The sequence below is a fragment of the Micromys minutus genome, assembly GCF_963924665.1.
Source record: "Micromys minutus genome assembly, chromosome: 7".
Classification (NCBI taxonomy): Eukaryota; Metazoa; Chordata; class Mammalia; order Rodentia; family Muridae; genus Micromys; species Micromys minutus.
In genome coordinates, this window is record NC_137976.1 from 22,439,700 (window position 1) to 23,593,132 (window position 1,153,433).

At 38.2% G+C, this 1,153,433-nt stretch overlaps 3 protein-coding genes and 2 pseudogenes across 5 annotated transcripts; 3 read left to right on the top strand and 2 right to left on the bottom strand.

Annotated features, from left to right (window-relative positions):
• Positions 1-3,916: 3,916 nt before the first annotated feature.
• On the top strand, positions 3,917-4,398 carry LOC308422245 (low molecular weight phosphotyrosine protein phosphatase-like; the record flags this gene model as incomplete). The annotated part of the gene is made up of 1 exon (XM_080918751.1): positions 3,917-4,398. One exon carries the CDS (start codon positions 3,917-3,919, stop codon positions 4,391-4,393), a length of 477 nt encoding a protein of 158 aa, XP_080774877.1. The 3' UTR covers positions 4,394-4,398.
• Positions 4,399-36,834: 32,436 nt separating this feature from the next.
• On the bottom strand, positions 36,835-38,147 carry LOC308422247 (eukaryotic translation initiation factor 3 subunit J-like; the record flags this gene model as incomplete). Its single annotated transcript, XM_080918753.1, is given in 2 exon segments — positions 36,835-37,924; positions 37,926-38,147. Coding segments are annotated over 2 exon segments (780 nt in total). The 3' UTR covers positions 36,835-37,366.
• Positions 38,148-52,728: 14,581 nt separating this feature from the next.
• LOC308422709 (large ribosomal subunit protein uL15m-like) lies at positions 52,729-53,598 on the top strand (annotated as a pseudogene). The gene has a single exon. The product of its transcript is annotated as a large ribosomal subunit protein uL15m-like (transcript).
• A 121,724-nt stretch (positions 53,599-175,322) lies between these two features.
• ROBO1 (roundabout guidance receptor 1) lies at positions 175,323-877,633 on the bottom strand (the record flags this gene model as incomplete). Its single annotated transcript, XM_080919233.1, has 30 exons — positions 175,323-175,412; positions 182,909-183,105; positions 190,158-190,466; positions 198,134-198,286; positions 201,964-202,370; positions 213,145-213,393; positions 216,481-216,625; positions 219,142-219,249; positions 221,088-221,423; positions 223,941-224,095; positions 230,895-230,937; positions 232,362-232,388; positions 236,324-236,521; positions 242,132-242,303; positions 245,771-245,892; positions 246,928-247,159; positions 248,165-248,286; positions 253,129-253,295; positions 253,406-253,574; positions 253,715-253,796; positions 255,202-255,407; positions 261,998-262,169; positions 264,076-264,200; positions 288,455-288,582; positions 290,337-290,475; positions 290,815-290,935; positions 316,922-317,079; positions 472,371-472,697; positions 637,737-637,820; positions 877,525-877,633. The coding sequence occupies 30 exons, from the start codon at positions 877,631-877,633 to the stop codon at positions 175,323-175,325; spliced, it is 5,052 nt and encodes a 1,683-aa protein (XP_080775359.1).
• A 193,381-nt stretch (positions 877,634-1,071,014) lies between these two features.
• LOC308422511 (histone deacetylase 1-like) lies at positions 1,071,015-1,072,412 on the top strand (annotated as a pseudogene). The gene has a single exon. The product of its transcript is annotated as a histone deacetylase 1-like (transcript).
• The last annotated feature ends 81,021 nt before the right edge of the window (positions 1,072,413-1,153,433 follow it).

The following is a 1,153,433-nucleotide window of genomic DNA, read 5'->3' on the forward strand; positions in this document are numbered from 1 at the left end:
GCACATCCTCCCACATTCAATAATATTCATGTGCTTAAGCACATACACACTCTAAACCCAAGAAATCTCTCCTACCTGCCATGTTGATTTCCTCCAAAAGAAATTAATCATGTCCTCATTCTGAGAATGAAATGCGAAAGATTTAGTCTCCAGCTGTTAAGGATAAATAACAGAAAAACATATGCATGTTTAGACTGCATGTCTTAGGGTTTTACTACTGTGATGAGATACCATGACCTAAGCAACTCTTATATGGGCAACATTTAACTGAGCTAGCTTATAGGTTCAAAATTTCAGTCAATTATCATTATGATAGAAACATATCAGTCTAGGCTGGTATGGTGCTAGAGAAACTACAAGTTTTACCTCTTGTTCCAAAGGCTTCAAAACCAATACCACCAGGGTGATTCTTATACATTACAATTCCCAGATGCAGCACAAAGTATACAACCTTGGCTATCTCTAGAATATGGCTTCTTTTTGCTCTCAAAAAAATTTAACCTCAGTAATGCTGGTCCCCTCTTAATCATCACCAATTTCTTAATTTCAGTTAACCAGCCTCAGTGGTCCTAGTCGTCCCTCATATTCTTGACTCTAAAGCCAGAGGCACATGGACAAGGTGACTGAGTTCTGCTGTTTGCTGGAGCTGGTATAGGGCCCCTTTTACTATTACATTACTACTGCCTTCCTGTTTTCCAACTCTTTCACTACCTAAGCTTGGCTGACCTGGATCTTGCTCTCTAAACTCACCTTGAATTCAGTGATCTGCTTGCCTTTATTCCTGGGATTAAAGGAGTGCACCATCATGTTTAGGCCCATGCATTTCATGGTTACTATTCCTCAAGATCCAGACCAAATGCCTGGGTCCTACATTTCCGGATTGCAGTTTACTCCAGATTAAAAATCTGAACTGTAAACACAAACAATAAGCTTAACTAGGTGGGGCTCTTGCCCTGAGATCACCATTCCCTTAATCTCTTTACCTCCTTGAACACAGAATTCAGCTCCATTTAGCTTCCTGATGCCCCTTTCTTATTACTTGAACCATACAATTAAAAAAAAAAAAAAACTTTTTAAGCTTGTCTTTATGAGACTAAACCATGAAACAAACTCTCTGCTGGACCTTTTTAGACTTCCTTTGTCAATGCAATTAATATAAATCTCTTTACCTTAGTCTCAGGTTGACTCTTTAGACAAGGTCAAAAAACAGCCACATTCTCCTCCAAAATACCACAAAAACAATCTGTAGGCCGTATTATTGAAATTCTTCTCCACTAAAACCTTTTGGATGCAGTTCAAATTTACACAGTTTAAAACATCCTCAGCCTCTATGTCTTCCATCTTCCCACTAGGATAGTCCACTAAGTCGCACTTACTTCATTCCACTGCTTTCCAAATCCAAAGTCTCAAAATCCACATTCCTCCTAAGAAAAGCATGGTCAGGCCTATCACAGCAGTACTCTATTCCTGCTACCAATTTCTCTCTTAGTTAGGGTTTAACTTCTGTGAACAGGCACGTGAGCATGGCGACTCTCATAAAAGACAATCTTTGATTGGGGCTGCCTTTTGGGTTCAGAGGTTCAGTCCATTATCATTATGGTAGAAACAGACCAGTCCAGGCAGGCATGATGCTGGAAGAGTTGAGAGTTCTACCTCTAGTTCCAAAGGCAGCTAGGAGAAGATTGGCATCCTGGCAGCTAGAACGAGAGTCTTAAAAACCACACCCACAGTGACACACTCCTTCGAACAAAGCTACACCTACTCCAACATGGCCACAACTTCTAATAGTGCTGCTCCCTGGAGCAAGCATATTCAAACTAACACACTGCACTTCAAATGCAAGTTTCTGAGCAGAAAATGGTATAGCTTACTCATTTCTATATTCTCTGTAGAGCCTCCTTTGTCTCCTTTGCATTATTCTTTTCAGCTTTTGAAACCCAATCTCTCACTGAATCTGACTAGACTGAATGCAAGGACAGAGTGGGGCCCTCACTCCCAACAATATTTAATATATACTAAATATATATTTATATTTTATGTTAATTATATATTATCTATATACTATATTTTAAAAGTCAGAAGAGTCTATTAGAAAAAGTATTGAGAAAATACTGTGTGGGGAACAATGAAAGATTTCTGTTACTACAGGGATGGGCATTGGCTGATAATTGTTTAGCTACTAAATGCAAGCTGGAGCCATTAGTTTATAAAATATTACTCTTAGAAAATTAAGAATATCCTTAAGAAAATTAAGGATAGCCCCAGATGTTGTATTGTCTTAAAAAAAAACTATGTTTGTAGAGTAAAATTACTTGTCCAGACTGTGATATATATCAAATATAATTCAAGACATCAGAGTACAATGGCAGAAATTTTCCTGTCCCTTACATGGCTTCACCTGTCACCTTAATACAGTAAATTGAATGCATTTTCCACACTTTCATACGCTTCAAAATGTACCTAATTTAATGACCAGCCATAATGTTGTACTATGAAAATACAAACATACATATTGCTGTTTTGTTTCTCCTCTGTGAGCTTACAAAGCTATCCCACATCACATCAGCTCCAACCTCAGCTTCACAAGAAAACAATAACCACAACTAGAAAGCACAGAGCAGTCACTGGAGTCTATAATGGTAGACTTGATTTACAAAGTACAAGTGCGTGGGATTTGGAACCAACATTTTTCTTGCTTCATATTAAATTACCAGTGTACTCTGCCCCTGATACTTGTTCACTGAAGGCTGGTTTTTGCATTTGTAGTCTAAGGTTGTATAAATATAACAAAAGCAATAAGCACCGAGGAATCCAGTCTCGGGACTCAAAACAGAAGTTTGGATTTAGCCTTAACTTGAGGCCATTTGATTGACATTTCCATTGTAGAGTTGGGCTCAGTCATTTCCACATCCAACTAAATTTGATTTCACCTTCTCTTCAGATTATCATCCTTGCAAGAATCATCTCATACTGGCAGGATCCTGATTTAAGGCTTTAAAACTCAGTGAGGCTCTGAGAGATGTTTTTACAAGGTCAAAAATGGTGTAGCTTTATTTGATCATGCAAAACCCAAAGACAGAATACCAGCTCTCTGAAGGTCTCAGCAGTGGTTGGACACACTAACCACTGCATTCCCATTTACAATCAGAATGCCTTTCAGTGCTAAGTAGTTCACAGTTGTCTTCTGTAGTTTAGTATAAACCTTTCCTCAAGGTGTACACTAGTTAGAAAATTCTGTCTCTTCCTATCTTGTTCATTTGGGATAATATTGCTAAAAATGTTAACATGAATGAATACTCTGATGGTATACATTTTCAACTAATCAATCAGATGGCTTTCTTTCCTGTGAGGGAAGTTTTCATCTTCTAAACCATATGTCTATAGATATAGTTAGGTTGTAGATATGAAAGTGTCTATATATCATAATAGAAATCAGCAAGGAGGTCTCAGTTTGTGTTGATACATCTGATGATCATATAATATCATTGACTGTGGAATGAGTAATGTTGTTTGTTATTAACAAAAGAGCTTCAGTTCAAAACGTGGAGAAGTTATTCATAGAGACAAAAATGTGAAAAACATATTGAGAAATCTCAGTGAAATACACGCTGGAGAATAGTCATACCTCGATGATCAGGGGCCCGACATTTATAGATAGGCAATTTCTGGCATGCATGTTGATATGCCACCTAGCTGCTTTTGTTATAATTTTGTATGTCACAACTGAGGCTCTCCTTTATTTCTGAGATCGTTGATCTGACATTTTAAACGATTTGTAATTCATAACCATATTGAAGATTTAAGAATATTTAATGGAAATGTCAATGGTCCATAATATGAAAAAGTAAATATATATATATATATAAATGCACAGGGTTCCTACACGGTTTCTGGGTGCCAGGGTCAGCACCAAAACATGGCAGAAGCTGGGTCCAAGTCAGTGCTGTTCGTGTGTCTCGGTAACATTTGCGGGTCACCCATTGCAGAAGCAGTGTTGAGGAAACTGGTCACTGATGAAAAGGTTTCGGATAACTGGAGGATAGACAGTGCGGCTACATCCACCTATGAAGTGGGGAGCCCCCCTGACTATCGAGGGCAGAGCTGCATGAGAAAACATGGCATCCACATGTATCACATTGCACGGCAGATTACAAGAGAAGACTTTGCTACATTAGATTATATACTGTGTATGGATGAAAGCAATCTGAGAGATTTGAATAGAAAAAGTCATCAAGTTAAAAACTACAAAGCTAAAATTGAGCTACTTGGGAGCTATGATCCACAGAAACAGCTCATTATTGAAGATCCCTATTATGGCAATGACTCTGACTTCGAGGTGATGTACCAGCAATGCCTTAGGTGCTGCAGGGCCTTCCTGGAGAGGACTCACTAGCTGGTCCTACCACCACTGAGCAACTACCTGTTCACCTCTGCCATGCCCAAGGGTGGTGGCAGTCCCATCCCCCACCTCTCTTCTCAGCTGACTTACTCTATCTCTTTAAAATAATTGTAGGTGGAAATTAGGCATATGTTCATAAGGATAAACCATTTGAATCGGATACTTTGCGGTATGGCTAAGCATTCTTAGACTAACTATATCCTGCCGTAATTACAAAATAGTGGAACAGCGAATATGGAACAAAAGAAAACCCAATAAAGTAATAATGACCTAAAAGCTCTAGGTCAGCCTCTGAGCCCAGGAAGCCTGGGAAGCCTGGTCTAACTGGAGCGCATGGCCAGCACCCAGGGGTGCTGTCTGCTTGCCTTATACCTCTTTATTCTAGACTCTTATTGTGACGATATCTCCACCCAGGGCAGCCTCTCATTTACCCTTAGAACAGTTTAAACTCTGAGGGTATCAGGTGTTTGAGAGGGAGAAGCTGGATGTGATGGTGGGCTGGGAACTCCAGCAGGCCATCCTGGGCTATATAGTGACAGCCTATCTGATAAAGAAATAAAAATAATAGAAGATGGGACCCACAGATTGGTAAAATTAACAACTCTAATCTTACTTGGTTTTTGTGTAGTTTTTTGAGCTTTGTTTCTATTTGAGCCACTTTGCTTTAAAAAAATAAGTGTGCTTAAATAGTGGTGTGAGTTTGTAAGTGTTCTTTATCAACATTTTACAAAGTGACAGGCAAGCATAAATAATTTAAGTGTATTTTCAGAAAAGGGACCTCAAATTTGTATGGATGTATGTCAGTAAGGATTGTGAATTAAATTGGGACATTATCAAATACAAGTAAAATACAAAAAAATGCACAGATGCATTTGTAGATTGTGAATTTAATAAGTCACCAGGCATTTCTACATGCCTAGCCTAGGTGTCATAGCACGGTGAAAAAGGAAACATGCTATATTAGAATCAGTCCGAGTATGACTCCAAATCAGGTCTAACATTTGTAAGCAGTAACTTACATTAATTCTGTAAATTCCCTGGCTTGAGGATGCTTCATCTATAAAATGGGCATGATAAAACTTACTTTATAATAGTATAATAAAATTAAATAAGTTAGGTATGTATTTATATATCGTGTGTGTGTGTGTGTGTGTGTGTGTGTTTGTGTGTGTGTGTGTGTGTGTCACTAGAAACTAGACTTAAGCATTCATCTTATAACTAGTTAATGTGCTTACTTTGAGAGTTGTGGTGGTTTGCATATGCTTGGCCCATAGAAAGTGGAAATATTAGGAGGAGTGACACTGCTGGAATAGGTGTGGTCTTGTTGGAGGGAGTGTGTCACTATGTGGCTTTGAGACTCCTCCTGGCTGCCTCTGAATCAAGATGTAGAACTCTCAGCTCCTTCTCCAGCACCATGTCTGCCTGTATTCTGCCATGCTTCCTACCCTGATAATAATGGACTGAACCTCTGAAACTGTGAACCAGCCCCAGGTAAGTGTTTTCCCGTATAAAAGTTGCCTTGATCATGGTGTTACTTCACAGTAAGACAGAAGTTTTCAGCCCCATGCAGGATATCTACATCACACACTCCAAGACTGTTCCTCCGTGGGGAACAACACAGAAAGGGGAGTGAAAGCATGCAAAAGCTGATTGATCAGAAAAATATATATACCACAAAACACCTTCTTCTGGACATTGCAATTCAGCTGCATACATGAACTCACAGCAACGCTATCTCACAGCAATGCTATATTTCTGCACAAGACTGGACTAGAAACTTTCCATTATTGATGAAGGCTCATAAAACCCATAAATAAATAAATAAATAAATAAATAAATAAATAAATAAATAAGAGAAAGAAAGTGCACAGAGGACAATGGATGCTAAGAACATGGAAGCTGATGGGAGACGAGGGTATTACAAAAAGACGGGGGGGAGTGTGTGGTGGGAGATGAGAAGGAAGAAAATCTACTAAAATGGACTGTATTTTTAAAAGTGCTACAGTGATAGCTAATACTTTATATGCTAATTAAAAATAAAAATGAATTTTAAAGCTGTGGTATTATTATAGTCATATAAACCAAGAAAAAGGGAATTGACTGCTAGAAAGTAAAGTAAATGACAGATATAGAGGAGAGGAGAGAGGAAGAGGAAGAAGAAGAGAGGAGAGGAGAAAAGAGGAGTACAGGGTAGGAGGTAAAGAGAACATGCTTCTTATGCAATTAGCTGTGTGCTTCAGACTCACCCCTCCACCCCTTCACTGCCTCTCTTAAGAAAATCCCACAAGTTTCTTTACTCTAAACAAACCTTTCATAGTCTTACTTGAAGCAGTCTATGCTTTGTGTAATAGAAACATGTTTAAGTTGCCTATAGCCCATTCTTCCTATACCTTGCCCGATTAATGCATTCCACCAAACCACTTCCAGATACTTCAGGACAACTGCTATCTGAACCGTTCCTCATCATGATGTTTTATTCAATAAACATCTTCTTCCTCCTTGATTTCTGTTAAGATAAGCCAGTTTACCCAAGACAGACGTGCCCACATTCATATATGTCTTGTTTTGTTAATTTTTTAAAGTGATAAATAGTAATTCATGAAGCTTATCAAAATAAAAAACAATGAACAATATGTCATATTTTTTTAAATATTTTTTCTTTTATTGGATTTTTTTAATTTACATTTCAGAAAAAAATGACAGCATTTTCAACAAATGGAGCTGGTTCAACTGGCAATCAGCATGAAGAAGAATGCAAATCTATCGATTCTTATCTTTCTACAAAGCTCAAGTCCAAGTGGATCAAAGACCTCCACAGAAAACCAGATACACTCAAACTAATAGATGAGAAAGCGGGAAGAGCTTCAAACACATGGGTACAAGGGAAAAATTCCTAAACAGAACACCAAAGGCTTTTACTCTAAGATCAATAATTGACAAATGGGACCTTATAAAATTGCAAAGCTTCTGTAAGGCAAAGGACACTGTCATTAGGACAAAGCATCAGCCAACAGATTTGGAAAAGATCTTTACCAACTTTACATCTGACAGAGGGCTAATATCCAATATATACAAAGAACTCAAGAATTTAGTCTCCAGAGAATCAAATAACCCTATTAAAGATAGAAGACAGGCTAAAAAAAGAATTCTCAACTGAGGAATACCAAATGGCCAAGAATCACCTAAAGAAATGTTCAACATCCCTAGTCATAAGGGAAATGCAAATCAAAACAATCCTAAAATTCCACCTCCTACCAGTCAGAATGGCTAAGATCAAAAAATCAGATGACAGCTGATGCTGGCAAAAATATGGAGAAAGAGGAACACTTCTCCATTGTTGGTAGGATTGCAAGCTGGTACAACTACTCTGGAAATATGTCATATTTTTAAATAAAGACAAGAGCAAGGACAATGTTGTGGAAATTTTCTCTCCTTTCTTAGTCCATGTTATTACCTTTATTTTTTTCCAATATTCTCCTGGGTATTAAAATAACCTTATAGATGTTCTCTCTGTGTGCATATCTCTGTCTTTCTCCCATTCCTTTTGTCGGCCTCTGTCCCTGTGTCTGTCTCTCTGATGCTCTTTCCCTATCTCTCTGTATCTCTGTCTCTATTTCTTTGATTCTATTTCCCTGTCTCTCTGTCTCTCTCTGTCTCTGTATCTCTCTCTCTCTCTCTCTCTCTCTCTGTGTGTGTGTGTGTGTGTGTGTGTGTGTGTGTGTGTGTGTGTGTGTGTGTGTATACATGTGTATGTGAATTTGGGCTTGCACATGATACAAGGCCAATTTACAAATCAGAAAACAACAACCTCGGGTATCAGTCTTTGCTTTTCCTCTTGTTTTGACATGAGTATTTTTATTTCTTTCTTCCTTCTTTTTTTTAACTTACTCACTTTATATTCTGCTCATTGCCCCACTCTCAGTCACCCCTCCCACAGTCACTCCCCCATCCCCCATCCCCCTCCCCTCAGAGTGGGTGGGAGCCCTCCTGGGTAACCTCCACCCTGGTACATAAAGTCCCGGCCAGGCTAGGTGCATCCTCTCCCACTGACGTAGACAAGGAATAGCAGCTAGAACATATCCTATGTGCAGGGAACAGCTTGAGTCACAAGAAGACAAAGCTGCACCTCTTCTACATGTGTGTAAAGGCCTAGATTCAGCTTTTGTATGTTCTTTGGTTGGTGATTCAGTCTCTGGGAACCCGAAGGCTCCAGGTTAGTTGACTCTGCTGGTCTGGTGAAGTTCCTATCCCCTTTGGGACCTGCAATCCTTCCTCCTTTTCTTCCAGAAGAAAAGCTCCACTGGGGATATGGACCCTGAAGAGACCACCTTCTGTATTCTTCCAGTGGATAGATAGGGACACCAACCCATCCACCAAACTTTCAACCCAATATTGATCCTGTCTACATAAAACGTAGAACAGGGGATGGAGCAGAGACTGAGGGAATGGCCAATCAATAACCCGCCCAGCTTGAGAGTATCCCATGGGCAAACGCCAATTCCTGACAATATTAATGGTATTATACTAACTTACATACTATCTTATGCTTGCAGACAGGAATCTAGAATGGTTGTCCTCTGAGAGGCTCCACCCAGCAGCTATTGTGTGGCTTAGCACTGCTTAACATATGTAAGACTATCTGATCTGATGCTTCTCATCTTAGCGTGCCTGTATTGTGATTACTGGAACTTGCTGCCAGTTACACACGGGGCGGGGGGGTGGGGGGGGCACGAAGAGAGACACACACAGAGACTCTCTCTCTCTCCCTCTCTCTCTCTCTCTCTCTCTCTCTCTCTCTGTGTGTGTGTGTGTGTGTGTGTGTGTGTGTGTGTGTGTGTGTATGTGTGTGTGTGTGTGAGATGAACAAACATTTCCACGTGAAGAGATGGCTAGAGACAGTGTTGTAAAAATGCCTTCTTTCCTTTTTGATTTCTTATTCTATTTCATTGCTCATTTTGCTTTCTACCATTAAAAACTATCAACAAGTTTATAGTGGTGGTGCACACCTTTAGTTCCAGCACTCAAGGGTCACAGACAGGTGCATCTCTGTGAGTTTGAGGCCAGCCTGGTCTACAAAGAAAGCTCCAGGACAGCCAAAGCTATATAGAGAAACTTTGTTTTGACTGAAAAAACAAAAACAAAAATAGCAACCAAAAAAAAAAAAAACCAGTAATAATGTTCTCCTGTATTTTTTAAGCAGGAGATATTATAATACATAAAAAACACTGCTAAACCTGCATTGTTCTTATAAAGATACTGTATGCACATAATTTCAGAGATAACTACTTTGTATTGGATAATCAACATGAGGTTTTATAGCTGGGGAAGACTGTGTCTCCCATATTTAGGATTTCTTTAGTTGTATGTAGCTCTTTGTCTAGACTGAGGCCTCTTGAATAGTTTCCTTCAGTGTTTGCAGAGTTGTTAGTTTCATCTTTATTCAGGTCATGTTTAATGGGACTTCACGGGTGTAGTTTCTCACATTTCTAGAAAACACAATCTCACAGCCAACTCTCTGATACTCTGGCTCTTCCAATCCTTCAGCTCCTTCTTCTGCAATGATCTCTGAGCCTTTGTTGCAGGCTATTGATGTAAGAGCAGGGACCGGGCTTTATGATTCTACATTTTGACTGGTTGCCATTTTGGTTTTCTGTGACATTCTCCATCTGTTGCAAAAAGTCGTTTTCTTGATAAAGGGCGAGAGCTACACTTCTCTGTGGGGATAAGCATGAATATTTAGATTGTAGTTAGTAATTATGCTGATTTAGGAAAGTGGTGGTTATAGGGTCATCTCTGAGATCCACGACTTCACTAGCCCCAGGGGAAGTTGGCTTGGCTTCTAGGACCAGACATGATTTCCCTCTTGTTGGGCAGACCTTTAGAAAGTAGTTGATTACCAAAAAGCTATGTGTGCCTGTTTTGCACTTGTCAGATTACTGTTGTGTCATAGACAAGGAAGCTGGCTAGGACTACAGCTTACTTCTCTACTTTGTAAACTCACATGGTGCTTCTGGTCTTTAGTGAGGAGGCTCTGGGGTCAAATCCTTCTTGGATCTTCTGAGTGCTGTGTCTAAAATACATGTAACTTTAGATGAACAGGTCCCTGACTACGTAGACAGTGGTCCTCTCCTCCTGCTTCCTTCTGAAATACTGCTGTTTTTCCAGAAATTTTACTCAACTTCCTTTCATCACTTTTTTTTTTTTCAGTTTTTGATGGGAGGTGGTTGTTTGTTGGTTGGTAAGCTGCTTGGTTCCAGGCAGGGTCTCCCTATGTAGCTCTAGCTGTTCTGGAACCGATTTTGTAGACCAGGCTGGTTAGTTTATAAAATCTCACAGAGATCCACCTGCCCCCCCCCCACAAACCCACCCAAGTACTGGGAGTATAGGAACTTACCACTCACCCAGCTCCTTCCATTTCTTAAATGTATCATGGTCATTCATGCATGCATTCATTCATTTCTGATTTCTTGCCTTTTGCCTGGGTTGCTCTTTACCACTTACTATCTGTCCATATACTAAGCACATTTATTCTATCATCGTCATCATCATCTTCATCTTCATCATCATTATCTTTAACCTGTCTTTACAGTCCAGTTGTTATCCCCCCTCCCATACTGCCCCCTGATAGTTCCTCATCCTATTCCTCCTCCCCCATCTTCTAGAGGATGTCTGCACACTCCCATATCCCCCCACACCCCACCAGGCCTCCCCACTTCCTGGGGCCTCAAGTCTCTCAAGGTTTAGGTGTATCTTCTCTCACTGAGGCCACATTTGTTCTTTAAAATCAGCTCAGCTTTCTTCAGTTGAGAAACAGAGAAATTACGTAGTAGCACTCTAAAAATCCCTTTTTATATCTTCTTCGTTTGCTTAGCCTTGTTCTTTTTTTTTTTTTTTTTTTTTTTCCTGGAATGATCTCAGCCACTTCACCTATCTTTGAACACTGAAGACGTTTGAGAAGGAAATATGACTTCTCTTTTGAATGTCACACACACACACAGATCCAACTGCATCTTCCATAAAAAAAAAAAAAAAATCAAATAACAAATAGTTCCTGTTGAATATGCATAGAAATTAAATGGTTTCAGCTGCTTCTTATCCAAGCTCATCTTGCTTTAGAAAAGAATATAATCTAGGAGAAAAACAAAGAAATTCTCCTTGGCCCTTCTTTTCTTCTGTAGTGTCATTCTAAAAGGGTTGGAGAAGGAATGTAGCTATTACATTGGCATTGCCAAGGTCATGCTTTCCAGTGCCTTGGTCACAGCAGCAGCTGCCATCGCGGGTGCTGGCACCTCCACCATGAGCCCTGCCAATTCTGTGCCCACCGGTGCCGCAGGCATCATGAGCACACTGTTGCCAGTGCCTCCTGCTCTCGCCTTGCCACCATTACAGAGCACTGGCTCTTCTCAGTGACACATGGTCGCTTACGATTCAGCCCTGACATCCAACAACTTTAATCACGTTAGATAATGAGAGCTGGAGTATGTCACATTTCAGAGGCATGCAGCATGCTCAGATTCCCGTCTTCCTTCTGTATTTAGTATTTGCCAGCAACCCTTCCACCAAACTCACCCTTCTTGACCTTTCATTTCCCCCCTGGGATGAATTTCTGTTTTTCAAGGAGGTTTTCTGAGCCGCCATGTAAACATTTATTCTTGCCTGTTCCCACCAGTCCCTCAAGTTATGCCTGAACACGTGTGATTCTGATAGGAAGCAAAGCTTAGGTTCCTTCAGTGATAACCACTACCACCTAAGTACTTGACAGTGAACATTTGTTGAGGACATAAATGAATGAGTGGCTTTTCCTGTTAAGCAGGGTTTCACTTTTCCAAAATATTGACTTTGTTCCGAACAGACTGCATGTTTTTTTTCTACGGGGTTGCAAAGAATCCTTCTTTAGAGCTTGTGGGCATACAAATTACAATTGTTATATCCATTGCTCTCCACTAAAAATCTTTATAAATATTATTATGCTTTTAATTTCTAGGAATACTGGTTTATTTATCTTGTTATAACTAGTTTGCTTAAAAGGGGGGGAGGGGATATAAAAGACAAATTACCCAGTCCCAGCTATGGCAAGCTCTTTGTATAAAATAGTACATTATCTGAATTGCTCAATACATATTTGTGAAGGGAAGAGTACCTGCTACACTAAATTTACACAAAAGAACCCTGTGCAATGGTTTCAATGTCCCATTAGTCCAACCTTGACCTCCGATGTGATGGAGTTGAGAGGCGGGAAGAAAAAGACTTTTGAAGGATATCAGTGACATCATAGAAGAGACAGAAAAGAGACTGTCAGGGGGGTTTTGGTTTTGTTTTCTTTTGCTTTTGTTGTTTGGCCATCATCCTCTCTACCATATGAGGATGCAGCATTCAAGGTACCATTTATGAAGCAGAGACCAGGCCCTAAATAGAAGCCAAGCCTAGTCATCGTGGCCTTGTTTTGAACTTGTGTAACTACAGAAGTAGGAAACAGAACAGACTCAGACACTCGTTATGTGGTCACCCGTTTAGTGGGAGAGTGTGATGCTGAGCTGTTATTGTGTTCCATGTTTGCTTAAGATAGGGCACTGCTATATTGCTCAGGCCAATCTTGAATTTATTTATTAATTTATTTTTTTAATTGAACAACTTTATTTTACAAAACAGAGATAAATGTACAGATTTTTAAAAGCATTTTTTCATAAAAGTATATAAATAAATTTTTGTCAGTTCTTTATTATTTTTAAAGGTTTGAAAGTACGCATTAAAATGTTACGAGATACAATGAACATAAAACACATGTAAAACAAAATGTAACCTGGATTTAGTCAAAGTTTTCTTGGTGTGTAAAGATTAAGCATAATGATTTTTCTTTTCTTTTTTTTTTTTTTTTTTTTTTGGCCTTTGTTTTTCTTGAACTTCATATAGTCTGTGAGTTTTTTCTGGGGTGTTCTGAGCTTTCTGGGGTTAATATCCAATTATCAGTGACTACATATTATGTCTGATCTTTTGTGACTGGGTTACCTCACTCAGGATGATATTCTCTAGATGCATCCATTTTCTTAAGAAGTTCATAAAGTCATTGTTTCTGATAGCCAAGTAGTATCCATTGTGTAAATATACCACAATTTTTGTATCCATTCATCTACTGAAGGACAACTGGGTTCTTTCCAGCTTCTGGCTATTATAAATAGGACTGCTATGAACATTGTAGTGTATGTGTCTTTGTTGTATGTTGGCGCATCACTGGGGTATATGCCCAGAAGTGGAATAAATGGGTCTTCAGGTAGTACTATGTCCAATTTTTTGAGGAATCGCCAGACTGATTTCCAGAGTGGTTGTACCAGTTTACAACACCACCAAACAGTGAAGAAGTGTTCCTCTTTCTCTGCATCCTGGCCAGCATCTGCTGTCAACTGGATTTTTTGATCTTAGACATTCTGGTTGGTGTGAGGTGGAATCTCAGGGTTGTTATAATTTGCATTTTTCTGATGACTAAGGATGTCAAGCACTTTCTTAGATGCTTCTCAGCCTTTTGATATTCCCCAATTAAGAACTTTTTGTTTAGCTCTGTACCCCATTTTTTAATAGGACTGTTTGATTCTCTGGTGTCTAGCTTTTTGAGTTCTTTGTATACCTTAGATATTAGGCCTCTATCTGATGTGGAGTTGGTAAAGATCTTTTCCCATTCTGTTGGTTGCCGTTTTGTTTTCTTGACAATGTCCTTAACCTTACAGAAACTTTTCAATCTCATTAAGTCCCATTTGTTAATCTTTGACCTTAGAGCTTGAGCCATTGGTGTTTTGTTCAGGAAATTTTCTCCTGTGCCTATGTGTTCTAAAGTTTTCCCTACTTTCTCATCTAATAGTTTCAGTGTACCTGGTTTAATGTGGATATCTTTGATCTATTTGCACTTAAGCTTTGTACAGGAGATAAGAAAGGGTCTATTTTCATTTTTCTGCATGCTGAGTGCCAGTTGGACCAATACCATTTGTTGAAGAGGCTGTCCTTTTTCCATTGAATGTTTACAGCATTGATTCTGTAGATTGCTTTTGGTAAGATGGCCATTTTTACAATGTTGATCCTTCCAATCCATGAGCACAGGAGAGCTTTCCATGCTCTGAGATCTTCCTTGATTTTCTTCTTCAGAGATTTGAAGTTCTTGTCATACTGGTCCTTCATTTGCTTAGTTAGAGACACACCAAAGTATTTTATATTACTTGTGACTATTGTGAAGAGCATCTTTTCCCTAATTTTTCCATATGTTTGTCCTTTGAGTAGAGGAAAGCTACTGATTTAAGTTAATTTTATATCCAACCACTTTGCTGAACTTGTTTATCAGCTGTAGAAGTTCTCTGGTAGAATTTTTGGAATCCCCTACGTACACTATCATGTCATCTGCAAACAGTGATGTTTTTACTTCTTCCTTTCTAATTTGTATCCCTTTGATTTCCTTTTGCTATCTAATTGCTCCGGCCAGGATTTCCAGTACTATGTTAAATAGGTAGGGGGAGAGTGTGCAGCCTTGTCAAGTCCCTGATTTTAGTGGTATTGCTTCAAGTTTCCCACCGTTAAGTTTGATGTTGGCTATTGGTTTGCTGTATATTGCTTTTATTGTGTTTAGGTGTGGGCCTTGGATTCCTGTTCTTTCCAAGACTTATACCCTGAAGTGGTGTTGAATTTTGTCAAATGCTTTCTCTACATCTAGTAAGATGACCATGTGGTTTTGTTCTTTGAGTTTGTTTATATGGGTATAGTAGCTTGGACTGACACTTGTGTTCTCTTAGGGTCTGCATGATGTCTGTCCCTTACTGCTTTTAGTATTCATTCTTTGCTTTGGGCACTTGGTGCTTTGACTATTATGTGTCAGGAGGAATTTCTTTTCTGGTCCAACCTATTTGGAGTTTTGTAGGCTTCTTTTATGCTCATGGTCATCTCATTCTTAAGGGTAGGGAAGTTTTCTTCTATGATTTTGTTGAAGATATTTACTGTGCCTCTTAGGTGATATTCTTCACCCTCTTCTATTCCTATTATCCTTAGGTTTGGCCTTCTCATTGTGTCCTGGATCTCCTGGACATTTTGGGTTAAGAGATTTTTGGCATTTGCATCTTCTCTGACTGTTTTGTTTATGTTTTCAATGTTGTCTTCGGCTCCTGAGGTTTTTTTCTTCCATCTCTTGTAGTCTGTTGGAGATGCTTGCATCTGTGATTCCTGATTTCTTTTTTATGTTTTCTACCTCCAGAGTTGTCTCTTTTATTGTTTTCTTTATTGTTTCCATTTCCATTTTAAATTCCTTCTTTAATTCCTTCATCTCTTTTGGTTCTGTTTTCCTTTAGTTCTTTGATTTGAGTGTTTTTTGTGTTTCCTCTTTCAAAGCTTCTATTTCTTCATGTTTTTCCTCCCGTTCCTGTTTAAAGATGTCCATCATCATCTTGAGGTATGATTTCAGGTCTAAGTCTTCTTTTTCTGGAGTGTTTGGTATTCTGCTGTTTGCTGTGATGGGAGAGCTGGGTTCTGGTGCTGCCAGGTTGTCTTGCTTTCCCTGGGGTACATTCTCTCACTTTCCTCTTACCTGTTGTCTGTGATTATATGTGGTATTGTTGTCAGTGATTGGTTCCCGTGTACCTGGCACAAGCCAGGCCTAGCCCTCTCCCCCCCTCCCCCCACTCGCAGCAAAATCTCACCAGGCCTGTGTCCCTGAATCTCCGCTGTTCCTGGTGACAAAGGGCCTGAGTGTTTGGTCTGCACACAAGGGCCTTCTGTGTGGAAACTGAGTCCCTAAGGCAGAGTTTCTGCTCCCCTGAACCATTTGGGGGGGTGCACTTTCTGTGTGCTCAGCCCAGACCTCTCTGTGCCCAGGCTACTCGAAGTGCACTCTCTGCAGGCCTGCATCCCTGGATCTCCAATGTTCCTGGTGGCAAATGGCCTGAGAGTTTGTTCTGCACATGGGGGAACCTTGAATTCACGATCCTTCTATTCAGCCTCCCGAATGCTGAACCATTCATAGTTTTTCCATGTCATTTCAAACACCTAAACTTGTAAGAAAAACCACATGAGTAGTCTGATGTCAGCACTAAACACTCAGCATTCTACTCGAGAACTCTGAAACTAGGTAAACACTAATTAATTTTAGAAGACAAGGTCATTTAGTCTGCAGCTCTTCAAACTTTGAGCGATGACGCTCTTTCTAGTTGGGTGTCTTTTCAGAAAGACATGCTGTTTGTGCCACATTATCTGCATCTTTCAGGGAAACTGACAGATTATGTTCACTGAGAATGAACAGATGTAGTGCTGTTTAATTAAAGTATCTCTTTGAAGTGCAAGGCCATATCTTTAGTAGGATCACTGGGCTTTCAGAGGCACAGGCCCCAGGATTCTGGGTTTACTATCAGCCCAGATTATCTAACCTCTGCAGAATTAAAAACGAACTGATAGTAATAGCAAAGACTGCATGTCAGGTAAACGGATACAAATCTAATTCTATGTGAAAGTTTACTTTATTTAAAACGGCATGGGAAGGCATAGAATGTGCAGGTAAGAGTTGGGAAGAGTTCTGTCTTTTGAAATATTGCTTTCGAATCTCTTTCTGGGCACTCTCAGGCTCATTCTCCTGTCAGGACTTGTTTTATGCAGCTGCTGAAACTTTTACAACTTCAATAACTTTCTAGCGATTGTACTGGACACATGTCAAAAATCAACTCTTAGCTGAAGGTAATGATACAGGCCAGATAAGACCAACACAATTATTTATAATTAAGGACGTTATGGAGATTAGACTAAATGTGTGATTCATCAGCAAACCACCTTTAAAATTTAGAACCTAGAACGACAGTTTTTATTTCTGAGAAAGAAAAGGGAATTTTACACTGCCTTTTATGACTTTCTGTGGACTTCACACTAGCATAGAATTCTTTCTATTTCATTGTTCATTATTTTGTCTTAACTACTGCTTTTGTAGTTTAAGGAGCTTAACAGTCTGCATTTCCTTTCTAGCTAGTATTAAGAAGGTTAATAAATAAACTAAGGCAAGAGGAAGAAGCCTCACAACTCAGAAAGTCTATGAATTGCATGTGATAAAGAGGAACCAGTCAAGCTGAGGGCTCTTTCCTTATTTGTTGGATCAGTGTAGGTTCTAATGAGCTCAGTCTCCTGGGGAGCAAGGTAATGTTTTTTCTGCCTCCCCTGATGACCATGTTTATGCTAAGCTCTGATACAGTATACAGGGCTTGTGTAGCAATTAGCATTCAAATGGACTAGCGATTTCTCTTTCACCAAGTTGCCTATTCTCAGCCTTGGAAATGGAATCCAATGAGTCAGAGCTTGTAATAATCAGGGCACATTAACAATTCAAATCTTAAACTGCTGAGATAGTGGGTATAAAAATAAAAGGAAGCACCATCCATGTTGCAGACTGTGTGAAGTCTAAAAGGGAAGAAAACAATGAAGGAGGCGCACTATCCCTGCCAATGGTCTATCAGTGAATTCAAGAAGAGAAATGACACATGCTACATAAAATGCCAAACCACATCGAATGGTGGAATATGTTGCCTTTTAGGCCTAAGATATATTAATGCCTTTAACCACTGTTTTCAATATAGGTATTTTTTAAAATCCAAGCAAGGTAAAACAAAATAAACATAACCTATTGGGTTGGTGAACTTTGAGATGCATTTTAGTTTTTCAAGAATTCCCGATAAAGTGAAGGAAGAGCTCACAACAACTCCATATGAAGTTTGCCAATCATAATCACGTTAGTGTCTCTCAAAGCCTCCTGAAATAACTGAAAACACTACATTGGCTGTGGGGATATTTTTGAGAGATGGATACTTTAAAGCCTAATGTAATTCTATACCACCTCCTTCATAAGTGTCTATCCACTAACAACAAGCATTGAGTGGAACTGCTTTAAACTATCCAGTGTAGAAGAACAGATCAGAGTATCAGGCTTCAAGTCTTGAGTGAACAGCAGTTAAATAGCTCTTCCACATATTATTGACTTAACTGTAATTTTTCTTCATTTGTAAGTCTATGGCTGTACTGAGTAATAAAGACTCATATCCAGAGTTTACAAAGCACTGCAGAAATTTAATGCCATGGAAATAAAACTACCAGTTGACACCTGGGTTGAAAAACTGAATAGACAATTTAAGAATAAAAAGATATACAAATGGCCAGTATCTAGTTTTAGAAATGGTCAACATCCCTAGCCATCAGGGAAATTCAAATTAAAACTGTGCTTGAGATTTCCACCTTGATGACTGACTGGTACTGAGAAATCTGCAACAAATGTTGCAGAGAATGTGGACAGAGAAAAGCTCTTTTCACTATTGGCTAGGGTGCAAATTAATACAACCATTATGGAAATCAACTGGGAGGCTCCTCAAAATAAAATAGGAAAGTAGAACTATCGTACAACCCAGCCTTTCACTCCTGCATATGCAACCCACCCACTCCACAGTCAATGACAAACATCTTTGCACCTGCATGCTTATTGCTACTTTATTTATCATTGCTTGCAAAAAAATGAATGGATAATGAAAACCCTATACATGCATGAAATGGAATGTTATTGAGCTCTAGAGAAAAATGAAATCTCAAAATTTACAGGAAAATGGATGGACTTAAAATCTATAACACAAAGTGAGGTCACACAAGCTCAAAGGAAAAGAAAAATACATGTCTTAGCTGTGTGTGTGTGTGTGTGTGTGTGTGTGTGTGTGTGTGTGTGTGATATAGCATTTAGAAAAGAGAAGCAGAGGGTAATTTAAAAATGACAAAAGTCATTTGAATTCATCCTTCTCAAGCAATAACAAAGTTTCAGTGCTGAAGGGGTCCTTCATTGGCAGTAACCATGTGTTGTTCCATGAGTGGCTGTTACTTTACTGTGAGACACAAATTCTACAGTTTTTTTTTTTTTAATGAATATTCCTGTTTTGTTGAAATAAAAAAGTTTTGGCTCTTGTTAGAAGTATGTTTAAAATAATCATAATTGTGAAAATTCTGATAACTCCTGGGAGTAGGATTTATTATTGTCTCTGAATCTCAAGAGTAACATGGGAAGAACTTGAAAACAGTAAAAAAAAAAAAAAAAAAAAAAAAAAAACTTGTTTTCCCCTCAATGCTATTCTAATTCTAAAATGTATCACAGTCCATGAATAAATACACTGTATTTAAACAACAGCAACAAAGACTGTGAAAGAAGGCCTGAATCATTTTGCTGATCTCCTCCAACCCTTGGCAAATGCTATAAGAAAGGTAAATATAACCTATTAGGTTTGCAAAAGGTCAAAACCGCCATTATTGTTCACATCTTAAATGAATGGGAAAGCAAAGAAATTAAACTACTGTAAACTACAGTATTTTACTTAAAGAAGTACTTTTGGTACATTTATGTCCAACACAAATGGCGCGATTATATTTTTAGCACAATTAACCAAATACCCTGGAGCATACTTTCATTTTCATGGCTGTAGGATGGCTAATGTGAAATGTAATTTGTGCTAAGCTTCTCCAGACTACTAAAGTGTGAAACATACTGTATGCTGGATCTACCTAACTTACCATAGCACTAAATTAGCATAAAATTTAAGCTAATAAGGTTAGAATTATCTAGTTCAAAATATGTTAAGGAGTCGTTGTCGGGGTTAGAGTTCTGCTAACATTGCAAAGTGGGAACATCTCAGGTCGACCCATTATTGTGCCTGTGAGAAAAGCGTTCTGGAGAGGAATTGGGGTGGGAGTGGGAAAGAGTCAGTAGAGGGCTTGCCTGATCCTGCATCCTCAGTACCACAAAAGTCTGGCGTGGCAGTGCACCTGGAGCCCTGGCACTCAAAGGAGAGGATCCGGAAAAACACAAGTTAAGTTCATCCCGTTGTGTGGGGAGTCTGAAGCAAGGCTGGCCTACATGAGACCATATCTAAAAATAAATAAATATATAAATAACAGAAGAAAACCAAACCAACCCTAACCCCCCCCCCAAAAAAAAAAAAAACCAGAAAATGAGTTCTGTGGGGGTTGAGAAAGTATCAGTGAGCAAGAGTGCTTGTTTTGCTAGCATCGGGTCTAGGTTCAAATCCCCAGGACCCACATTACACTTGGGCTGGGTTCACTACTTGTCTCTCCAGCTCTGCACATTGAAACAAGCAGGTCGCTGGAATTTGCTGGCCAGTGAGCCCAGTTGAAATAGGGACTTCTGGCTTAGCGAGAGGCCATCTTTAAAGGCATTAAGGGACAGAGGGATAGACGGAGGCTCGCTACATCCTGCCCTGGTCTCTGCACTTGTGCAGAGGCACACAACATACCAGGCAAATACCACGCATACATGTACCACAGATGCACACGACAGAACACGTGCACACTCTCACATCAAACAAATAGCTCTGTAAGCTGGTGGCTGTGTGCTATTTCCTTTTAATCTATAGCGCTGGAGTACAGAGAAGCCACCTGGATACCGCCCAGTCGCCCAAACCACATCTTCTCTTTGTGCCTTACCATGTAAAAAATGTCCAGAATCAGTGGCCAAAATCAGGATTTCTTCTCTTACAGGGACTGTCACAGTTTTGTCCAAACTAGAAAGCAAGGACCTCAATGTAGGGTACCCTAAAATCATCAGGCTAGCCAACCTAGAACCTGAATCATCTAAACCAGTATTAGGGATACACACAAACAACTTTTTGAAGTAGAGCAGGAGGTGGAGAAAGTGGGTGTGGTGTACAATTTGTATTCTAAACATGTCAGCCTATTCCACTGAAGGAAAACTCTCCGAAACACTTAATGGATTAAACTTGAAAAGGAGTAATGATGTGAAAAAACATATAGGAGAAGGAGCAAATTGCATGCAATAAGGCAGAAAATAAAATTCAGGGGGATTTGGGGTGTTCAAACCGTCACTGCAGAGGCCTCTTGGTTTCGGCGAACTCACACCACAGCTGTAGCAGCGCAGGAAAAGGGTGAACAGCCTGACCTCAGCAAATTAAAAATACACGGCTGTGTGTGCATCTGTACCACTTAGCATAATGATAGCAAAGCCAGATTTTAAAGGCGCCCCAGCATTTAAAGGAAACGCAGAGATATTAAAGGGGAAATTCATTTAACATAACTCACAGTCCGTGATGAGCTCAATGTGGTAAAAAAAAAAAAAAAAAAAAAAAAAAAAATCCATAAGATTCTTTGAAATCTAAAGTACTACGCAAATGTATAGTATTAGGAAAAATAATACTTTAGCTGCCAAGACAGAAAGAAATTAATGCATTGTAGGAGCAATTTTATCTTTTTCTGTGAATATGGCTATGCAGTCACAGGACAGACAAATGTATTATCCCTCCAATATGAAAATGGCAGGAAATCGCTTTCAATACAATGAATACATTCTGAGCTATTCATTATCGGAGCCAGTCAACCTGGAGATATGACTAGTGGAAGGCAAGTTGTTTTTACAGGCATGTTTTTATTTTTATTCACTTTACCTATGAGAGAAAGACTTTGCGAAAGGAGATTTTGTTGTCCAGAGCGAGATTTATTTCCTGATTATAAAAATGGGAATTGGATTTATTCTGTTGAAGCTGAAAACATTTTCCTCCTGGTCTACAAACATAAATCCTATGCTATCTAAAAATTTACTATCAGAAACTTTTAACATGAAAAAAAAAAAAAAAAAAACCAACCTGAATAATTTACTTAGAGGGTTTCATTAGATTGATTGATTAAATGGCATAACCTTCTACATTGATGGTTTAGAAACAAAAGTGTTCTTTAAAGATAATGGACATTTTCCTCTCCTCCTGGATTCCCATTCCCTGCTCGTAAGCTGTGTAGGTCGCCAAGGGACAAGGGACAGAGGATGAGGCAGATATGCACAGATCTGTACAGAGCACAATTTACAGTGGAAATGCGACATAAACACTCAGACCACATCAACCCTAGTCACAGACTCTCATGACTCTTAGGTCAGAGACGGGACTAACAAAGCAACCGGTCAAAAGTGACTTTATCCAAAGCAAATATACCCGTTGTATCCCAAGCTAAGATCAGATGTGTTCCTAGCATCAGGATCTACCTGTAAAACTCAACACACTGCTTGAATATGTTTCTCCATTTATTCTATACTGGGAAGCTACTTGGGGGGAAAACCAACCACAGCAACTCACGGGCAGTCACAGTGACCAATATTCAAAAGGGCTGCAATTATGTCAAGCTGAATCCAAACGGCCATGGCAACTGTCCTTTTATCGGGATGTTTCCTGTGCTATGAAACAATTGGTACCTTATTTATATGTAGCTGCTTCGTAATCATGTAATTTGCTTGCTTAATGTGTGGTTTAAATGTTCAAGTCGTTAATGTAGGATTACAGTGATCAGTCTCTGCCAGACAGAGTAATATGTACGTGCTGTGTGTTTTCAGGCATGCCTTCAGCTCCAACACTGGCGAGAACTTTCCCATGTGTTTCTATTCTATGCATCCCTCAAAGGTCAGTATTGAGTTCAGGAGTCCTTCTCGAGGCATTGTTAATACTTAGAACCATATTGGTTGTAGCCATTTCTAGTGCTTTCCCTCGTTGTTTATTTTTCTCACTTAGAACTAGCAGTACAAAATCTAAAGTTTAGATCTTGAACATAGTTTGGGAAGGAACGGTAAAATATATTAGCAAGCCTGAATCCTCTCCTTTACCTCTAAGCCTAGCAGCTGCTGATCTGAAAGGATGGGTATGCCACACTACTGAGTGATCTAACGTCAGCCAGGCCTTTCCTGAGTAAAGACAGTAGTGTCCTTTACTACCTGGGGAGTAACACTCAGACCTTAAGGCAAAGCAATTGAACCTCCTCTACACATGCCTTGAGACCATCTTCCTGAAGGGAAAAAAAAATCCTTTGTCCTTTGAGCCCTGTTCTTTTTTAGGATAGAGTGGTGGTCAGAAGAATTGATGGCAGATGTATTGAAAACAGGATAGCAGAAATAGATACATTAGTGTATATCACATGAAATGGATCATACAAACATGCTTATAATTATGGATAAGGGATTCGGTCCCCTTCAGACTTCAGATTTCTACATCAAAATCTAAGAGAAGATGATTCTAGGTGAGTGCATCTCTCTCATTCTTTCGTGTGTGTGTGTGTGTGTGTGTGTGTGTGTGTGTTTGTGTGTGTCTGTCTATCTGTCTGTCTGTCTGTTTGTCTCTGTCTCACTGTATGTTTGCATGCCTAAGTGCATGAGAGGCTATAAGGTAGCATGTGTTCTCTTCTATGACTTTCTGCCCATTCCTTAAAGGAAGGAGCTCTCTGTGACGTCATAGCTGGCCTTTTCTCTGCTAAGCTGGAAACCAGTGGTCCTCATGTCTCCATCACCTCCAATGGAGGGTCTCGGGGGACTTGCACAGAGCACCCAGACAGTTACACAAGAGTCGCCTGCTCCTCATCATTACCCAGCAAGCATCCTTATCTGCTTAGGCATTTATATTGCTAGTTCTGAGCTCCAGTATTTTTTATAATCTAGAAACACAGCACTAACCCAGTGACCATAATTTTATAAGCCCAAAAGGACTGCTTTGGAGAGAAAACTTTTGCTATTTTTTTATGTTGATAAATTTGTTAGGTGCAGATATCAATTTAGTTAAATATTCCTTCATCATTTTTTCCTCAAAAGAATTTAAGATCATTTTTCTCACTAAAAGTTCTCTTGGAAAAGCCGAATTGATTAATACATTCTGAGTTCTGATACCTTTCTTCTCAAGACAGCTCAGTGAAGAGGAAGGGGCATATCTCTTTTCCGACTGCAGCTTTGAGAACTTGCTATGATTGAAACTATTTTAGTTAAAATTTTGAAGTATTACAGATATAGACTTCCTTTTGAATTTGGCTTTGAGTGAAAGAACAGTCATGTGACCACTTTTTTAAAACATTTTTAATTGGATAAATGGTATATACATTTCAAATGTTATACCTTTTCCCCTACTCTCATCGCCCTCCCCCTCCACTTGTTTCTATTAAAGTGCTCCCTCTCCAATCCTCCCTCTCCACCTCAGCGCCTTGGCATTTCTCTACAGTGGAGAAATGCTCCTTCACTGGACTCTTCTCTCATTGATGCCAGACAATGCTATCCTCTGCTACATATGCAGCTAGAGCTATGAGTCTCTCCATGTGTGCTCATTGGTTAGTGTTTTAGTCCCCGGGAGCTGCGGTGGATTTGGTTGGTTGATAATGTTCTTCCCATGGGGTTGCAGACCCTTTCAGCTCCTGCAGTCCTTTCTCTAGCTCCTTCATTGGGGACCCCCATATTCAGTCTGATGGCTAGCTACAAGCATCCTCAACTGTATCTGTATGACGCTGACAAAGCCTCTGAGGAGGCATCCATATCTGGCTCCTGCCAGTAAGCACTTCTTGGCATCAGCAATAGTGCTTGGATTTGATCACTGCATATGGGATTGTCGCGCGCCCCACTTCCCGCCGGTAGGAAAAGGCGTGCAACCACAGGATTCTTCTTCGAACAACCTTTATTGTACAATACTCTGAGCAGGGGATCTCCCTGAGCAGGGGACTTCTCCTTTGAGCAGGGGACTTCTCCTTTGAGCAGGGGACTTCTCCATGTGAGAGAGAAAAGCATTGCTTATATATGCCCAGGAGACTCGTGTCGCTACCTGATTGGTGCGCCCTCCAGTAACTCAATAGTATGCCCCGAGAGCGGGCTATGACATATGTGGCGCATGCGCATTAAGTCTCTTGGCTGGACAACAGCTCTGTTTGCTGAGTTCTCGGCGGGAAGCCGGCGCCATGTTTGGGTGTGGCACAAAGGGCTCCCTACATGGGATGGATCCCCAGGTGAGGCAGTCTTTGAATGATCTTTTCTTCAACCCCTGCTTCTCTATTTGTCCCTTTATGTCCTCCCATGAGTGTTTTATTCTCCCTTCTAAGAAGGACTGAGGCATCCACGTTCTGGACTTCCTTCTTTTTGAGCTTCATATGGTCTGTGAATTGTTTCTTGGGAATTCAGAGCTTTTGGGGCTAGTATCCCCTTATCAGTAAGTACATACCATGTGTGTTCTTTTGTGACTGGGTTACCTCACTCGGGATGTTAGCTTCAAGTTCCATCCATTTGCCTAGGAATTTCATGAAATCATTGTTTCTGATAGCGGAGTAGGTACTTCATTGTATAAATGTACCACAATTTTTCTATCTATTCCTCTAGTGAAGAACATCTGGGTTCTTTCCAGCTTCTGATTATTATAAATAAGGTTACTATGAACATGATGGAACATGTGTTCTTGTTATATGTTGGAGCATGTTTTGGGTATATGCCCAGAAGTGGAATAGCTGGGTCCTCAGGTAGAAATATGTGACCCGCTTATACCATTACTTTGTGCTTTCTTTTCTGTTTTAAGACTTCCAAGAAATTAATTAAAAGTTAATAGGATTGTCCCTAAAGCCAATTATCTGACTGCAATGCTGAGAACATATTACTGAGTTTTCAAATAAATTGAAAAATAATCTGTCAGTAAGTGCATTATCCTAACTTATAAACATTAATACAAGAAAATATCTGATTTATTTGGATTACTACACACTATATTACCAGTCTCATCCTTTTCTTTCTACTGAAGTGTCTACCAGAATACATTTCCAGTCTTTAACTGTGTTCCATCATGCATAATCTTTCAGATATTGAATAGAGTGTTCTAGCTGAGATGTTTCTGGAATTGAGAGAGATGGCATTTCACCAGATTTATATTGTATTTCAATTTCTCAGTTGATGAAGCCCTATAACCTGTTTGCCTTTTTGATCTCACAGTATGGAGGAGTAATGGCTTCAGGGACTTTGCCCTCTCACCTTTAAATCCGTTTTCTTGTCACTGTAACATGACTATCCCATTCTGAATAAGCACATTCAATTTTGTTCCCATCACATATGTGAATACACAGACACACACAATAGGAGACTTGTGAGAGTTACCAGCAAATGCTGAAATTGCTTGTGTTATGAGATACTTTCCTATACTGTTAGAACTGACTAGGGAAAGAGATAAAGTCGTTTAAAACAGTAGCTTGTATTTTGTTAGTCTTCTCCTGACATTTGTTAAAGACATGGTTTAATGCTTCTGTTTAAAACATAAGGGGCTGAGGTCAGAAGCACAGAGTAATTTGCAGGGGTCACCCTGAAAAGGATGTTCCTTTGCCAAGATATGAACCTATCAGATTTGACCCCAAACTTTCTCAGTATTCTCTCATGCCTTGGTTGGTTAGCGTATAAACTATACATTACACATGTATAATAAATGCTCACTTTGGAGCTCAGAGTTTTTGCATCTAAGTGTCTAAGTGTAGTACATGTACAGGCAAACTCCTATACTAATGAACCTTCAAAGCATGGTTTCCTCCAGTTTTCACTGAAACCGTTTAGGAAGAAGGAACCTGAACATGTTCAAAAGTATTCCTGTCTGCTTCTTCTACGATGCAAGTCACGAGTTCATAGAAGTGGCCCCACCTGCCATTTTAATCTTTCAAATACGTGTCCCGTGACCTTAAACTAAGCAGCCCCAAGAATGTGTCTGCCGTCTTTTGTTCTCTAAGTGTGACTTTGCATCAAGTGTATGAATGATTGCACCTCTTCTGCTGATCAGACAGTGTATGTGTCGAAGTGTTTTCCTACATGAGTCCATGCAGCCTCTCTGCTGTCAACTGTGATGCTTCCTTTAAGAGAAGGCATTGCTTTCTGTGCTTGCCTTACCAGCTCTGTGTGGCTAATACTCATCCTCCTTTGACTCTCATGGCACGGTGACTTCAAACTCTTACACTTCACACTTTGTGTTAAAAAAAAAAAAACCTATTTTAAAAGAATGGCATGATGCACTATCTTGTAAATGCATAAATGATGCACAAAACTTTATCCTCAGAAATAAATGGCAAATATTTTGGTTCAAATATTATTAACAAATCAATGACCAATTTGAGAGGGGAAAATGAGAATACATTCAGGTCTTAATGCTTATTAATGTTTATTGTGTTTATTTGACTTTTAACTTATTTACAAACAAGGCTCCCCTGTGTGACTGGAATACAGCTCTTGTATTGGAAAACAGTTCATAACTTGTTACTTAAATGTTGGTTTCAATAATATGAGTGAATACTTTTCTACTAAATTATACACTACACATGTTTTTCTCTAGTCATTTTTCCCTTTTTGTGATGCTGGGCTTGATAAGACCCAGGGCCTCTCAAGTGCTAGCAAAGACCTTCACAAGAACACTATATCACCTACCCAAAGATACTTACTAATATTCAACAATCAAAATAATAGGCACTTGTCAGTCAAAGTTCCGAGGACAAAATGTGATGAAATCTCAACAAGGAATCTGAACTCACAGTCTATTCGCAGAGAGCTGAGCACTGAGGAGTATTCTCACCCCTCCCGACCCCGCAAGCCCATACATTAGTCCCCACTTTCTCTCCACTAAGGTGCTCTTTGAGAGTAGGGTCTTCTGGCCTCCAAATGTGCCCAGACCCAGAGCTGGCCCACCACCATCAGGACTCACAACCTGCCCAAAAAGAGCTGAGCACCCAAGAGCCCTGGGAGCACTTTCCCTCCTGAGCCCACAGCCCCATAGACAAGCTCCAGTAAGAGAGAGCAAGATCAACTAGCATCAGAGATAACAAGATGGCAAGAGACAAGCACAAGAATCTAAGCAACAGAACCCAAGACAAGCTGGCAACATCAGAAACCATTTCTCCACTACAGAAAGTGGTAAATAAGCCAACACACCAGAGAAACAAGATTTGGACTTAAAAATCATATCTCATGTTGATGATGGAGGGCCTCAAGAAGCACATGAATAACTCAAAGAAATACTGGAGAACACAAGTAAACACGTAGAAGCCCTTGTACCAGAAACACAAAAACCACAAAAATCCTTTAGAGAATTATAGGAAAACGTGAGCAAACAGGTGAAAGAATTGAACAAAACCATCCAGTATCTAAAACTAGAAATAGAAACAATAAAAAATCCAAAAGGAAACCCCAAAGTTGGAAAACCTAGGATAGAGATCAGGAGTCATAGACACAAACATCATCAACATAACATAATACAAGAGATGGAAGAGAAACTCTTAGGAGCAGAAAATAACAAAAAAAAAAAAAGTCAAAGAAAATGCAAAAAGAAAAAGTTCCTAACCCAAAAACATCCAGGAAATCAGGACACAATAAGAAGACCAAACCTAAAAAAAAAAAAAAAAAAAAAAAAAGTGCATAGAGAGCCAAGTCTCTCACCTAAAAGGCCCACTAAGTATCTTCAACAAAATTATATATATATATATATATATATATATATATATATACATATATATATCTTTTCTAACCTTAAAAAAGAAATGATTAAGAACATACAAGAAACCTATAGGACTTCCAATAAATTAAACCAGAAAAGAAATTCCTCCCAACACATAACAGTCAAAACACCAAAACAAAGAACATTCAAAGTAGTAATGGAAAAAGGTCAAGTAACATATAAAGGCAGACTGATCAGAATTACACTAGACTTCTCAACAGAGACTTATGAAAGCTAGAAGATCCTGGAGAGACATCATACAGACCGTAAGAGAACACAAATGCCAGCCCAGGTTACTATATCCAACAAAACTCTCAATTACCATAGATAAAGGAACCAAGATATTCCTGGACAAAACCAAATTTATACAATATCTCCATCCCTACAAAGGATAATATATTAAAAAAAAAAAAAAAAACTTCAACACAGGAGGGAAACTAAACTCTAGGAAAAGCAAGAAAGTAATCTTTTTGCAACAAACCTAAAACAAAGAAAAGCACACAAACATAATTCTACATCTAACAACAACAACAACAAAAAAGCAACAATCACTATTTGTTAATATCTCTTAAAATCAATTACCTTAATTCCACAATAAAAAGACATAGACTATCAGAATGGATACATTAAAAAATGGATTTAACACACATCTATAGGACATTTCATCCTAAAACAAAAGAATATACCTTCTCAGCACCTCACAGTACCTTCTTCAAAACTGACCATAGTGTCGGTCACAAAAACAGGCCTCAATAAATACAAAAAAAAAAAAAAAAAAAAAAGAAATAATCGCATGTACCCTATCAGATGACAATAGACTAAGACTGGTCTTCAATAACAACAAAAACAAAAAAAAGCCCACAAACACATGGAAGCTGAAAAACGCTCTACTGAATGATAACTTGCTCAAGGAAGGAAGGAAGAAATAAAAAAATAAGAAAGGAAGAAAGGAAGGAAGGAAGGAAGGAAGGAAGGAAGAGAAACTAAAGACTTTTTAGAATTTAATGAAAATGAAGGCACATTACCAAACTTATAGGATGCAATGAAAGCAGTGCTAAGAGGAATATCATAGCTCTGAGTGCCTCCAAAAAGAAACTGGAGAAAACATACACAAACAGCTTGACAGCCCACCAGAAAGATCTAGAATAAAAAGAAGCAGATGCACCCAAAAGGAGTAGACAGAAGAAAATAATCAAACTCAGACCCGAAATCAACCAGGTAGAAACAAAATGAACTACACAAAGAATCAACAAAACTAGAAACTGGTTCTTTGAAAAAATCAAGATTGATAAACCCTTAGCAAGACTAACCAGAGGGACAGTATCCAAATTAACAAAATCAGAAATTTAAAGGTGAGACATAACAGTAGAAACTAAGAAAATTCAAGAAATCATCAGATCCTACTACAAAAGCCTATACTCAACAAAACTGGAAAATCTAGAGGAAATAGGCAATTTCTAGACAGATACCTAGTACCAAGTTAAATTTTGATCAGATAAACCATCTAAATAGCCACATAATCCCTAAAGAAATAGATGCAGTAATCATAAGTCTCCCAATCAAAATTAGGCAGGACTAGATAGGTTTAGTGCAGAATTCTATCAGTCCTTCATAGAAGACCTAATAACAATACTCTCCAAGCTATTCCACAAAATAGAAACAGAAGGAACACTACCCAATTCATTCTTCCAAGGCACAATTAAGCTCATTCCTAAATCACACAAAGATCACACAAATACAAAGAAAGAGAACTTTAGTGCAATTTCCCTCATAAACATCAATGCAAAAATACTCATTAAAATTCTTGCAAACTGAATTCAAGAACACATCAAAATGATCATTCACCATGACCAAGTAGGCTTCAGGCCAGGGATGCAGGGATAGTTCAAGATACAGAAATCCATCAATGTAATCCACTATATAAACAAACTCAAAAAAAGCAACAACAACAACAACAAAACACAAGACCATCTCATTAGATACTGAGTAAGCACTTGACAAAATTCAACATGCCTTCATGTTAAAAGTCTTAGAAAGATCAGGAATTCAAGGCCTATACCTAAACATAGTAAAAGCAATATATGGCAAACCAGTAGCTAACATCAAGCTAAATGGAGAGAAACTTGAAGCAATCACATGAAAACAAGGGACTAGACAAGACTGCCCACTCCCTCTCTCTACCTGTTCAATATAGAACTGGAAGTCCTAGCCAGAACAATTAAACAACAAAAGGAAGTCAAATATATACAAATTGGAAAGGAAGAAGTCAAGATATCATCATTATTTGCAGATGATACAATACTATATTTAAGTGACCCCAGAAATTCCAACAGAGAACTCCTGTAGCTGAAAAACAACTTCAGCAAAATGGGTGGATATAAAATTAACTTAAACAAATCAGTAGCCTTCCTCTACTCAAAGGATAAACAGGCTGAGAAAAAAATTAAGGAATAGACACCCTTCACAATAGTCACAAAGATCATTCTGAGTGAGGTTACCCAGCCACAAAAGAATACTCATACTATGTACTCACTTATTAGTGGACACTAGCCCAAAAAGGTCAGAATACCCAAGAAACAATTCACAGAACTTATGAAGCTCAAAGGGTGGAAGGCCAGAAGGTGGATGCCTCAGTCCTTCTTAGAAGGGAGAACAAAACACTCATGGGAGGAAATAAAGAAACAAATAGAGGAGCAGGGATTGGAGAAAAGATCATCCAGAGACTTCATCACCTGGGGATTCATCCCATATGCAGCCACTAAACCCATGCACTATTGCTGATGCCAAGTAGAGCTTACTGGCAGGAATCTGATATGAATGCCTCCTCAGAGGCTTTGCCAGAGCCATACTGATACAGAGGAGGATGCTTGCAGATAACCATCAGACTGATCATGGGGTCCCAATGAAGAAGCTAGAGAAAGGACTGAAGGAGCTGAAGCAGTTTGCCACCCCATAGGAAGAACAAGATTATCAACCAACCAAACCTGCCACAGCTCCCAGGGAGGAAAACACCAACCAATGAGTACACACAGAGAGAACCATGGCTCCAGTTGCATATGTAGCAGAGGATGGCAGTGTCTGGCATCAATGGGGAAGAGAGGACCTTAGTCCAGTAAGGGCTTGTTTTCTCAGTGGAGTAGAATGCCAAAGTGCTAAGGTAGGAGAAGGTGGTTGAAAAAGGGAACACCGTCATGGAAGCAAGTGGAGGAGGAGGGGTGATGGAAGTAGGGGGAAGGGGAATAACATTTGAAATATAAATACAGAGAATATCCAATAAAAATGAAAAAAAAGAAAGCTGAGCAAGATCCTATCTTTTTACCAATCTTTTCATAATTATAAACACACACCTATGTGTGTATAGACTATAGGTTAACATTTGTGTGTAACATATATTAACCTTCTATGTGTTCAAACAGGATTTATCATGTTAATTATTGTTTTCTTCGTCATTATGTTTTTTGTGATTGACAATGGCATTGGGAAATTTTCTTTGTCTTTGCACAAACTTTTCTCATCCTTTGAAAAATAATAATCTTGCCTCATAATAGAAAATTTTTATAATAATCTAAATAATGCAGCCATAATTCCAATAAATTCCTCAATATTAAGCAACAGATGATTTAGTTACACAAATACATTGTGGTCTTTTAAGGACTGAGCACAGTAAACATAGAAACAAAAGGCATTACACAGCTTTCTAGTCTGCCACATCCTCAGAAATCCTACCCCACACTGTTATTTCTCTACAGAGTAGTGTATGTGTGTGTGAGTGTGTGTGTGTGTCGGTGTTTCTGATGTGGTTAGCACTTTCTTCTCTGAGACCCGAGAACTGTGCCAGTATGCTCTTCGTGTTCAGTAATCAAGCTTTAAAGTGTTAAAGAAAAGTGATCCAATCAGTCCCCTACTGCTCTTCATTTTGCGGCTGACTATATTCAAAGGTAGTGTTACTCCCTGTTTCTTACTTAAGACCCTAATTGTCAGTAAATATTATCAAACAGGTTTTAGGATTGTTGACGTGAAATAGATGCTCTCGATGATGATCAAACCAACAGCTCAAAAGCGGGATTAAGGCAGTATAATTAATTCTGACTGCTAACCAACAGAAACTTAAATCTACCTAGCACCGAAACACCAATGTCATCTTCAAATACTACTAAAGTCCTTTCTAAGACTCATTATACAAAGAATATCCCCAAGCAACTCATCAGAAAAAAGCAAATTTTAAAAATAGTTTTCACTACAAAAAATGTAGTTCATTTGTACAATGGAATACTTTTTAGCTATTGAAAACAAGGATATTATGAAATTTCCAAGCAAATGGATGAAACTAGAAAATATCGTCACAAGTGAGGTGACCTCAACCCAAAAGATATGCATGGTATGCATTCAATGATAAGTGGATATTAGCAAAGAAAAAAAAAAAACCTTACAGAATACCCATGATACACCCCACTGGCCCTACGAATTTAAACAAGAAGAAAGGCTCAAGTAAGGATGCTTATATTCCACTTAGAAGAGAGAACAAAATAATCATGGGAGGCAGAGAGAGGGAAGTACCTGGGTGGGAGGTAGGATGGGGAGGGGATAAGAGGGGCAGGTTATAGAACCTGAAGAGACCACCTCCAGACTTCTGACAGGAAACCAGTGGAGGGATGGAGACAATGACCCACCTACAAAACTTTCAACCCAAAATTGCTCCTGTCTAAAAGAAACACAGGGACAAATATGGAACAGCGAAGAATCGCTGACCAGCAACCACCCAAATTGGGATCCATCCCATTGGCAGCCACCAATCCCTAACACTATTACTGATGCTATGTTGAGCTTGCGGACAGGGGTCTAGCATTCTTGTCCTCTGAGAGGCTCTGCCAGCAGCTGACTGAGACAGATGCAGATATTCAAGCCAATAACTGGACACAGGTCCTGGAACCCCTATAAAAAAGTTAGGAAGATTGAAGAAAATAAAGGGTATGGCAACCCCATAGGAAACCAAACAGTGTCAACTAACCTTCATCCCTCTAAGCTCCCAGAGAATAAGACACCAACCAAAGAGCATACAGAGGCTGGTCCAAGGCCTGCCTGCTCCAAACATCCTCACCCCTCTGTCAGCATGTATGTAGCTTTGCCTGGTCCTGGTAGAGGATGTGCCTGATTCTATAGAGACTTCATGTCCCAAGGTGGGGGGGATACCCAGAGTAGGGGAAACACCCTCTCAGAAGTGAAGGGGAGGAAGTATAGGGGAAAGAACTCTGTGAAGGGGAAAGAGGAGGGGGCAACATTTGGGATGTAAATAAATATAATAATTAATTTTTTAAACGCTAAAACTATCAGAAGTAGTTTTCTCAATTATGAACAAAGGGAAGTGAGTACTTCTTTAAAACTTTTTTATAATTCAGAAAACAATATTCATAGAGACAATCACTTTTAAACTTGAGATTAGCATTTTTAACTTTTTCACTTAACATATATATTATAAGCTTTCTTATATCCTTTTGAATTTTTAAGATATAATGTTTATATAACCCACCTTGTACACAGCGTGGAGAAATACAATATTAATCTATTTTATACTATATGGAGCTTCAGGATTTCAGGTCTCACACTGATACCTTTTGTAAATTTTATGTAACTTTTTGCACAGAATGAGAGACAGAGAGTACACATACACACATGTATGTGATGTGTTTGTTACTCCTCTTTTGATATTTTGATCTTATCTATTTCCTGTGTTTTCTTGGATGTGGTTAACCTCCTTAGCTTGAAGTTTACTTTCTAGTGCCTTCTGTAGGGTCAGACTTGTAAAAAGTTATTGTATGAAATGCATCTTTTCATGGAATGTCTTATTCTCCGACTACTGTGATAGAAAGTTTGGTTAAGTAATAGTTTTATCATTCCTTTATTGTTTTGTATGTTCAGTGTGTGGTTATTGTGGTCCAAGGTCACTTCCTTTTCTGTTTCAGTCTATTTGGTATTCTGTATACTTCTTGTACCTTCATCGGTACCTTCTTCTTTAAGTTAGGAGGATTTTCTTCTATGATTTTGCTGAAAATATTTTCTGTGCCTTTGACCTGGGTTTCTTCTGCCTTCTTTATTCCCATCATTCTCAGATTTGGTCTCTTCATGGTGTCCCAAGTTTCCTGGGGATTTTGTGCCTGGAGACTTTTTAATTTAACATTTTTCTTTGACTGAGATATCTTTCTTTTATCTTGTCTTCAATGCCTAAGATTCTCCTGTCCACTGCCTATATTATGTCATCGAGTTTTGCCTCTGAGGCTCCTGTTCAAGTTCCTAAGGTTTTCATTTCCAGATTGACTTCAAGCTGAGTTTTCTTTATTGATTCCATTCCTACTTTTAGGTCTTGAACTGCTCCAGTTATTTTCTTCCACTGTTTGTTTCCATAGATTTTTTTTAAAGGGATTTATTCATTTTCTCTTTAAGAACTTCTATTATAATCATGAAGTCTATTTTAAGGTCTTTGTCATGTGCTTCAGCTATGTTAGGTTACTCAGGACCTACTGTAGGGATGGTGGGCTCTCATGGAGACATATTGTTCTTTCTGTTATTGATTACATTTTTACACTGACATCTGGATATCTGAGTTTGGAAAGATTTTAGTTTAAGGTGATAATAGCTAGTCGTCTCTTTATTAAATGGGTGTTCTTTTGTATTTCTTTTTGTTTGTGTTTTGTTTTCTTATCATTCATTTCTGTTGGACTCTCTGGTACTTAGGAGAGTGTAATTTCTGTTGGTTGCCTGGTAGGAGAGAAATTCTTCTGGGACCCTGATGGATGTGGTCACTGAGGGTTTCAGGTAAAATGTGTTTGTAGGATTGGGAGCTGAATCATTGGAATGGGCATGGGCTGGAGGTGGGGTGGGGTGGGCAGAGAGTGTCTGGAGATGGTAATCGACAGGGGAGGTCACAACAGGCTGTTTGTTACCCAAATGGGGGTTGAGAACAGGGGCTTGGATTTGGAGGAGAGAAGGGATAGTAAAGATTTGAAAATGACCTGACTCCTACACTGACCTACTTGCTTCTGTGACAGGTTGTGCTGATGGGATCCCAGGAAATGCTTGTTGGAGTTGGCAGCTGGGATAACAGAATGGGTGTGGAGGAAGACCAGAAGAGAAGCTCTGTGTGATCAGCTGGATGTTGGTATAGAGTGGCAGCAGCAGGTGGCCTGCTAGTGAGTGGGGAATGAAACTAGGAGATTGATAGGAGGGAGGTGAAGATCCTCAATTAAATTACCTGTTTCCCTTACTGGAGGAGGTTCCCAGAGAATCCCTGCTGGAGTTGGGGGCTGAGATATATTGATGGGGGGGAGTAGAGGTGAGGATTTCTATGAGCCTTTGGAGATGAGGTCAGGGAGGCAGGAGAGGTCACAGCAGTTGGTTAACTACAGAGCTCAGGATGAGACAGCGGGATTGGATTTGGAGCAGAGGATGAAGAGGTGAAGACCGGAAGTTAGTCTATCAGCTTCTCTGGACCTAGTGGTCTGCAGCTGATAAAAAAGACCTACTGGCTTTGGGACCTGGTTAGGTGGTAAGTTGGAGAAAGGAAGTTTGGATGGGAAGATCTGTGTGATCTATTGGAATTGCAGGGAGGAGGAAAGCAGAGGGTAGACTATGGATTTGGGTGTGAGACAGGGAGGTTGGATATCAAGGGGTGGAGGAAGATGTAAAGACTATAGTTAGTCTATCTACAGGCTAGAGTGGGTGTATTTATTTGTTTTTTTTTCCTCACAATAGTGATTTTATTAAATTAGTTGCTTTATAAAACATTGCAGATGTCATAATTGTTAACATAACAATTTACCAGACTGTAGTTAACTGGTGCAGTTTGCTGAGCATGTTTTATAAAGAAAAGGAAATGCCAAAACCCTGTTAAAAGTTTTTCCATTGTAGCCTAGAAGAACAAGATTTGTTTCTCAGACACTTGAATCAGGCAAACAGAAACAGAGTTCCCTCTCCCATCTGAAGTCCTCCAGCAATAGAAACAGGCTGATAAATAACTAGACAGTCAATGCACTGGAGAGTCCACCACTTGCACTGTAATAATGGAGAAGTTTACCTTCTTCAGCTTCAAAGTCGGAGGGTTTTGGTCATTAAAATCTTAAGTATCAAACTAGTACCTTTCAGCCACAGTATCTTCACTCTGAGATAAGCAGTCTTCTTCACAACAAGTTTTTAATATCCTCACCTCAATTTTAAGACAAAGCAATTTTAATACTAGGTGCATCCCACATGCCCTTGCTGCAAACTGCTTTTCTTGACAAGTTATGAAGTAGTTCAAGGAGGTATGGTTAAGGCTGTATTACTGAATGGTGCTGGTAAATATTACACTTTTTTTTTTTTTTTTGTCTTGTTGCAACCTCTGCTTCCAATTTAGTGACTGCTGTTATGGAATCGGATAGCAACAATGACAACATTATTAGGTTTGTTTTGTTTTTAAACTATGATTTAGTAGCAACTGAGGTTCCCAATTTTAACCCCTTGGCAACAAGATCCAAGTTCCCTCATTTGCACATCAGCACCTGAGTGTCAAGGGGTTAAATAACCAGCACAAAAGACACTGCACTTCTGATTGTAGCATTTGGCAGAACTGAAAGGAAAGGAGGTTGTGCTACATGTTGAAGGGATTGTGGGCATCAGAAAGAAGACACCAGAAGATAAAATGTCACATGAAGTCTTCATAGTCTTGTACATATCCTCCAACATATCCACCATAATCAGCCAGATCGTCTTTCATGGTGGCCTTTAATCCCCCTCCAGGTACCACGCCTTTCTTCTTCTTTTTGGCTTTGTTTTGCTTTTCTTGCTTCTGTTTTTCACTGCAGAGCACAGTCAATGAGTTGGTAATCTTTTTCAAGTCATCAATTTCCAATGAAATACAGACGTCTCGAACTAAGGCTTCCAAAAAAAAACTGGCATAATATAGTGATTTTTCATATTGTGTAATTTTATCTTTTAGTAACTTTCCAAACTCTGTGAAGTCATCTCTTGAAGATGGGTTCATAGCATCTATTCCATAAACTGTATTATTAACACCAAAAGTTTCTTTTGCTAATTCAAGGTCTGACTCTTCCTGTAATTTCTTTAGCCGGAGTTTATCTGCTAATTGCTCTTCGGGTGTTAGCACTTTAGATTCTTCAGGTTCTTCTAACCTCTTTTTAATTTCTTCTTGCCTTTTCTTCTGCTGCCGTTCTTTCTCTTTAATCTTTTCTGCTATTTTTTTTCTTTTCTGAAATTTTTACTTCTGGCTTGACCTCTGCTTCCTCTTTATTTTCATCGTCATCATCATCCCAGTTATCCTTCACGTCCTTGTCCTCGTCCTCGCCTTCCCAGTGGTCCCCGCCGGCCGTGCCGCCGCCCGCGACCTTCCGCACCGGGTCCTCCATAGAGAATGTGTCCGCGTCCCAGGAGTCTGAGTCCCCCGCTGCCGCCGCCGCCGCCGCCATCTCGAGCCGGGGGTGAGGGTGTGTGAAGGGAAGACGGGTGTATTTATTTGTATAAAAAGCAAAAGTCAAATAGTAAATAGCCATCAGCAGATAGAAAAAAAGCAGTATGAAGTAAAATGTAACATTGAGAGCTTACAAGATGCCACAGAAACAGTACAGGGAAACTGAGGCAGTAAGCTAGACATCACAAGTAAGCGTCTCTGTATAGCTAAGTATTTGATGGCTGACTTTTCCCACTGTTGGCATGTTTATACAATAACAACCTCTGTCTGAAACGGTTTACCCTCTACCTGGTTTCAAGGACACGAAGTCTTCATCCTTGGGCTTTCCTTCTTATTACGGAATTTGGGCCATAACATTCCTCAGACAAGGGACCCTGTGTGAAAGACATGTGTCAGTCTGGAATGGGAAGAGGTGCTGCCCAGCTTCCAGAGAGAGCTTCTTGGTGAGGTCCAAGAGCACACAACAACTACCATTATGTACAGTACACAAACAGTGGGGTAGCCAGGATGTACGGCCCTCAGATCAGATGTTTATCTTTGCCCTGAAAGCTCTAAGGAGAAATTTAGCATCGGGGTAAGAAGTAAATGTATATGACTAAGTTTGCATTTCAGCCATAACATGGAAGAGAACTTGGGCCAAAGGACTTAGAATAAAGGTAGAGAGCACGGAGAAGACTGCAGGGGTGGCGATTAGAACAAGACTGGTTCCGAGAGGGGTTTAAGATGCTGAATCCATGTGACGAGGGACACATGCCTTCGTGTAGACCCTGAAACGAAGTGGGAACCATTGCCATTCCTCCAGCATAGGCCTCTGGAAGGGAAGAGAGAGATGCAGAAGAAAGACCGGGCTCTATGGCGCTGCCGTGGGTTCAGCCTGGGCACAGTGACTTTGGAATGCTTATGAATGTGCACCTGGAGCTACACCCTTGGAGGACAGAGCTGAGATCCTTGGGGGGGGGGGCGGTGAGCAATGATTAAAATCGGAAGGAGATGGAACGCTCAGGAAATAAAAAGTGAGCAAGAACACAGCCAGGAAACACTAACTAATAAGGTGTGGGTGGAGGAAGGAAGTGGGCTGACGCAGTAACCTAAGGAGAGACGAGGATGTAAACTAAGTATGGCTGTCTTTTCACGCAGCCCTGCTTCCCTGTCCCCCGTTTCTCTGTTACACCACTAGCCCTCTGTCTCAGCAGCCGATCCTTTTGTTTCTACCCTAGACCAAAGACCCCAGAAAGGTATGACCTACTTTTATAGAACATCTTCCCATCTCAATGAGTCTAGACGAGGCATTCCCTCACAGCACACCCAGAGAAGTGTCACCTTGGTCCTGTTAAGGTGATCAGGTTCACCATCACCAAAACTCCAGCATTCAGCTTTCACCTCTGTAAGATTTGTCTTTAGTGGATGCCGAACGCCACACACAGGAACCCCTGTGTTCCTTCCGTTCCTATGAGTAAATCCGCAAACAGAACATTTTCAGAAACCTGTGCTAGTGACCACGCACTGTGACTGAAACGTCTGCAGCTTGAGGTGTAACAGCAAGACTCGCATGACATTCATGTCTCCACAGCTGCACAGGCAGATACTGTTCTCGGGAACTGAGCCACTGATTGTTTTTAACTCCCTGCATTGGAAACCATCACCCTCTCCCTGAAAGGAAGCAATCTGGGGCTTTCTGGTGTGTCCCAGTCACCAGCAACCCAGATCCTTTGCTTTGGCAATATTACTAAGTATAATGAAGGTTTCCAGAACCCAGGCACTGTGAATGGGAAGTCACTCCAGGGACTGAAACAGCTACTAAATGAACTTCATTCAGGTGTGGGACATGGAATGGACACCCTGGTTGAGAAAGGGGCTGAAGGTCTCCATGAAACTGAGGTAGCAGCGCACGGGCTGCAATGTTATTCAGAATATGTGCAGTTTAAACCTTGCAAATTGTTTTCCTCTGAAAATGACCTCTTGATACCTTTTGACTCCAATTAATTATTAATTGCAAGATGATGAAAGTATGGGGGAATGAAACTAAGATAAAAACTAATATACCCAAAAAAAAGTAAAGATCCAAGGGAGGGGACTTAGGGATGGAGAACAGCACAAAGCAGGCAGGAAGGGATTAGAGAAAGCACAGCTTCAGCTGCTTAGTATAGCAGTATACCGCTGACATACTAAAGCAAAAAACCAAAACAAAAGAAAATAAAAACAAAGATTCATTTCCTTATTAACGGTCAGTCTACACGTATTCATAACTGAAGGCCGAAAGACAAATATGGGAAGAATAAGAGCTTCGTTGAGGTACAGGCTGAGCAACTGTGACCGGGAACAGATCTTAGGAACTTCTGTTCCCACCCGGAGACGACTTCAGGACGCAGAGCGGAGCCTGGCCCAACTGCCAGCCGGAAAGGCGGCTCGTACAGGCTGAGCAACTGGTGAGTGGGAGACCTAGGCTGTGGAGGAGCAGAGGGGAAAAAAACCAACAGAATGGGAAAAGATCTTTACCAACACCACATCAGATAGAGGCCTAATATCCAAGGTGTACAAGGAACTCAAAAAGCTAGACACCAGAGAATCAAATAACCCTATTAAAAAATGGGGTACAGAGCTAAACAAATCATTTTCAGTTGAGGAACACTGAATGGCCGAAAAACATCTGAGGAAGTGCTCGACATCCTTAGCCATCAGGGAAATGCAAATCAAAACAACCCTAAGATTCCACCTCACACCAGTCAGATTGGCCAAGATCCAAAACTCAGATGACAGCAGATGCTGGCGAGGCTGCGGAGAAATAGGAACACTTCTCCACTGTTGGTGGGGTTGCAAGCTAATACAACCACTCTGGAAATCTGTCTGGGGATACCTCAGAAAATTGGATATAGTACTACCTGAAGACCCAGCTATTCCACTTCTGGGCATATACCCCAGAGACACTTTAATACACAACAAAGATCTATGCACCACAATGTTCATAGCGGCTCTATTTATAATAGCCAGAAGCTGGAAGGAACCCAGATGTCCTTCAGAAGACGAATGGATACAAAAATTGTGGTACATATACACAATGGAATACTACTCAGTCACCAGAAACAATGACTTAACCAAATTCTTAAGAAAATGGCTGCATCTAGAAAAGATCATCCTGAGTGAGATAACCCAGTCACAAAAGAACAGACATAATATGCAGTCACTGATAGTGGGATGCTAACCCCAGAGGCTTGCACTCCCCCAGAAACAACTCACAGACTGTATGAAGTCCAAGAAATAAAGAAAACAAAAAATATACATATATTCACAAAAAAAAGAGCTTCGTTGAAAAATGTAAGAGCAGTTTAATAAGTAACACATGTAGACCTGAAATACCTATCAACTCTTTTAAAGTCGGGTTTCTTCTAAAGCCGTAGTTTTGAGAGGCAAGCTGTTCTAGTTCAGCTACTTTTGCTGTAATAAAATCCTAACCAAAATCAAGTTGAGAAGAGTGTTTCTTTTATCTTTGAGGATCCAGTCCATCCTCCTAGGAGGGAACTCAGGTGGGAATGTGGGGACAGGGACTGAGACTGACACTGCAGAGGAATGTTCCTGGCTGGCTGGCTTCTTCTGCCTTGTCCAGCTGGCATTTTTATACAGCCCAGGACACCTTCCCAAGGATGGCACCCATATCAGTGTCTCAAAAGACACTGGGGTTGTGTTAGAAGAACAATACCTGAGGTTGTGTGATGACTCCCTGCACATGAGTGCACACACACACACACACACACACACCACACCTGACTATGCATCATACACATGAAGAAAGAGAATTCATACTCCCATACTTCAGAAAATAGTGTGATTTCATTAGGTGGATGTGAATTTTGAAAGGAAGTTTATAGTGCGTTATGTACAAAACCATAGTACTCAGGAGTACAGGCTTTAAAAAGTCCTTCAGGGTACTTGGCATAGACATTTTATTAATTTGCTTTCTCCGTGAACTCTCCTGCCTCTGATACAATCATAAAGAAAAACACGAAATTTTTATGAATGATCTATCCAGGGTCTTAAATATTCCTTTGTTCCAGACATGTATGGTAGAGCCATGAATCCTCAGGGAAAATAACAGGACAGGAGGCATCTTGTCAACGGGCTAGTTATTGCTCCTGTCCTGACATGTCACTTCTTAGTTTATGTTTTAGGGAGTCCAGAAACAAAGCAACCCACAGAGAGCCTTTGTTTGTTTTATCTCTTGAGTCTCCTGTGTGGATATGTACTTGCATGCCACCCGCGGTAGACGCACAGAAGGACCTCACATTGCAGAAACAAAGGAGAATGTGCTCCCACCGTTACTGGTCATCTGTGTTAGGAGTACAATCAAAATTTACAGAAGCATTTTCGAGGTTTTGTTGATTAGGATTTTGGATTCTTCCCCCCCCCCCTGCTTCCCCCCCAATGTATTTGTTTCTTCCTTGACATCTCTGGAGTGTTTTCAAATGAAGGGTGCTGTGATTGCCGTGTAAGAGCAACTTTCTGCAATTTCAGACTTATTTATCTTTCTCAGAGCCTGTTCTAGGCTATGGTCCAAAATAGCCTCTAACCACCTAAGCTGTTCAATGAAGTGTATCGGAAAGCAATCCGGAAATAGCTCCGAAATATGTTCTCGTCTCTCATTTGAACATGGTAGCATGCCAATCAAGAGCAAAGCAATTAAAATCCTGCCAAGATCAGAGTTATGTGCCTGGCTGCCACTTTTGCCAGTCTATCAAAACATTTCTGTGCAGCTTTTGTTAAGGCCCCAGTGACCTAACTCCAGCAATATCCAGGAACCTCTCCGTGATCTTTACAGTTCTTTATGTATTTCCAAATATAAGTCAAAAAGTTTGTTTCTTTGAAAATACACGCTCTCAGTTTCAAGTCCCCCCTGCCTTACATGTCACTGGGTTTTTGTTTGTTTGTTTGTTTGTTGTTTTTGTTTTTTTGGTTTTGTTTTGGGGTTTTTTTTTTTTTTTTTTTTTTTTTTGGTGTGTTTTTCCCCCCTATCTTTTTAAAGCACCTGCTTTAACAACAACATTAAATCTTCAGTGGTGGATGGGAGTGTGTTTTATTTTCATACTTTCATTAAGGTTACAATGTTGCAAGCTATGAGGTATCTGCCCCATTCCTGCACACATCAGTCTTTCTCTCCTGTTCCCATTCTGCTAATAAGATAATCCACTGGCGGATTTTTCTGGTGCTATCCACTGACTCTCAGTGAGCCCAGCTATCAGCTTCCTTGAGTTAATCAGCAAATACATTGCTGTGGGAGGTAGGCAGACCCTTTCTGGATTATTCAGCCGTCTCATCAATAATCGAAAGGACCAGCTAAGCAATTTGCCCTCCCTTCCCCTAAGCTTCCGCCAAACCCCTCCCATCCTGCCGAGTGCAACTGACGTGTACCTTGCTCACACTGTTCTGCTCAAGAATCTGGAAATTTCAGGTCGCCCAGAGCACAGTTCAGTGACAGAATGTCAAAATGCAAACAAACAAACAAACAAAAAAATAAAAATAAAAAAGTCCAAGGTGTCTGTGACTGGGAAGAGATGTGGAGAATGGCTGGAATTGCTAGAAATCACAGGAGCCTAAAGCCAGTCAGCTGAAAACAGGTAACTGAAGCAAACCTATGTTTTGGGTTAAATTATATGAATTCTTGAATTCCCCCTTCATTTTCCTGTGTAGTAAAAATGCTATAAGGCAAACAGTGTTTGACTCTGAGATTTACAGGGACTCACAAACGTTACAGTCCTTGCAATGAAAACATTAGTTTAACCTTATCTCTCAGAATTGCTAATGCTGCTCTAATCCCTACCCCCGCCCCCCCACTTCCCAATCATCTATTTGTCTAAAATACAGCTTTCCTACCTCGTGGAGCGAATCGTACCTGACAGGGCCCAATGTCTTTAATCCTTCAAACCTTTCATCAGATGGACTGCATACTATTTTGCATTAAGAAAATGGACTTAAAGATGTCAACACTTTTGAGGATGAAGTATTTTTCTCAATTCAGTTGAAGTCTCCATGTCTGACAGCGTTTGCCTTTGGACAATCTGTTCTCACGTACATAGATAAAACTCAACTTCATTCCTTCTTTGTCCTCCTGTCTGAGATTCTACTGTTTTCTCCCTGAAATTTCAGAACAGTAGGAAATTTGATCAGCCTGGTCTAGCAAGTCTTATGCAAAGATGGCAATGATTAATTACATAGAGTTATTTGGGCATTTTCTATGAAGCTCACTGTGAAGAGTGACATTTATTGAACAGGACCAGGCACACTATAAAATCTTTTTCTCTAGCTATTAGGGCTCATTTCAAGTGTAAATATTATGGTCTTGAGAAAAGGTAAGCAACTATAACATAAAGAAAATTCTGGTCTTGTTTTTAATGTCTTTACTTTTCTCTGTAGATGTAACCTCCCTTTCGTGAGTGCCAAATTGTTTTCTTTTTGTTCCTCAAATATTTCTTTCCTACTACAGGGTCAATACTTTAAAAACTATATTTCTCCAGAGCAGCTCCTTTCTCAAATCCATCTTGAACTCATGGCATTAGAATTTCTCCTCGGCTGCTGTCATTTCTTTTTGAGGCCAGAAGCAGTTATGTGTCATGACACCAGTGAACCTTTCATGTCCACTGGCTTTTCCGCAAACATCAAGAAAAACAAGTGCTTACTCTCTCAGTGCCTCGGGAGTTTCCAAGCAATGTGCACATCATGTTAAATACTAGCTGGTAGCCCATGCGCTCTGTCATTCTTAGTGAGCATTTTGTGGTCGTATCACATTATTTTTCTAAACCTTATCTTCCTAATCATACATTTTTCAGTATTACATATTTGAGGAGCAGCTGTTATCTTAGTGATGTGTGTCTTTTCCATTCTAGGACCCTACAGGTAGAGGCAGGAATGTGGTGAAGCCACCCTGAGCTACATAGGGACACTCTGCCTCAAACAACCCAAACAAGTAGCAATAACATTATAGTATACAATATTATTGCTAGTATACATTTTAGATTAAACTTCCAGAACAAAATATCTTCTAAAATATGATGGCTGATAATTTATCTTTAACCCAATAATACCTAGAGAATTAGAACTTGATTTAAAAAAAAATCCCTGTATGATACCTAAAATCATGCATAAAGTCCTTGTGAAAATTACACTGATAATATCCAATGCTAGATTCTACTAAGAAGTTACATGCCTGGCATCGTGTATATGATCTAAAGTAAAATTTATTATTTAACCCTATTTAAAGGTAAAGAGTAAGCCACAACATAATTTAATCATGCCATTCTCATGATCAAAATCTGTCAGTTGTTCCCTTGATGTAATTGGGTCACCCACATCTTGTATCTCGGGTGTCCATTTGCTTTCCAGGATCTGTCCAAGTCCCTCCTTAACTCCACGACAGAGTTCATTATGCAATCAGCAGGGTGTGACATACCCACCAATATCTGCCTTACAGGTGGTTTCATTGAGTTGGTTCTGTTTTGTGTTGTTATAATTTTATTCCCGATATGTGGTCTCATACAGTTCAGGCTAGTTGCTAGGGATGGCCCTGAACCCATGAACCTCCTATCTCTGGCTCTGAGTGCAGCTGAGATTACAGGCATGCATTGCAATGCCCAATCAAATGCTGTTTGCTAAGGAAGTAATATCTGAACAGCAAGGAGAACAATCCTGTGGGGCTTCAAAGATGATGATAATAACCACAGGAAACATCTAGTAGGAAGGATCTGGGCAGGAAAGTGCATTTTGAAGAGCAGAGAGAGAGAGAGAGAGAGAGAGAGAGAGAGAGAGAGAGAGAGAGAGAGAGTTGTATCATATATTTGATAAAGTATCTTAACTTCATATTTCCATCCATGGCTCTTCATAACTAGTCTGATGTATTAGCACAGTCTCCCTCATTTCATTCAGTACCTTTTACCCAAGCTGTTATCACATTCTCTCTCTCTCTCTCTCTGTCTGTCAGTCTGTCTGTCTCTCCTCTTCTTCATCCCTTCTCTTTCTTCTCCTCCTCTTTTTCTTTCCCTTTGCTTTATTTTTGTTTTGGGTTGTTTTGTTGTTGTTATTGTTCTGAAGAAAGGGTTGGTTTCTCTGTAACAATTTGCTGTACTAGAACTCACTCTGTAGGTCAGGCTGGCCTTAAACTCACAGATCCACCAGCCTCTGCCTCCCAAGTACATCACCATCGCCCAGCTCACATTTTCTTTCTTAGATACAGATGAAGTATATGGTGCCATTCCATTTATAAATTACTAATATAATGCAAAAAATGTGATATTCTTGAATTCAGGTGTCAAACAGAAACATTTTACCAAGTTCTAATGTTCTGTGTATTACTGAGTTAAAGGTAAATATAAATCATTATAATTTTATAGAATATATTTTGACTGGTAATATGATCTAAATAATTATACTAACAGTAATATTTTATAATATATGTATATATATGTATATATATATATATATATATATATATGACAGAGTCTAATATAGGCAAACCTCACATTATGTTGTCAGAGATTGTTTGGAAGTTCTGATCCTCCTGCTTTTAGCTCCTGGGTTCCGAGATTATTGGTGTATGTCCCATGTCATATGATGTTGTATTGGCAGTTGAGCCCAGGGCCTCATGCATGCTAAGCAAACACTTTATAAACTGTGCTATCTCCCAGCCCCATATTTATATATCTTTTGATTGAGCACTTTCTACCTAGAAGATTTACAATCACATTTATAAGTAAAGTCCAAACATCATTTATTAGATTACATCACAAATAGATAAACAGGATGGCACCTTATGCTTCATCTGTGTTTAAGAAAGAAAGCGTGGTCGGAAATCAGGGTAGGAAATAAACCGAACAGTGGGGACAGGAGGGAAGCTGCTGATATGCTAATACATCAGGCCAGCTACCGAGAGCTGGCCATGGATGGAAATATGAAATATAGGATATGCTCCAAGTGAATGATAAAATTCGAGTATAATACGCGTAGGCAGGAGTAGACTATCTTCTGCTACATTATTTTTATTATCACTGAATCACAGAGACATCTTGAGCTAGTCAACTCGTAGCTGTACACAGCCCTGGGGGATTCCATGCATCTCTTCAAGCCAGTGTTATGTGACAGGGAACTGGTGTAACTGTTGCTATTGTATATTCTGGCTCTCAGAGGGATGTTTGTCTTCCCACAATGTGCTGAAACATCCTCTGAGGTCAGTTTTTAGATATAATTTTTCACCCTGATCCTGACCCTGTTCTACTCACCAGAGCATGGAGCCACAGAATGGACAGAATGTGAGATACTCAGGATACCCACTGATGCAGGCACAGGCACAGAGAAAGCCAAGAAGAAAATAAGTCAGTGCGGTCTGAGGTATCCTAAGCTTTTCCACAATACTTCAAAATTAAACAACATATTTCCATTTTCCTAGAGCCCTCTTACACCCGTAGGATTTATTAAACCTTCTGGGAAGCCAGCAAAGCTCGTGTTGTAGATTACTTATTTTAACAACACCAAATAAGAATTCCCATTTAATTGGAAGTCCATGTGCTTCAACCTGAGAGTCTTGCTACCTCCTGGCATACTTGAAGTTTTGCATCATGAGACCTTCTTCCGTGGGCCTCATGTCCATGTTCCTGGGTTCGCCAAGAATGCAACGCTAGTTTTAACATGGGCTGTCTCCCACGTCAAGGTTCGCTGTCACTTCAATAGCACAATGAAGTGTTTTCCCCTGAGATGGATGTCATGCTAGCTTGCAGGCTGCTGTCATGCAAAGCTGCACAAGTCTAATACCTGTAAAGCTGTAAAGTCTAATGCCCATGTGCAGACAACCTTGTAGACCTACCTCTATTCCCCTATTGGAACTGAAGATGAGAGACCAACATGAGTCTAAAGATGAACCAGCGGCTGCTGTCCATTTACTCTGACACAGAGAGCTATGTGTCTTCTGTCTGCATTCAGGAGACAGCGGAAGGTTGCCTTGGGTCCATGTAAGTTAAGGTTAACTTTCAGACTCATCAAGTTCCTTCTACTCCATCAGTCGGTATTTGTGAAAACAAATCCCTTTTTCCATTTTTCCTGCAGGCCAGTCCTCTTCTCCCTGTTTTATTGTTTTATCCAATCTTCTTCGGCCACTCTGGATGCCGAGGTGCCTCTGAGGACTGCACATGGTCTCACATTTCATGTTTCATATTCTCCTGAGGACATTCATATCATTATATTTGCCGGTTGATTTTAACTCTATTAAATTTAAAGCTTAGACTCCACCCAAATGCATCTTGTTCCTTAACTTTGGGTTTTCCCCCGTAACTCTTAAATAGATATTTCTATTTTAATGTACTATAGACCCATAGTCCTTAATTCTATTTAATGTAATAATTATAGACTGGTGGGGTTTTTTTGTGTACACTGGTCTTCTGCCTGCATGTATGTCTGTATGCAGGTGTCAGACCCCCTAGAACTATAATGACAACAGTTGTGAACTGTCATATGGGTGCTGGGAATTGAACACGGGTCCTTTGGAAGAACAGCCAGTGCTCTTAACTGCTGAGTCATCTTTCAATCCCAAGCCCGATGTTGTTAAATGTGAAATACTGGAATGATTTTCTACCTCCATGACAATTTGAGCCGCCATTCAGCTAAGTATCTCTGTTTCGTACTTCCCTTTACGGCCAGTTCTCTCTGTGTATTCTGGTGTGTCGGCTTGTGAAGGGTCCTTCTCCCTATCGCCTGCTTCTTTCTCATGCCAAGCTTCTACCATGTTTTCTTTTTCAACACAAATCTAAACCCAGATATACCAACCATGCGCCTGTTGTAACACTTCAGTTTCATCGAAGAACAGTTCAACATCATCGGAGTGCCAACAGGTACACACACGGGTCAGGCAGAGCTGACCCCACAGGTGCACACACCTTGTCCTGTACAATGTGCTCTCACACCTTACCATGAGCATCTTGCCTCCCTCAGTCCCTCCTCCTCTTGGAGGTCTATGGGGATGGAGCACTGCTATTCTTGCACCCGCTCCTGGCCTCGTCAATTCCTTCCTCATCTGTTGTCTCAGGACACTACAGTTTCATCGTTTCTTTACTTCCCCTTTCCTGACACTACTCTTGTCTTCAAATATTTTTTTTTAACCACAGCCCATGGAACAGCCTACAAGACACAACTCAATAAAGAAAGGAAAATAAGGAAATGATCCAAGTTTCCATCCTCTGTTTTCAAATGGTCCACATGCTAATCTGTATCGTAATTCCCCCTTTCCATCTCCTAGCTACTGTCAGACCTCAAAGTGCCTATCGTTGTCCTACGGACACCGCATCGTACTTTGAAGCAAGATATGTAAATATTCTCTCAGTTCTCAAGGCCTGTATGTTTAAAAAAACAAAAAAAACTTTCCAATTCCATTCATCCGTATCCCTCTTATCCTCTGAAAACCTATGCAGATCATCACATATGCAGAGTGCGTAGTCCCCACTCGATAGGTGCCTTCTTGCTTCAAGTCCTGTTATCACTGAGGTGCCCCCAAGTACTGCGTGGACAATGTTATCCAAAGCTGCACGTTCTCGAATTGCTGACCCCTCCAGCCATCTGCTCTCAGGGTCACAACTTGACTCATTTTGTTTACCCATCGCAGCGTAGCCTGAAATCCATCAGCCCCCCTACATGCTGGCAAAACCTTACTGAGTCCTCCAGCCCTTATTCCGTAATCATGGCCTAACGTTTTTTAACGTTATAATGTATGGTCTTTTGATCTCAGATTTAAGACATCTGCTCTTTCTGTTTTAGCCTGCACCCTATGAATATTAAACTACTTTCTTACTACAGCCTTAACTCCCTTTCTTTTTATGTTGAAAGGTACTCATGCAAGTTAAGTCATTGCATGTCACATTTGCTGAAATTACTGCTCAATTTCACAGTTCTGCAGCCTGGGGTGGCTATGTTATTCGGAGAAAAATCCACAGAGGCTATTGGTGCAAATGTCTCCCCTTCACCCAGGTGCACCATAGAGCTACCTAGTGGTCCTGCGTTCGCCTTTCAGAAACTGCCTAATGACAAATACGCACATTTCTATCCACGTTTTTATTCGCTGCCACATTCCTGAAGGCAACCTTGCCTCCTCTTTCCACCTACGTCCTCCCTCCTCCACGATGCCCTGCATATGGCAATGCCTTGGCCTGTCGTCACCTTGCTTCCGGCTTCTGCAAGCCGGACCCTCCCTCCTTCCCTCCCTGGAAGACACAAAGATGCTGTACCTCCTTCCTGCTGTGACTTGTTTCTTCTCTCCTCCTGCTTCCCCCCTTAGACATCTGCAAATGCAACATTTCATCACATTCCCATCTTCATCCCAGACTGCTACCTGGCTCATTTCCATTTTTTTTTTAAAAAAGAATAACACCTATTTACTAACCTATTTACTGTCCAGTACTAACCACTTAGCCTGTATTTCTTTTTCAGTTACAATGTATTGATTTTTTTTTCCAATTGCCAAATTGAAAGCACATTTTAAATCAAGGTCTATGCTCCTTTTATTTTGTTTGATATATTGAATAGTGCTTCATGGTCACTACTTTTTCTTTGTAAGAACAGAGGACTCTCTTATTTCTCCTGATTATCTGATATTTTTTCTCCCCCTTTCCCTCTTCCCCTGTCCCCCTCCCCCTTCCCCCTTCTCCCTGTCCCCCTCTCTCTTCCTCTCCCTCCCCTTCTCCTCTTCCTCTCCCTTTCCTCCCAATATCTGTCTCCCTCCCTTCCCCCCTCCCCATCCCCTTTCCCTCTCTCTCTCTCTCCCCTCTCCCCTCTCTCTTTCCTTCCCCTCTCCTTCTTTTTCTTCCTCTCTCCCTGTCCCCTCCTGCTATCCTTTCCTCTCTCTCCCTCTTCCCCCTCCCCCGTCCCCCTCTCTCTCTTCCTCTTCCTTCCTTCCCTTCCTCTCCTATCCTTTCTTCATAAGCTAAAGTGCCATGATACCCAAAAGATCTTTAGCTCTAGCCCACTGAAATTAATTTTTTTCATGTTCCTGGTATGATTCATTCCTAAAGGATTTCGTCTGGCCTTCATGGAAGTTACAGTATCTTAAATTGAACTTTTTGCCTTTTTCTACAAATCTGTTACTCTATAGAATCTTATTTTCTTAAACACAAAACTACTTTCCTTATTTTCTTCTTCCACTGCAATTCATCCCAAGCTCCTGCCATGGCGTCATGACTTCTCAACCTTTTATTCATGACTCTTGGCACTCCAGATCTGCCCAGAACCACTGTAATATATCAGCATTATGATTCAGCTCTTTGCCTTGTCACCTATAAATTCAGAGGCTAATTCACTGGCAGATGGCATATTGAAACACTATGCTTAAAGTTACAATATTCATTTGTTCAAAAAATTTATTAGTCATTTTGGACCAAGGAATGAATAAAAGCCTAGCCTGACATTTAAAGTCCTTGAAAATCTAACCTTGATTACCTTTTCAAATTTGTCTCTGTGCTTTGTGCATTGCCTTATAATAATACTATAATATAACATCTACCACTATGACTATCAGATCCCCACGTATGCCATACTGGATCTCACTTTTACCTTTTCATTATCATGTGCTACCACCCAGGCACCACCTCATTCAGAAAGTTCCCCCAACCCTAGATTTTCCTACTCCAAGTTCCTACAATTTTGTTTCTTTCTGCCCATGTTAACACACAGATCTACCACATTTTACGGATCTATGTGTATGTCTCCATGATGGAAGGCTACGCTCTGTATTCAACTCATCTTTGAACTTCATAAAACTAGAAGTGTTTAGCACATGTTACTCATGGATCTTACTTAAGGAAATCAGTAAACGCTGTTTATTCTTTGTAGCCTTTACTTTGCTACAGAACCCCCTGAACTATTTGGACTATGTCCCAGCCATCTCTGTATTCTTTCTGTTAACATAGTGCTTGGTTTGTGATGGAGACATTGACAAATACTCATGCTGTGAAGACTTGAACAATAATGCACAGATATATGGAGGGGGGTTACCTTTGGGGAAAAAATGCTAAGAAAGAAGGAGAGAGAGAGAGAGAGAGAGAGAGAGAGAGAAGGAGAGAGAGAGAAATCATTTTTAACACATGTTTTAATCTAATGGAGGCCTATTGGTAATTGAGAGGCAATGTGTATGTAAGTGCCTGACAGAAGATATCTCAACAACTGTTCAATTTTGCTGTACACTTAAACCATATGTAAGAATTAATGTCTTCAAAAAACAAACAATGAAAAGGCAAAAAGGAAAAAAAAAAGCCCAGTTTCTCAGATTGTATGAAAAGTGGTTATATAAAACAACAGTGGATCTCCCATATACAAACAAAGCTGACGAAGCTGAGAGATGGCTCGGCAGTCCACCACATATACTGTTCTCACAGAAGGTCTGTACCCAGCACCCATATCAGGCCTCTCACAACTGTCTGTAGCGGTCCCCAGAGGACCTGATGCTCCTGGCCTCTTTGGGCACTCCCATTCATGGGCAGGTACCCATACTCAAACATATGTACACGTGCTTTTTAAAAGCTGCATTATGCACCGCCTCCTGGGCGCCCTTGAAAGGACTGTGGGTCATGGCTGGTATGGCGCGCAGCTGAGGGACCAGCCTGAACCTTCTGCGGTCCTTGCCGAGAGTCAGCCTGACCAATCGGAAGCCCAGACTTAACTCCAGAAAACGGGAAAGACGTCCAAGAGATCGGAGAAGAGGTAGGAAGTGTGGCCGAGGCCATAAAGGAGAAAGGCAGAGAGGAACCCGGCTGAGGCTGGGCTTTGAGGGAGGGCAAACTCCATTTTACATCCGAATCCCAAAATATGGATTTAATGAAGGACATAGTTTCAGGCACCAGTATCAGCCTTTGAGTCTCATGAGACTATAGTATCTCATTGATTTAGGTCGGGTTGATCCAACTCAACTATTGGCTTAACCCAGCTTGTGAATGAGGGAGGCATGACCATCCAGCCACTTAAATGGGACTTTGGGGTTCAGCTGGTTGAAGAGGGTGCAAAAGTTAATATTGATGTTCAGTTGGCTTCAGGATTAACCATAACTGCAATTGAAAAAAAAAATTAATGGTGTTGTTACTACAGCCTTCTATGATGCAAGAAGTCCAGAAATTCTGTGCAAGCCTGTTCCATTCTTTCTGCAGGGACAACCCATTCCAAAAAGAATGCTTCCACCCAAGGCATTGGTGCCCTATTATGCAAAAACCCGGGCATACCTGGCTGAATCTGTCAAGTTTCCTGAGGCAAGACTTGAACTCGCCATGAACTATGGCTCCCTCCTTCCTGATATCAGGAAAGATGAACTCTTCAGAATGCTCAGCACTCGGAAGGATCCGAGGCAGATTTTCTTTGGTCTTGCTCCTGGCTGGGTAGTGAATATGGCAGATAAGAAAATCGTGAAACCTACAGACGAGAATCTTCTCAAGTATTACAGCTCCTGAACTGCCTTCTAGGAAATCCGACTTGTGAGCCAGATGGGCGGGACCCAGATTCTGTAGGTCTCAAAGCCTAGGGGTTGGTGCCAGCTTTGGTGCAGGCCTTCCCGGGTCAGGCCTCTGTTCTTCGTCTAAAATTAAATAACAGGCAGCAGAAGCTGTCAGAGGGGCAGAGCCTTCGAGGGTGTATGTTTCAAAAATCAAACAGTGGTGATTTTTAGAGAGGTGATTAAAAAGGAAAAAAAAAGCTGCATTATGAACATGTTCGCAGACCAGCTTTAGATATAAGGATGCTAGCTCTCTATGTTTGGCAGTGTTCACTGCTCCTAAACCAAACCTGTTTTCTGCTGCTGTTAGCACATCTGCGCACATCTGCGTCTACCATGACAAACAACCATGACGTAAAAGACAGAATTTGCTCTGACCTTGATTAAAAACCCTCGTGCCAATGGTAGATTTCTACGAGCTGATTGCCGTGGGGAAGCTTCAGTGCACACGGCTGCAGTGACTCTAAAACCCAGAGGTGAGCCATTAGCTGCCACCACAGTGACAAACATAATAGCCGTATTCTGATTCTCACCCCTGACTTTTAAAGACAGTAGGTTGCAACTGTCAGGGCTCTGCTTCTGCTCATCCAACAACTTAGTTTAATCTAGGATGTACTGGATAAAAAGCAAAAGGAAGCATTTTGTTGGTTTTGTTTGTTTGTTTTGTTTCGTTTTAAGCACAGAGTAGTGGTACAAGGAAACACAGAAGCACCAAGAGCAGGAGAGGCACCACAGTCTGTGGCCTAAATGGGATCAGACACAGAAACAAGTTGTAAAATGTGATAAAATCTCCTGCTTATTGGAAAGATGACTTGGGAATCGAAGGAACCAGATTTCAAGGCAGAATCTGTCATTATCTTGATCTACTCATGTGGAACAAATCCATTTGTCCTGTAAGCTTTGCCTCTTTTTTTTCCTTGAACATGAAGGAATGGGCCAGTGCCTTCCTCGAGATGACTTAAATCTCATGTTTCCTACATTACAAGAAAGTCCTGGAAACCAGACACTGGAGAACATGGCAGGTAAGAGCACTTACTGCTCTTCCAATGGAGCCAAGTTGGATTCCTAAAACCCACATCTGGTAACTGGTTATTCTAGCTCCAGAACTGACACCCCCTTTTGGTCTTCCTGGAAACACACATACACACACACACACACACACACACACACACACACACACACACACTGGCACGCATGCAGCATAGACTTCACATTTTTTTCTTTTTGTACTGCTTATTTAAAAACTTCACCCCATGCACCCTGTTGGTCTGTGTTTCTGCCTCATCCTGGATGCCACTTGGGGAAAGCAGAACACAGTCTAGGATGGGGAATTTGAGCCCATTTCTCCCTGGGTCAGAAACAGCGGGGGCTGGGATGAATGCCGTGCTTCTCAAACTCCTGTGTACCCAGATGCTACTGGAGACCAAGAGGAGTTGAGAACATTGATCCTCAGGCATGTGCTGAGTCCAGGATGGGACAGAATCTGGTCTGTCTCCAAGTGAGTGCCAAAGGTTAGGAGGAGCTGGAAGAAAGATCTACAGAATATTTAGGGGCAGCTCTTTCTGATGAAGCTCCTCCCACACCTTTAGTATTTCTTGATGAAAAAGATGGTCCTTGTTTGTTCAAACTGTTTTATTCATGGCAGATGAAAATGCATGAGTCTTACTCAAGGCAAGTCAGAGATTAAATATCTTTTGCAGGAAGGGATGCCCAGGAAGGGGAGCTCATTGGCTAAACACTGCAGGCTTATCTAAATACCTCATTAGCATGAAGAACTAGGTTTTTATGGTACATGACCATTGTCATGGTCCTCTTAGTGGGGTGTCATGGTCAAATGCTCCAGGACAGGTAGAGTCAGGCCAGGAGCTGATTCTAAGAGCTGTTTTTCTCAATTATGAGATTTACTGGTTTTTGAACCTGCTTCAACCTCACCAAGTCTTCTGTCGGGTGACAAGGTCCAACTCTCCCACAGCACCCCAATCATATCCACTTATCAATCCTACACGGTCCACTGCCCACCCTTGTGACCTCCCCAAAAATGAATGAAAGGAAAGGAAAAAAAAGAATGAAGAAAAAATACCAAGTTCAGCTTGCATTGCCAATATACGAGTGTGAGCAAACTGAATCTTTCCCCACCGTACTCACAACACCAGCCATCAACTCTGAAGAACAACACTTGGGCCTCCCTGTCACCACTCTTAAGAGTTCTCTTCAAATGGATTCTTATCTAGACTGTTTCCCTCACTAGGGGGATGGGGTTGGGGAGAGGTTGTCAAAGATGCTTCCCCTGTCTCTCATTCTCAGCTGTGAGTCCGCAGTCCTTAAGGCCCCTACAAAAGAAGCTTCCTCGCCCTTTACAGTCAGAGGCAGCATGGACCATGGCCTTCCACATCGTTTCTGGCTACGGATCTCAACATGGCTTCAGGTGGCAGCGGAGACCGTGAACCTCTCCCATGGATTTCAGTGGTAATATGGGATGGGCCACAGGTGAGCCACAAGCTTTAACATTAACCCTGGTGGCAACATTGACCACATACATCAATATGACCTCAGGCAGCAGCCCAGGCCCCACACATCAACATGATCTCTAGTAGTAGCACAGCCCACGAGCATCACCATGGGCTCAGACAGCATCACAGCCCCAAATCTCTACATGGTCTTTGTTGGTAACAGGGACTATGGGTATCCACATGGCCACCAGCCACAGCAGGACCAAATTACCAACATGGCTGTTGGCCATGGTCCACATGGCTACAAGCAGTAGCACTGGTCTCATGGATCATCGTGGCGTCTGGTGGCAGTACAGGCTGACGACATCAACCTTGCCCCAGTAGCAGCTCAGCCTGGGGACATTAACACGGATGCAGGCAGCAGCTTAGATCATGAGGTCATCCATGTGGCATGAGGTGGCGATACTAACGACAGACATCCACACAGCAACCCACCCATCTTCTACAGCCAAAGCCATACCACAGGAACCACAGACATCAGCCTAGCCTCGGGTGATGCACATGACCTCCAGCAGTGATACAGACCCCTGACAGTATCAGGCCCGCAGCAGCAGCACAAACTATAGATAGCATGGATTCAGATGGCTGCAGGGACCCTGAACGTTTCTAGGGCCGTCAGTGGTAACATAGGCCATGGATACCTCCATCAGGAACAGAGGCCACGGACATCTACAGTGTCCTTAACCACAACACGGACCACAAACACCACCCTGGTTCTTGGCAGCAGCACAGACCACAGACATATGACCTCAGGCATCAACACAGCCTGGGGCAGCAGGAGGGACCATGGACATCAGCACATTTCCTGGCTGTAGTATAGATCAGGGATCAGCACAGACCATGGAGGCCTTTGAAGGTCTGTTAGGATTCTGCAAACTTCACCCTACAGTTACCTACCAACAGCCAGGTGTGTTCCACCCCACTATATATATAGTCCCAGTTAGCTCACACTATAAAAGGGGCTGCTTGCCCCCACCACACTCTCTTCTCTTGCCCTCTTGCTCTTACCTGCTTTGTCCCTTCTCTCCCCATTACCTCCCCCCCCAACACACACACACACCCATGGCCAGCCTCTACTTCCCTACTTTTCTTCTCCTCTTCTCTCTCTGTCTCTGTCTCTGTCTCTGTCTCTGTCTCTCTCTCTCTCTCTCTCTCTCTCTCTCTCTCTCTCTCTCTCACTCTCTCTCTCTTCCTCTGCCTCTACTACCCTTTTAACTCCACTCCTCATTCCCTGAATAAATTTTATTCTATACTACATCACCTCTGCCATTGTCACTGTCCTTCTCGTTGTCATCATGTGGCTGGCCCCTTGGGGGAAGGGATGTCCAACATGGGTCTGCCAGAGGCACCCCCTTCCCCTCATACCTCACTACACCTCCATAAAACATATCCCCTCCACTCTCTTTATCTTTTTCCTAACGTTGGTGCCAAAACCTGGGACATATCTTTTTTTTTATCTTTTTATAAATACAACAAGGTCCAATCTTATATCATATTTTTGAGTTCCAATACAAACATTGGCATCTAATTAACATCTGGTCAAAAATTCAATCTAGTATTGGAAACCTTGACCTCCAGTGTGACTATAGTATTATCTTAGAAAGTATATTTGCAAAGTGGCCAATGATCAAGTGATAACCACATCACAGTTACCCATCCTCTCTCACAATTCTACAAGGTAGATACTTCCATTGTCTTCTTCACCCTAACAATGACTGCCAAGGTTATTTCTGTAATTTTTGGACTGCTTATACAATAACTTTTATAATTAATTTGCATGAAAACCAACTAAAAATTTTAGTTCTCAGATCAGAAATTAAAATTCTTGCTGAATGTTTTGTTTAATTACTATTCCAAGCTCTGTTACACATCAATCAAAAGTCTCCAGCAACTAAAACACATTAAATGACATGTGTAAAGATTTTAACTAACAAGAAAGAGTAGGTAGTGAAAAGTTATAGATATATTTTTATTCTATTTCTTTCCCTATCTATATTTAATGATGTTTTAAAATGAAGCCAACATGTAAGTGAAATTATACACAGGAAATACATTTTTTATAATACCATCTAAAAATCAGATATCATTTAAGGTCCAAGTTGTCTCACCAATGAATGGTCCATTGGGAGCAAGCTTCATACTTTACCAATTTAATTCAATAAGCTGTGAATGCCAATGTCATCAGAGGGTCCAACACACATGCACACACACACACACACACACACACACACACACACACACACACACAGTCTGCTTTTTAGATTTTGTGGCTGTGCACAAACTTTTCTGAGATGATTAATGAATGATGTGACAAGAAGAAATAAGCACAGGAAAGCATTTGCCAGACTGAAGACAAAGAAGTATATGGACATGAAAATTTTAGGGATGAATTCAACTTCTGATTGGCACACCACATTCATTATGGAAATTTCAAAATTGAATGAAGATCCCAAAAGTCAGCTTGAAATGAAAGAACATGATTTAATCATTAGATCCCTCACTTTGGAGATTGAAGGCATGTTCTGGGCTTAAATCAGTTGTGAGTCAGAAGGCTCATTGTTCATATCCAACAGTCTTTTTCTATCTTATGCTTAAGCTCCCTGTACAGTCTCGTGGCCCGGGCAATTTTCTCTGGCATTATGGTATATAGATGGTTTCTCCACATGGTTTGAAAACTCTGAAAAAACATTCAAGTCTGTTGATTCTATATACGCTCTAAATGAGCATCAAATTAACTCATAAAGAAGCCATAACAGATATCAAAGATCACTTCTAAACATCCTTTGACTTTCTTCTTGGTCAGTTTTTGGACAGCACAGAAAACACAATTAATTTGTACTCATCCATAGGGTACATGGCAAATAGCATCCAGCTTCAAACCTCACAAACCTTTGCTTTAAAGTGTAACTGGCAAGAATAGTGCTGTTCTTGAAGATGTAAAAGGGGTCAGTCTGAGCATCTTCTAACTTACACTTTAGAAACAATGTTGTAATGATTTTTACCCAAAGTTATTTCTTTTTTTAGCTAAAAAAAGAAGAGTTACTCTTCCCTTGGTTGTGTTCCATGAATACAGAACAACAAAAACATAGACTATTAAATTTAATTTTTTCTAAAATAACATACATATTATACCAAAATAAAATTAGGCATAAAAGTAATAAATGTTTTATTTTTATTGGATATTTTCTTTACTTACATTTCAAATATTATCCCCATTCCCGGTTTCCCCTCTAGAATCTCCTGATCCTATCCCCCCTTCGCTCTGCCTCTCTGATAGTGTTTCTCCACCCACCCACTCCTTCCCACCTCCCCTCCCTGGCATTCCCCTGCAGTGGCAAATTGAGCCTTTACAGGGCCAAGGACCTCTCATCTCTTGATGTCTGCTACATATGCTGCTGGAGCCATGGGCACTCTTTGGTTGGTGGCTTAGTCCCTGGGAGCTCTGAGGGCTCTAGTTGGTTCATATCATTGATCCTGTGATCCTGGGCATGTTAGACCACCTGGTGACCGGCTTCCTCTGGGTGTTGTAGGGATGGGTACTGTACCAGCACCCAAGGTCTGCTCAAGGCTCAAGTTCAGACTGGAAGGGACCCATGCCACTGGCTGGGCCATAAATACCTTAATAAGCAGCTTCTTAGCAGGGAAATTACCAACATCAAACTTGAGTTGACATGCCATAGAAACAGTTGAACAATCACTCCCATTGGGCCATTGATAGTTCGTCCTATTTTTAGATTGAGACTGTTTATTGTCACCCTCTTATTGGGATTTAAAAACTGAAATTTTTGGAAACTGATGTGATTTCAAATTTGAATCCATTCCTTTAGATAAGGCTTTATTTTTAGTTCAAAGGTAAAGAAAATGAACCAAGCTGCCCACTTACCTTTTCACCCCCAATGTCTTCCATTCTAATATAATTAAATACAAACCACTGAAACACAGTTTTGAACATAGTTTGAGAAAACACAGCCTCAACTCACAGTAAACTAATTCAGCTGACGCTACACAACTTGTAAGCAAGAGCTACCAATTTCTGATTGCATCATTTGGACACAGATTCTTCTGTGCCTGTATTTCATGAAACTCTGGTATTTTCTAATTATTTTAAACCATGGATTATCCTTTTTTTTTCTTCCAAGTGACTTTGTGCATTACAGCTACAGAAAATTCATGCTGTCTCTTTTTTTAAGGTAATATGGCATACAGTTGTCCATTTGTAGCCATGTCACTTGTGGAAATGGCTGGAAGACCACGGGTTACTGAATAAAGAATCTTCAAGAATTAAGCTCGATCTACCATTTTACTTGTTAATGGAATCTGGAGATAAAGGGGACGCATGTGATCTGAGAACAAATTATTTCTACCGAAGAAAAAATGTCTTTGCTTTAATGGCAGTAACACGTTACAGTGGGTAACAGTTTGACCATTATTGTCTACAATAAGGGGCAGTGAACAGAGGTGAAGAAAGTCACAAACTACGGTGCTTGCAAACATCTTAAAACAGTTTAAAGGTGTAGGAATTGCTGAAATGAAAACTTAAAGCCATTGTGCAGGAGAAAGCTAGACTTCTATCTAAAAATAAAATAAAATAAAGGTATCAGAAACTATCACTTTTCCACAGAATGTCTCTGGCCAGGGGACCTTGTGTAACCTCAATAGAAGACAGTAATTAAATCTTGACCCACAGAGCACCCAGAAAAATTCCCCAAAGATTTAAAATTTTTTCCAACTAAAATGAAGACTATAGCCTACGTAGAGTTCTCTATTAAGGAATCCCTCTTCTCTGTATCCTGGGATAAAATGTGGTATCATTGTCAGTAGATAGCACAGTTGGACAGCAGTGACATGTGGCACTGGCAAAGCACACCAGACATAAAGCATGGGTCTAGAGAAGAGGAAGTTCTTCGGTTGTGACAGGTATGTCATGAGAGCCGAGGCTGAGCATGAAAAGAAGGTGAGAAAATACCCATGGGTATTAAAGCTTGAAGGTAAATGTGATTAAGACAGTTTATTTTAATAAAAAAAAAAAATGAGGTTCAAAATTAAGACCATCTCAAAGAATCATCTACCCAAAGTCTGGACAGCAAGATTCAAATCAGATGCAAAATGGTGTGAAAATAATAGAAAACTCTCCAGGATGTTGAAAAGAGTTAGGTCTAGCTAGTGTGGAGCAGCTGCCTGAAGATTGTAAACACAGAGACAGAGAAGAGTTGTATGATAAGACTACACTGTGCTCTGGAAATACATAACGTTCTAGAATTCTAGACCTTTTATTGGTATTAGTACTAAAGTGAAAGGAAGGTACTAACTCCCCCACTCATATGCATACTGTATGTATTTGAATAAGTATATCCCCAAGAAAGGGAGAAGATATTCCCTCTGAAAAATGAGTCCTCCAGCTGCTCTCTGAAGAGTTACTGGTTTAACAGCAGCATCCTCACTGATGCTGTGGAGTCCTCATTTGCCAGTGCAGATAGCTTTGAAAACAGTTTATTTGTGCCATCTGTTCAGCAGTCCGTGGTGACAAGATAAATGAATATTAATAGGATAACTTAAGCACAAAGATAATAGCACTTCTTTTAAAAAATGCAGAATTCTGAATATGGTTTGCTTATATTTGGGTGTTAAGGTATCTTCTCCTACAGAGTAATTGTCAAAAAAAAAAAGTACTTGTTAATATAGTCCTTGGTGTTCAATACAAAACCTGATAAGCTTGTACTAATTTTTAATTTTGAGACACATAAACACACACACACACACACACACACACACACACATAGATTAGCATGCATTTGAGACAATCCAACCATCATTTCAAAAAGTAAAAAAGGCTCAGAATTTGGAATTTGAATAATTTATGTAAACTTGCTACTAGTATTTAAAGTACAGCTGGCTGTCACCTCAAAACAGAAACAGTGGTCTAAAGTGGGCTCTTAAAAACCAAGTGGAACACATCCTCACCCATCTTCACATGACACCATGGTGTGTGTTGAGAGCAAGGTTGTATAAGCAATAGATTCAATTAACACACTGTGAAGGATTCTCAGTTATTGATGGCCTTCTATTATGACTATCAAGTTTGCTTTGCTCTAATACTCCTGCGTTATAAGCTCATCAATAAGTGGTATATAGAAAATCACTGAAACATGATATATATCTTGTCGGTCTAGTTGGCAAGCAGCAAGATCTTTGTATGCTACTATTAACATAGATGTATAGCCACATTCAACATGGTCTTTTGGTAAACATTGTTTCACTGCTGCTTAGATTGCTCTCTCATTTTAAATAGTCGAGCTAGAATGGGTTGAGAGCGAAAATCAGATATCAAAGCACATTAAGTACATTTTCTGATACAATGAAATTTTGTTTTTAATTATACAAATTAATAAGTAAGTGACATCAATGTAAATAGTTCATGCCAATAAGGTCTAAAGATGTGAGAAGAAAAAGAAAATAAATCATTTTTACCTATATTTAAATACACATAAGTGCATGTATGTTTGTATTGCTTCAAGATTGTGTAATGCAAATTTTAAAGACATTTTTAAAATGTACTTTTTAAAATCCTGTACTGGTACAAAGTAATGAATTGTACAAACTGTTATAAAGGCATTTTAAAAAGATTTAGGAAACAGAACCAAAGAGTTTCCAAAATTCTAAGTAATTCTCTTAAATCTGTACTAGAAGGAGGGAAAACCAGGAGGGAAAAAGAAAATTTCCCTACAAAATGTTTCTTAAAAGATCCTGAACACATGATACAAAGTCAGTATGTAAAACACTGTTATATCATCCTGAGTGAGGTAGATCCATCACAAAAGAACACATGGTATGCACTCAATGCTAAGTGGATACTAGCCCAAAAGCTCAGAATACCCAAGAAACAATTCACTGGCCATATGAAGCACAAAAAGAAGGAAGACCAAAATGTGGATGCTTCAAGTCCTTCTTAGAAGGGAGAACAAAACACTCATGGGAAAAATAGAGGGACAAAGAGTGGAGCAGGGAATAAAGAAAAGGTCATCCAGAGACTGCTTCCCCTGGGGATCCATCCTATATGCAGCCACCAAACCCAAGCGCTATTGCTGATGCCAAGAAGTACTTACTAGCAGGAGCCTGATATGGATGCCTCCTCAGAGACTCTGCCAAAGCTATACGAATACAGATGAAGATGCTTGCAGCTAACCATCTAACCATCGGACTAAGTACAAGAACCCCAATGGAGGAGCCAGAGAAAAGACTGAAGAAGCTGAAGGAATTTACTACCCCAAGGGAAGAACAACAATATCAACCAACCAGACCCCCCAGAGCTCCCAGGGACTAAAACACCAACCAAGGGGCAAACATGGAGAGACCCATGGCTCCAGCTGCATGTGTAGCAGAGGATGGCATTGTCTGTCATCAATAATAGAAGAAGCCCGTGGTCCTGTGAAGGCTCATTTTCCCAATATTGGGGAATGCCAGGGCAATGAGGTGAGAGTGGGTTGGTGGGAGTGGGGGCATCTGCATGGAGGCAAGGGGAGGGGGGAGGAGGGAAGGGAGAGGGGAAAAGGGGATAACATTTTAAATGTAATTACATAAAATATCCAATTAAAAAAACAAAAATCGAGATAATTTACATGCAAAATATTTCTGATAAAATTGAAGAAATATATAGAAAATATTTTTATAAATTTGAAGACTCACATGGAAATTAACATTGATCAAACTGAATACACAGAAAATATTTCTGACAAAACTGAAAAGGCATGTAAAAATTTTCTGTTATAACTGAAGATTTACCTGCAAAATATTTCTGAGAATAAAACACTGTTATCAACTAGTGATCATTTCAAATATGTGAGTTAGAGTCATTGATTGATGTATTAATAGGCTAAAAATAAAATGAGAAACAAATATTCAGATAGTGTCAAAGTACTTACTCACAAATTCTATCACATAATAATGATAATGGAAGATATAGATACTTGCTCAAATCTGGTAGACACTGTCTTCATGAAGTGGTCAGCACTGTAATTAACACCATAATGATGACATTCCACTGCGTACCACCGAGATACAAGGCACTCAGGTATTCAACAAGATTCCCATGGTTTCATTGCCAAAGGCACATAATTGAAGTGGGACATGGAGGTACATGGCTGTCATCTCAGCATCTAGGAGGCTGAGGCAGAAAGATCACAAGATGGAGTCCAGCCTTGCTTACAGAGTGAGGCCCTGTCTCTAAAAGAACACACAAAACAAGAAAACACAAGAGAGCAGAACCCATAGCACAAGTTCTATCAAAGTCAGAACTGAGAAACACTACGGTACTCTAACTAAAAGTGTGTCGCAGAGATGTGACTAAGGAAATGATATGAATGGGCTTGCCCAAGAACAAATGCGATCTCCTTATATTTATGACTACATTACAGTTACAGAAGATATTGAAATTTGGAGAACTTGCATGATGAAGTACAGACTTTCAATTGAGAACAAAATAATTTTTAAAAAAATTAAAGCTCTATTAATTTTTTAATAAGTAAATTTTAAAGGAGCCTAGTACAAAAGTTCCCAGGTCAACAATAAAGTATTGAGAGCAATTTAGGAAGGGGGTTTATCATGTACAACCAGACCTTGCTCCTCCTCTTCTTCTTCTTTCTTCTTCTTCTTCTTCTTCTTCTTCTTCTTCTTCTTCTTCTTCTTCTTCTTCTTCTTCTTCTTCTTCTTCTTCTTCTTCTTCTTCTTCTTCTTCTTCTTCCTCTTCTTCTTCTTCTTCTCCTCTCTCAATCTCTCTCTCTCTCTCTCTCTCTCTCTCTCTCTCTCTCTCTCTCTCTCTCTCTCTCTCTCTCTCTCTCTCTCTCCACAACAAAAGCCAATTCATCCTTTTTAGGTTCCACCAAGAGTATATCTTCAGAGCAAACCTGGTTTTATTTCATTTATTTAGTTTCAAAGACTCACTCTTATTGTTTCGGTTTTTCTATCTATGAATGGAGGCAAACAATGGCACAGGATCCCCAAGAGCTACAAGAGGCAGTGAGCTGCACAACATGGGTGCTGGGAATAGCATTCAGTCCTCTTGAAACCCAGCAAGCACTCTTAACTCCTGGGACATCTCTCCACTCCTACAAAACAGAACTAGACCAGAAACTTTTGGACACCACAGCTACCCTATTGTAGCAACACAAGTGGGCTGACACTGCAGTTCAAACCTTGTGCCTAGTACTGAACAGAAGGCTTCTGTCTTACTCCACTAAATCCACCATGTTTGTAGTGCTCCAGTTTGTTGAGTATTATAGCAATAAAACCTTCCCTTGCCCTGTCACCTATGTCTTAATGACAGAGTCCCAGATGCCAAATACTTGCCAGCATGCCTAGGCAGACATCACCCTCCTAATTTCCTCATTGCTTCAAACTGGCTGCCATTCTGAACCATTCCCTTGTACTCGCTCTGTCTTTCTTGTCTGCATTTTATAATTTATGGGAGTTTGCCTTCTCAAACTTGCCATAGCTGCAGCTACGACAATAGCTCTTGGGCTATAATAGTATGTGGGCTCATGTCAGCTACATGAAGTACTTGGTCAAATTGCAGTGCTAGAGACACTGATTTCATGTTTGTGCCATGGTTCAGCTCACATGCTACCAGTTCCTAATAACTCAAACCTGAACCTTCCACAAAAATGTGAAACTCATGCTGACTATGTATGTTAAGAGATTCCGACAGTTAGGGTCATGAATGAGTTAGGGTAAGATGGATGTACTAATAGTCTAAAAATAAAATGAGAAACAAATATTCCAATAGAATCAAAATACCTACTCATAAGTTAACTCACATAATAATGATGATAGAAGATACAGTGGTTATATCTTTTGACAATACATTCCATGTCCTCGCCATGCAAGGACAGAGCTGATGCTACTCTCAGGGATATAAGGACCAGAGAGAGATGATTCTGTTGTAGAATAAGAGCAAGTGATCGCCCCTTACTTCTTTATCAAAAGAAGATCAATTTCCACAGATGGAAATTTTACCCAAGGCTGATGAGTTTTGAGTATTTCGTGAACTATAATTTGTACTTTTTCTTAATTGTACACCATATGATGCATGTAAGCTTAAAGTGACCTTATGAGACACCAAATGGTCTGTTCCCTGTAACTTAATAGGACTTATTTTCTCAATATACTATGCAAACTTAAAATCCATCATTCACAATGCACACAATGTATTATTTACTGATACCTTATACTACCTTAGAAGGATACATTATCCTAGAAGTAATCTAGAAGTTAGAAAACCAAAATATTTCTTCTTGCACATGTCTTACGAATGATGAGAAGCTTGATGCTTAGAGTTTGTCTTTCATATTTATTTGCAGAAGCATTGTGAAAGCGATGACTTAAATTTTATGTAGAAGTAAATAAGTGGTTAGAATATTAAAGGAAATTTAAACTACAATGCTGTGCTATTTAGTTCAGTTGATAGTGGCTGCATAATGTGTATTTAACTGGAATCTTAAACTAATTTATTTGATAACTCAGGTGCACAAGGTACATTTCTCATACCCAACAGCTACATGTAGCTAGTGGTTATCATATTCCTAGGATATTTCTATGATAAAAAGGTGGACCTTGGGGATTTTATGATGGTAATGCACAAATAATTTTTGAGTGATGTCACAAAGAACTGGTTAACTCTCAAGAGGTTTCATCATAGCAGGGCAGGTCATTGAATACTAAATGCATGGTTTTCCTTCATAAAAATATTCATGACTTTATGAATTGAATTGTGCTAAATTTCTATATAATATCATATATTACTGTGAAATGATTTTCTCTGCTGTGATATTAGCCTGTGAAATTATTTTCTCTGCCATAATACTAGCCAATGTGTATTCTTTGCTTGTGATTTTAAACATCTAATCCCAATTTCCTCTGGATTCATTAGCAGCCCACAGTACCCTGAAAATATAAGATGCCTATCTTACAAAGACAGTGTAACATATAATGCCTCATTTAGAAAAATGTATCCAGATACTCCTCCCTACAAATATATGTAGGCCAATTTTCAAATCTTTTCAAGTGTTAAATCCCACATCCTACAGAATTAGACCATCCCTAAAAGTAATAGCTCTAATGATAGTAATATTCAGTCTGGTGATTTCAATCTGGAAAAAGTCTGTGCCACACACATCACTGAAATGTTAAACATAGTTAAGAAAAAAAAAAGATAAGCAATTAAAATAGATGTAAATATGAGAAAAATGCTGTTGTACTGGAAAAGAATCTTTTACAGTCTTTGTTATCATTTCTTAAGTTCTTTAAGGCCAACAGCATAATGAAGCTCAGAAACTCAGAAGTAACACTTTGGGAATGTCCTTTATGAATTTCATAGTGTGCTGAAGATTGCAGCTAAGTACCCAAGAGTGAGACACTTAGTACTGATCAGTGTGTGTAGAAGCAGATCATCATCAGTGTAGCTGAATATATGGCCAAATACTTCAAAATTTTGTCACTGGCTGCCATTACTGTTGTGTTAAGAACTGGATGGTCATGTCTACCATATTGTCTCCTGACTTCAGGCTCAAAAATTGACAAAACTGAATGCTGACAGAATTTCCATGTCCACTGGTCCAAACTATGTGCAGGTTCTAAACTAAAAGTTTCCATTGACATATGTCATTGTCATTCTACAAATTATATAGTTTTAATATAGAACATTCCTCTAAAAAGGTTCTTGTGATAAAGGAATTAATTCTGGTGGTACTATTTTAGGATGTCCTGGAAATGTGGGATACAGAACCTACCTAAAGGCAATGTCTTTGAGAGACCATACTTGGTGGGCCTATTCTTGCTTCTTTTCTTCCTATACACACTGAAGAACTTCTGAGGGCACAGAGTAAAGAAAAAGAATGTGAGCTTGGGAGAGCTGTCCCTGCTACTCATCCCTGTAGTTGCACAGACAAGGGAGAGATTCCCTCCTCCCTTCTTGCTCCTCACTACATGCAGACCTTGGTATGGAGCAGTAGAACAGTTGCCTAAGGGAAGCAGAAACTTATCAGAAGCACACAGGAGAAAGATCACAAATGGTACTCTAGTATTTATAGCCTCAAAAGAAAATCTATACATGTAAAGAGTGAAGAAAAGGAAGGCCAATAATAAAAGCAGCATTTGCCTGTCCTTAGAAGCATTGCCAATGTGCCTACTGTGACATATGTGTGTCACTGGGTGACTGAGAGAAGAGAGGGTATGTCCATGTTCCATAATTTTACTTATGAATATCTGAATGACCAGTAGCCAGCATTCCCTGAAAAGGTAAGCCTGAGGTGACCACCAGTTCAAAGCCAGGCAGGCATGGATATTGTATTGGCTGGTTTTGTGTCAACTTGACACAAGCTGAAGTTATCACAAAGAAAGGAGCATCTGTTGACGAAGTGCCTCCATGAAACTCAGCTGTAACTTTTTTTTCTCAACTAGTGAACAAGTGGCCCAGCTCATTGTAGAGCCCATCCCATTGTGGGTAGTACCCTCACTGTGCTGGTGGTCTTAGGTTCTATAAGAGAACAAGCTGAGCAAGCCAGGGGAAGCAAGCCAGAAAGTAACATCCCTTCATGGCCTCTGCATCAGCTCCTGCTTCTTGACCTGCCTGTGTTAGTCTTGACTTCCTGATAAACAGCAATGTTGAATTGTCAGCTGAGTAAACCCTTTCCTCTCCAACTTACTTCTTGGTCATGATGTTTGTACAGGAATAGAAACCCCGACTAAGACAGATGGGCTCTCAGAATAGGAAACAAGTCAGAGACTAAAAGAACCCCATCTGGGAATGTGGGACCTGAGATCTGAGACAGACAACCTTCAAAAGAGGTGATTCAAGCAGCCCAGGTGAGGCACATACCTGAGATGACCACCAACCCAGTGCCATGGAGCATGAGCAGGGGGCAAGCCTGAGAAGAACACCAGTCTGGTACCACACAAGCCTGAGTGACAAGGATAGCCTATGACTGAGATTATCACTGTCCAGTGCCATAATGCACAAGCTGAACATAGCATCCCTAAAACCACTCCTGAGATGATCCCAAACACTCAGAAACCCAGGACATTACTAAGAGGAACAAGTCAGTGGTGGAGAAATGGAAGAGAAAGAAAAACAGAAGGATCTGTGTATAACAGAGAGGCAGACCTGGAGATTCAAGAATCGTGAGGAACAGCCTATGTGAGAAGCTTGTGATAACACCCGGGGCCATGGTAGGGTCTTGGCCTGTGGGAACCATGGGATGGTGGGGTCACATCTGTCTCTATGGTCCAGTAGTAGCAGGGGTCTGTTACCAATAAAGGTCAGACAGACATCTTTGTGCTGGCCCCCATGGGATAATGGGAGCAGGAAATCTGTCTCTGCCCCTCACCTGCTGAAGCACTCATGAAAGCAGGCCCTACACAGCATAGTACAGCTGGTCCTGGATGTGGGGGTTGCAGGTGAACTGCCCTAGAGGGTAGAAGCACAGGAGAGCTTCCCTGCCTTCTGTCTGATGTGTAGTGGCTTAGATAAGGGAGAGCCACTTCTTCCCTCCCTCACCCCTAACCATCTATGTCAGATGGGAGACCAGGCCCCATGGGAGTGAGAGAACTGACCATAAACCTCAATGGCTACAACTGCTTCTTGCCTGGGCAGTAGGGTAGAGCTGGTCTCAGTAGCAAGGGCTAGGGGTGTAGGTGAGCTGTCCCAAGGGCATGAGATGGGGAAGGCTGATTGGCTGACCAGCTTAGATCTCAGGCCCAGAACCAGGGTTTGAATTGACCCACCACAACATCTATCCCATCAATGAGATGCTGTAGTGCCTGAAGGAGCCACTACTACTGCTCAAAAGCTACAAGATTTCCATGACACAGGGCAACAACAGGGTATCAGAGGAAGTCTAGTGAGGTTCCAGTGTTCATAGTGTTCATACAGTAGCAGAAGCCAGAGGCCATGTACCAGACAGAAGAGTCAGTGCAATGAATGCTTGCAAGCAGAGAAGTGTGCACAAAAGGGAATGCAATGGGACATACTCTGACACACTGCAGCCTCCATAATGAGACCTCTTTTCCCCTGTTGGAAGACAGGAGGTTGCAAGGGTGTAGGGTGGAGGTAGCAAGGGTGTAGGGTGGAGGTTGCAAGGGTGTAGGGTGGAGGTTGCAAGGGTGTAGGGTGGAGGTTGCAAGGGTGTAGGGTGGAGGTTGCAAGGGTGTAGGGTGGAGGTTGCAAGGGTGTAGGGTGGAGGTTGCAAGGGTGTAGGGTGGAGGTTGCAAGGGTGTAGGGTGGAGGTTGCAAGGGTGTAGGGTGGAGGTTGCAAGGGTGTAGGGTGAGTACATACGAGGGGAGAAAGAGATGAATGGGACAGGTGTGAAATTCACAACAAAAACAATAAAAACTTTTTTTTAAAAGACCATTAATTTTTAGTGAGACAATGTCTGACATCTAGGTAAATTTTCTACCCCAAATAATAAAGTTAGTCATAATGTTTCATGGGGAAACACTGGGTGGCAGGATTGAGAAAAGAAAACAGCAAGGGGTTTCCAGAGAAAGAGAATGTTTAACTGCCCAGACATGAAACACAAAGAGTTTGGCAGTGTGTGACATAACCGGACCTCGGGTCACAGAGAAGCCAAGGAGCACTGGAGACATCAGAGAGATTGATGGCACTGGTGACCTAGGAATTTAGCGGCTGAGCATGAGACTTCCAAGAGGATGACTTGCTTAGAGGAGCAGTCCTGGAGGACAAGTGAAAGGGTTCAAGTGGTCAAAGGAAAGAAGCATCACATGGCATCACTGTCTGTAAGAAAACAGACCAAGAGTCTGAAAGACAAGAAGGTGGAGTAAATCAGTCAGTGCTGGTACAGCACCACTGCTGTCAGTGATGATGTATCCAGTATCCTAAAGGTAGATGTTAGGACATGTATTTCCCCCTCTCAGGGAACTATGTCTCTAAATTCTGCTGGCTGAACTGTTTCTACACTCTCATGCAACCTACTACATATGTGTCAAGTATGAATAAAAAAACACACTGGCTTCCTACAACCTTATATTTAAATATTAGCAGTATAGGATGTTTAATGTTTCATATTTACTGGCAAGTAGAGTTTTCTTCTGCAAACCTCTTCCCCAAGCCCCCATAATCAAAAGTTTTGGAAATCTCTTTGGTCCCTTTTTAATTTCAAACATGTTATTTTTAAAGATTGCATGTTTATTCAGTTTTCTAACATTGATGCAAAGGCAAACATGTGTTTGTATAGTTAATAATCAGTCAGTTCTCTCTGTATTTCAAGCTCTTTTTTTTTTTTTGGTTGTTGTTGATGTTGTGTCGTTTTTGTTGTTGTGATGGTGGTGTTGTTGTAGTTGGTGGTGGTGGTGTTGGTGGTGGTGATGATGGTGGTGGTGGTTCTGGTGGCAGTGTTTTAGCAGATTGCTCTCCAGACATTTGGAACATATTAGTAAATTAAACAATGGTCCTTTCTGTAATATATCTGACCTTCCACAGAAAGAACTAATACACCCAACCAGTAGAGCAACCACTTTCATAATCACGGGCATCTATAACCCAGCACTTGGGAGGAGAAAACAGAAGGATCAGGAACTCAAGGTTCCCGATTTTGTTGCTTATAAAATGAGTCCAAGGCTTGCCTCTGATACAGGAGACTTATGAATCTTTTGTCTGTTATTTAAGAGGACAAAGGAAAATTTTAAGAAACATGAAAAGCTGGTCAGAAAGCTACTTCTTGACTTTGTACTTTCTTCCTTCCTTCAGCTCCCACTGATGGTGTCCTTACCAGCCCACACCCCCCACACACACTTCTGCCTTTGTTGCTGCTCTTCCCATCCCCCACATTACAAGGTCACCCTTCTTACATTTCTTTGTAAACTCAAAGGTCTGTGTTCAAACTTCAATTTCCAGCTGAAAGGATGTGTCCACCGAGGATGAAATCTTCACAGTCAGATGCTAATGCATTAAATGCAATTGCAATGCAATCTAAAGATTGCTTGATTCTCTTGCTAGGTTGCTCGCTCCTTAGTACCTGTGCCTACAACTGTATGTGTTAATCCCAAGCACAGCTGTGGTGTGATTTAATTGAGAAATGTCAGGAGGGCGGGTATTATGTCTGTTCCTTCAGTGCGTAGTTCTCGAAGCTCACACCATGCATATGCAGCTCCTTTATCGGGACTTCGCAGCTTTCCAATTACTACCTACGTGACCCTAGCAAATGATTTAACCTCTCTGTGCCTAGATTCCATGTTGAAAGCAGATATTAGCTGGGGTAATTGCCTAATTTACTTTCTGAAAGGACATTTTTGTGAATGGTAAAGAATGCTTATAGTAATTACTCTAGCAAAACAAGCATAAATGTAGACTGTTCAAATTAACCCAAGACATATGGTCATCTTATTAATAACTGCTAACATCATTTTTTTTTTTTTTTTTTTTTTTTTTTTTTTTTTTTTTTGAGATTGGGCTTTACTCTATAGCCTAGGCTGGATGGAATTCAGGCTGTAGCTCAGACTTGACCCAATCTTGATGTAACCCTGCTGCCTAGTCTTCAATATTCTGGTATTACAAGCACTGAACACCACCCCATGTGTCCAGCATTATAACATGATAAAATAAAAAGATAACACCCAAAACTACAAGTGTCATAATATTCTATAATGATTATTAATTTTTTCTATATTACTATTGGTCTAGTAAAACTTCAAGCCATTTTGTGTGTATTAGATGTTACCCTGATTCGGGATATGTTATTACAATTACATGTCTGCCATTTTCACATGTTCTCTTGTAGCATGTTCCAAAGTTAAATTCTCTCAAACACCAGTCATACATTTTCATAATCTGGATGCACTAAATAAAAGATTTTGATAAACTGAAAACTTCTTTTTGGGCAATGCATCTTAGGTGGGTACTTAAAAGAGCTGTTCCATTTGTTGAATGAGTCCTGAAGGATTTTGTTGAAACTGTTCTATCTCCCACTTTAAAAGCAGAATCATTTCAATACCTTTAATTTGCCCTCATGAGTGTAATTTTCCAGTCCTTTCATTTATGTGGCTCTCCAATGAGTCCTACACAAAGTTCATTAAACTCCTTGAGGAGCCAGAAATTGGGCATTGTTCTTTAATAACAATAAAACGTTGAGCACAGGAAGAAGATAACACTGAAACTGTTGTATGCAAATTTGGCATCCAACTAAAGAAGTTGTGTATTCTTAGTATCACTCTTGAATTGTTACTTTCTATGGAAATAAATACAGATCCTGGCTCTAAAGAGATTATCATAAAAACAAAAGCACAGATTTGTTTAGGACATTAAGATCTTTCTGTGGCACTAATTCTGGAGAAGAGAGAGTTCCATAAAAACTGAGTTTGTATCTGTTTTCAATTGTTAATACATCACAAATGTCTAGCAGAGGATGGAATGGTCATAGGTTCCAGCAAATATTTGCTGGGCAGATGAGTAACTGGGTAGACATGAATACATGAAAATAGACAGACAGGAAAAACTTGAATAAATGGGACTAATCAAAGTTTATTTTATTAGAGTTATGAACCAATAGCAATACCAGGCACTATCATCTACTTACCCAGTTAAAACATATTTATCAAAAATATCTCTCAGAATATTAAAATCTTATGAAAAAAAGATGTAATTATGGTTAAATTATACAAATAAATAAGTGTACATTAGATAAAATTTAAAAATTCAGTATATACAAAGTAATAACACATGAGAAATAAATTATCCTATAAATATCCAAGTATTTAATGATAAACAATCTAGAAATGACTTCATTAAAGATATCTATTGTTGAATTGGAGAGAAGGCATTTTCCAGCATGTGTCACAACCATTCATAACTCTTGTTCCAAGAGATCCAATGCCTTCTTCTGAATTTCATGGGCACAAGGCATACACATGGTGGACATTCTCAGACAAAACACTCATATACATAAAATGAAATTAACATATCTAACCAATAAAAATGAAAAAAAATTATGTTGTAAGAAAAATTGCATGTCAAAATTAAAGTGAAAAAATTATCATTATACAAGCTTTGATCAAAAGACATTTGATGAGTTCCATATGTCTCTAATCTGTGCTACCAAACTGAATACAGGGAAAAATCTTTAAATGCTCATAGAATTAATAAGAAATTACCATAGAGTTTTCTCTAAAAGACACGTCATTAGAGAGAGTCCTATTCAAGTCAGAAACAAGTCCTTACATTTAGACCAGTAATCAATGGTCTAGCAGATGTGCCCAGTTTTGACACTACAATATGCCACTGGTATCTACAGTGTTATCTACAAAGTAGAAAACCGCATGGTCATGCATTAAAAAATTCTAACCCAAATACCATAATGTTTTAAGGAAGTTTACAATTTGTCATGGCCCATATTTATAGATATCCTAGGGGTGGGTTTTGTTTCCAGAGTCACAGATTGGGTGAAAAATATAAATTTTTATATAATAAAACCACATAATCATATTTTTACTGAAGAGGAGACACCATAACCCAAGTAGTAGTATGCATGTATTTATGATGAACTATGCAAAGATGCAGATTACACATCCACTAATGTCAACCTTGAAGGAAGAAAGTTACAGGAGCTGTCTCATCTTCATCCTGTATTTGAAATGGTAGAAGTGGACATACTTCTCCGTTTAACAGTTACAGTCCCACCTCATATAACTAGACTGAAACAGTGCACATGGCCTAACATAGTAGGAGTGTTTACACAAGGAATAGAGCAAGAAGCGATGAATATGGTGTGTTGGCAATATCTGCAACCCACACAAATGATTTCAAGAAACAAAAATAGTATATAAGATTAAGGAATTCAAATGTAGGATGTATGCTATCCTCTGCTTCTAAGACAAAATACCAGAGAAAAGAACACATGAGAATAAATGGTTGACTTGGCTCACAGTGTCACAGGTCTCAGTGGGCTAACCTGGTGTCATTGTTTTAAGAGCCCTCGGTTTAAGGCAGAATATCAGAAAAACAGCTTCTGAGTACTAAGTGGGTAGGAACTGATATCTAGATAAACTGATTCGTGTCCTAGGTAGGAGATGAGAAGTTAGTTGGTGCAAGATATTATCACTTTATTTAAAATAACACACACTCTAAAACTTACTAAATTTCTGTTTCTGGAACTTTCAGCTTAACATTCTGTATCACAGTTGACCAACCATAACTGACCCAGTGAAGAAAGGAAGGAAAGAAATGGGCTATAAATCAAAACAAAGGGGTCCAAAGACATGTTCCTTCAGTCTCTTTAGACTGAGTCACCTTGATCTTAATTGTTTCAACACACTGAAGAAACCACAGTGGCCAAGAGAAAGAGCACAGAGCAGAATGCTGAGTCTCTAGACCCTAATATCTCTCTCTCTCTCTCTCTCTCTCTCTCTCTCTCTCTCTCTCTCTCTCTGTGTGTGTGTGTGTGTGTGTGTGTGTGTGTGTGTGTGTGTGTGTATTAGATATTTTATTTACATTCAGATGTTATCCACTTTCCCTGTGCCCCCTTCTCCCATCCCTCCTCCCCCTGATTCTATGAAGATGCCCCCTCCCACCTACAAACCCCCACCTCACTGTCCTGGCATTCCTCTACACTGGAGTATTGACCCTTCACAGAACCAAGAGCTTATCCTCCTATTGATGCTTGACAATGCCACCCTCTGCTACATATGCAGCTGGAGCCATGGGTCTCTCCATGTGTACTCTTTGGGGCTGGGAGCTCTGGGGAGGGGGGCGGTCTGGTGGTTGATATTGTTGTTCTTCCTATGAGGCTGCAAACCCCTTCAGCTCCTTCAGTCCTGTCTCTAACTCCTTCTTCAGGATCCCCATGCTTAGTCTGGTGTTTGCTGCAAGCATCCTTATCTGTATCAGTATGGCTCTGACAGAGCCTCTCAGGAGACAACTATATCAGGTTCCAGCCAGCAAGCACTTCTCAGCGTTAGCAGTAGTACTTGGGTTTAGTGGCTGCACATGGGGTGGATCCCCAGGTGGGGCAGCCTCTGGACGGTATTTCCTTCATTTTCTGCTCCACTCTTTGTCCCCGTATTTCCTTTAAAAAGGAGCAATTCTGGGTTAAATTTTTGAGAAGGGTGGGTGGCCCCATCCCCCAACTTCTAACACATCCGGCGTTCACTCTTTGGAGTGCCTAATTTCAGTACATCCCACTCAGAAAAGGTCACTCAGACTCCTCCATCTATCTCCATACTGCCAGAGAGCAGCTGCAATGTATTTACCGTCAACTGCGAAACAAATCTATATTTATCTGGGTGTGCAAGATGCTGAATTTACCGACAATTGACAAATTAGTCTGGGATAGGGATGCATATAGAAATAGCCCACAGTGTGCCATTATGCTGTGACATAAATATATAGTCTCTTCCTTCAATTTATGCCAGAAGCAAATGAGCAATGCTTCTGCAGTGTGGGTAATTTCTCATCTACATTAGTCTGCCTTCAGTTTTTTTTTTCCTTCTCTCTCTGAGACTTTAACAGTGAAGAAGGACAATCACACTAACTAACATGAAAATATGCACTTATGAAGTTTGTGCCAGAATTAGCAAAATTTCCAATTGCATCATGTTACTTGTTTAATAGAAACTTAAACTGTGAACAACCCCTCAGGCCATTTGCCACCAGGAACAGCAAAGATCCAGGGACACAGGCCTGGTGAGACTTCGCTGCGAGTAGCCAGGGCACAGAGAAGGCTAGGCCTGGCACACAGTAGGTGTGGCCCTCCGGTTGGTCCAGGGGAGCAGGAATTCTGCCTTAGAAACTCGGGTCCACCCAGAAGGCCCTTGCGTGCAGACCAAACACTCAAGACATTTGCCACCTAAAACAGCAGAGATCCAGGAACATAGGCCAGGTACACGGGAGAGACTGGAACCAATCATTGACACAAGACCACATATAATCACAGACAACAAGATGGCAAGAGGAAAGTGAAAGAACTTACCCAAGGGAAACCAAGACAACCTCGCAACATCAAAACCCAGCTCTCCCATCATAGCAAACAACAGAATGCCAAACACTTCGGAAAAAGAAGTCTTAGATCTGAAATTATACCTCAAGATGATGATGGAGATCTTTAAATAAGAACAGGAGGAAAAGCATAAGGAAACCAGAACTTTTAAAGAGGAAACAAGAAAAACACTCAAAGAAACCAAAGAACTAGAGGAAAACAAAACCAAAGAGATGAAGGAGGAATTGAAAATGGAAATGGAAACAATAAAGAAAACACTAAAAGAGACAATCCTGGAGGTAGAAAACCTACAAAAAAAAAAAAAAAAAAAAAAAAAATCAGTAGTCACAGATGCAAGCATCCCCAAAGACTGGAAGAGATGGAAGAAAGAAATCTCAGGGGTCGAAATCAACTCTGAAAACAAAACAAAAAAAAAAAAAGTCAGAGAAGATGCAAAAGCCAAAAAGCTCCTAACCCAAAATATCCAGGAGATCCAGCACACAATGAGAAGACCAAACCTAAAGATAATAGGAATAGAAGAGGGCAAAGAATATCAACTAAGAGGCACAGTAAATATCTTCAACAAAATTGTAGACGAAAACTTCCCTACCCTTAAGAATGAGATGACCATGAGCATAAAACAAGCCTACAGAACTCCAAATAGAGTAGACCAGAAAGAAATTTCTCCCGACACATAATAGTGAAAACACCAAGTACCCAAAGCAAAGAAAGAATACTAAAACCAGTAAGGGGAAAGGGTCATGTAACATATAAAGGCAGACCAATCAGAATCACACCCGACTTCTCAACAGAGACTATGAAAGCTAGAAGATCCTGGACAGACATCATGCAGACCCTAAGAGAATACAAGTGTCAGCCCAAGCTGCTATACCCAGCAAAACTCTCAATCATCATAGATGGAGAGACCAAGATATTCCAGGACAAAACTAAATTTATACAATATCTGACCCCAAACTCAGCACTACAACAGATTATATGTGGAAAACCCAATAAAAGGAAGGAAACTACATCCTAGTAAAACAAGAAAATACCTAAGCAAGAAAAACAAAAGAAGAAAGACACACAGGCACAATTCTACCTCTAAAAGCAAAAATAGCAGGAAACAGCAACCACTATTCCTTAATATCTGTTAACATAAATGGACTCAATTCCCCCAACAAAAAGACATAGGCTATCAGACTGGATAAATAAACAGAATCCAGCATTTTGCTGCATACAGGAAACTCATCTCAGAGACAAAGACAGAAACCATCTCAGAGTAAAAGGTTGGGAAAAAAACCTTCCAAGCAAACGGTCCCAAGAAACAAGCTGGAGTAGCCATTCTAATATGGAATGAAGAGATTTTCAACCAAAAGTTATCAAAAATGATAAGGAAGGAAACTTTTTACTCATTACAGTGAAAATTTGTCAGGAGAAACTCTCAATCCTTAACATATATGTTCCAAATACAACAGCACCCATATTCATAAAAGAAACCCTACTAAAACTCAAAAAAATACATTGCACCCCACACAATAATAGTGGGAGACCTCAACACCCCACTCTCATCAATAGACAGATCATGGAAACAGAAACTGAACAAGGACGCAGTGAAACAAGTAGAGATTATGAACCAATTGGAATTAATAGACAACTACAGAATATTTCATCTCAGCACCACACAGCACCTTCTCCAAAATTGACCATATAATCAGTCACAAAACAAGCCTCAATAGATATAAGAAGATTGAAATACCTCATGTATCCTATCAGATCACCATGGTCTAAGGCTGGTCTTTAATAACAACAAAGACAAGAAAAAGCCCATAAACACATGGAAACTAAACAATGCTCTATTTAACAATAGCATGGTCAAAGAAGAAATAAAGAAGGAAATTAAGGATTTTCTAGAATTTAATGAAAATGAAAACACAACATACCCAAACCTATAGGATGCAATGAGAGCAGTACTGAGAGAAAAACTCATAGCTCTGCATGCTTCCAAAAAGAAACTGGAGAGAGCATACACCAGCAACTTGACAGCACAGTTGAAAGCTCTAGAACAAAAGGAAGCAGATAAACCCAAGAGGAATAGACAGCAAGAAATAATCAAACTCAGAGGAGGTATCTAGACAGATACCAGATACTAAAGTTAAACCAGGACCAGGTAAACCATCTAAATAATCCCATAACACCTAAAGAAATAGAAGCAGTCATCAAAAGTCTCCTAACCAAAAAAGCCCAGGTCCAGATGGGTTCAGTGCAGAATTTTATCAGACATTTATTGATGACCTAATACTAATAATCTCCAAACTATTCCACAAGATATAATCAGATGGAATACTACCTAACTCATTTTTCGAGGCCACAATAACCCTCCTTCCTAAACCATACAAAGACCCTACAAAAAAAAGAGAACTTCAGACCAATCTCACTTATGAACATTGATGCAAAAGTACTCAACAAAATCCTTGCAAACTGAATCCAAGAACACATCAAAACAATCATTCACCATGATCAAGTAGGCTTCATCCCTGGGATGCAGGAATGGTTTACTATACAGAAATCCATCAACATAATCCACCGTATAAACAAACTCAAAGAAAAAAAAGCATATGGTCATCTCACTAGATGATGAGAAAGCATTTGACAAAATTCAACACCCCTTCATGTTGAAAGTCTTGGAAAGAATAGGAATTCAAGGCCCATACAGAGACAGCTGTAGCTCAGTGGTCTCCATGGCATCCTGTTTTAATTCTCCAGCATCACATAAAAATCAAGCATGTGTGTGTAGTTTAAGAACTGGAAAAGTGGATGACAGAGAATCCTAGTTTCAAGGCTATCTGAGTTTGAGGCCATCCTCACCTGCAGGAGACATGGTCTAGGAAGTTCTTTGCTGAGAGACATGGATTATGGCCTAGGGGAGGGAAATCCCTCTTGTCAGCCCCTCTTGAAATGCCATTAACCCATTTGTAGGGGGAAAGGAAGTCCTCAGCACCTAAACATTTTCCCAAAAGGTCATAAGGAAAATAATGTTGCTGGACACATGCTCTTAACCCAGGAGACAGGCCCAGGGAGATTTCTGTGAGTTCGAGGTCAGCCTGATCTGCAAATTAAGTTCTAAAACCAAACTGCCAGAGCTACTTCTGAGGTTCTGGCTCAGAATTATCAAGAGAGAGACAGAAATAGAGAGAGACAGAGACAGAGAGGAAAAGGATGTGGGAAAGGAAGAAAGGGGGGAAGGAAGGAAGGAAGGAAGGAAAGAAGGAAGGAAGGAAGGAAGGAAGGAAGGAAGGAAGGAAGGAAGGAAGAAATGTAGATATTTTGAAGTAGGAGAAAGGTCTGGGAACCAGCAGGCCCCTAAAGAGTCATGGGTATACAATACACTGTGGTGCTACAGAGGAACTGAGAGGACATGAGTGGTGAAGAGAAACCTGGACAGGTATATGACAACTACATACAAATACTTAGTCAGTGTTTGTGACAAATGCTACCACAAAGGGTCACAGAAGCCAGTGTATCTCACAGATACAAATGCCCCACCTGAAGTACCCTAAAGTAAAATGTGATTAAAAAGGCACCTGTGATGGAAAATGAGCATTCTAATATGAATATTTTGAGTTTCAAACTTTAGCAGCTCCCATCTAATTTCTTCCTGAAATAAAAATTGCTAGGTATAAGGTGGATAACAGAATTATCTGTTGTTTTCTTTTATATAAAAAAAAAAATCATACAGGTGCCTTAATAGTATTCGCTTCCATCTATTTATCCTCTAACAGATCTTTACCAAATTATCGGAGTAAGGTACAATTTTGCAGAACTAGGGGATAAGGTGCAATTTTATATAACACAGATACAAATGCAATTGATTTCCAGTAACTCTCCTTAACAGAGTTAGGATTGCCTTTTAAAATGTCTCTGGCAGGGGAAGGGGGAAGAAAGACAGACTTCATGTAGTACCAGTGATTTTAGAGCAGAGTTTCTCAGTCTTTCCTTCACATTCAAGGAGTGTGTTGAATGCATCAGCTTTATAATAATCCTCTTAACAAGAGTTCTTTTTCTACATTATTCATTTTCCTGGAGCAATTTCTGTCCTTATTTGGGTATACAATTAACTAAAATGAGAGCAAGTGTTATGCCTTTAAAACAAAAGGAAATTAAATGGCAATGCAGTAATCCATCAATTATGAAGGGGCTACTGATGGATCCAAATGGCTTAGTGTGAAAATATTTTGTTGTATTAATAATATATTTAATGCTATGTACTCACAATTACAGCAGGGAATAAAATATTATTTTAGTTAATCTCCCACTGTCAGTGCCTGGGAAATGTTATAATCGAGAGGATTATTCTTTCCTGACACATGATAATGGACAATATTCTATGACAACCCTTTTAAAAATATCTCAAATTCTAGATTTACGGCAGCAGTAAGTGAGACAAAGAAGCCCTTTTAGCCCAACTTCATTTTCCAGAACATCTATTTATGATAGAGTGTGCTCTCACACTATTTATGTATTTCTGTCTTTCCCGTTGCGGTATTTTTATGACATACTTATACACTTATTTGTGTGTGTATCAGATACATCCTACTTGTGGAAAGTATACCTGCAAAAACACATTATACAGTCAAACTATAGCATTGGCTGTCAACTCAATACCTGTGAGAAATACTTAGTGGTATGTAGATGATCCTACCCCCAGAGATGAGTGGATAGATAGATGGCTTCATTGATGAGTCTACTCCAGCTAAACAATAGCCCTCTCATCTGAACTGTTCCCCACGAGCTAAGCTGAATCGAGATAATATCTCCTAAAGCTCAGAATCCCTGGTATTCTTGAAAGTCATTCTTTGGAATGGCTTTTGTCCAGAACATTCAACACTTCAGAACACATTTTGGTAGCTGTGCTGAATTTCCTGCATAACTTAAATGGAATCACTGTGACTAGCAGGCCAGAGGATGTGCTCTGTAGTCAGGTGTGGAACACAGTTAAAGTCCTGCAGAAGTGCCCCCCCCTCTTCTCTCCCGGGTTGACATCTACCTCTGCAGAGTCCTCTTACCCACGGGAAGAGGAATTCTTTGACTGGCACAGCTGTCCAGTAGTCCACGGGCGATCATGAGTCACGCAGAGAAAGGAAGGAAGTCCTTTCCTTCCTTAATTGAAGAACACCAGAGAAGGAAAGGAGCCACAAGAAAAATGATCCCCATGAAAAGGAAGTTAAAATGATCTTATTGAACTGGCTGCAGTCCTAGACACCTAGAGGATGAAGTAATAACAATCAGTCACATTACGGTAGGTGATTAATATTACAGCTGACCGTCGCATCCCCCGCCACCCATTCATCAGCAGCTCAAGGAGGCGGCGCTCACGGTCCTTCTCAACATCGCTCTCTTGTCATGAAGCATCGGTCCATCTGTGCACCTTCTTCACATTAAAGACAGCAAGATGCAGCTTGGAGGGCTGTTTGGTGTGAGAGAAAGGACGACTATCCTAATGATTTTCTTTTCCTCTCTTTTAATGGAGATGGATTTTTTTTTCCATACAATATATTCTGACTATGATTTCCCTGCCCCCAGCTCCTCTAAAAAGCTGTTCTTAAGTGCTACATTTTTTTTTAAGATTGGGGTATTGTCGAACCAATTTTTTAATGTTTTTCTTTATTTTATTTATTGTATAGTTTATGTATTTACATTTCAAATGTTATCCTCTTTCTCCATTTTCCCCTCTCTCATCCCTTCTCCCCCTGGTTCTATGAGGATGTTCCCACCCACTCCCACCTCAACATGCTGGCATTCCACTGCACTCGGAAATGGAGCCTCCACAGGATCAAGGCCCTCTCCTCCTATTGATGCCAGACAATGCCAGCCTCTGCTACATATTCGGGTGGAGCCATGGGTCCCCCCCCCCTTGCCTTGTGTACTCTTTGGTTGGTGGTTTAGTCCCTGGGAGCTCTGGGGGGGTTAGTTGGTTGATATTGTTGTTCTTCCTACTGGGGATGCAAACCCCTTCAGCTCCTTCAGTCCTTTCTTTAACTCCTTCATCAAACCAATTTTTAAATTCTATTTTATTTTGAGATACACCAAGATGCTTAAAAATGACACATCACAAAGGAACACATTGAAAAAAATATGGAAAAAGTCAAGTTCTTTTTATATATGCACAATATACAGCCATGCTACTATTCTTACTGTAATTATTCCTGTTTCCAATACTTAGAAATGTAGATTCCATCAGCTTCAGCTGTAGCATCCTACATTTAGCAAACTATGGGAAAGACTAGGACATACTGCCAGTGGAAGAACAGCAACTCATACAGGTAGAAGCAAAGATGGGAGAATACATTGGTAGAATAATTTTCATGTTACCACACTTAAGTCTATTATGTGATGTTTTGTGGTAAGTTTCCTTTTATCCACATTGAAAATAAGGAAATTTAGTTTCGAGAGACAACACAATTTAAAAAGAAAGGGATTAGACCAGATCCCAATCAGGACTTTACAGTTACTTCCCATCCTCTATTTCTTCCCATTGACAAACACCATTAATTCCTTATCTGCCTTCTTTCAGCAAAAATGCCTTTGACACAGAGAAACATTTAGTATGTGCTGAAGAGCTGTGTTTAGTATACAGTCTTTCAACACTGAATAAATTACTTGGGAACACCACAATCATTGTTTAACTTCTCCATTCCAGGAAAGTTGTCTCCAAGGGCAGTCTGTCTGTATTTCTTCAGGATTAAAAACCTTCCTCTCCTGAGGCAGCCTCTGCATCAGGGACACCAGGGACTTTGAAAGGCTGTTGGGAGACATCATCTTGACCAAGTTTCAGGCTACCCGCTCCTCACTTCCTATCCTCTTTTGTTTCCCTCAGGGCTCCCTTAACTCTTGCTATTCTCCCCACATTCCTTTCAGAAAAATGTGCTGCCACCCTGGCTTTGTACATGTGGCTTTGCCTTCCTCTGCCCAAGTCACTTGGTGACTTTCCTTAACCTAAATCATGTTCATTTTAATTCAATGTTTCAAACCAGCTGGGTTTGACATGCTTCCTTTCCAGTCTAAGGTACTATTTGAAGCTGTCCAGGCTGTGATCAGAAACTGTGGGGTTTTTTTCCCTTTAATGCTCCCTAGAATGAACATGACGAACTCATAGATGATATGTATTAAAAATATTTTTATGTTGGGAAACTTTGATCTGACAGACAGCTCAGTGTGTAGCCAACAATTCATTAGACACAGCTTCCACACAAACAACCACAGATTGCTGTCACTCATACCCGTTCACTTTCCTGTTGACTATTCAGATGAGAAATTATTTTTAAAATAAACTTATTTTCATGTAATATTAAATATAACTTAAGTGTAAATGGATTCAACCAAAAAGCTGAAACTGCTCACTTCACATTAATTTGAAGAATCTATGGAATTTGCTTTAAAATAAGACCCCAAGCACTTAATGATTTCATAATTTCATTTGAGAATATATGTACTTATATATGCAAATATATTCTATGCTATATTGATACAATATTCATATTTGTATTTATTTAAAATTCAAATAAAGTGTTTATTCCAAAGAAGAAATAATTTTGTTTTTCTTTACTCCTTTCAAATTGCTGTTAACATATTGGCAAGGAGCAGAAAATTTGGAAAAATATCGTTCATGTTTAGTGAATGTACTTGCATGGATGATTTGAATGAACCAATGAATGAATAGCAATAACATTACAACTTTATGTTACTTTAAAAAAAATTTTTTTTTGTTTGCTTATCTGAAGGACCATCATGCACAGGAGAGAAGGAGGAAGTACGTTTTCTCTCTTTACCTTTTGTGTTCCAGGGATCAAACTCAGGTCATCAGACTTTGCAGAAGGCACTTTTCCTGGTAAGCCATCTCCCTGGGCCTAAATCATAGTTTTCTGTGTTGGAACACTATTTAAGGGCTACTTTACATGCGATGTAGAAAAGCAGAGACGAAGACATTGCACACAGTTTTGTAAATGTTGATAAAGGTTCTTCCTCTCTAATTTTGTTATATCCTTGGCCACTGAGACATACCGGAAAAAAAAAAACTAACAGTATGCAGGCTCAGAAACCAAGGGTTAGTATGGATGTAAATCCATGATGGAAGAAACCATTCCTGATGAGAACTGGCTGGAAGATTTTGCTGTTTCCCTGCATGACTTCACTGGTGAACTATGGTGTACCATCATAGATGACCCCTTCAGCTAGTGTGGCGTTCGAATGAAAATAGCCCTTATAGGTTCATAGGGAGTGGAACTTGTGGAAGGTATGGCCTTGATGGAAGTGTGTCACTGGGGGTAGGCTTTGAGGTCTCTGAAGCCCAAGCCAGGCCTAGTGGCTCACTTACTTTTCCTGATGGCTGAGAATCCAAATGCAGAATTCTCAATTTCTTTCCCAGCAACATGCCTGCCTAGATGCTGCCATGCCTCCTGCCTTGACAGTAATGAACTAGACCTCTGAAACTGTAAGCTGGCCCCAACTTAAATGTTTTACTTTGTAAGAGTTGCCATGGTCATAGTGTCTCTTCACAACAATAGAAACCCCAAGACAGCTGTAATTTTTGTAAAGTATAATATTCCAGAAGTTCTTATTGCACAGAAAGTTAACCAAAAAAATATTGTTACTGAAAATATTTTAAAATTTAGACTCCTTATGAAATATAAGTTCATAAGAATTCTTTCATAAAGCACTTTCCTTTTGTAAAGTGTGTTTCTGGTATGTACATATCAACACTCCCACCATGGGTGACTTACCCGAGAACTGCATTCTTTCCATGACAAATGGCCTTAACTACTTTTGTTGAGTTAAATGACTCTAAGAAGTTGTTGATGTTGGTCAGAATTTAGAGAAGCTTACAAAATGCCTATAATACACTTAATAAGTGAGGACATGGGAATAGAGATACGGTAAAAGAACCCAAATGCCATTGTATACCTTATCAGGGTCTGGGTGATCTTACTAACAATACATTTTAGACACTTCCTGCAATTTAGTAGGATGCAGAGTTGCTTGTATTTGAGAACAGGTTCATCATGCTTTGGGGATAGGAGAATCAAACAACCATGTGACATCTCAGGAGGAGCTACCATAGGCAGGTGATCAGGGATAATTGGCAGGGGCTAGTTGGGACTACGCACTGAAATTTAGGGCAGGTGGGAGAGGCAGAGATAAGAATTGATAAGGGCATGCTATTCCAGCCAGGAGATAGTAGGGTGCAGCAATTCTGGCAAGAAGGTAAGTTGAAATCAAACAACTGTATCTGTCTTTTATTCAGGGATTCAAGAGAAGCTAGAATGGGGCTGGTATCTTGGCCACTTTCTGGAGCAAAGGCAGGGACGCAAAACTACACGCAACAATCTGAGTCAGACAGCCTTCTGGCTCTGAGTGGTGGTGTATGAAGAGATGGTTAGGTGAGGTGAAAAGATCTGAGCATAAAAGCAGTCAGCATCATCCTGTGAGACAGAGAAGGGAACATCCATCTCTGCTACCTCACTCCTCTGCTGCTAGGACTTCATTCTCACAATGGACTTTACCCTCAATCTATGAACCAAAGTAAAACCTTTCTTTCCTAAAGGATTTTCCCCCCAGATATTTTGCCACAACAGAGAGAAAAATAAGTAACTCCAGGAGCCAACAATTATCTAGACCTGCTTTAAGGCCTTTCAAAGAATTATTATAACTACCATATCTGCCTAAATTGCCTTTGGATTTATTTGTTAAGCCTTTAGGATATATATATATATATTTTTTTTAAGTTTAGCAGATAACTAGCTTCCACAAACCCAAAAACTAAGAACCCTTACAAAATTATTCATGTAACTTGTAGAGAAGACTTCCTTACTAGGCTGTAACCTATTTTTCTATGCTCTAACAATGACTTCGTTGAGTGGACTGATTTATGATCTTCTTCACTCTTTGTCTATGAAGGTTCATATAGTTAAGTCTTTTTTTTTACTTCAGCATATCATTCAGATTAATTTAAATCTATGTTCCCAATGTAAAATACACTGCTGTCTTTTTCTTTTCCTTTCCCTTTTTCCCTTTTCCTTTTGCTCTGTATTTTATGTTGGTATTTCTGTCCATAAGATTGTTATTCCTACTACCCACCTTTCCTTCCTTGCTGTGCTGTGCACTTTCATCTTGGTAAATATTTATACCCTTGTCGTGACTTACATGCCTTCCATGACTGTGATATCTGCCTAATGTAGAGTGACTTTCTGTCAGGTAGTAGCAAATATTTCCCTCTTTCCATCTCCCATCAAATTGAGTATATTTTTGTTATGATACTGCTTGGAAAATATGTATTGACAGGGATTGTCTCCAGTAGTACCCTTAAGGGTAATATTTGTACCATTGAGTACCTCATGCCACACATAAAAATAATAAAGAATAAAATTCCAAGGTATCATTCAAATATTTAAAAAGCAGGGTGAGTGAAGGAGTGTGTGCAGTTTAACTTAGACTTGAGACTTTGAAATGGCTTAAGTGGTAATGGTCTCTAAAGAAATGTGGAAATTTACAGATAATTACTCTAGGGGATATACTATGACTTCAGGTCATAGTGTGTTTGTGAAGGGATCCTTTTGTCATGGAAAACTGATAGACTGAGATCAGGACAAGGTCACTGCTGTAGTTAGGAGTACCAAGGAGAAGAGCTACCTTGAGCTGAATCATATTCTTCTCTGAGGTTCTATAATATAACAAGAAGGGAGACTTTTCTTCCTCCTTTGTTTCAGAATCTCTCAGCTGGCTTTTGACTCTGGAGATGTCATTATCACAGATCCTGATGATCAAGTTTTTCTTGCAAACAGAATGTATCCTTTTTATCATCCATTAGTCAGAAGCATGCTTTATCTGAAATCTGATAAACTATGAAAGGATATGAAAAATGGGATTAAATGCACGCAACCGTCATTTCCCAATTCATCTTTTACCCATAATGTCTACTTGTGGCTCTGAGGCATTGCCGATCTGCTTTTATAGGTTCTGCTTGAGAAGAGGTGAGCAGACATCCAAGGAGCAATGGTATTTCCAAGAAGAGTTATGATTAGATAATTTTAGATTATGAGAAACCATGCTGTCGATAAACCTCAGTTTTATTGTTCCAACTTTTTCAACACTCATACTGCTGTCCTCGAACAATTTTCTGAACAATATATCAAATCAAATTTATTAAATGACCATCATTTATTTTCTCTTTTTATCCTCAGGAAATAGCATTCAAATAAAAATGGGGTTTTTTCTATTTGATGTTTATTGTTAGAAGTTAACAAAAAAGAATGGATTTTCTGTCACTCTTCTACTGAAACCCTCATTTTTACGAAATGACTTTCTCCTGTTATTGAGAAAATTATTTTGATCTAAAGTACTTGAAGAAGTGCTCCCTTTTCTGTGGCCTAGAGTGGCCTGTCTCCGCTTGTATTAAAAAGAAAAAGACACACAGAAAGGGAATATTGATGTGGTCTGGAGGAGTGGAAATGTAATGACATCTAAGACAGAAGCATGAAAATCTGAAAGCAACTCATTACAACTTAGGCAAACAAATTAAAGGCAAGCACAATCGCAATGTTTTTTATCATAAGCATAAGTAGGAAAAAGGATAAATATGCTAACTAGTGTGACCCAATCACTGCACTCCACTGAGGTGTCTTGGTTAGGATTCAACTGCTGTGATAAAAAGCATCCTGACCAAAAGCAAAATAGAAAGGAGGGGCTTATGACATCTTACAAATGGCTGGTCAGAAACCTTCACTGCAAAAGGCAGGGCAGGAACCTGTATTCAAGAACTAAAGCAGAGAACATGGAGAAATTCTGCTTATTCTGTTTTTAGTATAACATGTGACCTAAACAGCCTAAAAAATGAAGTTAACAACAGTGCAGAAGAATTTATGAGATATGTCCTATGGGTCCTTAATATCTGCATTAATCCTACAACTGCCCCTTTCTCTGCATTTTACTTTTTTTACAGGTGAGTATTTTCATAAAGACACATATCTACCTTGGCTACATGCTGCCAGATGTAGTCTGTTCTGCTCATGTGGTAAGAGTGGTGGCCTGTCATTTCCACACAGTACCCTTAAGACATTTGTTTGTTTGTTCCTACATAAGGAGGGGATAGCTCAAGCCGCTTTCCTCTAGAGGTGCTGTGTGCATCCTGAAGGAGCCTTGTAGTTCTTGCTGTCTCTCTTGTCTGTGCTACACTGGACCATCTCAGCCTTCAGGCAAGACTCCCCAGGCCTTGTTCGATGACAGCTTTAACTCCAAGGACTTACAGCTAAGCCCCTTCTTAGGAGTAATCTGAACTGCTTTCTTTACAGGCAGAAGATGAATGAACTATTAAAACAACCTTCCAGGTTTGCTTTCTATGCTCACGTGAAGTCTCCCTCTCATGAAGTTTTGTTTTTCTGATTGTTTCCTACCTCAGCCTAGCCGTAACCGTGTGCACATGTTACTGCATTTTGGAGTAGGGGGCAGGCATCTACTTGACACTTCTGAGGCTTTGCATAAATTCCAGCTCTGCAAACTAAGTCTGCTTTTAGGAGATTCCAGGTGGTTATCAGCCTTACCGTTATCTCAGATGCTAATGGTGAAGTAATAGGCAATCGGTGCTAATACTAGACAGTTTTAAAGCGCACATTGATTCCAAATAGATATGTATTAGATACTCTCAACTCACAGCAAGATCACATGTATTGGTCACTTGATATATTCTGCTGTACTGGCTGGTTTCGTCCACTTGACACAAGCTGGAGTTATCACAGAGAAAGGAACCTCAATGAGAAAATGCCTCCTTGAGATCCAGCTGTAAGGCATTATCTCAACTAGTGATCAAGGGGGGAGGGCCCAGCCCATTGTGGGTGGTGCCATCCCTGGGCTGGTAGACCTGGGTTCTATAAGAAAGCAGGCTGAGCAAGCCAGGGGAAGCAAGCCAGTAATTAACATCCCTCCATGGCCTCTGCATCATCTCCTGCTTCCTGACTGCTTGAGTTCCAGTCCTGACTTCCTTTGGTGATGAACAGCAATGTGGAAGTGTAAGCTGAATAAACCCTTTCCTCCCCAACTTGCTTCTTGGTCATGATGTTTTGTGTAGGAATAGAAATCCTGACTAAGACAACTACTTATACTGTTTTAAAAGGATAAACATTAGGATGACTGAGATTGAAAGAAGCCAATTACAAATGACAAGAATAATTCTACTTGGACAAAAAGCCAAGAGTGCTAAAGATTCAAAAGCAGAATAGGACCAGTAGGAAACTACAATTCATTAGGGGGCTGGAGGAATGGCTTAGAGGTTTAAAGCACTGACTGCTCTTCCAAAGGAATTCAGTAAAACCTTAACCAGGACGAAGAAGAAAAAGGAGAGAAATGAAAAAGTTATTACGTGGTCATAGCGCCTCCCATGTGCAGCAGGAAGTAGCTGCAGACATTTTACAGATGAACTAGAACACAGTTAACCATATGGTGCTGTCCATCAAGCATTTTTTATCGAGGTCATTTTTAAAATTAGCAACAAAATAATTCATTACGACATTTTGCATTTGTAGGGGAAAGATTTCTCTGCTTATGACAGGGAGCAACTTTTATCTACAGGTTTAAGTGTTGGGATTCTCTCTCCACAGTTACCTAGCAACAGCCAGGTATGCTCCACCCTAGTTACCTGACACTATACAAGGAGCTGCTTGGCTCCTCCTCTCTCTTTTGGCCTCTTGCCCCCTTGGCTCTCTTTCATTACACCCTTGCCCTCCCCCCTTTTCCCCTGTCTCTCCACGTGCTCATGGCTGGCCTTTGCTTCTCTACTCTTCTCTCTTCTCTCCCTCTGCCCCTACTAGCCTCTTAACCCTCCTCCCATGCCCTGAAGAAACTCCATTCTGTACTATACCTTTGTGTGGCTGGTCTGTCAGGGGGAAGGGATTCCCAACATGGGTTCCCCAGAGACATGCCCTCATGCCTCACGGCACCTCCATGGAGCACATCCCCCTGACTCTCTTCAACATTTTTCTAACAGTAAGGATAGATTTTTTTTTTAGAAGGCAGTTTGCTGCTTTGTTCATTCAGCTAAACCTTACTGGTGAGTTTTTCCACCTAGGCCTCGGCTTTCCCCAGACCTGAGTCAGTAGCCAGGGTAGCAGTGAAAGCTTGAGTTGTCCCCCCTCTACCTCCTGCATGAAGCAAGCCTGAAATCCAGAGTGCAGACAGTTGGTTAGCCCAAGTGCAAGTCAAGTCACTCGGGGGCATGCTGCATATCCAGCCCAGCAGGTTCAACTTCCGTTTCATAGAGCTCATAGACAAGGATAATGGTACATTTTCTCCCAAAGCAGCACTCTCTGCAGGCCCTGGAGTTTGAATGCTAGCCCACATGGAGGAAGTTCCCAGCCAAATGCCAGCCTAACTTCTCTGTATCTTATAACCCATGCGTGCAACGCCTTCTGCACTATGAGCTCCCCTTATGGTTCCAATGGGCAACCTACGTTTCAAAAATAAGGTGAATTTTATTTATCCCCTGAGGTCAGCTTTATATATAAATTGTAGGTTATTTACTGCTACCGTGCTAATCTCAGAACTCTTAAGGTTTGAGATATAGATGGTTTCATAAATAGGAACTCATAGGATATTAAATAAAAGCATGCTCTGTCCAAAAGCACAAGTGGTTTTTATCAAAGGTTCTCACCCAACTTGACAGATGTCTCTTTGTTTTCCTCTACAGTGACATCTGCCAGGTAAGAATGTGAAGTGTGACAAAGCCAAGCCCAAGTCGGCCATCACATACTGCAGGGCTTAGTGACTTCTTTTCAAGGACTGTTTTCTTCAACGTGTCTGAGCTTCCTATAGTAAATTAAAAATCGAAAGTAGCTAGCAATACATAGCTCAGATTTAACCTTCAGATGAGCTCTTTAGAAGTTGCTTTAGAAATATTCAATAGACACTTGAACTTTCAAAGAAGGCACTTATTTCTCTAAAACATTCAGAAATATCAATTGATTAAAACAAGCAGGACAAAACACTGTCCTTTCCAGTGTACTTCGTTTTGGAATCCAATTTTGAGGTGACAATTAGTCACTTCTGCCACATTAATTCCTACAGTCAAGTTATAATACTAATGATAACTTCTTATTGAAGCAATTATAATCACTGTTCCCATGAAAGTCTTGGAAATAACATTTTTGCAAAAAGAACCAACAAATATATTTTATACAAGTAAAAAAATATCACTATTTTTTTCAATGTAATTAGAACCTCTTTTGAATATATTTTGTATTCTTTATTAGAGTATGATATATATTTTGAAATATTATTAAGTGATTCTGGGTCTGTAAAAATAATATTGTCAAAATTATATATAAATTATATATAAACACTGTGTCATTGACTGAAATATAAAACTTCTTATAAAACGAGATAACCCATTAGTTTCTACCTGCACTGTAGCCCTTCCACATTTGTAGCTAATGATCACAGATACAAAAGTAAAACATTCATTAAGACCTTGATTGCAAAGAAACAGTTTTCTGGGAAAAGATACAATTTAAGTGAAATAAAATAAGAAAAAAAAAAAAAAAAAAAAGAAGCCTCAAGGCCATTTTCACATCAAGTGATATTTGCTTAAAGCTTCTAAGCTAAAAATTGATAAAACTTACACAAATGTAATTGAGAAATAGAATTAATCCCAGGAGACCCAAATTTTTTGTTCTTAAAAATTTAACTTTGTACCCATTTTTTTATCCTCTGAGGGAAGTGCCAGTATACAGAACATAACCTAACGATGCTATATGCCAACCAGAGCTTATGTGATTGCACATTGATGTTCTTAATATGCTCAGACTAAGCAATGGTCAGGTCTACAGAATGAAGCATAGACTATGTGTTGTCTGACTGCTCCATAAAAGTAGTCTTTACCCAATAAAAATAGAAGACACAAGAGCAAGACAGATGTAGTCAGCTGGATGCAGTAATATGTCACTGTTTCTATGTGTGCTGTATCTGCTGCTTGGTATATTTTTCTAATGCTTCTGAATTTCTGTTTTCCAGAGATAATTTTATATTTTAAATACCTTTGTTGCCAACACTGCTAGTGTCCTGTTGTTACAAGGGGAAGTTTCACAAGTAAATTCCAAATGTCTTCTATGAAGCCAGTAGTTCTGTAGTTCCAAAACTGGGTCAAGACACGAAAGAAAGAAAGAAAGAAAGAAAGAAAGAAAGAAAGAAAGAAAGAAAGAAAGAAAGAAAGAAAGAAAGAGAAAGAAAGAAAGAAAGAAAGAAAGAAAGAAAGAAAGAAAGAAAGAAAGAAAGAAGGAAGGAAGGAAGGAAGGAAGGAAGGAAGGAAAGAAAATCACAGGCTAATATCCCTGATGAACATAGATGCAAAAATCCTTAATAATTTTTTTTTTTTACTTGAAGCCAAATACATGGAAAAGATCCCCACCAAGATCAAGTTAACTTTATAATGGAGATACAGGGATGGCTCAACATACACAACTCTAGGGAAAACATGAGGATTCTCACACTCACAGAGAAGTACTAGAGGAATCCAGACTGTTAAACACACAGGGTTGTCACTTCAAAGAGAGGCATGTATAACCTGTTTCCCACCCAGAAAGGCAGGAAAAAGTGAAATGTGACCTTTTGCACTATCTATGTGGTCAAGACCAGACTGGATCCTTCTCCAGTCCCTTATTGTAAGCTTATCAATCTACAAAACCTATCATTATGGAAGGTGTCACATGTGGTCAATGTACAGAATTCATCTTTATGGAAGATGTCATTTGTGCCCTACAAAGAATATTGATGTACTCATATCTTAAGCTTTATTATACACATGGAATTAAGTTAGTTACCATCAGGAAATTATTCACCAAATTGTGCTGTTTAAATATGCCTAAAGTATTCTACTCCTGGTTAGAACCAACACCAGCAACTGAGTTGTGTTGAACCAAATTGCTTCATTTCCTTCCTTGATTGGTTACTCTGCTGGCCTTGGTGATCCCAGAGACCACACCCACATAAAAGTCTTAGAGAGCTAGCAGAGGCGGACTAGAGGGAGCATGTGACACACTCACAGGGGATGTCATTACAAACAGAGAAAAACTCAAATCAGTCTCTTCTCTAATAGCACCTCTCTTCCCCTCCCCTCCCCCTCTTTCTCTTTCCCACCCTCCTCTCTCCCCTCTCCTCCCTCCTCTCTACCTCTCTACCTCTCTCCTCCCCCTTCTCCTCCCCCCACTCTTTCTTTTTTGTTTATGAAATGACAAGAAGTCTAGCTCAAATGCCCAATCTCCTGACTTACTAGAAGTGTAAGTATCCATTAATACAGTTCTATAAGGGTAATTACACGTCTATCAACGAACTCCAGAATTTTCCCCTTTTTTCAAAAAATAAAATAAAAACAAAAGCAAGCAAAAACCTCTGGGCTTTTTGTTCTTAGTCTGCAATTCTTAACTCCATTTTCCTGTGCACAGCATCTGTGCCTGGAGGCATGCAAATGGCTTTTATTCCAGAGGTCTGAAGCCAAGCTAACCATCAGGATTATCCAGAAGTCTAACAGAAAGATTTCAGGTTCCTGTAAAACCTAGAAAAGTGGCCTGAATTCTCGATTGCCCCTGGGAAATTCTTTATAGAGAGGATAAAAAAAAAAGTTTAAAAATCAATACACCATTTTGTTCACTGTGTAACAAGTTAAGATGGGGCATAACTCGTGGCATAACTTCTTTTCCTTGTTGTAACTGAAGTCTGGATCTATTTAGAACATGTATCTCCGTTTTGAGGACTGCCATCACTATGAACCTCATTCCTGTGATGACTTGTGGCCAGGAAAGACAGTCCAACACAAAGGACAGATGGTCTAACATGGCAGTAGCGGAGGAAGACAAATCGGCTCTCCAGCAACTCCAACCCTATGTGAACTTTACAATGAAATGGTAACTGGCAGCTTTTAGAAATGTTTTATTAAACTTGTTCATCAAAAACAAATTATGTATATGGTGCATTTTCTCTCTTATCTTTCTCCTACCATCATCCTCACCATCCTCACTACAGGTCTCTTTAATATTTGTGTTCTGTTTTGTGACCCACAGGGCATAACCTGTGCCATCTGTGTGCTTTGAACTGTCAGTTGAAACGTGGTGTGCAAACTGAGGGCTTACCCTTCCCGTGGACTCAATTAGTCACCCTCATCCTATAGCAGCGAGAGTATGGCCTCATTGGACTGAAATGGTACAACTTAAAATAGTTTCCATACTGGGATTCTACGTCCAAGATGCTCTAATTTAAGAATTCTTGAGTGTAACCCAGATATACTTGAGAGCATCCCAGTTAACTGAAAATAGACCTGTGGTTTCAATGCACTGGCATCGGCAGAACTCTAAAATAAGAGAATTGGCCCAAGTTTGTGAAAAAAGAAAAAAGAGGTGAAGCCAGCTAGAGAGAGGGCTATAATGCAGACCCAGAGAGATGTCTTAGGATGATAGAATTAAGGTCTAGGTGAAACATGACTACAGTTAGGGAAGGTTGTTGCAGAAATGGTGAGGTAGAATGTGAAAAAAAAAAATAAGGTTAAGCTTGAGCAACATGAAAACATTCAGTCATTTTATATTGCATATCAATGCAAATTGTGTCTGGTCATAGTTGCCAATAACTGCATAGGTGTTCTTTTATAAGAGGTTTGTAAGAGATAATACAGATGGTGGGGGGGGGGAGAACTTGTACGGCAGGGTAGGACTTAGTTGACTCTGTGTGCTGTGTTTTATAAAATAGAGAGAGAAGGAATATGTTTGGTGGATGTGTAGTCAGGTGTGGGCAAGAGCAAGAAGGCAAGAGAGAGCAGAGGGGGCAGCAGCCCCTTTTATGGTGAGTAAGGCACACCTGGCTGTAGCAGGTAACTGGGCAGAACTTAGACAAAATGCTAACACTGTGCGTGTGTATGTGTGTGTGTGTGTGTGTGTGTGTGTGTGTGTGTGTGTGTGTGTGTGTGTAGACCTATCAGAGGGCTTTAATCGTTTCCATTTATATTTTTTGCTGATGGGGACATGTGCTGATTAATGATGAATGATCAGAAACCAAAATGTCTTCTCTGTTTCCACTTTGCCTTCATGGCTCCAATGAATCCCACCACAAAAACCTCAGTATCTGAAATTTTAAAATCAAACTGGCTAGTGTATTTTAATCTAAATTTTTAAAAAAATCTCAGCTAATACCATCAAATTCTTTGAGAAATCATCAAAGATTTCATCTATCTTAGGTATAAGGCTTTTTTTTTTTAAGAAGTCAGCAATAGTTGGAGTTTATTCTTTGAGTTGAGACAATGCAAACTAAATCTTTTTATTGTTTTTTCCTTATATTAAAAATATTTTTCTCATATAATATATTCTGATTATGGTCTTCTCTTCCTCTACTCCTCCAAGTTCCTCCCCATTCCTTCTTCTATTCAGAAGCCTGTTTGTTTTCTAATAAAGAACAGGCTTTTTCTCAGTGAATCTACACTCCAGGTCTCTCTGTGATCAGGAATATTTTTCAAGTCCACAGAGACCTGGCAGTGCTAAGGGTGAAGCCTGCTTGCTGCTCTGTTATATATGGCCAAACTCATCTTAATTTCACAGTATCTATAGCCAACATTACATCTGCGACTTCTGTTTACTTTCATAACTCATGTGAAATACAGTTATGAAATGAAACTATGCACTTGTAATATTCTGATGCTAATTAAGTAATAGCAAGCTCCTTTTCCGAGGGATGTTTTTTAGCCTTTGATGCATAGATCTCTGACAGTCGAATGGTTCAATCTAATACTGCATTTCGCACCCTTAGAAGCCATCCATCAAGTACCAGTGAAGGCCTGCTTGTATCTCTGGAAGGGGAACACTTGCTCAAGCTCAGTTTGTGTATTCTCAAACCTACACAAAATACAGTAAGTAAGCCTTTTATCCATCTGATACATATAGAGAGCAGCATCCTCAGCACCCTCTCCTCATGGAGATGCAGCAGAGACCTCAGTAGATACTGGAAAAGCCTAATGTTACAGCAGCATCCTCTCTATTCATGGGTATGCATTCCCTGATCCTCAGTAGACATTGGAAAGTCCAGGTAGTATGGACAACCACAGTATACCAAGTGATTTTTTTCTCTATGTATATAAAAATGAATGCCTTATTAATATTAACTAAACATTTATGCCTGAGACCATCACTTTTGCTTCTTAGAATTTGCTTTATTTTTCCTGAAAAAAGAAATTTTCAGAGAGAAGACTTGTTCTTATTGTAGACTTTATCAACTTTTATCTACAATATTTTCCTTATCTAGTAAGTTAACAAAGTTTACCTTCTTGCTTATGAAAGTAATTGAGTGGCATTGCCCTTCTGCATCAGAACTGTATCAATACCCCCGGCTTTGTGGCTATTACTAATCGAGATGTAATTTTCCTGAAGCCAAGCACTGTGATACTGCCACTGTCAGTTTGAGCACTCAGGACCTTGCTGATGCATGATCTGTACATAGAGTGTGACTATCCTAGACAATGGGACAATTCATATCCCGAACAGTGAGAATGGGAACAACATTTCATCAAGCTGCTTAGACAATTAGACAATTTAAAAAAATTGTGATTCCCCCCCCCCACCAGAGTTTCTTATTTAAAATTTCTGACCACAGCTGATATGGGTAAATAAATTATCTAAAAACTGAAAATGTATATTCTACTGTAAAGCTCAACTAACTCCAATTCCAGGAAGAAAATAAGAAAGTTCACTTAAGCAAACATCTTCTGGCAACCCTCATCCTCCCCACCACACACACACACACACACACACACACACACATACACACACACACACACACACATACACACACACACACACACACACACACACACACATCCAATAACATCCACCCAGGCTACAACCGCAGGGTCAAGGTATGAAAAATAGCCATCCTGTTTGTCAGGTGGTTTAGCCCCCCGTGTTTGGTTCCTGCTGATTATGCCAGAAATGAGGATTTTAAAATATTAACTTGCTGACCCCTCTGAAAGTTCCCAAGCTTGCTGTAACCATAATAAATACCCTAGACTTGAGGCTCTCCCTTCTGACCTATTGCAGGAATGACTGTAAGAGTCCTTGCTCGCCAGCTCCTAGTAAAAACTCCTATGTGTTTGCATCAAAATTCATTCCCCAAGACTTGAGCATAACACTATTATCAGGTACCCCTCCATTCCCTTTCATATGAGCAGTGGCAATTCAGTAATGTTTTACAGGAATTTACAGCTTATAACATTCAGATTCTATCTCAATCTGATTCATATCTAAAGAAAATATTTTCATAAAACTTACTCTTAAAATAAGAATAAAAGGTTTTTCTTTTGTTGTTTTGGGACATTTTTCATCTTATAGATTTTTGGTCGTTTTTGAGTTCAGGTTTTTGTTCTATTTGTGTGTGTGTGTGTGTGTGTGTGTGTGTGTGTGTGTGTGTGTGTTTTCTTAATTGTTATTTATGTTTTATGTAAGAAGGAGAACAAAAATGAAGTTAGGTGGTCAGAGAGGTGGCGAGGAAATGAGAAAGCATAATCAATATATGTTGCATTAAAAATGTTTTAAATTAAAAAAGCAACATAAGAATAGAATAGAATGTATTTAATGAAAATTTTCTCTATTCAAATTTAATGAATTTCAACTGGTAATTTGATAAACATTAAAAGAGATTACATAAAGTGAATTTATAACATTTAATATAAAAGGTTTCTAAACAAGAAAATCAGTGGATAGCCAAGGTAGAAAATACTAATGTTGAAAAATATAATAAATGGTTCAACAATTTCTAAGTTTTGTGGTTGCTAGAAACTCAACATAGGAATATATGCTTTGCAATACAATAGAATTAGGAGTCAGTTTTATATAAAGTTGTAAGTGAAAAGCATTGCATTTTAACTTGTTGGAATTTTTTTTTCTTATTTATTCTGTTTATTTTCAAGCATGGACAACATTTATTTAATCTTTGTTACTTTTAAAATTCTCCAACATTGAAACACTGAGTTAATTCTATTCTGGCCTTTCCATTTTTCCTATCCATTTTTCCTCTTTCTTGCATGAGTTGGAACAGAGGTTAAAACCAAGTCAGCCCTAACCCTCCCAACCCTGTTCATGAAGGGCTGTCCACACAATATAACTGAATAAACACATTCAACGTATTGAGAACCAAGTCAGAAAATACAGTAGCTGTATAAATTATCTTTAACAGCACGAAAGAGTCATCACGGTACACAAATTTGAAACAAAAGCCTATTTAATTGAAAAAAAAACTAAATAAATTCACACAAATATAGGTAGCTATTTTTTAGAAATCATAACTAATTAATGTAAGAAAATAAGGGTTATATGTTTCTTCTTGTCGCTGTGGTTAAATACTAGAACAGAAGCAACTTAAGGGAGGTTGTGCTCATTTTGGCTCACAGTTTGGAGGTAAAGTCAGAGCAGCAGGAGGGCATGGAACTTGACAGAGTTGGTAACATTGTATCTACAATCAGACAACAGAGATTCGGAATCTCTGTTACCTTTTCTCCTTCAATTCAGGTGGTTCCAAATGTACTCTAGATGACAATGAAAATAATTTGAACGATAACTTCTATTTATTTATATTTATTTATTTATTTATTTATAACCTCTTCTGGGACTTATGAGTACTTCGCATATAATTAAAATATTTACAAATAAAACATAACTCACATGATGTGAAACCTAGTCATTTGTTTTTCAACTAAACAAGCTCTCCTTGGTCTTTAAAGACATAGCTTATATATTTTCAAATATTTATGCTTTCAAATATGTGTGCAAATCTATGTCTGTTCTCTCATTTGTGAAAGAAATTATAGCCTGCTGGCTGGTAAGCTTCATCTGCTTTTGTATTTCAAACCTTGCCCTTGAATGTGGTAAATACTAAAACTGGTGACCAAGGCCTTGGAAGTAAGGTTGTGGGACTCACTATAACCTCCAGCTCTCAGCACCTCCTCAGAGCCAAACACCCTGGGTCAACCTCTGTCATCAGCTACTCATTCTCATCTCACAGCAGGATCAGGCCCTCAGCAGCTTACACTGGCATTCCCCTGGGAGTCAATTAGAATCACAGAGCAGCTGTAGACAGAGCAACATCTGGATAAGGCATTGGCCCCAGTTAGGGACCACTAACTGTGCCCTTAAATGATTTGTGTCTTTTTTTTTTTTTTAACACTCCTGAATAAAGGCAAGGCATTCATTCAAAGAAGTAAAGACTTGTTTAGGATTGACATTAAAGGTGTTCAGCACTCGAAAAGCAGAGATTACATTAAGTTTTACCACAATTTCATGATTTTTGCTGCTTAGAGTAAATGACATAGATATATCACTTCAAACCTTAGATTAAAAACTGTTGAATTTAATTGGAGGACAAAAAATAAATAAATAAACAAAAGCCTTGTCCATGTCAAATTGCAGGAACTTAATAGCTCGACAGAGATGACGTCTTACTAACAACAGTGGGGAACTCATTCTTGTTTTCCATTTTGTCAAGGACGTTTTTGTCTAATCTTAAAATTTATCAAGCACATAATTTTAAGGAATTAATGATCTGTTTTGTGGTCTTTGGATTTTATGTGGTTGCTGGTGTTTTACTTATATAAAGTACAACGTGTCCTGACAAAAAGAACAACATTCAGGAGAAAAGCTAAGTGTCTAAAATGTATGTAATTTGCTTCAGCTTTACCTGTCAAATCCAGTTTTAAAGATGGCGACCGCAATCCACACAACACCACAGTGTTTTTCTTCATCCTTCTCAGTATCCCCTTCTCAATTACTCTCCTCATGGGTATTTTGAAAATTAGAGTACATCTTCAATAACGTGTAATACCATCTATTCCCACCTTGTTTTCTCTTATTCCCCTTCATTTTCCTATTACTCATTTTCTGACATATTACCTATTTTCAGCCATCATATTTCATATTCACCCCTAACCAGAATGTGAACCTGAAACCTTTTTGATATTCATTGACATATTGCCTATGCTGAGAAAGGTGCCATTACAAGGAAGTTCTGTATAAACCTTTTAGTCCATTTTTCATAGAACTTGCCTAAAAGAAGGTGTGCATGATCTTGAAAGTAGTAAAACAAACAAGGCCAGGTAGCCTAGTAGTATTCCTAGGAAGAAGCCTCTCATTACTATCAAGAGTGTCTCTACCCATTCTTTTCTGATGCTCGGGGCTATAACATCTGGAAGAAGATGCAGTGGGTATCTGAAGACATTGAAAAGTAAACATCAGCATCTGAACTCCCAACAAAGCAGCATGAATTCACCTCTTCAGCATCATCCAGTTTAGCCCCAAAGCGACAAACCCACATAGACAGGCTGCAACATCAGCAGAGACCCTCGGCGTTCCTTGAGGCATGGAGAACGCACAAGGTTTCCTTATGTGCACAGATTGTTGCTGTGATAGAGCAAGTGTTGAAGGATCAAAAAAAGCGTCAAGCAATATAAAAGAACTAGCAGCAGACTGCTGAGATGGCTCTGAGAATAAAGGGGCTTGGAACCAAATCTGACAACCTAAATTTTCAGTCCATGACACCCACAGGGTGGAGGCAGAGACTTGCTTACTTGGCAAATTGTTCTCTGACCTCCATATGTAAGCCCTGGCTTTTGTACTCTCCCCTACTGAATTAAAAAAAAAAAAAAAGTAATTTTACAAAGAACTTGTCACATACAAACTACACTCCTAGATCATTATGGTATTAAACTTGAAATCAATAACAAGATACAGAAGCTATTTGAAAATTAAAAGTATAAAAATAACCCAAATGATCAAAGAAGTGTTATGGGATATTTGAAAATAACTAAAAAAAAAAAAAATACTGAATTTGCAACACAGTAAAATTTGCACAATGCAGCTGACTCAGGGCTTAACTGAAATAAAACATACCCAAATGTTCCTTTTAGAAAAGACAAAAAAAAAAAAAAAAAAAAAGAAAGAAAGAAAGAAAGAAAGAAAGAAAGAAAAAGAAACAGTGTCTCAAATGAATAACTTAAGTTTCAACCTCAAGGAACTAGAAAAAAAGAGGAAAATAAATCCAAGGCAGGCAGAAGAAAAGAAAGAAAAGAAAAAAATAAAATTTTAAAATGGATGCAGATACTATTCTGTTTATATGATAGTCCTTTAAAAAATAAGAAAAGTAATGTTGAATAGATGAATGGTAGCTATGGTCTACTTGGGAGCCTACGACTCCATGTGTCTTCCAACAGCAGAGGTGCCAGGTTAAACATTGGCACACAGGGCTGTTGGGAGGAATTTCCAAAGGGGACAGCCTCTTTTGTGAGCTGTTTATTAAGAAGAAGCAATTGCTGCTGATGCCCAAAATTCAAATAAAACATTGGACTCTTACACAGGACTTTGAAAGGATAAGCATGGTCCACTTCCACACCAAAACGGTCTCCACCTTCCTCCTTGTTGTTGACATCAACTAACCTGCTCTCTTTCACAACAGAACGGGTAGGAAGGGTAACTTCCTGTGGGCTGAGGTGTGAACAGAGTCAGGAGACATTAGTAACTTTAACAAAGGGGAGCTGAGAATGCGTTGTGTGATTATCATTCGAGTTAAGACGAAGAGGAACAAACTTTGGCCATGTTATTTATGTAAAGCAGGCTGGGAGGGCCTCGATTATAAATGTCTCTATGCACAGTAAGAGACATTTTACTGTGTCTTATATTAAAGCAAAACTGACCTGCCAAAGGAGATTACAAAGTGGCTTTCCTTTTTAAGTGAAAACTTTAGGAATTCTACTTTGATGACAATGGCTATCAAGTAATGAAGGACAGTGATCCCTGAGCGATTCATGCTCTAAACTCCACATACAAGGCTCTAGCTTTCTTCCCGGCGAGGTTTTTCTAGCCACAGTGAGGAAAAGGAAAAGTGGGGTGAGGCAGATAGATGTCTTTAGTTGAGATGACTGTGTGGTGAAGGAGATCATCACAACCAGACTTTCTAAGTCAAAGAACTCAAAAGTGAGGAGTAGGGGAGGGGCCAGTGGGGGGAGAGATTTGTAGGGGTGAGGCTGGGAAGAGAGGACAGAGGGGCCCTGTGATTGAAATGTCAAGTGAATTGAAAATGTAAATAAGGAAAATATCCAATAAGAGAAAAGAAAGAAAAAATATTAAATAAATAATTTTTTTAAAGTAGAGAATTACACAGAAAGTACCCAAGACCTCTTCAGAGGATCCCCTGCAAGTATTCGGCCCAGTATAAATTAGTGTATGCTCATGAAGACATTATTCAGGGTTAAAGACATAGCAAGCAAAAGCAATTAGAGTGACAGCTAAGGGCAAGGCCCACTGCAGCTACAGGATCGGGAAACCTGTGATTCAGGGGGCACTGATTAGAAAGATCCAAGAGGTTTGGGGAGCACATTGATATCAATGAGCCCTCTTCTAACAACTCCCCCAAAGCTGAAAAGCCTGACCTAAGGAGTTAAACAGCTTCCTAGAAACACAGGTGAGTTCTACAACAGTACTCAGGATGTGTGAATTATAAGCCCAGTCGGGAATTCGAAAATTATGCAGCCCCTTACAAACTAAAACTTGTAATTTCTGTCATGTAATCGAGTATTATAGGGCATTCCAAAAGGCAAGAAAGCAGCTCACGATGAAAATAACAAAGTAATTGAAACGGAGCCAGAACTGTCCTACGTGTGAGAATAAGGAGACAGGAAAATTGGGAGTTACTGTGACTATGTATCATATGATTTGAAAGTTATACAGAGACATGGAGAACATAAACAATAACTACATCATGTGTTTGGAGATAAGCACAACAAAGTTAGATAGGAAAGATACGCTGATAAAAATATCAGCGTAAAAGGGAGACAAGACCGCAGGATTGACTAACTTGAAGCAGAGCAAGAGGAAACATTCAGAAAGAAACAACCCTTTTCCAGGTAGAAGTCTTATTTGTCAGAAAGTGTGGGGCTGAGAAGGAAATTCCATTGGTTAAGTGTCTGTTATGCAAGCAGGAGCTCTGATCCTGAATTCAGATCTCGAAGACAGTGGTAACTTCTGTCAGGCCAGCATCAGTGGAGGCCACAACAGAGCAGAGACAAGCAGATTCCCAGGAGACTAAGGACACTGACTAGCTTCAGGTTCAGTGAAAGACCCTGTCTCAGAAGAGAGGGAGTGCTGGAGCCATGGCTCCGTGATTAGGAGTGTGATGTTCCTGCAGAGAATCAGAGTTTGATCCTCAGCACTCTGATCACGCCCTCACAGTAACTTCTAACTCCAGATGTGCGGGGAACTGAGACCCCTGAGTCCACCCACACAGATGTGCACATAGCCATAAGAGACATAGTTCCTAAAATCTAAAATAATAGTAAAGTGAGAGCGATCAACAAAGGTACCGAATGCCATCCTCTGGTTTCCGCAGGTACACATTTGAGAACGTTCGAGCACACACACATACACACACACCCATACACACACACCCATACACACACACCCATACACACACACATACACACACAGTGCATTGTGATGCATGTTTCAGCTAAGGACGTGTGCTTTCTTGTTTTAGGTATTTTGTGTGTACACTGGTTGCATAGTATGACATTTTTCATGAAGAAGATTTCATTTAAGGATTCCAGGACATTGAACGATGCCACCACATTCTGATTTCTCCTCTCTAATTCCCTGTATTCCTTATAACAGTCTTCTTTTGTGTCATTGCATATACATATGTATTATATATAATGTTTCTGTATTTATATATGATCTAGGATTCATGAACTGGAGAAAGATGAGCTGTTTGCCTTTCTGAGTCTGATGTAACGTGCTTGGCAATGTCACCTGTAGTTATGTTCATTTTCCAAAAAATTATATAATTCCACCTTTTCTTATGGCTGAACAAAACTTCACTGTATGGACAAGTTCAAACATCCTAATTATATGTTAACCTCTGATACAAAAAAAGGAGTACAGAAAATACTTGAAGAAACCCAAATTTCACAAAAACCATATGCCCACAGGTCCAAAAATGTAAATACTCAAAACATGAATTAACAACACACAACACATTATAATAAAAATATTCAAAACTAGTCACAGGGAAAAAATTGTGAACATTTCCAGGCAGAAAGACATGTCATACCCACAGGCAAAAAGTAAGGATATGATGCAAACAAAATAGAGGGAGATAACAATTTCCAGAGAAAAGAGAAATCTGATAAAACAATAGCAAAGAAAGAAGAGAGACAAACAAGGATAGAAGAAGCCAATTCTCTGAATGGCTTCCATTCAGAAGATATTACAACTAGAAATAACTTCAAAGAATATGAAGCAAAAATTAATAGAATATTGGGATGAAGGATGGTTGTTTTAATATTGTTCTATGTAAATAGCAGAACAAGATGATAGAAAATCCGGAAGTGCCAGTGACATCCAGCAATTCTCATTGATAGAATAACTGAATTTAGGAGATCAAGAGTACACACAATATTGATCAGTATAGCTTATAATCGAGGCCAAAAATCAGTGAATTTAATAAGTTGGGTTACCACAGTTGAATTGCACAGATCAAAAGTAGAGACTGGAGAGATGGCGCTGTGGTTACAAGCACTGACTATTCTTCAGAAGGTCCTGGGTTTGGTTCCCAGTAACCACATCACTGCTTACAACCATCTAAAAGGCACTGAATATCCTCCTCTGGTGGGCAGGTATGCAGGCCAACAGGTCACCCATATACATAAACTATAGAAACAAGCGGATTTTTTTTTTTTTTAAAGTAAGAAATAGAGATCAAAGGAAGATTTTCATTAAAAAAAAAAAAAAAACTCAAAATATTTTGAAGGTACATGGCTTAAAAAAAAAAAAATCAAGAGGGTAGTGAGAGAATGCACTGAGTTAAATAGAGCAAAAATCAATTTAATGCTCCTGAGACCATAGATGGAAAGACTTCACACAACTCAAAATCTACAAGGAAAGTAAAACTTAGTGACTTTATTTTCCACACTAAAACCTTTTGAAAATATATTTTATTTTCTATACTTTAATTAAAATATAATCACACCCCCTTCTGTTTCCTCCCTTTAGCCCTTCCAATTTTCTCTCCCTCCAACCTGTCCCATGTACTACTTTGATCCATTTTCCTCTTAAATTGATCACCTCTTTTTCTTGGATTGTTTTACACACACATACACACACACACACACACACACACACACACACACACACACACACACGAGCGGGGGTGGGGGAGGGAAGAAGAGATGAAACTGTAGAAATACAATATGCTTAGTCCATGTTGTATGTGTGTATGTGTATATGTATGTATACATGTGTATGCAATATGTGCATACGTTTGTATGTATGTATGTGTCTGTGTGTGCATATGTATGTGTCTGTATGTGTATATGTCTGTGTGTGTGCACATGTATGTGTGTGTATGTGTGTATGAACAATTTAGGTGCTGACAACTTTGCATTAGATAACTAATTTGTATTCTCAAACCTCTAAGTCTCGGGAAACATCTTAAAACAAGAATAGCTTTAAGAGCAGAGAACCAAGAAGTCTGTCTGCTTGCATCTCCTAGAAATGGCTACACAAATGAGACCTGAACAATGCCATTATCAGTAAACATGCTAACCCAGAAAGGACAAAATCTCACGGACTCCCACTCCTAAATGGAGAACTATAGGCACATTCAAACGTTCCTCAAAAGCAAGTCAAGCCAGACATGGCAATGCATGCCTTTAATCCCAGCATTTTGGATGCAGAGTTCAATGCTACCTTGTTCTACAGAGTAAGCTCCAAGATCGCCAGGGCTACAACAGAGAATCCCTGCCTTGAAGAAGCCAAAACGAACCAAACAAAAAGAATGCAAGCAAATCAAGAGGTAGGAAGAATGGGAAACAATGTGAGAAGCAACATGGAGAGAAGCCATGGTACTCAGGAGAGCTCGCTGTTAAAGCACTTACCCAACAGAGGTGAGACGCCAGTTCCAGCACCACTCTGATAAAACAATAGCAAAGAAAGAAGAGAGACCAACAAGGATAAAAGAAGCCAATTCTCTGAAGTCAGTAATGAAACCCATAAACTTCTAGTCTACTCACAAAATAAAAGAGACAGAAATCATGACTTAATAGTATCCAAAATTGAATATTTTCATCCCTGTAGAGAATGATATAAACTAAAAGTTTTTTTCCTGATGATATGATATTTTATAGCCTGAGCTGGAAACAATTCATGTGTGTAATGGTAACAGAGGGGATAATAACATGATACTAACACTGCAAGGAGAATGAATGAGCTGTCATATGTGCAAGGCTTCTGCATCTCAAAATCTGTACAATGGGAAGGTAAAGGATACAAGAAGTGAACTGTATTTTAAATTAAAATATAATTATGGAAAATACAAAGTAACCAGTGCCAATACAAAGTAACCAGTGATGCTACAAAGTAGCCAATGCCAACACAAGGTAAGCAGTGCCAATACAAAGTGGCCAGTGATGCTACAAAGTAGCTGATGGTGACACAGAGTAGCCAATGGTGATACAAAGGGCATCAATCAGTGGCCAGCCAAGGTAGGTGAGGAATGTGATTGGGAAGCACTATGCTGGTACGTACTTTCAAGAGGTCAGCTTTGCATCTGAGACTAGCTAAAGGTTGTTTATAACATGTGTGATTTATTACACAATTTTTTAAAAATCAGTCCAAAAAGGGCAAGACTAATTTGAAACCTATTCATAATATTAGTGACTCTACATATAATCTTGATATATAAACAAACACACAAAACAGAATTCATATTACTATATAAATTTCTCTTATAAACTAATAGAAAAAAAGTATTGAATCAAATTCCAAGTGGCCAAAGTTATAAAGATGCCAAGATAGACAGAAATGGACAAATAAACCCATAAATGTTCTGTTTTAGATTTTAAGTTTTCTATAAGATGATAATCTCAGCATGGATGGAGCTGAGATCAGAGAACTGTAGCAAGTTTGGGCTAGCCTGGGTTACCATGTGAGCCCTAAACATACAAAAAAGTGAAACAAATAAACAAAGACATTGAATAATACCCTTTGTCTATGATGTTTCCAGTGATGAAAAATCAATCTCTTCTAGATGCTGCTTAAAGTGCAGAAGATAAATTTGTAAAGAATTCTATTTTGGTCTTTACCATGTTGACAAAGAAGAAAACACTAGAAGAATATCATACAGATATCCATTGAGTACTGTGAAATGTAGCGATGCAACCTAAGTAATTCATACTTTTCAAAAATGGTTTATTTATTGAAGTGCACTAAAGTAGCCCAAATTAACAACTGATAGCATAAAATTATGCAAAAAGAGAGAATGTAAGACACTAGATTAGCCACTTTCAATATAACCAGCCATCTTTGAATAACAGATATTCCACAATCTCATTCATGAACATGTGAGGATACCTTGGAACACACACCTTACACATCTCAAGGTGTGTAAGGCTTTTTCTTAGGAATGAGAAGATGATTGGTAAGGTTGGGGGTGGTAGCATCATAAGGAGATTGTCTATTTTTATACATTTCTTTACGGAGAAGCTTTTGTGCTACACAGAACAACAACAATATTTAATTTTTGTTTTTGTTTGTTTCTTTTCCTTGGGAGACCGGGTCTGACTATGTTAGCCTAGGCTGGCCTCAAACTCAATATATAGATCAAGCAGGCTTCCCTTGAACTCATAAAACCCCTGTGTCCTAAATCCTGGGGTTAACCCTATGAGTCACCTTGTCTAGCTAATCTTTTCCTTTTTGAAAAACAAATGTAAACTAGTAATTGAACGGAAGCTCACCATCAGTTTTGGGAGAGTGCATGCCATCAACCTGTTTGACCACAAAACAAACTTCTGAAACACATCCAGAATTAGAAGCTCTCTGTCAACCACATTCTAATCATGTGAACTTGGAAATGTATTTGTGTATGATACTTAACCTATACATTGGAGTAAGGCCACTCACACCCAAGAGTTAATCTCAAATTACATTAGTTAGAAGCTACAAAGTGTTTGTGGCAGGGGTTCAAGAAATGCTACATTCTTACTCGTAATGCCAAGATTATATAGCTTAATGTCCTCATTAAGTTTACAAATAATTAAGGTGCTTCCTAGAAGTCCTATGCCTGCTGCAGTTAAGTCTGAACAACTGAAACTGTCTGAGAATACCGTGCTCAAGGGCTACGTATATAAATCACTTTACAAAGATGCCTTATGATACATCAGGTTCTACATCTAGAAAATGGGATCCAAGAGGGATAGTCTTAATTAAACCAAATTCCATCTAGATGCATGATGTCAACCCGGTTCTAACTGGGAAATAAATATCATTGAATTCTCGCAAACTAAAGACGAATGCAGTTGGTGTTAAACATGTAAAGTCACATAACGAAGAGTGCGGTGGTTCATCTCGTACACTGACACAGCCTCTCTCCCAGCTGCTGCCTGTAAGCAGGCTGCACACACTGGGGCAGGTGGTTCTTCGTAATTGTGTGCCGAAAGTAACTGAGTCCCTTTCTGATTGGTAAATAACATGCAATGTCAGACTCTCGCCACCATCTGTGTCACTCCCCACCACAGTTTCTGCAAAAGCGCCAGCAGCCCGAGCAGAGCACCGCATTTTCGGAGAAGTCACAGAACGAGGTACTTGGCATCCTTGGCAGAGCTTGAATCTGTTCACAGTATTGAACCTGACATATGCCCCAAAGCAGAATGTGTATGCTACCCTAACGATCTCTCCTGCTGTTTTATAATCAGAGACATAGATGGGGGATGCTGCCATTCTTGCATTTGGCACTGACCAAACTCATGGACTCTCTTTTGGCTAAAACAATGAATTCTCATTTAGGAGAATTAATGTGCAGGTTACTAAGCCCAGGCTTTTCACTATCTCCATCGCAATATCCTAAATATAAGATGGTCTTCATTACTGAGTCCTAGCTTCTGTGTTGCTCAGTATTTGGGAATCCATCTTCCATATCATTAGAAGGATGAGTGGCCAACTGCCAATCATTCTCCCTGACAGGTTCGACAGTCTCTTTGGAATGCAGAGGAGCTTGGGTGGCAGTTGCCTTGTCAACTCCTCTTTTCATCAAGTGAAAGGAGCCCCGAGTTGGAGGGCATGTCCTGGCTTCATTCTCAAGACGTCTGGTAGTGACAGAAGCGACGACTTGGGCTCAGCGCGCACCACGGGGAAGTTCTGGAAAAGCGTCCATTCCCGTTTCTCTTTCTTGTTGTTTCCGTCCATGAGACCCACAATGAGCCATATCCATATGGTGTGAGGAACAAATTCAAGAGTTACGAGGTTTTGCCAAATCTCCTCCCCACTGAGACGCCCCCACTACTCTTCAGTACTGATGACAGCTAAAAGGTCAGTATGTCTTGATTTGTGGGGACAGTGCCACACAAAACTGAATTCAACAGAGGGGAAAAAATAAAACCCAGTAATATTGACCATGACTTCTTCAACAACCCAAAGTTAGTATAATCTAAACCATCAATTCCTGAAGCAGGTACAAGTTGCTAAATACAATGATGCAAATGCAAAAATATTGACAACAGGCCTACATATGGGAGTAAGTCTGATGGAAACAGGTAGGCCTGGATCACCAATGCAGCTATTTTAGTAGATTAGAAATGTTGTGACTGTTATTAGGTAGATATGTATAGCCTCAAATGCTATGTATGTAACAAGAACAGTTGTCTCTAAATAGCTTTGTAAGTAGATGCTACACATCCCTTTAGCTCGATTTTTCTTCATGATGATTTGCATCATGACTGCATTAGGTTCAGATTCAATGAGCTCCTGGTGGTCATGGAGGATTGACCCCAGATCAATGCTCAAGGCCATTGTAAAAAAAGAAAAAAAAAACCAAAGTACTTGCACGTATACCTATGCACATCTTCTGAACTCTTACCATCTCTAGACCACTGACCATCCCTACTACCACGGAAATGCAACATAGGTGGCTGTATTGTTCAGTAATGACAAGAGAAACAATTTTCTGACTTGTTCAATACCATGCAATCTTTTTCCAGATACGTTTCTCTTCAGGATGGTCATACACATAGATCTAAACACAGGGTGGAGGACCCAAGTGTGAAGGTGCATGGGACAGTCTTTGGAAAAAGCGCCCTTGGAAGACAATTTATTAGCATCATTCTGAGTCTTATCAGACTGAAGTTATATCTTTGGACATATATTGATGAATATAATCTATCTTGTGTATGTAAAATTTATACCCCAAAGGAGACAATCCATTTCCATTTAAAATTATCCAACAAAAAGTAATTGGATCCATACTTAAGAAGGAAGGTGTTTTCTCCCGGTTCTTATTCCCCAAGCAATATAACCACTATTTATGTAGATTTTGTGTTATATTTGATATTATATGACATCTAGAGATGAAGCATATTAGTAGATATGCATGCAAACTCCTGATCTTTGGAACCCAGTGTCTGAGAAACATTTCATCTGTCACTGAACTGCTAAAACTGTGTTTGTCTTTCTAAAATGGTGTTTGTAAGGTAGCTTTTGCCAGTACTGTTTATTTTATGATGGTGCAATTCAGGCATGGAGCTGATTCTGGTTCTAAGGTGAACACTGTCTAGTATTAATTACTACAATTGTCCTTCCACTAGCTCCCAATCCCCTGCTTCTCCTTCTGGTGGTGAGGGCTGTATATGGTGGGAAGAAAATACCTTGAATGTTTTATTGCAGGTTAGACAGAGCTTTTCCAGGGCATAGGCCTGTGACTAAAAAGATCCCAGAGAAGGCTAAGACTGAGGGGCTGCGTCTAAGACCTGTGTGATGTGGATAAGCAAGAAAGAAACTCCGAGAAAGGATGTGGTGTCTCAGATTTCTTGTAATAGCAGGTAAGGTTGTTAGGCCCCACGGTACTTGCTTGAAACCTAAACAGGTACAGCAACTCACCCTCAGGATCAACCCATTACTGAATTAGAAATACGACTGAATTTAGCAACAAATTTGTGCCAACATTACTTCTAGCAGCAGTAGGTTTTCAGCAGCAGATTGGCACCGTGACAGAGTCCATAATTTTCACAGTATGTGTTTCATAATTTGTCATGCACACTCTGATTGCTTGGCATATTGGCAGAGTCCACAGTGCTCTCTAAATGTCACCAGGCGCGTTTGAGGATTTGTCATGCACGATCTGAGCAAGTGACACAACACAGCGGAGTGGCCAGGTTCAGAGCTGATTTTTCTGCTCTCCCCTTGTAAGCGGATGCTCTCCAGCTCAGCCACCAGTGACGAGGGCCTGGTGGGGGCTGCTCTGTCCTTCTCTTGGAGCTGCTGATTTTTAATTCTATGTCAAGTGATCGTATGGAAGCTGCCAGGGGAAATACTATTATGCTGCAGGTGTGACACGCTCAACACTGCATCCCTTCCTTGATAATATTCTTTCTAAACCATCCCTTGTAGTTCACTTAACTGTTTTCATACAAGCACAAAGAGCATCTAAGAAACTGGGGGAGGAGCGCATATGAAGAGAGGGGAGGGAAAGAGATGCTTCAGGAAATTGCTCAGTAAAGAGATCAAAAGACAAGATGCCACTGCTGATCTGAACAGAAATGGAGAATGGTGTTGGCCGCAGAGAATCCTGACTTAATCATCCTAATACCTGACTCTGGGAGGAACAGCTCCTGGGTTTACACAAATCAACCGTTCTTTCTTGGCCCCAGTTAATGAGGTGGTTGGATGGGAACACCTCAGCTTTCACAGCTATACACGCCATTGTTCTAAGACAGGCACCAGAGTTTATTAATATTGTTCCGTCGCCCGACTTGTTTGCCTACGGTGATTGCATAAGACGTTCCAGTGTTTAGTAAAAGCTTCAAGAGCTACATCTGCTGGAAGCTTTTCGTTGTCAAGGACCCCGGCCATTATCTTATCATTTCTAGTCACTGTCTTTTAGGAGAAGAAAGGAAATTAGTCTTTTTTAATACACATGGGTTCCCTGGACGCACCTGTTACTATGAAATCTGTTTGATGATAAATAACTCACATATGCTCAAGAGAGTTGTCTTGACGTGTGCAGAAGAAACCTTCACAGACATATGTTACAAAAAAAAAAAAAAAAAAAAACAGAATTTGTGACTTCACTTCGGCTGGTGGATCACTGGACCTAGAGAAGTGCTCAGAGCCAACAAAGACTGTTTAAGTAGGAAGAGAAACTACCTTTCACAATTTGAAAAATCTACCATCCAACTCACACTTGCCCAACTTCCAAATACACAGATGTCAAAGCATACACACACACTGTATAATATATGCCTATTAGCATCACTCTAACTTGTCAGTAAAAATATGTCCTATATGTGACACATACATTATTATATTTTTTAAAAATCCAGAAAATAAAAGTCACCTGTGTAAGATCTGTAGCTTTACTAGAAAATTAGCTTCATTCTGAAATAGCTGTTCACAATTAGCCCTTGGTAAACTGTTATTTATTTTAGTTTAACTGTGGCTACTTTGGTTGGGACAAGGAAGATGAATTGCATCTCTCTCCGAGTTTTAGGAAAACACGTTCTTTAGCTCCTAACATATTTTCAGGAATCATTTACACATATTGCCAAATTTCTACTCTCAACCAGGGGACTCCTGATCCCTCAATACTCAAATCTCACCAGAGCATATACAACTAGTGAAGACAGGAGTTGGTCCAAATGTCAGTGTGTGAGAAAAGTGTATTATGTTGCTACCTGCCACATGGCTCGAAGGTTAAACTGATTAACCATCAGGACCTGAGTTTGTATAGCAAATACTCACTTGAAGCCAAGCATAGTGTCACAGAGATCTGTACTTTCAAGTGTTAGGAAGGTGTGGGGACAGAGAGAGAGACAGAAGGTTCCTGAAGCCGTATCCCAGCCAGTTTAGCTGAATGGTACACATCAAGTACAGTGATAGAGCGTGTCTCAAAAAAATAAGATGAGATGCATTGAGGAAGATGTCAGCTGTCAACCTTTGACCTCTGCATGAACATATGCAGACTATCACACCTCTCAAACCTACAAGTGAACCTACATTTAAATACCACACACAGACAAAGGTGCGCGGGGGGGGGGGGGCAAGGAAGGAGAGAGAGAGATGCATGGACATGCATGGATGTGCACATATAAATGTTCATGTCTCATGTTTCAGACAGTTTTATTCTGAGATCTATATCAGAGTCTGTGACTTTTGTTACATTTAAATATACAAGATTTATTCCTCTTGATCATTATTTAATTTTATTCTAAAATATACTTCCATTTCATTTTTCCAAACATGCTTTTCACATTATAGAACAAAATAGAATACTGTATACCTTTCATAGAATTACAGAGGGATATGTATACCTAGTGAACATCTCGTAAATAGTGAAGACCTGGAGCACTAAGGAAAATATTTTATCTTCATTTTGTACAAACAGCTAAACAGCCCTATCTCTGTGGTACTTGCAGAGACACTATGCAGCCTGTTCTACGTGTTAGTCACACAGAACTGTCCAACCTGTGGAGAAATGTCTGTTTGTGAGCACCTTTGTAGTTATATCATAACGATCATTTGACCCACTAGAGATGTTCTAAACACACACAGGTACACACACACATACACACACACACAGAGACACACACAGAAACACACACACACAGACACATACATGCACACACACACATACATACATAAACACACATACACACACATGTACACACTCATACACACAGGTACACACACAGAGACACACACAGAAGCACACACACACAGAGACACACACAGAAGCACACACATACACAGACACATACATGCACACACACATACACACATACACACAGGCACACACAGCTACACACACATACACACAATACACACACACAGACACACACATACATATAAAAACATATAGGCACACACACATATACACCTGCACACACACATACACACATACACACACACAGACACACATATACACAAACATACACACACAGAGAGGCACATGTCCAATTACTTGCTTACTTTATAAAACTGAAGTGTTTACTTGACTCAAAGCATTCACTTTTATTTTTCTAATTGCCTCCTAGACATCCCGAGCAGATAAAAAGAAAATCAAAAGATCAAAAATAAATAAACACATGTTAGATGAAAATGAAGCAAAATATTCATTACTAAGTTGTCAGCCTAATTAATTCTAAGGAGTATATGAGTGTATAGCTCTTACTAATAAACAATGTTGGTGGCTTAGGATTTTTTGTTTGTTTGTTTGCTTTTAGGAAAATGTCTGGGTCCTTCCTATTCCATCATTGCCGCAGTTGATGTGTGTTTGTGTTTGCAGCACTGGGCATCTAACTCAAGGTCTTTCCTATACTCCACACCAGCCCCCACAATTGCTTATGTGTTCTCCTGTAAACACTGTGCTCCCACGGATCTCACCTGGCTTATTTTCCTACAGGTTCTCACTTTTTGGAGAGCAGAGCTTGTTTCTTTGTGGCTGGATCCCTTGAGCAGGAACACACCAGATCATCTCTCTCACACTGGCTTTAACACTGTGAAGTATGGTTTTCTTTCTTCCTTACTCATCTCTAAAACAGAAGACACAATAAAATATTTGTCAGAGGCATGCTTTCAGATATTAGTAAAGAAGTAAAACTGAAATAAAGTAAGTTCCTCAAAGAATGTAATACTCCCTTTGTGTTAGGAAGCAGGAGGGGGTTATTTTCCCAAACCTTCCAGCAGCAAATAGGAAACCCCTTTTCTTCTGCTTCAGATGCCTCTGGATGGTGAAACAGCCCTTAGTATGTAGCAAGAGAGTTTCTCATGTCTTCCAGTTGTAATTGGTACCTAAAGTTCACATGTTGCATTTGTTAAAGAAATCAGAAAATAATTCTCTTCTCAATCAAATTACTTGAGATGCCAAGAAAAAACAAAAAAAGTGAAAACAAGCTGGGCCCTGGGTCATGGAGGTGAACACCTTTAACCCCAGCACTCTGGAGAATGAGGTAGGCAGATTTCTTGAGTTTGAGGCCAGCCTGGTCTACATAGTGAGTTCCAGGACAGTCAGGGCTACACAAAGAAACCTTATCAAAAAAAAAAAAAAAAAAAAAAACAAACAAACAAAAAAACAGAGAGGGGAGAGAGAGAGAGAGAGAGAGAGAACAACCTGGAAATAAATTTGAAAGATTGATTTCCTTTATTTTGTCTTCCTTTACTTTGATTGTAAATATGAACAACATTCATGCTTATAACCATTAGAGGGAAGCAAGAAATACGCAAACAATCAACATACCTCTCCGTGAATATGAATATTCAAATGCACAAATACATATAATATATGCATATATATACAGATATATACATTACTATAAATTGCCGTCATATGCTTACACACTTTGTGTAAGTTTGTTTGTATTCACCAGATAACATGAAGCAATTAACAATTTTAAGCAACAAGAAATGAAGCAAGACCATGCCTTTTCCTTTCCAAAAACACGTCTCATGTAATACATTCAGGGAAGAAGTGAATAAAGGGTCACAGAAAGGGAAGGAGCTACCTTCTGTGCCTACGTGGCCTCCTCGCCTCCTCCCTAAACCAGGGTGCAGAGTGACGATCTGTGGGAAGCTCCTGCTCCCTTAAATTTCACCTTCACTGAGTAGAACTCACCAGTGAAGAGGCCGAGGCCATACACGTACGTAGATCCACATGCACTAGCCTCTCTTTTTCCGTTGTAGAACACTGTCTGTGGCAAACCAGGGAAGAAGAGTGAGACCATTAGCCAGCCACCCCCTTGAGTAAACATGCAATGTTTATTTTGAATTCCTCCATATAGTTGTTCCATCGAGTTGGAAAGCAGGGCGATGCCACACTCATTTAGGACACAAGCGAACATGTGATGTTCACCATACAATTATTGTAGTCAAATGTTTACTGGGTGGCTGCAGTCTCAATGACAACATACTTGATATTGCTGTCTCCCAATGTCAAAGAACAGAGGTTGGGCAGGATTAGTGCCTGTCAAAGAAGAACCCTTCACTGGCCAACCTTCTTAGCCTCATCTTTAACATTGGAAAAATGATCCAGTCTCGAGTCAAGTCACAGTTCCAGTAGAGATGCTGAAGGAGACTCACCCAGTCACCATTACACAGATGTCACAGAGCCAATAGTCCAAACAGCTGCTTTCAGAGACTGCCAAGTGCACACTGGAAATCTCCCTTTCGCCCACAGATATCTTGAACTGAATCCAGAATCATTCTCCCTCCTCCCAAACTACTGGTGCTATCTATGAATTCCCTTCCCAGAGACTAAGACCAACGTCGACCAAGGTTATGACCAAAGGTAGTTCAGCTGCTGACCTTGCTCTTTCAGTTGCAATGATGTATTTCTTCTGCTTCCTACAGCCAACCCAAAAGTCCTACCTCACCCCACAGTCACTTCTGCAACACAATTTGATCCTGATATTTACTCTCATCCTCCTGCCAATGGAGGCAGGATTACTTTCAATTAGAAAGCCACATGCTTTCAGGAAATTCAAGCCTTTCCTAGGCACAAGAGATTGGGTCATTATTTATCCGAACCAGCGCTGTACCCAGAAACCTCCTGAGACGATGGAATCCATTTCCAATGTGCACTGATCACTCGTGTAGCCACCGACTGTCCGTGACTGCTGAGACTTTGAGGCACAAAATTTTTAATTGTATGTAATTTTATTTAAATTTCAGGTTGCACGTGACTAATGACAACATGGTTAGAGAGCGTAGGCTCCAGTCGGGGTGTTTCCTGATCACTCTCCAAGGATTTATGCAGGAATGGGCTTTGGAAAGATATTGGCGAGTTAGATATGAGACTGCCAGGCTTCTACAGAAGAGATCAAGAGTGAGTTCCTTGGATGCTGTGTGAGGATGTGATTCTTAGAGGCCTTGCAGTCATTGTGGCAAGCACCTATGTACTGAAGCAGTGGGCGTGGGGGGGGGAGTCATGTGAGTAGTTCAGATAATATCTTCTAATGTCGTCTCAAATAAGCTCTCGGTGGAGAAGCAACATACTCTCCTCATAAACGCGTTTGCTTATGAACCTTTTTGTTTTAAAACTACCTCCCTTTGCCCTTTCCTCTTCCATTCTCTGGGTATAAATTGTCCTCAGTCATGACACCTGTTTCTTGCATCATCTCCGTCGTCTGTGTGGGCAGTCACCTGTTTTCAGATCTCAATTCCTTTTGCCGTACCTCAGAGTATTCTTCTTTTACTAGCCTTCCAGGCCTACAGGTAGATCTCCGGTGGCTTTTGATGATCTGTCCCAAGCCTGTGATTAGCCTCTAGACAGCAGACCAGTTTGACTTACCTTTGCTTCTTCACGGCTTAGCATTTAGGATTATCCTTTCTCCTTGTCTATGTCTGCCAATCGAGTCCCTTGCATGTGAATGAGGCTAAAGAGATGGCTCGGTGAAGAAATGCTCTCAGTGATTTACAGAACCCCATTAATTTACTGCTTTTTGTTTGCTTGGTTTTGACTTTTGTTTTGTTTTGTTTTTGAATATGGAGTCAAGGGTGAAGGATAAAAGCAGAAATACAGAGCAGGGAGAACTGTTACAGGATGGGAACAGTTTTCATACTGCACTCAAGGCCCGTGGAACCTAGCTGACCCAAGACAGCAGTGTCACAGATGCCCAACTGCTGTCACGAGACTTGATATGTTGTATATGCCACTGCTAAATCAAAATTCTTGAGACAAGAGACCTCTGGAATAAAGTTTATTCAGCCATGATAACTATCAGCTGGAAAGAAAGGGGACAATTATGTTCGTGGATAAGCATCCTCTGTTTTCAGCAGCAAGACTAGATTTCAGATGGAAAAAATACCTACCCTGCCTCCTTCTAAAATCCAGGATCTTTTATTATGCAGTCTGAGGAGAGAAGGCACGATTTACTTACATTGCATGTATATTGGCTTTGGACACTAAGGGTGAAGTTACTTCCGCTGAGCACAGTTTTGGTTCCACTATGTAGGCCACAAGGAGAAACTACAACCCTGGATTAGAGTTTACAAGCAGAGGTGGCGCCACCTAGAGGATTGATACAGAATTTCAGTTAAAAAATACATACTAAAAAATGTATTTTTAAATTTTAATTTCTTTTATCTCGTAGTTTGGTACTAATTCAATAACTTTCTCTCCATCTTTGGACACTCTTGTGGAAAAAAATTGGAACATCTCATAAATACCCTTTACCACAGCTGAGGCTTTGGAGACATTTGTTGATACAACAAAATCAATGAGTTCTAAGGTTTTAACTTGCCAATCAAATTGAGGTAAGGGTTATGCTTCCTTACCCTATAATGTAAACAAGCATAGGTGTGCATCAAGAAGCAGTAACATTTAAGGATAACCAGAAAGGGAGGAATTACCTATTGAGAAAGGACAGAATGTGGGAGCACGCACACACACACACACACAGAGTGTGCATACAGGACACATGCACATATGAGTCATCAAAGAGAGTATAAAGCTAATTGTTTTCCAGGTTTTAACTTTCATTTTTTTTCCTATTTCTTTGTTTATATAATTGCAATGAACAGTCAAGATATAAAACCTTACAGGAAGCTCCCGGGCTTCAAAAGGGTCATTGAAACTGCATCTGCGTTCACTCACCTGCAGAGTTGGGGGATGGTGAAGGTGTTTGGGTGGCTATGTTATCTAAGCTGCATGGTGTATTTTTTGTGAACTCATTACAATTAAGTGGGATTTTTTTCTTCCAAGATAAGGCTTTGTGTAACAGTCTCTGCTGTTCACTCTGTAGACCAGGCTAGCCTCGAACTTATAGAGATCAGCCTTCCTCTGCCTCCCAAGTACTGGGATTAAAGTCATGGGTCAACTACTCTCTGCTACAACAAAGTAATTTTAAAACACTGCTTTTACACATAATTGGCACAATTCTTTCAAACAGGTCCAGTACAGACCTTTCTGCCCCTCCCCCCTTCCTTGCTTTAACAGCATGGTGTTCGTGGGGATGGATTTGCTTTATGAGTCTTTGGATCAATGTAAAGTTGCAGGCATCTAATATCGTTTGATGTTCAGCACAATTAAGACAAAACAGTCACCATATATATTCTTCCATTACATGCATTTTACTAAGTTTCTGCAAGTGAGATTTATCATAGGAACATTTTCTGTTTCCTTATCTTTCTCAACCCACAAAGAAAAGTAATGTCTCTTAAGGGTTAACAAAGAGTTAAAGCACTGTGACACTTTAGAAAGGATGACACAAAACTTCACAGAATTAGTCATCCAAAATAGTAAATCGTCACCGTGGCGCACTTGCAGATGGCAGCTCTGACCACACACACCTTCTTTGACTTGCACCCCTTCTCTTGTGGCTGCCAATCAAAGGAAGACATCCTTGTCCAGAACACAGATGACTCAGTAAACAGAAAACTGAGACCTGTTACTACTGAGCATTTCATCACGGAGAATGCCCCAGAAAAAAAGATTAAATGGAGCTAAAGTTAGCTCACAACTAACAGAGATGAGGGCCTCTGTACAGGGAAGCCCGAGTGTTCCTCTTAGAATCTAGGAAACTGATCTAAGTGCCCCCTGCTTAGAGAGCCAAAGTGTCCTCCTCCCCTCCCCCAGTCCTTTATAAAACTTTCATGCAAAGCTATTGAATGACTCCAGGAACAAGTTCTTCAGCTATAAACAAATACACACAGTGTGAATGCAAATTTCCTCCGCTTGGTGTGGGTCTTTGGGAGGCCACTGCCCCCAGGCAGTTCTGGCCTGCTGGGTGGAGCCTGCCGTGTGGAGGTTTGATTTGCTTTGAAGTTTGACATGCCACCTTGAAAACGTTTTCCAGAGACCATGGCCAGAGTCTCAGAATTAGTCATTAATACGGTTGGGACAAACTGAAGTGCACATGAACAGCGTTAAACACACACTCCTTTGTTGTGGTTGTAGTGGTCATTTGAATGGAAGAGACTTTAACAGCAGGGGCCCGCTGGGCTGGCTACCTTAATGACTCTTTGAAGGAGCTGAGATGACATTCAAAAGAAGCTAGATCTAAAACACAATCCTGAGGGTACATTAAATTATGACCTTGACTTATTTTGCAACCTAAGGCTAGTGACAAAAACCTCCCCTGCTCTGTAAGGGGGCTATGAAAGTTTAATGTGATGCTAGCCCACAGGAATTCTCAAAAATTAACTCTCACCTAAATTTTGCCTGTTTTCTTTTCCTTGTAGTCAGGAATCAATCTAATGTCCAGTTCTCAACTCCTCCCACTGAGTTAAACACACACACACACACACACACACACACACACACACACACACACACCTCAAAAGTCCCAACCTGTTTTTCTTCATTGAAAAACTACTGCAATTATAAACATTAGCTGTGAAGCAACAGTGCACATTAAAATTAAGTGCTTTCTTCTATGTTGCAATTTTCCATTCTCCCCTTCCCTTCCCCTCCTTCTACCATCCTTTCCTCCTCTCCTTTCCTCTCCACTTGTCTCTCTTGTCTTTCTCTCTCTCCCTCTTTCTCTTCCTCTCTCTTTCCCTCCCTCTCCCCACTCTCTCTCCCTCTACCCCCTTTCCTTCTTCCTCTTCCTCTCCCTCTCCCTTCCCCACTCCCCTTCTCCCTCTCCCTGCCCCACCCCACCCCATTCTCACACCCTTCCTCTTCCCTTTCTCTAGTGTTTGTGCAAATGGGCTTGAGTGCAGGTAGGTGTGCTAGTGTGTTTGAGCATGTGAGGACCACAAAGTTCACCTTCTGCCTTGTTTCCTTGGTTCTTTGGGGGTTTTGTATTTTGTGGGTTCTTTTGTTGTTTTTGAGACAGCATCTTTCTCTGACGTTACTAGTTGTCTAGACAGGGTGGTGAGTTTCTCTGAGCATTCTCTCCCACTCTTCACCACAGTTGGAAGCAAGACCTGCCACACCTAGGCCTTCCTTGGTGATGGTCATGTGAAATCAAGTCCATTGAGCCATCTTCCCAGCCACTTCCGTGGGTCTGATTTGAGCACAGCTCACAATGCCTACAGATGCTGAACCCTGCCTGACAAGTCCCCTTAACCCACTGTTAACAAATGAAGGACCCGCTGATCTGCAGCCCTGACATTTCCAGTTATCCTGCCTTATTACAGACCCACTAAATCAGAATATGAAACCTAGAATGCACTCAAGAACCTCGGGGACATATCGGTTCAGCAAACATTGCTTGGAACTTATTTCTTAGTTTCCATTTCTACTTGTGCAGAGCACAATGGGACTGTTTATTCATCACGCATATTATCAGACTTTCAAGTTATCGGGAGAAGCTTGTTAAAAATAAGCCGCTTCCGTAAAGCTGTCACTGTTTCTTTCCTTGTATTCCTACACCCATTCCTGAGTTTTCCAAAAGATGATGTGGAGTAGTAGCCTGCATACCACAAGGGAAAGGACTTCCAGGTCATGAAGTGAATTCTATCCAGCTCTGTGGGGCCTGGAAGGGTTGAAGGAGACTGCCCTTGAGTGTGAATATCCGTTCTTTCTAAGCCCCTTCAAAAGCAAATCATTTTACTCCTTATGCAAATCACCCTCCAGATGCTACAGAGTATTATAAATCATGCACTGCTCATTTCTAAATGGCCGTTCTCTATGACTCTAATGGCTTCACCTTTCAAACATTATATGTAACTTGTGTGTGTCTTTTCGATATCCTAAGAAAATAAACACCAATAACATGAAGAAGTGGAGCATTTGAGGGAAGAAAGAAGCCTTAGAGTGTATATTAGTATATGTATCCATTGACGGGAAAAGTTTTGACCTTATTTCATGAGTTTCTAATCCATTATTATGAGAGGGATTTTGATTACAACTTATTATCAAATTAACAGGACAATGAATCAGAAAGTATATATATATAGACATATAGACATATAGACATATAGACATATATATATAATGTTGGAGTGAAAGGCATTAAGTTAGGACTTAATATAGATAGCAAGACATCACAGACTGGGTACCCACCCACCTTGCTTCACTTTCTTTCAGTTTTCTCAAGTGAAAATCTGGAATGGGGGAGCCTGGGCGTTACTTGCGGCTTTCCCTTCCTGGCCGCACAGGATCACCTTCCTTTTATCCATAACTGGCCTTTCTCCTGCATTTGGCTGTAGCTAGTGTCTCCTCTTCTTATACAGACACCAACAGTCTAGGATTTTGTCCCACCCTTATGAATGTATTTATTCATAAGTGTGTCCTTGATGATATCAATTGCCAGTAGTTAGATGAAGTGTTAGCCTTTCAAGCTAAGAATTAAGAGGTAAAAAGGTTAGACCTACAGTCTTCCAGAGGTTCATATGTTAAACCAGGATGACTTTAAGGTAATGGAGCATGACTGAATCACAAGGACTCTGATCTTACCAGTGAATCAGTATTTGGGCAAGTTTACAGTTGAGACAAACGCTGCAGAAGTTAGAGCCTACTCTTAGGAGGTAGTGATGTCATTGGAAGGAGCAGGATGCAGTTTGGGGAACTACAACCTTCTCCCATTTTCTATCTCTAATTGTACATATCTCTTTCACCATAGACTCCCCAAACAGAGCCAATTGCCCAAGGATTACATTTTTGGATCCATGAATCTTGGGGATTTTTGTCATACTGGATGGGATCAGAACATTTTAATAGTGTGTGTGTCTGTGTGTGTGTGTGTGTGTGTGTGTGTGTGTGTGTGTGTATACGCATGCAAAGGCTGTGGGGTTTTGTTTGTTTGTGCTGTCTTATCCTTTTTTCTCTCTCCCTGGAGGACATAGGTATGGCTGATTTATTATCCACCAGCAAAAGGAAATACATGCAGAGGAAATAGCATCATAGTATTATACTATTTATCTCAACATTTTCTTGCCACAAACTCAACAGTAATATGAAGCCATATAAATTGACTGACAGGCCTTTCCTGAATGATTCATTGTATAATCGTTAATGACTCTTTTTACAAGATATCAGGGAAAAAAGGAAAAGGGGAACAAAAGAAAAGAAGAAACAAGCTTTAATTTGATATAATTAAGTAATATTTTTATATTCTCAAAAGTTTAATTTTTTTTAGATTATCCAATTAAGAAAATCAAAAAAAAAAAAAAAAAAAAAAAGAAAAGAAAACCCTTAGAAGTTTATTTCATTCCCTAGTATTAGTGGTTTATTCATTATGGCTCCCAGACTGCCACCATGGTTGCAGCATACCAGGAATTCCACACAAATACATCGAAGGCCATTGAAAGTTAGTTCATGCTCTAGTAAACGCCAATTTCTTTGCAGACAACTATAAGGCCAAGCCACCATTAGACTGGCCATTCTAATGATGCTTTACTTCCTACCTTGCTTAATCCCAGTACGGTACGTACTTCTGCAACAACAGTGACCATTTGAAATAGATTCCATCTTAGAAAACAAGAAAGGGGGACTGGAGAGATGACTCAGGGGTTAAGAAAACTGACTGCTCTTTCAGAGGACCTGAGTTCAGTTCCCAGTAACCACATGGGGGCTCACAACCATCTGTTAAGGAATCTGGCATGTCTGAAGACAGCTACAGTGTGTTCATATACATTAAATAAATAAATTTTTTAAAAAAAGCAAGAAAGGTTGTGATGGGTAGAGAAAAGACAAGCAGGTGTTCCTGATATAGCAACTGGAATTTTACCCAAAAAGCTCTACGTTGTGCCTCAGAAGCCCAGCATCCAAAAAGAAACACGTGTGAGCCTTACAGGCACCAACTGCAATCTTTCAAATTGTTATGTAGAGCTTGAATCTACAGCACTGCCTGTGAAGTACTGCACCAAGAACACATGGCACTCCTTTAGTAATGCAACAATTGTATAATGCTGAAGTCTCAGGACATCCTGGAATTCCTGTGGTATGTCTCGGATCACTGTGTCCCTGGCAATGAACTAGAACATGCAGATCAAGAACCTGGTGCAAGTTCCGAGAGCGTTTTGTTTGCTTGTTTGCTTGTTAGTTTCTAATATCTAAAGACAAGTTCTCTCAAGGGGTGAGTCTTTCCTTAGCTGCCGTGCAGGCTTCGTTTTCTTTGCTGGAGTGGTCTTCTCCAATCCTCTGGGTGGTCTGAGGCAGACCCAGAGTGAACTCTGTACAACTTAAAACCATGTGTGCCTAACCTTCTGTCCTCCTCTTCACCCCTATTGCAATTGCTGAGGCTCAGTCAATCAGTATCTACCACCTTGAAAACATCTGATGGACTTTTTGTGGTGTTTGATCTTATACATGGTGTCTTGTTGGTTTCTCAGTTGTGACTGTGGATATTGTTCCACTAGAGCAACGTCTTTGAGGCTTCCTTTCTTGTTATCTCTCTCTCTCTCTCTCTCTCTCTCTCTCTCTCTCTCTCTCTCTCTCTCTCTCTCTCTCTCTCTCCCTCTCTCCCCCTTCTCTCTCTCTCCCTCTCTCTCTCTCCCTCTCTCTCACTCTTTCACTCTTTCCTCTCTCTCTCTCTCTCTCTCTCTCTCTCTCTCTCTCTCTCTCTCTCTCTCTCTCTCTCTCTCTCCCCCTTCTCTCTCTCTCCCTCTCTCTCTCTCTCCCTCTCTCTCACTCTTTCACTCTTTCCTCTCTCCCTCTCTCACCCTTCTCTCTCCCTCTCTCTCTCCCTCTCTCTCTCATACTTTCACTCTTTCCTATCTATCTATCTATCTATCTATCTATCTATCTATCTATCTATCTATCTATCTATCCCCCCCCCCCCCCCCCCATGAATTCAGGTTGTCCAAAGAAGTGAATGTTTTGGAAACACTGAGAGGGAACAAGTGCTTTAAAGTAAAGCACATTGAAAAAAAAAAAAAAAAAAAACCTAAAACTTTTAAAAAACCTGAAAAGCTTTTAGGAAAAGAAGGGAGCCAGGAGCTAGTGGACAGTCTTCTCTTCAAAGTCTTCCCTCTGCTTGATCATTCAGAGAGATGGCTTTGTGTTCCAAGAAAACAGCATGCATATCTGAAACTATAATGAAGCAATAAATATATGATGTTGTGGATAGGAAAGCAGAACATGAGATTTTGCAATATGCAAACTGTATGAGACCTGTAGAGGAAAGAAATCATTTATTTGTATTGATTTTTTTCTTTTAAAAAATAGGATAGCCTAGAGGGTGATATATTTGTTTTTGTAAATAATGCAACAAAATGAATTTAGTTTTCCTGGAGCTCAACAAATTGAGAAAAAGCAAAATCACTGTCCTTTTATTTTTTTTAAATAACTGCTAAATAATAAATAAATGTAACAAATGCTTTCAAAACAGATATTGCAATGCTTAGACTTTTTTATTAGATTCTATCAATTAAATTCATATGTTACTGGAAGATGGCTTTACTTTAGTTTTACAATCTAGGCACTCTTTTACATATTATAAACACACTCATGTGAGATATATATCAGTAGTACTATAGGAGATTATTATGCATATTGGATACTCAATGTTTGGTTCCCAAATGAGAAATAATAGGCAAAATGAAAAACATACTTTTAGAGTCTCAAAACAAAGGAGATTCTTGTGTAATTGTGTGCAGAATAAGAAGTGAACACATTGTTTTAGGTCATCAGTATTAAGCCTTCAACCAAGAAATGTGTTACAGATTGTTAAGAGCTGTGTTCTTGGAGAGACAGTTGAGGAGTAAAGCACTTGTTGCACAGATGTAAAGACCTGGGTTTTATTTCCAGCACACAAGTACAAAGCTGGCTGTGGAGACAGCTACTCTGCAGAGCCCTCTGGCCAGCCAGCCTAGCGGACTCAGCGTTCCAAGACCCAGTGACAGACTGCCTCAAGGAATAAGGGGGGTCCAGAAAAACCATACCAGTCAGAGGTAGACCTCTAATACACACACACACACACACACACACAAGAGAGAGAGAGAGAGAGAGAGAGAGAGAGAGAGAGAGAGAGAGAGAGAGAGAATGGGCAAAAGCAGACAGACAAAAGAGAGAAAGAGAGAGACACGGATAGCAAGAGACAGGGAATCAAGAAAGTCAAGAGAGGAGAAGAAAAGGGGAGTGAGGAGGCAAGAAAACTGTCTTTCCCTAGAATAAAACTTTAGTGTGTGAAATGGAAAGTAAGTCGCTGGATGAAAGAAATGACAATTATTATAGGGACCAGTAAAATACAGAAGCACACCACAAGGAGGAATGAGAAGATACAAGTCATTACAGCAAACAAAGGTCCATTCATTTCCTGTTGCTGCCATCATGAATTAATACTAGCAAGGTCCTGAAAACAAAACAAACGTTGTTAACATTGAGTGGGGTTTTACTGAGCTACATCTCTCCTAGGGATGCCAGATGACAGTCTCCTCATTGCCTTCCGCAGGTTAGATACCACCTATATTCTTGGCACATTGCCTTCCATCTTGAAAGCCACCAATGGCTCAAGGGTTATAAGAGAAAGAAGTAAAAGGTACATAATACCTCCTTGTTGGGAGGACTCTCAAAGATCATCTGATCCTAACACAGAAATGGTATTTCTAGAGAAAGGGAAGGGGGGCCCGAGGGATGTTATCTTCTCCATGTGTTTATTTTCTGTTCTTCCTAGAGAATCATCTTGAGGTCTGGCCCATAACAGGTAGGGAGAATGAGTGACAGTTTAAAGGCCAGCTTTCTCTATGGATCCTAGAAGGGGTAGAGTGTGACTGGCCCTCTCCAGATGCTTTACCCCATCACAAGTGAGAAGACAGTGAAGATGGGTTATCTCAGCCTGATAGGCTGCTATCACAAAATACCATGCAGATGATGTCTCACAACTCTAGAGGTTGAAAAGACCAAGTTAGAAAGCAAATCTCATGTCTGGCAAGGGACTTTTCTCTGTCACTTAGGGCTTCTTGCACGTATGGAGAGGACTAGGTAAAGGAGTCTTTGTGTCCATGTCTCTCAGTCCTTTCTCAGAAGGAGCTAAGCTAAACTCCCCCCATTCCCCCTAGGATTAAACCACTTCATAAAGTCCTTGCTTCTTCATGCAATTTCTTACACTGGAGGTTAAGATTTCAAGGTATGAAATGAGACTAATACAGCATTCCAATCATAGTCCCAAAGGACAAGGGACTGAACAAAGAGCTCACTCAAGAGGAAAACAACTTTGATCTCCTCAGGATTGTCTCCCAAATTTGTAACCTACTGAAGCGATGGTTTTTTGGTTTGCGGTCTTGGTGAAGGTAGATAAGTCATTGATAGATTAGTGATTATCTTAATCAGGATCCTCTGGAAAAATAAATCCAACTGAGTGAATATATGTCAAGAGGGTGGCTTTTAGGTTGTCCTCATACTGGACAGACTGAGACCCTAGTAGCTGCTTAGTCTGTGAGGCTGGATGTCTTAATAGTCCTCAGCAAGGACTGGGTGTCTATAGGAGTTGTAGAGAGCCACAGGGCTTCAGCCTCATTTTAAAGCTGAAGAAGCTGGGTGTTGGTATCAGTAAAAGAATGTGGAAGCAGCCACACCAGCAACAGGGTGGATGTATTCGCCCATAGGGCAAAGGAACTTGACAGCAGGGTGAATGAATTTCCCAAAGAAGCTACGTTGCCCTCAGACATAACTTTCTGTTCTGCCACTGGGAGGCGCTGACCACAGGAAGAGTGAGCCTTCACACTCCAAATAAACAAGTCAAGAAAATACAAGATCACACAGTGGCTTTTCAATCCCGAATCCAGTGCAGCAGACAGCCACGGTGTCACACAACTTTTAAGAGGCCTAGGGAAGTGTCTTCACCCTTTGCCATGGGAGGCACATGGAAGATGCCTTCTATGAGGAGTGAGCTTTCTTCCCCGAATGCCAAATCTCATGGCACCTCGACATGGTACTTACCAGCCTCCGGAGCTGAAGAACAATAAACCGCCAATATTTATTAGAAGAGTTTAAGGTTCAAGTGGTGGAACTAAGCTTGTCTGAAGACGGCTATTTGTTCCACAACCAGAGCGAATGAAGCAGTAAGTTCCTTTCTGCTTCTCTTCGGCTCTTTTACATCCCATAGCAATAAGAGTGCCCCTCACACGCGGACTATCACTCCACCAATGCTCCTCCCCTTTCCAAAATGTACTCCAGTTCTTCATTTCACTGTAACAAGAATATCTACATCTCGTCACTTAAGAGACGAATCCAGCATTTTAGAGCCTTTTAAAACACATTGAAAATTTAATCCACCTCAAATGTAAGACAAGAGAAAGGTAGAAGTCTACGCCATGTCCCTTCACCCTCATAGACTTGGTTAAATGCCCTGAACAAGTAGGAATGCATTCATTTGCATGGCTGCTACTGGAATATATAAGGGTGATTTAAAGCGAGACGGGGAGAAACCTGGATAGATTCCAAGTTCACATTTTAGAAAGGGGATTGCTTGGAATTAAATCCCCAAGCCTAAGTATATCTTAAACTTCAATTATGCTTCTTCATGAAATGCCCCTGAATGTCCTCAGACCTAATCAGTTCTACTTGTGCCTAGGCAGAAAAAAAAAAAAAAAAAAAAAAAAAAAGCAAAAATTAAACACAGAAAACTGTGAGATGAAATGTTGTTCTTGATAAGAGTATCGAGTGAAGTGTGCGCTTTCTAAATTCCCCTGTAAATATGTCAGCACTTCTCTGGCAAGTCTCCCCTTTTTTTTAATCCCCAAGCACCAAGGTCGATAAAACATTTGGAAGAAATGAATATGCTGTACATATCCAAAGATATACTGTGTGCATCTGAACAAAAGACTTGTAGTGCACCATTTTATTGAACTCTTATTTCATTTCAAGAGCGGAGAGAAAAAGGAGACCGCTGCAGATCCATCAGCGCCGAGGACTTTAATATTTACTTTACTCATAAAGAGCCCATGACATGAGGAGGGCTCACTACCGTAGGAGCAACTCAGGTTGTCAGTTCTAGAAAATGAAATTTTTATTTATGGAAGTTGTAAGCTCTAGAAATGATATGTATGATTTTCTGCTCCTGCTGATTTATAGATTTAATGAATTAGTCGTCACCAAGTTGCTTTTTTTCCTCTCTCGAAACCAAGATTTTTTTTTTTTTTTTTTTAAATGTCTGGGTACAGAGTTTTTTGGTTTGTCTTTAGGAGACTAGAATAAAAAAAACTGATTTAAATTCTGAAACTTTCTTGAGGAAAAAAAAAAAACAATGAACAATTTACTGGGTTTATAGATTTACCTGAGATGCTGTGGTACCCAGAAGAGGAATTCTAGTCATGAGTCCTTTTCACACATACAACGTGAATGCATCCACTTTGTAAAAATAACAGATTTGCATCCAGTGTATGAGTCCTGTGAGTTCAGAGCAGTGTTCCCAGGCTACATTCCTTGACTCCATGGCTTTAAACAGACAATGTGGACTTTAAATTATCACACATCTTGTTTAAATAAGGACAAGAAACAACACACTGCTTTCTAACTTTGAAGTTGTTCTCATGAATGAATTCCGGTTTAGCCTTTTATTTGTACAAAACTAACATCTAAAGCCACGTTATTGACTAAAACACATGGAAAGAATCCTGAGAAGTGTGATTATCCTTTTTCAAGTTGTTAATTTAACAAAGGCAGTCTTGGGTTTCCTTATGTAGCATTTCTCAGTGATGAAAATTGTGAATAACATATTTTTTTCTCAGTTAACTTCTTACCAGGAAAGTAGGGTAAAGAGCTCTGGTGTGCTGGATCATGTTAGCAATATTGGAAACCCAGTTCTTAGAAGGTGAAGCAGTTTTTTTTTTTTTGTTTTGTTTTTTGTTTTTTGCTTTTTGTTTTTACCAATGAGTTCATCGATTAAATAAGGGTGTAAACATTAGCTGGATCAGAAAACAAAACAACACACGTGATGATACATATCATAAAGCAACTCACCCTGGAAATAGAGCAGAGGAAAGCTGTTTAAGGGATGGGACTGTACCAACTCTGATGTGTTTATAAGAGAAAGTTCTCTCGGGGAAGCTGATGTGGTAGTTTATTCATAAGGAATGTGTGTGATGATGGAAAAATACCTCACTAGAGGAAACATGTGCCAAGATTCTGAAATGAGACAAAGGTTGACAAACTGTCAAGCTGTAAGACTAGTTTTGAAGGGGTTCAGTGAGGAAGAGAGATGTGATGAAAGAAAATTCGAGGGATAAACTGCAGACAGAAAGAATTCGGCCTGGTAAGTCAGGATAGTGCATTTGGGTTTTGTTCCAAGAGGAGGTAAAAAAAAAAAAGTAGTAACCTATAGAAATGTAAATGGAAGCAAAGGGGTATCAAGTTAGAAGAATGCATTTGAGAATCTCACAATAGAACACATTTAAGACTACAGTTGGACACTTCTGATGCTTCAGAGTTGTTCAAGTTTCCTTCTGTTATTGTGCAAAACAAGATGTTCTAAAGCTACTTAGGGAATGAAAGGGTTAATTTTATCTTAGAGGTTAAAGTCTATCATTGAGGGAAGTCACAGCAGGGACTCAAAAAAAAAAAACCATGAAAAATTGCTGCTTGCTTTGCTAGCTCATACTTAGGTAATATCATATGCAGGACAGGAATATCCATCTACGAAGGGAATGATGTTGCCCTCAATGGGCATCAGTTAATATCAGGACAACCTACCATATACTCATAGGCCATTCTGGTTTGAGTGATTTCTCGACTGGCACTGCACTCTCAGGCTATGTCACATTGACAGTTAAAATTAGCTGAGATATGATTATCTATAATTACACACAGTTTAGTTACACTTAATATTAATTACACATGAATTTGCTTTTATTCGGAAATTCTACCTAAACACAGAAAAAAACTGGACCTTAAAGAAAAGGAGATACTTCAACTTTTATGGCAAGAGACTATGGGAAAAATAAGTAGAAACAGGGTATGGTGGTTTGAATATGCTTAGCCCACACTATAGTGACACTATTAGGAGACATGTCTTTATTGGGGTAGGTGTAGCCTTGTTGGAATGGGTGTGGCCTTGTTGGAGTAAATGAGTCACAGTGGGGATCAGCTATGAGACTCCTCTTGACTGCCTTCAGATCAAACTGTAGGGCTCTCAGCTCTGTCTTCAGAACCATGTCTGTCTGCATACTGCTGTGCTTCCTTCCATGATGATAATGGACCTGGACCACTAAAACTGTAAGCCAGCCCCAATTAAATGTTGTCCTTTGTAACAGTTGCCTTGGTCATGGTATCTCCTCACATCAATAAAAACCCTAACTAATACATAGGGTGAGTTTCCATTGTAATAATGAAGATATTATGTTGCTTTGGGTTGGAATGGTGAAGACAGAAATGCACAGAGTTAGATAGTGTCCTGAAGAAAAATAATCAAAATAATCAATGAGAAATGATAAGGAAAAGGAAGGGATCAAAGTTAAACTCCATTCAAAATATCATTGTCACAAAAGATAAAAAATGATGCAGGATGAGGATACCTTTATAGATCAAAAAAGAGTAAAGAGACTTGACAAGAAGAAGCAAGCTTAATTGGATCCTAGATCAAAAGGAAAGGAGTGGGATTTCCAGCCATGCCAAGAAGTTGGCAGAACCTTCGCACAAAAGGCTTTATATAAAACCGGATTCACTTGTCATAACAACTATTTCAGGGATCTGAAAATGAGCCCAAAACAAACAATTAATTCACACAATCCATTTCTGAAAAATTCTCTCTTCAAGAGAAAAACGTACGAGGCTTTAAATTTCCAGCCTGGTGTGCTGCTGTCTCCCCAGCCTTGGTGATGCTCTGGTACTACCAGGGTTGGGCTGTTTCTCAAAGTTAGACGGGGCTGAATTCATTTGAATTAGAGAGAGAATTTCATTGCATAGTCTTTGTCTGTAAAAGAAACATGTTCTAGAAAAAAAATCCGGGTTAAAGCAAAAACAGCCACACAAACTGGAGGTTTGGGACTTGATTAGAGTCAGTGGGATACTAGTACTTAGAAATTGATGGAGGCAGTCCAAAATATGAACGAAATTGTCTTAGTTGGGGTTTTGCTGCTATGAACAGACACTGTGACCAAGGCAACTCTTATAAGGACAACATTTAATGTGGACTGGCTTACAGGTTCAGAGGATCAGTCCGTTATCATCAAGGCAGGAGCACAGCATCCAGGCAGGCATGGCGTAGGAGGAGCTGAGAGTTCTACATCTTCATCTGAAGGCAGCTAGGAGAAGACCAACTTCCAGGCAGCTAGGCTATGGGATATTAAAGCCCACACTCACAGTGACACACCTACTCCATTAAGGACACACCTCCTAATAGTGTCACTCCCTGGTCCAAGCATATACAAACTAATCATCACAGCATTGTAAAAACAAAGCTATATGCTATTCTTGACTGGCAATATCATTGTATGTGGGCAAAGGAGACCTGTAAGGCTTGGCTCTTCACACAGTGCTGAATGACTCAGAGTTCACTTATGAAAGTCCATATATGAAAGGTATAAAGAAGCAGAGAAATACCCTCTGCCTCAAACACAAAGCTTCATTCTCAGAAGGTATCTGTTCACTGTCTGAAATGCATTTATGATGAGGTATCTGTTAAGGAACGCTGAGCTGTTCCCCTAAGAGTCCAGGCTAAGAAAACTAAAATGAAGGATACGGCTATAACTAAGCAGATATATTGGTATGTACCCACTGGAGGAAGGTGTGATCACGCCTGCAACTCCATATAACAGTAAGAGAAATACAATTTGACTGACACCCTGAAAAATTGCAGAACAAGAATCTAGAGTCATCAATATATATTCAATAAAATGCCATGTTTAGGTGCTGACAAAAACGCTCAGGTCATTTTTCACGGGGAACAGCGGAGATCCAGGGACACAAGCCTGGCGAGACTGCACTGTGAGTAGCTGGAGTACAGAGAGGGCTAGGTCTAGCACACGGTAGGTGTGGCCCTCGGGTTGGTCCAGGGGAGCAGGAAATCTTCCATAGGGACTCAGGGTCAACCTGGAAGGCCCTTGCATGACAGACCAAACGCTCAAGCCATTTAACACCTAAAACAGCAGAGATCCAGGGACACAGGCCTGGTAAAACTGCACCTTGAGTGGCCAGAGCACAGAGAGGTCTAGGCCAAGCACGTGGAAAGTGCCCCCCCATTAGTTCAGAGGAGCAGGAATCCTGGAATAGGGCCTTGGTATCCGCCCAGAAAGCCATCAGGTGTGGACCAAACGCTGAAGACATTTGCCACCTAAAACAGCGGAGATCCAGGTACACAGACCAGGTACACGGGAGAGATGGGAAACAATCACTGACAAAAACACGAATAATCACAGACAACAAGACGGCAAGAGGAAAGCAAAAGAACTTACCCCAGGGAAACCAAGACAACCTGGCAACATCAGAACCCAGCTTTCCCATCACAGCAAACAGCAGAATGCCAAACACTCCAGAAAAAGTAGTCTCATACCTGAAATCATACCTCAAGATAATGATGGAGATCTTTGAGAAGAACGTGAATAACCCACTTAAACAAGAATGGGAAGAAAACCATAAACAAATAGAAGCTTTTAAAGAAGAAACACGAAAAACTCTCAAAGAAATCAAAGAACTAGAGGAAAACAGAACCAAAAAGATGAAGGAATTGAAGAAAGAATTGAAAATGGAAATGGAAACAATAAAGAAAACACTAAAAGAGACAACCCTGGAGGTAGAAAACCAAAAAATGAAATCAGGAATCACAGATGCAAGCATCTCCAACAGACTACAAGACATGGAAAAGGGAATCTCAGGGTCCTATGAAAACATTGAAAACAGAAAAAACAGTCAGAGAAGATGCAAAAACCAAAAAGCTCCTAACCCAAAATGTCCAGGAGATCCGGCACACAATGAAAAGACCAAATCTAAGGATAATAGGAATAGAAGAGGGTGAAGAATATCAACTAAGAGGCACAGTAAATATCTTCAACAAAATCATAGAAGAAAACTTCACTACTCTTAAGAATGAGATGACCATGAGCATAAAAGAAGCCTACAGAACTCCAATAGAGAGGAACAGAAAAGAAATTCTTACCGACACATAATAGTCAAAACTCCAAGTGTCCAAAGCAAAGAAAGAATACTAAAAGCAGTAACGGGAAAAGGTCATGTAACATATAAAGGCAGATCAATCAGCATTACATCTGGCTTCTCAACAGAGACTATGAAAGCTAGAAGATCCTGGACAGACATCATGGAGACCCATGTCAGCCCAAGCTGCTATACCCAGCAAAACTCTCAATCACCATAGAGGTAGAGAGCAAAATATTACAGGACAAAACTAAATTACACAATATCTGACCACAAATCCAGCACTACAGCGAATTATAGGTAGGAAACTATATCCTAGTAAAAACAAGAAAATCACTAACCATAAAAGCCAAAATAAGAAAGACACACAGTTACAATTCTACCTCTAAAAGCAAAAATAGCAGGAAACAGCAACCAATATTCCTTAATATCTGTTAACATAAATGGACTCAATTCCCCCAATAAAAGACATAGGTTATCAGACTGGATACATAAACAGAATCCAGCATTTTGCTACATACATGAAATTCATCTCAGAGACAAAGACAGAAACTATCTCAGAGTAAAAGGTTGGAAAAAAGCCTTCCAAGCAAACAGCCCCAAGAAACAAGCTGGAGTGGCTATTCTAATATCAAATAAAGTAGATTTTCAACCAAAAGTTATCAAAAATGATACAGAAGGACACTTTTTACTCATTACAGGGAAAATTTGTCAGGAGAAACTCTCAATCCTTAACATATATGCTCCAAATACAAGAGCACCCATATTCATAAAAGAAACCCTACTAAAGCTCAAAAAATACATTGCACCCCACACAATAGTGGGAGACTTCAACCCCCCACTCTCCTCAATGGACTGATCATGGAAGCAGAAACTGAACAAGGACACAGTGAAAATAGTAGAGCTTATGAACCAATTGGAATTAATAGACATCTACAAAACATTTCATCCTAAAACAAAAGAATACACCTTTTTTTCAGCACCTTACAGCACCTTCTCCAAAATTGACCGTATAATCAGTCACAAAACAAGCCTCAATAGATATAAGAAGATTGAAATATTCCCTCCCATGCATCCTATCAGATCACCATGGTCTAAGGCTGGTCTTCAATAACAACAAAGACAACAAAAAGCCCATACACACATGGAAACTAAAAATGCTCTATTAAACGATAGCATGGTCAAAGAAGAAATAAAGACAGAAATTAAGGATTTTCTAGTATTTAATGAAAATGAAAACACAACATACCCAAACCTATGGGATGCAATGAAAGCAGTACTGAAAGGAAAACTCATAGCTCTGGGTGCTTCCAAAAAGAAAGTGGAGAGAGCATCCACTAGCAACCTGACAGCACAATTGAAAGCTCTAGAACAAAAGGAAGCAGATACACCCAAGAGGAGTAGACTGCAAGAAATAATCAAATTCAGAGCAGAAATGACCAAATAGAAACAAAAAGAACCATTCAAAGAATCAACAAAACCAAGAGCTGGTTCTTTGAGAAAATTAACAAGATTGATAAACCCTTAGCCAGATTAACTAGAGGGCAAAGAGAGAGTATCCAAATTAACAAAATCAGAAAGGAAAGAGGAGGAAATTCAAGAAATCATCAGATTCTACTATAAAAGCCTATACTCAACAAATCTGGAAAATCTGGAGCAAATGGATGAATTCCTAGACAGATACCAGATACTAAAGTTAAACCAGGACCAGGTAAACCATCTAAATAATCCCATAACACCTAAAGAAATAGAAGTAGTCATCAAAAGCCTCCCAACCAAAAAAAGCCCAGGTCCAGATGGGTTCAGTGCAGAACTCTATCAGACATTTATTGAAGACCTAATACCAATACTCTCCAAACTATTCCACAAAATAGAGTCAGATGGAATACTACCTAACTCATTTTTTGAGGCCACAATAAGCCTTGTTTCTTAACCACACAACGACCCTACAAGGAAAGAGAACTTCAGACCAATCTCACTTATGAACATTGAAGTGAAACATCTGCGGGAATCACCATCCCTGACTTCAAGCTATATTATAAGGCAATTGTATTAAAAACTGCATGGTACTGGTACAGAGATAGGCATGTGGATCAATGAAATAGAATAGAAGATCTAGAAATGAACCCTCACATATATGGTCACCTGATTTTTGACAAAGGGACTGTAAACATTCAATGGACAAAAAACAGCCTCTTCAACAAATGGTGTTTATTCAACTGGCACTCAGCATGCATAAGAATGAAAATAAACCCTTTCTTATCTCCATGTACGAAGCTTAAGTGCAAGTGAATCAAAGATCTCCACATTAAACCAGATACACTGAAACTATTAGATGAGAAAGTAGGGAAAACCTTAGAACACATAGGCACAGGAGAAAATTTCCTGAACAGAACACTAATGGCTCATGCTGTAAGATCATATATCAACAAATGGGACTTAATGAGATTGCAGTTTCTGTAAGGCTAAGGATATTGTCAAGAAAACAAAATGGCAGCCAACAGATTGGGAAAAGATCTTTACCAATGCCACATCTGATAGAGGCTTAATATCCAGGGTATACAAAGAACTCAAGAAGTTAGACAACAGAGAATCAAACAATCCTATTAAAAAGTGGGGTACAGAGCTAAACAAAAAGTTCTCAATTGAGGAATATTGAATGGCTGAGAAGCATCTAAGGAAGTGCTTGACATCTTTATTATCAGGGAAATGCAAATCAAAACAACCCTGAAATTCCACCTTAGACCAGTCAGAATGGCTAAGATCAAAATTCAGATGACAGCAGATGCTGTCGAGGATGCAGAGAAAGAGGAACACTTCTTTCTCCACTGTTGGTGGGGTTGTAAACTGGTACAGCCACTCTGGAAATCAGTCTGGCGATTCCTCAGAAAACTGGACATAGTACTACCTGAAGACCCAGTTATTCCACTTCTGGGCATATACCCCAGAGATGCCGCAACATACAACAAAGATATATGCACCACAATGTTCATAACAGCCCTATTTATAATAGCCAGAAGCTGGAAAGAACCCAGATGTCCTTCAGTACATGAATGGATACAAAAATTGTGGTACATTTACACAATGGATACTACTCAGCTATCAGAAACAATGGCTTAATGAAATTCCTAAATAAATGGATGCATCTAAAGAATATCATCCTGAATGAGTTAAACCAGTCACAAAAGAACAGACATAATATGCAGTCACTGAGAATTGGATACTAACCCCAGAAAGTTCTGAACACCCCAGAAATAACTCAAGAAAAACAAAGACCAAAAAGAAAAAAAATCAAAGCCTCAGTCCTTCTTAGGGAAAAAAATATGTATAGCACCCTCTCAGAGTATGGTATACCTGGACCTCAAATCATTAATAATCCAAGAGCAAAGATGTGTGGCAATTTTTGGTACAGATCATCCTGCTTAATCTATACACACCAAGTAATCTGTTTCCATGTTATGTTCTGTCCTACATGTACTTCATGCTTATGGTAACTAGTGGGACTTCTATGCATGCTATCAAACCTCTAAAAGAATTAAGTACTGACAAAATTATTCATATAATGTTATGCCAAAATGCCTTTAAAAATCTGTAAATGTATCCCTTTTTCTTTCTTTCTTTCTCTCTCTCTCTCTTTCTTTCTTTTTTAATAAAGTGGTAAGGAAAAACAAAAAAAGAAAAAAAGCCCGCCATGTTTAAGCCAGGTTTGGTAAGATTCCTGTAATTCCAGTATTGGGTCACTAACATAGTGGGCATCATAGTGGGCATCATATTTCAAGGGTAGTATGGCAACATAATAATTTCCAGGCCAAGTGGGCTAAAATTGCAGTCTCCTGTAGACAAAATCCGTTCTTCCAGCAAAATTCTCAAAATATGCAAAGAAAGAGGAGGAACACCAGCAATACTAGGGGAGGGTTTTTTTTTTTTTTTTTAAATCAGTAAAACTACCAAGTAGGCTAAGGTTTAGGTTTAATGGGCAGACGCTTCCAAGAAGTAAGTAAACAAGAATACAGAAGGAATCTGAAATTAAGAATTAGGAGAAAATATTAAATATGATTTACCAGGTAAAACAATCTCAGCTCAAAACAAAGAAATCAAATAAAAGCAGCAAATAAAAATTCTGAGTCAGCCAGTTTAGTGTACATAGAGACAGATACATGCAGACAGTCATGGCTACACAGACCTTGCCTCAAAACGATGCCAAACAAACAAAAACAAAACATAAAAGGTAAGATCTCCTTTTAAGGGATAGAAAGCGAAAGTAAAAATGTTAACACTCTGACTTCATGATATTATTCTATGAACGTTCTTGTAGATTTGAAATTTTCCAAACTTAAAAATTAGAAGATATGGGTCATTCGGATGATCCGTGAGAAAGGGTCCTTGCTACACAAGCTTAGAGACCTGAGTTACACCCCAGAACTCACAAGTGGTAGGAGAGAACATATTTCGAAAAGCTTCCTGGCTTCACAGAAGCACAGCACTATGTGCACCATAATACACACATCATATACAAACATACACACAGTAATTATAGTTTTTAAAACCATGAACGGCAGAAGAGTCCTCTCCTAAGGTTGACTGGTACATTTAATGACAGAAGAGGCTTATTGGTGGACCTGGCTGTGGAATCCCTTCAAAAGCTCAAGGACAAGTGAGACAGGGAGGATCTCGAATTCTTCAAGGTTAAGCTTTAATTCTTTGGAGAATGCTTAATCAGAGGGTACTGTTAACCAGTAAGGGCTCAGCCAACTGTGCCAAAAGCCACTGACTGTGTGAAAAGAAGACAGACAAGTGTCTGCTGCCTTTGACAACCTGAAGATTGTTACTGACATTAATTAGAGCCATTTCACTGAAGTGACAGGAGGCAGCAAGGGAGACAAGCATTCTGCAAGAGAACCTGCAAAGTAGGTGATGGCAGAAGAAAGATTTGGAGAAAGGAGACATCCAAGTCAATGTGCTTATATGTACTGGCTTTTTAAAAATATTTATTTTATGTATGTGAGTACACTGTCTCCTATCATCAGACACTGTTTTTTGTCACCAGAAGAAGGCATCAGATCTCATTACAGATGGTTGTGAACCACCATGTGGTCACTGGGAACTGAACTCAGGACCTCTGGAAGAGCAGTCAGTGCTCTTAACCACTGAGCTCTCTCTCCAGCCCTGTGTTGGCTTTTAATATGGCACACTAAAAGGTGGAGGGTTGTGGGAAACCATACAAAAGGATTAAGAATGTAGAAAGGGGAAAAGAGAAAGAAAAGCCAAGAGCCATGGCTAGTCAGCAAGAGGAGGGGATGGCTTAAATCCAACAGTAGCCAATTCCCCTGGGTCTTCCGGGAAGGAGTCCTCCATGTTCAATCTACACTTTAAATCACTGCTAAAGAGAGTCTCCTGAAGAATGTATGGAAATACGCAGCTTCAGACCTGGCATGTAAGAGGCTCCCAGGACTCAATATGGAGGACCTTAGCCAAAATGCCCAACAGGATAGAAGCTGGAAAGACCACCTCCAGTAGATAGGTAGGACCCCCAGTGGAGAATGGGGCCATCCACCCATCTCCAAAACGTCTAACCCACAATTGTCCCTACTTAAAAGAAATTCGGGGACAAAAGTGTTGCAAAGGTTGAAAGGAAAGAAAGGCCATCCAGTGACCAGCCCAACTTGGGATCCATCCCATGCCGCACACCAAGCCCTGACGCTATTACTGATGCCATGTTGTGTTTGTAGACAGGGACCTGGGTGTGTCTGTCCTCTGAGCGGCTCTAACAGCAGCTAAGAGAGATGCAGATATTCACAGCCAACATCCTAAACTGGCCCAGCTCATTATAAATACTCACCCCCATCCCCACACTTCCTCCCTCTGCTTTCTTCAGCAGCCTACTTAAGAGCAACAGAAACTCTCTTAGGGAAGGAAGGGTTCCTTTGGTCATTTCCCAGCCGGTGCTCCCAGGTACCTATGTTCTGCTAACTGATTTGTTTTGGTGTTTCGCTGTGTAAAAACACTTTACTCTATAATCACGTTTTAAAACTCCTTGTAAAGAGAATTCAGCAGCCCTCTACAAAATCAGCATTCTTCCGTCAATTGAGGGCCTGGAGTCCCACTCTCCCCAGGCATGATTGATGCCAAGTGTATTTGTTCCCGGTAAACCTCGGCAGTTTTCTCTGCAAGGAGGACTTTTGTCGAGTAGCCAAAATCGTCCGTGTAAAAACACAGGTGTGTGTTAACAGCTATTATTACAAATTGGAACACCTGTGAGGAAGTCGGCTTTCCAACTTCTGCTCCAAATCCAGATGCAATTCACCGTCTTCACCCACCCACTAAGTCGGGCCAGTAAACACTGCTTGAAAGGGTAAGCCAATATTCTCAGCTGCTTTGAAGATTCCTCCAATTTAGCTTTTAGGGAAGAACTTTCAGAACCCGAGAAAATATTTTCTGAGGATTTGATCAAGAAAACATGTGGGAGTCTAACAGCGCGAGGGGATTTTCCTTCTCCCTTCTTGGCGTCATAGTTCATACCTTACATTCTTCTTGTTTAATTCTTATTCTGTTTAAAAGTACAGCAATGCACATATTTATAGCCGTAGACTCACAAGATAAACTAATGGGAGATGGATTTCCATAATTCCATGTAGCACATAGCACATTAAATTTGAATCTTTTCCTAAAATGGTTGACTATAGTGTCAACAAAAAAATTTTTTTAAATAATTAATTTAATGAGGATCAGTTGGTGGTTTGCCTGCATGTATGTCTGTGTGAGGGCTTCAGATGCCCTGGGCCTGGAGTTACAGGTTGTAAGGCAGATACTGGGAACTGAACTTGGGTCCTCAGGAAAAGCAGCCAATGCTCTTAACACCCAAGCCATCTCTCCAGCCCTCAAAGAGATACTGTCAAGTGAAAATACTCAGTAGAATATTGATTGCATAAATATTAGTAGATATTGGTCTGGATGCCTCAATGAAAACACAATAATACCTTAGTAAACTGGTTAGAAACGTGTACTTTGTGGGTTTTTTAATTTTTTTTTTAATCTGCATTCATGTGGGGGAAACATCCATGTAGAGATCAGAGGACATCTTGCGAAAGTCCATTCTCTCCTTCAACACTGTGAGTTTTTGGAAATCAGTTTGATTCAGCCCATCAGGCACGGAGACATGTACTTTTACTAGCTGTTATACCAGCCAACAAAAGGTAAAGTTGGTATGCAAATCTCTTATTTATAGGGAAGAATTCTAGTATTGTTAAATATCTCCAAGCATTTTTTTAATGTCCTTACTATACTCATCATGTTTTGATGGCAAATATGAAGAGCTTTGTGAGCTAAAATTTGAAATGAATTCCAAAGAGCATCTAAAAGGGAATCAGATTCAGGGCCACAGGAGTTGAAAAGCTCAGTTAAAAGACTAAAGAGTCCAATGATGTCTAACACCAGGATGATCTGCTAGCCGATGAAGAAAAGTATAGACGCTCAGAGATAGCACAGACAAGCTGGGAAATGCCAAGGGTGATGGTGCACTGACAAACATCGTTCATCATCTCACAAAGCCATTGAGAAACAGTCCAGGAGCCCATTAGGCCAAGACACAGCCCATAATAATAACTGAAATCTTGCAGTAGCCTGGAAAAAATGTCCTGGGCATTCAGGCCATGGCCAGAAAAGAAAATGGTCTAGATGTATTTGCCCCCATTTCCTTATGAAGACGTGTAGAAGCATCCTTTCTGTTTAAAGCAGAGATCCAGCGTTTACAACACAGCCAACAGCCTGATATCTCCATCTGACACCTCCCAGCCTGTAGAATTGTGAGCAATAAATCACTCCTGTTTACAAATTATCCAGCCTGAGGTGTTTTCTCACCACATCCTAAATGGATGAAAGCAGTTGGGGAGTAGGATGATCATTGACTGAAGTGTGTTGCATGTGTGTTCCGAAGCTAGGACCCGAAGGGATATCTTGTTTTTGGAGCCCACTAGCTATGCAGGAAAAGCCCACATCACAAAGCAAGGGCACTTGCAAATAAATATATTTGTATCTACTGGTGTTCTGACAAATAACCACAAATCTGGAGCTTAGAACAAATACCTCTTTATTGTCTAACAGTTTGTAAGATCCAAAGTCTGAAATATATTTCATTGCTTAAAGATAAAGATGTCAGGAAGACTGTGTCCTTAAATCTGTTTCATTGTTTAATTTTCCTGCTTTTAGATGTTGCTTAAAATTGCCTTTCAGTTTCCTTCTCTGGTCCTCAAAACCACAAAGGAAAGTCATACCATTTTCTCGCTGCTTCTCTCTAAATAGGTCTCTTCTTTCACTTTAAAAGGCTGAAATTTTTTTAAAAACCGGGGGTAGGTGGGTGAAATAGGAAGTCAGTTGTGAGCTTTCATCTCCTAGAAATACTGGAGGAGCTACACCTGTGAAGGCTCATATACACAGTTGCCCAAACATGGCCTCAGAAAGGAAAATACCCATAAAACTGCCTAACATGGCAGAGAAACCTCATGAGATCTTCAGCACTAGACAAAGGCCTACAGGTGACTGTGGAAAGAATGCCAAGAGAAATAGTCTACCTCAAGTAAGAGTCCCCAAGTTCAAAATCATATGGACTAAGCATTGTGTGTGTGTGTGTGTGTGTGTGTATAAATATACATGTATATTTATATATATAATATTTATATACTTATATAATACATTTATATTATTATATTTGTTATTTTGTATCATGTATAAATACATTATATATTAATTTATATACTTTAAAAATATATTATATCTATGTTATATAAGTATATAATTATATTTCATTATATGTAGCATATATAATAATAAGTATACATACACATACACATATATATGCATATATAAATTAAGAAGTGAAGGTCATAAATTTAAGAGAGAAAAGTATAAAGTGGTATAATTCTTTTTTAATTTCAAAAACATTTGAAAATATATTTGTGAGAAAAAAATGGGCGATCCATCCAGGCAGTGGTGGTGCACATCTTTAATGGCAGTACTCAGGAGGCAGAGATAATTGGATCTCTGAGTCCAAGGCCAGCCTGGTCTACAGAGCAAGTTCTAGGATAGCCACAGCTACATAGAGAAACCTTGTTTGGGAAGGAAAATAGGATCAGGCATTGGCTGATAATCAAGAATAATCTTGCCATCTTAATGTCAACCAATTACAAAAGCAACCTCCATGTCTTCACTCACATGGTCTGTATCCCCCTTTGAGCATTTTAAGTGTCATGTCATTCTAGGTATTCTGACACAAAATCCCAGCCATGACCATAGCAAGCAGACAGGATTAACCTTCAGTTGCAGGAGTGAACCAGCCTTCTGAGGTAAGCCTGTAAGCCAAGCTGATGTCGATATCAAAGCCTTTCTAAAGTGCAGACCAGAGGTGTTGGCACAAGCCAAGTAGAAAAGGGTGTCTGGGATAACTGAGCCACATTCACAGAATTGAGACCAACAGCAAGAGAGGGAGAAGGGGATAATGAAAATGAATAAGGGATCCTGGAATAAGGTTAGCCCTCTGCTTGTCCCCTCTGCTGTCCCCTCTGCACTCCCCTCTGCTGCAAAGAGGAGCATGCCTCCTGAAGATAGATATCAGTGCACACACTGGATTTTTTTTCATATAATTTACTCATAATGGCAGGATTTTAGGCATCAGACCCTTGATACAAGTGAAAATATTAGATGGTGGGGGGACCTTCAGATTGCATAATAGAGGAGACTTTTTATTTGACTTCTCCAGTTAAATCTAATGAGATCACTCAGATTTTGGAAGTCAGTCAGTTCATGGATGCTAAGAAAGTAAGTAAATGCCTATGGGCTCCTTGTGTTCCAGTAACTTAAGGAGTCTGGTTATACCTGAAGAAACAATAGACATGTACTATTTCTGAATTCTAAGTTATTAACATTAGAATAATTTTTAAAAAGTGAAGATAAGTGAAAGCATATTTTTGTGAATGAAGATGCTTTCACCTTGTAATGATGAAACATAAGCACATTTCGTTAGTAATTGTAATTTACTGAAAGTCTGCTATGAAGTTAGGGTTACAGTAAATCAACTGTTACCCTTGGTATAGAGCTTTTGCACCTCAGTAATTGCCTGGACATATCCTGTATTTGTCTAGTTTCCAGATAACCTCCTACAAAATGAATCAACATTGAGACCTAAGTCTGCTGGGGCATTCTGTGAACTTTGTAATGGTCACACTAAATTTTGTCTTAGTTTTACTAATCTAAGATTCCTGTCACTAAAGACAGTTTAGAATTGTTAGGTGGCCTCATAATCACTTGGGTGTCTTTTCTAACATTGACTGTAATCCATACTGCAGTCTGGATGGGCCAGCCTTTGGCATCCATGTGCATTTCTGAGTGCTGTTTAATCCATGGAAACAGGCTGTTAGAACTCTACTTTGCTCTACCAAAAGCCATTGCTGCAATCTTTAGAAAAGTACAGTTTTGAAGAAGTGCTTATGCCAGTCGTTCTTACCATCTTGAGACAAATGGAGGCTTAGCTGTTCTTTTCTTTTCACCCCATCCTCTGTAGAACACTATGGCCTTAAAATTCAGTGTAGAAATACGAGGATGACAAAGCATTAAGCATGTTTCAAAATCTAAGGCAGTTATTTTTTTTGACACAGCTTGTGACTGAAGCTGACTTTGAACAACCCACCAAAAATACATACACACACACACACACACACACACACATATATATATATATATATATATATATATATATATATATATATATATATATGTATATATGTGTATGTATGCATGTATCAGGAGAATGGAAAGAGCACTAGGTGGTGAAAGTGCTTGCCGTACAATCAAGATGACCTGAATTCAGTGCTTAAATGCTGTGTCTGGCCTATATTTCCAACCCAAGTAGGAGGACATGGGGAACCCCTAGAGCAAGAAGAAAACTGCTCAAGGGAAACAAGCTATGTTGGTAAGCTCTAGGGTTTACAGGGGACCCTATCTCAAAAAAATAAAGTGAAAGGCAACTGAAGAAGTTTTCTAATATATCTATCCTGGGTCCCGACATACACACATGCACCCACACACGTGAAAGGACGGAGAAAGTATTAGGAAATGAGTTGTGTTTTGTCATTTCTTAGATGAATCTAAAACATGTTTTGTAGGTGGCAAAATGATACAGCTGATGAACCTCCCACTTCTGTCCCCCGCTTCTTTTGTTCTCTACAGAATGCACAATGTCCTGCCAAGTAGGGAATTTGAACAGAGGATACAAGGTGAAAATGTATTTATGAAGTTTGATTTTAGCATTACTAAGAGACATGGAAAAACCCTTCCCAGAAGTGCACTGATTCCTGTCGGTTGGGACTTTCTTGACTTAAAAACATATTGACTCTGTACTGCTTGGCTATTTTTATGAGTGTAATTACTTCAGGAAGTATTAAATTTCCCAGCACCAGAGTTGATTTCTTCTACTACTCTGCTTGAGAGACTTTAAATTCAGCTCATTATAGAATATTCAAGAAGCTGCAGTATGTGGCCCTTCTTTTCTGATGATTGGAGGTTTCCCTTTTATGACTCTAGATCAGAATCACTGATCCACTCTGAATTTTACCCATCAAATGAAACTTGGAAGATCAGAACAAGACAACGCCATCTTGAAGTCCTTGTAAGCCAAAGCACAAAGGTTTGGTCTGCAGACCAATTTGATCACCAACTTTTTCCTTTGTTGCCTTCAAACCAGTAATATTGACTTTAACATTTTCCTAAATGGTAGAAACAAAACCACAGTATTTAATAATACACCGAAATTATGTAATGTTGTGCATCTGCTCAAGATTTTTTTTAACACAGACATGCACATTCTTTTGTGTGTGTATGTGTATATGAGCTCTGCAATGTAATGGGAAGACCCTGAGGTCTCTGCCTAAAATTATGATCATCTGGCCTATTCTGGACTGAATTATGTCACTTCCAAATTTATATGTTGAACCCCTGACCTCTAATGTGACTATATTCCAGGGCAGGGTCTTTAAACAGGCAATTAAGTATGAATGAGATCAGAAGGGTGGGGCTGTATCTGGCTAAGTGGAGTGTGTTGTGCAGAGAGAACACCAAACAAGGACAAAAACAAGGACTCACTGCTGACCAAGGAGGTCCAGAGAAATGAAACTTGGCAGGTTTGATGGAGGACGGCTACCATCCACAACTATGTGAAAGTTTCTGTTGTTTAACTTGCCTACTTTATGGGCAATTTATCACCACAGCCTCAGCAGACTTAAGCATACATAGCCCTCTAGAAAATGTTTGGCAAGTCTTGACTGAGGGGGAAACCAAACCACCAAACTTTAAAAATTACAAGTGAACCCTAAGTATCACACTGCTTTTATTTGGAACTCTGCAACCCACATCAGGAGCTCTATTGTACGCAGAAAGGGGGCCAATAGAATGCAAGTAGCTTCTTGTTCTCTACTATGGAAAGAACGAACTTGGGCTAAATTTGGCACATGCCTCTAATGCCAGCACTCAGAAGGCTGAGGCAGGAAGATGACCACAAACCCAAGGCTAGCTGGGACTACACAGCAAGACAGAAAGAAAAATTAAATCAAAACAAACTTTAGGGTAGAAGGAGGCAGCTGTGTGCCTGACATCTGTGCTTGACTCAGCTCTGTGTTAACCCCTTTGCCTGTGTTAACCCCTTTGCCTGTGTTAACCCTTTGCCTGTGTTAACCCCTTTGCCTGTGTTAACCCCTTTGCCTGTGCTAACCCCTTTGTCTGTGTTAACCCCTCTGCCTGTGCTAACCCCTTTGCCTGTGCTAACCCCTTTGCCTTTGTGCCTCCTGTTACAGACCTGTGGACGTGGGTGTTATGAACAGGCATGTAAGGGGACACATGACAGAATCCCTGTTCTGTCTAGTCTAGCCACGAACTCAGAATTGGTTTTCTTATGTTTCCTAGAAGGTAATGATGTCTTCTGTGTAGATGTTGATTGTTTTAATTTTCTGCTCATTATCTAAATAAAAAAGTATTCCTTAATATTTTAGAATCCTTTGAATTTGAAAATTTATGATTTCTTTTCACCAAACTTGGATCTCGGACGATTGCACTTTATTGTACCTCCACATGCTCTATCATACTTTCCTCCTTTGACAGGAGGCATTCATCAGAACCAGAGAGAGGCAGAGATGCAGCCCGGAGCTGGCTGATAAGCAAATCAACACCAAATCTCAGCATCCAGCTATTCAGGCCAAGTGCTTTCCAGAAGTGGGGACCTCAGACTATTTCTGAGTAACAAAGAAAACCAGAAAGACTGCCTGTGGCCAACTCTAACTAAACCAACAAAAGCACAGTACCAGCTGGCTTCCATCAGTTCAAGCTACAAGAAACAGAGCCAGAGGATCACTTGAACCTAGAAGCTCTACATCAGCTACAGGCAAGGACCCTATCTCTAAAGCAAATACCGCTGTGCTAAAACACCATGACCAAAGCAATTTGGGGAGTGAAGGGTTTATTCCCATTTCCAGGTGACAGTGTACTACTGAAAGGAATCAGGACAAGAGCTCAAACAGGACAGGAACCTGGAGGCAGGAGCTGACACAGAGACCATGGAGGGTGCTGTACACTGGCTTGCTTTAAATAACTTGCTCGCCTGCTTTCTTATAGAACCCAGAACCACAACCCCAGAGATGGTATTATCCACAATGGACCGAGCCCTCCCTCATCAGTCAGTAATTAAGAAGATGCCTTACAAGATCATCTTATGAAGGAATTTTCTCAATTGCAGTTCCCTCCTGTAAACGTATCTTGTATTCACCTGATACTGTTGTTGTCTCCCAGGCTGACTGCCCCAGTCTATTATTCTACGCCTAGTCCTGGAGGCTTCTAGCTTCCATACAATCTAATCTAGGCCTAGAATGTTTTCTGCCTCTGAGACTTACTGCTTAATAAGCTTACCCTTTCTAGTTCTTTCTGTACTCTGGCTGGCTGGTTTGCGCAGCTATTCTGGCTCAAACTCCTCTCCAAGCTGACTGTTCAATGTGGCTTCTCTCTACTTCTGACTAAATTGCTGTGCTCAGCCTCATACTAAGTTTGGCAATCCTTTCAAATATTCTGGCTCCTTCTCACTCTCTGGCTCATTCTGTCTTCACCTATGTCTAGCTTGTTCTCTCTTCAACCTGTTTCCTTAAAGCCTACCTGGTAAAACTGCCTCCTTTCTCTCTCAGTGCTGTTCCCTCTTTTCTTGTGAGAGTTGGGCAGATCCTATTCTGTCAAGTCCTTCTCTGATTTGTCACTTTGTTTGCCACTCAATTAGATTTCACTTCCAAACATGGGTGCTACCTTGTACAAACTAACCTTACCTTCACTGTTTGGAATTAAAGGAGTATACTAAAGTCTCAACTGTATTCTAGTCAGAGGGATTAAAGGTGAGTGCTAAGGGCTGAACCACACTGAAACTAAGAACATGTTTTTTTCAGTAGATAACACAATCTCAGGGTGATCAAATTCCGGCAACACTTTCCTTTCAGATAACTCTAGTTTTTATCAAGTTGATACAAAACTAGTCAGCACAATTGACTCCTTGGTAACGTGAAATTATAAACACGCTGTTAAACCTTTTCCTTCTTGTTTTCCAAGATTGTATGTTAATATCAATAATGCTATCTAGACATTCCAAATTTTAGAGTGGGTCCCACAGCTTTAAAATTTCAAACATCTAAAAATTTTGTGATTTAAAAATAGTCTATTTCTAAATCTCGTCTTTTAAAATGCAAAGTCTGTCAACTGTGGGGTCCTGGAAGATTAAAAAAAAAGTAATAACTAAATAAAACACTTTCTTACTTCAAAAGGGAAGAACAAGTGGGTTATCATAATCTGTACAAAGCAAAACCAAATTCCAAAGGTACAAATAACTCAATATCCAATCACCTGGGATTCACTGACAATCTTCTTGTCTCCTACAAGGGACTTGGGCCACTTCTCCAGCTCCTCTATAGGACACACAGTTTGTCTTCTAAGCTCCGGTAGACTCCATTCTATGGCTGCTGCTGCTCTTGGTGGTTATACCATGGTACTTGCATCTCCAAAATGCTGGCATCTTTGGCTGCAACTGGGCTGCCCTTTTCCCGATAGCCTGTCCTAGGATCTCGTCCTGATGTCAAGCCTCAGCTTCTCTTCATGACTCCTACAGTCTTAGGCCATCAACAGCTACTGAAGCTGTACCTTCACCAATGGCTTCTCCTGGCCTCTCACAGTGGCTAGCCTCAGTTGTTTTCCATGACCCCTTTATGACTTCAAAACCAGTAGCACCTGGGTGACTCTTTTACTGCCAAGTTCAGCTGCCAGCTCAAGGTACAACCTAGGCTGCCTCTGGAAGACAGCTTCTACGTGTTGACTCGCAGGAAACACTTCCCAGAAGATTTCACCTCTGTGATGTTAGTCTTAGTGACTGCTAATTTCTTGGCTCTAACTAACCAGCACTAACTAACAAAAATTTTACAATTAACCTGGACTCATAGGGACTCATAGAGACTGAACTGTCAACCAGAGAGCATGCATGGAATAGACCCAGGCCCTTGGCACATATGTAACTTTTTTGGAATTGGGTCTTTGTGTGGGACTCCAGAAGTGAGAGCAGGGTTCATCTCTGACTCTGTTGCCTGCTTTTAGATTCCTTTCTCCTAGCTGGGCTGCCATGTCTAGGCTCAATAGCAGAAGATACACTAATCCTACTGCAACTTGATATGCCAAAGCTGGTTGATATACTTGGGAGGCCTCCCCTTTCCTGAGGAGAAGGGGAGGGGGTGTGGAAAGGATGGGGGGAGAGGGAAGAGGGAAGGACTGAGAGGAGAGGAGGGAGGGTAAGTTTTGATCAGGGATATAAAGTAAATTAATAATAAAACAAAAACAAAGGTTTTATTTTTGAGGTTCTGGTACCTTATTGATCACAGCCAGTTCCTCAGCCCCAGCTAATCAGAATCAGAGATGCTTAAATCCTGCAGTAGAACCTTTGATTTCCTCTGAAATGTTACAAGTTAGGTCTTCACTGTCTACATTGTTCTCAGTATTCTTATCTTCCAAGCATGTGTAGGACATCTCATTGAATGCTCATCACACAATGGCTTTTCTAGCCCAAAGTTCCAAGTCTTTCCATAATCTTCCCCAAATCACCATGGTCAGAACTGTCACCACAGTAGCAAAAGCAAGTCACAAGTTCTTCAGACAACATTGAGGATCAATTACTCTGTTTCATAGACCAACTTCTAAAAGCATTTGAAAGGGATGGATGGGAGAAAGAACAAGTTCAAACAGAGTGAGTCGGCATGTAGCTACCTGGTTCTAGGTCCCAGTTCATTTTAGTATAGACAGGTACTGATTCATAAAAGAGGAGAGTAAGCTATTGACGAGAACCAGATGATATGAATAGGCCTCTGATGACTAGGAGCTAGCTGAAAAAATCATGTCAATTGCTAAATATAAGAGCTAGTTTCTTGTACCTCAGGATAAATTAATATGGGATTTCAAGTTGATACTGCCATGGAAAGTGAACAAGTGTGAAATCTCTCCTCTAAGAAGTTGACTTCTACTAATTTGATGAAACTATAATTAGAATTTACAGTGAAGTTGAATCCCTCATTTCACGGGGATATTTATGAGCTATGAGCAAGATTTTAAATCCTAAATGGTTCATTTAAGAGACATTTCATCTTAGGCAAGCCTCCGTTGACCAGATTAGCAGTGGAAATAATAATATGATAAAAATATTAGCAAGAAAAATGATAATGGTGAAAATACATTTAAGGGAGATTTTTAAACATATAAATAAGATGACCTATGGAGAAAATCTATGTTGTATTTATAAAAATGCTGAATAAATTCTTATCATCATTAAAACCATGAACCATATCTAGTGAAATACTTTTTAAAAAAGATACTTCACTGCTCTACAGTGGGGAGAGGGAAATGGTAGTGCCTACCTCCAGTGGAGGGACAGGACATCAAGTGGAGGGATGGGGTTGCCATCCCACAGTCAAAAGCATTGACCAACCCAGAATTGTTCCTGTCTGAAGGAAATGCAGGGACAAAAATGGAGAACAGCCTGAGAGAAAGGAGTCAGAGTGACAGGACCAAATTGGAATCCAGTTCAAGAGGAAGCCCCGGGCCCTGACCCAGTTACTGAGGATGTGGTGTCCTTGCAGACAGGAGCCTAGCATGGCTGCCCTCTGGGAGGTCCAACAAGTCCTGAAAAGAGTCAGAGGCAGATACTAGCACCCAGCCAATAGTCAAAAGCTGGGGACTCCTGTGGTTGAATTGGGGAAAAGCTGGAAGAAGCTGAGGAGGAGGGTAGCCCTATGGGGAGACCAGCAGTCTCAACTGAGCTGGACCTGAGTTCTCTGGGACACTGAGTGTCACCAGGCAGCACACACCAGCTGATCTGAGGTCCCCGACACATACATAGCAGACAACTGCCTGGTCTGGCCTCAGTGAGAGAAGATGCACCTAACCCTCAAGAGACTTGAAGTCCCAAGAAGTAGGAAGGTCTGATGGGGCCATGGTGGGGCTGGGGTGGGGACATCCTCTTATCTTCTTGGAGATAGGGTTGGGAGGAAGTGTGGGTTAGGGAGCGGGATAAAGTCTGAACTGCAAGGAAGGATTAAAGAATAAAAATAAATAAATTAAATTAAAAAATACATTTCACAAATCATGGAGCTAAGAACTACCAGAACCCCAACCACTTAAGAAAATACTTAGTGATCCATTAATCACCTTCTGCTGCTGACACATTTGGAGTTTAATGAATAATCTTATAATTTCCTACTGTATTTTATAATAATTAAGTGTTTAATATGCACATACTGGAAAGAGGTATTGAGAAAATATCAGAAAAGCATTTTTTCACCATACATTTTCAGTGACTCCATCCTAACTGTAAAGTTATTCAATACCAACCCAATGTACACACAGGTTGATTGTATCTGAAAGCATTTAATTCAACAGGGCTTGAGGAGGGAGAAGCCCTTTAGGAAGAAACCATAAATCAGTACGGTCAAATGCAATAAGCCTGCACCACGATGAAACGAGACGAATAATTGTAAACACATTTAATAAGCGGATTAACCACTAGGAGGAAATTACTAAGGAATTCTTAATGATTCATGTTGATGGATGCCCGAATAACAAAGAAGAGGATTAATCAGAGACAAGTGGAAATTAATGTTTGTGATTTGTGGCCTGGAGGTGGAGGTCTAGTAGGAAAAAAAGGTGGGACGAGGGGCCCCAAATAGAGAGAGTGAAAGAAAAAAGGGGGGAGGGGGAGGATGTAGAATAAAAATATTTTTTTCCTTTAAAACAAAAGCTAGAGGGCTGCAGAAAGTCGCTGGGTCAAAATACTTTACTATTGGTCACTAAGACAGGCAAGTGATTTAGAGTTGTATGGATCTAAAACAACTGATCTGATAGTAAGGAAGGAGAAACCTAAAACAAGGTAAAGGGTTATATCACAACATTTCAGGCCTCCATCTTGCCTTCCCCTTTGGGCTGATGCTTAAGGGGTGTCAAGCTCTGCTCACCCCCTGAGACAGGACAGTTATGCTCTTCTTGGAAGACTTTCCCTTTGATTTTATAACAAAACAAAACAAAAACACTCCTGAATTTTCTCTGTGAAAATGATGCATTTTATGCATAAACATCTCAAATGCAAGTGGTTATGTTGAAATATGTTTGAATTTAAACAATGATTCTTTACAAGTAGTAAAATATTAACATTTTATGATTTTTATTAATTTCAGGAAATAATTTCAGAGGAAGTAATTTCCTTATTTTTTAATTTTTATTTCTTTTTTTATTATTTTTGTTTTTTGTTTGTTGGTTTATCTGTTTGTTTTCTTAAGAAAGGGTTTCTATGTGTAGCCCTGGCTGTCCTGGAACTTGTTCTGTAGACCAGGCTGACCTCAAACCCAGAGATCTGCCTGCCTCTGACCTTTTGAGTGCTGTAATTAAAGGTGTGGCTACCACTGGGCCAAAGGAAGTCTTTCAGTGCTGGATCTTTTTCCAGCTCCTTGAGTAAACCTTATCACTTATCTGGCACAGATCTCTGGCTTTAAAAGCAGTAGGCTGGGGGTTTAACTAGGTGCCAGGGCACCAATCTAATATGTGCTGGGCTCTTGATTCACTACTCAGCACAGGAAAAATAAAAGTCCATGGCGTTAAATCTTACATAAAGAATTATGGCTAAAAACACATGTAATACATACTAGCCTATACCCCATACATGCACACACATAAGAAAGATGATAGATAGATAGATAGATAGATAGATAGATAGATAGATAGATAGATAGATGCAATTTAATATTTTTATTTTGCATATATTTACACTTAATGTACAAAAAGATTCTGAGAATGGTGCTAGGAATGAGTCCCCAGATTTTGGACAGCAGGCATTTTTTCCTCTTCCCTCTCCCGAACTATGTTCCCTTAATGAGCTGCGAGCACTTGCTGATGCAGCTATTCACTCGGCCCTCCTGCATTCATTTATGTAATGAGTTACCTGGGTGATCTGGGGCACACCACTTGCCAGGAACGGGCTGTGGTTGAGGAAGAATATCAATCATCCCAGCCCTCGAGGTGCGCTTTAGTTAAGACATTTCTAGAAGTTGTAAGAGTCTCCCAGTGGTATAGCCCTAGTAGTTTATTTACAGTTCCTGTAACAACTGGAAGTTCACGCTCATGGTCAGCAGGTGTTTTTGATCAGGAGATGTATTTTTTTTCTACCAAGGTCCTTTTCAAGAGTGTAACGCCTTTTATTTTTTTCTCAGTTATCACTCCCATGTGACATAGATTGTTTCTATTTGTATATCCTAGATAAGGAGTAGTCTCACAATACCATCTTAGATATAAAGAAAGCTGATCTAGCTTTATCCAGAAATAATTGTTTTATGGAAGATAAAAATGTGCATTTGAGGTTAGCCAACTTTGTCACAGGCCTTGAGTCATGGATCTATTATTTCTAGGCATGAGCAAACATCCACACTTATACAATTCACTATGTAAATGTGCTCTTCTGTGTGCTGTGAGAAGAATATTAGAAATCTTTGCTTTAAGTTCATATTCAGTGGTAGCATGGCAGTAAAAGTTTCTTGTTTGGTTGGGCTCAATTAATTTCATTCTATAAGCATGTATTATCTGTTCCTGATGGTCTGAGGTCACAGGTGTGTATTATTACAGATGTCTGAAATCTATTTAATAGGACTTTTTTTTTTTTCTGTTCAAGAGACTTAATAAGAAAATCAACAACCCTAGTCCTGGCTTTCAAAATTTGCCAAGAAGTGCCTTTTAAAAACTGTGCTAGATCTGTAGTCTCAGGACACATAGCCAGACAAATCAGAAAGTGATAATTATCTGTAGACAGAAAGGATTGATAATTAATGCAAAATTCCCTGTGTAGAATTAGAGTCCAAGCAGATACCCAACCCTCACTGAACATGAAAGATTAAGGACAAGATTTTACTATCTTTCTCCCGCAAGTTATGAAACAGACAGATGCAGGAGCGCTGGCCCTGGTGAGAATTCTTACTGCTCACCACCTTCTTGTCAATTGTTCTGGAATCTTCTCTACAAGCCAGGGAGTGAGGCAAGGATATTAGTCATCTCTCACTGGGTGTCAAGAACTATCGAGGAAAAAAAATCTTTTTTTTTATAATTTAGGTTCAAGAGTAAAATAATTTTTTTAAAAATGAGTTACAAGACAAAAAGCATATAATATCATTTTAAAAGTAAGTTTGACATTACAAAGGAGCCTTCAGAAATGAAGGTTCAGTGAATATAATTTATATGTGTATTTTTGCTGTTTAGGTTTGAGAGAGAGACATGAATAGTTTTAGAAAATTCTGATTGTGTAGATAGTTCTGGTCTACTGCTAAGGATCTGGGTGGAGGGTCTGTGTGAAGCCTTTCTGTTTTCTTCCACATGTCTAGTCTTCAGAATCAAGCAGGTTCCTCTCTTCAGGGTCTCTGCAGAGTACCTCCCTTTTGTGGTAAATATTTTTTTTAAAAAAATGCTGCGAATGGTTCCTGTGAGTGCATTATCGCTCCATGATGACTCGTTGGAGTCACTCCAGCTAGGAGCCATGGTCCCAGTCTTTCTCTTCTACGAAGTCCACAAGCCGCCCTCTCCCAGCTGTCTCCCTGATGGGAACTTAGCTCAAATTCCCCACAGCTCAGTAAAATCATGACTCAACCATCAATAATTTATCAAACAGAATTATATGTTAAATTCTCAATCCACAATCCATCCATTGTAATAAGCTTTCAACCATTTAACGAAGTTGTAAACTGGCCACCTTGATAAAACAAATTAACCCACAGAAACCCTCAGAAATAGTCTTAGCTACCTACCACTAATTAAGATCAGCTGGGTCTAAATTATCTTTCGAGGGCTTAGATTCTCCTCTCCTTCCTCTTCTCTCTTGCCTTACAGAAAACTTTGTCTTTGCCCCACTCTCTACTGTCCAATCATGTATAGCCTTGACATCAACCTACACCTCTCAAGTGGGGTTTTAAGGTTTGCTGACCTGCTTCAAGAATAGACAGCAAGGAGAGATGAGGAATCATCTTGCTCTGTTGTGTTCTCTAATGCCCAGATCTCATTTCTTAGAAGCCAAGTTCAAAGCTCCATACAGCTTCAGTCCTGCTTGGCTAGCCTCTGTAGCAGCTTCCTTTTGCTTACCTGTATCTCTTTATCACTCAGTATTCTGTGATCCTTATCTTGATGCTCAGAACTAACAGGGATTTATGTCATCATCTGACCTTAGAATCAAGATCCACCTCCCTCACTGAGCTGGCTGGCAGAATTGCAAGGATACACCATCTCTACCAGATAAAATCTACTCATCTTTTTAGCTCCTAAGTAGTTCCAGGAGAGAGGAAACCTGAAGATGTATAAATACAATTATTAAATTGTTTTCTGTGATGAAATTAAATATATTAACATTTTTTAATCCTTTTCTCAACTTGTTGATCAAGCCTTGTGCCTAAAAGTTTTCTTTGTGAAAAGAAACACAGACATCGAAGGATTATTAGGAGTGCCCTGGACCCAATTAATGACACCTAAAAGCAAACGTGCTACAGGATTTAGAATTTCTTCTCTAAACAAATAGTGGCATTGTTTGGAAGGCACTTTGAACACAGGATCAAAGTGATTAAAAGAGCAATAATTTATACTTTCTCACGCAACATATTTTACATAGTTCCTGAAAACATGCATAGAGGACCGTAAATAAGTAATTGGAAACAAAGTTATCTAGAGGCAATTACATTTCAAAATCAACGTGATGCATTTGAATAGATACCTACAAATTAAGCATGGGAAGGCGGTAGTAGTAAAGGGTCTGCAGAGAAGCAAAGGAATCAACGAATGTATATTTTAAAGAAAGCTATTAGGTTGGTTTCTAAGACAAGGTCTGAGTAGTTTAACAATGGCTGCCTTCACACAAGAGAGGCTAAGAACAGAGGTGTTCTCAGTTCACAAGCCTGGATGCTTTCGCAGTATCAATCTGGTGTTGAATGCCCAGACGATTCTTGGTCCTTGACCCACAGTGAAAGGCCAAAAAATTCTACTTAGATTCTAATGTCAGGAATATGGCAGCAGGAGCAACATGGTAGATGAACTTCTGAACACCGTGGATGGATATGAAGACAAGCAGGAAAGAGAGCAACAGACTCACTGCAGGCCTACCTTGAAGGGGCTGAGACAGGAAGGCATCACCATACTCAGGGTAATCTTTCCCCTATAGTTTCTGTAAGCGGGAAAAGTCTTTTGCAGCAGGGTGAGAGATTAATCAAATGTATACAATGCCTTACAAGTGTGCACAAGTCTAATCTCATAGTTGACACCAGATCCAGTCAAGCTGACAACCAAGATTAACCATCACAAAGGCAAAATACTGTTCTAAGTAGTCTAATTTGTTCATTAGCATCTCTCTTATGCAGGAGGCTACAGTGAGCAGTGTGTAAATAAAAGAATTGGCAAAGCTGTCTCAAGTACTTACTGCAGGGAGGTGTGTGGGGTGGGAATGAGTGCTTCCAATTTCAATGTTGGGGAATAGAACAGGATACCAAAAAGAGGCTATTCAGGGATGCTGGATACTCTCTACCAGGAAGGCACTGGAGGTCCCAAGAACAAGGTCTTTCCAATGTTCCTTTGTCCTTCTGTCTCCAGGTTTAATTTCTTTCTCCAAAGGACTCACATAAACCAGAATTCCTTTCCCACAAGGCAAGTTGTAGACATGTAGAACACCTGTCACTGACTGCAGACGATCCCAGTCCCTCTCTTCCCTGAAGATGCTCATTCCAGAGAGTTTGGGTCTCTCTAGGAGGAATACATAAGAAGAGCGAGAAGTCCCTGAGCACAAAGGCTTCTCTTGCAGTTACATTAGGTGTATCCAATCCTAAGTCTACAGGGCCATCAGTAGACAGTTTCTCATGAGTTGGTGAGTCTTCATTTCTGGAGGCTCTTGCTGACTTTTACATTTCACATGGGGTGAGAAAAGAGGAAGTGTGAAAGATCTGGAGAGAGAGAGAGAGAGAGAGAGAGAGGAGAGAGAGACTGTCCTTTTCAGGTAAATGGTCATTCATTAGCTGACCACAGTGGATGGTTGGAGTTTGAGGCCCAGACAAAGGAAACTTCTATGCTTAAGGTAGGCATCTATAGCACAAGGAAGCAGGCTTAGTTAACAGGTGTCCTGTTCTACAGACCACACATAACTAATGCTGTGTGGCTGGAGACATGGGTGTGGTAGATATCACAGTGCCCTGTACTTCAGGTGATAGGGAATTTGGGTCTGTTCCTTGGCTGGCTGGAAGCCTTTTTTGCTCAGAACTTGAAGGACCTGGGCACTCTAAATCTGTTTAAAGTTGGCCAGGACCCTACAATGGCTGAATTAGTATCATGGCTTTTGTCCTCTAAACAGCTTCACTGATGTGGTGACTCCCAGCATGCACGCTTGCTATTACTCACTGCTTTCAAAGCAACCTTGTGATTGCAATTCCCATCGGGTTTTCTTTATGGGAAAAGAAGACAGGGCAAAAGGTTCAGAAACTATTGCCAGTGATATGTTGACAAATCTTAATTCTGACATATAAATCCTTCTCTTGGGGAACTAATTATTGAGGCTCTGTCCCAGAGAGGAAAAAAAAAAAACATTGCATTTACAGAACTTTGGAAATGTTTTGCTGCATTAAAGACTTTTCAATTACTATTTAATCCTCCATGTCATGAACAAGTTATGCCAGAAACAAAAGCAAGCATGCTTGTGTTTTTCCAAGTATCAGAATTTAGCTCATTGATTTGTTTTCTTCTTCTTCTTCTTCTTCTTCTTCTTCTTCTTCTTCTTCTTCTTCTTCTTCTTCTTCTTCTCTCTCTCTCTCTCTCTCTCTCTCTCTCTCTCTCTCTCTCTCTCTCTCTCTCGGCTTTAATTTACCAACTATCACCAATTTTACTTGGTCAACATAGCCATTGGAAATCTCGAGACCACTTGGTCAAGAGAGGTGATAATCTAATAAGACACTTTGTTTTCTTTCCCTTTGGTAACTTGATTAATACAATTAAAAAAAAAAACAGAGAGAGTTCAAATCTCCTGAGGAATCCTATGCTGGGGAAGAGAAGAGACTGAGCCATGATGTCAGTCAGAGGATGACATTCCCTCCCATGAAGAGATTCCACGAAGGAATGACAACCTATCATATCATCTTGTAGAACATACACAAGCCAAGACAATGATGGACATGATCACTACCCCTGGACCAGGACCACTTACTTTATGTTCCTCTTGCCCTCTGTCTAGACTAAATCTCATGGTGAAGTCTCTGGGGGATAGAATTAGGGTCACTGGACTCATTTGTGTGTTCCCTTTTACAATAGGATCATATTAAATAAATATCTGGTCTCTGTTCTTTTGTTTATTTGTTTGTTTTGTTTTACTGCTACTTGTCTCCTCTCCTTAACTGGTATTTTTGGAAGTAGATGCCCAATCTACAAAAGGATCAAAATTATGCCATTTGATATATAGACTTAAGACAGTATCTTTACTTGCTTGATGTGCTAGCCACAGATGGGGGACATCCTCACAAAAAAACATCCTCTCTGTGATGCAATTTTTTAGGCTAAATTCTTTGCTAATCCTTGCAGAGATTTGAGGTAGCTCGATCATGCACAGGTAATCACGGTTGCTGGGAGACTGTGGGTGCCAGCTCCCTCCTCAGGTTGATACTGTCTCTGCTCCCTTTCCCATGATGTCACCTGAGCTCTGGGGTAGGGTGAGGGGTGGCTGTTGTCTCACTGAAGGCTATGGACAAACTCACCCTCACATCTCAGCACTTTGACGTCTACAACCTGGCCAACTATACAAAGAAGCTTTCTCAACTGACCCAGGCTCAGAGCAGCTTATCTTTTCTCTTTGCCAACCACAGCAAACTCTTGTTTGCACTTCTCTGGATAAGAGGCCAAGAATGTAGACACACCAAGTCCAGACCCTAAAGGAAGATAACAGTTGAGCTGGCATTCTTAGCACCACCCAGATTCTCAGGTGTGGAGTTCGGCTCCCTTTTGTTCTCCCTGATTTCTATCCTGCTTCATACCCACTACTTAGAGGTAGACCTAAGTGATTTAGGTCTCTTGGGTTCTGGAAAAACTTTAATTTTTTCCCCCTAAAACCTTAAAACCATTTATTTTTGATTATTGGAAAGATTTATTGCTTGTATACTTCCCCTTAATTGCCCTTGAGGGCTGAACTTCTGTGTCATGTCAGGGCTTTTCTTACTCTTTCATTGGTCCTCACCTCCTCATGTTCCAGGGTCACAAAGGTGGAAATCAATCCCCTTCCCACTCTAGAGAGAAGAGGAGCAAGAAAAATCTTCCTGCTTGTACAACAGGAGCGGGGAAATCAGGTGGAGTGGCTCCCATCCATAATCTCAGAAGATATTGCTCAGGAGGCTGAGGGAGAAGAGTTACAAGGAGTTCCAGGCTACCTTGGGTTGAGTAGGTAGTGCTAAAGCTAAACAGTAAGACTCTGTTGCAAAAACAAACACCCTAAAAATGAGAGGCTCAGGAATCCATTCTCTGTCTCTGTCTCTGTCTCTCTGTGTCTCTGTGTCTTTATCTGTGTCTCTGTCTCTGTGTTTGTATCTTTCAATCTCTCTTTGTCTTTGTCTCTCTGTCTATCTATCTATCTATCTATCTATCTATCTATCTATCTATCTATCTTGCTCTTCTTCTCTTTTCATTTTTCTTTCCTTTTTCTATCAGCAGACTTCACTTTCCCTCTCCAAGTCAGAACTCACAGCTTCAACAAGGTGAGTTTGTTCACAGTTTTGTTGTAAAGTTTTTCAAATGATGTTAAACTCCAGGCAAGAAATCCTAATTAAAAGTTAGAAAAAGTAAATAAAAATCATGGGTACTGTTCCCAGAAGCATGAGATAGCAAATTCACCAAATGTATAGTTACCTTTATCAAGATAATCTGTTAGGAAAAGTTTCTGAATTTTTTTTTTTTAACAACTGTCATTCATTGGTTTACTAGAGAAAAGAAATTTTGGCTGTTTATGGTATTCTAGTATTTCAATATGAAGGCAAACACGACTGTAATATACATGCTCAGACTTAAAACAAGGATAACTTTTCTCAGCCTTAAGGATTAGGAAAGAAAATCTAATTATAATTTCCAAGGGAAGTTTGCAAGTTGATCGGAATGTCAGTAGTCTCATGGGTTTGAGCGACTTCATGCATCTACATTTGAAGAGACAACTTGTTATGACCTGATGATGGTCTAACCTTTCAAAGTCTAACCCAAAAGCTCAGGAAGAAAGGGACTACCAGAGCAGCAATGGTAGAAATAGAAATGTGCCTCAACTCTCCTGATTACAACAGGGAACACAACAGACACAAAGAATCATGCACATTCCCGGACTTTCTCAGTCTGAGTTCAGAAGCTTTATTACACATATTTTCAGTGTAAAGTAAATTTTCTTTTTTTTTCTCATCTAAGTGTCTGGAAATGGGCCTAGCTGGCACTGTATCCCATAGGCTTCAAAGCAAACAGGCTTTCTAAAAAACAAATGCACAAATAAACAAGAACAAGACACTCAGGAAAGATGGCTCAGCAGGTAAAAGCACTGGCTGCTTTTCCAGAGGACCTAGGTTCAATTCCCAGCACCCACATGACAAATCACAGCTGTCTGTAGCTGTAGTTTCAGGGGTTCTGGCACCTTCAGAGACATATATGCAGGTAAAACACCAATGCACATAAAATAAATGTAAATACATAAAAAAAAGACATTGGCTTTGGCAAAGTATAGAGTATGCAGTACAATCGCCTACCAGGCTGGGAGCTCCATCACTTTTGGCTTTGTGCTTTCATTTCCCAGTCAGGACTCTACAGCCTTTGGTCATCAGCTTTCTCTTTTAGCCCTTGCTCTTTAGCTCCACAGATTCTTCACACTTCCTACTTTTTGTTCTTCCTTTCATCTCTTCAGCCCATTGTTCCTTCTATCCACCAGCTAGTGTTTACTGAATTATTCATTCACCAGGGTAACTCCCTAAAGCATAATGCTGTCCCACTCCTTAACTGAAAGCCACAAAACATTTGCCATAGGTCACCTGGTCCTGAGATGTTTTGAGATCTCCAGTGTTCATGCTGAATGTTGAAACTCTGAGGAATCCGCAGTTACTATTTGAAGTGTTTCTAGGTTGACAGAACCCAATTTAAAAATTATTACAAAGACACTGAGTGTCCCAGGTCATGATTATAAAGAAAAACAGCTGCTAAATCTGGAAAAAGAACTTGAAATATTGATGCCATGTGGCTTAATGGAAGCAGTACTAATGATCTCCAAGAAGTTAATTCTAGGAAGAGACTCAAAACTTGAATCATAGACCCAGCCAGTGCATGACTTTCCCCAAAAGGCATTTTATATATTTAAAGCATGGGACAGACTAAACACCACGCCAGATGTTTCAGCAGTGACATCATTGCTTTCCTTACAATTGCCTGTGGCAGATGCTACCCGTTCCTGCTTTATACAACAGGAATCCAAAAGTCAGAGAACGCAAATATCAAGCATAACTGCCAGCCAGGGTGACTGATATGCTGAAACCCAGGCATCAAAAATTGCACGAGCCTTACACATCCAACTGGTTACACCGCCTCATCTAGATATAACTATAACCACAGTTTTTTTTTCCTTCTTAAAATTATCTTTTAAAAATTATTTATTTACCTATTATTTATTTATTTATGTATATAAGTACATTGTAACTGTCTTCAGACACACCAGGAGAAGGCATCAGATCTCATTACAGATGGTTGTGAGCCACCATGTGGTTGCTGAGATTTGAACTCAGGACCTCTGGAAGAGCAGTCAGTGCTCTTAACTGCTGAGCTGGTGCATGTGTCTGTGCTATCAACACTCAGGGCTTGAGGGAGAAACACTGTAAGTTACAGACTAGCATGGACTGAATAGTAAGTTCCACGCAAGGACAACCCAGGGCTATAGAAGAATCCCTTGTCTAAAAAAAATAAAGAAAAAGGGAGAGAGAGAAAGATAAAGAAAGAAAGAAAGAAGGAAAAAAAGAAAGAAAGAAAGAAAGAAAGAAAGAAAGAAAGAAAGAAAAGAAGGAAGGAAGGAAGGACATTGAACAAAATTGTACAGACTCTTTGTAGGTCATTACATCTGCTCCCCAGTTCTTTTAATCAAGTTAAAATACACACCATGTCCTAATACTTGGGTAAGGGAGGAAAAAAATATGTTCTTCTTACTCCTCTGTGGTCTTTGTCAACTTGACTGCATTTGTAATCACCTACAAGACACCCCTTGGGGCATGTGGGAGTCTCTAAGGAAGTTTAATTCAGAAGAGAAGCATCCTATGTGCATAAAACGGAGACAGAAAGCAAGTTGAGCATCCGCATTGATCTCTCCCTGCTATCAAGAGCACAACTTCACCAGGGACTTCCTGTTCCATCCGACTCCATTCCTAGCCCACCCCTTTCCTTGAAAGTAATGAATACTTCCAGACATTGCTTTTGTCGCCCCCCCCCCACACACACACACAGCAATGAGAAACACTACTACTGTAACATCCTGGGTTCATGGCTACGTTCTCTAGGAAAAAATTTGGGGAAAGATCGAAAGGGAAAGCCAACTAAAATTGTTCATAACTCAGTGAGAATAAGTGTTTTGCTTAGGGTTACTGTTGCTGCAATGAAACATTGTAACCAAATATTAAGTTGTGGGGAAGTGGCTTACTCACTCTCTGTCCACCATCAAACACCATGAGGGCAGGAACTCAGATAGGGCAGAAACCTGGAGTCAAGGGCTGATGCAGAGCTCAGGGAGGGGTGGGGCTTACTGGCTTGCTCAGCCTGCTTTCTTATGCAGCCCAGGACCATCAGCCCAGGGAAGGCACCACTCACAATGGGATGGACCCTCGCCCATCAATCACTCATTAAGAAAGTGCCTTACAGCTGGATCTTACCTTTTTTTTTTTTTTTTTTTTTTTTTTTTTTTTTTTTTTTTTGAGGTTTTCTCCTTTCAGATAACTTCAGGTCATTTCAAGCAGACATAAAACCAGCTAGGTCAATAGAGAAAATGTGGATATAGTTTAACACTGGATAGAAGAAATGTATAATAATAGGCACATTTGATAGGACCAAGGAGTTTGATGAAATCTGGGAGAAACTTAGAAAGTTCTGCCTGCTGATGCTTCTAACATTCCTGTCTTCAGAAACAGGCAATTCTTTTTCTCTGGGTTAATGGGGAGTGCCTCTTATATGTGGATCTTATGACTCTTTGATAACTTTGAGGAAGGAGAGTGGGGGCAAGTCAGCATGACCTTTTATAGTCAACACCGTGAAGGGCTCTATTTGGTGGCAGTGTCTCCTAGAACCCGTTACTTGATAGCTATCTTGCTCAATCCTCTCTACCAAAGTTACAAAGGTAAATGCATACTTGGGAGCTTTACAGAACATAAAGTTCAACAGGTTCTCCATATGAAAGATTAGATGATTCTTACTAAGATATCTGTGGGACTCGAGGAAGAGAGAATGACCTTGGTCAAACATTTTCTGCGCTGTGGGTGTGGTTTTTGAAGATTAATTCCCTCTGTGATGTGAGTTTAGTCTTCCTAGATTGATGACATTTTAGTAAGCAAATAGTTGAGTTCCTAATAGCAGAAGTTAGATAAATGAACTTCATAGAAAAACTAAAGAGGGAGAAAGAGTTAAAAAAAAAAAAAGATAAAGCCAAAGAGGCAGAAGAGGGAAGATGCTGAGATGATGAGGCTATGGCTCCAGCTCAGTGTGTCAAAGCACCACACTGTGAGCTATCATGTCCAGAGCCTCAACGTTAACAAGACAGAAGAATAACAACTCAGTCTAACTATGTGTATGTGTGTGGTGTGTATGACTTTGTGTGAGTGTGTGATTGTGTGTATATGTGTGTGTGTAAGTATGTGGAGTGGGTATGAGTGAGTGTGTATATGAGTGACTGTGTGTGTGAATTTGTGTGTATGAGTGTGTGTGTCTGTGTGAATGTATGTGTGTGGGAGGTGTGTGTGACTGTGTGTAACTGTGTAACTGTGTATACGTATGTGAGTGTGTGTGTATAAGTATGTGTGTATGTATGTATTGTGTATAAGGTATGTGTATAAGGTATATGTGTGTACAAATGTGTGTTTATGACCATGTGTAACAGTGTGTATACATATGTGAATTTGTGTGTGTGAAGTGTGTGTGTGTATAAGTATGTATATAAGTATGTGTGGGTATGTGTGAATGTGTGTGTGTATGTGTTTGTATATATGAGTATGTGGTTGTGTGAATGTATGTATGTGGGAATGTGTGGGAGTGTATGGAAGGTGTGTGTGTGTATTTGTGTATTACTCTGAGTAACTGTGTGACTGTGTATACATATGTGAGTATGTATGTATATATGTATGTATGCGTGTGTCTGAGATGTGTGTGAGGTATGCCTGTATATGTGTGTACAAGTGTGTGTTTATGACCATGTGTAACTGTATGTATACGTATGTGACTTTGTGTGTTTGGAGTGTGTATGACTGTATGAGTATGTGTGAGTGTGTGTGAACATATGTGTGTTTGTGTGTATGACTGTGTGTATATGAGTGAATGAGTGTGTGTAGGGGGGAAGAGAGACACACACACCAGAGCCTTCAGAAATGAATGCCTGAAGAAAGGCATCTATATTTCATGAGTAAGGTGACTGAGACATGGACAGCCATAGAGCACTGACAGAGAGCATGACACCTTTGTTACCTCTGTCACCACAGTGACTCAATACCCAAGAGGCTTCAGAGTTTAAGGGAGCAAAGATTTATTTAGCTTCCTGGTTGAAGAGAATTCATTTGTACGTCTACGTCTTATGAGTCTTTGATGATGGGGGAGAGGGCATCTGTCCCCAAGTGTCATTCCTATTGCCCCACTGCAGACTAATTCTCTTTAATTAGCTAATTTCTTTAACAATTCAGCTTTGTATCCACAACTTTAAATTCATTCTTATTGTCTTCACTAGAATGCACAGCATTGTAAGTGTTCTGCTGCATTTTTCTGTTCAGGATTCTTACTGTAAGAAAGGAAGAATTCGGATTGTAGCCCCATCCCTGTTTGCCAACATGGCCTCTCTCCTGGCCAAGGATGCCTGGGGGTCCCCTGAAAATAATCAGGGCACTGCACCGGACTCTGTCTTTGCACTGGATTTCCTACGGCAGGCTGCTTAACCCTCTCTGCGCTTTGGTTACTCTCGGCACAGTCTCACCAGGCCTGTGTCCCTGGATCTCTGCTGTTCCAGGTGCCAAAGGGCCCTAGTGTTTGGTCCTCGACCACGGGCTTTCCGGGCGGATCCCGAGTCCCTATGGCAGAGTTCCAGCTCTGCTGAACTGGAGGGCCCGGTTTTCTGCATGCTCCACCCAGCCCTCTCTGCGCTTTGGTTACTCACAGCCCAGTATCACTAGGCCTGTGTCCCCGGATCTCCGCTGTTCCAACTGCCCCGTAGTGAGATCTCTGACCCTGTCAGGATGCTTTAGCAGAGTCCTTAAGGAGGACTGTGTCCTCCCGTTCCTGAGAGGGATGAAGGGGACCTTTGCCCGTATCTTGAGGAGTCTGTCTATATGTCCGTATGCTTGTGTTCTGAACTCTCCAGAGTTGGGACAGAGGTTGGGGTGAGGTACCCCACTGACCTCTTCCTGCCCACTCGAATTTCCAGTGGCCAGAAGAACAAAAGGTCTTGACTACTTGTTCTTTATCCACTAGTCCTTGGGAGAATCTGATCCAGTTGGAGATGCCTCTGGGCCAGCTCAAAACCTAGAGTTCTTCCTGAGTCACGCAGGACGTGCTTGGTCACCTGGGAGCCAGTCTGTGGCTGAGACTTGGGGTTGTATGCTGCCTAGTTTTATGTCAGTTTGACACAGCTGGAGTCGTCTGAGAAGAGAGCGCCTCAACTGAGATTCCCACCAGAACGGCCTGTGGTGCATTTTTCTTACTGGTGAATGATGTTGTAGGGTCCAGTTCATTGTGACCAGTGCCACTCCTGGACAGGTGGTCCTGGGTTGTTTAAGAAAGTAGGCCAAGCTAGCTGTGGGGAGCAAGCCATTAAGTAGCATTCCTCTACGGCTTTTGCCTTAGTTCCTGCCTCTAGGTTCCTGCCCCGGCTTCTCTCGGTGATGTACTGTTACCTGGAAACGTAGCACGAAGCAAACCCTTTCCTTCCTCCGGTTGTTTTTGGTCACGGTGTTCTGTTTTATCACAGCATAAAAACCCTAAGATAAGTCAGTGTGCTTTCCGAGGCCAGGAGGCAGGGCGGAGTGGCTCCTGGGTAAATGGAGATAGGGCTACTTTGAACTAGGTGAGAGGAATGGACAGACAATAGGTGTAGAGAGCCTGGGTGCAGGAGTGGGTCGGTACGGCTAGAGTACCTCTGTAATTACTAAAGGCTAGCAGAATTGAGAAATGATTGTCCTGTGTGGTGGCACTCGCCTTTAGTCCTATTATTCAGAAGGCATAGGCCGATGGATCGGCCTTAGAGCCTGCAGTGGCAGCACGCTGGCCTTCAGACAGTGCTGTGACTGGCTCTTATGCACTGAAGATCTAGAGTAGTAGGCAGATACAGTTGGGCAGGTGGCTGGGCTTCTAAGGTTATGAAGGGGTAAGAATATGTGCATTGTAAAATATCCAAGACAGGCTGCTATGGTTTGAATCTGTATGTTCTCAAAGGCTGTGTCTAAATTAGCTTGTCTCCAGGTGGTGCAGGTGCTTGTGGGAGGTGGCCTTGTGAAAACTTTTTTTCTTATCAAAGGTGGGTATTCTGCTGACAAGGGCCTCATTCCTTGGACTTTCTCTTCTCCTCTGTGCTAGTCATCAGTCAGGTTGTGAAGCTGAACCCACCAGTGAGAGCTAGGGGTACGGCAGGCAGCTTGTCCCTGCTTACTCGGCCCCGTTTGGGTTCTGACGCACCTGTTTTTACAAAAAGAAAGAGCTTTGTCCGCTTCCTTTCACTATGTGTTCCCTTGTACCACACTGGGGTTGTTTCTACCTGTGGCTGGCAGCGGAGGGAACATGGGCCTTGAGGGTGGTAGCCCACCTTGCTTCCATCCAGTTCTCTGCATCTTGGACTGTTACCATGAGGTGACCAACAGCTACCTCAGACAGCAATCCTGCCTCAGTTTCCTGGATCACAGGTACCTTTTACCACGTCTGGAAAAACAACAAAAACTTAAGAGTTTGTAACTAGGGCTGGAGAAAGGGTCTCAGTGTTGTGAGTCTCAGGGCTTGATCGGAGAACGATACTGCAGGATGTTAAAAGGCCTTGCTGGCAGCCGTGAGTTCCAGCCTCTGGACGGAATCTCGAACAACCTCACAAAAACTTATTGGTTGATTGCTCACAAAAGTTGTTTCTTTAGGGTAAACCCTGATTTTTCTGTTTTCTGAAGGAAAACACTCTTTATACAGTGTCTGCAGTACTCAGAAATGCAAGGTGTTCTGGATACCCCAGAACTGTCTTGTGACCAAAGTAATCCAAAGACTGTTAAGCTCCCTCAGAAAGACAACTATAACAGCTCATAGCTAACCCACGCCTGTGTGTGGCTGTTATATGTTCATAGCTAACCCACGCCTGTGTGTGGCTGTTATATGTTCATAGCTAACCCACGCCTGTGTATGGCTGGTATATGTTATAATATTGTGACTATTGTTGTTGATGGGGTGGACATCCTCTTGGCTTTCTTTGAGGAGTGGGAGATGTTTGAACAGGGCTTCTGACATGTACCCTCAGTTGGTCATGAACTTGCTTATCCTCCTGAGTGCTGGGACTGTGCTCCATTGCCTGAGGCCTTTCTGTTTGTTTTGTTCTTTTATTTATTTATTTTTTCATTTTATTTTCAGAGTTAATGTCTCCATTTGTGGACCCAGCTTCCTGGAACTCACTCTGTAGACCAGACTGCTTCTGCTTTTTTCTCAGTGCTACCATTAAAGGCTTACCACTACTCCTGCACATGTCTATACACACACACACTGTGGCAACTGAATCTCAAGTTTGGGTGGAGGAGGGACACTCAAATTATAGCAATTGCTTAAAAGACAGAAACAGCTCTACATTCTTGGGTCTGGTGTTGGTAGTGCGTGCCTTTAACCCCAGAGAACTCACGATGTAGGCCAGCCTGACTTCAAGATCAAATCAATCTGCCTCTGTCTTCTAAGTGCTAGAGTTAAAGGTATGCATCAACCTGTGCATTAATTAATTAATGATTAATTAACTCATTTCAAAGTTCTGCTAGGTTTTTGTGTATTTTTTTAAGTAAAAGTATAATTGGATTATTTCCTCTTTTAAATGTATGGCCTCTGTTTCTTTGTTCCATATGTATAGATGTATGCATATATTTCTAAACATAGAAGTACAGCCTGCTTTAAAAAATGAAAGAATTCTTGAAATATACGTGCTCTCTGAGTGGAAGAGGCCATAAAGTTAGGACACTTAGGCACATGTCATCATGGTGACAAAAATCTCATTCTTAAGAACAAGACCCGAATGTTACAATGATAAATGATAAATAAAAAAAAGGAACTTAAATGAACTTAGAATTACGAGGAAATATTTGACAGTCAAGTCTGGAACAAGAGCCATATCTGTGTATGAGTCCTGGCCGACTACACGGACTGATACAGGCCCCCATATCCCTGAGAGTTTTCACCTTACAGTTACTATGTTAAAAGTATGGGGAATGTCATATTTTAAATAATATCTGAAAATGCTTTACAAGGTGCTAAGTTTCATGTATAGTGGGAAAAAGGGATGAATACTCTGTAACTTACTAATTTTATATTTCCCATCTTAAGCTTTTTTTTCTTACAAAGGGAACTAAGAACTAGTACACATCTTAATACTTTTTTTTGGTCATTTTTCTTGCTCTGAGGCAATTCTAAATAAAGGAAGAGCATAAAGAACAGTGGCAGGCAGAATAAAGAGTACCAGGAATTATCTGGGCCTAGGCTGTTAGCAGAGGAGTTTTTAAGGGGTTTTTCCTACCATCTTCCTAAGTCAAGCATCTCTCTCTCTCTCTCTCTCTCTCTCTCTCTCTCTCTCTCTCTCTCTCTCTCTCTCTCTCTCACACACACACACACACACACACACACACACACACAAACACACACACACACACACAGAGTGTTAGAACATATGCTACTGCTGAAGTCTCTGTTAGGTCCACATATGTTCAAATCTTCCTTCTCCCTATTTCCATGTTTATGGGTTTTCTATTCACGAGAGGTCATTAAGTAATTCTGGTTATTGCTGTGTAACAAATGGTCCCAACATTAGTGGCTTAAAGCATCCTTGGTTTTTAATTTACAGGTTCATGGATTCTGTTGGTCAGAAAGGCACAGCTGGAATGGCTTGTCTTGTGTTATCTTAATGGCTCCTTCATTAAGCTCACACCCTGGCAGAAAGTCATAAATGACTAGGGAGGCTCAGAGAGCTGAGGCTTGGACTTGTTAAATTCTTGTAACAAGCACAAAGTTGAATTGTGCTGAACTGGCCTGTACCAGATCTTTTTAGGTGGTTAGGCTTTCTATAGTTCAGCAGCTGGGTTCAAATGTCAAGCTTCTGCAAAGTGAACATGTAGATTTATGTTAAGGCATTACATGATTGGACAGGGAGAGGCAGGTAGAGAAAAGGGAGGAAATCGGAAGAGGGAGAGAGAAAAGGAGAAATCAAGATGGAGCCAGAGAAAGCAGACCTGGCCTGGATCCTGGTGGCCGTAACTGGCAATAGGTAGATAGGAATATTTTAAGGGCTTCTATAGGTCTTCTATAGAATATAAAAGGGCAGTTTGTATCTCTGTCCATTTTAGTTCTTTTTTTAATATTTATTTTATGTATATGAGTACACACCACTGTCTTCAGACAAACAAGAAGAGGGCATCAGATCTCATTACAGATGGTTGTGAGCCACCATGTGCTTGCTGGGAATTGAACTCGGGACCTCTGGAAGAGCAGTCAGTGCTCTCAACTGCCGAGCCATCTCTCCAGCCCCGGGAAGACCTACTTTTAACCCGGATCTTTTGAGGTGGGAGCACCCACCATAAATCTGGGTCACACCTCCTGGTGACATCCTATATAAAGGGTGTAGAAGAAGGAAGCTCTGTCTGCTTGCCCTTGCTCTTGATTGCAGGTCCATTCTTTCACTGGCAGTAGAACTTAGTTCTTCCAGATTGTGGCATATGCTGGAGACAAGAGAAGACACCCAGCTTTGTGGACTGAACAACTACTGGGCTATTGGGCTTCCCATAAGCGGACAGTCATTGCTGGAGGAGCTGCTCTACAGCCCTAAGTGAGCCTAATATAATCCCACATGACTCGTCTGTTCAGTCCTGTTTCTTTAGAGATCTCCGACTAATAATAACTGAGATTGTCTAAGTAAAAGAAACTAAATATAAAAGAAAACACTTCAATTCAAACTCAGATGAGCATAATTAAAAACATTTTTTTCCTTTAACTATAATGAACCCAAGTCATGCTCTTCAAATGGTCTTAATGAATATTGTCTTGGTTCTTTTACATGAACTTTAATTTTTAAGCATGACATAGCTGTTTCTTAAGTAAAAGGGAGCAAATTTATAAGCATCTCAAAGATCCTGTGTTATAAATGAATTGATGACTTCCTTTTCTGCCTTCATAATTCAGGCAAAACAAATCCTAGGCTGCTAATCAGTTTGCAAATGCCCAGTTCTGCTCTGCAAGTATCTCTCTCACTGTCGTACCTGTGCCTCCAACACTCGGTGAGTATGTTTAGAGATGCTCTCCCCAGACCACAGATCATTCCCTGGAGTGCTGAATCACTGAATGAATATTCAGATGGAAGTCAGAGTACAGAGAATGAGAAAAAGTTAATGAGTGATTTAATCAAGTTCTTCTGATTGCGTAGTATTTGTTAGGATGGTCTGGTAAACATAGTTTTGGCATCATATTACATAGTAGAATAAGAAATAGAGTTTATTCAAAATGATTGTCTAATTATGCATACTTGAAACATGTAAGACCTAATTAACAACTGTTGATATTAAATCATCCGGATAAAATACATGACACTGAATTATGCTAATCGTATGCAGAGTCTAACACTATTAGTTTAAGCAATGTATTATTTTTTGCTCATGATTTAGTCCCTCCCTCAGTGATTGTGAAGACTCAGTTGGTAAAATATAATTACAAATGTCTTACCTTTTTTTTTTTTTTTTTTTTAGAAGACAGGTATTAAAGAAAGGTTAGATGGTCTATAAAATATTTTTCTTCACCATGAACGAGGCACTACTAGGAACAACAGCTTTGCTGGGGAAAGAAGAGCCATCCTACTGTTGGGGCCATGTTCAATTTCAAGATCATTCAGCAAGTTCTTGACTGTGGTGCTGGAAGAGATCATTTGGTCTAGAACTCACAGACGGGGCATCTCTATGAGTTTCAGGTCAATCTGATCTACATTCGGAGTTTCAAAGCCAGCCAATCTCTGCTTCAAACAAACAAGCAAGCAAGCAAATGAAAGAATAAGAAAATGAAAAGATTAAATGGTCTATGGGAGTGAAATCAATTTTAAGTCAACACTGTAGATGTACCATGTGGATAAATGCGGTGCTCTGATATTTAAGAATTGACATTTATAATTCTTGTATTTTGGAAAGTGTTTTTGTGATGTTAAACAGCATTTTAAACGTTTAAGTTTATGTAAAATTTAAAGATGGCATACTTTTAAATGGATGCCCACAGCACCCTTTGAATTGTCTTTTCTCCTACTCTGAACAGAAAGCCTCTCTTTCACAGTTTGATTTCAACTAATTGAAGAATGGAAGTTGGGCATTGTTTTAATGTTTATTAACTTGCTTCTTATCCCCAAAGGGCAGCTTTAATTTCAACAAAGAGCACTCCATTTGAATTAGGATTCACATTTGTACTCCATTTAAATCTCTCCACTGTTAATTTCAGCAAATTTCAAATATGGCTTCCATATTTGTCAAGAGTTATTGAGATTATATATTCCTTCCCAATTTTGGCCCAAATTCAATGTGATTATATATGCAATCACATTAAGCTCATAACGAATGACTCATTTTTTTTTCAGTAATTTATTTATTCACAATTCAATTCTTGTGGTATTCCCCCAAGGTAGCTATTCCAAAATGACCTTTATTCTCCTCGTCTGTACTGGACTCTTACATCATTTTGCATTATTTGAAAAGAAAAACTTACACCAAAAATGCATTAAGTTCATTAACTCTTTTATTGCCTTCCTACTCAAACCCCATACACAATGTCCTACAGACAAGAGGGGCATTTTTGAGAGATTTAAAAGATGGCTTATAAATAACTGCCATGCTGTGATCAACAAGCACAAGGTAAGAGGATGAAAATATTTATCAGGCAAAAATTTACATAGAAATCTTAGTTGGAATATACACTATAAAAAATACAGCAGGTGAGTTCAGGGAGAGAATATGTGAATGAACAGGTACTATTAAAAAAGATATTCATAAGTATGTAATACATAGTCATACATACGTAAATGCAGTAATGATTAGTTTTTAAAATGGGCTATAAATTTGAAGGAGAGAGGGAGGGGCCTGTCAGAGGGTTTGGAGGGAGGGAAGGAAAAAATGTAATTAAACTGTAGTCTCAAGTACTAAAATATAAGAGACACTAGTTACTTGCACTGTGTCCAGGGTCATTTGCAGGAGGCTCTATTTAATATTTAAATAGATAGGATGTGGGCATTTCTTTCTTTTCGTAGGTAGCAGACTTTCTTAGCGCATTGCTGCTTACTGAGACTGGCTATTTGGTGGGAGGCCAAGTTAGGCCTTACTTTTTGCTACAGGACATTGCAAGTCACTGGGCCTGGCTCCAAACCATCTGAGTCTCATTGTTAGACAATGGGCAGGGGTTCTATTTCTTTCTGGCTTCAAACTTTTGGCATGTTTCTCTCTGTCTCTGTCTCTCTGTCTCGTGTTGGTAACATGGTGGAGATATATATTATCTAAGTCACCGAATTATGGAAAAGATAAGGTATAGTAGTTAAGATCCACTTATTTTGTAGCCATGAAAATAATTTTATGGTCGGAGTTACCACATTAGGAACTGTATTAACGAATTAGAGTATTAGAAAGATTGAGAACCACTGATTGAATTCACACAAAAGTAGGACGGGGCTGTCAACACCACTCTGGAAGCACAAATCAATTATTTGGTATGAAATGTCACTCAATATGACCCCCTAGCAAAGCCACCTTCTTGGATCCAGGGACCAGTTACATGGCCCCAGCAAGGTTTCACATTCCTTCATTCATTTCTTCCACCATCTCGCTTTTTTTTCTCTTCCAGGGCTGAAGGAAGAAACCGGGACCTTGTGTATTCTAGGCATTTGTTTTAGCTTTGAGGTACATCCCATGTCTTGGCTTTTGAGACAGTCATACCATTATAACTTAGGATGGCCTTACTTACTTATTATGTGGCCTGTTCTGGCTTCAAACTGTCTCCCTGCCTGGGTCTCTCAGATGCTAAGATTAGTGTGTACCATCATGCTGAACCTCAAGCAGCCCTTAGTTATGAATTCTGAAGTGCCCAGACATTAGCCTCAGGTTTATGGGCTGACACAAGCCTCTAACTAGGCTTGAATTCAGTTCTGCTGTCCACGGTCCCTTGGGCTAGTGTCAGGCACCAGGGCAGGTTTACATGGTAATGGAGGTGCTCTAAACTGTTGGAAGCCCTGCAACAAAGGACAGAGAAAACAGTTACAGGAGCCAAGCTGGGTACAGACATTGTTCCTTCAGTTGACATTTCCAAAGAGTTCTGGTTTTTTCCAAAGCTGCAAAGCTTGTAGCTTTACTTGATAAGGAATTTCTGAATGGTCCAGTATTAACCTATACATGGAACTCCTGAACTCTCAAAAACTAAAATTGTTTCCTATAAAAATTCCCCACAGGGGCTGGTAAGAAAGCTCACTGGCTAAGAGCACATTCTACATTTACAGAAGACATAGTTTCAGGTCCACACACCTACAATGGGCAGCTCCCTACTGCCTGGAATTCCAGATGCAGAGGAGCTGATGCCGTCTACTGCACTCTACAACAACTGTATACAGATGTGGTGCATGTTCACATACATACACTTAAAAATAGTTATCTTTTAAAACGTGTGATACAGAGTAGCTTAGTAAACAACCAAAAGTAGACTTCCCATAGGTTATAATTTAAAGATTAGGACGCCAACATGGCTGGGATTTTGTCTAAGTCCTTTACTGGGTCACAAACTATTGACAGCTCATTGTATCATGTCAGGGTGATGGAGACAGAGGGATATTTCTGTTGTTGTTTTGGTTCCATTCTGAGGGCTCCACATTTGTGAGCTTATCAATTTAAGGACAAATCCCCTAATCCCATCACAGTGGAGGCTACTATTTTAATGTGAAATTGAAAGGAAAAACTTGCCATCCATGACAGTGGGCAAATCTAAGTATTGGCAGCCCAATAAGGCAAGAAATTTGTGTATTTCACCAAAGTTAAGATTTATGCTAGAGCTTTAATTTACATGACACTGTGATAATGCTTCAGGGATGGACTTGCAGAACAAATGATTTGTTTATGCCAATCTCAATTTAATTTGAATTTCATACTGTTCTGAGGGCTTCAGTAACTTGACATGCCTAATATGTAGTGCGTGGGCTTTAAAAAAATTTACTGTAGATAATTCTGTTCTAGGCATACACAATATATCTTGTAGCTTTGTTATAAAGTGCCCAATTGCAGTGATTCTAAGATTAACCTTCCTTGCTGTTCCTATACATTTCTGACTTATGTCAAAGATGAATCTCTTCTAAAAATGTTCAGAATGTTAAGATAATTAAAACTCAAGACATACATGGTTAAAAAGAATTTGTAAGAACTAGCCCAGTGTGACAATAAATTAAGGATGTGTGGCTAATTTCAGATGAGGGTGTTCCTAAATTTTAATAAGTAAAGGATAAATTAATGATTGCTTGATTATTAAAAAATACACAGCCCAATGCTTTTAATAATTCTGCTCACAGTAGGTAGGTGCTGTTTGTGACTTATTGTGACAATCATGTCTTTCAAAGACCTATCTCCTCTTGGCATCTTCTTCCCATGTGCTCTGATCACCAGCACTTAGGAGTTGAATGCCTGGCTGTGACAGTTGCCTACATCAATGAGGCATGAAAACAGTGTTCAGACTCTTCTCCTTCAAAAGATTCTGCAAGCTTCCAGGAAGAGCAAGGGAGTCTCCCTAGGTGGACATATTTACCACTTCCAAGGACTTATATTGACCTTTCTCTTCCTCTCCAGGATTAAGTCCCAAATAATTAATAATAATTAAGTCCCTTCTTACTTCCAATTCTGTCTCAGGCTCTGTGTGGGACAAACACTAACCAAAACCAGTCACTTTTTGATCCTTCCCCAATTTTCTTGGGTAAGTGAGAATCTCCAAGTATCTCTCTGTGTAACAATTTACAATTAATGGTGTGAGACTTACGCCCTTTTAAAGTTAGTGATAACTGAACCAAAGGAAAACCACAGAGGCTAGGACTCCCCAGCTTCCTTGAGACAGTGCTGTCACACTTGTACCACTTCCTAGATAGGTGACTGACTTGTCAATCGTATTAATTTCCTTATGCACGAGCTCTTTAGCTGCCCCATAGTCCTTCTTTTATTAATGCGGCAAAGAACAGTTTACTTGCTATCTCCTTTATGAGACATTTTGAATGGTAAGCAGGGAAAACTGCCCTGTCGTGGCTACTGTAGCTGTACCCTGAGAAGTGTAATATTCATTTCAGCCTCAGACATTTTACAACAAACCCGCCACTTATCACATAGAGCAGGGGGGGGGGGTCCCAAACTCTTTTTTGATTATAAGTCTTCCTTCTTTGAAGTCCAAGAGTCTTCCTTCTACTCCTACCAACACCCATCTCACATGAGGCAACTGGTTCAGGAGACAGTTGTAGCATATGAGGTCCCAAAGGATTCTGAAGTCTTTGGGGTCACAGACAAACCTCCAAATCTCAGGTTCCTCTAGTCCCAAACATGGCACGGAAGAGCAAATGAACTTTGACTCTCATCTTCTAACACCCCTCTACAGTGTAATCACATAGATCAGGGAGGTTCAACAGGGATGGAGATTAAGAGTTAACAAATAAAAAATAATAATAAAATGAAGGCGGGTGGTGGTGGCACATGCCTTTAAGGCCTTTAATTCCAACACTTGGGAGGCAGAGGCAGGAGGATCTCTGTGAATTAGAGGCAGCCTGGTCTACAGTGATTTCCAGGATAGCCAGGACTATACAGAAAAACCCAGTCTCAAAAGCTAAAACCAAAATAAAACCCCGAAGAGTTGACAAATGCAGACCACTAATAACTTGACAACAGTTGATACCCCAAGTTTTCCTCAGGTGGAGCCAGCCTCTGCCATTTAGATGTTGCTCTGTGGAGAATGAAAGAAAAAAAAAAAAAAAAAAAACTCACAGCACACCTGAAATAAAAGAAATTCAGAAATGACCCAACTCGCCTAGGACCATCACTCAGATAAAAATATCCTTTTTGTACAAAAGGGAGGCTCACAATTAAGCTTATGATGGTTCCAAGATTCACAGGGTCTTCCTCTAAGGATGTATACACAGAACAATTTCTTGGGATTAGACACCGGGGCAGCTGCTAATGATGTATAGGCAATTCAAGGGATGCAGCTTTCTTGAATCATCATCCACGGTGGGGTGGAACTTTTGGTGATGTAGCTGGATTTGAGTCACCAGAACGTCTATAGGTAAGCCCCTCCTTTCCCTATGCACCAGTTCACTGACCAGACTTGTATGGTGTCGCTTCATTCATCTGTTGTGGTGCTGTCTGTGGTAAATGGATGAACAGATGTTCATTCACATCTGCCCAGGAAAATTCCCATACAGATCGAGATTGTATCATTTTTGCTACAACGCACAACAGCAGCCCCCAGTTGACACTAAATCCATTTATTGAGAACTCAAGTGACATGTCTGCATTTCGGACTGTGCGAAGAAATACACCAGCAGCCGTTCATTCATTTACTGCCCTCGCATCCAAAAGCTAAGAAGCAAACAAGAACACGAAGCATTTATTCCACAATGGGGTATTTCACAGTGCGTTTTACTTACCAGAGGTGGAAGGCCCCCTCGCCCTCCTACCACACTTACGCTTTTACTTTCATGCAAAATTTTAGGAACAAATCAGGGATAAAAAAAAATGGAGATTGCACATGTAGTGAATTTCAGTCCATAAATATAACATATCTCATACCGTTGCGGAGTTTACAGAGTCCGTGTAGATACAGCGACTCACTGAATCATGACAATAGCTCCATGAGGTAGGTATTACTGACTATACAGGTGAAGTACCTGAGACTTAAGAGGTTAAGTAACATGTCCAAGGAAACACAGCCATGACAAAACTGGAACCCAGTGCTGTCCCAGCCCTCTGATGTACATATTTTGTGTGTGAACTACAGCATGTGTTAGAAAAGGAGAGACAGTTGCTTCTTAGTTGTTTTCCCACCTAGAAAAAGAAAAACCAGTCCATATGTGTCCCCAGTGATTAGTTTTTGTTTTGTTGTTTGTTTTAAATCGCTTAGAAACTAACTCCTTGACCTCTGGGTCTGTCTATGCATTACGTGAATGCTGATAATTACATCATTTTTATAAAATTAAATTCCAAATTAAGCCCTTTGTTGTTAAATTTCTTTTCTCCAGATTCTCAAATTCTGGTAAACACAAGAATGTAGGTTAAGGAAAAAGAATATATACCACAAGGTGGATGTTGGGGTGGGGCGGGGCGGGGTCTAAACTCCAGTATATTCTGTGGATCTTGACATTTCTAAGACATGGTGGCCATTTCATCCTCCAAGTGAAATTCTGCAATATGGTGAGTTAATTGACCATAATGTGCAACCTGGTCTATACGTGTTAATCCAAATTTTCTGACCAGCAATGGGATTTATAAACTTTGTTACTAACAGAACATGGGTGGTTTAAATTGGACAAACAAAGTGTATGGTAGCTGCATCCTGATTACTTTAGAAATAGGCTAACTGAAACTCAGATACACATACAGAAACAAGCACAGCATAACTACCAGAGTCAGTCTCTGATCACACAGTAACTTCAACTTGAGAACCATCTCCCGTGTATTTCACACAGCTGAAATGGGAATTTTTGCTTAGCTGCAGAACCTGGATGCCCCTTAAGAAAGCTGAGAACTCCTTCTTTTTCATAATGTAGTGGTGAAATGTTAAGACAAAACGACTTCGTGATTTAATGGAATAAATCTGATAGTCATACGATGAAAAAAAATCAACACAAGGAAGGATGATGTATTTGAGAACATTTTTAATAAATAATATGACAAAATTACTTTTTTGATTATTGAATTTTCAGTATGCAAAAGTATGGCTAAAAATAAGAGGTTTCTTACATGAACATAATGAAAACATTAATCACGTGGATTGTTCCCTTAGAACTGCACATTCTTTCTATGGGACATGGGGCTTCTTCAAATTATCTAAATGAATACACTTACTTTCTGGTGGATACCAGCCTTTTTGTTTTTATTTATTTATTTATTTATTTATTTATTTATTTATTTATTTATGGTTCAATTTTGTTTGGCTTTGTGGGGTCAAGTCTGATACCTATGAATGACTAAAGGTTCATTTTGTTTTCTTCAATAGCACCAATTATAAAGTCAATAAAATTCGTAAAATGTCAAAAAAAAAATCATAGAAATCTACAGTCACAGAGCATCACTTGGCATTTCCAAGTTGGAATGCCTCTCATGAGCTTCTAAGGAAATCTTATAAGATTCAACATTGGCCACAACAAACTTAAAACAACTCTTTTTTTTTTTCTTTTAAGTCCAGGAAAAATTGGTACCATTTGGTTCACAGCCCACGATAAAGTCGGTACATGACCTCGATAGCTGTCACCATTCAAATATTGCAAATACAAACACAGAGCATTAACAAAACAGGCTAAAAACACTTCTCAACAGTTTCTTCAATAAGACAAAAAAGGTTAATAGTTACAATGGTTTACAAATAAAGTTTAGTGATTGTGCTTTTAAAACCAAAAAAAAAAAAAAAAAGATTAAAAAACAGTGCATTACAAAAACAAAAAAAGATATCAAATAAACCTCCTTAAGTGGCACTTCTGAAAGTTGAACCAACACTACCAGAAGAAATTCAGGCCAGTTAAGATAGGGATGTCCTTACTCAATTGGTCATTAAAAACATCCATTTGCTTGTAATATTCATTTTTAGTTGCTTTCTGATTGAAAAATAGAACAAGATTTTTGCTAGGTTTACTTCTCACAATGACTAGACAACCAGAGGTCCAACTGGCTTAGCCCTACTTATCGAAAAGTACATTTCCAAGAATATATTTCAATGATTGAAATAAAGACAAAATAAAGTACCACCAGGAGTTGCAAAGAGTATATATTTACAATGCTTCTACCCCATTCAAATTAACTGTAATTCTGCATGTGGTAGGTTTTTAGTTTATCCCAGCAAAGGGTGGTATGAAAGACTGATTCTAAAAGTCATGTAAGATGAAGTATGCTTTAACTGGCATTAGCAGTTGGTCATAGAACGATTACGCTTTGAGAGCCCTTGGCATGAGGTTGAGTCATCACCTTTGTCTTTGATCAATATTTTGCTATCAATTAGCTTGATACATAAGCAATGCAATGCCATATCTCAGGGGCAAATTGCAAAAGGATTGGCCTGTTCTTTCTCGCTGGCTGGTGGCTGAAGCAAGCATTCAAGACACTTCCAATGCCGGAAGTCAAGTATCACGGTTGCAACAGCGTCGCAGCAGGGGGGGAGGCTCATTAAGGGTTAGGCAACCAATCAGCAACACTAAAACCCCAAGGAATTTTTAAAAAATGTTATCCCAACAGGAGGAATAAAAACCACAACTTGTCCATTCTGATTGCACTGAACATTTCATCTGGTATCGTGCGTCATTAGACGTGAGGCCTCTGGAGTGATGGTTTTTCACATTAGCATCATAAACCCCTCTGGCTGCCTTCAGCTTTCAGTTTCCTGCAAGAGATGCATTTGTTGTTCAATTTAAAACCAAATCCAAAGATAACTTTCTTATGTCTATTTGACTATGAGTGTTTCCTTCATTCGTTGGTTGGCCTGTATTGGAAAGCATTCATCACAACTAATTCATTTCTCAACTTCAGCTGGTCCTTATAGGAACTGGAGCCATTCTGAAACAAATACCAAACTGTTCTGGACCAGACCTGGGTGTCACAGGGCTGTGGGTAAGGAGAAGTGCTCTAACTTCCCACTTCCTCTAGGTTGCATCTTATCATTTAACTTCTGTATCTCATTTATAAATACTAGATTTAATGGCAAGATTCTTTCAGTCTCCTCCCCCCCAAGTTATTCTATTGAAAAGACCAAAAATTAACTCAAAAAACAAACTAGTCTGACAGCATTTGTAGGAGAAAAGCTTTCTTATTCCCAAACCACAAAGTCTAAACATAAGATACATATGCTATTTAATTTCATGTGATTCCTTAACAATTTCATATTATGTTTTGGAGTAAGACTCTCAAATTCATTCAGCATATTCTTGAGACTAAATATTTTTGTAAAGAAACAAATTTGTCTGTGAGTTACTTTTTAATTAAGGAGAAAAAACATACTAATTTTAAAGGGAAGGAACTTTAAAATATGACTTCCAACTATATCTTGTATATTATTTTTAGATTACAAGAAGGGAAGAGGCACTTATTTGAGAGCTCCTCTTTGGGCTAGGCCCCTTTCCAAAACAGTGAAAGCGAAGGAGGCTTGGAAAGTCAGTCAAGTTATGCCTGATGACAGACAACAGAGGCTACACACATCACAATAGCTTACCTCACTGAGGATTCTTATAATACTAGGAATTATATCGTGTCAGACCAAGTTTATTTCCCAACTTGTGTTTCTAGAACTCACTCATAACTTTAAATGCTAACAATGATGATGCCCTTGAAGACTTAAAACTGGTATTCTTTCACATGTTTTCAGGTACAACATGTGGGACATTAGGGTGCTGAAAGTTTGTGAGAAAAGTGGCTACATGTCTGTATGCTGACAGATGTTCAGAACTTCAGAGGCTGACATCACAGCTACAGACAGACTAATGTTTTCAAACTTTGGGAAAATTATACATACCTCTAATTCTTCATTATTCTCATCTCCTCTTTCAAATCCCCCAAGTACTTGCATTTCCGCCACATTTCTTCGGCCCACATTTGCTTGCTCTCTTTGTCGGCTTCCTGACCCTCTTGATGACATTGAGCTCGAGGAACTGGGATCTCTAGGGTTGTTTGATGTTGGGAAAGTAGGTCTACAGTATGGAAGGATATCCTCTGTGTAAGGAAATACAACGAGAGCGTGTGAACAGGATAGAGCACATTTCATCTAGTCACTCCTGTCCATCTGCAATCCTGCATGGGCGAGCATGCGTGATTCTGAGGCCCAAATACCAAAACTCCAAGCGTAATGAACAATGCAGAACTGCCTATTAGAAATGACAATAATACCTCTTGCTGTTTTCCACGTAGGGCTTAGGAATTTGGTTTGACTATACTTATAAGCTCCTGTCTATCTCAGACTCACATGGGTCCCATGGCCATTACAGGAGACAAGTCAAGAGTGGACTCAGTTGATTTCCGTTTTATTGTTTACCACGTGATCTTAAGTAATTTAGTTTCTAACCCCTACCAATGTGATAGTAGAACATGTGCATATTATAGAAGCTCTTAATATTGACATGAACAAAATAAGAGAGTGAAATCACCATGTAAACAAGGTGTTCTTATAAGGAGCTAGTAGGAAGGAGTCAGTTCTCAATCAAGATTTAAGCTTAGGTTCAGACTCTCCCTCTTGAAGTGCCGATTTCAATGTTTTGACACCATTAAACTCTGAATCTCAGATGCTCACTTCAAATAATAAGGCATTGGTAGTGGTTTGGATGAGAATGGCTTCTATAGTCTCATATATTTGAATGCTTAGTCCCTGTTGGTGGAACTATTTGGGAAAGGTTAGGAGGTGTGGTCTTGTTAGAGGAGGTATGATATCGGGATGAGCTTTGACAGTTCAAAAGCCAAGCTATTCCCAGTTAGCTCTTTCTTTGACTTGTACTTATGTGTTTGATGTAAGTTCTCAGCTATTGCTCCAGCATGTGCCTACCTGCCTGTTGCCATGTTCTCTATCATGATGGTCCTGAACTCACCCTCTGAAATGTGAGCCCTTAATAAACGCTTTCTTGTATTACTTGCCTTGGTTATAGTGTCTTTTCACAGCAATAGAAAATAAGTACGATGGCATACTCATGAATTATTTCCTGAATTTCTACCTTCTTACAACTTTTAATTTGCTAATGCTGAATCATTTGACTGCTTGCTCACTTTTCTTCCATTGACTGTCTACATTCTGGACATAAATTCATCAAAATGAAACTCTTTTACGTGTTCTCTGCAAATGTAAATGTGGCTTTTATTTCCTCAGAGGAAGGGATGAGATAAGAGATAAGAGCACTTAACCAATGCCTGGCTTGTGCTGAACCACAGCATTTCTAACTATCCCTAGGCCTAGGCCTGGAAACTTCTCTGCTCTGCACAATCTAATCTTCAGTCTGCAAGCAGGGACCTTGAAGTTTTTAGCTTCCAAACTTGTCTGCTAACCTTGTCCTAGAATATTTCAGACTCCAAAGCTTATTACTGAAAAAGCTCATGCTTTCTGGATCTTTCTCAACTCTAGCTGGCTGGTTCAACTCACCTGATCACACTCAATTCTCTCTCTAAGATGACTGATTCAAATTGGCTTCTTTCGGCTTCTGACTTCTTAGCTTGGAAAGACTGTCTCTGAACTCCAAGAACTGAACAGCCCTGAACTCGACTGCTTTGCTCTGAACTGTGCTCAGCTGGAATCTCCTAGACTGCATTAAACTTGTATGGCTCTTGGTCAGGCCACCTAGGGACAAGTTGCACTTGCCCCCTTCCTAGGACTTTCCAAAAACACCCAGGAATGTTGTGAGGCTCTTTGCCAGGTTAAGGTGCTCCTGCTCTGAGACTTTTTCAAAACACCCAGTTCTGAGAAACAAAACAAGGACAGAATTTACTGGCTGACAGCCACAAGATCTCATAAAAACGTCCCAAATATGCATCATCATCAGCCTAAACCCCTTTATCCAATGAATCCAAGGGTCACTGTAACCCACCAATGAGATGCCACCACCCCATGCTGTTGCTAAAATCTTCCCTCGGAACTGTACATATAAAAATTGTGTACTTTGAAACCTCGTGGTCATCTCTGTCCCACTTGCAGAACGACCCCAGTATACTGGACTTACTAAACCTCTTGCTTATTGCATCATTCTCAGACTCTGTGTCTCTCTGGGAGTGGACACACACTAATCTCTGAACTGACTGTCCCTCTCTCCCTCACTACTCTTTAAATAGCTTTCCCTTCCTGTCTGCTGTCATGAGAGACAGGCATATCCTATCTCTGGTTCATTCACTCAGATCTTTCTCTGATTCTCCACTTTGTGTGCCCTTCAATTACATATCATTGATTGGGACTAAAGGTGTGTAGTAAAGGCATTTGTGAACTCCAGCCAGAGGGATTAAAGGTGTGCTGTGTCTGCACTCCAGCCAGTTCATATTTTTTGGATATGATCCCTTGCCAGAGCAGCCATTTTGCTGGGCTAAGATTCTTCTAAAGTTCTCCCTGCCCTACCATCCCCCAATGCTTCTTTGATTCCTTTCCTCTCTACACTGCTTGAGTAAAGCTTGTTTCTCCTGGATTCACTGATATTCTCTGAAGCAGAAGGTAAGGACTGAGCTTGCCTTCTGGCTCTCCCTAACAGTTCTAAATGACTGCTCCCCTTGTCCTTTCAAAAAAAAGTCTCCTCCTCTGAGCCACGAGCCACTTACTTAGGAAGCCAGTCACAAACCTCAGTGGCCCCTCGCGCTTTTCATTCTTCTCATCACTGCCTTAACCCACGGTTTTGACTCGGGGGAACTTTCTCTCCCTGTGCAGTCTCTTTTCACTTGTATCTAATTAAACCCCTTTCTTGCTATTGATGCACATTTTGTCAACCTCAACACGTTCAAATTTTTCTGGTTGAGAACTTTGCCCTACGTCTATTCTCCTTAGGAAACAATGTGCTTCTCCTTGCTCAATAGCCAACAGGGCTGAGCCTGGTGGCCCAGGCCCTTCATTCCAGGACTCAGAAAGCAGAGGCAGGCAGAACTCTGTGCATTTAAGAGTAGCCTGGTTTATAGCCAGAGCTATAACTAGAGAACATCTGTGTTGGAAAGCCAAAACCAAAATCAAACAAAAGGGAGATTGGCTCAAAATTAGTAGTGTTAGGTTCCTTTCACTCTGTCTCCAGATGAAATTGCATCACGAGATCAACATTGTCACTGTACACTGAGAAAGTTGATTGGGCTGGCCAAATTCTAGTCCTTGAATCTCAGGCCTTCTCTCCGTTCTTACTGAATTGCAATATTGCTATTCTCTTAGCTTCTAGCAACCCTTCCTTTCTTAACTATCTTCTCAGGATATGTTTTATATGTGTGAGGAAGTCAAGTCAGTGTCTAACATTTTCTCCTTTCTTTCCAAAGTTTCACACACCCCACATGTATGATACAAATATCTGCTCTTTTCAACTTCTCTGGGTAATCTCATCCATTCTTTTGGCTATAACATTTGGGAATATAATTTTGTCTCTTTTATGTGTTTTCATACTCCCAGACAGTCATATAACGGATCATCAATAAAGAGTTTTAAGCAAGAAGAGAAGTGGTTTTAACTACAATTTCCATGAACTATGTCCTGAATCTCTGACAAACAGCTCAGTTATATCTCTTTATACTCAACACTGATTTCAAGATGCCTCTCCTCTGAAATTGGCTGTAACACTCAGAGATTACAGTGATGATCTGTGGAGGTAAACGACCCTTCATGTACCTCTAGTCCTGCATATCTGCATCTTTATTCCCCCACTATTTTTTTCTTTTTTGTGGGGAGGTGGGGGCTGGGGGAGGATGCTGAGACAGGCTTTCTCTGTGGAGCTCTGGCTGTCCTGGAACTCGCTTTATAGTACAAGCTGGCTTTGCACTTTCAGGGATCCCACTGCCTCTGCCTCTCCCTCTGCCTCTAACTTCAAGTGCTGTGTATACAACTAATGCCTGGGTGCTTTACACATTTAGTGTATATGTCATTTCTACAGGAAAGACTTCTGGATCTTTCTTGCCATTGTATTACCCAGAATGTTAACTGTCCTTATTCTGAACTCCCAGGTGTCACAGCATAATGGAAGTAATGTTAAATTAAGAATATTTGTATTTGGCCAGTCTTCAAGGCATGCTTAGTGGACTGGGCTATGTTGATGACTTAGCAGTCACTGATAGTGTCCTTAGTGAAGACATGGATACCTAGAATCTTAAGATATCTATGACTTATAATATGTAAATTTTCTTCTCCTCTTCTCTGTATGTGTAAGCACATGCTTATAGACATCTGAAGACTTAGTACTGTAAATACAGTACAATGAGTATTTGATATGTGTAGAAATAAATCAAACGGAGGTAAATGTCAGCACAAAAGATTAGACCTTCAAGTCTAGAAAAGCACTTTCCTTAATTAAAAAAATATCCATTCATTACATATGTAAATCAGGGTGCCTCTTTCATTAAATAAATAATGTAAATTGAATCAAGGAGGTGAAAATTACAGCGATGCTTAGCAATGATAATTTAATGATAGACACACTTGGGGTTATGGTTCAAATAAAAATCTGGAAAGTCAAAGAATAATAGAACTGGATCTGCTAAATGCATTTCATGGTTCCTTTGTTTTTAGCTTAAAGGCTTCCAATTTAGTTCTATAGATAGAAATAATTTTATGATGTAATAGCTACTTATTAAATTTCTGAAGACTACTTTCAACTCTCTGTCACACCCAGATCTTTCTAGCCCTGATCTTCCTCCTAAGGCATTCCTCCTACTTTGGAACTTGCTCATCATCATAAAAGCTAGTTTTCAATCCAGTGCTAGGATTAAAAACATCCCACAGCACCACTAGGCTTTCTTTACTTTCTAAAAAGAATCTTTTCTTTTTTAAAAAAAATCTTTCTTGCTTGGCTTTGTTGCTATAGTATACTTTAATGCTAGTTCCTCTCCTAAAACATTTCCACCAACGTGGCTCTCTTGACGAACTCCATACCATTCTTCTCATCCAAACCTTCTAAGAAGAATTCCTGCTTAAGTGCGAACTATCTCATAGGCTCCTGCTCGAAAGCTTCCCCACTGGTGATGTTATTTTGGGAAGCTGTGGAACCCGTGGGAGGGGGTCTGAGTAGGCAGCATTACTTCACTGATGTGGTGGTGGATATCTCTAGTTCCTGCTTTGATCTTGCTCCAGATCACATTCCTCCTGCCACACCCTTTCTGCCACACACTGGCCTATAAACGTTAACCAAGATAAATCTTTCCTTTCACAGGTTGTTTTTATACTATATTCTGGTCACAAAAACAGAGGTGACAAATACAGGTCCCTTTCAAAATGTCCACTCCCTCTTCAGTTTTCCAAAGTCTGGTTTCTACAGTCAAACAGTTCTTGAAAATAGGAATCTCGGGTGACAATGATTCAAAAATTACCCTTTGTTATAAAATTACATCCAACTTTCTTTCACCTTATGACATTTTAGATTTCTTTAATTTCTATTTCTTTTAGGGGGGGAAGCTGGTCAGAGACTGTACAAACATGTAACCATGTCTTGCACTTTTTCCTTCTTTTGCTATTTTCTCATGCATGTATGTGAATGGTACACATACACGTCTATATATGTGTGGGTATATTATATTGTATCTGTGTGTGCGCATTCATGTCGATGCCCTAGATGGATGTCTGGAATCACTGTGCCCACTCATCTAATTTTATTTGTTGGGGCAGGGTCTCTCATTTAACCCCAGAGCTTGCTGATGGCTAGCCTTAATAGCCAGCTTGCTCTGAGGATTCCCTGCCTCTGGCTTCACAGCTGGAATTACAGCTGAGCAGCCACGTGTATCCAGTATTAGCCATGGGTTCTGGAGATCTGAACTGAGGTCGGTATGCTTTGAAAATAAGTGTTTTAATTGTTGTGTCGTTCCCTTGGCCCTCGTATATTTCTTACCTCCATTCTTTATAGGGATGTGTGTGTGTGTCTGTGTGTGTGAATGATGCTAACACTGAACTGAAGGCCTCTGCTGGTAAGTACCCTACCATCCTCGGACTTCTAACCTAGGGACACGGTTTCTTTTAAAAGTATATTTGAGAACTTCATTCTCAGGTATGACATATTTACATCACCCACCAACTCCTCTCATGCCCAGTTCCCTATCTTATGAGTTCTTTTTAAAAATTATAATTGTTATTCACACACACGCATGCAGTCTGCTAAATCCATTTATGTACATGTGTTCAGAGCCAATCATTTGGGATTAGATAACTTATATGGAAACCCAGTCTTAGAGGCAATTGATTCTCTCCCTGTAGCCACTGGCCACACACAACTCTTTGTTTAGGGGTAGGACTTTATGGAATTTCTGCTATCCATGTTAGCACGTGGTGTCTTTATGGTGGTCCCTTTCATGCATGACACTGAAAGGTCATGGGTACGTTTTTCTCTTTTATGTCTGGAGATGTGACCCAGCAGTAGGCATCCTGGTCACCTGGACCATACAATCACTTGCTCCCCTTTTCTTCGGTGTTTCCTCAGCTTAAGTGTAGGGATTTCAGTGAAGACATATCAACTGGGGTAGTTCTACCCAGCTGTAATGCTTACAAATGACATCAACTGGTCCAGCAAGATATCCCCAACAGTTCAAGAGCAGGACTTTTATCCTTTGATCTAAACCAACAACTGTTTCATTAGACTTAAAAGACCAACTGATAGGAGGGAATTCAGGCCATAAACCTAGTTAACCACCTGTGGCTGGAGAGGTCACAGACCCTAGAAGAGAACCTAGTATTGTCCTTCTCTGGAGCTAATGTAATTTCTAACTGTATTCAAATCCTTATGCTCACAGATAAATATAGGTCTCATCTCTCATCAATGATGTCTATTTTTGCTAGAGATGGGAACTATGACAAAGATGCACAACTGGTTCAAGTGCAGAGAATAGGACACTAGTTTCCATATCTTAGCTGTCACAATTGCCATGTCTGTACGGTGGCATCTTGACTCCTATGAATTCAGTGTGTGGCATCACTTCAAAGAGGCTGGTATGACATCACATATTGGAATGAATTGTATTTAGCAAGCTGGGCACATCCCCATCTCACTGGCAGAAAGGCCTTAATCATATTTCTTTTCACATAGCTACAGAAAGCCTACCCACGTATGTTTGTCTACTGTCTGGAAAACCAGTACCTTGGACGAGGTGCGTCTTCGCTGGTGGAAGGTCTCGTTTTGCTGCCTTTGTTCCTCGTCCTTTCCCATCATTTGGCTGTTCCTGTGCTTCTCTGGGGTCGCTTGGATTTGCTCGCAGGTCAGTGACTTGTCTTCCATCCAGAGCTTCTCGCCCCTTGTAACTGCCTCCTTTTCTGTCTGATGATCTGTCTGTTCTTGCTTCTATAGAAGCGAGTTTTGGCACCATTACAGGCCGTACCTCCAGCTGTGCCTTGGACTGGACAGTGGGCGATTTTATAGCAGGTGGTGGCACCGGAGGGGGTGGAAGGTCTAAAAGGAATATTTTAAATGCTGTGAGATCTGACATGTGCAGATTCATCAAAACTAGGTTTATCCTTGCAGTCACATTCAACTTTGAAATACTATATCTTACTCTAGAAGGTAGCAGAAGGAAGAGTGGTGGTTTTAATGCTTTTATCATCATCCAGCATGGAAAAACTGAATCATAGGATCAGATCTCAGACACTATCTACTGTGGAGCTCGATGCTACTGTGCATGCGCACTATAATACCCACCCCTACCCGCCCCCCATCCTCACCACTCCAACCAGGCAGAGCTTCTGTTTGCTTTCAGCATGCTTTCATAGGTCTTAGATGAATACTCACTTACATCTTTAGGCAACTTCTTCAAATTGGTTAAGAATGGCACTTAAGTTTTAATTGCCATCTCTAATCTGGCCCGAATCCCTTCTTGATGTGTAGGTAAAAAGCTCAAGATAGATTTTTAACTCGTTATCTGATATCAAAGCTGTCTACCAGCAGACCAAAGAAAGATTAATGCCTTTAGATTCTTAATCCCTACTTTACTGTTCTTCACATTGTTTCATCATACACATCCACAGCTCAGCTAAGGCTCTCTTCACCCTCTACTCAGACACTTTAAAGTAGGTAGTTACTGGTAGAAATGTAGGTTAATTGCTTGTTTTATATGTACACCTATATCTAGTAGGTACGTTTTAAGCAGTATCTTTTATATAACATATTAACTTAAATTTTTTTTACATCATGAGTGTCTCTCTAATTGAATTTATGCATACAGTATCTAGAAAATGCATTCTTCTGAGCAGTACTGAAATTCATAAAAATGATTCCTAGACAACAGTCCATGAATAAGGAGAAATGTATTTTCACAGTATTTGATAAGTTAACATGAACAAGTTTCCAGAGGCAGATTGACTTGACTGTGCTGTATAAGATGGATGTCAGTAAAGGAGACTCCATTCCAGGAGGCTGAGGTCATAGTAATATCCACATACATGATAGCCAATGGAATATCACAGTGGGGTTTAAAAAGAGCAGAGAATACACGTGAGAGATAAAGGAAGCAATTTAGTGTTACTTAATGGTCAACAGACTATAGTACTGAGGAGGGGAGCTGGCAGAGGTGACGCCTAGGCTTGGGCTGTAGTTTACTATGTAGGTATTAGAGCATCCCCTCAGGTGTAGAGTGCAGGAGTGAGCAAGAGGTCTTTGTAAAGATGTGTGGGTTCAATTTTAGGAAAGTGAACAAGAGGGCCTTGCAGAGTGTACAGGCAGAAATACAAAGCAGCTCGTTTTGTGCTCTGTGCTCATTCCAAGAGGAGTCGAAACCAGACAGAGAGGAGTCAGTGCCCCTGTGCCCTCAGTCACGTGGGCAGGCAGAGCAATGTTTTCACGTTTTACAGGTAACAGAAAATACCAAAAAAGATTTGTCAAATATTTACAAAATATTTAGTATCATTTTAGCCTTGGGATTTCAAATAGAAAGTATTCATGGTAAAAAAAAAATAACATGGTAAAAATATCAAAGTCATGTATGAATTGAGACATGACAGTACGTCTTGGGTTGCCTCATCTCCATTTCGGTCCCCAGTATTGATTAGGAAGAGTGACGAGTTTGGAGAGCTTCCTAAAGCTCACTCCCAAAATTACATTTGTACAACAAAACTGCGATGCTAAGTCACATGATTCAAGAGAGCACCATTCACAGCCTGGTACTATAAGTAACGGTCACATGGAACTATGTAAGCTATCCACCCATCTGTAGGTAGTAACCTGATCAAAAGCACCATGTGCAGATAAACAGCATTGCACTTTTATTAACATGAGCTGCAATGTTTCTTTCCCCTAGCCATGTAACTGCATATATCTCCAAGTGAATACATAAATTCTTTATTTTTTATATAATGTTTTGTTCAATAAATATATCTAGTGAGCCATTCCCCGCAAAAGAATGCATAGGTTAATAATACATGTTTTACTGACATCAACAATGTCCACTAGTTATCATTTTATGTGTGTCCATGAGAAATTCTTGAATGTTGAAACTATACCTTGAAAGGGGTTGGAGATTACAGTCAGAATGGTTGCTCAGTGTGCACAGTGCCCTGGGTTTGATCATCATCCACAAGCAAACGGGACATGGAGGTATATGCCTGTGATCCCAGTATTCAGAATGCAAATGCAGGAGAATCAGACATTCAAGGTCCTCTTCAGCTACTCAACCAGGTCCCAGCTAGCTTGGGGTACGTGAAACCTTCTCTCAAAATACCACTACCACCAAAATGTACCTGGAAGATCTTCCTATGACATAAAATGGATTATTATATGTCACGGCTTACTGTGCTATAGCATACTGTGATAGTTTGTATATGCTTGGGCCAGGGAGTGGCACTGTTAGAAGGGGTGGCCATGTTGGAGTAGGTGTGCCACAGTGGGTGTGGGCTTTACTACCCTAGTTTAGCTGCCTGGAAATCAGCCTTCCACTAGTAGCCTTCAGGTGAAGATGGAGAACTCTCAGCTCCGCCTGCTTGCACCATGTGTGCCTGGAATGCCACCATATTCCTGCCTTGATAATGATGGACTAAACCTCTGAACCTGTAAGCCAGCCCCAATTAAATGCTGTCCTTATAAGAGTTGCCTTGGTCATGGTGTCTGTTCACAGCGGTAAAACCATGACTAATACATATACTATTAATAGTCTCAACACATCTGTGGCCAAAGTCTAGAAAACAGAACAGTTTTCTTTTAATTCCTGGATCCCTAGTACCCTCTTCTGTCACACATACAGCCAGTCACCACAGCACAGATGTTCCTCTTTGTTGATGACTTCAATGGAGTTTTTTGCAATATAGTTTTTGTTTTCATTCATGTGTTTCTGGTTTTTATTTTGTTGTTTTGTTTTTGAGATAGCCTATGTAAGCTAAGCTGGCCTTGAACTCACAGAGAACCATTTGCCTCTGCCACCTAAATGCTGAGATTGTAGGCTGCTATACCATGCTATACTAGAGATAAGTATTTAGGATTCAAGTCCTCCATCCCCTGCTACTTATTGGTTGATGATAAATGGAAGGATCTATTGTAGGTCTAGTTCAGTAGTACTGAAACTGAAGAAGGCAAGAAAGAGTTAAGAAATAGACTTCAATCAGTGGTGTAAACCACAAGATGCCAGGTGTAGTGACTGGAAGCAGGCACTGAGAGTAAAAGGAGGAGCTAATCCAAAGCGTACCTCCAGGCAAAAGGCACGAGGATCTGTGCACTCCTTCTATTCTACTGTTTGCTGCACACACAAACCAACTGCAAACATATTATCAGGGGGTGAGAGACTGTCACTTTTATTAAATAACAAAATATTCCGGGCTCTTCAGGGTATTGAAAACTATAATTATTGCTATCATAAGATCAAGCAAAGTCCTCGGAATCCGAAGTTCAAAAAGAAATCTGCTACTGGAGGTTCTCGATAGATGTTGTCTGTAACTCCAGTTAAAAAGAGAAACCGACGACTGTGCTAAGAATTGTAACTTCCTGTCCATACTTAAATGACAGAAATGCTCGCAGGCTTCATATGTCTTATAAACAGATTATTAGATAAATTCCTCTTCCTCAGGATCATAAAATAATTATGAAGCTAAACGTGAGGTTACTTTTTCATGAGTAGTTCTTTCTTTCCATTACTGCTCAACAGTGCTTTTCCCCAATTTATTCATTAGTTTAAATACAATTTAAAAATGTGGGAATTATGAACCTAGCTTTAAAAAATCTTCTGTGATCTTTTTCAAAGGATATGTTTGGAGATGTTTGCCTGCATGTATGACCGAGCATCGTGTGTATACGCGATGTCCTTGGAGGCCAATAAGGGCATCCAATTGCCTGGCTATAGAATTACAGGTTATTTTAAGGTACCATGTAGGTGATGAGACCTGAACCTGGGTCTCCTACAAGAGCAGCAAGTATTCTTAACCTCATCTTTCATCATTTCTTCTTGTGTAATCTTACTAACATTTTCTCCCTTTCCTAGGATCCCCAGCTAACAAACTATCTCTCACATGAAGAAATACACAGGAACACATATGTAGGTAAATCGGCCAGCACAGCATTAACTTGCTAGACAGATCCTACACTCTATTAATGTAACTGCTTAAAGTCCCAAGACCTTGTAATTAAAGACACATCACGTCGAGATAACATCATTCTAAAGAGCATGGTGAATTTATAATTTATGAAAAGGACTAGAGAAACACTATAGATTTGGTTTTTAAATGAAGTATGTAAATGTATTGGGAGGGTTGAAAGGGGGGAGGAGAGAGTCTATTAGAAGGTCCTAGAAATGTACTTTAACTCAGCAGACTTCAGTTAATAAATATTCATGTATTTTAATCCTATCCTCCATCTGGGTGAAGCTTGGAAGAGGTAAACAGGAAATAAATAAATAATCAATGCTGTGAGTGGGACTGGAAGATGTGGTACTCAGCTTTACAGGTAAGCGCTCTTTGGATGTTCATTTACCTACAGGGCAGGACAGGGCCTTGGTGTTGGAATTGTTGGTGGGCTCTTGTGCTGTGCGTCATGTTCCGGCCAACACCATACTCAGGGCCACAACCCTCACTATCCACGAATGTGACTGTATTTTGAGAAGCAATAAAATTAAAATGAGCTTGCTAGATGGGGTCCAATCCAATAAGACTGATGGTCTGATAAAAAGAGTTTAAAGAACAAGTACAGGCTGAGAAGGAGACTGAGAGGACACAGGAGGAAAGCCTCCAACGGATGCAAACCCTGCTCACTCCTCAGCCTCACAACTTCCCCTCCAGAGCTCTGAGGGCAAGCATTGTTCCTTTAAGTGTAAAGTCTGCTGGTACTGTTTCACGACAGATCAAACAGACAAGACTAGCTGAGAGGAATCCTCAAAACTTACACTTTGTTGACTCAGAATGAGGTCTTGTTTATTCTTTTGGATGATTTAGAAAATAACTTATTGGGAAAATTGAAATTAGGATGATATTTATAAAGCAAAGATGCTTTAAGCTCAAGAATGCTATCCACTCTGAACATGGTTCTTAAAACTGATACTCAAGAAACAAACTCATCCAACACAGTCAATACCCTGTGCTTAAAAATAAAAGAAAATGAAAAAGCCTAACAACTACTCCATACTTTACTAATAAGTTTAATTCAGATTTTAATAGAAGACATCTCAACCTCTTTTCTTCTAACCATTAATCTTTTACAATATGCTATAAAAATGTATCTGCCTCTGAGATGCTTTATAACATGATCTGTAGGTATATTCTCATTCTGAAAAATATTTATTTTTTATTTTATGTGCATTTGTGCTTTTCCTGCATGCATATCTCTATGGGGGTGTCAGATACCCCTAGAGTGGAAGTGCAGACATTTGGGAGCTGGGGACTGAACCCAGGTCCTCTGAGCAGCCAGTGCTCTTAGCCATTGAGCCATCTCTCCAGCCCCTCAGATATATGCTCTAAACTCAGTACAGGAATTTGATGAAGTTGCTTTCTGAGAAAGTCCCCTTTTGTCTCTATGTCAGAGTAACGTGTTAGCTTTGGGCTTAGATGGTGGAAGGGAACAAAGGGCCCTGGGTTTGAGGACCAGAATTATAAAGTGTGTGAGTGGTGGTTTGCATTTCTTTTGATTGGTACATTAAGGAAGATCTGAATTTTGTGGTTTTAAGTACTTAATATCCATCTTGGGGGTATTAATAATATACAGCATTTTCAAAGAAATAGAAATGAGTTGAAGAAACAATGGTCTAATAATCTCAATTTAAGGATACATAGTTCACTTTGTTGAAGGGAGGGTAAAGCTATAATTTAAAACCAGCTTTGTTTGTTTCTCCATTATTTAATTTCATTGCAGAAAACTATGATTATCTTTTGCACTGGCATCAGCACCGACAATTTGCAGAACTACTTTTGTGAAATGAGCTATTCGATATCCAAGTCATATTTCATGTTAACTTTTTAGCTTTAAACATGCTTTAATATCGTTCTTTGGTATTCCTGAAATTAAGTAAAAAAACTAACTTGAGTGCTTTCTCATTCCATTTAATTCTTTTTTATTTGAGGATTAGTTGGTCTTCATATTTTGTTTATAAATATGCTAAAACAGGGCCTTTAAGATGCAGGACACAAATACAGCTCATAACTCTTACGAGAGACACAATATTTAACTGTGACTCTATGCTCATTAATCCAGCAAGCCTTTACTGTTTAAAGCATTTGTGAAGGCATGGCCAGACCCCACTTCAAATACATATAAATAAGAGGTAGAAATATCTACACAGAGTTTTAGGCCAGACTTTTCCATACCAGTTCAATTTAGATGTGTTTACATCCAGGTTTGACATTCCTGCAGCCTTCCAGTGAAGACTCCTGTCTTCTAGATAATAAACATTGATAAACCAGCAATAAAACTTGTAAGATGCCATTACAGGAGTCTCATAAATGTGAGGTTGCCTGTATGGTTTAAGGATTTACACCCAGTGTTTGTCCTGCCACAGAGGCAAACATACTCAGAGCCACGGTAATAACCCTTCAAAATCAGATAATATTCTGACAGCTCAGTTTCACTGACAAAAAGAGTCCTGGGCAGAAGTCCGGAGGCCCAGGTGTGCTGTGTCATGCTAGTATTTAATGTAGGCAAATATCAGACAGATGCTCGTGAGAGAAAATGCTCAGGATAAACTTCAGATAATAGCGCAGACAACCGCTCGTCACCACATTACTTGTGCTGTGAGTTTGTATTAAATTTTTCTGTCAAGTGGCAAGACTCATGGTGGGGGGACCGCCAAACCCTTCCCCATAACCTTGGATAAGGATCTATACTAGTAAGCTTTCAGATGATAATTTCAAATGATAGCTGCTAAGAAAAACTGCTGCCTAGCAAGGAAAGTCCTAATGGGACTGTGGCTGCAGACACTCCGGATGTGGAGAAACTGCCCCAGACACCCTTCTTCCCCCACCGCTTCAGCAAATTCAGAAAAGTGGACAAGGTGGGTGAGTCTGAGAGAATTTATCTTACATGAATTTCCAATAAAGCCCGAAGGGCTGTTTTATAAAATGAGAAGATGGTGGTGCTTTAATAAATGCTGGGCCACCTGAGGCACTTTCATTAAAGGCTTTCTCTAGACAACATCACAATGTTTGTCTTATCTCCTTCTGCCCCCTTGAGAATACAAGTGTTCGCTCTTCACATGGGTCCATATTGCACTTGAAGGTACCAAACGGGGGAGAGGGGGTTTGGAGGCGTCTTTCTGCACACACACTAACTGTAAAACCACTATGGTTGCAAAAAATATCCCAGGACCTTTACTGGCCTTTGTTTTACAGCAGAATTATCTTTAAAGGAAGGGAGGAAAGAGAGAGATGCTGGAGGTTTGATCAGTGCAGCTGACAAAGGTTAGCCCAAACTAAGACATCAGCAGGAGTCAAGGCCATCGTGTGACGCTACAAAACACACACTGATTTAATTTCTTAAATAACCAGCTGTTTAGAAGATGGCAAAAGGGTGAAGATGATTGCCAAGATGTGGAAGAATTCCTCCATTCTTCATGAATGTTAATGAGATTTCTAACGTCAGCGAACACATTCACTAGCCACAGAGACATCGGGCAAACAGGCAGGCCTCATAGATGTTTCGATCGGTTTCAATGGACTTACCATCTGTGTAGGCTTCTCTGCGCAGATGTCCTGGCTGGTGCTTTTGTTTCTTGGTGGGTCTGGCTTTCTGGATCACAGCAGCACTCATGTTGCTGTCTGTAGACACAGGACTCGTGGGCCTTGGGCATTGAGAGACATGGAAGTGTCGCCGGCCTGAGGAGGAAAGCCAGGGGCAGCCTCATCAATGAATTTTAATGTCATACGGACAGCCAGAGCAAAACACGCAAGCTTAGAGACAATTCATAATTTTAAAACACACTTAACACCCACCAAATAAGGAGCTCCCCTCTCCTTCCTCTTACGCTCACTGGAGGTTACACCTGAAAGCATCCGTAGTCTTTTTCTTTTCCTAAGAATCACAGGACTTTCATCTGGCTGAAGTTCATGATCCTCTTTATTTAAGGAGTGAAGTTCATGATCCTCTTTATTTAAGGAGAGTGCTGTAATCTGTTTTCCAGCCATCATCACGAAATGTTCTTAAAACAAGACGACTACTGTTCCCGTGTACCCCACACTCAGCGCTCACTGCTTCGCCGTGGGGAAGAATCGGACGCCTTACCAAACTCATGCAAAAATGACCTGGATTAAATATCCCCCTATTTCATTTCAGCCTGTTCATAGTGTTCTTTGAAGGTAGAACCCTAACAACTTAGTAACATTCTTGGGCAACCTCTCTGGAAGTGCTGTGAAACTGCTCTTGCTCTCACACAGTCTCAGCTAACTGTACTCCTCTGTCTTTCCTGCCTCAAGCTATCAGTCCGTCCTCAATATTCAGTGGCCCCGTGACTCCTGCACGTTAAAGACAGTTATCTTTGAAGAGAGAGCACTGTGGGGTGATAGTAAAAATTTAATTTACTGAGCAGACACAGCACATTTCAGTGTCATCGAACTCCTTGGCCCTTATGGATGTGACATATTGTAACGGGAACAACTTGTTTTATGGAAAATGGTACTGGAAGGCTTCCGGTGCTATGGTTAACCTACAATAGTCAGTAGTCTGGTTTCTAGTGATTCCGTCCACAAGTTCACTGCTTTCCATTGAACCACAAAAGAACTTCAGACAGCCTCGGGAGTCAGACACGTCCTCTGGCTATAAACAGGAAAAGCCACAGACGTGGAGCTTGACACATACAGAAGTGCTTACCGAGGCACATTAAAGATCGGATGCTAATGCAGCCAAGTGAGAAGCAGTGCGATTGGGCCATCCATTCGTATTCGCTCCAAGTTACATGAGATGCACCGCCATTTCCAGAAAGGAATATTGTAATAGGCAGAGGCCAGGGCATGTTTAGTTCATTATAATTATGAGCCGAATGAAACCAGAAGTGCCACGAAATTACGATACAATAAAATATTAAACCCGACGCTCTTTAGCTGTGATGGAGACTATTACAATTAAAGTTACATAGCCATGAAAACAGAATGAGGACTGAGATGGGAACCATTATTCATGCTATTGTATAAGACCATCTACTACTCATGGACCCTGAGGCACAAGGTCGGCTACAGATGAATTTTCAACATTATCCCTATGTTTCGTTGACTTAATGAACTGAGACGTGCCATTAATGCCATCGGAAAATCGTGGTTTGAGTTGCTTAATTTCATGTACTTATTACTATTTTTTAGAGGATTACAAACTAAAATAAGGCATATGTACATATATGTGTGTATGCATGTTCTTTATTTATTTATTAATAAAAATAATTAGGTTCGCATAAATATTACTACATTTAGCTGCTACTGGGAAAAAGAAGGTTTGGTTGAATTTTATAAAACACAGGCCCGAAGTATACACATATTTTGTGCTAATGTGTTGATAAATATTAGATATCTTTTTCCACACCATGAATAATAGAGAGAGGTGGCCTTGTGTGGTAACTGAACTATCTGACTGTATTCTACACTGATAAACTCTAATGAACAGTGCTGTATCCTATGTGAGCAAAGGAAGCCACCAGTGTGACAGTTCCTGCACTAGGAAAATTAACACGGCAGCAGTTTCTGACTTGTGATGATCTTTTGTTTCCTGGAATATGTTCCTTTTCTCTTGGCCATATTGTTTTCCTTAACTATCGGTATTTTCTTGGGTACCAGAAATATAAACAGGCACAAGTTCACACACACACATACACACATTCACAGAGGCATAACATACACACACACACTCACACAGAGGCATAACATACACACACACACACACACACATACACACACCCACAGGCATAACATACACACATACACTCACATACACTCACACAGGCATAACATACATACACACACACACTCACACAGAGGCATAAAATACACACACATATACATACACTCACACAGGCATAGCATATACACACACACACATACACATACACACCCACAGGAATAGCATACACACATACACACACTCACACAGGCATAGCATATATACACACACACATACACATACACACCCACAGGAATAGCATACACACATACACACATACACTCACACACACAGGCATAACATATATATACACACACACAAACTCACACACACCCACAGGCATAGCATACACACATACACACACATACACACATATACTCACACACACTGACACAGGCATAACATACACACACACATATTCACTCCACACAAAGACCATAGATATTTGTTGAAAATGCAATTATTTTTTTTTCTTATGCTATTTCCTTTCTAAGTGAGAGTGGCGAGGAGAAATTAAGGAAAAATGATTTAAAAATAAGTACATTTATTATACCAGGTTCTAGCGATGAAAGGGGGAGGAGGAAGCGTAATATGCATTTATATTAACTCGCTCTTTCAGCTCTCAGATTAGAATTATGAAACGCTGATGCCTGAAGATGTATGCATATTTCGAACATCTTTTCAGTTAAGCTGATAGGAAGCACACAAAGCTGCTTCGGTCTTACTGTCCCTCCACAGCCTTTCCTGCCAAGTGTTTGTTCCCTGGTAGCTAGTGCTGCTCTGGAGACCATGGGACCTGTGTAAACTAGGGTCTGGCTGGCAGACATGTGTCCTAAGAATCAGGTCTAGTGGGATTCGCAACCTGATCTGTCCTATGACGTGAGCAGCCACAGACAGAAGCAGCTACCAGGTCTGCCCTCCCTTCTTCACTAGGTCAAAGCACAGCCTTTCTTTCTGATGGAGTTTCCATCAGGAAGCATAAAAGGCCGTTTGACTAGGAAGAAGTTAAGGAGCCCTTTCCCGGTGGTTTGAGTGTTCTGAGTATTTCCTTATGCATCTTACAGAAATGTTAATCAAATAGAACTATCAAATAAAAGTTCATTTTAGTGATTTCCTGCATTAAAACCATTTATAATATGTACATAATATCACAAGGTTCATTTTGCTGAGCGTAATTAAACCTTAAAGAAATAATGTATAAAAAGCAGAAAAAAAACGTATGTGCATATATGTAGAAATATACATAAATACATATGTAAATATATGCACACGTTTGCTATGGTTATCATCAATACCATTATCGTCAGCTTCTCATCAGTCACCTTGTATATGGAGTTTATAAAATAAATAAAATAGAAAAATTTAAACGTCTTTGTTAAAAAATAAATCAAACCAAGTCATATTCTTGAATTTGTTTTCCATGGGCAGTAAAAAAAAGAAAGATGCGAGAGCGAGCGAGAGAGAGAGAGAGAGAGAGAGAGAGAGAGAGAGAGAGAGAGAGAGAGAGAGAGAGAGAGAGAGAGAGAGAGAGAGAGAGAGAGCTGGAGAATTATTTCACCCCGGAAACATGGTGAGGACGAGGTTAGTGACTGACACGCCTGTCTCTGGGTGAAGGGTGTGCCAGACTCACCTGCAGCGTCCTGCATTTGGCGTCGAGCCACTTTCAGGCCCGCATACTCGGCAGCTGCAGCAACTGCCTGAGCGAAATCAGCATCGGTGAAAAAGGAGCCATCGGATGAGCTGACACTGGAGCGCCCGCTGGAAATGTTGTCCTCTTCTGAGGCGGAGCCCCAGCCATTGATCATGGACCCAGTGACAGAGCTCTCAAGGTCCCCGACACTGGACGCTGGGGTCTGCTCGAGCCCACGTAACAACAGCCTTCGGGTCTGCATTTTGGCAACTTCCATGTCAGCTTCGTCGTCCTCCTCTTCCGGGGCATCGGTATCCATATCTGAGACAAGGGGTCCTGAAATGTAGCCGTAGGTATGAGGTGGGGAAATTGGCCGCGGTGGTGGAGGAGGACTCACGGGCTGCCGCCTGTAGGAAGACAAGGAAAGCTCAGCTCAGCACTTATGACACAAAAAACATTGAAAAACCGTCAACCAGAAGCTTACAGCAACAAATAGCAACTCCCCTAGCATTGCATTTCCTCTTCTTGTCACTGTGATAAAAACAAACAACAAAAAACAAACAAACAAACAAACAAACAAAAACTCTGATATAATGACAGAAGGGACAGAGGGTTTCTTCTGACTCGCCATTTAAAGCTAAAATCCACCTGAGGGGAGTCAGGGAGCAGGAGTTTCTGGTTGCTGGCAATACTGTATCCACAATAAAGCAAGGACAAAGGGTGAATGAGTCCTGCAGCCTCTCTGCCCATGGTGGGTGAGGCTTTTCACCTTAATTAATGCACTCATGAAAGCCCCCCTCAGGGCTATGTCCCAGGTGATTCAAGTTTCTGTCTGTTAACAACACTAACAGTCACATCGGATGACTATTTTTTTAGGTCAAAATAAAGATATTCAGTTATCTAATTCTCATGTTTGTTCATTTGATTACGTTCAGTTAAAAGTCAGGGATAACCCTTATTTGGAGCATACAATATTTTTCTTGAAGTATTACTAATTTTCTTAGTTGGTTATTATTATTATCATCATTATTATTATTATTATTAGCAAGAGACAATAATCTTGGAACAGTTTGTTCCACACACATTTTCTTCTTCCCTTTTCTCCACTGCCCCTCCTGCTACTCAGAGAAAATGGAGTCATTCATCTTGACAACATTCAGCAAAATTTCATGTGATTAAAGAAAATACATATTCAGCATATGCCATAATTGCTTTTAGACTTTATTCTATTAAGAAAAGCTTTGAGATCCAAGAACAATTTTCTCTGATTTAATCACTCACGGTTATGAACTCTTCTTAAACTCCACTGCTCTTTACCGTTCCATTACCTACTGCTCATCATCTTAGCTCTACTTCTGCCCTTCAGCACTGGTGGATCAGCGGGGCCGACCTGTGTGGCTCTATTTACCTGACTTTTCAGGAACGTTAATGATACTTAGTCTAATGTTCAAGCATTTGTTAGGAATCAAAACATGAAGAAAATACTAGGAACACGACACTGAGAAATCCAAACTAATAGGTCCTGGCCATTTGTTCAGAGTCTTGAAGAACTCCATGAAGAGGTTGAGTATAAGATGGCTGAGCTCCTTTGGCCTTTAGTGGAAAGCAACATGATGCACAGAATGTGTTCCCAAGCAGAATGCAAGCGAATGGCTCTGCAGTTGGAGCCCTTCCCTACAACAGAGAAGGCACAAGCTTCCTCATAGAGTCGGTGTCTCCTCCCAAGCAAGATAGAAGAGAGGATGCAAGGAAGGACGCCAGGTGAAATGATCCAACAGAGCGGTTCATCAAGGCCTACCCTCTTCAGAAGAAAAGTCCATGAATTCTGCCCAGCTGAGTTACAAGACAGCTGTCACTGGGATCTGACATAACGTGATAACCCCACACTGTGGGAGGCAAGGAGAGAGAATACACGAGTGTAGTCCACACGAAGATGTGGCTACCCTGGTTAAAGACTACAGATGTCTTTAGAGACGGTGTCTAAGATCAAAGCTCTCATTGGTGAGCTGAGTTAGTGAGTAAGATGAGCCAGATCAGTGTCTAGGGCATTTGCTGCTGCTGTTCCCTTGTGTTTCCCTTAGGACCGGAAGGCAGAAGGACAATAGAACTTGTGTTTCCCTTAGGACTGGAAGGCAGAAGGACAATAGAGAAGTAGTGGCAGAGCCTCGGCCCTCCGCAAAGGAAGGCTGGGAATGCATGGTTAAGGTTTCAAACAGCGCTGGGTAGGAAATTAAACATAGGAAGCTGACGGAACTACACAGGAGGTAGTCAAAACCTACCTACGGTCAAAACCATCCAGGTCTATCCTAAAGAGGGAAAGTTGGTTCACACAGCACCTTTTATAGGCTGTTCTGGCAGTTCCCTGAAGTAAGCCAATTTTTTTTTTTTTTTTTTTTTTTTTTTTGCTTTTGATCTCACTACATGGAGACACTTCAAATAAACTTCTTTTATTACTGAAAATTGAAAACTATGAAAGAAATGAGTTTGAAACACCATAATCAACTCATTGAGACACTGGCTAGCCATCCTTTACGGTGTTAATTGATTCTTGTAATTTGCTGGTTTGCTTTCTTAAGTCACCATCTTACACCGAGGTATATGGACATTCAAAGGCTGCAACATTCTTACGGTTCTTATACATACGTTCAGAATTTAAACCACTTTCCTTCTGGAAGGGTAACAGCTCCCTCCCCACCTCCCATTTTTCTACAGGCCAAGAAGAGACATTTTATAAATGGACATGTAAAAACAAATACTAAGAAATGAAAACTAACAATTACATCAAAGAATTATGAGCACATAAGTATATAATATTATATAAAGTAAGCATGGTTTTCATATTTGTGATTTGTGTAGCTACATATGTATATATATATATGTTTATACACACACACACACACACACACACACACACACACACAAACACACACACACGAGTCCTATAACATAGTGGATTAGTTTTCATTTCTGGGTGGGTTTAATTTATCTTTGTGTGTGGTACTAGAAGAAATATGAAAACTGTGCCAAAGCTGCAGTTACTTAAAAGATTAAAATGGATAATTGCTTCAATGCAGAATGTGTTATATACACAGGAGGAAAACTACTCTTTAATTTGGAGTACAAGGGAGTAGTATACTTAAATGTAAAATTTCAGCCTTTGTCAGCATGCTTGGCCACCAGAACAAGTGACGTTTCTCTCCTTTTCAAGACATGTTTGGACTTCTAGCACAAATGGGACTATTTTGGTCATTACTAAATTGCTGTAAAACAGTTAACTCCAGTGTAAAACCATGCCAGTGTTGTTGTGCTTGAAGAACTCACATTCTGGAGAATGGAAATACCTTCCTGCTAAACGGGCTGGTTTTATAACTACAAACCCTGAAAATTCTGAGGAAAAGCAGAAAATTTTATTCAAACCATCTGTAAATAAGCCCAACCCAGGGAATGTGTGATAAACATGTACAGTTTGAAATATGTAGTACATGTTATTGGAAAACAAAAAGCTATTTTGAGATGCTGCACTCGAGTCAGGCCGGTCACAAATGAACCTCAGCTCTCTAGATCCCCTTTTGGGGTTTCAATGTCTTGTGAAACAATATAAAAGCACATATGTGTAACTTACAGCACTCTAGGCTGTTGCGAAAGTGATACCTCCATAAATATGTTCAAGGGCAAGGGGAGGGAGTCCACTAATTTATGAAATGGTGTTCCTATAGTTCACCATACTGTACTCACCAACCAAGACACAAAATGGAAAACCTTTTAAGATTTTTTTTCCAAACACTATCATAGCTTAACTATGTAATTAACTGTGTAACTAATTATCTCCTCGAGTATTTATAAAGAGAAGATTTGATTTTGCTTTGTCATGTGACAAACTTCTTTTCCTCCCAATAATATAAAATTCAGGCTGTTTATATTAAAAATGCAAGTAAATTTCCTAACCCCATATGTGAACATTATTTTCACTGTTCGAAACATTTTTTTTTGCTAAATATTAACTCTAGCACGGCAACGTCACCTGATGTTTTAAAACAACAGACGTGAAAAGAAGTTTAAACACATTATTTTTATGCCTACTATATGAGTCAGCTACTTTACTTAGCTTTAGATATAAATGGAATATCTTGGTAATTCACCGGAGAAACTGAAATATTTATAATTAAAGGTATGTGTGCCACTATTGCTGATGCCAAGTTGTGCTTACTGGCAGGAACCTGATATGGATGCCTCCTCAGAGGCTCTGCCAAAGCCATACTGATACAGAGGAGGATGCTTACAGCTAGCCATCAGACTGAACATGAGGACCCCAGAGAAGGAGATAGAGAAAGGACTGATGGAGCTGACAGGGTTTGCAACCCTATGGGAAGAACAACATTATCAACCAACCAAACCCACCACAGCTCCCAGGGACGAAAACAATAACCAATGAGTTCGAATGGAGAGACCCATGGCTCCAGGTGAATATTCAGCCTTCTCTGGCGTCAATGGGAGGAGAGGACTTTGGTCAGCAAAGGCTCATTTTCCCAGTGTGAGGGAATACCAAGGTGCTGAGGTGGGAGAAGGTGGTTGGGAGAGGGAGAACACCTTCATGGAGACAATGGGAGGAGGAGGGGGCATTCGATTAGGGGAAAGGGGATAACACCTGAAATGTAAATACAGAGAATATCCAATAAAATTAAATTATTAAAATTTAATGTATAAAAAAGGTATGCGTGCTTCTGAGTATGTGCCTATGTGTAGGCATGCACACACGCAAGCACACGCGCAGGCATATATTTGTAGAAGCTAGATGACAATCTTGGGTATTGTTCCTTAGGCTTCATGTACCTCTGTTTATGAGTCTCTTACTGGTCTGGAGTTAATCAAACTGTACTGGCACCAGGAACCAGCTCTGTTCTGCCTCTACAGAAGTGGTTCTCTACCTTCCTAATTTCTGTGACCCTTTCATACAATCCCTCAGGTCTTCCTGACCCAGAACCATACAATTATTTCTGTGTCTACTTCAAAACTGTAATGTTGCTGCTGTTATGAATCATAATGTAAATATCTGTGCTCTTAGATGATTTTAGGTGGTCCCTGTGAAAGGGTCAGGCCACCCTCCAAAGGAGTCATGACCCACATGTAGAGAACCACTGCTCTACAGGGATAAGATAATAAAAAGAAGCTACCATGCCTAGTTTATTTTTGCATAGATTCTGCAGAGCAGATAAAAGTCAGGTCCTCATGTTTGCAAGGTAAGAACTTTACCAACTAAGCTATCTCCCAGCCCCACAGTGTAATTTAGTAAGCCCTTTACATGCTTACTAAATGTCATGATGTTATAATGGTTTGACTTCTAAACTCTTCTTAAATATATTTCATGGGATTTATATGTGCCCCTAATCAATAGACACAAAATAAATTAATATATGCATTTTAACATTTACTACACCTATTATGATAAATATGCTAGGTATTTAAATCAATGAAAAAAACATTATCATTAAAAAATTGAAAACTTGTATTTTTCAGTGTGTCATAATAAGACCCCTTATTAGAAATGATGTTCTAAAATAAAGGATGGTTATTCTCCCATCATGAAAAGGATTTTAATCTTTGATCTTTTCATCTTTTGGATGGGGCATGTGAGTTCTTCAAACAATACAATATAGCAGGGTATCTTATTCGAGGTTTTACTGTTGTGAACAGACACTATGACCAAGGCAAGTCTTATAAGGACATTTAATTGGAGCTGGCTTACAGGTTCAGAGGCTCAGTCCATTATCATCAAGGTGGGAGCATGGCAGCATCCAGGCAGGCATGATGCAGGCAGAACTGAGAGTTCTACATTTTCATGTGAAGGCTGTTAGTGGAAGACTGACTTCCAGGCAGCTAGAATGAAGGTCTTAAGCCCACACCCACGGTGGCACACCTACTCCAACAAGGCCACAGCTCCCAATAGTGCCACTCCCTGGACCAAGCATATACAAAGCAACATACAGAGGTTAACGATATGCATCAGGTTCTGAGTGTGGTTCTTGCTTGGTCTGACCACTTTCTTGCCTTGGACTTGAAGCCAGTTGCTCCCTAAGAAGTGCCAATATCCTGAGGCTCTATGCTATGAGAAACATGGTGTGTGTGGGAGAAACCCGGTGTGTGGGGTGAGAAGTGTGTGGTGTGTGAGAAGCTGAGAGTAAGTGGTAAGACAGAGGAGCCACAGAGGCCTGGAATATCATGGATGTGAGTTGAGAACCAAGTGACTTGACAGGAGACCTTTCAGCCCCAAACAGCTGAACTGAGAGGGAATAGCCACAAAGGTTTTCAGAATCCCTGACATGCAAACAATAAAAACTAGCTGTGCCAGGTTACCAAATTTTACTAGTGGTTTTTAGATAGCAATATAAGCAGGAACTTCCTCATTATATTATAAATTCTGGGGACTAAAGTAGACATGATAGTCCAAACCAGCTTGAAAGGCACAAACAATCAATCACATGCTCAGGGATAGTGCCGCTCTAAAGATGTCCCCAGGCAGAGGCTGTATAGGACTCAGAGTGTCTAAATCCATACAGAGATACCATGGAAAGAGGATCTGAAATTCCTTCTTGAATCTAAAGGACACACAGGTCTTAGGTCAAAAGGGGGGGTGCTTAGGGGTGTTATAGGAGGATGGTGCAAAGATTTTGGGGGTGACTGCTTTTCCTGGGGAATTTTGCCTCTAGTTTTAGAAAGAAGGGAAACCACAAGAGGTCTTTAAAGCAGTCCGAACTTCCTGAACAGGGCTTGACAGAGTCAGCAGCAACTGAACAAGGGCAACTACAGCAAGGAAACATTTAGTAGAACATGACTCCAACACGGTCAAGGGGGAATGGCTGCAGAAAGGATACTAAGACTAGTGTCCTGTGTATGACTTGAAGTAACATGCCATCTCGATACTGAGGTAGTAAAAACTTTGAGGAAGACAAGGACTTGGATATATGTGTCTACTTGGATATAAAATGAGAGCTGCAGAGTAACAGCCACCCCTAATGCGTGCTGCAACAACAGGGTGGCGTGGTGATGGGAAACAACACATCTGTTTGACAGACACACATCTGAAAAGGCAGAGGGAAGAGAGGAGACTGCATTCAAGATTTAACTCCAGATGGGACTCCAGCATCGCTCACTCCTGGAAGGGGAGACACAAGGCACACACCGACCCTAGGGGACAGGCTAAATAAATCCATGAGATACATTTAACATAACTATGTGTGTTAAAGATGGCCAGGGTAAACAACACCCTGCAATGGAAGCAGCAGCTTATAAAATAATGCTGACAGATGGGGCTTTCGGGGCAATGGGGACATGTGCAGAGATAAAAGCTTATGATACGCTTTTCTGTGTACCTTTTATTTTTTTTTGAGATTTTTTGAGATTATAAAATAATCACACCATTTCCTCCAGCCACCCCTGCACTGACCCTCTAAACATGATTTATCTACATATCTCTCCATATGATTACTACATAGATTATTGGCACTTTTATATTTTCTACATTGCCAAAAAAGCGGATCTTGAGTTTGAAAGCGTTCTAATAATAAACCTATAAGATATGTTTGCTACAAAAAGCAATAAGGGGTCTTAACTTTTTTAAAGCGTGTTTTCTTTGACTTTGTGCACGTCTGGAAAGTCATGTCCAAATCCCTTCCTGGGCTGAATAAAACAGCTCACAGGTCATTGAGTATAATGACACTGACTCCAAGTTCATGTATTTAAATGCATTTCCCCAACGATAATAGTTCTCATGATCAAGTGGTGGAAAGAACACTGATAAAATCCAAAGGCCCAGGAGTTCTCAGAGAGGACCAGATACAGATGCTAGACCAACTAGCATGGGAGCTGAGCTGTGAACAGCTTGGCGCTCCCTCATCTAAGACTCTCAGACCATCAGAACAGGCGTAAGAATGCAGGAGCCAGAGGAGCAGGGAGCTTCCTGTGAGATTGTGTTTCCTGGGGATGCCAGAAGCTACACCCATGTTGCACCAACAGACTGCCTAAACAGCAGCCGAATAAGGGGGACACCAACACACATTTCTGTCATGAGTTGGGAAGGCTGAAGAGGCCTCAACCCTATGGAAAGAAAGACAGGAAGCCATGGGATGCTGAGAGCAGGAGAAAGAGTCTTCCTCAGGGAAGAATACGGTGACAATGTATCCAGTATCAAAAGGTCAGCCCTGAAAACATACACATACAAGTAACATTCTCTAGACTGAGCAGGGTATAGTTATGTATTCAGGAATATGTATATTCGTAACAATAGAAAAAAGGCATGAATTTGTAAGAGAGCAAGGGGTATAGAGGATTTCAAGGGAAGAGGGAAAAGAGAAATGTTTTGTAACTGTATGATAATCTCAAACGAATAAGTAAAAATATAATTAAGGGGAAAAAGGCTGCTTGTTTTTTTTTTTTTCCCAGGCAGCACAGGACAGGAGCAGGAGCGGCCAGACTTGCAACAGCAAGAGAGGCTTGCCAGGAGGTAAAATAACCGGACGTATAAGACCTGTGCGGTGGTGACCTTCAGATCGGTCCAGGGATTTTCTCACAGATGGTAAGTAGAAAAGACGGTGTGTTCGGGTCCTGAAGAAAGGGTGAGGTAAGGAGGAGACCTGCGGGCCTCAGATACTGTGCTGGGCTGGTCTGACTGGCTCAACGGGAAAAAACATCTAGAAACGAGGAAGGAGGGCGATGGAGAAGGGATGGAAGAGACAGAAATGAGAGCATTTTTAAAAGGGTGTTAGAGGATTTAAATTTTTGGTTTGTTCATCTTGCTTTTGGAATTGGGCTGAAGTCTGGCACAGACACCTACAGAAATGGAAACCACAAAAACTGTCAAGAGCTATGTTGGAGTTACAGGAAAGGAAATTATGGGATTATGGTCATTAAAATTATAGGATGATGTGAAAATAACAGGAGATAATTAGGAGAATAATTAATATAAAAAGGACAAAAGGGCTCATTTTAATTTTGCATCTTATATTTCTCATACACCGGCTGAAATAATACAGTTGATAATTCTACATATGATAGCCACAGAATGCAAGAAACACAGGAAGATAGTGTAACACTCAGGAGGAAATTTATTTAGCAGATGATGGCTAAACAAATGTGACAGCTCTCAGAATATATGTACGTAGTGGGTAAACCAATTAATAGGGTGAGGATAGCATTTGCTGAAAACAGCCTGTCCCAGACACTTAACATATATTGCCTATTTGATTTTCAGAACAGCCCATACCATGCTATCCCAGCAGGAAGATGGAGAGGGAATATGAATGTTGAGAGGCAGATGATGAAGCGACGTAGTACAAGCCCAGATGTGGGGGGGGGCTAAGGTGTAAATGGAAATCCAGAAGGGGGAGTTAAACCACATTAAAGAGCAGGGGGGAGGGTGGGGCTGGGGTGGCAGATGGGGTAGGGAGTGACAGAGTAGGTAGGACACCTCAGAATGAGAAGAAAGGGTCAAGGAGAGGAAAGTCTGGAAGCAGGAGAGTTACCCGTGAAGTCAGGGGACTGTCAGAGGACAGGGGTGTGAGGTCATGGCAGACAAACCTCACACACTCTTACTTCAGAGGAACGTGGAAAGGACTGTGTAGGAAGATGTAGGATCAGCAAGCAGGATGTGGGTGTGGCAGCCCATATCTGTAACTCCTGAACTGGGGAGGCTGAGGCTGGAGAATTCTCACAAGCTCAAGGCCGGCCTGAGACATACACACAGATCCGGTCTCCTCAAAACAAAATATAAGCAAGTAACTGAGTGAACAAATCAACTCACACCACCTCCACCAACAAAAAGGTTGCAGGCTAGTCTGGACCACAGCAGTCCCATTGGCAAGCCAGAGGGGTGTAGCTAGGCAACAGGAAATTTAGGTAATTTTCGAGAATGAAAGAATGCTGAGGTATTTCAGATCTTAATAGTGTCTATTAGCGCCTCATTGGCTTTTAATAAGAATAGCCAAGATGCTCCGTGACCTTAATGGGGAAAAGAAATGCCTTATTTGTTCTTAATCTTCATACAAGGATTAATACTATTCCTTTTAAATACACAGCAACCCAATTCTACACACACAGAGGTCTCCATTAGACATAAGACGGTTAAAATATTCCCTTCTTTAGAGTGAGCATGTGATTTAAATTTAGTAATAACTTCTTAAGATACTTAGTAAGCACAGCAAATTGTGTTTTAATCAACAGGGTAAAATTCAAGCAGCTCATGCAAATTTTTTTTTTATTCAAAAACATTGGCTCTTGCCTCCTGGCTCTCTTGCTCTCCCAACCCTACCCCTCCTCTTCCCCTTCCCTTCTTCCCTCTCTCTCCACTTGCTCATGGCCGGCCTCTACTCCTCCACCCCCCCCCTCCCTGTGCCTCTACCACCCTCTTAACTCTCCCATGACCTGAATAAACTCTATTCTGTAATATCTATATATCTATATATATATCTATATATATATATATATATATATATATATATATATATATAGTGTCAAGGGCAATAAAATGGTACAAACAAAATCATAAACACAAAAAGCTAACATGACTCAGTTTTTAGGTGGCAGAAACAGCATGTATATTCACTGCAGGTAATAAAATTGATTGTTGGTGATGTTCAATAGAGTAAGAAAGCCCATATGTCTGCTTGAGCACACTTACACACACATGTACTGTTTGTAGCCTGGATAGAGGCATTTCAGCTGCATATTTAAACCAAAATTAAGATATATAAAGTCTTCATAAAAATAAATATATTAACCCTTTATAAATGATATATACTGAGCTTAAAAATAAAAGGAAAAAAACTCACCCCCCCCCCCACACTTACTAAAGAAGCATCCTGGCCATACATAGGAAAAACTATAGCATGAAACATTTACCATCAAGAACACAGGACTTACATGAGAAAGGTTCTCAGGAATATAACTATCATAATAATAATAGGCTGAATGTCTAGTTTCCCATTATTTTTTGGCTGTTAATTCATGGAGTTCAATTCAGCTAACGTGAGAGTCAACAGTATTAGTTGGGAATGTCCATTACCCGTATGGGCTGGCAGCCCAAGAAAATGCTCATGTGACTCAAAAATTATTTCACAGCACAATATCCAACAACTATCTCTGAGGAGTATAAATCGTGATTGGCCACCAAAGCAGCCAATGAGAACATACCTCCTATCTGGTGGGTGGGGCATGTGGCCCATGTCCTCTGGACAATCCTGTAACATGGGCTGGAGCTCTTCCTGGGGAGAAGGGGTGAGAGTGGCCGTGGACTGGTGGCTGTACGACACAGCAGCTGGAGAAGAAGCCGCCCCCCGGACAGGGGGGGTGGGGCCTCTTTCATCTTCCTCTTCCTCTAGTTCATCCTGTTGCAAATACATCCGTGCAGGTGGCACGGGGCATGGCATTTCTTGATCATAGCTAAAACAGAATGCAAGAACGTGCCGTAAATCAATTTGTATTAGAGAGTGGGAGGTTTGCCACCCAATTGCGTTTCAGATCTGTTCTAGGTCTCATTAAAGAATTATAGTTAGAAAACAGCTCACGGTTAGAAGTTAGCAGGGTACACAATAGCGTCGTATAGCAGCCGAGGGGACTGACGGTGGGAAATAGCTTCCCCCAGCCGTTTTAGCGCATCTCCAATGCACTCGGGAGACTCTAGCCCTGTCCCTCAACAGGACCTTCAGAAAAAGATGGAAGATGAACGGTCCAAATGGTTCAAGGTCATGTCCTGAACTAGAAGAAATCCTTTCAAAAGGGACATGAACTGGAACTCAGCTGGTTTGGTTCAGCTCCACCCATGTTTCCTCGGACCCTACAGGAAGTATTATTTCTTCAGTTGAACCTGAGACCGGTTGGGTAGGATTGTGATCTTAAAATCAAATGACTTTTTCTCCCAGATAGAAAGCTGCTGTGGGTATGAAGCTGCAGACAGGGAAGACAAACTCCCCTTGCTCTAGGGCATAACCATTCCTTACAGCGACTGAGACAGAGTAGACTGTACAAATTATGTACTTCCTTTCTTTTCACTCTCTCTCTCTATTTTTCCTTCTTCTATTTTAGAGAGACAACAGGCTTTGCGTTATAGACCAGGTGAGCCTCGGTCTCACAATCCGGGGTTACCGGCATGCACCTCCCGAGCTGCCTTTGGTAGCCCTTCCTTGATTCATACTCTGCTACCTGCTTTGATTCCCTCGATGAGAGAGGCTGATGTTCAAATACTGTGGTTGCTTGTGTATTCTTTTATGTTTTAATTGTATTAAGTTATCCTTCTTCCCTCTTGTCTATGTTTCTTTCATTCTCAAGAGGAACAGTAATTTTTTCCTCATATCTGAACTAGGAACTTCAGAGAGTATTCTTAGTATCTCCTTCTTCAGCACCAGACCACGCCCCAGCTCATCTCTGTCCTCCGTGTGAAGCCTCTCCAGTCTAGTCCCGGACTCAAGTCTCCTGTATGTCCCAGTTTAGTCGCAGTGCCTGAGCCTTTCAATTCACCTCTCTGCTTCTGACAGCTCCGTTTTCTTCCCCAGTGTCTTTAAGTTGCTCCAAATTTGCAAAACTAATCGCACACCACTCACAGATCGCTCATTACTCCAAAGCAACAAATGATCCTTTGATTGCTTAAACAATAAAAAATAAAAATGCCAAGGCATGTTGCTGGTGTATCTGCCCGATCTGGTTTGCATCTGCCTCCCCAGCTTCCTCTCAGCCTCTTCCATGTGTTTCCTGTTAAGCTCTCCAGGAGTCCGGATCTTTGTGTGGTCCCAGTGTCCTCCATAAACCCGTTCTCTATTCAGAACCTTCTCATGTGTCAAAGTTAAGAATGGCTGCCACTTGATCAGGAAGCCCTCGTTTGCCCCACTCAAAACTATCCTCTTTGGGATGTAGTCTTTTGCCTCTGTAGTGCCTCAAGGCTTTGCTTTGTTTTTCCTTTGTTCATATTAACTTCATTGTGTGTGTGTGTGTGTGTGTGTGTGTGTGTATGTATGTGTGTGTACCAAGCAGTAACTACTGTATCAAAATAGCTGGGACAACAAACTCCTAAAAACAACAGCTGTACAGAGCTTTGTTTCTTGCACATTCTGTGCCCGTAAATTTACTGACTCAGTAAAATTTATACGCAACCACAAAAATTGGTCTTGGTGACATTTTCATGGTCATTCCCACATCTGCAAGGGCCAAAATCTAGCCACCTGCCATATATGTTGCCAGCTGAGGTTAAAAATACATTTAAAAAATTAAAATTAAAAGGAACTCCTTTTGGAGTTTCCGTTTATGACCTCAGCAATTACCTTCCTATCAGCGTTCTTAGTGCTAGGCTTCTTCGTTCTTTTCCTTTCTTTTGGTTTTTCCATAGTTTTGGAGACTTTCCTGTTTATTGTGACACTCACTAAACTAAGGAAGGCAGCAATGGCTGGCTGTGCCTGAATGTGCTCAGACATGATCTAGTGCTGTTGGCTGTGAGAATTAGGGAAGAAGAACAGATGTTAACTGAGGTGTTCTGAACAGACACCCATTGAGTCAGAGCACACACTGACAGACCTCGCCGAGGTGGAGGTTCTTAGACACTCCTTCCGACTTCACCTTAGGCACGCACGCTTGGTGACTGAGTAGCATCAGCGTAGCAGCTACATTTTCTGTCTAAGAACTTTCCATAAAACACATTTTGAATCTTGCTAGAAAATGCAGAGATGCACTTATTTATGGGCAGAATTAAAGCTGTTGAAAACTGTTAAGATGTCGGTGGATAATAAATAATCAGACTTTATTTTCTAGTTACTGAAAGGCTCTTTTCAGGTAGATACCCTTACTGGCTGGGTATTCTCTGTTAGCGGAGAGCTCCTTTGATGGTACCAGGGAGGCAGCTTTTTTATTTCATCTGGTGTACCATGTCCAGTGACAGACATTGGGACACACATGTCCTAAATGTTACCGTGTGGATTACCCCTACTCACCAAATGCTTTGGGACTCAGCCCCACACACAGTTTAGATTTCTAAACAGTTTCTTAGCACAATGCAATGATATCTAAGGCAGAGTGCTTTCCAGCATACCATGAGTTGTGTAGATCAAGGCAATTGCTTTAGGCAAAGACATGCACCACCACCACCCAGCTATTATTCACACTATTTTAAAATGTGTGTATATGCGTACACATACATGAATGGTTCGTTCGTGCACCTGTGCACATATATTGTGTGCATTAAAGAAGCTTTCTAAGACTTAATTCATATTTGGGACAGCCCTAGGGAGAGTATATATGTGTGTGTATTTGTGTGTGTGTGTGTGTGTGTGTGTGTGTGTGTGTGTGTGTGTGTGTGTATTATAAGTACATAATTTCCAGGTTCTAAGGAAGTGTCCTTAACCTTAATTCATATTTCAGATTTTCCTAAGGAGGGCTGCTAAGTCCTGCTGTGTGAATTAGGGACTGGTGTTTGGGCAGCTAGGATGAACCCTTGTCCTCCCTGAGGCTCGCATACTGCTGCTCTTACTGTGGCCATGCTCTTACCTTTCATCTACAGACATGCTGTACTCTTCGCTGTTGCTGTGTGGGGGAGGATGCGCCGGGGGTGGGGGCAGCAAGTCCGCCCAGTTCATGCCGCCCTGCTTGGGTGCCTTTGGTGTCCGTGCCCCTTTCTTGTGGCCTTGGCTCCCTAGGAAAGAAATAAAATACAATGTCTTTTGTTTCTGACCTTTACATTTGATTTTCCATTATTAAAGAGTTTAATATATTCTGTTACTACCCGGCAATTCATATGTGTGTGTGTGTGTATGTGTGTGTGTGTGTGTGTGTACTTTTCTTCATTAGGCAGGACTTGATGCAAGAGAAAAGGGCAAATCCTATCAAGTTCAATGCCAAGTGAACGGCCCACGGTGAAACATGAGCTTAAATGAATTTTACAAGTCAAATCATTAATAGTGATCTTCCTACAGCAATTAATTGCATTATGGATTATCATCTCAGACAAATGAGCTGTGGCCATATTTTCTGAGTGCCTTTCTATTATTTAATTGCGGAATCCTACAATACAATGCAATACAGATACGATCTATTAGTGTTCTACTGTTGCATTAAATCACTGAATATATATAATTTGTACTTGTCCACTGGAATGTTTCAGGCACAATGAGATCTCTCATCTTCTTGGGGGAGAGAAGTAGGGGTAAGGAAATTGCCAGAAGAACTAATATATTTAATGACAAAGGAAGGAGAAAAGTGCATTAAAAATAATGGACAGAAATATTCTAACCAGTTTGCATAAAGTTATGGCTTATAATAATAAAAAGAGATGATGTCCCTGAACATTTTCAGTGCTATGAAGTAGCCCGATCATTCAATTACTCTGGTATTTTTGATTTTTAGAACTGACTTGTCCTTTAAACATTGATAGCTGTATTCACACTAATTTCTGGAGAGTTTTAAGTCAAAAGATATTGTGTAAGTAAACACTCCCACTTAACATGTTTTAGGTCCAGATGAATATTAGGAACACAGTCTGTAATTGTTTTTTCTCATATGAGCCCCCAATATCCCAGAATTGCCTTAATGTTTCCTTATGACTCTGAAACAAGTCCCATGGGAGATGAAGCAGGCTTGAGCCTATTCAATGAGCCTTTAAAATGTTTTTAGGTCACTCGGGACTTTTCCGTCACAGGAACTGTTTGTCACGCCAGTTGTTCTTGGGCTGGTCTGCCAATGCATCCAAACTTGGGCTGAAGGGTAAGCCGACTGTTAACAAGGAACGCTGTCAGTCCCTGGACACCTCCACGCTCCCTCACATCCTCAGTTACTTGTACTAGGAGGACTATGGGGCACGTGTCAGGAAGGTAACAGTGACCCGTGCCTTCCTCTTTGTTTCCTCATATACATCTTCCTCAAGCTGCCTGGAGATGCTGAATAATGCAGCCCTCTCCTGAATTTCATTCATGAGCTTTGTTTCCGTCATCGGCCATCAGATGTCACATCTTTAGCATCCTAGTACCATGCGTGGCATAACCAGTGATAACAGAAGTATCAAGATCAGGCATCTAGGGTGAGGGATGCAGATGCCAACCGAAAACCAATCACCTAGCTCTCTTCTCTACATGTAGCTTAAAGTTCAAAGACAAAATGGCACATTGCAGCCAAATGCTTAAACACTGTTGATGATTTTTCCCAAAAAATACACGCAGGAAACCTGGTTCGAAACATGGAGTTTAGTTACTTTGGAGAAGAAAAGGGAAAAATCATTTAAGACTTTGAAAAGAGAGTATTTAGTACAATCTGAAAAAAAAAATGGTAAAGAATCATCTCTAAGTCCCTGTAATTCACGTAAGAACCTTGGAATCCCAGGCTATGGGATGCCACACCATCAGGCCTCTGTTAAGGGCAGATAGGAAACTGCACATGTGAAGCATCCTTAGAGAAGAGGGCAGAGTGGATTCAGCACAAAGACCCTAGCAACAACTCCTGCAGTTGCCAGAAGGCTCCGTTCTTCCTTGTCCTGGAGAAACGTGCTCCACTTAAGATCAATCGCTCTGTTCTCATTGTGGTGTGACTGGCCACATGTTACTTCTAATAATGAACCGCCTTTAATTACAAGAACAGGAGTTAACTACTAGTAAACTCCCTTCTGCAGTGACTGCCCTGAACACAGCTGGCAGACAGCTGCAGCCTCACACCGACCCACAGGGAAGCCTCACTGTGGCCTCCAAGAGACGGGACAGGACGATACTGGGAGGAACGCTATGAGCTTTCCAGCAAGAACTGGGAGGCCTCCGAGAGAATGTGAACTAGGGTAGGTTTCTGCCATCCCTCAACCCCAGATTACCGTTTCTCAGGCTTTCTTTTCCTTGACAGAGCCAAGTGACGACAGCAAACTTACCACATATGTGCTGTTTGGGGCTGTGTTTTGACTAAGGGAAGGAAAAGAAGTTTAACTGCCTTGAGAAATTGTTTTGTGCTGCTGACTTTGCTAAAGTCTTCGAAGAAGGAAAGAGAACACTTGATATTGGATGCCAGGTAGTTTACTGGGTGGATGCTGCTTTGGACTGAAGGTGAGACCTGTGTCTGGGACGCCTAGGGTCCAACGTGATGACTCACATCATCTCAGCACACAGCTCATGGGCCCACTGCTCAGCATCCCCCTCTGAAGAAAGGCCGGCACCGTCTCGTGTGTTTCTTACTTACCAGACGTACTACTGCCCCGGTCTGAGCTGTTGTAAGATCCTCCTGTATTCTGGTCATAGGACTGGTTATACGGGATGGTTGGAGGGATTGTGTCATTTGCCCGGTAATCTAGATATTCCAGAAAGGGAAAAATAAGATGTTTACTTTCCCTTATTTATTTCACGTTTGTTTAGGTTTTGTTTCTGAGCAACTGAAGAAAGCACTCTGATTACCTACTCGCCTGGTTTCCTCTTGTTTTTCCTCTTCAGATTAACATGATAGAACAATGCTTCTAGTTGAAGTGCACACATACATAGACACATGTATGTATTTTTATGTTACATATAATAACAGGGACTGTGGGCACAGCTTCACAGGCACTTAGGACTTAGCTTCAATTGCATGTCTAGCACAGTTCTCTCTACATAGCCCTAGCTCTCAGTTTATCCTCTCTTCAGATGTCTCTTTGCTTAACCATTCATTGGCTCTGTGCTTTAAGGCCTAGATTCAAATGGTAACATACTTAGTACATTTGCTACCTATGTAGCTCTACCTATATACTAAAAGAACTGAACCTTGTCAACAACGTTGTATCTATTAAAAATATGTCCCCCATAAGAAAACACAGTATCTTGACCTGTCTCAGAGATGCTTTTGCTGACTTGGGCAGAGGGGAAAATGTAAAAGGTAGGCCTCTCAAAAGCACACGGGCAGCCCTCCTCTGTCAGTTGATTTGCATTCCAGGCTCTTTTTTATTTATATCTTCACATACTCAGTGTGCTTCCAAGCAGTAAAAATGAGCAGAGGTCCTCAACGCTTTGTACACTGGGCTTCCAGACCTTTCCACAGCTCAGAGTGAAAGCAGGCAAAGTGGCTGAATAATGTAACAAGAGTTTGACCTGCCACAGTGAAGCCATGATTACGGAAGCTGCTTTCCTGTCAGTCCTTGTCATGAACGTATGCAGGAATCTTAATGAATTTCATTAAACTGGGTTAGTATATCAATCAATTGCTGCCTTAAACGTGGGAAAAAGTTAGATGACTTTATTATGAAATTAAAACATATAGCATGGATTCAATCAAATAAAATGTTTAAATTACCCTTTGGTAATCTCGAGTTGGACGTCTCAAGGAAATAAATCCTGTCTCTAATTACTTACAGTAAAATGTGTCTTTTACCTGTGTACTTGCACAGCATTGCCTGATCTATTTAAATTAGAGCAATCTTGCTTTTCCTAGAGGTATAACTTTGCATATCATGTTATTGCGGTGGTTGTCCGGAGAGCTGCAAAGAAATCAAATACCTATCTCTTTCGACCCACACATTACAATACAGAGACATTCCCCTCGGGCCATACAATACCATTCTGCCGCTTCAAGTTAATATTAAACTCAATTTATTTTAGGTTCTATACTGACAGACTTCTGTCATGTCAGCCATAGAAATTTAGGTCCCAGAATTATACATTAGAGCAGTCATAGGAACCACACGCGCTGATACAAGAAATTGAACCTCTTCTCCAGTTCAAGCTTAATTTAATTATTTTTCTTCAGTTTGATATAAAAATGCCATTCGTTTATATGGCCACGTAGAAGCAATTATCTTCCATCCTCAAGTGGAAAGGATGGAATAGTCTATTTTTGGAGAATGGGAGGTATTGTGATAGCTGTACATCTGCCTTATGAATAAAAGATTGCATGTCCTAGGCAATCCTTCACCTACTATTAAATTTAAATTAATCTCAAAACCATTTGAAAATACTTATATATTATTATAAAATCAATTTTCTTTGGTCATTGTTGTGCTAATTAACTCTTTTTTTTTTTTTTTTGAAGCTGAAAATTTTGAAGCCAAAGAAACAAGAATAATTTCAGTAATCAAAAGGAGGATTTGACTTGGTAGTCACAGACCAGTTTTCAGGGGTTTGCTTACAGGAAGGGGCGGGAACAAATGCAAACCCCTTTACCTTTGTTCAGCTTGTTTTGCTCCATGATGTTATACTGAATTGGTGCCACTTCCTGTTTCTGCTGCCCCGGAGGTTTCCAGTGCTTCTCGCTCGAGTCCCCGCCACCATTATTCATATTGTTGCTGAGGTTTGCCTGGATGAGCTGCGTGGTAGCGTAGGGAGTGGGCTGCCCTGATGGATTGACAAAACGCCCGTCCTTCAGATTTGGGCTATTGAAGGTTTTCATCTCATTGATTTTGTTACTAAGGTCCACATCACCATAAACAGTTGACTCAGGGAGCATCAGATTTGTTTGTTTGTTATCCAGTTGGTTGTTATAATTTGCTATACAATCAGCTATGTGCAATGAAGAGGAAAAGGAAAAAGTCATTCTGCATGGTTATTCGTCTGCAATTGTTTTCTAAGCTTTCTGAGTTATAATGAAATTGGTCTATAAAGGACAAGTGTGCCTAAGATCTACAGAAGGGGTGAACTATTCACACAGGCTTTCAAAGGAAACCAAAATTTAAGGAGGTAAAAAATATTCATAACTTTTTATGTAGGAACCAAATAATTTCCAACCTCTGTCAGTGTTATTTACGATCCCCTTTAAAATAGCCTTTCTTAACTCCATCAAAAGGAATTCCAGTACAACAATATACATTCGGATCTGTAGTTATATTTCATATGCATATTTCATACCAATGTGAGACCTTCACATTTCCTGGTCTCAGGTTACGACCCTAATTGAAGCTGCTGGTTAGACCTGAATCGGACCAGGGGTGAATACAGCTTCGAACCAAGTATCAATGACCTGAAATTTCAATGTTTTACAAAATGCTCCTAGTCAGAGCTAGGAGAATAGGGAAAAGTAATAGCAGGTACTGCTCAGGAGGATTTTATTGGTTCATTACTTGGTCCTAGAGGATAACCATTATCAGAGGATGCTATATAGCAGCTGTTCATGGTTTCATAATGACACCCCGTGGAGTCTAAAATGATAATGACGGTGACAAAATGAATCATGGTGACCAGGGCCACTTAATCAAATAAGGACAGAAATAATATCTGATAATTCTAATATCTCATTCCCACTCTAATTCTCCATTCATTGAAATAATTAGGGACCAAATAACATACCATAGATGTATTTAAAGCCCACAGTTCTAAATATCGAAACAGCAGGAAGAACTAAAATTATATTTTAAGGTAAAAGATTTTAAATTGAAAAGTCACTAGAGGAATAACAGTATTTTATTCATGTTGCTCAAAAGTGGCAATGACATTAACGGGTTTCTTTAGAATTAGCTTTCAAAGAGACATCTTTAAAAGCATGCTTGCTACTTACAAGGGAGGCCACCAGGAAAATAATCTTAAGAACTTGCAATTCCCCTATCCTAGCGAATTCAACCACTTTGCCCTTCTGTTATATACCATGGGCCATGAACATTCAGTTCATCTGGCCAATAGGAACTCCATTTTTACTTTCTAGGCATTAGGTTCTCTTCAATAGTGAATTAAAAAAACAAAACAAAACATACTAAAAGCAATGTAGTTTTGGAAACTTTATCTTGCTTTAGCAATATTTCTATATGAGTTTGATGAAATAGGTTGTTTCTAATCTTGGCTCCCTTTAAGCCTCCATTGACAATATAGCAATTACTGGTCATCTGTGACTATAAAGAACTTCAGATGTGGTTAATAGGCAGGAGAAAATATTCAATCAACGTGAATCTTAAAAGCCACCCGTGGCTCTCCTATTGGACAGTGTAGCTTTACAGGGCTGTCCGCATTTATGCTTCCTGTTGGTGTCAACACTGCCTTTTATTTGGGGATGTGGGGCTCTCTGTGTAGACCGAGCATGGAGCTCACACGACAAGACTTGTCCCATGGACAAGTACTATTTACATCAGTGAATGAAACCTAGGATTATTTTTAAGGGTAGACGGAGAGATCTCTTTTTGATTCCTTCCTACATTATTATATATTCGTCTGCAGCCCACCTACTCTGTCCCCCTTGCTGAAGCCCATGACATTTTCTACCTCCATCCTCAGTCATGTTTTGTTTTGTTTTGTTTTTTAAAACTATGACTTTAGTTTCAAAACTTGTGAATATTAGGACTTTCTTGTTTTGTTTTCTGGCAAGATTTTCTAACTTTCCTTCTTAATCTTGCAAATTCCTACTCTGATGTTTTAGGTGACGGTCACTATTGTTGATTTTAATTTATCTATCTATGAGTGGCCTGGTGCACAGACAACTGCATGCCAGAAGAGGAATCAGACCCCTTAATTAGATGGTCATGAACCGCCACGTGGTTGCTGGAAATTGAACTCAGAATTTGTGGAATAGCAGCCAGCACTTGTTAGGCCGTCTCTCCTGCCCTTAGGTGAAGTATATACAGTAAGTAACAAATGTATGCAGATACTTCAGCTGTATGCTTAGGGGTATGCACACCATGAGATGAGGACCTCTGTAGCCTTAGGGTTGGTTAGCTTTTATATTGTGAATTCTGATCTAAGAGTTTAGTTCAGGCTCACCAAAACGTTTTGATTTTACTGTAGGTGATATTCACCGTTTTTTGCTACTGAAAACTCCGTTTTTAATCGATTCTTTGGGCCTCAAATATTCATAATAAAAATTAGAATTATACATACTCTGACTTTCTTTGTAATTCCTTTTTCCCCCCTTATTCTAGAATTTGTATATTCTGTTCAGGGATGGAGAGGATATCTGAGCAGGCCAGTTAGTTACATATTCACAGTTTCCTAAGACTTTTGACCAGTTTCCTCCTCATTCAGAAAGGGCACACATGACTTTTTCTGGCTCACTCCTGGGAAGGCTGGTGTATTTTCCGCTCTAGCCATGTCCCTAACCTGGGCGACTGTAGGTTGTCAGGTTGCTGTCGCTGTTACCATTGCTGGCTGTGCAGCAGTTGATGGAGCAGTCATTGTGATTGTTGCCTGTGTTGGGCCATGTGTCTGCCAGCCATGGCTGTGTGGCAGGTTCACTAATGTTGAGGAGTCCCGGCCTGAAGGAAAACAAACAGAAAAAGAATGGACAACAGTTCTTATTCAGAATCCCAGCAGACGATTCATTTGATGAATTTCACCATAATTTGGTGAGCTATGCCGAATGATACTCTGGTATATTTTACTTTACAGACAGACAACCGTAATCTAATGGTCTAGGAAGTATTTCTTGGACAGATCCATTAATCTGTAGAGCTGTTTCAGAGTCTTTACTGACTGCACGTTTTGTCACGGGGATTAGAAAACGAACGCAGAATCTGAAATTATCAGAGCATAATTTTGAGTCTTGTAAGGTAGGACCTACCTGCCTGACTTCATTTCTCATCCATTAGAATTGTTTCATTATAAAACAGGATGTGTGTATTTACTACGTAAATAGGTCCTTCTCAAAATGCTTACTTGCATATTTTTCTTCAAAGCCATATTGCTTTCAGGAAGAGGGTGGGGCTCTATAGCATCTTGTACACCAGTACATCAGTGTATTAGTATGCTGTTCTCTAAGCTTGTCAGCTCACGGGGATAATGGAAAAACGTTCGAGTCCTACATACTGGAAAGCTAATGAATAAAATTTGACGAAACAAAGATGTTGAGTGTAGTGGGTTTGGCCTAATGCATTTGAGGTATAGAATACTAAAGTGTTTAGGTAAGGATAGATGATAGAGTAATTTATCTAAATTGACAAAATTGATAGACTGGACGTTATAAATGTATATCATACCTTATAATTTGCATAATTGTTATAATTGTGCTCAATTTATATCCAAGAGAAAAGTGCCTCTTAATTGGACCAAAAGGGGGAAATGTAGTGGTTTTGGCCTAATGCTTCTTGTATTATAATGTTAATTCTGGTCCCCAAAACTGCTTACACAAGTGTCTGCACATAAGGCACTGAGATCCTGCCTCCACTTGGTTCTGATTGGTTAATTAAGATGCCGGCAGCCAATGGCTGAGCAGGGTAGACAGAGGCGGGGGCTTTTTAGGATTTCCGGGCTTGGGGCAGAGAGGAAAAAGAAAGGAGATCCGCCATGTCAGAAGAGGAGAGGAGAGCCCCCATGCCTAACACAGGACAGGGAGGCACGGCCGCCATCTAGGAGCTGGGAGGGTGTGGCCCAGTTGGGCAACCCTCTGTGTCTAGGGCAGCCGAGGTATAATATAGAATTTAGTAAGTAATAACTGATTTATCAGTACAGGATTAACCAGGTAGAGGTTAGGAAGTGGCTCAGCTATTGCATTGATTAAAGCATATCAAGATATAATGGTTGTGTCTTTCATTCGGGAACCTAAAGCTTTGGGGCAGGTAGTAAAGCCATGTGCCCCGGAATTAATTGATAATCTTTATAAGTTGACTAAAAACCAAAAAAATATTAGTGCTTCCCCCTCCACAGTCAATGCTAATGCACTTTGTCTTTGTGGAAGTAATGAATGGTGCCCTAGAGCAGGAGCCGGGGATTCGAACTGCGGTCGGCATGGTAGCTCGGCACAGAGAGGAAGGGCGTGAGATGTACCCTGCAACCCACAGTACGACAGACTGGCGCCGCAGGCTATCCCGTCACTCAGTTTTCGTCACCAAAGCACAGCAAAGATGCTTCTGACTTAGCGGGGAAGCAGGAACCCCAGAGTTCCCTCTGCATGTCTTGCCTTTATTTGCTCGCATATGTTGTTGAAGGGATGTAACTTGTTATGGTTAAATGGCGGTCATTTGAGGGTCAGTTCACTTCAGATGGAGTGTATGAGCTGATAGTTCTTAAAGCTGTGTCCATACGGGAGTATGTATTTACTCAGTTCAACCGAGTATTTACTTAGGATGTGTGGGGCGCTGTTCTGAGTTCTTTAGAGGTAGGCATGCAATTTAATCATCACAGCTGTACAGGCCTGGACTGCTATCACCCACATTTTACAGGAGACAAAAAACTGGGACATGGGAGGAGGTTAGGGCACTTGTGTGGACGGTGAGTGCATACTCTGATGTGGCGTGTTATAAACGCACACAGAAACCTGTGCGGACTCCTTAATGCTCCCATATACTCCGTAACAGGAACAAAGAAGAAGATGTCCTAGAGTCCCAGTAAAGCTGTAAAAACTGGGCTGTTTAATCACTGAAGGCGTTGATAAAAGCAGACTTTGAAGAGCAATGTTGCTGCCTTGTTAAAACGTTAAACATTTTAAGATGAGCTATGGCGCGGACGTCTGGGGTCTGAAATCGATGTTAGTGGTGGAAAAGATGCACTGACTCATCTTTACCTTACGTATTTTATTTCCCCTGAATGTAAACCTGGAGTCTTATCCCCGTTGAAGTTACTAAGAAGAAAGCTGTATCTGGCGTTGAAGAGATATTATGGTGCACATGGAGTCGAAGTCCAGTGGGAAATTCCCGGACTGGCTTGAAGGTTTCAAGAGGAACAGATGGCGCTTTCATGCCACGGACTCCCTCTGTCAACACCACGCACGGGTTTACCGTGAGGGCTCCCATAACACCAGCTTCTCATCTACACAGGTGATTCCCAGCAGGAAGGAAGACAGTCACACCCCGGCTTCTGTTCAGACTTGAGCTTGGAATGAGAAGCATTCTCGGGGAAAAGGTAAAACATGACTCTTGTCCCACAGCGAAGCTTGAAGTGCCAGGTCTATACAGCAGAGGTCTTGGTAAGGAGGCAAGGGTAGGCGCAGATCCTCTGATAAGGCTGTCAGCTGTCTTCTGCAACCAACAACTCCGAGGGCTGTTGTTTACACATTTAAATTTGCCGATTTAATGTGTAAGTTTAGCTGCTCTGTGCAAAGCATCCAGCGGCTACTGGCTTAAGCATGTGAAAAATAACATTGCAGGATTGCCTATATTAAGAGGATCCATCTGAGTCACAACAAAACAACAAAGAACCCAAATGTGCTCCAAAGATTATCTGCCAATTTGCCTTCAGTTCTGCATTTTCCGTTACTTCAGATATTCCCATCTCTCCCTCCAAGCACATTTCTTTGAGCGGATGAACCACAACACAAATACTGCAGTGTCTAGGAGCTGTGGAAAAATGATGCAGAATCCCAGCAGCAAAGGCTGCCAGCCTATTGGCCGTGTCCTTTGTCCACGGACTGGGTGGAGGCGGCGTTTCAAAGCCCTAGGTTCCCGTCTAAGACTTGCCAAGGTTTTTAAGAGAAGCAAGATGTGGGTTTTATCCACTTCTGTCTCTTTTCCTGACAGGAAATGTGGTATTGGCACACTGACCAGGCAAAGCTGACCCCCACACACCCTTCCTTAGGTTTCCTTCGTTTTTCCTGGTCCATGTTGTGGTTTGGGATTTAAGTAGGTTTTCTTGGAAGAGGCAACTGGCATGTTTGAGGCATGAAAAGCAAAAAGGGAAAGAAGAGCTATTTGATATTAGTGTGCCCAGTCTGGATTACCACACACTTTGCCCTTTACATGTCGGGAGCAGGCATCTTGGTACCGCCACAATGCTCATTCTTTTTTAAGGGACAGCTAAATGTACAATGTGAGGAACCCTAACCCCCCCCCCCTCTTTAAACATAGCCTCTTCTTTTTTGAAATAAAAAACAAAAATCCACCTCCAAAGAACAAACCTTTCAAACAACCAAAGAGAGAATGGGGTCTCTGGCACTCCCTTAACTATGAAGTCATTCACCGTTTTCAAAGATTGTCAGTGACATTGTTCCAGTGCAGTCACTGAATTTTCTGATGCCATCCAATACATCAGCTTGATGACATAATAAAGACGTGCTTATTGGGGGCTGGAGGGATGGCTCAGCGGTTAGGAGCACCGACTGCTCTTCCAAAGGTCCTGAGTTCAATTCCCAGCAACCACATGGTGGCTCACAACCATCTGTAATGGGATCTGATGCCCTCGTCTGGTGTCTGAAGTCAGCTACAGTGGTCTCATACATAAAAAAAATAAATCTTTTTGAAAATGTATTTATTGGGCTGGGAAGAAAAATCAGTCAGTGAGGTGTTGCACGAGCCGGAGGACCCGAGTTTAATGCCCAGAATCCATGTAAAAAGCTGAGTGTGAGCAGTTGCTATCCCAGCTCTGGGGAGGTGGAGACAAGGTGGGACCCTGGGCCCCACTGGCCAGTCAGTCCAGCTTAACTGGTGAGCTTCAGGCATCCAGTTATTTGTGTACCACCCATAGGAATGCTAGGAACACAACTTAGATCCTCTCAAGCTACAGTTTAGTGATACTTGACTTTTATTTTTTCCTTTTTAAATAAAATAGCAGATTTATGTCATGCTTAACTGAGATAGTTCCAAAAAAAAAAAAAAAAAAGAAAAAAAGAGAGAGAGAGAGAGAGAGACAGTTCCATGGCACTTATTTCATTGGGAGCAATCAAAAGCAAGATCAGATAAACTGCCAAGGGATGGTTAAATAGAGAGCCATCGTTAGTCTAATGTTATATATACACTGCACAAAGTCATGATCCAGTGTGCAGAGCAGACAGTGGTCTAGCTAACACGGCAATCTAAGATTCTGTGGGGTTGGTATACTGTCCTTGGATCCAGGGGCCTACTGATACAGAATGATTAACACACATCCCAAAGATCATTGCCTAAGCTGGCAGAGAAGTGGCAACAGTGGTTCTAGGGAAACCAGATTAAGTTGAGACAGCCCATGTTTTCTTCAAGAACAGACGGGGGAAACCTACAATTTGTAGACAAATGGCACTAGTGAGAGAGAAAAGGTCAAGGTCAAGGGATGCTCTATGGATGCAGGATGTGGAAAAAATCTGGCTTGAAGGTTTTGGTACCTAGTGATGTGCCAGGTCTATTGGGAGCCAAAATCTGAGCTGTATAAATAAACCCAGAGCTGAAGGGATGGACATCTTCTCTGCCTCACCAACACAAAATATACAAACACACACATGCACACACACCTGTGCATTCACAGGCAGGGACACACACACACACACACACACACACACACACACACACACACACACAGCCACACAGGGGCTAGGAATGACGTCTCTTGCCAAGGAACCATTTTCCTTAGTCTACAGTCCCTTCTCCCCACATGATTAGCACCCACTACAATACAGTAGAGTTTTAAAAGCATCCACGTCTGTACTGTTCATTTTGTCTTTCTCACTGTTGATCCAGGGTGGGGGTTTTACGTAATGGCTGCTACACAGTAGAAGTTTATTCTAACTAGTGAGTCAATGTTTAAAACTGTGTGAAAACAAAACAAGACAAAGCAACAATTAGTCATCCTGAGTGTTAACTCTAGAACCTTAATTGAACTGTGACTTCTCCAACACTCCCGAACCTTTTGCCACTGCTCTGAAGAAAAGGATGACTTCTAGTGAGCACTGGAAATAAATGTACACAGCCGTGCCTTCATTGCTAGTAATTTTCAAGTAGAGAGTTTGGGAACGTTTCGATTTTTCATTTACAAGAGAACTATTTAATGCCTCTTACGCATTCCTGCCATCGTTTCCCATGTGGAAATTTTGTTTCTATAGGTTGCAAAGCTTTAGCAAAGAAATGAGGCTCATGTTTTATTCTTACGCATGTGCGTGTAAGCTTGTGTACACATGGTCACGCACAGAGGCTACTCCCAAGAAAACCTAAATCTAGAGCTTAAGCATTCACACCAAAGGTGGTGGTTAAATCATCAAGCATTCTAGATACACCTACGCTGGAGGCTCGTTTGTAAATGCCGGGGCTGTGACTTACACGGAATCCCCTAGCATGCTGTGGCTTAATTGGTGAATCTACTGGATTTGTTCTCTTATGCACACTTCTTAGCTTTGGGAGTGATTTGGATGCTGGCTTTGTCCCACAGGTATGGAAACAAGAAGCTAGTGGTATCCAGGAAGAAGGAGATTAGTGCACCTTGCAAAGCCTTGGCTAGGGGTAGGCAACCTTCTGTCTTTAAGTCCCTCTGTTATAGGGCAAGTTCAGTAAGGTTCCTATCAGCCTCGCTCCTTAGATTCAGGAGTAACACATTATTCTGGTAGTTAAACACGTTATTCAACTCTACACTCAAAGGTACTCAGCAACTTAAACAGATCTGAATTATAAAATAGTTTGTGTTGAACAGGTTTTTTTAGTTTTTCTTTTTTTTCTTTCTTTTTTTTTTTTTTTACCACCTTAATGTCACAGGATTTTCTGGGGGTGGGGTGGAAGGTGGGGAGTGAAAGAAAATCACCTTACTGTGGAAAATCCTTAAACCTGTGATGTGTTCCCTGTTTCAGCCCCTTTAAGCTTCCTGGCACCTCGATTTGTGATTTCTCTGTGAATATATTACAACTCACTGAATAATAATCACTAAAAACACAAACGTGGGATGGAGGTTCATTTTAATTAGAGGTGAAAAATCTCTTTGTTAACAAGCTACCAAGATTCTTCCTTCCAATGCATTTCCCTCTGTACGTAGATGGGAATTATGCTAAATTCTTGCTGAGAACAAACCTCACCCACAACTTCTGAGTGACTGCCACTTTCACCAGGTTTTCAAGGGAACACCTTTCTTTGATAGTGTCTGTTCACCAGCTCTATTTCCTTAATCTTCCTAAGTGCCAAGACTTAATCACTTTAAGTCCTGTTAACCATCTGAGAAATCAGCAAGTCTGCTTTTCTTGGGTAAAGTGCTCCCTCCCGTGGTCACGAACTAAAATGCAACCATTCATACAATGACAGCAAAAATTCCCTGTTAGCAGCTGAAGGGGAGTGATCACATCAAAGTAAGTGAACAAATTCAACATAGAAGTTTCACCTTTTACCAAAGGAAGCAATGTCAAAGAAAGGAAATTGGAATACCCCTTTGGATCTAAAAAGCAAGCAAGATAATTACCTCCCTCCACTGCTGACCGCTTCGCCTCCTCTTTGATAAGTTACTAGAATATTATAAAAAAAGAGAGAGAACAATTAATAGACATGTTTATATAACAGGAGCCATTAAATTCATGAACACCTTTCTAAATGTCATTCAATTCCCCCTTCCTACCTAAATGCTTTATAAAAACCACTGCAAAATGTAGCAGATTTTTGCTACATCTAGGAATATTTTAGGATTTGATGTTTAGACGGACTATATACCATTTTTAATTTCTTAGTGTCTCAATATGATTGCAAGGAGCAAAATTTAAAATTTCATGATTTAAAATTTAAAACTGTTACTACGCACAACTCATTCTGATGTGTGCGTCACCCTCTGTATGGACTTGCTTAGACTTTCCCCCAAGATTAGATAGTTCTATGATTTCTGTATGCACAATTTTACATTTGGAGGAAAGGAGACACTGCTAGATTATCTTCCCAGAGGAAAGCACAGAAGTAAAGCAAAGGCACATGCTCAAATAAACCCTCTTTCTACACACAAAGAATTATGCCAAGTAGTGACGACTAATGTGACCTGTTTTACACATGGCTTATGATTTTATATGTGGCTTATGAAACCCCTTGAAAGCAGTGTTTTTATCAGACATTATATCTCCATCAGGCATGAATGAGAAAACATCTTAGTTTTTATTTTGGCCAGAACAAAACCGGATTTATAAATAGTTAGGCATGGAGTTAAGAAGCTTAGCTTTCCTGTAAATACAGACACATTTTCTAAGAAGAAATGTTTTTTTTTTTTTTTTTTTTTTTTTTTTTTTTTTTAAAGCTGCCAAGTTTCCGCTACTTAGAAAAACTCTAAACTGGAAGTCTGCTAGGGAGAGATAACTGTGCCCAGGGATCCCAATAACTGGATTAAAGCCGATGACTCATAACTACAGGGGCATCTTTGGCTGCAGGTGATGGGAGAGGAGCATCCATTCTGAAAGACACAGAATGGAAAGATGAAGGCTCTGACTTGTTGGAAATGAGGTCTCATCTCTCACGTGGGACGGTGATTTGGGGGTACCTCCGAGAATACTAATTCTAAGGACAGAGAATTACGAAGGAGGGAAATTGTTCTGCGGCTGGAAAACTTGGGAGGTTTGAGTCAAGGGGGGACCGATGCACTGTTGGGTGGGACCTAATCAGTCAGATGATTAGCGCATTCCACCATGCCGGGGGTAGAAAAGGTGTGCTTGTTTAATAGAGACCCATGCACACAGGACTAAGACGCAACGTTGCATGCAGAACATGGAACTGCATTCAGCTGGTGAAAAGGCAGCAGGGACCATGTCTACTTCAAACGCATGCCTGGCGGGAGTGGAGGGAATCGTGTATTTCTACTCTGTCAGTCCTTTCCCCGAGCTGAAAGCAGAAACCCAACAGCACCACACATGCCAAACTAACAAACAGAAGGAAGAGGTTAAGTGCGTATAGATACCTGTTGGTGTGAAGGTAAAGGACGGGACTGAAAAATCAAAACAAAATAGAAACTAGTTATTAAGCTGAAGAGAGAAGGGGAACACATTAGTATAAATCAAGCAGACAGCTGGACATAAAATAAATGTAAACAACCAAGCCGGTAGGTCTGACACTCTGATATATGAACAACACCATTCTGAAGTCTGGGGGGGAAAAAAGGAAGCTTGTCTCTACAGGTACCACTCTGAAGTGTCTGACATTCTCCTAGTCTCAGGAGGGGACTGTCTGGGTTAGCCCGAGAATGACCTTGCATTTAGTAACACAGAGTCTGCCCACAGCTTCAATACAAACGGGGATCCTCCACTATTAATCATTTCTAAACACTGGATGATGGATTCTTAAACATGTATTATCAGGGTTGTGCGGGAACCTTATCTAGACATCTAAAAGTAAATGCTTACCAAGTGGAATAATATCGGGGGTGGGGTGGGGGTGGGGTGAAGTGTTCCTTACTGGAAGGGAGGGAGAGGAAGGGAGGAAGAGAGAGAGGGGGAGGAAGAGAGACAGAGACAGAGATAGAGACACAGAGAGACAGAGAGAATATGAATATCATAAAAGCCACAGTGCTTTACTGATGGGAAACACCCAGCACTACAGAAACAGATGAACGTGTTTGCTTGCTTTTGTTACCATCATAAAATGTGTGAATGAATAAGAAAAGTTGTGGAGCTAAAACTCCAATTTCTTTGCCATACTTTGCATGGAGAAGCTTTTTCTAGGAGCAGAGAGAACATTTTATTTATTTTTTTTAACGCCATCCTAGAAGCTGAACAAAAGAACAATAACACCCCTCTGAGAACCTTTCACTCCCTGTGCAGTTATAAATCTTAATCTAATCAATAATGCCTGAAATTGAACTGCAGACCTCAAAAGTCGCTGTCTGGCCTCTCTACTCCCCCATCACCTCTCAATGCTGGGTGTGGGCCAGCAACACAGCGATTTCCCTGCCCTTTCATAGAGAGAGGGGCTGAATGATTTTTCCAGTCTCTTCCCTTCAATTTAAAGGGAATGCGGCCCTAATAAAGAGAGCAGGGAAATTCCATTCCTTCCTTTCAGATTAAAGCTTGCCTTCAACAAATCTTTAGGGCAAAGAAAACTGGAAAGTTAATTATTTATCACGTATCAAGAACACTCGAGTATATTTTTCATTCACACATCAATAGGATATATTGGTGATAGGATTGGAGCTTTAATGGGAACATGCTGGAAGCATCTCTGCTTCTTTCCACACTCCATACGTGAAAGAACAGCAACAGGACCCTCACACATGCTCTGTTTATCCCTGGCCTTCACACACATGCAGGCCCGCCTTAAGAAATTTATTGTGTTTTCTTCTTCCCTCAGATCTTTCCAAAGTTAACAGAATTTAGCAACATTAACACAAAACAAAAAACCTCTCATAGTAACAAGTCCTCATAAAACACACACACACACACACACACACACACACACACACACACACACACAGGTGCATTTGACCAATTAAGAATTGAGTGCCTGAACATTCATGTGATGACAAGGACGTGGGGAAATAGAAACCAGGTCCTTCTGCTAACCCTAATTTGTGAAGATAAAGGCCAAAGGAAGAAAGGCCAGTAGTAAATGGGATTTTTACCCACTGAAACCTAACTTCATCCCCAAACCCCCTAATAACAGCTAACACTCTGCTCTCTGATGTTGAAGATCTGTGTGGACGGATGTAGTCAGCGGTTCCTGCACATCACAAGCCCGGTATGATGCAGTGAGACCACACCAGAAATCCTCACTGTCAGCCAACTCTGGCTTGACATTGTATAGGCCAGTGTTCATTTTGCACCAGTCTCTTGAAAATATGCCACATCTTGTTTTATTAAAATCTTTGGCATTATTCTTGGCACCAGCAATTTAAGAGAACACAACGTGCTTTAAAAATTGCATAAAGAATTAAAAGTGGGGGGAAAAAAAGCCAAACTGAGGACAGCAGAGCCTATTAGATTACATTTGTAACTATGGCTCTCCATTTCTGCTTCAACAGACATGAACTGAAAACACGGATGGCTCTGGGGAGGGCCCATAGGTGTTTTACAGGCATGCTCAAAGGACATTAGTGAAGGGCCAGAATGCTTTAAGAGCTGGAAGAGTTTTGTGTCTTTAGACCTCAGGACAACAGAGAAGGGTTAACCTGCGACACATCATCGCTGTGATAGGGAATGCTGAAGTTCAGGAGCTGGATGCTTACCTAATCAAGTTGCTGATGGAGGTCCTTTGGACAGAAAATACAAGAAAGTCCAAAGTTTATGTTTCCTAACCCCAACCAGGTTTCAAAGACAGGCTTCCAAGGGCACCCTCCTTCTTTCTCAGGCACCGCCCCCCACCCACACAGACTTCTTCTCTACGCTGATCTGGAGTCAAAGGTTCATCTGGTCACCGTGTGGCTGTGATTGTTCCACTCTGTGTACACAATGTGCCACACTGTCTTTGCAGTGGCCCTAAGCCCTGGCTGCTTCACAGGCAGGGACACTGACAGAATCCACGTCAGGAAAACAAAAGGGAATAGTGATGTTGCCTAAGGACATTTTCCACAGGGAGAGGAGGCCTCAGAGCCAGGGAGGGATTCACTTTCAGGGGACTTTCTGTCACGCTCTCTGGTAAGCAGGAGCACAGTTTGGATTGCTGACCCAGAATGCTGTCTAACTGTAAGAGGGATCTGAGTTCCACTATGCACCGACTCACACACACTATTCCTCGGCAACAGCACTCTGCCAGGAAACGTAGAAAGTGTTTGCCTAGGAAACATGTGCGCCATTAGAAAGGAGGGACTGATTGGTCAAGGGGCTTCCTTCTTAGCAATCTACACAAAATCTGCTTTGCAGCAACATACGTCCCTGGTACAGGGTGATGTATGGCCCCTATAACTACAGTGAATCGCAATGGTATCATCCAAATCATGATTTGTTTTTAAAAAACAACAACAACGACAGAAAGAAAGCATTGTTATGAATAAGGATAGAAAAGGGGGGTTATCCACTAAACACTGACTTGTAGCTGACCTATTGTAGCCCAGAGTTAATGTACACAAAGACATGGAGAAGCAGAAAGAAGCAACTCAGAGAAAAGACGAGCAGCGTCTCTCAGAGATCTGAGGTTCTGCTGCGAAGGTGTTCATGTCTATGTCTCTCAGCCTATGTGGGGCATCCTCAAAGCTTTGAATTAAAGCAAGCAAACCGTGCATTCAAAACCTGTGCAGACATCTTAACAGAAACCATTAGTTAAGGGTATATAAATATCCAACTCCACAACGACAAATCTATGAGCAACGAAAGCACCATCATTTCCATCCACTAAGGGCAATCTTTATACATAAGTAAGAGGCTGTGACCACTCATCCATAAGAACCAAACTAAAGCACACTAAAGCTCCAAGCAACAAGAAGCACAGAACTCATCCTGAATTTAAAACCCGGATTTCTAATTCCTGTGACGGGTGATTTCAAATTTCCTGCAAGAACGTCATATCGTATAATAAAACAAAATATCTGCCTGAAAGAATAGGGTAAAGTCTAGACCTTGAGAAAAACCTAGGCAGTGGGCTCTGAGAGGCTGACAGATCCTATTGGCTGTCCTAGGCAGTGGGTTCTGAGAGGCTGACAGATCCTATTGGCTGTCCTAGGGAGTGGGTTCTGAGAGGCTGACAGATCCTATTGGCTGTCCTAGGCAGTGGGTTCTGAGAGGCTGACAGATCCTATTGGCTGTCCTAGGCAGTGGGTTCTGAGAGGCTGACAGATCCTATTGGCTGTCTTGCTGCTCAGGTAAGTTCCTATGTGGACAACGCAGAGAAATAACACTACTGAGAACCTTCACTTACTAAAGCCATTTAACGAAGGCTGTGTGACATAAATAACGTATTATCAGTTTAAGATAAAAGGCTTTATGGCCGGCACACCTTTCCGGATACCCGCGTACGTGCTGGTGAGCCCGTTTCTCTTCTTGCGGTGTCTGTAAAGCCAGATGCTGAAGACCATGAGGATGATCCAGCAGGCTGCCCCGATGCCCGCAATGAACGCTGGCTGCTTCACCACATCGGAGATCTGCTGGGCAAGGCTTACTTGGTCCTCAGGAGACACGGGGTTTCCATGAGAATCTGAAAAGGCCATCTCCACATTAATAAGGGCCAAGAAAACTCAATATGACAATACTACCTGTGCATACAGTATAAATGGCTCTTGTTTTATCTTCTTAATATTTGGACCATCATCTGTGCTTTGCCTCAGCAACCACAGGGAAGTTTGTGAGGTTTTCAAGAAAAAAAAAATATTTTCCCTTCATTTTCATTCAAGGCGAGTAAGTCAGACTTTCAGACATATACTTAAAGACAAATTCGCGCTGACTTTTTATTATTGAAAACTCTGTGTGGGTATTTAGAGTAAGGGTTCATAGGATAAAGCTAACTAGAAAAAGTAATGCATCCCTAAAATATGGAGTAATTTAATGTGTTCCTATAACAAGGGGTGTTGAGTGAGTAAATATAGGGGAAAAAAAAAACAAACCTTTCTCACACTTCTGTAGGAACTCTCAAATATTTAATACAAAATTGTAAAAATGGGTCAGGCATGGTGACGTGTAGCTTTAGTCCCAGCACCCAGAAGGCAGAGGCAGGTGGATTTCTGTGAGGCTGAGACCAACCCAGACAATTACATAGTGAAATTCTTATACATGATGTGTGCGGGGCTGGAGGGATGGCTCAGCAGTACTGACTGCTCTTCCAGGGGTCCTGTGTGCCATTCCCAGCAACCATGTGGTGCCTCACAACCATCTGTCATGGGATCTGATGCCCTCTGAAGACAGATACAGTGTACTCATATATTTAAAAAATAAATAAACCAGTTTTTAAAAAAAGTGATGTGAGCAGCAGGGAGTGGGGCGGTGGGGCTAGAACTGAAATGATCCTTTTTCTATAAGTGGATATTTAAAAAAGCATGCTTGTTCCCTTCCTGCAACTAATTTTCAGGAACTGTCGTAGTAGCACATTATTTGAATGGATATTCAGAAAGAATTGTAAGACCGGAGGCCACTAAAACACTGTAAAAAAATCCACATTGCAAGGACTGTGAATAATCTTTCTTTTAAAATAATGAGGGTCAGCATTAGATAATAAGAAAAGAATATTAAATATGTAAGAGTCATCAAGTGTTATGAATAGCCAAAAAAGACTCATATTTTCTGTTAGACATTTTGATTCAAAAATTAAAAATTGATAAATATACTTACTTTATAGTTATTTTAAGCCTGTGGTAATGGCTCTGAAACCTGCAGTTCTTAGTTCAGGTCCCACAGAGCTTCCTTATGACTCTTGTAGGAAACTGAAGCTGTTGCTCTACCCTCAAGGTGGCCCATTTTGTTGGCCCTGACTGATGCCCAATTTGACTCTGTCCAGTGAGCCCAATCCTCCCCAGTGGCAGCGGTTTTAATGCTCTTCCTCCACAGCATCTGGTGACACTAGAGTGCTCAGTCCTTTTATTATGGTTGGTGCATTCTTTGTTATTATTAAATCACTTGGCAGAAAGAAAAATCTCTATTCTGAACTCTTGTAGTTGTATGTTAGTTTGGATTTATTTCTCCCTTTTTATTGATTAATTTTGTTATTTGATACATACAGTATATTGTGGTGACTCTCTCCCTACCCTAGTTTATCTCCTTCCCATTCCCTCATTGCTACCATTTCTTTTCTCAGATTCATGTCTTTCAGTTTTGCTTTCTAACCCATTGAACTTAACCAGGATCATCTGTACAACCACTGGATTGGGACTACCCCATGGGGTCTGGCACAGTCATCAGTGGGCACACAATAAAGGGACTGGCTCCCTCTCGTCCTAACCCTGTTAGCGGCAAACAGAAGAGCAGTGAGCAGCAGAGTGCACTGACTCCTTTTTTTCTGTTGTGAGAAAGTCAGACCCACCTTCTAGGAACCGTTCGGCTTTTATAAGAATGTGTGTGTGTCTATGTACATACATTTGTATGCAAATGTAAATGTGTGTGTACCGTGGGTGTGGATGCCCATGCATGCACACGTGGAGGCCCGCAGCACTGAAGGTTTTCTTCAGCTGCTTTCTGCCTTAGTTTTTGAGAGAGGGTTCTTCATGGATATAGAGCTTATTTTTTCAGCTAGTCTGGCTGTCAGTGAGTGACATGCACCTGCTTTTCCCTGCCCAGCCAGTGCTGGGATTTGGGAAGTTAACCTCCATACCTGGGTACTAGGGATTCCAGTTTGGAGCCTCACACTTGGCACTGCAAGCACAGAGCCATCTCGGTGTCTCTGGCTTGTTATCTCCTAGTCTTTAAGATGGACAACCCAAGATGTGCATCTCATACTCTTGCATCCTTGTGACCAGCTTTGTAAGGGACATAGCAGTTCAACCTACTTCACCAACTGTACTTGACCTCTATGGAATGTGCGCATGTGCAGTAGTAATCGCCTCTTAGTGAGGGAGCAACACTACAGAATCTCTTGGATCAATGAAATGGCCTGCAGGAAACCTCCAAGTACTAACAAAGATACCAGTACACAGGTCCTCTCTCTTTCTAGTCACACCTTCAGGATGAATGCATTTCTCCTACTGACACTTGTCTGTATCTTCTTCACTGCAGACCTGTGTGTAATAAACTGATTCTGTTTTGTCACATCTTTAGTCCCACTGCCTCCTTCATGTCTCCCTGGTGACATACATGCCCCACCCTCGTTCATCCTGGTCAAAGTTGTCCTAGAGAGGAGCAACAAAGGCAGGTTGCATAAAAATTTCAGGGTACATGACAGACAAAGTTCTCTGTGACGGGGACATCAGATGGGCATGGCTAGATGCTTAGGCATATAAATACGTACAACCAGATGGTTAGAGCCCTGTGAGCGAGGCTGTTTATAGTCAGTCCATAGAAAGAGTGTTCAAACCCAAATCAGAGACTTATAAAAATTTCTGCTATATAATTTGCTTTGCAATAGCAGAATTTAACAGTTCCTAAGCACTGTTTTCCTAGAAAAATAATCAGCATAATTCTATATGCACAACATTTCTTAACTTGAATATTGCTTTTGATTTACTAAAGCATCCTGACAAGACAATTGGTAGGAAAAATAAGTAGCTTTCAGTGTGTATTGCTCTCTCTGTGAAATGTCTAAATTCCTCTTCATGCCCTGTGCATCTGTGTGTGTGTGCACTCAAGTGCATGTGTTCATGTGTGCGTGTGTGTGAATGTGTATGCATGTGTTCATGTGTGAATGTGTACATGCTTGTGCATGTGTGCATGCTTGTGCATGTGTGTGCATGTGTTCGTGTATGTGTGTGTTTATGTATACATGTGTGTCCCGTGTGTGCATGTGTGTGTGTGCATGAGTGCTACATGTACCTTTTCCTTGAACAAAACTCCTAATTTCATTCTACAGAGGGTCAAGGCTGAAACCCTCCATTTTCACAAGCAGTCACCTGCTTTCAACTGTTTGTTGACTCAAAGTTTTATTTCATGTCCCAGACCCTTTTATCTCTAGTTGGCCTAAGAGTATTTCAACCTCTCAGCGTTCACTAGGCAGACCTACTCTTTCCGTTTGTAATTCTTCCTTTGTATCTACTGGGTTTATAGATTTCATGGCTGTTTGTGCAAGGTTAAATTGGGTAGCTTTAGATTTCATAGAAACGGGCATGGGCGGTTCCAAAGCAAGTCACCAGATGGGCCTATCAGAAAAAAGTGCAGTGTGACTAATGAATGAAAATGGCCACTCAGTACCTCAGGCTTTCTCTCACTGCAGCTGAGACTATCTGAAAATATGGGAAACTGAAACTCATTTATAATTGCAAGAAAACCAATTTGACTCTTAAATATATTTTGATATAAATCTTAATAAAATTACTCACAGTCTCTTTTGGCAATTCATCTTTCCAAATGGTAGGACCAAAAGGCAGTGTGCTATAAAAGCCAACGATACCAACGGGATCATAGCAACTAACTCACAATGTTAAAAAATAGATATTGCCATCGCCCAAAAGTGGATAAATGTATGTGTGTCAACTTATATTTGTTCCCGCATGTGTTATAACATTGGAACAGATGCATTAATCGTTTTTTTTCTTCAGTTCCCTGTACTGCTTGAATTAAATAAGCAAAGAAGCTATTTTTGTCTAAAAGGATATGCATGCAATTACTTTCAGATTTGCTATATGGAAAAGATAGGTTAAAATTCTGACATGCCAGCCACGGTGGTGACTGAGTGAACAGGCTTTGAATGGGTATCTCTTAGTTCCCATTTTGATCTCCACTAGGTAGAAGGTGGCTTCACACCCAGTGACCTCCTTCTGTGACGGCCTCCAGCATTGGATGTGTGATCCTACCAGTGAGAGAAACATGCACCTTCCTAAGCCTGACACATAGAAACTCTACCAGAGGTAGATAACTGGAGTTGTCTGGGATAACCCTGGAAACTTCATCTAGAGACTCAGTCTCATCAGCCTGTGGCCCACACTGCCTGCAACTTTTAGTGCTTATCAGGACCTGAGTCTTCACCAACAACCAGGTGTTTCTGATACTTTTCTGTGCTACATTACAGACCTTTAGTAACTGTTCATCCTATAGGAGCTAGCCTTGTCTCCACAATAGACTGAGTGTTTCTTAATTTTCTTTTGACTTAGTTTTAGGATGACAATATTGTTACTACATTAAGATGGCATTTTTCTGTGAAGCATGTAGACTTGCATTATTTGATTCTTTGTTCACAACTTGTGATATAAAGTATTACAAAGTTAATTTCTGATTGTTACATATGAAGTTGACTGTGAACTTATTACCCTTCATAAAATATTACTGTCTAAATATAAAGCTATTTTCTCCTGTCTTTTTAGAAACAGTAGTATTTGTTGTCTTATGTTTTGCTATTAATCACCTGTTCATTTGTATATTCTGCATATAAAATATATTCTGCAGTGAATGGTTGTCATTAAGGCTTCTTTGTCACATTTTCTTTTTCATTAGCCTAATTCTTCTTAGGCAAAAGTTGTACTTAGCCTTCTAAGTAATAAGCATATAAATACTACAAATTAAGATCTTAATTTACCTTTTGTAATAAAACAATTGTATTTTTAAACAGACATTAAGTGTAAATACAGATTTCACATTGCTCTAACTTTCCAAGTCCTGGCTTAAGTGTTACAGGAAGGGCTTTATTTCCCTTCCCAAACAGGTCTCAAATCCACTGGTAGAAAGGCTGTCATTTTCATGGCGGTTTCTTTGATGTTCAATTAACAGCATGTGTTAATTAGATAAACATTCCATAAGAGAGAGTCAGGATGAGAATAAATATTGACAGCAGGGTATTTGAAGAAGGAATAATCTACACCATGATGTTTTAGTTGTGAGACATCCACAGTCATTAATCATATACCATCCTCGGGCAATGATGAGCCATATGGAGAACAATGCTCCCATGAGACTGCGCCGTCCAGTGTGTCACCGATGTCTTAGGTCATGTAATCACACTCCATGAGGCCCACACAATGACAAAATCACCTAACAGTATCATTCTCAGAATGCACTGCCCTTCAAAAAGGATTCTTGGCTCCGCACCTCCGGTGTTCCGTGCTTTAAATAAAGGCAGCCCCATTGCACACATCTTACTGAAGCTTCTTATTGACTGGCGGCAGTACCTGGGCAATTCAAAATAAAAACAGTAGAGCAGACCAAGTGGGAAAAGGATAGGTCATCCGACTCTTACCTAACTGGATGAACTGGGGTTCACTCTTCACCCCAGGACCAGCTCCAGTGCTTGCTGCCACCTCCACACTGTATCGGACCCCAGGAACCAGAGAGGGGATGACCACCGAAAAGGTGGAACCGTCTACTGTCTTGTTGATGTGATACCTGGTTTCATTACCGAGACACCAAACCTATAAGAGTTAAAGCAAAGCTGATAAAGTATGCAAGTTATCTGCAAAGCTCAACAAAAATCAAAGTGGAGTTTCACGCTTTACGTAGAATTCGGATCTATCAAGAATTCAGTGTGGGAAACTTTAGGAGTTATTTGCCTTGACCTAATTCTGAGATTATTACTGGCCAACTTGAATATTAGCAGTAGCTCATGTTTTTTATAGGTGCTTTTGTTAGATATAATCATTTAAGAGTTTATCACACAGGGCCTGGAAGAGATGTTCAACAGTTAAGAAGGCTTACAATATAATTACAGAAATCTAGAGAGCCAGAGCCATTCGGATCCAGAACCCCACATAATTTAGCCCATATACACCTGTGACACCAGTTCTAACGTATTTGATGTCTTTTTTTCTGGCCACAGTGTGCACCTGCACACATATAAAGCAGTATATAAAACAAATACATTATTTAAAAAATACTTTGTCATCTAAATTAGTCAGCTTGCTAGAACATGGCTGTTTCTCTCACTGGCTCTCATCGGCCCGGTTCATTGGGTTTCTGTTTAATTTTTAACACAGAGAAATTTTCATGAAGAAATAAAAAATGTATTCTGCAGAAAGAATAATAATAATATATCAGCCACTGCTTGACGATTATACCTCAAGCGTAACTCCATGCGACCAGGTGTCTCAAAACAAAGGCAGCATTGATCCTGACACCCCAGAACAGAACTAATCCAAAGTGTCACTGACACATCACATGATCAACAAAACCAAGAAATACTGTCTGACAAGGCAGAAGAGCTCAGGAATAATCTAAAATACCCTATTTAAACACAGTTAATACTGAAAATATAATACTACCAAGGGGTAAGAGTCACCTTAGGGTTTATCTAGAGTATGGTATGCTGAACTGTAATCAATAAGCAATATTATCACTCCAAGCTTCCGTCTAAATTAAAATAGCAAATTCTAATTCATAACACCTAAGGGATGAACAAGAATAATAACATATGCCCTTGGTGTGAGAAATTTCTTGTACTAAAAAGGCAACTGTGTACAGTTCTGAACTTTGATAGTGATATCCAATAGGAAACTATCTGCTTAGGAAACTGGAAGTTTGGACAACCATGCTAAGCCTGGCTTTAAGTTTCATTCGAAGATTAATCATAGAGAGATAATTCCGAATCAACTGGACATGGGGGGGGGGGACAATGACATTTTTATTGTTCCTACAAAGAAATCACATCCAGTAAGTAATACTCTGGGTTCTAGGGCTTGCCCTCTCCTCTGGATGTAGGGAGGATTAACTATGATGAGCTGTTACCTGCACTACACGGGGAACACAGACTCACAGGCAGTGGGAAACCCCAGAGTCCTGCAATGACAGTCTGCCTGCCTCTCTGAGAGTTCCCATCCCCAAAATGAACTTCCAGTGCATCATGGCCCACAAATGGTGAGACATTCCACCCCGACTGACCATTGGAAATGAACTCCTTTGTGAGTTTTTTTTTCCCACCAATTACATTACACAGCTGAACCGAAGCCACAAACTGATTTCGTACCAGTCAATCAGGTTCTGAAAGGCATTTTATTATTTTAAATTGACCATGAAGTTAAGTGAAATCCATCCTTTCAAATTTCTCTAGGAGAGAAATGAGTTCTGACTCTTGGGAGGGAAATGTCTATGTGACACAATTCTGCTTGGGAGCCAAGAGAACATCAAATTTTAGGCTTTTCCACAAACTCTTCTACAACAGTCTGCTTCCTACGGCTGCAGCAAAGCATTCTGTAATACACTAATACAGAAATAGCCCTGGAGCTTATAAGAAAGCATTTAAAATTACAGGCATTTTTTATCTTTGAATGACCCAGTTACAAGTAAAAATTTTACTCAAAATGCTTTAAGACAACTCTAATGTATTTATAGCAATTTTAAAAAACTACTTTGCTTGCTTGTGTGCATGGTGTATGTGCACGCACTTGTGTGTGTGTGTGTGTGTGTGTGTGTGTGTGTGTGTGTGTGTGCACGCGCGCGCGCTCGCACAAGTCTGAGTTTGACACTGGTGTCTTTTCTGTCACTTGCCAACTTAATTTGTGATACAGTGCCTTTTACTGAACCTGGAACTCACCAAATGGGTTTGACACCTTTGGTTCAGCAAGCCAGAGGCTTCTCTAGTGGTGGGCTTACAGGCATGTGACACTTCTGGGGGCTGAAATTCAGGTCTTTATTTCAGGTAGTGAGCACTTGAGTGATGAAGTCATCTCTAGCTCTATTACAGCCTTTGCCCCTACCTCATAAGAACTGACATTACACATATCACCAGTGTCAGCTTTATGAACTTGTTATTCAAAAGAAATTATGTTCCAAGCCAGCAAGACAAAATGAAGTCTTGAGGATTGTCCTCAGACTTGTTCTCATTCACCATGGCACACAGGTACACACACACACACACACACACACACACACACACATACAGGTACACACACACACACACACAAGGAGGGGGGAGACTAAATAAATAAATGAATACATAATAAATAAATAATCTTTCCTAGTCCTACTTTACCTTGCTTGATATCAAATCACAGGAATATTTACCATAAAGCACAAAGAACGGGCCTGGTAGGACTACTCAAGAGCTTCTTATGTTAGTCTGTAGTGTAAGTGGTTAACTTACGCTGAAGACAGCAAATGTGCCCACCTTCCTAAGCACGGGGGTTCATATCCACATAAGCAGAAAATTATTCAGGGCATCATAGGAATGCGAAGTACTAAGTAATAATAGAGATAGTAAGTAATACTAAGTAATTTATATACATATAAAGCCATAAACGGGCAATGCTGTTACTTCACAGGAAAAATTACACAGAATCACTAGGAAAAAAATCACTTGAAAATGTCTCACACATCTCAAACATGTACAGCAAACAAAATTTATAGGTAAATCTCTGAGATTTGAAATTTAGTTTAGAGTCTAAAAATTCATCATGGAAAAAAAAAAAAAAACCCATGTATTGAAAAACAAATTTCCCAGTCTATAGTTGTAAGGTCCTATGTTTTACAGATGTCAAAGAGAAAAAATATCCTTTAATATTTTTCAGTGGTCAACAGCCCATAACTATGTTAAGAGCCAGTTCCCTAGAATAACTCGATTCTGAGTGATATATTTATGCCACGTTTTGGGGAAAAAATCATGAACATTTAAAAATTTATATTTCTATATTATTCCTATGAAATATTGATAGAGCACTTACAGATTTTATTTTAACTTTCATGTTTGTTTGTTTTTTTTTCCCCAAATGGCTAGTATGTACAATCACTCTAAAATCACTATTTCAGAAACAAATTTAGGAAATTTAGGAGACAAATCTACATGTCAGCAGCCGGGCCAGCAGATGGCGCCAAAGGCCCACAGACAATGCATCCTGGCTATTCTGTGAGAGGTGAGGGCTGCCTGTCAGTGAGTTAGAGTGTTTATTACCTTATATTCTTGGACCATTCCATTCTGTGTGTCTTCAGGAGGCGGTTGCCAAGTGACCAGAATCGCAGTCCCATTTCCATCATTCTTAGAGACAGTTACACTTCGGGGAGGGGCACTTGGTGCTATTAAATTATCATAAAAGGTAGATTGTAAGAGCATAAAACCCAAAGCACGCAGTATTTAAAAACATACAGTAAGGATACCAGATGCTCCACGTTTTAAATGTGGTTATCACCCAACGCTAAAGGGTTGCAAACTACAAGTTTTCTCCAAGTCATAGTACGTCATTCAGAATGTGAGTTTCTCATAACAGTTACAATCACAGCACACCACACATCTGTATAAAGTAGTAAGGTGGGTCTGCTAGCAAATCTGTTGCCCTGACAAGCTGGACCACCTGAGTTATGTCCCTGCATCCTAACGTGGAAGGACATTAACATTTTCTCTGTGTCTTCACAATGACAACATATACCTACACACATGTACACCAGTAATACATTTTAAAATTAAAAACACCCTTAGGAAAATATGTTCTGTTGAGCCTGTCACCTAAAACTCATATTTTTCTCCCTAGAATCTACAAAGCTAAGGAAAAAGAATGGTGATCTTTTTACATTTAATTAGAGCCTATCCTGTATACAGTAAGTTACAATTAGAGAAAATGCTGCTTTTTTGCTCATTGGCTTGTTTGAAAGTATCCTGTGACATTCAACTCTCTATACTTAAACGAACACTGTTTTTTTTTTAGTTCTCAGTTATAGGGTGGAAATACTGGTTTGCCAAGAACTAAGGGGTTTCCTAGCATGAGGCATTAGGAGAAAAATGCACACTCTGGAAAGTCCAGGCAAACCCAGATATTAGTCACATTGTCTACACACCATTAACATAAGTTTCACTGAATAAGAAAGCGAGCGAATCAGGAACAATTCTATCTCCGGATATGAACTTTCGTGACGATGTTAACATCTGCACACACGGTGTGCAGGACAAACTGAAGCAAGTCACTTACTAGTCAGTAAACAGATTCCCACAGCAAAGTATTTTAATATACACAGGTTAGTGATGACTGTCGCCGTTAACTTTTGAACCACTTCCACTAATACAAAAGCCCAGAAAACAGCTTTCCCGTGTGCAGGAACCCCATTCATCATACTTGCCTTCCTCTAAGGTTTTGGCAAATTTGATTTCACTATCTGCTCCTTGAAACTCATTAAAAAATGGGCGAGCCTTGATCTCGTAGTTGACGCCTTTTCTGAGATCAGGGATCACCACGCTATTTTTGGTTGGGGTCCTCACTTCAAAAACTAACCACTCCGATTCACTGTGGCTGGCTCCAGACGGCCGGTAGAGAATTTTATATCCTTGAATATACTGAGATTGTTGATCCACCTATTCCAAGGACAAAGAAAAACAGAGTTAGTCCCACGGCTGGACTGTCTCACTGCAAAGGAACAGAAACACGGTGTCACAAGTAGCATAAAACCCCACGGGACTCCACGGGGTGGATTTCTAGCACATAGCAGTAAGGCGCCATTAACATCTAGAGTGTCGACATACCATGTCGGCACACTATGTTGTCATACCATGTCGTCATACTATGTGGCAGCAGAAACATCAGGCTTCATTATGGGTGGCACACTATATAAGTGGCATGTGGGCATCTTACGGAAGGTGATTTTTCCATTTTGGTTTTGAAAACCTACGGCCATGAAGTTGGAAATGGATGGGAATGGTTCTGTGAAGTGGTAGCAGGTAAATGTGACCAAATTACATTGTATATACGTATAAAATTCTCAAAGAATGAATAGAAATAGATGTAAAAAAAATCTACTTAACATTTTGGAAGTGTGTCTATGTTTTTAAAAAGTACATGTGGCAATGTACATGTCACATGTCACTGTATTAAAACAATTCCTGATTATATATATACACACACACACACTCACACACACACACACACACACACTCACACACACACACTCACACACACTCACACACACTCTCACACACACACACTCACACACACTCACACACACACACTCACACACACTCACACACATACACACACTCACACACACATATACACTCACACATACACACTCACACACTCACACACACACACTCACACACACACTCACACTCACACACACTCTCACACACACTCACACACACACTCACACACACACTCACACACACTCACACACTCACACACACTCACACACACACTCACACACACACGTATGCCCTTTGATAATGGATCATAGCTTCTGGAATAAACAAGGTTTACATAATAAACTTCATGGTGTGGAAGTGAACAGCAGCCACTCACTACGTGTGAGAATCTCACAGAGACCACCCGCTTAGTAAAAATGCCCCAAAGTTAGCACGACTCACGGTCCAGTGCACTTCGACAGAAGAGGAAGAAAGGATGGTAGGGTTGTGCAGGTGCAGGACAACGTTCCCCAGCTCTCTCTGGACCTGCTTGTGGTCCACCCCTTGAGTGGTTGGCGGGACATCTGCAACAGTCCAAGAACACACAGCTTAAGTCGGGACCCAGCCAATGCTACTGCACTGATAGCAGTGATAGCAACTCTCAGAACGTATGTATGTGTGTCCATGTGCATGTGTGTGTGTGGGGGGGGAGGTGTGTGCACGTGCACGTGTGTTTATCTGCAGGGCCAGAGAAGGGCATCAGGTGTCCCCCTTTATCATTCTGCCTTATTCCCTTGACGTGGGGTCTCAGCCTGGAGCTAGGCTCACAGTCAGAAAACTCATCAGCGACCCTCCTGTCTCCGACCATCCCCCATCACCACAGGACTATGTGGTCACGGCTGGCCTTTTTATGTGGACTCTGGGATTCAAACGTACAGTCTCACGCTTCCCAAGCAAGGGCTCTTAGCTGCCTCTCCACTCGTAACAGTTTAACCTTTTCACAGGGATCAGATGAAGAGAAACAGAAGGGGAGGGGGAGGCAGAACACATAGGAAACCCATGAAAGCCAAGAGGGCAAGGGACAAAGATAACTGTGGCAAACAGTAATTTTTTAAGAGCGCCTCATACCATGTAATAACCATTATACTGCTGAGCCTTGGGGCACTGGGCTGACTCTGAGTTTGATTCAGCCCGCTGTAACGAGCCAACTATACAAGGAAGAAAGGGACAGCGAATTGCAGCTGAGCCAAAGGGGAACGAGAAGCTTGCAAACAGTGAGGGGAACATCGTGGAAGGCAGCTGAGCAGTGCATCCTGGGAGAAACCTGGGTATCCTCCCAACTGAGGCGGATGGCAAGGAAACGCTGCACAGGGAACGACTGGACGCTATGGTGAGGGTCTGATCCGGCAAGTCTGGTTACGTGGGAGATAAGAACTTCTCTTTTTCATTGACGGTGGTGTAGGTTACTACATTGTATGCGAGATTTAATAATCTGTTTGCAGTCCCGTGAAGTCTAAAATGGTCCAGAGGAGACAAGCAACACAGGAAGGAGTGAGCAGCCACTAGGGTCCTTTATGCTGTACTATTTTGGGGAGCCAAGGAACTGTTTTGCTAAGTTTATTAAACTCTATACTCAGCAAAACCTGCCTGCTGCTAAAGAGGCCTTCTTATATACAGGTGGGTTTTGGTTTCACGTGGTAAAAGAAAATGCAGCATGAAGAATAAAAAGGAATTGAGATTTGAAAGGGACTACAGAACTGTTAATAGAACTATTAATAGATGATTATATTTTGACATATACGTTTTAGATGTGTTACAACCTTAAAACAACAACAACAACAAAACAATATCAAAAACAAAACAAAAAACCAAAAGCAGAAGTTTGCTCAGTGATCAAATAAATACCCCAGTCACTGGATAGGAAGAAAGCAAAACCATGAATATTTAAGTGAGAACCAACTGAGCAGAAGAGAGGACAGACTGGTCAGCCACTATCAAACATTTGTGCCACCTGGCTGGATGTATACCCCACCTACAGATTAAGTTTATAAAGAAGGAAAATGGCGGGGCAGAGGGGCACAGGTCTTTAATCCCAGCACTTGGAAGGCAGAGACTGGTGAATCTCTGTGTATCTGAAGCCAGCCTGGTCTACACACTGAGTTCAGGATAGCCAAAGCTACACAGAGAGTCCCTTTTGTGAGCAACAAAACAAAGCAGAACAAACCCCAAAATAAATAAGTAAGCCAAATGATCAAAGTAACTATGCTGGAATAATTTCCGGTCACGCCCTTTTCCGATCTCCCCATACTTTCTTTCCAGAGCTGACTTACAGTATGCAGACAATGCCAGGGAAAAATCGCTCGGCTGTTACTAGGCCATGTCAGGCACATTATCTTGACTCTCTGTTCTCTCCATTGTTGCTCTGGCTTAAGCTACCAACTCCAAGGAGAGAGGGGAACAGATGGAACAGGAAAATAGAAACAAAAACTGGATCTGTTTGGGCACCTACCCCCAGGGAGACCAATGCTCCTGTGACTGGGGGAAGATAGCATCCTCCCATCACCCCACTCCAGGGCCTTCTGCACCCTAGCCAAGAACTCCACGACCTGTCTGAGTTTCCACACGGATGCCAAGGACTGGACTCAGGCCCTCAAGTGGCCCCCTCTTATTGCTCTTTCTTGTCAGGCGACACTGGTATTTCTCTGATGAATCCTATGTGCACACTGTAATAGTCTATAAATATGTGCATTTCCATTAAAAGTTAAGGCTCAAGAATTGCTCAAGCATGGGGCCTGTGGCGTCAGAATGGCATTGCATTCCATCAAAAGCCACACGAGCCCTGTCTGACAGCAACGTAGACGATGGTCCTTGCAGAACCAAAGGTTGCCAAGTTCATTGCTAGGTCCATGTCATTATCCTGATGTAAGTTATATCTAAACAGTGAACTGTGCTTTAGTTACTCCTCCTGACTGGTCCCTTTCTGCTGTCTGGAGGGAGGGGAGGAACGTCTTCTACATCACAGTCATGTAAGATGGTAAGCAAGGGCTCTCAGAGTCTTTATGTGGTTTTGGTTTGGGCATATCAAGATTCTTGAATTTCTTGTATTTGGATTGATTTTCGGCCATTCATTCAACAAGTGTTGTCACTGGTCTCCTCTTAGAAGACTAAGAAGTCGGGGCTGGGGGTAAAGCTCAGTGATAAGGTGCTATCTTGTGACTCTGAGAACCTGGGTTTGATCCACAGTACGGGACCAACCAAAATAAAACAAAAACGTTAAGAGTTAATCTGAAAATGTAGTGAGTGCTCACATCTTGCACATTATATAATGCATGATCTGACCAGTTCAAAATAAAGGGGAGAGACGAATATTCCTCCTTAAGCCAGCCCACTCATTCCAGCCTTTATAGCTAATTTTCCAAACCATAATTCAAGTACCAGATTTTTTTTATTTGCTCTATTAATTTTAATCTTGTTAGTGCTGGCTCATCATTCCAAGCTGTCAAGATATATTTAATTGATCCTCTCATTTGGCTTCACGTGCTACTTTTGGTAGTGTTAGGACAGCTCAATTTCCTATGAACCTTCTTTATTCTTAGTTTAGACACTGAAAGAAACACGTGTTTGTGACAACTTGATAGAAAAAAAAAGCAGCCTGCATGCATTATCAATAATTAGTAATAATCTCTGTCAACTCAAGGGAAGCGAGTTTAGATGGCCTCATTTTATACTCACGGATATCTGACATTTAGGACTGAACAACTCGCTAAGCACCACCTGGCTAGACCAAGGAGACGACAGGAAAAGAGCCTTTATTTCAGAATGGTATGTGGATTTCTCTAGACAGTCCCCTGGCTGACACAGATTCATTTTCTTATACTGGCTTGCTAACTATGCATCTGAAGGAAATGACATTCATAAGACATATGGACGATATTGTCATTTAGAAATGAGGATGTGTACGGAAGGACAGCATCAAGTCAGTCAAAAATACTTACATTCAGATTCCACTGGATAGAGACAGTGGATAGATGGGTAGGAACTTCTACGTGGAGAGGGAAGTTTGAATTCAGTTAGAAGCTGCTGTAGTTTCTACGTTCTTTACAAATGCATATCTGATATTGTGAGCCTCATGTTGCCTCAAGGCAGGCTCCAAGTATATTAAGGCTCCCCAGCAGGTGACTCACACTAGCAAATACAGGCATCTGGGTGTGTTGAATTCAATACACAAGGAACAGACATGGGCGTGCTCTGTAACCCAGCTTTACTTTCTCAGTGACTTCAAACACAAAATGTCCTCCCCAAATGATTATTTAGATAAACCCTGGGAACTGTGTTACACTGCTGTGGTCTGCTTTCCCCCACACCAACAAGAACGCTGTTCAAGTCTTTTAGGTCCTTACTGTGTAACTTCTTTCTCTCTTTAGAACTAGTTCAGGCTTCTGTTTTTGGAAATGGTAACTCAGAGTTAATGCTCTTCTGTGTGGGGAAACAATTGTACATTTCTAATAAACTCTAGAACCACTTTTGCTAAGATTAAAAGCAAGCATATTTCAATTATAATGATATTAGGCTTAAAGAGAAGTTAAAGATGTATTCCAATAAGTATAACTTTTCCTTCCACGAGAATACTAAAAGAATATTTTCCTTCTAGGAGGACATTAAAATAACAGAAAGAGTAAGAAAGTAGAGGGGAAATATAATCTGTCAAAAAGATGAATAATTTCAATTTAGGGATGATGCAAAGGAGCATCTATTGGAAAGGACGTCGCAGTGAGTAACATTTCTGATTTTCACATGGGAATGGACTTTGAACAGTTGTGCTTTGGACCTCTCATCTCCAGACAGCTTTCACCAAAATGTACATTATTTTCCATTTACAAGTTTCATATCATGCCTCACACAGCAAAAAACGAGAGACTAAAACAACTAAAGACCCAAAGTATTTCTCCCATGGCTTCTAGGATGTTGAATACCAAGAAGGAACAAAGACCACATATCTAATGGTTGCCTACCTCTGGGTGACTTTCACTTGATACAAGTTAACCTGGGTGGGAATTTTGAGAAATCATCTGGGATGTTGCATGCATTGAATTGTGGCACCAACAAACTTACTCGGTTTTAAATACAAACGTGATAGGGTTACAATACTTGGCTTACAATTCACAAAATCAAAAAGCATATACAAATAGAACCACGGGGTACTTTTAGTGGATTTGTTTTCTCAGGAGAAGCAATTAATTCTGTGTTAGCGATGTTGATAATCTCAACCCAGAACACCATAGTTTGTGTTGGACAATAAATAATAAAAAATAAAAATAAATTAGGTTTGCTAATGTAACTTAGCAAGTAACACACACATCAGGACACTATAATGGTAACATCTAAGGACACATGGGTGTTTCAGGCTTCAGTCAATCAACATTTACCTTGTGTTTTCACAGGATCTGAGATTTGGCTTGGATCACTAATCCCATACGCATTAGCTGCCCTCACCAGGAACAGGTAAATTGCGTTAGGTTTGAGACCCTTGATGGCAAATGTTTCTGTTTTCACATTTTCCGCCACAGTCTGCCAGCTGCTCCCAGACGCATGGCTAAGATACATAAGATAGATACATTCGTTAGAGTAAGAACACTGGATTGAAAAAGAAAAGCAAAAATAGATAAATAGAGAGGAGCTTGTAAGACCCCCCGCTCACCCTACCTGAAGGCTTCTATAATGTAAGATGTTGGGGTTGCTCCTGAGTTCAAGTTTGGCTGCCATGATAAAGTGGCTGTGTTTTTGCTGACATCTGTAACTTCAGGCTTTGAGGGGGCACTGGGGATTAAGTTGGGGTCGGTGGGTCTTGGCGGTTGAACTGGAACTCCAAATTCTAACAAGAGTGGAAGGAGAAAATCAATTTATACATACACAAATTGGCACATGAATGCAGGCAACGCATTAACTGGCCTTCCTGTGGACCAGGACATTGGCTTTGTCAAAAAACACTTTCAGATGAATGTATGAATTTACCCTGGACTTCGATGTAAGCACTCCACGTGGCCTCACCACTGGGGGTCGATGCAGTGCAGGTGTACCGTCCAGTGTCACCCAGCTGTGAAAGCACATGGAAGAGAAAAAAAAAAAAAACATGTGGAATCATCAAGACCTTCCTGGGCTGGAAAAACAATTACAGGTTTGTCTATAGCCCATGAATACAGATAACTACTTTAAAATCTAAGAAACAGAAATGTCCCTGTAATGAATTTTTTTTTCTCAAAACATTGTAGGAAGACAGAAATAAAGAGCCTTTATATGGTTATCCTAATTGTGATGTGATGTGTGTGTGTGTGTGTGTGTGTGTGTGTGTGTGTGTGTGTGTGAGTGTGATAGATAGATCTTTAACAGACTAGGTTTAGGATCAAAGATTAGGAAAAACCAAATCATATGGTATCTTAAATTGTTCGGTCTCAGGCATCAAACCAAAGCCCTTGCTGGAACAAGCATTCTCCCTTCTGAAAACTGAAGCCCAAAGTAAACTTTGGCTGAGCCTAAAACTGGGAACAGCATGCTAAAGCCATGCACTTCTGATTAATTTAACATCTCTTATCTTCAGATAACATTGTCATCTGGCTCGGGAGAGAGCAAGAACAATGTTACAACGGTTGCCATAAAGAGGTACAACACCGCAACTCTTGTGGCACACAAACCCAACTGTGACGCAGATTCAGAACTCCAAAGAAGCCACCCACGGTACTGATCAGGCGCTGGAAATGCCTGCTGACTGCAGCCCAGGACGTTTGTTTCCTATGCCTCAAAAGCTTGTCTGAACAAGACTACAGAAGAAAATCGAAATCAAAACAATGTAAGAGAGTCCTGAAGGGAGGAATACTGAGATGACCCGGGCTGGCAAATCCCTACATTCGTTTCCACCCATCTGTGGGCTTTTTATCACGTAGCATTCGCATTTGAAATGTGAACTGAGTTGGTGCGTGGCTTTATAAACATTATCCGTGTGTGATATTCTGGAATTGCAAAATGCTGGGCCAAATAGTTACAACAGTAAGACTCAAGTCCACTGCATAAAACAATACTAGAAAAATCACCTTGCTAGTTACTTATAAAATGCCTGCATATTCTCTCTCTCTCTCTCTCTCTCTCTCTCTCTCTCTCTCTCTCTCTCACACACACACACACACACACACACACACACACACAGGTGCACAGACACAGAGGACACAGACCCTCTCTCAAGTCCCCAACCACTTTCCTTAACCTGTCTTCCAAAGCATTTTTTTCCTATCTCTATAGGACTTTAAATTATTCACCATAAGGTAAGTTATGAGTCAAATCACCTCAAGCAGGCACCGTGACATGTCTGAACAAATGATGCCTCCCATTAAAATGTATCAGTATTTTGTTTAGGATTTCATCAAGGTGACAGCACTTCAATGCAAGCTGCTGCCTATAAAAAATAAAGTGGAACCGAGCAGGAAGTCCCTGATGTCTTGGTAAGTTACCTTAGCGTAGCGGATCTGCAGTACCCCACTCTCCAGCTGTTTGATCCGAGAATCTTGGGTTGAAACAAGGACTCCATCCTTCCTCCACAGAATTGTGGGCACTGGACTGCCTGTGGCCACACAGCTGAGGATTAAAGTACCATCCACTGCTACAGTCTGATTCACAGGACCTTGTCGGATGACTGGGGGTGGCCGGTCTGCAATCACTGCCAAAAGAAACAACAGGAAATGGATTTCTGCAACTGGAAGCAATTTTCTAATCATCTGAGCAACAGCCATTGCTGTAGGCTTTGAAAAAAAAAATAAAGATAATTAAACAAGTAATTAAAGTGGAGACATGCATTATTCAGAATGCATTTGCATGATGCACTGATTAGGAATATGAAAGTGAGATACAATGTACGCCTTTCAAATGACCAACGGGGTCTGCGCATGCTACATTATCTAGGGACTGATCTAAGTGTTCAGAAATTGAATAAGGGCAGTGGCTGGTGACGAAGGTTTTTAATGATGACAATAGAATACTGTAAGCATGAAGAAGCCAAAAACCCAGAACCGTTTAACACGTTTATCCCATAGAAATGAGACAGATTTTAATGAATGAACCAAGGTCAACTTGATTTCATAATTGTTTTATCTTTAGCAGTGATCCACGTCACCATAAAATGAAGCTGCCATGCAGAATGTTTGACAATTTTGGAGTTTAAAAGGTACACTGGGGGAGGGGGCAGGAGAGATGGCTCTTCCAGAGGTCCTGAGTTCAAATCCCAGTAACCACATGGTGGCTCACAACCATCTGTAAAGGGATCTGATGCCGTCTTCTGGTGTGTCTGATGACAGCTACTGTACACTCACATACATAAAATAAATAAATCTTTTTTAAAAAAGTGCATTGGACTTTTCTTTATAAACAAATAGAATTGAACTCTGTCTCTTTTACTTCAGAATGGTCTGCTGCCTGCTTGCCCCCCCACCCCCCGTTTCCTTCCTTCCTTCCTTCCTTCCTTCCTTCCTTCCTTCTTTGTTTCTCTTCTTCTTTTGCGTGTGTGTGTGTGTGTGTGTGTGTGTGTGTGTGTGTGTGAGAGAGAGAGAGAGAGAGAGAGAGAGAGATACAGAGAAAGAGAGAGACAGAGACAGAGACAGAGAGAGAGAGAGAGAGAGAGAGAGAGAGAGCGAGCGCAGGTGCACGTGGGTGGATATGCATGCATGTCTATGCATGTGAGTGCAGAATCCAGGGCCTGCTGTTGGGTGCCTTAATACTGCTCTCTGCTTTAGTTATGAAGCAGCTTCTTCCGGAAGCACAGTTTTTCGGTTTGGCCAGTCCAGACAGCCGGCTTTGCAGGAAATCCCCTCCGATCTCCTGAATGCTTGGATTACAGGCTCAACACCTCACCCTCTCAGCTTTAGCATTGACTGTATGCACACACGCTCCACTCTCCACACGTGTGAGGCAAGCCCTTTATCCACTGAGCAATGTCTAGGACGTTGGAATAATTTTTCGATTGAAATATATGCGCAGTTTAAAAAAATAGCACCCTCACAGTATAATGAATTCAGAGGCACTGGAAGTTACTCAGTGTCATATTGGTGGAAGGCTAGTGCAGATAGGTAAGTGAGGTTGGCATCCAAGCTTGGCACCCTGCACCCAGTATCAGACTAAACACACATGGTGAACCCATCCAGTCAACACTGTTTCCTTTTAGTTGAAAATATACTTTCCCCCTTACAATACATCTAGCTTACAATTTACCCTCCTTCTCCTCCTAGATCCACCCCATCTCTCCACCCATACAACCCCATGCCTTCTTTTCTTTTTTGATTTATAAAACAGGCAAATAAAAAGATAAGCCATCACAGAGCAAAACAAATGCTAGAGTGAAAGAAAAAAAAAAAAAGACACAAAAAGGCATATGCACGCACAAAGATATCTCACATAGAAAACCCTCACTATTTTTATTTTTAATTTTATCTATGCATCTATGTATCTATGTATGTATGTATGTACGAAACTGTCTGTCTGTCTGTCTATCTATCTATCTATCTATCTATCTATCTATCTATCTATCTATCTATCTATCTATCTATCTATCTATCTACCTATCTACCTATGGTTTCTCCATGTTGGCCTGGCTGTCTTGGCCCTCACTATGTTGACCAGGCTGGCCTCAAACCTGGAGATTCATCTGTCTTTGCCTCTCAAGTGTTGGGATTAGAGGCACCACCACACAGCAAGACTGTTTTCAGTACTAACCTAAACCTAGAAAAAGGACCAAAGAATTTTTTTTTTAATTTTACTTAAATAAAAATCATTGTGAAACGTAAAACACCTGAAAACAGTCATGTCTCGAAGTCACTTTCTTAGTGAGACTCTAATCCAAATGTGGAGGAAGCAGAACAAAATTAGGAAAGCCCTCCCATCTCCCAAGTCAGACGGCTTAGCATCCGCCACAGACTTCTTTAAGACGAATTCAAGTTGTTTGTTTAATTTCAGGAAATTGTTTTCAATTATTAAGCTCTAAAATTCTGGATCTCAGAGTTTGAAAAAGGAAGCGATGCAAATGTGGGCGAGAGAATTCTAACAAGTTGTCTGACTGAAGGGGCCCGGCTGCCAGAGGAACGGGACTTTGGATGCCTTCGTTTGCGAATCTGGAAGTGTCATGTTCAAAGTTTTATGCACCAAAGATTTCCACAAGCTGGAGTCACACTTCAATTTGTTCCTCGTTTATCATGCAATAATTATTAGTTTTATGCATTCCCATAAAAAAAACAGTGAGCTGGGCGGCTATGCGTCTGCACTGCCGGCCCCCACTTCGGTCCTTGCCATCTTTACTGGTGTGAAGTTTGCCAGTGCAACTAGGAAATTAGGAAGCTGAATCGTTAAGCTTGGCAGGAGTGTTTTAGCTACAACTCTGAAGGCAAAAGGAAGCCAACAATTCCTTTACCGGAGCCTTTAAACACCCTCTCCGTGCTATATCTGGAGGCTTGCTAAAATTGAATTGCACGTCCTTCCTGGTAAATCCGCTGGGCATTTAGAAGTGCCCCACTGATTATCAGAATGGATACACATAACCAGACGTTAACTGAATTAGTAACAGAGGGCTTCACTCCAGTTGATTATCAGTACGTCTCCTGCTAAGATGACTGGTATTTGGTAGTGTTGCTCTGTTTAAAAGCCATCACATGTGAGGGGTATATTATAACTTATATCTGATTGCCCAGAGCTGTTTTGTGAGGTATCAGGTGTACCTCCCCAATTCTATCCTGACCCAGTTTACTGTGGGTTCTCTTTCGGTCCGTTATTTCTGCACCATTCCTACTGGGTAGGTAACAAAAACAAAGCAACAAAAAGGCACGTCTGTCATCTGCCATGTGTCTTAAGGTTAGCTCACTGTATTCTTTAATCCACACTTTTTTGCGATTGCTTGTGTGCATGTGTGGTGTGTGTCCATGTCACCATGTATGAACATGCACATGTATGTAGAGACCAAAGGTTGAGCCTTGTGTCTTCCTTCATTGCTCCCCATTTTATTTATTGGGCCAAAGTGTTTTGTGAGGCAGGAGCATCACAATACAGGCTAGTCTAGGTATCCAACATCCCCCAGACGTCCTACGTAACTACCTCCTAAGTGCTGGGATTATGGGGCCTTTTACATGGCTTCTGAGGATCCAAACTCTCGTCCTCACATATTCAGGGTTGCTTTATCCACAGAGCCGTTCTCTATATGTCTCTACATTTTAAAATCAATAAAAAGAGGTCACTGATACTTGTTCAAACTGACTCAGGAGCGCTCAGTGGATTCGGGGACGAAAGAGAAGTCATGGGTGTGCTTAGGGAATTGCAAAAAGCCAGACACTCGCATGTACTGTACAAAAAGCTAGTTTGTAAGTCAGAGCTGACTTCAGAACACTGGACTTCATCAACACACGTTCACACTTCTAGGCACAGAAAACAAAATCACAGTGTTTTCATCAATGTCGTAATAAAATACTAATGAAGTGCCTCAGTTTGTATCAACAAATATGCTCCATTGATAGGTAAAACCTAAATGTACACATAGTAAGACAAACTTTAAATTAGTGTCAAATTCCTTACAGTGGAATTATGCAAAAGAAATATCAGACAATAGGACAGAGCGTGCAAGAACTGGAAGTGTGTAATGAAGCAAGTCAATATATGATTTTTCAGAGTGGTTCACGTGTGAAAATGGATATGTGTACATCAGCAAACATCAAAGTAAACATCTCGATTTTCATCCATTTTCCTGTGCTTTAAAAAGCTGTCTATGGAAAGCAGAAGATTTTTGGGTACAGAGCAATATAAACATTTTTGTGTGTCTTCGCCCCTGTTAGCAATCAGGGGCTGAAACTTTAGAGTCAAGCGACTTGTCTAAATAAAAAAGGAGCTGGAGAACAGCCTTGTTTTACTGAGTACCAGATTTATCAGAGACGAACACAGTGGCTTTAAATGCTGTTGTTGTTCGAGAATCTTCCTTTTTCTTGTAACCTAATAGTAAGCAGGTATCAATGTCCACAGGCCTTGGGCGGTGTCAGTGAGGCTGAACCTCACGTACAGGTATCCCAACACAGACGGCTGCTACTCCCCTCCTGCCTTATGCTTTGCTCTGCCTTTCCCTTCATTGTGCTCGCCAACAATACAGAAGGTCAAGAAGATAAACCAAATAATATGGAGAACATACTCCATTTACAAGCCAACAGGTCAAAAGATTTGATAGCATAAAAATATCGGTATTGCCAGGACTCACTATTATGATGACCATTAAGGACAAGACCTGTGTGTGTGTGTGTGTGTGTGTGTGTGTGTGTGTGTGCGTGTGTGTGTATGTTTGCACGGTGCAGACCAGAGCTTTTATCTGGGTATTATCCACTATTGCTCTTCACATTTTTTTTTTTTTTTTGAGGCAGAGTCTCTTGTAAGCCTAAATCTCACTTATTGGCCTGCCTAGTTCTGAGCTTGCAGACCTATGACCCTGATGGGCTTTTTATGGGGGTCTTGGGGACCCAAACTCAGACTCACAGCCTTATTGAGTGAGCCATGCCCTTGGCCTAGGAATCACAGCTTTTAATTCTGAGCGTAGAGGTATTTGGGAAAACTTCCACAGTTGTTTCTATCTTATAGCTAGCCATGTAAGTTGCAATTCTACGAGTCTGAGCAATGTTTTAAAACTCTGCTTTCTATCAGGAGGTCCTTAAAACTATGATCTAATGGCTACAAGGCACAGCGTGTGTCCCAAACACATTTCCAGTATTATGTATAGGATGCATCAAAGGCAAGAAATAAGATACTGAGGACTTCTGAGAGAAACAGTCCTGGTTTTGAATTCTCCCTAGAAGTTTCTTTTCTTTTCTTTTCTTTTCTTTTCTTTCTTTTTTTTTTTGCCCTGAAACTCAACAATATCTACTTAGCATCTATCACATCTATCCCATCTGTTGAACAGAGGAGAGACTATGCTTTATGCAGTTATCTATGCCCATTTGAATTTAAATCAAATGGCAGAGCAGTTAACCATGGAAAGCCTCCGCTCTTCTAGAGATAATGATGGAACAACTACTCTGTGTGCATTTTAATCCTAGGACTGGGGAGGCAGACACAATAGGATCTTGGGAGCTCCAGGGTCAGCCAGCCCAGCCTTCCTGACCAGTTTCTGGTCAGTGAGAGACTCCATCCCAATAACACGTGGAAGGCACCTGAAGTTTTCAGTATCACACACATCCACCCACAAGCACAAAAGACACACAAACAGCACAGTCAACTAGAAAGAAGTAAGCTGGCATTTCTGACTCTCTTCCTTTATTCTGGGATCATCTTTTTCCGTTAAAGACAATGACGTGCTTGCTTTTTAGGACCCTTAATCTGCTGCTTGGAATTGAAATTGTAAAAATAATTTTAAGTTTTCAAATAAATTCATTATTGAAAACAAAAAGCATGGCATTGTAATTTCAAAGACATTTATAGTAATGCTTTCTTGATTATACACACACATACTCACAAGCATACACAAATACACTGCAACAATAGGTATATTACAGACGTTATATACATGGAAATATATTTTATACATGTAAAACATTTATTTAATAGAGGTATAGGTATCTCAGCATGTATGATAAATAATGCACATATACCTATAAATCTTTCATATAGTTATAGACATTTTATTTAATGAAATAAATATATTTCATAAGCTAAAATATTATATCACAAATGTACAAATATACGTGCACATGTATAAATATATTTATAGGCAATTTATATTTTCTTCCATCTTTTTAAAAATCACTACTTATGATTTTTATCATAAGTAGGTTGGAATTTTTTCTCAATTACCATGTTTTTATAATATATTTGGCAATAGCTGATCATGTTTAGAAAATTAATAAACAGAATGAATCAAGACTATGAAGAAAACCGATCAATTTTTACTCATTTAGAGAAAATACTAGAAATGGTGGCTTACAGTGAGAGTCTACAGATTCTACAAGACTTTGACTTGTTGGGCATTTCTCTGAAACTTGAAAACTTTCCCATGTTCAGCTCTTCAGAATGCAATCACTCAAGGAGAGTCTCTGTGTTTTTAGGAATCTGATCAGTAATCAGAGTCTTATAGTATGTTTTAAAAGAAAACCAATAATAGAGTGGCTATTGTACCAACACCCTCTTTAGTTACACTAAAAGAATCGTAAGGAAGAATGTGAAACTTGACATGAAAATGACCACAAGGCTCTTTCAGACTCTAAAACAACTTGGATTATTTTGAAAGAAAATGTTTTACTTTACCATCGGTAACTTCCAAATATGCCTTTGTGATGATACTTCCAGCAACATTTAAAGTCTGACAGATGTAGTAACCGACATCGGACCTCTGGACATTGGTAATAGTGAGGTCCCCTGTCTGGGAGACCGAGAACCGGCTAGAGGACTGTGGAGGTTGGTAGGAGAAAAGCAGATTCTAAAACCAGAATTGGGGAGGAAAGAATAGAAACAGGTTAACTGCCAGGTCCGAACAGTGGGACAAAGGAATGCATACATTTGTAACTACATACATATATATGTATATATGCACACACACATATATACACTAAATATTCTTTCATCACAAACCATATATATTGAATGTGCACATGCATAAATACATATTATTAAACATAGTTTAATAATACAAAACTAAATGAAATTATATAAAAAAATGATAAAATTCTCAATACTCACTTGCATTTTTGTAACAATTAGTTTGAGAGTAATATTGAACTAAATTGTGATAAACTATATATATGATAATTACAACCAAAATCTCGCATTATATACTAATGGCTAATAGTATAAAATATAAACAAACTGAACATCTGAAATCATTCTGATAAACTATATGGAAAGATGTAATTTTAGCCTCATACTAAGCATTTCCTCCTGCTGTTGATTCCTAATGTTCTGGACCAATTATCTATCACTTAGCACTGGTATATCTCGTTCTCCTGTTAGGAGATAAAACTGCATATTATGGAGGTTTTAGAGTCCATGTAGAATTGAACAAAAATACACAATTCCTTAGAAGATGGCACTTCACCTGTTGTTTTTCAGGGGACCTATATTGACTTTTTCCTAACTGAGGATATTGCTTTATTTTTAAAGTTTTGGTGCTATTTAGCAAGAATTGTTTTGTAAAGGGTTAGGTAATACTCGGTGGAGCAAGTTTTAATGAGTCTTTTCATGCAAAATGATTTGCACTGTTGAACCAACCTAATTAAAAAATTTGGAAATGAATTCAGTTGAAGTGTCCTAACTAGTAAAACAGAAACATCTTGTGGATTACAATTTTTGCTCTAAGATATTCTTGCATAATCCAATTTCATTTCTTGCTCTATGAATTCTTGCCTTTAGCTTGTTCTCAGCACACTTAATTTTGTGCAACCAAATGGAGTATCTTAGAACCCATCAAGATATTAGAATTCAAATATGCTATGATCAAACCATGATGTCTGTCAACCAGAGTAAAAATTTAAAATAGCTGAAGTTGGTAGGTACTGCTCTCGAAAGATCACGGAGTTCAGTACAATGAGCAATGTACCTGCTCTTTAGAAAAACCTTCAGCAGCAGGACAGTGGAATCCCAAACACTGGTCAAGCATCAGTAAAACAGATGCTTGTTTTACTGGAATGACCGTACTGAAAATGAATGAAATTAGCTTTTCTAGGAAAGTATTTCACCTTATTTAAGAAGGAAAAAACAATCACAGAGATGGGAGAAGAGGTGTTAAACTCGACAGTTGCTGTACGGATTGCACTGAAACCTGCTAATAGTCTAGATTATAGAACACTTAGGAAATACAGTCTACCTGTAGGGGGAAGCACAGGTGACAAGCTTTAGAGACTAGGAAGTACTGAACTCTAGGGGACACGGTATTGGTGCTCAAGGAAATTTCACATTGTTTGGAGCTTCGGGAGATATATACGTCTCTGAGATTCTGGAGAACTCCCAGATCATCGTCTCTGTTTCATCCCAAATATAATTAATTTATTGTTAATTACTAACCCGGTGTGATTCTACAGAGCTACAGAGTAGGAATGGGAATTGAATTCTATAGACAGAATAGTATTCTGTATGGACAGTTCCAAAATAAAAGGAACATTTACCTGGCAGAACAGTGGCACACCACTGTGAGTATTAAAATAAGATGTGGGAAATGGCTCTGAGAGTTCAAATGCAGGCCCCTTTCTCTTTTCTCTTAATTCTAAACATTGGACTAATTCATTTCTTACTAACATGATTGATCTGTAATTTTATGATGCTTGAACTTTTTTTTTTGTTGCAGATAACAAGTACCCATATTAAAAAAAAAAATCAGAAAATAGTTATACCTGACTCCCCTCTCTCCTCCAAAAGATAGCAGGTTGAGGATTTCCAGTTGCTTCACACTGAAAAGTCACAGTTCGTCCCAAGGCAACCACCTGGTCACGAGGCTTTACAACAAAATGTGGTGGCTCTAAAGGAACAAGACATACTAAATCAGATCATGGCACCACAGACCCTCCACAGTCCTGCCTTCATTTTCTACAACTCACTACAATAACGGACCACCTCCCACACTTCATTTAAAGTAAAATTGCTAAGTGCATATTTATAGAATGAAATAGAGTTGTATTGTGAAGAGATTCATTACTTAACCTAGACCTGGAATTAATCCTCATATTTAAGAGAATTCTTCAGCTACAAACTGACCCTTTCCATTCAAATCATACCCGGAATTTATTGTATGAATAAATATTATCTTCCCTCACTGAGAGTTGCTTCAAGGTGAATGATGTCTAATCACGCACATGCAAGATCTCTTGATACAGGCAGGGGTTGAAATTACTTTAATTTACCTCAAAAGCTCCTGAAATGCTACCATGCAAATTAGAGCCATTTAAAATCTTCAGCCCAATTATTTGAATAGAAATGGATTTAAAGCAACAGTGGAGTCGCCTGCCCCCTTCATTTACATGGGCAAGGGCATGTTCAAACAGAATCTATATGGAAATGAGGGCAAATTCAGAACATCTGCTCATCCTGACATTATAAATACCGCCAGCGTCGTCCTAACTGTTTGATTTAGACAGACTTGAATGGCCACTTCATCCACCAGTCAATAGTGTGTCAGAAAATCGCATCAGTTACGTTGAGGGCAAATGCAGCTGAAAGATATGCCTGTTGACAGAGCAGGCCTGGGTGGGGAGTTGGAGCCCGAGTTAAGGCTAGGCATTGCACGGGAAAAGAAAAAAAACTCAAACACTATGTACTGAGTGTGTCCTTTTACTTAATGTGTAGGCTTTTCCAATCCATTTCTTATCAGCTGTCTGAAAAAGCTAATCACACCCTGTTGTCTCAGTGCAAGCCAGACCTCCAACAGCTTACACAGGGTTGGGAGCCTCTAACACATTTCTCATGGCCTGTCCCCTCATGGCCTTTGTTCCTTTAAAAGTATTTTCAGTTGCTTACTGAAATCAGTCGCTTAAGGTCACTCCCTAAAACAAACCTGAGTTAAAAGTCCCATTCAGATTATACCCAAGAATGTGGCTGCCACACTGCTTACAAGAGTGAGGTGCTTTTCTTTTGCAAAGCTTTCTTATTAGCATATTTGAATTAGACATAATAATGGGGTTTACTCTGGCACTTTTATACATGTGTGTGACATGTTTGATTATGTGTGACTCCATTACTCACTTCTCTCTCGGATTCCCTTTCCATCCTTGGTGTCCTCCCAGATCCTACATTTATAACTTTGTTGACATATTTGTTTCTTTGTTTACTTATTTGGGAACCAAGGAGAACAGCTCTTTTTCCCCCCAAAAAATATATTTAGAAAGACAATTTTCTTTTTAGTTATATTTTTAGGCCAATTGTATCTGGTATATCTATTTATATATAAAGAATATTATATATGTGATAATTGCAATCATAAAGCATATTAAAACCTATTCAATAGATGCATACTTTACATATATAATCATAAATGTCAATATAAGCATTCTTTAAAAAGATAATATAATGTCATTTGTTTATGGTTAATATTGTAATAAAAACCGAAGAAAGTAATTAAATCTTAACTTCTAGATAAATGTACTTTCTTTTATGCTTTTCTTTCTTTCTTTTTTTTTTTTTTAAATTGAAGGTTAGTAGAGAATCTAACAGTTGTTTAGAAAATTATAGGACACTTGCAAAATAAGGTCAAATGTTTTCAAATGTTCTCTGACTTACAGAAGATAAAATACAAGGCCGGGAGACAGAGTTGGAGGTCAATTTGGTCAAACTGAAGTTCTAGCTTATATATATATTGGTAGAAAACCTGTGATTGTAATTGGGTGGTTTACTCGTGAGTGTAGCTCTCACTGTCATCACACAGGTATAATAAAAGACATGCTCCTGGTTGCCTGGGGATGTTCCCTCCAGTACCAAGTCCAAGAGGAGCGTTTCCCTCTTTAGGTAAGGGTTAGAATAAGTGACTTGGGGGCTCAGGCTTAGGAACTTAGAGCTGACTGGGTAATAACCGAAAGCTAGGCGAGAGTTTGGTTTCTTTCAATGAAGGAAAACCAAGTGATTAATTAGATGTGTGGGAGAGATGACTTTCCAATACGAAGGGAACCCAAGTAGAAAAATATAAATGTTCAAACCACTCAGTCAAGCGAAGCCTTGGGGTGGTCTCCATCCCAAATCTCAGGAGCTCGACTAGGAATCTTTGCCAGAAACTGTTTCTTTTATAAAATGCCAGCTCTTCTCAAACCTCAAAGGCTTATTTGGGAAAAAGGAATACAAACCCTTATGCTAACTACATTTATCCTGAAGCAATCCTTCCACACAGGATATTTCCTTGGAAATGATTTAGTATATTCTGTAGGCACAGTCTCTAGCCAATATCAACAGTGATGTCAGCCACAAGAGACTTCTTAGAAACACAATTTAAAAGTCGTCCTCAGACTAGTGTGGTGGCATCAGCTATAGGACCAGCTATAGGACCAGCTACCCAGAAGGCCTACAACCAGAATTGCTTCTATCTAGGAGTTTGAAGGCAGTAACATCATGCTTTATAAAATAAACACAGGGAAAAAAATCCTTTCTCTATGCATGTCAGATATCAGGTACAGTTTTTAAGAAAAAAAGGATCAAATAAATTTTTATTAGTATGTATTTATTTAGACTGAAGAGATTCACCACATACACAGATTTGATGTTTTATCACTATATATTGTAATGGCTTTGAATTCTAAAATAGTTAAGTTAGCTCTGTTCAAAGGACATAATGAGGTAACCAATATAGTAATGCAGTGGGTACTGTAAATGGAAAAATTGGTCAAAGAAGAAAAAGGAGAACTTCCAATAACTCGACCGTGGAAACTAATATTCTTTAACAAGATCCTACTAAAACACCATTTTGATAATTGTTGAATACCTGATGTACTATCATAAATAATGTAATCAATCAATCTCTACTGTTTTACATTTTGAGCTTTCTTTCTTCTCAATAATAGCTCAGTGGAATCAGTGCCTAACATACTCCGTTATTGAAAAGCCCATCCTACATGTGTGCATATGAAATAATAATAACCATGTATCCTAAAACAGCAGTGAGAGAGAACTGAGGTGAAAACGATGCTCTGGTCTGCCCTTCAGCATCACAATTTCTCTCAACGTGGCATTCTGTCCACACTACTGAATGATGGATCTTATAAGTGCAAAGGACCCTGATGTTTCTTCATTAAAAAAAAAAGCAAATTATATATATTTCACTTGGTTAATCCACATATGAAATAAAATTAATCTCATACAAAAAACAATGGAAAGGAGCAGTAAGAAGCTTCAAGCACAAGGTCAGCCAGGAATTGAACTATAGAGGCAGTCAATGAAACTGTCCTCCACTGACTAAGATACAATCCTCTGACTTATCCCTTATTTCAGCAAGAAGATAACTAAAGGGCTCAGATCACACATGACTTAGTAAGACAGAAAGTTAGCAAACCCATTACCTTTACTCTTTGTCACAGTTACCCATACTTCCTGCAGATTTATTCTGTGCAGTCTGTCTTTGTGGCCAAGGACAAGTGAGACATGGAGGCTGATTGGTTGAAGGACATGGAAGGGTATGGATGGGAAGGGGAAGAGAAGTTCCAGTCACAGTGACACGGTGATTAGGAGATGGCCAAGAAAATGTCAACTTACCAGACCCAACTAAAACAAAACAAAAAAAAAGAAAACATGGAATAAATAAAAATAAAGAAATGAACATGAAACAGACAAAGTAGTAAGATTTGACTTAACTGTGGTTCTGCTTTCACACCCACCAAAGAACATATTCACACTTAGGTACACTGGTCACGCTATCCATGAATGAATATTTGTTAGCACTTCGAGCACAGTCATGATAACTTAGGAAAATAGGAATGAGTCTTGAAATCGATACTATGAAAAATGGTCCAGTTAAAATGGGATGACGGTAATAATATTGCAAACTATCTTTCAGGAATCTTCTGCTTTGCCATCACGTTTCACACTCACAATGGTATTCCACTCAACTCACACTAGTTATACTTTACTATATGGACAGATGAACCCCATACAATTGGATAATGACTCTAAAGATCAGGGTGGGTGGGTCTGAGAATCTGCCTTTCTGATGAGGACCATACCAGTCCATGACCGTGAGTTTAGATGGAAGACTTTAATACTTAGCTCATACGTGTGCATATTTTTACTAGGGAGAAATGATTAGAACAGGAAAATACACAAAGTATTTAAAAGTCACTGTCACATTCATTTTCATGTTGAAACATAACATATATCAATGAGGTAATGCACATTCAAAATTATAGAAATCAATCCCCCTGTTTCTTTATTTCAGAAGCAAAGACCACTGTTATCAAATGCAGAAGACCTTCATGTATCACAGTAGAAACCAACAAACCATTTCATTCAAATAAAAAGTTCCCAACCCAAAACATGACATTCGTTCCCGTAGTTTACATTCAGGTCAAGGACAGCAGCATTGAGATAGTTCTGTCACAAGATAGAAAAGAGTTCCCATGTACAATGCAATATTTTGAAGGGTGTCAAATATTTAACATGTGTGCAATTTCATTTTTGATTTTGGTGAGAAAATAGGCATTATTTAGAAGAGTTTAAAAATTGTAGAATCAAAGCAGGCAGAGAGGTCATTTTTATATTTCTTAATATCTTAGCAATTGACTTCAATGGCAGGAGGATACTCGGGAGCTATGAGAGAGGGGATCTGAGAAAACGCTCATCAAATTTTCTTTGTAACAACAAAAGTAGTGCTGTCTCACAGATTAACCTTTGAAAACAAACTTGATCTCACCAGACAAATAAAGTTAAGTTAGGAGGCTTGACAAAATTATTCCTATATGCCCTTAAATATTTCACGTATTTTTAAATTCTTTATATTAAAAAAAATAGAATAAAGGCAACACAGTTACTGGAAGCTGTTCCTTTAAGTTTTAAAGTGCCCTTTCTTCCTTACAGTTTTATTGGGACCAGAATGAATCACATGCCAGAACTTCAGGCTAAAAGTTTTGCATATTGTACCAATGACAAATGATAATTCTTATAGCCTATTAAAGACCAGAAATGTTATCTAAGAACATCTACCATCATAAAAACTAAAAGCATCAGAAATCCTTGAGAAAACTCTGTGTGAACAATGGAACACTTAAGCTTTTAACAACTATGAGCATCAGGAAATGATTCCAAATACCTTAATGAAAACCCATCCACAGTTCACAGCACCTTGTATTTGTTCCCATGTCAACCAGTAAGTCAGTAAACAGACACACGTGGCACACGCTACACATTCTTCTACCAATGTTTTCAAAGAAAGCCATCATTCTTTCTTTTCTCTTCTTAAAATATTAGTTATCCAACTTGCTTCAAAATCTTTATACATTTCTTCTTCCTCTACTTTTCCTTTGGGAATCAAGTCAAACATTTCCCCCTCCCCCCCCCCCCCCCACAGAGCAGAGATTGGTCCATAAAATGAGCATTGGTTCCATTTTTTATGTAGTATGTCAAAAGAAGTCTCCAGACAGCAGAGTGACTTGGAATCTGTCATTCATCATCCAATGAAGTTGGATCATCCACACGTAGGAGGTTTCACTCTCACCTTCTAACTCTTCCTAGTGCCTCCTAATCTCTCTATCTCTGCTTCCTACCTCATAGCGACAGCATTTTAATGGCACAAAAGCAAAATCATTGATCAAATTGAAGACCATACAGACCAAATACCTATAGACACCTTATTTTCAATAAGGAAGCTAGTATTACCTTAAAAAAAAAGATATCTTCAATAAATTGTGATGGTCAAACTGGGTGTTTGCATGCAGAAGAATACAAAGAGATCCACACTTAGCACTCTGTATTAAAAAAAACAACCAGACCTCCAAGAGCTCCCAGGGACTAAACCACTAATTAAAGAGTACACATGGAGAGACCCATGGCTCTAGCTGCCTATGTAGCAGAGGATGGCCTTTTTGGACATCAGTGTGAGGAGAGGTCCTTGGTCCTGTGAAGGCTTGATGACCAAGAGTAGAGGAATGCCAGGGTGGGGAGGGAGGTGGGAGTGAGTAGGTGGATGGGGGATCATCCTCACAGAAGCAGGGGTAGGAGGATGGGATATGGAGTTTCCGGAGGGGAAACTGGGAAAGCAGATAACATTTGAAATACAAATAAAGAAAATATCCAATAAAAGAAAAGAAAAAACAAACAAACAAACCAAACCAAAACTCAAATCAAAAGGGATTGGTCTTGAACATAAAACTAGATACACTGAGCTGACAGACAAGAAAGTTGACAACACACGCTTGAACTCATTGGCCCAGGAAAAGGCTTTCAGAAGAGAACACTGTTTGCACAGGCACTAAGATAAACAATTAGTTAAGAGGACACTATAAAACTTAGAAGCTTCTGCCTGGCAAAGGACACCAACATTTGGACCATAGCAAGAAAGCAGCAATTAGCAGTAAGGGCCAGCGAACTATATACTGGTTGCGGACTTTGATGTCCTTAAGGGTCTTAACAAGTACTTTGTTTCTACTTGCTCATAGCAGTGTCAACTTAACACTGTAGACAGCAAAGCAACAGAAACTTAGAATCTTACAGCATTTGCTATGCTGTGATTTCTAAGTGGCTATTCTGAGGCACAAAGTTGAATAGATGGATAGACCACGCTGCCCAGAAGTTTCTCCATAGATTATATCTACACATTAGTAAAGTCTGCTTTGAAAGGACTTCAAAAATATTCTTTACGGTGTCTAAAGATGTGGCTCAGTGGCAACCTGTGTGAATAACTGCATGAGGTTCTGGATTCAAGCAGCAATTGGAAAATATAAATATTCTGTTCTAGTAATACCATTTTCAATTGATGAAGAACTTTACATAAATCATTCTTAGTGTTAAATTTAAGATATACCAGAAACATTAAAAAAAGGTAAAATATTTATGAACTACACTATGATTAGATTTTGTGTTTTACATTAATATGCCATTACTTGATGTCTAATGAAAAATATATATTAAGTGTGTAATTGTTATGCCGATGAGGACAGGCACAAGGTAAGGCAAGGCCTGTGATTGGGCGGTGAAAAAGATTTCAGGGGACCCATCACTGGGTGAGGAGTAGGCGGGAATTCCGGGTCAGAGAAAAGAGAGAGGAGAAGAAGCCAAGATGAAGGAGGATGAACCATTCATGTGTGGCTTTAAATAGCCACAGGTAGCCATGAATATTTTATACAGGATGAATTATTACAGGACAGCTTGTCTCATCTAGGTGGGCAGTTTATACTAATATCAATTGGCTCTAAGTTTATTTTGTGGATGTTTTGTGGAATGGAAATTTATTGATATAAATCTGACTGATGAATTACAAGCCTCTAGAGTTGTGATTTTGTTGGGATATCACCACAGGGAACAGTTGAAGGGAATCTGAGCAGAGTTCAAGGCAGAGAGTCACAGGAGGGCGGCCACTGCTGGGACCTGAGAGTAGCCACCTGGGATGAAAACTAGGAACTTGGTGAGTCAGATGGAGACATTTTAAGAGCTCTGGACCAGAGAGTCTGCAGACCCGGCAAATGCCATGTGGCTCTATGATTCCGGTGACAGCGAAGATTGGTGGATCTTCTTTAATACTTACCAATACATCACTGTATCCTTACAAGTGAAATAAATGATTGGGTACCTCTCTGTTAGCCATTTCATATACAGTTAGCACAGGCTCTGTCTTTAGCAGTAAAGGGGTAGAGAGATGAGAATGCATAAGACTCCCATAGTAATTGGGAATAATTCATGTAGTTGAAACTCCTGGTATTTTTCACTAGAAGGTTTTATATTATAGTAAGCTTCCATATTGAAAAATCTATGTCATTAGAAAACAGAACAGCAGCTTTCTTCATGTGGCTACAAACGAAATCATCTACTCCAAACTCTTCTTAATAAGACTGTTTTTTTTTATTATGGACAGCTAATTTCTATTGGATCCTTAAATTCCTGTGATTTATTTTCATACTCTTCTATAGTGAAGAGTAGGGCTCAGTTAACAAGTGTGACAGATGAGATTTTTTTTCTCGTTCTTTTAAACCTCATTGTGGAAGAAAATGAATGGGTTGGAAAGTCATGGAGCTTTAAGGAAGAAGCATATTTTTGGCTACACAGCAGAACACTGGGTTTCAAGTAATGAAGCTATCTTCATTTGAACCAAGGAAACCCATTCACTGGGATGTGAGACTTTCAGGCATAAATACACATGAATGATAATATCACTAACAATCAGAAGCCCTTCAGGTACTTTAATACATGGTATTATTTCTTTTGGGGGGGAAAGGCTTGAGTTTAACATAAAAGCCTGTCATTATGTCTTTTAACTTTGCAGACATAAAAATAGAGAGAATAAAGGGGATATTTTAGAATGTGCTTAATGGATACATAAAACACTGTGAACTTTTTGCCTCCGATCAAATACCTCATGTCATTCTGTAGAACAATGGCTTTGGCGGCAATTTTGGTTGTCAGGACTGATGTGGGAGAGAGAGGGGATGAGGCAGAGCTCCCAGTATCCAGTGAACAGGACCGACAGATGCTGATGGATCTATCTGACCACAGCATCCAGGACAGCCATCACAACAAGGGATGATGTGTCCTGAGAGGCCAGCAGTGCCGGACAGAATGGAGAAACCTTGCAGTCAATGCTTTGTTTAACTTAAATCTTATCTGAAGATGGTCTAGAGCAAACCGTGCACCCTGACCTTGAGCAACGTCTGACATATCTTAGGTAATGGCTAAAAGCTTGTCTTCTTCTCTTCTTTCGAAGATTACCCACTTTTCTTTAGAGCAATCATTCAAATGTTGCCCACTGTGTGTCAATGCATTAAAGAACACATGATTCAAATGCACCTGCCATGTTACCCTTGACAACCTGCGTGCCACGAAACACAAGTTCTCAGGACCGTAGTTCAAAGTGTAAAGACCCGGTGTCAAGGTTTTGAAGCTGAAAGCCTAGATCTTTCTGTTCTCCTCCTTGAAAATAAAGACTCCATGACTGACTTAGCTTCTGAGCATTTCTGAGTCCACCAATTCACTTCCTACCACTTAAGGAGGACTGAAATAGTTTTCAGCAGTTTTCCATTCACATGCAACGCATTATAATCACGTTTTCTTTCCTTACCTTCTGTTATCCCCTCCCACTCCTCCTGATACTGTTCTTCCCAATTACACATGGTCCCCCCATAGTATTTTTCTTCTCAGTTAGCTCCCTTACCCCTGGTCATCATACGTCTCATACAGATGATCATTCCTTCTATGGATTCCCAGATGCAAGGACCACATCATCTACAGTGAACACCTTTTATGAACTCCTCCCCAGCTCCTGGTTCTTATAGTCTCTTTCCAATTATATGACCCATCCAGTGATATCTTTATTCTCAATCAGATCCCTAACCCACCCCCTGTAAGTCTTGCACAGTTGACCATCCCTGCTGCAGGTCCCTATCTTCAATGTTCATGTCATATACAAAAACAATCTTTGCATGGGTTCTCTTCCCATTTCTATCCTCTTTCTCACAATGTGCTCTGCCTCTGGGAGTGTGCAATATAAATATTCCATTTATACCTAAGCACTCAAAATTCCCTTATGTGTAATGCTAAAACTCCTAAGTGAGTTAGGAATCTCTGACCTAGGCTGAGACCTGAAACAGTCTACACATATAAACACACACGTTGTGAGGCAGTTTACAGACATTCAGTGAATGTCAGTATGATTCCCCTACAGGGCCCAACTGACTCTACACCCAACTACCAAAATGCTCACCTGACAAATATCTTGCTTTTTTTTTTCTTCAATAAAGCCACATTGACTAAAACAAACCAACATAAACAAGAAGCATCCATCAGTACTTTCTGGCATTAAAAACTCCCTTAATGTAGTCTTAATTCTCTTAAATTTAGAGCTACAGGCTTAGCGTGCCTTAGCTGTGTGACGCTTGGGTGTCTCCTTATGCCATTTGCCTGCTGCCCTGACCTTTTGGACTTGATGTGAATCCACACCGCATCTTAATCCCACATGACAGAACTGCAGCATTCTTTCCCTGCTGCCTTAATTCCTATCCACTCTTCAGATCTTAACTCCAGATCTAAGAAACACCCCAGACAGTACCTATAAATCCAGTTTTACATCCCAGGAGTGCTACATTTTCCCACAGCAAACTTCTTACAACACACATCCCAGTTCAAAGACACACAGTTGTGTGATTTTTGATTGTGTCTACCACCCAAAGGAGGCTGCACCCATCAGGGAAACCAAGCATTTAACAATCCTGCTTGCCTTTAGAGTTTACCAGGCGGCAAGTGTTTCCCACGTCACAAACTCCTGTTAACGATGAACAAACTGTAACGCCTCTAAAATCCAGGGGAAGACGCTTTCCTTGTGAACGTACAGATCCGCTTTCCATACTCCGGTTTTCCGAGTGTGCACTGACTCCCTCGGCTTCCACAATCTCTCACAGATGCCCGGCCTCTTTACCCTACGCAAGGTTCAGCTCTGTGGAATATGTATCATGTATCGTGCTGAGAAATGTGCGCATGCCGTGAATGACGATTCCTATCTGTAAGCAGCATGCTTCCTGGAAGACCTGATCGTGACGGCTGATGATAACCTTAACCGACCGACAGTAAAACCATTCCCGAAGGAGACGGCGGCGTCCATGAGAAATCAGGTAGGGGATCGTGAAAACTGTGTAGACGCCTGGCTCACCGTTTAGAGTAAAGAGCCGTCTGTAGGCGCTGTGCGTTCTGGTCGGACATTGGAAACTTTCTCAGCAGCTTCCAGAGACAGTTATATGTGCCAGGGGAGGATGATGGAGACTCCGCCACTTGGTAAAGTTTACCCTCTGGTAAGAGAAGCATTGGAATTCAGGTTCCTCCCCACACTCAAAAATATGGGGAGAACATATCAGATGCCTCAGAGCACTGACTGCTCTTCCAGAGGTCCTGTGTTCAGTTCCCAGCAACCACAGGGTGGCTCACAACCGTCTGTAATGGGATCCGATGCCCTCTTCTGGTGTGTCTGAAGACAGCTACAGTGGTCTCATATAAATATGATAATAAATAAATCTTTAAAAAATATGGGGAGAATATGTGACTTATACTATGTATACTACATGTAACTTTATTTCAAGTAAAATGTCAAAAGGAGTCAACTTCATTTTAAAAAGGGGAAAGGACAGAGCCTGAAAATGAACACCTCTAAGGTGTGCAGCCATTTGATCAAATGATCAAAGTGTTATCATCCACGAGTGCGCTTTAGTATAAAAAAAAATCAGGCCTCAGTTCCTGCCTTTTTTTATGCCAGCTCCAATGTCAATGATTTTAAAGTGTGCAGCCACGGCGACCATTCCGTGTCCCGAAACCCAGTACAGGATTGCATTGCTTACACATTCGTTCCCCAGGAATAAAACTCAAAACAACATGGGGCTGTAACTTCATTTGTGAGAGTGAAAAGACAGATCCCATCTATTCACTAATGACTAAGGCCCTGTTTGGAGTCACTGCTCCAGCATCCGCAAGGCTGGCTTTCTGAAGCATCTTTGTCTATCAGCCCGTCTATAGGTTTTAATTGTGCAGCACTCTAGTGTCTCCAGCAACAGCATTGACCACACAAAATGTATGTCCCTGAGCTAACTTTAATAACCATTTATGGATTTCCCTACCCTTATAAATCTATTACAAAGCAGTTACTCAGCGTCATTTGGTCTTAAACTGTTTTAGGGCATTTTGCAGGCGTGTTTGTGCTGGCGCGGTGGCTATCAAGTCGGAGGTTCAAAAAGTCAAACGAGTGTGCTCATGCCGTATTAATCCCCCCCCCCTTTTTTTTTTCTTTTTTCTTTTGCAAAGTTTAGGGAAAGTATTTTGAAATGTTCATTTAAGATGTATACAGAATCCTTTTTAAAATGAGAAGTTTAAAATTACTTCACAGTTTGAAGTTGCTGGCATCAAAATGAAAGGCCGTCAGATGCTTCAAAGTCATATGGAACTCTTTTAACAATGACTTGTTTGGAATGTGCTGAAAAGTCTCTTTAGACCCAGAAATAGTGACTATTCTTTCTGCTTCATTAGCACTGTGTATATCTGTCAAAATAGCTGAAATCATAGCAAACTCGTAATAAAAAGTTAATATAAATATATATGTGCATGGATAAAAGAATCAACATTTTAATTATTTACTATATTTATTTTATCCAAGGTTCCTCATTAGGAATAATGCCCTTAGTACACTCAATAGTTATTCTCTTTGTGAAAATTCTGTTACACAATGAGTAATGTAAATTACTATCTATGTCTAAAATAGTCTGGATAAAATTCACTAAGCAAATCTGAATTGGAGAATTAAGATTAATTACACCAAAACAATACACAACATCACTAAATGACTCCAAGTCTTAAAATTCTATGAGATTATTTGCAAGACATCGGACTTTGGAGTGTGGGTTCTCTGCCAATGACTAGAGAGAAAAGGTAGTTTATTTCATTCTCAGACTCAGTTATGCACACCTTATAGATCACATGACCCATTATATATTTCCATGGTGACAACAGTATTTGACACTGTTGGTTACTAGAAACATTCACTCAGTTATATATCTTTTTAGCTGGGGCTGTAGAACATCTTCATGCTTATGAAGATGGGCGTATCCCATGTGAGACTCAGACACAATGGAAGGCCCAGGGTGTGCTTTTCACAAGGCTCAATGATAACTTGTCTCAGAACCACATCATGTATACATTATTTCTTCCTTCTGACTGCTCAACTTATTTTTTCAAATTTTTTATAGCACACACATAAAGAGTGATTCAAATTAGTCCTATTGAGGCCAGTGGTAAAAGCTTCATTTTTTTGGATTAGTTTTTAAGTCTTACATCATTTTCATTTAAATAACGGAATCCATCCCACATCTTTATGTTCAACTTGAAGAAACTTGAGTGAACATTACATTTCCAGCCATCATTAATAAATAGAACAGCTGTTTTCTTTGAGGTTCAAGAACACATGAAGCTCTTCACTCCTCTTGGAAGAAATAAGTTAAAAAGAAAAAAAAAAAGCGCTTTATAATCCAAAGTGCTGATGGGTCTCAATGTCATGGAAGAGTGTTAGAGAAATAAATGGAAAAGAGGTGGGTAGGTAAGTACAGGTACAGCACAAGTGGCATCAGGCATCCTGTTCACACCACTGGGTCAGCACAGTAAGGAGAGGGGTTAGTCTCATAAATCTTTCTCTTGTTCAATCGTATGGAGACGCCATTAAACCTCTGATGATGGTATTTTCCTTTTGGCTTCCTCACAAAGGACTCATTGGTAATATAGATTTTGTGTAAGGTGCCATCACATATTGCTTTTTGAGTGTCTCCTATTTTATCATTCCTTTGCCCTCTCTAGATTGTTGTTTCATTTAAAAAACCATTACATTTAAATACAAAATTAATAAGAGAAGGTCGCGGTGAGTGCATAACCAATACACAGGTGGTATTTAGGATAAGGGTCCTGAATTCATCATCATTGAGAGTAGGAATACATGCAGGTGATGTTCTTGTTGTTGATGTGGTGGTAGAGGTGGCTGCGGTGGTGTGTGTGTGTGTGTGTGTGTGTGTGTATGTCCTTTGACCTCTTAATACACTGTTTATTGTAGCAAGCTAATTTTCCTGTACTTGGATAGATTGTTGCAATGCCCAAAATGTTTCAAAAACCCATCATCTCCTAAAGCAGCTGATTTTGTCTTGTTACAAAAGAAGCAGAAGTGTTCTACTTTGATCAAAATCCATCCAGTCAACAGGTAAAGCTTTGCAGGGCTCATAATACGTTGATGAACTCACTGCTCTTAACCAGGATCCTGGATTCTAATAAACCTGACTTGAACCTGCAAAAGGCCCCGCGACACTATTAGTTTTGGCTTTGGCTCAAATAACCACATTACTGGTCAGACACAATGGACTATTATGCTCCTGGCCTTTTGAAATCAGCAATTTAAGGGAACTGGTCCAACAAATGATTTAAACGAAGTCCACATCAAAGTAGAGAAACTCTGAACGGAAGGTCTTGCTTTTAGATTTTTTTTTTTTTTTTTTGGTCATAACTTTTTTATACATAGATATTATATGAGCTCCAAAAAGGTCTATATAGTGACCCCTACATAGAGATCATCTGTGTTGCTGAGGCTCCATTCAGTGAACTCTGTGATACAAATCTCACATTTATCAATTAGGTCTTCCTTCTTCCAGAGTTTGGTTTTTTTTTTAAAAGAAAGTTTTAAAGTCTGTAAGTTACTTCTGTCAGGAAAGTCTACAGTATATATGGCTCTTTATGTACTGATTCATCCATCGATCGGATTTTTCACTGTGACTCTGAATTCTGAGATAATTATCAAACAGTCTCTAAGGGCGTATGCACATGGTGTGATACAAAACCCTTATTTCTTATTGTCAAAATGATCATTTTTATATTAGAAAATGATAACCTTTAGGGATGCTGATTTCTTCTAATGGCATATATACCTCTTGATCCAAATTTAAGGCTACATGATATGTCAGTTACTGCCAGGGATTATCCATCCAAGCAGTGATCTGTCAATCTGCTATGTCACTGGTTTCATTATGCCTCTGAGTACCAAAATCTAAAGGCATTCAAACTCCTTATAAAACAGTGTCATGTTTGCATATGCCATAGACACACCCCCGTACTTGAATTCTACATGACTGATTATACCTATCACAGGGTGCGTAGTGACAGTGCACTATTAGATATTCCTGGCAAGAATAATTGTCGGAACCCATCCAACCCAAAGACAATGATTCGTTGCAATCCTGCAGATCCTGAGAAGACCTCTTTATTTTCAGCTCACTCAGTTGTACCTGTATTATAAATAAATTACATTTTTGGAAGAAAAATGAAAGAAGCCATCCTTGTTTGTTCTCTCTGGGAAGTCGGCAGCGCTGAGCATAACAGGAACCCCGATCATTATACTACATGTAAAAATAAACCACGGTGTTCATAAATTTGTCTAATCAAGACAAATTGATTATTTAGGCCTCAAGCTTTGATGCTGAATTCTTACCGAGGGGTATTTCCTGCTTGCAGGACTATTTTAGAACGGGTTTTATAGTTGTGCGTGTGACTCACTTTCTCTTTCACACCGCTACTGATAAGCAGCAGACAATGCCAAAGATGGGCAAAGCAATGATGGCCATGTTTGAGACTCGCCACTAACTTGATGACTATTTCACTGGCTGCGTCAACTCCAAATGCCCCGTGAGAGAAACACCGCACCCCCATTTCACTGATTCGCAAACGAGACTGGGAAACGTAATGACTCACTTAGCTAGCTTTCAGCACAAGTCCAGTGTCCCGAAAGATGGCACGTTTAATTTTCCCTGTGTGCTATTCTCTGCAGAAGCACAAAAATAAGACTCCCAAAACAGTCTCCTTAATACTCAGTAAGGACTAAGTATCAAAGGGCCAGCAGTAATTTGCCTTGAAGAATTATGTAAGACAATGACCACATTTTCTATTAATGATCTATCAAGGTTTTAGATTTCAATATGTATAGAACGAAAATGACAACGAATCGGACAAACCTTAAAGGTTTGTTGTTGGGGGATGGGTTGGGGGGGAGAAGATGAGAGAGAGAACCATGGAAGCTGCCCATGACGCAGGGCTTCCAGATCCACCTCAGCTTTTGTGGGAACTTCAATCATAATTACTTTAAGTTATTTTATCTAGTTTTGCACAGATGAGAACACTTCGACTCAGAACAGCCCCTTTGCTTGCCCAGCTGACAGGGAGTAGGACCTGAACTTGATTATTACACATAGAAGACCTGTCCTAGTCCTGAGGATGTCATGGTGCTAACTTCTTGTGCCAGTTCGCCTGGGTGAAGGCGTCCCCGGGTAGCTGGTGGAACAAGTGTGTTTGCGAGGGTAATTTTTCCAGAGAGGTTAGCCGTTAAAACTGTACTCTGAGAGACGAGCGCGTTCTTCATAACAAAGTCCATTCCTTACTTCCATGTGCTGCCAAATACTTCTGACTTCCTATTTGTTTTGCATTTGTGTTAACTATGGAAATGATGTTACAGACAGCAAATTTAGTAACTTTTATTATTATTATTATTATTATTATTATTATTATTATTATTATTATTATTATTATTATTATTTGCATTTCTGTCCAAATGAGTCATAAAGCAGCAGAAACCATCTGTAGCATCAACAATGCATTTGACCGAAGAAGTACCATGCAGTAGTGGTTCCTGAAGTTTGCATAGACCAGGAGAGCCATGAGGTGGAGACTCAAGTGATGGGCCAGCGGTTGACAAGAACCAAATGTGAGCAATCACTGAATCGGATCCTACTACATCTGCACCAGCCATTGACAACAAACAGAATTCGGGCCATCCCATGGCCATCTGAAGCAAATCGGAGAGGTGAAATACGTGCTGAGCGAAGCCTCGTGAAGTGACCAAAATGTTTTCTTAGAAACGGTCCCTTTGACCTGCTGTCCTGTCCTAATCTGTACAGTAGCAATGCTGATAGGCTCGTGCCATGCTGAGAGCGATGAATTGAGTACAGTGAGCATCTCAGTGACTGGACTGAGAAGACACCCCCAAAGCACTCTCCAAAGCCGAATTTGTAACCACGGAGGTTATGATCACCCTCTAGTGATCTGCTGCAAGTCTGATTCAGCATAGCTTGTGAGCCTGGTGGATTTTTATCTATGTCTGAGGATGCTCAGCAAACTGATGAGATGTGCCCCGAGCTGCCCTGTGCACAGCTCACCGTGCTCAACAGAGAGAGCCCAGCTCTTCAGGGCAATGTTCAGTCATCTGTCACACAACCATTGCTTCAAACACTGAACGAGTTGGCCTATAAATATTTGCCTCATCTAATTTGCAGCATCTAATATGAGGTCCTGTCCCCCTGGCCCTTTGCCAATCAGCTATTATCCCTTCAAATTTCTCGACAACCTCTTTTTTTTTTTTTCAGAAAAAAAAGATACTTTCACAACTTTCTGAGAGTTCATCAAACCCCAAATGCATTAATTTTTATGCTGTGGAAATAGGGCAAGCATGTAGTATTGGTAAAAATGTGTTGGTTGTAATGGCTCCCATTTTGATTGATAAAAGCGTGAGCCTAATGATTCTGATTTAAAAGTCATGGTCTGAAACTGTAACTCCTTTCCCACCAACCTAAATGAAAGTATGGCGACTTTCATTGAACGAAGGAGCAAGCAGGTAGACTGGCACAACACATAGGCTTGGATCTTATTACAGAGAGATGGGAACCACGATAAGGGTTTAATGGAGGGAACGAACACACGTGGATGTGTGTTTTAGACAAGAGAATCTAGAGGGTAAAAGATGCTACGGCACCACAGAGAGATGCCTGATCCTGGCATTAATAGAGGTAAACAATGGGGACAGTGGGAGAAATGTTTAAAAGGCAGAGGAGTAGGGGTCTGTGATGCCTGGTTGGAGGCTAGACCTGGCCAAGGAGAGCAAGGGATGCAACGCTTCTCCAAACTGTGTTCTGTATGTGACGGCAGGCTGCACGTCCTGGGGCCGCGGAGGACCAGGGCAGTTGCTCTTCTTAATGCTAAAGTCTCTTCTATTGCTCACCGCAAAGAAAAACTCCAACGTTCCTACAAGCCTCCGACAGCTGCTTCTCATTTTACTGGAAGTTCTATTTGCTCTCCAGTTCCCAAGTCACTGGAGCCCCCAGTAGGGGTCAATCACAAACTGTAGCACCTGAGACACTTCAGCAGAGCTTCTCGTCTGACACATACAGTTCGGCATCAAGGAAAAGGGCTCTGGGAAACATCCCATTAGTTGCAATTAAGACAGCCCAAAGACAGCCTGGGTGCTTTTTTCCCCCCTCTGCCTTTGTGTCTCCCCCATTTGATGTCAATCTCATACTCTAAAGATCAGCCTTCCTGCAGCCGTCACTAGCTAGCTAATCAACCCTAATGAGGATGCACTTTTCTCCTTCATTCTATACTTGGCAGTAAATACTGATGAAAGGCAAAAGACAATCTAATTCTATGGAAGAGAATAGAGGATACACCCCTCTGACAACTCATTTTAGCATGGCTATCATATGTCCGGCAGTGAATTTGGAGAGGCAGCCATACAGTCTGTGCTATGTTTAAAATTAAACATGGATTTTGAGAGAATGATTTCAGAATGAGGGTTAGAAAAGGGGAGAAGGGGAGACAGTCACTCCTTAGAAAAGAGGTAAAATTTTACAGAACCTCTGTATATGATCACAGAGATTCACCTGGTTTGGCACTGTCTGGCACCTACATTTTGTTTTAGTTCAGATCGAGAAAATCAAGCATCAAGGACTAAGTGGTTCCTGTGAGAAGCCAGGGAGGTGGAAGCCCGGCCGATGTATAGTGGGGTATGAATTGAGATAACAACGTATAGCTTCCGACGTCTGAGTGCTACAGCGTTCGGCCCCCAATAGAAACAGGAGATGTAAGTATCTCTTAGTTCCTATTGTAAGAGAGGTGCTCATAAACGGGATTAGATTTTCTTAATGGTTCAGCTCAGGGAGATGAAGGCGATTGCTTAGGAAATGGCTGTGGTGTAGACATGTGCATTCCGCTCAGCTTCCTGTGACTGATGGGACACAATGATGGGGACATGGCCATTTTGCTGATAGAGTCACAAATTCAGTCTGGAAATAAAACTGTGACAGTAATAAGAGCAGCTTTATCTGTGAGGTTGTGAAGAGACGAGAGAGATTAATGACATGGTCTAGTTTTCCCTGTGTAAGGGACAAGTAGCTCAAGCAAAAGAACCTTTCACACGGAAGGCCAAACTGGGAATGAATGAACGAGTTTAAATCCTAGGCTCTGCTCCACCTTCCTTTTGCTACAGTAGTACTCAAAAGGGAAACGATTTTGAAATCTTATAAAGTGGTTACAAAATGACATAATGAAGAGAAATATTCATTTTTCCCTCAATGCCTTAAAAATATTTTGAAGATCTACTGGCTATGAGTAATCAAACTTCTAACTTTAACCAAAGGAAGACAAATCACACCCTTTAAAAATAAAACCCTGGATTGGGATTAAAAGGAAGACAAACCAATTTCACATGATTCTTATCTGACTCTAAGAAAAACCTCAAGGCCCACTAGACAAGCATCTGCTAAACAATGGAATGCATTTCGGTTAAGACAGCAAAATAGTATGAAACAAAGGTCTCACCATTTTCAAATACCAAAGGGAGGCATAAATTGTAACAGTTTTAGTGGCAGTGTTTAAGAGCTTGGCAGAATGCCTCTGTGCATCTATTTTCTTCTGGTTAGATTTCCTGTTTTATGGATATGTCACAACCTATAAAGTTGTTATAAATACTGCACTAAATATAATTTCCTTTCAAAGACGGGGCTATTATGTTATGTTAAGCACTTGTTTGGAAACTAATTCATTCCTACCAAGATAGAACTGGCAACCCCAACACTGAATGAGTTATTAGAGTTCAAATGTAACAATAGCCTCAGACTGTGGTGAACTTTATCATGTGTTTACAAGTGGTTAATGACTTTGGTTTGTGTTTTTCTTTAGGTTTATAAATTAAATTCTACAAGAAATGTGTAGATGGTATGTATGTATAAGGAAATACATACACATGTGGGGAATAGAGTTGGAGACACACATTAGGCATAATTAAAGAACAGCTAATTTAAAACCACAAGTAGTAAATATTAGATAACCTCGGACGATAATGGACTACTAATTCTGAGTAGGAACTAAGCAGAATTTCTTCTCTATTCTAACCATTCTAGACAGGACTGTTTCCTCATTTTAATTAGGTGCAAAAGATCATAATTAATTAAACATAATAAATGTTATTTTTCCATTGGTCAAATGTCTCTGGAATCTTGAGTCACTTTCTGACAGCAAAATTCAGTGACATATACATCTCGATATGTAAGGTAAGGTAACTGAGGTTTTCTTGAATCTTGATATCTATTGGTAAACTATTTCTGGAGGTACGGCAGGATGCATTGCAGATTTCAACTTCCTAATGCCACTAACCTTTTTTATGACCTCCTTTACCAAGAATGATATGAACAACTATATTAAATAACCTATAACTTATTTTGGCTTTAGTGGGCTGCTACTGAACTCCCATTGCAAGTGGACCTCAGGTGGTGTGGCTGTCAGGGTGCAGTGACAAGCTCTAAACAGAGTGACCTCAGCAGACCATGCAAGTCTGAAGTGGTCATGAATATTAAGAAGTTTTGGAGGTTATTTATTCATGAATAGTATCATTAGCATTTGCATTGTATACAGAAAGATGATAATTTTACAGAGCGATGTATGGAAGGGCTGAGAATCTTAATATTTACAAAGAGATCCACCAGATAAGTTAACGGAATCAGAGTTGATGGCAAACACCTTCACTGGATAAAAGCATAATGCCTTTTACTAGTCTGTGTGCCCAACAGTCTTGATATCCGTCATCCACTTAGTGTCTATTTTATAAAAGCTCATCATAAGTGTAGCCCTGGCTTAAATGATTGTAACACAATCTTTGCTACTATGTTTGTGACATACATTTTTAACTTCTGAAAAGTCTAGAATTATAAAGAATCATTTTCAAGATCATTATTATTTTGTCAATCCACAGAATACTTTCCTATTCTTTCTAACTTCTCTGTAGACAGACAATACGAAGACAAATTTCTATGCTCCAGGAAAGAGCTGCCAATCAGGTCGAGCCTGAGATTCTGAATATTTACCGAGACACTTACAGTTGGAATTTTTGTCTAGGCCCAGATTTTCCTCTTTCCTTATTTTCTTACTCTGTCTTATTTTATGCACTTATAATATTCAACATGATGTTATAAAATATGCTAATAGTACAATGATTACTACTTTGCTTCCAAACACAGACCACAGACAGAATGAATCAGACACATGGGTCTCTCCAGCTCTGACCCAATGCAGTTGGCTGCTGGCAGTTAGGATCAAGCCACTAGGAGCTGCTTGGGTTTCCCCTATGATGTCTCTGTGCATTTTCCCTCTCAAGCAGGGCTACAATGTGGATTCATGTTTCAATTTCAACAAGTATTTATTAAAGCACAGTAAAGAATATCTAAGCAGAAAAGTCAAGGAAGGGCTGGGAACTGGGTTTAGTTCTGTAGGAGAACAACTGCCTAGGAAGAAAAATGCATGAAGATGATACTCAGCCACATTCATGTATGCACACATGCGCACATGTATGTGAGTGTGTGTGCATGCGCTCACACACACACACACACAAAGGTATGCAAGATATACATAGGCACATATACACAACATACATATACAACACATACACACAAATGCACACATCCCCCCAAACATATACACAAACACCACACATAGCATACATATATAACATGTACACACAGCAAACACAACACACACAGAGCTACCACACATAGACACACAAACCATAAACAGGCACTTGTCCTCACAATGCAGATACCACACACACACACACACACACACACACACACACACACACAAACACAAAGCACAAGTACACATATTCAGGCACCATACACACGCAGAACAGATAAAATACATACACAGACACTCATAATACAGACACAGGCATACATAGCCCATCTACAGCATATACATACAATAAATGTAGATACACATACCATAATAGACACATGCACATACACCCATACGTGCACACTAGGACATACACATACACACTCACAAATGAAGAAAAGAAATAAAGGAGGTAAGGAGGGAGGTAAGGAGGAAGAACAAAAAGGGGGAAAAAGAAAGGAATGAGAGTATCTTTTTTAGATATTGTCTAAGCAGGAGAGAAATGGGCATAGTGTGCAACTGTGCTAAGTGAGGCACTTAATTCATCACCTACACTATAAAATCTAAAAAGTTAAAAAAGAAAAACCTTCAAAAAGGAAAGAGCAGAGAAAAGTAATTCTCAAGTCAGGGTTCCTTTTAAAATATTGGAATTAATTTTCTCTGTATTAGAGGTGAAAAATAAATCGCTACCCTTATTTAAAGTAATTTTTATTCATAATTTTAATATACTGAAGTTTTCCTATCTTAGTTCCGTGAAGGAAATACTCACAGGGTGGCTAAATGGCTAAGTGCATAGAAGATCACTTTCAAGTGCAAACCGACTCTAATATTCCCTCTTAAAAGGAACCACACAGAACTACAAATTACCCTGCTAACTTCTTTGCTGTAACTGCTTCCTGCTACCAAAGGGATTCAATTTTGATTAGGTCCCTTTGTAGTGAATAATATACAGTACATTCTTCACAAAGGATAAAGGAAAATTTAAAACTCCAAATCTCGGGTTTCCTTTAATTCTTCTTAGCTTTCTCTTTGAATCAGAGTGTTGCCTCTCTTCAGTAGACCATCTATTGTTCTAATAGGTTAAGTTGACTTCAACACTCAGGCTAATGTACGTATTTAATTCAGAATGAAGTAATACACTCTCTGCAACTCACAGATCCCCCCACGACTTCATAGAAAACCAAATGCACTTGAAATGAGAATGTCTGAGTTCAGCAAGCAGACCTGGATCCAATCATATGTAACCAATTTCCATTGAAACCAATTCGGGCTTAGGAGCAAGAATTCCACATGGAAAACTTAAGGCTGGCTTAGCCATGGCACCGAGTTTAAAACAGCAGGAAGAAACCAGAACGGCTTGTTTATATTAGCATCAGTCCACCAGGGTAGAAGGCTCTGGACCAGGGTTTGAAGACAGACTTACATAACTGACTATGATTGACAGCCAGTTTTCCTGTCACAGCCTGGAGCTGGACACGCCTTTCCAACCTCTTATTCATCATGGCCATGGTGGCTGCCTCTGGTGGGCTTTGGACATCTATTGAATTTGTGCGTGCTATAAATGGGAGTGGTGTTCTTTTCACACAGCATTAGTCCGAGGAAGACTTTCAAGCCTAACTTAGCTTAAGAAGTATTGGAAGCCTCAGAAATTCAGTGTTTGTTCTTGATTTTTTTCTTCTTCTTCTTTTGATTTTTATGAGGTTGAGCTAAAAACCCCAAAGTGGGACATATTGACTTTCAAAACAGAAAGGAAATATTTTCCTCCTCCTCCTCTTTTTCTTCTTTTCTCTCCCTCCTCTTCTTTCTCCTCCTCTTCCTTCTTGCTTCTTCTCCTCCTCCTCCTCTTCCTTCTCATTCTCCTTCTCCTAATGTGAAAAGCCCACAGGCTGTTTTGCGGACATCCACTATAGTCAAAGGACGGCATTCAGAAAAGATGACAGCTCCAAGTGTTGCTAATGGTGGTTTATATTCCCTGCTTTATGTATATGCTTGTCAAACTAAGAAATTGTTTTCAGCAAAAAAAAAAAAAAAAAAATGTATTTAAAAGTCATTGCCTCTCAAATTCCACAATAAAGAATTTCTCCCTAGCAGAAAAAAACAAAAGTTCTCAGAGGAGAAACAATGAAAAATAATTAATTATTGAAACATCATGGACGCAGAAGGGGGGCGAAGGACATAGAAGACATGTGAATTCTGAATACAATGGTAAACATCTGTAAACATCTGCAAACATCAGCTTCAAGACACTGACTACTTTCAGGACACCTCTGGCACTGAACACTTGATCCACTTTAGCATACAGACTCAGTAAGAAACTGCCACCAAAATTAGCGAAGGAGAAATGAAATGTATTCACTTGATCTGCCTGGAGCACCTGTTTTGGTCAGAGGCATTGTGGGAAAGAAGGCAAAGCAAACACTGCATTCTGGGTGTACAGAAGCCACTTGGTATTCTTCCGTTTACACAACCCTGATCGGAAACATGGCCTGAAGCAATGCCTGTCTCATTTTCTGTCTACAACCAAGACTTCATGGGAACAACTGCCATTTAATTGAAAGTTTTAAAGGACATTACATTTCAAGACACAGAGATTAAAGCAGAGTGTCATTTGAGATAGAACTTACCATAATTCTGAAAATTTAATTTCTTCCAAAAAGAATATATAACAATATTTCATTTAGATATTTGACATATATAAAGGCTATATTTATAAAAAAAAAAACTAATAAAGAATGTAGTCTGCAAGCATCCAAGCTGTATTTCTCATGATAAAACACACACACACACACACACACACACACACACACACCCTTCACCATTGTCTACCTTGAACTGTCAAAGTCGCTGATGCTTCAGCTTTTCCAACCATATTTTCTGCAACACAAGTGTATGATCCCATGTCACCAGCTGTCACCTTCCGAATTTTCAAAGTATGATCATCTCGGATTTCATATCTATTGATACAATAGAAGAAAACAAAGGCACATTTTTTCCTTCCTGGAAATTCACACCATCACAGATAGGAAACTATGCCATATCTAGGCATCAGGTCATAAGCAACCATTCCTTTAAATATTCAGAAACAAAGCATATGCCAATTAATTCAGGTTCTAAAAGGGCAATTGATTTCCACAAGCTACCATACTCAAGTTTAAGGTAAATGGCTTGGGATCATTGAGGAAATCTAAGACATAAAGGTTTTCTACATTTTGACCTTATAAAGTCTGACAAAAGGTTAGGACCCATCAGATATTATTCTACAGATGTTGAAATTGAGGCCACATAGTTTTGCTTTTCAAGTATTTGGTGGTACTGTGGGAAACTGAAGGTGATATATCATCTGAAGTATTCATTTGCTCCAGTTTTCCTCTATTCAGGAGCCTTAGCTCCATTTGTTTGCTAGGAAACATAAGTCTCTTCTCTTACAACCACAGCAAGAGTGTAACCTTTCGACTTAATGAAGCAACATGTACTGTTCTAGCAGACCAAGTTTGTTCCTGGAAACCAAACCTGTCCGTTCTAGCCTTTGTTGCTCAGCAGTCTCACCAATGTGAGCTGAAATTCTTTACTGCGTGAGTCCCTTCATCATTTGGCCCTAAAAGCTCTAGTCTGACATCACATGATGCTTGCCCCATGCTTTGTGCATGAGCTATGCTAAACTTCCCCACCACTTCTCTGTCTATGCTGCCATGGTTCCTATGTACAATGTATATGACATATTTAAGCCATTGCTTATGGTTCATTTGCCTTTGGTAAGTTTCTCCTGATTCCGTACCTGTGCTCCTGCCAAAAGAGCTTGGGATGTCGTTGGGTGTGTACTCCTGCTGCGACCCCCCCTCATGTTATGTTTCTTAAGCACAGACAACCTCCATCATAATTCTACAGTGTCAATACTTGGCAAGAACCCAACATTTCCTGCTAAATGAATACACACAGCAGCCTTGTTGTGTGTTCTATTCCACTATCTATCAGCAATGTTCCCTAAATCTTAGATCTCTCTTCTTCTATTTGAGGTGTTAACAGACATCAAGAACTCCCGATCGGCTTCTACCCTTTCCCAGCCAAACGACAGCTAATAAAAAAGAAGTCCCACTGCAATTGACTCATGCTATGTGCAACCCACTCCTTTGCAAAAAGTTCAATTGGTCAGAGCAGAAGAGAAATCTGCTTAAGGAATGCCACATGTACAGTCAGGGTGGCATGCCTGAGAAGCTCTGCAGACAAGAGGGCACCCTTCTGATTCTGATTATCTATAGAGTTCTGTCCTGGCCCCTGGACATGGAGTCTACAGATGTTCCTCAACTTGTGATGCAAACACATCAAAATGAGTGTACTATACATTGATGCCATAATAAATCCAAGTCTTATTTCATATACTTGATTTCTGGTACCCTAGCTTGGCAACAGAGTATACTACCGAATATTGTTTTGGTTGGTTGGGGTATTTTTTGGTTGGTTTCTTTTTCTGTTCGGATCACGGGAACTGGGGCACATTGCTGCAGTTGAGAATTGGGGATATTACATCACTTATGACTAGGCCTGGAAAAGATTGCAATTCAAAGGGTGGGTTGTTGAACAGCTTCATGAAGTAAAGGCTAAAAGTGCAGCTGTCAGAAGTGAGGACCATGTCACTGACTAAGGACATGCATGGCCTGACTTGAACAGACATTTCAAATTGGTGCATTGTATTGTTAAGTCCCATCCGTACCTGGATTTGGGCAGTTCTCCATCATCTTTCCTCCATCGAACTGTAGGCACAGGGTCTCCTCGGGCCTCACATTTAAATTCTGCACTGTCGTCCACAGTCACTGCCAAATTACTGGGTCTCTTCACAAATGACGGCCTCTCTAGAAGTTGGATGAAGGGAAAACCCCTTAGCATGTTCAGGAAGGACAGAATTCCATTTAGCCCACACAGCTATGCCACTCCTATAGAGCTCTTGTTGTTTCAGATTTACACTAATTTCATATCTTTGGCTATTCTATTTTCTCAAGCTGCTTTTTGGGTTCCTTCTAGTGCCTTCTTTTTCCTCCATATATTGGATTACTGGTATTTCTTCCTCCCTTACTTAAAGTTATTTATATACTTTGATTAAAGATGATTTTCTCCTTTGTATAAAGATACAAAGTAGCAATGGTGAGTATGTTCTGCAGGAGGTAGATAATGTTAGGTAGAAATGTACTTACCTAAAACCGTCAGCTCTGCGACTTCGCTCTCCCGTTCCCCTACCATGTTGGTACCAACACAAACATACTTGCCAGCATCACTTTTACGCGTATAAGTTATCATGAGCTTTCCTCCTCGGATCTTCAAAACAAAACAAAACAAAAATCCCAAAAAGCAATTTGACATGGATCTTATGAAAATGTCTTTAACTGTTAACAGTTGAGATCTTCATAAATGAAGGCCATTTTCCAAACAAAATAAATCAAAGCATAATTAAGTAAAACAGCATGTGAATAAAACAAAATAAAATTGAAATGTTCAATATAAAAGATACTTTATTTACTTGTACGTCTGGAAAAGTTTCTCTATTTAGTGTGTCAAACCTTTCAGAGTGTTAATTAGGTGTTAACAAGAAAGTCTAAACTTAATAGTTAATACCTGTCCAGATTTAATCTAGAATATGAGAAGATATTCATATTCTAATATTATCAAGCATAGAAAATGTCTCTAGTTAGTTTGCTAGAGCCACCTTAAAGGAAAATGTTGTACTTGCCAATAATGAGTCTTACTTTTGATAATAGAGTATTGTTTACCCATATATTTCTCTGTTTTATTTTTGAGACTTAAGGGGCCATGAGTATAATGATCTCCCCACAAGTGTCAATAAACTGTGTAAAATTCCCCTTTCCTCTGCCCCTCCATGTCCAGGCCACCAGTCCTCTCCCCACCTGCTGCAGCCTGCCATCCAACCCAGCCCCCATTTCCAGGGGATAACCCAGACATCCAGAGAAAACTAATCAGAGAAATGCTGGAGCTAACTGATGTCATAAACCAAATGGACCTAATAGAGATCAAAAGGCTATCTCACCAAAACACCAAAGAACAAACTTTCTTCTCATCGCCTATGGAACCTTCTCCAAAACTGACCAACAAAGCAAATCTCAACAGGAACAAAAAAAAAAAAAAAAAAAAAAAAAAAAAAAAAAAAAAAAAAAATCAAAATAACACCCTGCATTTTATACAAATATTACAGATTAAAACTGGATATCAACAGCAAAAGAAACAGCAGACAGCTTACAAACTCATGGAAACTGAATAACTCACTACCAAACGAGAAATAAATTGATGCAGAAAATAAAGACAGCCAATAATGGAATAATTATGAATACAAAACACACAAATCTCATGGATACAATGAACGTTGCCTGAACAGGCGAGTTCATAGCACTTAGAGCCTACGTGAAAACGTTGCAGAGATCTAATATTAGTAACCTAACAGAATACCTGAAAGATCTAGTACAAAAAAAAAAAGAATCTCACTCAAGAGGAACATGAGGCAAGAAATAATTAAATTTATCTGAAATCAATAAACTATATTAAAATACAAAGAAGCAATAACAGAGGAAAAAATTCTCTATGAGGAAAAAAATCAGTAAGATTGACAAGCCCTTGTTCTAAATTAACCAAAAGGCAGAGAGAGAGAGAGAGAGAGAGAGAGAGAGAGAGAGAGAGAGAGAGAGAGAGAGAGAGAGAGAGAGAGAGGATATCCAAATTCACAAAATTAGAGATGAAAAGTGGAACACAAAAACAGACACTGTACAAATCCAGAGAATTATAAGGACATTGGAAAGCATGTACAGCAAATTGGAAAAAGTTAAGTAATTTTCTAGATGTATATGATTTCTTAAAGTCAACTCAAGACCAGATGTAAACACACTTAGAACTTCACTGACCTAGAACCTGTTATTAAAGGTCTCCCAACCCCCCACCTCCCCAAATCAAAACAAAGCCCAAAACAACTAAACAAACAAACAAGCAAACAGACTCATGGTGAGATGGGTTCAGTGGGTAATTCTACAGCACGTTCAAAGAGTAGTTAATACCAATTCTCTTCTACTTATTATAAGATGGGTAACCCAGGCCCAGAGAGACAAATATATAAGGCTACACTTACATGTGTATAACTGCTTTTCCACCAATGATAACAGCTACAGTTGCAGAACCACAGAGGTAAGGTATGATGTAAGTGGTTAGGTGGCTGCAGGGGGCAGACAGACCTCATTAGGAAAGTGAACTAGAACAGAAAGTTTATGGGAGGATGGGGAGGAGACAGGCATGGGAGGATCAAACATGGAGGGGGCTGGGAGAGGAGGAGCAAGGGATAGACTATGGAAGAGACAGCTAAAATTTAGGACTATTTGAGAGGCACTATGGAGATCTAATACAGTAGAATCTTCCTAAAATGTATACATATATGGAGGTGACCGAAATGGGAAGGCAGAGCCCCAACTGGACATGTCTTCTCACCAAATGAAGCTTCCAACAGTGGGTTGCATCTAATTGAGTGGTTGGCCAAAGGGTTCCCATAGGAATCCCTAAACAACCTAGAAAGGCGTTAAGACTATAGGTTGCTTCCTATAAACTAAATGCAAGGGTCATTGCTGAAGAAAACACTTACACAACTTATTGAATTTGAATAAGTTGACCTGGTACCTCAATTGAGCCATCACACTTTGGTTCTAGCATCTTTGGTACGGTAAGGTGTTCTATACGCTGCCAAAGGAGAAATGTGAACGCTAACTCAGCCACAAACTCTTAGTGTCTGCCTATGAAGGTGTCCTGTGTACAAGTCATGCTAGGGCAAAACTGGTACAAAGTTCTTGGGAGTGACTGACCTACGTACACACATATGCATAGTCACACAACTTTACAAAAGTAAAAAGTAGCATCATGTCAGCCATGAAAAATGCAACCTGCATTTTCAACTAAGTGAGGTTGTGTTTTCACACTTTATCTGTTGAACAAACTGCACACAGATATTCACCAGCAACTGGATCACGTGGCTTTACTACAAAATACTCCCAAATTATTCACTTTCACACAGACATTTCAATTTTTTTTCTGCTTCCCCTTTAGAAAGAGCCAAAAAAATGATCACTCTTGTAGTATGGCTCAAAAAACTAACAGACAAACAACCAAAAGAATGATCAAGGATACAAACCAAAACCACAAACCAAACAACGAGAACAAATCAATGGTGGACCCAACTTTAGTTCATAATAGTTCATAGTGCTACTGACTTTGTGTTCTGTTGGTTATCGTGTGCACTTTTGTGTGTATACATATAATTAGCATTTTTTTTTTACTGTCACCTTGCTATGAACATGATAAACAGGTTAATGATACTCAGAAAGGGACCAGAGGTACAGGAAAGCACAATGCTCCACCTGGTTCTACTATGCCAGACCCACTATGCTTCAATTGTACTATTAAAATCATGTCATCTTGACTGTAATCTATGAAAAGAAATGATGTAAAGGGCCTCTCATTCCTCTTGAGAGCCCTAGAAGTCACCACAGTGTTTAAGGAAAGGGAACACTTTTGTGAGATGAAAAGGACTCATCTAGTGAGAGAGTTGGGACAGGGATGATGTATTTTAGGCAGAGTCTGTCTCTTTGAGTTGGCGAGGGACATTAAACATACAATCTGTTACTGGTTATCATTATTGCTGTTGAATAAACCTGTATCTAATATACTTAAGCTCTTGACATGGAGAACCAGTAGGATATCATAAAATGCCTCGTGGGAAGATATACTGTCCATCTTCCCACATTGCTTATGCTGAAGCAGTCACAGGAGCGAGCGGAAAAACGGAGGGGAACCCAGTGGAAAAACGGAGGGGAACCCATCCATTTCAACAAGAGCCAGTCCCGCCACCCACCTAAATGGGAGGATCTGTACTGTGCTCTGTAAGAGCTTCAGTTAGTTCTGTAAGTGTGGACAGTATGTGGGGGCCTTCCTCTTATGCCCAAGAGTCTAACTTTAAATGAACTTGCATATTTAGAAAAGAAGTTCATCCTAGAGGACAAATAACATAAACAATATTAGATTAATTTAACAGGAAGAAAAAAAAAAGAGGAAACCCACAAATGCCTTCAACATTCCTTTTGATCTGAAAGTCAGTAAGTCAGTGCGCTTATCTACAACAAATAGAAGGCTTAGGGGGATGATTTGAAAACAGAGTCAAATGTGGAGAAAAAAATGAGCGCTGAAGGATGATGACATGTAAGTAATTTCCAAACGCAGAGATTTATTTCTTCAGTTTTCATGGCGCATAGCATTTATTTACTTTTGCAATTTTTAAATACTGGGGAATGTAGGACCTTAAATCAACTTGATTTTGTCCACATGGGGCATCAATTAACATTATATATTACAGCATGATGTTATTCTATTTTGAAAGATTACATACAAATGGAGAAGGAGGGGGATTTAACTAACAAGAATTGTAGGGGAGCTGCAGGGATAGTCTCAGCCAAGGAGTGATTCCAACTGTGAGAGACTAGGAGGGAACAATGGCTGAGGAGAAAGCAGAAGAAACCAGAGGATTTTAGAGTTTCCACTACACCCTGCATTTACAATTCCCACACAGTAGTTCCTTAATCCTGGCACAGAGTTTATGATTTAATTAATCGGGAGACCTTTTCTGTGGTTTATATTGATGTTTCAGTAGTAAATATAAATAGACAAAGTCTTCCTACTTTGTAAAAAGTATCTTTACATATTCTTTAAAAAACAAAACTATCTTAAACCACAGACTGGTTACTCTTAGCTTTGTAAGTGTCTACCAATTCCTCCCAAATGACTTTCGGTGAGGACAATCAACCTGCTACCTTTCTGGGGATCGATGCAGGATCTGCAGATGGCTTGGTTGTCACAAAGAGCAGCAAGGAGCAGTGTCAGTTGTAACTGGTGGACAGGCCAGAGACACTGTTGAAGCTCCTGGAACACACAGTCACTCTCCACCTCAAGGATGGACTCATTTCAAGATGTTAATGCTGCTGAAATTGAGAAGTTTGGTCCTAAAGTCCTAGCCACGAACAAAGGATAAGTACCAGTTTGAAACAAAACTAGGAAATGGGACGCAAAATGAGATAATACCTGAACTCTTTATTTCACTTCTAAAAACTCTGAGATTTTTTTCCAGACAGCTATAAATACCCATCAAGACACACCAACAAAACCCTATTGGTACAACTATATGTTTAAAAAATGCATCTCTTTTGTGTTTTGTTTTGAGATAGGGTCTCACTTTGTAGCCCTGGCCTGGAATTCACGATATAGACCACAATCAAATGGAACTCAGAGAGATCTGCCTCCCATGCTTACTCAAGTCCCCCTTGGCAACATGGCAAGAAAGGCAAAAGTTCTCCAAGTAGACGGCATACAGATGAAACTGTTCATAGGTGTAGAGACAAAATATTCTTAGCAGGAAGCAAGGAACAAAGCTGGATAATGCAAGAGTGGAAAAGGATGGAGGAGCCGTGATGACCGCCCGTTCCCACGTTACGTTGATTTTGATAGCATGGCGCTGGCTAGACCTAAATGGAGCTCTCAAGTTTCTGTGACCACATGTATGGGAGATACACCGGTGTGCCGTTGTCAATAGAAAGGGGGTGCATCACCCCAGTATTCTCACTGAGATCAGATCAAGGCACTAGCTTTCAAGAATTCACTACAGTTATTTGTCTGTATTTTGTATTGTCATATAAAAGCCCTGTGAGTGTAGACCGCCCTTCTACATGGAAAACCGTGCTGCCCCTTTCAATACTTTCGAAAAGTGACATTTCCTCTCTCTCTCTAAACAGAAGGGGGAAATATGTCTAACACCCACATAACACTATAAATGTGGGGGGGGGGGTCCATTTAAAACAAGCTCAGAAAATGTTTCTTGGCAGGTCTCTCCCTACAGCTGGATTTGACAGCCCAATTGTAAACCTATCAAAAACTAGTTTGTATAATGAACAGACACAATGTTAAACAGTGAACTGCAGCCTAGAGACTTCAATTAACATAATCCTGGGGAGGGGTGAGGCAGAATTTGCTAAGCTTTCAGACAATGTGCTGGCATCAGGACTCAGTCAAAAGAACCAAGGCAGGGGTCTTACTTCCTCATTCCCATGTACCTTACCAGCTATAGCAGCAGCACATTAGATACCCACACTTCCATTAGCCCTAGACAGTACTTTGGGGGTGGAGGGACTCAGCTATATACATACTTAATGAACTCAAAGCAAGAAGAGTGGGTTCTGGTGCACCCTGCTCCTTTTCAGGAAGAAAATAGAGGTGGGAGAGAAGAAGGTGTTAAAAATTTAAAGCCTCGAATATCATTAAACTTGAAATTTTTCTTTGGAATAGCCTCCAATTTTATGATGTTTTAGCTATATTAAGGTTAGAAACCCCTGCATGTGACTGGTACATATATTTTTTTTAATACACTAGGAGTTCTCCCTAAGAGAAACTGGAAGTGATTGTTTTCCATGGGGAGGGGTCCTCTCCAAACACTTAAGGGTTTCTATGGAGCAGGACGGCCATCTCTTTGCCAACTCCTTGATTTTCCTGGGACTGTCTCTATTGAGTGACAGTCCACCAAAATCAAAGGCAATAGTTTTACTCCCTATAGGGAAAAATAAAGAATCACAGTAAGTACTTTTATTTCCAGCACATAGGGGCAAGAAGCAATAATTATCTCTAAGATACAGGAGGAACATGTCTCTAAGAAAGCGAAGGGGGAGGAAGAGAAGGGAGGGAGAGAAGGAGGGAGGAAGAGAGTAAATAAAGTAAGCGTTTTGGTCTGTCTATTCTATGGATAGACAGCTTGTCCCACAGTCAGTTTTCCCAATCAGAAATGAAGATGAACTCAACATGAACTCCTTGCTGCACGCCTTCATTTTCTACCCTAAGGCAAGTCGGATGATTTGCAGTGTCTGTTACACAGGATTTTTTTTTTTCCTCCGACATCACCTCCTCAACATTCTCCATGTACCTCTGGGTTAGCATACTAAGCCAACTGGGGCTAATTAACTAGTTTGGCTACACAAAAATCTTTTCTGCTTTTAATTACATTAACTTAATGTGACTTGAATTCAACAGACCAAAAAACGAAACCACTAATTATATTAAGGGCTTCAAAGTTGATTTCCAATTGCTAACCAGCAAACTGTCCTATAATTTATTCCATTTCCTTTAATAGATTTTCATAGTCAAAAAACTTGTATTCTTTGCAAATACCATCTAAGAAATAAATTTGAACAATAGAAAAGAATCCTGACTTTGCTAATAGAATGATATTTTAAACAGTACACATAAGACACACATAAATACCTGCAAGCCACTGAAAAAAATGGACAGGGCTTTACTTTCACAGATTTTGAAAAGGGCAAAAGGTTGGAAATACTGGGCCAGTAACAAGGTCCTGGTAAGTGTGATCAACATTGACTCGAATATACCCAGACTTGCAAATGATTTTTTTCCCTTGTAAAAATTTGATTCTCTCATGGAATTATTTTTTTATTATATTGCCAAATAGCTGAGATGAAAAGTTATGAATGACAGTATCTTTCCCAAATGATTTCTGTCTAAGCCTGCGTGAGAAGGCTACACCTCCACAGGACTGTTGTCAGTTCTGCCTAGATTTGTGACCCGACCCCAAAACAAGCCACGGTGAATTATAGAAATACCCTCTACAGCCTGCAGTGACAATGAGATGCCCGTGACCTCAATGGCCAGTTACACACAGTCCCCAGATTCTGGAGACAGCCTAAAGGACATTCTTCTAATAATATTTTTAATATATTTATTTACGAATTTTATGAGTGTATGCGGCACGTCTGGGCACTCCGAGGCCAGAGAAACCACACAAGATTGTAGATGGGTCTTGAGTCTTGGTGTTTTTACCTGCTGAGCCACCTTCCTGCTTTGCAGAAGTCTCAAGAAGTTCCCTTCATCAGGCACATACAAAGAAGAAACCTACCTACATCAGCACCCTCAGTCCTCAACAAGTACAAAGCATTCATCTCTAAAAATTGGCCCAAATCCATAGTAACAATAATAAAATGTAATTTAAATAATACCCAATAACTGTTTAAACGTGTACTATAGAAAAGGAGAAAAGAGGACTGTATCTTTTAATGGCTATGAAGAAGTACTGTTAACCTTTCATGCTGGGCAGCTCAGATGAAAGCATTCTTATTGTCTAGCCTGAACTAACCAACTCCGTGCTCTGGCTCACATCTGTAATCACAGCACTTCAGAGGCAGAGGCAGGAAGGTTGCTGTTGACTTCAAGCCAGAGTGGGGGAAGTCTAGGCAGCATACGGGGCCCGATCTAATAATACACAATCGTAATAGTAATCCTAGTCCATGGCTTTCTAAAATAAACAAAACAGCGATGGTAGAATCATTCTATTAAACAAATGGCAAAGGACTGGATAAGTATTTCAAAATGTCTCAGGGTAATAAAGAAGTTAGGAGCAGCTGAAAGGAAATCTAGGCAATTCTGCTCTCAGAGTAAGAAGACAGGCACGGCAGTTCTTTTCTGGCCATTTCCCCCCATCCAGATCCTGGATTGAACTGTGCAAGAAGAACGGCTTTAATCAAGATAATCTCATCTGTTTAATAATTATGATATATTGTTATATGTTGGAAATTTATATTTCTGAATAAACACACTAATTATTGTTTTTCTCTTTGAAGCTTAAATCTCAAGGTCATTATTATTAAGAAAATTCCAAATTCTTGATACATTTTCACTATCAAAAAGGTCTGATGTATACATACTGCCACAATTGTATCCACGTTTTCTCTTTAGTGTGAGTTAACTTTCAAGAATCAATTTGCACTTAGCCTACCTATAAGTGCTTATTGAATTATACAAAATAAGAACTTTAAATGATGTCTGTGCCTATGACAAAATGATCTCAAGAAGATGTCAAATTGTAAGTCTTTAAATGAATAGCAACAGTGGACTAGACACAGGTGTATCACGGTGCTTCTGAATTAATGAAGGTGATCTTAAGTTAACCTACTCTTTCTAGATCTCATGACACTACTGACTATTGGCTCATGAAAGCAGCAGCGACAACAAAAAGTCTTTCATATCTCCTTGTGGCTACTGCAGTCTGGGATGTAGGAGCTCCACACCAGAAGGACTGGAGGGTAATGGAGGAGGAGGAAGAGGATGGAGATGAGGAAGAAACAGGGAAAGGTTTAAAATGTTTCCCAACTGAGGCCTTTTGATTAGGGAACATTGCATGTGGCCCACAAAAGCTAGTAGGTAAAGTTGTGGTGTACTCCTGACCAGAGACAAAAGGGGAACAGCCATACGATGAGATGAGCCAAAAGAAGATAATAGGTGAACACTAAAATTAACCATATTTCATTTTGTTAGGGTAAAAAAAATTAAACCAGCCAGATCTCAACCTCATTAAACACACACACACACACACCCTTTATTTTACTAATTCATTGGCACTGTATTTCATATTTCACAGCCTATTTAAAGGACAGTGCTCCTGGAGACTGCACACACATACAGAATAAACTTTGCTAGCAGAAGGTCAGGCAATAGCATATGCACTGGGCAGAAAACCGGAGAGCAAACTGGAAGCAATCACATCACCTTTCTGCATTTAATCTCCAGACACAAGAAGGAGAACAGCACAAAGGGAAAGAAAGAAGCATAGCGTGTCTTTAGATTATTCTCTTCAGCGCAGAATTAGGGGGAAAGCAGGCAATTAAGATCTTTTCATTGCTGTCCTATATTTGCCTGAGCTACAGACATTCAAGAGCACATGATCCAATTTCATTTGTTTGCTGGTACACTTTACAACGCCGTCTGAAAACCAACATGATTTCAGCCAGGAGTTTAAACACACTTGATCATCAGAAAGAAGCAACAAGAGACTCATGCAGAAAAAGCAATTATCCCAGTGGGAGCACGTGGCTCTCCACACAGCTTGGGGGGCTGCCAGCTGAGAACACAGGCCAGGGAGAAACTCTGTCCAGGACTCTGGCAGCTGCCGTTCCCGGCGACTTCCGTCTCTTACTGAACTTGGAGGCTGCTTCCTCCGAGCAATTTATAAATTGGTAGTGGGGCTGCTTCACCACAGCAGAAGTGCACCTATGATAATTTGATGACAGACTACACAGAGCCCAGCTAATTGCAGGCAAGTGGGAGGCACCCTGCAGAGACACAGTTAAGTTAAAGGGAGAGGATGCTTTTCATTGTGAGGGATAAATTAAGACCTTCCCCTGTAATGGGAGCACACCGCCAGAGAATCTATTCATGAAGCATTATTTTAACAAGGGCAAAAAAAAAAAAAAAAAAAAAAAAAAAAAAAAAAAGATTAAGAAACCCTGGCTTCTTAAAGTCTACCCCGTTGTCTTGCTTAAGTGGGTCCTAAAGACTAGAATGGAAGACTTGGATTTGGCATTTTCTGTTGCAAATCCATTTTCTTGGGGCACTACAGCATGGGACCCAAAACAATCAAGGAAGAAAACCCCCTCTAATTTTATAACATTCCAAACTCCAGTTGGCAACTGCAGCCATCTGATGAAAAGGCAAGTGGTGACCCAGCACAAGCTTTTAGCTGACTCTCAGTGTTTGATTCCCCAGCCATTTAGACTGGATCCCCACCCCGAAGTGAATCCTGTAAAAGGCAAGCGGTATAAAGAGTGGTTTTCCCATAAAGTAGCCTTTGCAAGTCATCTCCTAAAAGCAAGGGAGCTGATTGGCTTTTATGTCTATGAAAATTCTGGGCAGATTACATGGTAGTATTCAGCTTGGATATGAAAAATTAATTTAGCCCACAGCTATTAAACTTAATGTATTATTTCCTTCACAGGTCTCCTGAAACAATGTCTTGCTGTTTTAAAGGTAAAAGCAAAGTCTTATGGGCAATTTGCACTCTCCCACAAAACCTGGTTTGCTTTTTATCACCTCACCAAGCCATCTGGCTATAATTCTGAATTTACATATAGTCACTGCTCCGACAGCCTGAAATAAAGAATCTACGGAGGAATTATGACTGTGCTCTAGAAATAAAGATGACAAATGTGCATAGTATTTGAGAAGAGAAAAGCTCATTTCAAACTCTTGGCTCTTCTGAGATACAAGGACACCAGCTGAAAACACTTTGCCAACAGCAAATCCTTTTTTCTCTCTCCGCCTTCTTGCTGGGCTTACTTGTTCTCTACAGTTTTGCTTGAGTGTGAGGATTTCCTTCCCCACCAAATACTTTACAAAGATAATGCCTTTTCCAGAGACCCAGCCTAATTTGTAACATTCTCTTATATCCCGAAGACAGAGAGCCACAGTTGAGTGTAGCGAGGATTCTTGGACCTGGAAACACAATGGGCAGATTGATTTTACAAAAAGCAAACTTTAATTTGCAAATAGATTTGCAAAAAGCACAACGGGATTATCTAATGCTATTCACTAAAATTCTATACAAGTATAAGCAGGTTTGTAAAAACTGCAGGTTGAAGTGAGGTTTGATAAACAGCCGGTCTTGTTTTCATCTCATAATATCAAAGGGGTATAAGAAAAATTTGCAAGTAAGCGGCTGAATTAATTAGTTAATTATTCAAAAGATCATACCAATGAGACTAGAGGGATAAATTCAAACCCATACTGCGAAGTCTTCCTTGTCTTTTATTGAACACAATGATGCTAGAATATATATCTCACTGATTTGGTAATTCTGTACCTCAGTCATTGGGAGATGCCTGAGAAGAAAAATCACTCTTATATCTTTCAACATTGTGTGTGTGTGTGTGTGTGTGTACGCGTGTGTGTACGTGTGTGTGTGTATGTGTGTGCATAACATGTATATATACACCTATGAAGAATGATCAGTTATTTATGTTGGATGCATGTAATCCTTCAGGAACACAAACACTGAACTGAGCATTGGCGACGTACGTCTCTTGAGAGCTAGTGACGAACTATGGTACAAAAAAAAAGTGAAAACAAGAGCTTCCTGTGTGCTTTTACTTCTATACTGTTCTATAAGAACAAAGCAAAGGAGAAAACTACTTATTTCAAAAACATTTAAGAAATCATTTGGGTTGGCCCCAAAGACATCCTGTTACAATCATAACTGGTCCAGGCCCATAGCCAAGACACAGAGCACAGAGGAGAGATTCGCTGCAAAGAGCATCAGGGACTACAGATTGCGACGACGGATCTACTGACTGTTCCCGACCTCAGCCTAACCATCAGTGGGGCTATAATTGTTCCTGACCCGTGTCTAAATTATACTGTTTGAACTTGGAGTTGAAAATGAGAATTTTATAAATTCTAGGTTGTTTCCAGGTGGGAAAAAACCAAACAAAACAAAAACACCCACAGGCTTTAGTGGCTTTGTCTAGGCAAGTAAGCACAAGAAACTTTCTTTCTCAAGACTGTGGTGAGTTTAATCAATATCCTAATGTTTGCATGTAGCAATCTGTGTTCATCACAAAAGGGCATCTTAACACCTGTGGCATAGCCCACTGCCGCAGGCTTTACTGTTTTACAACCTACTGGAAGTGAAGACACGTTCATTCTCCTGTGTTTTTGGATGAGGCAACTAACAATCAGGGAATATCAAAATTTTGTTCCAGATCCTTCCAGAAGTGCCCTGGTCCGGATTCTACACACATACAAAGCAAAGCTTTGTAGTGGGCTTTCTTTTGGATAGAGATGAGGAACGTATATTGTCTTGGCTTCCCCATGACCTAAGGTACATGTCTGCAGTACCACGCAAATGTGTGAGTACACTGGGCTCCAGAGACTAGAATAAATAAATGTGATCCCAGGGCTTCACCAGAGTGTTAGACGCAGGGCCCCCCTTTCAGCACTTGACAGACTTAAGCATGCTTGATTGGGACACCCAGCCTAATTGTCCTTAATCCTTAGGGTTGTCACCAGAATAGATGTGCCTATTCACAGCACCTATTACTCCAAGTGTTATTTGCAGGAGGTGGAGTTAGGGAGACTTCCCACATTAGTTATCATTCGGAGACGATGGCTCTCTTGCTTGTAGGTAAACAGGAGTTTACTATGGCATGCTTAGAGTTTAGCTATATCTATAGGCTTCTGTAATGAAGAGGGGTAAACTTGATCGGATCACGGGACGCATGATGCAGGACTCTGTAGAGCAGTGTGATGTATCCAGACGAGAGAAGGGTGTGTAAAAGGCAGCTTAAGAAATAATGGATTCCTTTATCCTCTCAAGGAGACCAATTCCCATTATTTTTCAACCAATTTTCTATAAATTGAGCTCAACTGCTCTTGAGAGTTTTTCCATACGAGTGGATGGATCTTAACCCGAGCCTCTTTCAAATACAGTCGCCTTTCTAAGCTCCCCGAGCCCCTACATTTTTAAGATTTAGGAAGAGAAATCCGGTACCATCTGGTAGTAATTCTGTTAATGTAGACCAGACTATTTTACAAGTGTATGATTTATCATATTATCAAATTCTTTGGTTTTAAGGAGATAAAAACTGAGGAGGTCAGATGTTACCCATTGCTGTTTGGTTTAGGCATCTGGCCCTTTAAACAAAGTGCAATCAGCATTAGGGCCTAGGAATGAAAATTGAAATTATTCTTGAGGGAGAATCTTTCTGTGTGGATACCATAGAGAAATGAAGTTAACTTTGGCCAAGCATAAATAATGAAAAGGAAATCCCAGGTCCCTTTAAAAGGTTCTGATGAAAAGTAATTTAAACGTGAATGGCTTCAAAATGTTTCTTTGATTTCTACATTTGGGGCCTCTTTGAAAGAAAGAAGGCCTTGTACAATCAGTGAACTTTGGAATGTACTACTTAACAAAAAAAAAAAAAAAAAGAGGTTACAATTCATTGTGTTTGAGGTAAACAGAAAGAAACCAAACGCCACCTGGCCATCATGAACAATCAGAGATACCTGACTTACAAAGCAAACTGTCTAAACACAAAGGCTTTCCCAAGCCCATGCTGATACCCCGGAACTTTTTCAACTCAAAGATAAGATTTATAGGCAATTCTTTCAAGTAAATTTCAGGCTGCCTTTTTTTTTTTTTTTTTTTTTTTTTTCTGAGAAACATTTCATTTGGGATTAATAGAACATTGAAAATAAAATAAACGGGTTAGAACACCATCCTTGAACCCACAAAAGATTGTGTCTTTAATTTGGCAAAGGACTTTAACCTATAATTAAACAAAGTGCTCCCAGACTCCGGTAAAATTCCACTAGTCCACGGCAATTTGGAGAAATTTACTGGGCTGATCAGATATATCAAAGTGCCTAAAACTGAAGGCATTGAAACCAGAGGGGTAAGCATACTCTCAGTGCAGGCAGAAATCAGCACAACAGCATTTGTGTTTCTGATTTCTGTACCCCGGTAGCAGGCGACCCTCAAGAGCTTGCAGCAGGAAATACCCTCTTGCAGCCTGGGTTTGTCCTGAATCATTATAGTACTTGAGATAGGAGTACCTTACTGATAATTACTTTGGATTATGAAGTCTCACTTTTGTGGGGAGATTAGAAGAATGTCTAGTAGCCTTTCTCCTTTGAGAAGGAGCCACTCTGGCAGAAGGATTGAGAATGCTAATTGGAGGCACACAGTGATGAGACTTAGGCCAATCAGCAAGCCAGTCCTCTTGTGTTGTCTGACAGTCTGGATATAACATGTGGGCCGGCCTGGTGTTCTGAGTATAAATAATAGAAAAACTGGTTTAATGGAAACCAGTTTGGATAAGAGCAAGTAATCCAAAGAGTGGAATGTTGTCAAGAGACTTCATAAGAACACTAAAAGGATAAAATATTAATGTGTTACCATATCCAAAATGCATGGGATTATATAGGCTGATCACATATGTGAGGTCATGTATATACCCAGAAGTCTAACACATTAATCAGAATATTGATGACAACTACATATCATTTCCAAACTGCTAAAGGCTTACTTACTAACCTAGAAACACATTGTCTCCAATCTGACTTCTGCCACTTTAACTCTGCAACTGGACCTACTTGTCTTGCCTCTGTGGCTCTTGAGTCAGCTCACAGTGACTTGTAAGGATGATCCAAAGAAGGATAACTCGGTATGTTAAATGATCTGGACAAGAATGAGCAGACAGACTACACAGTATCCAGGCTACCAAAGTCATATGTTACATAAGACATAAATTTGATGTAATTTATGAACCTGTGGACCCCGATATGCTATGACTTCACAAACGCTTGTTTCTTCTTTTGAAACTTACAAGTGTCTTATTCCACAAGCTGTTTTCATTTATGAAGTTAAATGTCTCTGATCTCTCTCTGATCGCTCACGAGCTCTCATACTCTCTGGCTGATTTGGAAGTCACAGCTTAGTGACTGCCTTGGACCGCTGATCTTCCTACCCCCATTTCCCCTGCACTAGCATGGCAGGTATGACCCATCAGACCTTGCTCACATGGTACTTGAGATCAAACCCATGGCCTTCTGCATGCTGGGTAAGTAATCTATCACGAAGCTACATCTCCAGCCCGTCATCACTTACTGGTACAAATGAACGGGAAGTAAAAATCAACACAATTTGATGCACAATAACTTAGAATAACTGTTCATATCCAACTTAAAACTCTTCCAACTTCCTTCCTCCCTCCCCACCCGTTCTCTACCTTTTCCTTCTTCCTCTTCTTTCCTTCCCCTCTCACACTCCCTGCCCTCTTCTCTTTGCTTGGCTCCTCTCCTTTCTCCACTCCCCACTTTCTCCACTAGCTTACCAGCCTCTCCTTTCCTCTCCTCCTGTTCTTTCTGTTAATGATCTAATCTAGATTCATATACCCTGGGTAAAGACAGTTCCAGAGAACTACAGCCACGGCTGGGAACAGAAACTAGTATAGTCTGAATCACAAAAGGACCATGATCACTAGGTAGAGAATATACTATTATTTAGTACAAAAGGAATTGTGGTTTTTGAACACTGGATTTTAAATCACCACAACTAGGTTCAAACACATGATTATTAATTAAATGAGAGCCATTATAATCAATACATTTTTGTAATGGAGAAATAACCAGTCCCACCAATCTGTCTATCAAAGGTAACCATTCCAACCTGCTACTGAAGACAGACACAGGAACAAAGGTATTCACTGAAGATGCTTAAAATACAAGAGACAAGTAATATATAAATCAGGATTTCCACCAGATCTAAGAACACTTCAAAAAAAGGGTGAAAGACCTGTAAAAGGCATAGTATGTGTTTCAGGAAGGATGACAGAGAAGCCTCATCTGAAGAAACTGCTTCCAAATCAAGAACCAAGAGGTTATGGGGATGGTTCACTAAATAAAGAGCTGGCAGCACAAGCCTGGTGACCAGGGTTCACGCTAGAACCCAAATGAAATCCGGACACAAGGACTCTCTAATCTCAGTATTTCTGTGGTTAGATAGAAAGAAAACCAGCCGGAACTTTTGCTGGCTGCTATGCAATGCAATGATAAGAACCAGGAGATCCTCTGCAAAATGAGGAAGGTGAGACCAAAACTGGAGTCTGTCATCTAACCTCTGTGTGCTCCATGGCAATATGTGTCCAACACCTAAACCAAATAATCAAAGTGTGCAAACCACACACACACACACATAGAGAGAGAGAGAGAGAGAGAGAGAGAGAGAGAGGCAGAGACAGAGAGACACACACAGAGGCAGAGCCAGAGCCAGACATACACAGACACACACACAAACACACACACACACACACACACACACACACACAGAGAGAGAGAGAGAGAGAGAGAGAGAGAGAGAGAGAGAGAGAGAGAGGCAGAGACAGAGACAGAAAGACACACACAGAGGCAGAGACAGAGCCAGACACACACACACACAGAGAGAGAGAGAGAGAGAGAGAGAGAGAGGCAGAGACAGAGACAGAAAGACACACACAGAGGCAGAGACAGAGCCAGACACACACACACACACACACACACACACAGAGAGAGAGAGAGAGAGAGAGAGAGAGAGAGAGAGAGAGAGAGGCAGAGACAGAGCCACACACACACACACACACACACACTCAAGGGGGGGTTATACATGCACCATGCACGTACATAAACACACAGACAAAAATTAAATTTAAAAATTTAAGTTGGGATGTGAAAAATTACTTAAATAAAAAGAACATGAAGATGTCAGGGAATTCCAGGAAGATAAAGTATCAGGAGCAAAGACTTTCGTAAATCAACAAGAAGCTTGGTAATCAAAATTTTCAATAAGAACAGTTGCCAAATCCTCATTAGAATATCTTACTGCCATCTACCCTAGCATATGTACTGGAATCAAAGATGCCTTAGTTTACCGCAATCCCTTTGGTTTGGGTTCACAAGTAGATAAGAAGCACCGGGTTTTCTTTGTATTCAAATTCAGTCTTTTATTTGATGGGTCTGTGTGTAATTATGTAGATTTGTAAAAGGATCAGAATGCTCCCTGGGAACACAGATCATCATTTCTCAACCAGCCTTCCTCTTCTGAATCATAACATTTCTCAACTTCCCTGAGGATGGAACCTAAGTAGAAGTGTTCTTGATGCGTGGGAAAGCAGTTGATTCAGTCTGCACAGTAGCTGCCTAAGGCAGTTCAGCTCATCCCTGTGAACGCGACAGCTGATGCTTGCATTTCAGAACTGAGCTGGACAAAGGACTACCACCAGCTTCCTCATCCCAGAATTAGTGTAAAATTCTTACTCACTCATCACATTTACCCTGGGTACTGAGGGTGAGTCTGTGGAAATGAAAGTTCTCACAGGTGGAAATCGGGTGCAGATATGAATATTGGCAAAGGCCATGTGAGACAAGATGTCTTCTATATACATTGAAAGTATGACTTTATTATGTACTCATGAAATTACTATTGGCACAGTGCAGAAGTTCCTCAGTTTTCTTTTCCAACTAATGATATTTAGAGTCCTTTCAGTTTACAATACCAAAATACTCCAGAATATTCAGAATACCTAAGCTTGTATCCAGAGAGCGTTCCTCCTCACAACGAACTAATATAGGCAGTAGTAGGTAATTCATTGAGCAAAAGAAAGAAGAAAGAGAAATTTATACAGAATAGATGACTTCCATAGGCTCATGAATGTAAATGTTGAATCCTGGTATTTATAATTTGATCTCATAATGCTCACAGTCTATTGATGCAATGTTCCTATTATAAAATTTGAAAACCAAGCAATTACATTGAACAGAAATTTATTTCTAATTAATTTGTATAATCCTATCACATATAACACAACTATATTGATTTTACTTGTGCTTAAGCCATTAGTAAAATTTACTTTTTAAAGACATAAAGCACATACAATGTGGATTAACTACATGGAAGATGGACAGGAAGACATCTGTTTTTGGCTTGCCACCCTAGCTTCCTTTGACCTTTCTGTTAGAGCACTACCTATTTATTTTACAGGAACACAATTTCAGCTTCTCAGGGAAGTGGGGCTCTACATCATCAGCTGTGGTCCATACAATGATTTCCGCTAGAAGAGAATTGGGGGCAGGAAGCAACAGACATTGAACAACGAAGGAACTAAAGACCAGAGGAGAATTACTGACTGAAGGAAGGGAGGAGGAGACAGATGGCTCATGGAGGAGACATAAGGGAATTGGAGAAGAGGAAGCCATTGGCAAGGAGTGGGCACAATGCCAAGTTTGTGAAGGATCTGGAGGACACAGGGGATTTGGATGGGATGTGAGTCAGCTGCTTTTTACCCAAATATCACACCAATACGGAAAATCAAAGAAACCCTCTAAGACACACAGGATGCAGAACAGGGCTGGAAAAAGTTATGACATGTCTCATCTCAGCAATTCTGCCTCTTTGGCATGGGGTGGGAGGAGCTAAGGAAGTGTTCAGACGAATAACTGAATTTGCTCATGGCTGCATTATTGATACTTTAAAACTTAATTTTATCCTTAGTCATTTTTCCTAATCTGTGATGCCTAGTCTGATGAGGCATAAAACAATTCCCTTCAGCCATCTGGATCCGGGTGGCCCGATACTGTTTTCTTAGATCTGACAGGTTTCCAAGGGTAGGTTTTCACTGCTACACATCGGGAGAGTGCTGAGCAAATCCGGATGGCTTGCCATCATGTCTAAGATAAAATGGCAGGAACCAGCCACAAATAGACTCATGTTAAAACGAGCTGATGCGGTCGGATCCTTTTTGGACATGTTTCAAAACTGCATCTAAACAACAATAAAAACAAACACATAAACAGAAAGTCCTAATCTTTGGTTGAACTCAGCTGATTTTAATGCATTCATTATGAAAGACTTAAGCTTTTGAAATTCTACCAATCTTTTTTACATTACAGACTTCATTTCTTGAGATAATAGGAACTATTTCTTGTATGATAAGTCAGTATAAAGTTCCTATCTTATATGTTTTATACCAATTTTCCCCATTTTAGCAAGGTCATTAAGGCACATTTCATCATTCAGGGAAGTACACCTTGGGAAATAAACCACTCAAAGACTTTAAGAAGTTCCTGAAACTGATCAGATTCACCCCCCTCCTTCCTCTCCAAGCATATTTAAGCAGTAAAGATAGCCGAGAGACATTCTTAGACTACCCAAGCTATTGAAATGGCTCAGATAACCCAAACTGACTGTAAAAGGCATAGACCAACTAAGCTGTCTGTAAAAGATACTATTAAACTTGTTGCATTGCCTGTAAGCTGTTCCATTAAATTTCAGAGTTACAACTTTTGTGAGCTATCAACCCCACTGAAGTGCTGAATCTGTCTTTGGATCATTTATATTCCTGTAAATAACCCCTCACTCACACTCCTGTGATTAACTACAACAAAATTCAGTGGTTCACTAAGTTAAATTTTAGTGGTACCCTTAAGTTGGTTTGTTGACAGTTCTTATCTCTAATAATAGACATTTATTTACCTCTTTCCCAGAACGGTGTCAAACAGCACAGGCTTTAGGTTAAATCATATAATTTCTTTTAATAGTTTTATGATATATTGTTGCCAGGAAAACTAAAGAAATCACAGTTCATAAATGTCTTTGTTCTGTGTGCGAGATCAACAAATATTTGTATACAGCATGTCTGATGTGTGGCTATTAAGTCTAAATGTATGTGGGAGTCACAGACAAGGATGACTGGCTATACTTGTCCTTGTTTTGTTAACCACCCCGTAGGTTCTATACAACACTTTAATATCCTAGTTTATAAAACACTGCTTCTTAGAAAAATCAAGACAACAAGGAGTCTTCATGAACAATCAATTGTCTCTTTATCCTTTGTGCCTGCAATTTCTACCATGACCACAAAGATGTCAATCGTTTCATTAAGACACAGTAGGTTAGGAAAGTGATTCCAGGGCCCTGTATAATTATGTGGAATCCCCTGTCCTCTACAAACATTTAAGGAAATGCTATTGACTCACAGAAAACTTATAGACAGAATACTGAAGTCATCAAACTCAGCCATCATACAATACGTATGATGTTATGTATTATCAGAGGTAAGATTGTCACCTTTGATAATGTTTTGTTGAAACTATCTTTTCCCTATCTTTACTATCCACTATCCATCTATTCAGAAATCCAAAATTATAGCAGCATTTCTCTGGGGCAATTTATGAAGTACATGTCATCATTTATTATGGTTAATCTTGTAGATGGCCAGGTTGATGGATTATTAAGTTCTTTTATAATCTAGAATAATATTTGCAATAACTGTTTTAAACTTAACTTCTCGTTGATTCAAAAGTTAAGTCATTTGTCTCAGTGAAGACAAAATTATTGACTTCGTATTTGGAATTAGTTTGTTTTTCTTTTTCCCTTTTGATATATTTATAAAATATCTTGGCAAAGTGTAGTGAAATAAAAACTATCACGTTTTTGAGGTTTATTTTATGTATCATTGCAGTTATGACTAACTCTCAAAAACATGAAGCAAGTCAATTTTATCTAGTCTGACGATTAAGCTACTTCTGTATCTCTTACTTTAAGTACTCTTGTCTATAGAAAAAAAAGGGGGGGGGGACTATTTGTGAGAAACACCATGTGAGACATCTTTTATTTTAAGGGATACATGCCAAAAGAGTTCGAAAGATTCTCATGCCATGTAGGAGGCAGGAAAATGTAATTTATACACCCATGGTTTATGAGCATCGCAGATCTAAACTTTGGCTCAGAATCTAGGTCATTGTGAAAAGAAATGACTAAAGAACATCCAAAATACAGGTGCAGTGACAATTCAATTACATATTTTCTCTTTCTGTGGGGTGTGTCTTTGTTCTCACAGCTGGAAGATGTGTACTTTAAATTTTCAACAAAGAAATGCCACCACATTAAAGAACTCTAGGAATCCCTGGACCGGCACTGTAAATGGCCAGGCTCTCTTCAATTGCCTTGCACAGGCATACTGTGTGCTTGCACAGGTATACTGTGTGCTTTCATCTCCTGCTTGTCAGTTCCCAACACACTGGGTAGAGCACATCTCTAAGGGAAATAAAAACAGACATTTGGATGCAAAGCTGCAAAGCTTAAGAAAGAAGAACCTGTAAATTATCACATAACCAACATCTTCTAAGAATGTCGTCTCAGGTTATGAAAACCAGAGTGAGAAATACAGTCATGTAGTCTGAGAATTCTCCCCTCCCCCTCCCCCTCTCCTTTTCCTTCTTTCCTTCCTTTCTTTCTTCCTTTCTTTTCTTTTGCTTTTACCATTCCGTTTACTTTTTTCAAATCAAAACAAAAGCAAATATGACCTATATAAGAACAGATATTTTTGAAACCAAACTGCTGATTTTTTAGCCTACTCATTTCTCTACGTGTAAAAAATGTGCATTTTCTTCCTTGTTTTTTAACAGTTCAATGGTCATAATTTATACAAAATGCACAGATGGTCTTGGGAGTAGTGAAATTTCAGATGTTACTACTTTCTGGCATATGGAACACTACTGCGGATCAGCATCTTGGCAGCATTTAAATGATTTTTGAAATTATTTATATATTAACATCTTGGCATCATTTCACAGTCGTAGGTTATTACCGCTTCAAATTGTCTGGTTCCTGATGAGAAGTGGTTTTAAAATTGAGTCTAAGCTGTTGAAGACATTAAAGAACTGGTGTTTTTGAGTTAGAAGATGGCATCCCTTTGGGTATTGAAAATAAATAGGGTGCTCTAATAAATTAAGGACAGGCAGAAATCATAATATCGTCTAATATAATATATGATATGGGAAGAGTATTCCAAGATTTTGCTTAAAAAAATTTTACTACAGCAGGTTTCAACTATGAATGCAATAAAACTCCTATAAAAATGAACACATACATAAAGAAACACATAAAATATGTCCTTAAAAATTAACTGGCACATTTTATGTTTTTTACTCTACCATAGTATAACCTGTAAAGATTTCTATCTACTCTATACCCAGTTACAGTATTTTTTCCACAATTCTTAAAAAAAAAATATTTATTTACTTTATGTATGCGTATTCTCTCATACCAGAAGAGGGCATCAGAACTCATTATAGATGGTTGTAATACACTATGTGGTTGCTGGGAATTGAACTTAGGACCTCTGGAAGAGCAGCTTTACCTGCTGATCAATTCCTGCAGGCCCCAGTTTGAGTACTTTTAACACCCCACCCCAAATGCCACATGCCAGAGTTATCTTTGACTGATGCTAGTTCTTCCAATGTAGTGGTCAACACTTAGTCCTCACATTACTTGACTGACTAGCTGAAACTGATTCTTTCAGATCCTCCTTAAAACTCTGACCAGCTAGTTTCATCCTTACACACTTAAGGTTTGTGCTGCTCTTTAGTTAGCTTGCCTGTCACCTTGAGAGCTAGGCCCTGTATCTTCTTTTTCTTTTGGTCTAGACTCACTCCCTAAATGATGTCAGTTTCTAACACTGGAATATGACATATGAAATGCCTGGTGAGTCTCACAGGCATCAGGATAGACAACTTTATATTATGGAAACTGTAGTGACTTCTGTCAGTGGTTTGAGCCTATATCCATCACACACACTGGCCACGGGCACAGAATTGAGTGTAAGGTTCTGTAGGGCATAATTCAGGTCCTGAGCCATGAGCTGTGTTCTGTGATCTAAGCTGACTGATTGAGAGATTGTCTAGTGGGAAAGGAATGGTGTAGCTGAGGCTCACTCAAATACTGGTATTTAATAATGCTAATTTTCACTCAAAATATGAAGGCAAAATAGTCAAGTAGATCTGCCTGAGAAGCTAGGATCGGTCTTTCATCTGCTCAAAGGGAGGGGAGGACTGCACAGTAATGAGTTCTTGTATGTTTACCACAACTTAATTTATTCTTCGGCCTCAACCTCAAGTCTGAATTTCTGACTCATATACCCAACTGCTTATTTCATATACTTAGATTTTTTTATGAGCATTTGGAAATTGCTATGTCTAAACCTCAGCTCCTGATGTATTCTACATCCCAATCATCTACATCCAATGCACTGTAGTTAATGGCACCGGCACATTCTGACTTCTTCAGGCCAATCTATAAAGGCATGCCTTGGCTCTTCACTTCTTACACACTGTGTCCAACATGCTTAAAAATTGGGGTTGGGGGTACTGCTTTACAATATATTCAGGATCTAATTTCTTTTCTCTACCTCTCCTCCTAATGGACTGATTCATTCTACCATTTACCTCATGTCTGGATAATTTCAAAAACTCCCTATTAGTCTATGTACTTTTGAGAAGGCTCCCTTCCATAACTTCTGATCTCATAATGACCAATTTCTCTTATACTTACCTAGAAGAAAATATAAAATTGTGGTGAGAAATTTGGTGTCGTTAAGCATAAAAAAAGTTATAGGAATATGATTTTGTTATAATCCCAGTTGTAGGATATAGGGCTCCTTTAGGTTGTCCACAGCAGCTGACTATGATTTGCCTCATGCTCTAGCAGGGTAGCGATTTTTTCAGCTGTACATAGTGTCAGCAAGTGTATGACATTTGGAATTCTGGGGACTCTTGAAAGGGTTTATCAATGCTATCGCCCAGAGATGAGTGTATCCTTGGCTAATCCACCTGTTGCTGCTGCTGGTGGTGGTTGGTGTTGTTGGCGTTTGTCAAGTGGCCGTTTGTAAAGAAGACAACATTGGATAAACTGACTATAAAGATCAACTGTGCCCCATGAAATTTGGTCCTCCTAATCAACAGGAAGTAGTTTATTGATATCCATGTTCCTGTTCCCCACTAGCCTTCCTTCTGTCCCACCTAGTGTTGGAGAGTTCAAAAGCTGTAGTAAGGGTGGAGAAGGGTGATAGAACCCACAAAGGAGCCCAAAAGCCAGTTATATAAAATAGTTGTGATATCTGTAAGGTATTACAAACTGGGCTGTTTGCTGTTTCCAGACATTACATTCTATGACACTCACCTTTGCTCTCTCTCATCAATCTCCTCTGATTTTTCCCTCACTCCTTAGTAAAAATGTCAGCTGTCTACAAACTTAGGGTCTAGAAGCAACTGCTTTATCCAATCAAAATTCACATTTCCCGAACATCAGCACATTTCCATACTTGCTTCTCCCCATGTTTTTCTTGAGACGTTCTCTGACCATCATTTTAGCATTACACTGTTGTGCGATCTCTAATCAATTCTTCTGTACCTTTCTCTATTTTTTTAAAAGCTGTTTGAAAACTTCATAGTACAGTTACTTAGTTGATTGTGTTCAGGGTACTCAATACACTTTACCTAATGTTGCATTCTAGGTGTTGAGAATTTTGTCTTAAATTTCCATTAGATACCAACAGCTAGTTAGGAGACACTTGAGAGACTCAAAGATAATAACCCTTTGAGTGCATCTAAATTATTAAGGCTGGGGGATGGGAACTATAGAGGGTGTATGCTAATGTTATCTGGAGTATGGTCTAAGGGTAAAATATTTCTGTGTTGATGGTACAGTTACCCCTAAGCACGGCAACGTTTTTTCTCAGTATCTATTACCCGATGTCCTTGGTTTCATTTCTTCAAGTCAACTTGTCACATGGAGTTTTCACTTGTTTGTGACCTGAATGCTTCTTAAAAAATGATAAAGCTGAATAATCTTACCCCCAGTTTCTAGACTTACAAGCAATTCCGAGATGCTCATTTCAGGTCAGACTGGTGTTGAGAAAAAAAAAAGGGAAAAAAAGCCAAAAACAAACAAACAAAAAACAAAAAACAAAACAAAACAAAAAAACCCACAACAGAACAAACAAAACCCCACACATTTCATTTCCTTTCCTAACCATGGCTCTAGCTGGCCCCATTCTACTCCCACTTCTGTGTTATGCTGGTTGGTTAACTGGTTACTCATGGCTAGTGTAAGCATTCCATAGATGCATGTGATGCTATATGCTACAATTTCTTTAATAAATTGTCAGTAGTCTTTTCTATACATAGACATTGTCTTGTATCAAGCAATTCACAACATTAGGTATCAGCGTATATGGAGCAAAGGAAATCAGAAGAGGGAGTACCACACCAACAAAGAGACACTCCATATTACCAAGGACAGCATGTTGGGCTAAGGTGTTTAGAGAGCCCTTATTGGACAAATAGGTGGAAAAGCCACATGGAATTATGGATGGCAAAAAGATGATGCATCCCATAGTCTCTACTTAAAACAGAGGTTTAAAATTTCATCTGTGATCATGGCATTTTATTTTGTAATGAGGCATAGTCATCATTTATATAATTAGGAGTGAGATTCTCCTTTTCAGAAGCAATACTAAACTGCATAGAGGTTCTATAGCAAGTTGCAAAGAAGAGTGAACTACAGCAAACCCTTGAAGTAACCTAGGAGATCTTCTGGAAGTATCTTAGGTAAATGAATTTTATAGTAATAGTAACAGTAATGGGAAAGACATGGAAATGGTCTAAGCTTCAAGTAATCATAAATATTCAGTAAATACTGAAGTATGGACTCTTCCACTTTAGATTTGGAAATGTATTTCCTGTCCTTTACTGACTTCTAAAGACATTTTCAACACTTGTTTTCACGTCGACACATGCAGATTGGGACATATTTCTTTTTGAAAAAGAACCTTCATGGCCTTGAGTATGCTATAAAACTCTATTTTTGTTTGCTTTATTAGCATTTCTCATGAATTTTATCACATTTACTGATGATGGCCTTAGAGTTTGCAACATTCATTAAAAAAAAAGAAAAGAAAAAAGAAAAAGAAAAAGAAAAAGAACTGAATCTTTTCGCAAGGCTTTCTCCCCAGAACTGACTTCCGTGTCCTCCTTTCGCGTGAGTGCAGATGCATTGGATTTAGTACTCACAGTGATTCTTTCATCTTTGTCATCCAGGGGTGAGCCATCCTTTTTCCAGGAGATGGTGGGCTCTGGATGGCCCCGGGGAGGCTGGCATTCCATTACTGCGGGCTCACCTACGGCCACCATGACATCTGAAGGGTTTTGTCTGAAGTCATCCCGGAGTACTGTAGAGACAAGATGAGATCATCACACTCAACAATGACATAGACAGCCCTTATCTCTGAGCTTCAGCAACAGCAACATCTATTAGAATTTACTTCTACTAATAGCTATCTCAGGGTAGCTTGAAGAAGTCCTATCTATTACCGGCATTTGCTGCTTATAAAAGGCACTTGTCCCCTGAGCATTCTCAGGATTGTTTCTTGTTCTTCACAGGCCAGCAAGCATGTGTGCTCTGCTTCTTTTCCCCCTCACAGTCAGCATTTGATCTGAATAGCATGAACTTCTGCCTACCATGTACATTTCTCTCTTCCATTCACTGACTACAACTGGATCCATTACTTACAGAAAGCTTCAGGACAATGCTTTCTATCTATTATTATAACAAGTATATATTCACAAACTAAAAATATGAATGACTACATTCCAAAGCAAATATTTAAGTGATTTAATTAGATTTAGAGAAAACTGTAATAATTGACAGAATTTAAATATAGTCACTATGAAAACTACACACACACACACACACACACACACACACACACACACACAGATACACACACACATTGGCCAAGGATTTCAAAATCAGTGTTTTTTTTTTTTTTTAATTGTCAATGGATAGGAAGGAGTAAGAATACACAGGTTATGATTAATAACATCAGAATTTATGTCCAAGGTTATTTTTGTTAGGCAGTATTTTATTAAATCCATAAACCTATTTAGAATGAAATAGACAATTAATCTTTTTTCTACTACAAACCCTAAATTTGAGAGTAGTAAATGATCTACTCCTGTCATCTCAACTTCACAGTAATACACGATTAGCATACTGTATAAAAAAAGGTGTTATTGACTTAGTGACTGAAGGGAAAATTCTGGAAATTAAATAATGTGCTCTAAAACAAGTTCATAGAGGGAAATGATCCTCAGTACCACCATAACATCAGGAGATTCTGAATTACATGTTCTCATCAGCGAGCCTTAAATCGCAAGCATATTCTTTACTAGATAAGCATATGTACATTATCTATGTCCTACATTTAAAATTACAACAATGGAAGATGACACACACACAGTCCCAAAGTCCAATAAATGGTTAAGTTTCCCATTCTTATTTTCCTTCTTCCTGTGAACCATCTCAGTAAAGTAAATTAAGAGAACACTTTAAAATGTTTATTTATAAGTTAAGCACATTAATCTGGAGTGAACACTGTTTATCTTAAAAAAAAAAAAAAGAAAACCTATTGAGCAGAATTTTAGAACTGCAGTTGTGTTTATCACTGGATCCATTTACACCCATATGGCTTTTCACAGTGCTTTAACGGATGAAGAGTTAGGATACTGAAAATTTGTGCTCAAACCATCAGTCAAAATAGAATCAACCTTAAATGTTGCTTCCCTAGTCTGGAATAAACTAACTGCCTCCCGGTGGTTCATATTTTCACCCCTCCCCCCTTCTTTCCTACCCTTTATTTGGGATAGCCATATTTATGTAACTGGGAAAGCCATGGTACCCATGCCGAACTGGGTTTCTCCTGCTTCCTGAAACAACTTCTTCCTATCTTCGGAAGGAATATTGAGAGGAAAAGAAACTGTGGCTGGTCCTAACTGTTGCAATGGTCACTTTTATACTCTCTGTTCTTAACACCACACTGTTAGAAAGTGAACTTTGCTGAAGTGAGATGTCTTCACCTCAGTATAAAAACAGACAGAGCTTGAAAGCTTACACCATTTCTAAGCTATGTGGTTATTAGGCGTTAAGAATGTAAAATAAACAAAACATAAAGTTTATAGAAATTAACTGGCCTTCACAGGCAGGAAACTCCCGTACTGGATCATGTTCCTAATCAGAGACAACACCCCTGAAATGCTTTAAGACCCCTAAAACACCCCAAAGAAAATACTTTTCGAATGAAAGTAAACATGCATTACAATTTTCCTAACTGGCAGACTAAGATAATCTTGATTCTACTTTATCTTATTTATAAATTAGGATCATATCTCCAATAAGCCAACAAATAGTACAATGTCTTCTGGAAATACCAAAAGTTTAAGATTAGTCTAGCTGTTCTTTGCATGTATCATATGATTTGGTCTATTTTTGCAGTGTATAATAGAAAACTAATAAAGCATAACCCATTAAAGACTGTTGCTTAGATAATGCTCGTGAGATTATTTTTGCAGCTGTTGAATATAAAAATCCAGATATGGCTACAGGCAATGTTTCATAAAAGTATGAATTTAAGGCTTTTCCTCCTGATATAAAAATAATATTTTTACCTACAGCTGTCTCGAAATTTTCCTTTGGAGAAATATTTTATAAGTCATATTATTAAATGACATTATTTTAATTAAGTTGTCCAATTAAAAAGTCCTGTGTCCATATGTAAGTAATTAAAAACTTAAATTCAAATGACTGGCAGCATCTTGGTAGAAAAATACCTAAAATCCCCAGAAATTCCAAGTCATGGATCTTTTTAAAAATTATCTTTTTCTCCATTTATCTAGGGTACCTGCTATATATGATTACTATAAGGATTTAAAAAAAAAACTCAATTTTCAAAATAATGTATGATATTTATCTGAAATGAATAAATAGCATTCATACATCTAGCAGGCATCAATTAAGAAACGGCTGACTGGAGCTGGAGAGACTGCTCAGTGGTTAGAGCACTGACTGTTGTTCAAGAGGTCCCGAGTTCAATTCCCAGTACCCACATGGTGGCTCATGACCATATGTAATGGGATCTGATTTCCTCATCTGGTGTGTGTAAAGACACAGCACTCAATACACATTAAATCAATCAATCAATCAATCAATCTTAACAAAAAGAAAGTGCTGATCAGGTCAAATTTACTGTGTATTATGGCCATGGCTCTCCTCTTCTTGTCTGCACACTTTAGCTCCTGCACCTGTGAACTGATGCACACTTAGCTCACGGGATTTCCATGTCTCACTTTGTTAAGAAGGCATAGCCTCAGCCAATCCCCTGAAGTTTGTGCTTTCGGAAGTGGTTAGCTCTAATAACTCCTTTAAAGCAAAATGAAGAGTTCGTGTCATCTATCCCTCACTAAACTCAGGTCGTCAGGCTCCGTGTCATGGGTGTCCTTACTCATTGAGACATCTTTGTATTAACTATAAACAATGAACAAAACAACCAACAATATTTTCTGGAAAAGAACCCCAACAAGCTAAAACAAAATAATCACACCAGTGATGCACCTGAATCCCATCTACACAATATGGAGAAGCTGAGAGAAAAAGCAAAGAACCAAAGTTCATGTGTAAGGGGGGGGGGAGGGTCAGTATTTGCAGAACACTCCCCAGGAACACTACACAAAGCTTTAAAACTGAAGGAAGGACAATTACTTTAGGACAGGCAGGAGATTGGCTATATCCAATCCTTCCCATTATAAGGAGCAAATAAAATCCAGGAAGCTTGCTAATAAGCCAAGAGAGGAGAAGCCCAACATCTAATGCGCAACTCTTGTTTTCTTTTTTTTTTCTTGAAAAATAAAAGAAAAAAAAACCTATTTACCTCATCCCTGTCCCGTGAAGCACAATTCTCTCCTTGACGTTCCCACAAGTACACACTCTTATAAATGGCTGCGTACGTCTTCACACCAGCTTTCACAACTATCCTGTCCTGGTACTTTGAAGAACATGTGAGATTCTCTGTATTCCCTAAACACATACAATACAACTATGAACTACACGCCTTCAACTTCACAGACCATAGCCTCTCGGTGCTGTTGGGAACCTGACAGTGTGCCCACGAAGTTCTTGTCTTAGAAATGAATGAGTTACCATTGGTGTAACGGTTGGGTGTGTAGAGCTGTTTGCTGACAGACGTGACGACCTGAGCTCCATCTCTAGAGCACAGACAGTGACATGAGAGAAGCCACTCACATTAGTTGTCCTCTGACTCCACGCATGAACAACCCAGATGGGTGTGAGGGAGAAAAAAAACAAAGAAATGACTGTAAAAGTGTCAGAAATGTCTTGGGACTGGAGGGACCAAAGTTAGGTTTCCAGTACCCACACAATGACTCACGACCACTGGTAAATCTAGTCTCAGGGATCCGAAGCCATCTTCTGACCTTATTGGCCTCTGGAGCACCAGTTATACAGTTGGTACCCAGACATACATGCAGGCAAAACACCCATTTCATAATAAAATGGAATCAAGTAAAATCAAAATTTTAAATCAGAGTCTAAAGACTTAGGACTCCTCAAGGGAGAGAAACATGTCATCAAACCAGTGGATAATGTAAGAGAGGTAATTTTAGCAGCACAGAAGCTTAGTAAGTGTCTATTGCTCACGATCAGCTTATATAATCCTGTCACAAACTCAGAACACAGGGAGATTACTGTCTTCGTTACACAGAATGGGATGTTTAAAGAACCAAGACCAAGCCTTGGTCAGCTCGCCAGCCACAAAAGAAAATTCTCCAAGTGGTTTGTCTCTCAGTCTTGTTTTCACGTTATTTGCAGTTCCAAATACTTAAGTATCATGATGTAACTAATATTTCAGCTGCCTTCCAACCGAACAGAAGTTCACTGAGAAATCTCCCTCCTGACAGTCATATGGCTGTCCTCTTAGCACTCGGTCCCCAGATTCTGCCAAGTTTGGAAGGGACCTCTTCACATTTTGAACAACACATTGAGAATGAGAATTCATTATCCAGAATACATATGATGTGTTACTTCCCATCCACAGTTTATTTCAACCAGAACCCGAGTGAACAGCCTGTACAATAAGAATCATTTTAATTAAACATAGGCATATTAATTAGAACCAGTATCTCCGGAGGAAACAAAAGAAGACAGCATACAGTCCTGTGATCTATTTTTTTTCCACAAAAGGAAACCTTTTCATTGAAACTATGTGGCAAATAGAAAATCGTGCTTATGAGGAGAGAGAAAACAAAGTCCTTAAAAAATGGAGGGTGCTAGAGAAGAAAAGTTAGAAAGTAGGTACTTAATGACAAACTTGTAGTTACTAATTAATATATGACTGTGGTAAGTAAATCACTCTATTTCCTCAAAATTATTAAATAATTTTCGACTTGGAGTAGTGTATAAATGACTCACCTTTGCAAGAAATACATCACAATCTCTATCTGAATGTCAATTTAGAGGCTTGCATTAAGAATTGTTATTACATTTCAAAATTAATTCTTTAATACAAGATATCTATCTGTCCTAATTACAAATGTCCTGCCTGGTAAATATGCTATAAAAGCTCTTCAATTTTTCTAACATAAGATAAAAATATGATATGGGTCATGCAACAGTCTTTGGTCAGGGAGTTAGCTCACTTAATGTATAAGCATGGAGATATGAGATTGATCCCCATTATCCACATAAAAACATAAAAAAATTATAATCTCATTGGCTTGTAAAAACAGGCAGATTCCTGAGGCTCACTTACCAGTCAGCCAAACAAGAGCGAGGTCTGGGCCAGTGAGAAACTCCATCTCCAAAAGCAAGGTGAATGGCTCACAAAGCAAAACACTGGGGGTGTCCTTTGTCCTTCAGAAGCATAAGCACTCACCCACTTGCATCTTCTCACAAATGAAACACACACACACACACACACACAGACATATACACACATATACACACAAATACACACATATACACACATATACACACAGCGACACACATACACATAGACACACACACACACACACAGGCATATACACATACATACACACAGAGAGACACACAAATACACACATACACACAGCGACACACATACACATAGACACACACACAAGACACACACACACACACACACACACATACACACACACACACACACACACAGAGACATATACACATACATACACACAGAGAGACACACAAATACACACATATACACACAGCGACACACATACACATAGACACACACACACACACACAGGCATGCCCCAGCAACCCTCCCCCACCAAAAACCCTTGTCAGAAATAGAAATTGAATGGAATTTCTGAACGAACAGACAAACTTTGGAGCTGTCCAGGGATGTCCAGGGACATCTAAACCGTTGTCCTGTTTCTCAGGAAGTGATGCTTAGAGGGTAACAAGATCTAAACATCTCAAAGTATTCTTAAGGTAATGACCAAACTCTAACTTTAAATAGTCTACATGCACAAGGAGATGCAACATTAAATATGAAAACGAAACCAGAGGGTGTGAAATAATACTCCATCCAGTGGTGCTCCTTTTAAGCCACCACCTAGTAAGGACATTCATGACATTCTGTCCGAAAACATTACTTTCAGATATCAGATCTGAGCAGAGCTTCGAATTTATAGAAATTGTTTCTAAATCACGGTCACTTTTAAAGGGTGATATACAATCTGTGGGTGCCCTTCCATAACCATGTCACCTTCTACGAGTGCTCTTCATGCATGCCACTTCCTTTTAGAAGGTGACTTTTTGCCTTGGTTGATACTTGGGGAGGGGGGTTGATATGCTGACGAAGCACTTCTTTCTCAAAGGCTGGAAGTTCTAGGATTTCAGAAGCTGCTGAATCTCCATCTTGGGAAAGAAGTAGAGTTTTTATTTAAAAGTTATGTATTCCTAAAGTCATCTGCTGCTAGAAGATGCCACATATCAATTAGTCTTAGGAACGTTGCGAGCAAATCCCTGCAAACAGAATGAGATCCTATAAGTAACGGGTGCCAGTTATGGAGAGGTACACAGGAGGAGCCAGCTAAGCTAACACATAGGAATGCTCCCAAGGTCTGATTCGGCAGAGCTGCAGTAGGGGGCCGTGTTGTTCTTGGCCGATATCCCCAACCATTATGATACAGCTAGGGGGGAAAAAAATACAAAGCAAAACAAAACTAAGACTTTTGTATGTTGGGCAAACATCAGCTTTTAGACTGCACTTACTTGTGATCTCTATTTGTAGTTTTCAGAAACCCAGACAACATTGTGATGCTTCCTGCCCTGTGCCTTGGGATACCCCACAGCCCTTACTACAATGGCACCAATTCATGGAATCAAATGATGGGTTAGTGTGGCATGCTAGGTCACAGTGAACATCTGTAACGCATTCCAGAGGAAAGCGGACATTCATAAGAATAGACTTTTAAATAGCTAGGCCTCAGCAGATTAGAAAGTCTGGGGTAACATAAAAATATGTAATATTGAAGGAGGAAAGCCAACTAGATAAGTCATGTCCTCTTATGTTGAAAATGCCAGTTACCGACTGGATGTGTGTGAATCTTCCACGCTTGAATATAAAGTGTGAGTGAAATTAATTTACTACTGAAGAAAAATATGCCTTACTTATGAGGCAGAAATTTATTGGCCTGTGACGCATACGAGTTAGAAAACGGAAGTGGCGCTTTTCAGAATTACCAGCGCTTCTTGTAGAACCTTGTGACTGGGATAAGTAGACTTACAATGACTCAGTTATTCCCACCCGAAACGGAGTTTTACGCTCTATCTCGGTAGGGTTATTATGAAAACTAATTATTTAATGTTTATACAGGACTTGCCATTTTTATGGGGCATTACATCTACAAAGAAGTATTGCTATTAGTCACCGTGTAAGGAATTGCCAAATTTCTCAGCTGCCAGCACAAATGTAGAAAGAGGACAAAGAATGCCATTGACGAGGGCGTCTAAGTGCCAGAGCGAGAGTCACACTCGGGGACACCCTGGCAGGGTTAAAACAACACAGACGAAATGGGGATATCTGAGCTTCGGGACCTTGATTAGAGTGAGACCAGCAGGCATTCTCTCTTTCTCTCATAAAACCAACTTTATGTTCAGTATGCTGTACTCAAAGAATCCTTAAGCAAAAGAATATTCTTCTGCATTCACGGCCTGCCTCTAGCTGAAGGTCCACTCCAGGAGAAACATTAGTTCCATATCGCCACTCCAAACAGCGGGGAAGATACAGTGAGCGTGAGCCAAGGTTTACGGCACACTATGTGTGTATTATAAGGTATAAAATGGTGAAAGCAACCTGCAGGAGTCCTATTCTAATAAGATAAAGGCAGGTATATTTAAGTGAATGCTATGGGAAATATATCATGGTAAATAAACATGCATATTATTACAAATGAATACACAGATATTTATGTGTACAGATATACCATTAATATTATATATTATTGTGCATGTTCTATTATGTAATATATTGCGTATATATTATTATTGCGATGCAAGGCAGGAAGAAAGCTGTGTGGAAGATTTACAACAAACAGAAATTGTGAGGGAAGGAAAGGGGCTCTGAGGAAGGAAGAGGTGAGGCGAAACCTGGAAAATAGGCACGGATTAGCTTAGGGAAGTCCACTGCGGAAGGAGGATATACTCCGCATGGCAGAGGAAATCTGGCACCGTAAAGGAATTCTAAGACAGCCCAGTGCGATGGGCCCAGATGCTGGCAACGCAGCATGGGTTTGGTGGAGCAAGCTGGAGCAGTAGCGCTGAGCGCTCAGCAGCCTGCATAAGGTGCTGGCATCTATTCCGGATCCCACAAGGACCGGGAAGACCCATAAAGTCGTTTTGTGGTCTGGATGCTCTAAGGATGAGCATGAGACTGAAATAACATTAGAAATGGATGCATCAACTAGGGGAAAGGTGGCTTGTGTTTCTGTGTTACTAGTAGGTTCGGGTGGGGTCATATGTATGTTACTAGTATGTTATGAGAAGAGCCAGGGTGGTGCAAATTAGATGTGCATTTGTAGGTAAAAAGGAAACTGCCTCCACGAGAGGTGGAAGTGAACAGAAATAGGCCAAAACTGATGCCCCCATTTCTTGTGGAACTGGCCGTGCCCTTTTAGACATATAGGTGAGCATCAGACAGTGCCAAGGTAAGTTTTTCTACTGGGAAGTAGAATACAAGAAATGCTTTTTTGGCTGCCAAAGAAAAAGCACAGGGGTAACATAAGTTTCACCGATTAAACTGTTATTCAAACTCTGCTCCTTATAACACAAGATTGAGTTTTCCCAACGAGGACTGTATTACATTATTTCAAAGCTCAGTTATTAAGCGGTAATATCCTTCAATCAGTTAAACTATATTATGATTTTAGGGTGCTTGCTTGTAATGTAATTTGAGGCACACTACATACTTTATCTGACTGAAATATGCACTTAAGAGTCACTATTCGAAAACCAATCACAGCATAAGAGGAATACCATCAGTCATCCATCCATGACACTCATACCAAGTGTTAACACAATTTAAAAAACTTTGCAAGTATTGATGAGTTGAGTGAACACAGTAAACTAGCTGGGCTTTTGATCACGGAGAGCTGATATGATTTATAGGAAGTTAATTTTCGGTAGCTTTCAGACAGCAGTATAGCAGGTAGCCAGTATGTATCACAACCAACTGGAGATGTTTCTTAGTAACCACAAACTGAACATTAAGTAATAATCTTGACTGGCCCTCTAGGAAATGTCCAGAGCTGTGACTGTCTCCTTGTTGGTTGGCACACTCTACTTCTGTGTCATTTCATACTATACTCAGCTGAGGAAGTACTGTCAGTTTAAAGGACTATGTGGAGACACACATGTCCTGCTCCTTCAGACAACACCTTTATGTGATCCTATACAACGAGAGCACAGTCGTGCAAGGTCATCAGGAACTAGCCAGCCTCTCTTCGCACCCCACAGCACAAACAAGGATACAAAGTGAGGTAGGGAAGGGCTGAAGGATTTTATTTTTAAGGAGTCACTAGACATGTACAACATTAGACCCCAGCAATTACTGTTTCCATGACCATTGTTAAAAGGCTTACATGTTTTACAAAGAGTCCATAATGTTTTCCAGCTAGAATATTTGATGGGAAACAATGGCTGTCAAATTAAAAAGAACAAAGAAAGAAAGGAAAAAAAGGAGGAAGGGAAGGGAAGGGAGGGAGAGAGAGAGAGAGAGAGAGAGAGAGAGAGAGAGAGAGAGAGAGAGAGAGAGAGAGAGAGAGAGAGAGAGAGAGAGAGAGGATACACATAGTTTCTTTATTCCTAAAGCCTGGGAGAACTGCTAACAGTAGTGAGTAGGGGTAGGTAGGAGTAGCTAGCAATGGTTACAGTCTCAGGGGAGAAAACTCACAGTTTAAAATGATCTTGTTAAAACCGCCCTAGCAATTGTGAAACTCCAGAGCAAACAGCAATTGGATTAAAAACAACAACAGCAAAACCTTCACCAGTGTCTCTTTGTGCAGCATAATAGAGGCTGCCAATTATAACACAGCTCCCAGAACGCAAAGGGATATTTCCAGTGACAGAAAAAACCCAAGGCTCAGAAGCACACAGAGGGACACATCATTCAAACAAAAAGGTCTTTAATTGGTGACAATCTGCCCTAAATCACTATTACCATTTCCGAGCATAAGGATTCTTAGACCTGTGGACGCTTTGGATCTTCCCCCATCCAAGGCTGTCCGGGGCTTCAGAATGATAATGGTGGGTACCTAACAAAGCTTTCAATCTCCAAGGTCTATAACAAGTGTGCAGTTGCGTGCCTCTGAACTCGGCTTGCAGCTTTTCCTAACACTGCAGATCCCTTGGGAGAGAGCATTCAGCCTCCTACTCTCTGGCTGACAGGGTTTAAGACTTTTTTTTTTTTTTTTTTTTTTTGCTGAGAGCTGCAAACACACTAACAAGCTCGGACTAATGGAACAAGGAATTAAATTAGATGAAAAACATCATTTTATAAATCACCTTAATGATGCTAGCTTTATCAACAATTCCACTCTGTGTAATATGCAATTTAGCGATCTTCGGAAGTATTAGATGCAAAAGAAAAATATCAAAGATGATAACCAAATAAAAGTAAAGAATTGGGTCAAAATGTCTCACGTTATGACCCATTCTTAAATGTTGACTGTAGGAATTCACTTTTCTTTTTTCGTTTTGTAATCACATATGGGAATCCAGGGAGACTTTAGCTGCAAATACATAATTCATAGCCACTCCTTACCAGACTAGATGTTAGGTGAGCTTACTGAAGGTAAATTACATACAGGGACCAACCAGAGGTTAGTGCATGCCTTGGAGTCCTGCTCAGCTCCTGAGGCAGTGACAACACATTGTGTCATGGTCCTAAGACACCTGCTTCGCACTGAAGGAGATTCCTGATTGTGTCTTGAGGCCTGATTGTGTCTTGTGGCCTTAAAAAATTAGCTCCACCTGAAGCTGAAACAAAAGATGCAGGTGATGTGTGCCTACAGAAAGGATCAATCGATTGATCGATCCTCCTCAACCACTTTTCTGGGAGACCAAGAAACTGTGGAGCTTGCCCTATGCTTGCTGTCCAGAAACTCTGATCACCTTTGAAAGATCATCGCAGAAAGACCTAGAAGTATAAACGACTTTTCCTTACGGTGTAGAAGACATGGAAACACAAAAGTCGTGATGCAAGAAATAATTTCCCAGCTCAGGCATTCTTAGAGCCATGTGAACAACACAGACGAAGGTAACAACCTTTGAAAGGGCTCACCTTTGAAATCTATGGGGATGGGGCATGGACCATTGCTCCAATAACCCTCCCTCCCTCTATTGTAGTCACTTGCTTTCCCCAGAGGCCTCTCCCTAGCAAAGCAGAAGCCACACCCACAAAACCTGAATAGGTCAGGAGCTCACAAATGAGGAGCAATTATCTTCTTGAAACAAAATGTGAGGAAATTTTGCAAGTTTAAGCTGCTATATCTAGGAGTTATAGTCTTAATCACAAAATTTAAAGGAAAACTAACCCTGGCCAACTGTTAATACCTTTATTGAGTTTGCTAAATAGAATTATCTGCCAGAGCTCTTTAAATCAAACGGTCTTACCGGACCAATCAAGGAAAGGGGAACATGGCAAACAGGGACTAAGCCAAATGGATAAAGGTGCCCAGTGCCTCTTTGCAGAGTGGAAAGAAAGCTCATCGGAAAGAACAAATGTTCAGGAGACCAGGTTAAAAGACAGGCTTTTGAAAGTATTTCAGGAGCCATGGAAAGAACTGTAAAACCATTAGCAACTTGAGGTGCAGAAGCAATACAAAGGAAGCTCTGAGCCTCACTCTTCTGGGGGATCATTGTGGATCAGTCTTCCCTTTGGCAGACCCCAGTTGGGGTGGCAACATCTTTTGTAAATTTAACAAATGTAGATGGTTTTAGTTTTCAAGTAGCAGCTGTGACTTTCTTGACAATTACAGGAAAAGCCTTTGATTTCCAAGGCACTGAAGGACAGTCCTGTTCCCATTGTCCTCTTTGACACTATTCAATGATTGTTGATTATTATAAAATTTTGACTCGATTTTCAATATGCTGATAGGAGTGTTTTATGAGCAGTTTGTTTACTTTTTTGACACAAATATATAAGTTCTTTTCAACCTAAGTTCCTTTCAACATCAGCAAATCTTTCAAAAACAGTAGAAATGAAAAAAAAATAATTTTAGAGAAAAAAAACAATCATTTTAGAGATTGTCTCATTAGTTATTAAAAGAAAATGTATAACTGGCCTTTTGACTGTACCTAATTTTCTTAGAGTAACTGTTAATAATTAGAAAAGGAAACATATTAGTAACACCATATTTGAAGTATTCACTAAGGTTTCAATACTAAAAACAACGTTACACCTTTCTAGGGAGACAATTTTTGCTTTGAACAATTCAAGATTTTAAATAAATGTGATACCAAAGTTAATTTGATGCACCTACTGTCATAAAGTAAACTAATTTGTAACAAGCCCAAATACCCAAAATAAATACAGATAGAGTCATGAGGTTTTTTTTTTTTTTTTTTTTTTTTTGAAACATGACAATTTCTAATATTCTATTATATAATTTCTATATTCTATTATTAATAATGATGCAATAAATTGCTTATCTGATAAAGTATAAAACAATTTCTCTACATCTAAATAGGTTTTCTTGACCCTTTAATGGATCTCTTGGGAATTAAATGAATGCCCTGATTTAAAAGCACGATTAGGGTAGGGTGTGGTGGGGCAGCCTTTAATCCTAGCACTCAGGAGGCAGATACAGGCAGATCGCTGTGTTCAAGTCTAGTCAGGGCTTCAAAGAGAAACCCCATCTTGAAAAAACAAAATAAATCAGTAAATAAAGAATAAATAAATAAATGTATCACTATTTTTACTTGATAATGGCTGTTGATGAAGACATGAGACTCCTGGTTTACAGACACATGGAGAAATGCCTTGGTCTCAATGAGCAAACACTTGAGCCATATGAAAGATTAGAGTTTTTGTTTATCTCTTACAGGCATGGTTAAAATACAGAATGCCTTTTGACCCAAATACCAAAAGCCAGGGAATAATAAAATTAAAACCACACTGTTGCTCCCACTTCAGTGATACTTCAATGTGTTATTTATGTGGATATAACACTGTGGATGAGTGTTCACTACATTGCAATTAAAGAAAAGATCATGCAGATAATCAAAAGACCAATGGAGGCATAGACCCATTAACACAACAATGGCTCCAAACAAATGACAACCGAGCATTCCCCAAATGTGTGTCTTATTTTGTGTTTACAGGTCATAGAGAAGTAACATTCCCTGGTTCGTGTATTTTTGAACCATGAAGTTCTTTTAAATTCCCCAAATAATAAAAGCTAATGGCCTACTTCATATAAGAAAAATTGAGGGAGGAGTGCTGGACAGATGGCTCAGAGGCTAAGAGCATTGGCTGCTCTTCCAGAGGACCTGCGTTCAATTCCCAGCAACCACATGATGGCCTATAACCATCTATAATGAGCTCTGGTGACCTCTTCTGACCTGCAGTCATACATGCAGGCCGAGTGCTGTATACACAGTAAATAAATTAAATCTTTAAATCAAAAAGTAAAAGAAAAATTGGTGATGATAAATTTTTATGATGAAAAGATGAATATTTTTAAAATAGAGAATTTCACGGTCTCTTCTAACTAATTAACTTATGCATGTTCTTCTTTAAAACTTCCATAAATGACACCATTTCTGGTTTTTAAGAGAAGCATCATATTAGCTTAATGTCACATTTTATTCAAACATCCTAAATTTTACAAGGTTAAATTTTTGCTGATAAAATTAAAACAAGGGCATATCAAAGCATCATGAATTGCAAACTGAAGACCACTCCCAATATTTATACAACCCAGATCCCAGGCCTGGGGAGAGCATGTTGCATACAGTAACTAGTGTGGAGCAACCTAGCTGAGCACTTCAACATGTGACAAAGGACACATGAAACATATACATATATTATGTCAAACCATATAAATAATTGGAAGGCTCTAAAACCATGGTGGGGTTACCTAGATAGCTGTTGAGTAAAAGCACATTGCTGTCACTAACAGGAATAATGGCAGGCTGCTAGAAAGAGTGACAATTTTAAGCAGTCCCTCGGACCCCACAGGCTGCTGACACAGAGGATTTAGCAGCTAACTAGCACCTAGACAAAATCAGAGATGTGGGAAATCCTAAATTACTATATAGCCCTCTGCTGGTGCTCTAATGGTTTGCAAATGAACCAGTGAACACATTTATAGCTGTTCGAGAAGGCTTCTTCATGGACAGGCTGCTTGAACATTTTAATCCTTGAATGCTGCTACCAACTGGATCATTTAAGGTATGTGGCACTTGGCCATCTGTATTTACCTTAACCTTACCACATCTTAATCTTCCAGATTACAGTCCCTATTGGAATAGATTCTGAAGTTCCTGTGAGTTTTAGCTAAGCTATGCTTAAGTACTTCCTTACCAGACTCCACAACACATGTGCAGAGCAAGACCCAACAAGAAATTTATCTTCCTCCTAACACAGAAACTTCACCATTCATCATTATGTACTCATTGTTTATCTTAATCCTGTAAGCAGCATTCAGGATCTTACTATAAGAAAACAAAAATCACAGTCCCCACCTTGGAATCTGCTTATCATGAAACTCCATTCATTCCACAAGAACAATTCAGCGAACCCTTCCCCTCCCCCTCGCCTGCACCCACTGCATTCTCTACCATGTTGCTTACCCTGACCCTAGCCTTTAACCCAGGAGGTCTATATATATAAAAGAAGATTTAAATCCCCACTGAGATCGTGAGCCCTCTAACTGGACAAGGCTACTATGCAAAATAAAATTTCATAGAGGAGAAATAGATGTTGTTATGTCTTAAAAAAATGTCACTCTGGTGAGAGGAGAATGAAGACTGTTTGTGGTGTGGGTTTCTAATGATAATCATGCTTTTTTTTAGGCAAAATAAACTTTTACAGAAGTGTATAAATGTTCAAGAGGGACAGTTCTCAAAGAAGTGATGACTGACTTTAACAGTTGAAAGGTTTAAGAACAATTTGATGGTATGTCTCAACTGTGTGTGTGTGTGTGTGTGTGTGTGTGTGAGAGAGAGAGAGAGAGAGAGAGAGAGAGAGAGAGAGAGAGAGAGAGAAAGAGAGAGAGAGAGAGAAAGAGAATGCACATGTGTGTGCCCTCCTGACACACTTGTAAAAGTCAAAGATCAATTTACGAAATTTGGTTCTTTCTGGGGATTGTATGTGGTTATCTTGCTTGGCATCAAGCAGTTTATTCACTCAGCCATATCCCTGGATCCGTAACTTTTTTCAGTAAAAGACACTATGGTTTAATTACCCGAAGGACACCGTGATATGTTCTAATGTGTAAAAGTTTAAAAATGAGGTGAAAAATAAATAAATAATCTAGAACTTGCGACCTTATTTTCTATATTTGTCATCATGAATTCTAGAAGGTTTCAGTGGAAAAGTGCTTTAGTATGCCCAGTCCTCTTTCGTCCAAGTACCCATTTTACAGATAAAAAAACCAAGTTTCAGAAATTGAAATCGTGGGTTTAGTGCTAGAGTAACTAAAACAGTTTAGGGGGGGTTCACTGACCTCTAATTAGATTATCTTTGGTCAGTGACAACTTGAACCGATTCCAAAGGTAACTAAAATATTTACAATTTAAAATGGATTAACAGACCATTGAGAAATATTTAAAAAGTGTTTAGAAACTGAGGGAGGCGCCTCCTGGAAAAGCCCCTGGCAGACACAATCAAGGTGGTTCACTGGGGAAGGACTGCTTGCATCATATCTTTCCACATCCAGCCCCAGAAAGTTAATACTTAGAAGCAATTATATTAATCTAGTGAGGAAGAGTACAGTGAGAGGCAGGAATCGCAAGAGAAAATTAGCTAAACCATCCCCTAAGAACCACGTCCATTTGCTGCCGCATCTGGCAGCTTACACTCCTTTCTAAACATCTTTTCCACGTAGGAATTCAGCTCTCGGGCTCATGAATTCACACTGAAGACAATGTCATCATAATCTCTACCTGTCACATAGATGTAAGGCCTGTGATGATCAAATAATGGCTCGCTCTGTCATCAGGACAGCTTTAAAAGTGACAGCTCTTGTAGAAGCACTTTAAAAAGAAAAGCTGCAGAGTTAATTTGATGGTTATGTGACTTTTTTTTTTTAACATAAAAGATGGTATGGGGAAGGTATAGCCGTAACGTCAACTTGAATTGAAGCACCTCAAAAGATCCGTGTACATTTTAGACTGTTTTCTTTTTGAGACAGGGTCTCTGTGTCAGGCTGGCCTCAAACTCGGTATATAGCTCAGGGGTGTGGCATCACATCTGCTTTATGTGATGCAGGGATTGGACCCAGGGCCTCGTCCATGTTAGGCAACCGGATTATACATCTTTAATTATGTTTCAGATATTTTTTCTCAAATGGTTATTTTGAAAGTCTAAAAGACTTGCAGCTTACTATTGTAACTGGTCTCTGCGATTAATTGCTGGGTACAGATCATGGCAGTGTGCTTGCAGAAGGCCTTGAGTTCAATCTCCATCACTGATTTAAAAAAACAGACAAAAACTATACCTCATGCTTAAATAGAGCTTCCCATTAATGCCATAGGATACAGACTTTCCTTCAAGATCTATTTATATAGACTTTACAGGTGCATACTCTAAATCTTACAGAGGTATGAGTGTTACTGGAGACTTAATTCAAGTAGCTTAAAATTAGATGTGGAGAAAAACAACAGGCTGATATTCAAAGACTAGTATCTATGTACGTCAAACTTCACAAGGATATAAACTGTTATTTAAATTTTATTTTAAATGGATTTTAAATTTTATTAGTAGCAGAAAACTTGATTTTTATAAATAATTTCAATTCTTCATTAGAACAATAAAGTCACCTTTTTATTAAGAAATTATGTTCAACAAAAGATTGTCTGTCAACAGAAAAAGATAATTCCTTATGATTTCTATGAAGGGAAAGAGTAGGGAAATTATCTAAAAGAGAATAAGAAAAATGTGTTTTTTGATTACTGTAGTAAGGACTAATAAAAACCCAGTAGCATACTAATGGGGAGGCCATTGAAAATGTGAGATGAATGTTAAAGGGAATGGGAGTAGCTTATTTTATCACAGAGGGCAAAGCTGGCTAAGCAGATGGTACTCAGGATTTCTCAATGAGCCCGGCATCTGTGTGTACAAGTTGCATAAATGCCAATTAAAATGTGTCCGAGTAAATTTACATCCTTTGCTGATAGAAAGCAAGCCAATCTTCCTGGCTCAGGATCAAGGTTAAACTTAACCATCTGCTGAACTTGCAGCAAGTTGCTCTCAGATTGTCCAGAAATTCCCTGAGAAATAATAAAAACAGGACTCCTATTGATTTGTATTTATTTACATTCATAAGTCATTTCTAAAGCCTTGGGCTAGAGCTCAAAGGGGGAAAAAAGTTACTATTTATATGACTTGGCCAAGTGTATTTTGAGCCTCACTTCGAACAAATACCTCTTTGATTAAAGTGCGTGCTTGAATAAATTTCCCTAACCTCCTCCCGACTTCCTAGTTGATGTAATTTTTGTTTCAAATGTATCCTTTCAAAATTATCTTGAACAAAAGAAAAGGGCACGCAATAGCAAGTCTGTAGCTTCTGCAGGAAGGAAGGGCTACACACTGGACTGAAAGGGAACCAAGGAATCATTCCTGGCCATTTTTCTTGATGTGCAACATATGAAAATGGTATTCACTGGGATCTCTCTTGTGGTGTACACTTTTACTAACCCCCCTCCTAGTCCCAGGTCATTTGTGTCTACATAAAGATTTGTTGGGTCTGTGTAGGTTCACGGTTTTTAATTTCAAACTTCCTATAAATCAATATCTTGCCTCCTTAGAGAAGTAACTGTGTTGTAAAGGAGCATTATACAGGCATAAATATATGTTCAAAGACAAAGCAATAAAATACTTGAGACAAGATTTTAATTGACAAAGATAAGTAAATAAATAAATAAATAAATAAATAAATAAATAAATAAATAAATAAAACTAGCACAAGAGGACTTCCCCAACTCTATGTGATTAGTTTTTGTGCCAAGGATGTGAAATCCAGTATTCTGTTTACGTTGAGCACTGAATCTCATTTAATTCTTTCAAAAACCAAAGAGTTTTCAGTATTGTACAACTGGTGTCCAGGAAGGACAATAATAAGTCACTTGCTTATTATTTGCAGGAATCCCTAGGTCTACATGATTTCAAACCTGGCTTTATCACAAGAGTTCTGTAACCTTCAAAATAAGAATTGTATGTTATACTGGATATTTCCAAAGGACAGCATCATAGACCTCTACAAGCAAATAAAATTGATCATTAATATTTAATAATCAGGTGTGCCTAGCAGGTGTGTTTTATAATCTAATACTTGGTGTGCTAGGGACTGGGTTAATAAATTGGGATATATTCTCAGCAGAGCCATGTGAATTTTAGTGGGTGGAAAGTAGACCATTAGAGAGGCCTGAAAACCATGGTATACTCACATCAATTTAATAAAACAACAACAACAAAAAACAATGTTCTTGTCTATTATACCCGAGTAACAGCATATTGGGGGTACATTGTACTATACTCACGAAACAGTCCTTTCTTGAAAAAAAGTACTTGCAAGATAAATTTGGATAAAACTGTTATTTGAAAGTTATGAGAAAATCAACACTATGAATCATTTCAGATCTTTCTTTTGAACGCCATCTGTTTCTGGGGCTGATTAAATGTTACCTCAAATATGAATAACCTATACATTTAGATTGATGGCTTTAGATAGAAAAGGAAGAAAAAGACATGAAAGGTGGGCTTTCTCTACACTGGTTGTGCTAGGCAACAACACAGCTCGTATTATTCCTCCTTAATGTTGTCTCCCTCATTCCCCTTACCCATCACAGACTGTCTCTGGCACAGAGTATGTGCAGACACACTGGTGTTCTCATTCCATGTTTGCAGTGATGCTGCCGGTTGACTTTGGCATTGCAGCATCTACTTGAAGCATCTACATAACCTTCTGTGTTCTGGTCCTGTCTGGATCCCTTAGGCCAGACAGTACTTCCTACACAGTATGAAATGAAATGGCAAATTTTCGAGGACTAAAGTAATGTCCTTTAGGTTTTCAAGCAGGTCTGGGAGGCATACTCATTGGGTGGTCATTTGCAAATGTGAGAATTTTCCCTAGGAATAACACTATGAAAGAGACAGGAACAAGACCGCATGCACCTGACTCCCCAGTGTAGGCACTGGCAGTTGTCCATGATCTGGTCGATTAGTTGGGCACGAATGCTACACCTGGCCATAACTGTGACAACCTAAAGTCATTTGCCCATTTGAACATTCCTACAGTCTTCAATGTTTGCCTGCATTGTGATTTTATCATCAAGAGTTATATGGAAAATCCCTCTTAAAGATTTCTGCTTTATTAAACCAAAAAATTTGTTAAGACATTTATAATAAAAATAAATAAATCTTTTAGAAACTTCATAAAGCTTAAATTTTACTTATAATCCAAAGAAGTGGGGTTGTTCAGCTCTGTGTGGAATCTAATTCTCAGTAATTACAACCTTCTGATAATGCTGAAGGAATGCATCATTTGTATATATTTCTTGGTATAAATGGCCAATTTGTATCCATCACAAAGCAAAGGTGATTGGCTGGGAAACCATCGCATGGAATGATGGCCAGCTTAATAGTAGGCTTTCCACTAAATTACCCAGACAAACACAGACCCTGACCAATTACATCCCAAGCAGCTCATGTGAGTAATTCCCAGCGAGAAAACTGCAGCATTTAACAAGAATACAGATGTTGATTTTTCAGATGACCAAGCAAGACTTGGGAAGGTAAATTTCGGTTCCAGAATGAATACACATGCATCCCGTGTCCTTAGTAACAACAGTAGTGAAAGGAAGCAAAGTAAAGCATGTACTAAAAAGTGAGCTGCTTCTTTCAACAGCACGTCACTCAACGGCCAATGATTTAGTCCTTCCTCTGCAAACATGTGCTGAGAAGAAGAAAATCCATATAAAGGACCCTGCTTTAAAGCATTTGGAAATTTTCTCTCTAACAAGCTTGCCTTGGGCTCTGATCCTATTTGAGGCCCTTAATCTTACTTCTGTCTCTGGCCCAAGTTCTGCTGTGTTGGTGAGAGCACTATTATTATCTGGGAACTATTTCTGGCCTCTGATTAAAAGGTATGTTTCCCCCTTGGTTGCTTACACCACTGATTCAAACCGTTCATGCTAGCATCTCAGGTAGGCACTGTGCAAGCCCACTTGGCTCCTGCACTCACTGAGGCCTCATGGAACTGAGGGAGGAGGTAAGAACACTGTGATGCCCTTCTTTAAATGTTCCACGCATGCCTCTGCCTGCCGTGTGCAATGTAAAGAAAGACTCTCGTGGAGGCAGAGTCTGCCTGCTGTGGTCATAGCATCTTCTTACAAAGTCTTAGCTTTTTCCTTTAACTGATTCCTTCCAGGTAGTCAGTCAGCCATCGCTCCCACGAAAGCTTTTGTGTGGAGCAGAGAAAGCAGGGCAGAGCAGATACTTAGTAGATATTATACGACGGAACGAGGCGGCCTTGAATTCCTTGTGAAAAGTTGTCTAAAGGCGTTTTCAAAAGTAATTGATGTTGAATTACATCATTATGAGTTTAAAAACATCAAGCAAGGCCATGGTTTGTTCTGGCTGGCTGGCTGTCTGCCTGTCTGTCTGTATTCACATGTGGCCAGGAGTGTGGGTACATGTGCAGTCTAGGGATTGGGAAAGAAGACAAACACAAGATCCTGTCCTCAGGAAGTTCTACACGTTGGTTTGTTTTGTAAGATGGTGCTCCAACCCACAGGCCTGTGTAACATGACCTCAGAGATTTGGTTAGGAAGGTTAGCCCAGGAGCTCCAGGAATCTACCACCGAAGTGTTAGAAATGCTGTTAGACCTGGCCTTCTGCTTTACAGGGAGGTGACTTACCCACTGAACTATCTCATCAGAACAAAGTCATCACTATACTAGCAGTAAAAAGTGCCCCCCTTGTGTCACTGACACAGTTCTCTGTATGATGATTTGAATTAGAGAGGATTACTTCCGAAGAAACACATTTTATTTATTTATTATTCATTTTCATATACAAAAAGATAAACCTTGAGATACTTCTAGACTTTTTCTCCTATTCTGTTGGGGGCGTGGCTGCTTCTTCACACAGGGGGAAAAAACTACATTCACATCGGTTTGTTTGGGGACCCAGTGCAGAATTGAGCAGCAGAACCCCAACTTAGAAAGCCATTTTTAAGAACAAAGAATAGAGAGTCTCATAGCCTGGGAGAAAACCTCACTTCTACCACTGTCATCCAACATGACTTTGGTCAAGTTCCTTCGCCTGCTTCTGTCTTTGGGATTATATATTGAAGGGTTATAAACAGGAATCAATAAAACCTTTATCAGAGAACTTCTGTAAAGGTTTAAAAGTGTTTAAATTTAAAACAGTCCTTGGTACATCAAATTCCAGGTGGAAATATTAGCGCCTGTGGTCAATATTAAGTAACAGCTTATTATTATTATTATTATTATTATTATTATTATTATTATTATTATTATTATTATTATTATTTTCCCATTCATTCCTGAAAGCCTGCACCAATTTCTCTTGCATTCCTTATATCTTCCCTGAGCACCTTACTTCCTGCTTTTAGTTTCATGCCTATCTTCAAATTCATTTCTGAAATAATACCAAGGATCGTGTTTTACAATAGTGGAAATTCCTAGAAGACTGAATGTGTCTTGGGCTGCTGCTGCCACTGAACGTATGGCCTTGATGAACTGGACAGTATAGCTTGTTATTCTTAACAGGTATATACTATTATATTATGCTTAGAATCACTATTATCTGACTGCACTGACTGCATGGAACTGAACAAAAAGAGATTGTTCTGTTTGTTTGTTTGTTTGTTTGTTTGGTAGACAACAAAATTGGTTCCCAACTATAAGAGAGAGACATAGCAGAACATTCATCTTTCCGTAGTAATTAAGATTGCATCAATCTCATCTTAATATAATGGACTACTCTAATTGACTCTACTCAAAAATATTAGTTCCAGAAGGCCAGATTGGTAACTGATAGCACAGCCTTGCCCCACCTTCTCTTAACCCCAAGCATACCCCTTCCTACCCCATTTCCTATAATCTAGCCTCAGAGTTTCCTAAACTCCATCAGGAGGGGACAAATCCCAGGCACCATGAGTCTGAAGAGATGCTAACTGTACCCTTGCCACAGCCAAAGCAATAGAGGCAGAAGTGTCCCCTCCGCCACTCAGCCCAGCTTTGATCCTGACAATAACCAGACATTTCCCAGGAAAACTGGGTTTCTGGCAAGGGGTGGCATTGTTTCTTCCAATCTGCTGATTTCTCTTGGTTGCACCTTAAAAACAGCATCCTGCTCCCGTGACCCTCTGCCATTCCATTGATCTTCACATCCCAGAATTCTAAGACTGAGATATTGAGGAAACTCCAGGAACTGATTCCAGAGTGCCTCAGCTGGGGGAACTTCTGTAAAGAACCCTGGGTGTTGAGCAAAACCTTTATTAATACTATTAATGACCTATAAAAAAAGTAAATAAAACAAGTTAGCTTCAGGAAGTTTCCGAAACTGACCAGATTCACTAGGTAACTCCCACCCCCCAAGAATGTATCTATGGTAAAGACTGCTGATTAGAAGATCTACAGACAAGCAAAGTCACCTGCAAGAAGTAGAGAATAACCAAGCACCCTAGAGGAAAAAGAGACCAGTGAACTCCCTAGAATGAAGAAGAAAAAAATGAATAAAAGCAAGTTGAGCTTCTTAGAATAGGCTCAGAACACCTGGACACTTTCCAACATGCTGAGCTGTCTGCTTGATGTACAGTATGCTCCAGGTTTCCAGCTATTATGAGCTGTCATTTATGCTGGGGCGGGTTTTGGTGATTCAACTGCCTTTGATTCGAATCTGCTCCTTCATCCATATTCCTGCAAATAACCCCAATAAAACCCCCTTTTCCACCCATCAAGTTGGAGTTTGGTGCTATCTGTATTTTTGTTCATTAGCAGTTTCCTACCCAGAGTCAGTAGAGAGAAATTTCGAGTGTGTGGATGTCAGAGGAATCTTTGTGGGGTTGGTTCTTTCTTACCACCTTCTTCCAATTAATTAATCCAGTGGTTGAATTCATGTTTCCAGAATTGCACAGCAAGGGCCTTTGCTCCAAACTAGGAAATTGTCCCCTCAGTTCCAGGACACACAGGCCAGTGAAACCGTGTTCCATGACCAGGACGATGCATCGCAAGCTCACAGCTCAGCTGTGCTGTCTACATAGTACTGACTCGTGGACATGAATGATGAAAGACTTAGGAGGTATGGGGTCTTGCGTCATTGTTTCAGAGAGCCTAAAATCCCAAGCATCAGAATGGCCATCCCTGCAAGCAATCAGTGAAAGACCACTGTGTAAAGACAGGGGAGGTTTTGCTTCATTGAAGACTTCAGAATGATAGAAATGCCAGAGCCATGGGTGTCCTCTGAAGAAAGCTGACGGCATGAGGAGAAATTGGTGGGGAGAGTGCTGTAGATGGCAAAGGAGGGAGTGGAGGGGAGTAGCTTATCAAACCCTTTGAAAGCCAAATAATTCTATCATGAGTCCTAGCTACAGGCAGGACACTGTGGCATTTGCTGTCTCCTCTGTTGGGTTTGAGTCTTGCTTCCTTCAGGTATTTTTCTTCCTATATCCACATTTATTACTTTGAGAGTGGCAGTGTTTATTCGGTGTCATTTTCAGATCAAACGTTTGGAAGTGCGTAACTCAGAAGAGACTGTGCACATCCTTAACTCTTCATTAGAACTGAGACCGTGGAAGACGGGGACTGCTGAAGGTGTTCTGATGCACTGTGTATCATGTGCAGAGCCCGTGCAGGCAACAGTGGGTAGATTATGGCCTTATGTGTCCAGCTGACAGCGGAGGAGCTGTGGTAGTTCATCTCGAATACCAACGTGGCAGGACTTATGATCACCAGGGAATTGAACCACTGGGCACACCTGTGACGGGTTTCCAAATTGGATTAAATAAGGTAGGAAGACCTTCCCTAAGTATTGGCCTTGGCCCTTATAATTTTATTAATTACTTACTTATAACTTCATATCTATTATCATCTTATAAATGTGAAGGATAAGTCCTACGAACCCCCTGTAGTTTGTTAAACATCACACAGTTAAGAAGTGAAAAAGATACATGGACACTCCTAAGCCAGTGATGCTCTCCAGTGTTTATTTGCCTTTAACTGACATATAACTAAGAAGGTTTCGTTATGACACCTTCAAATGTCCTTTACATTTGCCTGGTGTCATCTTCTGTCTCTTCCCCTCACACCTCAGCACTCTTGTGCAATGGGAGTTCTGTTCCCCTCGCTATCCCTTCCCCACTCTCTTAAATCGTCCTTACCAACCCCTCCTACCTGTGGATTTTGAACTACAGTTTGTGTCAGAGTCACACAGTTAGCTGTGATAAAACAATGATCTCGCAGAATGTCCTTCAGTTTTTCTTTACTCATTCTGATACAAGTGAGGCTATGTCCCCGAAGAGTCACATGGGCCTGTTTTTGAGGAACCGCAGGCACAAAATTTGAAATTTACTGATGGTGCACTTCTATTTAAGGAAAGTATCAAACATTGAATTAGTAATAATTCGAGTGGGTCCCTGTGACAAGATCATTGTAATATGACCACTCCCGCCACCATCCTCTTCATGTGACTAACAAACAATAACACAGTGTGTCAACTGTAAGGATGCCTGTTTAGTTGAAAACAGAATTTTCTTTTCATACTCTGATACTGATTTTTAGAAGCAAGATAGTACTGATTTATTAAAGAGAATGAATCCATCCATTGTACATCATAATTGTAACTTCTTCAGCTGGGATGGAGTTACTCTGTTTTGTATCTGTTGACCTACATTGTCTTGTGTAACACTCACACACACACACACACACACACACACACACATCTAATAAGCCAACCAATCTAATTTCAAATAGCTTAAAAGAAAATCCTCAGCATTTAAAGAAAAAACAATGTGAGAGCTTACAGTATTCTATTTTCTTGAGAAAACAGTATGCTGATATCAAAATTCATCTTTCTATTTTGTAGGAATTTGTTCTTGTTCATTTTGGAGGTATTTAACATTTAATGTACAATATTTCCTATGAAGACAGGAATTTTACTGCTTTAACTAGAAATCGTTTCAAACAACCTAATCTTGTGGTGATTCCTTATTTGGTTAAAAAAGTCGGATATTCTAGAGCATTTGCTTTGTATAACTAGGCTCTTGGTTTAAGCTGAAAACACCGGTATTGCCGTGACCAACTCCAAAATGGACACAATGGGAGACTAGAGATTAGAGAAAGATATGGGCAAAGCCCTCTAGAATCTCCTGATCCTCTGAATGTTTCACCATGACGCACACTATAAGGTGCTAGGAACACCACAATTAGTACTACTCGGGCAGGTAAATGCCTCTGGAAAGAATTATGAATGGAGCCATTTCGGCAATCCAGTGTGGGTTGGGCCAAACAGCAAGACATGAAGATCAGTACTGTCATCCAAAATAATAAACTCTTCTTGGTAAGTCTGAATAAAGTGCTGAAATCTATTTCTAATAAGTGTTGAGTGATCTTGGCAAAACCTAGAGAAACAGACCACACGTAACTAAAATTCAACAAGTCATCACTGGCTCTCTGTCTCAGGGCAACAGGGTTAATAAAAGTAAGATTATCAGTTTTAATGACAACATATTACAAAAAAATAAGGTCAGGTATTGATATTGATAATAGTGTTCATATTTCAAAAGCATTCATTCGGACCTGACTTCAGCTTGTGGCTCAAATTTAGGAATGAAATTAGAGTTCAAGTATGGAGCAATCTTTTAATGAGTAAGAATGAGGACTTTCCCATAATCTCTCAGCGCCTTGGAATAAAGAAGTAATGGGTTCAGAGTAAGGAGTTGTGATTGACATTTAAAGCAGTGTGGATTATATTTCACATACCAATAAAAAATAAACCACATCTTTAAAATGTAAATGACAGGCCGGTGTGCTACAGCCTCAGAATTCCCCATCTTCTATTGTCCTTATACAGTATAACCTATATCCTTGTATAGTATAAACTATATCCTTGTACAGCATAACGTATATCCTTGTACAATATAACATATATCCTTGTATAGTATAACCTACATCATTGTACAGTCTAACATATATCCTTGTACAGTATAACATATATCCTTGTAAAGTATAACATATATCCTTGAACAGTCATAAACGGTTTGCTCAGTATTCCACCAATTCCTTGCAAACTTTTCATATCCTTTTCTTAAGTAAAACCTCTAACCAGAGCAGATGCTAGGGAAGTCGTCCCCTCCTGGCTTTGTTGTCTAGAACAGTATAAAAATACTAATACTCGAGCTCTTGGAACTTCCCGCCCACTGATAATAGACTTGGGAACAAACTTCTCCCATTGAAATAAGTCAAGCCTTCATGCAGCCCACTGCCAGTCTCATCTTCAGCCCACACTGTGTGAGTCCAGAATTGGCAAGTTCAACCCTGTAAGTTCTCGCTATTCCATACCAAATTCCACACTATCTTGAACTAATCTCGGCATCCACACAGAAACCTCTGACAAAATCCCAGCTTTCTTAAAATCTATATATCGAATTTAGGCTCTGCTCCATTGAGCCCTGCCCGCCCACCATAAACCTTTATAAAAACAGTGAAGCTGTTGAAACACTAAAAGATAAAAGTTTATAATCTCTCTCATGACCGACTCTCTACTTTTCTTCTTCTTTTTCTTTTCCTCCTCGCTCTTGCTCTTTTTAAACTAATTCCGGTGTCCAGAAATCAAAGCTTACCAAAACATTGAGACATTAGGTTCCACCCTACCTGTCTTTTTAAATAATTATTCTCCTTTTTATTTGGAACATTAGATACATTGCTTCAAATATTTCTATCAGAAAAAGCCCCAGGCTGCCAGAATTCCTCAGTTGATTTGGTTAGAGCAACAAAAAAGAATGAGCCAGGATCTTCTAATGTGAGGAAGCCACAGAAATTGTCTGCTGTGGGAGCCGTAAGGATTTGAGGGCCCATGGCTCCCTGACATCCTGTTTTCCAATAGTCAACGATTTTGTGTTGTTTTTCTCTCAGGGGCAGGGAGCTGACAACTATCACTCCAGGATGTTGCATGTGAAAACATTCCAAGAGGTAGAGCAGAGAGTGAAAGCCATCCATTCCACTGAGGTCGCTTCCCTCATCTTCAGATACCATGGACATGAACAAGCCATGTGTAACCTTCACAACTGTACACTATGTGGATGGTTTAACATAACAGGAATGTATTTATTTCATGCTACCCAGAGGACCCTGCATTCCTATCTGGTGCAGGAAAGAAAGATACAAAAGATCAAAACCAAGGCTCTGCCCGCCTACCTGAATGGAGAATAGATGGTAAACACCCATGGCCTGTTCCTGGTTTACTTGTTGCCATTGAGTTACTTCCGGCTAGTTTCCTTCCTATTTTCTCTTATTGTGGGAACCCTGTTCCATTAGTAAAGAATTGGTAGAAACACCATTTTAATGGTTTTAATGATTGTATGTTCTTCTGATTGGTAAAGGAATTCATACCAAGTTTCAAAATGTTCAGTGGGAAAATATAGCCTAGCAGAGCACCAAGAAGAAGAATTTTTGCTTCAAAAAAAAAATGTAACACCAACATTCATTGTTGTGGTATAACCCTTTACACTGACATTTCTGTTGTCCAGACAGATACCGATGTCAAAAGCCAGCAGGGAGGGCTGGGTATATATATCCTGTGTCTAATAAAGTTCAAGCTTTATTATTATATCCTTCCATGGCCCAGCACCTCTGATTGTACATTCTGCAACTGTATTATCTTTCTTTAAATATTCTGTAATCTTTATGAACTTCAGATCCCTGACAACCTGCATCTATCTCTGCTCGCACACCAGCCCCTTCTAACCGAGTGTTACCTACCTACTACTGAACATGCCACTTGCCTCTTATCTGCCCGTTTCTTTCCCCTCTAAATTGGCTTAAGAGAAGGCATCCCACCGATCTTGCAAACCTGTGACGGAGATCAGAAATCCATACATCAAAGTGCTGTGAAGCCGTGTTCTCCATAATTATTCTAATCATCAACCTACACTGTTCTCTTGTGGCTGTTATTTCCTTAGCAAGAGGCTGCCTTTGCATCTGCTACTGCCAGTGTGTCTCCGGGATATGACAAGAGTTAAAGCTCTAAATGAGCTCAGCCATCCCCGACTGCTGTCCAGAATACCCACTCAGCTGCAGGTAATCGCCAGCTCTCAACTGTGATGTTACATTGCTTCAGGCTGTCCTAGAGGGAACCCTCCTAGGGCTCAGCCCTCCACTAGCCCCAGGGAGTTGACTTTCATGGAGAAGGGTTTCAGCTTCTCAGGGTTGCCTGAATCCTGAGACCTCACTGTGGGAAACGATGCCCCTGCCATCTGGTGTGAAGTGTGGCATTAGGAGAGGCTGATAGACTTTGTCTCGTAAGTGAATGTGCTGCGGATGGTGGGTGGCATTTCCGTCAACAGGACTAGATGGCACGACAGCCTGGTGGATTTTTCATTTTCCGTCTGGAATGGGGTTTCTTTGTTTTCATCATCCTGTCATTCCTGGAAATGATAGGAGTTTTAAAATATGATTTATTACTTCACCTGTTAATGCGCCTTTATTGGGTCGTCAGCTGCTGAAGTTGCAGAATTCGGTAACAAGCGATTTCACAACTAATTATGCAGCCACATGGTTGGGAGCATCCAAGTGCCGCAGGAGTTGAGTGGACAATAATAAGCAGAAAGGTATACAGGGCGAGTCAAGCAGAAAACCTGAGCAGGTTATATTTAGGAATACGTAGTACGTGTGTATGTATGTATACACACACACACACACACACACACATACACAATGGAATGTCCTGAAGAACTGAGGTTTTTCTCTTTGTTTTTAGAAAAAGCCTGACACCTGGAACACCAATTGAGATTGTCATTATAACCTGAGATTCTATGCTTTATAATCATGATACCTGTAATTCTGACACGCACTTTTAATTGGAATCTCTTGATTGTTCTATCATTATAGTTTGGAATCTAAGCACACATAGAGGAGCTAACAGTGTGCTTTGTGGTGTGTTTCATTTTCTGCTTCCGTGTCTATACAAATTAGGACAGGAGCCTCCCCTGGGCAACATCACTGACCCGAGTTTGTGGGTTCTGTGCTTAATTGTAGGATATGATAACAGATAGAACATGGCGTGCACATGATAAAAAAAGGTTATAGTTTAGACCTGGCGAGGAAAATCTGGAAAAGAAAGGTAGCCTTCTTCACAAAACCCTCCAGGTCCTCGGTAATCCATACGAACATACCAATGTTACTGAAATAATATATTCCTTTTTATAAGCACCAGCAAGTCTCTGTGACCAAATAAATGTCAAAAATGACTTTTTTGACATCTTAGATTTAGTCCTAAGTTGATAAGGAGTGAGGAGAAGGAACGGACCAATGGGATTTGAACCCTGCTCTTTAAGTCTGAGCCAGCTGAACCTGGGGCAGGTCACCTAACGTCCTCTACCACCACTGCTGCCCAGGAAAACCAAAATAATAATAATCACTGGGCTTATTTTATTTCATAGCATGAGGATCACAGAAAATTAAAACTCATAAAATACAAGTTCTGAATGCTATCGATTTATTAATAATGGTTGCTACAAAGATTTGTAAACTTAGTTTATACATTGAGACTATGAACTCAAGTCTCAAGCCCGGTGTGGAACTTGAGCATTGGAAAGAGTCCTCGTATTTGACAGGCAGGAGAAGTCAGCCTAGGCTGCAGTTAGAAGGTGGAGTCACGGGTAAGATCTACCACTGAGCTCAGAGAAGGGCAGCAAACCTACTGCATGAACATTCTTTTCCAGTGGTGACATGACTGGACTTCTAGGCAAGAATAATTTCAAATGACTCATTCCATATACTCTTCCCAATTTTGGTTTATAAACATCTCATTACAACACAGATTTAAGAGGAAGCAACCTCTACTGAAAATTACTCAACTCAAAGTTTGCCATGTATTCAAAGGATTGACCCACTAGTTATATTTTCTTTGCAGGAATCAAGTTTTTGCCACAAGAGAATATACCATTTCCTTCTAGTGCTGCTATTGTTTGGGGCTTAAATGTCTCAGTATATGAATGACTTAGTGCCTGGTCTGTAGAGCTATTGGAATTCGGTGGAAATTTTAGGAAGCGAAGACCCAGAGGAAGGAAGTTGGTTGGATCAATGGGGGCATGCATATGAAGGAGCCACTGAGCATCAGTTCCTTCTCTCCTCCCCCTCTCCTATATTTCCTTCCTTTTCTGTCTCCTCTCTATTAACTGGCCAAGATTAGAAGTGGGCAGATGGTCTGCCACCGCTCCCAACACGATGCACTGTACCATGGTAGCTCAAAGTATCAGGGCCAAGTGCCTATGGATCGAAACCTCTAACATTTGTGAGCCACACAAACTTTCTTCTTCTTGGTTGTTTATCTTGGGTATTCAGTCACAGTGACACAAAACCAGCGAACACAATAATAATAATATTCTGATCTCACTGTAGTCCCCAACTACAAAGTCGATCAATTACCCAAGAAAAATAATGAAACAGGATAAAAGTCAGAGCCCTGACTCATACTTCAAACATCCATTGAAGTAACCCCATTTGTATATGTGAAACTTCTCCGTGGAGTGAGGTGGTTTTGCTTAACATAAACACAAGGTCAGAAATTACAGTGCCCTCGAATTACAGAAACCTTCTGATTCATGAACTCTTATGTATGATAGAGATCTTCAAAAAACTTCACAGCTTTCAGAAGAGGCTTTAGATAAAACTAAAACAGGAAGCCAGATATTGCACTTGGAACCTCAAAGAACAAGGAATTTGAATAAAGATGGAAGAAACTTCCAAGTCATTTTCTTCTGCTGGGGAATGCAAATAAAAACATGGATTATAAGTACATGAAAAAGATGCTGAAGAGAGTCCAAATGATCTATCAAAACAGGAGGCAAGGCCAACAAGACCTGCTGAGGTACCCTTCAAGTGTACCTCATAGAAAGAGTGTACCTCACACATAAAACCTTACAGAAATCTATACTTTCCTAAATGAAAGTTTGTTCTGCACAAGATGCTTCTTTATTAATGGGAGTGGTGCCTCGGGCCTTCAGGACAAGTTCAGAAGGTTGGCAAGAGAGAGCATACTTTTGACCATACAGAACACGTTAATAGGAAGGTGTTTATGAAGAACAATGATGTGTAAGTGATGCTGAGTTTAAGTACTTTCAAATGTTTCTTTACATGTAGGATATCAGCTTGAGGTTTTTGTCTATGTTGGGTGTTAGAGTTAGAATAAGAAACGTACTTCATATGGTCATGTATTTGAACTACTGATTTCCAGCTGTTGGGGAGGTTTGGTAAGGCTATGGAACCATCATGAAATGGATGCTTGCTGCAGGAGGCAGGGCGCCCTGGGCAGATTTTGAAGTTGAATAACCTGACCCACTTCCTGTTCTCTCTTTATCTCTACTCCCAGTGTGAAGAAAAGCCTTCTTTTCGACTGACATGGCAGCCGCATAGCACTGTCCTATCATTCAGCTACATTCCTTGTCCTTGACCTTTCCAGTCTTTCAGATGAATATTGAAACAGATACTAAGAATATTGATAACCCCATCTCTACCTGCAATGAGATCTCAGACAAGGTACACCGTCTCAATCTCTTCCTTCACCATTATAAAAATCTGTCTCTGTCTCTGTCCTCCCCCCCCCCCCCCGCCCTGTGTTTGCCTCTTTCCTCACTTAGGTTTAAGTTTATGGTACAACAAACTATGAACATAGATCATAAGTATTCCTCAAATAATCTAAGAATAACAGATAAATATCCTCATTTTCACATCACCTAGTTACTTTAGAAAGACTATGCTTCAAACTGAATTTCTGTTTTTGTTTTTTAACCAGCTTCTCCTGCTCCTCCTAATTCTGTTGTATTAACTCTGGTTCTTGCTTCTCTATCAATCTGTGCTCAACTCCTTCTGTGTACTACAAACCCCATCACATCCTCTCCTAGTACAGCTTATGACTCCGTCCTAAGGACATCTTTTCAAATGTGACTGTGACATAAATATTAAACGTTTGTTTCTCAAAACTTTCAGCTTTTTAAAATCTTCCCATCTTTGTGCAACAAGCACATGGTGTGCCGGGTTGGAAAGATGGCTTAGTGGCAAAGCGCTCTGGCTTTTCTTCAGGGGTCCTGAGTTCAATTCCCTGCAACCATATGGTGGCTCACAGCCTTCTATAATGGAATCCCATGCCCTCTTCTGGTGTTAGTGACACTGCAATCATATACTCAATACATACACACATACATACATACATACATACATACATACATACATCTTAAAACAAAAGAATATGGTGTCCAAAAGTATTTGAAAATTTCCACTGGCTTGGTTACTAATCCAAATAACTTTTATTTTTTCTTTAGAACAGACTCCAAAGCTTTTATCATAGTTTATCATTCATAATTTGATCATTTTAACTCCATCATGATCTCTGGTCTTTCCACCCCTTACAGTGCTCTGGGAACAAAGCCTCCCAATAGTTTAGGGAAGCCATAATTGGTCATATGTGTCTTTTCTACACCAGCTGTCAGTCAAAGAAAACGAAAGGCCTCTCTGAGTGAAGGTTTTGGTTCAAAAATAGTTGTAAAAGCTAATAATCTAAAGAATGTTCTTTATGATATAAGAAAACAGAGAACAGTAATGCAATGTGTTATCAGATAATAGAATTTAGAATTTCCTTTTTCTTAAAAAAACTTTAAACACTTGAAATAATTAAACCACTGACAAATGTATAAAAATTCCCCTCACATTTCATATATCGGATTAGGATACAGAGGAAATATTTTATTTAGAAAATATTCTCTCAAATTGATGTGGGTGTAAAAATTGTTTTTCAAAGTATAGCATATGGTGTATTAAAACTTGGGGGATTTATTATTATTATTTTTTGCTTAAAATGACTTTCATTATCAATTCATAATATTTTTAAAACATGTTACCTATTCACGTTGCTTGCCGGAACCCATTTGATATTTTCACTGAGGTATCAAATAAGCAAGTTACAACATATGCCCAAAATACATAAAATTACTAGGTACCAGACACAGATAATATCAAAACTTTTGATTGACTCAGACTTTGTTTACTTTGCATTCACTTACCAAAAGCCACAAGCTTAATAGTCCTGTTTATTACAACATGGTTGGGCAAGCTCGATGCAGAGAACAAATAAAATGTGAACTCGTTTTTAACTTGTGGATGCACGCATGCACATAACATCTTTTTATTAACAGCATGCTCCCAAATTAAAATTGTTACCACATGCTAAGTAAACTTTTTCAGATGTTCAACAGAGAAGATCAAAAGAAATTTCATCATATATTTTTAGATCTCCAACGGGGCAAACATATAGAAATGCAGACATGTCAAAACATCAAGTCACCCAGAGGTAGAGCAATTTGGAAATTTTCAGTTCAGTGAGATGTGTAGGAAGAGCAGCTCGGTCTTCTTTCATGCTTCCCTAACTGACATCTTACAGGTGAGATGATTCATGGGGATTTAGCACTTGACTGGAGGGAGGTCACTGGTAGGCACTACAGAGCACGGGGAGCTAGCTGGGAGGAGAGACCGCAGCTATCCTTATGAAGCAGTGCGCCCCAGTGTTAGCAAATGCTGCATGAGGACGGATGAATGCATCTGGGATGGTTTATCTCCTGGAGTTCCAGAAGTGATGATGTGATAGATTAGCATCACGCTCAAGGTTCTCAGACATTCTGCAAATTCTCTTTGCTCGCTACAAATCCTCACAGCTTTCCTTCAGCCCCTTTTGCAGGAAAGGGAAATACGAAGGATATGGTGGAATCTACTATGGGGAGAACCCAACTGAACCGATCATTTCTCTAACGAATAGTCTAACAAAGCATGAGTCGGCTACCGTCTTCTGAAAGCTTTCACCTTCTTTCCTAAGCAGCCACCATATACACTTAGTGTTCTGTGTTAAGTCAGGGACTTTCCTCGTAAAATTGGTCTAAGAAAGACATAGGTGAATTATCATAGGATCGATTCTGGATAGGATGAGAAAATGCCTAACATTTGAGCTGTCCGGCTGAAGGTTTGCTTGGTAAATGCTCAGTTATGACATTGTGTACTTAGTACTCTAAGATTAAAATATAGGATTTGAAGTTTAACTTTTTAATCAGAAAACTTAACAGTATCACTTTTACTCAGAATTTCTATATGAAAGAAAAAAAAAATGTTGGTCTCAGGCCTAGACCCTTGGCTTAGCAGTAAAGAGCATTTGCTCTTAACTTCCAGAAGATCTGAACTTCACCACCAATACTGCTGTCTTATGGCTGGTGACTCCAGTTCTGGGGGAACCTGGTCCCCTGTTCTGATCTTCATGGCCACAGGCATTCACATGGCCAAATCTACATGCAGACACATATGCATACACATAACTAAAGTCTAAAAAATTTCCTCAGAGAATATGAGTATCAAAAAGTATAAAAATCACAGCGTTATTTTTCATTAGCTGTTTTTAAAATTCTATCCCATTTCTCTCACTAACAAATGATATTTATGCAAAATGAAAAAAAAACCTGCATTATAAACATTTAAGTTGGAAAATATAAATTAGAAAAGAATGTAAAACAAGTGACTAGTTGTGAATACAAAGATAATATCCAAGGATAACTGAGGAATCGTGCATATGGTATGTTGTCTTGATACCCGTCATTTAATAAATCATCATTTTAATCATGTTCATTATCTGTTCAACAAACAGGAATAAAAGCGGCTTGTAAATGAAGTGCCTTTAAATTATTTAAGCCCTGGAATGTTCCGGAAACATCTGGCGGTACATTTGCTGATGTGACCCATACAGCGACAAGGAGACAAAGGAAATACTTCCTGTGTGCTCATGGTGATCTATTTTCAGGTTGCATGCCACTGTATAGACTTTAAGGGTGATCAGAGTAAACCACATTTGAAGGATATTCAGCTCACATCAGTCTGATTCTTCTTTTAAAAAAAAAAAATCACAAATTTTATGTCCTTTCAGATGGGCAGCCGTTTTTCTGGTCATAATTTTCATTATTATTCAAGTAAGATAAGATGTTTCAAAAGGCCAACCAGTTGAAGCAAGGAGAGTTTTGCATAAGAAGTAGAATAACTGGACAGACAGACAATAACTGGACAGACTAGAGACCTGAGAGGAAAGTTTAAATGCATGTATTGATGCGCTAGTTAATTTTCTGCAGAGAAGCATGTTTTCCTGGGCTAGATCAGTTCTCCTGTGTCTTTATGAAGGATGACAGTATCTGAAGAACATCAGCACAGCAATGCTACGGCTACCGTCCGTGCTGCTGCCTGCCAGAGTCCCATCAAAGCGCTTTGCCAGACAACACCATTCTTTTTCTCCTTCTTTCTTTCAAGGCACAAACTGCACAGGAAGGTCATTAACTGGAGAAGAAACTCTGCAGAGTTCCTAATCAAGGCAAGTCAGCAGAGGTCACAAATATCTCTTTCTCACATGATGGCAAGAATATTTCAAGTATGTAAAAAAAAAAATAAAACATGTTGAGGGGTTGGACAGACTCACTGAAGTACTGAGCAGAAACAATAAAACAAAACGAAACCAGATTACAGTGTGAAGAGGTCCTTGATTTGTTTACCAAGCGCACATCGTTCTTTTGAACTCAACAAGTAGAAGATTTAAAACATACAGAATAGTTTTATGGCTCAGATTCTAGGGAAAGCGCCTGTGGGGCCTGTCATCAGTAGCACTGTGAATCCCACTGTTTACAGATAATGCATCTCACGAGGTTCTGTCCAGTGCATTCCCCCTTTTACAAGGTATAATATGTAAGATGCTGTTGCCATGATGATCAGGTATAACAAGAACTATTCTTGGTGATTCTGTCTTGTATTTATGATAGTTTCCCTGAGTTGCTGGTCTTGGAAGTTTGGTACATCGTTATGTGGATTGGTTCTGAGAACACTCCATGAAGCACATTGTGCAAGAGCTTTTTCTTCGGGTTTCCCTTATAAGTCAAGGGTCTGATAACAGGATTAAAAAGGTGACTGCATAGAAATAAGTCAGCCCATAAAATCAGTCGAGTACAAAGCCAGCAACAAAAGAAGACCTGGCAATGTGGAAGATGGATAAGAGGTAAGCAGGTATACCATGTCTAACCAAGGAAAATCTTCATGTGATGCCTGAGCGGGGGCAACTGTTCAGTGAGCACACACATTTTAAGCCATTTGAAGCTATACAGACTGGATCCATGTGTTACTAGGTAACAGCCTAGGCTGATTCAAAAAAAAATATATTATGATGTCCTCCTCTATATAGGAACTGATTCCATTTGATTCCTGCACATCTTGGGGGCCACAAAGTTTGATCTTATAAAGAACATAACTCAACCATTCTCCTCAAGTTTATGTTTCTCAAATTTGATTGAAGGTAAGGAATCCATCAGCACTTGAAATACCCTTTCAATTGTAATGAAGCCAGGCAGGGATGATAGCTCAGGTGGTAAAATATTTGTTACATAAGCCTGAACACCTAAATTAGGTTGCCAGCATCCACAGAAGAAGCCAGGCGTAACACACATTTCTAAATTCACTGATAAGGAAGAAGAGACCAGAGCAACCCTGAGGCTTGATAGATACCAGCCTACCTGAATCCCAAACCCACTGGTACCAGTGAGATGCTGTTTCACCTCACACTATTTGTATTTCTACAGAAATTATCACACTAACTCTTTTAGCTTTGAGAAATTAATATAACAATAAAACATTTCTCCCTTTACTTTCTCATTGCAAAAACTTCTATAAACCCTTTCTTCATCCTCAAATTCATGGCATCTTTTTTCTCACTGATTGTTATTGCAGGCATATTCGTATATAACATACAATGCATACGTAAATATAACCTGTTGATTCTGTATAATCCTAAGTGTTCCTTGTATGAATGTTTTCAGGGCTGACCATCTGGCACTAGACACCCAATTGCTGTGCTCCTCCCTGGAGAAGCCCATGTCTTCTGCTCCTAGCCTACTGAAGATGTCTACAACACTTTGTGTAGGGTTGAGGCCGGGTAGGTTTTTCCCGTTCACTTTGCTGTGTCCATTCAGATTGGTAAGTCACATAAGGTATTATTTAGAGACTTCTGCCTAATTACTTCCCAGTGTTTCTAGAATCAATTCTATCACAAATGCAAAGGTTTAAGAAAATGAAATTTAAAGAAAGCTCAGATGTCCCCCCCCCCACACACAAATATTTCACATTAAATTAACTTCAGCAAGTCCTGTTTCCCAAGCACTTCAGTTTAAGCTTCTTTCTTTCCCTAAAACATCATTTGTGTATATAACATAATTAAGGAAACCACAACAGTTGTTCAGCTTTTTGCCAGTGGGAATGTTTTAAAAACTATACTTCAAAGACACTTCTCCCTCATGCCCTCCCCTCCCTTTGGAAAAGCATCTTTATTATACTCCCTGCACCTCGTAGTCATGGTTACCTACCCTTCCCCCACACATGCTGAAACAATTGTGCTGGGGGGGGGGGGGGCGAGAAAACACACAAACAAAAACAAAAGCTAATGCAAAATTATTCTCAGGAAGGACAACACCAGCTCACTCTAGTACTCAGTCCTTCATCCCACTTAATAGATGAGGAGATAAAGGGAAGAAAACGGGAAAGAAAGCAGAGAGAAGAACCAGGAACTGTTCGAGTCGTTCCTCTGGACAGACTTCACTGGCTTGAGGCTGTACCTATGACAAGAGTCCCAATGTCTACTAATGGGTGTCATTTTCTACTGGCCTTTCCCCCTTACACTCAGCACCTTTTTGACTCATGACCTCAAAGGCTAGGTGTCGAACTTTCCTTTGGTCCCTAGGATTCCTTCTACTTGGTCTTTTATAGCTCATTCCCGTGTGTGTAATGTGTGTGTACAGTATCATGGTTCACATAAAACACTGTGGAGTTTACAAAGCGCTCACTCTTTCAGTCTGGTATCTACCAGGAACACTGCATTTCTTTTCGAAGACTTTGACAGAAGGACTTATAATGGAGTAATGTACAAAGCCTGTAACAGGACCAAGAATTCTGATAAGCATAGTGGACATTCTCTTGTTTCCATGGAATCCTAACAGTGCTTGGGAGAGTGAAGCTGGAGGTCCGGCACTAAGTTAGGGACAAGACTGGGCTACGGTACAGAGGGACCCAGTTTGACACTACAGCAACAGAAGAATTTTGAAATCCTGAAGGGACAGAAAAGGGAAACTGTATACATTTTGGTTACTTTTATTTTTTTCTATGCAAATGGATATTTTATAGTTTAAGTGAGTTTGTATAGAAACCATGAAATGTTCTACATTATCTGCCAGCATTTGGTCCTTTTCATAACCTGAGGTTTCAAAAAAGGTGTCTCCCCCAAAGTGAAAAGCAATGGACCATGACAGACAGTACAGGGATTTTCTTTCCATAGGGAAAATGGCTCACTGTGGAGTTTCTGGTCCCTCGCTCCTTACACTGAAAAAAAATGTAAAAAGTTACTTTGTTTCACTAAACATAAAATGCAGCTGCAAATGTTACCCTGATTTCAGAGCCATTAAAAGTGAATAAAAATAACTTATTGCAAGTGATAAAAAAAATCACAAAAGCTACAGAGTTATGTTACCAGGCAACTTCCTAACTTTTTTTTTTTTTGAGGACCAAAGGGGAAAATGATGTTTGTTGTATACAAACAGAAGCTTATAGGAACAGATGTTGCATCCCCTGAAGTTTAATTTAAGCATTTAAATGCATACATACTGTATAAGCATGTGTATTGGCTCAGATGCATTTGAGGATGCCTCTGTGGATGTGTGCCTGTGTACATAAAGACAAATACCAAGCTGGTGAGCAACACCAGAAACAAGAGGGGCGACGGTCTCAGACACTGAATGGTTAATGCTCTACACAAGAAAGGGAAGGGGTCCTGCCCCGCCATCACAAGTACTGAGAGCCAAGAACTAATTGCTAGAATCTGGCTAGAAATATTACCAAGATTCATTTGTAAAGCTCTTGTTGCATAATAACAATAAATGTGGGCGCTTTGGATATTGAAACAGAATTTGTCCACTTTTCTCATGGGGGCTGAGTTGAAAGTAAAATTAGCTAAACTTCTAAGTGAACTAGTTAGTTGTACAAAAATCACTTCTTTCATAGGCTATTACATGGTTTTCATCTCCATGAAAAATCAGAAGCTTTTCCTGGACCATAATTAGTTTTTTTTTAATTCATAATTAAAGCTATTGTGCCTGTTTAAGTGTTACACTGAGCTACAGCCCAAATCATAGAAACAATGGTCAATATAGACTACAATGACTTGTGAATTAAATTGTAATGATGGCCAAAGAAAAGAGATGCAAATACTGTTGTTTCAGTGACTTAAAAACATGCCATTAAAAGAAAAGTCTGATTTCAAAAATGGGTTTCATAACTCAGCACTCATGTTACAAGTGACTGTCCCAGGTTGGAGTGAGGCACAGGGAAATTTGGACCTAAAAATGCAGGACATATGGTACTGATTGCCTTTTGCTGCTACACTAAGAGTTCAGCGTAAAGAAAAGCGTTCCAAACGCCAGCTTGCAAACTCGGTTTTTATGTGAAACTCTAATAAAACAGCAGCAGATGTTTCTATGCTATTAATTTGTTTGGGACATTTTTGGCTGATTCATTCCAAATCAACTGTTAGTCCTTGTCCAACAACTGCATCAATTTTTTTTTTCTCCCTTACAGAGGGAGATGGAAGGGAAGGTTTTCCTTTTAGAATAGCTAGTGCACCAACTGGCCATACTCTGAAGAACAGGAACGGCTGTAGTTTTGAGGGTTTTTTTTTGTCCCCCTGAATTCACTTAGGAACTAGATTTAAAAACAATACTCTTCAGGATTCGTGGGATAAAACCATCCCATCAAATGAAGACCTGCACATGTAGCAGGTAAATATATGTGGAGTAAAATGAATAATTTCTTATGAATTAAAAAAAAACAGAATTTCTGATAAACACTAACTCTGTAAGCCTTGGATTATTTGAAATCTAAAATTTTCCTATACTGGTGTAGATGACTGATTCACAAATGAAAATGGCGATGACTTTGTAAAATTTAAATGCTACCAGGGTCAATATACTTTCACTCCTCCTAGCCTACTTTTTTATGTTCTCCCCATTTTTCATGTGTATATGTGAGGTATACATATATGTATGCAAGTTTTTGCATGTATAGAGCTGCACAAATGTGTTTGTAAGTACATGCCTGTATGTATATGAGTAGGCCCCCTATGATTAATCCCCCCCATATCATCCTTATTCACCGTGCCATTACATTTACTGAAACAGGATCTCTCAGTTAAAACCAGAGTTCAGAGAGGCCTCTAGTCTCCATAGCCAGGTTTTTCTTGGAGTTCCACTTCTCTGACTTTCAGAATGGGGTCAAAGTTGTACTGCCATACCCAGCCAACATTTAGGTGGGTTTTTGGATTTCTAAACTCTGAACTTCTGGTACACATAGATATCACTTTAGTAACTAAGCCCCCAAACCTCTTGTAACCAATAGTTTGTATGTAATTTCTCTTTAGATTGAGTTTATTTTCAATTATGTGTATGTAGGTGCACATGAGCCCAGCTGTCCACATGGATAGGTGTAGGGCCTCGGTCTGTAGTTGTAGGTGGTTATGAAGTGCTAGACACAAACGCTGGGAACCATACCAAAGTCAATTTGAAAGGCAGTATAGACCATTAACTATTGACATCTCCCCGGTCAGTAACAATCCATTGCTGATATATCAAATGTGTGAAGAAAGTCAATTTCTGTTATACATATATGTTTATTCAAACAACCTGTGCTTCCCCTTCAAAAAACGAAAGAAAGAAAAAAGAAAGATTTAGAGGAAAATCACTACATCCTTTCCTTAACTTAGTCCTTTTCCTCTGCCCAACTGACATTGCCCAGAAGAGAGAAAAGCATATAGAAACAAGTTGTTTATTTCCAGCAAGAGCCAGTTCAGTCCACTCTGTTTGAGCATCCCCTGGACCTGGGCGAGTTGTTTCAGACAGAGGTTGGCTCTCTGGCTGGTAACACTGAGGGTTCATTTGGCAGGATCATTCTCGGCTCATATAGCTTTATGGTATTTTTTTCTAAGACTACACAGAAATCCTTAATGGGATTTCAATGGTAGCCCCAAAGCCTATTACTCTACGAAATGACTCAGGCTTCCAAATAAAGTGCCAAAATAATTTGGATCTTAGTTTTGTTTCTCAAACAAATGCAATAAAGTGTCATTAACAAATTCAACTAAAGCGGGTTCAAGTTCAAAACATCTGCACATTCTAGTGTAATTAGAGACAAGAAGGTCTAAAGCCCTGATGGAATTTTCTATAATTTTCTCTTTAATTGGAAAACGTTTACCACTTGGAAATGTTTCTGTGATGTAATTGCCAAGGAACAGTATGGAATCTTACAGCGCTCCTTGTCTGTGTGCATGGACTGTGATCTTCTGGCACTGAAAGGGATCCTTCAGGCTACCGGAAAGCTCTCTCTACTGGCCAGGGAACAGAATCCCTGTTCATGTGACAAGCCCTTTGGGCGCCACTCACCTGTCCACTCATCTCTTGGCCTCACACAGTGCACAACATTCTCTTGAACTTATCTCTCCAGCCACACAATAAATGCTGGGATACTGCTCCCCAGAGTTTTAACTGACTAACTCCCATTTGTTCTCTCAGTCTCAAATTAGATCTTTTACCCGTTGAAATGTTCTGGACTCCCTTCTCCCAACAGCATCTCTCTTGTCACGCTGTTTTCTGAACAGGAGATGGGAGACTCTCATGTTTGTGTGTACACATACAACTATAGTCAATACAACTCTACAATATATTGTATAGTTGTATGTGTATAACATACAAATATGATGCCCCAAGTTTCTTCCCAGCAGGAACTATTTTCACATTAGGTTTGAAATCCCCTAGCAATGCCCTTATGTTTGAAGAGGTTCGATTAAAAAATAATTATTTCACTTCCTTCCCTTTCCTCTCCCAGACTCCTTCCAATGCCCCGTGTCCTCCGTCCAACTAACCCATGGCCTTCCTTGGGAACTGAAGTTCTCCTTTTCACTCATTATTATGTACATATATATGTATGTATGTATGTATGTATATGTATGTATACACATATGAATATATATATATATATATATATATATATATATATACACATAGATAGATGCATATAACCTGAATTTTAAAAGTCTTAGAACAGTAGAATGGTACTTGAACATGGTTTAATATTGTTCCAAGAACAGATTTGGTTATGTAGAGACCTTGCACTCAATCAAGGGTGAACATCTAAAATTTCTTTCAAAGTCTCTGCTCCAAACCCTTCTTAACTTCCTACACAAATCACATTTCTGATTCTGGTCTCCAAAGCTTCTCCCATGATGCCATCTCAGAATACTGCATCCACAAGTCTGACTGCATGCTCTATCCATCCTCCCATCTGTCTTCAGTAGTCATGGGATTGCAGTGAGGCAGGGATCCTCTCCGGAGTGCTCTGGTCCTCCTTCCCACAGTGTTGCTTACAGCAGGCTCTAAGCCCCTGTCTGGGTGATGGATATTTGTGAGTCTCCCTGAACCTTCAGATGGTCCCTCAAACCTTCATACTCATTGGGTTTGGTGGAATCTTTTTATTTACAACCCTATGGACATTCTGACAATCCAGCTTTCTTGGTGTCTCTTTTTCCTTTTTCTCTTTCATTGCTAACAAATGCCCTAGTTTTATGTATCTCTAGCATTTACTGTCGGATCCGTCTTGCAGGCTCTGGTCCTGAAAGAGGGATGTGATCCTGCTATTCTCCTGTTCTCTCTGTCATTCTTCCATTGACAGCCATGTTTGCATTCAAGGTAGTATTAGCAAGTCAAACAGCATGTGGTAAATAAAACTGAACTATGTGCCGATTTTAATAGCGTGCTGTGTATTTTAAAAATGAAGTAATTCCTAACCTGAACTATTTTTATTTGAATTAATACAATTATTCACATGGTAGAACTGTTAAAATGACAAAAATATCCATTTCTAAGCTAAGAAAAATTCTCGATATTTAAAAAAGATACATCAACATTTTGTCAATTTTTATATGATCTAAACTTCAGAAAACATAAGCCACAGTTTAACTCATGTAAATACTGCGTAAGAACATTTTATAAGACACTGCTCTCCTAGAAGCAGTAAACACATAGGTTCCACTTTGACATCAAAATGGACACTGAAGTCATTAACCCAAGAAAGTTTCACAGATAAAACAATAAAGATATCAAACATTTGATATTATATCTGATCTGGAAGCTTGTGTTTTCAAAATGTGTGGCTAAAAATAATTTCTCACTGCTACTGAGTTTTACTGAGAAAAAAATACATATGAGTAAGGATACAAATGTACTGTTATTTGCCTGTCTAAAAAAATGAGTATATACTGTCCCAATGTAAAATGTTTTCGGTTTTCTACTATGTTTCGGTTTCTATAAACATATGAAGCATCCATATGTTTACTTATAGTCATATAAAATCAACGATGACTTTTCCATTCTTCAAAGAAACTTTTATCATTCACATGTAAAAAGAAATATATTTCATGCCTTGCACCCTTCTGCCTTCCCTCTCAAGATAACATAGTTGGTGGATCAAATATTTTATCTCTGGCCACTAAATTGAAGTCCATCATTAATCGCCACTGCATCCTGCTTTCCTCTCTACAGCATGGGCTGAGGCCAGTGACAGTCACATCAAATCTCTATACAACAATAGCCATCCTTTACTGAAGTCTCCAACAAGCAAAACTTCCTTGCTGGCCATCTGTAAGCGTTAACAACATGTAATTGCCCAGGAGTGATTACAGTTAGGCTGTGTTCAGGTTAGAGATATTCATTCACTCACCCATTAAAGTGAAGATTCCATCCACCCAAATCCCATTCCCATCCCCATCTGCTCACTTAGAAAGATGCCAAGATTAGTCTTGGGAAATCGCAAGGATGAATTCCTGGGGCTGATAAGTAAAAGGTGCTAGGTATTTTAAGAGTAGCCATGCCCCTCCTGATTCCTTTTTTTAAACCCTTCATCATCTGCTAAAACTGTAGCCTTGGTGACATTTCAGTCTTGATTCTCAAAAGATATAATTTATGTTCTGAATACAAATATTTTTTTAAAAATTGAATAGTTTATGTATTTATGTTTCCAATATTATCACCTTCCTCCCTCTCATCCCCCCTCCCCCTCCCCATGATTTTATGAGGATGCTCCCCCTCCCACCTACCTACTCCCACCTCAACCCCATGGTATTCCCCTACACTGGGGAATCAAGACATCACAGGAACAAGGGCTTCTCCTATTGATGCCAGACAGTGCCATCCTCTACTACATATGCAGCTGGAATCATGGGTTCCTTCATGTGTACTCAGTGGTTGGTGGTTTAGTCCCTGGGAGCTCTTGGGGGGTGGTTTGTTGATATCGTTGTTCTTCCTATGGGGTTGCAAACCCCTTCAGCTCCTTTAGTCCTTTCTCTAACTATTCCAATGGGGACCCCATGCTCAGCCTGATGGTTAGCTCCAAGCATCTTAATCTGTATCAGTATGACTCTGGCAGAGCCTCTGAGAAGGCATCTATACCAGGCTCCTGTCAGCAAGTTTTTCTTGGCATCAGCAATAGTGACTGGGTTTGGTGGATGCATATGGGATGGATCCCCAGGTGGGGCAGTCTAACAGTGACAAAATTTTAGTTTGATATATATATGTATATATATATATCAGTTAAAATGCACAAACATGTAGAATTTTACATTTCAAATGTTAGTACATAAATAAAAACTGAAATTAATCTTAATGTGTGTTATTCAAGTCAGTGTATACTGTTTCAGTGTCTAAGGTACACATGCCTTTAAGATACACTAAAATCTAGTGTATTTTATATCACATATGACTCACCACACATGACTCTCATGGAGTTAGTAACTACAGTAGTCACAAAATATAGAAAAAGCTAATCCCTGTCTCTTCATATACTAATACATGGATTTAAAATAAAAATTAGGCAACACCAGTAAGATGAGCAAACTGTAAACCAACCCACTAGTGAACAAACTCTGTTGTGAAATTCTCAAGCAAAATCTAGGCAAACCGAGTTCATATAGAAACATAAAGATCTAAGCAGCCATGTTAAACTGTTACAGTTCTAAAATTATGGTTGGTTTAAAACTATAAAAAATTATATATGGGTTCAGTATGCCTCTTTTAAAAAAAAAGCGGCAAACTGAAAGTAGAGAGGGACTATTACAAGCAGTTGCTTTTGAATAAGGAATCAGTGAAATCATGTAGCATCCTATAACAGTAGATATCCATAACACACCGCGGGAAAAAGTCATTCCGAGGAATTCCAACAGCAAGAAGGGCCACTCCCAGTACCATAGATCCCGATAAGGTAGTCAGTCTATGTGCATGTCATCCTTCAAGGCCAGAGCTGCCAGGGGCAATAGGTGAAGGCCCTGTTGTGGAATTCACCCTTTCAGACTCCTACACTTAGGCTTGGGCCATGCAGAGGGTTCTGTAGTCATGAGCAGGTGCGTGTGTTCCCGTGTTCCCATGACAAGTATGAGTGACCCACATTTTAAAGGGTCAAATTGCAAAACAAAGCATGGCCGTAGGCACCTTCCTAGGAGCTGTTGGCTTCTGATCCACGGGCACTGATGGAAATATGGCAGCTGGTACTGAGAACACATGACTTTCCCAGAGCCCCATTTCCACGATTCTAGTAGGCGAGATGTGAGGTTACAGCTACTCATAGGGGGCAGAACTATATGTTGCAGATGCAAATTCTCCTTCATAAATACGACTGTCTCCAGTCCTGTCGTGTTTTCACTCCTGGTCATGGCTCTTGCTGGACTGAAGATGGTTCTTGCTAAATTTAATATTGGACACAGTGAGCGTTTTCTTATGATTATTGCTTTCTGCATCATGTTTGGTCCCAGCTGCCTTATTTCTCTGTTGTTTGCTAGGATTGAGTCTTTTATGGGCATTTCCTGCCTTGTGCTGTACCTTCTGCTGTAGTATATGGAGTAAGTGTTCACTTGTATTAGCTATTTTCTGAAACGTTTTACTGACGAGGCCATGTTTTCCAACAGCCTACAATGAAAGTCGGCTCTGTCATAACTCAGCTTTCAGAGATCTATGGGTGCCCAGAGCCCATGACCTATCTGTGAACCCACACAAATTCCAACTACCATTTTTATTTCATATAGAAAACCTTTAGATTTGATAAGGCAAAGACTTCCAACTAACTCTCATGGTAAAGGAAAAAAACATATCAATTTATCAAGTCGTCTACTGTATTTTCTCACACACAGGCCTGTTGAGGAGTTTATTGGAATTGCAAGAAAAGCAAAATCCTCATTTTCAATTAATAGGAGAAAATGGCTTCCAATTAGGGGCCTCCAGAGCTTTTAGTGGCCTAGTGTCACGAGTTTTAAAACTTTTTGATTCAGTAATTCCATCTCTATAAACTAGTCCTAATAATTTATCCAGCTTTATGAAGCAGAATCGAGAGAGCACAACCTAAAGAAAATATAAAGTCCTCCATTTGAGAGCCGGGGGATTTTACATTCAGCCCACACTCCACAATGGCTGTGTTCTGCTAGGGTGGATCCACACAGGCATTAGTTCAGAATAGGCACTGTGTTTCCCATTACAGGAAAATTCCCGTGACATGGCGAATAACTGGCTGCCTCCAACAGCCATCTCCATATTCTGCGCTGTTGCATTTAATGTTTTGTAATAGCTCGAGTATGTAGGAAATTCCCAGCAATAAAGTCATTTATTCCTACAAATGATCCTACAGAGAGCTTACTCACAACTGCCTCTGTTTTATGATTTCTAAGGCTGAGTGGAATGGAGGCTAAGCTATATTCCAGAACAATAGCTAGGAATGGGAAGGTTGAGAGGATGTCTGACAATGGCCAGGGACATGGCTCAGTGGTTAACGTATAAACACAGAAAGTGTGTAAAAGTGGAGGGGCTGGCCCATAGACCCAACACTTGGAAGGCAGAGACTTGACTCCTGGAGCAAGCTAGCTAGTTACATGACTGTACTGGCAAGCTGCGGGCACTGAGAGACTCTGCCTCAATGAATAAGGTGAGGTGTGAACACCAGGCAAGAAATCTCCCCACATCAGTTCAAGCCTGCGCATATACACACCACAGCCACACACACATACACGAGCATCCACGTATATGTGAATAATCACATACATACACCACATACATATACCACATACACACACACACACACACACACACACACACACACACACACAACCTGTACACGTATAAAAAAAGATGTTTTCTAAGAGTATAAGATAAAATGCTACCAGAGGTCAGACTCTAGAAAAGATAGATGTGAATCCGGTATGAGGGATAAAAGGGACATGGTACTAATTGAGGCTTGATTTACTTAAATCATTCATTTCTGACAGGCCGAATCTGCACTAGGATTTGAGCTTCCCTTTCTGGAATGCTTCCATTCGGTTGTGGCTAGATCCAAAGCCTCTCTGCCAAGAACCTCAACGCATCAAGGAGCCCCACGTACTGATCTGTAACTATATTAAAACTGCTACAAATAACTGCCGAGCAGGCCGACCCTTACATCATTCAAACCAGAAGCTTGGTGGCAACCTGCCATCACAATCTTCTTCTCCTCTGGAAGCTAAAATGTGCTGTCGGGTCCTTTTCTTTTTAAAATGCAAGCACTATTCTCCCCCATCACTCCCTGCCAAACTCCTCCAGACCCACATACAGAGGAGCACGTAGGGATATCATCGAAACAGCTTTGTAGTATGTATTGAATCAAAATATGGCTGGGTAGAGTGGAGCATTACCTGGCTCCCACGGAAAACAATTAACCTCCTCTCCAGTTTTCCTTCAAAACAAAGTATATGAAGAAAAATTAATTGTATTTGTATTTGTATTTCAAATTGTATTTGAAAGTGTCAGTATAGTGTAACCTTCCAGTTGTATAAGAATATAAAATGGCCCATATGTATGTGTCCCGGCACCGATATTTGCTCTGTCGTTTCAAATATACAATCACTTTTGTGAAGTTGAACCTATTTGATTTTGCCTTTTTACAATGTTTCCCACTTTCCCCGGAACGGGTAGCATTTCCTATGCTATAGGTTTCAGGTATCAGTTTACAAACTTGTTAAAATTGCTTATAAATTGTCAACAGCACAAACCACCTCTTCTTCCCCAGCTCCCATAACAGCATATAATGAATCCTTGGATTTGGCCCAAAAAGGGCAAGGTTGCGGCATAATTCAATTTAATTCAATTCAATTCTACATAATTCAATTCTTTGCAACAAACTCTCATAGACATCTATGGCAAGGAACCTTTGTCCCATTCCCTGCCATGGTACAAAGCTTGAGGGAAGCTCTAAGCATCTTCACCTCTGAAGAGAACAGGAGTTCAGACAGAGAAGGGAAACAGACTAGTAAGCCTTCCTCATGAGCAAAAATTGTTCAGTGTCCAAGGGGTCAAACCTAAATTAATCTATCAAGAGACAACATGGTACACCCTTCAGAGTTGTGCTGTATGACAGGAAAAAGAAATATAATTATATATGTGACTTCTGCGATAAGAACAAACATATACACTCACACACACACTCATACACTCACACACACTCAGACACACTCACACAAATACACACAATATACACTCACACACAGACCCTCACACATAACACTCTCACACATACACACACATACACACATGCACACATATACACATAGAGACACATACCCACACAATACACTCATGCACACACATACACATATATACACACACTCACACATATACACATACAGATACATACCCACGCAATACACTCATGCACACACATACACATACATGTACACACATATACAATTTGTTAATGACTAACTCTAGCAATATAATTAGAAAATTTACTGTACCTACACTCTCAGCTTGACTCGAGGTCCATGAATAGTGTTAAAGGTATAATGGAGGGTCAGCATGAGCAAGAAAAGCATCCTTAAACTATATATACTCAGAGAACTTTCCATGGGCCTTTCGTCCTGTTCCTGCTACAGTTGCAAATGTGCTTTCTCTTGGCCAGTTAAACACTTTGCAAACACAAGCCATATAGCAAATTCATGTTAGGCATTCTGGGAAGCATGCGGGACTAAGAGGGAAAGACCTAATCCTAAATTTTCATTATTCCGTAATCTGCCAGACAATTTCTGCATGCACTGACTGAACCACAAAGAGCTAGATTTTATGTCCTGCCCAGGGACACAAACACACAGCACGATGTGTATGCCGCATACATCACAAATTTCTCTCCGAGAATCGATAATTGTCAGGGATAGAAATTACCTGCCTCTATCATTCTCGTTCAGTTGAGGGACTATCCAAAACCCAAATCAAGAATGTTAGAAAAGGAAGACAAAGTCTGCTTATAGTCTACCACGTAGACAAATATCTTCCAGTGGTTGAAAATTAATATTTACCAATTGAGCGGAATACACTTTGTTCACGCACAATGGCGCGTTTGTTAGCAGTGACGTATTTATCTGCCCCGTCCTAGGAAAAAATTATGTCAATTTCCCCTCAGACGGCCGTGCTATTCTGTCACACAAATTATTACGTGAAACATGAATCCAAATGTTCTGTTCTTTCTCAATATCCTTTCACCACAGATTCCAGAGTGCCAAACTTCATGGCTTTGCAGTAACAGTCCAGTCCTTTTATCCTAAAGGCAAAACCAAGATACTGCTGATTTTAATCAGGCTACTTTTTCCTGGCTTTCAATAGTGAAGATTCGGCCTTTTGTGTCACGGGGGAACTCTATAAAATAACAACAATGGTTTAAGGTGGTCTTCTTCCTATACGTGCTTTCTCCTCCTGGGATGTTCTTGTCCACAGGTCTTTACCTGTTGCTTTAATGCTGGTGTTCCTTTTGCTGTGTGTGTCTAGAGCGCAGACAGAAATACGGAAAAGGTTGTCCCAATGATCTCTCATTAGGTGGGCAAATATTTATAACATGTATAAAGTATGGAGACATTTGAAATAACTCACACGCCCATTTTTTTAAAAAAGATATATATATATATATATATATATATATATATATATATATATATATATATATATATATATAACGTATGTACAGTAACTCTAAAATCTAAATAAAAAACATGAAAAAGCCAGTTGATACGTTCTCAAATTCAATGGCATGTTAACCCCAGCAGTTGAAGACACTGCAATGCTCATCCACTGGAGAATAACAGACAGAAATCCTGCTAGGCCTTTACCTTCTCATCCAGCTCATTCAACCTGCAGAAAGACATTTTCAAGATTGGCCTCTGAGGTCGAGCTTGTCCTCACTCCCTGACACCAATACTATTCTCTACTGTGGTCCTCTTTTGTCTGGCAAGAGGGATGGAGGCAAGATAGTATCTCATGTAAACCAGTTGGATGAACTCACTGCATGGCTGAGGAGACTTCTGAACTTCCTACCTGCCTCCCCTCCCCCAACCATATTAGTATTCCAGGCATGTACTCAAATGCCTGGCTATGTGGTATAGAACATGGAACCCAGGGGACCTTCTGCATGCTAGGCAAATATTCTACCAGCTAAGGTATAGCCCTAGGCTTCTCTCAGGATCTCTGATCATGTGAGCTGCTTCTCACCTCCACGTAACACATCTTTTCCTCTAGCTATTCATCTTCCACAGAGTACTACTTTTCACTTGCTCTGACAAAGTGCTTGACGAGACGTTAGAGAGGATAATCTATTACTGCCAATGCTTTGAGTTCTTATAGCCCATGATGGCGGGGCAGGCTTGCCAGCATGAAGCCCTGTGGCGCGCATGCACTTGCTCAGTCTCAGTGGACCGGAAGAAGGACCAAGCCAGAAAGTGGCATCGACATTTTAAACCACAAGGCTCACAGCCAGAACATGCCACCCACTTTCTCTAGCTAGACCCTTTGGAAGGTCAAGATTCCACAAACTCCCAGGATAGTTAGAGATCAAGAGTCGATATATGAACCTGCAGGAGACATGTCACAATAAAACTGACACTTGCCTACTCAATATTCATTCTTTTTTTTTTCCTCAATATGTGTTACTTAGGTATTATTTTTGCCTGGATACCAAATTAAAAACAAATTCCCTAGAAGTATTCTATTATTAAAAAAATTTATATCCTCATAACTTTGTAACAGTGTAACGTTCATGTACAAATGCACAGAGAAGATCAGCACAGATGTGTTGTGGTAAATATTAAAAAATAAAACGGGCTTATCTCTTTATCGGCCCCACGCCTCACTCCACAGGCACCATTACTAGCTCGGTCCGAGCCGAACACGGTCTAACTTGGTCCACATGATTCCCTTCCCTGGCAGTTTTTCAATGCCTGTTTTCCGCCTCCATCTCGGGGTGTTTTTTTTATCCCGAAATTCAACACACACACAACTCTATAGCCCGATAGGTTTTCATACAGGTTTATATATTCAATTCTCAATCCACAAACCCTCTACACGACAAGATTGCATCAAATGGACAAAGGCACAAACTGCCCTTCTATATGAGATATTAGACTTGTAAAATCCTTAATGTTCATAGCTATTTAACGCCAATCGAGCCCACCTGGAACTAGCTCATCCTTATGGATGTTTATCTTGGAGTTTCTCCCTCAGTCCTCCCTCACCCTCTGACCCCTCTCTCTCCACCTCCCTTAGCCCTCCCAGTCACTGGCTCTCCTTTTTTTTTTCTTTTCTTTTCTTTTTTAGTAAGGCCTTCATCCTTTATTTTTCTAATTAAAATGGAAAGGTTCAGATGAAGTCACCTCCTGCGGATATAACTGGGCAGCCCCTTTCTTGGGGAAATGTTATTAACATTAACATACGAACAGCTTCAGGACAATCTACGCAGATACTATTCGCTACCATTAGAAAGGTGTGTGCTGAGCTCATTTAGACTAGACTACAACAGAGTTGTAAGAACATGAACTACAGATTATTGTGTTTCAATTGTTTATTTCCAGAATGGAACCTGGGCAACTGTAGGTACAGTGGGTTGACAGATTAAGTCATATCAATGAAGATGATATAATGGTTTAACACTGAACACCAGTGGGAAAGAACAGGTTGGTTTCGGACATGAAATATGTATCATAAGTGACCTTCATCTTCAACCTTCTGGAAGTGATTCAACTTGCCCATTAAGATGACTTTACCCAGGAAAGTGATCAAGAAAAAGCTCCGTAGGCAGAATTCACTCTTTGTGTTTCTCTCAGGACAGAATGCTTACAGAGATCTCGTTTTCAGCAAAGTTTCCTGATAATCCTAAAGGCAAACATCTTCTTAAGATACAACTTTGCACTTCAGTGTATATGAATGGAAAAATGAGACTGTGCCAGAAGTCATGCAACAATTCACTTTACATCAAACAAGGTATGGCATCAAGCAAACCCAGAGCAGAAACACGGTGTGCAATGTCGTGCAGGGTAAACGGGGTGGACTGGGATTGGGGTAAGACTGAAAGAGCCTCAATCAAGCAAGCAATGTATTTCCATGTACCTGTAGCATTAACTGCAGAGAGTATTGTTTTATTGTTATTTAGTAACAAGCTGAAACTCCTTAATAACCTTTCTTCTCTTCACTCTATCTCTGCTGCAACTACTTGACTCTTGATACGGCTCAGAATTGAGCTGTTTTTCTTCTTTATCACATCATTCCTTTCCCTCTACTTTGCACCTGTCACATGTATTCTCTTTCCTTGAAATAACCGTTTCCCTCTTCCCTAAACTGCACTTAAAGCTTCCATTCCCACAAAACGTAAGTTTTTCCAAACAGAGACAGACTGATTAATGTCAAATCATAGTTTTTAATATAGGCATACATTGCATAGGCTTAACAAGACAGCATCATATAGTCCTCATTCTGAATTTCAGAGAAATTTCCAAAACCTAAAAATGGTTATCACAATGCCAGGATCATGCCGGTAATTCCAGCACTTGGGAGGCAGAAGCACAGCCAGGCAGATCTTTGAGTTCTAGGCCAGCTTGGTCTATAAAGTGACTTTGAGGATAGTGGAGGGTATACAGAAAAACCTTGTCTTAAAAAAAAAAACCCAACAATAAACAAACAAATGAACAAACAAACAGGCTATCACAATAATACAAACAGGAATATATAAAGAAAGCCAGAGCCATTCAGTGTTAGCTGAAAATGTGCCTTAAAGAATAATGGTTTCCAGCCAGATAATATCATTCATCAGAGCACTTGATTTAGACTAGTGGGACTTTAACTGAGAATAAAGCATCTCTGAAGCAAGACACATGAAGAGAGGTTGGAAATGCTCAATCTCTGACAGAACTCTGCTCTGAGTGAGCCAAACGGGTCTTTCATGAATCAGACAGCATTTCTAAAAGTTGGAGCCATTCATTTCCCAGAATGCAAAGAGAGAAGCAAAACCACATTTTGTTCCATTGATTTTTCTGCTTCTCGAATCGCACTATTAGGAAGATAGAGAGTGGGCACAGGGACCCAGAGGTGTCATTCGTCACATACAAAGTTTAGCAGAGTCCCTGCCTGACAAACTGAATTACCTACATATCATCTCTGTTTCAAATTCAAGAGACTGTAGCTTTGTGGTAATCCGATTTGGAGACCAACTGCAAAAGAGATAGTCTCCCAGGGACAATCATTTCCTATAAAATGTGCTAACACTGTTCAGTCTCATTGAGATACTTAAATCTGCAACATCCTCGGGACATTTATTAAATAAAAGGAACAGTGGCTTCTGCTGACTTAGAAAAGGGGGAAGTAGTCACCAAGACCATTTCACTGTGGCTCTTCTTGGAAGACGGCATCCAAATGATGTCTACGAACGCCTACACCGAAACATCACCAAATGAGCACGCCCTACTCACAACACAGCTCATAGCGTGGCTGCAGAGCTGTCGAATTTTTACTTCCTGCTAAGGCAGAAGTCAGCTGTCATTCATTAAAGACTTTGAGGAAAATTAAATTTTCCAGAAACACACCATTTGCCATAAAGGATCTATGCTTCAGTAACAGAGTCTGAAAAGACTAGCCTGGCTTTGAACACCACGACTTTCATCTTGTGTAAGCCCCCAGTGAACGTTACAAAGCACAGCACATTCTGTGGGATAATTATTATGAACTTGCACATTATTGCTAAAAGGAGCTTTCCTTTTATTGAATCATAGCAGAAACATATTTCTCCAAAAAAAAAAAAAAAAAAAAAAAAAAAAAAAAAAAAAACAGTTTCAACTTTGTAAGTTGCTTCATTTTGAAGTCATAAGATACCGTGATATTGAATTTTAAAATTAATAGTTACTGAGAAAAAGCAGTTCTGTGTACATTTTCAGAACACTGGAAAAGCCCGACGATTCTGGAGATCAGCTAAGGAGGCATAAGCAAATACCACCAGCCTGTCAGGTGTGAGGTGGTTACTAAAGGGAACTGTTGGAGAAACAGTGATGCAAAAGCAAAGTCTAGGTTTTCAGTGGCAATGAAATTTCCCCACCAAATATCTTTGCCACTCAGAATTATTTGAACGTTGCCACATGGAATCTGTAGATATGAGGTTTGGTTGTACCCCACAAATTTTGTTTACCTGTTATTTCTTTCTGGTAAGTGCTAAGGTGGCATGGGGCGATTGTGTGTGTGTATGTGTGTGTGTGTGTGTGTGTGTGTGTGTGTGTGTGTGTGTGTGTGTGTGTGTACACGCATGCATTTGAGCACATTGCACAAGTACACAGTCAGTGAAACAGATGAAGAATTCTCTTTAAAGAGTTGGCTCATGTCCTAATGGTGGGATGAACCTCTAATCTGCACAGTAATGTCGTGTGCAGATTTTCAACTAGCAAGCTGGAGATTCCACAAGAACTAATATGTAATTAATACCTAGGGGGTTAATCTCTCTTCCTAGAGGGACTCCAGCCATTTGAATTCTTGACTTTTAATTTAAATGTACTAATTTAAGCACTAATCGAATTTTAAAAATTGTTCAAAGCCACAATGACATTCAAGCTTACTAAATATCAACATACTTACTGCATATCCAAGTGGACACAAAATATCAACCATCAGATGTAACTAAAAAAACTGAAGTTTGATGCAATCGTCTTAATGTGAAAATTAAACCAAGCTTTGTAGCCAGGTCCTCTTGTTTCTGTAGAAGTCATGGAAGCTCAGAGGAAAGTGAAAGACAGCTTATCCCATTGTTAAAGCAATGTCTGACTACAATAGGAATCTTATGTATTTTGCACAACATACAACTTCATGCCTGCACACGGGTTGTCCAGGATGGGCTTAAATCTTGTCTGAAGAACATTTTAAACAAGCTTGGGAGTATTTGCAATAGAGCAAAAGGTGGTGAGTGGAACAGACCGTGCTGATGAGAACTCATTAGTTAACTATTGAAGCCTTCCTTTAAAAGCATGTGTCTAATGGCCTAGGGGAGTGTTACATGTATCCAGGCATAAGACCTAACACTGCTGTGCTAGCTTCCTGCTCTCATACATTCAATGAAACAATAGCTTCCTCCACAAGAGGAAAGAAATAATCCATCAACAAGAAATATAATTTTTTTAATTCCATATTTTATTTCCTTATGAATTTAAATATTTGTATATGGTATACATAGTGTATTGTAACTTTCTAACATAGTTTGTCTAAACTATGCTCCTCACTTTCAGACAAGAAAGCTGTTGCCTTTGATAAAGGTGGTAGAGCTTGTTAGTCAGAGAACTGCGTCAGAGACCACTGAGAATTAATATTTCTTTTCCTTTTTCTTTTTTTTCCTTCTTTTTCTTTTTTTCTATCTTTTCTGTCCCTCCTTCTTTCTCTTCCTTCCTTCCTTCCTTTCTTTCTCTCTTTCTTTTCCTTCCTTCCTTGCTTTTTTTCTTTCATTCTTTCTTTTCCCTGTAGTAGTTGCATACTCAATGAGAAAGCTCTCGGTCACAGACTGCACTAAGCTAAATATATAAATGTTTTCTGATGTATGCCAAACCATCTGCTGGTTTCATTCCTAGATACTACACAAAAAGAACTTTTATATCTTCCAACAATAAGCCTTTTATGATGAAAATAATGTAGAATGCGTCTCCAGGAGCCACTTAGCTGGTCACAGAATAACATAATGCTCAATAACATAAATGCAAACTGTTTTCAACCAAGGGTAAGTGCAAGGGTTGTTCACGTGAAAGACATTAAGATCCTAGTGTTTTAAGGCAGGTAGAGTCTTGTGACATAGTAGATATCTTCCATCTGAAGCATTATTCAATCCACAATCCTATTTAAAGATGAGTAACTACACTGTACAACTCACTTCTAAAGAAAACACACCCAATCTCTGAAACAGTTAGTCTTTCATAAGGAGATGATGAAATGAAAATAAACCTTTTTGTTGTTCATTTTATTTAAGAAGTTGGAGTCATGACCGTCACTTTCAAGAACAAATATATTTCTGATGTTTCAGGATATCCCAGTAGATATGAGCTACACTTATCAAATATCATTTAATCCCCCATCTCTCTTTGTGGAGTCATTCTTCCTATGAGCTCATTCATGTCAAAATGAGCTGGGTAGCCTGGAGCTCATTCTGTGTGTGTGTATGTGTGTTACATATATGTAAATGTGTGCATGTGTGTTACATATATGTAAATGTACATGCTTGCACAAGACACAAGGTATGTGTGCCCACGCACATGACTGTCAAGATCAGAGGTCAATGTTGGGTATCTTTCAACATTTGCAATCTAATTTTATAGAAAGAATTGTCTCCCTCTACATGTAGCTTGTCAGTTTTGGCTGGGCTGGCTGCCCAGTGAACTCTGGGAATCCTTTTTCCATCCCCTTGCACTGTGGGTTCTGGGGGTCGGCACTCAGGGCCTCTGTTCTCATGACTATCCATTTACTCAGTGAGCTATCATTCCAGCCCTTAGATCCTATTTGTCTACATGGAAAACATCTCTGGTACATAAAAAAAAACTTGACCACATGTTTGTACATCTCTCCTAGAGAACATGAGGCGTGAACATGGACATTTCATCAGGAGCTAATGATTTTTGTCTCTCGTGTTTCCCCTAGGAAAAGTCTGATGCCTGCTTCCACTCTCGATGACCACACAGAAGATGAGCAAGTTGTCAGATAATAGTTCTGACTCCCTTCTAAGAAGTGATGTGATTGGGAAATTGTCTATGTAACCTGACTCCAGGTGGATTTAATGACATGGTCATATAAGCATATTTCATCATGGAAATAACTATGTTTCCCCATTATAGTATTTAAAGGCTGCCCATTGGTTACACCTCTAAGAATGCAGTGATCTGGACCACTGAGGCACTTCATTCAGTAAAAGCATTTTCTGAAAAAATCCTATCAATTTGAGATCCATTCCCAAAACCCATTTAAAGGTTGAAGAAGAGACCCAACTTCAAAAAGTTGCACTATGATCTCCACATGCATGCTGTGGCATGTGTGCCCCCCCCCCCACCACCAAACGGATGAAGTTTCTAAAATAAAATAAATCTAAAAATCCATAACAGAGCAGTTGGTAGTGATAAGTAAGCACCAACTTCTGTTTCAGTTTTATGGTTTTACTACTGGGTTTATACAGGCATCATGCAGCTGTATAAAAGCAAGGCGGCACAAACCCAAGCTTCGACATGTTTATTCACCATGTAGCTTCCCTTAAAGGCAAAACAAAATCATGACTGTAGAGAGAAAGGACAATTCTTAATGTTAGACATAAAAGAAATTAGAAATATATATATATATATATATATATATATGTATATATATATATATATATATTCACATATATATGAATAAAACAATCAATGAATACAACTAATTAGTGATACTTTTTTTCAAGACAGTGATCAAAATGATCTACTTATATAGACTAGAAGTAGGCTCAGACACCTGTGTAAGTATTATATATTCCCTTTGAACTTGTTGAAAGTTCCAACCTCACAGCACCAGATCATAACAAGCCATTACCAGAAGCCTCTTTCTTAAGAGGTGATGTCATGACAACCTCTGATGCTGATGCTGGCCATATTACTTCCCTCCGTAATACAAATGACGTTTGCATGCTACTACACTGAAGGCATCCTCAGAGTCCATAGTCCATAACTGTCAGTTTAAAAATAGTTTAATGATGATAATTCAATAGATTTCTTTTTTAGATATATGTCAGTTTGGTGGGAGTGGGGAACACATGTCACAGCATGCATGTGGAGATCATCAAATGACCCCCAAGGTATAGAAACTTAACTTTTTGTCAGAATTGTTCCAGGATAGAAAAGAAATCAATTTAGAAGAGGGCTGGGCTATAGACAGATGGCCACCCACCCTCTGCCCAACTCGTGCTTTGGTACCCCCGAATCTTCAAAGCAGATTCACTGACAAAGTGTTTTCTAGACACCAAAGAAAAAAAATCTAAACAAAGTACTTCTTCGGATTAACTAATCCACAGAGTAACCTTAAAAATGGTAAAAGGGCAAGATGGCTTTATGGGCAACTTGCTGTGTAACCTTGAAGTCCTGCGTTTAATGCCAAGAACCCATAAAGAAGTGAGTCTACCGGTTTGTCACAGGTCAATCAAAAGATGCTCCAAATAGCATTGTGTCACTTCTGCATTATCACAATCAATAACTGATATAATCAAGGTGTGGCATGTGTTAGATCGGTTTGGAGATTTCAGCCCAATAATTAGCCATGTTCTCTGGGTTTCTAGTAAGTCGGCAAATTGCAACAGGGTGTACTGAGTGGAAAAAAGGATGCCACTGTGTAGCCCTGGTCAAAAGAAAGAGGAGTGGGCTTCCCACAATCCCTCCAGGGTCAAGAACCAATTGCCTAAAGTCACGCACAGGATCCTATAACTGTAAATTTCTCCCATCTTCCAATACAGCCCAAAAGACCAGGATGCCAGAAATATGGAGCTCAGGAAACATTGATGATCCGAAGAACAGCAAATGGTTCCTATTTGGTACTTCGTTTGAATATAAACTGCCTTTTAATAGACAGATTAAGGAAGTTGCTCTAAGCTGCTCTGGTTCTTAGATTGGCTGTTGTGTTTGTAAAATAGCCAGTTCAATATACCGCACAGATGTTTACTTCTGCATGGTGGGTAGACAGAACATCTCATCTTCCAAAAAATTCAAGGGAGCACTCAACATGTGACCCACTATTCAAAATCAGTTATTAAAAATGAGTGCTAAATGAAAAATGGTGCATTTGAAGGAAACAATAAATGTTAGTAAAATACTGGGAAGTTGTGGGTATTTAGGGGTTAACATTATTCCTTTTGTTTCCATCTATGGGATTCTTTGTCTTGCTGAAAAATAAAAGAAAAAAAATGAAAATAAAATGCTCAGAGTCATTTAGCTTTCAATTCATTTGAAATAGCTCAATGATGATAATTCAATAGCTCAACAATTATAATTAAATGTTAGTTATATCTTAAATTTCAGATCCTCCATGTTAACCTTTCTCCACAGTCGTTTTCTTTTCTAAACTCAAAATATTTTCTTTGATCTATCCTTTGTTCGTTTGGATAAACACAGATATTTATGCAGGTGCACACACATATGATCTCTCCCTAAAGCAAAGCGCAGCCAAAATTACTGAGCCCTGGAGATTTGTGGACTCAGAAGAGGGTTAACCATGACCTGCTTGTCATTTCGCATCCAGTCGCTAAATAGTACTGCCTGCAGACAGATGACTCGGTCACTCCTGGCTTCTTTCATGGCCTCCTTCAACACATTTTTATTAAGAGGCACTACATCTGACCATTGTGTGAAACACAAGATATGTGACTCTACACTGTAATTCAGTAACTGAAGCACATTTGCTTTCCTTAGTATTCTTCAATCAGAGAGTAATACATGAGTGATTTCAATGCAGGACAGCGTAGAGAAGACTTGGGAAGACAATGGTCAATAGGGATTCACTAGAGCAGTATTATCAATGCACAGCTATAATCCCAACAGTTGGGAAGCTGAGGCAGGAGGACTGAGTTCTGGAGACCACCCTAAACTACTCAGTGAGGTCTAGGGCAGCCTCAGCTATGCAGTAAGACCCTCTGCCTGGATTGACTGTAATTAGAAGGGCCTGGTGACTCAGGACTCTAATCTCAGCTACGTGGGAAGCTGAGGCAAGAAGATGGGTTAGTTCAAATCTTCTACAGAATGAATAAAAGGTTAGCCTGGGAAACTTAGATGTTGTCTCGAAATAAGAAGGGAAAGAATTAACATTCCTCAAGCCCTTCAGAACAAATCAGAGAATGAGAAGGAATAGCTCAGTGGGGCGAGGGATCCTGGTACTTAAGTTTTGTGATGATTAAAGGAGTACTAACTAGAGCCCTTTAAAGGCATGGGTTACATATCTGCTCTCAATCTTCCTTATCTTGCCTTGGACTACAAAGTACCATCTCATCTAGCTGACCTGACAGACCTGCCTCCTTTTCAAAATGAAGTAATGAAGTTCTTAGTATTGACCTCTAAAAGAAGGCCTTTTTTTTTCATTTCTTTTTTATCCCTAAGAATGAATCATCTGTTCCAGATATGATTTCCTTCCTTCAAATTAATTGATTATGAAAATAAATCTTTTTCTTAAAATGTGAACTTTTCTGTGTCCATAATAGTGTACAATTAAAACTAGACTAAAATTGTTGTCCCCAAATAAACCTTGGGAAACAATACAGAGGGTGTAACAATGACATTTTCCACTTTTTTCCAAAAAGGCTCTTCGAACAATGCGACAAGATGAATCAAACCCCATTCTATATTGAGCAGATGTTTCTGTCATTTAGGTTTTTCATTTTTCATACAACAGAGGCCCCATTAGAACCCCTAAAGCCCAACATGTCACCGAACTGAATTTTTCTTCTCTATGAGTAATACCATTACAAATTATGAATTTAATAAGATTCTCCAAGTGTTGTCTTGGTCTGCTTTCTACACGGAACAAAGGGCAATCAATACAAAAGAATGAATTATTCCCAGAAAACACCAAGATAAACATTTTCTAGTAGAGACATAGAAAAGTAATCAGAGATGCCATTTATAACTTTGCAGACAGGATGCTGGATCGTGGCATTTTTAAAACAGTCATGCAGTGTCACAGGTTTATAAACAGCATGATTAATGCCTTCAAATCAAAAGATGAAGATGTACCCTGACACAGGAGTTATCTTTTTTCATATTACAATACTGTCTGATACATTTCCTAAAGGTAGTACTGTATTATAAAAGAGTAATTTCTAGGCCAAAAAATACTGGTGGGAAATGATCTACCCATACAGCTCTATGCAGACATAATGTCTAAGAAACTACATGAACTTGCAAATTATAAATTTGCACATTTAATCAACTGAGAAATGTAGGCTTCGTTGTATCTCTAACTGCTAGATTAATCTTCAGCTCCTCAATGAAATAAGACAGCCAAATTAAACATTTTTAATGCCATAGTTACATATTCAGGGCTTAAAGAAAATTATTCCTAACATACAAAAGTAAGAGTCTAATTAGATGCTTAGAGATGACAACTCTCATAGTGTGTATTAAGACTTTTAAGCACTTAAAAGAAAAATTTAAATTATGCTACTTTCTTCTATGTGGAATTGAGTCATTTCAACTGGGCTGCGCCAAATTTATTATGGAGAAATTAGTGATGTGGGATATTAGTAGGATTAAAACATAAAATACTAAATTGAATAATGTTGCCTATTCCGATTAATCCTAAGTCTCAGGGAATAATAGCACATAGCTGTAAGCCGTACTCAGAAACACCTTTAGAAAATGGGAAGCTTGGTTGCTTTCAGGTCTACTCATGCTTTTCTTGTTTTAAGAGTTAAAAATCCCTTTACAAGGCATGAACAACTCTCAAATGGGTTTAAAGGTCACACTGTAGGCATGTCACTGACTGGGATGAGAAAAATAAATTTTCAGCTAAAAGTGGGCCAACCATGTAAAATAACTACTTGTTAAGGAAACATCTAAACCAATTGGTTATAGACCCTAAGACTTAAGAGTGTAAACAGGACACTTGGCTGGAAAAGGCATTTCTCCAAGACTAACTTCTTCCTTCAATAGAGTTGTAAGGCAAGTCCCTCTCAGCATGACAGGAAGGTGGAGTGAGCTAGAAAAACCATACAGATTGCAGGGCTCAGGCTGGCCACTGTTAGGATATTGGAAAATAAAGAGAAAGCCCATAAACATCAGTTGTAACTTCCAAAATCACACACACACACACACACACACACACACACACACACACACACACACACAATGTCCCTATGGTAGGCATATAGCTTTCTGATGATCTGTTAAACCTTAAGGCCTAAATGTATTATGACTGAATCTCTAAAGCAATTAAATTAAAACAAATATAAAGAAGAAATGCTAATTAGAGGTAGATTAAGAATAAAGGCTCATAATATAGACCATGTAAAACAATAAACTTGCATATAACAAAGTGAGTCCCAATTTAGAAACATTTACCCATAATTATGCTCAGTGTTATATTTACCAAGTCCCTAATAAAACACCAAAACTCAGCAAAGGTAAAGGATGTGCAAGTTCATTAAGTTAGGAAGGAAACACCTGGTTCAAATTTGTAAATCTACAATCTGCCTATGTATCTGATACAACACTTAACAAAAATGGAAATTCTGTTGGACATTTAATCAGGTTCATAAAACATTAGTGAAAGAAACAAAAACCATTGCTCAATCATCCTTAAGTAGTTGTCTTTGATATAATATGTAAGAATAAAGCAGAATGACTGAATTCTAAAAGTAATCAGATCTTTCCCTCTTGTACTATTATGGAGATGCTCTCCAGTGCAGTCAGACAGGAAGAACAGTACAGTAGGTAAACACTATGGACATTAATGAGACTCAGCTATTGCTGAAGGCATAAAATCTAAGCTGATCGCCTTTGTGCCAACCTAAGGCCACAGTCGGGGCGAGAGGCATGAACAGAGTTCTTTATAACATGCTTTATTGAAACTGAACCAGAGGAAAGTTCATCCTTATGTATTGTCAGTGAAATAAACCTAAGTATTTCACATTGTCAAAAACAAAGTATACTAAAACATACTCAACAAAGACATGCAGAACCATAGGAGGCAAGACATGCATGTTTACCACATAAAGACGAACATCAAGTATCAGACGAATACATAGAAAAAACATGTCAGAACACGGATTAATTATTATCATAATTATGGAAAGTAGTTCTACTTTTTGGGTGAATATTAATACCTCAATTCTGTAGATACTTAAATTTTGAACACAGTTGCATTTTTTTTAAAGATTTAGTAAGTTTCAAGTAACAAGAGAGGCTTAGTTTGCCAAAAACATTTGCATATGTAATGAGGCTATCTGTTATAATGCCACAGATATATGAACATCTAAGGTTTAACTGAGATTTTTTAAAGTTTAATTCATGTAGATAAGCACTTCCCAAGTTCATCCTGTCATACCCCCATTTTTAGTGATTCAATAAATAATAGAATCTATGAACTAATAAAGAATAGAAACTATAAAAACAACCACAGCAAAACTCCCAGACCTTCCTTTCCTACTTAAAGGTAGCACTGACAGACACCACAGTCCACATGTACTTAAAGATCAATACATGGCTACGAATCTTGACTAGCTCTCCTCTTTGTGGCTGGTTATTTGACTCTGGTACTTACAAAGCCTCCTACTATTCTTCCCTCTGCTACTTAAACATAAATCATTACTTAAAAAGAGATAACCCAAAACAGAAGGCCCGGGCTCCCTTGCATAGACATTCCTGGAATTCCTTGGATTGAAATCAGGTTTTTAAATTTCATTCAGAATGGGTTAGTTTCATGTCTGTTGCTCTTTTTAAAACTGTTTCTAACAAAGATTTCCAGAGACCGGATTTTGTTACCTACTTCTGGCTTTTGGCTGAGAATCTATGTCACCAGGAATAAAGTGCTAAGTTACTGCATCCATTACACCCCACTTTCCAAACACAAATGTGGTGGCTTGAATTCTGACCATCTTACCCTATGAGTTAACTTAAAATGTATTATTGTATATTGTATGTACATGTATGTGTGTATGTATATATTTCATATTTACATAATGGTGGCCGGTCTACTCTAAGAACCTTCCCTGGTTTGGAAAGATAACATTTTTTTACACATATTAATGAAGCACCAGAATCAATGAAAAAGATTATTTGTTAGTATAGATAAAAGGAATGATATTTGCCAAATAAAAAACATGTTCTAGAACAAATTCTCCTACAGTTTTCATGTAACCATTTCATTCCATATAGGTCCAACTTTAGCATTTGAAAGCTTTATTCACAGGAAACCTTTGTTAACTCAAAATGGTCTATTTTTACAGGCTTATGGAAACCTTCTCTTTCTGTGAACTTCACTCCCTTCTCTGAAATATCTTAGACCATGACCAGGGTTGGGGAAAGCTGCTGCCTCCACCTCTTCTGCTTCTTCTCAGCTCTGGGCAGTGGCTCAGGATAAATGACCCCATGAATCATCTGTTTATAAAGATAACAGAGAAAAAATGATAACAAAAGTGTGTTTGCTAAATGATGAACATGCTACCAGAGACCACACGAGACATCAGCATTGAGCTATGTCTTACCTGTCAAATGTTATTTCCAAAATAAATGGACCCTAGATAGCATGGCCAATGCTTCCATTTGGGTTGTCACCGTGATCAAAGGCAAAGCATTGTGTGATGGATTCAGCTGTTTCGATCACAATGAGGTCAAAATGAATGGATTAGATGTTCAGCTGCCCTAATCATCCAAAAGAAAAGGATATGATCTCAAGCTTTTTTTTTTTTTTGTAAATGGTGTTTTGTGATGATATGGACACTGTCTAAAAGTGAGCAAGATTGTTTTCACATTTTTATGAATCAGCCTGTAGATTATATTCAATCACTTATGTTTATTGTTTATTAAATTATCTGTATTTATATTTCACAATTTGATCACCACTAATGATATGGAAAAAAAAATCACCAATGGACTACATTTAATTGTGTCACTTGTTTTAATTCATTTATTTCTTCCAACCATTTCTGAGATGACCAGACATTACCTACACTATAAAGATGGGAAGAACATGAAATGAAGACACATTTGCTGAATGCCACTCTACTGTAGAGTCTCAGTCTCTTCCCAGTAATGTAACATTTACTCAAAAGGAACTCTAAACACGAAGTTGACATAAAAAAGCCAATAGTGATCATGTTGACCAATCACAATAAACCTTAGAACTCAGAGAAAGAACTAATCAAGAGTTTTAGTACTCAGAGAAAGAACTAATCAAGAGTCGCTATACAAAACGCCAATAAGAAAGTTATCTATTAGTAAAATAATATACATCAATAACACACAATCAACCTCAAATTCTCAGGTTAACCACAGATAAATACAAATGGTAAGTGAAACAAAACGCTCTAGAGCCCTTGACTATCCAAGAGAGCAAACATGGATACATGTGTAAGGGGAAACTGGTATTCACTTAGCTTCCCAGCAGGCCTTGAAATTAGATCATTTCTTACTGCTGAACCCTTTAGACTGAATGAAGATCTAGTAACTGTTGTGGCTGTGTCCTGGACATACGTAAACCCAGTCCTACTTAATCAGACCAAGTGCAAAGTCTCTACAATGAGCCTGCCATGCTTAATCAGCAAAGTAATTACCAGGCCCAGACTTGACATCTGACTTGATGCAGTTTCCTAATTGTGGCCATAAATGGAGTGGAAATAATGATGAGAAAGCTAATGTGTGACTTTGACGTAGGGAAGGCCTTTCTAAAATGTCACAAAACCAGAGCCATGAATGTTAAAAAAAAAAAAAAAAAAAAAAATCAACCAAGTTAATTGCTTACATTCTAATTTTTTTGGGTTGCAAACAAATAAAAAGAAAAGAAAAGTGCAGTAGAGAAGATGAAATGAAGAATATCAAGCTGAAAAACTTTACAGTCTCTATACTATATTACAGACCACACATAAAGAACTCACATAAGACAATAAGAAAGAGTTTCCATGGAGGAATGGAAAAATATTACTGAGTTGTTTACACATGTATGTGCCAACTCCAAGGGCTACTTAAGAACACAAAATGATACACCATTCTAATGAGGGAAATTCAAATTAGAAAAACACTGAAATTGGCAGATTTCAACATTTATATCTTTTATATGAGTGAAGTTTTCAGATAAAAATAAATTATTTGTACTGCTGCTGAGGTGACAATTTTCCTAACAACCAGAGAGAAAATCTGGTATTAATTGACAAAGTTATATGTTCATACATGTGTGTATATGGATTTCATATTCATTAATTTACTAAGGGGGTGTTATCCAAGGTCACATATAAAGGTCAAGGCACAACTTACAGAAGTCAGTTCTGCTTTGAGGACTCAAACTTAGATTTCAAGACTTGGTATTAGCATCAAGCACCTTTATCAACTTTCTGGCCTATTGCATATACATTTTAACCCATTACTTAACTATAAAGATTTATCTGACTCACAATTTTGCAAAGTTATAAGAATGTTAATTACCCTCTTACAAGCATTTGGCACATTAAAGGAACAATATGGACCAGTGAGGTGGCTGAATTGGTAAATTTCACTAAACCTAATTACCTGAGTTAAATTCTTGAACCCTATATAGTGGAAGAAAGGAGAAAAAACCTCCCAAGTTACCCTCTGACCTCATCACTTGGTAGTTTTGTATGCATATGCATATATCCGTGTGCATATGCACACACACATACATACACACAGCAAAAGAGAGAAGGGGGAGGGATGTAAATATTAAATATAAAGGGAAATATAACAATAAATTAAAGGGTCAGTAAATTATATAAATATTCATAAAGCCGGAACTAGGAAGGGTGGGCTCTTTACTGAATACAATACTATCCAGCTTCAGTAAGGAGTGCAAAGGTTCTACTCTAATATTTATAAAATATCCACATTTATAACATATTGCCAATATTGTTCACTGAGTTAAGCTGTTGCGTCATGTGCTTAAAATTATTACCAAAAGGCTTTTGCAATTTAGTAATTAAAGGGTTCCAATAAAAACTACAGGTGTGTATACTTTTACTATGTAATGTTTATAAAGTTTTGAAAATTGAGCTATGAGAACATTCTGACTAATTAAAAATTAATTAGAGATATTTATCTGATTTTCAGACTCAAAATCAACTCAGGGTTCAGGGACGAAAACTACCCATCAAGGCTGGGTTTGAAGGCACACTCGATAGTTATTCTTTCGTATTCTTCTTTGCCAGAGATTTTGGGTATTTCATTATATTTAATCATTCACACACACACACACACACACACACACACACACACACACACACTTTATTTAACTATTCTTTCACACACACTACATTTAATTATTTTTTCACACACACACAACCACACACATACACACAACCACACACACACATTTACACATACATACACATAAACACACACACACAAACAGCACTTTCACATCACCTGGGCCAACTATGTGCTAGCTGAAAATGACTGGGCAACTGTCCTTCAACAACAACAACAATAATGATGATGATGATAATTCTGCAGAAGTTTTACAAAGGAGAGGTGATGATATGGGAACAAATGTTACACAAATTCAGAGCTAGTTGATCTTTTGTGTAATAGAGAGAGAGAGACCTTCAAAATAAAGCAATTCCAGAAAACAAAGTTCAAGGAGATTCTTTGTCCAGGGAGGAAAATATACATGTGGTAGGAAGATGGCAGGTGGAAACCCACATCCTAAATCAAATGGAAGGCTTACTGGATGTAAGAATATGAGATAACATAGACAGGAGCCTCCCATCATCATCACAGAGCAGCAGCAGCAGCAAAGAGGAGACAGATGCAGAGACCCACAGCCACACATCAGGAGGAGCTGGGGACATCCTAAAATCCTGGGGAAGAGGGGCAGGAAGGATTGAAGGAGCCAGAGGTGTCAAGGATACCACAGCAATCAACTGGTCTGGGCTCACTGGAGCTCACAGAGACTGAACCACCAACCAGGAAGCCTGCAGGGCTCCGACCTGGGCTCTCTGCTTCTGTCATGGCTGTATAGCTTGGTCTTCTTGCGGGCTTCCTAACAGTGGGAGCAGGAGCAGTCTCTGAAGCCTTTGCCTGCTCTGGGACCCTGTTCCTCCTACTGGGCTGTCTCCTCTCGCCTTGACACAAGGGGAGGGATCTAGTCTCATTGCAACTGGATATGCAATGTTTTATTCATATCCCTGGAAGGCCTGTTCTGTTCAGGACAGAAATGAAGGTGTGGATCTCTGTCAGGGGAGGTGTTGGGGAAGGGCCTGTGAGGACGGGAGAGAGCAAAAGCTGCTGTAGGGATGGAATATATATGAGAATTAAAAGTAAATAAATTAGTGAGAGCCAGGCATGTGTTGCATGCTTTTAATCCTAGCATACAGGAGGCAGAGGCCGGTGGATCTCCACTCGTTGAAGTTCCAGGACAGCCAAGGGCTACTTAGATCAACCCTGTTACGAATAAAATAAAATTTTTTAAAAAGCTTAATTTTAAAAAAAGAATGAGATAAGTTGAAAATAAAGTTGAAATAGGGTTTCACTTATCATTTGTTGAGACTCCAGCTACTAAACCTGAACTTAGAAACAGTAGGGCATGTGGTATGTGTCCTAACGTGTGCGTTTCCATGTGTGCGTGCGTGCGTGCGTGCGTGCGTGCGTGGGTGTGTGCTTGCATGCATTTCCGTGTGTGTGTGTGGGATAAAATTTTTTTATTCCAATGCTAGTACAGAGGTAAATAAATCATGACCCCTCCCATTTAAACACTATGCATGTTTAAATTACTCTAATTTAAATTACTCTAATTATGCTTCCGGTATTTCACTCAAACATTTAAGAACATTTTAAACTTCACTGTCAGCCAGTGAGATCCCATGAATTAAGTGTGAGTTTAGCACGTTTCCCAGACACTGAGTCAGGGTAGCCGGACACTAAACCCTCAGTTGCCTTCCTTTCATAGAATCTCTGTTTCCGACTCAGAGCTTTGCTGACCTTTAACTGTCCACTTTTTTTTTTTTTTTTTTTTTTTTTTTTGATACCACCTTTTTCTGGCTTACCAAACTGTTTAATGGATTCCCACAGAAGCCCGTGGCCTTTTGAAGTTTAAAGGACCTATTAGAAGAGAAGTTTGAGATCCACCATAATTTTACAGGAACAAATAAAAGGTCAAAGGCCCTGAGCCCAGAGATGACAAGACGGTTCACTAGTAAATCAATACAAAGCTTTGTGTTGACCGTGGCAAAGGATTTACGAGCAAAGGGCAGATCATTTAAGGGGTGCAGGGAAACCTGTGTTTAAGCACAGGAGCACTCTGTGTGGTGTTCTAACGCCCAAAAGCCCCCTGGCTCCTTATTATAAATATCCCCAAAACCAGCTTATAGTTAGATTCTAATATTTAATACTTTAAATAAGAAGTTTACATATTTTTTCAATTAAGGCAAGAAAGCATATATCCCATGGAGTAATCTAGGAGCTAGGATGGCCTCGGGGTTTAATCATTAACGCATTCAGCTTCCACTTTGGTATGAGCAACACCTTGAAATTCCTCCAAAGCAGACTCTGGAAAATGGAGGGTGTAGGGTTAAATGAACCACCAAATAAGGAATGTGCTTAAGTCCAGAGGACCAATGTGACCTGAGAAGAAATATCTACAAGGAAGATAATTTGTCAAGAAAAAAAAAAACACTGTGTTAGAATGGAAGTTATAATAGAGGAGATTAAAGGAAATTTTTTTAAAAAAAGGAAAAACAGGATTTGGCTAGAATCCCAGATACACTACCTAATTTCAAAGTAAGTTTTTAAAACACACCGACACATGCAGTGCATGTACCTGATAGTGTAGATTTATAGCTCATACAGATTTTGAAGGCAGCAGAAAAATAGGTAACAGCTTATTTAATCAATAACCTTTGTTTTGGCTAGGGCTGAAAATGCTTATATTTTTACGTTGTGTTAAAATCACACAATATCCTAATTGATTTCATCTTTTGTTTTTATTTTTACTTTAAATCTAGCTATTCTAGAATGTAAAAATACCCATGTGGTGTAATATTGTCTTCTATGATGTTTATATTTTATATTCATATTGTTTTCACTGATTCGTGCTTTTGCGTATGATTTGTATGTATGGATATGTATGCGTGTGCATGAGCACACACACACACACACACACACACACACACCCTATTGGAAGCACAGAATCACAGAAAATACTTTCCAGAAACATAGGGCATTAAAAACATAAAAGGCCAGGCCCAATGCTACATAAGCAAGCACAGCCTTTGAGTGATATGGGTTCAAGAGCAGGTCAGTCGGCGCTCGACACAATATTTGTAATGTCTGGGGAGCCCCAGAGGGAAAGTGATCGCATGTCTACCTGTTCTAATCCCCTGGTAGCGCAGGCAGTAGTTGCAATAAGCTGCCTTTCTAGATAAAGCGATACAAGTGATTATAAAGAAGCCCCTAGAAATCCCTGCAGTCAATCATCGAGAAACAATGTGTTTGGCATTCCCGAGGCCAGTGAGTTATTTTTTCCATATTTAGCAGCATGCTCTACTTTGCTGATTTGCTAAGATACGGTATCCTGCAGACTGAAAGACTGGCTCTGGTTTACTTTTATGCACTGTCCACAGATGCTGATTTCATTTCCCCATCAGGGCTCCAGAATGAGTGTGGGGCTTCTTCCAACCACAAAGGCTAGCGAGTAGGCAGGAGAGACACAAACGTAAAATCTAATTTGCAAGTTCCTGTAATTACCAACAGGACTGAGCCATGGAGTCTCCCCTTTGTTAAGACACCACGCAGTCATAGCAGGCCAGTTTCCACGGACAATTCCCCTCGAGACCACAAGGCAGGCATTAGAAACTAAAGAGTTTCTCGTAGTCCAGGCAGCTTGATGGTGTCAATACTACCATCGACTAAAATGATCATTAGTTTTTGTATATAGCTAGTGCCTTTGACTTCACTGACAATTTGCTACAGCCAAGTGGTAGTAAAATGCACATTCCAACTATAGCAAGGTTCAGGTTCTCTCTAAGACACTGTCCTGAATATCCAAGATGCCTGCCAAGAAAGACAATCAATATCATTTCTTGTGATTATGTCATCTCTCCACATGATTCTTAAGACAAAAAAAAAGATTTTTTTTTCAGATGAGAAAGAAAGGTGCTTTGTGAATAGAATTTTTTTTTAAGTGCAATCTTCAATTTATAGATTCCGCAACTATGAGATCGTTTTCAGGATCACAACTCCAGTCTTCCTCTCCTTTGTTCACTTGGGCTACAGACACAGGTCTCCACTATGTTTAAAATGTAGTTAAACATCATGCACTGGCTGCCGACATTACGCTGTTATTACCTTAAAATGGAAACATTCATTTAAAGTATATAAGTGGTGTACTTTTAAAGAACCTTTCTGTGGTTTTTCCAAAAGCATTCCAAAGAGGTTACTTACGTTGCTTTGAAACTGGTTTGAGTTATGGGAAGGCCATAGCCTCAGACCAGCAGCTGAGACAGCAAAGGAGATGAAAGTTTTCAGCTTTGAGATCCAAGGGGGAAACACAGCTGCTACAGCTGGCCTGCTCAGATCTCAACACTTAGTACAGCGATGGAGAAGGTGATAATGCTGTGTCTGGTTTGAAAACGCGCATTAATAAAAACAATCTTTAAATAGAGCAGGGAAATCAATTAAACAGATCTAGGCCCTGGGCTGGAACATGAAAACATTAAAATACGGTAATCATAAAAAGCAAGGGAAGGGGAAATCCGCTTAGATACTTAAAGACACTCCACTTCTGAGGCATTCACTGTCTAACTGAAAGAATCCATTCAGTGCACAGATATTAGTTGTAAGAAACCAAGAACTTCCACACTGTGATAGAGAACAGGATTTCGTCGAGGCTATGTTTTATGTAATAGGGGCCAGAGCATGTCTTCTGTCTATTCTTCCCTCCCTTCCTCCCTCCCTCCCTCCCTCCCTCCCTCCCTCCCTCCCTCCCTCCCTCCCTCCCTCCAATGTTCCTTCCCTCCATCCTTCCTCCCCTCCATTCCTCCCTCTCTCTTCCCCCCACACCTCTTCTCTCTCTCCTTTTAATATTTATTTTAAATTATGTGTGTAAATGTCTGTCTGGTGTAGGTATATCTATGATCATGAGGATGTTCCTGGAGGCCACAAGTGTCACACAGCTTTGGAGCTTGGGTCACATGGGGTAGGTGCTGGAAACTGAACTGTGCTCCCCAGAGAGAGAAGTATATGACTTAACCAATGAGCCAGGTCTCCATATCAGTTAGGTGTCTTTTTAATAGTTTCAGTTCAGAACACAGGAGTTCATTTTAGAGATTGATTGTGTCAACAGGTAAAGTATCTGAAGTTTAACCTCCAAACAGGTGCTCAAGGAGAGGATGCATGCTTCCAGGAAACGATGGGAAACAAAAGCACAATATTCAAATGGAAGATAATTTCTTCCAAGAGGTTAGAAATGTGCTAAAATGTAAGTCTTCAAGTGATAACATCTTCCTTCTGATGAGTTCAGAGTTCTAAAATGCTATTATCTTATTAACTTCAATGACCAAGCCACCAACCTAGGTAGGTAAGAGAGTTGACATTATTACATATATTTGAAAGATTTTAGTCCCAACCTGCTAAGTCATATAACTTCCTCAAGGACCTGTATTTCTTAAAGGTAGAAATAAGCCAAGCCCACTCATGTTGGACTGGACAGTGTACACCACTAGTTAGAAATGAGTTCTGCTTTCAAATACATGAAAAGTTATCATGATAAAAGGTATTCTACTTCATATAGAATTAGTCTTGTTTATTTATGTAGTAAATGACCACTTATAAAATGAGAAACCTTACAATCGATTATTAATATTACCGGGTAACAGATCATTCTTTTAACATTTTCCTCCCACTTATCTCATCAAAAAGAAATATAAAACCAACCTATGTTGCCTGACTGCTAAGAACAGAGTTACTTTTCCAGGATATAACAAACAAACAACTAAACCAAACCAAACAAACAAACAAAACCCCTCGATGCCATAAAAGACAAAGGAAATATTTAGTTGCAATGGAGCCAACAACTAAAGAAATGTATTACTTCAAAATGACCTACTGTCTATTTCACACGGCAGAAAAAAAGATTTATGAATTTCATGTCTTTGTCCCTCTTACACCAATAGGGCATGCAACAGTGTTGTATGATTTCAATGAGAAACACTTCCGTGCAGGCATTCATTAACTAAAAGTGTCTTGGGTCCTGAGGATGAAAAGGTCAACAGCAGAGAACTTTTTCATCATTCCCAGTAACAAGGGCTAAGCAGAAGCCTAATAAAGCAAGGTTTCTACCTTAGAGAACACAAATTACTGTTACAGGAGAAATCAAGAAATGACTGGCTCGGTGACTCAGACAATCAGATGGCAAGGAAGGGAAGAAGAAGGCATGCAAGGGGAAAAGTCTAGACACTAGGTGTATGGCAAAGCTCAAGTGAAGTGGTCCTTGGCAGAAATGATGTAAGAGAGGGTTGAAGATATAGAGAAGGGAAGAAACTGTTTCTTGTTTGCAGTCCTGGTAGAGACACTGACTTGAGCACAAAGCAAGAATAGAAATCTCTGAGAATATTTGTGGCACTGTCAGAATAGATGGACGTCAAGAGAAATTATTTGAGGAACTTGATAAGAGAGTGGAGTGGGGGCTGAGCCACAGTGAAGTCAGCCAGTAATCACGTAGGAAGCTGGACCAGGGAACTCTACATGGACCCATGTTGGTGGCTTCCTCTGCCATAGTAACGGGGAGAACAGAGTGTGGACACATCACTGAGGGTTGACATGACAGGTTTTACTGCTGGACTAGGAAAAGGATTATCAAAGAGAAGGATGTCCAGGCTGACTTCACAGCATGGAAGCTCAGCAACTCTGTGAGGGAATTTCCGTTTTAATGAGCTGGAGAGGACAGTTTTTACACAGATGCTTTAAACTCAGTAAACTGAAATGTCTTTTTTTTTCCTTCTTATTTGATCATCAGCGGACATGTAGGATGTGAAATTCAATAAGGGGTGATTTGAAATTACAAAGCTTTAAGGGATCTAAGCAAAAAAAAAAAAAAAAAAAAAAGTTATTCATTGGCAGGAACACAGAGAATCCTCCTATAAACACAGTTACTCCGAGAGCACTGGCAGTTAGCACAGTTTTACCAACCCCATCTTAGTTATCTGTCCCTTCCTGGTATCACGCTATAACTACCTGGGGGCGGGGGAAACTGGCCAACTGTTATTTCAGAAGCTTCCCTTTCTCAGTCTGACCAAGAGAAGGTGATTTTATGTAGCATTGGCTTAGAGTATATGAAGCAGACATTAATGGCCTCAAGTCATAACCCAAAGGTAGAAGTACACCCCCTAGGGGATCTGCCTTGTGTGATCCTCGGGGTTAGTTAGGACAGTAGCATCTCTCCATCTCTATTCTCGGTCTTTCAAACCGAAGCAATGCTGATGGTGAAGGACCTACAAGGACTTCAGGGGAGGTTGGAGATATTCCTCGACAGGCAATCCTGACGGGAAATTGGGATTTTTTTTTCCAGTCTTGTGACAAAATGAAGCTAGAGCAGAACTTTTCCGTTGTTTTCCTCACCCTGTATCTCCCCATCTTGCTCTCTCCTATTTGGCTCAGAAAGGAATCACGCGTGTGAGAGTACACAGAACCTCCCAAGATCTAAAACAGACCAAACAGTCTCACTGCCCAGTGACGCCCCCCATTGCACACTGTTTCCAATGACATCCCCATCGGTACTTGAGGTGATACCATGGACAACAATCCTACTGCACTGCCAAGCATGTAGCATGTACGACTATATCATACACAATGACATACAGAACATGCTTCATAATGTCAATAAGTATCTACAGTACAGGGCATCCATTGGCTAAATTATTCTTTTTTGTTGTTACTTCAGAGTACACTGTCTGCATTTACTGAAAGAGTGTAGTAATGGGTGTCTTCGGATGTTGGCATCTGCATCATCTTCCTCAAATTTCCCAAGTATGTTGATTGCATCAGTGACTGCTATGAGGGGCTGACCTAAACCTCCTGGGCTCTGGCAAGTTCCATGATGTTCACACAGAGTTGAATGCACTTGATGATCCTCAGTATATGCCCCTGTCGGTTAGCCACACAGAACTACTTGTACGAACTTCCCCTTAGGTATGGGTTTGGCTCTAAAGCTACATGTTCAAATATGGATTCATAGTTATCAGCTAAATGAAAACAAGACCTTTGTAGAAGTAAACAGAGCAGCACCAATCCTTCAAAACTTGTTATAAATTTTAGAATTAATTCAGAGTCAGGTTTAACAGAAGGGCAACGAGGAGGTCACATTTAAAATAGTCATTAGGAAAACAAATACAGTCACAATTATGGCATCCCCACTGGGTTCAGAGTAGGAAACACGGAATACTGGGACAATGCATAATAGAGAATAAAACAAAGTCTTCCTAACCTTGACAGAACAGAACTTCTCCCCTGAACAAGGTGGGTGCAAATGAGAGCAGCCCAAAGTCAGGGAACCCCAAGGTGGGATAAGAGGTGCTGAGGTCCCAGCCAAACCATTTCAGCAGGAAGGCCGTATTAGAAACAGAAAATGCCATCTGCCATGTTCTTGTTGCAAATATTTTTTATATATTTTAATATATGTTTGTACGGCCTATTGCTATCTAAATGCAACTAGTCAGAGAACACACCATAGAAGATTCTAGACAGTGCAGTGAGAAAAACACCTGTCTTTGTGTAATTTGGTCCTGGTCTGGGAAATGCCTGACCGAGGAAGTCTGCTAAACGATTATGAATGTAATGCTTCGTTTTCAAAACAGACATTCCATAGATCATGGTTGGATGTCATGAGAAAAACGTCAATGCCAACTGCTCGGAGGACAGACACTAAGGACACAGTCTCCCTGGGCTCCCAGAAATGTCTGAAGCTTCTCCATGCCTACTTTAGAAAATGCTGTCCCCACATTTTTCCCTATATAACTATTTATAAAGTGTGGCTAACAATCCTCACAGATAAGTGTCAGCATCCATTGACAAAGGATGAGTGGAAGGAGAATGGGTATATCAATTTTGGAAAATGTAAATCAGATGATAAACCACCCCTGATCAACTCTTAACAGTAGGAGATCTGCTAAGATGTGAATAGTGAGTGGATCGGACTGTGTAAAAAATAAAGGAAAACCCAACGCGTTTCAATGGGACGGTGGCGCTATATGTTAAGATTTTGATTTATTTAAATTAATCCTCTTCATTTAATTAGTAATCATTTATATATCATTAGTTATATTGTTTGCTTCAAGGAATACAAAAATTTTGGTCATTTTTCTGAACCTGATATTTTACAAACATATTAGGAAACATTCATAGTACATTTTTGGCAGTAACTAATGATGGCTTGAATAATCATCCCTGTAAGTATTATAAATTTGAACAACTCGTGAAGTAATGGGTTAGCCATTCCCAGAAATTTAAATCATGTTCTAATTTAGAATCAGTTCCTAGGAAATGAAACATAACGTAACTTCTAGCATGTGTTCATTTTTAATGGTTTCTAACAATCTCTAAAACTATTTAAGGCTCTCATTTAGGATTATGGGATATTCATAATTGAGCCAAGTAATTTAACACATGATAAGTGGATGTACAAAGTTGATTTGTGGGAAGGAGTACTTTGAAATATATTTGAGCCCAATTAAGTGAGAATCTTCATCATTATAACAAATTCCTCTACACGATACTGCACACTCTATATCCTGGAGTGTACCAGTGGTTGTTACGTTTCTTAGAAAAGAGACTCAGATGATCAAGAAGTCTAGAATGATAACCAATTAAAGTGACTTTATAATCTGATTCTTTGGCATTAGAAATACTACTGACTAATCTGCAATTCTTTTCCGATATTTTTCTGGCCCTTGTATGACCAAGAAGAAAGGTTCTCGTAATGAGGTAAAGAAGTTGGGCAGAGCTCAAGTCAAAGCAAACTTTGGGGAATGGGCTAAGCATATGCATTTTTACTAAGAAAAATATCTGAGACTTTTGAGAGGTGTTGAGGAAGTAAAGGATGAAGGTGCATTTACTTTTCAAGTGGATTTTTAAGAGAGAACTATTTATTTATTTTATGTGTGAGGGCTCTATCAGCACGTACACCTGTGTGCCAGAAGAGGGCATCAGAACTCATTATACATGGTTGTAAGCTACCATGTGGATGCTGAGAACTGAACTCAGGGCCTTTGGAAGAGCAGCCGGTGCTCTTAACCACTCCAAGTATAGCCTCAGATCAACAGTTGTGTGGATATATCCTTTTCCTTGTGGCCAGTAAATGGGAATGGGCTGGATGGTATTAGGGGAGTTGCTCTAAAGGTATCTTGTCAGTGCTATTGATATTGAAGTCAGCAGGCTGATTAGCAAATGCAAACCACTGAAAACCTTAAGCAAAAAGGCGCTGGACACTCTGGGAAGAAAGCATTAGCCTGCTTTGTCTTCAGACTCAAGGCTACATCCACTCTACACAGACCCGCCCATCTGTGAGTTAGCTACTCAGCTCTGGAATTTTCTCATCACCACAATTAACATAGTCTGATTGGCCAACAGCAGAACATAAATCTCAGTCTCCCTATCTATATACTCTACATACAAAAAGAAAGGGAATGGCAGAGAAATAAAGAAACAGAGACAGAGAATTCTTATTCCCCGTTTCAATCGTTGAGGAATATATATATATATATATATATATATATATATATATATATATATATATATATGTGTGTGTGTGTGTGTGTGTGTGTGTGTGTATGTGTGTATATATATGTGTGTATATATATATATATACATAGTTTGTGTGTGTGTGTGTGTGTGTACATAAAGTGTACATATTCAAAATAAAGTGGTTCACTATATGTAATTACATACTGGAGAGTAATTAAGTATCTGAAATAACATTCTGAATTGAATCTGCACTGAGAAACAGGACATGATTTGGAGGAATAGCTACTCTGTTTGTGAAGCCTGGAAAGTCAGGTCAAACCTCACCAGCAGAGAATTCACTAAGGAAACAGTGCAGAGCCATCCGATATTGCATGTTTGCATTGAAGGATGAGGGAGGGAAGACTGCCTCGGCATTACCAGGTCAGGACGGCTTCTTCAGTGGCAGATTTTATCACAGTACAGGCATCAGGATGTTGTCTCAGTCGGGCTCAGAGATTCCTACTAGAAAATGTGTTACGAACCATTCTGGACTGTGTACTTCTCTCCTCAGATACATTTATAATGATCCGATTCTAAACTTTACCCGTGTAGGCTAGCTCATAGACAAGAACATACTTGGTACAACAGTCAATAGAATCCTAAAATAGTTAACCATGAAAATATTTTGTGTTAACATCTGAATTTTAACTACATACACAGACACAGAAACACACACACACATACACACACACACACACACAAACTGGGGGTGTATAAATAGCTCACTCACTCCACACGAAATGATGAAAACTCAGTTTTTCCTCTTTCTTTTGAAATTCTATTGGAAATGGAAAGAGGAAATATCCTCAAGACCCAAATGGCTCTCACATGTTGTTATATTAAAAGATGCATGTTTCGAAGTCAAAGTACAGCTAATTCCAAGGGAAATTTTCAGAAATGGTACCGTACTAGGACTTTCCTTTTTAGAAAACTTCAAGGGTAACAAATTACATTCAGAAAGTAAGATCCATTTCCTAAGTAATCTACATAATGGTTGCAATTCATCTACAATTTTGAACATAAGAAAATGGTTCTGAACAGGAAATCTGGGTTGCTACGTCTAGGAGTCATTATAAATTTTTCAAATGAAATGCAAAAATGTGAACTAAACCCAAAAAGAACATTCAACCCACAGTAAATATCAAATGCTTGCCAAAAAAATATTTTTTCAAACCCAGCAGAAAAGACCAAAAGCGAGCACATAAACAGAGTGAGTAAACATGTCAGGAGAAGACGATCAATGCCATCAGAAGCTAAATAACCTCCTTTGCTTATTACCAGCATGTCATCCTATGAGATAAGATATAGCACCGTAATTTTAAAGGTCACTGAACTTTTCAAGGTAGCCCAAACATTGTAAAGGCCCGCATAATTCTCCCAACAGTGAGTGCATGGAAAATTAATTGTAACAGTCAGCTATGTCCGTAAAGTATACCCTTTGCCCCGTGCTGGAATAGAAATCGAGGCTCGCCACTGGACAAACCACACCAGACCAACATGGTTCCACATGGGAGAGGTTTAACGAAACAGCAAGATGAGGGGGAGAGAGAAGAGAGAGGAGAGAGAGGGGAAAGAAGGGGGGAGAGAGAGAGAGAGAGAGAGAGAGAGAGAGAGACAGAGACAGAGACAGAGACAGAGAGAGACAGAGACAACAGGGGGTCATCCTTTTATGTGGACCACTGCATAGCTGGCTCGCAGGTGTAGGTAGGGGTCTGAACCAGTGTACCCTTGGAATGTTTAGCCTTTTCCATGGTAACTCCTATCACCCATGGGGTGGCGCTGCTGCAGGGGGCAAGAGTGGTTCCTAATACCAACACTAATACCAACACCTTGACCTTTGGGTACAATGGAACATGTTCAAATTATCCAAAGTCCTCTGATGTATTTAAGGCTAGTGAACACTGTAATTATTATATTACATATCACCAATGAATACTCTTCATTTTATTAAAAATGTTTTTATGATGGGTAGTAAAAATCGTTTATAAATATCAGAAAATTGAAAATTATCATAGTTCCTATTCTCATCATAAATCGCCACTGTGAAGCCATTCTTTATTTTTAAAAACCCCTTCTCTATATTGAGTTTTGTGCCTCTTAAAGTGACAGCTACAGCCTTAAACAAAGGGTAATTGTATTTAAAAAGTGAGTTTTTAAACAATGGTATTCACAACTGCACCCAATTTCTTTAGCCAATTAAAGCTCGAATTATAAAGTTTTATGACAATGACACACAATGTGTTTTATCTTATTTTTCTGGTTGAAATCATGGGTGTGTGTTGTAATGTTTGTTTGTTTGAGATAATGTCTCATGCTGTAGCTTGGCCTGACCTGGAAACTTTCACTGCTATTGTCCTGCAGGAAGAACTTGGGAGCACAGCAAGCCTCAGGCTTCAGCCCCTTGGATAGCTGGAATGAGCCACCATGTTTATTAGCATATTTATCCTCTTAAAGGCTGTTTCTGAGAGCCTGAAATAGGAAGGGAAGTTATCAGGCAATAAACCTGTGGGAATACATACATAGTCTTAGGTATATATATGAAGAGATTACACACTCATAGGCCAGCTTCAATTTTTAAATTTAATAGACCTGGATGCATACTGTTTGCTGGAGAAGGGGTCTGTTTACACAGCAGGCTGCCCTTGATCATAATTTTAGCCCATGCAGGCCTCAAACTCAAGGCAATCCTACTGCCTTAGCTTCTTGAGCAATGGGACAATAGGCATTTGCCACAATAGCAGGGTACAGAAATATTTTTTATTAGAGTAGCTTATTAACATATTTACTTTGCATGATTTTGTATTATTGTTCCGGGGAGACTTGCCATCTTGTAGGTATAGATGAAAATCAGGAGACAACTCGTGAGAGGCAGGTTTTCTTTCTCCACTATTTGGTTTCCGGAGACCAAACTCTGATCACCTGTCTTGGCAGCAAGCAGTTTTACTCAATGAACCATGTTGTCGTCGAAGTATAATATCAAGAATATTTTGAATAAAAAAAGTCTTCAAGAATGAGACAGATCCTGGATCAGAAAGGAAAGCAATAGACAAGGCACGAATATTATCACTGTAGGCAGAGAAGTAATCAGGTAATTCAGCATGACAAGAGTGATGGAGACTATTAGGAGATGAAGAAATGAATTTGAAGGTAAATGGGTTTTAAAGGAAAGGTAAGTAACATCAGATGTCTTCTGCTTACATTTTTGATATTCCATGAGGTACAATGTGAAGGACCAACGCTTGAAGTTCCTACTGCTGCCTGTAGCTACTATAATCTAAGAGTGGTTGAAAGGTTGTTTTCAGAAGACAGATAGATCCTCCCCACCACTTAGTTTCCTGGTCAGAAGGCTTCATATCTGGATGGCATGTGCCTCCAACTGCTCTTGTAACAACTCACCCTGAAACTGTTTCACAGCAACAACACCCCCCTCTGTCTCTACCACCCCCTTTGCAGCGTCTGATTACATCACTGTAATCACATCACTGATTATGTCACTTCTTTGTACAATAGCGTTTTAGCCCACCCTGCCTCTAATACTTATTCCATATTGACGCCAAACATTTTTTTAAAACATGTTAATTCATTACTTCTTGAAATGGAAAAGTCATGAATGTGCTGTGAAATCCTGACATCACTGCCCCATTGCCATCAAGCAGAGGTTGCTACTACATCTTGAGCCCAGCATAGCTCTTTCTTCTCCTGCTGTGGAAGACCAAAGACTTATCTTTCCATTACTCACTCTTCAGAATGGATATTTCAAAAGCTATGTCTCCAAAGGAATTTACTTTGATCTTAAAAAAAAAAATTCCCATTAGAGTCATCTCCATTTTCTTTTGTGCCCCTAACATCATGGATGGTAGCTCTTCAGCCCATTATAATGAGCAAAGATATAAATGTGTTTCTCAAGTACAAGCTTTCATAGACATCATAAGGTATGGTATAAACTATTTAATCAAATAATTTGAAAGATGATCATAGGAAGGCTGCCTGTATTGTGGAGACATACATACATAGATTATACTTAGAAGATTTAGACTTTAACAAGTACAGAAGGTAGACTAGCCCTCTGTACTTTCCAGAGCCTATAGAATAGAAGGAACAAAACCTGGAAATGTTGCCAAAATAAACGTAAAGGAAAAACTACCAGATTATCCAGGTAGGCCCTATCTCTTCTCAGGAGCCCCAAATCCAACAGCTTCCTCTGGTATCAAAGGGATCCAGGAAATGAGACTCTACCTATCTTCGCTGGATACAGCCACCTGGAAAACAGGGCGGGGGATAAGGGAACTCCAGCAAAATAGCTAATCTTTAAAGGAAAGAACAAATTTCTACAACTTCAACTGCCAGCCAACAACTTAACCAGCACAGAACAGTGTGAACACACCTTCACTCCAGGCTTTCCAGAAACATTGCTAAGTGTACAGCTGAGCCCAGAGTATCCGTCTTCATAAACTGCAGGGTAAGTTTGCGTTGCCTTTAACTACTAAATCTTAGATCATTGGTTAAGGCGGGTACAGAAAGCCAACACAATCAACTGAGGGTATATTATATTTATTATATTATATTATATTATATTATACTATACTATACTATACTATAAACAGAATGTCACTCTGTAGTCCTGGCTGGACTGCAACTCACTATGTAAGCCTCACAGAGATCTAGCTGCCTCTATTTAAGTGTAAGATTAAAGACTTGGACTAACACACCATGAGGGAAGGCAGCGTATTCCATCAAAGACAGTGTTTTAATGCACCCATAGATCAGTCCTTGAAAAGGCCCACATATACACCAATAAACGAGCTAAAGGTAAATGATAAGAAAATATAAGTGATTCATAAATATGGTCGTCATCTTTCTTCTTGATCTGAACATGCTTGAATCACATGAGATGAGATGATATGATATGATATGATATGATATGATATGATATGATATGGTATGGTATGGTATGGTATGGTATGATATGGTATGGCATGGCATGGCATAAATCTCTCACCAAGTATCACAAGAATGTTTTGGGTAGAGGTACTTCTAACTGTGTCACATAATTGCTGTGATTCTGATACCACATATCCTTCTACATTTCCTGCCAGGTAGCTCAGAAACACAGGCTTAGAAATGTCAACTCTGCACTTTAAAAGATGTCTAATGAATCTGTTAAGACTGCCCTGGATGGCCCAGTTTTAAAAGGACTGACTGCCTACACAAGGATCTATGAACACAAAGAACGACAATGCTGGAAAGTCATGTTTACCAAGTTCGTTTTCTGAGCTAGGCAATGTGCTACACAGACTATTCAACTCTTCTCAAACAATCTTGGAAATGCTCTATACTCTATTATTCAAATGAAGAAACTTGGTGAAAATGAGGTGAGTAACTTGAATGTTTTCTAATAGAATCTACAATCAGCCTGTAGGCCAGTTATTTGCCACATTGTATCTATCTACAATTGGACAAACGCCCAATAGCCTATGAAACATAGACCTTGTTTGTTACAGACCACACTTAACCTTTCACTTTTTGATTCTTTTTTAGGACTAAATGCAAGAAGCAACAGACAGTCATGAATTGTGCCAACTGTATATGAGCAAACAACGTCAACACGGATACTCAAGACCTTGGCGAGCCAGCAGAGGAAGATGCCCTTTGAGAAAGCCTCCCATCTGCAGGAGAGTATCACCAGTAGGTCATGTTGGGAGTAGAAAACAGACATGTAATAAGAGGGAGATAATCTCCCAACCAGTGAGCCAAAAAGTTCCTACCAGTAACTGTAGGAAAACAGCCAAAAATTATACTTGCTTTACAGTTTCTTCATTTCAGGGGATTTTTTGAATCTGAAATTTCATACATTTGGTTTCATTCCCATGGTTTTTTTTTTTTTCAGTTAAATTTCAGCTGTTTTCTGTTACTAGGCTAGGGGATATATGCCAAAATTATACCCACCAAAGGCAGTCACCGTTGCACTGAATGCAATTTCTGGCCCAACCACCAGAAGTTGAAAGAGTGAGAGGCAGAAGGGCCTCCCCACTGTCAAGATCACTTGTGGCCCAGGCTGGTAGATAAATGGCTCATCTGAGACAATGTGGAAGAATTCATAGCACACTGCTTTAGCTGACAATAGCATAGCTTTTTATATTCTTCAGTTAAAATTTACTATTGTGCAACCTGTTGCCGGTACAACATCAAAGGGCACGTGCGGTGAGAGCTACAGGGGCCTTGTCCACGGGTTGTTTATTGCAGTCATTCTCTGGAGTTTACAAGCTCACTGGTTACCTCTTCCCAATCCTGGTAGAAAATTATTCAGGCGTATTACCCTCTCATCAGGACATACATGTAAATGACTACATTATCACCTTATTCATTTTTCTATTAATGCATACATGCTTTCATGAATAACAGCTTGATGCATAATGTTTTCAGATATATACAAGAAGGAGAAAGAAAAGTGCCATTTTTCCCAAAAGAGAACACAACTTTTAAAGCTGAGCCTGGGCACGGGAGCGCGTGCCAGTAATCTCAGCAATGGGGAAGCTCAAACAAGAGAATCACATTACGTTTGGAGGGTAGTTTAGGCACATAGTGAAACACTGTAACTTCAAAACTTTTAATTCCTTAAATATGGAATTGAGGAAAACATGGCCTTGAAGTCCATTCTCAAAATTAGGTCAAAAAATAGATGTATTTGGAATTAAATATAACAATTCTAGAACCTGACAATATTACCAAAAGGGTTTATGACTTTCAACATTAAAAAATACACATATACAGGAGAAATCTGCTGTGTAGATCTCTAGTTTAACCTTGGGTAAATAATAACAGAACTCTTCCAACAACTACAACAACAAAGTCCTTTTACACCCATGAAAGGGCGAAAAGAAAAACTAAACAAAACAAAAAGATATGAAGAAACAAACAGGCAAGGACCACACACTGCTATTTGATTTCATGGTCTTTGCAACAATAAATGATTTTTAAAATCACTTCCCTCTTTGCATCCTTTCCTCTTCAGGGCTCAGCTGCACTGGCCACACCCTCCAGCTACAGCTTTGCCTTGTGGGAAACTCTGGATGAGGATGCGCATCAGAATCGTTTTGTTACTGCCTGGGAAATATTTAATCCAGCACCGTCCCCATTGCACATCGGTTAGGAAAAAAGAACAAAAACAGAGAGACACGAGGCAAACAATGTCAAGTAAAAGAAACAAACAAGTGTCAGAAAGGCCAAGATGATCACAGCGACGCTGCAGTGGTGACAGCATACTGTTTGATATTTAAGCATCTCAAGCAACGATGCACTTTCCTAATTTGTTGAAAAGAAAAGCCCCGAGGATGTGACAGAGACTCAAGTGCTCGATAAAGCATCAACTTCCAACACATCCGGGATGTTATCGTGTATTATACAGTCATATTGTTAAGTCAGTGACTTCCCTCACTCAACAGGGCAAGTCTTACTAACAAGCCAACAATCCAAATTAACATACATTTATGTTTACATGAAAATGCTGGCCATAATTCTCAAACACAGGCCATGTGTGTTTGTGTGTGTGTGTGTGCATATGTGTCCATAATATTCATCTCTATATCAATATGCATGTGAGTCACAGAGGCCTTAAGCCAAATTCAACTGAAGCGGGAGTTAACTTCTTGGAAAACCTGCCTTATACTCAACTAGACACTGAACCCTGCACCTTTAAAAACTGTCACATTTGTTTTCTGTGTATTATTCTGTAGGAATATTATTTTATGCCCACTATAGCACTGCATTTATATTAAATTTAGAAACAAGAAAGGTTGTGGAAGAAAAATATTCTTTAGACCATGGTGTCCAGAAAGGTATGCATCTTCTGGAAAAAAGGAAGGGCCTGTCATGTGCTACACTAATGAGAACGGTCATGTCCCTGCACAGATACACACCAGATGAGCACCCTACTCTCTGGACTATAGAGTCTCCATTCCCCCACCTCCAACTCACCATTTACTTGACAAACATGTGTTTCTTAAACAGAGCATTAGTACCCCAAATCTGGCATGAACTCATTCATCAATCCCAGTAATTCAAATAAAATGTGATTGAAAGCTGAGAACACCTAAGATCAGGTAAGTATCCGTGCATGGTTTTAAACTGAAGATACACAGTCATGGTTTTTCTGTGGGGGAAAAAGTGGCCCAGGAGTGGGATAATGGGAAAGAAAAGAAATGTATGGGATTCATAATACAAAAGCCCAAAGATGTTTACTAGTGTAACACTTGGATACCTCAGGTAGCCTCCATTCAGGCAAGAGATTTCAACTGCAATAGATCTTTGTGTCTGCTCTTGCTGCCTTCCAAGAATGTGACAAGAACAAAGACCTGAACACCCACTCTCTTTGCCGTTATTATTCGGGAGATTATGTCTGTCATTAATTTAACAAGTCAGGGGCATGAGTCCCACTGAAGTTTCTCTTTATCCCTTAGAAACATTCAGTGCCTCATTAAGGAAATCTTTGCTATTACTGGAATATTTCAAGGGATGAGTCCTTCCTTCACCACAAACCCAAGCAATCAGTTCCACGCCTGTGCACTCCTTGCTTCAGACTATTGGTCCATGAAGCTACCTAGAGAGGAAGCTGGAAAATTGCCTTCTTCGTTTATATTACCTTAGAAGTATTTGTAGTCTACTGATTATATCTCTCTCCATTCCCGTGGGATCAGAGTAAGATACTAGCCGTCTAAGGACACAGGAAATTGAACTTTTGTTACCTGCAGAGGGCTGAAAAGTATGTGGATCCTTTTTTTCTTCCACGCTAAGAAAAGATCTCTTGTGTGTGAAAGAAAATTACCTTCCCTTCAGGAAGACACATCTGGAAATATTCTTACCCATAGTCTAGCGGAATGACTGAGAAAGCTGATACCAATGTTCTGTGATTTATTACAAGAATGCAATACAGTCTTTAAAGGATGTTTTCTTTTGCTGGGCTATTTCTTAGGAGTTGTGATGCAAGTGGTAGTCACACACACAAAATCTCTTCACTGAAGGACATTGGCTCCTGGTATTAGCACCCTACATCACAGTGAAGCCAAAGCTGAATACTCAGTGAACCCTGCTGACTTCTAGAAATGCCTCCAAGCTTGATCGCTCTCTCTTTTTTTTTTTTAAAGCCAAAAATCAGCTACACATTTTCTTCAGATGCCTACAATAGAACCCTTATCTTGTTATTCATCAAAATCTCAACAGAAGAATTTTCCACCATATCCTCAGATCTCATACTGTGCGGGCAGCAAATGCTACTACCGCAGAATAACCCAATTTGCCTCCAAAATGAAACTAATGGCAGAACCCCAGTCTATTCTTTTCTTGAAGGCTCGTTAGGGTCTCCATGGGGAAGGAAATTTCCCTGCTGATAGAGTTGTAGCATATCAAAGATGAATCATCAGTACAAAGGAAGACTATTTTGTCCAATGAGACACGTCCCACTCCCTTACTCCAGCAGCAGCATCTCTGGCTAATTACCCAATTACCACCAACAGAAAGTATGGGGAGAGATCTAAGACCAGAGCAACAGTGACTGGGAGAGCTATCGGGACGGGGTGACAATCTGCTTCTGTTTCAATAAGAAGAACCAGAAGACAGCAGAAAGAAAAGACAGTATGTATCACAACATGCCCAGTACGGATTATAGTTATTTTATGATTCCTGGGAACACAAATATAGAGACTCAAAGGTGAAAATTAATGTAAATAAAAGGGTCTTAAATAAAACTAATGAAGACAAATACATAAATACATCCAGAACACTGGTGGAATCTTATCATCCACTGAAACAACCAGGTATAGGCATGAGTCACTGGACCGTAGAGGTTAAAACTGTCTTGTGGTTTCTCTTGCGAATCCTTTCCTAAATCCGTGGCACAATGACAACCCTCTGCACAAAAGGTTCTAGCATTTACAAGCCCTGCACATCAATCTATGACGCAAGACACTCTCCAGAGGTAAAAACAACATGAACATATTTTCACTGGGAAGCTCCTGGAAGTGGAAATTTCAGGAAAATGCGCCGAGGGAAATTGAGCCTCCTGTAGCACTGAGGCAGGAAAGGAATTATGCACTCAGCACAAGATGGGGGGGGGGGCACTTGGTACATCACAGCTGCCTTCTATTACATATAATTACACATGCTCAATCTGAACTGTAGAACAAAGCTTGCGGAGAACAATGGGTTCTTCCTCCAACTATTCAGCCTTTCTTTAAAGAAAAAAAAAAAAAAAAAAGTCTAGGTAGGATCAGAAAAACCTGTTTCTGGGTTGCAAAACTCCCTCACAATTTTGCAAGCTTGCAGAAAATGATGTTAAGTTCATTAATGGAGAGTGCGCTTTTCTATCCAATCGTGCACTACGGGGTCTTTCTGAGCAATAATACAGAGCAGCTTCTAGGGGGAAATCATCAACAAAACACTCTTCAGAGTCTTGAGTCTCCACGGCAAGAGATGAGTCCAGGAAATTAAACCTTAACTACTGATTTGACCAAGTGATAAAACCTTCTCAAAGTAAGATCTCAATATTTACAGTTAAAAATCAAATTCACCTGCTTTGCCATACTGCTCAGCCTAACCTAGTATTTGATTTAAATTGCTTGAATCATATATACCATACTTTAAAAGGTCTCAAATGTTTATATTTTCATCATGGCCAAAATAGGGAGTATTTAAGCAAGAAAATTACTGTTCATCTCTACAATAGCTAAACAATGCTATGGTAAAAGTAGTAAACATAGTAAAATGTAGTTTACATCAAACACTCAAAGAGATGGCTCAGCAATTAAGAGCACTGGTTTCTTTTCTATAGTACCAAGTTCAGTTCAAAAGAGCCACATGAGACAGCTCTCAACTGCCTTTGTCTTCAGCTCCAGCTGATCTGAACCCACACTTCTGACACCCCTGGGTCCCTACGGTAACTGTAGTCACAAGTATGCCCTCACAGAGGAATACACATAATTTAAAATAAAATAAAATCCTGAGAGTCTCCTACTGCCACTGTCCTATGCCAGTATAATTTCCATCCGAATCCTAGACACTTGGTTCTCAGGCCTCAGGTAACTGCAGTTCTCACACCTCATGCAAGGAACCTTCTTTGTGCGGCAGGCGGAGGCTGTAACACAGATCCACAACTGTTCAAAATGCAGGGAATAAGTGAGCGTGAATGACCCGTCTCCATCACTCACTCCATTCACAACTGTGAAACATCCACAATGCCAACTCTACACCTAAGCTTAGGGAACAGTCAGAAGGAGAGAGAAGTAGAAAGTCACTGACAGAAGACCAAGAGTTGGCTTGGGGACAGCGTCTTCTATAGGTGACCCAGAAGCTGCACCAAGGCCATCTTTAACAGTAAGGTTGCCTAAAGAAGGCCTGGATATGGCAATACTATGGGACATGCCAACATGGATACGGACAGGGAGAATTCCATAAGACCCCAACCCTCGAATGAGAGCTAAGGGAACTAGCTGTTGCTATATGTAGAGGGGGGTACCCTTTGGGGGTGGAGAGAGAAAACTAATCAGAGAAGTCTGTGATATACAATGTAGTTATACAATGTAGTCAGCTCTAAACACATATACATATGATCATAAGTGTGATTTTACTGTAGTCTGATTATTTTTTTTCATTTGCATGGGTACTTAACATCCCTCCTCTCTCTCCCTCTCTCTACCTCTCTCTCCCCTCCCGTGTGTGTGTGTTCGCGAGCGCATGTGTGTGTGTGTGTGTGTGTGTGTTTATTGCTGTAGGTCCAATTTCAAGAAGTAAGTTCCTACATTGGCACTGATTAGTGAATTATATTCTTTCTACTTGTTTTCACAATGTGTGTAAACAAAGCCAGCTAAATTTGGGGATGTACTGTTCTTCCACAGAGTCCACTATAACAAAAGGAATTTTGTGTGTGACAAAGTTCATGACAGAGAAGAATTTGTAGGGCTGTTTTTGTTTTTAAGTCTGACTGAGATGTGACTCTTAAGCATTTCTATATCCATCCCCCCAAAAATGAAGATGGATCCGTCTGCCACTGTAATAGAGTGTTCCTGAAGCCCAGGTATATTAAAAACAGACCAAGAGTGAAAGAGAGCCGTCTCCATTGGGTCTAAATTCATGATCCATCCATTTGGACACAGGTGATATTCTTCATCACTCGCCATGCTATGGACAATGTGAGACTTTAGGTGAGTCTCTATGGACCACATTTCATATCAAGCTCTTTTTTTATGCTGTGAGCAAAGTTCGCTGGGATCTCACTGTTTGCTGAGATCTATGATTACATGTGCTTTTAAAACATGCATGGTTCTATGACTCCTTGTCCTGTGTGCACTCTCTGATTCGTCTCGGCCCATCCCCCACCTGCTATTCTAGTAAGAAGACCCAGTCCTGGGGGACACACAACCTTCCCAGAACCAGCTGTGTGCTCAGATAAGGAAGTGATTCCCAACAAAGCTGAGTTTGGGGGATGGCACAATGTCTGGTTTGATGAATCTCGTCTGGTCTTTTCAACCCTGCTCTTGTTTCAGCTTCCTCTGCTGCTATCCAAATCTATTCTGGAATCCTAGAAGGTTGCAAAAGACAAAAGAAATATCTTTTATTGGTGTAAGGTTTATGACCTTGCCTCGGATGTTTGATATTTGGGAAGGTTTAGTTTCATTTCTTAACAAGGTCCTGCCTGCCAGACCCAGAGGTTATATTAAGACAGAACAATGCGGGACAAATTCTGTTGAGCATCAAATACAGCCTTTCAGAGAGGAAATGGGGAGTACTAGCCATTGAAATGCAGGGAAGTTTCCAGGTTGTAACACTGGACATTATCAGTAAACTCCCCAGACAAATGAAGATGTTGGTCCTCCCAAAGCCTCAATAAATTCAAAAACTAGGGTGTAAGAGGCCCAGAAATGCCCACAACTTTGGGAATTCCAAATAACCTTTTTTTTTTTTTTTTTTCATTTCAGAATCTAAAATAGACGATTATTTAAATCTAGGGTGAAGAAGGTTTTGAGAGGACGCATCTGCACAGGGCTGCTAACTGAAGATTCGATTCAAAATTAGGAAATAAAAATCCTTGAAATTCTATTTGCACCTTTTACCTCAGAAGAAACAGTGGAGCCTTTTGTTGCTGAGAATCAGGGAAAGGCTAGTAAAGAACCAGATTTTCCTGACCCTGTGATTTCCTCCGTTTTCCTTTATGAGATAAATATCAAAACACTAACATCCTGCTGTATTTACTTGAAATGATTTCCCCTGCCTAAAACAGTCTGAAGGGAAATATTGAATATTCGCCTCACCTCTATATATTAAACTGCTAAGTTTAAGACTCTAAATCAGTCAGCCTGTCTCTTCTTCCCCCCAGGCCCCACTACCTCCTCTCCAAGGGAACTCAGGTAGCTTTGCAGAGAAGGGATTTATTGTACCACTGTAAGTACAGCTCCCTCTGGAGATATCCCATTTTATCCTGTCTTTTGCCTTGAAAAGAAAATAGATGAGCTGGCTAAACTATTAGATCTTACTTCTGGATTCTCCACAGATTTCAGCCCATGAAGTGAAATCCTAGCTGAAACAAACATCAAAGGCAAAGATTGCAGTCTGTAGGAAGAGTGATAGTCTAGGAAAGTGTTTTACTACTTGTCAGATGCTTGGGACCAAAGAAACTGCTTCTAACATGAATAAATAAAACAATTAAAGATACCCCTATCGCTGAAGGCAGGCAATGGGCACAATACGAGCAGAAGAAAGAAAAGAGTGCCTCCTCAAAGATATATATATATAGTTCCAATCATGTATATTTCCGAAACGGGTTAGGTAAGCACAGAGTTTTCCAGGATAGAAAGGATAAAACACACGCCTTTTCAGATGACTCCCTTTTCAGCTCATTTCCAATGTGGGGAAGGAAATGAGTTGAACTATGACATCCACTTAGGCCTGGCAGACACTGCTTTGGGTTGTAGCAATGTTAAAAAAAAAATTACTGACATAGTTGGAACAAGCTACTAACACACAACAGGCAGTAAACAAAATGGGCCATCGCTCATTAAGATCCATCACAACGTTGGCACAGTGACACATGCCTTTCGTCAGTCCCAGCACTTGGGAGGCTGAGGCAGGTTTCTCGGAATCCAAGACCACTCTGACCTACAGAGGCGAGGTTTGCAGGCCCGCTAGGCATACACAATGAGATCGGATTTAAAAAATAAATTAAGATATAATTTTGTCAATATGCTATAGAGTACAGAGTCCATAAAAACTCTGTGACAAAAATATAGTTAGGAAACACATGTATGTAGAAGAGCTAACCTCAATGCTTATATGATGCCATGTGGTCATTCCTGAAAACATACATACAAGTGATGTTATATGGTCTGAGCAGTTTCTATTTACATACTTAGGAATATGTGTGTGTGTATGTGTGTGTGTGTGTGTGTGTGTGTGTGTGTGTGTGTGTGTGTGTGTGTGTGATTGCACAACAGAGAAAAAGAGAGAGTCAATTTTTTAAAAAAGCATAACAAATTATATGGGACAGAGTGGGGGGAAGAAAGGGAATCACGAAATGTACGAAAATCTCAAAAAATTGAAAATGCATTACAATATTTAATTAGTATATTGTGAATGCAAAAATATATATATAACACTTAATTATGCTTAATACAATATTTTGTGGTCCTAAAACCAAATATTATTTTATACTATTTATTTTGAATGCAATCAGCATTTTTCATTGGCTATTTTTCTTTACTTTCATTTCAAATCTTATCCCCTTTCCCAAATTACCCTCTGGAATCCCCCTCTCCCATCCCCCTTCCCCCTACCTCTATGAGAGTGTTCTCCCACCCACTCCCTCCCACCTGCCCGCCCTGGCATCCCCTACACTGGGGTATTGAGCCCTCACAGTCTCTCCTCTCCTTGAAGTCTAATAAGGCCATCCTCTGCTACATATCCAGCTGAAGCCATGTACCTTCTTCTGTACTATTTCTAAAACCAAATATTAATAACAAATGAATACAGACTAAACCAGCCTTATCTTAAATGATACACGAAGACGAATTGAAAAAAGAAAAATGGCTATAGTTCAAGTTACTTAGTTTCACTGATTTGTCCTTTATAAAACTAGCATAGAAAAAAACCTTGAATTGCAAGCATGCAGAAGTGCTTATGGAAGTGTTTGCAAATCAGCTAGCAGTCCAAGAAAAGACTACAGAGAAGGGTATGGTACCAATTGAAAACCGATCAGAATTCTGGCCAAGGATGTCTGGCAGTCTGCAGACATCAGACTGTTCAGACAATTTGGTTTCGGGAAAAGAAATGTTACATGGAGAATCATGAAAATCTGTCCCATGTGGAGATTAAAAGAGGAATTAAAGTGGAAAAACATCAAGCCCTTACCTGTCAAGTGTTAGGAACATCTCAGAAGGAGAGGGACAACTGATGAACACATCATATCTGCTCTCTTCCACAAGACTCCTCAGTAGTGATGGTGTTGGTCACTTGCAATCAGTCAACATGAACAATATAGTAGTGTATTAAATGTGAGTCAGAACACCATGCAGACTTAGCAAAGATGGATTCAGCACTGGTACACACAGCCAAGCATAAAATAATGGCCAGGGAGAAATCAAAGTAATCAATTTCAGTATGTTTATAGGGTGGGTTATGTTGGTGGATTTTTCTATATTGAACCATCCTTGGGCTAGAGCCTGCTTGACCATGGTGGATGATGATATGTTTGTGGGTTTGGGTTGCCAGTATTTTGCTGAGTATTTTTACATTGATTTTTACAAGAGAAACTGGTCTGAAATTCTCCTTCTTTGTTGGGTCTTTGTGTGGTTTAAGTGTGGACTCACTGAAGGAGTTTGGTAGTGTTCCTTCTGTTGCTATTTTGTGGAATAGTTTGGGGAGTGTTGGTATTAGCTCTTCTTTGAAGGCTGATCTAGCATGTCATAGAAAAGAAATTACAGGACCTAAGAAACAGTTCAGTGCGCGAAGGCACTTGCCACCAAATCTGACAACTCAGGTTTGCTCTCTAAAACCCACACGTTATAGGAGAGAACTACCTCCAGCAAGTTGACTTAGCCCCACAAGCACACTGTGTCATGTGTGCACCTACACATACAGAAACACACAACACAGGTAACTACAAGTCAACACAGTGACAGTTAACATCAACTTCATTTATTAAATTCTTTAAGTGAAGTATCACTCGCCCATATGCTCATACTTCCAACTTCCATCTAGACTTTTAATTAGAAATACTTATCAGTCAATCCCTGTCTACCTCTATAGAGCTGAAAACTGTCATTGAATACAAGGATAAAGTACTCTTTCCCTCCTTAAGGTCAACTGGTCAACTGTTGAATAGTCTTTTGTGCCCCCACTATTCAGGATTTATCTGATGTTTTCATTGGCATGACACTTAGGTGGTTGGTTCCATGATCTATATGCAGACTTACATTTCACATAATATTGCAATGAACACTACCAACATATATGATGCATAAAATATCCTGTAAAACATTTATGCACAAGACATGCATAATAGATTTACATATTTGAGCCAGGTTATGACTACCTGGGAACTCATCAGCCTAGACATGTTTGGTGAGGGTGCACAGAACAGCAAAGCAACAGGCTTACAGGACAATCAAAGCCTGCACACAGTTGGCAGTGTGTCTTGGAGACAGTGGGACTGTCACACTAACCAGGTTACCACTACACAAGTTCCACTTAGCAGCAGGGTAGAGCTGTGGGAACAGAGATTTTTCTCAGACCACCTCATCACAACTGTACTAACCACAGCTCAGATGAGAGGTGTGTGGTCTCCATAGAAACCCTGCTGCAGCCTGGACAGTGAGGGGCTAGGACACTGGGAAGACTTTAGAACTGCAGCTCCTTCTGGATTCCCCAGAGTCTTCTTTAGGTGGGCCTCTTCCTAAGAAGTCAGTGTCACCTTCACAACATCTGACATTTCATTTTGTCCCAGGATACATGGGACACTGAGGAAGACACCATCATCAATGTCATTGTCTCAGACTCATGGTGGAAATGGGATGCACCCGCCTGAGGGTCTTCATTATGCTCCCGGGCAAGTCTGCCACAGAGAGGCCAATGGCCCAGGATATGTAACCTTTCAGCTCCGTCACCTCATACACTGTCAACCCCCTGCTTGTGGACCTCCTTCCACTGCTCCGTATCTGCATCAGTGCCCAGTTCTGGGTTCAGAGACCTCAGGGAGACACCAGCAATGTTCACACCACTCCACACAGGCACACTGGAGTCTCCATGCTCTCCCAGGACCCACCCGTGACAACTCAGTGGGTGAACTTCCAGCCTGGGGCTGGAGAGATGGCTCAGTAGTTAAGAGCACCAACTGCTCTCCCAGAGGTCCCGAGTTCAATTCCCAGCAACCACATGGCTCACGACCATCTGTAGTGGGATCCGATGCGTTCTTCTGGTGTGTCTGAATACAGCTACAGCGTACTCATATACAATAAATAAATAAACAAAAAGAAAAAAGTAAAATATGCAGACAAGTGAATAGTCTTTAAAAGCATCTATAGAGAGGGATCACCAATAAGTGGTATGTTGCAAAATAAAAGATAAAAATCACATATATGAAGATATAACTATTATATTCAATTGGCCGAATACATTTGATTTTTTTTTCCAGTTTTGTTTCACACTTGAATTGTTTCAATGAGGACCTTATCTGCACACACAAGGTGTATGTATGTATCAAAGCTTCTGATTCCTGATGGGCCACTGAGTCAGTAATGGCACACTCCCATAACCTCCTGACTCCACCTTACTTAAGTTCCCTACCGATTCTCTCTGTTTCTGCATGAGAACCATAGTTTATTCTCGTTTTTTTTAATGTTTCTTTGCCTTAAGAATGTTCTTGTTAAAAAAAAAAAAACCACTCAGGAGCAAACAACATCCTAATCCTGAGTAACCCAGCTTAGTCACACTCCAAACAGATCCCACCCAAGCAATTTTTTCAGCTTAAAGTCAGCCTCCAAGACCCAGTGTCTAAGTGACATGGACCTTGGAGAATATTCAGAAGATGAGAAAAGTGTGACTCTAAACAATTGTGTAATGGCCACCTGGACTTTAATTATTTTTAAAACATTCATCTCCAAGAAAACGGGCCTGTTACTGTTCCATCCTATTCAAGTTCAACGAAATAACCGAACCAACTTTAACCTGCTATCTCGTTGTTTTACCATGTTAAACCATAAATAATACAATGGGAGATTCATAGTGAGGTTCGTAATGAGTAGACTAAGAAAAAAAGTGAAATTAACACAGGAAACTACAACTGCCAGGTGCACACAGTCCAAAGGTAGCAGTGGGGTAGTGTGGGGAATATTAGAATTCCAGCCTGGACCATAGCGGGTGAGAGAGTCTCTGTACCCGAAGGACTGGGAGGCCATGTACTGTCCTGTCCCTTCTTACTCACACCTCACGCAGCATGCAAAACAGCTTGCTTCTTTATACAAAACCCTACTCCATAAGAAAATGGTGCAGAACCTAAATAAAGAATTGGATGCGGATATTCCCAAGATTTTATAAGAAAAACTATCACTCCTCACCAAGACACACACCCCCATTCCAAATATAATGGAATACACTTGGTCTGCATTGGTGCAGTAAGACAGGAAAAGCTTGTATATTTGCCTGTGAATCACACCTGTAAGCAGGCTAGGTATATTAAGTTTCAAATATCTTTAGGTATGGCTTGACCTATATTGGAGGTTGGGCAAATATAAGTCAAATTCAAATAGCACTTTTTTCTTCTTGTAAAAATCAATGAACACCATTGCTACATAGTTTCATTCATTATATATATTGAATGCTTTGTTTGCTCACATGTCTGAGTACATTTGACTGGTGCATTTTAAAAAGTTAATAAATAAATAAAGTAAAAGTGAACAATGTAAAGGTATTTCAAAACAGCTCCTTGCACTCAGCACCGACAGCCAGAATGAACCATCCCACAGACCTCAGCTCTCTGTACTCTTCTTGGGAACTGGCCCATCCTCCTTGGCTTCTGCATCCACCCCAGTACAAGCCTCAGGACAAATCTGACATCTCATGAATCAGATCCGAATAAGTTAAACAGCAGTTTAAAGAACACTTATCTCAGCCTGTGCCATACTGGAGGTAATATATATTTTTTCTTTTAATTTGGGTTTGGTATCTACACCGCATAGAGCCAGTCAGAACACGGGACTGTTCTGAGAGCAAAGACCTGAGCCGTTGCCATTCCGCTAGGATGACAGGTAAGTCCCACATGACCCTGTATGACGGAGAACATAGAACCTTTGATGTGTTAGCTTTGGATCCGCTAAAATAGAATAGGCTCACTGAATTACATTAGCTCTACTGATAATTTTGAGGTAATACAGAGGTCAAACACAGTGTGGGACTGCTTTTCTTCACTGGTAAATTTCTCACACAAAAATAATTTTAGACTGTAAACATTATACACCCTACAATAGAAATTTCACCCAGCCATGCAAACTAGAATGCGGAGGTTGACACCTTTTAAGGTGTCACCAGTTAAACTCACCTGCAAAACAAGGGACTAGAAAGGAGTATATATGAATATTTTTACCCTTGGAAAGCCCAGTGAGGTGCACACATAAACTCAAGTCTCTCTTGCTGAAAAGAGGCACCTGGTTGCCTTCTGCATACACGCCAAGATGAAAACGAAGTAAGATAAAAAATCGCAGGGAATTCTGATATAGTTCAGCTAGGAAAGGGATTCCTTAGCATGCATGAATTTCTGGGTTGAGTCTTTAGCACAAAAAAAAAAAAAAAAAAAAAGCAATAAACATGCTTGTAATGCCAGCACTCAGGGGGTGGTCAGGAGAATCAGATGTTCAAACCAGACTGGGCTGTGGGGAGTGGGTAAAGTCCTGCCTGAGTGTGTTTGACCTGAGTCAGGCCATGAAGAGGACCGCAATGTCCAAGACCCATGAAAATAGCAAAGCGACCCAGGGGAGCAGGCTGAGAGAAATGTTAGCGCCTTCTTGATGTTAGCCTGCGTGCTGCGGAACAACTGAGCTAACACTGAGTATCAACCACGTGGATGTTTACAGCCTGAACTTCTCCCAAGCAGAAGAGCGAAGCCCTCATTCTTTTTTTTTTAACAACTTTATTTAAAAAAAAAAAAGAGGGATACATATACATATACATATTTTAAAGGTGTTTTGGCATAACTCTATATGAATATTTTTCTCAGTACTTAATTCTTTTAGAGGTTTGATAGCATGTATTGAAATCCCACGAGTTACCATAAGCATGAAGTACATGTAGGACAGAACATAACATGGAAACAGATTTCTTGGTGGCTATAGATTAAGCATAATGATCTTTGAATACCAAAAATTGCCACAAGCCTATTATCTTAGTTCTTGGATTATTAATGATTTAAGGTCCAGGTGTACCACACTCTGAGAAGGTGCTATACATTTATTTTTTTCCTAAGAAGGACTGAGGCTTTCATTTTTTGGCCTTTGTTTTTCTTGAGTTTCATATAGCCTGTGAGTTGTTTCTGCGGTGTTCAGAGCTTTTTGGGGTTAGTATCCAGTTATCAGTGACTGCATATTATGTCTGTTCTTTTGTGACTGGGTTACCTCACTCAGGATGATATTCTCTAGATGCATCCATTTTCTTAGGAATTTCAAAGTCATTGTTTCTGATAGCTGAGTAGTACTCCATTGTGTAAATATACCGCAATTTTTGTATCCATTGATGCCCTTGTTCTTATGTTGTACCCAATGAAGACCTAGAGTTTCTAGGCTGGATAGCAGATGCCCCGCCCCCAACCTGAGCCAGCCACGCCCCCAACCAGAGGGAGCCCCGCCCCCAACCAGAGGGAGCACAGCTCATCCACTCCCAGCTTTTCTCTCTGTTTGTCTGCCATCAACATTGCACTATTCCCAACTCGGGTTTCCAAGGCAGGACGGGGCACTATATACAACCCTGACTCTAAATAAATAATCATACAAATCATCACCACAGACTCACTAATGAAGGGGAAGAGGTCAATCAGTTATACTCCTTAAATTGTTACAACCCACGCAGGGAGAAAGACGTATTGCATTTAAAGTAGATGTACTATAAAGACCAAAGTCAATTAATTCGCACCGCCGGTCTCCCAACACCCATGCCCTTGGAATCCTGCATCTTTCCCCATCAAAGCACTCTGTACCAGGAGGAACAGGCCTGCTAAGGAGCAGCTATTTATGTCGGGGTTTCATAAGACAGAACCATGTCCAGCTGGAAATAACTTCAGGCATTTTCGGCCCAAACCAGCTATATAACTAGGTCTCTTCGAGTAAAATTAGGTCCATGCAGATTCTCCACATTCTGATCCAAGGAGCAAGAAAGCCTTCATTTAAATATAGCTTAGGAAATCTGGAATTATATACTGTTCTTCAAATGGCCGGGCTCTGTTGGTTATTGACTGCTACGTCCCCCTTGGATGGTGGGGGCCGTGGATGGTGGGGGCCATTCCTTATGAATATTGGCGGCTGCAAGGATTTCATATTGTCAACAGATGCGGGAAGGCTGCTTATTCAGCCCAGGAGTGGCTGCCAGTAGAGGCTCATTGCTTCAGGCTGGGGCAAATTAATCCCAGCAGAGATGAGTTTATTTGTTTCTCTAATAGTGGAAAAAGTATTGATGAGAGGGTGCTGAGCAACATATGAAGGACAGAGTCGGCCGAGGCACCCACGGGCTGAGTCCAGCATCCTCAGGTGATGGGGGCGTATGCTGGGAGCACCCCCTCCGTGCATCTATCTCACAGGCTCCTGCTTTGACATGAAGAGTCCTCCCTCTATCCCAGTGGAAAGGCTTAGCTTTGTGGATGGAGGTACTTATATCTGGTGCTAAAACTTTTGAAGGAAATAATAAAAATACCACTAAAATGACAAATAAAAACAAGGAATCGCGTTTTTCTTTTATTGTCTAATTTTGAAAAGTCTGACCATTTTTAGGAGCTCAGCATCTTATATGGGTAAGTCATTTGGTTCACTGCATTTTACCATAATGAGCTAATTTCCTAACTGGAGCCACGATTTTCTATGTTTTCCCTTTACATGCTATTGAAAATGCATCCTCACCAGGAGTAAAAAATAAAACTGACAGGTTTTATTTATGATGCTGCAAGGTCCATGGACCAGGACAGCAAACACACAGTGAAAACAGGCAGGGGTGGAAGCAGAAATATTTTCCAGTTGTTTAAGTAGAAATTCCATTTAAATTGTTTTATGGTCATCCAATAAGAGAAGTTACTCCACATTTTAATAAGAGTTACAATGTAATATTATCCTTTTAATGGGCACTGAACAAATGGAAACAAAATAAACACACAAATAGAGGCTCTGAGCTTAACCCTTTCACTGTTGTTAGATGACGAGCAGTCAGTAATGTGGGTTTCAGAGGAAATTCACGATGTTTACGTGCATCTCAGCCTTTTTTGCTCATCTCTTTAAAAATATTGGGTGGAAAACTGGATTTTATTTTCAAATCCTATTCCAAAATAAGTAAAGAAACCCAGAGAGTAGATATGAACCATCTTTCCTCATTCTTGGTTTAAGGGTTCTCAAATCCTAACTACCACTTGAACAAGCCTGTCAGTTTTAAAAATACAGACACAGGGCAACATCTGGAGATGCTCATGTGACAAGGGAAACCATGTGATCCCAGAAAAGTAAAGGTCATGCAGTTTCTTGATATGGAAAGATGAAGAGAAGGGGTGAGGGAGGAAGGAAGAAAGGGAGGGATGGGAAGAAGGGAGAGAGAGGGAGGGAGGGAGAGAGAAAGAGAGAGAGAGAAAGAGAGAGAGAGAGAGGGAGGGAGGGAGGGAGAGAGAGAGAGAGAGAGAGAGAGAGAGAGAGAGAGAGAGAGAGAGAGAGAGAGAGCACAGAAAGCTGTGGAGACTGGACAGTCACCCATCGAAGTCGATCCCTGAACCGTCTGATGTAAACACACAGCACACACAGAGCCCATTGTGAACCGTCTCCCCTTCTGTTTCTACTCACTTCTTCCAGCTCACGCCCTCTCTTCCTTCAAAACACAACAAGCTGTTTGGAGCTGACATTTCGAACAGACGGCCATCCTGCAGAATGTTCTGCCAAATGCCTCTCCTCTATGGAGTCTCTCTGTCACCTCAAGGGGACTCAACACATTTTCTGTCAGCGTATCTATTCTCAGCACTACACCTTCCATCTTTCTCCTCCCCAGTCTCCTTTACCCACCTCTGCCTCCACAGGCATTCCATCCTGGTCTCTTTACCCTGTAGAATGTCCCTTCCATTCTTCAGACTTCCCTCACCTGTTTTTCTCTCCACAGTTGACTGCCGAAACAAAACACGAGCTAACCTACAACAGATTTTCTTCTCAGACAACGGGGTTTGAGGTTTTGATTTTCTACGTTCTGTATGTTAAAACAAAACAAAAGGAGAAAAAAATCACATAGACGGCACAGTGGAATTTAGATGTCCATAAGAATGTGCTGATATTCTGAATACCTACTAAAGTGTCCGTTACAGAAGCAATCCTACTCTGACTACAGCTGTGTGTCTTCAGGCAGGGGATATTAAAAAGATTACAATTCTTCACCATTCTATGGTATTAAGGACCTAGTATAAGGTTCCGTTTAAGTGAATCTGTGTGTTTACTTGATTGTTATATATGCCACCACCTAAACATTTCTATCTGATTCTTTTAAAAGATACTATTTAATATCTGAATTATGTTTTATATTTTAAATTTTAGTTTCGAAGAGTCTTCAGAGTGCCACGATACCATTTGTTTTGAGAATGAAACTCTGAAACTCAAGAGAATGAAAGCACTGGTCCAGAGTTCCACCCATATTTATGAATCTCAGAAAGATAACGTGTATTCTGGGAAAGCATGCATAAATCACTTAATATGAGCACCTTTCTATAACGGCAAGAAGCCATGAAGACATATGTTGTTATTATGTGGAATTAGTGTCAAAAACAGGGAGAGTGAGGAGAAGGGAGACTTTAGTGGAGCGCTCCAAAGAGATTCCAAGAGTCTATACATGCCCCATTCATCGCAGTGAGTTCATGAGATGCTAACTTATCCAGATACACTCATTTAACTTGGGGAATCTTCTGCACATACATTTATAAGTAAAAAAGCAGGAGACTAGAATGCCAAAGAGGAATCCACGTTTGTTAAAGACAGACTGTGAATTTGTTACAGACTAATCCAGGAGTCCTTTGCTGGGTCTCCTTCCATCCACATAGTTGTGTGGAGTATCAAAAGAGGTTCAGTGAGCATCACCTGCTTGCCTATAACCTGGATAACATTGCCCAAACCTCTTTCCAATTTCTAGGATGCCCAAATTGCTCATAAATATATGTGGGGTTTGCCCTGTTATTTCTGTTGCTGAAACCCATGTCTCTCTTTAGCACAGATGGCTTGAAATTTGCATATCTTCCAGCCTCAGCCTCCCAGCTGCTGAGATTACAGTCTTTTTACCATCACCACACCCAGCTCTCTTGAAGTTTTAAGCCAAATTGCCAAATGCTGTTTCTGCAGTAGTGGCTACCGGTTTGAATTGCATTATCAACCCAAATGCTCTGCTTCTTTCAAAACTTTTTGTTAAAAAATGTGCTATCAGTACTCTTCTCTCTTACATGGGGACTTTTACTTCTTATCTCTCCAGTGGGGTAAATGTGAGGCGACCATGTTGCACAAATGCACTTCAGCTCTTGAGGAGTTACACATTGCTTGTCTTGACATCTTGACCTCACACCCAAGAGAATCTGAGACCACAGGAATTTTTCCTGAGCCCAGTTAGTCCTTTTGACCAGTTAAATACTTTTTTTATATTTTTTTGCTACATGTCCTGAATAACTTCAAATATTTTAGCTTTTAACATCTTTCACATAATGAAAATACAAAGTTTTCACCAGTAACAGGAAGCGTGCATTTCCAGAGGAGCTTGACTAGACTAAATATAACATTCTCTTCCTGCAGACTTGAGATGATAAAGATGTATTACTAGTTAGTCGGTGATTGGGAAATTTGAGTTGATAGGTATTCAGGCTGTCAGGATATAGTCTGATCACAGTGGAGTCACATAGCTGTGGTGGGAGTGGTGACAAAGATGCAGATCCTAACCTTTGTGGCAACACATCAAACAGCTTAGGATAATGCCCAGAACAAGTTTAATTTCAAATGCCCCTTTATTTCACTTGGGACACACAAACACACCATTTTTAGCATGTCAGCCGAGCTAAATGTAAGCAACATTTCAACCTCAGAAATGAACATAGTCAGCAAGCAAACGTGCTACACGGGCTGTTTCTCGGCCTTGAAACAGTAGCTCTTTACATTCCATAAAGCCCTCTGGCTTCCTTTCTTATCCTGACTTCAAAGACATATAGAAGCTTAGATCAATTCTGCAGTGGTGTACCGCCCGATGAGAAACGAGCCCATTCTGTGTCTCAAGTCATGGTGAGTCCACCTCCCCAAACACTAGAAACCGGACCAGCCTTATAAAAACCCCCGTGCCTCGCCATAAAATAGCTAGCCATTACAAGATTGATTTAAAATCCACAAGCTGTCTGAAATAATGGCTGCCCCCCCAAGTTCCTTGTGTGTCAAATTAGATGTAGCCAGGATGTAAACAATGGGCCCTCTAACTGGAACAGGGCTCTCTAGTCTCCTCCAGACAAGATGATGCATTCCCTACACACAGACTCACAGTCCCAAAGGTGCTGCTGGCCTCCTTACCTGCAGTTCACAGAGAGCAACTTTGTGAAAGAGTCGTTCCCACCTCCATGGGTGCTTCCCCGTTTGAAGGCAAAAACTATTCCGAAAGCTTCCATACATGGCCATCAATGAAATCGATTTGAAAATAATGTCTCCAAGCACATTTGGTAAAACACTCATTTTCTTCCTTCCTGTCACATTTAATTTACATTAAGATTTTTTTTCCCCAAAATGTACCCACTTGATTAAATTTTTAAGTTTCCAGAAGAAATAAGGATGAGCCAAGATAGCACTTTTTTTTTTTTTTTAACACATATGCCAGAGAACTCCATTAGAGGAATGCTCGGGGCTACAAGCATTCCTTCTTTCCAAATTAAATTACATTCTTGAGTTTACTGTATACAGATTTCTAAAATTAAACTAAACACACCAAGTTGACTGTCTCAAGAGAGCCATGACCAAAAGGAAGCACACACATGCATCAGGGCACACATACACGAAAGTGCTTTTCCTTTAAGGCAAACATGGTCTTGCAGTGCACGCAGAATGTTCCTTCCTATCTGGGCAGAAATGTTAGAAGTCAGCAGTTTGTCGGGAGCAAAGACTGTCATGTTGGATGCCAGTTGGGCAGCTTGACAATCTGGGGTTTTGATTCCTGCCTGGGAACTCTGTGTTCATAACAGCATGAGCCTCCTTTGGGTTGAAGGAACACAGAAACTAACTCCTAGGAAAAATGTGGAGATAGGCAGTTGGTTAAAAGAAATACGGATATAGGAAGAAACAAACAAAGCCTAAAAATTAGCACTAGACTATAGAATGGGAGAAAAAAAAAAAAAAAAAAAACAGATCAGAAGAAATGAGTTTAATGAAAGCCAAGCTGTTGGAGACACGACAGTCTTTACTTGTTCCTGCTTTCCTTCTGTCTCCCTGGATCGTCACTGCTGTAAATCTTCAGGCAAATGTCACCCTCACAGTGAGGCCCTGAAGAACTGTTCTAAAGGGAACCCTTTCTCTGCCCACTGCACCCTTATAACCCTTGACTCTGCCGGCTGCACAGAATTCACCATGGCCTAGCACACCATGTGTTTACCTATTTCCAAAATGGGTGCCTCCATCTCCCAGGGGAATATTAGGTTTGGATTAACAGGAATGTTTTCAGCCTTTTTCTCATTTGTATATCAAGGGCTGAGAAAAACAAATTGGCTATACTCAGTGCTTATAAACTATTTTAAAAAACTAAAAATTCGGTGACCCCAACATTCATATGCTGACTCTCTGAGCCTCAGTATGATGCTATTTGGAAATATGGCCTTGGCCAAGAAATTAGTATCACAATAGGCTAAGAGGATGAGATTCCATGTGAGATCAATACAGTTATAAGAAAGGAAGATTCTGCATGTGTTCTGATATGTCTCTATCTATCATCCAACTATCTATTATCTATTTATTTCTGTACCTCTGTCATCTATATCTATCATCTGTCTATCTACCTGTCATCTTATCAGTCATCTATGTGCCTCTATTAATCATCTATATCTGTCATCTATTGTCTACCTATCCATTTATCTATCTATCTGGCACCCATCTCTCTCTCCTCCCTCACCACTATAAACACCTCCATTTCTGCCTTGGTTTTTTCTTTCCCTCCATCTCCTGCTCTGCTCTTCCTTCCACATAATTCACCAAGAAAATGCTCTGCTAATCCCTAACTGACAGACTTGCTACTTTTGGGCTCCTGTCAGGACAATCTACTGCTCTAACACCCTCTTGATAGCAGTCTGGACTAGAGAAAGAGAACCCCCATTGTTGACCATAGTAAATGCAAAAAGACAATAGGAAATGTTTTCCACGAGGACAAGCTCTGCATCCTTTCTTAGAGCTTGAACTTTAATTCTAAGAATACTTCCCTACAATTCTCAGATTTGTATGAACAATCAACTTCTATGCACCCCAAGCAAATAGTTTGATTTCTGCCTTTTCCTTCTTTTTTTATATAAAGTGACATTTTTATCCTCTGGAAACAAGAATATGAAGAGACAGAAAAGCAGGATGAGGTTGAGACAGTTACAAAGAACAATCCAAGACATGTGGTTTCATTTCTAGCTTCAGTGATGGCCAGTAGGTAAATTACACATAACATATTCAGAGATGACTAATATAATCTGGGGAAAATATGAAGGAAAGCTGGGTGGGAAAGATGAAGAGGGTGCAGCCTCGATGGTCCTGCACTGGAGAGGTTGGCATCAGATCATCCTTGCACAGTTGCTACCTCCAGAACAGGTAGAGATGCTGAGCGAGAACTCAATCAGTAACCTGAGATAAACAGCATTACTAGTCTAAAGCATAAAGGCTGGAAAGTTGTGTTTTCAAGATGGCTACAGAGGAGGACAAGGCCTCCTAATGAGTCACACACAAGGTGCTCCAAATCTCCCGACGTTTAAGGTGATAATATGATAAAGAAGTCTGTTAATATCCCAATATAACTTCAGTTCAAATTTGCGCGCGATGACTTGAAGCAGTTAATGAGAATATAAGGACTTAGCAGTGAGTGGATCTGAACACTGGCCTCTAGAAATGATACACACTGAAAGAGAGGGGAAGGCTGAAGTGAATTGAGTAGAGATTCATTATTATCATAATTACTGCGAGATAATAATAAAGAACCTAAATGTATGTGTAAAAAGAATTTCACAAGGGAACAAATGTAGAACAAAAATGTCCATGAAATAATGTCAACTTTTTCTAAGAGCAGAAAAACACAGTACAACCCAAGATCCCAAAGAAAGCTAGTGAACTATAATGCAATATATGGAAACCGAAGTCTAGACTCAGCTAAAAATCCAAAGTAAAGAGACAGTGTGGCAGGAAACCAGAGACCATAGAAGACATAACTTCACCTGAGTGTGTTTCAAACTCCAGGGACCAGTTAGATATCACAGGATCGAAACAAAGAGAGAAGCAACAACAACAAACAAGAAAAACGAGCGAACCTCCCACCGAACTCTACACACAGACGCACGGTGCACAGTTGAAAGAAGACCATGAAGGCTGTATGTAGATGAGTAACCACTGAACGGATTGCCAAGCAGCACAAAACACTCCTAGAGCCTCTTTAAGCTGAAGAAGAGTAACAGGAAACACAAACCATGCATTACACACAAGAAGAATGGAAAGCATCTCCAACTAGAAAGCCATATAGATCAACTGCATCAGGTTTTTCATCTCGTTTCCTCTTAGAAACTGTTCTAAGCAAGAAAAATAGAACATTATAACATGGAGGTTATCATCGACGTCATTACAAAGCAAAATCAGGCAGAGGCTGATGTCCCTATAATCTACCGGAGCAGACATGTCCCAGAAGAAACTCCAACGACCACTAACTGTGAAAATTTAAAGTTCAGACAGCATAACAACAGATCCACCATCTTTCCAAAAATGACCCTCTGTTCGTCAGCATGGCAGCTGGGTCTTCTGTGGCTACAGCAGAATACCACAGCCTGGCGATTCGTACTGGACAGAGATGTACTGGCTCGGGGTTCCGGAGGCTAGGTTGTCTAAGGCCAAGCATCTTCTTCCTGCATCATTCTGGGACAGAAGTGGAAGGGCAGAAGAGGAAGGGGGAAGGGAGGAAGGGAGACAGAGGAGAAAGGAATGGGGAGCAGGGGGCGGACAGGGTAGAGACCCTAGAATCAGTTCCCAAAGCCTTTCCGTGAATGCTAGAGATCCGGGCGTGCCAGGGAAGTTCCATAGTCACCTCTCAGAGGTCTTCATCTGGGATTGTTAACGTTAATCACACCATTTCCTACAACAAGATGCACACCGCGGATGGGCGCAGAGTAGCAGCCATTCGCCACCGGTAGGAGTAAAAGACTGCAATTACTTTGGGGGATTATTTGGCCGAGATGTATAAAGTGAAACATACATTTAAAACACAACCCACCAATTCTACTCCAAACTGTTTATTCGAAAGAAATGAAAACATATGTCTATAAAAATGCTAGTAAAATGTTTCTAGCAGCATATTCATAATAGAGCCACCTGGAAAGAAGCCAAGAATCCATTAATAGAAGAATGGATAAACAAATTGTGATGTATTCATACAAGGGAATTCCATTTGGCAGAAAAGAAAGAATGAAGTGCTGATGGACAGACTCCCATGAACTCCACAAGTCTGCTCCGTGATGGAGGCCACAGCAGAACTGCATACTCAACACCTCTATTTACATGGAGTGAAAGGATAGAAAACACTGATTCATTACAGCATGCACGTGTGTGTGTGTGTGTGTGTGTGTGTGTGTGTGTGTCTTTGTACAACTGCTTCTGTTAATAGGATGGACTTGGAAGAACAAATAAATTTCTGGAATGATATACAGAGTCTATATATTAATGGGAGTTTCAGGTCGAGGGGTGTGTGTGAGAGAGAGAGAGAATACACACACACACACACACACACACACACACATACACTAACTGGATCAGAACTCAGATGTATACATTCCTTTGTATATATACTTTCATCTCAATAGAATATTTATCTATTGATAATATTCACTGAATTCATTGATATTCATTGAAAACTTAACTTTCAACATGAAACTCTTTACACCCTAATTATCAAGTAATTATGTGAAATATCAATTACTTTGAAACACCAAATAACTAAGAATTTGGTATCCCAGGATAAACAAACAAAATAACAGAACAATCTACAATTTCAAATAAATGAAAAGGTAAATAACAGAAGAATCTACAATTTCAAACAAATAAAAAGGTAAATATATTTGGATCCTTCTAATAAGTTTAAGCATATATGTGTGTTGTGTAGGCACTTTGTTTCCTGTGACCCTTAGGCATGGCACAAAGTGGGGGTGGGGTATCGATAAATCCCAGACAGTGGGAAAAGAGGTAAAGAACGACATTTTAAAAACTCATTTGAAAGGGGGGTTAAAATAAATATCTATCTGACTTTTTATAAAAAAAAATAACAACCCTAACCAAAGGTGATAGCAAATATGGCTGGGTTATTCAGTCGCTCTGTTATGTAGATGTGGATAAGTCTGTCTGAGATAAAAGAATGGTTAATGTGGGGATCCTGAAACAGCAATGCATCTATTCTGCAAAGATTGGGCCTTATATTGACCACAAAGTCAACATGGGAAAGTTATATTGTCTTGCTCACCTCATACATGCTGTCAGAGAACACCTGATCCAACAGTGGGGATCTGTGAAAATCTACATAAAGTTTCCAGAAGGCTGGAGTCATCTTAATGACCACTCAAAAAAAAAAAAAAAAAAAAAAACAAAACAAAACAAAAAAAAAAAAAAACATAGATCACTGTCATTATCATCATTCAGAATTAAAATGCAAGACTAAAGGGTTTCATTAACTGAGTTGGAAAGATCGAAACTTTAGTGAGTATCTCAGTAATGAACGTCTTTAGCAACTTAATTCTCTCCATTTTCATGTCTAAATCAACTATCTAGCTATCACAAGCCAACCCTAGTGTCCTCATCTTTCATTTCCCCCTACATAAAATCAAGTACCAAGTTAAAGGGTTCCCACGCACCATCCGTTCCTACGGCTGTGCCCGACTCCTCTAAATCACAATGTTACCACCGTGTCCCTTCTTTCGTCCATGTTCTGTCTCAAGATGTCAGGAAAGGGAAAACTCATTCAGGCAGAACCGATGAGGACTCCCTCCTCGCTTCCACCCTTGCAATGTCTTCTTACTCAAGCAAGCATGGCATATTGAGACATTTATCTGTTCTTGACATCTCACGCTAAAACTCTGAATGCCTTTATGGTAGCATCACTCACTCGTACTCTATACAATATGTTCATTAATATTAATTTCATGCCTTAGGTATTAACAGAAGCCAAATCATTTTTATACAGATTAAAGACCTAATCCTCCGGTCTCAACGAGTTAATAATTTTAATGTTAAAACTGGGATCTTGTTTTGTATATCTGGAATGAAACTTTCACTTATAAAGGAAAACTTGGTTCATTTTCCTTAATGGATAGAAGCAATCTCTTCTCTACAGTACAGAAATAAAACTGACTTCTCAAGATCATCCGGAGACTGCCTCACCTGGGGATTCATCCCATATGCTGACACTAAACCCAAGCACTATTGCTGATGCCAAGTAGTGCTTATTGGCAGGAACCTGATATAGATGCCTCCTCAGAGGCTCTGCCAGAGCTATCCTGATACGGATGAGGATGCTTGCAGGTAACCATCGGACTTAACACGGGAACCCCAAAGAAGGAGCTAAAGAAAGGAGTGAAGGAGCTGAAAGGGTCTGCAACCCCACGGAAAGAACAAGATTATCAACTAAGCAAACCTTCCACAGCTCCCAGGGACTAAAACACCAACCAAAGATTTCGAATGGAGAGACCCATGGCCCCAGGTGCATATGCAGCAGAGGATGGCATTCTCTGGCATCAGTGGGAGGAGAGATCTTGGATCCAGCAAAGGCTCATTTTCCCAGTATAGGGTAATGCTAAGGTGTTTAGGTGGGAGAGGGTGGTTGGGAGAGGGAGCACCTTCATGGAGGTAATGGGAGGGGGAGGGGGGACTAGATTGAGGTAAGAAGATAATATCTGATATGCAAATGCAGAGAATATCCAATAAAAAACTTAAAAATTGAAAAAATATTGAAAAAATAAAATAAAATTGACTTCTCTTCAGGCATTATGAATGTATGGCAGGATTTTCTGCTGACCTCTGAATCAAAATGCTTCTTTTTCCTTTTTTTTTTTTTTTGGTTAAGATTTATGTATTCTTTTTTTATGTAAGTACACTGTACACTGTCTTCAGACACACCAGAAGAGGGCATGGGATTCCATGACAGATGGTTGTGAGCCACCATGTGATTGCTGGGATTTGAACTCAGGACCTCTGGAAGAGCTGTCTCTTAACCGCTGAGTCATCTCTCCAGCCCAAAATGCTCCCATTTGAATAGAAAAAAATCATAGGAGAAGGGGATTCATTACAACTCTCTGTTGCGTCTACAGAATCTGCCAGTGCTAAACTTTGACACCTGAGCTTTCCTTCCCCTTCCTTCTCACACAATGGAAATAAAGGGTTAGAAAACTTCTGGTGAGTTACAGAAACAAACAGAGGTAAAGTTTTGACAAAAGTGTTTCTACTTTTCAGCACATGCCTTATTCTCAGTTTCTTTGCTATAGACTTGAGAAGTTTGTTTTCTTGTAAATTCTAGGGATCAAGCTAAACATCAACAAAATAAGTTTGGTTCTACCTTTAGAGAATCTGTTTTAATACTTCCTTCAGCGGATTTGACCTTCATCTATCCAGTGCAATGGCTACAGGGCTAAAAGATTTGAAAGTTAGTATAAAAGTCATGAATATTTAACCTAATCTAAAAATTCTACTACCTGTGTGTGTGGGTATAGATAAATGTCATATTGCCAATCATGTACAATTTATCTTACATACATACGTATGTACCAAATACAAATAAATATAACTTAATAGATGTGGTAACCATTGTCAGTTAAGCAAAATAAAGAAAAGGAGTTCTTAATTGTCATTTTATCACCGTTAGCCATATCCTTCTATGAAAATTTTCAACCTAAAGAGACAATTTTCATTTTTTAAAAAGAGAAGCAATTTATAGTATATAATTAAACAATACTGAATACCCTACCTCTCATTGTCTTTAAAATATTTTCTCCATTTCTTGACATTATTGTACAGTCGTATTCTTGTATTAAAGGATAATACAAGCTTCTCTTTAGATTTTAGTTGTTTTAAATAGTATGAAAGAACAGTGCTCCAGTAGGAAATGGGCCTTCCAAAAATCTCCTGGAAAGAATGGTAACATTGAAGGGAAAAAGAAGAGGGAAAAATCAATATAACTTTTCTCTTACAAATACCTGTCAAATACAGAACCACCACCAATTGGACTAAACAAGAGGAAGAAATAATACAACAGAAAGACTTTCCGCACTGAAGTCCACCCAAACCTCTGTCAAGTAAGAACCCTTGCCGTGTTGCCTATTGTAGATGCCATATGGGCCTGCAGGAATCCCCAAAGACAAGAATGGGGCCTTTCAAAAGCGCTGATTACATCCCTGTTTTAGGCCAACCTCAGACAGACCAAAGACTCAGTTAATCAATTAGCTGAGGTCCCTGCAAATGCAAGAAAAGAGAGCAATGGACCCAGAGAGGCTGGGGCATGAACAAAGCTATCTTTGCAACGGAGGGGCCTCTCTTGTGCATCGCACACTGGCCATTGTTCCACTCTAGAAGAGTCACATTCATCAATGTTCAGAGCCGGAACCTCTGTAACACACTGTTGGCTGTTCATCGGTGATTTATTACAGAGCACCGCACGGATTAGACATGAAACGAGTTGGTAGTTGGGAATCTGCTGGTGAAGCGGGGAAGGAGAAGTCTGGCTGGGTGTTTTGAAGGGCACTAATGCAGAATCAGTTCAGCAACGTTATCACAGTCACACTGGTCTTTACATCCACACTGGTCACAAACATCCATGCTGCCCTGGAAGTCCAACTATGGAGTATTTTAGATGGCCTGACAATTTGATAATTCTTGAAAAAGAAAGAAGGGGTGGGTCAGAGACACAGAGACACAGACAGAGAAAACCTAGGGGTGGGGAGTTACAATCAATTTAAGAAGTATTCATGTCACACAGCAGCAACAGGATATCTGAGAAGAGTCCCCATGAAAATCCAGTGTTGACAATGTAGCAGAAGCCAGAGGCCTTGAATCAGACCAATGTTGTAAGAACATTTACAAGCAAAGGAGCGGGAACAAAAGAGTACAGTGAGGGACACACTCTGAAAAACTATAGCTTTCACAATTTGGTCATTTTTCTTTTGGGGGAGTATTATAAGAGGGAGGGGGTTACTGAGGGATGGGGAGATGAGTGGAATTAGGGTACATGATGTGAAATTCACACCAAAAAAAGATTCTTCATTGTTCTTCAAAATACTTTTATGTCCTTGATTACAAGATGTATTTTAAAATTCTGTAACTGGTGACACTAAATTATCAGGTGACAGAAATTATAAATTTCTCAGTAAGAGGAAAAATAAATATAAAGTAAACATTTATGTTGGGAGAAAAATCCTGTGTGTGGCAGCATTTGTTTATCATTAAAAAACTGATGAAGAAAACTTCCCTTAGACAGAAAACAGTGGCATTTGGTATAACTCCTTGCAAAAAAGATGCCATTTCTAGAAATGACAACTACATCTGGAGGTAACATTTGATGTGCTTTCGGTGACCCATTTGGCAACCACGGTAAATTCTACAGGAACTGGAATATTCATTTTTAGCCACCCTTTCAGAAGCAGCACTCAAAATCTCAGAGATGGGAGAGAGGTGTTTAATTAATCTGATTAAATAAAAATAATTATCCATCACCATTCATGTATCTTCAACTGCTCAAGACATGTAGACCTCAGAGACCCGGGGCTCTAACAAACAGCTGCTTTTGGCCAATTATGTCTTGAGCTGTCAAGATTCATAACACTCAAGGAGCCCCTTTGCCTCGCCATTACAAAAAGAAAAATTATTCAAATAGGTGTGTTTATAATGCAAGTGTTAAGCTGATATTTAAGATGAGAATATGCTCAAGAAAGATGATACTCTCACGTCGTGGTCTTAATTTCTTCAACTCTGAAAAAGATGCACGTCCCTAAGTGATAAGGTGAGTTTTCAAATGCCTAACCAACATCACCCTTTATTTGAAATTTAAATTTTTAGAGAACAATATTCTTGGCAATGACCAAAAAAAAAAAAAAAAGCCTTCTTAGTTAGCACAGGTTCTTTACCTTGTTGAACATTAAAAAAACTGGTGGGCGAGGGTACAAGGGAGGAGAAACAGGAACCTTTAGCAGTAGGAGCCACCCTTAGTCCTCATAGTGAACATGACTATACACAGGGTAAAAACAAGACAAAACAAAAGACTGTAGGTTAGCATCATTTTCGGGCAGGGTAGTAGAAGTTGGAAATGGCAACTTTTTGTAGGGGGAGGTGCTGATTCCCCAATTGGTTCTTGATTGTGTCAATTAGTTGCTGGGCAAAGGGTAAAGGTGGGACTTCCGAGTCCCAGGAGGAAGAAGACAGGCAAGGAAAGAGAAAGGGCTTTTCCTGCAGGCTTTGGAACAAGGAGCACACAGTCACCATGTAAAGATCCTGGGAGAGCTAGAACCAGTAGCCTCGGCCACCAGTGGATGACTGATACAGTCTAGCTGATAAGGTTAGGGCAGGAGATTCTGTGCCCAGCAATTGTGCCTATCTGGCAAGTTCTAAAATAATAAAGCTGTCAAGTGTTCTCCATCCGTGGAGCAAAGGTAGGCAGAGAGAGAAACCAGGACGGAAGCTGGCAGCTTGGTGAAGCTAGCCCAGAGGAAGAGAAAGCAAGAGGTGGAAAGAGAGGTGGGTGGGGATAGGGGACAGTTGAGTTCCATCTTGGAGCCAAGCTAGGAGGAGGTAGAGCGAGGACCTGGCTTCTGGGAAGGCGAAGGCGTGTTTATTAAAATTACACATAACACTTCACCCTTCACAGTGTATGGATGTATATGCGTGAATACACACTCCCTCGCTCTCCTTAACTCTTGGCACTGATGCTCAGTTGTAGCTCCACTGGCCGTGGTTAAGACAATCAACGTCCCCCTCTCCCTGTCCCACACACTGACTGTCTAGACCAGTGATTCTAAACCTCAGCAGCAGAATCACCTTTTCAAAGTCCAGGCCACGCCTCATGCAGTCGTTTCTTGGATTGTGGGGAAGAAACACAGCATCAGTCATTTTAGAAGCTGTGTCCTTCCCAGGTGGTACCAGCCTATAGAAAGTCTGGGAGCCATAAACACAGCAAAAGCAATCTCTAGCCAGGCAACATGTTCTGTTTGTAAATCAGGACTTAAGAAGCTCCAAGTGTGACTGTCCTTTACAAGGAATTGACAGAGTTCTTATTTAGTTGACCTGTCCATCAGCTAATAACACAGAACTGAAAAAACATTACATTTAGTTAGTAATACTTAGTTTAGTAATACGCATTTGAAAAGAAATGTGTCTATTACACTTGTGGACTTTTAGAAAATATAATAATAATAATAATAATAATATGAAATTAGGTGCAGAGAAACAACTCATTGGTGAATAATATTCTCTGAAGGTACGTTTACTGTTATGAAAACATTAGACAACACCGTTCTCTAGACCGTGTGACCATTGCAATGGTAGGTACCTTTTCCCCTGCAAACAAACTATAAAGCCACCATCACCTGCCTGGGCCATTCAAAGAATCGACTGTTGTTAAAATACTTGCAAGCGGTATTTTAGCTAGCCTGGAATATGTGCAGAATTCCCGGCAAATAAGGCAACCTGCCTCAAATGAAGCCTGAAGTCTTCCTGAGGCTGATAATCTAAGTTGTCCTTGGATACCCACATAGGTCCTCTTCCTCTGTGTACCTATAAACAGATAGAAAATACTATCGCATAGTCATCCCTTACTGAGCCCACAATTTGATACCTCCATGCAATTCAATATCCAATAGCAATACCTGAAAAGCATGAAGCAGGTAAGCATTCCTTCGAGCAGGTACCAAAAGCTCTATTTTCAAAAAGGATCTTATAATCAAAGCTGGCAAGAGACAATGTACTTTCTTTCAGATACTAGATAAATGTCAACAAAAGCACTGATATTTGGCCATGTACTATCTAATGGTAATTGTCTCAGTAAAAGCATCATTTAAAACTAGAATAAAAGGGGCAAGTTTAAGGATGTGATGCTTCGGTGGGTTAGCAGCTGACATTTAGACAAGGGGGTAAGCGGAGACAGTCACACTTCCTATGAAATTGCTTTCAAATAGCACCATGGATGTGGTAGGGCCTCTTGTCTCTGAGTGTGATCTGAAGCTCTGCAGCAGATTTCTTTGGAAAGCCTTAGGGACTGGGGAGGTGGTGCTGATTTCTGGGATTGGTCATTAAGACATATGATCTGTCTCTAAGAAAAACAGTTACACTAGAAAGCTCCGGCACTGGAGATTCAACGAGAAAACTAAAATGGCCATTGTTCTAACATGGAATTAAAACCAAAAGAACAACCAGTTGTTAAATTAATATTTAATCTGACATAAAAGAGAGAGTCTCAATACGTTTAGAATTAGTAAAGAAAGTAATAGCTAAGCATTTTAATTATGAAAGTTAGACAGACAGATAGATAGATAGATAGATAGATAGATAGATGGATGGATGGATGGATGGATGGATGGATGGATGGATGGATGGATGGATAGATAGATAGATAGATAGATAGATAGATAGATAGATAGATAGATAAATAGATAGATAGACAGAGTTTCATAGACAATAATTTGAACATTTCAGACTAGGTGGGGAGGCCTAAAATATAAACTTTTGAAGCTTTTGAATGATAAATCTGATAAAAATTTTTATTATATTTCAATAAAAAATCACACTGCCTGATTCACTAGATGTTTCTATTCATTTATATATTAATATTTTCAAGTTAAATGTTGTTAGACCCTTGTAAATAAATAAGTGCTCCGAAGCACTGGTTTCCAGGAAAACATGCTTCCCGTACATTTCCTCTCGGAAGTGGATATGGGTAACTCCTTCTGTATGTACATATCCAACAAGAATATCTGAATGTCCAATTATTCCCAAACTAAATTTTAATAGTAATTTTAAAAGTATTACTCAAGTTGATTACAAAATACTTTTACTTCTCTTTTGATAAAAGGTAGAATGGTTCTCCCACCACCACCACCAAAGAAAAAACTATTCCTGAATAGAATAGGAAGCAAATAATTTTGTAACACTAGCTTCATAAAAAGTTATACACAGTCACCCAGAAAGGGAAACGCTGTACCGCGTTTGCCCATCTTCTCCTCTGCCTGCGTGTCTTCATCCATCCATCCTGATATGAAGAGCCTCAGCACTGAGACAGAAATTGCTTGTTCGCTTATTGAAGGGCCTTCTGTAGATAAGTGGCAATCTGCATCTGCATTCGAAATGTATGGCAAAGGCTCATCTGGTCCTGTGCAGTATGCAATTTGGCACACAATGTCATGCTGACCTGAAGTAAGTAGGATGTATTGCTCGCCTAAGACCTATAATGGGGAGGGGAAATACCACGTTCATTTCTTACAGCCTACGGTTTCATTATGCCTTGACAATCGGGACTACAGCAGACATCACACCTGCAAATGTTAGGAAGTTAATTAGCCAATGAAAGATCACCAGGGACTAGCTTTCAGCCACCACCCACAGTAACAAAAAGCTCACTCAAATTAGCAATCACACAACTTTTATACTCTTTGATAGTTTCCAAAAAAAAAAAAAAAAAGAAAAGAAAAGAAAAAAGAAACCAAAGATTTAATAACAGAGGGTGGTATGTCTTAAAGTTTCCATTTCAAATATGATAAACATAAAATGGAAGCAAGTAAAATAGTAAAGCTTACTAATAATTATATAGTTTCCAATATCTCGGGAGGGGGCATGTAAAATAATGCCATTAATTTTAAAATGCTCTTTTAAACTGTCAGAAAGCCTTTGAAATTATTTTTTTACTAAGATCAAGAGGGAAATTTGACGACAATGGGAATCATGTGTCATTCCCTAACAGGAGAGATTGAAATCGAAGAAAAGTGAGGCCTGACAGGCATAAATTGGCTCCTGTCTGTAGATATTTAGAAGATGCATTAACCCTCTGTTCCTGACAGAACACAGTGTTCCAGAGGTAGATTAAACCCCATAAACTGTCTATGCTAATCGCTTTGGTGATTGCGAATCTTTTCTTTTCCATTATAGTGGCCACCTTTTCCATTGTTTCCTCTCAGTCTTCCAGTACTAAGGGGGAAGGGAAGATGGGTCGGGAAATGTATGTGTCCTTCGTGGTTCTTTCCAGAAAAGGCATTTAATTTTCCTATAAAATCATCCATTGCTTCAGGGCAGACTCCAGGTCTATCTATGGTTTACAATCCTGTATGACTTGGCCATCACTTAAAGACAATGGCCTATGGCACTTAATATTTTGGTACCTTTTATGGCATCTACAGCTACTGTCGGAGTAATATTAGTGTTTTTACTTTCTATGGAATAAATAATAGGAGGTTTGTAATAACCTCTAAATATGTGAATTTAAACAAATGTTGATGTTTTTAACACATGATGAATGGAGGAAGTTATCAATATCTATGGGAAGAAGTTCTCAAAGAACTAATTTAAAATATTAAAAAAACAAAAATTGTTGTCAGAAGAACCAGTAACTGATTTTTAAAGACATTCTGAAGCATAACTTCAAAATAACAATTAGCATGAGCCATTTTTCTTAAGAAACTCCTGAAAGACATACATTCCTTAAATAGAGTTGACAACTTCCGAAGCCACATACATTGTACACAATAAATAACATAGGTTTCAACTTAGACAACAGAAAACAGTACCTCCTAAACAATCAAATACTTTCTCCATGTTTGGCTTGGTGTGGTTTGCTTGTGAATGTTCTCACCTGCAGTGAGCCCAAACCCAACTGCTTTTCAGCTCCACTTCAAAGACACAGCCATATGCACACTCAGGTTTGCACAAGGAGACACTGCCATATGCACACTCAGGTTTGCACAAGGAGACACAGCCATATGCACACTCAGGCGTGCACAAGGAGACAACTCCGGCACAGGCTCACTCTCATCTCCATTCATTTAAAAAAGAAAAGGAGCAAATCCAGAAGGCCAAGGAGATAAAGGAAGCCCAGAGTGTCATACTGAAGATTTTTTCATTTTACCTGCTCTAGAGAATTGAGCAGAAGAAGCCACTCTCTGTGACTTGAGAGTCAGTTAGGTGAATCAAATTAATTTCTAAAAATTTAATTAAAATATTTTAATGAATAAAATAACTAGGTGGATTAAATAATCATCCTGAGGCACATTAGCGACCTACTGAATAGGAACAGTGAACTTTCTTGACTCAGAAATAGCTTTATCAAAGGAGGGAGGGAGTCCATATGAAGCATTTATGATGGAAGCAGACAGAGTATCCACAAATGTTAGATAATACACTTATTTGTTTGGGTGGGGATACATACTCGTGCCCATGTGCGCGCACACACACACACACACACATACACACACACACACATGTCAAATGTATGAATCACTACAACAGGTTAAAATTCACTTTCTGTTAACGCATATGTGCTCGTAATATTAATTAAACTACAATACTGAATAAAATTATCATATGTGACAAACTTCTATGTACAGTGGCTGTGATCCATGGGAAACACTGAGGACAGCCAGTGTTTCAACAGGCTTCTGATACTGAGACCAAATTTCAATCCTTCCCTTTGGCAATTAGGAATAACCCTGGAAAACTTTTGGGAGGGATGAGAAAGTGCTACACGATACTATTATTTCATGCCCTGTTCAAATTATATTCATTCACATTAAAATGAAACCGAATAAACTTCAGTAGCTCAGAAATCTATTTCTTAGCAAATGTTGATGCCGATTAAACTATGGCCAGAATCATACACGATAACAAGCCCCCCCCCGCCCCCCCCCGTGATAACAAGTCCTCGTGCCTGTACTTGAAGACTCTACAGACCTATGCAAGTGCACAAGACTTCTTTGCATGTGTCAGAATCTAGCAGAATAAGGGAGCAGAGGAAATGACAGAAGGGCATTTTCATTAAGTGTGTTTGCTTTTATTTATTCAAAAAAATCCCTCTTCCAATTACTAAACTGATACAAGGAGGTCCCGTATCTTCTGCTTTAAATGTTCGTTGAAGTAAGCCAAATCCAACTTTTAAAATACTTTATCTTCTTTTAAGATTTATTTTATTCAATGCATAGGGTGCCTGAATTCACAGTTAGATGTGGCGCATGAACCCATGGCCATGAACCTCCTGGAACTGGGGTTACAGACACTTATGAGCTGTCATGTGGGTGCTGGGAACTAACTTAGGTCCTTTAGAGGAACAGCCAGTGCTCTTAAGCACTGAGCCATCTCTCCAGTCCATGAAATCCATATTTTCCATCTGTTGTAGCAGATATTTTGATGTAAAAAATAAAGCCATGTTTATTTGCTCATATATAAATGAGCAAATCTGTAGTATTCTGTAAAAGAAAGGCAACTAATACTTAAAAGTGCTTTAATATTAACATTAGTTTTGTTGGGGTGCGTTGAACAGTTTTAGTCATTATTTCACACAGAAAACAAGTCTTAATACAGCGACCTGTCAACACACAACCAGCAAATGGTGGAGGCAGGAGTTGAGTCTAAGTGTATCCAACTGACTTCCGGGACTGTGCTCTAGCAAACTGTGACAGGTTACTTTCTGCTGCCAACACCATGGCTGCCAGAGAAGAGCTAGGTACGCAGGTAAGACTATTTCGCAATTCTATAAATGTGGATGCATGCACAACCATATGTGTATGTAGGAGAGGGAGGGATAAAACCAATGGCCAAAAAGGATATGCTTGTACCAGAATTCTAAGACCCACTCTTATTGGGTGCTTTCTGATACCCATTAGGAGCGTTGCAGCTGCCCAACATCTCTCATAAACCTAATTCATAGAGCATCACTTGCCTCTGGGTCATGTCTGCTGTCTTCCTTAAAAAGCGTATGTCCCAGCTGCGTTTCAAGCAGGCTCACTTAGTGCCTCATCTGTGAGGCATCTCCTTGGACAACTAACATTTTGAAGTGCACACAAAATGGGACCAAGAGTGCCTTACTGTTAATTAAAACCATCTTGACAGCCACTGCCGTGCCCTTTACAATGCGGCTCCCCTCTTTCTCCCTCTCTGTTTGCCTGCTTGAGTCAACACATCTGCACCTGTAGCCTGGCTCATGACAAACTGAATGTGAACACCGAAGTAATTCTTGCAAAACAGGTTTGGATCCTTTTTCTAAGATAAGCAACCAAATGCATATGTGCCTGCATTTGTCTGATCCATTGAGCATCGCTGTTCTTACAAAGGAACATTAAACTTTCTGATAGCTTAAGGCAGCTGTTCTTCAGTGTCTGGAATTAAGGGCTTCTGGTACCCTTAAAAGTGATGCAGGCCTCCAAAGTGATTTCATTTATGGCAACTGGATCAAACTGGTATTGGAAATTTAAATGGAGAACGGTTAAAATACTGACTCATTTGTTCTAAAATAAAAATAACGTTGTGATATATTGACAACAGTTCTTGCAGAAGAGCGGTTTGCTAGGGCAAATTCATTTAGTGCAAAGACTGGCAGAAGTTTACCATTTTGTTTCAGATATTCTTGAGGTTTTGGTTCTATAGAGATGGGTTTATACAACCTATTTCCATTCAGGCTGCTACATTTGCTAAAATGTAAGGATATTTTAGGCCTCACAAAGACGCCTAGTTGAGAAAATCACAAATTTTTTCAAAAGTCGCTTCAAATAATTTAAATGTTTTTTTTTTCATATGACACCAATATTCAATGCAGTCATTTCTTAAGATTTGGTGGCAGTATAGAATCTAAAATAACATAAATTTTGTCTGTCTGTCTGTCGTTTTATAATCTGCTTTATTACATACAGCCCAGGGCTCCCTCCAGATATTACAGCTGTCCTAAATGAATTTCTGAATCACACTTGGAAAATCATTTGTGTCAAACAATGATATCTAAAAATTATAATACAGTATAAGTGTCAAAAATTATGCAGAAGGATTCTAGATGTTTGCCTCATTCATATTAGCATCCTGTGCAAAGGAGAAAGAGCCATCTTTGAGCTGCAATCTTGAAAGCTTGGCTTTGGGGGGCAAAGTTGAACTATAGGCTCCCTAGGTCCCTGGTGTCCCTTGATATGAGTAAATGGTAGGACTACACTTGGTAGTCCTCGACCCAATGACAATGTGCATACATTAGGAAGAAGTAACATAAAATTTTACACTTGGGAGCCATAAGCAATATAATTCATGTAGTTGTACAACTTTTATTCAGTACTTCATGTCTGGAGTATATTCATGACAAGCTGACAATTAAAAATCCATGTCAATAAAAAATGTTAGGTCCCCGAAGAGTCGTTAATTTTACTTTATAACATGAAGTCTATCGGGGGCAGAGAGCAAGGAAAACACTTTATGAGGAGATGGTTTGAGACCAAATATTTAAATGACTATTGTGCTTTGTTGTTATTTTAGTGATTTTTTTTTTTTTGAGCATTTATGTGCAGTGTTTTGATCAGTCACCTAATCTCAGAACTTCTGACAGATGCACCTTCTGTTCCCTCCCCATCTAACTCTACGGACTCTCTTCTGCAAAACTTGTCAAGTCTTCAAAATGATTTAAAAAAAAAAAAAAAAAAAAAACTTAAAATTAAAAAAAAAATCAAGGCAAAAAAGTATTAGGAATTTCGTTTATAACAGAATGTTGCTGCAGGTGATCGAAACAAAATGTCACTTCGTAGAAATATAATAATAGGTCTGAAGATAAAGCATATAAAAACTGAAATAGTCAAACCTTCCATCAACCGTCCATCACTCTACCTTCCCAAGATTGGATGAAGTCTCTAACGGTAGCTGCCGTGCATTCAGGGAAGATCATATCAATGAAGACATAATAAATGAATTCCTCTCACACAAATTTAGCCCCTATTGCTTTGAGGTTTTACAGTGGGTGCCCCCACATGGCAATTACTGATACGTTCAGAATGAATCCTTATTTGACTTACAAAATAAATCCAATTTCTACTCGCATAACCTTCCTTCAAGACAACTAGCGATTTCCTCGTTGTAAGACTCAAATGAAGTACAGACTCAAATGAAGGAACTGCTCAACCTCAGTGCTTTTCAGAAAGTGTGTGGTGAATGCATAATTTTGTAAAGCATAGGGTTCATAAGTGACTCATATGCACTGGCGATCACCAGTAGTTCCCAGAGAAATCTGAAGTGCATTTATTAGAGACTGGGTAGAAGTAAGGAAAGAATCACTGTACGTGGCTACTAATTGGGGCTCTGTCCCTACAACCACTTTCTGACCTAATCAGAATCATATGGCGAGCAAGGTGGGCACGGTGGATCATGGCTGTAATCCCAGCACTTGGGTGGCTGAGGTTAGAGGAAAATTGAGTTTCAGGACATCCTGGGCAGTTTAGTAGAGGACAGGGGAGAGGTTGTCACATGTTGCATGGCTGTCCTTCTGGTAGAATACAGACATCACTGTAACTCATACAATTTGTTTGATAATTCAAAGTTCTAAGAAGACAGAAGGCTCATGACTGTGCCAGTGACCAGAGGCAGTTTTATCCCACAGTTGCAAAGAGGGTGGACACACTGCACTCTAGAGCCTGCTAAAAACCTGCCTTGTAGATTTTGAGGGTGAACTTTACAATACTCGTGATGCAAACTTAAAATATAGTTCACACTTTTTTTCTTTCTTTATTTTTTTATCAGATAGTTTATGTATTTATATTTCAAATGTTATCCTCTTTCCAGGTTCACCCCCTCCCTTCTCTCCTCCTCCTGCTTCTATGAGGATGCTCCCCCTCCCACCCACCCACTCCCATCTCAACACCCTAGCATTCTTCTACACTGGGGAAACGAGCCTTCACAGAACCAAGGGCTTCTCCTCCTATTGATGTCAGACAATGCCACCCCTGCTACATATGCAGCTGGTCCATGTGCACTCTTTGGTTAGTGGCTTAGTCTCTGGGAGCTCTGTGGGGTCTGGTTAGTTAATATTGTTGTTAGGTTATATAGATAAATAGATGGTGATCAGAAAGAGAACTGAACAGGAGAATGTGATTTATGGTTCTTTCCTATTGATGGTTTACGAAGCTCAGTATCTCTGGGCAACAAAAAAGAGTTTTTAAACATGAATAATTCTATTCATCTAGTGCTCACTAATGCCCCGTGAGACCAATTTCCAGTGTGGGCCACAGACAGTTTAGATGGACACAATGCTTTCTTCTTCAAGCAGAAAAAAAAAATGGTATGTCATATCAACTTCAGAACTAGTCAAAGTATTAAAATAATAATGCAGTACATATAAAACATTTTCATGTTCACAGGAATTACTACCCCATAGCTTATGTGTTGTTTAGAAAGATGTATATATTTGAAAAAAAATGAAGAAAAACATCCCTGATATGTCTACTATTAAGAATCTTGCTAGAGAGAGGCAAACACAAAGGCTATTCATATGGTGCTAAAAGATAGACTGGATGTATATATAAATATATATGTACATATTAGATAGAAAACACTAGATATACATATATAACCACAAGAAGTATCTTAAGATACACACCCTCTCTCTAACCACATGGCTCACTAGGAAGTGTTCTAATTACAATTTGAGTTCTGGAAGCTAAATAATTTATTTGTAGTTGTGGATACTTTGCTATACCGATAAATTAAATTTTAAAAAATCAATAAACCAATGCATTGCTTAGTCTCATTTCTTTTTTCTTTGGCATAAAAGCACTCAATTAATGTTTCCATCAATAATACAACAAGAAGAACAAATCCCAATTAAGAAACTATAAGAAGAATAAGCTTCTTTTTAAAAAGCATACCAAGAGTATATTTTGTTAAACTGGCTACTTTTTAAATCATATATTATACAATTTAAAGTGAATAAAAGCAAATTTTTAAATAGCTAGCAATATTTATTGCTAATTATTAAACATGTTTGTCATAAATTGGTTTTAATACTTTAAGCTATTAAAAGTCAATGATGCCTCAGTAAAAGAAAATAAGAAATAATTATTGATTCTGAAATTCTTCAAAATTCAAAGTCAGACTTCAATAGTGACACTTCAGAGGGACTTTGTATAATATCATTGAGTGTCAGAATACCTCTGAACATGAACATTACCAAAAAATGCATAGCTTTATTTTGAATGTTAGTTTCAACAAACTAAAGACATTAAGTTAGTATGTTAAAATGAGAAGAACTCCAGTAAATAACGCAGTCCTGTGTGTGTGTGTGTGTGTGTGTGTGTATGTGTGTATGTGTGTGTGTGTGTGTGTGTGTTTATAATCACTCCTGCGTGGTTTATAATATAAACAAGTCCTTAAATTTAAATTTCAAGTACCTTTATAATTGGTTTTAGTTGCTTTGTATTTATCTCTTTGGATGCACACTATTTGCAAATGCCAAGGCATTTTGTGTTTCTTTTTCCAGGTTTTTTTTTTTTTTTAACCTTTTTACTCCCCCATAAAAACCACTTCAAGGCCACTAACTCACCTAAAGACTAGCAACTGAGGAGAACCACAGCCAACCATGAAAATGATTTTCTGTTTTCAGTCCCACTAATCCCATCACTGATGTGACTCATCACGGAATCAATGATAATCTAAAATACCATAACCTAGAGGGAGTTGATAAAAATCCAACTTTAGGGATGAAAATATTATAACTGAAGATGAATGAGAGGAAACAAAAAGAAATGACAAGCAAATCAGTTTCTGAAAATGCCATCCCTAAGAAAACTGGCAAAAGCCTTTGCAATGGTTTGTTCAATAGGACCAAGTATGGCCATCTGTCTGGATCCGATCCTCCCCGTGTCAGCAAAGATTGTTTGTTCACGGTGTTGTATAACTCAAGTATGCCTAAGGAAAGTCAGACAGTGTTTGCCAGAGCTGGGATTCTCAGCTTGCAAGCTCCCCACTGGCTGAATCAGCTCTAGCTGGAAATCATTTGGAATGTGAATTATTGGGCTCCATTTCAGGCCAGCTCTTTAAGAAGACTTGGGGGGTAGAATGTTTGTATCCTGGTAACCAACCAGGCAGGTATACTCAATACACACCTGGGTCTGAAAAATCACTGCTGGAGGGTTTAAGAAAACGTGGCCTGAGGCTAGTCATACATTGAGAAGGTTAGATAAAAGACACCATTTAATTTGTGACAGCCGGACATCATGCCAACTATTCCAATAATTCGTAAATCAAAGAAGTTTGCATTTTGGTAACATGGAGCCAACTACCAGGAAGAAACAAAAAAGAAATGTATGGGCAGAAACACATCTCCACTGCTATGTGGGAGAGTCTAAGTATAGAAAGTAACTTTAAATAGAATAGGCAGGTCTTAAGTCTACTCCTTAGATCGCAATTACTTTGATAGGCTGCAAAAGCCCTCACTCCTTTGTGAGCAGAAACCTGGGCTTTTCCCTCCTGCACCTTTCCAACTGGTTCGCTCACAGAAGCAAGAGTTGCATTAGCAACTTGGGCTGTGTGATACGTGGAGACGCAGAGATAGGCCTCACGCCCAGTGAGTGTGCTGCTGGAAACCTCTGATCTCCACCTCACTGCCTAGAGCTGGGACATCAGGCACCAGTAATCTGACCTTTAACCCGAGCTTGCCTTAGGGACTCTGGAGATGGACTAAGCCAAGGGTCATTGGGACTGAAGAGCCTGTCACAAGTTGTACAGTCCTCTGGGGGAGTAATTGGAATCTGAAATGGGCTGTAAACTGCCTGGGACTAGAGTCTAACACATCTTATTTTTCCTTTGTCCTCAAATGTAACTATGCAAAATCAAACACCTCCCAGTCAGACTGAGAATCTGCTACCTTGGTTTCAGTATTTGTTTGATGAGTGCTTGATGTAAAACACCCTCCAAAAAAAAAAAAAAAAATAGCAACTTAAAAATGAATTTAAGCAGACGGTTTGATCCTGTGAATTAATAACTTACTAGAACAACATCGTAATATTGAACAATATGGAACCCAAAGTTAAGACTTCAAAGGGAACCTGATCTTTGGTATCATTAAAAACAAATTTAGAGCAAGATACTTTTACTTTCTAAAGCTATAATCTGCATGTGGATGTATATGTGTAATTTTTTCCCTCCCATTTTGCCTCTGCCAGAAGGTGTTCTTTGTACCAGACAGAAAAACACAACGGCTCGTTACATCAATGTATGCTTTAAATCATACTAATAAGCATCAACATATCAGCTGTGAGGTGAGCCTACATTGCAAAAGACTGCTTCAGTTTACAGAAAATACCAGCTGTCTCCACTCTGTGAAGACGGATTACCACCTGCCCTCTTATCTTCCACACACAATGCAAGGCACGTTGGCCATTTTACCCAGGATGGCTGTCCCCATATGTTCTTTAATTCTGGACTGCACACAGCCTACCATTAGATATTCGCAAAGGAAAACTGCAAATAGGAGATTTGCATTGGAGGCAGGATGATTAGGCGGAGTTTGAGGCCCCGCTTCACCAGGTCCCCTTCCTTGTTCTCAAAGCATTGTACAAGCCACCCTTGGGACAGTATCGCTAAGTTTAGATAAAAAAGTAAAGCACTGCATCCAAACATAAAACTGGGCTTGGCAGGGAGGGGGTTGGGGCAACTGGAATGATAGCTCAGTAGGTAAACTAGCCAACAAGCAAAAAGGACCTGGGGTCAGGTGCCCAGAATTTCAGGCTAAATGTAAGAAGATTGAAGTGCCTGATTTAAAAATATTTGCTTTCCAAGTTAGGGCGTACATAAAAGTGAAAGGCAGGAACCATCAGCCGCTAAACACGATGAATGTCACCTGCAGTGTGAAAAGTAGCATTTCAGAGTAGTTTGTGAGGCAAAGACATAGTGACTGTTGACTTCTGCATCCCGTTTTCTTCACATCGTCACATTGCTGAGCGAGCACCCAGGACAAAGCCTAAAGTACAAAAGGCGTACAGTGTTCCCTCTATGGGAGCTGAGAAGTAGCGGTCATTTGAAAAGTAAGATCTTCATTTAAATGTTATACCATTTACTTGAACAGGTAACAGGAATGCTTGCCTAGGCGCATTTTTACATTAAGTAATACAGAAACCAGCATGCATTGCTTTCGAATGCATTTGGGTACTGGCTAAGCCTAGTACATAAAACCAAGATTACATGAAATCCAAAATTAAATACTGATTTTTTTTTCAGGAGATGAGCCCATAGCTCGATGGGTAAAGTGCTCCCCAAATAAACACAAGGACCAAATTCAGCTCCCCAGAACCCAAGTAAAACAAGATGGAGTGATACACCCTTGTACTCCAGGGCCAGGAAAGTGGAGACAGGAGAATCCCCAGAGCTAGCTGGCTAGCCAGTATGTCCTAAATGGCGTGCTCCGAATTCACTGAGAGGTCTTGTCTCAAAACAATGACCTAAAGAGTCATAAAGACACTGGGTTTTGACCTCAGGCCTCTAGTCATAGCCATGTGTGTAACATGTATCTACAAGAACACATACATTGACCACATGCAAAATTTAATTATTAAAATTTTTCTGACTAATTATACATCTAAATAAAACTCAAACCCAGACCTATGAATGTGGTAGATGGTTAGGCAACTAAGCCCCACGTTGAACCTTAACATTGTTAAAAAAAGAAAGAAAGAAAAAGAAAGGTAATTTAATTGAATTAAAGTTGGGAGGCTTATTATGTTTACACAGAGCACTGCAGCCTTCTTGTGAAAGGTTACACCACAGCCATGTAAAATCAATCTGGTTTTCAATATTTTGAACCAGTATGGATTAATAACATAAGTAATAACCTCAGGGAGTGAAAAAGAGTAAAATGGTATTAAAATTGAAATACTTTCTGAGATAAGCCAGAATGAGAGGGGAAATAAAGGATCATAGAAAGGAGGGAACCACAGATCTTCCCACCTGCTCTTTCTGCCTCTCTAGCTTCCCTGTGTTTCTTCACACTCTCTCCATTTCTCCATCTCTCCCTCTTCCCTGTTTCTCTTCTTTTCTCTCTTCTCTTCACCCCCACAAAAACCCTGAAATGTACCATCTTAAATTAGCTAAACTGATTAAAAAATAATAACTTCACACATGACCTCCTCATAGAACCACAGATTCTAGCCCACTTGGAGATAAACGATACACTGGTACCTAAGGATGCATTTTGATGGACTCATAAAGTTCTCGTCCATAGTACTTAACCATTTTATTGCTTTCCAGCTTGTGAAATATTAGAGTTCCTGATGAAACTTTGAAATAAAAGGAACAGGGAGAAGGGAACAGAGATGAAAGGAACCCAGGACAAAAGCTTTCTTGATTTACAAAACTTTTCTTAAAGGGAAGCAGAAAGCCATTGTGGTGGTTAAAAAACAGGGCCCTTTGATAAGTGCAGAAGAGAAGCCTTCTGTAGAGGGTCGGGTTACCTGAGGCTAAAGAGCAAGAAAACTTAACTGCCCCTGGCCTTGTTTTTTGTGGCAAGAACAATTCATTCATTGAATGCTAAGATTCCATATTCAAAGAATGGGAACACGGTATGATTTTCATCTTATCTGAACACAAGCCAGTACCACTTCATAACAGACAAACAGCAGTAGGGAAATGGAAGACTCCATATGGCTAATTTAAAAATAAAAATGTGGTCTTTTCAAAACTCCTGGTATTCCTTTCATAAAGCATTAAAGATATGAAGCCAAGAATATATACATATGCGACCATTTCAAACAATAATTGAATAGGACGGTTTAAATATCTACTTGAAAAATCACAAAAGGTACCAACTGTATCACATCAAAATCTGGGATCACCCCCACCCCAAGCTAGCAATGTGATGTACAAAGAAACACCTCGTTGGTCGTGTTCTTGTATCGGTCAGGGGAAAAGCAGAATGGCAGCCTTTTGTACATCCTAGCTTGATGCCTGGTCTGGTGGCCCAAACTGTTTTAAGCCTAGGGCTCAGAAAAATCAAATCAGATCCGGCAGCACAGGAAGCCAGGCTGAGACTCACAGACCACCATGGCGCCCACAGACCTGCCCTCTAATGCATGGCCCAGGCTGACCACAGAAATCCTCTTGTCTCCACTGCATCCTGCACAGATGGAGGATGCCCACACCCCTGTCCCTGAGCACCCCTTCTACCTTCAATAGCCGAGGGAGCTGGCCCTGGGGTCATGAAAGTGGGAGGGGTAGCTCTCCTGGATTGCTGGCTGTAGCACTCGGGAAAGCGGGCCCTGCACCTCTCCGGCACAACACAGTGGAGTTGGTTAGGATAGTAAAGGCATGGGTGGGCCGGCCCTGAGGGTGTAAGAGCTGGAGAACCGGTCCAGCCCCTCACAGGCTGCAACTTACCTGGGCACCACAGTGGATCTGCCTCTAGAGGCATGGGTACAGGTGAGCTTGTTCAAGGGCATGAGAGCAGGATCCTGACCCTGTCTCCAACGGTGGCATTGGGTAGCCTAGCTGACACAGTACTGGAGAGCTTGCCCTGATGCTGTGGGTGGGGGAGCACCAGAGAGATGACCAGATCAGCTACCATCCAGATCTAGGGCTCTGCTTTGCTCCATCCCAAAATCTATATACGAGGCAACAAACAGCTGGGATGACCAGGAGTCCAGATGAGGATTCAGTGTTGATGGTGTCGGAGACTAGGGATCCCGGGCCAGACCAATGGCTCCTTGCAATGAACACTTGCTTTTGAAGATGTGTGGACAGAGGAATGATCCCTGGGACACACTGTGACACACTACAGCTTCCACAATTCCACAATGAGATGTTGTCTATGTTTTGTTGTTGCTGTTGTTGTTGTTGGTGGTGGTGGTGGTGGTGGTGGTTTTTTATTTTGAGGGGAAGGTTGCATGGGAGAAGAGCAGATATGGGGCAATGGGGGAATGAGCAGGACTAGAAAGCATGATGTGAAACCTCAAAGGGAATCAATACAAGGTTTAAAAAAAAAAAAAACTGGGACAAACAGTAGCTGTATAGTTAACATAAGCATCCTATTTATCTGACATTCTCTTTGGGTTCCAACTGCCCCGGGGTTTGAGTATTCTTCTGACACCATTCCAAATTGCAAAATATGCCTGGAGGAATCAATAGCATGAATCAATGTCTTTATGTGGCGTATATTGCTTGGATCTTAAACATCAGCCTTGATAATAGCAGTAATGGCTTCCCATACTACATATTTAATGTTACATATTTAGATGGAGGAAAACCAATCAGAGGAAACTTGAACGACCAATCCGAATGCATGGAGGAAACACAAGTGGAAGGTAAGTGTATGATATAGAAAACCATACAGTGTCACCTTAAATGCCATTACGGGCTACACGCTCTATATGAAACTACGGTCTTTTCAAACGTGAGCCCAGAGACAGTGCAAATGCAGAGGCGCCATCTTCCACTATTGAATACTTGACTAAAGCAAAAAGGCAAACACTGCACACAGAAAACTGAGATGGAAATGCGGCTTTGGGAAATGCAGGTCCGACTAGATCACCATCTCCTGAAGAAGAAATAAGAGACTCTCATTTGTTCGGCAGGGTTGAAATCTTTCTCTGAACCTTGGGCTTCTGGGAACAGACTCTGAAATTATAAAGTCGGCAGTGGCTTCAGGTGGGACTTAACTCAAATTATAAAAGCTTCCAATAACAACCTACACCTAGACTTCCTAAATGATATTCAAATTGCTGAAAAGTCTTCAAAATAAGGGAAGACAAAAAAGAAAACCTAGGGCCAGGTGTTTCTCATTTATTTTCAACTTACTTGCACCAGAGTTCAAAGATGTCCATATTCAATTTCTATTTCAATTTAACCTCATAAGCCTCTGTAGCTCTTACCTACTGAATCCACAATGAAATACACAGATCAAATTAGCAATGAGTTCTCATGTGGTACAACATATGTCCAGTTTTTCCACATACTGGCTGCTTACTTTTCTTCCTTCTCTATTATTTATATTGTGATAATTTTTTAAAATGTCAATGACTTATTGATACATTAGTTAGCACTAAATTTATCTAAGATATATAGCAAAACTTATATTTGGAAAAAATCCTAACAGGGAAAATCAAGTGAAAAGACATTGAAACCATTCTTTCTCTAGGTTGAGCTCTCATAAATATATGAGTTTGGAATCCAATAACAAGCAGTAGTGAATGTCCAACTTAATCATATAAATCTTGCATTTGAAACTATTATATTAAGTGATTATGAACAATATCTGATGAAACTACAGGGAAATTTCCATAACAAATGGTTTACAGCCTCAAATCTAGTTAAATTGGGTAATGTCATTAGAGTCTTTTATTTCTTCATCAAAAAAGGCTAGAAACAACTGTACAGGGCCATCTGTGAACTAGTTACTACAGCAAACATTTCACAGATAATTTTATTATATATTTAGCAGGAGGAAAAATCGGGCCTTAGCAAGAAAGAGACTAGTAGGATGGATGACAAAAACGAAGTCTAAAATTTTATCTTTAGTCTCTTTCCTGAATATTTGTCCCCATGTAATAATTCTTAATATTGGTATGTTTAAAAGAACTTCTCTTAAAATAGCTATTTATTCTAAGAAAAATACAGTTATTTGCATTACTAAGAATGACATGTCTAGAATATAGTCTATTTCTTAAATAGTTAGAAAGTAGTAATAGTAATTATCTAGATTTGTTGTACATTTTGCCCGAGTCACACTACTAAATATCAACATCATTAGTTGGAAGTACTAAACTCATTTGGTTTTCATCAGGAAGGGAGTCATTTTAGAACATTTTCATTTTCAATATCATCCCTTAGCCAAGTCAAAGATAAAGAAGGCATAGTTAAAGGTAACATGTGGAAACCCCGGTGTTAGGAAGTCCAAAGCCATACAACATCTTTCTTTATGGAAGCTTTAGCATACATTCAGATAAAGTCTCAGGAACACAGTTCCACCAAGGAACACAGTTCCCTTTGCAAGATTTAACTTAGATTTGTCTGGTCTTTATTACAGTTCTAACTCAAAACCTCTGAACAAGTGCTAGAGAGATGGATCAGGGGTTAAGAGCATTAATGTTCTTGCAGAGGACTTGAGTTCTGTTCCCAGCAACCAAGATGGATAGCTCACAACTGCCCCAAACTCCAGCTCCATGGTATTTAACTATGACCTCCACCCACACACAGGCACACACATACTCTTAGGAATAATAAAAGTATTCATAAATGTTCACACAAGAACACATAGCTGAAGTTAAAAATCTCTGTTTTCTTTCAATGCTGATTCTCAGCATTGACCTCTTTCCCATTTATTATGTGAGCTCTTGTTAACACCTAAGAGAAAATGCTAGGGTAAGGTAGAGCTGACATTGTTGTTTGGAGGTTATTATTTCTTTAAGCACATAGAGCAATTCAGTGTTCACCAAAGGCTTTGAGTACTTATTAACTAGAATTTATTAATATGTGATAGTAAGTCAAATATTAAAACATGATATTATGAGCATGAAAGATTACTAGTAGTAAATATTTTAATCAACACTTAAAAATATATATATGTGCATACACTCACATATATGTAGTGGGAAGTAATGAATCTAATCAACAATTTTCTATTAGAACATAGTGTAAATGTGATTATTATTTATACATATATGTGAAAATTATATAATTGATTTAAAAATATTTATTTACCCCATTAGGAAGAATGTGGCATGGGAGAAATTTATATAAAAGATATAATTATGAAAACAGGATAACAGGTATAACCTATCACTTCGAGCATTTATAGCAATTTGTTCTGTATACATCCAAATGCCTCTCCACTGAAATTCATAATTTACTACAAACCATGATTAACCTCATCCTTATACCTTAGAACCAATCACAGTCTCCACCTTGCCAACATCTCTCCCTCTCCCTACCCTCCCAACACCAAATGTTGAATGTTCGGCTGAGCTTTCCTTTTGTCTTTCTTGCCTCCCCAGGTACACCCACAATGAATACAAACAGCCATAAGTACTCTGTACCCTTCATGGCACATTGCACACAGAGCACGATGCTGATCAACATGAAAACACTCAGGTATCACAAGTGGCTTAACCAGGATGCCCAACGTCTTCCTCACCTGTCCCTGGATGAATGAATTTTTTGTGGTGCTTATATTTAAAATATCCAAGTATTCTTAGACTCAACAGTATTGTACCTACTTTGAGAAAAAGACAACATCATAACTATGTTACCCCCCTAAATTCCATATTCAACTACTATACTCCAATATGTATGTCCACTCCGAAAATAATAACATCATTATCATCACTGTCACTGTCACCATCACCATCATCAGCATCATGATTGTTTCAGATCAACATATCCGGGTCACCTCATCTGGCAACATTCCCATGTAGACACACACACACAGAAACTGACACAGCGTATTCTCTAAAACAAAGTTATTTGAACAAGATATGGCCATATTAAGATACCAAGACTATCAGATTATTAACCTCACTGGCCAGAAATGAGTCATCTTGAGTTTGAGAGATTAAAATAGTGACTCAACAAAGTAAAGCTGAGAGTGAGTTGGGTAAAATCAATGTGTAAGGCTCTAAGAGGAAGCTTACCGGGACACAAGAACGACTTCATCAATGTAAGTAAAGAGAGTCCGGATGTAGGCAGAGAAGCCAACTGATGTTCACTGCTACGCCAGTGTTTACCTAGTGGATTGCAATGTCAATCCTAGGCTTTCAAGGATTACTTACTTCATGGCAGAAAGTACCCGGTATTGATGTGCCTCAGACACAGTCTTTTCAGGTCTGTCCTTTTAAGGGACAATCAAGCAATTTGAGTCTTACCCAAACCCAGTCTACCCTGTCACCACGTAACCACATCCAAGAAGACAAGATCATGTAACTTCAAGTTCCAGGCTGGCTTTAAGGAACAAGGGAAAGAAAATGAGCTACACACTATTGATTTACCTCCAGCTTCTTGGTCCGACTCAGATTTTATGAGTGAGGTATCTGTTTGGAGTATACTAATCCTTTGGTAAGTTGACTCGTCTGCAGGGCATAGCTACCCGGCTATGCAGAATGAACAGGTCTGGAAACAATTTACCGCAGCCACACAAAAATGTAAGTTTTGAGTGTAAAAAGGAAGTGTGTGTAAAATAATGTGACTATTCCACATGGTTCCTGTCTTCGATCCAGTGTGGATCAGTAGAAAAACATAGGAGAACATAAATGTTAAGGATTTACATACATATCGAAGATCCCACTGACTGCCACACTCCCATACTTTTCCAGTGGAATTAAAAAATCACACTTTGGTATAATTCTGTAAAGAGGTCTCAGATACAAAATGAATTTGTCTTACGTTTTATTTTGCCAATCAAGAATTCTCCATGACTAAGGAAAATCAGTAATGATTAAAGAAAAGTAACATGGAGACTTTGGAGATAAACACATGCTAATCAAGAATTCTCCATGACTAAGGAAAATCAGTAATGATTAAAGAAAAGTAACATGGAGACTTTTATGAACACATGCATACCACCTACACCTTGATTTCCTTTTCTGAAAGGAAGACAGAGTTAACCACCTCACTGACTGACTCATAGTGACCGGTCTATACATTATAAATGGAAACCCGCCCCCTGGCATATGTGTGGGAAATATTTTGGTTTTTCATTATTATAATTACCATGAATCTTAACTTCAAATTCTTCCACAACTCTAGAAAATGTAAACCCTGTTCTGCGGTGTGATTTTACTGAGCCAAACATAAAAGAGATATAAATTGATTATGTTAGCTTTAATATTTAAAGCTCAATGCTCTTCTCCCATTGTGTCTGCTTAAAAATTCCATGGTGGTTTTCCACTTACATAAACACAGTTTCTAAAATTCAAGTACTCTCTCCAAGGTTCTTAAAAAGCTTCCGAACATCCAAGAATGTACTTAGACAATTTAATTAGCCCCTTATGTCAAATACATGAAGAGATTTTTAAAAATGCTAAGTGAAACATGGGTCACATCCTCAAATGAGAAAGCCCAGGTAGTTTCAGGAAGATCCCAAATGGAATACCTCTGAAATAATATGATTTCATCCCCAAACAAGCCTACCTTCTTTAAAAAAAGAAAAACAGTCACAATTTTGGAGAAGCAAAACTACTTTTGAATAATCTTTTTAGCTGCAGAATACAAATCTATTTACTATGAGACATGTAACCTGTAACCGGGCACCTGCACAAAGAGATGCTTTTCAGTATCAAAAGTTTAGTACAAAGTTTAGGATACTGTTAAACTTGCCACAGTCTTTATCTCCACATGAGTGAGTGACAAAGGAACTAGGAACTCACATCAAAAAGATACATAAAGTTTACAGAGTGAAAGCCTTTAAGGCCAGTAGCCAGACAAATGTAAGAAACTAATTTATAATTTACATTTAAGCTAAAGTCATCTCCCAAGAAAAAAAGAGAAAAAAAAAAAAAAAAAAGAAAAGAAAAATAGAACTTTAAACCTGTCCTTGGTCCCCATGAAAAATGTCTTGGAATATTTTGTTGTGTTAGACCATCGAGGGCCAGGTTTCACCTTGCCAAAACAACAGCAATTACCCTTACTCTTCACTGCACTGTGGGAAAACGCTCCAGCCCTTACCAGTGGGCTAACCTTGGAAAGATGCTCCAGCCCTTACCAGTGGGCTAACCTTGGAAAGATGCTCCAGCCCTTACCAGTGGGCTAACCTTGGAAAGATGCTCCAGCCCTTACCAGTGGGCTAACCTTGGAAAGACATTCCAGCCCTTACCAGTGGGTTAGTACACGAAAAACAAATCAATTAAAATAAAGTTTTCATACAAAAACTAAAATTGAAAAGGGAAGAAAGTCATGGGATAGCCGAATTGGAGCTGAAACACCCTAGGCAGAGCAGCCCAAGCAAATCAATTATAAACCTCTCTTCCTGCCCATCCTTCTCTCTTTCCTACTCATTTTAATGAAGCTGCTCCCAGACTTTCAAAAACTAAGATTGTACAGTTTTGAAAACAACAACAAAGAAACACCAAAAGTTCTAAGGGAATCTTCTTTTATCTCAATTATTTATATATTTATTCACTTTGCATCCTGATCAGAGCACCCCCTCCCTCTGCTCCTCTCTCTCACATCCTAGCAAATCTCTCCACCTGTTACCTCCTCCCCTCTCCTCAGAGAAGGGGGAGTCCCCCCCCCTTGGGTACTACCCAACCCTGGGACATGTAGTCCCAGCAGTCCTGAGCATGTTCTGCCCGACTCATATTTATACAATACCCATTTCTGACCATTCCAAATTATATTTCAACAGATGCTCAATTTATGCAATTACTTTACAAGGTAACAATCACTCTAACATGCATAATAAAATAATGTCATACAGGTTCCGGAGCACCATCAGGTTCTCCCAAAAGTCCCCACAAACTCAATTCTGAGAGTTAAACTCATAGCACATTCATCTGTTGAATGTTTTTTGTTGAAATTTGTCTGTGCCAGTAAGTATTGAGCAGTGATTAAGATTGTTGTTCCTACAGACGCCGGGAATTCAGCAAGAGTCAAGTATATATTAGATATTAGTCATATGAGCCCATACCTATTTGTTTGGGCCTGTGTACTTGTAAGTCATTTGTTGATAAAATACCAGAAGACTAATTATAATCCACTTGTTTTATAGGACCAGAGCAACTGTCTACAGAATCCGAGTTGATCATCAGCTACATACACTGAATTAAAGGACCTGTTGTGAATGGTGTGTGTCTTGGTATCGTAAAGCAACCCTGACCGTTGAGAACATCAAGAGACTACGGGGTGTGTAGCTGGGTGCAGGGTGAGAGATGATTATGCCTCAGAGGCCTTTACTCCCCTTTCCTGATAGTCTCCAGCTCCCTAACACAAGGGTCCTGAGAACTGTGGCCGAGTCTGGGGCTTCTCTGCCCCTCCCCACCTGGAACACCTGTACCCCCTCACCACAAACCATGAGCAGAAAACCACCTGAGATACAGAAAACCACCTTCAAATGTCGGCCCTGGACTGACTTTCAGGAGTCAGTGCCAACCTGCTCTAACTGGCTACGACTTTCACTAACAGTTGTTCTGTGTCCCACAGCACATGTAGTAGTGAATGGATGAATGACCTCAGAGAAGAAACCAATATTTAAACTTTGTCAATTCTGTCCATGAACTAACATCTCTAAAAAGGACAATTATACATATTATAAAATTATTTTCATACGGATAATTTAGTTTTTAGTATACTTTTGTATATATTTTAGTATGTGTCTATAGTCATACATTATAAGACATTATGAACAGCTACAGAAAAATGGTACTTTAGTATTTAAAATTTGGTAGAAAAAGGCACATATCAAGTTATAAAATACATAGTCAGCATCACACGAAGTGACAAAGTAACATCTAAACAAGACTATAAAATAATTTGAATTAAATATTAAACAGATGTACAATTATACCTAATCAATTTCATGCTTTGCCATTTTAAAGAATGAGAGTAAACTGAAGTATAAATTATTTATAAGAAAAATAATCTATAATAACATTGAGCTAATTATCTCTGTAATTGCAGTGTTTCGGGGCAAGGTTAGAGGGATTGTTCATATTTTCTGCAACCAAAATTTCATGAATAAATCATATGCTCCAACCCAATTTTCCAATACCTAAGGAATGTTTGCATCTAACATTCTAAAACCTCCCCAAACAAAAAAGAAACTGAAAATGAATCTGAACAAGGTATATAAAAGTATTACCTCGTGTGTGTGTGTGTGTGTGTGTGTGTGTGTGTGTGTGCATGTGCACATGTGTGTGTATATGTGTGCATCCTTATTGGACACAGTTAAATACCTTTACAACTAAAACTGGCTCAGCCAAGTTAACGTTCCCTGAATATCTTAGCTTAGACAATTGTTTTCAGGAAGCACAGCAGAATCAGTCAGTGAAGCAGGCACCAATGCCAACATTATGTCTTATTTAAGAAAAAGAAGAAAGAATATGCTAAAATGAATAAACATTTTAAATTTTTAACATGCAATCAAATGTTTAACATATTTGTAAATGAAAAATATAGCTTAAATATTTATATTAAACTGTTATGCCAACATTCAAGGTTTTAATTTTAGTCTGTTAACTAAAATTTCAATGGAACATGTTATTAAAACAAGTATTGAGAAACATTCATACTTCAGGTTTGTTTTTTTAAAGATTTATTTATTTTATGTATATGAGTATGTATTTTATGTATATGCTCTATCTGCATGTATACCTGCATGCCAGAAAAGGGCATCAAATCAAATTATAGATGGTTGCGATCAATCATGTGGTTGTTGGGAACTGAACTCAAGACCTCTGGAATGGTAGCCAGTGCTCCTAACTGCTGAGCCATCTCTCCAGCCCTCATATGTCAGATTTAAGCTATAAACATTAAGGAATATCTTCTTACTTAGTTCAGCTAACCACTAAGGTAAGTCATGATGGTCAGTTATTTATATCATATAAATGTATATTTCTTTTTAAATACTCATATAGTATATTTTAGTGTAAACTCAAGAAGTTTCATTCTATTTAAGATCACATAGAATTTTATAATTTGAAGTAAGTATGGGATTACATTATTGAATAATTGATAGTCCTTTGCTGCTGATGCTGTTGCGGAGAACTGTAGAAACCACAGCAGAAGAGGGAGTAGGTAGCTGCTGAGATGTGGGTCTCCGGAGCCTATTAGCCCCATGTTCTTCCTTTCACACTTGGAGTAATGTAACTTTAGTTGCTCACCATGAATTCCCCCATGACAAACTGAATCTTCAAGAAAATATGAGCCAAAACAAGTAATTTCTGCATGGTTACTGCCAAAATTTTTATTCATAAAAACAAGAAAAGTAATTAAAACAGATGGGGTTTTGTCCTCATAATCTCCTTTGAAGTTGAAAATACTACAAGTAGAAATGTGTTTCAAATACGTGATCTAGCAAACAGGATAAGCTTAGCAATATAACTACTACATGGTTGCTAAAGTTAGGAAGCCTGCATTGAACCATGAGAAGTTAAATACTGCATGTACTCTGAAGGTCTTTGGAAATACTTGGAGCAGCCAGGATGCCATGGATCTGGAAACACACTACTTGAGAGGCTGAGTCTTAAGGTGTACCAGCCTGGGACAGCAAAGCAAGACACAAAACAAAACACAAAGAAAGCCTAGCAAAGTTGTACAAACACAAACAGGACCTGACTTTAGTGCTGACTTTAGAATATCTCTAGAGAGTAAGAGGCATTAAGGCAGGACCCATGCAAAGACTGGGATCATTTTTGTACAATTTTGTCCTTTTCTTTAAGAAACAAATATGTAAATTTTACCTAAGCCTTTTACACACTGACTTTTTTTGTTGTTGGTTGGGAGGAATCGTGCTATAGAATCTTTACTAACAGTAATCTTCAGTAACAATACCTCCATTGTGTCTATACTAAGACCTACATGCTCCACATACATTAAACAATCATTACACAAGCAAAGTCTTAACCACAATAATAAGAGTTACATACTGTGAAAAAGCAATACAGGGCTTTGCCAGGAAGGTTAACCTTGACAGGGGGGACAGAAATGAAGATTTGCAGAAAAAGGCCGTGGCTCAGCTCTGAAGCAATGAATCCTTTCTTCCAGATCAAAGAGATGGAAGTGAGTTCTAAGCCACCGCCCCAAGATTACAAATCCTGTTAAGGAATTTAAACTTTAAAAGAAGTAAGAACATCTGAATGAACAATCTAGAAGCACAGATGTGTTTTTATCTATAAAGGATTACTGCTGACATTCCAACAGAAGTGACACTGGTGCTAATGAACTAGGAAGGTCTCAAAGGCAATGGAGTCGAGTGGAAAGATTCTAAGGTTACTTAGGAAAAATATCAACCAATATCCATTCACAAATACACATGGGGGTGGGGAACAGAAAGTAAGAATCAATCTTGGCCTTCTGGTTCAGAGTGCTGGCTGGCCGGTGGTCTATCTCCAAAATCTGAATATTTCAGAAGAAAGAGATAATCATCAAGACAGTGGCCTGGAGGTGCAACCAACCCTTCCAAATGCAGGGGAGAATAGAGGTCGAGGCTATGAGTCAAAGAACGTGGAAGTAAAGACAAACTGAAAACATGAACTAAAGAGGTCAGTCATGTCTTCTAGGGTAATTCCCAGAGCAAAGGACAGAAGATTTCCAACAATAAATCCTCTAGAACCTTGGCCATTTGACCTATAGACCACAAAACCAGCCAGCCAGATAAGAAAGAAGAAAGGCATAAGACCCACTGTACTTTCTCTGAATGGCCCATCTTCAAAACCAACTTTTAAACTTCAGCTGCTTAACGCCGGAAGAAGCACCCTGGATAAAGTCAACACGTTAGAGAAAGGAGAATTTTTCACAAATAAGGTCAAGGACTCACTAGAAGTAAATTATAAAACACAAAGTCAGAAAGTAAACAGCAAGGCTAGGAGATGCCCATCATATTACCAAGGTAACGCCATCTTAAAATCGCCCGTGTTGGGATCTTGAATAAGATCACTATGCTCTTTGAGATACTAAAAACACAGAGAGATACCTTTGTTGGCAATGTTCCTGCCACACAAGTATGAGGATCTGAATTAGGTCACTACTGAACTACATACAAAGTGAAATATACTGGTGCACTTTAAAACCTAGCACTAGGTAGATATGGACAGGTAGATCTGTGTAATGTACAGAACACTAGTCTAGTTAAATCTGTGCACTACTGGTCCCACTAAGAATCCCTACCTCCCACATGCTTGTAATCGCAGCACTTGGGGAACAGAGGCAAGTGAATCTCTGGGTTTGAGGCCAGCCAGGTCTACAAAGGAAGTTCCCGGACAGATAGCAAAACCCTGTCTAGAAAACCAAAAAATGTGGGGAGAACCCTGTCTCAAAAGTAGAAAAGCCAAAGACAACCAGGATAGAACTGAAGGAAACCATTCAAGGATGACTACCGGCCTGCACATGCACATGCAGATACGAACATCTGGCATCCACATCTGTACATAGAGCACATACATACTCACAGACATATGCACACACACGAGCGAGCGTGCGCGCACGCACGCACACACACACACACACACACACACACACACACCCTGCAGGTGGAGTAAAGGGAACTTCCCAGAAGTCCAGATGAAGGCAGGTCATTTTCAAGACAACTGAATGATGAAGAGAGTATCACATACATGAACTTCCTTACACAGATACTCTTCTTCTCCTCCTCCTCTTCCTCCTTCTCTGACCCAGAGTCTTCCCGGAGAAGACTAGAGTTGATAGGTTATTTTTGAAAATCATGCTGATTTAACTCCTTCATATTTGTTCGGGATCTGTGATGGCTAATCTTCATTGTCAACCTGACTATACTTTAGAGTGTTGTGGGAAGACCTATTCTGGATGCAGGCAGTACCGCGTCTGGAGCTGGGGTCTCAGGCTGAATGTCAATGAAAGAAAGAGGAAGCCAAGTGAATACCAGCATGCTCTGTTTCCTGCTCCATATGGGTGAGGAGTACTAGCTCCTGGTCCTCGTTGCCAGGGTGCATATACTATGCTCTCAAACAGTGAATCAAAGGGATTCTTTTCACCCTGGAGTTCTTTGTATCGCAAGAAGAAGGAAAGCAACCAACACAGTATTATTCATCAATACTTGACTCTCACATCGTACCCAAAAGGTGGCATTACTTAACCTTTGTTTACAAAAACATTTTCAACTCATCTAACACTCCAAGACACTATATAAGGAAACATAGTTTGAGTTGGAGAACGGAGAAATACTGATACGTGAGCCATGCCAGGAACAGCAGACTCGTAAAGCCCCAAACTACATTTGTCATGCAAGGCAGTCTGTACATGGATGAGCAAGGCTCCTGTATCATTTTACAAATATTTGTCCAGACCCTAAATCCTATTGTTGCGTGAGATGACTGGTGAAATGTTAGAGATGCTATCCGCATCCCTTGCAGTCATATAGAGCATCACGACTCCCGAGTTCACCTTCCTCAAAAGAGAAGGGAAACCTTAGTAGCACTGAAATTGCAGAACTCCCTTTAGGAGCATATATGCCTGGCCAGGGGAATAGCAGAGCATTTAATGGTGACTATGTATATCCAACAGGCACAGTTCCAAACCTTTCATATACATCGACTTATAGAATGCTTCTATGTTACTCAGCTTCTATCCCTATAAGGAACCTGAGGCACTATACTTAAAAGGAGGAAGGTCTCATTTGGGCTTTTGGTTCCAGAGGTTTTACCTGTGTCGTGGCTTGGTCCTTTGGACCCGTGGCAGTATAGTGAATTAGGGCAAATGACCAGGAAGCTACATACCGCATGGTAGCCAGAAACACTGAAAAGGAAACCACCCTTGTGGGGACACTGTCCTAGCAGTTCTCAACCCAGAGGAAGCGAGCCTGTGGGGGTTGGCTCAAGTGACTCTTTCACATGGGGTTACATATCAGATGTCCTGGATATCAGATATTTACATTAAGACTGGTAACAGTCGAAGAATTACAGTAATGAAGTACTAACCAGATAATTTTTGTTTTGCTGGATATATTTTATTTACCTTTCAAATGTTATCCCTTTTCCTGGTTTCCCCTCCATAAACCCCCTATCCCCATCCCCCCCTTCTCCTGCTTCTATTGGGATGCCCCCCTACCCACCCACCCCCTCCCACCTCCCTGCCCTGACATTTCCCTACACTGGAGCTTCGAGCCTTGGCAGAACCAAGGGCTTCTCCTCCCACTGATGCCCAACAAGGTCATTGTCTGCTATAATTTTATGTTTGGGAATCACCTCAACATGAGGTGTATCAAAGAGCTGTAGCATTAGGAAGGTAGAGACCTACTGTATACTGTTCAAGTCACTAACACCCTTGCACCAGGCTCTACTTCCTTAAGACCCCATCTCTTGATGACAACTGGGACACGCCTGGAGCTCAAGCGTTTAGCACTTTGTCTGTGGGGAAAAAAAAATCCCAAAATCCCACGTCTAATCTACAGCATCACCCTATCACTCTATAAGGTAATGAAAATTAGTGCTTTGCAGAGGTTGAATCACTTTAGCTGGTTCTTGATGTAATGAAACAATACAAGGGCTACAGAGACACAAAGAACCATAGCTGCTCTTCCAGAAGACCCAGAGTCAACTACAGCACTGCACGGTGGCTTGTAACTATCTGTAACTCCAGCTCCAGGGGATACGACACCCTCTTCAGGACGTCCCTGAACACCCGGCACACATGTGAGCCACCGATATGCATTCAGGCAAAGCACCCTTACAAATAAAATCAAAATAATTTGAAAAATTAGGAAAAAGAGTCTTCTTAACATAGGTAATAGAAATGCACTGTTGGTCGTCAAAACTGAGGTAGCTTTAAGGATCACCAGGATGTGGCTTCTAGAAGACCCATTCACGGGAGACTGAAGAAACAGCCTCAGGGGTAAGAACAATTTGTAAAGGAGAAAAAGAAAGAATTGGTTTTGTTGTCCACTAGTGTAATAGACTCAACTCACAGTCTAAGGATCTTTGCAGGCTTTAAAAAAAGAGGGTAAGATAGAAAAAGAACTGCATAATTTCTCAAGCCATGAGCCATTCAAACATTCCACCTCCCCTGACATGATTTCACGAATGCTGGGTTTTGGAGGTTTTGTTTCTTTGTTTGTTTGTTTGGTTGGTTGAGTTTGTTTTTTTTTTTTTCTCCTGTTAGAAAGCAGAGGAAGTCACACAGTCCAGGAAACTCCATAAGTAAGGATTAATAAAGCCATACCCTGCAGTACCCATCCACTGGAAAACCAAGAAGTCACTTGGAAAAACAACAGCACTATTAAGCTAATATAATCAAAATAGTCACAACATCCTTTTACCTCGAATGTGGGCTCCTAATCTGGTTTTCTGGAGTCTGAATAGAATCCTACAAACAGGATCTCAAGAGACCCTAGTCTAGATGTACAACAACATCACCCAGGAAAGACACAGGTACTAAACCAGGTTCACCTTGAGACAGAATTCTTATCCTGTTTGGAAAGGGAACTGTCTTCTCCGGTTTGCTTTTTAAGTTTCTGGCTTTTACTCTAAAGTTCTTGCCAAGGTTGACTAGATAAGATTTAAAATGGTCTCACTCAGGAATCCTTAATATCCTGACCATAAACTTCTATTTCTCTTGACAAGTGTAAAATGTCATATGCGCGCTGTGAAAGCTTCTATTTCAAGCTACGTTAAACTCGACACAACTCTGAGTGTGACAAAGACTACCATTTCTCCTTTGGAGGCCAAGGGGCTGAATTGGAAACTGCTTTATTTTACTTAACAACTCAAACATCAGAACTGCTACATTACAAATTAGGGCCTACTTAATGACAATCTTCAAACACATGAGCTGCCAGATTTTTTAAAAGCCATAATCACGATGAAAATGAATGAACGATTTAGGCAATATCACAGGATTTAAGCAAATTAAGTAATAACTTCTTGTTAACATAATGCATAAAAGGAGTATTAATGATGCTGGCTGGATAATCTTTTATCCTGTGCTTCTTTTTACTACAATAAATCATCTGTAGCCAAGTTAATCTAAGTTAGAGGGAGAGATAAAACGGCTTCCAAATGACCCTACTAGTATGTTTGTGTTTTTATTAATACAGCCTACTTTTAGCAGGCTTTGGATTTAAATAAATGTAAAGTAAACAAGAGAACCTAATATTTCACACTTGGATATGTTAAGTAAATATCGCTGTCATGAACTTGCTAAAAAAAAAAAAAAATCTGACATTTTACAGATATTACATTCCTTGCTAAACATTAATGATAAAGGATGGACTAGCCTAGTCTCTGTTTAACAACCCACTAGTTGTAATTACTTCGTATTTATTTATAATTTATAACTACTTTATATAGTAAAGATTACTTATCCTTATTTATCCAAGAAAATATCTTTCTCTACTCCTCTGAGCCTAATGCCCTCTGGGACTTGCACCTATTTCAGTGCCCCCTACGCCCTGCCGGTGCTTACAGCACCCCCTATGCCCTGCCGGTGCTTATAGCGTCCCCTACACCCTTCTGGTGCTTACAGCGCCCCCTACACCCTTCTGGTGCTTACAGCGCCCCCTACACCCTTCTGGTGCTTACAGCGCCCCCTACGCCCTGCCGGTGCTTACAGCGCCCCCTACACCCTTCTGGTGCTTACAGCGCCCCCCTACGCCCTGCCAGTGCTTACAGGGCCCCTCATGCCCCGCTGGTACTTCTCTTGGTTGCTGCCTCTCATTCTCCTTCTGCATCCCTACCTTCTCATTCTAATTGCCTTCCTCTGCATCCTCCTTGAGCTTTTCTTTCCCTGGGTTGCTGTTTGTACCCCTCCTTTCCTGTCTTTACAGTCTCTTGCCCACCCCACAGTATTCAACCTACCTGTTCCCGATACTCACTGCTCATAGATCAGGTAGTCAGCAGTCATGATCCTCCTCTCAAAAGCCAACCGCACTCATAAGAGGATAACCAGACCAAGAGACACATTTATCTCCACTACCATTTCTTTTGTATTATTAAAACCATACTTTTTTTTTTAACTCCACTACACTGTGCTTACATTCCCAAAGGGCATCTGTGACTCTAGGGAAGGACCAGAGTATCCGTGAGACATTCCAGGTTGATTTGCTCAAATCATGTTTAAGTTTCAAAACAACGCCCTGGGCAAACTCATGTCAATGCACACCAGAGTGTCTCCATCTTGAGCATGCCTGTGAGTCACATGGCAGAAGTGTTTGTAAAACACAGGCCTGCCACACTTGGAATGAAGCTTGGCTCCTGCTGTATAATCGGGAATAACTGCATCTCCCACAACCTTTCAGATTCTATGTCACTTTCCAAAACGGGGTGGCATCAAACCCTCCCTTTTCTCCTTAGGTCCGATCGCCAACTTCAAACCAACAATTATGCATGAAACAAATGCAACCACCTTAATTTATCTCTTCTAATCATCTTCTAACTCATTTTGTACTCAGGTAGTCTCGGGTACCATACACGTGATGACTTAAATGGATAATCAGATCAAGTCAGCTCCATCATTGTAAGTGTCCATGGCACTGTTCCAATGGACAGAGAGCATCCTTCCAGTGGCTGTAAAGTCGACATTTCGTAGCCCTGACCACCCCTGTGAATTTTCCTTATTCCTACCAAAACCTTAGAACTTAATATTTTCCCAAGTGTGTCCTCATAGCCCTTCATGTAGTTTGAAATAATCTTTTTGTTTGCTCTTAGTAACACCCTCACAAAAACCAACCCTCAGCTCTTCTTTACCCATGTAACACATATCACAGTTGAACAGAAAGCATTTATTTGTGTGGCTACTTTACAGCCCGCTCACTGCCCCACTCCTGATTACATAGTCCTGCAAAGATTAAGGCAAGACTATATAGTTTTGTTTGTTTGTTTGTTTGTTTGTTTTTGTTTTGCTTTTGACTTACTAGGAAATAATTAGAGCATTTATGAATGATTAGAAAAATATATTTAAGAAAAACTTTCAATACTCTATACTCTAGCTATGTGACTGTACTCGATACTTTTACATGCCATTTACTTTTTAATTATAAAAAAGTTGCCTCTATGAAATAACATAAGGACAGAAGTACTTTATATCACAAAGGCATTTAACGATGCTACATTTCAATTTGACAAATTTATAGGTAGAACAATTTCAGTTGCCAAGGAATGACAGTTTTAGTTGAATTATATTTTATTTGATTAAAATTGATTACACTAAGAAAGTATGTTCATAGTAAATAAATATGTCCTACAAAAAATGTTTTAGAATAAATACCAATGATCTCAAGTCCAGCATTTAAATCCTTTGTAGATGACAAGGACTTCAAAAGGAGGAGACAGCTCTCCCATGGGTTTGGAAAGAAAACATGATCCATCTTTTGTCTTACTGGCTTTTAAAGACAGTGCTGTTTGGAGAACGAGAGCGCAAGAAGTTCTTATGAATAAGTAAATGTGGAGTTGATTCTCTGGGAGGCACAAAGGGCTGCAGATGTTTTCAGCAGGTACGGCCACCATTCCATTTTTAAGAAAATGAAGAGACTGGTCCATGAGATTTGTCATAGATCTTGTCACCAGCACCCAGGATGTCAATATGGATTAAACAGTCTTGTATCTATTCATTTCAAAAGTAAGAGGGCTCAGTGAGTCAAGATTCCCACACCTGGGAGCTACACTCCCAGGACCCACTTGGCAGGACAGATCCGGCCCTATCAAGTGCTCCCTGTGGCATGCCCTTGTGCACAGAAAATGAATAAATAAAAGGTGTGCAAAGATGTGTTCTATAAAGTACACAGAGACCTCTCAAAAATAGTACACACACACACATATTACTTTTAGTTAACAAAAATTTAATATAGAATTTTAGAAGGTTTTGGTTGGTTGGTTTCTTTATCTTAAGATTTTTAAAATCGTCTTCTCTAACCTATAACTGACAGTAAAGACAACCTTTAACATACCCTAAGTCAAAATTATTTCTGGAAGTTATTGATATATAAAATTAAAACAATAAAGTTTTATAAATCACGAAGTCCACTATGTATTTGAGCTTCTGGTATGTTCCTTGAGAATGGCCTTCATTCAAGAACAGATCATGAGATGACAATTCATGCTTGCTGAGATGAAATAAAGGGATATTAAAACTCACACTCTGCGTAAGTTCATCCGCACTGTCATCTGAGTCTCTGTCTACCTCACAGTGACTCCTAAAAACACAAAGCTCAACGATGTGAAAATGTATGTTTTGTTAGAAGTTGTCCAAGACTGAAGGGAAGGGCCTGAGAGTCTGTTTCCCACCATCAGCTGTATGAACTGAATAAATATTCCCTCCTGATTCTGTCTTGATGATACAAAGGCATCTCTCCATGAAAAGTCTGTAAGTCCTTATTCTATAAGCGGTGTAGCTCATGCCTTTAATCGCTGCTTGGGAGGCAGAGGCAGGTTGATCTCTTTCCAGCTTAATTTACATAGTAAGTTCCAAGACAACCAGAGCTGCACTGAGACCCTGTCTCAAAATAAATAAATAAAAATATAAGTAGCAACTGTTTCCATTCCATGTCACAAGAACCATTTGAACACCTGAACACCGAAGACAAACACTTTCATCATCCAAGAATATATTCTGCAAACATGTTATTCTACAAGCCAATGTTGATGTCTATTTCACACGTAAGGTTAACTTGCTTTTTTTTTTTTTTTTTTTTTTTGCCTTCTCGTTTTGTCTAAATGAAGGAAACTAGGTAGTTGTGCCTCTACATTACTTTGGGAATTGTTATTTTCTAACACTATCAAAAGATGATGAAGTATTAGGAGGATCCAAAACATGTGTCTCTGACATGCATTTTACCTCAAAGTAGGGTTTTTAGAAATGCAGTTAATAGATTGTAAAAAGACTGTCTTCGATTAACTAATTCAACAATTATTTTCTGAGCAATAGAATATTCCTCTGGTTTTGCTGCTGAGAACAAGAGCAGATGTCTGCCTAGTCCTAAGGGAATGTTTCCTCCTCAGGAGAAAACAGCTTAAATAGGGAGCAAATAACCATATGCTGACTGTTCCCTGCTTTGCAAGTGACATTGAGAGCCATGTTCTACATCGAGAACCATAAGGGGCAAGGTTCAAAATAATTTTTCTTAAGAGTGAGTGTAATTATCCAAGATCAAAGCACTTGTTAAATATATTGTATCAAAGAATACACTATCCCTTTGTACTGGGCACAAAATAAATTTGAGTCTAGGAGAACAGATTAATAAGCACTTTCCTAAAACATATCTTAAACTCTAGTTAATAGTGTAATTCATCACAAACTAGGAGACATGGCTGGCAAGAAGGCCATTTCTGACTGCTGAGGTGAATTTAAAACACATAGGCGTTTTCATAAACTACAAAAACAGTATCTTCAAGTGTATAGAATCTGATACAGATTTATCGGCTATATGTTATTCCTGCTCATCAAAAAGTAATCATTGAAAACCAATTTAAAAAATAGATTCAACACTAAAAATTCTTTACTTTTGCAAAGCCAAAGTTCCCCAACTTCATGGTATGAATAGAAGAGGCAATCACTGGGAAGCATTTCTTGTTACAATTTTCAGATTCTATAATTATATGCAGCAAGTATAACTGCATCACAACTGAGGTTTTGTTTAAGAAAGGAGAATTCAATTTTTATTATAGGGCAAGTGCACAGATAGCATCTCCCCTGCTGATTGTTGTAATACTAATGATAATGAAGCAAGAAATTCCTAAAAATGACCAGCCAATTGTATAGTCAGTGCCTCTAACAAAAAAAAAAATCAATGTGCAATAGACAAGAATATTATTATTTCTACATAGAAATAAAAACTTAAATGAGCATTATATATATTCAATTAAATATATATAAGTAAAATAAAATATATATAAGTAAAATAAATTATATATACATACATATATACATATATGTATTTTTTGCAGTTAAACGATTAACAAATATTAGAAACCACGAACTCCAATTGTTGTTACAGCTGTAACACTTGGTTGACAAAGCACAGATAAAATGTTTTTAAAGGCATTTCCAACAACTGCTCTGTGAGACCCACACTGCCTCGAATCACTTCTGTTAATGCTGTTACTGAGGCCACAGCATCACTGTGAAATTAGATGCAGTCTCTGACTTCCTGGCTGAGCCTTGGGGAGTGAGTGTAAGAAAGGTTCTTATTTTACTCATGGTACCTAAACTAAGGAAACATGCAGGAAAAAAAAAAAAAAGAACAATGGAATATTCTAGAAAAAAACAAAATGAACTTTAACAGCATTCCCAGACTGTTCTGTACCTAATATGGCTGACATCTGTCATTACCATCAACAGAACTGATTGATGATATACCATACATTAGGCCTGATTTGGGGTTTAGAACGTAATCAGGAAACAGGACAAAAGTAATATCAATTGTCAAAAATTGATGAGTTAAACAGTATGATATAAATTGCTGGTTGTTGGTTTGCAGTGTGCTAAAGGAGATTTTTACTAAATAATATTTTCTAAACATTGCAAACACACAAAAGCCTTTCACGGAGCAGGGTAAAGGAAGCAAACAAACTATCCAATAAACAAGTGTTGCTTCTGATCACTGCAATTAAATTAGTATGAAGACCACTAGACTCAAATGCTATTCAAACGACTTCTGGATTTCAAAAAATTATTATCCCTATTTTTAAATCTTTATAAAATTATTTTATTTATTTATATTCAAAAAGTTTCCCCCTTCCTGGTCTCCCTTCCTGAATTCCTCACCCCATACTCCCTGCCCCCCACCTCTAAGAGGGTGCTCCTCCACCTGCCCAGTTACCCCAACTTTATGCCCACCAGCATCCCTCTCCCCTGGGGCATCAAGTTTCCAGAGGATTAAGTGCAGCCTCTCCTACTGAGGTCATGTAAGGCAGGCCTCTGCTACACATGTACCCGAGGCCAGGAAGAGTTCATGTATGTTCCTTAGTTTTTGGCTTAGTTTCTGGGAGCTCTAAGGGGTCCAGGTTATTTGACATTGTTGTTCTTCCAATGGGTTGCAATCCCATTCAGCTCCTTCAGTCCTTCCTCTAACTCCTCCATATTAGTCCCAACCTCCATCCTATGGTTGGCTTTAGAGAACCCAAGTTCGGCCAGCCACTGGGTGACCTTTCTTTCCGTCTCTGCTCCATTTTTGTCCCTGCATTTCATTTAGACAGGAGACCCGAAAATTTTTACTAGAGAACTTCTCCAGCCGATAAACAAGTCAGCAAAGTGGATGGATATAAAATTAACTCAAACAAATCAGTAGCCTTCCTTTATTCAAGTGATAAACAAGCTGAGAAGGAAAATAAGAAAAGAACACCCTTCACAATAGTCACAAATAAGTGAAAGACCTGTATGACATGAACGTTAAGTCTCTCAAGAAAAAAGATCAAAGAAGACCTCAGAAAATGGAGAAATCTCCCGTCCTCATGGTTTGGTAAAATTAATGGTAAAAATGGCCATGATACCAAAAGCAATCTACAGATTCAATGAAATCTCCATCAAAATTCCAACTCAATTCCTCACAGAGATAGAGAAAGTGATTCTCAAATTCATCTGCAACAACAAAAAACCCAGGATAGAGAGAACCATTCTCAAGAGAAGCCAGCATCCCTGACCTCACACAGTACTACAGAATAATAGTGATTTAAAAACAAAGCAGAAACAAACAAATATGGTATTAGTACAGAGATAGACAGGTCAATCAATGGAACAGAATTGAATCCACACACCTATGGTCACTTGATCTTTGACCAAGAAGCCAAAACCATCCAGTGGAAAAAAATAAAGCATCATCAATAAATGGTTCTGGTCTAACTGGTGGTCTATCTGTGGAAAACATTATTATTTTTAGTGAGGACACATATACCAAACTGCCATTAATACCATTAATTTGAGAAGTATAAAATATTGATACAGTTCTCTATTCTAAGTATTTTCTTACATCTTTACATGTCTCTATGGCTTTCAATAAATTATAATATTGCTTTTTATTTGGAGAACAGGGATGAGCACAGAGCTAAAATCTGTGAACTTACCATAAGGTGCCCTGAATTTGGTTTCGATTTCCATGAAAGTATTTACCGAGACTCTCAGGGGGATGGTGTGTCTAACTCAGAAACTCACCTGGAGACTAACATTATCTTCAAAAGGCATTCACAGAAGCCAACCAGAGAAGAAGCTTTCTAAGAGCCAATTCACGCAGGGTGTCCTGACAATCAGGGCTGAAGCTCTAAAGGGGACAGGGTGATCGAATCAGGTCTCTACCTCCTAAATATACTGAAATGGGCAAAACTGGAGCAGAGCAGGGTGAGCAGAGAGGCAGGGACTGGCTACATCTGTGGCACACACTTAACTGCCGTTGGTTTTCCTGCTGGCATTCAGTGCTTTGGTTGATTTTGGGTTTTTTGCTTGTTTGTTTGTTTGTTTGTTTGTTTTGGAATCTCTCTCTTTTTTTAAATTTGTTTGGCTTGCTGTTTTTGTTTTGTTTTGTTTTGTTTTGTTTTTTAACACAATCACATACATCTTCTCTCCTGGCTTTTCTGATCCCTACATTTATTTTTGAATTTTACCTACTTTAACATTACCTCCATGAAGAATGATTATTCTATTTAAAAAAAGATAAAATTACGGAGGTGTGAATGGTGACAACTGTTCAAACGTGGACACATGTTTATAAACAGGAAGACACTTCATTGTATTCTTTTTAACGCTGAGCTTCAAACAAAATGTTGTGGTTGCAGCTTCCATGCCTCTTATGAATTTAGTTCTGAGACCTTCGCTTTGAGTCAAGTCAATAAAAACAATAAAGTTTACTGTTTATTAACTTAAACAAGAAGCAGGTTTCATGTAACCACTCCACTTTTAGAGTTTGAAATGGGTGTGTGGCAAGGTCTGTAACCCCTGCTTTGAGGAGGTTGAGGCAGGGCACTTGAAAGCTGAAGGCCAGTATACACTACACAGTAAAACCATGCCTCCAAACCAAACAATGAACAAGAAAATCTTAATGTGAATGGCAAGTTATAACATAGTCTAAAGTAGTTATTTTTATATGATTTACTTATATTTTCTATTTTCCCTTAATATCAGTTGTTTTGGGCAGTTTGTCTCAATGTGAGTACCATAAACCTTAGTAAGAGGGGTGGTTCCACACAATTTACTATCTTTGGAGCTGATTCTATATTAATATTATTATTTATCTCTAAATTTAATAATTATTTATGTGCGGATCTATGTGTTCAAGTTCTAATTGAATGATAAAGACCATGAAAAGTTATATAAACAGAGGTAAGACATTATTCATGCTAAAATACTAGTTATCCTAAGCCACCCTAAGCATATATTAAAAAATGCATAAGTAATTAAATATATTTGAAATTAATTTATGTGACTCTTACTTCTTTTTCTAGTCCCTTTGTGTAAATTACAGATTTCTGATACACACATAACAGGATTATTTCAAATGAAGGGAATATTTTAGCTGAATATGGGTAAGAAGAGAAGTCAGACTCATATCCAAATACAATGAACATCTGTAATGCAAATATAGCAATTTAATCATTCCACAAATCCCTTTTGAGATCATTTCAAAGGCACTATATTGGATAGATGTAGAAATAATCAGGAAGTAAGCAAAGGCATCAAAATACCACACACCTGTTTCTACCAAGCTCTGCTACCATCCCAAGGTAGGAAGCATCCAAAGACAATTTCTGGCATGGCATACTGTTTTACTTACAAACAAATTCTTACTCCTTCAACACAGCTAGAACAAACGATGGAAGGTATCTTAGTTAAGGTTTTACTGCTGTGAACAGACACCATGACCAAGGCAAGTCTTATAAGGACAACATTTAACTGGGGCTGGCTTACAGGCTCAGAGGTTCAGTCAGTACCATCAAGGTGGGAGCATGGCAGCATCCAGGCAGGCATGGTGCAGGAGGAGCTCAGAGTTCTACATCTTCACCCAATGGAAGCCAGGAGCAGACGGGAGAAGACTGGCTTCCAAGAAGCTAGGATGAGGGTTTTAAAGCCTAAACTCACCATGGCACACCTACTCCAACAAGGCCATACCTACTTCAACAAGACCACACCCACTTTAACAAGGCCACACCTACTCCAACAAGGCCACACCTACCCCAGAAAGGCCACACCTACTCTAACAAGGCCACACCTATTCTAACAAGGCCACACTTACTCCAACAAGGCCACACCTCCAAATAGTGTCACTCCCTGGGCTAGGCATATTCAAACCATAACATTCCACTCCCTGGTCCCCACACATTTATTCAACCACATGAGTCTATGGGGGCCATACCTAGCCATAGCATAACGCAAAATATATTTTGTCCAGCTTTCAAGTCCCCATAGTCTATAGCAGTCTCAACAATGTGAAAAGCCCAAATTTCAAACTCTCTCCTGAGATTCATCCAATCACAGACGGGAATACGGGGGGGGGGGGGGGGGCGGCTCAGTGAAAATACTCAGCAGAAAACCAGACTAGTATCTCTGTGTAACTTGACTCACACTGAATACCCAGCTAGGACGAGAAGTGAGGAAAAGTAACAGGAGGCTCTACCCACACACAACTAGACTATCCTCCTATGAAGTCTGTAACATGTGCGTCATTTCTTACAACCACTATCAAACACACGTGATCGCACCATGCGATTTCCCCAGGAAAACACAGCTCAGGTTACTTACTGGCTACCTCCAGCGACGCGTTGTGGCTCACAGCCTCGCCGAGGTAATTCCTTGCTACACAGACGTAGACACCTTCGTCAGGCCTACTCTTGCGTCCGTGCACTATGCGTAAGAAAAATAGAGATCCACTCGGCAGCAGCATCCGGTGCGAGCGAGGGTCATCTTTGTCCGTCTCCACTCTTTCCCCGCCTTTGTACCATTCTATAGTCGGGGTGGGGCGGCCTTCGGCTTTACAGTTCAGGGTGGCAGGTTCTCCTTTCGAGACGATCAGGTCTGAAGGGTGCTCAACAATGCGAGGTGGAAAATCTTCCTGACGAAGACGGGAGCCTGCAGAAGAGTCGGACAGAACATTTGATATTTCATCTGAAAACAGTTAAAGGCCTCACTTCAGAAGCACAGGTTTAACGCTATTCAAATATTGCCTGGAATGGAGATGTCCTTCCTAACCTTGGTTTTAAAAACTCTCAGGGTCTAACCTTGTCCACGGCTGCCGTTTCTAAAAGCTTTATGACTCTGTACTGAGAAAGTCCTCTTGCTTAACTCTGCCCGTCAAGATGCTGCACGCAGAAACCATGGCAATGTCTTTTAAAACCTCAGATGGTATGGGTGATGTCTAGGTTCAATTGTCAACCGGATGTCATCAAGACTCACCCAAGAAGGGAGGTCAAAATGACGAACTGTAGAATAAGTTGGCCCATTGGGCACATCTGTGGGGTTTATCTTGATTATGAGGTGGGAAGAGCTGCCGGTTGTTGGCGGCACCGGTTCCTGAACCTGAGATACGGATTATATAAGAATGGGGCAATTGCAACCTGGTCTGTCTTGTTTGGTATCCCCGGGAGGCCTGCTCTTTTCTGAAAGGAAATGGAGGAGGAGCTGATCTTGTGAGGAAGAGTGGCAAGCAGGGAGGGAACGAGGAGTTGAACTGCGGTTAGCAGGTAACATATGAGGGAAGAATTTTTAAAAAGAGAGAGCAGAAAGAGTGAGCTGAAGACAAGCATGAATCAGCCCATGGCTTTCTGTTCTCACCCATGGGTGTAACAGGACCACCTGTGGCAAGTTCCTGTAGGCTTTCTCTGCCTTCTATTCAAATTAAAAAACCTTTTGGGGGGGTCATTTTATTTTAAATCGGTATACAGCATGTTATATATTGTTACGACTTTGTAAATGGAAAGTGTGGGGGGGGGTTAATAATTTATTTTTACTTTACATATAGGAGCATTTGCAAGCATGTATGTAAGTATACCATGTGCATGATCACGCCTGGTATTCAGAGTGGCCAGAAGAAGGAATTAGATCTCCTTGTACAAGAGTTACGAATGGCTGTGAACTGCCCTGTGGGTGCTAAGAACCAAATCCAAGTCCTCTGCTAGAGCAGGAAGTACTCTGAACCTCTGTGCCATCTCTCCAGCACCGAGAAAGTATGCCTTTGCTATAAAAAGAACACTCAATGTAGACTCCAAATTTATTAAGTTATAAAGGATTGTGTGTGTGTGTGTGTGTGTGTGTGTGTACACGCGCACGCACACTCTCACATGTGTGTGCATTTTCAAGGGAGTTTTTTTAAGTGAGTATAAATACTAGGAAAGGAGAAGGCATATTTCTGGGTTTAGGCTGTATTATGGGCCTCAGAGGTCACTTTATCAAGGTAGTTCCTATATGTATATATCGTTTAAATACACCCCCTGGCTATTGTTTACTTTTTGCAATAAAATTAAACCCCCAAGCAGGGACCATGTTTGTGGATGTATAAATGCAAATGTAGGCTCTGGTACTCAGTCCCAAGCTGGTGGAGCTGTTTTGAGAGGTCTCCGTGACACTTTCTTGCTAGAGGACATTTGTCACTGGAGATTATATGCCCTCGGCTGATTTTTGTAGGCTCTATCGTATTTGTGCTTGCAAATTAAAGATGTGGTCTGCATGCCCCTGGCACCCGGCATGCAGCTTGCTACTGTGGCCTCTTCACCATGATGGACCCCATCTTTACGCCCCTGCCATCCCAATCCAACTGTTACCCCTTCTGCAGAGCTTTAGAACAGCCCCGTTCATAGTCCACTGAGATGTAGTCAGAAGGCCTTGAACTCATTTGTTCTCAAGACCTTTTCCATTCCCCGAGCCCAGCACTCCACACAGCCTGCTCACACCTTCGTCCACCTTCTGTCAGCCCCACACTGTGTTTCCTTCTGCCCCGGCAAATGCCAGCCACAGACATGGGGCTCCAAACAAACTACGCTCCTCAATGCCCCGGCTTCTTTCGAGTCTCCACTCTCCCGAACTTTTCCCACCAAATTAAGTTCCCGTCTACAAACCTAAACAGCTCAGTATAAACATCCTCACTCTGAGTCATCAGAATCATCGTGGGATTTTATTGATCTAATACGTCCAATGTTTCTCTCTTCCCGACAAGTATGTGAGGCCTGTGGGCTTCCTCAGCACCTCAAGCGTTGTCTGCTGATGAGGGAAAAGGACTGAGCCTATTACAATATTCCATAAGTGTGGGCAGAAACACTGAGAAACATGAGAAAATGGCTACAAGGAAAGAGAGGAGGGAGCTGAAGGAATCGCAGACTCTAGACCGGGGTACAGGGACACATGTCTGTACCTAAAACTTGAAGGCAAGAGGGTCAGCAGTTCAAGTTCCTTCTTGGCTCTATTGTTAGTTTGAGGCCCAACTGGACTACTACAAAACCAAATTTCCAAACAAACAAGAAAACCATTCAGGACCTGTTTAGGAACAGCATAAGGCTTTGCCCTTTAAAACGATCAGTGTGAACTGTCTCCTGCCACAGTAGAGTTTATATGGCACACGAAGCCTATTTGTATTTGTGTTATTGATAAATACTGCAATTCACAGTCTTTGCTAGGGAAACAACTATATGGAAAATTGGCAATCTCAGTGACTGAGAGTCCCTTAACATGAGACTGAGGAGACAGGTCAGGGATAGAGAGCCTGCGGTGCAAACATGAAGGCCTCAGTTTGCATCAGAGGCACACAGGCAAAATGCAGGCACGGGGGTCGGGGGAGCAGCACGTATCCAGGATGGGGTACAGGATATCAGTCAGACAGATGGGGAGAGTTCCTTATTGGTCAGCCAGTCTACCTAAAGTGCTAAAACCTGCAAGAGTGGTCTGGGAGAGATAGCAACATCAGCTTCTAACTTTCCAGGCACGGGCGTGGGGAACTTGAGTTGTACATGCAAGGGGGAGTGTGGTGGGCTCAGCAGAGACAGAGACAGAGGGGGAGAGAACAGAGAATCAGCATTAGTTTAGAACGTGGTACCCACCATGCTATCTGCATTCTTTAAGTAGGGGCAGACATGAAAAGGAGAAGAAGTAAGCCAGCAAGATGAAAGAAAAGAATTTAGAAACTCTCCCAATTCTTGCAATGGCCCTACTGAAGAAGATGGAATTCAGGTCGGCTTTCAGGTTAGTGATAATAAGCAATGCTGTGGCCCTCAGTGTATCATTAGGGGCTTTAGAATGACTGTAATTATGAAAGACCGAGACTGATGATAATCAGATAATGGGGTGGTGCTCACTTAAAGAGATTTTAAATTATGAACGTCTACTTGAGATAGGAAATAAGGTTACAAATGCTGCTAACACCAAGGAAGGGCTCCGAAGCCAACGCCAGCCATTGTGAGAAGGAAGGGTCTGCAGCCTCTGCGCTCGAGAAGGTCCCTAAGAATGAGCCATAAAGGAAAGAAGGCAAGGAATTCACTCAGGGCACAGGCACTAGGCTACACTGCATATCTGAGGGGTCTGCTGGTAAACCGGTTCGGTAATAATGTGCACGGTTGGAAACCGAAAGCACAAACAGGAAGAAGAATACAAGAAATGATGGAAGTAGAAAAATGGAACTAAAAGATTAAAGAAAAAACATGGATACGACAAACTAGGCTTTGACCATCGAGTCAGAGTTCTACAAGGTGGCTGAAGTGTGTGTGTGTGTGGAGGGTGGCCCTGTTCACATTTGGAGGCCAGAGGCAAGAACTGGGTGTCCTTCCCCAGTGGCACAATATTTACTGAGACCAGATTCCCTCACTGAACCTGCAGCTCATAGGATCAACTACATTGCCTTGCCAGTGACTTCCAGGGACACTGTTGTTCCCACAGTGATGGGGACCAGGATTTCTTCTTTCTTTTTTTATGTTCATGCTGGGCATCAAACGCGGGTCTTCTTTTTTCCACTGGAACCCCTGCGTGCCACTGAGCCATCTCCTGAGCTGGAAAAACCACGAAAACAAACTTTTAAAGTAGGGGCTAGTATTCGGCTTGAAGGAAGTTGGCTGAATAAAGTCATCAGAAGGCAGACTAGGTTGGGAGATTAGATACCACACGTTTGCACCTTCAAATTATGACTCGTTGAACCTGTACTTAGACACCGACCGAAAGGACAACAGGGACACACTGGAAACCGGTGAGTTAAACAATCAATGGAGGCTCCTCACTGGCAATGTGGAGGATGGGGAAGGTAGGATGCTCATGAGGCAGGAGAGAGAGTACAGACACTGAACCCAAAGTATCACTGGTGGCTGGAATATAGTATCAGTGAACACAGAAATAAAACAAACATGAGAGGGAAAAAAAGGGCTGGGTGAAACCCTGAAATGTTGGCTGTTTTAGACAAACCCAGAGCTAGCTGATGAGTTGGCAGCTGGTCTCTCCGACTTTAACCTGAGCATCAAAATCTCAGCTAGAGCCATTGACTAGGAAAGAGCTGGCACACAAATCCTGGGAAAGAGTAAAACTGTCTTGGGGAGAGAGGTATAGAGGAAGTCACGGCCAATTGCCAAACCTGGAGACGGCCCAGGTTCCACTCTAGCGCACTGTTGCTGAGGAGAGCCTCCATCCGAACTCCAGCTCCCCAGAGCTGGACCCCAGCCAGCAGGCCACTGGGGAATAGAGATCTCAGACCCAAATTTTCACCACCATGTTTGTTCAGCAGCATTCAGTAAAAGCTCCGGCAATAAAAATGCTTTCTATAATATGAATGACTAATTTTTTAATTCTCTATGGAATACACTTTCCCCACATTGTTAATAACGTTTCTCATATTAAAGGGAAAAAAGTTGAGGTTCTCAGAGTCTAGTCTTACTGATGCTCATTCGGATCTGCCAGAAAAATGCATGCGATACGCACCATTTCCAAAGCTTATTTAAATATTGGAATCTTTTCTTTTAAAATTTCTACTGAATTTTCTTTCTGACAAATACATTGGAATGGAAAACATCCAGAGTTAAGTATATAGTAATCGGGAGAGAGTAAGAAGGTGACCAGACAAGCATTTCTTCCACTGAAACAGAACCAAGGACTCTGGAAATCACAGCAAGGCATAGAAAGAAGTATTTTAACTCTTTATAATGCATGACGCTCAGAAAAGGGACTTTGCACTATCTGGTTCGTTTACTTAATGAGTTACCCTAGGTAACAGAAAGCATGATCACCTGTCATCATCTTCACTAAAACTACAGCAAATGATTTGTGTGTGTGTGTGTGTGTGTGTGTGTGTGTGTGTGTGTGTGCGTGTGTGATTAAATATAAGCAGGAAGAGATGGAACTGAGAATAACGTATTGTTGGTTATCTCCCAGCCAACGTTTTAACAGCATCTTTCTGAAGTGGGTGTTGTTTAATGTGATGTCAACACGCTGTCCTGAGGCTCACACGCCATTCAGCTGGGAGGTGGCAGTGCTGGATCTTAGTCCTAGAAAAATGCACAACTCTTGGTCCTTCCAAATAGTCCCTGCAGAGTTTTCCACACTGAATTCATTCATTTTGATGCTTTACTTCTAAGATGTTGGTGACAAAATTATGCACAAGCTGTCAAGCCTGATGGCCTTTGTTTTTCTTTCTCCATCAAGAGAATCCACTTAATAAGGGCTTCATACTCAATGCTTTCCTTGTGCTCTATCTTCTTGCCTGAATACAAGTTCCAATTGCTAAGCACCCTTACATTGTTCCTTATCAGACTGCTGAGAGTTTCAGCCTTGCAAGCACCCACGTGCATAATTGAAGATATTTTCACAGCTGAGGAACGCGGTGGCACGCATGCAATCCCTGCGTTCAGAGGGCTGGGGAGGGAAGACCAGTTATTCCAGAACAAACCTGGGCTACACGGTGGTAACCTCATGTAAGGTAACTGGGCTGTATAGAGAACCCAGGGGTAAAGTGCTTATGCATGGGGGTCCTGAGTTCAAACAATCTGGAAGTACACTTCTGTCATGTCCGGTTCCCACTGCAAGACGAAAGTGAGGAGAGAGGACACTTTCCTGCAAGCTCATCAGTATGCAGTAATTCACCAGAGGAAAAAGAAGGAGATGCTGTCTTGTGGTAGGAGGCAAGGACCAACACCTCTGACCCATCATGGCATGGGTATACCTTCCACACTATACAATTGTTCTGCCATCCTAAAATGTCCTCAAGCTACCTGCTAACCACCACTGTAGTTATGGTATTTGTGGATTTTTTTATATAAAAAGATAGAAGGTATATAGAATAGTTTGCAAAACCCACACTCTGTATAGTAACTCAAACGTTATAAAGAAGACAAAGTAAAAAAAAAAAAAGACAGAGGGAATGACACATTAGGAAGAAATTTAGATGACCCTGTTCTTCCTTAGCGAGCACCAGGATGACACTGTCCTTTGAGAAGGACATGGGATGTTAATGTCCACTGCTCTCAAGGAGAACATCAGTGGCTCCCTGGGGATGTAACACCACTGAATTCAGCAAGATCAGCAACACAGAAAAGAGCCAGGCAGAATTCCTTCAAGAATGGCCCAGTTGGAAGATAAAATATAAACAAGAGTGACTGAAATATCTAAATATTTACACAACCACAGCTGGAAAAAGACATATACGTAAGTGCTAAGTATTTCAGGGAAATACATCAAAGTCACATGAGATTTACAATGCAGAATCCAAGCTCCTAGCTGGATGTAAGTTCCCCCCACCTACTTAGACATTACATACAGAAACACAAACGAGCAGCCACTCCAGAAACACTGGTTGTATAGATATTCTATTCAGGCTTGTACATAATTTTATGGTTTCTCTCTTTTCCTCAGAAGGCTTTATTTTTAGTTTCAAGTCTGTTTCTCACTAGCCTGAACAAAAACCAGGGTTTTTATGAACTTTTTGCTTACATCCAAGTTTCTCCTTAATATTTTTGATTGGTAGAATGAGAAAGCTTGTAGTGATTAAATTCTCCTGCGGAAGCATATCAAAGAACAACCAAAAAATGCTTATAAGTTGCAAATATCACAACAAATCCATTAAATAATTGAGAGACGGAAATGAATATTAATAGAAAAGTTGGTAGCATTTGTCCCAGCCTGGGCCATTGCCTCGATTACATGCCTATATTTGTAAAAATATTTATATTTTGGAGAAAACTCACCACTTAGGTTTTGTGAGGTTTTGTTTTTGTTTTCTTTTGTTTTGATTTTGGGGGGGGTTGTTTTGGGGGGTTGCCTAAGCTTTGACTACATTTTAAGGAAAATTATCTCTACTTACATGCACACACCCCATCATCACAAATGCAATAATTTTCCTGTCAGAGGTTCTTTCCACCACGGAATGTTTGCTAAAAACAAGAAAGTGCCACTTACTCACTGCTCACTAAATACAGGCCACAGAAGAAAAGGCAGAGTTTGAAACTAGACTTGACTACACCCTGAGGTCTTGTATCATAAAACTCACAAATAAATAAACCAATTTTCTGAAGACTGTCCTCGAAGGATCCCCGTTTCCAACGTTCATTCAGTGTTGCGGGTATGTACAAAAGGCCAAACCCGAGTTAGGAAACACAGGCACACGCAGCTGAAATGACACAGTGTGAAGAAAAACATGATGGACAGTGCAGGGCATTTCCCCCATTTCCTCTGCCTTCCTTTGGTTACAAGCTTTCAAACAATCACTTAGGGGAAAAAAAGGAGCCTATTGTAGCCAAGGCACAATCCTAGAATTAGCGGAGTGCCCTGGTAGAGCTATTGCCTATAATGATCGTCAAAGCAGAGCCAAAATGAAATTCCAGGAAAGAATACATACTGTTTGGACGATATCCCTTTATCATCAGAACCAAATGGTTATTTCCCTTGAGATGGGGGGGGGGAGGTTGACAGTATAAGCTGAAATGTAGAAATAGTTCTGAGCCCCCCACGCTGCACCACCTTTAATAACACAGACAGTGAAGAGATGCCAGATGTTTACTCACTGCAGCGTCAGCTGGGACCTCGCCCTGGTAGTGGCTACAGAGATAGGAAGGTAGAAGTTTGTTCAGAATTCCTTCTTTTACATTCCCCCTTTAGCAAAAATGTCTACTAAAGGTGCCCATAGTAAGTGATTCACTTCTGCAAGATGTTAAACGACATTGTGTGCATATCTTAAAAGCCCAAATGTCTTTGTTGTCTCCTCCATTGATCTGGCTGTCCACCATTCGCTTACTACATATGAGCTATGAAATAAGGTCACTGGTCTCAGTCTGACATGTATAGAAACAAACAAAATTTATTTTCAAGGATGGCATTAAAGCCAGAGACAGGGGCCATAATCTCATTGGTCAGTCAGTAAAGGAAAATGCATTTTGAATTTGAGGCTAGACTTGACCACATGGTGAGATCTATTCTCATAAAACACCAAAATAAGCTGATTAAAGAATATGAGCCATTTAATTAAGGAAAATAATAGGAGGAGAAATTAAAATTGGTAGAGAATAGCTGAAAGTAAACCTTATGTGTACAGAAAGTAAACTGGAGACTGGGTTTGAATCATGTACTAGTTAGCTACTTAGACTTGGATAAAATTGCTTAGCTGGTTTTTGTATTTATAAAAAGAAGACAAGATACTATTTATATTTTATTCATTAGCATGGTGCCAGATGTGAAAAAAGTAACCTATTACATAAATGCTTAGACTCTTAGGAAGCTGTATGAGTAGCCCTGTTTGATTTCATAATCTTCCTGCCCCCATCTTTCAGTTACAGCAGCATTCTTACTAATTCCAAGAGCATTTTCCCTCCAGTTTTGGACGAGACACAGTAGAAGTAGCTTAGCCCAGGTCTCAGTTCATACTTAAAACTCCAAGTAAATTAGAATTTGCACAGTTCTTGGAAGATACTGGGGCCATTTCTATAAAACGTCTCTGAAAACAAAAGACAAAATGAAAAGGACAAGGGGAATAGCTTAATTAGTAAAATGCTTATTGTACAGGCCTGAGCACCTGTGTTCAGATTACCAACACTAAAAAAACCGCAAGTCCTTGAGGAAGCCCCATAATCGCAGTGAGGCAGAGCCAAGATAAGGCTGGACAGAGACAGAATAAGGCGGGGCAAAGACAGGATAAGGCGGGGCAAAGACAGGATAAGGCGGGGCAAGGACAGGATAAGGCGGGGCAAAGAGAGGATAAGGCGGGACAGAGGCAGGATAAGGCGGGGCAAGGACAGGATAAGGCGGGACAGAGGCAGAATAAGGAGGAGCAGAGACAGAATAAGGCGGGGCAGAGACAGGATAAGGCAGGACAGAGTCAGAATAAGGTGTGGCAAAGAGAAGATAAGGTGAGACAGAGGCTGGATAAGGCGGGGCAGAGACATGAGAATCTCCAGCCTTCCCTGGCCAGCCAGTCTAGCCCCAACAGTGACCTCTGAATAACACCTGACAGCAACCTCTTATCTCCAAATGCACAAGCATGGGTGAGCACACCTGCCAGCATACGTATAGACAAACATGTAGATATACACATCATACATGCAAAATTGATCATTTAATGAAGCACTTAGCACAGCCAACTCAGTTTTACCAGGAAGCAGGACCCGCTACCCAGACAAGTTAAGTTGTAGTAAAGCAATTCTCTTCCTAGGAGAAAATCCCCCAAGTGGGCACACTGTGTACTTAAGTGCATTACTTCCAGACAGAGATATTACTGGGCAAGTAGTCACAGTGTCTTTCATTTACTTTCCAAAGCATATGCAAAACCTTGTGGACCACTGGACTAGAGATTAAGTCTGTATGTTATAGCGAATGCTAATATTCAAGATATCTAGATTTCAAGGTATAATATAAAGTATACCCTAAAATTTTATGGCCTGTGTTAGTTGTTAGGACCACTAGACGTTTTTGGCTTTTTCTGAGAATAGATTCTGAAAATATTTGCCATTGAGAAAAAAAAAAAACAGTATATGGGTGGTCCTTTGACTTTTATTTTTCATTGAAATGGAAATATAGTTAGTCATCATCTTGGATGGTCCACATATTAAGCAAGTAGCATGGTATTTCAATCAATGTAAATTTTCAGTTCATTTATTTACACAGACTCTAGAAATAGCAGATGGTGACATACAGTCAAATTTTGTCATCAAATTGGCCAAAAAGGGACACTTACAAATGTATAAATAAATAAACCTTGACCTCTGTCCTCATTTTAAAACTTCTGGAAGAATAGCCCGAGAAGTTCTTACTCGTGGGTCCAAAAGATGCTTTCAAGTCACAAATTGAAAATATAATTGATTAAAAATACACATAATAATTTAACTATAGTAAAGGTTCCAAAAGTACCAAGTTAAACTAGCTAACCCTTTCTAAAGGGTCGCATTGCCTTTTCAAGGACTATGCAGAGTACAGAAGTAGTTTTCCAACAGTTCAAAATGTAAAATCAAATAGTGGAGTGAAAAAGAAGCCTTTAACTTTACTTCATGAAGCAGTCATCCTGGTCATATGTTAATAAAAAAAAAACTGAGTTTTAGATGAGAGGTTAATGTCTTCAAAAATAAGTATAAAATTACCATTTTAAGGATAATTGTCCAAAGACAATCATACTTCTAAAACACAAAATTCTTAAAATACCCTTTTAAAGGCTTACTAAGGAATTCCTGTAGGAATGTAATCAACTCCACTCTGCAAAACTCTTTTAAGTTTGACGTGAACAAGTATTTCTTAAGCACATCTTTTGGTACATTAGTATACTAATTGTATACTTTCCTTTGGGAGTCCATGTTTTGAGTTCCTAGACAACATACAAATAAAGGGTGATAAGAATTAGAACCTGTCCTTCGGCATGGGGAAACAGAACTAATTTGGAAGTGTTAGCTAATAAATAATAAATAAAATTTTAGATGATAATAAATAATCAAAGAGTTTTAATTGTTATTGTATAAAAGGTAAGAAAAACTCTCTTAGTTTACCTAATATAAAAACTATGAGGAAATATTATATATATATGCCCCTGCCCAAATTCTCCTACTTGTAAAAACATCTCTACAGAAAATAGGCTATCTATAAAACAATACCCATGCTACACTATAACAAGATTTTGAGAAGGGCTACAATATATGTGAGAGTGGTTTCATTCTTAATTTTGAAGAGAAATTGTCAAAACTCAGTTTGTTTACAAAGCACTTTTTGGTGTTTAGTTTACCAATAGTTGGGCCACAACTCAACCTTGGTCAGTCCCTTGAACAGCACCTTGTAAATATCAAGTCAATAAAATAAATAAGTGTTGGATAAATTTGTCAGTGAATGTGGACGAAGAAAATGGCAGGTGACCTAGGAGACATTTTTAAATAGTTTAGAACATGGTATACACAAATATCCAAGCAAGGAGCCACGGGTCCTCTGAACGGCTAGGGAGAAGATAAGGAACCTCCCCTCCTTGTGAGCCCTGAGACCAATAGTCAGCATGAGATGGAAGCATGAATTCATCCAGTGTGTGTCATATGTAAACACGGGTATACACTGCTCAACTCTAGGTTAAAAAAATCCAGGGAGATAAAAAAAAAGAACAGAGATCGACCTAGAAAAAAAGACCAGAAAAAAACAACCTTGACTTTTAAAGGAATGTTGAAACATTCTTAGGCAACTTAGGTTTTTTTTTTTCTCTCTCTCTCTGTAAATTTTTCTACTTTGTGAATATCCCATAATATTCTCCTGCCATGTTGAGAATGAAATTTTTCAATTTAGAAATTGTGCAAAGTAACAAATTAGCAGAGGGGGCAATCTTAAAAATAAAACATAATTTCTGCTTAACTTTTTAGTATTCTTTTATTTTATTATTATTATTTTATTCTCAACTAATATCCATAGATTGTCTTTACTTCTGCAGGTCTGTGCTAGAATGTAGCAACATCCTGGCTCTAAAGCACAGTGTTAATAGAACCTGTGTCTTTTTAGATTATGTACAGTCCAGAATTAATGTCAATTGTACATGATCTACACTGTAGTTAAAACATAAACATATATACTAACATTGGCAGGTGATAAAACCTTTGTCGGATTCACACTTAAATGAGGACTAAACAAAGGAGTTTTGTATGCGAAACATCATGTCAACATTGAGTGAATAAAAGGAAACCTTCTCCTGGTGCACAATAAAATGACCATGAAACAAAGGGGTTCCATCCACAAAATATTGTGTAACGTAGTTAGAACTAGGGGAAGTTAAGACCCGCACAAAAGCAGGCTCTCCTAGCTAGGTAGAAGATCTCCATGACAGGAATTTGAATGGGGGGTCACGAACCCTGAGGCAACATAGCTGCTGGGTCATGCCTGCGTGATCCCTGGGAATTACAAGACTGGATATGGATTTAAGCCAATTAACAGCTATCAATTGCCTGTTCTCTTTAGGCATCAAATCGACCTAATCATTTCACCTGGATTCCATGACACTGCAAGCTAAGTTCTGGTCTCTGCCACTCAGGGGAAATTGATGATTTGGACCTTAAATCATTCTCCCTTCCTATTCAACCTACAAAAAAATTAAGCCTAGGATGCAGTCTCTCTCACTAAGTGGTTAGATGGAGTAACAGATGGGCAACTATTGCGCCACAGCCACAAAGAAGGAAAATGCACCAGGGGAGCTACTACAAAATTATTACAATCACATAAAACAATGTAAAGTACATTAAAACTGTGCTAAGAAACACATCTGAAGAAAAAAAGAATGGATGGTATGTTAAAATACTGTGAGTCAGCGTGGCAACCGCAGAAAAAGATCAGTCCTTTTCATTTCCTTGCTTGCTTGCCCTTCGTGACGTCTGTCTGCATTAGACCTATCTGATGTAGCTCGCACTGTGTAGAACCAGCTGGCCTTACACATGTACTTAGCTTTTCGCCTCTGCCTCCCAAGTTCTGGGATCATAGGCCTAGTGATCATGCCTGATGTAAAAAAAATAAAAAATAAAAAATAAATAATAAATCAGATGTTTTTGATTGCCTTATTAAACAAATAAGAAGATTTGTTTCACTCAAAGACAATATCTAAAGGAAAAAGATATATATTACTGTAAGATTTAAAGATGAAACTAGCCTACCCACTGTGAAATCTGATGCTAAGATGAATACAATGCTGAGTTTTCTGCTTGTTTGTTTTCTTTATACGGCCTAATCTTAAACCACAGCAACAACAGCTGTGAAATGGCAGAAGTCCAAAAAGAAAGAACGTCAAACAATGCAGGGAAGCAAAATTATTTCAACTCAACAAGTACTTCCTGAGTGGGTAGTCTGTGGTTGGCTTTACATAGTACAGAAGGCATCTAAAACTTCACAGTACCACAGGGGCCTGTAATTAGCACCACAGAATAAAGGGAAGAAGCAAAAGCTCAGAGCTTCCATCTAGAACTGTGATCAAGCAGTTACGGAGCACGTAAAAGCTCCACAACGCATCATAAACCCCCAAAGGCCGATGCTGCCATGTGTTGGAGGTGTGGAAAGTACATTTCCACTCGTTTACGTAACTATTTTCACCTGACTTTGAATCCAACTGGAAGCCCTTAAGGAGTCAGAGGGTGCAGCCTGGGACTATCAGAGTATGGCAGTGGTTAAGGGTGATCAGAAAGGAAGCAGAGAGGTGTGGAGACTCAGGATCCAGCCAGACATGTTTCCAGGGGCATGAAGGAACAGAGCGCATTAGGGCTTGGATGGAAGAGCAATGCTTAACTTGAGCAAGGGTTTGGTTCAATCACTAACGTTTTTTCTTAGAAAAATGATAAATGCACAGGCTAAGAGAGGTGTGGGAGGGGCAGACTAGCCAAACTACAGAACTGTCAGAAAGGAACATTTGTAATTACTCTCCAATCCAAACACATATTTATAATAACATGCTAATACCTAAATGTATGTTTTAAACAACTGTTTTCAATTTATATGAGAAATAAAACAATCCCATGATCTCATACTCAGCCAGAGCAAACCTTATCCAAGGTTCAGGAAGTTCTTAGTCGCTTTCCTTTATAACACAAGATTCTATTTTAACAGCAGTCATCAGTAATCTGCCCCAATTCTCGCCACAATACCCATAAAACCCACACTCCATCTTCATTGTCAGTAGACATGTGCATCTGTCTCGGCAAGTCTGACACAAGCCAAAGTCAGGACAAGCCCCTAGAACTGCAAGGCTTGAATTTTGCTGATGCTAAATCAAATAATTGAAAAGATAAAGAAAAATGAATGAAAATTCTCATAGAATATGTGATGCACTGGAAATGGTCAGGAGGACACGGTCACTCTATGTGCTCCAGAGAGCTTACAAAGCCTGGGCTGAACTGCACACCACTGCGTTGATATACTTAAGAAGGCAAAGCACTACAGACAAAGGAGGAATGCTGGGAACAGGAACAGGAGTGTTGTCCTGGGTAGAGCATACAAATGGGTTATACAATACAAAAGGGTCAGCCCTAAAACATACATACATGTGACATTATATATTATATACGTACATACATTATATAGGCTGAGCATGTTTATATATATATAGTATATAAATAGTATAAACTGATATATACTGACACACACAAACACAAACACACACATACACACATATAATAAAAATTTTAAAAAGAGGACAGCAGGGAGAAACGGTAAGGGCAAATGATGTAATACATTATAATCTTAAAAAGAATATAGTATAAAATTTCAACAGAAATGAAAAGTAAGAAGTTGAAAGTCTCCAAATATACTTTTAAGGAGCCCACAACATTAATTACCCAGATTAGATCAGAACCCACTGTACATATTCATAAATGTTACACTGCAGTCTATAAATAAAATTTTCATGCACTATTCAAGCTTTTTAATTAAGAAGATATAAAAAATTTAACTACCCTGATAGCTATTCATGCTATACATGTTTAGAATTATCACACAGAATTCTATATTTGTATAAAAAACAATAACAGATACCAAAAGCAGAAGAAAGAATTGTAAAGGTGCATAGTATCAAAGTCTGAAGAGTAAAAAGGAATATTTCTAAAGTCATCTTACTAATCTTGACTGAGAAGCCAGAAAACTATCTAACCTGTATTTATGTTTCAATTTCTTTGGTATACAAGTCCACAACATTCTAGAGGAGACAACACTGTTGCTACCCACGACTTACAGGTGAGAAAGAGAGGCACAAAAATTCCATAGCATCCACCCAGAGTTTCATAAGGACACACTGAAGGAAGAATGAATGAGACCCATGCATTCCATTCCAGACATTTAACCACTAAACGCTGCTGTAAAGCAGTAAACATAAAGTTATCAAAAAGCCAACTTGTTCAAGATTATACTGGTATAGTTCTTGGGAAGAGCACTAACCCTGCAAGCAAGAGGCTGTGAGTTCCGTAACCAGCACTCAAAGAATACATTTATTAGAAAAAAAAACTAACCTTCAAGTTTAATATAAATTTAGTAAAAACTACGATAAATGGTTCCTCATAACAGTGGTTATAGAGAAGCCATGATGGGTTCGAAGTCGCCATACATGAACTCTTCTTCTAGGTACATAAACTTCTACCTCTCTACAAACCTCAGTTAATGGGTCAGTTTCTTCACCCATAAAATGAAGTTAATACCGCATGTGAAAGCTGGACTAAGAACAGATAAATTTGTCAACTCTCACATTTTCCAACCAACAAAAATTAATCAGCTGAGTGAGAATCCTTAATCAAAGTTGACAATACATAATACCCCCTGGCTAGAATCAGGACGCTGCTCTTCTGAATGTCATAAACACAAGAGTCCGAGGAAACCTTTCCATCAGACAAACATCAAGCATCCCTAGCCTGCAGAGGATGTGCTCCACAGGGCATGTGTGAATCCTTGAGAGTTGGGGCAAGTTTCTTTGGGGTGTATTGTCACATGAAAATGGTGAGGTTTTAGAAGAAGGTTTAAAGCTCAAGAAAAGAAAGGTTAACTCCCTTTACTTTTGAGGAGACAAATAAAGAAACTCTCAGAGGGTCAATAACTCGCCTAGTCCTCCCAAATACTGTGGAGAGCTGAGAACCAAAGTCTAAAGTACAGGCGCGTTGCCATGCAACGGTGCCTCCCTGCTTTCTCACTTTAAACATTTCACACCTACTGTTCACTTGATGTTGGCCTCAGCACAGACCTAGTGAAGAAACACCTGTTATTACTGCTTGTCCAAGCAGGAAGCTCGAATTTTTTTACGGAAATTATTTTAGCAGACATTAAAATCTTAGTGTAAAAAAAAAAAAAGTAAAAGAAAGGAGAGGGGTGAGGGGAGATGTGAGATTTCGAAGTAAGCAGCTCAGTGAAATCCTTGTCGAGTATGCCCAAAGCTCTGGGTTCAGTCCTCTGCACCATATAAACACAGCAAGGTGGCCAATACATCTAACTCACCCTTCACCTTGGAGGGAGAAGCTACACGGCAGATGTGAGGCCCACCTGAAACACTTGAGGCCTTGCTTTAAAAGAGTCAGAGCAGGAGGGAGTGGGGGAAGAGGGATGGACTAGACAGGGAGGGAGAGAGATGGCAGACAATAAGCGTCAATTAGGGACTTGGCATCTTTCGGTCACATATTGGGACACACACATATATGTGTATATTCTCATACCTTACCTATATTATCTTGTAACGATTAACTATATTGCATTGACGGAAAGGTAGGTATTATTAACCTGTCCTTCAATATCTTATAGTCTGGGAGTTCAGTACCCAGACAGTTTAGCGTCAGAACTTTGTGGGGAGGCTGTATATATCAAAAGCTGTGAGCCCAAGAAGTATGTGGTGCTCTCTAAACCGTGAAATACGTCTGCACTAAATCTCCAGTAAGAAGAATAACTCACAAAGTGAAGTAACCAGACTCTTTTTTTCACTAGAAAAGATGTCTGAGCTGGATAGGATCTGGGCTAACCAAAGCTTCCTAAAGGCTAAAATTATTTGAGGTGTTATATTCAGAGACACATTTGCTTTCTTTTTAAAAAAATAGTTTTTACTTCTATGAATGTGTGTGTGTGTGTGTGTGTGTGTGTGTGTGTGTGTGTGTGTGTGTGTGTGTGTGAATGGGTAAACATGTACATGTGAGAAGATGTATACACAATGCATGCCAGAGCACACTATGGTTACAAGAGTATGGCAGGCCTTCTGGAACCTTCAGATGTGGGTGCTAGGAGCCAATCCCCCATCCTGTTCCATGGTAGCAAGTGCTCCTAACTACCAGGTCATCTTTCCAGACCCCATATTTACATCTTCTTCAAGAGAAAATCCAGTTGCAGGAAAGGCTAGTGAATTCTCTGTTATTTTTTTTAAGAATTATGTATTTATTTTATGTAGGTGAGTACACTGTACACTGTCTTCAGACACACCAGAAGAGGGCATCAGATCTCATTACAGATGGTTGTGAGCCACCGTGTGGTTGCTGGGAATTGAACTCGGGACCCCTGGAAGCGCAGCCAGTGCTCTTAACTGCTGAGCCATCTCTCCAGCCCCACTAGTAAACTCTTAAAGAGGAACAATAACAGAAAACAATAAAAAAAGAGACCAATGGGCAGCCATAACAGATCATTTAAAATACAAGTAAGTTGCCTCATAGTAGTAGTGTCTACAAATCCAGGATAGGGAGGGGCCAGGGTTGGTTCTTCAGAAAGACAGTGAGGGAGAATGTGTGCTGTGCCTCTCTCTGTTTCTGGGTGTTTGCTGACTACATCACTCCTCAGCTTTTTACCTCACATGGCATCCCTGTGTCTCCGCCTCTCTATCTAAATCTCCTGCTTTCTGTAAGAATACGGACATGCTGACTCATTAGTGCTCAAGCCAGTAACTCCCATCTCTTCTGGAGCCTCCACAAATGAACCATCATATCCAAATAAAAGCTCATTTGCATGTGCGCAGGAGAGGAATTCAACAACACTCCCAGGAAACAATTCCACCCCTAACCTTAGATTACACAGAGAGGAGGTGAAAGGATGGTCAAGAGCAAAACTAATAGGGACAGAATTGAGCCGACATAGTTAGCCGAAGAGCTAGCTCTCAGGAAGCACAAATTTCTGCCCAACTGTAGAAATCCAGGCATGTTTACAAGGCTTTTCCACTGGAGCCTTCTGCTGCACAGATGCTCTTGGGACATCTGGAGGAGTGAAGAAGCAGCTATTAAGTATTTTTCTAGGAACAAGCCACAGCTGGGCAAGAGGTGGTGGGAATGAAGCAAGCTTGGATGAGTTAGCCATCCCATGATGCAGCGGGGAGGCAACTTTGAGGGGAGGGATGAGATAAGTGAATAAACAGCATAAGTAACATTTGAAGGACAAATTCATAGAACTAAATACACAGGTTCTTGGGAAAGGGGTCTAAAATACAGGAAGAAAACCAGCTCAGGGCTATTTTCATTCTAAATATGTGTGTGACTAAGAAGGCAATCAGCCCTGACAACATCAGGGCTTGGAGGGTTTGCTTTGTTTTGTTTTGTTTCCATGTGTTTTGTGTGACTTATACCTCGAAATATGGTTTAGAACTGACTTGAAGCTCAGCAGGTGATGGAGAAACTTCAGAGGTGATATTTTTTTTTCTTTCTCACCCCTACGGAGTTCAATACTTCAAGTGTCAACGTTTCGAATGCTAATCGGCTATTATACTCTGTGCTATGTTTCCTAAAATTGTTCTAAGACAATTTCCATCAATAAATTACAAACTATATTGAACAAGTTCATGAGGATGAGAACAAATTGCATATTTGCATTTATGATCTAATGCAGATTCCATATGTATTATATAAATATGAATAACATACACAATTCATCATATGTATATATAAAGGTATGTCCCTGGAGTCTCTTTAAGGCACTGAGTCTATTCTTACAAATTATCTTTAACACCGCTACACACAGTGGAAAACCCACCAGTGTTCTGACTTCTTTGAGCAATATACTTTGGAGAGGATACGCTTAGGTGGGAAAATCCCTTATGAATCAGAGTCTTAGAATGATGTCATTCAAGTGCATATAAGCAATTCGTCCTCCATATCCATGCTTTCTCATTTCAAAGAAAAGAAAAAAGTAGTGCGAGAGCCGTTCCTAGATCTGCAATAATTTCAACAGAAAAGATAATTCTGTACGGAAAATCTCTGTCTCTGCTTGAAGAAATGCAGGACTGAATAAGCAGAGCTTTAAATTAACTTCCCGATAGTTTAAAACTCTGCGAGTCCCCCAATGTGATCCAATATTGTCAGAGGGTACCTCTAGGTCCTCAGCGATGCCAGGTCTATGTTCCATTGGTACAGTAGGCACCAGTCCCATGAGGCTCTTCAGCATGGGAAACTGAACTTTTATTGCATTTTGTTTTAATTAACTTAAATTAACCAGAACCATGCAACTGGAGACTACTGTGGGAAACAATATCCTCATCAATTATGTGGAAATGGACTCAAAGGAAAGAGCTCAGTGTGCAGCAAGGACTCTCACATGCTGGTATTCGTCACCACAAGAGTCATAACTTACATAACAGGAAAAATGCGGAGGTAGAAGCTTATTAGCAATTCAGATATCACAGGATCCCACTTCTAATGTATTGAATCAAATCTATGTGTTGGTCTTTTTATTTTGTTGTTGTTGCTGTTGTTGTTGCTGTTGTTTTTCTTTTGACATAGGGTTTCACTCTGGAACCTAAGCTTCTCTCTCCCAAAAATAGTTCATTGTGGTTCAGTCTCCTCTTGAGGGTTCTGACCGGGACTCTAGGGATGGAAAACCAAGCTCAACAAATGAGCCTGTAAAAAAAAAAAAAAAGAGAGAGAGAGACCAAAGGTTGTTTTGATGTACATTTGCACTAGAGAACACCTGGTCCATTTCTATTCTGTTCCAAAGTGGAGTCACTGATTTTCTCTAACAGGAAATATGAATTTGTTCTGTTTAGCAGCTGAGTTCTTATATGAAAACATACTGCTTTAATTTAAGTACCCTTGGCACCTCTTCATCAACATGGGTGAGAGCTCTATCTCTTTAGAACGGACTGGAAAATACATTATTTCATTGTCTAAAACACCACTAGGCATCAACTAATTTCCCTGCATAAATGCTCCACTCGTGGGGTCTAATCTTCCTGTGGATCTCACAGTAAATGAATTACTTGCCGTCATGAATGCATATAAGTCACTGTTTTTTATTCTTCAGGTTTAAATCCAGATCCTAATACTTGTTAGGTCAATTTATGCATTTTGCTGGGTCTCAATTTACTCATGTATAAAATGAAATAAAGCTGGAATGACAGACAACACCTCCCTCACAGGATGGTTACGACATCCAGATGTAAAGGACCCAGCAGAGGTCTGGCACATGTGTAATGAATACCAGATAACCAGTTCCCTTCTTCCTCTCAGTGGCTATTTTTTTTTTAAACTTATTTCTCTTTTAGTCTATTCTGTCAGTACTGCTGAGGGCTGCTAGAAACACTTAACCCCTTATGTGCGTGTTATAAGGCCACAGAGGCCAAAGAACTGCCTCTACAGGGTAGATGAGACCTAGGCACCCAGGACCAGGACTTTTCCTCAACGACTTGACTGCCACAAAACTCACCCAACCCTTGGATCTTGGCTCTTGGTTTTCCCCTGTAGTGCAAGCCAAGCCTGGTTCCTGTAACTGAAGCTCTGCTTGCCTCCTCCTGAGTTATTTAGGTGCCCTTAAATGTAGCACTCTTCTATTCTCTCTACATGGAGGCCAAAAAATGTACACTGAAGGGTTTTCCCGTGAAGACAAAATTTGGAGGGAGGGAGGGAGGGAAGGATGGATGGAGGGAGAAAGGACTTGATCTTTCATGTAGTCTCTGATTCACCTTGTTTTACGAGAGTGCACACATCTCTCTCTCTCTCTCTCTCTCTCTCTCTCTCTCTCTCTCTCTCTCTCTTTCACACATACACACACACACACACACACACACACACACACCTTCTTTTTCTACATAGTAATGTTAGGTTGTTCTGACTTTGAGCTATACTTTTAATATGTTTTTAATTTTTAAAAGCTAATTTCTTGAAACAATATTATCGTTTTTAAGTCATAAACCAAATAAAATATTACAGCATATCATTTCTTTATTTTGTAAGAAGAAATGGATGACTACTCTTGGATTCAGCTAAAATTGAACGAGACATCATGAAGGTACAGAGAGGCATTTTAACTTTCTCGATCTTGCTGTAACTACACATACAGTTCTTTGAAGGTTTAGCTACTCTACTCTTACAAATGAGAGCACATCACAGATTTGAAAGGCATTTGGGAACTATAAAAGCAAACAAACAAACTTTCTTATTTAAGGTTAAAAAACATAACTGTGCTTAAGGAGAAAATCAATACTTTGTATTTAACAGAGTTTATTTTTCATTTTTTGAAGTTCTACTATAAAAATATCTAAAGCTCTGCTTCAGGATTTACTCATTAGCTCACTGGTGAGGGATGAGATTAAACTCTGAAGACAAACTACTTTGATATGTCAACTTCATAAGAACTTTGAAGGTTAGCAAGGTACTGGAGTTGGAAAGCCTTCACAAGCAGAGGCTGCTGCTGTTCCGAAACAGAAGAAATACATCTTAATAAGAGGAGACTTTTCTAAATGATAAAATTCCTTGATACAAAAAAGTAGAATACACTTTAAAAAAATTAAAAATAAAATAAAAATTAAAAAAATAAAGTTTTCCCAAACTCCAGTCTTTAGCCTTTTGGGATCCTGTCTCTAAGTCAATTCAGCAAGAATAACAACTTTCAAATTATAAGGTGTTACATTAATGATGTGCCATGATATCTGGTTTTGCCTGAAAAAATATGCTTTGATCACATGTTATTCCAATAAATCCTAAATTATATTTCATTAGTGAAAGGGTAAATAAAAATGAACTTTATAGTAGGCACATCTAGATACCAAGGATTTATGTAGTCTATCGTGATGATTCTCGGTGACACTCCAAGTATAAATATTTATAGATGAATAAAGAAAGTCCCAGAATACTTGAGAACTTGCAGGGTTTTTTTTTTTTAGTAAATATCTGACATTATTCTCAAGGTATATATATATATGATATCGTGCAAATTCTCTAAATCTAAAGCCCATAAAATGGATTATTATTGCTATGATAGAACACCATGGCTAAAAGCAATTGGGGGGTTGGCTATTTGGCTTACAGGTCCACATCACTGTTAATCACTAAAGAATGTTAGGACAGGAACTCAAGCAGGACAGGAATCTGAAGGCAAGAGCTGGTGCAGAGGAAATGGAGAGGTGCTGCTTAGTGGCTTTTTCTGTCTACTTTCTTACAGAACCCAAGATAACCAGCCCAGGGGTGGCTCCACAAAGGGCTGGGCCCTCCGGCATCCATTACCAATTAAGACAAAGTCCAACAAGCTTGCCTACAGCCCAGTCTGATGGATGCATTTTCTCAATCAGGGTTCTCTTCTCTCTGATGACTCTAGTCTGTGTCAACTTGACATAAAATGATCCAACACACCGCAGTTGAGAAACGACCTACCATTCCAGTACACACTATACTTTACCTAAAACACAGGAAGAGTATTGCTGTGACTGATAAAATATGATTCCCCCTCGAAAAATATGATTAATCCCTGACTCTATTCACCAAGATAGATAGCTAGTAAAACCTGGACTACTACAGAGCTCACATATGAAAAATCTAGTTTCAACAGTCAGGATGAAGGGACACCTGACCTGGCAAAGGACCGTGAAGGAGGAACATGAGCAGGAAGGATACCTAATTTTAGTTTTCTTCCGCTGCTGCTGATTTGTTTTTTGAATCACATATTGATTAGATTGCTAACAGCATGGAAATTTCCCTCATGCATGGATTTCCCTCATCGGAACCTGAGACTACACCCAAGACCAACATAAAATTAAACAAGCCTACAAGGAACTCCACTTACTACACACTCCTAACTTACCATTGGAGAACACAGTATCATTTCACATCGCAGTGGCGTGTGTTTGTGTCTCGTGGAAACAGAAGTATATTGTGTCACGCCCGGTAGAAACTCATGTGGACAATTATATTTCTGAAATTTGTCTTTAAAGAAAAAAAAAAAGAGCCCGGAGCCAAACGTTACAGTAATGATATGAACACGAATTCAATTTTGTACTGCATATCAAATTAGAAATGAACGATAAAAGTTTTTGGTGATTGCAGACGGAGTTAAATCACTATTAGTCAACAGAACACAATTTCATTTGAAAACAAGTTTGGACAAGCATTCTTGTCATTTGAAACCTTTGTTGTTTTTCAACTTCATCTGCTTAGATATGTACAGAAAGAGATTGTTCTGTATGTGGTGAGTACATCTTTTTTATTTCATTTCCCTAAACAGGAACAGAAAGGATGGGATCAAAACTAAAAATTAAAGGAAAAGAGAAATGATAATACACACTAACTACTAACATGAGGATTTCTCCTTCTCTTTTGGTTTAGACCATGATACTGTTGGGAAGAGCAAAGTTCAGGTGTCAGCCCTGGAGCACTGGTCAGACTATGTGCCTCTCTGATTAAAAAATAAAGGAAAAGGACTGACTCCAGGGTCTGAAGATAGTCGGTATTTAATGTTCCTCCAGCTCATTCCCGTCCCTGGAGAGCATAGTCTTACTAATAATATTACACAACTCTTTCATCATTCAGGGTTGGCCTTCAAAATGTGCACTGAATATCTCACTTTACAATGTATATTAAAGGGAAATTCCTTTACACATCTAAGAAACTAGGATGTATCCAGGGCTGGAAATTTGCCTCTGTTGGTACAGCTCTTTTTTAGCATGGACAAATCCAAGGTTAGACTCCCCAGCATCAAAGAAACAGGGTGTGGTGTTACAGGAATATAATCTTATCACTTGGGAGGCTGAGGCAGGAAGACTAGAAGTTCAAGGTTATCCTCAAGGACATAGTAAGGCTATCCTGGAAAATATGAGACTCTGCCCAAACAAATACAGGAGGGTTGGGAGAATGGGGGGTGGCAGGGGGAGGAGTCAAAGCGTATTTGTGGGCATGTGACACCAAACACACACAACACACCCAACACAAAAACACTTGGAAGAAACAAAGAAAGACAGGTGAGAGGAAAGTAAGCCAGCCCCCCACCCCCAAAGAAGATAAAGACACAGTTACCATTCTATTATCACCTCTTAAAATCTGAAAAGAAAATAGGTGTCAAATGTTTGTTTATGGACTTTTTCACTATATATACTGCATTCTTCCTGCATGTATGCCAGAAAAGGACACCAGATCTCATTACAGATGGTTGTGAGTCACCATGTAGTTACTGGGAATTGAACTCAGGACCTCAGGAAGAACAAGCCAGTGCTCTTAACCTCTGAGCCATCTCTCCAGTCCTTCCTTCACAGATTTTTAAACCTTTAAACAATTTCATACACTGAAAGAACCATACTAGTTGACTGCTGAGGTTAATAGTAAAAAAGCTGCGCAAAGGGTTCCCAAGCATACCACTCCGCGCTTTCCCAGCTCTCTGACCCCGGCGCACACTAATCTGTGCTGCCCACCTAGGCTCCCTCCCACTCCCTCTAACCCAGGTGGTCCACGAGCCACTCCGCCATGACTCCTTGTCAGCTGCTTTCACTCACTGTTCCCTTGGCGGGCTGTTACCACACCAGGCTCACACATCCCAATTCCATGGCAGGCTTGGTGAGCCCTGCCACTGCACTTTCTCTTGAACTCAATTAAATTGCCACATGAAAGAACACACCACACAATACCTCTGACCCAACTGATATATAATTTTCCCATCTAGACAGCACAAAACCCTGTACACACCCATCCCTTTAAAATATTCATAATAAACTGTATCTATGCGCAGAGAAGAATTTTAACATCTGCCTCAATGTTGCTCCGGCTGCTTCTCCTCATTCTTGCTCCTCCCTCGCTTTCCAAAACTTCGTTCCCACCCATCCTTCCTTCTCGTCCAATGACAGGCCTCGCTCCATCCTGTCCCTACCTTCCTGCATAAAGACATCATCTTCAGTAAATCAGTGACATAATCCTTACAATTACCAAAAACATCTTTGCAAGATAAGGAGCAAATACCTTCCAGGAATGTTATCAAAAACAAACAAACAAACAAAATAACCCTTAAACTCTAAGACGGTTTCACATCCTGTTAGCCTGGAAGTATCAGTCCCATGACCCACACAGAGTTATTTATTCAGTTAGTAAGATACTTGTGTTCTGTGCTTATCATTACTACAGATTAGGATCCACCACCAAGCCTCCCAGGACACTAGGCAGCCTTCCCACAACTAAACAAATGCCCCAATCTGTGGACTCAAGACTACAATCTCCATCATTTGAATATCAAATTCCACTCCCAACAGCTAACTCGTAGTATCTCTGGGTATTCAGTGTTGCAGTAGATAACGAGAAAATACGTCATTTGTAACAATGGAGTTCAAAGAAAAGGTGGAACAAGTATTTCCCAGCTCCTGAGTAGAATCACGTGAGAATGTCCAGGTCTCAAATAAGAGAGTCTAACTGGTCAGTCTTGAAGTACAGATCTGAGAACCAATAGCCCATGGCAAGAATCACAAAGGAAACAGAATGTACAGAAAAAAGAGCTGCTGAGGCAGGCAATGAGTTAGAATAAAGCATGTGAACAAGTGCTTACAGAGCCTGGACCACTAAGCCTCCGTTCCAAGTCAAGAATCTTGAGAAAGCTACACTTGGCTAACATAGACCTAAAAAGACTAAAGTTAAGGGAGCAACAGAAGATTAGCTGGTGACACCAGGGCATGAACAGATTAAAATCTGATTTACACTGACATGTTAAGGTCTTCAGAATACTGGCAAAGCTACTGAACGATCCTTCAACAAATATTCATAGAAATGAACACAGCCATTGACCCAATAGTTACCTGTCACTATCCAACCACACTCCACATTTTAGAATTCCTTTCATTTCTTCTTCAAGCAAAGTCTTAGAGTGACTAGTTCCCAAGCAATGTCAAAAGCATATCTCACAGCTGTCTGGGCAAACAGGGCAGACAGTTCCTCCCACATTTGTGGTTGGAGAACCGGGTCAGAGCAACATTGGAAGCCTTCTCTCTTACCAACTGGAAGAATGATTTACAAGTTTACCTGAGACAGCTTAACAATGTTCCATTGGCCTGGAGAGGTGGCTCAGCGGTTAAGTGCACTGGCTGCTCTTGCAGATGTCTTGAGTCCAAGTTCTAGCACCTACAAGGTAGCTGACAACCATCTATAACAGAATCTGGTTCCTTCTTCTTAAGTGCATAAAAACAGAGGCACTCATTTTTATATTTATATTTTATATATAATATAAAAAATAAAATATTTTTATGTTTATATTTTAAATAAATCTTTAAAAGCCAATAAAAATACTCCTTAAAAATGTTCCACCTAGAGAAGTTTACAGTACTGCATTTCCATCCAGAAGACTGTAAGCGAAAGTTAACTGGGTTCAGTGGCACTTGAGGCAGGATCATCTCTTGAGCTAGATATTAGAAACTAACCCCAGCAACACAGTATGATTTTCTTTCAAAAACTATAGCAACAAACAGCACAGCAGGGAAACTCACTGGCATTGTGTCCTGACACACATTGAAAGTGAAAGGCAGGCCTCATTTCATTCCCAACTCAGCGTCTTTGACTACCTCAGATTACTAAAGCCATTCATTCCTCAGCTGTTAAATAACAAACTGAAATTTTCTTCAAATATATGTTAACTACACAGAGTGGTAATTGGGGTGGCATACCTTCCCTTTATTCTTCTAATAATAGATTCCATGCTTAGGCCCCAGTGGAATAGAGGCCCCAATCTGCTTAGATCACTTACTACTGACACCAGGATTTTGTACGAAGACAATCAAAAACTTCCCAGAGGTTTTTCCAACCTAAAGATGGCAAGAAAGCTCTATTGTATCTGTACTTGCATGGGAATGAACTGTCTTCGGTGTAGAAAAAAAATTAAAGAATAACACAAAATGAGACGGAAAAAAGAAAAGTGAGTTCTATTTAGTTATTGGTTTCTTCTGCCACTAAGTCTTATCTCACCCATGTGTTGTCTGTGGTTGGAGCACATTGAGTCTACATATCTTTCACTACTGAATCTATTTAACTTCCTTTGTAAACACAGACCTCTAATCCACTAACTGCCCTACTAAATCCTTTTTATTTTTTTCTCTAGAGTGTCCTTTGTAAGAGACTTTCATTCCTGGCTCTCTAATTCTCTACTTATAGTATACTAAATAGTTCCTGTTCAGATACTCTTCTTCCATAAAGCTTTGCCTGACCAACATAGTCTATATTAGAGAGGAAGGGTCAGAGGGAAGGATGTAGGGAGGGAGGGAGGGAGGGAGGGGAAAAGGGAGGAAGGGAGGAAGGGGGGAGGGAGAGAGGGATGGAGGTGTGCTTGCAGCATTCTAGAAGCGAAGAAAAGGAAGAGAGAAGGAGAAGGCAAGCCAAGGCCAAGAGTGTCCCTCAGTTTCCCCAGCAAGGACCAAAGGCAACCAGCTATCTCAGATTTTGGCTGCCATGCCTTGCCATGAAAGACTTCATCTCTTAAATCCTGAGCCACAATCAATCCTTTGTCTCCTAAGTTTCTCCCACTAGGTATTTTGTCACAGCAATGAGAAGATGAAGTGATACAACTTCTAAGCAGGCACATAAAGCATGACAAAGCCACCTGACTGAGCTCCAGGACCCCCAACATTGCTTTACCCAACTGAGGACATTGTGCTTATGAATTAGATTCACTTACATAAAGAAGTTACCTAAATATAACATATTTACTGTGAACACACTCACATTGTGAGTCAATACAATATTACTACACACAGACACACACAGACACACACACACACACACACAAACACATGTGTGCATGCACGTGCTCGCACCACAGGCAAGCATACACCCATTCAGTCTTTCCCCATCTCATTTTCTCTTTCTTTCTTTCTTTCTTTTTCTTTTTCTATTCAGGATCCACCCGAAGGCTTCAGACGTGCTCTATCAGTCCACTGTAAAATGATAGTCCTATGTCCAATGTAACAGTCTCTACTAATGTGTAAATGGCACTATCCTGAGAACAACATTAAACTCAATGTCTAGACAATGGGAGAGGAGAAGAGGTGGAGAGGAAGGGAAAGAGAAAAGGGCAAAATTCCACTGTGATTCACAAAGTTAAACTTGGGAGATTAAGAAGAAGAAGCAGAAAATGAGAGACTTGATGGAATGTGTTTCCATTGAAAACCGAACCAAAACTGTTGGGTAGTAGCCTAGGATTCTTCAGACAGATGGTGTCAACAGACCAGCAGATTAGTCAGCTTGGCAAAGGAAAAAACTAGATAGTTTTACAAAATGCCACCAAACTGAATATATGAAAGAGGAGACTAGGGATTGAATCTGTCCACTGACACTTGATCCTGGTCACGGCATGGTTTATAAAATAGGCTACTCTTGTCACCAACAGTTTAGAGTTTCCTGCTACAATTTTCATAGAAACCATTCTCAAACAAAGCTGAATCTCAGTATGGACAGCTGGGTTTAACAGGTGAAGGGATCCCATCTAATGGTTTTTTTTTTTTTTTTTTTTTCTAACCAAAGCCCCAGGGCTGATTTTCTCTTTAGGTTTTTATCTACCATAATACAACCATGTAGAGATTCCTATTTCTTAAAGATAAATTATCTGAGAATTTATTCATATCCTAAGTAAACAAAAACTGTACTAAAGACACAAAGTTTCTATTTACAGATACAAAAAAACCCAGTAATTTAATTTTCCATTGCTCAAGGTAGAATTTTATATTAGATTATATTCAACCAAATTAAAATTAGCATTCAATAATTCTTCCCCAAGAGTCCAAGGCATGTCTACTAATGCCACCAAATTAAATCAGACCCTGAAAGTTCAATTTGATTAGTAATTTTCCTGGTGAGTTTGGGGCCCTTCAAATGTAAATTAGTAGTTTCATTAACATGGGAATGAGAGCAAGATATGGAGCCTGAAGACAAAGAGACTTGATCTGAGAATCAAGAAAAATGGTGCTGTTTTGAAAAACCAAAGTGTCTAGTTCTCATCCCCCCCAAACTCCATTTAACCTCAGATATTTCTAACATGATAAAGAGACTGCAGTCACTTGTATTGAAATTGAAATGGTTTCCGTTCCAGTTCAGATAATGAAGAACAACCCTCTGGTTCCTTTTTTTTTTTTTTTTTTTTTTTCCCTGAATACATCATATGCATGAGAAAGACTAGGCAAGGCTCTCCTGGTTTTGCCAGAACTTAAAGAGAAAATCTGAGCAGATATAATAACTCACATAAGAATACATAAAGATAAAATCTGAATACTCTTCTGTCTTCTTTCTATTTGGACAGTTTTCTTGAGGAAGAATTGCACTTGGCTCAAGCTGGTCAAGTGCTCACTCATCTTAACCTCCTAGTCCTCCTTCCTCCATCTTGTGTGTGTGCGTGTGTGTGTGTGTGTGTGTGTGTGTGTGTGTGTTTACAGACTTGCACCATTCCTTGATCCTTCCTACTCTTCCAGGAGACTATCCTGGGACCAATGGATAAGGAAGAAGAGAGCTAGATCGCAGAAAACCTCCCAGGTTCTTCCACTTGACTTTAGATGTGTGAGTCCAACTCATCCGTGTCAGTATGTGCTTCCTGCTACAAGAAGAAACAGTAATCACACTAGGTTTCCCTAAGACATGTGATATTGCAGAAGGGTGAAGCTGACAACTCTATTTGGCTGGTGTAAGATACTACAAAGCATTTGATACAACAAACACTAGGTTGCAAAAAACAAAAGCAACCCCTCTCCCCAAAAAAACCCAAAAAAACAAGCAAACAAAATAACCATATACACTGACCTATTTTTATTCTGTTTATTTTATTTCAGCACCTTTATGTTTCTTTAAATCCACAATTTAATCAAAATCAGCTCTTCAGACTTGAGTATGGCATAGATTACAAGGCACATACAATGGAAGAACTCCAGCAGAAAGTTCAGTCTTACCACCTACGAGCAGAAGATCAAGGTCATAGCAACAGCAAGAAAATAATGGGTCCCCTATCCTGCGCAACTTAAACTCTATTTTTCCAAGTTCCAAAGGCGAGCTATGAAAAGTCACCTTAAGGATAAAGGAAAAGGGTAGGGAAGAGTCATTTGAACTGTCTGAGTCTGTGTTTACACAGGGCCTGAGCGGAGAGGTTACCCTATCTTCTAGCCTTTGTGCTTAAACAGCTAAGAGGCCAGGACACCTATGCCTAAAGAACAGATCCCTTGAGATCTGTCATTTTGTGTATCAATAGGCTTATATACAACTTACTCTTTTTCTGCTAAGCTTCCTAGAAAAAAGCAGGCCAACATTTTTGTCTGTTTGTTTTTTATGAGAAAGGGTCTAGCTGTACACACTGGAATAGTTTAGAAATTACTATGTTGCCTATGTTGGTCTGGAACTTATAGCAACCCTCCTGCACCAGCCTTCTGGGTGTATAACAGGCATGCACCACCCTACCTGACTGACAACAAAATTCTGCTCTAGGCACTACCCTGAAATGACCTCAGCTATTGAAACCCAATGTGTGGTCCATTCCTGTCCCTTTATAGCAACATCTGCCCAGTTTATTTCTACCTAAATGTTATATTGATTCTGTATTTTCATTTATGTTTTGTTTTATATACAGCCATGGCTTTTGGAAACGTTCCTTAGCTTACTATAATCAATTAAGAATCGTTTCTTTCTTTGAAAAAAAAATAATAATGGTTCAATGGAAGCAAATGGTTGTTTGTAGCCAGTTGTTGCTACTGAGTGGCTTTTTCTTTTCCCACTCTTTGTGCCCCATCCTGATTCAGCCCCTATCACTAGGTAGGAGAAAAGGGATAGAGGGGAGAGAGATAGAGATCCCTGTATTGATTTTTTTCCTTTTGTGTCTTCTTTAAGCATAACTACAAACAAACCCATACAACCCCTGAACTACCAACAACCAACCCACCATGCCTCTCAGGGCCTTAGCATTTATGTACCTTCTGAAAAGTTCCCAGAATTCCAAACATCACAAACTCACTGAAGCTGTCTGCAGCTGGCAACCCATGCCTCTGTTAGAGCAGGAAACAAAGCACAGTCAGCTGTTGTGGACAGCCCAAAGCAGTCCCGTATCCCCGTACATGGAATTAAACCATATCTCCATATTTCAGTGGAATATTTCAGTGTTTTTTTTAAAAAAATACAAAACTCAAGAATTGTCAATACAGTTATCCTTTACCTAAGAGTAAGAACAACAACTTAACTTACTCCCAGAACTTTATCAGATCAGTAAATATGGCCTCCTGGGAAGTTTTTTGAAACACATAGTCTAAGATATAGCTCACGATGTTTAAGCAACAGAATCAGAACTCTAACATAAAGCACCCCCATTCTCTCTCTCTCTCTCTCTCTCTCTCTCTCTCTCTCTCTCTCTCTCTCTTTCTGGCTTTAAAAGGGGGATCACTGAAACTTTAATACCAGAAGGAAAAAAAGAAATGGCATAAAGCTACTTTACCCTTCTAAAAATTGTTAAACAAAATATTCTCAATTGTCTAGAGAAAAAAACAAATCAAAGCTGCTCACGCTACCAAGAAGAACCTTCCACAACCTAACCTGGTTGCCTTTTTAAACTCTGATTCCCACAGCTCCCCACAGAGCTAGAAAAGGTCAGATAACTCCTGGAGACCCAAACGCACCACTCTGTTCTCTACCCACATGCTCCTTCCTCCCAAACCCATCCTCCTCATCCACTCCTTTCCCTCCCCCTTCAACATATATTACTATTGAAACACTGATCCTGGCTTCAATTGATTTAGTGCTGCAACTGTGATTCATTCTTCTTTGCTCATTAGAAATATCAAAAGAGATAAAGTCTACATAAAGCTAGCCATTAAAAAAAAATGGTTACGGGTATGGTGGTGCATGCATTTAATCACAACACAAAGTAGCCAGAGGCAGGTGAATCTCTGTGAGTTTGATGACAGCATGGACTATACTGGAAGCTTTAGGACATCCATGGCTACATAAAGATACCCTGCAAAAGCTAATACAACCACTCTGGAAATCTGTCTGGCGATACCTCAGAAAATTGGATATAGTACTACCTGAAGACCCAGCTATTCCACTTCTGGGCATATACCCCAGAGACACTTTAATACACAACAAAGATATATGCACCACAATGTTCATAGCGGCTCTATTTATAATAGCCAGAAGCTGGAAGGAACCCAGATGTCCTTCAGAAGACGAATGGATACAAAAATTGTGGTACATATACACAATGGAATACTACTCAGCCACCAGAAACAATGACTTAACCAAATTCTTAAGAAAATGGCTGCATCTAGAGAAGATCATCCTGAGTGAGATAACCCAGTCACAAAAGAACAGACATAATATGCAGTCACTGATAGCGGGATGCTAACCCCAGAGGCTTGCACTCCCCCAGAAACAACTCACAGACTGTATGAAGTCCAAGAAATAAAGAAAACAAAAACTATACATATATTCACAAAACAAGAAGACTTTGACTATTTCCATGTTGCGTTTTGTTTTGCATGTACTTTACGCTTATTGCAACTAGTACATTTTCAATGCATACTGTCAAGCCCTTGAAAAAAATCAAGTACTGACTAAAAAACATATTCACATGGTTTTATGTAAAATTTATTTTAATGTCTGAAAAAACAGTACTGACAAAAATGTATAATTTTAAGCAAAAAATGTTTAAAATCTTTAAAAAAAATAATAAGCTGTTAGTCTTTTGTGTAGATGGAAATATCTCAAGAAACACTTCTTGTTATGATTAATAATTTGAGTCTTATTTGTAACAGATAAGAGACCAATGTATTTTCCATGTATTTTCATGTTAAAAAAAAAATAAATCTTGTTTTGAAGACAAAAAAAAAAAAAAAAGATACCCTGCAAAAAAAAATTATATATATATACTGTAATACTCAGAAACATTTACTAAAGTTTTAGCATAGCCTCTCCAGGGCTTTATGCCCCCAGCCATTCAAATATACAATATCGATCACACCAGTAATTATAATCTGCTAAGACCTCCTTAGCCAGCTTTGGCTCTTAGGTGAAAGAAGAAACTTAATATTCTATGACTCCTCACTATTTACATACATTACATACATATAAATCTGACTGTACTAAAGCTGCGAGAGTTAACAAGAGAACACTCCATCCAAAGTGTATTTCCAGCCACTTCCTCCCAGTCAAGGTCAAATGCTGTTCCAATCTGCTCTCCAACTACGTACAGGCCTCTCTACCAGCACCAGTCCTCATATAAGCAAATGGTAGACTAAAAACTGTAAATAATATATATGTATATGCATATGCATATGTATACACATATATCTGTGCATGTTATATGTTCGTGTATGTGTGTGTATTTTTGAGACATCATCTTTCTCTATAGCTATAGTACAAGCAGAACTCAAACTCACTGTGATCCTCCTGCTTTAGCCTTCTGAGCATTAGCAACATGGTAACTATGAAATCCATGTAGCCAAAAAACATATACAATTCAGAACTGTGTTATTTTAGCCTCTCTTTTCCTCTGTACAGGACTCTCTCTCTGTTTACTGATATTAAAGACCATCATTGGTTAGAAAATACTGAATCTGAGTGGTGTAATTAATTAGTTAAGGAATAGAAGTTTCCTCAGCTCATAGTTCTACCGGCTGATAAGTCCCCAACCACATCACTGGCATCTGCTGAAATAAAAGTATGTTTAGACATGTATATTAATGGCCTATATACTTTATATATGTAAAGGAAACCAACAAAATTAGATGCTTCCACCTAGAGTGAAGTTCAGTTAACCAAGCTGGAGGTCGAGAAAGGAGGGGACAGGGTCCACAAACAACATCCAATCATTTAAGCCAAATAACCTATACCTGCCTCTTTTGTACCAATGCTCTCAGACCAAGATGTTTCCAGTTTTTTTTTTTTCCTTCTCCACATTTAATGCTGACATACTAGGCATAAAGTTCTGAGAGAACAGTCAAAACAATAGAATTGTGGCCAGAGAGATAGAACCGAGAGTGAGCCCTTGAGACCAGCATACGGAGACAGGCTGGAAGCTTCTCCCGACCCAGTCTGACCCATCATACAAAATACCCCCAAAGCGTGCAGCACACAAATGCCCCAGCATGTTCATCCGTGAGCCACTGAGCCTTTGACCTTTCCCCAGCTCCTGCCCACTTCATCCTCAGAAGTCCCCCTTTCTCTTATTAAACTCTCTCTCTTCTATTACTGCAGATGTGCCTCTGGCCAACCCTTTGTTCAGAAACCAAAGAACTTAGCACTCTCAGAAGGCGCCTTGTGGACCCTGAGCCATGCCTACCCTCTACCTGTACCAATATGTGTGAGTACAGTCACATCTAAGTGCAGACGGGAAGTCTTTATGGTACCATAGATGCCACCCAGGACATGGCAGGACTCCGGGCATCAGAACAATGGTCTGTAACAGTGGTGGGTGAGACTCACCCTGAGAGTGCAAACTGTCTTTACCAATGTTCCTCACAAGTCAGCAGCACCGAGATGCCCAAGGACCCCTCATCCTGCTGGTTCCTGCTCTGTCCAGAACAGTCCGCACAAGGAAAAGGTAAAAGGCTAGACCATCCAAAACTAGACCACATGGCTCTTCCATCTCTAAAATCTGACCGTACTAAAGCTGCGAGAGTTAACAAGAGAACACTCCATCCAAAGTGTATTTCCAGCCACTTCCTCCCAGTCAAGGTCAAATGCTGTTCCAATCTGCTCTCCAACTACGTACAGGCCTCTCTACCAGCACCAGTCCTCAAGTTCTGCCATCTCTCTTCGGGACAGAAGTATTTATTTAATCAACAAGTACAGCTTGAGGAACATCGGGCTCTTATTCATGACTAAGTAATTAAAAACGGAAAACACATCTCCGAGTGCCTAATGTATGCAGGCATTAATTGGTTCAATTGGTGAATGTTTCCCCAGACTGCATTTGTTTCTTATGGATGGGTCCTGCGTTCCCACCCAAGGCCTCCTGGCTTTCAGGGTTTGCTAATTAGTGCTTTCCTAATCCCATTCAGAAAACTAGAGCAAGTCTCTGCCATTCCCCTTCCATAAATGGGTGGTCATTGAGATTAGGTCAAGCCAGCTCAGCCTACAATGGCATCCTTAATCAGCCAACGTGAAATCAAAATGAAGCAAAAAAGAAAAAAAAAAGATTCCTGGCTTTTATCTCACACTGTCTTTGGAGCTAATTAAAATGCAGGGGCTCTTCCTCCTGCTACAACCCTGCTGTTCCATACACTAATAAGCCAACAAAAGGTGCTGAAAGCAATGGGCTGAATAATTGTTGAAATTTACAGTTCCTTAATGGCAACTGTTAAAAGATTTCTGCCTCTTCGGTAGTCTCCCTCTTTCTGCTCCAGAACTCATAGTAAGAATCACACATATTTTGGGTGGATTGTGTTCCTATAAAGAAATGTCCATTTGTTGTTGCTGTATTCCTTTTTTGGCTTTTAACACACTCTACTAACCAAAGAGTTAAATATCACCATGCTTTAAAAAAAAAAAATATGTCCCCAGAGTCCGATGGGGGAGGGCTGTCTGTTGCCTTGTAGGAATCTCTGAGAGGCTGTTGGAATAATAAAGAAAAAGGTAGGAGGGGAAATGGAAAAACTCAAATTATAGGCAAAAAGAAAGAAAGAAAATGCACACATAGCCAGCTACATGAGCAAGTTGGGAATAGACCCATCCTAGTCATTTACCCCACCAAAAGAAAATTTTAAATTAATAACCAACGTTAATAAAAACTCCCTCCTCTAGAGTAAGCTTTTGATCTGAGTGCTTCCCTCCCTCGGGGTATTTCTTTATATTTATTAAAATGCACCTCCAGCATGTTACAAGTAAAACAATAATTTCCTACACTTAAATACATGTACAAGCATATAATTTGAGGATACATTTGCCAAGGCACACCACATGTTCCAAACGCCTATACTAAATTAAATCCACATTATAATTATATTTAAAAATCAATACATTCAGAGGGGATCCAACATGTTCAAAGAGTTGCAGACTGTAATTGTGAGAAGGTGACAACCCTCCCTCCCTGAGCTCTGGCAGGATGTTAGACACCTGGACAGGAGGTGGGTGCCTACCTTAAAAGCCTGAGCAGAACATCTTTAGAGACTTTAATCTCTGCCTAGCACCGCGTCCCACTGTCATGGTGATGAGTGATCAGTAAGAGGTACCGAAAGCAACTATGAAGCTGAACCTACAAACTCCCAAATAGACATGGGTCATATAGGAATAAAGCACTCTTTCCAAGAGAGACTTACTCCACACACGAAAAGGTAAGTATCTGAGTCACATGCTTTTGGAAGATCGGTCACTCTGTCACCCAGTATTAAAACGGAACAGGGTGGGCAATGGTGGTACGCAACTTTGAGCCCAGCACTCAGGAGGCAGAGACAGAGGGATCTCTAAATTCTAGGCCAGCCTGGTAAACAGAGTGAGTTCCAGAAAGCAAGGGTTATGCAGAGAAAGACTGTCTTGAAAAAACAAAACAAAATAAAACAAAAGGCATAGTAACTATTGTTATTTACAGTATAGAAAGACAAGTAATACAAATATAGTTTTATATGAAAATTAGCTTCTTTACTTTTTATGTGTGTGCAATTTGGTAAAATGTCAAGACACTTCAGCCTATGAGAATGTGAAACATACAACCTTGGATGGAGTAGCTGAAATGATTGATCAAAAGAAATGATATTAGTTAAGGATAAGTATCGAGTTTTAAAAACACATTAATTTAAACCTACAAATCACTACTAACACCCAAACTCTCATTACCAACTAAGTTATCAAAGTAAGGTAATAATATCTCACATAAAACACGAAATTATGTGTATTAAATCATTTAATCCTTTCTGTCACATAGGAAACAGGTACCATTATCTCACACAACGCAGGAGGGAGAGATCTGGCACCCAAAGTATTTTAAAAATGTAACTTTCCCATGCTCACAAACCTTCTAATTAGGGGCTGAGCTTATACACTTAGTCATAATGTCATTGTATATAATTAAGTAAATTACAGAATATTATAGTTTATTTTATTGTATTTTATACAAAAGTAATGGTTAATTTTTATGAAAGATCAGAAACTTTTTGTATGATGTATCCTTCTCAAATTAACACACTGAAAACTCTCACAAACTTGTCACCATCATGCTCTGACATGACAGCTGTTGAACAAGAGACACCTCACATTGGTCACACAGAACCCTACAGAAGTCCTGAATGGCTAGATTAAGCACTAACTTTTTCCTTTTACTGTGTCACAAACACGTACTGTTAAAGTTTGCCACACTTTTGTTTTTGTTGTGTCGTTCTGTTGTAGTTCAAGATAGGGCTTCTCTGTGTAGTCCTGGCTGTCGTAGAACTCACTCTGTAGACCAGGATGGCCTTGAACTCAAGAGAGAGATAGACACCTGTCTCTGCCTCCACCACCCAGCCACACTCAGAATTAAGTGGCTGATGAAAAAAAAATGTAGACCTCAACAGTGGCAACTGGAGAACAAATGTCTGCCCTCTGTTTCATACCCTCCCTTCCCCCAACACCAATTCCCTAAGGAAACACAGAATCATTGTTAAATTACCATATAGGATCTTTCCCCACAGCAGCTCAAATGCAAATGTGAAGAACCCTGGGAGACACTGACCCTGTGTCTAGTCAAGCCCAGAGGTAAGGTTACTTGCTACCAATGCTGATTAAAAATTAAATAAATAAAAATGTACTTTGCATTGGAAGTGCATAAGATGTCACAGCTCGAACTCAGACTCGGCAAAATAAAAGGAAGTAGGTTCATCAGAACACACAAGGCAGCCTCTCTGGCAGCCAAAGAACAGTCCTTGACTTTATAATGACTAATGCATTATTATAAAACATCAGGCAGTGAAACCCTCCAGCCTTTAAAAGGTAAGATTATGCAATCTCAATGAGGGGAAAAAGGACTAGATGTGAGCAGTCTCAAGCATAAAATGGATTTGAGACTTTAAATGAGGAGAGAATAAACAGCACTCTACGCATACCTAGAAAGCAGATGAGCCTCAGGATGACCCTTGGAAGTAAGAAGGACAAGGATCTAAAAGGAAAAATTAACAACATTCGACTCAAACAAGAATTAGCAACTTCTAATCCTGAAGTATCAAAGGCAAGTAAGGCAAAATACCAGTGACCATGTCAAGGTAACACCGGTGATTCTCGAACCCCATCCACACACTGCAATAAAGATACAAAGGGCGAAGATTAATAAAAACAAGATTTTTGAATTATCAAATCTTGACGAGAAAGCCCTCTTGTACGCTTCACAAATTCCCCCAAAAACATCAAGGGAAGACTGCAGGGACCGTGGCAACACTGTGACAGTGGAGACATTTATTTTACAACCCCACTTTACAGAAGGGTGAACTGAGGCTCGCAGCCCTGCTGTGCAGGGAGACAACGTGCCTCCCCAGCCTGGGACATTTCCGATGACTAAGATAGACAGGCTATCCCAGCCTTCCTTGTGCTGGACCACAGAACAGTCAGCTCAGAAGGCAGATAGGAATCAGACTGGGGGTAAGGAGGCGGGTTCACAAGAGAAAAGCGTAAGGGTGCCAATAAGGAGAGAAATAAGTAAAGAGTTGGGGAAATGACTTAACCATCCAGAAGATTCCAATCCAGTCCCGAGACATGCTCTGCTCTGCTCCCTGAATGAAGACGTATGCCTGCCTTCTCTGCTCCAGAAGTTTCTCCATACTTGAATGGAAATGAGGCAAGTGGGTCATTTAAAACAGATGGCTAAGAGATTAAACCGTATAGGTAATGGCATCAATCTTCATCCAATACAGTAAAAGACACTCACACCTAGGTTCCCAGTTCTGCTGGGGGTGGGGGGATTGTACCAGTTTAGGCTCCACTGAACTGCAGGCCAACCTAGCCTAAGTAAGATTGAGTTTCAAAACAAATAAATAAGAATTAAATTTAAAAGGGGTGTGCCGAAGGAATGGGAAGCCATTTCGTCTCATGCCACGCTTGCTGGGTCTTGGTGCTCTTGGCATTTCACGCAACAGCAATCTTTACAAGGAAGAGCTGTGCTATATACATTATGGCCCACTACCCTCTCTCTCCAAACTAGCTGCTAGCCAGCATCACTGTTGCAAGAACTAAAACCGCCAAATGTCCCAGGACAGCTGGCTCAGACGTACATACGGTTTTCTGTTTTGTTTATTATTGTTAATTATTATTTTATAGAGCAATCAGAAAATGTACAGATGGCAACAAAGGGAATTCAAACTAATCCCTGAAAATCCTTATTGCTGAGACATTGTGAATATTCTGCCTAGTCAAATATCAGCTACGGAGTTAGGATTTAAGTTGTGTGGGTTTGCCGGGGAGAGGCTGTATGGGAGGTTGGGGGTGAGAAAACCTCAAACAAAGAAATAGGGGCTGCCAAGATGGAGGAGGAAGAAGATGAGCCATCTCTGTGTGCCTTTCAAAAGCCACAGGTAGCTATGAATGTCTTATAGGGATGGATTATTTTAGGACAATTTGTTTTATCTAGGAGGGCAGTTTATACGAATATCAATTGGCTCTGAGCTTATTGTGTGGACGTTGTGTGGAGTGGGAATTTATTGATATAAATCTGATTGACGAAAAAAAGAAGAAAAAAGATACAGGGACTGCGGCTCCCCAAACCAATGCTTAAACAGGTAACAGGAAATTACTGATCATTCACAAGAAAATACATCAGGGAGAAAAAAACTTCTTGAAAGAAAAACAGTTTATGGCACCCCCACCCTTCCCAAACCCAAAAGGAGACTGAGGAGGGTTGTCAGAGACAGAGTTCACAGAAAGAACCAAGACAATGAGAACCCAGATGACGCTTTTGCTGTGAGCCAAAAGGGAAAGGTTGGCTGTCTGAACAAAAGGCCTTCAGAGAGAGCATTTCAGGCTGTCCCAGCACCATTTGGTGCCCCGGAGCCATCTTTAATTACAGTGATGGAAGGAAGAAGTGAAGGTACATTCTACTGTGCTCTGGTCACTAGCAATTACTCACAACACTGACTGCTTTCTCTGCAGTGCTCTCTGAGAAGGAAGGGAATCCAGCACATCCCTTCTGAGTTTTGGGTGCTAAGCAGTCAAGCATGCTGGCCAGATCCTGTCCCTCCAGTGGCTTTGTAATATACACTATTCACTCTGCCTAGAGTCTCCAATGACAGCTATTCATTCACATGTCCCAGGCTGATCAAGTGGGAGCCACTGCGATGGTTCAGCACTACATTGCCCTTACTGCACGACCAGACAATGCTTCCTTCTCTTGAGTCTGGTACACAAGCTCTCCCATTAGACTGTTAATGGAGTCTCCTCCAATACGGGTCATGGGGAAACAGTCTCACGGGCAGACCAGGTACCGAAGGCAGCTACTTGTTCAGCAGAAGTCCCCCCCAGCCTTTTTCAACATACGGAGCATAGGCTTACCAATGGGAAGTAAAGGGAGAATAGCTTTTGTCCCTATTCTAAACCTCCCTTGGTCTTCCCCTGAATCAAAGCCGCTAATTATGCCAGGCAGGCAGGATGAAGAGTAGTGGTTTTGTGAACCCAGCTATTGTGCAGCAGGGCTGAGATCACGAATGCATTTTCCTAGGTAAAGAGCATTTGAAGGGGGAAAGTCTGGGCACTTATTATCTCTTTGTGTTCTTAAACAGTGCCTATTTACAAACTTTTCACTAGTGAGTAAAAATATTTACTGATAATAAAACACGGCAGTCTTTCAGAGAGTTAACCTCTTCCCCCCCAAAACATGACAAAGGGCCCTGAGGTTTCTAGAGAGGGAGAAAATGCTCCTAGTTTCTAGTTGCAAGTACAGGATGAAGACATACGAAGGAGGAGAGATTATCACAAAGGGTTCCCTTTAAAATAACTCCTTGGTTCCATACATAATGCAAAGTTAAGCATCGTTATCTGCCTTGTATAACCACAGCGAAAGACATGATAACTCTATGTCACACAGGTGGAGAGGATTCCTACACCTCAATGAATTATACTGGCAATGAAGCGTGAGACATACTGATCAAGAAAAATAGCATTTTGTGGTGATCGTGTAGCCTCTGAGGGTAAGGGGCTAGCCTTTCGCTGGATAAATGGGTTTTATGTGTGTGTGTGTTGTTTTGTTTTTCCAAAAAGTCTTGAGGCTTAAAATATTTCAGCTATATCTGGACCTTGACTGTCTTCCTGATGCTCCTTAAAACAAACTCTATTGCAAAGTACAAAGGTATCCAATTTAAATCACTAAAGACATGCAACTGTAACCAAGTTAAAGCCAGAAAGGAATTCTCCACCTTTGTGCTCTATGAACTCTGTATGCCTGCACTGTCTGGTAAATAAAAAGTTTGCGCTCATCTTCAGCATCAAGGACACTGAAATAAATCTTGGGGGGAATTTGTGAATAAATAAATAACTGCAATTTTCTTTCCAGAGGGAAAAACCAAATTGGAAGTCTGGCTCTCTACCAATGTTTCTCATATCTAACTGATAGAAGTTTTAAATTCCCCTTGTAATTTCTCCTGTCAGAGTCTTTCTTGCAACTAAACAGAGCGGAGAATTAACAAACAACATTTTATGCACAGAACTATGTATATCCTACAAAGGCAACAGGCCATTCTCTCTGATCTGATTTGGAGAAGCTGTCTACAGGGAACCCAAACTGAAACACGGTTTGTTTTTCTAATTTCAAAGAAAACCAAACAAAAAAATAAAGATCCTCTCCTCTAAGATCCACAATGGAATCCTGGAGCCTCAGGTAAGTCTGTAGTCTAGCATTTCTCTCATGGGACAGGCTGGATTGAGTTTATCTCCAGAGACCTTTTATCCCCACCTGCTGGAAGCAAGAAACATAACTGGGTCCAAGATAATCAATGATGGATTTCAACAAGAAAAACTCCCCGTGCATTAGACTGCAAAGGGCCTGTGTTCAAGCTGTAGCATTTAGGGCAGTATTTCTGTCACTGAATTAATTCACAACCCAAAAAAACCTTTTGTCTCGTAATTGCTGGTTTATTCTTTTCTCTTCATTTTGGGTTTTAAAGCTGGCCATCATATTTTATGATAATTTTCAAGTGACTTGTTTTGCAAACAAAATGATTGAAATACAAGACAAGCGCATAGTGGTGGAGTTCTTTGGCTTTTAGAGAAGAAATCTGCAAGATCCTACATCACAGAATTTGAACTATGAGGACTGTAACATCTATTATTTATCATTTACAAAGAAAGTGGATCCCAGCTTCAAAAGTAAGACATTAAGTCTTTCTAACAGAGGAATAAAGCTTTTTCTTGAGGAAGAACATGGCCCGGTCTGCTTTAGCATGTAACAGTGAGTTCTAGTAGCCTCGAGGGCTATGGAACAGAAACAGCTGCCCTGTGTCCACCTTCTGGTGAGTAAATTAATTCTCATTGTTGATTATCCCCTAATTCACCTAAAAAATAATGCAGCTTTGGAAAAAGAAACAAACATTTTGGTGGGATCATTGTTTAAATTTAACATACAAATTATCGTTTTCAAAGTGGTTTAAATGTAACTAGATACAATAAATAATTTAGCAGAGCCCTAAGAGAAACTAGAGAAGGTCAAAATAATAGTCCACAATGGGCATAAAAACAAGGCATGTGCTTGTTGGCTAAACATTTGTATGTCTCCTTAGTGATTTACAATAGCAATGACTCTCACAGAAGAATAAAGGAGTAAAAGAATTACCTGCCAACCTTAGTTATTCTTCCAAGCTAAATAACATCTGTATTGTTATTTATTTCTCACCTTAAAACTCACCCATTCAATCCTTGCTTTGTGGTAATATATACTTTGAACATGGTCCTGCCACAGTTCCATACACAGATAGGCACGGTTGAATCTCAAGGAGACTTGGGCATACACATCAATGCTCGCAGTAAGTTGACCAGCCAACGTGAAAATGAGTTAGCATGCCAACACACAGAACAAAGAAATAATATATTTCTACCATATCGATTGAATGGTTGTTTGCAAAGTCTATGCTTATGGGAAGCATAAACATTAAATGTAGAGCTGAAACAAGTACACCTTAAGGTGCTTTTGTAGTGGGACAAAGTTGGGTCAGAGGGTAAAGACACTTTCCTTTCCTTCAAGATGAAAAGCCTGAGTTTGATCCTCAGGACCCACTCACATGGCAGGAGAGAACCAACCACTCCCCCACGCTGTCCTTTGAACTTCACACAAGCACCTTGCCACACATGCATGTGTACACACATGCACACACATGCACACACACACACACACACACACACACACACACATTAAAAACGAATAAATAATACAAATAAAATTTACATTTTAATTGCCTTTAAAAGAGGATTTTCCTCCCAAAGGGCCTATCTCATCGACCACTAATATATAGTAACTTGCTATCACAGTCATGTCAAGCATTACAAGAAACATTACAAGTTATAATTCACGTATAGATATCTTAATATTAACAAAATTATACATAACATCAGCAATTGGTTGGGCTATTGCATTAAGCTCCTCTGGAAAGAAGCTATGGAAACTGAAGCTCATAAGGAATAACAATTGTCCTGACTAAGAAGAGCATCGCTGGGAGCTTGGGGTGGGTACCCTGGATGAACAAAAGGCATCATTAGGGTCCTGGAGGAAGAAACTAGAGTAGAAACCTGTTCAGGAACTGAGCTAAGGTACAGGTGGTAACCCACTGAGAAGAGGCATTGGAAAAGGCAGAAGCCCAGCCTTAGAAATCAAGATCCAAACTCAACAGGATATCTGGAAGACTGATGGGAAAAGAAACAGAGGAGATTAATTGAAGGCCTGCAGAAAAGCAATTATTTTCACTTGTCAAGTCTTCTTTCCCCCAAAGCACGCAAGCTCAGGCAGTTGGGATTTACCACCAGCCAAGCAGCTGACCCTTTTCCAGAATTTAAACAAACTGCCAGGTGAATCTTAGACAAGCTTCATTCTCTCGTTTGAGTGATCCCACAGCCCAACAGTTGACTTCCTAGCTACTTTACTAATCCAAACACCAAAGTGCCACATTTGTTTATCTAACAGAGAACTCCAAATGGGAATTCTACAGAGGAACTGATTGTAACACAGAGTGAGGACTTACATACACTCATCCTTTTCCTGTGGGATTAACAGGTATTTGAAGGAGAAAGAAAAAAAAGCTGCAGAATAGAATGGAAGGACCAACTTGAACAAACTGCAAACTGACACCAGAAGAAATGGAGCAAGCTTATGCATCCTGGAAGAAATCTGAAAAAGGAACACTGACAAATAAATAAAAAATAAATAAAAATATAAAGAAGATGCAGACAGTCCTTGACTTACAATGACTCAACTGTGATAGAAAACCACGAGACATATGCTGGATATAATCCTTTCAGTTTTGAATTTTTATCTTTTCTTAGGCTTGTTATACTCAGTAGAAAACTTAATTTCGGCCAGCATTGAAGAACTCAAGTCCTCCAAGCAAGAGTAAGAGAGTAAGAACAATGCTACAGTGCAAAAGATTAAGTGGATGGTTTCAGCATTTTGTCTAAGCTCCACTCCACAGTTACCTGGCAATAGCCAGGCATGCCTGACTACAAAGTGGGCGGCTTTCCCTCTCTTCTCTCTCTCTCTCTCTCTCTCTCTCTCTCTCTCTCTCTCTCTCTCTCTCTCTCTCTCTCTCTCTTGCTCTTCCCTTCTTGCTTCCTCTCTGTCCCCTCGCCCTTTCCCCTTTTTCCCCACTCCTTTACCCCCTTTCTTTCCATTCATGCCCCCCCACATGCTCATAGCTAGCCTCTATTTCTCTATTCCTCTACATACACACACTCTGCCTTTCTCTGCCTCTATTGCCCTCTTAATTCCCTTCCCCATGCTCTGAATAAACTCTATTCTACACCATACCATTGTGTGGCTGCTCCCTCAGGGAGAAGGGATACCTCAGCATGGGCTCTTGGAGGCACCACGCCTCACCACGCATCCTACAAAACATATGCCCTCCTCTCTTTACCTTTTTATAAACACAAAAGATTGACTGCAGGTTCTACTTAGGACATTTTTAATTTACAATAGGACTAGCAGAATTTATCCAGATCTAACTTCAGTATAGTCACAATATCTAAATTATTATGAGGCGAATATGAATGAAAAATAAAACATCAATAAAACACAAGCCAAGCCATAAAAATTAATAAAAAAAAATAAGTTGTTGCTAAAATGAAAATTGCAACAAGCTTCCCAAGAAAATATTCCAGAGTGGAAGACCATGATAGAATTATCTGAGTAATGTTTGCTCTACGTGTTAAAATTGAATACATCTGATCTGGAAGATGATGGGTACAATTTCTACCTAATGTTTCTCCTATCTTACAGGTGTCTGTCTTCCCCAACCCATTAATTTCTCCAGAGGTGGCATTTTTCTCTATAGTCCTATCAGACAAATGGGAAGGACTCCTACTGAACTAGACAAAATGTTTCATCAAGTACAAAATGAATTCTCATAATTGCTCAAACAAAAAACAAGGCACTGTCTTGGATGGCTGTCTACATTTACAACTCAATCTATTGGTTTACTGTTCAAAGTAGGGTAAGGAAGGGTTTACAGTGATGTCACATCAACACTGAGAACTCCGTAGCAGCCATTAGAGTAAACATCAGGACCCATGGAACTGTGGTCTGAGCCAACTGCATCTCAAGCTTTAAAGTCAAGACTCGGACAGACACAAGTGACTAGGGCAGCCTTAGCCAAGGTCTACAAACAATGCAATCACAGGAGAAGATCTCACAGCCTGAGACAAGCAATTCAAGCACCTTTGTGTCCTTCCAGTGTCTCCAGAGCAACCAAAGTCTTGTTCAAGAAAATTTCTCAAGTAAATCAGATGTGTCTATTTTACCAGGAACAAAAGCAGCAATGAGGTCTGGTGTGCGTGCCAAGACTTGCACTGGAGATGACAGTGCACACGTCGTTCTAGTTTGCCAGAATACCAGAAGCTACGTGTATTTAATCTCGGTCTTGCACAATCCTGAACTAGAGCATTTCCAATTCCTCTACAATCATCATGGTTATCAAAACCCCCTCCCCCATCAACCCCCACCCAAGTTCGTAAACCCAGAACACAAGAAAACTGAATGCCAGGTAGACAATTCAAAGGCAAACTCCCAACACCAACCTGTTCCAAGACAGCCTACTAGAGGGTAACACAAAGGTAACAGTTCCCAGAGGTAGATATGGGGGGGCATTGTGGTGTGTGTGTTTGTGTGTGTGTAGATGCCTATGTGCATGCACACACATGCACACAAAATGCTTCTATGGAAGAAACGATCTAATCACACTCGAATCCAAAATAAACACAATTAACAAAAACCATTTCTCTTATTCTTTAAAAATTCTTGAATGTCAGGCTGATTTAGGCATCAATACAAAGGACTTCAGGCTTGATTTACATATCATTTCATTGAAGCTGAAGAAAGGGTGAGATGTATTTCTATTTGTAGCTGAACAGAGCCAAACAGTCCCTAGACTCATTAGAGCACGGCATTGTTGACACAGGGCTAAGTGCAAAGCCTTGACCTATGCATTTCCATCCTGACCTTGGGACTGGATTTACTCATCTCACTCCAACCTTTGCTTCTGGAGTGATGTCAGAACAGCCTGCAGTGTTTAAAGGATCAATTCACCCAAATGAAAGTTATTTTCTCTGAATGTCATTGCAAATGTGAGGAATGTTGAGGTTTGTTTGTTTGGAGGGAAGCCTGTTTGTTTGTTATTTCCTTTGGGGTGCGGCTGCAAATAATCACTCATATCTAGTCTACTTCAGTAAAAGCAGACTGTTTCCTAAAATCTATAAAGTTTACATCAAAATCTGCTATATCCAAAATGATGCTTCCCCATCAAATCTTGTCATATCAAAGCCAAAATGCAATAAAAGGAAAGCTGCTTGTAAAATGAACAAATAATATTAAGGAAGAAATGAACAAAGTTTGTTAAATAGTAAGGATCTCTTAATGATTAGAATGTTGAATTTCACTTATAAGTAGCTTCAATAAGTCTAGTCATTTAGGTAAACTTAGTCTAGACCGAATCAGACTTCCTCATTTACTTTTAAGATCAATTTAGATGGTAAACACAACTTTAAATGCAAGTTTTGGGGATGGGAAGATGGGTATAGTACTTGGTCCACAAGTATGTATGCCAGGATTTGGATCTCTAGAAATCATGTAAATAATAGGCAAGTTTGGTGTCCTACTTGTATCCCAGCCCTCTGGGACAGCCAGGGGATCCCCAGAGCATGCCAGCTATCTGGACTAACATAGTCATCAATCTGTGTTCAAGTGAGAAATTCTGTATCAGTAAGAGTAAGAGAACATTCAACATGACATTAGACATCAACCTCTGGCCTACACACACAAACACACAAACATACACACACACACAATGATTTAGTCTTTCATTCCAATGTATGTATACCTTAGTCATAAGCAACCTTATGCTTCAAACTCCATTCCTTGGCTGAGATCCAGTCTCCTAGATTTGAAGCCAACCAGTGAAAAGGAAAAGAATATATCAAGTTACCCAAGTACTTAGCAGGAAAACAGAGAGAGCTTGCAGGGAAAGTATATGGGGGGGGGGGGGGGGGGGAGTTGGATCTATCAAAAACACTCAATGGAGAGAAAAAAAGCAATTTCCCCTGAAGAGTTCGTGAGTATGTTTTATTGAGGTAAATTGGCTTCTCTATGTAAAAGGTGGTAGATCTGTTGATGCCATTTGCTGGGGTATTCTTATCTCAACAGAGGGCATGGCATTTGGGGCTCTAAAGTTTCTAAATCTGCTCAGTGTTAAGCAGGGCCTTGAAAAGAACATTCCATTTGAGATACTGAGTAAACGGGCTCCCACAGCATGAAGTTTATTGTAGCTCAAGCTAATTTTCACATTTTTCCTCTCTATAACAAGCTAGTCATTTGTCCCCTGTATTCATAATGGAAAGAAAACAAGAGTGTCTTTGTTTGTGTACAGTAACTAGATGCTGTAAAAGCCATTCAGTCAGGCTTCACTATGCGTTCACCTTTAAACCTTAACCTGACTTGTAACAATATTTGTAGCCTCTAAAATTACACTGGCTGAACCCAGACGGAGTTAATCACCCTTCACTGTCTCAGAGAAAAGTATAATGACCTACCATTTAATGTGAAGCCATTAAAATGCGAGAGGGGGCAAGAATTCACATGGTGTGTTTATAAATACCTCGCAGACATGAGTCCATACATTCAGCCCAACCAGGACACTTTTCATATGGCATTTGTTTAGACAGCCAGATGGAAAATAATGACTGTTGCACACACAAGGCCAGAAGTGTCTGCTCTGTTAGCTGATGCCGCTCACTTTATACTTTTAGTACTGACATAAATTAATTCTAACAAATTCCATCTGTCCCAGAACAAAGAAAGACCCAAATCAAAGTGGAGTAATTAATGATATTCTTCCTTTCCCTTAACTACCATGACTCCCCACACAGGGCAAAAGCATAAGGCCCCAGATTTCTACCTTCAAAGTATAACCAAAATCTTTTCATCAGTTCTGGTACACACACAAATCCGAGGAGGCTGGTTCTTCTCACTGGTGGGGCCTGTGTTCCAAGAGGTGGTCTGTCCTGCCGGCCTAGGATGACCATGAATGTGCAATGGACAGAGTCTAGGTCACTTCTCTCCCTGCCCCTGATACAATGTCAGCCTTGGTTCCCTCTGCAGAAGCTTCTACAGTGTTTATCCTCTTGATTCTACAAAGCATCCTCCTAGAGGATATTCTTTTAGACAGATTGTCACCGACACTCTGCCATAACCCTGGTTAGCCCAGAACCTACGATGTACACTAGCTTGGGAGAGAGAATAGAACACATGAGAGACAAATGAGTTTCTAGCCTCAGACTGACAGAAATCACCAACCCTGCCTCCAGAGTGCTGTGCCACTGTGCCTGGTCCTTATACCCAACCTTTGAGTTTCCTTACATCATGAAAGTCTCATGGCAGGCTAATTATGATTGGTCAGTCAAACACATAACACTACGGTTGTTTTGTTTCGTTTTTGTAAGAGCATAGAAAAATATACTTGTATATGTATATAACCATGACATACATGTATTTGTGTTATATTATATAACATTATATATAATATAATGCTATATATTACATATGTATATATGCATCTGTATATATGTATGTATATTGTACATGATTACATTATATTATATATAATTATATTATATATATTATATATAGTATATTATATGTTATATAATATAACTGTATATATTATAAATTATATATAAATGTATTATATATTATATATATTTAATTATGTATTATATATAGTTATGATTATATATATATATAAATGTGTTAACTTTAAAGAGGTTGATAATGGCATTTCCGTCTATCACCACTGATGCTGTGATGAAGGCTGAGGGAGCTGCTGAGCATCCTTCGGAGCAAAGGGCAGCTCCACAAATATTCACCCACTCCAAAACTTCATCAGGGCCACGCTTAACAAGTTCCTATAAGGTCCTCTCTTCCTTCATGCAAACTTTGCTTAATGAAGGAACTGCACTATCGTTTCTATTTTGTTGACGGTCAGAGAGAAATCTAAATTAGTTCCTCATGATCACTGTGAAGTAAAAAGCTGCTGTATCTAACATTGGATGGATGGATGGATGGATGGATGGATAGATGGATGGGTGAGTGGGTGGATGGGTGGGTGGATAGATAAACAGACAGACAGATATCACAAAATGCATTATACTACATGGGTAGAGTCTCAGACTAAAAGCATGCACACAATACAATCTAGTGTTGCATGAAAGGGCTGAGTCAAACTTGGGAGCTTGGATAGAGCGCATGAGAGACAAGTGTGTCCCTGTAGTTGAAGACTAATGTAGTTCATGTGTGCTGAATAAGGATTAGGCAAAGAAGCAAGAAGAAACAGCATTACAGAAGACTAAGCCTGCAGAGCAGGGATGTCAATGCTTCTGTACTGTAGCAGGAAGAGAATGGTCACAACCACTGGGTGGGAAACAGATGCTGGCAGGTGGACAGACACAGAAAACTTCCACCCTAAACCGTGCTACACCAGACTTTCTTTGGACCACTCTGAGACCACCCCCACCCCCCCAGCACACCTCCCACCCCCAAGTCCCTAATTTTATTCAAGGTAATGTTACCTAGTGATGACTCAGTAATGACTTACATATCTGAATTATCCTGAAACAGGCTTCATGCTCTATGGTTTCTGTTCTGTGTTTTTTTTTCCCCTTCTAAATCAATAGTGCTTCGCTGAAATGGCAATATGCTTAGCAAAGAGCAAACGTGCTCAAAATTGAAGTGAATGCAGCTAAGATGGACTCCGGAACACCTGTTTCCTTTCATTTTCTCTTCTTTAACAAGACCTCTAATCTTCTGTCCAGAAGAACATTATAGTGATTCAGATAAAAATAATAACAGCCACGGAAGCAAGCAGGAAGTGTTTGTTGTGGCCAGGCCTTGCTCCCTCTCCTCCCAAGCTTCTCATTAGAGAAACTTCTCTTAGCACTTAGCTTGGGTTTCTTCCGAAACCACATCTTTGCATCAACAATTCACTTAGATTTCTGGTACTTTCCAGCCAGGGTTTTAGGCTTTACACTTCCTATAGGGTGGGTACAATCCACAGTGCACTCTCTGAATACCGGGTCCTCCCGTACTCCTGAAGTCCCTCTTACACATACTCTCCTGAAACTCCATCTCTTCATTTGACCATCCAGAATTCTTTGTTTCCTTCCTGCTGGTCTTTACCCTCCTTCCCTCCCCTTCATTATCTGATGTTTGCTCTTAACCAGTGTAGGGGTTGGGAAATCTTTCTATCCCATTCAAACAAACATTATCTTCCCTACCTAAAAGCTAAGAACATAATGTTTTTTTTTCTTCACCACACAGTGAAATTCAGTCTGGTTAACTTGGAGCAAGAAACCCCTCATATTCTGCCCACTGTTTTGGTGAGAAATGTTTTCATAGGCACCAGATCTGTTAACTATATTCATCCCTCAAGACCAGCTGGAATTTGGCTGCAAGACCTCCAAGGATACCTAAAGCCAAAGATGTGCAAAGTTGCTTTTAATATAAATATTGAAAGCATATTTTATGTGGCCTCAAGCATCCTTGGCCCATATTTTAAATTCTCTGGATTACTTGTATGCCCAGATACAATGCAAAGAGTGCACACATTATCTTATTTTCGAAATAAGGGGTGCGAAAAAAAGCCTGCCCGTGAAAATGTGATTTGTTTTCCAAACATTTCAATCACTTGTTGATGAGACAGAGAATGTGGAACAGGTTAGGAGTTCTACAGGGACAACCACAGTCCCAAGTGGCTTCCCATTTCTCCACCAACACAATTTCTTCTCTGTATACTTCAATATGCTTCATTTGTTTATTCTTATGGGTAACTGGAAGACCAAAGAGGAAGACTGGTTTTCAATATTACTTCATTTGTCCCTGTGCGCCTTTTCCGTGAAAGAGGCATCTTCCCTTTAACACTCATATTTGTTGTGTACACATATGTGTCTGTGCACACACACATACACATATTCTAAGGATTTGCATAACTCCCTCGTGCATCATGTGAGACAACATGAAGCTTGTGTGAAGTACCAACGGCTAAAGTTGCTTCCATTGTACCAAAGCCTCAAGAGTTCTTAGCCAGAAAAGGTATCGTGAGAAATTTTGAATGGTGCTCTAAAAAGTTCTTTGTGAAGGCTGGAGAGATGGCCCTGCATAGGAGGGGCACGCTAGACCAACCCGGTCCCCACCATCCATGTAAAAGTCAAAGCAGAAACTATCTCCACAGAGCTGCCGTCTGGGTTCTGCACACATGAATGCCATCACACACCAAATTAAACACATCTTACAACAGCATTTTTAATGAAGAAAGTACTTAAGGTGCCTCACTCCTCATGAGTCAGTTTTAGTAAACTACCAAACAAGCATTTTACGGAACTTTAAAGGTAACTTGAAGTACTCAAATTCTCTAGATGTTTCTATAACTTCAACAGGGCGTAGCGCTGGAAATCCCCCAAAGAAACCACAAAATATTTAACTATGCCTCCTTAACATTCAAGCAAACCCAAACACTATGAGTTCTGTATATAACACCTGTGATATTTATGGTGAACACACTACCATGAAGGATCATTAAATGATTATTGAATATAGGCTTACTCTATTTGATTTGGAAATAGTGGAGAATGCACTGTTTTTCTATCTTTTTAAATGATTTATTTTTAATTATTTTTTTCTGCGCTTTGTTGTTTTGCCTGCATGTATGTCTGGGTGAAGGTTCCTTGGCACCGGTGTTTCAGACAGTTGTGAGCTGCCACGTGGGTGAGGAGAACTGAACCCTGGTCCTCTGATTGAGCAGAAAGGGCTCTTCACTGCTGGGCCAGCTCTCCATTTCCACAGTGGTTCTCTGTTAGCTACAGGAGCATTAATGAGGAACACTGAAATCTTCAGTCTGTGTAACCACGTAAGTTATCTGGTATCATTGGGAGGGTCTGGGATCCAGGAAGGCTGAGAAGGCTTCCTTGGGAGTGTAACTATGAACACTCCTGGAAAAACCACAGCATAGGCATAGGAGAAGCTCTGACCTGGGACCAAAACCAGACAATACAGTGGAGGATCCAGACAGGCTTGCAACAGCATTCAAAGCAGGGTTCTAGCTTGGTCATGAAACCAAACATCTGGAATTTTCTCTCCCCTCTTACATTGTATCTCAGATGACTCTTACCAGATATTACTTAACTACTATACCAGGAAAACTGCTTCACTAGCCGGGTGATTTCCTGGAAAACACATTCATACAAAGATATGTATAAGATGAAATAGAAACATATGTAAATTAAACATACGTATACTAAACATACAAGTTTAGAGAGAAAATGTGTACACAGTGTTGGCTGCACTGGAACTCAGTGGCAGAAGTTAGGATGCTGGTGACAAAGACCCCGCCACCCCCTCCACTAAGCAAATCAACAAAATATCCATTTGCTCTTTTGTCTGAATGGACAATGTACCTTTACTGAGTAAGCAGCGTAATTTACAACTGCTCTCATTAATAAGCATACGGTCTCATCATATGTTATTAAAACATACTCTACTACATTAGGCTTCGGTATCTTAATGAAATCATTCCTATATCTATATTTGAACTGAAGGTGTGACTAATTATTGAATGTGTTTTGATGGGGAAAGCACTTTGTCGTTCGTATCTTCTCCCAACTGACAGATAAGAAAACTGGGTTTAGAAATGTTAAGTAGTGTAACCAAGTTTACACAGTTTGCTAGTGATAGGACCAACCGACTTTACAAGACAGCCAGACACAAAAGGTGATAATGACTCAGTAAACAAGTGACTCACCCTGTTTATTTATATTCAACTACCTTGGTCAGTCCCAAATCCGGAGGCAGAAAGCAAGGCCTCCATTCCCCACCCAGGGAAAAAGCTGAGCTCCGAATAAATGAGGATTCTTAATCTGATTAAAATAATTCACAGTAAATTGCAAATCTCTTAATCCTCTTAGAAGCATTAACATTTTTTTAAGATTGGAAGTGGGGTAGAAAGGAAACTTGATACAGTCTTTAATTGCTGGCGTTTCTTAACTCAGTGTAAACAATATTATATTTTCATTATTCGGATAGAAATGGCTATCGCATTGGCATGGCAGTCTGCCCAGGAATGCATCTGTCTCTGACCTGTCAGGAATTTTCTCTCAGGGATGCTTACTTTTGTCACTGTGCTTGCTGGTTCTCTTCCGTCTCTGGGAGTCTGACCACAAGGATGCTAAGTAACAGTTATTTTTAAGTTTGGACAAGGTAAGCAAGGGTGCATACTCAGTTCTAACAGCAATAAGTATCTTATTTGCTAGACTCTCAATAGATGACCTAGTAATACTGTTAACACTTCACACCTAAATACACACGCAAACAGGTCAAACCAATGCTAATCACTTTGCGTCTGCTAATTTAATTTGCGTAGGATTTTTATCAAGTAGCCCCCTTCTTACTGGCATCTTGCTGATAAGGAAATAGAAATGTGATAAAATCTGCTGAAGAAGATGACTTGTCACCAGTGGGCCAGTAAATCACAACTTTACACCCTGCTCTTTTCAAATCACTGCACCCTGTGCCCAAGTCACACCAGGAAAACGCCCAGCAAAAGGGAAGTTAGCTTTGTGAATTGCCTTTGGGCTAAAAGATTACAAACCTGAACTCGAGAAACAATGTAAACATCAACCAATTTGATGCTTGCATTTCACGGATGAGGGACAACTTGCCCGAAGCCTGGGGGAGAGCCTTTCAGTGGCCAGTAAAGAGGGAGAACCTCGACAGAGTCAAGGCAGTTTCTCACTGTACCACTGTGAGGCCATGGAAATACATCATAGAAAAACTCAACTCCAAGCTAATGAAGATGTGTCCAAAAGTCCTATTAACCTCTTTCATAAGACCCAACACTTCCTACATGCTCATTTGCATATTACTTCCATGGTTGGCATATTTCAACCCCAAAGCAGTTTTCCACCGTTTTATTTGTTTTTGAACACCACGATAAAGGTTTGCTACATTCTGCATTCTGGCATTTTCCTTTCAATGTTTCACTTTCTTATTTCTGGAAGCATAATTTTTTTTCCTCTCAAAAATGAGGAAAACAGGTGTGGTTGCACATGTCTTTCTTCCCAGTGCCTGGCAGGCAGAGGCAAACAGAACTCTCTGAGGTCTGAGCTAGCCTGAGGTCTGGGCTAGCCTGGTCTATGGAGCAGATACAGGGCTACATCCAAAAATCTTGACTCAGATAAACAAGTAATTAAATAAAAGAATAAATGTGTGTCATGTCTATAACTCCCATCAAAGCAAAAATAAATAAATAAACCCTTTAGCACGGTTTTATTCACGTCACCTCTTAATAGCTCACAGACTGGGTCATATATTTGTTATAACTGATTAGTTAATCATCGACCCTCAGAGGCTGGCAGTATGTTTAGAACAGTATAGAAGGTGTTGGCCTTCTGTATAAGCTCCACCCCATAGTTACCTGGCAACAGCAGGTCTGCCTGACACTAAAAAGGGGCTGCTTCCCCCACCTTGACCTCTCTTGCTTTCTTGCTCCTCTCCTGCACTTGCCTTCCTGCCCTTACTCTCTCCTCATTTCCTTCCCCCTCTCTCTTCACATGCTCATGGCTGGCTTATACTCCCTCATTCCTTCCCCTCCCCTCTCCTCCCCTCCTCTCCTCTCCTCTTCCCCTCTTCCTCCCTCCCTCCCTCTCTCTCTTTCTCTCTCCCTCTCTCCCTCTGCCTTTCTCTGCCTTACTACCCTCTTAACTCCCCTCCCCATGCCCTGAATAAGCTCTATTCTATACTATACTGTCCTGTGTGGCTGGTCCCTCAGGGGGAAGGGATGCCTCAGCATGGGCCCACCAAGGCACCCCCTTTCCCCACACCTCACCACACCTCCATAGAGCAACTCCCCCCTCTCTTTACCTTTTTATAAACACATGAGTAGGTAGGCGAGCAAGGAGCGTTCCGTACAGGATGTTAGAGAAACATCAGCACTTGGTAGGCGGGGCAGGCAGCTAAAGCTTTCTGGAAAACATATATAGATCCATAGGCTAAAGACCCTGTTTACAGGAACTGTGCAGGTAAACTGAAGAAGGGATCCACACAAAAGGGTCTAGACCAGCAGATACAGGAGGCAGCTTTCAAAGAGGCCAGAATGGTAAGAGGGGAATCCATGAGGCCCAGGTTGTTTCCCTAACTAAGCAGGCCTGCTGCATCTGCTAATCAATAATGCCTATACAAAGGTATATTCTCATAAGAAGATAGACAAATCCAGTATGTCTTTGGTCACAAAGAAAGAAGTGTGTGTGTGTGTGTGTGTGTGTGTGTGTGTGTGTGTGTGTGTGTGTGTAAGTCGAAGAAACAGAGGTATGCTCCCAGAGCTGATAAAGATCAGCAAGACTGGAGCGATTCAAGTACAGAAATAATTTCCAAAGAGAAGTGGAAATCGCAGCCGCCCTTTCGTGCGATGAAGAGTCCGTTATTCTTGGCAGGCTATTTTGTCAAAGCGTCGGATAATGCTCATCTTTAAACATGCCTCCTGTGGACAATGAAATGCCGGTGACGGCTTCCAGCCTCAAATGCATCTGTTCTTCTTGCTCAGGGCACATTACTGCTCCTAACCTCTTCCCTGCCCGTGCCTTGACCTTCTCCCACTCAGATGCGATTCTCTGCCTCATGCCTGTGAGCATCTCATATGATGCCTGAGCCGGGGCTCTCGAATTTAGCATGAGGAGAGCTGCCCTGATAGATGTCTTACATGAGTAATGCCCCTAATGATCCCCGATGGGACCCTGCCATATTATTCCCCTACGATGAGCTGTGCAGGCACAAAAAGCAATCCCATGCACTTGGCAGTGAAACAAATGACGTTAAAAAAAAAAAAAAAGTCCGCATGTACAAAGAATTGGCTTACATCTACCAAGAAATAACCTAGGTATGGTTGGGAACATAGGGAAATAGTTAAAGAAAACTTCCCTGTGTATGGAGTTTGATACATCTCAGCCAGCTAAGCAATTGATGGCATCCATGGTGCTTAACGAAAACCCTCCAAATGTTGTTTGAGGAACCTTTATGAATTATGCACAAGATTCCTCCCAGAAATGTTAGATATAGTCTTCAAATCCATGTATAAATCAATACCTCGCAAATTAAATCACACGTTCACTGACAAGTTATTTCAGGGAGGGCTTCATTTTCATTGCTGGTTAATATTTGATTGGAACTGATTCCTGACCTTTTCGATTAAGCCTTGCCCATGATAATATTTCTGTCAACTAGCTAATGATCTGTAAACAAACAACCACAGGAAGAGGAACCAAGATCTAAGATAGGGCTTCTAATAAATTCCTGCAAGGACACAGCTTTTTCCCATTTTTCCGGAGCCTCAAATTTTCCCTACTTTTCTTTCTTCTGTCGTCCATAATGTATTTTTTTAGCCCAAAATTAACAGCCATCAGTCAGCCATTAGACCCGGAGTTGATCACCCTCTCCTTAGTCAAGAGTTATTTGCTAAGTTCAGTGTGTGTGTGTTGAGGGGGTGGTAGCTGCTCCTACCTCATCAAGCTCTTGGGGTTGTGTGTTCTTTGTTTGTTTGTTTTAAGACAAAAGAATAAACACAAACAAGAAAGCTGATGATGACTCCAGCTCACTCAGCAAATACAATCTGTAAAGTGTAAATACAGCCCAGCAGAGGCAGCAGCTTTAGGTTAAACAAATAAGCCATTCCTGTAACCATCAAACTAGCTGTGACACAATGAGGAAAGCCAAAGGCCAGGAACACAGTCCCTGTAATAGGGCTTGCTGAGCATCAAGACTAGGTCTGCCCTGTGTGGGAATGACCGTGTAATACTGAAGCCACAAAAATGGCGGGCAGTGGACTGTATTCCTTCTGACAGCTTCCGTTGTTGTTACAGCATCATTAATTTAGACAGGACTACACCGCTTATTTATCACTTGGGATAATTTATGAAAAGGGTTTATGACTCTCTGTAAACGATCTGAAAGTTTGCCTACACTGCTGCCCTATTTCTTCATACTAAGCTCTAGAGAACTTTGACCAGGACCTTTTTCCAGTACTTTCTTCCATGCGGAGGACCTGGATAGTCATGACAGTTTTCAGTCACTTAAAACTACTTAATAAGCAGAAGATAAAAATTCTATCATAAAAACAAACAACAACAACAAATAACCTGTTTTTGGTTTTTGATTTTTTTCCCCCTAAAGAACTATGATTTTTTGACTAAATGGCTCTGTAAAAAATGATCCTGAAACCATTTCCAATATCTGGATCCATTTCTTAAAAAGCATCACTAGAATCTACATAATGTTAGAACTTTCAGGTAAAATGAAAGGTATGGTAGAAGACAGGAAGCCACTTGTTCTTTAGTTTCTAGGTTTAAAAATAAAAACAGATATTTGCAAATGAAGAGAATTAAAGAATCTTCAAGCTATCTTTAGGAAGATGCCCAGCAAACACACGAAAAACAGCAACTAAGCAGCCAGATGAACCAGTGTGTAAAGCAAAGCCATGTACGCCTAATGACCTGAGTTGGACCGATTCTATCTACAAAGTCTCTGGACCTCCACACTAGCACATGGCATACGTACCACCCACCCACACACCAAAAACACAATGATAGTAATAATAGTTTTAAAAATTTAGTGGGCTGAGGATGTAGCTAAAATGAATAAAACAATGTTATTAAATTCCATTAATAATAAACAAGTAAGGAGCTGGAGAGACAGTCAGTGGGTTGTGAGCACCTGCTGCTCTTGCAGAGGACCCAGGTTCAGTTCCCAACACACACATAGCCAATAACTGGGATCTGTCTAACTGCTTTTTATGATCTCTGCGTGTACTTATGAACACACACACACACACACACACACACCTACATTTAAAAATAAAAACTAAATAAACTAATGAACTAGTGTCATTAAAGAAACAACACACTGCAAACCATAAATGCATGAATAGAAACTTAGTGTGAAACATATTTTAAGATGGTAAAAACCTTATGGAGGAGCCAGAGAGATGACTCAGCATGAAAAAATGGGTGGCCCCAAGCCTGACAACAAGTTTTATCCCCAGAAATCATACAGTAAGGGAGAGAATGAACTCATATAAACTATATGCTGACTTCCTCACTCCCACCCTGGAAGATGTTTGTTCATACATATACCATATACACGCAAACGTATAAATATATAAAATTTTATAAATGCTAATTTAAAAAGAGACCCTCTAGTATAAAAATCCAAATCTCAGGAAAGAGAGTGCCTCAGACCTCAGACCTGTTCCTGTTTAATTTATTACACTGAGGTGGAGACCAGAAGAACAGTCAGTCTACCTTTAAGCCCTATGTCAACTCATAAATCTGAAGAAACACAGAAGGACTCATAAATACATGATCCCATCTACACCTTTGGCAATAACCCTGGGAGCATCGCTGAGGAGAGCTGAGAAAGCCACGCCTAAGAAGCAACGCAAGAGCCATGGCCGAAAAGAGGTAGCTAAAAGAATTCTTTTCTATAGAAAAAGAAAGCATGAGGTTTCAGAAACACATTTCAGGCTTCTGAACATGTGGTAATCATGCCTGTGTTTTTCATGACTGCAGACTCACTCAGGTTTGAACTGCAAGGACCAAATTTTGGGTTTGGTTTTTTAAGGGGTTTTGTTTTTTTTTGGGTATATTTTTTGGGGGTGTGTGGTCATTGTTGTTTTGTTTGTTTGGGGTTTTGTTTTGTTTTGTATTTTTAGTTTTGGAGTTTGTGTTTTGCTTTCTTCATTTTTTTGTTTTTGTTTTGATTTTGATTTTTTTTTTCAGACACGGTTTCTCTGGGTAGCCCCAGCTGTCTTGGAACTCACTCTGTAGAACAGGCTGCCTTCACATTCAGAGATCCACCTACTTCTGCCTCCTGAGTGCTGGGATTAAAGGTGTATGCCACCACTGCCTGGCTGTTTTGGGTAATTTTATTACTAGATTTTTCTTTGTTTTCCCAGAAATCTGTCATTGGAGAAGTATTCATACTAAAGAAACACCCTTCCTACCAGCTCATGGGCGACATCACCAAGGAAGCATTTCATTCCAAACTCAACTTCTGGGGACAGGGGGTAATGGCTTCAGTTTACCTACGGAATCGTCAGAAAACTTACATGAACCTCACCATTTCAACTTTATTCCCCAAACTGGACAGGACTGAATTTTACACAGCCATGCCAGGTTTATAACTTAAGCATGTGATCTGTGGCATGTAACACCAGGGTACTTCCTTCTCTATATAAGTTATTATTTGACAGCAGAAAGGAAACAGGGACAGGAGGCATAAAGACCTAATTAATGCCCACCACGGAACTGAATCAAGTTGGCATCACGGCCCAGTTCCCTACGAAAACAAAGACAAAGCCCATGTATCTTGATACAATAAATGTATACCAGAGTGCTTAACGCTGAGGAGCAAGACTTCAGACACAGGCAGGTTGGTTTCGAATCCTCACTCCAACTCACTGCATGATGCTAAGCAAGAAGCTTAACTCCTCTCAACCTTGTTCCCATATTGATAACTGCACATTCCTTCTCTGAGCTGCTGCAAGTGAGAAGATAGGACACGTTCGCACTTGGCCACCGCAGATTTTAACACCTAGCCAACTGACTTTCTCAATACGACTATTTTTATCAGCAATGCTGCTATTGATTCCTTGTCCTCCGGATTCAGTGTACACAACTGGTTAAACACTCCATCGACTCATCCTTTAATTCATCGTTTAATTAGTGATGCTTGGGTATTTATCACACAAAAGAATATTTATTACATATTTCTAAAGAGTGGTAACCTCCCAGCAGGCAAGGACCAAACAACCTACTATGTGTTTCTTTTCCTCTCGTCATACTGAATCTAGTGGAAAGCCTCATTCATGCTCTCCAATCAGAATTCATGGAGATAAAAAGCAAAGACCTCAACGAACAACAAACATGGTTCACATATACAGAGTGGCCCACATGAAGGCTTGGCTTCTCTCCTATTGTCCTGCTATTTGCTTAGGTTTGGGAAACTTGTGACTGAAGGAGCTCACTGGCTTATGAAAGTTGAGTAGCAAGCATCTTAGCAGCTTGCTGAAGAGCTTTTGCTTCTCCAGGTAGGTGGGGGAGAAACTGATGCATTTTTTATCTCCCTTGGGCAGTATGAGGGAGTTTGCTTTCACGAATACAACCTGCTAAAGAAATGGTCTAGAGTGACTGAAAGCAAAGCAAGAAGCTGAAGCATTTCCACCGGCACCTTGAGGTGTGAAGTTAACAGAGTGCTTTAACTCACTGGATTCGAGCAAACACCTTTTCAGCAATAGATGCTTCGGTGTGATAAAGACTGCCTTCTAAACCAAGCCTTGGTAACCAAAAGTGGCTTTAGAACCATACAGCTAAAAGCATAGGTTTAGTTTCATACAAAAGCAATAGATGCTATTGTTTGAGCCAAATTAGAAGTTAGTCTGTCACTGCTTTTAAAAAAAAAAAAGATATTTTAAAAAAAATCATACACTAAGGTGGGAAAATGTAACAGAATACAGGTTAAATTAGGAGATGAAGCTTGGTGTATCTCACCAGCATTATTTGAGACTATGCAATCTTAGAAAGAACACCAGTATACTGTTCTTGTTTGCTCCTGTTTCTGTGATCAAACATTGGCCAATCCAAAAGGGGCCCCGGGAAAAGGAGGGAACTTTGCTTTCTGGTTTGTCATGTTAGGAAGCTAGGGCAAGCTATCAAGGTGAGACCCTTGGGGCAGGTCCTGAAGCAGAAACCATGGAGGAACTCTGCTTAATGGAATGTTCCAGTTTCACTTTCAGCTCCTTTTCTCATCCTCACTTGCCCAGGGACGGTATCACCCACAGTGGACGGAGTTCTCCTACACTGATTAATAACTCTGAAAACGGTCTATGGATCTGCCCACAGCCAATGCAATAGAGGTAATTCCTCAACTGAGGTTTCCTTTTCCCAGGTACAGCCAACTCAACAACTGAAGCTAACTCTAACAGCCACAAAATTGCATTGTTCTGATTTCCTATTCACTACAGTACAGAAATTCCCAAAATGGTACATTAAATAAATCCCCATGCAGCAAGCTCTAACATCTTCCCCATCATCTGAGAATCATTCCACGTGGTCCTTGAAATTTACAACTATTAAAAGATGGCATATACCAGAAATGATTCGTAAAGGATTGAGTAGGTATATCTAGCCATTTTATTCTTCAAATACTATTCTTCCCACTCAGCGGAGAATCTGTAGGGAGGTGGTAATAAAAATGTGAGCCCTAAGGACAGAGGGCTCCTGCAGGCATATAGAGAACACATAGAAAAGCACACACACATGCACCTAAAATAAAATAAACTTGTTCTTTTTAAATAAATTAGTACCTGATAGTTTCAAACAGAACATCGTCCAAGTAATGCTAGGAGTCTAGGGAAGGTCCTGAGAAGGCTCTCTCTCCATAACTGACTGTGGAGAATGACTCCATGTTCTCAGGCCTTGTACACATGGAAAAGAGGAAAAACCTAACTCGATACTTTATAAAATCCAACCACAAGCATCTCTGAACAATGTACTCTGTGAGTTCAAAGGCTAGCCTGGTCTACAGAGTGAGTTCCAGGACAGCCAGTGCTCCACAGAGAGAAACCCTGTGTGGAAAAACAAACAAACAAAAGAAAAAAAAAAGTGTAACACTAAATTGCAATTGCTAAGAGTACTTTTTAAAATCTGGTGTGTGTTTGTATTAGGTCCTCTGAATACACCGCCTTCTTAGAAATCAAAGCTGGCTACTTCCTATACAGTACATGTAAATCAATCACTTGGCACAAACACATATTCCCACTCAACACTGAACCACAGCACTCTGTTGGCATCTGCTTAGATCCACTGATGGTGCTTTCAACAGCACACTTAAGTGTCAAACTGGGAGATGGGCGTTAAACCGCTAGACTACGCAACAGCAGACTTGATGGAATAGCTCGCGCTCTGTCATCTCTCTGTGTTACCCCCACCAAGAAACTGCATGAAGCACAAACAGGATCTTCTTCTCCAACTCTGAGCCACAGTAGGATTTCTCTCCCTGAATGCAATCGGAGATATATGCACAGTCATGGTGTTCAAACCATTTTTTTAAGTGCAGAAAGACACTCTCGTAAGATGTCTGTGAGCCAAAGAAAAAGAAGGAAGGAAATTTGTAGAAGCCTGTTTGGGACAATGGGTAATGAGGCTTAGCTCTCCCATGAAGGAAAGCAACATGACACCGTCCAGTGTTAGGAACAGCAAGCGAGAAAGAGAGGGGTGGAGATCAAAGCTACCTCCCTGTACACTATAATCTTTTTGGCTTCCTCTTGGTCAGCAGCAAGACTGAACTGAAGGGTTGAAAGTGGAGGTAGAGAAAAGGAAGCCATTCTAATCCAGAATTGTAAAAGGAGGTGGTCTTTTGATCTCCACGGGATGGCAACTTTATTGGCTATGCATAAGCAGTTTCTAACCAGCTGATCACCCAGGTATTAATGCTCAACCTTTCCATGATCAGTAACCATGAAGTGAGTCATCTGTGAACAGCAATCAGCCAGAAGGCTCATCTACTGCTCAATGACGGCCAGCCCAGCCATTGCTCACTTCAGAGGGTAAGAGCAACCACAGGGGACATGATTGTCTCTCCACGGGCTCTTCCCTGACAAGTGCCAATTATCTGCCTTAAGATTCAGGGGGGAGATTTTTTCTCTCCTGAAGTGTTCCTGAAAGAGAACAGCATTCATTTTCCCAAACACAACTTGGGAATCTATATGCACTAGTGTCTCCAACAGACCGTGTTTTGACATATACTAAGTCCCCAACTTTAAGTACAGATGGGATCAAAGAGAAATAAGATCTAGTTAGATGTGAAGAATGGACTTTTCTTCTGAGTGATCTAAAGGTTTCAAAACTATTTTCTTAACGACAGGAAACAGAATCCACCCCCCCCCACGTCCAAAGTCCCAAGTGTTCAAACCACAGTCCTACATAGGGTGGGGTAAAAGTGATTGAGCCATAATTCTTTTTAACTTAAATTCTTCCAGTCTCTTTTCAACTTGGTAAATATGCATTGATCAAGAGTTTGGAACAAGCTTGGTTCAAATCCCAGCTTCATCCATATTTCCCAACACCTCCTAATGGTTCCACAACTATAAAGTATAGATAAAGAAATGTGTGACCTATAGGACCTCTGCTGTAGGGTTCCTATAATGTTGGAAGCAAAAGTCAGTGATTCAGACACTCCTAAAAGTCATCACAATGCTCCCTAATTCAGCCTGGAATTTGAAGTCTATCTCATTTTGAAATTCTTTCCTTCAGTCACTTTACTTGCCTGCCCTCAGCGAAGGTGAGATGATGCACCAGACACTACAGAATCAGTGTTGCTGCTCTGCACATATGAAGCAGTCGCTGCAGTCTGAAAGAAAGTCTTCTGCTGTATTAAAGATGTGAATGGGTTCCCATTGCTTTTACTCTTCTAAAGTGTGAAAGATCCAATTCTTCACATAGTTGCTAAACACAGAGCACACAAACACACTGGTATGAGATTGTCAGAAATCCACATTTCTCCCTGTTTGATTCTTCTGCTCTGTGTGGCCAGGGAACATCGATGGATCCACTTGGAATGGACTATACCTTCTCCACCTGTCTGTGTGTGTGTGTTTGTTTATGTATATGTTTGTATGTATGTATGTGTGTGTGTGTGTGTATGTTTGCTTGTGTGTGTATGTTTGTGTGTGTTTGTGTGTGTGTGTTTGTTTTTGTGTGTTTGTTGGTATATGTGTGTGTGAATGTTTGTGTGTTTGTGTGTGCATGTGTGTGTGTCTGTGTATGTATGTATGTGTCTATGTGTCTATATGTGTATGTCTGTGTGTGTGTTTGTGTGTAAATGTGTGTGTGTTTCTGCTCACGTTCATGTGCCTATGAATTAGTATATGGTACCTGGGGATTAGACCTAAGGCCTTGCACAAGCTTGGCAAGCACCCTGCCACTAAGCTTGATCCACACCCTACACTTTTCTGATGTACTGTAACTAGATTAAGGGCCTGGACATAGTGCTCCAGGCCTTAATCCTAGCATTTGATCTCGGTGAGCTGCAGCTTGGGCTCCTCAGTGAGACCCCGTATCAGGGAAAAACAAACAAGCAAAAAAACCAAACAAGAATTATGGATCTCATCCTCTCCTACATTTCTCTAAACTTGTGTTTCTATTTTCTTTCTTCTTTGCCTTCTCTTATCCCAAAATTTACATATTATGTAGATTAGCTTAGGTCTAACTTTGATTTCCTTATAATTTCCAACTTAAAAAAGCAAACCAAGTTATCAGTGCGGTTTACATCTGTGATAAGAACTGAACATTTTTTTAAGGAAATTAAGGTCTGGAACATGATCTGGCATGCTTTTGCTTGCAAGCATAAGAACTTAATTCAAATCCCTAGCACCCACACAAAGTGCAGGGCCCATACCCTCAGAGCGGAGGGCAGCCTGGAAGGAGATCACTGGGCTTTGCTGGCTGACAGCCTCACTCCACATTCAATGAGAGAACCTGTGTCAAAGGACCAAGGCAGAAAGTGATGGAGTGGGTTACTTGTGTCCTCCGCTGGACAACATGCACACACACACACACACACACACACACACACACACACACACACACACACGTGAGCATATGCCACAATCACACACAAAACTGATTTGAGGAATTGACATAAATTTTGCCCTAGCATCTTTTTATGAACACAGAAGTTAACATTTGAAGGCTCGAACACTTAGGACTTTTATTACATAGCGTTTTTTCTCCATTTCCTTTCAATGGAACTGGAAACCAGCTATTTTCCGTTATAAACATTGTTTCAGCTGAAATCTGCTCACTCTAAAAAATAAGTAAACAACTGTAGCAACTGTGTTGGGTTAGAGAGATTTTTTTTTTTTTGAAGACATAAAATATTTAGGTATTTATATCTATAATCCACAAGGTTGGAATTTTAGCATAAGGTTGGATTTTAACATTAGGTTGTCTATTTAAAAATTTAAAAATTATAATACAGGCCAGTAAGCTGATCCAGCAGCTTAAGCACCAAAGGCTGGCAATATGAGGATGACCCCCAAGACCTATATACAAAGGCTGGATTGGGTAGTTCATCTGGAATCCTAGAACTCATATGGTGAGTTTGGCAAGCAGAAACAGGAGGCTCCCCCAAAGGCTTGTGGCCAGTTAGTGTACAGAACACAACATATGGGAAGCCAGGGACACTCTTCATCAAAAGGGGTGAAGGGGACAACCAACTCCAGAGAACTGTCCCCTGACTTCCAGGTGCACACCAAGACAGCTGAACACTAGCGTGCACATGCACACACTCACACATGTACACACACAGAGGCCCACACAATAAAGATACCTCTTGAAAAATTTAATAAGTAATCACTATGGGTTGAAGTAACCAAAACTCATGTCCTCATGCCGGGAGGGCCAGGGAGGGAAGAACAGAGTAGGAAGGGGAGAGAGAGATACAAAAGGGAAGAGAGACCTGTCTGGAAAACATTCTCCAGATGATATGGAGAGTGACATCACCTCCCTAAAAAAAGAGAGAGTAGTGGGTGACTGTCACGCCATTTCAAATTCAGAACTCACCCTAAGTTTGATAGGAAATTCATTCATCTCTTCACTAGAGGAAAGTTAGAGCCAAGGGCTTAGGAAGAAGATGCTTCTGACAGAACATGTGTGACTAGCTCCTGAGAGACTTCACAGTTTTGTTTTGCTTTGTTCTCAGGGTAGCTACTGCTCTAACTCACCCCCAAAACACATATCCACAGACAAAAACACAGCTATAACAACTGCTTAGATAAATTCACCTTAAAAATGAATTGGCAAATAAATGCCCACTTTACCCCCCAAATCTTAGCTTCACTGTAGAAAAGTCCCACGTTTTTAGAGCATTACGTTGTTTTCTTTTCTTTTTTTTTTTTTTTTTTTAAGGCTAGCAAAGCAAACACCCTCCAACGTAATACTTAATGCTCAATACGCCATCAACACACCAAAATGGAGTTTACAGTCTCTTTGAAGACAACTGTAGACTTTGTTAAATTGGCAGCCAGTATTAAAAACAAAAAGGGAGGCAAAAAAGAACTGACAATCAATAGATGCTTTTACAGGTTAAATCTTGTCGAAGGCGCCTTACCCCCTCAGTACACTTTGATTTATTTAAGCTCCCCACATTTCTCCTAAATACACTCCATTAACAAGTGATAGACTGTGATCTCAAGCTGGAGGCAAAACACGAAACACAATCTTTCAAGAACTTCATTCATTCCCTTACCAGGTGTCTGCCCACACCCAGGTTACTACTCACTTACCTAACTTTGCTAAGTTTTTTTTGTTTTCCCTCCAGATCAATGGAGGTGTTTTACAGCAGCCCAGGGTCATGAGGTCGTCAAATGGTTTAGGCCCAAATCCAGACTTGAGAGCATCCATGTGTGAAAGGTAGCAAAGAAATCAAAATGTTTCCGGTTAGGGCTGCAGAGATGGCTCAGTGGTTAAGAGCACTGACTGCCCTTCCAGAGGTCCTGAGTTCGATTCCTAGCAACCACATAGTGGCTCACAACTATCTGTATTCGAAACCTTCCTCTGGTGTGTCTGAAGACAGCTAACGTGTAAAATAAATAAACAGGTTAAACACAAGGACACTTCTGGCCTAGGCCTTGGTAAAGACAAGACAAGCAGGCTGAGGGCTGCAAAAACCAGAAAGTGTGTGAAGAAGACTCTAAACACACCCCATATCTACTCAGATTCGGATCTCAAATATTCAGTATTGATCACATTACCAAACATGAGGTAAGACTCCACACACACACACACACACACACACACACACACACACACACACACATTTCCCAAGTGAAGACAGGGTTTGACGGTTGACAGGACCAGCTTTCAGTGAAACCCTATCTTTAATCTACAGCCATGATAAAATGTCCCAACATACACAAACTCAGCTCCAACAGTGACTAATGACCATTAATCCCCCCTATCTTCGGTAATCTGCCTGTCCACCCATTCATCACGGTGACACCTCCCTTTCCACTAGTGAACAAACTTTAACTGAGAAGGGGAATGAACAACAAATCTCAAAGGTATCCGAGGCTGTAAATTACCTAAGGGGAGGCCGGGGAAGAGTGAGATGGAGACAGATCAGATCTGCCTTCGTGGTTTTGATTTGCATACACGGCTGAGGGGAGTGGGTGGGGAAGTATAAAACCATCTAGATAAGCAAACTGAGAAGAAAGGCTGCCACACAGAAAGGGTAAGTTGGAAATGGGGGACAGCACCCCCGAAGACTTGGTTTAATCTTCTCTGCGACACCAATGAGATGGTCAGGGCTGAAATTTCAATTTCTGTTTTCTTCAAAGGAGTAGCAACTTTGTACGTTTCCAATTTAGCTTAGTTCAAATGGGCCTTTTAACTTTCAGCCAAGGAGCACCTCTTAGGAGCTTACCTTCTCTTAGGGTTTTATTTACTATCATTTCGCTCTTGTGGGTTTTTTTTTTCTTCTTCTTTTTTTCCTTTTTGCTTTTTGTAGCCTCTTGGATTAAGTAAATCCTTTGATCTGAACATAAAGAATCACCGTAGACCACAAATGTTTAAACTAGCTTCAAAAATTATTTCATAATTATGCAAATTAAGTGACTCTAACTTTTAGGCCCTGATGCAACTTGAAGCTCACTCAGTTTATATCTGTAATTCCACAAGGTGCAGTGTGTGTGTGTGTGTGTGTGTGTGTGTGTGTGTGTATGTGTGTATGTGTCTGTGTGTATGTGTATGTATGTATGTGTGTTTATGTATGTGTGTATGTGTGTATGCGCGCCCACTCGTGTGTGTGTATGTGTGTGTGTATGTGTATATGTATATGTGTCTGTGTGTGTATGTGTGTTTATGTATGTGTATGTGTGTTTATGTATGTGTGTATGTGCGCCCACTCGTGTGATGTGTGTGTATGTGTGTGTGTGTGTGTGTGTGTGTAGGACTGAAACAGGATTCATGGTTGAAACTGGAATCTACCAAGAGGGAAGAAACAGAAGTGGAGTCCATGGTCCAGTCACCCACAGTTGAAGATTCTTAAGGGGTACAGGAAAACTGTTTGCAAGCACCCCTTTCTAAGGACAGAAGGTTTCTTAAGTTGCATCTTCCCAACACTTCACAGGCAGTGCAGAACTATTCATTCTACAGATACTAAGGCAGTCTTCAGTTCTGTCTCGCCAAAGAGGACTACCAGGCAACTTACTTGCAACTGCCTGTTTTCTTTCTAAACCCAGTCAGGCAGTGGCTAGTTTATATCCTACCACGAGAAGGAGTTATTTCCTCAAGTTTCTTCAGAGTCGAATTTAATTACAGACTTTGGTTACATAAAACAACTTCTAACAAGCCGTTGAGCTCAGAAATAGAGCGGAGGACTGGAAGACCAGATTCTGGATTCCCGGTGAGTGGGGATCACAACCCCCACCCCCACCCCGCGCCGCCTGCCCCTCCACTCCAGCACCCCCTAAAGATCCCTCAGATGGATGATACTCATTTGAACTCATCCTATGAGACCAAAACTCGGGGACAACCCGCTGCCTCCTACCACCCTAGTGCTTAGGCGTTTGCCCAGAGTGAGCTGGGCGTGCCCTGCTGAACTTGGCGAAAGGCCGAGGTCTACCGAGAGGTTTGGGATGTTTCAGGAGAGTTTGGGGTGATAGGCCAGAGGGACAACCTCAAACGCGAAACTAGAAACCCTTCCCTGTAGACTTTCTGGAAGGGTCGAGCCCCTCTGGCCTCAGAAGGGAGAGGTCGCCAAGAGTCAATTCAGGGTTCAGGGTCCGATTGTGAAGAGTGGAGTAGGGACAAGCGAAGGAGATCAAGGGTGAAGAAGGAAGGCGCAGGTTACCTGAACAGAGACATATTAATCCAAAGAGGTAAAAGTGAGCAGGCTCCGCGATCATTGTCCTCGGGTAGGTCCTGCATACAGTCTCATGCCAAGAGAAGGGAGCAGAAGCGGGGATCTCCAAATTTATGGAAGCCACACACCATACACCCTACACACAAAGGCTTAATATAAGCAACGTGAGTCAATCCGCCAAGAGTTTGCAGGGCAGTTTCTCGTCGACCTTTCCGGAGGCTTGTCAATCCTTCAGAGCCCTTTGCAAAGAAAATTCCAAGGTTTATCTTCCCTGGCCCCCGGTTTCTGAAGAGGCTCAACCACTTCCAAGGCTCATCCAAGGCGAACAACAAAGAGCCGAAACCGAGGAGCAGTTGTGCGGTTTCCTGCCTCCACAGTCCTGCTGAGCCTCCCGGCGTGCGCCTCCACAGCGTGTGCCCTGGCGCCGCTGCGCGGCGATTGCAAAGTTGGGGTGTGAGAGCGAATGAAGAGATGCACCCCAAAAAGTGCTCCTCCGTCTACCGGAGAGTCAGTGAGTAGCAGGCCACCCCCTCTGGCGGCGACTGCATTCAAGGTAGCGGAGGCAGCTGGGGAGAAGAGTCTCGAGGTTCACAGGGTGCGCCTGGGTGACTCTGCGCACCAGGAGGGAGCGAAGGGGCGGTACGGCGACAGCGGCTGCCTGGGCGGGCCCTTGTTCCCATCACTCGCGGGATGCGGAGGGCACCAGGGACCGCAACAGGACCGCGGATGCACGCGCGCCTTCCGGACGCCCCCAGCCCGGCGCAGCACCCAGCATCGTCCCGGGTCCTGTTTCCACTGGGGCGCGTCTCACGCACCTCCGAATCAAGCGGCAGCCCAAACTTCCCGGCGTAGCTACTCTTACTCCGTGCTGCTGGAAGCTTCGGAGAGGCTGCTCCGGGCGGCCCCGGGTTGGTGGAAAAGAGCGAGCAGGAGGAAGAGGATGCTGCCGAGGCTCGCCGGAGCTCCGCCGGGAGCTGCAGCGTCTGAAGTTTCGGCTCTCACGCTGCCTCCTTTCGGCAAGACAGCTCGTGGGTTTCCCCCTCAGTCCCTGCAGCTCTGGGTTTCCTCCCTCTCCAGACCGGCTCGGGAACCTTTAAAGGGGACGCGCGATCCCTGCCAGGCCCTCACTGGCGCTGCTCAGACAAGTTCTGCGTGTTAATATTTCCATCCACATGCCCGGAGTGCCCAATTGCGCCCTCAGGTGAGATTTCAACTACTCAGAAGCAGAAATCTCGACGAATGAGAACTTGTCTTGGGTCTCTTTCCATCCCAGTCTCCCCTGCACCTTTCTCCAAATGGAACCTCCCAAAGCAAAGACTTCAAAATCCTCCAGGTCCCTTCTTAACCTCTTCTTTACCAACATAGGGAATTGCTGTAAACTTCCAAAAAAGTTCACTAACCACCACCTACCCTATTCTCGTTAAACGAATAAATTAATTAATTAATTAATTAATTAATTAATTAATTAATTGATAGATGACAGACAGACAGACAGATAGATAGGTAGGTAGGTAGATAGATAGATAGATAAACAATCAAACAAACAGAGTTGCTCTTTCAGCAAAGAGGCTTTAGGAAAGTGTGAATTATCATGGTTATTCTTTTTATTGAATTTGCTGAGGGTCCTGTAAAAAGCCTCAATGCTGGGAGTGAGGGTCTTGGGGTCTTCGTGATGTTTACAGCAGAGACTCCTCAACTTGGTGGCTTATACATATTAGAGACTTATCAATTAAAGAAGAGTAACCGGTGGGGGAGGCTACATTAATCTGAAGTTTGCAGTGATGGACTCTTAGCACTTCCAAATACTGAGCCACCCCAAATCCCAAGGAAGCGGGTACCTATGACCATACCAACTTTACTCATTCGCTCTTCTGAAAAAAAAACATAACGCCTGATGGGCTACTTCATAAATAAGCTAAGTCAGCCTAAGATAAAACATGCCTAGGATATCTTACAGACAAGTTTTCCCAAATCCGTTGTTTTCTTTGTTGTTATTCTTACATAGGACACGATAAAAACCATATACTGTATGCCAAAGGCTCTATAAATTGTACTGGCTACCGCTTGCAGCTCTTGCTTTTATCAATAAGTTACTCTCTTCCAGGTTATGGTATATGACTTCAAAATGAGTACTTACTACCTTCACCTATGGCAGGTACTTGGTGGCAGGTGAGGAGGATTTGGATTTATTCTGTGTGGACTGGTGTGCTTTTCTAGCTTTCCCTTAATTGAGTGCATGCATTCTCTAACTAAAACACACGTTTAAAAGAAAGCCACATGTTCTTTTTGGTCATGCTTGCTGTGGCCCATGAACTCAGAGCAACTGTCTGTGAAAAGAAACCTGGTTAACAGTGCCTTACCTTTGAAAGTGAAAGACAATTTAATCCAGAGAACGCTGACTGAAAACTCAGTAAACAAGCAGAGATAAGAATTCAAAGACTCTAACCAGAAACTTTTCAGCAGTAAAAACAAGAACGTGCAGTCAATGCTAATGGACATGCATTGATGTGGTATCTGTGAACAGATATTTAGGGAGAAGCACATAAAATGAATTTTCCTTGGAATAAAATGAACTTTTAAGATAAGATACCTTTGGAATAGAAAATAAATAAGCTTAGCCTGATGAAGGAGAGGAGAAGGAAATGAAAATCTCCAATCCCCAGGTGACTTAGGGGGGATTTTAAATAAAGATTTTTGAAGTTCCATCTAGTGAAGGCTATATCCTCTTATTTTCATCTATTTGTTTGTATGCGTGCATGTGTGTGTGTGTGTGTGTGTGTGTGTGTGTGTGTGTGTGTCTGCAGTAAGGTAGGGCCTCCTGCATGCTAAACATGGGCTCTGCCATTACACATTCAGTCTGAGAAAGTAGACTCTGTAAGAATTCCTATTACATTGTTTCTTAAGTGTATCTTCCCGTCTTCACAATTTTCCTGAAATCTTACAGGAGCTGTTTCACCATATGGCTCTGTGATATAGAGTGTCTTCTGCCTTTGCAAGACCCTGGTTCTGTTCCTAGCCTGTGATGGGCAGATAACTGTCCAAAATTCCAGTTCATGGCCATCTGAGACCCTCTACTGATCACAGGTCCCTGTATTCATGTTCATAGGTACTCAAACACACACAGGCATACACACAAAATATAAATAAACATATAAAAAGATGTCATACTGGAGTGCTAGAATAGGCTTCTAACTCCTTTCTTCTTCCACCTGCCCACTTACTTCATCCCACTCAGTTGTATCCAAACAACCCCTGAGTGAACATCTACATGCAAATTAAAGATGCTGGCGAGGCCAGATGCAAATATAAGCCTATCCTCAGGGCCCTAAGAACTGTAACTCTTGGTTTACAGCAAAAATAAAGCTGGATCTAAAGAAGCCTCTGCCCCGAACTGTAAAAGACAAAGAGCCATCGAGTGAGTTCATAGCTCTGAATATTTCTGGGGATGGATTTACCATCACAACTTACCACCGTTCTGACTTTGTTACGGAACATTAAGGTTCCTGAAAGAATGCACCAAATGCTCGCAAATGATGCTCTCAATGTGTTCTATAGAGAGTAGTGACTATACGTGTACCACCTACATGTACATAGGAAACATACTCGAGACGGGTCTGCTGCAGCTTGGCCATGGACAATGTTCCAGATGGACCAGGAGACAGAAAACAAGGTAAGCTTGTGTCTTCATTTACATTCGAAAATTCAATGCTGATCACTTCAGTGAGAACGTTGGTGGGTTGCCATTATGACATCTATTACATTGTATGCTAGATTTCAAATTGGAAGGGGATGAAAAAGACAGAGGAAAGGAAGAGGAGAGGAAGGGAAGAAAAAGAGTAGTGGGTTGTGCAGCTCCATTTGGTGAGGTTTGATCTCCTATGAGGCTTCTGAAGGCTCCATGTCTCTCGGAGCCTCTTTAAATCGCTTGAAGTAACTTGAAAATAACACATTCCAATAACAGTATTATTGTTGGGGACTTTTGACCGGCAAGATGCCAAAGCTACAGGGATTTCTCACTTCCTCTGATTTGATTTTATCTTTCCTGGAGTTGGAGAGGAGGGGGCAGTTGCAGGAAATCAGGAAATAACAAAACTCCCAGAGTCTCTCTGGGGGATACCGAGTATTCTGATCGGGAGAAAAAGAGAAAACCGTAAACCAGAACATCTGCCTTTCTTTCTTCCTAGCAAGACACCTGAGCATCAGACAGAGCCCAGGATGCACACTACAGCTTTCAGCAGGTCTGGTGAGCCAATCTGCAGCAAGACCCCGCTGACTACTCCAGGATACCATCCCTCAGGAAAGAACAGCTTATTCAGCAATTATTTTTTACACAACATTGCTGGGTAATCTATACATTGTTTGGCATCTAAAATATTAATCCAAAATGTATGCTCGACTGTACCCCCCCCAGGTTGGAGACATAGTCCCATATCAGAGTAGAACTATAAGTATTATTAATAAAATGGCAAACAAATCCACATTTATTCTATTTGGTGCCCTATATGTTTTTATAGGGCATGCTTCAACTGTAATGTTTTGATGTGTCTCTCTCATTGAGAACAGGTATATCCTCCAAACCAAATAGGCCCTGGAAGAGAAGACTCTTGGCATCATTGCTTTGCACTTGTCCTATAGGTTCCAGAAACTGGTAATAGCAAGTACAATGCTTTCAGTGGACCATTTCAAAGGTGCAAGAGAACCCCATTGAGGCCACTAATGTGTTCTCCCCTCCCAAAAGCTGTCTAAGGCCCACTGGATAGAGATACTATAAGATGTTATGCTGTGGGTCTATTGCAAGTGTGGTTGCGTCTGAGCATCTCTGTATGTCAGGACACTGCAGATATTCTAACACTGGGGGCTGTGTTAGAGCCTTACATTTCAACCACAATGAATCGCATCACAATCTACACCTTTAGTTGTCACCGATGGTTAGTTTTTTTTTTTTTTGTTTTTGTTTTTTTGTTTTTTTTTTTGTTTGTTTGTTTTTTGTTTTTTTAAAAATGTAAATACGAAGACACAGGAAAGTGGCATTAATCAAGGTTTGTGGCACTTGACAAACATGATCTGATCTAAGGCTTGCCCTGTGAGGTGTTATTACTCTCCCCGTTTAAAGATGAGGTTAGGGGAGTGAAAGATTCACTCAGAGTTCAATGGCCGAGAACTCATGGGCTTATATTTGAACCCAGCTTGTTTTAAACCAGAGCACATGGAAAAAAGGAGACCCATGATAGAAAAAGCTTGGGAGACTTTGGGTGGGACATATTCTGGGTTTCCTTGGTGCCTTTAATGTGCAAATAAGCTTTGTAAGAAAATGTGGGTCTTGGGTAAACATCGCTGTGTTGATAAGCTAAGACCACTGCAGCATTGTCCCACGCCTGAAATTCATGTCCCAGTTCCTTTCAAAACTATGGACTTCTGCCAGAACTCGAGTTACTATGAGCCATGCAGCCATCTTTAGTGGGACAGCTCATGAGCTGATGTCACTAACATTGTGCTTCTGGGTCATTCTTCATAAAGCTGCCAGAGGGAACCTGATAAATCCCAAGAGAGACTAAATCTTTGCTCAGAACCCCTTTAGGGGTTCCCCCTTCCACACCCACCATCACCACATCCAATTAGGGGTCTGAGCCCTTCAGGAAGTCTCCAAGGCCAGTTGGCTATAGGCCTTTGTCCCATCTCTTTCAGTCTTTCTCCTGCACTTTTATAGCTTCTGCTTACTTCAATTTAACAACAGTCTCCATGTTATTGCTCAAATGAGTCAGTCACTTGCATCAGAGACCCACTGCCCTGTTTAATATTCACCACCATAACTCTGAGCATTCGCACTCTCCTTTCTCTTGGGTTTCAATGGTATAAAGATTTCTCTGGTGTCCTTTAAAAAAAATTTTTTTTAAAAAAACAAGACTCTTTAACCTTACATTTTTACACACTACCGCCAATACCATGTCATGCTGTCATCTGAACTCAGAGCACTTATCCCCACCTAAGATACAACATATTCCTTTTGTTTTATTGACTACTCCTCTCAACATGGGATTACCAAGAGTCCAAGGATTCTTGACTATATTCTCCACTCAGATACCCAACATCAAAGACAGTACCTAGTCCTTAACCTATGCTCAAAAGTTTATCAAAGGCATGCACGGGTGAATTTTATTTCACTGTGTATAGATCATCTCAAAAAGTGCATTTTTAATAGACTTATTTGCATGTTTCTAAACTTTGTTTTCTCTGATATATGGTTTAATCATTTATCTAGTTTATCTAGTTCACTCCCTAGGTTTGGATAAGGTCATGACTGAGTTTCTGCCTCGTTTGGTTCCTGCCATAACTTCCTTCGATGTTAACAGTGATGTGGAATAAGGAAAATCAGCCTTTCTTCCCCAACCTGATTTTGGTCATGGGGTTTCATCACAGCAATGTTAACCCTAACAAAGACAAGCAGTCTAGTCAGAAATTCCTAATCAAAAGTCTGTACATTCCAAATAGTAAATCAGTAGATATTGTACCATATGTATGAAATATGATGAGTTTTACAGAGTTTTGACTTTTCTTCCATGTACTTAGGAAATAGTTTAGGTTGGTTGACTGATTACTTTGGGTATAAACTATTCCAAAGAGAATAAAGACTAGTATTTATTTATTTATTTGTTTGTTTATTTATTTATTTATTTATTTTTATTAATCATTCCATTCGCTTACATCTCAAATGATACTCCACTTCCCAGTTACTCCTCCACAAACTCCCATTCCACATCTAACTTTTCCTCCCCCTCTTGCCTCTATGAGTGTGCTCACAAACCCACCCACCCACTCCCACTCCACCACACCAGTATCTTCCTTGCACTGGGACATGAAACCACCACAGGACCAACGGCCTAACCTCCCATTGATGTCAGACAAGACCATCCTCAGTTACATATGTATTTGGAGTAATGGGTCCTACACTGTACACTCATTGGATGGTGAAGATCAGCATTTAAATAGCATTATCTGCTTGTGATAACCTTTTAGGTACTTTCTATGTCTAAATGCATTTAATCTCAGGCAAAAAGCATAATTAGGTTAGTTCCTGATATCATTCTTCTTTGTGCTGGAGGAGATAGAAAATGCTCATTTATGAGGCTGAGCTCAGCCTTGAAGACTCATTGTCTGAACTGAAAGCCCTGACTTTTATCCACACACCAGTCTTTGAGAGACAAAGGTGATTGATTAAGGGAACATTATTTGTACAGATCTGGTTGCAGGACAACGCTATCAGAGTAGAAGTTTTGTCTAGAGACTAGTTTCATTCCCTGACTCAGTAGGAGAAAGTGACTATGAGAAGCACACATCTGCTTCATGTTTGGCTCCATTGAATTTTTAATTTCATATTCAGAGCACTCAAAGTGATTTCATGTTTCTTTTTAAACCCCAATGAGGTGGCATAAAAACAGATATTGATTCTGTGTAAAGGCATACAAAAATATTGGAAAACATGAAAAGGGATTTGTGAATATATATATATATATATATATATATATATATATATATATATATATATACACATACATACATACATACATGTTAGTTAGTATATATATACATATACACATATACATATATATATATATATATACTAAATGAGCATAAGATTTTGCTGCCTTTTTGGGTTTGTACTCACAGATATATCTAGGGCTGAGCATATACAGTTCTCATCCTGAGTTAAAATTTTCTTCCGATGGGATCATAGCTCACAGCTGTGCAGCTCACTGCCATGCTTCGTGGTCTCACAACTTGAACAGTATTTTGTAAGTAATTTACATTATGTGCTATTCTGCAGATGTGTTTTAACAGAACTGTTTTGTGTTTTTGAGTTTTCATTGCTTCAAAAAAAAAAAAAACCTTCAGGAAATGTTTATGGGATTGAGGTACATATGTTCGAATTTAGGCCTTGCTTCCTATACTGGGTAGTTTTAGTCCCACCTGTGGATTTGTTTACTCTGAATTATTTATCTAGATCCTAACAGTTATTTTTAATGACTTCCTTAAGGAAGTATTATGAAAAACATCTTGAGATGTATTCTATATAGAGGATATTTTCCAAAAAAAAAAAAAAAAAAATTAGGTCTAAATATTTAATGTAACAGTAGCTTTGGAGAGGGGTATCTCCAACTTTATTATAAATAATAGTAACAAGAGTGATAAATAATTCATTAAGTTGTAGCATCATGATCATTTGAAAGTTATTTGTTTTATAGCCTTATTAGCATGTTCTCTTCTATGTCTTATAGCAGAAGGACTTCACGTTTAGAAAGCTAAATTGGGGTGTTGGGATTTAATAGCCGCCTGGTGTGATTGAGGACCAGGGTTCTAAATATGGAGGTGCTCATTCTTGTGGATAAATACTGAATCCACATTGCCCAATTGTCGCCGAGAAACCAACTGCTGCTGAAACCCACATGAAATGTCAACCTACTGTCTTAACAACAAGGATAATTATATATTTCCCCACGAGTTTAATCACTCCCTCTCCAGTATCCTGGCCACATTCCAAGAGAAATCATCCAACTCCATTATTGTAACCAAAAGTCTTTGTTGATTTGATCTAATCTCATCTTCTCAATTTCCTATCCTTATATGTTGCTTTAAAGCTGCTTGATTCCATCTAGAAGATAGGATTTCACTGGTACAGTACATATCACATTACCTTTCTGTATCATGTGTGTGTTTTGTAAACGAAAGGGACGTTTGTTGCAGTTAGCTAAGCAACTTTGTCACCAAAGGCATCATACAAAATTATTTTACTTGCAGAAAAACGTATAAATCATACTTTATACTCACAATGTTCTAATACTTAAACTTGGAGAGAAAACTCACTAAGTTACCTGGTTTACATTTTGACCAGATAATGTATCGTTAGAAGCATATTGTAGAAGTTGCGGGTTTCTGTTACTTTATTCAGAAGACAACAGGCTCTAGTGAGATTTTAATTATGTTACTCCATAACACAGAGATGGAATAATTTAGGTCACTTGGAAAACAAAAGAAACAAGAATTCATAATGATCACATCAGATATAATCAGGTGTGAAATCAGCCTTTTATTGGTTACCCTCATGTTTTATTGTTTCTGAGTATTATGTGCAAAGTGCAAAGCTGTGGAATGGTAGACTACAAGCTGCTGTGGGTACACTGGAGTATAAACAGTAATAGAGTTCTTGTCAAAATAAATGTGCTGGCTATTTATCACCTACAAAACACAGACATGCGTGCACAAACACACATACGCCACTACTATGAAGCCAAAACTTTCTTTCATGGATATAATGGTCATGTTATAAAATAGTCTTCAACACATCAGTTGAAAATGTGAAGAAGTCCATCACATAAATGTGTTAAGTTAGATGCAACAGATCGTTCATTGATAGATTCTCAGTTTGTTTCAATTGACTGCAAGACACACAGAACATGGTCTTGAAAGTCATGTAAGGGTGCTTGCTGTTTTTCCAGTTAAATTGTTGGTGAACTCCATTTTACTTGCAGATACAATGTTGAGGAAACATGCCTACCCATATGCAAACAACTTACAAAGTTACAGCAGTGTTTGGAGTAAATGTTCTGGTCATTAATTTAAAATTACACGTCAGTGTCACATGCAAAATATATGAGAGTTAAAGATAGACAACTATGAAGAATTATTGGAATTCTGAACTAAAAAACACGTTCTTTTCCCTTAGGAGTCTCACATTTGTTCAAGGGAAGCCATTTGTTTTCATTACAAGCAATTAATAAAGCAAAATGTTTGTATTTCACGAGTGTGCTTGGATTTCACAGTTGTTGCTATTTAACACCAAAAAGAAAACGCTTATCTTAGGAGGGGCAATAAATCAAGACATTCAGTATTTTTCTAAACATTTAGAAGTAATATATTATTTTTGTTCATTGTTTCTTTTCATATCAAACATGTATCTTTCAATACTTGGGTATAATAATTGTTGACAGACAGTATTATATGATCACACATACAACAAATGAAAAGAATTCAGTCATGAAGCACACCTTCATCATTGTTGACCCAAATCACGTGACTTTCAATAACATTATTTCTTTGCTTTCTTCTCAACTCAACATGTGGCTTGCTATACAATAGAAATCAGAATGACTTAATTATCTCCCCTTTCTTGTTGACCTATGATCCTATGAGAAATTAAAGAAAGGGCATCATTTTTCATATTCAGTACTTCAGTGGATGAAGAATAATGCTGTCAATTTCGAGGTGAATCATGTTGCCACTCTTTAAAAAGAATTAGATCTTTGTCTGGAAAATCCATCTGTTTTAAATATCGGTGAGTTCTTGTCTGTTCTGCTTAACTCAAACTGAAATGGAAAGAGAACCAAGCAAAATCTAATAAGCCCGATTATCCACTACACTAACATTTTATATCTTGCTCTGCTTACTCTTTCTGAGCCATTAGAACTCTTTAAAACACATTCATGAATGAGACTCTTTTTGACATGTGTGCTTCTCTTACAGCCTCAACTAAACATGTTTCTCAGGTGGAAGCCATGTGATTAAAGTAGGAAACAGAATCAAGAATGCTACAATACACTGTCTTCCCTCCTTAACTACATTCATTTTCTAAGTCTCAGATTAAACTCCACCCCTTAGAAAAGCCCACCCAGACCTGACTTTTGCAGCCCAGCCCTGTAGGTTTCTGTGTGCTATGCCCTTAGGATGACTTGCACCATCTCTCCAAGGCCCCAACCACAAATAAATGCTGTTAAAATATATCTTTTAATTTGGTCTTTTCTGTGAGTCTTGTAAATACCAGAGTGGTAATTAGTGACTTCCAAATAGCTCCCCCAAAGCCATTGAAAATATGGCTTTACTTATAATTCTGCATATCAAACAAAGGGTTTTTTTGGGGGGGGGGTGACCAAAGATCTAGACTAAAAGAAAGAAATTAAGAAGAAAGTCTCCATGAAGATTTTTGGTACCTGGTCATTCACTGTTTCTTCAGAGAATCTAACTTTGCAACTCCTAACTGCATATAAGTTCCACACCTACCAGCAGCCCACTGGCATTTGGCAGTATATAGACATGTTTGTGATAGTCACAAGTGGGTGACGTAAAGTCTGGCTCTGGTACATTTTGTGAAGGCAAGAGCCTGTTAAACATCTTGTATTGTACAAGATGGCCCCCACCTGCCACAAAGAACAATCACCCCCTCCTCAATAACAATAAGTGTCCAGATTTAGCAACTCAGCTCTTGTCTGACTTCCATATCCTTTGGAGACTCTTTTCCTTCCTGTGAAGATTATTCATTTAGTAGTGGGTATACATTTTAGGAGTGAGTTACAGTTGGATACTGCAGTATTTTTGCCTAGCAAACTGGAGAAAATTGTCAATAATACACATGGATTCCAATAAATTAGCAAAAGCTAATCTATCTTTAAAAAGAAAATTTTATTTGTGGTTTTCCAGTAAATTATGGCATATCACCTCCATAAGGAACATCTCTCCTTATTAAGAATTTATTATTATGTACACATAGATTTAGAAAAGGAAACAGGATTATATATGGAAGTAAGGCCAAAAGCATAGGTGCATTATTGTGGACTTAGTCAATCAGAATGGTTTTTGTAATGATTTTCTTCTATACATTCTTCCACTTGATATAATGGGTTCTAAAAAAACTGTTCTTGAGTTGATGGTGATTTGAGTATGTGTGTGTGTGTGTGTGTGTGTGTGTGTGTGTGTATGTGTGTGTGTGTATGTGTGTGTGTGTATGTGTGTGTGTGTATGTGTGTCTGTGTGTGTCTGTGTGTGTGTGTGTGTGTGTGTGTACATGCTCAGTAATGTAAATATGGAGAGATTGCCTTTCCAACTACTATTTTAATGAATTGGAGGGTGAAGGGATGTCTCAGGCAACTTAAATTAGGAGTAGTAGTGTTCATTTAAACTTTGCTCTTTGGAAAAAGGACAGGAAAAAGGAAAGGATGAGGTGCAATGTTTGTTTCTAAGCTGAACCAGTGAATAAGATAACATGAATGTACATCCCATCATTAGTTAGTTGTCAGTGGAAAGCCTCTCAGTGTGTCTGACAGCTTTTATTTCTACATGAAGAGAATAAGAGATCTTACCTGCTATGTATCTTACCAGAGTTAAAACACATAATTATTGCATGTAAAACTCTGCAGTCACAAAAGCAATAGTTAAATATGAATTATTATTGCTGCTATTTGATTATAAAAGAGCCTCTATCCTGAAAATATTAAGATTGTGTTTATAGTTGGCAGAAGACTGTATCAACATTTTTAATAATTAAAGGAAACTCCATGAGAGCTATTGCTTGTGTTATTGCCCAAAAAACTGTGAACTTAAAAGAAAGCGACATATAATGACTTGTAAAATAAACATACCCTTTTCCCATTTTATTAAGGAAATGTGCAATTAAATTAATATAGTTTTGAGAACACAATATTCTTAAATAACTGTTGTAAATTTGAGGTTTTGTTGGTTTGATTTCTTTTTGCTTCTTCCAGACAGTCTTGTGTGCCCAGACTGGCCTGGAGCAGGTTAGGGAGCCAAGGATCACTTTGAACTCTTGGGTGATCTGATTTTGAATAACGTGAATGCAGACCACAGCTACAGCTGCAACGGCATGCCATTGGTGCTGAGACAAAATTCATGCAACACTGTCAGAGTCGGTCCTCTCTGAACTGTACGGACACGCAACATGATGCTAATTTAAATGTGATCTGTAGTTACGTTTTTCCAGTTTTTAAACAGGAAGATGCTTCTCGATGATCGTCTACAATCAAAATAATGACCAGAGAAAGAACAGATGTGTAAGTGGGGAAAAAGTTCTAGTTATTTTAAAACCAACCAAGGATTAAGTTTCATAAGCTACCAACTTTTATGTTTCCTAAACTAGTAGTATTTTTTTTTTTGACTCAATGAGAAAATCCACTTACATATCATTTTATTACAAGTTCAGAGATGTACAACCCCATTTACAGAGTGCAGAAAAATAAAAGAATAAATTAAGGGATGTGCCAATCATGAACTTCCTGTTTACCTGTTTATGAGGATATGTGGTCTGCAGAGGGGAGAAATAAAGACCCATGCTCTACTCAGTGTGGCTAGCAGCTACACAACAGTGAATAAAAGGACTCTTGACTGCCCGAGATGCTGAGAGTAAGTTCCCCTTGATAAGGCTTGGGAAACATTGCAAAGTGTATCGTATGTGAGGGAATGGCAGATAAAAGGGCAGGGAGGGGTAGAGAAAGCCCATCCTCTAGGTACAGCAAATACAACAATGACATCCCAGCAGCTGCGATTGCTTGCACTGAAGAGAGACCTAGCAGATCCTCTCAACAGTCAGTTACAGATGGGCTCTGGAGTCCTGGCTCCCCTTCGTGATGGACTGGACTCCTCTTGGAGAGGAGAAGCCACCACTGTCTCCAGCACTGTGCCCAATAGACCTTAATGGATATTTTTAACCCAAAACCACACAGACGGGCCTCCTCAAGTGCAGAAGGAGTTAAGCGAAGCAGAAAGACACGGATGTGGGAGAACCTAGAAGGGAAAAGTAGCAGTGAACAAAGGAGGGAGGGAAAGGAAAGAAGGTGGGGAAGAGCCACCAGTGACAATGCATGAAGCTTAAAGAAAAAGAACCAGTTGTTTAAATCTGAGAAGGAAAGAGATTCTCTGACCTTATCACAACCCGAGTTTCTCATAAGCAGTAAAGAAATGTCAGGGACTTCTACTGTCTGCAAGAGGAAATAGATTGCTTCATAACTTAGGCTTTAATCAATAATTTCCTTATATTAGTAAGTTATTTCTAGCTCACAGAGTCAATTTCATTCATCCACTATAAAGTCCTGTTAAAAATAAATAATAGAACAATTTGAGGCTAAAGGAACTTAAAGCGAATCCATAAATGGATGCATACAGAGTATATATACTGGGTATAAAACATCTACTTATGAAAGGTAAAGGAGAGGTGTTTGTTTTGATCAAAGGTAATTCATTCCCTACCTGACTATGCATAGAATATATAGAATAGAATAGAATAGAATAGAATAGAATAGAATAGAATAGAATAGAATAGAATGGAGTAGAATAGAACTATTTATAGAAACTACTAGTACTTGGAATTTGTACTTTTCTGAAACTTTCTTAAAACCAAGAAACGTTTTCCATTTTGCTACATCTTACTTTTTTCACGAATCTTCCATGGGTCTAATGTGAGAAAATAAGTTCATTGTATTTATGACAAAGTATCAAAATTGTAGTTCCAAACTCAAGGTACCCATACACAGGACAGGCAAACAGTAGGAGGCTGCGCTTTACTGAGGTCTGCATCTTTGTTCACAGAAAGACTACTGGGAAATGATTCCATTGGGCGGGGGCGGGAGGGGGCCTGGGGCGGGGTTTAGTATACAATGCACTGTTGCCCTCTGCTGGTTAGAGCATGAGAAATGCAACTTCCCCTTTTTAACTGCAGGGAATGAAATTTCCATGGGGGTGGGGATGAGGGGAGGGGGAGATTATCACAGGAAAAAAAAAAAAAGAAGAAGAAGAAGATAACAGTGTTAAAATGATAGGAAATGAAACCTGGAAGTTACAAAAATTTCTTAACACATATCAAAACTTAGATTTTTGCTATTCACTTTTAGTTGTCTTTTGTTTTTCAGCTGAAAATCTGATTATCTTATATCAAATCAATGCAGTCTTAAAGTGTTAATTGCCAGATTCAAGATGTCTTAAAATTTAGGATGTCTTTGAACTGAATATGTATTTCCTCCCCTTAATAATTAGCACATTGTTGGAAAGTATTGCTACGGGGATATGGATATAAGATTTGTAAGGGTAACTTTACCAGGCAATTAAAACAATATATTTAGTAAAACATCAGTCTTTGCAGTTAAGCGAATGCTGTATCTTATAATTTTAGGCATTTTTAAAGCGTTCTTTCCCTGCGCTTCACATTTCAGGGAGGAAAACCCAGCACTGCTTTAGAACAGTTATAAATATATATAATTGGCTTATAAATTCTTCCATAAAAATAGTGATAATGGTCCAAGCAACATAAAATGCGCAGACGGATGAGCCTACCTGGTTTTATGGCAGCGCCGCATGCTGCTTTAATGGATGGTTACATGTATTTCAGAAGTATTTTAGAGGCAAAGCTTTGCCACCCGCAGCAGGAGACCGACTCAAGGAAGACAAACGTGTTGGTCTCTCCACAACACGCTGGAGTAAGAAGCTTGAGGAAATGCCGCCGTTCTTGCTCTTTCTTGTGCAACGTGTCGACTCTGGAATGTTATATTTTAGATACTGTCTCTAGCTGTAATATGTATTAAAATAATTTGGTCATCGTTCCTGGGAATGAATTCCCTTGGAACCCTTGCACACCTTGGGTCGCAGTTCTTTGTCATGAGGCATGGGCTCTGCATCCCCGTTCCGTCCTCAGAAGCTGAGTCTGTGGCACAGCAAGAGGCCAGTTCTGGTCCTGGTTTCTCTGCCCTAGCACCTGCCAAGCCTTTAAATAGTGTTTCTTTTTTTTGGACCAAACGGTACCTTAGAATTGATTCTGTGCATTGATTTCTCAAACTTCACATGAACGAGCTCCAGCCGAAGACTTACAGGAATGCGCAGATAGAACGAAATGACTCGTCTTATAAAGTACCATCATTACAGAAAACAGCTGTTTTCATACTACGCAAGAGAATCAACAGACGCATGCTTTGCAGGATTTGACCTTTAATTCTCATGAAAACACTAGAAATAATTTTAATGTTTCTACCTTGGGAGTTTCGGAGGGGAAATTAGGTTCAGAGAAATAGGTGACTTGACCACATTTACCATTTGTGTACTGGGAACAAGCTCCTCTAAGTGTGGGTGTGTGCGCATGTGTGTGTAGAGACAGACAGACAGACAGAGAGACACACACACACAGAATACATAAAACAATGAAATCTGTTTCTAACTGTGTTTGTGACATTATCTGGTTTGTTAATAGCCCAGGTTGGTTTCAAACTGAGTGTGTGCTTCACCATGCACAAACATTTCTAAATGATTAATACTTATATACTTATCAATCTTGTGGATTTTTATCAGTAATATTATTTTTTTTATTTCTGTTTTTACACACTTAACGGGTTCCTTTAACAAACAGTCTCCACAGATTGGTACAAGAGTAGGCAGGAACAATTTTACTTGGTTAATTTCCATGGCGATATTAGGTATAAAAGGCAGCTTGATTGTGCTAATGCTGATACCATTAAAGAATAAAAAGGAGTCACAGTGGTACTATATATTGATTTACAATCCATCAGTTAGTAAGACTGGTCGCCCAATATGTAGCTTGAATAATATACACAAAGCCACAGAGACCACTAAAGCATTTGACAGAGATCTCTTCAGTTTCAAGTGTCTTTGTTACTATGGAGGTCAGTTCACTTATGACTAATAGCTTTTTTTTTTTTTTTTTTTTTTTTTACAAAAACTTACTTTCCATATAGATTAAATATTCTTTGTAAAAGCACTGAGGCTTCCTATTCTGGAAATTGTGCCTAGTTTTGACTTGGACTACCAAACTTCTGTAACATAATAGGGGCTTTGCCTTAGAGCTTGAGAGTAGGATACTTATAAAGTTGATTTCTTCATGTTTCAGAAACGACTCAATTTCTAAAAGTTTCTGAAGGTGAAAATGTGAAGACTTGAGTCATGGTTCAGGGGTTAAGAAAACCTGTCCTTCAGAGTGCTACCTGAGGATCCAGCTATAACACTCCTGGGCATATGCCCAAAAGATGCTCCAACAATTTAACAAGGACACATGCTCCACCATGTTCACAGCAGCCTTATTTATAATAGCCAGAAGCTGGAAAGAATCCAGATGTTCTTCAACAGAGGAATGGATACAGAAATTATGGTACATTTACACAATGGAGTACTACTTGCAATGAATTTATGAAATTCCTAGGCAAACGGATGGAACTAGAAGCTATCACCATGAATGAGGTAACCCAGTCACAAAAGAACACACATGATATGCACTCACTGATAATTGGATACTAGCCTAATACAATTTACAGACCATATGGAGCTCAAAAAAAAAAAAAAAAAAAAAAAAAAAAAGGAAGACCAAAATGTAGATGCTTCAGTCCTTCTTAGAAGGAGGAACAAATACTCACAGGAGGATATACAGGGACAAAGAGTGGAGCAGAGACTGAAGGAAAGGCCATCCAGAGACTGCCCCACCTGGGGATCCATCCCATATACAGTCACCAAACCCAGTCACTATTGCTGATGCCAAGAAGTGCTTGCTGACAGGAGCCTGATATAGATGTCTCTTGAAAGGCTCTGCAGGAGCCTTACTGATACAGATGAGGATGCTTGCAACTAACCATTAGACTGAGCATGGGGACCCCAATGAAGGAGTGAGAGAAAGGACTGAAGGAGCTGAAGGGATTTGTAATCCCATAGGAACAACAACAGTATCAACCAACCAGATCTCCATCACACTCAAGGACTAAACCACCAACCAAAGAGTACACATGAAGGGACGCATGGCTCTGGCCATATATGCAGCAGAAGACGACATTGTCTGGCTTCAATAGGAGGAGAAGCCCTTGTTCCAGTTAAGACTGTTTCCCTAGTGTAGGGGGATGCCAAGGTGGTGAAGCAGGAGTGGGTGGGTGGGAGGGGGAGCATCCTCATAAAAGCACAGGGAGGAGGGGGTATGGAAAATGAGAGAGAGGAACAGGGAAAGGGGATAATATTTGAGATGTAAATACTTAAAATATCCAATAACATGCAAAAATGCAAAAAAAAAAAAAAAAAAAAAAAGAAAAAGAAAAAGAAAAAGAAAACTTGTCCTTGTTTAGCGGTTCCCAGGACCTAAGTGGAGCTCACAACTTTCTGTAACTTCAGAGGTTCAAATGCTCAATTCTGGGCTCTGCCAGCACAAGTAGTGCAGAAGGTGTGTATGCGTACAATCGTGCAGACAGTTACAGATATATTTAAAATACAAAGAAATAAAAAGTATCAATTAAATAAATATTAATTTAAAATATTTCTTTTTATTTATTCTATTGAAAATAGATTTTTATACTGTAAATTCTGACGATTCCTCCTCCCCCAAGTTCTTCCAGATCCTACCCTTCTTCCCACCTACCCAAGTCATAACCTTTTCTTTTTTCATCTCTAACTCCTCTACTTGTTGCAGTAGAGGTATGCAGCTAAATAGTTATATACACTATCAATACACATATGCTTTTATTTTTTTTTTTTGAGTCATTGATACTTTGGGGAAAAAAACATTGATGTGAGTTTCTCCCTCTTCCTTTCTTTCCCTGGGACAGATATTCCACCCAGGTCTGTGTGCTAGAAAGGGCTAAACATCTACTGGTTTTATCTCTACTACAATGTCAGATGCCCATGTATACAAATCTTAAAAATACCATGCCCTGCAAACTACTTTGCTCTGAAAGGATTCTTTATGCCTATAAATAAAGCAAGTATATTTTTCTTAGGTTTCAGATTCCTTCAGTAGGTGCTCTTACATAAAATTTTAAAGAAAACCTAAAAGCTTAAAAACATTTATGACCAAAACCTTCATCAGGTGATGGTGTCAGTAGGTGACTATAAAATCCGGGCATGACAAAATGATAGGTGTTCTTTTGTTTTTTTCCTTTTTGAGAAAGGTGATATTGCCTAGGAGTTTTATATGGGTCTGGAAGAAAGAAGGGTGTGTGTGTGTGTGTGTGTGTGTGTGTGTGTGTGTGTGTATGTGTGTGTGTTTGTGTGTGCTTGGGTGCATGTGCCAGCTCGCTCCTTAGGTTCAATAGTCTGAGTTGGAGTCAGCTGTTAAGAATTACTGAGTTATCCAGGACAAAATCTGGGGTATGGCTCACATTACAGTGTGCTGGATAGGAAAAAGGGTGAAAACTTCTCGGTGATTAAAACGGCCTGTGGGATTGAACTTCTGCATTCCAGAGCTGCACATCAAGAGAGATGCTGCGGGTTCTCGAGTTCTCACAGCAAGCTGTGCCTGTAAATAGATGAAGTGTTTGTGAAGAAACATCCCAGGATGGCTCTTAAAAGAATATTAAAAAAAAAAAAAAAGTCCCCTCGAGTCCCAGGAGAATGAGAATTAAACTGGTCGCAGGGAGCAAATACCTAACCGTGTCAAGACTTTAAGCTAGATTTCAGGCAGGTCAGAAAAAGGAGAGCAGACACAGTCGGCTTTATCATTCCTACCTCCTTCAAACCTTATGAAATAAGATTTTCCTTTTGATGCTGCAGGAGTGATTTCAATTAGCCTCTCTTGCTTCCTACACTTGGCAGTCTGTGCAATACAGTGACTGTCCTCAAAGGGTGTTCTGTGTGAATATTGTATGCACTCAGCCTTCTTTCATTTCAACAATTTTCTCTTCCATTTCACATCCGTTCTCCCCTAAACCCATTCTTCTTCATAAAAGCATCTGACATCTAATTAAACACAATCAGTCAGTCGATAATTTAGGCTATGTGGGTATTGTCAATTTAAATATGTTACCCAAGGTCAGTATGATGAAGAGATTACCCTGTTCACTCAAGCAAAATATTATTCTTCAGTGCCAGATGGAATAAATGTTGATAAAAGTTGTTGCAGAATTTGTATATATTATAAGAAGGTGTTATATTTACCAAGAAAATTGTTTAGAAACTGCAGTCTGGTTTTATGTCTGCCAGTACGTGAGGGAATGTATTTGTTTATGTTCCCTTCTAAGAAAAATGCAGGGAGCAATATCTTGATTTTGTTGTCAAGATATTCAAAATGAATTGAAAAGTGTGTATTCTTATATTTTGCTCTAAGTTAGGATTTAACATTCAGCTAGGGAATTTGGTTGTGAATGCAAACTAGACCCTGCTATAGCTATGTTTTTAGGGTGTTTAACAATACCCTGAATGTTTTGTTTCTTCTCTGATCAAGAGTAATTAATTTCTTTTAAACATCAGCTTGAAGAAAGAAAAGCAGTGATAAGCTTCAAACCCAACTCAAATTCCTGTTTGGGAAAGTGTATCAGCTGAGATTTTAAACTGTAAAGTAGTACTGTTTGTATGCATATTGTTTTCTAAACTTTATAGCTATTGACAATGTTATAGTATGTGACAAATAAGATAGTAAGTTGTAAAAATAGTACGATTTGTACATTGGAGAGAAAGTTTAAGTAGTGTCATGAAAAAAGCAACAATTCCCACAGAGACTTCTGGTGGCATTCCAACACATTCAGAACAACTGCACTCTCTGTAGATGCTTAAAGCAGACTCATGTCCAAATTATGAGGAAGCCTTGAATTATGTTAGCTGATTTCCTTTGTTTTATTTAAGACACCTTAAAAAAATGTCTTGAGTGGCTTTGTCTCCAGTCTACACTGTGGGTGGTGTCCTGCCCTCATCTGCTTCTGAATGGTGAACTTCCTTATTTTAATGGCTTGTCTTCCTTTCAGTTCTTGAATAGTTTGTCTCACCTAACCATCTTTATGGATTTGGGAGCACTATGAATTAGAAAGGGTAGCTGTTGGTGGCCAAAACATACATAGACACACAGATACACACACACACACACACATACACACACACACACACACACACACACACGGGGGGGTGAGAGAGAGAGAGAGAGAGAGAGAGAGAGAGAGAGAGAGAGAGAGAGAGAGAGAGACAGAGACACAGAGAGAGACAGAAAGACAGACAGAGACACACAGAGAGAGACAGACACACAGAGAGATAGAGAGACATTCAGAAACAGAGAGAGACAGAAACAGAGAGAGTCAGAGAGGGAATACTTCTCGAGAGGTGAGGAAACATTTCTTTCTGTGTTAGTCAGGCTTACGTTGTTCCTTACTCCGCCCCCTGCCTAGAATGTTCAGAAGAATTTTGCTTTGCATGTACTCTATGCTCATTGTAACCAGTAAGATTTCAATGCATACTATCAAACCTTTTTAAAAAATCAAGTACTGACAAAAATATATTCATATAGTATTATGCAAAAATGTTTTTTTAAATCTGTACATGTATCTCTGCTTTTTAAAAATAAAGTTGAAATTTATTTAAAAATTAATGAAATTTATCAAAAAAAATAAATCAGTCATAAGTCACGTGTAATATCAGCACTTGCTGTGTGAGCTGAATAACATGATGTCTATGTAGGAGTGGAAGGAAAGGTGGCGCCATAGTTGCTCTCTGACCTCCACTCATGTCCTCATACATATATCATGTGCACATACAAAGTAATAACAATACATTTTAAAGAAATAAAATTACTATACAAATGTTACCTCTCCAAACCCAAATCCCTCTCTTTGATAAGGCCCCCATATCTGTTGCTAAATCAGATTCTAGTGACTCCTCTAGTTTTGACTGAGCCATGGAACAAATTCCATATCCCCAGCTCCGCACTCCAGCAGTTGCTATGGCAAAACACAAAGGCTCAGAAAGCATCCACCCAGGAGCAGAAATAACTACGTTCTGCAAGACTGGAAGGAAAAAGAAAGCAGCCATTACATGGAGACTACCTTTCTCTCCTCATCTGTCATTATGTAGACATTTATGTGTCTTGAATGTGGAAAAGCAGCCTACGGGAGCCCCTATGTATCTGGTGGTCCTGCTCCATGCTTTGGGACTGCTGACTGAGGACCCGTATGTAGACAACAGGCCAGAAGCGCTGAGTAGAAACCAGTTCGGTCTTGTGTTCTATTGCGTCTCTTTTTTTCTTTAACAAAATAGATGTATGGTATCACAGCTGCGGAGTCTGGAAGCCTGGTAACTGTGTCAGTAGAGATGGTTGCTGTTGTGGGTACCGTCTGTTCCATGCCAATGTTGCTGAGTCGGGTTTTCTGGAGCTTTTAGTGATCCTTAACGTGTGCTGGGTCGTTCTGGTCTCCGCTCTCGCTAATCCCAACGTCAGCAAGGACTCTATTCCCAACTAAAGTCACGCCATACAACATTGGGAAGGAAGGTACCAAAGGACAAAATTTCTCTATATTAGGACAAAAGCATCTTTAGAGAGGATTGGATTTAATGTCTATGCCAGATGATAGAGAAAATAGCTTTTTTTTTTTCCCCTTAAAAAAGAGAAACAACAGAAACATGCCTCAGTTTTATTTCTTTCTTACTGGAATTCAAGTCTCTCCTGCTGTCTGGAAAGTTTGCCTTTAAAGAGCCCTTATTTTTTTCTGCACATCGTAGATGCGCTATCCAGGTTTTTTGGTCCCCCCCACCCCCCAGCCAGCTTGTGTTTTCCTAAAGTCAGAGATGTAGGAAGCGCTCTACGGTCTCCCCTAGGAAGAAAGATGACGTAAATACCTATGGCCTTCGACAGAGTCTGAACTAGGGCCGGAACTCAGCTCATGCCTTTGAGGATGAATGGACTCTAGGCACCTTCCCAAACACGACTGTCAGCTTTCTCATCTGTGATCTGGGCACAATCATAGCTCGGTCTCTGGATGAAATGACATTATTAAGACATGTAGAGTGTCTGACAGTAGATGCTCATCTAAGTATTAACGTATGAGATTTTCATGATGACATGAAATGCAATAGAATTATAATCCCGAGGTTATCTTCTCTATCTAAAGTACAAGTTTGATAACTGGTAATAAGCAGCCCGAAGGAGGGAGACTTTTATTCCCAATCCAGGCTTCCATTTTCAAAGGGCGTTCATTCCTGAGGGATTACTGAAACACCACAGTGTCAGGAATTTCTTTGTATTTTCTTAACAGTCGTGTCCAGCAAGTCCTGCCTGTGGTGGAAACCTCCCAGGATGGGATGCAACTCACATTAGCAATGTGTGCACAAAATGGAATCATAGCTTGAAATGTGCTTCTTAAGCTCTCATATCAATCATCCCTGACTTCTAAATTATTCATTACATTTCAGGAGCCTAATGTCACAAATATACCAAACTGTATTAGCTATTCGATTTTCAAGAACTGGAAACTAAAGCCTTCAAGCTGGTAAATTAAAAATTTCAGCCAATAATCTTAAAACTAAGAAGAACCATTTTCGATGACAAACTTACCCATCCCTCTACCTCAAAACCAAAAGTCTAATTTTGCCTTTTTCAGTGTGAACACTTAAGTTGTTCTGATTGTTTTTTTCTACACCACAGCTTTTCAGCTCATCTGATGTAACAATCTAGCACATACTGCTTGTTGTTAGTAGAATATGACTCTACCACTTGACCCATATGGAAAATACACACTATAATCACAGTCATTTTATAGCATTCTCTCTATATATTCACACACACACACACACACACACACATATACACAGACACACTTTTTTTTTTTCAATGCTCCACTACAATTCTTAGTCTGCAATTGCCTGGCCCAGGGACATCTCTGTCTCAGCACAGAGCACTCAATCGTGTGATACTTCCCTTTAAACACAGTCTCGCAACCGCTTACAAAAACCATTCCATTCCAAACACTTTACAATAGGGTGCTTTTCAGTCTAGCACATTCCTTAACCTCTTGCATCCTCTGGCTTTTTCCCGTGACTTGGCAGCGTTACTTGGTGCTGCCGCCCTTTCATAGTGCATCAGACAGGTCCTATCTGAGTGCTTCTCTGTCTAGTGCTCCCGGGGCACTAGATATCAACAAGAGATTCTGCATCTGCTGTCTCTACTACTGCTTCTAATGGAAATGAATCCGTTTGGGGGAGTCCGGATTTCATAGTTCAGTAATGCGTTGTACATTTGTTTATATAGTATTACTCATGTTTGTCTAGACATTTCTTCTGTTCATCTGTGTTTGTTTCCTTTGTAGCTGCAGCTCTCCAGACACATCTTATGTATCTCTGGCAAACTGGGTATATAGAACTGGCTATACTGTGGAGGATGACTTGGAAATTCTGTTGCTGGTGGTGTTACAGATGTGCAACACTAGGCTCAGCTGATCAGGTGCTAGTTGTCAAACCCAGTGCCCAATGCTTATGTGTGCCTTGGAACATACTCTACTAACCAAGTTCTGTCCTCAGCTCACATACACTTTATGTTTGTTTGCCTTTTTAGATAAGGGTTTTTTTTTTTTTTTTTTTTTTTTTTAAGTGTGGCCAAGTCCAGTCTTAATTCACTAAGCCTAGGCTGGTTATTCCCCTGCCTTAGCCTCTCGGGTGACGAGATCATAGACATTCACAGCTATGCCTGGCTGCAAACTGAAGTATGGAATGACTCTTGAGTGTTGAGCTTAAGTGTCACCAAGTCAAAAAATGTTTTTCTTCCATTTTAAAAATTAAATCTGTTTTTTTTTTTTCTCCTACAACAAGGTTTCTCTGTGTAGCCTTATTGTCCTGGAACTTCTTTGTGGATCAGGCTGGCCTCCAACTCACAGAGAACCTCTACTCTGGGGTCCTCCTGAGTTCTGGAATTAAAGCCGTGTTTCACCATGACCTGGCCTTAAATTGAATCTTTAAAGACAAATATTTCTGAGCTACGGCTTATTTATCAATACAGATAAAATTCATTAGTCTTAGGTTGCTGGAACAATCTTTTAAATTTTCTTATAGTATGTTTCTTTGCAGGGTCTATGTAAATTAAGTGACTTTTCTCATACCTCTGATGTTATGCTAGTCATAAAGTGGAACATAAACCAAACTGTGATTAAGCTATAACCGAAGAGCAGCATCCACCATTTATACGAGAATGCCTCCCAGAGTGCTTTGTTTGCGCATAGCTTTTAAGAACGTCATGTGCCAGATGCTCACATTCAAGTACAGCTTGGCTAAACTGTGAGAGGACAGATTTGCTTTATCCGAAGGGAGCTGCTCTGTGCAGTTCAGATGGCTAGCCCACACAGGCAGCCTTTGACATTTCACTGTCTGTGAATGGGAGGCAGGGAAGCTATCACACTTCAGTCATCTCTGGCAAATGTCATTCAAGCCACCAGACTCTGCACTACAAACTGTACTAGCAAAGCCCTACCCCAGCCTATTCTTTGGCCCTATGTATCTTCTTACGGTTTTAGAAATGAGAAGGCCATACACACTCTCGGGTCTTCATTCCTATCTATGACACACTTTGTATTCCTGTTGTGTCTCCTTGGTAGCATCCTAGATAGGCAACTGTCACAGCTAAGGAAAACTTATTTTTCAAAGTCATGATAAAGGAAGAGATACTGTTTGTAAGTACTTTGGATACACAGGACCTAGACACACAAGTCTTGAATGTATATAAGTATGTACACACACACACACACACACACACACAATACACATTTAGTTACCCTTTTGTTTATTCAACAATAGGTTGAGGAGATAAATAACCCTGGCGTTTTTGTGTACTTGGTTACACAAGTAACTTCCTGAGACACATTCTTTAATATTAAAATATTTAACTCCATTTTTTTTCTGCTAAAAGATGAAACAGTGAAATGAGAGAACACAGGATCAGAAAGATAAATATTTTGATTGTGGTTGCACAACTAATGAGGAGCAAGCAATGTGTTCCAGCTCACGGAGAGCACGCAGACCACTGCTTTCCTATGTCTAGCCATCACTACTAGAAAAGAATGAAATAGCCTTACAATTTACAAAAATCAAGCCCAATTGTTAGTAGGCTGAGAACATGGAGGCTCTGAAGTTTACAGCAGATTGCATCAAACTGCTGGTTCCGCAAGGAGTTCCAACCATACAGGCTTTTTACAGAGGGATTATTGAATCAAAACTTTCTGTAAGTGCAAATGAGAGGCTTGTCATTGAGTCTCAGGACAAATGGCCATTGAGATAATCACATATATCATGTAATTTCAATGGCAGATGATCCCTCAAGTGAGCAAATCAACAGACATTCTCAGAGGCACTAGGCAGGTACTACCGAAATCACATTCTGAAGAGAAACATGAATATACATGGACTGTTTCTTGAAGCTCCATTTAATGCTAATCCACGATTCCTGAACCCCTAATTGCATTTTTACATCCTCTTACTAAAGAAACTCCAGCCATAAATGTGTGTCTTTTATTTTCTTTAATTCTTACTTCATTACACAGAAGATGCCAAAGGTAATTCTATTCCATGTGTCTATTAGCTTCTCTTTTTGTGAGTCTCTCATGCAAAGAGATCCGAAATTATGCAAATGTAAATCTTCCTCTGGGACAAAATAAACACAGTTGCCTCATGCTCTAAGCAAGCAGGCATTGAGGGTAAGTGGGTATTCAGCAGATAGACTTGTAGAAGACAGATTGCACGAAATAAGAGATACCTTCATCAATATAGTAAAGCATCTTATATCTCCAAAAGGTATAGAGATTGAAGTTTCCTAATTTGTGATTCTCTAGCTCTAACATAATGTATGGATCTTAGTGACTATTTTTAATTTAAGAAAATTTCTCTTAGGAAAACCATCTGTCTGTTTATTGAAATAATCCTTTGCAAAGCCAAAGAGGTCACCACAGGTCAAAACCCATATCTAAGTTGGTTTAAACTTAGAGTAACCTAAATAGTGTGTCAAATTGGACTACCATAACTATAAAACTGCATCATATACATTTACAAAAAAAAACCCCCACCTCTTCCCAGACTTTTACATTTTTTATGAAAGATTAGTTTTTAAAGTCAAGCTTTTGGGGGTTAGGGCAACTTATTGGAATTCCAAAATGCATTTAACATTTGTTTATAATTCTGTATCATTATGCTAGATTTAAGTTGTCAAACTAAGTTGATAACAAACACTGAGTATGGAAATGTATACAGCAAGAGGCCTATTGCCAAATGAGGCAAACAAAGAACCCTTGTCCAAGGCTTACACATTCGAAAGTTGAAGGCATGATAATGCTGGGAGGGCAAAGCTTGGTCTTTGCAATGAAATGACTGTTAAAAAATTCCTTGCACTTCTGCAATGCGACGGAATGAAAACATCTTGCATGCATGGGGTTGGGGCTCTGCAAAATGATCTGCTGGCAAATGCAGAGCTGCAAATGGGGTCCTTGTCTGCCTACAGTGAGCATCATCTTGAGGAAATTATACTTTGGATAATGTTGGGAGCTTGTTTTGTTTGTTCTTTTAATCACTGCTTAATCTTTCTGCTGCTGAATATACTAGAAACGATCCACACCTTTATCCTCACTCTTGGCTAAAGAAATGAAGCAGAAGCCATATGCACAGCATCGTATTTGTAGTCCTTGTGGGTCTTGCTCTCACTGTAATAGCCAGGGATAAGACAGCTGGATTTATGAGAGTATGTGCCATACAACTGACATCCTAGAGGACCAAAATACAAGATTCTTACCACAAAATGCTTACAGATTGCTTTAAGAGGTAGGTTATGAAGTAATAATGTCAAAATTGGAATCCCAACTATAAGAGCAATGGAGAGCAGCAAGCAGATTGAATGAGGAGGCTTTGTATGATTTTTAATGTCCAATGCTTTACCGTGACATAGAATTTGTAGGAACAGATACAGTCTCCCATGAATCAGATCAAGGTTTTAATCCCGGATGTAACTTTTTACCAGGCTGAAGAAATAATTGATTCTTAGTTTTCTCTTTATTTTTTCTCTTAAAACTTTAGAATAACAACATTCAAAAATTGTAGTGTGTAATAAATGAAGTAAATACACATTGACTATATATTGCAGTGTAATTATATATTACATATATAGTACATGTTATACGCATACAGAGTATTCTAGTGTTCACATCTACTATATGTAAATGTATAACCCAATAGCCATAGGTTCATTGGCAATCTAGTCTAGCTAAAATGGAAAACTCTAAATTCAGTAGGAAACCCATTCTAAAAACAGAGGGGGATAGGAAAAGACTCACAGTTTTCACTCTCTCACATCTATGTGTTCATATGCAAGTTTATCTTCAACAAACTTGTAGGGATATTCAACACACACACACACACACACACACACACACACAAACACACACACACACACACACACACACACACACACATACACACACGACAAGAAATACTTGTATTAATATTTTCACTGACCTCTGGTGAAACGTCAGCTTTTCCTTATAACTATGTGTAATTGTAGACAGGCACTGTGATAGTTGGTGTCCCTACTTTGGTGTAGGTTGGATTTAATACTGCCCTTGTGGGCAGAGTGTGGTAAAGGGAAATCATTCATATCCTGCAAATGACCCATCCATGCTATGTTCCAACCCCCATCTTGTGCTTTTTATGTTGAGATATGCTACATTCCTTAGGCTGACACTGAACTCTTTCTGTAGCCTAGACAGACCTGGAACTTGAAATGCTCTTGCTTCAGCTTCCTGAGGTACTGGGATCCCAGGCCTGCACCAATAGATCTAAGAGCAACTGGTGAACAAAGTTCTAATGGAAACAGGCAACAAATGCTTAAGCGCTGCTAACTGCTGGGGAAACATGTGATAGGATGTTGGGTAATTTCAGGCTGACTATTACAAGTTCAGGGTTATGGGAGACTCTGAAGCAGGAACACGGTGGTAATCCACACCTAGACATCTAGTCACAAGACTGTGAGATAATACATGTCTGTCAAAAAGACTTAAAATTGTGACATCACTTTTTGAACAGCAATGGAAATCTATAGCTATTATTGATTTCAACATATAGATGCTTCCCTGCCATTGAAGTTTGTTTCTTTCTTTGGTAAAATACTCTGAACAAAAAGGCAACTTGGTCAGGAATGGGTTTATGTCACTGTACGGTTTCAGATAATATTCAACATTAAGAACATCGAGGGCAGGAGCGCAAAGCAGGATCCCAAGAGGACAGTTGCTTGCTAGTCTGTGCAGTAGAACCAGTGAATTCATAGCCAGAGGGATGCAGCCAGAAACCCAGGACTAGCTAGCCGGCTTGCTCTCAAGCTTGCTCAGCCAGCTAGTCACCCCAGGGCCATCTGTTTAGGGATAGTGTGAGCCACAGTGGACTAGGAATCCTCCCAATCAATCACTGTTCAAGATAATCTCTTACAAACATGGCCACAGGCCAAACTGTTTCAGAAATCCCTTAATTGATACTCTCTCCAGGGACTCCAGGCACTGTCATGTTGACAATTAAGCCTAACCAGGACAGGTACCAAAGCAATTAACAAGTGTGGATGTACCTACAAAGCTAGGGAGGCCGAAGAGGTTGCAAGAAAGCCTGGGGGGACCAACAAGCACCCCTGAATGACCTTGAACAGACCTCTGACACTCTGTGCTCCAACGATGTTGCTAGAGAGGGTTTCATGAGAAAATGAGGTGCTATTGGAAAAAAGGGAAGGGTGAGAGTACACAGAGACCAAATGTAGCAGCAATATCTCACTCTTAGTAATGAGGAGGTCCAGCATGTGCTTTAGAGCTGTGTGAGACAGCTAAGATCTCCAAGAAAAGGGCTCACATGCTATCTGGTGCTTGCTTTTTGCTGTTGTTTTTGCCTTGCTGTTTGTAGTGAAAACATAGTGTGTGTGTGTGTGTGTGTGTGTGTGTGTGTGTGTGTGCTCGGGGTGAGGAGAATGCTCAAAGAACCATTAAAATTGGTGCCAGAAGTTTTTAAAACGTCTGCACTTCCCATTTACCAACTGATCTCAAAGTAGCTTCTGAAGACAGATAATAACTGTTGCATGGTAAGGAAATGGGCTGTTGCTGTGGAGTGTGTCACACAACTGTGTTTCTCCTGTTAATATCTGAGCAGGACTGAAGTCACAGAAGCCACCAGATGAAAAATGCTCACTGCTTAAATTCCCCCAAGTTCCGGAGCAATTTGTCACACAGCAGCATCGGGTAAGTAACACACAGAGAACCTGTGGCACTGCCACTCTGTCACCAAAGAGTCACCATGTGACAGTACCAACCTTGTCAATGCCTAGGTAAATCACTGTTAGTCACACACAGTCAGAGCTCTGGGCAACTCATTTTTCCTGACAGTCATTGCCCCTCCCCCAATTCTCATAGCACTTTATGTTTTCTTGTCATGTGTCTGAAATGAACAACACAGGTACCTGGGCATTTGAGGGGCTTGGAAAAGCATATATCATCAAGTTGATAGCCTTATTGTCAATCTATGGCTATTAACTTTATCTATCTATCTATCTATCTATCTATCTATCTATCTATCTATCATCTATCATTCATCTCTCTATCTCTTCTATCTCTGTGTGTATGTGTGTGTGTTGAGTATGTTTCTTCAGAACCAGAAGATGAGTTAGGAGTCTCTAGAGCTAGAATTACAAGTCAAGTAGTTGTGAGACACCTGACTTGGGTGCTGGCAACTAAACGTGAGTTTAGGTCAATTCAAGACAGTTACCTGCCCTTAGCTGCTAAACCATCGCTGCAGCCCCTTTATTCAATATTAATATAGTTAATTATTTCCTCCTCTTTAAACATAATTTTTGCCTACTTTTCAAGACACCTACTGCTTTTCTATGTCTCTCTTGTATCAGCTCCAAAGAGACAATTGTAGAATATTCAGGAATTTTTTGAGCCAACAATTAAACTGCTCAATATATAGCATAGGGCCTTTCTTTATATACCTAGTCTCCCCGGCTGCTCACATGATCTTACATTACTTGCAGACAACTTCAGGTCGGCCACACCTACTCCCTTCTGTTATGTTTCTACTTACTAGTCAGAGAGAATTCCTAATGGTTTTCATCTTATCTAACAACTCTCATTTGTTCTAGTCCTTTACTCTGCCAGGGCCCAGTCTTCAAACAACAACTATATCCATTTTAGAAATAAACCAAAGTATGTGATTTTTCAGACCTTCTCCTCTACTGAATTATCTCATTAAATAAATGCAACATTTCTTACAAAGCCTTGGGGCCATCTCATGTCCTCATCTCTTGATAACACAAATATATCTATAATCTATCTATCTATCTATCTATCATCTATCTAATCTATCATCTATCTATCTATCTATCTATCTATCTATCTATCTATCTATATAATGTAATATACAAATATTAATCACACTGCAGGAACACTGATCTCTATATTTTAAGTCAACAAAGTGTTTTTCCAACACAGGAGGAAAAACAGGACAATACAGAAAAGAGCTAAGGCTTTCTGTGTAGAAGCACAAAGAGAATCAACCTGTATCTTAAGATCCGTAATTATTCAGAACTTTCATGGAGATTCTTAAGTCTAAATACGGCTACTGGAATAGTGGTTTCCCCAAGATATATCCAGTGAGGTCTACGGCAATCACTTGCTATATGGGAAGCTAAAGGCTCCTGAGAGGCAACTGTATTATAACTCCATCCAATGAAAATAGCCAAAACATAGGTCAACCTATGGTAAATTTTGTGCAGCACTATTGTATTGCCTTTATTTACAAACTCTGTGAAGGAAACCAGGGGTTTGGTGAAAATGGCTGATTTTAGGCCTGGACAGAAAGCAGACAAGGTAACTCTGGAACATCTTAATACACTGTAGAAATCAGTAGAGCAAAGTGTGACAATTTGCTTCAAACAGAGAAACTGATAATGGATCAATTCTCATTATATATATTAATACATATAAATCTCTAACTACTCATGAAGTTTAGTTATTCCTTATTTTATGATCACATTTGTTTGCTTTAAAGTTAGTCAAAATAATACAATCTAATATATCCAAGGTTTTCTATTTATGAACTTTTAATACCCAAATAATAAGTGATGATTCTCTTTTCAGATTTACTGAAATTAGTATATTTAAATGCATTCAAATTGAGCATTTTTTCGATACTCCTAGAGAATGAATGAATCAAGGCAGGTAACATAAAGGGTGGAAACGGCTATTCTGTTCTGTCTTTCCGTAAAACTGTGGAAATGCCAAATGGGTATAATTTGAAACATTTTGTTCAACTTCCAACTCACACCAATACAGATCTCAAGATGAAAGGTTGAACCCCAACATGGGAGCGGGATGTGAGAGAACTGAGCTGGAACTAATCTAGAAGCTTCCTTTTGTGAATTAGCAGGACAGGACATCCCCAAGAGTTCAAAGGATCTTCTTATAGGTGACCAACAACTGTCTAACTAGACTTAAGTCCTCCTCAAAAGGACAGAATTCATGTCTTATACTGTAAATCTCATCAACCGCTGTTGGCTGGTGATATCTTAGACACTAGGAGAGAACCTACTACTGTCCTTTTCCTAATGCAAGATAATTTCTAGCCCCATTGTAAATACATATGCTTATACTCACAGATAAGTGGTTTTCATGCCCCCTTATCAAAAAAAGCTTCTTTTTGAAGCCGATGGAGACCATTACAAAGTTCCTTAACTGGTCAAAATTCAGAGAGCAACTAACTATAGGTGCACATCTCCAACCGATACATCTTCAGTGTAAGTCCTGCACTGAAGGCTTAAGGAACCATCTCAGAAGAGGGAACCAAAAGACTGTTAAAGCAGGAGAACCAGGACATCTGCTGTGAGATACTGTCTTCTATTTATGGCAGGGAAGATGCATCCATAAAATCTCAACAGTGTAGTTACCTAAACCAGGCCCATGTAATGACAGCACCAGTTGATATATCAATGTGGATGGTGAGATATTCCAAAGTCCTACCCTTAGATGCAGAGCTACATGCAAAGAGTAGCTATTGGGAGGGGAAGAGTTAGGCTTCTTTAGTGATGAGCCTGGAGAGGTCAACCAATTCCAAATGGTTAAACCGAAACACATACATATAAAACCAACATTAAGAGGACTCCGTAGGCTGTATTTATGTATACATTATCTATGCATGTATAGATATGTAACAATAATTTAAAAAGAGGTCATGAATTTAAACAGGAGTTGGGGGGATGGGAGGAGTTGGAACAGGGAGAAGATTGGGTAGAAATACTGTAAATACAGAACTTATGCAAGAAACTTTAAAAAGAGTAAATTAAAAATACGTTGTACAAAATTTTCAAAAAAAAAGTAAGTACTGAAAAGAAAAAACAAAACAAAACTGAGCCATTATCTTTAGGAATGTGCTTACATATTAAAATCTTAAAGGCCTAGGTGTGATCACTGTGAATGTCAAAATAGCACTTATTGGAGTTGACTGGAGGTATATGTGATTATGGGGAGATATGAAAGGAGTGTGAAAATAAATTCAGCATCCCGCTTCGTCACTGAATAGCATGGCTGTTCTCATAATAAGTTATGTGCAAGTCTTTTAAATTTCTGGATATACATTTCAGCTTAAGGTGACAAAAACCCACTCTTCTCGGACTTTGAACCAAATTACGAAAAGCAAATAAAAAAATTTCTCTGTAGTGAGAACATTCCCAATGTCTTGGATATTTAAAATAGAGATATGATGCTTAAAATTGCCTAAACATTTCTTTTTTGACATGAGAAGAATGTCTTGCAGCTAGCCAGCGGTTCTATGGAGATTGGTTTCCTTAGTGGGAAAGCAAGCAGGAGTTCTCATCAGGCTCCTTCCCTTTGTTCCTTTTGCCATGATAATGAGCTCTTGGGAGACACTTGAAGCTTACAGTAGATTACACTTGAAGGAATATTATTCAAGAAGATGTAAGGCAGAAGGGCTATTTAAAAGGGAGTGCTGGCCTGCCTAGGAAGCCTGTAATCATTCTCAGCAGATAGCTGATTATTTGGCTGGAATGTTTGACAGACATGGTTTTCCAAAGTTGCGCAGTGAAGATGGACTTCAAGCACGACAAAGAACAGTTAACTCTGGAGCTCTTACGATTACTTTAATATTGCCAGGAAGCACATGAAAGCCTCCCAGAGCTCACTAGATATTCTGACAAGAAAAGTCATGCTTCCATTGATGTAAATTATACGTCTTTCATCAGAGGGGGGAAGAAGAGGTGAGCGCACAAGGCATGATAATACAATTGATTTTCATTTCAAATGCGCTGGGACATGGTATCATTTTCCGGGTTACAAAGATATGTGGTCATGATTGTAGGGAGCTAGCAGAGTACACAATACGAGTAGAAGAAAAGGTGAACAATTCTGCCACAAGTAGGTCCCTTAGCGAGTGCTAAACTCTACAGACACTGTCTCCAGGCTGATAAAACCCTGTCACTGTTCTAACAGTGGCTTTGTTTTTATGTTTGGTAAATTTCCCACAGGGAAATTTAAATCTTATGATTTAGTGATGCTTTTAACGAGTAATTATTTATAAAGTTAGTTTTATACTCGTTTCACAGGATGGTGAAATTGGCCTGCGTTTCCAACAGAGAGAGAAAGCAAAGGCCAATTGCAAAGTAGATGACATTAGACAGCTTACTCGGATGCTTACATTGCAATCATTTTCCCTTAAACAAGAGGAATGGGCTATGTCTGTAAGTCAGGGCTCTTCTCTCAAATTCTGGGGCCTTTGTCCATTTCTGTTAATGAGCATTTCTTTATCCTTTAAGGTTGTCTCTACTGGTTTTCATCCTTCATTGTATTTATTTATTCTCTCAGTCTTCACTTTATGATCTGCACACACTTTCTCTCTAATCATTATTTTCAGGGAATCTGTTATTTATTGCTATTCAGTGATTTTCTCTGACTCTTAAGATCAACCTTGTAGATATGGTGTACGTGAATGTATAGATTCGTATGTGTGAAGGCACACACCCTTGTGAGTGTGTGCATGGAGGGCGGGGGGTCTACTCTGAATGTCTTATATTTAAACACAGCACCACTTCAGTGAATCAAGAGCTCATGATTTTGGCTAGAGGTGGGAAACTCTTGAGATCTCCTTGCCTTTTCATTATAACTATGGTGTTAGCGGCTCATGTGTTTTACTATCAGCTACATAATACCTTAACTTAACCAGGAGATCTGCTGAGCGTTTCAGTTACGTCAACTCTGTTCTTAAGTTTCTTCCATAGGTGTGTACTTTAATTACTGTATCTGTCTGTATGAAAGCTTGATGTCACGCTGTGAAGTACACCAATTCATACACAGGCCTGGTGAGACTGCACTGCGAGTAGCCTCGGCAAAGAGAGGTCTGGGCTGAGTGCACAGAAAGCATGCCCCACCCATTGGTTCCAGGGAGCAGAAACTCTGCCTTAGGGACTCGGTATCCACCCGCAGGGCCCGTGTGTGCAGAACAAATGCTCAGGCAATATGCCACCTAGAACAGCGGAGATCCGGGGACACAGGCCAGGTACACAAGAGAGACGGGAACCAATCACTGACAACAAGATGACAAGAGGAAAATGAAAGAACTTACCCAATGGAAACCAAGACAACCTGGCAACACCAGAACCCAGTTCTCCCATCAAAGAAAACAGCAGAATGCCAAACACTCCAGAAAAAGAAGATTCAGACTCGAAATCATACCTCAAGATGATGATAGAGATTCTTAAACAAGAAAGGGAGAAAAAGCATAAAGAAAAAAAAGCTTTTAAAGAGGAAACAAGAAAAACACTGAAAGAAATCAAAGAACTAGAGGAAAATAGAACCAAAGAGATGAAGGAATTGAAGAAGGAATTTAACATGGAAATGGAAACAATAAAGAAAACACTAAAAGAGACAACCCTGGAGGTAGAAAACCTAAAAGAGAAATCAGTAGTAAAAGATGCAAGCATTTCCAACAGACTACAAGAGATGGAAGAGGGAATCTCAGGGGCCTAAGACAACTTGGAAAACATAGACAAAACAGTTAGAGAAGATGCAAAAACCAAAAAGCTCCTAACCCAAAATATCCAGGAGATCCAGGACAAAATGAGAAGACCAAACCTAAGGATAATAGGAATAGAAGAGAATGAAGAATATCAACTAAGAGGCACAGTAAATGTCTTCAACAAAATCTTAGAAGAAAATTTCCCTACCCTTAAGTATGAGATGACCACGAGCATAAAAGAAGCCTACAGAACTCCAGATAGAGTGGACCAGAAAAGAAATTCCTCCCGACATATAATAGTGAAAGCGCCAAGTGCCCAAAGTAAAAAAAAGAATACTAAAAGAAGTAAGGGGAAAAGGTCATGTAACATATAAAGGCAGACCAATCAGAATCAAACCCAACTTCTCAACAGAGACTATGAAAGCTAGAAGATCCTGGACAGACATCATGCAGACCCTAAGAGAACACAAGTGTCAGCCCAAGCTGCTATACCCAGCAAAACTCTCAATCACCATAGATGGAGAGAATAAGATATTCCAAGACAAAACTAAACTTACACAATATCTGACTACAAACCCAGCACTACAATGAATTATAGGTGGAAAACCCAATACAAGTAGGGAAACTACATCTTAGTAAAAACAAGAAAATACCTAAGCAAGAAAACCAAAAGAAGAAAGACACACAGGCAGAATTCTACCTCTAAAAGCAAAAAGAGCAGGAAACTATTCCTTAATATCTGTTAACATAAATGGACTCAATTCCCCAATAAAAAGATATAGACTATCAGACTGGATACATAAACAGAATCCAGCATTTTGCTGAATACAGGAAACTCATTTCAAAGACAAAGACAGACACTATCTCAGAGTAAAAGGTTGGGAAAAAACCTTCCAAGCAAACGACCCCAAGAAGCCAGATGGAGTGGCCACTCTAATATCGAATAAAGTAGATTTTCAACTAAAAGTTATCGAAAAAGATAAGGAAGGACACTTTTTACTTATTACAGGAAAAATTTGTCAGGAGGAACTCTCAATCCTTAACATATATGTTCAAAATACAAGAGCACCCATATTCATAAAAGAAATCCTACTAAAACTCAAAATCTACAATGCACCTCAACACTCCACTCTCATCAATGGACAGATAATGGAAACAGAACTGAACAAGGATACAGTGAAACTAGCAGAGGTTATAAACCAATTGGAATTAATAGACATCTATAGAACATATCATCCTAAAACAAAAGAATACACCTCTTCTTGGCACCTCACGGCACCTTCTCAAAAATTGACCATATTATCAGTCACAAATCAAGCCTCAACAGATAAAAGAATTTGAAATACTTATGCATCCTATCAGATCACCATGGTCTAAGGCTGGTCTTTAATAACAACAAAGACAACAAAAAGCACATATACACATGGAAACTAAACAATGCTCTATTAAATGATAGCATGATCAAAGAAGAAATAAAGAAAGAAATTAAGTAGTTTCTAGAATTTAATGAAAATGAAAACACAACATACCCAAAACTATGGGATGCAATGAAAACAGTACTGAGAGGAAAACTCATAGCTCTGATTGCTTCCAAAAAGAAACAGGAGAGAGCATACACTAGCAACTTGACAGCACAGTTGAAAGCTCTAGAACAAAAAGAAGCAGATTCACCCACGAGTAGTAGACTGCAAGAAATAATCAAACTCAGAGCAGAAATTGGCCAAATAGAAACAAAAAGAACCATTCAAAGAATCAACAATACCAAGAGTTGGTTCTTTGAGAAAATTAACAAGATTGATAATTAGCCAGACTAACTAGAGGGCAAAGAGAAAGTATCCAAATTAACAAAATCAGAAAGGAAAGTGTAGACATAACAACTGAAACTGAGGGAATTCAAGAAATCATCAGTTCCTACTACAAAAGCCTATACTCACCAAAGTTGGAAAATCTGGAGGAAATGGGTGAATTCCTAGACAGATACCAGATACAAAAGTTAAACCAGGACCAAGTAAACCATCTAAATAATCCCATAACACCTAAAGAAATAGAATCAGTCATCAAAAGCATCCCAACCAAAAAAAGCCCAGGTCCAGAAGGGTTCAATGCAGAATTCTATCAGACATTTATTGACGACCTAATACCAATACTCTACAAACTATTCCACAAAAATAGAGTCAGATGGAACACTACCTAACTCATTTTTTGAGGCCACAATAACCCTGGTTCCTAAACCACACAAAGAGCCTACAAGGAAAGAGAACTTCATACCAATTTCACTTATGAACCTTGATGCAAAAATACTCAAAAAATCTTTGCAAACCAAATTCAAGAACACATGAAAATGATCATTCACCATGAACAAGTAGGCTTCATCCTTGGGATGCAGGGATAGTTTAATATACAGAAATTCATCAACGTAATCCACCATACAAACAAAGAAAAAAACCACATAGTCACCTCACTAGATGCTGAGAAATCACTTGACAAAATTCATCACCCCTGGTCCAACTGGCCCTCCGAATGCAGAAGAATGAAAATAGACCCTTTCTTATCTCCTGGTACAAAGCTCAAGTAAGTGGATCAAAGATCTCCACATTAAACAAGGTACACTGAAATTATTAGAAGAGAAAGCTGGGAAAACCTTAGAACTCATTGGCACAGGAGAAAATTTTCTGAACAGAACACCAATGGCTCATGTTCTAAGGTCAAATATTGACAAATGGGACTTAATGAGATTGCAAAGTTTCTGTAAGGCTAAGGACACTGTCAAAAAAACAAAATGGCAGCGAACAGATAGGGAAAAGATCTTTACCAACCCTACTTCAGATAGAGGCCTAATATTCAAGATATACAAAGAACTCAAGAAGCTAGTCACCAAAGAATCAAACAACCCTATTAAAAATGGGGTACAGAGCTAAACAAAAGGTTCTCAATTGAGGAATATCGAACAGCTGAGAACATCTAAGGACGTGCTCAACATCATTAGCTATCAGGGAAATGCAAATCAAAACAACCCTGAGATTCCACCTCATACCAGTCAGATTGGCCAAGATCAAAAATTCAGATGACAGCAGATGCTTGGCGAGAATGTGGAGAAAGAGGAACACTTTTCCACTGTTGGTGGGGTTGTAAACTGGTACAACCACTCAGGAAAACAGTCTGGCGATTCCTCAGAAAATTAACATACTACTACCTGAAAATCCAGTTATTCCACGTCTGGGCATTTACACCAGAGACACTCCAACATACAAGAAAAACACATGCACCACAATGTTTATAGCAGCTCTATTTATAACATATAATATATAATAGCCAGAATATAGCTCTATATAATAGCTAGAAGCTGGAAAGAACCCAGATGTCCTTCAGTAGATGAATGGATACAAAAATTGTGGTACATTTACACAATGTAGTACTACTCAGCTATCAGAAAAAATGACCTTATGAAATTCTTAAGAAAATGGATGCATCTAGAAAATATCATCCTGAGTGAGATAACCCAGTCACAAAAGAACAGACATAATATGCAGTCACTGATAATTGGATACTAACCCCAGAAAGCTCTGAACACCCCAGAAACAACTCACAGACTATATGAAGTTCAAGTAAAACAAAGGCCAAAAAAGAAAATGAAAAAAACATTATGCTTAAGTTTTACACACCAAGATAACTTTGACTATTTCCAGGTTACATCTTGTTTTAAATGTACTTTATGCTCATTGTAACTAGTAAGATTTTAATGCATACTATCAATCCTTTAAAAAAAAATCAAGTACTGACAAAAATGTATTCATATAGTTTTATGCAAAAATTCTTAAAATCTATACATTTATCTTTGTTTTTTTAAAATAAAGTTCAATTTAATAAAAAAAAGGGAATTAAGGAGTAGGTTATTAAAACAGAATATCTATTATTTGCTTAGCTTTTATTTCCTGGTTAGACTTAGCATCATATTTGAACAAATTAGGTGTTTACAAAAGCTGTGTGATTTAACGCTTGCTAAGGCTCAGATCTGTGGGAACACTGTAATCGGCCATGAGAGCGGTTAAGAAAAAAAAAAAGTAATAGTTGAAATTTTATAGCCCCAGTCTTAGGACCTATATAGATTCATTTCCCAATTAGCTGGAGACAGTGCCTGTTCCTCATGACAGTGCCATAGGGAGTCTTTCATCTACCACACAAACTTTGATACTGGCTGAGATTATAGTCAACACTGAAAGAATGTAATCAATATGCAGGCAGAACATACATTTAAAAAATATGATCTCAGCTGATGCGGTCTCTCTCTAGAGAGCTTTATAGAGAACAAAGAGAATAGCTCTTAGCATTCAGAGGCATAGTTCACTTTCTCTAGGCTGACCCTGGCTGCACACATTTCTTTTTTCTTTTAATGTTTCTCACAGGATGAGCATCGGACAGTCAGAGAAAGACAGTAGATACAGCAATCTGTGTGCTCCTGGTCACTGCATGATTAGACTCTGTGAGGGTGTATGGTGAGAACCATGCAGTTCTTTCTTTACTACAGCAGGGTGTTAGATATACAGGGGCAATACGTTTAATAATAATGGTAATATTTCTCCTCTGTGAAACAGATGAGAAAGGATTCTGTTAACATGCTTTCACACATGAGTGCCCCGGCAGCCTTGTTTATGGACTAGTCTTCAAATACAGATTTATCGTTCTCTGCTTGTATCAACTTTGGCTTTTAGAACAAAGAATGCCTTTCAGGAAAAGAATGGCAAAATATGTTTTGGGGATCTTTATCAGGTTAAGAGAGGAAAAGACATGCACTTCTTTTCATCAAGCATTGAGTGGAGAGTCTTCAATTCACTGGTTTGCCATCCTTACTTCTGTTTCAAAGTGTATTGGCTGCTAACATTGATGCTGATAAAGAAAGTGAAATGTTATACATGCTTAGAAAAGATATATGTTGGTATGAGTGGTTTTTAAATAAAGACAATTTCACAAGAATGTCCTCCTGTTTTGAGGCTGGGTGTCTCAATCTGTAGTCTAGGGTAGCAACCACCCCTCAAAACAAAACAAAACAAACAAACAAACAAACCTTACATTGCATGCATGGCTTTCCTTACATTTCCAACAATTCTTCTTAGTCTACCTTAGTGTATTTCAGGTGCACCATCTTTCCTAGGTACACAAGCATAGCTTTTGAAGCTCAAAATACATACTTTTCTGCTTTAAGTTGACATTGAGAATGTGCACGTTTTTGCTATTTTCCAATTATTCATTAGTGCAAAAAGTGGGTTGGTTCAAATAAAAGCACTGTCTTCAAATATAAAAAATGATAAAAGTCAATATGTAAACATTTTATGATCTACTCGTCTCAAGAAAATCACACGTGTTAAAGCACAAGTTAATTTTGCATCTTCTTCATGCGATCCAAATAGATGTTTGTGTGGAAGTGCAACCAAAAGCTCATCCCGAGTGTAACCCGGAAAGACCGGCATGGTCTGTACTCACTTCTGAGTGGATATGATCCACACAGTGCAGGATAAATGTGCTACAATTCACAGACCCAGTGAGGCTAAGTAAAGAAGGATTAAGGAGAGACACAAGGATCACTTCTGGAAGAGGAAATAGAATAGATTTCGTAGGTGGACTGGGGGCAGGTCGGACTGGCAACAGGAGGAATCCAGTAGGTAGAAAGGAGGGAGAAAATACTGGGGAAAAAGAGTAGAACTGGGGAACATTTGAGCGGGGAAGGCAGAAACCTAGTTCAGTGGGAACTCCATGGAATCTATGAGAGTAACCCTAGCAAGGTCTTTAGTAATGGGGGGGTGGTGGAGGGGACACAGGGCCTGAACCAGCCATTTTCTGTAACCAAGTAAGGCCTCAAGTAGTAATGGAATGTGCCTGGTCTTATTGTAGCTTGTTATGCTGAGTTTGGTTGATGTCCCTGGGAAGTCCATTTCTTTTTTGAGAGAAGAAAGGGGAGAAGGAGGTTTGGGACTAGGGGAGAGGGGAGGTGAGATGAAACGATGAAACGGAGAGGGGCTGGGGAGAAGGGAAGGAAGGAGTAACTGCAGTTTGGGATGTAATATATGAGAGAAGAATTTTAAAAGCCCTCAAACATTCTGAAAACGTGACAGTGATCAGGAAGGAGCTACTCTGATTCTGAAGATGCACTCTGTTGGGGTCCATTGTAGTGGTTTGAATAAGAATTCTGTCAACTTTACACTCACATTCATAATCAGCATCACTTCCTGTTGAATGTTTGTGCAGAAAAGTCTGGACCTGGTGGAGAGTTGTCAGGGAAGTGGGCCACGGCTCCCTGAGAAGATGCTGATGCGCAGGATACTGACATCAGCACATGGCTTAGTCAGTGTGTATTTAAAGGAAAAGTATCCTTCGCAGCTCTGAGTCATCAGCCCTTAATCATGTTTCAGGTTGATTTTATGATGTTGTTGGAAGGTGTGAGGGTAACGTGGCCGTAGTAGAGTGGCTATAAAATTTGTATCTTCTATGTAGGTTGAAGTACAGGAAGGCACAGACAATTTTCTGAGGTTATAATTGAAAATGCTGTGCAATGTACACAGACAAGGACACATTCCGTCATTCTGGAATGTTCTGGACCGGAACCCGGGGGCAGTACTGTGGTACGTTGGTGGGAATGTAGAGAGTCTGCATAGTAAAGCAATTCTTTGGCTGCAGGATGTTCAGATCACCAGAAAGGCAATTTCAGAGTAAAAAGAATTTCTCCAGGAACTCTTTAAGTTATCGACAACCTAATTGGAGGTTAGACGTTTTTATCCCATTGTATTTCTACAAGCATTACAGTATTTGGAGCAAGGCAGCATCTCCATGTTTTCCTGATTCTCTCATAACCTAAAAGTCACAAATTCAAGAGGAGAGAGATGAAGCGGGAGTTCTGAACGAGTAGCATTATTAGAATCTTTTGTACTTTTATTTGTGCTGCAGAAGATGTGAGATGCACAAGGGATAGTGTTACCCTCAGTTAGCTTTCCTAACGCAATCTCTCTGTGCCTGAGTTTCCTACATTTACAACTGGGCCACAACAGCGATTTACTAGTGTTAGGACGAGAACCTATACATACTTATTTATAAATAAATGTATATCTGGGCTTTGGCGGTAGAACATGCTTGTAAGCTCAGGACTCTGGAGTCTGAGGCAAGAGGAATGACTTGAGTTTGGGTCCAGCCTGCATCGTATGGTGAGCGCCAGGATACCCAGGGCTACAAAGCTAATCCTTGTCTCAAAATATCAAAAACAACAGTAGGGAATAAATAATAAAAAAATAAACCTTATAATCGTGCCTAAAGGCAAGCATGAAATTTATATGCAAATATTAAAATGTACAGTGGACCTTGTATTACTTAATATTACAGACATCGAGCTCAGGAACGCCAACTGTTTTTCTCAAGACAGCATAAAAGAGATATAAAGATAATAAATGAATTACAAGATAATAGATGACTGTATCTATACATGAATATCAATCTCTGGCAGTGCATTTGCTAAAGAAAAGAAGACCCATATTTATCATGAAAATGGTAAGTTACAGATAAATGATATCCAGGTTACAGTTGACTTAGAGAGTGAGCTGTAGTTTTAGACACCTTCACAGCGCACTGGGTGTACTGATACAGAAGGAGTGGGGTGCACATGCTGTGCTTGAAGACAGCCGTGCTGACAGGACACTTGTGCGGACTGAGAAAAGGAGGAGCAACTGGTAGAAGGCCTAAGGAAGAAGAGTTGGTGGGATATGTGGAAGAATCCGTAAGCACAGGAATATCCGAGGTACGTCAGACTGTAGTCAGAAAGAAATTCCTTTGTCCCCAAAATCACCCAAAGAAGTTTCAATAGATAATACGGTGGTGTAGTAGGATTCAGATTTTGCATTCAGCATCGGGAAGGCTGATTTCAAGATATTACAAAGTGATTAATTCATGAATGGTTGTGACACGCATGCTTATATTGTACATAGGAAAGTGTTTTATGTCTTTTTCGTTATTAAAAGACTTGATTGACAAAAGGTAAATATATTCGAATTAGAAAATGTGATGATTAGGCTTGTTTCTAAACCATGTACTTATTACCATGATTAAGCCGATCCAGCCTTCCCTTTCTGGCTATACACTGAGCATCTCGTAGCATTTCTATCTTTGAGTATGCTCCTTTGGGCTAAACCACCGTTACCTTCCTCCCCAGCCCCTGTCACTACATTTCCCCTCTGAACTTCTAAGATGGTTGAGTTTTAAAGCTCTTCTCCGGTCAGGAGTCTATGAACATAAGGATCAAAGTGAAAAAATTAAAGAGAAGCAATGGTGGGTTACTTTTTACACAGTTGTTAACAATCTCAAATGGGGACAAATATTTTCACATATAGAACCTAGGCATACACATAAATGTTTGGACAGATATACAGAAAGGTGTTTATCTATCTATCTAGTATGTATGTATGTATGTATGTATGTATGTATGTATCTATATATATATATATCTATATATCATAATGTTATATTTAAGAAATATATACATAATAAGGATATATATATATATATATTACAATGTTATATTTAAGGAAAAGAGTAATTAAAGTGTGTATTTTTGCTACATTCCTACTTGGTAAAGTTTGAATTCTTGCAGGCATTACTGCACCACCGGGTAAAAAAAGAATACAACTAATTGTTCAACCACTTACTAAAAAGCACGTCTTGAAATTTAAGACATATTTCATTCATTATGGGTCATGTGGTCTTGGAATTTAAAGGCAAAGGTTAGAAAGCTTAGAGTGTCTTGAAAACAGAAGTGGGAAGTGTGTCAGAGCCTGGGAGCTTTGTCGCTGTCGCAGGGTCCTACGGTCTGCATTATGGTGTGCTCTGTAAACTGCATGTTTTACTACTGACCCCAGATCACATCTGCTGTGTGTGTGAAGCAGATGAGGGGCAAGTCTAGCGTTCCGTGTCTGGCAAGTGGTACATACTCAATGTTTGTGGTTACTACTGATAAGCTGTAAATTCTAGCTGATAGCACGACTTAGCCTGAAGTTTCCGTAATCCAGCTGAGTGTAGACTATATTTCTCTTTGATTCTGTATGCACATTACTGCTTTAAAACAAAATCACAAAAACAAAGGTTTGTGTTCTAATCGGCTTGTATTATATACATTTAATAGACCAATACATTTTCTCTAAAGATGTCAACTCTAAGTGTTAATAAACTTCTTAATTTAAAATATTGATTCTGGATATAAGAGGATTAAAGAACCGACTGAGCTGTTAACTATGCTTGGCTATAAGACAGGGGTGAACTATATATGTAGGTGGTACCCTCTAGTGGCTACAACAAACACTGTCCTTCAATAGGATAGAATAGTCAATGAACATTTGTTATCAATGTATACATTTTTGGAAAGGTTAGTGGTTGAGTTTCAAAAGTTTTACATTTTTATTGTAAACCAAGAATAAAAGCTGGAGAGCTATATACGAATATTATACACTCCACTCAGCAGACCACTATAGACATGGAATGATCCAGTGTTTACTAATGCTACTGGCATTCTAGGTTTTTACAGATTCTGGATCTGTAACAATTGAATAGTACATTAGGAAACATCACATTTTCTAAAATAGGTTTGAAATGTCATGCTGAAATTTCCTTCTCAAACAAGAATAATAGTGCACACTTGTATAATGTAAGAGGCCGTTCTAAATGATTTGTCCACATGCCATCGCATACAATCCTAACAGTAATACTAAGGCAGCCAAGAGGACTGGAATAGGTTGTTCACAGAAAGGAAACTATGAACCTTGAAAGAGATTCAACAACTGTTCAGTGCTTAATTACTCCTGATGTCTGGGTCCCTTGATGACAATTCTTCTCATTAATGTGTTGAGACTTTTTACATGACTATTACACTGCATTTACACTATCATGTGGATGCAACCCTTTGAACTAGAAATAATTTTTTAATGGTTACAAGTATCTACCCTAAAGAAAAGACAGTACTTAAGTTTTTCCATAGCTTGGCAACTGTGCATTTGTTAAAGTGATATTTATCAAACAGCAGAAGGCAATAAATACATCTACTCTGTGTGTTCTGTTTGCATCTTTGTTTTCGAGGCAGGGTTTCTTTTGGGTCAGGCTGGTCTTGAACTTACTACATAGCTTAAGTGGGTCTCGAACCCCTGACTTCCTGTGTCTGCCTCATGACAGGAAGAATTAGAGACATGTGCCTCCTTACCTGTCCTATAGTGAACATGTAGATGCCAGAGAATAACTTCCGGGACCCAGTTCTCTTCTATTTTGTGGGTACTGTGTACTGAACTCAGGTGACCATTCTTGACGGTAAGCACTTTTACCTGCCGATCCATGTCCCTGGCCTTGCCTTTCCTGTCTTAATATTTGACCCGGGGATTCGCAATACTGAAGTATTTGGTCAACTGTCACAGTACAAAATATTTTATAGAGTAATTATTAAAAAAAAACATGTGGGACTTAGTGATACTTTTAAAAACCCATAATTTCTTTTAAAACATTACTCATAATCTACCAACCTAAATTCTAGAACTAAGCACATTCCACAGACTCTTAAAGAAAATCACTGGCTCTTGAGTAAGGATTTTCTAAGAGGATGATGACTGCAAACTATGATCTGTTTTACTAAGTTGTCCCCACAGTTTTAAAGAGAAAATTTAACAGCTATACCTCACAGCAGGAGGGTGATTTGATACTGTTCATGACTAACAACTCAGCTTTTGCTCTTCAAACAGTGGAATAGGAAACACTTGGATGAGTAAGTTTCAGTGCAAGTTCGGCTTATTTAATGAGACCTTTCTGATATCTACTTGTTTTCTGACTCAGTGAAAAATAAAGTGCTGTCAACAAAGTTAATCTAAATTTAGAATAAGTGATTGGTCTTAAACAAAAAGAAAACCACCATGTCCAAATTAATGTGGACTTAATCTTGACCAGAAATTCATATGAAAGAGATAACTGTTTGCATAAAAGGCACCAGAGACCTCATTCTGTATAAAGGATGCTTCACACTCTAAAGTCTGCTTACAAAATATAAAATTCTCACATGAAAATCTTACAATGTTTTCTTGAAACTTGAAAATGAAAAGCCTCACTCTAGATTATATAATTTTAATGGCATGAGATTTCAGTAAATTTTATATAAATATAAGCATTTATATTTAACAATTAATATATTACTATTATAATTATATTAATTAATAATTATATTTAATAATTAATTTAATAATTAATATAAATATATGCATTTATATATGTGGCAGAAAACTAGAACAAGAATATTAAGATGGTATGTCACAGATGTGCTTATAAAAGCATGACAGGTTTGGTACAGTGCATAATCAGAAGTGAACAATTAATACTAATCATTCATATAGTTTATATGAATTGTGCTGGCTAGCGATTATGTAAACTTGACACAGGGTAGTCATGTTAGAGGAAGAAACTTCAGTTGATAAAATACTCCTACCAGATTGGTTGAGGGTGGTTCATTTTCTTGATGGATGAATTATATGGGAGTGCCTACTTCTGTGTGGGTAAGACCATGCCTGGGCTAGTGAGTGTTAGGAAAGAGCAAGCCATAATGAGCAAGCCACCAAACAGCCTTCCTCCATGGTCTCTGCACCGGCTGCTGCCTCCTGGTTCCTGTCCTACTGAGTTTCTCCGGTATCTTCGCTCAGTGATGGACTATACGTGGAAATGTAAATCTAAATAAACCATTTGCTTTCCAAGTAGCTGGGGTCATGCTTTTTTGTCCCAATAATTGCAACCCCAACTAAAGAATGCATCATCAAAACTACCATGGAGCTTTACCATTCTTTCTTTTAACAATTGTGAAAAAACTTTCATCAGCCCTCTTCTTATTTATTTACTTATTGATTTATAATTTGATACTTGGAAGATTTTTTTTTTTATTGCATTTTATTTATTTACATTTCAAAAGCTGTCTTCCTTCCAGGTTTCCCCTCTGCAACAGCCCCATCTCAACCTCATTTCCCTTTGCCTCTAAGGGAGTGCTCCCCCACCCACCCTATCATTCCCCTTACACTGGGGTATCCAAGTCTCCACAGGACCAAGGGCCTCCCCTCACACTGATGTCAACAAGGCCATCCTCTGCTACATATGTGCCTGGAGCCATGGGTTCCTCATGTGTGCTCTTTGGTTGGTGGTTTAGGCCCTGGGAGCTCTGGGTGGTCTGGTTGGTTGGTACTGTTGGTCTTCCTATGAAGTTGCAAACCCCTTCAGCTCCTTCAGTCCCTCTCCTAACTCCTCCATGGGGGTCCCCAGGCTCAGTCTGATGGTTGGCAGTGTTTGCTTCAGTATTGGTCAGGTGCTGACAGAGTCTCTCCGGGGTCATCACACCTTTTCCTTCCTTAAAACTAACTTTCAGCTGTTATTTTAGTTCTAGGAGTTTAGGAATCTATTATTCACACTGCAGAGAAATTAACCATGACTCCCTGAAATTTTCCATTAAAGTACATGTCTCTACCCTTCAACTAATAAAATGTTTACCTTCATATTTATAGTTTGTACTAAGTTCAAGTGTTCTAATACATATTCCATAAACCCCAAAACGGACAGTTCTGCTTTGGATTCTTGGGATAAGCAAGACAACCGTCTCTGGTAAGTTTTCAACTTTGGAAACCTCGCCCTAATTCATTTCCATTACGATTAAAGTTTAAACAGGAAAAATGGACAAGAATAGGAAGAGGTTTGATAAACAACATTTGCATAAAGTCTTATTGCTTATTAATGCTTGTTAAAATATGATTGATCCTTCAATGAAATGAGAGAGTCATATGCAAACGTCAGAAAAGGTCACAGATATGCTAATTCATGCTGGATTTACATTTGCAAAGCACTGTATTAAAAAGGCTTTACACTGAACTCTGCCTGACTAAAACAAGAATACTTTCTTCCCAGTCATTTAGAGCCTCTGTTTTTAATTACTGACCCACCTTTTCCTTAAGCACAGGAGCTGGCTATTTACCTTCAAAGTATTTTAGTCTACCACCTCTAAAAAAGTGTTTTGAGATGGGGAGGCTTTTATATAAAGTGGGTCAGATGGGGGCCGTGACACAGTGCGTGTTTCTCATCTTAAGTGAAAATTATCTTGAATCACCAGAACCACTGAAAACTTCCATAAAACAAAACTCAATTTATACAAATTATTAACCAAACATCCACAATTGTACAATTGTTTATAATGAAGTAACTTTAAAAATATACATGGGGAATATGTGGGTTTTCTTTCTTTCTTTTCCCCCTTTTTTTTCTTTTTTGGTCTTAATTTATATTCTTGTGAGGAAAGAGGCTGCTTTGGATAATTGGTGCAAACATCTCCACCCTTCTCCTCCAGGCTAAGTTGCTGCCATTGCATAATATAACGGGTCAATCATCTGGTGGGCATCATGTATTTTGCAGAATTCCCACACTCAGATGGCTGTCAATGGGGGTGCCAGTGAAGCGTTATGCAAAGCCCCCCAGATACTTTGTAAACTTGAATCTTTGAGCACAATGGTAAAGTTCAGTTCTGGAAAAAGATAGGGTAGTGAATAAACAATAAGGGGCTTTGTTTGTTGGGGCTTCTGTTGAGGGAGAAGGCTACTTAATCTCCCCATTTACTCTGGGGATTCTAACTGTTTTAATGTGTCCTCTTTGAGAGTCTGTGAACTGTAGAATATATGCTGGTAACAACTTTGTTCGGGGCTTTCCTCCGAAAAGCCCAAGGCTGCCAGCACAAGGAAACCAAACCAGCGGCACTAACAAACACAAAGGGGACCTTGAGATGTTTGTGCAAACTGCCTGGCTAGAGTTTCATGTCATGCCTTAATGAAGGATCTAATTCTTTGGCTCATTGCTTAGGCATCTAGCTTTTGTGGTTGTATGGGAAGGATAGCTTCTTCATCAAATTAGGAATGAACGGGATGATTTTACATAGCATTAAAAAATCCCAAAATTCGTAAAATATTAAAGATATCACACTATTTAATTCACTGAAACAACAATGACATTTACTATTTTCCCTATATATCACTCACTAAATAATAGGGCCTATTAATATCACATTTTACAATAAGATGATGTGATGAAATGTCAATATTATTTTCTATTATCATTCAGCATCATGAGTATTTAGAAAAAATATTAGATAGAAAACTAAATTCAATCAATCCTTTTAGAATCCAAAAGCCTTTAAATAATTCTATTAAAATATTTTTAAAAGTTTTGGAAAATTATGCATTCTCTCCAACTGAACACATATATGATGCTAGAAATAACTTTTACAGGTACAAGAAGTAGTTATTCTATCTAGATAGCATTCCTAATTCTATCTTGCCTGCGTGCCTGGAGTTGATTTGTTAGTTTCTGGAAATGTCTTTGATCAACTCCTGACACTCATTTGTGGTTATGCAAACCATTATAGCCCAAGTAGAAGCTTTAAGAATAAACTAAAAGATTTTTTTCTAATATGAATGTATTATAAATCTTATAGAGTAAATATAAACTCAACATGTGATGAAAATAAGTGTATGTGAATCACTTTAGAATGAAAATGTTAAGATGGTTGGAAAGAGTTTTGGATTAACACAATGAAAGAGAAAAATCTGACCATAGAAATGTTCAGTGTATAATGATTAAAGGGCCCATGAGCCTCAAAGAGTGGCTAAACTAAAACCCCAGATTACTCAAGGGAGTGGTCACAGACCGTTCTCTTCTCCCTGGGTTACCCCCCACCATCCCACCATGATTGCCCACGCTGTCTCCTCACCACTGTCTCACACTCATGACTCTTGACCCATTGCCTACTGAGGTTTACAGTCTGGAAAAAGACCAGCTGAGCTTACGTGGAGATATGCAACTTCCTTTTTCTGGTATAGTATCTACTTCTATTGTGAAACAGTTTGTGTCTTCTGGTGAGGCATTCAGAAATGTCTTATGTACAAGTTGCTGAGGTCCCAATAATTTATTTTACATGATCACAATTTGTGTGTGTGTTTGTGGGTGTGTGTATGTGTGTGTTAATACTAACCAAGGAAGAGTAAGCAAGGAACAACAAAAAAAAAGCAATAGAAATATTAAGATGTTTGGCTTTTGAGTCTGAAATAGAAGTGTTAAAAGAAACAATACATTTGGATATTATCAAATGCGGTATCTCATGAGTATTTTTGAAAATAGTTTATGGTTTCTCTATATCTACATTTATTCATCTGCCTATCAATCCATCCATCCATCCATCCATCCATCCATCCATCCATCCATCTATCCATCCATCCTCCTATATATCTATCTGATGGTGAGTTCTACATTCATATATCTACCCAGAAATTAAAAAAAAAAAAAAGACTGTGTGAAGCAGTTTGTGTCTGCAAAGATAATAATCAGAGAAAATAAAAATCTAACCATAGTATTTTCGTTCTTTACACAGTGGTTGCACAGTAAACTGAAAAGTCAGCTCGAAAGTTCTTACTGAGACACATTAGTTAGTATAGCTCAATTCAACTTAACAACAAAATTCTGATTTCTTCCAAAAGGCCAACAGAAACAAAGGAAGTTACTGAAGAAGCAAAGAAGAATTCACCTGTTCCAACCAAAAGACCCTTTTCTCAAAAATACTATAATGGGCAATTTCTGCCAGGTTATTTTTTTTATGGAGTGACAGATACTTTTATTTTGAACCTACACACTAAAGATAGATATAAATTGGATTTCAGTGGTGGTTTGTGCTGTACTCTGAGAATGTGCTTAATATTACTGAAAAGTATTCTGATGTTACCAACAATACCTTTCTCTGTTCTAACCTCAACATCAGAATCAAAACCCCTAAACCCTAACCTTGACTTTGGATGGCTAGAGCATCACTACTTAAAATATCATCTTTTGTGATTTATGATGACATGGTGTAATTTAGTGTATGAAAGTATAATCATTATGGCTGGATCTAAATTTTGACTTTTTCATGTACTTTGCAGCTGACAATGTGAATTTACTATGTTTCATCTACTCCATCTGAAAAATCCCAGATTTTGTGAATGTTAACAATACCTAGAAGTTGCTGAGTACTTTCTCTTTGTGGGGAATTTAAAAAATTACCTTTTACATATTTTATAAGACATTTATGAATTAGGCCTATTATGATATTTTAAGACACATAATTTTTAAAATGTGTAGTTGGATTCTTTAGCCCAGCAATTTGTGTTTCAGAACCGATATTCTTAGCCAGTACACATTATTATAAGGCATTTTGTACGTGGGAGTCATCAGAAAGGTCAGCTAACTAAATTCTAGGCAGAAGAGGCCAAGAAATGCATTGTCCTGCTGGGACAAGATAGAAATTGGACATATTTATTAATTTATTTTCTCATAACAGAAAAAGTCAATGTTGAACACTGTAAATTTTATAAATTGCATTTAGTACAAAATTATTTTCCTAATATCACAAGTTCTAACTTACTGCAAATACTATCAGCTGCCAATATTTTAACTCTCTCTGTACAAATGGTATTTCAAGCCCCATATCCCGTGAGAATCCGACATTCATTCCTTCAGCTATAATTTTCTTCATTCTAGAAGCAGTAATTTAAAAAACTTCCAAGTTCAACATCCTAAAAATTGTATACGTAATAAAGTAGACCCTCAAATTCTGATGAATATTAAGGTATGTAGAACTAAATTACTAATTTATTTTCTATTTAGTGATCATGAACACTTCTACTGAAAGTACTTACACCCAAATTGTCATCACAAGGTTTCTTAACCTACAAAAGTCCAACAATTGTAACACACATGACTGGAACATAAGTCATGTTTATTTAATTTAGAGTTTGGATAGATTTAAATTTTAATTTCATGTGGCTTCGGTGAAAGAGACTTGATCTAAGACTCAGCTGAAAGATTTTATAGGTGGCTTGGCAAAACACACACACACACACACACACACACACACACACACACATTGAAAATACAGTTAAAGCAGGGAAGAATTCGTCCTGCTATGTGTAAGAAAGTGATGAGCTCCCCTATGCCAGTTTGCTCTTGATGCATTTATTCATTTCAATAGCATAGGGACAGTCTATCTTGTCATTTTTTGGCCTCAGAGGATGAAGGGAATTCTGCCCTTGTGCCTTAAAATAGCAAAATACGGTAATTTTTATCAGTGAAAGAAGAAAAGAGAAACTGTGCTTAGCTACATGCAAAGGAAGAATGCTCTTCATAATGTAGATACAGGAGAAAGCCCTTGACTATCATGAGGTTCTGTTGATTAATGAAAAACGAATATAGTATAAGTTCTTTATAACCAAGTCAAGGCTGTAACTTCAACTAACGTGAACAAGGACAGCTACTATGCTTTCTGAATTTATTGGTGTAGTCATTGTACAAACAGCCATTAAGGGCAAACTATTGGCCAACCAAACAACCCTGCAGCCTTCATGGAACTCACAATTAGAACTGACCCGTTGTGGGGCTGGAGAGATGGCTCAGTGGTTAAGAGCACTGACTACTCTTCCAGAGGTCCTGAGTTCATTCTCAACAACCGCATGGTAGTTTTCAACCCTCTTCTGGTGTGTCTGAAGACACCGCTCCCTCCCAAGCTCCCCAACCCCCCCCCCCAATAAAACCACCAACCAAATAAAAAGAATTGGCCAGTTGGTTTTGTTCTTGTGTAAATTGCCAGGTAGAATTTTATCCAGGTACACTGAACAATAATTTCATGCTTCAGGCTTCTCAATGACCACCAATTAAAGAAATGGTGCTTGAGTGTGCACGAGCCCAGGTGGCAGCTTTGTGGTCACTCTATAGGACTGAATAAACGCTTATCCCTTAGGATTTTCTTTCAAGTACGTGAGTATGAAAACGGAATTGCTCACAACTTCTCTTGAATGCCTCCAACACGCCTAAAGAGAAGTTAATTTGTCTTCTGCATCCTAAGGGTGGAACATATTGACCCTATTTGCTGAATTTGGAAGCACTGTGTCAAGGGACAATGTGAAATTTCCTAAACAAGCAAGTGCTTTTCTTAGTCTAATAGGAGTTATCCTTACAAGAGATAAATTGTTTCAAAACGCTTTATATATGTTGCCAAGAAATATCACTAACTAATACGTAGATGAAAGTCACAAAAGAAATGATACTATTTTCGTGGAAATGAGAGATTATTCCTTAATATGTCAGCACCATAAGTAAGTTATAAGTGTTTTTGAAATGTGCTTCCCAAATAGGGGTTTCATAACTTATATTCAAAGTTTTGACAACTCGAAAACTTTAGTATTTAGTTACATATGAAAAAAGAAATGTATATTTCATAGAGAGATTTTATCTCTTAAAAATGAAACTTTTCTGTAGGGAAAGTACAATGCTTATTAGTAGAAATAGTTTATTTTTAATGGTGCAAGAAATAGGCTATTGCGATCTATAAAAATCTTGCTGGTTTTACACTGGGAATAATACTGTATCTGGAAAACTCTTGTTGGGAGAGAAGCTACTGTGACTGCTTGGATCATGCAAACTGCTCCTCAGAAGTTTTAGCTGCAGACTGCACGATTTCCACTAGAGGGCAGTCGTCTGGACAAATAGAGCTCTTCCTATGCACGGGTGAAAAACAAGGTACAAAAATCTCACGACTCAGAATCAGGATTTCCTCTCCTCTTTTTAAATATACATTTTAACGTGGAAGTAAGCAATCCCCGATATTATACTCATACATGCATATATATGTATAACACGTATAAGTCTCTCTACATAGTATTTAAGAAAGTTATTCCTTAGGCATCAACTAGCGACAATTGTAGTGAACAGAAAAAGCATAACGTTGTAAGATTTTAATTCCAGCTTCCTTGTGAGGTTATTTTGGCAAACAAGGTCCTGAAACGTCCTATGGATTCAATAGTTGAGTCACCCACAATATCATCAAACATTGTGATGTGAGTCTTTAACTAATTATAGTGACTAGCAACTATTAGACATTTTAAAGAATTTAAATGTAAAATATTAAAGCCACTTCTCATGGGGAAGTGTCATTCTGAGCAGCGGGACAGCTGATTCACATAAAACTAGAAGGGAGTTCTAGACATCTGTCTGTCTCGGGGCACAGATACACAGTCAAAAGACTGTGCTAATTTTAAAGTTAAACTCATAAGGATTTGATAGAAGCAACACTATTTTAAGATTTTGTCTGTTGATTATGTGCACACTGTTGACATTTCCTGTTGAGGCAGGCTTCCCGACCTCCTTTGATATTGTTGATTCGATATGCTGACTGTAAGTCACCTTTTTCTCTGAAGGAACAGGAATTGCTTCACTGTGGGCCCTCTCTTCCTTTCTTTCTCCCCTCCCCACTCCCACTTTTCCCTTCTCCCCTTCTCTTTCCTCCTTTTCTTCTCTGGATTCTGTAATTCCGGAGTGCAAATGGGAGCCAAAGTAAACGTGTCATCTTTGAAATTTGAGCGAACGATAACGAACTTCAGTGGAAAATGCAGAGGACATCTTAGGAGGGAAATAAACTATTTTCACCGAAGAGGAAAAATAAAGAGGGTTTGAGCAACATTACTGATTTTAATCCTTTTCACACACTGTGGGCAACTGTGTTTATTAAGTGCTGATGTACTGCCCAAAGAGAGCTTTCTAAAGCCTCCTTAAGTGAGTGGACAGTTTGTAATTTCCTGGTGTCAAGGGTACCCCCATTTACATATGTTTAAAACTTACTTTGCTTGTTGGTGGGGGTGCAACAAGTTTGGAAGGGAAAAAGGTTCTCTCTGTCGCCTTCTGTCACAGAACACAATGACCTCACAATGCTCAGCTCAAGGAGTGGCCCTGCCTGTTGTATTTGATTTCACACTAAATTTGGTCCTTTTCCCATGGGACCATACTCTAACCTTGCTGGTTGGTTGATATGGGGAAGCATTATGCTTCTAGAAGATCTGTTATATGGTTTAAGAAAAATAGAAGGATTGTTGAGCTGGGTTAGAATTATTTGTTGTAAATATCTACCATCTTGTTCAATTGTATAGGTTAAGTTTTGCTAACAAAATGATTCACAGTATAAGCGATTGTCTTAAACAGTCCTTTGGGCAGCAACTGAGGGTAGAGAAAGGACCAGAATGTAGAAGACTTGAAGCTCATTTCACTTAATCCATGCAGAAGTTAAATTGCAGTTCTTTGAGTTTACATTTTTTTAAAATATACAAATTCTTAGCAACATTGTAAAAATATGCAGGTTTAAGCTGTTTATACTGGATTGGTTGATTTAATTACTTTTAAAATAAACAGAGTCAAACTTTTTCAGAGGAGCAGGAAAGCAAGAGAACTGATTTTATCAATGGACTTGATTTACTTAGCAGCAGAAGTTTTCTTTTTTTTAAAATTCTCTGTGTAGTTATGATAGTTAATGGATATAGATTTACTAATCATTCATTTTTGGAGACATTTATTTGTATAATCATTAATAATAACTGGAAACAAATTATACTTTAAGTTGTATGTTCAGCAATCCTTACAATGCCAAAATTTGACTCCTGATATTCATGTGTGTACGTGTGAGTGGTTTGCAGTGAGAAAGTCTACTAATTTAAGAATTTTTAATGAAACTGACTCACACTTGTCACCTTGGCACTTAAAAGGCACAGACAGATGGCCACTAGTTGGTATACCAGCCTGAAATACAGAATGACCTCTTGGGTGGCAGGGCTCCAAAATATCCTCTTTCAAAACAGAGGAAACCAACCCCACAAAAACCACATAAAGACAAAAACATTTAAGTGGAACAAAGTTAACTGATCAACATGACAAAATTAAGTAAAATTTAGAAGAAAATTTGTGGGTTGTGCATTGGAATGCTTAGTCTCTAGTTGTTGAACAGTTTGGGAAGGATTAGAAGGTGTGTTGTTGTTGGGGTGGGTAAGTATGTCCTTGTTGGAGGAGATGTGTTGCTGCCTGAGGTCTTTAAAAGCCCACCCCAGGCTCCTTCTCTGTCTCTTCCTGACACTCTTGGCAACTAGACCAGTACAATGCCTGTCTGCTTCCCACCATTAATAAAATGAACTAACGCTCTGAAACTTTAGGCAAGACCCCAATTAAATGCTTACACTTACGAAAGTTGCCATTTTCATGGTGTCTCTTAATGGGAAGAGAACACTAAGATATAATTGTATATGATTGGTAGTAGGATGAATTTAATTTCCAAAAGATAATTCTAGGAAATAGATTTTTTTATGTTTGAAATACTTAATTATTTCTCATAATTACCAGTTAAGAAAAGAAAATTCAGTGTCATTCATAGGAAAATTTAACCAATAGAGAGAATTATAAAACACAGACTTGTCATTCATACAGCCATACTGCCTGAACACATTGCTAAGCATGGTAGTTACCAGCTAACTCAGAGTTTCTATTGCTGTGATGAAACACCACGACCAAAGCAATTTAGAGAGGAGACAGTTTATTTCATCTTACAACTACAGCTGGCTGTGGTGGCTCTCACTCTTCATTTTAGCACTCCAGAGGCAGCATTCTGTGTGTTCAAGGCCAACCTACACTGTGGTCGCTAGGAAAGTCAGAGATATAGTGAAACCCTGTCTCAAAAACAAACAAACAGCATTCGACAAAATCCAACACCCCTTCATGTTAAAAGTCCTGGAAAGAACAGGAATCCAAGGCCCATATTTAAACATAATAAAAGCAATATACAGCAAATCAACAGCCAACATCAAACTTAATGGCGAGAAACTTGAAGCAATCCCACTAAAATCAGGGACTCGACAAGGCTGCCCACTCTCTCCCGACCTATTCAACATAGTACTGGAAGTCCTGGCTGGAGCAATTAGACAGCAAAAGGAGATCAAGGGGATACAAATCGGAAAGGAAGAGATAAAAACATCACTCTTTGCCGATGACATGATAGTGTACTTGAGTGACCCCAAAAATTCCACCAGAGAACTCCTACAGCTGATAAACAAGTTCAGCAAAGTGGCCGGATACAAAATTAACTCAAACAAATCAGTAGCCTTCCTATACTCAAAGGACAAACATGTGGAGAAAGAAATTAGGGAAAAGGTACCCTTCACAATAGTTACAAAAACTATGAAATACCTTGGTGTGACTCTAACTAAGGAAGTGAAGGACCTGTATGACAAGAACTTCAAACCTCTAAAGAAAGAAATTGAGGAGGATCTCAGAAAATGGAAAGATCTCCCATGCTCATGGATTGGAAAGATCAACATCTTAAAAATGGCCATCCTACCAAAAGCAATCTACAGATTCAATGCAATCCCCATCAAAATTCCAACCCAGTTCTTCATGGAATTGGAAAGATCAATGTGCAATTTCATATGGAATAACAAAAGACCTAGAATAGCGAAATCCATCCTCAACAACAAAAAAACATCTGCGGGAATCACTATCCCTGACCTCAAGCTATATTACAAGGCAATTGTGCTGAAAACTGCATGATACTGGTACAGAAATAGGCAAGTGGATCAATGGAATAGAATAGAAGATCCAGAAATGAGCCCTCATGTATATGGTCACCTGATTTTCGACAAAGGAGCAGTAAACATTCAATGGAAAAAGGACAGCCTATTCAACAAATGGTGCTGGTCCAACTGGCACTCAACATGCAAAAGAATGAAAATAGACCTGTTCTTATCTCCTTGTACAAAGCTCAAGTGTAAGTGGATTAAAGATCTCCACATTAAACCAGATACACTGGAACTATTAGATGAGAAAGTAGGGAAAACCTTAGAACACATAGGCACAGGAGAAAATTTCCTGAACAAAACACCAATGGCTCAAGCTCTAAGGTCAAAGATTAACAAATGGGACTTAATGAGATTGCAAAGTTTCTGTAAGGCTAAGGACATCGTCAAGAAAACAAAACGGCAACCAACAGAATGGGAAAAGATCTTTACCAACACCACATCAGATAGAGGCCTAATATCCAAGGTGTACAAGGAACTCAAAAAGCTAGACACCAGAGAATCAAATAACCCTATTAAAAAATGGGGTACAGAGCTAAACAAATCATTTTCAGTTGAGGAACACCGAATGGCCGAAAAACATCTGAGGAAGTGCTCGACATCCTTAGCCATCAGGGAAATGCAAATCAAAACAACCCTAAGATTCCACCTCACACCAGTCAGATTGGCCAAGACCCAAAACTCAGATGACAGCAGATGCTGGCGAGGCTGCGGAGAAATAGGAACACTTCTCCACTGTTGGTGGGGTTGCAAGCTAATACAACCACTCTGGAAATCTGTCTGGCGATACCTCAGAAAATTGGATATAGTACTACCTGAAGACCCAGCTATTCCACTTCTGGGCATATACCCCAGAGACACTTTAATACACAACAAAGATATATGCACCACAATGTTCATAGCGGCTCTATTTATAATAGCCAGAAGCTGGAAGGAACCCAGATGTCCTTCAGAAGACGAATGGATACAAAAATTGTGGTACATATACACAATGGAATACTACTCAGCCACCAGAAACAATGACTTAACCAAATTCTTAAGAAAATGGCTGCATCTAGAGAAGATCATCCTGAGTGAGATAACCCAGTCACAAAAGAACAGACATAATATGCAGTCACTGAGAGTGGGATGCTAACCCCAGAGGCTTGCACTCCCCCAGAAACAACTCACAGACTGTATGAAGTCCAAGAAATAAAGAAAACAAAAAATATACATATATTCACAAAACAAGAAGACTTTGACTATTTCCATGTTGCGTTTTGTTTTTCATGTACTTTACGCTTTTTGCAACTAGTACGTTTTCAATGCATACTGTCAAGCCCTTGAAAAAAATCAAGTACTGACTAAAAAACATATTCACATGGTTTTATGTAAAATTTATTTTAATGTCTGAAAAAACAGTACTGACAAAAATGTATAATTTTAAGCAAAAAATGTTTAAAATCTTTACATTTATCTTTGTTTTGCAAAATAAAGTCGTTTTAAAAAAAACAAACAAGCAAAAAAAAAAAAAAAAAAAAAAACAAAGAAAAAACAAAAACAAAAAACCCCAAAAGCAAAACAAACAAGACAGCAACAAAAAATAGACTCGTCAGATATTTCTTCTTACAACTCTCATGTCTCAGTCCACCAACAAAGGAAATTAGGGCAGAACCTCAAGGCAGAAACTTGGAAGCAGAAACTGAAGCAGAGGGGTTTGGCATACTGGTTTTCACCTTTTTGCTTCCTCAGCTGGCTTTCTTATAGCCCTCTGGATCCAGTCTGATTTAGATCTTCCAAAATCAATCATAAATCAAATAAGAAATAATAAAAAATGTTCCCAAGGCTTGCTAATAGGCCAGCCTGGTGGGGGTATTTTTTTCACCTGAGGTTACTTTCTTTCCAATGACTCTAGTTTGTGTTGAGTAGACATAAACTAGCTCGAATGACCACACATATCTGTAGCCCTAGATGTTGGAAGGTTAATGCGGAGGATTGAGAGTTCTGTGCTAGCCTGGGATGCACATCTAGGACCTATGTCAAAAATAAAAAAATAAAAAAGCCGGGGGTTAGGAAGGTAGAAAGGAAGGAAATAAAGAGAGGTAAAGAAGATAGGAAGGCAGGCAAGGAGGTAGGAGGTTGTAACTACTGACACAAATCACTGTGCCTGGCTTTACTTTTCTTATTTTCTCTAAAAGTAGTGCTTTCTCTGCTAGTGAATAAACGTGTCAACTTTGTAAATAGTTGACTAATCAATTTTATCATCCAACCATTGTTTGTTTAATTATGTCCTCACAGAAACTGAGCTTATTCATGGCTTATTATTATTTCAAACAACATTCCAAATAAACCATGTGGTGCAAAGATTTCTGCTAAACCACTCTGGAAATCAGTCTGGCAGTTCCTCAGGAAATTGGACATAGTACTACCTGAAGACCAGCTAGACCCTTCCTGGGCATATACCCAAAAGATGCTCCAACATATAACAAGGACACATGTTCCACCATGTTCATAGCAGCCTTATTTATAATAGCCAGAAGCTGGAAAGGACCCAGATGTCCTTCAACAGAGGGATGAATACAGAAATCGTGGCACATTTACACAATGGAGTACTACCCAGCTATTAAAAACAAATGACTTCATGAAATTCCTAGGCAAATGAAATGTGAAGCTATTCTCTTGAGTGAGGTATTCTAGTCACAAAAGAACACTCATGTATGTACTCACTGATAAGCAGATTCTAGCCCAAAAAGCTAAGAATACCCAAGAAACAATTCACAGATCTTATGAAGCTCAAAGGGAAGGAGGGTTAGAATGTGGATGCCTCAGTCCTTCTTAGAAGAAAGAACAAAAACACTTATGGGAGGATATAATGGGACAAATAGAGTATCAGGGATTGGAGAAAAGATCATCCAGAGACGGCCTCACCTAGGAATCCATCCCATCCATATGAAGCCACTAAACCCACACACTATAGCTGATGCCAAGTAGTGCTTACTGGCAGGAATCTGATATGGATGGCTTCTCAGGGGCTCTGCCAGAGCCATACTGATACAGAGGAGGATGCTTACAGTTAACCATCGGACTGAACACAAAGACCCCCAATGAAGGAGCTAGAGAAAGGACTAAAGGAACTGAAAGGGTCTGCAACCCCATGGAAAGAACAAAATTATTAACTAACCAAACTCATCCCAGCTCCCAGGGACTAAAACACCAACCAATGAGTTTGCGAGGAGAGACCCATTGCTTCAAGTGCATATGCAGCAGAGGATAGCATTGTCTGACATCAATGGGTAGAGAGGTCTTTGGTCCAGCAAAGGCTCCTTTTCCCAGAATAGGGGAATGCCAAGGCACTGAGGTGTGAGAGGGCAGTTGGGAGAGGGAGCACCTTAATAGAGGCAATGGAAGGAAAAGGGGGAAAGGGGATAACATCCAAAATGTAAATACGGAGAATATCCAATAAAAAGGATACATTCTAAAAATGAAATTTTCTGAGTCAAAAAGCTTTTCAATTTCAAAAGTTGAAACCATCACCAGCTCTTTTACACCCAACTCTCCCTAATATACATATTCATAAACAGACACCAATCAGGTTCTCATGATTATTCATTGTAATATTTGCAATCATGACAATAAATTGTATTGATTTTAAGGAATTCATATTGCAAATACAGCTTCCATGTGATCAAATATGGGCACATAGTTGTTTGTAATAGCTCTATTTGTAATGTGAGGGACAAAAAAAAAAAAAAAAAAAAAAATCCAGAGATACTTGGTAAGGCTTCAAGGAATTCTATCACATTTATCTATAATTAATTATACATAATACATGTGAGTATATGTTTGTATATCTATAGTTTTTCTCTATAGATACTACACACACACACACACACACACACACGAATTTAACAAAATTATATGAGTATATCTTGTAACATCCTAAGGGGTTGTTAGGATATAATATGCTATTTTCTCTCATCTGAAGAGTATTGAAAGAGGAGAAGACAGAGTCTAGGTTTTTAAAACAGTATTTTCTCTCCAATTGACCTGCTAGTGAGTGAGTGGGACACACACAGGGGTGTGTCCATAAAATATTTTCAATGCTAAAAGCTTTTAAATCTGCTGTGTAGGTAATATCCTACATAGGATTATGTAGCTTTTTCTTTGAAGTGCTGAAGAGCCAATCAGGTAAATGAAGGAGGTACTTAAATATGACTTCAATACGATCTGTTCTAAGGAGAATCTAGAGTCTGGACTGTCATAGCGTGTAGTATAGCTTTACTGTGCCTTTGAAAACAGTCATTACATGTGTGTTGCCTTGACTAGAAAACAAAACAAAACATCATATTTCTAATGACAAGTTCACTTGGGAAAGATGTAATGGATTTCCTGAGACAGCAAAGCGCAGAGAAGGCGGGTTCTCTTGATTAAGTAAAATGCTAATTGGTTTAGTATTTTAGTAGCTACCACCCAGAATCTTATTCCTAGTGCTTCTGTGTAAACAGTCTCAGCCTATCCTGCATCAATACATTCAAACACTGTGGTACATCTTAGATGCTGTCTCTTAAAGAGCAAACCATGCCCTAGATTAAAAAGATAATACTCTTCTTTTCAGGCTGGTGAAGTTCTCTGAATCAATCAACCCCACCTGTGGCTGTGGAGCTAAGACTGAATAAGTATTGCTATCAGGTTACAAGGTCATCCAGACGAAGGAGAATTGAGGAGCTATTGCAATAGTTATGAGAAGGGTGAGAATATATTTATCAGAGTGCTCAAAGTCAGTGTATAGGTAGAAGAATGTACGCACGCCACGGGTAAAGTCATAGTTGATAAGGCCATGGATATGGAAGGTAGAAGAAGACAGAAAAGTCATCAATGAATCTGAAGTTCTTTGGCTTAAATTTTACTTGTTTTCTTTTGTGATTGCTTGTTCTAAGAAGCTGTAACATTGGCATTGCTATTTGCAGGGAGAAGAAAGGGATTCAATAATTTATTGTTACATATGATCCATTTACACATACACATTAATAGTTTTTTAAAATAAATAATAATACACTAAAACAATATCTTAAATGGTATTTTATGTGCACCTTAAAATGTCTAATTAATGTATATAAATACAGTTTCAAATTTTAGAGTATAATTTATGTAGCTATAGTGCTTTATATTGTTGTATGTGTGATGTGTGTGTGTGTGTGTATATATATATACACACACACACACACATATCATAGCTTTTTAATCATTTATCAAGAATTCACTTTTTGTTTCAGTATTTTTCTTATTAAAAGTATTTTAAAGTAAAATATAAGTGTATAACTTTTCATCTTTTCTTTTCTCCCTGTATGGTCTTTGGAACTTGCTATTTGTTTCCCACTCCCTGTCAAATTGATGGCCACTTATATTTTTGATTATATATGTTAAGGAGATATATGATTGGACAGAAGAGAGGTAGGCGGTGAAAAGTTGAGGAGCGGAAGTGGAGGCAAGAGGTGGAAGAAAGGTTCCTGGAAGAAATCAAGGTAGAGCTGGAGAAAGTAGACCTAGATCCTGGTGGCTGTAATTGGAGATAGGTAGATACGAATATTCTTAAGGGATTCTATAGGTCTTTTTATTCCTTAAAGAAGGGTAGCTTGTATCTTTGTCCATTGGACTTAATCTTAATATGTAGAGGGGTTTGTGGATTGATAATTTAATATATAAACCTATCATGAAAAGCTATTGGGCTTTGGAGTAATGTTTTTTGCTGGGCGATAGTGGGAAGGAACATGCAGGGCCATCATCCACCTGGAACAGAAACAGCAGGGTGGGCGAGTGAACTGCCTGGGAAGGGAATCTTGGAGAGAACGGCTTGTGGACTGTGTGACAGAGTCCATGTGCTTGGCTCCACACTAGAGTGAGACCACGGGGGCCGATAAAGGATAAGCCATTTTAAATATTTAGAGCAGTGTGTGTGTGTGTGTGTGTGTGTGTGTGTGTGTGTGTGTATGTAAAACATATACACATGCATACATATATACATACATACATACATATATTAGATATATAAATATAATCTGCCATATCAATTTAGGTGACTCGAGTATATGTGCTTTCAGGACAAACAATTCTACTTTCAGGACAAACAACTCCATGTTCAGGGCTAACAATTCCACTTTCAGGACTAACAATTCCACTTTGATTTGCATAACCATTAGAAGTTCATCCCTGGGAGAGTCTAATTAGACCTCTCTCAGGAGTCTTTAGTTACCTGTAAATCTGTGTCTAGGGGAGGGACTGTATGAGATTTCCCCATCCATATTAGCATGTCTACTGATAGTGTCTTTATTTGTGTCTTGTCTAGGTAGCCATATTATTGATGTTTTAGAGGGTTTACCTGCCATTTTTCTTTTCTTTTCTTTTCTTTTTTTTTTTTTTTTTTTGGATATTTTCTTTACTTACATTTCATAGGTTATTCCCTTTCCCGGTTTCTCCTCCAGAATCCCCCTATCCCTTCCTCCCTCCCTGCCACTTTCAGTACACATAATTTCATTCAGACTTCCTGGTTTTATGGTTTTTACAATCTTCCCATGCTTGTATCTACAAAGTTCTCTTTTTTCCTTTTATTGGATATTTACTTTATTGACCTTATACATGTTATCTCCTTTCTCGGTTTTCCCTCCGAAAACCCCCTATTCCATCCCTATTGCCCTGCTTCTATTAGGGTGCTACCCCATCCACCCATACATTCCCTCCTGCTTTCTGGCCCTGGCATTCCCCTACACTGGGGTATTGATCTTTCACAGGAACAAGGGCTTCTCCTTCCGTTGATGCCAGACAATGCCATCCTCTGCTACATATGCAGCTGGAGCCATGGGTCTTTCATGTGTGCTCTTTTGTTGGTGGTTTAGTCCCTGGGAGCTCTGGGGGAGGGTCTGGTTGGTTGATATTGTTGTTCTTACTATGGGGTTGTAAACCCCTTTAGCTCCTTCAGTCTTTTCTCTGACACCACCATTTAGGACCCCATGTGTTCTCTTAGAGGCAAAAGGGTTGTTGTAGATGCACTGGCCTTCCCATAACCCATTGATCTCTGTGTATTATTGAGATGGGATTTTTCCATAATGGTCTCCATTTGCTGTAAATATATTTCTTTAATGAGCAGTTCAAGATGCATTATCTGCAGGTATAAAGAAATGTTTTAGAACGTAGTTAGGAATTAAGCCTGTGATGATAGTACTGCACTCTCTTCTCAGATCCATGACCTTGGTATCCCCTAGTCTTTGGTGATGTTTCCTGTATTGGACACAATTTTCCTCCTGTTGTGAGAAACTTAAGTTCAAATATACAGTTCTTGGCTATTGTCAAGATATTAGTAACACCACTGAAACATTTAGGGATAACTTACCATATAGTTCATAGGCATCATATCTAGATATGCCTATTAATTGCTTCCCCACCTTAGCAGCTTATATAATGTTTTTTTTTTTGCTAGCATAAAAATTATAACACAGGAAGGAGGCTCGCAGGTGATCCAGTTTGAATTGTCTGAGTCCTGTGTCTGGAGTGTATGGCATTTGTAGGAATAGACAGTTGCCTTCTACCTCTGAGAGACGATCAAGGGAAACTGAATTAGTCGATACCATTTTGGAAGTACTTAGACTAACCTGGCTAACAACTATAATGGAGGTTTCTCATGCCTGGTACTGGTTTTTTATTAGGTAATCTATGGCTCTTGTGGGAGTCATTGTTTGCCTAAGTGGTATAACTTCATTTCCGATATATGTGCATATAGATATACTTACATGTCTTATATATATGGTAAATATAAAATAATATAATCCTTTGAGTCTTTAACAAGAGTCCTTATTTGTACCTCTCATTGCAAATAGAGCTGAATATAGCTTCTGTTCTCACATATTTTGAACACTGGAAATATGCATTTGAAGCGTGAATCCACACATCCAGTAATTTCAGGCCCATGTTTCATTCATTTGCATAAACATTAAAAGGTTGTTGACCAAAAATGTCACTGCCAATTTCTACATTAAGGGAGAATGTGAACCATCCTATTTTCTCTTCTATTTTTTTTATCAAGATGAAGTCACTTCCCTTTATATAAACACTGTAACTGATTATAACTTATATAGGCATATGACACAAGACTGGGGAGACAAACTCATAATGTCAAGAGGTCTGTTGCATTTCCAACAATGTAGATACACCTACAGATAAAACGATAGGGAAGATAAGTAAGAATTGAAATGCAGATTTTTTTTAGCTATTGGCTATATTACTAGAAAATATTAGTCATCTATTTAACTGTGTTATACATCATAATTTTATTTGTAGTTAGAGTAACACTGTGCAACATTAGAATTCTAACAAAGGAGTAAAAAAATCCTCTGAAGAATCAAGGAAATTGTGTAAAAAACCTGATATACAAAACTGATGAATACAAAATTCCAGGCTGTTCCATAATTGTTCCTGAAACATCTTCTGAGGTGATTCAAAATGGAAAATTGCTTCACTTCTTTAAATTATAACTCACAGATATGATTTTCAAGTTGAAAATATCTGTAATAAATCTATTCAATAGAAGTCATTTGAGGTTTGGGAAGTCAGTAATGAATATTTAGAGCAAGATGAAAATTCTAATTTTCTAGATGGCTATTGCTTAGACCCAGCAAATTTCACTTTTAACCTTATGTCACTACCCAAAAGAAACACACTGCTATTAAAATTAATTATTCATATATATTTATACGTAGTTGATAAGTTTATTATACCAGATAATAAAGTTGGACTGAAGGTTTAACAAAATATTTCCACTGATATCAAGAATATTACATTTACTTGAAAGAGGTAAAAAATTAAAGTTAATTAGAGGTGAAACTGCGGGCCTATGTACCTTCCATTCCTGAGTACATTGAAAGTGTATTGTTCCCAACAGCCACTCAGCTGTCATCGCTGTGTTTCTTTGTATCATCTATAATTGCCAAATTTGATTAAGATTCGGTGGAAAAAGCAAGGTAAACTTCGAAAACTTTGTCCACCTCCTTGATCTCATCTGCATGCTCTGGTCAAATGCTTATAGTCTGGGCCATCAGAAGACTTTTGGAAAGGCAAATATGGACTGTCTTACAGGAAGACTTGACAATACTGTAATGCATATTTTTAGCCCAGAGAAAATATAAATAGAAAAGTAGCGAATGGGAAAGCCATAGCAGTGGTGGAGAAATCATGAGGTTTAATTTGATTCTGCAAGTTGGAAAAAGACACTAAGGGTAAGTCGGGTGGCATACACATGCTTTGTTCCTATATTCCCTTCCTGACACAGAACACAGATATAGAATTCTGTATATTGGTCTCAGAAACATCTGCATTTTAGCCTTTGAAGAACCTTAATTAAACCAACACAAAGTGCTGAGATGTGAATGTGGCAAACACTCACATGATAGGCACAATCAACACGAAAGTGTGATAACATGGGGCATTCTGCTGTCGGGGTGCACATATGGGAGTGTTTATAAACATACATGCAACATCTCTTCAAAACTTCAAAACCGATTCCACTGACCATTGCATGACTTCCAATTTATTCTCAGCAACAAGCATTTTATCTATAAACTAGAGACATTATCCAAGTATAAGTCTGGATCCTTCAGTGGATTTCTACTTCTAGAACCTCATTTTCATCTAGAAGATGGTACTGGGGTTTTCACTGAGAGGTGTATAAATGCTGAGTTTCAAGTAACTTAATGCATGTGCTTGGTAAAAAAATTAAACATTGCAAGAATCTGCTGAACAAAGACCAGTTTGAGATAACAGTGCGTATTTTGTATTTGGAAAGCCAAAGGGAGTTCCACTTGCAGCTTGAAGGCTGTATAATAAAATCGATATTCTGCCCAGTCAATTTAAAGTTAAATTTTAGACTTAAAGAAGTGGTACATCAATCCATGAAGCACATATTATTTGCACATCAATCAAGAGATCAGTGAATTTATAATTTTAATAATTAATGATTTAATGTTGCCTTTAAAAAATTTTCACTCAAACCAGCGAGAAAAGCACTATTGTGCAAGAAGTCAACTTTGAATTTTAATTCATTTTAGGACACCTTCTTTCTTATGTCATTCTATATCCTTATTATTGGATTATACAAGTCATTCTTGAACTATCAACGTTAGAAGGGATGAATCAGTTAAATTCGGAGTCTCCTTGAACATGTTTAGCTTGTGGAACAGAAAGCACAGTTCTAAACTGTGAGAGATTAGTAAAATAACATAGTTATTTTTTTTTTTTCTTGAATTTGTGCTCAGTTGCGAATAGAGCATGATGAATTAATTTGCACATTGCCCAAAGAACCCAGTCGTTCCCCCTTCCCCCAGGTATTTAGAAGAGTTATATCCCAAAGAAAGGCAGGGACAATAAAGCTAAAAAGAGGGGGGAGGGGGCCTTGGTGTCGGAGAATGGGGAGGGAGGCCTGCTCATTCTCGAGGACGTTTGTGTCTGTGCAGATAAGATTTATAGGCTGAAGAGTGGTCCGTATGTCTTCTCAGTCTCCAGTAGTACAGACCTACAATTGTAGACAAGGCACTATGTAAATACCACACTTTTTGTTGTCCTTATGCTAAACTGCAGTTTCTGATGTGGTTTTATTGGAGCCTTTAATCCTGGCATGGAATTTTAATAGCTAGGCAGTTGTATTGGATCCTAAGAGGACTCTTAGGACCAACAACAGTTCCAACCCTGCATTCTCATCGCCATTGTCTTGCTGTGACCTTGCTGATGACAAGATATATTAGGCATGCTGCAAAAGGAACCATGATATTGACATATGGGAGGAATATTCTCATGGGCTGTCTGTCTCAGTGCAGATTATTTACCCTTAAAGCAAAACACACATGGTCCTGGCCTTTGCCTGTTAAGCATTTACTAGATCTGGATGACAAAGGTTACACCCTGTGGGAATAAATTTCTAAACTATGTAGCTTGATTCTATATAGGAAACAGATGAAATATTTTATGGGGTCTTAAGTATGGATTTCACAGAGTTGTATCTACTTACTAATATATAGTAATCCAGGAAAATAGGACTAAATATTTAAAAATACTGTAAAATATATCTTTTAGCTTTGTTTTGAATTAACTTATATTTTGTATTTGGTTTAATATTTATTTACCTTTTATTTTGTGTACATATGTATATATGTATGTATGTATGTATGTATGTATGTATGTATGTATGTATGTACGTACGTAAATGGGCACACACCTGTTAAGAGCCATGTGTGAGGATCAGAAGAAAACATATTGGAGTTGGTTCTTTCCTTCTACCACGTGCGATCCAGGGGTCAAACTCGGGTCATCAGCCTTGGCAGCAAATGACCTTATCCGCTGACTCTCATATTGTTTTACCAAATCATGTCACTGACCATAAGAGCAAATAAGGATGAATAAAGATACCATTAAGGATCTGGATTCACATTTTTCACTTTCAAAGATATTTTCTGACAATTGAAAGTTTCCCATAATAATGGACACACATTGTAATAAAGAAAACAGAGATATAACCTTAGATATGCCATGACTATCGCAAGCAAGGGAGAGCTCAGCACCTAGGAAATGGCAAAATAAGATTTTTTTCAGCAATTCAAGTAGTTTATAAAAAGATAGCCTTGAAAAATTGAAAGGAAGAGGATCTTTTAGTTACGAAATCACAAGGAGAATAATAGAGTAGACGCTTGAAATTATGCAAATGAGTTCTACCTTAAAACTAATTATTTTAGAAAAGAAGACAACTATATATCTGATTTGTATATATTTTATAAATAATTTTGAAGAAGACATATTTATTTCTATTAATTAAAGATGAGAACTAACATCACTAGACTGAACCATAGCATGTTAAGTGCAGAAATTTAATTGAGTTAATAATGGACTAATCATTGTAGACTGCAAGTCTTTGAGTATAATGGAGACATGTATATTTCTTTGTATACAAATAAATTTATTCTCTGAAAACTCAAGTTCTATACTAGGCAGTTTCTAAGGATGTTCTGAAGATTCATTTAAAGAGACACCATGTTTTGAAGAGGGGACATTTGGTCATATATGTTATTTAATCCTTCCCAACAGAGGATGGGGAATGAATTACAGAGAGAAGTGTTATCTGGTAGCAGTTGGAGCCTGTACTAAACTCCAGGATGCTGGGTTGCTGTAAGAAGTCTCAGTATCTTGAAGAAAGGGAGAAATATTATTGTAATGATGAAGTCTCTATTTACTTCATTTTTAATAGTTTTCCTTTTTTTTTACAGTGTTGAGAAATGGACACTGAATATCTCATTATGAAAATTTAAATAACATAAAAATACACATTTGAGTATAATGGTTTTTAAATCTGAACAGTAATCTCTCTCAAATCCCTTATGCTGCTGTCCCGATTTTAACTATATTGCTTTCATCAGCACATAGAGAAGAGGGAGCAACCACTGAATTAAGGACATAATCGTGGGTCCCCAAAACTAAAATTAATAATGAAAAAATCTGCCAGCGATGGATGAATCTCATTTGGAGAAATCACAACATGGATTCAGAACCTTCTATCTAAAGTAAGCCCTCCAAGTAGTAAAGGAACTTGGATTTATATATAAAGTTGAAATCACTGATGTTAATTGACAAAAAATAATAGGTTCCTACTAAGTCTTCAAGCATCCATTTGGGAACATGTGGAGGGCATCTTGGCCTTTGTGATTTTTCTGGCACTCCTGGAGTGTAAGAAGGTCCGGAATAAAGACATTGACTAGATTGAAGCAGAAGGCCAGTTTAAAGGGAAGACTTAAGAACGACAAGGTGATTTGAACTCTTAATTAGCAGATGGGTCCTTTTGAAAAGAAGCCCGAGGCACCACTGTTCTGTTCTCAAACTGAAGAGATTTCTCCCAGGATAATCTATAACTGTTGGGACTTAGAAATCTGCCTGGATAAACTGAAGGTTATTAGCACCTATGGCAAAGAAAAGATAGTAGCTTACCCCTTTCTCTTTTATTCTTTCTCATTATTTTCTTTTTTTTTTCTACGCAGGCACTGTGCCAATGTAGCAGATGGCTAGAGGTACATACTGATGATTGTGTGTAATGTAGGGATGTAGGATGGCTTCCAAGGGCAAAGTAAGTACACACACACACACACACACACACACACACACACACACACACTTCCTTTTTAAGATCACAGACATAGCCACTCTAGCACCTGAGAAAGCATTGGGGAATTGAGATCAATACTCCATATTAGACAGAGATATAATGACATTCATGAGTTAAAAGACAAATTTGGTGGTTTCAGCCATATTTGGGAATGAATGCAGCAACAAATGAGCTCTGCCAAATCCCTCGGGTGGACAGTGCAAAGTCTATTAGCAATTCATGATGTAACGCTGCTGCTGTCCTATGAACTGCTGTAAACAACAAAAAAGAAAACCGCATAGACGTGATCCCAGATAATGGTATCCAAAGAAGTTGCTGAATAAAACGACGATTCTTCTGGAATGTATAAATAATAAATCTACCATATGCCTAGACGTTGCCCCTGAGTTCCTTACCCTTTCTGCCTGGAGCTTCACATTACCCCACATCCTTCTGATTGAGAGTATGATTCTGAGCTATGCTTTGGGATTTCACTACATTTCTGCTAATCTGAAAATCACAGGATCCAAAAAGGAGAGAAGTAGCTCTCCCTTGTGTGCCTTTGGCAGTCCCACATCCATGAGCAACATAACTCGGATGGCAAATGACTTCACAGTGTTGTGTAGACTGCAGACAAATCATACATATTTGCAGAATACAAATTAGTACCATTTCCTGTTAAAATTTACTTACTTTCATCTCAACAGTTTGGGGACATGCAGAGAGTTACGTGTGGGTTTAAGTTTTAAAGTGTGATTAGACAAAACATCAATAAATGCAAATGAGTTCTGTAGAACAAGTTTCATGTGAACCAATATATTGCGCTGCTCACAGAGACTGGGTTTAATTGAAGCTGATCTCATTGTACTCTAGGGGATGTAGTTCAGAGCGTTGACCTGCCTTACTTCAGCACCATTATTGAACTGTGTTCTCAGTATTAATGTTGATCACGAGTTGCATGCAGGCACATAGATATATTTTTATCATAATTGTTAAAAATGAATCTAAATATGCAATTCAATATTTATCAGAAACACACAGAATAATGCTTTTCATTTAAATGTTATAGAATGCTAATTAAAAATTGCACCAATTTTCAAATGCAAGAACCATGCTATTTTATAGCACATCTCATTCTTTACTCTCTTAATTATATTAAAAATTATTTTCAGCTAGGAGGTTATGCTTTCACTACAACACCGAGCACACACAATATGACTCTTCTATCGTCCTGGTTGCATGATATAAACAGAGCTCAAGGTGTCAGCAAAAAAGCACTGTAAGTCTAAGATTTCCAGTCTTAAGAGTGACATCAAACTTAGGTAACACCATTTGGGTGAGGCAGATATGTTATTCAGTCCTTCTAGACAGCAATCACTAAATATTCCAAATAGTCTCTTTGCCACTTCTTTTTAAGTGAATGAGTTTTGTTTCTCATTTTTTAAAAATCACTTTTAAGATTAAAAATTAGTGAAATATGCACTAGTTACATAAGTTTGTTTCAGCGATTGTCTGACAAAATAATGACAGTTAAGACAGGATTTATGTGTCAAGGTAACTAGCAAATGACTTTTGCCCCAGCCAAACAGAATCCTTATTACCCTTAGGATGTATTACTGAATAAAATCCACTGAACAGAAGTAAACATCTAAAGAGAGAACCAGATACAACATACTGTGCTGTTTTCTTATTGATAAATTAATGAAAGTATTCATTGTTTATATAATAAATATTATTTTCTTTTTACAGCAATTAATTATTCTTCTAATTAATAACATTAACCCCACCTGAATAATAAGATGATTCTTGAATGAATAAGTAATACATCTACCACATATCTAGAGATTGCTTTTGGGTTCCTCATTCTTTCTGCCTGGAGCTTCACATTATCACGCATCCTTCTGACTCTGCCTCCTTGGGAGTAGAGGTAACTACATCTATACACATAATTAATTGCTATAATTGGGATAAAATTCTCATTTGCACTTAATGATAAAACAACAGGTAAACTTAAAGCAAAATTATCGAAATTTGTCCCACCATTTAAAACCAGGGAATGTTGAAAAAATTCCTTCAAACTATTTGCTTTGTAGGGAAACCATCAGAAGAGACTGTGTACACTGCAAAGAGCACATCTAGTTGTTGTGGAATATAGATGCTATGTGTTCATTTATTAGACTTCCCCATTTATGTTTCCATTCTTCAGAAAACATTTTAATTGCACACTAAGATAAGACTAGTGAAGAGAGTGTGAACTAATGCTGAGAACAGGAGTGAACTACTGGTTCATTCATAAATGGATCTAAGACCCCGGTGTTAGGTCAATTTTTGCATTATTGACCCAGGCCCAGTGACTCCTAAGAGATAGGGCTCATGCATACTTGGAACTCAAGCATCTTATCTCTATTTGAAGGCAATAATTACTGTGATAAAGGAAGGGTGACCTTATTTTGAACAAATGGAGGCTTTTTGCTAAGTAAGCAGTTTACAGCAGCAAACAGTTTTACAGCTGTCACTCCCTGCAAAATAGTGAATTGAGAAGACTCTTCCTGCAGAAGTACAAAAGATCTAGGATCATTACGCGTGAGTTCGAGTATTTTAATCAAAACAAGTGTCCTACAAAATCTGAACAAGAAGAACGAAGAGAGATGGAGACACAGAGACACAGAATTTGCATATGTCCCTGAAAGTTATTAAAATTATAACTGAGAGCCAGGCTTCCTTTAGTTGTTAAAGCAAACCATTAATTGGATTTTATCTAAGGCAATAATTTTAGATTATGTCAATGAAATTAAAATGAAGGTCATGAATTAAAAAAAAACATTTAAATTTAGGAAACCTTACAATTTGCTAAAGACTCACATTGGCTGGGCAGGCTAGGTGACCAACAAGAAGAGGTTGAAGCCCTCATGATCCTCAAAAGAAGTACTGCCTACTTTGCTAGCACATTTTTAGTGAGAATCTGAAAACAAACATTTTCATTTTCGCTTGTTAATTGTTGGAAGTCTGCTGCACACTGGTGAGGAGCAGGTCTTGAGTTTGAAACCATGTCAAGAATGAACCATTTGAAAAGAAGAGTGACAGGCAAACCAAATTGAAGAGGAGGCAGAGAGAATGTGGGAGCCAGAGGGGATGGAAGACAGCAGGGGAACAAGACACTTTAAATCTACTGAGCAAAGCTCACCGGGACTCAGAGAGACAAGAAGCAGCAAGGACAGGGGTTGTTTAGATCTGCACCAGACCCTCTGCAGATAGAGTGTTGGCTTAGTATTTCTGTGGGACTCATCAGGGTGCGAAAGACTGGGTCTCTGATTCTTAAGGCTTCTCTTGAAACCTTTTTTCTTCTTCTGTCTGTTTGCCATTTTCAACTTCAAGGTGAGGATATATATATATTTATATATATATATATATATGTGTGTGTGTGTGTGTGTGTGTGTGTGTGTGTGTGTGTGTGTATGTGTATATATATATATATATATATATTACTATGTTTCATTGTGTTATATTTTGTTGCTGTCTTTTTAAAGCCTGTTCTTTTCTAAGGAGAGACAGAAAGGGAGGGGAGATCCAGAGACAGATCCAGAGAGGAGGGGAGGTGAAGAGGAAGTGGGAAGGCTAGAGGAAGGGGGAACTGTAATCAGGATATATTGTATGAGAAAAGAATCTCTTTGTAATTAAGTGGGGGTGGGAGTTAAAAAAGAAAAAAAAGGAGAGTAAAAGGCAGGGAGAATAACTTCACAGATTTGTGCAAAGTTGGGTTCCTTCCTGAAATATGTGATGACCTAAAATGACTGACACTTTATTTTGCCAAATTGTTATTTGCATATCAATATAAGCCCAATATTCAGTGGATACTAGAATAAAACGTATTCATGTTTATGATACTTTGTAGATTGTCTTTGTTCTTTAACAAAAGAATAACTTCTGCTCAGTTACTTCTTTATGGGTGCACTTAAGTTGCTAGCAGTGAGTACTTAGGATGCACTTGTTAAACTCTTCTTCAGTTCCCCACATTTTTGCCCTTTGATTCTTTGTCCAGCTATACACACTTTGTTATTATACCGTTATTAATATTATCCAGAACAGAGTGACACTTGCAAATCATTATTAGATTATTCTAATTAGTGTAGACACAGTCTATGTTTCTGGATGGGGTAGCTGACAGAAATAGCTGTGGCCTTTCCTTTTCTTGGGAAAGGGAACATAGGCCTATCAGTGGAAACAAGGCTATAAAAAGTGACCATAGTGACACTCGAATTAAGAGAACTGAATTCCAGTGCACAGAAGAGTATGTTCTGTGAAAAGTTGATTCTAACGGGAAAAAGATGATTTTTTGGGGTCGGGAATGGCCTGCAGAACTGATCTACATGAGGAAAACCCAAAGGGTTTCTAGAACAACCTTACGATGCATTAAAACCAGATATATGGATGATAAGACTACCAAGTCCAAGCAAAATATAAGAGAGTAATCAAAAGCAAAGTGTAGAGAGCTGTTTGTGCTGCACCCAAACATGGCGCCGGCTTCCCGTCGATGACTCAGCAAACAGAGCCCAAGAGACATAGTGCACATGTGCCACAGACTTCTCCGCCCGCTCTTGGGGCATGCTAATGAGTTACTGGAGGGAGCACCAATCAGGTAGCGACACGAGTCTCCTGGGCATATATAAGCAGTGCGTTTTTCTTCCACGTGGGTCCCCTGCTCAGAGTGTTGTACAATAACGGTTGTTCGCAGAAGAATCCTGTTGTTGCACGCCTTTTCCTGCCAGTGGGAAGTGGGGCGCGAGACAGCAAAGCCCTAAGCAAAATATAAATGTGTGACCTGCTTGAGAGGAAGGGTCTCTCTTTTCCATGTGAGGGAGAAAAACAACAGAGAAGAGATATGCATAATTGTCAAAACTAACAAAGAATTCCCGAAACTCAACAGGAAAGAACAGTGACATCAGGAGCAGCAGTTTACAGAATGAGACCCCAAATGATCACTCCATCCTAAGTAGCACTGAGAGTTGTTAATGACAGGAAATATAAAAGTTAAGAGGTTCAGTGTGGTTGTCTGTCTGTCTGACCAGTTGAGACCTACTGGTGAGAGTGTAGAGTACTTTCGTCTTTCTTAGGGGCAGTTGGAAGTATGGGATGTCTAGTTAACCTCTAAGTGAATAAAGGAAACGTTGCCAGACCCGATTTGTGTCACTTTTTTCTTCCTTTTGGTTTTGAGCCTTGCCTTTAATGGCTGAGCCATTTCTTCAGCCCCTGATTTGGCCTTCCTGTATACATTTTATCTCATGAGTTCTACATCTGTGGTGAAGACTAAGAGGGGGAGAAAGCAGGCTCTTTAAATTTAACATGGGTACTGTTGAGAATTTTTTACAGGAATGCATGGTTTTCTCCAACTTGAAAACAGGCATTGGGGGGAAAGATGAAATTGCATTTAAATAGTCTCCATGTGGGATATTCATAGTGCAAAGCAGACACCACAGACCACACACCCAGAGACTGATAGATATCAGACATGTCCAACCTAGTGTTAGCTGTGGCCCCATATGCATAGGCACTTTTGTGTGTAGTCACGATAGTCTCTGGCAGATGCTGACGGTCTCTCATTCCTCCTCATCTCCCATCTGTTAAATTGGAAGTGATACAAGGTAGGTATGGAGAGCTCTTGGTCCACATCTTAACCTTCAACAGTGTAGTAAGATAACACAACTTACTTTCAAATACCTGTAAGTCTTGCTTAAAATTAAAGCAACCACATGAAATCAGGCTATGTAACAATTGAATCCATATGGAAACAATAAAGCACGAGACTGATGAAGGTTAGTTAATTATTGCCCTGCTTGTTAGATCAGTGCATAAATTATTAGCACCATGCTAAAGTAAATATAGTTAGAGGAGAATGTCCAATAACAAAGTCACAGTTAAGAATATACTCTTTTCAAATATCCTCTTAGTGACAGCTAGAATCTCTTCCTACTCACTGAGTTAGCTTTTCTGAATATTTCTCAACTAACAATAACCTGAATCCAACACAAATCATATTACGTGTATGCCAACATTACAAGCAGTAGAATATATGCTTGATTTTGTCAAAAAGAATTTATACGTGAAATTGTTGTGTGAGAAAGGCTAATATCTTATATAGAGTAATAGAGATATCTAGGTGTTCTGTTAAAGAACAACTGCTCAACTCGCCATAGAAGTCGGTAGAGTATGTAATTGTTAAAAAGCTGTTGGATAGTCATGAATCAGTAAAACACTAATTAATACACACTCAGCTCTCCAAGACATTTTAATATTAGTTTTTAACTTTCAGTTGTAGCAAGCTACAGGTGTGCAGTACAGGGGGTAGGCAACCTGTTCCTGCAAATGTTCATACCATTCCTTACCGAGAGGCAGAATGCCTGCTGGATATCAAGAATGCACCAAACCATACCACTTATTTTACATTCAGTTTATCAGTAAATATTGATGACATTTTGTCTGTCTTTCAATTGACAAGTTGCCCGTGAAACAAATTTAAGCGAATATGATTTAAGTGACCGAAATGATCAATTTTGGTAAGTTATTGTTTTGACATCTTTGATACACTTATGAAAGCTCTTCAAACCACAAGTGATTGAGTGTCCCCCTTGTGAGAACAACCAGATGCAGTGAGAGAGTGACATCGCTCACAGAAGGCCCAGTTTTCCATTACTGCTCTGAAGCTCTATCTCAGCCTTTCGCTCAGTCACCTCTCTAGTGGCTAGCAGACATTAATGATGAAGCCTTAAAGTCCATCTAACTCTTTTTACAAAGTTAACATATCTATACTAATATTTCTATCCAAATCAAGTTTTAGGAAACTTATGACATTGATGTAATAAAATGGCAATAGCAGAATTTGTTGACAGAGGTTCTTTTTATTTCGAGATGAAACCATTACCTAGTTGTTGAGTATAATTCTGAAATTCTATTTGCAAGGCTTTTGCCATTTGTGGAAATATAAGCTAGGAGTAGACACAGGGGAAAACAAAAAGAAGCCCCTGGACATTCTAGGCTGGGGTGAGTAAAGCCCTGCATCTGAATATTTCAGATTAATTCAGCGCCTAGAAAGGGAATAGTCTGACAGATTATGTTCAGAATATGCTCTTTAATGAGAGTGTCTTTGACTATCCCCTATTCTCAAAATGCTAATTGAGCTTTGTGAATTCTTTGTGAAAGGATTTTGTGGGTTTCTATTAGTTCTTTCAAAATTGAAAAGTAGCAAACAAGTCTTATTTACTTATAAAATTACAATATACAATCTATTATCAAGCACAGTTTGCATGACAGAATTTGAAAAATTTCCTATATTCTTGTAGCTAAGGACTATCAAGCACACGTTTTTCTTGAATAGAAAAGCAGTTACAAGAAATTGCTTCAATAAAGATCTTTTAAAAGTTGCCATGAGGCTATGTCTGACCTGAATACACATTAAAATCATAATACATCAAACGTGTATTTACTAAGGTTTAGGTTTTAATCAAATACTCGTTCCTTTTTTCTCTTGATCTTATTTTACTAGAGCTGTGCTAATTAATGAATACTTGTTCTATCCAGCCCTGTGTCAATTTTTAGATGAGGGTGCTAATGAGACACACAGCATGCTAAGTCTTCTGTGTGGTATAATGGTAGCTGTCAGCAATGTGGTTGTTTTGTTAATTTCTCCAAACTCTATAATCTTCATTTACAAAACATTTTACATTCAAAGAAAAATTAACACATGAAACAGGCATCCAGTTTTCATCACATAAATAAAACATAGCTATTTGCCACATCTATTTTATATCTTCTTTCTTGGTAGAAAAAAAGACAGACTCTGTTATTGTTTCTCTATCCTTCCTCTTCCTCCTTTTGCAGAGGGGACTGGCATCCTGAGGTGAAGAACATTAATTACTCTTTGGCACATTTTACATTTTACTAGCTATGGTTGAGCGATTTCACTTACAAAGTTAAAGAGTCATAGTTAAGAAATTTATATATCATTATTGGTATGTTTTAAAATTTCTTTTTACTAGAACAACCTGAATAACCATTGAATTAAAATTTACTCTATTGCTGTGAGACTTCAATCTTTACAATTGGTTTGGAGGAAAATAAAAAGCCCTTCATGTAGCTGTTGTTATAAAGTGTTCCATTTTTTTTCCATGACGTTTGTTTCCCACTAGTACAATCATTTATACTGAAATTCATTAGCTGGTTCCTGAAACAGAACACCAAAGGCGATGTGAGTAACCACAGGTTAATTGGAGAAGTGTGGTCATTTGCAAGCTTATGCATGCTGACTTTGCACTTCTTAATAATACATGAAGCTTACTGCAGATAACTCCTCCATGGATACAGAAAGCAACTGAGAACAGAGGCCACTGTCCCTGGATTTGATAGCGTGTCATGTGAAGAAAATTGCCTTAATTTCTCCCCTACTCAGTTTCATTATGCACAGAATGGAGATAATATAACACAATTTGCCAAGCTGTTGTGAAGATAACATGAGATAATGACATTTTCCATGTCAACTAGATATAAATTTCCACAGTGAATATGAATTAGGAACATTTTGAACTTTGAAAACTATTATAACAAATTAGCTATTGGTTCATTGATTCTCTAGAAATTCTCAGATTGAAAGCATTTTCATATTGGTTCTATCTCTTACTACTACTATTACTACTACTACTATTATATTATTATTATTATTATTGATACAGGGTTTTGATAGCTCAGGTTGGCCTGGGACTCACAATTTTTTTTTAGTCTGGACACAACCTTTTCATCTTCAACACTGGGGTCCTGAAATGTAACTCATGCTTAGTTTAATATTCTGATAATTCACGGTAACAGTATTAATAATTTTAATGATTATAATGTAATGGTTAATGTTTTATAAACTGATAAAAATAAAATATACATATTAGTGGAATTTTATATGATTTTTTGATACATGAGGGCACTGTTAAGATCAGATAAATTACATACCTCCTCAGTTATCATACGCAGAAAACATTCAGAATCTGTCTTCTAGAATTTCAGAAGGTATAATGCACAACTCGTGTATATCCATTTTTATTTAAAAATTAACTCGAAAAAAATTAACTCAAGAAGTTTCTGGCTTTATATTTTCTTTGGCTATTTAATTTATTTACATTCCCAATGTTATCCCCTTTCCCAGTTTCACCTCCACCTTCCTTGCCCTGCTCCTATGAGGGTGCTCCTCCACCCAGCCACCTCCCCACCCTGGCATTCCCCTCTACTGGGGCATTGAGCCTTCACAGAATCAAGGGCCTCTCCTCCCACTGATGTCCCACAAGGCCATTTTCTGTTATATATGCAGCTATAGCCATGGGTTGCTTCATGTATACTTTGGTTCGTGGTTTAGTTCCAGGTATCCCTGATTGATTGATATTGTTATTCTTATGGGGTTGCAACCCCTTTCAGCTCCTTCAATCCTTTCTCTAACTCTTTCATTGGGGACCCTGTTCTCAGCCCAATGGTTGTCTGCAAGTGTCCACCTATGCATTTGTCAGACTTTGGCAAAGCCTCTCAGGAGACAGCTATATTAGGTTCCTATCACTTCTTGGCATTAGCAATAGTGTCTGTATACGGGATGGATTTCCAGGTGTGGCAGTCTCTGGATGGCCTGTCCTTCAGTATCTGCCCCACACTTTGTCTTCATATTTTCTTTCATGAGTATTTTGTTCCCCATTCTGGGAAAGACTGAAGCACCCACACTTTAGTCTTCCTTCTTAAGCTTCATTTGGTCTGTGAGCTTTGCATCTTGTATCTTGAGTATTGTGAGCTTTTGGGCTAATATCTGCTTATGAGTGGGTGTATACCATATGTGTTCTTTTGTTACCTCACTCAGGATTATATTTTTTAGTTCCATCCATTTGCCTAAGAATCTCATGAAGTCACTTATTTAAAAAAATTATTGGATATATTTTATTTATATTTCAAATGTTAGCCCCTTTCCTGGTTTTCCCCGTATAAACTCCCTATCCCATTACAACTCTACCTGCTTTCATGAGGGTGCTTGCCCACCCACTCACCCACCCACCCACCCACTCACTTACCCACCCTCTCCTGCCTCTCTGCCCTGACATTTCCCTATACTGGGGCATCAGGCCTTGGCAGGACCTAGGGATTCTCTGCCCATTGATGTCCAACAAAGTCTTCGTCTGCTACATGTGTAGCTGGAGCCATAGGTCCATGCTTGTGTTTTCTTTGGATAGTAGTTAACCCCTGGGATACCGGATTGGTTGGTATTGCTCACATGGTGTTACAAACCCTTTCAGCTCTTTCAATCTTTCCTCTAACTCCTCTATTGGGGACCTGTTCTCAGTACAATGGTTAGCTGCAAGCATCCTCATCTGTATCAGTAAGTCTCTGGCAGAGCCTCTCAGGAGACATTCATATTAGGTTCCTGTCAGCAAGCATTTTATGGCCCCAGCAATACTGATTTGATTTAGTGACTGTATATAGGCTGGAACCACACAGGTGGGGCAATCTCTGGGTGGCCTTTCCTTCAGTCTCTGCTCCAAACTTAAAGTCTTTGTCTTTAATAGCTAGTACTCCACTGTGTAAATGTACCATATTTTCTGTAACCATTCTTCTGTTGAAAGACATCTGGGTTTCTTTCAGATTCTGGCTATTGTAAATAAGGCTGTTATGAACATAGTTGGCTTAATCAGGGTTTCTATTCCTGCACAAGCATCATGACCAAGAAGTAAGTTGGGGAGGAAAGGGTTTATTCAGCTTACACTTCCGCATTGCCCTTCCATCCTTGATCACTAATTGAGAAAATGCCTTACAGCTGGATTTCATTGAGGCATTTCCTGAAAGGAGGCCTCTTTCTCTGTGATAAGTCTGGCTAGTGTCAAGTTGACACAAAACCAGCAAGTACAATAGTGAAGCACGTGTCCTTGTTATATGTTGGAACATGTTTTGGGTATATGCCCCGGGTCCTCAGGTAGTACTATGTCCAATTTTCTGAGGAACTGCCAGACTGATTTCTAGAGTGGTTGTACCAGCTTACAACTCCACCAACAATGGAGATGTGTTCCTCTTTTTCTACATCCTTGTCAGGATCTGCTGTCACCTGAGTATTTGATCTTTTCTATTCTGACTGGTATGAGGTAGAATCTCAGGGTTGTTTTATTTGCATTTTTCTGATGACTAAGAACACTAAACATTTCTTTAGGTGCTTCTTGGCTATTCTATATTCCTCAGTTGAGAATTATTTGTTTAGCTTTGTACCTCACTTTTTATGAAGTCCCATTTGTAGATTGTTGATCTTAGAGCATAAGCCATTGGTGTTCTGTTGAGGAAATTTCCCCCTGTGCCCATGTGTTTGAGGCTCTTCCCCACATTCTCTTCTATCAATTTCAGTGTATCTGGTTTTATGTGGAGGTCTTTGAACTTCTTGGACTTGAGCTTTGTATAAGGAGGTAAGAGTGGATCAATTTGCATTCTCTACCTTCTTCTCAGCACCTCATGGTACCTTCTCCAAAACTAACCATATAATTGGTCACAAAACATGCCTCCACAGATACAAAACAATTCAAATAACCCCATGCATCCTATCAGATCACCATGCACTAAAAGGCTGGTCTTCAATTAGCACAAAAACAACAGAAAGTCCAGTTCACATGGAAGCTGAACAATGCTCTACTCAATGATAACTTGATCAGGGAAGAAATAAAGAAAAATTAAAGACCTTTTAGGATGTAATGAAAGTGAAGGCACAACAGACTGAAAGTTTTGGGACACAATGAAAGCAGTGCTAAGAGGAAGACTCAGCTCTGAGCACCTCTGATATACTAGCAACTTCACAGCACCCCTGAAAGCTCCAGACCAAGATGAAGAGATGGCAAAAAAAAAATTCTGGCTTCTTCAAATCCCTTCTTTATGATAGATTGCATATGAGAGGTCCATTGTGCAATTGATGCTGTTTGCTGGCTGTTGTATCTTTAGCAGGGAGCCTGGTATCTGTTATCTCATCTGCTAGATATGCAATGCGTGTAATATCAATGCAATTAATAATGAGGCAGTGGTAGTGACACAGTCCCTCTGTGTGTTACCTGTTGTCACCTGCACTGAAGCAACAATTGAGCAAGGCTTTAGATAATCTTTTTCTCCTATAATAAGCCTATGAATTGATGTAAAGGATGTGTATATTGAATTTCTTGCTCTGATGCTTATGCATGATTTACAGAAATGATTCATCTCAATTTCTTGAATTAAAGACACAAAGCATTTCTGTATGTCTTGTTGCTATATGGCTGTTGTAGTTCAAAGCACATTGCAGCATGTAAGACTATATGAAATTGGTGTTTAGGTTTGCTCATCAAAGGGCTAGACAGTCAGTTGGGGAGAGTATGGAGCGTTGGAAACTGAAACAGGTACATATATGTGTTCAGATAGATTTGAGCACCAATCCTCTGCAAACTCAAGCATTCCTCTATTCCCTCGACAGAAGGAAGAGCCAATTTACTACATGGTACCAAGTTGGATTTGCCTTGCTGAGAGATTTAAGTTTAGTAAATGTATTTAAGAAGACTCATACACTTCACACCAGGCTTCAAGTCTTTGTATCCCTACGATGAAGACCGGACTCAGTTTCCAATAAGGAGATACCAAATTCTAGAAAAAAAAAAGATTACTACAGTTTGAAAAATTATATTAACAAAATCTTGGAGAGTATCAATGGGGTAGCATACTAAATGTGTCGAAGCAGCATTCACTAAACTTATAGCATGCGGAACAGAGTTTGATTCAAGGGTTAGTTTGAGCAGCTGGAAATGGTTCTGTCTGTGTACTTGCTATCAAGTGAAACTAAGACCCAAATGATGTTTTTAGTAAATAAAATTTAGATGCCAGAAATTCTTTGGCAGCAAAAACAGCAAAGAATTCATGTGGTATCAGGCACTTGACATGTGGCAAGTCCAAAATAAGATGTTTTGAAGAGTAAAATTGTGCAAAAAAAAGAAGAGTGAAGCATCTCAACTCCATCTTTTTTATTGGTTACATGTTGAAAGGATGACATCTTGGCCATATAAGTTAAACAAAATGTGAGTTTTGAAAGTCATTTTACTTGTTTCTTTTTACTTTGTTTTAAAATATGGATGCTAGAAAATGTGAAGTTGTACATGTGGCTTACATCTGGCCTTGCACTTCTACCGGTCAGTGTTGATGTAGTCGGATAGAAATGTTTGAGCGAATTTATCATTTGTGACATAGTTTCTACACATTCTCCAACTCTCTACAGAGGGAGGACTCCAAAAGCATTACCTTTAATAGTTGGTAACAACAGGCCTCCTGGCAAAGTGCCGCTTGTGTTTATGGAAAGCATTATAGATTTTCATATTTCATGGATACACTGAAGAAGTCCTCATCCCTGAAGTTAGCCATGGTTTCAGTGTGTGTAGTCACGACCAAATGGTAGCAGTTAAGTGACTCTCTAGATGAGAATTGTCTTTTTAACTGTCAGGAGAATCTTGAGAACATTTTGCTATTGTTGAATGCTCAGGTTTCCCTACAAGTGAAATAGCTGGGGTTTATATTGATCTAATTACATTTCAAGTCAAAATTCTTCTGAAGTCTGTTACATAAATATCTGATGTGAATTGTGTACTGAAAATATTCCTTCTACAAATGGAGTATGAGTTTTTACTGACTACCAAGCCCTATTGAACCTTTAATAAGAACCATATTTTGTAGTTTGAATAAAACTGTAGATGGCTATCATATTAAAGACTACTATTTTCTTTCCAAACTGTTCATTGGAATCTAATATATCTGATATAATAAAACACATATACCATCCAGATTGTTAGTACCTAGAGATCTAGAACACTACTGGCTTCTATCTGAAAAACAAGTTTGATTTTAATGTTCACTTGCTAGTGTCCCTGAAAATCTCTATTATGACTATTTTCTAACTGTTGAACACACTGCTGAATCAACAATCACTAGAGCACATTGTCCCTGACCCAAATTTTAATAGTATGCAGTTGTTAGAATAGATGCTCTCCCTCCATAACATGAAGTAAATAAAACATTATATCTCTGTGAAGATATTAGCCAACAGTGCCAGCATCAAATAGTGAAATGCATAGTGCATATGAATTCTATTTTAGCTTCACTGAATTTTGTTCTACTTGAGAAGAGAAGCAGGTCTTAGGGAATGACAATGACTATTACTCCTAAGACTTTCAGAAATTTTACTGCAAAAACACTGAAATTAAGTTATGTTTGCTATAAATCCCAAGTCCTTGTCATCCTGGGATTCCAGGTATCTTTATCCTGGACCACTGTTTTGATGTGTATATGTTTTTATATCTTGGTTCCCCAGAACTAACAGCTTCTTTGCTTACATAGGAAGATACAAGAATATCAGAAATATCACAAACTTTTAGATACTGTCTACTGTCTATGAATTTAGTGGAGTGCAGGTTATGTTCCACCTAGTTCAAGACAAGTGGTTCCTACTTGACTTTCATTTCCCAGTAAATATGTCTGTTAGTTACTTTTGGATTTAGGTGGATGTATATATTATAAGAAGACGAGCTGTTCCTTTATTTTAGTGAACTGAACCATAATGATTTCTTTTTTGCATGTGACCCAGAATAGAGAAGGCTGTCTTACAGATCCAATTTCTGTAACAAAGCAGTTCTGCTTTTGGGCTGACTTTAGGGGATCTAATCTTGTTAATGTGGTATATAGCCTTTATGTCAATTTGTGTTCAAGTCACTACATAGATCCCTATGTTTATATATATATATATATATATGTATATAAATACATATATATATATGTATATAAATACATATATATATATATATACATATATATATGTATATATATATATATATATATATATATATATATATATATATATAGCAAGATTTGGAAGTGTTGGTTCTGTCTTTTAATTTGGGAATTGGAGTGGTTGATTTTAATCACTTATGAAGGGAAGTTTAACAATAGTGTGGATCTTGTCTGATTGATGTCTAGCCCTTTATAACATTAGGTCTGTATAGAAACATAATGACATAGAATAGAACAAATGCAGGTAAAATAGGACCAACCTTCTGCAAGCTTGGGAAATATAAAAATGCTGTGTAACTGGTCACAGTTGACATTTGCTCAGGCAACTAACAACCAAAGACTTGTGAGACAGCCTGGAGACCTAGGAGAAAATCAACTACTACTATTGTAAAAAGAAATAAACAAAGAAACAAAAATAGCAATAAAATGACCCCTAAGGAAATTCTGCTATACTCATAGATGAGTACTTTGTTCAGTCTTCATCAGAGAAACTCTGCCCTGCAGCTGTTGGGGACACATATGCAGACCCTGAGTCAGACATGTTACAGAGAGTGAGAGACTTTAGAACATGCCACACTGAATGTGATGTCTTCTTCAAATCTCTACCTGTAGGGCTTAGAGAAGAGGAGGCAAAAAGGCAGAGGGGATGAAGGACACCAAGGCTCTCAAAGCACATATGTAGTAACAAAGACTGGGGCAGCATACACAGAACCTTCAAGGGTGTGCACCTGTGAAGCTGGAAGGTCATGAGTTGAAAGCAGAAGGAGCCACATGCCCCTATCCTTATCCCAAAAGTTATCTTCAGCTGATAACTACCTGCAAATATATGCTTACTTTTATCCAAGGTAGACTCACTGAGGAGACAAACAACTCTTAAAGTTAGGCTCCATATTCAGTAGTAGATGGCCAAGAGAAAATGAACACAATGTCATCACGAGAGGCTTCTTGTCTCATAATATTATGTCAAGGCTTTAAAATTTTTATCTTGTTTTGAATTTTTATTTTCTATATATCCTACCAGTCTTTTGGGTATATATTATGACTTCCAGTTTAGTGTTCTTAAGGGATTCCTGAGTGTATAAATGGATGAGTCTTTGAATTGATATCTGTATTTTGTACCTTTTTTGGGGCTCATTTCCTTCTATTTGTTTGTTGTGTCCTATTCTGATATATTAGTTTTATTTTATCTTATTTTATTTAATTATTATCCTTTAGAAGCCTGTTTTCCAAAGAGAGACAGAAAGGGGATGGATCCAAATGAGAGGGGTATGAGGTAGGAGCTTGATGAAGTAGAAAGAAGAAAAACCTAAACCAAGGTATATAAGGGAAAAAATCTATTTTCAACAGAAGAAAAGAAGAAGGAGGAGGAGGGGAAGGAAAAGAAGAAGAAGATAAAGAAGAAGAAGAAACTAAAAATAACTGGTCAAATATTTTCCCTGGAAATATTGTATATTGAATATTTCCAGGTTAACAAGTTGGGAACATGCTTACCGTATTAAAAAACAGACGTTGAAATGTGCCAAAAGTAATTCTCAGATAGAGGTATGAAACAGACCCTCAGAAATGATTTCAAACTCTGGGGGTATTAATTTTAGATGAATTCTTCCCAATCATCTTGTATAAATTTCTTTACATAGCCAGTAATATTCTGCAAAGACCATTTAATTTTTTTCTTCACTGTTCACATGTATGATTGCCTTTTGAAAAAAGAAAAACTTCACAAAGATAGCAAATACACAAATCATGTATAATAAAACCATGGCATTTCCTTTAAAAATCAAATGGCCACCAATAGTGCAGATTGCTTAGTCTACCTATGATGAGAAGGCTATTAAGCCATTGATATAGAATAGCTGCTCAAGGTGTTCACACAAGTCATATAATTCTCCTTAATTTTTTTACATAGGGATGGAGAAGTGATCTCTCTTCTCCACTAGAATATCTGCTTGTGCATGAGTGTTTTATATCAGCCTGTTGTCCTTATCAAGTTCCTTGGTATATATTGGCTAATCACATCCAGCACTGATTCCGGAGGAATAGTTTCTTTCAGTAAATAATTGATAGGAGTAATGACAGGTTCAATGATGGGAGGAGGAACAACTGAGCATTAGTGCATTCAGTTCCATGGCTACAAGGGTGATTTATGACTTGGATTAAGGTTCTGTCTCTCCCATGTGATCTATTTTCGAAGAAGGTGGAAATCATTACTGATATTGTTAGTCTAGTCATGGTAATTGGCTAGACTGTGGTACTTCTAGGACCTCCTTCTCTAAGAACCACACTAGACTCCTGTTCTCCACTATGCTGAAATTAGGAGAGCCCGCATGACTGTGAAGCTAATTTATGGGTAGTTGTAGCCATAACTAGAAAAGTTAATGTCAAGATGCTAATTCTCAGTCTGGAAGGCGGAGTGTTAACACAGCACCTGTCCATTTGGTGTGAGAAGCTTATGTGAGCTATGACTTGCTGTGGTGCTTCTCTGGTATGTGTTGGTGTTATCCGTTACTGTACACTGTTTCCTGTTCCACACCAACAGCTGGAGTACCAACCTGCACCTGACCCAGTAGTTTCTTTGGATATGTGTGTGGAGAACAGAAATCTGGAAAATTCAAGGGAAGGGAGTGGATCTGTGAGGATCAGAGAATAAATATGATTAAATTATATCGTATGAAGTTCTGAAGGAATTCACAAATCTACTTTATAATAGCTCACAGGGGCTACCTATGGCCCCAGATGCATATGTAGCAGAGGATGGCCTTATCTGGCATCACTGGGAGGGGAGTCCCTGAGTCCAGCGGAGGCCTGATGTCCCCGAATAGGGGAATGCTAGGCCGCTTAGGCAGAAGTGGGTGGGTGGGCGGGAGAGCACCCTCATAGAGGCATGGATGAGGGAGGAGGGAACAGGGGTTTGTGGAGGGGAAACTGGGAAGGGGATACCATTTGAAATGCAAATAAATAAAATAATAAATAAAAAATAGTAAAATTAAAAAAAAAGAAGTTCTTGGCTATCTACAGTAACAGTTAAATGTCTGAGTTGTATATTGAATAGGTGCATGTTTGTTGCACAACTTTTCACGCACTAATTCTTTTAAGATAAGCTGAAACTGGGCTGCTTTCTACTAACTGTGGAAGAAAATTTATATTACTTAGTGAAGGAAACTTATTGTTGATTTAGCCTCTTTGTAAACATTAGAAATTAGGAAAAGCTGACTTATTCTCTTCTGTTTTATAAGGGAAACTAGTGAAGTTGCAGAGAATATTTCCTTTCTACAAATCATAAAAGTAAATAAAACAAGAGTAATTTCAAGGAGCCTCTATGCAGTGCTGTGAGGCACTCTGCCCAGTGCCTTGGGCAAAGGCTCTGAGCTTTGCATTTGTCTTTCTATATGCTTAAAGAGTCATTTCCAAAACCACAGTCTACGGTCAAGGCAGAGTGCCTCAGCGTCAGTCTTAATTTCCTCATATAACTAATGGGTAATGGAAGTTTCTTTCTGGATTTTCATATTGGCCAATGACTTAGTTGAAGATGCAACAATTCAACAGTTATTTCTTTGTAAAATTAGTCTTAAAATTTGTTGTTGTTTTTTCAGACGCGTGTGTGTGTGTGTGTGTGTGTGTGTGTGCGTGTGTGTGTGTGTGCATGAGCATGCATGTGTGTGCCTGTAGTCCTGTCTGTTCCAGAACTTACTCTGTAGACGAGTCTGGTCTCAAACTCAGAGATGCACCTTCTTCAGTCTCCCAGGAGCTGGGATTAAAGACATGTACCACCATGACTTTTCTAAATTCTTCATATGTCATTTCACAGATGGATTCTATATTTGCAGAATACCCTCCTCCTTCCTCCAACTTCTGGAAATCTCTCTCCACGCCAATTCCTTCTCAAATCCATCATCTCTTACTTTTTAATTATTATTGCTTTACACATACACACACAGAGACAGATAGACACATGCATACCTTTAAAAATACAAGCTGCCAGTTCATTCAGTGTGGCTCATTTGCATATGTGTTTTGTGGACTGCTTGAATTGGCTAACTAATCAGAAGCTGACTCAGTTTCTCTGTCTCTTCTTTAGCAGCCATTACTTACAAGTAACTCATCAATTACTTTTGTATAGCATTGTGTATCTGGATAGGAGTTAACTTAAAAAATACATGCATGCTTTATCCTTTTGAAGATCATACTTACCAGTATGCAGTTGAATATATATATATATATATATATATATATATATATATATATATATATATATACACATTTTAAAAAATTAACCGCAATTTTTTAAAAGTTCAAAGCAACGCAGTTTCTCAGGAGCTATAACATGGGACTTTCCTCCCCAAACCCAGTTTCTCCAAGTTTATTATTTATTTATTTATTTATTTATTTATTTATTTATTTATTTATTTATTTATTTATTTAATGTATATGACTACACTATCGCTGTCTTCAGACACACCAGAAGGGGGCATCTGGTCTCATTATGGATTACTGGAAACTGAACTCAGGACCTCTAGAAGAGCAGGCAGTGTTCTTCACTGCTGAGCCATCTCTCTGCCTTATCTTTTTATTTTTAGGATTTATTTTATTTGGTGTATGTGTCTGTATGTGCCCCGCTGCACACAGAAGATGAGTGTAACAAAACAGGGTGTTGGTTTCTCTGGAAGTAGGGTCCTAAGGAGGTGGTGACCTACTCCTGTGGGTGCTCAGAGCACTATTGAGCTGTTTAATTTCTGACTAGATGCTTATATGCAGATGAAAGACTCAATCTTATTTAACTTACAGATGCTGTGAAGTTTTTACAGCAAGAAATTTGGGTGAATTCACTTGTAGAGTATTGAAGGGGACCTCTCACATTGGCTTTAGTAATATTGTCTTCCTTGAGGCAGGATTAGAAGGAATAAGGAGCTGCTGCCAATAAAGTGATCCTAAAACTGTCCCACCCAAGAGATAACAATTATAAATACTGGTTATTTGTATCAATGCACAAATAAAAAGTCACATAAAAATGGATTTTTAAAAACTTGATTCACTCGTGAAATTATGAAATAAGATTGTATGAAAACAGGAACTGGGTAATGCCCTGTACTGCAAGTGAATTCACATGCAGAAAGAACAGTAAAAAAACTAAACAACCAACCAACCAAACCAAACCAAGCCAAACCAAACCAAACCAAAAGCCAAAAAGAAACCCGGGCATGACAGCACGTGTCTGTATGCCTACTACTCCTGCTGTGAAATAGGAAGCAGAGACCAGGAAACGCCCAGAAACCTGCAGGCCAGCTACGATGGCAGACATAACAGCACATAAAACCCCAAAGAATGAAAGGCAAAAACCTACACCAGATTTGGTCCTCTAGCCTTCATCTGCTCAGTGTGGCACATGTGTACTTGCACCCATATAAACACACACATACACACAGAGACACAAACATACACACACAAATTTCACACTCACATGCACACATACATAGATGTATCCAGGACATGCACACCCCTGCCCCCACTTACACACTTAGGGAGACTAAGAATCAACACCCTTCTAATGTAATAAGAGTTCAGAGCTGAGATTCCGGAATATGGTTTGGGGGTCCTATTGTGTTCGTTCAGGGTAACATGTAATTTGATAAGGACATTGCTTCTCTAGATAAGGTAACATACATTTTGTTTTTCTTCGAAAGAAACTATAAACAAACTTTACATGGATGTGCTACTAAGGGGTGGAAGATTTTATTCTTATTTGAAATAAATCAAGCATGTCTGGCAATTCTTGGTTAGATTTTAACTTTGACATGGGCATAACCCTGACAATTATTTTTGGTTTGTAAATGTGGAAATTTGTGTGTGTGTGTGTGTGTGTGTGTGTGTGTGTGTGTTTTCTTTCTAATCTGCTACTATAAAAGCCACAGGATTCCCTTATCTGTTGTGATGGGGACATTTTCTTTGTTTTTTTTTTTTTTGTTTTGTTTTGTTTTTCTGACATAGGGACAAAGAATATACTTAGTACACTATATACATAGAATTTATGAATTTTTTTCTTATGCAAAATGTAGTATTTTTTCTAATTACTGTTCAACTATATTATGACTGCTACTCAGGAATATTGGTTCCCACTTATTTTTTAATATATAATTATGGGTAAGCTTTGATTTATTTATTGAAATTTTCACAAAAATGATGTAAATTTCACCTGGAGTATGTCTGTTTCAGAAATGCAAATTCTCATTCATATTACATTTTTTCCTGTTTTCAACAATATTGAGATTTTGTGCAATCAAGGACCAATGTACTCTTTTGAGACATTTTGGAAAAGCCATTGATGGTTATGTATTCAGCCTCTTTGGGCTGCTTGTGTCTGATCCCATAAAGTGCTAATTTGAAATCCTAGCTACCGTGTTCTCATGACAAAGGCGATATGCTCTGAACTGTTAAATAACCCCTAATATTTATGCCATGCTTGGTTAAACAGGAAATGGGCTATTTCACTATAAATAATGCACAAGTCCATTTTAATAACCCACCATGGTGGCACCTTCGAAAATTGCTTTGCATTTATTGATTGCTAAGAGTGAAACTGAAATATTTGAAAACATTACATGGCCTTATATCACTAGCTACAGATAAGGAAAAGAGCAATCAATATATTTCTGCCCCGAAACTCCACATTTCCACCCTTCCCAATTCTCTAAAGTAAATCATTTCAGCAATTTAGATAAGGAGAATATTTGATATAGAAGGGAACTCATAAAAGAGATTAACATTTGTTAACTAGGCTGTTAATGAAAACATAAATTCATGTGTATGACTGGAGATCCATAGAGTTGAGAACAGGTCAGTTCCACAGTTATGGTCCCAAATGATTTGAGAGGCAGAATAAGCAAGCGTTAGTGTGACAAACTAGGTGTAGTGAATGCTGTTTGTCTAAAAAAATGTTAAAAATTAAATAGGTAAAGGGGGGTGTGGTAGGTGTGTATTTGAATTCTAAGCCTATGGCCATTTTAGGAGATTGTTTTGTGTCTCATAAAACTGTCCTTCAAATTTGTACATATTGTTTTTATCACATTCACATAAAATATTGGGGAATCCTCACTTATGATCTGGATGAAGTGAACGAACAAATGTTAACCAGATACCTGATACATTTGTAAATATAAATGCTATGTAAAACGTTGTGCTGGTGCACGATTCCTAGTAGTGTTCTGGTTAAGTTTAAAGGAAGTTTGCTTTGAAACTAATTCAAACTAATGACTGAATTTCTATGCTGCTCAATGGGTGTGTTGTGTTTCTTGAATCATCTTTACTGATACATGCAGGGTTATTGAACTCTGGATGTTCAAAACTACTGGGACTTTACATTAAATATGAAAAGTTCTTTCTGAACATATAGGACATCTCACTTTTCCTAGGAACAAATATTCTCTAATATAGAAAGGTTGCAGTAACTCTTATCTGAGGTTGAAGAATCTCCTTTTCTCTCTCTATCATTCCACCTTTCTCTCTCTCTCTCTCTCTCTCTCTCTCTCTCTCTCTCTCTCTCTCACACACACACACACACACACACACACACACACACACACACATAATCACAAAAAAGCAGGATATAGATAATTTCAAACAATAACTTGACTTATTACTTCACTCTAAGCCTATTATTTTTTTAATCATGAGCATCAAGTGGCTAAAGCATTTTTAACTTTATTTTTCTTATCAATTTCAGTAGCCAATTTAATGAATAAATAAAACAATAAATGACTACTTAAATAAAAGAGAAACAAGGTATGTGTTTAATTTACAGAGCATGAACGAGTTGCTAAATTACCAAATATTACCTATAACAAAGTATATGAGTAAATTGTCTTCAGAAGTAAAGGGTTCAGTTATAGACTCACGAAAAGGATGATTCAGATGATTAATTTTTATTCCCTTTGCAATTTTTTATTGCTTCAATTTGTTTCCTTGTAGGAAATAAATATAACTCAATAAGTTTATTACTCCACATTAATTTCACTATGATAGTCCCTCAAGGGAAAAAAATACATAGAAATAAAAATATTTAAATGCAGCACTTAACATTAAGTGCTTTGTTATTTAACACTCTTAATTCAGTGCAGTCACATGATTTATACATAACATCCAGGAACTCTCTAAAAGACAAAGAAGAAAGCCCATTAATATAACTAAACAATGCAGCTTATCCAGCTGGAGTGAGTGCAGAGGAGGAGACCTGTGCTGATGAGAACACCCCAAAAGGAAAGCTATTTTCAATTCCTCCTTTCACAAGTACAAAGTACAGTGGTGTGTGAGTGATGCTAATGAGGCCATCTTTACCTCTTTCTCCTGGAAAAGAGTCACAAACTTACCATCACCATAAGCTTTGGTCAGTTAGCCATTTTGCTTTCTATACTCAGGAGAAAAATGAGAAAGAGGAATCCTCAGGAATAGAGAAACACAACCATGTTCCATCTTTAATAAAGGTGTTGTCAATTTTGATTTCCATTCCAGTATTCAAAAGCAAAGACTGGGGTAAAATGTGAAGGTTACTATTTATATAAAGACACAGATCTTTCTGAGGAAAATGGTCAGCATATTGTTTTATAATAAAGTGAAATGTATTCCCTGGCTCACTCTGTTTAGCACTGTCCTGTGCAAAATTGTAGGACACAGACGCATGCTCTCTTATGTCTCCGCTGTACCCCTGTCTACAGTCTACCCCAGCACACAGCCCAGTAGTCTCTGTGCAGAGCTTTGTCAACAAGCATCTCAAAATGAAGACTCTGTCCCTCCAGCCTCCTGTTTTATTAGATGATTCAATAGGGCTTAAGTAGCACCCTTTATTCTTTAGCTTTGTCTAAATTTCAAATCATCTCAGAGACTGTAACTGTGTCATTTACACAATTAGCCTTCTAACTCCACTTAGAAACTATGCCGACGACATTCTCGGATTTTAAGCATGACCATTCTTAGAGTTTTGTATGTAAATTACTCTCAGACACATGAACTTAATCTGCACTTTTATGCGGAGGTATACATGAATCTACGTCAGAGTCAGAAGAGACTCCTTGTCACGATAACCATGCGTCCCTCCAAACAAAACCCAGAGTTCGTCCCTATGAACGCTGTGACATTCAAGAGTTTGCTTCAAGTACAGCTCATTTTGAGATGGAATCACTTGTAGGTTGCCTTACCTTTCGCTGAAGCTAATTTAATGAAATATTAACGCTATGAAAAATTTCCCCCTTTCTGTAAGTTTATGACATTCAAGTTTCAACAAGACAAACTTTCTTCTCCATTAAAATTAGACAGCCAGGGCAGAGTGGAGCCTGGAAAACGAGGACTAAAAGCTGTGGCCGTGCGCTGGAGGTAGGGATGGTTAGAAATTCTGCACAGGTGGCTGATGGAGATAAAAACACTTCAGGGTGAGCATTTCGAGTCAGCACTGGGGGGAAAGAGACACTGTACCTGTGTAGCCCAAGGAATTGTCATCATTATCAGAGGTAGGGGCTGGCGTCCCGTTGTCGTTCCCCCTCTCTAGGTCCTCAGGGTCTGTCGGAAACAACACCAGAGCTGCTGATGGGGTCACAGAAGTAACAGTAGCTGCCATTTCGATCACAGCATGTCCAGACACAAGTAAATCCACACGTGACAGAAGAACACACAAGGACAACACACAGCACACGTGTTCCTTGCCCTTCCTGCAGCACACTGAGCCCTGTGCAGGTCTCCGCACCATGCTTACAGCTTCTTCTTTTCCCCTTAATTTCCCTAATTCCCCGCACCGCCTGCACCTTTGCTGCACTTCAAAGCTGGCGAAGGGCTCCGACTGCCCTCTGCGAGGCCTCCAGCCTGACTGAGGGAGCATATGGAGGAGGGAGAGGGCAGGGTGGCTGAATGCTAGCATTGCTAATTTTCTACCTTATTGTTAATCAAAGCTATTGACTGTGATCACTCCTCGTCATCGCTTCATCTCCTGGCAATTACAGACTCGAGGGACCGTACTTCAGATGGGAGCAGGAGGGAGCGGGTAAGGGTCTTGTGGAGGCAGAAGGAAAATGATAGAAAAATGCTCCAGTCTTATTCCTTTGTGGGTGGGGGGCAGTAAAGAAAGCGAAGCGCATCCTATGTCTTTGGAAGACAAGGATTTCTCCTCGAATAGAACTGAGAAAACAAAACAAAACAAAACCTGAATGAGTGTTTGGGTAAAATAGCACCTGACTTGGAATATTCCCCCCCCCCCTTTGGATACTTAAAGGCATTCCAGATTGCTTTTATTGTAACGGACCATATACGTATTGCCATCTACGCATTCTTAATTTTCTCAAGGAAGGATGCTTGTAAAGGTTTTGGGAATTGCCCTTTTATTTTCCATGCAGAATTTTATAGATGGGGCTGAATGCATCACTCAGGTCTGTGGGTGAGAGAGGGATGGTGCTCTTATGTGTCCTATCAGTTAGCATTCCTCTAGGCTCCGCCCCACAGTTACCTGGCAACAACCAGGTATGTCTGGCTTATTATAAAAGGGGGGCTGTTCACTCCCCTCCTCTTTCTCTTACTCTCTTACTCTTTGCCCCTTCTCTCCCTCCTGACCCCTTTCTCCTCTCCCCCTCCCCTCCCCCTCATCCTTCTCCCTCTCCTTTTTCCACTCACTCACTAGCTCTCTTGTTCTCTCGCTTGCCTCCATTGCCCGAGCTCTCTAAAGAAACTCTATTCCATAACATATCTTCGTCCAATGGCTGGTACCTCAGAGGGAAGGAGTTCCTGAGCATGGGCCCGCTGAGCACCCCCCCCCCACCTCACCGTACTGCACCCGCACTAAAACATATCCTGGCCTCTTCTCTCTCTCTTTCTTAAAAAACACAACACTATCTATATGTGATAGGTGACTTTGACCATCACCTATTGCGTCGCTGCTGATAATTAATAGGCAGAGAGACAATAAAGACAATAGCTTCTAAGTCAAATAGTGTGTGGAATTAGCATCGCCAGAAAATTCTACTCTCTTGCATGGGGAGGAGCAACTGTGAGCTTAGGAAAGAGACTCACTTACAAACGAGGCAGTAACCACGCACAGGTAATGCCCTATGAACATCACAGGAATCGTTAATTCCGAGTCTCTGCTTGTTTTTAGTTAGGGCAACACAGTTTGTCTGCTATTCAGGAATGACTTCAGAGTTTTTTATGAGAAATAAAAAGTCTATCACACGTCCACACGGAGCTAAGTGTTCTTCCCACTCATTTTCTTGCCCTCCGCGTTCCCTACCGCATCTGTCAAAGAATGGAACTGCTGTGGTTGACGTCGAAGAGAAGGCTTTGGATCTGTGCAGACAAAACACGCGGACATGCTCACGTTTGCTTTATTTATCTTTCGCTCTCTAGGGATGGCTTTATCATGTTTTAGAGTCAAAAGTGACTTTGGAAATTGTCAGGCAGTATGCGTCAGCTTTTTAGCCCGGCAGCTTGTTAATATGCTAAATGCATGGACTGCTTAGGTCAGAGTTGTGAGTTCTACCCATTAGACAGGCTGAGAAGTGGGTCTCATTGGGTAATTTGGGGCAGTATTAGTTACTACACCTCTGGACCATAAAGTAGGTAACCATGCTCAAGGGGGTTAAATAGAGGCAGACACAGAGAGATGAACAACAACCACAGCAAACAAAAACCAAAACAAACAAAAAACAAACGGGAGGGGGGGGAGTTGTTCATGTGTTCTAAAAGACTTTTAAGAAAGAAGGCAATCCTGCTTTTTTAAATATTATTTTAAAAAAGCAAAATGTTTGCAGAGTGTCTTTAGTTTTATGGATGAATTGGTTTTAGTAACAAGCACAGTCAAGGCAAACCTCTACATTAATTAAGAAGGGATAGTTAATTCAAGGCAGTTGCACTATTTCTAACCAGTTTGTTTCAAACAGGATATTATTCTTCCAAACTTAAGACTAAACTGAGTTGCCTTGTTTAGATAGTATCAGAAAACTGTGGTATAGGTTTCTGACTTACTACCACTGCTTTCCTCGAAATAAAAAATATTTTTTTAAAATTCATGGAAATAAGGAAAACAAATTCATTATCATTGAACTAAGATGTTTAAATTTACTTAAAGGAGGAGAAAAAAAAAAAAACCTTCATCTAACTCTTAACTTATCCTCGGTGCTTTGTAAACTTTGTAAACTTTCCTCCTAGTTTCTACCAGCCATGCTAGAACCTCCTTTTAGGCTTAGAAAAGATTAGGCTGTGTATTAATCAATCAATTTTACCATATCTACAAAGCCCCTCCTGGAGCCTGTCTAGTCCTGCCTTTAATTAAAGACATGCTGGGCCTAAAAGAAACCGAAGGAGCCATTTTTATTAACTTCACTAATTTTTCTTCCTTCTCCTCCTTATTGTCAAAGATAACGATAATATAAAATACCCCGTTGATTCACTCAGTGTGAGCTGGAGGCTGAATGTTGGGTCAAAAGATAGATACTTATTTTGTGTGATTGTGTGAGCCTGTTGTTGTTAAGTCGTATTGATTACTGAGCCACAGACTAGGAGATAAAGAGGTGAGAGGTTATTTTGTGTTAGCATATCTGTAGAAGGGCTCTTCTGTGGATTCTGAATTTAGGATCCTAGAGGCCTGAGTTCAAGAAAGTGTGAGAATAGTTTGTTAATTTAAGCCTACATATCTTCTATAAATGCATTGGTACTGGGGGCTTTAGCTTTTATGGGCATGCTATAAAGATGAAAATGTAAACCTCCCAAATCAGGTGCTTTACTTTTTCATTTTAATACAGGATTGAAAGTCACAAATGAATTAATGAAGCAAATTTAAATTAAGTAACTAACTCTAATCAAAAAAGCAAAAAAACAACAACCCTCCTCCAAAACAACAACAACAACAACAAAACCGAAACTGGAAAATGCCCAAAAAAGCATTTCTCTACGAGTATCATGTCCCAGAGGGGGAGAACTATGCATGCACCCAAATGGTTTTACATCCTCTATCTCTCCTGTAAGCCTATATTAGATATCAAGTGTCCAGTAGGTTTTCATGACCAGTTCTGTTGATAATAACCTCCATGGAAGTTAGCTCCCATCTGATGTTCACTGTTTCCAAGTCAAAGTTTCATTGTTATGAAATCCTGGTTTTCATTTGTTAAGAACAAATCTGCTGTTTGGATTCTCTGTCCCTCAACCTCAGTTCTAATCTCATTATCTAATCCAATGCTCCAGCAACATCTTAACCATATCCACAGTCAATAAAACTAAATGTCCACAACAAGCAATTTCAAACTTGCCCTTAGTGAACAGGACTCTTTTCAGCTGTCTCTCAATGTAGTCTGCTCCTAGGATCCTGTCTGTGTACTTCCTATTTTACATGAATGTGAACAATGTTTTAATTACTTTATAATTCAGTAAATGCTGCTATCTGGGGAACAAACAATTTTAGACTTAATAAATGCTAGGTTTAGTATTTATAAAATAAAGACTTGCTTGACTTTATTTTTATGTGGGGCTGTATAGCATTCTTGAATCAATAATATATAAGATTATATATAACAAACTTTCACAAATGTAATAAGACTAAAACTATAAATGGAATAAACACTAGAAATCATTACTTTCTAGTAAACTTAGTATTTAATTACAACTCATTCAACATTTTGATTTTTAGATGTAACTTATTACATGCTATAAAATTTAAAATACATCTACATTTTACGATTGCTTGATAGGGAAAAGTACTCTGTTCATATTGAAAACAGGTCCAAGCTGCCCTCAATGATTGTCAACAGCACATCCCTGCTGATAACACTCGCTACATTGCAGATTAGTGCTCCTAACGGTATTATTATTGCCTAACTAGAGCTTCATATTGTTTAACCAAACAAGTAGTCTTAAATTTTTGGGATGGAATGAGTTTACAGAACTGTGTATGTCCAAGTATGAAAGTATCACCTCAGCACGCACTTGTTGACCATAAAGAGAAAATGGATGTTGTTAATGGCTGTATCAGATAGTATCCACCTTAACTCAATAATCAAACTCAGCGTCCCCAAATAGGTGTCTAAGAATGAGAAGACAATTGTGTGGTACATTTTTAGACATGCCGTGTTTGACTTGAATGCAAACAAACTTAAGACCCAACATCAAATCTACAGAGAACAGTATCTACTATTATTAGACTATGCAGGTAGAAGAATTAAACGGTTAGGCAGCATCGTGGTGAATTTGATTTTAAACAGTAGAGGAAATACTGTGAGGGAGCGAGGGAAAGACAATGGCACATGCTAACAATTGAGTGATCTACCATGGAAACAGTACAAGTGAAAGTCGGTAGGTTGATCACGTCATCGAAGAGAGTCTGGAATGTGCTGCACTGACTCTTCTCCTCCCTCTCCCATGTGCTGATGGCTTCTTCATAGGAAAAAGTGCCTATGAGCCTTGGCCCATCATTCACATTTCTCTAGGTTGTTCACCAGGCCTTGGTAGACAGTGCTGAAGTAAGGTAATGTAGATCCCCATGAAAAAATAAACTATGATGTTCAAATTTGGAACTTCAAAGGTAAACTTAGTAGGTTAAACACTTGCTTGGGATGCAGAGACTAGCAGGTTTCTATGAGTTTGTCCAAGCCTGGTCTACAAAGAAAGTTTCAGGATAGCCAGGGCTATGTTAACAAACTAAACAAACAAATAAACAATTACCTACCAAATTAATTTGAATTTCTATTTCTTTATATAAACAATTTCAGTGACATTGCAATTCATCATAAATTAAAATTTTTGCTCTTAGCATGTTTTTACTACCCTGTTCTGTTCCGTCTGGTTCACTTCACAGGATTTACATTAAACATAAGAGTCTCTTCTTTGGTCTACTGTTCTCTGTTAAACTCATTTCTTTATAGATTTGAATTATCACTACACCACACTTTGGCATTAATTGACATTTTGAAGATGACCATTAATAAAAGATTAGGGGAAAGCAAATGAATACAAACTACTATCAATATGAGAATTGTGTTCTACAAATTGGATCAATTCTCATCGACTCTTTCTTACTAATCAAGAGGAATGCAGGGAATGGGTCCTTTAAATGAAGTACTGAGAACATTTAATTAGAAACCCAGGCAATGAATTACAAAATTAAGTACAAAATTGTAAAGATTTAATCTATATCAGAATCCTACAGGATCAAATTGAAATTAAATTTTAAATTATGCCTGTGTCATTTATGGTCAAAATGATTATTTAGTATACATTATTATTTATTCTATCCATTTGAAGTGGGACAAAGGGAAATATATGAGGACTGTTATAGAGATTTAGTGGGAAAGGAACATTAGAAGTTGCTTTTTCAAATGGAACAGAGACTGAAGGAAAGGCCATCTAGAGACCACCTCACCTAGGAATCTACCTCATCTGTAGATGCCCTTAACCCCCTCACTTCTAACCCCCACCCCCACCTCCCCACCCTGATACTATTGCTGACACCAAGAAGCACTTGCTGTCAGGAGCCTGGTATGGCTGTTCCATGAGAGGTTCTACTAGCACCTGACCAACACAGTTGCAGATACTCACAGTCAACCATCATCTGAGCCCCGGGATCTCAATGCAAGAGCTAGGGGAGGGACTGAAGGAGCTGAAGGGGAACGGCAACCCCATAGGAAGAACAGTATCAACTGACTGGATGACCCACAGATCCCAGAGAATAAACCACCAGCCCAAACTATACATGGAAGGAACCATGGCTCCAGATACACACGGAGTAGGAAATGCTCTTCTGTGACATCAATGGGAGAGGAGGCCCTTGGTTTAGTGGAGGTTCAATGCCCCAGTGGGATGCTAGGGCAGTGAGGAGGGAGTGGGTGAGTGGGTGGAGGAGCACCCTCACAGGCAAAGGGGAGGAGGACAAAAGGCATGAGATGGAGGGGGTTGTGGAGGTGTAACCAGGAAGGAGGATAACATTTGAAATGTAAACAAATGAAGTGATTATTTTTTTAAAAAAAGTTGCTTTTACTTAGTGCCCACTTCAAAAATCCAGAGAATGAAGTAACCTTTAAAATGCACACTGCATCCAAAACTGTAGAGCCCTGTTATAGAACATCAGACGTGTCAGGAAAATTGCGCTCATACACATCTTTTCTGCCTCCTGTTTTATGTTGTATATGTGAATATGTGTATGCCTCTGTGCAGGCGACCACACCTACATGTGAAGGGAAGAAGAAGATGTGGGAATCACTTTCTGTCGATCTCCTCCTTGTCACCTTCAGGCAGAGTCTCACTGAAATTTGCCAAATAGAAATTCTCACTGGCCAATGAACTCCAGGAATCTCTACCCCCCAGTGCTGGGGGTACTGTTGCACACAGCCATACCTGGGGTTTTAGATATTATACCTAAGTTCTTATTCCCAATGCATTATTTTCCTATCTACCTACTACAGTTTTTATAAACTAGTTTTTCAAACGGTAGCAACATAGTCACCATCAACATATACGATTATCATTATGTTTACTTTATCCGGAAAAAAAATCAAAGAATTTCCTTATGATTATTCTAAATTCAGAAGAACTATTGTTATAAAAATCATTGTGGACAATGATTAACAGAAACTTGGTTTACTAAAATGGGCTGTAATGTTAAATTTATTACCAGATAGACATTCAAATGCAAATTTTAGGTACTGAACATTTCCTCAAAATTTGAAAATATCATCTTATACTGTTGAGAAGAGAAAAATTCGGAAATGTTTGCTATGTGTGAAAGAAGAATAATTTTAATGGTTGAAGGGAATCTTAGCCTGTGACTTGGGGTGTGAATAATATGTAAAAGTACAAGTTTCAAAAGACGACCTCCAAAATGATTTTCACAAGTTTTTATTTATGTGATGAAGTTACTGAATAAATTAAAATGTAGGAAAAACAAACCAGCAAAAACTGCACTAACTGTCATCACAGATAGTGTTCATATGATTTAAAGCTTGTTTAACATGTCAGTTCTGTTCATATCTCCATGTACTTTCATAGTCTGTCAAGAACACAAACGTGCTCAAATATAAACACTATGTTCTTATCATTGAGAGGCAGATGCTAAAGAACACAGAGGGTCCACTTCCTGGGCTTTTGCAAATGGCAAACTGTAGGGTGGAAATATGATCCCACATGACTTCAGACTCCCAAGATACTGCTCTCTGAGCTATGTCGCACAGCCTGTTACTCATTTGCTAGGAATTAGATGGAACTTCAATACTGTATAAAAAATGGCACACCAGATTGGCTGCTTTTCTCCAAGCAGTGAACAATTAGGTCAGGTCATTACATGAATCTTTGCTGTAGCCTTTTTGAGCACACTACCATGCTTTCTTCACCCCTTCATTAACACAGTAAAATATTTGATAAGGTAGTCAGTTGATTTTAAGCATGGAATGCACACAACTGTTATTAAAATAGAAAGCTCATACAGTATTTCTAGAGATGTTGGTTGGGAGTTAAACTAGTAAGTGAAATTAAAATATATTCAAGTTCTTTCCAACAGTCACTTTTAAATATATTTAATGGCAGACATATTTCTGATGTTAGTTTAAGGGCTGTTAAGACATGTCCCTGCACCATTCCCTATGTATAGCTCCAATGCTAGGCTTAAGAACAAGTGGGCACTGGTAGACTAGTATTGCATGACTGCAGGACACATTGGGGGACACTTTTGCTGTAGTCAGGAGATCAAGATACAGGTGACTTTTTTCAATGAATGGACGTATATTGTGAGACATTTTTATTTACTCGTCTACAGCACTGTAATCACCATAAATCTAGCTTATAATTGCATATGTTACTGTTTCTGATAAAGGATAACAATTCTCCCCCAATTAAATATACACTTTATATATATAATTAATATTAAATGTTATTAATATAAATCTAATAATAATGTTAAATAATGTCTATATTTAATTATATCTATATGATTTATATATTTTAGATCTATACATTTCTAAGATGTTTCTTAAACATATATATATATATATATATATATATATTTTAATTATTTTTATTTATATGAGTACACTGTAGCTGCCTTCAGGCACACCCTAGAAGAGGGCATTGGATGTCATTACAGATGGTTGTGAGCCACCATGTGGTTGCTGAGATTTGAACTCAGGACCTGTTTGTGGAAGAACCGGAAGTGCTCTTAACCACTGAGCCATCGCTCCAGCCCTTGGATATATATTCCAAGAAATAAAGTTTTGCTTACTTTCAGTGAGCATTTTACTTTTCTTTTCCTAGTAACCTGTTACTTGGGAAAATGATTGACATAATATATATCAAGGAAAATGCATTGAATAGCAATATACTCAAAATTGAAATACTCTGTTACGTCAATAAACCATGAAGAAATTTTAAATATCTTCAGGTTAGGTGAATAAAGTGTATTTTTGTTCTGAAAACTCCCTTTGATTTAGGTAGTCTCCAGTATAGATGTATAGATTAAATTCAGATATACTCTGATTTGAATAAGTGCATTTTTTTTTTCTCGAGGCCTCTCTTGAAACGGAAATGAAGTGATACCAATTTGGAGTTAGTACTTGGTTGAAAAATTCCAGGTTCGAATATCCCGGGAATACTAGAGGTCTGAAAAGCATGTTTTTCACATAATTCTAAAGCATCATTTTGTTTTCATGATTTGGAGGAACAATAGGTTCCACCAGGCCAATGTCCCATCGAACACATACTTAGGTACAACAGGAATGAGGCACAAGTGTGACAATTCTGCCGGCAGAAAGCGTTGCAGGAAAGTGTTAGGAAGGCAAATGCATTAAGGAATATGGCTGTGCGGAGCGTTACCATGAAGCGAGCAGGGAAGAAGCTTTAAACTCATTTAGATGCCACAGAACTCAGCAAAGCAGCACGCTGGAGTGCTTTCTGTATGGAAATTGTTCGATTGATGGAGAAATGCTTATTATTTATAACCATTTGTTTCCGGATCGCTTCTCACGGAAACACTGACGGAGTCGAGCTCTTAAAGTAATCAAGAAAATTATCCTTCAACACGGCAACATGCTTTTTTTCCCCCTTTGATGTCTGAATGTTTGGTGTAAGGATGTCACAGGACTTTTCATGGGGACTGTGAGTGATGACTACTAACTTGTATAATTAGAAAGCGATTGTCCAGTTGAATCTGTATTTATATACAGCCCTCAGCTCAAGTCCCCAGTCACATGGGATGGGATGGGTACATTACTGGGGTGGAATTTAATCTCCTGAGACTGGCTGTTTTGAACTTTATAAGCGAGAGTTAATTTCCGGTTCATTTTACTTAGTGTCTATGGCCGACTCCGTCTGTTGGCTGTTTTTTGTTATTCTCTCCACCCCCTTTGCCCTGCTACTCAAAGGCTTTTCTTTATTGAGCTTAGCATCTGCTACCCTTCTATTCCCCTCCAGTCAAAGCATAAGGTAGCTTCAACATGGGGTAATTAAGCAGTGCTTGAACTCAGTTAACAGGTGGTGTCCCAGCTGCCCTCAAAGCACGCTCAAATACATTTAAGTGGCAAGAAGGACACAATAGTAATATCCAAATTAATAAAATCTTCCTTCTCTATCAAAATAACTTGTGCTGGCGAGTCAGGAACAATTAGGATCAATCACCTTTTACAACTTGAAAAAATAAGAATATATCTGAGGATCTGATCAACAACCCCAATGTCCTGTTCTTTGGCTTTGGATTATATTTTATCATAGAATACTCCAACTTATCATTTCCCAAACGTATTAATAAGCCTGTCTGTAACCGATGTACTAATAGGTCAATGGTGTACCAGCTAGATGCAATGTTCCCTTAAATTTAGTCAAATATTGTACTGTCTTTAAAACTAAGTCATTAATTGTTATTTAACAGGTTTTCTACGTAATAATGTTTAGGAGCTTTCCCTACGTACGTCTGTAGTTACTTTAAATATTTATTTACTGGCTCTGTTCCTACCATCAATGAGATGTAGTCATATCTGTTTCATAGGTATGTTACAAACAAACCAAAGGAGTGAAGTCTGTACAGATTTTATTACAGTCCTGAACACCTAGTTGGAGATTAGTAGCTTGGTTTATTTAAGAGTGTAAGTGTTTCAAATTAAAGGTTTCTTTTAAAGTCATTTTAGGGCTGACGTGGTGAATCTGCTCTTCCTAACACTCACATGAGGAGACTCACAGAGGCTGTAACTCAGCCTCAGACCTTTCTGGGACACCATGGGCTCCGGGCACATATCCACACATGACACACAAGCAAAAACACACTAAAAAAACTTCAGAGTTTTTAATAACTAAAAAATATATTTTAAGTGTTAACTTCTTTTTTACTTAAAAGTATAATTCCTGTCTTTTTTGGAAATAGGTAATTTTATATACAATATATTCAGATTATAGTTTTTTGTCCTCTGTGTTCACCCAGATGATTAAACCTCTCTACCTCCTCACCCACCCAAATCAATACCCTCTCTTTCTCTCATATAAAGGAGATGTTTCAAAATTCAACAGAATATAGGGTTTGAAGATTTCATATTCTTCAGTCACATTTTCTGTGTACTCAGCATGACTTCTTCTTAGAGCCTTTTGCACCGGATAGCCAACTTCACCACGCAGCAAGACCCCATACCACCTTTTTGGCTCAGGGACTTTGAGTTAGCCTAATTGTTTGGTTGGTTTTTGCTCCGAGAGATAGAATTTACTGGAATTTCTTTACTAAGGCAGGAGCGGGGGAATGAGCAGCGTGTGGGCAGAGCATGACACTGTATCCACGCGACTGATTTGTTCGCTAGTAAAAGAGAACATTTCCCTGAGTCAGAGAGGCTTCATCACCTGCTCCTTCTATATCCATTAGGCTGGTGCCTGCATGTGAGGTGGGCCAAACCTGGGCGCAACTGAGAGATCCTCTCTTCACCTGACCTGCCTCAAGAGTTGGGTGGCATGACAACCATCCTTCTGAGACTATTAGGGCCATTTCAAGGTTGCATTCACCTAACTGCTAAGGGAACAAATTTTCTCCACAGTCTCTTCATTGTCTGTCCTTTCTAACCACAGTCACGGTTTTGCCCTCTTCATTCTAATTGTGCTTTTGAAAATCGGGGTCATTTTATGCCTCCAGCTTCTCAAAGGTCACCCGGATTAGCTGTGCGGATAGAGTACCAGAGAGAGAATGAGGCTTCCTCCCCATTCATCTGGCTGCATTGATTTCCCCTCAGTGTGAGTCCACAGTGGCAGTGGGGGTCATTCTCTTTTCTAAAGGCCCATTTGTCATTTTCTTTGCACCCCATGCATGCTGCTCAGGAGGAAGATTCACGCAGTAATGGCTATGGTTTTAAAGAAGCAGAGGCACAGATGATCTGACCAGTTTGCACTTGAGTCTGACTCTATTGTTTTATAGTCTAGGTAGCTCACAGCCACTGGAAGCTTCTACTTCGGGACATCAAACTGAAATTTAAACAATGTTTTTTCTAGTCTAGATAATGCTATGTATACTATATATTATACACATATAATATATATGTATAATTACTATATAATATGGTGCCTATATGTAGTTATGCAGAGAGTATTGAATCCTAGGCTGTCTGTTTGTGTTTTCCTCTCCTTTTCAGTTATTTTTAAAAATAATTTTTAATATTTTATTTTACTTTTTTGCTTTCCCACACTAGCATTTGCAGCCTTTAGTTTGTACCTTGGTGGAAAATGACATCATCACAGGCGTTAACACTACAGGCATCTTTTACAGGAAGGTATGTCTCACTTTGGGATATTTTTCATAGGAGTCATTATCACTGCAGATAAATGGAAATCTGTAAAGCCAAAGACTATTTTTTTTTTAAATCAGTAAATTTATTAATCAATTGAGTCAACAAATCTTGAATGACGGGTAAAATTAAGTTTTCATGATCTAGTGTGTTTAAGCCAACGACCATTATCAGAGATATTTTTATGTAACTAGGCACATGCATACAGCACCACCAAGGGTCTTGAAGGACGACTCCCCCAAACCAAACACCCAAAGTCTGTCAGATCACCTATGTTACTATTTTCATTCATGCATGGTGGGAATAATTCAGCACGGACAAATCTTTTCTGGGCAGCACTACCCCTGTCTAGTTTATCAGTCCCTTCATCTTACTGGAGGCAAATAGGAGTCAGTCCTCAGAATGGTTTATCTCTAGGAAGCAACTGAGAAATGGATCTGCCGCTGGGATGATTGTCCACATAGCTCAGAAAAAAAATTATGACCAATTATGGCTTACCCACCACAAGTTATGACCACATGGCCAAGAGTGTCTTTCTTTTCTTCCTTTTCTTCTCTTTACAGAGTCTTTTGAGATACAGTCTCATACTGTAGCTCAGGCTGCCTTTAACTCAGTGTTCAGCTTGTACTTGATTTGCATTCATCTTCGAGCTAGAGACTCCCAAGGGCTGGGAGTTTTTTGGTGTCAGTTACCATTCAGAGCACAGGAAAGCATTTCAAGCACTCCATTACACACAGAGATTTGAAAACACTGCATGGAATATTTCTTTTCTCCTTCACAGGATATTTATTAGAGCACCAGGGAATGTGTTCATTCGTAAGTTCGGGCTCTGCAGAAGCCTTTTGCAGATTAACTGTTTAAGGTTTTATCAAAAAAAAGTTCAGAAGGCTGAAAGTATAACTAAACAAATTGTCAATTTTATTTTCAAATATTCAGCTGCAGTGTGAGTGATGTTAGTCAGCACATGGACGAGAAATGGGTAAAAAGCTTAATGTAGTAACTTATACTGTTTCCATTGGCTGTTTGTGACCTGTTAAAACAGAGCTCTCAACTGTGAAGAAACATATTTTCCTATATGTTTCCTATATGTAGAAATGTTTATAGATACAGAATATAGATGGTGAATTCTTTTCTCATTATGCATATATATAAAACCAGAATTATGATAAAAGAATTATAACTTTGTGGGAATATTTTAGGGAAATATAGAATCCAGATATGTCTTAGGACATATCTTTTTACTTCCACAGAACCACAAAAAAATTAGAATTACAACAGTGGTATCAGAAATCTTCTAAGATTGACAGGTTTCATTTAGGAATTGATGGTCAGAATTCGATTAGTAGTGAGCTGATGTAAACAGGTTAAGCAGCTAAGAATGCATGTTTTTATTCTTATGTTTTTTTTTTTCTGGGACAGGAAAGTTTTGTGTTAATGCTAAAACATTCCCGTGGACTGTGCATTTGAACATTTAATTGATACTAAAAATTACCTGACAGCCCTGGAAATTAAAATTGCCAAAGAGTATAAATCTTTCATTGACTAGCTATAAATTGTATGTTTATTTTTGGTTCTATGGCTGTTCACTAAAAAACAAAAAGCATCCTTGTGCATAATCCTGGCAGTGACAGGTCGCTACAAGATACAATGGTGTAGGAGAAAACACAAAGAGTAGAAAACATGCCAAAGTAATTACCACGTGGGCACTTCATTGATCATTATAAATGTAAAACAAGATAACATGCTGTATTTAATTATAAGAGAAAAAGCATGTCATTGTCAATTTTTTTATCAATCACACATGTAACTTACAATGTCATTATGAATTCTGCTCTTTATGACACATAAATATATTGCCCCTAGAAGGCTTTTAGATCATAATATGATACCTTTTGATGTTACTGCAAGCCTTTAAAGCCTGCTTGCATCTCTACATCTCTACAGGTGTGGAAACCTGGAAGCTCTCACTTGATGTTCAGTAAGTTGAAACACTATACACACATACACAAACCTACAAACATTTTATAGATACAATATCACTGTTGTTGCAAGCTTGGCAAACAGAAATTATGTCTTCTGGTACATCTGCCAGTTCGGTGTTTATAGACACACCTGGTTTCTTCCTACCCATCCATCTCTTGTGTTCCGTAAATGGTAGTCTCTCTTTCTTGTAGGTTACTGTGTTGCCTTGAGATGTTTCCCTCAATGACATGCTGCTTTATGAAGCTTTTTGAGAACTCTGTCTTTACTCACTAAGACACCACGAAGACTCTTTTGGGTTTCTGCAATATTCTCAGTAGGAAATATAGAGACAAAGTTTGAAGCAGAGACTGAAGCAAAGGCCATCCAGAGACTGCCTCACCTGGAGATTCAGCCCATATACAGCCTCCAAACCCAGACAATATTGCTGATGCTAAGAAGTATGTGCGAACAGAAACGTGATATAGCTGTCTCTTGAGAGGCTCTGCCAGATCATGACAAATATGGAGGTGAATGCTCACAGGCAACCACTGAACTGAGACCAGGATTCCACAATGGAGGAGTTAGACAGAGAACTGAGGGAGCTGAAGGGGTTTGCAACCCCATAAGAGCAACAATATCAACCAACCAAGCAAAGAGCACAAATGGAGAACAATCCAAATGATAAATTGATGTTCAAAATAAATAGTAGAAAATTCCTATTTAACAGAATTTCATACAGAGTTTTCATATACTATCTATATTTATGAAAAATATCTATTGATTAATCAATCATCAATTGCATCCAGACCTCAGTTTCCTATTCCTTCTAAGTCCCCCCCTTTCCTCTCTCTTCCATATTCACTTCTTCAAATACAATAGCAGGCCTAACCCTCCCAGGGTATCCATTGAACATGACCTAACAAATGCAATAAGACTAGGTTCACACACTCACACCAAGGCTGGGTAACGTGATCCAGTGGAAGGAAAATGGTCCCAAGTTTAAGAAAAAGAATCACAGACAACCCTACTTCCAGTGTTGAAAGTCCCACAAGGACATCAAATCACACGACCATAGATTATGCAGAGGACCTAGCTCCGACACATGAAGAGCTTAAAAAAAACATTTATTTAAAATCAAACAGAAGTCTTGATTTGAAAGCATCCTTAATGCATCCTTTAATTCAATACCATGAGCCGAATTTGGAATTATCTTCAAAACTCTTCTGTGACTCATCCAGCATCAACTACTTTCTGGAATGCCCTGGGCAGAGAGTCTGAGTGTGTATCAAGGAAACAAACAGGGAGATGAAGAAACCATGGGAAACTTGAGAGAAAATGCAGAACAGTGATACTCTGAGCTATAATGACTTCTTATCATTTTTATAAACACATTCACTACAAAATGTTTAATGTTATATTTATACAGCTGAGTGTGGAAAGTCAGATATCAGAATATTATATAAATATGTGCATTTGCTTACTTCCCAACTCTGGATGGACCTGGAGGATACAGAAATAACACAAGCACAATATGTCCCTTTTAAGATTAATTTTCATTCATAATTCCTATAATGATTTTCTTAGTGTGAAGAATTAAGTAAACATTACTTCATAAACAACTAAAGCAAACACTATAAGGAGGTATGAGATGAGTAAATGCCCCTGGAGGAGAGGTGAAAATGACGGTCTTATACATTTGAAAAGTAAGGAGACAGATTTGTAATTTCTAATGGACTCTGGTTACCTAAGGCTGAAAAGCCGAAGTATCATGCCTTCCTGAATTCTAGCAGGATATAGGACTAAGCATAAAACAGTGCAAACATGTATCAAAACAAAAAACAAGAAACAGAAAGAACTCAGAGTGTAACAGTTATTTATAGACTAGGGAAAAGCACAGGAATTGGCTGTCTAAATAAAGGTAAGTATGTGTTCATTTACCTATGAAACAGCACAGAGTATCAAAACTGGAGAGATGCACAAGAAAATGTGTCTTTCAAACTGCAAGAAAAGACAGTGCTGGAAAGTTGAGCTTATATTCCAATTCATCCATTCTTTAGGTACCTCTGTCAGGTAGTAACTCAAAATGTGTACAGAAGAAAGATAAAAGTTGGCTCTACAATAATGCAAAGGCTGACTTTTCATTTTACTTTGTGTTGGACATCCAGCAAGGCCGACTTTAGAAACCTCAAAGTTCAGAAAGTATTTCTGTGTAGCAAAACCCAAGACCAGCAGGCAGTATGGGAAACACCCTTTGTCTGTTTGTTTGTTTGTTGTTTGGTTGATCTTGTTTTCCTGAAGAAAATATAAAAATGGATTGTGTGAAATGGGATGGGGGTTCTTCCCAGTCAATGAATCCTTTTTCGAGAGATTAAAGAGGCTGAAGATAAGATCCCCAATATTCAGGGAACTAGCTCCCTGGGCAACAATATTCCGTACACAGCTGTTGTTTCAGACTTCAATTAGTTGCTTAGAATATAAGCTAAATAATCCCATCCTTCAAACGACTTTAGGAAATTGGGTGTTAGGGAGATCTGCAGCGCCATTCAATCAAGTGGTCCTTGAATAAGAAAGTGCCTTCCTTTGAATGGAAAAGTTTGATCCCATTGAAGGTAATCTGTCATTTATCACGCGGGGTGGATGAGATGGTTAATGGCTCTATTGATTTTTTTTTTTTTTTTGGTCTTTTTTTATATCCAGCCTTTGAGCAATGTGAGGCTAAACATGGGATCTGTTTTACATTTGTTATTGAGGCACCTACATTATTCTTGTTCTTCCCTGTTGCTAATGAACATTTTAATGTCTGTAGGTAAAACTACATTGTAAGTCTGATTCCCCTCCTCCTTTGGTTCATCCTCCTTCTCCTCTTTTCCTCCTTTTCACCTTCCTCCTTTGCTTCTTCTCTGTTCCAATATCTACAGTTAGCCCTGGCCCCCTTTTACTTTTACTATGAAAATATGAAAAAAAAACCCTAACTTTTACAACAAAATCTTATTTCAGAAATAGCTTTAGATTCTCCTCTTTCCTCTAACTCCTGTGCTTTACCTAAGTGCTTGCTCTTTTTTTTTTTTGTAGGTCTTTAAAGTTTTTAAATTTCTCCTTATTTGAGGTTTATATAGTTCAGTTCTAGAAGGCAATCTGCACACACCCCCCCCAATACACAAGAGTAGGTGCCAAAAGTGGCCTACACTCAGAATAACAAGGTGGGGACTCAGTATAAAGGAGATGAAGACTGTACTCTTGTTTACCGAATGAATACTGCAACGCACAACTGTTTAAAAAAGAAAAGAAGCAATACTAGTTATAAGGTATACTATGATGTGCCAGTTGGCTTTTGTCAACTTGACATAAACCTAGACACATCTGGGAAGAGGGAATCTTATTGAGAAGCTGTTTCCAAAAGGCTGCCTCTTGGGCAAGTCTGTGGGGGATATTTTCTTGGTTAATGATTGAAGTGGGAGGGTCCAATGCACTGTGGGTGGCACCTCTCTTGGGCAGGTTATTTTTAGCCTTGGGAAACAAGCTAGTAAGTTTTTTGTGGTCTCTGCTTTAGGCTGTAACATCCGGGTCTTGTGTTAAGTTCCTGCTTCTCTCAGTAATGGAGTCTGACTGTAATCTGAAGTAAACCTTTTTGTTCGCAACTTTATCATACCAACAGAAACCCTAACCACAACAGCCTAAGATTTAGTGCTAAGGTCTACAACAATAATTCATGGACCCAGCAAAAAGAGCAACTGAGGCATGTAACAGAAGAGGAATATACAAAACCTTATTCTAAGTTTTAAATTTACTTGAACTAGTTTAAGTATTATCTGTTTGTGAGTATTCTCATACATGTCTATTGGATTAGTGATTGTAAAGTAAATTGCTAAGCTCTAAATTGTTTTAATAATTTCATCATTATGAAATTATGAAGCCTAATAATTCCAGAAAATTCAGTTCTTAACATTAACACTCATTCCTAAGAAGCCTTCACTGAAGTGCTGAATTTTTAATATATGTTGTCTAATAAGAATGATGGATTGTAGTAATGATTAATGCTGACATCATTAATAATTAAGACATAGGTATGATATGAATATAACCTTACAATGAAGGTGCTCAGAACTGTAAAATCAAAATCTCAGCTTAATAATTTCAAAAGAATTATTATTTCCTGGCAGTTGGAACCACACAGTTGTAAATCCAGTTTTTTCCCCAACAATCTCTTTTTAAATCCATATCCACGTTGGTAGTTTGATACTGCGGATGGTCAGAAGAATTAGACCACGAAGGCACCAGAGCTTTGAATGTTTGACTCAGAAAGCCATTGCACCACCTCTAGTTTCCTTCAGAAAGTTATTATTATTTATAACGATTTATTAAAAATTAAAGGATTTTTAACAAACTATTTTTTAAAACAATCAGCGAGAATATAACCAAATACCTATTAGTTTTTCTAGTATGTATCAGTTTTCTATTGTTAAAGCTTCTCAAAATTTTCTTTATTATTTAATACTTGCAAAGTAACCTACTTTCATTGTTGTTTTGTCATTTCAATGGCATATTTAAAGCAATTATGTTTTTTCCTTTTTATATCAAATAACTTTTAAGACTTTTTGTGCTCTGATTAGAATTTCTTCAGTCAACAAATATAAACAATTTTGATATATGTTGTGTTGGGATACACACACACATATGACTAATATAAACTACATTTATTTTTTGTGCATATTTAGTACTTGTGAGAATGCATACCATTTTTCTTTTTCTTTCTCTTTTTTTAATTGGGTCAAGAATTGAACTTTGGGCTTCACACATACAAACAAATGCTCTAACCATGATCGACAATCCTTGGTCATCTGCTTCTCCTATTATAGATCATCATTTTTGACATTTCATCTTCCATCTTTAATTTTTTAAATTACATTTTATGCACATTAGTGTTCGGTCTGCTTGTATGTCTGTGTAAAGGCATCAGATCCACTGCACCTTGAGTTACAGGCAGAAGTGAGCTTGCCGTGTGGGTGCTGGGAATTGAACTTGGGTCCTTTGAAAGAGTAGCCAGTAGTCGTAACTGCTGAGCCATCTCTCCAGCTTCATTCTCTATCTTTCCAATGCAACCCTTTCAAAATTGATTTTAAGAAAAGGGTCCTGAGAGCTTATTGTTTCGGTCTGATTTGTCTGTGGAAATCCTTATGTCACCTTCAAATTTCAAGGAATGGATGCTGAGAAAATAGTTCAGTCACACAAGCATAAGGACCAAGTAAAAAAACCAGAGTATGAGCATTTACAGTCCCAGGGCTTGGACAGATTCCTGGGCTCACGGGCCATCCAGTCTAGCCTAATTGGCACACTTCTCATTTCAGTAAGAAATATTGTCTAAAATCAAAACAAAACAAACAAGCCAAGATAAATGATTAGAAACAAAACAAAGCAGCAAAGGCTTTCTTCTGTGGTAGAGCCAAGAAAAGTCAGTTTGCTAGTTTGCCCCATGTTTTACTTCTTGCTAGGGAGCAGTGGAAGTTCTGGTGTTGATGGTTCCTGACTTCCCAGGATGGCAGTCACTGAAGGAGAGAGGATTGTGACAATTCTGTGCAAGGCCAGCATGATGAATACTAGGTTAAAGATATTTTTCATGAAATATTTCTCCATGTCCTGCCATGCTGTTTAATAACATTTTCCCCACAACAGAGCCTTTTCCAAAAAAAAAAAATTTTAACTATATTGAAACCCTGGGTTGTGATTTAGGCTACAAGATGGTGTGTAACCGAAAGTGGGTTCCACCGAGCAACCACTTTATCTTCATCCATGAGAAACAAGTTCTGTCTGTTAAAATTTCTTCATGAAGTTGAAGCAGGGCAAACACATCTTCAGGCTCTGTACCCGATTCTAGATTCTAGTGTTTTTCCTATTTCTACATCTCTAATTACTTCATTCAAGCATCAAACTCCTGTAAGGTATCTATAAGAATTATAGTCACCTTTTTCAAAACCCTAGTTAATATTGATATTTTGACTCTAACTCACAAACCACTCATCTTGCATGTAAGATCTTCCGAAGTGAATTCTCTCTGAAAGATTGTTTACTCTCTCAGATCTACCAGATGTAACACTATCTATAGAAGGTATTTGACCTTACAAATGCATTTCTTAAACAATACAACATGACAGTTGACATAGCTTGGTGACCCAGGAGCTTATGAATAGATCCTTTGTTAGGTGGCATTACAACACCATTGATGGAATTGCACATTAAAATAAGAATGCTTGGGCAATCAAATACATAATACACCAGCAGTAACTACTTTCTTATCTGTGAGGGAGGTGAGAGGGTAACATGTATACACAAGGAAAGTTTTCTCTGAGTTCCATGTCTCAATAATAAACTTAAAAATGCTCATTAAGCCATGGAATTATGTTTAAGAAACCAGTTACAGTCTAGATTTAGGAGAATCTTTACTAGGACTCTAGAAGCTTTGGAATTGGTGACAAATGCTGATTACCTCTAGTTTAAAGATACCAGCCTCAAACAAAAATGCCAATTTTGTTCTTTGGAGCTTTACAGTCTAACTCTGACTTCTCTTCATTGGATATAAAGTCCTAGATAAATTATCATCTAATAGGTGCTGTTTTATGGACTCTGTCAGGCTGTGGCGCGGGAAACACTTTTTTTATCAGAAAGCCAGATCTTCTGCAGAACGTGTTGTAGTATCTACATGTCAGAGCCTGTGCCTTGACTTCTTTCCTTAACCCTGTACTCCTTTCTTTTCCTTCAGATTTTTTTCAACTGTTCCAACTCTATAGAAGTGAGGATAGCTAGGTGCTTTCCTCTGAACTTGGATTCAGCTCAAATCATTGTGGTTGTTTGATTTTTCCCTAGATCACTAAAGCATTCTTCATGTTAGCAATAACTTGACTTTACTTTCATTTCCATTCATTCATGTATCCAGTGGAACACTGCTTCAATTTCCTCTGAGAACCCTTTCTTTGCATTTGAATCTTAGCTCTTTATTCAAGAGGACTAACTTTTGACCCTTATTAGCTTTCAATATAAACTGCCTTATAACACTTGGTTATTATAACCTTTTCTTTTAGAGGAAATAGCACAAAACTTTCCCTTTCACTTGAAGACTCTATGGTCAGTGTAAAATTACTAATTGGTTTAATTTAAACGTTGCTGTTGTCCAGGGAATCTGGAAGCCTAGGTGAGGAAGAGTCAGGAAACAGAGCTAAAAGTCAGACACACATTTGTATCTTGAGCCATTTGCATTGGTTGCTGTATACTGTAGTGCACCCAAGCAACTATAAAAATTAACATCAGTCACTGATTACAGATCATGGTAAAAGATGTGGTACACCTAGACCTTAAATCATTAATAATCTAAAAGCTAAGAATATAGCCTTGTGGCAATTTTTGGTATTCAAAGATCATTATGTTTAATCTATACACACCAAGTAAACTCTGACTGTTTCCATGTTACGTTCCGTCCTACATGTACTTTATACTTAAGGTAACTAGTGGGATTTCAATGCATGCTATCAAACCTCTCAAAGAATTTGCCAAAATGCATTTAAAAATCTGTACATGTATCTCTCTTCTTTAAATAAGGTTGTAAGAAAAACAGATGCAATGATAAGACAGTTTGATATATTATGATATTTGCCAAACGGAGACTCACTATGAGCATACAGACTTGAAAAATGATGGAATAGACTTGCTTAATACACAGTTGCCACATAATTTCAACAAAATTGTATTATTTGTCAAGTTAAATAAATTGAATAACAATAAAGAGTCATGTCTATGACAAATGCCAATAATGGCATTTCAATTACAAGATTCTGGTTAGTATAGCTCACACAGGGGTATTCTGATATTTAATACAAAATAATAATTTTAAGTTATAATGCACTTATTTTTTCCTTGAGTGATTCTTAGAACATGTTAATGATCCAAAGAGATGAACATTTAAAACATCCTTAAACAGTGAAAAAACATACAAGTTTTTACACAATAACATGTAAACTACAAACTTGCATTGGATTTGGAAGAATAACACTACACATAGATATTTACTATGTGCCTAGGAATGACTATTTGGTTTCTCCAACATTTACCATGACTGGAAAAAGAAATGCTGCATTCATGCCCTCAGAACTCAGACATACTTATTCATGTCAAAGAATACACTCTGCCTCTTTTTGTAAACCAGACACTTAGCAGTTATTCATTTGCTCAGCCCTTGAATCCAGCACCCAGGATGCATCAACCACCCTTTATTGCTGAAGAATGGAACAAGGTATTTTCCATTGCCTCTCTGTGCTGTGGCCTCTCACCCTCAGCCCTCTCCATCTCTAACTGGACTAATGCAACAGTCTCCTAACCATAGTACATATTATTTGTTCATCAATATTACTCAAGGAGAAAATCAGTGATATAATCCAAAGATTATATCATTATAATCTCCAGAGAGCAAGAAGTATGACTGTTTTAAAAAAAAACATTTAGTTCTATTTATATTTTAAATAATTTTTCTGCATATCGAGAACAAAATAGAACTCCTCAAAGTCGCCAATATTCACATGCATGTACATGAATTTCTCTAGAGAGGCTTTTATTCATCAATCTCTCTACCTTAGTCATTGAAGAAGAGTTTTCCAGTTGAATTCTCTTTTCCGCTCATACCCATAGTCTAGGAAACCAGCTTGCTCAGCAATTCAAAAGCAATTATAACACAGTGTACTGGCTGGTTTTGTGTCAACTTGAAATAAGCTGGAGTGATCACAGAGAAAGGAGCGTCAGTTGAGGAAATGCCTCCATGAGATCCAGCTGTAAGGCATTTTCTCAACTTGTGATCAAGGGGGGAGGGCCCAGCCCATTGTGGGTGGTGCCATCTCTGGGCTGGTAGAACTGGGTTCTATAAGAAAGCTGAGCAAAGCCATGGGAAGCAAGCCAGTAAGGAACATCCCTCCATGGCCTCTGCATCAGCTCCTGCTTCCTGCCCTGTTCCAGTCCTGTCTTCTTTGGTGATGAACAACCATATGGAAGCCTAAGCTGAATAAACCCTTTCCTCCCCAGCGTGCTTCTTGGTGGTGATGTTTTGTGCAGGAATAGAAAGCCTGACTAAGACACACAGAGACCCACTTCAGGTCAACTGACAGGGAATTGGTGACTGCAGATTACTTATCTATAAATGGGGTATCTATACCATACTTACCTGTCCAAAGGCTCAGTGACTGTTGTAGAAAAGCAGACAGAAAAATTGTAAGAGCCCAAGATGTTAAAATAACTCCAAGAAAACTGTTTTCTGGGCACAATGGGACAACTGCCCATTGAACTCAGCAATTGTAAGCACACACAGAAGACCCAGGCATGTTCAAGCCAGACAATACCAACACAGAGATGGGTGTTGGGAACAATTTCATACCTAGGTAGGAGCTATTCACAATATATAGGTGATGAGAGGGGGAAAGGCAATTTTCAAGAGTGTTGTTCTATATAGATTAAGCCCTTTCCAGTGGAAAGTTACCCCCACTGCCCTCCCAAACAATATTAGGGGAGAAAGAAGAAAGTATGAATCTAGGTGAGGGGAGTGAAGATATTCAAAATTGCATGAAATTATCAAGAAGCCCACAAAATATGAGAAAATGCAAAATCTGATGGCATCAAAAGGCTTACTATATTTACACGTGAGTTTGCCTCACCCTCACGGCATTTATGTGGTTGTGGGAGTCTAATTTGTAGTCTTCACATTTGTAAGGCAAGGGCTTTATCCAATGAGCCATTTCCTCCCACATTCTACAATATATACCACTCCTTTATCTTCAAGCGCAATTAGCAGCAATCTTCACTGAGCTCAGGAAAATCAAACACCGGGCATTCTCTCCAGACCTTTATAGTCATAAGAATTCATTTTTTCCTTTTGTTTGGAATTTACCCATGTCCTGGTGAATTGATTCCTTTTCTACATTTAGGATTCAAGTCATGTCCCTGCTCTACGATGGTCCTTCCTGACACTCCCATCTGACCTTTGCAGTGATGATGCATTCTCCTTTTCTTCTGATCTTTCTGTGCAATTTTAATGTACTTTTCAGAAACTGACCTTGCTTTGAATACATCTATTTGAATACATAGGGAATGTTAACCTTCCCCCCCACCCCCCGAATTTAAAGTTCACGAGAAAGGCGTTTTCATCCTTCAGCTTTGCATTTTTTTATCTTTCTAATGGTGACTATGATTAGTACACTGTTCCTAAGATATGTAATCAATATACTTCATGTATTTCATTACTGAAACAATTAGCAGATCCATAAACAACTAAGTTCCAACATGCGTCTTAGGTACTTGTGGAGGATGGGTATTTCCCAATGATTTTGTAAGACTCACCAGCTAGAGGACATGAAGATGGTTTGTGGATAGAGCTTGACAGAATGACAGAAGAAAACATCTCATGAACTTAGATTATACTCACATCAAATTTAGGTCTGTGGGCTTCTCAGAAAATTCATTTTATTTTAGACAAAAAGCTTGAAACTTTTTTAATGCGGTAGAAAAAAAATCAGTTTTTATTTATCTCCCCATGATTTTCTTCTGTGTTCAAAGCAAAATGAACCATGAATAAAATATCTTTTCTGTAAATTTTCAAGTTTAGATATGTTCTTCTTATCCTTCAGACTCTTGGCTCTGAAATGTCGTTTAGTGCCCTGGATGAGAGAGCTCAGAACATTCTGTTTCCCACAGACACTATTTTCGCCCTTCTTAATCTATCCTTCAGCCTCACTGTACTCCTGTAGAAACAGGTGACAAGTGAACCACTGAGTCATAGAATTTGCATGTGAAAAATAATGACTGAAATGTTTTACATAGGCTTGATTTTTGCTTTTTTTTTTTTTTTGCTAATGTCCCTGACAGTTTTACAGCAAGATCTTGATATTTAATAATATCTCTGAATCCCTATCATAAACAATTTATTTTAGATTTGGTGATCAGGAAAGATCAAGAGAGAGAGAGAGAGAGAGAGAGAGAGAGAGAGAGAGAGAGAGAGAGAGAGAGAGAGAGAAGAAAAGGGAAAAGAATGGATCCTAATGATGAAATAGCAATGACTGTGTCCAAGCAACTTTCTCTAGAATCCAGGTCAAGGGACTGAAGCAAGCTGTATGGGTCAGATAATGTTTGACGTTCACTTAGTTTCCAAATGAATACTTATGGAATTCTAGATAAGAACCACATTTAATAAATCTAAAGGAGTAAAATTAATTTTTCCCTATAAGTAATGTTATACTATTTCTTTCCATAAATCAAGGATTGAAGTATGTTAAGGTGGCCCCCAGCATGCTGGAATTCTGAATCGCACAGTGCTTACAACACTGAGCCTTTAGGAAACCCCAGAGCAGCCTGACCTTGGACACAGACCTCTCAGAGTGGGACCCCCTGGGGTTTGCATAGCTGTCAGCTGTCTTCCTGGAATACCTTGTTTTGGTGTCAGAACAAAACTGACACTGTTTACCTACAAATTAGTATTTCAAAGAGAAAGAGAGTAGTTTTAAGTTGAAGAAATCCCCACTTTTTTCAATTACTAGATAGAAAGAGAAGGAGCCCTTCAATTCTCTGCAGTTAATCTAAATAAAAAGATAGACAGATGATAGAGTGACAGATGGATTAACAATTTGACAAGGAAGGGGAAATTGAAAAAGGCAATGAGAAGTATAAATTTGTAGGGGAAAGAATAAATTTTAACACTGTCTTTTTCTCACTAAAACTACTGTTTCTATTGTTTTAAGACTATTCTTTTTGTACCATTAATATATGGAAATGATGTATATTAGACCATCCTGGATGATTGCTCTTGGAGAAAATTGCTTACTTTCGGTCTTAGAAATTATTTTCATCACAGTGTTTGGTTTAGCCTACCTTGGCATGCATCTAAACTGATTTATTTTCACTAGTTGCTTTGATGTCTTCTAATCGTGACAAAATATTGAACTTTAATATATTTTAGGCACTGGCTAAGTGGTAGCATGCATATAAATCTGAAGGAAAAAAAACTCAGCAATATTCACAGTCATAACCCTACATCATTCTTGGAGGAGGCCTCAGCAATGGCAACACGGAATATGAAACTAGACAGAGATGATGCAAAAAAAGCATAGGTGAGATTTATTCCCATCAGAATCGGAAACAGGGTGCACAGGAAAGAAAGTGAAGAAGAAAACAAGTAAAGCAAGGGAGGTCAAGTGTATGGACAGACCTATGGGTATGTGAGGTAGGGATTTCTGTATTTGTCTGTCACATTTATACTTTAACATAAAAAGACCTGGGAAAGCTGGGAAAGGAAAAAAGAATTCTCGTTTATATTTTAAACCCAAGGGAAAGTATTTTCATATGTCTATGGCATGCAACAACCATTCGCACGTGTGTTTATTTATTTGACAAGCATTATGGTTTTTCTTCCTGCATGATATTTGTTAAAGGAAAATGTGGCAGGAAAAGATACAATGCATCAGGGACCGAGGTGCTGGTCCATAGCATTAGCTATCAGGAGACCAAGGCGGGAAGAATCATAACCCTAAGCTTTGTCTGGCTAAAGATTGAGGTCATGGCTAGCTTTAGAAAAACTCTGTCTCAAAATGGTCTAAAGATTGCTTGGTGTATAAATCAGTGTTACAGCTCTTGCCTGTTCAATTTCTAGTACAGATAGATGGGGAGGGGTATTTCTAAATTCTGATGAATGAGGCGTCACCTGTTGGAATATTTTGGCAGAAGATCCAATGTGTACAAAGGCTCATAGGTGGGGAACAGACCTAGAGGTTCCTATTCATGTTAACAACGAAAAGCAAAAGGTAAATTTTGAAAAGTGAAAAGTCGAAATCAAGTGTGGCAAGGCTTAGAGAATACTGTAGCAGACAGGTTTTGGAGGATGTTGGGTGGGACACAATCCAACCTCTGTTCTTAAAACACTAGACTGATTGTCATTAGAGAGCAGATGTGTGCGCTGAAGGTGAGACTGGGGTGGGCAATGAAGGATGTTCTCATAAATGACACTTCACAGTTTCGGAGAGCAAAGCTCAGGTTAGTTAGAACCGAAGGCTTCTATTCGGCAGTACCACAATATATTATGTGTCTCACGCTCAGCCTTCTCGCCTCTATCAGGCAGCAGAAAAGTAGGTCTCTACAGACAAAACTCATCCACACTAGCAACAGCAACACAAACAACCATTCTTAGTTTATTCTTGTGCTGATTCTGAGTGTCTGAGCAAGTTGAACGTCACCTTTAGCTATGCCCCCAAGCTTTCTTAAAAATTGAAAGTAAAAGAATGTATCAGCTGCTATGGGGAGAGGTTCACTTGCCCAAGCCTGCATGGCTATTACTCAGCAAATCTTTAATTTTAGCTCTTGTTTTTGGAATCCATAGCTTATGTTTGTAGCCAAGATTAGAGAGGGAAGATTGCTAAGTGATAATGGACATGTTGGTCTGAAGGCTTAGTATAGACAAATGAGGAAAAGAACTATCCAATAAATAAATTTAGTTTCTCTTAAAATATGCTCATCTGCTTGAACAGGCTTCTGCTATATTATATCCATAAAACTTCAATATGAAATATTATACATTTTATTTTTACATGTCAATAATATACAACCAAAGTATGTGAAGCTAGGTTTTAGCCAATGTTTCATGACATTTTATCCTTAAAATATTCTATATTATATGTAGGACAGTAGTGACACTGTTGATTTTGCTCCGTCAGAAGCAGTTGCAAAGGTTATAAATATGTAATAGAACATCTGCTCTCTGACCACACTATCCCTACATGCCACTACTCAGTGCCACCCACCTGTCATTTCTTATTTTATGTTCTTCACAGAATTGCTCAGTGTCTCACATTATTTCGATTTTTAGGACTTTTTTTTTTTTTTTTTTTTTTTTTGGTGGCACTGTTTACATCATGAAAACCAGTGAAACTGAAATGAAGGCTTTGTTTTCTTCTCTTGTATCTACACCTTGCCTTTAGGTAGCAAGTTTAGATTATGCATTTGCTGAATGTTCTTTAAGGCAAGCAGACCTGATCTAAAGTGCAAAGGCAAGACATTCACCTTGTAATGAACTGACAGAGTGCTCATTCCCTCAGCTGGGCCCACCATCTCAGATCCTGGTCTTAGCAAGCCCTGCAAGTTCACCAGTCAATGAAGTGCCATTTTACATTTCAAAGGGACTTTCCGAATAGATCCTAAACTTCAGATTAAACACAGCTACATGCTTTTGTTGTGGACTTAATATTTTGTTGTTGTTGTTGTTGATTTTTCCAGGACTGCATACCACATGAGGGAGATGACATCAGTCAACAGAACCACTCGAGACTGGTCAAAGCATAAAGTATTGCATAAAACAACTCACACTTAACCTTTGCAAATGAATAAGTAAAAGGAAATTCATGAATTCTTAAAACATTGCTCCTTGATGCAGATAGCAGCCTCTTTTAGTGTTAGGATTAATTCCCCTGGACATGATTGTTTGTTTCATAGACAGTTTTAGTTTTTCCTAGTCAACCTCAGTTTTCAGTGAATTTTACAGAAGGAATAAAAACAGAAAGAGTAAGCCTTAACTTTTTTTAAAATCAATTTTGTATGCAGGACAAATAACATTTAGGAAGCATGTTCTACTTAACTTTTTTGAAATTAAGCTTTCAACCCCTTGAGCACTGTTGTGAAGGCTGAAATGTGTTTACAATACAATTGATACTTGTCATTAGTTTTTTTCTAGCAAAAAAAAATCAGAAAGAAATCAAATAAACACACCCCTTTCTTTTCATTTGTTCTGTGTTTTCTGCTGGAGTATTATGTGACAGCTATTCTGACAATAGACTTCAGGACAGGTCTTGGCGGCATACACATGAGTGCCTCTCAACGGACATACTACTGGCCTCCACTAACCATGATGCATGTGGTTCACAAAGACAGAAGTCAGAACACACTTCCCCATCACCAAGGGCAACGGGTCACTGTGGACATCACAGAAGGTAGAAGCTTAAAGATCCATTTTGTTACGGTTTGCATTATGGCTTGCTAAGTCCTCCTTTACAAAGAAGAGAAAATAGGACTCCTTTGGAAGAGCGAGGGATGAGAAGCATGTGTCAGAGTTCTTGCAGGTAGCAGGAGGTAAAACAACGACTCCTTGCTTGAGTGATTTGTACTTACATATCAAAACTAAACCTGGTGAAAATAAATACAAAAATCTTAAAAGTCAAGTATGCTGATATGTGAAAAGGAAACTTCTTTTTTTTTTATTGCCTGCAAGTATTCAGTGACTCAAATATCTTGTAAAAATAGGATGTATGTATAACATGAAGCCTGGTATTTTGTATTTCCCAAGGGCCAGTAATTCTAAGAGAGCCCGCTCTCATTTTTGCAGCAGTGTACACAATGCGTGTGCTGAGAGCTGCCTTAGCACTGCGCATTATTTCATCTACCCCTAACAGCCGTAAAAGGCAGGACCAGATGTGCCTGGGGTTTATGAAAGAGCAGCCAAAGTCTCCACGAGGTTAGAGACCTATCAAGTTTACATGGTAAGAAAGTGGTAGAGTCAAAACTTGAACCAGAATCCCAAGAGTTAGCCAAATCACCCTACAAAAGTAGCTTCAGAGAATAAAATTGACTTTATAGCCATGAATGAAGTCAGGTTTCTCTCTAACCTCTAACCCTCTGAGCACAAACTATTCAGTCATTGGCTCTTAGAACCAAGAACTCACCAAACAGCTCTGCTCTGCTTACAGTGCTGAATGTCTGCTAAGTTAGCTGGACATTTCAGGAAAGCCTGAAAAGGTTTTGATCACTAATTCCCAGGTACCTTTCCATTCTCCCACTGACTGTGGAAGACCCTTCATTTGAGCCACATTCAGATTTCACTTAACATACATACCTTTCAATTTCTGCCACCGGTGGAAGTTCCCTTTGTAGGCTCAACTCTAGCTTACTTGTCTTCTGAATATAACATGGAATTGTTATTTCACATCAATATTAAGTCTTCTATAGACTGTAGAATTGCACATGTCTTAAGTTTTGATAAGGTAAATATATACTTATTATTAAATTAATTCTTTAAGTTCAGAAATTTCTTTGGTCAGACATCCTTTTAATTTTTCACATTTTTTGCCTATAATGCTTATTGGATATATAAAATTAAAAACAGTATTCTTTGAAATATCTAATCTTAAAGAGAATTAGGCATCCCTAATAAGATAAGTTCATAATAAGGTAAGATGGCTCGGTGGATAAACTGCTTGCCACTCAAAGGTGAGGACCAGAGTTCAGATGCTCAGTTTTCACAAAAACCTAGGCTTTCATTTTGGATGCTTATAGTTCTTAGGGCTCTGATGGAAGGGGAAACACATCCTCAGGACCAACTGACTACTTAGACTAGCTGAAGCAGTGAGGCACTCTGTGTCAGCATATAAAAGGGAGGGAAACCAAGGAAGACATCCAGCATCAACCACAGGCCTGGATATGCATATACATATATGAGCATCTTTCTCTCTCTCTCTCTCTCTCTCTCTCTCTCTCTCCTCTAATCTTTATCTATCTTTCACAAATACATTCAGAAATTATTTAAGCTCTTCATGTGGTACTTCATTTAATATGGTTTAGTATCTGATAGGAATTTAATTTAGCCATGGCGTAGGCCATTCATATATGAAATGAGAAAACATTTAGATATTTATTCTATGTGTATGGGTAGTGTACTGCTTAGTTTTGTGTGTCAACTTGACAGAAACTAGAGTCATTACAGAGAAAGGAGCCAGAGTTGAGGAAATGCCTCCATGAGCTCCAGCTGTAGGGCATATTCTAAATTAGGGATCAATGAGGGAGTGCTCCACCCATTATGGGTCGTGCCATCCCTGAGATGGCTGCTCTGTGTTCTATAAGAAAGCATGTTGAACCAGCCATGTGAAGCAAAGCAGTAAGCAGCGCCCTTCCATTGCCTTTGCATCAGCTCCTGCCTACAGGTTCCAGCCCAGCTTGAGTTCCTGTCCTGACTTCCTCCAATGATGGACTATGATCTGGAAGTATAAGCCAAATAGATCTTTCCTTCCCTACCTTGCCTTTTTGGTCATGGTGTTTCATTGCAGAAGTAAAAACCCTGAGCAAGTCACATGGTTTGACTGCATGTGTTTCTGTGCTACCTGTGCATGCTGAGCACTCACAGAGGCCACAAGAGGAGGTTGGATTCCATGAAGGGGTGAGCAGTCATGTGATCCTGGGAATAGGAGCCAGGTCCTCTGGAAGAACAGCAAGGGATCTTAACCAATGAGCTCTCTCTTCAGCCCCAGGAAATATTTTCTAACTGCCTTTAGACCAATACTTTAGGGATAGTGTAGACGAGGGGTTCTCAACCTTCCTAATGCTGTGACCTTTTAATACAGTTTCTCATGTGGTGGTGACCCCACAATCATGAAATTATTTTTGTTGCTACTTCACAACTGTAGTTTTGATACTGTTATAAATTATTGTATAAATATCTGTGTTTCCTGGTAGTCTTACGTGATCCCTGTAAAAGGGTCACTGGACCCCCCAAAGGGATCATGACCACAGCTTGAGAAGTGTTAGTGCAGATCCCATGATATAATAAAAAATATAGCAGCAGTATCTTCACATTGACCATATAATAATAAATTAGCCAACGACTACATAATTCCTAATTTTTAATTACAAAATTAATTTAAGTCTACAGTGATATGTAAATTTTTTGATCAACTAGGAAACTAAAGTGTACGGGTTTCTAAGCAGACCATTGTTGGGGAAAATACTTTACCTCAACCTTTAGATTGCTTCAGAAGCTTAACCTTAGACAGAAAAGACATGTTGTGGATTTATTCAAAGGCACTTAAGACTGTGCTGTCAAAGCACTCATAAAGTTGGGGAATGCATCAAACAACACACAGACACCTAAGACTAATGGTCATTAATGGCATTTAAATCTGTTAGCATAACTGATTATTTTTAAAAAAAAAATTATAGGTGGTGCTGACTTCAATTTCCATCCTCAACCCCTCCCCCCTCCTACTGTTACTGTTTTTAAATTGGGGATAGCTCTTTGGGGATTCTTATTTTGAGCTTTGTTCCTGCAAAGATTCAGTGAATATATATATAATTTTTTATTGTCCACCATCACTGACAGGCTGGCCCCCAGGCACAGGGTTGTGTGCAGCGCATAATGGTTTATTGATGAGCAGTGAGCGCTGAGGCAGAGGTGGATGCTGGCACTCCAGGCACAGATCCATGTTTAGAAGCCAACTGAGCATTCGGTAATGAGACTGGGAGGTGTTTGCAGGACTCAGCTGAAGCCTCTGACCCGTCTCAGGGTGTAGGGGAAGGAAAACAGCTCACGTGCCTGCACGCTTCAAGCAGCTGTGACGTCAGCATGTAAAATCCAGTATCAACTCACAGAGCTAAATTATTCAAAGTGAAGTTTAAGATGGAACCAAGAGTAAAGCAGTTCTTCAGCTAAGTATTTTGAAGTACAGTGGAGGGAGGAGTCTTACCCTCACCCAAGAATAACGTTCAGGAAGTTGCTTCAGGAATGACAAAAGGAAAACTCAAAAGTAACAATCAAAGTAACCTAGGAAAACTAATCTAGGTAGGCACAGATATAGTGCTTGTTACTTGCTTGGAAACGTCCTCTAAAATCCCCAAGGCTCATTTACTTTGGAAAGACAGAAAATACAAGCGATTTTACAGTTTCTTTTTTTTTTTTCCTTTTGTCTTCTTATTGAAGTTCTGCTAGTAGACATCATGGCTGTAGGAGCTCCCAGGTTTACCTTGTTTGTTTTTATGTTGCTCCCGCATACACTGTACTGTTCTATTAAATAAGTCCTTATTTCCAGGTAACACACAATGCTACCGTAAGTGTATTAGTGCATTAGTTCTCAATTATATGATATATGTAGATATTTATGTATATATAGTTTAAGTTTTAGTAAAGGGTACATACAGACATATTTCAATTAAAACTTTGAGACTTGTCTCTCAGCCCTGTCACCAATAAAACATTTCCCTCCCAATATTATGACAAAAATTGAGGGGCATTGATGAGGAAATGTTTTAGAACATAAGTAAATTGATTAATTGTAATGTTTTCTTTTTTGCTTTATTGGATATTCTCTGTATTTACATTTCAGAGGTTATCCTCTTTCTCCAATCCCCTCCCCATCCCTTACCTCCATGAAGATGCTCCCTCTCCCGCTTCAACACCTTGGCATTCATTGGTTGCTATGAATTTTCCTTTTATGAATTGGTTAATCTTTCCCACTGAATTTTTTAATTTTAAACTTATTTATATGTGTGTGTATCAACCAGTTTTAAAACATATTATATGGCATTTTAATATTCACACATAATATTATGCAACATATATCAACAGTGTATGTAATATTAACATAATATGTAATATATATTACAAAGATATCCTTTAATCTGAACATTATATTTTTTTATAAAATTCACTTATCTTTTCACATATCTTCCTAATTTCTTTTGATACTTTGTGGGTTTTGTGTGTCTCAGAAATACATGTTATTAATATTCATGTTAGTAAATATTTAATTAAATAATTTCTGCTATTTTATTGAAAAAGTTTACTTTCACTAAGACTACATTTGGTTCCTCAAGAAATTCATTTTGATGTAAAAAACAATATGAAAAGTAAATCTCTACTTCTGGACACTGAACAGCCTCACTCGAGCATGTATGTAGTCCTCCCCTTTCCTTATATTACACAAGCATTTGTTGTCCTGTGCTGTCTGTGCCATGCGTTAATCTGCCTTCAATACCTCGCACTTCCATTGATGGTACTGTGTTCACTGTGCGGGCTTGGTGACTCTATTTGTTAATAAATAATAACTTCTTCTGGAATTTTACACTTAAAGCTGCTTTTGTGGTTTCTGAATATTATTTAGAAAGTAGCCTCCACATATAAACATCTTCATTGTGTTCTCATAAAAAAGTTATTATATAAAGAATTTTTTTTACCAAATCAGCCAAGAATGAAGAAAAACATGCATAAATAAATTTGAGTTGAAATGCATAAAATAATTAAAAAATCAATACTATCTCAAATTATTAAAAATGTGCCATGGTTATGAATAGCTAAGTAGAGGATTGGCCAAGGTACTTGATTTTGGATTTGAGGATAAAGTATGTAGTTAATGTTTGATGATCTGTGGCTTTTTGCCAAGTTTCTGCTGACTTTAGCCCTCTATGATCTCTAACTTACTTATTACATTTTATAACTTGCTATCAAGGATTGTAAACAATGTGTTTTATACGCAATGGGTACATCACCACTGTGGTGATTTCAAATATTAGGGTCCTCCAGTTTGAGTAGTCTACTGAATGAATTTTGTAGCATCTGGTGAACGATATAGTAGAATTGCAATTATTATTAGCCAGGACAATGGCTCACTCAAGGAACTCAGGAACAAAGATAAACTCTTTTTATCGACAATAACAAAAAATGTCCCCAGTATCATTATAGATGTTTCAATTCAGATCCAATAGTGGAAGAGAATTCTCATTGAGTGGTTGGTGATAACAAATTCCAGATGTACAAGCAATAAAATCTACTAACCTATTATTAGATTTATTATTGGCCCGATTGCCAACTTCCAAGTTAGTATCTCTTATGTTAAGCTCTGGCAGGACTTTAAAATGAGTTATGAAAATTACTTTCCAGCTATCAGTTTGTACCACATACATTCTTCCTTGTCGTTATAATGACTTTCATGCTTCTGTGCTCCACGTTGGACATTTCATTCAGGTCTGGCTATCAGATTTTCACTCACTGGCCACAGTGAATAACTTACAGATGAGTGTGTTGCTAGCAAACCCCAGGAAGCAGGATGGAGCTTTTACTGGAAAAGAGAAAATCTTTCCTGCTCCGTTGAATATGAATGGATTCAATTCAGTGCTAGGTCTACCTCAGTGACTACATATGTTTGGGAGAAAAAGTGAAGGCATATGGAAAGATGCCAAGATACAGTGGCATTCCCACATATTCTACTACCTAGAAAGCTCAACTGCTCACTTTACTAAAGTCATTATGTGTGTACATTAATATAGTTATTTAGTCCTTGTGGTCTATCCATACTTAGTTGGGTGAGAGTTTCTTTCAAATATACATTTAAAGTAAAAGATTTCAAGTGTTTCAAAGATGTTCATTTGAAGTCAAATAATATCTCCCAAATCTCACTACACCATGACTATATCCTCTAGTGGAAGTGTTCAGAAGCAGGATATAAACTGAGAGCACAGGTAGATTCTTTTCCATTTCAGAAAACACCGTGGAGAGCAAGTTGTAAAGAAAATTACTTCCCGACTCAAATGATCAACGTGGTGGAATCAGAGCTTTTAAAGCCTCAGTTTGATAGCTGAGTGTCTCTTTGATCAGAGCCTCACACAAACGGCTCTTCTGATGTGCTACGCAATGGGTTGTCCACATAAGCTGTTGTGTTCTGAACCCTCACGTGGCCACACTAAGATCTGGCAGGATGAACAGTGAGAGGTGCTAGAATGACCCCACAATAGATTCTTCAAACAGGAAACATTAAGAGCACTTGCCAATAACAAACGAACAGCTTCATGCTTTTAATTAAAAGCCATTTGCGCAACACATATAGAAACCCCGCGTATAAACACATCTTTTCCTCATAGGTAACATAACGTGTTATTCTGTCATTTTAACTGCACATGAATAGAACATAAATGTCAGTATCCGTTAAATATACTTTACTCTTGAGATCATTTCCCAAGTTTGATAATCACACAGTGCACTGAGAGATATGGCTTGCCTTTGACCTGCTCATTAGAATGGCAGAACTGTATTTGGTTCGAAAGGGAAAGTGGCATGAAACCTTAATAAGGGAAAGCCAGCTGAGGATCTTGCTATAAGACAATACCATGTATAATTGCACTTTGATTATGCAGATTTAACAAATGGCAGAAGGGTGATTGGGTTGTTATATTCCTTGACCAAAGAAGCCTGCCAAGTCCCCGAGCCAGTGTTAATGTACAAAGCAGTCTTCCCTGTGACTCCCACTGCTGTGTCTCTACTACCCTGTCAAAATACTGTGATTATCTTTTTGAGAAAAAGAAATCCATTGATTTGCTAAGACAAGTTAAATTTCTAAGTATGAATGAAAAATCTCTGTAATGAATTATTTTTGAGCATATAGTTAATTGCTTTTGTACCAAAACCTAAACAAGAAACCTAAACATGAAATTGACTTTCACATTTGTCACAGAAGTTTACTGCGTGGTTTCTTACCAAAATAATCTCTACATTTAGACAAAAGGTTTTGTAAGAGAAAAAGAAAACAGCATCTGGAAGTGAAGCAAGGAGGTTATAAAGTTATTGGTTGGAATCTTCTCTACAGAAAGTTAATTATTCTTGCACTTAGACATATACCATAATTTTCTGTGTTTCTTAAGTAGTTTGAAACACTATTTGGAATGAGTAAGCTTATTCGGTGCATCGAGTTTCCAGAGGCTCAGGGCTCAAGCTAGTTATCCCTCTTGTTCCTGGACCCTGCACTGCCGTTCCTCACGAACCATCCAATCAGCTTGAAGCAGGAAGGTATTGTATGTATCAGAAAATACTCTGCAGGGTTTATGATTCCAATAATCTGCTTCTGGTGAATCCTGTTCAGCCATGTTTTCTAAAGCTTCAGTGTGGAGATAAAGTAAGGATGGAAGAATGAGTTTTTTTTTTTTAAATTAATTACCTTTTTTTTTGATTGATTTAGTTTTATTACCACTTTGCATGAAGAAGAGATACCCCATGTCACGCCTTTAATTTAGGCTAACAAATGAAACCGTCCTAGTCTATAACCAGAATTAGAGTTATTTTGTGCTCTTCAGAAGTAAAATTGGTAAAAAGTTCTCTGACTTATCAGAACTTCAGACTACCTAGAATATTCTGGAATAGGCAGAGTCCACAAGGTCAGGAAGAATCCATGTGTGACTCAGAAGAAAGTTCACACAGATAGTGGTCATGTATTGAATAAGACAAGACTAAGAAAAGGTGACAAAAAAAATGACCTGGAATTATACAGAAAGGTAATTCAAGGAAGCCTGTAGAAGAAATGTCAGCAGTCTTCACTGCTGTCTTGTTTCTTTATGTTCTGATACTATGATCCAAAGTAGCATTTTCACATATGAAATAAAAGGAAAAAGAAAATTTTCATTTACTTTAAGAATGCTTTTATTTAAGACAAATTATCCTATTGTATAGCAACCCCCAAAGCCAGAAGTTCACAGAAATCAAAGACTAGTATTCTGTGGATTTCTGTAATAAAATATTGACTCTCAGTGTGGTGAATTCACAAGCGTGCTGGTGTCAGTGAGGCATTGCCTATTCTTATTTGGTTTACATAGATGTTGCTAGACACATTCTTCACAGTGGGTGTGAGAATCTAAAAATGAAGGAGAATCTTGTGGATTGTGCTGACAACACACTGAGTAATAACTCACCGACAGGGCACTAGGGATGGCTTCAACTCCCAGAGTGAATGCATGAAATATGTGTTTAGGTGGCACATTTCAAGATCTTTAAAGAGATTTCTCTTAATCAGTTATACATTAATCCTAAATTTTAAAAAGTATATGCATATTTTTACTGTGTCAAAATATAAAGTTTATAAAATGTATAATTGTAACAACATTAATTTCTCAGCTCAGTTGTTATATAACAATGTCTGTAATTTGCATCCATCCTCGTGATTCACTTGTAGAACTATTTTGATCCTGCAAAATTGAAATTCTATATCCATTAAACCATATATCTCTAAATTTTTCATCCCACTTTTTTTTTTAATGAACTAGCATTCTTCATTAGCTATAAGTTGGGCTACTTTAAGTAGCTAATGAAAGGAGATTTTATTTTTACTCATCTGCCAATGGATAGTTCCATTATAACATGTCTCAGCTACCTTGACCTGGTTGTTCAAGTATCTCTGTTGCATGAGAAGTCTACGTTTGAGTTAAGTGACTCCCAAAATAACATAGGCTATTGCTGTTATTCTTGATTGCTTCTCTGGAGTTGAAGGTTAGCCTCCATTACTAAAGACACTACATGACAGGAGGCTCAGATGATCCCAGCTGAATATAGCAAAGCCTCCTTTCTAGTCTTGCTTCTGTAGCACCAGAAAGTTTGTGCAAGCTGCTAAGGGAGAGGAATAAGCAGGAGCTATACCGAGCTCTGATACTTATGAACCACAACAATGAGAAGTCTGCCAAGTACACCCAAGGGTGTGACAGTGGCACTTATACCTTGGCCATAGTCAAGACCTGTTTACCTAGATGTAAGACCCATTTAACAAGAAGGAAATCATGCCTGGTGCTAGATATGTCACTGATTCCTAAGGGCTAGTGAGGGTCTTATAAAAGAACATACCAAAGCCACTGTACCAACCAGAATAATTTTGCACTACATTCTAAAACTTGTTCTTACACTTACAGATAAGTGTGGTTCTCATCCTTCATCAAAGAAAGTTCTCTTTACAGAAAATGAAAACCTTAAAAAAAATCTATGACTGGACACAAGGCAAAAATCAGCAGGTGGTAAGAGTTCAGACCCGATGGATAGATCTTCAAAACAACTCTTGTAACTACATCTGAGAGAACAGATGGGCCAGATGACCTGGCAGTGTCTAGGAGATCATGTCTCCTGTAAATGTCTCTCTGAACAAGACCTGGACAATAACAATATCAAAAAGCATATCAATGCAAAGGGGAGAAAAATTGAAGCCTTTCTCAGGACTTGGTCACCATACATGTTTTTGAATATAAACTGGCCGTCCTTGAAGTCATATACACAAAACAAAAACAGACTTAGCAGGTTATATTCATATATTTCTACCACCTCTATCTCTATCCATCTGCTCATCCATGTGTGTGTGTGTGTGTGTGTGTGTGTGTGTGTACCAATAATAAACAATGAGAAGTCATCAATTTGTCAATTTGTGAAGGGGGCAGTGTACAACATAGGAAAAGGTAGGAGGCAGATCATGAGAGTACTTGAAAGGAGAAATCAGAAGAGGGGGTAATGGTGTGATTATATTTTAATTAAAATACATGCAGTAAAAGTTTGTTTTAAGGATTCTCAGAGATGGGTAATAGCTGGCAATTGTGGTTATCTGTAGTCTGTGCTGCACATGGCATTGTCATTGTACCTATGAACTCTAACCATTGGTGATTGCATGAAAAGACCAGCCCGTGACAGAGCCACCCCAAACCAAGCCTAAGTGAGGAAATAGCTCATGAGGTTGCACCCCTAGCTGAGCAGCTATTTACTGACAGTAGATGGCCACTGGGAGAGGGACAGTCAGTTTTTTTCCGGGACCGGGCCCCTGAGAGGCTAATCACGATTTTGTAAATTTACTCTAACTGGTGGGAATAGGAGATGGCGTTGGTCAAAACTGATTACATTCATTTACGGAATTTATAAACACTAAAAATGAAAACTATTTCTTTAGGATCCCCCTCTGAATTCTTTAAAGCTTGTTCCTAAAAGCCGACCATATGATAATTTTATATTTAGGTTTTTGAAGAATAACCTTCCTGTTTTCCTATCAGCTTTATAATTTTACACTCCCATTGACACAGACTGTCTAGTTCTTTTCCATGTTGTTGCCCTGGTTATGTTTTATGCTTTCTGTAAAATAGTTTCCATTTCTGGACCCCAAGTACATAGTGATATTCGCTATAAAACAAAGCATGAGCTCCTCTATGTAAAAGTAAATGTCGTCAAAAAGTTCATCACACATTGACTTTGAAGGCACAGGTTTTGATGTGCACCCATGACATTAGCCAGCCATGGACACTGGCTGATTGTTTTGTAGAATTGCCCCTTGAGATGCAGCTTGGAAGGAAAACCAACAAGACACGGTGTAGGAACGCTTCAAGGAGCAGACTGTGATGAATTCTTCTCTTGGCTTCATCGTATTATTCTAACATTTATGTTTAAGATGGTCCATGGTACGATAAATACAACAAAGGACAAATGAGTTTTTAGCAGTAGAAAGTATATATTATCAAAGGAAAGACTGTTAATAGGAATGTAAGTGAAACTCTTCAAGACTTTTCAACAAAATGATCTCTACATCGCATCAAACTCCTCCAGACCATGTCAGGCAGTAATCATCTCAGGACCAATTTGAGGTAAAAAATACACAGCGGGGTTTCTTTGACAGGAAAGCCATCAGAGGCACACATATTTGTATGACATTTAGGACAGAGGTTTGTGTCCTCTAACATCAGGAGTCCCATTTTATGATGGGATGATAGAAAATCAATTGCCTTACTCTATAATTTAGCTCGCATGTAGTGTTTCTCTTCCCACCCACTGGTCCTGTACTCATGGTGTGGATGGCCAATATACTCGGCGTGTATTGTTACAAGAGCTGGGACAACTGTGGCTATTTACATTTTCCTTTTTTATAGGGTTCTTTCAAGTAGTGTCTATTCCAGTAGTGTTCTGTTGCAATCCTTCCAAAGAATAATCTACTATGTCTGCATGAAAAGTACAGTTCTTCCAGAGGCCTACAATGACATCTCTGACTTCACTCACTCTTTCCCCAGAATGACAAAATATAAAGAAATTAAAACTGAAATAAGTAGATGACAAAATATTATCCTATATTCTATTAATGGGCAGATATAGGCTATATGGAGGATCCCCTGAGTTCCAAATGATACCATAAATTTTGGATCTATCATTTGTAAAATTTCAAGTTTCATCCCAAAGCAAATGTTCACACAGTGGAGGTGCATATAAGAAAACAACAGGAAGCCAGGCTATATATGCATATTGAACAACCTGTTATGATAATTATTTTTGTTGCTCATGTTGGAAAAGCCACTGTCTCTGAATATACAAGTAAACAGTAATCTCAAAATTTTGAAAATACATTAAGTTATGTGTGATTAAGGTTGATAATCAGTTGCCTTCACTTAAGACAGATTGACCCAGATAATCTGAATGAGTTTGATTCCATTAGTTTCAAGATCATATAAAGAGGGATGAAACCTCTCTGGAAGAATCTCTACTTGAGCACAGCTGTTCTGGTTTATGCTTTCACAAGAATGTCTACTTGAGCACATCTGGTTCTGGTTTCAGCAGAGTCCTTCTGATGCCCTGACAGACAGACAGCCCTCAGACATTACTAAGCAGCTCCCACAATTGTGTGATTGCAACAACTCTCACTGTAGATCTTCTGCTATTCTTGTCTCATTGAAAAACTATTCTGATATAGCTATTTCTGTTTTTATATTTTATTAGATACTCTGTATTTACATGTGAGATGATATATATGTATATATATATATATATATATATATATATATATATATATATATGTATATATATAGCTATTTCTTACTAAGTTTACTCAGAGTTAATTGAGAGGGCAGTGATTACCGGAGGAAACAAGTTGTTTAATTATCACGTCCATGCCAACCCCCTTCTTAGTCTAAAGCTGGATAAATAAGTAAAAGGTGGAAATCTCTACTGTCTTGCTTTTCAGTTTTGCACAGCTGGTTGCTAATGTGATATTTCAGAAACTAAATGCTCATTATTTCTTATTTGCCAACAGTTGTAATTCTAGCCCTTTGAAAAATATATTTTATGCAATTTCAGACATAGCAAGTAGTACATATTTTAATAATATACAAAACTTCCTTGAAACTTTTACACTGGACATAAGCTCTCAGTGGAAGGCAAGCTTTTACTTTACCATCCTATGTCCACTAATGCATTTGCAGCACCAACACCAACGGTAGTTGGTAGCTGAGAGATTTCTTAGATTTATAAACCCAAGAAAATGGCATTCATACTGCTTGAGGTGACGCTACAGAATTTTAACTCTCCCGTGCACTAAGTAATAATTCACGTTCTAATTCATGCTCTACAAGAACAATGACCAGTCATTTCACTTTCTGCTCTGTACAGTGTTGCTAATTTTTTTGATTATCCATCATCAAAATTGTTTCAAAGCCATATGATTCAATATAAACACATTGTCTAATGCACACAAAGCTTGTAGCAGTAATTTTATAAATTTAAAATTTGGACACTTCTTTAATAATGAGGTCACACTAGCTTCTTGACATTATTTCAGAATATCTGAGATCACACCAGAGTATCACAGAATTTAAATGATTAGGACTACATTGCCTGCATCCATGGGCTAGAGCTTGATCTTAAAATCTAAGGCTCTGCTTCTCTTATCCTAATTCAAATGACTTTTATCCTCATAACTCCCATGCTGACGATTAGCATTTTGAGGAGACTTCTCCACACTAATTATGGAATGACACAGTGCAAATGCAATAAAGGATTCTTATCTTCAACTCCTGTTCAGATCATTGATTCAAATGTCAGAACGTCATTTGAATTTAAGCCTGAGTGTATTAGGTATGTGACTCGAGCAAGTTTCCTTAGCACATTATATGTTTTCGTTCACATTTATAAAACTAGGAATGTAACAGTACCTATTCTCCAGAGATGTTTATGAGGATTCTGTGACATGACACATAGAAATAGTCTAAAATAATTTGGAATAACACCTGTCAGGTGCATCTTCTTCTTAATTTTTCTATATTATTGCAATTATATTATGATAGCTATTGACCTAAGATGAGGTGTTGGCCAAAACGCTCCTGGTATTTTGGAAAGTGTGAGTTTTAGTGGTATTGTTTATTCATTTCTTTGCTTAGGGGTTTTGGTGCTTTAGTGTGTTGTAGGTCCAAGAAATTTATACAGAAAAGAATTTAGAGCTTCTTGACTCATCAGCAACCCTCTTTCATTTGCAGGTACAACTGCTCTAGTCAGTGTGTGCTTTGTCAACAGCACTTCTAGGGGAGAGCTAGCTCAGAGGGAATATCTTCCCAGACAAACACTCTTAACATCTCACCAAAGGTCTACTCCCATGTCTAGTTTTCGTCTCTGGAACAACCTAAGACATAGTGGTTCTTGATGGAGGCTGTTTTCTCTTCTCAGAAATCACTGTGCATTTCAATCAGCAAGGACAGTGGATGTGTGGCCTAAGTCAGAAAGGAGGTGGCTGGGGAAGCGAAGAAAGAACTAGAGAGATGGGGAAGAAATGGAAAAAACCCTCCAAAAATTATCTCAGAATCTGCACAATGAGATAATGCCTTGCATACTCACTCAAAATTAATTATCGAAACACAGAATAGCATGAATAAAAGACTAAATTTTTCCAGAAATCATTTACTTTCTGAAATTGAGTTCTACTCCACCAGGTTATTGGGTTTTTAAAAAACATTTGAAACATCAGTGCTCTGTATCTTTCTATATTTAATTATAAATACTTATGTCATTTCTACCTTCTCACTCTCCTCTCCTCCAATTCTTACTGTGAGAAGTATGATGAGCAGAGAATGTTCTGGATTGGGAACATGGATCATAAAAAGCAGAGGGTAAGGCCTACAACATTTCCATCTTAAAGAGGAAAAATTCAGCAGGCATTTGAACACGCACAGTCTTCTTACGTTTAACTTATTAAATAAGTGAATGGAAAGCAAGCAAGGACAATGACAGTAGCCTGTATCATTTTGGTCTCCTTTCTCCTTGTTTCCCTGTCCCACCAGCTCCAAGGGAGTTTCCCATGCTTGCCACTGGGGTTTTATAGATAGTCTATAGCTCTTAGGGCAGTACTGTCATACTGTGTGGCATGACATCATTCAAACCAGGCACATGTGCACACACACAATCCCCCCACCATACACAAACATGAACACACACACATGTACATACATCCATATATACACACAAACAGACACCTATACATATAAATCCACACAAAAATAAACACTCACATGCTCAAACACAAACTTTATATGTGTTTTCGAGCAAGTTTCCTTTATGGCTCTTTTAAACATCCTTAGTAAATTCCATCTTCTTTTCCTCCCCTCTATATTATCCCCCACTTTCCAATGTGTCCCTCACTTAATTTTTCCTCTTTCCGTCTTCACAGCACATCTGTCCTATGATCTCCCTCCACAGAGCTCCTTACTTCCCCTCACTTCATGTGCCCTTTCCACTGTTCTAGCTCTCACGGTTACTTCAGGTTATAGAGTCAAATCTCAAGACTCAGAATCAAAATTTTCTAGATAATAGCTCTCTGCTAAGTTGTCTGATCCCTGTTTGTTAGTCTAAAACACATATCTAAAAAAGGAATACTAAACTAACTCAGAAACACACACACACACACTCACACACACACTCACACACAGACGGGAGGAGTAAGAGAAGAGGTGGGAATGATGCGAACTTTTAGAAGAGAGAACACTGGACATGTACGTTCCCACCAACAGGAAATAGTGTGGCTGAGTCTGAGTTTTAGCTGTCTCTCTGCTCTTTGGTAAACATTCCCACCATATAGAAGTTCATGGTGATTGTGCCAATCAAGAGCAGAAGGATGATGGAAACCAGGTTTTTATCCCACAGTATCATTGACCCACTAATTACTGATAAAATCAGTATTAAGGCGCCATCAGTTAATACACATTTCATTTAACACGAGAATGCTGTAAGAGGCCATAGGGCATTACTGAGGTTGCTATTTATTAGAAATTTTACATATGCTTCCAGTTCAATTTAGCATCAGGAGGTCACCCCTCTCCTTGAGTTGATCCAAGCTTAGAAAGCAGATCAACATGAGTTTTTTATTTCATCAGGATGGTCAATTATCTGTTTCACAGACTTGTGATTTTTTTTAATAGTTTTCATTCCAAGTAGGAGAAGGTCTGAAATACTTATAAAACCTTGTATATAAATTTAAAGTTGCTCTTCTATTCTCTTAATTTAATAGCTCCTTTCTCCTCAGAAATTAATATCTCTTAAATTAAATTAAACAAATCTAGAACAAAAAGGGTCAAAGGAAGGGAAAGTTTAAAACTGAGGGTAAAGGTCCTTTGTGTATGTATTCTGGCTCCAGTTCTTAAGAGTTAGTTCCACAGACTCTAAGAAGTTAATAAGAAGGAAGGCCCAACTGAGGATACTTTAATCTTACTTAGAAGGAGAAACAGAATAATACTGGGAGAGAGAGGGAGGGAGAGACCTGGATGGGAGAAGATAGGGGGAGGTGAAAAGGGGGACAGGAGAGAAGCAGGAGAATGAATGGAAACATGCAGCTGCTGGAGTGGGGGGAGTGAGGTGGGGAACCTCTAGAAAGTCCCAGAGACCTGGGGTGGGCTCCCAGGACTCAATGTGGGTGACCACCTCCAGTAGACAAACAGGCCCCTAGTGGAGGGCTGGGGATGCTGACTAACCTTCAAAAATGTCAACTCAAAATGGTTCCTGTCTAAGAGAAATGCAGGGACAAAAATGGAGCAGAGACTGAACGAATGGCCAACCAATGATGGGCTCAGTGTGGGATCCACCCCATGCGCAGGCATCAAACCCCAACACTATTACTGATGCCATGCCGTGCTTTCACACTGGAGCCTAGTATGGCTGTCTTCCGAGAGAGTCTTCCCAGAAGGTAAATAAAGACAGATGCAGATACTTACAGCCAATCATTGGACTGAGGTCAGGACCCCTATGGAAGAGTTAGGAGAAGGACTGAAGGAACTGAAGGGGATGGCAACCCCACAAGAAAGCAACAGTCTCACCCTGGGAGCTCCAAGAGACTGTCACCATCCAGAGAGTATGCATGAGCTGGTCTGAGGTCCCCAGCACGTATGTAGCAGAGGACTGCCTTGTTTGACCTCAGTGAGAGAGGATGTGCCTAATCCTCTAGCAACTTGGTGCCCCAGGAACGGGTAATATCCATGGGAGTACAACCTCTCAGCAGCAAAGGGGAGGGGAATGACGGAAGAGCTTCGCAAGTGGGAACTGGAAGGGGGTAACATTTACAGTATAAAATAATAATGATGATGATGATGATGATGATAAAGAAAAATCAAAACATGGAAATGTAGGCATAAAGAAGACATTAACAAATCAACAGGCTTCTTCTCCATTTTCATGAATTGTTTATAAATTTGAGCAATCTCTTCAGAATCAACTCTAATAAATAAGACCTGGAAGATTACAAAACCTGAGTTTATTAAACACAATCATATTGTTTTAAACCAGGTTTGATGTTTCTAACGTTGATCAAGGTCAACTAGAACAAATTTATTTTTGATAAAAAAAAAATCCAAGCAAATAAAGAAAAGAAAAAAAAATCACCTTCCATTGCTAAAAGTAAAGCATCTTTCTTGCATTAACTAAATCTCAAAAAAAAAAAAAAAAAAAAAAAAAAAAAAAAAAATCTCAAATTTTCTGCCTTAACGGTCCCCTTAAGCACAGTGTCCCTGGAAAGGAGTCATTTTGTAAGTTCTCCGAGGGAAGGAATATGCTTAGCAAAGAGTGAGTTAATAACCATCTGAAGGCAGAATCGTTACATGTTGTCTTCATTTTGTTAGTCTGGAGCTGCACCGGCAACCTTATAAAGAGGTACATCCAAGTAGAAGTACAGAAAGGCATCTTTGCCAGTTACAAACATTGGATTCACTTGATGAAATTTTTCTATCTTAAACTGTCTTCCAGGCTACAAAGGTATACTTGTTGACCCGTGTTGCTGATTATGTTGAAGTGCTTACCAAATCTGATAGGTCTGTCTCATAAATTAATTTTTTTTTCTTTTGCTATCATACTTTTTCTTCTAATTTGGAATACTTTCTATTTTTATCTCTAATTATAAATTTTTTTTTGCTGACTCTAAGACGTGTGTGTGTGTGTGTGTGTGTGTGTGTGTGTGTGTGCGTGCATGTCAGGACATGGGTGTGGAGGTCAGAAGATAGCCTCAGGTATTGCTTCTCACCGTCCCATTTGAGATGGCATCTCTCTGTTGTTTGCCACTGTAAATGCCAGGAAGCTGTCTGATCAGTTTCTGAGGATGCTCTTGTTTCTTTCTCCCATCTCACTGTAAGAGCAGTGGGATAACATATGTGTGCCACAGAGCTCAGTTGTTCATGCTTCTTGTGATTCAAATTCCGTTCTTTATGCTTTAGTGCCCAGTCATTTTCCTATTGGGTATTTCTCTACTCATCTGAGAAGGTATTATATACAATACACTCACACATACACACATACATGTATTTATAATTTGTGTTTCTTCGAGTTCAAGATTTTATGTTTTTTTCATGTTTGCCTAACCAAAGTGAAAGCATGTGTGGTGGAATCTATTGGTTTTATATTCAACACAGAAAGTAAAAGAAATTACGTGCATGGATGAAATACTTGCAGATGAACATGAGTATCACATTAGTAGACAATAATTTATGAGCACCATCCCTATCATTAAAATGTCTTGATTATCATTTACTTAATGGCCAATATCTACTTGTAAGGGATTAATTACATCCAGTATTTATCTTTCTGGATTTGGGTTACATATCTCTGTATGATTTTATTTCCTATTTGCATCCCTTTGCCTGCAAATTTCAACAAATTTTATGTTTTCTTAAAAACAGTTTAATACTTTGTTGTTTAAATTAACATTTTATTTATCCATTCATTGATTGAGGGTAAACTAGGTTGTCTGAGCTGGTTATCTCTTGTACCAGAAAGAATAGTGGTAGGCTGGGGTTAAATTTAGTTGAATTGTGGCTGAGGGGGTACCATATAGATCCCCAAACAACTCTGGCTGAAGCTAGCACAGAGGGCTATTACCAAAACAGAAAAACACAAACAAACAAACAACAAACTGGCAGAGAGACTCCATTGCTGGCTACAATATCCAACTCCATGACCATAGAGGTGTCAGGCTAGTGCCCCCATGGAGCTTTTAACCCCAGATTTCTAGTCTGTTTTGTGCCAAAAAACCTTTAACCTATAATCTGTCCTGCCTGTACTATGTTCTGGGGCAATGGTGGCAGAGAAAATGTATGAGTGGACAACTGATGTTTGGTTTAATTCGAGACCCATGCCCACACATCCCGAATGGGCAGGAAACAGATCGAATATCCAGAGATCAAATATGACTCGCAAAAAACAATTAGGGAATTAATCCTCAATGATTTTCTGATATACTGACAGATTATTGCTTTGCAGTTGATGGGAATAGAAGCAGAAACCTACAGCCAAATATAATGGATGAATGTATAGATAGATAGATAGATAGATAGATAGATAGATAGATAGATAGATAGATAGATGGATGGATGGATGGATGGATGGATGGATGGATGGATAGATGATAGATAGATAGATAGCTAGATAGATAGGTAGATAGATAGATAGGTAGATAGATAGATAGATAGATAGATAGATAGATAGATAGATAGATAGATGATAGATATACAGAGACAGAGTTTAAACTGGAGGTCTCTCTTGGGTTTTTCTCTCTGGAGATTTGGGACCCTGGTGGAAGAGAGGAAGAAAAGACTGTAGGAGTCAGAAGTGTCAAGGAAAACAGACCATGGCCCACCAAATCAACTATGCACTGCTCACAAGGCTTCCTAGGGACTGAAGTGGCAAGCGTGGGGCATTGAGTTTTGGAATCCATAACTGAATTTTGATTTACATAAATTTTGTAGTTAATCTACCTGAATCATATTACATAATTTACCCATATTATCTTTTTACCATCCTTTCCAAAACTGAAGAAAAGTTCTTCATAATTTTCTGTGTCACACATTCCACACTGGAATTCACACTACTCAAAACAACCGGATCTTACAAAGGATTTCTGGCTGTTGTCATAATTGGAAAAATTTCCTGTAATACACATAATAGAAATTTACCATACAACTGGAGATATTATTCAAATATGACCACATGACAGAATGGTTTGCAGCCACAATAGTTAATGAAGACAATCATCAGTATTGTGAATGCTGTGGACAAATGGCTCTCTTTTTATTAATTTCTGAGCTTTTCTATGCCACATATGAAATGTTACAGAGATGAATCCACACTGTGTGAACTGCATGTCTCTCATTTGAGAAAATGTGCATTCTAACTTACAAAATAATAAACACAGGAAGGCCTTGTCATGCTCTGGTTATCTTCATTCTTCTTCATCTTCAAACTGAGCCTGTTGAAGGCTAGGTTAATCCCCAGAATACCCAGGGGTAGGGTCCCTTCTGGTTTCTGTCTAAACAACAGTGAAAAAAGTGGACCAGAGCCTCAGCTGAGCCCGAAGGACTTCTCTCTGCTTAAAGTCCTGCAGGTGATGAGATTGTCAAGAAAGTTCCATTGCGTGTTCCAAGGACATGTCTTTGTGAAGCACACAAATCTCTTACCCTAACGCCCTCTAGTGCATATAATTTTGCTCCTAAATATGCAAGTGGAGCAGCATTAGGGGCATTTCTCCAGTTAAGGCCACAACCTGAAAAGGAAAATACTCACTTTGCTCAACTTCCTAAATAATGAGAGATACCCAATATAGCATTTTGATACCAAAGCCATTCATACCAGCAAAGTCCTCCAACTATATATTTAGAATAATTCATAGGCTTAGGTATATTTGAGGAATGCGGTCTTAATGAGAATCTTCTTTCATCCAAGAACATTGCAAAATAGATTTTGTTATTCTCCTAAAATGGTATCTTTTCTTCTCGGGTCTTTTTGAAATTCTTCTAATTAGTATATTTAAACCTTATGGTGTGCAAAGCATTAGCTTGTAGTGCGCCTTATTATGAGTGTGGGTAGTGAATGCACTTTAAGTGTATGTGTCTCAACAAAGAATAAGATTAAAATAATTTGTTTATGAGGAATGTAGGAGATCCTCTGGAAATGCTGAATGAGGGGCTTTCATAGTAGTTTGAATATTTAGTTCTGTAACATTTCAGCTTTAAATTCAAAAGCTTTTACTTCTGTAAAAGACTAAAAGTGACTATCCCAACAAAGCTCGGCCTCTCTATGTATGCCACAAAACAGAAAAGGGAAGCCTAAAGGGAAGCCTAAAGGGAAGCCTCTTTTAAACCATGCCAATGGTGATAAAAATGTGAGATTGTGTCTGTTGCATAAAATAGCATAAACAACGACTTCTCCAAACACTGGTGCTGGCCTGGCCTTGTTACCTTGTATGTTCTTACATACTGCAGGCAACTTCAGCGGCTTCTCTTGGATGCAAATGCATGGTCTCTTATTACGCACCCAGATCAGGTATCTTTTATTAATCTACCGCCTTATGATGTCAAGAGGCTAGGACTGCATAGGACGGGCAGATCTCCCTACCCTAGCATTCACCCTACCACCTCCCACTGCTGTCATCAGAGGAGGAAAATTCTATTCCTCTCTTACCTAATGAGGGCTACAGATAGCGTCTTGGGATGTCTATGAGTGGAGTAAAATAGTTTGACCAAAAGCAACTTGGTCAGGGGAGGATTTATTTGCTGATACATCTAAACTACAGTTCTTCCTGGAGGAAGCCAGGGCAGAAACTGTAGCAGAAGCTTTGGCAGGGTGCTGCTTCCTTCAGGCTTCATCTTCATGAACAGGAACACCAGTTCAGGGGTGCTACTGTTCGCAGTGAGCTGGGCCCTCCAATACCAAGCATCAAGAAATTGCTCTACATACCTGCCTATAGACCAATTTTAAAGAAGTGTTTTCTCAATTAATACTGTGTCCTCCCAGATTATCCTAACATATAAACTAGCCAGCCTTGATAGCAACTGTCTCATGTCCATGAAAAGACATCATTAAGATTAAAATAAATCTAAGAGATTTGAGAAAGAGTGGCACGTTAGTGATGCTATTCAGTTTTTGAAAATTGAACAGGACTTTTGTGAATTTCTGTATTAACTCGAGAGTCTGCTATTCTTGTCTTTCTTGTTTTTCTATGACGTACCACTGGCTTTTGCCTGGGGTTTTCCCTGAAATACATCCTTTTTTAACCTTCACAACTTGATGCATATTGTTTAACGATGTATGCTAACAGAATATTTTCACTTTAGCTTTGACAATATTATAAAAATGCTACCCTGAATTGGTTTAGAAATTTGATTCTTTTCACAATACTATGAGACAAAAAAATAGATTTCCTTATTGCATAATAAGGTGTTATGGTTAATTAGCAGACCAGTTTTCTCTGCAAGAATGACAGGGATTTCAAAGTTCCAAATTTCAAAGTTTAAAAGTATCTCATTACTAAAATGTGGATCACGTATGATCTAAAATTGTTCTAGTTTGTCAATTGATACATTAATTTACCTAAAGACAAAAGAGCCTGGTAAAAGATGTGAACTCTCTCTCTGTCTCTGTCTCTGTCTCTTCCCTCTCTCACTCTCTTTCTCTCTCTCTCTCTCTCTCTCTCTCTCTCTCTCTATATATATATATATATATATATATATGTATGTATATATAATATAGTTAACTCAACATATATGCTATATACTATTTCCATAAATAATATATATAATACATATATATTATTTATTTCCTCTCCATGAGATTCAGTATTCTATTTAGAATATAAAATATAATGAAATAAGTAATGGTAAATTGAGCAGTTCATGGGAGAACATTTGAAGCATGTTTGAGACCCTGGTAAAAGGAGGACCTATTGAAGACATATGAAATTATTTTGGCCACAATCACAAAATTAACGGCATATATGCCTATAAGTTCCCCACTGTGCACACATATCCATGTTGTGAAATGAGAACTAGTCACTGAGATGCAACTGATTAGCAGGGTCACTTTGGAAAAGGATAAAAAAAATAGAAACAACTAGTGAAAGGTACACCGTTCAATGAAAGGATGTGCGTGTGGGGGAAACCATGGTGTCCCAGATGGCTGTCAGAATGAAGTGAATCATGGCTCTGTTGAAGGAATCAACCATCAGTGTGAAATCCACACAGAAAGGAACAGAGCAGAAGGCACCATTTCAAAGGCATTTGGCACTAAGCGGCATTGTGAGGGTTAATTTACTGCCAGGAACTGCTGGGGCCTTTCATTCTCCAAAGGCCCACAATAGACAGATCCCTGAAGTGCCCCTCATCATCACAGATGCTGGGGGATTAATGTGAAGATGAAAGCTTCATGAATATTAAAAAAAAATCTAACCTGCTAATGATGCAGCAGAGTTGGAAACAATGTTCAATCTCCAAGTCGGAGAGTGAGGCTCACAGACATGGTAAGACACTGTCTTTTAAAAACTGATTAAAACCTACTCAATTTGTAACAGAAAAGAGGCTTATGCATATTAGGACCTGAATTGGCTGCCAAACTTTACAAATTGCACAGGCTAATTACCATAATTAAGCCTTGGATTGAAGAAAAAAATTCCATTTATCTCAGGCTGACTCTGTGGAACTTCAATAAAGGAAGATCTGACATCAGATGGGCTTTTCCCTCAAATGATATTTCAAAGCCCACTGAAAATAAACAAACAAACAAAGAGGAGCCATCTACTAAAGGAGCAGGAGCCATAACTATTCAGGCTTATGTGGCTTTGAAAGAAAGAATTCTCCAAAGCCCAAAATGGCCGCATTAAATAATTTTAGAATGTACCACACATGAAAAGAAAATTTAGAAATAGAATCCATTAGTTAAATCCATGCTGTAAATATATATGTGAAAAAAATTGGTAGAAGTAGAGGATTTTGATTTACTAAGTTGCTTCAATGAATTATTCTAGAAGTCCAATACTATTTAGAATTCAGTTGGCTTAACTTTTGTAAAGATAAAAAGAGAATAAGTTTTAAATAAATAAATAATAACTCAGTAAATAAATAAGATGGTGAATAATTTTAATTGTCTGCTCTTTTTGAGATAATGAGTGACCAAATGACATTGTGTTAGGCCATTTATTTTTCTTATTTTTGGACTATCTAAAAAACTTTTCTTAAAGCCGTATTACCTGACATGACAGTTATTCTTGCTACATAGTCAAAATTAAAAGGTTTGTATAGAAGGTAAATCCATAAATTTTTAAAGAAAATATTTAGCCATGGTAATTGAGATTATTGGGGATAGTAAAGTTGCTATAATTAGGGATGTTTCTAAAACTCATTTTTAACATTGAGTATGACAGAAAAATAGACTCAAAACACAATGACTGATTAGAGTAAATAGTATGAGCAAATTGACCTTTAGACAGTGTTGGGCATTTGGTTTCTTAATAACATGGATTGATCTTGAATTTTGTGAGTCATTCTACTTTCGGATTCTAATAGCTGCATGCAGTAATGCAAAATCACCCCATATGTTGATTTTATTGATTAGAAGGAGAAAATGCTTTCAGTATGCTCTATTTTATATTGTAATGGTGGCAAAACCAAAACCAAAACACCTCCACCCCCCAAAGACCCCAAAAATCCAACCCAGAAACCAAATTTTAAGTTTCATTTGTTGTTTTAAGCAAAGCAGATTCTACTTTCAACTGTTGTCTGCCCCTCCCCAGCCTGGGCTTTGGGTTTATCTAGGACACAAGCAATGTCCTTTTCCTTACCTCTCCTCCATCAGTGATTTAGTACTTAAGATGAAGCTTAATTCCTGGCATAGCCTACAAGAGAGTTTGATCAGATAATTGACTGACTCTTATTCCTCTTTTGTTGATGGTGTTAACTGATGGCCATTCATTCTTTTATTCTCTGCTTAGATCTTTGGGAATATCTATAAGAGCCACTGGAAATGAATCTGTAACAAATCCTGTGTGTGTCCCTATGGCAAAGTAGCTTGTAGTATGAGGGAAAGAGGAAAGACTATAATGCATTCTTTTGTACTGCCTCACCTACCACCAGTCTACAGATAGGCACACACATGGAAATGCTTTGTGTTGTCACCGTGGAGAGTTAGCGTAGCATAGGGACTGAAATCATGAGTTTCTGAGCTTCATTCAAATCCTCACCACATGGTTCTGGGTAAGTTGTTTGATCACATCCTCAAGCCTCGTCACACGAGTTGGTATGTATGTATAAGTAAGCAAATGCATGTCTAGCATCCCAAAACCTGATAGTAAGTATAATAAGAAAAAACTGGGCTTCTACAGTGGCTTGGGCCTGTATAGCAGGGTCTAGCCATGTGCTGCATTCTCTGAACAAGTAGCCAGGCATCTTATTTTAAATAAATAGAAGATGTGGGCAATGAAGGCTTAGTGTTTTCTATTCACAATGCACTTTTCTGAGAGCACCATGTAGTCTGGAAAATGATCATCTCACCCTCTCTTCCTTCCTCTCTCCCACCTTCTCTCCCTCCCTCCCTCTTTTTCTCCTTCCAACCCTTCTCTCACTTTATGTATATACTTAGTATCTCCTTGAGGCAACCAACCCTTTTGAATTCCCACTCCTAGATTCCCCTTTCACCCCTATGCTATAGAGATGTTTCTATTCTGTATAAACTCACAGAGCCCTGATCTGTTCCTGCATGTGTTCTATCATGTGTTATAACAGAAAGGCAGCATCTGGCCCCAGTACTTCTGCCCTGGATAGCTTTGAAATGACACTGGCCCAGTACCAAAAGGCTATTTTCATTGTTAGTATGGACTATGATGCCGGTGAGTATGAACTACAGTTTGTCAGTGGTATAGCATTTTATCCACAAGTATATGCAAATATTCTTCCACTTGAAATAATGTTGTGAGCTGAAAAATACAAGGTTAAACACATTATTTTTAGTAGAAAATGTATTTTATCTATGTAACTATTTGAAGCTTAGCAGTCTATAAGAATATTAATGGTTTTCTCTATGATCTCATGACCAACAGCAAACTGTGTAGTCTCCTTTTGTCTAACATGGCCAGAGAATAGCATGGTGAAAGGAAAAGGTCAAAGTTCAACATCTGAAGAACTATTTCCATTAGGTGTGTACTACTTCCATCCCACTATAAAACTGAAAAGGAGACGTTGAGCCATTAATAGTCTGTGTATACAGTATTTTGGCATGAGATGAGCTCTCCTCAAGGGGAGGTGTATGGAAATTTATGATTCTTTGATATCCAGAGTTTCCTCATGTGTAGTATTGATCCTGACAATAAAATGTTGACTTGTTTACTTTAAAATTAAATACAGAGCTAGTATTTCTTTTTTTTTCACATCCCTCTGCCTGTCTATTTTACTATTATCTGTTCTCTATCTACTATCTATCTATCTATCTATCTATCTATCTATCTATCTATCTATCTATCTATATACTATCTATCTATCTATCTATCTATCTATCTATCTATCTATCTATCTACCTATCTATCTACCTATCTAGCTATCCATCCATATCTATCTCCCATTTTATTTGCTTGTTTGGGTGCGTGTGCGCCTGAGTGCATGTCTGCGTGCGTGCATGTGTTTGTGTTCCATGTGCATAGATGTCTGTGGAATCCAGAAGACATGGGCTCCCTAGTGTCACCGGTGGCTGCTAGTCATCTCATGTAGATTTTGGACACTGAGCCTGGGTCCTCTGTATGATCATTAGAAAGTGCTTTTAAGTCCTGAGCCATATTTTCAGCTCCAAATTTTTAAAACTTAATAAGTAAAAAAATATTTAATTTTATAGCATTTAATTATTTCATAAATCTCTGTAACTTTAAAATATGTATACATCTACTATACTCAATCTAGCATGAAAACAGAGTGAACTATGTTTTGGTATTAGGAGGGATTGGGTCTTCCTCTGGCACCCATGAAGCAGGCAACTTGAACATGGAAACTATTCCACATGACTGGAAATTCTACAAGTTGAAAGTGAAGAAATATCTTGTATCAAGAATTTGTCCAGGTCTCCATATCCTCTTGACACATGGCAAACACAGGGTTGTGAATGTGGACTTAGAGGGAGTCAGGACACCCTGAACAAATAAGGGCATGAAGATTGCTTTTGTTGCTAAGAAATGTTCTCCTTTGCTAGTGGACAGCTACTGAGAAAGAAAAGAGAGAAGCTGAAGGGTGTGAACTCATTAAGGATCATCAGGTTTAGGATAAGGTAGAAAAGAGATCCACTTTGGGGAGAGCAGGGGCTGGTTATCAAAGCAGGATTGTGTGAAGCATCCCTCCAGTATAATTCAGACATGAGGGAGACACAGGGCTAACTCGCCTGGGGATAGGTTTCTTCCAGTCACTGTTACTATGGTAAGGGTGCATTTTCTAAACTTTGACTGCCTGTGAAAGAACAATAAAACAGTAAAGGACTAAGCAACTGTTTAAAAATGGCAAAGAAGGCAAGTGTTAAAAAATCTCTCTGTGATCTGAAGTTCCCAGATTTAACTTCTATAACCACGGTCCTGCCTCTATTCTTTGTTTACCCTGGGGTTAGTAGGGATGCTCTCTTTTCTTAAGGAATATTCTGTTTCAAGTCTGCAGATTCTCATGTAAATAATGCCATGTAATGCTTCAATAATTAAGAAGGATGGATTTGGGAAAACTAAGGCTACCTGTTGCAAATCCCATTGGAATTTATTTTTTATATTATTTTTACTGATGAAAAAGTTGTTAGATACCAAAGTAACATTTTGTATTTGCTGAAGGCTTTTGAAAAATCCCATTCACTTTTAAATGTTGAAAAGTCTAATAAGACACTGGATCCTTTTAATTTTAAGTGGAGGTATTACCTAAAAATAGATACCAAATACTATATGCCTTGCTCTTTTAGCTTGGCAAAGTCTAACTAAAGGAAATGTATTTCATTAAATGTAACAATCGGTTCTACTGTGTATAAGTACAAAAGAGAAAAATATGGTTATTCCATCCCTTCTTCTTTTGGTTGGGGAAGAAGATGCGAAGTGCCTACTGCTTTTTAGCTAGAGTAAGAAATAGAGAATCTCATATTGTACAATTTCTAGTTTGAGATTGTCCTAGAAACCTAGCAATTCCTTATATATTCATACAGGTAAGAAAACACCCCATGTTTGACCTACCATAACTTCTACCTAATTTTTGAGACAGGTCTCTCACTAAATTTCTTGCTCACTAATTTAGTGAGGGCAGCTAACCATCAAGCCCCAGGAACACGTCTGTCTCCACCACTTTGTGCTGTTACTACAGAAATGCATGACTCTGCCCAGCACGGGTGACGAGGACCTACCTCAGGTCTCCATGTTTAGTTAGGTCTCCATGGTTACCCTCAAGCACTTTACCAAAGAACGTATCTCTCAACTTCTTTCTTGTTTAAAATCCTTCAGTGTGTGTGACAAGGTATCAAAATACTTTCCCTTTTAAAAGTACAGTTCAATGACTTTTTCCAAATTTTCAGAACTGTATGAAAATCACCAATCCAATTTTGGACTATTCTAGTACTTCAACTTCTTGGAAGCCAACTATGAGGGAGCAGAGGTTACCCGAAGACTCACTGTCTTTCTCAGATGTTTAAATCTCCTTTGCACATTGACATTGCTTACAGCCTGTAAATTTATTATTTTACACTCATCTTCACTCTATTCAAATATGTTTCAAGGAAAATTCCATATGATTTCTTATTCGACCCATGGGTTATTTTTTGGAAACTTGTCATTTACGGGTGAAATGTTTTTTCCTGAATTTTCTGTGGTAAAATACAGCTAATGTAGTTGTGTTCTGATAAAACAAAAAATAAACAAAAAACAAACAAACAAACAAACAAAAAGAACAAAATTCCTGATACTAAGAGAGAGTAAAGCACTGTGTTCTCTCACTTTATACTGACACTAGACAGAGAAGCTAAGACCTGTGGGTAACATTTCATCACAGTGTTTGTCTATGATGCTTAGAATCCATGTGTCACAGATACAGGTAGAAGAGACAGAGTCAGCTCCGACAGAAAATGACAACACACTCATCATTTTTTGTAATGTTGGTGATGGGAGTCATCACAACTTTGTGGGAGGTTTGCACATTCTTGTTGAATGGGTTCTATGCACACACTAGCACAATGTTTGCCAACAAGTTATCTAACAGCACAATCCTATAAAACATACTGTATATTCATTTGATAGTCTATGTTTGTTTGGGTTGATATAGTGAACATTTACAAGATTATTTCTGTGTGTGTGTGTGTGTGTGTGTGTGTGTGTGTGTGTGTGTGTGTGTTACGTTTTTACATCACTTGGTTAAAAGATTGCTAGTCAATTTTCTTGCTTTGCTTCTGAGTAGGAGGTAATGAGGGCTGTAGGAAAAACATCAGTACCTAGGGCAATTCCTAGGGCAGTTGACTTAATGGGATATTAAAACATCTGCTGCCAATAAGCGGATACATTTTTGGTGTTGCCTCTGATACACATTTGTTCTTCAGTTATTATGTAGAGGCAATTACTTTGTATTGCTATGTTCTGTGTTAAGTAGAATGCATTGTGTGACTTCTGGAACCTTCTGTATCCTCTAGAGTTTGGCTCTTTTCATCAGTTGCTGTTCTTACACAATCACTAGTAATATTAAATGGAAAAAAAAAAGGAAAATAAAAGCAGAGTCAGGATGTGGGATACAGAGTAAATACATGACTTTTAAAGGCCCCAAATGAGAAAGGATTAAGCAGTACATTATTGAAAAGACACCACACAGATTCTTAATGTTCAGCTGTTTGCACATATTAATTCGCTCAATAGGACCTCCTTTTAAGAGACTATAATCCTATCAACAGAAACTTGGAATGAGGTCTTCCTGGGCTTTGGGGAAACAGATGTACTTTTAGTTAAGATTCTGTATAATGTCTAGAGCTGGAGATAGTACGTAATTGCACAAGAGCTGAGAGAGGACATGTTAAGAATCTCCTAGGTGTGACTGAGGACAGCACATTAGTGCCTGGTGATTTAAAGAAGCAAGAATGCAGGCTGTATCTGGGTGAGGTCACTCCCGGTTCCTTTGGTCAGTGGAACAGAGCGAGGATTTAGGCTATGTGGATCAGCCTGTGTTTATCTACCCGAGGATCAAGGCTGAAGGAGGTTGCCTTTTATGGGAAAGAGGATTTAGGCTAAGCTTGTTGTTTTAAGAAAGACCTCTTTCTGGTCTTGTAAAACTTTATGAACAGACACAAGTACTGGAAATGATCTCAGTAATGTGCTGGGAGCTGGAGTCCATGGGTTCTAAGGATATTTTTTTCCCAAGAGTTTTCTGTCATGTATGGTTTTTGAATCCCAGGAGCTAGATTGATTTTTAATATAGTTCACAGCATCTCTCAATTCACCTAGAGACAAAAGCCAGGGCCCCGTGTTATTCCTCTTGTAGAAATAGACAAAGCACTAATTTGAGGGTCAGCTTGACTCTCACTTGACAACATTCCAAATGTGCTTCTTTGCTGAGCTACACAGCTGCAACCAAAATCATGTTTCACTCTGTGTAAGATGCATTGACAATTCTACTTCTTAGGCTTACTGTGAAAATCAGTGCCTGTCAGAGGAAGCCCATGTTAAGTAGTGCTAACACAGTCATTAAGGTAGTAAGACTATCCACACTCCCTACACAGCACTCTGAGAAAAAAATTTGGGAACTCAGTTTTCTCATTTATCTCTATTTATCAACATGTCTTGGGGCTTTATGTTGATAATTTATTTTTTTAGTGTTTACGTTTATAAAAGCACTTATAAAGGAAAGAGAACCATAGTATGTCAGATACTGGGCAGTAAGCTTTTTTACTTGGATGTTCTTGTGAGGGTCTTGTGCATGTAACTAACACTGCTGTAATGTTATGTCTGTGGAACAGCCATGTCATGTCTAGAGGATAGTATTTCACAGTACCACTAATAAAGCTCTGCATACCTTAGTGCACATGGGTAGTAGTAATTGGGTTGAGTCAGAAAGAAGGAAGAGAAGGAGGAAAAGGAGGAGGAGGAAGAGGAGGAGGGGAAAGGAGGAGGAGGAGGGGGAAGGAGGAGGAGGGGGAGGATGAGGAGGAGGAGGAGGAGGAGGAGGAGGAGGAGGAGGAGGAGGAGGAGGAGGAGGAGGAGGAGAAACAGCAGCAGCAACAGCTGACAAGATATATAATGAGAGGTCCTGGGGGAAACCGAAGGTGAGAAATGAGAGGTTGATATGCTCACGATAAATTTATAGGTCTATAAATTTTTCAAGGAGTAAATTTTTGAAGTCTTGTATTAAAATGCTATTTATATTGTTTGACTTAAAATAGTTTTATTATTGTATGAATTCATAACCTTTATTTCACCTGTTGAATCTTTGAATCTGTTGTGAGATTTGATAATGATAGTTTGCTCATATTATATATTCTGAAATGTCTCCACATGAGTATTGTGCACAAACACAGTTAGTCCATTATGGAGGCTAGAAGAATCACACGGATACATCTGTTCCCAGGGTTCTAACTTAAGTCCCATTAGATTAGTGATGGCAAAAACTGAATAAGGACCCGTGTACCTTGACAAGAAAATTTGGAAGGATTTGTTGCTGTTGTCTGACATTAAGCTCCATTTACTGCCATCTTCCATGAATGGCCATCCTGGGGAAACCATGTGCTAAGTGCTTCATCTTTAATTGGTAGACAGATTATTTCCCCCTTTAAAAACACATGGACTCATTTCTGTTTGTTTTAAAAAGGCATATTTATTTTGATTAATGTGCAGGCATGTGTATACTTCATGCTATTATGGAAATCCTGTGCATGAAGGTAACTAAGGAGTTCAGAGAAGGACATCAAATCACCTGGAGCTGGAGTTACATGCTTTGCTAATATGTCTGATGTGGGTATTAAAAGTGACCTCAGGTTCTCTGCAAAAGCAGTTAATGCTATGAACTATTGAACTATCTCTCAAGACCCTCCTTAATTTTTAATATTTTATTCATTAACATGAGAATTCTTTAAATGAATTTTTGATGGTAGATTCATTATCAGACTATATATATATATATATATATATATATATATATATATATACACACACAAATAATGTTAGAATTCCATATTAGAAGATTTTATATACTTTTCACTTTCCCAAGTTTGATCATGCATCATTTAGAATAAGATATACAGTTAACATAGAGTCTTCAAAAATAAAGACTAGAAGAATGTGATAATTTAATTATCCTATATCCTTTACTGTAATGATGAACACAAGGAACAGAATGATTGAGTGTCTCTGTATAAGGCTGTTAAGCTATGTGATAATGTACTTCACATTATTATTCTGTTGACACAATGTAAATTTTAGCTAAAGCATCCACCCAATAAAACATTATTTGTCTACAAATGTGAATATAGGTGAGTTTATTCATGTCGATGCCAACTTACTTTTTTCCTACATGACCTCAGCTATTGTTTTCTGAATTATTCTGTAAGTTTTTTCCTAATGTTTATTTGGCTGCACATTTTCTTCAGATCTTTCTTCAGTATGTTCATATGCTCTTGTCCACACATGATCCTTAAGATTCAAGCTTTAGTACTTAACCCTTCTGTTTGCATCACTGTCCAGGTATGAGGTAAGATTTGACTCTTCATCTTGGTTTTTAGCCTGATATAACATTATGACTTGATAGCAATGAAACATGAGCAAATTTAAGAGCCAGTATGAACTGCCATACAATTTCTAAGTGAGAGAAGTAACAAAAAGTCCTACCCACCCACTATGCCTACAGACTACAGTACTGATCAACGCAACAGTGGCCCACATATATCACCAATATCTCTCTAACTAGATTCAAGGCTAGCACCACAAGAGGAAAACTAGGCCTTGTCAATTTTCAGGGAACAAGAAATGATGGATCTTGGAAGAGAACTTAAACTACCACTTTGCTAAGTAAGCACAATTCTTATCTATCTTTCTGATATTTATCCATATACCCGCAGGTAAGTATAGCTCTCATACTTCATCAATGCAACTTCAGTTTACAATAGACTATTACAGAAAGCTATAGCAGATCAAAATGGCTAGAACAAGAGACTTTGGGGTGCCTAGTTTCAATGGAGACATTTACAACCTAACTCCTACACATAATGCTTGGAGATTACCATGGTATAGGGGGTAGAAATATTATTAGAACTAGAGGACCAGACAGTTTGCTGTAGAATTGTATCTGTTAGAAATATAAGTGGAGGTATATCCATGAGTTCTCATCAATATGGTTTCTTAAGCAAGTCATAAACAAGAACAACATCAATAGACATGCTAACATGAAAGAGTAATCTCTCCTGCCAGATGAAGGGGCTGGAGTCTCATCCCTAGACAAAAATCTACAGACAACTAATGTTGAGGAAATAATTTTCCCCAGGAAATAACACACTAGTTAGTTATCTGATAACAAATTGTCAGTCCTCAAATATACATACTAGTAACATTCTTGAATATGGACTGAGAAAATTGTATTTACAAACTTTAGGATATTCATCAACAACTAAAGAAAAAAAATGCCATTACAAAGGGTAAAGGGGTGTTATATTGGAGGAACTGGAGGGCTGACAGGGAGGGGGAGTGGGAAACACAATGTAGATATATTTTAATTTTATGAATAAAATAGATAAAGTAGTAAAAAGGTAGTATTTGAGTCATCAACCTCTGCTGTCATAGGTTTAGAACTCAAAGAGTGCATCATCATTCTCTTCAAGATTTTAAAACTCCATTTGGCACCATCATTGTAGGTAAAGGCATACTACAGTGTTTCAGAGCTATGAAGAGGGTATGCAAGACCTGGGAAAATTCCCCATTTTTCAACTCATGATTACATGGAATTTTTTTTGACAAGTTAGATAATCATCAACAAGAGGAATTTGTAAGCAATTTCTAGTTTTTCTTCTGACACCAACTTTCTGTTATTGTCTCTTCCCATTACACATCACTCTAGTTATTTGTTCTGAAGCTGTAGAAGTTACAAGGACATGAACAATCTTAAATGTTATACGAAACTGAGACTCACTGTGTAGAGTGAATCATCTCAAATTCGATGCCTTCTCTCAATCAATTACTGTAAAAATTAAAAAACCTGGTGCTGAGAATGAGTTTTCTCCAACACTGAATAATTCAGTCACTCAGAGTGGAGCCAGGGATATGAAAAGTATTGGCAAAATTCCTCTGGAAAAAAATACCAAGAGCAATCCAAAGAGCAGATGGCCCCGAGAGCAGCTCGTTTTGCCAGGGTTTCTGAGATATTTTTTCACCTGGCTAAGATATAATCTGATCAGTAAAGCAAAAATCTGGTTTCTGGCTCAACTATAGGCAAAATCCATAAAATAATTAAACTCATTCTGGCAAATTCACAGGAAAAAAAAAACACATGATCTATTTCAGGCTCTCCTTATGGACAGACTTGAACCTAATTTAGCTCATGTGATTTAAATGAGGTATTAAGAAAACTGTTGAAGGAGTAGGAAACATAGTTCTTAACATTGTGTTTGCCACTAATTTACTATGTGATTGCAGGCAAACGCTGGGCATCATGAAGCTCAAACTTAGAGTGTAGAATCAGCATCCAGTGAGTGTGTTCTCCTTAAATAAGGACATTGATATTGTTCAGACGTAAATTCTGAGTTCGGAAACACAGATTGCGAGGGAAGACAGCAAGTCTCACACTTCACATGCTTCAACAGGGGTGGAGGATCGAAGGCAATGAAATGTGCATACAATAAATAATTAACTGGATGTGATGGATCTTTTGGGCTTTTAATCTTTGGTACTAACATCTAGTTTGCTAGAGATGTCTATTAGTACTTTCAAAAAAATACTGTTTTTTTGTGTATTTTTGAGTATGTGTGGGTTCTGAAGGTAGAGGGAACTATATTGCTTCTTGGTTTTATGGCATAATCAGGAAGGTAGCACTCATTTAAGTAAATTTACAGGAAGAACATAGAATATATTTCTCCTTTTGTTATTCTAGCAGCATACCACAGAAATACAATATTTTATGTAACTCAAATAGAGATCATTATATATACATATATATATGTATATATTACCTAGAATTTCTATGCTAAATGCATACAACTATGAATGTATTTCATGATCTATTTAGTATATATGTGATGTATTCATAAACCTATATCACGATATTTCTGTTTGTAAAAATACAAGGCTTCACTTTATTATATTTTGCATATAAGACCTGAAACTTAACCTCCTCTTTTCTACCTCAATCCTCCAAATGCTCAAGTTTCATGGGTACTGACCATATTCGGTTCTTTCATTGCTTTTTGACATGTAATTCTGAGGTTACTATGCTTTTCTAACTGAACAAATATATTTCATAGAGATATATTAGCACTTTTTGGTTAATGTGTTCTGAGAGCTGTAATTCTGTGTGTTCAGTTTTACATGGGTCCACTGACTGAAGTCATTTATTACAAAATCAAAGTAGCTTACTGACTGGTACATTCTGAATGTTTGAGCTCTTAAACACCCATAGTAGGGAAGCCAGTGTACAAGGCAAAGGTGTTAAGGGGCGATAACATTTGGCAGATGATCTTGATATGCAGATGGGACCTTCACAGAAGATGCATTTGTATTTTCTACCAGGTAAGAATGTGTTCCTGAAAACCAGGAAATGGGATCTCCTTTAACACTGCTTTGATCTTTGATAGTGTCTTAGTTTGGGTTTTATTGCTGTGAAACAAACAAACAAACAAACAAACAAAAAAAAAACCACTATGGCCAAGGCAACTCTTTTGAAGGCAACCATTTAATTCAGGTTTGCTTATAATTCAGAGGTCCAGTCTAGAAGCATGGCACTGTCCATGCAGACATGGTGCTGGAGAAGAAATTGAGAGTTCTACCTCTTGAACCAAAGGCCTTCAGGAGCAGGCTGTCTTCCAGGAAGCTAGGAGGAGAGTCTGAAAGCCCACCTCACAGTGTCAAACCTCCACCAACAAGGTCAAACTTCCCAATAGCACCACAGTCTGGGCCAAGCATATTCAAACCACCACAAATAGCAACTTTAGAATAGTAAAATAATTTTATGCTGTAAACAAGCTACCCAGTCTGTAGCATTTTGAGATAGTGGTCTGGACAGACTAAGATATGCACTCAACTTTTAATATTGAAGTATATTAAAGTAAACATTAAATGGGCTTATGTACTCAATATTTGTACAAATTAAAGATGACTGTAGAAAAATACCTTACATTACTTAAAAGTTTCTAAAGTGATTCTTTATTGGTAAGAGTCGTTTAACTCTATTAAATTATTAGATAATTAAAAATAGAGACAAACCCACATGTCAGTTGATCACAATCATTTTCATTGATATTTCTCTATATAAATATCACATGGAATGAACAAAAGAGTATATGGATGAGGAAATTATAACCTTGGAAGTTATGACCCTATAGTACATTGTATAATTTCATCTTACTTGTAAAAAAAAAAAAGAAAAAAAGAAAGAAGGAAGGAAGAAAGAATTTGGACATGTATGTGTGTGCTTGTGTACCTGCCATTATTCTTTAAAAATAACTATAAAACACTTAAAAATAATCTCTAAGTCTTCAGCTCCATGATATATAGTCATGTTTCTAAAATGATAAATACACTAACTCAAAAAGTGTGCATTTTAAATACAAAAGTATAGCATAGTATGTCAGAAGTGGCAGTCTGATGTAGTAAGTAGTTCATGATATTGACCTAGGGGAAAGTTAAGAATAGTAAGAGAATGTATTTGTAATATCTGAACTTGGTTCTGGTTTTGAGGCTCAATTTGACCTCTTTAAATGACCAGGAGGACAAATGCACATAACAGAGAACCTGTGATTGGGACAAACATATTAGGAAGTGAAAAGAGAACATGTTCAGATACTGCTAAAGCAATTTGCTCAAAATTCAATGATAATGACACAAAATCAGCAATACATTTCTATTTCATACAACTTAAATAACTTGTGTGACTAAACCTTACACATTTACTATTTGCGTGAGTTAGACTTTTTCCATAGCAGAACGTCATAAACCATGTCGCATTCCTAAAGCACCTTAAAGATTTCTAACATATCTTGAAATAGCACTTATAACCATTTTAACTAAAATTCAGTCCTGCTCACACACTGTAAAGAAATACATTTGAAACTCCATACGAAGTCCTTGAAATGCTTCTCTAGGAAAAGAAACAAGAAGACTGCATTATGATACTGTTCAGTAGACCTTTAGTATTCACAGAAATATTCGATATATCCCACATGTACTTAGAATTGGACTAGTCTTAAGGAAGGCTGATATTGCTTTGTGGGAGATTAACTACTTAACTGCAAATACAAGCGAGTAGTTATCCTGCCATAGAATGAGCCACAAGGCATTCGAGATCTTACAAACAAATCAGTGCTGTTGCCTGACTTTCTCTGGCTGTCTTGCTTTGTCTTCTTCCTATGCTTAGAGAAACCATTTTCCATTTTATAAGTCCAACTTCAATGTATTTCTTTGATATTACTCTTGAATCAGCTGCTGTGTCCTCTTGTAAACACAGAGATTAAAATCTATATAGTATCCCCTGTCTCTATTGATTTTTAAAAAAGATCCCACTCCTAAATATTTATATTTCACAGATTTAATTATTCACTATATTGTTTGTCATATAACCAATAATTAGTGAACATGTAAAGGAATGAATAAAGAAATAGTAAAAACAGAAGGAGATGAAGGGGTTTGCAACCATACAGGAAGAACAACAATGTTAACCAAGGAGTCCTCCCCACTCCCCTGAGCTCCTAGAGACTTAATCACCAAACAAAGAGTACACGTGGAGGGACCCATGGCTTCAGCCACATATATAGCAGAGGATAGCATTGTTGGACATCAATGGGAGGAGAGGCCTAAGTAGTGTGAAAGCTCAATGCTCTACTGTGGGGAAATGTCAGGGTGGGGAGGCAGGAGGGAGTGGGTGGGTAAGTGGGGGAGTACCCTCATAGAAGCAGGGAGAGGGGGATGGAATAAAAGGTTTCATAGGGGAAACCATGAAAGGAGAAAACATTTAAAATGTAAAAAAAAAAAAAAAAATCTAATAAAAGAAATGAAAAAAAAAAAAAAAAAAAAAGCAAAGAGATCTCCAGCAGACTAAGACTTAGTTATAAGTGCTATTGCAAGATACATTAAATTTTTTTTCTGGAATCTTCCTAGGGATATTATGTTATATTAAGCAATCCTGTGTAGAAGAGTAAGAAAGGATACATCTGCTAAAAAGAGTTTTTTTTTTTTTTGTAAATGTAGAAAATATAATTAAATATTGATTTAGTCTTGCTTTTAAGTATGAGGAATTCTCTGAGCATACTGTGTTATTTTTGTTTCTAAATGAGTGGAAAATTTATTGCTGCTTTTTTAAAGGAACTTACTTGCTTTGGGATAACTTCTCTTACTTATTTTACTTTTATGAATTGTGATAAAATGAAAAATGATTTATTGAGTTTGCTGTTATGTATGGTACAGCATTGGATTATAATGAATGAAGTTTATAAAAGGTGAGAAAGACATAAGCAACTTACTATTCTACCATCAAATTTGCTATGACATTAAAGACTATGTAAAAAATGAGTTCTTAGTGGGATAAATAGCTACCTATTACAGAATAGTTTACAAGCTTTTAATACTCTATTATTTAGATTATATTTCATATTTGAGAATAGTTAGATAACTATGTATATTTAATTAGCTACATGCAGCTCCACACCAATGGTTCATGTATAAAATATAAATATAAATATAAATTATTAATATACTACTCATATTGTGTGAGTGAATTCTGAGCTTAAGCATATTTATATGTATATACTAATTTCCCATCAAAATTACTGTTCAAAGAAAGACCAATTACAGCTTAACTTCACACAGAGCTATTACCTGAGGAAAATTTGATTAATAGGTGTCGTTTTAAAAAACACATTATTCTGAAATTATAGTAGTTAAATTTCTATAGTAAAACATATTTATATTATATTCAACAATAAAATAAGTATATTCTTTAAGCATCTCACTATTTCTTTTTGAGTTTTCTGGACATAATAATTTTTGAAAGATAGAACAATTTATAGTTGATAAAGTTTAAAGAGCTGACAACTGTTTTATTTTTAAAGTGACTTCAATAGTATGGATTTCCATGGAAGAAGTAATTTTTATGAGATAAGATGGAATTTCCATTATTACAAGCAGGAATATGTCTGATTTCTCTCTTTTGTCTACAGTTTTTTTTTTCAAAAATAAATTTTGAAAATACTGTTCAATTTATTTTGAGTATTTTCTTTTCCCTTCTTCAAATATTCCCAGCTATCCCCCACCTTCTTTTCTACCTGCAGCTGTTTTTCTTTCTCTTTCTTAAAAAAATCAAATAAACCAAAACCTGAAATGGAAACAAAATGGCTTCTCCCATACTTATATTTACAGACAGATTAATGCTTTTGCTGTAGTTGGCTTTAGTCTTAATAAAGACTGAGGCTGAGTGTTGAAACATGCCCCTTACATTTGCACAAAATCAATTTTCTCATTTCTTTCAGGAGTAACCTTTATTCTGCCACAGCTATGAGTCACATATTCTTCCTTATCAATGGGTTTTTGGAAAATGTACGACTACTCGGTAGCAAAGAATACTCGTTTCTTTATTCGATGGTAACAGAGTAGGGGTGGAATGTCTTCTGGAAAGAAATGGCTAACTATTGTATTAAATTTTTTTCAGCAATAAGATATTTTAAATGAAACAACGGAGGTTAAATCCACACAGAGGCTACATGCAATTAATAATTATAATAAGGAATGGAGAAAATAGTGAGGGAAGTAATTTAGATTGATGTGAGATTTATCAGGTGGGTTGCACTCAAGAAATGATGTATGAACTGAGATGAGCAGGATCAGTAGGAGGCTTTCACAGAAAGAGGGAGATCCTTACTCTCAGGAAGTCAAGGGTGATATAGTGGTGGTTGATGTCAGAGAACATCAGACAGAATGCTAACCCTAAAAGACAAAACTTATGGCGGGGCTCTCAGAGGCCAATGGCTCATATATAATGAAAGACAGAGACAAGTAAGTGCAGGGAATTGGCTGAAATATTCCAGGTCAGCTGGGCAGAGGAAAATAATTTTATCTTTGACATAAAAGCAGTAGACTTCTAAAGGACGTGGTAGACAATGTTGTTGTCTACTTTTAAAAAATGGAGGTATTGCTTAGTTTGTGTTGGATGGATTATTTGTAGGCAAGAGTTCACTGAAAGTTCAGAGTTTCACCTTATTACATTAGGTAGACAAGGAATTTTTAAAGTAACCTGATAGCAGAGTGTGGGAAAATATATACATTCAAAATTATTCATTGGGGTCTGTGGGAGACACAAAAAGGGAAATTCTAAGATGATTGTAACACTCTGTCTTGGAGATACTGGTGGTGGTATCAGAGTTGCAAATTTGTGAACACTGTTTTGAGCTGAATTCAAATAGCAATAATCTGAGAGATCCTGTATTTGATATGTCAGCAATAAACATAAGTGGCTCCCTACATTAAACAGTTGAGTATAAAACATGAAGCACCAGTCAAAAAAATGGAACATCTGTATTGCTTGCACAAGACACAGGATCCATCATGAGAAAAGGGGTGGGAAGATTGTAAAAATACAGAGATCAGGGAGTAGTAGAAGAAAACATATCTTCTAGATATGACAGGATTGCTGGGTTGTCATGAACTCACAGCAGTTGCCTGTACAAGACATGCATAAAGTCAAGCAAGTCACCATTTTAGCAAGGAGAAGGTGCTCATGAGTCCTCACCCCACAGAGAAGAATTATGGACATTTGATGGCTTCTCAGAATAGGAAGAATTTCTTTTTCAGAGGGTGTTGCTCCTGCTAAACTTCACTACAGTGAATGGTCCCACAACCAGGAATGTATGAGCAGCACAAATTGAAGTCTATGTGTGTGTGCATGTGTGTGTATGTGAGAGAGAAAGGGAGGAGAGAGAGCAGGGGGGAAGGAAGAGGGAAAAGGGAGAGGGGAAGAGGCAGGGGGAGGAAGAGGGAGAGAATGAGATGTTGGGAAAGGAGCTAGAGATACAGAGTGGTAATTAAAAACAATTGAAGCAAATGGGGTGTTTTGCAGAAGAGGTGGCAAGTGTGCAAAAGATTGTAGAAGTCAGATAAAGGGCCAAGAGAGCACAGTCCAGAGAGACAACTCCACATGACACATATGGGCCCACAAAGCCTGAAGTGGCTGGCATGGTGGTTACAGGGATGTGCACTAGGTCCTCTGTGTATACGTTGTAGTTGTTATTTTGGTGTTTTTTCGGGACTACTAAATGTGGGAGCAAATCTTTCTTTGACTGTTTCCTGCTCTTGGGACTCCTTCCTTTCTTTTTTGTTGTCTTCTTCAACCTCAGTGTAAGGGCTTTTGCATTTTCTTATTAGCTTCATATCTATATCATTTATATCTATATCTATGCCTATATATATCTAGTTATCTAAAAACACACACGTGTCATGTTTGCTTGTTGTCTTTTGGAGGCCTGCTCTTTTCTGAATGAAAAAAGGGTGAGAGTTGATAAAGGGAGAGGGGAGGCGGGTAGGGAAATCTGGGAGGACTGAAGGGTGGGTAAACTGTTTGAAATGCATAGTATGAGATGAGTGTATTTTCAATATAAACAAAGAAAAATTCTGAAATAATTAATAAAGCTATTTAAAATAAGAAGCTCATTTGAGAGCCTGGGTTCAAAAGTATGGGTTGCATTTTCAAATTTAGCCTTTGGTAATAATAGTAAATAAACAATATAGTTCTTCCAATTCCTATTTGAATCTATGTGTATGTGTATATTTGTATATACCTATTCTTGTTTATCAGCATAAGCACATCTAAAATTAACTAAAAACTTAAGCTGGTGGCATACCTGTAATGTATTTTTAGTTAACTGTATCATTTGCTATCAGAAGATCCACCTACAATTCATTACACTTGAGGTCAAAAGACCCACCTTTCATCTGGGCCAAGGCTTTTTCTGGAAGACTATATAAAGAAGAAAGAAGAGAAGCTCTTGCTCTTTGACCGTTTCTTCTCACTCTTGGTGTCAATTCATTTCTTTACTGGCAGTAGAGCCCAAAACTGAAGACTAGACAAGACAGCCAGCCTTGTGGCCCAATGACTCCCGGAGACGGCAGTTTAGTAGTTGGACCATAACTTGTAAGCAGTTGTAGTAGCTGGACCATAACCCATAAGCTACTTTAGTAAACCCTGTTTATATATGATCGGTGCTGGTTCTCTAGAGAACCCCAATGAATACACTGCTATACACTTCACTTAATAGTTAAAATCATCTTGGTAAGACACTTATATTTATCAAGGACAGAAACAAAACAATGTAGGAAGTACAGAACCATTGTTAGAAGGCAGAATGTGTGGTGCTCATACCTACTGCACTAAATGCCACCCCTCCCCCCTAAAATCTACCTACAGAAACGTAGAGTGGCAAATTTATTATTATTATTTTACTTTACGACAGCAGAAACCCAATCTTTTATAACCTCAATGGTTTCCATTTTCAGTAGAGTAGCCCATCCACAAATTCTGAGATATAAATGTATTGAATGCACTCATGGTGTAGGACATCAATTTATGACGTTTGCTTGGTTGTAGCCTCATTAAAATTTGGAAAGCATCCATGGTTTCCTGGCTTTTATATCATGTTTATTGTTTCTCAATTTTTTGTTAATTGATAAGATCTATTTGCCTGTATACATGGTGAAATGCAATATGATGGTTTGATGTATGTAGATGTCAGAGCTTGAGGTATGTATTTTCAGTGAGGTAGATGTTAGAAATTGTCAAATGATAGAAATAAGAAGTTTTCTACCATTTCCTAGCTTCATGAGATAACTTTAATTTCAATTGTCATATTCAGATGTTAACAGAATGTAGAGTTCCCATCAAGTATACACAGAAAAGTCATAGCTCAGCCCTGGGAAAATCCATGGATCAAAAGAATTCAGTCTAGTGCTTTTAAGACACCAGATAGCTTTATTCTAGATTTCAGGCTGCTCACAAATAAACGCTGATTTTAATATTAGTATTAGAATCACATTGAACAGTTTCTGTTCCCATTCCTGACCTTTTCCGGTTAGCATAGAGGAACTCCCTCAACCTGCTTATATTTCAGATCATCTTCATGGATAGAATTGTTTTCATGTGTCAGTGTTTGACAGAACTGGTTAGAGGTTCCTGCCATCTGCGGTAGAGGTCTACTGTTATCTTGGTAGTCCTCTTACTGCTCACATTCACAAAGAAACTTGAAATATGAAGCAAATTCCCAGTGAAGGAAGTCAGCCTACATGTAGGTTTCTTTTCTTTTCTTTTTAACTTTATTTTAAAAAACAAAGATAAAAGAACAAATTTTAAGCATTTTTGCATAAATGTATATGAATACATTTTTGTCAGTGCTTGGCTTTTTCTTTTTTTTTTTTAAGGTTTGATACTCTGCATTAAGTCTTACTAGTTACAATGAGCAAAAAGTACATGTAAAACAGGATGTAACCCGGAATTAGTCAAAGTTTTCTTGGTGTGTAAGGATTGAGCATAATGTTTTGTTTTTTTTTTTCTTGAACTTCACACAGTCTGTGAGTTGTTTCTGGGGCAGTGCGAGCCTCTGGGGTTAGCATCCCACTATCAGTGACTGCATATTATGTCTGTTCTTTTGTGGCTGGGTTATCTCACTCAGGATGATATTTTCTAGATGCAGCCATTTTCTTAAGAATTTGGTTAAGTCATTGTTTCTGGTGGCTGAGTAGTATTCCATTGTGTAAATGCACCACAATTTTTGTATCCATTCATCTTCTGAAGGACATCTGGGTTCTTTCCAGCTCTTGGCTATTATAAATAGAGTTGCAATGAACATTGTGGTGCATGTGTCTTTGTTGTATATTGGAGTGTCTCTGGGGTATATGCCCAGTACATGTAGTTTCATGTGTACATGTAGGTTTCATGTGAATGTGTTTTTGAGTAGGTGGTGAGATTGGCATGAAAATTAAGTCAGAATAAATTACCCAAGTCCCTTCATGGGACAGTATATTTTTAACCCCAATCTATATTCTATACTACTTGTACACTTGTGTAACAGTTTATACACAATGGAGCTTAGAATGCCCTCAAGAATCTGGCTTTGTTCCTTTGTATGTGCAGCTGGCAAGTTGGATACTTACTGATGTGTTTGGCATTAGCATGGGCACAGATAGGCATATGCTATATCTACTGTACACACTTATCTGACATTCCAAATGGCACGGGCATTTAATCACACCCTTCTTTCTTCATTCTGCTTCACTTACTCTCTTACAAACGCCAGCAGGTGAGTTCCATATTCTAAGTATGTGGAGGACTGGCTTTCCTTTGAATCAATGAGGAAAAGACATTCACGTTACATTCGACCTTATCAGATTTATCTTCTGTGCTAGTTGTCTACTGTGTCAGTAGGAGGCATGAATATATCCAGTTTTGAATGTTAAGTAGGTTTATATATCTAGTTGTAAAGATTCTGTTGTAACAGACACCTTAATACCTAAATTTAGGCGAACAAAGAAGAAAACAAACCTTGAAGAGCTTGGCTAATGCAACAGAGTAATTTTGTCAGTTTCACCTCCAGTAAATTATGTGCAATTATGTGCATCTTATCTGTGGTAGGTCATTTGACATGTCTATTAATGGGTCAACATTAAAATGGAAATGAAAACACCTCCTTTTTAAGTCTAATGAGAAAAAGGAAGGCAATAATTCTCATGAAACTGCAAATAAAATACTACTAGATATATAGTAACCAGTCACTTCTTAGTAGCTAATTTTATTACTATTTCTATATTTGATGATTATTAAGCACAGATAATCCTTAACTTATGATGTGGATATGTACCCCTAAGCTATATGTTAAATTGCAAAGTAAAATATGTAACACACAAATTCATATGTCTAATGAACTTTACAAGCATTTCCTTCAAGCTGCTTAAAAACACATAGATGATGTCATAATTTCAGTGTGGAATATTTCATGTACATTATTTTCCTCTAACAAATATGAAGGATAGAATACACTTTTGAGTATGTTTCCATATGATCACCAAGTACAAAACATGTACATCAGCTAATAAGTGGTTAACAGTCTCAATATTATCCATCAAACATCAATAGAAAGAGATGTCAAAGCAGAGACCCACTGACTGGCATCTTGCCACACTATTGTTTCATTTTTATAGAATTTCACTTTAATCTTAATATTTGAAGTCAAATAAATAGATATTTGATGATTTTTTTTGTTATGACTGAGAAGTGGAAAAGTAGGAAATGTAAAATAAAATGTTTTCAAGAAAACCAAATCCTATTTTGTAATATATATATATACAAAATATATATATATACAAAATATATATATATACAAATATATATATATTTGCATTAGTTAATGAAATCATATGGACTTCTTATTATCAGGATGACTTATTCAGGGACTGCTTCTGTGGTACTCAGCATTGATACTTTTATTTTTCATAGAAACCAAAAGCCCACACTAATACAAATTAGAGGTTAGTATCTGTTTCATAATAAATTCAGGTCATCTTCCATTACAGCTTATTTTCTATTCATCTCTGCTTGATTTGTTGTGAGCTACAAATATCAGGTAGAGGGATATGCTTCTTAGAAAGAACATTGGGCATTTTAACTTATAAGTTATAGGCATAGTTACGTAATTAGTATTTTAGACTTACTGAATGCTTACTTCATGCTCAACAGCGAATAAAGCACTGTCAACATAGAAAATGAAGAAGAAAGAGAATTTCAGTTTAATAAGAAAGCTGCATATGAATGCTAATGATAGCTGCATGAGTTGTATTGCTATGAAGACCACGGAGGGAGGTGTGCACAAGGTGGAAAAAGGGACTACGCCCTTCTAGGACAACTGATAAGGGATTTTGAGAGAAGGACTTCTTGACAAGTTTACATTGGTCTGAAAAGAGGAGTTTATCCATAGTAAGACCAAACAGAATCAAACAGCCTGTATCCTTGGGGATCTCAGAGTCTGATTCACCGACCAAAGAACACACAGAGGCTGGACCTCGGTCTCCCTGCTGCATTCGCAGCCGATGTGCTCCTTGACCTTCTTGTGGGTCCTGAACAACTGGAACTGGGGCTGCCCCAAAGTCATTGCCTGTTTATGAGATATGTTTTACTAGAAAAGACTTGAAGTGCCAGGATGGAGGTGGGGATACCCAGAGTGGGGTCCCAACCTGCTCAGGGAAGAAGAGTATGTATGAGTGATGGGGGAAGGATTGTGGGAAGGGGAGGCAGTCAGTGAGCAGAATGTAAAATTAAAGAAAAAAAAGAATGAGTTCATTCAGTTCCTGGAAACGGAATTCACACACACACACACACACACACACACACACAGAGAGAGAGAGAGAGAGAGAGAGAGATAGATAGATAGATGAGAGAGAGAGAGAGAGAGAGAGAGAGAGAGAGAGAGAGAAACCATCACAGATAAAAGAAAGCATATAGAACCAGTAGAGAGTGAGCATTTGAGGATAAATGTTTTCACCAAACAAATATATACAAGTAACTGGGATCTCAGGGAGCATTTTCTCAAGGTGAGCTAGCAAGCTACCTTACAGCGATCACATCAGCTCTGCACTTGGCAATTCATGCAGCTTGTCAAGAAAAAAAAATGAAGCAAAAACTTACAGACCAGCTTGTCTATCTGGCGTTGAGCATTGTAGGAGGGTTGGGAATTTGATACATCTAATGATTTAGATCAATATGGTTAGGATATAGCCTGCACAGCAATCCAGAGTCCAGTTGGTTGAAGCACCACTTACAAGTGGTTCATTAATCTCTCCAGGTTCATCTCTTAAGGTGGTGAGTCTGAAGACATTGCACTCAAGCACAGGGAGCACCTCAGACTATTTTTGGTGTTTCAGTGTGTCACATGGAGCTACTCATTGCCCAAGACAGTAATTTATACAGCCTTTGCTTGATGTTTCATTTTCCTGTTTTGTGTCTAATTGTGTAGTTCACCAAAAATTGTATAGCTTTCTTGTATATTCAGGAACAACTTAAGACTCATAAGCTCATCTTTATTTTCAATCTGTGGCAATAAAACTGAATGAATAAAGAAGTGAGGTTGAATTTAATGTTTTTTTTTTTAAAAAAATCCATATACAACTCTCTCTCTCTCTGTGTATGTATGTATGTATTTTTCTTTCGATCCCTATTATCTATCAGTCTATCTGTCTATCTATCTATCTATCTATCTATCTATCTATATATTTGTCTATCACCTATCTATCTATGTATCTATTTGTCTATCATCTATCTATCTATCTTTCTATCTATCTATCTATCAATCTGTTTATCTATCTATCTACCATCTGCTGAAAGCTTAAAACATAAAATAACAAAGAGACCACGGTTGTTTCTTAGAAGCAATTATAATCTCTAATGCAAGTGCCTGTCCATATTACATACATATATAAACATATATACATACATATATACATTCATACACACACACACACACACACACATATAATATATATATATGTCAAGCCTGTCGAAATAACATTTACATGAGCTGCACGGGGACAAAAGATACACATTTTTAGCATACCATCAATTAAGGAGTGCCCTTAATGACATTTTCCAATGTGGCTGGAGGACTCAGTTGCGTTTGTTTTTTGACATTTCTCAGCATAAACTTTTAGGTAAATATCAGTCACTGTTTTAACTTAGACAAAGTTCTTATCAAAAAATAACATTCCTTGTGCTTCAAAAAAATGGTGTGAAGTTATAAAAGCACATCCATATTTCTCTTAACTCCGGGGTATCTTACAAATTGGCCTTCTGGTCATTAGAGAGGAACAGAAGCCACAAGGCCATGTGCAGAGTAGAAACAAGAGTCAGAGAAGAGAGGGAGAAATTGGCAGCCACCAAAGAGGCAACAAGAGAGAGACAAGCAGCAGAACCGGCTGCACGCTGCAGAGCAAAGAATAATCACAGAGTGTTTGACACAGGTCAAACCAGGGAGTGAGAGGACTGTAATGAGTGGAGACAGGACAGGGCTCCTCGCCGGCTAATGTTTAATGTAATGCGATGCAATTCTTGTACCAAGGAAGAGAGGGAAAGGTCTGTAAAATTCACAGGACTAGGTTCTGCATATAAGGGGCCACCTTGCATGCACTAAGATGTCAGCATACACTAGTGAGTAAGAGGTCTTCTTCTGATGTGCTTTACTATTTTGTTAGCTGTTGGCAGAACACTGTGCCCTTTACAGATTAAAACAGTTACATAGGTCTTAGTGCCTTAATTTTACTCTTCTACTTCCCAATAGACAGATAAAGGTGGGAGTGGGCATAAGAGAACTAGCAATTATTTATTATAGTTGGAACAGGTGTATTAGGTGATATAAAAAGGAAGTTCAACTAGGTTGTGATTTTGAGAATGGGTAGGAATGAGCAATTTTTCTAAAGTACACACAAGAAATCAGATAAAGTCATAGGCATGAAATGTACACTGGAATAAAAACCTCATTAACTAAGATATAACCAAGCAACTGACTGGCGCCGCAGCAAATACATTTTAGCAAAAACTTGTTTTGGTTAGGTTTCAAAAGAATGTTGATATAATATTTCTTCTCAGAAAAGTAATGCTTTCTAATTTAAAGAAAAAAAAAAAGACCACTGATAGTGGGATGCTAACTCCAGAGGCTCGGACTGCCCCAGAAACAACTCACAGACTGTGTGAAGTTCAAGAAAAAAAGAAAACAAAAAGAAACAAATAAAAAGACATTATGCTCAATCCTTACACACAAAGAAAACGTTGACTAATTCCAGGTTACATCCTGTTTTACATGTACTTTTTGTTCATTGTAACTAGTAAGACCTTAATGCAGAGTATCAAACCTTAAAAAAAAGAAAAAAAGAAAAAAAAAGCCAAGCATGGACAAAAATGTATTTGTATACATTTATGCAAAAATGTTTAAAATTTTTTCCTTTTATCTTTTTTTTTTTTAAAATAAAGTTTAAAAAAAAGAAAAAAAAAAGACCACGGAACATTTACTTTGTTAGATACAAAATCTCTCGTGTTTTAGGTTGAAAATGTCAGGAATTTTTTTTTTTTTTGCCATAAAAGCAGCGAGTTCTGGCTCCTGCAGACAATGTCTCGCCCTGAACACTTGCACAACCATGTGCATGAGCACAGAAGACGTTCCTCCAGCAGACCGTTTACTCTCAGGGACATCCCATGACAGGCCTGCATTGTGTCATTATGCTTGAGCTACACAGGATCTGCCATGACTAGCACACTCTCAGTGTGAGAATCCAAAGAAAATCATTTTGTCTGGAAATAGCACATGAAGCTACACAGAGGTAATATGACCGAAATTCTTTTTTTTAAAAAGTGTTTATTGATATAAAATATCTATTTTAAGGTCATATTAGTAACACATTATCATAAGTCATATATTACCATGACATTAATATTCATGTTAATATGGGAATCATGTTACAATAACATTAATAATAAAGCAATCTAATATAAAGAAAGTGGCTATTGCATTATGTAAAAGGTTTTGCATTTTATGCAAAGATTAAAATCAGAGAGAAAAGTCTATTTATAATATTCTTCTTAGAGGAAAGAGTATTACACACGAAAGCCTGGATGTATTTATTAATAAAATGCATTCACAATTTTTAAAATATTAATAAGGAGACAATTTTGGTGCTCATAGAGTAGATAATGTACCATTTTTGACATAATTGTCAGCACATAATATTGAAACCATATCATTATGAAATGTGGCTTCTGTGCAACACCTATAAGTAGTAATTCAGTCATATGCATAGTTGTGTAATCATTTTTCTGTCTGTCATTTGCATTATGTTCTTAACTAACCCAGCACAGATGCTGTATAACATAATGCTATCACTGTTTTAGCCACCAGCACGAGACCCAGAGTGTTCAGTTTATCCTGTGCATCTGCAGGGAGGTACGTCAGTGGATGTACAATCACCTTAGCAGAAGGAAGGTTCCGTCTCGTTGCAAAGAATCTGTCCACTGGCTTTTATAATATTAATCACATGTACCTGCCCATGATGGATCAGGAAAACTCTACTAAGCTTCATGAAAATCAGAAGTCAAAGTGAGATCAATCAAGAAAAAATAAAGATGCAGATAACAGAATCAAAAACGCTAACTCTACTCCCTCGTGTGTGCCTTCAGCCAAGTTATGTCACCACCCAACGGCAAAGACCACCACACTTCACACATTTTCAGACGCTTAGCATCTGATCACGAGTGGTTTGTTCAAACATTAAACCCAAGAAATTGGAATATACAGTGATATCTCAAAAGTATATTTTTCAGTGTCAGATTTTATATTTTTAGTCCCTTAAGTCTCTATTAATTCTGATGTCTAAAAATACTCTCGTTCTCTACTCAGAGGCTGTAAATTTTGATCGAAAACTTGTATAATGATCCTGTCGGTTGAGTTCAGCATGTATCAGGATTGGCTCCTGTCCTAACAACAGAGCACTTCCCCCTGGTTCTTCAAATGGCTGGCCATGTACAGTTTTCAAGTCAATCCTCAATTTCTCTGGTTACTCTAGGGGAAAAAAATCTGCCTACCCTACTTAGGTGTTCCAAGGATTAAAATATTGCAAAACACACTGAAATTTTCGGACAAAATATATTCTGACAGAAGTATCACCATGACCATGAGTATCATTTCCAGATGCTGCAAATTTGAAGACAGGAGAGAAGGTCTGGAATTCTCATTCAGTTCATCCACATGGAGGGTTATTGCCTGGCCAAAGAGTTACATTTTAATATGTAAATATTGGTGGGTCTATATCAAAGCCATCTTTCTGAAAGAGATTTTTGTCTAGACATATAACATGCCTAAACTGGCTAAACAAAACACCATCATTCAGAATCTTGAAGAATTTTTCCAGGAAAGAGTTGATCTCCATGGAGAATCATACGGAGAGTTTTTACCCATTAAACAGACAACTTAGAATAATAAATGGCCAGCTTCAGTTGACTGGCCTTTTAATGTAGTCAAGTGGGTTACAAATGCCCTGAAACTAAAGAAGTCTAACAGAAAGGGTATTGAAGTTTGGGTTCATGTTCTCAAGGTGAATGTTGGCAGATTTTTGTCTGGAAAGCTCTTAGTTGTGAAAAGAAACTGTGCCTTGGAGGAATTCAGTTTAAGAAACATGCCAAAGTCATTGTTAAAGCACTTGAACATCAGTAAAGATATAGAACTCCCAATTTGACCCTCTTGTGCTTGCAAATTGTATGTGTACCTGTTCATAATTATTTTTATATGACAAGATGGAGGGTGTTTTAATCATAACTTTATAGTTTTATTTCATAGTTTTAATAATTGTTAATAAATGCCAACATTACATGACTTATTCAATTCTTTTTAATTCTGATCCTCTCTCTCTCTCCCTCTCTCCCTTTCTCCCTCTCTCCCTCTCCTCTCTCTCTCTCTCTCTCTCTCTCTCTCTCTCTCTCTCTCTCTCTCTATCTATCCATCTATCTCTCTCTCTGTGTGTGTCTGGTTTTTCTAGAACTTGCTCTGTAGACGAGCTGGCATCAAACTCAGACATCTAGCTGCCTCTGAAGATCCACCTGCCTTTGCCTCCCAAGTGCTTGGGTGAAGAGCATGTGCCACCATCCCCCAAAAGAAACTCTATTCTCATTTGAAAAGTCCAGTGTTACTCTTCTGCCCTGAGGAATGCACACCCCTAAGGTGTGTGTGATTAGTGATCTTTAATTAAAAACCTTTCGGTATTGTGTGGATGTATTTTAAGGATCAAACATCCATAGCTGCGTTTTTCTCTTATGTTTTCCACATAGGATTACATTTTAGATTTCTTCTCTATTGATATATGAATATCTAGCCTGTGCCTCTAACTTCTGTGCCTATGGTATATAATATCCAGTGTTCACTAGAATATGCTACAGCTTCCTTTTTTTACTGATCTGTTTCCTCAGTCATAGAAATCTATGCCTCCCACCTCCTTGCTAGCATAGATACCATTGGGAGTACATTCTGGTATATGTTGCATCGGAGCCTGGATGTGAAAATTTGCACGGTGTGCTTTGGGGTGTGCTGAGGGGATATAGTTGGTATGTGAACTTAATTGGATTAAGACGTGCCTCGGATTGTTTTTCCAGGACGGTTGCATGGTTCTCCACTCTGAGAAGGAGCTTTCTCCTTTCTCACTAATTCTCCCAGGATTTGTCATTGTCCAGCCTTCTAAAATTTGCTAATCTTCCAGGTGTAAATGGATATGTTATTGTTGCTTTAATTAGCGTGTCTCTAAATCCTAATAGACTGGGACACATGCTGTGTTTGTTAGTCTTTTGGATTTCCTACATTTTGAACTCTGTTTTAGAACTCTGCCTTTATTATTCTTGAGGCTCCCTCTCCCCTACATCCTGCTCCCCAGACTTTGTAATTTGAGAAATGGTTTTTATATTCTGTCTACAAATCCCTTTTGGGTTTTACGGTTTCAGGTATTGCTTGTGGGAATTTCTTATCTCTTTCTTTTTCCACAGTATCCTTCCTTCATGAGAATCTCTAGATGACAGTCCTCTCTTTAAAATGCAAACATAATTGTCTCTTGAAACAAAGACAATACTGATACATGAGACTCGACTCTAGAATGTTCATATAAGATGTCTTTAAATTCATTGAAGGAAAAATGTCAGTATGACCAAAAGAGAGAAGTAGGTATGATTTTCCTAATGTTGGGGAAAAGCCATCATTACTCCTGTAGTATGAAAAATGTAGGTGCCAGCTTATAGGATTGCTTATGGGCTATAATGTAATAAATGATAGACACCTTAAATCTAAACATATATATCTTTACAATACATATTAAAATTACAAAGGATGAAATAAATTCATTGTAAATTAATTTCACTAAGTATTAAAAACTAGAATATACTTGCAATATTTAAGTGTGAGTTGCTTGCACACTAAAGTTAAGTAGCACACATATATTATCAAAGATGGCAGCAGGTGATGCTATCTGAAGCTTTTCATTTCTAGAACTTATTGAAATTGGTATTGCTTTATAAGACAAATAGTACTCGGATGAAAATATTTTCTGTGGTATTTCAGAAAAAAATATTTCTTCTTTTTCCATTCACAAAACATGTAGAGGAAGGACAGCATTCCAGAGAAACTGAAACCCTGACAAGATTGTTGAGCAATGTTTTCATTAGGAAACTCATTATTCTGTCTTGACTAAGAGACCGGTGTAACTAAGAGCAGCGTGTCACCACAATGCAGGCAGAGTCGGCAGGTTCCCTGACAGCTCTGCACTTCTGCCTAAGAAGGAGGGTGCATTTCTGAATCTACTGACTGAGCAGACTTTAAATCAAATCCACTGAATAAGAAGCGATTCAATGGGTGCTTTCAGACTTCCTGATAACAGAAGGCCCAGACCCTGGGAAGGTACACACTTCCCTCTCTAATAACTTCTGAATGCTTTCGTCATGGACTCCCTTTCCGGGCCCTAATGATCTACAAAGCACTCATGCACAGAGCTCGGATAAAATACCTTCCACTCATATGCTACTTGTACATTCCCTGATAGTCTCACATAATGATCATAATTTATGTAATATCTTCTATGGCAACAATACAATACACTCAGTTTTCCAAACTCCCCTGTCTTATTTATCTTTAAATTCAGCTTAGTAAAGGTTCTCTCTTCTTATCACTTAGCTTGTAATAACCTATGGCCAGAGTCTCCCTGGAAGCTGTATCAATGTACAGTTAGGACAATCAGATAATTTTCAAAGTAAAGGAATAGTGTCTTTATTAAAACTTAAAAATGTATTTTGATTTACTTACTTATTTACTGTTTCTTTATGTACTATTTATTTATTTGTACGTGTGTGTGTGTGTGTGTATGTGTGTGTATGTATATGTGTGTGTGTGTGTATGTGTGTGTGTTCGTGTGTTCATGCTTGAGTGTGCATAATACACCTCACACATGCATGAGCCTGCAGAGGTCCGAAGACAGTACCATACCACATGCAGCTGGAGTTGCAGGCAGTTGTGGGTGATTATGCTGCTGTGGGGCACTGGGTCTTCTGCAAGCGCAGTAAGCTCTCTCAACCATTTCCTCAGCCACTTTACTGAGTTTTTAAAGTTAGATCTCACTCTTCCTTCTCAAAAAGATCTAGCCCACTGCTCCTGTCCTGCACTTGCCTAGTTCACAAGTACTGGCAAAGCAGTTAGTTATCTTAAGTAAGTTTTTAGATAAAGCTGTGTGTCTGCCATACATTTTTCTTGGTCAGGGGACAGAACGCGTCCAGCGAAGCAGTTCTCTGATCCTAAAACATGGCGTATCTAGTAAGTTTGACCCGAGGCCACACTCATTCTGTACAGCTTTCAGGCAACGTTTGTCATTCTAGAACCACTGATGGAATGGACGGTGGGTGAGCTGCAATTGGCCTTCTTCTTGATTTCCCAGCAGCTAAAGCTCTCACAGTAAACATAAGCATCAGAGCTTTAATCCCCTAAAGGTCTGCTCAGTCCCTAAAATAGTTGCAGTACAGTTGAAGAATGTAGATCTGCATCTTGAGATATGAGGCTATATATTTTTGACACCTGTAGGCACTGGCAGAACTGTCTGGCTTCCTTCACATAGAACTTCTACCACATTAACATGTAAGGGATTGAAAAATATGAGTTATTTTTGTCTTAATGGTATCTTAAAGTAGATTCTTGGAATCTACCTGTCCCTTCTTTGGGATTTACAGCCCTAAACTTGTCTGAACTATGACTAGTGTTGCTTTCTGTGGCATGTATTTGGCAAGGTATTGCTTGCCCGTGAACAAAGTTTTGTATCACACCCTGGAGAAGTCTTTGCTAGCCTTGCTGCACAGTGATTGATAGAGTGTTGTGTACAAGACCTGGGAAGGCTAAGACACTGGTTTCTGATATACTGGCTACTGTGTCCATGGAAGTAGAAGAAATACTTGGAGAGAGGCAACTGTCGTTCTCTGAACAAGAAAAGAAAAAAATAAATATATTGTGAGAATAGTGGAAGGAAGTTGGATTATTGTGGTAAAATTGTGCTTATTATACAACCAAATATCACACCAATCTATTTGATAATTGTATAGTTATATGAACTGCCAAATTTTCTTTCAGATTATCCCGATTTATGGTTTTCTTTGGTTCTCGTAACAAACAGACATTTCAATAAAACAATACCAAATGGAAAAAGTAAAAACTTTTCCTTTCCAGTAGGAAGTAGTTAATAATATCCATTCTCAAGGGAGACTCTGACAATGTTAACAAATGGCCCTGATCTCCAAGAAAAAGAGCAGCCCTTCTAGGAGATGAACTACTTTTGAGGAAATAATTTAATTTTAACTATGTTATTTTAGAGATAATTCTATTAGCTGAATATCAAAGAACACTTGATTCATAAGATATACGTTAGAATCATGAGAAATCCTGTATTTATATTTCTCAAAGTGACACTCTTATATAAATGTGATTTATAGAGTCATTTTAAGGTTTGAAATGGATTTACATCAAGTGCATTTACATGGTGATATTAGGTAAGATTGTATAGGAGACACTTTTATTTTAGATTATTGTACTGTATTTAAATCTTACCTATGCGAATGAACCACAGGGAAATAAAATACGTGTGTTACATATAGAACTACGAACCAAGAGTGAGAAGTGTGAAGGAATAATATGTAAGCAGCTGGTTCAACTGAGAGAAATCAGCTGTCCGTTTTTATACAAATGTGAAATGAGAAAGTCTGATTTTTCCAAGGTCATTAAGAACAAGAAAAATCTCTAGTTTTATTAAAAGATAGGCTGCTTCCTCTTCGCTGCCCTCTTTGGAGAGGAAACAGTTATGGTAAGTCAGCAAATGAGTTTTTCCAGTTTGTTTTGCTCAAAATGAGAGGAGAGTCTTAGTGTCCTGGAGAGGCAGAGCCTTAAGTTTCTCAATCTCTTCCCCTATCTTAGACTTAGAGTAGCTGATAGATTTGACAGGCATGGAAAGAATTGCCTAAGTCTATCCTATTTCTTTGAGGTTAAATAAAAGGAATACTGATAATTAAAAATAAAAATCAACTAGAGAATGAATGCTTGAGTTTTTCAGGTTGAGTAGAGTCTGGTATCACCTTTATGGAAATCTGATTGATTGCTTGATAACCTTTGTTTATTGGATTTGATTGAATTGTTTTTTCTGTTCCTTGTAACCAGGCTACTCTTATATGAGGTTTGCAAACAAGTCACAAAACATTTTAAATTAATGTTTAGATATTATTAATGAATGGATTTTAAAACTAGAAAGAACATCCATTCATTTGTTTTTTTCAGTATAAAATCATTAGAAATCAAGTTTAATATATTAATGACATTTGGGGCTTTCGACATAAATTAGAATAGGGACTTAGTTTGACAATCATCCTCTACATTAGCTCTTCAAGAGTTTGTTTTAGAAATAATCTGTAAAATATGTTTTTTTCAATAAAAAATGGCTTTAAGAAGTATCTTGGTGCTTGCCCATGGGATGGATCTAAATTCGGGATGATTATTGGTTGGCCATTCCCCCAATAGCTTCTCCAACCCCTGTGCCTATATTTCTTGTAGACAGAATAACTCTTGGGTTTAATGTTTTATGTGTGGGTTGATGACTCTATAGCACCACTGGGGTTCCTGCCTGTAGCTAGAAGGCTTTCAGGTTTCATATACCCAACGTTGTGAGTCACAGGTAAGATCACTCCATTGATTCTTGGGTGCCACCCTTATGCCAGGTCTCTGTCTTGTCTTGGAGATGTCTCCCAACTCCTCACCACATCAGTTGCAGATTTCTATTAATTTCTATTAATGGTCATCTAGCCATCTCTCCTGTCCTGTCCCATATGTGTTGTCCTCTGAGAGGCTTCACACAGCAGCTGACTCAGACAGATAGAGACGTCCACAGCCAAACAGTGGATGGAGCTTGGGGACTCTTATGAAAGAATAGGAGGAAGAATTGCTTCCACTGAAGGAAATAGGAACTCCACAGGAAGACCAACAGGGTCAACCAACCTGGACCCCATTGGGGCTCTGAGTCTGAACCACCAACCAAAGAACATACAAGTTCTGGACCTAGGCCTCCTAGTACATATGGAACAGATGTGCAGCTTGGTCTTCATGTGGGTCCTGAACAACTGGAATGGGGCTGTCCCAAAAGTGTTGCCTGTCTGTGGGATGTGTTCTTCTAGTTGGGCTGCCTTGTCTGGCTTCAGTGGGAGAGGAAGCATCTATCCTGAGACTTGAAGTGTCAGGGTGTGTGGGGGGGTCCCTAACTGCTCAGAGAATAAGGATTGTGGAAGGGGGTGACCAGGAGAGGAGCAGAGAACAGAATGTAAAGTCAATAAGTAAAGCAATAAAATTAAATTTTAAAAATGAACTGAATGAAAAAAAAAAAAACAAATTACTTTGGCATCATATAGCTGAGGGTAACTAACTTCTCTGGGGTCATATCAATCAGATCTTTTGGGAATTAGAACATAGTTTTCTAATCTTTAAATAATCACCTTTAATTTTCCTGAGCCTTCTGTAACAAGTTAGTCTTTTTGGTATGCAAGTCATGCACTTCTTTTTCCTTTTGTCTTTTTATGTCTCTTTTTAAATTAGATACTCTCCGTATTTACATTTGAAAGGTCATTCCTTTCCCCCACCCCCACTCTCATCCACTTCCCCCTCCACTTGTCTTCAAGAAGGTGCACTCACTCCTAATCACCCTCTCTACCTCAGTGCCTTGGCATTCCCCTACATTGGGAAAATAGGCCCTCTCTGGACCAAAGGCCTCTCCTCCCATTGATGGCAGGCACTGCTATCCTTTGCTACACATAGTTATGCACTTATTAAAGATAAAGTTATCTGTCTTTCTCATTTTTATTTCTCACCTTATTTGCCATTAAGTGCCTTCTTATCCTATGGATCTCTATCCTTTGTTTTCTTCTATTCCATTCTTCCTAAAACTTTTCACAACCTGAAACCATTTTACACTACAAACACACAATGGTAAAGAAAAGCAGCAGGCACTGCTCTGGAGAGCTGATGTGGAAGTCAAATAAGGAGAATTAATTAATGTTAAAAGTGGCGTGGGGAGTACTGGAATGGCACAACACTAGAGTTCATACGGAGGGATTCTGGAGGAGATAAATGTTCACTTGGACATCTGAGAAGTAGAAGGAGAGGTAGCTTGTAATAAAGCAAGTAAAATGACTCAACGACTTGTATGAAACTCTTGGTTAAGAAAAGAGTACTGTGGAATATGGTAAAGGCAATGTTAAAAACCCATTAAAACAGTTATGCTAATGATAGACGACTATTAAAACAGTGGTTCTCACCCTGTAGGTCATGATCCTTTCAGGGGTGGGGGTGTCTGGAGTTACCCTTTTACCTGGGTTGCATGCCTGAGACCATTCTGAGGCAGGTGCCATGCAGGAGGAACTGTAGTGGGAAGCGAGCTTCCTGGAGACAGTTCACCTTGTTGCAGGGATACAATGGGTGAACCCTGGAAAGACACAGCCCCAGAGGCTTTGGCCCAGGCGTGCTTCTTGCTGCCGACATGCCTTCTCACATTTGTCATTGCTGTATTCCTTGTTCTTCAAACATGGCGTGATTGGGTAAAGACTCTTTCAGCCTATAGTCTGTTATAAGTGATTCCTGGGTTTTAGCCCAACCTACTGGGCAAATTTTCTGCAGATCAATGTGAGGATGAACTTTCATGAAACAATGCTACTTAGCTGGATTAATGATTTTATTGAATTCCTGATTCAAATGATTTTTAGGAAGTTAGATTGATAGAAAGTCTAAGGAGATGGTTTTAGTTGTTTTGTCAGAAAGATATAATAAAGTTAGAATGGAGAATAGAATCTGTCTCTCCTCATGGAATTTTAAGTAAAGGCTTCATAAAAAGGAGTTCAATGCTCTCACACACCACAAGCATATATTGCACTAGGAAGAGAGGTAAGTTTGGGACAGATTTATGATCAAGGAAGAACATTCATTCTAGGTCAGGTCCAAGGACAAGGCCACCGGTGTGTAACATGATCAAGCGAGGCCATGGGTCTATAAAGCTATTTCTTTCAAACTGTAATGAGCTTAGAGAAAGAGGCACAGGTAAAAGAACCGTGTTGAACATACTATCAACATTCTGCTGCCACTCCCTCTCATGTAACATTCTATCTGCAAGGTAGTTTCTCCTCACATGGAGAGCTTTGGTCTGAAAGCTATTAAAAGCTAAAAACAAAAATAAAGCTTGTTAGAGCTACTTAGACCTCTGTTCTATCTGCCAACTGTAAATATGTATATGTGTATATATGTCTCTCTATACATGTATATATGTATATGATGTGTATGTATATGTATGTGAAATTGTTGGAACTACTTTCTAGTTGTTTGTTTGTGTGTGTGTGTGTGTGTGTGTGTATGTGTGTGTGCATGATTTTCACTCTTTTCTTTCTTGCCAGCCCCAGGAGAGCTAACACAGTGCAGAGTTCCTTGCAAGTCACAAGAACTGCCTGCCCCAGTGACTCAAGCATTTTTCCTTCAGAGGAAAGTCTGCTGAAGGATCACTGGCCATCAAAGAAAGCAGCCTCCACAGGTTGCTTGAAGCAACTCCTGTCAACTGACCCCTGTAGGCTATTAGTCCAGACCCCAATCACCTACGCCAGACTTTGCTTTCTCTCTCCATTTACTTTCGGTGTCGAAGCTGGCCTTTGACAACCTGCATACCAGATATTTATGTTATGATTCATAAGAGAGATAGCAATGAAAATTATTCTATGGTTGGGAGTCACCACAACATGAAGAACTGTATTAAAAGGTCTCAGCATTAGGAAGATTGAGAACCACTGTACTAAAAGTACCTATCTTAACATTTTTTTTCTTTAACAAAAGTCTGAAATATGGGTCCTATGTCATTTGATGCCTGATTGAGAAATTGGTAAGTCCTTTCCTATATGCCCTGATAAAGAATGGATAATGAGGTCCTTTTGTACTATAGGCAACATAATGTCCTATTGCTGGCCTATCTCCTTTGAACACTCCATACATGTCTTGAGATCGCCTCATTGCAGTGAGAGCTATTGCTGGTGAAAGGACATCTGTGGTCCCAGAAGGTACTGTTCCTGTTGAATCAGTTCTAAGCTGCTTACGATGGACATTTTCATCATAAACCTCTGTGATACCTCATGGCATTATTTACTAAGGCCCCAGGGGTACAGCTCCTCTGGTGATCCAGCAGATTGGTGCAAGCACACAAACACCATCCTTTATTTTCATGAAGGTCTGTGACACGATCAGAACAAACACCCTTTTCACTCCCCTGATCCTCTTTCTGGCGATATAGAAAGGCTTTTTGACTTGGCTTTTGGATTGAACTAGAAGATATCCTCTTGTACTCCCCCTCTAGTGTTCCAACATCAGTCACATCCAAAGGCTTCCATCGCAAGATCTTGCCTCCTTATTACCTTTATCACATCAATAGAGGGGCTGAGTTGAAACATGGACACTAAATGAGCTACTGTCACCAGGGTGGTAACAATAACTGCTTAGACTTATGGTATGAAGGTTTTGGCAGCAACTCTAGAGGGGAGAATGCAGATGAACAGATCCAGAGAGTGGCAGAGGCAAAAGTGAGCAGAAGAGAGGAGCGGACAGGAGACAGTGTAGCCAAGAGTTCTGAGTCCCTTAAATGGTGAGGCTGCTGGCATCCTATGCTTAAAAAGCTGCAACATTAGCCACCCGTAACAGCTAAGTAGGACCATGTTGAAGGAGCTGTAACATTAGTGGGTGTTATCTACTGCTACAGTCCCTGCTAATGGAAGGTCAGAATTACACTAAGTCAAGTTCCAGGACATCTGGTGGTTAAAGCTCAGAGCAGTAAGAGTCCACTCTTATTTGAGTGCCCTGAACCACAAGTTTATGGCATCCAAAGTCCAGAGCAATAAGGCCCTTGGCTCCCAAGTTCAGATGGAACTAAAAGCCTGTGTCATTCAGTGAACCATCCTAAGTTTTAGACACTCGAAGAACCAGAATGTAGAACAATTCTACTTCTATTCAGGACTCACTTAGTATACAGCCGAGATGTATCACCGAAGCCTACCTAGCCAGATCCCTAGTTGCAGTGAGAGGCATCTAGTACAAGAGCTCAGCAGTAAAAGTGAACAATTGCAGAACAATGCTTTCAAAGGTAATGTGGGGGTAGCTGTGACTGTGTGTGTGTACATGTCTGTGAAGAAAAGCTTGGTTGTAGGCTAGACAAAGAAAAAGACAGCTCTTGAAGCACCTTGCTAGCTTTAATAAGGAGTATTTTTCTGTTCTTAGAGGTCAAGGGAATTTGCCGAGAGACCCACAAAGACATCAGTTTATTGCTTATTCATGCTGAGGAGAGGTGAGTTACAAACTACCATTTCTATGTAATGTTATTTTAAGATACACCTGGAAGTACAGATCTCTAACTCTTTCTGAGTAAAGTGGCTGAAGGACAACAGTTTCCAGAGACACAAGCTCCTGAGCATCATCACTATGTGAGAGAAAAGAAAGAAAAGACTTGGAGATTAATTTATACACAGCAGGAAATTATCCAAATTAGCGTGATAGATACAAGCTACTGAACCCAGGAAAAACTTAGACAAAGACATTTACCTCAGGTCCTAGCTAGGGAAGCTTTATGCGGCATAGAAAATGTCAATAAAAAAAGAAAGACAAAGGTATTCTATAAATACAAGTAATAATTCATACTAAAATTAAATGTGTAGCATTAATTAGTCACTTATCAGTTCAATTGTGTCCAGTATTAAGGATTCAAAGCTCATTCAGATAAATAATTGAAGAACAGTATTTTTGTTTTACGCAAGGGAATTGGCGTTTGTTTTGTATTTCAGACAAACGATAAGTTCAGTCGAACTATATAAACCATGAGGTACTGAAAAACCATAACATGTTCCATGTGGTTGGTAGTTTTCAATGTTCTACAGCCATTAAGCATGTTGCTAGAAGGTGACATAGACCAGTATGATGTTGTTACACTCATAATTACTAAATGAAAATTGATTTTCTTTTTCAATGTATGCGATCTCAACTTATGTTCTATGTAGACAAGCACCACACAAACCTTTACTGCTTCCTCATCCTGAAAGTGGAGGGTGATGAACTTTCCATGTGGCTGAGAACCACCAATCCTTGGGGAAAGGTGACCATGGACTTTAGCATTTTTTTTTTTTCTTTTTGATTCTGTAGGAAGGAGAGCATAGTCTCCTTGTTAGCCCGTCTGGGCAGAAAGGTATTAGAGGAGGGAGAACACCTGAAGAGAGGAGGTGCTAGATCAGGAAATGAGATGAAAAAGCAATTCAGAATGATAGATTGATCTAGATCATTTTGAACTGTTCCCAAGTCCCTAGTGTTATTATGCTTGTTCTTGCATTGTTATCAGCGACTTCTTTTTTCTTGTTTTAGTTTTCTTTCTTTTGTCAGACAGATTATGTTCCACTCTCTCAACTGCATCCGTTCCTGCTTTGTAGTTAAGCAGCTTAGTTAGATACATGCTTGAAATAGACACATGCAAGTTATAGTCAAGGGACAAGAAAGAAAATGCTTTTTGGCAAATCAAAATCAGACAGAATAGTGTGAGTGAGTGAGTGAGTGAGTGAGTGAATGAGTGTGTGTGTGTGTGTGTGTGTGTGTGTGTGTGTGTGTGTGTGCCTATTTCTCTCTCTCTCTCCCTCCCTATTCCTCTCTTACCCCTACCCTCTCTATGTGTGTTGAAAGCATTTGAAGAGAAAAATATCCTATCATATGCTACAGAGTGTTATGGTGGTTGTAGGCACTGTAACTAATGCTAGAATATTCATTAAAATTTTACTAATATTATCTACATCATTAACACTAACAAGCTGTGTAGTCTGGAAATGTTAAATGGTAGTAGATACTATGCGCAGGACTAAAATAATTTCAAGTTACATTTGACATGAGCAAAATCAGAAACTTATTTGTGTATCTTTAATAGATATTACTGAACTCAACCTTGACTATAGGTTATCAGAGCTCATTGCCTAGGATTCAAGGTAATGCAGCTGTTTCTCATGAAACGTAACGAGAAATCCATCTTTGAACAATAATAAATATTTCTGTTGCTCCCTTGTATGGTGGGTTGAATGAAAATGTCTCCCACAGCCTCATATGTTCCAATGCTTACTCATTGGTTGGTGTATGGTTTGGAAAGAATTAGAAACTGTCGTCTTGTTGAAGAAGTATGTCCCTGGGAGTGAGCCTGGAGGTTTGAAAGTTCATGACCAATCCAGTGAGTGTCCTCTACCCTTGCTGTCTGTGGGCCAGGATGTAAAAGTCACACTACTGCCCCGGCACTTATGCCAGCTACCTCCCACAATGGTGATCATGGACTAATTTTCTGAAATGGTACGCAAGCCTCTACTTTCTTTCTTTTCTAAAAGTTGCCTACAGTCATGATGTCTCCTCACAATAACACTAACGAAAAGAACCCGATCTTCATGGAATATGTCATTATTTTTCTTCCCTGACTAATTCTAAAAGATGTTTCTATTTGGTAGAATAGCCACCTAGACCAACTCTTTCCATTCTTTTATATTGAAAAATGTTAATTTTATATCTCAGCCCTTTTAAGATATTTTTTCACTTCACATTCACTCAGAAAATAAATGGGGATATAAAAATCAACAAAACAAAGCAAATAGAAGTAAAATGAGACCCACTAGAGAACATCAAAGTCTAGGTTTCTGTTGTGATTCTGTACAACCGTAAGTATTTCAAATATTTTGCACATTTGCAATAAATCTCATCATTGAATAAAATCAGGACAGGCAAATACTCCTACTAACATATTTTATTGACTAAAACTAAATTGAACAGACATAATTTAAACATGCTCCCTGAATTGAATTTTCCCTAATGAATGCAAAACTATCTCAGACCAACAGATTCATCAAGACATACACATTGGAACTTACTTTCCTCTTACAAAGTAAAGATTAAAATTTGGAGGGATCTGGGTGGGAGAGGAGAAAGGGGAGAACAGGATCTGGTATGGGGAGTGTCAACATGAGAGAGGCCCAGAGGGCCAAGAGAATGAATGGAAATAAGCCTCAGGGGATGGGAGGTGGGGGGACCCTCTAGTTGGTGAGAGACTCTTGAGACTTAGCCAAAATGCACAACATTGAGGAGAAGGAACCAATAGACAGACAGGACCTCAAGTTTGGAGACAGGGTTACTAACCCACAGTCAAAATTTCTGCTCCAAAATTGTGTTTATGATGAAAATTTAATTTTAGGGTCAAATTTATACTCTAATTGTCAAAATCATATATCTTATCTTGGAGACTTTTGCTCCTAATGATTTGTTTTGGATTTGTGTTTAGTTTTAAACAATATGTTCAATCATTTTTGAAAGTAGATAAAGATATAAACATACTCTAAACAAACCAGATATTATTGTTTAAAGTTCCTTCCCTCCAACGACCTGATGAAGCAGTTGGTCCACATGCAGAGCATAAGCAACTGCGGAATGCTCATCTGCAAATAGGACATAGGAAACATGCATCCTCTCCTGGGCTCAAGGGCTGTCACGGGAGGGGAGTCAGAAAGTTTGTAAAAGCCAGATGTCAGGGAAGGCTGGAGCAAACAACAGCTTCTGCACATCAGTTTCTTCTGGACGTGACAGGCCCTTTGCACTCAGGAATCTACAGCAGCTGTGGTTGCCCACACAAGACTTACATAGATCAAGCCAATCAACAGTCTAGCACAGAAGTGGGGAAGTGCTCATGTGCCCTTACTCCTAATTCAGGAGCTATATAGAGAGAGTCATATCAAAAATATTTTTAAAATAAGGCTCGTTTCCCTAGTGTAGAGGGATACTAGGGTGATGAGGTGGAAGTGGGATCATCTTCATGGAAGCAAAGGAAGGGTATTGGGAGTATGGGAGAGGGGGAAAAGGGGTTAACATTTGAAATGTAAATTCATAAAATACCCAATAAAAATTAAAAACAATAAAAAAATTGCATGGTTCCCGTGGATAGCCCCACACTCAGCAGTACAAGGAAAACAAAAACTGGAGTTGACAGGGTGTTAAAATTACACACGCATGCGTGCGCGCGCGCGCACACACACACACACACACACACACACACACACTCTAAGATAGGAATAAGAGAGCAGATAGTGGTTGGAACAAATCTGGAGTATTTAAGGAGACAAATGGTGGTCAATATAATCAGATAACTTATATGATATTAAAAAGTATTAATAAAATATTACATAAAGATTGTTATGCAGAAGGAAACTATGGCTAATTTAACACAAATGAATGCAGATAAAGCTTGAAGCACAATTGGTCATACAAGAAGTGCTCAGCAAATGATAACTTTGGGAAAACAAGCCCAATCACACTTAGATATTAGTTCATCTGTGTCAGGAGACATGGAGGTTCAGCCTTGGAGCTTTTATTTGTGGTTACTTTCTGTAACTGCTATATAATTAAAATGATAGCAATGATTAGTTTTGCAATTTTGTAATTCAGTACCTATTTTGAAGTTAATATTCTCTTTCCCTAGCTGGCTGCCCTTACCTCTGGTCCACTCCATAACACATTTGGTTGGAGAATACTAAACACAGTATGATAGTTCCTCTGACATGAGTCTTTGAATGGGGCTGCTCAAAATCCTGTTTTAGAAAATGGAGATAGCATCTCTAAAAGCCCGCTCCAAACTGCCATTCCTTCTCCGGAAACACTCACATACCTACTTGTATGAACCCTTAGTTGGTTTAGTGGATCAGTATATGGGTCACTGAATGCTAATGTATCTGCGAAAAGCACAGTGTGAAGTCAGCCAAGAGTATTGTTTCATCCACTGTGGTATTAGCTCTGTATGCCCTGAGCACTTACAGCAAACTAGTACAAGTCTGTGTTAAATCCCTGCTCTGTGTGGGGACAGATCACAGTGGAGGCTCCGCTGGGCTCACATGTGTGAGACAGCAGACTTCCATCTGGAACAACCTTTGTTTTCCATACACTGCTTTTTTACAGAAGACAAACTCCACATGAAAGCAAGCATTATAACATAACTGTGGGGAAGGAGTTGATTAGGTGTCTTTCCTCTCTGCCTCCCCCATACCACCAAACAATTTATATGTAAATACACAGACCTGAGGCAGACTCTAACTTGCCTAAATTAAATGACAGTCACTCCCTGAGGACCAGCAAACATTCTCCAGGACACCAAGGATTAAGGTCTTTCTCTTTCACTGCCTGACAAGACAAAGGACTGTTTGGATAATAGACATACAGTCTGTCCACCCATTTACATACACAGCAATTAGTATGATTGGTGTGCATGCCCGTGATTACAGTTTGAGTGGAAACAAGTCTTCATTCTTTTTTTCTGGTTTTGCAACTCTTGTTAAAATATTTTCTCCTTTAGACAGCTTAATATGCAACCATCCCACAACCTAAATGTGCTAAGCAGTGGTTCCTACATCTTTATTTATGTTGTGTGTCCTATAAGAATATAAAGGAGGACGAGAAATATTAAGTCATTAGAAGGAGGAAAATACTGTTTTACTAGGAAAGCACAGCACTAACAGCTAGAAAGATCTGGAGAATCTGTCTGTCTGTTTGTATTTGTTTTGCTTTGTTGTTTCCATGCCTATAAATATTCTTGGAGAGTAATCTGCTTTTGTTTTTCCACCTGATTTTCAAAATTACATATAACATTTAAGACAAAAACAAATCCCTAAGCCCTCTTCTAGGTGTTTGTTGATTTTCTGATTCTTTTAAATGTATTAAGCTTGGCATTTGCTATACGTGCAGTTTAAGGCTTTGATGAAGGTGATCTTATTTGTTTGAGAGAGGGTCTTCCTCTTAACCACACTGCTTTAAGGGTAACTGTCATGGAAGCTGGTCTTAAACTCCTCACAATCCTCTTGCTTCAGTCTCTCAAGTGCTGGATTACAGGCATGAACTACTACATCTGGCTAATCAAGCTGATTTAAAAGGAAATTGTACTGTCTAGAAGCTCAGACAACATCTAAAAGCTAATTAGAAAGCCAATTATCAGAATGGAAATGATTCATACCTATCTGGGGGCAGTTAAGGTCAGAGATACACTTCAGAGCCAAGAAGAGGTGGGCCATTACTCATGTTTCCGTTTATGTCGAATTTGTGCTTAATATCCTAAGTAGTGCAAATTATGCATGCGTGATTTAACCTTGAATTTTCTTAATATATGTGACTTGCTTTTCATGTTTTGCTTGAAGAGATGATATTCAAGGTGTGCATTGAATTAAGCACATCACCTGATTACAGGTCTGTGGTTTCTGATGGAAAAATGATACAGAAAAAATTTATTTGTTAGAAGGAATCTATATCTTCCCCGTCTTCTGGTCTGGTATTTCAAAAGCATTGCATTGGGTACCTTTTTTCTTTTCTTCTTTTCCTTTCCTTTTCTCTTTCTTATTCCCTTTTTAAAAAAATTTAGGTTGCTCTAAGCAATTTTTTCTTAAGAAGTTAACAGTTTTTGTTACTATGATATTGAGAGTTAGGAAAAAGTAATTTATAAAGAACTTTTCATGATTTTTCCAGTGACCTAAGGTAAAACCATAAGGACATCTTATCAACCAATCATAGTTCCCATTCGAAAAGACCTCTTTAGAAACCCACTTTGAAATGCAAAAGCTACTCAAAAGATCATTTCAAAGGGAGCTATGTCTAATGACTTCATCCCATGTTTTTTTTAAAAATCATTAAAATAAGTCAATGTTTACGACATTAACTCCCAGCAACCACACAGTTTAGCTAATAAATTATGGATGTAATGTGGGCTGTTTTTTCAGCAGAGAACACTATGCAATCTTTTCATTTTCTTCATTAGCAGCAAACAGCCTGATGAGTTCTCAGTTCCATTCGGAAATTCTTGTTACAATTTGTTTATTGCTTTTCAGCAACCCCATAATCCTAGTGGATGAAAATATTTTTCATTTGTCACAGTGACACGTGCTAAGAAGTCAAACCATGAACAGCTGCAAGATCCCCTAAACTGATATGAGGTAGTATATATGTTTTTTCTTAGAAATCCAGCTCATTTTTTAACTCCCTAAATTAGCTAAAATTAACCACAGGATTAGCATCTGGTTTCAGATATTCTCATCAGATAAGATGTGTACAATTTTAGAAAAATAATTCAGCAAAGGCTTTGAATATCACACTCCAGATTTAACATCCTAACAGGTTCCTTCTAGGGATAGTAGCCTGTCAGATTCTTGGACCAGCTTTGCTTTATCCTTCAGTGGCTAAGGACTCCTTCATTATCGTCTGTTTTGCCAACAGAGTCATTTTCATCCTCCTCTGGGCTAGCTTCTCGGGTATTTAGCTACACTAGCTCTCACTTCAAATATTTCTTTCTTGATCCAAGGGCTACCACTGAAAAGGTGGCAAAAAAGAAAGAAAGAAAGAAAGAAAGAAAGAAAGAAAAGAGATAAAACATAAATAAATAAAATTGCCCATTCTAAGAAAAAATGTTAACTTTGTTAGTATGTATTATTTTCATTTGGAGATACATAAAATTTTAAATAAAGACTGTTTCTATATTTCTGTAACTATATTACTAAAAACTATTTTTTTACATAATCGTTGAATAAGTGCATTTAACAGGATTTAATGAAAATTAATTCTAAACAAGGGCATATCATTTAAAGCTCCAGTGGCAACAATACATGTTGTGATGGTAAGGATCATTTGACCCCTGACCTGGAAGTCACATGAGATGGACTTTGAAGACCCCTAGATTGTTAGCACTATAAAATCCCCACTTATGTATATTAGATACACGGGAATAGTAAGTTCATGCAGATAAGAAAGTAGCAGACACTAAGATCCTAACACACAATTTAAGTTTCATCTTCTACCAATTATTCCAACTAAATAAAAACCAACATCTTGCATATGACCTCCAAGTATATTTATGTCTGTTCTATGATAGATAATCAAATAATTCACCACTTAGAAAGTAAATTTAAAATGTAAATCTTATTTATTGTTGTTCCTTGAAAAATGAAAAGCTCCAACCACAGTGCGCTGGGATTTCCATATGGAAAGGATTTGTGTTAGGACGTATGAGCACACTATCAAATCATCTGCCATTTCTTCCTCATTCCATATACCCAGGCCACTGCATACAAGCACAGGACCTGCCTAGACCCTGCGGGCAATGATGCTTCAAACTCTTCCTAACTATAATAAATAAAGCTTTGTTTGGATAGAGTCCAAAATGCGTCTTTCTTGTACTGAATCCTACTTTACTGCAAGAAACGATTGAATAAATTTATAGTACATAATTAAATGTCCATGTTGTAGCATGGTAGCTAATAAATTATTGCATGAGAGAATTCTAGAATATCAGGATAAAACTTTTTGAAGAAGGTATGGTGGAAAGTGCTTTGGTAAATAGCAATGGATCTTTTATTTTTAGAAAGCAAGAAAATGGCGTCCTTAATTACATTCAAGATATACCTCCAAGTAGTGTTGATGGGGAAAAGCAATGTATTTCGTTCTCAATTAAAAATACTTTTAAAAAGGAATGATAAAGAAAAGAATTTTGACCTGTATGAATTTCCACTAACACGTTTTTCTTTGCAGTATTAAAAGATGTAAATTGATTCTTCTCAATACTACAGATATTAGGAACAAATTATCTGTTAAAGTAATATTATTTATTAGTAGACAAAAACCTATCAAACTTTGTAGGGTATTTTGAATGTCAGTTACTGAGTGTATCACAGAAAGAATAAACTATAATCAATTGAACTGCTTAAATACAGATGAGACAACGTTTTAGTTGTATAATGTTTTAGTTAAAAATATATTAGTGAACTCTTAAGTAGCTCTTGACTGATCTTCTTCCGTAATGCATTATTTTTCCATTATAGTTTTCTCAAATATTTATGAAGACCTGAGATCCATAGTCAATGTTATATCAATATTAAGAAAAATATCTCTTAATTTTCAATTACTAGGGGGTTTCATTTAACTTCTGTTTATTGTTTGAGGTAAGGTATAGGAGTACTACGTTTTACTTAAATGCTGACAATAAAAAGTTATAGAAATTAAACCTCATGCCATGAAATACAAAACATGACAAGTACCATGTAGCATATGTGTGTGAGCTATGTATTAAAAACTTAACATGAACCCTGTGGTGCTTATGCCAGTGTGTAACACGTAAACAGGGCTGTCTCGTTATCTCTCGCCATTTTGAACGCTAACAGGATTAGGTTGTTTAATCCTCCATCCACAAGAAGTGTGATAAGCAGTATGACCTGTAAATCTCTCCTGGGATTCAACAGAGCTAAGTTGAGTCATGCATGATTTCAAAGCGGTTCTCAGCACAATTATCTGCTTGACCTGCAGCATGAACAAGCCTATCATTTAATTAATCGCCCTGCTCTTGTGAACAGTGCTGTTCATTTTTCTAGTAATTGCACAGTGATATTCCCTTGCTGGTTCATACAGGAATGACCAAACTTACACAGAGAATAGTTAGATGGCCACTTTCTACACTGCCATCAAACAATTCTTACTATCTCAACATAAATGGCTTTCTTAATACTGCAACATAAAAGTATCCAGAAGCTCAAGAATGCTAACTATTGTCTTACAAACATGATCAGTATGCTTTGATCTCATAAAGTCAGAATAAAACGTATTTTTTACTTGTTTATGAAGTGTAACTGTAAGGCATATTCGCCTCTAAATTGGAGAAGATTTTGGCAATGTAAATTATTCAAATGTGTGCCGTGGAGACTCAGCCTGAAGCCAGAACTGTGCAGCCAATACTTTCCTTAATTGAACGACATGAAAGCTCAGTGTTTGAACTGCAATGGGCATGTGCTGAGAAGAGGGAAAGGGTTTGCCTACTCTTCTTTTTTCTCTCTCTCTTTTTAGAGAAGATAGAATAGAATATAAATATTGGGGGAAAAAAAGGAAATGATTCTGAGTAAGAGTTGTACAAGAAATTGTTTGTGTATTTTGCTTGAAACTCAATTAAGAATTTGCATTTTAAGTAAATGAATGCTTGTAAGAGAAGAAGACAAAATTCATAAAATATTTGGCCCAAGAGTTTTTCTTCTAAATAGTTTTTCTCCTCTCCTGTCCAGTCCTCTCCTCTCTGCCCCCATCCCCCACATTTTCAGACTTTAGTACAGGATCCTGGAACGTGGCGAATCATTTGAGCCAAAGCCATAGCTTCTGCTTGTAAGTTCGAATACGATGCTATCGCTCACTATCTATTCTGAAAACACAGGGCTATGTCTGGTTTGGTTTTTTTCTTCTTGAGCTAGTAAATGGTAATGTTTTGCTCACCAGATGTAGACATACTAAGCACATACTTGAGAACAAATTCTCAGAATATAGAAAACACCCCTGGATGAGAGAAAGGGAGAACTTGGGTTGTTAATTAGAAAAGATACAATTTCACAGAATCTTATCCAGCACTCTGCCTTCGATGAAAAGGAAGCACAGTTCTCCTTTGAATTGTAACTCTCTTCTCTCTCCTCTTCTTGCCTCTTCCCTGTCTTTTCTTCTTCTCTTCTTTCCGCCAACTACCTCTCTAGCTTCTGTAGTGTTTATGTGTCAATTTGCTTTCTGGTGCATCTCCACCATGGATGAGGTGAGATTCTATTGTCCTTTTAAATTTTTTCTAATTAAAAAAAAAAGACAACAAAAATAACAAAACTTATTAATGAATTAAATGTGGGATATTGATTTCTTTTCTGATTAGTTTTTTATAGCTAATTATTTATTACTTAAATTTTGTGGTATATATAAAGGGACAAAATCATTGGGGCACTCCATGCACAAATTGGTACAAGCTTCATAACTCTCTTTCTCTCTCTCTCTCTCTGTATTTAGTGTGTGTTTTCTTTAATAAAGTGGATGATATAGGCTCATCTTTCTGTCCAGAAGTAAGATTAGACTATGATTTATCTTTGGATAAAAGAGTAAATAATTTGGATATATGTATGTATATATATATATATATGTATGTATGTATGTATGTATGTATGTATATATATATATATATATATATCATGGCAGAGTAGACTCTTCTTGAATTTTCATATATTTTCAGGTGAAAATAGGCAGCCGATGGCTTTTTCTAATAGTTTTTTTAGATCTTCATAGCAGGCCAGGCTTTCCTGGCCTCAGCATAGTGCCATTAGGCAAGGAACATAGCTTTGTTGGAGGGACCCTGCATTCAGCCTCGTGTCTTCCCAGTGGATTGTGGTAACAGTCCTACCCATGGCTGGTGACAAACAGCACACACATGCAGACTTTACCACAGGCCTCTGGAGTGTGTGGGAAGTCAGTCCAGACACGAGTCACAGTTTTACCATGACCCTTGCCTGTTCCCAAAACACAGAATTAAGTGTGTTGCATTTCATCTACTTGGGCTAGCAAACAGTAATGCCCTCCTGTCAAGAAAAACAGAAAAATTAGGATGCAGAATTAGACACACTGCACATAATCATTTAAAAATCATTCCCAGAATATAGGTGCCTGGGATAGGAGAATGGGGAGAGCCTAGATTATTAATTTTAAAAGATAATTTTTCCAGATAATTATATGACATATTTGACACTGATGAGAAGCAAACCTAGTTCTATGTTTGAAGTTTTGACTCAAGTGATCCCAACCCCAAGGGACATACTGCCTCACTCGATTTGCCTGTTAAATATTCACATGAAGTCTTACTTAACAATTTTATGTTATGTCAATTATTTTTTTCAAATTATATGAACCCCCATTTAAAGAATAGTGTCTGGGTGAATTAATGTAATTTTTAAAAGAATAATTGAACTCACAAGTCTTTTTCAATTTTAAATAATAATTTGCCATAAAAATTAACAGATAAATGGGAGAGTGATATAAAAAGCTTTATGTTACTCAATAATCTCCTTAAGCGACATGAATATAATACGGGATCTCTTTGAGACAGAAACAATAGTTAACAAACTAGTTTGTTTGAACATAAACATGGTTCACATATATAGAATTACATTTATTTATTCTAGCTCAGATATGGTAAATAAAATTTCGCTTATGACATTTAAGCTGACAAAAATGCCAGGACCTTCAATAGTAGAAAGTTCTGAGCTTGCACTGAGAACCTACCGGTTCTTCCTCTCCTGTAGATACTGAACAGTCTTAAGAATGCTAAACAGACTTTCAAGCAGAAAGCTACATCTCTACCTCTAGATTCTTGTTTTTTCTCATTCTTTCATGAAGTATCATCTGTTTTCAATTCTTCTTCTTCTTCTTCTTCTTCTTCTTCTTCTTCTTCTTCTTCTTCTTCTTCTTCTTCTTCTTCTTCTTCTTCTTCTTCTTCTTCCTCTTCTTTCTTCATCATCATTACCCTCTCTGTCATCTCTTCTAGCTAGTACTGATTTTGCATCTTTTTTTGGAGTGTGAGGAAAGTGTTATATTTTAAAAAAAATGAGAAGAATATACATTCCATATCCAGAAATGTGAAGACAACCAAATCACACCAGTTTTAAGAGCCTTTTTGGAGTCTCATGTTTTATGTCTAAAATTAAGTTACCCCAAGCAATAAACATACATTTTATTCAACAGTAAACTATCCAATACAGAGTAAAAAAAAATTTATGTGGATGACTATTTTGTCACTTTTTGCTCACTTGAAAAATGTATTATGGTTATGCACTAATATATATATAATATATATACTAATATAATATACATATATATTCTAATATAATTATAAAATGAATTTCATATAAATTAAGCATATTGTTGTTTTTATTTTTCTCCAACATTTTGTTTTTTAAAACAGCCATCTCTGGCCGTAAAAGACTTTAAAAAATACAAAAGTACAAACTCTTGTTTGTTATCAACATAATACATAGATTTATTTTTGAAATGCAACACACATATTTATATATGCATCAGAAATATATATGTGTGTGTTTATATTAAAGTCCAATCATACATTCCACATATGAATTGAGTTATTACCATAATACATATTACAATATTTTTTGGTATAACCATAAATAATTTTTCAAAAGTCAATCTCAATTATACTTGGTGAAAAAGAATAAGAGATGTTTTAGGTCAGATAGGATTTTTTTTTTTATGTTTGGAAACTATTGCTGTTCTTCAGATTTACCTTCTCATTTTTAAATGTGTTGCAGTTATATATAGACTAACACAAGAATTGGAGATGGTTTATTTAACTGGAAAACTGAACATAAGTTTTCTTGCCCATAGTGGAAGGAAGAGGAACACAAACATTGAGAAGTAAAATAATCTACTTTATAGCTGCCTTCCACGATTCCTGTGAACTCTTCTTGAAAAGTAAGTTTCCTTAAACTATAAACACTTTCTTGGGAGCAACCAGGAAGCATGGCCCACACAAGGAAGAGTGGATATCGCTGGATCAGAGAGTATCTCTCTGAACACTGGAAAAATAAAGCTTTCAAAATGCTGAAGTGTATCTCAAAATCCACCTACTCCTTCTTTTACTACTTTAAACCTTTATATATGCATATACGGTATTTTAATAAAATCTTCTCCTATTGCTTCCCTTCTCTTTCTTTTCCTCCCTCAAGCCCCACTATTATTCCCTCCCAATGCCAATGGCGCTACTGACATTAATGGCTGCTGAGAGCTCATCAGTATCTTGACTGATACACTGTCTTTCAAACCAAAGGATTCCTCACAGTGCTTCCGGTATGTACATAGATAGAGCCATCTACTGGACTATGAGTAGTTTCCTGGGAGATGAGTTCTTCCTCTTATACCCATAGATTGGTGCATCTCTAAATTTTCACCAGAAAAGCATCTTTTTAAGTAGATAGTAATTTGTGTAGAGACCCACACTGGTTAACGTGGAGAGAATAGGAGAATTCCCTGCTCTAAGCTGGAATCTATATCACCTTCCCTTGTTTACTTCTCTCTCTTCAACTTGGCAATCAGTATAGGTGACTACTCTAGTAAGAGCTAGAGGAAGCTTTGCATCTCTATGCTAACGTCTTTCCATAGCCAAATTAGTAGAATATGATTTATCCCTGGACACATGAGACATAAAGGCTGCCGTGTGCAGTGTGGTTAGTGTAGGATTAACCCTCCTCCAAAAACACTCATAGGTTCACACATTAATAATATCATCTGCCAAGTGGTTCACAGCCTGAGACTCGTCAATATTTATCTTCCCAGTATTGGGGCAAGCATCCAATTGATTCACATACGACATGTTAACAATCCAGTAACCCAGGTTCAAAGGGAAAATTGAAATCGGTGGTGCCTATTCCCTCAGGGCTGTGCCTAGGGCAGAAGATAAAGAGACAGGACTCTTAGCAGCACCAGGCTCTCTCCTCTTTAATATCAATTGGGGTTTTAGAGGTCACTCCAAAAAGATGTTGTGTTCAAGGTTTGTCTAGATAAAGAAATATTGTAACACTGGTTAGTATTTTTTAAGGCCCAATGACTCTTGATAGATTCTTAGAAAACTCAAAACATGTATGTGGCCTTGTTTTATTCTAGGACAAACGTGTACACATGTACTTTATTATATAAATGAGGCTTTTACTGATCTCATTTTTAAAACAAATAAGAAAGGAAAGTAGCAGATGATACAGATGCTCAACAAATTGAACCAGAAGAAAAATGATACTGCCATTAATTTAGCTTCAGATAAAGGTAGGTATTTACTTGTGACAGTGAAAATGTTGTCACTGGTTATGGGAATGAGAATGAAGCTTGAAATAGAGAACAGATTTGAGAAGTAATTATGTAAAAGCCCCAGTGACACCCACTGACTAGAAACCCTGATGCAAGCAGACACAGGAGGATGCTATTGGTTACTTTAGGTTTCTGCCATGAGAAACACCAAGGAGAAAGAAGGGCAAGGTTTCAAAGTGAAAGCCATGAGCTCAGGGGTAGCCATGTTAGTTTTGAGTGTGTTGGTAAGGAAGGATGGAATTCACTGCGGTAGAAGCTGGGTCAAGGGAGGAGACTGAACTGTAAGTGAGACTTAGGGAAGAAAGGTTTCCAGGATCCCAAGGAATTGTGGTCTTGAAGACTTGGGCTTATATCCTAGGGTATCATTATCTAGTGAAGAAAGGAGGGAGGGGCAGGAAGGTTGAAATACAGTCATTGTTTTTCCTTAGTTGACCAAAATTAATATGCATTCTGAACCCTAAATGCAACATTCCTCAAAACAAACAAGCACAAACAAACAGAAAAGAGGGCCAGGGAAATTGCCGAGTTGGCAAACAGATCCGTGTGAGGCTGAGCTCCAGGAACTATGCGGCACAACAGTGAACCAACTCAGGACTTGTCCTCTGACCCACACATCTGTGATTTGGCTTATGTGACCCCTCCCTAAATATGTAAACTAAACGTAATACAATAAAAAAAAAAGAGGAAATCAGAGAACAAAATAAATATCGATCTTCTACATAAAAACCAGAGTCTGTCACTGTGAGCACAGGGATTGAAATGCCTTGACTAGGAGTTGATAAATTAAAGATCGTTTTAAAAACATTAACGTACTCATTATTATTATTATTTAATCAATGGAATTTTAATTGCCTGCCAGGTGGGGTGTTGAGAACTTGAGCCTTGCTTTCTTCAATCCCCCGGCTTTCAAAGATCCTGAAGTTTAGTTTTTTCAGTTGCAGAATCTGGCGCTCAGTCTGGACCTAGGCCTTGACACGCCTTGAGGCACTCCTCGACAGCCAGGCTCATGCGGGGAAACTGCTCTGTGCTTTATTTGGTTTTTAAAATTAAACCAAAAGGGGACTATTCAGGGAGCTACTTGGTCAGGAATTTAGGTCTCAGGTGACATTAAAATCATCCTATGATCTGAAGTTGACTGAAATAAAGAACCCCAGTTTCAACGGCTCTTAGCACGATTTATTCATCCAACATGTGTGCTGGACCCTCGAAGCCTGGAGGGTCCCACGTTTCTTTCAACAATGCATCCATTGATCCGTATATTTTTGTAACCTCTCTTTGCAATTGTCCTTACAATGCGCTGCGGCTCTCTGCTTGTTACTTTGTGCTAACTCGGTCTTTCAGCGATTATTTATTGACCCCACAATGCATTTAGCATTGATCGTACCTCAGTGAATGAGAAATGGGTTTAAAACGGAGTGCGTGGGATCTTCCACCTCCGTGGGAGAAAAGAGCTGGAGCAAAAAGCGAATACCACCAGAACGGACGGATGTGCAGGAGGAGAGGGAGCTCGCGTGAGTCTTGAATGTGGATGGCGTCTGAAGAGGCGGCACTGAAAGACTGTCACTTGAGAAAATGCTGAAGATGACAGAAAGAGGCTGAGCTATGAAAGGAGTTCCAGTTAAGAGCATTTCAAATAGAGGAAAATACACAAAACTGTAGCATTACCACATTGAATTAAATTAAGATGTGGGACGGAGCAGAAGAGAAACAGCAGAAGAGAAACAGCACTCCGTTTTCAGAGAGAAATTAGAAATACATGAGCCATACAGCGCAGGTCAGAGTTTCCTGGTCTCTGGGCTTCTTGTTCTTCAGTGCTCCCCTGCAGCCGGAACTCTGCCTGTGGCGTCCTGTGTACTCCCTAGTTCTCTGAGCATTTCAGGGCCGTCTATGGCACAGTTCCTCCACAGTCTCATTTCTCACCCAGAACTACAACGTCTGTGTCCGTCTGCTGAAAGTCAACCAGAGGACAGCGGAAATCTTCACTCTTGTGTCTGATGTATTTTTTTATTCAAGTCTCAGCAAAGGCTTCACACGGTTCACAACCCACTAATTCCTTCTCATTTTGTGGGTTTCCCTGGTCGCCGATATCATTCTTGTCGGGGATTTGTCGCTGTCCCATTCCACTACCCAGTCTTAGCCTCCACCTGCCGCATTAGCATTATGTACCTCAAAACAGAAGTTCAAACCCACTCTCTCCCCTTAAGGTTCACCTAGCTGAGAGACCGCTTCCATCAAAACAGTATCTGTTTTCTTTCCGTCAAACCACTGTTCTTAGCCATCTTTCATCTCAGCCTGTCTTTAGAGATCAAATCCTTTCAGTGACTGTTAGATTATCGATGCCCGCCACCCCTCAGTCTTCCTATCAGATCGGCTCTGTTATTATTTCCACTCTCATACGGTGCTGAGAAGCACGTGACCTTCCATATAAACGTGTGCTCCCTGTTTCAAAGGGTATTTATTCTACAGGGCTGTGGAGGTGGCTGAGTCAGCACTTGCTTCTGTAAGCATGATGACCGAGTTTGATCCTTGGCAGGACCAGGCATGGAACCCTGTGGAAGCCTGACGGGAAGTTCTCTGGGGCTCGCCGGTCAGCCAGTCCGGCTCTTTCAGTAAGCTCCAGGTTCAGTGTGAAAACCTGTTTTTACGTGTTAAGAAGGTGGAGTGTAATGGAGGAAAACCACCTGACATGGACCTCTGGCCTCCATATGTATATACATATCAGTGTGCAATGTCACTGAACGTGCACATACGTGTACAGGGGCTCACACAATACCCCCAAAAGATACGACACAGTGTTGGAAAGAACTTTCTCTTCCATTCCTGGCTGTAAACCATCAAACTCTGTTGAGCTCCCGAAAGCTGCTTTTATTTGTGCCCATTTTATTGACAATACCAAATTATTAATTAATTGTAATCAATTATTAATTATAATTATTTAATTATAAATCAATTATTTAATTATTAATGAAATAAATAGTAATATTCTACCTTGTGAGGATATTTGACAGTAACAATTCTTCAGCTTTCTGCCTCCAAATGCACAGATTCCCTACCCAGGACTCTCCTTCTCCTTTTCCTCAAGGCTATAGCATGAGGCTAACTTCATGTCTGAGGCCATGTCTCTCTTCTCAATGTGAATTATGATTTGTTCTCCTTTTCCTCACTGAACACGTGCCTTTATTTGTTTCCATGCATGAATAAATCCAAACAGATCTTCTCAGTGTGTTTCCTCTCATGGGCTATTAGAATAGTTCTAACAGTGTATTAAGTTCTCCCCAGTCCACATAACTCCAGTTACAGCTCATCCTTTCTCCTCCTTCATCATTTGCAGCATGTCTCTGTGCCTGATTTTCCTCGCTGTCAGTTATCTCATGATCACGCTCAGTCTCCCCGCTACACACATCATTTAACACTAGGATGTGAATGCAAACCAGGGCTCCAGGACACTGAAGAGAACGTACATGTTTATAGTCAACCTCTCCGTCCTCATAGCAACCTGTGGCAGTGGTGGACATTTCCCAATTCGGTTCAGGATGTCCTTTCCTGTATGTTGGGATACCTCTCTGTGTTTACATCCACCTCTCTTAAAGTTTCCTCTGAGTATCTTGGTAGTGTGATCATCCCTCCAACCCTTTAGTTGGGGACTACCAGAGCCTGATATCTTGTCTTTTCATCCCAATAATCCTAAGAATCTTTTTGGGAACTTCATTTCACACTCAAGTTTTCTTATATCATCAAATAAATAACAACACATAGAATTTTATTTTTACATTAACCTTTCCTTATGAAGTTCATGACTCAGTATTTGATGTAGAATCACATACTAAATATTTAGAAAGAAGCTATGTCATAACTCAACTATTGACCCTTTTCCGTACAACCTGGTCTTCCATCCTTGGCTGGCTGAATGAATGGCATCATGAAGTGAGGTGCACACCTGCAGCTTAGCAGTTACCTCTGGCTCACCTCCTATGTTTAATTCATCACGGAATCTTGTCAGCTTGACTTTCCTAGTTACACTCATATTAATTAGGTCAGATGCTGACACATAATAAATGTAAAATGTAAATTCTGTGTATGTTATTTGTGATAAATATTATCCTAATAATTACTAAAATGTTATTGCTAATTATTCTCATAATGGAAGTAGAGGAAACACAAAATAACATTTTCTGGGGAAAGTATTCTATCACTATAGATTTCTTTACTTGAGATTCATGCTCAATTTAAAGAATATTCTGGAGTGATGTTGTTTTTGTTTTATTGAAATTTCTAATACTTTTTGACAAGAGCTCACTATGTAATTCCTGGCTTGGAAATCTTATGTAGGTTAGGATGTCCTTGAATTTGAGGTGACTCTCCTTCCTATCTATACCTCCTAAATCTCATAAATGATATAATGACATGAACCAACAGCTCAAAATTCATTTATGTTTTACTAATACACAATAACACAAAATATTGTACATTCATGGCTTACATTTTAATATTTTGTTCCTATGTTTTATAATTCAATGTTCAACAAAATAAGCATACATATATAGCATATATATGTATATACAGTCACATATATATATTCTTTATTGTACTAATATTTAAGATCCTTTATTGGATTTATGTAATACATTATTATGTAGCATGGATGAAATTTTAAATAAAGGTCTTCAAAATCTTTACTTTTATGAGGACAAGGTCATCTTGTTTAATGTTCCCGTGCTGGTTTGCTAAATCTTAAATGAATTATTTAGTGAATCACAATATTTGTGAACAATTTGTTAAATTTCACTTCTGTTAGGACAACAGAGGAGACTCATTATTCGTCATTCACAGCAATGATCTGTGTGTCACGTGTGCGATCTGTGTCACCTGTGCGAGTGAGAGTTTGATAAAGGAGAGCGTTGGAGGAGGAACAATTAAAGTACAAATGCTATTAATATGTCCAATTAGTGTCTTTTGACTGCCTTTATATGCACATCCATCATTTTAAATCCTTTGAAGGGCAACAAATGCAACCAATGGTCTGTCCATTGTACTGTTCTCCTCAGGTTCTACGTGTTCTTGGCCTATCTACTCTCCTAGGCACACTTTTTGGCTTTTTCCTAGTTGCCTACTATCTTTAATGGGCTGCCAAACTCTGATCCCCTATACAAAGCTTTTACAAGGTTTTTTTTTTTTTTTTTTTTTTTTTTTTTTTTTTTAAAGATTTATTTACTATGTATGAATACACTATAGCTGTCTTCAGACACACCAGAAGAGGACATCAGGTTCCAGTTGTGAGCCACCATGCCATTGCTGGGAATTGAACTCAGGACTTCTGAAAGTGTAGTGAGTGTTCTTAACCACTGAGCCAATCTCCAGTCCCCAGCTTTACAAGGGTTTTAAACTCAATCTTTCTTGTACCGTATATGAAATGTTACACAGATTTTCCTTTTACATTTTACAGCATCTATATTATCTTGTTTCTTTTTTTTGTAGCAAAAGCATTTTATTTATATGGAAAAGGATACAGTCAGATTTGTAAAAGGTGTCAATATAATATTACCTATAACCCCCCCAAAAAAGGTCAAACATGAAAAACAAGAAAAAATAACCAAAAAAAAAAAAAAAAAAAAAAAAAAATCACACTCCTTCCTACCTAACAGTGCAATTAATTCACAGTCAAGTACAATCAAACCCAAACTAGTGTTTTTCCATTCAAACCAGTATACGGAGAATACAGTGTACAGATCAGTTCCGGTTTAAGAAATTCACATTCAACCCATAGACTATCCTAAGACAGGGGAGGGGGGGGAGCAGTTCATTCATCATCAGCTGTTGGGGGCTTCAATACTGTTCACGGGTCACGGTGGGGAGTCAGGAATTGACGCAGAATATATTTAGTCTATACAGTAAAAAATAGAAATTATAAAGTGAGCTAACGAAGAATGAAATCTGAATTCATATTTGTAAAAGTGGTGACATCTTGGACAGCACCTAATGTTTCTTGTGTGAAAACATCTCGTTTCAGAGAAGGAAAAGCATCGGGTTGCTTTCAGTCACGTCGAAGATCTCTCTGGAGATGCAGGTCCTAGTGTTTCGGGAACCGAAATAAATGTCCTCGTCAATGAGCACAGAATGCTAAATGCCCTCCGCAGAGTTTCAAGAGTATTTTTGGAAGTTTAGTTTGTCTTGCTTCCTAAACACACATAAAATGAATAAAAACCAAAGGGACCGAGGAACAAAGGGCACGGCCAAGGTCGCCAGAATTAGTGCAGCAGGGGCTGTGGCGGTCCCTGTGTCACCGCCTTGCAGGGCTGCCTCTTGTGCTCCCGGGCTCGGTACACGAGTCCTGGTTTCTTTTATAAGACATTTATGCTCTTACACATCTTTCTCGTTGATTCTGGGAGTGAAAGCACTGTAAGCCACGGTGTTCATAACCTTTGTTCAGTTCTCTGTTCAGACCCTTCCATGTTAATCCTGAGTTTGCACATGTGATCTACTTTGGTCAATGAGGCAATAGAAAATATTCAGCAAATTAAGGCTGAAAAAGTACCTACCTGCCGGGTTACACCTTTCTAGCTCCTCTTGGAACCCATCCCAAACATCTAAAAAGGCCCCAGGCTGTCAGTAGCCTGATGAAGTAGCTAATGGAAAGGAGCTTCTATTGTAACAGCACTAGGTAACGCCAGCAGAAGCCGGCAATAGGCCACCAAACTCCAAGTGTGAGGGTGCTCTAATGACCTCAGCTAAGGCCAACTGAGCCTTGTCCAGGCCAGTGACACCACTGAGAGCAAATCTAGGACTGAAAAGACATGAATCAATAAAAGTGTCTTGCTCAAAGCCATGGAATTTTTGGTGAATTGGCTGAATTGCAATGATACCTGACATGTTAATTTCCCCCCAAGTAAATATTGAGCTGCAAATGCTGTTATTTCTCTCCCGATTTTTTTTTTTTTTTTTGCAATGCAAGACACACAGAGAATAAAAAGAACCCCGAGGCATTACTATAACAACTCTCCTTCCTCTCTACCATACAGGGAGTTAATAAAGTGAGTTAAAACAATTGTCTGGAGTTTGAAATAAAAATCCAAACTGTTACGTGAATATAAAGTTTAGGCAACATCTTATCTCTAAATGAAAGTGCTGATATAGAAATATGAAAGAAATGAGAGGTGTGTGTGTGGGGGGGTCACTTGAGGAAATACTGTTTTTTGGTTATGAATATTTTCTTGCAGGTCAAAGAAAATACTTTGGGTAAAAAAAAAAAAAAAATAGAAAGCATGGCAGTCAACTTCCTAGTGCTGAGAGAATGTTACTCTTCACGTGGGCCAAAAGTGCTATCAAGTACCCTCCAAGATTTAAGTACTGAGCCAACAATAAATATTCTACAAGGAGGCTTTAAAAATACTGGGGGTGGGGGGTGGTTGTGGTTGATAATCAGTAGCTTATCAGAAGATAAGAGTCTTCAGTGATAGAAAGGAGGTGTCTATGAATCCTCTCTGGCCAATGACTCAACTCAGAAATTACTTTTCAAAAATAGGAATGGAAGTGTTTGCATTTTCTAGTACTTATGTTAAGGCATAGGGAAAATAAATAGAGGTGTTTCATAGTCATCTGTGGGTAGTCATGGGTTCTGGGACTTGAGATGGCTTGGGCTCTTCAACTGAGTATGTGGTACCCAGCTTAATTCTGCTGAGATTTTATTTTGACTAAAACAATGCATGCCCAGTGGAAAATTTCATTGAGGTTGAGTACCATCTACCTCAAAATATTCTGCTTAAAAAATTCCAAAGGGGCCAGCTCTCCTTATAGCACCCTATAGAACCATCTGTTTTTATATCTTCTTCTCTTTCTTCTTCTTCTTCTTCTTCTTCTTCTTCTTCTTCTTCTTCTTCTTCTTCTTCTTCTTCTTCTTCTTCTTCTTCTTTTTCTTCTTCATCATCATCATCATCATCATCATCTTCTTCTTCTTCTTTTTCTTCTTCTTCATCATCATCATCATCATCTTCTTCTTCTTCTTTTTCTTCTTCATCTATTATTATTATTATTATTATCATTATTATTATTAGGTCAGCTATATAATAATGGTTTCATTTGATTTTGTTGTTTTGTGTGCATGTGGTATGTGTTGTGCATGGGCTAGAAGCATAAGGAGGAGACTGACTGTCCTGCTCGATAATTTTCTTTCTTATTCCTGTGAGAAGCAGTCTCTCACTGATCCTAAAGGTAGGCTGGTAGCCAACAAGCCCCAGTGATTCTCCTGACTCCACTGGCCACAGGGTGGCTAAGGTTACAGGAACCAGTGCTAAGCTCAGGTTTCAGGTTGGTGCTGGGCATGCGCCCCTGGCCCTTCACGATTATAGGACAAGTGTTTTTATCCAGAAAGACGGGCTACTGCTCTACCATCTATGCTCAGTTTTGGACTAGTCTAGTAGACAGTTGCCTTCATAATTCTAGAACTTCACAAGGTGGCATTTCTGATCTGCCTTCAGTACAATTTCCCAGTTCAAGATTTATCCATTCAAATCCAGGGTCCTTTTGCACTTTCTTAGACCCCACCCTCTTCCCCAACATATACTTTCTAAAAAGATACGTAAAAGGGGGCTGGTTCTTCATAAAATTTAAACTGCTTAATTTTTTAAAATATCAATCCTTTTGGGGTACTAATAAACCAGGACAGGTTGGTACATAGTTTTCACTGTGACTGCTGCCAGTGTTTCCCATTTCCTTTTACACTCGGTTACCCCTTAGACCACCCCTGTTTACTTTGCAGCTATAGACAAAGGCTTTCGTTCAGAGGTAACAGAGTGTGCTTTCCCATCTCTTCCTAAACTCAAGGCTACACATTTGGCTTTCTGATAATGAGTTCTCTGTTTCTTCCCTTATCAGAGCTCAGTCACCCAATCCTCCCCAGAGCGCTGTGTGTGAGACCCCTTGTCTGCCTCTTAGCCCCTTTGCTTACTTGATCATTTGTTACAGAAATATCTGGTATGTTTCATTTTTTCCCCTAGGTCACAGGTCTTTAAAATTATTTGCATATACATATGATGATTAGTTTTAATTGTCAAATTGACGAAAAGGTTGCCTGGGAATTAGTGTGTGTGTGTGGGGGTTTCACATTCAAATGTGTCTTTGAGGGTATTGTCAGAGAAGAGTAAGTTTAGGTAGAAGCCCTGGCTTGAATCTGGGTGGTACCATCCTGTGCGGGAAAGGTTGTTGAACTGAATAAAAAGGAGAGAAGGAGAAATGCAACCGAGTGGAGTTATTCTCCTTGGATACTTTTTGTACAAATAAGATATCAAGTGGCCGTTTACTGCCACAGAATGGGGCCCCATGGTCATGTCTTTCCCGCCAAATAAACTAGACATCAAACCTTTCTTACTTTGTGTCCAGTATGGTTACAGTCAGGAGAAAAAGAATTAATACATCACCTAAGTCATTTCAACACTAAAACAAAACAAAATAAAATAAAACAAAACAAAACAAACAACCCCCCAGCAAATCATGACTCTGTGGAGTGAATTTTCTGTCTCAAAGTTTACCTGAACCATAACTATCTCTATCTGCCTTCCTGTTATTCTTCTTGATCTTTTTGTGTTTCATGAATCCTGGGAATCCAGATTAATGGTCAATGTTTGGCAATACAACGTGTGCCTGTTCCCAACAGCTTCTTGTTTAATTTCAAAGGGACATAGGTATTAGGTAGTTTCATTTTCTTTCTGGATTGATCTTTAACCCACTGACTTCAACTGACATTAAAATTAAAGTCCTCTAAAAGACTTTTGTTTGACCAACAACAAATTACATGGCCCTTAAACAAATAATGTTGAAAAAAAATCACCTGTTTGATATATTATTTAAATACATTATTTATTGGAATAAAGGTTGAAATATACTTTTGGAATTGAATACACAGGCTGTAAATCTAAAAAGGTATAGCTAAGAAGAAAACACAACAAAACTTCTATGCTAATTCTTTGAGAAAGAGCCATAATGAAGGAATACAGCGATGTATACTTTATAGATTTTTTGAAATTAAAGACAGTGTTCATATTGGTTCAATTGCCTGATACTGTAAGTTAAATGAAAACAGATGAGAAAATAGTATTGGATAGGTACGAAACTTTTACTACAGTTAGAGGGATATTCCTTTGTTTCAGTGTGGTTATTAAAAGTTTAGTACGTTTTAGCACCGTCAAAAAAGTGCTAGAAAAGAAAGTAAGATTAGAAAGCTCACATACAGCTAATTCTAAAACTTCTGTCATCTTGAAAGAGCAAGAAAAAAAACAGACAGCAGGGGAGCTGAACTATGCAACTTCTAGAAGGAAAACATGAACTTATTTACTTATGATGCAGTTCTGAAAATGAACTGTAGAATAAAACAATGCCCTCGGGGAAGCAGAAGCCTTTGAAAATAAAGATGTCTAAAAAGAAAGAGTATTATGTTCGAAGAACATGCCTCTTGTCTTTGTGTTTAGCCATTGCTGAAATTACTAGAGTCAAGTTTGCTGATGCCCATTCTGTCTGCATCACACACTTGAATCTGCCACATTCAGGAGATGAGGTAGACATGGCCAGCTGCTATTGGGTAGTCTGTTGCTACTTTTAACTGCAAATATATAAATGTAGGAAAAAAAAAGAAAGTTCCTGAGGAATGCCTGCAGCAAGAGAGCCTTTATCTGGCTTCTCTGATTACAATAAAGAAGTGCCCAAGGCATGGGGGTACTGATAGATGCACGAGCTATGAACTAGAACATCACCAAGACTCTGGACCAAGAAAGTGCTGTGTGGCTCTGCCAAGCATCTTCCATGTGGATCATAGTAGAGGTGTCAGCATAACACACCTGATTCCTCTTGATATTTGTATTGTTGGGGTTCACCCCCCAGAAATACAGTTTGCTAGATATCTGGAAATAGTCATATCAAGTATAGAAACAGAATGATAGAGACAAGTAAAAATAAACGTCATTAGTAATTTTTCTAGCACATTTAAGATTTCCCCAAATTTCAGATATAATACATATATCACATCTAAGCAAGTTTTTCTTGTTTTGTTTTGTTTTGTTTTTATTTTAACTATTAGGTGATATGTAACATTTTTAGAGGTTTCATATGTGAAAGTCACTGGAAATAATTCATTATGCCTCCAAAATCATGGATTCTAAACTAAAAATTCTATACACTCAAAATGTGTGGCTCTTACTATTTTTCATATGAAACCCCCTTTGCGTGCCAAAGCAATGATTCTCATGTCTTGTTCTCAGAAGATCAGCCCTGGCCTGCTGCCCTGTTGTCTTGCAGATACAATGATGTGCTCATTGACTTGGGTTCAATATTCTGCCATGTGTTGGCTTACCCATTCCTGATGTTTTGATCAGGGTAGGTATTTAGTATCTTTAAATATTATTTGCACCTTGAATTCCACAAATTCTTTTGCATTGTCACTTAATGAACTGTATGAAATTAAAGAATACCATTAAAGGGTACCAGATGTCAAGGAGACATTCACTGTGGCAACTCTCCACTGGAAGGAATGCTGCTGCAAACTGCTTTTCAGTGTAAAGCAGTATATTTAAATTTACACCATTAGGATGGCCTTTAGAAAACAGGAAGTCTACTGCAAAATCTTCTATCTGTTAGTAAAGTCACTATGCTTTGATTGTATATATAAAAAAGTCATATCAGCTTTGGATAAAATAAATAAATCTATTGGATACCCACAGATTTTTATACCTCTGGTCAAAGTAGACAGGACACAAGGAAGTTTAGAACAAAGAGTAGAAAGATTTGGGTACCTATAACAAAGTTTGATACATAAAATCAACTGATATAAGTCACTGGCATAAAATGTTTACTGTTATCCAGTACTTCAAGAAAGCATTATATATGTATATATATACACACACATGCATATATACACACATACATATACATACACATGCACATTATAAAAAGGGTTAAAGACATTTTTTTGTCTCTGCTATTATGTCATTTTTTCCCCCAGTTTCTTCTCACTCCACTCCTCTAAAAAATAACAGCATCCTGAATGAGAGCTAAGAGCACTCGTAGTCTGGTTACAGCCAGTAATACCTAGCAGAAAAGAATATCAAGACTTTTGCCCATCAGATATTTTACATTAACTACCATACATGGTGAAAATGTTTGAATTTTGGTTTAATATTTAAATTTCCAACTAGTCATAACATATATATTTTTAAAGTCACTGGATCTATTTAACACAGTTTCCCGAAGACCATATACTGTGTTATTTTTTAGTAAGAAAAATTTGGTTTTGAATTCATTCATCTGGACAGAATAAATTTTTCTTTTTATTAACTCCAGATACTCTTTAGTACTGAATTTCAAACCAAATATTTTCACACGGAAAACTTTTGGGAAACATATACATATTCTTTTGAATTTATTCTTCATATAGGATTTGTAATGGATCGTTTCAAATTATACCAGGGTTATGTGAATGTGACCAGAAATGAAAAATCCTTGATGTCATTCCCAGGAGTCCTTTAGCCATCTGTCTACCTGAGGGAAGGGGACTTGTCAGTTAGCTGTTCTCTGACTTGACTATGCAATCAGCTGACCAGTTTCTAGGTCTCCTCCGACATGCACTTGGAAATGGATGGGGAAAGAAAGCCCAAGAAAGATAATATGCAGGGAAATGAAGTTAAAAAAAATTTACAACAGAGAAACTAGGTCAAGACTCCAGTCAGTTGGGGGATGGGAGCTGCAAAGAGGAAGACAAAGGTACAGTGTAGAAGGCACAGGAAACAAAGGAAGATTCATTAAGACAACTGTCGTTCCCTTGCACTGGAGACCTTGGGGGAAATGCTTCCTCAATCCAAATGACAGGCAACCGACGCAGAGGCAAAAGGAAATGAGATAGGTTTATCCTAACTTGATTGAAACAATAATGAAAGAATCTTACATTTTATTAGTAGATAATACACTTTCTCTAGAACTCAAACTCAGCCACAGAATTGTAATTCTTGGTGGGATAACATTCTATGTGTTTCTCATCTTCTGTAAGGTCTGGCTGTGTCTTTGGGTTCAGTTGCTGCTAGGTTCATTGAACCCCAGAGAAGAGTTCAACACAGTTTAATTACATGATCTTTATGGCTCCAGATAATGGTATATGTGGACTGTGCTTTCTAAGCCACACTATGAAAGGTGCTGAGGCCAACCTCTGAGGACAGGTGTCAGACTTGATTCAAATGATTTAAATATTCACCCCTGGACATAAGAATGTCTAGCAGAAAAGCACCAATCAGGAAACCATGAAGGTTGAGGTGCTGTTTAGTCTTCTGTGCTACTGAGTTTTTTCAACATTGTGAGACAGGCTCTGCTTTGATTCCAATGTACAGATATGAAAAGTAAGGCCAATTAAGAGGCTGTGGCTTATTCGTTATGGGGACTGGTAATAAAATATGAACAATGCTCCTTTATCTACATTAGTAATAATAGTGATAATGATAATAATAATTGATATTGCTACTAAAAATACTTGTCTTTACACTGATGGTTTTGAGAGAGTTTAGTATACTTGATAAATCATTCTGGCCTGCAAATCTGCTCAAAATTGACCTTTACACTTTTATTTGAAAAAGGATTTCTTTTCTGTCTGTAAGCACATGAAGTAGTAAGCTCCAGAAATGTCCCAACATGTAATTTTTCAGCTGTTTACCCTTCCACATGCTGAAAGCTCACGTTGTCCGTCTTGTTCTATCCTCTTTAGGACACACATCATCTCTTCTCTCACTCACACATTCATGTCGTATGTAGACTTCTCCTCGCTAGTCATCAGATGCCATCTTAGAAATTCTGCCCCTGCTATGCTATACTGCTTATTCATATTCTGTGTGATTCTGTAGAAACACTAGGCATTCACCTGGCCCTTTAGAACAGTATAGGAGAGTACTGTAGTTCTCTGTGTAACTCCCCACTGTCAGTCAGACAACTGGTTAATACCAGACAGTGGTTTAAAACCCTCCTACGCCAATTCATGATGATCTTTACATTCAAAGCCTGGCTTTGCTTCTCATGATCTGTGTGATTTGGAGCTATTGATTAGGTCCTCTGTGCCTCAGCCAGTCCCCTGCCCATTTGATCTTTTTATCCTTTGATGTGTGTGGACCTTTCATATCATACCATTGTGGAAGATTTTACATAAAACATTAAGGTTCTTGATCAGCTTTTGTGTGAAACGCAAGCGTTAAAACACAAATGTGACAAGACTCCCCCCCACCCCGCGCCCATCTACCCAGCAAAATTGTGCCAGAGTGCACATACTGTAAAATAGTAAGTAAAATGCTAACAACTTTCAACTGTCCTGCCTGCTCAGTCCCATACCCAAATCATCTGTAGCAGTTAATTAAATGCCTCCTTTTCAGAGGGCTTGAAAGGTTTAAGAAGGAAAAGCTGGTGAATTTAGAGGGAAAAGATCTGGGACTTGGCAGTCACTCCATTTGAAAGAAACAGGCGGGGAAGAGCATTTACTAAGTGAACCCTGTCCTAAGCAACAGAAAATAAACACTTTTTTTTTTTTTTTTTTTTTTTTTGTAATCAGCCAGAGAAGGGAAAGCAACAGGAAGATTTCACAGGCATGCTTTGCTTTCTTTGAATTTTGCTGCCTACAAAAGCTTTCAGCTGTTGATTTTCCGTAGCCCAAATCAAACTGTGAGCTCCAGCCTGAAATAGGAACTTGATTTAGTGCTCAGAGACACCTCCAAACTTCTGTGAGCGGCAAGACTTACTCCTCCAGTAACATACCACGGTAGAGTCAATGAGAAAATACTTTGTACGCCGAACACAAGTGGCCGGAGCAGAAGGACTTCTTTAAACTGGAAAACCCCAGACACAAAATAAATAAAGGTCTTGGCAGTAAAGCCAGGGAAAGACAGGAGTGCGTGTGGGTTTGAGCTTGTGTTGCCCTGCCGGAAATCATTCAATTATCCAAATGCTTTACTGCTGAGACTTAGGACCAGAAACCCTGGCTCCAGCTCAAATATTAAACATTAATGATGTTCTCCTGGTGTTTTGAGCAAGAGTGTCCACTTTAGCTGCTATGATTGTGGTCCACTTTGTGATAAAGAAATGGCCATGGGGGAACCTTGGATAGACTTTCGCGGAAAATGATACTGGCATCAGCTCTCAGCTTTGTTTTTTCAAATAAGTTAGAAAGACTTTTTGGTCCCGTTTTCAGGTAGTGACTATGCGCCTGCTTTTTATGTGTCTAGGAGTTCTATTCATTTCTCTATATCATGGGCTAAGGTTAGGTACAAGTTTGTAATATCCTGGAGAGGACAGAAAATAACCAAGGGGGGGAGGACAAAAGAGAAGACAAAATAATAATTTTATTTATTTATTTTTTCTGTGAGAAATAAGGAGAGATCAGGCAGAAGGTTGACAGAAAGTTTATTGAGTGATGCTGTGTGGTTAATGGCTTTGCTGTGGAGAGTTTCAATTTTATTTTAGGTCAGAAGGAAAGTTATCAGGAGGATTGAAAAGAGAAATACTGTGATTCAATAAATAAAGATCACTTTGCTGAAGTTACACAGCAGGCTTAGGGTCACAGTGGATGCTTGGAGACTAGTTAATCTTTTGGTTCAGTGAACGGTGGAAAAAGGCGAGGGTGGCTGGCCCTAACAAGATGGCAGAATAGAATGAGATAAACCTTAAATTCAAGAACATTTGAGAGGCCCAGTAGGATTTGCTGAAGTACTAAGTACTGGGACCGATGAAAAAGGCATACCTCTCGACCACTCTTAGCTTTTCTATAATGCATAATGTTACATAACTATGTCTAAGAAACAGTTTGAATTTTAATGGAGTCAGTTTGGAAAGTGGAAGGGAAATGATTCCAACTAAAATTCATTCATTGTACTCCAGACACAGGATACTCCACAGTGAGAAATTATAAGTACAATGTTGTTTTCTAATCTTATTTTTTATTGCCTATTGGCCTGAGTTCAATCCACAGGACCCACAAGGTGGAGGAACTTATTTGGGGACTGGAGATATGGCACATTTCAGAAGTGTTTGCTTAATATACCTAAAGCCTTAGGTTTGTTTCCCAGCACCATGAGTAATAGACATGGTGGCAGAAATGAGCAGATGTTCAAAGTCTCCTTCAGCTACTCTAGATGCTGTGTACTAATTTCCTCTGAAATACAAACTTCCATTGTGAAGGAAGCTCCTTAAGATATATAAAATATCAAAAAAGGTAACACCCTGAAGCACACCTTGCAAAGAAACTCTTTAAATGCAGGAAGTAAACACCTTAATAGCTTCAGGAAGTACCTGAAACTGAGCAGATTTACTAGGGCTCTTCTTATGTATTCACTATAATAAATAGGGACTACCAAGATATACTCTTAGACTGTTAGTCTTTCGCCCATGCTGGGTAGGGCTGGTGATATACTTGTTATTGAATTATTTCTGATGGTGTAAGTAACATCTCACTCCTATTCTTTGAAGCAAATCCAATAAAGCCCATTGCTTCATCCAATTGGACATTGGTGGTATCCTTTATCTAATCTATCATCAGTTGCCTATGTGAGGTGAATAGTCATTTGTTCATTTCTCTCCAGGGAGAGTCTCACACAATAGAGGGTTATATGAAAGGCAATAATAATAATAATAATAATAATAGTAATAGTAGTAGTATAATAATAATAGTAAATAATAACAGCAACATAAAGAAAAGATTTTCCTGTAGTTGAAATTTGCTCAGCCTTGAAAAATGTACTGAAGCCAACCTGACCTGAGGTCAATATCCAAATCTATACAGTGGGAGGTAAATATAGACTTCTGAAAACTGCCAACCTCGACATCTGTGTTGTAGAAAATGCTTGCCAAGTTCTCATGTACAAAATGAATAAATAAATGTAACAAATTTTCAAAATGTACCCAGTTAAAATAGACAAAGTTGCCATCATTGTTATTAGAGTGAAAAAATGGTTAGATTATGATATAGTTTTTACCAATGAGTTATCCCCAAAGCTGCTGGGTGCATGTTTAGGAAAAGACTTTTAAAAAACAGGTGACACATTTCATGTCTCCAGGAATTCCTGAAGTTGTACTCAGAATGTCTCACCAGCATGACCATCTAAATATGAGCTGAACAACAACAACAAAAAATAATAGAGAGGCCAAACTGTACAAGGAAACCCACAATGCCTCAGTCCTATCCAAAGAACTACAGGCAATTAAGGAAGAGTGAGATCAGGACAAACAGTCTTCCCTAGGAAGTTACACACTGACAATTCATCTAGTACCAAATGGTCGGTTCTGAAAACATACATATAACTAACATTATGTACACAGAACAGGGTATATATATACATATATATATGAATTTGAAAGATGGCAAAGGGGCATTATTGGAGGTAGGAAAGCCAAAGGAGAATGATATAATTTTATAAATAATTTTTGAAGTGGGTGACAAATGCCAAATGGCCTTACACTCCAGCGGCCTAAGTGTAGTTTCCTGAATTGTCTGCTGTAGACAAACCTAACTTCAGATTTATGAATCTTCTCTTAATTCTCAATGGTGTCAATTTGGGCAACAATTCCAATGGTCCCTTTGCCATTTCCTCTGACACTTGAATGCAATGGCGAGTCTCCAACAAACCTTTACTCTCCAACTATGAGGAAATAATTCATGGCACTTTAAAGGATGTTAGTTCTACTTAGCATGATTTTGGTGAAAGGCATTATTTAACACATCCTGAAACTCAAGAAATTTTAACTCACATATTTTAAACCAATGTATCTTTATTTTTCTTTAAGATGCCAAAGCACAATGAAAAAAACAGTTGAGAATGAATGGTATTGGTATAGATTTAGTTGTATGAAATTCGAAGCTCAGAGATGTGGTCCTAGGCACATTGCATAAAGCAAAGAGATAGGCAAGGTCCAAGGTTGGGGATCATGATTCCCACAGGAATTCTTTTATTGTTAATAATAGTTTCTGCTCTCCTGTTGTTGTTGTCGTTGTTATTCCAAATGAATTTTCAAATTTCTCTTTCTAACTTTATGAAATTTGAGTTGGAATTTTAATGGGGATTGCATTGAATCTGTAGTTTGCTTTTGGCACGATGGCCATTTTTACCTTATTAATCCTGTCAATCCATGAGCTTGGGAGATCTTTCCATCTTCTGAGATCTTCAATTTCTTTCTTCAGAGTTGAAGTTCTTGTCATACATTTTTTTTTTTACCTTCACACAAAACCTTATACACTGAAACTATTAAAAGAGAAAGTGGGAAAGAGCCTCTAACCCATAGGTACAGAGGAAATTTTCCTGAACAGAATATTAATGGTTTATGCTCTAAAATAAAAAATCAACAAATGGGACTTCATAAAATTGCAAAGCTTCTGTAAAGCCAAGGACGCTGTCAATAGAACAAAATGGAAACCAACAGATTGGGATTTTTTTTTTTTTTTTTTTTTTTTTTTTACCAATCCTACATCTGACACAGGGCTAATATACAATATATACAAAGAACTCAAGAAATTAGACTCCAGAGAATCAAATAATCCTATTAAAAATGGGAAAAGAACTAAACAAAGAATTCTCAGCTGAATGATATGGAATGGCTGAGAAGCACCTAAAGAAATCCCCAACATCCCTAGTCATCAGGGAAATGCAAATCAAAACAACCCTGAGATTCCACCTCATACCAGTCAGAATGGCTAAAATCAAAAACTCAGGTGACTGAAGATGCTGGCAAGGATGTGGAGGAAGAGGAACATTCCTCCATTGTTGGTGGGATTTCAAGCTTGTATAACTACTCTGGAAATCAGTCTGGTAGTTCCCAGAAAAATGGACATAGTACTTCCTGAGGACCCAGTTATAGCACTCCTGGGCATATACCCAAAAGATGCTCCAATATATAACAAGGACACATGCTCTACCATGTTCATAGCAGCCTTATTGATAATAGCCAGGAGCTGGAAAGAACCCAGATGTCTTTCAACAGAGGAATAGATACAGAAAGTGTTGTACATTTACACAAAGTCAAGTGTGACTAATTAGTGATTCCCGTTTAGCCATTTGTCTCATTATGTGGTTAAAATTGCCATGTGACTTAATGTCCGTGTGATTCTACTTTCTAGTGCACCTTGTGGAGGCATTTATACATGGTTGTCTGTTTGTACTTAAGTACGTCTTATATCTGCTCTTTATGACTGCATTCTATTCTTTCTTTTGCAAGTGAACATTGTGACGTTACACATGGGTTGGCTATAAATCATAATCAAATGACATGTGAAAGCACAGAGAATGATAACTTGAATATAGTAAATAGGTAAAAATATTGTTTTATTTATTTAAAGAATAATGATGAGCTGGCATATACCTTCCAGAGGTACTACCTTCTGTTTGACATACCACAGGAAGGATACAACCGTAACTACATTCACTCATCCCTCACCTTCATGAAGCCAGAATGAGAGTATAACTTTGCCTCCTATTGGTCTTTTTTCCCACAGCCATAGATGTGGTTTAGCCTTGAGACAAATGACATTGTTCTTTGTAGTGGATTTTACTGCTGAGCTAAGTCATTTTCTGATTCAACACATAATGACTACATTAGGCAATCTATTTGAACTGTCAATAAAGTAGTGTTTATATAAGCAAGACAAAATAATTGTGTCTTAATCATTATGTCATTGTATTTTCCTAGGTACTAAGTAGAAGCAATCGGTTGCTCTTGAAGCAGAGGTAAGTGCATATGAGGGCTCTTACACCCACACCAACACTTTAGTACTGGGAGCCTTTGCATGGAGATTCAGTAGTCTGAACATAGGCTCAGAGCTGCATGATGTCAAAAATTGATCGTTTCTCAGCTCCCTCCCTTGTCATTCCACTTCCTACAACACATGGACAGCAGAAGTGCATGGGGAGGAGTTTATCCTTGTAAGCAAGCTAACATCTGCCTAAAAGCTGGGGTAGGAAGGAGTCTGGAACATTCCCCAAGCAAGAGCCATTCATGTAGAATATATGACAGACATACAATTTAGCCCGAGGGCTCTTTAAGGATTTGGGTTTTATACTGTGATAGAAACGGTAATAAACCAAGCATCCGTCGGCACATCAGCTGTCTGCATTGAGTAAACTCTTCTAAAAAAACACTCAACTTCCATTGTAATAGTTTTTTCTTCCAAATCTGTGAACAAAGATAATATCATACATTTTTTTAAACGAGAAGTTTCCATCCACATATTTAAACAGTGACTTTCTGGAACTTTGAAAGAACAAAACAGAACTTTAAGTTTCTTCCTTTTTGACTAAAATTGGAAAGGGTCATCCTTGCCTCTCAGCCTGCAGATATATAGCACATGTGTTCATTACTAACCTCACAATTTGAAGCAGTTCAGGAGATGGGGCTGCGCTTATAATTAATGGAAACAGCCTGCCCACATCAGCGCACTTGGTTAAAAGCAGTAAAAACTGGTTACAAGATGCTATTAACAAGCACTGTGTGATATGTTAGAGGAGGGGATCTTCCACAGATTCAGAAATAAACTTCTCTCATTCTGTTTGAGAATGTGGAAAAAAGAACGTAGCAGCTCACTGTTAATTACAACGGAACGGGCTTTACTGAGGCAGTTGCGACAATGATGATCAGTAAGTGTTGGATTGTTTCTCAATGCAGGCTTCATCTAAATTTTGTCATCAAGGTATTCTATGAATTCAGAATTAGACTTGATTTTTTTTTTTAAAGAGCCATAGGGTGTACCTGAATTTTGTGTTTTTCACAAGATAATTTAGTAATGGAAGTAAAGAGGTAGCATTATCATGATTTTTTTTTATTTGTTTTGATATTTCCTGTGTGTTTTTTGAAGGAGTATCTACAAGACCACGCTCACCTAGAACTCATTATTCTCCTGCCTCAGTGTTCTGAGTTCTGGGATTAGAAGTACTTGAAACCATGTTGCGACAGTATGTTTTCTTTAAAAAAAATTGATATCTAAGAAAGATGTGATTATTAGCCTTGATCTTCAGCTTAACTGGATTTAGAACACAACCAGTCTAGCCTTGGGATTATCTCTGAGGACATTCCCCAGAAAGGTTTATTTCTAAGTTCAGCTCTGGATGCAGGTGATACCAGTTGACAAACAGTGTGGTGTGATTTGCAGGTGAGCAAACAGAGAAAATTAGCTGAGGACCAATATTTGTGTCTCTGTGTTTCCCGATAACTGTCTACCTCATAAGGCTGCTTGAATAGCTCCCGAACATTGATTGCATGTACTATCCGACTGTGTATAGAATAAATCATTGTGTCCTTAAGTTACTTTTGCTAGGTATATCTTCAGAGCAAGTAAGACATGTAACTGATAAAAGGAGTTACACCATTTCTATATTTTAACTTTTGAAAAGATCTACAGAGACTGCCTCACCTGAAGAACCACCTCATATGCAGCCACCAAACCCAAGCACTATTGCTGATGCCAAGAAGTGTTTACTGTCAGGAAACTGACGTGGATGCCTCCTCTGAGGCCAGGCCATTTGGTTGCTTCCCTGAATGTGAAGCTTGCTCTTTCCTTCTAGTATCATGAAAGCTAGTTTTTTGTTTGTTTGTTTGTTCATTGGTTGGGTTTCTTGCTGTTGTTGTTGTTTTTTGAGACAGAATTTCTCTGTGTTGCCTTGAATGTCCTGCCATTCACTCTGTAGACCAGGATGGCCTTGAATTCAGGGATCTGCCTGCCTCTGTCTCCAGAGTTCTGGGATTAAAACATAACTCATTTTTAGTGTAAGTATAGATCATTTGAATCAGTGGGTCATTTCAACTGTGTTGGGCACTGTTGTAGGCAACAAGTCCAAATGTAAGAATGTGTCAAAATAAATGAATGGTACATTAATAAACAAATGCTAAAAGTAATTTGGAGGTACTTGTGCTTACTTAAACACACTTTTAAATGCCCGTATTGAGGATTTTAGAAAAAATGTGGACTATTGTGTAACGATTTTAGATTTATGATTGATTTCTAGTAGATCTTGTATACAACAGAAAAATTTGGAATTTATACTTTCAGGGTAAGAAAATCCGTAGAGGCCTTCTTGGTTGTTTAAAACATCCAGTGGAACTCAAAAGTACAAATTGAAGTTGACTCTGGGTCAGGAATGGAGTATATTAGCAGACCTTCAAATAGTCATATAAATTGGAACCTGCCACTCTTCCTACCAGCCTGGTTATAGGTCTGTAGTGAATTCTCAGTCTATACCACTTCATCATGTATCCCTTACTACCTCTGCTCCAAGTTCATTTCTTCTGGTCTAGAGCAAGACTTTTCATTATTGAATTGCTGGATTCTAGTTTATAGACATTTTATCTGTTAAGTGGTTGAATTCAGTCATGATCTTCAGAGGTTGGCTTATGACTTGCAAGATCATAAGCCAAGACACTGGTCCAAATGACACACAATCCTGGTTCTTTTGTGCTTCTTTTTTTTTAATGATATGTTCCAATTTTCTATATGATATGATTTACAGACTAATTTTTCTAAGCAACAAATGGTGACTAGAGGGGGCGTTTAGGATTCAGGTGTATCCATATTGCCTTCAGACTGCTATCTTGTTAAGGTATAAGGTTACAGCTCACATTACTGATAACCTTGGTTTGCAATAAAGACATAATCAGAACTCTAGGTAGATACAAGTTCTCTTCCACCCTCTAGGCTCTTTTTGTCACTCTAACTAAATGAAATTTTTTATTCTCTCTTAAAACGTGCTTACCATCTTTAAACATTTAGCTGCAACAACTTCAACCAGATGCCAAATTAAATTGAGGAAGTTTCCTCTGCATATCTAATTTTATGCCTTTACTGTATTTCTTATAAATACAGCTAGCTTTCTTTTATCTTTGTTGTGGCTGTTTCAAACATCTTATGTTTGACTTATATGCTGTCAATTAAATACTTTCTCCTCAGGAAAAAAAATGTAGCCTGCATATGCAAAATATGCTTTACTTCATAAGCACAAGCAAATATCAATTTGCAGTCTAACATTAGGACCGGTTTTGCAAACGTGAGGCTGACATATATCGGCTTTTCATTAAAAACTTGAAATGTAATTTATTTCATGTTGTTTTTCTCTGTTACCTCATCTTGAACTGATTTAGGAATATTGTAAACATTTCATTTGCCTTTGAATACTAAAACCTTCACAAACATTTTAATTTAATGATGTCCATACCAACATTAATATTTTGTGTTCTGTGACAGTAGTATAGAGGGAGACAGGGAGCTTCAGTGTGAATTCCTCCACAAATTAATCACTATCCTGGCTTGAGGTACAGCTGCGGATTCAATTACCCAGCTCCCCAGGCTAGTGTTTTTATATATTAAATATTCACTTTCCACAGGGAGACGCAAACACAGACAAGCATAGAATTTGTCATTGCAAAAATGTCAAAACAAGCCCCCAAACCAATTCTCAACAAAGACTGCAGAGAAATGCCTAGAGTTATAAGTAATAGGATCGCAGCCTGATAGAAACATAGTTGAGTTGGAAACACAGTGAGTTGAAATTCATTTAATATGCTGGACACCATGGCTTAGCAACATGGAAGAGAGTTGTTTGTCCACTCTCGAGTTCTTTTGGCCACCAGGAGCTTCTCAGACATTCCTGAAACATGAGTCAGAGGAAGGAAGCAGCCCACTGGGATCAGCTGTCAATTAGGACACTACAGACCCATTGTGCCTTCTGTTCTATGAGCAATGGTAGTGAAATGTTACATATCACTTCAGTCTTTCATGAAACCAGCTTTTCATTTGAAACAACGCATTGATTTACCTACAACTGTAAATCGTGGCTTTTATCTTCAAAGCCAATCAAAAGTCCATCTGAGTTGCACATGAATGTTGAACCTCATAATTTTTAAGGTATGCTCATGCATGGACAATCTGAAAAGTTAAAATAAAGTTTGCCTATTCCTGCATTTACTTTTACAAAAAAAAAAAAAACTTGCTTTACAGGAAATAAAACATAATGAGAGCAAATGTGCTTAGCAGTAAAGAGCAATTGCTGCTCTTCCAGAACACCTGATTTGAGTTGCCAGCGTCCACAGCACTAGGCTCTCTCACATTCTGAAAGACTAGGACAAGAGATGTGATGGCTCCTCACTGACCTGCACTCACCTGCACATAGACATTCAAATACACATATGCAAATACACATATGCATACAATAACAGACCCTTACAGAAAAAAAGGAAGGAATGGAAAGCAAGCAACACAGTATCTTCTAGTCTGTAATTGTTACCACTCATAAGATACACCATAGAAAAATTTCTCTATTGACCAGACCCAAAATAATATTGAGTCAATCTGTTTGAGTTATAGTTGATTTTAAGGTACAAGATACGCCCCCCCCCCTGCCATGTTACCTTGTTACTTTGGCAAACTTAAGGAGATCAAAATATACTTTTTCCCTCCAAAAGACCCACTTTTATATTGTATAGAATAGCCTCAGTAACAGTCATTTTACATTTGTTCATGACTGAGCAGATGGTTGGTGTAAAAACCAAGTAGCAATAAATATTATAAAAATGTGTTATATATATATTCACTAAAATGTTTTTCAAGCACTATGAATATATGTTTTTGTCTTCTTTTCTCTATTTTGGAAACTATTTTCTTGAGGTTGTATTAAATATTTTGGAAATAGTTTTCATCCCACCATATCTATATCTAGTTCATTTATCTATCTGTTACTCTGTCTCACATCTCTCTGTATCCATCATCTGTCTGTCTGTCTGTCTGTCCATCCATCTGTCTGTCTGTCCGTCCATCTATCATCATCACATCTAAGTTGGTTTTATGATTGATGCTGCTGCTGTCATATTCAAAATAGAAATTTATTTGCAAAAGATACATATATGTTTTTCTTTGTACAAGAGAAAAGGCATTTTATTTCAGACCCTAAGCGAAATCAACACAAGTTTGTTGGAGTACTGTATAACCCTCCTACCCTTATATTGCTGAAAACGTACTTCCACATACTTCCACATACGTTTGAGTGTAGCTGTGAATTGAGTAGAATTCCCTGAAGTTATTTCATACTTTAGTTGAGCCCTTGTGGTTAGTGCTAAGCCTATGGAATATTAGGAAGACATTTTTGGATAAATGTTTGGATGTAAGAGAAGGAAAAGATTTTCTTTAGTTACATGGTGCATGCATATTCTGAGTAAAAAGTGCCTTTGGTTGAAAGCTGTGTTATTTTTGATATGAGTGAGAAAAAAGTAAAATCTCAATTAACACTAACTGAAGGAAACACATATAAATGCCCTGAGAGACAACCTTCTTTGGGAACACACAGAGTCCCTCAGCCATAGAACACTTGACATTTTGTTTTTCTGTGAATATTTTTAATTAGTTTTCTAAGTTATTGTTTTATTAAATGAGCAGGGATCTGGACTGATAAATATCAAACCCACATAAGTCAAGTTAGGAAGAAGCAGTGGGAATGAATGATACCTTGGTAGATATCAACTTTCCCATTATTGGTACTGGACTCTCATTAGCTTGGAGCTCTAAAGAATTGAAATGTTCAGTATCACAATGCTAATGTGGATGTGATATGTGCAAAAGTAGATACATTTTATTGCTTTAGGTCTTTTTTAAATAAGATTTTTGAATCTCTATGCTGCTATGTCACTAATAGACTTGTTCTTAAAGAATGACCAGTTTCATGAGAGAGAATGCTGATGGAATAAGATTTAAAAGGTGAAAAAGTACAATATAAACTGAGTTATTTGGACTCACTATCAAATGTTGGTCATTTACGAAAATAGAAATAGTTTTATTAAGACGGTTTTATGTTCTAACATTTTCTCCCCAATACAAAAGAATAAATGTACTTTACACATTACAAATAAATGATAAAAAATATTAATATGATATGCTTTAATAAGACATAAATTTAAATGGCCTCTTGGGAATTTGAAAATGGACGACTTGAAATTCACACTCATAAGATGAATGTCGGAGAATTCATCAAACTAAATGACATTAGTCATAGTTTGAACTAGGAGTTATCAGTGACAATGTGAAAGATTTTCCAGCTTTAGTGGGAAGTGGTACTTGAAATTCAAGATTCTGAACAGACATTCCCCGTTTTAAAGGAACTCAAATTCACATTATAAATAGACTTTCTTTCGTTCCCTTTAATGGTATTAATTCCATGTCTTCCTATCTTCAATTTCTTATAGCTACTTTAAATCTGTTCTCAGCATTTAACAGATTATATTAAACTTTTGGGGAAAGTTGAGGTCAACAATTTGAGAATACTTTTATTTTCTTAAAACCGATTTCATAAAACTCTATATTCTTGTCTTTAAAACTATGTTTTTGCTACAACAAAAAACTGATTTGTCTATATCCAAAAATGTTTCTGCACATGTGTATTCAATGCTCTTTTTTTTTGTTAAAGGGCTTTGTCTCCAGGTATTTCATACCATGTTCACCATTATCAATATTTCTGTCCGGTACCTCCCTTTTCATTTAATTGTCTCTTCAATTATATTTTCATTCTCTTCTTAACTAAATATCACAAACAGATATACGAACATTATCTAATAGCTAATGAAAATAATAGATGCTAATATCACACCCTGGTGTTTGACACCGAAATAAACCAACAGACAACAAACAAACAAGCACCCCCAAATACCCAAACAACACAAACAAACAAACAAAAACAATGACCACCACCAGCAGCAAAACAAATCAAAACAAGTTTAATTGAAAACAAAAAAAAAATCTTTTAGTCATCTTTAATGACGTAAAATTTCTGACTCCTCATGTCCTGGTTGTTATAAAGTCACTGTATTTCTATTTTCAACACCCATTTCCCCTCAAAGTACTTTTTATTCCAAATCATCTTTTGTCCAGATGACTTCTACAAACACTAACTAATCTCGGGCTGCCATACATACCATACAAGCAATAATGGTTTGAAATTCAACAATGACAAAGCTGGCATCCTGTTACTCTTAGCTTTGCATTAAGCTTTGATTAGGGAAGTTTCTGAATTTTTTTTCTTGGCCCATTGTATTATAGCCATCTTTACATTAGTTTGAAACAATTGAACATGACAAATTTCTCACTAGGGGACTGTTCGCATATGCTTCTCTCTATGTTAAATGAACTACACCAGGAATGTAAAATTCCAATATTTCTTTTATTGAGCTTTTTTGGGGGCCCAGTTTCTCTTCATATCCCCATTATATTGCATAGCTTGGTTGTGTTTATAATATGTACATTTCTGTCACGGGTTTGCCTTTCTCTCTTTCCATTTATTTATCTTCTTGTTTGGATTATATTTTGTCTGGACACTTAAGATCCCCAGGAGAAAGAAACCATGTCTTTGCAAAGTAACCTTGTGTTCTATATTCATACATATTGCCAGCTTTGAGATATAGGTACTTAAAACTGTGTTTTGCAATAGCCTCTCTCTCTCCACATAATATGTGCCTCTAACATGAACTACTCTATGTGCTTATCAAGCATCAGTGCATAATGCTTCAGTGTAGACTGTGAGTTTTACTTTCAGTTATGTGGGTGGGCCTCATATATCCTAGGAATAGCATGATGCCTCAGATACAGAAACAGAACTACATTTCCTCTTGCTGATAAGTGCAATGCCAACAATTTGAGATAGGACTTTTTGTTACAAACACACATACACACACACACACACACACACACACACATGCACACACAAATACACACATCAGTGTTAGAGACAGAAAATGATGAGCACTCAGTAACAATCTCAGTTACAGTGTAACTTGTTTTGGTCAGGTCTTTATTAGGAACCTTGATTTCATGGTAGGATGATGAAAATGACTTGGAACAGTAGGTTTCCTGGCAATAGTGGTAGCAGAATACTAGGCAGCACACCTTAGAAGGATAAAGCTTTAGTTGAGTGTTGGTATTTCTACTTTTAAACTATGAGGCACAAGGAAGCCATTTCTCATTAGAGGTGCTATCTAATTCAAACTAAAGTATCTTTGGCTGGAGGCCAGTTTGGTTGGGACATTGGTTTTGACAACTTAACAGAGACACCAAGAGTTTGAATAATCAGAGTTCTGTATAATTACATAATTCTAAATTTACTGGTATAGAAGAGTTGTTTGAAAAAGGAACAATTTTGACACTCAAAGTATACTTGAAGATATTTAAAATCATATTTTAAGTAATAATATTGTATGTCTAGAAAAATCCATTTTATAGTGCTAATTGTAAAATTTATATGAAATGAGCAAGCTTATAACATTTAAAATGCATTTATAAGCATTATTTTATATACTTATAACAGAACAATCTTACTGAAATACTTTATTAAATGTTAAAAAATAAAGCTATAAATATTTAAAGTTTTATCAAAAGCAACTAATCACCATAGAAGTTTTTAGAGACTGTCCACATAAGATAAGATTTCAATTTCATTTCAATGCAATGTAAATGAAATTTTTATCTTACAATTTTTTTAAATTATGTTTTTACCAGGATAGATGTATGCCTACATTTTCATGAAGAGATGAGTTGAGTTCAGTTTCCAAATATAAAAATCACACATTCAGTGAGCTTTCTCTATCAGGGTTTAGCATAAATACATTTGTAAATTGTATATACTAGGACCAGGATAAATCACAATCATATAGCATTACTGAAGGTAGCCTAGCTCCTACTTTAGTGATGTTTAATATCCAGAGGGGAGATAGAAGTTGAATATATAAAAATTATATATAATGAATTTTTTTGGATTTGTCCCATGTTGTATTAAGATCAATGCAAGGCATTTTTAGTGATAACATAAAATTTTAAGGAGGATAATGGGTGAGCTTTACAATAACTTGTTATTTTGTGATTTTATGAATAGAAGAAGAAACTATGTCATTGACTTTTCAAATATTCTCTTCCAATGCAGAACCAATATGCAAATGAGTTTTGTAATATAAGTGTTATGGAGTAGAATACCATTTTAGAAAGATTATCTCACATATGTATTATATACACTTTTTTTGTTTTTCCTGGACACACTATGTTGCTCTGTTGTTGAACTCTCTACATAAACCTTTGTGGACTTTCCTACCTCCATAGTATGGATATTCAAAGTATATGCTACTGTTGACCTGTAAGTAAAGAATTTTACAGTCACTGTTTTTCTGTATAGTTTTAGTGAATTAAAACCCTTGTAATTAAATGGTATTATAAACTGATATTGTGGCATTCATATTTTAAAATCAATCAAAAAGAGCAAAATATCAAAAATATGCCATTTAAAATGTATTCAATTATTGTGATAAGCATATACTATTTTCGTCTTGAAGTTTAGAAGTCCTTATCTATAATACACATTTGTAAATCAATGTATTCCATCGATGGGCTACTATAATCAGATATATATAAAAACTTTTTCCTTGTCTTGGAAGCTCTCCTTATACATCTATTTTTACTACCAATATATATTTAATATGATGAATGATAGATAGAAGTTTCTTGTGAATCAGAACCAAGTGATTTCTCAAATACGTGAAATTTATATCTATAAAAATACTGCTTAGATCAGAGCCAAATAAAAGGCAGCCATGATCACACCCTATTTTGGTATGATAATTGGGATATTCAGTTGTAAAAATTCCAGTGTAGGAATAAACCTTCAACTAGTGGAGATGCCATTCTACCTACTAAACTTTGATGTCTGCACCTTTTCTTCTCTGAGGATGCTAGTTGCTGTGGCTAGCTGCTTCAAGAATCCCACACTGTTCACAGTCTATGAGAACAGAGATGATGCCTTCAACCACGGGCATTACAGTCAAGGGGAAGGATCATTTTCTACTAATGATATATGGAGTAGTAATATAAATTTTACAGCATGTTATTTCATGCTGTAAAATAAATCAATTCCCAAAACCAAGTCTCTATGTTTGGTTGGTGTCCAATAACCATGAGTGCCCACAGCAGGCTAAACTCACAGTCTGCATAGCCTTTTGTTTGAAAGGGTGCAGCAAGCACGCAATAATCAATGTGAATATAAACTTAGCAATCACTTAGCCAATCATTTCAACTTCTAAAAATCCTTATTCACACAATGCCATAATGAATAACTATGTAGACATCTATCTGTTCATATAATATGGAATAAATGCAGCTCTAATGTATTTTGAGGTTTCTTCCACAACATACTCTTTAATGTGTTCTTGTTTCTGTGCCTCTTAATGGTCAGAGAAGGAAATCAACTCTGTGTACCCAATCTCAGTCATCATGGCAGCCACTATCCTCATATGCTTCAATCGATTACAAAAATACAACAAAAATGTATCATTTTACTATACTGTAGTAGGCTTTTTGCAACTATTTTAATGGTACAAGGAAACTTTACTATTGCTACAAAACACTCAATAGCTCTTTGTTATGAGAGGCTACTTACAGAACATAGAAATACACACAAGTATATTTGTTCTGTTCTGATGATGCTCTTGTACCATCTTAGGGATGATTTCTATTAGTTCTGCTATTGGGTTCCGAGTTGAGCTTATTTTTGAACAGAAACTTCTAGCAATAAAGTGTACTAGAGCACTTCTGGAGTTTTGTCAGGGTATCAGAGGTTTTGTTTATTTGCTTATTTTGTTTTGTTTTGTTTTTTTGTTTTATTATTGGCCAAGGTTCTGGTTTAGTTTACTGCTTAACCAGTGACAAACATGTTATTAAGATCCTGGAAGATGGAAGACTTAGAGAAAGGACTGAAGGGGTTTGCAACCTCAAAGGAAGAACACCCATATCAACCAACCGGAACCCCAGAGCTCCCAGGAACTTATCCATCAACCAAATTGTACACATGGAGGGACCCATGGCTCCAGCTGCATATGTAGCAGAGGAAGGCATTGTCTGGCATCAATAAAAGAAGCTCTTGGTCCTGTGAAGGCTCAATGCCCCAGTGTAGAGGAATGTCAGGGTATTGAGGTGGGAGTGGGTGGGGGGGGGCACTCTCATAGAAGCAGGGGAAGGGTGGGAGATGAGGAAACCTGGGAAGAGGACAATAATTGTTGACTATTCATGAGGTAAAAACAAAATAAATTAAAAAAAAATCTTGTGCAAAGAAAACTAACCATAGGTAAACAATAGCAATTGGAGGTAAATCAGGAACAAGTATGATAACTTTAATTATGCTCTGGTTCTCGGGATAGTTCAACATTCATATACACAATTGTGAGATACCAGAATTCTAGTCCTTAATTTAAAATTTGCATTTAAGGTATTTAAGAGTTCTTAAACACACACACACACACACACACACACACACACACACACACACACACACACACACCATACACACACACACATTTTAATCTTCAAAAATGTATTTAAGGGACTAGAGAGATGATTTAGTGGTTAAGAGCCCTGACTACTCTTCCAGACGTCCTGAGGTTCATTCACAGCACCAAGATGGTGGCTCACAATATGAAACTCCAGTTCTAGGACATATCAATCCCTCCTCTGACCTCTACCAATACAGAAAGCATGCAGGTAGTCAAACCCATTTACATAAAATAAATACATCTAAAAAAGTTTTTGGTCCTTGTAAAAAATATATTAAAATATTTGTGTCTGAAGATGTGATCCAGTGGTATAGAATATGTTTACCATATGTAAGACCCTGGCTTTAAACCCAAGCATAAAGGTGCGAGCATGCTTGAGCACACACACATTCAAGTCAATGTATTCTGACTGGACATTTACTATTTTTCTTCACCCCTTTGTGTGATTTTAGAGAATCACACACTGGATTATCCTGGCAATATACCCTGGTCATTAGTATTGAATCTAATTACTTGGATAATATTACTGCTATTAGTCTTAGTATAGCCTCCAGTGTAGGGGAAGTTAAATGATATGGGGTATTGAATACACACTAAATGAACACTACTGTTATTCCAAAATAGTGATTTGCCAACACAAATATCTGCTATCTAGCCTTTGAGTATTTTTACATATTTTAAAATAAAAGGTAGTATTTCATTAATTGCTTTTCTCTTAAATATGAAATGTAATATATTTTAACCTCACTCTTCTGTAATATCACTTTTAAAATGATTGGATTTATTTAGTAATATTCTAGATTGTCACTAAATTTCAGATGTTCCTTATAAATTTGTGTAATATTTTAGAACATTAAGTAATATAATAGGTAGACAGAATATGTGTTGCTATGATATCTCAAACAACCCTCAATGTATGTTTTTATTATTTAAATGTTCTGGACTTCATACTCACCCAGAGAGGATATATTGTTTTTAATATAAATGCAACAATATAAGAAGTTGTTCAATATTATCACTTTCCTCCGGGGACAGGATTATTGCCACATTCATTTTGGAATTTTAAGTATTTAGAATGCTACCTGTCACAGAATACATATAATAACTTAGTGAAGAAAAGGATATTATTTCACTAAGAAAGCGATTTGGTAGTTATTTTAAATTATTTTTTACTGCAGTCACATAATAAAAAAAACCACAGGTTGCTATTGCTTCAAGATCATTAACAAAATATGTAGATTTAACGGGTTAACTCAGAACAATTCCATTTATGAGAACTTAGCATTGATTATATAAAGGCTTTGAAGCCATTGGATCCTAAGAACATTTCTGAGGTTCAATAAGGTCACCTTTTAGTGTGTGTGTGTGTGTGTGTGTGTGTGTGTGTGTGTTGTGTTTGTAGATTTCTTTGTGAATGTGAATTCGCATAGGTCAATGATCTCTTTAGCCACATGCATGAGGACCTGACCTTAGATACTCGGCACCCAAGTAAAAGCCCCGTGTGGGGCGACACTGCCAACCTTCAATGACCTTCAGCAGTGGGGCTGGAGACAAATGGATCTCGGGAGATCACTGACCAGTCGATTCAAAGTGGAAGGCTCCACGTTCAGAAAGAAACGTTGTCTCAAAAGTAGGTGCAGAACTGATTTAGGAAAATATTAAACACAGAACATTGACCTCGAGGCTCTAACTCTGCCCTACACGAATACCTATGGGGAAGAATAGAAATGTTTCCAGGGAGTTTAACAGCTGTATTCCTCATTCATAAGGGAATTTTTGCACAGCAAACTGGACCGCAATATTGTTATCCTGGTCATAAAAACAGTGGTATCACCAAGTGGCAGGCACATAAGAGGTTCACCGATCAGCTGGTACTGAACCAGAGTTAGCCACGCAAAATACCCCAATGAAGAGCAGAAGCTTTTGGCCGGTCTGATGCAGCTTGCATACATTGATGTACTAAAAATATCAAGAGGCAAAATACAACTACTGTTGCAAACTTCTTAAAGGTACACTACTCAATTTTGCTTAGAATGGCTTTGCCTTCTTTTTCCTAAGAAATCTCCTCTGAATATGTCAAGTTACATATGGCCTCTTATATGGAGACTTTATTAAATCTCAGAGTCCCTTTCTATACTGTGAGACAATAGAGTAGGTCCACACTTATATATCTCCCAGGAGATTTCCTCTCTACACTGTGAGACCATAGAGTAGGTCCGCACTTATATACCTCCCAGGAGTATCCCTCTCTACACTGTGAGACCATAGAGTAGGTCCACACTTATATACCTCCCAGGGGATTCCCTCTCTACACTGTGAGACCATAGAGTAGGTCTGCACTTATATATCTCTCAGGAGAATCCCTCTCTACACTGTGAGACCATAGAGTAGGTCCACACTTACATACCTCCCAGGAGATTCCGCCAAACATGGAAACAAATGCCAGTTCTATAATAACTAAATCACTGATATAAATAAATAAAATAACTGTTGAATGCAGCAATTCTTAAATATATTACCAGAACAGTGCAACTGATAGTATGTTAAAGGAGGGCATAGGGTGCTATACTTTATAACAACTATTTCAATGTTAAACAAAGAAAAAGCAAATATACTTTATCAATTTCTAACAACAAAAGACTCCAAATTAAAAAAAAAAGACACCTATTCAGAATCCTTAAAATGTCTTATTTTAAATATCTGCCGCATGGGCTGTCACGTTTAGACATTTAGAACAGCAGAGATATTCAGAAGGAATTGCTGTGGGTGATAAAATCTTCTTTTGAAGGTATGGTGGTGGTGAAGAATAGAGAACTTTCAAGATAACGTTTAGAGAACACGCAGGTTGAGTGCAGGCACCAGAAATAGAAGCATTCTCATTATCCGACCAACTGCCCGTTCAATCAAAGTGTTTTCTGAGCATCTAATACATACCCAGGACAAACGTGAGTGTAGGAGACTGATAAGAGGCTGTTCTTGAAGAGCATTCCTGAGGGGAAATGTTGAGAGCGATGTCGGAGAAACACACAGTGTGAACATGAAGAGGGGGGATGACAGAGGAGGTGGAAGAGAAATGTGTTTCAAAAATAAGCCGTGTAGAGCTTTTGTCGGAACGGTCTTCGGTGCACTGGGAAGACAAGGAGTCTAATAGGAGTCAGGTTTTTTTTTTTTTCCTCTCGGAGAAATAGAAGAATGTAAATGAGTAAGGTGAAGCACAAGAAATGTGAATTTCCCAGGAATACAGACACACACCTTTAACCTAAGCATCTGGGACACAGTGACAGACGGATCACTGTGAGTTCCAGGCCAACCCGGTTTACATAACCTGTTCCAGGACTGCCGTGGCTACCTACTAGAGAGGGTCCGTTTTCAGGGAATGAGAAGAAAACACCTTTTAGGGGACTTGCGGTTTTGGAATAATTTGAGAATGCCTCACACACACAGCCGTATACACACACAGTTCAGGAGTATTGGGGCAGTAGGTAAAATACAGATGGTTGGACACGACAGCGAATGACCCTTCTCTCACTGAAAACCACCAGCCACACAAAGGGTCTCAGATTCTCTGTAAGAAGGCATCGGCGGAGAGAGGAGTCAGAGAACGACGGAAATGCTCAGCGTTTCATTTCATTTGTGCGGAAAGATCTAAGTTAACTATTTTAGCAAAAAATTTTTCAACAGCATATGTTTCTTCGTCCCCCAGATGCCAATGTTGAATCGTCTTGTGCTGACAATGCTCAGTTCAGCACGGGTTTCAGAATACACTGATATCTGCTTAACATACTACATAACTGACCGTATAGTGTGAAAACAGAACATTATGAATACGTACGTGCATATTTACTTATATGTGAATTAGGTGATATTTGAATGGATTCAAAGAAACTTTTAAACAGCTTCTTAGGCCGGGTTAGCAGCTGTACCCTGACATCTTCCCATCATCCGTGTTTTCATTTTATATTTAAAAATTCCATTTTATTTTATGGGATTTAAGAATTTTCACCACTTCATTTACATATTTCATCTTCAGAGTGCTTACAATATTGATGAAACGAAACATGAATTTGTCATGTTAAATGTGAAGAGCCTCAGAATTGCTCATTTTTTAATTTTCTGGCCCATTTTCTTCCTTGAACTTTGAGAGGGAACTCTATGTATGTTCATAGAATGGACATGAAGAGGGATTGCATTTACTCGGGACATATTGTGGAGTCATGGTTTTCTCAGCTTCTGGACACTGGTGTGGTTTTTATAAGATGTGCCAATATATTTGAATATACATAAAATTAAATTTTAAACAAGCATTTTTAACCTTAACATAATCTATCATGAAGGGGTTTGCAACCCCATAGGAAGAACAACAATATCAACCAACCAGCTCCCCCTGCCCAGAGCTCCCAGGAACTAACACACCAACCAATGAGCACACATGGAGAGACCCATGGCTCCAGTTGCATATGCAGCAGAGGATGGCATTGTCTGCTATCAGTAGGAGGAGAAGCCTTTGGTCCTGTGAAAGCTCGTTTCTCCAGTGTAGGGGAATGCTAGGGAGATGATGTGGGAGTGGGTGGTTTGGAGTGGGAGCATCTTCATAGAAGCAGGGGGATGTGGGAAGGATTATGGGGGAAGGAGAAAGGACATAACATTTGAAATGGAAATACATAAAATATCCAGTAAAAAGCCCCCACAAAACATAATTTATCCTAACCAGAAATAAACATTTCTTTTACATTTATTCCACTTGCTTTTCTGGATACATGTGTGTGTGTGTTTTCTTTCTGATTTATGATCAATTAAGTGACTTACCACAGAGGAAAAGCATGAAAATTTTAAATCAATATTTAACGTATGTCTGATTTTTATGTACATTGAGTCATTGCTAAAATTTTATGCAAAGACACAAAGTAGTTCTTAAACATATTCGTATAAAGACTATAAATCCATTTTATTGGTATTCTTCATAATTTAAAAACTATGTGTTTATACTGAAAATCCTTTGTTTTATATAATACTAACCTCTCATGTGGTTTTGGTATTTGCAAAAATGTTACTATGTAAAGGAGTGTTGAGGATGTTAATAGTTTTCAAATGATAATCTTATTTAGAACTGACATAAGATGGTCAAGCTTTGTGCGTAGTTAGTAAAGTAGCAGACATCCTAGCTGGACCTCAGAGGCTTCTGTAATAGAAGGAGGGAGGCTTGTGCCTAAATTGTGCACAATGATACAACTGTTGATTCACCATCGTGAACAGAAGTTTTCATTTGTAGCAGAAGATGACGGAGAGTGAAACTCTGAATAGGAGTGATGAAATGCTGCCTTTAAGTAAGTTTAATCATTAAAAACATGCAGAACAGGTGGGAAAACATGGCTGGGAAAGGGAGCCTAGTTATGTTATTGTCTCAACCAGTTTTTAAAAATATTATTTCCATTTAAATTAGTTTTGATAAAAAATTACATGCATTAGCAATCTTGACTTTATATCACTATATTATATATTAGGTACTATTAAAAAGTGAACACATAAAATATATTTTAATATTCACAGTGATTTATAAATGAGCACATTATTTAAAAAACCTCCTTTTCAAAACTCTGTAGAACTAGCTATTCCAAGGTCATATTTTAGTTGCAAAGGCTAAAGTATAAAGGAAAGAGTTATTAAATATCACACTCACTTGACTTACAAATCTATAGCCCCCATGGAAGACTGTGAAATCATGGAAAGCAAACCCAAGTCTGAAATGTTTCTCTTAACATATTGCCTGCACCTGTATGTAATTGTAATTTCCCAAAGCATTACTAAAGAGGCCAAAGGTTGTAACGTTACTTCTCATAGAAAGCTTTTTAAATCCAGAGTGCTAGTGTCTCATTTTAAGCATGCAGTCAATCTGTGTCTAAAATTAGCCATGTAAGGAATGTTATCGGGTCTGTCATGGTCATGGATTGCCTGCTACCCAGAGGCACAAAAGAAGTTTTAAGCATGGGACCGCTCAAGGAAGCTGCAAAATAAGAAGGAAGCAGGACCAAAGAGACATATCAAAGTTCAGTGTTTTCCTTAGCTGCGCAGAACTTTTTTGAAATTCATCCTAAGGGAGAGGATACAGGAAATTGTGCAATATATTGCAAAGACCATTAAACTCTGTGTCTCTCAATAACCTAACACATGTGAGTCCTGGATTTCCAAAGAGTTGGGTAATGTAAACTTAGTATGCATTTTTGTGTATGAGAGACATGGGTAAATAGGTTTAAGATTTACGATCATAGTTCTTTGTTATTAAAATTCTAATCTCTTGAAATATAGGTAAAGTAAATATCCAGTAAAAACAGAAATATTCTAATCTAACATTAGAAAAAGTAAAAAATAAAGATGGGACAGGTGAAGCAGAGATAAAACCCAATGACAAACTGTGACAAAGAGGTAGAAGATAATGCACATTCTTTGTATTATTCAGAAGCTGTCATGGCAGGTGAATTAAAAAAGGACACAAAGTGTTAGTGATCAATACTTTAGCAAAATATAAGCAAGGTAGTCAGCCAAGAGGGCGTCAGTAAATACGACTCAAATGAAACAATCATGTATTATACTTCCTGAATTTATCAGATGAGCATCAACATTTTGCTGAGAAGTCTTAGTGACACCTGCTAAGAACTTCATATCTATGCTTTTCAGGATAACTAAACAGTTTCACATAAGATCTTTATACATAAAATCTCTGTGGGATATTGTCATCACCTTTTGTGTGGAATCTCCACTGAAATTACTATTATTTCTCTCTCTCCCTCCCTTCCTCCCTCCCTCCCTCCCTCCCTCCCTCCCTCCCTCTCCCTCTTTCCCTTCCTTCCACCATTGGTCCCTCCCTCTCTTCCTCTTCCTCTCCCCCTTCCTCTCCCTTCCTCTTTTCCTCTCCCTCCCTCCCTCTGCCTCCCCCTCTCTCTCTCCTTCCCTCTCTCCCCCCATCATGCGCTCATTTGTAGAAATAGCCCATGGAAAGGTAACAAGACCGTTTGACTGAACTAAAAGTTATAAAGAACCTTTCCCATGTCAAATGTTACACAAAAGTAGATGAAAAGTAAAATTCAGCTATAATTGCCTGGAAATTATTTCTCGTCACACTAATATGCCTGGTACACCAATGCCACCAACTTCAATTTACTCCAATGCAATTAAATTCCTATTTTAATGCTGTGAAGAATAAGATAAAATTATGAAGAATTAATGTATTTTAAATTCCCAGGGATCCTTTCTAGAGAAGTCAACCCAAGAGGAGTGTGAGATTTCAAAACAAGATGGCTACTTGTACACATGAAATTAAAGAATAATTGTGATGATGATATTAGTACCACAATTCCAGTCTTGACAGAAAACAATTGCAGTTGATTTCAATTTCATAAACTCCAGACCCACATAAGGGTTTCAGAAGTATTGTTTATCAATCATGTGAGTTAAAGATGAGGTAAGGCATTTGATGTTCTGCTATATGAACTTCAATCATGAGAAGATATAGGTACAAATATGTGTTCCTCATTTCTTTTATGCACATCATATATATATATATATATATATATATATATATATATATATATATATATATATATATATATATGTCAACTTTGGGAAATTTTCCAGAGCACAGTGAGTCACTGGAATGTTATATAAATTTAAGATTATGACATCATAGAATGGTAACACTAAATGCTTTGGGTTTTCCTGAGGAGGATACATAACAGACCATTTCAACATCTGAATTAAATTACATACATACAATTTGTACATTTGGAAATATTTTTGGTCCATGTAATTTTGCTCTTCATTTTAGATATATCCTTTGTCTAAAAAGCTGATATTCAATCTGATAGTGGAACCAATCAATCTCTCTGCTTTGGCGATTTTCTGGTCACAAGACTTGTCTGAGTCATGAATGGCACAGGAGACAGTTCTCTGGTCATCAGCTGATTAGTTCACAGGTATCCATTACTGTATAATTTTATATTGATGAACATATTAAATAATACTTTGATGGACAACTTAAAGTTCTTATGTCCTCCAGTGCATTTTCATTTGCAAGCGTGTTTAAAAATCATGCCCAATGATGAAACAGTTCTCAACATCTTTCAGATAGCTCCCTTTTGTAGGCACTATTAGATAGGACTGTCCAACCACACTCCCATTTCTCACGTCTCTTTCTTAGGCTTACACTTCAGAATTCCGTTATTTCCTTCTGTTATGAGTTCTAATTGTCTAAAACTTTTCCCCTAGCAATTTTTACACTCGCTTTCCTCATGTATTTGACGTTGCTCACTTTTAAAAGAAGGTAGAAGTAAATTAAGCATATGGATGTTGGATTTGAACTAAATATTTCCATGCTTACCGGAATCCGTTCCTAGGATGATGGCTTTCCCATCTCTTACAGGTATATCTTTGTTTCCTTTGAGGTAGTCATGTTTTAGAGCAGAATACTGATTTAAATTGTGCTCCGATAAATGTAGGACAAGGAACTTTCTGGTTATTTGAATGAAGAACACCAACACCCAAATCTCTTACTCCTTTCTCCCTCTTTTGAATTCTCTGTCTCTGTCTCTCTGTGTCTTTTTGTCTCTCTCTCTCTTTCTTTCTCTGTCTCTGTGTGTAACTTAGACTATTTCTTGAAGGTTAAATAATCACAGGAAAATTCTGAACTTGAATCAAATTTTAAGATTAAAGATATTTTCCCTAGAAATGAAATTCTAATCTTCAATTTTTCAATCTTTGCACCTGATAAAAACACACACAAAACCTCCACCATTTCCTTTTATTCCCAGTGAAAGTTTTAAAGGTCCAGAGAGATAGTCCCTTGACACTTACAATTTCCTATCATTAATCTACTTCTGAGTAAGAAGGAATACTTTTGAATGACCTCATTTTTTATTCACTTATGAATGACTGGCTTTGATGAGGGATCTCGAGTCCTAAGGCTATGTTTAAAGAAGGGTTCCCAAACTAAAGGCAGAAGCTACATTTACAGTGAGTAAAGGGGAGTAGGGGGGAAGAACCAAGCTACCATTGCATCTCAACTTTTCCTCGAGCTTACAATCTCCTCTGTTGTGTGTGTGTGTGTGTGTGTGTGTGTGTGTGTGAGAGAGAGAGAGAGAGAGAGAGAGAGAGAGAGAGAGAGAGAGAGAGAGAGAGAGAGAGAGAGAGAGAGAGAGAGAGAGAGAGAGAGAGAGAGAGAGAGAGAGAGAGAGAGAGAGAGTCATTGTGAATTTCTGTTCTCCTAACATAATTCCTAAGTTCCTGCATATTTTGTAACTGGTATACAGGGTTGTGATCTTGTCCAGGAATCTGGAACTGCTTGAAATCCAGGAGGCCAGATGCAGAGACCCTGCTGAACAATCAATCTTATAATGCATCTGAAAGCCCTGTTACTGCCCCGGTCTCCTTTAGTCGTCCACAGCTGCACTGCAAAGTGACCTAGAGTTTTGTTTTCCAGTTTATTTTATTATTATTATTATTATTATATCGAGCATTTTGTTTCTCATCACCTGTTATAGCCCTTTTATGTTTATTTTATTTCCCAGTTTCTAGATAACGCTCATTGTACAACCCCTCCCCCATGGTGAAGCTCTGATGCTATTTTCTAATTTGTATAATAAATGTTATACACAAAGAACATGACTTATTAGAATTTTTCATTTTTTGAAATAATATTAAAACATTTTACAAGAATTTAGATGAGAATTTTGTAACATGAACAACAACTAGAACAAAAGACATTGTGTGCTTCTGTAAATTGCAATCAGGCACTTTCTGACTTTCATTGTATTTTATTCTCTTCCTAAGAGACTTCCTTCTTTGAAAGAAAAAGAAAGTAAAGCTATCCAGACTGTTTAATATAAATACCCCTGGAAGTTCTCCTTGGTTCCAACTGAAGTGTAATGATACAGAAAGGCTCTTCTATATTAAAATTATAATAAAACACTCATTATGTGACATTACCTGTCTCTGATTCAAGACTATGCTCTCAAGCAATATATTATTTTATTTGTGTTTTGATTTTGAGCTTCATAATGGTAACGTTTGCTATTAATCATGTAGAACAGTGGTGTGTGTGTGTGTGTGTGTGTGTGTGTGTGTGTGTGTGTGTGTGTGAGTGCCTGATTTGGTAAGTAGAGAGAGGAAAGAAGCAGAGAGGGAGAAAGTAAAGTATGAGCAGGAGAAATGAGAAGGAGAAGGAAAAAGGAAGACAGAGGGGAATTTTAAATTAGGTTTCCTGTAGAAAACCATACTCATCATCTTCCCCATTTCTTTCTGGACATTCCGACACAGTTGCGTCTGAAGCTACAGAGATACAAGTTTGGGTGGCATTTAGGTGAGATGGTAATACTGTAGTTATTGCTTAACAGCTGAGCTGCATAGTTTTCATTTAACCTTCTGTCAAAATTCTTACTTGACTGAGGACAAGAATACACATTGTTTAAAGCTGAAACCCTAAGCATACTTGAATCTCTCTCCTCTGTATTTGATATTAGGACTGGCTCACCTCTGTTTTCTTCCCCTACTATGCAACACCGATTTTCCTCCAGGTAACCTGCTTCTTTTGGAGGCCACAGTATGTACTCTGTTTTAAAGTCTATTTATCTTGGCTTCTTTATGTCCTTCTCTCTGAATCTTCATGCTTGCAAGCATCTTCATTAATGGTATCTTCAGTTTAGTGCTAAACCAGAGGTACATCTCTGCAGAGAATGCCGGATTCTCTAACATTCCATTTTCAATCATTCTTTTTAGTTTTTTGAGGTTATAACTCTTCCAAATACCATTTTTTCTATGAAATTTATGACCTCTTTTAAAATTAACTTTTGTTACATATATATTTTTATGAATTCATAACTACAACCTGCTCCGTTACTCGAGCCCTCAGCCCTACACACAGAACTGCACAGGACTAAAAAAATGTGATGAGTGGGTGAAAGAATATTCCTCGAAGAAATGCACACTGATATGTCGTAACATTTTTATAAGAAGAATGCTTGACTAATACAACCACTCTGAAAATCTGTCTGGCGATATCTCAGAAAATTGGATATAGTACTACCTGAAGACCCAGCTATTCCACTTCTGGGCATATACCCCAGAGACACTTTAATACACAACAAAGATATATGCACCACAATGTTCATAGCAGCTCTATTTATAATAGCCAGAAGCTGGAAAGAACCCAGATGTCCTTCAGAAGATGAATGGATACAAAAATTGTGGTACATATACACAATGGAATACTACTCTGCCACCAGAAACAATGACTTAACCAAATTCTTAAGAAAATGGCTGCATCTAGAGAATATCATCCTGAGTGAGATAACCCAGTCACAAAAGAACAGACATAATATGCAGTCACTGATAGTGGGATGCTAACCCCAGAGGCTTGCACTCTCCCAGAAACAACTCACAGACTGTATGAAGTCCAAGAAATAAAGAAAAACAAAACAAAACAAAAAAATATTTACAAAACAAGAAAACTTTAATAATTTCCATGTTACATTTTGTTTTACATGTACTTTAGCTCATTGTAACTATTAAGTTTTCAAGGCATACAATCAAACCTTGAAAAAAATCAAGTACTGACTAAAAAAATATATTCATATAGTTTTATGTAAAAATTATGTTAAAATCTGAAAAAAAGTACTGACAAAAATGTATAAAATGTATAATTTTAAGCAAAAAATGTTTAAAATCTGTACATTTATCTTTGTTTTGTAAAATAAAGTTGTTTTATAAAAAAAAAAAAGAAGAGAAGAATGCTTGAAGCCTGGCCTTGGAGCACAGCACTATGATCTGAGCTATTTCTGAAGTAAAAGGATGACATTTTCCAAGTCAGTCCAAAAAATCTGGTATAATCCTGGTCCTGAAATGAAGAAACAAACAAACAAACAAAAAAAGAGTTGACTTTCTACATGCCTTGGTCTTTATGTGTGTGTCACACAGAACCTATACTGTTTTTCTTTCATGATTCTATTTCTGACATGTTGTTTTTCCCACTTACTTGAGTTCATTTTTTCCCCCTTTGATTCATTCCCTATCAATTTTGGTTCTTATTCTCCAATGCTGGAGTCTGATTCTCTCTTGCTTTCTCCTTGTTTCAACAGAACACATGGAATTATATTCATTGTGGTTGGGTAATTTGTATAACCTGCTGAGATATTCCTGGTAGGTTTCAAAGGCCACCTGCAACATTGTCAGTGACCCTAGCCCCTGCGTTCAATGTACTATAATCCTAAATCCAGATTTAAACTTGGGTACTATACTAAAATTATTTACATTTAATTTTTCTATATTTGATTCCTTTTGGAGCTCATTGTTTTATTATGTAGGCATCTAAATCATAGTATATAAAAATATTCATAACTCAGCCAATATGAGGTCCAGTTTCATCTTCTACTACTCTATCCTCTTGCTTCATACTTGTAAGTGATATTTTGTAGCCATTGTATTATTATTATTATTATTGTTGTTGTTGTTGTTGTTGTTGTTGTTTACTAGGTGAAGAATTAGATTTGCATGTGCTCTATCTGAACTCTGTTGACCCTCACATCATCTCTGGCCTCCCATTCTTTTCTGAACACGACATATAAATATATATATATATATATATGTATATATATATATATATATATATATACATATATATATATATATATATATATTCTTTCTCCCTCCCTCTTTTTCTTGGTAAACACAAAATTTACTCTGTTCATTCCGTTGTGTTTCTGTCAGTTTACTGAAAATGTGGTCTTTCTTCTCTGGCACCAGCCCCCGTCTGCTACTGGATCTTTCAATAGAAGCTAAGGCTTCAATAAAAAGGGAATTTCAAATCTTCAGAAAATTCATATCTTCAGAGTTTTGTATTAGTGCCAACATTATTGGGATTTGCAATTATATTACTTGATATAAATGCCCATAATATTTCTCACTTCTTTGCCATAAATATTCAGAAGGATCACCACTGGTTAATTTTACTAGACTCTCCAAAATTATACACAGTCCTTCATGGAAAAAGGCTGTAGGCTCTCTTTTGTCAAAATACACTCTTTAGGAAGCATTCTATATGATAGAAGATTACAATAACTTAATACTCCACATGAAGGTTAAGGAAAAGTGAACCTACCAAAAAACAGTTTTCCTTAGTGTGTGAAATTTCTGAAGTAATCTTCTAAATAACCTCAGTTTATAACAGGACTGTTAACAGACATTCCAGCCTTAACTGATGAATATTAACACTCTCTGTATAGACTAAGCAAGAGAAGTGTGACTTTGAGGGGACCCAATGCACATCAGGGTACAGTGAACCTAGTTTGAACCACCCCAGACTTGTGAGCAGAAGGCAGAATGAACTAGATCTCCAGCTGACATGGAGTTACTTTATTTTGCAAGAATTAAGGAGGACTAGTATAGTTCCTAATGAAATTACTACTTGGAGTACAGCGTTTGTTCTGTGGTGCGTTAGAACCCTCCACTTTAAGAAACATACATGTTAGGGAGAGTCAGCAACCAAAGGTACGTACTGTTGAATCACAGACTTCAGACTTCAAATCAACCATGTCTGGCCCTGTCTTTCTGCTTTACCTTGTTTCTTTGCCATTGTAGCTAATCAAAAAGTGCTTTAAGTGAAAATGTAAAACACCACAGGTTATTTTGGTGCCTTTAAACTTACAAAATCGAGGTTTTTCAAATAGTAAACTTAAAATAACTGAAAGTGTTACAATCCTTGAAGGTGACTAATTTTTAAAACTCATGTAATTCTAGTATAATTCTCAGGTCAGCTAGTGTTTAAAGCAAGTGTTTTAGGAACAGTACACTAAAGAATAAACTTTTGGAGTTCAAATGAGCCTTTCCAATTTACATCTTTTTCCTTCGAAAAGTAAGCAGGGTCTAATGACACTGTTTTCTTTTTCTTTTTCTTTTTCTTTTTTAACAAACCGCACCAAATATAAACATTTAAAATAAACTGTTGGGAATATTCACTTGAACTTGGTTTCCTTTATGCAGCTGAGTTTAGCTCAGCACTCTTTAAATGGTTCATTTGTTATGTCAAATGACAATGGAGCACATCAAAAGGGCTCCAGGAATTGATTAAGTTTCTCCACCATCATGATTCCCAGTGCTATCGGGACAGTTACTTAAGTGTTGTAACTTCGGGACTCTGGCAAGAGTGTGCATTTAAGTAAACAGAGTTCTTTGTTGCTCTGGATCCTAATGGGCATGTGTACGGTAAGTATCACGATACGTAACCAGATCTTGGGCCACTGTCAGTCTGACTAGACTCCAGAAAAATCACACTTCTGTGGCAACTGGAGTTCTGAGGAACAGCTGCTGATTCCAAGCTGAAATTAAAAACATTTGAGTTGCTTTGATTTACGTTAGATCCCAGGGGATGGGAGAAATGAAAAATGGATACATGATGTAAACTACATACCATTTCTACAACCTGTGTACAGCAATTGCTTGGGAAATTCTAACATTTTGTGTTTTAATTGAAGCATCATGAGACTGTCCCATGATGAGACTGTCCCATGATGCTGACAGAGAGCACATCCAGCTCTTCAGCCAGCGTTCTAACAGGCGAGCAGCAGTGCTCTGAAGTTGAATTTGTCACCTGTGATAGCCAGGAGGTAATGTAGTACTGTGCTAAAATGACACTTCAGTGACACACTGAAAAGTCTAAGAACTCTATCCCCTTTCCATGGGAATTCTGTAAGGGGGGATTGAGAATTCCAACAAGGTCTTGGAATTGAGAGCTTCACATTGTAAAACGACTTAAATGGGACCTATTAACATGCCAGTAATTCTCAAAAGTCATATAAGTATATGTTTGTGTATGTGTTTTTGTGTGTGTATATGTATGTGCTCATTCATGTATATGTATGATCTGGTGAGAATGGGCTAGGCCCTTAGAGGTTAAAAATTCTTTTAGGATCTTGTGCAAATGTATTGTCAGACTAACCTATCACCACACCAGCTGACATGATGGATTGGCAACACACGAACAAAAAGCCTTTAGTTTAAAGATACATTTCCTTCCTCCCCCACCCAGCCCACTCTGTGCCTTTTTATTCAATGTGTATGTCTCTCCCCTCAATTTTTTTTTCTTCCTTCCTATTTTAATGGTCTCTGACCTTGGTAAGATTGTCAAGGATTAAGCCCATTACAGATGGTGTTGTGCCTCCCTTCAGGAAGCAGGATTTAAAAGTTAAAATTTTCAGTAGTGCATGCTGTCTATTTCTCTGTTTTATGGTCCCTTTGAAAAGACTGCACCACTCTGTTTTAGCAAGTAGCAGTGAAATATTACTTTGGCATGGGTGTAGAATTTCTGTGTTGTAACTCAGGACATCTGACACAGGGTGCCAGCCAATCCTAAACTCCTTCTGTAGCTGTAAACTCAGTAGATAATGATGCAGGTTTGAGTTTCTTTCAAGGACTAGAGGTTTGTAAACTCATGTTAAATAATTTAAAAAATAACAAATAATATAAATGCACATTTTCTTTTAGGGAACACATTGAACTATATACAGAGGATAATTTAGAGTTTACTTTCACTGAAGGATTCTAATCAGTGGATACACAGAGGAGGAATTTATTTCTAAATTGCCACTTTGGATCTTTTTGAAGAAGAAACTCAAAGCTTGTTAATACCAAACTATCCAAATATAGAGTTGCGTAGAGTGTATACAACATTTAATACACTTAAAGGGTAATGGATATATGGAACACGAATGGTTTCTAAGAACTTGTTATATTGAGAACACTATATTAAATTAAAAAATCTAATTAAACACAACAATGCTAACCATTTTGACACAACTGCCCTGATATTCTTACATGTCTCCAAAGTATAGAGTTAATGCAACTACATTCTTTTAGTACCCATAAGCATGTTATCATATATCCTGCCATCTAAAATATATTAGCCATGAATCATGCTTTCTATAGTTTTATTATTTAAGTTGCAAAATGTTGTCAGGAATATCTACTCTGAAAATATTCAAATGTTGAAACAACAAAAAATAAAAATTGGATTAAAAAATGACTGCAGTACCAGGAAGACATTAAAACCTTCAATATATTAATTATTCAAGTAAACAATACTTATAAGTATTAAGTATTAAATTTTAAAAGGACATACAGGACATGAATAGCCTGTGGTAGCTAGGTTTGTTGTCACACCATTCCAGAGCATCATACAGACAGGTTGAAAGGCCACTTGAGGCTAGGAATTTGAGACAATTCAGGAAAACCTTATAGGATCCCATGCATGGCATTAGAATTCCTACAGATTTCTAAACTGTAAACAGTGTGTAGTGCAGACACTAACTTTCTATGAAAAGACTATATACTTTCTCTTTCCTTTGTGTAAATCTCTGTGTCAAGAGAGCATGTAGACCTTTCAGCAATTTAAAATTCTAATTCCAAGGACAAACACCAATTTGCAGTTTTCCACTCATTGTGGCTTAATCTGAGTTGGTGTTTTCCTTTGTGTAAATCATTAGGTCACCTAAAGTAATCAGGTACATTCCAACAGATGGAAACATCTAATAAAGTTTCCAAAATAAGAATAAAAGGGGTTTATTCTAATGAGCAGAAATATAGGGTAATTATTCCAAGACAAGAGTAAAACATGCCAGCCCTCTCCCCAAAAACCAACAAAAGTTTTATTTTCATTTTCAAAAGCAGAGAGCTGTACTTTACTTGTAACACTTACAAGCATACCTAGGGTCGGGGTAAGGAGAGAAACAGGCAATATGGAACTATGGGTCTGGTTCTGAAAACAAACTTTTAAGAAGAAAAAGATTTCTGGTTTCACAAAACCAATAGAAATCTAGCATTGGAGCATGGTATTTTAGAACTGGTATATAAAATGTTACCTCCTTAGGCTGCATGAAGTCTATTCACTTACGCACTAGACACATACAATACTGTCATTGTATGCGCAGCATTCCGCAGGACTCCAAACTGATGAACGAACTTACTAATGAGAACAAGATTCCACACAGGGTCCATTTTTGTCCCATGCAAAATGAAAGAGCTAGATAAAATTCCATGAACTCAATGTTAGTACAGGAACTATCCACACCATAAAATATGCCTGAGTAATCTAATCAAGCCCAGTTCTCCCTACAACACAACTCCATTTCCTTGGGGTATTTACCATTCATGCTGTTCACTTCCTGATATGGTCAAAAATCAGGTGGCAAGGACGATAGTCACTATGGCTTACACTCTGCTTCTGAGCACAGTCTTGGGAGAAGTCAAGATTTTTAAAATACTGACCAATAGCATGCATTTTATTTGGCTCATGTTCCCTTATGTCAGTCAATATGGTAATCACAGGTATGTCTTAAAATAAATCTTTGGCAGAAATGCAATACCTCTGAAATTTCCTGAAGGTCTTTGTGATCTTTAAAAGGGTTGGCCTGTTGTTATCCTAAGGAATTGTTAAAAAATGTTATATTTTTGTGTCCTTGGTAAAATTTATTTTGATAGATTTGATGGAGAAAATCCAAATTTTATAAATTCACACATTATGAACAACATTTGAAGAATTAGGAATGTTGGAAAGGGAAAAACTAAGAAATTACAAATGTTCTTGTAAATTAAATTAATATCTAAAACATGCTGTAATTTTGTATAATTTAAAGGTGTGTGTGTGTGTGTGTTTCAGACAGAATCTCACCCACTTTTTGGTAGCCATTCCAACCTGGAACTTATTATAAAGACCAGGATAGCCACAAAATTTTATGATTCTCCTGCCTCAAGCCTTTGTAGTGAAGTCTCACCAGGTGTAAGCCACTGTGCATAGTCCAATGTACTTTTTATTATCCTGTAATGTTCATCTTCTGCCTGAAAGTATCATAAGAGCAAACAAACAAACCGATCAAAAGTATGTTCACATACGACATATAAAGTGTTGGTATATGAACATTCTGGTTTACTATCCAATACCCCAGGAGGCCAATCATTATAAAAAACAGCTGCATTACCATACATCTGTGGTATAGCCATGAAACTATCACATTCTTCATAGCCATAATGTCTTGCCTGAAATATTTTTATGTGCTTTTTCTCTATCTTTCTCACACCCATGGTTACCTCCAACTGGAGCATCCACAAACCTATAGTCATTGTGCATAGCTCTACAGTTCAAAGGCTGCCATGTGACTTAAATACCTGACTTTTGTTCATAGTTTCTCTGGCTTATTTTGGCAAAGATAGTTTTGGGTGACTTGTCCATAATGTAGTGCAGATTATCAGCATTACCCTTAAATGCTAAGGAGCATTCTACTGTCTTAACACACTCGTGTTCTCCCTATTTTTACAGGATGCATGTCTACTCTGTTTCCAGGCTTGGATTAGCAGTAGCACTAAGGCTACAATGATTACTAGATATACATGAATCAGTCTTCACATGGTCCCAGTGTTCAGTTTTACCTTGGTATATTCGAGAAGTAGAATAAGGCAACCACACATGATGAGCATCTTCTTTCTTATGCAACTGCCAGACTATTTATGAAGAAATTGTATTCTCTCTATGGTTCAGTAGAGCTCCACTCCACACTAACCTTATCCTACAGAAAGAACTCTGGTTTTCCTACTGACAATTTTGCTAATCAGACCCTACCTTAATTTTGAGAATACTAAGTCTCAATGGCAGTGGTTACTTACCATCCAATCCTAGCCCCTGTTCTAAGGCTGTTTGTGGTTTAGCCTTTCTTTTGTATTTAAGATTTAGAAAAGAAGACTTAACATAAGAATGAATGGACACCTAAATTTAGATACTTTAAAAGGCAAGTGCCACTCATTTACAAGAGTAAAGAATAGAATGTATTCTCAACAAATAAAAAATTTCTTCCATATCTGAACTTTGTAGTTACTGATGTGGGATGAGAATTATTATTTGGGGATTATTTAGAGAAAAGTGAAAAATCTCTGTTATGCTTCTGTGTCCGTAACAGTGCATTACAATTCAAACACTGCTCCATTCAGACCTGAGAGTGAAAACATTGCTTGGGAAGAAAATTGGCAACTGTAATATATATTTTTAAAGAATTATATATAGTTTCCTTTACCTTACAGATGTTACAGTTCTCAGGTTGAGAACAGTAAAAACTCTGACCCAGAATTGTTTCTGTCTGCAGGAACTACAGGGACAAAAATGGAGATGAGCCTGAGGGAAATGAGGTCCAGTGACAGGCCCAAAGGGGGATCCAGCTTAAGGGAAGACCCCAAAACTTGAAAATATTACTGATGCTGTGGTGTTCTTACAGACATGAGCCTAGTATGACTGCATCTCCAAAAGGCCCAGCAAGCAGCTGATAGAGTCAGATGCAGGTAATTGCACCTAAGCAATGTCCAGAAGCTGCTGACCTCTGTGGCTGAATAAGGAAAAGGCTGGAAGAAGCTGAGGAGGAGGGCAACCCTTGAGGAAGACCAGCAGTCTCAACTAACCCAGAACCCTGAGATCGCTCAGACACTGAGCCACCAACCAGGCAGCAAACACCAGCTGATATGAGGCACCCAACAGCAGAGATCTACCATGTCTGGAGTCAGTGAGAGATGTACCTAGGGCCTTCTCATGCTCATGGATTGGGAAGATTAATATAGTAAAAATGGCCATCTTGCCAAAAGCAATCTACAAATTCAATGCAACCGCGTCAAAATCCCAACTCAATTTTTCATAGAATTAGTTAGAAAGAGTAATTTGAAAATTCATTTGGAATAACAAAAAACAAACAAAACCCCACAAGGATAGCAAAAACTATTCTCAAAAATAAAAGAACTTCTGGGGGAATCACCATCCCTGACTTCAAGCTGTATTACTGAGCAATAATGAAAGAACTGTATGGTATTAGTACAGAGACAGGCTAGTAGATCAATGGAATAGAATTGAAGACCCAGAAATTAATGTACACTCCTCTGGTCACTTGATCTTTGACAAAGAAAATAGAACTATCCAGGGGGAAAAAGACAACATTTTCAACAAATGGTTTTGCTTCAACTGGCAGTCAGCATGTAGAAGGCGGCAAATTGATCCATTTTTATCACCTTGTACAAAACCCAAGTCTATGTGAATTAAGATCCTTCACATAAAACTTGATACACTGAAACTAAGCAAAGAGAAAGTGGGGAAGAATCTTGAACACATAGGCACGGGAAAATTCCCTGAACAGAGCATATGCTCTAAGATCAAGAATCGACAAATGGGACCTCATAACATTACAGAGATTCTGTAAGGCAAAGAACATGTTCATTAAAACAAAATGGCAACCAACAGATTGGGAAAATATTTTTACCAATATTATATCTGACAATGTCCAATATATATAAAGAATTCAAGAAGTTAGACTCCAGAGAATTAAATAACACTATTAAATAATAGGGTATATAACTAAACAAAGAATTCTCTACTGAAGAATATTGAATGGCTGAAAAGCACCCAAAGAAATGATCAACATCCTTAGTGATCAGGGAAATGCAAATCAAAATAACCCTGTGATTCTACCTCACACCAGTCAGAATGGCTAAGATCACAAACTCAGGTAACCACAGATGCTGGTGAGGATGTGGAGAAAAAGGAACACTCCTCCAGTTTTGGTGGGATTGTAACCTGGTATGACCACTCTGGATATCATTCTGGCAGTTTCTCAGAAAATTGGACATAGTACTACCTGAAGATCCAGTTATATGAGTATATGACCACTCCTGGGCATATACTCAAAGGATGCTCCAATATCTAACAAGGACACATATTTCACTATCTTCATAGAAGCCTTGTTTATAGTAACCAGAAGCTGGAAAGAACCCAGATGTCCTTCAACAGAGGAATGAATACAGAAAATGTGGTACATTTACACAATGGAGTACTTACTACTCCGCTATTAAAATAACTGTTTCATGAAATTCTTAGGCAAATACTAGGAAATATCATCCTGAGTGAGGTAACCCAATCACAAAACAACACATATGGTATGCACTCACTGATAAGTGGCTATTACTCTAAAACCTTGGAATGCCCAAGCTATATTTCCCAGACCATATGAAGTTCAAGAAGGAAGACTAAAATGTGGATGCTTCAGTTCTTCATAGAAGCGGGGACAAAATACTCATGGGAAGAAATACAGGGACAAAGAGAGGAGCAGAGACTGAAAGGAAATGCTCCTTGGATACTCCCTCACCTGAGGATCCATCCCATATGCAGCCACCAAACCCAGTCACTATTGCTGATGCCCAGAAGAGCCTGCTGACAGGAGCCTGATATAGCTGTCTCTTGAGAAGCTCTGTTAGAGCCTTACGGATACAGATTAAGATGCTTGCATCTAACCATCAGCCCAAGCACAGGGACCCCAATGGAGGGGTTAGAGAAAGGACTGAAGGAGCTGAAGGGATTATTAATTAATCTCCTAAACAGAACAGCAGTATCAATCAACCAGACTCTCCAGAGCTCCCAGGCACTAAACTACCAACCAAAGAGTACACATGCGGGGACGAATGGCTCCAGCCACGGATGTGTCAGAGGATGGCATTGGCTGGCTTCAATAGGAGAAGTTTTTGGTCCTGTGAAGACTAGTTTCCCCAGTGTTGGTGGACATTTTTGGTTGGGAATAGGAGCATTCTCATAGAAGCTGGAGGAGGGGGATAGGAAATGGGGAAACTGGGAAAGGGGTAAAGAAAATTATCCAATAAAAATAAAAACTAGAATTGAATAGAGAAGATGCACCCGACCCTCAAGAGACATAAGGCCTCAAGGATTGGGGAGGCTGGTTGAGGTGGGGTAGGGTTTGGGGACATTTTCTTGGAGACAGGAGGAGGTATGGAACATGGAACAGCAGAGCATGAACCTCAAAGGGAATAAAAACTGGACTGTAAAAATAATTAAAGAAGAAAGAGAGGAAAAAGAGGGGGAGGTAGTGAAAAGAGGGAGAAGGAGAGGGAATAGGAGAGGGAGAGAGAGAAACTCCAGGGTAGCAGCTGGAAGAGAATTTTTTTTTTTTAAATACAGTATTATTTTTTCAGAATATCTAAATTTTCAATGGCTACTGACTTAGATATGTAGATGCTTAGCTTAAAATTAGCAAGAAGATACAATCTGAGATAGTTTTTACCTCAAGGATAAAGAAGCTGATGTGTTCTGCACAGATCTATTTAACAACAAAATACACATAGTGGAGGATCTACTCAGCTGTCTTTAGATTTTAACTTAACAATTTTTATTGTGTTGTTCATGAGAGTTGTAAAAGTCATATTACATATGATCATGTGTGGAGCTGTAACAGGAGAAGATAAATGGTAAATAAACTGAACCTAACTTTAAAACACAGAATCTTTATTTTCGCTCTTCACACACGAATTTTGTTAGAATTCTTTCCTTTACCAGGTACAGTACTCTTCTGTTCCCAGGACACTCACACTGTTCAACATTTTTAAAAAATCTATGCAATAAGGTAGGAGGTTTCTTGCAATAGGCTTCCAGAAGGGAGAAGGGGAATCATTTAAATAGTGAAACAATTTTCACTTACTAGAATCAGTGAATAGGGAAAGTGAGCCTCTATCACAGAAGGAATTTTAAGTTACATATAACCATCCTTAAAATTCAAAAGTAGAATTTGCCTAGACTCATGGAATATGTAGTTTGAGATCTATAATGAAAAAACACTCGAGGTAAATTCTTAAAAACTTCCATCAAACACTCTTTGCTCTGATATAAAAAGAAATTAAGAAATTCCCAAAGAATGACATTCCCTCAGTTCTTTTCTATTTGTTTAAGAAAAACTCCAAACAAACCAAACAAACAATAAAACAGAGAGGCCATGGAATCTGAGAAATCAAGGAAGTACTTGCAGATGTCATCAGTCCATCTCTTAAAGCATTTCCTGCTGCAGAGAAGGACAGCGTCATTCAGTCAGCATTCTCTGAGCCAGTCTGTTAACCTCAGACTGTAAATCATCTCAGTGTATAGGAGAGCTGGACCCCTCTGAGATGTCCAGTTCAAGCTGTACACAGTATCTGTACACAGACTTATCTTTGCTTCTTAAAAAAATTAAAAATAAAAAGCCTATGTATTTGTGATAGAAAAAAATGTTTATACAACCGAATGATTTCACATCTGGTGAAATTTGAACTTACATTCTATTTAAAAAAAGAAAAGAAAAGAAAAAGGAAGAAGAAAAATACCTCTAGAGTATGTTGCTTAGAAAACAGTGCAAAGCCTTTGAAAGCATCACTAGAATACAGACTGGAATTATCCATGCCAAGCTCTCAGTGAATGGTTTAATTACTTAACACTTTTACACTTTTTCATTTGTTTATTGGGTGAATCTAAGCTGCCTAAAGTAATTTTTAATAAATGATTATTTTTGTAAAGACATCTACAAACCGTATATATTATCTAATTATCAGTGAAATGTTTTGTTATTATATCATTTAATAATTACTATAATGGTACATTTAAGCAGAATCTGAAACCCTGGGTAAGACGGCAAGCATAAAACTGGGAAGAAGGAGGAATGCAGAAATGCTGAAGTTTGATTTTGATTTAAATTAATTACATTGGAAACATACATGCAGATCAATGTGGAAGTGATACCTAAATCAGTATGAAGAGTCAAATAATAGGAAAAAAAGATCCCGAAAGGATCTTGAGTAATACGTAATCCTATAGATTAGAGGCAGTCAAGCAAGTCTGATCAAAATTCATGTTTTATTTTATTTGTAACAAGTACTCTATTCATACCTAAAATATTTCTGTAGAAATTTCTTGGTTAATTTCACACCTATAAATTCTGAAAACTCTACTGCTTTGTGGAGACCACCATTGCTATATCAGTTTACAAGCATACCAAGTGTTCTATCTCTTCAAGTGTCTCATATTATTTTACAGTAGTTGTAACAAGCATTTTATTGAATTGGAGAAACAGCACTCAGTGATTATTAAGCCAGATACCACATAGTTTTGTAATATACAGTATCTAGTTTTAGGAAAATGGGGACTCAATGCATACATAAAAGCCAACATATTAATAACTTTAACCTTTAAGAACAAGGTAAGGAACTTGAGCTGGAGTATACTTAAGTCATTTGTGAATCAAAAATGTACACACATTTCTTTTTAAAAAATCATTTACTGTTGAGGATGTCACTATTAAAGAGCAAACATTAATGTTGCAGTCCTTCACCTCGTTGAACAGGTTCACCTGTGTACTACCAGAGACTCTTGACATTGTATCAAAAAACAGCAGTAAGAACAACAAGGATGTTTTGCTTATACTAAGAAAGAAATATTTGAAGAGTAAACGATTAAAGTATCTTTGTATAAAAACATTCTAAAAGGGGAAGAAAAATGGACAAATGTTCTATAAACCATGAGAAAAATCCTCTCTGAAAAAGACATCAAAAACAAAACAAAACAAACAAAAACAAAAAAAAAAAAAAAAAACAAGAAAAACAAGCAAACAAAACAACCCACCAAACAATGAAAGTGGAAATCAGAATACAGTACGAGTGAATATGTCATTCGTCTCTGAATTTGTTATTCCATATTTGAATGTCTCTGCTCTAGGATTAAATTGCAAGGTGACAAGCTGGCGCTGAACAACACAGTTTTACAGATATTTAGTATCACCGTGTATTTTTGAAACAGGATTACTATCGAACTATCAGATTTATTTTCAACCTTCATTTATATGAACAAGTCAAAAATAGCCAGGTGAACCATGACTAACAGATTCCAGAAAAAAAAGCCTTACAATATTAACAGAGTACTATTGGATGGATGTCTTCATGAATATGTGCCTAGGGCGAACACAGGGGCCCTGTTTCAACTGTAAGTTTTAGGAAAAGAATAATAAAAAAAAATAACTTGGATCAACAGAGTCCCTCAAAGTTCTAAATATCATGAGCATTTATGTAAATGTTTCCCCCAAGCAAGCTGTTTAATTTTTATGTGTATGTAGTGTTTTAAAAATAATACTAAGATTGTATCCATAAAGATAATTATAAGCCTATAATTTTTGGATTAGCATTTGAGGACACTTACATGAGAGTACAGAATGCTGTCTTAGACAAAAAGTGCTCTCAAATACCACTGCTTTGAACCATATCCTTGTTTATTTTTTTAAATATCTATCTTATTGAACATTCATAGTCCTATAAGATACACAGGGGGACCCACACAGGTCCTGCTTTTGTCTTTTGAAGGTACGGGTCTTGTATCGCTTCCAGATTTCCAATTAGATCCTAATTATAACATGGCTCATTTATAGCTACAGGAATCTGGGCCTTGTCAACACTACAGGACCATAACATGTCTGTCTTAATTAGACCTGATTAGTTCTGGGCCCGGCTCACATTGTGGACCCCGATCCTGCTCTGAACTGCTCATCTGTTTGACAGCTGCTAGGTTGGAAGGACCATATTCATCATACTGCAAGTAAGTGTGCTCCCTCAGTCTCCTCTCCTGGGACGCTGGGCCTTTTATGTCCCACAGCTCCAAGTGATCAGCCGAGTAAAGCCCCTCACTTATCACTGGCAGAATGATAAAACTGGGAATGGAAAGAAACCTCAGCTGTTCAGGGCTAAATACTGGGAGCACAGGGAACATGCCTCATTAGACCAACACTACAGTTCTATCTGACTCTGTAAGGTTTGTTTATTCATTCAATCCCGTGTGTTATGTAGCCCTGCCTTTAATGATGTATAGAAAGAGTTGTCCCTGTGTGTTTTCTAAACTACAGTTGTAAATAACAAAGACTGTCAGCATTTTCAATGATGTTTAACATCGCTTTAAAACTTCTTCCATCACTGTATACATTTGGTATTTTATTTCTAACGACCTTTGAAATTTGTTTATACAAGCCTTAATTTGAAAATATCAGCATCCCCCCCCCCCCCATTTATTATACCAACCCGAATTCGTGACCAGTGGCAGTGAGTTATCTTCACTTACTCTGCTGTTTCTCTGGGAAATATTTTAGAGATGGTTGATTTAATATTGGGCATTCGCATCTTCCTCTGGAGCAAATGGAACTTCTCTTTAGTTACAAGCAGAAGCAGGAGAATATTTGATTTACTAGAATTAGCAATAAAGAAGGGTCTCCATGTTTTTTCCCCCTAAACTTGTGAGCTGGAACATCTGAAGGGACATGCTGAACAGTGTTTGATGTATGTAACAACCCCATCATACTGTGAAAAGTTACACACATTGAATAGACCAACAAATCAAGGCCGGTTTCCAGAATCTCATTGGGTGCTTAAAGTTATCGTTAACTTTAGTTCAAATTCACTCAGGTCCAGAAATGAAATCTGCTATATCTGCTGAGGGAATGAAAGGATTAATACTGCAAAGCCCATTTTCTCTTTCGAAAGGCTGGGAACATGCAGATTGGCCAATCATATTGGTATGTAAACACTATGCGGAAGTTCCTAGAGGCAGATTTCTGAATTTTCTTTTTAATTCTTCAAAAAGAATTAAGACTCAAATCTTTGAATTCTCTCCTTTCCAGAACTATTACCTATAACAACTATAACAGTAACAACAATAAAATGTTGCATTATGGATTTGCTCTACGTCTGAGTCTGATGAAGCGCTTTACAGTCTTTTTACTCACTGTGAGGACTCCGAGTTATCTAACTACTCTGACTAGGAGAACCAGTACCACTCCCAAGAGTCATTACTTGGTTGGATTGTTTTGTAGTTCTCTATAAAGGTTAAGCAAGAGGCATTATTTTCTTTTACTCATATTTTTTTCTGTATTTCTTTCTCAAATTTAAATTTTGTTTTAATTCTAATGTAGATGATAAACTTTTAATTAAAATATTATATCAGATTCTGAAAATTCTGAAAATGATCTCTCATTTTTCTAGCCACCACACATGTGCAATGTGATGTGAGCTACATTCTTCTAAATTTTACACATGCCATTTGTATTTTTCATGTCCAGAAGGCACTGTGTCTCTATGTACATCTTCATTTATATATACATATGTATATAAAGAAGACACCAGTCTCTATTCTAAGCCCAAATTCCTATATTTCTATAGTCACCCTGTTTCTGGAAGTCTCTTAACCTGCATCTCTTAACACTCTGCCTACTTTTAGAGCCACCTTCCTTTAGCCAGAATTCTAATTTAAACAAACTATCCATATATAGGTTCTTTATCATCTTTACATTTTATTGTATTTGTGGATTTAATTACCTATAAATAATCACTCAGATCATAGCTCTCTACTAAAATTATTTTAACTGCCTACATTACTAAATGAAAAAAAATATTTCTCACAGGCACCCTACCCTCTTTAATCCTCCTCTGACCCAATCCCGTGTATCAATTTTCATATACTCAGTTTTGAAATGCTGAGCTCTTCCTATTGGGCCTGCTCAAAGTCCACTGAGTTTCCCAGATTGTGAACATAATTTTTTTGAAGAATTCTCTCTCACACATATCTATTACTACTTATGTTTATGTTGGCTAGTTAAAGATACCATTGCTAGAGGATATGTAAAAGTATTTTTTTTTTTTGGTAAATCTATGTTTCCTGTTGGTATATGGAGGTTATCAAGTACAAAATTTTGTAAGTCAAGCTCTGAATTCTGGTCTAAAAAACAGTGGTTGTTGTAAAACCAGGAAAAGGCCAGTGCTTTAGTTTGAGGCCAGCAGTGTTGTACGCCTTGATGTCCCTGGATGAAGAACACATGCTTTGTTCAGCCCAACATGCCCTCAACAAACTACCCATACTAAAGTATGACTAACCATCTGGAAGGACCCTGATCTAGTCTAGCTGACACATAGCTGACACACTGCGCCATGACTAGTGAGCTCCTACAATTTGAGAATTTATCATAATCTCGCTTCACCACCAAAAAGTATCTCCTGCCTCTGAATCCTCTATATTGGCTGTAATTTTAAAACTTTTCCATCCTCCAGTCGTGCTTAGTAACGTGAGCTCAGCAAACTTTAGCCACGATATATTTTGTGCTTATTTGCTGCCCCCCCATACACTTTCGACCCTTGTGATATTTAGAGAATCAATGCTTGTATATTATAATAAGTTACTACACTATGTATAACTCATATACCATTACCAGGCATTGAATACACATTCTTTCTTATCCATTCAGTGAAAAACGCAACTCAGCAAGAACTACAAGCTAAGGGAGATTTGGATTTCCCTTCTTAAAAGGAACACACTATTTTTCATTGTAAGATGGTGTGAGCATCGTGATGGTTTAAAGTTCATGCAGACAGCATCAATCACATGGGGAAGTGTGGTTGAAAACATATTCCGTTGAAATAATACACAACTCAAGCAGCTATAAATACAAATTCTCTGCATATCTCAAAACCCAGAGCTTCTGAGATCATAGATCCTGTATGAACATTAATATTCTCTTACAACTTTTCAGCAAAGCAAATATATGAATCTCAAGCATAGTAAATTAGAAATTCCAGTGGCTGAACACACACGCACACACACACACACACACACACACACACACACACAAAATCAGGTAATCCCAAAACCTAATACAGTTTTAAGCCATTTACTTAGCTACTAAGAATGAGAAATAATATGTAGAGTCAATTTACTATGATATTTCCAAATTGTGAGCTTATATCTGAGTGTTTGGTTAATAAAATGGATGTAGAGAAGATTCCATTGTGGTCTAAATTGTAGTTTACTTGCAACAGTAGAGCTGCTTCCTGTTGCAGATGAGTATCAGGGGAGGCAAATAAGGACTGGAAATTTGCAAATCCTCCCAGGAAGCATGGATTTGCAGTACCAGGAAGTGTTAGTGAGGCCCCAAAAGACCAAATAGGAGCTGATTTGATGCAATCACACAAGGGTTTTTATTCACAAGCCTAAGCTTGGGCTTAAATCACAGTATGATTTTGGAAGAGAAAAGCCCTGAACACTCACCAGGACAAGTTTTAATAGGAAATGACAATGACAAGAGAGCAGTGAGTGTTTCTCGTCTGGCAAACATCTATATTGTGGGGTTGGGGTGGGGACTGTGTCCTTTAACAGAATTAACTGGTGCTGGGAGACAAACCATAAACTTAACTTTTGTTTCCCTCCTGATTGGTGGTTGTTATGCAGGGTCAAGCTTGTAACATGGATGTGTGGATTTGTTGGGGAAATAACATGGAGATTGGTATTAGCCATATGTTTTATTGGGGGTGGTAGCCTGGAGACACAGGCCTTGTTGGAGGGGTAGCCTGGAAACTGGTGCTAGGTACTGTTAGTTTACTTGAGTTCAAACTTAGGTCAGGGTCTCCAAGATGGAGACTGAACCCCCCAAAAATTTGGTCTTTCAGATCTATTCAGACAAACTCCTTAAAGACAATGCATGTGTAACAAGCACAGTTCTCAAAAGACAATCATTTCTTAACTGTGAGATTTTAACAGATAGCCACCAATTAACAAGCAGCAGTTGAATGGGAAATTGTGGCTAAAAGCCAGGACTCCAACTCCTTTCTCTCAATTTGTTCTTGTAGAAAACTTAAGCTTTAGCTGAAAGCTAACTTTCTGCATGTTTCTACTCTGATACATCACATAAATTCAGGTGGAGTGTTGAACAATGATATAGTCAGTAGTTCTGTTCTTTAGGTTTATATATTGTTTCCACTGTCTGTGGAAAGTGGGAAGTTAAAAGGCAATTAAAAAGAGCTTTTCCAGTATCATGGATAAAATACCATTTGTTAGTTAATAGAAGGAAAAATCAGAGCATATATTTCAATGAAACATTGAGAAAATGATTATTACTTCAACAAAAAAGATTTGCACTGCTCAGGCCATGTGCCACCAGGAACAGCGGAGATCCAGGGGCGAAAGCCTGGTGAGACTGCCCTGTGAGTAGCCAGGGCCCAGAGAGGTCTGCGGGAAGAGGGCCCCCACACTGGTTCAGGGGAACAGGAAATCTCCAATAGGGACTCAATTTCCACCTGGAGGGCCCGTGCATGCAGACCAAAGTCTCAGGCCATCTGCCACTGGGAATAGTTACGATCCAGGGACACAGGCCAGGTACACAAAAGAGATGGGAACCAATCACTGACAACAAGGCAACGTATAATCATGGACAACAAGATGGCAAGAGGACAGCAAAAGAACTTACCCAATGGAAACCAAGAAAACCTTGCAACATCAGAACCCAGCTCTCCCATCACAGCAAACAGCAGAATGCCAAACACTCCAGAAAAAGAAGACTCAGATCTGAAATCATACCTCAAGATGATGATAGATATCCTTAAACAAGAAAGGGAGGAAAAACATAAAGAAATAGAAGCTTTTAAAGAGAAAACAAGAAAAACACTCAAAGAAATCAAAGAACTAGAGGAAAACAGAACCAAACGGATGAAGGAATTGAAGAAGGAATTTAAAATGAAAATGGAAACAATAAAGAAAACACTAAAAGAGACAACCCTGGAGGTAGAAAACCTAAAAAAGAAATCAGTAGCCACAGATGCAAGCATCTCCAACAGACTACAATAGATGGAAGAGAGAATCTCAGGGGACAAAACAACATGGAAAACATGGACAAAACAGTCAGAGAAGATGCAAAAGCCAAAAAGCTCCTAAACCAAAATATCCAGGAGATCCAGAACACAATGAGAAGACCAAACCTAAGGATAATAGGAATAGAAGAGGGCAAAGAATATTAACTAAGAGGCACAGTAAATATCTTTTAAAAATCGTAGAAGAAAACTTCCCTACCCTTAAGAATGAGATAACCATGAGTATAAAAGAAGCCTACAGAACTCCAAATAGATTGGACCAGAAAATAAATTCCTCCTGACACATAAGAGTCAAAATGCCAAGAGCTCAAAGCAAAGAAAGAACACTAAAAGCAGCAAGGGAAAAAGGTCATGTAACATATAAAGGCAGACCAATCAGAATCACACCTGATTTCTCAACAGAGACTATGAAAGCTAGAAGTTTCTGGACAGACATCATGCAGATTGTAAGAGAACACAAGTGTCAGCCCAAGCTGCTATACCTAGCAAAACTATCAATCACCATAGTTGGAGAGACCAAGATATTCCAGGACAAAAGTAAATTTACACAATATCTGACTACAAACCCAGCACTACAATGAATTATAGGTGGAAAACCCAATACAAGGAGTGAAACTACATCCTAGTAAAAACAAGAAAATACCTTAGCAAGAAAACCAAAAGAAGAAAGACACACAGGCACAATTCTACCTCCAAAAGCAAAAATAGCAGAAAACAGCAACAACTATTCCTTAATATCTGTTAACATAAATGGACTCAATTCCCCAATCAAAAGATATAGGCTATTAGACTGGATACATAAACAGAATCCAGGATTTTGCTGCATACAGGAAACTCATCTCAGAGACAAAGACAGACATTATCTCAGAGAAAAGGTGTGATAGAGAAAGACAGAGAGACAGATAGATACATAAAGAGAACTCAAGAGAGACCTGGTGAGGTCAGAATACAAATAAGGATCAAATGCCTACCAGGCCTTCAAGGGCAAGTTTGAAGATATGAATTGCATTATTATACCAAGAGAGTTTGGAAGCAAGATCTCCATTTCCAATATCTACTTTGAATCAGTTGTCTCTGGCATCCATGCAGGAAGCCTGGTGCATCAATGTGTTGATTAAAGAAAACATCTTAGTGCTTGAGATCAAAATGTTTGAGTAGGAGTGGAGGGAGGCAGGGTACAGAGGAAAAGTCAACAAAATGATTATCCACACTTGGTCATGTGTAAATCTAATGAAAATATGTCAGCTCCTAGGAATTCTAAATGTATACTCTTACATTATTCTTATTGAGTCATAAGAAGACAGTTTTTCTTTGAATGTACATAGTCACTGCTTATTTTCAACAGGACTTACATGTTCAGACTTTTGAGTTTTACTTCTTGGATCATTAATTATTCTGGTTTACTAAATCTAATAGGATGCTGCAAATGATCTCATGTGTTGGAGAAAGTGTATGAACCCTGTAAGTGAAGCCTTGTGACTCTCTCAAAGCTTCGGTGAAAAAAAGGCAAAATAATTTCATTGCCAAAGAGAATCTTTAGGGTAAATAAATCAAGTAACAAAACATGGAGAAATGGTAAAGCATTGGAAGAATAAAGCCTAAAGGAAAGTAGTAATAAATACACACAAGCAGACCGGGGGATGGTTCAGTAGTTAAGAGCACATATGGCTCTGTGCTCACCATTCTTGTCAGGCAGCAGTTAACCCCCCGTACCTCCAGCTATCCAAAAGACATTTGGACTCTGTTGGTACCTGCAATCCCATGCGCATATTCTCTCACAGAAGCACGCACGCGCGCGCACACACACACACACACACACACACACACAGGCACACAGAATTGAAAATAGTAATAGAACTAAAAATTTTAAAATCAATGTGAAAGATACTAAAGAAGAAAATTAATTTGATTAATTTTGGTCATGTTCACCAAGCCTTGCTTATCGAAGACATGGAATATTCTTTTTTACTGCATGTACACTGAAATTGTTAAAATGTATGTGACATTTTGAATGACACACAGTTTTATGATACCACAAGATTATGTGTGATCACATTTCTCAAGGCTACATTCACAAAAACAATTCTTATATGTGGATGGCATGATAAAAGGCACAAGGGATTTAACTTTAAAGTTGCACTAGTATTCAAACCCCAGCCCCATTATGTCAGGTAACCTCTAAAAATTTCCTTTATTCTGGGTAAACAAATCATTAAAAAGATCATTTACATACAATATATAACAGAATTATCATGAAAAATAAAATAAGTCTCAACAACCCATACTGCAGGAACAAAAATGGAGAAGAGCCTTAGGAAAAGGAGGTCCAGTGATAGGCCCAAACTGAGGTCCAGCTCAGGAGGAGGTTCCAAGGCCTGACATTATTACCGAGGCTATGGTGTGCTTACAAACAGAAGCTTATCATGGCTACCTGCCTAGAAGCCCAACAAGCAGGTGAAAGAATCAGATGTAGATACTTACACCCAACCAATGGACAGAAGATGGGGACACCTGTGGTTGAATTAGGGAAAAGCTGGAAGAAGCTGAGGAGGAGGGCAACTCTGTAGGAGGGCCACTCTGTAGGAGAACCAGCAGTCTCAATCAACCTGGACCCCTGAGATCTCTCAGACACTGAGCCACCAACCAGACAGCATATACTGGCTGGTGTGAGGCCCCTCCCCCACATACAGCAGAGGACTGTCCGGTGGGAGGAGAGAAGTTATGGGATGTGGAACAGTTCGAGTGTGAACTTGGTGGTAGATAAAGTCTGGACTGTAAAAAACAATTAAAGAATAATAAAAAGCAAATAATAGACAAGAGTTTTCAAAAATAATAATTTAATTAGCGCAAGTCTTTAAGGACTTTGCAGTACTTGTTAGAAAGGCATGAATTTCAAGGCTTTGCACTCTCTGAAAAAAATCCACATATTTTCTTATAAAAAAATTCTCTAAAAGTACACTCAAAGACAGGAATGACTGAGATGGGTCATTTTTATTGTAAAATTCACATGAACATTTACATGCAATGTATATATATAAAGTGTAATTTGGTGATTAGATATTTATTAAGATATATGTTACATAAAATTAATTTTAATACCTAGTAGAACTTATAGAATACATATGGGGGAACCATCGATCATGAGTATACATGAGTTTATTGCATATGTGGCCTATTTGATTTTATTTTAGATATTAATACAGCATCCTATTTCTTTGACTTATCCTACTCAGATAATATGAACAGGCACTACTCAGATAATATGAACAGGCCGTTAATCAACATTCTATAGCTGCATAAGGCTTTCTCAAAATAAATTTTAAAAATATGGCTGGAGAACAGGAAAATATGTAATGATGTCTTCTATCCTACAGGAATAAATCATCATTTGCTGGTTTCTGTGCTTGTCAAGCAGTAAATTTTATAACAAAAAGGCAAGGGAAAAAGGACAAGCTCACGATCCAACCTCTAGCCCTCACAGATCCACAGAGAAGGGCTCATTCTTTGGGAGTGATTCATATGACAGAGCAAATCCCACAGACAAAATCTGCTTCTTCTCAATTCCTGCCAACAGGGCCACAATTGAAATAGCACACCATGGTGCATCGTGGGTTGGATTATGCTTTCATTGTGTAGTAGACAGCAGTGATTTACATATCCTTCAGAGGAAAAATAGGAGCAATCCAAACGCAAATTCTGCCATTTGATAGCCCATATATAAATATGAACATTAAAACAAGTGTACTTAATTATAATTTTATAGAGCATAAAATATGAAAAATTGCTATCAACCCAAAAAGACACATTAGCACACACACACACTATATACATGAATTCTCAGTATGAACAATTTTGAAAAAAATTTACACAGGTTATGTTAATCCCTTTTGAAAAAGCACCTACATGAATTCACATAGGCTTTCTCTGTGATACACTTTTTTTTCATCTTCAGATATTCTGTAGTCTGATTGAGAAATTTTATAATAAATAAATGTTATGAGTTGTCAGTCTAAGTAGAGGAACAATTTAAATATTTTTAATCTGTTTATGCTGATTTTGGAGGGCTTTGTCTTCAGTTGTATAGGTTCTAGAAAGATTTACAATGATGGGCCACTTTACATTTCCCTATGGAATTCCTCCTGGCATTTTTCTCAAATTAATTTTTCCTCATTGGTACTTGTTCATTGTGTGAAAACTGGAAAGGTGTGTCTGTCCTTCTAAGTTTCATACATTAAATAAAATTTGAAGAGTTACTCTTATTGTGATTTGGATATAAATTGTTCCCCCAACTGGCTCATATTTTTAGCCCTAACCAGACCTTGTGGCACCCATTTGTTAGTTTTTTTTTTAATTTATTTTTTACTTCTTTGCCTTCATTCCTGCTCAATTCCCAGATCCTGGGTACCTCCTTCTCCAACCTTTCCCCCATTCCTCCTTCCCTTCCCAACCCTTTCCCCATTCCTCCTTCCCTTCTCAATTCTTCCCCCACTCCTCCTTCCCTTCTCCTCTAAGCTGCTGGGGGCTCCTGTGGGTTTCCCCCAGCCTCAGCCGTTAAGTCACTGCAAGACCATGTGCTTCCTCTCCTACTGAGGCCAGACTATCAGCCCAGTTAGAAGAACATATCCCAGAAACAGGCAAAAGCTTTGGGATAGTCCAGCTGCAGTTGTTTGTGACCCATATAAAGACTCCTGACATTTACATATGTGCAGAGAGGCCTACATCCCACTATGCATATATATATAGTGGGTCAGACTCTGAGAGACCCAAGGGTTCATGTTAGTTGATTATGTTAGTCTTTCTGTGGAGTCCCATCTCCTAAGGTATTGCAATCCTTCCTCCTATTCTTCCATAAGAGTCCATACTTTTTAAAAGCTGTGGTGACTTTAAAAGGCTGGGCAAGCCTTTGGCAGTAGGTCACTAGATGTGGGATTTTGAAGGTTGTAATAGACTGGTCATGGTCTATATGTTGCCTTATGAATGATAGCCTGAAATGTTCTCTCTACTGTGTTTTCCCACTGTGGCAGAATACAATCTCTAAAATCTAGGCTCAAATATTTTTCTTTCCTGAAGTTATTAAGCGTTTCTGGTTTTGGTCACAGATTTTAAAAAGTGACAATGAAGATAATGTATTTCTCTAAGCTATTTTAAAAAATATTTATATAAACATCCTTGGTTTCTTTAATCATTTCTCAACTCGGCTTGAAACAGTACCCATATTCTGGACTGAATTCCTGAAAGAAATCTGGAAACAATGCCTTTAACAACAGCCTCAAATATTATAAAATATCCACAGGTAACTCTAACCAAGCAGTGAAGGACATTTATGATAAAAATTTTAAGACACAGAAGAAAGAAATTGAAGAAGATATCATAAGTTGGAAAGATCTCCCATTCTAATATTGTAGAAATGGCCTTCTTACCAAGTGCAATTTACATTTTCAATACAATCCTTGTTAAAATTCTAATACCTTTCTTCTCAGATCCTGAAAGGACAATTTTTAGCTCCTTATGGAAACACACACATACACACACACTAGCTAAAAAATCCTGAAATAATGATAGTAATACTACTACTACTACTACTACTACTACTACTACTAATAATAATAATAATAATAATAGGAAGGTATTACCACTGTCAAACTTACTTTGTACTTCAGATCTATGTATAGCAACATAGCAACATCATGTATTAGCACAAAAACAGGCATGTTGACCAGTGGAATTGAATTGAAGACCCCAACATAAACCTACACATCTACAGACACCTGAGTTTTTATAAAGAAGCCAGAAATACACAATGGAAAAATGAAAGCCTCTTCAACATATGGTTCTGGTCAATGGCTACATGTAGCAGAATCCAAATAGACCCATATCAAATAAACTTATCACCTTGCACAAATAAACTCCAAATGGATGAAAGACCTCAACAAAAAGTGGGAAATATCACTGAATTCATTGGCATAGGAAAAGACTTTCTGAACAAACAGTAAGATTAACAGTTAATGAATTGGACCTCATAAATTTGAAAAGCTTCTATATGGCAAAAGCACCTTTGTTCAGACATAAAAGCTGCCTACAGGAGGTGAAATATTTTTTATCAAGTACACATCTGATAAAGGGCTAAATTATAAGATATATAAAGAACTCAAAAAACTAAATATCAAGAAGACAAATATCTCTATTAAAATGTGATACAGATCTAAACAGAATTCTCAGAAGAGGAAACTCAAATGGATAAGAAACAAAGAAATGTTCAATATTCTTATTCAGCAGAGACATGCAAATTAAAACTATATTGATACTTCATCTTACATTGATCAGCATGGCTAAAGTCAATAAAACAAGTGATAGCTCATGATAGTGGTGTGGAGAAAGTACACCACTCTCTATAGCTAGAGAAAGTACAAACTTGTATAGCCACTATGGAAATCAATGTGACAGTACCTCAGGAAGATGAGAATCGATCTAAATCCAGATCCAGTTATATCACTCTTAGGCATATACCCAAATGACTCCTCCTCCTACCATAAGAACACTTGTTCAACCATGGTCACTGCTGCTCTATTTATGATAGCCAGAAATTAGCAAGAAGCCAGATGTCTCGCAACAGATGAGTTTCTAATGAAAAGCTGATACCTTTCCACAGTGGAATATTTCTTAGCCAACTTAAAAACAAATTGTGCAGTCCACAGATAAATTAATAGAAGCAGAAAAAAATCATCCTGAGCAAGATAACTCAGACTCAGAAAGACAAATAAGGTGTACATTCATATATGCATATATTAATATATGGGTATGTTAGCTATCAAGTCAATGACAACCAAGTTACAATCCTTAGAACCACTGAAGTTAGAAAATGAATAAGGTAATGGTTGGGAAAATATATATCTTCAGAGGAAGGGAAAATAGAATAGGGAGTTAAAAATGGGTTGGAGGGTGCAGAATAAGAGCTTCAAGATAGGAGACAGAGGGAAGTGTGGAGTGAAGGAGGGGTTCTGGTGTGAGAACGCTAAAATTAAAGGCCATTTGAGGACTAGTATGAAAGCTTAATACAGTAGAACATTTCTAAATTACATACATATTTTCAGGAATTTAAAAGAAATAGGTGAATAATAGGAGAGACAGACCCCCACTGGACATATTTTGTTACCATATAAAGCTTCCAGCAACATGACTGAGTTATAACTAAGTGAGTTGTTGGCCAAAGGGATCCTGTAGTAACCCAGAACAACTCAGGCTGTGGTCAAGACTATAGGTTGCTTTCCACGAACCAACAGCAAGGTCCCAACATCTTCACAACTCATTGACTATGGAGAAGTTAAGCTGGTGTCTGTATAGAGCCATCACCCCTAGGTGGTAGCCTCATTGGGACAGGAGAGTACTCTGTGTGCTGTGTATGAAGAAATGCAAATACTGACCCAACCACAAACATTTTGATTTGCAATGGTGTCCTGCCAGGAAGGTATGCTAGTACAATAGTGGCACAAAGCATGTAGAAGTAACCAACCAATATCGGATTTGAACTACGACCCATTCAACAAGATTGAACCCGTACCTGACACTGTTTCTTGTGCCTTTGTGGGGGGGGGGGTCTTTTCCTTCTATTTACTTGCTTTATCCTATTCTATCGATTTAGATTTGTCTTTCATTATTATTTTATCATTATTCTTTATAAATATGTTGGTTTTCTAATGAGAGACAGAAAGGGGATAGATCTGGATGAAAGGGAAGATGGGGAGGAGTCAAGGAAAGGAATCTCAGTTAGGATATATTATGTGAGGAATGAAGTCTATTTCACTAAAGGATGAATGAGATCAAATGAAGTTCTCAAATTTTCTCAGTTATTTGTCTATACATGAGTGAAAACTTGAAATTATAGGAAATTGAAACCTTATTATATAACTTGATTGGAAACCATTTCTATCATTTTGATTAATTGCTGTTTTTGTTTTTCTTATTTTTTATTATATATTTTCTGTATTTACATTTCAGATGTTATGCCCTTTCCCCCAATCCCATCTCCCCTCCCCCTCCCATTGCCTCCATGGAGGTGCTCCCTCTCCCAACCACCCTCTCCCACCTCAGCACCTTGGCATTTTTCTACACTGGGAAAATGAGCTTTCACTGGACCAAAGGTCTCTGCCACTGATGCCAGACAATGCTATCCTTGGCTGCATATGCACCTGGAGCCATGGGTCTCTCCATGCAAACTCATTGGTTGGTGTTTTAGTCCCTGGGATCTGTGGTGGGTTTGGTTAGTTGATAATTTTGTTCTTCCCATGGGGTTGCAGAGTCTTTCAGCTCCTTCAGTTCTTTCTTTAGCTTGGAGGGCCATTATTAATGTATAAGAGTACAAGCTGTGTTGAATTTTATAGCATCTGATTTATGATTATTCATGTCTCCATTACTACCAGTAAACTGCATCCAGAATGTTTTTAAACTTGACTTTCCTCAAAACCTCAGGTGACAGCAGGTGCTGGCAAGAATGTGGAGAAAGAGGAACACCCCTCCATTATTGGTGGGATTGCAAGCTGGTGCAACCACTCTGGACATCAGTAACTACTTTTATGCTACAGCTGAAGATATGGCTATAAAAGGTTACATTAGAGTTTATGGACTAAACAGCCCAAGTATTTATTAACCAGCAATTAAAACTCAGCTTTAGTATATGGACTAAACCTAGGGAACCCTGATTTTATTAGAAGTGTTCAGACAGACTGTTTTTGGATATATGTCCAGTTACTGCATTTATACCACAGTGTGATATTGTTGTTGCATCATTAGATTTGTCACTCACTGGCTGTACCTACCTAGGAAGCATTATATGGTTGGAGTCATTTGTAAAGCTTTGCATTTACGAAGTAATGAAAGAATAATATGAGCCTTCTAAATTTTTAAAGTTCCTGACCTGACATCCCTGAAGCATGGTGTGCGTGCTTCCGACACGCATACATCTGCTATGAGTAAACAGCAATAACAACCAGGCATGATTCAGAGTCTCTTCAAAGGACAGAAATGATAAAACCAAGTCCTAGCATTGAATCGGAGCTGACCTCCTTTAGCAAATGGATAAGAGCATTTTTGGAATGCCTTGCAAGAAGGGACAGACATTCAATTTTGGTGCATCTGAGCTGCAAAATAAACAAATTGTATGTTTCAAAGTTATAAAAATGTTGCTACAAATTATTTTTATCCATTAGAAATACTTAGTCAATAACAGTTTGATCTGAGCATCACACGTCTGATTTGATCTTTTTAGAGAATATTATGTTTTCATAAACATGAGGCAACATTCTAAATATATTTTGCCTATTTAGATGCAAATCTGAAAAAAACAAACTACAATTGTTTTTAAGCAAGTATGTAAAATATAATAAAAATTGGAAATGGAAAATGGTCAGTTTTAATCCTCTATGTGTGCAAATTTCAACATTTTCAGCCAGCTATTTATTGGGATTTTTTTTTTCATGAAAAGTGGGAGCAAAGCTTTGAGATCTGGTAGAGAGTATGCAATGGCGATATTTTTACCACCTGGCATAGTTACGGCTTATAAAATTTTTATAAGAAAAGTGTGTCAAATGACAAGGTAGATTTTCCAGATGCTTGGAAAAATCCTTTTCCGTGTGAAAAACATTTGGAAATCTAAATAAACTCTCTAATGACAATATGTTATAAGTTTTTCCCTTGCCTTGTTAAACTCATTGTCTCGGGCAACTTTGTTAGTGATAATGAAGGGCGTCAACAGTCTCAGATTTCGAGATTGTGACTCTATTTGTGCACTGAGCTGATCTCATTTCAGAAGAAGGAATTAGCAGACAGGTTTAGGCAAGCAGGGACACATTTAAAAGAACAAGAGGCAGGTCTCTGCTGCCACGCCTGCCTCAGAATACGGAATGCACACAATTGCATATGTATGGACGTACATATAAAACGTATTTACACATTTTAATCAAATTTTTATTTAATCAACTTATTTGTTCGTTTGTGTGTGTCTCTCCGTGTGTGTGTGTGTGTTGTAGACATGTATATAGAGATAGAGGAAAAGATGTTCAGTAGTTCTATCCTTCCAACATACGGATCCTAGAGGTCAACCTCAGATCATTGGGCTTGGAGACAAGCACTTTTACTTGACAGGCCATCTCCCTAGCCACATATATAAAGTTTGGAATATAGGGTGAAGACATGTGAAGCCCGGTTGAGTTCACAGCAGGAATAAAGACATTTTCAGCTTTGGTGTTCAACAGTGAATCACTTCCAGTGGAACAGAGAAATGGCCAGGGCATGAGAAAAATGGACAGATTGAATTCTAGTTTGAAAAACCTTCCGCCAGAGCACCTAGATACGGCTGCAGGATGTGTCTGTTTCCTGCTGCACACGGTAGGATCTATAATCATGTCTAGGAACACAGTGTGTACCATGAATCAAATAGGATTCAGGGAGCTGTGGCAGTATTAACATAGAGTGGCCCGGGGACTCTGCACAATGCTAAGTCTTCAAAAGTGACTGTACTGACCATGCTGAATTAGCTGACCCCATAATAAAGAGCATGTCTGAATTAAATAATTAATTTTTGCTAGTTTTGAATATCAACCTATCCAGGTGTTCTTAGCATTACAAGCCAAAAAAAAAAAAAAAAAAAAAAAAAGTATGAGCACATGGGCACATGAACTATTTCTACATCTGGACTCTGAAAATTAAAGATAAAATATTAGCCAAGCATAAACTATAAATTTTGGGTAATAATACTGTGTCAAAGCACAGGAAGGGCTTTTGTATGTGATTAAAACACACTTTATGAGACTCTCAAAAAATTAGTGAACATGCATTTTTTTCTATTTTCCTTTTATTGAAATAGATTTTTTTCATACAGTTTATTGTGATTATGGTTTCCTCTTCTCCACCTTCTCTGAAACACTTCCCACCTCTCTTCCTTCCAAATTAAAAAAAAATGTAGTGATCTTTTCCAAATTTCTGTTTCTTTACAAAACTCTTCCTGAAAATGGCCAACCTGTTTTCTTCTAAAGTGTTTGTATTTTTACTATATTGTTTTATCACACACAGTATGGTCACTGTGCACAATTTGCCTGTTTCTTGTTCCTTTTGTCAGAATATCACATCTGCCAATTTTTTAGGTTTGAAATCAACAGAATAACTGCCAGGTTTGTTTCAATCTCTAGGTTAATGTATAGTGAGGGTGGGAGAGACTTTGCTATGGAATTTTGTGCTTTTAAAGTTGTTATTCGTTGAATGTACACCAGCATAATAATAATAAAAACATTATTATTGGTTAACAAATTAGTAAAAATTTTTATTATTATAGTTATGTATTATTTACTCAAAAGAATACATCTTGGCTCCGGATTTGTGTCTTTATCACTAAACTAGGTCTGGCTTATTTCTCGCTCTTGGCTGACTTTAAGCTGTACTCCAGGGGCTTTTATCATGCAACCTAATGACAAGGCCATTGAATTCCAGGTCTATATTCTGGTTTCTGGATTCCTTAGGTCTTGGATCCACCCACTTGGCAGGTGAGCCTGGCTGCTGGCTCTGCTGGCCTTGTCACTGTCATTCTTTTCTTAACAGCGTGTTATTCCAGTCTGGCTGGACCCATTCCCATCACTTCCTAATGGCTTTATCTCCAGTATACCTGGGAGCACCAAAAAGATAGTGGCTGCCTCACCCCGAGTGCTTGTTTGATTTCATCCCCGTGGCCTTTCCAGCCTGCTTCCTCCAGCCTTGTTACAAGATAAGACACGCACACAAGAGTGCCTTTGTTCTGCTTTGGAGACTTTTCCTCGCCTCCCCCTTAGGTATAAACTTTAACTGAATAAGAATAGTGAAGTGAATAAAGGAATAAGGAAGTGAATGATCATGTTTTCAAACATCTATTATTAGAATAAGATCCTCTGGGTTGGACATATTTACATACTCTCTTGTGTGGGTTAAAAAGGTGGGTTGTCTTGGGTCACATTATTTTAGAAGATATTAGAAGATATGCCTTCTGCGTAGTATGGTAAGATGGACGCACAACTAAGGAAGTGTATCTTGTGCATCCTGTCACGTGCGTCTGATATTTCCTAGGAGTTTAGTATGGAATGGCTTCATTTTAAGTATGGCCTAGCTTCATTTAGTTTTAGCTAAGATAATATGAACATTTTTCATAAAATAGCTTCTTGCTTCAATAGAGGTGTATATAAAAATTAGACGGGAGGTTGGACCATACTGTGCTTGGGAAGTATGTCTGCCACATCTTGATTTTGGGGGTAGATTATTCAGTTCATCATGGGTGATACAGGGTGAGTATGGGGAATGTTACAGATGGGATAATAGATGTGATAAAGGACTTCTGTTTTAGGGTACAGAGAACAATGCTTTATGGTATAATGAAATTTATAGTTTCTCAGTACTTACATAAATGCAACTAAAGTCACAAGCTGATACAAAAGCCAAGCCCGGTCAACTGAATTTGAATTAAATGCAAATATTTGTAAGGACATGGGAAACCATGGAGAACTCTGGAACTAAATCTGCCTGGATGGATGGATTAGACATGCGTGTAGGATGTCACTGTGATGTGTTCTGCTCTGGAATATCTTAGCTTCATAGGAATAGAATATGACTACTTTTATGAGTACAGTGGTTAATGTTCAGACTATGGCTGTAAAATAATGAACTATTAACAATAAATAATGTTAAGAAACTAATGTTCTAATACCAGTAAAATGTGCTTTGGGAAGCATTAAAAATCATCATGCATTTGTATGGATAGACATAGGAACTTCTGTATCTCATTTTTGTTCCTGTACATTGCTATTATATCCATCTCCAATTTCAGAGTTCCTTATATCATCACTAGCTTTTATTCATTGTGTAATAGTTACACTCTATTGCAGCACTGTAGATTTTAAACTAAATAGCAATAAAATGCAAGAATGAAAACTGACATTAAAGGTTTTAGATCATTCATTTTTAGTAGGTTTTTTTCCTCACATAGACACATTCTCTATTCAACACTGATTACAAATAGTGCAAAAATTTAGCTTCATAGGTTCATTTGAAAAATAACAAGGCACTCATACTTTAGATTTTTTAGAGGCTTCTTTTGTGATTTTTAACCATCAGAAGGACTTTAGCGTAGCTCGCATTCAGTCAGCACCATGACTTGACTAAGTAGAAAATATTAATCATGAAATTTTTTTCTGAGCTCGGTGAGTTGATACCATATGTTTATTATGCTTTGTGGAAATTAGAAGGGGGAATTTCAACAGCTGAGAACCTCAACCCCACAAAGGGAAGTGGCAAGGAAGAGTGGAAAGTTGGCTGGATTTAGCTGTAGGGGAAGCGCCAGTCTGTAGTGGGAAAAGATAAAGTTAGAGAGGTACAAAAGTGCTGGTTGACAGAGGACCTTGAATTATAGGCCAAGCATTTAGACTTGATATGTTAGAAGTAGCTGATCCTTGAGCAGGAAGGTGATGTGATAAAACTGGTATTCACAGAAGATTACTTGGCAGTTTACAAAGGAAACATTGTAGCAAGAGACTGGCACCAAAGTCCCCAGCAGAGAAGTCATTGTAACTGCTATGTGAATAGAACAAGACTGATGTCACAGACATGGGAAAAACTGGGAGATATGTCTGATACCACGGAGAAAAATAGCTTCAAACGTGGTTTATTTACCTGTAATTTCAGAATTTGGTTGTGGTATCTTTGTTAAAACTCTATATTGTGATAGTTTTGGGTGAGAAGTAGTATAGAGGAATGTTTTAAGATGAATCTGCAGTGGTGGATATTAGTCCATGGCATTTTCTCTCCTTTCAGCATGCTTGATTGTCATGAAATCAGAGCCCGGTAGTGTTACAGGGTTCTAGTGGGTAGTAAACGATTCTGCTAGGTATCTCCTATTGTAAAAGAAACACACTTCACTGGAACAAATACTTAGTGGCCCAATATTTTAATGCACCAACACTCAGAAATGATGTGATGAAAAGAAAATAGTTAAGTATAATGGAAAAATCACATTTGAATTGTAATTTAAAAAAATCACCATAGCCTTATTCAGAGGGAAGGTGCCTATTCTTATTGTAACTCAATATTCCTTTCATGGTTGGTTGATATCTCTGGGAGGTCTATTCTGTTTTGAAAGGAAAGGAAGAGTTTGTTGGTTTGGGGTAAGTGTGGAGGAGGGACTGGGAGCAAAGGAAGAAAGGATAACTGTGGTTGGGACGCAATATGAGAGAGGAATAAATTAATATAAATAACTAAGTAACAGACAGAAAACATGTCATTGAAATACTTGTGGAAAAATATTTCTAACTTCGTATACAATAGAACTATTGTTATATGAGGCCTTATATTTAGGTATTAAAGTTGAATGATTTTATTTAAGATATGCACATAGAGACCTCTAAACTGGTCTTGAAGATGGAACAGACAATACCACAATTCGACACTGCACACTACCAAATCAAAACCCAGTATCAGGGTAGGTTAACTAGTTTTGAGTTGTTGAGTAGTTGGTTCCCACGGAGCTCAAAACATTGTAGGCTTTAGCTGATGTTCTTGATTATCCCAGAACCTGAGGGTAAAACCCTACTGCCAAATGCACCTGTTTGTGGGTTATAAGCATTGGCAAAGTAAGACCTACTGACCTGGAGCATCTTCCCTCCTAGTTAGCTGACAGAGAGAGAGAGAGAGAGAGAGAGAGAGAGAGAGAGAGAGAGAGAGAGAGAGAGAGAGAGAGAGAGAAAGAGAGCATGAGGTGGAGGTAGAACTAGGAGGAGTTGAGGAATGGGCTGACTATGATTAAACAATACTATGACATTCTCAATGATTAATACAATTACGTTTTTTAATTTATTTTGATCCTGTCCTCCTGCTGTATCTTCTGCTACCATACCTGACTTGTTCAGAGATTAAAAATAATTATTTTTATTTTATTTTAGTGTGTGTGTGTGTGCACATGCGTGCATCTGCCTGTAGGTTTTGTACCATATGTGTGCATGAGCCTTTGTAGGTCAGAAGAGCTTGTTGGACCCCCGTTACTGGAGTTACAGGTGCTTCTGAGCCACCACATGGATGCTGGAAATGGAGCCAGGGTCTTCTACCAAAGCAACATGTACTCTTAGCTGCTGAGACATCGCTTTTGCTCCTGTTTTAAAGATGCGTATCATTAGGTGGAGGAAGTCTTTCACACTCGCATCTTCTCAAACATTTCTAAATATCATGAATGGGTCCAAATTTTTTAAACATATTTTCTGCACTTGATAAAGTGAATAAGTGCATTTTTACTTAATTTTGTTAAGCTGACTGAGTGATTTCTGATTTAAAAACAACAGCAACAGAAAACTATGCTTGAGAAAGAGCCTAGGTGACCTCATGCATGCTAGGTAGGAGCTCTACTGCTCATGATGCTCTTATGGATTATTTCCTTTAATATATTTTTTGCATTTAATACTATAATACTAAGTTGATACATTGGTGTTAATCAAGGTTAGTACTATATTATTTTTTCAAATCTTTTTATTGGATGTTTTATGCATTTACATTTTAAATGTTATCCCTTTCCCCCCTCTCCCACCTCCTTCTTTTCCATGAAGATGCTCTAACTCCCACTCCCACCTCATTGCCCTGGCATTCTCCTACACTGGGGCATCGAACCTTTACAGGACCAAAAGCTTCTCCTCCTATTGATGCCAGACAAGGCCATCCTCTGCTACACATGCAACTGGAGCCATGGGTCCCTCCACGTGTACTCATTGGTTAGTGTTTTAGTCCCTGGGAGTTCTGAGGGTTCTGGTTCATTGATAATGTTCTTCTCATGGGCTTGCAAACCCCTTCAGCTCCTTTAGACCTTACTCTTCTTCATTAGGGTCCCGTTGCTCAAATTATCATGTTTTAAAAGTATAAATATATTTACATACAGCAACATATGCGGTATAGTATGGTAACAACTTCTAGTATAGGGAAAGGTACATAAATGTTCCTTATGAATCCAATTTGGAATATATTTTAGAATCTGTGCTTTGAAAAGCGTTGGAAAGTGGCACCCTACATATATAAGAATGTGTGCCTTATATGGACATGTGATTTTCTCACTGGTTCTGCTTGATCTGGTTCTGAACGTGATTTTGTCTTCCATCTTTGTACTGCTTCGGGCCATGCCTACTACCACTGGCTCTTAGTTATTTAGTCTCAGATGCTTTATCTGAGCCGAGAAGAAGTATAGGTAATCAACAGCGACTCAAGTGGCCAGTCCCCCTCCTTTATTGCATCCCTTTCTCTTCTTTCTGCTTCCGTGGTGGCTTTTAAAGTCTATGGTCAAAAGAGCCCACATACCTCATTTCCCCACTTTCACAGCTGGGTCTGATTACCACTGCGGTACCCGTGAGGGGGTGACTACCAGCAGCCTTCAAAGCTCTTTCTTCAGGTATAGCATATGAAAATGCAGAGACAGCGGCAACTATCTGAACCCCTCGACTGCTGCCTGCTAATCATGCTCTGATGGCTTGAGAGACCCGCTTCCTATTTTGGTGAAGCCGTAATCGTTTTCTGGCTCTCCTTAGCCTGACATGCATTCCAGGGAACAGAAGGATGCTGCTGACGGTCGCCTTTCTGCTGTGCTGTGGGTCCTTTGTAAACTGCAGCCGCTCTACTTAACATTATCGTACTCCGCATACTGGATGCCTTGTAGTTAAATAAAGATCAGGGTTATTTTGTGAATCAAACCTTTGTTTTCTAATTGTGTACAAATCATTTTTTCCCCACACCACCAACACCTTTTAACTTTTTAAACTTCTAACATCTCTTTTATTATTTGAAATTGAATTTTCATTATTTTAAATATATTCATCCTTTCATTCCATCACATTTTTAGTTAGTCACCTTTCTTTATTCCAGATAGTAACCATTATAGATTTTGCAAGAGAGAAAACATTCTGTCTTTTGTCTTTCCCTATAATACTTTCTCTTGTTCCTCCCTATTTTCTTTAATACATATTCATCTGTATATATATATATATATATATATATATATATATATATATATATATATATATACATATATATATATATATATTATGTGTATATATATATTATATGAGATGAGATATGTCATCAATCTAATCAGTGTATTTAAAAATCACTAAGAATTTGACCTGAGAGGAATTCACCAGTAAGGAGAAAATTCTAAGAACAGCTTTATTAAAGCCAGTTTCTCGTGTTTGAAATCACAGGTAAGCAGATATGGAGAATGTAAGCTCACCGCCATGCATGTCGACTTTGAGAAACCTGGTAAAATACTGCCAATTATTTATTTTCACTCAGAAACACAGTCATTGAATGTTTAGTTAAATTTAAGACAGATTTGTGCAAAGTAAAGCTGCTGATGGCTTCACAGGAATGGCTTCTGATTACAACGGGGTAATGACCTTGTCATCTGACTGGACACAAAGGCTTCTGTGTATTTTTTCTCATAGCCGTCTTCTTTGAAATGGTGTAGAAAGCTGTTTTCTGCATCCTCACTCTTGGCTTTATTTTCTGGGTTTTATCAGAAGTCAACTAACAGGACAAAGGCTGTAATTTTCTTCTGTTCCTACACTTACAGTTTGGGAAAGACGTCTAATGAAATATGTAACTATTAAGGAAATATTTACATCATTGATTTTTTTTGAGCGTATAGATTATTCATCTATTTCTTAGAAGATTCCAGACATAATATCTACCTTCTAACTACTCCTTGCTCTTTTTCCAGTTAAAATATTTTATTTTATTTTATGTTCTGTTTTTCTTTTCTTCTCTATTTTATTCTTCTTCCTTCTTTCCCTGTCCCTTTCTCTCTGTCTGTCTGTCTGTCTCTCTTTCTCTCTTTGTTTCTTTATTTCTACTACATTCATTAGTGTTTTGCCTGCATGTAAGTCTGTGTGACACTGTCGATTACAGACAGTTGTGAGCTGCCATGTGGAAACTGGGATTTGAACTCAGGTTTTTGTTTTTTTTTTTTTTTGGAAGAGCAGCCTTTGCTCATACCTACTGAGCTATCTCTCCAGCCAGTGTGGTAAAAATTTCCAAAGTAAAAATATTCTAACGGGAAGCCCTTTTTCTTCAGGAGAGCTTCACAGTTTCCCTCATCTTTTAACTCCTCGAAGCCCATAACCTTTAACCTACTCATTTTGCCAAAATGATCTCTGTTCAGAAATAATAAACATATGAGTATCTTAATGATTATATTGAATAGTTTCCAAAAACTACTGGTTTGCAAGTTCATTTAATATAAAATAATTTTACAATTTATGGTTTACTTTTATGCTATGATGACTTGAACTTTACAGAGTCAAACTATTTAATATGTTGTTAATAATTTCTTGGAATTCACAATCTGGTAATAGGTAAGAGTTATACAAAGATGTATGTGTCGTTTATGAGAATGAGATGCAGATACCAAAAAAGACAAGTAAATATATAAATAATGAGAAAAATAAAATGGTTTAAATAACATTTTTGTTTAAAGGTTTTATATAATATATTTTGATCACATTCTGTATTTTATTGGTAATATTTAATTTGAGGGAGGAAGTAGTATAATTTAACCATTGGGATTAATTTTACTTAAAAAAAAAAAAAGCACCAGAAGGATCCCATGCCAGACACTGCTTGGATAACCAAGATACAAAGATTAAATAGCCCAGAGACCTGGGGTACACCAAACAGTACAGATCTAAAAAACAGTCAGTAAGAGTATATTCTGCTATATTCATAGATCAGTGCCTCATCCAGTCATTATCAGAGATGTTTACGGCAGCAGAAGATGGGAACACATGCAGAGACCCAGAGCCAGACATTATGCAGAGAGAGAGAGGGGTGGGGGATGGGAGGAGGAGGGGAGGAGGATGGGAAAAGGAGAGAGGGAGAGGGGCAGAACAGCAGGAAGACAAGGCCCACTGAATCAACTAAACAAGGCGTGTATGAGCACACGGACTGAAGCAGCCAGCACAGGGCATACACAGGTCTGTCTGCACCAGGCGTTCTGCACACATAGATATTAGCATAGGTTGTTATAGCTATTAGCATCTGTCCTTCCTGCTAGATGTATTAGGACAATGGGGGACACAGAAATTGTAAGAGTGGGCAAACAATGTTCGCTTTAACTTGAGGCCCATACCAAGAGAGGGAGCCCATGCCCATCCTGAATGACTGCATAGCCCAGAGACCTAGGACAGATCCAAATACAAACAGTACCCCTCAAAGCAATGAAACGATTCCTAATGATACACTACTATATTCATAGATTGGTGCCTTGGCCAGTCATCATCAGAGAGGCTTCCTCCTGTAGCAGGTGGAGCAAGGGCAGAGACCTATAGCCTGTCATTATGCAGAGAGAGATTCTAAACTCTAGGTCTCCTTCAGATCCTTCCCCTCTGAGTTCAGGGAATCCAGGGAAGAGTAAGGGTAACATTGAAGGAATCCAATGGTTTGAGGACACCAAAATCACATAATTCACCGAATCAACTAAGCAGGGATTACACGGCCCCACAGAGACAGTGGGAAGCATGGGCCCTGAATAGGTCTGTGCCAGGTCCTCTGCATTCACGTTATGGATGTTAACTTGGTGTTTTTGTGGGACGCCTAAGGGTGGGAGCCAGTATGTCTCTGACTCTTTTGCCTTCTCTTGGGACTCTTCTTCCTATTGCTTTGCCTTGACCAGCCAGAATATGAGGGTTTTTATCTTGTGCTATTGTGCCTTGTTCTGTGACGTTTTGTTATTGTTTCTCAGAGTCTGGCTCCTTTCTGAAGGGTAACAGAAGGAGTGAGGCAAACAGGGATGTGGATGAGAACTAGACTGCTGGATGTCAAAACACAGTTGCAGAACTACTTCCAAAAACAAAAAATAAAAGATGTAGAAGTCAATTTAGATGGAGGTGTGAGAAGAAAGTCCCATATGAAAAAGTTTTTCCTCTTCAGTAATTACTGTCTCAACCAGATAACTCATCTGTGATGTATGATGCAATTCTCAACAAAAGTTACCTGGGATACCTAGTTATTGAAAAATGGCTCATATAATTTACAAATGTGATACCCACATAGAAGATCTAGTATTTGCTTTTTCTTTCATTTTAAAAGAACAAAACAGAAAGATTAGAAGATTCCTACATATCCTTTTCTCACATGCCTAATACCATAATAATAATAATATAATTAAACCTCAATAATTTAAAAGAAAATAAAACATTAGTAGGATCTCTTAATATTGCATTCAAATTAAATATGGCTTCTCAGGGTCTGGCCAAAATATTCGGCCAAATATTTTTTTGTCTTGGATTCCAGAGTTTCATGTTTTAAAATTTTAAACTCTCTTTCCCTCATCATGAGGGATTTGGCCGCATGCTATTGGGTATATGTGGAGGTCAGGTTAAATAACATGTGTGTTCAAAGGCTGGCTACATGGTTTTAAGAATTCTGTATTTGGTTATTGCAGGAAACTTTATTACAATACTTTAAAAATGATAGTGAAAGTAACAATGCCTTAGAGCAAGGATGTTTATGTCTTATATGTAAGATATAGATTCACACTTATTCCCTCCAAGTCTATAGAATATATACTTACACACTCAGGCATACCTAGAGTATGTGTGCCTATTTTCTAAGCATTGCTCAATCCAGTCAGATAAGAAGGTCAAGGTCAAGCATTGTTTCCATTATCAATAAAGAGACCAATCTTGCTTTATCCTGGAGAAAGACTTACTGTAAATACCTGCTTTCTTTTACATAAATCTAACATATATATATAACATAACACTATTATGGTGAGCCAGTAGTCTAATTGAAACTGTGGTCAGGACCAATGAGTAGGCAGAAAGTAGGGGTAGACTATCAAATATCAAAGCCCACACACAGTGATGCACTTCCTCCAGCAAAACTCCACTTTCTAAAGATTTCACAACTTTTCAGAACATTGCTACCATTTAACAACTACTTAAATACATTAACCTATGGAAGACACTTTAAATTCAAAGCATAATACTAAGTAAAACCATAGAAGAAGTAGAATAAAATATTACAGAATTTGCTGAATGTAGAGTACAGAATACCATTAAGAAATACTTAGTCTCAGGGACCTGGTGTATAATCCAGTGGCTAAAAGCATTTACTGATATCTCAGGAAACCTGGTTCAATCTCAATTTTCAGAATTGACTCCATTTTTCTCAACAATCTGTAGCTACAAATCCAGAGGATCTGATGCCTTTGGCCTCCAAGAACCCCTACACTTGTGTGCTCATACCCACATGTAGACACATGCATTACATAATTAAAATAATAGAAATACATCTTTAACCAAAAAAAAAGAATAGAATAACCAGTAAGAGAACCAAGAAGGAAAGTGACAGCTTAAACAGTCCTACAAATCGATGAGGTCCCCAGAACATCTCTACCACCTTCTCAGCAAAAGCAGAACATAAACAGAGAATTCAGTGTTGCTTTCTTAAAAGAACGGGGGAAAAGCCAACACGAAGAGCAGTGCAAACAATTTTTGTGTCAAATATCAAATGATGCAAAAGTCAAATTTCTAAAATAAGAAGAAATATTTAAATAGATCTATAAAAGGCAAAGACCACAGAAAGCCACAACCAGTCAAAAGTGCAGAGAGCAAATGACTGGGCGCTTCTCAACCTCTTGAATTAAGAACATTACAATTCCTACACCTAAGGCTTTGGTGGCAACACGTTGGGAGGAAGAGCCAGGGCTCACAACCACATCTAACTTCTGTGCTCAGTGGGCATCAGGCACACATGTGGCTCTTAGACATACATGCAGTCAAAACATCCAACATATAAAATGAATAAAGTAATATTAAAACCAACAAATGAAATATACATTATCAATAGAAAAATTAACCACAGTATAAACTATAAACACCTCTAACTATACAAGAAAAAGCATTTGGGACATTTCACATACTTTCATGATTTTAAAAAAAATTACAAAGGACGATAGCAATGAATATGTATTTTAAAAATAGAAAATAAAATGGCTGATGGATTTCAATGTATAATCATAAATCTAACGAGAAATTAATTCCATTTAAAGTTTAATCCAAAATATAAAGTATTTAGAGATAATTGTTGCATCTGGCTATAAAGCCAGCATTTGGAAAGTTGTAAAACATTAAAGAAGTTAAAGTTTACACAAGTAGGAAAATACCTGATGTTCACAGACTTACAGAATAAAACAAACCCACCAGAATCACAATGGGTTCAATTAGAGAAGCTGACAAGGACCTCCAATGTACCGAGATAACTAAAGTAGCCCTGAAGGAATGCGGAGGTTAAAGCCAGAGCTCACCATTTCAAACACGGCTCCATTGTCGTAGTCATCAAGACAGTGAGGTGTTTTACTTGGACAAGATTAATGAGTGGTACCGAGAAAGACCAGAGAGAATTATGCACGCCCACGGTGTATTAATTTTCAACAAGATCACTTCAAAGGGAGAGACAAATGATGTGGGGATAACTGTGTATCCACAAGAAAAATGGTTTACGTGGACTTTTATCTCACACATTTGGACACTTTAACTCCAAGTGAATCCAGAATCCAACTGCAACCACTAAACCTAGGAAATTCCTCAAGGAAAACGGCACCAAAAACAAGTGACTGGGTTTTTATCATGGATTCAGATAAGGCAGCAAAGAAAGGACAACTGTGGGAAAGACCTGTGTGCCTAGGATGTCAGGAAAATTAGAAGTCTTTTTTATTTTTCTTCTGTGTTTGAACTGACAGTATCAAGAAAGTGTTAAAATAGGACCCACAGAATAGACAAAAATATTTCTAAACTATTTTTTCTGGTGAGATATTTGTGTTTGGAATTTATAGCCGCTCTCAAACTCAATTATAGAGATGTATATATTCTGACTAATTAATGAGAAAAAACAATCTCAATAGGTATTTCACTAGAGTGGGTGAACAGTCAACGTGAACGTGGGAAAAAATACTTTTCCACTGTCCTCAAGGAAAAGCAAATCAAAGCAGAATAAGAAAGCAGTTCACACGCACTAGGATGCTCAGGATAAAAAGTTCAGGGATAACAAGCATCAGTGAAAGTGGGAATGGAACCTGAGCAGTCGCCTTGGAAAACATTCTGGGATCTCTTTAGAAAGTTCAACATAGCATTATGATTTTTTAAAAATATGCTACTTCCATTAGAATTGAAAACACATGTTCACACAAAAACTTAAACATGAATTCATAGAGTAACTGTCGTCATAATGGACCCAAAGAAGGAAGCATAACTCTTTTAATGTAGCCCATGCAGATATTAAATGATACTTGGCTATAAAAACTGAAATAAAACTATGGAAATAGTGTAACACACTGATGACCTTGGAAACATTAGAGTTGCTAGTCAGAAAATCTTACATGTTATATGAATACACCAACAGGAGATGGATAAGAGCAGGGAACTCTTTAAAAGTGAGAAAAGATTGATTGCTTACATCTGGCTGATTATAGGGTGGAGATAAACAGATAACAGAAACAGGGTTTTTTAAAGTTATAGAAATATTAGAAATTGATAGTCACATATTACTATAAGTATAGTGCACACTACCTAATTATTGTTTCAAATGCTGTCTTGCAAGGTAATGTAAGTTACCAAGAAGACTGTTAAATGAAGAGATTTGAGGGTTTTACAAGACAAGCAGAAATTACAGTTCAACAAATTAATTTTGTTTCACTATTACATGTTGCCTTGTGACTTTATTATTTTCTTTGGGTCTACTATGAAAAAATGACTAAATAAAGTAACTTTGGTGGCTATTAATTATAACTGAAATTAGTGTTAAGGCCCCCTTTAAAATATTAGTGTTATAATGAAACTGCTCTCATCTCTGCAATCTTGAGCACGTCCTTATCATCCTAGGAGAGCAGTCCTTGAGAAGTGCAACCCATAGGGCACACCTTGGTTGTACAATAATTCGGCTGACTTAAGGACCTAACTCTATCAATGACCTGTACCGCTGACTAACCTTCATAGAATCTGACTTCTTCCGAGTGTGTGGACATAATCATCCATATTTCAATAGTCACCCAAGTCTACAGGCAACAACAAACCTGCTATAATGTAGATCTGTGTATCTCATCATATTTTTTCCTCTACAGTGTGAAGCATCAAATCTAAAGAATCTCCATTCACACTGTGGTTGAAATGACGGAGTAATAGATCAACATTGCAAGCTTTGTAAACATCACCAAATATCAGATATTTGTTTTCAGGCTTAAAAAAAAAAAAAACCACTAATTCAAATTTTAGTTTCTGACCACACAGCATTCCACAGTAATTAAGTTTTTATTTTTATTTTTAAAAGATGGGCCACACTCATTACTTCAGAAATAAGCCACACTGAATTGTTCCTTGATCTCAAATTTATCACACCATTAATCCAAACTATTGGCAGATCGTGTCTCAATTTAACATCTTTTCTAAATCCCTAAGATGGTACAGTCATAGCAAAGCTCTGGCTTTCTGCTCATTTGATTTTCAGTTTAAGGATTTTCAGTGGTAAACAGTGTCTTTAGGGGGTAATTTTTATGAAGATCATATCGCTCTGCAGTTAACATGATAACTATATGACAATTTCTGCTAAGTTACGAGCTGATATATCAAACACTGTAGAAGTATACACAAGTAAAGAACACAATATTGCTAAACCTTTATCCTAATCCAAGTCTCTGATGTTGCCTCTTTTTTACAGGTCTGTGCACCATGAAGAGTCTGACATCTAAGTTGTTTCTGCTTTCATAGTTCTGAGATTCACCGGTACCTGGGCTTCTCAGGGGTTGGTTTTACCATTTGTAATAAAAATCAGTGACCAGAAGAGATTTTCAGGGTCTCAGGGCCTGCCCATAAGAAACTAGAATTTCTTTGACTAGATAGAATATTTTAACACCTTTTGGGCTGAACTATGAGCTTCAGGCACATATCTGTTGAAAGGCATAACAGGTTTCTAAGAACTTAAACTTTGGCCATTTCTGATTACTTCCTTTTATAGGGCACTGGTACACTAGAGAGTTCAGAGAGTCTTCATGAAACATAATGGCTAATTTTCTAGATTCCTTGGTTTTTTTTTTTTTTTTTTTTTTCTTTTTATTTCTACTTCCTGAGGTCTTTGTGGTCCAAACTTAAGGTGTAAATGCACATAGAGTTCAGAAATTTTTCTATTTTTAGCCTTAAAATTATAAACATGTTAGGTTACAGTCTTCTTTCTCTGTTTCTAACAAGTAGAGAAACACACGTTTAAATGTTCACGGTTTAGGTTTACAAAGGAAATAAGAATAATCACCCAGAACCAAGTCTGTCTGTGAGTCATGAGACTTCTGTGTAAACGGGGAAAAGACCTGTTGGAGAAACACACTATGAGTAATATGTATTTCATTTTAGAGGGTTAGAGCCTTAGGTATTTAGTTAAAAAGAGGATCATTATGTCAATTAAGACATTAATTGGGGGTAATTACAACGTGATCATAGTTTATATAGATTTTAGGTACAATTAATACAATTATCTCCAGTAGCACAGGAAAATAATGAAGCTGTTTATCTGAAACATTTGCCTAACTGAAAATTGCAAGTACAGAGAAGCTGTACATCTATGTGCACTCAAAACACCCATTTGAAGTAGAGATGCCACAAGGCTAGTTATAGGCTAATGAACTTCCTCAGGGCAGGGTGTTTTTGGAGAGAACACAAGCCTTTTAAAACCACCACACATCACCAAATCATATTCCTTAATTTTCATCTTGTTTTAAATGAGTCTCATTTAAGAATAATTACTGACCCCCCGACCTAACGCGCAGGCATTACAGAGCTGAAAGTTATTCCTGTATTTCATTTGAATTCTCCTCCCAGGCTTGTTCAGCTTGAGAAGTGGAAGCAAATTTCACCTGCAGACGAGCGTAACAAACATCTAACACACGGAATACAAGGGAGGTGTTTTCACATTCTGTGTGCAAACTCTCTTTCCTCTTCTTCGCATTCCCAGACGGCACATCAGCAAGACTAGTTGGTCTCAGTCCACAGTTTATTTTTTCCTTCCTAAAGGGTGGGCTTTAATATTGCTCATGAGCTTGATCTCTGGAGCAGATTTCTTTCCTTTGAATTCTGATTTTATCACTTCCACAGCTGTGTGACCTTGGGTAAGTAAAGTACCTCCGAGCCTTGCTTTCTCCATCTATAAAAACAAGACTGTGAAAATAAATACTATTTACTCCATTGGGAGGTTGTAAGGATTAAATCTCTAAAAACTCTTGAGCAATGATTTCTGGGAAAAAAAAAAGCAAGTACTATATAAATGCCAACTCTGATTATCAACATAGGGAAATAGACTATGATTCAGGCTTGGGCGTTCAATCATCTGGCTCCAAAGGAACAGATGAAGGTCAGAGGAAAAGTTTACTTCAGCATGGTCTTATTTCCCCATGGGATATTCCTTGAAACAACTGCTATACATCTCATAGGATCATAATGAAATGTTCCAGAAGCAGTTTCGATCTAGTAATGGATTATGATTGGGGAAGCAGATCTGTAATTTTTGATTTCTTGAGCAAAACTGTATTAATTTTTCTTCCTCTCCTTTTTTGTATGTATCTGCAAATGTGTGTATGTAGATATGCTTAGGGAGCCCAGACCTTGAAATAAGAATGTCTTTTGCAGTTGCTTCTCACATTTCTTTTGAGACAGCATCTCTTCACTGAATCTGGTATTCACTGTTTTGGCTATTCTGGCTGGCCAGGAGTCCAGAGGAAATGATCTACTTGGCTCAACCATTCAACTCTGAGTTTAAAGAGGAGCCTGCCACACCCAGCTTTTTTTTTTTTTTTAACAAGGGTAAAAACTTAGGTTTTCATGCTTACATGTCAAATACTTTTCCCAGTGAAGCATCTCCCCAGACCTCAGACAAAGTTTTAGCACTTATGAATTGTTTTTCGGCTTTCAACTCATGCTGGGAATTCTAGGAGAGCTAGAATATTTAATTCTATACTCTTGGGCTGGGAGTGTGACTAAACATTTAACACCACTTACATATTTAAGGACTGTGTACCCCGTCAATGAAGAAAGAAGAGCTCTGGGAAAAGTAGGAATTAAATTAAGTACCACCAATTTAAAATTGAATCAATGATTTCTTTTTAGAATGAAGTAGTAATGGACATTTGTTTGCTTATAGAAAGACACAAACAATTACATAGAATTACACTTATTTGTGTGTTTTGCTATCACAATTCAGCAGTTCTCTGAAGCATTTTTCTTAGCATGCATTTCACTGTCCTCAACAATTTTTTTTTTTTGCTACACAAATTAAAAATATCTGCAAGTTAGGCAACATACCATGGTTTAATATCAAGTTAGAGGCCTTCTTTGGTTCACAAATATCTATGTATAAATCAATGGATTGCCACTTAAAATGTATTTCCTCAAAGATAAGTCATAACATGCCTTTTTTGCTCCTATAAGATTCCCCTTTCATTTATCTCTGCTTCTAAGTTAATTAGAAAAGTGCTTGCAGTCAGTGAACTTACTGCTTGCGCAGTCAGCATCTTAAACTAGATTAATCTTCCAGCAACTCTTAACAGAAACTGAATCACATATCAACATGCTCTAACCGTGTAATGATGAGGCAGCAAATGAATCACCAAATTAATTCCCTGATAAATATCAAAACCAGGCATTGCTGCTGCAGCGGCTAAAGTCAGACTAAGAGTGGCTCCATTTTGGAGAATCACCATAATGATAGGTGCTCTAGATTCCTGGTTAAAAAATAAATCCGTCATTTGTTTTCCTTTGCTGTCTGAGCTGAAAAACAAAGGAATCCTATTCGGCTTCTCAGCTCGCCTGATTGTGGCTGCTCTCTAAAACCGTTCTTATTTATACCAACATCCATGGTTGGTATTGACCTGGTTTAAAGAACTTGAGAATCCTGGTTTGTATGCATATTTTTTTAATTTACTCTTTGCGAACAAAATAAAGAATGCCAAGTCTCACTCTTGGCTTAACGTTTCCCTGCCAACTGTGAAATCAGCCGTACATGTCTTGACCACTCGATGTACAATATAGAATTGTGGGTTTTATTAATATTGGTATGTCTGGAATTAGAAAAAAATTCCAAGAGAGAAAGAGAATGATAGCTTCCGATACAATGAACCACTGAAGGAAAGACACCGTAGCGATAGGGAGAGAAATATTTAGATTGTGACATGAAGGACTCCAATGTGAACCCAAATAGTAGCCTGGAAGACTGTAGAAGAAGGGTGTGGAGGGTCTTAGAAGAAGCTTTTCTGACCTTGACACTTATACTGGAGCTACACATAAAGAAAGAAGACGTTTCAGTCCCCAGATTTCAAATCGAAAGAAAACCCAAGGCAGGTGAAATTGCAGAATAGGTTTTGGAATTAATTTATGTGTTCGCAGCACTTAGCACAAATGTGTGAATAGTGTGAGGGATTTTAGCATCTGTGTGCTGGAAATGGCTTAGGTGGAGTTCCAATGGACTTTATGCGTTAGTAATGTTCACCAAGTATATACTTTTGAAAAGTGACTTTAGGCAGGTGTGTTCTTGAGACTGTATGGATGTAAGCGCTGACATTCCAAGGAGGCAGAATCTCACCAAAACCAAGAATTAAGCAAGCAAGCAAGAAACCAACCAAACAAGAAAAAATACAAAAACAAAACAAAGAACAAAACCCAACCCAAACCAAAAGAAAGCAAACAAAAACAATGAACAAACAAACAATAGAAACCCACAAAGAACAATTCCCCGGGATTTTACAATCTTTCCATCTTTTCTTCGGTGATCCTGAGCCTTAGTTTCAGGAGTACACACACACACACACACACACACACACACACACACACACACACACTTTTGTGGATGCATGCATGTGTGTGTGTGTTTGATATTAAGTAAAGAAAAAGGAGACCATGAATTTAATGAGAACAGGGAGGGATGTATAGTGTGGGTTGGAGAGCAGAAAGAGCAGGGGTATGACTTCATAATAAAGTAAAACCAACTTTCTCTTTAAAATGGGATTAAGATTTAGTCGTGTAACACAGGAAGATAGGTTTTACTGTACAGGCTCTTACAGGCTCTTATAACCCAAACAGGCATAAAGGGAGAATTTTGTGCAGCCAGGACCATTTAGTAATAAAATTTCAATTCTGGGACCAACAGGAAAAGTGAAGAAGAGATTTCTGTACAGCGAGTGAAAGAAGATGGGTAGAGATGAACTATGTTTGGTTTAACCCTGGGCTTTATGTTTTCTGGACATACTATAAAGGAGGGATAAACATGTCAGCCCAGAAAAGAAAATGTGTGTATGGTGCTTGATATACTTTATTGTGGCCTGCAACCAAATTTAATGTATATTAATAACTCTTTACCTATTTTGAGAGTTTATTGTTTAAGTTTTGGTTAAAAAATAGAAATTATTTTAAACAAATCTCTGCCAAGAAAGTTTTTAAAGCAGATGACTGCCATCTAGTGGCCAAGCCAGTAAACACATTATGCTAAATTTAGAGGGTGCCTTGCCTTTGATACAGGTTGATATATATATATGTTTGAGTGTGTGTGTGTGTGTGTGTGTGTGTGTGTGTGTGTTCGCGTGCGCGCACGCCCACGTGTGTGTGTGCATGTATACACAAAGGCAATGATATTCAAAGGTAAAATCGTTAAGGAAATAATGTTATATTGCAATGATGAAATGAACATATAAAAGATTTTATTAAAGTTGAACACTCAACAGCAATTTCAAGTTCCTAACACATAGACAACAAATGAAAGACAGAGGTAGGTAGCCTTTAAGGATATACAAGGGCCAAGATGGAGAAAACGCCATCCACAAGGCCAGAAAGAGAAGATAAATATGCTTCTAGTGTCACGATGTGGTTAACTAAGGTTATGAATAGCTGTTTGGAATGCAAGACATATTTTATTCTTTGTTGCCTTTTGGAGAAATCAGGTTAAAACAGAGTAAAATCTTAGACCAGAACTGTTGAGCTAGAGAAGTGGGCAGGTGTCTGAGCAAAGTACTTGAGACTTAGGCCAGTTTCTCAAAGTCTATATGATTTCTTTTCCTGTAGATTCTGAATATTGTGACCAAATTTATCTTCATAGAAGATAAATCGTCTTACCTGGAGAGAAAAGACAGGGTCTAGACACATGAAGGGTCCTTTCAGGTCTTAATTATATTAAAAACCCATGACACTCTCTCATCTTCTTGGCTTTCCAGTGATATGTCTGTTTGACCCATTTGAAATCCTGCCCTTTGTTACTTCTTTTCCGGAAACTCCAATTAACTTTAGAAAATTTCTTCCTTGGGGAAATATTGGGCAGAAAGATTAGTTTAACTATCAATGCTGTGATAGAAAAGTCTACACTTTTTTTAGGAGCCTTTTCTGACCTGTTCTGGGGATGGTACCAAGTTGAACACTGGAAGGATATAAAAAGCTCCACACAGCTGGGAAGATAAGGGTGAAACCCATCACTTCAGGCCCAATTGCTCTTTGAGAATTCAAAAGAATCCAAAATAGTCTTTCTGTCTGAAAATGCTACACTTTCTAGCTAGAGTCTAGGAAGGAGAAGGGCATATGAGCTTGATTTATCAGTGGTGTAATTTTGTCTTCCTGATGAGGAGTGCTTTAGTGTGTTCTAAATGAGCTATCAGAAAAGGAATAAGCCATTCTTTTGCTCAGTCATTCACAGGAAACAGGATGGTCCTTGGAGACCCAGGGAATGGTCACACAGCCTTCTTGCTCCGGCAGCTGGGATTTCTATCTTTCCCTATATATGACTCAAAGCCATTTCCTTGTTAGCCACTGTATTTCTTTCTTATCTCTTCAAGCTCATGATCATGAAACACGAAGGAAGAAGGAAATATAGGAAGTATGATAAGCATCCATTTGACTTAGTTATTTTTAATTTTGTGATTGATGATATTCAGGATTTTATGGCATCCAAGGAAGCTATATTTTATACAGAATGTCACTGGCTTAACATTTTGATTTACAAAAAAAATGGGAATTGAATGGCTGCGTTTGCTCAACAAACTCTTTGTAAAGATTCAGTTCTATGGGTTTACCGGTATCCAGCTTACATGCATATGTATGTTCAGAAAATACAGACAAACATACATGAACACACAATGCTTTGTACACATATGTGGGTACTCATGGAATATAAACCATTACACACCTGCATGTACAGACATATTTTTCTTTATGCAATTATGTTCTTATTTATAAGATGAAAGCTCTAATATAAATGGATTACAATAATTATAATGTTATTAGCATAATAAATCATTTTTCAAGAATTAATTAGTGTGCTATAAACTATGGACCAATAGAACCTGAAGGGGCCAGCTCTTGTAGCCCAACCCAGCAGAGGAATAGAGATGCCAATCTACCCCCAACGCTTTCAACTCACAATTTATTCTGTCTATAAGGGGGTGGGGCAGAGACTGAAGGAATGGCCAACCAGTTACTGGCCCAACTTGAGACCCACCCCATGGGTAAGCACCTTTCCCTGACACTATTAATGATTCTCTGTTATGCTTGTAGACAGGAACATGTTGTCTTTTGAGAAACTCTACACAGCAGCTGACTCAGAGAGATGCAGAAATCTACAGCCAAACAGTGGATCGAACTTGGGTACTCTTATGGAAGAATAGGAGACCCCAAAGAGGATCAGAACCCCACAAGAAGACCCACAGAGTCAACTAACCTGGACCCTAGGGGCTTTCAGAATCTGATACGCCAACCAATGAACACCCACTGCCTGGACTTAGGCCTCTTGTCACCTATGTAGCCGATGTGTATCTTGGTTTTCATGTGGGTCCCAAACAGCTGGAATGAGGACTATCCCCGTAAGTATCCCTCTGACTATCAAGCTGCTGCCTGTCTGTGGGGTATGTTCTTCTAGCTGGGCAGCCTTGTAAGGGCTTTGCCTTACAGAGACTTGAGGTATGAGGTTCGAGGGGCATATACAGGAGAGCCCCAAAATGCTCAGAGGGGCAGGAGAGGGGAGATGGGGGGAGATGGGGGAAGAATTGTGGGAGGGAGTGTCTAGGAGGAAGGCAGTGATCAGGATATAAAGTAAATAAGAAATAATAAGAATAATAGAAATAATAATAAAACCCTATGGTCCAAATTTTGAAAAATTAGAGTAAAATTAAATAATAAAACCATGTTTAGCTTAGATGTGTCGAATTACTAAGTCCTCAAAGACAGAAGAGAATTTTGTTGTAATTTAGCTATGTAGTCACTACATTTTAGTGACTATCCAGTCATATGGACTTCATCAATATCCTTAGCCTGGCTCGGAATGTGGACCGGCTTCAGTATTAGCTCCCTGTCCTTTTCCTAATGACTGGGCTTTACATTTGCTAAGTAGTCTGAAATCTCGGTTCCTCTACCATAGGTTCCAGAGAGCTCTAACATTATATAGAGATCTAATGTATAATAGAGAAAGAAAACACGTGAAAATGTCACCAATGTCCATCAAGTTGCCTGCATTCTTCTGCTATCTCTTCTCTCTGTTCTGTTAAAACAGAACCGTCTTTCTCCCTGGACTTCTGTCCTGGGCTATAATTACTGCAGATTTTGTCACCTAATGGCTTCAATACTTCTTGTCTCACACACTCCAGACTTACTTCTACCTATGGAAAGACTACTTTTCCCGCATTTTGGGGTCAAGTAGTTCTTAATTTGACCTCCAACCAAGGATCTGAAAGTGGCATATTTAATTTCTTTAACCTTGCTTTCCACACCTGTCCAAGGAGAAGAACGGCAGGCACCTCATCAGATCAGAATGATGAATAAATTAGAATAATCACTAATGTAAACCAGCAGGATGAAGTCAGTGGATAAAACCGAGCTGCTATGGTACTTCTAATTGACATTCAGATGGTTTTGTTCCCTCCTGGCTGTGGAAAGACAGAAATTTCTCTTAAGATAAACAGTCTCTTCTCTGTTCCTAATCTGCTTATCTGTCCCTCAATGACACCACTGAGGACAGTTCTTATCTCCCCTCCTCTGGGCTGCCACCCTGCTTACTCTTGTGCCTTTCCCATCAGCTCCTTCACTGTAACTTCTCAGAAGATGCTGATGTCAACTCCCTGTGGGAAGACTCATCTTAGGTGTCTTACTGTTCTTGTGTGTGTGTGTGTGTGTGTGTGTGTGTGTGTGTGTGTGCATGTGGTGTGTGTGTGTGTGTGCATGTGGTGTGTGTGTGTGTGTGTGTGTTCTAGGGATCCAAACTCAGGAAGACAGGCCCCCAAGTCAATTGTTTATCCACTGAGCAATCTTCCCAACCCTGTAGCTGCAGTCTTGATAAAACTTAGCATGTTTCACTCACACATCAGTCCCCATTCCATATGGCACTTAACACCTGTGTGGCACAAGTGGTACCTACCCCTAAATCTATGTTCGTTGGCTTAACTAACAAAACACTAACCGAAGCTCAAGTGTGTAGGCCAGAGCTGCCCCAAAGCCCTCCAGAGACAGCTGGAGTCTTGAATTCCATCTGGGCCATTCAATTCAGAATAGATTCCTGGGGAGAAAATAAACTTACCCTAGTCTCTAGAGAATCCTCTGTCTTTCAGAAATCCTAAAAGTGGATGGAAGACCTTAAGTTCATATTATGTAGCTCTCATTGCTAGAGCAATTGGTCAGCAGTTGGAAATACTATTCAAATTATATTATTCTGCAAAGCTTAAAATTTGCCCCCCATCATCATAAATTATAAGCTCTGTGTAGTGATTGCTTAGTCTACCTTTCTTGTTAAACTTCTGAATTGTGTCACTTTGTCAATTTACTGGAATTATGTAATTAGGCATAATTATCTGAAATAGTTGAAAGCAATAAAAAAAACTTACACGCAGGAAAGCAACTGTAATGTGAATTTTTACTATTTGGCCCACTGACTTATTTCTCTATCACAAGGATATGAAGGCTGGCTCAGTTTGAAAGGAGTAAGGGATTATCCATTCTTTTAGGTGATACCTGCTACAGGGGCTACCCACAGCATTTTCCTCCTGACATTCTGCTCACATTGAGATAATTCTTTCAGTGAGAGTCCCTTGAAGCTTACAACCAGCAGGAATAATGGTGGTGATGCTGTGTCTGTTTTTTTACTGTTGGAAGGTATAGGGGATCTGGCAACTCGTATTCCAATTTCTGTGGAGTGTCTGTGTGGAATGGCGAAGGGCTGTGAAGGAAGTCGTGATGAGTGATTTTAGGTGGCCCTACCCCTTTAATGGGCGTGGCTTGAGACTATCACCCACCCTCTCATCAACTAGTTTTCTTTTTTAAAAAACAACAGATGCTGATAATAGAGAATTGAACTAAACAAACTATTCCGGGGTTTTCCCTTTGCAAACTTGAACACAGGAAATTTCCTTCCGGGTCTCTTGATTATGTGTTTCTACCATAGGGTTTCCGATCAACACTTTCTCCTTCCTAACGGTTGCTAAGGAGTACTTTGAGTTCGTCAGTGGACTCATTTGGTGCTTTTTGGAGCCATAGGTGCTCTATAGCTAGTCTGCTGAGAACAATGCTGACAAGATGAAGGAATTATAAGCATCCCTCTTAGTTTATTAAAATGTGGTCTTATTTCCTTTCCCAATCATAGTATCAGTGTTTGTCATGTTTACCTGATGAATTATTCTGAACTGAAACCCGAGAGACACATCGCGGGACTCCAAGAGAGACTTCATGGAAAGCACTTTTCTCTTATTATTTTTAAACGGTTATGCAAGGGGTGGATGCTGTTTCCACCATCCGCACATTAAAAAGGGACGGACCGCCTGTGGCCATAGACCCAGACACTCAGCGGTCTCTGGACTCCTACAAAGCAAACTCCTTCAGTCCCGCCAGGTGTGAGGTTCTGTGCTAAACACACCAGACATGCCCTAACCACAGGAACTTGTTCTGCTGCTGTAAACACGAACTTCACTTTCTTCCCTCAGGCTCCCTCTTCTGCTTGCCTCTCCCTGCCAGCCCTCCCTGCCCCCACACGGACTCTGATTTCTGACGTGATTTAAGCTGCCTGTTTAGATTCTGGCTGCATCCACTCACATCTCGGCACTGTGGCTCCGCTCTCACCCAGGAAGACACTAACTACAAAGGAGTCTGCTTTTCTTCGCTTAGATCCCCTTCACAGATGACAGTGTTGCCTAAGCTTTTCCAATTATACAATGTTTCTATTTTTTTCCCCAAGAGCAACAATGCTTCTAGTGGTACCTGCTGTTTTGCGTGTTTTGAATCTCCTTCCATTGATAGGTGTTTAAGGCATGCACGACTTTGCAGGAGGCATTAATTGTGCATAAATTGTGGCTGAAAGTGCCGTGTAAAATTCCAGACTAGCATTCACAGATGTGAAAGCTGAAGCCTGTGGAGCTGTATGAATAGGGACAGAGAATTACAAAATCTTGGTTTTCTCATCTGAATGAACAATTTTAAACCAATGGTTTCGAGAGCTGAGCTGCCAAACTCATTTCAGAGAGATTTTTTTTCCTTCTTCTGTTCAAACTTCAGCAAGCTGTAGACAATCTGCTAATCTTTAGTCATATAGAAACATAAATCTCTCATGTAAGAAGAATAAAATACGAGAACAATTCAAATTAGATCCATGTGCTAAATCCCTCTGGCCCACTTACATAGGCAACCTCCCTTACACATTTTGGGAACAGTCTGTTGGAGTATTTACTGAACTGCACTCTATTTCTAGTATCATTTCTCTGTATATTCCAACCTGGGGGAGACACCTGAGAGTCTGGTCCCGAGTTAAACACACAGGAAAAAAAGAAAGAATGAAAGAAAGGAAGGAAGGAAGGAAGGAAGGAAGGAAGGAAGAAAGAAAGAAAGAAAGAAAGAAAGAAAGAAAGAAGGAAAGAAAGAAAGAAAGAAAGAAAGAAAGAAAGAAAGAAAGAGAGCAGACAAAATCTCTTCCCCTGACAGTATTTGGTCTGAACTTATATGATTCTCATAGCACCACCTTGGCTAATCCTTTGCTTTAATTTCAGCAAGTGTAAGGAAATCACGTCAATTTCCTATCGGCTATATTGTTCTGCCCTCTGTAGGTCAGAGAGCAAATGTCTCAGAATGTATTTGGCTGCCTTCTTTAAACAATAAGTGAACATTTTTACTACTTTTCATTGTCAAAATTAGTGTCCCTTTGTCTATTTTAACATTTTATACTTGCAAAGTGGAAATACTTTGTAATAAAAAATGTGGCTTCTTCTTAAATACTTTTAAGTCAAACTGATGTTTTCAGGACAATTCAATAATTTGACAGTTCTAAGACGTTTGCAAGCAGTTACTAAACATGACAGGTAAAATTGTAGGTTAATTATTAAATTAAAATTTAAGGAGAACATTTCAAAGCCCAAAAGAAATAGAAGAGAACCTGGTTTTGCTGTGTCCAACACACAAAAGTTTACATTCTATAGCTCTGATTTAAAAACAAAAAATAATATAAACTGAAAACCTTTTATTTTCAATGTCTGTTTGCTTGTTTAAATAATATGCAACTTTTGCATGGTAGTTTTTATGCATATTGATTCATTCCACCCTCACAAAAGTGGGCATGGTCCATAAGGTTTGTACTGGAATAAGTTTCTGATATTGATACACTGCTGCTCAGTGGCCAGTCCAAGCCTGTATATCCACAAGATAACAATCTGAGCATTGCTATTCTGGTCTTCCCAGCATACTTGTCTATTTTTAACATTAGGAATCCCCTTCACCTTCTTCTCCAGCATGTTTTATAGTGTATATTCAATGGAAGTAAATATTTGATCCAGCTGCAACGTATGTCTTCTGGAAACATAAATGAATAGCTATGTATAGAAGATAGAGGCTGGAGTTTAGAATGAATATAAGCAAACCAGTCCTTTATAAAACTCATAACGAGCTGTGTAAAAGAAACTCGGGTACTGTGCAGATATAAATCCAGTTATGCTGAAGATGGAACAGTTAGTACAAGAGAAGCAAAGGAGATAGAAAAATCTGTGTTCACGGTATAGGTAAGCCTGGTTGAGGGTTTTTGAGTGTGTGTGCATGTGTGTGTGTATGTGTCTGTTTGTGTGTGTATGTGTATATGTGTGTATGTGTGTATATGTGTGTATTTGTGTATGTGTGTTTGTGTATTTATGTGTATCTTTGTGTGTGTATGTGTATGTGTGTTTGGGTGTGTGTGTATGTATGTTTGTATGTTTGTGTGTGTGTATGTGTGTATGTGAGAGAGATGGAAAACAGAAGAATGCAAATGAACTTCCTGCATGAGGCATAGAAGTTAATACATCTACACTGAGGATTGAGACAACATGTGACTGCATTATTGGCATTGAAAATATTATGGATGGAGTGTTTATTTGTTTTTATACTAATTTCAACTGTTGAAGGTATAAATTCTATGTGGCAACATTTTTTGGAAAAAGTCTCGAAAGAAGACATCTAGGGAAGTCAGAAAGTTTCAAAGTGATTGCAAGAGTTAGCTTCTGAATATTCATTCAGAGCGAGAGCTGTGATAAGAAGACATGATCTCCTCCTGTCTCTGTCCCCATGACTGTGTGTCTCTCCTCTCTCCCTTACCTCTCTAACTAGCCTCACCAAGCTAACAGAAAATAGGCCCCTGAAACTAGGAAGACAAACTTCACCAGAGACACCTTTGTCAATGCCATGATCTTGGACTCTTTCCAGTGTCCAAAACCACAGGAAAATACATTTTACTTTTTCTGTGTTATTTCTCATTTAAGCTAATTTGTTTGTGGTGCTTTGTTATAACAAACAGAGCAAATTTTTAAAAAAGGTCAGAGTTTTACTTAAATTAAGCTTGGTTTTTCACACAAAAACTAATGCTCACATTTTATGAAAAGAATCTTTGGAAGGTATAACTTAACATTTGTTAAATATATTCAGTAAGCAAGAAGAAAACCTTCTTTAAGGAGGGCTTCTTGAGTTTGTTTCATACTCATCCAATTTTATTGATAAAATATGAACTATTTTATGCTCTTAAATGCAGAGTCTCTCTTGCTTGGTCTCCTGTCTCCTTTTTATTATTGTATTTAATCTTATATTTGACACAGATAGATGCAGATAACATACAGATAATGACTGATTATATGGAATTGTGTTGATCCTAATCATTTTCAACATGATGAACCTTATTTTCCCAAAGTTTTACTATTGTCATACTTAATAAGAATGGCTAGGTAAGAAGCCACCATATTCTACCTGCTATAGACACACACAGAGAAGAACCACACCTCTACAGAAACAACAATTTACTTTTGAAATACTGTGTCAAGTAACCAAAACTTTGCCGTCTTCCAAAAATGGTGGCTTTAGATTTGAGGTTTGGTATTTATAGTAAGATGACCTCAGGTGACTAGATACAGATTCTCTGGAGTGAATGTATTGTGTTCTGTACATTGACAAGTTGAACACATTGACCGAATTGGATATAGAAAACGAAAGACAGGCTGGAGTTATGATGGCTCAGTGGTTTAAGAGCACTGGCTGTTCTTTCGAAGGTCCTGAGTTCAATTCCCAGCATCCCCATGTTGGATCACAACTATCTATAACTGTGGTCTCATGGGATCAGATGATCTCTTCTGATGTGCAGATAGAGGTATATGCAAATAAAGTATATACATAAAATAAACAAATCTTTAGAAAAAGAAAAAAACTGTGGTAATCAATGGTTTGTCTAGCTTAATCTTTGCCAACCCCAATGAAATTAAGCATTTTGTGACACGATTCAGGTTCAGACATCCTCTGGGAATAATAGATCTGTAACCATATCACTTGATGTACCATATCCATTCATTCTGTCTTCTCTTATACCTCCTTTTGACCTGTGTTTCTAACTGGTAGTTTATTTCATATTGTTTTTTTTTAATGATATATTATTTTTTGAGATTTGTTCCCTTTTTACCTTCTTCCAAACCCTCTCCAGAGACTAAGCCCACCTAGAGATGCATCCCATATGCAGCCACCAAACCCAGTCACTATTGCTGATTTCAAGAAGTGCCTGCTGATAGAAGTCTGATATGGATGTCTCCTGAGAGGCTCTGTCAGAGCCTTACTGATACAGAGGAGGATGCTTGCAGCTAACCATCGGACTGAGCACTGGGACCCCCATGGTGGAGTTAGAGAAAGGACTGGAGGAGCTGAAGGGGTTTGCAACCCCATAGGATCAACAATAATATTAACCAACCAACCTCCCTGAGCTCCCAGGAACTAAACCACCAACCAGTGAGTACACATGGAGAGATGCATGGCTCCATCCACATACATAGCAGAGGATGGCATTGTCTGGCATAAATAGGAGGAGAAGCCCTTGATCCCATGAAGGCTTGAATCCCCAATGTAGGGGAAATGCCAGTGTGTTGAGGTTGGAGTGGGTGGATTGGAGTGGGAGCATCTTTTCATAGAAGCAGGGGAAGGGAGAGGGACCATGGGGGTGAGGGGATAACATTTGAAATGTAAATACAAAAAAAAAAATAACCACAAAAAAGAGAAAGAACCTACTTAGTCTGTAGGTTGTTTACTTTTTGTTTGTAAGGTTTCAAGGCTGACCATTTAGTATTGGATAATCAGCCGATGTGCTCTTTTCTGGGGTAGACTATTTCTCCCGATCCCAGCATTTCTTAGATACCTGTAGTTCTTTGTATAGGTCAAGACCACCTGAAACTTTCCCAGGTCCACTTTAGCATGTCCATCATTTCAGTCATTCTTCAGCCTATGCTTAGGCTGTCATGGCTTCTGATGTTGTTAGGAGTCACAGGTTCACAGAAACCGTCCTGATCTTCTAGCTCTTAAAATAGGGCAGTCATTTGCTATTAATTATTTTGTCATTACATTACAGTTTTGTATATAAGAAAGTAAGCATCAGTTTTTATAAGACCACACGGAAAGGTAATAGGAATGAACAGAAATTTAGAAATGCTTCAAACGAGATAGAGTCTATGTCATGGGGCCTGATGGAGATGAAGGCAGAGCTTATGATGTGCATATTGAAGCTGATTTTTCAGATGAAGTCACCACCCATTCTGAAGATGATTCTAAACATCAGCCCCTGGTGGCTTGTGTAGATGAGTTCTAGTAAGCTTATGGAAATGATTTCACACACCTCTGAATAAAAGTATAACAAAAGAAATATTCTCGTAGCTCAGATATGTTTTTCATCGATGTATTTAAATATAGAAAGATAGGTGCATACTTTAAAATGTATATTCTAACTTACTTTAGAATAAAAGTTTCTAGTTACCTATGAACAAACACCAAAACCAACTTTAAGAAAAGTGATCTATAACATCTGGGTTCCATTTTACTTTTTTTTTTAAGTGTCAGTAATTATTAAAGGATTTTTCAATAATAATTTATTTAAGTTAAAATATGCAATTTTGAGGTATCAGAGCATTATAAATGAGAAACCTACTCTTTATTTCCCAAATTTCTCCATCTTATAAAACACTACTTATGTATAATTCATAAATATCCAAACAGAGGCTATTATTGTGATAAGATATTTACGAAACTTGCCTCTGGAAGTATTTGTCTCTTGGCTCTTTCTTTCATAGACTTTTATTTATGTCATGCTAACAGAATTAAAAGAGGTCAAGCTGAAAAAAAAGGAAGGCCAAAATGTGGAAGCCTCAGTCCTTCTTAGGAAAAAAAAAGAAAAAGGAAAAAAAATCATGTATTCATTATATGTTATTATGTAACAAATTTTGTGAGCTGTAATAATATTTTATAAAATAAATAAATTAATAAAAAATAATAAAATAAAAATAACACCCCCCCCGAATAGGTCAATCTGATCCATGTTAAAATAAAAATGTTTAGGAGAGCATCAGATAAAAGATAACAGATTATCCAAGCAGTGGTGGTGCACATCTCCAATCCCAGCACTCAGGAGGCAGAGGTAGGTAAATATATGTAAATCTGAAGGCACACCGGCCTATAGAGTGAGCTCCAGGACAACCAAGGCAAACAAATAAACAAGCAAACAGACAAACCACAACAAAAGAAGATCAAGAGTCTCCTTTTTAACGAATCAAGAACAGGAGACAAATCCCCAAGTTACTAAATTTCAACATTAGTTTATGTAATGGCAAAAACACATGTGATCCACATTAGGGTTGTTTGAGAGAAATTCATTTATATAGTTTGATAGTTAGGCAAAATATACAACAACATTCTAAGTGTGTAAGATAATTGAGAACTCACCTTGTGAAGAAGCACATGGTTATCAACTAACAGAAACTACCGCATATTCATTGTATTGTGGTTGTTATAAAATAAATCTTTTCATCTTTATGTGGTGACAGCCAAAATTTAATCTCATAGAAGAACTACACAACTCTTTTGAGTAAACGTCACAATGCTATTTAATCTGTTGCCAGAGCATTTAAAAGTTCATTATTCCGACACCTAACGTGTTCTGGCAAAAATTAAAAATTTAGCAGCTTTTCTCCAATAATTTCTTGACAGAATATAGGATTGCACAAATAATGAAATCCTGCCAAATAACTTTGGGGAAATAGCAAAGGTATTTAAATAATATTCCTACTTACAGTCATTCAAATATAAATGAGGTTTAGGAGTCTTTAGGGATCTTAGTAATGAAGAGAAATGCAGACAGCCTCTATACAAAAGTAAAACTGGAGTTTTTATGATATCACAACCTATGTTATTTCTAATTATTTCATTAACTATGGTCTTCCAATATCTTTGTTCATTATTTTCATTGATCTGTTGTTCCATATATCACCACAGTCTTTGTAATTCTTCACATCCCACTAATGAAAACCAGTGGTCCATAGGAACATCCAAGAATTACCTATGATGGATACTTTCTTTCTAGTTAGCCCTGGGCTGGGGGTATGTTACAGATCCCTTTATTCTCCTCTGAACTTTATGCTGTATGATATGTTCTTGCTAGCATATTAGAGAAGATGAACTTGAATAACAGTTTAAATATTTAAAATTTGATAATCCAAAATTATAAAATTTTATAAGGTAAACAGAGGACATAGACATTTTAATGTAGCAGATTAGCAGAGTTTACATGACGAGGTAAGACACTGGTTAACTGGAAGGCAGGAAGATAAATTTAATGTTCCTTTTGTTCATGCACTTCAACACTCCCAAGCAACTACCTTCCCCAAACCCAGACTCACATCACAATGTATTTAAATTTATCCCCCTATCTCTCTTCTACAGATAAAGTGAACGGTAGTTCCATCTGTGTGAAGGGGAGTGAAGGAGGGGGGAAGGGAGGAGAGGGAGAGAGGGAGGAGAGAGGAAGAAAGAGAAATGATTTGGCTCTTAAGCCTTAACTCTCCAGTATTGACATATATATATGTTCATAGAGACTGTGGCAGAGGGAATATCTGTACAGACTCAAGTTAGATGAGGGCCCAGCACTTAAAGGCAGAAGTTGATACAGGCTTCCACCGTTAACCAAGAAGTTTTTGTAATTGATACCATCTGGCAAGGGGTGGGGAATAAATTTAGTTTTCTCCAAAAGAGTTTCATCAAGTGTCTTAACCACATTCCAGGGCAGGCCCCACGCTCAGAAGTAGTTGCTCAACAAAAACTAAGCTGCATAGTTCTGTCGTGTTTGTGTATGTCTGTATGTGTAACTTTTGTTTCATTTCATTTTGGCTTTTTGTGGCCATATTTACCTTTTAGGTTGTGTGTTTTGATTTTTGTTCCCATAGGCCTGTTTTTGTTTTTGTTTCTACAGAAGAAAGATAAAGTTGAATGTATAGAGAGGTGAGGAAGATTTCAATGTAGTTGGGGTTGGGGAAACCATGATAGAAGTATATTGTATGAAAACTTTAAAATAAAAATTATAAAACTATCCAGTTTTTAACTGTCAAGCCACAGTGCCTCTGTTAACCTGTATCTGCTTGTGTTTCTCTTTGTTTCACTGTTTTTCTCCCCTGAAACCAGTGGCTATATGTATGTGGGAGGGAGGCACCTTTCCTGTACGCATTGCCCCAGGAGTCCTGATTTCCTACTGACACTTTCTATAGAGCATTTTCCTACTTTATAAAGTTCATGCAACGGGTCAGCAAACCTGTGACTGCTGATATTAGAGAATATATTTCTGTCTTCCCTTTAGACTTTACTCAAAATACTTTTATTATGAAACATAGTTCCCAGTTGTTCACCTCATCACTTCCTTCTGTCCCACATGTTCCCTACGCTCCTCCAACCGGCTCTCCTCCCTCTCCTAGACTCTTCTTTCCTGTTATATGTGTTCCATGACCCTTTATTCCCTACCAGGAAGATTTTTTCTTTCTTCCATATCATGATATCTTTGGGATCTCATTGCACAAGTGCACACACACATACACACACTCTCTCTCTCTCTCTCTCTCTCACACACACACACACTCACACAGTCTCACACACACATACACTCACACACACACATACACTCACATACACACACACTCTCTCTCTCATACTCTCTCTCTCTCTCTCTCTCTCTCTCACACACACACACACACAAACACCTTTACAGATCTATGTGCTTGATTTAACTCCCATCAAAATGGCATAGTCTGTGCTGTTTTTTTTGTTTGTTTGTTTCGTTTTGTTGTTTTTTTTTTCATTTTGCTTGTCTCTGATTTTCAAACTTGGAAGATGGGAAAAAATAGTCAAGTCCCCATTAACTTTACAGCTGCCATGTAGACCTCATTCAAACATCTTACCGTGAACTCAATTGTCCTTGTAATGGGTTATCTTTTACTGTCCTGGAATTGTGGAAAAACCGCTACTAAGACTTGTGAGGATTCTGATGGCCATGTTTAGTTAGTTCTAGACTGTCCTTTTAGAAGTAATTTTATTCTATTGAAATAGTTCTCATATGATCAGAAAAGTATTCGTCTAACAGATTCTGTAAGAATCTGGTGCATTGATCCAACAACACAGAATGACTCCCATATTCTATTCTATGCAGAACAGTAGAGCTCTTTTTTTATGAAGGAGTAAAATCTAATGTTACAGAACCTCTAACCCTTCTGATGGTGTTGTATTCCTGACAAAAAAAAAGGAGCAATAATCAACCTGTGTCATATGTTCTTTCTTGTAGCCGGAGTGTGTTAATTCTGCCTGGAAATTATTAGACACCATGTGGAATTGAGATAAATTACTTGTCTTAGGTTGTATTAGACAAGCCTGCATTTGTCAAAACTCCAGTTTATTACAGAAAGATTACTGCCAACTGAATTATTGCCAACTTGGCATAGAGAAGGACAGATGCCCAGCAAGTTCTAGGTTTTATGATTTGAAGCTCTTGATTTCTCAGTAATCCTGTTAGTATTATTTCTGATCTCTCAAAAGATAATTTATGGGAATAAAATAAGTTTCCCAATAGTATAATTCTTGTTTACAGTTTTTGTTCTTTACTATGAGAACATATTCAGAATGTGCTCAACTCCTACTCCATATTTAATATTCCCTTAGAGTGTCAGTCCTAGAATACACCAACCATTGCATACTTGAGAGTTCTGCACTTAGATTATTGTCAATGTGCAATGACAGGGTTTACACCAAAATTTCACAGTTAAACCTATACTTGGGGTTTGTGAGATACCCAGTAGTAGCAGAGAATACCAATAAACCTAACAACCTGAAGTCAATCTCCAGAATCAACATAGTGGAAGTATGAACACACACACACACACACAGAGAGAGAGACAGAGACAGAGAGAGACAGAGAGAGACAGAGAGACAGAGAGACGTAGAGACAGAAAGACAGAGACAGAAAAACAGAGAGACAGAGACAGATATATGCATACACAGACACACACACACACACACACACACACACACAACAACAACAAATATTAAAACAAACCAATCCTAAAACCCAACCCACTCTTAAGAATTATTAATTTGACTTCACGGTAGAGAACATGGGATATGAGTAAGGACATACTACATATTAATATAAACCAATAAATATGTAAGCATTATCAGTATACACATTGAAGGTATATGTCAAATATAATTTTTACTTCTCAGACTTCCTATGTCTAAACAGAAATGATTCTTCACTTGATTTTTCCTAGGCCCCATTCTTCACTGCCAAGCCTCCTTTGATTTACAAGCAATTTAAACATTGTCTACATCATACATTTGCTTAAATGTCTTTAATCTTCGTTTCTGCAGTCACTAGTCTATGCAATTCGTACTGCCTCACGCCTAAAGATTGCATTTCTCCTTAGGCTTTTATATTGACAGAATGGTCATCAAGCCAGATCTCACTTTTGGGTAATACAGTCAGGAAGCTACCACACTCTTCTTTACCCTGGATACTGGAAAATCAGAGCATTACACTGAAAATCCCATAATAAGCACCACCAAAAATAAATTTAAGAAACCGTGAAACATAAATATTAATAAAATGTCTGCACAGTTTCGAATTTAAGAAACTTAGCAAGACTAGGTGGAAGGAAAATAAAAGTATATGAAAGGAAGGCTGTATACTCATTTGGTTAAGAAAAAAGATGTATGCATGAAAGTATTGAAATGTAAGTTGTCACAGATTTGACAATACCAAACATTCAGGACATTAAATGTTGAGCTCAATATGTTGCATTGGATGATAATATACAATTCACTTAAACAATTTTCTTCTGAATCTTTTAAAATTTTTGAACAAAGACAGATGTAATATTAACATTTTAGATCACATGGTTAAAATTAAACTAGACACTTGATTCGTATCAAGTCTGTCTTCTTAACATTTTTATTTTAGATACATGACCATTGACTTTGAAAAGAGTCTCATGTTTTTTATCCTCAATTTCTTTTGAACTAATGACAGGTGTGTCTGAATATACTATGTTGATTTCTAAGATAATAATATCTAATTTCTGTACTCAGGATATGATGAAAAATGCATTCATGTGGCAGTGTGTTCAAGCATGCTTTGATATTTCAGCTGTTTTCTTCTGATAGAGTCTCACTGAAGCAATAGAGTAGGGAAAGCTGTTACAGAAAACCAAAGTGACAGTTGAAATATTAGATGCTAATAAACTATGTAAGATAGAGTTCACATGAAGAAAGAGCAGCCCTCACAGCACTGCTGGGGAGAAAAGGAGATACTTATTAGCAATTCAAAAGAAGCTTTCTATTATACAAATCTTTAGATGTAGGTTAATTGCCTGACAAGTTTTTTTTTTTCAGTCAAAGTAAAAATGTGCAAGATCAATGGCACATAATGAAATGCCATAATTTCAGACTACCTGAAATGCTGCAGAAAGCTTCCCTGCTGATATGATTCTAAGGGGAGCTTTAAGTAGTCTTTACTTTAGTAATTAATTATTATTACAGTTTTAACCCCAAAAGCTTGGTAGTAGGCAATATACTTTCCACATTTCTAAACGCCCAAATAATTTATTTTATTTTCTATTAAAATCTAGCGATGGGAAATAAATAAATAAAAGCCAGATAAAATAAGAGCCTTGTAGATTCTACACAGATATGACTCTTTTTAGAGTGGTCGGCTGTGTTCATGCAGTGACAGTTGCTTTCCCTTGGCCTTTCAATTCTTCCTCTCATTAGAAGCTAGAAAGAATCAGTGCTTTTCCTTTTCATCCCACAATTCCCCCTTACTCACTATTAACCTACAGGAAGCCTCTGTCAAAGGTGTCAGCTCATCACGTTTTATGTCCTTTTCGGTTTTGTTCTGCTTTTTGCTATGTTTCATCAGAAAGATGAGCACGGAGGCCAGCCAACATCCCTTTAATCAAATGACTTATCCCTTTGATTTATAGCAATCAAATTGTTCAAAGGGGTAGAAAATACTCAAGTAACAGTTGGATCCCATACATCTTACTTACCAAGTTAGATACTTATTTCAAGAACGAACTACTAGTTTGATTTAGAGAATATACCTTTGTTGAAATCAGATGGACTGATATACTATACATACAGTTCATAAAAAATCTTATCTGTTTATAACAAGGTATTGATAGTGAGAAAATAACGACAACATGAATATATTGGCAAGTTATCTTCAGTGTTAATGGTATTCAACTGTCATAGACATTCATATTTTATTATTTAATGTCCACACTATATAGATAATGACAAATTTGAATGTATTAGGCTTCAGTTGGCTCCCTCTGTTCTTGGTCTCCCTAAACTTTACTTGTCTATTTATTTATTTATAGGAGAAAATATAATCATAATTTGCTTCTAGAATTTTCTGTCTTAACATTATGGAATATTAAGGCAGCAAACATATGCTCCACAAATTCCCTGTAAAGTCACTTAAAATTAAAGAGGTTTTTTTCCCCCTTTTTTATTAGATACTCTGTATTAACATTTGAGATGTTATCCCTTTACCCTACCCCACTCCCTTTCCCCTCCCCCTCCAGTTGTCTTCACAAAGGTGCACTTCCTTCTGATCCCCCTCTCCACCCCATTGCCTTGTCATTCCCCTACATTAAGAAAATGTGCCCTCTCCGTTTTAAAATACCATAACAGGGATTAAAAGAGGCTGTACTTCTAAACAATAAAGTTGAGTGTGGTTAGGAAAGCCTCTGTTTAATACTTATTTGCCAAACCCTTTTCTTGGTACTTAAGTAGGGCATAAAATATCAGATTTTATGGTGATCTAATATATTTGGGTTGAAGTTCCAGAACTTATACACACATCTTTTTTGTAGTCATGTTCATTATTATATGAAGATAATACTAGGAATTTGTTAAACTAGAAAGAAATAATCCAAAGATATCCTTCTTTAAGTTGAATGAATAAAGTTTAGACTTTATTTTGTAAATCTTCTCATACATAGAGTTATGTATGTTCTTTTAATTTTTTTTTTTTACTCAGGGAGTCTGGATTAAAAATTGGCATATAAAATTTCACGAGAAATTGGATTCATTTTGTTGACAGTAAAATAATCACAACAACCTGGTTTTGAAAATTAATGTCAGTTGCTTGTCTCTATTTTTATGTTCCCAAGAATCTGTACCAACAAGAAGCAAGGACAATTTTAATTTCTTAAGATTGTCAGTATTTGTATTTTTAGATCTATTGTGAGTTTGAATTTAGAAAATTAAAGTGAGCATAAAAATCATCAATGTCAGATAGTATAACTGTTTTGTAGCTCTCCTTGTATCTCTGACCCTGAGTCCCATGACATCTTATATGCAACTGTTAGTGCACGTGTTAGTTTAGGTCTGAGAATTTGAGACATTTATGAGCAAGAGGTCTGGAGCTGATGAGCACACAAGTCTGCAGGTTGACAAAGATGAACTCCTGTTGAGCAGGATGGTTTTCATAGCTTGGTGCTATCACTGTAATGTTAGATGGCTGCTCAGAATACCTCCATTCCTTGCCAGTTATCTTTCCACCAGATCATAATCCTAAAGGCGACACAGAGCTTCCTGGGTAAGAATGTGGAACCGGAGACTCATGTGATAATCAGCTGCGACCTTGTAAATTCTTGCTAACCCTTGTGAGGTGGAATCCTAGACTTTTGTAAAAGAAAAATAACTCGTTTAATAGTGAGTCAGTTACTATTTGCTAGATTCATGAATTATATAAAATGTCTTAAATGGAAGACACATTCTCTGTCAAAACTAACAGATGATAAAAATATACTTGGGAATAAACAGTAAAACTTAGTATAAAAGAACATTAGCAAACAGATCTTTCAATGGTAGAAACTCTTAGATGCTTCCAATTTGTATGATAGACACAGAGAAAATTAACAATAACTTCATTTTTATTGTACCCTACATATTTAATTATTTTCTAATGTTAAAAACACTGATAGTCACTGACTTCAGTATGAATGTGTTGTTTTTGTTACAGTTATTAAGAAAAGTTCATCTATACATTATTCAATATATGATGAGAAAAACATTTCTATGAAAATCGTCCAGCTGCTGCAATATTTTTTCTTAACATGAGCTTATCTTATACAAACAGAGGCTATGTTATAATATGTTATCTAAATTTTAAAATACATAAAATCACTGTGAAATTAGATTGATTTTCAGGTCCTTGATTCTTAGTAATCCAGTTATAGAATTATTTTTATTCCCACATAAACTCAATAAAATTTAATTACTTAAGCAAAACATTATAGACATATATAGAGGTCAAATATATCCTGGCTGTAGCTTTGTTCAAAATAGTCATTTTTGACTAATATGGTAATTGTGGCAAACACTTCACACACTTTCAAAAAAAAATCACATTTAGATAGCAAACTGGCACTGGCGTTTTATATTATTAATAATATATTAAGAATTTTGGGGATGTACATGTACAATCAAGTTGGCAGTGGTTATTTACTGACTGGTAGACCATATAACTCCTTTCTCTTGATTTGAGTTTGGGCTCCTTACAGTGTCTAAGGTAGCGTTCAGCATTCCTTCATAAACTGTGCTTTGCACAACCTTGGGCCAGTCTATTTCCTTGTCTTCTAGGCACATTCTTTTGTTTGTTTGTTTGTTTTGTTTTTGTTTTATGTTTTGATGGTCTGTTCTTATTTATGACCATACTTTACAAAATCAGGAAGGAAAATGAAACACACAGACATTCTATGAATACTAAGGTTGCTTTACTTGTGGAGAGGGAAGGAGTCTGTAACGTTGAAACTACAAGGATGTTTCGGTGAACAAACAGAGAAAAGATAAAGCAATATTGTGTACAACATTCTCAGTGAGTCTTATATTCCTTGTCAGTTTTGGTGCTAGTTTTGTGGTGTGTAGGCTGCAGAAGAGATATTTGTTTCTTCTCTTTCTTTGGGTGAGTTATTCAAGTAGACATACTGCCTGGGTGAATTAAGGGATAAAAGGGAGCACAGTGTTTGACAGGAGATAAGGCATGCTAAATGCACCTTGATACAAGATATTCTAAAGTGAGAGCAATGCTTCATCCTAAACACTTCCTCTACTGAGATGAATAGATTATAGTCAAGACCTACATTACTTTGGAGCTAGGCAAAGGGATGAAACCTAATTACCCAGCCAATTGTGGTGAATTTTAGTTTTAAAAATTACAAATATGTTCTTCATCTGAATTCAACAAAAAAATCTGGGAAAAACTAACTCATATGTCTATTTGTTAAACATACATTCATTCAGACTTTCAGATGGTCACATGACAGAATATTCACTTGTTATATAGGAGTAGGGTAGGGTCTGAACTTTGCTAAATAGATAACTCTGAAATCATGTGCCTTGAACAATTACTGAGTTATTATAATTAGATGTACTCAAAGAAAGGAAATCTTGATGTATCCTATTTTAAAAAACGAAAGTAGACATTATAATGTTGTTAAGTTCATAAAACATCCCCACAGAGGGACCTAGCCCAACAATACTGGAAACAATGCAAGAAGGACTGTACTATTGAATGAAAGGGGAGAGAAAAAGCAGAGTCACTGCCATCACTGCTAGGTAGGCTGAATTTTTAACCTTGGGTTAGAAGGGCTTTTTAAACAATATATTGTCTATTTATGAGCCAAACAAGAAAACTAAAATTGCATAAGTAGACTGGGGGAAGCATCAGAGACCTCAAGCCTACACAGAGAAAAACTACAGGCAACCAAGGAATTATAAGGGTGGGTAGTTTCCCTCAGATAAAAATACAACAATTAATTTTCCAATACTCAGTGATCAGTCCTGATAACACACCTCTGGGTAACATCATACAGACTGAGCAGATTATGTGCATATATATGTATGTATATATGTGTGTGTATCAACATATACATATACACACATTTAAATACTTATTATGTATATACATAGGAATATATGTATTTATATATGCCTATATGCATACAACATATAAATATTATGCTTAGGAATAGACATATGTTTATAAACATATGTATATACCAATATATATACATATATATATTGTATATATATTGGTATATACAATAACAATTAATGAAAAAAGGACCATGAAAGATAGTAAGGAGGGGTTTGTGGAAGAGTTTGAAGTGAGCAAAGAGAAAATAATATGTCGATTATAATCTTAAATTAAAAGAAATAATTAAAATTGTTATCTATAATATAAAATATGTGTAAGGCTACATAATGCCTAGAAATATAATTAAGTAAAATGTCATCATAGTTAACAAAATATTTTTAGATGTCTTTTTAAATTTTAATATTGTTACTTTCAATTGTATCAGTAGAACAATGAAATAAACACACAAGAAATAATCAATAAAAATTATTACAGGAATGAGTTTTTAAAAGCAGCTCTTGAAAACATTACTATCTAAGGTACTAATATTAAAAATTTTAGACTTAGAAAATGGAAAATCATTGTGGAATTTTAGTAATATATCACAGATCCTGATTTTCATCTTAGTAGTGTTATTTTAGTCATGTGTTCATGATATGTTCCACAATAGCTTTTACAGACAGTGCCAAAAGAATGACCTTTGACCTCTTACAGGATAGTATCAGAGCCTTTTGAAAGTAGGGGCTGTGTTTTCCAGTGAATGTAAATCTAGCAGTCCTCACAACACTGGGCACACTCTGCATTATGTAATGTATTTGTTAAACCGGATGGAACTTTCAGACAGTTATCTCTTGATAATGTACTTCAGTATTATTATTTGTGTCAAGTTCTGATTGTCTGGTCTTTTATACTGAAATTAAGGCTCTCTTCTCTCTTCTTGGAAAAGCAGTATCTCCATTACTTTTGTACTCTTTCTGTCTGTTGTGACTTTGTGTAATATATAGTTAAGTAAACTTCAGTGTAATTTCTTTAGAGGAAATATAAGGAATATTCAACCACCTAACATGAAATGTATTTGTTCATGTAGTAAAGGCAAGAAAACTAGGGGAAATAGGGCTGTGGTATTTAGTGCATGGACACTCCCTTTTTTCTGGTCCCTTTTTTGAAGTTGGTTGGGAGGGGAACAGAAGAAGAGGGATGTTCATATGCTAAGATTCCTTAGAAATCAAAGCGACAATCTCTCAACATAGTGATCTCAAATACCCAAACAAAAACAAATGTCATGAGTGAAATTGAACACGGACCATTTCTTGAGAAGACACCAATGACAAATAAGGGACATCACAAGGAAGATACAAAAAGCTTTATGAGAAACAAAGCTAAATTCTATTTAAACATGCCAATAATACAAAGAACAATAGGAAACAGAGTTCAGGTGTTTAAATTTCTAGGGGTATTTGATATTTTATGTGTACCACGTGACATCACAGTGTTTGCTATCAAGAAAGATCCCTTTGAGGAAGCAACTTTGGAGGTGATGCTGAGACCTGGAATTTTATATGAAGACTTCCATTATTACATTTATGAAAAAGCATGTCAGACAGAGGGAGCAGTAGTGTACACACAACCTTAGCAGGAAACAAGTGTGTGACTCAGAGTGCTGTATTCAACTAGGCTGGTGTTGAAAATTATAGATGAAGAAATAGTGGACAAGATTCAAAAGATTCTTGAAGATAAAAGATCCTTGATTCTCCATTCATTTATATAGGTTCAGGTGTGACCATGATATAATTTTATTATCTTTCTCAATCATGTGTGTGTGTGTGTGTGTGTGTGTGTGTGTGTGTGTGTGTGTGTGAAAGATTTTGGAGACAATCAAATAATGCTTATTTGATACAATGCAAAGAGCCAAGTGCCACCTACAAAATTCCTCAACTATTTATTGTTTCACAGAACCCCATGGATAAAGAGAGTTGCTGAATTCGTAGCCACAGAAGACAGTGGAAAGAGCAGGTTAACGTGAAACTGTAGAATGGTTACATATTTTATTTTAGTCTGGCATTGTTTGATATCCCAATTTTATTTTCAAATGAGATTAAGTAGCTTATAATATCACTGAGAAGAGAGAGATAGACCAAGAAACATAAAATCAGGAGTTGCTGACATGCACGTGACATATATAATCAAGCAACTATAAGAGACCAAAGATCAAAAAGCTTATCTGGAGGAAGAACACCGGGAAGAGACAATAACTTCCAAACACAGAATGTTCTTAACAGTCATGCAACTGGAGAAGAGAGGAAATATAGAGAAGATGGGGAGAAAGAGATTAGCTGATAGGTAGGCTTGAAACTAGGCTATATTTGGTGTCCTAGAAGCCAGGAGAAGAGCACCTTTGACAAAAGGAACAACTGTTGAAAGAAGCTAAGAAGTGAGAGTAAAATATAAAGAAATAGTGACTTGTATTTATACAGGAATAACTTTAGTATGATGTGAGCAAGAGGGAAGAAGGAATGATAACTGGGCAGCTAGATTACAGAGATAAGAAACAGGACAGACAAGTTCAGACATAGAGAAGAAAAAATGCTTTAAGAATCCACCAAATGATGGCTTCAAAATATTCATAGTTGACAAGTTTTTAAAAATAACTGGATCAGAAACAGATTGCATATTTATCCCAACATAGGTTCGGTAATTTTAAGTTTATTCTTTTTAGAAACTGAAGTTAATGTTGAATTATCTTTAAATTTCATTTAACAGATGGTGACTCCTAGTTCAATTACGAAGTGAGACATTGTGTGCTTTTGGTCATACAGTAATTGAGCAACTGGCTAGGACCTCCCACTCCCTTGTCTCCAAATAGCACTCAGCTTTTCAGCTTCCCCTAGGAACTAAAAGAACTGAAAATTTCAGTAAAGCCTTCAGAAATTTTTATTGGCATAAATGTAAATAGTAGTTTTCCTATTAATATCAGGCAAGTAGTTTTGTGTGATCCTATGCACTGAACTTGGGGTTTTGCTCTCGAAGCACAAAACTACTGGGATACATTCGCATCTTTCACCCTTATAATATGTGGTTTTTAGCAGTGTATGTTATTGAAGATATTTTTACCAATATACAGTAAATTACAAATATGTTGTCATATTACCAGTGTTATTAATAATATTTAATGAGACTTATCAAAATTGAATATTAATATATAACACGCCTCTTACTTTCAGTGCTCCAGAGACTGATATGAGCTATTATAGAATAGCTTAAACTATACAGTGAGACTCACTCATTCTCTCTCCATCTGCATATATGGAAACACACATATATGTATTCATGTATATATATATGTATATCTATATACATATATGATATATGTATTCATAAATAAAATTATGATTGTATTTGTGATTATATGAAGTATTCAAATACAACTATCAGAAACAGATAGTTTCCAAAGTATAAACCAAGTATCATTTCTATCCAAATGTGCATTTAAATTGCTAAGCCACAAAAGCCATGATAACCTTTTATAAAGTGAGGCTCAGTTTACATCCATTTTAAGAACGAGTAATTTTAAAGCAGTCAGGACACTGGACCAGAAACCTACATTTTTTTTGCTTCTGATTTTCCTAGAGGAGGAACCTATGGAAGTGAAGAGCAAGGACGCGGGCCATGCTTAATTTTTTGTGTGAGAACACAAGTCTCTGGGAGATGCAGAGAAGCGACCCCAGAATGACTGTTCCATGCACCTGGCCCAGGCCTGCCAAGTGCTGCAGTGGGTAACTCTGATCCCTTTCTTACTGCTCCGTTGTAGGTGGTCCTGCTTTGTAGAACATTTGCACTGATGAAAACAGGTTCTGTGTCAGGGTTCCACTAGAAGAATCATGCTATAAGATGATTTTCAGAGAATAACTAGTAATTTGAATATATTGTTATATATTAAGAATTTCCCTTAAATCAATAATAATCCAAGAGCTTTGTGGCAATTTTTGGTATTCAAAAATCGTTATGTTTAATCTATACACATCAAGAAATCTCTGACTGTTTCCATGTTCTGTTCTGTTCTACATGTACTTTATGCTTATGGTAACTAGTAGATTTCAATGCATACTATCAAACTTCTAAAAGAATTAAGTACTGACAAAAATATATTCATATAGTGTTATGCCAAAATACCTTTAAAAATCTGTTCATGTGTCTCTTTTTTTTTAAAAAAAATAAAGCTGAAAGAGAAAAAAATTTCTAATGTCAGATAATTAAATTTCTGTCATAATGTTTATCTGGCAAAAGTATAGGTGGAGCCTGTTAAAGTTAAAGGGACGATGTGTGCACTTTGACCACAAGGTCACATGAATAGGCAGTATCAATGGTGAGACCCACATGGCAAAGAGTATGGCTCTCTACCTTTTGCCTCGGAGAACACACAAGTGGCATTCACATTACCAAACACAAAAATACATTTCGGCACCATGACTAAATTGAAAGTCTAATGCAATACTTGAAATGCTGGAAGCCATGTCACTATCCAATTATTATCACATGTCACTTCCCTGGAGCACAGTCAAAGGACCTCAGTTGCACACAGGCAGATAGCATATCATCAAACGAGACAATGAACAACCTAAGCAAATACTTAACATTTTCAAAGTAACACCATCACTGGAAGAACCATTAGAGGTCACTTATCCGAGGCTGCTCATTTTACAAATGAGACTATTGCGACCTTGAAAAATGAAATGACTTGTTCAAGGACACAAATCAGGAACAGCTGTCAGTGCAAGGCCTGGTCTGGTCAACTAAACCCTAAAGGTCTCTTCCTTTCCCTTTGAAACTTAATCCACTACTCTCTTCCAAATGTACGCTGTCTCTTTGCTTTCCTTTTGGCGTTCACCTATGACAGATTGCTCCTGCTTTTCCCCGACCCTTTGCTCCAGGAATTAAAGTCATTGTCACACTGGGCCTGTCTTTTATATTTGTTCCATGTATCATTTATCATAAATGGAATTAATATGCTTTCCTAATGCCACTGAACCTACCAGCACATTAGAAATTTAGGAATCCTGGCTTAGAACACTGTAGCTTCTATACTTTGAAGGCTGAATGGGTATTTGGGGGATATTAATTTTAATAATTGTCCACCACTGAGACTAACATTCTTCAATAACTCAAGTAAATGGTGGAAATTTTGAGTCAGCATTTTAAACTTTTGGTGGTTATTTTTTAAAGCTGAGAAAATATACCACCTTCAAAATATAAAGAACAGTGTGAGGACCCAAGCAGTTAGGGTCCCTCCAGGAAACCACCGAGGAGCAGGTCTGAGCCACCTGCACGGTGTGAAGCTGGTTGGAGTTCTTGCTAGCTGTGTTCAAAGATGAAACTTTGCTCAACCATATTATTCCCCCTCTGAAAAATCTGAAGATGAGGAATGAAAGCCTTTTCTTAGCACTGTCTGAGGCTTCAGTAAAACAGGATCTATAATAATGTGATCAGCCAGTACAATCTAAGCCGCTGGGTTGTTCTCTCTCTCCTGGGTGTCATTTAACCCCTTTGCCTTCTGTAATCCTGGTCCAGTCTAGCACTCCCTCTTTCTCACCGTCACTCCACAGTAACCACTCTTGCAAAGATCGCTGCTGACTCGACACCAAGCTCAGTGACTTGTTTTTGGCTCTTGCGCCACAGTGGATTTCTTTTTAAAGATAAATTCTTGTAGGCTGTGACGATTTCATACATGTATGTAACGAACTCTTGCCATTTCCCTACCCACCCTCTCTTCTCCAGTCCCATCTATGGCGGAAACTCCTTGCAAGCATTTCCCTCTCCTCATCTCCTATTTATTCTTGTCTCTCCTCCAACCTATTCTGTGTATGTGTGAGTGTTCATGAGTGTGAGTGTGTGTGTGTGTGTGTGTGTGTGTGTGTGTGTGTGTGTGCTCGAGAGAGGGAGGGGAGTTGAGTTGATTAGTTTTGTATTGGTAAAATAGGTGAGACATTATTTATTGTTGTCTGAGCAACTTATGAGTTACCATAGCATTGAAGAAAAACAACATCTGACCCTCATGAAAGAATTAACTGACAATATCATCTCAGGGAAAGGGGAGGCCTCATGTGTCCTTCATCCATTTAAAACATATGGATGGGCCCAGTCCTTTGTGGTTGATGTGTATGTTTATAACCACAGAAGCAATGAGCTTGTGTGTACAACAGCCATACCATATCTAGATGATACCTTTTTCACAGTATATTTCCCCATGCTCCAGCTCTTGATTCTTCCCATCAACTTTGGCAGACCTTTTAGGAACTTATGGATCCTTGTAGGATATATATGGAATTCCCATTTGGAGCCGAGCAATCTGTATTTCCATTTTTCCTGGTATTTTGCACAGTTATGAGCTTCAACTTCCCGCTGCAGAAATAAGCTTCACTGACAAAGGCTACGGATGCCTGTACTTAAGTAGCACCATACACACAGACCTAGTTTCTAACTGCCCGCTCGTGTTTTATCCTAATGAAGAATATCAGCAGATATGTCCTTAAATTTTCAAATAACAAATTGCCTTTTGTTCTCTATCACTGAAACTGTTCCCCATCTACAGTACTGATTATTTCAAGTGATATTTCATGGGCAGGTTCACATGCACGACTGTGATTTCATGCTAATTGTTAAAAAGATATACCTTATACTTTCAACAGTTTTTTTCTGATACAGAGAGCAAACACTATGATCACTGTCGTCATTTTAGATAGTCAATGGACATAGGTAGCCCGTATCTGCACCAATGTTCACGTGAACCCTCCGCAGAGAAGGCTTTCACATGGTTGCACGGTTTCAATCACTAGCATACCCATCATTGCTGTCAATGCATTTTTCATTTTTGCGTTCTTTACTTACTTCAAAGCAAGGCTTCCATTTCTACATCCCTTCTTAATGATTTCCACTGTCAGTTGCCTGCCACATAGTATCCACTAAAATCTAATATTGTGTTCCAAGTTGCATTCATGTCTATTTCCCTCTCATATGCAAACAGATCATCTTCTAGGAGAATGAATTTAGAAAGGAGAACATCCAACGTATAGATGTGTATCCATGTCTTTTGATAGTGCCATTGGTAGTATCAAATGATAGTATACTTGTAAATTAGTATATTAACCACTAAAATGGGGACAAAATATGAACTTCATGTGCAATAATGTAAACATGTTTGATATTGCCATACTAGTTGTGTGACTATTGTCATCATCTCTTTCCTCTCAACTATCCATTTGTAATTAACAGAGATGATGCCAAGGATAAGACAGTGTCTTAGCTACTATCTAAATGCAAAAAGATGGCTGGCTTGCCGGCGCATACCTTCAATACTCTCATTCAGAAGGAAGAGGCAGTTGGATTTCTGTGAGTTGATGGAAGCCTAGTATATGTAGCAATTAGACAAGTCTAGCCAGGGTCAAAAAGTAAGGCCCTAGCTTAAATAAGTAACTCTGTAAATAATGAATATCAATAGAATTCTATTATCCATGTAAAAGTATATGGGATTTTATTATTAATATAAAATTACATATCAAATACTTACACCATACTATTTTTAATACCATTTGAAATCTTTTGAAATATTGGGCATAAAACATAACAGGAAGAGATTGAAATATTATTTATTTATATAAGTTATAATAGTCATATTAAAAACTAGGTTCAGGCATATTGATACCTTATCAGAGATACTCTAATTGATTCATTGTTGTTCCTAGTGATCAATGTTCTATTCTATGCCCAGTCCTCAGGCACAGAGTTTCAACACTACTAAAATAATGATAAACAGAAACAGGAAACATTCAATCATTAAAATACTAACAATTCACAGCCAGTATAGTGTAAGTGTGTATTTAGTATTCAAAAGCCAAATGTGAATATGATGATTTTCATGTCTTGTGTTCCAGAGATGTCTGCCTACCTGTGTGCATGCATTAACCAAGCCCATCCAGGTGATCAGGGAGTGGCTAGCCAGGTTGCTGGTATAAAAGTACTCTAGTGAACATTAACCAGGCATTTGGAAATGAGTTCACATAAAATATATGCTTTTAATGTTAAAATTTGTCACAAGTACACATTTCTTATGTCAGAGTACAATAGAACATGAAAATTGAGAAGGACGTTTTAAATCATTTATTTGTGCTTAGAATAGCATTGTTTATAACAAAGCTCTAAAATAATTTAGTGTAAATGGTTTGATGATCTGGGAGATATGGCAGAATGTTTGCAAATTCTTTATTATATGATGCTGTGCTATATTTTTAGTCTCTGGATATTCTAGAGGACACATTTCTCAAAGCACCACATGAACTCATCCTGGTATCATTTGACCTGACTACCAGGAATATATACCATGGTTTGGTTCTGTCAGGTTAATTATTAGGACAAGCAGAAAGGCTGGAGGCAACTGAGGTTAAATCAGGAAAATGTAGGAACTCAATGAAATCCGACAGTATTGAGGAAAAGATAAGCCACCATAGCTAAAGGAATAGATTAGGATCGGAAGATGCTTTCAGGAGAAACAGGCAGACATGCAAGCTGCTTTGAGGCAGGTGCAGCGCATTGATAATTAACCGGAAAAAGTGACTGAATTGTTTCAAGGTAGCAATGCAAATACTATTTGATCAGCACAAACTAGAAACTTCCACTTATTCAAGAGAAAGAAGTTTAATTCCATCATAATTTCAAAATACTCCTCCATTGGGGACCCTGTTCTCAGTCCAATGTCTGGGTGTGAGCATCTGCCTCTGTATTTGTCAGTCTCTGGCAGAACCTCTCAGGAGACAGATATTGTTCATCTTAGGAAAGGGCATATTAAATAGTAGTAACAGAAAATATTACTGGCTTAGTCTTATTTTGAAAGTCTAAATTGATCTTTATCACTAAAATAGTATCAGACATTTAATATAATCTCTCGGTTAAAACATTAGGAAAATTTGTTTTCCTGCTTGGTAAAGTATATGTAAACATTATGTATACTCTGTATTTTCTCCTACCATTAGTATAAATTTTTTAAAGTTCTTTTACTGAGGTATAATTTATATATTATTAAATTCATCAATTTGAAAAAAAAATTTCAAAATAAACAATCAGATATCAAGAGCAAGACATCGAAAACACTTTAAAGTTAACCATGATCCATGGAAATGGTAAATTTGATGATAGAGTGAACTTGAATAATTCCATTGAATATTGACTCAAAAGAAAAACTAAAAAATTTTCAGAGAATGTTAAGTCCGGTCAATAACAGCCAGATGATGATGATTTGACAAAAGAAGGTTTGTCAGTTAAATTTTGGACCTTCTAACTTTTGGGAGTGTTTATTTAGATTATCCCATGCAACTTCTGGGCCTTAGGTTCGAGAAAAATATTTTGATTTTTATAAAATAAGCATGAGTTACAGTTAGCCTTGACATGCACTGACCGGTTCAGCACGTTTACAACCACACACAGTCCAGCAGCAGCCTTCAGCAGCCAGAAGACAAAGATTTTGTCTATATTTGGTTTAGCTTTCATTAATAGTCACCATCCCCCAATTCCTGATTGGGCTAGAACAAGACTTCAAAGACGTCATGTAACAAAGTAAGATGGAATTGTCTCACAGTTGCTTTACTATTCCTTTTATTTCTGAACAGGAAAAGCATCTGTGCCACCCCATTTTTATTATCCTGGAAACAAATTCTACTTCCACAACCTGCCACATGAGTATTACACATAAAATGCTAATATGTAACTGAAACGAGAAATACTAGAGTCAAGCATATTTTAAACCATCATTCTTGGACCTTTATGTACTGAGGACACCAGGAAATAGATGTCTGTCCATATCTGCAGAATTACTCTGAATGTAAGATTCACAGATGGCAGCCTAACAGAGTGAGAGGGCATGCTGTGAGTTTGTGTACAAATGAATTAGTCATCTTTAAGAAACATTGGCTGTCCTTTGAGAGGCCATAGAGCAGCTGCCTGAGGCAGATGCAAATACTTATGCCCACCCAAGCATTGGACTAATGTCAGGACCACTTGAAGCAATTAGGAGAAGGATTGAAGGAGCTGAAGGGGAGTTAACCTCATAGGAAGACCAGGAATCTCAACTAACCCAGACCCCTGGGGGCTCACAGGGACTGAGCCACTAACCAGGCAGCATACACGGTCTGCTCAGAGGCCCCCAGCACATATATAGCAGAGGTTTGCCTGGTCTGGCCTCAATGAGAGAAGATCGCCTAGTCCTCAAGAGACTGGAGGCCCCTGGGAAGGGGAGGTCTGGCGTGTGGGAGCACGTTCTTGGATGCAAGGAGGAAGGAGAATGGTATGAGGAACTGCAGAAGGAAAGACTAGAAGGGGGCAATGGCTGCAGTGTAAATAAGTAAAATTATTATTATTAATAATAAAAGAAATAATGTTCATAAAATTTAATTCTATTTTGAGTCAATAGTATCTTCTTTTCAATCTAGACCAAAAATTTAAAGTCTTTTATTGCTCAAATGGTTCATCAGTTTCTCAATTTTCTTCTTCTACAGTAATATATTAACTTTGGATCACACTTTCATAAATATGAGAAGCACACCACCCCCCCCGGGTGTGTGTGTGTGTGTGTGTGTGTGTGTGTGTGTGTATGTGGTGTATGCATTTGCATCTGAAGTGTGCACATGTTTCTATTGGTGTACATGTGTGTGTGTGTAAACTTAGTGTCTCATTTTCTTTCTGTGTACTTTGTTTTTTGCTTGTTTGCTCTGAAGCAGCATCTCTCGCCGAGTCTGCAGCTTATCAATTCAACAGGACTTGCTGGATGCATAGAGCTTTTAGTTTCTGCCTCTCCAGGCCTGGAAACACAGGCACTTGCTGTTGTGCCTGAGTTGTTACCTGGGTGTTAAGGACTGAACTCAAATCTTGTATACATTCATAGTTCCTTGCTTGTGTATTAAGCACTTGGGTGGTGAATCATGTTCAGACACCAGCTGAATACAAGCTTGGTCTTCAACTAGCTAGCTGCATGGAACATGATTCCCACTGACACAAGCATAGCACATTCCCTTCATCTCTGCAGACCTGCTAACGTTGTTCCTTGGATGATTAAGTATGCACAATTAGGGTGTTTTTGACATATATTTACTTATGAGGACTGCCAGAATACTCTGAGTTAACTTACAAACTGAAAAAGTGAGCGCATATCTAACACTCTATAAAATTTGTCTTCAAGACATCAAGATTGTTTTTAATAGGAAGAAAAGAAAACGTCTGCTCTCAGGTTGAGAGAAGAGAAAGGGCTCATTTGATTGAGAATAAATAGAAAGTGTTTCATATTTCTCTACATGTAGACATTTCCATTATATATGTATGTGTGTCATTACACAAATGTGATTGTAAAATAGGCTGACTGTCCTTAATTCTTAACTTGTGATACACCTTTTACAGGTGTTTTCCAAGCCTGATCCCAAATGACCTTAAAGCCCAAAACTGCCAATTTGCTCACACTAGACCCTTGTGGAGCAAAGTAGACTCAGAAGGGTTCAGTTTATTGGCTTCACATTTACCTCTGGTTTCACATTTAATTGCTTTTTCACAGAAGTTTGCTGTGTTAATCAGTTCTTCAAATTCTTTTATTAAATATAAATTCACTTGAAAAGAGATTACATATGAGTTCTCAGTCAAACCGTTAACTTAGAAGAATTTTATGACCAGCTAAAGTCAACCCGAACTGTTTGTCCTGTTTCCTACATGCAAAGCAGAAGGTCGAAATGTTTTTCTAAGTATTTCTATGAATTTCCTGAGTGACATTATTTACATGTAAAACAACTCTTAGTCTGCCCCCCTCTCTCTTTGTTTATGTCTCTCTCTGTGTATGTATATCTGTTTTTGTCTGGCACACACACACACACACACACACACACACACGCAGGCACACTGACACTCCAGACTGAACATAGTAGAAGTACTAATAGTGGGGTTAGGGAAATTCTCAAAAACGACTTATTTACAACCTAGTCAAGAATCCCTAAGTTTAGTGTTTCTAGGCTTTGTCTATCTATTCATTAAGTGATTCATTATTTATTAAGAACCAGTTTCAACTTTGACATGCTATATTGAATCTTAACACAAATTTGATGCAATTAGCTAAAATATATGAAATGCCATTTAGGATTCTAGGTTTTCAACTGTTAATGATATTCATTGCCAACAGTGTCCAGACACAATTCATGATTGTATCTGTTTCTCTGTTCATTAAATTAACAAAAGAGAAGAAAATTGAACATTTTGGGACCTCTGAACAAATCATACATGATTTCATATGATGAAGAGAAAGTGAATGACTCTTTGAAGTTTAAAGAATTTTAATTAAGTTTCTAGAAGAATGTAAACAATTTGGGTACTTACATGTACATGTATTTGTAAATCTCAGCATGGGATGACCAGGTTACTCATGCACTTTATAATAGTCAAAGTCAGGGAAATGTCTCAGTGAGAAATACAGGTGAAATTCCAGGAAAACTAGGTATCTTCAATGGCTCCTAGCACATGAATTGAGAAATTACATAGCAATAAAATAAAATTAATTTTTGCAAAGACAGAGCATGGAAATTTCTCTATTTTTGTGTCAAAATTTAATAGTGACATTTATGAGTCCTTTAAGTGTCTGTTCAAAGTCTTTTCAGGCAGAAACAATGGTCAACTGCTATATAAACCTGTTGTGTACATTAGCACAGGTAAAACAAGTTTTGTTTATTCATAAGCATACACTATTCTTACCAAATATATTTTGATTTATTTTAATTTTTATGTATAACTTGACTTGGTTTTATAATAGGTTTGAATGGCCTGATTCTCAAGAAACAAAAATAATTATCTTTCTTAAAACTTATCATAGTACTTTATGATATATATTGGACTACAGAAAATAAACATAAATAACATTGGACTTGTTTGATTTGCATTAGTTTTTGTAACATAGGAAGAATTGCCTATTTGTGTAATAATTTTTCAAGTATATTGTCCCTCTTCCCTTTATTTAAAGGATATAATAGACAGGTATCAATATCTTTCCTTGTCATATTTCCGCTAGAGTCTTCGGTTGAACACTAGGCTGGTCTGGATACCCAATAAGCACTATATTGTCAGGAGTAGCTACATTCTTTTGGCTAAAACTCTACAGCTCTGTGCTTGCAATAAATACACAACTATTTTAGAAGGAAAGGAAATGTTAAATTTAATCTCAGTACCAACTGTAAAATTTATAACTGACACAGAAGAGTCTCCAGTATTTGAATATTCTCTCTCTCTCTCTCTCTCTCTCTCTCTCTCTCTCTCTCTCTCTCTCTCTCTCTCTCTCTCTCTCTGTGTGTGTGTGTGTGTGTGTGTGTGAAACCTTTACAATAGTGTCAATATTCATGACTTGAGCAGGAGAACAGAGGGACTGCGGTAGTCTCACAACATACAGAAAGGTTTCATTTAGGCTTTGGGATAACTGTCATAGTCACTTGTGTCTGCAGCTTTTCACTGAGAAGGTGGTTTTGAGAAACAGTGGACATTTCATAATTGTTCTCTCGAGTCAACTTTAGGGTTAGACTACTGTGAATGTTTTTCTACTTGAAAATACTTATCATGAGGGAGTGATTTGATGATGATTTTTCACAAGGCTTCCATTTACCACAGGTATTTCTTTGGCTGCCAACAATACTTTTGTGAAGTTCTTGATTATCCGGGCCACTGACTTTATTCAGAATATAAAGCTGCTCTGATGACCTCTCCCATTGTATGTTTCAGACTAAGGGGCCACCAAAATGTCTGATTATTACTAGCCCTCTCCCAATTCAGTTCTAACCATGCCATTTTAGGATGATGTAAGGACATGCCTTTCTATGGATTGCATATTTTACTTTGTTGCAAAAACTGTTTTAGGAAGGTGAGACATTTTACTGTAAATCATTTCATGAAATCTTCTCCTCACGACAAAACTAAGGGTGAATTAGAACTATCCTACATCGGAGCCAGCTTGGCATGATCTTTCATCAGTGAAATGGCACTGAGCTGACAAGTCGCATAAAAGTGTTAATGGAGAGGGTGTTAAACAGACCCAAGGGAATAAATACAGCTACTTTGGCAGGGATTTCGGACAAATCACAGTAGTGACAGAGTCAACACATTCCCGGGGTTTGCTATTGTCTTTCATTGCACTGTCCAAAACTAACTGAGTTCTTGCACATATTTTTTTTTTTTTTACCACTCCTGTAGCCTGAAAAGATTTCAAATGGCTCATAATGGGAAATAAGTACTAAAGAACAGCAAAATTAGAACTGGGTTTTAGAATAATAAGTTCTCAAAAACTTGTATTCCTAGGTATATAGTTGCTCTATTGGATGGGAATCGTCCATAAACTCAAATTTCAGATTTTAAAATCAAAATCATCTGGAAAATAGTAGTCAACGAACACAAACTATGTTGTCCAACTTGTTGGCTCACACAGATGTACAGAGAAAGCAAATCATGAAAGCATTGTACAGACCCCCATTTGCTCTTCTCAAATAGCTGTGTGAACTCTGTTTAGAAGCTAGATTTGAAGTCATCATAAAGAAGATAGTTTAAAACATCATTCTGGAATAACTTATTATTCTGCAATCAAATGCCATGGCAAATACCATATTTACTGTATATAGTGCTTCAGACCTTCATACTGTGGAGCCCACTAAAATTTTCACCTTTCCAAAACACTTGTACATTATTATTTTTTATCAAAATAGAATCAGAGTTGTTGTCAGTTTCACCGTGTGAGGCCCTGTGTCTGCAGAGTTTGAACTTTTAAGTATGGGTGCTTTGAGAGTGGATTACCTGGGAAATTGCTTTTCTATTCGTGTGTGTGACAGCTGACTTCAGCTGTTTTCTTAAGCACCTACAGAGCAGCTGGGCGCTTTCTCCTGGACCATGGATTCGAAGCTAAAGGGATTGGAATGTTTGTGATCAAGGAATTTCCTCTTCCCTCCTTGCTAGAGCTTTATGTTTCTGACCTTTGTGGCACAGTGGTCTTCTATAACTCCTGCCCGTTCTGCATGTGGTGCAGATATTAGCACAACCATATCCACCTCACAAAAGAGAATGCACAAGTGCCAAATCGAAATATCAGCCTTCGCAGGCAGGAAAGTGTTCCTCTATGATCTGGTGTTTGTAAATTCCTCCTCAGACAACAGTCAGAGAAACTGAGAGACATGGAACGAAACACAATCAGTTTTATGCATTGAGAATAGATGTGTTGGTTTGCTGAAGTTGCTCATAATCTGGAAGTTAAACCTCGTTTTCTAAACAGTGAGAAGTGACATCTTGGGAAGGGATGAAGAAAATAGAAGTCTATGCAACATCTGTACATAGCTAAAGTCCCAGAGCAACAATTTTATAGTATGGAGTCTATGTATTAATTATGCTATTGAAATTTTAGTTTCTGTATTTTCACTGTGTATTTCTTTGGCATGGAATATGTGGATCATTTCCTGAAGTAATTTCTCCCTTTCTACCGTTGAGCTGAGAACTTCAGGCTCTGAAGCAATCTTATATCCCCCACACTATCTTGTCAGTTTATAATTAGTTATGAGGGATTTGATGCATTAAGGAATAAAATTAGTTATTGGTGTTTTGCACATATTATATATTGATTAATAAGTATCACATGGTTTCATTTTCAGTGCAACACATTTTAAAATCCATTGCCCAACTAAAATTATCATCTTTTATTTCTACTCTGTATGCTTATGAAGAATATGTGATAGGAAAAAAAATAACACCTCCCAAAGTATCACACTGCAAAAGATTGTGAACATGAAACACTATATTGTCTCTTGAAATTTTACTATGAGTTATTGCATATTTAAAAACTATCATGATCTAAAGATAATTCTGTGTTTTTATGAGCATGGGTAGAGTAAATGCATGAGATTTCTGTCTTTTCTCTGCTGAAGGATTATCAGATGATTACAGAAATATCGGCTTTGAAAAGGGAGTAGAACAGATGTGTACTGTGTCAATTTTTTCTGTTTTTATTATCAAGGAAACACGTGTTGCTTCCTTGGTAGAGATGTTCCACTTCTGGGGCTCTGCAGTGTAAAATCACATTAGTGTCTCATATTCCCTAAGTGACTGCATCTTACTGTATGTCAGAGCATCGTAATGCCTTGAATTCTGTTCTTCAGTCATAGGAGAACTCTCCACTTCATGTTTCAATGGTGCCTATTTTATACAAGTTTCATTATTTGCTCAAATCTACAAGCATGGATTTTGACTGTTTAAGGGGGGGGCTTTGTGGAGCAAAGGGGACACTCATCCATTGCTTATGGGGTAGAAACTATAAGAGGAACAAAGACAATCAGAGTGGTGATTCCATGTGAGACAGGAATTGATCCCTCAAATATCCATCTCTACCCCTGTCATATATCATCAGCCTATATCTATCTCCTTCTTGTGTGTGCCCCCCCCCTCTCTCTGTGTGTGTGTGTGTGTGTGTGTGTGTGTTTGTGTGTGTGTGTTTGCCTGTATGTAGATATGTGCACACACTTGTCAGTGCCCTTGCAGGCCAGAGGCATCAGATCCTCCAGTATCATGAGTTACAAGGTACTGAAAATTGAACCCCGGGTTCTCAGAAAAAGCAGTATGTACTGAGTTCTCTCTCCAGCCCCACTTGTTCAAAGTTTAGAGCAGAAATAATATTAATAATTATATTATTGATTACAAGGTGCTTGAATTTTCCTGATTACAGTTTTAATAATTTGATCTAGGTCTATTTTCTTCTTTATTAATTCTCATTTTTTTTCAGTTCTATATTTTCATCTGTAAATTTATAGGGAGAAGAGCCAGACTCAACAACGTAGTTCTGATAGTCTGACAGTTACATAACAGAGGATCATGTGGATATATATATATATATATATATATATATATTGCAAAATACATCTCAAACACAGTTTTCTGCCTCTCTTCTCTTCTCAGGTTTCTACCACCTTCCTTCTCTCCCAGATTCAAACCCTTCTGCTTCCTTCAGAATACAATAGGGCTCCAGGAGTCTACAACCAAACAGGACAAAGTAGGATACGATAAGACAGATTACAACCCCTAACACTGAAGCTGGACAAGGCAAACTAACAGGAGAAAAAGTCCCAAGAGCAGGCAAAAGATTTAGAGACATACCTTTGCCCACTGCAAGGAGTTGTTGGAGTAGAGTTTGTTTATTCAGTTGTTAATTTTATACCCAGCAGAGAGCTAAATGCTGGCAGGGTCTTGGGCTTATTTCTTATAGCACATCACCTGCCTTATATTTTGTAAACATTCGTCCTTCCTTACAAGCCCAGAGACAATCTAGAATTGTATCTTATGGGCTGTAATAAAGAGCTGATGGCCAATACATGGGCATGAAACAAGGGCAGAACTCCCGAGACAGAAGGATGTTGCGAGAAGGAGTAAGACTCGGGAGGTTTGGCAGGGATATGGAAGTGAATGGACCAGAGCAGAGAGATATAGCTAGCCACGTGGGAGGGCTCAGTGCCAGGATGAGTTGGTTTAGGCTAGAAAGCTGCCCTGGCTAAAAGTCCTAAGCTGTACAATATTAAAAGCCTCGGTGTCATTATTTATATCACTAGCGGGTAGGGGAAAGTACTGTTGCACGAGGTCCCGCAGAAACACCAAGCCAAGAACCATACATATGTAGAGGGTCTGTAGCAGACCCATGCGACTCGGTTTTGATGTTCAGTGGTCTTATGTACTCCTGATGTTTTCCTGATGTTCTCCATTCCCTCTGACTCTCACAGTCTTTCCTTTGCGTCTTTCACTGGTTGCTCTGATTGCTGTGAGGGAAGGAACGCAACTGAGACTCCAATTTAGACTCTCTGTCCACATGACTTCCAGCTGTAGGTCTCTGCACCAACTCCCATCTGCTGCTTTCTCTGGGTCTTTATATTCTTCATACTCTATCCGAGAAAGAGTGAAGGGATGACATCTAGAAACCCAGAGATCTGTTAAGTTCTTGAAAATACACCAGAAGCCTGTTTATTCCTACAATAGAATGAAAGTTTATCTATATATAAATTTTGGGAAAGATGATGCTTATTCATGACATGTATTTTGATGATGTTCACTTGGTTAGAACCTGAAATATAAATACTGACCCATATTCAAATCTGTACCATTTTTGTATACTTTGTTTTATTCAGGTGGTAAATTTCCACAGGTGTTCTGCTCTGCTCAGATTTTTATTTAACAAATACTACCTAGTTTTATTCATTTCCCTAATTCATAAAAGCCTGTATTTGTCCTTGCTTTCTGTAACTTTTATTTAGAAAATGTCATAGTTTCTCAATTACATTAACTACTTAATAATAAAGTCATTATTTTTAATATTATTTAATTTAAAAATATTTTATATAATGTGTTTTTGTTACAAAATTTGCTTTAGAGAATTTCATTTTAACATTGAGAAAAGGCAAAGATAGTCATATTGTATAAATAGGAACAAAACACTTTAATGTATTGTGAAATTACGGATTATTGATTTTAGTGTTTCTCACGGGAATACGTTCTATTCCTTGTCACAGTGTTGTGGGGTTTCTATTAGCTACACGTTGATTTAGTATATGCTATTTTAAGGTTCTAATGTTAAAACATATGTTTATAAATATTATTTGCATTTAGTTATTTTATTATGTAATTAGGGGCCAGCAAATAGAAATACTTCTTTTTAATGGAAAGGCTTTAAGGGGCTTACAGTTTTAAATATGTTTAATATATAAACTCAGTGTTTGATAAAACTTTGATTTTAACTGTATTCTGTTTTGTGTGTTAGTCAGCCAACGAATATTCATTGAATGAATGTATTTTCTATTGTCTTTATTTAAGATAGAGAAAGAAAAGCAAAAAGACTACAAGAGTCCATGTCTTTGAGCTTCCTAGTAGCGAATGAATCTTGTGATTAAATATATGGTATAAAATTCAGCTACAAGCATAATTAGGGTACTGAGAAAGTTTGGAGAAGTCATTTTTAAAATGAGAAGAGCTTTATGATTTCTTATTGTATAAACCATATGCACATAAGTCTACCTTCTTATCATTTATTATATTTTAACCATTTTTACAATATAATATGTTTTTCCTTTTCTTCCTGCCCTTTTCTTTCTTTCTTCCTTTCTTCCTTCCTTCCTTTCTTCCTTCCTTCCTTCCTTCCTTCCTTCCTTTCTTTCTTTCTTTCTTTCTTTCTTTCTTTCTTTCTTTCTTTCTTTCTTTCTCTCTATATTTTTATTTTGAGTTGTAGTCTCACAGAGCCCAGGTTGACTTCAACCAGGGCTGTATCCAACAATGACCCTAAACTCCCGATCCCTTTGTTCTCACTTCCCAGGTAGAGTGCTGCGCTATCAGGTGTTCAATTGCTGTTTCCTGGTGGCTCAGTTATAACGCAGCAGAAACAGATTCTGTTGTTTCCTTTTCCTTAGAAACTACCAACCACACTTTTTGGACATTTTATACTTTATTTACTTCCATGAAACTAAATAAATTATGACCATAAAATGAAATGTCTACAGTAGGAACAATTGTTTAATTATGTTTTTCTCCATATTTCCATTGACCCAATCTTAATAATATTTTTAACTGTATTTCCCTAACATTGAGATTTGTTGGTAATTTGAAATACTTGTTTGTTGTGTGAGCCATTTGTATTTGTTCATTTTTCAATTCTAAAAAAAAAAAAGTCTTTATGACAATGTTAACTGTGGTCCCAAAGCTGATAGAGGAGCTATAGTGTAGATCCTCATGGGTCAGTTGCTCATTGTGGGAAATTTGAACGATGACAAAATTTAAGCCATAACAATACAGGTATACTGGAACCTCAGTACCAGGTAAACGTTCCAGAGCAAGTCATGGAACTTTGGTGTCAGTGTAATATTCATCTTCGTTGTCAAGTTAACTAACTTGAAATAACTTTTGTGCATGCTTCTGAGGGTGTTAGTCTTCTGAATGTGAGTACTGACATCTTCCACAGGCTAGAGTGATGTACTAAAAAAGGGGAGTATCTGAACTCCAGAATTCAATGTTTTCTGCTTCCTGTCTTCTGCCCTAGTGTGACAAACTGCCTTATGATTCATCTACCATGAATACTTTCAAACTTTCCCCACTTTGATGAATACATCATCCTAAATCAGGAGCTAAATTAAATCTGTCTTTCTTAAGATTCTAGTTATCCAGCATTTGGTTACAACGCAATCCACTACATAAACAAACTCAAAGAAAAAAACCACATGATCATCTCATTAGATGGTGAGAAAGCATTTTACACTATTAAACACCCCTCCATGATATTGGAAAGATCAGAAATTTAAGGACCATAGCTAAACATAGTAAGAGCAATATATACCAAACCAGTAGCCAACATCAAACTAAATGGAGAAAAACCTGAAGCAATCCCACTAAAACCAGGGACTAGAAAAAAGCTGCCCACTCTTTCCCTACCTATTCAATATAGTTCACAGCAGGCAGAAAAATGAATAATACAATCAATATCCTCATCTTCATGTTCACATTGTCATGTCTGCATTAGGTACCATGGATTTTGAGACATAACATAAATGATTTGACAGCATTTGAAATATGACTAAATAAAAAATAATGTCAGTTCTATGACAAGACATGATTGGATCCAAAGATTAGATGTAGAATAACTCTTAAGAATCCTGAAGTTTGGAGACAAAAGCCTCTTTTATTCTACCTTAATGGATAAAATAAGCTTATAACTTTACATTGGAGACACTGAGGCCACCTGTGTGTCCAGAGAAGAACTGCTCAGTATGAGAAACCTTTCATACTTCCTGGTAACTTAAATGCATGACCTATATCTTTATCTTTTTCTAAAAAGAGAAATCAAAAAAAAAAAAAAAAAAAAGAATGAAAAGAGAAAGAGAGACAATAATCCAGAGAGGACCAGGAAATGAGAAATTTGGATGGAAACACTGAAAGTTGTTTTTAGAATGTCTCCAGCTTGTCTTGTTTAAGAGTTCCCATTGGTCTGCCCTCTATGGCTTTCTACCTTCAGTTCAAGTCAGTAGGACAGAACACATCATGGACAAGCACAATCAAAACAAATGTAATATCAACAATTAGCTTCTAGGTTCCTGTGCATCTGGAGAAGTCAAAAGTTAGAAAGTTAATGACTGACATTCATATTCAAAAGCAGCATTCCTGTCTCTACATAAACTCTTGGATCTATTTCTCTATCTCCTTTTTGCAATAGATATAAAACTAGGGACTTTGAGGTGATATTTCAATATTTTGTGAAAAGTGCTTATATAAAAAAGTGTTCACCGGTAAATCCATTTGTTCATATATGTTCATGCAATCACAATCACACAATCACACATGTACACGTGTGTGCACATACATGCACAAGTGCCTGTGTGGGGATTCTCACATAGATACACAGACATGCAGATACACAGGCGTATGCACTCGAACACACACACACACACACTATCCTGTGAGATAATAAAAGAGAATGTGTTGGCTGTATGGATTCAATAGTGCAGAGTTAAACATCAAATCCATTTCTTCATTTTTAACACTAGAAATAGCTTTTTGCCATTTCTACTGTATATGCCTTCTCTACTACAGCATAAAATAGTACTTATACATTGTTTAAACACAGAAATAGATTTTATAGTCAAGTAAAAAGGAACCTCACATCTACAAGGAGAAAATCAACAAGTTGATCCTGGACTGTAAAATATTTACCAAACCCCAAATATAAAGCATCAGCTCTCAGTCAGGTAATCAAATTTCTTATAAAGTTTTCAATTTCTTGTTACCCTAAGACCAAAGTGTTTACATACAAGGCTTTAATTATTAGTTTTACATAACTAGTGTTTTGATAGCCACATAAATACTTTCAACATCTTTGTAATTTAAATAGGACAAAAATTACAATACACATCCTTAGGACCTGTCAGTCAAAGTCCTCCCAAGTATTAGAAAAAAGAACCAAAAAAACAAAATAAACCAAAAGCCAAACAAAATCTCTTTTAATGAGAACAACATTGCCACTGTACAGCACTTAGCAGTTAGAGCCCATTTATTCTGCATGCATATTTAATGTGTAAAATTCTTTTTACATCCTAAAACAACCTCTTGCAACACTGTGGACTTAAGCAAATCAGACCAGACACATTCCTCCACATAAAGAGGAAAGAGAGAAATGAACCAACAGGAAAATAATCTGACTACTCACGGTTCTTGTCACCTCTCCACCTTGACCCAGCTTTCATTCTGCCGGAGACACCCACAGGAGAAGTTATTTCAGCCATTGAGAAGAACAGTATCAGTAACAGCACAGCCATGCCAGGTAAAAATAACCTCTGTGGAGAGTCCTGCCGCAGACGAACCTGAAGGCTCTTACTGAGAAGAGAAACCTGGTGCCAACCCTGTCATTCTAGTCACCAGAAGGGCAAAGATGCTGTTATCCCCATTCACTTCAAAACAAAACAAAAACTGGTATGCTCCTCTCAGCCTCTATTTGAATAGTACAAAAAATGTTTTTTTTTTATCCCCCCAAACTGGACGAGATATACAGCTTCTCTCTATACAGAAGCACAGATGTGAGAACAGAGAGGCTGACAGTTTTCCGAATCTTTCCGCTGCTGCCAGTTCCTCATCCGATTCTGCCATCTCTCACTTTTTCCCAAATGTTTGTCAACATCTTTCATAACATGGTAAGAAGAAAAAAGCTGAGATTTCCACATTTCCCCACCTACCCTTTCTGTACCACTGATTATAGTACTTGAGGAAACTGAGTATTTAATTTTGGCATTGCAAACACACCTCATTTCAAACAGAGGTGCTTGTTAAGAGAGGGAAAAAAAAAACCCTCACTTGTTCTCAGAGATCTATCTAACATCTTGGAGAAGGGATTAGATGTATAAATACTGGCTGCTAAGGGATGATAAAAATACCTCTGAAAAAGAGGGAGTGGTAAACAACCATCCTTCATACTCAGCCTGCACTGTTCGATTTCTCTATTCAGAGAATAATATATAAAGACAGTCTGCCAGAAATATCTCAGCTCCATGAAGCAGGCAAAATGCAGTGTGCATGGCACGTTCTGGGATCATCTGCAATGCATCATAAACACTCGTTTGCTTTGTAAATACATGTTGGTATCTTCCAACTCTTCTGTTTCCTGCATAGTGATTTTTATCACTTTATGAGCTGAACAGAATTTTCATCAAATCAGATCTTTCTGCTTTATGATGAAGTCTATTTCCTGTGGGCAAATGGAAATTTTGCCTTGATTATTTTTGGGACTATATACTAATGGCATAGATACTTGCTTTCACTTTGGAACATAGGTTTATTTTTGGTAATAAAATATTTTATGCTTCCAAAAACATTATAGCTCAAAAACATGCTCTAATATTTTTAATAAGTACGTAAATCTATTTTCATATACTTCTATACATACATTAATGTTCTCTAACCTGGTGCAGTTCACACAGCTGCCAAGACAGCTTTTAAAAAACATACCTGAGAATGTGCAATGTGCTATTCTTGTTCTACAGCTGAGGAAAATTAAAGGTCCCCAGTATGCAAGCACATGGATAGAAAAGAAACATAGGGTGGGCACAGGGCTGGAATGAAAGACGGAGATTGCGGCCACACACAGGTAGAGCTCTTTGAATGACGGGAGGAGCCACTCGACTTCAGGTGGTGTTCCCAAGGATGTTCCAAAATCAGAATTGTCAGATATCTTAAATTATAGATGGAATTATGCTAACTGTTCTGCAGATTCATTTCTGAAAATCTAAGCCAGGCATACAAAGAATTTACAAAAGGTAACATCAACTTATATTATGCAGGCTCTTTGATTTCAGAAATATTACTGGGTATGGTATTTCAAAACTATGATTCCAAATACTGGGAGGCTGAAAGGGGAAGATTTCCATGAATCTTATTTAACATGGCTACAGAGACAAACTGAGTTAATACAAAATAAATATAAATAAATAAAGATACTAGGTTTTTTATATACAGTTCCATAAAGTCAAGTCAACAAGATACATAGGCACAAACTTTCTCATATCCCTCAGCAATATTATTTTTCACATAAATAGCAACTTTTATTATCTTCAGACATTTTGATAATAGACATTCTGACTAGAATCATGATGGGCTAGTTGACTTTTATCAACTTGATAGAAACTCAGACATATTTGGAGAGAGAAACCTCAGTTGAGAAAATACCTTCATTAGATTGCTTGTAGGCAAGTTTGTGGACCACTGTCTTGGTTAGTGACTGATTAAGTTTTTAATCTATGGCCAAAATGAGGTTCTATTTTCATTTTTGTGCAAGTCTGCTTTTTCCAGCACCAAAATTGGAAAGACTATGAATTTTTAAAAATTTAATTACATTTTTTCATCTTATTCGTGTGTGTGTGTGTGTGTGTGTGTGTGTGTGTGTGTGTGTGTGTGTGTGTGTGTGTGTATCTTTGAGGGAGGTGCAAGTGGAGGTCAGAGGACAACTTTCAGGGGTCAGTTCACTCCAACTTGTGGGATCATCATGTTTGGCAAAAAGTGCCTTTGCTTGCTGACCCATGTCCTCAGCAATATTTTGCTATTCTGGGATAAATTGCGCTGGCAAACTCATCAGCAACTTGCCTTGATTCAAAAGCAAAAAGACCTGTGCCTTCTTTATAGAATCTAATTACAATAGGAAGTTCTCTCATTTTGCTAAAGAACACAGATTTCCAGAAGGTCATGTCTTTCTACTCATCATCCATTTCCTAAAATGCTTCCTCTCCAACTCAACCTGGCCCAACCATGTTACTGTAAATAAGTTTGCATGTGCCCCTCTGCTCAGAACTTACCAACAATAGCTACTCATTTTGCTTGTGTCTCACTCACGTGTAAGTGAAGAGTTCAGAACTCCAATTTAGATATGTGATAATCTTTGCACAGTTCATGAGCTCAGGAAGTAGAATAGTCTCCTTCCTATGGGTAACTCATCCATGTGGTTGTGTCTGCCAAACTGAAGAATCCTGAGCATAAATGGGAGAAATCAAAGCCTCCTGACATATTCCTAACAAACAGCATGTCCCTCTAACCTAGTGACTGAGGACTTATCAAGAATCAGTTTGTGTCCATTCTTTTATAAGGAAGATAGCTTAATGTGTAGAAGGAATAGCTACACATAAATCCCAGATTTTAGTACATACTTTGAATATACATCTTTAGTGAATTGAAAAGGGGTGATTCAAAAATTAGATTGCAAGAGGTTATAATCTAAAGCCTCTCTATGGAAATGATGTATTTAGCACAGATAGGCTGGGTGAATAATTTCACTAGGTAAACATGGGAAGAAGAGAAAGTTGGTATACTCTGAGAGATAACAAAGGCAAAATGTTCAAATATGAAAGATTTGGACACTTAACAAAGTAAGACTAAAGGTAAGTTAGTGAGGCCCTGAGAGCTATAAAAAATTCTTATTCAAATAGAGATACGTATTCCATGAAACAAACAAAAAAATCCACATGATCATCTCACTATATGATAAGAAAGCATTTGTCAAATTACAACAACCCTTCCTGATAAAAGTGTTGGAGAAAGCAGTAGTACAAAAAGTGTATCTAAACGCAATATATATTAAGTCAAATTAAATAGAGAGAATTGTAAAGCATTTCCACTAAAATCAAGGACAAGGCAAGGCTGCCCACTGTGCCCTTATCTCTTACATATAGAACTTGAGTTTCTATCTACAACAACTGGACATCCAAAGGCAATGAAGGGCATACAAATTGGAAAGAAAAAAAGTCAAAGTATCAATTTTAACAGATGGTATGACAGTATATATAACTAACCCTCAAAATTCTACCAGAAAACTTCTATAGCTGATAAATACTTTCAGAAGGGTGGCTAGATACAAAGTTGACTCAAAGAAATAACTAGCCTTTCTCTACACAAATGATAAACAGGTCGAGAAAGAACTTACAAAAACTGTCACTAAAAATATCTACCACATGGAGAAACACCACATACACAGTCACCAAACCCAAGCACTATTGATTATGCCAAGAAGTGTTTATTGACAGGGGCTAGACATGGATGTCTCCTCAGAGGCTCTCCCAGAGTCATACATATACAGAGGAGGATGCTTGCAGCTAAACACCAGACTGAACACAGGGACCCCAATGAAAGAGCTAGAGAAAGAACTGAAATGACTGAAAGATTTGCACCCTCATGGGAAGAATACCATCATCAGCCAAGGCACTGAGGTGGAGAGGTTGATTGGGAGAGGGAGCACCTTCATGGAATCAACTTGAGGGAGAGGAGAGAGGGGAGTGGGGGGGGGGAGAAGGGTATAACATTTGAAATATAAATACAGAGAATATACAATAAGATAAAAATATATTTAAAAAATCCACAAATAATATAAAATAACTTGGTATAGTTCTAACCAAGCAAGTGAAGACCTGTCTGACAATAATTCAAGACTGAAAAAACTTGTGGCAGATATCAGAAGGTTGAAAGACTTCCTGTACTCTTGGATTGGTAGGATTAACATAGTGAAAATAGTCATCTTACCAAAAGCAATATACAGGGTCAATATAATTCTCATCAAGAAAATACCTACATGATTCTCCACAGATAATGAAAGAACACTTCTCAAATTTATATGAAAAAACAAAAAAAAAAACCTAGGATAGGTAAAGCAATGCTGAACATTGAAAGGACTTCTGGAGGTATCATTATTTCTGACTTCAAGCTGTACTTTAGAGAAATAGTAATCAAAACTATATTGTATTGGCATAGAAACAGAGAAGTAAATCAATGGAATTGAATAGAAGACTCAGAAATAAATCCACATACCCACAGACAATTTTTTTTATGAAAGAATCCAAAACCATACAATGGAAAAGGGAGAGCATCACGAACAGATGGTGCTTGTCTAACTGGGTGTCTACATGTAGAAAAATGCAATAGATCCACAGTTATTCTCCTGGACAAAACTAGAGTCCAAAAGTATCAAAGAGCTCAATGTAAAATAAGATACAGTAAACCTCTTGAAACAGAAAATGGGGAATATCCTTGAACTTATCAGTACAGGGTACAGTTTCCTGAACAGATCACCAATGGCTCCAACATTAAGGTAAATAATTAATAAATGAGACCTGATGAAACAGAAAAGCTTCTGTAAGATAAAGGGCACCATCATTAAGACAAAAATGATAGCCTATTCATTGGGAAAAGTTCTTCACTAACACTACATTTGACAGAGGACTAATATCCAAAATATATTTTAAAAATTCAAGAATTTAGACACCAACAATCCAAATAACCCAATTAAAAATGAAGCACAGAGCTAAACAAAGAATCCTTGACAGAGCAATCTTGAATGGCTGAGCAACTTAAAAAATGTTCAATATTTTTGTCATCACAGAAATGCAAATCAAAACAACCTTATACACATCGGAATAGCTAAGATCAAAAAACCCAAAGACAGCACATGCTGATGACATTAAAGAGAAAGGGGAATACTTTTACCCTGCTTGTGGGACTGTAACTTTGTCCAACCACTCTGAGAAAACAATTTGAGTGTTTCAAGGAAGATTGGGAATAGTTCTACCTCAAGACCTTGATACACCACCCCTGGGCACGTATTCAAAAGGTGTTCCATGATTCCACAAGGACAATTGCTCAAGTATGTTCTTAGCAACTTTACTTGTAATAGCCAGACACTGGAAACAACTGAGATGTCCCTCAACTAGATATTGGAATAAAGAAAATGTGGTAAATTTACATCATGGAATAGTATTCAGACATTAACAGGAAGGGCACAATAAATTTTTCAGGCAAATGGATGGATGTAGAAACTTTCGTCTGAAGGAGGTAACTCAGACCCAAAAGGACATTCATGGTATGTACTCACTTATAACTGGATACTAACCATAAAGTACAAGATAACCTTGGGTCTATAATCAATAGACCCAAAGAAGGAAAATAACAAGGAGGGCCCAAACAAGGAGAGTTGAATATTTCTCAGAAGAGGAAACAGAATAGACATTGGAGGTTTATGGAAGGAGGGTAGCAGTTAGAAGTGCAGGATGTGAGAGAAGTGGGATGGGGTAAATCCTATATAGAGATATCAGGAGAGTGGGAGGGGAGATTGGCAGTGAGGTTGTACCTAGTCCTCCAGTGACTTGATGTATGATGAGTTCTGTTGAATGTGAGTGAGCTCATATAGGTCTAATGTCTCAAAGTTCAATCCAGAGCCACACATCTAACTGTCCACTTATTCCTTACTCTGAAACAACATGAGAAAATAGGTACCTGATGTCACAAGATGATGAAATTTGGGTGCTAAAATTTTCCCTGTAAAAATAAATTACTATAGATTGAATCTTGGATCTCTCCCCATGTCTGTCTCTGTTGTTCCTCCCTCCCTCTTTCCCTCCCTCCCTCCCTCCCTCCCTCCTTTCCTCCCTCCTTCCCTCCCTCTCTCTCTCTCTCTCTCTCTCTCTCTCTCTCTCTCTCTCTCTCTCTCTCGTGTCCTTTTCACTCACTTCTTTCACACTATAAATTTTCTTTCTATCCCAGCTGTCATGGAAACCATGGCCACCATTTAATAGCATCTACAAAGCACACTATTGTTTAATGTCTTTTGCCTGAGTAGTAGAAAATGATTGATTTTAATATTGAGATACAGTAGAATTACATTCTAACCAACCACATAGCTTCCTGAAAATGCTTCATTAGCAACATGATTTTCATGTTTTTAGTTAGGCATTTAGTTCTCAATTTGACCAGTTGTTAATAGTTCCTAACTTTGCACTCTGGCCAGACGGCCATGCACATTTAATTTGGGGATCTGGTTTCATAATGCATATTGATTGTTGTCAAGCAATTCCAAAAAATGTTACACTATCTCATATAATATCCTTGCCTTTGCAAGAGAAATCTGTTAATCAGGTCCCCAGCTCAGCATCTGCTTCACAGTATCTCAAATATCTCATATAGGTGATTCACAAAGACATCAATGTGGAAGAGCCTCTCTTTCCATGGCATTGCCTTGCACTTTGACTTCCCACACTAGCCCTATATTAATCTCTAGTAACAGATGTCTACAGGATTTTCATGGCTTCCAAAAGAGAATTTACTTGTGGTTAAAAGCTTTGTACCTCATTTAATAAATAATTATACATATACAGCAGAGGATTGCCTGGTTTGGCCTCAGTGAGAGAAGATGCACCTAACCCTCAAGAGACTTGAGGCCCCAGGGAGTGGGGAGGTCTGGTGCAGTGGGAGTAGGGGGTGGGGAGATCCTCTTGGAGATGGGGGTGGGGGTGGGAGGTATGAGATGAGGAACAGTCAGTGGGAGGACCAGGTTGGGGATAATGACTGAACAAAATCAGTAGTGCCATTGAACATTAGAGATAAATAAGAACTTAAAAATTATCTGCATCAATTTTCCATCATCTGAGGCTTATTCAGCATATTTATGGTATTAAGATAAATATGAGATAGAGGATTAAAAGAAACTTTTGAAAAGTAACTTTATCATGACCCTAACACCTCGATCAATAAAAAATTTTCAGCCATGAAACCCTGCTGCTTTTTTCACTATTAATTAGAGCAGCTATTTTTATGGACTCTCAATAATTGTTTAATTGGATGAATAAATTAGCACACAAAAATAGAGCGACTGTTTAATGCAAATAGCATTGACACTTTTGTAAAAAGAAGGTACCTTGGTATGCAATAGAATGTCAGAAAGACTTGATGTGTCCAAATGACAGATTGAGATGGCCATAAAGAGATAAGGACATTTTGTTGATTGGTATTAAACACATACTAGACATAAGCATACTAATATGTCGGCAACCTAGCCAGCATGATTTCAAGTGAATTTAGAGAAAGGAAAACATGCAAGCCCATCAGAACTAAAGAACTGAAGAAATATTTAGTGCTAAAGGGGTTTGGAAAATGGATCATGTCTGCAGATCTATGAGACAAGTTTGGAGTCAAGTGGAATTCAAATTAAATTATAATTAAGGACAAACAATGACTAGTGCTTTTGATCTACTGGTAAAAAGATGAGACAAATGGCGAGCTAGCATCACAGTCACTCCTTAAAGTAGCTTCACATTGCGCTTCATAAACACAGCTCCCAAGCTTTCTCTTGCATGACCTTTAGGCATGGAAAAATTCAAAACATGAAGAAACATTGTCCCAAATTCTAAATGAACTTCAACTGTGCTTCCAAAGGCAACATAAGAGGACTGGGTAAATACTGGAAAATTGATGACAGAAAATTGATTTTCATTCTGGAAGTCTCCAGAAGGATGTATCTGAAAAGGAGACTGGATGACATAGATATGAACGTCTCATTTCCCACGTTAAATCTAAAAATGGTCAAGCTGACATTCGGATTTAAACAGTACCAGTTAAAGGCATATATATTTTAGAACTAGCTTTATGAACATTTTGTTTTTTCATCTAAACATTTTTAATTTATTTACTGTATATATGTCTCTTGTTCAATCATGTGGGTAATAGAAATTTTACTTAACTTTGCAGTCAGTATCCTAACCAACTGAGACATCATACTAGCTCAGCATTAACTATTTATTATCAGCTTTTGATATTTGATCTCAACACTTTTCATACTTTAATTCATAATGTATTCTATATATAGGTTCCTATATCATATATGATATATGTATATATCACATATATAAACACATAATACATAATATATATATAAACATTATACAATACTTCCAATATTCTCATTTTTTTATTTAATGCACTAGTATCCTTTCAATAAGCTAACTCAAAACAAGATAGCATGGAGGACAAAGTAAGTATCCTACAAGAACTTTATGTAAATTCTTAAAAGTATAAAAGCTATGTACATATTTGTATGACAGGATTTAATTTCATCTATTCCATAAATAAATTTATTTTTCAATTTAAACAGGTGTTCAGAATTCATGAGTCTCTGCATTTTTAGAACAGGAACAGTGAGGATCTAATTTTATTGCTGACAGTGAAAATGTTAAATTTTGTATATTAAAAGAATATTTAATGCTTAATAGTCTTGTAAAGAGAGAAGATGCATTTTAGTTTGACCCTTGGTTAAATGAGTGTAAACTCATCTCTGTAAGTACATACTTGCTCTGATAAATAAGAGCAGAAGTCTCACCCAAATGTTGCTTTTCATTAGTGACTGTGGTTGATGTGACAGCTGTGTTATTATTGTTCAGGCTGTAGATGTGGCTACCAATAAAAATATTTTGTTCTCCTGCATGACTTGGAGTATCTCTGAAAATGAGTCCAGTACTTTTATCAGTCTCACCTACATTTATATATAATTCAGTCAATCCTTGTATGAAGAGTATGAATCAATTTTTGCACAACTGAATTGTGATTAGCCATTGATCAACAGAATGGAACAAAAGGGTCTTGTCACTTTTGCAGGTCACTAGTAAGAGAACTTATAGCACATAACAGTTAGTTATATGCTTTATATAATGTATCTAAACACATATAATGCATATACAAGGACAGGTTGTGTTGGAGCTCTGCCTATTGATATACAATCAGAATCTGGCCAATCTACCTGGCCGTTAATAGGTCACACAATGGGAAACCAGTCTGTTGCAACTCACAATCAACACAGTTTGTCAGACATGGTGGCCAAGTCTCAAAGGACCTCCTGCCCAACTAATATCAGTAGTGAAGCAATTGTACTGTAGCACAAATATTTCTGTGGACCAGATTCAGGCGGACAGTTCTGAGAATTTTACCAAGCTCCTTTGTCCTCAACTTCATGCTTTTTAACCTGATAGTTAAAAAAATTATCTGGCATGTGGGGTTGAAATCATTAATTGAATAAAAATAAATATGTTAAAATGTTACTATAGATAAGTCAGGCACTTATAATATAAGTTAAAGAACAGTATTGCTACTTCTGTTGTTGATGAAATTTTCATAGAGATAAAGAAGAGGGAAAAATACAAGGCATGACATGTTTGCACAAAACCACAATGTTATGAAATTATGACAGAGAAGCAGTCATATTTGCTTGCTCCTCAGTCTGAGTTATTAACTAGATACTTTACTTTTTTCTAGTATTTCAGAGGTGTAGCCAATTCTTTTTATTAATGTGTTTATAGAATTGTTATTATTATATATAAAATAAAAATTGTAAAATATGATTATAATATATTGATTAATTAACACAATTAAATTAAACATTTAAATAGGAGCTATCTATGTAATATGGTTGATTATTTTGAGACCACACTTTTTGTTAACTACTGTGTGCTGTTATCTCTGGTTTAATGTTCTTGCTATCTGGAATAACTTTAATTTCAAGCCAGGTCCACTACATTTTTGTGCTCTACAATGATAAGCATTGGAAAGAATCCCCCATTTCTATAGTCTGTCTTACTATTTGTTTCTGAAATACATGTAAGGGTTTTACTCAGAGGCTCTGCCTCAGTCATAATGATACAGAGGAGGATGCTTCCAGATAACCATCGGAATGAACACAGGGACCCCAATGAAGGAGCTAGAGAAAGAACTGAAGGAGATGAAAGGGTCTGCAACCTCATGGGAAGAACAAAATTATCAACCAACCAAACCCACCACAGCTCCCAGAGACTAAAACACTAACCAATGAGTTCACATGGAGAGACCCATGACTTCAGGTGCACATACAGCAGAGAATAGCACTGTCTGGCATCGATAGGATGAGAGGCCTTTGGTCCAGTGAAGGCTCATTCTCTAGTGTAGGGGAATGCCATGGAGCTGAGGTGGGAGATGGAGAGTGGGAGAGGAAGCACCTTCATGAAGGCAATGGGAGGGGGATGGGGGATGGGACTTAGGGAAAGAGGATTACATCTGAAATGTAAATACTGAGAATATGCAATAAAAATCTATTTAAAAAAGAAAAAAGAAAAAAAAACTTGAAGTGTTAACTTTTAAGGAATATTATTGTTGTATTTATTTCTGTATTCTTGCACCTCAATAAATTCCATTGAGTCCATGAATCTATTAATAAGAACTCATAAAATCTTAAATAATATGCCTCTCATGGTTTTATACACATATTGGCATTTTCTAGAGGAAACTGTAATTTGAGATATTAGAGGAGAATCATGGTTTTCTGTAGAGTCTAAATTAGGCGTCTTCATCTTAGTTACATCACAGTCCCCCATTACAGCTTTCCCCTGCTCTGTGTACTCTAGGCCTCAGTTTGCTTCATCTTTGTGGGGAAACTGAGGAAACTAATTGTTACATCACAAAATTCATGTATATAAATCAGTTTTAGAATGTTATGAGGCTAATAACACCAATGCATGTAGAATAATTTGAATAAAGGATGATGGCTGAAACTTCCCAAGACATTGTAAATATGGTTATGTTTTATCTAGTGTTCTGTAAAGCTTAGTCTCCATTAGATAGAAAATTGGCATAGATTTAGAAGCTCCAGATATGGAGCATAATTCTTTCTCCACTAAGGCTTTCATCTGTTAAAAAGTATTTCTCCTAAAACCAATAACTAAATTATTATTCCATGAACATACCACAGACTTAACACCTTCTAATCATATACTTTTGACTAAATCAACCTAGAATAAAAAATAATATTACTGAAGTATTTTTGTCATTGTTCAGTTATTTTAATATTCTCAGATAGTTTTGTCTTTTAAAAGTCATGCATAGTTAATCTAAAAATTGATACACTCTAAATAGAATTAAAAACTAATGTATATGAATCTAACCATAGTTTTCATATTTGGGGTAACTGTGAGTTTACTGATATTGCTATAAGCATAGATTTGTGTTGTATCTCCTACATTTATTTTACTCTGGTGGCATTTTATACTTCCTGTTAACTATCCTTAAGGAACCTTTTATCACCACAGTTCTATGAAGTATTTAGTTTCCTTACATTTTAGGCTCTTTGTTCAATTCAATTGAAGCCAGTGGGAAACCTCTCTAATGGTATCGGCTTCCTCGTGTGGAGAAAAAGCAGTACACTTCATGTCGTTGGTGTTTCAAGTTATACAAAAAGATATACGAATGTGGTCAGATGTAAAAAATAGCTAGATGGTTGAAACTGCAGAATATTCCAAGTCTCTTTTGACTCCACATGGAAAAAGCTCTTTGAAAATAAACTACAGATGAAAGTATAGCATTAAAACTTGTCTGACTGCAAGAAGCCAGGGCTTCTATGAGATGACTCCCTATATAATGTGTTTGCTATCAAACCCGATGACCTGAGTTTGATCCCTGTAGTCTGCATGGTGCAAGCTAGGAAAACGAACTCCTACATTTTGTCCTTTGACTGCTATATATGTATCAATGCACATGAATATTTTGGTACATGTGCTCACAGAAAACAAACATACACACACATACACACATACATATGCACTAAATAAATGTAAAGAAATTTGAATACAAATAAAAGACAATGCTAAATTTTAGAGTAGATCCTTAAAGATATTTACTTAAATTGCAATGCCTACATATGAAAATATAATGAAGAGAAATGTTTAATTGCCTTAATTTGCATTTATTTGATGTTGTACTAACAATTAAATGATGTCTTGTGGGGAAATTTTAATCTAGTAACAAAGCTGCATTGGCAAAGGATCACATGGAAAGATCTAACTCTGTTTGATCTGACAGGGATGCAAATATGCCACTCACCAAAATCCCTCAGGCAGAATACAGACAAGCTCTTAAACACGCCTTTAATCCCCCCAAAAATGTACATAGAATTAATTTGTTGAAGGAAGTAGCCATGTTTGAAAATGATGTTTAATTGAGGGGGAGACAAAGTGATGAATCAGAGAAAGATTTGACAGAGTGAGTCAGAAACCCCAAACATGCAAGAACAAACAAGTAAGAGACATCACATAAGAATGGGGGGGCAGTTTTACAGGGACAGTTTTTTTTTTTACGTTGGATATTCTCTGCATTTACATTTCAGATGTTATCCCTTCCCCAACCCCATACCCCTCCCTCTCCCATTTCCTCCATGAAGGCGCTCCCTCTCCTGTAGGTGGAGACAGAAAGTGCTATAAAGAATGTGAAGGATCCAGAAGACTAGAACAGATTGCCAGAGTTAGTTTCAGCCAAGCAGAGCAATTAAATCAGAAGCTGAGAGAAGCCACTTTGAATCAGGAATCTATTAGCTTGGAGAGGAGTTTGGGCCAGAACTGTTGAATTGAATCAGCTAGCTGGAGTTTAGAAAGACCTGAGAAGGGTGAGTTATTCAGCAGTAAGTCTATGAGATGGCAGCTATAACTGGTGAATAAAAGAAACATTCACGTTGTCTACCATGGGTAAAACTTTTATAATTATGACTTTGATTTGAATTGATGTTAATTACATATTTTTATCAAACAGTGTATATCAAACTATATATTTTACTTAATTAGCACTGAATTTGTCCATATTATCCAGTAATTTTTTTTTTTAAGTTTAAAAACCATCAGAAATCATGCTATGTCAGTAGGATCAAGAAATGTAGCTAAAGTATTTAGGTTTTAGTCTGATTAAAGACTGAAAAATATCAAGTTATATCAGTTACCTTTTTAGCTTTGCTTTGAGAATGAAAAAACTTTAAGTCCAAAGCCTACAGCATGTCATCTATGTATTAAGTCTTCACAGGAATTCTGTAAATGTAGCATTAATTTATAATTATAAAAATATGAATAATGGTATCAGTTTTCTTAATGTGTCATTTGTCATTAGTTTATTTATTTGAATAAAGTATGAAGCTGGAGAGATGGCTCAGTGGTTAAGAGCACTGACTGCTCTTCCAGAGGTCCTGAGTTCAAATCCCAGCAACCACATGGTGGCTCACAACCATCTGTAGTTGGATCTGATGCCCTCTCCATGTGTCTGAAGGCAGCTGCAGTGTACTTGTGTATAATAAATCTTATTCTGGAACATAGAGACAACATAAAATGGACTCAGTATGTTATAAAACTAATAAAAAAAAGAAAAGAGAAAAAAAGTATGAAAAAATATGAGCATATTTCCCATTCAATTTGAAATCAAGGATAGCCTAATGGTACATTTTAAATGGCCAAGTACTGTCATTATGGAGTTGAAGGTTCTTTGGTTTAGATAGATGTCCTACTTTAGTTTCAAGTTGTCTTAAAATAATTTGTGTCCTCTACTCTCTCTTTCCCCAATTTTAACAGTATTTCTTTCTGTTAAATCCACATAAATCATGATTATAAAATGCAAATCCAGTACTAAGATGTGTTGACTTGTATATGGTTGCCCAGGGAGTGGCACTATTAGGAGGTATGGTCTTGTTGGAGTAGGTGTGTCACTGTGAGCATGGGCTTAAGATTCTCACCCTAACTGCCCCGAAGTCAGTCTCCTAGCAGCAGCCTTCAGATGAAGATGTAGAACTCTCAGTTATGCCTACACCATTTCTTTATAGATGCTGCCATCCTCCCACCTTGATGATAATAGACTGAACCTCTAAACCTGTAAGCCAGCCCCAAATATATGTTGTCCTTTATCAGACATACCTTGGTCATAGTGTCTTCTCACAGCAGTAAAACCCTAAGTAAACGTAAGCATATATGTGTTACCAAATTTTTCTTCTAAGCCATGGTCATATCTACTGGGTCAAGACTCTATAATCCCAAGTTGTTCATAAATCAGAAATGTACAGAACACTTTTCTAGAAAATCTTGTCACAAATTTTCAAGATTAACTGAACTCGAGTCTTTTGTCCTCTCTAATGCATTGCTTTCTGTGAAAACACAGTTCTATAATTCCTATGGACCCATACCTATGCTCCAGCCATTGTAAAATGCCCAAGCTGAGGCTGATTTGTGGAATCTAGGCAGTAATACTAAGGCTTCAAGAAGGTAGTAGTAGACTTAGGCAGTGAGGATGTCCACCATCAATGGTATGCTAACCCATGCTGATCATGTTGACCTCACTCTTAGGCAAAGAAAAGGCAAATACGTTGTCTTTAAACCAAATTTTTAAAAACCCACCCCATGTAACATCTAGAGTATTCTAGGATAATAAAGTTTTAATTTTGACACAAATTTTATAACTATTCAGAAACTAATCTTCATATGGTAAAGCGCTTGCTTTGCAAGCACAAGGACCTGGTGCTGTAACCAAAAACATAAATAAAAAGTCAGTCATTATATATAAGCAATGTGATGGAGCCATGAATTTGAGAGAGAGCGAGAGAGCACAAGAGTGAGAAAGCATGAGAGAGCAAGAGAGCAAGAGAGCAAGTCAGAGGGAGGGAAAAGGGAGGGAGGGAAAAGGGAGGGAGAGAGGGAGAAAGAGAGAACATATAAAAACATGTGGTACATATGATGAATTGGAGGATAAAAAGAATGGGCTAAAATTACATAATTATATCATGATTTCAGAAATAAAGATATTATTGAAAAAAGTCAAGCATAATGTTGCATACTTATAATCCGCTGATTATCATAAGAAAGACAAAGGCAAGCAGATCTCTGGAGCTCCTTGCCCAATGATTGTCTAAAACAAGACCTAAGGAATAATCCCTGAGATATACCACATATGTGAAAAATACACTGGAATGAAAGAAAGATTCACAATGCTTAAATGCCCAACACATGCTGAAACAAATGTGTGGATTACAATGCAAAGAAACACTTAAAAGTCAATGAACAATATATACCACAGAAACAACTGGAGGAAGGTGACATTAAAAATCTCTCACTCTAGTTTCACCTTTTATTAAAGTGTTATGGAAGTCTGGAAATAATGCAGATTAAAACAATGATCAAATTACCTTCACATACCAAAGGGAAGAGAAGAACAATATCAACCAACCAGACCCCCCAGAGCTCCCAGAAACTAAACCACATGTGTAAAGAGTACACATGGAGGGACCCATGGCTCCAGCTGCATATGTAGCAGAGGCTGGCATTGTCTGGCATTAATAGGAGGAGAAGCCCTTGGTTCTGTGAAGGCTCCATGCCCCAGTGTAGGTTGATGCCAGGGTGTTGAGGTGGGAGTGGATGAAAAGTGGAACATCCTTATAGAAACAGGGGGAGGGAGTATGGGAGAGGGGTGAGCCAGAAAAAGGGCTAACGTTGGAAATGTAAATACATAAACTATCCAATAAGAAGAAAAGAAAACAGAAAGCACTAAAGCGTAGTCAAAACTATTTTTACTCTAAAGACACCTCCTGGATTACAGTTATCTCATTGTAGCTAACTAAGCTAACAAAATATATTTTAAATTAGTGACGCTCTTTTCAGATCTACATGTCCTATAGAAGACTGTCAGAAACTTCCAGCAATTCTCACTCTCACATTTAATGTAAATATTCCCGAGAAGTACAAGGTGTAAAGTTGGTATCACACACTTTAAAAATGTGAAATTTCGGAAGACAGCTCTTGGGCATATAGTGTTCATGACCAAACACTGAGGACATAGGTTTGTCCAGGCTATGGTTCCTTTATGAGTCCATGTTTTTCTCACCCGAGAAATGTTTTTATTATGAATTCCTGATTCAGCAAACTTCTATATGTCTTCATTGAGGTAAACCCCAGGATACTGATGTTTGAATGTAAAACAGTCTAAAGAGATTATTTGCAACAGTTCCCCTGAGAGCAGCCACTGAATGACTTGGTATTTGGCAGTTTGATTGGAAACACTGAGGAATGTTTTCAGGGATAATCTAGTTGTAATTCATAGAGACATGTGCATGTAAAACCCTGGGGACCTGTGGGTAAGACTGAGGGTGAGTGGGTTGGAGATGAAGGAGATAGGAATCATCTTAAGCTCTTCCTTCCCATTCCCTCCCATTGCTCATATTTCTTGTGTTCAGTACATGGTTTGCATTTCTGGTTCAAGTTCTATTAGAACCTCTTCAATTGGTAGATTTATCACAGTTTTATATCTGTGCACATGTGCAGCTATGGACTTACTTTCAGGTTTATTTTTTTTTTTTTGAAATCTCAATTCATGTCTGGTAACTAGAGGGCTAGCTGCTTGCAGTTCAAAGATACCTTCTGGATTATAGCTATGTGATTGTAGGCTAACTAAGCTAACTAAATATATTTTAAATTATTGAAGCTCTTTTCATATCTACATGCCCCATAGAAGGTAATTAGAAAACCTGTTTTCTTGAATTTTCTGCATTTAATCATGCACCAATTACTCACATGATAGATAGACACTTACGCAATCTGAGGATTTTCCATCTGGGCAAGACTGTGATAGTTCAGTTCCTCCATTGCTAGTATCCAACATTTATGCACATTCCATAAGCTAATACAATCTATGTATCATGTATTTGATCACAAATGCTGTAATACAGAGGCTCACAACATGCCAGGTGCTGTCCTTAGAACTAGAGACACAATGATGTTATTTTATTAGAGGACAACAGCCTGATGCTCTTATCAATTTCATTCTAGTTGCTTTTATTTCTCATGAAGGGGCACAAAAATTCCCAATGTTGGGACTGCCAAGACCAGGGCCCTGGTGAAGAGTCTCCTCTATAAACATTAAATTACTTCTCAAACCCTGGTGAAAATTAAGTAAAAGACATCACATTGTAGCATTAGTCTGTCATTCATTTTTATTATACTCATCCCATTACACATGATATATTATACACATAATGTATCTATTTGCTGTTTTATTAAAGCCATGGTAGGTTAAAAATACCCTTGTATCCACCCACAACGTACTAGCTCTTAGATTGGCACATGCTCAACCCTTCACTTTGATTTTTTTTAACTGAAAAACATCAGTACAGACTTTAAAAAAAAACCAACTGAAAATGTGAGAAAGGAGAAGATAGAGTAGATATCATTTTGTCTATTGTAATTTGCAATTATTATAGATTACAGAGAAACACCAAGGTGATCAGGAAACCAACATGGCTCCTATTTTCTGTTTTGATCATCTGTTTCCAAATAATGGATTACTCCAAAGTGACAGTTTTCTTCACTGTCTCCTTCTGTGATTAACAGAAGGACAGAAAATAATTCATTTTAGTTGGAAAAAATTAGAATCATCATTTAAAAAAATCAATGAAAATATAAAAATAAAAAAATTTGAGGAATCAAAAACCACCAAAATACTTAGTATATATCAATAGTTTTATCAATTGTAAATTAAAGTATAATAGCTTTAAGTCATTTTATTTTGTCCTTAACCAGAGAAAATTGCTATATTTTAAATAGAATTTTGTTTCTGGGTTGTCAATAAACTTTAAAATCATTGATTCCGTTCTCTGATTTTGAATTCACCTTCCTTTTTGATTAGAGATTATACTTTAACATTTAGTGCAAACTTCATAACAATTTGCTGAGAAAATTCCAATTTAAATAGAGATCATTTAAATAGAAAAAAAAAAAAACCCCAAGGCTGGTGGAAAATATGAAGAGCACATCCTACTGGCATGACTTCAAGGGCTTAGATGCTAACTTTTTCAGTTTATGTTCTTTCTGCATGAGATGTCTTTCAGCACCCTCCTCTAAAAGCCAGTTTTAGAAATCTGTGATTTTTCTTTCGTGTAGCCAACTTTGTATAATCCCTGGTGTCTATTTAAACAGTCCCAGAGAGATAGCAGAATACCATAATTAGGGGAGCCATTCTTTAAAATGACTTTTAACCTTTACTTGTATTTCATGTGCATAGATGCTCTGCCTACACATTTGTCTGTGCACTCTGTGCATAAAGTGCTGGCAGGTCCTAGAAGAAGGCCTTGGGTCCCCTGGGCTAGAGTAACAGATCGTTGTGAACCACCAACACTTAGTGCTGGCAATCCATATCAGGTCTTCTAAAAGACCAGCCAGCATTCTTAACTCTTGAGTCATTTTTTCAGCCCCAGAGGAGATATTCTGAAAGTCAGTTTCTTTATGTTTGTCAAATAACTGTATATGCATGGATATGGTGTATGTATCAATATCAGAATGTGGTCAAATGATTAATTAAAGCTGGTCACTATGTTCCTCATCTCAAAACTTACTCTTAAAATTTTATTTTAATTTTTATGCCATTCTATAATTACATCAACTCCACCTCCTCTTTCTCCCTCCAAACACAACCGTGAACGCTGTCTAGTTTCTTACATTTGTGGGAAGTATATTTCTAAGCTGCTGCAAGATTTGCTGACAAGTTTCTATTTCTTACAATGAGAGCTAGAACGAACAATGGCCATAAGTGTATTTGAACATAATTCATTGCTGTGATACTTTAATTAAACATTCGCAGTGTGTATATAAAAGTGGTGCACATATGGTCCTGAACTCAATGAAACTCATGTTCAGAAGGCAGGGCTTCTATCTTACCTCAGGTCATGTTCCCTGTAATGTACCAATGCCTAAGAGACGGCTGAAGAATAATAGTTGTCTTTGGAGTTGGGCATATCCAATGCTGGGAAAACGTGAAACACTTTAGAACTATTTAATTATCAGATATTTCAATTTTCCATTTTTCAAAGAAGGGAATTTTAAAGTTCTTATTCGTACAAAGTGATCACAGTTGAAGTCAGATGAAAAAGACAAAACATGTCTAGACACTTAGCAAAAGTAAAGATTCTCTTTTAATGAACATAATAAATGTTTGCACTGTTAACTCAAAATCTGTCCATAGTTTTCGTATATAGTAAAAATCCTTATATATCGTTTTTGTGGTATTTTAAAGAATTGCCAAGATAAAACATTTAAAAAATGTGATTTGTCATCAAAATCAAACTGTTTTTTTCATGGTTTATATAATTTCATTCTCAAAATACATTTCATCATATGGTTTTGTAAAAAAAATATAAAAATGTAGAAGTGTCCATATCACCAATGTGCCTGTGAAAGTCCATATATCCAACTCCCTCATTTTCCTGTACAAATATCTTTATATCTTCCATGTGAAATAAGTTCAAAAGTTTTCAATAAGACCAGGGAGTAGAATGGATGACATAGACCACTCCAATGGATCGCAAATTAATTAGTGGTTAAACCACATCACTAAACTAATGGCTATTATACTAGAAAAATAGTTATTGATATTACTTATGATACATATTTGATGGGAAATAACACACCTAAGATGTGACATTAATGAAATGTTTTGATAACATTGTATTTAAAAAATGAATTGAATTGCAGTGAATGATCTGATGGTTCTTCCACTAACATTGAGTCTTATTAAGTATAGCTCACATGCACACAAACAGAGCACACCTTTTGTAATGGTTGTCCTCTCGAATATATGTTCAGGTGTCTTATTGCTAACTTAATCATACTGCTAACAAAACAAAACTCATAAACAAACCCACCAGGCTGCAGTATTTCCTTGAACTCAGATTCCATTAAAGGATCCTAGTTGTTTAAAAAAAAAAGAAGAGGAAGAGGAAGAAAAAGAAAGAGAAGGGGAGGAGGAGGAGGAGGAGGAGGAGGAGGAGGAGGAGGAGGAGGAGGAGGAGGAGGAATACTCTAGCTTAAAAATAAACATCAGGTATATTTTATCACTGATAGATGTTAGCTTTGATACTTTCCTTATATTTTTCCTTTTTAGATACCCACGGAAGTTGGGAAATTGTTAAGAATTCATGGAGATGAACTTATCAGGGGAGGATAGATAGAAAATACTGATATAGAGAATTGAAAGGAATTATGCTCAGGAGAGATAAATGAGTTGGGGGGGGGGATGGAGAGCAAAGTAGAAGAAAACTAGGCAGAAAAATAATACTAAACATTTGTATTTATTTATTCTTAATTAAAATTTTATTTATATTCCAGTCATTACCCCCAGTTTCCCCTCCCACATTTTCTCATTTCATTCCTCCTCCCCCTTGCCTCCAAGATAGTGCTTTCCCCACCAGGCAGGTCTCCCTATTCCCTGGAGTTTCAAAGCTCACATGCATTAAGTTCATCTTCTCCCACTGAGGCCAGACTAGGCAGACCTCTGCTATATATGCGCCATGAGCCTCAGACCAGCCTGTGTATGCTCCTGGTTGGTGGCTCAGTCTCTAGGAGCTTCCTGAGATCTGGGTAAGTTGAGATTACTGGTCTTCCTATAGGGTCATTCTCCCATTTAGCTTGTTCAATCGTTCCCCTAATTAAACCACAGAGGTCCCTTACTTCAGTATAATGGTTGAGTGTAAATACCTGTTTCTGTCTTAGTAAGCTGCTGGTAGGTGCCCTCAATGGACAGCCATGCCAGGCTCTCATCTATAAGCACATCATAGCATAGTAGTGTTAGATCTTGGTAAACCCCCTCATCTCCATGAGATGCATCCCAAGTTGAACCAGTCATTGGACCTCCTGTTCTTCAGTCTCTTTTCCATTTTTGTCTCTGCAGTTCTTTTAGACAAAAATAATTCTGGGTCAAAAATTTTCACTGTGGGTTAGTAACCCTGTCCCTCCACTTGAGTCCCTGTCTATCTATTGGAGGTTAACTCTTCAAATTCTCTTTCCCCAATATTGGGCATTTTGGCTAAGGTTATCCCCAGTAAGTCCTGAGAGTGTCTAACCTCCAGGATCTTTGGTAATTTCTCGAGGATCCTCTAAACTCCCTCTTCCCATGATAACACTAAGGATTTTTGAAAATTATATGAAAATTTAGTATTGTAGTATACATCTAAACTCAAACATTAAGTGTTAAAATAAAGTCTTCCTATAATAGGGAAAGAATACTTCTATTAGATCCTAAAGGCTAACAAGTAAAAATCCCAGTGTCAGAGATGAGTTACTTCACTTGGAGCTGCTGAAAAGTGAGGTCATAAAGCTCTCAAACATCCTGATTATCTCTAGAACTTGGCAGTAAAAGTCAATTACTGATAACACCACAGACTTGAGTCATAGTACAAGGAGAACCAAAGCTGGTACTGGCCAGGAAATGTTTCTCCCTACCGGGAATTTTCATAGTTCTGGAAGGTGCTATGCATGTTACTGGAGGAGTAAATCATTAGTCATACTCAGATGTTAACCCTGTAAGCTGCAATAATGACTGCCCTGGCAATATATGACAACTAGTGACATTTTGGCACAAAACATCATGGGTGCAAATGACCCCTCTAGGATCTGATTTAAAGGTCACTCAAGAAGATAAATTCCATACCTAGCACTATAATTGGATCAAAGACTTATGTCTAGGCAGGTGAAAGGCTTTAGGCAGAATCTACTGTTATTGTTTTACTAGTCACAATATATATTGTATTGCTAATTAAACGTCAAATTACTTATCATAATATATGCAAATTAAGGCACTTCTAGTCCTCATCAGAGAAGCTTCTGTTTGCAGTGGATGACAATCAGCACAGAGTCTCACAACTGGCTAAGACAATGTGAGTACTGTAGGATGTTCGGTCCTAGAACATATACCAAATGCTCTCTATTCCCAAGGCTCAGGGATCACCATGGAAGATGGGGTAGAAAAATGGAAAGAACCAGAAGTGGTGGATAATTACAAGGAATTAATGCCTTCTGTAAGCAACGGGGTGTTTGTATGTACTTATGAACTCACAGCAGTTTGACTACATGTACAAAACCAATGGAAATCGAAGCCAGCTCAATCTTAGCTTGGAGAGGGGATTGTGAAGTCACAACTCTAACTGAGTGGCTGCAGGCAATTCTTAGCTTCTGTGAATAGATAGATCAGTTTTTGCTTAGAATGTCACTTCTTATAAGTCAAGTCTGCCCCAATTTAAGGATACACACTCAGAAAAGCTTTAGGAACATAATTAATCTTGATAGAAACAAAAAGGAGGCATAATTTTATGGGAGAGAATGGTTCATCCATCTGGGAAGAGTTTGGAAATCAAAGGTGAATAAGTCCACAGCGTGCTTATCAAATTTTCCAATAACTAATAAAGATAGTTATTTTTAAAGGTTAATAATACAGGAGACAATGATAGGTCATTCAAAATCAAAGTTAATTAATGAGGCATTATGAATTATGCTCATTTCTGGCTATCTAGCCTTTGCTCTATACATCTTGAGGATTGTTATATTCATTTTGAGATTCCAGAGTTGTGACCAAATTACTTTTGTAGTTTATTTTCTTTTAAGCTATATAACAGAACAAATTCAATATCATTTTAGATTGGAGGTCTTAAGGCATTATTGTGAAAGTATTACTTTAGTTACAACATGGCAGAGAATCTAGAAAGAACACTTACAAGTTGGGCTTTGAAAACCATTGATCCAGTTGAGTAATAGAGTTTAAGTCATGGTTCCTTAAGATAAATATTACAAAGTTCTTACTTTCTAACACTGACAGTATCCTATTAATTTATCTAAAAACCCCATAAACAACAACAAAACAAAAGGAAACCTTGACATAGAAATCCCATCTTGGAAAACTGTCTTTCCTTTGCTGATTTCTACTGTCACCTAGGAGAGAATAAATGGAAAATGATTGATGATTCCATCAAAGTAAACTGAAAGGTCATTGAAATATTTATCTATGAGGAAAAGAAATTTCTCCCTACATAATTCTTATGGAAGAAATCACTGGGAATCGGGGACTCTTAAGAAAACATCTAACAACTGCAACAGAACTCGAAATAAAGATTAAATCTCTATAATTAAAAGAAGAGTTTGGCTTTTTGTAAGAAAAAAACCCCAAGGTTATACAATTAATAATCTAACTATTCTTTCTGTCATTTGAAGTTAAAAAAGTAATTTTAAAAATAACAAATGAATTTTAACAGTGATATCTGGCTACTTTGCATTTTAAAGTCTAAGCAATTTTGCATGTCAATATTTATATATTTTAACTGATGGGGAAAAACTATTTTCACACATTACTTCAGTAAAATGTTTGATTAATGCTTTTTTGTTAAATATTAAAATTCTATGTTTATAAAGATAATGTTCTTTTACCAGGGACTTTAAATTTACATATTATTTTATCATAAATTACTTGCAAGTGTCACCAGCATTTCATTTCAACTCCTTTCTATTTAATCTTTATTCTCAAAGAAATGGAAGGCTTACTCAAGGCAATGTTATTTATTGATTTTCCTTTGATCTGTAGGTTGTCCTGTAAACTATGCATCGCGTTTCTGTCTCTCTCACATATGGGTTTGCCGACTGACTGAACTCTCAGATTTCTCTGTGGTTGAGAAGAGTTATTTTTGATACAGTGAGAGATATGTTAAAAGAGTGTTTGAAGTGTTAAAGCATATATCTGGGCCAACAAAAATGAAGACCATGGTCTCAATTTCGATCGTTTCCCAAACTACAGGCTAGGATTCCTTGTGTCAAAGAAATTATTGTGAGAAGTGAGGCTAGGTGTGGAAAGGTCGTTATAACATGTGGGTTACATTAATAAAGATTGATTGAAATAAGAATTAAAATCTTTCCCAGTGTGATTTTTAGAGGATTTATTTTTTCTCTATTCATACAAATTGAGTCTTTTCTCTCTGCCACCGCCCCCCTCTTCCGCTTGGTTATTAATAATCATCTCATTCAATGAGTTCTTTTTTTTTTTTCCTCTGAATCTTTGCCTGAGCCTTAGTACCAAGATTGTGTGTTTTGTCAAAGGTAACAATGGTTAATCCACTTATCAAATTTACATCCTTCATTTACCTTATAATTAACAGATGAGGGATGTCAACTTTACAAGAGAGGTATACTCAAAAGTGAGAGTCTGAAGTTGCTAGAAATGAATTAGTAGACCACCAGTTATTACTGCTCAGAATGAATGCTAACCTTGTCACTCCACATGAGTAATTCTGGTACACTCCTTTCTCATTTTTGTCTTGCTCTCTGGCCTTAGTTTTACTTTTGTTCCTTCTTACTCTGCCTTGTATGCAATAGCTACTAAAGATGAGATATCTATATCTTAGTTCCTACAATTTTTATTTTATAGAAGCTTAAGCATATGCTTGTAAAGAATACATTCCAAGAATTTTTAGAGACATTTATATTGTTACTATCTCCCAGCTGAAAACTAAATAGATGGTTATCAACAGCAGAATGTGTAAGAGTCTTTGTGCATACAATGGAACACTATCCACAACATTGGGGAGAGTTCTCACACATCTAGTGTCAAGTGAAAGAATCCAAAGCCTGAATAAATATGCATTGTATAACTATGACTCCGACTAGTGTTAAAAGTAACAAAACCAATACATAGACATAAATGTGACAGTAGCAGTTCATGCTTCCTGGGAGTCAATATTTCTCCCTTACATGTTCTGCCTCCAAACTCTTCCACATACCCCTCTAATCTCCTTCAAAGTCATCTGCTCTTATTTAAAATCAAACACACACACACACACACGTTTCCTGGGAAAGGCCACTTCTCTCATTCTAAGCTTTACTAAGTTGTCTGCAGTTCTTTGTCTAGGGTTCAGTCCTTTGTGCTTTCTCCCTATGCATGTTGGCATGTTCATTGGTGCGCTTCTTCAGCTCGTGTTAGTTATTAGTCATGTTGTGAGTTGTTAGTCAGTTGTTAGTCACGGTAAGACTTTATGGGTCTAACTTATGATTTTTTTCAGACATTTGTTCTTACAGTAAAGTCCCCAATCCTCTGGCTCTTAAAATCTTTCTGTCTGCACTTCCACAATATTCTCTGTAGAGGTTAGGTGTGGGAGTAGTTTTATAGGTGTATTCAGTTGTACTTGCCTCTATGGCTCTATATTTTGATTAGTTGCAGTTTTCTGTTATGTTCTCTGTTGCAAAGACAATTTTCCTTGTTTAGGGTTGAAGACTACACTTAAGTGTGGGTATAAGGACAAATGTTTATACACTGTGGTAGGAAATCTCATTGTTTAATAAAGTAGTTGTTATAGATTCTTCTCCAATAAGTGTGATTTTACTACTAATATATTATTAGCCAGAGTTCCAATACCAGGCCTGGTATTTCTCTAATTGAGTAGGCCTTAAGTCCAATTAGAGGCTGTTTATTACTGCCAAATATGTGTGCGGCCACTCACACAGAGTTGTACCATGCTGATCATTGAAGCAGTTCATAGGCATCCTAGCTGGATGGGACCATTGGTTGCCTTCTCCTTTGGAAGTTCACAGCATCCCTTTTAGTATGATGAGACCTGGAGCTCATGGAGGGAGCATTTACACCAATGTAAGTCAGGGGCCTTTGGACTCTTCTTCTGCAGTGAATCTTGTTTTGAGAAATACAGTTTCTACCATTGGTTGCTTACCGTGGACAACCATGTTTGCTTATGATATTATCACCAAAATCTGCCTGTCCAGTTTGAATGAAAACTAAAATGTTGACCACACAAGTATAAAATCGATTAAATCAACTAAATCAACTTTTATTTGTTCTTTCTTCACAGATGCTATGTTCCGGTTGTTTTATCGAAATAAATAGTATTATTCAACTTGATTGCTAATTCTCTCCAACTCCATATAGGACCATGTCTGCTCATTTTCCCCTTCTCTTCTGCAAAGTATATATGTAACCTGAAACTTTTAGCAGCAGTCTCCTTGTTTGTTTAATTCAAGTTGTCCATGATAGCTTAAAAATCAAGTTATATTTTCAGAATTTTTAAGGAAGCTATATTTTTAAAATTTTATTCATTTATTTTATGTATATGAGTCCACTGTAGCTGTCTTCAGGCACACCAGAAGAGGGCCTCAGATATTATTACTGATGGCTGTGAACCACCATGTGGTTGCTGGGAATTGAACTTAGGACCTCTGGAAGAGCAGTCAGTGCTTTCAACCACTAAGCCATTTCTCCAGCCCCTATTTTCAGTGTTTTAATAAAAGGTATGATAAATGCACTTTGTTTTTGAGGTATGTTTCTGTTTTTGTTTTGTTTTAAAGACAGGCTTTCTTTGTATAGCCCTAGATGTCCTGTGTCTAGCGCTGCAGACCAAACTAGCATCAAACCAAGAGATTACCTCTACCTCTGCCTCCTGAGTGCTGGATTAAAGCCCTGTAGCCCTGTGTGGCAAGATATATTCTTGAGACAGAAACTTTATATACATTTTTTGGGAAGTCGTATTTATAAAATATTTAATCATTGTTATTTTTCCAAAAAAGTAATATAATAGGAACTTATGATAAATTTGTACATCACTTGACACGTTAGGGACAAAAAAGTGATTCTATGTGATATTACTAATGGCAGTTTAGGTAATAAATTCTAGATATTTTTTCTATATTTTAGAAAAATTATATAGAATGAGAATGCTGTAGGTAGAGAATCAATTTTGGCATAAAATTTATATGGCCTCTACTCCTACAAAAATGTTATATAAATGAATGGCAAAGCAAATTTAGTAGAAAGCAATGTCTAAATCTGTTTTGCAGCATGTCTTTGTTCTTAGATGGCTAAGTCGGAAGGAATCTTGGTTTTTGCTGTCTAAAAGGAGCAGTTATTTGATTAAAAAAGAAACTGTTTTGAGTAGTCCGCAACAGAGAGCTGATAAGCCACTGGTAAAAATTTAATTGTAATATATAAATATGTATATCTAATTTATGTACATAGCTTTCACACTCACCTTTTTATATGTTACAATCTCAGATTTAATATCAGGCTATATCCCATTAAATATCAATGAAATGCCAAGCTCCATACATATTTATTGATTGGCTGTTTTTAGGTCACAGATGTATTTCTAAAGTTAGAGTTTACACAGGGAGGGGTAAGGAGGTAGAGACAAGATGATGGCCCCGATGGGGTACCAAAGGAGTAGAAAGACCATAACTGGATCTAGCAAAGCTTCACTTAGAAGTTATATTTGGTTCAGATATTTTAGGACAACCAGGACTCCAACAGACAGAAGTGAATTATACAGAGGATTCAACACACAGAAGATTAATAGAAAAATAATTATGCAGAGCTCTGCATGACTATGTCTTTGACATCCTAAGCTGTTGCAGCCATTCTTCACCTAGCTTTTCACATCTTTTCAAGGGGACAGAAGTCCCCAACTCTACTGCTTCTGAGTATATCAAAGAGCTTTCATGGAGTAAGGCAGAAAGAGGTTTTGGCATCTGTTCACTTGCTCCACCTCCTGATGCATAAAGTTCCACCCATCAGCACCAAGAACCTTATCAATACTAAATGACTTGCCTTTCATCAAAGATCAACTAACCTTGGTGCTCATGCTAAATCCTCTCCTCCCTGTTACATCCTGTTATGTGCACTTATATTCAGGTTTCTAAGAAACTTAGGAGAGAAAGTATTTTGAAGATTTTGTTTTATGAATGATGTAGTATACTTAGCCTTTTTTTGGAAAAAAAAATCCAAGACAGACTATGCTCTCAAACAAATTATTTTTTGGTCATTGCTCCCCAGTTCTATCTTTATGGCAATGGCTGTTGTCTGCTTATTTGCTTTTACTCTGCAAAATATTTGTCACTGCTTCAATTTCGATTTTATCACAAAATGGGAGGGACAAGTTTCGATTATTAAATTAGGGTAAAGTGAGCCAGACATAGAAAAGCCAGCACTGAAGAACTAAGATTGAACCTGCATGCTTGGGATCCAGGACAAAATGACGTACTACTATGAGTGGAAGCAAACAGAAATAAAATTGTCATAGGGAGATCATCAAATGACAACACATGGAATTAAATTTATTCTATTGATAATATATGCCAACAATATATAGCAACAAGTACATATCTAACATATTTAAATTTTATATAAAATGTATGGTTATATTATATTTTGAACAAAAAATAAATGGTGTCAGGTAAACTAAATATGTCTGCTTTGTTGTTAACCATGAAACACATATAGCAATAGAAATATCTTTAGTTATGGTTGATTGCTTTTCAAGATAAAATGGTTATTGGATGGCAAGTATGTGGAATGAAATACATTACTTTATTTATAAGAAATAACCTGAAACTTTTTCTGCAAAGAACATTTTTATTAAAATATTTAACATAGCATAATAATAGTCAATGATTCTTGACAATTTTTCACTGCAAATAAAATCATTTTAGCTACAAACAAAACCATAACTTAGGAATTGGTAAATTGTGATTCCTTGGGCGCCAAGCGCTAGGTAGTGTTTTGTTCCTCAAATTGGACATGTTTATTTCAATTTGTGTTATTTCAGATTATCAACTTCTTCCTATGTGGGAGGTCTATGAGCATTTCTTGAATCTATGGCCAGTCATTTCTAAACTAAATGACTTTGTGCTATTTTTACAGAATGTTCTGGTAATTTTGTTTTGTGGGATAAGGCATAAAGTCGGAACAGAGCCGAGTTAAACATTCTTTAGAGTAGAAGCTTAGAATCTAAGCATTTGAAAAATCCATTACTTGTCTCCATAGCCACTCAAATAACCACATCTTGAATTACTGTTCTCAGAAGAGGAACAATTGGTCATCCTTATTTTAACAATGTGATAGTGGTGGACCTCCGTGAGCAGTATATCAATGGGAAAAATGAATCTCATTTCCTACAGTTGGCAGATTGTTAGTGCACTGGAAGGTTAAAAGAAAACTGAAATGATTTAGCCAAAGTAATGAGGACGCTAAGAGGCCTGAGTCTGTGCTTGAGAGATTACTTCAAAATTGATTGAAACTATGACTACAACAAAAAGTGATGTTGTGTTTAACATAGCAACAGTTCTACAAAGTTATCTGCTATAGGCATATCAGAATGTGATGGAACCAAGTAAATTGTGCTGAGCCCACTTATGTAACATGTTGTTCTGTTTGTTTGTAACGGGCTTAAGTCTAATATAACTGTCAAATTTACTTCTCACTTGAATAAAAACACAGAGAGACCATTTTGTCTTACATTCGATTGCATTTCAACTGAAGACTGGGGATTCTGTTCAGTTCTCACTTCTGTGTTCTCTGGAGAAATACCTTGTCAGATCCTACGCGCTGAAGAGGAGAAAGCAGTCGGGAATGACTGCCTGCGAGAGGAGAAATGAGGACCACGCTTAGAGCTCAAGCTGAAACCAAGCATTAATGCAAATTATACATCTTGGTAAAGGATAGTAACTTGTACCTAGAAAGTTCCACCTCAGACTTGAACTTATTTTTATAAGGGTGTAACATTTGTTTTACTTTATGTGTTTTAGTTATTCACCTATGGGTATATTTCTGCATAACCTTAATTATATGCATGAAAAATGGGTATAGGAAAATATATTTAGTTTAAGTATGAAGATTATGGGCGTTTTTTTTCCATCTGACAAGAATTGTATTTGTATGATGATAAAATGTAGGGGAAAAAAAGATTCATGCAATGTTTATGGTTGCCTAGAAGAGACATCCAATGCCCTGGAACTGGAGTTCCAGATTTTCACAAGTCCCCATTTGGGGACCAGGGGAATGAGAGTTTTTCTCTGACCATCAAGGCTCTTAGCCATTGAGTCGCCTCACCAGTCCCTGTAAACATCTCTATTTATACAAATAAGGAAGAAAAATTCTGGGATTTCATCAGGTATTTCACCAGACTGGAGGAATATATTCAAGTTGCTAGTCTAGTTTAATTTTTCTAGTTTTAATTTTCATTTTGTTAGGAAGAAAAAGAATAAAGTGATAGCATTTCCTTAAGAGAATGCCTATATGATGCCGAGTAACAAGAATTTCTGAGAAAGAAAAATCTTTGCTTAAATACAACAGTAAATGTGAAAATATTCAGGTAAGTGTGTCTCCCAAAGAGAGCACAGGATTCTTCATGCAAGTCACTTGTCTTCTTTCAAGGTATAAGAACCGAGTCTCAAGCCAATGTGTGGGGGTTACAAACAAGTATAGAACATTAGCAAGATATTTATTACTGTTTTTAGAAAGCATGAATATAAGGAAACACATTATGTTTGGGTATAAATGGCTTATTAGTAAAAGACAATATCTTCAACCCAAAATTAAAAGAAAAAAAAGGGGGGAGAGTTTTAATGGCCAATATTTTTTTTCTTTCCTTGGATATTTTCTTTATTTACATTTCAGGTGTTACCACCTTTTACTAGATTCCCCTCCGAAAGCCCCTTACCCATCTCTCCTCCCCCTGCTTCTATGAGGTTGCGCCCCACCCACACACCCAGGACCTCCCACCTTACCGCCCTGGCCTTCCCCTACACTGAGGTATTGAGCCTTTACAGGACCAAGGGCTTCTCCTCCCATTGAGGCCCAACAATATTTTAAGCATCACCTCAGTAGCACGAACCCATGTGATGCCCATGGTGACAGGTTTTGTAGAAGCACAGATTTAGTCTGCACAAGTCTCGTAATGTTTTCTCATTGTGCCTACGAGAAAGTGCAGCAAAGAGAGATCACGCAGGTTTTACTTGAAGTAGACTTCAAAGACTGTACCTCAAATTCATACTGTGTATAGATCATTCTAGGTGTTTCCTTAACATTCTTCAACATTTTACATACACCATGCTAAGAGTAAACTCATAACACAGTTTATTAATGGAGTTTTCAGTAAAACTATTTTAAAAAGAAAGTTTAGGAAATCATCTCATTCATAGATTATATGGTATAACTCATATATTAAACTACACGAGAGCTAATACATCTACTTTTAGGGACTTTATTCTTAACTTACAATGTTTTAAGCTGTTGTTACAAAAGGAAATGACCTAATAATCCAAGGGGAATAACTGTGAGAATGGAACTGTCAGAGAAGAAGGAAGTGTGGAAAATGTAAGAACAGGAAGGGAAGCTGATGTAAGATGGGTGGGAGGGAGAAAATAAAGAAAGGAGAGAAGAAAAAGAACCATGAGAACTAAATGAGAAGAGTATAAAGACAGAGATAAATGCTCTGGACAGAGCCAGTTTGGGTGCATAAAAATCTTCACAGAAGCGAGTGGTATAGTTTTCCTTAGCGAAAGATTAGTAATCAAATATGTAATTCTTATTATATATTTTCAAAAGTGAATTGTTCAATTAATTTGAATTCCAAGCCCGAAAAAGTTGCTATAATGCAGTTTTCTTCCTCATTTTCTTTCTTTCTAATATGAAAATACTATTTTTAAATGTATTTTGTATGTTACCACTTAAATATGTTCGTTTTTATTTTATGTGTATGAGTATGTGCCTACATGTATGTATATGAACCACATCTGTACGTGTATCTTGTAGAGACCGGAAGAGGAAGTCGGATTCCTTGGATCTGGAGTTACAGACTCAGCTGCTGCCTGAGGCGGCAGACGGGATGGTAAAGTGTACGAAGCAGGAGAGCAGAGAAGGGTTCGTTTAGGGCTGGAAAGGCGGAAGAAGAGGGTCTGGGAGCACAGGGGCGCACCGGAGAGTGGGAAAGGAGGGCTTGAAAGGTAGGAAAATGCATGGCAAAGTCGTAAGTTTGCATATCATCTTGTGACCCAATCAATCACACATATCTTGCCTTATATTTCCTTGTTTCCTTAGGTCTTAGAGAAAAAAAAAATACAATATTAGGGGTTTGAAGTGAGAATCGACGTAGGAAGGAGAATATGCAGCTTCCTTTCTGTGAAGCAGGTAGCCCAATTAGCATGATTACACTCACCCTACCCTATTAATGTCTGTATACATACTGTGTGGTGAAGAACATGGCTGCCTTTGGCCCTTGTCTCAAGAGTCTGCCTTAGGCTAAGGTGAAGAGTCTCACATCAATTGCATTGACAAAAAAAGTTTCGATTTGCCCCAAACAGACGTTGTTCTCTTGTTTAGTCTCAATAAGAGTGTTTCGAATAAGCACAGCAAGCTTAGAAAAGAAAAATACAAAATATTCAAGTATTAAAGGGCCACCAGGGAGTGAAATGGAGCTGAATCCTGTGATCGAGCAAATTAAATTGAAGAAAGGGAGTGGTGACCCTGGGGTGATATTTTACCCAGCTAAATGTAGATGCAGTCATGGTGGTACAGACCTTTAATGCCAGGAGAGAAAGCCAAGAAATCTCCGAGCCAACCTGGGCCAAAGCAAGTTCTAAGTGAAGTAAAACTTAAATTGAGAAGTGGTGATACATAGCTTTAATCCCAGCAATGATAGGGATAAGGTTGAATCCACATAAATCATGAATATAATATGCAAGTCCAGAACTAGCTGTGATGGTTTGTGTATGCTTGGACCAGGGAGTGGAACTAGTAGGAGGTGTGGCCTCCTTGGAGTAGGTGTTTCACTGTGGGTATGAGCTTTAAGGCCCTCAAATTAGCTGCCTGGAATCCAGTATTCTGCTAGCAGCTTTCAGAGGAAGATGTAGAACTCTTGGGCATCTCTTGCACCATGCCTGCCTGGATGCTGCCATGTTCCCTCCTTGATGATAATGGGCTGAACCTCTGAACCTATAAGCCAGTTGTCCTTTTAAAAGTTGCCTTGGTCATAGTGTCTGTTCACAGCAGTAAAACCCTAAGATATACACGTTACAAGAAAATGTTTAAAAAAAAATGCAGGGAAATACAACACATAATTCTAAAATAAATCACATCAGGAATCATGTAATTACTAAAGAGGCAGCCAAAGAAGAGAAATTTGGAGAAAACCTTATCCAAGTCAAAGCCAGGTGTCTGGTTTTTTGATGATGCTGGAACATCTGAGTCTACTCAACAGAGGCATGAAGAGGGCCAGATAGCAAGAACTGTGCAGGATTGACTCTTTAAAGATGCTTATTGTAACTACTCAGAGTTTCTGCTGTAACAGACAGAAACTCTTCTTGTATTTCTGAGACAGAATAAGTAAGTGTAAAGTCCCCCTTGAACCAAAATGAACATGGGAGAGAGGAGCCTGAGTCTCAGTTGAAGTTTAGGTGGCCGGTCAAAAAATCATTAAGTGACAGATATTCTACATTATTCAATTTTAGTGTAGATTATTTTTTGCCAGCCTATGAACCAGAATTTAAAATAGAGATTATGTATACATAATTAGGACACACCAAAAAAGTGACTGGAATTTATTTAATTAAATGGGAGAAAAATGTGACATGAAATCATTCCATTACTATTGAGAGGTGAAAATAAGAGGAGAACCCTTTTATACATTCATTTTCTATTTATCTGGCAAGGAAATATTTCACTGATCATTTGCAATTTTTTTGGGTTACTGTTTTTTCTCATCTCCTCTATGGCTTGCTAACATGGAAAATTTACTCCTCATGCCTTGAGTTTGGTTTATAGACACAGGTGAGAGCAAATATGAAAGTGCACACACTGACACTAACTGTCTGTTCATGTGACCCTCAGTGAACACATCATCAGGTTTTTAGAAATATGTTCTAACATAAGAAAAAGAGATGACACTCAGGGGGGAAGAAAGACCAGAAATTGTATGAGAGATTCAGACACTAAAAGTTCTGAAAATGATGCTGAGATAGTGCTGTGTGTTACTGTTTCAAAAACCTGAAGCCAAAACCATTCAGTCAGGAAAAGAGAGCATATTCAACAAATGGTGCTGGTTCAAGCATGTAGAAGAATGCAAATTGATCTATTCTTATCACCTTGTACAAAGCTCAAGTCCAAGTGGACCAAGGACCTTCACATAAAACCAGATTCACTGAATCTAATAGAAGAGAACGTAGTAAAGGTCCTTGAACACATTGACACAGGGAAAACTTTCTTTAACATAACACTAATGTCTTATGCTCTAAGATCAACTATTGACAAACAGGATCTCATAAAACTGAAAAGCTCCTGTAAGGCAAAGGACACTGTAAATAGGACAAAATGGCAATCTATAGATTGGGAAAAGATTCATTTTTTCTTATAATAGTTTATTTCATCAAGTTCTCAAATTTAATTCCATTATTATGATACTGACTATTCTAAATACAGCTGCAAGGTTTCCCATAAAATACTTGAAGACATAGAAAATCTCAGATTTTAGTGTAGATGACAAACCAGGAACTCCTAACCTCACCCAGGGGAAAACAGACGCCAATCTTTTGGCCTTGACTGTTAGTTGGCTCTGTAGACACCCCTGGGAAAGCTAGCATGGCTGGTTTTCAGAGGTCAGCAAGATGTTCTCTGGGAACTTTCCTAGGATTCTGTTTTGCAAAAGGGATTACCATTAATGTGTTCACTCTGAATATCTTTTCGTATTACCTAATTGGTTGGAGTTATTAAAAACTTCGCAGCGAGTTGAGTTTCAATTCACACCTTGTAAAAAAGGCTAAAATATGCACACAGCAAGACTCTGGAAACAGAACAAGCAGTGTTACCCTTTGGACTGACTCATTAGAACACAAAAAGTTAAAGGCTGGCTAGAGCTAGACTCTGAGATTTAACAGTCAAGCTCTGCAGAATAGGTGACATGCAACTTTTAACATCAGTCGTCGGTTTTCACTTAATACAGCTCCTTATGGGCCAGATGGCTTAACTCTTCTGCCATTTCCTGCCTGACTTCTAGCAAGATTAGAAACTTGCCGTTTTAAAAATAAATATTCAAAATGTCAACACAGTAAGGTGTGCAGGTTCCATGAAGAATGCTAAGCCTAATGAATTCCCTTAACAAATATTTCACAACCCAGTGAAATAGGACAGTGGCTTGGGGGGTGTTAAGGCATCATTCAAACAGTGTGCTGCAATTCCATATGTAGGACTGCCTCAGTGATGGTGCTGTAGTCATTTCCCTACATTTTGACTCTAGATATGAGGAAGGACCTTTAGATTTACAGGCTACTCAGAGCAAGCCTCCAAAGTCTACGAACAAACTACACTGACCATTCCCCTATGCTTTCAATTCATGTTTTAGTCCAATAACATGTTTTTTTTTTTCAGTTATTTAGCTCAGGTTAACTGCACAGAAATTTCAGCTATTTAACAAAGAACCAATACGTGAACATGGCATTTAATAATGCTTAAAAATATCATTTAGAATAATCTGTTAAATGTCCAAAAATTTCTATACACAATTTCTTCCCCATCATATAAATAGAGAAGTCATAATAGTTCTACGCTTACCTTTCTGTTCTTTCTGGTGGCACCCTGTCTGAATGGCTGACATTGGTGTGTGCCCTGCTACATACAAGCTGGCTTGTATATCCATTGTCCAGCATGACATGTCGAGAATAGATTAAGCCTAAATTTTACAACTCAATTCTTTCATATGACGTATTTCATTTCTATCACTGAGTTGAAAGAAATGGAAGATCACTTTTTTGTTGGTAAATAAAAAATAAGATGACCTTGGAAATTAAGGAAGGGTCTTTATAAATGTTTACATTTATAGAGATTTTTTGGGATGACCAGTTTTTAAGTACTTCTCAGAATTCTTTAGTTCAACCGTTTGACTCAACATCAAGCGATGCTTGAGTGAGAACATCAGAACATCTCTGGGAAACAAGAAAGCTACAGTTTCTACACAAACCTACACCATGCCAAACGAAATGTATCCGAGAAGACAATAGACACAGCATGGTGAGGGGACTCTTTCCAGTCAATAAAAAAGCTGTAGATCCTCCATTTCTGTTTTTCTGTGCTATCTTCTATTATTAAACTAAACGTTAGGTGATAGCTATACTGGGTACCGTAAGATGATTCTGTATAAGTACCAAGAAGGATAACACAATACTGGCCCAAAGGAACACCGCTTCTTATTTTATTTACTGATTTTCTGTTTTATTCCTTATATCAGACCTTACCATGTTCTGAATCATTCTTTTAATATATATTTTCCAAACAGCCATTTGGTTAAGTGATTTTTTTTAAATGGGAGCTACTTGTCACTGTATCCTTTGAAATGCCTTCCATGTAAGTATTTAGAACCTTTCTGCCCTGAACCTAAGTCAGTAAACTGTCAGAATTTTGATGGTTCTTCTGCAGGACAATTCTTGTTCAGTCACAAGGAGATTTTGCAGCGTTTGCCTTTTTCTATCCCTGCACCTCGAAGTTATGTCGTTTCTCATTACCTGTAAATGACAAGTTGAGGTATTTCCACTCCTGAGTTCTTAAAGTATTTTCACTGAATATCTAGTCTCAAAACTTAAGACAACAGAGTCTTCACAGTTACAATGCCTTCTATTTGGAAGATCTTCAAGCCATGTATGATAATAAAAATATTTAGTTTTTAGACTTGGGAATATTAGAAAAATATTTATTTTATTATTTGTGAGTGATTTTGATTACACCATTACCTGCTTAAACCCACCCCATATTGTCCTCCTGGATTTTTTTTTAACAAAATATGACCTCTTTTCCCCATTAGTTTTATAAGTTATCCCATTCAGCCTGTATGATATTACTGGTATCTCTGTTGTCAGGGATAACCATTTGGTGTTGGATAATTAATTGTGTGCTCCTCTGAGGAAGACTACTTCTCCTGGACAGAGCTGGACAGTGGTGTCCCAAAGGAGGAGGAAGAGCAGGAGGAACAGGAGGAAGAGGAGGCTGCTCCCATTTGCTGTTGTAATTTGATGAGAAGTTGGAGATATTCTGATAATGAAGATTGCACTTGCCCCAAGGAACAGAAGGCCCCAAGTCAGCAGCAAGCACTCTATCTGTTTGCTGAAAGGGGTCTAGGTATCTTGCACCTTTACATTCTCTTTTCTCCTACCTAATGTTAGAGATTGGAAGGAAGATAGAGGTACAAGAACCCAACAAAATAGTAAACAAATATACCCACAGAAGAAGAATCTTGTTAAATATTAATATTTTATTTTAAAGTTTTGATAATTTTACGCATAAGTATTATGTTTATGTAAACATTTAAATAGCAAGATTTAATAGAAATATTTTACATGTAGAAAGAAATGAAGCAGGGAAAAGATAACATGTTGTATCATCAGAACAAGAAAGTCCCATTAGTGTTAATGGAAATGAATGTTGCCAGGTGTAGCCTGCATTATGAGGATTGGGTAGGTGTGGAACAAAGGGGCAGCTTTTTCATTTTTCCAAGAATCTTCCTCTCTTTCATGACATTTACTGTCTTTTCCTGAAGCTCTATACTTCCTCCCAAAATGTCTTGTACTCCATTAGTGAGAGTAAGAATATGGAAGAAGATACTTCAAAGTGTTGGTAAAAAGAGATGCGTGAAGGGACCGGAATATTGTAACTTTGTGTGTTTAAGACAACTTCTTTTTCGCACTGCGAAAATTCTACTAATTATACTGATAAAACATTTCTAAGATAATTTCCAAAATTCAAGTTATTTTTTTTAAGAAAATGAGAAATAGGGAAAGAAAAAACATGGTGGATAGGCCTTGTGAGCAAGGAATGGAAGATAAACATGTAAACAAATATTACAATGCTGCACAGGAAAAGAGAGAAGCAGTTGGAAACAGATGATGGTAACACCATAATAAAGGCTTAAAACTTTTTTTTATCTAAAAAAAATCCTATTTTAACAGTCAATAAATAAAAATATAACTAACAAAAATAGAAAATAGATCCATACTCAATTTGCTAGAGTTACATCTTATTTGAAGAAATGAATTAAGCCGAAATCAAAACCAAACTATTTATATAACAAGTTTATGAGGAAAGTGAAAACAAGTTTAAAAATATCCAGAGAGTTTAAGTTTTACTCTCAGAACCTTTGAAACCACATGCAAGTTTACAGTGAGTTATAAAGCAAATCAAATTATTAAATTTACCTAGCTAAGATTGTGCCTGCAATATTTTGAAGAAAAATAGAAAAATGAAGAATTAAATCTTTGTTATCATTTCACAATCAAGAAAACACATACTTGGCCTAACATACTATGCATTTATGACATATTATCCCCTAAAAATGTATTTCTTAGACCTCTTACTCGTTGAAGTTTAATAAACTTGAAGCCAGCTATCACACACACACATACTTGGTTCTTGCTCTTGTACACCAACACACAAAATCTCTGAATAAAGTTTCTGACCATGGAAAATGAAGGCATACTGCTGAACATGATTAGATTAATCAAAGTATATTCTGAGGACGGTGCTTGGTTTCAGTGTGAAATGTACTCTTTGGTTTGTATTTGTAAGAGAGTGTTCCTCAGCTGAAGGGGCCGTTTCCAGAGATTATGGAAGTTCTATGAGATAGAGGATCAATGCAGGAATTAAGCTCAAATGAGAAGGCATTGGGGCTTTAGTTTCCAGGCACACTTGATGGCACATTTTTGCCTAGTGATGGTAATTTTTGGCTTCCTGTCTGCAGATCCAATATAACCAGTGGTCACCTCCTGCCACCATTCTATTCCTGCTGTAAGATAATGCACACCTCCACCTGTAAGTCAAATCAAACCCATCCTCCCTTACATTGCTTCTTTTCATGTGTTTGTTTCCTGACTCAAGAAAAGTAGTTAATATAGAATAGAACAAGGAAGGACTAGATAGGACAAATGATAAAGGAGTGGGTGAAATAATGCAATTATATATTGATTAATATTTTAACTGAAAATTAAAAATTTTAGTGATTGAAAAAGAGGCTTAACCCTATATTCTCTAAGTGAGTTTTTAGATATTATAAGACTACCTAAACTTTTATAATAGATTTGGAACAAAATAATTAACATTTAAAGAATGATGTGCATTCATTTTTCATTGCTAAGAGTGATATTACTGCTTTGTTTAATTTATTTGAAATTGTTTTCAAATTTTGTCAGTTGAAGTGAAACAAAACCATGTGAGTTAGAAAATGGTATCCAGGCAAACATCTAACATCGGAGATCACCAGAGACTTCTTTGGCACAATATTATACAAACTGTAAAACTAGGTATACACTTGAAGTTCAATAAAGTTCCATTTTTAAGCCTGGAGTTTAATATTTTATTTTGATTTGATATATTACAATACCTGGAGTTTACAGAAATAAAGATTAAGCATTTGTTTTATTCTGAGTACTAGACAGCAATCAGTGTACCAGGTTCTTTAAAATTCTAATTCCATCTCTCATTATGCAGTACAGGCTGTGCTCTGGACAACAATCATTCACTTTAACAAAGAGCCAGGCAAAAGAGAAGAAGGAATGGTAACCATTAAGATTTAAATTGATAATTCTAATCCATACTTTCCCTTTGCTGAGAGGTTTCGCAATAAATACATGGTGATTCCTTAATAACACTCTTCATAAATATCCAGATGCTTTTTTCATTTACCACATGACATGTGGCCTAATTTGGAAAATCTACTACTCATTGTAAACACTTTTGCCCAAGTAGAAGATAGATGTTAACAAGTCAAATGTACTTTCAGCATACGCTGATGGGGTTGTATAATAAATTTACAGCAATGGTGAAATGGTTATGCAAACCAGAGAGCCACACAGGACTAAAGCAGATGCTTTTGTGTAGAAGTCCAATGATCCGGAATCAAGAATATTTATAGATCTGGGAGGAAAACAAGAAAACGCTGCAGATAAAGCATGTAAAATTATCCCCATTTTTCTGAGGCAGACAGAATATTTAAGACTAGCTGTATACCATCTTAATATAAATAATTTTATACTGACTCACAAACTACCTATTTTTGTTACTATAGTGCATGAAATTGGGTGATTAAAATTACTAATTGCATCTGTATTTACTGAAATCAATGTGAATGTAATAAGATTGTAATCGAGGTGATTAGAATGTACATGACTGTAAAAAATAATTTATTTCAAACAAAAAATAGCACAAAGGATTTTAGAAGAACAAAATTTTATCATGCAAAATTGTTGCCATAATTCTATGTAACATTTATGGAACCATCAGATGTCTGGTTGTGATAAAAACAGATTGTTTCTTTCTTTCTTTTTCTTTTATGGGATTTTAAAATTTATATTTCAAATATCATTCCCCTTTCTAGTTTTCCCTCCAAAAATCCCTATCCCATCCCCCCTCCTCCTCTTTCTATGAGGTTGCTCCCCCACACACCCACTCTCTCCAGCCGCCCCACCATGGCATCTCCCTATATTGGGACATCAAGCCTTCACAGGACCAAGGGCCTCTCCTTCCATTGATGTCAGACAAGGCCATTTTCTGCTGCATATGTGGCTGGAGCCATGGGTTCCTTCATGTGTACTGTTGGGTGGTAGTTTAGTCTGTCAATGTGAGGTTTGTCTACAGTCCCTTGTACTTGGGCTGTTTGTGTTGTGGTATTCTTGAGAATAGAATATTGGGGTAATAAAAACTTGCCTAGACTAGGGTTACTGTTTTGAGGAATGACATAGGCCACTTTGAGCTTTTAGATACACAGTTGCCTAAAAACATCTGATACTCATGTAAGGAAAACCAAATGCAATGTAGTAAGTACAGCATTTAGCTGTCTCTTCGAAATCATTACGCTTGACAAGGAAACGTTTCAGCTTCTCAGTCCAGGCTACTCAGTGACTATGCCTAGCGCCACATGACTGTGACACTGCTTTAGATACCCGTCTGCATCATCTCCACAAAATTATTAAACATAATAGCTGCATACAGTCATTACATTTTGGGTCTCTAATTTATTTACAGTCATTACATTTTGGGTCTCTAATTTATTTACAGTCATTACATTTTGGGTCTCTAATTTATGTAGCAATAACTTGCAAGAAAATGTTTGTTCTTAGGATTGACTCTCTGCCACAAAAGCAATGGTGGCCTAATGTATAATATTCAGCTGTCCTTTTAATTCTGAAAATATGTATGTACATTTTGAAACAGAGATGAGAAATATATAAACACGTATAGAGCCAAAATTTCTGGGACTATTCATGTAATAAGAGTAAAGTCACGTAAAATATTTATGCTTTTATACAAAATGTAAATAACATTAAAACATTTAAACACAAAATTATGCTAACTTCAAGCAGGGTATTAAATGTGTTAAGTAAAACAATAACAATGAAGGTCATAATAGCTATAAAAATTTCTAAAATATCAAGACAATCTTGAAGAGTAAAACTAAAGACATTATAGTTCCTGGTTAGGTGCATGAGACGAGACAAATTAAGAGTGGAGCATAAAAATCAACCTGTAGGCCCAGGAAACAAAAATAAACCCTGCTCTTTCCAGTGAAGTAGTTTTGACAAGGGCTGCATGAGTGTATATTGGAGAAATTATGGTATCTTCAATGAATTGTTCTAGCATACTATATATGAACATGGAAATGCATAAAACTAAAGGTTTTTATATATAGTGAAGACGAGTTAACTGGATCAGAGATGCAAAAGTAAGACCATAAATCATGGAAGTATTAGAAGCAAGAGCCCGATGCAAAGTCATGACATTAGGAAGACAAAATAAAATTCTAAATTGATCCCTCAAAAATCGTAGACAACATAAGCAAAATTAAGCAAATTCCATAGTTACCCTTGAAGATCAAAGAAAACCATTCTACTTTACAGAATGGTAGAAGATACTCTCAATCAGTGTACCTGATAATAAGTTATACGAGAACATGAGGGTTAACAATTCAACCTCAAAATATCCAAATACTCAATGTAAAATTACATAAAAAATGTTAATGCATCTTTGTCAAAGAAGACATTCAAGTAGCTAAGTATTGGTAACTACTACTAATCATAAATGCATAAAGATCAAAAGCATTTCTCAGCAATACTTCATTTTCATTATAAAATGTAAGTGAATATTAACCCCAAAGCTCAGAACACCCAAAACACAATTCACAGATCACATGGAGCTCAAGAAAAAGGAAAACCAAAGTGTGAATGTTTCAGTCCTTCTTAGAAGGTAGAACAAAATACTCAGAGGAGGAAATACAGGGACAAAGAGTGGAGCAGAGACTGAAGGAAAGACCACTCAGAGACTGCCCCACCTGGGGATCAATCCCAATGTAGTCACCAACCCCAGACAATACTGCTGATGTCAAGACATTCATGCTTTTAGGAACCTGATATGGATGTCTCCTCAGAGGCTCTGTAAGAACCTTACTGATACAGATTAAGATGCTTGCAGCTATCCATCAGACTGAGCAAAGGGGCCGCAATGGAGGAGTCAAAGAAAGGAATGAAGGAGCTAAAGGGGTTGGCAACCCCATAGAAATAACAACAATATCAACCAACCAGACCCCCCAGAGCTTCTAGGGACTAAATCACCAACCAAAGAGTACACATGGAGGGACTCATGGCTCCAGCCACATATGTAGCAGAGGATGTCATTGTCTGGCATCAACAGGAGGAGAAGCCGTTGGTTCTGTGAAGGCTTGTTTCCTCAGTGTAGGGGATGCCAAGGTGGTGAGGTAGGAGTGGGTGGGTGGGAGGGGGAGCATCCTCATAGAAGCAGGGGGAGGGAGGGTGGGGTGGGAGAGAGAGGAACAGGAAAAGGGGATAATATTTGAAATGTAAATACATAAAACATCCGGTAAAAAAATGAGAAAACCCCCAAATATTGATAATGTATACAGAAATGAAGATATAAATATATTTTGCTATAAAAATAAAATAACAGAAATATTACATATTTTATGTGGAATTAAAAAATATTAAAAATGAAACTATTTTTCTATAGTTTGCACATTTTCTACATTTTTAGCATTTACTACACATACTGACAAGCCTACTCTTATTTATTGAATAATATTTAGACATGAAATGAATGAATTTTTTATTTTTAGTAACACAGATAGAGCTCTCTGTCCCATTCAGAACATCAGAGCTTATGAACAATGTAATTCACTGATAAATAAATAGATAAATCAGTATGTGGTAAAACTTTATGTCAAACTAGAAAAAAATGAAAGTTTGCATGACTTTCACAGATTTTGCATACTTTCTATTCAATTAATTTTCCTAAACATGATATAAGATTTGTGCTGTTACTACATAAAATGTTCATACCAATTATCTGATTTATGTAGTATTTTCTGTTGTTGAATGAGTTATGAAGAATCTTCACATGCTGAATATCCTTCCATTGTCTATTTTTTGCAAGTTTTTTCAATGAAGCAAATTATTATTCACATGATGTTAAAGCCCCTAATTTAAGAAATACTAGAAAGTTTAAGAGAAGCAAATAATTCTTAATATTCTTTTCTGGTGAGTTGTCAATTTAAATAAACTTTTTATTTACAAAATTATGTATGATTTGAATCCCTGTTAGTTTTGTGTTGTACGTTTAAGTTAGTTTCTCCTGTGTAACCCAAGCTGGCTTTTAATAGAGATTCTTCTGTAATACCTCCAGTCCCACAAGCGAGGATTTAATTTAAGGCAACAGGTGTATTCCACCCGATTGAGGAAAGCTGACACTTGTGTGAAAATGTTAGTTAAACAGAATCTTTAAAATTATTGTTTAGTTCACTGATAATCTACCATTTCAAAATTTACTTGTTTAAAATATCAAGATGTCAAAATTTAAGTGGTCAACTTTAAATTATTTAGCCATCAGTTCTACAAACTTTCTATTATTTTTATATGTCAGGCACTAAAAATATGTAAGGAGTCATCGTTTTTCCATTTTACCAGTCTAGACAAAGATAAATAAGCTGTTTTTTTAATTTTATACATTGTTTTGTTCTATTTGTCATATAAGTGGATCACATAATTCAAGTTCTTAAAATGAGAGTTTCTTGTATTTCTTTTCAATGAAAGATTTATTTTACATTAATTATATGGATTTGTGTGTGTGTGTGTGTGTGTGTGTGTGTGTGTCTGTGTATGTGTACATACACATATATTTGTGGATATATGTATGTGTATGTGTGTCTGTATGTAGATTGTGTTAGTTCTGCCCAGGGCAGAGAGAAGGCGTTGGAATTCCTGGAACTGGACACATGGAATTGTTAGCTTCTAATGTGGATATTTGAAATCAAATGCAAGTTCTTTGTATGAGCAACAGCAAGCAAGCTTAACACCTGAGCTGCCCCCCAAGTCATTTAGTTAACATAGTATTTTAAAAATTCATACATGCATGAGTCCTATTTGTCTAAAACAATACTTTTTTTAGAAACTCCTTTTGTCTAAAACAATATGAATTGCTGAGCTTCCTTAATTAAATATGGCAAAAACACCAACCCAGAGGCACAACCCACAGTGACTTGAGCACTCCTACATTAATCAAGAAAATGCTCCACACAGACACCCTTGGGCCAGTGTGATAAAAGTGATTCCTTAATCAACTTTCCATCTTTCCCGGTGACTCAAGTTTGTGCCCAGTTGACAAAAACTCACCAGTACACTAAGGGTGGTGACACAGGCTTAAATAATTCTAGTATTTGGGATTATGAGGCAGGGGGTTGCCAAAAGTTCATGGTCAACCTGGGTTATAAAAGACATTCCAAAGAAATAAGAATAAATGTTGGAAATTACCATTTGTGAGCTCACAACACCAGCCATTCATCCCTCTGTTTTTCCACATAGGATGCCATGTGTACACAGAATCGGGTGATTGCATGTGAAGTAGGTTCATGTCATGAGACAGGAAGGCTCTGCTCCCCCTTACATTAGGACCAGCTTAGTCTTCATGTGGGTCCTGAAAAACTAGAGTTAGGGCTATGCCAAAAGCTGTTGCCTATACGTGGGACATGTTCTAGTTGGGCTGCTTTCTCTGGCCTCAGTGGGAGAAGACTGCCTAGCCTCACAGAGACTTTGATGTACCAGGGTGGGGGGATAGCAAGGGATCCCCACCTGCTCAGAGGAGAAAGGGTTGCGGGAGTGGGTGACAGGGAGGTGACGGTGAGCCAGATATGAAGTGAATAAGTAAAATAAATAATAATATCAAAAATAAAATCAAACAATTAATTCTCCATCTATATATCCACTTATGAAAGCTAAATAATGATATTTGTTTTGGTAGAAACTAAACAAGGCTTATATAGCTTTTGTTGCTGACTCTGTGATTGATTGCTGCTCTCCTGATTCACACTGGCATCTTCTGAATGCTCCAGGCTCTTGATACAAGATTTCAAATGACTTATGTTATTTATCTTTTCAAATGGCTACTGTCTACTGTGTATCCTCTCTCCAGTAGTCTCCATTCCAATATTTGACAACTCCCAAAATAGACTTGTAAGCACCATTTAAATTTTTTTGCCTCTGGTTTTACAAACATATATAGTGCTAGCTATGGTGTTTGGAAAAGGAAATGCAATCAATAATTTGGATAAAAATTCTTAGAATAAAAGGTCATAAATGCTGTTCATATTCGCAGGTGTTCTGCACACAAATGCTCCAGAGTCTCTTCTGTTAGCTTTAATCACATACCAATGTCTTTGAGCAGCTGAGACTTATGGCACCTCCATGGGATTAAACAGCACAGAGGCAGGAGAGTCCTAATCCTTAAAGAATGCATGATATGCTTCCCCCAGGCCAAGAAAATAGAATCCTAAGGGCACTCTTCATCAAAGTTTCATTGTATTTTAATAATAGAAGCATAGAAGTCAGTTGGATTGTTAGATCACTCACTCTCTAGGAAAACACTGTCGTTAGCAACACAATAGTAATAAGTAGTTTCTATATGTAGTAGATATTTATCATAAATCAATGAATGATAATAAGTTAATGTTTTTACCTTAACAGTAGGACTCCTGGAACATCAGATAGAACTTCTAATTCCATGTGTAATCTTAAAAAGTTAGACCAATTCAAAAGAAAACATTCATACCTTTAAATATTTTTTATTCTTTCAATATTATCTTAAGTTGTATTTATCTTGTTGGTTATGCATGTCTGCTGTCTACCATAACAAATAATTTTTCAGAGACTAAATCTTCTTAATGATCCCAATTGGGGTATTTCTGGAGTTAAGAAATAATATGCTATTTTATATCAAATGGAACTTTAATTTCCATTGTAATATACAACCCACTGACTTAAAATAAATTTTTCAGTACTCTTATGATGAATTTGCCTTGCTTGCCAGCAGCTTTCAGATACGCTGCTCTCCCTTGACCCTCATGATAAGCCAGCAGCTCCCAGCCAAGGGGTCATGACCCCTCTGGGGGTCAAACAGCCCTTTCCAGGGGTTGTATGTCAGGCATCCTACATGTCCAATATTTATATTACGATTAATAACAGTAGCAAAATCACAGTTATAAGGTAGCAAGAAAATATTTCTGTGGTTGGCGAGGGCACCACAATGTGAAGAACGTGTTAAAATGTCACTGAATTACGAAGGTTGAGAACCACTGTGCTGTGCTGTTTCTAAAATAAGATAGAGTCATTTCCATTTTGCACCAGAGAATGTTTCTGCATCATCAACATTTTTGTTCATGAGCAGATCTTTAGATCCCTGTAATGTGGATTTTCGTAATTTATCATTCTATTTTCTTTTAAGTTTTTACTCCGTTTTTAACGTTTCTTTAGGAAAACTGCAACCTTTCAAGCATTACCTTCAACAAGATGGCCTGTATAATTTGCTCTGAATCTTGGCGTTCTTAATCTATCTTACCTCTCGGCAGCTTATATGTGTGATAACGAATTGCTATTAGTGCTGTCAGTCTCCTTTGAAAGAAACCAGAACTGTCTAACTTTCAACTGTTTAGATCAATTCTTCATCCTCCCTGATCTTGCAAATATATTCTCATCCCTGCTAGATGTTAGGATCTGGCGTGGTATACTTGAAACACACATTTCAAAGAGCCAGCATTTCTAGTAAAACCTGAGATAAAATCAATGATAAAATCAAAAATATTCTATAACTTCCTGTAAAAATGCTGTTTTTATCTTGAGTGTCTGCAGGGCCATATATACTCTAGTCCACAAAGCCCACTTCACTTTAACTTTGGTGGCATATTTCCCTATATTTCAAATTATTATTTTTAAGACATGAAACACCTAAAAAGCCTAATAAGAATGACTTCCTAAATTCTCATGACAGAGATCAATATAGCTCATTTCACAGGCTAAATGAGCTAGCTTTATTTAGGAGTATAATGGAACTCCATAATTATTGTTAAATTACGAGAGTCCTATTAGGTAGTATATTAAGTCTGGAGGCAAAGAGTTGATTTTTTTTCCATGTAATTAAGAGAAGCAGCCCAACCCTGTGTATATTCAGGCAGGAGAGCAATGAAGCATCAAATACATGACACACTTACTGAAGACTGAATGGGGATGTGGGAAACAATGCTCAAAGGTTTTTCTTAGGGACAATGAACTGATACTTTTCAAATGTTGGAATAAAAAGTTTTGATTAAATCAGAAAAAAAGTAATCCTGTTTATATCACTTCTTCATTAATATCTACATAATGATAAAGTTGTCGGAATTCAACTGTGTGTAACTGTATGTAATTTTATTATGTGCTCATTCTTTACAAATGGATTTTTTTTTGGGAAACTATTGGGATATAAGTATGTGAAGGTTACCCAGAATGACAAGAGGCCAGGATATGTGAGGTTAGAAAATGAAACTAGAAATGAAAAAACATTAAGCATAGGGAATCACTTTGGAGAGAGAAGTGGGGGTGGAAAAAGCTAATAAAACCTGCACAGTGTCTAAAAGAATATGTCACTTAAGATATGGACCTAGTAGGAGAGTGCAGATGTTTGGATATATATATATATATGTTGGTGGTGAGCAATGTTGAGCTGTTGGAAAATGATGTGGCACAACCTTCCAAGGTATGCAAAGAAATCCTAGAGAATATGGTTTACAATGTACACTGTCCTATATAAGAAGGAGTAAAATAGGGTACTAAACCAACATTTAAAAACAATAATCTATTTTATTATGTACTCATTTAGTGTTTTCTCTGCTTGGGTGGTTGTCAGATTCTTGGCTGCTGGAATTATAGACTTGTGAGTGCTTGAGACTAATGTTTCCTGGTGCTCAGGAAATGTCCATAGTGTGTCTAACTTATTAATTAAAGCATCAAGTCTGCTTCTTTGGGACGTATGATACATTTCTAGTGGCACACCTTTGATTCATGTCAGTTAAAAATAAAGAGCTCATTGTGCTTCTCCCCTTATATTAGATTTTGAAAAGACAACTTCCCAACATTTATCAAATCAGAGAGTCAGTATGAAAAATCACTCAATGTGTGCTTATAAATTGTTACATGTCACAAGAAATGGTTTTCATAGCAATGAGCTATAAATCACATATTATGAAAAATAGCGAAGGTTTATGAACAACCTGGTTATTTCCATTACAATCATGTTTCAAAGAAAAATTCTTCCTTCTGATATCAAAAAAGTTAAATTCACTTTAGTGTTCCTTGGGTCATTTTTTAAAATTTTTGCTTTATTTTTGGTGTTGTCTGTTTGTTTGAGACAATAATAGTTCTCTGTGTACTCCTGTCTGTCACAGAGCTTACTAAGTAGACCAGGTTTGCTTCAGACTCACAGATTTGCTCCTGGCTCTGACTCCTGTTTGCCTGTTGGATCTATTAGTTTTAAAGTGAATGGCATTTGCCTAGTTGAAGTGGACAAGAAATACAAAGGTCTTAAATATTGCAAGCTAAGCAATGAACATTATATACTCTTACCTGGTAAAGAATATCTACCTTTTAATTAGCGGAGCAGTAGTTAATGGAGTGTTTATTAATTTATTGAATTTATTATTTTTATTATATATCATTATTCACTTTATATCCGACACACTCTCCTCCCAGTAACCCCCTCCCACAATCCTTCCACCAGCCACCCACCGTTTCCTATAAGTAAGTGGAAGTCCCCTTAGGTATACCCTCCCCATGGCACATCAAGTCTTTGTGAGGTTAGGGGTATCCTTTACCAGACAAGGCAGCCCAGCTAGAATAACATATCCTACTTACAAGCAACAGTTGTTGGGACAGCCCCATTCCAGTTGTTCAGGACCCACATAAATTAATGGACTGACTGTTTAAAAAATGTGGGTATTGTTGTTGTTGTTTTTTAAAATTTCATTTCTGTTGTGTGATTGAAATCTAGATTTAAGAAATATTTTTTTAAAAGAAAGAAATTTGTACTTCATATAAGGTTGTGAAGTATCATTCATTTATTAAACTTTTGGAATGGATAATTATATTAAGTACTTTATGCTTTAAGTTTTTCCACATTTTAGATTGAAAATAGTTTTTTTTTTTTTTTTCAAAACAGATTCTGACTCCTTAGGTCCTCCAAGATTTGCCTGTCTCCGAACCATAAAATTCACATCATTTCTTTCAATCCCACTTAGAAGTGGGAACAAAATAGTCATGGGAGACAGAGGGAGAGAGCAATCTTGGTAGGAGCCGTGAGAGAAACAGGGAACTGGGCCCAGGGAAGAGACAGGAGAGGCCCAGAAGATTAGAATGAGTGAAAATCTTGCAGCTACCCTGCATGGGGTGGGGGTGGGGGTTCTCTAGGAATCCCTACAGATGTGGGATGGTGGAGACTACCAGCAGTCAATGCCTGTGATCTTAGCCGGATGCCTGGCCGTGGGACATGGAACACAAAAAGACAATCTCCAGGCAGGACCCCCAGTAGTTGGATAAGGATACCAACCCACACACAAGATTTTCAACCCAAAATGTGTCCTGAGTAAAAAGAATTCAGGACAAAGATGGTGCAGAGGATGAAGGATTGGACAACCAATAACTGAACAAGCCTGAGACGCATCGCATGGCCAAGCACCGATCCCCAATACTATTAGTAATAATCCATCATGCTTACTGGAGAGCCTCGCTTAATAGTCCTCTGATAAGTTCTATCGAGAAGATGACTGAAACAAATCCAGATACCCACAGATAAACATTGGAGGGAGGTTTGGGACCCTTATGGAAGAATTTGGAGAAAGGCTGAAGACTCTGAAGGGGATGGGAAACCCACAGGAAGACCAACCGGTATCAACTAGTCTGGACCTCCTGGGAGCTAGCTGGACCAAGGTCCCTGGAACATGTGTAGCAGAGGGCTGTCTTGTCTGGCCTCAGTAGGAGAGAATGCACCTAATCCTGTAGAGACTGGATGACCCAGGGTGGGGGGATACCAACGGGGACCCCAACCCTCTCAGAGGCAAAGAGGGGTGGTGATGGGAAGAGGGAATCTCTGAGAGGCAGTGTTTGGGATATCAATCAATCAATCAATCAATCATTCATTCATTCAATCAATAAATACCCCAACATCTAAACAACCTAAAATAACAAGATAAGACAAAATAAAAATAAGTTATGTTATAAAAATTTTTAAGTAATTAATTTTTAGTCAAAACATATTTGCCCACAATACAGTGTGTTTATGGAGGATTAATTAGTGTTCTGAACATCAGGTGGAAGGTTCTTCTATAGTGAGATGTGGTTTCCACACATTCCTACTCCTCCTTCAGTAAACAATTCTGGAAATGTTACCTTTTAGGAAAACAATGCATGGTAAAACAATCTTTTTCTTGTGGAGAATTATATATTCTACAGGTTTAGGGGATATGTAATTACACAATGAAACTAGTATCCTGAATAATAATGAAGTAAATATTGCAAGAAAATGGCATAAACAAAGTAACAATGTTTAGAAAAACATTTTTTTTTGTTGCATTATAAATATCACATCACACTTTCATGTAGGAAGTTTAAGTATTATAGAAATTGTAGTTGCCTTCTTCTTCCAAAGTGAGCGTAGATGCGGTTGATTCTTGTGTCTGCTTTAAGTTGGAATACAGACACGAAGCTTGCTCTGCATGTAACACATGGGGTCTCTGATCATGTTACTGGAAGCTTTTCCTGTCCATGCTCATACTTAATATCCTGTTTAATAAACAGTGAAGAATTATTCACCTTCCAAACATATGTTTGTATTTAGAGAGATCAGGAACCCAAGTGAAGAGAATCCCTTGGACTAGAATTGCAGCAACAAGAGCTTTGTAAACTTAGGTTTGATTGGCATTTAAAACAAACATCTTTTTAGAGCATGTTATTTTAGCTTATTAGAATATTGTCTCCAGTCTCACAACAAACAAACAAACAAACAAATAAATAAAGGACTGAACCTAGGGAGGAGTCGGCTCGGGTAACAGTTGCCCTGGTATGTCCCTGTACTAGAGGAGCAGATATGGGCTCTCACTGACCTCTGCGAGGTCAGCACCACGGTGGTTACATCTGCCTCTGAGGCAGTGTTGGCATCTTGGGCCAGATTTACAGCCAATGCTAACAAGTTTGAGGCAGTGCCATCCAATGCAACATGGGAGACCGATGGGGAACTGTGGTGTGTGGTTCATGGGAGGAGTCTTCCTGTGACCTCAGGTGGTTGGGTTTGGCTGCAGTTCCATGTGGGACAAACCTGGGTACCCGAAAAAGAAAGGGAAAGTGATTGCCCTCTTCCTGCTGCCAGCTGACACATTTGCACCTGGAGGACAACATGCTGTGCCCCAAGTGTGGCCATAGGAACAAAGTTTTAACCTAGAGACTCGAAGGATAAAGGACAGATCTCTTAAGTTTGGATGGCATTACTCACTTTTGTGGTGTGATCAGCAGAACTTCAGCTGACACCGAGACTGATGGAATTCCACATCTAAGCCTTTGGAGGTGCTCACCTCGCCCAGGAATTATGGGATATTGTAAGCTAGTTGATGCTTAAGTACAAGCAGTTTGGAAAAGGCCAGTGAGGCCACCAACAGGTCCACCTCTACTCACTGTGATGATGCAACTCTGGGAGTGGCCTCCTACTCTTGTGTGAAGATAAACAAGTGTCCTGTCTGTTTTGCTATAAGTAGGTCCTGGAGCAGGAGTATGACATCTCCAGATACAACAATTGCCAGTCCTGTCACCAGCACATTGGGGGCAGAGCCAGTTTGGCACTCAACTGTAGACTTGGCTATGCCTATAGCCTCTGTGTGTCTCTTCCCAGGGTTAGTGTGTTGTTAGTGTTTAGTTCTTGGCTTTGTTTTCTGCTGTTGTAAAATGTTACAACAAGAAAGTAAAAGAAAGAAAAAAAGAAAGAAAGAAAGAAAGGAAAGAATATTGTCTCCAGTCACCAAGAAAGACTAATCTTAGAATACAGGACCATGTGAGTGATTTCATCATTGTTTCAAATTTTCTGTAGAAAATTTCTCCATTGCTTAATGGAGGGTGAGTCATTTCCTTGGGCCCTCTCCACAGTCTGCATCTAAACTAACATAGAAGAAAACCACAAAATAGACACAAGACTTGTTTTTAAAGTCTGAACTACAAAAGAGAGTTGAGGGTCATTACATTCCATAGCTGTATTTATCGGTAGGTACCTGGAAGAATTCTTCCCTCTCTTATACCAACATATTTCCTTGAGAGAGTATTGAAGCTTCTAGATATCTTTTTAAGAATATTATATTTGTTTCTTAAATAAGCATAAGACACAAGTGACATTGCCTTCCATTAGCAGAGAGCATTTAATTTGTTGATTAAGACTTAATTTTCACATTAAAATGATGTATTAGTAGGAAATTAAGTTATTCTATCATTAATATTGTGAATATATTTTATCATTTCTGTAACAATGGAAGTATAGTATAAATAATCAGTAATTTTTGTTAGTCACAGTTATTGGTACTGCTAACATCACTGTGTTTTGTTTCTGCATTAATGACAGGATTTTTATGTATTTGAAGAAAACATGTAAAAATGAAAGTGTCCATACCAATTTTATTCAAATTCAAACACAATGTGAGTTTTATTCAGATTACTTTGGGGTTTGTGCTTTCCAAGAGATGCACCCTGGGATGATTCTGGGATTAAAAGCTTCAGAATTTCTATCTCAAACATTGAGTGTGCTTTGTTATTATTATTATTATTTTGGAAATTTCTAGGAACAAGCCTTTAAATCCCCTATTTTCAAAAGGATGTAATAAGGATTTAGGAGTGACAAGCACTCAGTCCCATGTACCTTATTCTTTATTTGATACACAAGGATATCGCTTGAGAAATAATTTTTCATCGAGAAAGAGGAAAGCCTCAGGAATGGGACATCTGTACCACTGCAGCGAGTGCAAAGAAAAGACTGGTAGATTTCCGCATGAAGGGAAGTGAAATATATATTCATGATTAAAAATGTTCATTTCTTTTTGTCTGTTTATCAGTTGTTTTTTGTTGTGTTTTGCTTTGGTTGTGAGAAACATCTCACTGTGTATCTCTTGCTATATTGGAATTTATTATGTAGACCAGGCTGGCTCTGAACTCAGAGAGATCTATCTCCCTACCTCTGCCTCTTAAATGCTGTGATCATAAAGATAAGCACCAGTATGTCGTTTGAGTGCACATTTCTTTTAAAAGTCAAATTTAGATCCAAATTGTACAAAATTCATGAGTACATAATTTATCAGGATTTTTTTTGCTAATTATGATTATTTGGTATATTTTTATAATAAAAGATTAGGTGTCAAATTAATGTGAATTAACTAAATAGCTAATTGCCTAACTAATATATCATTATTTATTGTACATTGTTAGTATGTATATAATACAATTTATTAGTTGATTGGTAATGGGTATGTAGCACTAGGTATTTGTAAATTTTTGTTACTGTAAAAATATACTATGAAAGCCTTAAGGAGCATTCCTAAACTTCATTTTGTGTATATGATAACCCTAGTCATTATGCTGTACAGACTATTTATAAAACCTGTGTTTGCAGTAATTCGATATACTGTAATCAGGCAATGAAAACAGCCACTGGCAGTAAATGTAGCCCCAGAGATCCATATGCAAAACAAGATGAGGTGAAGAACCGCCCTTAGGATTTTGTTTAAGACAAAGTGGTCAACATGGCGACTCAAGGAATGCCTTGATGCTCTTGTTTGGTCTACAGCCTGATAAAGCTAAGCTTGAACTTAGGCAGGGAAGAGCCATCAATAAGCAAGGCCTAGGAACTGCATAATAGTCAACCTATTACCGAATTGGTATGCATACCAACGTATATGCTAAGTTTCTATTAAATTTTATTTTTAAACAGTATGCCTTGGATATTTAAATGTGTTACTTCAACTGCCCACACACAGATCTTGTAGAGCAAATTTGGTTATACTGACTTTCAGATACCCCGAAATACTTGAGTTCCAGAAATCATGGCTTGTGAAAAGAAGCTGCACTTTTTCTTTTGCTGCACTTCTGCTATCTCATCTGTCATTCTACTGGGTTTGCTTAGGGATGCCTTCAAAACAATTCCCAGTGTTGTATATGTACTTAGGAGTCATCCTTCGAAATTTTCTCTGTCTTGTAAGTAGAGAAGACTCCTCTTTTGTGGTCCTAAAGAACTTTACTTTACTGCTCTTATGTGGATTTCCTGTGACTCAGAAGATTTCCTGTGACCTACATGCATGAGGAGTTTTACAATGAAGAAATCAAACTCAGAGTAGGTTTTTAGTTTCAACAAACTTCAAATCTGGCAAGAGCTAAAATGGATTCTAAAAACGTTGCTGTAGATTAGGAAGATGTTAAGAATGTAGAGGATTCAGTAGGCTTTGCACTGATTTATTGAATTAGCCCTCTTACTCCCCTCCACCCTAGTTTGTAAATGCAGTGTATCAACTACCATACAGATAAGTAATGATGACGCAGAGCAAATCACATGAAAAATGATCTTCAAGTAGACTGATCAAAGGTGCCAAGAGGAGTGGCCTGAAGCTCTTAGACCTCCCAGGGGTAGACTCTAGAATGCCGGTCAATGGTGGGACAGTTGCCACCTTAGAATGTTGATACATACAGCAAAACTACAGTAGCAAATTAACACTCATTTTTACTGGACTTTTAAATAACTTACTGCTTCAGTTCCATTGATTAAGTGAAGAGACAATTTTGTTTATAATATTAATCAACATAATATTAGAAAATTAAATAATATTAATGCCCATTGATCCCTGGTCCTCTGGAAGGAAACTTTCATCAAGAATTTTGTATTGTGTCAGTCAGTCCTATTTTTTTTTTTGTTTGTTTTCTGAAGAGAGAAGGGGAAGAGAGAAAGGGAGAGGGAGAGACAGAGAGACAGACAGAGAGTCAGAGACAGAGGTAAGCACAGAGAGACAGAGAGGCAGACAGAGAAAAGATGTGGATTGCTTGCATGTGTATGTGAAGTTGAGTTGGGGAGGAGTTGAGATAGAGGAAACCATAATCAGAATATATTGTATAATTTTTTTTTTATTTTCAATATATAAATATTTTTGTGGTGACTTTACACATATTCAACATGAAAAGTATGGAGTATTTAATGCTGTTAAGCTATTTTAACTTAATTTAAAAAGCACGTGTGTGTGTGTGTGTGTGTGTGTGTCTGTCTGTCTGTCTGTCTGTCTGATGTCTGTATGTACACCAGTGTATCTGATCCTTGGAACTGGAGTAACAGAAGATTGTAATGTGAGCTCCCATGTGGATGCTGGAACCCATATCCTTTATGAATGCTCTTAACTGCTGATCGGTTTCTCTAGACCACATCATGTTATATTTAGTTTAATATCCTTTGGTTGATTTAGTCCCCCTAAACACTGAAGTCCCAAGTTTTCCTTTTATAAATCGGGTGGGAAATTTGCATTTATATGAGACATTTTGAGTTCTCAATCATTGAAATGTAAGGAAACCATGATAAAAATGAATATAAAAGCATAAACAAAAGTAGGTACTCACAAGGCTATTTGCCTCAATTCACATTGGTTTTCATTATGAATATAATCTAGTTTTACCTATAATGTTGTTTATTGGTAGGCTACCTTTTAATAGAAAAAATGAATTATTCAGAAAACAAATTTCCTTGCACATATATTTTAGTACCTTGCTATAATTAACACATTTCATATAGGTAGTTTACTTTTATAAAGCAGTGATCTGGATATCAAAGAACATCAGAATTTATTATTCCAATGAATTCCAGTCCTGGATTTAACCTTTACACTACAATTTCTCTTGGAGATATATAGAGAATTCATCGAAATCAATATGGGGCTAAAGAGGGCTGCTTCTCTAGAAAGGATACAATTTGTATTCAACTTTTCCATGATGATTTTCAGGCTTTCCAGAGTGAGGTTAGCAATATGGGGACAATGCTTTTCTGTGCATTCATGGACCATAGTGTCCCCACTAAGTGTTGTGTTTTGTTCAGTTGCTGAAGTGTTCCTATCACCAACTATTGATTAGCAAGGGAAGAAAGGTGTGTGTCTAGGACTCTGGAATGTGTGTGAATGTGTGTGTGTGTGTGTGTGTGGGTACATCTGTGTGGACCTCTACAAGGCCAATCCCATGCAATATTTTGCTCATTTAATAAAAATAAATAAATAAGATTTTTTGTTGATATTGTCAAATCATAAATCTATGAATGATGACTGTGTAAACTGGCGCACATGTGAAAATCATGGAACACATTAGTACAGCAGAGGGTGGTGCTAAAATGCTTACACATCACAGAACCAGCTACCCTCCAGCTGTGAGCACAGCTCCTTTGTTCATAGGTCACTCTGAACAACCACATTGCATATGCTTTTGTTGTATTTATAATAGGCTGTGTGTGTGTGTGTGTGTGTGTGTGTGTGTGTGTGTGTGTGTGTGTGTGATTCCAGAGCGCTGCAGAATATAGCAGCTTTCCCCAGCATGAAGAAGACATGTGAGATCATTTCTTTTCCTCCATACATTCTGTATTTTAATGCGCAGTAACTAATTCTGCCTGCCAGGTTTTATAGCCTTTTATTGGTTGTGCAGTTTTATTTATATTCTTGCTTGTTGCTAATTATCACATTCTGCATAATTTATACTGTATCTCACTGCTGGTGGAGAATGAATAGTGAAACCTATCTATAGAAGGAAATTGACTGCTTCCCAATGAGAATGCCAAGGAGAATGAGCAGAAATTGTAAAAGAGTTAGAGGTTTATATTTAAAGAGAGCTCTTGTATTTGTTCAACAAAAGTAACCCTGGGTGAAGGGATTTTAAGGAACACAATTTGGTCTACTTTGAAATGATAAATGTTCTGTACTTTTAACTTTAAGTTTGTACCTTTTACTGTCTCCCTATTTAGGAGTGAAAACTAAATCAGAAAAATAAAAAGGGTTTTTAGAAAGATTTTGTTGTTGTTGTTAGAACATGTCCTTAGTTTGGCTCACAACACCAACATAACAGAACTTACAATGCCTGTAACTCCAGTCAGAAGAGTGGCATTTTTTATGACCTCTGTAGACACACACACACACACACACAAGAACAGACATTTTCATACTGGGAAATACACATAGGTATGAATGTTCAACATACAATGAAAGTAAACCTTAGAGAACTCTTACAATTTGTTAACAGCACAGCCATACTTACACGCTCATTATAAACTAATTTTAAAAGGGGCTGTAGATATGGTTCAACTCCTAAGAGCCCTGGCTGCCTTCCAGAGGTACTGAGTTCAACTCCCAGCAATCACATGGTGGCTCACAACTATCTGTAATGGGGTCTGATGCCCTCTTCCGTTGTGTCTGAAGACAGTTATTGTGTACTCATATATAAAATAAATAAATAAATCTTTAAAATGACAAAACTATATCATTTATCCATCTATCCATCCACCCATCCACCCATCCATCCATCCATCCATACATCCATCCATCCATCCATCCATACATCCTTACATACATTTATATATTTCAGCCCACAAGTTAAGAACTGTGGGTATAGAACTTTTTGACAGAAAGATACCTGTTTGTTTGTTTCTTTGGTTTTTGCTAAGCTATCAGTACTTTGAGGTATATAAATAGATCAAGAGTTCTGTCCTTTAAATTATTTTTGCAAATAAAGAGATCATACATTCTGTGTTTTTTTTTTCTATGACGAACTCACAAAAAAATTAGATATTAGAAGTGCAGGTTTGCTTAAACTTAAATAAATACTTGAGGAAAAATGTATTCAAGCATTACATGTATATTCCACACTGATACATGTTATGTTCATATGTGATGGCTCTGAAAACTATGCCAATGTGATGATGGTGTCAGAAGAAACCTCAAAAGCAAGGGTTGCCATGGCAGAACATTGTCCTCTTGACTGTCTTTCACCCCATGCTGTTCTTCAATATAAGACATAGAAATTAGATCCCCCCCCCCCCCGAGGTAGGAGATAGAAATGAGAATCCTATTTCTCCAAGGCCAAAAATATTCTTAACTTTCACCTTCTGTTCTGTGTAAAAAAAAAAAAATGGGCCAGAAAGAAGTTATCTCAACTGCTTTGCTGACTATAGAGGCAGTGATGTCCCCATTTCTAGTACTTTATAGATGTTTAAGTGAAAAAAGGTGTTGGGGGGTTAAGTATAAAGACTTGTATTCCACACAGATTTTTCACTTGCCTGGTTAGTGTTCCACTAAAGTATTTTGTATTATTGTGATTATTGTGAAGTGTGTCATTTCCCTAGTTTCTTTCTCAGACTATTTATCCTTTGAGAAGAGGAAGGGTACTAATTTGTTTGAGTTAATTTTTAATCAGTGGTTTTTCTGAACTTGTTTATCAGGTTCAGGAGTTCTCTGGTGGAATCTTTGTGATCACTTAAATATACTATCAAACCATCTGCAAATACTGACTTCTTCCTTTCCTATTTGTATCTGTTTGACCTCCATTTGTTGTCTAATTGTCCTGGCTAGGACTTCAAGTACTATATTGGTGAGAGAGAGAGAGAGAGAGAGAGAGAGAGAGAGAGAGAGAGAGAGAGAGAGGGAGGGAGGGAGGAAGGGAGGGTGGGAGGGAGGGAGGGAGGGAGAGAGGGAGGGAGGGTGGGAGGGAGGGAGGGAGGGAGAGAGGAGAGAGAGAGAGGGAGCTGTTGCTAGTCCCTGATTTTAATGGGATTGTTTCAAGTTTCTCTCCATTTAGTTTGATGTTGGCTACTGGTTTGCTGTGTATTGCTTTTACTATGGTTAGATATGGAGCTTGAATCAAGAACTTCAAGTCCCTGAAGAAATTGAAGAAGATCTCAGAGGATGTAAAAATCCTCCATGCTCATGGATTGGCAGGATTACCATAGTAAAAATGGCCATTTTTCCAAAAGCAATCTAAAGGTTCAATGCAACCCCCATCCAAACTTCAACTCAATTTGTCATAGAGTTAGAAAAAGCAATTTGCAAATTCATCTGCAATAACCCGAAACCCAGGATAGCAAAAACTATTCTCAATATTATATGAATACTTGAGGAAAAAATGTATTCAAGCATCACATGTATATTCCACACTGATACATGCTATATTCATATGTGAAGGCTCTGGGGGAATCAGCACCCTCTGACCTGAAGCTATACTACAGAGCAATAATGATAGAAACTGCATGCTATTGGTACAGTGACAGGCAGATCAATGGAATAGAATCCAAGACCCAGAAATGAACCCACATACCTATGGTCACCTGATCTTTGACAGAGGAGCTAAAAACATCTAGTGGAAAAAAAGATGGCATTTTCAACAAGTAGTGCTGGTTCAACTGGCAGTCATCATGCAGAACAATGCACATTGATCCATTCTTATCTCTTTGTCAAAGCCCAAGACTAAGTGGATCAAGAACCTCCACTTAAAACCAGATACACTGAACCTAATAGAAGAGAAAGTGAGGAAGAGCTTCTAACCTACTGGGTACTGGGAAAATTTTTCTGAACAGAACATCAATGGTTTATGCTCTAAGATCAACAATCAACAAATGGGACCTCATACAATAGCAATGTTTCTGTAGGGGAAAGGATACTTCTATCCTCACAGAAGCAGGGGGAGGGAGGATGGAAAGAGGAGGAACTGGGAAAAGAGATAAAATTTGAAATGTAAATGCATAAAATATGCAATAAAAAGTAAAGAAGACGACCTGCATTCCATTCTCAGAACCATAATGAAAAGCCTTGTTCTGTGATCCAAGCATACAATTTCTGTACTGGGAGAAGTTTCAGGTCTCCAAGAAAGGTCTATGTGTCCATTGCAGAAAGGGGGTTTTATCTGCTCTGCTTCCACCAGAGTCCGAGGGACCTCATGCCCTTGCTCGTCTTTATACTCAGTCTCCTTCTACTGGCTCCTTATTGGTTTTAAATTTCTAGACTGTAGCTTCTGGTTCATCTACTCTAAACGCAAAATTTGCTAGTTCTTCTAAAAAAATTTTTTTTAAGTAGAAAGTTTTTCGGAAATAACAAACTAAAGGCTTAGTGTTTAATTATTGCCCCTGCTCTGAAGATCTGTACTGAGGATGATATACCCGTCAGCATTCACACAGAGCTAGCATTCAAAGAGAAAATCAGAAAAGGGGTCTCTTAGGTGGAAATGAGTTGTCTAATGCAGGCAGTGTAAACTTGAGAAGGAAATGCTTTTCCAGAGATTCAGCTGGAAACAAGAGACATTTGCCTGATGAATGACCTAGCCTTGAGCTACCGCAGATCTCATTGCTCCCAAAGACATCATTAACAATTGGAAATAGACTTAATATTGCAGATGGTAGCCAAGGTTACTACACTGAAGGACACAGACTCCTAATGGCAGAAACAGCTCCAGGCTCGATATGACTGCAGCTCTGGTTGCTCACGTAGGCTTATGGTCGGTGTAGCCATTGGGCTTTTATGCCTGTGAACCCTCAATTGTAGACCGTGGTGAGGTGTATACACCTTTGATTGGTGGAGTGTTATCCTGCTTATTTCCTTCTTCCCTCCCTAATAAAAGGTGAGCCACTTCCTTTAAGGTAACATTGAGAAATGAACTTGGTCATCGAGGAAAAAAAAAATCACACCTCTTCCCTCCCCCCAGAAAAGTCACAACTGAGTGCTGGCAATTCTGCGCCTACCGTTGTACCGTTTCTTTTCTTTTTGTCATAATAGGTATCAAACATATATAGTGATACAGAACATTTGAATTGTTGTCATAGTTGACTGGTAGTTTTAAAGTACACTTCAATGATTTAACCCCAGCAATGCTGCTGAGAAGCCGTAAAGCAAAACTCTGTATGAAACATATGTCCTGATGCTTTTGATATGTAGAATTAATAGAATATTATACTTCAAATCATATCTTAGAAATTACATATTTCTCCTGTTTTCTATTTCTTTATTATTCTTTACTTTTTAGATTATTTTAGTGGATATTCTCTATATTTACATTTCTAATGTTATTCCCTTACTCCCCACCTTGCTGGTCTCCTCCCCCTCCCCCACCACTTGCTTCCAGGAAGGTGCTCCCTCTCCTAATCACCCTCTCCACCTCAGTGCCTTGGCATTCCCCTACACTGAGAAAACACACCTTCACTGGACCAAAAGCCTCATCTCCCATTGATGCCAGACAAACCTGGAGCCATGGGTCTCTCTATGTGTACTCAGTGGTTGGTGTTTTAGTCCATGGGAATTCTCAAGGGTTTGACGTGGTTGATAATGTTCTTCCCATGGGGTTGCAACCCTTTTCAGCTCCTTCAGTTTTTCTCTAGCAAAATTACATATTTTAATGTATTGAACACTATGCTATTTACATTTACTCATATGCAAGACTGATTTCTCCTAGTGAGAGAATTCTGTCTTATCAACCTCGCTATTACCTGTGTTGAGCAAAATCAGTGTTATGGTATTTAAACATATCTGTTGGATCAAAGAATTGAATAAATGAGTGTTTTAGAGAAAATTAATTTAAATCTTTTGTTAGTACACGTTGTTTTACTATGTCTCCTTTAATTAAAAATACTTCCAGTCTTTCTCTTATCAGCATGTTATATTTATTGTATTTTTAAATTTATAAATATCATATACAATGGAAAACTATGTTGGAATCATTATAAGCAAATAAATATAATCATAAGTTCTACAAAGTTTAATACTATTATTATATTGCTGTTAAAAACCAGCCTTATGCAGTACAATTTACATTCTCATCTGAAAGGCAATTTAACTTTTATCTTTTAATAACTTGTTTAATCAACACATGTAGTAATGGTTCATACAGTAAAATGTTGATTTTTATACTTCAGAAAAAAACCTCATTTAGTTTTCATGACAACTCACACTTATTTTAGATATGAAGAAAATAAGTTACAGAAAGAGCTAGGATTCTTTCAGGGTTAACTGCCACCAACAAAGAAACCTTTGCAGACACCAGTTTACAAATTTACATTACTAATCTATCTGCCCTTCGGTATGGAAGTGCCCAGAGGTGGAGGAGAAAATACAACCTTAGGCTCTGTCAACACCAGAAACGGTACCATGTCCTAGAATATTCACGCTGAAGATTTCTTCACATTTTTCTGCATTCCACCCTTAGACAACTTCCATTCTCAATGCCGACTTTGTAGACGGGAGACTGGGGTTTGTTCTCAGACTATTTTCCTCACCCACATCTCACTTGTTTCCTAACTTTAAGGGTCTGCTCTGGTCTTGTGAGTAAAGAATAAGGTGCACAGAGAATCACCCCACTGCATAGCAATTTCAGGAGGGCAGACAGCAGGACTTCTCAGCTATATTTTAATTACTGTTATGATGTTCCGTAGCCATATTCCTTTGAAACAATGTTATTCTCACAATATCATTGTTTCCTTATCTACAAAATAGAGATTCAAGGAACCAAAATTAGTTGGGAAGAGACTTTAGTGAAAGATCTCATGAAGTTTGTCCTACTTTTGTAATTTTGTTGTATCATTTTTGCAATTCCATCTTACATACTCAGATGATAAACTCTTCATGATTTATTAAAGCTATCTCTTCTTTATTGTGAAAATGGAAACAAAAGGGAATCCCTTCAGAAACACTACTTCTTTATCTGTACACTCCCACTGTCCTGCAGGACTTCAGGCCACAAGAATGAGTAACTCAATTAGGCTATCTGGATTGTTTCCAGTCAGCCTGTTAAGTTTTTGTCTGAGTGAAACTTTGACTCATTTGTCTATGTCTGGGAATGGGCAAGATATCTTGTCAATCTTTATAAATCATTTTCATAGTTAGTTCATAAATCATTTTCTGCTCGGCGGCAATACTTTTATGGTAGGTTTCAGAGACATGTCAACATCAAGTACACCAAGTACATTTTAAGAGTAAAGGGTTGGAGAATACGCCACTTCAAAATCTTTTGCATGGAGATTACTCCATACACCTTACCCTTGTACTAAAAACTCCATATCTTCCTGATTTGTCTACATGCAAACTATATTGATAAAGCTGCCATTTGTCTTCATCTACCAGGAAGCACAAAGGATGAGAAGTAGGGATGGATTAGATAGACACTATCGTAGCACACAACAAAACCACATAACGAAATTTCCTGAACAGCATTCATGTACCATGCTTGTTCTACTTATTTGGCTTCCCATAGTTTACTGCCCTACAATACTCAAGTTATTTCCTTTTGACTTTGAGAAGCTTAGTCAGCCCCTCTGAGACCAATCAGTCCTTGGATACTATATCTAGGGCACAGTTTTTAATCAAACAACTGTCTTGCTTTTTATTCTTCTCAATGTTTGTTACAAGGTAAATTCCAGCAAAAAAAAAAAAAAAAAAAATCCCAAAATGTATAGGACTTTTCCCCACCCCCTTAGCATGGTATCTATACACCCTACACATACAACATAACACATGCACACATATTTTTGTAGTTGGTGAATGGGTGGAGATGACAAATGCTGTGTGGTGTAATTTTCTATTCTCATGAGCTCCACTATTTCATTCACACATTTGTTCTTTAAATAATTTCTGAGTTTTTCATAGATTTTTTTTTATTTTCCAAAAGTTATAGAAAATTGTCTTCATGCATACTTATTCTAGTAGTATCAAAGGGATTGTCCACATTATCTATTTGAATTTCTATTTTTTTAAACTGGTATGAATAGGAACCAACAGTACTGCTAATGTTGGACCTGATAAATCAGTTTTCATTTTCTATCACTGTGTTTGTTCTATTCAATTAAAACAGACTTTAATATTATTTTAAAATGACGAGATGCCTAGAATTTATGAGATAGGATGCCTTTTACTTGCTCTGGACAATAAATATCTTTTGGTTGATCAAAATTGTGCTGAATTAATATCCTTAGACCTTTTTATAGATTAGTAATAAAACATAAGACATAGCATATAATAACAGCCTAATACAAACCCATAAATTGCAAATTCAAAATTTCAGAGTGATAAGTTTTTAGACACAGTGTATTTCTTAGCCTAGACCAAGATCTGAAACTGCATGCAAATTAACAAGGATATCTGTTTGATTTGTTACCTGCCAACTTCAGTCCTAAGATGTTTTTTGCACAGCTGTTGAAGAAATTGATTTAGCCAACTCTCCAAGGTCAGAAGTGGAATTCTTTCTTTCTCTTTGCCACTAAGCAACTATAAAAAAATAAATCATGGGAGCTGAAATCCATATGCTTGATTTTCCTTTCAGATACATTTTCTTAACTGAGTTTACAAGTTAATAGGAAATGAAACATGCAAATATTAATATGTATTTTATATAGCATTACAGATAAAAAATTTCAGAGGTAAACTATGTAATTGGGACAATGACATTATAAAATGTGTGTAGCTGTATATTAACATAAATTTGGATATATTGCATTTCTCCTATTATAGAAAATAGATTATACAAAACTAGTGTTTCAATCTGCAAATTTCTAGATTGTTATGTAAATAATAAGTATTAGTATTTGTGTGACTCGAGTTTTTTTCAGATCATATGTATGGTGTCTTTACATTCATGTGTCTTCTCTGTCATATCAGTCCCCACTCTTGCTATGTAAAGCCAGAATCCATATCATCCCTACACAAGAAGATTTTTACATAATATGTGTTCCAAAGGACAAGTTCACGCGGTAACGAGAACACTTAGAAACTATCAACATCATGTTTATTGATTATTTTTCAAATAGTTCTTTCTATGCATAAAGTATCACTGCCTCAACGTCACAAACATTTGAATAGTTTTTAGACGTCTAGTTAGTTATTATTTAAATCTACATTCGTTTACAATACATAACACTGTGAATTTTGTTGTGGTTTTTGTGATCATGTTATTCACTATATTTTAGTAGTGTTTATTAATTGTGTGTAATTATAAGGCTCATTGCGGCCATTGTGTAGCTGTGTATGAGCAATGCCCTGAGTGCTCATGCCCTTCCTCCTTTTCCTGTAATTCTTCACTAAACGTGATCACTTTTCTATTTTTAATATCCCTTCCACTTCCATTTTTAAAAGAGATTTTATGTGGCCCAATATTGTGTTTATTTTTGTATATGATATAAATATATTATATATAACATATATAATATATATTGTGTTCATTTTTGTACATGATATATATATATGTATATGTATATATCTTATATGTACATATACACATATGCCTGGTGTACAATTAGGTCAAAAATGGCATCAGATTTGCAGGTACTAATTTTACAGATGGCTGTGAGTTGTGGTCTGAGAACTGGGAAATTAATCTGGGCCATCTGCAAGAATAGCAATTGGTTTTTAGCTGCTGAACCATCTCTCCAGTCCACTTTCAGTTTTTCTTCTGTTCTTTTCTTTTTAAAAAAAATGTATGCATTGGTGTTTTGTTTATATGTCTAGTGAAGGAGTCGGATCCCCTTGAACTACAGTTAAAGACAGCTGTGAGTGGGAAAAATTGAACCCTGGAAGCATCCATTGCTCTTAACTGCTGAGCCATCTCTCCAGTAGCCCCTCCCTGTTTTGTAACCAAGGTTTTAGAGGTTTTACTTTTGTGGATTTCTCAGTCTGATCTTATCAAGAATGTGCATGGGGTTTCCCTTTAAGGCTGAGGACAGGCAGCTAGAAGGCCTGGGCAGGCCTCCCAAATCAGGAGGCCTTGAATTGATGTTCAGTCAGAGCACTATGGTTTCTGGGAGAACTTCTTTTAGAGGGCTCACCCCCACCCCCAGCCCAGCTTTGTTTATATACATTAGCATTCCTAGCCCTGGAGACTCCTTTCAGAAGCTACTTTATCTGGGATCCCCAGGGGAGGATGAATAGAGAGGAAAGCCTTGAAAACACATCCTTCACCCTGACTCTGCACTGTGGAACCTTTAACTCTTTATCTTTCCCCTTCCCATGTCTCTCCTCATCACTCCCTGAGAAACACTTGGGCTCTACATCTTGGAGAGGGAGAGGACCATCAGGGCTTTGTTAGCTCATCAAGTGTACAACTGGTGCCATCCTCTGGAGACAAGTGAGGGAAAAAAGAAGGTGTGTGAGTGTGTGTGTGCTTGTCCATGTGTATGTGTGCCCATGTGTGTGTGTGTGTGTGTGTGTGTGTTATGTTATCATATCTGTGTATCCACACATTATATATGTATGTGTGTATACCTAACAATGAAAGAGGATATGAATATGAGAGTGGATGAGGAAAATTGAGGGGCATGACAGGAAGAGGAAGGAGTTGTAATGACATAAATATGACTCATGAGTCATGCAATAGGGCCACTAAGAAAAACCTTATAAAGTGAAACTCTTTATTACAGAACTGTTTCTGATTCAGAATCTGTATATTAAATGACATAGCTGACATAATGTATTGCTTGCTTAAATTAGCTTGAAAATTTTAACTTACAAATTCTTTAGTTTCAATAAAATTGATATGTCTTCAAAGTAACCCTTTTCCCCCAAATGACCAAAATGTCATTTTTTTAATCTTTTTTTTCTTTTCAAATTTTTTAACAACTTTATTTTACAAAACAAAGATAAATGTACAGATTTTAAGCATTTTTGCATAAAATTATACAATACATTTTTGTCAGTACTTTTTTTCAGATTTTAAAATAATTTTTACATAAAACAGTATGAATATATTTTTTAGTCAGTACTTGATTTTTTTAATGGTTTGATAGTATGCATTGAAAACTTAATAGTTACAATGACCATAAAGTACATGTAAAACAAAATGTAACATGGAAATAGTCAAAGTTTTCTCTTTGTATAAAGATTTTTTGTTTTGTTTTGTTTTCTTTTCTTTATTTCTTGGACTTCATACAGTCTGTGAGTTGTAAAATGTCATATTATTATTCAAACTGTCATATTTACTCTATAACATTTATCTATCTCGTCATCTCACACCAGAAATGTAGTGCATGTCAATTCTACATTTATTATTTGCATAAACTGTAATTTTATAATAGTAAATCATAAAGAGTGGTTAAAAACAATTGATTAGTTAAAAAAAAAAAAACTAGTAGAAAGGCTCAACTTAGTGTGACTTGTAGAAACTCACAGAACCCAGGGAGTCTGTAGGCATCTGACCTAGGCCCTCTGTATATATGATGTGCTTTGAGTAGCTTGGTGTTCTTGTGGGAGTAGGATTGTTATCTACTCTTTTGTCCACTTGTGGGACTGTTTTCTCCTACAAGGCTGCCTCCTTCAGCCTTGATGTGATGGGGTGTGTCTGGCCTTACTGTAGCCAATAATGCCATGTTAGGTTGATGTTCCCGAAAGGCCAGACTTTTCTGAGAGGAGGTGGAGGAAAGAATGATCTAGGGAAGAAGGGAGGTTGGGGGAGCAGTTTGAAGGAGGGAAGGGAGGGAAAACTGTGGTTGTGATGTAGTATATCGGAGAAAACACATAAACAAACAATAAATAAATAAATGAACACAAAAACAAACATTTGAGAATATGGAATAATAATAAATTTAACATTAAAACCTTCCGCCAACACTGAAGCATAAATATTTACTATGAAGAGTATATTTGACACCATATCCAATGAAGAGTTTTATTGTAATTTGTGATGGTTAAAACCAACTGGTTTTATTGCTGGTTAATATTTGTATATGTAGGTTCTACTCATTATGTATATATAAAATACATTTTAGATATAATGTTGTTTTTTAAAATAAAATTTCCATTCTTTTGCAGTATGTAGTGATAATGTCCATCTTTTGTGAATATATAAAGTAAACCCATTATTGTGTGTCTATCATTTTACACTTGTTATTTTTGAACAAGTCTATGGAGGCATGCCCAGCCATTTTTTTTTCCAAGTGGTTGTTTTTATTTCTACTTTTTTTTCCCTCCAGAAAAATTAACTTTGACAAACAAGGACAGAAAGTTATTATGCGTTCTCTGATGGCAGTATCTTAGTGACATCTTACATTTTGAACTCCTTTCCTTTTTAGTCAAGCATAATTTGCATGTGGACAAACTGGATAGAAGAGTGCACGCAGAAGGCAGAAGTGTTGGGAAGACTTAGCCAGGTGATACTTGCTGATTTCAGCACATCTCTCTCCTCAGTGAAGATCAGCATACATGACATTGAACCAGTGTCTACAACGCTTTGTGGAGATGGTGCTTGAAAATTCATAATTAGTGAAGCCTTTTATTTCACCAAGTTTGAGTTTTATTTTCAGTGCCAACATCTCTTATGATATTTATTGCATTTAATCTATAGCTGTTTGGATATATTTATAAACAAAACATATAAATCACTGACTATTTCTCCCCATGAAGTCATTACATATAAAATGCTGTTCTATTTGTTTGTTTTTTAAGTTGGTGTTATTTTGGTTTCTAGTAATTATGGTAACGGAACAGCTGGAGTTGACCAATAAAAATCAGAGGAAGGAAGCTATCACGCTATTTTTTTTTTCTCTGTGCCAAAGGGTGTTCTTAGAAACATGTGCTTCACAGATAACAACTTGGAAATGTGGAGATGGTTAATATTAAATAATGACATCATGAAATCCAACACAATGGGCTTCGTTTCACCCCTTGACAGGATCAAGAACTACATTTTGTCCCATGTTGCCCTCTAGTGGAGTCTTAAAGAAGCCATTGAATAAGATGATAACTGGTACTCTAAAATATCTGCAGGGTGAAGTGAGAAAAGTTTTGAAAACATATTAACCTGTGTTCTTTGAAAATGATGATAAGAACCTCGTCCTGTTGATTGACATTTTATCCATGTGTGGTATTTTTAAAAAGCAGAAACTGGACAAAAAAAATGTCTGTGACTCCTATTGCAAAACAAGGTGTAACCTACATAAATCAAAAAGAAGAAATAAGAACTCAAAACATAATTTTATTGTTTTTGAAAATTCGCCAAAAACTCTTTGTCAGTCTCACGCAATAAAACTATCATTGAAACCACATCTTCCTACAGGTCCTTGACTGAAATAATATTTAACTGTATAGGGAATAAGTTATAAAGTATAAATTCTCTATAGCTCATGGAAACAAAAGTAAACATATTTTAGAAAATATTTCTCTCTTTTAATTTTTTTATCCGAGAACACATTCTGGTATTCATTATTTCAATCTGACTATATTTTTCTTTAAAGTATATTACAATATAGATTATTTTTCTAAATTTGTTTACTAGTACAGATGAATTCAGTGCATGGTGGTATAAAATTTATATTCTATTTCATAATGGACTTTTTAAACGTCCACAAGTCCACTATTATATATAACTCTTTGGTTCCTACATTAATGCCGTTTATCCTTTACAATGCCCGGTTTAAGCCTGTTTACATTTAGAGAAAGATTCACACTTTTTATTTAATGCAGATTTCCCTACCCCAAACCTCATTTAAAAATATAGTATCTTGGCTAATTAACCTTGGTTGTCAAATCCATTGGCCCCATAATCTACCAATAAACATTTCTCTCAGCAGGCCTGCAAAGAAATATCATAGGATCACCTAAGAATAGAAGATATTCTCCTAGAATGGGCAGCAGTTTATACCTGTAGCCCAAAAGTAAGCAAGTTTGAGGTGGGGATCCAAGGTGAGCTCTCCGGCCCACCTTTGCTTTTTGTTGATGAGTGCGTCTTGATGCTCTTGCCACTGTCACCCTACGTGATGTGCAGAGCCATGACTAATGCAGTGCCTCAGCTAATACCAGAGAAAATGTAAAGTCCAGCTTCACTTCCACGATGAAAACTTTACATACCTGGTATACAGTTATCACAAATGCTCTCACTCCAAAATCAAGAATCGATACAGCATGCCAGAAAGGTAATCCCTGGAATTAATCTTTGCTGATGAAACCCTGACGACATGCACTAATAATGGGGAGGACATTAAGATACAATTCTAGGACGTTCTAGTATTTTTTACTTGTCCCCAGTTTGGAGAGATCAAAGTCAGTGAGAAATTAAAATTGAATGTCATCCTAAGATGCAGAGGAAAGGTTTAGGGTTTGGGGGAAGCTTTGCAGGATGGCTAAGACATATAGGTACATAGGTGAGAATAACCAAGAATGTCCGGACAGGAAGCACGGGCACATTTGATTGGCTTTTGTGGAACAACAATGGCTTCCAGTAGCCCAACATGTGAAGCACAGTAGTAGATTTGCTTTTAAATTTTGGTGCTGGCCTTTAAGCCTACCTACAAAATGGATTTTATCCACATTCATCTCATAAAATACATTAAGACCCTGCCATGGATGTGCGCCACCCACAGTGAGATACGGATTACAATGAGGATGCCTGAGAATTCTAAAGAGGGGTAAAGGTGTCTTTTCTGACCTAATGTCTCTATTTTTTACCAAGATAGGAAATGATGCTTTATAAAGCTTTCTTTACGAAATTTATTTAATAACATCTCTAATATTTAATAATATTTCTAATGACTAATATTGTTAGTTACACTAACATTTTTAATGAAGTGTTTCCACATATTTTCGGGCAGCCACTCAGAACTGTGGTGAAGAACAGAACTTGGAAGGAAGATGAGGCAGCGGGTTTAGTTGTGACTGGAGATCCATGCATGGATGGCGGTCGCTTGAGGCCAAGGCTGGCTGTGTGGTGATTCCTAGCACACATCACTTTATTTATTCACCCTATAAATTAACCACTTATGGTTCTATCAGAATAGTTTATAACCTACAGGGTGGCAGGGGGTGGAGGGGCGGAGAGACAAATTGGAATAATGTACGTTTGTGCAACAGTCTTTAGAATCATTTTTGATGTTCTCAAACATATTTCCCTTTCCCTTTGGGAGTTAAGAACATAAATGAGGTACAGGATGGCCATTAAAGCTCTGAATGAATTCATGAAGTGTTTCATTATTAAAAAATATTCTATATTGCATGTGACAATAATGTGGGTCTGATTTTTGGCACAGACTATCAGTGTACGGACTTTGTTTAGGGCTCTGCCAAAATTCATCCTGTTGGAGATGCTTCTTGTACTCTGAAAATTAAAATATTAAGGTTCCAGCACCAATCTCCTCAAAAATAACTCAATGTATACACAATCTGTGTAAACGTATAACTTTTTAAATGTGAGTTATTATATCTAGCCACTGTGTATGGTATTGTAAAAGAAAGTAAAGATATGCTTTGACCAAATGCAAATAGAAGAAGACAGCCAAGAATAATAAAATCAGGTCTGTATCTTAATAAACTTCTAGCTCCAGATGTATCAGAAACTAGATTTAATTTTCTTAGACACCTTTGGTCCTTTGTTATAGTCTTGGACAGAATATTCTTAGAATAAAAATCCTAACGTTTTTGTCTTTGTATTACTGATAAAACAATGCTAGTAAGTTTATAAAGATTTCAATAGTTTAAAAAAATTTAAATGATATCGATTGATTGTATTCTCTAGCAGCATAATGTTTAAAGATTAATTTTTTAGTAAACTTTTAGGATAATAAAGTAAAATAAAGTTCCTGTTATCTGTTGTTTATTTCTATGAAAAACTCATATATAGGAAGCACATGGACTGTGCTAGTCACAGAGGATGAGCTTGTATGCAGCAGGGGTCTGAGACATCAGCCAAATGAACGACATACTTCCCTTATTTAGCAAACAGCCAACGACTCATCACAACTGTGACTCGCTGTCGGATGCATATTTGTTTACTTTTCTAGTGACTAAAGATTATGAAAGATGGTGACAAGATGATCTGTAAATATTCCAGGGGTTGTTACAGTGATTCAAAGAAGAAGGAAAAGTCAATGTTTCTCTGACATGTGAGTAATATAACATTTCCCAAGATTTAGACACACTCAGATAACATCATAAAACATACGTCTTTATTTAGGGACATTGTGGCCACTCGGGTCCCAGCACAAAGCTGTTGCCTAGACTTGTCTTTATTCATTTGTTTTTATTTTTTATTTTTGGAAAACAAAACAAACAAAAACCAAACCAAACAAAACGTTCGCAATATATATCTGTGTTTAATGTTGGTTCCTGTTTTACTTTTCTGGGAGGAATGTAAAATTTTAGGGCTTAATAATATTTGCAAGTGAGTAACTTCTGATTTCTTATAAGTTAAAACATCTCTTTTTTTCCTTCAGGTTCTAATATTCTTGATCATTTTAGGAATAATTCACAAAACATATCCCAAATAATGAAAGGAGCAATGTTAAAATCAATTACTCAAGGACATCAAATTTTAGTATTCTAAAAGATCACTCTTGAATGGCCACATTCCAAAATTGTAATAAAAAACATGAATTCTCTATCTTTGCTTTCAACCTGAATACAAAATAAGTATAATTATGCATTCATTTGTGTAATATCTGATTAAGTTTACCAAATAATTATGGTAACACACCAGACATGGTTAAGGCTGATACACTAGGTTACTTATCCCAATGGTGTATAAAAACATACTTCCAGGGGCTGGAGAGATGGCTCAATGGTTAAGAGCATTGACTGCTCTTCCAGAGGTCTTGAATTCAAATTCCAGCAACCACATAGTAGCTCACAACCATCTGTAATGAGATCTGATGCCTTCTCCTGGTGTGTCTGAGGACAGTTACCATGTAATCATATACAAAAAATAAACAATTCTTTAAAAAATGTACTTCCTGTATTTTAGTTGCTGAAGTTCTGATAGCCTAGTGAGTCTCAGGAAATAACACATCTCTTAGATTTAGTGTACTATTAATCACTTACTCAAATAGTGGTGAATGGGTAAATAGTTCTGTTTAACATTAACTGTAACTTACCAGATAATTTATATAGCGTACATTTGCGTGGCAATTGTAATTTTATATTTTCAACATTTACTAAGTATTTATCAATAGAGCATATTCATCAATAAATCAACAAAATAACCAAATGAGTACCAAAAAAGAGAGTGATTTTTTGAAAGAATAAGTATAAATAATTCTTAAGACCAGGTCTTAGGAGGAAAGAGGAATTGGGGAATAGAGGCACAATATGGTGGGACTTTTTATATCGTTGCCAACAAGGTGATATACAAGTGTGGGCACCAGATCTGTTTCTCTCTGTGTGTGTCTGCCTCTCCCTGTCTCTCTTTTATCCTCTTCTCTGGGTCAGTTTTCTTTCCTTTTCTTTCATAAGCTCCTTTTAAAAATCCCAATCATTTACCAGAAAATCATAATGAATAAGTTATGCTATTCTAGGGAAAAAAATCATCTCCACCAAGTCTGGTGAGGGTTCTATTTAGGTAGGAAATGTCTTTGTTGCTTGGCCATTCATGGGCAAGAATAAAAATTATACACACTATTGTTAGCACATTACAAAGACCTGAGGTTTGGCAATGTTTTATTCTGAGACTAGAAAAGCTCAGCATCATTCCAATACCATCTAGAAAATGCAAATCATGTATGTCTTGTGGAATTAAGGTGATTGAGAGTGGGCAATATTGTTAGAAGGTTTTATAGTCTCCCTGAGGGCTCAGAGTTCCTTAACATCAAGGGATCACCTTTAGACTGCATGCTTTTCCACTTACAGACCACTATGTGTCCAGTGCACTAGAGTGAGTTATGTGCTTGGTAGTTTACAGACCTTTCTGGGTGATTCTCACGGTCATCATATATCTCTGTTAAAAGGATCACTGTATGAATTTGGAGTAGGGAACAATGGCTACTCAAAAACATACACGCATTCTTTTTTATTATTGCTTATTTGATGCTCTCACAAAATCCTAAGCTAGACACATGCTTTATGGATTGCTGCTGCAGATCCCAGTAGTCACCAGCTCGGAACCTCACAGTTTCAATCTTTACCTCTAACTTATTTAAACACACACCAACAATTCTCCTTGAAAACAGAACTAGTTGATATTAATTACTGTACTCATAAATCAAGCTCTTCAATTTTTAACTCTCTTAACATATTTTCTTTCAAGGTCCTGCACATCTCATCTGAGTCCTTGAAGTTCCAACAGCTTAGATGTCCCCATGTATGCACTCTGCATTTAGACAGGAGACTCTGCTAACGACTGCACGACAATATAATAAAGCTGTATCTTATCTTCCATAGTGAGCAAATCCAATCGCTAAGGAGCGGAGTGTTGTAAGCACAGGGGAGGTGGTCAGACACCTACGCTGACCCTTCAGCCACATGATTCAACTTTGGAAGAGTATTCAGGAACACTCATTGACTTCATGGCTTATTTTATAGCCCTGCAATGCCCTAAGGTTATCTTTGTATAATTTTTTTTTCTTTTTGTACAAAATACAAACCTTACTCATTGCTGCTACTAACTTCCGGAGAAATTGGTCCATTCATATGACACAAATACCTGGGTAGGCCTTTAATGTAGTAGATGTTATTTGAATAGAGTGAAGAGAAATTGAATTACTAATGAGATTTCATAAATTCCGAATAAATCTAGATATAAAGTTATACTTTGAAATCAGATTTTTTTTCCTCTAGTGACTTCACCTAGTTTTTGTAGATTTGCCTTAATATATAAAATCAACATAGCTAATACTCCCAGTTTCCATATTTCAAAGGTGGGTACACATACTTCAGGCATCCTTCCAAACCTGCCAAAAAGAGATGGGTACAGTGTGTCCCTATACAAGAATGAAGTCCTAGGAGATGTAGCTAATTTCTTTGAGTTCACTCATGAAATGTGGTAACACCTCTGCTACTGCATTCTTTGTTCTGTGTCTCTCTCTTCTGCTCTACTGAATTGTTACTGTGGAATGACTAAAGAAAAAGAGAAACAGAACCCCAGGGATACTTTTTCTAAACAGAAACTATTTTAACACATAGACTTAATCTTAATCGTCAGGATAAAATAATCTATAAAAAGAATTATGACCAGGCATAAAAGTGGAGAAAGACAACAAACACGGTGCTGAGAGCTTATGGAGACAAGCCCTGTGTCCAGCATTCAGAGATAAACAACCTCAAACAAATAGATCATAGAAACAGAATACACCAAGAGGGAGATAATTCAAATATTTCAAAGTTTCCTGAGGAAATTATGATGTGTCTTTACTCCTAATGGAAGAAGCAGAGGTTTTAACTTAAAGTGCCTATTATGTATAAAAACAGAGACAGGAAGAAATAATAAAAGAAGTCACCGTTTAAAGGAACTGAAAACTGCTCTCTGGATTGAGCACAATGAATCAACAGTAACCTGACCTTCACATGGTGCATGTAATACTCAGCAGAGGACTTAAGGTTTGCAAATGAAATTTTTATTTCCAATTACTGATATGTAAAATTCAAGGAGGGAGTAGAAACTCCCGAGAAAGCTAACAAACAACCAGAGGAGCCTGAGCAAACAAATGAGACTGGAAAAAGCCATTTCCAAAAGTGGTTACTGACCCCTATCATCTACCTGTGAAATTCAATAGAAAACACAAAACAATGCAACATAACTTTAAACGTTCCATGACGGAAAGCTACCAGGCTACCTGGGGTAACTTAATGTGCAAATATTGAGATACTTCATTTAAGAAGAAAAAACACTCAAGCATATTAAAAAAATAGTCCTTCAGTTAAAACAAAAAAACAGAGAAAAGTCATTACTGTATGATGATTAGCAAGGTATACCTTCGGTTCCAGGAAGGTAATTAAATTACTGTTTCATGTAAAGTCCCCCTGCCCCCATGTCTAGTAAATTCACTACATAACTGAGAAGTAATTCAATTTATGCTGACATCTTTATAGAGCAATTAAGTCATTGTTTGACCTACATAAGCCAAGGAGAATGCTGCCTTGTCAGAGCTAGCATTTACACTGCAGGGAATTTAATCAAAATATCCCGAATTAGCCATGGTCGAGAGGAGTCCCTTCTCTGGCCATTCTGACTGTTGCTTGCTAGGCTACTGATCTGCTTTCTTTAGTATATACACTAGCGAAGTCTAAACATAATGCTGTGTTTAACTCATCTGAAAGTTAAAATCAACACTCTGTACTTCATGGGCAAAGCTCAATTGCTCCAGAAGATCCAAGGAGATCATGATTTTGAAGCTTCCGAAGCTCTAGAAGATGTGATTCCAGTAGAACACATTTTCAGATTCAAGACTTGCTCTTCACTTCACCTTTGTCTTCAGGATGAAACCGTTGTCCTCAGAACTCCTTGTTCTGCTGCGGACCTGTCACTCTTTGTGCCATTAACCCTGATGCTTACTGCTACACTGCTCTCTGCTTTTGGAGGCAGGTAGCTGGACCAGGAGCCTGACTAGAGGATATGGAGAAGACTGAAAGCAGGCTGCCTGGGAGGGAGGAGGAATGGGAGGGTTCAAGGCTGAATGAGGCATTCAAAGACAAAGTGAGCAGCTTGCTTGGACAAGGGAAGAGAATGGAACTAAATACTTTATACTGGGTAGCCTCAGTTCCATCCAGCAGATTTCTCTAAGATCTCCCCCTTTCTCTCTCTCTCTCTCTCTCTCTCTCTCTCTCTCTCTCTCTCTCTCTCTCTCTCTCTCTCTCTCTCTCTCTCTCTCTCTCTGTGTGTGTGTGTTTATACAGGTGCTGTTTCAACCTCTCTAATACTCTTGCAGTATAGAATACAGTCTCTTCTCAAGGTACTTCTTAAAGAATTTAGATATAGCATGATTATATTAAAGTTTTGCAGAAGTTCGAAGATGGGCTATGGTTTGTCGAACTGTTGTAAGTTTTGCTTGTACACAATAATATTTTCTTTTGTAATTTTTACATGTAATATCTTTGGTTTAATGTTAGGGTTCATAGGCTACATGACTTATTTAAATTCATTAGAAGAAACTTTCAGTCTCCTCACATCTTCCAACCCCTCTTTTGTGTGTGTGTGTGTGGGGGGGGGACAGAAACAGACAGACAGACATCAGACTGTGTGTAATATAAAGAATCTATAATGATATCTATTCAGTTTTTGTGGGTCTTTGTCTTCTACCTACATCATTCTCAGCATTAGATAATAAATTTAAACAAAGAAACGAAAATGAATGCATTGTTACATGTTATATATATGGTTAAATATTACAGATGACAGACTGGATTTTTATTGAATCTAAAAGAAAAAACTCACCATGTCTACAATTTTAAAGTAACCCCTCTGTAAAACAAATGTTTCAATATTTGATGAAATTCTAAGGACTGGAATTATACACTTTATAGCATTTCCACATTGAATATTGCAAAGACACCAAACTATAAAGTTCAAATAAGTGTTTGGCCAAGGTTCTACTTTTAATTTTAAAATAGGTTTGATTTTGAAACGTAGATCTAGCCAATCAAATAGAAATTTCCATAAGCCTTCTTTGCTGACTTTCCTTTCTTAACAGAGCCCCAAGTGGGCAGACTTCATGGCTCATAGCAGCGTGCATGCAGTCAACACAAGAGGCTGAAAAATCATCCAAACCAGCTCCCATGTATTATTAAAGCCAGCCAGCTCCCTGCACTGCTGAACAATGCTGACTGCCCTCCACCAACAAATTCAATCCGCAGGCTCTCTGAATGTTCGCCAAGGCTCTGTCTTGCCTGCACATGGCAGATATAATTGGTAAAATGAATGAAGAATTTCCTATTCTTGCTAGGCAGTAGTCCAGATAGAAGATAAGAATAACTTCAATAGCTGAGCCAGCATCTGAAAAGGGCTCTGCTTTTCATACAACACTTATTATGAAGATGCAAATTCCCCCTCAACCAGCAGGGCTTTCTCTGGCTGTTCATACACATTCCTTTAACTGTTCACAGTTTGTGCCTTCAGTGGCTTATTTTTTTGAGATTTTTTTTTCAAATTCTATTTGAGACAATCTAATAATCTCTCAGAATTTTCCAACGGTATAGATGGACAATTAACTACAAAATATCATTATTGCTATATTATTTACACATTTCAGATGCTATATAAGAGAACTTCTATCCATTGTTTGCTGGAATGATGCCCAGCTTACTAAACGTTAATGTAGTGATTGAGTTCAAATATTTTAAGTGTGGAATGTTCCCCTAAATGTGTAAAATTTTATATATCATTTATATATAATGATATATATATATATATATATATATATATATATATATATATATATATATATATCTGGCTAAGAGGTATGTAGGGTTTTTTTTTTTAGAGCTTCAAACATGAATAATTGTAGGAAAATTACTGCAATTCCTCCTTCATCTTCTAACTGCTCTTGTGTCTCTTGCCAAATTAATAATCCCTTTAAATTATTATTACATGTATACAAATAATGGTATATTATATATACATACACACGTGTACATATGTGTGTTTGAATACTACTGTCTGAGTCTATTTCCTGTTACTCTTAGGTACATGTGTTCAGGATTGACCACTTAGGCTGGAAAAAGCAACCTCTGAGAGAACCGTTGGCCTTTTCTCAGAAGCCATTAATTTATAGATGGTTTATTGATAGTGTAGCTCTTTACTGTCTTCCAAAATCTTTATTTTTCAGATGGTGGAGAATATTTCAGAGATACAAAACTGGTCAGAAGAAGTGACCATGGAGCAGTCACACCAAGTGACACGACACAGCTCCAAAGCAAATTTAACACGATCCTGAGAAAACCTTGGAATAAGAAGCAGACAGTTTATATCAGCCAGATCCTCATGATATCTGGTGCCAGTGATTGTCTGCTAGGTAGGGTATGCAACCATTCGTAAAAGAATTTTAATAATGTGATCATATATATCCAGGTGTAATCTTGGCCTAATATATAATGTGTTATATATGCCACTGTGTGTGTGACACAGTCTGAAATAATCACACCCTGTCGTTTACTTGGCTTTCTGTCCAAAGTGTGCTAGGATATGGGTTTCCTTCTAGAAATGGCTAATTCCATCAAGAAAGAATGGATTATCACTATATAGTATACATGATCTCAATATTGTTGTATACCCAGTGAAACCAAAGTTAAAACCTGAAAATGTTTAAGCACACCCACATAGCTCAGTCACTTAAGTGAAAATAAAGTATCATTCACTTGAATGCGGCTCAAGCTAGCTGTCAGAAAGGTCTATATTCTGTTTACTTGATAATATGTGTTACTTAAAACTTTAAACCCTTTCATTAATTCTTTATTTCTCTCATCCATTTATAATATTTGCAATACAAGGGACACAATTATCGTATTCTGTATATTATATTTTAACATTGGAGATGAGAAAAACTATGACATTTAAAAAAGGAGCTCTGGAAAAAAGGGAAGAAACTCATCAAATAGAAAGGAATGCAAAAGGCTGTCCTGGAGAAGGTAAATATTGCCAAGACATAATATAAGCTATATAGAAATTTCCAGTGATACCCATTAATTCATAACATTCCTACATTTGAATAATTATTATAAAATTGATTCTCCAATTTTGAGGAGGAAATAAATATATAGTTTAAAGAGGGATTTAACTTATGATTATTAGAAAGCTAATATTTATCTTGTCTTCCTCCTACCCAATATTCATAGAATTTTACTCAATCCCATTCTCTCACACAGCTTGAAAATTTTATATGTTTCTTGCATAAGCTTATAAAAATAAATATTAAGATATATTCAAGTATGCAATATCTATTATCATTTCAGAAACTACTAGGCATTATTCTATTGTAAAGTGTAGAAATATCTCCATACTTTAATGAGCTGATTTATTCTTATGAATTGCATTCTAATTAATTTCCAATATCAGAAAGTAATGAATTACTTCATTTAATAACTTTTCCAGTTGAAGTACAAGGAAAACAATGATCATGAATTTATTTCAATTGAGCATACCAGTGGGGTGAATTTACCAATAGGGGTCCTTGATAAAATTCTACAGGAAGTTTTCATATGCAATTCATTATTTTCTTTTCCAAGTATGGGTGTATCTTCTTATCCTCACACAGATAATCGAGAACAATAGTAGTTTCCCTATAATACTGTCAAAGAATGTGTGGTTCAGGTTAAAATTCTTCACATCTAATAAGTCATATTTTTTTGAATCTTTTTTCTTAGTTGGAAAACTTGCTTAACATTGCTTTGGTATAAACAAGATCCAGCTCCCCTTCCTGAGTCATTTCTCTTTCCTTTACTCTTCACACATGGGCTATTCCAACAGAACTGATGCTACCATTACAGAACTGTCTATGTCCTTGTGAAATTTTCCAGCAACCCGACTTTCATCAAAGCACGTTCCTAGACTATTTCCTATCGACCTTCACTCTCTTCCATTCAACATCTTCTCGATTAAGACCCTAGAAAGCACAACCGAACCAAACGATGTCTTCTGTATTTTCAGCCAGCTCTTAGGCCGCACGGTGGCCATCTCCCTCGCAGAAAGCTGCCTCTGTTCCACTGATCTCATAGTGTTCACGCGTCCTGGTAGGTTTTCATTGTCAGACTGGACCTCCTTAAACTAGCTCTGAAACTATGGTTAGCACTCAAGGTTCATAAATCTACCTGGCTGACCGCTGCATTGGTCATACGCTGATCTGAAGTTTTAATTATGATACAGAGTTCAAAAAACGTTAAAATTCCAGCCATATATTTGATGCAAAATTATTATTAATATATAATGATTATTGAGGGTTTGCTATGTACTAGAAGTTAATAAGAATTGTGGTAGATATGGCTATGCTAGGAAATAGCTCTATGAAGAATCCCATCCACATCTTTTATTACCAAGTAATTATAGGAAAAATGTGTAAATGAATTAATTTTTGTAATTTTAAGGAATCACTGAATCTTAACTTTTAGGAAAAGATTCTCTCCTGTAAATAAGATGTAATTAAATGTGGTGTGTGTTTATTGCCTGGCTAGGTTCAGAGCGCCATCTGGTGGTCAGAGAGTAGAAGTGTATGAGGAAATACTGAGCTTACCTTGATGTAAAATTGTAGAATAAAACTTGTGTTCTCCCTTGCCTAGAATGTAATCAGTGTTATTTAAATGTAATGAGGCAATATATGAGAGTCTACACAATACACAATACATTTATCTCTCTCTTTATTTCTCTCTCTCTCTCTCTCTCTCTCTCTCTCTCTCTCTCTCTCTCTCGCCCTCTCTCTCTCACACACACATACACACACACACAACTTTCATTTTCCTGACACAATTACCTAATTTCTCAAACAAGCAACAAATAATATGATTATCTGACTAAGAAGAAAATGTTGTCAAAAGAAGATAACGTAGAAAAAAAGAAAGAAATGATGTCTTGAAATGTTACAAATAGGAGGTAAAGCTGTGGTTGTGATAAATCACCCTTCAGTCTACCCTGCTGTCTGCTCATTTTCTTTCTGAAACGATTGTACAGTCATGCTGTCATAGAATACATAGTTTTTTTGTAAGTAGCACAAATATATTTGGAGGTTTTTCATAAAACTACGGTGACTCTGAAAACCCTGGAAAATCATTCTTAATATGTATTAAAAGGACGAGTTATAGGAGAAGAAAAAAAAGTCTTGAATATTGAGTGATACATACAGAAAAGTTAGTAAATAATGACCAGCAGCTTTTATTTCCCATTCATCTTATACAAGGGATACTTAGTTAGACCTCTGATCTCTAGGACTGCATGGGATTCTCCTATGCAGCGCTCAGCCTCTGGGTTTCTGTTCCTCAGTGACTGGTGCCACGCCATTCTGTTACAGAGAGAAAGATCAATAAATCTCAATAGCTATTGCAGCATCTGCTCAAATTGTGAGAGTCTTGCATTATATTCTACTGGACAAATTGCATTACATGATTAAGCTCGACCACTCAGAGAAACTGTAACACAGTAAGACATGTCACATGAGGACACATCCTAAATGTAGCATTAGTATATTATCTCAATCAAGATACGGAAAGTGATTTTAAAAAATCCATTCATAATAATTCGCGAAAAGTAGGATTATAGAAAACTAGAAAACCTAGTCAATGACCCATGAGGCAAAGAAAGCAGGTGTTTGATACTAGTGATTGCATTAGCATGAATTTAGTTCATGGGTATGTATATTGGGATGGGCTTCACATGCTGAAAGGAACAAAAACAAAACAAAACAAAACAAAACAAAAAACCAGTCTGGCATCAGTTATGGGAGCCATTAAAAAATTCAAGGCAAGAGATATATAACTAAGAAATTCACTTTAAAAGCAGGTCCTCCTTCCAGATGGCCGGTCTTAAGAAAAACCAAGAAGCAGGTGCCTAAGTATGTAAGCTACAGACTCTGTTTCTTGAAGCATTAGCCAAGACAAAATAAAAGACTCTGCCATTATTTCAACAATTGCACATGTTTAATGTGTAACACATTTTCATTCCCTTACATCCCACAGAGGGCAAGTTGAAATGGTTTGTGGATAGTCACATTGAAAATCAAGCCGAAAGGAGGGAGATTATGGAGTGGTGGTGACAATTTCCAGGAGACCTGAACAATGACATTATGATGTAAAAGTTAGGGAAGATCCTGGTTCGTGGGAAGAAGAGGAACAGTTAGAGAGAGTAAAGGCGTAAGAGCATAATGTGTGAGAATGATCACATTGCACTGTGCACATGCAAGAAACAGGGCATCTTAGTAAAAGGGGTTACAAGAACAGAAAGAACTAAATCATAACTGAAAGCCACAGATAATAAATCTCTATTTGAAGTTTAATCCTGGCTAAGAACCGCGTGAGGGATACCAGTTAGCAGATAGACGGGTCCCAGGTTTTATATTTTTACCTCTACTGATTTGTTTCAATGAATCTATTGCGTCTTGATTTCTGAGTACTTTTAAAACACTAACCTAAAGGAAATTCAGAGCACTTAGCAAAGGGCCGGTAATGTAAAAACTATTTCAAAATGAGAGTTAAACGATAGTTTTATAAAGGTGTAAGATTAAAAAATACCCGTTCAAAGAAGAGAAGAATAATTAATAGAATATCCCCGATCACAATGAACTTGTTAGAAGGGCAACAGGCCGTCTGTGATGCCTGTTAGACAATAGGCATTTGTAGAATTTTATTTTGATGAGTCTCACCATATGCACAGGAGACACAGGCAGAAGCATTCTTGATTCCACTGGGAAGACACCACTTTTAATTTCCCCCATTGTCCACTTAATAAATCCAGTGCTATAAATAGTTCACGATGTCACCCAATAGCATTATAATTTGCTATCATTTAATTTTCATTCAATGTGTCCCAGCCCTATGTTATTCTTCTGAAACAGAATGTTAACTAAAGTTAAAAATTTAAATAAACCACCATACTCTCTTGATTAGGGAATATTTATTCAGGAAAATTAATATAAATTCTCATTGTCCTTAGGGATTCCTCTCAGTAAAATATTGAAAATTACTTTCCTAAGACAAATACTGCAGATGTGATGGAAATTCACGTTGTGGCCACAAGGTGGCAGAATAAGATAGGAACTCCTTAAGCCCTTACACAAAACCCTCAGAATTTTCAGTAATCCAGGTTTATCATATTTCGAGGAAAAATGCTGAGACAATTGTATTAGGTGCCTTAGTTAATCTGTACAAAAAGAGAAGACAAAAGAATCAGCAGTGGAGAGAGTGGAGATGAATGGATGCTCCTTCCCATCCCTCCCAGAGAAACCTCAAACCCATGCCCGCTTCCATCCCTTGCCTTGAGCAAACAGGTCAATTCCTCAAAAAATCCTGCACAGGTGTCACTAGAAGACCGTGTCTTAAATGCATCTTGCAAAACAGCACTGGCCTGGAGAACTAATAGCCTTCTACCCTTCTCCCGTGCCCTCAGAACACTATGCAAACTTACCTTAATATAATGCACTAACATAACCATCACTTCGTCACATATACAAAATTAACAGGAAGTGGCATCATCTACAGCATTATAATTTTCTTCACTCGTGGATAGGATTAAAAAAAAATCCTTAACACTTGGTTTGGTTTAAAGCCACCAACTGCTCTTTAATAACTTTGTTAAATTGTAGTTATAGAATGCAATGCATTTTTTTTTTCTCAAAACGACCAGGAAAATCAAGCCTTGGTCATCTGTTTTGCAAAAGTTCTCCATTTATATTCAAAGCAGCCGCAGCCTTTTATAGGATTATTGCCTTTTCAGGATCCTGGCATGGTCTTAAGGCGTCTGCAGAGATGGAAAATTCCTGTTCAGCCCTCAGAAAACGACTCACTCATTGTGTCTTTACCACACCTCCCGGAAGTTCAATGCTTGAACACCTCATTCCCAAAAGTCCAATGCATGGCATTTGGTTTGTTTGTTAGTTAGTTTCTGCTCCTATCCTTCTGATTATAAAATTTTAGCTGCCTGTGTCCCTTTGTGAGTCTTTGAGGAGAGGAATTTCCTTTTTTTAGCTTATTAACTCAGCTTGCTATGGAGTTTGAGCTGAAAGAGGTCCTCAGCAAGCCCTTTGTGGGACATAGACAAGAACATGTATGTATTTCAGTATGTTTATATGTTAGTGGCACTATGTACCTATTTTGAGATTATATTTGTAATAAAAGATTAACATGCTATTAGTGTATCATTTGATTCATTCCTTTCTGAAAATGTGAAAATATTTAAATTTTGTTTGAATTACTGGGCTCTGGTTTTCTAATCTTCACATCCTCTGAAAATCACGCCTCTGAGGTTTCACAATGGTGAAATTAAAACACACATACTATTTAATTTATCTGTAACTGATCTAAAGTATTAAACCTGTGCATTCCCTTAAGACTTGAAGAATAAAACCCATTAGAAAACGTGGAAATGTTAGTTGTGATGTGTCAAATGTGTCAAATAATCCAACAAATAACACAGCATATTTCTCATAAACATAGAAATGACCTATTGAAAAATGGATATGAAAATATTTATACACTTTAAATTATAGGCTGAACTTGATTATTGTTAGATTATGTAAAACATTGAACACTACCAAACAATATACATCTACAAATAAGTTAGTGCACGGTGATATGATTCTAGATTTTTAATTCTAATGAAAATATCCACCAGAATGTGTACTAAGAAAACTAAAGGGTGAGCCCTGATAGTCTCAGGCAAAATCTTTGTCAAGGAAACTTTAGAAGACCAGTTTTGGGGGAGGAAGAAGTCTTAGCATTCCTTTAGGACTGAGAGATTCTAGTGCCTAGGTAGGTAGTAATTTCGTTGGTCCATTGCTGTGCTCGGGGCACATACTTTGAAAAAATTATGCGTAGAATGTTTAATAGAGCATTAACTTCCCAGTCTTAGAAAGACTGGCAAAATAATTTTAGGTGGTACCAGTTACTTGCCTCAAAATTAATATTCATAAAAAGATGAGCTTAAAGGGAAAACTTGCATTCATTATGGTCTTAGGGGAAAGTAAATATGTACTAATTATTTTCTCTATTTCTGACTTGGGGCATAAGTGTGTGTGTGTGTGTGTGTGTGTGTGTGTTATATCATCATTCAAGAACATTTCTATAACATGTGAAAATGTATTTAATGATTATGAACTGCAATCTTCTTCACTATAATTTCCAAATTCTAGTTAGAAAGCCTGGGTTATTCCCACTACACTATAAATACACACATCTACAGCATGTTAAATGAGCTTCTCTTCAACTTTCAGGAAGAACTAGATTGATCTAGGGACAAGTAGAACTGATCGTTAAACTTCAACTAGAGATGAAATGTTACCATGAAAGGAGAAATAGGAATGGTTGTATTCATAACACACATGCCTACATTCACTAATGAGACACTTTCTCCCATCCAAGTACTAACCAGACCCATTCCTGCTTAGCTTCCGAGATCAGATGAAATCTGGTGTGTTCAGGGTGGTATGTCCGTAGACTATGAGAAACTTCCAATGTTGTAGATGGCAAGGACAATGTCTAAGTCACAATGTTAATATTTCCCTAGGTTGTTTCAGTGTGAAACAGTACTTGTCTAAAGAAAATTAAAGTTCTTGAACAAATTTTGTAAAGCGGATAAAATACACCAGTCACTTCATTATCACTGAAGCCAGAGCTAGACTTTCTTGAGATAACTTGCCCATTTGTTTTATCCTCTATACCAGCCTGTGTGGTCTCAACACCCGGAAACATGCCAGTCATTGCTTGGGCTTAAAAAGATCATACTGCAATTTTAACTGACTTGAAATTTGTGCTTTTAATAACATATAAGAAACAAATTCAAGTCCACCTCTGTTTTAGCATTAAAAGAGTTAGAGAAAGGGAGGGAAGGGATGCAGAGAGAGATTTCAGACTAGTGTTTACCTGATACCTGGAAATGTGTTAGACACAGAGAAACATGTTCACACAGAGAAATTCCACGGACACACAAAACCAGAATTGATAATACTTACAAAGTACCTGTAAGGAGGGGAAAATCTCCACAAAGCCTTATGAGACAATTCCTATGAAGTTAGTTTTGTGTCAGCCATTTACAGCTTGGCATGACTCTTGCTTAAAGTGGGGTTTGTATACCCAATAAGACCCCATTGGGGAAATTGAATTTTTCATTTGCAAGTGGTTATCAGGAAAATTCTTCTGGATTAGGCATGGGGTTTGTGTCTACATCTTCTCTCACGGCTTGGACCCCGCGTGGCCCAGATCGGTCAGGCTCTGTCTATGGTGCCTCATTCTCTCAGAGTTCATACAGTGGAATCTTTACTTAAAAAATGATAATCTTTTACGTTTAGCGTCCTTTTAGAACTCTATGCTTATTTCAAGGATTTTATTCTCTGGATTTCCCCAAGCAAAATATAATATGGCATGAATATCGAAACTGCCTCCAGATTTCAGGCAATTCATTTCAAAGTGATTTCATAGTTAATTTATAAAAGTGCACCCATCCAAATGCAATTCCTAGAGCCAACAACAAATGGTAGAAACGTAACCAGGGCAGGCTAAGACCGCCTTCTCATAGGCGCAACTTACGAGAAGGCAAAGTGTTTTAAAGTTTTGATTCTGGTTTGATCAAGTTAAAAAATGGAAGGGTTTAAATTCTCTGGAAGAACGACTCGTCCAGAACAAAACCAACCAAAAAGAAAAAAAAGGAAAAGAAAAGGAAGTGATACCCTTCATAAACTTTGAGTACAACTGATCAACACTCATAGTTTCTAACCTTAGAAATGTGTTCCTTGCTCTGTTCATGTGAGATACTAGGCCCACTGGGTCATACACTGGGGGCATTGTTGCTCATCTTATACAAAGAACTTTAGGTTCACAAGCAACATGGTAAACACATTGTATGGTGCTCACCAAAGAACAGATATGGAAACACTGTGATGTTCAGTAGAGTTATATCGTCTAAATAGAGGGATATGGTTTCCGCCTTTTACAAACTAGGAAACAGCTAGAAACAAGCAACAGTCAAACAACTAGACTATTTATATCCAATGATAAACAGATGTGTTTAGGCTTTGAATCTATAGCTTAGTGATGCTGAGATCTAGAACGTGTGGTAACTGTTTCCCAAGTTCACTGATCTGGAAATATGATCACTTTTTCATTTGACTTGAAACACTCTTAATATAATCTTTTTGTAGTTGCTACTCTAAAGAAAAATAACACATTTAGAAGATATATATGAGTCCTGTTGTTAAAAAATAAGACAATATTATATGTTTTTCTGCATTGTGCATTGTGGCATGTTGTCAGAAAGGAGACAGGAAAGGACATCATTTTGCCAGGAGTGTGGGTTTTTATTGCTCTTGCAGGAGTGAAATCATTTTCCTCTGAAGCCACAGGAGGTTTCTGTTCAGGGTGTATGTGAAATCTAATAGTGATTATCTGAAGGAATAAGCTGTTTCGTTGCCTGGGAGTATATTCGCAAACCAATTTGAATAGATATTATATTATTTAATTTAACTCAAATAAATCCATCCACCATGAAGTAAATTTTTCCATCAGATAAAATGAAATCAATAGTTTATTTTATTTGTTTTAATCACTTGCTTATACCTATAATTAAATGTAAGATTATTGTTTCAAGCATATTTTAAAAGGTTTTTGATCACATCTATAAGAACAATTTTTCTGAAATCATTAAATCACAGGTTTTATAATCAGATTAATAATTTTATTTTTATTTCATTTTATTCTAGTTTTGCTTTTTTACTTGGTTGACCCACCACAAACACTGCAGTGAAATTTAGCAAAATTATTAGCAACAGTTACAGAAACATAAATCATCCCGAAATTAAATTGCTGAAAATAGGATTGACAGACTGTATTTAAACGGGTCTTCATTAGAAAATTAAATACAGATTTAAACTTGGAGATTTACTGATTGTTCATGTGAAATTTTAAATCATCTTTCTTCTCATAATGGACTCATTAAAAACATCTAAGCATCAAACACCATGGAAAAAGAGAATAAAACAAAAAAAGAGAAATGTTATGACAACATGTTACTGTGAAGCCTAACGAATATCTTGATCTTTGCTAAGGAATTTTCTGTGCTAAGACTTCACAAACGTTTGCTTTGCTTATTTTTAGTGGAGTAGTGGAATGTCTCTCCACTGAGAATCTTCTGTTTTAGTGTAAGGTGGAGGTGCAGAGGTTAGCAGTTATTTGCTCCATGAAACATTTCAGCTTTTGCAGCAGGGACTGTCTGTGCAAGGTCAAAAGGTTCATGACTGTAAAACCTTTCACAAGTAAACACAATTCAGTTCAATAAGATCTCTGCTTGTCTCTGACTTCTCCCCTTCTCTTTTTAAAATGCTTGTTTTCATTATCTTAATTTATGTGTATCTGCATGTCTGTATGAGATGCACCCTGTGTGTGCAGGTACCACACAGACCTCTAGAAGGTATCAGAGCCTCAGAAGCTGTAATTACAGGTGACTGGGAGCCATACCTAGATGCTGGGGGTGAGTGAATGGGCTAAATTTAGGTTTTCTGGAAGGGCGGTGTCTTAGTTAAGGTTTTACTGCTGTGAACAGACACCATGACCAAGGCAATTCTTATAAGGACAACATTTAATTGGAGCTGGCTGGTAGATTCAGAGGTTCAGTCTGTTATCATCAAGGTGGATGGACCATCCAGGCATGCATGGTGCAGGAGGAGTTGAAACATTTCTAAACTCTACCCATATATTCTTTTTACTAAGTGCTAAGGCTTAAAACAATTATTTATAACAATGTAACTTAAAAACTAGATAAAAGAAAAATAGTGATCAACTTAGCCTCCAAATATTCAGTGTTTCTTGGAAACAGTTTCATAAATACAGTTGAGTATTTCTATCTGTAAATATTAAGGGAAATATTTTGTTACTACAAATAAATGAAAGCCATATTCCATAAGTTTCTCTAAAAAGTTTATAGAATTCACTGTCACATATTAAAATCTATAGATGAAAAGTATTTCCATTTTTCATAATTAAACAGCAAAATGGTTCTACAACCTGTTACAGCATCACTTTAATAAAACATTTGCTCATCTGTGGCTCTTATGTATCCTCTTTCATAAATCTTTGTACTTTATTTTTTATGTATGTACATTCAGAATACTTTGTACCAGTTTATCCTCAATGCTTTTTAAGACTTGTGTTTACATAATAATGTGTGACCTCTGTATAAAACCTTGTGTGATTGAGTAATCAGAAGATGTTGAAATAATGGTATTTTGAAAAGTGTAATTTTTTATTGTAATTTTATGCAAAATATTCAAGATTTTGTTCAGCTATACAGGGATTTAGAATCAGTTCCAAAATAAAACATTAGCTGAAGAGATGCCTACCAAAATTTCTTTTTTTTGAACAACCTTATTTTAAAAAACAAAGATAAATGTATAAATTTTAAGCATTTTTGCATAAAAGTATACAAATACATTTTTGTCAGTGCTTGTTTTTTTTTTAAAGGTTTGATAGCATGCATTAAGATCTTACTAGTTACAATGAACATAAAGTGCATGTAAAACAAGATGTAACCTGGAATTAGTCAAAGTTTTCTTGGTGTGTAAAGATTAAGCATAATAGTTTTTTCTTTTATTTTTTTTCTTTCTTTTCTTGAACTTCATATAGTCTGTGAGCTGTTTCTGGGGTGTACAGAGCTTTCTGGGGTTAGTATCCAATAATCAGTGACTGCATATTATGTCTGTTCTTTTGTGACTGGGTTATCTCACTCAGGATAATATTCTCTAAATGCATCTATTTTCTTAAGAATTTCATAAAGTCATTGTTTTTGATAGCTGAGTAGTACTCTGTTGTGTAAACATACCACAATTTTTGTATCCATTCATCTACTGAAGGACATCTGGGTTCTTTCCAGCTTCTGGCTATTATAAATAGAGCTTCTATGAACATTGTGGTGCATGTGTCTTTGTTGTATGTTGGAGCTACTCTAGGATATATGCCCAGAAGTGGAATAACTGGGTCTTCAGGTAGTACTATGTCCAATTTTCTGAGGAATCGCCAGACTAATTTTCAGAGTGGTTGCACCAGTTTACAACTCCACCAACAGTGGAAAAGTCCTACCAAAATTTCTATGAAAATCAGAACAAGGTAGTAAAATGCATTTTACAATGAAGTTAAGTAAATTTACATAAATATTGCAATATTTATATACTTAAAATAGATATGTGATGGTACAGCACAGAAAAAGATGTGGCAGGAGAGATAAAGAGAGAAAATCACACACACACACACACACACACACACACACATGCACACGCACACACACACACATATATATATGGAGAGAGAGAGAGCTGAGGGAGAATTTGAGAGAGAGGAAAGAAAAAGGTAGAGATAAAGGGAGTGAGAGGGTAGAGAGAAATGTGTGTGTGGTATGTGGTGTGTGTGTGTGTGTGTGTGTGTGTGTGTGTGTGTGTATGTGTGTGTGTGTGTGTGTGTGTGTATGTGTGTGTGTGTGTGTGTGTGTGTGTGTGTGTGTGTGTGTGGTATGTGGTGTGTGTGTGGGGGGAGTTTTACTGGAACAGTTTTGCAGAAACAGGTTGTAGAGAGAACTAGCTAGGCACACATGAAAAACATGAGGAGCCAAAAATGGGAAGAAACCAGAAGATTAGAACACGATGCCAAAATTTGTATGAGGCCAAGCAGAGCAATTTAGCCAGAAGCCAAGAGAAGCCAGATGGAATCAATCAGCTTAGAAGATTAGATTGCTTGGAGGTTAGAAGCTTCCAGGCCCAGCCTAGGGATAGTTAGAACAAAGAACACTTTGGGCTTAGCTTAAGCTATTTATTTGCACAGCTTGGGTATGACTTTCCCCTCATTTATTCATCAGAGGAAATAAAAGCAACACTTACAAATCATAACTGTTTTGACATTATATCCCAAAGCACTGATAGCAAGGAAACTTTTTGTATATTTATACAATTTTCTAGGTAAGTATGGGAATAGTATAAATTTATGGCTAAAGTAATGACTCCTGAATATTTCTCATCAACAATAACTGTCTTCTTAATCTATTGATTTGACCTTCCAGTTTCATTGGATTTACCATTCTGAATACAATATTTATCAAATTAAATTTATGATCACTTGCCAAGTATACATTGATAAAATGGCATTGTCATCTGTCCTTCAAAAAGTTGATTCTTAATTGTGCCTTAATACATCAGGTTCATAGCACTCTAGTCAGGTTAATTTTGTTTCCTTAACTTCTCTCTGTCTATTCATGAACCAACTAGAGTACAGAGCAATAATGATGGTGGCCTTCTAAGAAGAGTCAAAGTGATCTCTACTCCTGTCAGATGGTTAATTCTGACAATTTGACCTTCTTCCTTGAAGTCTCAGTACCATTAGAGTGAATGCAATGGTCCTGTTACAACTAGAAAGAGATAGAATGATCAGCCCTTATGGATAAGAAGGACGGTCCATAACTCCATGCTCAGCTGTGTTGGCCATTCTGCATGTACTTTCATGAGTTATACATCTTCCATATCCATGAGCACAGTGCTTATTGTTGGAAACACTTCCCACTACTATTCATAATTTATTTTTAGTTTTTATTATGTCAAATTTCAAATAGCTAAGAAATATGTTGCTGAACTTTTTGATTTATTTGTCTGTGTGTATTGTTTGGTTTTTAGTTTCATGTCATTCAACACTTTCCTTTAAAAATTACACCACAACTTTCTTTTGGTGTCAGTTCCTTGATGAATTAAAATTTTATTGTTAGTCATGAACTATGGAAGACAAGAAAAAATAGTAGCTGTTATAGGTGTTTTTTAAACGGGTGGTAGATGCTACTGATACATGACTCATCTACTACATATTTGCTGAGCACATACAAATATAATGAATTAGCCAAGATATTATGAGTGTTCTCTAAATCTCAAAAGTTAAAATTATATAAACAACATTAAATTTCGGGACCTTGTGTTAGTAATAGAATTCCTGGCAATGTAACAGGTCATTATGTTACCTCAGTTTGAGGTTTATTTTTCAAGCCTATTGTTCAAATGACTAGTATGACAGAAAGGAAAACTCAGTGTTCTTACACTATGTACAATCATTATATCAAAGGGGAATTACCTTAAGAAAAGCTACTGTATCAAGGAAATAAAATGTCAACAACTAAATATCCATCAGTGTATAAATGCAGAATCATTGACCAAAAGTTATTACTTCTCTTTGAGATAACCTTGAAGGAAGCAAGATCAACACAAATAAATGATACCCATTTACACATGCCTTTTGTGACACTGATCATAATGTCCATGTAAAGTGCATCAAGGTGCTCATTACCAGATAGATAAAATAAAATATGAAACATAAAAAATAAATGGTTATTCAACCATAAACAGAAACAAGATTCTGCTGTCTGTATAAAAATAGATGGTACAGTAGCTCATCAATTAAGTGGAATACGCCACACTTGGTAATATTAATATTGCATATAGATTTATAAAAACACACTCATTTCAGGAGAGGAGTACAAGTCATAAGATGAATGAGAATAGGTTTAAGAAGGTGAATATGAGCAAAGTCTTGTGAACATGATCTGATGAATCCTTTTTTCCAGAGTATATACTGCTTGCTTAAAAAACTGAAAACAGAATTTCCACTAAGTATTGAGTTATGAGCGGATTGTGGGCAAGAGATACTGAGCAGTAAAGATGAAGGGAGAGGGAGGAACAGAAAGAGTACAACCGATGGGAAAGACAACCAAACTGAATTTCATCAAAACACAGACTAAAAAGAACTTTACTCTTCATATCATCTTAAAGGGAAGCAAAGCAAGATAATCATAGTTGGGGTATACTCCGAAATCAGCATGTACACATGCAGAACAAGGAACTCTAAGAAATGTGCACAGCACTTTTGAAACTGGTGTGGCTGTGATGTTCAATGCATGAACGTCAGAATGAATTCCAATTCTCTAGATAATAAAAAAACATAAAGAAACGAGTACAGTGACTCTTTCTTTAACATCTGGGTATTATCCTTGAGCTCATCTAACTTGATAATTATGTGGAAGGCAATACATAATACTTCTATGAGCTTCAGGAAAAAATTGAAAAGCAGAACTTCATCACTTCTGAGCTTCCTATCTGCCCCTTGAAGGATATAGTCGCTATCAAGAAGATGAAGTAACTGAAGTCTTCCATGTTATAGCTTGATTGAATAAATGCAAACTCTTTTCTTATTAGAACATTTTAATTAGTCATAGGTACTTTTTGGAGCTGAGAGTTCCATTTAACTATGAAAAACCTCCTCAGCTTCTCATCTTCTGTCCAAACTTCATGGCAAATCAACAGAGCAGCACCCTAAGTTAGTTCTGCTTCTATGTGGTTGGTGGAAATCTCACAAGTTTAGGCACCATGAGGTTCTTTGTTTTATGAAAATAAATGCAAATTGAGTGAGGTAAGGTTAATAATTAACTATCTTTAAAACAAATGATAGTCATGGACCATATGTATAAGGTCATTATCTTCTAAAATACTGTAAATAGAAAGGAAAGAGGCTGAGGAGTGAATGGTAGAGAGGCCAGGAGGTACCAGTCAGCTCTGGTCCTGACATTGAAAGTCAAGTACGGGTGAGTGGAAAGACTTCAGAAGGTCAGAAAGAGACAGGATCTCGGACTTTGCAGGAATGCATCCTCAGTAGAGCATTGTGGACATCTTCACAATACTCTGGTGCATGATGAAACATGGTGCTAGAACTCAGGCCCATAGAACTTTAAATTAATAAACTAACTCTGTGACTAGGCACTGAATTTATGCTCATTTTCCTGAACTAAGATATGAAGTATACATACCACTGTTTCTATACAAACACAGTTAACATGGCACTGAGGAGTTTCTGAATGCTCTTCCTAGAGTTCACCCTGACTAATTATTTTCAATATCCAGCAGACATTACTCCATTTCTCAGGTAATTTGAGGAGGGCAAGACCTTTTGAGGATATTGCTGTCACCAATCTCTGAGAGAGCCTGTAAATCTCCGTAACTCTGTTTGGAAGAAGGTAAGTGCTTTTTTGTGCTTTGTCCAAGGTAGGAAATCTTAATCACTCCTTCTGTGCCAAGTGCTATTCTTTTGGATGGGTTTCAAAAGAGCTAGCTATCCAGCACATTCATGGACCAGTTCTCTGCCTTGGGGGATGTTGTTCTCTCATCAAACAGCCAATCCATCTATTGGCAGATTTATTAAGGCTATTTAAAAAAATTAAGCTTCCCAGATTTCCCATCTGCAAATAGAATTTGAATCTGAACCTGGAGGGCACTCACCTGACCTCCCCTTGAACTTCTATGGAGGGCTTCTTTCCCTCCACCGTTTCCTCTTAGCTGCACGTATAGATGGCTCCAGTTTTATATCTACCATGCAGGGTGGCAAGCCTGTGCTGCCTGTGGCATGTGATTCTCATGATCCACCTCGTTTAGGTTTCTCCTAGATAAACCATCTTTATACACCCACTCTCTGATAAGAACACACAAAGCTGATTACCAAGACTCTTGAATGATTAATTTTCTAATATATTTTCTTTTAACTTAAGAAAAGGTTTAGTTGAAGATTTACCAGCTGTCTTCATAGGAGATTAAGAATTTAGGAAGAATATTTTGTTGTGACAACTGGTATCTTGGGTGATAGAAGGGGAATGTGAGTCATATCCAATCTGTAATACTAAGAAGCTAATGGAGATCATTTTGGGTGTTTTTGTAAAATGAACAGTAGAAAGTATTACTATAGTACCTGAAGTCTGGTTTCCACAACAAAAGGACATATAAACCATGCCTCTCTCTGATATCTCAGAACTGCAGTTCAACATGGAATATGTGATTAATTGAACGTGACATGTTAAAATGATGCTAACACAGCAGGTACTGTTTTTGTCATATGAACTATTTCCCATTTACTATTGGAGGCAGAGCTCATCTGCAATTGTAGAAATGATCACACGCAGTGCCCAGCTCTCTAGCTTTTTCAGAAATTAAGTTAGAAGCCTAGAATAATCTAAGCTGTGGGATTCTAGAACATAGTGGACTATGGAGAAATAAATTCGGCCAGATAAAAACAAATATTTACAAGACTTATTCACCATCCTTTTGCCAAATGCTGACATGTAACGCATGGACAACTGGAGCTATATCAACCATCTGGAAGCATGCTGGATAGTATGAGAGCCATTATAGCAGACCACAGTCCTTCATTCCACCTCTCTAGGTCTCTTGTTCCACCTTTATACATGTGCTTTTCCTTTGCTACATAGTAATGGCTTTTAATATACTAAAATTAAATAGTACTTTTTACACATAGCTTCTATTTTATCCTAAAGCTTATCATCCATCAACACACACACACACACACACACACACACACACACACACACACCATACATACAGAAACACCATCTCACAGATACACAGACACATGCCATGAACAATCACATAAGAATTACATTAATGCAATTGGTTATTCCATATTTTAAAATAACCTTATACAGTGTTGTTACAGAATAAATTTTGCAAGAATTCTTTTTCTTTAAAAATGACTTTTTAAAAATAACTTGATTTCAAGTGCTTTACATAGAGTGCTTTACAGAACAATATGTGTAGATTCATACATACAAAAACCACACACACACGCACACACACACACACGTGGATATACAATCTTGGTTTGTCTCAAGTACTAGTAATCTTATAACTGCTTTTGATTGGGAAAATTCTATCCAATTATTTATCTCTTCTCAATAAATACATAGTTTTAATTTTCTAGATATTTAATAAGGGAATCTGATATTTACATTGGTTTAAAATTCTATTTGAGTTTCTATTTATAGCCGATTAAATTTGTGTATTAATTTCTAAATTGTGAATTTATTTAAGCAATAATTATAAATAATTGATTTAAGATTATGGAATGCAACAACATTAGCATATTGGGTGAATAGTCTTTTGATTTCTAGATAGTTAAACATTTGTTTAACAATTAAAATCACATGTAATGTATTTGTGAAATTAAAAGGTAGGCAGATATGATTTCCCAAATTTCTTCCAGATAAGTTTTTTATTTCTATTATTAGGATGATATAAGTTCCATGTGGCATAAAAATGTTTCATAAAAATTGTCATAATGACCCCAATATTTTCTTTGGTTCTGTTAAAAATTATAATGTTCTACTTTGTTTATTTATATTGTCAGGAAAATGAATGGCCTCCCAGAAATGGACTGTATTGCTCGCTCTTGGTTTATACTCATTTGCTTCTTTGTTTCCTACATGCTCACTATTGTGAATAAAAACTGAAAATGTACATACTTCACCTGGCACATCACACGCATGAAGGACATGAAGGGTTTGTCCAACACTATTGAAGATCTGCTCACCGAGATTACTATTAGTCATGGATGTTTTGTCTTCTCTTCCTCTGTATACTTGCTTCTCCTTGTTATCCTTATTGTTTTAGAAATTACACCTCATGGTGCTAAAAGCAAAGCTCCTGCTTCTCTTAAATGCTTCAGCTTTATTAATAATGTGTCTTCTTAGAATTCTATGTAAATGCCATGTTCAGTTTTAGATTTTGCAGTCTCTTTAATCAGAATCAAGGGAATTACACAGCTGTTTGGAACTCATGTTAAGATGTAATTAAACATCTGATTGAATTTCTGCACATATTAAGTAGCAGAGGGTAGTGTCTGTGAAGAAGACAGACCATGCTTATTACAATTTACAAAAGATTCACTTCGATGTCCAAAGTGAGGAGAGGTAGTCTCCTATTATAATGTTTCTGTAATAACCAACATTGTAAAAGACAAATCAATAGATTCATACATACTTTATCATAATGTGTAAACCAAGACAACTAAATTGTAATCTTAAATACATTTATACCTCATTACAAGTATTTTCTATCACAGAATATTTTCAAAAGGATATAAGCTTAAAATCAAATTATCCATTTCTTATTATATTACTTTTCTCAGTTTTTTCTTGTATTTTAGCTAAGTAATAAGAGATAGGCAAGTAAATAATATTTAAAAATAATTTATTTATGCTTATTATTTTTGGAAATATGCAATATCATATTTAAGGCATTCAAATGGATTTGCTAAGTCCATAATATTTACAGAAAGCATGACAGCAACATTAGCTCTTAAGTATATAAAATGTACTTAGCATTTTTGTATTTTGAGTATGTACATTCAGTGATAAAGATGAAATGAATAAGTATTTACTTAATTTATAGTAATATAAATATCAAAAGTTTTACTCAGTCACATTATTCAAAGAAGAGCAAAATATGTTTATTTAAATTGCTGTAGTTTAGAAAAATATCCTAAGTCTTTCAGCTTTATATAAAGATTGCATTGAGTATCTTACCATTAATTTTTTTCATCTCATATCATATAGTGAACAATTTTTCATGCTTAATGAGAAGATAAAATACTCCACAGCACATGTGCCCAATTGTGCAGTGAAATTTTATTTCCTGGACTTCTTCAGTGTAAAAAGTGTCTATTAATCATTATGTTGATTTTACGATGTGGGCTATTGCCCAGAGGAATTTTGCAATGATCCAAAGACTAATTTTTCATGCAACACAGAGCTGGGCTTGAATATAGGACTTGGAAATTGTAATAATTCTTTCATTGATATGGTTGTTTTTTTACAATTACTCAGCAGTTACTGAAATTCTAGTATATAAGTAAATGTTACTCGATAAGTTAAAGAAATGCTACATTTTAGAATACTGAAACAGACACCTTATATTTAATGTCTTATACAACATCCAAGTAGATAAAGTTATAAAAACAAAATAAGTCACGATTTTCTGTATTATATGTAAATCGTGTTGGTCAGGAAAAGCAGGAGTTCAACAGCACTTGGGTAAAAATTTGATGAAATATAATTTAATTTCCTTTAACATAGAACACACACACACACACACACACACATGCACACACATATATACATATAATCTAACTAAAAGTTCAAGAAGTTATTTAGATTGCCAGGCAGTTTCTCCTGATAAACACACACCAATTTAAATAATTTCTCAGTTTTACAGGTTATAGTCAATGAAATAAGTAACTTCCATTTCTACAGTCTTTGATAGCATCTCTTTATATGTAATTATATTTACCCCACACTTTCAACATCAACCCTAAGGCTTATAGTTCATGTAAGTACATGTTAGTAAGACATCTAGAATGTCTTTGTCTGGCAATGTCATTGCTCCAGCTAGTAAAGTGCTTCAATAAAATAAGGAATGCTTCTGGACTAGATGATATATTGGTCTATGACCATGTTGACTGAAAATGTTCAGGGTTACTGATAAAGACTGTATACTGATTAATATCATCATATCATGAAGACACATTACATACAGCACTTCAGTAATGCTGTTGAGCCATGCTTGCAATAGGTAATTCGGGTGGGCTCATTCTCACATTCTAACAAGATCTAATATATCAGAAACTCATGGTAAATGTAGATGATTTTTCAGGAGGTCTAGTGGGGCGTTTTGTTTCAAGCAGCTTATTTATAGCACTGGCTGTTTATACTTGTTTCTAAAAGGAATTTCAATATCATATAAAGATATAATTTGATCTACATATTCAGCATGTGTTTGAATCTCTGTAAACCGTTTATTAATATCTTTCACTGTACTAGTTGTATACTACCTAAGCATGGACAACTTAAATCTTCACAATGTATGAAAATATATATGCCTCTGAGGACATATGAACATATTTTATGTATTAAAAAAGAATATACATTGAATTTATATGCTTCCTACAACCAATAACTCAAACTATATTTTTCTCAAAAATGTTATATATTAGTAACTGTATACCATTTTTTTGTGAAACAACATATAATTTTAACCTTTCTTATCCTAATCTCTTTACCTGAAATACCTCTCATTGTCTCTATTCTTCATTTTCAGTAGTCAGATTCCTCTGTTCACCTTCAGAGTCTCCATCTTCACTAAGGTAACCTGCAAACCATGCTGCTCTTTGACTTTTCCCACAGAAGACTGCACTTTTCCTTCACCTTTTAGTGTATATTTTTCATACATGAACATAGTCTTGCTTGGTAAAGAGTACTTAAGACCAGAAAACATGATTTACCTTGTTAATGATTCATATACTATAGATAAGTCACTCATGTTTGAGCACTAATCCAAATCTTAACATGCATTAAATATTACATTTCATGAAATAATACAAGTAGAACTTTCTACTTTTGTTCTTTAATCTCATTGAATGGAATAATGCTTTATGAGAGCAAATTTATTGTAAATAATATTCATATTTTTAGTCATTATTTGAATGAACTAGAATTTTCAAATGATTAACTGCATATTTATTATTAAGTACATGGGTAACTAACTATGTTCATGTTTTGCTGACTTTATATCAAAGCTAATCTTTGGCAATTGTACAAGCCTAGAAACTAAAGTCCTACACTACACATGTAATTTATGCTAATCTACAGTAATGAGTCTATTTCTGCTGTCTGATGTTCGGTATTGATGAAGTCATGAGAGTTTAAGGAAAGGGACAGGTCAGATAAAGCAAGAGGCACGTCTTGATTGCTGCTACACAATAAACAATGCTCCAACAGAGTTTTAACATAGCTCCCTCCTCCTACACTAGTGTCTCAATCACAGAGACATGTAGAAACTCAGTGGTGTTTCATTTTGCTTGAGAGGGATAAAGATAGATGCTTATTAATTCACAGTTTACATAAAAGTACAACTTTCCATGGATACAGAAAAGAAAAGTAGTAGTTATAAGCACACACATCAAATAGTCATCCTCTTCCAAATTACTTGTCTAATCCAAAGGGGAGTTAATAAGTCCATCAACATGCATCTCTGACCTCTGTCAATTCTCTTTACCCAAGGTATTTTGGTGGTATATTGTCTCAGTAGAATGCATATTAGCATGTATAAGCTAGCTGTGCCATCAGATACCAATTTAATTTTTAATATAAAATATATGAAATTTATTATTCAAATTAATTTAACCAAGAGAGTGATGCCTTTTACTGGTTGGATTTCTAAATTACATTTTACGCTAGTTGAACTTGTGAGCACATTAATCAGCAAAGTCATCAACTCTGGTTTTATAGGGTTGTTCTTCAGTTAAATTAGATCACCCACTGGTGAGGAATAACATTTTTCCACAGCCATTGGGCCAAACTTAAAATACAATGATCTCTAACATCTAAGAAACTGTCAGTTGAAATTAATGAGATTTATCATTAAAGTGTCAAAAATCATAGATTTTAATTTTCTGCTTCAGTGTTTAAATCTATGCGATTATATCTGCTCAAAATTTATATAATTTTAATTTAACCTATTCCTACACTTTAAGAATTTGTTCTCCAATAAGGAAAATAAACTTTCACATCGTTGTAATTTACCTTTTCTTGTTATAAAATTGTGGTAAAGAAAAGCAAATTTGTAATCTTTAAATAATTCTAATCATTAAAAATGCATTAGACAAAATCTCAACATTATTTTAATATTTTAGCTTATTAGCATAAATTATAAACTAAAAGCATACCTATGCCTTTAATATATAATATTTGTTTGTAGTGGAATGAGCTTTCTGAAGTCAATCACATTATTAGCAGTAATATTTTCAAAATGATAACTTTTGTGTAGCTGGTATGAAGCTTTACATTTAGTACTCAAAAAGTGAGTGAAATAATTGATATGAATCAAACTGTACTTGGTTACTATAAATCCAGAATGACTTGGATAGGTAGCTGTTGCAAGAGCTTCTACTGGTCAAGTTCTGCAGTTGTCTTTCTAACATACTGCTTGATTTTACTTGTCTGGAGGGTGAAGAATTGCAGTTTCGGATATTCCCAAATTGCTAGTCATAACCTATCTTGTCCTCTAATCATCAGTATACTGTGGTATATTAGAAAGGGATCTTTAAACATAATAAAATTTCATGGAATATGTTACCTCTTTAATATGATATTGTGACTCAACATGTTGATTATATAAAATGTTGGGGTAGTTATTTGATTAAAACACCAACTATAACGTATATGTTGTTATACGTGGTAAACAACAAAACATTATCTGAATTCACTGGGAAAGACTTGGTTTGCAAACAGGAAGGTCAAGACAGCTTTTTATAAGCTGCCATCTTCTTCCTTAGCTATGTATCAGAGATCATGCTGAGAGTACTTTGGGAAATATGTAACCAGGGGAAAAGGAGAAACATTTATATAAATCATTTTAGTATTTATAAATAACAAAATTCCCTAGTTTTACTTTTGCTAAACTTCAAGTTTTGTCTTTGAAACAGACATTCGTCTTGTATTATTTGTAGCATTTATAGAGGTATAGTCTTTCTTTCAAGTTGATTTGTGTTTTCTAACACAGTGACATCAAATTATTATGAGGGATCCCAAAGTTTTGATTGCTTAGGAACGTAAAATTGCTTAAAAAAAAAAAAAAATACAGTGCATCACTAGAGAATCCTGTTGAAATGAGGCACAAAGAAAAACCGTTGGTTTGACCAGGTAAGTGGTTTATCCAGGCTGCATATAAAAATTTCTCATATTTTTATGTTGTCACTAGATTGATTTATGATTAATTCTGGGTGAATAGTTCAGAATAATAAATCAGAACTTAATCCATACAAAGGCATACACATATATTTATTCCCTACCAAGCGAAATGAGCCTTTTTGTTAGCTGAGTTCACATCTGACTTGTGGAATCCTTCATTCTAAATAACCTTCAATTCAAAGGGAGAACTCATCTAGTCTTAGTCTATTTCCTTCCAATCTCCCTTGAGATTACCGAAATGCATCTGTGCAAATGGACTCTGGGGTTCAAGGCAGCCATGTGTATGCAAATGCACACTTGTACTTTACATTCTCATCACCTGGCTCTTGTGTACAATGTTTTATCTTTCCTTTCACCCTTGACGGAATGAGACATAAGCAAACATGGATGCAGTAAAATGAGAAAGGAGTCTAGAAAGTGTGGTAATTTCACACTATAAAATGGGACAGTTTGAGGTACAGACTATTTCTAGGGGCCTTTAATGCAATATGTGCAGCAGTCAACACAATTATATATATATATAGGTCTCACCAACTCGAGATGAAAATCACAGCAACTGAAAAAAGTCTATGTTAAAAACAAAACACGTTTAAGCCAATGACAACAATTTTTACATCAGGAAATATAAAGAAATGTTTACATCACTATCTTGCTTTGCAAAATATCTTAAAATATCTCTCCATAAACACACATTCACACACACACACACACACACACACACACACACAAACACACACACATTCTCTCACTGTGTAGAATATTTCATAATTCATGCTGTGGTCTTAATTTGTAAATTAACTTATTTCTCTTCATGATTTTAGTCATTGGGTCTAATCTCTATGAATTTAAATAGTGCAATAATAATTAAGCCACTAAATTTGTAGGTTATATCTTTTGAAACATAAAAATAATTTTTTGAATTTGTTAAGTTATCTTCAGATAACTAATGAATGAATTACACAAGATGCTGTTTTAAAAACAAGGAGCTCCCCTTGTCAAAAGACTTGTTACTGTAGATAGTCTTGGGATAGACATTGATTGAACTTTAGTACTTCCTAAGAGAAAAAGATTAAAAGACAAATATGTGTGTTTTCTTTTTCCCAAAGAAGGTTTCTTTGTGTGTAATCCTGGCTGTCCTGGAACTTGCTCTGTATACCAGGCTGTTCTGGAATTTGCCTGCTTTTCCCTCTAAATCCTGGGATTAAAGCTATGTCCCTCCATTATTAACAGATGATGGCACCAACCAAGGACAAACAGAAGGTCTGGTCAGCTGGCTGCAGTCACCATGTCAATTGTTGCCCTGAGGCTTAGGGACACTTTTACTTCAGCTATGAAATAGAAGCTTAATTTTGGGAGATTATCATAAAGAACATAAAGCCAAACATGTTCACGTGTTCAATAAGTATTTATAATTTTAATAATGTCTACCAATTTCACTAGTAAAGAGTAGAAAACATTGTATACTTTAAGATTACAAGGCTAAAGGCGGCAGGGTTTTCAATGCATTTATATAGCTACATCATATCCTAACACGGATTTCTTCTTGTTTCTGTTTCTGTCTGTCTCTCTTTTCTTTTAGAAAATAATTTGAATTCCTTAAATAAAGTCAGTGTCTGGGAAGAAACCTGTAGACATTACAAGAGTTAATAGCTAAGTACATGATACAACCATTTAAGATTATAATCAGAGAAGTAACAAGAGATTTTTTAGAATAAAAGGAAAATGGAGAACAATACCAGAAGGCCTTTTAGTTCTTATTATAATTGATAATTGTACCTGAGTAGTAAGAGTTAACATTTTAACAGTATTTAGAAAGTCTACTTATCAAGGGCAATTAGCATAGCAAAGTACTGATTCCTGAAGTTGTATTCTTAGCTGATTGTAATCTAAGCAAAATTTTATCACAGGGAAAAGAAAAGGAAGACGCAAGATTGATTGCAATAAGAAAGAAAAAGAAAAATGCTATCAAATTCGCACTTAATGCAAACTGTTATTTCGAGAGCCATTAAGGTAGTTTTAAAGGAGAAGGGATGGTCACGGAAGGTGGAACATGATCTGGGCTTGCAGTGTATGTGAACGTGGAAGAGCAGGGGGTGAGATTAGCATATTAAACACAGATGCAGAGCTTCCCATAGACAGCCACACTCGAGCTCTATCTATCATGCTGATGTACTTTGACTTTAAACTACATTTTGTATACACATATTGATTGTTATAATTGTTAGGACTCTTCCAAAGTTCACTTCACAGTTACTTGGCAACAACGAGGTATTCTCTGCCTTACAATTACTTGGCACTATAAAAGGGGCTACTTGCCCCCCTCACACTCTTGCTCTCTTCTCTTGCACTTTTGCTCTTACTCCTTTGTCTCTCCTCTCCCCAAGCCCCTCCCACCAACGTGCTCACGGCTGGCCTCTACCTCTCTACTCCCCTTCTCCTCTTCTCTCTCTACTCCCACTACCCTCTTAACTCCACCCCCCATGCTCTGAATAAACTCTGTTCTATACTAATACCATCATGTGGCAGGTCTTTCAGGGGGAAAGAATGCCTAACATGAGTCTGCCAAAAGTATCTTCCTCCCCCCCATACCTCACCACACCTCCATAGAACATAGCCTTCTACTCTCTTTATCTTTTTTCCTAACAATTTTCTTTCTAAATCATGAGAAATTTTAAGAAGAATACACTTTATGTCATAAGGATTAAAACCTAAAAATATAAGGCAATCAATTCTGCAGGGAAAAGATCTTTTCGTAAGCCTAATATATGGGAATCCCATTGAAGTTGAAGACTTATGATATTCCTCACATCCAGATATCTGATTGGACACATCAAGCACTGAGCAGCTTGCAGTGACACTGCTACATTACATCTATAACCATATTAATAGAGTATAAACCAGAATATTAAATATGTGCTTTAAATTATACTCATGGTAAGTCCCAGTTTAAAAGATTAAACAGGTAAGATCAAAATATTAGGAATTTTTGTTAACCTTAAGGGAATTTTAATAGCATCCAGAAGGAAAAACATAGTGAAATCCTGGTAGCTCTACTAAGAAGATCAAAAGTTATTAAAAGAGAATTGGGTTAGAAACAGACCGTGTTTACTCTCTGGGAGCTCTGAGGGGTCTAGTTGGTTGATATTGTTGTTCTTTCAATGGAGTTACAATCCTCTACAGCTCCTTCAGTCCTTTCTCTAACTCCTCCATTGGGGTCCCTGTGCTCAGTCTGATGGTGAGCTGCAAGCATTTTAATATGTATCAGTTAGGCTCTGATAGAGCCTCCCCAGTACACTTTGGGGGACCCATGGCTCAAGCTGCACATGTAGCAGAAGATGGAATTGTCTGGTAACAATAAAAGGAGAGACCTTGGTCCTGTGAAGGCTCCTTTTCCAAGAGTAGGAGAATGCCAGGGGGCTGAGTTGGGAGTGGGTGGGTGGGAGGGGGGGCATACTCAAAGAAGTAGGGTGAGGGGGGTATGGGAGAGGGGGGAACAGGGTAAGGGGATGACATTTGAAATGTAAATATATAATATATCCAATAAAAATTTTTAAAAAGGAAGAAAGAAACAGACTGTGTAATAAGAGATGAAAAAGCACTCACAAGAGTGCAAGTGATATCATGCTCTCTGGGGAGAGTCCAAAGGCATCCAGGCTTGAGGTATGGCCTTTGTGCTGTCCTTTTGTACTGTGAGCCTTGGTTTTGTGCTTTCTCTCTTCCTCAGGAAGGCCTCTGTTCTTCCTATGAAAATTAGCTTCCTTCAAATGTTAATCATGGTTTTTACTTCTTGTTCATATTAACCTACCACAGCTTTTGTAGAGGACAGATGGGTCTCTTTTGAAGAATATTTGCATGGCTATTTCAAGCTCCAATCCTGGATGTTGAATCTCTTATAGGATTTGCTGCTGTTCTGTGGGAGCAGTGAATAAGATGCTAATTTCCGGAATTCTGGAAACATTTCCCTGTCATTGAACCACCAAAGGACATAGAGTCAACACACAGAGACAAATAATGATGAAGTCTTTGAGGTTCTCTTATCAACCATTCCTCTTTGTAGACAGTTTATTATTATTAGCAGATGATGAACAGATGTGTTTCTGAACTCAAGACTAATACTGATTTTTTTCCCCTCAAATGACATAAATCTTGCAAGAGACTTCTAGTTGTTTAGCAAAATTGTGAGAGCAAAATTCATTCAAGTAATTTTAGCAGATTATTTTATATTAAACCTCCCGTGAATTCACTGAACACCATTTTTACTTATGACTTGAATAATACTTCATATATAACACTTTCAAAGAGTGGGGATACAGAATATGTTAATGTAAAAAGCCTTCCTGTACATACACATACATGACACCCACACAGATACATGTGTGCATATACATGTATATAAAAAGGAAAGTAATTTGTACTTCCTTCTTTTTAAATTAACTTTAGGACCTTTTTAATGCTTTCCTAATGCCACTGACCATGCCATGCTCTTAACAGAGCATTGTCAGTCACAGAGCACTAGACATCACTTTTGTGTGTTTGATCAGGGTTTGAAGACACCAAGAAGCACTTGAGAGAGAAGGTGAAACATTTTTTTTTTTTTAATATTTTAAGTTTGAAGGGCTCCTCTTTCACTTTACCTAGGACTGAGCTTATATAAAATGAAGAGATTAGTTTAAGTGGAAAAGTGCCTGCTATGAGTATTGCTTACACCTTTATACATGCTTGGGAAATGTGAATAATTTATTATAAATGGTAAATACTAGAGAGATGAATTTTCCAGGAAACGACAGAAGTTTGAATGCATATAGGAAATACAAAACAATAGCCACATCTCATTTAATTTATAAAACGTGTGATATTTTGATATCAGAATTGTTTTCATTCTTTGATTGTAGAGTTAATATATACTCTTACATATGTGTTGGTCCACTTATTGTGCTGCTGGAAATAGAAAGTTGGAGTCATTGTTGCTGATCAGAAATGCATTGTCTCACTGTTCAAGTGAAGTCCATTGAGAAGTTTCAGCCACTGAACAGTCCAGTCATTTTCAAGCATTTGCTTCATGACATGAAGACAGTATTTCTAAAGAAGTATATGCCACATATATAACATCCCACTAAGAAATGACATTGATAGATAGTGTGGCAAAATGTGAACAGCTTTGATATGTTTTGAGTATTTCCACTAGAAGATGGTTTACAAGTGTAATTCATAATGCAACAGGATTATGACAAGATTTAGACTGTGAGGTCTCTACTTTCATGAATAGATTGTTGCCAGAACTGTGAGAATATTCCCTGCAGAAGTGTGGTTGGTACCTCCCACACTGCATTTTATTCTCCATATGGGAGATGATGCAGCAACAGGGTCACGGTCTTGGAACTCTTCGCCTCCCGAACAATGAGACTGTACCTTCCTACTTAACATAAATTACTTTGTCAATTCTATTTCCGAATAGCAGCACAAAAAGTAGGGTGACAGAAATGACGAAGTATATTAGCATTACAGTTAAAGGATAAGAACTATTCTGACATCAAACTGTCACAAGTTTTATAAAATAAAAATGGCGTCACTATGATTTTTGAGGACTCTATCCATATTCAAATGGAGAAACTGTAAACAACTCTTTCTTCAGTGAAAATAATAAGGTTTTTCTGGAGCAAGGAAAAAGAGACATAATGTTAAACTAGGTTCAGAAAAATCTAATAACTATTCTAGATTTATTCTCTGTTCATATTCTATTCAGCTGCTGGATGCACAGAAAATCCATGCAACTCCGGCCTTCCTATGGTGGTACTTCACCTTCTCACTTAGCTAATGAAATACATATTCAGGTTTATGTGTGTCAAGAATGAGGAGAACCTTGCAAGGGAAGATTCTGTGGAGCATCTTCCTTGTTGCAAATGAGGCCTCACAAAGCAAATGCTTTACATACCAAAAAACACCAAGGGCACTGCATGGGAAAGGATTTCTAATTGTTGCACTCAGATTCTCCTGAGATATAAGATGGAAGTCAATGGTGGGGGTAACTACATAATGCTCCATTTGACTTAAGGCATACTCTATGAGATGGAACCATACCCAACTCTGCTTGGGTGGCTAAGAACCCGAGTTTAGATATCCAGGGATGTATATGGCAGATCTTGAAAAAGAAAGTTGTAATCAATAAAATGACTCCTAGTGATGTCCTTCTATACTCATAGACCAGTGTCATATTCAGCCATAATCAGAGAAGCTTCCTCTTGAAGAAGATGGGAAAAGTGATGAGACCCATAGCTACACATTACACAGAAATTCAGAGACCTTGTAACATTTAGCGATATATGGGGTGTCTCCACTAAATCCCTTCTCTCAGAGCTCAAGTCATCTCATAGGGGAGGAGGCAGAAAAGGTATGAGGGCCAGAGGGGATGGAGAATATCAGCAGAATAAAACCCTCTGAAACAACTGAGCAGAGCTCACGTGGATTCTTAGAGCCTGAAGCAGCAGCACAGTGCCTACAGGGTCTGTGCCAGGTCCTCTGTATGTGTGATCGCTTCCAGTTGAGTGTTTTTGTGGGACTCCTGAGTGTGCAGATACACGGCTCTCATGGCCTCAGTGTTGGCTCATCAGCAACCGCTGCTACCAGGACCATTTCTACCATGTACCCAGGCTGAAGGACCGCTCTCCTGAGTGCTGTAGCTATTGTGTGACATAGCTAATTTCCCCACTTTCACCCCAAGTCCAGCTCTTCTGTCTGCCATAGATGGCAAGAGAGAAGGAAGGGGATTAGGGTGTCTGTCCTTCATCCACATATTATCCTCTTCTCTTTGGCTCTTTTTGTTTCCTAGGTGTGTCCGACCTCGAAGAGACGGCTTTTCTTTATCATATTATATTTTATTTTCCAAAAACATTCAACTATGTTCTTAGAAAAAATGTAAGGCAATGGAGACTCTCTTAATCATGTATCTCATGATGATTATGTAGAGCTACAAACAAAAAAAATGGGTTTGAGGATTTTTAATACAAAAAATAGGCATAGACATTGGGAATTGAGAAAAAAAAACATCTCGTTTCAACTTCAAACCACAGCCCAACTTTAAAGTCTGACTGAATCAATAGAAAGCTCTGATTTTATCACCTAGGATATATTCCATAGGATATTAATCACACTTTATAGTCACCATTCCATATATAACTTGGGTTACAATAAGCCCTATGTTAAATATCCATTCTGAGTATAAACTTTAAATACCTACATATGCTTATGAGAACCAATTTCTTTCAATTTCTCATATGAGATTCAATGCATCATTTATATAAAATAAAGCATGCTTTCCTACTATATAGCATTGACTATAGCCAGTACTTTTTTATGCCCCTGTGGCTTCCTATGCATTTAATCTATTTAGGTTGAAATTGGACACAAGAGGGTTGTCATAACACAGGATCTTAGAGAAGCATCCCTTTTCTCCTGTATGAGATGGTAAATCCACAAATTTAATGGGTAGAAAAAATGTGCAGGCATTTTCTAATACATAAAGGATAACCATGTGGAATTTTCACATCTATCCAAAAATGAACTTCTCAGAAACAATAAAATTTATTTTCCAGTGTAGTCATATAAGCTAACCTATCACTAGTTTGTCCTTGCTTAATAATTGGTAGTTTTTAGAAGGAATCAGAAAGAGGCCATTTTGTTGTTGTTAGATTTCAGTTTCTTCTGATATCTCTTTAACCCTAAGTGGATAGAGTAATAATCCTCCATAAACTTTGTCAGTTTTCACTGTGAAATTGCTCATAGCTTAAGTATTTGTTAATAAAAACCAGCACTTAGTTAATAGAGAATCCTTAAGTAAAAAGAAACACATTAAGCAGGGTTTTTCCTGTTAATATCATTATGGTTCATTTCAACACATGGAAATAATGTATTATAAATTCCCTTTCTAATCACTATCACTGATGAAAATGTCTGCTGCTTTGATGTGTGTGAAATGTCACTTTAGGTACAAGATACTCTAATTTCACAGTTGAACTGGAGAGTTGTCAAAAGCTACATTGAGTGATTTCCCATTTGCATGAATTCCAGAGAATCATTTGAAGTAGTCACAGTGAGATTTGACATGTCCTCTTATATGTTGTCACAGTGGGTTTTAGACATGAACAGCCTGTGTCTTTACTTGTTCCACCAACAAGGGTCAGTGCTTCCTTTTCACTCTCAACACCTCTATTCTACATTCTCTCAAAGTATATGTTCTATTTATTGATCAGAATTCTCATACTTCTGGCTTTATTTTGAAATGATCATACCATGTACATTTATGAGGTAAAACCACTTCCTTTTATATGATTTTTCTCTTTCTCTAAAAAACAAGCAATGAGTTTTAGGTACTATCAAATGTATAAAATTCTCATCCAACTATAATTCAAAGGCTCTTCATAGAAAAAAATGTGACAGAAAAATCTGTTTTCTTAGTGATCATAATTGCTTTGAACTGTGTGTATGACTACTAATTAGGTACAGTTAAATTCCTCTTCTGGGAACTTTATGCAAAAGCATTCATTTCTTAAGAAAGTATTGAACTCATGCAGCAAAATTCAATAACATAATGTTTAAAAAAACAGTTTTGATTGTATGTGTGTGTGTGTGTTAGAAAAAAGTAATCACAATTTCTTAATACTATGAGTGGTTCAAGCTAACTTCACATGTAATAATATTAAACAGAAGATTCTCTAACAAAAGCAGGTTGCGTGTGTAATGTGCAGACTAGATGTATATTTACTGATTAGTTTTCTTCTTACTGAGTGGTCCAGAGACTAACCTATGCATATGCCTTAAGACACATTCTATATAACTGAAACACACAGCACAATACACTCCACAAATCGACTTCTCATTAGGTTTTTCTCATGAGAGGGTACTTGATGCTGATGTTGAATTTTGGAGAATGTCAGTAAAGTCAGCAGGTCAGCATTTCTTGGATCACAGTTCCACATTACAATAGTTTTTTCACCAACAGATTTTAAACTTCTTTTACTTTCATCCCAGTGGTTTTTATAGGTAAATAATATATATGCTAGATTAGCTAAGTATGATTTATTGTATAGGTTCATTTTTCAAATAAATATTTTTTTCCCAAACGTACTTCTCTCTTTGCCATTTCAAAAACCCAGCCAGATAATAATGGAGTTAGAAATGGCAAAATAAATTTTATGTGATAATTTGTAAATGTCAGAATTATATACCATTCTAAATAACATATTATGGCTGTAGGCAGGGTACACATAGAACACTTTGGAAATGCTGAGAAAGAATCCTTTCTACCTGGCTCTCACATGAAAAGAGGGGTTAAAAAGAACGTAGCCATTTAAACCACAGATTAAAGTGTAATTATGCTTTATGACTAAGTTAATGGAGATTCACAGAGGGGATCCTTAATAGTGTTAGTAAAATTGGCAAAAACCATGGAAGCAGAAAGACGTGGCTCATCTATGACCAATCGTGTATATGTAGTAAAAGATAAATCTGAGTAGATATATTGACCAAGAATGCAGAAAAATGTAATGATAGAGCAAGAAGAATCAAATTATTCACAGGCCAAGGAGCTGAGAAAAGGACAATGGAAGTCAGCTGTTAGTCACAGAGGACAGAACATTGCATTAGGAGTAAGAAGGTGAAGACGGGCACAGTTTTGGACATGACAAAATGCTTAACCTATTAAGCCTGCATCAATCTGTAATCAGGGCCTCACTTGGAATGCTCTTTAATAAGCAAAGAACATGGCATATAGGAGAAATATTTATTCAAAAGGTGAAATGAGGCAATTTTTTTTCCTAAGCTTTGGGGATGTGGAGAAGCACAATTAATGAAAACACTGTTACTGAAAATCTTCAAGATTTGTGGTTAATTTCATAAACGGTTTTAAAGGTAACTTGTTAATAATTGTTCCATGTTATTATCCATATTGCTTTAAATACTCCGAAGCCTAAACATAAATATTAGACCATAATAATCTACTCATACTGTGGCTGACATTGGTCAAAACTCTGTTGTTCATGACTTTTATCTATGCCATTTGCAGCAGTGTGCTTACACACACACTGCCATGATTTCATGTGAATTATAAAATCCTTTCGGTTACAGGGAGAAGATTCAGAAATATACAGAAAAAAAAGAAATGGGCAGGTTATTGTTCATATGAAAGGCCAATAGATAAAGCATGACAATGAGTTCAAATACAGTGTTAGAGTCTAGTTTCTTAGCCACATTGGTCACTACAAAAGTGGTCAGTAGAAAATGAAGTTTCATTCCTCCTCTGAAGCTTTTCCTGGTGTTGTGAGAAGGTTGTTTGCATGGTAAGAGACCTGTCTTTATGGCGGGAAGTTTTTTCCCTCTGGAAAACCGCAAATATTTTCTTTCTTCTCTCTCTCTCTAACTGATTTTATTGGATATATTTTATTTACACTTCAAATGTTATCCTCTTCCCTGCATTCCCCTCCATATCCCCTATCCCATCCTCCCTCTACCTCCTTCTACGAAGGTGTTCACCCACCGACAGCCTCCAGCATCCCTGCCCAGACATTCTGCTATACTGGGGCATCTGGCTTGGCAGGACCAAAAGCTTCTCCTCCCATCGATGCATAACAAGGCCATCCTCTGGTACATTGCAGCTAGAGCCATAGATCAGTCTATATTTAGTTTTTGGATAGTATTTTAATCCCAGGAAGATTTGGTTGGTTAGTATTGTTGTTCTTACGGGGTTGCAAATACTTTCAACTCCTGAAATTCTTTTTCCTAACTTCTCCATTAAGGACCCTGTTCTCAGTTCTAGGGTTGACTGGAGCATTTGCTTCTGTATTTATCAGGCTCTGGCAGAGCCTCCCAGGAGACAGCTATAACAGGTTCCTGTCAGCATGCACTCATTGGCATCAGCATTATTGTTTGGGTTTGGTTGCTGTATATGGGCTGGATCCCAAGATGGGGCAGTCTCTGGATGGCCTTTCCTTTAGTCACTGCTTCAAGCTTTCTCTCCATAATTCCTCCTGAGAATATTTTTGTTCCCCTTTCTAAGAAGAACTGAAGCATCCATATTTTGATCTTCATTCTTCTTGAGCTCTGTGTGGTCTGTGAATTCTATCTTGGGTATTTTGAGCTTTTAGGCTAATATCCACTTAAGTGCATACCATGGATATAAATTTTGTCATTGTGTTACCTAACTTACGATGATATTTTTTGGATCTGTCCATTTGCCTAAAGACTTTCATGAAGTCATCGTTTTTTAATAGCTGAGCAGTACTCAATTGTGTAAATGTACCACATTTTATGTATCCATTCCTCTGTTGAAGGACATCTGGGTTCTTTCCAGCTTTTGGCTATTATAAATAAGGCTGCTATGAACATAGTGGAGTATATGTTCTTGTATGCTAGAGCATCTTTTTATATGCCTAGGAGTGGTATAGCTGGGTCCTCAGGTAGTAATATATCCAATTTTCTGAGAAACTGCAAGGCTCATTTCTAGAATGGTTGCACCAGCTTGCAATCCCACCAACAATGGAAGAATGATCCACTTTCTCCACATTCTTGCCACCATCTGCTGTCACTTGAGTTTTTGATCTTAGCCATTTTGACTAGTGTGAGGTGTAATCTCAAGGTTGTTTTGATTTGCATTTCCCTGATGACTAAGGATGTTGAACATTTCTTTCAGTGCTTCTCAGCCATTTGCTATTCCTCAATTGAGAATTTTTTTGTTTAGTTTTGTACCCCATTTTAATAGACTCTCTGAAGTCTAATGTCTTGAGTTCTTTGTATATATTGGATATTATCCCTCTTTCTGATGTACAATTGCCAGAGATCTTTTTCCAATCTGTTGAATGCAGTTTTGTCATAATGACAGTGTCTTTTGCCTTACAGAAGCTTTGCAATTCTATGAGGTCTCATTTGTCAATTCAGAAAATCTTCTGTGCCCACGTGTTCAAGACTCTTCCCTACTTTCTCTTTTATTAGTTTGAGTGAATTTAGTTTTATGTGGGTGTCCTTGATTCACTTGGACTTGGGAATTCTACAGGGTGATAAAAATGGATCAATTTTTGTTCTTCTATATGCTGATCTCCAGGTAGACCAGCACCGTTTGTTGAAAATTCTATCATTTTCCCACTGCAAGGTTATAGCTCCTTTGTCAAAAATCAAATTTCCATAGGTGTATAGGTTCATTTCTAGATCTTTAATTCCATTCCATTGATCTACCTTCCTTTCTTTGTACCAATATCATATAGTTTTTATGATTTTGCTCTGTAATATAGCTTGAGGTTAGGGATGGTGAGTCCCTAGAAGTTCTTTTATTGTTAAGAATAGTTTTTACTATCCTGGACTTTTTTGTTATTCCAAATGAATTTGCAAATTGTTCTTTCTAACTCTATGAAGAAATGAGTTGGGATTTTGATGGAAATTGCCTTGAATCTGTAGATTGCTTTTGGCAAGATGGACAGTTTTTTTTTCTCTGTTGATCCTGCTAGTCTATGTACATGGGAAATCTTTCCATCTTCTGAGATCTTTGATTTCTTTCTTCAGAGATTGAAGTTTTTGTCATATAGATCTTTTACTTGCTTGGTTAGAGTCACCCCAAGGTATTTTATATTATTTGTGATGATTGTGAAAAAAGACAGCATTGTCAAAGAATGATCCGGATCAAACTAAATCTCTCCCCATGGAAGAATGCAGGTAAATCAATTTCTATCATCCTCTACCAAACTCAACTCTAAATTCACTAATGCCTTCAACATAAGACTAGATACCCTGAATATTATAGAACAAAAAGTCTTGAACTCATTGATAAAGGAAAAGACGTTAGAGAGGATGTAATAAGACCAAAGATTAATAAATAGGGCCTTGTGGGACTGAAAAACTTCTGTATGATAAAGAACAGTGTAATTCAGACAATGTAGCACACTCCAGAAAAGGAATAAAATCTTTATCAATTATACATCTAATAGTGGATTAATATAAAAATGTATAATAAATTTAAAAAAAACTGAGACATTAAGAAAACCGATAACCCAATTAAGATGGTCTAAAAAGCTAGCTGGAAAGCTCCCCAATAGTAAAATACAAGTGCCTGAAAAACAGTTAAAGAAACGTTCAACATTTATGAAAAATCTCTTGTAAACTACTTTGATATTTTATTCTATACCATACAGTATGGCCAAGAACAACAAAACAAAACAAACAACAACAACAAAAAAAAAACAGCCAACCAACCAAACAAAAAAAGACAGCTCATGCTGGTGAGGATGTGGTTGGAATGCAAACTAGTTGAGCAACTGTGGAAATCAGTGTGATTGTTCAATCTGAAAGTGGAAACATAGCTAAGATCTACTGTAATACTCTTGGGAATATCCATAAAGGATGCTTTACCTCACCTAGAGTCACATTCTATTGCAACATGTTCTACAAAGCTGTATTTATAATGACCATAATTGTAAATGAACATCAAAAGGTGAGTGGATAAAGAAAATGTGGTAAATTTTCACAGTTGGTATATTATTCATCTGTTAAAAACTGAAATCATAAAATCTATAAGCAAATGGATTTATAAGCTAAGGAAAAAGTCATCTGAGTGACGTAACTCCGATCCAAAAAGAACAAAAATGATGTATATTTTCTAACATGTGGTGTCAACTTTTAAACCTTTTATAGGCATTTTACAATATGTACAACTACATAGGATAGGTATGAAGTAAGAAATATATTTATATTGTAAGGCGACAACCTCCCAAGGAAAGGGAAATCAGATACCTAGTCACATAGAGAGAACGGGAAGACAAGAACAGATGTAAACAGGAAGAGGAACATAGGAGGTGTGTAAGAAACAGTACAGGGAAGGAAACTATCAAAACGACCACCAAGTAGAAGTTTCTTAAAAGAAGTACATGTAAGAAAAACATAACCAAGCACCAGGGGAGAAAATGCTTAACCTAGATATCTTTCTACATCAAATGAAACTTCCAGGGGCAGGAATGGATTACATCTAGTTAAGTCATAGGCCAAAGGAGCCACATGGAAAATTGCAAATAACAAAGGCTATTGGCTGTTTTCCACAAACTGATGGTAATTCCCTATTAGTGAAGAGAACATTTACATATCTCACCAATCATGCTGAAGTCAAGCTGATCTATACCTAGATACTTAACCCCCATTTAATAGTATTCATGCATTGGAAGATACTCTGTATGCTAGCCAAGGAGAAACATAACCATCAACCCAAATACAATCCTGGCAAGCTAAAACAATGGCAGGCTTGCAAATTTTGTTGGTATAATAGTTGAATAAATTTTGTGGGAGTTACTCACCACTACCCGATTGAATTTAAGTTTTGCTCTTTGATATGGAACCCATGCTGGACACTGAGCAAGGTGGTCCAGAACCTAAAACTAGATAAGCCACTGACCTAGGGAAGATTGTTCTGCTAAAGGACTCAGAAAGGAAATGATTCCTAACAATGTTCTGCTATACATACAGAGAAGAGTTCCATTCTGTGTTCATAAAGACTCTCTTGTAGTAGGTGAGAACTCATACAAAGACCTATGTGTGGAAAACATGCAGAGACTTCAGAATACTCAGTCCTAAACGGTATGCCTTTATCAGTTCCCTCCCCTCAGAGCTCATGTATCTATGCTGAAGAAGAAAAAGAATATAATGAGAGCCAGGGGTTCAGGTGTCAAGGAAACAGAGCCTTCATGATACAACAGGAATGATGATATACAGATGAGTTCACAATGACATGGGCAGCATGCACAGGATCTGCATAAGATAAAGTCAGTCCCCATGTTTATGGATGGAAATGACTTCTCCTCCTCCATTAAAGAGTTTTTATAACTGATAACTGTTGCAAAGAGAAAAAAAACCTAGTTTCCTACAAAGAAGTCTAACTGGGTATAGTTAAGGGTAGGCCTCATTTGCCAAATTAATAGTGAACACAAAATGGTTTCTATAGTGCTATTGTAAATTCCTCATCTGATATTAATTTGTTTGGGTAGTTTTTATATTGATGAAGTTTTGATTGTATCTTCTGGCTTCCAATTTTGTGCTTTTATGGGTTTGGTTGTATATGTGTGTTTTTGTGTGTGTGTGTGTGAGCGCATGTGCATGCATATGCTTATGTGTGTGCATGCAATTTTCTTGTACTTTTCATTGTTTTTATTTCACTTTTTGATAAGGTGAAGATCTTAACAAGAACCAGCTCATAAGATATATTAGATGCTATACTGTAGATTGTAAATTACATCCCTAAGGCTCTGGAAAGACAGTAAGTCTTTTAGAAGAGAAGACTGATAGTTTCTGAAGATTAATAGTGATGTTTGGAAGATAAAGTGAAGGTAAATGGAAATTGTGGCAGGTTTCTGTGCTTCTTGTGAGAAAGATGAGTAATAAAGAAAAGTAATGAAGTTATAGACAATGAAAATTGAACAGACAACCATTAGTAATATATTCACCAATCACAGGATGTGTATCCATAGGTGCAACTATAGATGTGTAATTAGGATGACTGTACTGTGGGGCTCCATCACACAGTTTGGTTTAGAAGAATTCTTCTTGCCTATCAGTCAGAAAAAGCCTAAGGTAAGGATGTCTGGATGGAAGTAATACCTTTAAAAAGGTTTCTGTCATCTAATAGACATCCGTTGTTCTTTCGAGAACAATTTTCTGTTCTATTCGATTAGAATTATTAACCCTGAGATGACAGATTTTCTTGTCATTTCTGTCTAAAGCTTTCAAAGATCAACAATTAATTTTTTGATAAATATCAGCATGTCTTGTCATAGGAGTTAATGAAAAACTTGAAGTCACACTATTCCATTTCTGTGCAGTTATAAGTTATGCCATATACACAACTGGTATGATAGCTAGTAATAAAATTACCTTTGGTCATTTTATCTCCTAAAATTATTTTTATTTTAACATATTATTTTAATGCAAAGTCACACAAACTGAGAAGTGAAGAAAGTAGAGAGGAATATCACTGAAAAATATAAAACTTGAGTAAATTTGGTTTCTTTACATATGTCAACTGAATTATGATTATTTTTACTCTGATGTTACACCAATAGATTGGTTGACTATGTGAACAGTTGTTATAACATTGAAAAAATGTACCCTTATTTGAGATATGCCATCATCTCTTCCCTTTTAAAAAAATGTACTATGTTTTAATATTAGATTATAATATATTAAAATTACAATATTTTTCCTATACTCTCCTTTTTTTAAACCCTCACATTACTTTTGCTTGCTATATTTTATATTCTTGGCATTGTTTTTCAGATATATATAGGAATAAATATAGGAATGAATACATATATATGTATATATTGACTTTGGTTGTGTGTATATGTATGCACGTGCATATATATATATATATACATATATATATATATGTTTCTTGTGCTTTTTGTTCTTTTATTTCATTTTTTTGATAAGGTGAAGATTTTAACAAGGGAAAGCTCATAGATATATTAGATACTATATTATAAATTATAAATTATATCTCTAAGGCTCTGAAAGACACAAAGTATTTTAGAACAATATATATATATATATATATATATATATATATATATATATATATATTCATTTCCAGAATACAGCAACCCTACACAAAAAACTACTAGTAACCTAGAATAAGAATAATCTCCCTTAGGTAATCGCACAATTACAATGTGGTTTCTTCCCATAAAGGTTAATCTAGTTTGGCTGGTCCATAACCTGGTGAAGAAACTACATCTAAGAATGTGTGCTTAATCACAGTATGCTAAAACCATAGGCAGTATAACTATTTTTAAACAAAATATTCCTTTACAAAATCCTCATGTCATTACTACAGTTCCTATAAGCAGAGCTACCATGGCTTTGGTGAAGTCAAGTCTCTGAAAGGTCTAACTTTTTTAGTATTTCTGTTTGTTTGTTTTACTATCAGAATTTAAGTGTGCCATCCCTGGTAATTTTTAATTTCTTACTATTATTCTAAATTTCCACTCCCAGACATATGGTTGATTTTCAGAATGACTTAACTCAATGTTATAGCTTTTCCCTCCTTTTCCATTCCCTTCTACCAGGACTGTACAGAAATTGACAGCTCACTCTGACTTTTAAACTAATAACATTGTCTCCTAGGTCCTAAGTCCACAGTTAAAATTTAATATAATGGGACTAAAAGTTCTAAGAAGGTATTCACATTTTTCCAGTATTACTGCTAACCAGAAGGGACTCTCCAAAATTCCAACTATATTAATACTCTTAGGGGGAGACCACCTGTGAGTTAAAACATTGTGACAAGAAATGAAAGCATCTCAGGAGGAAAGAATGAATATATTGAATGTGTGTTCAACTTAATTGTTATAATGAGATGCAAAAATAATTCTGAAATCAAAACAACAGCATGCTGTTTAAATAATTTTGTAAATTGTTTATGCTTATCTTGTCATACATTGCTGTTAATGTAATTTTGTAATTCAACATCTCATATTTATTGACATTTTATTACAGAATATATAAGCAGACATATTAACAAATACAGCCTTCAAATAACTCACTCATTGTCTTTTGTTGCTTTTTTACATTTTCTGTTTATTGAAAATAATTTTTTTTCTCATATAATATATTCTGATATAGTTATCCCCCTTCTATTTATCTCAGCTTTTCCCCACCTTTCCATCTCCTCTTTTATGGAATTTCCTGAACTCTGAGCAGACACACTTGATGTATGGCATATTTATACAATGGAATACTACTCATGTACTAACAATGTTATGACATATGCAGGCAAACAGATTAAACTAAAAAAAGTAATTTTGAGTGATATAACCAACATCCACAAAGATAAATATGATATGTGTTCAATTATAAGGGAAGTATTAGCCATTAAGTAAATGATAACCACGCCATAACTCATAGAGGTTAGACAAAAAGAATGGCTCTAGGTTGAGTAGTAGGACCTCTTTTGGAAGAAGAGATAGTATGACTGGTTTTCATACAAATGTCTAAAGCATACACACACACACACACACACACACACACACATATGTTACAGAGTTCAGAGTTCAAAAAAACAAAGTCATAAAGTGTCAGAGAGTGTTTTCCAGTATCATGTTTATATTTTCGTTATTAGATATTTTATATTTCTGACCCATTCATTTGTGAATAAACTTATGGCCAAACTTTGTTACTACCAGGGAGAGGTTAAATGTTGTGTGTGTTCATTATATGTTATTCTTATTTGTATTGGCTTAATATATTTTGCAGTAACTCACTTCTCTTTCTATCACACAAGGCTGAATTTCAAAATTAAATAAAAATGGCACAGAAAATAAAGTATCTTAAACTGACATGGATAATTAGATCACAAATTTGAAAGAAAGAAAAAAGGACAAATTTATGTTATCAAAGGTAAGATGCCAACAAAAATCACCCTGAAGAGCAAGTCTAAGCATTTGCTACCTGCTACTTCCTGAAATGTTTGGTGAATGAATACTGTGTCTTTCCTCCCAAAAACTGATTTTTATGGAATTTAATAGTCATGTTAGTGAATGCACTCCTGGTGGTGTTTCTCTAATCTTTATCTTGGACTCTTGTAGTAATAATGCATGTAAGGAAAGAGATAAAAATCCAGTGGTAGCTGTCATCAGCACCCTTTTATGAAACTGAATACAAAATCGTATTTTCAATTTTTATTATAGACCCAGGCGATCTCTGGTATAAAGTACAATCAGGCGTTTTACATTATACCAGTGTTCAAATGAAAGCAACATGTCTGGAGGGTTATGTGAGGAAGACAAATGTACAGCTCTGTACAAAGCATGTCAGGGTAAAAGTAGAATAAAGCATATATTCACTGCGAAAATCTTGAACCTAAAGTGAGTTAGTTCATTTCTATATTTTATATCTTATAATACATGGGCATATGACTATCTTCCTTTAATTGACTTTTTTAAAAAAATAAAAATGTCTTACAGAGATCCGGATAAGGTTTGGTGGCAGAAGCTTTGCCTAGCATACATGAGGCTTTAAGACAGATGTCCAGAAACCAAACAAACATGGTCCTCCCTAAGACAAAAGAGTGCCCTAGTAGAAATTTATTTCTTAATATAGATGAGATGGATTTAGCAATTTTGATATTGCACCCCAAATTCCACAGTAATTTGTTCATTTACAAGTACTAATATGAATTTAATATAATATTGTAATAAAATTTGCATGTTTTTAGATTCCATGTGCAAGGTTTATCATGTACTTGAGTGGGGGAGTTTTATGTGTGCACTAGAATGTCTTACTTAAACAATGATAACTTCTAAAGCAAAGTCAAATAAAATGTTTGTTCCATCTTTTCCATGCCAAAAGCATGTGTGGAACTCCAAGGGTTTTGTGGAAAAAATAGTTTTGATATATTTCTCATTTACCACCCAAAGATGTAGCTGGACTTATTCTAGCATGGGGCTCTCGGGCTTGCAGAGCTGAGCACGGTTCACTGCACTGAGTGATCCTAAACCCATTTCAGGAACAGTAATCGTATGTCATCCTGTGATCTACTGCTGTGTTGTGCTGCCAGATTCATAAATAAAGTTGAGAGGTCATTTCCACTACAAATTCCAGTTTGTCAAAAACCTTCAGTCAGGGAGGATATGGAAAGGTGAAGTCAAAGACTGATTTATCACTGAGATCTTTATGTGTTTAGTACTTTTAAACTTCATGGTAACATACCAGGGACTGCAAAATGTTATTTTGGCTGTAATTTTTGGAACTCATGATTTCTTCATTCAGAAACATGATGCAATATATTCTTATATTGTAGGTATTTTTTTAAATTTTAAAGTGCTATTTAGTGAGAAAAATTCAATAATTAAATTCTGTTGTTAAATTTCTATAAGTTAATGTTGATATATAGGTAAAGTAATTAAATAATTTTAGACATAATCAAAATAATGTAATAAATGATATTTGTATATATATAGAGAAGAGTCTTTGAAAATATTCTCAATTCTAAGTAAAACCTACACATAATTCAAGTGATCATTCTGTATATACTGAATTCAAACATCTAATAGAGTTTTAGTAATGGTTAAAGGGAGAAATGAAGTAGAACACCAGCATACATACTTTAATCAGTGTTGCTAAAAATCACACGAATATTAACATACTTAACATCTCTACAGATTTATTTAAAAAATCTAAAATGTGATTATATAAATTGACCAAAAATGTGCAAATCCTACAGTTTAGCCTAGGAAATTATTGTTTTTAATTAATGCTAGGAAGGGACAGTGTGAATACCTGTTAGCAATCTCACACATTTGGAATATTTCCTTTTGGGAAGTGGGACAACTTGGAGGTTATTGCTATGATCTATAAGGGGACACCTGACCTCCAGAGAAATGGTAGTTTTTATAAAAAAGACAGATTGATCAATGAAATATAATTGAGGATTCTGAAATAAACTCACAGTCCTATGGACATTTGATTTTTGACAAAGAAGGGAAGACCATACAATGGAAAAAAGAAAGCATCTCCAACAAATGGTGCTGGTCTACCTGCATGTAGAAGAATGAAAATTGATCTATATTTACCACCCTGCACAAAACTGAAGTTCAAGTGGATCAAAGACCCTAATGTAAAACAAGATACATTAAATCTAATAAAACAGGAAGGTGGGAATAACTCATGGCATAGGAGGCAACTTCTTGAACAGCATATCAATGGCTAAGGCTCTAAGACCAGCAAATGATAAATGAGACCCCATGAAACTGAAAAGCTTCTTTAAAACAAAAGACACTGTCAATAGGACAAAACAGCAGTCTACGGATTGGGAAAAGATCTTCTCTAACTCTATACCTGACAGAGGGCCAATATCTAAACATTTATAAAGAACTCAAGAAGTTAGACACCAACAAGTCAAATAACCTAATTAAAAATAAGGTAGAGAGCTGAACAGCGAATTTTCAGCAAAGGAAACGCGAATGCCTGAGAAACACTTAAAGAAATGTTCAAATTCCTTAGTCATCAGAGAAATTCAAATCAAAATAACTCTGAGATTCCTTCTTACACCTGTCAGAATAGCTAAAGCCAAAAGCTCAAGTGGTAACACATGTTGGCAAAGATGTGGAGAAAGCCATTGCTGGTGGGAGTGCAAACTTGTGCAACCACTTTGGGAATCAATTTAAAGATCTCACAGAAAACTGGGAATAGTTCTATCTCAAGACCAGTTATACTATACAGGGGGGCCACATACCCAACAAATGCCGCACAATGCCACAGGAATACCAACTATGTTCGCATCAACTTTATTTGTAATAGCCAGAAACTAGAAACAGTTTAGATGTCCCTCGGCTGAAAAATGGGTAAAGAAAATGTGGTACATCTATACAACACAATACTATTATTCAGCTATTAAAAACAAAGATATCATGAATTTTGCAGACAAATGGATAGAATTTGAGAATATCATTCAGTGATAGGTAACCCAGACCCAAAAGGACATGCATGGTACATGCATACTATGAGAATGAATGGAAATTGGCTACAGCTTGCAGGGGTGCAGGAGACGTGAGATGGAGAGGCTCTCAAAAATCAGTGGGGGCGACCTTAGCTGAGACTCACACAGTGGGATTATGGAACTTGAAGAAGCCACCTCTTGTAGACTGGCAGCAACCCCAGTGGAGTGATCAGGACACTTCCTACTTACAAGAAATGAAGGGATTTGGGATAGAGCAGAGTCTGAAGGAATGCCAGTCAATAACCGACCCAGCTAGAGACCAATCCCATGGGCAAACACCAATCCGAGACACTGTTAAGGATCCTCTGTTATGCTGGCCTAGCATAGCTGTCTCTGAGAGGCTCCATCTAGCAGCTGACGGATGCAGAGATCCATAGGCAAACAGCTGGTGGAGCTTGGCAATTTTATGGAAGAATTGGTAGAATGATTGAGGGCCCAGAAGGAGAAGGAAGACCAAAAGGGCCAACTAACCTGGGCCTTTAGTGTTCCTCAGAGACTAAATCACCAACAAAAGAGCATATGCAAGCACATGCTTCTACCCCTTTTCACAGCACATTGTATAGCAAACATGCAACTCTTTCTTCATGTGGATCCTGAACAACTAGATGGGGGCTGTCCCTATAGCTGTCATCTGTTCCTGGAGTCTGTTCCCCTAATTCGGCTGTCTTGTCTGGCCTCAGTGAGAGAAGAGGCTAGCCTTGCAGAGACTTGATGTGCCAGGGTGGAGGAATACCTGTGGGACTCCTATCACTGACTCATTTGCCGGGTATGTGTGTACGGGGGCAGGCCGTTTCACTGTTTCAGAGGAGGGGAGGGTGAATGGGGGATGGGAGCAAGAGAATGTGAGGGGCACTGGGAGAAAAGACAGCAGTCAGGATGAAATAGAATAAAGATAAAAAAGAAAAACTAATCAACAATAATCTTAAATGTAATTAGGTTCAACTAACCAATGGGGGGAGGGGAAGAAAATTAAAAATGAAAAAAAAAAAAAAAGGAGTTTGTTTGTTTGCTTTTATCCTAGGTCACTGGTCCCTAAAGCTTCCTGTTCTTTGCCAACAAGGCAGTGTCGGTCATGAACTTTCTCTTTTGGCATTGGCCTCAGGTTAGGTCAAGTACAGAGCCATCATTGTCCCAGCGTCTCTTGCAGGCAGGGCAGACTGAATTGGGTCTGTGCTAGGTCCTCTGCCTAGATGTTACGGTTGTTTAGATTGGGATTTTGATGGGATTTTTGCTGACTCCTTTGCTTCTTTTGAGACCCTTTTCTACTGAGTTTCCTCATCCAGTCTTGATATGAGGGTTTGAGCCTAGTCTTATTGCACCTAGTTATGCTGTGTCGAGTTGATATCACAGAGAGACCCACTCTTTTATCAAGGGAAATGAAGGAGCAGAGCATCCTCCGGGGCCAGTAGGAAACAGGGACAGGGACTTGGACAAGTGGAGAAAATGGAAGCAGAGTTCTGAATGAATTTGAAAGGAGAAGAATAAGTAAACAGGAAAAAAATCTGTACATATTTTGTGCTTGAACAAAAATTAGAGTATAGATGCACAATTTGGTAGAGAAAATTGCATGTCAATCAGCAAAGTCGAGAGCAAGTAATAGAGTACACTTATGTAGCAACAAAATAAAAATTGATTTGAGGAGCATTTTAATGTACCATGACCCAATCATCTCTCTCTGTGTCTGCAAGTCAACAATTAAAGAGAAAAAGTTGAATTGAGTGACTGTTGATGCCTGAACTTCAATTTCAACCTTGAATAATTCATGAAGTTGTTTTTTTCCCCATACTACTTGGAAGAGAAGTCTGACTGAGCACTGTTCTCATCTTTGCCTCTCTCTGTGTATCTTGCTTTGACTAAAAAGCATGTAAAGCATCTTGTCACTTCTTCCCCTCTCTCTGAAATCAGCACAAATGTCTTTGTGAACCCGGAGAGCCGTGTGGACTTCTCTCCACTGGCAGGCAATTCATCAGTGCAGGGCTCAAACTCAATTAGAATCTGACACTATCTGCAGAGAGATAGTGTCAAATCTCTTGAGCTGAAGTTCAGTCCCCATGACTGTCATCCAGCAGATCAAACAAGCTCCCCTCCTTTTATCTTATCTGTGCTCCAGGATCAAGAGCCATAAATCAGGGCTCCCACAAGCCCCTGCATAGGTTCAACTAATATACATGGGTGGCTCATAAAACTGAAGGGAAAACTGTTTAACAATGTATTTTGAAGACTATTACACAGGATGAAGAGATACACAGCATGAACTGGGCAAGAAGTACTATACACCCGGGTGTGTTGTTTTGTAAAGATTTCCATGTGTTCTGGTAACGGAAGGTCACGTGGACTCTGTACTTTTGGAGAGCCATGGAGACTTCATTCCATAGATATGGATATTGACAGACAGGACAAGACAGCCCAGCAAGGCCCATCGAATGGAATTAACTTTTGCTATATGAATAGCATACTTTTACTCAGCAGTAGGACACAACCTGTCTTTAGCAAGGAGAGTTGCACAGAAGCTTCTCAGGTGAGAGAATTTGGAGAGTTTCTTTATGAACATAGCAGTGAATTCAGCACATTGTGATTTGCCTTTGAGAGAACTATAAACCAGTAGCCATAGTCAAAACACAATTATATAAATAAAGATATAATGATACCCTACCTAGCAACCATTTTTAAGGCATTGTTTTTAAATCCTGAAATGAGGTGAAACTTTTATGCTGTTTGTCATATATATATATATATATATATATATATATATATATATATATATATATGTATATATATGTGTGTGTGTGTGTGTGTATGTATGTATGTATGTATGTATGTATATATTGAAGATATAAAATTAGAAAAAATCTATTTTCAAATGACTACATTGGATTCAATAAATTTCCCTTTGTGCTATATGGAAAATAAATGGAGTTCCCCTGAAAGTCATAGTCATGTTTTGAAACATGATGTCTAGACTGTGCTCCCATGGAATGAATAAGAGTACTTCCTTAGGGCAGTTCCTCAAGCTTTGGAAGGTATGTCTTGAAGAAGAACTTTGAGACACTGCTCACTGTCTCTCTGTCTCTGTCTGTTTCTCTGTATCTCTCTCTCTCTCTCTCTCTCTCTCTCTCTCTGTGTGTGTGTGTGTGTGTGCTGCCCTCTCACCTAACCCTTCTTCCTCCCCTATCCTTATGGTTATCCTTTTAAACCTCCGTATCTTTTCCCTCCTCATCTTCCCCATTCCCTCCTTCTTTCTCTTTCCTTTTCTTTTCCCCTGTTGTGAATGTTATCATGTCATTCTAGCATTTCCTCTCCATGTTACTCTGGGCAATTATCATCAGTGTTTCAAGGCTGGAATAGAGATATATATCTTTCATTACTACTGTTTATACATGTTCATGGACCTGTGCCTGTGTGTGTGCAGGTGCATGAGAGAGAGAGAGAGAGAGAGAGAGAGAGAGAGAGAGAGAGAGAGAGAGAGAGAGAGAGAGAGAGAGAGAGAGAGAGGAGCCATGTTAATAGATGTGTTTCTTCTACTAGGGCCTATGAACTAAAATTTTGAATCAAAATAATACTTTCTTTCAATTAGAAGAGTCATAAAACCCTAATAATACATTTAGTTAGAGATCAAATGGGATTAAATAATAAAACTCCCACAAAATAGTTTTTAAAAGTTAACATTTAGTCATGTTTTAGTTAGTGTATGCCATCAAATGTCATCATAAATGTTGTATGCCACCAGATGGATATAAGTCATCGCATGTGCGCATTTGACCATGCACACACAATTTTGCTGAACACATTAATAAATCAATGAAAAATGAAATATACCAACATAGTCAATGTAGAAAAGTTAATAAGATTAGATTAATTCTTCTGAAATTGTCACAGGAATAACCACCATCTGAAGTTTTAGTTGACCAACTGTCTCAGAGGTAAACAGAAAGCTAAGGAAACGTCCTCAGGTGATGTGGTGCATGCCTCAGTGACAAAATGGTCAGTATTCACACAGATGAGCAGTCCCCTCTTAGCTCTAGGGATCCACTTTACTGATGTGTGTCTTTGTAAGCCTGTGGGGATGGAGCCGACTGAAACCTACCGATAACGGGATTAGAACTATAATGAACAAAACCTATTTTCTGATGGCTGTTATTTTTACATCGGTGCCTAGTCTCCCAAGAGACAAAGTTTCCATTTTTTTCTATTAGAATCAAGACAAACTGTGGATTAGTAGAAAGCCCTCTCACAATGTCAAATATTGATTGTCATAACACAGTGGAAGGCAAATGTTGAAATGGACTGAAAAGTTAGGCATGGACAAGAGAATGCATCTGACAGCAAGAAGAGTTTTCGTGATTAGGGCAAAAAAAAAAAAAAAAAAAGAAAAGAAAAAGAAACAACAACAAAAACCAATGGAAATGGAAAATCTAAAAGGAATATAAAAGTCTGCCAGTAAAAAATGATGAGATTGGGAGGGGCATAAAATCTGGAAAGTAAAATAAATAATTTAAAAAATTTTAACATTTAAAAAAATGAAAATCAAATATTGTTTTTGAATGACTGATGGTATAGGAAAACAAAAGGTAGGTATGGAAAACATCAACATCCTGGAAACATTCCTTAGTACATAGTTTGTAATTCATACCCTTTATTCAAAATTAAACTGGCAATTATCTTTAGTATGCACTGGTCTTTCAATACCTAAGACTAATAAGGTGATTGATCCCTGGAAAAGAACATGTAAATACAAGCAAATTTAGATTTGATTATGCGGTGTAATACCATAATGGATCTGATTTTTGGCTTTTCATGGTGCTGTGAAAGATAACTGTCAGAGCATTTCCATTGACAAATTAAAGAGCTTTATAATAGTGCTGAAATAAAATCATTCAAGCAGAGTCGTGTTTTATAAACAGTACCGCAAGCTGAGGGATAATATTACGTGCACATTATTGTCATGTCTGCAGTCCTGGGTGGTAATGATTTTGACTGTAATTCATGGTGTGTTTCAGGGTGTAAAAGCAATAAAATATTGATCATCAGCATGTCCAGCCATTATTCAGAAGATTAGATCAATTTATGAGAGGCAATAACTTGTAAATGAGTGACCTTCCAGGGGCCTAAAATATTCCCTGGGGAAAGCCATTGTATGTAGGATGCCAATGAAGCCTAAATTAGGAAAACAGCTATTTCAAATACAGTGTGATTTTGATTTAAATGTGTGCATTATTTAAGCTCAATATCTTTATAATATTTAAAATGTTGCCGACTTTTGATACTAAATTTAGAAATATAAAAGTGTACACTCTTGCTAAGATGATACATATTTTTAACTTCCCTGGAAGAAAAATACAAAAAGACAAAGATAAGATTATATTATATTCTGTAAGGCAAAGGATACTGTCTGGCAACCAACAGATTGGGAAAGAACCTTTAACAATCCTACATCTAATAGAGAGCTAATATCCAATATATACAGAGAACTAAAGAAGTTAGACTAGAGAATCAAAAATCCTATTAAAAATGGGGTATAGAACTAAACATAGAATTCTCAACTGAGGAATATCTAATGGCTGAGAAGCACCGAAAGAAATGCTCAACATCCCTAGTCATCAAGGAATGCAAAAAAAAAAAAAAAAAAAAAAAAAACCACCCTAAGATTCTACATCATACCAGGCAGACTGGTTGAGATAAAAAACTCAGGTGACAGCTGATGCTAGAATTCCGAGAAAGAGGAACACTCCTCCATTGTTGGTGGGGTTGTAAGCTGGTACAACCACTCTGAAAATCAGTCTGGCAGTTCCTCAGAAAAATTGTACATAGTAATACCTGAAGATCCAGCTATATCACTCCTGGGCATATACCCAAAAATGCTCCAACATAACAAGAACACATGCTCCACCACGTTCATAGCAGTCTTATTTATAACAGCCAGAAGCTGGAAAGAACTCAAATGCCCTTCACAAAAAAAATGAATCTAGAAATTGTGTTAGATTTACACAATGGAATACTACTCAGCTATTAGAAACAATGACTTTATGAAATTTCTAGGCAAATGGATGGAACTAGAAGCTATTATCCTGAGTGAGGTAACCCAGTCACAAAAGAACACACATAGTATGCACTCACTGATAAGTAGATATTAGTCCCAAAAAGCTCTGAATATCAAGAAGCAATTAACAGACTTTATGAAATCAAAAAGAAGGAAGGCCAGACTATGGATGCCTCAGTCCTCTTGGAAGGGGGAATAAAGCACCTAGGGGAAAAAATACAAGGACAAATAGAGGAGCAGGGATTGGAAAAAAAATCCAGAGACTACCTCACCTGGGCATCCACCCCATATTAGGCCACTAAACTCAGGCACTCTTTACAATGCCAAGAAGTGCTTACTGGCAGGAGTCAGATTCGGCTGCCTTCTCAGAGGTTCTACCAGAGTCATACAGATACAGTTGAGGATGATTGCAGTGAACCATCATACTGAGTATGGGGATCCCAGTTAGGTAGCTGAAGAAAATACTGAAGGAGCTGAAAGGGTTTGCAACCCCATGAAAGGAACATTATCAACAACAAAACCCTCTTGAACTTCCATGGACTAAAACACCAACCAATGTGAATACATTGGAGACCTATGGCTCCCGTTGCATATGTAGGAGAGGATAGCATTGTCTGGTGTCAATGGGAGAAGAAGCCTTTGGTCCAGTGAAGGCACATTCTCCCAGTGTAAGGGAATGCGAGGGAGCAGAGGTATGAGATGTGGGTTTAAAGAAGGATCATCTTCATGGAAGGAAGTGGAGGGGGAGGGAAGATTGGAGTGGAGGGAAAGCAGAAAACATTTGAAATGTAAATATAGAGAATATTCAATACAAATCATAAAATTATATTTATTAGAGTTCATAGAGATCTAGTACATTTGTAAACTATATCAAATTTCTAAAACTATAAAACAACAGGAATAGGTTATTTTAAAAATCTAACAAAAGTTCTTCACTTAAAGAAATAAAGATGGCCATGTTTCATTTCTTTTATAGGACATATGTTCACTTGTTAGCCCAAAGGGGAGTAGAGGCCTCCTTAACTTTTTTCCAGCAACAGAAAACTCACTGAATAAAAATGTTTTGAGAGATTTCAAAATGAAACAATATTTCCTTGGGCCTTTGTCTTGTTTGTAAGATATCTGTCTCAGTATAAATTTTCAGAGCAAAGAAAATGCAGGATAAGGAGCAGTCACAAAGCATGCTCCTTTAAGAATGCAAAACTGTTGAAGAAATCAGACTCCTTCCATATCAGACCTTCTTGATGAAAAGGGAAAAATCAAGTAATAAAATAATGTAAAAAGCCATATTTCAGACAGTAAGAAATATATTAGAAATAATGTAATTAATGTAATGCCTTAAGAGGAATGAGTATGCCTCATTTGATGAAGACCACCCTTTCTTAAAGTGCTTGCCTCATTAGAGCACAACCCTCCTGATTAGATGTACTTTACTCTGATCAATGGTTATAAGAGCCTACATATTCATGAGGTAATTCTAGAAATGGTAAATGATAGCCTTACTATGCATATTTTAAACTTTCTATATTGAATTTTAAAGAGCATATGATTAGGTAATGAAAATAAAGCTACAAAATGTTTGATTCACCTATAAACTATAGCCAAAATGCTGTTTCTTCAAAAGATAGGTTTGGCAAGACTTCAATAGGAAAGAATGGCATGCTGAAATCGTCAATGTAACACACTCAAAACAGTTTACAACCCATGAATATCATATCCTCAACTTTAAGGGTGTGAAAAATGGCAGGCCAAGAGGAATATAACATAAAGAAAAAAAAGTTAAATGCATAATGAGCATAAGGAGTGCATCATGAAAAATGACTTTAAATTAAATATATGTATTTTATGTGGGAATGCAGAATGGTTTGGTACAATTTAGGCAACATTTTAATTAATATTTGTGTGCAGTATATGCATATTTGTGTACTTTTGTGTACAGGTAGGTGCAAAAGCTCACAGATCAAGTAGAGTTAAAAGTCTTCTTTTATGATACTCTGCTCTGGGCTTTATTCTACTGACACAGATTTTGTCATCAGCTCTAATGCTGCCTGTTTTGACTAGCCTGTCTGCCCCCTATCTCCTCAGATGCCTGTCTCAGCCACCCACATACTGATACTATATTATGTTGTGTCCACACCTTATTACTTAAGATATATATTGACTTCAACTACATGGTCTACATGTTCCAGTATGATTCTACCCATGACAAATTCAATGGCACAATCAAGGCTGAGAATGGGAAGCTTGTTATCAATAGAAAGCCCATCACCTTCTTCCAGAAGCGAAATCCTGCTAACATCAAATGGGCTGATGCTGGTGCTGAGTATGTTGTGGAGTCTACTGGTGTCTTCACCCCCATGGAGAAGGCTGGGGCCCACTTGAAGGGGGGGCCCAAAGGGGTCATCATCTCTGCCCCTTTGGCTGATGCCCCCATGTTTGTAATGGGTGTGAACCATGAGAAATATGACAACTCACTCAAGATTGTCAGCAATGCATCCTGCACCACCAACTGCTTAGACCCCTGGCTAAGGTCATCCATGACAACTTAGGCATCATGGAAGGGCTCATGTTCATAGTTCATGCCATCACTGCGACTCGGAAGACTGTGGATGGCCCCTCTAGAAATCTGTGGCATGATGGCCATGGGGCAGCCCAGAAGATCATTCCTGTATCCACTGGTGCTGCCAAGTCTGTAGGCAAGGTCATCTGAATGCTGAATGGGGAGCTCACTGGCATGGCCTTCCATGTTCCTATTCCCAATGTATCTGTTGTGGTCCTGACATGCCACCTGGAGGAGCCTGCCAAGTATGATGACATCAAGAAGGTGGTGAAGCAGGCAGCTAAGGACCCACTGAAGGCCATCCTGGGTTACACTGAGGACCAGGTTGTCTCCTGCAACTTCCACAGCAACTCCCACTCTTCTACCTTTGATGCCAGAGCTGGCATTCCTCTCAATGACAACTTTGTGAAGCTCATTTCCTGGTATGACAATGAATATGGCTACAGCAACAGGGTGGTGGACATCATGGCCTACGTGGCCTCTAAGGAGTAAGAAACCAAGGACCACCCACCCCACAGAAAAGACAAAGTGAGAGCAAGAGAGAGGCCCTCAGTTGCTAAGGAGTCCCATCCCAACTCAGCCCCCAACACTGAGCATCTCCCTCAAAATTTTCATCTCAGACCCTCATAATAATAGGAGGGGACTAGGGGGCCCTCCCCTACTCTCGTGAATACAGTCAATAAAGTTCTGCTGCACCCAAAACAATATATATATATATATATATATATATAATAATATACTTATAAAATTTCCCCTTCCCTTTCATGTTTACAAAAGCTCCTATATATTTCTCCTGTTCTCCTTCAAATTTTTGTATTCTTTGAAATTAACTATTGGCACATGCATGTGTATATACTATGCATTTATAAAAATAACCTCTTAGTATGTATAATGTTATTTGTATGTTGTCAGGGCTGTGAGACTCCTACTAAGGTTAGAAGATGTAGCTAAAACGTGTTACCAACCTAACTACCTACATATGAGCTGCGCAAGGACAAGAAGAAGGATGTTAAAGTGGATGGGGGAAAGCCCATGTGGCCTCAACCCTACACAAAGAGTGACAAGCAACTGAGGAATGCCAAGAGTTAGAGCAATGCTTTTTCCAGGATAAAACACAACAATTGCTCATTGAATCATAAGGATGTACTCTTGTTTTGGTTCATAGCAGTGAGAATTCATTTCCTTTTGCTTGCAAAACAAATTCTTCCTTGGACAAGTAGAGCAATGTGATTATGAGTTTATATCTTATAACTACTCTTTGTTAAACAAATAATAACAATAATTTCATTCCATAAACACTTCCCTAGATATAACACAAGATCAAGTGCTGATAACAGATATTAATTGCTCAATATATGGAGTTCTTAGATGATAAAACTCGTTACACAAAAGTTAAAGATCTAGAAAGTTAGAAAATGGATGCATCTAGAGAATATCATCTTGAGTGAGATAACCCAGTCACAAAAGAACAGACATAATATGTAGTCACTGATAATTGGATACTAACCCCTAAAAGCTCTGAACACCCCAGAAACAACTCACAGACTATATGAAGTTCAAGAAAAACAAAGGCCAAAAAAAAAAAAGAAAGAAAAATCATTATGCTTAATCTTTACACACCAAGAAAAGGTTATTTCACTACTTCCAGGTTACATCTTGTTTTACTTGTACTTTATGCTCATTGTAACTAGTAAGATTTTAAAGCATACTATCAAACCTTTAAAAAAATCAAGTACTGACAAAAATGAATTCATATACTTTTATGCAAAAATGCGTTTAAAATCTGTAAAAAATAGAAAGTTATTTATATAATATTCCAGTGTCTAAATGTGAATTAGTAGTTTTTGTATAAATTTTATCTTAGTTATAAATTATCAATGGGTAAATACCCTAAGAGTGATAACAGATATTCATAGCAATCTTTAGGGAAAATTCTGAAGTAATCTTGTCTTTGTGAATGGGTTACAGAACCTACCAATATTCTTGCTGTCAGCACTAATTCCTTCAGGTAGGTTTAGTGTCTCCTCCAGTTCACATTTAAACTTCAGTATGAGCATTATTTTCATATAATATCTCAAAGTATCTGCAGTGAAATTGCTTTAAATTCCCAGATGAATGTTTACCATAGTATCATTTGATCATTCAGAATGAAAGCTATGGTGATTTAATAAAATAATGGTAAGTCCTCTTGAATTATTCCAATGTGGAGGATGACATGGGACCTCAGCATGATTTCTTATTTGTTCATGTTCAAGTCAACTGGTGAATCGATGTATGATGTATGGGGACACTAATCAGAGAGAGGGACTATGATAGAAAACTAACCAGTTGGCACTTATTTTCATTGATTTCAAAGATATGAAACAAACAGAGGCTAAAATGCAAAAGCCCTTCTATCATTTAATGTGGGTTGTTTTTTGACAACTCTTCATAGATTTCATGTTTAGTTATTCAGGATTGTGGTACATTAATGGAATATTGGCATTATTTTTGTCAGTTGTTTCTAGTTATTATTTTATCATTTCAGAAACCGCTTGGAATAAACTCATTTAAAAGAAATACAAGGACAAAGAGTGGAGCAGAGGCTGAAGGAAAGGCCATCCAGATACTGCCCCATCTGGGATCCATCTCATGTGCAGACACCAAACCCAGTCACTATGCTTGCTGACAGGAGCCTGATATGGATGTCTCCTGAGAGGCTCTGCCAGAGCCTTACTGATATAGATTAAGATGCTTGCAACTAACCATTGAACTAAGCATGGGGACCCCAATGGAAGAGTTAGAGAAAAGATTGAAGGAGCTAAAGGGGTTTGCTACCTCATAGGAAGAACAACAATATCAAAAAACAAGAACCCTCCAGAGCTCCCAGGGACTAAACCACCAACCAAACCAAAGCTTACCTATGGCTTTGATTCAGGTACATATGTAGTGGTAGGGAATGCCAGAGCATTGAGAGGTTGGAGTGGGTGGATGGGAGGGAGGACAAGCATCCTAATAGAAGCAGGGGGAGGGGGTATGGGAGATGGGGGAACCAGGAAATGGCATAACATTTGAAATATAAATACATAAACTATCCAATAAAAACAAATAAAAAATAAAATCTTTTGTCTGAACTGACGATACAAATTCTCTTGTTTTCCAACAGGACCTTAGGCTTGGATATACTATTCTAGTCCTTATCACTCCTTTTGTGCTTTCTTTGCAGAACTTTTAGGTTTATTTCAGCCATCACTAAAACTAAATTAATTCGTGAATCTTAGTCTTTAGTTTTAATTCACAATCAGACATTAATTTAAACTTCAGCTCTTCTATTCTAGATGCTCATTTAAATAATAACAAGCTCTTACTATGTTTCTAATGCCTAACTAATAACTTCATAAAATGTACTTAAGTCAATGGCTCTTCTGTCATTCATTGTAATTACTTGCAGTTTACTGATTAGCATTCTTATATTAATCAGAGACTCTTGCCTGGGATGTAGCTCAGTGGGAGAACACATGCCTAATATCATGCATATGCCTTGTGTTCCTTATCTTCAACCCCTAACAATACACTCACATTTAATGGCACAGTTATGTATTATAAACCCAGTGTGGCACTGCACACACAGGAAGATCAGAAATTCAAAGGGACATAAAATGGTATCAAAGTAGATTTGAACACCAAGTTTATAAGGTGAAAACGACGACCGTCCTGTTACAGTGTCTCATCTCATCTTTTCAAATGTGAGACTATGTGATAACATATTTGAACTTTAAATCATTCATCACCATAAACAACCTAATAGACTGTAGAGAATCATCATTGTCACTGAAGAGGATATTTGACATTTTTATGAAATTCAGAACTGTCTGTTCCTTTGTTTATCCTGCAGGATCAGGATGCTGTAAGAACAGCTGTGGAGGTCAGTTTCTAATAGTTGCTACCTGGGTTTCTTACACGGTAGCAAGACAGACATTTCCCATTTTGTTAAATTTAGGTTTAATTATCTGATTTGCGTTTGATGGGAAGCTGTCATATGCTTGTAATGCTATGAATTATCTATACATCTTAATATTTTCTGCTCACAAAATATTGTGTTTGGCATTATGCACTAAGTAATGCCAAACTTCTGTTAGAGGTTGTCATTACTGTATACTATGCTAAGGATAACTAACGTGTTTGCAAAGCAACATTAAAGTAACTCATCATCCCTTGCTCTAGCAATTCTTCTGTCTACTCTTTTTCATGTGATTTCCAAGTCTTGGAAGAAGGGCTGTAATAAAGACATGCCATTTAGGACGGGATATTTCAAATTGTCACACATTCTGGATGTTGGTTGGTTGTGTGCCTCTATGTTCCTATCTACTATGAGAAGACATTTCTAGGATGAGAGTAGTGTCACAGACTGATCTATGGATATAACAATGTGCCATTAAAAATTATTTCATTGTCTTTGTACAGAAGTATAATAATGAGTTTCTACCTAGGAAACCTACCTAGGCTCAAACTTTGCTGCCTCATCATGTCATATAGGACATGTCTTATGAAATGATCCTTAATCCTTACAGTGGTTGGTTACTCCCATAACATGTTTGCCACTCCTGTGCTGTTCTATTTTGTATCAGGTTACTCTTGTTTAAGGGGTCTGTTGATGGGTGAAATCGATGATTACTTGTTACTTTGGTACCATGGATCTCTATTTCCAGCACTAGGAGCTCCAGTCAGTACTGATAAAGTTTCAAGCTGATATCTTCATGATTTATGATACAAGGATTTGGAATTTTTCTGACACAACAGGGTGATAAACACATGAATACACAGAGTGGGTGGCACCATATACAAAACCTCCTCAAGTTCAAGCCAGTCAAAATCCTCACCTAGAGAATGGAATATGGTCACAAGTCTCATCAACAGCAAAGCAATGAGCAATGGAAAACTGCTGTGAGAGGGAAAAGCAGTTTCTTCTGTGGAGTGACATTAGCTGTATCTATTATACTGCAGGTAGGACTTGTGCACAGGGATAGTTGGTCAAATCAATCCCTGTGGTGTGTGTGTGTGCCTGAGTGTGTGCTTTTCCCCCAGCTTTGCTTTGTGTAAATGCATCTTTCATTCACCAGATGTAATTGTTATCTTGAAGGTTTCCTGCTATATAAAGTCACCCTTTCTAGATCATTTTGAACTCTGATTGGCTGGGTTCAACTCAGCTATCTTGTCTAAACTCCTTTCCAAGTTTACTGATTCAAATTATCTTCTCTAGGGTTCTGAGGGAATTGCTCTGCATGGAAAAACTGCCTCTGATCTCTACCAAATGGATTTCACTGGCTGCATTCAACAGAACGACTCAGAATCAAACCAAACTGAAGACTGCATTGCCTGAGTTTAGGTGAATTGTACTCACTGATTTGCCGTCTTCTCTGACTCTGCACTGCTCTTACGTAGCTTCTCTTTCCTGTCAGTTCTCAGGAGAGTTAGGAATATCCAATCTCTGATTCATTTTTTCAAATGTTTCTCTGATTGGTCACTTTGTCTGCCCATCAATTAGAGGTCATTGTTTGGGTTAATGTTATGTACTAACGTAGTGTCTGTATTCCAATCAGAGGAATTAAAGGTGTGTGGTGTGTCTGTATTCCAGCCAGATCACACAGACTTAGAAGGTCTTTGGATGTGATCTCTTGCCGAGGCAGTCATATTGCTGAATTAAAATTTCACTACAACTTTGGTTCTAGTTCTGGTTTTATTTAATAGATGTAAATACTAATTAAAAAAACAAATGAACACGAATTTGGGTAGATAGGGATGGAGAAAAAAACCCAGGAGGAGTAGGAGGAAGAAAATATATTCAAATTATATTGTATGAAATTCTCAAGGAATAAATAAAAATAAATTAATGGGATTTTATGTGATATTTATTTAAATCTTCAAAAGAAAAACTATAAAAAATTGTCTTCTCTAAGATACCAAAAGCAAAACAAAGAATTACATTTTGTGGAAGTGCTTTGTGTTCACACAGTTCTTATAGCTAAGTAGCAAACCCAGCAAACTCAAGGAAGCATGACGATGAGGCAACGGTTTTTGATTAGTTGCAGAACACATTTACTTCAAATCAAGCAATATATTAAATAGTTTATTTGTTATATATGTAAAATAGCTAATAAAACTGAAACAACGTTCTTCATCATTAACACAAGCATGTTGGATGAGAATACCAAACATAGCAAGAGGAAGTTTTATTCTCAGCCTTACTGATAAAAACCATACACTGTAATGCTGATCATGTCACATTCACTGGCAGATCTCTATGTCACCTGCAAGTTACCGTGTATGTGTGCCTCAGAGCAATGGGAGAATGGAGAACATGAGACTGTTCTACCCTACTACACTTCTGAATTAATCTTCTATGCTTGCTGATTGAGTCACAGTTCCTTGTATACCTAAATTATTTGTGCTTTTGATTTTGTTCCTATTTTTTTTATCCTGTTTGATTACTTGTGAGAAAGCTTGTGTACCTCACTTTCACACAGCTGGCCTGACTCTCAGTTGGCAGCCCAGCCTAACATGACAATTTCTCTGCCCTCCTGATTTCAATGAAGGGGTTCTTCTCAATATCATTGATTTACACTAAAGAGTTTTTCAAGAGAGGTATTATTTTTCATATTTAATGCATCATAGGAAAATTAATAAAATAAAAAAGCATAAGGTATTTTAAAGCAAGCTTAGATGATCTTGGCATTTTATTGAACTATTGCTGTTTCAAAAGCATGAATGTATGACTAGAAAGAGTATATGATTTAGGTTTCAACAAAATAAAAACTTTGACTCTATGAATAATACCATAAATCAGGAACAGATTAGCTTTATACTGATAAAAATCAATGCATGTTGATGAAAAAGGTTTTATAGAAAACATGGAAGGAATTTCAAACCACAACAAAACTAATGACATTAAAACAGTATGCCTGTCCCTCCAAAAGCCATGTGTGTTTGTGTTCTAGCACCAATGAGAGTTGATGTACAGTTAGTAAAAGCTGAGGATTTAGACATGATTTTTTAATATCTTGAAAAACAATTTCTCTTTCTCCGAATGCAGTTATTTTCTACATTGAAAATAAAGTTATTTTTCATAAGAAAAATATGTATAATATCTGCACATACAGCACTCCAAAAGCAGTGATATAGAAAACAAGCATGTAAACATCACGTGTCATTAAGAAAATATGATGAAGGCAATGAGATGCTATTATACACACATTAGATTAGAGATACAGTGAGATGCTATTATACATACATTAGAGAACAGCATAAATCTAAATGCAGAAATCATAAATTGAGAAACAAAACTACAATTGATTGCTTCTGCAGATGCAATATGGTACATGTGCAGCTGGAAAATTTTGTACAAGTCTGAACTTTGTCATATTACAAGTCTTAGTTGAAAACCCCAATGACACATGATAGTTGTATTAGTCAGATAAATGCTTTAAGATGTCACACTGCACCAGTAAACCAATCCAGTCGAAGCAAACTATTTAAGGATTATTGTTTATAAATATATATAGATGTTTGCCTACATATGTGTATATGCACCAAAACCAAGAAGAGGAGTGTTATTTACTGAAAGTGCACCCCCTGGAAATTGTGAGCAACTATGTGGCCTCCTGCTGTCAACCAAACATGAACCCTGTCTAAAAGCAACCACTGCTCTTACTGCTGAGCATTCTCTGTAGCTCTGAGCATATTGCCAATGAATATGTTGCTTGTAGACTAAGTAATGTGATTAACTTTTAACAAACATTATTAATTTTTTAAGATTTATTTATTTTATTTATACGAGTACACAGTAGCAATCTTCAGATGCACCAGAAGATGGTTGTGTACAGATGGTTGTGAGACACCATGTAGTTTGCTGGGAATTGAACTCAGGGCCTCTAAAAGAGCAGTCCGTGCTCTTAAAAGCTGAACCATCTCTCCAGCCCTCATTAATTCTTATATACACTAATTCCTGAAAACTTAGCAACTACACTTCTCACTATATAACTATGCCTCCAATACTTTTAAAAGGAAGCAAAGCCAAAATGTGGACACCTCAGTCCTACTTAGGGAAAAAAAAAAGTGAACAGCACTCTCTCAGAATGTGGTACAACTAGACCTTAAACCATTAATAATTCAAGAGCTAAGAATGCAACCTTGTGACAATACTTGGTATTTAAAAATCATTATGTTTAATCTTTACACACCAAGAAATCATTGACTATTTCCATGTTATGTTTTGTTTTATATGTACTTTATGCTCAATGTAACAAGTAAGATTTCAATGCATACTATCAAACCTTTAAAAAAAATCAAGTACTGACAAAAATATATTCATACAGTTTTATGCAAAAATGCGTTTAAAATCTGTACATTTATCTCTGTTTTTCTAAAATAAAGTTGTTTAACTAAAAAAAGAAATTATGATAAAAGCTTTTGTTATTAAGTTGATATTACTAGGAGTAAAGAAACTTGTGGCTACAATAGGAGTATCAGAAGTTATAATTTCTTTTACAAAAATTTTTATGAAACCAGTATTACTGATACCTAATAAATAAACATAATGTCCATTTAGTGATGTATAAACTTAGAAGTGTTAGTGGTTTGATGGTAGCATAACCCTAATTATATGGGTTTGTTTATGAGAAATTTTCTAAATATGAAAATATAAAGAAGTGATCTAAAAATGATAAAATTTAGTCATGTTGATATTATTATTAAAATTATGTTTTTCTCACAAATTGGCAACACATATTTACTTAATAGTAACTCATGTTAACTGTTTGTTCTTACATAAAATAGCACTGGGGAAAATGGGAGATATGTCAGCTAAGTTTCATTCTATACATCTCAAGATTTTTAAACTATTTTGACCCTGGATTATTATAGTTGACAGCATCTTATAGTGGCCAAAAGCCAGAAGGCAGCAATTTGGATGCCATTATCAATGACTATAATGTGATTTCCTGGTCATATTTACACTGTCATGTCAGTTGAGTTATGTGTACTTGGAAATGTACAAATTGGCATTAAGTGTCCTTTCAAAGTCTTTTTTGATTCCATCAAAATGGATATAATTCTATACTATGCATAATTAGCTCTGATACTAAATAGTAGTGTTATTTCAAACTAAAACAAAATTTTAGGTGTAAATTTGACAGTCACAATAGTACATTTATTACTAGAGGACAGGTCTTAGATGGATGCATTCTTAAGAAGCAGATGCGAAATTATGATTCTGTTTCATAGAAGAAAATAATCTCAAAGAAATATCGATAAAAAGAATTATGATGAATTACACTAAATTCAAGAACACTGGCTGAAGAAACATCAGAATAGATTATCTGACTACAGCATTGAGTGGAATTTTCTGTAAGACAGTACATCATGGTTTAATTGACAGTTATACTTTGCTTAGAAATTTATAATTGTAGATTGGGTATGGTGATATATATCTTTAATCTTAACACCTGGTAGGTAGAACCAGGTGGATTCTAAGTGAGTTTACAACCAGTCTGATCTACAGCAGAAGTTCAAGGGTAGCAAGGGTTACACAATTTCAAAACAACATTAAGAACAACAACAACAACAAGGTCAATAACCAACATGTAATATAGATTCTGAAATATCATTTTAATTAGTTAAAATTTGTTCACTTGAAGAATATTATGTAAGTTACACATATTATTAAAAAGAAAATGTCATCTGGTTTTATTTAGTAGATACTTATGAGTTGGTATTTATATACTATAGAAAAAAAGACAAAACCATAAGAAGGGAAAAATGTGGGCTATAGAGAAAAAGGTTTTACGGGTCAGGGAGTTTTGAGAAAAACTCGATAAAGTGAGCAATTATGAATACCCAAGAAACAATTCACAGACCTTATGGAGCTGAAAAAGAAGGAAGGTCAGAATGTGAATGCCTCAGTCCTTCTTATATGGGAGAATAAAGTACTCATGGGAGGAAATACAGGGACAAATAGAGGAGCAGGGACTGAAGAAAAAATCATTCAGGAACTGACTCACCTGGGAATCTACCCCTTATGCAGCCACCAAACCAAATCATCATTGCTGAAGCCAAGTAGTGCTTACTGGCAGGAACCAGATATGGATGCCCCCTCAGAGGCTCTGCCAGAGATATACCGATACAGTGGAGGATGCTTGCAGCTAACCATTGGACTGAACACCGGATTCCCGAAGAAGGAATTAGATAAAGGACTGAAGGTGCTTATAGGGTCTGCAACCCTATCGGAAGGAAAACATTATCAACCAACCAAACCTTCTAGAACTCCCAGGGACTAAAACACCAACCAATGAGCACACATTGAGAGACATATGTCTCCAGTTATATATGTAGGAGAGGATAACATTATCTGGCATCAACTGGAGAAGAGGCCTTTGGTCCAGTGAAGGCACGTTTTCTTATTGTAGAGGAATGTCTAGGTGCTGAGGTGGAAAGGGTGGTTGGGAGAGGGAGCACCTTCAAGAGACAAGTGGAGGGAAGGGGGATAGGAGTGGGGGAAGGAGATAACATTTGAAATGTAAATACAGAGAATATCCAATAAAAACATTTCACAAAAGTGAGCAATTACATGTAAAGTTGAAAGGATATCAGTAACAAACAGTAAAAACTTTCATTGTATATGTTTATTTTTAAAAGGCTTCATATTTAAGTGGCACATCAAACTACTTCGTTTCCTTGATAATTTAAAAACTCTATTAACAATGACCATGAAAAAATATAATAATTTAACTCATATTAATTTTCCAATATAAAATTTGTTGCTGAACAGTTTCTAGATGTTAGCTGTACATGATGTTTAATGATAAACTTATATTTACAAATAGATATTTAACATGTGTGTTTACATATGTAAACATCTATCTAAATAGATAGATATGATACATTGTGTATACTTATATATTTCAAGTACTTCAATATTTGAGATGGAGTGTTTTAACATGATTTTATACATCCAAGACATACAGAAATTTGTCTTTTTCTCAAGTCAAGTTATGAATATGTTTTTTATATCTCAACAGTACAAAATATTTCCTGAAATACTGAATAAATACAGAAAACCAATTTCAAAGCAATTCTCTCTTGCGGAGATATGGCAAATGCATGCCTATTTATACAACAAAGGGCACTTGCATCTGGATAGAGAATGGAGTCAGGTACCAAAAGAAAGCAGAATAAATGGAGGCTCAATGAAACCAAAGGAAAAGCAATTGACTGAAGTAATGACAATGTCCAAGGCAAACAGAGAGCTTTCCCACCAACAACTTTCTTGGTCCTCAGGCATAATTACAACAGCTGTACCATATAAAGTCTATCACTCATAATCTAGGATAGCGCCTTTTTCTATTAACCAAGCAATAGCGAAGCAAAAATTACTTATAGCAGTCCATATGAGGCACTCCACTTGCTGAGATGAATTCTGATGGCTTAATTAGGGAGCCTATGTGGCACAAGGGGTTTTTCAAACCAGTTTCTTCACAAAGGCCATGTCATCGGACAGAATGTGCCTGTGATCTGAGACAGATCTCATTGAGTGTCTTTGGGATAACCCTGTTACTTTGCTTCTGTGTACGCAAAGTAATAAAGCTTCACACTAGAAAACCAAGGCTAATAAAAATATTTAGAATTAAAGTACAACCGGCAATTTCTCTAGTTATTTAGACCCCAGCTTCACCTGAATGATGTGTGGCAAAAAGTAACAAGCAGTGATTATTCTGTTGGGTATTTGTTCTCCCAAAGTGTATATTCACAATGAGAGACTTTCTTGCTCTTGGCAATGTTTAGACTACGTGCATGTTTTCATTACTCTATCATGGAACATAATAATCAGATAAAGTAAAATAGAATTTCTATATATTATCTAATACAAAGTAGAATTCTTGAGTGGCAGAATTAAACCCAAACCTAGTTATTTTTCATCTATTTTCTTTACCTTTACTCTACAGCTTTTATATGATTAACCTGTATGAATGTCCTTGCTCATGAAATGTATTACAAAGGCTACTGCTATTTATATTGATACAAAAGCTAAGAGAAATTCTTCATATAAATGATTATATACAAATGTGGGCACAATGAATATAAAGAATATTTGAACTCATTATGAAACTGAGTTTATCAAAATCTGCAAGCCAAATACTGACTCCACAACTATATAGGTACATGCTGTTTCATTTTGAAATTTGTGAGTAGTCATGTGATTTACATTTAATGATATTATGTACTAAGTCCAATCACTTCAAGGCATTGAGAGCCTGCTTTATCATGAATCATACTTGGCATTTTTCTTTTTTTTAACCTCACTTTTCATTATCACTCAATTCTTTGAAAATATATCTCAAAATCTATTACAAATTTAGTCTTCTTTTATCTCTATTATTTAATCAAAATGAATTGTTCACCGATTTCTACTTCTTTCTAAGTTTGAAATAGACTTTCAATATAAATTCCTATGAGGTTTTAGATATGAGGAACACAGTTGAATATATTTGGAAGTCTAGTCTGAGGTCTATCATTCTTACAATTTATTATGATTAGAAAGTAAGTTGTAAATTAAATTTTAGTGTTTTATTCCTATGAAAACAAGATATTATTCATACTGCCTCCCACCAAGTTACAGATCAAACTTATAAATAACTCTTGAAAATATTATTGAATCAATAGAATAAGAAAATTAGTATATCATCTGTGTACTTGTTTTATTCTGTTTCTGTGCATGTATGTGTTTTCATGCACATACCCACTGAGTTCTAATTACGGTGACTTTCATTAGCAGGGTGAGCTTACTGTGGCTGGAGAACTTATCAGTTTCTGTACTACTGAAGTTTATAAGTCCCGTCCCTGTGTTTTTATTCTAACTAGTACAAGACTCTCATGTCTCTCCTGTTCTTAAAATTTAACACCTTACTAATCAAAATCAGCATGGTCTGGAATGTTTTTACAACACACAATTTGAGATTATTTGTTACAGTTGCAAAACTCCTTCAATATGTACTGAGAAAAAGCCTCATACTAGTGAATAATAAACACAGAATTGGAGAACAGTCCATAAAATGAGCATGATGCCTTCATATACACAAAACTTGGTCCTTTGGCACGATCCTATGTTCACACTCCACTCACAACATTCCACCTTTGTAGAAATGCTCTAAAGTTAAAATGTCTATTAAATTACCTGGCCCTAAAAAGGCTTCCAGTAAGTGAGAACCTTCTAGAGCATTCTGTTGCTGTTGGTGACATATTGTTTACATGTTCTGTGAAGCTTCCTTAATCTCATATGGTACTTTCTGGACTACAGCAAACAGCTGGCTACATGAACTCTTAGGAAATACAGCAGTTCTCTTTCTGTGGTTCTTTTCATAGCTAACAATCTTGCTTATCATTCTAGTTTGATTCTTGCCACAGGGTTTTGTTTGTTTGTTTGTTTTGTTGTTGTTGCTGTTGTTTTTATTTTTTATGGTTGTTGGAATTTTAGTTAGTATTTATTATTTATCCTGAGTTACTAATATAAATTATGCAGTGAGCTTATGCCATGTCTCTAAACAAGAAAAATAATTGAAAGGAGCCCTTATGTCTCCTATAGCAAATGTTCCCAAATACTCCCCAAATGTCTTGTCAGAAACAAGAATTAGGGTGACTATTATGTTCATATAAATTAAAAACTTTGCATTGGTTTCTTCTCAAAATTTAATTTCAATTCAATGTAAAGCAATTAAAATATGTTGTTTTGATGTAGTCAAAAGTTTTGGCTCTTGCTCTCTTATGCTCCCTTGCTCTCTTGCTCTCTGCCTCCTTGTCCCTCCTCTATCCGTACCCTTCCCCCCCCTCCCAGGTGCTCATGGCTGCTCTCTGCTCCTCTAGTTCTCTAGTGTCCTCTTCTCTCTCTCTCTGCCTTTACTTCTCTCTTGAGTCTCCCCATGACCCGAATAAACTCTATTCTGTACTTAAAAAAACAAAACAAAACAAAAAAAAAACCAAAAAAAAAAAAAAAAAAAAAAAGGTTTGGATTGTATCTTCAAATGAAGAAGCAGAAAATAATTACACAAGAAAAAGCAAAAACAAAACAAAACAAAACAACCCCCCCAAAAAAAACCACACAAAAATCATCTAGAAACTGTCTTGAATTGAAAGGAAAATGTGATTTTATTACTATGCTTATTGAAAACAATGCTTTATAATTAAAAAGTCATTTGGGGTTATTAAGAGTCAACTACTAAAGATAAATATATCACTATTATTATAGGGAAAATCATAGAAGTGCTATTGTTAAGTATATTAATTACATCAGAATAAACTATATTACTATTTTAAAAATCAATATTTTAAGATAAATTTATCTAAAATTGTATAAAATGGAAATTAAAACATAGGAGTACTTATTCTGGAGCAACACAGTCTTTCCTGCAGTATATTTGCATGGTCCTATGTAATCCTAAAAAGTTGGTTCAACCTGAGAAATGTGAATATCCCAAGTGCCCCTAAATCAATTAAAAACAAATTCTTATTTAGCAAGTCATAAATTCGACTCTTTGATGATAGTTTCCCCTAACTTATTAATGTAAGATCTTCGGGTAGTAAATATTTTAAGGGAATTTACCATACTTTTAACACTAGCTCAAACTATGCCTAAACCAATGATATTGTTATTTTCTATAGTCAAGGATTTGAACTTAACAGATGCCTGTAAAACTGTGCCTTCAGAATCAGTTTTCATTTCTAATTTTGCCCACGAAACATTGCAGCAACAAACCATTCTGGTTACAGGGATGCATACATTAGGATCTAAACACCAACATCTCTGTTCAGGACATTCCTCTTGCTGAGAGATTGGACTAGATCCACATATGTTCAGTCCTTTAATGTAAGATATACTGTTATAAAAAAGAAACCAACTTTGTTGATCAAAAGGTTTTTGATTGATTCTAAAGTGATAGTGCAGTTAAAATAATAAAACAATGAAGCTTCACACAACTATGTGACCTTTGCAGATTCTTAACACCCACATTTAATCACCATGCACGGTTACTCTATCATTGAAGTTAATCAAAACTCTGGAGAAAATTTTTCTTGTGGATTAATATGCAGAAATTATATTTTAAAGATTCTAAAGGAAATACTTATTCTGTCATCTTTTGATCCCATTTTTACCTTTAAAATATTATTTATATAAAAATATTTCAGTGACTTACCTAATTTTATATATCAACAGAAAATCAGTTGTTTCAAAGGTAAACTCCAGTTTAAAAACTAAGGATAAACAGGGAGTATAAAGACAAACCATGATTTCCTGTGTTTTATAAAATATTCTTCTTTTCTGCAATATTACAATTACATGGACAGATTCAGGCAGTCATAACACTTAGTTCCTACCAATTACCATCCTTGGGGTATAATACCAAGGTGCTGAAGTGATGGAGGCCGGCCCAGTGAGGAGGGGAGGTAGGTAATCATTTCAGAAAATCTCACACTCAAGGCTGTTGACATGAGCCAGGGCAAAGGAAACAACCCTGTCAGCACCTGCATCACTAATGAAGGACAACACAGCCGTGCAGTCACAGAAAGAAGAGAAAAAGAATAAATCATGCTTGACTCTGAAGTGGATTGCCTAATGTATTCATACGCAAATAGAACACTGTATGCTTTCCTTTGTGCTTTTCCATTGCAAAGCTTGCCCATATAAACTTAGAGTTGAACATTTTCACATTCAGTTTCACATAGGTTTAAGATGCAATTTTAAAATACATTACTTAACACTTGCCTTTATTGTCTTTTTGGTATCTGTTGCAATTAATGTTCGTGTTTAAAATGTAAAGTTTGGGAATCTGTAAACTTTCCTGTTAGCAGCAATTAAAGGAACATGTGATGTAGCTAAGGCTTAATGTGCTTCAAGAGATGGCCTGGGCTGATTTATTCACATTTTATATACAAATTAAACATGAATAAGTTATTAAACTAATGTCTGCTAGTACTTAAATAAAGAGAAATTAGGTAGCAGGTTCTAATAAAATAAAGTAAACTAAAATTATTGGAACATCTAGAATAGTCTACTTGAAGACTGTATGTAATTATTCTTTTATATTTAATTCTAATATATCTTCCTCAGTTATGTACCTACGCTGATAACTTACTGAATATAGGCCTAATAATATATACCTCTTATTGCTTTAAAAAGAGTTATTTGTGTTACTATTAAAGTATTTTGCTTATTTTCTTAAGGGAAAGTAGAAGTAACTACTTGAATTAGGAGCTATTTGCTTTCAAAGATCTGAATGTTTGATCTTTCTAATTTACTACCATATTTGTTCTCTCTAAAAGATGCTGATTCCAGGCCCTGGGCTTTAAGAACATAGTAAATCCAGAACAACAGCAAGATCTGTTCTTCACTTTGTGTGATATTAATGAGGAAGCATTGCCCTGAAGATGAGGGGGTACTTTAAATAGATTATCTCTCCTTTCTATCCTGAACCCAGTGCTCAAAATGACTGCTGCTCTGCAGGGGTCCCTTTGAAAAGCTAAGAGCATATTTCTTTTGACAGACAAATTACTTTGAAATAACTTTGAACTCTATGTTCTTGACAAAAAAAAAAATAGTCATTTTTAACTGTATGGATCCCATTCACAGGTATCTGCATTTCCTTGAATGAAGAAGCTGCCTTAAAACAAGCTCCTGTAATAATATCTTTGATACGTCTTTAATTGATAACCAACCTATCTCATTTGTGATGATATATAAATATATATTATGCTGGAAAATATGTTTATGTATTTTAAACTCTCTGCAGCTCTAAGTGTTTTATTGTAAACACAAACATTATTGAGTCTTATAGCAGAATGGTTTTTAAATATTTTTCAAAAATCATATATCTAATATAAAATACTTAAATTTCCTTAATACAGTGTAGAACTGTAATCCATATTGTGCACTATATGACTCAACCTGATCTGTCTGTATCCCTCTACCATCTCTCTCTATGTGATTGTTCAATCTCTGTTTGATCATTTAAAAGTTTTATTATTAGCTATTCAGGAACAAATTTGTTTACATGAAAAGTATTAACTAGTTGAACTTTAAGAATCACTAACAATTATAAGGATAATTATCTGTGGCTAACCTCTGTGGATATATGTGTAACCACAGGTGAAACTTCCAGACTTTTCAGGTATCATCTTTCTTTCTCAATATTTCCATGGCAATAAGCAAACTTCTTATTTGTGATACATTTGTGATATTTGAAGATAGATCTAATGACTTCATAGTAAAGTGTGATAGCTCATGTTTCAATGTTTATACATATTCAATACAATAGCAAAAAAGGAAAACTTAATAGATCAAACTACAAATGTGTGAAATTTTCAGTATGTTTGAACAATCCAGCACAAATATTTTTAAAGTACTGTATATTTTAATACCAGAAATATATTTTAACAAATACCAAAACTCTTGTTAAATTACAACTTGTTTTATGTTCTAGCTTAAATGTCCGTCTTTACACAATATTGGAAGTCTTTGATGTCAATGGAATTTTTCTAGTTTCTTAATTTGTGTGTAGAAGTGCATAATAATCTATACACATTTCATCCATGTTCCAAACATAATAAGAAACTTCATCCCATTTTATAACACACTGCATGTGAAACTTTCCACAGTGTATGAACACTGTGACTGTGCTAGCCCATTGTATTAAATAGACTTCAGTTAACAACTGTTTCCCAAATTGTTTTACTTAAGAAAAATTAAAAAATGATATTTTGATATGATATTAAATCTACTTTTCTAGTTTTATACCATCACTTTGGGGTTGCTTAACATTCAGCCACATAGTACAGTTAAGGAATTTTATAAAAATACTATTTTAATTTAATTGACAATTTATGTATTCAAAGAAATAGTGTTCTAAATTCACCTACAACAATGGCAACTATAGAAGCAACATAGCATCATATTCCCTCTACATTCTAACTCTGCTCACCTGGCTAATTAGCCAGTCTAAAGATATTTTCATTCCTAATGTATGCCCCTTTTCTAAGGCACTTCATTGTCTTCTATGTAATAGAAGCTCTCTCTCTATCTCTATCTCTCTCTCCTCTCCTTCTTCCTCCCTTCCCCCCTCCTCTCTTTCTCTCTCTCTCCTTCTTTGCACATCTTTCTCTTCTGTAATTGTTCTTCCAGAACCCCATTCACTTAAGACCTATAACTCTATGCTTTATCAACAAAGGGTGCTTCTTGTAAGCTTTCTGGAAGGACTATATATTCAAGTGGTCACTTCTATCCTGAAACTTTTCACCCCATACATACCTTAAAGCAATCATTCACACAGACATATAAGTTACACAGAACATGAAGACATCTCATTTAGGACACATATGATTTAAAAAAAAATGGTTTAACATTGCTGAAAGAAAAGCATCCTACTTACCTGGAATAAGCTGGGCCAGAAGAAGATGCTTTTTTGATAGAGTGAGGAGAGCTATCATGACCAGGAGAGGAAGATGTTTCCATTTCATCTTTATCCCTCCCTTACATTACACCAGCCAGAGATACAGATGTATGTTATCTGGGGAGACAAAAAAAAAGTCACAAAAATGACTTCTCTTAAATGAAGTAAATAGAATGCACAAAGCGTGGGGCAAACATCTGTAGTTCATGGAGATGACAGGCCACTTTTACATGATGACTTTTAATGAGCACAACGTATACCTAGTATATACCAAACACTGTGTCGCCCCATCCACTTATTCATGTGTCTGCTTTCCATGGTTTCTGTTTACTAGAATCAAGTGTGGTTCAGAATTTGGGATATATCATCAGAAGAAGGATGATAGAGATTCAAAATAAAATATTTTTAAGATTAAAGGATATATTTTAGCAGTCTATTTTAGAAGAATTCTGAAGTTCTAAACTCTTGGTTGTTACTTCCCCACTACATTTGATTTACACAATAATCCATGCAGAAATATGTCTCCTGCACACACTAGTTAAATAAAACTTGGCAGTATGGCTCAGGCAACTCGTACCATTCTTGGAATATAAGCCATGCATTTAGAGGCAAAACTGAATATCTAAAACTAATTAGGTGTTTGTTAATTTTAGTTCATGTTTAGACAGATCTTAGTCACAACTGAGTTGTATATTTATCTTACCTTTTACAAGATTACAAATAAGTGTTTAATTTCGATTCCTCTTTAACTTAGATAGGACATCTCTAACACATGCACACAACTGAAATTTTCTTTCAAGGCTCAACCATCCAACTGCTCATCATGAGCCTGCAATTGTGGATATGCTGAAGAAAATCTCAAAGACTTGTCCCCCAGCTCCCATATGTATTAAAACCTCAAACTCATTTTAATGTTAGTAATTCAGAACCAAACATGTTAAGGAAATGGATGGAGTTTGTACTCTAAACAAGGAAGTATGACCTGGTCCAGAGGGACATAGAGACATGTAGTGCAGTATCCATGAATGTCATGAACATTAGACAGACCTCTTGAGGGCAGTTATGGGAAATTATGGAATAATGCTATAGGAATTATATAAATATTTTATTACTTTTTCATTCATAGAAGTAACAGCATACCTTAAAGGTCAGACTTTTAAAGGGGAAATTATTGACTTATAATGAACATGAAATAATAGCTTAGAATATAAGAAAATATAAACAAATATTTAAATTATATATATATATGTAGACATTCTATAGTTCTTGTGTAAAAATTTTGCTGTATAGAGAAACTTCATAACAAAAATTTATATCCATTTATTCATGCATACATTTTCTAATAATAAATTGATATGTTCACCACAGTGTAAGGGGTGTTGCGTTTTGCATATAGAGAATTTCCCAGGATATAATGGTTCAGATAACAGAAAAGAGAATGGCAGGATGACTCAGCTAATAGAGGAGCTGTAAAAAAATTCTGACGATATACTTTCAATCCCAAGAAAACCTCTTCATGCAAAGACTGTATTATCTAATCTTTAAACCACACTGTGGCACATATATGCTAACATGTGTACATATGTCTGGTAGTGAAGGGATGAGTAGAAATGAAGATACATTTAAAAGTCCCAAATTAGGAAGTAGAAATAATTTCTTCCTTTTAAAAATATTTATTTGTTTATTTAGTTATTTATTTATTTACACTGTAGCTGTCTTCAGACACCAGAAGACGGCATCAGATCGCATTAAAGATGGTTGCGAGCTGCAACGTGATTTCTGAAACTTGAACTCATGACCTCTGGAAGAACAGTCAGTGCTCTTAACCACTGAGCCATCTCTCCAGCCCCCCAGAAATAATTTATTTATTTAATCATTTAACACTACTTTTAGTGAAAAACAGTTAAATTAATCTAATACTAAATAGAGAGTACTTTGTTTATAGTTGATCTACCCTTACTTTTTTGTGACATTCAACGTGCCAACTGCAGAGAATGAGTTATAACTGTCGGTTTATCTGCACCTGACTATGGCCATTTGTCCTGCTCTCTAGCTGCTGGCCTTTCTGTAAATCTTAAACCTGTAAATCTCATTTGCCCAGGGCTCCTCAGCAAAGTACCAACCACTGCCAAATCTGCCTTCCCTCAGATGCTAGGGGAATGAATTCTTGGCTCAAAAATTCTGTAAACACAGCTGACCATAGCTAGACTTTCACCTCAAATAAATAGTATCTGCTACAATGCTTACACGTGTTCTAAGCACGTCTGTGTCTTGAGGTCAGTATTGTTAAAACAGTCCTGACCCTGGTGTGACAATCGTGATATTAGACGCCTACTTATCTTCCGTGCATTATGTGCGCCGAGTGTCAAGGGATAGATTAGGCTGACAGATGGACACAGGCAGAGGTGAAAATCACAGTGGTGCTGCTTTGTCCCAGAGGCTCTGTTTTAGGTTGTCTACTCAATATTTTCTGTTATAGTCATTTTCCTAAATGAAGAAGGATTACTTTTCTCCAGAAAGAGTGGAAGTAAGGTGTATCCTGGGCATTTCTGCTTGACTAGGCTTTATTTTTTATTGGATATTTTATTTATTTATATTTCATATGTTATCCCCTTTTCCCGGTTTCCTCTCTGGAAACCCCCTATCCTATCCTCCCTCCCCCTGCTTCTATGAGGGTGCTCTCCTACCCATCCACCCACTCCCACCTCCCAGCCCTGGAATTTCCCTACACTGGGTTATGGAACCTTCATAGGACCAAGTGCCTCTCATCCCAAAGGTGTCTGACAGGGCTAGCCTCTGCTACATATGCTGCTGGAGTCATGGGTCCCTACATGTGTACTTTTTGGTTGGTGGTTTAGTCTGTGAGAGCTCTATGGTTCTGGTTGGTGGACACTGTTATTCTTCCTATGGGGTTGCAAACTCCTTCAGCTCCTTCAGTCCCTTCTCTACCTCCTCCATTGAGGACCCCATGCACAGTCCAATGGTTGGCTGTTGAGTATCTGCCTCTGTATTTGACCAGGTTTTCACATCACATTTCTCTTACATTTAGTTCTGTGCTTGCCTAAGGAGATTCTATTTTCGTTTCTTCTCCATTATTGAACTAATTCAGAGGGCTGTAGATATCAGACAAGATTTTATGGAATAAACAAGAAATCATTGATTTCTTAAATTTACATAAGTACTTTAATTTCAAACTGGGATGGAAACAAAAGTTGGCATGGATCTAGACACTGCTCTTGATTTGAAAGGATCAAATGGTTACTTTTTAAAGCAGCGCTCTTTTGGTTGTATCTCCATCAAGTTTGTGATGGAATAATAATAATTACAGTGTGACTGAAACATCACAATCACCACCACCACCATCATCCTCATCCATAATACCAGGACATATTGGACTGACACCATTTGTATAGGTGACTATGAAAGTTAATAGGCTGTTACTTTTTTATAATTGAACAACAATATTTAAAAAAAAATTTACAGATTTTAAAAGCATTTTTCCATAAAAGTATATGAATATATTTTGTCAGTACTTGATTTTTTTAAAGGTTTGATAGAATGCCTTAAAATTTTACTAGTTATAATGAGCATAAAGTACATGTAAAACAGGATGTAACCTGGAAATAGTCAAAGTATTCTTCTGTAAAGATTAAGCATAATGATTTTTCTTTCATTTTTTAAAATAACTTTATTTTAAAAAACAAAGATAAATGTACAAATTTTAAGCATTTTTGCATAAAAGTATACAAATTCATTTTTGTCAGTACTTGTTTTTTTAAAGATCTTACTAGTTACAATGAGCAAAAAGTACATGTAAAACAGGATGTAAACTGGAATTAGTCAAAGTTTTCTTGGTGTGTAAGGATTAAGCATATTTTTCTTTCTTTTCTTTTCTTGAACTTCATATAGTGTGTGAGTTGTTTCTGGGGTGTTTTGAGCTTTCTGGGATTAGTATCCAATTATCAGTGACTGCATATTATGTCTGTTATTTTGTGACTTGGTTATCTCACTCAGGATGATATTCTCTTGATGCATCCATTTTCTTAAGAATTTCATAAATTCATTGTTTATGATAGCTGAGTAGTACTCCATTGTGTGAATGTACCACAATTTTTGTATCCATTCATCTACTGAATGACATCTGGGTTCTTTCCATCTTCTGGCTATTATAAATAGAGCTGCTATGAACATTGTGGTGCATGTGTCTTTGTTCTATGTTGGAACTTCTCTGGGGCATATGACCAGACGTGGAATAACTGGGTACTCAGGTAGTACTATGTCCAATTTTCTGAGGAATCGCCAGACTGATTTCCAGAGTGGTTGTACCAGTTTACAACCCCACCAACAGTGGAGAAGTGTTCCTCTTTCTCCACATCCTCGCAAGCATCTGATGACATCTGAGATTTGGATCTTGGCCAATCTGACTGGTGTGAGGTGGAATCTCAGGGTTGTTTTGATTTGCATTTCCCAGATGGCTAAGGATGTCAAGCACTTCCTTAGACGCTTCTCAGCCATTCAATATTCCTCAATTGAGAACTTTTTGTTTAGTTCTGTACCCCATTTTTAATAGGGTTGTTTGGTTCTCTGGTGTCTAGCTTCTAGAGTTCATTGTATACCTTGGATATTAGGCCTCTATCTGATGTGGGGTTGGTAAAGAACTTTTCCCACTCTGTTGGTTGCCTTTTTGTTTTCTTGACAGTGTCCTTAGCCTTACAGAAAATTTGCAATCTCATTAAGTCCCATTTGTTAATCTTTGACCTTAGAGCTTGAGCTATTGGTGTTTTGTTCAGAAAATTTTCTCCTGTGCCTATGTGTTCTAAAGTTTTCTCTACTTTCTCATGTAATAGTTTCAGTGTACCTGGTTTAATGTGGAAATCTTTGATCCCCTTGCACTTTAGCTTTGTACAAGGAGATAAGAAAGCGTCTATTTTCATTCTTCTGCATGCTGAGTGCCAGTTGGACCAACACCATTTATTGAATAGTGTGTCCTTTTTCCATTGAATGTTTACAGCTCCTTTGTCAAAATCTGGTGACCATATATGTTGGGGCTCATTTCTGGATCTTCTATTCTATTCCATTGATCTATGTGCCTATCTCTGTACCTCTACCATGCAGTTTTTAGCACAATTGCCTTGTAATATAGCTTGAGGTCAGGGATAGTGATTCCCGCAGATGTTTTCTTGTTGAGGATGGATTTTGCTATTCTAGGTCTTTTGTTATTCCAGATGAAATTGCACATTGCTCTTTCTAACTCTATGAAGAACTGGGTTGGAATTTTGATGGGGATTACATTGAATCTGTAGATTGCTTTTGGTAGGATGGTCATTTTTAAAATGTTGATCCTTCCAATTCATGAACATGGGAGATCTTTCCATTTTCTGAGATCTTCCTCAGTTTCCTTCTTCAGAGGTTTTAAGTTCTTGTCATACAGGTCCTTCACTTGTTAGAGTCACACGAAGGTATTTCATATTTTTTGTAACTATTGTGACGTTATCTTTTCCCTACCTTATTTCTCCACATTTGTCCTTTGAGTAGAGGAAGGCTACTGATTTGTTTGAGTTAATTTTATATCCAGCCACTTTGCTGAACTTGTTTATCACCTGTAGTTCTCTGGTGAAATTTAGGAAGTCACTTAAGTACACTATCATGTCATCTGCAAACAGTGATGTTTTTACTTTTTCCTTTCCAATTTGCATCCCTTTGATTTCATTTTGCTGTCTAATTGCTCTGGTCAGGATTTCCAGTACTATGTTGAATAGATAGAGGAAGAGTGGGCAGACTTGTCTAATCCCTGATTTTAGTGGAATTGCTTCAAGTTTACTACCGTAAATTTTTATGTTGGCTGTTGTTTTGCAGTACATTGCTTTTATTATGTTTAGGTATGGTCCTTGGATTCCTGTTTTTTCCAAGACTTTTAACAGGAAGGGGTGTTGAATTTTGTCAAATGCTTTCTCAGCATCTAGTGAGATGACCATGTCTTTGTTTTTTTTCAGTTTGTTTATATGGTACCTGCTTCCTTTTTTTCTAGAGCTTTTAACTGTGCTGTAAAGTTTCTAGTATATGCTCTCTCCAGTTTCTTTTTGGAAGCACTCAGAGCTATGGGTTTTCCTCTTAGTGCTGCTTTCATTATATCCCATAGGTTTGTGTATGTTGTGTTTCCATTTTTATTAAATTCTAGAAAATCCTTAATTTCTATCTTTATTTTTTTTTGAGCATGCTATCATTTAATAGAATATTATTTAGTTTCCATGTGTATATGGACTTCTTTTGTCTTTGTTTTTATTAAAGACCAGCCTTAGACCATGGTGATCTGATATATGCATGAGAATATTTTAATATTCTTATATCTAATGAGGCTTTTTCTATGACAGATTATATGGTAAATTTTGGAGAAGGTGCCGTGAGGTGCTGAGAAGATGTATTATTTTGTTTTAGGATGAAATGTTCTGTAGATGTCTATTAATTTGAATTGGTTCATAACCTCTGCTAGTTTCACTGTGTCGTTGCTCAGTTTCTGTTTCCATAATCTGTCTGTCCAAAATGAGAGTGGGATGTTTAGCTCTCCCACTATTATTGTGTGGGGTACAATGTATTTTTGGAGTTTTAGTGGGGTTTCTTTTATGAATATGGGTGCTCTTGTATTTGGAGCATATATGTTAAGGATTGAGAGTTCCTCCTGACAAATTTTCCCTATAAGGATTAAAAAGTGTCCTTTCTTATCTTTTTTGATAACTTTTGGTTTAAAATCTCCTTTATTCGATATTAGAATGGCCACTCCATTTGCTTCTTGGGGCCGTTTGCTTGGAAGTTTTTTTCCCAACATTTTACTCTGAGATAGTGTCTGTCTCTGTCTCTGAGATGAGTTTCCTGTAAGTAGCAAAATGCTGGATTCTGTTTATGTATCCAGTCTGATAGCCTATATTTTTTTATTGGGGAACTGAGTCCATTTATGTTAACAGATATTAAGGAATGGTGGTTGATATTTCCTGCTATTTTTGCTTTTAGAGGTAGAATTGTGCCTGTGTGTCTTTCTTCTTTTGGTTTTCTTGCTTAGGAGTTTTCTTGTTTGTACTAGGATATAGTTTCCTTCATTGTATTGGGTTTTCCACCTATAATTCGCTGTAGTGCTGCGTTTGTGGTCAGATATTGTGTACATTAATTTTGTTCTGGAGTATTTTGGTCTCTTCATCTATGATGATTGAGAGTTTTGCTGGGTATAGCAGCTTGGGCTGACACTTGTGTTCTCTTAGGGTCTGCATGATGTCTGTCCAGGCTCTTCTAGCTTTCACAGTCTCTGTTGAGAAGTTGGATTTGATTCTGATTGGTTTGCCTTTATATGTTACATGACCTTTATCCCTTAATGTTTTTAGTATTCTTTCTTTGCTTTGGGAACTTTGAGTTTTGCTTATTGTGTGTCTGGAGGAATTTCTTTTCTGGTCCTCTCTACTTGGAGTTCTGTAGGCTTCTTTTATGTTCATGGTCATCTTGTTCTTAAGGGTAGGGAAGTTTCTTCTATGATTTAGTTGAAGTTATTTACTGTGCCTCTTAGTTGATATTCTTCCCCCTTGTCTATTCCTATTATCCTTAGGTTTGGTCTTCTCATTGTGCCCTGGATCTCTTGGAAATTTTGTGTTAGGAGATTTTTGGTTTTTGCATCTTCTCTGACAGTCTCTCTATGTTTTCCATGTTGTCTTCAGCCCCTGAGATTTTCTCTTCCATCTCTTGTAGTCTGTTGGAGATGTTTGCATCTGTGACTACTGATTTTTTTTTTTTTTTTTAGGTTTTCTATCTCCAGGGTTGTCTCTTTTAGTGTTTTCTTTATTGTTTCCATTTCCATTTTAAATTTCTTCTTCCATTCCTTCATCTCTTTGGTTTTGTATTCCTTTAGTTCTTTGATTTCTTTGAATGTTTTTCTTGTTTCCTCTTAAAAGCTTCTATTTCTTTATACTTTTCCTCCCATTCTTTTTAAGGATCTCTATCATTATCTTGAGGTAGGATTTTGGGTTTGCGTCTTCTCTTTCTGGAATGTTTGGCATTCTGCCGTTTGCTGTGATGGGAGAGATGGTTTCTGGTTTTGCCAGGTTGTCTTGGTTTCCATTGGGTAAGTTCTTTTGCTTTCCTCTTCCATCTTGTTGTCTGTGATTATATGTTGTCTTGTTGTCAGTGACTGTTTCCAGTTTCTCCAGTGTACCTTGCCTGTGTCTCTGGATCTCTGCTCTTCCGGGTCCACAGATGGCCTGAACATCTGGTCTGCACTCAAGGCCCTCCGGGTGGAAACCGAGTCCCTATGCCAGAGTTCCTGCTTCCCTGACCCAATGGGGGAGTGGCAATTTCATTGCACTGGGCTCAGACCTATCTGTGTCCTGGCTACTTGCAGTGGAGTTTCACCTGGCTCCCTGAATCTCCACTGTTCCTGGTGCTTATTTGCTGTTTCAAAGGGTTACTGATGAGCTCATCTGAAGACAATGATAGCATTAAACTTGGATTGGTATTTATACTTTATTTGACATTTAAATGATGTTTTACAAAGCTTCATTTGCATGACATTATGATTGTGACATATCATTAGCATTTACTGAGATATGATTTATACATAACCAAATGAACTAAGACTAAATCTAAAGCTCAATGTTGAGAAATCACTGAAGGTATGAAACATCTACTTCAATTTGAATAAAGATTCTTTAAACAAAGACCTTGCTGTCAAAAGACTGATATACTGTATACACCTGCAGTCATGTATAAATCTGGCCAAAGCACATTTAAAGGCAAATTTAACAGTCTGTTCTAATCTCTGTTTTTAAGAGAAAGTTTCTTTTTAATATATCATAGAAAAACCTTTTTCAGTTGATTACTAAATTTCCTAGGAAGTAACATGTTTTATAAGAACTATGTGTAGTTAATGTTCCTTTGGGCGTATCTTTTGAATTTCTCTCAAAAGCAAGTTCACATGCTTGCTTCTTAAATCAAGAGCCTGATACTTATACCTCAGCTTGGTTTTTGCTTCCTAAATCTTGATACGTTTAATTTTGTTTGCTTGCTTTTGTTTTTGTTTTCTGATTTTGATTTTCCCATTACACTTCCATTTGGTTTTGAAGCATTGATAGTGGAGAAAATGACTCAAGATTTTCTTACAGTTATCCAAATTTTATCCTCATGCAAATTATATTGCTTTTTTAAAATTAATTTCTCTTGTCCTCTCAATGTTAATAGTGATATGGGAAACTAATCACCTTTGAAGATCTTGTATTTCCAGAATCATGTTTACATTTATAAACAGAATAACAGAGAGTAGAAAATAAGTCTTATCCAACAATAGATTACTTGAAAATGAGTGTCTCTGAGTATTGGAGAATGTGCAGCTAATCAGATCTTCTGAGCAAGGAAGAAAACCTTTATAGATAGTGATGTGGTGGCAGCAGTGTGCTGATGGTCAGGAAACAGAGAAAACTGGAATATCTTTATGGTGGTGTTTTTGATGCTTCAAAAATTGCAAGCGAATAAATGGAATGCCAGTAAAAAATAACGCAGCCATCTATATTGCTTAAGTGTGTGTGTGTGTGTGTGTGTGTGTGTGTGTGTGTGTGTGTGTGTTCACACACTTTACTCAATGTGCCAAATATGGATAAGATTTTATTAGAAGCTAGTGGCTAATTCAATTTTACTTTAGAATTTTCTAGAATAATATATGTCAAGGTCTATAGTTAATAATAATAGTTCTACTAAGAATAGGTAACTGTTGCTGTCTAATTGAATGCACACTTGACTTGAAAGAGCAAGAAGAATATAATAGGTTTCAAAATGCAGGTTTAATGCCTTCAAATAGACAAAGAAAACTGAAAAAAAATATTACCAATCTCCTACTAAGTAGGAACATTTTATGACTCCCAGGAAGAGTCTATTATTTGAAAATAGTCTGAGCATAAAAGCAGAGTAGTTAAAGCACAGCATTAGGTTTGAATTGTTTAAACCGTTTAATTCTTTTTGTGTTTCAACAACACTTATAATTCATTCATGTTATATTTGATTTAAGAGTGCAGAGTATATTTAGCGAAGTCTTTCATCACAAAGTAGACAAATACTATACTTTACAAAATTGTCAAAATTGTCTTAGGCCCTGAATTACTAAATCCTAGACCTAACAATGTCATTATTTGCATCCCAGATTTTTTTTTATGTACATTGAGGATTTGTTCTAAAAGCCAGGATAAAATAAAAATAACTGGAAACAAAAGGGATATAAGGAAAATGGTTTAAATTAATACTGAATTTGAGAAGCACAGATATGATGAAACCATTAAGGAGAACTTGAAAAAATTAAGCAACGAGGGCCAAAAAATAGCGGGGCGTGTGGGAATTTTGAGACAGCTGTCTCAGCAGTTGGTCAGCTCCTTGCTAAAGGCTTCTGGCTCTGCATGCATAGCCACATTCATATTCATACAACGGTTCTGTTTGTGCAGATCATAAGTTTCCATTCATTTCAGAAAAGGCTAGATCATTCTTATCATGCTCTCAGGAAAGAGAGATGTTTAAATATATTTGGAAGCCACCCAGGGCACAGTGATAAAGCTGAGTATGTGTAGAAAGAATGACATGCTATGAGATTCTTAGAACTCCTCAGTATGCTGAAGAATATGCTTAAACCCAGGTAAAGCTTTTTTTAAAAAAAAACTACCCCTTTCCCTCCCCCTCCTTCCCTCTCTTCTTCCTTTCTCACTTCTTTCCTTCCTTCCCTCCCTCATTTCTTCCTCACTTCCTCTCTTCTTTCCCTCCTTTATTCCTTTCTTTTCATTCCATTTTCTTTCAATAACCTCCCATGACATTTTAATAGCCTAAAAGATCCTTGTGAATTATCATTGTATTGTATTTAACTGTGGTGTACAAATTTTGAGCTAGAGAGTATGCTGTCTCTTTAGCACACACAATATAGAAGAAATAAGCATTTTTCCAAGGATTGATTGCTACTATTTCTAAATCAGCTGAACTATATCATGTACTATATCATGGCCACCAAATAAATTTCTATTAGTTATCCCATTTTCTTGCTTTAAACATTTCAAAGTTTGACCAAGATAGTGACAATATATATATATATATTGTCTACAAAAATACAAAGTACAACATGAAATATTAATATGACAGTCTTACTCTCTTCTTCTGTGTAGGTAAAATTTTACTCCTTCCACTGTTTTAGGTTACTTATAAAATTCAAGGAAAAGTGATTGCTTTATTTTATTTTGGAGCAAGGATCATTGCTCCATAAATGAACAATCAAAGTTTCTTTGAACAAAGATTGTAAAGCACGTACCAGATTGATTGACATCTTTAAATAAAGTACTATGAGAAAGCCTCAAGGGAATCAAACTAATGATCACTAACTACTATACTTAATGCTTAGTCTCCCTGAAGCATACTGAAGACAGCTCTTCATTGGTGCTTTGAAGCAGTAACCCATGGGTTAGATGCTTAGAATGCCCTTCATTCCTAGAGGGAATATATGCATCTCAAGCTAAAAGTCTAAAATCTATAAGACAATAGAATGCTTGTCAACTGCTGACTAAGGTGTATCATCAAACTGATGGAGAAGCCACTATGTATAAAAATAAATGCTATGTTCTATCCACAGAGCATGATGAAGATAAACACCAGTTTCTCTAGTGCAGCTACTGCAATCATTAAAGAATCAATGGCAAATTAAACTGCACAAATCCGTAGAGAGAAAGGGAAGGAGGGGGAGCTCGGGAGTAAATGCACAGAGTTTCAAATCAATTTCTCATCCAAACAATTGAGGTGTTCATTAGTATGGCACACATGTAGGCAAAGGGACACTGTGAAATGAACACTGTGTCTTTTCACTTTAATTATAAACTGGCTATAAACAGAACAAGTTTCAGACTTGAAGGAAGGATAACACCCATATTTCTAGAACTACAATTGAACAAATACCTTTATATAAATAAATTCTAGCCATCTAGACTTTTGATTTCTTACTTCTGTTTCTTAGTTAAAATGAAAACTGTCTATATCAAGTACTTTTTTCCAGAATAAACGTACAATTCACAATAATAGTTCCTTAAAAGTACAATCATGTATACCAAGACAAAGGAATGCCATTTTCAAACAAAAGCAATTTTCAAAATGTTCTGCTCATATTAGCTCAGCCAGATGAATTCTCTGCCCAATTGACCTTCAATCATATTGCTCATTTCACCATTTTGATGAAAATTAGTGGGACACATGATGTTTGGGCATCCTAGCTGAAAGCACATACAGTTGCAGACAGATATTTCTGAACAGTGTCATCCTTCAACTATCACACCATGGAAACAAACATTAATAGTCTCTCTGTTCTCATAAGGCTTGTCTCAGATAAGTGAGATTTCTTTCAATGCAGGAAAATGAACAGAAAATGCCCTACAATTTTCTCTAATGTTACACATAAAACTGATTTACTTAACGCATTGAAAGGGAGACTAGTGTTAGGAATTAACAGTGAGAAAAAAATACAGAGTAGAGAACATGGCCAGAGACGGCACAGTAGATGCAATAATTATTAAAATTGACAATTTAACCTAGTCTACAGCAAGTGAAGGTGCCAAATAGAATCTTCTTGCATAATCTCCTCCTTGCATAATTCAGAAGATAGCATGAGACTCTCTTGTGCTTAACATGATGGAAAAGGGTTGTCTTCTGATATCATTGTGTATTATCTGCCTAAAAAGTCACTGAAATCAGGTAAATGGAAAGTTAACGGGGAAACACACTGTGATAAGTCCATATGTCAGTGAATATGAATGTCAGAAGAGGCTTTAGAATGAAAAAGTATATTCAAGAAACATGATTTTAAACTAGAATTAATTGTTCCAAAGTAGCACAAAACAATATCATCAACAAAATATATACTAAGATGGCCATGCCTATATGTTTGTCCTTTTCCATTTTGGCTTGTCTAAATTACTTTGAGAATCTTTTGAGTGCGATCCTATAGCAAAAGTTAGGAAGGTGGTACGCAGCTAACACAGGTAACATGAGGGTGGTGATCAGTAGCTAATGCAGATTTCCCCTTGTAATGCCAAATAAGTTAAATATGCAAAACTGAAGCTATTTCTGTATTTTATTAGTAAGGATTTTCTATGAAGATATCAAAATGAGAGAGAACAAAATACCAGGTTTTTGAAATATTGAAAAATGTCTAATATCAATGTAAATATCGAGACAAACAGCTTAAGTATTGCTATAAATGTAGGGAATTCTTTGCCAAACTAGTGCATTAGAAAGGTTTGGAGACCAGAGCCTCTCTGTTTAAAGATCAATAAACATGGTGTTACTTGCAGGACTTCCGTGGACCTGACATGTGACTTGACAGAGAGGTAAAATTGTGATGAGCTTTAGTGTGCCAAACATGCTTAATGGAGGTTGACTTGAAAAAGACTATTTTCTTTGGCCTAAGTTCAGGGAACCTGAAGAAGGATCATACAATTTAATGAGGTTTTGCTGGTCTCTAGTACAATATTCCTTAAAACTCATCCCACACAAATTGAGAGCTCTTCCAACTATACTTACCAATATTCTCCAGAACAAAAATATATTCAGTTTTTGTTCTTACTTGTGTTTACTTTATATACAAATCAATATTAAAGACACCACCTTGAATATTAATGGGGACCTAAAATGTATTCAGTCCCATTAGGAAACAGGTTGTAGTATCACTTTAAATAGCTATGACATTTAAATTTAGAACTCTTACATGGGGATTGCTGTTTTAGTGATTAAATAACTACGCCTTCGTATTAAAGAATGATATTAATTTATAAGCTTGGAGTATATTACACATTAATACTTTAATGATCTGTAAATTTTTCAATTACCTAAGAACAAATAGCTCTAGAGATATCATTATCCAAAATGCACATATAGCCTAGTCAATCTAAGCAACTGCCTTCACATGCATTGGGCTAGTTTATGAAGACATAGCAGCAGGGCAAGCGCAGCGTGAGCAAGCATTACATTTCACACTACTAATTAATTAATTATAGGAAGAATGACATTAAGGAAGTAGGAGAAGACGGGTCACAGGTAATTTCCAAATGTCAACATGTGCAAAGGCATAACAAAAGATTCACACAGAAAAGATAGTTCATGAGAAAGGAGAAAACTTTTTTCCACCTGGCAATTGTGTGGCATACATTCTAGAAGGCAAAGGGTTTGAAAGGCATTTATCTTCTAACTATTCAGTGCTTCTTTAAATGTCCTCCACAGGACCAGAAATGGACGATTCAATTTTCAAAGATAATTGTGTCTGATAACTGTCTCACCCCCTTTCAGCAAGAATCTGATAAACACCTAATTACTACCCAAGTGATTTTAATGTTTCACAGCTGAGCTGGTTAGATGAAGAGGCAAGGTCTGGTCATCCAGTGCATGTGGAGGCAAATGCGGTTAAATTATGAATTCATTATATTCATTGAGCTAATGAAATTTTACCAACCCACCTGAGAAACCATTTATTAGTTTAACGAAAGAACATCCATTTAAACACAAAAATCAATGATGACTGTAACATTTATTTGCAAAATGTCATCTAAAATAATCCACACTAGAAAAACATATATAAAGTTACAGTTACAGATTGAATATGGGACATCATACAAAAAACATTGGCCAACTATACTGATCATATAGGATATGGGGCAGATATCAAGGTATTAGTACTTTTGATGCTAGTACTCAGTTCAACTCTAAATAAAAATAGACATGCATACTACTATACATACTATAGATGTATATATAAGTATATCCATTTTTACATGTACAATAAGAGTGTTTTGGTCAATATCATGTACAGTCACATAATTATGTTTTATGATTTTGAAGGTATTGATCAAGATTCATATGAAAAGTGTTTATTCCCCAGAGAGATGCTAATTGGATGTTTTATATGCTTTTGAGTAGTGAGGACTCATGGGAGAATCTTGGGTCATTATGAATGTTTACTTCAAAACAAGTTCTTATGGGGATTTTAGAGAAGAGTCTTATTTTGAATTTGCCTCTCCCCTTTCTTTGCTGACTGTGTTGTTGCTATAATCACTTACTCTATGACATATTCATTCCATTGTTCATGCCTCATCATAAAGAATGTCTTAACCAGTGCTTCCTGTCAACCCTCTAAATTTAGACTTTGAAGTTTTACATGTATGACTTAAACAAAACCTCTTCTTTTTTTATTACAAATCTGTCTCATATTTTATATTATACTAATGCAAAGCCGACTTGCTTATTTGACATCTATTAAAATTGACCTGGCATCAAACAGCAAACTTTATGTAAATGTGTCTTTTCACTCTGTTTCTAGGAAGGATACTCTTCCTCCAAATCACTTCTATCTCTGTATTTCTTTTTTTCTCTTTTTTTATTAGATGTTCTGTATTTACATTTGAGATGTTATTCCTTTACCCCACCCCACACCCTTCTCCACTCCCCCAAATTTGCCTTCACAAAAGTTCACTCCCTTCTGATCCCCCTCTCCATGCCATTGCCTTGTCATTCTCCTACATTGGGAAAACACGCCCTCTCTGGAACAAAAGCCTCTTCTCACATTGATTTCAGACACTGCTACCTTCACCTACATACTCAACTAGATCAATAGGTCACTCAAAGTGCACACCAAGGTTGGTGTTTTACTCCATGGGATTTTTGGAGGGTTTGGTCGGTTGATAATGCTGTTATCTTCCCATGAGGTTGCAACCCCTCTCAGCTCCTTAGGTCCTTTCTTTAGCAACCTCATTGGGATTTCCGAGTTCAGACTGATCATTAGCTGCAAGCATGCTCAGCTGTATCTATATGATTCTAGCCTAGTCCCTGAGGGGGCATCTCTGTATGGTTCCTGCCAAAAAGTACTATTTTGGATCAGCTATAGTTCCTGGATTTGCTGGCTGCATATGTGTTGGATACCCAGATGTATCTCTGTGTTTCTAAGGTACAAATCTCTATGTTAGTAATAGTATGACCCAGAAATGATTAAAACACTATAGGATCACTCAAACTGGACTGAAGCCAAGGTATGTCCAGTCTATAAGGCAATAAGCCACAGGGTTGCTATCATTACCAAAGAGTTGCTGAATTGTAAAGATGTAGCAGAACAAGTTAACTGACTAAAGGAAACAATTAAAATGATCTCTTTTCCTCAACATAAACTTTTTATTGATTCTTTGGGATTTCACTTCATACATCCTATCATATTTTCTTCCAGTCACTCGCTCTGGTTACTAACCTTCTCCAGGGGGCAAAAATCAATTTGTCTAAATACTCACTGGGGCATAGTTTAACACTCAGTGGTCTCAGTGGAGCCGAGTCCTTTTCTTCCCACACCTCTGTTGGAAGTAATCTACTGTGAAGGGTGATACTGTTCATCCTATCACAGAAGAGTTCTCTCTGATGGTCTTCTCTTTAGGCTGCTTTTTGGGGCTGGGGGTGAGTGAGGTGGAGGTAGGGGTTTTTCATGCCCTTCTTTCTCAACATCCGTATCATTGTGAACATAGATTATTAGCTCTTCACAGAACACAGAAGCATGGATTATAGGGCCCACATGTTTTCATGTGTCAGCCCAATTCATGAAAAGAAATGACAGCTGCAGTAGAGCCACAGATCCTGATAAAGTACCCGATGCAACTTGGATGACAGAACTCAACTTGGCTACTAGAGTCACTGACATCCACCTGACATTCAGCTGCAATATAGGCCACAGACATCAACACACACCTTGCCACATGGATCTGGATGTGGCCCTCTGTGGCACCATGCAGCCAGACATCACCATGCTCTTCGGTGACAGCATAGGCCATTGAGGTGAATGTGGCCTCTTGTTGTATCACGGTCCACAAACACCATCCTTAATTCAGGCTGCATCACAGAGCACAGACATACATATGTTCTTCAGTGGAAATATAGACCAATATGGACCAAAGAAACCAACACAGACCCAGCTGCTAAAGAACTACAGATCTAGACAAAGGAACTACAATCTGAGCAGCAGCACAGATTGGGACATCACCACTCACTTAGGTGGCAGCACAGGTTACACATAGCAATGTGCTCCCCGGTACAAGCATTTCCCACAAACATCAACATGGCTTCAGGCTGTGGCACAGACAATGGACAAACTTGTGGCATTCAGTAGTAACACAGACCTTGGACATCGTCACACACACAGGTACAGTAAGACCACACTAAGATGATCTCTTATGCAAAGGGAAATTATGTATTTACTGGCTTGGAACCAAACACAACTTCTAAATAAACTTATATGTAACTAACATTCTAGAGCATACTGTTGTAAGTCAATAGTGTAAAACAGAATATGTGAACTCACACAACAGAAATAATGGATTCTATTATTAGTGGACAGTTAGAAAATGGTTCATCCTGAAAGTTACCTATTTCAGCAAATTATACAGAAATTCCTTCATGTCTGAGTTTTTAGTAAATATTTTCATCTTAAAGATGAGAGAATAACTATTTAGCAGAGTTAATTTTTATTTCTTGTCATTATTATTAGTTTTCACATTTTCTTTTACAAAATTTGCTGTGATTTTTACTTTTATACCTTCTAGGTTGTCAGTATGTGTGTGTGTGTGTGTGTGTGTGTGTGTGTGTGTGTGTGCATATATTATAAGAACATATTTTTTAAAAATATTGGAAATTGATAAAAATCACTACATTGCTTCACTAACTTTACTTTCATTATTGAAATAGCATCAACATAAAGATGACAAGGGTGGACACTATCCCTCATTTTGAGAAGAATTTTCTGGGCAAGAATCAGAAGCTATGTTTGAATCTCTAGAACATGTAAAGGAGTATTTGTTACCCAGCATGTATAATCCTAGCCCACCTATAGTGTTATGGGAGGCAGAGACTAGGGCAGGCTCAGAGGTTTGCAGACAGTTGGTCTGGTATTAATACATAGTAGCAAAGAACAATGACCTAGTGTTATCTATAAAAAGGCTGAATACAAGAACCAATGCCCTAGGTTCTCAAACATATGGTTCTTTACTGTGTACACCTGAATAGAATTCACACACATGAAGTTGCACACATACATATATCCTCCTACCTCTAAATAAAAATTCCCCATCATTATCTTTCAGCTTTCCTTTAGTGGTACCACTGGGGATAAAATGACTACCTAACAGCTTATATTCATATACTGGAATGAGAAAAGTTCATTACCTACTAGGAATATAGAAAACTAAAAATATACCTTGTAGGAAAATTTGGTCTTTACATCGCTAAAATTAATACATAGTATTTTTATTAGTGTTTTTTTTTTTTTGAGTGTTAAAGTGATTTAAAACTTTATATTTCAGATCTCTGGCTTCTCTAAATTTAAAAATAAAGAAAAATAGGCTTCGGGTCTCCATCTGCGCCCCAGAGTTAATCCTGTGGAACAGATCTCGGAACCCAAATCCTGCCCAGAGAGAGCTGCTTTTCCAGGAGTTCTGAAACACCTAAGATCACAGGCTTACAGGTTCACAGGTGGGACAGGCTCCACTCAGAAACAGCAAGACCAACTAACACCAGAGATACAGATGGTGAGAAGCAAGCACAAGAAACTAAACAAAAGAAACCAAGGCTACTTGGCATTATCAGACTCCAGCTTTCCCACTACAACAACTTCTGGATACCTCATCACCTGAAAAGCAAGATTCAGATTTAAAATCTTGTACCATGTTGATAATAAAGGACTAGAGGAAGGACATGAATAACCCCTTAAAGAAATACAGGAGAACATGGGTAAACAGGTAGAAGCCCTTAAAAAGGAAACATAAAAATCCTTAAAGAATTGTAAGAAAACACTTTCAAACAGGAGAAGGAAATGAACAAAACCATCCACAATCTAAAAAGGGAAATAGAAAAAAAAATAAAGAAAACAAAGGGAGACAACCCTGATGATAGAAAACCCCAGGAAAGTGATCAGTAGTTACATATGTAGGCATCAACTATATAATAAAAGAGATAGAAGAGAAAATTTCAGGGGAGGAAGATACCATAGAATACATTGACACAACAGTCAAAGAAAATGAAAGTGCAAAAAATGCAACCCCAAACATCCAGGAAACCCAGGATACAATGAGAAGATCAAACCCAAGGATAATAGGTAGAGAAGAGAGCAAAGATTTCCAAATTAAAGAGGCTAGTAAATATCTTCAACAAAATCATAGAAGAAAATTTTCCTAACATAAAGGAGATGCCCATTAGCATACAAGAAGCCTACAGAACACCAAATAGACTGAACCAGAAAAGAAATTCCTCCTGTCACATACTAGTCAAAATACTATATGTATAAAAAAGAAAGAATGTTAAAAGCAGTAAGGGGAAAAAGTCAAGTAACATATAAGGACAATACTATCAGAATTACACAAGAATTATGGCCAGAGACCCTTCAAAGCCAAAAGATCCTGGGCAGATGACATACAGACCCTAAGTAAAATGCTAGCCCAGGCTACTATACCTAGCAAAACTCCAAATTAAAATATAGAAAAACCAAGATATCCCATGAGAAAACCAAACTTATACAATATCTGTCCAGAAATCCACCCTACAAAGGATAATAGATATAAAACTCTAACACAAGGAGGAAAATCAGACCCTAGAAAACAATGCTAGAAAGTAATCTTTCAACAAACGCCAAGGAAGATACCCACACAACACAAACATAATTCCACCTCTGCCAACAAAAATATCAGGAAGCAAAAATCACTTTTCCTCAATGTCTCTTAATATCAATAGACTCAATTCCACAATAAAAAGAGATAGACCAATAGATTAAATACGTAAATAAGACTTGGCATTTTGCTGCATACAAGAAATGCACCTCAGTGACAAGGACAGAGATTACCTCATAGTAAAAGTCTGGAAAAAATTTTCCATGCAAATGGTTCCAAGAAACAACCTGGAGTAGCCATTCTAATATCAAATAAAATAGACTTTCAGCCAAAAGTTATCAAAAAAGATAAGGAAGGACACTTCATATTTACCAAAGGGAAAATCTACCAAAATGAACTCTTAATTCTGAACATCTAAGCTCCAAAAGCAAGAGCACCCACATTATAAAAGAAACTTTATTAAAGCTGAAAACACTTACTGCATCTCTCACATTAATAGTGGGAGACTTTATTGCTCCACTCTCATCAATGGACAGACCCAAAACTAAATATAGTACCAGTAGCCAACATCAAACTAAATGAGAGAAACTTGAAGCGATCCCACTAAAATCAGGGACTGGTCAAAGATGCCCACTTTCTCCCTACCTATTTAATATTGTACTGGAAGTCCCAACCCAGAGCAATTAGAAAACAAATGAGATCAAAAAGATACATTTTGGAAATAAAAGAAGTCAAAACATCACTATTTGCTAATGGTACGATAGTATGCTTAAGTGACCCCAAAAATTCTACTAGAGAACTTTTACTGCCAATAAACAACTTCAGCAAAGTGGCTGGATATAAAACTATTTTAAACAAATCAGTAGCCTTCCTCTTCTCAAAGGATAAACAGGCTAAGAAATTAGGGAAATGACATCCTTCACATCAGTATAAAAAAGTAGAGTATTCAGTCTTGAAGCCATATATACACACATAGCAAAAATGGACTTAGCAGGTAATATTCATATATATTGTGCATATACAATATTATATATATATATATGTATGTATAAAACAAATTTTAGCACATAAAAGAATCTATCAACTTAAAAGTGAAGGTCTGAAAGGGGTCTGATAGGAGATAGCTGTGAGAGGCTGGAAAGAAGTTTAAAACAAAAGGGAAGAAATATAACTTGTTCAATTAAAACTTTAAAAATTTAAAAAATGTATGACCAAAATTATATAGATATAAAAAAATAAAAAATAGAAGAAGCTGCAAGGTTTAACAAGTAACCAGAATTTTGATTTTATTATGCATTGATATTTAAAATAAAGTTAAACTGAAAATGTCAAGTTTGTATATTCTGAGACATAATATTTTAAATGGGCTATAGGTTCAATCATATCCAGTACATATTTTTATCTATTACTTCTTGTATTATTTGATGTTAAAAATGAATTTTCATAAACATGGCAATTTAAGTAGCTGGAATCAGGAAATGATTCTGGGTCTCTTTTAATTTCAAAAGTAAATTCTCTTTGACTCAGGCTATCTGTTCAGATGCTCACTCCAATTCCCAGCACTCCTGGAAGAGGAAGCTTCTAATTGAACATGATATTTTACAGCCCTTAGACATGTTTTTCATAACCAGTGTATTGAATATTTACAACCATTATAGAGGCTGGTGTGTAATAAAAGTCTCACATGATTTAAAACCAAGAAGAGTCTTGAGGCCGAATCCCATTTGGGCTGTATTTATGTAATATTGTATTGATCAATTAATTCATTTCATCGTGTAATTATATAGGCAGTATTCTTTACAAATTTTGAAGTAAAATTTATATGTTTTCAACTATGTATAGTACTTGATCTGCAAGTTATCTGAGCTGCATACATTTGCTTACAAATTGGTTATTTGAAAAGATGGTTGTATTTTTATTGAGATTATTATTAGATTCACCATGTACACAAAACACATTTTAACTCAGAACATGGCCATAATGATTATAGTCCCTTTATCTTCTTTTTGATGTCATGTTTGTACAAATTCTGATATTTCTCAAGAAATTAAACTTTTAAAGCCCTGAACGAAATTAATTTCAAGCCACATCTCTTTCAGGATGTTATCATTTTGAGTTACAGCTGGCCTGAAAGGTTGACAAGAGGCAAGAAGTAAATTTCAGAAATACTGCTCTGTGTATGAGAACAGACAGCGAACAGAAGATGGATGCCTTAGCATCTAGGCATACTCAAAGTCAGAACTAAGGATGCTACATCTATAAAATAAGTTATATATCTCTTAATTATATCTTCTGGAGTAAACATTAATGATTTTATGTACATTGAATTAAGTATATTCCTTAAGAAATAAACAAAATATACTAACTTTCTTCTCAGTGTAATTGGGCCACCGTCATCTATATATACAGTTACACTGAACCAATATGGATTTCTTCGTGAATCCAAGTCTGCATTCAAAGTGTCCAAACCATACTACCTTGGATCACTGGGCTCAGTCCCTTCTCCTTCCTATACACCCATTTCTCAGTTTCATGTCTTCCATGCTGTGAATGTTTCTGCCCTGCTTCCTGGCCAGGATAGAATGACACCTTTGAACCTTCCTCCTTCAATTTTTAAATTCCAGATATTATATCACCTCTGTGCATAAATGACTCCAATGTTTGTTGTCTAGATATTTATGAGGCATAAGAGTCATACTCTATAAGAATTGTGACAGTGGTTTGAACAGAAACAAAAGGCAACCATTGCTGCTTACACAAATGAAATAGTATTAAGGTATAAAAAGAAAATTCATGTAGATGCTAAAACATGCACCTTGATATAACAGATTATGTGAAATAAACTAATCCCTATTCTTTTCATACCTAGAGTAAGAAAGTTAGTTGAAATGAAAGCAGAATGAAATACAAGAACGATTTGCAAAGAACAGGATGAAGACTTTCTTACTGAATGTAGAAAACAGTTTTTTTTTTTATTCAGTCATTGTAGTGTATACCTGTGTTCTTAATACTTTGGAAAATGATGTCAATAGCTCATGTGGTAGAGACTGAGTTGGGATTTTGCATAGCAAGAAATTGTCTCAAGTTTGATTTTTCCAAGATAAAATAAGTTCTAGGGAAGAATTTTAGTGATTATATCAGATATTAATGCATTTTGTGTCATTAATCTGCTTTGCTATAGTGAATTTCAATCTTAACTGTTTATGTTTATAACAATGTACATATGTAAATCAGTAGACTGAATTTTGAAATGGATTGTCTACAGGTCCCTATACGTTGTCTCTGGACTATAGGCTCTTAGTAGATTGTGGGGAAGGAAGAATCACTATCAGTTGTCTTTAATCTGATCCCACCAGGCTTCAATGAACAGTTCCAAACCAACTGTCACACAAACTGTGACCAACCTTCATGAGTCACAAAACAAAACAATCAAACAAGAACAAAAAACAGTGACTTGTGGGGAGCGAGGACAAATATGATAGAAAAGAGATATATGAGAATAGTCTATATACAAGACTTATATATATATCTAAAACCATAAAAATAATAAAAATTCAAAATGGAAAAAGATGAAATTATCGAAAATTATTGTTAAAAAATAGCAAAAGTAAAGAACTTACTGCAGATGTGTAAACAAGAAACAGTAAGATAATAGATGATAAATGATTCATGTTAATAATTCTATCAGTCTAAAGATAAAATATAAGTGTATTTAGATTGCTCTAAAAAGCATAAATTATAGAATTTCTATAAGACACCTATGAAAATTAATTTGTAGTAATTAAAAGTAAATGTAACATGGCTAGAGAGAATGAGCAGTGTGGAAATTCTTGCTTGTCAAACCCAAAGAACTTAGTTTGATCCCCAGAAACCATGTAAAGTGCATAACTGGGTGTGTAGTTGTAATTCAGATGCTTGGGAGTAGTGATAGACAATTTTCTAGGATTCTCTGGCCAGCCAGAGAGAGATGGAAAATGGGTCAAGCAAAATGGACAAACCCAGTTTAAAGAGTATGACCCTGTCTTGAACAAAATACAATAGTTCCTCCTAAGGGACAACTCTAGAGGTTGACATCTGACCTTCACATTTATGCCCACCAATATGCTAGCATATTCACACAAATAAGTGCAGTTGTCCACATATATGTATGTAGTATGGGTTAGAAAAAGACTCGACATATAAGTACTGTATAAATGAAATAAGCTATGTTAACATATAAAATCAACTTCAGAATAAATAATGTTTACAGACAGAAAGATTATAATAGATGAATTAAATTATTAAGAAAACACCAATAACACGAGCATCTAAAAATACACAGCAAAATCTTCTGAGAAAAATCAAATAATAAAAGAGACCACAATAATAGATGAAAACTATTTCTCAAAAACTATTAAGACAATAAAGTATCACTATTCAAATGACTTGAATTACATTACTAATTGCCTTGACTAACACAACTGTAAGAAATAACTAAACTAAATAATCATTTCTTTCAATCACACAATAATCTTTCACCAACATACATATTCTAGAAGAAAGGATAAAACCTCACAAGGAAAAGAATGAGTAGATCTGATAGGATGAGGTGTGGGAACATTCTCATGGAGATGGGGATGTTATAGAGGAAGGAGGTATGGGACCTGGAATAGTCAGAGGGTAGACCGAGAGGGAGATAAATCTAAAGTGTAAAAAAAGTAAATAATAAAAAGAATGAGCTATAGTTTAAGTAAAAAAATAAACTTTAAGAAAAGATGTATGAGAAATATTAAATTAGAAATTGGATACCATGATTTTAATAGATCATATATCAATCAAAACTCTAAGAAGAATATTGCAAATCAAATGATCTGGAAAACAGCATACAAAGATTCACAGAACTCTTAAACACTATTCATAAAGATTAAATCATGCAATGTTTTATTACAACAATATAGTAAATTGTATTTAACTATCTCTTGATATAAAAAGGCATCTCTCTCAATATATATTATATAAACCAAAAAACCCTAAAAAACAAAACTGAAGGCATATATAAAACCCCACCAACCACCAACAGCATTTGGCTGCTACAAAAGAAATGCTGTGTTTTTCTTTTCTTTCCTTTTTTTTTTCCTTTAAAATGATGAGCCCTATATAGAATAACTTCCCACCAAACAGGTCTGAAGTTTAAGACTAGGTGGACACCAAACACTTGACTTGATGGGGGAACTAAATATGAGCATATAACTTTATGTGAACAATTAAAATCATTAGAACTATAGAAATTATTGATGACTAGTATTAAAAATAGGTAAGAAATGCAGTGATACATAAATTATTAATGTTTCTTCCACAAGATCATGTGGACCTGAGTCTGTTTCCCAAACCTAAGCAAAAGAAGTCAGGAATGTAATTGTCAACCCAGCAGTAGTGAAACATACCATCCAGGGGTGGACCCTAAGGCTCCTAGCCCTCCCCACCTTGGGGCTCATTCTAGTTTTTTGAAAGACCCTGTCTTAGAAAGAACAAAACTAAAATATAAAACATGACTAGCTGATGAAAAATATTAAAAATATTAAACCTTAAAAGTTGACCTTTGGGCTACATGTGCTCATATTGATACATAGATCAGCTCAGACACACACACACATATGCACATACAAATGACACGGAAAGACTTATGTAAACAGTTGTACAAATCTAAGTATAAAGTATAAATATACAGTCTACAAATTTTAAGATATAATATACCCTTTTAATCATCTATCTATAGGTTGGTTTGCATTGTAACCATATTTTACCATTTTTTTTCAAGAAGAAATATGATAAATTTAAAAATTCATGCAGAAGTTTAATTGTTAGGCTGATACAATTCTCAAGTAGATAAGACTGAAAAACCTCAAACCATCTGATTTAATGTTCACAGGACACAGCAATAGTTTTATGAATAAATAAAAAAATGCAAGAGACAGATCAGAAAATTCAAATACACCTATTTATTCACAGAATATAAATGTCAAAGCAGGAAGGTAACCCCATGGATATGGTAATACTTGCTCAGAAATCAATCTTAATTTTATTTGTAGCAGAAGGAAAAATTTAAAGAATAACTGCTTTTGAGAAGGACTTCTTAACTTTAATCGTATTTATTGTTATAAAACATCCAGTTTTGTAGATGTGCCCATTGGGTCTGAGTTCTACACCTCTAGAGTTTGATTGGTTATGCTTTTTTGCAATGGTCTCTAACTGTTGCAAAGAAAAGTTTCATGGATGAGGGTGACATCTACCATTATCTGTGGGTTAAAAAAGAAATGTTTATACATTGTTGTTAGCAACTATGCATGGTTAGTAAATTAACAACTGTACATTCACTTTCAATAATCATGTTTTTACTAGAAATGAGTAGGTATGCTCCAAAGCCTTCAGGTAAACTGCAGAAGAGAGGGTTGGGAATATTGTAAAGGCCCACAGAGTTGGAATTTTGCTGTGAGACTATGTCTCCTAATAGTGTCAGAGGCTACACCTATAATGTCTCACCAGTATGAACGTGCATGCTAAGTGAACAGGGTACCAATAAATTTCCAAACTGTACTGAGTATAGAGTACAAGACCACATGTCCTGGACTCTATACCAAGAACTATGGGCAACTGAGGCAATGTGGGAGCCTAAGAAGTGACCTTCTCAAGGGAAATGCACACATATTGGTTCTCCAGTACCAAGCACTCTGTCCTAACAACATACATGCAGACAGCATTATACAAACTGATCAAATGAAGTTTAGGAATAGATTTGTATACAATTGCACATAGAAATGTGTAGAACATGGCTTACGAAAAAGGGACCATGAATTAGATGGGAGACATGAACTGCATTTGGGAGGGTATGGAAGGATGAATAGAATGAAGAAATTTTATAATTAACTTGAAACCTCATTTTTTTAAATGAAAAAGAAACAGTTTCTGTAGGAATATTTCTGTTTTGATACAATACTGTAAATAGAAAACAATACAGCCTGATTTGTATCAAATCCATTAGAATTTACAACCACAGGTTAATTTAGAATTATTAACACGTTGAAAGAAGTAAAATTGTTACTTAATTTCCTGTACATTGTATTCGTTATTGGATCATAATTTAAAGATGAGTTCCTTTTGTGTCTTCAGTATTTGCGATACAGCTATAATTTAATAATTTTGTGCCTACTTATTAGATAATAGGAAAAACAATATGAGGCCATTGTGTTTTGTCCGACTTTCTGTAACAAACCAAAGGCCCCTTAGTAGTTTCCTGCCTTCTATGTGTACTCCAAATTAGACACATGCTTTCAAAGATTCAAATTAAAAAATCCAACATATGGGAGAAATGTGCAGTGTTTGACTCTGTGTTTGAGTTGTATCTACTAATCTGTTAATATCATTTTAGTTAACAGCTGAATAATATTTAACTGTGTCCATGAGCCCCATTTTATCCTTCCAGGTAGTTTAAGGTGGAAGGGGATAAATAATAGTAGACTTTTGGAAAAGTCATATGGGGTCCCATTGTTGTAGGAGATTCCTAAAATATATGCATAAACAGATATAAAATGGGTTTAAATGGAATAAGTCTGTAATGAGTGTATTATGCCTCCCCCTGATATCATAGGTTATCAAGTAAAAAGCCCACTGTCATGTATGGGTTATGTTTCTGTGGAGAATTGTGGTGCATTGGGTAAGATCAGTGATGGCACTTCCAGGGAACCCAAGTTATGGATCCCAGAACCCATATGGTAGCTCACAGCTGTGTATAACTCTCTTTCCAGAGAGCGTCTAATACCCTGCCGCAGACATACAGGCAGGCAAAATATCGATGTATATAAGATTCAAAAATGATTCATTTATTAAGAAGGAAAAGAAGATGAAAAACTGAAAACTTCAGTATAGAACAACTTGATTATGTCTAAACCTGGGGATGTTTTTTTTTAAAGAAAAGTTTGGAAATTATCTATTCAGCTCCTTTTTTTCTTTCATTGTCTACTGTGCACACATGCCCAAACTCAGTGCATGAATCAACAAGCAAAAGTTTCCCCTCTGAATTTATTTAGGACAGCTGCTGAAAGGAAGAACTGTACAGGGAGAGAGGGGAGAAAAGACTTGTATTTCTCTCTTATAGAGGGCAGAAAAAGGAAAGCCATCTTGATATAGCTTCTCACCAGACATCATTAGTATTCCTCTCAATTTTCCCAAATCAATTGACGAGCTACAATTTTCTCCTCCCTGTAGTTAGCGCATCATGTCAGAGGCAGAAGGAATATCCATCCCAGAAACTGGTCAGGTACACTTTCTCTGAGGCTCTCTGGGGCAACTTCCCCTTCAAACTCTCTCTATTGTTGCAGAGGTATTCCTGTCTGAAGGCACTGACAGAAGAAGACCCCCCTCCCTTACTGCTTTTATCCCTACCCTATAAAAGCCAAGCCAGAAAAAGATTGATAGGTCACAAGACAATACAGGCAGAAACAAACCAAAGGTTTTTTTTTTTTTTTTTTTCTCTCTGACTAGAGTATTGCATGCTTTGTCCTTAGATTTAAGGAGGATTTGAGGTGAATGCAGTAATGTTGCCAGAGTAAATTTTAGGAAATGGACTTGTGGCAATGAATGGAATAGGTAAAGCTACACAATAAAAATATTAGCTATAAAACAGAGTATCTGTGTTAGATATATGTAATTGCTTTTGCTTATGGAATATGCTGAGAGGCATGTATAAGAGGGCCAGGAGGACTGATCACATGCCTATTAAGCAACATACTGTGGGCCATGACAGTTTGGCTGCTGACATTAAAATTAGGTACAACAAAAATAAAAGCACACTCATTCACATGTTACTGAAAGCTATGGTCTTTAAATACCACAATCGAAGTATCCATAGTTTCGTGGTATTATTGCAAGATCCCATTAAAGAAAAATAGTCTATATAATGTAGACGAATACTGAAAATCTGTGAGGAAATATTGCAAATGCATATACTTCATTAATACATAATTGGAGAATTAAATGAGAAACATGAATATTTAATAGCAGCTTCTAGGTTAAAATATACTTTTAACAGTGTCTAGTTCATTAGTTCTTAACCTGTGGGCTGTGACCCCTTTGTGGGGGTCACATATGAGCCATTTATATTAAAATTCATAAGAGTAGCAAAATTATAGTTAAGAAGTGGTAACACAATAATTTTATGGTTGGGGGGTCACTGAAACTTGAGGAACTGTATTAAACGGTTGCTGTGTTAGGAGGATTGAGATTCTTCCCTATGGTAAAATCAATGTGTGGAGTTTAAAAGTTCACAGTCTAAGGGGTCACGCCATCTTTTCTAGTATGCAATATGGCATCGTTATAAAAACAATAAAGATCAGATCTCAGAATATGACCTGAATTCCCATCATTTTTGTTTTAGACTATCAACTTGAGAGTGGGAGAACATGGGATGGGGAAAAAAAGGAAAAACTGATACAATTGTACATTCATTAAAACATCTCAGTTAAAAAACATTTTAAAGTAAAAAAGCAGATGGTAAAATAAATAAATAAACAAACTTTCCTTTTGAAAAAAAGTTTCCCTCAGTTTCCACAGTTAGGGATGCAGAGCCCAAGTTAGGCTTCCTGTCTAAGCAGGCGAGCCTCCAGGCAGTGGGGATACAACATGAATCCAGGCCTGACAACGTTAACCTACAATCTGTCCTTCCAGCAAATATCACAGGGCAATGGTGGCATAGAACTTGTGGGGGTGGACAACTGTGTCCTAAGCTAAAAAGGGAACTCATGCCTAAGCTAATTGGTTAAGAGGCTGGATAACCCTGAGACTTAGGACAGAAAGAAAAAAAAAAAAAAAAACTGGCAAAAAAAAAAATAAAAAGATTCTTAAAATAAAAGGCCAATTTTAAAAAATTGGATATTTTATGGATTTACACTTCAAATGTTATCCCCTTTCCAGGTTTCCTCATCTCCCATCCTCCCTCCTGCTACTTCTATGAGGATGCTTCCCCAGCCCCCACCCACTTACACCTCACCACCCTGGCATTCCCCTATACTGAAGAAAGGAGTCTTCACAGGAGCAAGGGCATCTCCTCCTATTGATGCCAAACAATGCCATCTTCTGCTACATATGCGACTGGAGCCATGGGTCTCTCCCATGTGTACACTTTGGTTGGTGATTTAGTCCTTGGGAGCTCCGGAGGATCTGGTTGGTTGATATTGTTTTTCTTCCCACGGGGTTGCAACCCTTCAGCTCCTTCATTCCTTTCTCTAACTCCATCATTTGGGTCCCTGTGCTCAGTCCTATGGTTAGCTTCCAAGCATCCTCATCTATATTAGTTTGGCTCTGGCAGAGCCTTTGAGGAAACATTCATATCAAGCTCCTGACAGTAAGCACTTCTAAGCATCAGCATTAGTGACTGGGTTTGGTGGCTGCATGTGGGTTGGATCCACAGGTGAGGCAGTCTCTAGATGATCTTTTCTTCAGTCCGTCCTCCATAATTTGTTCCTGTATTTCTTCCCTCGAGTATTTTGTTCTCCCTTCTAAGAAGGACTGAAGCATCCACATTTTATTCTTCCTTCTTGAGCTTCATAAGGTCGGTGACTTGTTTCTTTGTTATTCAGAGCTTTGGGGCTAGTATTCACTTTTCAGTGAGTACATATGTGTATTCTTTTGTGACTAGATTACCTCACTCAGGATGACATTTTCTAGTTTTATCCACTTGCCTAAGAATTTCATAATGTCATTGTTTTTAATAGCTGAGTACTCCATTGTGTAAATGTACCACATTTTATGTATCTATTCCTCCGTCGAAGAACATCTGGGTTCTTTCCATCTTCTGCCTATCATAAATAAGGCTGCTATGAACATAGATGAACATATGCCATTGTTATATGTTGGAGCATCTTTTGGGTATATTCCCAGTAGTGGTATAGCTGGGTCTTCAGGTAGTACTATGTCCAATTTTTTGAGAAACTGCCAGACTGATTTTTAAAGTGGTTGTACAAGCTTGCAATACCACCAACAATGCAGGAGTGTTCATCTTTCTCCACATCCTTTCCAGAATCTGTTGTCACCTGAGTTTTTGATCTTAGCCATTCTGATTGGTGTGATGTAGAATCTCAGGGTTGTTTTGATTTGCATTTCCCTGATGACTAAGAATGTTGACCATTTCTTTAGGTGCTTCTCAGTTATTCATTATTTCTCAGTCTAGATTTCTTTGTTTAACTCTATCACATTTTAATAGGAGTATTTGATTCTCTGGTATCTAACTTCTTGAGCCCTTTGTATATATTGGATACTAGCCCTCTATTGGGTACAGGACTGGTAAAGATCTATTCTCAATCTATTGGCTTCCATTTTGTCCTGTTGACATTGTCATTTGCCTTACAGAAGCTTTGCAATTTTATGAGGTCCCATTTGTCTATTTTGATCTTAGATCATAAAATAAAAGGATTCTTAATGATACCCTGCTATACTCAGAAATCAATGCCTAGCCCAGTTGTTTTTAGAGAGGTGTCATCCAGCAACTGATGGGAGCACATGCAGAGACTCACAGATGAACACTAGACAAAAACAAGGGAACACCACAGAGCTGGAAAGGAAGGATTAGGAGCCAGAGGGATAGAGGACAGTCAAGAACACAGAGCACTCAGTCAACTAAGCAAGGACCATAGGGACCCAAAGAAACTGAAATAAGAAGAACAGAACCAGTATAAACCTGATCTAGAGCCTATGCATATACCTCATGGTTGTGTGGTATGCTGTTCTTGTGGAGCCTCTAACAATGGGAATGGGAGGACATGTCTCTGACACGCTTACTTGCACTTGGTACCATCTTCCTCCTTTTGGGTTGTCTCACCCATCAGTAATAGAAGGGTTTGTGCCCATTGTTATGATTTATTTAAAATATAAGAGTTGATCATGCTGTATTTTTAATTTGATTTTATTTATTTATATTTCAAATGTTATCCCCAGTCCCTGTTTCCCTCACCTAATATCCTATCCCCTCCCCCAGGTTCTATGAGGGTGCTTTCTAGCCCACCCACTCCTACCCCCTGTATTAGCATTCCCCTCCTCTAGGGCATAAACCTTCCCAGGACAAAGAGTTTCTCCTCCCATTGATATAAGACAAGGCCATCCTCTGCTAGATATGCAGCTGGAGCCATGGGTCCCTCCATGTGTCCTCTTTGGTTGGTGGTTTAGACTCTAGGGGCTCTGGTGGGGTCTTGTTGGTTGACATTGTTGTGCTTCCTATGGCGTTGCAAACCCCTTCAGCTCCTTCAGTCCTTTGCCAAACTCTTCCATTGGGGTCCTTGTGCTCAGTCTGATGGTTGGCTGTGAGCATCTGCTGCTGTATCTGTCAGGCTCTTGCAGAGCCTCTCAAGAGACAGCTATATCAGGCTTCTGTCAGCAAGCACTTTTTGCCATCTGCAATACTGTGTGGTTTTTAATTTTTTCTTTTGATTTTCTTTTCTTTATTTCTTCCTGGTGATGGAGGGCATCGGAATACATTTTTAAGGGTGAACATTTTACTTAATGAGTTGCAGAGGAATTTTTCTGTTTGAATATAGAATGTTATAAGTAGCTTGACAATTCTTTATTATGAATACAGCACCAACAAGAGATACTACATTGGGGTTTACACCTATTTATAGTCCCAGAGTTAGTGCGCAAGTTCATTCCTAGTTGACACTTTTAGCCACACTTTTATGCTTTGTTTTCTTATTTCAGATCGATGTAAAGACCAGATTGTGAACACATGGTGGTTTAATTCATACTTCAAGCTTTATCATTACAACATAGCATTATAAAAGTCTTGTCTTTCAACAGTGATAGGGTTACCTTTGAGTGACACTAGTGATTCTAATGAAAAGTAATACAGTATTATTTCTAAGCAAGAAACTCTAAAACCTTAGCTCTCTCTTAACTTCATAAACAGTAGAAGACTCTTCTAGGTCTCTGTTTATTTCTGAAGTGTTTTTACTTAAGTCTGTATTTCTCCTGTGACCAAACTGGGCTAGGAACGTGTCAAAATTTTTATTTAATCATTTTACTGTAATCACCACGAAAAGGAGGAATTAGTCAGCATTCCAATAGAAATGTCTGTAAAACCAGAGAATTTTCATTTTCATCTTAGACTTCAGACAGATCAACAGACTTATATTCCATGATCATTAACAAAACTGAAACAGGACTCTTCACATTGTCCCAGAGCATTCCTGATACTTAGAAGCATTTAAAAGAAAAGTACCCATACTTAGTCTCTAATACATTCAATGTCAGGCAAGCATCCTCTGCATTTTGTATTCACACAGGCAGGGAAATCAGTCTGATTTTCCCCACAGCCAATCACATTTCTAGCTTGCGAAACACAGCCACACATATCCTTGAAATCACATCACAGTCTAACTTTCAAGAATTCATTTGACAGGGAAACCAGTTTCTGTGTAAGGAGGCAAGTCTTTCCAGAAGAGAAAGAGAAGAATCAAAAATTCTAAAAGAACAGCTGCCTTCAGCCTCAGAGCTGGACCAAAACTGATGAATTTTGTTTTCATTCCATTCCTGTGAAGGAAAAGCAGTAAGAATTGGGGAAGAAATGTACCTTTAGGTATTTTCTAATGTTCATTCCAATCTCTTTTCATGAGACCTTTATTGAAACCATAGAAATATCTATGTTCCAAAATTGTAATAACTAGTTTCTAAATTTTTACATCAGTAAAAGTCAGCAGCAGTGACTGTTGTACTTGTCTGTTAGAGCCAAAAAAGTAAAAATGTCAATAGAAAATGGAAAACAGAGGAATTATGTGAATTGCCAATTAATATAATGTTTAGTGGTATCAAGTTAGTGGGGTCAAAAGACATGTATTGCATTTAATTCTAATGATATCAATTAAAATGGATATATTTTTAAAATTTTTATTGGTTATTTTATTTATTTACATTTCAAATGTGATCCTCTTTTAGGGGAGTTTAAATAAAAAAATCGTTCAAGAATGTATTATGTAATGAAAAGACTGAGAATATTCTAATATATCATATTATAAAATACTGTAAAATTTTAAAAAAGGTTCCCTCCAAAATACAGATTTGGAAAGGTCTCCAGAAAATGATATATAACCAGGAGAAAACACATGTGCCATGGTACCAGTTGTCAAATAATTAGTAACATGCATAACAATATAATAGCCTACTAAATACATGTGCAGTAATAGGAAAGTTTTAAAAATTAGACATAGAACAGTATACTCAAATCATGAATGAGTATCTCAAATCAAAGAGAGAGAATCTCAGAGGGGTCCTGGTAGGAAACTTTAACTGCATTCTTACAAATCACCATATAAAATTGTAAGGAATGATTCAAGTAAGGGAGTAAGGGCAATGATGACAGATTCAATTCTGAAAATGAATGCTGGTGTGTTTTTAAGATGTTATAAACTTGAAAATTATTTGAAGGACTGGATACAGCTATTTAAACAGAAGTCCTTCAATATACATTAGTTTTGGAGCAGGAGCATTTATATAAATTTGAACATTCAACTCTGTCTTATAAAAATGAGGCCAACCGAGAGGCGCATTCCTCAAAGGAAGTCAACTGACAAATCTGCAGAACTCGGCAGTGCATCATATCATCAGCAACCCTTTAGCCCTAGTTCTGCAGTGTGAGCAGCAGGGAGACCAGTCACTGCTCCGTTTCCCTTCACATTAGGCCTGGAAAGCCCAGAGCATTCATGGATGAAATGGACACATACAGAGGTTCTCCTCGGCATAGTTTAATGTTTCATTTGATGCCAGAAAGTATTAGACTTTCATTTCACTCACATTCTTCTCTTATTTGTGCATGAGTGCAAAAAAATCTATTAAATGTCCAAGAAGATCAATGAAAAGAAACTAATATGGCTCAAAATAAAATTTATCTTCCCATAATTCACTGACATTTTTATTCAACTGTACTTTGATTGAAATCTGGGTCACAGTTCAACTTCTCTTCTTCAATGCCCAATTTGTACAGAGAGAAACTGTTCATCTTCCATTCCATGAGTTAATTTTACAGGTGTAGTTATGCCTGTCAGTGAAACTGAGGCTGGAATAGCACATTAATGGTATTAAAAGGTTATTATTATGATATTTTTATACTTAGGTTGACTTATCCTTTGATAGGTTCTAATGCACCAAACTAGTTCCTTAAAATAGCTGCATAATATTTTTGGATCATGTTAATATGGCTGAATCAATACAAGAACTTCTATGCAGGATTGTGTATTTCTCTTTAGAGCTGGTCAACAAATGGAGAGTCACAGAAGTCATGGGCAGAATCTATTTTGTCTTCTTTGCCCCTCTTTCATGAAAGCTTTTTCTTTTCATGTTTATTTTACACTTCTTATTTTCTAGTATTTACTAGAACTAATTGATAGTATATTATGACCATATAACTTACAATGTGGAATAAGAATTTTATGACATCTAAAATATTTCCAACCAACTTTGGGGATATTTTATTTGTCATTTATGAATAAAACTATTGCTTATGAGTGTAGAACATATTGTGGAGTCTGATACATTTGACTTTGTAAAGATGCAAACTAAACTAGATCAATAAGGTAGCATATAGCATGACCTATAATTTCTATGCAGTGTATGTTAATTTAAAAAATTGGTGGCTGTAGTGGTAATAGTAGTTACATACTTGTGATAATAGTACAGATATCAACAAAAGGTACTGGATAATTGTCTGGTATTTCTTTCATAGTAAGAGATAAAAATAAGTTTGGAAAATGATCTTATAAACTGCCCTATAGAACATAAGTATTTTCTTGTATTTTTGCTTATTATATGCTCCATAATACTGCATTCATATTATACTATAATGAATTTATTTTCAAGGATTCTATCTGAATTAAGCAGCCATAAATAAACAGTAAACTCATTAATAAAGAATGTATAATGCTTACATAGGTGATCATAACATGAAGTCTAATTAATTAGATTTGAATATCTATCTCAATGGTCATAAAATATATATGTCCATTATCTGAACATGGAAACTAATAAAATATGTTTATTACAGTTTTTATTATTTTAATTAACCGATGGAAAGCTCAAGTTTCATAGATTGCTCTTATGGAAACTATATGGAATCTGTATGAATGTCTTTATCCATCACCATGCATATCCATACTTAACTGGTTTATGAAAAAATGTGAGAAATGAATTTATTTAGGAATTAAAAATCTTCATTGAGATCTAATACAGAGATTGTTCTTTCACTTATAATTTTTACATAGGACACCTAACTCCTTAGAAACTAAGATCCAAGATCTTTTTATGAAACATATAATGCTTTCCTATTTCAAGTTCATTTCCAGGCTGCTAAAACCCATATAATTTTCCCCTATCTTATATTAAATAGGAAAATGTTAATCTGTAGATTATGTCAGTTTGCTTTTATCCCAACAAGGGACACAGTATTGATAGGAATGTCCATTGTAAAGAATCCTCCACAGAAGGAAGACAAAGAAGCCCTTTTCAGTCATTTGACCAAGATTTCAAGACAAAAATACATAGCATCCCATGAGGCCATCTTTCCTAAGTGAATAGATAATGGTTTTAGATTGCTCAGATACCATCAGTAGATACTCTATTGTGTGATGTCTGCAGCTGACCCAAAGATAAACAGCTCCAAAGCTAAGAAGCTGTTCAGTAAGACCATGGAGTCCCATGAGTCCTGCACTTTCTTCTATTATTCTTGCTGATGGTAAGACAGATTAGATGAATCTTCTTCTACTCAAGTGTACAAAACTATTGAAAGGGCATATGAAAGCAGAATCAATGTACTGATTTCACCTTGTAAATTGTTATAAGGAAGGAGGCATATTAGGCCAAATTTCTACAACATTCACAGTAGTAAGGTTAAGTTTTCCTTGTGTGAGAGAAAACAAAAATATCGAGAAGGTGGATTTAATTTAACATTCCTATTATTAAGCACAGGTTTATAAAAGTGATAAAAGAATAAATAATCTATTGATCAGCACAGAAAGGATGACTTAATTTACTTAGGAGTAAATGATTTAAGTTTATAAATATATATTAAGATTAAGAAAAATTCACATGGAAATAGTCAAAGTAAACGTGAGATATAAGCATCACAAACACCTAATATACTTTATGAGAACTATAAAATGAAGCAACAAGGCTTCCCTAGGTTGAGGGATAGAAACTAATAAAGATTATTTCAAAAATATTTTAATAATAATTTAAAACTTCATCTATTCTGCTCTAATTGTTTTGACAAGAGAGAAAACTGCATGCTAAAAAGAATAAGTCAGTTATTATATCAACACAAAAGAAAATGGATTTGTGTTTAGTTTTGTACACAAAGAAACCACAGGGAAAAGTAGAAATAGCATTCCTTCTTTTGGGGAAATATCCTGAAATATATATTCAAAATAGAACTTAGAGTGTTCTGATAATCTAAATACCCTTTAAAAGAAACATTTATGCACAGAATTTTTACATTGCCATTCTTGGTGACTACTTTTCGATTTTCACGAATCATTGACATGACTTTCATTTGTTGAGCTTTTTAAAAAATATTTGTAAACATTCCTGTCCTTCTATTGCTTATAGGAGGTATACTTTCTTTAAGTCTCTCTATTACCATTTTGATTTAATTCCTTCCCTCATCCCTTCTCTTTTTTCTCCTCTCTTCCTCCCTTCTTTCTGAACTCTATGAAAACCTAGAAAACTAAAAACTAGAACTCTCTGAAAACCTAAGAAAACTGAAAATTTTCCGAGATCTGGAACATTCACTTCTCCTACCCTACACAAAAGGTGCTGTATTCTCCAGAGCAATTACAGAAAGTATAAAATGTCAAAGAAATCAAAGAGCGTTAACCACAGCACTTCCTGTCCAGAGGGCATAGGTTTATACAGGAAACCATGGTAATTTTGCTAAGATACTCTTAGCATGAAAAAAATGAATAAACTAGTTGCAGAACACCAATACAGAATACAGATGTCGATGTTTCTATGTGGTGAGAATAAGTACATGAAAGTACATTAGTAAAAACGTTTTAATAATATAACCACATCATATTAAGGATTCAACAAGGAGCAAGACGTATGTGATAATAAACAAATGATACTAAATGAATAAATGAATAAAATTGCAAAACACTTGTAATGGGGATGCATCCCAATGGATTAGTAGTGTTAATTAACTTTTATATAATTCTAATAAAATTATTCTTTCAAAAAAGTAAGAATATCTAAAATAAATAAATAAATAAAATAAATAAATAAATAAATAAATAAATAAATAAATAAATAAATAAATAAGATGGGTGCTTGAAAACTCCAAAGAGCAAGTCGTATTTTTAAAAGAATAGAGTTTCCGGTATTCTACCTCCTGTGATCATGTGTTAAAAAATCAAAGATCTCCACGTTAAACCAGGTACACTGAAATTATTAGAAGAGAAAGTAGGGAAAACCTTAGAACACATAGGCACAGGAGAAAATTTCCTGAACAGAACACTAATGGCTCGTGCTCTAAGGTCAAATATTGACAAATGGGACTTAATGAGATTGCAAAGTTTCTGTAAGGCTAAGAACACTGTCAAGAAAACAAAATGGCAGTCAACAGATTGGGAAAAGATCTTTACCAACCCCACATCAGATAGAGACCTAATATCTAAGGTATACAAAGAAGTCAAGAAGCTAGACATCAGATAATTAAAAAATCCTATTAAAAAATGGGGTATAGAGATAAAGAAAAAGTTCTCAATTGAGGAATATCGAATGGCTGAGAAGCATCTAAGGAAGTGCTTGACATCATTAGCCATTAGGGAAATGCAAATCAAAACAACTCTGAGATTCCACCTCACACCAGTCAGAATGACTAAGATCAAAAATTCAGATGACAGCTGATGCTGTGTAGGATGCAGTGAAAGAGGAACACTTCTCCACCTTTGGTGGAGTTGTAAACTGGTACAACCACTCTGGAAATCAGTCTGGTGGTTCCTCAGAAAATTGGACATAGTACTACCTGAAGACCCAGTTATTCCTCTTCTGGGCATATACCCCAGAGACGCTCTAACATACAACAAAGACACACGCATCACAGTGTTCATAGCAGCCCTATTTATAATAGCCAGAAGCTGTAAAGAACCCAGATGTCCTTCAGTAGATGAATGGATACAAAAAATTTGGTATGTTTACACAATAGAGTAGTATTCCACTATCAGAAACAATGACTTTATGAAATTCTTAAAAAAATGGATGCATCTAGAGAATATCATCCTGAGTGAGATAACCCAGTCACAAAAGAACAGACATAATATGCAGTCACTGATAATTGGATACTAACCCCAGAAACAACTCACAGACTGAAGTTCAAGGAAAAAAAAGGAAAATGAAAAACCATTATGCTTAATCTTTACACACCAAAAAACTTTGACTAATTCCAGGTTACATCTTGTTTTACATGTACTTTATGCTCATTGTAACTAGTAAGATCTTAATGCACACTGTCAATCCTTTTAAAATACCAAGTACTGACAAAAATGTATTCATATACTTTTATGCAAAAAATGTTTAAAATCTGTACATTTATCTTTGTTTTTTAAAATAAAGTTGTTCAATTGAGAGAGAGAGAGAGAGAGAGAGAGAGAGAGAGAGAGAGAGAGAGAGAGAGAGAGAGAGAAAGAGCTGGATGGTTAAATACACTGGCTGCCCTTCAGAGGACATAGGTTCAATTGCCAGAATCCATGTGGCAGCTCACAGTTGTCTGCAAGTCCACTCTCACAAGGTTTTGAAACCCTCTCTTGACCTCAATGAGCAGTGCACAGACATACGTGTGGGAAAATCACGACTCCACATGAAACAAAAATAATTACAACCATAGAAGGGGAGACCCCAAATACATATAAACAGTGGCAAAAGACCTAGATAGACCACCAGACAGGAAAGGAAACATAAATAAACATGTATGTCTTTAGTCAAAAATCTCAAAACACATGATGCAAGGACAGCATTCGGAATGAATGGTCTTCATAAAGTTAAATATCCATGAGCGACATTATGAGCTGGACATGCACTTTCCAAACAAACATGGAGATAATAAACCCTGGAAGAAAACAAAGATGTAAGTTTTTAGACATTGTTTTAAGTGATTTTTAAAAATAGGATTAGAGGTGAACTTCAAGCAACCAAGAGGGATGGCAGTGCTTTAGAGGAGCTCAGCCTCCCACAGTAAAGGAGACAATGGAGAAAGATCCAAAGCAAATGATGGAGTCCTGAAAAATAAATCACTGAATATTTATCATGGGGAGTGAATATTATTTCATTGAAAAAAATGTTAAATTTCTGAAACGTTAAATGAGGCTTCTGATAGCCTGTCTTTGTACTCTATAAGCCAGGAAAGCATGTTATCAGATTGTTGAAATACTTTGTTGTCCCCCTTGAGGTCACTCCCCAGACAATCAGTGGAGAGAGAGCATGGGCTCACTCATGGACTCAGTAGGGAGAGTGCTCCTGTGTCTCCCCTGGGTGCTCTGTTCTCTGCAGGGGATGGGGAGTACTATGCAGGTATTAAAAACAATGACTCCATGAAATTTCTAGGCAAATGGATGGACCTTGAAGCTATCATGCTGAGTGAGGTAACCCAGTTACAAAAGAAAACTCATGGCATGTATGCACTGAGAAGTGGATACTAGCCTCCAAAGCTTAGAATACCCAAGAAACCATCCACAAAACTTAAGAAGCTCAAAGAGAAGGAAGGCTAGAAGGTGGGTGCCTCAGTTCTTCTTAGAAGGTAGAACAAAACACTCATGGGAGGAGATACAGAGACAAATAGAGGAGCAGGAATTGGAGAAAAGATCATTCAGAGATTGCCTCACTTGGCGATTCATCCCATATGCAGCCACTAAACCCATGCACTATTGCTGATGCCAAGTAGTGCTTACTGGCAGGAACCTGATGTAGATGCCTCTTCAAAGGCTCTGCCAGAGCCATACTGATACAGAGGAGGATGCTTGCAGCTGAACACAGCGACCTCAATGAAGTAGCTAGAGAAAGGATTAAAGGAGCTGACAGGGTCTGCAGTCCCATGGGAAGAACAAAATTGTTAACTAACCAAACCCACCACAGCTCCCAGGGACTAAAACACCAACCATTGAGTTCACATGGAGAGACATGGCTCCACGTGCATATGCAGCAGAGGATAGCGTTCTCTGACATCAATGAGAGGAGAGGTCTTTTATCTAGTGAAGGCTCGTTTTCCCAGTGTAGGGGAATGCTAAGGCACTGAAGTAGGAAAAGGTGGTTGGGAGAGGGAGCACCTTCATGGAGGCAATGGGAGAGGAAAGGGGTATGGGACTGGTGGAAAGAGGATAACACCTGAATTGTAAATACAGAGAATATCTAAAAAATGAAATACTTTGTTGAAATATATTCTAAAGTTATAAATAATCACAGTGGCGTGGAACACTTTTACACTCAAATAACCTGGGATTTGAAGGTGGGGTGCATTGCTCTTGAGACTTTGATTTACAAAGGTTTCTATTTTGCTTTCTAATGTATTTGTATCATAATATGTGGGTAAATTGATTCAACATGATGCTTGGGAAATCACTGCAGAAACACCTAAAATAGGGCCGAAATCTCCTCTGATTTCTGGAGAGTGTGCTGAAGGTGCTTTAAGAAGTCAGTGTTCCTTTAATACACAACAAAGATATATGCACCACAATGTTCATAGCGGCTCTATTTATAATAGCCAGAAGCTGGAAGGAACCCAGATGTCCTTCAGAAGACGAATGGATACAAAAATTGTGGTACATATACACAATGGAATACTACTCAGCCACCAGAAACAATGACTTAACCAAATTCTTAAGAAAATGGCTGCATCTAGAGAAGATCATCCTGAGTGAGATAACCCAGTCACAAAAGAACAGACATAATATGCAGTCACTGATAGTGGAATGCTAACCCCAGAGGCTTGCACTCCCCCAGAAACAACTCACAGACTGTATGAAGTCCAAGAAGTAAAGAAAACAAAAAATATACATATATTCACAAAACAAGAAGACTGACTATTTCCATGTTGCGTTTTGTTTTGCATGTACTTTACGCTTATTGCAACTAGTACGTTTTCAATGCATACTGTCAAGCCCTTGAAAAAAATCAAGTACTGACTAAAAAACATATTCACATGGTTTTATGTAAAATTTATTTTAATGTCTGAAAAAACAGTACTGACAAAAATGTATAATTTTAAGCAAAAAATGTTTAACATCTTTACATGTATCTTTGTTTTGCAAAATAAAGTCATTTAAAAAAAAAAGAAGTCAGTGTTCAGGCACATTGATCACATGTGTCTTATTTTTCTGTCTTGTCAGCAATGTGTTCTTTAGAAATAGCTTTTATGTGTTTTGGTGTTATTTGTATCTGAATAGTAAGGCTAATTCCTACCAAGGAAATAATATCTGTATAATCAGATAAAACATTAAAATTATGTAAAGCATTTCCTAGAAAATAGGTAAAATATGAGATGTTCCTTTGTATTATTATATAGTATTAAGTGCTGTTACCTCCTCTGTTGTAGGTTTTAAATCATGTCAGATTTTATTGTACATTTGCATATAGTTTGCAGGGACTTCTGGGTAATTCATGCAACACTGGTACAGTAAATTATATTATTCTATAGTAAGAAGTGTAGTGTTTTGGTTTTAATGCAAGGGAACAAACTGTAAAGCAGTCAGCCAATAGAAGGAAACTGTGGATGGGCCACTGCATGCTTTTTCACCTGTTTTATTATAGGTAACACTGCTGTTTCTACTCCTTATTAAACTAAACTTAAAAAAAAAAAATCTATCTAGAGACTGATGGGAGGGCCGGTTGGCGAGCAAGATGGCACAGACTCAGGGCACCAAGAGGAAAGTCTGTTACTACTATGACAGGACGTTGGAAACTACCATTATGAAGAAGGGCACCCAATGAAGCCTCACCGAATCCGTATGACTCACAATTTGTTGCTCAACTATAGTCTCTACCGGAAAATGGAAATCTATCGTCCTCACAAAGCCAACGCTGAGGAGATGACCAAGTACCACAGTGTGACTACGTTTAGTTCTTGAATTCTATTTGCCCAGATAATATGTCTGAATACAGCAAACAGGTACAGAGATTCAGCGTGGGTGAGGACTGTCTGGTATTTGATGGCTTGTTTGATAGCTTGATGTCAGTTGTCTAGGGGTGGCTCTGCCCCAAGTGCTGTGAAACTCAATAAGCAGCAGACAGACATAGCTATGAACTGGGTTGGGGGCCTGCACCATACAAAGAAGTCTGAAGCATCTGGCTTCTGTTATGTCAATGATACCATCTTGGCCATCCGGGAAGTGCTAAAGTATCACCAGAGGGTGCTGTATATTGATATTGATATTCACCATGGCGATGGCGTGGAAGAGGCCTTCTACACCAGAGACTGGGTCATGACTGTCTCCTTTCATAAATACAGAGAGTACTTCCCAGGAACTGGGGACCTATGGGATATTGGAGCTGGCAACGGCAAGTACTGTGCTATTAACTACCCACTGCGAGACAGCATAGATGATGAGTCCGATGAAGCCTTCTTCAAGCCAGTCATGTCCAAAGTAATGGAGACGTTCCAGCCTAGTGCAGTGATCCTACAGTGTGGCTCAGATTCCCTGTCTGGGGATCGGTTAGGTTGCTTCAATCTGACCATTTTGTGAAAGAGTTTCAATTTGCCTATGCTAATGCTGGGAGGAGGTGGCTACACCATCTGTAATGTCGCTCGGTACTAGACACAGAGATCACTAATGAGCTACCATACAATGACTACTTTGAATAATTTGGACAAGATTTCAAGCTTCACATGAGCCCTTCCAACATGACTAACCAGAACATTAATGAATACCTGGAAAATATCAAGCAGTGGCTCTTTGAGAATGCTGCCATATGTACCTGGGGTCCAAATGCAGGCCATATCAGAGGATGCCGCCCCAGAAGAGAACGGTGATAAGGATGAGGAAGACCCTACAAAAGAATCTCCACCTGCTCCTCTGACAAACCAATTGCCTGTGAGAAAGAATTCCCTGATTTTGAAGAGGAAAGAGAAGGTGGTCACAAGAACTCTTCTAACTTCAAAAAAGCCAAAAAGAGTCAAAACAGAGGATGAGAAAGAAAAAGATCTTCAGGAGAAAAAAAGAAGTCACAGAAGAGGAGAAAAGCAAGGAAAAGAAGAAGCCAGAAGCCAAAGGGGTCAAAGAAGAGGTCAAGTTGGCCTGAGGAAAGTCTGCAACTCCATCTTCTCCCCAAGTCCTCCACTTTCCCTCAATTTCTCAGATTTTATATTTTCTATTCCTCTGTGTGTTTATATAAAATAAATTAAATATAATGTCCTCAGGGACTAGATAGGAACCAGGGACTAGAGCACAGGGCAGTGGTGCTGGAGAACTCTTCCCAGAGTTCCCTTGTTTGTCCTGTTCCAGGTCTTAGTTTTGAACCACGTACGGTCTGAGTGGAAAGAAAACCAGAAGACAAAAGCCAGAACTGCCAAGTGCCTGCTTAGGAGCTCTGTTAAGGTGCCCTTATTAAGCTTTTTGGAAGAAGTGACTAGGTCTTCTGGGACCCCCTTTCAGACTTCTGTAATTATCAACCATTTTTAGATTGGTTCTGTTTATACCTCCCACTTGTCCTGGACAAGCCGAAAACAAATTACCCTGTTTTCCAATTCTGTAGGTAGAGGTGGTTAGCCTAGCTTCCTTTTTGAGATATTTTCATTTTGTGAGACTCTTTGTAATAAAACAGCACATTTCTGTAAAAAAAATCTATCTATATAACTTAAATATGAATAATTATATATTTGTAGTAGCTGGTTTAAATATACAACTTTATAATGATAAAAAAATTATACTGTCCTTTTACAAGCACCATAAAGAAAACTATTGCCCCCCCTTCCTCAGATTTTGCTTTGCTGTGTCTCAGACACCAGCTGGCATGCAGCATGTTCAAAATATTTGTAAAACTGCACTTCAATAAAGAATACATGTGACAAGTTTTACATCTAGTCCACAGCTTATTAAACATTTTCAAAGCTTGAACATTTTCCCCAAGGCATGTGTTTATATAACCCTGGCATATATAATCAAATATTTATGGATAACAAGTATTTAAGGTAATTCCTAAGTTTCCTTCAGCTTAAAAGGAAATTGAATCTTAATAACATGAAAACTTTTGTTCATTTTTATGTAATAAATTTAATATTGGCTGAATATTTGACCCTGAAGGACACATCACATCTTCAACATATTTCAGGATGTTCCTCTTTGTGGCATGGTATCAAATTGTGTAAGTTCAGTTAGGGACATTTTAGAAATTGTTGTAAATTTGATCGATCATAATCCCAAGACACACTTCATTTCATGGTATTTGATTAAACCCAAGTTGCCAATTCAAACAGAATATTTTAAATTAAAGTGCCTAACACTCTCCAACTTAATGATATACTAATATGATAATTAGGGGCCGAGAAATTGTGATGGGAAAATATTGAAAGTATAATTAAAGTGATGTGCTTTTAATGACAGAAAAGCACGTGTGTACCATGAAAGCATTGAGGTCCATACCACAATAGGCTGAAATTGAGCCCATGTTTTTTCAGCTAATTCTCACTGAAGCTATGTAGCATGAAGGAGTGCATGGCACAAAGTAGGCATTCTTGGCACAAAGTAGGCATGCTTGGCACAATGTAGGCATGCTACCTGTTCAGAAACCTAGGCTACAAGGAAGTTATTCAAATTCAAGTTTGAGTGTTTCTAGATACACCAATTCATTACATGTTTGATTTTGAATTAATGTCTACTCACTGTGTGATAAATGTTTTACTACTGCCAACATTTCATAACTCCAATGTCTAGTTGCTTATTATAATACACGTAAGTTTCTCTCACTTTAAAACCTGGGATTACCTGAAGTTTTTGTATGCAACCTTCATTTGCATAGCTTTTCTACTCTTTTATCTTTGCTACAAGAAGTCAATGAAAAATAAACTTGTAAATGTTGTGAGTGATATCTACTGCGAAATATTTGTGAGTCAATACTCAAACTCTATGACTGAAAAGCATTAAACCACAGAAACAGTTCTCTCCCATATCCTGAGTATTGCAATTAGTATAGTGAAGTAATGGAGAATGGGACAGTGAGAGAGTTAAAGGTGAAAAGAGGTCAAGAGGAGAACTTAGGACAGTTACTTTGTATTAGAGTGCACTCTATCCATTGACTAACTAGACAGCTGGGAGGTGTGGTTGTCCCCAGTAGGCACGTAAAGAAGTAGAACACCTCAGCCCCAGCATGTGTTCTGAATATTAAATTAAAGAAGATTCAGCTTCCACTGAGAGCAGAGGCCCTGGATATGATGACTGAGGTACAATGACAATTATGAGAAGATTATGATTTCTCAGCAAGGTCTACGTGCACTTAATGGCCCCAGCTTCATTCTTTCTCTTTCCTTCTCTACTACAAGTACTTTAGAGTATTTGGATTCTGTTCAGAGGAATAATAAAACTTGAAAATATGCATATGCCATACAGAATCTTCAAAAATAAATGCGGATTTGTTTTTGTATCTGTAACACAGATCGTGTTTTGTTTTCCTAACAGTGTTTATATAAGATAGTCACAAACTGTGTGAAGGCAGTGAGAGACTGTTTAACAAAGAGGAATCCAAAGATTTGCTCTGTGGTCCTGAGCCTGTACTTCTTATAAGTCAGAATAGTCCGATTTATAACTTTTGGTTGTTTGTTTAGCTCTCTACCCCAAATTTTTTTCTTTCTCAAGATTTTTTTCTCTTTTACAACTTTATTTTTAAAAAAGAGGGATATATATATAGAGATTTTTAAAGGCATCTTGGCATAACACTATATGAATTTTTTTTGTCAGTACTTAATTCATTTAGAGGTTTGATAGCATGCATTGAAATCCCACTAGTTACCATAAGCATAAAGCACATATAGGACAGAAAGTAACTTTATTCTCAAAATAATACAAGCAACTATAAAGAGTACTCAAAGTTGAGTTTCTTATTTTTCTCTTTGAAATAATAAGCATACATTTCCTAGTCATGAGGAAATATAGATTTCAAGCAACTATGGGAACTTAAACGTGCTGAGAAAATGTAGACATGTTTTGAAATTCCATCCTCAAACTAAAACAAACAAACAAACAAACAAAAAACAGAATAACAATTCTGAAGTTAAAAATAAATTACAATATCATAGTTTGTGGTTGTATAAAATTTAAGCAGTTTATATTGAATAATAATTTCAAACATGATTGTATGATAAATATGTCTACGTGCCTAGAATATTCTGTGAGACTCTGTAACATACAAAGAAATAAGCTTGAAACTGTCAACTAGATTCATTCCCACTGTTATCTACTTTCCTTCATAATTTAATTACAAGAAGATTAAAAAGGAAACTATTCAGATTATTTTTAAATAAAATCTGGAAGAATCTATTTGGTCCTTTTTTTTTCCTTGAAATGTGTGGTTTGAAGCTTATATATGGAAACATGGCTCCAGGCACGTCTACACCATTGATGGAATTAGTAAGTCGGTCTACCCTTATGACTTGTGGGAACCATAAAAAACATCTATCAGAGATGGCAGGCAATGAAGGGAGAATTGTGTGTAATGTCAGGTGGCTGGGGATGGAGAGAAGATGAATGGTAATGACACTACGAGGAGACATTTGCAGGTAAGAGAAGGATTATTTAAAATGATGGACCAAGTAAAAATATACAAGTCACCAAACTTCAATTTACTTTCCTTGATTAGAATAGAAAGTATTTATATCTTAAAGATAATGTTTAGATCAAACTTGACAACTTGAATAATGAATATCATGTACCATAATTCTTTCAGACTTGACCAAGGACCCATATGTCAAAGACAGAATGACCATGCAATAAGAATTATTTTCCTGAGCGTCTAGGGTCTGTGACAGTATTGAAGATGTGGTTAATTATCTCTTGATGGTAATTGTGCCAATATTCCTGAGATTCAATATTTCTAGGATTTTATAATAATGTCATCATATAAATGCTTTTAAAAATTTACTGAATCTTTTCTTCCGTGAGAAAATACCCCAATTTCTCTTTCCACAAACTTATTCTGTAGCCTAGCACAATGGTCTACCATTAGCAAAACTTTGTGAATTTGCTATATTTTTCACTGTCCAACTCTATAAAATGTTTTTAATTAAAGTGGCATATCAATCTCAAATGATATAAGGACTGGAAAAAAAGAACTGAAACATTTTAACTTTTACAAATTACTCAAATTATTACTCAAATTATTATATGTTGAGAGCTGAAACTTGTGTGGATAATTACAAAGTATAACATTTAAAATTTTTTATTAAGGTTTCTAGGGCATTTAAAAACATTTACTGGGATAGTGATCCTCAGAACTTAATCATAGATAAACTGACCTGGCCACATAACTATTAATTACAGAAAAATTTTAATAAGGAAGTGCAGTGGTGTGAGCCAACTGGCCTCCAGGACTTTTAAGGAGCTAGGGAAAGGACTGAAGGAGCTGAAAGAGTTTGCAACGCCAGGGGAAGAACAAAATTATCAACCAACCAAACCCTTCAGAACTCCCAGCAACTAATATACCAACCAATGAGCACACATGGAGAAACCATGGCTCCAGTCGCATATGCAGCAGAGAATGACATTGTCTGGCATCAATGGGAGAAGAGGCCTTTGACCCAGCGAAGGTGCATTTTTCCAGTGTAGGGCAATGCCAAGGATCTGAGATAGAGAGGGTGAGAGAGAGCACCTTTATAAAAGCAAGGGCAGGGTGGTGGGAGTGGGGGAAATGAGGATAATATTTGAAATGCAAATACAGAGAATATCCAGTAAAAAATTAAATTAAACAATACAAGATAAGAGTCTCACTTATGTAGGAAATTGTTCAGTGAGAACCACTGGAATTAATGGCCTGGTAATTTCCTGTGGCTAATCACATTTCCTTGAATTAGAAATTTATATGTATTTAAACCCCTATTGCTTCAAAGAACAGTTGTGCTTTGCAACAAACAGTGAGAAAGAAGTATGATTTTGTGTTTCATGTACCTTACTGTAAAACATATTCAGGCAAGTGTTGTTGAAAGGTAAAGAGGAGTAGTAGCATTTCTTGATTCATCCTACCTGATACAGAAGATGAAATTAACACTTCTGTGTATAGGTGGAGGATCCATGGTACTGTGGTCATAAAACATGGTCATTGTTTTTTCATATTAATGTCACACAAGGGACATCTACAATGAAAGAAGCACTACCTACAAATACGATGTGCCTCTGATAGCATTTTTCTCACTTACTCACCAGCCAACACTGAGTGGCACAATTGGAAGGAAGGGACTCTGGTGGTTAGGATGACAGCTAAGTTTATACCAATACCATCAGCTTATTGTTCAAGTGTGATATGATATATTGTTGATAAAAAATTTGTTTTATAATATGATATTCTACCCCAAAGAAACTACATGGCTACCAAGTAGGAACAGAAGATAGTCTTGCATGAGAATTTCATCTGATATGTTATTGTTTTTTCCTTGTTGGGCATCAGAAAATTCATGTGAGCTTGACAAACATTTGATTCTCCAGCATAGATTCCCCACATTATTTTGTCCAGACTAGGAATCCATTTCAAAACAAAGTATGTAGAAGTAGGCTCCAAAATATTTTAAAAGATTTTTATAATAAAGTTTTGATGGTTTTTAAGTGAGATCATATAATACAGAGCATACAGAAGTCATCATTGCTATGTTGGCTCAAAATTGTGCTTTGGATGATAGAATAACACATTCCCAGAAATACTGTACATTTAGTATCACAGACATTTATAAATTACCATGTCTCCAAAGGGTACAATTCATGAGTCAGTAAAGTAGTACATAGACACAAGAAAGGCTCCAGCATCACATAATAATCTGATAACTCTTATTGCAAATGATTCCTCTTCCCATAAAACATAGCTCTGAAATATCAATGCTACAGTCTCCAAAGATGATACAGTTGCACCAATGAGTATTCCATTCAATTACAGTCCATGTCTTCCTCTCAGGAACTTTGGCTTGATTCTAGAAAGGATAGCTTGCTATCACAACCAGAAGAAACTATGATACATACAGTCAGTGAAAACTATGTTTTCATACTTTTTTCACAGTCTAAGTAATCAATTGAGTGTCTTTATGAACTCTAATGCTTACATGGACAGCCTCACACTGAAAACAAAGAACCTGGGTAACAGAATGCTCTAGAGGGACTTAAGTAATGCCATCAATTCATCACCAAGTTTAGCTGAGTTAATAGTTAATCATGTAATGTGGAATAGAAAAATCAATCAAGCAAACAAAAAAATCCCAAACCTAATAAGGACTATCGGCTGTGGACCCAAAACAAGCTTCCCCATTGGTGGTTATATCCATCTATCTAACGTCATCTTCTAATCTCTCTTCAGAAATTAGGGAGATTAGAAATTGTCCTGGACATGCTCTGAGAGTTGGTGTTAACAAGTGGAGGGGCCTAAGGAACAGAATTTGCTCACTCTCCAGCTGTATTCACCCCTACCATCTTCAGTGTAAGAAGAACGTTTTGTGACACTTTCATAGTGGGATTTTCTGCAGAGCATGTTCAGCTTGAACCCTGGTAAGAGCACAGAATAATTCCTCCCACAGTGGCTGGTATGTATATTTCTAAGGTTTACACTCAATCAGACACTGCTTGAGCCCGCTCTTCATTCTTCTTTCTCACTTTATTCATCTCCAAGCAAGCGTTGTAAGATTCTCATAGCCTGTCTGGCACTATCCCACTGCATATACCATGGTGGTATGTGGTGTGCACTGAATCAGAGAGGTCACTATCAATTACAGTGTTTTCTGTGGCAATATACCTTACCTTTATGTTTTCATCCTTACAGTTTCTGTTACTATTTTCCTTTCATATTTTCCCAATATTTTTCATGTTGATTCAACACATCTCTTTTCTTGCTTTCTTCTACCACCTGACCCTGTCTTTTTTATTTCTCTATTTTACATTGTTAGGGAAACAGCTGCAAGAACAGAGAACATACAGTGCCATAAAATGCTCTACCACCAAATTGATTATGTACTTCTTTTACATAGATAAAAATTTGAGTCCCAAACTGAAGTGCCTTCTCTACCACATTGTTTATATTGAAATTTCATGTATTATCAAAGTCGGATGATGACAGCTGGCTCACCACAAAAAAAAAAAAAAAAAAATGTAGCAAACACTCTAGATAAGATACAATGTGGAATGATTTTTACTGCCTGTTTCATTATACATGTTTATGTTTTTTTTTTTTTTCTTTTCTTTCAGTGACTAACTATTGATAATCTCCTTCGATGAAAGTCTTAAAAAAAAAAAAAAAAAAAAAAAAAAAACCCACTGATGCTTCTTCAGTTTAAAATGCAAAGCACGGTGCTGCTTTTGCAGGTTTTCTGTGATAATACCTTGAATGAGTCACTCAGCCTGATAGTGGCCTCCTAAATTACTGTGAACTAACCGTGGATGCTATTACACACACTTACAGAGGTGATTTCAATTCTCTGGATCTCTGCTGCACTTTGAATGAGAATAAGCAGCCTTGAAAAATTCAACTGCATAGTGGAAAATAGACTATCAAAAGGCGCAGCAGAATGATTTCGAGCCACACACATCAGGATGGATACGCCAACTGAAACTCCCAGGATGTTACAGGGCCTTGCAGATGCTCTGCACTCCAGGTAATTTGACTACCTAACAAAGGCCTGATAATTAAGGATGCTGAGGATTTTATATCATGAAGCCTGCATCATTTTACTAAACATGTCTTTCTAAAGAATCCAAAACAGAAGAAATGGAAATAGTTGCCATATTTTAATTAGTGCTATACAGAGTTTCTCCCAGGGAGTCTGTCTTGTCAGGAAGTGGACTTCTCCCAACACTTGGGACATTTCCTTCAGATAGCATAAGAATTAAAGAGTCGAAATCTTACGGTCTGAAAGAGATTTTGAAAAGAAATCATTTTATGTTTCTTTTTGGCTACCCCTCCCTTCTCCCCTGCAAACAAGTCTTCCAGATTCCCAAACCGCCTTTGCTCAGCCTGCAACTCTGCTGTTGAACAATGGACTGAAGTAAGAAGAGAGGGAGGAGGCTGAGCCTGTGAACCACCAAGCAGGAAGGACTATGTGTCTTTGTAAGACTGTCACTGAGATCCCAAAGGGAGAATCAGAAAGAGCTTGCATTCTAAGTAAATAACAAGGTGTTTTGGCTCAGCTGCAAGACAAGACAAAGGAGTCACCCTGGCATATAAAGCAGCATTTATCCTTGGACAAACAATCAAACCCAACAAAATCAAGTGTGACTTATACTTGAGAACTTCAAGAAGGGAAGTAATGAATACAGATGTTCGCCTATAAAGTTTTTTCTTAAGCCAGTTCTCCATACTGTTAGCTCTTTTAGAATGTCTAGCTTTGTACAGTTATGGTTGATACTGCAGGTGTTTACAATATACTGACAATAGCATACTCTATGGATTTTTATTATCAAGTTAAAAAAAGAAACCTATGCTATTATAATGACAATAATATTATGCAGTAATACACTTGGAACGCAGTGACAGAGCAGGAATAATCAAATCAGTGTTTGGATGACATTCTCATCATAAGGCAGACCTTTAATTCTTTTTTGACACAAATCAAGGCATATACCCTTGGATTTTCCATCTATAAAAACAAAAGCAATATCTTTCAGTAACTGGCCATTATTAACATTTTTCTCATTAATTACACATATTTATTACTGTATTATTTGTCATGACAGATACAATGACACCTCTACTGTTTGTTTTTTTTTTTTTTAATTTACTCTTCCTAGTTCAGGTTTGAAGCCCTCATTTCAGGCTTGATTTCAATGACCTTTTACTCCCAGACTCTCTTATCAATATGTTTCCTCTGAAGCTACCATTTTCAACTAGTCATCAGTACCTCAAACCAAACGATCTAGACTTTATGATTATTATACTTTAATAATCAAAACTTTCGTTGATTTGCTGAGACAAAAACAATTATACAGTTAAATTTGGTTTCCTATAATGGTTTGAAATATCAAGATGAACTTTCATTATTTATTTGCATAATTAATTAATTTGTTAACTGGGACATTTCCAAGGACCCATGATACCATCTTAACCATTCTCTCCCTCCCTTCCTTCTTCCCTCTTTTATATTGTATTTAATAAAACAGCCCAAATCTCACGATTATAATACCAAAAGGGTAGAATGTTGGCTTATTTCTTCTTTATATTGGTTAGTTTGATGTTTCACAAGTAGTAGGTAGTTAATTGGTGCCCATTAAATTGTGCCCATTTCATGTATGTGAACCACTAATATTACTGTCTTAGCTCTAAATAACACAGATTCCTCAGGCCTCCAAGTGTATCAGCTGAGTTCTAGATGATGCTCTTTGCTCTTTTACTCTTCCCTGCAGTTCATAAGCATCTCACATACCTACTGTGTGCCATGCGGTGAGCAGGCTTGGTCTGCTATGACCTATTCACCACAAGTCTAAAAGTGACCAAATGGCCTTGGAACTACAACCTCCCACCCTGTGAGTAACAATAAACCTTTCCTGGTTTGTATCAAAAGTGCATTGAGAGATGCATGGCTCCAGTTGCATATGTAGCAGAAGAAAGCAGTGTCTGGCATCAATGTGAAAAGAGGTTTTTGGTCCAGTGAAGGCACACTTCCCCAGTGTAGGGGAATGCCAAGGCTGATTAGGAGTGAGTGATAAGGAGTGAGTGCACCTTCATGAAGACAAGTAGAGAGGGAGGGAAGAGGGGAGCAGGGTGGACAAAGGGGATAACATTTCAAATGTAAATACAAAGAATATCTAATAAAAAAAAGTGCATTGTAGTGGCACAAAGCTCTTTCAGAAAGCTTCACCTGACTTGCTCATGGAAGAAGAGAGCCTGGTTTCTTTCTACAACTTCTTTGTCCCATGGGAGTTTTTCCTTTTTTTAATCATTATAGAAAACATGCCTTGAGGAAAATCATTACACATCTTTATAATTGCAGGTAATAAAAAGGAAAGTAATAAAGTAAACAACTCTATGCATTGAATTTGGTTTTATATTTCTGCTGAAATAATTTCTTAACATGAGAGACTTAATGAGTCAGGATGAATTTGAGCTTTAATCTTCTCATCATTTATGTGATAGCATATTTGTAGAAAACACTCTGAGTATATGTTTAAATTACCAAACACAGCCCAATGCTGCTGTTTGATCAAAACACATTTTACATATTTTAAAACATAGATGCTTCTACAAAGGCCATATGTCTACTCATAAAAATCAGAGCCTTCACAAAATACAAATGTAATTCCATGTACTGCCATAGACACAACCAAATTTAATTTTCTTTATGTAATTTTTAATCTTAATTAATTGATAATAAACCTTTCCTGGTTTCTATAGTGGCACAAAGCTCACTTGGAAAACTTCACAATTGGCGTATCAAATATTAAGAGGTATGATTTTGTCACAGTTACATTTTATAGTTTTTAGACAATCACTAAAATTCTTGGAAAAGGATTTGTTTGGACAAGAGGAGGAATAAGATGGAAGATTCTTTGTCTTCTGTTTTCTCTGGTGAGAGAAAGCCTTATAAAGAGGATAAAGTCTGGGGTTGATGTCCATCTAATTAAATCACAAACATATACACACATATGTAATACATGTGCTTTGTACATGCTCAACCCAGGGAGTGGCACTATTAGAAAGTGTAGCCCTGTTGGAGTAGGTGTATCAGTGGTGTCTTGAGGGTGTGGGCTTTATGACTGTCACCCTAGCTGCATGGAGGCCTGTATTCTACTAGCAGCCTTCAGATGAAGATGTAGACCTCTCAGCTTCTTCTGCAGAACCATGTCTTCCTGGATGTTGCCATGTTCCTTCCTTGATGATTATGAACTGAACCTCTGAACCTATAAACTAGTTCCAATTAAATGTCGTTATAAGAATTGCCTTGGTCATGGTATATGTTCACAGCAGTAAAATCCTAACACACACACACACACACACACACACACCACATGGCACTATCCCAATAATATGATTTTTATTAATTTGTTAAGAATCTATTAGGCAATACTTAGGAATGCTTCTTGGGGACAGCTATTTCAAATATTAATATATAAAATCTGTGTAGAAAAGAAACTTAAGATTAAGACAAATAGAGATTTCTCCAGTAAGTCTGGAGGATTTAGAGCAAGGCTATTTAAATATTTCTTTCTCAGAGGCTAAAATACTTCTCTGTGGCAGTAACTGAATTCTTCTTCCATTTCTTTTATGTGTTTCCAACAAATCAGCCATTCATTTTCCTATTCTTTTATCTCATATGTTACTTCTATGGCCTGCAATCCATTATTTATTCAAAAAGTACTGAGGGTTGATCTCTGAGTCTCATACTAGATAGGAAAGCACTTTACCATATCCCTATGCATTCATTCACGGATGCTAGAGATGAAACTCAAGACTTCATTCATGCTTAGCATCTGCTTTATCCCCAACCTCTTATCTCCATCACCATTATTTAGAAGCTTTGTGTTCAAATGCTCACAAAAATTCATTGTAAACATTGAGTTTCTCATGAACTACTCCTGGTGACAACTGGCAAGTAAATATTACATATTCACTATATTTTTTTAGTCTCCAAAATATTTTTTTTTGCATAGCTCCAAATTTATTTTCCTGAAGGAGCTGCTCCATTGACATGAATAACATTTTTCAATATTTAGCTAAATTTTCATCAAAGTAATATGAAAACAATAGAAAGTTATGTTTATTAAAAGCCCTTTGCATTCAACACTTAAAAATTACATGTGATACTCTAGTAAATAATATATTACATTTTGTTGATTTGCTTTAACACTTGTTGTTCATGGACCACACATGTAGATTATTTTTAACTTACGAATCAGAAAATTTAAAACATATCTCAAAACAATAGAACATATTTGAAATTCCTAAATATATATATATATATATATATATATATATATATATATATATATATATATATTGAGCTACCATGTCAGTATCTAAATTCAGAATGATATGCCAAGCAACCTGTGAGTGTGGTTTAATCAGTTTCATAAGTTGCTAAAGTAACTACTGTCCTTGATGTTAAAATGTAATATGATGTATTATAACTAAATGGCATTATTTAAGGATGAGACATTTGCATAAAAACCCAATGATTTGACTAGTGTTTATTTAATTTAGTAAGACAATGGCAGGCACTGTAGCTTTAATTTAAAGTATAGTTGTTTAAGGCAACTTAATACCCTTTTAAATACATGATAAAGTTATTTTAAAAAATTTGAGTGGAACTTAAGTGTATGTTGGGTCCTGTGTGCCTCTTTCTTCTCTGGCATCTGGAACCCTCAGTAGCTCTTTGCCAGTTCCTCACTTCCCACTCCTACATATTTTTATTCTATGTCTTGACCCTCTGTATCTCTCTTGTGTCCCATCCAGTAATATACAGATGTGGATGGTTGGAGCCAACTTTCAGACTGTGGTTGGGGACCCCGGTGGGGGAGCTGGAGGAAGAACTGGAGAATAGGAGGGAGATTGCAACCCCCTAGGAAGAACAATGTGGGCTGGCCAGACAATCAAGTGCTCCCAGGGACTAGGCCACCAAGCAAGGAGTGTACAGGGCTCCAGGTACATATGCAGCAGAGGATGGTCTTGTCGGACATCAGTGTGAGGCAAAGCACTTGGTTCTATGGAGGTTGATGCCCCCGTGTAGGGGGATGCTGAAGTGGTGGGGCAGAAGAGGGTGGGTGGGTGGTGGAGCACCCTCATATAGACAAAGGGGAGGGGGAGAGGGCCAAGGTGGGATAGGAGGTTTGTGAAGGGGTAACTGGGAAGTGGGGGTATCATTTGAGATGTACACTAATGGAATAATTAATAAAAAATAAAAAAGATAAATGTGTACTTTATTTTAGAAAACCTCATATAGTCCTAGAGAGAAGCTGACAATTTACACACCACTTAGTAAGAAGCTATCACAGACTAGCAGCTAATTTTTATATGTTTTGCTAAGAGAATACAGTGTCAAAATACCCTCTAAACTCTTACACGGTAAACCTATAGTTGTAGTACTGCTCTTCACTCTCAACGGAAACGTTTTCTTTGTTCAGTAGGTGATAGTCACACAGGAACTCCCAAGTAGCCAAACTGCAGGGAATAACTGACTATGAAATGCTCAGCCACACCTGGAACATCTGGAGCACACTCATTCCACAAGGCTCAGGGAGTACTGCGCAAAGCGGGATAGGAAGATTGTAAGAAGCAGAAGCCAGGGAGGACCGTAGCAAAGCAAACTCTTCTGCACAGTGCGTTGCTTTTCATGAACTCTGTGCTGAGCCTCTGGAGCTAGCATAGCTTGTAAAACTGCAAACCCAGCCATGCTGAAAGATTCACATAGCTCATTCTTAACAAATACTTTAAACTGGCCACAGATGAAGCTCTGTGATATTATACCTACCCGGCATTCACAAATCTCTGGATTCTATCTCACACCTTAAGAAAAAAAAATAATGTGTATTCTAATCTTGGTGTGTTTAGTTGCTCTAAAAACTAGCTACTACCAGAAATATTTTTTTTTTTCCTGAACAACTAACACACCTTTAGTGACTTCAAAGGTAGCTTGCATTGAATGGGAATAGAATACTGGTATGGTTTTATAAATTTTATAAAGTTTTATAAATTGTCCATAATGTCCAAAGTCAAAAATGTCAGCAGATCTAAAATTCACATTGCTAGTAATGTTTAAAATCATGGGTGCATTCTTTATTTGTTCTCAATTTTCATAGATAAATAGACACAGTAAACCCTAACAGATGCCAATTAGTATAATTTAGTGTTCAGAAAAAAAATAAAATTAATGCCTGTATTAGTCAAAATGAATTCACCCAAATGTTTCATTAGCTTGCTAATGTAATATTAATGAGGGAATAACCAAACTGTGCTGGTCTCACTACTGTGTACTGAAAGCTAATAATGAAACTGTCCTTTCTCCACCTCATCCCTGCACAGGTTTTCTGCTAGATTCTCAATCACAGATCACACACACACACACACACACACACACACACACACACACACACACACACCATTGGTTACTTTGAAAATTAATTAGGCATTGTCATGAAAGCCACTAGAACAACTGCTCTCCCTCTGAGTTCTGGGAGCTGCTTAATTTGCTCTTGTGTTTCCATTCAGAGAAGCTGGCAACACTGCAATATCAGCCCAGCATGCCCAGCCAGGAAGCCAAATCTCTCACCAAATTGTTTCCCTTTTGTGTGGTTGCCTCTCTCAGAGGTCACACAAACAAATTTGATTTCTGCACTGACACAGCTGGGACACCTTTCTTTCCCTCTTCCTGCTGAAGAATGACTTACCACTGTGCTCTGTCAATCTGTGAAGTTTTAACTATACTCATAGCTCCTCTGCCTCTAGACAGGTTTGAATATTGATTGTATTCATGGCTGAAAAGCCTGGTGAGTTAGCTGTTGACTTCAATTAACATAAGATCTGCATTTGAAACCTTTGAAATGAAAGCATCTAGGATATGTATCAGGTTTGATTTAAACCCTTTCTGTTTTGTAACTACAAGAATGGCCCTGGGGTAACTCTGCTCTACTCTCTTTTTGATCCTGACACAAGTATAGATTTGATAATTTGCCTTCCTGGGCAATTTATATCTCCAAAATACTGTGGGATTCTGCGAAGTGTCTACTGCTTGTCTTCACAAGGCTCAAGTTGCTTTGAAACTGTAGTCTCATACAAGGAAAACAATAATACCAAACGTCTGAGCAAAACGATAACTGTGTCTTGTGCCACATCTGGCCATCTGTAAGGAGGGCACTGAGCCATGCAGAAGGTGGCAGTCAATTTCAGCAGCATGTAGGTGCCAATATGTGGAATTTCAGAGTGATAGCCTGTGGAATTCATCAAATAGTTGATCTTTTGTAAGAAAATCCTCTCAAGAGCAAGCAATGCCAAATGAGGGGCAAATGCTTCATTACAGAGCTTCACAGCTGCTGATGCTCCTGGGCATGTGGAACATCAAAGACCATATTCCTCCTTATGCCTGCCTCCAATCTCCCCCAAAGCCAGTAGCTTTACACAAGAAAAAAAAAAAAAAAAAAAAAAACATAGCTCGCTTTCAAAAAACAAAGACACTTCTATTTGTTGGTCCATGCAACAGCTTCTTTATGTTTCTCACTGAATATTTTTGGGAAATGAATGTCACATTCTGCAAATCGCAATGGTGCACTTTTAATACTGCTGGAATAATTTATAGGTTCATTAGGAAGGTCCTCAAGCAAAGAACATTAATGCTTCCTGTGTGTGTGTGTGTGTGTGTGTGTGTGTGTGTGTGTGTGTGTCTGAGTCAGTTTGTATAAAGGCTCTAATTGTAACCATTACATACAGAAGCATGAGCAATTTCATGTTTGGGGGCTGACTGACACAGGGAATACATACATACATACATACATACATAGTAAATTCAGGCTAAGTAAGGCAGTATTGGGAATGTGAGCAGTACTGATGTAAATTTAATTTGTTTAATTGTAGCAGCCTTCAACTGTTCTGTTGCCATAGAGCTACATGGGGCACAGTTACTAAAAAGGAATGAGGCACTATGGCAGAAAATTAGGTAGATGCTTTGGCACTTTATTTTGTGACATGTAAGGATAGTTTTTCAGGATCCTTATGTTTGAAGTGTGGGGAGATTTAATAATTTCTGAGCTTCATTCTCCTACAGACACTTCATTTCTTTCTTTCCTTTTACTATTACCTTTATTTTTACATGTCAGCCATTGCATCCCTTCCTGCCCTCCTCACATTTCCTTATGCTATTTTCTTACCCCCTGTCTTCAAGAGGATTCCCCCCATTCCTGCCAGGCCACCCCACTCTTTGGGGGCTTCAAGTCTCTTGAGCATTAGGCACATCTTCTCCCACTGAGGCCAAACCAGGCAGTCCTCTGTTGTATATGCTGGGATGGGGATCGGACCAGCTAGTGTACACTGCCTGGTTGGTGGTTTCATGTCTTGGCAAAGTTGCTTGAAAATTTTCAGTTTCATACTGAAGGAAAAAATTATCTTTATCTCTCCTTCTATGTAGTTTTCAGAATTGATCTGACTATAACTTCATATATTGGTTAAATATATAAGCTACCTCTCATTTTTTATAAGGTAGTACTTGCATTGCATTTAAAAGTTGTACCAAAATAAAATTAGATATATAAACTCATTGTTCAATATATTCAAGTATTTATTTGCTAAAAAGGATAAACTAATCAAAGAAAAGCTTTCTGTTGAAAATATGGTCAGTACATGTATAATTTTGATAAGATAACAATGAATTTCTTCTAAAAGTTCCATAAGATAAATTAAAGTAGCATTTTGGTTCCAATTACGTCTTCAACTGCCTGAAACCTGGCAAATCTTACTGTTGATGATATGGAAATTATTTAGAAACAAACTACGCAAAACACGTTGCTTATTAAACAGTCTTAGTACATGTTTATGAGACTATATAATCCTCAGGACCGGGACAAATCACAAATCAAGGTAAATTTACTCTTTGATGTATAGGTTTGATTTTTAACTGGATATTTTATGTGCTTTGTATACTCACTTCATATTAAATATTATGTTACTCAAAGGTGCTGAAAAATTAAAGAACCCCACTGGAAATCATTTGCTTTAGTGGCAGGGAGAGATCCTATGGGTAACTGAAATCTGCAAGATAATAAAGATGTCAGGGGAAACTTGCTCCAGTTTCTCTTGGTGCCACACTTATGGGATCTGCTCTGAAGATCAGGCTGAGTTTCCCTCCTCCCTGTGTACTTGGACAGCTTCCAAGGGAGAAGACAAATGACAAAATGGCAGGTAGCCGGGGGGTAAAGGAAAATAGCAAGCTGATATGAATAATCTATAGATGAATAATCAGCACCATCAGACAGTGGGATTGGGGCAAGCCTGTAAATAACATGTAATTCATACTCTAAGATCTCCCTCCTGACTGAAGAGAATGCTGAGGTCACAAGTGTCATCATGAGTGATTGACAGCAATTCACAACAAATATTTATTAGTTTTTCTATTGGTTGAAGGATCAAGGGAATTTAAAACTTCCCAGAGTGTTACAGAAGAATTCCACTTCTGGAGATGGAGTGAAGTCATTTTGCCTGGGTGCAAAACATGTTCTTCAGTTAATTACCAATCAATTTAAGCATTTCCCCCCAGATCATTCTTTTACCTAACTACTCATAAAATATAGTTTTTAATGAATGTTCATTTCCCATGTAAAACTAATGTATAATTAATGCAATGACTATCAAAATGAATGACCGAAGTCACATACAAAATAAAGGCTTATAAATAGAAGTCACAGGTATCAATTAATAGCAAACCCACTTAGAATTCAGAAGCCATGGTAAGCTTAGAGGTGGTTTTTATATGTCCTTTGTTTCCAGTACTTATTGTTGTCAGACTAATAATGTAGGGTAAGAAGTCTAAGGGGGATTTATAAAATTTCTAGGATAATAAATAAAGATGAAATTAAATAAAAGTTAGAAATATATTTTAAAATGTCTATACAATAAGAGAAAATGAGGTTAGTATATAGTAGAACCGAGAACACATTTAGATCTTCTGATTGAGAAGTATTTTTTTCAATGAAATAGTTTCATTGACTCATTGAAAATTATACATCATACACCCAATTACACTGATTTTCCTCTCCCTTCTCCTTCCATGGCCACGCCTCACCTTGTACCCTCTCCAAAGAAAATAGAACACTAAAAATCAAAATAAAACAGACCGATTTATGCTATCTTTTTCCTTACTGGAGCATAGTTAAACTCTGTAACCTTTCCCTTACATAGATCTGATTCATTTGCCTCCCATCAGGAGCCATCAATGTAGAGAGCTAATTTGAGCATCCTTATCGCACTTTTTCAATGGCTTCCTGTTTAGGCTTTCACTTTTGGAGGATGACTGTGGCTGGGATAGGAGTAGGGCTTATAACAGAACCTTTTCATGTCAGTCTTTCTCAAATATACATCTGAATCATTGACATCACAGTAGAAGTAGAAGTAGCTTCTTTGCTCTTTATAGTCAGCAGAAGCATGGGTCATGGACTTCCATTTGGTTTCTGGCAATAGCAGAAACCATAAACATAGCCCCATGACCAGTAGTGGACCTATATGACTTCAGTGTCTTTAAAGAATACATAGATAAATATCATGCAAGGAGACTCAAATATCAGGAAGAATTTATATAGCTAACTAGAGAGACAGAGAGGGGGAGAGAAAGGGGAGGAGGAGAGGGAAAGAGAGAGAGGGAGAGAGGGAGCAGGAGGGGGAGGGAGAATGAGGAGAGAGAGAGAGAGATCTTACAGGTGTTAAATTTAAACTAAAACACACTGGAATTTTTTTTTTCAATTTTTGAGATAACATATAATTTTTGCTTTCCCATGGCGTGTCTATAAAACAACTCCTACACTCAGGTCAGGAAACATTGTGGATTATGGGCAGCAACAATTTTACAAACTGGAAGATCAGGAAGTGTTCTGTTGGCTTTTGCCTTCTAATAATGTTGGAAAAGTATATTTTTTTAAAAAGAGATTTTTAGTTGAATAAAGTATGCCTGAATGAAATAACAATTATCCTTTACCTCAAATTCAAAACAATATCTGGCAAAATATAAGTCTGGAAGTAGATAAGTGAGATTCACCATCTACTGTGAGTCTGTGAGGTACTCCAACTCATGGTGACACAGGCAGTTGAATAGAGTTCTCATTTGAAATGAGAACTGCTTGTAATGTTTTGAGAAACAATGAAAATTATTTTTCTAATGAAGACATAAGTCCTTCAAATTTAGTACCACGATTATATATGATACCTCAGAAGCCCAAGTGGTTTAAAGTATACTTGATACCAAATATGAAGACCTTAAAAGACGTCTCATAGAACTATTAAGAAGATTTTGTAAAGACCCGCACAGATCAAAAAGACTGAATGTCTTCACAGAATTTCAATGGGCTGAAGAGGTAGCCTAGCAGTTAAGAACACTGGCGGCTCTTTCAGAAAACCTGGGTTAATTTCCTCCACCAACATGGCAAATCTCGACTCTTTGTAACTACTCTTCCAGAGGCACTAATACCCTTCTACGCACATGAATGCAGATAAAACACAGATATGCATAAAATAGAATTAAATTAATTTCTTAAAAAACAAGTCCATATACTAATTTTATGGAACCTCCCAATCCAAGAGCAGCATGCAAGGTATTTTACAAAGCAGGAGAATGGACACTGCATCAGTTCTTGCAGAACAAGATAAAGCAAGGCACATAGGAAGAACATTTATTTAACAGAATCTATGTCACAGAACACAGACTCATGTTCATACTATATTAACAGGAAAGAAAACCAAGATGGAAGTCTAATCTTATTTTCTTTCTTTTGTTATTGGTTATTTTATTTATTTTCATTTCAAATGTTACCCCCCCTTCCCGGCGTCTCCCCTCCTGGAGCCTCCACTCCATTCCCCTTCTCCTTTTCCTACTCACCTACCTACCCATTCTCATCTCACCCTTCTAGCATTCCCCTTTTCTGGGCATCAAGCCCTCCAAAGGACCAAGGATACATATCCCATGGAGGCCAAGCAACTTATGTAGCTGAGACCATGGGCCAGCTCTTATATGCTCTTTAGTTGGGGGCTTAGTTCCTGGGAGTTCTGAGGGGTACAGTTATTCCATACTGTTGTTCTTCCTATGGGGTTGCAATCCTCTTCAGCTCCTTCGGTCCTTCCCCTAACTCTTCCATGCAGGTCCCTGGCTCAGTCCCATGGTTGGCTGTAAATACCTGCCTCTGTTTCAGTCAGATACTGGTACAGCCTTTTAGAGGACAGCCATTCTAGGAGTCTGTCTATAATCACATCTTAACATCAGCAAAGGTGTCAGAATTTGGGATGCTTGTGCATGGGAGGGGTTCCAAGGTGGGAAAGTCTCTGGATAGACTTTTCTTCAGTCTGTGCTCCATATTTTTTGCCCCTGAATTTTCTTTAGGCAGGAACCATTCTTGATTAAAAAATTTGAAATGGGTAGTTTGTCCCACCCCTCAATTGGGGGTCGTGTCTATCTACTGGGTGGTCTTTACAGGTTCCTAAGAAACCATCATTGTGGGGCGTACTGAATACTTATTAGTATCAAAAGAAAATAAAGTTATATAATATGCATGTAACAACTCCTGGTAATAATTCATAAAAAGGAAAAAGATAACAAAATACATTAAATAGAAACTTCATGAGACCAATGTCCCTGATTGTGAGAAATAAAATATGGTCTAGATAGTGGTTTTCAACCTGGGGATCAAATGATCCTTTCATAGGTATCATCTAAGACCATCAGAAAACACGAATATTTGTATCATGATTCATAACAGTAGGAAAGTTACAGGCATAAAGTAGTAATGAAAATAATTTTATGGTGTGGGGACAAATCAACATGAGGAACTATATGAAATGGTCACAGCATTGGGAATGTTGAGAATCACTGGTATAGAGCATGGCCTATGTATTAATACTTTATATTAGAAAACATATGGTTTGTAGGCTCAGAACATATTATATTCCAAGCAACACTTAAATTCCAGATGGCTATAGGATGTAGATTTTTTCTCATGTCATGTGTTTCTCATTTCTTACAAAAATCAGTCTCTTCACAGTGAAAGAATCATAAAGCTTCTACTCTTATGAACCCTGTCACTCTCTAAACCACAAAGAGAATACCTTGGGGCATACTATCACTATCGTCACTTTATTCTTGAAGAAAGAATTGTTTTCATTCTCAGTTCACTGGTGAAAACTATTTCCCCAAAGCTGCCAAGTACAAAGGTAACATGCATGGTTTTGCATACAGAAGACAATTAGCACTGGTTTATGAGAAAAAGTCAGGAAAAATTTCAAAGTGCATGGACACATGCTACTATATTTGTAGATGTGTTGGGGAATTGCTAATAGAATTTTACTATCTCACTGTTTCACAAGAAACAATTATTTGATTAAAGAAGGAATGAGACAGCAAGGAGGCCCTAGAATAGAACTTAATAATAGCGGTGGTTTTTTTTTCTTTCTTTTTTTTTTTTTTTTTTAGCACCACAGTCACTAGTTAAAAGGGTTTCTGTATTTTACCTCTATACCACAAACACAAGGAGAAAATGTTTTTCATCAAAGAGCATGCTATTTGTAAGGTAGTGTTTTTAATAATGAAACACAGGAAGTTGAAAGTTTATTTATGATCATCATAGAGCAGAGAAAATGTCCTAGGCAACAAGAAAAGAAAGTATATAAATATAAAAGGAGTTAAACATTTTTGAAACAGATATAAAGGTGCCTTATGCAGAGTTTAAAAATCAGGGCACATGAAATGGAAATAAAAGAAGTGGTGGCCACAGTGGAACACTTTAGTTGAGGCTGCTGTAGATATCAATATTGATGTTGACTGGAGAGCAGTAGTTTGATATATCCCTTTAAGGTTGTGTTAGAAAATCTGAATCCAGCAATTCAAGAGAAATGTGTTTGGAAAGGTCCTTTATCTATGTTATGATTAAGTCAGGTAGAGACGATGCATTGCAGAAGAAACAAGAAGTAGACACTGCAGTCTCTCGAGACAGGAAGGGAAGAGAATGAAGAAGCAAAGGGATAGCTACTGCATGTCTATACATGGTACAGGAACTGATATAAGTCTATATGGTGAAGGGCAAACTCTACAAAGCAGGACAGCTACTTAATCTACAAACTGATCAGAGAAGAAAGGGACTAAAACGACATTACAACACAGCCAGTTTTCGTGATACTGAGATATATTTAGGTTTTTATTACACTTGGGAATCATAATGCTCTTATTAAGAAGCAGTTATGTCTAGAGCATATTGTTCATGTTAAGAAAGTGTCAGAGTTTGCCATAAAAGGAGAGTATAGAAGCTGAAGATGAAAAGGAGAGAAATTTGGAATAAGAACATATAATATTAGATTATGATATGACATGGATATTTGGAATCAAGTCTTTGGGGACAACAAAAAGAAATTTTTGATGGTTTTCTAGTAGATATATCTGTATTGAGGTATGAGGGAGAGAATTATGAGTTTAAAACCAAAATTCCTCTGAATGTAGACCTGGAATTTCTAGATTTCAAAGTATTATTTCTAGAGCACTAAGCTTCCATTGGGATCTTTCAAATTCTTAGAAGAAAATTTTCTTGAGAGATAGTCACATGTGATGAAAGAAAAAAGACACTATTTATAAAAGCATCAAATAGTGACCAACTTCACCAAACAGGCTTCATGTACTCTCATGAAGATTGGTTTAGGTAATTTTATCTGTGAGCCTTGGAGAATTGAAAGATCAATAGTTTGTTAATCTATAATATTGTTACTGCACATATAACTTGCTTTTATCCTAACAGTGTTTTAAGATTCAGACTTAGGGGCTTTAATATTTTAAGCTTTTAGCTGAACAGGAACCAATCAAAGACAATGTGATTTTCCTTCGTTAAAAGTAAATTTCTGCTTCAGGCATTGAATATTGTATTACTTTCATCAAATAAAGAAATAAATAAAACTCACACTATATCTTCAATTGAGCAGACAAATTCCTAAAGGGCATCTAAAATATCCAGCATCAGTTTCTAGAAACTCATTTTTATGGGAAAAATTCTTTTGTTAATTCTCACTTCCTTATCTTAGCACATAAAGCTTAAAAATGGGCAAGATTTATATCTGTTAAATTTATGAGACAGTTGGCAAATATATCCTTTGGTAAAAGGAGGTGACTGCCTAGCATGAAAACATAAATAAGAATATATGATTTTATTAGAAAGCATATAATTTACCTTATTTTTTGCTCAGATTTTAGCCACCAACAGCCAACATGCAGGAAGTGAACAACAGGATATGGGCAAAGCTTGCTTGGGGGTCCTAGGATTATAGATTAGATCTATCTAAGAAGAAAGACCCATTAGTCTTGGGAAAATGGAATATATAAATCATGTGTACACTACTGTATTTTTACCCTACTTGATACCTGTCAGTTGAATAAGAGCACTTTCCCCAAAAGAGTTCTCCTTATCTGAACACACAGACTGCAAACTAGAAAGGAAGGTTTCAGATGTTGACCATATGTAAAAGAAAAGTAGAAGAATCTTCCTGTATACTCTCTTCTTATGTAAGGAAAAAATCACATCTGATGCACTTTCTTTATTTCTTGATCTTCTTAGAGAATACAAGTGTCACACAACCATGTTTATGAAGTTTCTTAGTTAAAGGCCTGGAAGAAACAGAGCTGAATGAGTATGAATCCAGAGAGTCCTCACACACACCGCTGTGTGGAAACTGTAATGAAAATGAGTCAAGTATTAAACAATCACTATTGTTGTTTTTCATTTTAAAGTTACATGTCACAATGAAAGAGATGTAGAACCTATAGGAAAAGACTTAGTGATAATTTCGATCATCATATCCATAGCCTCAGAAAGTCATGCAGATGTATGACATATAATTTTTAATAATTTAATAATAATAATTTAATAATTAATGCAATAATTTAATATAAGAACATCATTTGCCATGCTTGGTTATACATAGAGCCTTGATAAACAGAAACATACTCGAATTTAGAATGAATAAGGAGAAATTCCAAATAGTGATAAGGTACCCTTTATTCTCTGCTGTCCCCTGTTAATGGCAAAAATTAACATGTTTTGTGTGCCTGTGTCTGTACTCTTATAAACCTTCATATAATCCCATCTTCTTTCACTTAACATGCAGTCAACAATTTTCTCATGTAACATACATGCTTCATTTTTTTAATCACTGAATAGTACACTATCACATGGTTTCTTAGATTTTATTACATTGTGCTAAAAAAAACAGTTCTTTTAAAATAAATTTAAACTCTGAAGAACTGAGTCTCAAAACATTTAATGAGTATAAATAAACCACATGGTACTGTTCATAAGATAATGATTTTACATGTGCCATCTATGAAGAGCCAAATGCCTTGCTTCTACTCTTAAAGGACCTCACGTTTGCCTGCAGGTAAATGTAAGATTAAACAATTACCTCAGATTATCTAGCACATTCACAGCAATAAAAATGGGTAAAGACAGCTTTTTTGGTTGCAGAATTCCAGAAGAACAGTAGGCAGAGGAGAGAAAGCATGTCCTTCACAGACTGTTTTATTGAGACAAATCCAACCTTCTCACTCCAATCACTGTGAATCTGCTCATTTCCAGAGGCTGTGATTCACATCTTGAGATTTCAAGGTTACTATCAATTTTGGTGAAAGGAATATCTGTAGAACATGACAGAACTCATTCATTAAACAACAGTGGAAATAATTTAGAGTAATGCTTGAATTCACCCCCTAGTAACTACAGCTGTCTTTTATAAATTAACAAATATAGAATATTATATTTCATTTAATTTGCAGGATAAATGTCTATCATTTTACCATTTCATGTAATCCATAGAAATGCAATGATGAAAATTTGTCCCTAAATATTAAAATCCCATGATTACCTTTTGTTATTTATGACCTGATTATTATTCTATATAACTCAGATGTGAACAAAAAATATTTTGGAGGTATGCATGGACATATGGATGTCACATACATGTATGCATATGCCCACATAGACACACTGTTCTAATTATTTGAAAATAGAAACCAAATTTGAGAAAATGTTTTTATGAGTCTGCCTGTAGGAAAGCCTCCATGTACATTTCCTTGGTTATTGATTGATGGAAATCATCCCAGAACAGAACCCATGGATATATAAGCCAGGGTTATTGAAGAATCCCAACTGAATAAGCCAAGCAGTACAAGCCAAGAAGAAACACCCATCCATGCCCTCTGCCTCAATTCCTGACTTCAGATTCCTGTAACTCCTTGCATATTTGTGGTAAATGTAGAGAAACTGGGAAAGTATCTCTGTTAGCAAATTAACTGTATCTGTTTATGTGCTCCAGTTTGGAGTTTGGGACTAGTTTTAGCATTATTAGTTAGGGCTCTGAGAAAGGCAGTTGTGATGTCAGCACTACAATTCTGGTCCTGAAATTAGAACAAGCAGGTGGAATCTAATGTGCCATAAGAACCCTTAAGATGACTACATTCTGATAACAGTTGGATGCAAAAAGAAAGACATGATTAAAAATAACACATCATCTCTTATATGTGGAAATACAACCTAAAGCCATAGCAAAGAAATCGACAGTTTTACCAAAGGAGGAGACACCAAACCCACAAAACTTCAGTCAAAATATGTCTTGCCTACATGATGCACAGAGATAAATTTCCTCAGATACTGAGGGAACAGCCATCCAATGACTGGACCAACGTAAGACCCACCCCATAGAAGAGAACCAACTCTTGATTAATGATACTCTCCTACTTGCAGAAAGAAACCTAGCATTAACTTTCTCCTGATAAGTTTTATCTAGTGGCGAATGGAAACAGATGCAGAGACCCATATCTAAACATCAGGCAGAGCACAGAGCTCTGTAGACTTGTGGAAGAGTTGGGGACAGAAGTGAACAAGACAGAGGGATTAAGGACACCATAAGACAAACTACAGAATCAACAAACCTCGGTGTCTGGGCTCTCATGGAGACTGAACCACCAATGAAAGAGCATGCAGAGGCTGGACATAGGTCTTCATGTGGGTTCCCTATCAACTAGAAGTATGGTTGTCTCTGACTCTGTTGCCTGCCATTGGAGTCCCTCCCCCTACCAGGACTGCCTGGTTGGGCCTCAGATGGGAAGAACTTAGTCCTTCTGGGACCTGTCTCAGGGTCATACCCAAGGGGCTTCCTTTCTGAAGAGAAGGTAATTGGGGGAGGGATTTACAAGGACAGGACTGGGAAGAGAAGAGAGAACAAAAGTTGTGATTAAGATGCATTGTGAATAAAAAGTAAATTATAGAAAGAAGTAAAAAAGAATAACAACAAATATGTATGTGTATGTGTGTTTGTATGATATATATATATGTATATATATATATATGATGAACATACTCAACTTAGAATTTTGGCTAATTATAGCATATGGTTTAAGTTTTCTGATGATAGGTATTAAATCCTCTAATAACAGAAACTGAAAATATGAGGTGATGCACATTTTCATGTATTGAATGTACATACAACAACAATCACACTAGAAGTTTAAATACATCAATAGAGTTTTTCCCTTTGAAAACTGTGAACACTTAAAAATACTGGGAATAGAACATTTATTTTATCAAACTATATAGTTAATTTTGTGAATAAAATAGTGGTTATGTTGTTGTTGTTTTGCCTTTCTATAATCCCTAAAAGGTACAAAATTATATAAGCAACATTGAACTAAAACATCAATTTTCAAGGTCATCAAGATGGGATGACTGTAAGCTATAGCATCTTCGGATTATGTCTCTCAAATGTCATTTTTAAAATGTAATCTATAGGAGGAGGAAGATGGATTAGTAAGTAGGGTCACCTTTTGTTAAGCCAGACAACCTAAGTTCAATTCCCTGAACCATATGGTGGGGAGACAGAGATAACTCATCTCCTTCTATTTGCCCTCCACCCCAACACAAACACATTCACAGTGAATAAATGTATTATTTAATTTTTAATGTATCTTTAGAAGACAATAAGATAGATATTACACATAGTAGCAGAAAATTTGGATATGGAGAGATAACTAAAATTAATGAGCAATTAATTTCCATAGTACCAATGGGTAGTATATGGAAACATAATGTAGTAGAGTATTCCTCTGCATATATGAAGAGGAACTAAGTAAAATTGTGAAGTAATATGGGAGACAGAGCCCCAACTGGCCATCTCTTCTGACCAATGGAAGCTTTTAATACAAGCTTTGAGTTACTTCTAATTGAGTTGTTTGCAAAAGAGGTCCTAAGGAATCCTTTAACAACCAGACTGTTGCCCCAACAAACGGCTGCTCTCAACAAACTGACCAAAAGAAAACACCTACTCAACTTATTGAACTTGGATAACTAGACCTAGCATCTCCAAAGAACCTTCACACCTGCACCCTAGCATCTTTGTTACAAAAAAGTACTCTAAGCCTCAAATAGAGTAATAAAAACACCAACTCAGCCACAAATCCTTTGACATCCAATGGTGTCCTGACAATGTGACACGCTAGGGCAATGGTGGCAAAAAAACGGTGGGAGTACCCAACCAATGTCTGATTTCACCTAAATCCCCACTCATGACATAAAGCCAATACATGATGCTGCTATGGAAACCAAGAGACTGAGCCTCAATAGCCTAGATAGGGTAAAACCAAAGAGAACTGTTCTACTAAAGAAACATAGTAATAAAGTGACTTCTAATGGTAAAAATGAGATCTCCACAAAACCCTTCTCCTCAAGCTCAGAGAACCCTGCTGAGGTAGAGGCAGAAAGAGTATAAGAGCTAAAGGGTATGGAGGACAGCAAGAAACCAAGGTCCTCTACATCAGCTGAGGAAGCTCATATGCAATCACAAAAACTAGGGTAATTTGCACAGGCCTGATACAGGTCTGCATCAGGTCCTCTACATATGAAATATAGACTTTACTTCAGAGTTTTTATGAGATTTACAATTATGAAAATGAGTAAGTCTCAGTTTCCTTTGCTTTCTCTTAGGCTCTTTTCCTTCTGTTGGCTTGGTTTGTACAGTTCCAGTGCATTAATTAATTACTTTATATTTTATTTATTTATTCAAAAGAATAAAAGGAAAATCTCACAGAAGTTCTCAAAACTACTATTGTACTATAGAAACTTAGTAATAAAATGACTTCTACTGACTAGCAATAAATGATAATAATACTAATAAGAATGAAATTTCCCCACTGGAAGTTTATTTCTCCCACTCTCAGCAATCTTTGGTTCCTTTTGTTTGTGTACCTTTCCTTCCCTCCCCATTTCCATCCACCTCAGCATGTCTATCTGCATGCCCCCTCTCCCCCCTTATTTTACAGATTTTAAAAGCATTTTTGTACAAAACTGTATAAATATATTTCTTTTTCAGTACTTGATTTTTTTAAGGTTTGATAGTATGCATTGAAAACTTAACTTACTAGTTACAATGAGCATAAAGTAATATAAAACAAAATGTAACATGGAAGTAGTTAGTTTTCTTTGTGTTTGAAGATTAAGCAATGATTTTTAAATACCAAGGACTGCCACAAGGCTGCATTCTTAATTCTCGAATTATTAATGATTTAAGTTCCAGGTGTACCATATTCTGAGAGGGTGCTATACACTTATTTTTTTTTTCCAAGAAGGAGTGAGGCTTCCACATTTTGGCCTTCCTTGTCTTTGAGCTTCATATGGTCTGTGAATTGTTTCTTGGGTATTCAGAACTTCCTGGGGCTAGTATCCAATTATCAGTGACTGCATATTATGTCTGTTATTTCATGGCTGGGTTACCTCACTCAGGATGATATTCTATAGTTCCATCCATTTGCCTAGGAATCTTGTAAAGTCATTGTTTCTAATACCTGTGTAGTATTCCATTGTGTAAGTGTACCACAATTACTGTATCCATTCATCTACTGAAGGATAGATAGTTCTTTCCAGCTTCTGGCTATTATAAATAAGGCTGCTATGAACACAGTAGAGCATGTGTCTCTATTATATGACATGATAGTATACTTAAGTGATCCCAAAAATTCTACCACAAAACTCTTACAACAGAGAACTCTTAAACAACTTCAGCAAAGTGGCTAGATATAAAATTAACTAAAAAAAAAAATTAAAAAAAAAAAAAAAAAGAAATCAGTATCCTTCCTCTACTCAAAGGACAAACATGCTGAGAAAGAAATTAGGGAAAAGATAACCTTCACAATAGTCACAAGCAATATGATATGCCTTTCGTTGATTCTAACTAAGCAAGTGAAAGATCTGTATGACAAGAACTTTAAATCTCTGAGGAAGGAAACTGAAAAAGATCTCAGAAGATTGAAAGCTCTCCTGTGCTCATGGATTGGAAGGATCAACATAGTAAAAATGGCCATCTTACCAAAACCAATCTACAGATTCAATGCAATCCCCATCAAAATTACAACTCAATTCTTCATAGAGTTAGAAAGAACAATTTGCAAATTCATCTGGAATAACAAAAACCTAGAATAGCAAAATCTATTCTCAACAACAAGAAAACTTCTGTGGAAATCACCTTCCCTGACCTCATGCTTTATTACACAGCAATTGTGTTAAAGCCTCATGGTATTGGTACAGAGATAGGCAGGTAGATCAATGGAACAGGACAGAAGATCCAGAAATGAACTCTTACACGTATGGCCACTTAATCTTTGACAAAGGAGTGGTCCTTTTACTTATGATGTTTAGTCTGTTCAGCTGGTGAGTCTTTAAGGGTATGAGTTCTAACATTTCTAGAAGACACAATCTTACAGCACTCTGTTCTTCTGGCTCTTAAGGTTTTTAGTGATAACATTCAAATTGACAATTAGGACACCAACCTTTTTAAGGAAATAATTAGAACAGACAAAGCAGAACACACTTATCATCTAAGTGCTTGAGATAAGAAGTGAGATTGATCTTGTCTTCAAGTCAGTACTGCCTGCTGGGCCAGTTTAAAGCTAACTTGGGCTCCTTGAGGCATTTCTTAGAAAAGCATTTAAATTAAATTAAAAAAATAAGAAACTGCTGTATGAAGTTAAAGACAGATAAACTGGGTCTTAACCAAGAATTTTAAATAGCATTGAAACTTTGAAGTAATGCTCAAATCTTAAAAAATGTATTCTCCTTGGGATACATAAAACTCTTCAAGAAAACAGAGAGAAAACCTGGCAATTAATCATAAAAAGATGCCCAGATGTATTCTACATACATTAACTCATTAAAACTTACTTAGGTAATTATGTTTACTCTAACATCAAAGTATGTAATTAGAATTCATTTATATTTTTTAGAAAGAAATCATTAGGCACACCCGGTAGAAAATAGTCTATTTATAGAGCTTTTTTGTGAATCTACATTTTCATAATAAATTTAAAAGATTAAAAGCTTTTAAATTAGATTCATTAGTAACACAGCAGTGTTTAAAGTAAATATCTGAATATGGGTCTTGTCACACACCAGCTTTGACTCACTGTCAGATTTTTCTCCTACATTTTTACTTTTTAACTGTCTGAAAAAATGGTACTTCAAACTAGTAAAATAACATTATGGTAAATGACATTTTGCCATCTCATTAGAATTTATTGGGAAAGAAAAGTTATTTTCCAAAGTTATACTTGAAATCATGGTTGAAGAAAAATGAACAAGAATGCTACTTTTATACCTTGTCATTAATGTGTTTTAGAATCTGTTATCAAATGTATTAATTTTTGTCATTAATACATTTTCAACTTTATATGTTCTAGATTTACCTAGGAGTCTCATGGTTTACAGCAGACAAAATCATTCCATGGGGTAGGTTTCTGGATTGAACAAAACAAACAAATTGGTACTAAAGTTGGATATTAAATCATATGAGAATCAGAGTGATAAGCAGAGAAAAAGCCGGTGGGAAATGACATCTACAAACCTGAGCCATGCACCAAAGTCTTTTTAAGAGATGATATTAAAGGTACCAATATACATGTATGAAAAGAAATTACATAACCAAGAGATTTGTCTATATTTTAAATATGTTGATTGTTACATGCTTCATAATGACACAATCTTATATCAACAATCACATAGTGACTCTTAAACACATGTGTACTAATGTGTACACATGATGACACTATACACGTATGGAGAAGAATATGCTCCAACATTGTATGATTAAAAAACATATCCAGCCTATGAAATTTCAAATGGATAAATAACAGCATCATCAACAAAAAGGCAGAATTTTTTTCTTCCTTTTTGAAATCTGTGGTAGAATAACACCATAAATAGAAAAATATCCTGGGTATAAGGAAACAGCTATTTCCTCCACTTAGCTTTGAGGTCAAAAGAGATAAATTGCTCTAGGGCATAAACAGCTATAAACTATGTAGAGAAAATGCTTCCCAACAAGATATAGTAGGGTGTATGACACATTCTTTGAATTTTCTTCCTACTAATTATGCTGGTGTGTTCTTATAATAATCTATTGCATACAATGAGTAGCCATCGTACAATTCTTTATTTTCCCTATATTGTGTTTCAGAAATAAAGAAAAAATTAAGTTGGACATACTAATGATGATAAATGACCAGCAGTCATGGGCATAAGAAGGACATTAAAATAAATGTTTCTTATATTTGAAAGACATTAAAGCTTAAATTTAAGGACATTCCCATTAAATAATGTGAGTCACATAGTAGCCTTTCTCAAGAACATGTAATGTTGCATTCTGGTAAAGGTGTTAATGAAATTTTATGCTTATGTATAAAATTCTAAGGCACAGCTAACAGTTCCATAAAATTAATTATAGCTCAAAGATTCTGTAGTCTGTGCAGCTATGAATTTTCTTTTGGTCACTTGTTGAACTAAAAGAAATGAGAAAACAAGAAGAATTCATCAGAGAAGAAACATCAATAGTCTTGGAAAGATATAAATTATATTGTCAGCTTGAGGTTGGAAAATAATTAAGGCTTTATTCGTATTTAATGGCAGGTTCTGAATGATGATGAGCAAGAAAAACAGAATCACAGAGAAAGTGTGTGTTTCTTTAAGAAGTTCAGTATAGCTTAAAGAAACTGGTATGAAGTGGACAGAATATCATAATATGAGGAAATAAAAGTTCACAATTATTATTTATATAAGAAGAATACCATACGCATAATTTTATTTAAATGTATAATTAAAATAAGATTAATTTATATAAACATGATTATAATTTTGTATAAAATTTATGTTGATTAAAGTATTAAATGATCTACCAAATTTAAATATAAAATTATTGGGTGCTTGAATAAGATATATGTTTCTTAATTGCTTACCCATAGATTAAATGTGATGCTAAATATGTTTGCTATTCAGAAATTTCATCAGTAGATAGAAAAGAAATACAAAAGCACAATCAATCATGTTCTCTGCTATACCATAACATGGCTACAATTAAAAATATTCTATGAAATATTTAAAAATAGTTAGAATAGAGTATTTGATGTTCTTCTCACAAAGATATAATAAGTTAATGAATGGATACACATGCTATAAAATATTTTAATCATCTTTCAGTGTATATATGTATAAGATACAACATTGTTACTACAAATATGTACAGTTATTATGTGTCAACTTAAAATAGAGCAAAAATAAAAGACCTATGAAGTAAATATTTTACATAGTATATAAATAAATTCATCTAACAAGGGTCCAAAACATCCTATGCAAATGAAGAGGCGATCATTGAAATTATCAGATAGTGTAGTTTTAAATTATTTGGTTTCTAACAAGAAAGACAATATGAAATGTAAAGTAATGGACTTTTCACACAATAATACAAAAGTGCACATCATCTCAGGTTGAGATGAAGAAGTTTAAAACTCAAATGCTAAGGACTTGTTTTATTCTCTGAAAGGGCAAAACTACTCAGAATAAGAATCATCATTTTTTAGATACACAATATACTTGATAAATGTATATTAGATACAAAATAAATGAATACTTTATTATTATTATTAGTTTACTAGTAGGTGATACAAAGTATTGTTAAAGCTATGAGATGAACACTGTATGTATACAATGTATAGAAGAACTCACAGTATATGACAGCCTTGGATAACAAACTTAAATGGCTGAATGTAAAAAATGTTTTAAAGACAATTTTGAATATGTAGCTGAGGATAAATCATAAAAGTCTAAGGTAAAGTTATGAAATATTTTGTATTCTGGACATCTTATTTTTATAAAGAATATCACTCCTTCTTTCCCATTTTCTCTTGATTTTGAAGATTCTGAAACCTATCCATTTATTTTCTATCTGACCACAATATACAGCAAAAGCAACGAAGAATGTAGTAAACATATCTCAAAAGTAGTTCTTCTTGAGGTCAACAGGAATTAACGAAAAAATAAGGTTTCAGTGGCCAGCTGTGGCTTTTATGTAACACTGCCTTATCCCTGAGATACTGGTCACTGCCATTTCTATTCACCTTCCTCAGAGCAAACGCCTGTTGAACATTGTCTTTGCTTGTTCAGACCTCATTTTTCATAACTTTCAGAATACTTTCTGAACAAACCCTAGATGAAGTCACTTAACCAACACTTGACTTTGTTTCTTCCACAAGATTTGTACTATTGACTTCTCAGTCGTCTCTTATCTTTGTGTCCTTGGTTTTTTTTTTTTTTCACGAATTGTTTCAGTGGCTCACACTGACATGTAGATTGCATAACAATGCACAGCCATCTCAGTAATCTTGATTGGCATCTGTGTCATGCAAAGTGGCCATTCATAGCCACAGCCAAGAGAACAAATGCCTGAAGCTGTATTTATAAGCATCCCAAGACATGTTCCTTGTTTTGCATTTGGTATGCAGTTAATATATTATGTGATGAGAGCAATATTTTGTCTGGTCTTTTTAATAGAAAATATTTGATAGTATACTGCATAAACTGTTGCCACCATTATAATTTGTTTTTATAAGAAAGTCTGTTCTATATCAACATCAGCACCCACACTTCACCCCTGGCATTGTTGGATGCACAGGATTAAGCAGATGGAATATGTTGTAAAAGTGACCTTCTTTTTGACCTGAAGCTTGGGATCAAGGGTGGGCTTATTTTCCATGCTAACTCATTGTCCTGAGGCGCTGTCTATCAAGTATGTGACATTTCTGTTGAGTTATGAGAAGCTTTTCAAAGGTATGCTAAGGTTCTCTTGAGACTAAACTTTAATCAAATTTATATCACTGGAAAGGTAACTTTTTAATAACAAAATAAAATAATTTATTTATAGTTGATTGAAGAATGGATTAAAGCATGAAATAAATTTATCAAAAAATCTCTTTGTAATAAAGTTATAAACAAATACAATAAATCCCCTTTCTTGAAAACCATGTATTTTCAGTTTAAAAGAAATGCAGGAACTCCATTTTGTGTAATTTAAATGTTTAGAGGTATCATATTGTTATCAAATATTAATCATATGGGGATTTATCCTTTTGAATATTTTGATTAGTCCATAACTGTGTTCAAGTTGATGAGTCAATGATATTAAATCAGTTATATAAATAAAATCATACAATTTTAATCAGACATCATGGAGCAAAGAATGTTCTCAGTACTATGACATTTAATTAAGACTTAAAATGTAATAAAATTTGTTTTCACAAGGTTTATTTCCAGTGATAAATAACATTTACTCTTCATATGATAAAGCTTATTGAGCCATGAATTAAATATTTTATAAGAGGTATCACTAGGTGATTTCAGTAATGAAGTATAGAGAGAATGCACTTGTCTGTCTTAAACATGCTAGTGTTTAATTAGTTCTTAGAAGCACTCTCTAGTAAAGCCTGTATAATTCTATTGAATGCTCTTGCTGAAATAAGCTATTTTAGTTTAAAACAAAACTGTTTATATTTCACAGTTCACCTTATTTTTACTTTTTATATATTTATTAACTTTGCGTGCACATGACTGTGTAGTCAAACCCAGAAACAACTGTCTCATAGTAACTGGTTCTCCTTCTACCATGTGGGTCCCATGGATTGATCTTAGATGCTCAGATGTGGCATCAAGTGTCTTATTTACTGAGCCATCATGCTCACCCACTATGATGACTGCATTGGCATGCAATTCACATGGGATGGTTTCTGTGGATTTTATGCTTGCTACAACAATGTTTTAATTTTTTCTACTTTATTTCCCATCCTTGACTTAGAGAAAACGATCCACAAAGAAGTAACTTCTCTTGGAAAGATTTAATTTATTCAACCATTAAACCAACTCATAACCAATCAGAGCCCTCCAAAACGCATCCTATCCTGTTAAGTCATTGAATGATTATTATCTATTCTTCCTATAGGAGGGCAGCACGAAAGAAACAGGGAAAGGCTGACATCTCTTGTAACTCACAGCCATGTTTCTATTTCCTAGTCTTCAGTGTCTTTCAAGTACCTGAAAATGGCAAGTATGAGAAGATGGCATGCACATGATTAAGATACAAAGGAAGGGATTCTGTCATGTTGTTTGTTGTCTCTTTGGCCTAGATATGCAGTGAAATTGTTGACTGCTTGAGAGAGGCCTCAGAAAGCAGCCCTCCCCCTCCAGGACAAAAGTGGCAATTACTTTATGAGCTAAAATTTCCAATGATATCCAATCTATACTAGAAACTTTGATTCTTTTCCATGAGAATTCCAGTTTAGGAAAACTAAATCAGCTAAATAAGTCTCAAATCCTAAACTATGGAGAATGAGATACATAAATGTGTTTTCGGTCACTCTATTTGGGAATAAAAGGTTGAATAACACTTCTCTGATAAGAACTGAAACCAGGGACAATTCCAATTTTGAGTGAAAATAATACATAATGTTTCTATACAGTTTGTGAGAAGTCTTGGGAATGAGGATTTGTACTTGTTTTATTTATCTTATACATGCCACCTGAAAGTAACTTTATTAATAGTTTAAATAGTTTTGAAAATACAACAGGATTACAAGTCATGAGCATAATACTTTTGAATGCCTTGATACTCGAAAAAACAAAACAAAACAACAACAAAAAAGCCTTGGAGTTTTCAGAATTTCAAGCTCTAGACTCTAGATATAGGGACTTAGCACACTCAGAGTGCAAGCTGTTGAATGCCATAGGTTACTACTTTACACTTATTTTTACCATAACAATTGCTGCCAGATTTTGAAGACTTCAGCATTGGCACTGCACCATGTAAAGTCCCTGAGTATTGTGCCTCATCGCCCAGATGCTCACTTACCACCACTCCTGTTTGGGCTGAGCTACTGCTACTCCATAAGCTTTGGGCCCTCACCAGCATTGATTGTATCATTATTAGCCTAAGGCAACCATTGCCTGTGGATGTTACCTGCTGGAGAAAAAGCACTGGTGTCAAAGATGCTAATGATGCCTGAGTGTAAATCTACGGGAGAGCTTGTAAACCTCGCAAAATGATGCAAAGCCTGCTAGTACCCTCCTCTCTCATACTCTCAGGTGATGTGGTGGTCCTATAGCTTTGAAGAGATCTATTACCCCATTGACTGTAGCAGAGAAAGGGAAAAGATAAACTTATGGTGATGTTGAGTTTTGCAACTAATCTTCCTGGGCTTATGCCAATTCTAATTCGTCTTCCTTTGCTCTCTCTTTTAGTTTTGGTGAAACAATTGAATTCTTATGGCTAAGGTAATTTCATAGGAATATTTTGCAATCTGCAGTTTGAATCATCTTTACTGACATATTCCTAAAACATATGACTTTAACTAATACCCTTCATAAGCATTCTCTATTATGAGTCTGTTGGGAAGCATTGCTCCTTGAACACAGTGAAGCCTACAGAAGTGGAGACATTCTCTGAAGTCAAGGCATCTATAACCCACAGTTGTCCTCAATCTTGCGCCTGTACATCCACAACTTGAGGTTTATTTCAAGTGGTGAAGTCATGAAGGAAGGCTCAGCTCAAACAAGAATCTAGGAATCATTGTGAGAGTTTTCCTGATCTGAACTTAGAAGTCAAGCTGCAGCATGAGTCAGAGTTTTTCAGTTGCATAAAGGATGGGTTGTGTCTAAAGCACTGTTGCTGTCTTAAGAGTATAAGGGAATTTCAGATAATGGACGCCAGGGAACACCCAGACTTCATGGTTTGCACAGGACACAATGGGACAGCTCGGTCTGACTATAAACTTGATACTTCATCTTTGGTTCCACACGTCATGATACCATCTTTATAATTACTTCCAACAGGAACTTTACACAGTCAAACTTATTGATTCCTTAGTTCAAGTAATTCTACTTTATCAAAAAATTTCATCCATTTATCTTTAATCTATATCTATATGTTAGTTATAGCCCCAATCTATATGCCTATTCCTAACAATTAGAATTTTAAGAATGAATGATCATTACTAAAGTCCAAATGAAGCCAAACTCCCTTAGAATAATGTTCCATTTCATATGTTTTGGTGGAGTTTGGCATGTAAACATTAACGTCCAAAGGGAGCGTGTCCAATATTAAGAGTTTAGTAATAATGCTTCTACAATAGGAAGAGAGTAAAAGTGACATTTTGGATGCAAATTGTTAGAGTGCTTTGCAACACAGTGCATTCTCAGTCTCATAGTCTTAAAGTTGACTAATTGAATTGCTATTGACGAGATGTCACTGGATGAGACATCTCTGCAGTGAAGCATGAGTTTGCTGTAAATGACCTGTCATTAAAATCTTGGGCAATGTCAGTGTCTAGACTGAATTAAAATGTAGCTACCAGCAGTGGGCTCAGGAGGTGTTAAACCTGCAAGGAAAGGACAACTCAGCATCCAAGATCCACTAAAGAATTATGCCTCAGGTTCTATGTTAATTTACTGGCTGGCAGACATTAATTGAAGGAAATCGATAAACCAGGAGGAAAAGCTAGAGATTGAAGTTATATTTGTTGGCATCTATTTTCAGGCATTTTTTTTTTTTTTGGTCTAAGATAATTGACAAAGCTTTTTTGTAAAAAAAAAAAAAAAGGTAAATATGCAGACAATAGAATTATAATTTTTGTGAGTGCCAAATATCTGATTATCAATAATGCTGTTGTTTTCAAGTGGGCTTTTAGAAATGTTCCTTGTATAATTAGAAAATAGACATGTGCCTCACAAATTCATGCAAGATATATATATATATATATATATATATATATATATATATATATATATATATATATATTACTCACCTATTCTCACTCATTTATTAAATCTCTACTTTTTCAAATTCCAGTACAAGTGTTTGTGTGTCAGATTTTAGTCATTGTGATATTTTAAATAAATAGGACCTGATGACTTCTACAGTTAAAAAATGCTTCTCAACGTGTCCTCATAGCATCAAATAAAAACCTCATCCATATTAAAGTTTATGCATTTTAACTATGTATACATTTTTCTCCTTCTTACAATTGTACACAACTATAAAATGGAAATTCTTATTTTATGAGCACAATTAATATGTGGTATGAGCTATCAGAACCATAAAATGAGTGAGGACTGGTATTTTTCAGAACAATGTGCATTACAGAAATTATATGTGTCGCCTATAAAAGTGTTTTTATGAAGAAAAAAAAAACGCATGCTTTCTAGAGAGGGAAAAGACACATAATTTTGTAAGGCAAAGCTCCATGAATTTTAAGCTGGGTTACTTCTAGAATAGTTTTCTTTAGGACTTTTCAAGGGCTTTCAGATTATAAAACATAATTCTACCCTGAGTGCTTTTAACATTTATCCATAGATATACTTAGGATGACGCTGCTAAGTCCTAGAGAGTCAGGTGTGTCTATGTATGCATGAATGTACATGCATGTGTACATGTATGTGTCTACCTGGAAGAAGGATATATTTTTTTATTTTTAATATAAATGCAAGATTAGCCATTGTATTTTTTATTATCTGTTATAAATGGATAACCGTCCTTCAACTCTCTGTAAGTAGAAATGCATTTCATAGTGAGAGAAAGGCATCTGACCTCCCAATGCACATTAGACGTAAGATCTCAGTAGCTCACCTCAAACGTTTACCTGCCAATCCTAAGAACTGTCACTTGAAAGGGGAAATGATAGAAAGCTCAGATTGTATCTTAAATATTCCAAAATTCCTCCACCAAGTTCTGCTCTGCTTTTACCCCTGCACATATTTCAAGTATACAAATTGTCTGTCAAAGTTTTCTGGCTTGGTATGCCGGGCTACAGAAGATGGCTGGCTTTTGCCAGTCAATAACTGAGCTTGAGACATAAGCCACAAGAGGGGGTATACACCTGACACTGGCAAAGAACTTGCAATAGAATATCCCAGAGACCTAGGAGAGAGTCAAACAGAACTTGAAAAAAGTCAATAAAATGATTCCAAGTGAAATTTTGCTACGCTTATAGATTGGAGCCTAGCATAAACATCACCAGAGAGGCTTCCTCCAGCAAGTCATGGGAGCAGATGCAGAGACCCTCAGCTGAACATCAGACAGAACTCAGGTCAGGCGATGTAAAGAAGAGGGAGAGGAAGGTTTGTAAGAGTCAATGATGTCAAGGATATCACAAGAACATGTCCCACAGAATCAACTAACATGGTTTTATAGGGACTCACACTGACTAAACTGAAAATTAGAGAGTAATTATAGTTTCTGCTTTGGTGTAAAAATGAAACAAAATGTCCAAATATTTTCATAATAATTTATCTTATAAATTTAGAATATAAAATGCTACCACCCAAAACAAATAAACATAATTTAATATAAGTGACTTTCATTGATTTAAGTCATGATTTCAGTAATTACTTTAAGAAACTTCTGTATTAAGTCATTTGCTAAAATATTCCTAAATAGTTTTAATACTGAGTCCTAACGTGTTTATGATTTATTTCTTTATTTATAATTGAAAACATTCACAAACTCTTAACAATAATTCAACAGAAAGTACCTGTTATAGGAAACTTTTAAAAATTAAAAAAATAAATAATATAGAAAATAACAATGTTTAAGCAAATTATGACCATATACAATAATCATTTTTTACCTGCTGTAAATATATCCATTTGTAGTAGAATTTACACACAAGAACTGTTGAAAAAGAGTTTCTAACTTTTAATTATTTTATTTCTGTAATAATATTATTTTCCTCCAATTTATTAAAATGTATTAATCGTAGCCTTCTCTGTAGATGACTTTTGCCATTGCTTCTGACCAACTCCTGGATCCACTGTATTATAAACATTCATCATCTTAACTCTCAGGGTTAAATTTACAAGTTCACATGTCACTGAGCAAGTATGTATTTCATCTCAAAACCTACACACTGCCATGGAGATGTTATTTGGTTTTGCTTCTGTTTTTTTTTCAACTCAAATTGTGGTATATAAAAATCTCTATGAAGTTAGATAAATCCTCATAAGAGGTAAAGGGCAGCAAACAGCCAGAAGCACATTTAAGACTTTTGACCCCTTAGTTATTTGACAGAAATAATCTTTCTTAAGGACAAATGCATTATTAGCTTGATAGGAATTGTTCTCAATTGTACAGACAATACTATTTCATTAAAATGAGGACAAATTTAAGAGACGTTTTGTGTTAACACTCACACCCAATTTCTATTTCTTTCATTTCTAATCGTCCAGTGTTTTTACTCATAATTTCCCCCTTCATTTTATGCGGCACCATTGTTAAAATTATGTCAAATTTTATTATATGAAGTATATGAGAAAAGCAAAAAAAACACATGTGCACTGTCTGCCACTACAAATGGATGGTTGGGATTTGGCTGTCTGCTAACTAATTAAATGTCACTGAGTCCAGAGGCTAAATATTCCTCAGTCAATGATGTGAGAGATTTCACTGCTGCATATGTAGATTTAATTATAGAGCAATAGAAATTAATAAAGTAGCAGACCTTCTCAGAAACATATATTATGGCCGACGATTTCTCTATGAAAGAACTTGCTAACCATCGCCCTTTGTCCAATCTTATCCTTTGCCAAGTTTATTAGGAAGACAATGCTACTGCAAATTCATAAGGAGTCAGTTGAGTATTATCTACGTGCAAATTTCTGTAGGAGGTCTAGCGTTAACATTTGCTTCATCACCTAATATGTGTCAAGAATGCTTCCATAATTAGGTAGTCCTGGAGATTTTTGACTGTATTATCCTATGCACTCTAGTTTTAGTTTGAGTAACTTACCTGTGAGTATATAAGCAAAGACATTTTTAATAATAATAATCAATATAAGTTGAGAGTAGATTTGATTTAGAGAGCATTTCTTTTTCTCTTATTTTATTGCTTTCTTTTTATTAGACATGATATCAAGAATTATCTGTAATGGCTCCAGTGCATTTGTAGCTGTAGATGACATAGTCTGACATCAATAGGAGGAAAAGCCCTTGGCCCTGTGATGGCTTGTTTACCCAGTGTAGGGAAATGCCAGAGTGGTAAGGTGAGAGTGGGTATGTGAGAGGGGGATGGTAAAGGGGAACCAGGAAATGAGATAACATTTGAAATGTAAATATATAAAATATCCAATAAAAAAGAGACAAACAAAAAAGATCCAACCCCCCCCCCCACACACAGAATTACCTGTAGAGTACAAATATTCAAAGTTAAGAATTAGTGCAACACTGAAATATAAATATTACATGATACACACACATTTATTTATTTAAAAAACACAGCATAGGTGTTAGTACATCTTACTTCAAAATATCTTAAAGGAACTTTTAGTGAAATATAACAGCATATTCTTAAGCAAACACAGAAAATGAACACCCAAAGACATTCTAGGTCTCTATGATCTGTCTGGAATGCACAAACACCATGGATCTCTGTATGATCTGTCCAGAATGCAGTCACACTAGGTATCACAGTATGATCTCCTTGGAATTCAGACACACCCTTAATACCTAACACACATTTAATACATACACACACAATGAAGGAGAAATTAGTTTGTAAGAAGGAAGTAATCATGTTTTTAAGGGGCAGCTAATTGAGGGGCAGCGTACACAATGAATCAGAGAAAGATTTGACAGACTGAGCCAGAGACAGGATGTGCCCAACTCTTGTGATAGCATAGGAAAGAGGTTACTTAAGCACAAGATGGATAAAAACTTTGTGTGTGTGTGTGTGTGTGTGTGTGAGAGAGAGAGAGAGAGAGAGAGAGAGAGAGAGAGAGAGAGAGAGAGAGAGAGAGAGAGAGAGAGAGAGAGAGAGAGGGAATAGAATGACCTTACAGAGGCAGGTTACTAAAGATTGAGAAGGAGCACAGATTGTCAAAGCTATTATGAGTCCAAGCAGAGCAATTCACTGAGAACCAAAGTGAAGTCCAATTGACTCAAGCATCTTGGAAGATTGAATTGAATACAGACTAGGAGCTTCCAGGCCTAGGCCTAGGAATAGTTAGAACAGAAAAAGAAACGCTCTAGTCTCAGCATACACTGTATATTTCTGCACAGCTTGGATATGGCTCTGATCTTATTCATTCACCTAAGAAAATACAAAAAACATTTACATACTTAGAAAATTTCTCCACAGGTAACATCATCAAACCCAAGGATTCTTTCTTTTTTTTTTTTTTTAAAGAACTTTATTTTACAAAGCAAAGATAAATGTACAGATTTTAAACATTTTTTGCTTAAAATTATACATTTTTATCAGTACTGTTTTTTCAGACATTAAAATAATTTTTACATAAAACCATGTGAATATATTTTTTTAGTCAGTACTTGATTTTTTTCAAGGGCTTGACAGTATGCATTGAAAACCTAATAGTTACAATAAGCGTAAAGTACATGCAAAACAAAACGCAACATGGAAATAGTCAAAGTCTTCTTGTTTTGTAAATATATGTATATTTTTTTGTTTTCTTTATTTCTTGGACTTCATACACTCTGTGAGTTGTTTCTGGAGGAGTGCAAGCCTCTGGGGTTAGCATCCCACTATCAGTGACTGCATATTATGTCTGTTCTTTTGTGACTGGGTTATCTCACTCAGGATGATATTCTCTAGATGCAGCCATTTTCTTAAGAATTTGGTTAAGTCATTGTTTCTGGTGGCTGAGTAGTATTCCATTGTGTATATGTACCACAATTTTTGTATCCATTCATCTTCTGAAGGACATCTGGGTTCCTTCCAGCTTCTGGCTATTATAAATAGAGCTGCTATGAACATTGTGGTGCATATATCTTTGTTGTGTATTATAGTGTCTCTGGGGTATATGCCCAGAAGTGGAATAGCTGGGTCTTCAGGTAGTACTATATCCAATTTTCTGAGGTATCGCCAGACAGATATCCAGAGTGGTTGTATTAGTTTGCAACCCCACCAACAGTGGAGAAGTGTTCCTCTTTCTTTGCAGCCTTGCCAGCATCTGCTGTCATCTGAGTTTTGGATCTTGGCCAATCTGACTGGTGTGAGGTGGAATCTCAGGGTTGTTTGGATTTACATTTCCCTAATGGCTAAGGATGTCAAGCACTTCCTCAGATGTTTCTCGGCCATTCGGTGTTCCTCAACTGAAAACGTTTTGTTTAGCTCTGTACCCCATTTTTTAATAGGGTTATTTGATTCTCTGGTGTCTAGCTTTTTGAGTTCCTTGTACACCTTGGATATTAGGCCTCTATCTGATGTGGTGTTGGTAAAGATCTTTTCCCATTCTGTTGGTTGCCGTTTTGTTTTCTTGATGATGTCTTTAGCCTTACAGAAACTTTGCAATCTCATTAAGTCCCATTTGTTAATCTTTGACCTTAGAGCTTGAGCCATTGGTGTTTTGTTCAGGAAATTTTCTCCTATACCTATTTGTTCTAAGGTTTTCCCTACTTTCTCATTCAATAGTTTCAGTGTATCTGGTTTAATGTGGAGGTCTTTGATCCACTTACACTTGAGCTTTGTACAAGGAGATAAGAACGGGTCTATTTTCATTCTTTTGCATGTTGAGTGCCAGTTGGACCAGCACCATTTGTTGAATAGGCTGTCCTTTTTCCATTGAATGTTTACTGCTCCTTTGTCAAAAATCAGGTGACCATATACATGAGGGGTAATTTCTGGATCTTCTATTCTATTCCATTGATCCACATGCCTATTTCTGTACCAGTACCATGCAGTTTTCAGCACAATTGCCTTGTAATATAGCTTGAGGTCAGGGATAGTGATTCCCACAGATGTTTTTTTGTTGTTGAGGATGGATTTCGCTATTCTAGGTCTTTTGTTATTTCATATGAAATTGCACATTATACAATACATTTTGTCAGTACTTTTTTTCAGATTTTAAAATAATTTTTACATAAAACTGTATGAATATATTTTTTTAGTCAGTACTTGATTTTTTTAAAGGTTTGATAGTATGCATTGAAAACTTAATAGTTACAATGAGCATAAAGTACATGTAAAACAAAATGTAACATGGAAATAGTCAAAGTTTTCTTGTTGTATAAAGATTTTTTGTTTTGTTTTGTTTTGTTTTCTTTATTTCTTGGACTTCATAAAGTCTGTGAGTTGTTTCTGGGGCAGTGCGAGCCTCTGGGTTTAGGATCCCATTATCAGTGACTGCATATTATGTCTGTTACTTTGTGACTGGGTTATCTCACTCAGAATGATATTCTCTAGACGCAGCCATTTTCTTAAGAATTTGGTCAAGTCATTGTTTCTGGTGGCTGAGTAGTATTCCATTGTGTAAATGTACCACAATTTTTTTATCCATTCATCTTCTGAAGGACATCTGGGTTCTTTCCAGCTTCTGCCTATTATAAATAGAGCTGCTATTAACATTATGCTGCATATATCTTTGTTGTGTATTAAGGTGTCTCTGGGGTATATGCCCAGAAGTGGAATAGCTGGGTCTTCAGGTAGTATTATGTCCAATTTTCTGAAGCATCGCCAAACTGATTTCCAGAGTGGTTGTATTAGTTTGCAACCCCACCAACAGTGGAGAAGGGTTCCTCTTTCTCCTCAACCTGCCAGCATCTGTTGTCATCTGAGTTTTGGATCCTGGCCAATCTGACTGGTGTGAGGTGGAATCTCAGGGTTGTTTTGATTTGCATTTCCCTGATGGCTAAGGATGTGGAGCACTTCCTCAGATATTTCTCAGCCATTCGATATTCCTCAACTGAGAATGTTTTGTTTAGTTCTTTACCCCATTTTTAATAGGGTTATTTGATTTTCTGATGTCTAGCTTTTTGAGTTCTTTGTATACCTTAGATATTAGGCCTCTATCTGATGTGGAGTTGGTAAAAATCTTTTCCCATTCTGTTGGCTGCCGTTTCGTTTTCTTGACAATGTCCTTAGCCTTACAGAAACTTTGCAATCTCATTAAGTCTCATTTGTTAATAGCCTCAATTGATATAAGAAGATTGAAATACTCCCATGCATCCTCTCAGATCACCATGGTCTAAGGCTGGTCTTTAACAACAACAAAGACAACAAAAGGCCCACATACACATGGAAACTAAACAACGCTCTGTTAAAGGATAGTAGGGTCAAAGAAGAAATAAAGAAAGAAATTAAGGACTTTCTAGAATTCAACGAAAACGAAAACACAACATACCCAAACTTATGGGATGCAATGAAAGCAGTATTGAGTGGAAAACTCATAGCCCTAAGTGCTTCCAAAAAGAAACTGGAGAGAGCTTACATCAGCAACCTGACAGCACAGCTAAAAGCCCTAGAACAAAAGGAAGCAGATATACCCAAGAAGAGTAGACGGCAAGAAATCAAAATTAGGGCAGAAATATACCAAATAGAAACAAAAAGAACCATTGAAAAAATCAACAAAACCAAGAGTTGGTTCTTTGAGAAAATCAACAAGATTGATAAACCCCTAGCCAGAATAACTAGAGGGCAAATAGAGAGTATACAAATTAACAAAATCAGAAAGAAAAGTGGAGACATAACAACTGAAACTGAGGAAATTCAAGAAATCATCAGATCCTACTACAAAAACTCATACTCCACAAAATTGGAAAATCTGGAGGAAATGGACAAATTCCTAGACAGATACAAGATCCCAAAGTTAATCCAGGACCAGGTAAACCATCTAAATAACCCTATAACACCTAAAGAAATAGAAGAAGTCATCAAAAGCCTCCCAACCAAAAAAAGCCCAGGTCCAGACGGGTTCAGTGCAGAATTTTATCAGACATTTATTGAGGATATAACACCAATACTCTCCAAACTATGCCAAAAGATAGAATCAGATGGAATACTACCTAACTCATTTTTTGAGGCTACAATAACCCTCGTACCTAAAACACACAAAGACCCTACAAGGAAAAAGAACTTCAGACCAATCTCACTTATGAACATAGATGCAAAAATACTCAACAAAATCCTTGCAAACCAAATCCAAGTACACATCAAAATGATCATTCATCATGACCAAGAAGTCTTCATTCCTGGGATGCAGGGATGGTTAATATAAGGAAATCCATCAACGTAATCCACCATATAAACAAACTCAAAAAACAAAACCACATGGTCATCTCACTAGATGCTGAGAAAGCATTTGACAAAATTCAACACCCCTTCATGTTAAAAGTCCTGGAAAGAACAGGAATCCAAGGTCTGTACTTAAACATAATAAAAGCAATATACAGCAAACCAACAGCCAACATCAAACTTAACGTTGGGAAACTTGAAGCAATCCCACTAAAATAGGGACTTGACAAGGCTGCCCACTCTCCCCCTACCTATTCAACATAGTACTGGAAGTCCAAGGCTTCTTTCTTTCCATTTTTAGTTCAAATATAAAAATGTCATCAACTCTTAGGTTTACAAATCTCAAATCTTTTTTATCTCCTGTATCCATGGTGTCTAGGAGTTATAAGAAAAGGAACCAAAATGATTTTGAATCTTTGAGGAGCTGAAGATATAGCTCCACAGTTAAACTGTATTTGACTCCTACAGAGGACACAAATTTGGTTCCCTTTAACTATGACAGCAGGTGCATTGCTGGCTGTAATTCCAGCTTTTAGGTGATCTTATGCCCTGGTCTGGTTTCAGCCCTTTGTGGGATAGTCCCCTGACAAGGCATATACCTCTCACACCTAATTAAAATAATAAAATTAATATTGTACAGAGAACTAGACCCTCCTCCATTCAAGATCTCAAGGTCACTTTAGAATCCTTTGCTTAGTACATATTTTAAAAACAATTGATAAAATCTCTGACTTTTCTGATGTTACGCTTGTCTACAGCATCAGAAAAAAATATATGTCAGAAAAAATATGTATCCTATTTCTCTTATGTGTCCCTAATCATCATTTGAAATTTGAAATTAGATTTCTCCCATTGCAAATGGTCAGCACTGAAACATTGCACGGGATGAGTAGGGTGTGTGTGTGTGTGTGTGTGTGTGTGTGTGTGTGTGTGTGTGTGTGTGTAAGTAAACATATACATGCAATTACTGAATAAAGAGTGGAGAAGAATATAGGAGGGTTTGGAAGGAGAAATAAGAAAATATAATTATGTTATAATCTCAAAAAATCTTATAATTCTCTTATGCTTCTGTTTCTACTTTATTTCAGTCTTGCACAATCCTCTCTGCAGTATTTCTACTCCTCTAGTTTAAAGACCATCTATACTGATGACATCCAATCTGTCTCTATTTGGCACATTCCTAGGGGTTTCAGGCATCAAACTATCTACCCACAAGCATTATTCTCCAAAGCACAAATAACATAATGCAAGGCTCCAAGTAACCACACATGTCAAAAGGCATGTGTGCCCTTTTCCAAGCAAAGTCCTTCCATCATGTTGGTTCAAATAGCTGGTGCACGATTTAGAGCAGTTTTGCACTTCCTCAGCTCTGTCAGACTCCAAGAGAGTCTAACAGTTCATATTTAATGGAGCATGGACACATTTCTTCAAATGCATTAAGTTACATTTTCAATGTCCTGGTCTGTATTACTTTAACAACATAAGTATTTACTTATTGTCTCTAGTTCTAAATACCTTCATGCTCATGCAAGCATTTATTTTTATCTCTATTTCTGTTGAAATTTGTTTGTCAGGGGTATGGGATGACCAAATCCCCTCCCCACCAAAATAAAGAGCCACCTAATAAAAACCACACACTCACCTCTTCCCAGTTTAATCTCTCCCTCTCTTCTTTTTGCTGAAGAGAGGCTAAAATGAATTTGAAATTTTAAGTGACATTTCTTTCTTTATTGATGAACATCCCTTTTTACTTTCCTCTGGTCTCTGTGAGCTGCTTTTATTTTCTATTTTTTTTTCAGAAACATTTCTTGATCAAATAGTTTTAGAACAAGAATGGCTTTGGTTCACTGTAATAGTCTCTGTACCTAATCTGTCATATTACTGTCATTCTGGTTTGGGTTTTTGTTTTCGTTTATATGTTTGTTTTTTTTCCTCTATACTTTCTATTTATTTCACATTCCCATTAATATCATAATTCATGTATCTTTTCACATATACCCAATGATGTCCTTTCTCTCTTTATATAATAGCATCTTGACATTTTATCCTACAAAAAAGTAATTTATTATCATAATCATTTAATGCTGCCCTTAGTAGTTTAATCACTTTCTTCTAGTTCTTACTAGAAGAACTAGGCTAAAATTAGTCACTAGTTTTTCTTGTCCATCCATCCATCCATCCATCCATCCATCCATCCATCCATCCATCCATCCATCCATCCATCCATCTTTCTGTCTATCCTTCCATCCATCCATCAATCCATCCATCCATCCATCTATCCATCCATCCATCCATCCATCTATGCATCTGTCCATCCATCCATCCATCTGTCCATCCTTTCATCCATTCTTCCATCCATTTACTTATTTATTATGCAATATAGACAGGTGATGTGTGTATAGGGGTCAAGTTTACAAGTAGCGGGCATGGTAAATTTGCTATACTATTTTAATATGCTGTGTCTCATCATCTTGAAATGGGCTATCTCATTGAACCTGGATTCGGACTCACAGCAAGCCTCACATATGGTCCAGTACCACCAACGTCCCAGCACATTCACCCACTGAAATTTTCCTATGGAAGCTGAGACCTGCACTGAGGTCCTCATGTACATGCAATAAGCAGTCTTACTCACAGAGCTGTCTCCCTAAACTTCACTTATAGCTCGAACATAAAATCAATACAAAGAGAATCAAAACTACAACTCAGTGATCCTGCAGTTAACCTACCAACCATCTCAATAATTTGGATCTCACTTGGCATCACTAATATTTTTGTCTTAATTTTAATATTACTTGCAGTCCAACACTACTATAGATCTGTGCAACTGTAGCATTGCCAAATGTATTAAAGCATTTATCTTCACTATTAGTGCTATGGTTCCTAAAGTTCTTTATTAGCTAGTTCTAAGATGCTCCACTGGATTCTTATTTTTCTGTTTACTAAGCATAGAGCTTAGAAAATAAAGCAAGACACATGAATGGATTGCCTTAAGACTACTACTACTACTACTACTACTACTACTACTACTACTACTACTACTACTACTGTTGTGTTGTTGTTTTTATCATTGTACTGAATACATATTACCTAGTTATTCTGAAGTTTAGTTAAGTCTGAATTAGGGCCCTAACAACCTGTTATAAAATCAGTATTGCTGGTCTGTCAGTTAAATTAAGAATAACACAACTCTGCTACTATGAAATGGAATTACACAGCTGTTTGAAATAGCTAGTGCTAGGCATCTGAGTGTTGGTTAAAACACCTTGTGTGCAGAATGGTTTGAGGGATATTAAAGCTCACCCAAAGGTTCTAACTAAGTCTGCAAAGTTCAAAAATCATTGTTGCAAGCTAATGAAAAGTGTTCTTCTTCTAAAGTCCTCTTTCCAGTCATTGGGAAACATTTATGTGATTAGAAATATGAATTGAGTCGTGTTAGAAAAAAAAAAAAAAGAAATGTCTTCTCACAAGGGAAAAGAATCCATATTTCCACCTTCTGCTTCACTGGGGGCACGTAGGTACACATAGACAGTTTTGGAAGGTCTGGGTGCATCTTCAGTTTGAGAAATACATTATAAAACATAAAATCTAAAGTTCCACTAACTTCGGTAACTGAATGAGGAATTCTTTGCTAACTTCATTAGACTACAACTCTTTGCAAATTACAGTTTCCTAATTACAATGTGTGCTGACTCTTAAGTGTGTCAGAGTCTGGTTGGAAGCATTGGTGGAGCAGACACAGAATGAAAAGGGCTCCAGTGAGATAGACACGGGTCCAAATTACTTTTCCTTTTATTCTGAGGAAGTCGTTAGCTAAGCTCCTACACATTCTCTCCCTTATATTCTCCCCTCCCTTTTTTCTATTCTTACTGTTTTCTAATCTGGGTAAGCCTCCTGTTTAGACTGATTATAGGCATGGATTATCACATACAGCTTTTACATTTCATTACACTGCAATATAAAGTAAATATAAATTTTGAGGACACACGTGTGGCTATTTGACACCTAAACTTTTATAAGAATTTTCAATCCAATCCTTAAACTGGTCATCTAGAGGTTCCCCCATTTGTTTGTACGACAGTTTTTTATGGAACATTTTGTATTCAAAATATGTAAGTAAGAAAATAAAAATATATAATTTAATTTTCACAGTATTCCCTTTCAGGTATATTGGTATGTGCATGTGTGTGTTCATATGTGTGTTTGTGTGATGAGTGTATGCATGTGTATATGTGTATGTGTGTGTATATGTGTGTATGAGTATATTCATGTGAATGTGCATGTATGCTTATGTAATTATATGTATGATGTGTCTCTGTGTATGTCTCTCTGTGTGTGTCTCTGTATGTATATGAGTGTATGAATGTGAGTGTGTGTATACTTCTGTGTGAGCATGTATGCATACTGTGTGTGTATGTGTGTGTGTGTGTCTGTGTGTCTGTGTGTATGTGTGTATGAATGTACATATGTGTGTATACTTATGTGTGGGCATGTATGCATACTGTGTGTGTATGTGTGTGTGTGTCTGTGTGTATGTGTGTATGAATGTACATATGAGTGTATACTTATGTGTGGGCATGTATGCATACTGTGTGTGTATGTGTGTGTGTGTGTCTGTGTGTATGTGTGTATGAATGTACATATGTGTGTATACTTATGTGTGGGCATGTATGCATACTGTGTGTGTATGATTGTATGAATGTGCATGTGTGTATAGGTGTGAGGATGCATGCATACTGTGTGTGTGTGTGTGTGTGTGTGTGTGTGTGTGTGTATACATTCAGAAAATGAAATAAGGTAAGTAACTGGGCTGAGAGAGTGAATCAGGGAAGTCTTTTTTCAGAGCTGCATGATGGGAAAGGAGCATGTTAAGATCCCCATTCGAGGGAGAACAAAGCAACACAGACACTAAGACCTAAGGACGCTGAGAATCTCAAGAGACAGGAGGCAGGCACCTGAGAAACACCCCAAACGAGGGGACAGAATGGTGGGAATGAGGCCAGCAAGTCTAGGAACTGTGTGGTGTGAAAGAAATAGTAAACTGCTTGCAGAGAGGATAGATGAGAATTTCCAACCCTGGTATGACCTATTCTATATGACAATATGTTTAGGTTTCAAACTGAGAACTTACTATCATGCGAAATGATCTACTTAGGAGAAACTAGGGCAGTCAAATATTTCTGTGCAAGAATAATAGATAGATGATTAAAGGTGAGCCCCAAGTAGTTTCTTAAATATATAGCTCTGTCTTCATGACCAAGTATCTTTAAAAAATTACATCTGTATTAATTTTATTTTCTGATGATTTACATAAATAATGCTTATTTAATGACTTTTTGAATACTTTCTTTTCTATTACTGCTCACAGTGACTCCAACAAACAGTTACAATCAACATTATAAGAATTTAACAGGTTAGTTTCAAATATATATATATATATATATATACATATATACATATGCACATATATATACTTATATACAAATGATTATACATGACTGTGAATAAGGTGAATACAGATTTGAAGAAGAGAGGGAAGGGTTATTTGGGTGTATTTGAAAGGACAAAAGGGAAGGGAAAACTGTAATTATATTTACCATTTCAAAGGTAAAATAAAAAAATGTTTCCCTGGTCATTCAAGCAAAGACCTAATGAAACCATAGTGATCATTGTCATTGAGTTCTCTGTTTTTTATGAGACTATGACCCAGAATAGAGATGACCACAGTTTAATACAACATGGAGAGGAATCCTTGAGAGCACTAGACAGAACTTCAAACTTTTGAGCATTCTCACCATGAGCAACAACATAAGCAAAATCCCTACAGCCCTACTTAGAATTCAAGCTACACTCGATATTGCCTCAGTGAGACTCCTTCTGAGGTGATACCATATTGTTCAACTGGACCGTCAAAACTACCTATCATCTCTTCCTATAATCAAAGAAACTTATTCTAACCATTCACAAAACAAGTGAGACAGAAGAAAGGACAGCATTCATAATGACAAGAAACTATGACATCAAAAATTTTAAGTGTACATATTACAATAGTCAACTACTTAAATGGCTGGCACTTAATCTCAGTCTTGTATTGAAACAGGACAGACAAAATTAATATGCTCATATTCTATTTCAGCAGTTATGACTGAGTGCCAGCAACGAAATAAGCACTTAATAATGGGAAACAAAGCCAAGAAAAAATAGGAAACCAATTTCTTTAGACTTAACTCTTAGTGGGAATCATGTGATCCCTAATGTAAACAATATACAAAGAAAGAGATTCCTTTTATTTTTTCAGTTAATTTTTCAAAAAAAATAATAGAACTATGAATTATAACAGATGTTCTTTGTTCGACCAAAAAATCTAACCTGTGGGATGACCTACAGTTGTTGTTGTTGTTTTTAAACAGTTCTGTCAGAAAATAAGTGATTCATAAAATTACCTGGCAGAGTTAAGCATGTGAACCATTTGACAAGCCTGTCAGGCCTTTCCAGTTTGCCAAATGATGAGTGCCATAAGGAATAAATTTACTTCACTTCTTTGTCTCTGGCATCTTGGTAAGGATAATAATTTTTTTTACATCATTTGATTTCCATTAATTATTTCTTTTGTCATCTGCCTTTGTTTCTAACAACTCCCATATTCCCACTGGAGAGTAGCATCTCTGCTGCTTCTTGGTTCAAGAAAAAACTCAAATTCTTTTCAGTTTCTTCAAATGTTCCCAAAGGAACTGTTTCAAAACACTTGCATGTTTTCATACAACTGCTGTTTTTCTTCCTCAAAATATCTCTAGAATAATTGAGTAAATTTAATACTAATACAGGACTAGTTTCACTTTGAATTCAGCACTTTGCTATCTCTGAATCCAAAAAAAAAAAAAAAAAAAAAAAAATCTGCAATAAAGATTCTCTCACCAAATAGAGAAGTTACTGATATTTAAAGGGAATTTGAGGAAAAAGACTAGAAAGCCATTAAAAGTTAACCAGTGGTTTAAAAAATCACAAACAGAAAAGCCAAAAATAAAATCAGAATTTTCCCAGGCACAATAAAGATGTGAAACAAATCAATAGTGCCCAAGAAATCTTCAATATTCTCACAACTTTAGCCTGCAGATCCAATTATCTCCCCACATTTTCTGTTCAACCACGCTGAGTTTATTCACCAGCCCTCCGGTTAGAAAATAATAAAAGGTCTGAAGGTGCATCAGCACTCATAGAGAAAGGTATAGGTGTGAGAAGTATAATCATTTTCTCCAGACTTAGAAATAATAAAATGTTTGGGACTAGCAGGGGAGCTAATCACAAGCAACTTGACTTATTTATATTATGCTGTTTTTAGTTAATATATGGGTTGACATCTTCCAATGAAGTATTGTAATAAAACCCAAAGCTGACTGTACTATGGGGTGACATTTAGCATTTTCTCTTCATTCATATAATTCATTCTTTAGGGCACAATATTCTGCAGAATGCATTCTGAGGCATCAATTTGTTGGCTATTAATTACTCATACTCTACTGTGAGGGAGAGAAGGAAGGAGGGAGGGAGGGAGGGAGAGAGAGAAAGAGGCAGGGGGAAGCCACAATAAGGGGATTGCAATGTGACGTTTTGTACCATTTATTTCCCTACTGAAAATAGAAGAGAATTTGGTTTAGTAGAATTTCTGTGCAAGTGAAGAGGAAATCACAAAAATATCAGGCTTAAAGCTGAGCATGAACACTGTGTCTTATCTTCTCACAGATATGTGGAGCCTAAATAAGGAGATGCATACACACAGTTGTCTTTGCTAACTGTGTAGTGGTTCCTGATGTTCATAGAACAAAAGGAGATGTGTAAAGTCTTAGGAAAAACACAAGCACTCACCACAAAACTGAGACAAAAGCCTAGTAACTTAGTACATAGTCCTGTGGGGTTCTTCTCCTGAGATTAAGTCATATTCCCTGTCTGTCCCACAAGAAGATGGACTGGCTCAAAAAGTACAAGGCTAGATTAGGACATGTTTATATGAAAGCTGTAGACCAATCAATCATCTGGCCTTTTCAGAAACTGATAACCCTAAATTAGGGGAGCAAGACCCTTCAAACAGTTTAAAAAATAGAAACCATCAAGGAGACTGGGCTTTGGTGGTGTGGGATGGGGGACAATCTTTAGGTAGTCCTAGAAACTGGGATAAGGAAGATCCCATGAATTGATGAGGATATCTTATCCAAGATGCTTAGCAGTGGGGACATAAAACCAGAAGATCCTCCTGTAGCCAGGCAGGATCTACAGTAGAGAGAAAAGGACACCAACTCATCCATAAAACTCTCCACCCAAAATTTTGTCCTCCCTAAAAGAAATTCAGGGATAAAGCAGATAACTAAGGAAAGGCCAAACAATAACCAATTCAACTTGAAACCCATCCAGTGGGCAAGCACCAATCCCTGACACTATTAATGATATCCTGTCATGCTTGCAGACAGGAGCCTAACACAACTTTCCTCTGAAAGGCTCCACCCAGCAGGGGACTGAAACAGATGCAGATACCCACATATAATCATTGGATGGGATTCTGCGCGCGCGCGTGTGTGTGTGTGTGTGTGTGTGTGTGTGTTCTTTATTTATTAGATACTCTCTGTATTTACATTTCAAATGGTATCCCCTTCCCTCCTCCCATTCCCCTCTCCTTCCACTTGTTTCCCGGAAGAATGGGGTTCTTACAGAAGAGGTGGGGAGAAGTATTAAAGGCCCGGAACAACCTAAACTGGATAGAAACTTCTCAGGAAGAACAACAGTCAACTAAGTCCCAGGGAGCTCTCAGAGACTGAGCCAGTAATCAACCCAAGAGCATACACTGGCAAGGCCCAGGCCCCCAAAAATATATGCAGCAGATGTGCATCAGTTTCCATGGCTGCCTTGTCTTGCAGCAGTAGAAGAGGATGTGTAATCCTGCAGAGACTTGATGTGCCAGGGTGGGGGATGTCCACGGAGGGGGCACCCTCTCAGAGCAGAAGAGAACAGAGGATGGGTAGAAGGACTCAGTGAGAAAGGACTGGGAGGGAGGGCAGCATTTGTTATGTAATTAACTAAATAAACAAATGAATGAATAAATAAATAAGAAAAGTAAAACAGAAGGCAGAACAGCTAAAATATAATTATACTAAACTATTTGCTTACCTTTAATAAAAAGTATCATTAAAAGTAAGCAGCTGTTCTTTCAATATACCTAGTTTATCAATTCACCATGAAAAATACAGAAAAGTAAAATGCATTTTGCCAACATATCTGTGTGCTCTAAATGTGTTCAACAGTAGCTTGGGGATATATTCACCCTCTTAGCAGAAAACACCACCTAGAAAGACACTGAACACAAATGTGGGTAGTTTTATCCTCTGTGTCCCAAAGGAAGAGTAAATGAAATATAGTCCTGTCTGGTACAGTGTGTCAGACTTGTATTTGTGAGGCTCCCATGTGAATCTTTTTTTCTGTTAAATCTCAGTATGTTATTGTCTGTATATGGAATTATAAACCTCCATATACAGGGACATTTGAATCAGTCATTAGTTTTCTGTGCTTAAATAGAAATCCCATATAGAATTTATGTTTTCAGTGCCTTTTCATTCTTAAATAGAAGAGTTATTATACTATATTATTGGTATGATTTACTATTAAGAATAAATATGTCTCTTAGCTGAAATACTCAACAAAGGGGAGAAAAAACCTGTAGAGATCATATCCAGAGGTTAGGCATGGCCCCCAGTTGAGGGACGGTGCCACCCACCCATCTCAAAAATAATAAACCAGGATTGCCTCTGTCTAAAGAAATTACAGGGACAAAAAAATGGAGCACAGACTCAAAGAAAGGCCATCCAGAGACTGTCCCACCTAGAGATCCATCCCATCTGCAGACACCAAACCCAGACACTATCGCTGATGCTAGTGCATGCTGACAGGAGTTTGATAAGGATGTCTGAGAGTCTCAGCCAGAGCCTGACCAATACTGATGTGGATGTTCAAAGACAACCATCAGACTGAGCACATAGACCTCAGTGGAGGAGTTACAGGAAGGACTGAAGGAGCTGAAAGGGATTATAACCCCATAGGAAAAACAATATCAACCAATCAGATCTCCCAGAGCTCTCAGGGACTAAACCACCAATCAAAGAGAAAACATGGAAGGACCCATGGCTCCAGCTGAATATGTAGCAGAGGATGGCCTTGTCTGACATCAGTAGGAGATGAGGTCCTTGGTCCTGTGAAGACTTGATGCCTCAGTGTAGGGGAATGCCAGGGCAGTGAGGTGGGACTGGGGGGATGGGTGAGCACCCTCGAAGAAGCAGGGCAGGGTATGGAGGTTTGCTGAGGTGAAACCAGGAAGGGGGAAAACATTTGAAATATAAATAAAATAACCAATAAAAATGTAAAAATATAAATGTATAATAATGTTATAGTGCAACAATCTAAATGTAAGGCAATCATATTAATTAGTAGAAAACTAGAGGATCAATTTTTAAATTTGAAGATAAGAAATAAGGCCAATAAGACTCAATAGGAAAAGTTGCTTTTGTAAGGTTGAATATTTACATAAGTATTATAATGTAAGCAAACTACAAATTATTAGTATGGTTTAAAATGCATGTAATCAAGATGAAATAGACACTGGAAATACTTTAGTCCCAAATTAACAATTATTGAAAGCCGTCTCCCCCAGCATTCTGCCCCCTCCTGCTCTGCACACACACCTGATTACTCTCACTCAACCCCCATCCACCTGCAAATTTTACCCTATTTCTATTTCTAGGGGTGTCCATTCATCCACCCCCAGAGCCCTTCTGTTTACCTAAACTTTCAGAATCTGTGTATTTATCCTGATCGTCATTTATTTAAAAATTGATAGCTGCTTCTAAGGGAAGACATACCCATTGGATTAGCCAGGAACCAAGACTTGATAGCCCAGAGATCAAAGATAGAACCAAACATGACTACCTAAAAGAGACAGGTAAATAGATAGATATCAATGAAATGATTCCTAATGATATTCAGCTGTACTCATAGAATTCTGCTTTGTCCAGTCGTCATCAGAGAGGCCTCACCTGTCTGATGGGAGCCATTACAGAGACACACTGTTAGTCATGCCAAGAGAAAAATGAAATATAAAGTCTCCATCATGTCATTGTCCTAGGAGATCAGGGAACCCCCACAGACCGTAGGAAAGATTGTAGAAATCAGAAGGGATGGAGAACACTAAGAAATTATGGCCCATTTAGTTAACTAAGTAGGTGTCACATGGGCTCACAAAGACCGAAGCTGAAAGCACTAGGCCTTCTTGAGTGTGCACCAGGTTTTCTGCATCTATGTTGTGGCTGTAAACTTGGTAGTTTTGGGGATGCATGACAGTGGAAGCAGGTGTGTCTCTCATGCTTTTGCCTACTCTTGGGACTCTTTCCATTATTGGGTTGCTGTTTCCGTTATTCATAGGAGGACTTTTGCTTTGTCTTATTGTTAGTTTGTCTTCTATTGTCGACCTGCCTTTTCTGAAGAGGAAATGAAAGGGGAGTAAATCTGGGGGAGACAGCCATGAAGTAGGAATGGAGGGAAAGAAAACTGTGGTCGGGATGCATTGTATGAGAGAGGCATCTGTTTTCAATAATAAGAAGAGCCACTGAACTAAGTATATATATGAACACTAGACTTGAGCATGTATAGGGACTATTGGACACAAATGCATAAAGGAAGAATAAATGTATTTTTCTTAGTAAAGAAGGTAGAAGACTTTTTAAATTATTCTTTTGTTTTGGGTGTTATAATTATGTAAGTTCCACACTTGCTTTCCTCCTTGAAAACATTCTTACGTGCTTCTTCACATTGTGTTCCAAATTCATCATCTGTTTTCCTCAATTCTGTCAGTGTAATGGTTCTATTCCAGTTATCATTTTTTTCTACAGCAATGTAGATGTCTTAGTCAGGATATCTATTCCCGCACAAGCATCATCACCAAGAAGCAAATTGGGGAAGACAGGGTTTATTCAGCTTATACTTCCACATCGCTGTTCATCACCAAAAGAAGTCAGGACTAGAATTCAAGCAGGTCAGGAAGCAGGAGCTGATGCAGAGGCCATGGAGGGGTGTTACTTACTGGCTTGCCTTCCCATGGCTTGCTCAGCCTGCTTTCTTATAGAACCCAGGTCTACCAGCCCAGGGATGGCACCACCCACAATGGGCTGGGCCCTCCCTCCTTGATCACCAGCTGAGAAAATGCCTTACAGCTGGATCTCATGGAGGCATTTTCTCAACTGAGGCTCCTTTCCTCTGTGATAACTCCATCTTGTGTCAAGTTGACACAAAACCAGCCAGTAGAGTGGATAAGTTTTCCTATGCATTGAAAATCTGAATAATCGGCTCTCAAAACACTTTACTCTGTTTATCCAAAGGGTCAGTATAGACAGCTTTTAGACACCTTTGCGTTTCCCACTTTTATTTTTCCCAGAAGAAAGCTTCACAGCTTCACTGTTAGAATATTGGAGCTGTAATATTGGCAACAGTGCTCAAAACATTCAATAATACAAGAAACCAGCCATCCATTCAACTAAGATAAGAATTTAATTATCACCTGTGTGCCAGACAGTGTCCTATGTGCCAAGGTTACAAATGGAAAAGATACGTGCTTCCTATTTTCCAGTTAGTAGTCTTAGTTCTAGGGAAGTCAATAATTTCCTATTTGGTATAAGTCCTCTGATTGTAAAAACAAAGTGTTGAGAAGCCTAGCTTCCGGTGACCTACAGAAATATTTGATATGCATGTCTCACATTACATGTATCATCTTTCCAAGAATTAAAAAAAACACAAAGGACATTTGGTTACTCTACTCTGAGGGAAAAATATGAAATGATAGAGTGCTGATAAGTTATTATATATATATAATTCCACCATGTAATCAATACATGTTCTTTGAATAGCATTCACTATAAATCACTCTGTTAACAATGGGAAAACAGTAAACTAAATAGAATTTTCTGATACTTGGATGTTAGCAGCTCAATAATAAGACAAATAAAGAATAAATATGGTGAATATTTTTCTAAAAAAGAAAGAAACATAGAAAGAAACCTTGAAAGAAAGAGTACCAGAGCTTTGGAAGGCCTTGCACAGAGTTTCACAATATAGAGAGAACATCAAAGGAGTCACAAAATTAGGTGAGAGCACCTGGGTTCGAGACTAGGAAAGATTCATAGATTTTACCAAATTGTTTAAGAAGAAACTGAAAAGTTATAGAAATGTAGGGCTTATCATAAAAGGATTAAAGGAATTTGGAGAGCTTGTTTTCATCAATTCTAAAGAGTGCAAAGAAAATTAAAGGACCATGTCTGAGGTACAAATTTGTAAATTTCACAGATTTCCACGCATGAGGAGAGAAAGCCTTCCAAACACAGGATGTGGTTGTGGATGCTTCAATTACAGGATGCGAGGTGGGAAACAGTGAGGGAGGTCAGAACAAACTCATGATACTGAGGGATAAACACAAACTAGAGTGAAACAGGACATTTTAAATAGTTCGTCTTATGACATGTAGACTGAAGATCATTTTGTTTAAAATTTTTGTTCCGTAAATATATTCAATGGAACACGAGTAGGCCGAGGACATAGACAGCAGTGTTTCACTGTTCATTGAGTGGTTATGGATTTGCTTTATGAAACTAATGGTAGTCTAATGAAGAAAGGAATTAAATTCCAAAGTTTTAAAATAGTATATCCAGGGACAGCTGCTTAGGAATGACTGCTCAGATGCAAAGATATTGATGAGATATAGTACGTGCCACTTCCTAGAATAACTTACATCACTTAAGAATAATGGAAATGCCTCAGTCACATGCCCAGCCATGATGACATAACTGATGGGGATTTGGAAAGCACTGTCTAGGTAATGAAATTAAATAACCCCGTAGGTAGGTAAGTTTGATGTGCTTGATAATTTTGAAACATTTTTCTTAGAGAAATGTGTTTGTACAGTGTCCTTCAACGTGAAGCATAAGGATTCCGGATAAAGATGATCACTGAGTTATGAATTCTGGACATGAAAGTAACAAATCTTTTTGTAAAGCAGTGATGATTATTATTCGTTGAATAATATGAAGAATTGCATGTGAACTGTAAAGGTGCTTCTTCAATGCTGAACAAGAACTAAGTATTCTAAATCATCACCTGTAAATTAGAGCTTTTATTATGGGTACTATTGTCAGCTCATTCTCTGGGATGTAACATTTGAGACTGTGGTTGTATAAGAGAACATTTAGAACGTTTGGAACATGAAATATCTCTAGGATTTGGACCCAGGCAATATACAAGAATGGACAGGGGAAGAAGGAAAATAGAAATAAGACTTGTAGTGAAGAAGGTTTGAATCGGAAAGTAAATTCAAAAAGGAATGTGTTTGTGAAACCTATTTGATCATAAATATATACCATGTCCAGTAATTTAACTATGCTAAATCTCTTGAGTGTAAAGAGGAAGAGACAAGGGTTCTCATACCTGCCGATGTGAGGTAACGATTAGAGGCAACCAGGCACAGCAGAAGATTAATTTTAAAGGAGCCATAGGTGTGGATGACAATTAGGTATACTAGATTATGTGATCTGAGAAGAGTGGATTATGATAATGTGACTAGAAGAAGTACGATGACAGGAGAAGCCCCCACTTTCTAAGATTTAACATGCAGTACAGATGACAATGGATAAAGCATGCTTCCTTGTCAATGGTTAATGACAAAGGGAAGATTATGAGTTCCATTTAGTTTTTCTGGGCTGGTAGGAACAGGCATCATAAAGTCTTTCAGCCATGGACGAGACAGAAGAGGGACAAACATCCGTGGAGCTGAGGAGCTGTTTGTGTGTTTCTCTCTCTCTCTCTCTCTTTTTCCCTTTTCATTCAATTTTATTGGATATTCACTGTATTTACATTTCAAATATTATACCCTCCCCCAACTCCCCTCCTTCCTCCCTCTCAACTTGCTTCCATGAAGGTGCTCCCTCTCCCAACCACCCTCTCCACCTCAGTGCCTTGACTGGTTGGTGATGTTGTTCTTCCCATGAGGTTGCAAACCTTTCAGCATTTCTCTAGCTCTTTCATTGGGGTCCCCAAGTTCAGTCTGATGTTTTGCTGCAAGCATCCTCCTCTGTATCTGTATGACTGAGGACTATCTGAGGAGACATCTATTTTTGGTTCCTTCGAGTAAAAACTTCTTGGCATCAGCAATAGTGCTTGGGTTTGTTGGCTGCATATGGGATGGTTCTCCAGGTGAGACAGTCTCTGTAGATCTAGAAGAAATTCTTAGTGATGTTGAATGCTACGGAAATTCTGAATGAAAATAATTCGGAACCTCCCTTTTCTAAGGAGAATGTTTAAAATCCTTTGCACTTTTTTCATGAGTCCTAGTTTTGAAAATTTTCCCCCCTTCCTGAGACTGGCTTAATTTCCTTTTTTGGCCATTTTTTTTTTGGCTTTTAAATACCTTTTTTACTTAATTATTATTGTATGTTCTATAATAAACATGGTCCATAATAAAAGGTATATTATAAAAAAATTTGCTATTTTTCTTTTTTTTTGTATGTGTGCTTCTCTTTATGTATTACTTCCACCCATGTCACCATGTCCCTTCAATGTGTAGAGCTTTTCACTGCAGAGGTTTCCATATGGGACTGTCCAGGACACATGCCTGCTGATGCCCATGCCTTGCTCATCCTGGGAGAGCGATTAGGAGAATGGAAGAATTTCAGAGTAAATCAAGAGGAACATTAAAGGAATCAAAGGAAAAACTACCATAAATGATAGACGTATCCTCCTAGCAGGCAGCCCCATGGCTTCCTCCCCTCTCTCTATTGCTTTCATTTTCCTCCTCAAATGCTGGAAGACTCTTCTGGGAGAATGAGTGTGTGGAGCAAAGACCAGAACTGAGGAGAGGTAAAGCTTTCAGCTTTGCAATTTTCACTTTAGCTCCACGAGCAGAATATAAGTGGTTCTTCATGGATGTATTGCCTCACAGTATAGTTCTAGACAAATTACAATACAGCCTTTATTCTTTGATACACTGTAGCACTTTTAATAATTCTTCCTTGTTCTCTAAAAAGAGTTAGATCACTATATTATAATAAATTAATGAAGTTGGATCTTTATGATTCTTCATCCTACTTTAATTTTATAGAAGTGAAACTGGTATCAATAATAATAATAATAATAATAATAATAATCAAATATCACTCAATGTATTTTCTATCTGCTCTTATTTGTTTAGACTCCTAATCGATAAAACATGTTTTTGCTGCATGCTTCTTGCCTCTCAAATGTGGCTTACCCTTGGTATTATATATTCTATTCAATGCAATAACTCATAGCCCTCAGAGGATAAATTGTCCTATGCTCTGAGTAAAGCTGTCCATTGCTTGAGTCTTTACTCTGCCTCATTTATTGGCTCCATTCTCTCATGTTCCACCAACTCTATGTTTTCTGGCCGGCTTGTGATAAGTATTATTGTTGTGGACTGTACAAAAGAGAATGGACCTCAAAGAGTTTCATATTCGATCATTATCTACGATGCAAGTTTTCTGTAAAAGTTCAATGGCACCTGCACTAGAAGGGTGAACTAGAGCAATGCTGTAAAAATGTGACTCATTGAGCTAAGGGGACAAGATAGAAGGGAGGAGTAGTTGTGACTACAGCATTTAAAGGTCCAGCACTAGGCACCGAGTCAGTGTATTTACATACAATCTGTACTTGTCTTGGGCTGCTTGCATCAGTCCGGAGGTGAGCAAGGGAGCAGGTGCACCTTAATCTGCATTTCCTGGTGCATCTTAGTCTGCATTTCCCGATATCTTGGAGCATTTGTGTCAGTGCAGGATTCAGGTTTGATCACTAGCATCTTTGATCTTTCTTGGGCAGATGGCTAAGGCATTCTCTTACTGGCCACGTGGTGTTTCTGGACTACTTCACTACATTGAAGTTTGCATTTGTTTCCTTTCCAAATATCTTTTCATTCCTAAACTACCTTCTGACTCCTGTAGGTTTTATATTCCAAAGCATAATCTACTGATTCCGTTCACTTCTGCTGCTGTGCCCTTGTTCAGCCTTGTCTACCTACCTCAAAAGAGAACGTTGTCTGTAATTCATTTTCCATAAAATCCACTATTGACTTAATGCATTCATTCTAATATTAACAGGAGGAGCGACTGTAGTGCTTTGTTTAAAATGAACATTTTAAAGGCGTTGAGAGGACATACTAAAATAGACTTTTTTTTTTTTCCTAAAGGAAAATGAGTACCTGGTAAGTTTTTGACAGAGTTGGTTTTTGTTCTATAAAAGTACATAATAGGATGAAGCTCATTCTTGGTAATTGCTGATATTAATTGCACTTGTGTGGCTGTTCAGCCACCCTAAGGCTTTTTTCATCATCTCAAACTGAGAGCCCATGCATATGAGATAAACATCCTCCAGCACCCAGTACCACCCATTTGCTGCCATCTTTTCACTGCTGCTTATGTACCTTATTATCCTAAATATTTTATTACATAGAACCCTACACCATCTGTCTGATCTGTTTCACTCCCTATAATATTTTTACACGATAGCATGGACCAGAATTTGACTTCATTTTAAGACTGAATTAAAATTTCTCCCATGCAATATGCCATATTTATGTATTATATGTGCATCATCATCAGACATTGGATTTGCTCTACATTTGGACTGTTATGAGATATGTCAAAGGTCTCTTTGTAGTGGGTTTGGCCTAATGCTGCTTGTATTATAATTTTAATTTTGGTCCCTAAAACTGTTTACAAAGTGTCTGCAAGTCCCACCCCCAGTTGGTTCCGATTGGTAAATTAATATGCCAGCAGCAATGGCTGGGGAGAACAGACAGAGGCAGGACTTGAGAATCTCCTGGGTTTGGGAGCAAGAGAGGGAAAGATGGAGATCCACCATGTAGGGAGAAGGAGAAGAGAGATGCCATGCCTGGGAACAGTGGAGGAGCCTAGCAGATGCTGCCCAGTTAGGAATCCCTCTGGGTCCAGAGCAGCCAAGATAGGGCAAAGATTTAGTAAGTGATAACTGGGGATTATCAGCATGCAGTGGATTAAATGCAGGAAGTTGTCCACCTACTTCATAGTTGAAGGCATATCAAAATATAAATGTTTGTGTGTGTGTGTGTGTGTGTGTGTGTGTGTGTGAGTGAGTGATTTGGGAACCTAGCCCATTGAGGTGGGTACCCACCACTGGGATTTATTTTTTAAATATTTTGGTGCATTTTATGGTTCCAGCCACTCAGGACACTGAGGCAAGAGGGATTGTAGGAACAGAATGGGCAACATAGCTAAGCCTGATCGCTCATAAGAAATACCAAAAGCTGCAAGGACAGATCAGTACTTCAGTGTGTATTCTAAGTCCTGGTTTTGATAAAACAAAAATTTAAATGGCAAACACTCAGATGTCTAATTAAAAACAAATATACATTTTTATATACACATATATAAATATATACACATGCATATACTTCAATAATTAAAGAATGAGATTGATCAGAAATGGATTAGGAACCAGAAAATATTCAGAGGGGTGGAAATTATATAAATACAGTTCTTGTACAAGAAATTAAATAAACATCTAAAAGTAAGGACAGATGACTTAATCTAAGTTTGGGTTTAAAATGTCACCAAAGCCATGATTTAAACTCTTCAAGTAGAAAAATTTGGAGGTTGACCTGAGGAGAAATAATTGGCTCTGAGGTCACTGATCTATTCCATGCAGTATCCCACTGAAGTCTTCAGGACTAGGAGAGGTCATGCAACCTGAAGGAAAGAAGAAGGCCTAACTGAAGGAAGCAGGGTGTTGGGGTCATTGTTTTGTAGGTTATACTTCCCTAGATCCCTATTTGTCTATCGACATGCTTCTTCCTTGGCTACTATAAACCGATGAGCACTATCTGTGATACATGTGATCATCATGATGTATATCACACCACGGCCTGAAAGAGTAGACCCAGTTCTGAAATCTTAAGCCAAAATATTTTTTTCTATCTCACACTTTTTAAAAAGCACTTTGTCACAGCATAAAAGCCTGAGGCCAAAGCAGTGAGGGTGGATGTGGGAGAGAGGAGAGTTAGAGGGGAGCTGGAAGCAATGGAAGGAAGGAAGGGAAACTGGTTGACATGGTTGTGGGAGAGATGGATCTATTTTCAGTGTTAAAAAAGAAAAAGTACATCTCACACGGCTCAGTCATTTCAATTCTAGACATATCTAAGAAATTACTAGGCACCTGCATAATGAGATGTGTAGTAACATTGTTACATCAATTTTCATACTGGGAAATTCAAGTGTTGAAGAACAAGAATGGGAAACCCAAATTATAGTGCATGTGTTATGTTCAATACTATAGAGTAATGAAAATGTATGAAGCAGGCCTACCTAAAACATCTTAAGTTTGAGAAAAATATCCATATAACAAATGAAGCTTAATTAAATATTTTAGTCACATAACACTCAATGCTATTTAAAGTTTTTCTTAGGATATAGAGATACTACAACATAAAATCTTGTAGGGGATTACAGAGTTGGCTTTGTGGCTAAGAGGACCCAACCTGTGTTGCAAAATCTCATAGTTTGCTCCAACTCCAGTTCAGATAATCTCATGTCTCTGACCTGTACCTGCTTGATGCATATATACCCACACTCAGACATATACAAATACTAACAATGTAAATATTTGAAATTTCAACTCTCTTCAGAAAAATTATATCCTGTGATTCCTGTTAGAATATGCAATCTGGAAGAATGGATAGGACACTTGGTTTTGAATTTACTATCTTAACTTATGAGGGTAATAAGTACAGGCATGTTTCACCTCTGCCTTTGTAATAAGGTGTCATAATTATAAAAGTTCGATAAACTTAAATCTCCAAATATTCTGGAGGGTAATACTTGCACTTAAATAATAAATGCTCTTCATTGGGAACCACAGAATCTCTGCCATTGAGACACATGTCTTTCTGGTTCAAGACGTTAGTCATGGCAGAAATAAAATGGCTGATCTGGGTAATAGTATTTACATCAGATTTTGTTCATTTTCGTATTGCTTAGTTTTGAAGGACAAAACTCCAGACTGACAAGGTTCCAGTTCTCTGTAAGATAGAAGAGCCAGAGGTATAGCTCCACCCTTAACTACATAGTGGTCTATCTGAGCTGAGGAACTACTGTTGTGACAAACCCTGCGTCCTTGGTTACATCAGGAAGTGTGGGCTCCAAGGACCTGTCTCATATATTCTAATCTAGTGGTTAGGGTACCTGGTTTGGTTGCCCAAGGTTTGATATTTTATTGAAGCTTTGTCAGCTAACAGCACATTACCATACACAGGGTGATATATGAAGAATAATTTCATTCCTACTGTCTGCAGACTGAGATATAGGCAGCAGTGGATAGTCTAAAGAAGGCTTTATTAGATAACACTATTCTCACATATGTGAAGAGATACACACATGAGCTTGCTAATACTTGTGTTATTGTATTATGTGTATCTATGGGGACTCTGTCCTCTTCAATTACCCACCTCTCCAAATTTTCACCACTGATTATTTCAGGGTATCTTTTTATCTAATATCCATCCATCTGTCTGTCTATGTATCTATCCATTTATTCACCTATGTATCTATATATCTATTATCTATGTATTATTTTTGAGCTATGCACTGACTCTTTACTTGAATTGACCTAGAGTTACTTTGTATAACTCATGTGAACTTTCAACAATCATTCTGCAGCAATATGCCAATTGTTGAGACTACAAATATAAGAACCCGCCCTCAGCCACAGCTTTGGATGTTAACATTTGAGCTTTGAGAAGATACTCATAAGTAACTCATAGTCACAATGGAAATATATAAACTAAGTGTTATACTGTTTCAGGATCACTTCTAGAACAAATATAAAAGGGAAAAAACTTAAATATATTTTCATCACATAAACATGGGTACTTTGAATATATGTACAGATAGATGAACATGGATGGATAAGCAATAATTTTGCTATGATCACAATGTAAGCAAGGAAATGAGAACCATTTGAGGAAAATGCCCCCACATAACCCAAAGCAAGAAAAGAGAAATGTCCCAACTATTTAAGTACATACAAACTGATTAAGGATGAAGATGAAGAGAACAATTTGAGGTTTAGATTGTTACATATGAAGGAGTTTCCATTTCATCATTTGTTTAGAACAGTAGCTTTTATAAACTCAGGAGCATAACTTCAGGCTCCAATGATGGGACAGAAGGGACATTATCCTGACCATGGAAGATTGCAGGGAATGAGGTAGGTCTATGAGAACATAACCATCATGAAGCATCCATAAGAATCACACCAAGGGACAAGGCAAAAGTGGATCTGTCTGGGTGTAGGATACATTTTTTTAAATAGAAAATCGAGAAGAAAGGATAATTTGGCAAGAATAATACTGGATGTCCCTTTAAGACTCTAAAGTTTAAGAGGGTTCCTGTAAGTCGGGTCCTTTGAATATTTGAGGAACTTTTCAGTATCTAGTAAATAATTTAGAATACAGGTGTGGCAATAAGTAGAAAAGCACGATTAAAAATAAAGTTTTCAATTTTTCATTGAAACCGGACAAATGTTTTATAGCATCTGGGTTCCTATGGGCAACAAGTAAAAAATAAACTCTACAGAACTATGATGAATAAAAAAATATAGGTGATTAGTAATCTATGCAAATAACACAATCAGAGAAATCTCATGGTAAAAGAAGAACATAAAGAATATAAGCTAGTCATATAAATGTGCCAGGCATGATAAGTGAACCAAGATATGTTCTATATCATGGGAATCAGTGATGTGGACAGAATGTTCATTTATCTGGTAGGGTAGGATTTACTAGAGAATTACCTAACTACCTCTGAGATCTTGGCAATGAAACTCTATTTAAAAAACATTGGTCGGGTAGAAATACAAATAATGTTCTGTAAAGTAAAGGATATTCCAGCTATCATGAATTGTGGAAAATTGGAAGTAAGCCATAAAGACATGTCAAACTCTTTATTGACATAAGAGGGAAAATAAGAAGGTACGGTTAGTTGAAACAATTGATTCACATCAAAGCAGATATTGGAAGATTAGAATAAATCAATGATAAGCTTAAGTGAGAAGATTGTAACTATCTTTTCACTGTACAAAGGATAAATGGGCTGAGAAAGAAGTTAGAGAAACAGCACTCTTCACAATAGTCACAAATAATATAAATTATCTTGGTGTAACTCTAACCATGTATCTTAGTTAGGGTTTTACTGCTGTGAGTAGATAACATAATCAAGACAAGTCTTATATGGACAACATTCAATTGGTGCTGGCTTAATGGTTCAGAGGTTCAGTCCACTATCATCAAAGTGGAAGCATCTAGGCAGGCACGGTGCTAGATAGAAGCTGAGAGTTCTACATCTTCATTTGAAGACTTCTAAGAGAATATTTATTTCCTGATACATAGGATGAGGTTCTTAAGCCCACACCCACAGTGCCACACCTAATCCAAAGCCTCCTAATAGTGTTAGTCCCTGAGCCAAGCATATACAAACCATCACATTCCACTCCCTGGGCCCCATAGGCTTGTTCAAACAAATGAGACTATGGGGGCCATACCTAAACAGAGAATAATGCAACATACATTTTGTTAAACTTCCAAAGTCTCCACTGTCTATAGAAGTTTCAACAATGTTAAAGTCCAAAGTTCAAAGTCTCTTCAGAGATTCATCCAATCACTTAACTGTAACCCTCAAAGCAAGACAGGAAACCAGCTGAGCAAACTCCAAGCTCTGCATCTCCATGGCTGATGTCATATCAGTCCTCAGATCTCCAACTGTTTTTTTCATCTTTGTTGACAGCAACAAACTTCTGTCCCCAAGGCTAGCTTCATTCCCTGTTAGCAGATTTCCTCAGCAAATTGCCCATGGCTCTGGCATATTCGATATCTTGAGATCTCCAAAGCAATTTCAATGTTAAAGCTTCTCATGGCAATGTCTGGGATCCACACATGATATTTTAGGGTTCCTCCAAAGGGCTTGTGTCATGTCTTCAGCTCTGCCCTCTAACACTCTAAGCTCATGTTGATCTGCTCCACTGTTGCTGTTGTTCTTGGTGATCATCCCATGGCACTGGAATCTCTGATATGCCGTGGTCTTCAACTGCAACTGGGCTTTACCAATAGCCCTTTCATAGGCTCTCTTCGTAGTACAAACTCCTTTGCATGACCCCTTAATTCTGGGCTGTCAACTACAACTGGGGCTGCACCTTCGTCAACGCCTTTCCATGGCCTCTCATAGAGTCAGTCCTCAATTGCCTTTCATGATCCCGTTATGCCTTCAAAACCACTACCATCTGGATGACTCTTATACATTGTCGAATATAACTTCAGCAAGAGGTACAACCTTGGCTATTTCTGGAACAGAACTTTGTGCTCTTAGAAAATACTTCCCAGATTACTTCACTTCTGCGGTACTAGTTTCTTCTTAATCACCACTAACTTCTTAGCTCATCCCAACTAGCCTTAATAGTAGTCTCCCTCTCCTCTTGACTATAAAGCCAGAGGCACATGGTTAAACCTGCTGAGTTCTGCTGCTTACAGAAACTGGGACATGGTCCCCTTGTTCTTTTACATTGTCACCAGCTTTCTATATTCTAATTCCTTCACTGCCTAAGATTGTCTGTCCTAGATATTGTTCTATAGATTGACACAGAGCTCAGATCCATATGGTTGTCTCCAGGTATAAAAGGTGTATACTACTATGCCTGGATATAAATTGATGTGGGTAGTATCTTGTCCTAATGTCTCACGACCTTAATCTGCTACCTCCTAGAACACAGGATTCAGCTGCATTTCAGTTTCTGGTGCCCCTTTAATACTTGAACCATATATTTTATATTATTCCTTTCTAAGCTTGCTATCCTCATTCAAAATGCTCTTCCTGAGACTTAACCAGATCACCAATAGCTTAGGCTCTAAGATCAACAATTGACAAATAAGGCCTCATAAAATTGCAAAGGTTGAGTAAGGCAAAGGACAGTGCCAATCTAAGAAAATAGTAAGCTTCAGATTGGGAAAAGATCTTTACCAAACCTACATCTGATAGAGGGCTAATATCTAATATCTAACTCAAGAAGTTAGAGTCAAGACAAACAAATAACCCTATTAAAAATGAGGTACAGACAAAGCTCAAGTTCAAGTGGATCAAAGACCTCCACATAAAACCAGGTGCACTGAAACTAATAGAATAGAATGTGGGGAAGAGCTTAGAACACATAGGCACAGGGGAAATTTTCCTGAACAGAACACCAATGGCTTATACTCTAAGATCAAGAATTGACAAATGGGACCTCATGAAGTTGAAAAGCTTATGTAAAGCAAAGGACACTGTCAAAAGAACAAAATGGCAACCAGCAGATTGGAATAAGATCTTTAACAATACTATATCTGATAGAGGGCTAATATCTAATATATACAAAGAACTCAAGAAGCTAGAGAATCAAATAATCTTATTAAAACGGGGTACAGAGCTAAACAAAGAATTCTCAACAGAGGAATATTGAATGGCTGAGAAGCACCTAAAGAAATGCTCAATGTCCCTAGTCATCAGGAAAATGCAAATCAAAACAACCCTGAAATTCTACCTCACACCCATCAGAATGGCTAAGATCAAAAACTCAGGTGACAGCATGTGCTGGCAAGGATGTGGAGAAAAAGGAACATTCCCTCACTGTTGGGACTGTAATTTGGTACAGCCACTCTGGAAATCAGTCTGGTGGTTCCTCAGAAAATTGGACATAGTACTACCTGAGAACCCAGGTATACCACTTCTGAGCATATACCTAAAAGAAGCTCCAACATCTAACAAGTATGCACGTTCTACCATGTTCATAGCAGCCTTATTTATGGTAGCCAGAAGCTGGAAAGAACCCAGATGTCCTTCAACAGAGGAATAGATACAGAAATTGTGGTACATTTACACAATGGAGTACTACTCAGCTATTAGAAACAATGACTTCATGAAATTCCTAGGTATATAGATGGAGCTAGAACCTATCATCCTGAGTGAGGTAACCCAGTCACAAAAGAACACACGTGGTCTGTACTCACTGATAAATGGATACTAGATCCAAAAAGCTCTGAAAGCCAAGAAATAATTTACAGACCTTATGAAATTCAAAAAGAAGGAAGGCCATAAGGTGGATACCTCAGTCCTTCTTAGAAGGAAGAACACAACACTCATGGGAAAGAAATAAAGGGACAAATAGAGGAGCAGGAACTTGAGAAATGATCATTTAGAGACCGCCTTACCTGGAGATCCATCCCATGTGCAAGGACTAATCCCAAGCACTATTGCTGATGCCAAGTAGTGCTTACTGGCAGGAATCTTATATGGATGCCTCCTCAGAGACTGTGCCAGAGCCATACTGTTACAGAGGAGGATGCTTGCAGCTAACCAGCAGACTGAAAACATGGACCCCAATGAAGGAGCTAGAGAAAGGACTGAAGGAGCTGAAAAGGTTTGCAACCCCATGGGAAGAACAAAATTATCTACCAACCAAACCTACCATAGGTCCTAGGGACTAAAACACCAACCAATGAGTTCACATGGAGAGACCCATTGCCTAAGGTTGCAGACCCATTGCAGCAGTGAATAGCATTTTATGACATCAATGCGATAGGTCTTTGGTCCAGAGAAGGCTCATTTTCCCAGTGTAGAAGAACACCAAGGTACTGAGATGGGAGAGGGTGGTTGGGAGAGGGATTGGGTAAATGGGATTGGGAGATTCCACCTTCATGAGGGTAGTGGAAGGGGAGGCAGGATAGAATTGGGGCCAAAGGGGATAACATCTGAATGTTAATATAGAGAATATCTAATAAAAAATTAAAAAGAAAAAAAATGAGGTATAGACCTAAAGAAAGAATTCTCAACTGAGGAATAGTTAATGGGTGAGAAGCAAGTAAAGAAATATTCAATATCTTTAGTCATCAGGGAAATGCAAATCAAAACAACCCTGAGATTCACCCCACACCAGTCAGTATGACTAAGATCAAAAACTCAGGTGACAGCAGATGCTGTTGAGGATATGGAGAATGAGAAACACCCTTCCATGGTTGGTAGGATTGCAAGCTGGTGCAACCACTCTACAAATAAGTCTGGCAGTACCTGAGAAAATTGGATATAGTTTTACCTGAAGACTGAGCTATACTGCTCCTGGGCATATAACCAAATGATGTCCTCTATACCACAAGACGCATGCTCCACAATGTTTCTAGCAGCCTTATTTATGATAACCAGAAACTGGAAAACAACCCAGATGTGGCTCAGTAGAAGAATGGATACAGAAAATAGAATACTATTTTCCTATTACAATTGAGGACATTACAAATTTTGTGGGCAAATGGGTGGAACTAGAAAATATCATCCTTAGTTAGGTAATCCAAACCCAAAATGACATACATAGCATATATTCACTGATAAATGGATATTAGCCAAAAACTTCAGAATTCCCATGATACAACTCAAAGATAATATGAAGCTTAAAAAGAAGGAAGGCCCAAGTGTAGATGCTTCTATCCCACTTAGAAGAGGGGATAAAATAATCCTGTGAGGCTGAGAAAGGGAGGGAGAGATCTAGGTGAGAGAGTGTAGGGAAAGGTAAAAAGGGGAGCAGATTCAGGTATGAGGAGGGGATAGGAGAGAAGTCCAGAGGGCCAGGAAAATGAACAGAAATATGTAGTAGTGTTGGGTAGGGGACAGGATGGGGAACCATTAGAAGTCCCAGACACCAGGGATGTGACAGGTTTCCAGAACCCAATGGAGATGACATCAGTCAAAATGCCTAACAATGGGAGACAGAACTTAAAGAGACAACCTCTAGTAGATGGACATGGTCCCCAGTTGAAGAATAGGGCCACCAACCCATCTCAAAAATTTTGACCTAGAATTGTTACTGTTTAAACAAAATGCAGGGACAAACAGTGGAGAGCACCCCAAGTTGGGACCCCTTCCATGTGCAGGGACCAAACCTTGATATAAGTGTTTGAAGACAGGAACCTGACATGGCTGTCCTCTGAGAAGCTGTACCAGCACATGACTGAGAAAGATGCAGATACTCACAGCCAAGCATCGGACTGACCCAGTCAACCCCCAAGGAAGTGTTAGGAGAAGGACTAAAGGAACTCAAGGTGTTTGCAACCCCATGGGAAGAGCAACATTATCAACTAACCAACCCCAACCGCCCTAGAGCTTCCAGAGACTAAGCACCCAAATAAAAAGTATAAGAGGACTGCCTTGTTCTGCCTCAATGGGAGAGGATATGCTTTGGTCCTATGGAGGCTTAATGCTGCAGAGAAGGGAAATTCTAAATGGGTGAGGTAGGAGTGGGTTGATGGGTAGAGGAGCATGCTCTTAGAGGTGAAGTAGATAGGGTTGGAGGGCAGCAGGAGGGGGACTGAGAAAGACTTTTAAACTGTAAATAAATTAAATAATTAATAAAAATGTTGCACATAAAATAACTGAACAAACAGTAATATTTATTGTCATTTTTATGCATACATGGAATTATTTCCAGGACTCCTTTGGATTCAAGACCTCATTAATGGTCATGTTTAATAAATAGCACCCTATCTTCCTATAAGTATGTACAACCTGCAGGAACAGAATTCAGAGATTCCAAAGGGAAACTACTGATATGCCTGAGGCTTCCTTTCTTGGACCTCAGTCCCTTGTCGAATTAAGAGAATTATCTGATTCATAAAGCACTGGTATGGGTAGATATGCATGTGAAGGAATTTACAAGAACAGAGCTCACTTTAACCACAAGTTTGCAGGATGAATGACTATATAACAAGGTTATAATTTAACTTTCTATACAGTATCCTGCGTTGTCCTAAACATATATTTTAGGAAAGACAGTCAGGGAACTCAGTTGTGTTTTCTATGCACAAGAGGCTTCCCTTTTGCCACTGAATTGGTGGAACTTCATCTCGAATTACATTTCAAATGGTGCAGTGCACCTGCTCATTTATCTTGCTGCCAAGGCCTGGCTTTCATGGCCTTCCTTTTTTGTCTCCCTCCCATCTATACAGTGCCTTGAGTGGGCTAGCCTTCTAAGGAGAGTAACATTTCCAATGTGGCTTAAATAAAAATAACCCTAATAGATCAAGTCTAGCTAGGTGCCAAGGATGAGACTGCTGAGCAAGGCACACACAGCACTAGCTTCCAGATACTGCTCCCTGCACAGGAGCGCAGAGCCTCCCTTCCGTCTCTCCTCAATGCTGCTGCACATTTGAATGCATTTGGTTAGGCTGCAAATAAGACAATTATGTAGGAGAAAAAAAAATGTTTGTCTTTGGGGAGACATTAGAATATTTACTCCGTGTTTTGTGCGGTTTGGGGGTGAGGAAAAGTCAGCTTCAAAGCTGTGTGACCCCCTCCCCCCAGACAGATGCTGTATGGCTCTCCTCTGCCCATGATTAGCACAGTGCTACATCACTGGAAGCAACTAACCTTCTGTGGATATAGCCCAGGAGATGGTAATGTGGGTTCAAGGACAGGGGAAGGGACTGGAAGCCAAAGGGAGGAAGTGGGGAAAAATGCAGCAAACCTGTGATTAAAAGCTGTTTGCTATAGTAACCCTCCACTGGGGAACTGCAGCTGTGGTCCTGTGCTTCAGTGTTGCAGATTGTACAAGGATAAATTGATTCATGGAGCAGGAAGATGTGCGGAGAGATGCTAAGCTGACAGAAATCCCAAACCCATGGCACTGACATGAAATGCATGCTTTCCTGTGCATATATTCTTCATGCTTAGTCTTATATTCATTTTTGGGTACACAATAGATTTCTACCGAATAAGCTATTGTGATTTAATAGTGCTCTGCATGATTGTACCTGTGTTCTCTCTCTCTCTCTCTCTCTCTCTCTCTCTCTCTCTCTCTCTCTCTCTCTCTCTCTCTCCCTCTCTATCTATCTATCTCTATCTCTATCTCTATCTCTCTATCTCCCTCCCTCACTCCCTCTCCACTCTTCCTTCCCTCCTCCAAATAACCACTCTTCATTAGCTTCTGAACCTCAAGATCCAAAGCAAACTGGCCTTGGATGGCAAACCCACTATCCCAACAAAAAGGTCCTGGGAGGCTCCAGTTGAAAATCCAGTTATCTGGATGTAAGTTGTTCTCCAGATAGGTCAGTGGTGTCTCCAAACACGGCCTCTAACATTATATCCTTATTTTCAAGTAGCCAAAACAAAGGGGACACAGAATGGAGGGTAAGTGCGGCGACAGTGTAATTAATCCTCAATGGGTTCAAAGGAATGTATTTCTTCTAAGTCTTCCTCATAAAAACTGTTGTAAGGAATACTTCAGGCTCCCCTCCAGATTCCTAGTATTCAGCGAAGGGAAAGGGGGGCTGAAAATCAATGACCCAATATTCTCTGGCATTTCTCTCTCTCTCTTCTCCCCCCCCCCTCTCTCTCTCTCACACACACACACACACACACACACACACTAATTTTCACAGTCCTTTGTAAACCTCACAGCTTCATGAAGTTTCTTTCTTTTCCTTCTTCCCACTAGACAGATCACTGGGGAATTTACAAGGTCAGGCACTCCCCAGTGAAAGGGTGGGAGGTACTGAGGTCAGGGTTAAATGACACTGCGAAATGAAGCCTCTTGCCCTGCCTTCCCCTTCCCTCATCTACAGGAGTCTCTAGTGAGCTCCCGCATCTGGAATCCTGCCTCTTGCTTCTAGAGAGGGCAGGGACAGCATTTCAGAGCCCCCCCCCACCCCCTTATCTAAAACCATTCACCTGAAAGAGCTCAGAAAACCCTGACCAAAGTCCTGGATCCTTTCTCCTCCTAAAATTTCAGCACTGTTTTCCTTCTGTCTTGGATAGTTCTCCCTTTGAAGTGCGGGTCTCCTAAACTGCTTTGGTGCAATCTAGGAATCTTTGCACAGCGGCAAAGATTTCTTAGAGCCCCAGGGTAAGAGGTGAAGGCATTCTTCCTCGCAAGACACTCTTCAGCCTGCAGCGGTGCCCTCTACAATGGTAATCAGAGACCTTTATGCCCAGGTGCGAGCTCCTGGTAAATTTTATAGCGTGTGGCTGCTGAACCAAGGCAGCCTCCAACGCCCCGGAGCAAATCAGATCAGCAGTCCGGTCTGCGGTCTGCGGCAGCGGGATTTTCATGAGAGCCTGCTCGCAATCCGCATTGGCTGCTCACAAGCCTCTCCCTATTGTGTCCGCAGAGATGCGGGACTGGCTAGCCCGCTGGGGAACTCGCGTCAAGCTTCTATCTCAGGTGGGGATGATCAGCGAGCGGAGGCTAAAGAGGACCCAGAAAAGGAGCCGAAAGGCCCCGAAGAGCTTCATCAATAGAGAAGAGGCTCCCGGACCTCCCTGGAATCTGGTTATCGGCTAAACGCCACCAACTGGAGCGATTCCTGGCACGTCCTGAGAGTGAGGTTTTTGTGTGTGAAAGATGGGGTTTATTCACCCATCACCTCTTCTTCCATCCTTTACCTCTCTCACATTATGAGCACTCCCACCCCGACCCGGTTTTGTTTTAACCCCCCATCTCCTCCACACCGCCACTACAGCTTCCAAGCCAAAAGGTTCAGGTTGGAAAGAAAAGTCTCAGTGAACTCAATCTCCTACGCATCTCTAACAGTCCAGCACAATTCACCTAGCAACGCTTAATTTCAAAACCCCACTCCCACCCATTCTCAGAGAACGCTTGCAAAGTTTGGAAGCTCTTTGGATCATGCTTTCTGCATCTTTCCACACGATGCAAAATCCTTGCGCTCAGAGAGAGACCCTCGGATCAGGCAGCGGCAAACTAGCCAAGTCCAAACCCAGCAGGGTACTGAAAATCAGAACTTCCCGTGAGGCATTTCCCTCGTGTCCCCAAGAGACCCCAATGCTGTACAGATCCTCCCCAAAAAATTAACCCAGCCATACAACACGGGCGAAAAGAAAATCCAGAAACTTCTTTGTTAAGCAAGCACACAGCTCACTCATAAGAGACACCTGGACCAACTCACAGGGCAACAAAACAAACATCACATCTCTGCGGGGGAAACTTGTTGAATCCCGCCAGAGCTAAAGGCTGCAATTTCCCATTCAGCCTGAAGGCTTTTGATCGTACCCTCCCCAAATCCCGGGTGCATCCCTCACAATTTCTGGGCAAACTGCAGTCTCCTCCGCACCTACGTTTCACTCCGTCAACCATCACCCGTGAAACCGTGCGACCTCGTTCACGATTCCAAAGCCCGAGCTTCTCCCCTTGCAGCCATCTGCAAGACTTACCCTTCCATAAGAGTCTTTTCAGAAATCCAGCCGCTCCCTGAGGCAGGTGCAACCCTCCAACTTTGCTCTGCAGAGAACAGCCAGTTTAAACCCAGCCAAAGCAGTCTGAGACTTCTCGGTGGGAGTGAGGAACTGGAGAGAGTAGAGTCAGATTTCTTCTGGGTCTCAGCAGCCTGGAAAAATATTCAATCCTTCTTCAGTAGAGAATTCTTTCATACGCGTTATCTGTATTACTATTAATGCGCAGAGCACAGGGCATTGCATACAAATAGGTCCAAGTGTGCGCTTCTATTGGTCGCTGCGGAGGCCCCTGGGTCCTAGCTCCATCTCTAAACTATCCAGCAACACTGGCAAGCAGCTTTTGAGAAGCCAAGGGGAAAATGGATTTAATTGATTCGTTACCTTTGGTATTGTAATGCCTGCTGCGATGTTTAACCGGGGGGGGGGGGGGGGGGGGGGGCTTCACATTTAAACTCCCGTCATGTGATCTCTCATTTCATATCTGCTTTTAATTGTCTGAGGGGGCGGCTTTGATAATACAAAGGATTTTCAAAGAATATTTTCTGAAGGAAAAAGAAAGAATCACACGGATATTTTGGCAAGAAAATCTCCCTTCTTGCTTTTGCTAATGGATCCAGGCCATGCTAATTGGCCAAACACTTCTGTACTTCGCAGAAGTAAAATTATACCCAGTTTTATTCATGAAAATGCACGGGTATTCCAATAACTTAAGTGGATTAAAATGGCAGGACGCAAAATGTGTGTGCCAATTAGGAAACCTGAGAGGTTTCCTCAAGTAGTTTTTTTTCTTAATGGCATTAAAGACAATGGCACAGGCATCATTTCTACTTCAGAAAATGAGAAATTCAGGAATTCTGGGTTGCTTTTAAATGGTGTGGCATGAAAATACATATCATCATCAAGTGTCAATCAGGTTGCAATTTGTCAAGTATACTTCATTAATTGCCATGTGCTCTTTGTCCATTTCCCGGCCCCAGCTAGTCCATTGGAGATAAGAATAGAGAGCAGTCAGTGACCCCCGTGACTGGGAACTGGAAACTGGTAACATCGCCAGAAGATAATTCGGCATATCACCACGAAAGGAAACTTTTACATTTTACTCCGTGTATTCTGATTTTAATTTTAAGTTCTTCCTTTTATATGTGAAATTATAATTCCACAATTTCCCCTTTCCTTTCCTTCTTTCAAACCCTTCCATATACTCCTTCCTGCTCACTTTCATATCTCTGGCTTCTTTTTTCACTATTATTATTACACACACACACACACACACACACCCACACACACACACACACACACACACACACATTTGCTCAATTGTCCAGCTCCAGCTGGCTGTATATATATATAATATACATATATACAGATAGCATATATACATATATGTTCCTAAATACATATATACCACTTGGTCAGTCTCTATAATATTCCTTGTTTCTGTGTTCAGGGATAATCATTTAATACTAGACAACTAATGTGACAATGGCATGTTGAGATCTGAATTTAATCTTATGAGCATAGCACTGTGTTTGGACTTCAATTTTGGAAGCAGACAATTTTTATCTACACTGAAATGACCCATAATTTACCTCAAGTCCCACCTTATTTTATTTTGTTTGCTCATGTTATAGTAAGGTAGAATACAAGCCTTTCTTATACTTAGATTTTTATATTAATAGAGTATTCAAATCTGATTACAGAATTATGAGATATAGGTGTATTTTACTGCTGAATGATATTTGCAAGTGATTCATAGGAATACAGGCAGCTTCTCCAAACCCACAAACTTGCCAGTCATGTGTAAACTAAATAAATAAAAATGCAAAAACAATGAAAAGATACAAGAGAATCCAGATCTTATTCCAAACACAGGTATAACATTTGAATTTATGTAGTGTGTGCCAGGATCTGTCTTCATTTCCATAACTCTTTTTCTCTGTGGTCCTCCCTTCCCCCACCAGTAACCCTTGACAACAGAAGTGTTACTTCAAGTCCAGGTTGCCTCTGCTGCCTTCCAGACCTGAATTAGAGACTGCAGCCTGGAGGAAAGAGATTTGACTATTACAGGGCAGTGAATTGCAGCAAGACTTTTCTTTGCAGCTTCCTAAAGACATCTATCTATCTATCTATCTATCTATCTATCTATCTATCTATCTATCTATCTATCTATCTATCTATCTATGCATTCTCAACATCAAAAGTGTATGCTTAAACATACCTTAATGGCCAGTGATTCAGGGAAGAAAGGATGCCTTTTGTTAGTAAATGTTTATCAATATTCTTCTCAGTGCTTTGTCTTTGAAACACCTTCCACTTTGTGGTTCTTTCCTCAGGACCATTGAGTATAATCCAACACTATTTTGTAACTTACATTAGTCTTTACATGAAAATATCAACATATTCTCATGCATAATAAGTAAAAGGAATTGCTTAAGTGTAAAAGACAACTAATTTCAAAAAAAGAAAAAAATGGGATAATAACCCCAAAAAGTTTAATGAAGATGCTTAATGTTCGATTTTTTTATTAATATATTATTGATTTTTCAATTGTTTACTATAGGGAAACCTCGGAAAATAATGAAAATAATCATTTGCTCTATAATTACAAGTTGAAGACTCTGGTTTTAGGTTTTAGGTGAATCTAGAATTAAAAAATTAAAAGTTGTGTCCCACTCATGTAGAGATGTTTCACATAAAATTATTGCAGTTTGCTTATAATTATACATTGAAGAATGGACAGATATGAGAGTTAAAAGTAAAGGAACATAAACATGCTACCCTGTATACTAAAATTCACATATCATTTGTCTCTTTCAACCTTAATTCTGATAGACCCATCAGGCAAGACAGGCAGAAGCTTAAATCGAGCTAATTTTTATGAATAAATATTCTATATTTATTTGTTAAAATCCTTCTATTTAACCAAATAACTCCATATAGCAAACATATATTACAAGAGATAACCCATCATTATGCTAGATATACTATTAACTCCTCTTAAGGAATGATTTTAAAGCACTATAGTTGTTATGTGTTTCAACATCAGTAGGGATATACTTGGCATATTCTTTATTAAATGAAGTAGTGATGGACCCCTCATTTTGTCTGTGCGGTTTTCAAGGACAATGGATGTTTTGTCAGAAACTGATTTCCATTATGTCCTTGGATCATGACAACAGTGTCTTACTGTTGGGAATATGAATGCCTATGAAATAAAATGAAAAGATAACCTGAATTTTCTCCATGTGCCACTAGTATGATTTGTTTGCTGGATAAATTTAGGGAGGTCAATATACAACATACTATTTGGTAAAATTTAATGGATTCTAATTACATTGTTGCTATTATAAAATAAAGTAAGTTTCTAGAACCCTTGGCTATTTTGACTGTGTGTATGTGTGTTTGTTCATTTTGAGATTGCAAAGCCACGATTGTCTGCCAATGTGCTTTAAATATAAAGTTATCCAGATTTAATTTCTGATAAGAAGAAAAATTACTACAATAAATTTACATTAAAAATAGAATGTATATTTAAGAATGAGCCTAAATGACTTATGGTTTGCAGTATGATTGATTCTTAAGTGGCAATATTCAGATTAGTTGCAATTGGATTCTGGTTTCTAACTAAGTCTGTCTTAGTCAGTGTTTCTATTCCTGCACAAAACATCATGATCAAGAAGCAAGTTGGGG